The sequence below is a fragment of the Balaenoptera physalus genome (genome assembly GCF_965194825.1).
Source record: "Balaenoptera physalus genome assembly, chromosome: 1".
Lineage (NCBI taxonomy): Eukaryota > Metazoa > Chordata > Mammalia > Artiodactyla > Balaenopteridae > Balaenoptera > Balaenoptera physalus.
Genome location: NC_138882.1, coordinates 47,359,868 through 48,292,561, shown reverse-complemented (window position 1 = coordinate 48,292,561; position 932,694 = coordinate 47,359,868). Strand labels below are relative to the sequence as shown.

At 41.2% G+C, this 932,694-nt stretch overlaps 9 protein-coding genes, 3 long non-coding RNA genes and 2 pseudogenes across 35 annotated transcripts; 5 read left to right on the top strand and 9 right to left on the bottom strand.

Annotated features, from left to right (window-relative positions):
* The first annotated feature begins 31,929 nt into the window (after positions 1–31,929).
* LAMC2 (laminin subunit gamma 2) lies at positions 31,930–92,706 on the top strand. The gene is made up of 23 exons (XM_082472759.1): positions 31,930–32,185; positions 51,685–51,873; positions 59,210–59,345; positions 62,525–62,623; positions 65,810–65,946; positions 66,739–66,861; positions 67,768–67,957; positions 71,266–71,378; positions 73,968–74,186; positions 74,817–74,999; positions 75,634–75,879; positions 77,931–78,076; positions 79,089–79,245; positions 79,557–79,762; positions 80,808–80,887; positions 81,985–82,134; positions 82,659–82,803; positions 83,514–83,663; positions 84,186–84,300; positions 85,750–85,949; positions 87,629–87,787; positions 87,881–87,980; positions 91,014–92,706. The coding sequence occupies exons 1-23, from the start codon at positions 32,107–32,109 to the stop codon at positions 91,265–91,267; spliced, it is 3,576 nt and encodes a 1,191-aa protein (XP_082328885.1). The 5' UTR covers positions 31,930–32,106; the 3' UTR covers positions 91,268–92,706.
* A 1,890-nt stretch (positions 92,707–94,596) lies between these two features.
* NMNAT2 (nicotinamide nucleotide adenylyltransferase 2) lies at positions 94,597–305,262 on the bottom strand. 4 transcript variants are annotated; one of them, XM_082473575.1, is made up of 14 exons: positions 305,124–305,262; positions 302,314–302,446; positions 301,004–301,087; positions 260,460–260,605; positions 138,634–138,722; positions 137,772–137,839; positions 135,513–135,591; positions 132,184–132,310; positions 130,545–130,625; positions 129,387–129,431; positions 125,163–125,239; positions 104,779–104,880; positions 104,574–104,641; positions 94,597–101,871 (listed from the first exon to the last, which is right to left on the bottom strand). In XM_082473575.1, exons 4-14 carry the CDS (start codon positions 260,542–260,544, stop codon positions 101,769–101,771), a joined length of 924 nt encoding a protein of 307 aa, XP_082329701.1. In that variant the 5' UTR covers positions 260,545–260,605; positions 301,004–301,087; positions 302,314–302,446; positions 305,124–305,262; the 3' UTR covers positions 94,597–101,768. The 4 variants fall into 4 exon arrangements, with proteins under 4 accessions (XP_082329701.1, XP_082329699.1, XP_082329700.1 ...); XM_082473573.1 differs by lacking the exon at positions 305,124–305,262 and adding an exon at positions 304,332–304,420; XM_082473574.1 differs by lacking the exon at positions 305,124–305,262 and adding an exon at positions 303,721–303,744.
* On the bottom strand, positions 197,956–260,098 carry LOC309666466. The gene is made up of 4 exons (XR_014267118.1): positions 259,909–260,098; positions 259,450–259,563; positions 251,573–251,656; positions 197,956–205,346 (listed from the first exon to the last, which is right to left on the bottom strand). It is a non-coding gene; the product is annotated as an uncharacterized lncRNA (long non-coding RNA).
* LOC309666362 (large ribosomal subunit protein eL22 pseudogene) lies at positions 282,210–293,067 on the bottom strand (annotated as a pseudogene). Its single transcript has one exon. The product of its transcript is annotated as a large ribosomal subunit protein eL22 pseudogene (transcript).
* On the top strand, positions 305,151–378,448 carry SMG7 (SMG7 nonsense mediated mRNA decay factor). 12 transcript variants are annotated; one of them, XM_082472654.1, is made up of 24 exons: positions 305,151–305,289; positions 329,660–329,798; positions 338,885–338,916; positions 341,314–341,431; positions 343,193–343,325; positions 351,878–352,049; positions 353,642–353,713; positions 354,576–354,726; positions 355,114–355,249; positions 359,096–359,258; positions 359,608–359,764; positions 362,511–362,581; positions 364,159–364,219; positions 365,377–365,496; positions 366,386–366,674; positions 368,694–368,838; positions 369,322–369,704; positions 370,354–370,725; positions 371,502–371,651; positions 373,612–373,692; positions 374,162–374,321; positions 374,976–375,146; positions 375,267–375,412; positions 376,032–377,326. In XM_082472654.1, exons 2-24 carry the CDS (start codon positions 329,683–329,685, stop codon positions 376,143–376,145), a joined length of 3,513 nt encoding a protein of 1,170 aa, XP_082328780.1. In that variant the 5' UTR covers positions 305,151–305,289; positions 329,660–329,682; the 3' UTR covers positions 376,146–377,326. The 12 variants fall into 12 exon arrangements, with proteins under 12 accessions (XP_082328780.1, XP_082328777.1, XP_082328772.1 ...); XM_082472651.1 differs by having other exon boundaries at positions 366,386–366,812; positions 369,379–369,704; XM_082472646.1 differs by having other exon boundaries at positions 366,386–366,812.
* On the top strand, positions 315,467–316,776 carry LOC309666159 (large ribosomal subunit protein uL3 pseudogene; annotated as a pseudogene). Its single transcript has one exon. The product of its transcript is annotated as a large ribosomal subunit protein uL3 pseudogene (transcript).
* On the bottom strand, positions 330,644–338,878 carry LOC309666503. Its single transcript, XR_014267127.1, has 2 exons — positions 332,266–338,878; positions 330,644–331,900 (listed from the first exon to the last, which is right to left on the bottom strand). It is a non-coding gene; the product is annotated as an uncharacterized lncRNA (long non-coding RNA).
* Positions 344,881–563,766, bottom strand: LOC309666529. The gene is made up of 2 exons (XR_014267133.1): positions 563,509–563,766; positions 344,881–346,866 (listed from the first exon to the last, which is right to left on the bottom strand). It is a non-coding gene; the product is annotated as an uncharacterized lncRNA (long non-coding RNA).
* NCF2 (neutrophil cytosolic factor 2) lies at positions 379,537–409,848 on the bottom strand. Its single transcript, XM_082473219.1, has 15 exons — positions 407,380–409,848; positions 405,019–405,101; positions 398,626–398,734; positions 394,500–394,634; positions 393,507–393,614; positions 393,155–393,214; positions 391,669–391,712; positions 390,031–390,172; positions 389,764–389,832; positions 388,690–388,765; positions 386,905–386,930; positions 386,402–386,553; positions 386,163–386,274; positions 382,349–382,526; positions 379,537–380,026 (listed from the first exon to the last, which is right to left on the bottom strand). Exons 1-15 carry the CDS (start codon positions 407,551–407,553, stop codon positions 379,914–379,916), a joined length of 1,581 nt encoding a protein of 526 aa, XP_082329345.1. The 5' UTR covers positions 407,554–409,848; the 3' UTR covers positions 379,537–379,913.
* Positions 438,178–448,274, bottom strand: ARPC5 (actin related protein 2/3 complex subunit 5). Its single transcript, XM_082473697.1, has 4 exons — positions 447,910–448,274; positions 445,412–445,484; positions 443,002–443,178; positions 438,178–439,561 (listed from the first exon to the last, which is right to left on the bottom strand). Exons 1-4 carry the CDS (start codon positions 448,050–448,052, stop codon positions 439,499–439,501), a joined length of 456 nt encoding a protein of 151 aa, XP_082329823.1. The 5' UTR covers positions 448,053–448,274; the 3' UTR covers positions 438,178–439,498.
* Positions 448,497–729,523, top strand: RGL1 (ral guanine nucleotide dissociation stimulator like 1). Of its 5 annotated transcripts, XM_082472913.1 has the most exons (20): positions 593,413–595,201; positions 596,168–596,278; positions 612,458–612,535; positions 634,071–634,279; positions 637,446–637,523; positions 657,671–657,748; positions 675,426–675,610; positions 681,518–681,642; positions 683,028–683,243; positions 687,514–687,617; positions 690,695–690,779; positions 700,963–701,052; positions 703,480–703,566; positions 704,890–704,922; positions 707,138–707,259; positions 709,760–709,849; positions 715,806–715,992; positions 719,869–720,126; positions 724,555–724,669; positions 727,100–729,523. In XM_082472913.1, the coding sequence occupies exons 1-20, from the start codon at positions 594,860–594,862 to the stop codon at positions 727,285–727,287; spliced, it is 2,781 nt and encodes a 926-aa protein (XP_082329039.1). In that variant the 5' UTR covers positions 593,413–594,859; the 3' UTR covers positions 727,288–729,523. The 5 variants fall into 5 exon arrangements, with proteins under 5 accessions (XP_082329038.1, XP_082329037.1, XP_082329039.1 ...); XM_082472911.1 differs by lacking the exons at positions 593,413–595,201; positions 612,458–612,535; positions 637,446–637,523 and adding exons at positions 448,498–448,909; positions 546,493–546,656; XM_082472912.1 differs by lacking the exons at positions 593,413–595,201; positions 596,168–596,278; positions 612,458–612,535; positions 637,446–637,523 and adding exons at positions 448,497–448,909; positions 546,493–546,656.
* APOBEC4 (apolipoprotein B mRNA editing enzyme catalytic polypeptide like 4) lies at positions 456,332–465,881 on the bottom strand. The gene is made up of 2 exons (XM_082473375.1): positions 463,637–465,881; positions 456,332–459,918 (listed from the first exon to the last, which is right to left on the bottom strand). The coding sequence occupies exon 2, from the start codon at positions 459,886–459,888 to the stop codon at positions 458,788–458,790; it is 1,101 nt and encodes a 366-aa protein (XP_082329501.1). The 5' UTR covers positions 459,889–459,918; positions 463,637–465,881; the 3' UTR covers positions 456,332–458,787.
* A 12,211-nt stretch (positions 729,524–741,734) lies between the features above and the next one.
* COLGALT2 (collagen beta(1-O)galactosyltransferase 2) lies at positions 741,735–882,877 on the bottom strand. 3 transcript variants are annotated; one of them, XM_082473169.1, is made up of 12 exons: positions 870,307–882,877; positions 802,570–802,680; positions 800,019–800,136; positions 798,121–798,255; positions 793,898–794,102; positions 788,050–788,169; positions 770,612–770,688; positions 767,033–767,139; positions 757,516–757,648; positions 755,949–756,076; positions 746,213–746,419; positions 741,735–744,722 (listed from the first exon to the last, which is right to left on the bottom strand). In XM_082473169.1, exons 1-12 carry the CDS (start codon positions 870,534–870,536, stop codon positions 744,446–744,448), a joined length of 1,848 nt encoding a protein of 615 aa, XP_082329295.1. In that variant the 5' UTR covers positions 870,537–882,877; the 3' UTR covers positions 741,735–744,445. The 3 variants fall into 3 exon arrangements, with proteins under 3 accessions (XP_082329295.1, XP_082329294.1, XP_082329296.1); XM_082473168.1 differs by having other exon boundaries at positions 869,826–870,444; XM_082473170.1 differs by lacking the exon at positions 870,307–882,877 and adding an exon at positions 822,136–822,274.
* A 139-nt stretch (positions 882,878–883,016) lies between these two features.
* TSEN15 (tRNA splicing endonuclease subunit 15) lies at positions 883,017–913,557 on the top strand. Of its 2 annotated transcripts, XM_082473680.1 has the most exons (5): positions 883,031–883,201; positions 885,406–885,487; positions 885,769–885,904; positions 912,432–912,573; positions 913,116–913,557. In XM_082473680.1, exons 1-5 carry the CDS (start codon positions 883,079–883,081, stop codon positions 913,134–913,136), a joined length of 504 nt encoding a protein of 167 aa, XP_082329806.1. In that variant the 5' UTR covers positions 883,031–883,078; the 3' UTR covers positions 913,137–913,557. The 2 variants fall into 2 exon arrangements, with proteins under 2 accessions (XP_082329805.1, XP_082329806.1); XM_082473679.1 differs by lacking the exon at positions 913,116–913,557 and having other exon boundaries at positions 883,017–883,201; positions 912,432–912,621.
* The last annotated feature ends 19,137 nt before the right edge of the window (positions 913,558–932,694 follow it).

The following is a 932,694-nucleotide window of genomic DNA, read 5'->3' as shown; positions in this document are numbered from 1 at the left end:
CTGGAGTAACTTAAGACCAGATGAAGAAGTTTGGAACTACAGAGACAGCAGTAAGGCTTTGCTCTACTCTTTGGCTCTGTTTATAGCCCTGAGGCCCTGGGGATGACGTGCAACCTTCCCAGTCATGTAAATCATTACAGCTGTAATACCTGTAAAGAAGAACCTGAACTCTTCTCTTTAGACTTCCTCGAAGAGAGCTTTAGAGGGCACTAGTTACTAGCTTTCTTACATACCGTGTTCCTAACCCATTTGTAGGATATGATTCAGGTGCAAATATACCTCCATAGTTACTGTGTCAGAGTGATGAGTGGAATTTAAAAAATTTGTTCCTATTCCTTTTGTTATTTCAGAGTCAGCAGTTTCTCCAAAGTTGGTATCAGCATAATCTAATTCAAAATATCTCCAAAGGTTTACCCCTTAAATAAGCATTCTAGCCCCTTAATAAATCTGAACTCACCAGACCCACTTACGTTAAGTTCAAAATAGAATGTCTGGAGAAGACAGGACTCCTGGTGCCCAGGAGAGTCATGAAGTAGAAAAGCAGGTGGCACCTTCCACCTAAGGTGAGGAAGGACCCACCCAAGGAAAGATCAAATCTCTTCAGGCCAATAGTTTATGGGAACAGAAATGAGATGGCTGTAAATGGCAGGTAATTTTGCCTGTTCACACTAAGCAGGTTTAATTGAAAATATTAATAGTTGGAGTGAAAAATAAGAACTTTCTGTAAGGAATCTATGTATCTCTCAGAGGCTGCACTCATTCAGGAGTCAACCAGAGTGTCTTCTATTTGTATGGATTCTCCTAGAATGATTATACCTGCACTATACCTATAAATGAAATTCTAAGTAAAAATCATATGCTTAATAAAGGGAAATATTTAGCAGAAGACCAAAGAAAATCTCAAATCAGAATTCAAATAAGAGAAACCTTAACATTTCAAGTGTTAAGACCTCCATGTCTTTGCTTTAACTCTCCTCTGCCCAGAATGTGCTTGCTTTCCTTTCCCCAGTACAGGAAAGCCTGAGGTCAAGGTGTTCCCTACTCTGTTGAAACTGGCCAGTCCTTTCTTTGTTCACCACCCCTCTCAGCCTGGTACTGGCTTCCGGCATGGCCCTTGGGCATGTGTTTATTGGTCAGGTGTGTCTCACCCACCTCTCCCTCCCACCTCTCTCCTACCCTCTAAGATCAGGGTCTTGGTTACTCCCTTTCACATCCTCAGGGCTAGGAGGCAGACAGTAGTTACTCACGTTGTCTTAAAGATGCAATCACATCAACCTTTCTCATCCTGTTCTCCCACTCCTGTTACTTTTTCCCTGCTGTGAGCAGAGAGGGAGGTTTATGGATACTTTTTAATTTCTCTCTCTCTCTCTCTTTCTCTCTGTGTCTCTGTCTCTTCACCCTCTCCTTCCAACAGCATTCTGTTCACTCAGCACTCTTACCTAAGGATGGATTTGTAGAAAAATAACCAAAACCACTGTCTTTCACCAAATGGCATAGCACAGACCTCACCGGGCTATGCAGTCAGCAACCAGCTGGTGTGATGCGGTCTACAAGGCCTGGGCCTCTGCGCTCCCAGCCTCACACTAGCCATTCCCAATGCTGTGTATGTGTGTCTGCGAGTTTTACCCACAGCCCCTTCTGTAGGCGTCTCTGGCTCCTGGCCCAAGTTATAATATTAATTCCCTTTCTTTTCCTCTAACTCCTGGGAATGGCCCCAGTAAATGTCAACAGACAGGTTGGTGTTTTACTGTTTGCTTCCTACCTTGGAAAGCCTTATAACTCAGGCCATAGAGGTATTGCTTATGATTAATTCAGTATGATTAATTCAGTATTAATTCATAAGCAGAGGTATTGCTTATGATTAATTCAGTTTGTATTTATTTCTGTAAAAAGTTGAGCTTCAGGCCTTTGATCAAATCAGAATGTAACCCTCTGTTACATCACTGTTCCCATGAGTTTGTCCAAGTCAGTGTTAAGTGCTTCTCTGTGAAAGGTCCCTGGTCATACCTTTGAGGGCCACCCTTCCATCCTCCCATAATCCTTTTTCACCATGGCTAGTAACCGAAAATTCTACGTGAGCCTTAGACTGATGCTTTGGGGGCCCATGCCATGGTGTCTGCCCTAATAACTGAGATCCTTTGTCATCTTGGTAACTTCAAGGCAATCATCAAATTTTGTGCCATGGCAACTTGTGTTAACAATTTCTAGTGCGATTTCATCCTGAGTATTCAGTGCTTGGTTTCTAGGATGTATATGATCCTAATTTTCCTTAATCTTCTCTGTTCATTGATCCCAGACTCTTCTTCCATGGACCTTTCTTTCCTCCTGAGCATGGTTTCCAAGGTGAGATTAGTGCAGAGTAAGCACAAGTCCAGCCAGGAGCAGAAACGTCTGGGGAAGATGTGCTGTCCTAGGGTGGATTACACATTCCTGGGCTGCTGAGCCAGTGTCCAAGATAAAGGCTCAGGAGAAACAGCTGTGATTTGGGTGATTACATGTTTAGCGTGGTCAGAGAAGTTTGTGTTACAACGTGCTGATCCCTCTTGGCTCAGACAGTCTGCTCTCTGTGCTGTCTCGGTTAGGCTGATGCAGAGGCGCACACCTGGCCAGAGAGATGAGTTTTGCCATGTAGATTTCAGATAGGCTGCCTGCCCTCTTTATGTTTGTGAGGGCTCAGGCAAGACTAGCACTATCAAAGTAACTCACGCTGCATGCCATGTTTTCAAAGGCACTTTCATAATTGATTTCTTTCATTTGCCTCTCATTGATGACGCTCTCCATTTGACCATTGAGAAAATCGAAGCCATGTTTTGCTTCCCCGTCACCCTAGCCACTATGTTAGCTGTTGCCTCATTTTCTGTCATGATTTTGATCCATTTTCCTTTTAAGGTCCTCGATTATGTACATGTATTTTATTAAAAGCTTCCTCAAATCCCTTGTTTAGAGTGATCAAGGCAGGATTTAAATATATTAGTAACTTGCCCGATATTAAGGAACCAGTTAGCGGCAGAACTGTTGTTACTTGGAACCTGATTGTCCTCAAGCAACCTGGGCCATATACACCTCAGGGCTCACACCTCTCTCTGCTCTTGCTTTTTCCCTCCTTGTCTCTTCCCCCTACATAGGCTCAGGGTTAAGGAACATGAAGCTGGGTCACCTAGCTTTACCCTCACCTAGCTTCCTAATGTTAACATCTGATATATCTACGGTACACTTACCAAAACTAAGAAATTAATATTGGAGGAATACTACTAACTAAACAGTTTTTGCCTACTTCTAAATACCTTTTCAAGACTCCATTCTAAAAGTAATACTGAATTTTAAGACAGAAAATGAAAATACTCAACATTAATACCCAAGCTATGGGACAACGGGAGTGTGGAGTCCAGAATAATTGATTTTACCTTCATAATACACTCAAAACTGCCCAATACATAACTTATTCATAGTTAATTGCAAATAAGTCATTAAACAACTTGCTAAAATGTCAATGTTTCAAAAGAGATTTTTAAAGACCCATCAGAATGAACATGTCATTCATAATATGACACAAATTTAAGTATTTATTAGAAATAGGAAATTTACTCACAAAGACTGCATTAAAATTTTTTGTTCTTATGACATAATTTCAGACTTAGAGAAAAATTTTCAAGAATAGTCAAAAAATTCTCCAATACTCTTTATTCAGATTCCACCAATGGTACACTTGCTTTTTCACTGCTCTCACTCTTGCTCTCCGTGGAGAGAGAGGGAGAGAAAGAAGTGTTTTAAGTTGCAGACACAATGCCCATTTACCCATAAATACTTCAATGTGTTATTTCCTAAAGACAGGAAACTTTCTTACGTATCGACAGTACACTTGTCAAAATTAGGAAATTCCCATTGATGCAACACTATAATCTACAGCCCTTATACAGATTGCACCATTTGTGGTAGGCAGAATAACGGCTCCCCAAAGATGTCCATGTCCTAATTCCTAGAACCTATGAATGTGTTAGGTTACAAAAGGCAAAGGGGAATTAAAGTTTCTGATGTAATTAGGTTGTGAATCAGCTGATCTTAAAATTGATAGATTATCTTGGATTATCTAGTTGGGCCAATACAACCATAAGGATTCTTATAATTGGAAGAGGGAGGCAGAAAAGGAGGTCAGAGTGATGCAATGTGTTAAGGCCGCCACAGTCGCCTTGAAGATGGATGAGGGGGCAGGAGCCAGGGAACGTGGGTGGCCTCTAGAAGCTCAGAAAGAAAGACAAGGGAATGATTCTTCCCTAGACCCTCCAGAAGGGGACAAAGCCCTGCTGACATCTTGATTTTAGCCCAGGGAGACCCCTATCAGACTTCTAACCTACAAAACTATAAAATAAGAAATTTGCATTGTTTTAAGCCACTAAGTTTGGGGTAATTTGTTACACAGCATAGAAAATGAATACACAATTTGTCTCAATAATGTCCTTCACAGCAAAAGAAAATCTGAAATCGTGTGTTGTGTTCAATTGTCACATCTCTTTCATTTCCTTTCATCTGGAACAATTCTTGAGTCTTTCTTCGTATTTCATGGCATTGACATTTAAAAAAAATACAGACCCTTATTTTGTAGAATGCTCCTCAATTTGGTTTGTCTTGTTTTCTTTTGATTGGATTCAGGTTGTGTACTTTCAGCAGGGTGATCGTAGAAGTGATGCTGAATTTTTTTCAGCACATTAAATCAGGAGGCACATAACTAATTACCGGCGATGTTAACTTTGACATTTGATTGGGCTGGTACCTTTTGGTTTCTCCATTGTAAAGTTACTCTATCCTTTGTAATTACTAAGTATCTCACGAGGAGATGCTTTGAGACTATATAAATAACCTGTTACTCCTTATACCTTTACCCAATGATGACAGCTGCCAAATGGAGATTTTCTAATTCCATCATTCTTTCTATATTTATTAATTGGCACTAATGCTGTGAGGTAGAGCTTTTCCATCTCTCCCATTTATCTATATCTATATCATATATATTCCATTACTTTTTTTTTTGGCCACACCGCATGGCTTGTGGGATCATAGTTTCCCAGTTGAACCTGGGCACGGCAGTGAAAACACCAAGTCCTAACCACTGGGCCACCAGGGAATTCCTGATTGCTATTACTTTAGATTCATGGATTCCTATTTTATTTAATATTTTGTTCTTGATATTTGTTTTGATCTCAAATGTCCCTTATTTGGCCAATGGGAATACTCTAAAGCTGGCCTCTGTGACCTTTTGATACATCCCCATCATTCTTTGAGCATTATCTTACTTCTGGCACATCAAGACATTACAAGCTCATCTTGTACTTTCCCTGCCCTGATCTTGGAATCAGGCACTTTTCCAGGGAGCAAAATTAGGTTTTGTCAATTCTCAAAATGCCAATAGCCAACAACAACAATGATAGCAAAAACAGGTTGCTCAAATGAATGCAAAAACTCTTGAAAATGGTGCTGAATTTTAAGCAGATTGTTCATTAGGCTACTTGATTTTAGGGGACATGGCCTGTTCTCTCCCCATAGATGATTGCCTAGGTTATGCGTTATCAACAAATATTTTTGGAGTACTCATTGCTTGTATAGCCTACCTACTACTGGTACTCATGGGTTTTACAGTGTGACAAAAGCAATTATTCCTACTTTGGGAAATTTATTTAAGTCAAGGAGGCAGCAAGAAACAAAACATAATACAAACAAAAATAGAGAACGACATATTTCTATAAAGTAGGAATATGTGAGGATGTTGGTAAACAGATGCATAGGGACATTATATATATAGTTGTGTGTGTGTGTGTGATCAATGAATGCTCAGGACTGTTTATTATGGGAAGTCTTAGAAGGACAAATTACATGAAAAGATGTGTATTTTTTAGCTGTGTTGGAGAGGACATAATCTGGGAAATGAGCTTGGAAACACTGACCCAAATATGACAATGCATGGACAGAGAATTCAATGATGTGCAATTGCATAGTTGAGTTTTCTTCCCATCCATTCCTCTCTATGTCTTGAAGATGTTCTGGCAACCCAGCCCTGTGGTCTCTAGCCCCAAGGAAAACTCATGCCCTATATGGGCATTTTCCATGTTCCAGTTCTTGATTGATTATTGTTGGCTACTCTTAATGCGTGGTGCTGTCATTTCATAAGACCAATGACATCATGGCAAATTATTTGGTTATTTCAAATTCTCACTTATTATTTGAGGGTCTGAAGAAGTGCCTAGTCATTAGGGCACAAACTAGAAAGATTTTGCCATGTTGAGATCAAAAAAGGTAGTTATCAAACCATTAGTAGTCTATTGATGTTTTATTAGATTCTAAGAAAGGGCTGGCAAAAACTATTGTGGGCCTAATTATGCTCTTTTGCTGAGTGTTATGAGGGTTAAATATGTAATATAATGAGGTTTGTACTCAAGTAGAATTGTGGACTCAGAACGTTTCCTTGAGCAATGGTTTTCAAAGAGAGGCCCTGAGACCAGCAACATCTACGTTGCCTGGTAACTTCTTAGAAATGCACATCCTCAGACCCCACCCCAGACCTACTGAATCAGAAATTCAGGGGTAGAGGGGAGGGGGATAATCTGTATTTTAACAAGCCCCTTCTAGGCGATTCTGATGCTGCCTAGAGCATCAGAGAGTGCTATGCACTGTTCTCGCAATCTTCCCCCTTGTGTTAATCTTTGTTACTGGCATATCCTGTGTGTCTGCATGTTGGACTCAACGAAGCATCATCTTTACTTTCAGCTCCGCTTGCTAGGAAACAGGTTGTAATTGGGGAGAGAGACGTTCAGAATGTGTCTATGCTAATTACAGTGTTAGAGACGGTGTTAACTCTTTTCTGTGCTTCTTAAAACTACTGAGAAACTCTAAGTATTCTATAACACTGAATTGGTTGATTAATCAAGACCTTCTTCCTATGGAGTACAAAGACCTTCTTAAAAAGTAGGCAGAGATGGATGTATCTATTTTTTAAATCTTTTAATATAAGTATTTTATCTCCCAATTGATTTCTTCACTTTTCATAAGATCTTCTAAATAGTAATTTCTATCCACGAGGTGTGAACAGGCCAAAGGATTAGGGGACAGACTAGACTTTTTATGATTCATCATTACCATCCAATGCTGTGAATGCAGTGAGCTTGTTCTGAAGCATAAAATAAAAGAGAGCCAAATCATTTAATGTGGGTGATGCATTGGAAATTAGGATAACCAACAAATACACCTAAAGACATCGAAAGGAGCTCAGTTTAAACCTCAGGCCTTACTGAGTGGCCACAGTTCATGGACAGCTTAGCTGTGTGCTCTTAGCTAACTAAGCCTCTCAACTTGCCAGTGTTTCCTATAAGTGGGGCTAGCACAACCCTACAGAGTTCTTCACGTAAGTGGGTAAGTACGTGACATTATACAAAACATAGGATAGTCAGGTAAACTAAGTTTTTGTGGGGCCTGAAGCTTGTACAATTTGGGGCCTTCCTTTAAAAAATATATATACAATCACAAATGCAAAAGTAAGGATAGAGCTGGAAAGAGGCCTATAAGCTCCATTACCTCCACATGGGAAATCCACGTCTGTGTGGTTACTATATTTATTTTCAGCCAGGGGAAGGCAGAGCAGTTGCTTCCTTTATGTCACTGTGTCATCGGGCGTGTGCATGACTGTACTTCCCTTCCACTGCAGACACCTCAGCGGCAGTCTGGCCAGGAGAACCTGTTTGGTGTGCTCGCTGCATGACGACAGTGGGTGCGGCTCGGAGGGGAGTGCCTGGCCTCCAGAATGTGCCCAGAGGCTGCAGAACCAGACTTCTGCCAAAGGAAGAAAGAGCGCCCCAGGGCAGGCATTCGTTGGAGCAACAACTGGTGGCTGACTTGACTGGGGAGAGCCCACACTATCTTCTTCACTAAACCTTTTAATCTCAGAAGTGGAAGAGGCAGAACTCAATTCTTAAAGATCACTTCTTAAAATAGAATTCCATCCACTTCTCTCCTCAGGGAATTATATATAATACCAAAGACAGTCCAATACTGGAGTCATTCTTAGGTGGGTTCAGGCCCAAGCCTGCTCTAAGGGTTCACCATACAGAACAGAACATAAACTCTGGACAGCAAGGACTCGGACCCTGATGTTTCAGCCAGGACCTGGTGCCAGGGTATTTTTATTAAAACAAAACAAAATAGCAAACATAACAAAAACAATGCTATTTTAATGAGCTGAAAGATCTAAACTCTTAAGCTTACCCTTCTGAGTCGATTTTTCTGGAGCCTGTGAGATGGTAGAGGACAGGGGTATAGGACAGGGGTCCTCAACCCCCGGTCCTCGGCCTGGTAGGAACCGGACCGCACAGCAAGAGGTGAGCGGCAGGCCAGCGAGTGAAGACTCATCTGCCGCTCCCCATCGCCCGCATCACCGCCTGCACCATCCCCCCTCACCCCCCCACCTCTTGGAAAAATTGTCTTCCACGAAACCGGTCCCTGGTGCCAAAAAGATTGGGGACCGCTGGTATAGGATAATAATAGTGTCCTTCAAATTATTTAGGGAGCCCATTTCACTGGGGACCCCAGAGTACCCTGTGGATATCTGCGCACTTAAGTGGCATTGTGAAGAATATTCTGGTCAGAAAACACTGAGTAGAGCTTCAGTGTAGGACTCGAACTAACCTCAGTTAGTTCCCATTTACCAAAGGAAAATGATTTTTGGTAGTTATAGATCTAGTACTAAAATAGAACCAATGCATGCTCACCTAGCATGCTGAGAGTCTATTCTGTGACTTTCTCAAATAACCTAGGAGAGAGGCTTGCCACCTGTGAATGATGAACACAAATTTATCCAGGCCTATGTCAACATCAGCAATCAGGAACTTTAGTTTTTGTTCATATGACGTCATTATATTGAGGAAATTTTTCGCAAGTTGTCCTTACTGACTCTTGAGTATCTTAGAAACTTTAATGACTTGTCATTCTACAGCTGTATACTGAGAATCAGCTCTGGGTGAGGCCCTGACTATGTGGTGGGGATCAAGCTGTGTACAAAACAGACAAAACCCCACCCTTATGGAACTCACATTCTAGTGGGGGAGGCATTATAAACAAAAGATGGATGAAATATGTGTTAGAGAACCATGTAACACTTCATATGTTCCAGATACCTTTCTAAGAACTGTACAGATATGAAACCTACAACCTGATGAGGTGAGGACTATTATTATTCCCATTTTATAAATGAGAAAAATGAAAAATAGAGAGATTCTATCTTGACTACCTGGTAAGTAACATAGCGGGGCCTTGAACTCGGGCACACGGACTCCAGGACATACCTGTATCTCAACCACCACATCATGCTGACTCTAAGTGGCACACCGACGTCTAGTAGGGTCGAAAGGAAAATGATTCTCTATGGAGAAAAATAAAGCGGGGAAAGGGGGAAACAAAATGTTTAGGGGGTATGGCGGAGCTTGCAGTTTTATACAAGGTGGTCCAGACAGCGTCACTAAGATGGCATCTGAGCAAAGATCTGAACCACATGACTGTCTGGAGAAAGCACCTTCCTGATAGAGGCATGAGAGAGTGCAGAGTCCACAAAGAGGAAGTGGCTATGTGACTGGAGGTGAGCAAGAAGGGGGACACTGAGGGAAAGGGGATTGGAGGTGGGCCAGGATGCACAGTGTAGGACCTTGAGGCCATTACAAGGACTTTGGCTTTGAGAGTGAGATGGAATGCCAAGGGAAGCTTTTGTAACCAGGAGTAATATGGTCTGAGCTATACTGTAATAGGAGGCTTCTGGCAGTGGTGTTAAGGTAGACTAGAGGGGGGCAACAGCAAAAGCAGGGAGGTGAGATAGGAGGAGATCACAATAATCTGTGCAAAAGATGAGGGAGCCTGTATTAAGGTGACTGCAGTGGAGGTGATGAGAAGTGATCCAATTCTGATTATGCTCTGAAGGTAGAGCAGGGCAGCAAGATCTACTATGAGAATGGGAGGAGTCAAGAATGACTTTAAGGGCTTCCCTGGTGGCGCAGTGGTTAAGAATCCGCCTGCCAATGCAGGGGACACGGGTTCGAGCCCTGGTCCAGGAAGATCCCACATGCCGTGGAGCAACTATGCCCGTGCGCCACAACTACTGAGCCTGCGTGCCACAACTAATGAAGCCCGTGTGCCTAGAGCCCGTGCTCCACAACAAGAGAAGTCACCACAATGAGAAGCCCACACACCGCAATCAAGAGTAGGCCCACTTGCCACAACTAAAGAAAGCCCGTGCGCATCAACAAAGACCCAACACAGCCAAAATAAATAACTAACTAAATAAATAAATAAAATAAATTTATTAAAAAAAGAAAAAAAAGAATGACTTTAAGGTGCTTGGACTGAAGTCCAAAAGGATGGGAAGACTGAGGCATAAGAGGAGCAGGAGGCAGAATATGAGGCGCTCAGCTTTGTGTTACACCAGGGATGTGAACTCTCCGTCCAAATGGAAATTTCAATTAGGAAGTTGAATCTGATCTTAAGAGTTCAGTGGGGCTGTGCGAGGAGGCTAAAGATATCAATGTGAAAGTCGTTAGCAGACGTGCTTAGAGTTGAGACTAGCTGAGAAAACCAAGGGAGTGAGTATAGACAGAAAAGAGACGAGGTCCAAGACCTGAGCCTTGGGTGGTTTCTTCTCCATTAGGAGGGCACTTCTGTGTTAAGGGGTCAGAGAGATGAGGAGGAATTGACCAAGAAGGGGTGATCGGTGAGGTAGAAGAAAAGCCACATGAGCATACAATGTTCTAGAAACCAAGAAAAGTGTTTTAAGGAGAAAGAAAGGAATGGTCCGTTATGTTAAAGGATGCTGAAAGATGAAAGAAACGAAGGCTGAGAATTGGCCATTGAGCTTTACACCATGGAGGTCCTGGAAGGCCGTAGCAGGGGCTGTTTCAGTGGAATGGTGGAATGGTGAAGACTGAGGCCTAATCGCAGTGGTTGGAGGGGTTTCTTGAAATCTAACTGCAGCAGTTTCAGAAGGTACTGGGAAGAAAGAACCCCGGGGAGGGCACAGATAGACAACTCTTTTGTTGTCCGCAAGGGAGACAACTGTAGAAGGGGCAGAAAAATAGGGCGGAAGCTGAAGTGTAGCGCAGGTTCAAGGGAGTTATTTTTTTTTAATTTATTTATTTTGTTTATTTTTATTTTTGGCTGCATTGGGGCTTTGTTCCTGCACACAGGCTTTCTCTAGTTGCAGCGAGTGGGGGCTACTCTTCGTTGCGGTGCGCAGGCTTCTCATTGCTGTGGCTTCTCTTGTTGCGGAGCGCAGGCTCCAGGTGCATGGCCTTCAGTAGTTGTGGCTCGTGGGCTCAGTAGTTGTGGTGCACGGGCTCAGTAGTTGTGGCTTGTGGGCTCAGTAGTTGTGGCACATGGGCTCAGTAGTTGTGGCTCGCAGGCTTCAGTAGTTGTGGCTCATGGGCTCTAGAGCGCAGGCTCAGTAGTTGTGGTGCACATGCTTAGTTGCTCCACAGCATGTGGGATCTTCCCAGACCAGGGCTCAAACCCATGACCCCTGCACTGGCAGGCAGATTCTTAACCACTGCACCACCAGGGAAGCCCCGGGAGTTATTTTTAGATGGGAAAAATCCAGAAGAGAAAGAAAAACTGATGACACAGGAGCAAAGGTGAAGAATCCCTCTCCAGGGGGTGGGGTGCTATCCTTGACAAGGGTAGGGGGGAGCCCTCCTGTTGGCCTGAGATGAGGGATGTGACAGCGGGACAGGTGAAAGGAGGGCAGGTTATTGGATGCGGCAGTAAAAGTGTGTGGTAGAGGCTCTCTTCCGAGGGCTTCCACTTTCTCAGAGTCTTGGGAAATAGGTCAGCAGACAGTGACATGGGGAGGAGGTGTGAGAGGTTTGGAGAAAGGGGGGAAGAGAAATAGTCTTTGAGGGGAATGGAAGAACAGGCAACCTAGGGAAATGGAGTCCGATCGCTCACAACCCCTTGAGGTTAATAAGCATGAATTCAAAATGTGACAGTAAGTTGTGCGTGGGATTTTAGTGGGACTCTAAGGGAGGGATTCTAATGACTGACCATGGCATTTAACATGGGTGAAGGGGGCTGAGATGGCAAGAGGGTGTGGGAGGAGTGTAAATGTGGTAGGTTCTGTGGTATTTTTAAAGTCTGGGCACTAGAGAGCCTGACCTCCCAAAATCAGAGGTTGTGATTAGAGATTGGGTGCTTGAAACTGAGGTTCTAGAAGAGGTACAGTGACTTGGAATGGCAAGGTCTAGATGTGATTGCGACAGTGAGTAGCTGAGTAGGGTATGTTTTACTAGAGAGTTTACTTGGTTAAGCATCACAATCTTCTCTCTCTTTCAATCCTGTCCCAGTGGAAGCTACCTCAGTAAACTGTCCAAAAGTTTTATTTTTCAAATGAAGCCGAATGAAGTCTTTGTTTACTGGCAGCTCATAGGCCATGAGTGAACCACTGTGACTCACAGACGCCCTGACTGTCTGCATCCTGCACCCATACACCTGACTGGGACATTTGGTGGAAATGGATGGGTTTGAATCTCGAATGAACATTAGCATACATACCTGGTGCTGATGAAGTACACTTGAGTAATTTCTGTAAAGCCAGTTGTTTAAGTAGGGATATTTGATTTGCTCTAACCAAATATCAGATTACTGTATTTCCTTTTGTGGTTGCCATGTGCATTCTGCAAACTGGCCTTCTTTGAAGTGTTCCCCTCTAGGCAAAGAATTTGAAAACCATTTACCCAGAAATCCTTAATCAGAACATTTAATTGGACTGAATTTTTTTTGGCAATTGATTTAACTGAAAAGAAAAATATCTCAAGAATATAAGCTCATATCAATTATCTCACTAAAAAAAAAAAAAGACAAAGAACTATCTAAAATTTCCAAGTGAAGTCAGAGGATGGGCAAAAATTTGGCTTACACTGTTTATATTAACTATAGTGCTGAAGAGTAAAAATAATGATTAAGAATGAACAAGATCCAAAATCTTCCAGAAAGAATATAATAATCATGCTTTAGGCAATGTGGATGACACAGAGAGGGCACCTAATTTGTTAAAGGCATGAATGCCTTAGTCTGCAAAGCGAAAGTGCCATATTTAAGAAAAAACTGTTAGCTGGCGTTTAGTTAGCAATAAACCATATTCAACCACACCATCTCCTTTCCTGAGCTTTCTGTTTAATCAAGGATTCTCCATTTGCTGTGTGTATAGGAAGTGAAAAATTGAGAAGGCTCTGAACTGACCAGGATAATTCTTTTAAAAAATCTTCACCATGATTACAGTAAAACTGTTCAAGGGCTTTTTTCCTTGTGCTCGTTTTAATGGCCTGGGATACTAGATCAAAATGCAGGCCTGTTTTCAGGTGTTTGTGAAAGCACACCAGAACAGGATAAGACAGGAACCAAAGCCTCCACCGCTGGGAAATGGATGCTTCTATACACCATGCAGTGGGTGGGTTTCCAGAGAAATGTGTCAGAGCCATGGAATGCTGTGACTAAGGCTGTGCCCGACCTGAGCATGTTAGAGGTCTCTCTGTCTTGGAGTAAATTCTGGAGAAATAAACCTTCACCTATTGCTGTCAGCCTATGCTGCTTTGGAAGCAAATTTTGAATTGCTTTAAGAGAAAAAGTATTCTGATAGAATGAAGACAGTGGCGGCTGAAGTTTGATCTGACCAAAGAGATATGGAAACCTTATAAGCTGATCCAACAATAATCTTCCCCCATTTTCTTTCAAATTAACCCCAAACATATACTTTTTAGTTTTATAAGAAGTCTTTCCAAGAAGTTCAAGTGGATTTTCAGCTACCCAGCCAATTATTCTAATTGTAATTCTTCTAATTCTAAGACATGGAATTTATTCTCAAGTTGTTTGGTTGTGTGTGGTATGTGGTGAGGGGGGTGTGTGTGTGTGTGTGTGTGTGTGTGTGTGTGTGTGTGATTTTTAAGAGCATGTTAATACTAGATCAATCCAAAGAGAGAGGCATAGAGAGAGCTTCCTTTCTGAGGAGGGGCAGGATTCATGCCTACAAAGGGACTAATAGCCTGGAACACTGAGAGCACATTTTCAGGACATGCTGAGGTAACCAGTTTAAACTTGCCAAGGGATGCTTTTCCACTCGGCTCACAGCTATTCATTTATATTGGTTCTGACCATCCCACTCATTTTATTTTTAATTCCGTATTCATTTTCAGATCTTTCCATATAGGGTTACTGAGGAACTGCTAATTTCAGAGCTGCCCTTTGTGACGCTCAACTAGAAGATTGTCAGGTTTTAGAAATCTTGGTTTTGTCAAATTTCCCCCATGCCCAGCTTAAGAACACTCCAAATAGTAATACTTAATTACAGACAGTGGTGAGTTTTCAGGATATCAATTTGAGGGAAGTTGGCTTTAGACTTTCTTCAGTGACGTTTGGGAAAAATAATTCATTCGAACAAAGACTAGACTAGAAAAATTAGTTGAGGAGAAAAGACAAATCCCCCACAGAGAAGAATTCCAAATAATTTATCTAAACACTCTGCCCTCAAAGACGTGGAAGGTAACTCCTTAGCCCTTACGTGTGGGCAACGTGTAGTGACTTCCTTCCAAAGAGAACTGTGTGGAAAAAGGGGGGAATAGTAACTTTACAGTGGAGAAACCTGGCAAACACTACCTCAGCTAGGCCCTCAAGGTCAACACCGACAGTGATAAGTGATGTTGACAATGTGTATCCTTGATACAATTAAATGGCACCGACCTTTGTGGTCTTCCTCCTAAAAACCCACAACCCCAGTCTAATGATGAGAAAAACAGACAAATCCCAGTGGAGGGACATTCTACAAAACATGGAGCCAGTACTCCTCAAAACTGTCAAGGTCATCGAAAACACGGACGGTCTGAGAAACTGTCACAGCCAAGAGGAGCTGAAGGAGACGTGACAAGTAAATGTACCATGGTATCCTGGACGCACTCCAGGAACAGAAAAAGGACATTAGGTAAAAACTAAGGGCATTTGAATAAAATATGGCTGCTAGTTGAAAACAATGTATCAATATTGGTTCATCAATTGTAACAAATGTACCCTCCTAAAGTAAGATGTAATAGGGGAAACTGGATGTGGGCTATATGTTAATAGAGAATTCAGAGAGAACTATATACTCAATTTTCCTATAAATCTATAACTTTTCTAAAAAATGAAATCTATTTTTTAAAAATCGGCTGACACAAAAAAGAATGAAATAATGCCATTTGCAGCAACATGGATGGACCTAGAGATTATCATACTAAGTGACGTAAGTCAGAGAAAGAGAAATACCATATGATATCGCTTCTATGTGGAATCTAAAAATAGATACAAATGAACTTATTTACAAAACAGAAACAGACTCACAGACATAGAAAACAAACTTATGGTTACTAAAGGGGAAAGGGGGAAAGCTGGAGGGGAGGGATAAATTAGGAGGTTGGGATTAACATATACACACTACTATATATAAAATAGATAACCAACAGGGCATACTGTATAGCACAGGGAACTCTACCCAATATCTTGTAATAACCTATCATGGAAGAAAATGTAAAAAAAAAGAATATATATATTTACACATATATGTATAACTGAACCACTTTCCTGTACACCCGAAACCAACACAGCATTGTAAATCAGCTATATTTCAATAAAAATTACAAAAATTTCTTTGGCTGAAAGGTAAACCTCACTGCTCTCATAGGGTCAGTCAGTCTGGTGCAGAAAGTCTGATGGTGAATCGGGCAGTTCTGTGCAGTGAGAACCCTGTAAATATGGACTCCGCAGGCCAGCAATTCTGTGATGAGAAGTGTATTCCAAAGCTCCCAGCTTCCGCATTTGCACCCTTCCCCTCATGCAGATGACAGCTAATACTTACACAGTGCTCTACCCATTCATTGCCTTCCACTGCACAGCAGCCAACGCTATGAAGTAGGTGAGGGCTATGACTATCATTATTTTATCTCTGAAGAAAATGAAACCTAGCAAGTTTAAGGACCCAAGGTCACCCTGCCTGTAGGGGTGAAGCTGGAGCTGGGATAAAAAGCCAGGTTAGTCTGAGCCCTAGAGCCAGAGTTTTTTGTTTTATTGAAATATAGTTAATTTACAATATTGTGTTAGTTTCAGGTATACAGCAAAATGATTCAGTTATATATATTTTGTTCAGATTATTTTCCATTGTTGGTTACTATAAGATATTGAATATAGTTCCCTGTACCATATAGTAAATCCTTGTTGCTTATCTATTTTATGTATAGTAGTGTTTATCTGTTAATCCCATACTCCTAGTTTATCTCTGCACCCACCCCTTTGGTAACCATAAGTTTGTTTTTTATGTCTGTGAGTCTGTTTCTGTTTTGTATATTCATATATTTTGTATATTCATATGTATTATTTTTTAGATTCCACATATAAATAATATCATATAATATTTGTCTTTCTCTGTCTGACTTACTTCACTAAGTATAATATTCTCTAGGTCCATCCATATTGCTGCAAATGGCAATATTTCATCTTTTTAATGTAGAGTGAGTGTTCTTTTAACCTCTCTTATTTGTGGACTTCCCTCCCCCATTCACTCCTTCTCTTCCAGGGACTCAAAGGCTCATACTTTCTTCAACAGGAATTATCCTTGGGATATGAATGGCCGAATTTGTTAGGACCCATGGTGTCAGCTGTACTGTGTGGGTTCTATAGAGGAATAGCGGAGGAGGGGCGGGTGCTGTGAGCAGGGTGGGAAAGCATCACTCTCTGAAGTAACGCCTGGTTTCTAATGACAACGTTGGCTCTGATCCCACACTCAGATCCCCTCAGGGATGTGCAGTGATACTGAATCCCATCCTATAGTTGATTCTAGCCCTAAACTAACATTGTGCCCATCTGATGTCTTGGAAACAACCCAACCTTGGGACATTTTCAAATGGTTTCTGTAATGAGCATTAGTGAACCCACAAGTGTGCCTAAGTGAGGATTTGTGAGGCTGAGCATACTTTCCCAACCCTGTATTTCAGAAAGGTTCGTTCCCTTTTATTTACCAAATAAGGTGAAATTGTATACACCAGCCCAAATGAAGAGAACTAGGTGCTCTTTCATGTTTGCAAAAGATGTGCGTAAGACTTTGAGAGAGTAACTTAAAGAGCAACTTCTCAAACTGTGCTCTTTTCCATACATTTCCTTAAATGGTCAGAAAGTTCACAACTTAATAAAGACCCTTAGAAAGGCTAGTCAAAGAATGGACCCATTCAGTTACTTCATAAATATAGGGAGCTAAAAAAATAAAATATTCCATCACGACTTCCTGTTGGAAAAGTCAAAGCTAGTTCAGATCACTTGGAGGGAAGACCTCACCTCTAGAAAATGCTGTTTGTTTTAAAAGTTCCCTGGGGTGTGGGATGGTGACAAGTTTTCTTATCTTTTCTTTTCTTTTTTTTTTCCTTTTGGTTATCTATGTTTTCTAATGTTTCTACAGTGGACATGTGTTGCTCCTGTCACAACAGAATTAAACAAGAAAAGCTATAAAAGAAAGGGCAGATTGCTGTTTTGGCAGGAAAGGGCTTTCCTGGAAAATCATGATGTGAAGGTACACAGGAGGGGTTCTTCCTGTGACTGAGCAGGCATTGCAAAGCAGTGCCCTGGTTTGAGGGAGGTTTCTTCTATGGCTGCAGCAGGACTCTGGGGAATTCCATCAAACGCTGTTGGTGGATTGAAGATCTGGTACAGAGCTCAAATAGTCTGGATCCCTGGAATGAACAAATAACTTGAAGACAATTCAGAAAACAAAACAAAATGAAACAAACCATCAAAATGACACACGGCTAAGACTGGAACACAGATCAATATAAAGAACTGATACTAATCCATCTGGAAGAGAAGAATGAGGTTAAGTCAATGGACTTCAAAAACTAAGGCTTGGGCTTCCCTGGTGGCGCAGTGGTTGAGAATCTGCCTGCCAACGCAGGGGACACGGGTTCGAGCCCTGGTCTGGGAAGATCCCACATGCCGCGGAGCAGCTGGGCCCGTGAGCCACAATTGCTGAGTCTGCGCGTCTGGAGCCTGTGCTCCGCAACGGGAGAGGCAGCGATAGTGAGAGGCCCGCACACCGCGATGAAGAGTGGCCCCCGCTTGCCGCAACTGGAGAAAGCCCTCGCACAGAAAACGAAGACCCAACACAGCCATAAATAAGTTAAAAAAAAAAAAAAAAAAAACTAAGGCTTTCCTTCTGAAGCTGGTGTGTTCTTTCTTTTTCAGCTCTGCTCAGAAAAGAACAAGAGAAAAAAATTAACTTAGGTTGACATGTGAGGACCTTATATCGATCCCACTGTGTCCAATTTTCTCTCATCGTGTAGTTGCATCATGATTTAGGGGATTGGACTGAGCTCCAAAGCGGCCCATGTTATCCAAGCCAGGGGTTGGCAAAATTTTTCTGTAAAAGGCCAGATAGTAAATGTCTGAGGATTTATGGGCCTTACGGTCTCTGTTAGCAACTACTGAACACTGCTGTTTTATGGAAAAGTAGCCATGGATAGTATGCAGAAGAAGAGAGTGACTATGTTCTAATAAACCTTTCAGATAAACAGCCGGTGGGCAGGATTTGACCCACAACCATTGTTTGCCAACCTCTGGCCTAAGCCAATCATAGTTATCCATCTCTCTTGCCAGTCCTTAGGGTACCCAAGCTTAAACCAGTCAACAAAAAGCATTTTCCTGGTGATAGTTCCTGGTTCAGAGACAGACATATGACCTAAATTGGTCCAATCAGGAAGGGGAAAGATTTTTGTTTGAAATTTGGGAGAGAAGAGAGGGGTTTGAGCCTCTAACCCCCCATGTGAATAAGGAAGCATACAACCCTGATTGTTACTGGCAATAACAGCTATGATTCTACAACTACGCGGGGAGCCAGCCTTCAGATGAAGTGGACCCTGGACAACAGAAGAGAAAGATGGAACTTGGATCCTTGATGGTATCATTAGACCACAGGGTAATTTAACCCTATTTCCCACCTGACCTCTGAATTTTCAGAGATGTGAGCCTCTAAATTTGCTTATTATAAAAACCACTTTGAGTTGGGGTTTCAATTACTTGTAGCTAAATGCATCCTAGCTGATGAGAAATTTAAAAATAAGTGTATGGCTCTCAAAAGTTTGCAAACTCTAGAAAGAGTTGACCCTGTTTCTATAAAATTTCCTTTCTGTCTTTAAAAATAAATGTAGAAAAATAGGATATAAAACTACTATAGCTCTTTTTAATTGCCTAGATTGGTGAGTGTGTGTCTTCCAAGGGGTCGAGAAGGTTTGATTAAATGACCTTTAATTTACGGAACCGTGGAATATCTGGGTTGGAGGACACTTTCTCTGTGATGAGACCGAGAAGATGGATGCAAAGAGGTACCTGAGGATATGGGCTTCCTCTCTGTCTTCCATTCATACCCTTGGTCTTAAGTGTAGGTCTCTTCCCTTCTTCATCTTCAAGCTCTAAACATAAGAAAGTACTTTTCATAAGCAACATCTCAGTTTAAAGTTTATGTTACTTACACCATTTTTGTTAGAGTTACTTGCAATTCTTCTATATTCATTTTAGTCTCTTTTATTTGTATGAATTTATAGCTTTGGTAATCTGTGAAATTATCTTAATAAAGTAAGAGAACTTGAGTTTTAGAATTGTTTTTCTTCCAAGCAAGTCAAATCTGTATAGTATTAACTTAGTCATCTTTCTAACGTTCTTAAGGGGTAATTTAGATAAGATATAATTTCCCTCATCATATTAATATTTAAACTGAGATATAGAAAAGTGAGCGAGTTCTGTCTTGCAAAATAAGTACTAAACATGAATTACTCTTTCAAAAAGATATTACTGAGAGCCTACTAAGAACCAGGCAGTGTTCTAGATCCTGTTACAACACAAAATCCCTGCTGTCCTGTAGCTTATATTTGAGAAGAGACAGATGGAAAAACATGTAAATCTTATGTCAGGTGGTAATAAGTGGTAAGAAGAAACAGAAAACAAAGGAAGAAATCGAGAATGACTGGGCAGGGGAGGGAGGTGGCATCTGATCATGGTCACCCTCAGGTGGGATGGCTCTGAGGTAGATGGGCTCCTGGTTTGAGAAACAGCAGAGGGGCCAGGATGGCTGCAGCAGAATGAAGGAGAAAGAAGACTATAGTGGATGGGTTGGAGGGGTGAGGTGGAGTGTAGCGTGTATGACCTTAGAGGCTGCATAACGACTTTGGGTTTTATTCTGAGAAAGATGGGAATCACTGGGACGGTCACTGGCTACAGACTCTCTCTCTGATTAGCCTAAATGTCCCCAGCAATGCGAAACACAGTACAGTTTTTGAATTCTTACTGTTCACCAAGCTGATTTATAGTCTTAACAAGCAGTTGAGTAGCCATTTATTAGATAAATTAAAGGGATTAATTCATTCTACCAGGGTAAGTCTTTGAAACTCTACTTCATAGTATTTTTCCCTTTGGTTCCCTTCATGCCTAGTAAATTGTGTTTTTGTTGCACCTGTCTTTTCATCCTTTTCCCATAGATTATACAGAATGAGCTGTATTATTTATCAAGCATCTACCACACTGCCTGGTTCATAGTAGATGCTCAAAAAAAAAAAAAAAAAATTTAACAAGTAAATGAAAGAATTGGCATAGCAAAATATTTTACTGTGATAAAGGATTCTCTACATAAATTACCTCTATAAAATAAATCTCAGACTTTAATATGAAGAATTTAGCCTAGGGTCACTGAAAAAGGCAGATTATAAGAATTTTTTTCCTTTTTTTTTACATCATATTATTTTCCTTAAAAATATCAAATCATAAAATCAAAATCTGCATTGTGGTGACAGTTTTTGTAGGTAAATTCCATTTGTAGGTGATGACAACACCTAAGTTTTCAAGAGTGTTCTAGAAAGCAATTTAAAATACATTTTTTGGTATTTTACATATGCTACTTCTTTCGTTTCTCATAGAACACCCTTCAAATATAGCAATGTGAATACCTTACTTTACAATCGTGAAAACAAAAATATGTGCAACTTTCCAAACTTTAGACTCAAGAAGGCAAAACTAAATGAGCATGAAACCTATATCCCATTTCCAGGCATCTAGTTTATAGGATTTTATTAATGTAAAAGTGATATTTGGCAGTAGAAATGTAGGGTTAGAAAAGTTTAGGTAACACATAAGACAAAATTTCTGCTGGGTAAAATTTTAATAGTCAAACAACAAGTTACTAAGTATTTACTTTCAAAGAATTTTTTTTTTTTTTTTCATCAGAAGTGATCCTATACACTCACTGATTTTGCAAGAACTCAAATTATGGGACTACTGACCACAGAGACAACACTTAGTTACAAGTGACCACTCTGAAGGACAGGTTTAGTGAGACATCCATTTATAAAAAGATGTCAGAGAAGGTCTTGGACCTGTGCTGTGTATGCAATATGGTAGCCGCTAGCCACATGTGGCTATTTAAATTTAAATAAAATTAATGGAAAAAATTAGCCCCTCATTTGCACTAGCCACGTGTAAAATGCTCAATAGACACAAGTGATTAGTGGTTACCTTGTTAGAAAATTCACATACAGAACATTTTGACCATTGCAGAAATTTCCACTGGACAGCACCACCTTAGAAAGTACAGGTGGGGGAGTCAGGCTGATGAAATCTTTAATAAAGGTAGGCAAGCAAATTACTCCGGAAAGGGAAGCATGGATTCTGGGGAAAAGACATCTGATCACACTAGAATGGCTCTTTGGGAACACAAATGAGTTTCAAGACAAGATAGAAACAACAGTTGTTTGTTTGGATGCTCAAAAAAGTTACTAAAATTCCACACCAGAAATTATTTTAAAACTTTCATTACCCTAGAACCAGAGGCAATGTTTTGTTATACATAGGGAACTTAGAAGAAAGGGCAGTTTTATTTATTTATTTAAATTTTATTTATTTATTTATTTATTTATGGCTGCGTTGGGTCTTCGTTTCTGTGCGAGGGCTTTCTCTAGTTGCGGCGAGTGGGGGCCACTCTTCATCGCGGTGCGCGGGCCTCTCACTATCGCGGCCTCTCTTGTTGCAGAGCACAGGCTCCAGATGCACAGGCTCAGCAATTGTGGCTCACGGGCCTAGTTGCTCCGCGGCATGTGAGATCTTCCCAGACCAGGGCTCGAACCCGTGTCCCCTGCAGTGGCAGGCAGACTCTCAACCGCTGCGCCACCAGGGAAGCCCCAGGGCAGTTTTTTGGATGGAGGAAAATGTGCTAAAAGCAATATCCTCCAAAGATTGGTGTGGTAAACAATGTTTTCTTAAATGACTGTAAATTACCTGGAAGACGTAATACATGGTTTAATCTTCCAGATGGTATTTTGCTCAAGTTGATGCTAAATACCAAACTGATGCAGAGAACAGAAACTTTTTCGGAGAAGCTCACAAGAACTGGAGTAAGCAGGAAGGTGAAATGTGAAATTCAATGAAAACTGGTGTTAATTATTGTATTTAAGGGAAAATAATCCAAATTAGAGTAACTGAATGATGGTATCTGAATCCAGCTTCATATCAAAGACAAAATCAAGAAATCGTGTGGACTAATCCTTTGCTTCCCATTTGTTGCTGATGGCTAAAAGGAGCCCCTTTGGGGAGACCAAGCAGAGAAAAGTTTTCCTTCCTTTGGATACTGTGCCAGAGTATGTGGCTTGGCAAGAGAAGCTCCGTGCTGGATTTTAGTACTCTATCCCCGCCACCCCTGCATACCTCCTCTGCCAGATGCTCTTGTGCTGGCCATAACCATACAAGGTGACCCGCGTGAGGCCCTCCATCCAAAACTGTTATGCTGCCCTTTTGCAAGCTGTGATGCATCCAAATGTAAGGTGCTTTTACAGTCTGGTCTCTCTTTGTTAATATATACATGGGAAAGCTTGGAAATATCCTTTAAAAGCTAACCAAAATCATCACCAGAGCAGGTTACTAGATGAGTCTAAAAATGGGGTTTTTCATCCAGGAAGGCAAAGAACATGTCGGTAAAGCTTATAAAGTCATAAGGGATTGGGAAATGGCTGTAATATACTCTTGTTTAGCAAATCCTAAAGTACTAAAACCAGGAACAATTAAGAGATCCTTTTAATAAAGTAAAAGAAAGTTGATTTAATATAGCAGATCAAAAACTTCTAGAAAATATAGATATTTAAAAGAGAGAGTTGGTTAAATTTACAGATGGTAATTCCATAGTATGCTAATAAGTAAATTTTAGGAAATTTTGAACTGTTTTCCTAACCATTTGAGGTTAGAATCACGGAGGCAACCCACCCTCAAAACATGCACTGGTGCTCCTGTGAGGTCCACTGTGTGAGGGGACAGTGGCCCGAATCAACATGGCATTTTATGTGTTATCACTCTTGGCTTTGTCTGTGTTCCGGAGGGAAAATCAACATTGTGGTTGACTGGTTAGACACGATCTGGTTCTGAAAGGAAGCTCATTAAATTAATTTTTATTAATATAATTTATTTATAAAGTTTGTAAGAATTCTTCAGAAAATTTTAACAAGAAAGATTAGACTGTAGATAATATTGGGGCAGTTAACTCTAAGATGGGTCTTTCCATCAGGCCCTGAAGGGTAGAAGATTTGGAATTGCCCTTTTCTTAGAAAATATTGAATGTAAGATTAAAACCTAAAAACCAAACCAACCAAACAAAAGCCCACACATTTCACTCAAATGGAGATTTTCTACCTAGAGCTCAAGTAATACATATCTGTGTGTGCGTGTGTGTGTAGAATTTTTAGCATAGGTATAATCCATTCTAAGTTTACCAAGGCATGTAAAATATATTAACTCCATGTAAACAATTCTGCTGCAAAACCAAGTCGTCATATTCCGCTTTTGCTGTGTTTTTCTAAGTTACTTCCCAGGATTGCTTTAATAGAGCACCCTGAGATAAGAAAACAGCAAAGGTATTAGCAGCTTTGGTAAAGCAATTAAATCTTGCTTTGCTGTGTCTTCATACAATAAAAGATAGGGCGTTGAAACAATTGTCCAAATAATTCAGGCCTGAAATATACTCACCTAAAATATCCAGGGAGTTGAGATAAGTGTGTCATTTTGGTTTAAGTTGTCTGAATCACGGCGTTAATTCTGCTATTTAATTTAAGTAGACATATCGAAGCTGTGAGAAATTTTTAGGTCAGCGAAGAATGTCTCTAGATTTTCCTGAGTTTATTTGTAGCTCTTTCCGTAATTGCAGTGATCTCACAGTTTTACCTTTTAACCGAAGTCTAATCCAATCTTCAGGCTTCCTGCAAAAGAACCACCCAGGAATGTTTGGGGATTTCTGTGTAACCAGGCCCTAGAAAAGCTGACCCCAGGGAGACAGCTACTCAATTCTGGAGCTCTTTCAGACTGCTCAGACACCATGCTGAAACTAATTTCCAATTATCCTAAGGAGTTCAAGAGTTGAGTTATTTAATAAAGAGTTCTTATACCTGGATTAAGGTATCAGTCCAAGAGAAAACCATTAAGACCTGATTAGATGACGTAAAAGGATTTTGCGTAAGAATTCGAAGTCATCCTACACTGAAGAGTTACGAAAGGTAATGTGAAAAGGAAAATGTACTCCTAACAACCAAACCTTTATTGCTGATCTGCAGGAGGGGGGAGTCTCTGTAGAATACAGTATATCTTATAAAGATTAGGCATTTGGTAGGTCAATTATACTTCAAAAACAAACAAACAAATAAACAAATTCATAGAAAAAGAGATCAGATTTGTAGTTACCAGAGGCGGGGGTTGAGGGAAGGGTGAATTGGATGAAGGTAGTCAAGAGGTACAAACTCCCAGTAGTAAGATAAATAAGTACTATGGATGTAATGTACAACATGATAAATATAAGTAACACTGCTGTATGTTATGTATGAAAGTTGTTAAGAGAATAAATCCTAAGAGTTCTCATCACAAGGAAGAAAAATCTTTTTCTATTTCTTTAATTTTGCATCTGTACGAGATGATAGATATTCACTAAACTCATTGTGGTAATCATTTCATGACGTATGTAAATCAAAGCATTACGTTGTAAACCTCAAACTTTTACAGTGCTGTATGTCAATTCTATCTCAATAAAACTGGGAAAAAATTCCCTCAGCAAAAGTAAAAATAAATAAAAAGATCAGGCATTTTATTTTTATTTGAAGATCCAACTCAGTTTTTTTCTTTTTTAGTTGGAGAAGAGTGTGTTTATCCAAGTGAGAGGCTTAATTTGTTTTTATACTCTAGTTGAATAATAACTCTAGAGCGAGACATTGGCATGGATTTGTGAAGGAGCCTGGGTAACCTCAAAATGAGGATAATAATAGCACCTGCTTCAGAGGGCGGTGGTGAGGAATGAAATCCAAAACCCCTGCAAGGCTCCCAGCACTGAGCTGGGCACACGCAGAATATTCAGTACAGTTTTGGCATCAGTATTGTAATTGTCAAAACTCTTATTAGATGTTTAAAATACATCCAAAGTTTCCTATCTAAAGGCAGAGGGTTAAACTCTAAATGCTATCGAGTTTTTCAGAGGGTTAGACTCTAAATGCTAATTTTTTAAATTATTAAAGGTGGAAAGTTCCAGATTGAAACTGAGTCACGTTTAGAAACATTGTTTCGTGAACTTGTTTTTTACTTCCGAAAGGCAGGGGTGGGGACTTCTGATCTAAGGTGGCTCCCTGCTTCTTTGGACTTATCTTGTCACGCCTGCAGCCCTGACCCCCAACACTGCAGTCCAGGGAAGAATTTCACTGCGGTGGGCTCCTTACCTCTCATTCAAATCTGAATACCTATGGTCCACGTATTAGAGTGGGTAAGGAACCAAGGGTGGCGTTTAATCTACTAATGGACATTTCACACCTGAGTGGGTGACCAAACTTTGTCCACAGCACAACAGCTGGCAACCCCCTGAATCCACTAGAGTTCCCTTGCAGAATCTTTCACCCTCGCTTTTTTTGTTCTATTTTGCCTTTTTTTGAGCATGTGTCCTTCTTCTCTCCACTCCTCTCCATTTGTTGTATTGGTTAAACAAATACTCGGTGTGAATATTTCTGTCTATAATAACTACATCAAAAAATATGCAAATGAAGTTGCTCTTTGTGGTTAGCTGTTGATTTCCCATCACTTCCCTGGTCCCAGGTGCATCACCAGCCAACCATAGAAAAAGGAATATCTCCCCTTAAAAAGTAAAAGGTGGGGAGGGGGAGGGATAAATTAGGAGTTTGGGATTAACAGATACACACCACTCTACAAAACAGATAAACAACAAGGACCTACCGTGTAGCACAGGGGACTATATTCAATATCTTGTAATAACCTATAGTGGAAAAGAATCTGAAAAAGAATATATAATATGTATATGTACGTATAATTTAATCACTTTGCTGTACACCTGAAACTAACACAACATTGTAAATCAACTATACTCTAATATAAAATAAAAATTAAATTAAAAAAAATTTTTTTTAAAGTAAAAGGTATTACTTGAACTCTGGTCTGGCTTCCACTGCTCCCTGAAAACTAGCTGTGGGAACACCATATACATTTCTGCATAAGATGGAAGCTTGCCACTTCAGCCAGGATGCCTGCTTCAGAGAACATTGTTTTTCTGGAGTCTGGCCAACCTCAGAGAATTTACCCAGACGATCCAGGAAACACCAAACCATTTCCATTTATGGACATTTTCCTTTACCAATTAAGAACAAAGGGGAGTTGTTGGTTTTCTTCCCCCTGATTGCATTATTTTGTGTTTAAAAATTTTATGCAAATGCTGACGTAATTAGAACTATCTGAGGAGATTAAAGGCTTGGGATCAAGACCAGCAGCCGTGTCTACTGCTGGCATGTTAACAGCCAGTGCTTCAGTTTTTATCATAAGTGAGTTTGAAAGTGGGTGACATGCCAGACATTCCTTCTGAAAGTTAACTAAGGTAATGATGGAACTCAAGGCAAAAAATCAACATGTCACTTGCAATTCTATTTGGGAGGTTGGGGTGGAGAGATGACAGTTCTGTGAGGTGATTTACACAGCATGTAAAAAAAAAAAGTCCCCTGGACGATGACGGAACTGCAAAAGAAACAATGGACAAAAGGGACTTCCAAGGCCTCAGCCTTCCCGGTCATGCCCTGGGGAAATGCTCCAGTACCTTTCCATCTCTGTTCAGAGAACTTCTGCATAGAACGTTATCCCCACTGATACTAGGGGTTACACTCTAGCTGAATGTGACTACTTTGGAAAAGATAAGAGGAAATTCTAAGTGCTGACTTCCTAGGACAAAAGTCCAAGAAGGGTTTAAAATTCATGCTCCTAAGCAAACATTTCAGAAAGGCATCTCTTTCCTTTTGTAAATTGCTGAAACGGACCTCCAGAAGAGGGATCCCTAAATCAACTACACTTCAGTAAAATAAATTAAAAAACAAAAACAAAAAATGGAAGAGGGGTCTCCCTGCAATTCTTGGGTGGTATTTCTGCCCGAAGGCCTGAGATGGCCTTCTACTCGAAGCTCTTTGGAGCTTAATAGAAACAGCAAGACGTCGGGGCTGGAATCTGTGCTCTGGCTTGTCACAATTTATGCAGTCACTGATATGTTTCTAGTTCTGCGCTTGAGTTTGCACATTTGAATTAAAGTATTGTCTTAATTATAAAATAGCTTTTTTTGAGACGTTCTCTTGATTTTTAAAAAATAAATTTATTTATTTATTTTTGGCTGCATTGGGTCTTCGTTGCTGCACGAAGGCTTTCTCTAGTTGTGTCGAGCGTTGCGGTGCGCGGGCTTCTCATTGCAGTGGCTTCTCTTGTTGCGGAGCACGGGCTCTAGGTGCACGGGTTTCAGTAGTTGTGGTGCGTGGGCTCAGTAGTTGTGGCTCGCAGGCTCTAGAGCACAGGCTCAGTAGTTGTGGCACACGGGTTTAGTTGCTCCACAGCATGTGGGATCTTCCCGGACCAGGGCTCGAACCCGTGTCCCCTGAATTGTCAGGCAGATTCTTAACCATAGCACCACCAGGGAAGTCCTGAGATTTTCTCTTATTTTTTAATACTAGTTTTATTGAGGTATAGTTTATAGACAATCAATTTTACCTGTTTTAAGTGTACAATTTGATTACTTTTGACCACTATCATATTTCAGAATATTTCCTTCATGCCCCCAAAATTATCCTCACACTGCATTGCAGTCAGTTCCCTACCCCTGGTAACCACTGATCTGGTTTTTTTCCTTGTAATTTTACCTTTTCTAGAATTTCATATAGATGGAATCATATAGAATCTGGTCTTTTGTGTCTGGCTTCTTTCACTTAGCACAATGCGTTGAAATGTATTCGTGTTCTGTAAGTATCAGTAAATCATTCCTTTTTATTGTTGAATAGTATCAAGATTTTTTTTTTACTTTTTTTGTGTAAAAATACACATAACATAAAATTGACTGACTTTTGTCTGAATTTGAAAAAAAAAGATTTATTTGGGTCATATGGAAAAGCAAATAGATTTTTGTTGCCTTTTTGAAAAGCATGTGTTAATTGAAGTTAATCATAAGGATATATTCAAATCCATCTTACCTTTATATTTTCTCTGAAATATAAGATTCCATCCCCACCCCTACCCATGACTTACTTAAAATGAAGTTCTAAATGCAAAACTTTTGAAACATTAGGCAGGTGAATCTGAATGTGAAGAAAATTTCCAGATATGTAGCAAAAATATAAATTAATAACTTCTGAGTAAATGTTTGTAATAAGGACATGAACCTGGATTAGACCAAGTGTTTCACAGATGTTTAAAATTATGATGGAATAATCAATTAGTAGAAGGGTTAAAGCAAAAAAAAAAAAAAATCCCATCTTTCTCTATGATATTTGTTAGTAATTATAACAAGGAAAAACGGATGGTGCTTAGTGATAATAATAGCAACAACTGTTATTATTATTATTACTAGTATTATTATTATAGCTTACTTGTATAATGCATATTATATGCCTGGTGCTGCTCTAAGCACTATATAGGTCATTAACTCATTTAATTTTCCCAAAAAATCTACTAGGTAAGTGTTCAATTATTATTGCCATTTTACAGGTGAAGAAACTGAGGCATAGAGAAAACTAAATAGCCTGCCTTGATGAGTGATGAAGCAGCCAGGATTTGGCTCTGGGAATCTATCAGCTCCAGAGCCTTGACTTTTGACCTCTAGAGCATTCTTAACCACAGCAATGCACTAGCGAAATGTTCAGATTGGCAAAGGGAGTTGATACTGTCCCTGAGGGAGGTAGGAAATTAAGCCAGAGCAGAGGTTGCAAGCCTGAGCCAGACAGGTTGTTCAGATGTGTGAAGAGGCCCAGAATAAGGCAAGGAGAGGAGGTAGGAACTGAGAAACACTGGAGCATTCTGTTCATATAAAAGAGGCTACTATTGACCTGGTATCCACGGGTCTGCTGCCTGTTTTCTACCCCAGGTCCAGATGACCCCTGGGGCTCCTTGCAGAACTAACATGTTAGGAAAATCAGAAGTATTTGTTCAGAGTTCATTGTGACTTAGCTTTATTGATGTGGGCCAAGAGTCCACAGCCTGGTGAGGTTATAATGGAGATGTTGATAAATAACCATTGACTGTATATTGAATTCATTCAATATTGTGAATTTGTCTTTTTTATGGTGCTTTTTTTTTTTTTTAAATCAGACTGCATGGCAGAGGGAAATAGACATGGTTTTTTGGGGGGGTGGGGTGGGGGGGCGTATATATTTATTTATTTAGGCCAAACCCTTTGGCTTGTGGGATCTTAGTTTCCCAAACAGGGATTGAACCCAGGCCCTCGGCAGTGAGAGCACGGAGTCCTAACCACTGGACCTCCAGGGAATTCCCTTTTATGGTGCTTTTTAATCTGACCTAACAAAGAGCTTATGGACTTGAAACTAGATTGCCTGATTTTGAACCTTGGTTTTGCCATTTACAAGCAGTGTGACTTCGAGCATGTTGCTTGATCTTTCCATGTCTTTCCATGCATCTTTCTTTTTCTCATCTGTGAAATGGGAAAATTAATAGTACATCTGTTTCATAGCATTGTTTTGAAGACTGAAGGGTTATGTATAAAAGATTTACAACAATGATGGCAAATAGGTACTGTATATTTTTTAGCTATTATTATTACTATCCAAAAATGATGGTAGCTGGAAATTATCTGCTCCAACTTTTGAGATATAATAAACTATAGTAATCTGTACTAAAATGAAATCACCTTCAAGACTTTACTTTGCAGGGCTCTGCTCCTTGTTCCTGCAGGGCTGGGGGGCATTGCCCATCACTGATGGGTAGGCGTACAAGGAACAGACAACTCAAGGACATGATTTCAGCCTCTACAATGCACCAGATACTAGAAGGGAAAATTCTAAATACCTGGTCTCTGTGACCTGAAACTTCAGCAGTAATCAGACACAATGAGTTTGGGGAAAGAAGAATCTTTATTTTTTTGAATCATGGACAGAATAAAAGAAAATCAAGCTTGGGATAAGAAAATTGGAGCTTCCTTTCTAGTCCTCATTTTTTATTGATGGAGATTTTTTTTTAGAGTAGGTGTTGGCCAGTTTGCAGTAACCTACCTCACTCCTATGGTCCTTGGTGCTGTGTTCAGATCCCAGGTATTCCTGAGCACCTGGTTCATGCTCCGTGGGCTGTGCAAAGCCATCCCTAGCTGTCCAGACAGCCCAACCTGGCCTTGATTACATGCATAAACTGAAATCTTATACCCTTTGACACTTAATCATGTACTATTTTGCATTGTTTGTTGCCTGATGTTGTTATCATGTATGCAACTATCTAGAGAACACCCATTCATTTATTTAGTCAGTGAACAATAGTTTATTGGGGGCTTTATTGGGGGTTTTTGCAGGCCTTGATGAAGAAAAGTAGGGGTGATTGTTTTGGACAGATTGTGTGTGTGTGTATATATATATATATATATATATATATATATATATAAAATACCTCTGGCAATTTAAAAATCTCTAGTAGGAACCAAAGCTTTCTCCTTGGTAGCCACCTCTTTGAATTAGTGCCACCAGCCTCCCTAGGGAAAGGGACAATGTAGGATACACCACTTGCAGTTTCTTACTCACCTAGGACAATGGACTTGGATGATACCCACAGTTGGACTCTACAGATATTTTCTAAAGGGCCCATAGAGAATGGCATGAGAAATATGCTCTCTGATGTAAAAAGAATATGAAATCTGGATCCTCTTTCTTGTTCAATCCAACAGAACACTAACGGAGCACCAAGTGCACGCTGGGTACTATACTAGTTGTTAGTGATACAGAATGGTACCTAGCCTAGTACAGACTGGTGGGAGGCCCACCAGTCAACAGATGACTTAATGAGTTACTAGGCCTGGTGATCAAGAGGTTATGGGGACCCAGGAGAGGAACCTTGGTCCAGCCAGGTGATGGTGAGGCATAGAATGATGTGTCACCAGAGTGGATAAGCTGGGGTAGGGCTACTGTATTTCAGAGAGAGGTTGAGCCTAGGCTGGAGGGTAAAGGGGACCCTGTTGTGACTGTTGGACTGGCCTGTTTTCCTTGTTGTCTTTCAGACCAGAGCTGATCACAGCTGCTGACTTATTTCTGAGTTTGCACACATGAGACTGGGCCTCCCAGTTGGAGGAAGGGGCAGGCTGCTAGCTACCTCCGAATTCTGCCCTGGACCACCCTGGGAGAGAAGGAGGGCTCAGGGGGATCTGGCACATTCCTCCAGAAGGATCCCTGGGCCGCAGCCGCTGCACCACACCCTCGGCCCAGGCCAGGTGTGCGCCCTTCTTGCGGCGAGGGGGGAGCCCGGCGGCTGGGGTGAGCGCTTTTACAGCTCCGTGTGTGCTGTGTTTGTCTGCTTCCCGAGGGCTGGGTCCTCCTTATTCACAGGTGAGTCACGCCTTGAAACACACGCTCTCTTCCTGTCAGGACTGAGTCAGGTAGAAGAGTCGATAAAACCACCTGATCAGGGAAAAGGAAGGCACAGCGGAGCGCAGAGTGAAAGCTCCCAGCCGCGAGGCTCAGGGCAGCACCCCTGCAGCGGCTGACTGCGCGGCCCGGCCCGGCCATGCCTGCGCTCTGGCTCAGCTGCTGCCTCTGCTTCTCGCTCCTGCTGCCTGCAGCCCGGGCCAACTCCAGGACGCCAGGTGAGTCCCTTCCAGGAGGAACGGCGCAGCCCTGGGCTGGGAACTGGCCTTTCCCTGCAGACCGTGATGGCGGCACGCACCTCCGAGGAGCCCCACTTTGTGAGAACCTCTTCAGAGCTCCCTCCTCCTGCCCCATCCGGGGCTCCTCCAGAGATTGGTTTACAATAATATTATATATTATTTACTAATACTGTATAAAGCTGTCTGATTTCAAAATATGAAGCCAATAGGTCGTGCCAAACCAGGGTTTTCCTTGCTTTAAAATTGTTCCTTCTTGATTGCTTTTTTGATCAAAGGGCTTCTGTTTGATCAGTAATAGCAAAACATGTTGGTATGTAAATTCTCTTCCCAATGTGTGTTTTTACTGATGGGATTTTGGTGAGAATGCTTTCTGTGACTGTGAGCCCCACAAAGATTGAAAAGGAATCTCTTCAGTCATCCTTCTGGAATTCCCGTTTCTTTGCAATGGAAAATGAGTTAAGAGTCTTAACAATGCTTTACTTTTGCATAACGTTGCTTTTTATAGTATTTTCACATAATATTCATTCAACAGGCATTTATTGGGCACCTATGTCATAGGTCATTTGATCTTATTTAGGGCACCCAGTGGCTGTCACTTCATGAGAAGTTCAACTCCTATAAACAAAACTTTCTGGGCACCTAGCAATGGTTTACTGTATGCATGTGTCAGCTATGACAACATATAAAGGGTGTTTTCCTTAAGTTTTACTTAGTAGTCACTTAGTTTTACCAATGATATTTGCCTGTGTAATTACCCCAAATTCTCAGGTTTATTTTTGCTTCTTGTATCTATCTGATGGCGTTTCAATAATTATCTCAATAGGTCCAAGAGCCATCTTCACACATGTGCATGTGTGAACATGGGACCAGGTTCATGGGTACATGGAATTATCTTAGATATTTCAATTATTACTTTGCAGTCTGGGTGATGCTGCCTGAATTGTATTTGAATGGCATGAATGTTTTAGCGTGTGTTTGAATGCATTTGATACAGTCTTTTTTTTTTCCTAAGATAATATTGGAATTAACTTCCAACCCATCATCCTTGACTACCATTTAAAAACCACTTATGCAAATGATCATGTGGGTTAGCGTCCCTCAGAATAAATAACTTTAACCTAGTGAGAAACATCCTAAAAGTAAGAACAGTCTTTGAATATTAGAATTCAGAGGAACTGCTTATGGATCAACTACTAGAATTCCTTGGTTTAAAAAAAGAAAATATGGAAATGGATTTGCACAAAGCTACATAAGCAGCTACTGGCAGAGACACATCTGGCACTTGATCCAGTGGTTCTTAGACTGGAACTTCAGGGACCACATTATACAAGTAATAAGGGAACAAGTTACATATGTTTTATATAACGAGTAACTATTGAAGCAATTTCCTTTTTTGGCTGTAGCTGAGTGTATGTGTGTGCGTTAGCATTAGATAACAGAAACAAATATGTAGGGTGATGAATTGTTTAATAAAATAACTGTTTAATAAACTGTTTAATAAAATCAGACTCAAGAGGACAGAGTTCGAACTCTAACTTCTCCAGGATGGACAAGCTCTGAGTATTCCATCTACGTCATTAAGTCAGAAGCAGCGTTTAGGCTCATTTCCAGACTTTCCCCTTCCTTAAAGACAGGCCACTTAAAATACTAGGCTGCCTTCTCAAAGGGCTTCATTTGGGGCTCAATGAGAGTGTGAAAAGTTTGTGTTAGGCTAGAGCACACATGCTTTCCCATTTATGGGATGCTGTAATGTAGTGAGAGTTGGACCGAAAGTGTGGTGCCTGCCACCTCCCAAAGTGACCTGCGTGCACCTCTGCGAGCCTAAAGCAGTGATGTTGCTTCCTGGGTGTTCCCTTGCAGGTGAAATTATGGTGTTAGATATAATCAGAGTTGGTCTCAGCTAAAGCACAGGTTTTAGAGTCAGCCTGACCTGGCTTCAAAATTTGGCTGATTCACTTACTGGTCCCTTATTCGTAACCATTCAGGTTCCTCAGCTGCTTGGAGTCTGCTCTTTGCCTGTTAAGTGGAGGCAATAGTGCTGTGTGTCCTTGCAGGTCTGCTGAAAGGATGAGATGTTACTGTAAGGTGCCTTAAAATGCCTAGAACCACGTTTCTTCAAAAGGTCTCATGCTGGGCTTCCCTGGTGGTGCAGTGGTTAAGAATCCGCCTGCCAATGCAGGGGACACGGGTTCAAGCCCTGGTCTGGGAAGATCCCACATGCCGCGGAGCAATTAAGCCCACGTGCCTCAACTACTGAGCCCGCGCGCCACAACTACTGAGCCCACGTGCCACAACTACTGAAACCCGCACTCCTAGAGCCTGTGCTCCACAACAACAGAAGCCACCGCAATGAGAAGCCCGTGCACCACAATGAAGAGTAGCCCCCGCTTGCCGCAACTAGACAAAGCCCGCGCGCAGCAACGAAGACCCAACACAGCCAAAAATGAATAAATAAAATAAATTAATTAAAAAAAAAAAGTCTGATGCCAAAGTCTGATGTAGTGAACTCAGATGCTTAGAGGTCGTTAAGAAAGATAGAGACTCCCCTTCAGGAGCTCACAGTTGGTGTGAATGTGGGTGTAGCTCCAATGGTCTGGATCATAGTTCGCTTGGGGAGGTATGACTGGAGAAGGGAGATAAGAATGCGACTAGAAATGTAGCCAAGAATCTGGTTGTGAAGAGCCTTACGTACCAGTCTGTGCCATTAGGTTGGTACCCTGTAGGCAAAGAAGGGTTGCGGTTGCAAATGTTTTGTAAGTGGGGTGGGTGTGGTCAGATTCATGTTGAAAAGATCACTCACTTAAGGGCTTAGAGGATGGAGGTGAGCTAGGAGAGGCAAACAAACGGCCATTGCAATAATCCAAAGGAGAGGTGATGAGGGCTTACCTCATGGTGGTGGAATAGTAAAGAGGAAACAGATCACAGAGACATTTAGAAGGTAAAATTGGAAGAATTTGGTGATCCAATGTGTGTGTGCGTGTGTTAGGGATAATAGTAAGGGAAAATTGTGAGAAATGAGGAAGAGTCCAAGATGGGTCCCAGGCTTCAGGCTTGTGTAGTTGGTTAGACAGTGATGCCGTTAAAGGAAATGAGGACTATAAGAGACGATCAGATTTGGGAGCGAGGCTGGGCGATGGATGAAGCGAAGGAAGTGAGTTTCTATGGGGATCTGTTGTATTTGAGATGCAAGTGGGGATGTCCAGTGAACAGCTGGAGCTATGATTTTGAAATTTAGAAGAAATTCAAACAATATAAAGTTGGGAGCCCAAAGGTGGAAAACAAAGCCTTGACAATAGATGAGACTACCCGAGACAAAGAGACAAAAGAAACCTCAACACTGAACAAGGAGATGGAAGAACAGTGAAGGAGAACAGGAGGAAGGGGCATTGAGGCTAGAGGAGAATCAAGAAAGAGGAGAGTTTTGTTAGCCCAAGGAAGAGTTTCGCCAATGTAAGAATCATAAATGGTACTCAGAGGTAGAAATATTAATACGCAAAGAATGAGGACTAAGAGACACTGTTGGATTCAGCCATCAGGTAAGTTTTAAAGCAATTGTTCTAGAATGGTGAACTCAGAATCCAAGATTATTTAAATCACTCATTTAGTTTCTCCCATGGCCTGATGCTAGAAAAGAAGTGCCGTGGAGAGTGGAATGGACCCCTGGAAAGGTTTACACTCTCATAGATTCTGTTATTAAATTGTTGAAGTGGGACAGCATCATGCGTAGGGGTGCAGGCTCTGTAGTAAGACTGCCTGGGTTCAAATCCTAGCACTGTCGTTTACCACTTAAGGGGCTGAGGTAAGCTACCTCACGTGTTACTCGGTTTCCTCATCTCTGAGATGAGGGTAATAAATAATTGTGATTATTATATGTAAAGCATTTTGCACAGTGCCTAGTAAACACTCACCGTGTTCGATATTATTGTTATATAACTAACTGCTCTGCCAGTACTGAATGTCAGTATAATGCCTTTTGTGTTTTAAGTGGTAAAGTTTTGGAAGAGGCTCCTTTCGTTAGTCCAGGAAAGGTGATGAGGAGCCCTTTGGCTCAGGTTGAAATGAACCCTAAATTTTACCCAATGAAACAAATGGAATTCCTGACAAGGAACCCAAAGCGGATTGGAATTTCAAGATTGGGTTTCATATCATTTTTTTTTTGCCTTTTGTCAGCCAGACCTCATCACATATGATAGATTCAGCACACCTGTTACTCTCTAGAACATGCCCATGTATAAGATGACCCCGACATAAGATGATCTCTCACTTCTCAATGGGAAGATCTCCCTCTCACGCCATCAAAAAAAAAAAAGGGGGTTGGTTAACCTTTTCTTTCTCTTGCCACACTGCAGGATCTTAGTTCCCTGACCAGAGATCAAACCCATGCCCTCTGCAATGCAAACACGGGGTCTTAACCACTGGACCGCCAGGGAATTCCCAGTTTGGCTAACTTGATTATGAAACATTGAGCAATATAGATGCAGTGGTCGTGTGTCTCTTTACATTTAATTTAGTAAATTAGTTTTGCAAACATATTTAAAGTCACATAATCTGTAAAAGAATAACTTAGAAGTATTCATTTGTTCACTTACATTTCATGTAGTAATTATATTCAAATTCCATCTTTAATATTCCTAAAGCCACTTTAATGCAGTTTTCTCCCTACTTCAGACCAGGTGACTTGAGACACAGCTCTATCTGAGTTTGCTTTTGCTGCTGTCACTGGAATGTACACCATTTCAGAACATGAAAAAGATTTTAAAATTATCCCGAAGCGCACACTGTGATCGTCACAGCATGATCATCTTGAAAGTCTTACTTATGACGACTTTCAGCACTCACAACTGTGGGATGATGAACAATTATGAGAATTATGTTTGGCCTCTTTCTTGCTAATAAATACCTAAAACATTGATTGAGGTCATTTCAGGTTAACATGTCTTCCCCAAATAATACTTTATTTTAAAAATGAAGTAATTGAGAAAGTGCTGTATAATATGAGAGATTTTGAAAAGACTTAAATGTGGCCTTATATTCACCTTATATTCTAGTATATATAGTAAATGGGAGTATAGAATTGGGTTGGAGTGTAAGCTGGAGATTCCTATGTAAGCTTAAATTCTGAGTGCCCTGAACTGGATTCTGGCAGCCACTGGTTTAGCTCCACTGATCAAAGAAGCTGAGGATGAATGTTGATTTGTGATCAGTGTTTATGGGAAAGTCAGGAACATGAAATTAAGATGTTGAGGCCATCCTGGGAATATTTTTCCCATTTAAGTTCTTGGTGGCTCAACTATATTGACATTTTTTTTTTCTTCTAGCTTCCATGTCAGCCATTGTGAAATCTTCTAGCTTATGTATTTATTTATTTTTTTTAATATTTATTTTTTGGCTGCGTTGGGTCTTCGTTTCTGTGCGAGGGCTTTCTCTAGTTGTGGCAAGTGGTGGCCACTCTTCATCGCGGTGCGCGGGCCTCTCACTGTCGCGGCCTCTCTTGTTGCGGAGCACAGGCTCCAGACGCGCAGGCTCAGTAGTTGTGGCTCACGGGACTAGTTGCTCCGCGGATGTGGAATCTTCCCAGACCAGGGCTCGAACCCATGTCCCCTGCATTAGCAGGCAGATTCTCAACGACTGCACCACCAGGGAAGCCCATATTGACATTTTTTTTTCCTAGAGAAATTTCCAAGGACAAGACTTGAACCATCTATTACAGACCAGTGTAGAAATAGGAACTCCATAGATTCTGGAATACTCTAATTTAGTCACAAATTAGACATAGCAGATTACTGAATCATTACTGGGCTGTGTTCTAATATAACCCCCAGGTACATGATGTAATATTTGAATCACACCCAAAGCCAAAAGCTGAGTCTCTTCTGTGTCTCTGGGTGACTCTCTGTCTGTATATGTGCCTCCCCAACTATCATGTGCTTCCTTATGTCGTGAAAGAAGAAAAGACTGGTTCTTTCTCTAACATTGATCATGTGAGGACTCCTGCCGTATCAGAGGAAGGTGGAGATCAATTGGGCAAATGTACACATATCCTGGACTTCTTCAGGCTTGTCGACCACTTACAGAAACCCAACTGTTTCTTTTCCAGATTTTATTTTTAATTCACTGTGTGAATATGGATATTCATATTCTAAAAAAAATTAAATGGCAACCAAATCATTTCCCACACTAATTTAAACATTAGGAAAATGATGAAATCTTCAGCTGCACTTATATGGGGTATTTCTTACAAAAAGTTTTGCATGTTTCACCACTTTCTTCTCTTATTACAACATCATGGAACTAAATGAGAATGGCCCTTAAGAGTTCTCTACAGGAGCTTCTCCTTTTATAGTTGAGGAAAATGACACTCAGAGAGGCAAAGTAACTGTCCAAATTCTCACGGTTGGTTATAACAGAGCTGGGCTGCGGCATGTATGACCCTCATTTATAGATTGGAAAATTGAGGCACAGGAAAATGATTGCCTTGACCAGAGCCAGGCAGTTAATAACAGAATCAGATTTCAATTGCTAGTTTAATTTTCTTTAACAAGATATCCCATTGGCTTATTTCTCATTCTTTTAAAGAATTTTCATTTAAATCAATTTTCAGACCCGATGGAATCTTGATGTATTATAAGAACATCCCTTATGCTTCTAGATGGGACATCTGTTCAGACATCTCTATTTGTGTGAGTCAATAGAGTGGCCTTTCCTTTAAAAATGTCAGCGAACAGCAGGTTAAAACCAAGCACAAATTCCAGTCTCTGGGGTCCTGACAAGAGAACAGATTTCAGACTACTAAGTTTCCTCTTCTCTTTGTTCAACTCTCTTTATAGATTATCACACAGCTTGGAATTGACCAAGTGGCTCAGGACAGTTGAGGGACAGCAATAAGCCTTTCTGCTTCACCTGTCAATGTTTTGAATGAATTTATTTATTTATTTATTTATTTATTTTTGGCTCTGTTGGGCTTTGTTGCTGTGCGCGGGCTTTCTTTAGTTGTGGTGAGCGGGGGCTACTCTTCGTTGCAGTGCGTGGGCTTCTCATTGCGGTGGCTTCTCTTGTTGTGGAACATGGACTCTAGGCATGCGGGCTTCAGTAGTTGTGGCTCATGGGCTCAGCAGTTGTGGCTCGCGGGCTCTAGAGAGCAGGCTCAGTAGCTGTGGTGCACAAGTTTAGTTGCTCCGCGGCATGTGGGATCTTCCCAGACCAGAGCTCGAACCTGTGCCCCCTGCATTGGCAGGCGGATTCTTAACCACTGCGCCACCAGGGAAACCCCTGAATTTATTTAAGCATCGTTGTGTCCAGAGGTATTTTCTCTCTCTGCTGGAGACTATTGGTATATATTTTGAAGTCTTTCAGTTTCACGGCCAGAGCATTGACCATTAAGCTTCATACATATTTACTGCTCTTTCAAATCACTACCCGTTTTGCTCTTGAATAAAGGAAACTCCTAATGTTTAAAGATCATTTCTCATTTCGATAGGCTGGTCTACTTTGTGAGAGCAATGGATCCAACAGCATCCCAAAGCTGCCGCTCTTGCCTCATCCAGGGGGTTGTACGTGGGACATGGTAGGAGGGGGTCTTCACATGCTGAGATCTGAGGGGGCAGAACCCAGGCCACAGATGACCTGGCGTGGGAAATGACAGCAGAGCAGCAGCCCATTTGTCCGACTGGGTTGCAGGACACGTTGCTCCCACTCCCTGCTGGAGGCTTCATGGTCCAAACTCTTCCTAGAATATTTGCTACTTCTCTTTATGGATAGATAAAAATGGCTGGGCTCCTAAAGCCCATTTAATTCATTCTCCTGTCTTTAAGCAATACAATTTTAATTTATTATTTTCAAATGGATTTTTTTCAGCAATGAATCTTTAAGGAAGGTGTTATAAATGCATTTCATACTTTTTCCAACATTGCAATGTACATGAATTACCACGTTCTTTTGGCAAAACTAAGAAGTCTAGTGGTGCATAGTAAGCATGCACATACCTAAATGTGTGTACCTTTGTGAAGGAATGTAGTGATAGCAAAAAATCTGTGGCTAATCTCCTTGTACAAAAATATCTTGTTCATAAAAGCAATGAATGGTTTAAAGAGGAAGAATCATTAGGTAACTTTTTTTTTAAGGAGTCAACAAAACACAAATTTAAGCAATTGAAAAACCACATTTAATGTATACTCCAAAAAGCATTTCAGTACAAATCAGAATTGCCTTTTAAACTTTCCTTTATTCAGACTCGTCGTACATGATTTCTTTCCTTTTGGTCCTCATTGCTTCAGGGGCCACCTCTAGCCATCCTGGACTCTCTAATGTCCTTTACTTCGGCTGCTTCTTAAAGGGGCATATGATACCTTTTCCTGGGCCATGTAGCAAGTGCTCAAAAAATACTATGCTCTTTGATTAACAGTCCGATGTGCTTTCTGTATTGGGATGCTTTTCTTTATAGATCATCTCATGGAGATATAGAAATTTCTACAGCAATTTCTGTGGTCAGAAGGGTGTAGGGTTACATGTGGTGATAGAATCCTCACCGCGATCACTGCTGATCACACCCTGTAGCTGACACCAGCTGTCTCGGAGTCGAGCCCTTAAAGACGCCTGGTGTAAGAGAAGGGAGCCTCTCCTGTGTCCCTTGTGTCCTAACCTTCTCTTCCCTCTCACCTTTGCTACTCAGACAAAAATTGGCATCCCCAATCTCTCTGTTCACTGGGGCTTCTTTCCCTCTCCCCACTGTCTGCCTGGGCCCTGGTGGGGTGTTAGGGAAGACATCTCCAGGTGTGGTCTCCTGGTCTAGCCCCCACCAGGCTGAGTCATCCACAGTCCACGTGTGCCATTTCTAAGTCTAGGTTATAATAAAATGTGCTATGAACTCTTGATGAAAATAGGTGACTGCTTTTAAGCCATAGTCATTCAAAAGGAAAATGTGGTGATCTGAGTTTCATTGACTCTTGATGACTTAGAGTTGAAAAGATTTGTCCGTGTTCTAGCCTTCAAAATTGCCCATGCGATTAGAGTACTGACCTCTGTTGTTTCTCTCCTCAGAGCACTTCACGTCGCAGGCTAACTTGCACTGCTTGGACATTTACACGTCCAGGGAAACAAACGATCAGGCAGGATAGGGCACCAGTGGTCCTTGCTGTGCTGGCCTAAAAGACAGCTGTGAAAAATGTGAGGCAGAGAAAGGAATTCAGTTAAAAAACTCTTAGCGAGGGACGTAACATTTCCGTTTTCTTATTCTAGTTAGAAAACATATTGTGACAGACCTGAAGAATCTGAAACTGGAAGCAGTCACACATCAAACCATAAAATTCAAGATCACTTTAAATGATGAAATGTTCATATTTTGTTTTAAAGCATTTACCCAAGCTGAGAAACATATTAAGCTTTGGAAAGAAAAATCTCATGGAGGAGGTTTTAAATCTAAAAAATATGAGCATTTTCATTTTTTTATTATAATTGAAGAAAAATACTCATCTTGTCATCCTGAGTATCTCAGATTTGGAGATAATTTCAACAATTGCTTTTCTTCTGAAAATGAGCATCTGTCAGGATTTTTTAGAGTATACTATTCTCACCTTTACTTTTAGTCACCATTTTCTATCTAGTCATTTACATTTGGACTTCCTAATGAAGGGCCTCATTATAGCTGACTTCCTGGAGGTAAAGTTTGCTATCTTTGAGCAGAAAAGGTTGTCAGTGTACATGAGGCCAGTTCTTTGACTCAGAGGAAGGGAATGATATCTAAATAATAATAAATTAAGATTGAATTTTTAGCATAACTTCTCTGAACAAACCAAAGGTAAGAGGATGGTTGAGGTAGGGTAGCCCCAATCCACATCTCCCCACCATGACGCTTGTCCTCTGCAGCAAGAATTTTAAGAAGCAGAGGAAGTCAAGACCTAAAATGAAATATAAGTGAAATGAATGGGAGAGAGATGAGGAGGTCCCAGTGGGGAGTGTTATGTGAAATTAGGCTGGAAAAGTAGATAGGATTAGGCCGTGGAAGTCTTTGTAGGCAATGTTAAGGAGTTCTGGTCTTTATCCTAAAAGTAAAGGAAAGGCGTCAGAGAGTTTGAATCAGGGAGGTATTGGTAAAATTTGTATTTGGAAAAGTTTTTCTGACTACTGAGCGGAGGGAGGCAAGAGAAGTTGCAGGGGATCCAGTTATGAAGCTTTGCAGGCAAGCGGTGGTTGGGGTTTGGTCTAGAGTGGCCATAGTGGAGATAGAGTTGGGTGGACTTGAGCTATGTAGACAGTTATATCAATAAAATTGGGAGTTGAATAGAATAGAGGCAAGCGAGAAAGATGGAGACCCTATAAGGATAGTTCCCAGCTTTCTGACTTGAAGGGATGACAATCACAGGTTTGGTTTTAAACATGTTTTGTGTAAACAGCTTTTGAGACAATCAGCTGGAAATGTAAAGTGGATGACTGGGCATGAGGGTCTAGAGTTGAGAATGAATTCTGGGCCAGGGAAGTATCTTGGTATGTCAATACCCATCGTGGTTATTGAAGCCCTTGGCTTGGATGAGAGAGTTCTTCAGTGAGAGGCATGGAGGTTCAGGACTGAGCCTTGAGGAACACCAACACTTCGAGTTGGGGCAAGGAGAGGATCCCGCAAAGACTTGGATGGGGCAGGGGGTGAGGGGCATAAGCCAAGGGGAAGTACGGTACAGTACAGCACCATAGTATCCAAGGGAAGAGAGTTTCAAAAAGGAAGGAGAGAGAAAAACATTCAATGTCTCAAAAAGGGAATGCGGGGCACAAAATACCAGAAATGAAACATAAGGCACATACCTTTCCTCTAAATAAGGAAGAGAATTGAGCACGGTTTCTAAGTGGTTTATACGTGGACTCATCCACAGGAGATTAGGGGCAACTTATTATAAACTTGCTGCTGTTTCACTAAATCAGTATTAGTGCACTGAGCAGCTGAAATGGCAGCAAGAGCAGCAAAGCTCAACGTAATAGCAGCCAGCACACACTGTCAGGTTCAAACATGACGATTAGATTCCTAGCTCCTGAGATAGTCCCACACAGCGGCCAAGTACACTACCTGTCAAGGCTGCCTGATCACGGCAAACTGATCTCATGGTCTCAAGCCTGCCTCCTCCCCTCGCCCCTCCTCCCGCGCAGCCCTAGGCATGTTGCCCTTCGAGATGGCAGCTCCGGGCTCACACACAGAAGACAGGCAGTCCTGGCACAGAAATAGTTCATCCGGTGAGAGCAGCAACCTGAAAGTCTCAGACAACTCCTTCTAACAAAAGTATCACATTCTTCTCACAATTCTTTCTGTTCTCATCTCACCATGTATTTTTTGGGTACAGACATTAGTTATTTTACACTGAATACCCTATATGTAGACAATGAAAATTTTATGTATTGTGTTGAGAAAATTTCATATTGGGTCCCTAGAGTCCTGGGAGATTTCTGTAAGTTCCAGTTCTTGTTTGGCTTTTCTTAGAGTCAGACTGCCTGCTTTCCTTCCTTCTTTCCTTCCTTCCGTCCTCCCTCCCTCCCTTCTTTCCTCCTTCTGTCCATTCTTCCATCTATCCTTCTAGCTAACCAATCCTTCCAGCCAGCCATTCATCCACCGGTCACAGTCTCAAGCCCTGTACTAGGTACTATGGGGTACAAAAGTGAGAAATGCTATAGAGGAAGTAAGTCATGTACACAAATAGTGATGACTCAGGATATAAAGTGATAAGTGCTGAGAGAGATGGGGATGAAGACCTGTGGGCATCCAGAGAGAGAAGCTCTTAAAGGGTTATCAGTAGAGACCGAACACTATCTAATTTATGTTCCTAAGACCTCTCTGGCTGCCGCGTGGGTTTAGGGAGGGTGTGAGCAGGTAGTGCCCACGCAAAGGAAACAGCAAGCCTGAAGGCCCGAGGAGGGAAAGAGCTTGGTGCACCCCAGGATTCGTGGGTGCGAGGGTCTGTGTGTTGGAGTCCAGTGAACAAGAGCTAGAAAGAGGACCGAGGTCAAGTTGGAGAGGTCAGCAGGGCCGAATCTTCAGGGTTTTTGAAAGGAGTTTGGATTTGAAATTTTGTTGTTACTGTTAGAACACTAAAGAGCATTGATGTTCCGCCATACGAAGGTGGAAATTAGATCAGCTTGGTGAAAAGCAGAGCTGTGTTTTTTTACATTTAGAACAATAGAAAGAGGATCTGCTTGTACACAATTGACCATATGAATGCCAGATTGTTGCAACGTTCTTGTAATTGCTTCTAATGTTTCCTCTGGGGAATTTAAAGTGAGGTCTTGATGAACTGCAGCCACTGATGCTGATTATACCAAGACCTTGCCCCGAGTACAACCCTAGGAAATATTTTCAGTTTCCTTTCATTCTCCGAAGGATACAGCTTGGAAACAGCCTTTGCCCCTGAGCTTCCTGTCCTGACCCGTTAGAGTCGTGTGTTTGAGCGAGGGTGGGAGTGTTAGGTGAGCCTGAGGCAGTCCGCCCACGTTGCTGCATTGTTTGTGGAGTTTCCAACTCCTGAATCTTCCTCCTGGTCGGGAGCGTGGGTGGTGGTGGGCAGCTCAGCCTGTGTCTGGCTGCCCGGCAGGCTTTTCTAAGAAGCACCTTGAGGGTCAGTGATGGTATGCTATTATAGTTATTATGATAATAAATGCTTAAGTGCCAAAGAAGCAGTATACATCGGAGTCAGACACAATTACCACCCACGCTTTACTAGACTGAAAGAAATACATGAAAATCAGTAAAATGATTCTGTTTCCGATTTGTTTACGCAGGGCTTGAGGTGCACTTGATGAATCTCGCTCCTTTAGCTGTGGAGATCATTCCCCGCTGACGGGGCAAGGATTTAATGAGGCAGAGTGAGGGGGTGGAGAGAGGATAAGACAAAACCTTGAAGAGATGTCCCTGATTTGGAAAGAGTACCATACAAATGAATAGTCAAGTAAGAGTAGTGGGTAGGGCCTGGCTCCTATGATACAGAGTTCAGTGAAACAGGGGGAAAGATCCTGCTGCTTTTAATTCCTAGACCCTACAAGGCTTCAGGTCTATTCAGGGTCTGAGTCTGATTTGTTTCTGTATTTTCTGGTACAGTGATAGCTTAATGCCAGGTCCTGGACCCGTGCCTGTCCATGGTGAAGTGAGGAAAACAAGGATAACGTGATGAGTATGTGACAAAGCCCAGTAAATGTCAAATAAGTATATATTTAATGTCTTAGTTGAAGAAATAAAACATTGCAACTCCCTTTATTGAAATCTTGCCGGCTCAGGGCTTCCCTGGTAGCACAGTGGTTAAGAATCCACCTGCCAATGCAGGGGACACAGGTTTGAGCCCTGGTCCGGGAAGATCTCACATGCCGTGGAGCAACTAAGCCCGTGCGCCACAACTACTGAGCTCGCACTCTAGAGCCCGCGAGCCACAACTACTGAAGCTCGCTCACCTAGAGCCCGTGCTCCGCAACAAGAGAAACCACTGCAATGAGAAGGCCGCGCACTGCAATGAAGAGTAGCCTCCGCTCGCCGCCACTAGAGGAAGCCCGCACACAGCAATGAAGACCCAACACAGCCAAAAATAAAAATAAAATAAAAAAAGAAAGAAATCTTGCTGGCTCACGAAGTCCCAGTGTCCAAAATGAATGAAATAATTGTACATCTCATTGAGGCCAGAAGGAAGGAGAAAAAGGAGTAAGAATCAGTTAAACAAAATCTATCAGTGAGGTCCTTTGGAGAGAAAGGGGATTTATCCAGAGAGGGAAAGGAAAATCTGCAACAAAATGACAGGTGAATAGTTTGATACATTTGTTATAGAAATAATTGAAGATAATTGAAAACATCGTGCCTGATAGACAAATAGCCAAAGATCATGAAGAGACCGGTATCAAAGTAGAGATAAAATAGTAAACCAGCATATGGCACTTTTCAACCCTCCCTTCCTACTCACTTTACCCACCTCCAGCTACCTATTTCCTTTCACTGCTTTATGTATTTCTCCTTAACAAATATTGCTATCCACATATTCTCCCTATATTATTTACCTGGTTTATTTTCTTTTCCTCCAATTTGCATGAAAACTCCATGAAGGCTGGGACATCTATTGGTTTTGTCTGCCTCTAAATCCCCAGTGCCTAGAACACTGCCTGGCACATAGATGCTCAATCTATATTTATTGGGTGAATGGACCTTGACAGATGATTCCCAGCCGACCCAGGACATGTCCAAGACCCCCATCTTTATACTTCCATCACTTGCTTTTGTGTCAAGACTCCCTGATGGAAACTAGACAACGTATTTATAAAATTTACAGCTGACCCCAAATTTGGAAGAATAGCAAGTAGATTACAAAATAAAAATGAAAAAAAATTCTAGACATAAAATTGAACAAGGCTAAACATAAGGGAAGGAAAGTATAATCAAAAGCATTTTTAGCATATCCTCTTGTTTTAAAGTGTATTATAGGTGTGTATTTAGGTCTGTGAATCTTAATAAATCATAATATAAGTTACCAAGAAAGGCTATTTTCTGGATTGGGGTCGTATGGAGAAAAGTGTCCCCTCAATTAACAGGGAAGAGAGTAACTGCTAAATATTGGTATTTGTATTTTCTTTTTTTTGGCTGCTGCCTCACAGCATGCAAGATCCTTAGTTCCCCCACCAGGGATTGAACCCGTGCCCCCTGCAGTGGAAGCATGGAGTCTTAACCATTGGACCGCTAAGGAAGTCCCTAGTATTTGTATTTTTTTTTCTTTTTTAAAAATTTTTAAATTTTTTGGCTGCATTGGGTCTTCGTTGCTGCACGCGGGCTTTCTCTAGTTGCGGCGAGCAGGGGCTACTCTTCATTGCGGTGCGTGGGCTTCTCATTGGTGGCTTCTCTTGTTGCGGAGCATGGGCTCTAGGCACACGGGCTTCAGTAGTTGTGGCTTGTGGGCTCTAGAGCGCAGGCTCTTAAAGCATGTCCAGACATATGGGGCCACATGGAGTCCTGAAGATGGTAGAAACACATCTAGGGGTTTCCTGAAGTTCAAGAGAACATTCATTCATTTGTTCATTAAAAATACCTCAAATACCTACTATGGACCGGGCACTGTGCCATACAGTAGGGCTTTATATTTCCTTCTCTAAAGCATGAGATGTGTTTTCAGCCTGTTAGAAGAGCAGAGTCCAGTGCAAAGATTTGCCCTTGGACACAGCTTTATTTTAAAAAAATTTTAAAAATATTTTTTGGCCAACCTTTAAAAATCAGTAGATTTCATACCCAAAGCCAGACTTCTGTCTTTAAAAAACATTAAGTGGAAATGCTGATTACAATAGGCATCATTCCCATGGGGCTACCATTGGCTCGGGGTGAAGGGCTGCTTCTTCCTTTAGCCCTTTTGTCAGCGTCCCCACTGCTCCCTGTTGCCTTACTCCTGGCCTAACAGTGCCCTTTGGCAACCAACGTGTCCTGGTAGTGGCTGGGCAGAAATCAGTCACAGAATGAAAAAGACCAGGCACAAGCTGTAGGAGGCCCATTTTATTAAGCCCAGTTGCAAGAATATTCTGGAATTTGAAAAATAAAGATTTTTTTTTTTCCAGCAGTGAGAATGAATAATAATTGCTCTTAGGGAAGTTAGTCTAAATTTGGGAGATGATTTGAGAGAGGCCATGTTTCACATGCATCAAGGACAGAAAGGATTATTCCATGCCAAAGGAGCAAACTCTCTCTCCTCAGTCTCTGGGTGTGAATGTTTGGAAGATTCGATAGTGAGCCAAGTGCAGTGCAGCTAAGTGTTGAGCTCAGCGCAGCCTGGTAGCTTCAGAGTCCCACAGGCAAGGCTGGAGAGAGTTGCTTCCTGGCATTTTCACATACTGCAGATACAGGCGGCCAATACATTCCCCAGGCCTGAGGCCCACAGGTCCCCTCACTCCAGCCTGCATAAGCCTGGGCTTAAAGGGAAACCCATTTGAGAAGAGGAGGGTAGCTTAGCGATAGGTTTGTAGCTGAGTTCCAGAGTGGAGATGCTGGCTGAAGGCCTCCCTTACTGGAACTATACTGCATCTCCATTGAAGGCTGTGAATTTAAAAGAGGAACATCAATTCTTTCATAGTAGAGCTTTAAAGGAGAAAGGACAGAAGGAGAGGGAAATGGTTAAAAAAAAGATTATAACAAGGTTATCTGTTTTTAAAATAGTGCTCTAAAAATATATCATTTCCTTATGAAATTAACTACTGCCAGCAAAAAGTTTGTTTTGAATAAAAAAGACACAATGAAAAGTTCGTAATTATTTTGAGATTGCTCCCAAAAGTCATCCGGGGTAGAGAGGGCATTGGCTCAGTGTGTGACCCAGCTGGGTAACCTCCCAAGGATCTCTGGCTGGTGAGTTTAGCTCCTAATTGTGCCTAATGAGGTACCTGGTAGAAATTTCACAGCACATGACAGCTGTGTGGTACATCTGTTAGAAATCCAAAACAACAAATTGGTTACACAAACATTTTTTGGGAAAGATTCAGCTTGGCACCAGTTCTGTGAAAAAGCCCTGGGAGTTTGAATTGAATGCAAACTTCATATGCTGTGAGTTTAATGAAATGTTAGGCTCATCCATGGAATTATAATATCTGGTCCTGCTGTAAGCCGAGCTGTTCAAACCACACTTGAAGAACTGGAATAAATTCTGGTCATTTAAAGACAGATAGTGAAAATTAGAGTTTGTTCCTAGGAGGGGCATCAAGAAGAAATCATGACCTGGGAAATGGTTGAAAGTCCTGGAGGTGACAGGTCTCCAGTTTAACCCGAAGAAGAAAAGACTAAAGAGGGAGATGCTCCAACTATCTTCTGATACTCAAGGACTTGGCTGATGCAGCACCTTGTAAAACAGTGCCTGAAAGAAACGTCTGATGGTACATAAATAAGTGGAGAAGAGAGTAGGTATGCCAGTGTGTGTGCCTGTGTGTGTGTGTTGTTTTCCAGGGAAGAACAGAACACATGGTAAAAATTACAGGAAGGGAGGCGGATTTAAAACTGCATAAAAATAATTTGTAATAACCAGTGCTGTTGAAGGAGGGATGGGACATCTTACTAGATTAGGAAGAATTCTAGAAGGGTCTGAGTAGCTCTCTATGAGGGAGTTATAGAAAGAATACCTACATGCAGTGGCAAGCCAGCTCTTGGAGGCATAGGGATAACATAGAAAGGTGAGGGCATTGCAGTTGGACAGACCTGGGAGCAATTACATCCTTGCCACTTAGCTGTGTGACCTTACGTGAGACACCTACCCCCTCTAAGCATTCATTTCTCCATCTGTTGACTGGGGATAATTGAACCCATGTTAAAGTGTTACTGTGAGAATGAACTGAGCTGCTGAACGTAAAGTCCTGGATATAGAGTGGATATCTCTGGATAGATGTTCTTGACTTTGCCTAGATTACGTGGCATCCAAAGGCGTAAGAGAGTGTTTTAGGAGCTCTTGCAAGGAAGTCACTTAGGGAAGTTCATCAGATATACTTAGTCACCTTTGCCACCTTTGTGCCTTCAGAGCTGACCCAGCCTGCACAGGGCGGCTACTCCATACATGTTGGTACATTTGCTGACTTTTTAAAGTCAGTACTCTGGGTAAGTCATGGCCCTGGGCACTGCCAGAGACAGGCTATCACTGGGGCTGCGTGGCCAATGGAGACAGTGTGTCTGGGGGAAAGAAAGTGGGTTTTGGCACCAGGCAGAGGTTCAAATCCCAACTCTCCACTGGCTCAAGTTACTTAGCCTTTCCAAGCTGCATTTTTCTCGTCTGAGGCAATGCCTATCTCATGTGAGTTAGGGGTGAAATACCACAGATGAAGGACTTGATGTTCTTTTCTCAGTGGGGTCCTTTCAACAATCCAGGGAGGCACATAATGAAGACTGCATTTCTGAAAGAAGAAATAAGATTCAGAGAGTTGAAGTGATTTGCCTAAGGAATTAGTAGAACTGGTATTTGATACCATTCTTTTAACCTCAAGGCTCGTCACCTTTTCCAAACCATGGCTGACACAGTTTTTGAGCGTCTGCTGTGTGCCAGGTACAATACTAAGGATTTCCCCTGTTACCTCATTGGCGGTTTCAGTCCCACATGGAGATGTTAGTCACTCCATGAATCTCTTTGGAACGTGCACAGGGTAAACTTTCCTAGACACTTGGGGAAAGTCATTCTTAATGGGAATATGGTTCTTTTTGACACCTGGCTTTGGGAGAGACACTTATGGCAGTGAGAGTGGAGGAAATACCTGTCCAGACAGTCATATTAGCGCCTCAAGAAAAGGGAACCCTCCTACACTGTTGGTGGGAGTGTAAATTGGTGCAGCCACTATGGAAAACAGTACGGAGGTTCCTCAAAAAACTAAAAATAGCATTGCCATATGATTCAGCAATCCCACTCCTGGGAGTATATCTGGAGAAAACTATAATTTGAAAAGATACATGCACCCTTATGTTCATAGCAACACTATTTACAATAGCCAAGACGTGGAAGCAACCTAAATGTCCATGGACAGATGAATGGATAAAGAAGATGCAGTACATATACACAATGGAATATTACTCCACCATAAAAAAGAATGAAATAATGCCATTTGCAGCAACATGGATGGACCTAGAGATTATCATACTAAGTGAAGTAAGTCAGACAGAGAAAGACAAATACCATATGATATCATTTATATGTGGAATGTAAAATATGGCACAAATGAACATATCTACAAAACAGAAAGCTACTCACAGACATAGAGAACAGACTGTGGTTGCCAAGGTGGGTGGGGAGGGATAGACTGAGTTTGGGATTAGCAGGTGCAAACTATTATATATAGAATGGATAAATAACAAGGTCCTACTGTAGAACACAGGGAACTATATTCAATATCCTGTAAGAAACCGACCATAATGGAAAAGAATATGAAAAAGAATATATATATATGTATGTATAACTGAATCACTTTACTGAACACCAGAAAATAACAGAGCATTGTAAATCAACTATACTTCAATAAAATAAATTTAAAAAAATATTTGCTCCTCAGCCTTGATCATCACTGGAGGGACGGGTGCTAGGGGTCCTGAACAGATGACACCATCGGCTTTTACACAGTCGTGCCGGAGTGCACAAGCTGGCAGTTCTCAGGTCTTCTCCAGCTCATAGACTTGTACTATGGGGTTGCACAGAATTTTAAAAATGAATTCTTTGCAAATATTTAAATCAGGACTTTTCACATAAAACCACATAATAAAGATTTTGGGTTTCTCTGGAGGAGTCGGCAACACTGACCTCATGTTCTCTCGCGTTCTCCCAGGCAACACCCGACCAGCACTGCTTCCTTAGGTAAAGCGAGAACTCTCTCCATCATCAGGTGGCCCATTTGACCCCCTTACCTTCTGCCGTTGAGCAGTTTGAATTAATATGTAGTACCCTGGGCATCATTTGTATTCATAATAATAAAACACCCGGGGAAGATTGCCCCTGACTTGTTTTCCTGCTGACGATGTCTTTTTTTTGCCCTGACCCTAGTCTGTGATTGCAGTGGGAAGTCCAGGCAATGCGTGTTTGATGAGGAACTTCACAGACAGACAGGAAATGGATTCCGCTGCCTCCACTGCAGTGACAACACGGGTGGCATTCACTGCCAGAGGTGCAAGGAAGGATTTTACCGCCAGAGAGACAGAGACCGCTGTTTACCCTGCAATTGTAACTCCAAAGGTAGCTGGATAAAGGGGGAATGAAAGAGGGAGGGGGGAGGGGAGAGAAAGGGGAGGGTGTGGGGGGAGGGGAGAGAATGGGGAGGGAGAGAGGGGAGGAGAGAGAATGGGGAGGGAGGGAGGCAGGGAGAGAGACAGAGCAGGCCAAGAGGGAGATGTTCAGTTTCTAGAACAATTGGGAAGATACTGTTCTTTTTAGCAATTTCAATCTGAAAGGAAATATGTTTTTCTAATATGTTTTTCTTAAGTCTGGGTTATAGGAACCAGCTGTGGTCTTTAGGGTACATTAGTTTGAATTCTAGTCCCAAGAGAGACACACGATTACTTTCCTGGCAGATAACAGTCTGTGACCTGGGAACAAAGAAGCTTGCACTCTTCCAGTGATAGTTCTTCATATCCATAACTATCCCTTTGACTGACCTCTCAAAAAATAAGAGGTTAGAAAGATCTCTTTCTGGTGCTGTGCTGGGTGCTAGCAACATGAAGTGATACTAATAGAAGAGACAGACAAATAAATAGGCAGATTAGAGCCATTCACAGGGTTGTGAACAAGAGAAAACAGAACAAGAAATAGGAAGCACCTAACAGGGTGGCTGGTTCATAGGAGAGCCTGTTTTTGTTGTTGTTGTTTGTTTGTTTTAAATGTATCACCCACTGCTGTATTCTCAGAACTATAGGTAGTTTTTGTGTACGCAGACGCACACATCCTGCTATATTCATCGTGGGCAGACAGTAAAGACAAGTTAGTAAATGTAAAGAGGGAAAGAGAGGTAAATAAGTTGGGACTTTTTAAAGCTACCTTATTTGTCTTTTATCTTCCTTGGTAGTATCTGTTTCTCCTCTTTGCCAGAAAGTGTTTAATAGCATAATATGATCAATATTAGTCTACCAAAAAGGTATAACCTTAGTGCATGACTATGACTTAGTGTAGTTCTGTGGAGCCAGTTCTTAGCAGCAGCTGAAAGAATCTAAAAATGGGCAGATTTTGGCCTAGCCATGACTTGCTGGTAGAGTGTGTCAGGGAGCCTTATAGAAAACTGGGGTGACCCCGTGGTGATACAGACCCATATACCAGCAATCATTCCCAGATTCTTCAGACTTGCTGCTATTATATGGTTTGAGTCAGATTTGCTCAGCTTTGTGGCTTTGACTCAGCATCCAGAATCCTTTGGATTTAGCAATTCTCCCTCTGAATCAAAGAATGTCGTAAAGAAAAATTAAAAGAAAAATGATTCTACTTTAATGGGTATTTAACCTCTCTGAAGACCCTGTATCCCCTTAGGTTATGCAGCTTTGTTGTGAGTCACTGGAGTTGGGTCACCCCAGCAAAATAATCAGCGAGAATGTGATGAGAAATATAATTGGCTCAGCTGGAAAGCCTGGCCTGAAGACAAGGTTATTAGTCTCAGAATAGACAAGGAGCCTGCAGCCTAGCAAAGAGAGATGGTAATGAAGCTTTACCACACCATCATTTCTTTTACACTGTGTAGTCCATTGCCCACCCAGCAACAGTGAGCCTGGCTCTTTCTTTTCTTTGGGGGGATAGATATCTCAGACTCAGGGTGAACAACCTCGTAGGAAGCAGTGGAGCCCAGCGATGATTTATATCTTGTATGATAGCTACCATGCATTACACGCTTACTCTATGCCAGGCACTTTTCTAAATGCTTTCATCCAGTAATTAATCTTCACAAATAACCCTATGAAGAGGGTGCTATTACGATTTTCATTTTACGAGTGAGGTATCAGAGGCTTAGGGAGGGAAGTTATGAAACTTGAGGGCTGAGTGGCATGTTGGTGGCAGGAACTGTACCCACCATGCACCATCTCTGGCTACATGTTGGCTGCACAGGTCACTAAATCAGTGGCACAGATTTAATTCTCTATGTGATTCCTCAGTTGCCCAACCAGCCAGGAGGTATTTTTCACTTTCAAATAATAACTTCCCGAGGGAATTTGTTGTATATTCAATTTCAAATGCAGAATTCATCTTACCAAAAAGCTACCATTCCATGCATGGCAAATGAAGCCAACAGCATTCATAATCCCCAAAGTGGTCACAGATTTTGGACGTCACATCAATTTCTCCTAAATATAGCAACTAGGCTTATTTTTAAGTGATGATTTTGTGGGCTCAGCAACAGGACTGAATTATCCTCAATTCTTATAACCCTGATAACATTTTGTGGATACTTTGAAATTCACTGTGTGTGTGTGTGTGTGTGTGTGTGTGTGTGTTTTCCTCCCTCATACCTAAATTCTTGAGATCTATGTAGACATCAGTGATATTGGGCTTGTTCTCTTAATTTTATTTTTTTTACATATATATGACCCAGGCAGTGGATTACTCAAGACTAAAACATTTGAGTTATTATTTAAGACATGTCTTTAGATAATAATTTAATAATTATTAAATATAATGATTAAATAATAATAATAATAGTGCTATTTAAAAATGCAAGTGTATATATTTTTAAAGGGTTCTCAAGAGGAAGCAAGCTCTCTTGGTTTAAATTTTAAATATTAGTCATTTTAGAATACCTTCGTGAGTCCTCAGATGCATGTAGACTGTACTACAGAAGTCCAGAAAGTGCTTATTGAAACAGTAAGCTGTTCTTCATCTGTCCTTTAAACCCAATCGTTCACAGTCCCTAAGAGTAGCTCATGATGTAGAAATTGGGACAGGTATTTTTATTTTAATGAGATACTCTGAAAACCCAATGCTATTATTTTGGAAGTTTGGGAACATGAAATAAATCAATCCTATTCACAATAAGGGCCTGTGTACGTTTCCATGTCAACTTTGCAAGGCTTGAAGAAGGCCTAGAAGATACGAGTATAAACTACTCTTCTGAGCACCTACTATGTGTGAGATGTTGAATTAGGCCCTTCATATATTTTATTTATTTATTTATTTATTTTAACATCTTTATTAGAGTATAATTGCTTTACAATGGTGTGTCAGTTTCTGCTTTATAACAAAGTGAATCAGTTATACATATACATATGTTCCCATATCTTTTCCCTCTTGCATTTCCCTCCCTCCCACCCTCCCTATCCCACCCCTCTAGGTGGTCACAAAGCACCGAGCTGATCTCCCTGTGCTATGCGGCTGCTTCCCACTAGCTATCTATTTTACGTTTGGTAGTGTATACATGTCCATGCCACTCTCTCACTTTGTCCCAGCTTACCCTTCCCCCTCCCCGTATCCTCAAGTCCATTTTCTAGTAGGTCTGCATCTTTATTCCTGTCCTGCCCCTAGGTTCTTCATGACCATTTTTTTTTTTTTTTTTAGATTCCATATATATGTGTTAGCATACGGTATTTGTTTTCCTCTTTCTGACTTACTTACTTCACTCTGTATGACAGTCTCTAGGTCCAAGGCCCTTCATATATTTTAGTTCAAAGTTTTACAACAGCTCTACAAGGTATGGTGGTCCCCACTTAAAGAAGGGGTGAGGAGCCCTTTGCCCAGGGACACACAGCCAATCAGTGGCAGAGCTGGTATTTGAGGTGAGATCTGTTGGACCCCAAAGCCTGGGCTCTTTTCATGTCCCCCAGCTTCTAGAACTGTATTCTCTACATAACGTCCTATGGAATATTGTGTTTCCCAAGATAATAATAGGCGTTGCCTGTAAGAATGTCAAATAATGTTTGGAAACACTGGCATTAGAAAGTTAAACAAGATTCATGCCTACTGAATGTGCTGTTATAAATCTCTGAAAGATTTAGGACGTACCATTTCCCAAACTCTTTTGAACACAGAATGCCTATTTCCATGAGATGACTGTTAATACCCATCAGGAGAGTGTTTTGTACAGTACTGTTTAGGGCTATTTGGGAAAACCCCCAAATAAAGTACAGTCTTCTCCACCTTATAAGAATAATTTGTTGGGACTTCCCTGGCGGCACAGTGGTTAAGAATCCGCCTGCCAATGCAGGGTACCCAGGTTTGATCCCTGGTCCAGGAAGATCCCACACGCCGTGGAGCAACTAAGCCCATGTGCCACAACTACTGAGCCCTCATGCTGCGACTTCTGAAGCCCACGCACCTAGATCTAGCCTGTGCTCCGCAACAAGAGAAGCCACCGCAATGAGAAGCCCTCACGCTGCAACGAAGTGTAGCCCCTTCTCGCCACAACCAGAGAAAGCCTGAACTCAGCAACGAAGACCCAACGCAGCCAAAAATAAATAAAATTAAAAAAAAAAAATTTGTTTCTGAAAAACTACTGTAGGGAGAGTTTTCTTAAATTGAAAACATAATTTCCATTAATTTGAATGGAGAAAAACAATGTGTTTCTGGGTCCCAGATTAACACCCATTTATGTTAAAAATAATTAAATGGTATTAAAGAAGGAACATTTAATGTTACTCATCAGGGCATAGATTCAAACAGGAATTTACCTTCTTAGCCCTGTCTGCTGTTTGTCTCTAAATGCCAACCCCAGTGGTCTCTCCTCACTCTCATCGTGTTAAATGCTCTCTTGCCTTAGATCCTGAAAACCATCCCATCTTCCTCCTCCCTTAACTCTTCTCAGAATTCTCCTCCGTGAGACTTCTCCCTGCTCCCATCACCTTTTCCTTAATCAATGAGGTTTCATTTCTGTCCAAGGCACCTTCCCCTCCTCTCTCCATCTGCTCCCGGAGTGACCTTACACTTGCTGTGGCTTCCTGTTCTGCCTGTGGGCTGAAGGCTCCTAAGTCTTCATCTGCAGCCTCTTTCTTGAGCTCCAGATGAACAGGTTCCCCTAAGTTCATTGTGTCCCAAACTAAACTGGTTGTCTTCTCTTGATGGTTCCGTGTGAGGCCCTGTTCCTCCTCTGGCCTCCTCTGTTTTGTCAGGAGCCTCATATCTAGCGGTGCCCTCTGGGGACCTGCTGTCGTCTATGCTGATCCACCCCTCCCCCGTCATCCATATCCCAAGTCTGTTCGTTCTACATCTGCAGTGGCTCTCACAGCATGTCCTTCCTCCCCTTCTCACACAGACTCCTCTAATCTGGGCCATCGTGTCAGGGGAGGATTTCTGCCCTGAGACCCTGCTGCTCTCCTGTCCCCAAGCCATCCTGCAGTTGCTCTAGAGTTGACCTTCTAAACTGCACATCTGAGCTCCTCGCCACCTGCCTGATCCTCTGAGATCCCTGATCCCTATTATCCACAAATGGATTTGTTACCCTTCCATCAGTTCTTTTTTAAAAAAATTTAATTGTTTATTTATTTATTTACATTTATTTATTTATTTTTGGCCGCGTTGGGTCTTCGTTGCTGCACATGGGCTTTCTCTAGTTGCGGTGAGCAGGGGTTACTCTTTGTTGCAGTGCACGGGCTTCTCACAGTGGTGGCTTCTCTTGTTGCAAAGCACGGGCTCTAGGCATGCAGGCTCAGTAGTTGTGGCACGCAGGCTCAGTAGTTGTGGCGCACGGGCTCTAGAGCGCAGGCTCAGTAGTTGTGGTGCACGGGCTTAGTTGCTCCGTGGCATGTGGGATCTTCCCGGACCAGGGCTCGAACCCGTGTCCCCTGTATTGGCAGGTGGATTCTTAACCACTGCACCACCAGGGAAGTCCCCTTGCATCAGTTCTTAATTCACCAGTAGATACGGGGAGCTAACATAAAGCGCCCAATTCAGTGTCTCACACGTAGCAGGTGCTCAAAAAATGTAGTTTATGTTATTATCACTGAGGGCCCTTTCAAGCGTTGCAAAGTTGACATGGAGACTTTCACAGACTCTAACTGCAAATGTGACTAATTTATTTCATGTTTCACCTGCGGCTATAGATACAGAGCCAATACTTTTATTGATTTGAATTGTATCCACAAGTGAATTAAAAGTTCACAGACGGGTAAGAAATTAGAAAAAAAAGGAGCTAATGGTTAGAGTTCTGTTGACTTTATAGATTATGAATAGCCTAATTATCACAGTTAGTTGGAATATAGGGATTACTTTATAATTTCGCCAACCGCTGGGAAGTTATCAAGTAGGTGAGCCCCCTTCCACCTCATCTTTTGGCTTTTTCCTAACTCCTTTCACAATGGCCACATCCTCTTTCTTAAGGGTTAATTAATCCAACAGATGTCTGGGCCTCTTCTCTGTGTTGGGCGCTGGGGATACAGCAGGGAACATAAGCTGAGATAGTCAACGGTAAGCAGGGCTAAGGACTGGGGGAGCCGTGGGATGGATATTTTAGATATGAGAGTCAGAGAAGGTTTCTCTAGGGAAGTAATATTTAATCAAGATGTAAGTGCTGAGAATGGGCCAAGGAGGGGGGTTTCTGGGGAAAGAGCATTCCAGGCTGAGGGAGAAGCAGGTGCAAATGCCCAGAGGAGAGAAGCAGTTAGCAAATTCCAGGAACAGGAATGCGAGGGGAGCTGGGGAGCTGGACCTCAGTGAAGGAGAGCCGGAGATGAAGCGAGAGAGGTCGAGTCTGTAGGCCGTGGTACAGAGCTTGCACTTTATTCCGCTCAGAGTGGGGACCCCCCTGGAAGACTTCAACAGACGAGTCATATGATCTGAATTCCATTTGCAGAGGAGCACTCTGGCTTCTGTAGAGAGAATGGAGCATAGGGAGGCAAGGATGGAGGCGGGAAGAAGAATGTGAGGCAGGGTCCAGGTGAGAGAAGATGGATGCTGGGACTGGGGTGTGGAAGGGGGTGCGGTGAGGGGTGGCTGGATTCCAGAGTGGCACATTTTGTTATCCTGAGCACCTCTTGCCTTTCATCAATACTCAGTCTGCGAGGTCCCATTTTACAGAGCATGTCTATAAAAAATTAATCACAAGACAAGTACTCTAGTGCCCCAAACCAGGTAAAATGCGCAGGGTCTTCACTCCTTACAACGGGTGAAGCTCCAAGGGTGAGAATTTCTGCCACTCCAGGTAGGTAGAGATGTTTTTGGTTAAGAGGCTTTTTTGTACTCTTAAAATCATACCATACAAGCACTGCCCCCTAAAAGATGGCGTTTGCCTGCCAGAGATAAGGGATAATGTGGCTCACTTTCTCACCCTGTCTTTGTGGAGGCCGAAGTGCTCATTCACCAATGTCCCTTCTTGAGATCTCAAGGATTTGACAAACTACTTAATGTTGAAACCAGAGCAGATACATAAATAATAATGCTTTCAGGAGTCATTTCTGTTCCTTTCCCTGAAGAAGCTATCCTTGGCTGTCAGGACTTTCCCTAGTGGGTAGATGCATATCCAGATGATGTGAAAGAATTACTAGAAGCAGCAGGTGGTGGTTATTACTTAGTATATATTGAGCTCCCATAGGGTGACGTTTTCTTCCTAATGTTGCATGAATTAAATATTTCCTTTTCTTCTTTCCTTTTCCCTACCTTGTGGTTACAGGTTCTCTTAGCGCTCGATGTGACAATGCTGGACGATGCAGCTGTAAGCCAGGTGTGACAGGAGACAGGTGTGACCGCTGTCTGCCAGGCTTCCACACCCTCACTGAGGCTGGGTGCACCCAAGACCAGAAGCTCCTGTAAGTGCCTGCCCCATCACTGTGGCTTCCGCTGTGAAGAATGGCGATTGTATCAACCTTAGGGACCACTTAACATTTACTGAGTAACTGAGTTACTGAAACACCGTTTCGAGGACTTCACGTGGGTTATCTCATTGACTCCTCACAATAATCCTAAAAAATTGGGATTAGCATTATGCTTGTGTTAAAGATAAGAAACTGAAATCGTGAGAGGAGAAATAAGATGCCCCGTGTTGCTGGTGAGGGTGGACTTAAAATTCAGGCTCAGAGGTTTGTCTCTGGAGCCTGTGGTCTTCACCCTGACAACCGCCCCTCCTTTAGATGAACTAGGATGGAAGTAAAGAGTCCTTCAAATTTTAACCTGGAAATCATTTCAAAGAAATGGACTCGGAGTAGAACTTTCTGCATAATTTTAATCCCCTTTAGCTTGACGCATTCTCTATCCCTCCTCAACTTCCCTTTTGGAAGAAGGTGGAGCATACATTATCAATCACATGACCGACCCACAGAGATGCAGAGCCGGCAGGGTGTTGGGCTGGCTTAGAGGAGGGGGAGCTTGGCAGGGAAGCCACTGGCTAGAAGGCCACCCACAGAGGAATCGCCTCCCCATTGCCCATGTTTCCAGCCCCTTGCCCATATGAGACCCGCCCACCAGCCATGCCTGCACCATCCCCGTTACCACTGTCCCAAGTTCTCTTACCATCTGGGCCTTTATGTGACTTGTTCTCTCCCAGCCTTCCCTGACCCCTCCCCGGGCCCTGTCTCTCTTTTGTAAACCCTTGTAAAACATGAAGTGTGTTGTATCACGGCTCTGCTCCAAATTTCCATTAGCTCCTTTCCCGCCTAGAATGAGATCCAAACTTCTTATCTAGGCAGGTAGGGCCCTGCAAGACCCTCCTGCCCCCTCCATCCTTGGCCTTAGGTTCCTGCTCCATTTCTGACCCCCTCCCAGCCTTCCTTTTCTTCTTCAAAGGAGCCAAGCGTATGTGACTTTGGCCTTGGTCTAGAGCGCTCTTCCCTCCCTCACAGCCATGCAGAGCTTCACTGGCTCCATCCCCGCCTTGTCTATCTCCTCATAGAGGCCTTCCAGACCAGCCCCCACCTCTCCGTGTTCTGACTCTGTTGTTTTACCATCTCTTATTTTCTACATGCATCTGTTTATCTGTCTCTCCCACTAGAATGTAAGCCCCACGTGGGCTTTGTCTTGTTCACCACTGCAGGAAGAGGCACACAGGGGGTGTTCCAGCTCGGTAACACTGGCATTATGCTTTATGGCCATTGCTGTTCGTGTATCTGCCCTGCCTTGAGACTCCTAGAGAGCAGGGCTATTTCCTATTTCTTACTATCCCTGGTGCTTAGCAACCAGCAGATGCTGAACACATGTTTCTCAGAGGATCCTGATAATGGTATAGAGGGACCAAGATGGGGAGGAGACTGTGGGAATTGAAAGATGAAGATTGGGAGAGAAATCTTCAGGTAGCCGGCTAGGACTTGGCCTCTGACTGGATGAGGAATGTGAGGGAGAAGAAGGAGTCAGATGCAGGCTTGGCAGGATTTGACGGGGTCATGGGGCAGTCAGAGGAGGAGCAGGTCAGTAGGGAAAAGACAACAGACTTGGTTTTAGACGCATGAGATAAACACATGTGCTTATGTGCCAAACTCAGTGCCAGAGACCCGTGCTTTGATTAGTCAGAGATCAGTCATTAGTCAAAGCTCTAGTCTGCACAAGTCAAGGAGATGGTGCTAAAATTAAATGAGGAAAATACTGATTTATTTTCATTGAGAAAGTCTTGCGACCAAAAAAAAAAAAAAGAAATCAGCGAAACTAGTAGCAATTTAACTCCTAGGTATACATTCGAGAGATATGAAAACATATGTATCTGCACAGAAACTTGTACACGGATGTTCACATTAGCACTATTCATAATAGATAAAAAGTGGAAACAACCCAGATGTCCATTCCAATGAATGGATGAACAAACTGTAATATATTCACGTGACAGGATTTTATTCAGCCATAAAAAGAAGGAACTACTGATACATGGTACAACGTGGATGAATCTTGAACACATATTAAGTGAAAGAAGCCAAACACAAAAGGCCACATGTTGTACGCTTCCATTTATAGGCAATGTTCAGAATAGGCAGATCTACAGAGACAAAAGTTGGTCAGTGGTTGTCTAGGGCTGGAGGGAGGGAATGGGGGTGATTCCTAAAGGACACGGGGTATCTCTCTGGAGTAATAAAAATGTTCTCAACTTGGTTGTGGTGCTGGTTGCACAACTCTGAGGATACACTGAAACCCATCGAATTGTGTACTTTAAATGCGTGAATTACATGGTGTGAATTACATGGTGTGAATTCTATGTCAATAGAAGTGTCACCAGAAGAAAGAACTAAATGAACCAAAAACAAGCAGACGGAATTAATCAGGGTGAAAGCAGACACCATTGAATTAAACAATAGGGAAACAAATGATAACTTTTTTTTTTTAATGTCAACTGACCCACACAGTCAACCAAACCAAACTAAACAGCTTTGTGATGAATGTGGTTTACATTCTGGGGCAAACCCCTCCTCTTTATAGGAGTGGGTAGCAAACAGTTCCTGGACTGGCTGCCGGCCACAGACCACACTTTGAGTAGCACTGGCATGGACAAATTCTTTTTTTTAAAATTATTATTATTATTTTAATTATTAGCACCTTTAATTAATTAATTATTTATTTATTTGGCTGTGTTGGGTCTTCGTTTCTTTGCGAGGGCTTTCTCTAGTTGTGGCAAGCGGGGGCCACTCTTCATCGCGGTGCGCGGGCCTCTCACTATTGCGGCCTCTTTTGTTGCGGAGCACAGGCTCCAGACGCGCAGGCTCAGTAGTTGTGGCTCACGGGCCTAGTTGCTCCGTGGCATGTGGGATCTTCCCAGACCAGGGCTCGAACCCGTGTCCCCTGCATTGGCAGGCAGATTCTCAACCACTGTGCCACCAAGGAAGCCCCAACAAACAAATTCTTAAAGGGTCTGAGAGAGATTAGCATGGACAAGAATAGCTAAGAGAGGCCTCATTGAAGATGAAAGATTGACTCAAGTTGGTGACATTTGCTTATGAGTGCTTGATCTTCACGTGTACAGTTGCAAAGTATTTGGAAACACATCTCTAATTTTCTTTTTCTTCTTTCTCAGAGACTCCAAGTGTGACTGTGATCCAGCTGGCATCTCGGGGCCCTGTGACACAGGCCGCTGTGTCTGCAAGCCAGCTGTCACCGGAGGGCGCTGTGATAGGTCTGTGTGAACTGTGACCCTACGGACACAGCAGGGTGTCCCTTGGCAACTAGCATGAGAATTCATCCTCAGTGCAATTACGGAAAAGGGACACTTAACAAATGTTGATGACCTTCTTCCTGCCCCCTGTCCTCAAAAACTAGGCTTTATTTATTTATGTTTAATTTTACTTTTTGGCCGCGCTGCATGGCGTGGAGGATCTTAGTTCCCCGACCAGGGATCAAACCCGTGCCCCCTGCATTGGAAGCGCAGAGCCTTAACCACTGGGACTTCCCTCAAAAACTAGGCCTTAAAAAAAGTGCAACCAAGGCCCCAAATCTCACTGGACTCCAAGCTTTTGCTCTGGGTCCCTTCTCTGTTTATGCTGTGACCCCGGTGAGTCCCTGGCCAGCTGGCTCTGAATCCCAGGTGCTCTATACAAGGTGGTACGCTGCGATGAGGTCACATGACTCAACCTGGTCCCAGGAAAGGCCTGGTCTAATTAAGCATGTTGGGAAAATCTTAGTAAGTGGGAATATCACAGTGTATGGCCACAGATAACCGTCTCGTGCTGAGAAGGACCGGGGCTGGGATGGTGGTCATGTGCACACACGTGAACTATGGGGGAGATGTAAGAGCCCTTTGGGTCCCAAACCACGCTGGGGCAGGTGGTGCAACCAGGTCGATCCACCTTCAGTTGCTGCTGCCGGAAATTCCTTAAGTACAAACTGTGCCCAGACTTAAAACTCTTCCCTCCCCTGAGATTGTTTTCAGCAGAGGGCTTTGAGGTAGGACCCAGAGGTAAAGGCTTCCCCCTTATTTCCTTAAAAGAAAGAAAGCAGTTCTTTGGCACCCTGCCAGTCACGTATACCTGGGCAGAGGAAATGCCAGGCACATTCCTGGCTTTTGTTTTCAGGGGGTTCTTTGCTGCTGAGGTGGGGGGGTGAGGAAACATAGCTTTAAGTGTTAAAAAAGGAGTCACTTTTTGAAAGCATTTTAAATTTCAAAATAGAACACAGAAATAGAAAGTCACATAAAACAAATGTTGTCAGCAGCACCAATTATATGAAACGGACCTTTGCTAAAAATGTGCCAGCCCCATAACACCCTCCCTCCTTCCTAGAAGTCACCACTATTCTGACTTACTTACTTTTCTTCATAGTTAATTACCCAAGTACATCCTTAAACACTGTGGTTTAGTTTTGCCTGATTCCCTTCGCTTCCCTCCCCCCACCTCCCTTCCTTTATCATTCCCTCTCCACCTTTTCTGTGCCTCCCCACTTCTTTCCTCCACTCCTCCCTCCCTCCTTCCTTCTTTCCTTCCTTCCTTGGTTTTTTTTTTTTTTTTTTAATTTTATTTATTTATTTATTTATTTATTTATGGCTGTGTTGGGTCTTCGTTTCTGTGCGAGGGCTTTCTCTAGTTGTGGCAAGCGGGGGCCACTCCTCATCGCGGTGCGCGGGCCTCTCACTATCGCGGCCTCTCTTGTTGCGGAGCACAGGCTCCAGACGCGCAGGCTCAGTAGTTGTGGCTCACGGGCCCAGTTGCTCTGCGGCATGTGGGATCCTCCCGGACCAGGGCTCAAACCCGTGTCCCCTGCACCGGCAGGCAGATTCTCAACCAGTGCGCCACCAGGGAAGCCCCCTTCCTTGGTTTTTAATCTCTTTTAATCTGAAGGTTTCCTCCACAGAAACTATAATGATTTTTTAAACCCTTTCTCCATAGAAAAAAAAAAAAAACCCAACTTATTTATTTACAGCTGGTCTCTGAAGCATCTGTTGTTCACGGCTAAACTGCTTTTCTGTGATTTTGCACAATGAACATATTCTTGACATATAGTCCAGTGGATTAGACCACGTAATTTTTCAGCAGATATACCTGAGTTTGAATTTTGTCTCAGCCACTTACCAGCTGTATGACCTTGAACAAGTTTCTTAACCTCTCTGGCCTTGGTCTTATCATCTAAGAAAATTGGAAACAATTCCCATCTCATAAGGTTGTAGTGAGGATTAAATGAGGGGGTATAAGTTAGGTGCCTGGCATATCACAAGTGCTAAATAAATGATAATCGAAACTACCATTATTTCATGTAGAAGGATGTCGTTAACTTGAACAGAAAACAAATCCTTCCCGGCTTCCCCTGCCCTCTTCTCTATGACCCCAGCCTCCGGGACTTGTCTGCCAGCTGCGGTCCTCCGAGAAGTCACCGGAGGGCTTGAGCTAGGAGCAGAGGGGAGGCCAGCCTACATTTTGCTTTTGTAGGAGCCTCTAGCCATCCTTTTTTGGCATAACCTCACCTGCCCCCTCCCCTGGGGGTCAGAGCCCAGGTACAAGGGGCAGGGATGGTGGGCAATGCCAGGGAGGATGGTCTGGGAGGGGTCAGTACAGCTGAGTGGGTGCTGGGGCGGGAGCATTTGCCTTTCTTTTGCTGGCCCCCACTTCCCACCCTTTTGCCCCCGTTAAATACTTACTCCAGGACAGGGCCAGCTCTGCATATCCCTACCTGACCCCTCCCCATCTTGCCCACTCAATTCCTCACCAAGGATGGGAAAAATCACTGTTTCCAGACCATCACATCAAACGTGATACTGCTTTACCAGAGCAAGAGAAAGTGAATATTCTTCATGCTTTCTTTTTAAATTAATTAATTAATTAATTAATTGACTGTGTTGGGTCTTCGTTGCTGCGCGCGGGCTTTCTCTAGTTGAGGAGAGCGGGGCTACTCTTCGTTGCAGCGCACGGGCTTCCCATTGTGGTGGCTTCTCTTGTTGCGGAGCACAGGCTCTAGGCGTGTGGGCTCAGTAGTTGTGGCACGCGGGCTTCAGTAGTTGTGGCTCACAGGCTCAGTAGTTGTGGTTCGCGGGCTCTAGAACACAGGCTCAGTAGTTGTGGTGCACGGGCTTAGTTGCTCTGTGGCATGTGAATCCTCCTGGACCAGGGATCGAACCCGTGTCCCCTGCACTGGCAGGTGGATTCTTAAGCACTGCGCCACCAGGGAAGCCCTTTCATGCTTTCTTAATGGGGAGCTGTGATTTGTCCATCGGGGGGTCTGGGAGTGGTGGGTGGTTTGTGCAACTTAGTATTTCTCACCTCTGGGAATTAATGGGCCGGGTGGAAGAGAAAGTAGAAATGATCAGTTGTCATATTCTCTATAGGGACAAGAAATAACCTATAATATTGTCCTGATTTCTAAAACATCACTGCAGATGCCGACCAGGTTACTATCACCTGGATGGGGGAAACCCTGAGGGCTGTACCCAGTGTTTTTGCTACGGGCATTCAGCCAGCTGCCAAAGCTCTGGAGACTACAGTGTCCATAAAATCACCTCTACCTTCTATCAAGGTAAAGCGATCTGTTTTCTAGGTTTTTTCCTTTTAATGTTGTATAGGGTTTTGTGCTTATAGACTTCCGTCTGCAGGATGGGGTCCTTGAGTCATCTTTAGCAACTCTCTTCTCGCTTTAAATGTGTATTATTTTGTCAGGCAATAAGGAAGAGCCTAGTGTCTTGTAAAAGTTATAGCTGAATAGTTTACTCAGACCAGCTTATGAATAACTTAAAAAATAACTAAAAAGAGACCAGATTTTCATCTCCCTGCATTTCCCATCCCATCTATTTTAAAACCACAAAAGAGTCATTCTTTTGGATTGAAGGGCTTAACATGAGTCTTCCTGGAATTCACATTCACTAATAATACCGCTTTCACATACGCCAAACGAGTTAATTTATGTGAAATTAGTTATCAAGCTACAAAGCACTCTAAAAATATAAAGATTAATATGATTTCAACTCTGAGTTTCTCTTTGAACATACTGGACCCTCTTACCTCACTACGGCCAGACCCTGTTTATGTAAATAAAATAAAAATACAAATTACAGGCAGATGAAAACATGCTCTCTTATTCCAAGAGTCAGACTTGGAGACAGGAAGTCAAAGCAGCTGTAGGGTAGGAGCGGGTGAAGGTGAATACAAAGTAGAGAGGTGCATAGGGGATTTTGAGGATGGTACACGAATGTGGAAACATTAAGAAATCCCCACTTGTTACCACTAGTGAGTAGCAATCAAGTCTTGGCTTGTTTAACTCAGTAGATGTTGAGGTTTGTCCAAATGCAGAGTGGTTTTATTTGTGTTTCAGATGTTGATGGCTGGAAGGCTGTCCAAAGAAATGGGTCTCCTGCAAAACTCCAGTGGTCACAGCGCCATCAAGATGTGTTTAGCTCAGCACGACAGTCAGACCCTGTCTATTTTATAGCTCCTGGTATGTATGGTATTTTTCCTGTAGAAGCCAACTTAGAAGACTAAGAAGTCAGGATAGAAAAATGGGGTTAGAAAATGTGGACATCTTATCACTTAGTGTTCTGGGCAGTAGTATCTCCAGAAGACAACTGGGGCTTCAGCCCTTTTTGACAAAGTCATGGCACAGTACAGCAGAACTGGGTGTCCAGGTGGTCAGACCCTGGTTCAGGTCCCTACTTCAGTCAAATGGGAAGTTTCTAGGTTTCCCATCAAGACAAGAAATAAGGACAGTGGTCAAATCTGTGGGTCTACTGAGAAACAGATGGAAAAGTGAAAAGAAAGCATTTCTCAAAGCTTTAAACTGCTTGTAAATTTTAAAAATATACATTAGTCAGAGAAGCTGGATGGAAAAGCTCTGGCTAGAATTTTAATCCTAGTTCATATCCTTAGCTAATACGTGATTCCTGGGCAAGGTGCTCTCTTAACCTTTCCAAACTTCAGTTCCCTCAGCTGTTGAATGGGAAGAATAATGACAACCTCCACGAATTATTGCCATCAAATGTGATGATGTCAGTGAAAGTATTCTGTAAACTAGAAAGCATTATGTAACAAATGGTATTATTGCTGATAGACCTGGGATCTTTACATATTTGTCAGTCATAGGGGCCAGGCTATGAATCATGTAATGGATGGAATCGTCTTATAATGAGGTCCTTTTAGCGTTTCAGTAACTAACCTTTCTTTGTGGCCAAGAGCTGCACGGCCATGTCCACTGCCATGAACTGGCTCTTCTGGCAGGGTGGTTGGGGAGGGGTGATGGGTGGGTAACATAGGACCCCAAGAGAAATTGCCAACATCGATGAAAACTTACTCCTTTGCTTCTCCAGTCTCAGAACTGACCTCAATCTTTTTGAATTCTATTTCACAGCCAAATTTCTTGGGAATCAACAGGTGAGCTATGGACAAAGCCTGTCTTTTGACTACCGTGTGGACAGGGGAGGCAGACACCCATCCGCCCATGATGTGATCCTGGAAGGTGTTGGTCTACGGATCTCAGCTCCCTTGATTCCACCTGGCAAGACACTGCCTTGTGGGGTCACCAAGACTTACACTTTCAGGTAAAGAGAGAGACCACAAGTGGGTCAAAGAGAGCAAACTGTGATTGAAGTCTGATTCCTTTGTTCATCCAGTCATTATTCATTGGTTCAACAAGCTTTTCTGAGCACCTTTTATGTACCAAACATGGTGTTATGTGCTGAGACAGGTCATGATTGCTGCCCACAAGCCCCGGACAGGCTAATGGGGGAGAAAAATAAACAGATGATTATAGTGCAGCTTGTAAGGGACAAGGTGGACACAGGTGCTTTGAACACACACAGGAGATATCAGTAACTCACACTGGAGTGATCAAGGAAAGCGTCCCAAGAAGATGTGACAAGTGAAGGACCGCTCTTTAAGGAAAGAAAAGGGGGGAAGGTTAACATGGCAGAAGTATGTTTGAGGAAGTTTCGTACATTTAGGAAATTCTAAGTGGTTAAGCATGAGTGGGAAATGGGGTCAGGGAGAGGAATACAGTGAGAAGCGAGGTCAGAGAAAGAGGCTGAGGTAAGGTCATGGATGGCCCCATGTGCGTCTAAGGAGGTTACATGTTATCCTGTGGAATGGGATATTTTTTGAAGTATAATTGACCTACAGCACTATGCTAGTTCCAGGTCCAAAACATAGTGATTTGATATTTCTATACATTACAAAACGATCACCCTGATAATTCTAGTTACCACCTGTCACCATACAGTGTTATTACATTATTGACTATATTCCCCAGGATGTACATTTCATCCCTGTGGCTCACTTATTTTATAACTAGAAGTTTGTACCTCTTAATCTCCCTCACCTATTTCACTCATCCCCCCCTTCTGGCAAATACCTGTTTGTTCTCTGTATCTATGAGTCTGTTTTTGTTCTGTTCTGTTTGTTTGTTTTTTAGATTTCACATATAAATGAAGTCATATGGTATTTGTCTTTCTTGGTTTGAATTATTTCACTTAGCATAACACCCTCTAGGTCCATCCATGCTGTTGCAAACGGCAAGATTTCATTCTTTTTTATGGTTGAGTAATATTCCATTGCATATATATATACACACACACACACACACACATACATACATATATACCACATCTTCTTTATCCACTATTGATGGATACTTTCCATATCTTGGCTATTGTAAATAATGCTGCAGTGAACATAGGGGTGCATGTGGCTTTTTGAATTGGTATTCTTGTTTTTTTCAGAAAAGTACCCAGAAGTAGACTTGCTGGACCATATGGTAGTTCTATTTTTACTCTTTTGAGGAACCTCCATACTGTTTATCATAGTGCCTGCACCAATTTACATTCCCATCAACAGTGCGAAATGTTCCCCTTTCTCCACATCCTTGCTAACACTTGTTATTTGTTGTCTTTTTGATGATAGCCGTTCTGACAGGTGTGAGATGATATCTCATTGTGGTTTTGATTTGCATTTCTTTGATGATTAGTGATGTTGAGCATCTTTTCATGTGTCTGCTGGCCATCTGTATGCCTTCTTTGGAAAACTGTTCATTGAGGTCCTCTGTCCACTTTTTAATTAAGCTGTTTGTTTCTTTGATGTTGAGTTGTATAAGTTATTTGTATATTTTGGATATTAATCCCTTATCAAATATATCATTTGCAAATATTTTCTCTCTAGAATGGGAATTTTGAATGGTGGGTACAGAGAGTTCAGGGGAGGGGGCCGTGCCTATTAAGTGCTTAGTACTGTGTCAGAGGCTGAGAATTCAAGATGAAGAAACGTGGTCTTTGTCCTTCAAGAGTTCTTGTCTAGTAGGATATGTAACATGTCAAAAAGCAAACATAACACAATACAAAATCTCTTCAGTGGTGGTGCATGCTCATGGGGAGTTGGGAGGAGAGGAAAGAGTCTTAGTTCTGCCTGGAGGAGCCAGGAAAAGCATTACTAAGGACACAGTGTGTGGACTGAGAACAGGAAGAAGCACAGGGCTTTCCCAGGGACAAAATCAGGGCAACCCGTACATGTGAGTATATGTGGGAATGTGGAAAGGCATAATACAGGGGATTGGTAAGCAGTATTTATGGCTGGAACACAGCGTGCATAGGGGAGATGGGCAGATAAGATTGAAAACGCTGGAAAAAGACCCAGCATGGTGGTTCTTGGATGTCATGTCAAGCTGCTGCCTACAAGATGATACCCATGCCTACAAGATGATGGAAAGTTATTGAGAGATTGGAAGTCGAGAATTGGCGTGATCAGGTGTGAAGGCTGGGTGCAAATACTGTGTGGAGGACAGTTTGGGTAGGGTCTTTAATTGAACCACTAGGACACATTCACAGTCGTTCAAGTGAGGGTTGTTGGGGACCTACCCCAGGGCAGAGGTAAAGGGAATAGAGAATAGAAGACCCACAGCACACACACAAGGTGTTCTTAAATAACTGAGTGCAACTTATTCGAACGATACAAACACCCAGCTCTCCACGCGGGAACACCCATTCCCGCCTTCTCAGCTTGGTGAACTTACTCTTTAAGATTCAGCTTACAGGTTTTTCCTTTGTATTAGCCTTCTCAGAGTCCTAGGTCAAGTTACAGTCATCCTGAGTTTCTATGGCATCCTGTTCATGCCTTTATTATAGCCCTGTCTGCATTGTATCATAATTATTTGTTTACCCGCCACCCTGATCACCTCACTCTACTTGTCTTTGTATCCTCCGTCCTGATACAGCTTCTGGCTCAAACCAAGTGCACAGTAAACAGTTATTTCACGAATCAGTGGATGAAACAAAAGGGTTAGTGTTGTTCCTGGAAGAGCTATTCCAGTAGAAATCAAAACAACATAAAGAAGAATAGTACAGGGGCTGGTGATGTGATGCGTTGAGGCAACATGACGCCAAACTAGGAAGTATTAGATGTGGACAGTGTAGAAGGTGGAAACTGACTTTTGAAAGTAGGAGGTGAAATGTGCTCAGATAACAAATCATTTAAACAACGAAACCAAAAATGAATGATGGCTCTTGAGGATCAGAGCTTCTGGAACTCAGAGATGTTCCTGCTATTAGGTTCTGTGTGACCAAGAATAGAAAGTGGTCTCTGAGGACTTGGACCAGCACTGGATGCTGTGACCCCGGGAGCTCGGCTTCCTGCACTGGGATGCCCTCCATCAAATCCTGTGGGGCTTGCACTCTCCATGGAGTGAGAAAGTTCCAGGCTTGTGCCTATGGGGATGTGGCTACCAGCCCTTCATGCCCGTACAAGCAGGGCTGTGAAGGGGCTTAGCTATCCCCCCATTCTCAGGCATAATTTGTATCCGGTATATGCATTATAAGATTTGATAAGAGTTGGATTTTTCAGCTTTTGCTTTTAAATCATGCAGATTAAATGAAAATCCAAGCAGTAATTGGAGCCCCCAGCTGAGTTACTTTGAGTATCGGAGGTTACTGCGGAACCTCACAGCCCTGCGGATCCGAGCTACCTATGGAGAATACAGTAAGTGGCTAAAAGAAATGAATTTCTCTCTTCTTAGGTTTTAGTTTAATTTGCTTCAGCTCTCTAAGATGGTGACAGTCTCCAAACAATTAAACAAACTACTTAATGGTTTTGATGTCGAGTCTCTGATTGGGTCTAGATGTGTACATTCTAGAAGAAGTTGTTAAGAAGGAATGTTTCTTGAAAAGAGGTCAGCACCAATGAAGAATGAATGATGCTTCCTTGCTAAAGAGCCTCTGAATTTAGATTACAGCTGATTATTTGCAGAAGATAACCTACAGCAAAAGGCACATTCCCTTAGCTCGGAAATCGCATCTACAACACTGTTCTCTTTATTTCTCGAGTAACTTTCCTTTGGGATTATTCTCCGTGCTACCACGTTCCGAGATCACCATGTATTCTGTTAATTCCTATTATTGAACTTCTATATACTGTGTACTATGTTGAGTACTCCTAATCTCGATTGGGATTATTTAAATGAGACCTCCTTAAGCTTTTTAGCACACATGTAAAAAGGAAGCATGGCTGGCATGCACCATTTCCATGTCACTGATATAGCGAATAAAGCAGGAAGTAGAAAAGGTGCTTACTAACAATTTATTGAATCTTTACTATGTGCCAAGCACACTACAATACATGCATTGTCTCATTTAATTCCACAAGAAACATAGGAGGTAGATACCACTGTCCTTTCTCTTCTACTGGTGAGGAAACACAGTCATCGAGGTGTTTTGTGACTTGCCCAATTCACACAGATAGGATTGAGCCAGAATTTAAACCCTGATTTTTCTGACACCAGAGCCTATGCAGTCAGTCATGATGAACTGCTATATCTTTATGCATGGCATAGTGGGTGAATACCAACTGTCTTTGATAGGGCTATCAATGAAAAAATTCATCAATAGTCAATCTAAGAGGCACAGTGGTTAAGAATCCGCCTGCCAATGCAGGGGACACGGGTTCGAGCCCTGGTCCGGGAAGATCCCACATGCTGTGGAGCAACTAAACCCGTGCGCCACAACTACTGAGCCTGCACTCTAGAGCCTGCGAGCCACAACTACTGAAGCCCACGCACCTAGAGCCCATGCTCCACAACAAGAGAAGCCACCACAATGAGAAGCCCGCACACCGCAATGAAGAGTAGCCCCCGCTCGCAGCAACTAGAGAAAGCCCGCGTGCAGCAACGAAGACCCAACGCAGCCAAAAATAAAATAAATAAATTTTAAAAAATTGTCAATCTAAGAAAGAAATGGAAAATCTTATTTGAGCCAATATGAGAATTATAACTCAGAAAACAGTCTCTTGGAGAGTTCTGAAGACTGTTCCAAAAAGGTAAACGGGGAAGCCAGTATATATGTGATTTGGGAAGAGGGTACGTGCAATCAAGCACACATCTTGGTAGAAGGTTACTGCTATTTGCAAGGAACAGATACCTTAGTTAATGGTTTAAGTGCTTTTCTAAGTACAGGATGATGCAAGAAACTGGGTTCATAAAATTTTCTCCTGAAAATATCTAACTCTCTGAGGGCCAGTTCTGTCAGGTTTCCTAGAGTACAAAGTGCCTCATCCTGATCTTCGCCCTGAATTCCTTTCAGGATGTCCTGTAGGTCAGCGACTGCAGTGGCTAAAGACTTGATTCTTGTAGAACTGGATAGTGGGCAACATTCTTTATTTTACAATCCCTTCCCTTTCGGTCTTAAGTTCAACCAAGGTTTGGGAGGCATTTTGTGACCAGTTGCTAAGAATGTGCATTCCCAGGTCAGGCGAGGATTTCGTTGACAGCCCACAGAACGTGCTATTACTGGACTAGGTTCAGTCAACAGTAGCCAAAAGCCTCTGGACCGCCTGTCTTTCTAGTCTGTTATGGTCCAGGAGATAGTTCCCTCTTGTTGCTTCTTCCCATATCTAGAGTTATTATGCATGATTACAATCTTATAGAACTATATATTTGATCAAATTGTTTCAAGTTGCCTAATCATCATTAATTTTATCTGAGGCTCAATCACACATTTGGTAATGCAAGAAACAATAATCTTGTAAAATAGGCAGCATATAATATAGCTAGTAACATTAATAGGTCATAAACAAGTATTTAAGCTAAGAACTTCCATTAAGTGCAGCCCATTATCTCCCCAGGTCGTCTGACCAGTCTGTTCTGCGCTAATTGCTATCTTTAAGGGAAATGATATATTGGCATTGTACATAAAGTTTACCAAAGATGTCTTCACATACAAGGCGAGTAGTGGGTCATCATGACCCCTTAAAGGATTGACAAAGGAATGTTATCGTCTAAGGAGTTACATGGCTGGCGCCAGAAAGAGAAAAATTGATCTTTATGGTTGAGCAGGTATTTCTGCCACAGGGGAGGTTTGGTTAACACATAATGCAGATGTACAAGGCAACTAGAGAGGAAGGAGGAGGCCAAAGGGCAGAGAAAAAGTTTCATGTTTAAATTTTTCTTGTCTTGCCTTAAAAATGTGACTTTTCATTTCATCAGGGAGTTAAGAAAAATAAAATCCAATGAGAGGCCTGACTTTAGATCCTTGGACCTTACCACTTGCTGCTTCTAACGTGTTCCCTCTCTTGCAGGTACTGGGTACCTTGACAATGTGACCCTGATCTCAGCTCGCCCCATCTCTGGAGATCCAGCACTATGGGTTGAACAATGTGTATGTCCTGTTGGGTACAAGGGACAGTTCTGCCAGGAATGTGCTTCTGGCTACAAAAGAGATTCAGCCAGACTGGGACCTTTCGGCACCTGTATTCCATGTAACTGCCAAGGAGGAGGGGCTTGTGATCCAGACACAGGTGAGTGAAATGACACCTGGACCAGATGGCTGGGGGCACAGCCAGGTGACTGAGGTCTCCCGCGGAAGAGAGAGCTGTGTAGGAAAGACCATGCCTGAACTCATTTCAGAGATGGGAAAGGATTAAGGGAAGCAGGGCTGGAGTCGGGGAAGATGGACATGGCGCTTTATTACACTCAATCCTTTTCATTATGGAAATGCCACAGGGTTGTGAGAAAGGTGCCAGGTTACAGGAAATGGCTGTCATGGTTCAGTGCTGGGTGGGGGAATTGGTTTCGAGTTGCAAGCATTGTACGGGGAGATCAAAGGCAATGTCAGGACTGGAATGAATGTGCCGACAAATGGTGTCAGGCCTTGGGGGACAGGGGAGCAGTGTTAAGTTATGGATGGTAAAGGAAGTGTATGTCTGCTTAGCTTGGGAGAGTGAGGGTGAGATTCAGGGTCGTGGCCATGTTTAGAGTTGGTACTAGGGCAGAGGAGAGTGCCGGCACTCAGGCACTCTGGGGAAAGCTTCAGAAAGGCAGGCTGTGAGTTACTAAGCTCTGACTTGCACATGTCATGCATATTAAAGCAGGCGTACAGTTTTACCCTGCTCATTTCTCTGCTCCTCCATTCTTCCTCTGCCTCCCAGGAGATTGTTATTCAGGGGATGAAAACCCTGACATCGAGTGTGCCGACTGCCCCATTGGTTTCTACAACGACCCGCGTGACCCCCGCAGCTGCAAGCCCTGCCCCTGTCGCAATGGGTTCAGCTGCTCCGTGATGCCCGAGACAGAGGAGGTGGTGTGCAATAACTGTCCCCACGGCGTCACTGGTGAGGCCAGCTGCCTGCCCTGTCCTGATGCCGTGAATCTGCAAGGATAGCTACTATTCCAAGGGATTCCCAGGGAGTTTTCATTACTCAGGGTTAGTCTAAATGGGCTCATTTTAAAGATAAGAAGAGCTCGTCGATGCCCGAGAGCTGAAGTGGATTGAGGAAGGGCAGAGTGCACAGTTACGGGGAGGAAACATCTAAAGCTGTTTTAGGAGGTTTGTAATTAGGAGATGAAGTTTTCAGATGAAATACAGGGTTTAACTAAGTTTTTAAAAATGAACCAAGGTGAAGGAGGAAAACTTAGTGGCCTTATAAATGTCGCCTCTCTCTGCTGGTCAGTCTGAAAGAAGAGTTTGTCTTCAGCAGCTGTCTCGGTGGTATGGGTCAAAATCTGACTTTTTCCCAGTCAGCTAGTTAACCGGCAGGAAGGCTCCTAGTGGCGCTTGTGTTCTAAAATCTGTGACCACCGCGGAGTGGAAGAGCCAGGCCCTGGCCGTGGGCGCCTGCTCCTGAAGCTACTGTTCTGGGGTGCACGGGGGAAGCTCCTCTAGAGGGCTATTTATACTTTCGGCCTCTGCTTCTGGTTTTGCTGCCAATGGATGATCGCTTGGACTTGGCTCTTTGTTCCTTCCAGGTGCCCGCTGCGAGCTCTGTGCCGACGGCTACTTTGGGGACCCCTTTGGGGAACACGGCCCAGTGAGGCCTTGTCAACCCTGTCAGTGCAACAACAATGTGGACCCCCGTGCCTCTGGGAACTGTGACCACCTGACGGGCAGGTGTCTGAAGTGCCTCCACGGCACAGCCGGTACCCACTGTGACCAGTGCAAAGCAGGCTACTTTGGGGACCCCTTGGCTCCCAACCCAGTGGACAAGTGTCGAGGTAGGACTGCACCCCTAGACGGATTGGACAGCCTGTGTGTGCGTGTGTGTGTGTGTGTGCACGCCTGTGTGTGTACACGTGTAAGAACACACAAATCAGCAAGGCCAACAGCAGGTAATATCACGATGCTACTTTGGTTTCTCTGACCGACTGGCTCGTGAACAGCCTGGACCTTTCGCCTGTCAGAGGTCTTAAGACCAGTGTCCCCTGCATCAGGGCTCTGGAGTCAGAGCTGGAGGGTGTTGAGAGGGTTAAAGCTGGGCGGGAGAAGTGCAAAAGGTCAGGTTTACGCTCCAGAGTGGAAGAGGAGATGAAATGGGGCTGCTTCCAGCGCCCAGTCCCAGGCTGGTAGGCAGGGAGGGGCTGCCAGACCCTTAAGCGGAAGGTGATAAAGGGCTCGAGACTAAGCCTGAACACACTGAAGTGGGAGGGGAGTGGGCTGTAAAGCAGTTGAAGAGACCCTCTCAGGAAGTCAGTGCGATTGATGTACAGAAAGGTAACAGTCCAAACGTCTCCTAAGGAGACTGGGCTTCAAAGCAGTAGCTCCCGTGGAGCATTCCTGGGCGCCGCTTCAGATCAAAGCATGAATGTGCAGATCAGGCCTCTTGCTCAGCCCTTCTTTCAAACCTTCGAACGTGTTCTGTTCTAGAGGCAAATTCCGTTCTAGGGAGCTGGCCTACCCCACAGACTCACCCCTCGGTCACAAAGCTCCCAGACCAGCCCTGGTGCCCAGAACTCAGGAGCTTCCTCATTTGAAGGTTCAGAGTGCCTTTGGGGACCCAGACTGGAGGACTCCTGGTCCCCCAGGAGGTCTGCAGGGAGCCCAGAGCCACCCCCCCACTCACACCAGAGTCCCCAGCCCCGGAAATGCTGAGGACCTCTGTGCAACTTGGGGCTTCTGCCCAGGGGCATGAATTCCACCTGCCCTGACCCCAGCCTGTGGGTTAGCTGTGATGTCCTATGATAGGAAGCATCCACATGACATCAGCGGTACTGAGTTCAAGTCCAGTTTTTTTTAACACACCTATTGTATTACGCTGATCAGGCCAATTAATCTCTCTGAGCCTCAGTTTCCTCATATGGATGATTAACATTTTACTCAAAGTGGTTGCAAAGATAAAATAGCATATGAGAAAGCACGCTATAAACTAGATAATTCCATCTATAAGGTGCTATTAATAGAGATTTCACTGCCTTTAGAGCATACATTTTTTCACTCAACTATCTTTTATCAAGCACTTACCATGTACCCAGTGTGGAGCTAGATACCGAGGTTATAATAATGAATAAATCAGCCCCAGCTCCCAAAGAGCTCATATGCTAATAAGGAAGACACACAAATATGTAAGCAAATAATGACAGTACGCTTAGACATATGATCATACTACCAAGTGTCTTGTGAGCACTGAAGGTGGAGTAACCCAAAGAATCACTCCAGTAGAGTCTCACCCACTGTTACATCCTCAGCTCCTAGAACGGAACATGACACATAGTGGCACTGAATCAATTTGATTGAATAAAGGTACTGCTTTACTGCAGAAGGAAAATATCACCGGCTCTTTCCAGGTTCTCATTCCAGCTTGCCATTTTCTTTCTGTGTGTCCTAGGTCAAATTACTCAGCTTCTCTGAGCTCATATTCCTCATCTGTAATATACAGAGAGATGTCTACTTCTGGCACGTATAGGCCCAGAAGAAATGTTATTTTCCCTGTGAGCAAAGCCAGAGTGTCTGCAGAATATCCAACAGGCTTATGATTTAATGGGAGGAAGTAAGTAAGTGCCACTAGAAAGGATGAACTGTTGTATTGTCTCTTCATCCAGACACACACCCCAAACAAACTTGCCAGATGATTCCGAAGACCTCTCTGTGTTGCGGGAATGTGCTTGGAGGCACAGCCAAGAAATGAATCTAACACAATATGAATCAACAAGGGCAAAGAAGGATTCTTTGCCCTTGGGGACTCAATCTTCCTTTTATCTTTGCTATAGCTCCAGTTTCTGGAATTAGCTTGACATGAAAGCTTCCTGTTTGTCCGTCTTTTTTTCTCTAGCTTGCAACTGCAACCCAATGGGCTCGGAGCCCGTGGAGTGTAGAAGTGATGGCAGCTGCGTTTGCAAGCCAGGATTTGGCGGCCTCAACTGTGAGCATGCGGCATTAACCAACTGTCCGGCTTGCTATAATCAAGTGAAGATTCAGGTGTGCATGCTAGCTAGACCTCACCCACACGAGTAAAATCCTGAAGTGTCTCCTGGGTGGTTCTGTCACAAATCCAGGACTCTCCTAGACTCCTGGGGACGGGGGCGGGGATTACTATTTCTTTCTTTAAAAATTGCTATGTTAAAAAAATTTCCATATACTAGTAATAATACTTCAGGCTTATGTTCTTATATTTACCGTTTTCAAAACCCCCTTTGCAGATACTGTCGCATTCGGTACTCATGGTAACTTAGTCAAATTGGAAGGAAAAGCATTCTGATCTCAGCTTTCACTGAGCAAACAATGTTTTGAAAAATGTGTAATTTTTCAAAATCACATGGCCAGGTGGAACCGAGAATGCCATCCATGTCCCCTGATTCTGAATTCGGTGCTCTTTCCATTATAATATGCCACTTTCTAGCTGGATTTTTTTCCGAGAGATGTCCTTATTAAACAAATGAAGAAGACATAAACGTATAAAAGATATGAGGAGTCCAGAGGTGTCAAGGCTGTCGAAACAGGAATAGTCTCCAGAAATTTCTCATTCAAATTCCAGAGAAGAATGAAATTGCTGTTGTTGTTGTTAATTATTAATTAATATTTTACTGGGGTGAAGGGGAGGGGAGGAAAGGGCCCAAACAGAACCCAAATGTAGAACAAACTCAACCTATTTTTTTAAATTTATCTATTTAACCAGCCCTCTATAGCACTTTATTCCAGGCACTGTTCTAAGTACTATACAAATACTAACTCATTTAGTCCAAGTAATAAGTCTGTGAGATATTATTATTATTATCCCCATCCTATGGATAAAGAAAATGACTTACCCAAGGTCACACAGCTAGTGAGTAGTGGGGCCAGGATTCAGACTCAGAAAGTCTAGGCTCTAGAATCTGAACTTTAACATGACGTGCCAAGCATTTCTGGGCTTTTAGCTACTAGCCCCTGGGTACCTGCTATTTGACCATGAACTCTGTCATCTGTTCTAATCCTCTTGCCTATGTGGTTTCAGATGGATCAGTTTATGCAGCAGCTCCAGAGCCTGGAGACCATGATTTCAAAGGCTCAGGGTGGCGGTGGAACAGTACCCAACACAGAGCTGGAGGGCAGGATGCAGTGGGTTGAGCAGACCCTTCGGGACATTCTGAGAGAAGCCCAGATGTCAGAAGGTGATGAAGGCCAATTTCCCTTCACAAAGGAGAGAATTCAGAGTCCTAGAAAGCAATACACTAGGTCACAGAATCTTCGGTGGTAACATTTCAGCAGATGTCTCTGCCTAGCCCTTGCGGAGGTGGAAGGACTGTCTGTGATGTTCTCCTGGGATCTGAATGACGGAGATAAAAGAGCAGTTGCATGCATTCATATGTCGGGTTTTTACCATTTTGCCATAAGCCAGTCAAAGTCACTTTTTCAACCCTCTGTTATGTTTGATGACTTGGCCCCCAAAGCGCTCATCCTCCCTTTCCTTGTTGGTGTTCAGGTGCTATTAGATCCCTCAATCTCCAGTTGGCCAAGGCCAGGAGCCAAGAGAATAGCTACCGGAACCGCCTGGATGACCTCAAGATGACTGTGGAAAGAGTTCGGGCCCTGGGCAGCCAGCATCAGAACCGAGTTCAGGATACTCACAGGCTAATCACTCAGATGCGCCTGAGCCTGGAGGAAAGCGAAGCTGCCCTGCGAAACACCGTAGGTGGTGCTGGGTTAGGGGGCTGAGAGTCATTGCTGAGATGGAAGGCCCACTGCCCACGTCACAGGCTCACCTTGTCTCTCAGGTTTTCTGGTCTCTCTGGCAGACAGACTTCTCTTCCTTGCAGCAGTCGCACCTTTCTTTATGTTCTTTGGCTTCCTGCAGGTTCCCATTTTACTGTGTTATGTTCCTCTCCTAGTTCATTTCTTGCTACCCATAGCCTCAACTTGGCCGTCTCTTCTCCCTTCTTTCTGCAAATCTTCTAGCTTGTTAGTTCCCAGAGGGCAGGGTTCAATTTTGTTCATGTTTACATTCTCAGCCCGTAGCACAATGTGTGGCTGTGATAAATGTTTACTGTAAGAAAGAAAGAGAGAAGAAGAAAGAAATAAAGAACAGATGAAAAAGGAAGAAAGGGAAGGAAGAAGAAAGGAAGGAAGGAGGCCAATAACGACATGGTTCTTAAAATAGGGGAAAAAAATGTTGCCAGTATGATTTTCTTAATGACGTAGTTTGTAGCGTGGTCGGAGGGAGAGGTTTGAATCAGCACTCTTCTCGTTCTGAATAAAGAAGGCAGTGGTGATAATAATGTAAGTGGGTGGATAAAGAAAATTGGAAGATAATCAGATATTATGCTGAGAAAATGAAGGATTTAAAAATAGTGTGTATTGATCTTCCTTTTGTAAAAAATTCAGAAAATACATAAAAATCCCCTATGATCTCATTACTAAGAAATAGCTACCATCAAAACTTGGTCTATGTTCTACTGGACTTTGAATACATATGCAAATATAAACATGTATATATTTTAAAATGCATCTATATCTATATACAGACTTCCTTTAAACTTGGATTTCTATTTTATTCTTGTCTATACATTTTTTAATGTAATGACCATCGTGACCGGGGACTCGATGTGTCACGTTGTAGAATGCTGTGTGACTAATGACGAGTGGCTCTGACAGAACAGGTGCAGAACCTGCTTAGGCTCCACGGCTCATATTTAGGCTCACGGCGAAGCCTTAACCAATTGTCCTTTTTCCACAGGACGTTCCTCCCTCAGAGCACTATATGGGACCAAACGGCTTTAAAAGTCTAGCTCAGGAGGCCACGAGATTGGCAGACAGGTGAGCAGTACTGGAGGGCACCTCTGCTTCAGACCACCTCTGCAAGGCCAGACTTGAACAGCACTGCTGCGGGGTATTCAGGACCAGAGCATATTCATTATCTCCAGGTTCCTTTGCAGCCATCCCCCCCGCCCTGAAGCCGTTTTTTTAACCCCTTGGCTTTTAGTGTATATAGATGGCCACTGGGCAAGGTCATTTGGCAGGAGTTGGGGGCGGGGGTGTTTCTCTCGCAGATTTCTCTATGACTCAACAGCATGGCTTTGGTGTATGTCAGATGTAATTCCTTGGGCCCCATCAAATGAATCAGCCCTTGGAAAAGAATGCTTTGCACCTTTGAGGGACTCCCAGGCTCCCACACCAAGCCTGGGAACAAGTAGCAGCGAGCTGTTTGCTGGCCTGTGGTGGCCAAGTCTGCAGAGGGGGAAGGTCCTCCTGAAAACCGGCTCTGCAGGCCCCCAGTGATAACAGGCAGCTCCTTAGTCCTTGCCTGACTATAAGTCCTACCGTGCTGAAGAGGTTTGCTCTTGGCGGAGGGCTCAGCAGGGTGGCAGGCTCTGCTAACCCCAAATGAAATTCAGTTAGCAGAAGGGGGCTGGCTTGTGTTCTTGCAGCGCGCGCTGCCTCCTGAGCTCGTTTCCATCACTTTCTAGAACCAGGAGGACAAAAGCAACTGGGGGACATTTATTGACAGGCTTTGTCCCCCTTAGTGGTGGGCTCAGTTCAGAGAAGCAGCAAAAGTGAACAGGGAGTTGGCTCCTGAATGGAATAAAACCTAGGGGCTTCTCCCGCAGAAAACAGTTTATAAATGCAATATTTTATCACCCTGAGACTTCCCCCACCCATCTCCATAGCTTCCACTGATTATGCCATAAATGGAGTAGATGACCAAAAAAGTCTAGGACATGAGGCTACTTCTCAGAACACCCTCTGCTTCTCGATAGCTCCTCTATTAGAGGAGCTCCATCTCATCTGGGTCAATTCTGTTTGGTTTTTCTCGTCCAACCAGTTCCCTTACTCCTCTCCTTTCATTTAAATAAAAGCCCTAAAGGAAGCTCTTTGCCGTGAAAACTCAAATTCTTGGTTTTTGATCCTTTCAGCCACGTTGAGTCAGCCAATAACATGGAGCAACTGGCCAGGGAAACCGAGGACTTCTCCAAACAAGCCCTATCCTTGGCGCGCAAGGCTCTGAGTGAAGGAGGCGGAAGCGGCCGGCTGGACGGCTCCGTGGTGCAAGGGCTTGTGGGAAAGTACGTTTCAACGGGTCCTCACACGGGCCAATATAATCCGCTCCCGCCCAGGGTTCAATGCAAACCACGTCTGAGGAGGTGCTGTGTTTCTTTAGAAGTACATCAATACCAAGAGGGACGAGAGGATGAGAGTATTACTTGGGAGGAAAACAGACGCCTTTAAGGCTGGAAGAAAAGGTTGATTAAGTAAACTTTGTGTTTTGATTGAGAGATTGTATATTTGGAGATACGGTCACCGTCTGTGGTGTTTAAAGGATGTGAGTACACTCATCTGATGGCATGGCTCAGATAAACATAATATATTCATATGATCAAGAATTGGGGGAAAAAAAAATTAGGGAACTTGGGTTGAATTTTTCTGACCCAACCTGTATAAACTTTAAGGTCTATGTTTAAACTGTGGAAAGGGACACGTCTCGTCTGGTTCTTCCAATAATCCCGACTACATACTTCTAACAGGATGAATTTTTGCTTTTAATAAAAAAGAGTGAATTCTCAAAGTCCTCTTTCTTCACTCCCTGCAGATTGGAGAAAACCAAGTCTCTGGCCCAGCAGTTGTCAAGGGAGGTCACTCAAACTGACATTGAAGCAGATAGGTCTTATCAGCATAGTCTCCGCCTTCTCGATTCAGCATCTCAGCTTCAGGGGGTCAGTGATCAATCCTTTCAGGTAAGGGCACCTAACCTACGCACTGATGTACAGAAGAAGGGCCATAATGCTTTCTTCTCTGGGGGTTCCATTGAATCATTCAATCATTCAGTTTTTTTCTCCATATTGACTTTCCTTGCTTTAGATTAGAAAGAGTATTAATTATCCTTGTTCTTAAACCCCAGTCTTGGTCCCTGATAAGGCCATGGCTCACATCCTGAACCTATTCCTATTAGTGGATAAAAGTTTTCTATCTCTTTCCTAGTTCTGGGGACTGTTGAAACCTGTGGGAAATTATTATAGATAAAGTTTGATATTTACATTTGGGTCCAACCTATAGTGTATCTCCACATATGGCCACTCAGAAGGCTTTTGTTTTTCTCAAAAGTTTTGCATTGTTTCTATTATCTTCCCTTAATTATTGCAAATTTATTAGGTTAAGATTCAGCTTTCTACCTATGGCAAAAAGTACTCACAATGATTTCCACAAAAATTTTCCCATGTATATATAAACTAACATGTAAAATAATAATAAAAAAAATAAAGCAGGCCTAAAAGCTGTTTGATGTTTGGGAGACCTGTTGCCTGACTTTCATGAGGAATATTGCCTCATTTCTGTTAGACTTTGGGCCTGGATAGTTGTTTTCAAACAATGATGGCAGGTGCTAGGAAGGCTGGTGTGACAACTGGTGAGCAGAAAGTAAGGCTCATTCATTTTTGGGGGCTCACAGGTAGAAACGAAGAGGATCAGACAGAAAGCTGACTCTGTCTCAAGCCTGGTGACTAAGCGTGTGGATGAATTCAAGCGTGTGCAAAGCAATCTGGGAAACTGGGAAGAAGAAACCCAGAAGCTCTTACAGAATGGAAAGAATGGGAGACAGGTATCCTTTGTTAGTTTGTTCATTCAACAAACATGTATTGAAGGGCTACCATGTGAATTAATGCTGTAAGAAGAACCATCAAAAACTCTCGAAAGGTCATGATACTGCTGCTTATAGAGACCTTAATGTAATTAGCTCAGCTCCACCCACTGAGTCAGCCCTCAAATCTAGGAATAGGACTCAGGCTTACTGGGCCTAATTTTGGTCTGGCTCTGTCTATTAGCTTGGTTTCAGGAAGTATCTAGAGTTTAAAATTAGGATTTGCAAACTGTTCTTGTACCTGATAGTGGTCTAGAGCTTGAGACTGTTCTCAATGTGGGATCCTATTGGGTCATTGGGTTATAAAGTTTGTGCTGCCCCAGGTTGTGGAGCGGTTTGCTACAGCACCCCTAGACTCTTTGGCAAATCACAGCTCTCTGTTGTCATGAAGAGAAGTGTGTCAGAGTGAATATGCTGGCAGGAGGGCACTTCCTGGGTGTGTGTTACATTTATTCTAATCTTGTTCTGCCTGCCTATTTACAGAAATCAAATCAACTGCTTTCCCGTGCCAACCTTGCTAAAAGCAGAGCCCAAGAAGCACTAAGTATGGGCAATGCCACTTTTTATGAAGTTGAGAACATCTTAAAGAACCTCAGAGGTGAGTATTTCATGGTTCAGATCACTTGAGTATTTTAAAGTTATAACCATGACTTTGGTTTATTTTGAATCTTTATAAATCTAAGTGACAGGTACATTGGGGTATTTAATAGACACTTAATAAATATCTTTCTAAAGAAAAACATTTTAAAATATTTGATGTAGTAGAAAGAATTGAACTAAATGTCAATAGGCTTGAGTTCTGATCTCTGCTCAGCCATATGACTGGACTGAGCTGGCTGTGTGACCCTAGGTAAGTCACTAGCCTTTCTAGATTCTAACGTTCCCCTCCGGAGAAATTTGAACTAAATGACCTCTAAGGTTCCTCACAGATTCAATATCCCACTACCATACAGATAATTCTCTTTTCTTTTCCTCCCTCCCCCTCTCTCTTTCTTCCTTTCCCTCTCTTTCTCTCTCCCTCCCTCCCTCCATCCCTCTTTCTTCCCTTCCTTCCTCCCTCCCTCCCTCCTATCTTCCTTCCTTCCTTTCTTTCTCTCCTTCCTTCCTTCCTCCCTCCCTCCCCCCTTTCTTTTTTCTTTCTTTCTTTCTTTTCTTTCTTCCTTCCTTCCTTCCTTCCTTCCTTCCTTTCTTTCTCTTTCTTTCTTTCTTTCTTTCTTTCTTTCTTTCTTTCTTTCTTTCTTTCTTTCTTTCTTCTTTCTTTCTTTCTTTCTTTCTTCCTTTCTTCCTTATTTCCTTTCTTTCTTTCTTTCTTTCTTCCTTCCTTCCTTCCTTCCTTCCTTCCTTCCTTCCTTCCTTCCTTCCTTCCTTCCTTTCTTTCTTTCTTTCTTTCTTTCTTTCTTTCTTTCTTTCTTTCTTTCTTTCTTTCTTTCTTTCTTTCTTTCTTTCTTTCTTTCTTTCTTTTTCTCTTTCCTTTCCTTTCCTTTCCTCTTTCTTTTGCCTGGTTGGTTCCAATATATTCACAGAACCAGTGAGGTTGCTTTGTGGTAATAATAAAGCAAGCTTTGTCATAGCATCTAGATTCCAGGTAATCTGGGTTTATGCCTTGTAGAGATTTGGTTAAAGTTTCAGTCTTCTTCACTAAAAACAAAAAATAAACATTCCTAAGTCTTAGGATTTTCTTCACAGAAAGTACCTCTCTACCCATTCTGTCCAATCCCCAGCTATTGCCATTGGCAGCTTAGGGATTAAGGCTCTGGCTTGAAACTTTGGGCTTCAAAGATTCCACCTGCTTCTGATTCACTTTGGGGTTCACTTTTGCAATGATGGGGGCCCAGGGCAGGCTGATTGTTGATGGTTAGTTCAGTGCCTCCTTTAAGATGCTTTCTCCTGGACAAGAAAGAGTAATAGCCACAACTTTCCACACTCTCGCCACCTGGGCAGTATTAACACTCTTTCTGGAATTTTTCTTAAAAACCTCAGCCACTTTCATCTTCCGTTGGAAGCTAATTTTCAACTTTACAGCAATATTTTCTTATCTGCATTTCAGAGTTTGACCTGCAGGTTGAAGACAGAAAAGCAGAAGCTGAAGAGGCCATGAAGAGACTCTCCTACATCAGCCAGAAGGTTGCAGATGCCAGCGACAAGACCAAGCGAGCGGAAACAGCCCTGGGCGGTGCTGCTGCTGACGCCCAGAGGGCAAAGAACGCAGCCGGGGAAGCCCTGGAGATCACCGGCAACATAGAACAGGTAAAGGGACATCGAGGTGCAGTTTGGGGAGAGCAGCTCCAAATGCAAGGGTAATGTTCAGGGAGCAAGAGCGCTGGGCTCATGTTGACCCGTAGGGTTCTGTTATGGTCCACGGTGGCCCTAGAGCCACTTGGCTGACCCTCTTGTTGATTGGTTCACAGGGCTATCATTGGCTGAGTACTGCTGCCCCATGCCCACCATTTTCAGCTCCCTTTTTGGACAACACCATGAGAAGAACCATCCAAGGCTGTTGTTTATTTAGACTATTGTATTAGTTTCCTGGAGTTGCTCTCACAAAGTACCACGGACTGTGCGGCTTAAAACAACAGGAATTTCTTCTCTCACAGTTCTGGAGGCTAGATGTCTGAGACCAAGGTGTCAGCAGAGCCACACTCTCTCCAAGACTCTGGGTAGAAACCTCCCTTGCCTCTTCCTAGCTTCCCGTGGTGGCTGTCAGTCCTTTGTGTTCCTTGGTTTGCAGCGACTTTACTCCAGTCCCTGCCTCTGTCATCACATGGAGCTCTTCTTCCTGGGTGTCTCCAACTCTTCTTATAAGGACGCTAGTCATGTTGGCTTAGGGGCCCACTCTACTCCAATATGACTTTATCTTAACTAATTACATATGCAACAACCCTATTTCCGAATTAGGTCACATTTTGAGGTACTGGGGTTTAGAATTTCAACATATCCTTTTGGGGGACACAATTCAACTTGTAGCAACTATACCAGTGTTTTGAGTCAAGATTATGAAATTCTGGAGTTCTGGATCCCTTGACCCTATGTTCTATGTCTAAGCTCCACTTACTCATTTTTCTCTTTCCTTCCATTCTGTGCCAGCACTGTGCTTGGTGCTGGGGATACGGACATGGGAAAGACCCAGTCCTTCTCTTCAGAGAGCATTCAGTGTAATGGGAAAGGACAGGCTAGTTACACTTACAACCTATATGTTAAGTGCTACAGTAGAAAGAGTGCTTCTCAGCTGGACGAGAGCTTCGTAGTGCTTATTTAAGCATGACTTCTAGAAAGCTTAAGCAACTCTACAAAGCCCAGAGGGAACTCTTGATATCTAGACTGCGTGGCCTCACCCTTGGACCACTTGGTAACTTCCAAAAATCATCTCAAATCTTAGGTCCCTTGAGGGTAGAGACCAATTTCCTGTGCTTCTCTTCACGTGGCTTCTAGTACAGAGGCATCTGTGTAACTTGATGCCTAATAGTAGCTTATTGGTAAAGATATTGATAAGATTCATTCATCCTAATAAAAACAAAACTCAAAGCTGTAGCCCATTCATTCTCTGCACCCCAAACTCAACTGTCTTGGGGAGTAAAGCCATTCAAAAGATGGTGGCAGCCAAGAAACAGGACAGAGAGTGAGATGAGTTTCTCAGCCTCTGGGTTTTCCCGACTGGTTCCTGTTTCACGCACCATTTGGTGAGCTTAACCTGAGAGGGAAGCAGCGTCTCAGGGCTGATCATCCTCGTCCCTGGAGACATACCCCCAAATTAACTTTTTTGAGGCAGAGCTTGGGGAAAGGTGTGTCCCCAAGTCTGACTCTCTCATTGTTCGTCTCACTCCATCAGGGCCTGGCTGCAGCTGTATTTTTTCTGCAGTTGTCTTTGGGATGTTTTTGTGCCTTACCCCTCTCTCTCCTTCCGTCCCTGGCTCCTTTTCTTCTCCCAGGAGATGGGGAGTCTGAACTTGGAGGCCAACGTGACAGCAGATGGAGCCTTGGCCATGGAGAAGGGGCTGGCCACTCTCAAGAGTGAGATGAGGGAAGTGGAAGGAGAGCTGGCAAGGAAGGAGCGGGAGTTCGGCACGGATACGGATGCAGTGCAGACGGTAAGTTCCCGTGGCTTTCCAGCAGAGAGCACTTTAACCTTGTCAGCGTGGGAACACACTTGCAAAATGGGCTTGTGTTTATGTTTCCCTCAGGTTATCGCAGAAGCCCAAAGAGTTGATAACAGAGCCAAGAATGCTGGAGTTACGATCCAAGACACACTCAACACATTGGACGGCATCCTACACCTAATAGGTATGTGGAGTATCCACAACCTTCCAGGCCGTGTTTCAGGGCTTCTCCCGATGAGTGGGAGTCTCAACTTTCCTTTAGGGTATCAGGAAATTTGCTTTGTTTCCAGGCCCAGATACTTCAGGGCCTGGAAACTTCTTTACATTTGTGGGACTCTATTTTACCATCTCTAAGATGGGTCACCTGAGCACCTACCTATTGCCCTTGGAGGTGAAAGTCTGTAGGTCAAAGAACTGGGTGTATGTAGGGAAGGAATATTGAGGCTCAGAGAGGTTAATAATGTCCTGCAGACCACACAGTAAATTGTGGAGGCAGGATTCGAGCTTCACAGTGAAAAAAGAATACTGCACAGTTTGACAGTCCTGCTGAGGATTCTGACCTTGATCCTGAGAACTTAGTAGACAGTGTCAAGCAGAGGGATGACATTGTTGCTGTACATTTTGGAAAGATCACTGGGGCAGCTGAGTGGAGGAGAGTTTGAAGGTGGGTTAGACAAGAGGCAGGATGAGATCGTTCAGGAGGCAGTTGAAATAACTGAGGGGAAGTCATAGAGCTCTGAGGAAGTAGGAGTGGTGAGGGGGAAGATTCTCCCAGTCTGTGAGGTCAAGAATCACCCGCCAATTCTGTTGCTTGTCCCTCCCAACCATAGTTACACCTCGCTGTAACGGGTTGTGGAAACTTGAGCTGCCAGGTAGATGACCCCAAAGAAATGTCAAGGTGGTAGGCCCATGAGATACTGCAAAATTTTAGGATAAAACAGATTTGATGGCACCGTGTGGCAGCAGCTCAGGTTTCCTCACAGAATCCCATCCAAAAGAAAACTCACATAAATTAAAATTATGGGCTTGGGTAGAACTGATATCAAACACTTATTGGCCTGTTTCATCAAGCCTGGACTGCAGCATATATGGAACTAGGGATTCAGTCAGAGATTCCAGCAACATTCAGGAGAACCTCTTTTTTTTTTTTTTTTTTAATTATTTATTTATTTATTTATTTTGGCTGTGTTGGGTCTTCGTTTCTGCACGAGGTCTTTCTCCAGTTGCGGCGAGCGGGGGCCACTCTTCATCGCGATGCGCGGGCTTCTTACTATCGCGGCCTCTCTTGTTGAGGAGCACAGGCTCCAGACGCACAGGCTCAGTAATTGTGGCGCACGGGCCTAGTTGCTCCGCGGCATGTGGGATCTTCCCAGACCAGGGCTCGAACCCGTGTCCCCTGCATTGGCAGGCAGATTCTCAACCACTGCGCCACCAGGGAAGCCCCCAGGAGAACCTCTTTAAAACCGGATTTTTCTGTGGAGTGTCATCGTCACCCCGAGAGACCAATATTGTCTGTGTTGTTATCCTGACAGGTTTGCTTTGTGATCCAATGAGCCCCAAAGAATAAAAGACCCTCTAAGGGTAAAAAATAAATAAATAAATAAACCCTCCCCAGTGGAGAGTTTAGTGATTTTGCTTAGTGTTCTGAAAAAGGCAATGAAACTAACAGGGCCTTTAAAGAGAAAGTGAGAGCGTGGGGAGAGAGGCTGGATGGGAACTGTCAAACATTTACTGTGTGACAGGCACTATGCCAGGTTTTTCGTGGTGGAAGATCATTTAAGTCTTTTAAAGGTCCTATAAAGTAAGTTTTATTATTATTAGTGTTATTAAAATTTATTTATTTTACTTTATTTTTGGCTGCATTGGGTCTTCATTGCTGTGTGCGGGCTTTCTCTAGTTGTGGCGAGCGGGGGCTACTCTTCATTGTGGCGCACGGGCTCAGTAGTTGTGGCTCGCGGGCTCTAGAGCGCAGGCTCAGTAGTTGTGGCGCACGGGCTTAGCTGCTCCGCGGCACGTGGGATCTTCCTGAACCAGGGCCCGAACTCGTGCTCCCTGCATTGGCAGGCGGAATCTTAACCACTGCACCACTAGGGAAGCCCCAAGTTTTATTATTTTTATTATTTTATTTCACAGAGGAGTAAACGGAAGCTCAGGGAGTTTAATACTGTCCCACCGATCACACAGTAAGTTGTGGAGGCAGGATTCTAACTGAGGTCTCTGTCTCCAGTGTTCCTGCTGTTTTCGAGAAGCTCATGCTGCCTCCCCATGGACATTCTGTCCCCAAGCTTGCTTCACTTTCCCTGCATCTTGTAGCACCCTAAATTCTGGAATTCTCCCCTGTCCGCAGGTGAAGGACTGATCCACTGGATCAACATTTTTTTTGTAGTGCTGTTTCTACTCTGTTCGCTCTCCTGAGTCCCAGAGCAATAACAATTTAATCTCTCTAGTTGTAATAAACTTCTGCAGTCAAATGCTATCACTGCACCTGACCTTGAGTTTGAATTGACTAAGGACCACTCAGACCTTTTCAAACCAAATGGGTCTGGCCAGGTGCCCTTCATGCTGACATTAGTGTCAGATTGTTTATGGGCGAAACATACCTGAACAAATGTGACCACATTTCATATTGGAAATAAACTAATATCTAGCCAGATTCCCACTGTTTCAGGCCAGAATGAAGTCTTACATCATTTCATAACAGCTGGAATTCATCCCTCAAATAGCAAAGCACACCTTGGCCTCTCTAAACCCTGAAGCCCAGCCAGTTCCTAAAGGTCTTCTAATAGAAAACAGCAAGAGATTTGCTAAGGGTTGTTCAGAAAGCAGAATTCGGAGTTGATGCTGACGTTAGGGACGAGCTGAGTTGGGCAGACACCTTGAGCAGTATTCAGTCCCTATGACCTTCGGCCTTCATCTTTTCAGAGCAGGAGCTGTTGCCTCTAACAGGAAAACAGAAATCCAAGCTTCATCTTGCTGAACTAAAGAGTCCAGAGGCTTAAACTGGGCTGTTCAAAACCCAATAATGAGGCTAGTGCTCTCAGAATTTCTTCTAGATTATTTCTAATTTAAAATAAGCCTTTCAAATGCACAGCATACTATTTGCTCTGGGCAGGTGAAAATGGAAATTAGTTAAAGTTACAGAAGGGCCTGCATATGTTCAAGGAGATCTAACCACAGCTTTTTCCTCTGTTAACTCCTTTCTTGTTTCCTAAAATAGAACAGCCTGGCAGTATGGATGAAGAGGGGCTGATCTTATTGGAGCAGAAGCTTTTCCGAGCCAAGGCCCAGATCAACAGTCAGCTGCGGCCGTTAATGTCAAAGCTGGAGGAGAGGGCAAGCTCTCAGAGGGGACACCTCCATTCGCTGGAGACAAGCATAGATGGGATTCTGGCTGATGTGAAGAACCTGGAGAACATTAGGGACAACCTGCCCCCAGGCTGCTACAATACCCAGGCTCTTGAGCAGCACTGAAGCTGCCTTCGCGATTTCTCAACTGAGGTTCTTGGGATAGAGACCTCAGGCTCAGGAGCCATCTCATGTGGGTGGGGTGGGATGGGGACATGTGAACATGTTGAATGGGTGCGCTCAGGTCAACTGAGCCTGGTCCCGTCCTTGAGACCTTGGCCAGATAAATGTCTTATTGTATCAGTGTGATGCTCTTTGCTTCCTGGTTCAGGGTAATGAGGCAAATGGCACTGGGTATGAGACTCATCAAGGGCCTGGACCCCAGAGGGTAGACTGGATGGAAGGACAAACTGCACAGGCAGATGTTTGTCTCAGAGTAGTCATAAACCGAGTCGTGGAGTATGGACAAGTGCTGCTGGGTTGTAGACAGCTTATCCTTTGAGTAATGTGACCAAAGGGAAAATCTTTTGACTTTGCCCACACCTAAAATTCTTCCTAACGTCAGAACAGAGAGTGAATCCCAGTCATGCTGTGGTCAGTAAAATCCTATTGCCTCATGGTGTCCAACGTGTTCTTGTTGATCAAAGTTCTTCCCACTTATCACCCAGGCCATACACACTTACTCCACTTTCAAGCTGGAGGAAGTGAGCAGTGACGGAGTGAGGAGCTGTAAGGCTGGCCCCTTTGGAGCGTTGGTACCCCGCCACCTTCGAGTTCTTCTGGGCCTGGAAGTGACCTCCTTTCCCCTGATGATGGCAGGCAACTTAGAGACTACGTTTTTATGAAAGCATTTCCTATCAGCCAAGCAAACATTGGGAAAGTATTTACTTTGGGGTTTCAAAGTGATGTAAAAATGTAGCTTGGGCACTGAAAGAGGTGCAATTATCCAAGATTTATTAGTCCTAATTCAATGCCATTTTTCAAACACTAAAAATTATATGCCTCTATGTGGTTTGTTCTCTCTCTTCTGATACCAGACGATGTTCCTACTTATACTTGAGCTGGGTAGAGTCCATCCTTCCTTCCTTCCATCCATCCTTACAACATATATTTATTGTACCTATTGTGTGCCAGGGGCTGGGGTACAGTGGTGTCATTGTCTCTGTCCTCATAGAGTTGATTGAATAGTGAGGAAGACAAACCTTGAAAAAAATTTAAACTTACAAATCCTGTTCATCACAAGTGGTGTTTATTGCAATAACCCCATGGTTTGCAACCTGTTTTTCTCAACAGAACATGTGTTGCAAGACATCCCACGGGGGCACTTGGATTTCGGTAAATAGCTGAAATGGCTCTGGGTTGTGCACACTTCTTTGCATTTCAGCTGTCACTCTGCCCCTTTCCTCCACTGATTGCAACACATTGTTGAGTCATAACACCAGTGGGAATTTCTGGAAAAATCAGAAGCACTTCCAACCTCGGCTCAGAAGGCTTTGGTGCTGCCTCACCTCTGTATTTCCTTGGCTTTTCATGGACATGTTTTTAAATAAAGAACAATTCTTAGATGCCTGTGGCCAGTTTCTAATTTGTTAAACTCTAAGCTTAAGGTGTAGGTACCAAAGCAATGAAAACAAAGAATGCTTCAGAAACAGCAATGAACCCTAGAATTAACATCTGTAATTCCTTTTTCTGAGCATTTTGTTTTGCCCTTTCCAACCATGTGCACACTTTATGAGATTTAACTGGTGCTGTCTTCTAAGCATAAAGGAGGATTTATTTCTGGAACAACCTGAGCAGGGTGGGGGTGATAATCAATATTTTTGTCTTTTTTTGCATCAGCTCTAAAATAAAGGTAAAATCAACAGTTTGTGGTACATTATCCTGCGTTTTAATAAACTAAAATTTAATAAATTAAGATCCTGAATTGGCCATCTACCCAAGTGGCTGAGGAAAGGATTCTGCTTCTGCCTACACTGACCCCCCCCTCCCCAAATTCTGACTGATCTGATCACTATGCTTTACCTTCTCTGAAAGTGCATTTTTAATACTGCCTTGGAATACGCAATCACATATGTTACAAATTCGCTTACATTAACTACTATCTCACACAGACCTAAAAATATACATAACTCCCTCACGACAGACTTTCTTCTTGCTCTCATGGCATACTGGATGTGGAGAAAGTTGGCACAGTAGCCCTCCACATAGTCATTTCCAGAGGCCCTACCACCATGTGACTTCTCAGGTTGCCCTCTGCACCATCTCCATTCCAGGGGGTGGAGAGGAAAAAAGACATGGAAGACGGAGACACATGGAAGGTCTTTGTGGGCCAGGCCTGGGAGGCGCTGCACATCACTTTCTCTCACATTCTGTGGTCAAGAACCCAGTATTATTATGACCACATCTTACTGGCAAGGGATCTAGGAAATACAGTCCCTTGGCAGGAAGACACTTCTCTGACAATTCTATACTGTGAAAGGGGGGCATGCATCATGAGCGAATGGCTATCTGCCGCTGCCAAGTATAGAATTAGGTAGTAGCAACTCTAGAGAACTTGGTGGGGGATCCCATTAGTTAATAGCCAAGATGCATGTAATCATAAAAGGATTCCTCAGTGGGATAGACTGTTAAGGAAGTCATAAAAATGTCTTCCCTGACAAACAGGAAATGATCCCGGAGTAGGGATGGGGAGTGGAAAAGTGACTCATGTGACTCTCTTAGTATAATAATGATTCCCTCAGTTCTGAGGATGTGGCAGACTGTCCCTAAGAAGAAAGAAGGGGCATGTGACTTAGAAATAGCCTACGCAGGACTTAGACTCTGTTACCAGTCTTGACCTGACCCTGCCAAGTTAAGGGTACTTTCCTTCCTATTTCTTATCAGTATTTATGATTTGTAGTGGCAACTCTCTTGTGCTTCTCCTCTGAGAGTTGTCTGATTAATTGTGCCACTGGTAAGCTATCACACGTATCATCATCTACTTTGGCCCATGGGGATTTCTGTTTGGAGAGGTGGGTAGAAATGAAACTGCCCATAGACTGTAACATCTTAGCAGATGTATTTCTTTCTTTTTTTTTTTTTTTAACATCTTTATTGGAGTATAATTGCTTTACAATGGTGTGTTAGTTTCTGCTGTATATAACAAAGTGAATCAGCTATATGCACACGTATATCCCCATAACCCCTCCCTCTTGCATCTCCCTCCCACCCTCCTTATCCCACACCTCTATATGGTTGCAAAGCACAGAGCTGATCTCCCTGTGCTATGCAGCTGCTTCCCACTAGCTATCGATTTTATATTTGGTAGTGTATATATGTCAATGTTACTCTCTCACTTCGTCCCAGCTTACCCATCCCCCTCCCCGTGTCCTCAAGTCCATTCTCTATGTCTATGTCTTTATTCCTGTCCTGCCCCTAGGTTCATCAGAACCTTTTTTTTTTTTTTTTTTTTTAGATTCCATACATATGTGTTAGCATACAGTATTTGTTTTTCTCTTTCTGACTTACTTCACTCTGTATGACAGACTCTAGGTCCATCCACCTCTCTACAAATAACTCAATTTCATTTCTTTTTATGGCTGAGTAATATTCCATTGTATATATGTGCGACATCTTCTTTATCCATTCATCTGTTGACGGACACTTAGGTTGCTTCCACATCGTGGCTATTGTAAATAGTGCTGCAATGAACATTGTGGTACATGTCCCTTTTTGAATTATGGTTTTCTCAGGGTATATGCCCAGTAGTGGGATTGCTGGGTCATATGGTAGTTCTATTTGTAGTTTTTAAGGAACTTCCATACTGTTCTCCATAGTGGCTGTATCAATTTACATTCCCACCAACAGTGCAAGGGGGTTCCCTTTTCTCCACACCCTCTCCAGCATTTATTTTGTTTGTTGATTTTTTGATGATGGCTATTCTAACTGGTGTGAGGTGATGCCTCACTGTAGTTTTGATTTGCATTTCTCTAATGATTAGTGATGTTGAGCATCTTTTCATGTGTTTGTTGGCAATCTGTATATCTTCTTTGGAGAAATGTCTATTTAGGTCTTCTGCTCATTTTTGGATTGGGTTGTTTGTTTTTTTGATATTGAGCTGAATGAGCTGCTTGTATAATTTGGAGATTAATCCTTTGTCAGTTGCTTCGTTTGCAAATATTTTCTCCCATTCTGAGGGTTGTCTTTTCATCTTGTTTACGGTTTCCTTTGCTGTGCAAAAGGTTTTAACTTTCATTAGGTCGCATTTGTTAGTTTTTGTTTTACTTCCATTTCTCTAGGAGGTGGGTCAAAAAGGATCTTGCTGTGATTTATGTCAAAGAGTGCTCTTCGGGTTTCCCTGGTGGCGCAGTGGTTGAGAATCTGCCTGCCAATGCAGGGGACACGGGTTCGAGCCCTGGTCTGGGAAGATCCCACATGCCGCGGAGCAACTAGGCCTGTGAGCCACAATTACTGAGCCTGCGCGTCTGGAGCCTGTGCTCCGCAACAAGAGAGGCCGCGACAGTGAGAGGCCCGTGCACCGCGATGAAGAGTGGCCCCCGCTCGCCACAACCAAAGAGAGCCCTTGCACAGAAACGGAGACCCAACACAGCCAAAAAAAAAAAAAAACTCTTAAAAAAAAAAAAAGTGCTCTTCCTATGTTTTCCTCTGAGTTTTATAGTGTCTGGCCTTACATTTAGGTCTTTAATCCATTTTGAGTTTGTTTTTGTGTATGGTGTTAGGAAGTGTTCTAATTTCATTCTTTTACATGTAGCTGTCCAGTTTTCCCAGCACCATTTATTGAAGAGGCTCTTTTTTCTCCATTGTATACTCTTGCCATCTTTATCAAAGATAAGGTGACAATATGTGCATGGGTTTATCTCTGGGCCTTCTATCCTGTTCCATTGATCTATATTTCTGTTTTTGTGCCAGTGCCATACTGTCTTGATTACTGTAGCTTTGTAGTATAGTCTGAAGTCCAGGAGCCTGATTCCTCCAGCTCCATTTTTCTTAAGATTGCTTTGGCTATTCTGGGTCTTTTGTGTTTCCATACAAATTGCGCAATTTTTTGTTCTAGTTCTGTGAAAAATGCCATTGGTGGTTTGATAGGGATTGCATTGAATCTGTAGATTGCTTTGGGTAGTATAGTTCTTTTCACACTGTTGATTCTTCCAATCCAAGAACATGGTATTTCTCTCCATCTGTTTGTATCATCTTTAATTTCTTTAGCAGATGCATTTCTGATCTGATCCCAGGATGTGATTTCTTTTTTTCAGTACTCTTGGGAGGCTGGACGAAAGGGTGAGATGATACTCAGTAATGTCCAATGTTTGGACCAAGTCTCAAGGGCCAGGAATATGTTTATCTTTCCTTTTTTAATGTTTTATATGGTCATGGGAATGTTGTGGATTCTTGCTGTGGTTCAATTTTCCCACCTGGAAAGCAGAGGTTAGATTTTTTTTTTCTCTGCTTCCCTTATACTGTGGGCTACATGGAACTTCCTAGGAAATTCCAAGATCTGAAGTTTACTTATGGGTCATAAGGGAAAAAATGTGCTCTGTATATGTATGTTAAGTCATAGGTAGTGTATATATTTTATAAGTTAGTATGAGTAAGCAAAATAAACTAGTGTTTATACCCAATTTTAAACAAGAGCACATCATTACGTAGTCTCAGGAGAGAAGGAAAAAAGTGTTTAGCTTTGCGAGTAAAATAGCAAACATAAATACGACATAAATTTATAAGGCATATCAAGCACCATCGTGATATGCCACCAAACCCACATGGATGCACACAAAGCTGACTAATCTCAGTCTTAAACAAAAAAAGATACTAAGAACCAAAATAATTTAAAAAAAAAACCACACGACTCATCTGACAAACAAGTAGCTAAGCCTTAAATGAGGTGGCCGAATGGGGAATTGTTATTTGACCTACTGAATCATGGCTGATATTAGCTAATGACTATCATTATTTACACCTAAGCCCATGCATAATGTATGTCATGACTAAAAATTAAATACAAACTAATAGTCACAGCAGGATTGAACAATTAACTTATTCATTTTTTGCTTGTTTACTTTACCAAACAAAACCAACTGTGAGTTTAACAATTTCTATCTTACTTAAGATCTTTCATGTCAAGAAGCAAGTTATTCAAGTTTTTAATTTTCACAAATACATTTTTATGTCACAAAGCACTAATTTCATTAAGGATCCAAAGCTAACCAATACCAGACTATGCAGATTAGGTAGAACCTAAGATTTGATTTTTTTTAAAAACTGAGAAAACTTAGGCACAATTGACAAATTTGCTAATTACTCTTCCCTCCTTATGGGTGTGGTTGTATATACTTTCATATTACACATGCTGCATCAGCTAAACCAGGCAGAGAATCTCCTGCTCTAAGAGCATGCTTAACAACTGTTGGCTTCTGTCAAGTAAGACTGTGAAGAAAAAGTGGTTAATTCTGCAACTCACAGAGAAGATTCTAGGCCAAGACACGAGACTAGTAGCATCATCTTATTTATTAACGTAATTGAAACATTTTGCTGATAAAACTTTTGTCTGTGACTATTCTAGCAACAAAATTTTACTCAAAATATTTCACTGTGAGATGGGGTTGCAACTTGAATGTAGTTTTTATTAATGTTTGATTTCCAAAGCAAATCTTGTTCTCAAAATGGCAGATTCAGGGACCAAAAAGTGATTCAAAAAAGCTTCCCCCTCCCCATGCCAATCCTTGAGACTGCTTGGATCAAGCTGAGGTCTGGGCCCCAGACCTAGACTGAAGGCGGAGGGAAAGAGTGTAACTCATTCCTAACTGACTGTTACAGGCTAATAGGACATTCCAAACATACACAACAAAGAAACCACGTGAAGAATCGCGTTTACTGGGCAGCTATAGGAAGGCGCAGACCAAATGAAGTGGACAAGCACATTCATCATCTTTACCACGATGCTATTCCTAAGGTGTCCAAATTGGATGAACTACAAAATCGATCCCTGTTTCCATCCTTCCCATCTCACCTGCCCGCTTTCCTGCCGTAGCCTTCGGAGAGATCCTGAGCTTTTCATATTCTACTGATTTATTTTTGCATTATACTTTTGATGAATAAAATATAACATGCTTCTCTCTCTTAGTCCTCTAGAGAGAGAGAGAGAGTCTGGGGGAACAGATTCGGGCTATTAAAATACAAGTCATTTCTCCCTGTAATTCTCTGCCTTTTGCTGTAGTTTGGTTATGGAGTCTTGCTTTCAATTTAATTAGAACATCATGTTCTTTTATTCTTTCTGAGAAGCTGAAGCATGAGACAAGGGAACGTTGGAGGAAGGTTGGCCAAGCTGGGACAGGAAGAACAGCGTCTCTAGAAGCTCTAGTTCTGGGTTTCAGGCACTTCAGTAAGAGACTTTCCTCCCCTGTTCCCATGTACATTCAAGGAAAGTGAAAGCAAGAAGGCCCCAGAGGCTGCCTGGGGTTAGGGAAGGGGGGTGGCAAATGAGGTACCAGCTAGCAGCACAGACCCCTGCCCCTAAAGGGCCATTCCTTGAGAAGAGAGTCATTGACACAAAGGGTTTCCCTACTGCCTGTTCTTACGTATCAGCCACGTTCATAAAAGTGGGAGGGACATTTTTATCGGTAGGCAGGAAATGAGGCTCCAGACTCCTCTTGACACAATCTTTCTAGCCCATGTCCGTCTCACGATCTCTGAGCCTTTGGGTTGGCCATTTTGGGAAGGAGCAGGACCTGAGTGGAAGTTGCGGTCTCAAGGTCATCCTGTTGGCACCTGGGGCACTACTTCAAACTCTGAATCATTTCTCTGGTGTTGGCCTTGGCTGGGTCACAGTCATCGTGTCCTGCCCTGGACTGAGAGAGGGGCTCTGATCTCCCCCTAGCAAGTGAAGAATGGGGCAGGGCAGGAAATGGACAATTCCATCCAAAAGGGGAGTCACTTTTCCTGGTATTAAAGAAAAGCTATTTTAACATGATCCTTGTGATTCACCAAGATAGAATCTGTCCCATTTCATTCCTAGAAATCTACTTCTATGCCCCCATTCTTTTCCTCAGCTCATCTCACTCTCCCTACAAGCATGCCTTCCGCCCCCCCTCGCCCTCCCTCCCCGAATGCCGAGAGCCAGCCCTGTTTCCTCTCATGGGTCGTGGACTAAATGGGGCTTGACCACAGAGCCCAGCAAAGGAAAAGTGGACCAAAGAGACAAAAGACAGCTGGTCTTTCTCAGATCTGCTCACATGGATCTTCAGAATAAACTCTATCCATAAACTCCATATCCTTGAAAATGCGTATTCTCCCAGGGAATCCATCTCCCTGATTTTCTTTGTTTCGTTTCCTGGCTTGCACCTGTCTTGCCTAGACAAAGATACTTCTGTCACTCTCTCTCCAGCACTAATGCAATCTTGAGCGCTTTCTGGGTCTTTGCCTTCCACAAAGCAATCCTTTCTTGGATTCAGATTTCCTCCAAGCTGTTGCCATCTCCAGCTACCGGTTTCTAAGGGAAACCTAACTACAGCCTTCCTCACCATCACATTCTCCCCCAGGACTAGCAAACACAAGGCCATATACAGGGAGCACCTGAGACAAACATAACTTAAGAGAAAGACGCCAGGTAAAGGCTGAAAACTACATCTTACCTGGCCAGTATCATGGGGAACCAGAGGATCAGAGACCATGGGGTGTGATGACCTAAGGGGTCAGGGAGACGTTAGTCTTTTGCCAGACTCTACACTTGCTGTGTGACCTTGGGTCAGCCATTTAATCCAGTGGATCTCTGCTCCCTCATCCTTTAAAGGAAGGGTTGGATCAACAAATCTCTAAAGAACTTTCCAGTTTATGATTCCATGACCCTTAGCCAAACACTGAGACCCAAGCATAGGATCTCACTTCTGTCCTTTGGAGATTATTTCCATAATGCAAGAGGAACAGCACCTCCCCCACCCCAGCTTGCTACTCTTCTGTTGAATTTAGTTTCTTTCCCTGGAGGCTATTGAAGGATGTTACAGATGTGAAATGTGTGGTGAAGAACATTGTTTCTGGTGTCAGATCCTAGCCGGCCCCTTCTGGGACAGAGCTGGTACTAGATTTTGAAAAAATTATCCTACTGTTCAGCGACCATTCCTCAAAGAACCAAAAACCCAAGAGCCAGAGACTGGATGAGGGACACAGAATACAAGACAGTAATTTCCTTTTGGTTCTTTAAGCAGGTTGTGAACGAGGCCTGAACAACTAGAACAGAGTCTGTCAAAACTATTTCCAGGGCAGCAGAGGAAGGTGGGAAATTAGGGAGAAAAGGGGTGAAACACTTTAGCTGCTCTTGACACTCCCCCGAGATCTCTGTTCTGTGAGCCCACCCCCGCCAGGCAGCGATGACTGTGGCTGCTGGGCTCAGCACAAGACGTAATCATAACCCAGGAACAAGGCTGAGGCTCTGCTTCTCAAGAAGGAACTAACCTCAGGCGCCGCCTGTGTTACCAAGCTAGAGTGGGTGAGAATCACCGGTTCCCATCAGGGAAACTAACTGCTTTCTCCTAGGTCATCCTGGACTGACATTATGACAGAAGCATTTCCCAGCCAAACAGGCAATAAGTAATTCCAGTCAGCAAAGATCTCTAGGGTTGAGTGAATTCCTAGCATATTTTATTTCAGAAATAACTGCATTATTAGGATTTGGCCTTGCGTACGTGATTCTTCTCAAATGCAAGAATGCGGCTAAGTATGGCCTCCAAGGGCTTTGATGGTGATCTGAAGGTCCGTTGGTAATGCCCGGGCTGGCAGGGAACAACCCACACTCTGTCATCAGTCACAGCCCAAATAAGTAACCGTACAGATGCCACCAAGAAAGGAGAAGCGACCGGCTCTGTGTGATCACAGGCCCATCAGGAACGTGGTCTTCTGAAACTAAGGAAATGGGCTTAAATCCTTCTGAGAAACCCTACTATTCCCAGACTTGCATCCCAGGTTTCAGAACATGAATGTCTCAATCTCGACCCCAGACTGTGGTGTGTGTGGGCAGCAGAGGGGAGAAAGTGGGTAGGTGGGTGATGGTGTTGGGAAAGTGGAGGTGGGTCGGCCTCGTTCACCGGCTGTAGCCTGCACACACCTTCTGAGAGCTGAGGCTGGCTGCGGTATCCTATCAAAACGGAAGGAATACCACAGTAATGCAACAAGACTACAAACATAAAGAACCACGGACACTGATTGGATCCAAGTTCTCTGAGGAGTGAACAACAACAACACAAAAAAAAAAAAAAAAAAGAAAGAAAGAAAGAAAAATAGCCCTTTGTGGTAAAGGGCATGCTGGGAAGGCGAGGGCCGGAGCCGCCTCCCCAGAGCATGCTGGGAGACGGACACCCGCGCATCTCCGAGGACCGCACTTCCCCCACCCCTACCCCCTCACCCACCCCCAACCCGGAGACTAGAGGAAAGTTTGTCCGAAGATGACTGCGGAGTGGGGTATGCTGTGGTTCTCTGCAGGTCCTCCACACTGTGGGGGGTTGAGTCAGCAAGTGGGGACAACAGTCAAGATGAGATGGAGGAACAGAGAGGCAGGAGAGAAATGGGACGGACAGAGGCTGCAGGGGCCAGTGTGTTGGTGGAGGACGAGGGGAGATCGGAGCAGGGGGCCCTGGGGCTGCTAGCCCGAGGTGTTGATGTACAGCTGGCTCTTAAGAATGTAGTCGATGACAGGCTGGGACAGGTAATCCACGACATGGCCGTCCCCATGCTGCAGGGCCAACCTGGATGAGAAGAGACAGTAATCAGATGACATCCTTTCCTGAAGCAAGGCCAGAGGACAGGCCAGCCCATTCCCTTTCGGGGAAAAGGTTTACCCAACACCCCATTACCAGTCTTTGCTTAGGCTAAATACACGGCATCCCTATCAGGAAAAGCCCTCTTGCCCCCATAATTAACCTCCCCCATCCTAACTCTGCCACTTCCTAACTGAGGAACCTTGGGCAAGTTGTTTAAGCCCATCTATTCTTCCATTTTCTCGTTTATAAAATGGGGGTAGTATTTGGGCCGATCTCAGTTATTAAAATGATTAAATGAGTCATTACACAAAGCACTTAGAAAAGCCCAAGCACACAGTAGGCATTTCAATGCAAGTGTTAGCTATTCTTATTTCATTTCTTTGCGTTTCTCTACACCATGGTCTCATGAAAATGAACCTTATGATTGACCCCTTCTTTTCCTTCCTATTGAAGCCCTGATAGAGAAGAAGTTGCCCTTCTCTGAGGCCCTTCTCACAAGCTCTGGAGGGCGTGTGGACTACCAAGTACAGAAGGGGTCTGGTCATACAGTTTGGTTTCTGCACTGTTTTGCTCCAGCCTTGGTCTGGCTGCTCCCCATTTTCTATGCGCATGATGGTCTTGGGAATGTCAGGCCCCAATGAGCTGTTTGTAAGAACTCATATACTCCTCCGATATCTAGATTCTAAAAGGCACCTGTGCTCTGCGCTGTGAGATCTCCCCAGAGGCTGGCTCCGTGCCTTTTCAATGCATAGTGTCCTGACCTTCCAGCAAGCGAGGTCCCCAAGTGCCTCCCTGCACAGTTTACAGGGAGCCTTCTTGAAAAAGTGGTCTATACCTATGGTTTCCAAATACCAATCCCAGCTTCACGAGAATCACCCAGGAAGCAGATAGCCAGGCCCAGCACCCAGAAATTCTGATTCAGTGGGGCTCAGTGGGACACGGGAATTTGTGCTGTGTAAGTTCTCACGGTAATTCTATTGTGCAGCCATGGCTGGAACCACAGCCTTCCCCTTTCCCCTCACTGGCTGTTGTCACTGGGCTTCCGCGCTCGCCTCCCAGTTGATGCTACTATTTCAAGTGTCTACATAATCACCTTCCAGGGAAGAAGTCCAGTGGACCTTTTAAAATCCTGGGCTCATTTGATTTCTCTGAAACATGCGACACAGATGACAACTGACAGTGCTCTCCATCTTTGTACACTCTGCTGCCTTTGTTCCAGGGCCACCAATGCTGGTGGTTTCTGACTGCTCCTTTGTCTTCTTTTTTTTTTTTTTTTTTTTTTAAAGATTTATTGATTGATTGATTGATTACTATGTTGGGTCTTCGTTTCTGTGCTAGGGCTTCCTGTAGTTGCGGCAAGCGGGGGCCACTCTTCATCGCGGTGCGCAGGCCTCTCACTATCGCGGCCTCTCTTGTTGCGGAGCACAGGCTCCAGACGCGCAGGCTCAGTAATTGTGGCTCACGGACCTAGCTGCTCCGCGGCATGTGGGATCTTCCCAGACCAGGGCGCGCACCTGTGTCCCCTGCATTAGCAGGCAGATTCTCAACCACTGCGCCACCAGGGAAGCCCTCTTCTTTTATTTTTTTATTACTTTTTAAAAATTGAAGTATAGTTGATTTACAATGTTGTGTTAGCTTCAGGTGTAGAGTAAAGTGATTCAGTCGTACATATATATCTATCTATTCTTTTTCAGGTTCTTTTCCCTTTTAGGCTATTACAAAATATGTCGTATAGTTCCCTGTGCTATACAGTAGATCCTTGTTGGTTATCTATTTTATACATAGTAGTGTGTATATGTTAATCCCAAACTTCTAATTTACTCCTCAGCCTTCTTTTAAATGTTAATGTGTTTTAAGTATTCCCCATAGCCTCCTTCTCTTCTTGCTGACTCTCCCTGTGAGCGTAGCCACAGCCCTGAACTTTAATTTACACTTTAAGTACTCATGGCTTTCAGTTTTATTACACTTCCAGACGTCTATATTCCACACATCTTATTATTCCACTGGACATTTCCGCTTGGGGGTTGTGGTGAAGACTGTTAACTGGCCCCTAGTATCCATTCTTTCTTTTGCTTAGTACTACAACCTCCCAAGTTTTAGTTGGACACAGGGCTGCCAAGTTACAAAGTCTACTCCCAGCCTCCCTGGAGGCTAGGCATGGCCACATGACTGAGGCTGAGCCAGGGGGATGAAGGGGAAGGGATATGCGCAACTTCGGGTCACCTTCTTAAGGACAAAGCTCCTTGCTCTTTCCCACTGGCTGAGAACAGTCACTGTAGCAGCTGTGGACCCTGAGAGGGAGGCTTCACATTAAAAGAACAGAGATTCAGTTTCTTCTGACTTCAGTAAGAGGGATATAAACATTTCTCTTATTTAAAACTCTAACTATTGGGGGCCTTTTTGTTATGGCAGCTTAACCTAAACACTTACAAATTCCATGCGTACCTAAACTAGAGACCAAACTAAAAACCTCTTTTTCCCCCTTCAAAACAGCTAAAACTAATAAATGGCCTGTCCCCCTTTTGAAAGTCAATGACTGGGGACAAATAAATGAGCTCTAAAAAGAAGGCTGCATACTGGGGCAGCAGGTGTCAGCCAACCTAACGGTCAGCCTGGACTGAGGAGAGTTGTACGGGAACTTGTAAGCCAGTCTGACCAAGGTCTCTCTGGTCGTTTGTCAAACGTACCTGCTCTTGGTTGAGCTGATGACAGACATGGGATGGTTGATGTCATCCTTTACCACCATGATGTTGTTCTGGGGACAAAGCAGAGAGAGTAGGTAGCCAGTGTCTCACACTAAACTCCTTTTGCATCCTCACTTCTCCAGCCCCCAGGCTTCTCAGAGAAGGGCCACATCACATTCCTACGCCAGCAGGGAGATGGAGGACTCACTTTGTATTTGCGGAGTATTGAGGAGTGATTCATGATTCGGTCTGTGTCGGCTGCGTCCCGGGGGACCACCACGATCCCAAAGTCCCCGACAATCACCTCCATCTGAAGAAATGGTGAAGGGGGAGGGAGAGAGAGAGAGAGAGGAAGTGCCCTTTGGTGAGACCTTGACTACAAACCCCTACCAAGCAACTATCTAGCAAGGTGGAGCTATCTTCTCTTGGAACCCCAATCCTTAGTCCCAAACTTGCTTTCTCAGCCCCATCAGTCAGCTCCTTCAAGTTACAACCTGTAACAGTGTTCGTGGAATGAGTGGGAACTTCACCTGGCACACGTAATGAACACCTCTAGACTGAATTAATAAGTGCGCTCCTGTGTGTCTAGGCAAGACCTCTCCAATTCCTGAGACTCCCGCTGAGCTCATAATGCTGAAGAGCAGCATGACACGTGGTCCTTACCTGGTAAGTACCCTCTTCGGTTGCCCAGCAAGCATATCCCAGCCCCCGGCTGGTCTCCTGAGAGGGGCTGGAACGCTCCCCTGGCTCACCCATGTCAAAGCTGCTGTGGGACTCAGGGCAGCGAAAAGCAGGGAAGGGCTTGGAAAGCATCAGTGTGCACACAGGCAGTGATAAGGAGGATTACTATGGGGTCACCTCTGAAATCAGCCTCCGATAGAAGCTGGCTCCCACCATGACAAATGAAACCTTTTCATTAAAAAAATAATTTTTTTCCTGATCATACATACAAACTTGGGGAACTCAGAAAAAGAAAAAATATATATAAGAAATCAATCACAACCACACAATCCAGAGAACCACTGTTAACAAGTTAGCATTTCTGTTCAGGGTTCTTTTCTCTACAAATTGATGTGTGTATCCACAACCGGACTGAACTGCAAAATTAAACATTTTACCTATACATTTTTTTTTTCTTTTAGCATTATATTGTGAGCATTTTTTCATATGGTTAAAAATATTTGAGGACTTCCCTGGTGGCACAGTGGTTAAGAATCCGCCTGCCAATGCAAGGGACACAGGTTTGATCCCTGGTCCGGGAAGAGCCCACATGCCACAGAACAACTAAGCCCGTGTGCCACAACTACTGAGCCAGCACTCTGGAGCCCATGAGCCACAACAACTGAGCCCCTGCGCCACAACTACTGAAGGCCACGTGCCTAGGGCCCGTGCTCTGCAACAAGAGAAACCACTGCAATGAGAAGCCTGCGCACCTCAACGAAGAGTAGCACCTGCTCGCTGCAACCAAAGAAAGCCTGCGCACAGCAACTAAGACCCAACTCAGCCAAAAAAAAAAAAAAAAAATGAAAATGAAAATGTGTTTTGACAATCTGTATATTTCATTGCCTGACTATACTGTGATATACCATGATATATTAAATGGAATTTGTGTTATAGACAGTGTACAGTTACTTCTGATTTTTGCAGTTATAATAACACTTTGTTGAAGATCTGTATACATAAACCTTTTACCACATCTCTGATTATTTCCTTAGGATAGGAAGTAAAATCATTGGATGAAAGGATATGAACTGGACATATTTCAAGTTCTTGAGACTTATTACCAAGCTGCTTTCTTGAAGGTCGTGGAATTTTTCTTTTCAAAGAGCCTGAGAGTTATGGCATTTAATAGACTTGGATCTAGCCTGGGCATATTACGATTTAGATCTTGCCAATTAAGGATCCCAGATGGAGGGAGAAGGGGACGGGCAGGTTTCTTCCGAGCATGCAGCTCATTGGGCAAGACCTGCTTTGGGGCAAAAAAACCCAGGCTTTTCCTCATAATTCTCCAACCGAGTGCCACAAAAACAGACATTATAGAGCACTACAGCCGCTTCTTCTCTATCAGAGGATTTCTGTACCAGCAGAATTCCACTTCTAAGTCTGATTCACTGATTATGCATGTGTGTGCCTGCACTGTGTGCACGTGTGTGCCCTTGGCTATTTCCATCCACCTTCACCCTACTTCTCCCATCGCTTACAACTGGAGCTAGAGCTGCAATTAAAAATTGGCTGAAAGTGCCATAGGAGGGAAGTTGTGGAGAGACATTAAAAGCTGGGTGTACAATATCTGAGCCCACACTGGATCGTGCTATTTGGAAGATACAGAACATTACACAACATACTGCATCTACTGGTGATGTTCAGATCCGGTAAACTGGCCCCAAGTCTTTGTCCCATAAACCAAGAATGTTAGGGAGAGTCAGGGCAAGGAGTTGGAGGTAGATCCAGCCTCTCCTGCCATAGCATTTAGAATATTGCACTGGGACTCACTACTTAGAAGGTAATTAAAGACACTGGTTCTCAAATTTGACTGCACATTAGAATCACCTGAGGACCTTAAAAAACCCTCAAAGCCCAGCTCACACCTGAGATTAACTAAATCAGAATCTCTGGGAATGGGGCCCAGGCATTAGTTGTTTTTTTTTTTTAATTCTCTAGGTTTTAATTCCAATATGCAACCAAGTTTGAGAACCAGTGATCTAAGTACTGAATTAAAACTTGAGGGGAATTATTAGGGTAGAGAAAGAGATAGAAAAGAGAAGGCAGGAGAAAAGAGAAGAGATGGAAAGGGAAGGGGAGGGCAAAGGAAGGGAAGAGAAGAGAATCCATCCAAGCTGGTATACATGGAGATTCCTCAACTGCCTGGCTATGTAGGTAGGTGTTTCGAGATATCTGGTGTTGATTGTATAACATAGGATCTGAATTCAATTTGATTCTGAGGATCTGAGGGATGTTTCATGTATGATGCGTGAAATAACAGGGCTATTTAAAGTGAGCATTCTAGGACTTCCCTGGTGGCGCAGAGGTTAAGAATCCACCTGCTAATGCAGGCGACACGGGTTCGAGCTCTGGTTCAGAAAGATCCCACATGCCGTGGAGCAACTGAGCCCGTGTGCCACAACTACTGAGCCTGAGCTCTACAGCCCATAAGTCACAACTACTGAGCCCATGAGCCACAACTACTGAAGCCCGTGCGCCTAGAGCCCATGCTCCGCAACAAGAGAAGCCACTGCAATGAGAAGCCCGTGTACCGCGATGAAGAGTAGCCCCTGCTCGCTGCAACTAGAGAAAGCCCGCACGCAGCAATGAAGACCCAACACAGCCAAAAATAAATTAAAAATATAAATAAATAAATAAATAAATAAATAAATAAAGTATATATATATATATATACACACACACACGTATATATATGTGTGTGTGTGTGTGTGTGTGTGTATATATATATATATATATAAAGTGAGCATTCTAGTTTAAAGCATTAAAACAACGGTTCAGAATGGCAGTCAAGCCTCACGGGGAACGGCCCTACCCGTGACATTAGTGCAGCTGCTGCTTTCTACTCAGGAACTAATGATCTGAGCACCCAATCAATAACAGTGCAGGCTGCTCAATGGGTGGCAAGCAGATGGAGACCTTGATGCTTGAGATGGAATTCCTCTTCCAGAAACAGGTGACAGATTTGCCCTCTGGGAATCACAGATGGGGTAAAGGAGATGGGTCTACCAGACAAGACACACAGCTTTACCACATCCAGGTGGCATCTCTGCAGGGGTTTGGCCCAGAGAATGCAGACCTTTTCTGCTCTTTTGGCCAGACGTGAGGACATGGGCTTGATTTTCATGCCAGAAGGTGTTTGTGTGTGTGTGTTTTGGGGTGCTAGGAGGTGCCGGCTGCTAGAGTTGGTGAGGTGTGCCCTCATCCCGCAGGTACCCATCTCCCTCCAGGAGCTTAGCTGCCCTGCCCACCCCCACCCCTATCCTTGTCTCCTGTCTTCACGTGGCCTCCAAGATCCACCCTCTCCTGGTCGTCCTTCTACCTTGCTGGCTGCTCTTTTGTGGTCTCCCTGTGCTGTTCCTTCTCATCTCCCCTATCTCGAATGACTGGAGTCCCCCAGGCTCAGTCCTTGGAGCTCTTTTCTTTTCTATTTACACTTGCACCTTTAATGATTTCATTCAATTTCAAAGCTTTAAAGACACATGGAAGGCTTCCAAATTTATATCTCCAGCATAGACTTCTCTCCTGAACTTCAGACTCATACATCCAGCAGTCTCTTCAACATGCCCACTTGGACGAGGCATCTCAAACCTAAATAATATGTCCACAAGCCCCTGAACTCTCTGACATCAATCAATCAATCAGTCAATTCCCTCCACCATCATCCTACAGGCATCAAGATGCTTTTCCTGTAGTCTTTCTCATTTAAGTAAATGGAAACTCTCTTCCTACAACTGCTCAGGCCAAAGCCTTGGTGCTTTCCTTGATTCCTCTCTTTCTCTCACATCCCACATTCAATGTATAAAGCAACTCAATTGGTTTGGTCTTCAAAACAAATCCCAGAATCTGCTCATTTCTCACCATTTCCATCACTTCTACCCTGGTCCAAGCCTCCTCTGCTAGGTTAAATAATGGGCCCCCAAAACACTGAAGTCCTAATCCCTGGAACCTGTGAATGTTATTTATGTGGCAAAAGAGACTTGCAGATGTGATTAAAGTAAGGATCTTGAGATTATTCTGGATGACCTAGGTGGGCCCTAATGTAATAACAAGTGTCCTTAAAGAAGAAGGCAGAGGGAGATTTAACACAGGAGAGAGAAGATGATGTGAAGATGGAGCAGAGAAGATGCTACACTGTTGGCCTTGAAGATGGAAGAAGGGACCAAGGCATGCAACAAATGCAGCTCTAGAAGCTGGAAAAGGTGAGGAAACAGATTCTCCCCAAGAGCCTCTGGAAGGACTACGGCTGTGACTACAACTTAGTATTGCCCCAGTGAAACCTATTTCACACTTCTGGCTTCCAGAAGTGAAAGAGAATAAATGTGTGTAGTTTTAAGCCACCAAGTTTGCAGCAACAGAAAACTAATTCATGTATGATCTTATTTGCAAAGCAGAAATAGAGACACAGACATAGAGCACAAATGTATGGATACAAAGGGGAAAGGGGGGGAGGTGTGTGGGATGAATTGGGAGATTGGGATTGACATATATACACTATTGATAGTATGTATAAAATAGGTAACTAATGAGAACCTACTGTATAGCATAGGGACCTGTCCTCAATGCTCTGTGGTGACCTAAGTGGGAAGGAAATCCAAAAAAGAGGGGATATATGTATACGTATAGCTGATTCACTTTGCTGTACAGCAGAAACTAACACAACATTGTAAAGCAACTATACTACAATAAAAGTTAATAAAAAAGAATTTTTTTAATTAAAAAAAAATGAAAACTAATTCATCTTCATTAGCTCTCACTTGGCTTGCTCTGGTTTGTTTTTCTCTTGCCTTTTTCAGTCTATTCCCAACATCCAGACTGATAATGTGAATACACCAAATTATGTTGCTCCTTGGCTCGAAACCCTTCACTTAAATACCAAGATGGCAGTGTGGGAAGACACAGAGTTAGGTCTCCCCACAACTAGGGTGCCTGCCGGCTGCTGGTGGGGAACTCTGATCCCCAAGAAGATGGGAGGAACCCCAGAGTGAACCGGTAGGATGTAAGGGGACGAGGGGGAGGAGAAGTGGAGGCCAGATAAGATCTGTGCCCCTGAGGCCAGGGATATCAGGAGAGGCAGGTGGGAGGGACTCTCCAGGAAGAGTGGGAGAGGAGCAGAGGGCGATTGCCCTGCCCACTCGGGCACGGGGAGCCTGCTGAGCTTCCAGGCTGATCCCCCAACCTTCAAGGCCCCTCCAGGCTGCGTGGGTCCTTGGGGGCATAGGAGGGAGGCCAGGGAGATCAGGAGAGGCAGGCGGGAGGGGCCCTTGGGGAGGAGTGGGAGAGAAGTGGAGGGCAATTGCCCCGCCCACTTGGGCATGGGGAGCCTGCTGAGCTCCCAGGCCGGTCCCCTGCCCGCCAAGGACCCCCCTTCCCCCTCCAACTGCATTGGTCCAGGGGGCACAGGAAGGAGGCCTGGGAGATCAGGAGAGGCAGGTGGGAAGGGCCCTCCCAGACCCCAGACCAGAGGAGCAGGAGAGGCGAGGAGGGTGTTTGCCCCACCCACTCGAGCCCAGGAAGCCTGCTGGGCTCCCAGGTGAGGTCCCCTACCTTCTGAGACCAGGGGTGGGGGGCATGCCTGGGCCCCTTCTGTTCCTTGAGCCTAAGTTCCAACCCCCACAGCCCCCAGGGCCTTTTCCAGCCCTGTGGGTCCTGAGCATTGGCCCTGCCCACCGCCCAAACCTCACCCTTGCTTAGGCCCTGCCCTCCACAGCCAAGGCCTTCCCCACCCACACCCCACCTTTTTTTTTTTTTTTTTTTTTTTTTGCTGCCCATGTGGCTTGCGGGATCTTGATTTGCAAGCCCACGGTCAGGTGGGAGCTCCTGCAGTGGGAGCTCTGAGTCCGTACCACTGGACTAACAGAGAATCTCAGACCCCAGGGAATATTCATCAGAGTGAGGTCTCCTGGAGGTCTTCATCTCAGCACCAAGACCCGGCTATACCCAATAGCCTACAAACTCCAGTGTTGGAAACCTCAGGTCAAACAACCAGTAAAACAGGAACACAATCCCACTCTTAAAAAAAAAAAAAAATGAGATGGCAAAAAAATACGTCACAGATGAAGGAGCAAGGTAAAAACCTACAAGACCAAATAAATGAAGAAGAAATAGGCAATCTACCTGAAAAAGAATTCAGAGTAATATAATAAAGATGATTCAGAATCTTGGAAATAGAATGGAAGCACGGATTGAGAAAATACAAGAAATGTTTAACAAAGATCTAGAAGAACTAAAGAACAAACAAACAGAGATGAACAACACAATAACTGAAATGAAAAATACACTAGAAGGAATCAATAACAGAATAATGGAGGCAGAAGAACGAATAAGTGAGCTGGAAGACAAAATGGTGGAAATAACTGCCAAGGAGCAGAATAAAGAAAAGAGAATGAAAAGAATTGAAGACAATCTCAGAGACCTCTGGGACAACACTAAATGCACCAGCATTCAAATTATAGGGGTCCCAGAAAAAGAAGAGAAAAGGAAAGGGTCTGAGAAAATATTTGAAGAGGTTATAGTGGAAAACTTCCCTAACATGGGAAAGGAAATAGTCACCCAAGTCCAGGAAGCACAGAGAGTCCCATACAGGATAAACCCTAGGAAAACCATGCCAAGACACATATTAATCAAGCTAACAAAAATTAAATGCAAGAAAAAATATTAAAGGCAGCAAGGGAAAAAAAAATAACATACAAAGGAATCCCCATAAGTTTATAAGCTGATTTTTCAGCAAAAACTCTGCAGGCCAGAAGGGAGTGGCAGGATATACTTAAAGTGATGAAAGAGAAAAACCTACAACCAAGATTACTCTACCTAGCAAGGATCTCATTCAGATTCGATGGAGAAGTCAAAAGCTTTTCAGACAAGCAAAAGCTAAGAGAATTCAGCACCACCAAACCAACTTTACAACAAATGCTAAAGAAACTTCTCTAGGTGGGAAACACATGAGAAGAAAAAGACCCACAAAAACAAACACAAAACAATTAAGAAAATGGTAATAGGAACATATATATATGGATAATAACCTTGAACGTAAATGGATTAAATGCCCCAACCAAAAGACATAGAGTGGCTGAATGGTTACAAAAACAAGACCCGTATATATGCTGTCTACAAGAGACCCACTTCAGACCTAGGGACACATACAGACTGAAAGTGAAGGGATGGAAAAAGATATTCCATGCAAATGGAAATCAAAAGAAAGCTGGAGTAGCAATACTCATATCAGATAAAATAGACTTTAAAATAAAGATTGTTACAAGAGATAAGGAAGGACACTACATAATGACCAAGGGATCAATCCAAGAAGATATAACAATTATAAATGTTTATGCACCCAACATAGGAGCACCTTAATACATAAGGCAAAGGCTAACAACCATGAAAGGGGAAATTGACAGTAACACAATAATAGTGGGAGACTTTAACACCCCACTTACATCCAGACAGAAAATAAATAAGGAAACACAAGCTTTAAATGACACAATAGACCAGATAGATCTAACTGATATTCATAGAACATTCCACCCCAAAGTGGCAGAATACACTTTCTTCTCAAGTGCACATGCAACATTCTCCAGGATAGATCACATCTTGGGTCACAAATCAAGCCTTGGAAAATTTAAGAAAATTGAAATCATATCAAGCATCTTTTCTGACCACAATGCTATGAGATTGGAAGTCAATTACAGGAAAAAAACTGTAAAAAACACAAATACATTGAGGCTAAACAGTGCACTACTAAATAACCAGGAGATCACTGAAGAAATCAAAGAAGAAATAAAAAGATCTCACCTCAAGAAACAAGAAAAATCTCAAGTAAACAATCTAACCCTACACTTAAAACAACTAGAGAAAGAAGAACAAAGAAAACCCAAAGTCAGTAGAAGGAAAGAAACCATAAAGAACAGAGCAGAAATAAATGAAATAGAAACGAAGAAAACAATAGCAAAGATCAATAAAACTAAAAGCTGGTTCTTTGAGAAGATAAACAAAACTGATAAACCCTTAGCCAGACTCATCAAGAAAAAAAGGGAGAGGACACAAATCAATAACATTAGAAATGAAAAAGGAGAAATCACAACTGACACTGCAGAAATACAAAGGGTTATAAGAGACTAATACAAGCAACTATATGCCAATAAAATGGACAACCACGAAGAAATGGACAAATTCTTGGGAAGGTACAATTTTCCGAGACTGAACCAGGAAGAATTAGAAAATATAAACAGACCTATCACAAGTAATGAAATTGAAACTGCAATTAAAAATCTTCCAAGAAACAAACGTCCAGACCAGATGGTTTCACGGGCAAATTCTATCAAACATTTAGAGAAGAGCTAACACCAATCCTTCTCAAACTCTTCCAAAAAATTGCAGAGGGAGAAACACTCCCAAATTCATTCTACGAAGGCACCATCACCCTGATACCAAAACCAGAAAAAGATATCACAAAAAAAGAAAATTATAGACCAATATCACTGATGAACATAGAGGCAAAAATCCTGAACACAATACTAGCAAACAGATTCCAACAGCACATTAAAAGGATCATACACCATGATCAAGCGGGATTTATCCCAGGGATGCAAGGATTCTTCAATATATGCAAATCAATCAATGTGATACACCACATTAACAAATTAAGGAATAAAAACCATATGATCATCTCAATAGACGCAGAAAAAGCTTTTGACAAAACTCAACACCCATTTATGATAAAAACTGTCCAGAAAATGGGCATAGAGGGAACCTACCTCAACATAATAAAGGCCACATATGACAAACCAACAGCAGGCATCATATTCAATGGTGAAAAACTGAAAGCACTTCCACTAGGATCAGGAACAAGATAAGGATGTCCACTCTCCCACTCTTATTCAACATAGTTTTGGAAGTCCTAGCTAGGGCAATCAGAGAAGAAAAAGAAATAAAAGGAGTACAAATTGGAAAAGAAGAAGTCAAACTGTCACTATTAGCTGATGACATGATACTATACATAGAAAATCCTAAAGATGCCACCAGAAAACTACTAGAACTAATCAATGAATTTGGTAAGGTTTCAGGATACAAAATTAATGCACAGAAATCTCTGGCATTCCTATACACCAACAATGAAAAATCAGAAAGAGAAATTACGGAAACACTCCCATTCCCCATTGCAACAAAAAGAATAAAATACCTAGGAATAAACCTGCCTAAGGAGGCACAACACTTGTACTCAGAAAACTATAAAACACTAATGGAAGAAATCAAAGATGACAGAAACAGATGGAGAAATATACCATGTTCTTGGATTGGAAGAATCAATATTGTGAAAATGACTATACCGCCCAAAGCAATCTACAGATTCAATGCAATCCCTCTCAAACTACCAATGGCATTCTTCACAGAATTAGAACAAAAAAATCTTACAATTCGTATGGAAACACAAAAGACCCCGAATAGCCAAAGCAATCTTGAGAAAGAAAAACGGAGCTGGAGGAATCAGGCTCCCTGACTTCAATCTATACTACAAAGCTACAGTAATCAAGACAGTATGGTGCTGGCACAAAAACAGAAATATAGATCAGTGCTACAGGGTAGAATGCCCAGAGATAAACCCATGCACATATGAGCACCTAATTTATGACAAAGGAGTCAAGAACATACAGTGGAGAAAAGACAGCCTCTTCAATAAGTGGTGCTGGGAAAACTGGACAGCTGCATGTAAAAGAATGAAATTAGAACACTCCCTAACACCATACACAAAAATAAACTCCAAATGGATTAAAGACTTAAATGTAAGACCAGACACTATAAAACTTTTAGAGGAAAACATAGGAAAAACACTCTTTGACATAAACCACAGCAAGATCATTTTTGACCCACCTCCTAGAGTAACAGAAAAAAAAACAAAAATAAACATATGGGACTTAATTAAACTTAAAAGCTTTTGCACAGCAAAGGAAACCATAAACAAGACAAAAGACAACCCTCAGAATGGGAGAAAATATTTGCAAATGAAACAACAAAGGATTAATCTCCAAAATATACAAACAGCTCATGGAGCTCAATATCAACAAAACAAACAATGCAGTTAAAAAATGGGCGGAAGACCTAAATAGACATTTCACCAAGGAAGACATACAGATGGCCAAGAGGCACATGAAAAGATGCTCAGCATCACTAATTATTAGAGATGGAATCAAAACTGCAATGAAGTATCACCTCATGCCGGTCAGAATGGCCATTATCAAAAAAGCTAGAAACAATAAATGCTGGAAAGGATGCGGTGAAAAGGGAACCCTCCAACAGTATACTGTTGCTGGGAATGTAAACTGATATAACCACTATGGAAAACAGTATGGAGGTTCCTTAAAAAACTAAAAATAAAACTACCATATGACCCAGCAATCCCACTACTGGGCATATACCCTGAGAAAACCATAATTCAAAAAGAGACATGCACCACAATGTTCATTGCAGAACTATTTACAATAGCCAGGACATGGAAGCAACCTAAGTGTCCATCAACAGATGAATGGATAAAGAAGACGTGTCACATATGTATAATGGAATATTACTCAGCCATAAAAAGAAACGAAATTGAGTCATTTGTACTGAGGTGGATGGACCTAGGGTCCGTCATACAGAGTGAAGTAAGTCAGAAAGAGAAAAACAAATACCGTATGCTAATGCATATATATGGAATCTAAAAAAAAAAAAAAAAAATGGTACTGATGAACCTAGTTGCAGGGCAGGAATAAAGAGGTAGACATAGAGAATGGACTTGATGACATGGGGTGGGAGGGGGAAGCTGGGGCGAAGTGAGAGTAGCATCGACATATATACACTGCTGGATGTAAAATAGTTGGCTGGTGGGAAGCAGCAGCATAGCACAGGGAGATCAGCTCGGTGCTTTGTGCTGACCTAGAGGGGTGGGATAGGGAGGGTGGGAGGGAGGCTCAAGAGGGAGGGGATATGGGGACATGTGTATGCATATGACTGATTCACTTTGTTGTGCAAGAGAAACTAACACGGTATGTTGAAGCAATTATACTCCACTAGAGATGTGTTTAAAAAAAGAAAAAGTATCAATAGAAACCAAAAAAAAAAAAAAAAATACCACCTTCTCAGTGAGACCTCCTCTGGCCATGCTATTTCAACCTGCGTCCCTGTGCACGTAGACCCACACCCACCCCACGCCCTGACAGTCTCCACTTCCTACTGCGCTTCATATTCCTCCATAGCATTTATCTCTAACACCTTGTATATTTTCTTTATTTAACCTTTTTTTTGCTCTCCTTCTCTCTTCCCTATAAAGGTAACCTTCATGAGGGCAGGCAATTTTGTGTGTTTCGTTCACTGCCATGTTCCTGGGTGAAAAGGACCTGGCACATCATATATGCTCGATATATGCGGTTGAGCAAGTGGATTCCTGCAGAGCCCCCTCTGGCAGTTGTCCTTGAGTTAGCTGATAAACTCTCTCACCTCAGGACATGGAAGGAAGCCCGATGTACCTAATGGAAACTCTGGGAGACCCAAGGAGGTGACTCTAGACAGACTTCCAGTTCCCCGTGAAAAGCACGGGTGATCTTACTTCTGTAAGTTCCCACACTTCATCTGATTGGTCAGCGGAATCACCCCGGAGCTTTAAAAACAATAATAACAGCAGCAACAGCCCCCCCCCAGACCTCACCCCAGGGATTCTGATACAACATGTCTACAGTGGGGTGGAGCCTCCCTCTTTACAATGCTTCCTAATCCTCCTGACGTGCAACCACCTTTGGAAAATTGTCACTTTTAATAATAGAGGCAGTTGCCTGAGCTGCTAATACTCTGGCTTGGTTTGGGATGAAGTCAAAATGAGATACTTGTGGGATGAGCACCTCTGGGGATTCCAGCAAAAATGAGGACATTTCCTCCCCCCACCCCCGCCCCACCCCCGGCTCTGGGGAGATGAGGACAGACGTCTGACCCCAGGAAACGGAGGGTTTCTCAAGCTCTCCCTGCCCACGGAGCCCACAGGAATGTGCCCAGGCCCCTGGCATGGAGCTCCTGTTCCAGCACGAGGGGCCCAACACCTCCCGTGTCTTCATGAAGAGTTCTCTGCAGGTCTTGCCTTGGGGGTGGGGAGGTGGGTGAGTGGGTGGGTGGTCAGAGCAGCAGAGCCGTCCTGATTGGCAATTCCCTCTCCCGATGGTGACTGATGTGACCTCATTCTGCCACATGGCAGTGGGCAGGATCAGGGTACAATCTTCTCCCCCCGCAGCAGACAGTGGCTTCTCACTGTAGCTCTGGCCTGTGTCGTGTCTCAGAGGTGGGGGTCTGTGACATTCATCCTGCTTCAACTTCCTGCTCACAGGCACAGCTTTGATCGTATCTTTTCATCTTCTGGTCAAAGGCTCCCAGGGGCGGCAGGGGTGGGGAAGGGGAGAGGAAGTGGGAGGGGGCAGACTCTGTTCCCCCCAGTGTGGGGAATCTGAGGAAAGGATATGAGACATGTTGAGGCAGGAAGCAACTTGGCCTCGGGAGTGAGAACACTCGTGGCAGCCAGGAGGCAGATCTCTTGGAAGGAATGTGGAATCATCATCATCCTTCCAGGAGGCGGAATTTCAAGACCTGCCCTGCTGGGTTTCAGGGATACTCTGGGTGGGAGGATGCCCTGTGATCTTAGCCAGGCACTTTCCTGGGCACCAGGGCTGAGCAAGACAGACGCGGCCTCATCTCTTGGCTCAATCACTATCTAGTGGGAGACATTAAACAAATGACTAATTATTTCAACTGTATTGCTCTGAAGGATAAGGGCAGGTTACTATTAAGTGGCTAATCTCTTGTAGTGGCTAATGTCTTCTGGGTAACTGGCAAAAGTTAGGGCCATATCTCACGGTGGAGGATGAATTTCTCCAACCAAGCTGTTCCCAGGTACTCTTACATTCTTTCATTCAACAAACTTTTATTGAGTGTATATGGTGAACCAGGCACTGTCCTGGTGTTGCCCAATGAGACAGACAAGTGCAGTGTGCTCACAGAGCTTACCTCCAGTAGGGAGAGATCGTAAACAAATAAATACATAAATAAGAAAACATCAGGTGGAGCTAAGTACAATACTGAATATAAAACAAAATGACTTTTAAGCCGAAACCTAAATGACAAGAACCGGCCAGACATAGGGATACCTGGGAAAAGAGCGTTCCCAGTGAGGCCACAGCTAGTGCAAAGGCCCTGAGGTGGGAAAAACTGTTCAAATAAAGAAACTAGGTGGAACTGGGGCACAGAGAGGCGGGAGAAGTAGAGAAGGACCAGATCACGATAAAGATGGGGTTTCATTCCAAATGTGAAGAGAAGCCATTAGAGTGCTTTAAACAGAGGGCTTGACTTCCATTAGCGACAGAATCCAATTTACGCTGACTTACCCAGGCAAGTCTAACTGGTAAAGACCCTCTATGGAATCATTCTGAGATCAGGGTTCAGGATCCTGACCATCTCCCTCAAACATCTCTCCTCTCTTCCCAAGGTACAGTACCTGAGTTACTCAGGCCAACTCGTACTTCTTTTCCAGATGAGGATATTCAGGGATGAACAGGGGACTACCAGCAGGAAGCAGAAGCACCATTTATTAGAGGACCTGCTATGCACCGGGCACAGTACTAGCAGCTTTATTTCTTAATACATTTAATCCTTGAAGCAACCATCTTCTGAGATGTGTGCTTCAGTTCTCACTTCATAGATGGGGAAACCAAGACTCAGTGAGATGTAGTAACTAGTCCAAGCTGCACAGCAAGTAAGTGAATTTGAACCCACTCTGGTTCACTTTAAAGGCTCTTTCCACCACAGTATGCCTCTTCTAGATCCATTTTTAAGACTCCCATTTTAGTGACTTGAAATTTCTTGGTTTGAGAATATAGTCTATCTTATTTTTTCTCCAGGCGTATCCTAAGTCCTCAGCTCATTACTGTACATTGCCCCCTAAAGTATATAATTTTGTGTGCTTCTGAGTAGGTGAAACAAGATGCAAGGAGAGAGCATCCAGCAGAAACCACACAACAGTAGGTGAGGAGCTTCTGAAACAGGCTCCAGCCATTTCGGGAAAGAATCCTCCACCCTTCTTCCGGCCCCTGCTCCTCTCTGGAGGGAAGGCCGGGTGGGAACACATTTCCAGGATGGCTCTGTTAGTGCAAATCAATGAATGATCCTTCAGATGGGTTTCCCAGGGGAAATCATTCCTACTCCCATTTCCAATCTGCCTGGGGGTGTGGGAAGGCAAGGAATTCCAGACTCAAGTCAGAAGCGTGAAAACCAAACCAACAGTGCCTTTCACACGAGAACCCTAGCTCCCATGGTAGGGCCGAAGCCGCCTTCCCCAGAGCTGGAAACACGGCATCAGGCTTATCAGTGTGGAGACCTAATCCCCGGGGTGGAAGTGTCCATTGGGCTTCCTGGCTGGGGCTGGACTGTCTGATAAAAACCATCTGAGCCTGAAAAACCAAATGTTTGTCTTTGCTCCATTTATCCTGGAGCCCTGGGATTTCTTCTGGAGTGGCTAGTGCCCCAGGCTCTTCCTCTGTTTATTTTCTTTGGTTGTTTTCCCATAGCTGGTGGATGTAGGAAGCAGTTAGCCCATGCCTGGTTGGCTGGAAAAACGTAGAACACAGCCAATTAGAGCCAGCCTGTGGAATGTTGGGCTTTGAGAAGTGCAAAAAGAAAGAAAAAGAAAAAAAAACAGTTTCCTCATTGGCCCATCTCTGGTGCTTAATGTTCCACCTTTGGGTTTTCATTCCTTTGAGTTAAATATTGACCCTTGCTCATTTAAAATGCAAATACCATTCTCAAGCAGTGAGTACATTTAATCATTAAACTGAATGATTTTGCCTGCTTGCTGAAAAGTCAAAAGTCTCCCAGATAAGGACCAAGATAAACCTTCTATTTCAACCAGCCAGAACCAACTCCCCAAAAGGTCTTATGCCCACCACTGGATCTTTTACAGCCTTCTCTCAACCTCAAAAGCCCGTCTTTTTGTACCCACTTAACCCAATCCTGCCCATTATTCAAAGCGCAGCTGAAGTGCTACCCCCTCCCTTGTGGCCTGCTATGAATTACACGTCATTCTTCCCACTTGCCTGTCTTATCTGGATTAGGGATCTGAATGTATGCCAAGTCCTGCTCTGCTGCTAATAGCTAAGTGGTCTCGGACAAGTCTCAATCCATGTGAGCCCTGGTTTCCATACCTATAAATGGGAACCGAGATTCCACTTTCAGGAGTGTTCCGGTGGTTAACTGAGACAATCCACGAGAAACAAGCTAAGTGTTTATTGTGTCTCCCCATTAGAAAGCACAGTGCACAACGGTGGGGAACTTTGTCTATTCTGTTTTCTCCGTTCTTCCAGCCCTAGAACAGTGTCTGGCCCATGGCAGGTACTCAATAAATATTTTAAAACCAATGAATAAATAACAGCCAACATTTATTGACTGCTTACTAGGTTCAAGAACTCTTCTAAACTTTTTATATGTTTTATTTCATGTAATATAAAGAACTAATAGAATAAAAACTGTAAGATATTTTTAGATTGCAAGTGCTGCAAGGACAAACAACGCGCTTATATTCATACTGGGCACTCAGTATCAGCTGAAATATTGATTGAACGAAAGAATGCTTGAATCAGAATTAATTGCCAGACTGCCTTCCATTATAATATGATGGACAAAGCAGCTGGCAGCAGCAGATCCCTAGACGATGGGTTTTGTCTGGGGGAGGGGAGTGAGGATAAGAGTTTCCTGTTTCACAAATCTGTCCATGGCTGACCCTTTAGGCTTTGGCCTTGACTTCCCATAGACCCCGGTCCATGCCTGGATATGTGCTTTGGTGCTGGTGTCAGGATGCGGCATAGCAAAGATCCCAAACTCCAAAGGCTGGTCCCAAACTCCAAAGGCTGGTCCAGGAAACTGGACCTTGCTCTCTCTCAGGAATCAAGAATGAAAATGCCAACTGCCAGGCCACACAAGCAACTCTTTTGTATTCCATAGAGAGAAACATGATGTATATGTATGGAATTTTCTCCCCACGGAATGTAAGGGGAAGGGGTGTGCCATGGGTCAGAGAAGGTCAGAATCCACTATGGGCTGATGGATTTTTGTGTCTGTTGGGAAATGCCCAGGGGATGTGTTTGGGTGGGGATGGGTTGTTCCTTTAGTTGTGTAATTAGATTTCTGGACGGAGAGCATAGGTTCAGGAATCCAAATCAAAAGAAAGAGCAAGACTGACTCAACGGAGAGTTTGTGATTGTGTCGAAAGAGGGCTTGGCAGCCCTACTGTAGAACAGACTGTCCCAGCTGCTTTCCAGCCTGGGTGGGGCATTGCTGCTCCACGGTCCCCACTGAGCTTTCTTTACAGAAGGATGGTGGGGCTTCTATGTCTCCCAGACCTGTCTGAACTAGTGGCTTCTCTCTTGGTTTGCTCCTGAGGATTCTGGAGAGACTGGAACGCAGAGCAAGGGTCTAGGACTTTTCCAAGAAACTTGGTTCTCTTCCTCACCCTCCTGTGCCATCATTGGCAGATTCAAGGCTTCAGGTTCATGGTCACTGAGCACAGGTCTGTGGCCAGCAAGTACCACTTGGAACACCAGATGATAAAAAGAAATGTGTTCTGATAAAGGGTTGAATAAAAGAATGAAACCTGGGACAGAAGTGGGTCTCACAAACCTGATGCCTGGTAATCTCATGGTTAGGAACAGAGATCCCTGAAATGGGCCGCTTCCAGGCAAACTCCAGAGGCTAGAACTTTTTATTAGAATAAGCAGGGCTCACCCTGTACCAGTCTTGAAAGAAAGACCTTCCTTTTCTAGACCCTGAGCTCCAACTTTCCCCAAATACGGACAGTGGGATAATTCACTGAGTTACTAACTAGTTTCATGTTCCCTATATATGCCTTTGCCCAATCCCCACCCTATTTCTAGCAGAGAACCAGACCCTTTATGAGAGTTTTCACGGCAGAAAATAGTACGTTTTGAAGTCAATGGCTTTAAACCACTGAAGAGATTTCCCTAGATGTCCAGAGGAGGGGAGAGAAAATAGGGGAGATAGCTTCAGAATAGAAAGAAGAGGTTCAGCTGCCCCCCTTCCACACTACAAAGAAGCTAGAGAGCTGTGAAGCCCACCTCCTTCTCCCTCCCAGACAGCACCCTAAGGGCAAAGCCTCAGAAGAAAATAGGGCCAGGATCATAGGTGGGTTGGGCCCAGCACGGGGCCTTCCAGACTCAGCCAGGAGTCCCATGCCCCAGGTGGGCCTGGAGCAGCTTGTCATCCACCTCACTGGACCGCGAAGGCCCCCATAGGGAAGATGTCTGTGGCGACCCTGATGAACGGATGTTCACGTTCAGAGCCCACGGGAGCCTCTCAGGTTCTGCTAGTCAGTAATGACTGAGCCTAACTTTCCATCATCCCTGGGATGGTGATTTGGAGTTGAATTTTCACGTGATTTAAATAAATTGTGATATTTCTGGCACACTTCTGTTGTGGCCTGAAATTCACACTTGTTACATAAGGAAACAGCTCCTTGATTTTGATTTGTTTTTTTTTTTTTTTTGCCTCTCCCTCGGCTGTCATGATTCTAAGGACCCCACAGATTCACGGTCGGTGGAATCAGGGAACTGAGCAATCGGTTGGGTGGGGGTGGGGAGGTAGAGCTCTGGGCTCTAGAGAACCATCTGGAGTGAGCCCTGAGGGTCCGCTTCAGCCAGTCTCCCTCCACCTGTGCTGTGGATTGGAATTCTCAGCACGCTGAACAGGACAGATGTGGGGTCCCTGCTGGTTTGGAATTGCTGTGCCTCTGGGAGCGGCCGGGCTGGGTGCTCCAATCTCCAGGATGACCGTCAGGTGGGAACATGGTTGAACAGATGAGGGTCTCACTCCACCTCCACTACCACAGCCCCAGTAAACCCACAGCTATCGGTTTTTCAGTTCTTTTCTTGTAACCAACACGTCATTTCAGCATCAGGGACCAACAGGAAGAGGAGTGACCTGGGGCTCTTTTTCCTGGTTCTCTGAATGTGGGATCTGACAACGTCAGCAGCAGCCACGTCGGAGAGAAATTAGAGGCGCTGCAGTCGGTCTTCTCTCTGGGAGGAACACAGAGGGACTGGCCGTGCTTCAAGGGCCCCCAGTTGTGTCAATTTCAGGCTCCAGAAAGCGGGGGTCTGCCCTTGAGAGTCACACTTAGCAAAGAGGCCCTAGAGACGTCCTGTTCATGCAGCGGCCGTTCAGGCTGCTGCCCCTGTCAATTTCATCCCTCTGAATCGCTCCCGGGCTGCCAGGAACTCCCCATGGGATGGGGCCTCAGGCAATTGCCCGGATTTGCCTGGATTCTTGAAAGAGCTTTGCTGAAATCTTGTACAGAACTTCCCCCGCATTACTTTTTCCTTTCAAAGCAACTTGTGAAGTAGAGAGGAAAGTAAAAGTTAATTAAGCCACTTAATCCAGAACCGAAAAGAGGTTTCAAATTTCACCTGCAGGAAATTGTGCAGGGGTAGAGAAGAAAGGACTACACAGTATAATCTGCTTCCCTGAAACTATGCCTCCACTCTTGGTTACCCCACAGCAGGCTAGCATCTATGCCCTTCACCTTGAATATTTATGTGTTTATCTATGTGTCTATTTAGGTAAATTCACTTATTAACAGTTGTTTTACGTCACTGTGTGTCAGGTGCTAGGCTGGGCACTTTACATGGATAATCTCACTTAATTCTCCCCAGACCCTATGAGATAGGTACTATTAGGATGCCCATTTTAGAGATGGGAAAAACTGATGCTCGGAATATATTTTGTCATGAGCTGTGTTGGAGCAGAACTAGAATCTTGAGTTTAACCCTGAAGGTTCTCTACTTCTCTCTCTCTTCAGAGACATATATATACATGAAAAATTTTCATATGCAGACATCTTACCAGGTGGTAATACTTGGTACCAGGTGGTACCTGATACTTGGGGGGCAGGGACTGTATTGTTTATTTCTTTAAAAATCTCCAAATGCTACAGATAACATTCTATAGATTTTAAAAAAACAACCAAGGCCCAGAGGAGTTGAGTGATTTGTATGGGGTCACACAGTAAGTAATGAAAAAGTACTAGGTCTAGAATATCTGCCCTGAGAATCCAACTTTCAAAGGGCTATGAGTTTGGGAGCTAGCATTAGCTCTGGCTATCAGATGAATGAATTAATGAAAGAACAAAAATGAATGTACGTCTGAAGGGTGAGTAACTCATGAATTAGCTAGTTTAAGACCATCTCTGTCAGATCTGGTACAAAAGATGTCCACTGAGCTTCTAAATGGTATAAGTTTAACTTCCTAGTTCTCTCTATCCCAAGTCAATTGCCAGAAGGATCCTACTGACCTTTTGCTATTAACTTCTCCCCTCTTGACCCCTTTTCTCTTGTTAAGGGAATTCTAGGGTGGTATTTACCACCTCTTCAAAAGAATCAAAGGAAAACAAAACACACACATTTCAAAAGGGCAAAGGCTTTTTAAAAAACTTCCTCCCTCCCCCATCTTTCCCCACCAGCACACACCTTCCAAGCACTACTTGGAGAAGGTATTCTATGACTCAGATTGCTTTTTTTCCCAGGGGCTTTCCAGGAGCAAGCATGAGGAGGAGTGAGTATAAAAATACAGGACGAGATAAACCTGGGGGTAGGTGAGAGTTTTCTTTTTTTTAATTTAATTTAATTTTTTAAACTAATTTTTATTGGAGTATAGCTGCTTTGAGAATTTTCTTCCATCATATGTGAATGGATGGCCCATTGCCCTCCTGTGTGAGGAGGGAAGACTACAGGTCAAAGTCGAGTGCCCCCTCCCCATCCATCCCCACGCCAGCTGTGCACAGGCCATAACCTTGCTACTCACATCTGCCTCATTCCAGAGCCCTGGGATGCAGAAGGACTCCAGAAGGTCACTGCCACACAGCAGCAAGATCCGCAGCTCTGAGGAGGGGGAACAAAGTTTGACAAGGGAGTGAGTGGAGCCCTGGGAAACATTCAAGTCTCAGCCTTCTTCCCCCGCTGAACACAGAAGTGTCCCATCCTTGGGGCTCCAGAGCCCAGTTCTTCCAGGCACCTCTGCACCACGGTGTGTGCCATGCTGAAACCTCTGCTCACCCCTCCCCCAGGCTCATTTACAGACCACCCTCATTCCCTGCAGGAGGAATGGAGCAGAGAGGGAGACTAACTGTCCTGCTTTGCTGGTACTGAGGGGTTTCCAGGATGGGTTTCCATGCTAAACCAGGATGGCTGGTCACCCAAACAGAGACTGAGCCAGCTACATGCCTAGTGTGAGGTCTAAGGGTCTCTCCTTTGCTCCATACCAAACCGAAGTGCCCGTGGAGTTTGGCTCCTCCGCTGCTGTGCATTATCTGGGGTTTGTCTTGTCACAAGCACCCGATGTGATGGGGGGCGGGGGACCCCGAGTACACCCTCAATTCATCAGCTAGCTCAGCTCATCGGATGTCCTCTATTTACATGGCCACTGTCCTCAGCAAAGGGCTTGAGGAGTGAGGCTGCCCCCCACTTTCCTGACTCCCAGGCGTACTTCTTGCTTGTCACTTGTTTTTCTTCCCTCATTAAGCTCACTCTGAATTACCCCAGTGGGGCCGCTGTCATTTAAAACAGGCAGCAAACTGACCGGGGCATGAACACTGAGCAACAGGGGGAAAAAGAATCCTGGGATTCTCAGAACCACGTGGGGAGAGACTTCCACCTGGGCTGGCATTCAGGTGGTGCGTCTGGTTCCCGGGTATCCCAGGCCCTTCCATCAAGAGGCTGTGGCTGTGGGTATCTTGCCTGAAACAGTGAGACAGCCCCGCTCTGAGCCTTCCAGAGAACGCTGCCACCCTGGACCCTGAGGCCGAGAGATGGGCGGCAGCTCTGCCCGCCTCAGACCCTGTAGCTAGCTCAGGGACCTGACGAGGACTTTCAGGTGGTGAGCTCGCCCTGGCTGCAGGCTGAGTGGAAGGCTGCTGGGCTGGTGACAGACAGTGAGCGCATCTCACGGTCCCAGCTCAGTGCAGCCCATACTCAGGGAGCCCCATGGAGCCCTGGGGTCTTAACTCTTAAATATTCCTGCAGCCTCCCCTCTCCCCTCTCCTCCACGTCACACTGTAGCCTCATGGTCTGTTTATGTCCAGGGACCTTAATTGATCTTTATATCTCCAGGGCCTGGCAGAGTGACCTGTGCACAGTAGGTGCTCGGGATGTGTTGAATGAGTGAACAACAGACAGGCTGACTGCAGAGGCCATGCGGGCAGGCCGTCTAAGAGCCTTCTGGGCGCTCTGGGATGGCAGTCGGGGATGGCGATTGTGGCCTTGTCTCTTGCAGCATGGAGGACCTGGTCAGTGGTGCCTCCCTCTGTGTTAGGCCACCAGCCTTCGGATGGCTGAGAGGAGCCAGACTGGGCTCATTCTGGGATCCTGTTGTTCCCTGTCTCCAGCTTGGAGCCACCCAGAATTCCAGGTCAGTTCTCTGTTGAAAGGCTGAAGCTCTGTAACTGTGGGCCTAAGAGTTCAGTTAGCTGGCCGTCTCCAGACGACATGCTGGTCCTCAGTTTCTTCTCCATCAGTGATTCTCAACTGGGGGCGATTTTGTCTCCAGAATTTGGCAATGTCTGGAGACTTTTTTGGTTGTCAAGACTGGAGAGAGGGGTGTGCCGCTGGCCCCTAGTGCTTAGAGGGCAGGAATGCCACTCAACAGTCTACACAGCACACAGCAGCCCCCATGACACAGGATTATCTGGTCCCCAGTGTCAACAGTGCCATGGTTGAGAAACCCTGCTCTACAGCCATGGAAATAAATCTCTTTTCTATTCCCAAGCCAGAGACTCACTTTCTCACTTGAAAATAATGTAGGATTATTTTTAAAGCCAAAGCAGATCAAGTTAAAGCGCAGGGTTTCCACCTTTGCTTGCAGCACTGGAACAGATGGATTTGTCACAGACCAAGAGGCCCTGGCAGGGCTTGGAATCCCACGTGTGGCCGCTGGAGGGCAGCAGTGATTTCTCAGGTTTATCATCTGAGACTAAGGTACGTGTTTTCAGCCCATAAGCCTTGGGTCTGGGGCAGGCCTCGGGAGCAGTCAGTGGGTTAAGGAAGTGGAAATGGAGGCATAGATGCTAACTGAGCTAGGAGAAATGGCTTTTTCCTTTTCGTGAAGCATGCAAGGGGATTTCAAAAAGGGGACGTGTGAGCCAGAGGGCCTCACAGCACAGTGGTCTAGAGGCCAGGCAAGCTCCCTTCCTGGGACCTCCTCTGGGTCCAACTTCCTTCCCCAGTTCAGGATCCAGGGAGCCAGAATCAGCACTCTCCAGCCACACTCTCCTCCCGGGAATCCGGGTTATGCAAAACCCCAGGCCCTGCAGCCCCTTCCAGTACCCACTGCACACTGAGGCAGCTGCCACCTGTACTACACGAGGCCACGAATCCATCCAGACAGCTGTGGCCACTCAGCTTTCCTTTCTCTGAAAGAGGAGTAAGATGGGGCTAAGACTAGCCCTGCCCCTCACAAGGCTGCAGTGAGATGGTAAACGTGGAGTGCTAGGAGCTAGGAGCGTGGCCGTGCAAACAGACACCCATCCCATTGCCTCTCCGTAGGAGGGGGAACTCCCCAGGGCAGGACAGCCTGATACGTAGGCCCTGGGTGCTGGGAAGGTAAAGAGGTCCCAGCTGAAGCTGGGCCACCATGCATTCTTCCTGGAACAAGGTGTCGGAGGAAAATATACATTGGAATAGAGCTGAAGGTCTGAAGACTGATCTGAGCTCGGCTGGTCTGGTGGAGAAGACTTCCTCCCTGGGTAAGGTAGTTCCTGGCCAGGTGTGGAACTGCAGGGCTTTTGGGTGTTTGGGGCTGTGGAACCTGGGGTTGCATGCTTCTTCCTGCTGGCTTTGGGAAGCATCCAGAAAGGCAGGCACCCTTTCCTGTGGTCCTCAGACAGCCATGTGCTGGTAAATAAATCCTATTAAAACTTGATAAAAGAATTGGGAAGTGAGGAGTTTTGAGTACTTAATACTTTTGTTTTGAATACAATGTATTTAACTGTTACTTAATATAATTTAATTTTTAGTATAGGCTGCGTTTAACAACTGGTTGGTAAGATCCCTGAAAATTTTACAAATGGCTCTGGCGAATAAATATGAGCCAACTCAGGTGCACCACTGCCTGGGATCAGGGGACAGGCCCCAGAGAAGTTCCTTGAAATGACATCACATCTGCTGGGCCTCCTGGGAGATCCCAGTGCCCAGGTGCAGCCCCAAACCTCCATCTCTAGGAGGGGGTGCCTGGCGCATCTCTGTAGCTCGAGTTGGAGATTAAGCATGTCAGCTGGACACCAGGTTGCCCCTCATCCTAGAATTTCAAGCATTCCAGCTGTCACTGACCCTCCTTGTCACCTGGTACCTGCATCAGCTCCAGCTCCACTCTTGCTGTCTGCCCTTTACCCGGCTTCAGATACTTGTGTCTCTAACTTATTCTGGAACCTCGGAAAGATCTGTTTCCTGGTTTGTTTCCTAGGGTTGCCCAGGACTCAGCTCACTTCTGTGGGGGGTTAGCTCCTTCCCATCCTGACAGCTCCGTGTAACCACCTTCCACCTGCTCTGGCTCGGGGACTTCACTGCCCTCACACACAGTCGGGGCCTTAGTCTCTACTCAAGGCTGTGGGGGAGGTCATAGATGTGGCTTTCTGTCCCGTCTCTCCTCCTCATCGTCCAAACGCCGGAATCCTCTGGTGAGGAAGGTAGGGGAGCTCTTCTGCCACAGGCACAGTGCTGTGGGCAAGAGAAGAGTCTCTCTGGCTGGCAATGAACTCAACTTTCATGACTTTTGAATGAGGGAGAAGAGGCTCCGAAGGGAAAATTGCCAACTCATCCCGTCCTTCCTCCTGGGAACCTACCTGAATCTAGTATGGAGATGTTAAAGGAGAGATGACTAAGAATATGATCTTAGCTTGGGAACAATCAATTATCCCTCTAAGAGCAGACCCTGCTGCAAACACCACCCAGGGTTGGCAAGGCTCTCCCCTCCCCCACTTTGCCCGCGGTGGAGGCAGGTGGCCCCAAATGTTCCCACTTGCCCAGCCCCACTCACCAATCTCCTCGTACCGCATCACTGTGCCCAGATTGGCATTCTCATCTAGGGAGGAAAGAGGAAATGCAGAAGCATCAGGGAACCAACTTCCGGGTACCTGATGGCATTCTGTACTGAGAGGGAGGACCCGGGGTGGGGTGACTGGGTGGGAGTAGGGACATCTGAGTAGTGTAAATGGAGAGGGAGCATCTCCTCAGGCTCCAGAGGCAGGATTCACTGTTCTGGGACTTTCAGAATTGGACAGCCCGGCTGGGTTGCCAATGACGGACACACTCGTGCTCATGCTGAGCGCATTTTGTTTCCTTCTGTATTTGGGGGAGGCTGGCCACAAGAGCACCTTCCTTGAACCTAGGGTGACAGCTTGTAGCGTCACACGGAGGCGGCCCTCTCTCGTTCAGCGTTCTGGTTCAAAGAACAAGCAAAACTGAGTACGCTGAGATTTTTCACGTGGCAGGATGGAGAGGCCGGGAAAGGTGTGAAAGACAGAGGCTTTACCATGTGCTCTGAGTGTGCACGCCCACATGGGGCACACGGTGTGCAGAGCACCATGGGGATGCCACCCTGGCCCCCTGCCTCCTCAACCATCCCTCTTAGTTCCTATTCAAGGTTGGAAATTTGAGAAATGGCAGAAGTCAGCCCCAAAGAGTCAAAGGAATGGGGCCTAGACCTTCAGCTCTTCTGCAGAGTCGAATTTGGGGTTTGTAGGAGAAAGAGCCCCAGAGGCAGCTATTCTCATCTATGCTGAGTCCTTAGGGGAGCGGCCAAAAAATGGAGAAAATTAAGGAAAGGGCTTGTGTGTTCTTAGCCTCTCAGCAGGAGTACTGACACTGCCAGAGCTGGGAGGACCTGAGGGAGGATGCTGGGCCTCCGAGAACTCTCAGGCGGGTGGACACATCCTATAGAGGGAAGGACCAGAACAGCCCAAGGAGGGGAGAGGAGTGGGGAAGGTCTCCAGGATCCCTGAGCCAGGATGATCGCGCCTCTGGGCTCCCATCACACCTTGGCCCTGCAGGCCTGGTGACATCCTCTCTTCTCTCCCAATTTTTGCTCTATAAATACTCATCCCACAGCAGGTGCTGGGGCTTGTCTGGTGAATGAACAAAGGGAGGAGGGAAAGAAAAGAGGCGGGATTGGTAAAGAAGGTCCTTGCTCCCTTACCCACAAAGGTGAAGCGCTCCACCGGTGGGCGGACACAGCAGATCCGGCTTAGGCTTTCTCCCACCTTTCCCAGGATCTTGGCTATGGGAGAGACAGCAAGACAGACAGGGACAGACGGAGAGAACCACTCACAACTCACACTCGCGTCAGTCCCACATTTGGGCCACTGTAAACAGTGGGGCTGCCCTGGAGGGGCAGGGGTTGGGTCATGGAGGCAGTAGGAGGGTGGAAAGAAAGAACAGAAATATGACAGCCCAAATTCCCTCTTCTCATTCCCAGTCCAAGGCACAAGCATTCTGAGCCCTAGATGGGAATCTATTTTCTGGTCATGTTTATTACACTGTTGAAAAATTGGAAAATATGGAAGAGGAATATATATAAAAAGGAAAATAGAAAGCACCCATAATTCCACCGCTAGAGATAACCACCACTAAAGTATGCGTATATTTTTAATTTTCTTCCATTTTTATTATGTGTATTAATGCAGATATGTCTACGTAACATAAATTGGATCATAGTCTACATTTAAAGGGCCTGTGCCCTGTTTGCATTTTTCGTTTTTTTAATATCATGTGCATTTCCTCAGCCACCCCCAACACTAAACAGTAACACCCAAATCCACGGAGACTCGGCCTGTGGCAAAGAATTCATTTGGAGTAATTTCTGCTGAGCAAAGGCCTTCCTTCCCTTTCGGATGGTGTTTAGAATAATCAGACATTCTACTTTGGCTGAGAGGGATCTGGTTTTCAGTGATCTTTCTGAGCTCTAATCCAGAGAAGTTTTCTGAGCCCCCAGACGTAGCTATATGCAAACTATGAAATTCTGGCTCATCCTTGTGAATTACCCTATTTATGATAGACTGATAACCAAATAGATTATGGTCTCTAGGCTTGAAAAGTAATACCAGGATCTGTCTCTTGCAATTGACCTGGAAGAAAATATTAGGAAGAACGTGGACCTTGGAATCAGACAGCCCTGAATATGAATTCTGGCTCTTCTACTTTTGAGCTGTGTGACCTTAGGCAAATCACTCACCTTCTCTGAAGCCCAGTTTTCTCTTTGTAAATGGGACTATAATATCTATATCACAGAATTACCGCATTAAATGAGAACCCGTGTAAAGCACTGAGCACCGTGCAAGCATATAATACTAGGTGCTGAGTAAATGTTGGGGGACCCCTGCTCTTTGTCAGTGAAGGGATGGCTAAGAGTGTGGGACTCTGGCTGCAGACTGCCTGGGTTTGACTCCTGGCCCTGCTACTTCCTTACTGTGTGACCTTGGTAAGATCCTCAACCTCCTTAGAAAAGGCAGAGAAAAATGCTCCCTTTTGTCTTTAATACCCACTTAAGGCACTCATATTTATATTAAAATGCACACCATCACCCCTGTCTCTCTCTGTCTCTGTTCCTGTCTCTATCACTGTGACTATTTCTCTCTGATGCCCTACATTGAGAGTTCTCAAAGTATGGTCCCTGGACCAGAGCATCAGCATTGACTTTTTAAAAATGCGAATTCTCTTCCTTCTTCCAGACCCACTGAATCAAATTCTGGGGCAGCGCTTAGCGATCTGGATTTTAACAAGCCCTGCAGGCGATTCTGAAGTATGAGAGCCCCTGCTCTACACCAATGTTCCCCTACCTGCAGTGGGCTTGGTGGGCACATTGCTGTTCTGGTAAATGGGCTGGGAGGTCTCATTCTGGGGCTGTCCAATCACAGGCGTCATGGAGGGTGTGTTGACATTGGAGAGGATGCAGCCAGTCACCCGCTGGGGGAAGGAAGAAGGGCAGAGTCAGTGTCGTTAGCCCAAGAGACTTATGAAAGCATTTCCCAGTTATCTCCAAATGCTCATCTGCTTGTCCATCATGGTCAGGTGTCCTGGAACTGAGAAAGAAGGCTGGAGGTGGGTTCTAGACCCAGCCACACCCTGTGACCACACTAGGCTAGCAGGAGGTGAGAGAGCTCGATGGGAAACGCGTGGGCTGTGTTGTTTCACAGACCTGGGTTCAAGTTTGAGCTCTGCCCCCTTCTGGCTGTGTGACCTTGGATAGTTACCTGCCCTTGAACCTCAGCTCAAGAGCCTAACATAGAGAGGCAAAAGAGCCACCTTTCTGGGCTGCGGCAGGATTACACGAGTGAGCATACACAGAGCGCCTTTAGAGCATCTGGCACCTGGCAGGAACTTTGTACATGTTGTGACCTTCTGTGGAACATGCATGCCTGCCCTCCCTGCCTGCTTCATGGGGCTCAAATGAGGTCATGTCTGCAAAAGGGCTGTGCAAGCTTGGGAAAGGTCGTGCAAACACCAGGCGCTATCACCACCTGCCGCCTCTCCAGGCCAGAGATGCCAATGACAGGGCCAAGCTGGGGAGCAGTGCCAGGCAGAGCAGGATGTGTTTGTGCTGCAGGAAGAGGGGCGGGGTTCTGGGAACTCTTGCGCCTGCTCAGAGTGTGAATACACATTCCAGAGCCAAACGGAAATTCTATGTGTATTATCCATTGTCCTGTGTTATCTGGCCTGCTGCTTCTCTCTAGTGCTACAGAAAACACAGAGCTGATAACGCAGCATTCTTCACAGCTGACCCAGAAGCAACCCCCCTTGCCCGCCGGGAGTGGAGCTATTGGGCAACAGAGAAACAAAGGGTGATTTTTCACTCTGTTTAGCTTCATAGGGCTGTTGCTTATTCAAGGTCCCTTCCCTGAAAGCCAGCTTCCCCTCAATCCCTGGCCCACCACCCTTTCTGGATTACTGAGTCCTGCTGCCAGAGGACACCAAGTCCAAGGATTGGGGTGACCCTCCAAAGGCATCTTCCACACACCACCGTGCAGGCAGAGCAGAACGTGAGAACTTCCGAGCCCTGGAAGGGCAGGCGTTTGTCTTGTGGGGTGACCTGTCACTTCTGTAATGTTCCTGACAGGCGATGGTCACGACAGCCAGCAGCCGCATCTGGGAGCCAGCTGAGGTCGGGGACCACAGGATCTTCTCAGCCTGCTTTGTGGGATTCTCTGTGCGGCTGCGGCTGGTGGAGTGGAAGGGACAGTTTGCCTCCTTTTTATTATGCTTTCACATCCAGAAAAGAAAACGCCACACTCTCATTAAATAACCGGTCTGGTAGCTGAGGATTTTCTTCTTCTTGCTGCATGCATCATTAGTCCCATTCGACTTGTTCTATGCTGGAGAAGAGAAGTGCTGGCCACCTGCCCCGCTCTGCCCTCCACAGGCTCCCACGTTCGCAAAGCCTTGCATCACCTATTAAGCCCCGTGTCTATCTCTCCAACAGGTCCACTCTCCAGGCCAGGAACACCGGCCTGATGCTGGGACCGGGCAGACTGGGAGTTACAAGCAGCTCCAAGCTCCCGCTCCAAGGTGGGGGCCATCGTGACTGGCATTCTTTGCCGGCCTGTGACCATCACTGCAACAAGCTGGGGGTCCTTGGCCAAGCATCTCGGGCCCAGACTCGTGCTTCTGGGCCTGAGTAACAGAGGGAGGGCTCGGGAAGCCCAGACATTTAGACAGCAAAAGAGCAGCCAGGCTTTCTGGCTGGTAGAGCCAGGGCTCTGGCGTGCCCGCAGGGTCCCTGATTCCTCCCTTCCGTCACGCAGCCTGAGGCTCCTGGGTGACCAGAAGGATCACAGGCCCCCAGTGTGAAGCCACTGAGATTCAAAGGATGTCTGCGAATCTTAGCCTCTCCTGACGGATACATCCTTATACAGTAAGATGGGATGTCTTTTATTACTGCCGTTGTTGAGACAAGCCCAGAGGAGCAAGTCAGGGCCACCCTACGTCAGAGTCCTTCCAAAGGGACCAGGAAAGACTCGGGATGTGTGTGAAGGGTTCTGAAAGCAGAAAGAGAGGAGATGGGTTTTCTTCAATTCCATGGGGGAAAAGCTTATTAGACGAAGCAACAGCCAACTCGTCCTCTCCACTTCTCTTGCTCTTGGCTTCCTGGATGGTCTGGAGCCCCAGAAGTCCACATCTGTTCAAATAAAGCAGGTGGAGAGTGGGGGGGATTGGGGCTGCTGGCGGCTCCCCAAGGAGAAGATTCTGAAAGGCCCCTCTGACAGCAAACACAGATGCGATGGAGGCGCCCCCTGTGCCAGGACGATGCCATTCTGATCCTTGTTTGGGGCTGGGGAGGGCTGTGTATCCGGGTCAGTGGAGGCAAGGAGGATGGATTGCGTCTCGTCTCGGTGGGTCAGGCTTCTTGCTATTGATGGCACCGCTTTTCTCCCCCGCACGGTGGGAGTCGATGGGTTGCTGTTGATCTGTGAAGGGCGCTTTCTGCACACGCTGACCGGTGCTGCTGGCGGGTGAGGAACCCGTGCTTACCTAGCAACCAGGTCCTCGTCACTGCGCACGGCCACAAGCCCTGGGCAGCCATCTGCGTGGACTAGGCAGTCACTGTGTGTCCGCAGATACCCTGGTTCACCTCTCTGTGCTTCCTTTCACCCACAAATAAAACAGAGATGAGAACACCGTCTGCCCGTGGACTCTTGTGAGGAGGAATGAGTGTGCATGACAGTACGCCGCCTGCGGGTATGAAGTACGGCAGTCACGGCAGCCTACGCTGGGGTAAGAGGACCAATGGGTCTCCAGGAGGTGTAGCAGGAGGACCCGGCTGCTTGTAACTCCGCCCAGCGCCCCTCTCTCCTCCTTTCTTTGCTCGCTTCCCCTTCTCTCCTCACTTTCCGAAGTTTTCCAGCTGTGGTCTCCTGAATCCCACCTTGAACTTACTGCCAGAAGATGAAAACTGCCCCAAGTCATATCGAGGAGGGGGACAAGGCAGGAAGCAGCCTCTGGTGCTGCTCTGGGTCCCTAATTCACTGCCCTCCTTGCTGCTGCTCGGAGCCTGGTCTCCCCCACCGCTGGCGGAGAAGCAGGAAACGACCAGGTCATAGGCCGGCAGCATCCTTTCCCTGGCCTGCCCGGCTTCCGGGGTCCACCCAACCCTGAGCCTGGCCCAGCTTACCTTCATGAGGTCCCGATGGTGTTCGAGGACGCTGCAGGTTGTCTGCCAGGTGTCCTGATAGCACTCCCACGGGTCCACCCTGACAATAGGAAAGATGTTTCCCTTGGTGTCCATTCTCACACTCTTTGCTTATTGGTTCCTTCCAATGACATGGCTCAAAAAGCTTAGCAGACCTGGTCATACCATGTACTTAGACCTCGAATCAGGTAAAACATGGGCTTGAAACACCTTCCTGAGCCTCAGTTTCCCCACTGTAAAATGAGAGGAGTTTGACACAGGCTTACATGAACAGTTGCTGGTATTGGTCTGGCCAGGTTTAATATCAGCACCAGACCTTCCCAACTGTGGGGCTTTGGGAAAGTTATGTGATTTTTTTGGTGCTCACTTTCCCATCTGTAAAATGGGAATAACAATAATAGCTCTCTTGCGGGGTTATTAGAAGGGGTCAATGAGTTTTCTATGCAAAGTGCTTAGTATAGTGTCTTGCTCTTAGTCTTACCTGCAAAATGGGAATTCTCCTCTGGACCTTATAGGACTGTGATAAGAATGAAATGAGCCAGGCCCCCATCAAGTGGCGACTGCAGTTACCCGAACTGGGGAATCTGCCCACGTCTGACTCCCTGTGCAGCGGGGTGCCCTGTGGGCATGCAGGTGGGCACGGCAGCCAGGCCGGAAGGCACAGCCCCGCAGACTGGCCAACCCCTGCTGCCCACGGGATGTGAAGTGAGCAGGGATCCAACCCCTGACGGATGCAGCGCTTGGGCTTAATTACCAACTTAACGAGCTGCTACATTGGGACGTTCCTCAAACGCGTCCTTAGCAGTTGAGCATTCCCTCCCTAGCCCCACCTCACAGCACACCTAAGGTTCCCAGAGATGAGATCTCATGAACTGAAAACGCTGAGCGACCCAGCTTGCCCTGAGCCCCCAGATCCCCGACCACCGTCCCCCCTGAGATGGGCAGACACCTGACCTGGCTAAACAGGCTCCCCCATGTCCAGGGACTCTGTGCACCCACGCCCCATGTCTCGAGCTAGCTCCAAGCCTCTCTGGTGACCTCAGTTCGCGGAACTCTGATTTCCCCAGTGCCTGGAGCAGTGCAGGGCAGGCAGTAAGTGCTCAGTGAATATTTGTTGAATGAATGAGGGAGTTATTTCAGAATCTTCTAATCACATACAAGCAGTAACAGTCTCCTGTTCAGTATTTCCCCCACTGGACCCCATTTTCCCCTGAGATCATGAGGTGCCGTGCTAAGAGGCTCCGTCTCTACCCTGACTTGACCACAGATGTGCTGTTCCCTCTCAAACTCCTTGACTTCTCCTGAGCTGTCTCCCAACCTCACCTCCGTCTCGGGGCGGGGGTGGGGGGCGGTGAGAAAGTCTGTAAAGGGCATGCACTTCTCACACAAATCACTGCGCACAAATGGCACGGATCACTATTTAATTATTATTGTCGCTTTTCTTCACTGCTCCCATTTCCACTTGCCCCATCTCTTCTCCGCTAACTCTGCATCCCTCATTCTGAGGTCAGCGGCCCTTCATTTCTCTCCTTTCCTGGAAACCTCTAGGTGCTGCTTATTTTTCCACTGGGGGAAATCACAATACAAATGGTGTATCGTTATTTTTTTTAAAAAAGTCATCTTCTCATGCAAATTATAACTGTAGGAGCTTTGGGGGACATAATTAGCATAATTCGTGGAGGTTTGCTTTAATTACACTGCAAGCACGATGGATAACGGTGTCTCCCATCTTAGGACTGCGCAGGGACCGTCTGCGGGAAAGGCCGTGAGCGCTTGGACCTGCCCCCCCCACTCCGTCCCGCCCCTCTGTCCCACTGTCATCGCGGGGCCCTAGGAAGCCTGAACAGGAATGGAAAATAGCCAAAGCCGGGGGACCTTCCCTGAAAGGTGGTGACAGCTCATAGAAGTGAGTACGGATGGAAGTGGAGAGGCATCTCGGCTTCTCTGGCCCTGCCTCACCCCAACCCCAGTGATGTTTGTGGAAGCTCCGAGCATACTCCTGAATCCAAACGTGCCAGAGCAGATGAAACACCAAAAGCTCCCTCTTCAGTTCCCCAGGCTGTATAGCTTGGTTAAAAAACAAAGTCATCAGGCCACCCCCGAACGCTGACGTAATTATCGCCTGCATGGGGTTACTCTCTCCCCTGGCCTGCCCACTCCTGTGGGGACTCTTCCTTTTTTCCGCCCATTCCCAGGGTGTCCCTGGGCCACCCACCTCTGGCATCATCAGGCCAGCCCTACCTGATCCAGTCGGAATTCTGGACGGCCAGCTGACACATGACGAGACGGTGCCGGCTCGACACGAGGCCCTGGGAAGCAACAGAGCACTTGTTGGGAGGCTCCTCTGGTCCCCACAGACGCCCTAAGGCTCCAGCCCAAGCCAGCCCGTTATAAAAGCGCAGCATTCTTCCGTGCCGACAGAGAATGCAGGTGTGACCCCTCCACACGTCCCCCTGCCACACACAAGCGTACAGTGGCGGGGTGGGCGGGAGAGGAAGAATGGACGGTGTGTGCAGTATACTCTCCTCCCCCATCAGAGTCAGAGTTGAGCCTCCACTGACGAAGAAGCCAGTGTGTACCCAGCACAGAGAGGAGACTTGACGTGGTGAGTGTTGCCTTGCTTCCCGGCTCCATCTGGCTGGGTCACCTCCCCAGAGCCCACCAAGTTGTATCTGGGGGAGGAGATTGAGGTCTGGGAGAGCTTCTAGATTTTCTGGGATGTGTGGCAGGGAGGGAGGGAGGGGCAGGGAAATGAATTTTAAATCAGATTATGGGAGGCATAGGCCTTTTTCTCCTAAAATCCCAGGAAAGATTGCCCAGCCCATTACCAGCCCCCAGTTTGGCATCCGTGCCGAGTCACACGGCATGGATGAGTTCTGACTGGGCCTGGTCGCAGGCAGCTGTTCCTCCCAGCTGCTGCCCAACCCCCATTCACTCAGGTCTGACTGTGGTCCAGAGATGGGAAGCAGGACACCTGCTAATGGGTGTTTTGCGTTTCCAGGAATCGTAGATGGCAGAGATGGCAGCGGAGCAGCTTTACATCAGAGGAACCATCGGGTCAGGAAGGGGGGTTAGGGAGGAGAGGGGCAAAGGAGGAACCCACCTGTTTTCCATAGGAGTCGTGGACAGGAGACACAATCCCACCAATGACAATAAACCTTCCAGTTTTGTGTAGATAATCTCTGGCTCTTTCTAATTAAGAGAAGAAAACCTCACATTATAAAGAGGAAAGGTGTGGATTAGAGGTGATCATTGAAATCAATACGTTCAGCTCTGTAACGCTTATTTCCCATCTTTCTTGCCATTTAAATAGAAAGTGCCAACTTTCAAAGCAAACATTGGTGATTCAAAAGGTTATGGAACCAGATTTCAGCCCCCAAAGCAAAAGGATTTAGAAGTCAAGGGGATTAATCCAGGTTTAAAGGTCCAGTGCTGGCCTAGCTTAGAGAGATTTAAAACAAGCACCTCACTCAAAACCAACAGAGCAACTGATTGGAATTAACCATTATGATCACAAGCAGAAATTATTCCGAAGTGAAGGAGTCATTTTCTAAAAAGAAAAAAGAAGAAGCCTTCTTATAATATGAAAGGTGGGCTGACTGCCTCATGGAGTTACTCAGAAGAGGAAAATCACCAAAACAAATTTAAAGGGCCTTCTACATAATTAGGGAGAATTAACAATCAGACCAGAAAACCAACATTACAGTTGGTTGAGAAAAGTTCGGCCAGAGAAAAGCCTTTTTTTTCTGCTGAAAAAAAGTCATGATGTTGCTTTTTCAAATTTACCAGACAAGCCCAATTTCATTTTCATGAGACAATTTAGCAAACTAAGAAGTGATGAAGATTTTGGTTCTGTCTTTCTTCCAAGGCGGTTCGTTGTACAAATCCAGCAGGTCCTGAGCTACTACAGCTGAGGGAAGGTGGCGTGGATTTACTGTGTAGGTGAGGGATTCTGTAAGGGAACAGGGGCTTGGGTAGCAAAACTGGCTGTGTAGTTTACAAGCAAGCTTCCAGGATCATCCTGCTGGCTCTCTTAAAAATTTTAATCCTCACCACATTTGCCTCTTTTTTTTCTTTCGATGTGAAATCTCTTAAAGTTTTTTTAAAAAAGTAATTAATAAACTTTATTTTTTTTAAGCACAGTTTTAGATTTACAGAATAATTAAGCAGATAGTACACAGAGTTCTATGTATTCAGTCCCCCCATCTTCCGACCTCCCCCCCCACGCACCCCATTTCCATTGTTATTACTATCTTGCATTAGTGGGGTATAATAGTTACATTTGATAGGCCCGTACTGACACATTGTTATTAACTATAGGACATAGTTTACATTGAGATTCACTCTTTGTGTTGTATGCTTTTGCGGGTTTTGACAAATACATAATGACATGTGTCCACATTGGTTTCACAGAGAATAGTTTCTCCACGCTCAAAATCCACTGTGCTCTCTACCTATTCATCTCTCTCCCTCCTTCCAACCGCTGGTAACCACTGATCTTTTTACTATCTCTATGGTTTTGTCTTTTTCAAAATGCCAAATAGTTGGAATCACACACTATGTAGCCTCTTCAGACTGGCTTCTTTCACTTAGCAATTCATATTTAAGGTTCCTCCATGTCTTTTCCTGGCCTGATAACTCATTTCTTTTTATTGCTGAATAATAGTCCATTGTCTGGACGTAACACAGTTTGTTTATTCATTCACTAATGGAAGGTCATCTTGGTTGCTTCCAGTTTTCACTGATTATGAATAAAGCTGATATAACATTCATGTGCAGGTTTTGGAGTGGACATAAATTTTCAACTCAGGTAAATATCAAGGAGTGTGATTGCTGGAACATACGGTAAAAGTACGTTTAACTTTGTAAGACACTGCCTAACTATCTTCCAAAGTGGGTGTACAATTTTGCAGTCCCACCAGCAATGAATGAGCGTTCCTGTTGCTCCACATCCTCACCAGCATTCAGTGTTGTCAGTTTCTAACATTATAACGTGTGTCATCTTTGCTTTTCAAAAGAGTGATATTACTTCACTAGTTTCCAAATCTTATTCTGAGGTCAAGAATAAATTGAAGGCCTTGTAGCAAAACCTTTTGGATATCTGAATAAATTCTATAGCCCCTCCTCTCTTCCCTTTGCCCTTTACACCCCAGTCTTCCTTAGGATCATTTCCATATGGGCTTTGGCTGTCACAGATCCTCTGCTGCAATAAGCCAGACCTTCCTTCGTCTCCTTATCTTAGAAAAAGTGTCCTCTCTTTACTCTCCACTTACCCAAGCTTTTCACTTGAAGCTCAGCTCCACCCCACATCCAGCATGCCTGCCCTGGCAACATCCCCCTTTGCTGGACTTACTGACCTACTAGCTCCCTGTGCATCCTGTTCAAGGGATATGATCTGGAAATTGTTTCTGAAAGTTTGTGTCTTTACTCCTCTTCTGTACGGAATTCTTCAAAGCCAGGGACTTTGCTGTAGAGAAGAGGTCCCAAATGCACAGCTAAAGGAGATGTGCAGTTAACATACACGTGAGAAGCAAGCAGAGTGTAAGATGATTTACATTCAAACAACCTTGGCTTGTTCTGTTGCCACTTGACACACTGTACAGGCTTAAGAAAAGCAATCCACAAGTAGTTCAGTCTGTCACCCATGCCAAAGACTTCTTGGGCTCTTAAGCACTCAGCACAGTGGCTTGTTTATTGAGTAATGCTTGTTCAACAAATGCTCATACCTAGAAGGCTCAAGTAGCCACCTTCCCTTAGGGTTTCCTTCCACTGGGCCATGTCCGTCCGGAGAGCCACCCACTCCATTCCTCAGACCACACTCCAGAATTTCCAAGGGAAATAGGTTGCACCAAGCAACCTCATTGCCTTGGAAAATGTTATCCTTTCCCTCTGGCCAAGATGAGGGGGCACTTCCCCTGGCAATGCTCCAAATCTCACTGTCTCACAAAGAAGCAATTTTTGAAAGGAATAGCCCCAACCCTACACCCTAAAAAAGGATTCCTGATCTGACATAGTTAAACACAGAAGAGTCATGATTGTGATCATGCAGTCAAATCAATTCAGTTAACATGTATTGAGCACAAAATACCATGATGGATCCTAGGGGGATAAGAGTGGCTTTATTTATTATTCTCCAAAGGTTCACAATAATGGAGAAACAGAAGGCTCTAATGAGAGGCAAATTGGGTGAGTGCTATAGTTGTGGCTTTCAATGTTGTTGCTGTTGGTGGTGGTGTTTTACTACAACCCACAGTAAGAAATACATTTTATATCCTGGCACAATACATACGTATGTATGTTTATGTATAATTAACTGAAACAAATGTTACAATGTTTTCTAGTACATTCTATTCTAGTAATTACAAATTTAAATAAAAAGCTGGTCACAACCTAGTAATGCGTGGCAACCTATATTTTGAACAACTCTGTGAGATACTAGGGCACGTGGGAAAAGGGACAAGAGAGGTAATTTTGTCTTTCCAAGGAGTGTGAGGAGTTCCAGCAAATATTCAGAAATTGCACAGTTTAAAGTATGCTTATCAACTGGTTTAGTCTTAACCACTAGGGTTAGGCTGTAGGGGGCCTGGTAGGGGTGGGGTGAGGGTGAGGGAGGGGTACTGTTGGCTAAGCAAGTGGGAATCAAATTTCAAAGGGTCCTGAAAGCCAGGCAAGGAATGTGACTTTTATGCCACTCTTTGGTCAACATGCATTCTGTGGACCACTTGCATTGGAATTACCAGGGAGAGGCTATTAAAATGCACATTTTTAGGTCCTCATCCAGAGTTACTGAGTCAAAATGTCTGGGATTGGGACTTAGTCTACTTCTAAAATTAGTTTCCCCAGGTGATTCTTTTGCTCTCTCAAGTTTGAGAACAATAGACATACATTGAGAATAACCATAAAGATGAAAAGTATAGATAGTAGGGAATCATTGAAGGCTTTTGAACATGGGGAGTGACATGCTCTGAGCTTGAAGAAAAACTCACAGAAGGGATAGTGAAGGTGGTGAAATATCCTACCTTAAAGGAGACAATCATTCCTGGCAGGAAGTTTTGGGCCAGGTGATGAGGGATAAAGGAAGAAGATGACCCATCAGAACTTCCCAGAGAATGTTCAGGGACCATGGATTTCCTCCTCTCTCCAGACATTTTGTTTGCTTTGCCTCTGGGGCTTTGCAGTTGGATGTGTCAATGCAATGCCATGTCATCAATATTTCAGACCATACCTTTATGACTATACTAATAGCGCTAGGTTTTATATTCTGCAACTCACTTGTTGCCTTATTATCCTCTAATTTGAATGGAATGTCAGGCAAGTAAGAAACTGGAGGGACTTAATCTTGGAGGAGTCAAGATGGTGGTGTGGGAAGATGCAGAGTTCATGTCTCCCCACAACTAGGGTGCCTGCCAGACACTGGAGGGAGACCCCAACGCCCAAGAAGGTGGAAAGAACCCCCAAGCAAACTGGTAGGACATTGGGGGACTGAGGGGGGAGGAGAAGTGGAGTCTGGACAGGACCGGCGCCCCTGATGGGTGGCTGAGATGGGGGAGGGGTTCCCATGCCTGGAGGGACCCTCAGGGGCTCGGATCAGGGGGGAGGGGGCTCAGCATTTCCACTGCCCAATTGGCCAGGGAAGTCTGCCCGGCTCTCTCTAGCCGGGTCCTATGCCCTCAGAGGTCCCCTCTGGGCTGGGTTGGTCCTGGGGGCATAAAAGGGAGGCTGGGAGAGATCAGGAGAGGCAGGTGGGAGGAACCTTCCAGGACAGGAGGAGCAGGAGAGGAGTGGAGGGCATTTGTCCCACCCACTCGAGCCCAGGAAGCCTGCTGGGCGCCCAGGTGGGGTCCCCCACCCTCTGAGACCAGAGGTGGGAGGCATGCCTGGGCCCCTTCTGTTCTATTGAGCCTAATCCCTACCCCACCCCACCCCTGCCTTTTCCAGCCCTGTGGCTAATAAGCATAGGCCCCACCCACTGCCAAAACCTCACCCCTGCTTATGCCCCGCCCTCCACAGCCAAGGCCTTTTCCACCTTTTTTCTGTTTTTTCTCCTCCTCCTTTTTACTATTGTGGTTCTGTTTTACCTTCTGGTTGTTGTTTCATTTATACTTTTATTTTTATATTTTTTCTAAGATAGTGGTTACTTTCCTAGTCTAATTTTATTTTTTACTTTGTTATTGTTCTCCTTTTTTTTTTTTTTTTTTTTTTTTGCCGCCCTGCCCAGCTTGCAGGATCTTGGTTCACGAACCAGGGGTCAGGCTGAAGTTCCTGAGGTGGGAGCTTCAAGTCCAAACCACTGGACTAACAGAGAACCTCAGACACCAGGGAATATTGTTCAGAGTGAGGTCTCCTGGAGGTCCTTATCTCAGCACCAAGACCCAGCTCTACCCAACAGCCTACAAACTGCAGTGTTGGAAGCCTCAGGCCAAACAACCAATAAGACAGGAACACAATTCCACTCATAAAAAAAAAGAAAAAAAAATTAGATGGCAAAATATATGTCACAGTTGAAGGAGCAAGGTAAAAACCTACAAAACCAAATATATGAAGAGGAACTAGGCAATCTACCTGAAAAAGAATTCAGAGTAATGATAGTAAAGATGATCCACAATCTCAGAAATACAATGGAGGTACGGATTCAGAAAATACAAGAAATGTTTAACATTTCTAGAAGATCTAGAAGAACTAAAGAAAAAACAGAGATGAACAGCACAATAACTGAAATGAAAAATACACTAGAAAGAATCAATAACAGAATAACTGAGGCAGAAGAATGAAAAAGTGAGCTGGAAGACAAAATGGTGGAAATATCTGCCAAGGAGCAGAATAAAGAAAAAGAATGAAAAGAATTGAAGACACTCTCAGAGACCTCTGGGACAACATTAAATGCACCAAGATTCTAATTATAGGGGTCCCAGAGAAACAAGAGGAAAAAAAAAAGGGTCTGAGAAAATATTTGAAGAGATTACAGTGGAAAACTTCCCTAACAAGGGAAAGGAAATAGTCACCCAAGTCCAGGAAGCACAGAGAGTCCCATACAGGATAAACACTAGGAAAAACACACCAAGACACATATTAATCAAGCTAACAAAAATTAAATGCAAAGAAAAGATATTAAAAGCAGCAAGGGAAAAAACAAAAAATAACATACAAAGGAATCCCCATAAGTTTGTAAGCTGATTTTTCAGTGGAAACTCGGCAGGCCAGAAGGGAGTGGCAGGATATACTTAAAGTGATGAAAGAGAAAAACCTACAACCAAGATTACCCAGCAAGGATCTCATTCAGATTCAACGGGAGAAGTCAAAAGCTTTTCAGACAAACAAAAGCTAAGAGAATTCAGCACCACCAAACCAGCTTTACAACAAATGCTAAAGAAACTTCTCTAGGCGGGAGACACAAGAGAAGAAAAAGACCCACAAAAACAAACCCAAAACAATTAAGAAAATGGTAATAGGAACATACATATCGATAATAACCTTGAATGTAAATGGATTAAATGCCCCAACCAAAAGACACAGACTGGCTGAATGGATACAAAAACAAGACCCATATATATGCTGTCTACAAGAGACCCACTTCAGACCTAGGGACACATACAGACTGAAAGTGAAGGGATGGAAAAAGATATTCCATGCAAATGGAAATCAAAAGAAAGCTGGAGTAGCAATACTCATATCAGATAAAATAGACTTTAAAATAAAGATTGTTACAAGAGATAAGGAAGGACACTACATAATGATCAAAGGATCAATCCAAGAAGAAGATATAACAATTATAAATGTTTATGCACCCAACATAGGAGAACCTCAATACATAAGGCAAAGGCTAACAACCATGAAAGGGGAAATCGACAGTAATACAATGATAGTGGGGGACTTTAACATCCCACTTACATCCAGACAGAAAATAAATAAGGAAACACAAGCTTTAAATGACACAGTAGACCCAATAGATCTAATTGGTATTCATAGAACATTCCACCCAAAAGTGGCAGAATACACTTTCTTCTTAAGTGCACATGGAACATTCTCCAGAATAGATCACATCTTGGGTCACAAATCAAGCCTCAGAAAATTTAAGAAAATTGAAATCATATCAAGCATCTTTTCTGACCACAACACTATGAGATTGGAAATCAATTACAGGAAAAAAACTGTAAAAAACAAATACATGGAGGCTAAACAGTGTGCTACTAAATAACCAAGAGATCACTGAAGAAATCAAAGAAGAAATAAAAAAATACATAGAAACAAATGACAACGAAAACACGACGACCCAAAACCTCTGGAACGCAGCAAAAGCAGTTCTAAGTAAGAGGGAAGTTTATAGCAATTCAATCTCACCTCAAGAAACAAGAAAAATCTCAAATAAACAATTTAACCCTACACCTAAAGCAACTAGAGAAAGAAAAACAAAGAAAACCCGAAGTCAGTAGAAGGAAAGAAATCATAAAGATCAGAGCGGAAATAAATGAAACAGAAACGAAGAAAACAATAGCAAAGATCAATAAAACTAAAATCTGGTTCTTTGAGAAGATAAACAAAATTGATAAACCCTTAGCCAGACTCATCAAAAAAAAAAAAAGGGAGAGGACGCAAATCCGTATAATTAGAAATGAAAAAGGAGAAATCACAACTGACACCACAGAAATACAAAGAATTATAAGAGAGTACTACAAACAACTATATGCCAATAAAATGGACAACCACGAAGAAATGGACAAATTCTTGGAAAGGTACAATTTTCCAAGACTGAACCAGGAATAATAAGAAAATGTAAACAGACCTATCATAAATAATGAAATTGAAACCATAATTTTAAATATACCAACAAACAAAAGTTCAGGACCAGATGGCTTCACAGGCGAATTCTATCAAACATTTAGAGAAGAGCTAACACTGATCCTTCTCAAACTCTTCCAAAAAATTGCAGAGGGAGGAATACTCCCAAATTCATTCTACAAAGCCACCATCACCCTGATACCAAAACCAGAAAAAGATATCACAAAAAAAGAAAACTATAGACCAATATCACTGATGAACATAGATGCAAAATGCTGAACAAAATACTAGCAAACAGAATCCAACAACATATTAAAAGGATCATACACCATGATCAAGTGGGATTTATCCCAGGGATACAAGGATTCTTCAATATACACAAATCAGTCAATGTGATACACCATATTAACAAACTGAAGAATAAAAACCATATGATTATCTCAATAGAAGCAGAAGAAGCTTTTGACAAAATTCAACACCCATTTATGATAAAAACTCTCCAGAAAATGGGCACAGAGGGAAACTACCTCAACATAATAAAGGCCATATATGACAAACCCACAGCAAGCATCATACTCAGTGGTGAAAACCTGAAAACATTTCCACTAAGATCAGGAACAAGACAAGGATGTCCATCTCGCTACTCTTATTCAATATAGTCTTGGAAGTCCTAGCCACGTCAATCAGAGAAGAAAAAGAAATAAAACGAATACAAATTGGAAAAGAAGGAGTAAAACTGTCACTGTTTGCAGATGACATGATACTATACATAGAAAATCCTGAATATGTCACCAGAAATCTACAAGAACTAATCAATGAATTTGGTAAGGTTGTAGGATACAAAATTAATTGCACAGAGATCTCTGGCATTCCTATACACTAACAACGAAAAATCAGAAAGCGAAATTAAGGAAACAATCCCATTTACCACTGCAACAAAAAGAATAAAATACCTAGGAATAAATCTACCTAAGGAGGCAAAAGACTTGTACTCAGAAGACTATAAAACACTGATAGAAGAAATCAAAGATGACATAAACAGATGGAGAAATATACCATGTTCTTGGATTGGAAGAATCAATATTGTGAAAATGACTATACTACCCAAAGCAGTCTACAGATTCAATGCAATCCCTATCAAATTACCAGTGGCATTCTTCACAGAATTAGAACAAAAAATTTTACAATTCGTATGGAAACACAAAAGACCCCGAATAGCCAAAGCAATCTTGAGAAAGAAAAACGGAGCTGGAGGAATCAGGACCCCCAACTTCAAACTATACTACAAAGCTACAGTAATCAAGACAGTATGGTACTGGCACAAAAACAGAAATATAGATCAATGATACAGGATAGAAAGCCCAGAGATAAATCCATGCACATATGGTCACCTAATTTATGACAAAGGAGGAAAGACCATACAATGGAGAAAAGACAGCTTCTTCAATGAGTCATGCTGGGAAAACTGGAGAGCTACATATAAAAGAATGAAATTAGAACACTATATAACACCATACACAAAGATAAACTCCAAATGGATTAAAAACCTAAATGTAAGACTAGACAGTATAAGGCTTTTAGAGGAAAACATAGGAAAAGCACTCTTTGACATAAACCACAGCAAGATCTTTTTTGACCCACCTCCTAGAGTAATGGAAATAAAAACAAAAATAAACAAATGGGACCTAATTAAACTTCAAAGCTTTTGCACAGCAAAGGAAACCATAAACAAGATGAAAAGACAATGGGAGAAAGTATTTGCAAATGAAGCAACTGACAAAGGGTTAATCTCCAAAATATACAAACAGCTCATGGAGCTCAATATCAAAAAAACAAACAATTCAACTAAAAAATGGGTGGAAGACCTAAATAGACATATCACCAAAGAAGACGTACAGATGGCCAAGAGGCACATGAAAAGATGCTCAGCATCACTAATAGAGAAATGCAAATCAAAACTACAACGAGGTATCACCTCATGCTGGTCAGAATGGCCATCATCAAAAAATCTAGAAACAATAAATGCTGGAAAGTGTGGAGAAAAAGGAACCCTCCTGCACTGTTGGTGGGAATGTAAATTGATAAAATCACTATGGAGAACAGTATTGAGGTTCCTTAAAATCTAAAAATAGAACTATCGTATGACCCAGCAATCCCACTACTGAGCATATACCCTGAGAAAACCGTAATTCAAAAAGAGACATGTACCAAAACATTCATTGCAGCACTATTTACAATAGCCAGGACATGGAACCAACCTAAATGTCCATCGATAGATGAATGGATAAAGAAGATGTGGCACATATATACAATGGAATATTGCCATAAAAAGAAACGAAATTGAATTATTTGTAGTGAGGTAGATGGACCTAGAGTCTGTCATACAGAGTGAAGTAAGTCAGAAAGAGAAAAACAAATACCATATGCTGACACATATATATGGAATCCTAAAAAAAAAAAAAAATGGTACTGATGAACCTAGTGGCAGGGCAGGAATAAAGACGCAGACATAGAGAATGGACTTAGGACATGGGGTGGGGGAGGGGGAAGCTGGAGCGAAGTGAGAGAGTGGCATGGACATATATACACTGCCAAATGTAAAATAGATAGCTAGTGGGAAGCAGCAGCATAGCACAAGGAGATCAGCTCGGTGTTTTGTGATGACCTAGAGATGTGGGATAGGGAGGGTGGGAGGGAGGCTGAAGAGGGAGGGGATATGGGGATATATGTATGCATATGGCTGATTCACTTTGTTTTACAACAGAAACTAACACAGTATTGTGAAGCAATTATACCCCAATAAAGATCTATTAAAAAAAAAAAAAAGAAACTGGAATCCAGCTAAACATAAGTGGCCAAGGATCAGATACAATTACTCTTTCTTTGTTTCCCATAGAGATTCTAAATGCTTGAAAAGTCTAGTGATCTCTAACTCAGGAACTGTGGTACTGTGGAAACAACACTGAACTTGGGATCATAAGACTTCTGGATCTTGGGTAAGTCACTTAATTTCTCTGAGCGTTAAGTTTCCATATCTGTTAAATGCCTTCTTTCCAAGGTTGTTTTGAGGATCAAGTCAAATTCTGAATATAAAAATGCATAATGCCCATGTGGTTTTACTGGAGAATTCCACCAAACATTTAAAGAAGAATTAAAACCAATGCCACAGAAGGATCTAATGTAAAACATGGTGACTATAATTGATTGATAAGTAAAATGATTCTAACACCCAGTTCCAATGTGTGTGCATGTGTGTGTGTGTGTGTGTGTGTGTGTGTGTTTCCCGTACCACCAGGCAATTCTTGGACACCAGTGGGGTGTCCTACAATTCAACCCAATTCTGACTCATCTACCTGGAGAGAACATTGGATCCCACAGATTAAGGGCTCAGTCTTACAAGACTGCCTCCTCCCCTTCAGATGACAAATTCCAAGCTCAGGTTGTTACTGTGCTTCTGACCGACCAAGCGGCTACAAACTGGAGTTTCCCATGACCCACTCCTTAGACTTCATATGCCAGTCACAAGTCCAGGTTGTTACCTGTATTTCTGACCAACTGGCTATAAATCAGAGGCTCCCACGACCACCTCGTTTATCTGATTAATTTACTAGAGCAACTCACAGAACTCAGGAAACCCGTTTACTTACCAGATTATCAATTTATTACAAAGGGTATTAAAGGATACAAATCCATAGCCAGAAGAAGAGATACATATGGTGGGGTCCAGAACAAAGGAGCCTTTGTACTTATGGAGTTTGGGGTCTCATGGCATTTGGGACATGGCACAGTGGTATGTGGAAGCATTCTGGTTCCCCAACCTAGAAGGTCTTCAAACCCCTTGCTTTTCGGGTTTTTAATGGAGGCTTCATTATTTAGGCATGATTGATTAAATCATTGGCTATTGGTGATTGATTCAACCTCCATCCCCACCTCTTCCCCAGAAATCAGAGGGTGGTGCTGAAACTTCCTACCTTCTTCTCTTAGTTGCTTTCCAAAAGTCACCTCATCAACATTAGCCTAGTTGTGGTGGAAAGGAACTGAGGCAAGAGACCAAGTATTATAACAAAAGATGCCTCCATTGTTCTTATTGCTCAGGAAATTCCAAGGGTTTTGGGAGCTGTGAGCCAGAAACTGTGCACAAAGACCAAATATACGTGAGAAACGTATATGTGGACATCTGAATGACCACATCTATATTTCTTATAAATCACAGTATTGCAATAACACTGTATTATCTAATTTAAATTTGCTAAGAGAGTAGAACTTAAATGTTCTCACCAAAAAAATGTAAATACGTGAGGTGACGGATGTGTTAATTAACTACATGAGAGGAATCCTTTGACAATGTATACTTAAATCAACACGATGTACATTTTATCTTAAAATTGTATATGTCAATTATACCTTAATAAAACTCAAACTTAAAAAAAATTCTAGAGTCTCTTCTAAAAAATGGAAAAGAAGGGAACCCTTTCCAATTCATTTTATGAAGCCACTATTGCTCTGACGTCAAAACCAGGCAGAGTACAAAACATGCAAAAATCATTAGCAAAATATTAGCAAATAGAATCCGGCTATATATAGAAAGAATTATACACCATGACCAAGTGGCATGTAATCCACTGATAGAAGGCTGTTTCAATATTTGAAAAATCATTCAGTGTAATTCACCACATTAACAGGCTAAAGAAGAAAAATCACATGATTATATCAATTGATGCAGAAAAAGCAGTTGACAAAATTCAACATTCATTCATGATAAAAACTCAGAGAAGTAGGAATAGAAGGGAACTTCTTCAGCATGATAAAGAACATCCATGAAAACCTACAGCAAACATCATACTTAATGACGAAAGACTGAATGCTTTCTCCCTGAGATCAGGAACAAGGCAAGGACAGCTGCTCTTACCACTGCTATTCAACATGGTACTGGAAGTTCTAGCTAGCTCAGCAGAGCAAGAAAAAGAAATCAAAGACAAAGAGATCAAAAAGAAAAAAAAAAACAACCTATCTCTGTTGTATATGGCCTGAAAGTCTACTTAGAAATACCAAGAAATCTACAAGGAAACTCCAAGAACTAATAAGTGAGTTCAGTAAGGTCATCAGATATAAGATCAACGTAAGAAAATCAGTTGTATTTCTATATGCTAGCAAAAAAACACATGGAAACTGAAATTTAAAATACAAGATGACTTATAACCTTTCAAAAAATAAAATACTTAGGAATAAATATAATAAAACTTATACAGAACTTATATGATAAAAACTACAAAATGTTGATGAAAGAATCAAAGAAGATCTAACAAAATGTTGAGACATACTGTGTTTATGGATTAAAAGACTCAACATAGCAAAGATATTAATTCTTCCCAAATTGATATATAAATTTAATGCACCTCCTATCAAAATCTCAGCAAGATTTCTTTTATGCATAAATGAAGACAAAATAATTCTAAAATTTATATGGAAAGGTTAAGGAGCTGAAATAGTTAATACCTTTTTTTTAAAAAGAGGAATAAAGTGGGAAAATCGATCTGTCTAAATTTTAAACCTTATTATACAACTACAGTAATCAAGAGTGTGAGGTATTGGCAGAGAGGTAGACACATAGATCAATGAAGTAGAACAGAGAGTCCAGAAACAGCCCCATACAAGGATGGCCAACTGAATTTTGACAAAGGTGCAAAAACAATTCAATGGAGGAAGGGTAGTCTTTTTTTTTTTTTTTTTAAAGTAGATTAGTGGTTGCCAGCGGCTGGGGTGAGGGAGGGATGGGGGTTTGCTGTTTTTTGTTTTTTTTTTTTTTTTTTTTTTAAAGTATTTGTTTTTATTTATTTATTTATGGCTGTGTTGGGTCTTTGTTTCTGTGCGAGGGTTTTCTCTAGTTGTGGCAAGCGGGGGCCACTCTTCATCGCGGTGCGCAGGCCTCTCACTATCGCGGCCTCTCTTGTTGCGGAGCACAGGCTCCAGACGCGCAGGCTCAGCAATGAAGGCTCACGGGCCCAGCCGCTCCACGGCATGTGGGATCTTCCCAGACCAGGGCTCGAACCCGTGTTCCCTGCATTGACAGGCAGACTCTCAACCACTGCGCCACCAGGGAAGCCCCAAGAAAATGTTTTTAAAGAGTTCACACTAAACCACGAAACAATGTATAATTTTAAGGTGGCAGTGTGCAAATCCAAGCAAATGGCTAGAAAACTCGGGGGTTAGATGCTTCTGGAAATTTATCTCTCCTCATCCCTTTGCAGTTTTGTTACTATCTGGATTCCAAGATTTGGGGTTGTTAAGGCCGGGAGGTGTCGTTGAAAGCAGTGCTTCTCAAGCTGATGTCCATGTAAATCCTCTGGGGATCTTGTTAGGATGTAGATTCTGATTCCAAGGGTCTGAGTGGGGCCTGAGATCAGGGCTTTCATTAGGGTGAGGTGAGAGGGGCAGGATCATTCAAGTGCAGGGTCAGATCCTGTCTTCATTTAAAATTATGATATTTTCTTCATCACGGGTTTTTGCATTCATTTTGATTTTTTAAAATATTATTTATTTTGATTACTGAGTTTGGGGGTGCCCCCTTAAATTTTGCACTGGAGGGGGCCATCCCCCTTGGCCTCACCCTACTCCTGGCCCTGCCTGAGATGCAGCATTTCTAATAAGCATTTCAAAGAAGACCAGTGCTGCCGGTGTGTAGACTATATTTTGAATAGCAAGGGACTACAGACAGGTAGGGCAGCCCTTGCAATGGTAGGGCACCCACAAAAGAAGTTCTCCTCCCTCCTAGACTCCACCACTACCACCACTTTGCATGACAAGGGCATTTCTCAACACCAGCAGGTAACCCACTGGCAAAGCCGTAGCTAGGGCCCTGGAATTTAATTTCATGCCAAGCTTCCCAAGTTGTGGTCTGTTGTTGTCCGTCAGCTCTGTCCCAGGGACAGAGCCAAATCACTCTCACATTTTACACTCGGGGCTGACCCACCCTCCATTTGGTCTACTTTCCTTGCTCCTAGTCTCACAGAGGAGGAGCCCGCGGCTCCCAGTGGCATTGTCATGTCCTGTCCTTGGTACCCAAGGATCCACTGTGTCTCACAACTCATTCCAGGCCACTTGGAACCAGGTAAATCTACCTTCCTGACAGGCTCTGCTGGACCCACCAGCCGAGGATAGACACAACACAGGTGATTTGTCCATTAATAATAATTCATGAGACATGAGACAGACATGTCTCGTCTGCCTCCTGGCTACTCAGTGAACCCGGCTGGTGCGTAATCTACTCTCCTCTTCCAGGAAGTTAATGGAGGAAACACAGTGGTCAAGACATCAATACTAACTTGATTTTTCCTTTTCAGCTGCAATTAGAAATGACCCTTTCTGAGTTGTATTCACAGCTGGAGCTGCCTGCATTTTCCTTGTTTGTGAATTTCACAAAGGCAGTCTGGATTTGTAAACATCCTAAATCTCAGAAAGCACTTGCTAATAAAGGAAGAAACCAAACTGTGAGTCCCTCTAGGCAGAGTTATTCCTGCTCAGGGGCTAAAAAAAAAATTATTTTTAAGGGAACCATCCTTGTGGCCTAGCAAACGGAACCTCGGGCATTCCCTAACAAAAATTTAATGAGTGTTTATTATGTTCAAGGCTCTCTGCCAAGTGCTGTAGGGGACATAGAGAAGTAAAAGACACAATCCCTATCTCTAGGGAGCTTAGGTTTTCAATGCAAGGACATGGCATCCTCTGCTTAATCAATACCAAAATGAACAACAGAGACCTTAAGTACTATAGGACTTCAGGGGAGAGAGCAATCCCAGTGGAATGGGGTGGCCTGGGAAGCTTTCCTAGAACAGATGAGACTTGAGCTGGGTCCTGACAGCAGAGAAGAGGAAGGTATATTCACTCTGTCTTTTTATTTTCTGTTTTCTGATGCTTTAACATCTGGGCCCTTGCTGACCCTGGAAGGGCCACCCTCCAAGAGTTTGTCAATTCCTAGAGATAGTAAACAACTTATCCTAGAGAGGGAAAACAACTCACTCTAGAACGCACCCTTCCCGTACCACCTCCTCCATCTGGCTCTCACACTCAGGGCCACTATTCCCCTGCCCTAATCACCCCAGAGCCAGGTACCAGACTACTAGAGACAGCTCCTATGTCACACAGCCTGTTGAAATCATTCACACTAGCCAATCCTAAGCCTGCTCACCCTGCCTCCCCCCATTGCTTCCTACAGAAACCACAATAAAGGCTCTTACCCATGTCTCCCCCCATCTCTCTGCCTCCTGACTGGCCCTGGTGCACCCATGTGGCCCCCCACCCCTGAAACCTGTCATGTCCTCTCCTCTTGGGATCTGTGAGTATACATATCTTTTCAATGGCAATCATCTCCTGATCTGTTGGCCTTGCCACACCTAAATAATAGCAAAGCCTACATTTTGAAACAGAAGAAAGACACTCATTCCAGGGAGACCAGGCGATGTGAGCAGATGAACTGAGTCATGAGTGGGGTCTCCAGGCTCTATGGCTTGGCTTCTTTGAAAAGCAATGATACCATTTTCAGCCACTGTCACTGAGGGTGTCCCCCAAACAACTTGAGCACCTTTCTGGATCTTCCTCTAGTCCCAAATCCTCCAGTCTCAATCCTTTTGGGAAGCCGGGAGCCAGGCGATCACATGCCCCTGGCTGGGTGAAACAGCCAATCATACCAGCCTCTCTGAGTTGTCCAGTCTAAGGCATAAGACAGTTGTCAAGGGAGATTCCTACTTGAGTCTGAAATGAGTATGAAAGGGTGGATTTTCTCTGACGTTGATCCATGGGTGGGACAATGGGAGCCCACCATGCCACCCCTTGGACACCATTAGCTGAGTGGGCTAAGAGCCCCCTAAAATAAGTGCAGGCTTACTCCCCCCCAGGGATTTACGGGCTTACTCACCCCAGGGAGCAGTTAGCTGAGCTCTTCATGAATCAGCCCTGCCCTTGCTAGCCATCTACAAGTGCATGCCATCGTGCCTCAGAGGAACTGGGGGAGAGGATGTGGATTCACCCCTCACTGGATTCACCCAGCGGCCTCTCCCCTTCCTCATACCCTTTACCTGCAACTCTAGGAGAAGCAATGAAATATGAAGCCCCTTGAGGTCATGAGAGCACAGATTTTTCTTCACAGTGAAAGACAGCGTCTTAGTCCTGCCTCTCTGACTCGGGAAGGCACGTGATGGAAGCTATGTTTCCCGAGGAGATGATAGCGTGCCCAGATCCGGTGCATTCTTCTGCCCTGTGTCTGTGGCTAGCGGCTGACCAGCAGAGGAGGTGGTCTGAGCTTGGATGCACGGGGGGATCAGGCCGAGGTCCCTGAACAGACTCATGTGCAGAGCAGCCCTGAAAACCTTGAGAAGCTCCCCTGGACACAGAAACCAGTCTCCTATTGACCATCTGTCAACTCTCACCAGCTGCCCCACCCCCCCCCCACCCCCACTGCGCATGCCTCAGGCTGTCTGAACTGACCCGGGAAAGTAATCAGTGCTTCCCAGAACCCCTTGCATGCTTGGCTTTCCTCTAGTTCCTGGATTTTTATCCATTTGTCTGGCTTTTGCAACCCTGAACTGGTTGTCAGGGAGAAACAGAGTGGCACGGTCACTCCCTCATTACTGCTGATCTTATTTGCTCCACTACCTCTAGTTTGGGAGGATTGGAGTCCCTTTGTCTTCATAGCTGGGAAATGATTTATGACCCTCACTTCCTCAACTCTCACTTCTGACAGACTGTGCTGGGGTGAACCTCTCATACGTCCCAGCTGCCATGTGCCACCCCAGAAGTCTCCATTCAAATCCGTTCCACTTGAAAAGCGCCCCCCGCCCAGATCTCCAGCCGTCACCCCTTTCAAACCAGGCTACAAGCTTCTTGGAATTCACCCACTGTTGAAAAATATTTTTTTCTATTTATTGCCTCAGAAATAGAGAGCTAAATATATACATGAACCCTTCAGTGAGACTCACAAACACATGAGAGAATTATTTCAGAACCCCGCAGACTGTAATACTAAATATAACTGGGTGGGTGGGTGGGTTGGGGTGGGAGGCGTGGCTAGAGTGGAAGGTGAGGGGGAAGGAATAAAGGCAGGAGGAGGGCACATGATGTAGAAAACCCACCGTAGCTTCACATTAAGGAGACGAGTCTCTGTTATTTGCATGGAATCAGGCTCTATTTTTAACTACAAGTCTGTTACTCCACACTTTATTAACTTTTTGAATGGCTTCTTATTTAGGGATAATTCAGGCTTTGCAGTAGAATTTATTGAGGAAATAGCTTTGCCTTTATTAAGTAAAACAAGTGGAGAACATGAGGCCAAGAAGTTTCCTTTTTTGTAAGGATGTGGTCCTCCTGAGGCTGTAGTGCAGGGTAGGATTTCTCAAAGGTTAAAAGTTGCTTTTCTCCTAAAGAACGCTACTGCAAAAACGCTGTTTTCTTTACAGCTTTCTTATTTGTGTTCATCTTTCCTCTCTACTTCCCCAAGAGTCAGTAGAAATACCTTCTGGAAACAAGGGCCCCGTTAGCTAGAGCAACTGACTGCCCAGTTTTGCCCAAAACTTTCCTAGTTTTAGCACTAAAAGTTCTATGATCGGGGGATTCCCTGGTGGCGCAGTGGTCGAAAACCTGCCTGCCAATGCAGGGGACATGGGTTCGAGCCCGGGTCTGGGAAGATCCCACATGCCGCGGAGCATCTGGGCCCGTGAGCCACAACTGCTGAGCCTGCGCGTCTGGAGCCTGTGCTCCGCAACAAGAGAGGCCGCGATAATGAGAGGCCCGCGCACCGCGATGAGGAGTGGCCCCCACTTGCCGCAACTAGAGAAAGCCCTTGCACAGAAACGAAGACCCAACACAGCCATAAATAATAAATAAATAAATAAATAAAAATTTAAAAAAAGACAAAACTGTAGTCCCAGAGGCTCTCATTAAAAAAAAAAAAAAAAAAGTTCTATGATCGGGGAGACCGTTCAGTCCCCAGCAAACTGATACGGTTGGTGTGTTATGCTAAATAACGGCCCTCGAAAGATGTCCACGTCCTAATCCCTGCAACCCGAAAATATGTTACCTTAACATAGCAAAAGGGACTTGGCAGATGTGACTTAAATTAAGGATCTTGAGACAGGGAGATTTTCCTGGATTATCCAGGTGAGTCCGATGAAATCACAGAGGGAAGGCAGGAGGGTCAGACTCAGAGGAGATATAACAACAGAATCAGAGGGAGATTTGAAGATGGAGGAAGGAGCCATGGGCATGGGACCATGGGACCAGGCGGCCTCTGGAAGCTGGGAAAGGCGAGGGAGCAGATCTCCCTCAGAGCTTCCAGGAAGAACACACCTTGATTTTAGGACTTCCAGACCACAAGATAATAAATTTCTGTTTCTTTAAGCCAAAAAGTTTGTGATAATTGATTACAGCAGCAGGAGTAAATCAATAGAGTTGTCACCCTAACCCTGCCTCGACCAGGCTGCCAGGTCAACCACTGAGTCTTGCCGTCTTTTTCTTTTACATGCACGTGAACCAGAGAACAAGTATCAGCTCCCACAGAAGTGGAGAAAAGAAATCAGCTCACAAAAAATGTACATGTGTTAGACTCTTTCAGGGTCACAGAAAGGACACAGTTTTAAAGTAATTCCACTGTTATTTTGGAATTTCCTCTTTAAAGAAACCTATAAGTAAAGAAATGTATAATAACTTATAAACACCCCAAAATTAAAGCCTTTGCAATTCCTTAAGTTAAGACACTGAGCCGACCTAGGAGGCAATAGAGCACAAGTTTATAGGCTCTAGGTTCAAATCCTGCCCCAGTGGTTGAACCTGGGTTTAAATCCTGCTCCAGGCATTACTAGCTGGGTGATCTTGGGTTAGTTACTCAGCTGCTCTGCCTGCTGACTCATCTCTAAGCTGAAGATAATAAAATTATTCAGCTCACAGGGTTGTTAGATAGTAGGTGCAAAGAGCTCAGGATAGCACCAGCACCCAGGAAACACTGACCATACTTTTCTTTCTTGGGAAAGCCTAACAACTCCTTTGGAGAGGAAAGTGTGAGATAATAGAAAATATATATATTGGTCTGTGCCCCCAATTCCTGGCACAGAGCTCCTAAAACCCTTGTAATTTCCTAAGTAATGAGAAAACTAGGAGCATCTATTGTTCTAGTATTTGTCCTTGACCCCGTCCCTGACACAGGGCTCTTAAAATCCTTGCAAATTCCTAAGTAATGAGAGCACAAGGAAAGCCTTTTGTTTTAATGAGGTGACTCTAGGTGAGTTCCCGGATGACTCCTGGGTGGAGGCTGGTCACCAGGAAGACCAAGTCATGATTAAAAGCTTGGAATTTTCGGCTCCACATCCCCACACCCTCCCCATCCTCCAGAGAGGGGATAGGGGGCTGGAAATGGGATTAATAATTGATCATGCCTATTTGAGGAAGCCTCCATAAAAATTCCAGTAGTAGGTGGTTCAGGGAGCTTCCAAGCTGGTGAACATATCACTGGGAGGGTGACACACCCCAACTCCATGGGGACAGAAGCTCCTACGCTCGGGACCCTCCCAGACCTCACCCTGTGTATCTCTTCACCTGGCTGTTCATCTGTATTGTATCCTTTAATAAACTGGTGAACGTAAGTGTTTCCCTGAGTTCTGTGAGCTGCTCTAGCAAATTAACCCAAGGAGGGAGTTTTTAGAACCTCACATCTGTAGAGTTTGGTCAGAAGCACAGGTGAAAGCACGTGAGCTTTCTATTGGTGTCTGAAGTATGTGTGTGGAGCGAGGTGAGGGGTTAGGGTTAGGGTCTAGGGGGAATGGGACAGTCCTGTGGGACTGAGCCCTTAGTCTGTGGGATCTGATGCTATCTCTGGATAGATAGTGTCAGAAGTGAGATAAATTGTAGGACACCAGGCTGGTGTGGCAGAAACTGCTTGTTGTGGAGAAAAACCTCCAAACCATTTGGTCACCAGAAGTGGCAGAAGTGTGTTTTGTATGAGGGGTAAAGGAGACACACAAGGAAGGGTCTCATAGCAGGGAAGAACTGGGTTTTTCCCTACGTAGGAAGGTGGAAACTGAGATTTTTCCTTATAACCAAAGTTATAACAAGAAAAATTCAAAAACTCTTTCTAAAAACATGCAGCTTGCCACTGTGGGAGTAGGAAGTCTGAGAAGTCTTACTTTCGACCTGCAGTGCTTGCAGGTATCCCCAGTGAGATGTTTTCCTTGGCGCTCACTATCTCTCTCGTCCTGCCCTATCCTTAGGAGAGCAGATGTGCCCCTCTCGGCTTGAGAAGCCACCTCTGGAGACCAAGAGTCTGACTCTTTCCAGACCCTGATCTCCACTTGTCCTTACGTGAAACCAAAGAAAGCCTTCTGAGTCATGTCAGCGAAGCCAAGACCGAGGGCGGGGGTGGGGTGCACTGCACTTGGGCAGATTTCCACTCACTTTAGAGCATTAGCTGAGTTGCCAGGTGTGTTCGGATGATGGATGGGAGAGAGAGCCGCATCCAGGAAATGTCAGCCTGGCCCACTGCTCTCCAGGTTATGGACTGAGCCCTGCTCGCACAGGGCACAGAGGTTTCTGGTGCGATGGAGGAGACTGTTCTGGAAGGTTCCATTGGTCTTATGAAACTCTCAGAGCTCACAGAGGTTTTTGCTGCTTTTCCCTGAACTGACTTGGAGGTATGACTCCAGGGGGCACCAGCAGGAAACAATCTCAAAATGGCCATTAGGATTCTGATGTGAAATAAGATACCATTGTTGTATATCCCTTAAGGCAATTAAAAAAAATGATACTAATTAGTGTCAGTGAGGATGAAGGGAGGTATGCATTCTAACACACTGTTGGTGGGAGTGCAAATTGATTAAGCCTTTTAGGAAAGCAATATGGAGGTCAGCATCTATCAAAATGACAAATGGGCATAACCACTGACCTGGCAATTCCACTTCCAGGAACCTATACTACAGAAAAAAAACTTGCACATGTGCACAGAGATGTGTTCAAAAGGATGTTTCACTTTAGCGTTATTTGTAATAGTAAAAAATCAGAAATCAATATGAAAGATGTTAGACAAATCATGGTATACACATCTAAAGGAATAGTATGCAGCCATTAAAAAGAATGAAGAAGGCCTGACATGGAAGAACTCTAAGACACATTGTTAGGGGGGAAAAATCAAGTAACAGAACAATACCTATAGTATGGTGACATTTGAATAAAATGCTATGAGTGTAAAATAAATTCAGTTAATGATAAGGAGAGAAGGGAAGAAGCTGAAACAGAGAAGGTATGGTGTGGGCCAGCTTCTTTGCGGAAGTGACATAGGGGCAGAGAAGTGAATGACAAGGCCTCAGCCACACAAAGATCTGGAGGGAACGTGTGGCAGATCAGCGAGAGCAGCTGGTAAAGTCCTAGAGGCAGAAGAGCCAGGCTGGTGCTGGAGTCAGAGATGTTTCAGGGAGACCCACAGGCAAGGGCCTTGTAAGCAGGGAAGACGTTTGGGATTTTATTCTAAGCGCGTGGAGGGCTGTAGGCAGGAGAAGGATCTGAGTTACATTTCTGAAAGCTCAAAACTGGCCTTGGGTGAAAAATGAATACTGGGGGAGCAAGAGTGGAGGCAAGTGACAATCACAGGAGTCCAGGCTAGAAATAGTCATGAACCTGCCAATCGCCAGGCCCCCTGCCATGTTCTTCTGACAGAGGTACGTTAATCTGCATCTTCGGTAACTACGATATTATTTTTTAAAGAAAAAAGACCTATGTTAAGTGGAGAGTAATATTATAGGAGAATTAAATTTTGTTAGAGTTGATTAATTATGCAGATTATTTTGTTAGAAACATATCTTGATCTGGTCAAATTCTTTCCGCAGCATACAGCAGTTTACTCAACAACCTGATATTACATTGTTAGTTTATGAAATGGGTAGCAGAACTGTTCCCCCAACCCAAGAGTGAAAAGGAGACCCCAGGAATTATGAAAACCTGTACAAAATTCCCAAGTCAAGTTCCACAGTCTCATGCTCTTACTCTGTATGTGCTTAAGCATAATTCTCTGGTTTCTGTTTCTTTTTTTAGCTAAAGTTACAGTGTCCCCTAGAAGGCCAGACTTTTTTTTTTTTTAATCCTAATTTTAAGCATAGCAAATATTTTCTCTTGGATGAACCTTCTCAGCACATTTTTAAAAATATAAAGTGGACACTAGAAGAATCATGGAAATTCACCCCGGGCGGTCCATAGCTCTGTTCTTGCAATATAGAAGATGAGTTTCGTGACCTTCCACAGAGAAGGCAGTTCTAATTAGAGTGAAAAGAGACAGCTAGGATTAGGTAAATCTGCAGTCAACCTAGGTGGGGCTCAGATGGACTCTCCCAAACATTCCTAAGATGCCGTATTTCTGATTATTCAAAAACCTTGGCACGGTGATCTGAATCTTAGTATCTCTAGGTCAGCTTCCCAAACTGCCCTGACCCTGAGACTGCTTTCCAAAACTCTGTGTGAACAGCCAGTGCAGAATATGACATAGTCCTAATGCTTTAGAACCAGCACCCAGGGTAATACAACAAACCCCGACTTCCAGAGTGCCTCAAATATCAAATCACAACTATTTCTTGTCCCTCCATTAGCCCAACCTTGAATCAAATGCCCTCCAGCTTGCTCTGGTCCCTCTCCTGTCCCTAGTGGTTTCCCAAGAAGGCCAGAAAGACCCCTATTCTTAAGGAAGTTTCTAGATCAGTTCACAATCAGGGTTGATTTTGCTCTCAGGGGACATTTGCCAATGCCTGGAGACAATTTTGGCTGTCACGATTGGAAGGAGGGTACTACTGGCTTTTAGTTGGTAGAGGCCAGGCATGCGGTTAAACATCCTGCAATGCACTGGACAGCCTCCTACAACAGAGAATGATCTGGTCCAATATATCAATAGTACCAAGGTTGATAAACCCTGTTCTAGATAAACAAAACAAGGCCTCTGTCTTGATAAAGCAGAAACTAATGTTAACACAGGTGGAAGAATTACAGTCCCAAGAGAGAGAAAAAAAAAAAGGGCGTTGGGATTTCAGAGTCTGCCTTTCTGCCTCTTTTAGCACAAAGGACTGTTATTGGAAAAAATGACCAAGTCAAATACCATTATGACAAAATGCCTGCGTGACAAAGGGATTTCCAAGCCGTCCAGGGGGGTTTTGTGAGATTAGGCCTAAGATTCCTGCTCACCCTGAGAGGCTGCACGTGGAAACTTGTCCCCACTGGCGTGAAGGACGGTGATCTGGGACAAGCTTCAGCTCACCTGCCTTCTTCCTCTCTATCCCCTCCGTTCCCTTCGCTCTTACAAACCGAATCCATCAAGGGAGACCCGCATCTCAGTTTCAAAAATCCCCCTGAGCTGACAGAATGAATGGTTTCTCTGCACTGTCGTTAAGGAGCTCAGGATTTTGGAACAAGCAGACAGTGATATAGGGAATTCTTGGCCAGAGATCAAGGGAGAGAAACCCTTTCTCCTTGCAAGTCCTAATTAATTAATTGGTTCTTCATGCAAAGTTGTAAGGGAATAATTCAGACAAGCAGCAGCGAAAGGCTTTTTCAGCAGCCTATTTTCTAGACTCAAAGTAATATTATATAATCATCAGGCTAAACGAATTGCACTGGTTTCTTGGCACTCCCCTGGTAAAGCACTTTTCTTTTGAAAGTTCAAATGACACCAACCTCTTTGCCCTGTCTTGGCAGGAGTGGACCAAGAGGCCTGTCCCTAGTAAAGCTCCCTGGAAGGACCTGCTTCCCACCTCTCAGGCTGGAGGACAGGAGGGGCTGCTTTATAACCTGATGATTAAGAGCCGTGAAATGTAGTTACGACTTTTCTTTTGTCACGCGGACCGAAAGAAGCAGGCTGCTGCCCAGATCAGAGTAAAACGATCGTACGATGCATCCCAGACTTCAGGCCCCTACATACACACACACACACACACACAGATCATCATCATCGTCCTGGTGTTCTGCCCAGTTAAACCAGACACATTTAGAAGTTCACAAGCATATTATAAAATAGAAAAAGACAGAGAATCGTTTTCTCTAGGCATGTTATTCACAGGCTTTTGTTGTTGTTTTGGGGTAGTTTTTAAATTTTTAAATAATCTCAGACTTAAAACAAATTGCAGGAATAATACAAAGAACTCTATACACCATTCACCCAGATTCCTAATTTGTTAATATCTTACCACATTTGCTTTACCATTTTTGCTTTCTGTACCTTCATAGTATTGTTACTTTTTAAACTATTTGATAGTAAGCTGCCTCTTTGCTCCTAAATACATCAGTGTGTATTTCCCAACAAAACGGACATTTTAGTGACAGTTTATTAAGTTCATCCTTTTCCTGTTGAAGGAAGGCTGAACGTTTGACAAATGGTTTCAAAGTCTGAACCTGAAGAATAGGATTTTCCAAGGATCTCTTGGTATATCTGGGTGCAAATCCTGGCTTTACTACTCTCCAGCAATGTGACTTTGGATACCTTCTTTTTTTTTTTTTTTTGGCATGCGGGATCTTAGTTTCCCAGCCAGGGATTGACCCCTTACCCCCTGCAATGGAAGGGTTAGTCTTAACCACTGGACTGCCAGGGAAGTCCCTGGATACCTTCTTAAGTCTCAGTTTCTTCATCTGTAAAATGGAGATAATGCTGGTAACTCTTTCATAGGTTGCTGTGAGGATCAAATGAACTAAGTCACTAAATAAGACTACAGTGGACAGGTTTAACACACGTGTGACACAATGCTCAGTAGTGATAGTGCTTTTGCTCGTAATTATTCAGGACAGCTACTCTCCAAGATTTCTCCAACCAGGGTCCTTTCCTATGAAGCCCAATCCCATAGTTTTCATTGGTGGAACTGGCATCACATGTACAATCTCCTTAATTTCTCCCTCTCCACTGCCAGCCACCCAGCCCCCACACACACATCAGTCTTCTGTTCAATTTAACCATGACAAATTTAGAAATCTATGAGCATACTATAGAATAGGAAAGAACAAAAACCCATTTCTCATAAGGTTATTAAAGTACTGTGCTTTGAAGTGGGACAGCCACAAAGACTCTAGCATGCCTGTGATCACATATCTTAAGGAACAATAGACAGCAATTTGAGTAATTACCACGGAAGAGAGGGAGATAACTGGCTTCTGGGTATGTGGGTCAACCAGCGGTATTTTCTGTCCCTAGGCATGGATAACTGGGTATTTGATTAGTAACGAAAAAAGAAAACTAATGTTCAGAATATACTATGTTCCTGCCTATCTTTCTGCCTATGTTCCTAATCTCTCTTTCACAAGATAGATATTTCTACTTTCAAGCATCTCCTTTTGAGAACTATACCTCTTAAAATCCAACAACAATGCACGTGTATTAATTAATCACTAATTATTACCAACGGCAGCTCCAAAGGGGAAGGCTGGAAGAAATGCCTTGAACCAGAAACCTATGGTTTGGTGCCAGCTACGGCTGGGTTTTCTTTCCAGGGCCCTGCTGGGTGAGTAGCTATTGGGAACTCGGTGGCTTTTGCTGAACTACAGCTCTGGGCCTCCAGTTTATGGGGCAGACTCAGCCAACGGCTGTCTCAGCTGAAAGTCAGAAGCTGCCTTCAGGATGTCCCATGTGGAACCTTCTGCCTGTCTCTAGGGTCATCCATTCACCGTCTAAGGTGCCTTCAAACCTTTCACAACTACCTGCCTGTAGGTTGAGACCCAAACTCCCAAGTAGAGCATATCTGGCCCTTAAATCTGTACCCTGCAGCCCCTCCTCAGCTCCTGCTACAGCCCTCAAGCACGCCCTCTTCCCCCAGTGACATGGATTCATGAACACGCCACTGGTACCTGCATCTCTGTGTTCCTTCTGCCTCAGAATGCCCTTCCCCAGCTGGTAACACCTGCCAACCCTTCAAAGTCCAATTCACCACGCTGCGAAATTCATTCTTTCTTTCCACAACTCCGTGTATATCTCCATAACAGGTTTGATCACATTTTCTTTGGGGCAACTATAGTTTAGGACAACGGTTTACTTCTTTATACATCCCCAGTACCTGGCCGCTCCTTATCCACTAAACATTCAATCATACTTTGCAGACACTCATCATATGCATGGCTCTTGAGATGAACTACAGCACAGGTATGGATAAAAGTGCAAGCAACTAAAAAGTAGAATTTCCAGTCTGGAAGTGATTTTTTTTCATCTACAAATGTAGCAACCTGTGGGCCAAAAAAACCCCACCAAAGTTCTATACTATGTATATGCTAGTTCTGAGATTTAAATTCCTAATATCACTTCATACAGAATTTAAGAGATAAATAAAATAATAACTAGGTCAAAAGTTTAAATTAACACTCCCTCTTAATATTCCATCCCATTGTTTTCTCTTGTTGTCTAGAACATTCATCCACCCCAACAAAAAGATGCTGCTCATGATTTAAAAAAAAATAGAAGAGTTTATTCAATGGACTATCCATCACACTGTGATGACCATCTGTGCCCGGCTGAAATCACTTGGGGCAGACAGACAGATAGAAATAAAATGCTTTTGCACATGCTTTTCAAAGGGTCCATTTATATTTCAACTGTTTTAACAAAATAAAGAATAAGCACCAAGTTCCCCACTGACACGGCATTTCCGTATTGGTGAACACAAACATGCGTCATGCACGTTTGGTAGCATGTGTGTAACTAGTCCAGCATTGCTTTAGAGGGTACTGTGCACATCCAAAGTGCTTTTAAAATATTAGAGTAGCCCATGAACTGAGCACACCGCCAAATTCAGAGTAACCAAAGCCTTTAATCTTTGATACGTAGAGGACTTTTCTCCTTAGTGACTACTGAAATAAAACACCTACTCTGGGGGAGGGTTGAGCCTGTATGTCTCTTCTTGGGTTCCGTTTCTGTGCATCCTGACACCATCTATAGCCTGGGGGGCTGCAGGCAGCTTTCCTTGGGAACGCTGATGACATCATAGGCCCAGAGTGCCCACTGACACCACGTGCTTGGGTTCCCAGGGACATCCCGCCCTGGAATCTGGAATTCATTTTGACACAGGTCACGGAGAGCCATGTGAACAATGAGGAGGGAGCGGGTGGCGGGGCTGAGTGTCTGTCTTCCCAACTCCTCCCTGAGATCAGTGGCCACACGGTGAGATGGAAGCAGAGGGGAGAGGGGCTGGCCCCTCCTCTCCTGCAGGCTCTCCAGCTTGAAAAGGGAGCGGATTCATACCAAACACATTCTTCCTGACCCATTTTCTCTTTCATGTCTGTGAAGATCATGTGCTGAGCCAAACAACAGCCCCGGATTTCTTCCCAGGCCACCGTAATACCCAGGGCAGACTCAGGGTAGGCCAGCTCCACTGGGCATCCTGGGCCTTTGAGCTGGTCGGCCGTGGGCTCCCGATGGACCGTGCAGGAGTGTTGACACTTTGCTCGTGCTCTGGAGGGCAGGACTGGACGTCATCTGGCTTGCTGTCTTACCCATCCCACCCCCCAGCCCTTAGAAGATCATCTTCAATGTTGATACTCAACAAACAGTGAGGGAGTGAAGGAGTGGATAAATGCAGACTTCTCCCCATGGGGATACAGTATATTGTATACTAGGCAAAATATGTTGGAAATAGCCCCCTATCTGATCCCCTTCCTCCCACTTGTGGAAAACTGAGGTTTTTCACAGCAGCACCAACTCCTCATGTGGGCCCTGGCTCTGTATTTTGGAATCTCATTTACCTCCTGGGTGTATCCCATGTTCAGACCTCAGTGCCTCCCTCCTGCCCTCAGCTGATTGTCACTCAGTACTCTGACACTGCTAATCGCTCGACAGGTGTGTATTTTATAAATGTTACCTGATCCATGTCTAACACACACTTTAATAAGAGCCCTTACCGTCTCTCCCCAGAAAAGTGACTCCAAGATGGGAATTTCCAGAACCTGCGTCAAGGTGGGGTAGATCCCTCTAGATTGGGGCCCTCGGGTCGTGCCCCAAAAGCGGCAGCCACAGGGCCGTGTGGCCAGGCTGGTCAGCCCTTTAACTATACACAGTAGGCCCAGCTTCACCCTGCAGGTCTCAGCCCCAAATCCCCAGTCCCACCCTTAGCCTGACCCTAGTTTTCTATACACTCTCTGATCCCCGGTCCTCACCACCTGCAATCGAGTCACCTCCAGACAGGCTCTGGAAGCAGGAAAGCCCTGTTAGAGTTGACTCAGCTTCCCCACATTTTATTGACAGAGAAGCGAAGGCCCAGAGACTGCCCAAGATAACCCATGGGTTGGAAAAGGATTCTTGAACTCCCACCCAAGTCCATGAACCCCAGGAATTTTGTCACTGGTCAAGGGACAGGCCTCTACCCACGTCAATGCCAGGAGCTATTCGAAGAGTCTTGACTAGTGTCCAAAATAATGTTTTTTTAAAATTAGCATCAACTGTGAGCTGGATACTGTGCTAATAAGCACAAGAGATACAAACAGAGCACCCAGTGTGGGAGAGAGATACCTAAACAAACACAATACAGTGTTGTAAGAGTTATAACAATGGGCCAGGTTTCTGAGTGTTGTATACGTGCCTGGCACTGTGCTACAGGCTTGATAATTACTGTTTTAATGACAGAGGTAAGCTCACGGTGCTATGGGAGCTCTGAGTCCCACAGACAGTGGGAACCTGAGCCTCTAATCCTGGCACTGGTCCAGGCTAACACCGTCTTTGCCTCACCTCCCCTGCAGGCCCTGGGACCCCAGCCCTGGACCCTGAGCGCTCCGCTCACTTTGGCTTTGTTGGGCCTTCTGGGCCTCCCATCCTGAAGCTCTCCTGCCTGTTTGCAGATGCTAGCCCAGTCTGTTAGAGAAAAGCCCAGGCCTGATGAAGAATCGGGGCCAGGCTTTGGAGCTGGCTTCTTTCTTGAGAGGAGGAGGGGGATGCAGAAATGATGCCCACAGGAAAGGAGCGATTGAGTTGCATCCTGTGTTTAGAAGCCAGGTCGGCTCTGGAAGATTTATGCCTGGTTGGTTTTGGAATTCCAAAACCAGAGCAAGGTCATCTTGCCCTCCCTGAGAAAGGAAATCCCCCAGAGAGGGTGGTGGGGGAGAAATTTCTGAGAGCCAGCGTCTCCTGAACAGGGAAGGGAGGGGTCGGGGAGGAGAGAGCAGCAGAACACTGCCCAGCCCTTCTCTCCCTGGGAAAAGTCCTAGGTCCTTCCTGTCTCGGGTGAGCCAGAGGCCACGGGCTCCATCTGCTGAGACCTTGTAGATACACACACCAAACAAGCCCCAAACTGCTGACCTCTACTTTTACCTTCGCTGGACTTCCTAAAATCAGATGCAGGAGCAGAGAGCGTGGGTGACCCAGACACAGAGCTGTGTGGTCTGGGGTCTGGGTGCCTGGAGCAGGAAGGAGGGAAGGGCCAAGAAGTTCAAGGCTACTAAGGATTTTTAAAATCACCTTTTTGTTGTTTTTGTTTATTTAATCATCACATCAGCTCTATTGGGGCTGGTATCATTAGGCACAGTTTACGAATGAGAAGCTAAGTGTCAGAGTCAGGAATCACACCAAGTCTGGACTCAGAAGCCCGTGCACTGGGGACACAGGTGTGTGCACACCCCTACACGATAATCACCCAGCCTGAAACTGGTTGATGGCTCTGGATTTTAGTTTACTCACCTAAAAATAATATCTGCTCTGCTTACTTGCATTCCGCCAACGTTCAGCACCTACCATGTGCCAGTGCCCTATGCTGGGTGTCAGGAATACAAGGATCTATGAAATCAAAGTCTGGCCCCAGAGTAGTTTATATACCAGTGAGGGGAGAAAGACTTATCCACAGATCATTTCAGTACAATGCCCACATGCCCAAGTGGTTATAAAGTTTAAGTGAGATGATACATGCAAGTGTTGAGCAAATCCAAGGCTCACCCTGATTTCCCCGAGGTTGAGCCAGTGCTCTTAGGGGCAGAAGGAGAATCAAGAACAGGATGGGAAACTCTTCAAGAGTATCTCAGGGCAATCCTTCCCTCTCAGGGGTGCCTCCGTACACCAAGGCCTGGGCTGCCTCCTGCTTCCACCTGGTATAGTGACAGGGTCATCCTTTCTTCCCTTTTTTCCTTCCTCCCTTCCTCTCTCTCTCTCTTTTCTCCCTCCCTCCCTTCCTTCCATCTTCCTTCCCATCTCCCTCCCTCCTCCCCTCCCTCCCTTCTTTCTTTCCTTCCTTCCTTCCTTCCTTCCTTCCTTCCTTCCTTCCTTCCTTCCTTCCTTCCTTCCTTCCTTCCTTCCTTCCTTCCTTCCTTCCTTCCCCTCTCTATATTTCTTTCTTTTTCCCACTGTTCTATGAGTGTCCAGCAAAGTCCCTGGTGGAGAGACCCATGGTGGAGGATGGAGTGCAACCTAAGAAGACCTCAGAAGGGAGTTTTCCACCATCTGCTCTGTCTTTGAGCATCTGTGATGTGAAAGAGTTCCCATGCTCTCATTCCCATTTTCCTGGACTTATCCCAATGTGATAGCAAAATCATTATTCATCTCTTTTAACAGCCTCTCCTCTTCCCTACCTATAGAGGGGAAATTGTGGGACAGCGCTGTCTTCTCTGCTGAACTGGGGTAAAGGGAAAGGAGGGAATTGAGAGAAACCAGACTGGGTAGATTGATTTCCTCTGGAAAGTAACTCTGAGTTACTGGCGGAAGAGAAATAAATAGACCCTGAGAGTGAGATGAGAAGAAAAGAAGAATGTGAACATTCTGGGCTTAGGGAGAGTTTTTAGGAGTGTGGAGAGAGGTGACGGTACTTGAGAGATAGTTGTATTTGAAATGTACATGGCGAGACAGATTTTTTTTAAGTGTTGCTCTATTTTGAGCAGAACACACTTTTGGTGTTCTTTGAGAGATTTTAGCTGAGATTAAGCTTTCTTTGTGAATTACTTTTTGTCTATCTGACAGTTGTTTCTCTGAGTACGTCACCATGTCAGGACTGGGTCATGAGGCAGCCATGCTTTCTGTGGGTTACACCAGCATTCACAGAATTCAATCCAAAGTCATCAGTTCTAACCTCTTCATTTTATTACAGATAAAGAAACAGAGAAAAGTCAGACAGATCCCAGTTCCTTGTTTCTCATCTAATTTCCTGACCAGGTGGTGAAATTGCCCCTGTCCTTTTGTTGCTGAAAGGAAATGAGGAGAGACTGGGTAGCAGAGGAGAAAAAGGAGAGGAGCGGAGAGAGAAACTATCTCCCTGCATTTCTTTCACTGATACTTCCCACATCTCAGCCACCTGCACGCTGGCAGGCAGTGTTAGTCTTCTCTCTGCCTTTTTTAAGCTATATGGCTTTGGGCAAGTCACCTCCTAACTGAGCCTTAGTTTCCTCCTCTATGAAATTGGATTAATAAAAGCAACTAACTTGGGCTTCCCTGGTGGCGCGGTGGTTGAGGGTCTGCCTGCCAATGCAGGGGACACAGGTTCGGGCCCTGGTCTGGGAAGATCCCACATGCTGCAGAGCAACTGGGCCCGTGCACCACAACTACTGAGCCTGCGCGTCTGGAGCCTGTGCTCCGCCAACAAGAGAGGCCGCGATAGTGAGAGGCCCGTGCATCGCGATGAGGAGTGGCCCCCGCTTGCTGCAACTAGAGAAAGCCCTCGCACAGAAACGAAGACCCAACACAGCCATAAATAAATAAATAAATAATTAAAAAAAAAAAAAAAAAGCAACTAACCTGCAGGGTAGCTGGGAATTTTGAATGACAATACAGAAGCAGGATTTGACCTATAAGCTACAAGTTGTGATGTGATGAAACAAAAATGTCCAACCCTTTATCCCACCAAAGAGAATCCTTTCATTTCAACCTAATTCCATAAACCTTTCTCCACAATGAAAAAGGATGCATTCTTTCCTCCTAGGAGAAAGTCCAAATCATATACATAATAAAGGGCTAAGAGAGAGAGAGAGAGAGAGAGAGAGAGAGGGAGGAAAGCTCAGAGACTAGGCTATAAAAGAGTTTATTTAGGGGAGAGGTTTGAGATGTTGGTGTCAGAGCAGCTTTAGTGTGTAAACTATCTGAATAGAAAAAGAAATAAAATTTTAATTAATGTTGCTGGGACCACAGATTTGAGTGCCTTTAACATCCTTGACAATAAAGATGGCATTCCTTTTTAAGTATAAGTAAATGTTGAACTGACTTTTCTGAATATGACAGCCCTCTGAGACTGTACTGTCTGGGTTTACACAGGGTATAAACATGAGGAATTAGAGTATCATCTGCCTGAGAGACTCTTGAGGGAAGAACATGCTTGAGTGTGTGGTCCCAGGCTCTCCTTAGACCCGAGCACAGTGGGCCCTGATCTCTACTTCTTCAATATCCTGTGCTGCACCTGCAGCCTTGAGGCACAAGGAATCACTGCCACCATCTAGGGTTAAGCTGCTCCTTCTCATCTAGAAAGATCTCCCTCCACCCACTCCATCCAGCTGGGCAGAACTCTCCCTCCTCCTGCCACTACTCCTTATGAGCTGGGCTTGTCCCAAGCAATGTCCCCAGCTGGGGGCTCTCACATGTCACCAGATTAAGAAGAGTCTACAGAGGAAGCAGCAGCAGCTGTCAGGGGATCACTGAACGACCACTTGGGTCCCCAGGTCCCCTGGAGCAGCCATCTGGAGACTAAACTCTTCTTATCCAAATCACGGGGTGAAATATTCAGGACCACACAGTGAAGTCTAAGTCCCATCTGAATACTCGAGACTATTTAGCGTCCATTCTCACGATTTTAAAAACTATCTGTCTGCTGACATCTCCCGAATTTCTATCACCTTGCAGACTTCTCTGAGCTCTAATCTCAGAAATCTAATTATCTGCTTGACATCTCTCCCTTGACTGTCTCTCATAAACATCTCAAACTGGATACACACAAAACTAGATTCTCCACATCCATCCGCAAATCTTCACCCCCAACACTCCCCCACCTGCTCCCTCCCTGCAACAATGACACACTGCCCAGGACCTAGTTGCTGAAGCCAGAAACCAGGGTGGTATCGTTTGTTCCTCCCTCTCCTTTAATCCCCACGTCGGCTCCATCAACAGCCTCTAAAATCCACCAGCTTCTTTCTATCTCCACCGCCACCACCATACTCCAAGTGATCCTTATCTCATGCCTGTATGACCAGGGGGTGGAGCTAGAGGAGAAAGGGGTTGGAAAGGGGGCACTTTAAACCCGAGATGGAGCCTTGCTCACTGCTGCCCCCACCCCTCATTACTGTTGTATGGGGTCAAAATGGGAAGTTTGGGAATCTGAGAATGGAAAGAACTTGGCACCACAACTCTGGAAGTTGACCCTCTGCAACTCTGGAAGGAGACGGAGATGCCAGCACCAACAAGGGATGCCCTGTTAATGCAGATGAGCAGATTTAGGCAGAGAGAAGGCCTGAGATACTACCTTCCCTGCAAACTTCTCCCCTCCCCCCCATCCCACCCCGTTATCTTTGCCTCCTATAAGATGGGGAGTAGATCTGACAAATGCCCATGTGCAAAGTAGGACAAATGTTAGCTGAGAATGGAGAGCTTGGAAGCCTGATGGGGGATCATCATAAAGTGGGCAAGGGGATCCAATGTCAGAAGCTTTAAGGTGGATGACCAAACTGGGGACCTGAGATGGGGCATAGTGGTAAGAGCTGAGATGAGGGCAGAACTCGGAAGGGCAGAGCCCTCAGCAATCACCTCCTGTTGCCCAAGGCAAGAGAACAAATGACAAGTTACATTAAAACAGCAGATGCCAGGAGAAGACATATGTAGATCAGGAAGGACATAAGCCCCTTGGAATTTTGAGCAAATTCAGAGAGAAAGGGAGAAGGAAAAGGAGGAGAAGAATTCTGAAATTGCTGAAAGAGTACTCAAAAGAGAGTCCCAGAACTTATTATGTCACCTGCATAGTACCCTTGCGTAAGGGGGAAATGGACTCTCATTAGCTAAGCTGAGTCTTATTATAGAAAAATAAACAAAATTAAGTGTTTGCCAAGGGAAATTTCACACTGGTGAAATGAAGGTCCAATCACACTATTTCCCTTACTCAAAATAGAATCCAACCTCCCTACTTTGACCCCAAAGGTCCTGCATGGTCTGGCTTCTACCCTCTTCACCAGCCTTATTCCAAACCTCTCTTCCTGGACCACTAAATGCCAGCCGCTCTGGCTTTGAGTTCCTCCAGTACTCTAAGCCCTTTCTTACCTTTGGATGTGTGCTCCATCTCCCCTCCTCCTTTTTGGTGATTCAAAAAGATACCACCTTCTCAGGGAAGTCTTCTCTGCCCACTTTCTAAATGGTTTTCCTTATGTCATCCTCTACCTCTGCACCTTGCTTCCATCCTCTTAGTGTTTAACATTGTACTTCTTCCTTCTTCCTCCCTCCCTTTCTTCCTTCCTCCCTCCCTCCCTCCCTTCTTTCCTTCCACCCTCCCTTCCTTCCTTCCTTCCTTCCTTTCATTATAATTAACATACAATATTTTATTACTTTCAGGTGTACAACATAGGGATTCAATATTTTTATAAATTATGAAATGATTACTGCAATAAGACTAGTTACCATCCATCACCATACAAAGTTATTACAATGTTATTGTCTATATTCCCCATGTTGTACATTACATCCCCATGACATTTATTTTATAGCTGGAAGTTTGTACTTTGTAATCCCCTTCACCTACCCTCTCCCCTCTGGCAACCACCAGTTTGTTCTCTGTATCTTTAAGTCTGTTTCTGTTTTGTTTTAAGATTCCACTCTGAAGTGAAATCATAGAGCATTGTCTTTCTCTGACTTATTTCACTTAGCATAATACCCTCCAGGCCCATCCTTGCTGTAGCAAATGACAAGATTTCATTCTTTTTTATGGCTGAATAATATTAATATTGCAGATATATATACATATATACACACATACATAACATATATATATATATTCTTTATCCATTCATCTGCTGATGGACACTTAGGCTGTTTCCATATCTTGGCTATAGTGAGTAACGCTGCTATGAACATGGGGGTGCATATATCTTTTTGAGTTTGTGTTTTCATTTTCTTTACATAAATACCCAGAAGTGAATTGCTGGATCATATGGTAGTTCTATTTTTAGTTTTCTGAGGATCCTCCATACTGTTTTCCACAGTGGCTGCACCAATTTACATTCCCACCAACAGTGTAAGAGGTTTCCCTTTTCTCCACATTTTCACCAACACTTGTTGTTTCTATACTACCTTCCTTCTTTTTGGCTTGCTACTTGTATCCACCACTAGACTTGAACTCCCTAAAGGCAGGGACTTAGACTTTCCTTCCATCACCATTATGTACAAAGCTCCTAGCACTGTGTGTAGTAGGTGCTTGGTAAATATTTGTTGAACGAATGAATCTCTGAGCCACCAGAGCCCACCCAGTAGGGTATCTAATGCAGGGTAAATGTGGGTTCAATGACTGTGGTTCAACCAAGCAGTCCCCAAGGTTACTCAGGAATCAGAAGTCACACCAAGTCCTCTCTCTGGATACAGAGTATATGACTAGAGGCCCCTGGCCCAGGGGCCTCTAGTCGTTTCACCATCATTCATCCTGATCTACTAGGGGGAACACCTAACTGAGTCTACCCTCTGACTCTCCAGGTGAGAAACTTGAGGCCCATTGAGAGGATGTGACTCTCCAGTTACTTAGTGGTAGAACTGAACCCAGTGTCTGAGCTTCTGACACCTAGTCAGTGTTCTTTACCCCACATCAGGCGGCTTCATCCTAAATTCAATTTCTTCCTCAGTGTAAATAAAGGAATTTTATTCCCTCTCCTTCAATTAAATGTAAACATGGCCAACTTGTAAAGGGACTAAAATTCATAAATACTCTGGAGAGATACATACATTTACCTGCATGAAAAAAAGGAAAAGTGTCATGTTCTTTAAGAGGCTCAGGGAAATCTTTAAGGTTTTTCTTTAAACTACTTTAATGCTGTGATGGTTTGAGGAAAGCACATCAGAAATCTCTAGAGAAAATGTCTAAGTAGGCCCAAGATATTATACCTGGGCTGGAGCTACTTTAAATAAAACCTTCTTTCACCTCGTATTTCATCTCATATTGTTTCCCAAGTGGAGCAAAATAGATAAGTCCGTTGTTACTATTTTTTTAATGCAATTTCAATGTGCTTTGGATATTAAGAGAGCCATCACCTTTTCTCCCCTCATACTCAAATAATAGTTAAATCTTGTGTTATGACCATTCGCCCTATGTGGGCAGTCTGTTTTATTTCTTCACTATTTGCCCAGCATATAGTACAATTCTTCACACGTAGCCGGTGCTCAAAAAAGAGGTGAATAAAAATGTATTGAGCATCTGCTATATCCTGTGTACCCAGCCTGGGTGCTGATGGGCAGAGGTAGACCAAAGACACATGTCCCTGTCCTCATGGAGCCTACAACCTGGAATAGGGAGACAGACAAGACAGGTATTTATTTTGAAGTATACACACAAACACACACACAAATGTACAATGAGAAAAATGGCGTGAAAGTAATGAACAGAATGCAGTCATCAGGCACACATGAAACAGGCAAAGAAAGCTACTTAGAGATGGTTGTCAGGGAAGATATATTGGAGAAAATAATTTTCTTTTGAGGCATGAATGAGGAGGAAATCAGGGGCAGAGACTTAGAGCTGAGCATTCCAAGTGGAGGTGTGACAGGTGCAAAGACTCTAGGACAGGATAAAGTTTGGTGTGTTCTAGACCATGAAAGGTCCAGTGTTGCTGGAATGGTTCAGCAGGCGACATATCATGTTGGACGTACTCGAAGGGAAATGTGAGGTCATTGACGGGATTTAAGAAAGGGAATGACATGATTTCACTTATGTTTTGAGAAAAGCACTTTAGGGACTTCCTTGGTGGCACAGTGGTTAAGAAACCGCCTGCCAATGCAGGGGACACGGGTTCGAGCTCTGGTCCAGGAAGATCCCACATGCTGCAGAGCAACTAAGCCTGTGCACCACAACTACTGAGCCTGCACTCTAGAGCCCGCGAGCCACAGCTACTGAGCCCGTGTACCACAACTACTGAAGCCCAAGTGCCTAGAGCCCGTGCTCTGCAACAAAAGAAGCCACCGCAATGAGAAGCCTGTGCACTACAATGAAGAGTAGCCCCCGCTCACCGCAACTAGAGAAAGCCCACGCTCAGCAATGAAAACCAAACGCAGCCAAAATAAATAAATTAATTAGTTAATTAATTAAAAAAAAAAAGAAAAGCACTCTGGCCTGTGTGGAAAAAGGATTGAGAAACTAGAGGACCAATATATATATATATATATATATATATATATATGTTTTTAGTATCTTTTCTGGAGTATGATTGCTTTACAATGGTGTGTTAGTTTCTGCTTTATAACAAAGTGAATCAGCTATACATATACATATATCCCCATAGCTCCTCCCTCTTGCATCTCCCTCCCACCCTCCCTATCCCACTGCGCTAGGTGGTCACAAAGCTCCGAGCTGATCTCCCTGTGCTATGCGGCTGCTTCCCACTAGCTATCTATTTTACGTTTGGTAGTATATATAAGTCCATGCCACTCTCTCGCTTCGTCCCAGCTTACCCCTCCCCCTCCCCGTGCCTTCAAGTCCATTCTCTACGTCTGCATCTTTATTCCTGTCCTGCCTCTATGTTCTTCAGAACCAATTTTTTTTTTTTTTTAGATTCCATATATATGTGTTAGCATACAGTATTTGTTTTTCTCTTTCTGACTTACTTCACTCTGTATGACAGACTCTAGGTCCATCCACCTCACTACAAATAACTCAATTTCGTTTCTTTTTATGGCTGAGTAATATTCCATTATATATATGTGCCACATCTTCTTTATCCATTCATCTGTCGATGGACACTTAGGTTGCTTCCATGCCCTGGCTATTGTAAATAGAGCTGCAATGAATATTGTGCTACATGACTCTTTTTGAATTATGGTTTTCTCAGGGTATATGCCCAGTAGTGGGATTGCTGGGTCATATGGTAGTTCTATTTTTAATTTTTTAAGGAACCTCCATACAGTTCTCCATAGTGGCTGTATCAATTTACATTCCCACCAACAGTGCAAGAGGGTTCCCTTTTCTCCACACCCTCTCCAGCATTTATTGTTTGTAGATTTTTTGATGATGGCCATTCTGACTGGTGTGAGGTGATACCTCATTGTAGTTTTGATTTGCATTTCTGTAATGATTAGTGATGTTGAGCATTCTTTCATGTGTTTGTTAGCAATCTGTATATCTTCTTTGGAGAAATGTCTATTTAGGTCTTCTGCCCATTTTTGGATTGGGTTGTTTGTTTTTTTGATATTGAGCTGCATGAGTTGCTCATAAATTTTGGAGATTAATCTTTTGTCAGTTGCTTCATCTACAAATATTTTCTTGCATTCTGAGGGTTGTCTTTTCGTCTTGTTTATGGTTTCCTTTGCTTAGAGGACCAATATTGCAACGGATGAGGTGGGAGTGGATGAAGGAAATAGATGGAAAGGGGAGGATGGGCTCAAGATACAAATGAACTTATTTACAAAATAGAAACAGACTCACAGACTTAGAGAATGAACTTATGGTTACCAGGGGGGAAGGATGGGGGGGAGGGATAGATTGGGAGTTTGGGATTGACATATACACTCTACTATATTTAAAATAGGTAACCAACAAGGGAACTCTGCTCAATATTCTGTAATAACCTAAATGGGAAAAGAATTTGAAAAAGAATAGATACATGTATATGTATAACTGAATCACTTTGCTGTACACCTGAAACTGATACAACATTGTTAATCAACTACGTTCCAATATAAAATAAAAATTTAAAAAAAGAAAAGATTGGATCATACCCTTGATGTGTAATTTAACCTTTAAAGAGACTAAATCACCTGTATTACAGTTAAGGGAAAGAAAGGGTTTCTATTCACTGGAGGACAATAAATCGATATGTAAACTCTCCTGCATTTGCTATAATACTGAGCAAGTGTCATTTCTTTGAGAATTTGTGTGAACATCATTTATATTAAAGAGTGACTATTTAAAAAAAAAGATACGTATTAGAGGAAGAATTACCAGGTTAGCTGAAAGTTTGGCTCCAGGGGTTAGGGAAGGGCTGGGATAGCCATGTAGGTGGGAAAGGACCCAGGAAGGACCAAGATGAGAAGAATATGATTAGTCTACAGTCACACTGCACAGGGATAATAGGGTTTGGATGGCTGTTACCCTTACCATTTCCCAGCAGTGTTCATAGTTGTTTTCTTTCCATAATAGGAAAACAGAGACAGAAATTGGTGAGATAATTTCAGTTCACACGCAAATTATGAAGAAGTGTTGGCACAAGAATTACCAAGCCAGCAAACCTAATAAACCATATTTCCATGCAATCCCCCTTGTTAGGTGACAGTTCTTGTATATCAGTGCCTCTTACTGTCTGTGCTACCCAATTTGAAAATGTGCACAAGGCACAGAGACTAATATTTCCCAGAATCGTTTAGCACGGAGTGGGTGGTAGGGTGAAGTGGCTGAAGAAGAGAGGGGATGTTTATTCGGCAGCACAGAGCCCTCTGTACACAAAAACCAGGTGATTTCTCGGTGCACAAGGACATTCGTGAGTCACGCGGGCAGATCTCTTGGGAGCAGTGCTTGAAGAGTTGGAAATAAAAATAGTCCTTTTGGCTGCTGGTTTTCTCCTTTCGCCCCAGGAGGCCGCGGCTTTCCCTCTCTGCTCCTCCCTGCTCCTGGCTGCTCCCTGGCTCCCCTGGGTTTCAGAGGAGCTGGCACCGCGCACTCCCCTTTCTCACGTGACATCCTCTCCAACACAGCAAGCAGCTTTCTTGCCAAATCTCTAGGTCAGTGGCTCATCAGATGTCAGCTGCCCCGGCAGCTCCCAGTGCTCAGGGCCAGAGAGGAGAGAGGAAGGTGTCATGTGAGTGGTTCATCACCTGGTCCTGGAACTGAAGACCACACAGCTCTGCCACTCAGACTGAGTTGGCAGGTCCCTGAAAAAGGGGAGTGGCCAGACACCACAGGCCAGGACCCTGGCTTCCTGGCTTCCTCCCCACCCAGCCGCCCTACCCCATCTCCCCTACAGAAACTGGAGGGGCTGTGCTTTCTTTGGACATAATCTGAGGCTGAGATCAGCAAAATCTGGACCCTTAGAGAGCGTTTCAGAAAGAGCCTCTGTGGTGCTAATCTAAAGGTTAATGAGACTTTCTAGGAGGTCCTCTTCTCTGATTCACCATCTCTGCCTCTCTGCCACTCCCCCGATATTCTTGGGCAGTGGCCCTCTGTCCTCTGGTCCTTTCTCAGAAAGAAGGGGATCAGTGCAAAGCCCTAGGCAGACCCACAGTGAGCCAGCATGGCCACTGCTGACCTGAACAATCCTCTGTTTGCTTCCAGAGCTAGCAATCCTCCCAGATCTGGTCTAGGTGATTTGTCTCCAGGTGCCCTGCCTACTGGCCGTCCCAGTCCCAGCACTTAGTGCTGCTGGAATGATCTTCTGCAGTAGGAAAAGTCTGCCTCCTGCAAGGGAGATCTTATGGAAGGTCTGCCCAATTTATACTGACCCAAGGACCCCCAGGGACAGGAAGCTGGCTGCCATCTTGTAAAATGTGACCCTATTCTCCAACTCCACTCCATTCCTTCCAGGTGGGCTAGCAGGGCCAACAGGAATCTTTTCCCTGATGTTAGGATTAGAGGACAGAGAAAAACATGGAGACAGAGAGATTTGGTCCTTCTGTGAGGCCGTAGTTGGCCTTTTTGTGCTGTGAGTCTTGAGATGTAGAGGTAGCAAGTCAGCAGAAAGAATGAACAATGAATCAGTTACACAGAAAAAGGCAAAGAGGAGAGATAAAAATACTTAAAGGATTCCCCACAGCATTCCAGAATTGGGTTTCTTGTCTCCCTGAGGCCCACTCCTGCCCACAGGGGTTCATGATTATTCAAATAAAGTCCCTCTTCTTCCTAAAGTGATTTCTCTCTCCACCACCAACATAGACTAATAATGCTATTATATTTCTTTAATTCTAACATGCACCATCAATTTAAATAATGTTTGTGTGTCTGTCTCTGTATGTGTGTTGGGGGAGAAACACTACATTAAGAATAAAGACTGTTGGGCTTCCCTGGTGGTGCAGTGGTTGAGAATCTGCCTGCTGATGCAGGGGACACGGGTTCGAGCCCTGGTCTGGGAAGATCCCACATGCTGCGGAGCAACTAGGCCCGTGAGCCACAACTACTGAGCCTGCGCGTCTGGAGCCCGTGCTCCGCAACAAGAGAGGCCACGACAGTGAGAGGCCCGCGCACCGCGATGAAGAGTGGCCCCCGCTTGCCGCAACTAGAGAAAGCCCTCGCACAGAAACGAAGACCCAACACAGCCCAAAATAAATAAATAAATAAATAAATAATTAAAAATGAATATCTGCTTATAAAAAAAAAAAGAAAAGAAAAGAAAAGCATGCATCTTAACACTGAGGAAATAGGACACTTCAGTTACGCACTCTCTGATCCTGATTCTTAACTAGGTAAAATTGCCCATTTAAATCCAATTAAATTGTATATGTCTCCAAGTCATGAAGGAGTAGCTGGACTCTATCTGTTGTCGTTTACACGGGAGGAGGCCACTTGAGTTAGCCTTTAGCTGGTCAGGAATAGCCTCTGGCAGTTTCCTACAGACCCCGCCATGGGGATCATAGCCATGCTCATAACTGTGGGACTCATTATGGATCATAATGATAAGAGGACGTCCTGTGAAGAACATCATCCAAGCTCTTACTGTTGCTCTCAAGGAGGGACACAGTCAGAGCCACATTAAGTTGTCCGCCCTTCCCAAGGAGGCCACCCACCCACTGCCTTTTGGCTGAACGTGTTCGCTTTCCTGCCTGCTTCCATCTTCCTCTGGTAATCCCCACGACGAGGTCCAGGAGGAGGCAGGGATGGGTTGGCCCAAGCATCACTGAGCACTTTATGGAGGCTTTGCAAACAGCCAATCTTAGAGTGGTTTGGAAGGCATCTAATCCACTCTCTCCTCTGCAAGATGTGGAACTGGGGCTCAGAGAGCTTGAGAGAGCTGCATAGGGTCACTTGGCCAGATAGTGGCACAACACAGACTACACCCAGGTTCATTGACCTTCCATGCTGGGCTCTACTCTCTCTATCACCACTCCTCTTCCCCCCAAAGCAGGGAGGCTGGGCATCCAGCAGGGATACAAAGGGAGCCGTCATGAGATGCAGCCTGACAGGTGATTAAGAGCATGCAGCTGGAGCCAGAGTGCCCAGGTTCAAATCCCAGCTCCACGACTCCCCAGCTGCGTGGGCTCAGGCCAGCTACCTAACAGCTCTATGCCTCCGTCACCACATCTGTAAAATGGAGATAAAAACAGTGTATATTGCCTAGGATTATTGCAGCATTATTTTAGCTATTGAGAGTAAAGCATTTTGAACACTGCACACAGTATACTCTTATGTTTGCTAAATAAAATTGAGCAGCCCCTGATGCCCCAGGGTCTGAGGAGGAGTCTGGGGGGTAGAGCCACCCTGGGGCATCACGTGGACAGAGTCCCTTAGCCCCAGGCTGCGGGGCTGTGTTACAAACGCAGCCAGGTGCAGACCCGAGGAAAGGAGGGTAGGACGGACGCTGAGGCTTGGGTGACCTCAACGCAATGCCCATCACCTTCCCCACCCATACTCCCTCCTGGAAACCTGCATGTCCTTTCCAAGGGCCTTAGCTAGTGGTGCCCCGTGACAGCACTGTTGGTGGCAGCGGGGCCACATGCTGAACGGCCAGTTACCTCCAGCTCCCAAAGCTGCGCCTGGTGGAGGAGAGGGTTTCAGAGGCTCCCGCTCGGTGAGACCTTCCAGAAGTCTGGGTCAACCTGGCACCAGCCCTAAAAGTGCGGAGTGGGGTCACAAAAAGGAACTCCTAAATAAAGGAGCATTTCTTATTAACTTAAAAACACATGGGGTTTTGTGGGTTTTTTTTTTTTTTTTGCCAAATTGCATCTTTAAGGGTTAATTCAAACAGGAACAGAGAGGTGAATTCCATTCCAATTGGCAGTTCCTCCCCCTCTAAGGTCCTCTCAGAGGCTAGTATAAAACATGCAGAGAAAGGTTTTCACCTCCTTCAGGGCTCAGAGCTCCCAATTCCCAGCAACACGACCCTAACATCTCAGTCAGATCTTCACTCAACCTCTCAGAAATGTGGAAAGAACCTTCTCTGCTTCCTTCCTATGCTCAGCCCCCCACCTTTCTTCCCTCCCTCCCCCCTGCCTCACTTCCCCAGGTTTATTCAAGGTCCAGGCTTGATGTTCAGGCAGAGCCACAGCCTGAGACCCTGAACCCCTCGCAGCACTTCCAGCAGAAGGACAGAGGCAGGTGAAACTGTGGAGGTGGAGAGGGGGCAGCGGCGCCCTGAGCACTGGCTCGGGAGAGAGGGCCTCCAGCAGTCACAGCTGCTGTCATAAAACGTGCAGCGAAACCAGGGGAGGGGGCTGCCGGGGGCTGCGGAGGCCTGTTTTCCAGCTCGCAGCTGGGGACTTGAGCAGAAGGAGGGCTGACGGGGAAGCTTGAAAGGAAGAGAAGGAGGCTGGAGGGTGAGGAGCTGGCAGGGGACCCTGCTGGATAGACCAGGTGAAAGGAGAGGAGATACCGAGGGGCTGAGTGGCAGAGGGGAGCAGAGGCAGGCTGGCCCTGGGGCGGGCCAAGGGAATCCGGGAGCCTGGAAGGTAAATAACTTTTCTCTTCTAATGAAAAGCCACCAGGCTTCCTTTTTTTTTTTTAATAAATTTATTTTATTTTATTTATTTATCTTTGGCTGCGTTGGGTCTTCGTTGCGGTGCGCAGGCTTCTCATTGCGGTGGCCTCTCTTGTTGCGGAGCACGGGTTCTAGGTGCGCGGGCTCAGTAGTTGTGGCACGTGGGTTCAGTAGCTGTGGCTCGCGGGCTCTAGAGCGCAGGCTCAGTAGTTGTGGCACACGGGCTTAGTTGCTCTACGGCATGTGGGATCTTCCCGAACCAGGGCTAGAACCTGTGTCTCCTGCACTGGCAGGCGGATTCTTAACCCCTGCACCAACAGGGAAGCCCCACCAGGCTTCCTTTTTGAACTGCCTTCCTTTCTGGAAGGCTCTGTGCTCTCTCTGTGGGGCCCTCCTCCTGCAGCCTCAGGCCTGAGTCCTTCAGAGAGAGAGACACACACTGCTGGTAATTCAGGGCCCCTTCCCCAGGGAACACAATCTGCCCCCCACTCTCCCAGGCAACCCTCTTGCCAGCAGCATGCCCTGCTCTGCATCCCCTTGTAACCCTCCAAACTGAACCTGTATCCTCAGATAAGAGCTCTGCCCAAGCAACACACGTGCTTCCCAGGTCCAGCTTTCTGTTAGAGAACTGTTAATTTTAGTGCAAACAAAGGGCTAGTGGGCCTTTTCTAGAATTTGTATGCAGGACCCAGATTCATAAAGTTAAGCCTACTCCTTTCTCTGCTTTCTGATCTCACCAACATGGGATTTTTTTTTTTTTTCCCCAGACGACTTTATCTTATCTGACTGCCTTTTGGGGATATGATAATGCAGGATACACTGCAGAGTTAAATTATGAGGGAGGATGTGGTATTAATCACTGAGAATACTCAGTTTTAAAAGCACAGAATGCTGAATAAATTAAAGCACTCAGTCATGTAGACCAGACCAAAGGGAGAGGAAACTGAGGGCAACTACAGTGGAGACAAGACTTAAAATGAGGTTTGGGATCTGTATGAGCACATGGATAGAAGCGAGATGCAAGCAGACACCGTCACCATCCAGCCCTGCACAGGAGTGGGGAAAAGAGATTCTAAAGTGTCAAAGGGACTGCCTTTGAGTCTGAGCAACAGCATGCTAGCTAAGCCCACAAGGACCACCCCAGAAGCACTTTTAAATTATTCTGGACCAGAAGGAAATTCCACGGAATTTCTCTGGGGATGCAAACTCACCATGGAAAATTCCCAGCCTCACCCAGGTCTGGGCACCCTCACTCTCCCCACTGGTTTCTGGACCTTGAAAGCCTCTGCACATTTTTCCTCGTTTTGTTGGCAGCAGTGACAGCCATAAGCCTGTTGGGAACCACAAGGTAGTGGCAGACTTGGGGGTAATGATCAAGAGAAGTTGCCACTCGGCCTATGGCTGGGCCGGGCTGTGGTATCAGTGTCACCAGGCAATGCTGCCGGTTCTGGCACAGAGCCGGGATGTACCTGGCTCCCACTGTGGAAACCCCAGAGAGAAGGACTCCACCCAGCTGTCCAAATTCCTTTTGGGGGAAGGAACGAAACCGAGGCGGAGGCCATCACCCAGAGAACCCTCCAGGGGATACTTGGAGTTGGTAAAAGTAAGTCCTGGATACCCCAGCATTCAGAGGTGTTACTGAACATTTCTAGATAGACTCGAAGACGAGAGAAAACTCAAACTGGAGGTTGGTTGAGAAGGTCACCTTACTGTGGAGGCAGAACAACAGCCCCCCAAAGATGCTTACATCCTAATTCCCAGAACCTGTGTATATATCACTTTATATGGCAAAAAGGACTTTGCAGATGTGATTAAGTTAAGGATATTGAGATGGGGTGATTCTCCTGGATTATTCAGGTAGACCCAATGTAACATACGGGTCCTTATAAGAAGGAGGCAAGAGGGTCAAAGTCAGAAAGAGAGACGAGACAAGGAAAGCAGAGGTCGGAGTCCTGCGAGGCCCCGAGCCAAGGAATGCGATGGTCTCTAGGAGATGGAATGGGCAAGGAGACAGATTCCTGCACAAGCTCTAGAATGGAGCCCATCAGACCCATTTTAGACTTCTGGCCTACCAGAACTGTAAGGTAATACGTTTACAGTATATTGATTTAAGCCACTAAATTTGCAGTAATTTATTACAGCAGTGATAGGAAACTAATACTCTTATAAGCTACTTGATTTCCCCACGACCCAAACCATTTCTGGGTAGGCCTGAAACATGGTGCCCCCCTTGGCTTTCTCCTCAGATAACCTGCGCCTGGTGCTTCCCTCTCCTGACTTAGTAATGCTGCCATTAATGCTCTCATTTCCAGCTATGAATTTATTCTCCACAGCTATCTCAGGGACCCACCGGTACAGTCTAACTGTTCCCAGTAAGGAAGCTGGATGGAGAAACACGAGTCCAGAGGCTCTGAGGTATATGCGTGATGCCATTTCCTCACTGACTGAAGGGGACACTGGAAAGGGTCCCTCCGGCAGAAAAGCTGATCAAAGGTTTCTCCATTGGCCCTCCTGGCCACACCCAAAGAAATGTATTGCATGAGTGTGTCATGCAGACTGTGGTTGGCCGTCATACACTGCCGTCTCCAGGGATGTACATGGCCCAGGGCCTCCCCTAGAGGTTTGCTGGAAGGATACAGGTTACATGTCCCCAACCCACCTATCCCTAACCCCCACCAGCTGTCACCTGGGCAATCTAGTTAGACAAATATCAAAGGAGACCTTCCTTGGCCTTCTACACAGCCTCTTCCAGGGAAAGGTGTTTGTCTTTATTCCTCACTGAACAAGCACAAGCCCATTTTGAGATTCTCTGAGCCCTAGCTGGTCAAGACACTCTCTTCTTCTCCAACTTTCACACCACGGGCAGCAGCTCTAGGCCTTAGGGCCCCACCAACATTTAATGTCAATCCTGTTACATTTCAGCACACTCTGTGCTTTTCATGAAAGCCACATTCAACTGAATTTATTTCACCCAAGAGTCTGTTTGTGCCTTCTTGAACAGGTACCGCAGTGGGCAGCTGAGGAGAGCACAAGAACACCCCACCCAGTCTTTCTGGCCCCAACTCAGATGCCCACGGACAGCTGAGCACTGGTGTTTGGGAGGCTCCAGTGTGCCCTAGGGAGGCGGCTCTGGGCCCACTTCCTGTCTGCTCTGGTCAGTGGGTCAGGAATAGGTCACTTGTTATTGTCTTAAGTGGAGAGAACTGAGGAACTAGAGCACAGTTTGGGATTAGGTTATCACATGTCTCCCAACTCCTCATCATGTTAATTAATAATGATTACCAAATATAACCTCCCAGGCACTTTATGGATGCCTTCTCATTCAAGTCACTCAACTACTCCATTATTCTAATTTTGCTGGGCTTCTGTGAAAAGTCACCAACAACCACAACCAAAATGACAACTCCCAACGCAGCAGGTTTCTTCCTCCTTATTAGATCCTGTCTCTGTTAACGGCAGCACCATCCACTCAGATGCCCCCAATAGAAATGTCTGGTAGAAACCACATGGTCTCATCCTACTTTACACCTCTCTGCTTAATCCATCTCCAGGTCCTGGAAAACCGACATCTCTGGCTGTGGATGCAGGTGGGAAGGAGACAGCCCTTCACTGGTGAGTGTAAAATATGAATGAGCCAGCAACCGGCCATCACCTCCACCCCCCACTGTGGTGAGGTGGTTGAGTGTAAAGGGCTCCTTTTCTGATCTATGGCTGCTTTTGTTGCAACTGAGCTTAAAGATGTTTCTGCTCAGGTCATCTCCAGTTACAACTTGGCTTTGTCTCCTTGGGATGAACATTTCTCCCATCTATATGATGCCTTCCTGAAGCTTAGGGAAAAATATGACTTCCCAGAAGGGACAACGCATCTGTTCCTCTGGATGCCTTCCCTGTGTCCCAGGGTGGAGTGGATCAAGCCTTTCTCTGCACTCCCATGTTAATTTGTGCATAGCTCTTTTTGCAGTCATTGCTAAGCACTGTCATTTATTTCACTGCATTATTCTCTACATATGGTTCTTCAACTAGATTGTAGGCTCTCAGAAGTCAGGTCAGGACCAGGTTTATCTTCTAATCCCCCGCCTAACTAGTGCCTGGCACATTATAGATGTGTGCTCATCAATGTTTGTTGGATAAATAACCTCTGAATATAAGGGGCTGGCCTGTTCTTTGTGCACAGGATGTTCTCAGGAGATGAAGAGGTTTACAAGGAGAGTAGGAGGCAGAGACCTTCACGGCAAGAGTGTCTGAACACTATGAAACTCGTTTCTGGGAAGAACTAAAGCCCGGTCAGAAATTACTTGCTGAATTTATGTGATATCCTCTAATACCAACTTTATTCCCTGGCGACAGACTTTCATGGCTTCCTAAATCAGCACAGAGAACTTCAGTTTGTTGGTTTTTAACCAGCACATGCACTATTGTGTTACTAGAGTAGCACCATGATCAAATGTAGGCCTAACAGACTAGATTAGGAATCAAGCTAGGGGGACCAGATTCAATATGACAGCTATAAACATTATAAGTCGCTGTCCCCTCCACTTTTCTTTTAATCCTTACACCAGACTTCTGTTACACAGGGCTGACTGAATACATGAATTTATTGCCCCTCTCTTGAAACCCCACTAAAATGACATTAAAGGAATTAAAAGGTAAAAATGTCAAGGACAAAGAAAATGGGAGGGGAGACGAAAGATGCCTACCCATTTTTGGAAGGTGCAAAATAAACGTATGAGTGGTAATTGACGTGGCAGAGTGGAGAAAGCCAAAACTTAAATGCCTGGAGCTAATTTGCACCATTGAACCTAAGAATGACTCAGGATTTGAGGTACCATTACCTTAGAAAGCATGGAGCTGGATAGAGAATGGGTAAAAATTGGCATAATGGGCTGTTAGACCTACACACCCCCTGGCCTCCTCCGTGTAGCAGGTCTGTTGCCCCTCTCTGACCTTGGCAGGAAATGGGAATATTATTCTCTGGAGCAAATGATCCTAAAAGGTTCTAGACTCTGAGAAACGAGACAAAGTGAAGGGCAGAAGGAAAGTGCTTTCTGGAACACAAGGGGATTAAGTGAAAGTCTCCATGCTGAAGAGTGAGAGCCACAGCTCCCTTTCTCATGAGTCTCCCAGAACACATGCAGACTAGTTCATGTTCCTCAGGAAGATTGGGGACTCCTCTTTAGGGAAATGAAGGGCTCAAGAGAAGCATGGATTGATATTGATGGAACCACCCTTGCACGTCCCTAAAATCCACTAGTCAACAGGCTCCATCTATGACTCAACAAGGCCCAGCTTATGAATGAGCAGTCAAGGATCACCAGTCATTTGAGAAAGCATCCAATATAAAGGTGGAAAATCAAAATAAACAAATGGGGGGGAGGGGAGGAACTCAGAAAAACTGGAAATGCAGAAAATAGAAAAAAATTAAAGATATTATAATATCCTCAGAGAGATATAAGATCTTGCTTTCATGAAATGAGAAGAAAACTCTATAACAAAGAAACAATTATTCATTCATTCATTAGATATTTACTGTGCCTATTTGTGCATGGCACTATTCTAGGTGCTAGAAACACAGAAATAGTACTAATATGGAAAACATTTAAACATTCCTGCCCTCATGGAGCTTTCATTTCAGTGAGAGAGACAGACAAAAAACAAAAAAAATAAGTAAAATATAGTATGCCAGATTATGATAGATGCTATGGAAGAAAAAAAATAGCAGGGAAGGGAGTTAGGGAGAGCTAGCAGAAAGGGATTATATAAATGTAACCATGATGATCAGGGACTACCTCAAGGAGACAGTGACATTTGAACAAAGAAATGAAGGAGGCTAGGTAGCAAATATGAGAACAAGGAAAGACTCTTGCCAATCAAAAATATTACAGCCAAAATTTAAAATTCTAAGAAAAGTTGGAAGATTAGGTTGAAGAAATCACATAAAATAACGCACAAAGACAAACAACAATAGGAGAGGGAAAAAAAGGTAGAAGGTAAAAGATGAATCCAAGAGGTTCAATCTGACTAAAAGGTTTCCCAGAGACCCACACATATATGGTGTACTAATTCTCAACAAAAGCAAAGGAATGGGAAAAGGAACATCTTTTCAACAACAGAAATTGGTGCTGAAACTACAGAGAAATGAATAGAAAAAAAAAAAAAAAAAAAGAACTTCAACTCCTATCCAAATATTCCTGAAAAGTTAATTTGACATGGAACTTGGCATATTTATCTAAATATACAAGCTTAAAACCATAAAGCTTCAAGAAGAAAACATAAGATAATAAACTTGTGATTTTGCAATAGGTGAAGATTTCTTAGGACAGAAAAAATACTAACTATAAAAGAAAAAATGATAAATTGAACTTCAAGAGAATTTAAAACTTCTGCTCATCAAAGGATACTTGTAAGAAAATGAACAGGTAAGTGACCAACTGGAGAAAATATTTGCAATATATGTAACTAAGGACTTCTATCTAGAATATAGAAAGAACTCCTACAACTCAATAATAAAAAGATAAACCAATGAAAGGAAAATATGTGAAAACTTGAATACATATTGAATACATATTTTTAAACCTTTTTTATTTTGAAAATAATTATAGATTCATAGGAAGTTGCAAGGAGAGTACAGAAAGGTCCCATGTACTCTTCACTGAGTTTCCCCCATTGGTTACATTTTACATCACTTTATACCAATTTGAAGACCTACAATTAAAAAAAGACTGACAATGCCAAATATTGGTGGTGATATGGCAAAACTGAAACCTTCGTACATTGCTGGTGGGATTGTAAAATGGCAACCACTTTGGAAAACGATTTGATATTTCTTTACAAAGTTAAACAGATACTTATCACATGACACAGTAATTCTATTCCTAAGTGCTTACCAAAGAGAAGCAAAAACATATGTCCACAAAAATACTTCTACAAGAATGTTTATAGCAGGTGTGTTCACAATAGCCCCAAACCAGAAACTGCCCAAATGTTCATTAACAGATCATATAAACAAATTACGGTAGATTCGTATAATGGAATACTACTCAGCGGTAAAAAGGGATAAACTGTGCTACTCGTAAGAACACAGAGAAATCTCAATAACATTATGTTGAGCAAAGAAAGCCAAACACAAAGCAATATATACAATGTAATTCCATTTATGTGAAGTTCAAGAATGCAAAACTAATCTCTGATGACAGAAATCAGAACGATAGCTGTGTATGGGGGATAAGGATTGCCTGGAAGGGGGCATGAGGAAACTTTCTGGGGAGATGGAAATGGTCTGTATCTTGATTGGGGAGTTGGTTACACAGGTATCCAAAATTTATCAAAATTTTGATAAATTTATCAAAATTCATTGCATTGTACACTTACTTGTCACTCTGTATAAACTTTACCTCAGTTTTCAAAAATGAAAAGAATGCGGGAAAAAAGATTTCCACAGTGAGAGAGAGAATGCGCTAATGGAGGGAAGGAAATAAGGGGAAAAACACAAATTAATTTTTTTAACTTTTAAATCCTCACATCACTTTTTGATGTATTATTTAGTGTTATTATTGCAATATAGATTTTATAAATAAAACCCTGAGACATAAAGAGGTTAAGTAATTTACTAAAAAAAATAAGGACCTGGATCTAGGTTTTCTTACTACCAATAAACTTAACCACCTCCTCTCTGCGACAAAAAATGACCATATGTTTGAAAAGCATCTATAATTGAGAGCTGCCATCAGTTTGTGGGCTATTATAATTATCCCTTCAAGAGTAATGGACCAAGGATTCAGCTGAAGCATCTCTCTCTTGGCAACAATCATTTCCTGCTCCATTTTAAAATTCTTAATCACTTAGATACCTTGAGCCATCAATACTCTCTATCCACTTGCACTATTACTGCCATTCTCCAAAGATCTAAATGTCTCGTGGATGATTCTAGAAGATGTCACAAACCACGCTTCTCTACGGAGAGAGCGGCTGTGCTGTGCTCAGAGGTTTAATGCCCAAGGAATGGGGCTGCTGGCGTTGTGCACACTGGTGGGGCTGTTTCTTTATTTGGTCTCAAAATCTAAGGAATAAACTGGTAGTTCCTTATTATTGATTTCATCTAGGTCCCCTCCCTGAAGAAAGTGTATACATTGCTATATTTAAAATAGATAGCCAAAAAGGACCTACTGTATAGCACAGGGAACTCTGCTCAATATTCTGTAACAACCTAAATTGGAAAAGAATTTGAAAAAGAATAGATACATGTGTATGTATAACTGAATCACTTTGCTGTACACCTGAAACTAACACAACATTGTTAATCAACTATACTCCAATATAAAATAAAAATTAAAGAAAAGAAAGTGTATCCTGTGAACTATAGAAATGGAAATGTTACAGAATACAGACAGAAGAGTGGGAATAGATCTGAAAGATCATAACCCTGATACAAGTATCAGAACTCTGAGTTCTTCAGATTAATAAGGATTCATCAGAAAATTGAGAGCCAGAAGGTCCTCAGAGATCATTTATTACAAACGCCCTCACTTTACACATGAAAAAAAAGGAGGTTCATTTTGTGTGCGTGTGAAGGGGGGGCAGAGAGAGAGAAAGAGAGGGAGGGAGGGAGGTGACAGTGTGGAAATAGCATTGAAATTTCAATTAAGAAATCTTGGTTTTCACTTATTAGAAGTACAATCTTGCACCAAGTGCTTAACCAAACCTCAGGTTCTCTTCTGTAAAATGAAAATAAGAGAATCTGTCCTGATTACTCACGTGATCTTATGAGAATCAAATAAAACAAGGTCTGAGAAGCTGTTCTGTCAACCCTGTATTAATGCTTGTTAGTACTATTACCCAAGTTAGCAAATGGAACAGCTAAAACTAGAAGTCAGGTCTCCTGAGTGCACTCCATCAGTCTGAAGACTGCCCCTCGACCCCTCAGCTGACCTCAGGAAGAGCTCTATTATTTACCTCGTGGCTTAGGGTGGAGCATCTGGCTTCAGAGGGTTGCGGAGGAGGAATGTCGGTTGACCACTAGTGAGACAGTGGGGGCTTGGGAAAGAGCAAGAAGCAACTAGAAACTGTTCCATGTCAGAAGATTTGGCCAGGCAACCTTTTGAAGACTGCCCCGCCCTGTCTCAGGAGAACTGGGGTGGAATGGGGTGGGGAGGGCAGGACTGGGAAGACAGAAGGAAATGTCTGCGGGGATCAGGACCAAGTGCCTCTAGTTCACTGTTCATTGAGTTTGAAGGGTCCTGCCAGTTGCCCCTTCTCCCCCAGCCCCTCCACTAGGGCTCCCCTGAGGACTGAGGTCCCATTACGGGCAGGCACAACAGCTCCGGTTCCTGAGATCACAGCTGCAAATCCTCAGGGGTTGATGTCCAGAGTAAGTGCTCGCAGAGCACTGCTTAATCCCTTTCAGCATTTTTGGAAAGAGTTTAACAGCTCCACTGTGGGAGGACGCCCAGCTCAGAGGAATCCTGGATTCAAATCCTGAGAACGTCATTCACAAGCTGAAGGTCCCTGGGCAAGAGATTCACCTTCTCTGAGCTCCAGTTTCCTCCTGCTTAAAGTTGGGATAATAATAATACCTTCTTTACAGAGGTGTTGTGAGGAAGGTAATGATAATGGTTAATATTAACTGAACACTACTATGTGCTGTGCACTGTTCTAACACTTGCCATGGATTATCTCAGTTGTCACACAATGTATTTTTTTCTTTTTTTCTTTTTTCTTTTATATTGGAGTATAGTTGATTCACAACGTTGTGTTTTTAGTTTCAGGTGTCAGGTGTCCAGCAAAGTGATTCAGTTATACATATACATGTGTCTATTCTTTTTCAAATTCTTTTCCCATTTAGGTTATTACAGAGTATTGAGCAGAGTTCCCTGTGCTATACAGTAGGTCCTTGTTGGTTATCTATTTCAAATGCAGCAGTCACATAATGTATTTTTGGTAACTGCTCTGGCACCTGGGAGGTACCCTGTACACCAGTAAAATGAAGCTCATTTTGAGGGAGCATCTTCATCTCTGCCTTCTAGGTGGGCCAGTGAGAGGCTGGGAAGGGGGTGTGTCTGTCTTAGGGAGGGGTTGGAAGCATTCATTAATGCCTGAACACACAGGCATGTCCTGGGAGGTAAGGCCATTACTACCTTTAAAAACCAGGACCCTGTAAACACAAACACATGAAAGAGGAGTGGCCCTTTGAACATCAAGAGAGCCAGCTGGGCTGATTAGAATGATTACAGTTAGTGGAGAGTCTGATTCTGTCACCTTCCTTAGGGTCCACTGCCAACCAGCCTTGCAAGGGGCCTCAGCCCAGAGAATACACTGGCTTCTCCCTTCCTGGGTGCTGCTTCCCTACAGGGAGTGCTGAATAGCAAACAGCTGTGCTAGCAAACGCAGCCTCTCACAGGGCTTCCACTGGAGGCACATCCTCAAGTGTGCACAGCTGATTGGTACCCAGGAGGTGAAGGGGCTGGTGCCAATGGCCGTTTGGATCCTGACACTGTTTCCTCTGGTTAGCTGCTTCTCGTGAACAGCCGGACTGGGAAGTCTTTCCAAATACCTGCTTGACTTAGGTGTGAACATCCTTCCCTGGATGCTAGGAGGTATTTATCCTCCCAGGCCTGCCAGGCTGGGCTGAGGAAGCATAACCCAAGGATGACCTGCCAGAGTGCTGGTTTAATCCAGCAAGTGCCATAATGGTCAGGGAGGAAAATGATCATGACCCAGAAGCCCCACCTAACAACATGAATTTATACTAAGGGCGGGTAGGGGTTATTAAAGTAATATCTTTACCTGGGGTGGGCTGTAGTTCACAAAGGCTCCACATACGTTATTACATTAGATCCTGATGACAAGCTGTGAGCTAAAGCAAGACATGTCCTTATTTCACCGACAGGGAAGCTGAGGTTCTGACAGGCTAAGGGACTTGCCCAAGGTCATATAGTTAATGGGCAGCTGCTTTATGAATAAGAAATGACTGGATTAAGGTAGGCTTTCTCAGCCTCAGCACTTTTGACATGTTGGATCAGATAATTCTTTGTTGTAGGGACTGTCCTATGCATTGTAAGATGTCTAGCAGCATCCCTGGCCTCTATCACTAGATGCCAGTAGTTCCCCTACCCCAGCTGTGACAACCAAAAAAGTCATATGTGGGAATTCCCTGGCGGTCCAGTGGTTAGGATTCCGCACTTCCACTGCAGGGGGCACGGGTTCAATCCCTGGTGGGGGACCTAAGATCCCTCATGCCTACGTTGCCGCCAAAAAAAAAAAAAGCCAAATGTTCCCTGGGAAGGAGAATTGCCCCAGGCTGAGAACCACTGGGTCAGGGTAGTAGTAAATGAATGCAGCTGAGGGCCCAATCTCAGTACTTCATCTGAGTCTGCAGCCCCAATTGTGAGTGACCCAGGATCTGGTGAGGGCTAGCTTCTAACCGTGACCCTGACATCAAAATAGATCTCATAGTTAGGAAGGAATTTTCTCCTCCATGCCAACCCTAATGAAAATGAAATGGATCTAATTTCCCTTACAATTCTTCTACTACCTACCATTAATAAAATGAAACCTCACTTTCATCTGGCCCTCCTATTTCTGAAGGAATCCAGCAGGGCTGGAGATGGAATTCCTTTAGTCCACTCAGACTTCCCTTTGAGAGAAGGAGAAAACATAAATAAGCTCTGGAAACACTTTCACACAATACAGAATAAAATATTTAAAATATTTAGAGCCCTCACTAAGTACCAGGTGCTGTACTTGGCATTTCATATGCTATCTCATTTAAACCCTGTTTTCTAGATGTGGAAACTGAAGCTGAGAAAGGCAAAGCATCTTTCCCAGGACCACAGAGCTAGCAATGATGAAACTCAGGTTTGAGCATAGGCCTGACTCAGGCAGGGCTTCCTCCCCATCCTAGGGCCACTGGAAATCCTCCGGCTCTTCCACGTCTGTTCTCGATTGGTTCAGAACCCCAGGGTGGATAAGGAATGTGAGAGTTGTCATCGAATCTCATCTTCCCTCCCAAGGCCCATCTCCTGATCTGACATGTTGGAAATCTCCCCCTAGATAGCCTTTGGTCAATTAAAATTACCCTGCCATGGACTTCCCCGGTGGCACAGTGGTGAAGAATCCACCTGCCAATGCAGGGGACACAGGTTCGAGCCCTGGTCCGGGAAGATCCCACATGCCGCGGAGCAACTAAGCCCGTGCGCCACAACTACTGAAGCCCGCGCGGCTAGAGCCCGTGCTCCGCAACAAGAGAAGCCACCGCAACGAGAAACCTGCGCACCGCAACGAAGAGTAGCCCCCCCTCACCGCAACTAGAGAAAGCCCGTGAATAGCAATGAAGACCTGAAGCAGCCAAAAATAATTAATAAATTAAAAATAAATAATTAAATAAAATTACTCTGCCAATACACCACCTCATCCTCTCTTCCCTCCTGCCCCTCGCTCTCCTCCTGGATGACTTGTTTCTATCAATAAAATCAACCACCTTAGCAAGTCATTAAGCCCTCGAAATCATCTTTGACTCTTCCCATCCACTCCCTTCTCCCCCCAATCCAATCATTCGTCATCTCTCACACCTGTCCCAATTCCCAGTTCCAGTTCTACCTCTAGGTTTGGTTCTCTTTGCCTCTCACCTGGATTTTTCTTTTTTTTTGGCCGCCCTGTCCAGCTTGTGGGATCTTAGTTCTCCGACCAGGGGTTGAACCTGCACCCTCGGCAGCGAGAGCGCCAAGTCCTAACCACTGGACCGCAACGGAATTCCCTCACCTGGACTATTAATGGCTCCTCTCTGTGTTCCCCTCCAGGCTTTTAACCTCCAATCCCATCGCACCCCCTGCCACCAGACTAGACATCAGCAGCCAACTCTGATCTTCATCTTTAGTGGCTCCCAAGGTCAACACAGTTGAGTCCAAATTCCAGACGTACCTTGACTTGCCCCACCTCTACTCTTCCAGCCTCTGTCCCACTATTCCCCAGCCAAACATCTTGTCACCCCCAGGGATCTACAACCTCTGTGTTTCTGCTTACTGCCCACTGTCTGGAACAGCTCTGCAACCCACTCTCACCCCAATTATAGTCATTTCTTGCCCCCTTTCTTCCTGTGACAAAGCAAAAAGCCAAACATATAGAAACTCTCTGTACCCTTCAAGACCAAGCTCAGGTGTCACCTCCTCTATGAAGACTTCCTTGATCTTTCCGGTTAGAAGTGACATTTCCTTCCTACAAACTACTCTAGCCTGTCCTTTGTATCTTCTCTTCTGGCATTTTATCACTTTCTCTGTGAGCGTCTTATCCTTACTGTACAGCAAAAACTCCTGATTCATAATCTGTAAAATGGGGATGATAATAATGGAACCTCTCTCATGGAACTGTTGAGAGGATTAAATTAGATGAAATAAATTATTATATGGAAAATGCTTGGGAAATTTAATACACAGTAGAAGTTCTAAAAATGTTTGCTGTTATTATTATCTTTATGTCTTTGAAGCACTTAGCACTGTACTATGGACATAGAAATCATTTAAAAAAATTTTTGAACATATGAATGACTGCAATAGCACTGTTCTTTGGAGATGCAACATAGCTGATCAGCATACAGCCAGGGCTCCAATTACATCCCAGATTTGAATGGAAACGATTTTTTCTTGAGTGCTGCCATTCTCCTTGTGGGGGATGGACCGCAAACCACCCTGGTCTTCTCAACCAGATGACTTGAACCTTTTTTTTTCCATGCCAGTGGCCTGAGAGACAGCACCCTCCTCAAAGGCGTAGCTCACTTCACCAGCAGCTCAGGCTGGGAGGAGTAAGCGGGGACATGTACACTGAAAATCACCTCCAAGGGAATTCCTGATACGCCTCCCTCCACTTCCCATTTTGAAAAGTGTGTCCTCACCTGCCTTTCTTGAAAAATAGGACTTGTACATAAAATGCCCTGTTCCTTAATTTTCCCATCATGGTGATACATTTTCTCCCTTTCTATTCAGCCCGGGGTTTCATTAAAACAGTGGCAACCCAGCAAAGACATCTTTTAGAGGTTTTTTTCCAATCCTTTGAAATAATAAGCAACATGGCTTGTTTGGCCCTAATTTGCGTGTGTGAGCGTGTGTGAGCGTGCGTGATTATGTAAGTGCACGCACAGGCGGTAGTGGGAATGGAAATGATTTATTCTGGTGATGCTGAGTGAGTTAGTGTTAAACCATTCCTGCCTTCCCTCAACAACAGGGTCCATCCATTGTGCTCCCCTGTGCACGAGGAGCTGCATCCAGCACAGAAAATATTAGAGTCACAAAGATATTTATGTTCTTTGCCCCTAAGACCTTTGTACCAATGTGAATATAATGGAAAAAACAAAAGAAGGAGATGGGAGGGGGGGGATGTCAGAGAAAATGTAAATGTTTTTGCGTAATACACCAGACCAGCCTTGCAGTCCAGACAGTTTGGAGATTCGCTGGAACAAAGGGTCTTGCACGGCACATGCAAGATAAGGGGCGTTTCAGCAGGGTTCTTTTGCTTTCACAAAACAAAAACCAAAAACCCTCTCCTTCATAGCTCCTGCTTCAAGATATAAGGAAGATATTATGTTCTCTGATGTCTTGGGTTTTGGTGAGATCTGATGCTTGACTTACTGAATTCACTATTTGAGTCCGGATCCTTCCATCAGCCAATGAGCATAACTTTTCCTTGAAATGACAGCCTCAGCAGAGGATCAGGAAGCGAATCCTTGGAAGTCATTGGAGTTTCTCCTCATGTCATGCTTAGGAGAGCCTATGACACAGGTCAGGTCCTTGCCAGGAGAAAGGAACACTGATGTGAACACAGCGAGGACTCGTGCTGCCCGGGGTATGTCTGTTGCAAAGACCAAGGCAGGCAGTGACAGCATCACCCTGCCAAGTGGCTCCTGATCGATGGGACCTGGCTCATCTGCTTCTTTTTTTTTTTTTTTTTTTAATTTATTTATTATATTTATGGCTGTGTTGCGTCTTCGTTTCTGTGCGAGGGCTTTCTCCAGTTGCGGCAAGTGGGGGCCACTCTTCATCGCGGTGTGCGGGCCTCTCATTATCGCGGCCTCTCTTGTTGCGGAGCACAGGCTCCAGACGCGCAGGCTCAGTAGTTGTGGCTCACGGGCCCAGTTGCTCCGTGGCATGTGGGATCTTCCCAGACCAGGGCTCGAACCCGTGTCCCCTGCATTGGCAGGCAGATTCTCAACCACTGCGCCACCAGGGAAGCCCTCATCTGCTTCTTGACCTACACTCTCCTGGTTGCTGGTTTCTGGTGTTCAGAAATAGCCCACATGAAACCTGTCATACGGATTATATTTCCCCCAAAGGACAGAGCTCTGCTGGTTTGCGATCCTGAATCATCAACTTAATAACACCATCCTGCATGGCAGAATTGAAAGCAGGCTTGGAAATGTTTGCTGCCAAGTTTAGGTGCCTCTGCTCCTCCAGGCAGCCTGGGAGGAGCCTGCGGGAATGGTCCAGAGTCACAGCCAACATTTCAAACTCTTTGCCTGCTCACAGAAGGACCAGCCATCCTTAAATGGTCATGTAGACCGAGAAGGGGCAAGACAACTCTCAGGCAGCTCCGATGCTGAAGGCAAGGGAAGAGGAAAATGGAAAGACTTTAAAAGCAGTCTCTTTCCAGCCCCCGCTGAGAATTTTAAATGCCTTCTACCCTGACATCCTTGAAGACCGCATTTTATTGTCTGTTTAACTTACCCAGCAAGCTTCGGGGCAGGCGAGAGCTGTATGGTTGTATGTTTGTATCTAGCACTGAGGGTGCTGTTGACACTCAGAGCAGCAGAAAAGAATAATATGGCTAAAATCCCCTGCAGCAGCAGGTGGCCTGGGCTCAGAATGTAAAAGCCAAAGGAGAAATTTCCTATCTGGATGGTGTGAAGAGGGCATGAGATTTCCAAAGCTGCAAATGCAAATGTTGGGGAAGGAAAGGAACGCCAAGTACATACTGGGACTTCTCTGGTGGCGCAGTGGTTAAGAATACGCCTGCCAATGCAGGGGACACGGGTTCAAGCCCTGGTCTGGGAAGATCCCACATGCCGAGGAGCAACTAAGCCCCTGAGCCACAACTACTGGGCCTGCGCCCTGGAGCCCGTGAGCCACAACTACTGAAGCCCGCGAGCCACAGCTACTGAAGCCCGTGTGCCTAGAGCCCGAGCTCTGCAACAAGAGAAACCACTGCAATGAGAAGACCGCGCACTGCAACGAAGAGTAGCCCCCGCTCGCCACAACTAGAGAAAGCCAGTGCGCAGCAACGAAGACCCAACACAGCCAAAAATAAATAAATTTAGTAAAAAAAAAATACACACTGAATTCCTGCTGAAAATCGTCTTGACCTTGCTGATTGGGAGCCTGGCAGGGAGAACTGGGAGGCTCACCCCTCTAGGGAGGAAGGCACAGAAACCATCCCAATGCTGACCTTGCTAGAAGAGGCATGGCTCAATCCAAAATAGGAGGCCCCCTTGCTGGGACTGGCAGAGTGTAGTTGGAGGCTCCTGAGCACAGCTCGTTTCCAGACTTGCCTTGTGACCCCGTCCCACCAGGCCACAATCTCACAAATTCATGTATTCATTCGCCCTTCATTTATTGAATTCCTACTGTGCACCAGGCATTGTGCAAATACCGAGCGCATGAGGGTATATGGAATACACACAACTCCCACATGGAGTTTACTTTCTGAGGAGGACAACTACAGAGGATGGTAAGCGCTATGAATAAATAAATGGAAGAACAAGGTATTTGGGGTCCTCCTTCTTTTCCCCTCCCTCACACACCAAGCAAGAGGCATGACCTAGAGTGTCCAAGAAGACAAGGGGGTCCCCGTTCTCACCTACCAACTGAGACCAGGGAACTATCCTGGCCAGCCTTGGTCAGTTTGGGAGGGAAAACTGAAATAAATCCATTCAAAGATACCCTGTAGGTTGGAGGTCTTGATGATAAAGGGAAGAAGGAAAAAGGAAGAAAGACAGAAGGAAAGAAAGGGAGCCTCTTTTTATTACTGCAATTTTATAACTCAAAGTATGTTAAGTTATCTTTAGTAAGAAATATGCATGTTTGACTTTCAAAGCCCAATGCTAATGTGTCAAAATACACTTTTGTTATAGGCTTGATCACAATTCAGCTCCTGGAATACTTGAGTGAATGATTTAAAATCTAGATAAGACCCTTGGGAGTGCAATAGAGGGAATTCTTGATGGACACATTAGAGGGAGCTGCTACAGGAAATAAAAGGAGAAATGATAATTTCCATTGATCGCATGTCTACCACATGCCACACAGTACATGTAATTTCATTTAATCTTCACCAATAGTATGTATTATTTTCTCTTTCTTACAGCAGAGTGAACTAAGGCTCAGGGAAATTAAATATCTTACTTAAGATCACAAAGCTATTAAGTGGTACAGCTGGGATTTGAACCATAAGTTAGATCATTCAAGATGAATCCGTAGGGAAAACTCCCCACTTCCAGAATTGTGTCAGCAAAAATGGCAATGAAATCTCACCACAGAATCTTGTTGAGGGTCGGGGAGGGGGGTGTCCTTGGGAGCCATGTCCCATCATTATTATCAGCCGACCTATCATCACTCAAAATTTCCATTCTTCTCTTTAGAACAGTGCCTCATACTCCATATCAGTGCTCCAGCACCTGCGCCCCACTTTCTTAGGGTCTTGCTCTTTGCTCAGCCACTTATGTCTTCATTTGTCACTGATTTCGTTTAAAATGATTTGCATTATAATAGGAACTTTTGGAGACAATGCTATAACCAAAGCCCTGTGGGATTTTCAGACACTCTGACAGCCTCATGGGGCTCCAGCAGCAGGCTATTCCCTCCATGACAGGCCCAATCTTGCCCTTACAATGCTTCATATGGGCCACAGGGTTCAGCTCTTTTCATCAAAATAGCAAATACTTAGAACCCTGCATGGACAGAAGTAGTTCTAGGTGATTGAACAAGCTCCAGAGATGCTCAAGATACAGACTGCCAAGTCTGTGAAAGTCTGAACCCTCCTTCCCTGCAGAATTTTGGAAACGGCCAGCTACCCATTCCAGATCTCACTTCTTCTCTTATATCCCCAGCAGCATCTAGGGAAAAACCTCACCCACAGGGCAGGTGCTAGACACACAAGAGCATTGATAATATCTTCTGGTTGGTTTATTCCTTTCAGCCTAGGGTCTTGGTTAAAAGGACTGAGTCCCCAGAAGGTGATGACCTCCCCACTGTTGGCAGCATTCAAGCCAAGGTGGGCTGGGAATATAGCATTGGGAACTTGTGTTCTAAAGTATTGGATTGGAAGAGCTGCTGGTCCTTCTACAATTCTGGAGGAGGCTCTAGTGGGCTCCCTGTAAAAGTATAGAAATTGGGTACCCTTGGAAAGGGACACTATTAACAGTCAACCCATCCTAAGAGAACATCAATAAATCAGGAGACAAGGTGGCCAGGGTATGACTTGAGTGGACATAATAGCAAATGATATTAGGATCAAGACAGGTGAAATTCAGTGAAATGTAATGTGTTACCAACAGGGATATGGTCTGAGTGGACCTCATATAAGCCCAAAGCAGCAGAACTTATCAGTACTTACTCTCCCAGGGCTGTCCTGGGAAGAGAACAGCCAGCTCAAGGGCAAGTGAACATTCTGCTATAACCCAGTAAATGTCTGTTGTTGGGCAGAGATAGTTCATCAGGGGTTTCTTTCTCAGATAAAACATCCTTTGAGGTCACCCACTTCCCTTTGCTCTGAAGCTCTGATTGCTAAGCAAGCTTCTGATTACTAATTCTATCTTCCAGATACTCTGATACTGGATAAGAGATGTGAGAATTCTGGTCACTGAAATAGAATATCCCCACTGTAAAATGCATATATGGACATTTGAGTTTATACGTCATTTTATTTCAAACTTGGTTATTGTGAGCCAGTCTAGGAGACCTGGGCCTACAAGCTAATGGCTGGTCCCAGGACTACAGTGACCACACCAAGGTCCTGCATTACGGGAGGGTCTTACCTGAATGAAATCTTAAAGTCTTAGGCAGTCCCCTGCTCATCCCTCTCTGACTGACGCACTTTCCAGCTCTAATGTTCAGTGATTTAAGAGTTCTCTGAGTATCCTGGGATGGAGCTTCAGGGTGCCTGTGTGGCCTGGGCACATGATCTGACCAGATGAGCAAGGAGGGCATGAAGAGGGGGCTGAGGGAGGAGGCCCTGACCATCTTTTTCTGAACATATTCTCCTAAACAGACAGGAGAAGTTCTCAGACATCTTTTGGAAATAGTCATCAGGATCTTTACCATTCATCCTTTTTGGTATTTTGCAAAATCAGAACAGTTGGACGATTTTGCAATGCCCTGACAAAGAGTTTTAAGCTAGTAGAAAATCTCACTCCATTGGTACCTTAAAGTCCATTATTCTCTGTGAATAGTGCAGTGGACAACGGGAAAAGACATATTATGAGATGGTGCTTCTAGGGCTTCAATCCTAAGACCACATCACCATGTGGAAAATCATCTGAAACTCTATCAAATGCCTGGGAACCATGTTGTCACAGATATTTCCAATCTGAGACAATGAAAATGAAGAAATACAACAAGTTTTCAAAGCAGCAGTTGACTCACCCTGTATTGCTGGGTTGCTGGTCTCAAAAAAGAGGTGGTATTACCATTGCCATGGGAACCTCCACTTTCACTAATTGGTATTCAAACCTCCAGCTGGGAACATCCTCTTCCTGTCCCTAACTGCAGACCTACTTCTACTTGCTTGAGTGAGCGGCCCCGGTGAGATACCTGGGAGCCAGCATGCCCCAAATCCCCACTCTGGAATTTGCTTCATTCCCTCCGTGGCAGAGAGCAAGACATATTACTCCGTGGTTCAGTGTTGCCACAGTGAGATTAGGATAAAAGTATTAAGCTTTCTCTGATGAATGTTTTAAGAGTTTACTAGATAAAGCTTGAAAGGATAGAGCATCTGGATGTGTGGACAATTATTTCTTCCCACCATGTTTGTCAAATTAGGAACCCAAGCCCACAGGTCTTGATCCAACTTGCCACAGCCTTGCCCTCATCTTCAAATAGCCTACTGCCCCAGCAAATAGCTTAACTGGCCTAAAGAAGTGATGGATGGGTAGAGACTGGCTTGAAGACAAAGATGTGAGAGGAAAAGGGAGGAGGGAGGATGAGGGATAAGGTTAAATACTGTCCATGGATGTGGACACAAAATTTGCATCCCTTTCTCAGGAAGATCATCAGAACTGTCCTACTGCTAGTCCATCTCACTTACCTGTAGTCATCCTTAATGCTTTCCTTTTCTCCTCTCTCTCCCACCTCTAATCCATCACTAAATTCTATCAATTTTACCTGCGAACAATATCCCAGATTAACCTACTCCTCTTTACACAGTGGCAAGAAGCTCAATTTTAAAAGCATAAATCAGAACATGTCATTTTTCTGTTCTACAAAGGCTTCCTACCGTACTTAGCATTTAACCCACAACCTTTCTGCTCGTCCACCAGACGCTGGTGATCTATCTGGCCCTGGCCCCTTTGGTTTTGCCTCAACGGCTCTCCCGCCACCCCCCGTGCTCCAGCCATGCTGGCCTCCTTGCTCCCCATCACCATGCTCCTCATGGCCCCCACATCTTCCCCCCGCTCTTTCCTTCCTGTTCACCTTCAGACTTCAGTTAAATGCCATTTTCTCAAAAAGGACTTCTGAGACTCTTCCAATCTGAGTTAGGACCCTCTGACTCTCCCAGAACTCCCGATATTTTTCCTCCAGAGAACTTAGCACACTTTGTCATTATATGATGTTAGTGATTCTCCAAGTGTAGTTTCTAGACCAACAGCATCAACGTCACCTGGAAACTCTCTAGGAAATGCAAATGATCGGGCCCCACTCCAGACCCACTGAATCAGAAACTGAGAGTGGGCCTCGAACCTGTGTTTTACCAAACCCTTTGAGGGATTCTACTGCACACTAAGGCTGAGGACCAGGACTCTATTGTCATTCCTGTGGCAAGTTGATTGACACCTGTCTTCCCCACTTGAATGAAAACTCCATGAGCTCAGTGCCTGGCACACAAAAGGCGCTTAATACAATTTGGGTGAGTGAATGAATTCATAAATGTGCTTTACATGCGTTGGTTGGGAGGGCTGCCAAGGAGGCCAAAATCAGAAATGTAGCCCTGGCCTGGGCTTTGGCAGCTTGCTCTTTCACAGACTTTAATGGCTAACTCACCAGCCAGGCCCCAGCTCAGATCCTGCTCACAGCGTGTTTCTGGGCCTATAGAGATTATGATATTGTTCTAACCCATGCAGCCCCTGCTGTAGAGACAACACATCTGCTGTCCTTCTCTCAGTCTCAGATACTTGAGGAAATGTTTTGGACAACCAGAGTTGTACCATTAATATCTCTACCTTTTAAGCAGTGCTTCCTGCTTAAAAGCCAGATCCAATGAAGAATTGCTTCCAGAGAGGCAGAATATCTATTACTATGCACATGGGAATAGTCAACTCAGAAGAGCTGGCAGGTACTGAGTACTCACTATGTGTCTACTCAGACACATAGTGTCTGAGTGCATCTACACTATCAAGAGATGCACAATTCCATATGATCCTCCAAACGATGCCATGAAGTGGGCTATTACTCCATTCTACAGATTTTATAATGAGCCTTAACAAGACTAAATAACTTGTTTTACATCACTCCTTTAGTAGTGGTGAAGCCAGGACTTTAACCTAGTTCTGTCCAAACACTCCTCATTCTTTTTTTTTTATTTATTTTTTATTTTTTTAATTTTTATTCACACACACACACTGTATTTTATTTTTACAAGAGATAATAGATTGACACCAAGCATTGTAAATGGATGACCACAACAAAAGCAACAATGATTGCAATTACCAAACATGAAACACACTCATACTATGTCATAATATTGACATTCAGTCCAGTAATCCTCCACTGTAACAGCTCCTTTACTTTGCAGTGAAAATTGATTTGTATATTTGTTGCCTCTGAATCCTTGTGGGATTTTTTTTTTTTAATTCAAACAGAAAGTCACAAAAATTATAATCATCCTCATCAGTTCACTCAGTCCCATGTAATTAATTTTTTTTTTCATCTTGATCTTTTGTTAGCACTTTTATGAGTTCATCAGTTTTTCATTAGAGTTCTGAAAATGCTTATTCATTCAGTTCAGCAGTACCGTTACCAGAAACCTGTACTTGTCAGAGTCTTTTCCTTGAATTCCTTGAAGATGAAACCCTTTTATAGGAACATATTTGCAAAAGCATCAGAGCACACCCAGAACTGTCTGTAAATGACAAAAGACTTAAAAATGACCACAGTTAAAGATTTGATGAAAGTTCATAATAGTGTAATTGACAAGGAAATTTAGTTATTTCTGAGATATACATTTTAAAGTAATAACTAGAATTATGACTTATAACATTATACCAGAACATATAAGATTTTTAGAAATTTCACGTAATGTCTGAAACATTTATATTAACATATTTCCATACAAATAACCCAATGAAAGTTTAGTATTAGTTGTTCCGTTTGTTTGTTTTTTTACACTGCAGGTTCTTATTAGTCATCAATTTTATACACATCAGTCAAACACTCCTCATTCTTAACCCATTATGCTATACTATTCTGCATAAGTCAGAGAGAGACACAGACTCTTAGAGCCACTTCTGGTGAACAGCCAGCATGTTGGGCGCAACTCATTGGCTCCAAAGTCTTTCCAATAGCAATACTAGGCAGTGCCCCAGGGTGCCAGGGCACCACCGAGCCAGGTGTGTAGTTAGCATGTACCTGCTAAATTACAGAGTACAGAAGTGTAGCATCATCACCGTGGGTATTTGTCTCAGATCTCAAATCTTTTGTTTAAACTTGTGCTCAGACCTGACTCCCATTAGACCATGGACCCCACTAACCCCATGCCAGAGACAAGACCAGCTGGATAAACCATGGGCCTGAGCCAACTGGTTAGGACTATCTGTGTTCATGGTATATAAACAAGCAGAGTTAACTAGCAAGGAGGTGAGAAATATTCACCTTTGGAGGGTGCTAAGATTCCTTCAAGCTGCCAGGGGCTATTTATGGCAGTGGAAGATGGAGTTTTCTAAACTGGATATGTCTGAAAATTGGCCTCTAAAACCCAAGCAATTTTCACTAACAAAATCAGGTCTACTGCTACAATTCATAGCCAATATTCTATTCAATTTTAGTGCCCACAGTGGTCTGGGTCTGTGCCATGTGCTATTGATAATATAAAAATTAATAAGACACACACATGCCCTCAAAAAGTTTATGATTAATGACACAGGGTGGCTATGGGGGCAGTAGGCAGAGCAGAGAGTGGAGGATGTTGTTGAGGATAGAAAGAGTGCACTGAAATAATCTAGGTGCCAGAACCTAGGTGCCACGGCCAAGTGCTTGGGCGGCTCAGAGAAGAGAGACATCAAGTTCAATAGAATATTGCAGGGAAGCCCTCATGAAGAACATGATTTTCTGACCTGGGCCTTGAAGGAGCAAAGAGGGAAAGGCTCAAGCTAAGTGCAAAGGTGAAAACACTGCAAACATATTTTGCAAGATCTTGAGCTGAGTGTCCTGACAGAGAACTAGAGAGCAAACCAGAGTGGAAGGGGAGTGGCAGATACCACAGAGAACAGTAGGGGACACTTGCCTCATCATTTCCCGCCCCCCCATCACTTGGTCTGATATTTCAGTTTCCTAAACATGCTGGGTCTAAAGTGTTTCTAGAATCTTACAGCATACCAAGAATGTGTAGCTTTCTCCTTTTTCTGCCCTCTCACGTTCCTCTCCTCCTTTCTGGATGGCAGCAAATTGAAAGATTAAGGGGACACACTAAAGCTGGTGCATGCCCCCTGCCAAATCACTCCTAATTCACTCAGGAATGAATGAGCCAAAGTAGCAGCATCCTGGTGATGCAGGGGAAGGGAAGGCAGGAGATGTGGCCTCTGCTGTCTCTGCCACTACCTCTGTGCAACCTTGGGCAAATGACCTAACCTTTTCTCCCTCTATTTCATCAGTTGTAACAAGGGGGTTAGATCAAGTGATCGCGGATATTTTTCCCATTATGAGATTTTCTGACTCCTTCCATTTTATCATTTTAGAAGACCAATACCTTCTTCCTGAAGGGAAGCATCACATAATCAAAACAAGATTTAATGGTGTCACATAAATAAAATGCCTAAGGGTTGGGAGTAGAGGGCAGGAACTCAAATTACTTGAATACAATAGTGGCAGGTCAGCCCATAATTGAAGGAATGTGTGTGCCTTGTAATACAGAACTATGCAAGCGTCAATATGAACAAAGCTTGTGCAAGCAGGCTGGCAGAAAACAGCTGGACAGAGATGTAAGATTAAAGTGTCATTGTTGGTTGTGTTGTTCAAATATAGAATTTTCTTTCTATCTTGATTTTTCTTTTAAAAAGGTATGACTGCTGAAGAACAGACTTGTGGTTGCCAAGGGGGAGGTGGAGAGGGGAAGGGATGGACTGGGAGTTTGGGGTTAATAGATGCAAACTATTACATTTAGGATAGATAAGCAACAAGGTCCTACTGTATAGCACAGGGAACTATATCCAGTCTCCTGGGATAAACCATAATGGAAAAGAACATTTCAAAAGAATGGGGCTGGGCTTCCCTGGTGGCACAGTGGTTGAGAGTCTGCCTGCCAATGCAGGGGACACGGGTTCGAGGCCTGGTCTAGGAAGATCCCACATGCCGCGGAGCAACTAGGCCCGTGAGCCACAACTACTGAGCCTGTGCGTCTGGAGCCTGTGCTCCGCAACAAGAGAGGCCGCGACAGTGAGAGGCCCGTGCACCGCGATGAAGAGTGGCCCCTGCTCGCCACAACTAGAGAAAGCCCACGCACAGAAACGAAGACCCAACACAGCCAAAAATAAATAAATTTTTTTAAAAAGTATACATATAAAAAAAAAAAAAAAAAAAGAATGGGGCTTTCCCTGGCGGTCCAGCGGTTAAGACTTCGCCTTCCAATACAGGGGGTGTGGGTTCAATCCCTGGTCAGGGAGCCAAGATCCCACATGCCTCAAGGACAAAAAAAAAGACCAAAACGTAAAACAGAAGCAATATTGTAACAAATTCAATAAAGACTTTAAAAATGGTCCATGTCAAAAAAAATAAAAACAAAAAAAAAGAACGTATATATGTGTATAACTGAGTCACTACAGCAGAAATTAGCACATTGTAAATCAACTGTACTTCAATAAAAAATAAAAACAAAACAAAACAAAAAGGTATGACTATTAATACCAATTATAGAATACATGAAACTGATTTTATCACATAGTTGATTTTATTACATAATTTTAAAAATTAATTTATTTTTATTTATTTATTTTTGGCTGCGTTGGGTCTTTGTCACTGTGCACGGGCTTTTTCTAGTTGCAGCGAGCGGGGCTACTCTTCGTTGCGGTGCACGGGCTTCTCATTGCAGTGGCTTCTCTTGTTGCAGAGCACGGGGTCTAGGCGTGCGGGCTACAGTAGTTGTGGCTCATGGGCTTAGTTGCTCCGCGGCACGTGGGATCTTCCCGGACCAGGGCTCAAACCCATGCCCTCTGCATTGGCAGGCGGATTCTTAACCACTGCGCCACCAGGGAAGCCCTATTACAGAATTTTAATAATTCTATCACATCTCCCCAAAAGGCCCTTTCTCTTGGAAGTGGGAGGTAGGGCATATCCTGGGTCCCTTCAGGCTCCTCCAACGCCACACCTACCAACAGACTACATTAGTAAAATAAGAACTTCTTCATAACACACATGCCGTGCTGCCATTCAGAACCTTTCCATAAGGAAATGAAGAACTCTCAGGAAATGTAAATCCTTTCTTTTTCCCATTATCCATCCAACAGATAGGAAAGAGAAGAAAACACAGTGGTATGTGAACCGCCAGATTTGTTTGTCAGCTGGAACGACACCTCAGCCCATCTTGTACTGTCTGGTGGCTGTGGGATGAGAACAGAAGAAAGCCCTGAAAAGCAGATGCCAGTTGTCTTTGTCTCTTAATTTCTTGGATCAGTTTATATCTTGAACCATGTGAGCTCTGAATTCTGCCCTTCCTCTGTGTGAGGCTGCGCTGGCTCTGGGCGAAGCTTTTTTCAAGCATAGGAGAACAAGACAGAAAGCATCTGTGCCATTAGTAAGGGATAAGTGAGATGGAGCCAGCTCAAGGCTGGTGGGAACGTGTCCCTCGGGCCTGCCTCCTTCCTGCCCCTTGCCAAGGTCTGGCTCAGCAGTGGGAGAGGGGAACTGGGGAGACGCATGACCCAGAGGCGAGCTGAGGTGGGACACAGGTGTGGTTTAAAGGCAGGAGGCACTGGAAGGCATTTGTTCTTGGGACTTCAGCCTAGACATAAAAATCTACTACTTATTCTTCCTGTAGAAACCTGTAGGATAAAGATAGTGGGTTTGCTTACAATCTTCCAGCAGCTTTTTTCTTCTGTCCTTGTTGTCTGCCCAAGCATACCCTTGTCCTTAAAGTTAAGTGTAAAATACTGAATTTTTGCTGAGTTTGGACTCTTTTTTTTTTTAATTTATTTATTTTTGGCTGCATTGTTTTTTTTTAAAATTAATTAATTAATTTATTTTTGGCTGTGTTGGGTCTTCGTTTCTGTGCGAGGGCTTTCTCTAGTTGCAGCAAGCGGGGGCCACTCTTCATCGCGGTGCGCGGGCCTCTCACTGTCGCGGACTCTCTTGTTGCGGAGCACAGGCTCCAGACGCGCAGGCTCAGTAATTGTGGCTCACGGGCCTAGTTGCTCCGCGGCATGTGGGATCTTCCCAGACCAGGGCTCGAACCCGTGTCCCATGCATTGGCAGGCAGATTCTCAACCACTGCGCCACCAGGGAAGCCCTGGACTCTTTTCTGATGGGCTGTTAAGTCTAAATGTGAATTAAGTACCTCCACACACTCTTGGGTTCCTCCAAACCCAGAGATGGTTCACCCCACTGTATCCTGTCCTTATTTCTCTATCATTTCACACTTTGCTCCCAGAAGCCCATATGATACATGTCAGGTCAAAGCTAATTAGATTACCCCCAGATCCTTGGAACAGAGGAACTATGAAGTCCATTTCAGAGATGAGAAAGCCAAATCTCAGCTAAGGAAAAAGAGCCTTGTAGAGTTGACAGGGAAAATTTGGGGCTGAGTAAAATGGAAGATGCACAGCCACCCCAGAGTGAGACGGTGGAGACAGCTTGTCTTTTCCCATCTGGAAGGATGCTAGCTGCTCACCTTCTTCTTTTCTCTCCTCAGCTCCAGGTTCCACCCATGATTGAAATTCTCAGACTCCCACATCCACAAGTCTCCCCATCACCCTTGAATCTCCTAAAGGAAGGCCCTGCTTGTAGACTCCTGTAAATATCACCCATCTAGGGCTTCCCTGGTGGCGCAGTGGTTGAGAATTTGCCTGCCAATGCAGGGGACACGGGTTCGGGCCCTGGTCTGGGAAGATCCCACATGCCGCGGAGCAACTAGGCCCCGTGAGCCACAGCTACTGAGCCTGCGCGTCTGGAGCCTGTGCTCTGCAACAAGAGAGGCCGCGACAGTGAGAGGCCAGCGCACCGCGATGAAGAGTGGCACCCGCTTGCCGCAACTGGAGAAAGCCCTCGCACAGAAACGAAGACCCAACACAGCCAAAAATAAATAAATAAATAAATAAATAAAATAAATAAAAATAAAAATAAGGGAGAGTGAAAGCATCCTCTCTCTTTCCTTACCCTCTCCCTCTCTTAATCCACTCCCCAGAGATAATCACTGCTTCAACTGTAAAACTGGGAGAGGCTTTTCTACCCTTTGGGTGATAGTCCCTAATCTCAAAGCCATGACAACCTGCACGTGTGCAGAAGAGGCAATAATAATAATAAACACTCTGCACATTGAGAGTTCACTATGTGCCGAGCACTGTTGTAAGCATTTTTGCATGCCCAGCTTTTTCAATATGCACAACATCCCCATAGGATGGCAGAGGCAAGATTCAAACCCAGGCATTTGACTCCAGGGTCTGGGCTGGACATGACTCATTCTACCTCCGTGCGTATCCTCCCCATCCTCGTGCTGTCCGCACTCAGCCAGCCACTGCTTGTTCCTGGCTCTCCGATCCAACCCTTAGCTTGGGAGTCAGACAAATCTTGGCATAAATTCTGTCTCTACCACTCACTAGCTATGTGACTTTGGGCAGTTTTCTTAACCTCTATGAGCCTCGGTTTTCTCATCTGTAAAACAAGGAGACCTGTCCGTGAGGAAATAAATGTAAGAAATGCTACACCATTAACAAAAGTACCTGGTACACTCTAGATGCTTGATAAACATTTTTTTTGGCGGGGGGGGGCGGGGGTGCGTCACGCTACACAGTGTGTGGGATCTTAGTTCCCCGACCAGGGATTGAACCCAGGCTCCTGGCAGTGAAAGCGCAGAGTCCTAACCATTGAACCACCAGGGATATTCCTCGATAAACGTTTCTTAATGAATATTTGTTCAAATGAAAGTGGCAATAGTAGATCCTAGCAGTAGGTTTACCTTTATTATACCATCGTATTATAAATAATAGGCTGTTGTCTCCTATTGACACTATACTCCTAGCACCTTAATCTCTATGAGATACACTAAGATTATTTGTATTGAGTGGCGTATCTCACACCAGAACCGAAAGGGACATTCTTTTTTGGCTGTTTATCAAGAACCTCATTTCCAAACCTGTCACATACAGACATTTGCAGCAAGCATTCTGGTGGTCATTTTATTTTTATATCCTAAATCTTGATAGCATGTGCCCAATGGGTTAGGGTTTTTTCTAAATATGGTACCTGACACTTGCTTAAGCCAACCTGGCCTCAGACATATATTTTTATAACAGCTTTGTTGAGATATAATTTATATACTTACCATGAAATTCACCCTTAATTTTAAAGTGTACAATTCTGTGGTTTTTAGTGTATTCACAGAGTTGGGCACCCATCATCACTATATAGTCTAGAACCCTTTCATCACCGGAAAAGAAATTCCATGCTCCTCAGCAATCACTCACCATTCCTCCCACTTCCCCAGCCCCTGGCAACCACTCATCTACTTTCTATCTCTGTGATTTATTCATTCTGGACATTTCATATCAATAGAATCGTACAATATGTGGACTTTTGTGACTGGCTTCTTTCACTTAGCAAAATGTTTTCAGGGTTCCTTCACGATGTAGCATATATCAGTACTTCATTTCTTTTATGGCTAAATAATATTGTCTTATATAGATATATTGCCTTTATTTATACATTTATCAATTAATGGATATCTGGGGTTGTTTCCACTTTTGTCTGTACTGAATAATGCTGCTACAAGTAAGCATGTACAAGTTTTGTGTAAATATATGCTTTCAATTCTCTTGGGAGTGGCATTGTTGGGTCATATGGTAACTCTATGTTTACTTTTCTGAAGAAGGGACAGGCTGTTTTCCAAAGCAGCTGTACCATGTTACATTCCCATCAGCGATGTACAAGGGTTTCATTTTCTCCATATCCTTACCAATACTTGTTACTGTCTCTCTTTTTAAATCATAGCCATTCTAGTGGGTGTGAAATGGTATCTCATTGTGGTTTTGACTTGCATTTTCCTAATGACTAGTAATGTTGAACATATTTCATGTGCTAATTGGCCATTTGCACATATTCTTTGGAGAAATGTCAATTCAAACGCTTTGCCCGTTTTAAAAACTGGGTTATTTGTTGGCCTCAGATTTTTTTTTTTTTTTTTTTTTAGAGATATGCTCCCTGTACATTCACAGTAATTATTCTGGAATCTAGTCTTTGTTTTCAGATTCCTGGGGGATATTTTTCTTTTTTCTTTTTTTTTAATTTTTATTTATTTATTTATTTATGGCTGCGTTGGGTCTTCGTTTCTGTGCGAGGGCTTTCTCTTGTTGTGGCAAGTGGGGGCCACTCTTCATCGCGGTGCGCGGGCCTCTCACTATTGTGGCCTCTGTTGCGGAGCACAGGCTCCAGACGCGCAGGCTCAGTAATTGTGGCTCACGGGCCTAGTTGCTCTGCGGCATGTGGGATCTTCCCAGACTAGGGCTCGAACCAGTGTCCCCTGCATTGGCAGGCAGATTCTCAACCACTGCGCCACCAGGGAAGCCCTCAGATATTTTTATAACAGTTGTTGTATGTATGGTATGTTGGAAGGATCACAGGCTTACCTGTGTTTGACCTGTGTTTGATTCTGGCTCCATCACTTAACTATGTGACCTCAAGCAAGATTATTTCATTTCTCTGAAACTTAGCTTTATTATCCATAAAAGGGGAGTCACACCTCTCTCCCAGGACTGTTATGAGGAAAAATGAGATGTAAAAGCATCAAGCGCAGATTGGGGTACTCAACAGACACTCAAAATTTGTTACACCCTTTTATCACTCCACCCACATCTTAGACATGTTTTCCCTTAGGAAGATGTATTTGACCCTGGCGGACCAATTTCAACATGGCCAATGAAGTGGATTGAAGTCTAAAAGGCAGGGCCTCCAGTTGGAAAAGGTCAGTGAGTTTACTGTGAGGTCCCCCCAACACATCCAACAATGCTTCCACTTTGGGGTAAAGGTTAGGGTTAGGGGTGACATGGCCTTGCTGATCTCTGCATGAGATCATCTGAGCAAATATAAGCCATCTCAGTAGCCTGAAAAATAGGACGGAGACAGTTATAAAAGAGCAATTGTAACCCCTTATGCCAGCACCACCAGTACCCTGTGTAACTGTCAGAATTTTGAATAGTAAGATTTTAAGAATGAGTGGCTTGAGACGGTTGGGTAACATGACATTCAGAGTCTGGCTTTTCATAAGAGCAAGTCTGGCTCTTGCTTATTAACAGTCTGGTAATGCACAAGGCCTGTCATTTGTTCTTTCTCTAATGAATGGATAGGCTGTTTAATTTCCTGATGGGCAACCTAGTAATTTTAATCTCCCACTCCAAGCTTTTGTCTGGCTTGTTCCACATGCATAAAAACAACCTTCTTCCTCTTGCTATCACATGCTGTTTTTCTTCCCATTAAAGCTCAGTTCGAAGGCCATTTCCTTTAAGTAGTCTTCTCTATTAGGGGAGGATAATCCCTGAATGGGTGGCCAGGCTGATAATTGCACTCAGTTACTAATCCTGTAATCATTTATTGAGCATGTATTATGTGTAAGACATTGTGCTGTGTCCTGGGAACACAAAAAGGAATATGACATAGTCTGTGCCTTCAAAGGCTCATGATGTGTTGGGTAAAATGGATGTGTAAACAGATATTTACAACTAACACCATGCTTCAATGATTGCCCCCAAAGTGATTTTCATCACCGGAGCACAGCGGGTAGAGCTTGCAGGAATAGCAGACTCCAAAGTTTCATCTTTCCTCAGGTATCCTTTGGGCAACCCCCCCATTTACATACAACCATTAGAAGAGAAGAGAAAAAACACACACATTCTTTCATTTTTCTGTGTCAAACCATACTTTGGAGAAGGGAACGAGCAGAGAAGAAATGAAACAGAGTAGATTTTTAAAATTACTTCTCTAAATAGAAAAATAAAAGGAGAAATCACAGGAAAGGATTACAATCAATTTACACTATTGTTTTGTTATATATAAGTAGGAGCTGCAGGGAGAAATTTAGGCGAGGAGAGAATGATTTCGTCTCCCATGTCCCCCAGAGCCTGACAAAGGTTTTCCTGCACCCCCACGAACAGGGTCCTCAGCCTTCTCTAGACTTCCATCTGCTCATATTTAAAATGAAGAGGTTGAATTATGAACTAATTGTTATTGGGCAGGAGAGTTCTAGCAGATGCAAAGAAAAGGCAGGGATTAGTCCTGCAGGGGCAGTAGAGAAGAATTCTTTCAAAAGTTTTAAACCAGCCTAAAATATGATAAATGGAATCTAAAGCCATGTCTGATTTCTGTAAGTGGTAAAGGAAGATACTTGTGAAGAAAAGTCCTTTGGTAACCTGTGTGTTATGGACTGAATGTTTGTGTCGCCCTACCCCCACCCCACCCCGCAATTCATACGTTGAAGCTTTAACCCTCAATGTGACTATATTTGGAACCAGAGCCTGTGAGGTGATGATGAAGGTTAAATGAGGTCATAGGGGTGGGACCCTAGTTTTATAGGACTGGTGTCCTTATAAGAAGGGGAAGAGATTCCAGAGAGCTGTCTCTCTGTCTGGTCTGTCCATGCTCAGAGGAAAGGCCATGTGAAGCCAAAGAGGCGATCTGAAAGCCAGGAAGAGAACTCTTATCAGAAAGCAAGCCCTGCCAGAACTTAACCTGGGACTTCCAGTCTTCTGAACTGTGAGAAAATAAATTTCTGTTATTTAAGACAAAAAATAATAATAATAATAAAAAATAAAATAAAATGAAGAGGTTGAACCAGCAGATCTTGACGATTCCTGATAGTTCTGAGAGCCTATGAATAAGAGTGGGCAGTCTATTCACGGGTTTATTTTTAGCTGGGAGAAAGGAAGAAAACATGAATAGCAGGAAAAATGGAGGTGTCTTAATGTTTATTTGGTTGTAGAGGGCAGTGAAGGCGTGAGAAGAACCCTGCTCATTGCTGTTCTTTCTCAGTGGTGACGCAGGACCACAGAACTGGAGCACAGAGCCCTATGGAAACAGAGAGGAAGCTCAGGAAGATTAGGAACTGAGGAAGACAGCCAACGGGTCCAGGCAGCACCGTTTTTCTAGATTAGGAAATGTGTAACCGGTAGTTTGTAGTAACCAGGCTCTAACGTGATAAAGAAGATGTGGGTATGAAGAATAGGTTTTTAAAATAAGGGACAATGGGGCTTCCCTGGTGGTGCAGTGGTTAAGAATTCTCCTGCCAATGCAGGAGACACGTGTTTGAGCCCTGGTCTGGGAAGATCCCACATGCCGTGGAGCAACTAAGCCCATGCGCCACAACTACTGAGCCTGTGCTCCAGAGCCTGTGAGCCACAACTACTGAGCCCACGTGCCAAAACTACCGAAGCCCACGGGCCTAGAGCCCGTGCTCCGCGACAAGAGAGGCCACTGCAATGAGAAGCCCGCGCACCGCAACAAAGAGTGGCCCCCGCTCGCCGCAACTAGAGAAAAGCCCGCGCACAGCAACGAGGACCCAGTGCAGCCAAAAGTAAATAAATAAAGTAAATAAATTTATATAAATAAATAAATAAGGGGCAATGGCAGGTGGCTAGCAGCCCCCGATAGATGTCCAGGACATTGTGCTATATAAACCCCAGAGATTCAGCTCCCTGGGGGACACTGGTCACGATGTTTGTGTAGCAAGGACTGGATGAGGCAGGATGCCAGTAGCACTCTGCAGGCACAGACTGCAGACAAACCGCCCCTGACTCGTATCTCCAAATGAAATAACACCTTGGGCCAGCCAACTTGCTTTCCCTCTCCATCAACAATGTTTTATCCTCTTATTTTCTTTTGATCACATATGTCAGATTCCTATTCTCTCTGATACATCGTTACACTTGGGTCAAACTACAACTGCCAAAACAATTAGTGTCTATTTAGAAAGATCCCCGGGCTTCCCTGGTGGCGCAGTGGTTGAGAATCTGCCTGCCAATGCAGGGGACATGGGTTCGAGCCCTGGTCTGGGAAGATCCCACATGCCGCGGAGCAACTGGGCCCGTGAGCCACAATTACTGAGCCTGCGCGTCTGGAGCCTGTGCTCCACAACAAGAGAGGCCACGATAGTGAGAGGCCCGCGCACCGCGATGAAGAGTGGCCCCCGCTTGCCGCAACTAGAGAAAAGCCCTCGCACAGAAGTGAAGACCCAACACAGCCAAAAAATAAATAATAAATAAATAAATTTAAAAAAGAAAGATCCCCAAGAAATACCTCCCAATCTAATAACTATACACGTGGCACAAATTATCATTATATGCTACAACCGATCCTTCTGGCCTCATTCATTTGTTCTCCCATGTATGTTTTCATTCATTTATTCATTCAATATTGAGCTTCGCTAAGTTGTGGACCTTGGTCAAGTCACTTAACCTCCCTACCTCAGTTTTTATCTGTAAATGGAATAATAGTAGCCATCTTAGAGGTTACTGTTAGAATTAAGTGAGTTATTATATGTGCCATGCTTGGAACAGTGCTTGCCACATACTAAGCACCATATAAGCATTAGATTTTATCATTATTATTATTCACTAATTTTACTACTATACAACAGGCTAAACACTCTGCTACCTTAGAGATTCCAAGATGTGCCTTCAAAGAGCACACAGTGGCCCAAAATAGTAGCCTTATAAAAAGTATTATCATTATTAATATTGAAAGGAAATGCACATTACACATAACCAGGAGAGAGAACTGAACAGAGAGTAACCAAAGAGATGTCGGAGGTGAGAGAGGGGAGAGTCTGATGCGGGCACAGGGAGAGATGGTGGTGCCATTGATACACTGAGTGTGAGCTGACGGAAAGACATTGGAGGCAGATGGATATCCAGATCTTATGGTAAGATGAGAGATCTGGAATGGAGACATCAATCTGGGAGTCACTGAAATGTAAACAATAGCAGGAGTATATGAGAGCCAGCAGGAGGAAGCTCCAACATGTGAGCAGAGAACCCAAGAGGGAACCCTGGGGGAGCGTCCTCATGAAGAGACAAGTAGAGAAGGAGAAACCTGCGGAGGAAACTGAGATGGAACCAGGAGAAAGTAGGAGGACAACCGCAAGAGTGACGCCAAAGAGATCTCGGGAGAGGGGAGTTTCAGTGAGAAGCGTGTGATCAATAGGGTCAGAAGGGCTTCCCTGGTGGCGCAGTGGTTGAGAGTCTGCCTGCTAATGCAGGGGACACGGGTTCGAGCCCTGGTCTGGGAGGATCCCACATGCCGCGGAGCGACTGGGCCCGTGAGCCACAACTACTGAGCCTGCGCGTCTGGAGCCTGTGCTCCGCAACAAGAGAGGCCGCGATAGTGAGAGGCCCGCGCACCGCGATGAAGAGTGGACCCCGCTTGCCACAACTAGAGAAAGCCCTCGCACAGAAACGAAGACCCAACACAGCCATAAGTAAATAAATAAATAAAATTTAAAAATATATATATATATATTTTAAAAAATAGGGTCAGAAGACTGAAGAGTCCATGGGATTTAGCACCAAAGAGGCCACTGCGAGCCATTCGGGGAAGGTGGAGGGATGCGTCCAGTCCTCAGTGAGTCCAGATATGGGTGGAGGTGAAGTGGCTACAAAGAGGTATGACTATCATAAAACCTGGCAGCCCTCGTAGGGAGGAAAAGGGGTGAGCAGCTAGAGAGGGATGCAGGATAGAGGAGTCGCACCTCCCACCTCTCCTCTCTTCCCTCCTCACAACTCTGGGTCTAGCCATGGTGAAGTGCAGAAAATGCCATGCTCTGAACACACTGTGTCATTTGCAACTTTATACGTTAAAAAAAAATTGTGGTAAAATACATATATAACATAAGATTTACCATTTTAACCATCTTTAAGTGTGTACAGTTCAGTGGCATTAAGTACATTCACATCGTTGTGCAACCATCACCACCATTCATATCCAGAACATTTTCATCCTCCCCAGCTGCAACTCCATGCCCATTAAACAGTAACCCCCCATTCCCTTCCACCCTCAGCCCCCGGTAACCACCAATCAACTTTTTGTCTATAGTTTTGACCACTCAAGGTACCTCCTATAAGTGGAATCATACAACATTTGCCCTCTTGTGACTGCTTAATGTCACTCAGCATGTCTTCAGTGTTCATCCATGCTGTAGCATATGTCAGAATGTCTTTTTAAGGCTGAATAATTTTCCACTGTATGTATGTACACACCACAATTTGTTTACCATTTGTCCATCAATGGACATGTTGATTGCTTCCACCTTTTGGTTATTCTGAATAATGCTCCTATAAACGTGGGTGTACAAATATCTGTTTGAGTTCCTGCTTTAACTCCTTTAGGTATACACCCAGAAGTGGCATTGCTCGGTCGTATGGTAATTCAATGTTGAATTTTCGAAGCACCACCACACCGTTTTCCGTAGCAGCTGCACCATTTTACACTCCCACCGACAGTGCAGTTCCAGAAAGGGTTCTAATTTCTCTACATCCTCACCAACACTTTGTTATTGTCTGTTGCTGTTAAAAAAAATAATAGCCATCCTAATGGGTGTGAAGACCTTTATGCCTTTTTGCGTCTTAATGTTAGACAAAACATCCTGCTTCCTCCTGTCACCCACTCAAAGCCTAGTTACCCATCAATAACTTCTCAGTTCCTTTGAGTGGATTCTGAGAACCACTCCCAACAGAGTTAACCACTTTTTATGCCTCATGTTTGTTACTTACACGTGCTTACTGGATTGCACATGTCACATTGAGGAGAACTATAAGTTTTCAAATCTCTGTCCTCAATGTAGACACGTACACCTTAGAGAATGGAGATTAATTCCTAGTCGTCATTATATTCCCTTATCCTAGCACAGTGACTGGCATGACAGCCATGCTTTTCTCAGCTTAATAAATAAGCTTAAATAAGGAATAGTTCCTGCCCTCAAAGAATTTATAGTTTTATTATAATTTTAGGACACGCATAAATATATGAAATCTTAAATAATAGGAGGTCAGGACAGGAATAAAGACGCAGATGTAGAGGGTGGACTTGGCGACAAGGGGAGGGGGAGGGGTGGGCTGGGACAAAGCGAGAGAGTGGCATGGACTTACATATACTACCAAACGTAAAATAGATAGCTAGTGGGAAGCAGCTGCATGGCACAGGGAGATCAGCTCGGTGCCTTGTGACCACCTAGAGGGGTGGGATAGGGAGGGTGGGAGGAAGACGCAAGAGGGAGGGGATATGGGGATATATGTATATGTGTAGCTGATTCACTTTGTTATAAAGCAGAAACTAACACACCATTGTAAAGCAATTATACTCCAATAAAGATGTTAAAAAAAAAAGAAAAAGTGAATAAATAAATAAACAATAGGAGGTCAATGAAAGATGAGATGCTCCAAAGAGGGATAACAATAACTTTCACGTGGGTCGTTGAGGGCAGTAGCCTTCAAATATTTTTGATCACATTAACTCTCTCAGTAAAAAGATTCTGAGCACAACTCACCATATATAATATGTATGTAATATATTACTTATAATATATATAATACATTATAAGTAAATTAATTATATATGTGTCTTATTTTACTATTGTGCCTTAAAAATATACACAAAAGAAAAATTAAAAGAAGATGTGATAGAAAAAGCTGCCTACTGAATGGGAGAAGATATTTGCAAGTGATATATCTGATAAGGGGTTAAGATCCAAAATATGCAAACTAATGAACGAATACAACTCAACATAAAAAAAAAAAAAAAAAAAAGCCGTTTTAAAAACTGGGCAGAAGGCTTGAATAGACATTTTTTGAAAGAAGACATACAGATGGCCAAAAGACACAAGAAAAGATGTTCAACATCACTAATCATCAGGGAAATGAAAATCAAAGCCACAATGAGATATCATCTCACACCTGTTAGAATGGCTATTCTCAAAAAGACAACAAATAACAAGTGCTGACAGGACGTGGAAAAAAGGGAACCCTCATGCACTTTTGGTGGGAGTGCAAACTGGTGCAGTCACTGTGGAAAATAGTATGGTGATTCCTCAAAAAATTAAAAATAGAACAATCATATGATCAGTAATTCCACTCCTGGGTATTTATCTGAAGAAAATGAAAACACTAATTTGAAAAGATATATGTACTATGTTCATTGCAGTATTATTTATAATAGCCAAGATATGGAAGCAACCAAAGTGTCCGTCCATAGATGAATGGATAAAGAAATCTTGGTGTGTGTGTGTGTGCATGTGTGTGTGTGTCTGTGTGTATGTCTATATATATATATATATAGACATACACACACACACACAATGGAATATTACTAAGCCATAAAAAAGAATGAAATCTTGCCATTTGCAACGACAAGGATGGACCTCGATGGTATCATGCTAAGTGAAATAAGTCAGACAGAGAAATACAAGTACTGTACGATTTCACTTATACGTGGAATCTAAAAACCAAACAAAAAACAATGAACAAACATAACAAAACAGAAGCAGACTCATAGCTACAGAGAACAAACAGGTGGTTGCCAGAGGGGAGGCGGGTGGAGGAGATGAATGAAACAAGTGGAGGAGATTAAGAGGTAAAACTTACCCAGTTAGAAAATAAATAAGTCTGGGGGATGAAATGTACAGCATGGGGAAAGTAGTCAATAATATTGTAATAACTTTGGTGTCAGATGGTAACTAAACTTATCATTGTGATTATTTTACAATGTATAGAAATATTGAATCACTGTGTTGTGTACCTGGAACTAACATAGTGTTGTAGGATAGAAATCCAAATAGCAAAAAAAAAAAAAAGAGGATGCAACAGAAATATAAACAGAAGTGTCAGTATTTTCTTCCTGCACCCCAATGGATTGCCTTGGCACCCCATTCCGGGGACCAGTAATCTAAAGCAGTGGAATACAAAATGGGGTCTCCCCAGCCAGTGTTGGGGCACAGCCATTTTGTCACTAGTCTATGACATGATAAGCAAAAAAAATGGAAAGTAAGCATCTAGAAACTTGTATAGCAATTTAACTAGGTACATTCAAGTCTGCCAGACATCAAAATTTTAAAAGTGGCCTTGTATTTTGTACTCTTTGCTTCTTACTTCATTTGTCTAAATTATTTTTTATTTATTTATTGAATGAATTTAGTAATTAATCTTTACTGTCTTTTATAAAAGTATTCACTTGGAAATTAGAAACAAAACAAAACAGAAATCTGTGCTTGGGAAGCACAAGAATAGACAGTAAGTCTTAGGCCCCTGAGCTGGAAGGGCCTCGGAGAGCTGTCTGTCCTCTGGGCTCAGAACTGGGGGACCATCGTGGCTGCAGTGGACTAGGAAGGGTCCCATTCCTCCTGACTGCTCCCTGCCCAGGACGGGGTAGTCTGCTCCCTCCTGAGCTCCCAGAACCCTCTGTACACCACACAATAAACGTTGCTGTTCTGAAGTAAATTGGGATGTTTGGGGAGAATTACAGGCAGGGAATCTGAAGGGACTCCTGTCCCCAGATCCAGCATGACACAGGGGCGTCTAGGGTGTGTGTCTGCTTTCCCTCCTCTGTTCCATTACACGCCACCTTGCTGTCCTCTGACCAGAGCCCTAAGCACTCTGCATTCTCCCTTCCCTATGGACACTCCATAAATATTTGTGGGCAAGGCCAATGAAAACATTAAAACACCATTCTCTTTTCAGACATACTGTGTTGATGCCATTTAATTGGATGTTTTCGTCCCTGGGTTCATAATTCTTTTGTTCTAGCTTAACTACCAAATTCAGCCTCGCGTCACAGCCCGCAACTCATGGAGTGAGTCTGTGCAAAATGGGGCAATTTAGCAAGCAGCGCTCCATTTATAACCCTGGTGCTCGACATGAGCAGCGGGGGCTCTTCCATTAACATGCACAGTCACCAGCCCCTGTCCTGACAGCTGCCGAACCACAAACTTCTCCAGAAACCAGGTGTGAGACCCCTTCTCACGGCAACCCTGAGCCAGGTGACAGGCGTGCCCTGCAAGACTCTGCCCTTGGCCCCGGGGACCTCCCTGGAAAAGGCCAGGGCTGGAGCATACAAGATCTCCTGTTTATGGAGCATTTACCACATGGGCTGTTCTAAGTGCTGAGCGCACAGCAGCTTGTTCAATTCTCCCCCAAATCCTTTGAGGAAGGTACCTTTTTTTTTTTTTTTAACTGTGGCAAAATACACATAACATAAAACTTACCATTGTAACCATTTTCAATTCAGTGGCATTTAGTACATTCACATTGTTGTGCAACCATCACTACCATCCATCTCCAGAACATTTTCATCTTCCCAAACTGAAACTCTGTATCCATTCAATAACAACTCCCCATTCCCCTCCTTTCTCCCGTCCTTGGCAAACACCATTCTACCTTCTGTCTCTATGAATTTGACTACTCTAGGAACAAGGACAGTATTTTTATTATTACCCCCTTTACAGAAGAGGAAACTGAAGCACAAACAGTTTAAGTAACTTGCCCAAGGTAACAGCTAGCAAATGCAAGAGCAGGCAGTCTGGCTCTGGAGCCCACTAAGCCATGTGAAAGTGCACAGAAGTCCCTCTGGGGAGACAGCCAGATGCCTCATTTCTTAATGCCTCATCCGTCCACGACACGCGGCTCTACCCTGATAAGCAGCAGAGCAGCAAGGTACTCTTCAGGTCCAAGACTCAAGGTGGGAGAAAAAGAAACTGGGATGATTCAGACCACTCAATTTATCCTCTCCCAGTACATCCCACCACACACGTGCACAAACACACACACACACACACACACACACACTGTAGTGGCAAGAACCTGACTTCTGGATTCAGACAGACCTGGGTTCCAGGCACAGTTCTGTGAGGTACTAAATGTCTGCTTTTGGACAATCTGTCTGACCTTTTGTGAACTTCCATTTCTTCTTCATTAACGTGGGAATGATATTATTTACCTTACAGGTAGGCTGAGAATAAGGGTTAAATGAAATGAATTTGGAAAACCATCAGGCACAGAATCTGACACAGAGCAGAAACTCAATCGTTGTAACTTCCGTCCCCCTTCTTTTCCACTTCACCCTTTCTTGAAAAGAAAACTGAAAAACCTCCATGAACGCGCTGGAGCTTGGCCAGTCTTTGGCTGTTGGAGCTACCAAGTGTGCTGGGGAGAGAAGAAATGAGGAAGAGGAAGAGGTGTGGTGGAGGGGAAGGAACGGCTGGGATTCGTTCATCTTGGGGGAATGAAATTAAATCCCCAGAAAAATATGTGCTGCCTCTTGCATCTCAAGTATTGGCAGGAAAATTAGAACAATGGGACACGGGTGGGTTCACAGTAATACTGATGCTGTAAAGAGCCAAATCCCTGCCTGAGCTTCCATCCCCTCGGGCAGTAGGCAGGCTGGACAGCTCCTGCAGAGCCCAGTGTATTGTCCACTGGATCCCCAGAGCCTCACAGCATGCCAGACACACGGGGTGGGGGGGTGGGGATGGCGGCAGTGGGGGGGCAGTAAATACCCACTGAATCAGTGAGTGAGTGGAATACATGTCACTTGACCACAGTGCCTAGAGTGTATTTTTACTTAGGAAGAGTGAACTGCCTGGATAAATATTTCAGTGTGGATTCCCCCGTGCTCTCCACAAGAAAAAAAAAAAGTGAAGTTTGGGGCAGGGGGTTGGGGGTTGGGGGGTGGGGAGGGATTTGATTGATGCTTTCAGCCACCTGGGTCATGAGGCAAACTTCCTGAAACTGTAAATCCAAGGAGCTTAAAAGGCCTGAAACTCTGGGGTGTTCTAAGTTCTGCTGAGATTGCTTGCAACTGGAGGGCAAGGAAAGGGGGAGCTGCTGTGCTCCCCAAATCTCTTCTCCCCTTTGCAACGATCCACGGTATTAAAGAAACAAGAAGTGAGCTATGAACGCTATGCCTGCTTCTCTGGAGAAACAGGGGCAGCTTCAGGAGACCATCTGGAACAGGTAAGGGGCTCCAGAAACAAAGGCATGCTTCTCAAGGAACTAGGCTGCTGGGCATTGGCTAATGAAAAAAATAGGGGAGAGAGATTTAGCAAACCAGAAAAATAGAGACACAGAAAAGAAAGAAAGAAGGCAGAAGCAGAAACGGTGATGGCAGAGAAATAAACTCCACAGTACAGAAAGCCACAGAAGAAAGTCAAGGAGAAGGGAACAGCAAGGCCAGGTGGTGGAGATTGAGTGAGGGAGTGAAAGCAAGGCTCCAAGACGGGGCTGGAAGAGTGAGACAGAGAACAAGACTCAGCCTTCAACTACATAAAATCTCATGTTGTCTGCGTGCGGCCACCTGTGCAGAACAGCAGATGGAAAGCCAGGTCCTTCCTGTTCCTCAAAACAAAGTAGACTTTTTAGTGAGACAAAAATTCAGAACTTACTGCAGAATTGATTGGTTCCTTATCCTCTTCTTCAATGTTTTGCTTCTGCAAACAAAAGAGCAAAAATGCCGGCTCCCTTTAATTTAACAGCTAGATAATTTCCAAGGAGATTTTGGAAATGAAGATCATCAAGTGTGATCCTGGAAAGTGATCAAGCTGAATAGCTGGGTTTAAAGGGATGTTGCTATAAGGATAAGATACTTGGGCTTCTCTGGTGGCGCAGTGGTTGAGAATCTGCCTTCTAATGCAGGGGACACGGGTTCGAGCCCTGGTCTGGGAGGATCCCACATGCCACGGAGCAACTGGGCCCGTGAGCCACAACTACTGAGCCTGTGCGTCTGAAGCCTGTGCTCCGCAACAAGAGAGGCCGCGACAGTGAGAGGCTAGCGCACAACGATGAAGAGTGGACCCCTCTTGCCGCAACTAGAGAAAGCCCTCGCACAGAAACGAAGACCCAACACAGCCAAAAATAAATAAATAAATATTTTTTAAAAAAGAAAAAAAAGATACTCTATGACATTAAAAAGAATTTGGCCCTGATGCCATCTGAGCAGCTTAGCCTGGGAAATGGGGCAGGAATGAATATCAAAGTTTAATCCCCCAGATCCTGGAGATGGGAGAGACCCTCCATGGATTCTCCTTGTGAACCAGAGGGCACAAATGTCTTTCATATTCTAGGTTCCATGAGGAACCCCAGGGAGCTGTAGAGTCCAGGCCCAGATGTTCCATCCCTGGAGCTGACAGGCTCTAATCAGAGCTATGGGGCCAGCGTGCCTGGGATGCTTACTGAGGCACTCAGCTCTAGGTTGGATGAGGGGGGTCTGGGTCATACTCTCCGGTCAAGGGTAGCTTCTCTGCTCACCCCACTATGCTCTTCAGATAGTCACTTCTGGTAATCCTTGACAGGAAAAGTTTGAACATTGCCAAATGAAATGTCTGGCTCTTTTTAAAAATCAGTACTCTCTATGTGAGGCAGGTACCTGTGGTCCTATAGGTGGAGACTGATTGCAAACGGCCCTTTTATGTGGGCTTAATGCACCAGATTCCCAGTGGACAGAGAATGAGCATAGATGTAACAGAATCTGACTATCATGGGGTAGCTGTCTGACCAGCCTGACGGGGCCCTCTTGGCCCTCTTGGCCTCTTCTGCAACCGCTGGGGGAAAAGCTTCAGAACAGCCATGAAATTCCAGTCACCAAGGAAAGAACAAGTGTCCACAAGGGTCTCTGCTTATTCTAAGGCCTCTGACTTCTCCTTTGAGATAGTTGGACTTTACTCTTTTTAAACAATAAGTTAAGTGCTCACTATCTGCCTCTTTGCTAAATACATTTCATATATTATTTCATATAACCCTGATGCAATACTCCAGGTGTTGGGTGTTACTGTCCCCAAATAATAGGGAAGGAAGCTGTAGCTCAGAGAATTTAAGTAACTCTTCCCAAGGTCACACATCTAGGGATGAGGGTCTGAACCAGTTCTTTCTAACCCTGAGCCCACATTCCTAATCATACACTATAGTACCATTTAAGAATTTTAACAAGGAGCTTCAACAAAATTTTAAAAACACAATGATGGGTTCATCAAAAGGAAAAATAGGCTCTCCAGGTGTCTGTTTTCACTCCCCTGGCTCCAGGCATCCTTACCTGGTCAATTCCTCACCTGGCAGTCTGCCCTCAAGAGGCTGCATCCTCAGCACCTCCTACCTCATTGAGGAGAGCCTCTCTTCCCCCAACTTGTGGAGGATCATCTACTTAAACTAGGCCACAGCCATAATCATTCATTCCAGAAGGGGCTGTGATTCACATCTGAGCTTCGGAAAATGGTGTTAGTTTAATTTAAAGGGGAGAAGAAAGCAAAATAAAATGTGCAGATGCTGACAGATTTCTTCAGACCTTAATTTGCATTCATTTTGTTTTCAGGGCATTTGATTTGTTTTTTTATTTTCAAACTGTGTTGTGCCAAATGCAAGGAAAATAGATTTACTTAATCTGGATCCTGTGATTTCACTGTTTATTGATGTCAATACAGAGTAGATGAGGAGCGTGAAGACAGGGACATCAGATGGTTTTCCATCTTCCCTCTAGGAAGCAAAGACAAGAATCACCAAGCCCAGGACTTTTAGAGGCTTCGACAAACTTCAGGGCTGACAGTCACACTATGTGTCACCTCCCCGGTCCTTCCTGGGAGCCACACTAACCTTGACACAAGTGCAACTAGGAGACCTTATTCCTCTCTTTAGGAACAGGATGTGTGTTGATGTTCCCAGTGTGGGTTTAAACACACCCCGCGTTTAACCTGAGTGTTGACATTCACTGACCCACAAACGTTTCAAAAGAGGGAAGCATTCCAGCCTTGCTTTTTACAGAGGCAGAGAATCAGGCCTTCCAGGACTAGGGGCATGGAGGCCATTTAAGACAGTCACCACGGTTTCCTAATTCACGTCCCTGCCCATGGTCGGCCTTGTTCTCCACAGAGCTGTCATGATAATATGATTATACCATCTTCCTATTCAAAATTCTTCACCATTACCTACCAAAAGAAATAAACAAAATAACAACCCATGCCTGACACTGCCATTTACTTATGCCATCATTTGACAGTTATTTATTAAGCACCTGCTCTGTGCCAGCACAACCTAATTCTGACCAGGCTCTCCAGGCATATCTTCTATTCCCCATTCCCTCCACTCCATTCACCCTCCGTACACCTGCACATTCCGCCCTCTAAGCCTTTGCCCAGGCTGTTCCCTCCCCCACATTCATCCAAGTTCTACCCAGCCTCAAGGACAACTCTTTCTTTCCCCTCTGTGAAACCTTCCCTTTTTTCCCCAGGTCATCATTAATCACTTCTCTGACCACCTGCCGCTCCCCTATCCCCAGGAGGAAGTAACTGTTTCCCTCTCTGAGTTCCTGGACCATCATGCTTTTTACACATCCCTCTGTTATTTCTTTATGACTTGGCAGTATTATTTCTTTACTACTGTCCATCAAAAGCAAAGTGCGTGCTTATTCTCCTCCCTCCACCTTAAAAACAGAACCAAGCAGCCATTCAGAGTATTTTGAATAAATGGGCACAAGAATACTTTCTTGGGGCTTCCCTGGTGGCGCAGTGGTTGAGAGTCTGCCTGCCAATGCAGGGGACACGGGTTCGAGCCCTGGTCTGGGAAGATCCCACATGCCGCGGAGCAACTAGGCCCGTGAGCCACAACTACTGGGCCTGCGCGTCTGGAGCCTGTGCCCCGCAACAAGAGAGGCCATGACAGTGAAAGGCCCGCACACCGCGATGAAGAGTGGCCCCCGCTTGCCACAACTAGAGAAAGCCCTCACATAGAAATGAAGACCCAACACAGCCAAAAAAATAAAATAAATAAATAAATAAATAAGTCAGGAGCTCTTTAAAAAAAAAAGTAAGGCTCTCTTTGCAGATTTTTCCCCAGGAATCCCACCAAAGCTTTTCAGGACAAATCAGGGAGAAAGTTCCCCTCATGGTGCTAGCTGGGAGAGGAAGACAATAGCAACTGCTAAAATTCAATCTCCCTTCTGCTATCTAAGAAGAAAATATTCAGAAGGAAGGACAACAAAACAATAGTCTGAGGGCACTGGTGGAAATTTACTGAAGCTGGAGTAAGGGAATAGGAAAGAAACAAAGAAGAAAAGCTCTACCTCTAGTGAAGGGACAGGAATGCATGCTGGTCACAACATTGCATCTGGAGGAGGGCTAAGAACACTTGAGAAAGCCACACCCTGAGTCCCAGATTGATAGTGCCTGCCTACAACTGAGACTTAATCAGAACATCAGATAATGACTCCTCCCCACACCTACCTTCTCCACACTAGCAAGTATTAAGTAAAAATAACACTGGCATACAGCTGGGAGAGCTGCAAAAGGCAGATTCTCTCTGAGGAGCAGTGCAAATGGAGACTCAAATACAATCAGGAAGATTAAAAGTCAAGCAGAGAACAGACTTTGACAAAACCTTCTTGTAAATCAGCCTATACCATAAACAGAAGTTACTGTTAGAGGAATTTGAAGACTTTGGTGCACTAAGGGTAACCACAGAAACAACAAACTTCAAACACAGCCCAACTTCAACTAGATTAACATAAACTTCCCATACTAAAGGTGTAAAAGGAAAGGAGTGCTCATCTTCAAGCATTAAAAAATATTGGACTCACCTCATTATCTACTGTATTATATATGTCTGGCCTTCCACGAAAAATTACAAGGCATACAAAAAGGCAAAGAAAAACAGAGCCTGAAGAGAAAAGCAATCATTAGGACCAGATTCATAAATGATACAGATGTTGGAGCTATCAGATTAGTAATTTAAAATAACTATGATTAATGTGCTAAAGGCTCTAATGGAAAAAGCAAATAACATGGAAGATCAGATAGATAATTTCATCAGAGTGTTGAAAACTATGAGAAGGAATCTAATGAAAATACTAGAAATCAAAAACACAGGAGCAGAGATAAAAAATGCTATGAGTTCGTCAGTAGACTTGACATAGCTGAAGGAAGAATCAGTAAATCAGTGAACCTGAAAATAGGTCAATAGAAATTACCAAACTGAAACACAAAGAGAAATAGTAAAAAAACAACAATGACAGACTAGAGAATCTGAGAGATGTGAGACAATATTAAATACACAATATTAAATATGTAAGTATTTGGAATTAAAAAAAAATCCCAGGACTAAGAAGAGAATGCACAAAAGAACTATTCAAAGAAATAGCAATCAAAAATTGTCCCAAATTAGTGAGAGACACCAAACTGCAACAGATCCAAAAAGCTCAAAGAGAAAATCTTAAAGGCAACCAGAGAAAAAGACACATCACCTACACAGAAACAATGCTAAGAGTTACAGCAGACTTATTCTCAGAACCATTTAAGCAAGAAGACAATGGAGCGTTATTTTTAAAGGGCTGAAAGCAAAAAAAATTATCAACCCTTAATTCTATACCCAGCAGAGATAGCTTTCAAAAGTGAGTGAGGGGGAAAAAAAAAAGTGATGGAGAAGTAGAGACTTTCTCGGACCAAAAAAAAAAAAAAAAAAAACCTTAGGAAATCCACTACCAGCAGACCTACTCTATAAGAAATGTTAAATCTTCAGGCAGAAGAAATATAGTATGGGTCATAAACTTGAACATAAAGAAATGAACAAAGGAAATAAACTTTAAAAAAATGTTTTAATTGTCCTAAAAGGTACCTCACTGTTTAAAGCAAAAAGAGTAACGAGGTGTTATATGTTTCTAGCATAGGTTAAAGTGAAATAATATAGCTACAATGGCACAAAGAACGGGAAGGTGTTGGGAATACAGTGTTATAAGGGTACTTACATTTCACTAGAAGTGATATAATATTAAGATAGACTCAGATTATTTTAAAATGTGTATTATAACCCTAGGAGAATCACTAATATAAATAATATATCAATAAAGGAGATAAAAATAGAATTGCAAAAAAAATTCTAATTAAACATAGAGAAGGTAGAAAAAGAAAATGTAAGCAAAGAACAATCGGAACAGATAGAAATCAAGAAGCAAGATGGTAAGATTTAATCCAACCATATCAATAATCACTTTAAATGTGAATGGTCTAAACACACCAGTTAAAAAGACAGATACTGGGCTTCCCTGGTGGTGCAGCTGTTAAGAATCTGCCTGCCAATACAGGGGACACAGGTTCGAGCCCTGGTCTGGGAAGATCCCACATGCCGTGGAGCAAATAAGCCCGTGCACCACAACTACTGAGCCTGCGCTCTAGAGCCCACAAGCCACAATTACTGAAGCCTGCGTGCCACAACTACCGAAGCCCACACGCCGAGAGCCCATGCTTTGCAACCAGAGAAGCCACCGCAATGAGAAGCCTGTGCACCACAATGAAGAGTAGCCCCCGCTCGCCACAACTAAAGAAAGCCCGTGCACAGCAACGAAGACCCAACGCAGCCATAAGTAAACAAATAAATAAATTTATTTTAAAAAAAAGATATTGTCAGATTGGATTTTTTTAAAAAAAGACCAAATTCTATACTATCTTCCAGAAACCCACAGGTTTTTAAATATAAAAACGCAGCTAGGTTAAAAGTAAAAGGATTGAGAAAGACACACCTGCAAACATAACCAAAAGGAAGCTGGAGGAGCCATATCAATTTCACATAAAGTAGACTTCAGATCAAGGAATATTATCAGGGATAAAGAGAGACATGACATAATGATAAAATGGTCAGTTCAAGAAGACGTAACAATTATAACTGCGTATGCACCTAACAACAGAGCTTCAAAAACGACGGTCTGCCCTTGATTGGTAACAGAAGTTACCTGAACTCTAGGACCTGGCCACAGATGCTATAGCCTTGAACTCTCAACTGTTAATAAAAGATATATTCATGATATATTCATATTAATTCAAAGGATTTCTTGAAGGATAAGCAGTCCATCCATTTCTATAGTTATTTTAAATTTTATTTCCTAATCTAGCCAAACCATTAGAAAGCTGTGCTCTTGAGCTGCACTATTTTAGTCCTTTATGGAACTGTTTTCTTAATTGTACTTTGATGTTCTGCCAGCAACTTGAACTAAGAGATGTTATAAGAAACAGCCCTATAAAACACCTTACTGGGCTTAACATAGGGTTATTGTTGAGAAAGCTGTCCCTTAGAGCACATAGTATTCTCTTCATAGGGGCCCATGAAAGATTTTTTTTTTAGGTTTCAGAGCTAGGAAAATCTCTATTTCTCTGGTCATAATTCCCTACTTCCTTTGGCTGCTGGAAAATTTGCTCAGAGGCAAATTTTAGCCCATGGAAATTTATGGCATACATTTTTTTATACTAACTTTACCCCTGAATTTATTTTATTTTCCCATCATTCCAATTTTCCCATCTGTTAATTTTTATCCTGTTATACTTTTACTGTACTTTTCTTTTAAAATCAATTTTATTGAGGTATAATTTGCATGTAATAAAATAAACACATCTTAAGTGTACTGTTCAATGAGCTTTGACAAATATTATCATGTTGTTTTTGTTAGCCATCTAAAAGCAGTTTTGAAGTAAGTAAAGGTAAAAGTAAATGTCACAAGGCAGTCTGTGTTAAGCATTATCGTAGAGATATAAACAAATTACTATGGGAATATGAGAGAGCATGAAACATTCTGACTGGAGGGATAGTGGGTGGAGGGTGAGGGATCTTAGAGAAAAAGTCTCATTTTAAAAAGTAATATCTCACCTTAAATTTTAAAGATGGAATTCAAAAGATTGAAGTAGCAGGAAAGGTAATTTGGAAAAGGAAATGTGTGAGTAGAAGAATCACATGAAAGATATAGGCACTGGTTCGGTTTGGCTGGAGTGGAAGGTGAGCAAGAAAGGAGGATGGGGAAATGAGCCTCTAGCCATGTTGCAAGAGGTTCTGAAAACCAAATGGTGTCTTCTTACATTATTGTGCAGGCAATAGGGCGTCATAGAAGGTTTTCAGCGGAGAAGAAACATAATGACATGTGTTTTAGAAAGATCACTCTGGAAGCAGTGTGAGAACTAGATGGGGATGTTTTGACGGGAGATAGAGACAGCAGTGGGGAGGTTCCTTCAGTGGTCCAGGAGAGAGAGAAAGAGGACCAGGGGCATCTCTTATGAGAATGAAAGAGAGATGAAATCGGGTGCTCTGTAACGGGAAATCTCTAGGAAGGGTCAAAGAATTAGTTATGAGAATGAGTGAGAGAGAGATTGACTATACAGATGACCAGGGGGACAGGCATCCCCATGATTCCTGTTCTGGACAGAAGATTGCCAGGCCCTGGGTCTTCCTTCTCCCAACCTCTGCCAGCAGAGAAAGCACAAGTTACCAACCCGAAACTAACCCCTACTTTGCGGGGGGTTAACCCAGTTGGGGCTGGTCATGGTAGTCAGCTCCTTTACAGTTAACCAGAGCCAACAGCATACATAATAATAATAGCTAGTACTTTACTTCAATTTTAAAAAAGTAAAACGGTAATAACTAACACTTAAAATAACAGTCTCTGTGAGGTACTATTCTAAGCACTTCACATATTTTAACTCATTACTTGCCACAGAATTCCTACAAGTAGAAACTATTATATACTCATGTAATGGATGAAAGAATTGAGGCACAGGGAGAATAAGAGTCTTGCTTGAAATACATAGCTGGTAAATGGCAGAACCAAGAATCAAACCAGGCATGTGATTTCAGAGTCCAGGCTGTGTGTCATTATGCTCTAATGCTGAGTGCTCTGGACCCTGTAATAATTTCCTAACTCACATGCTCACCCAGGGTCTCTCACTGCCTTAAGGTAGGAGGTGCTGATATTCCTGGCTGAGAGATTAATAAAAATGTGAGGGAAGGGCTTCCCTGGTGGCGCAGTGGTTGAGAATCTGCCTGCCAATGCAGGGGACACGGGTTCGAGCCCTGGTCTGGGAAGATACCACATGCCGCGGAGCGACTAGGCCCGTGAGCCACAGCTACTGAGCCTGCGCATCTGGAGCCTGTGCTCTGCAACAAGAGAGGCCGCGACAGTGAGAGGCCCGCGCACCGCGATTAAGAGTGGACCCCTCTTGCCGCAACTGGAGAAAGCCCTCACACAGAAACGAAGACCCAACACAGCCAAAAATAAATAAATAAAGGAGTTCTTTAAAAAAAAAAAATGTGAGGGAAGGCATTGAAGATCAATGTCTATGGTGTATTTGATGCCCCAAATATATGACCAAGCACAGTATTGGCAAGATGTTGTATAATATATAAACTGTGACCAAGAATATTGCAAAATACGGAATAGAAATAACAAAAATATTGTAAATATCAATGCCCATAGGTATATATGAGCATGTGTATTCTTGTGTGTGTGGAAAATGTGAGTTATCGATGATGGCTGGGGTTGGCTGAAGCAATGGCCTGTAACTCACAGACACCATAAATTCCTGGAAAGCCACTCACCAGCTATTTAACAATCTAAAAATACACCTTTGGAAGACAACCTTGGAAGGAGGCAGGCAAAGGTCTAGCTGAGCTAAAACAAACTCAAAGCAGATTACCAATCTACAGACATGCTGAACTTGGACATACTCTGTGAAGACAGGGGCGTGGCCTGGCGCCATCACAAAACCAAAGTCACGCAGTATAAACAAACAGATCGAGCCTGGATTTTTTTTTCTTCCAGAAAAGCCTCCACATTTAAGCTGTAGGCACTGCCAGTCCTCCTTTCATCACCTCATGTATGAGATTTGGCCACCCATTCATTTAAGCAACAGATGGGAACTATCTGAATGTGTGTACATAGTTGAAATCAACAAATACTAAAGTCTGCATGTGGCGTCATTTGAACTTTACACCAACTCTGTAAGATACTGGAATAATTTCTTATCACAGAAGAATGTGTGGTGCTTATTTGTTCATTCATTCCTTCAGGCACTATGCCAGGGATTGAGGTAGTGAATAAAACGCAATCTAAGAATCTGCCCTCAGGTTACCCAGCATCTAGTTAGAGAGCCAGATAAGTAACCAGGTGCATATGAAGCCAACTGGTGAGGGCCCCGAGGGTGCTGAGAGCACAGAAGGAGGCACTGACCCATTGTGTCAGGGAAGCTCTGGGGAAGAAGGGACATTAGGAGAACCCATAGGGCCCATAGGGAGAAATGTACTAGGGAATTAAAATCTTTGTGTTCTTTTGTGTTTGTTTGTCTAATTCTGCTATAGCATTTTGTTACCTAAAGGACTATCTTTTAAGCAAAAATTATACTCTCCCAGAAAAAAAACCAGGCTGTGAGTAAAGGGATGACAAGATCAGGCACTGTCAATGGGAGAGAAGAGATCACATATGTGCAAACAGAAGTTGTCCAAAAACATCCCTCAGGAAAGAGAGGGCTATCCCACGTATAAGCCTTCACCAAGTCTCTAAGATTTTGAGGTGCCCTTTCAATTACTTTATTTTGAACATCAAAATTGTACTATTGAGGGAGGTTATATTCACCCAAAACAACCACAATCTATGCTAAATTTTGGTGCTTATACAGAACATTTGATGAAATTGGTAAAAAGCAAGACAAAGAAATTTAACACAAGTATAATAATTATTCTTGGGGATATAACCTCACAATAGCAAGGGATGGATGTTGTATATGAGCTTTTTAAAGATCACTTTTTAAAAGCAATATAATTGTTTTGAATATTATTTCTTCATAGGTGAGGTCATACTATATTTACATAATCACGTATCCTGCCATTATCACTTGATATTACTGCATCAACATTTTGCACAAAATTTAAAATTCTTTAACAATAAAAAATAGCCATGTAGTATGTAGTCATTTGTGGATATCATGAATAGCTGGCAATAGGAAAAATGAAAGCTGTTCTTATATTATGCAAATGGACACTTACAGCTTAGGATAAAATTTTATGATACGCAGATGCAGAAAGGGTTTTATATCAAACAACTTAGACAAATGTGAAAATATTGTGCTCTGAAAAACTATTAGATGGTTCAAAATTCACTTCAGCAATGACAAAGACATTTATGTTGAGAATACCTGTGATGAGTTTGAATTAAACTGATGAAATGTACATGAAGAAAGGCAATATTTATAAATTAATATACTATGTCATACAGTATATACTTTAAATCTTCAAGAGTAAATATTACATGAATTAAACATTATTTTAAATGTCATCTGTAGCACTAAAAGTATATATATGTATATTTTTCTGTTGGGAAAACCCTATCTATTTTCTGCATCTTCTTACTGAGAAAACATGGAATACCTTTGATTTGGAATTTATACTGTAGATGATAAATAATTCGTTTAGGTTTTCTTGACCAATCCCTGTGGAACATCTGATAGATAGATACAACTAGTAAAAAAAAAAAAAAGAAAAAAAAATTAGATAACTCAAAAGCTTACAGTAGCTTTGGATCATTTAACATTGGGGTAAATGGTCCTTATACCTGTACTCCTACATTATAGCAGAGGACAAATCTGGATTCCTGAAAGTCCACACTAGTTCTCCCATTTGCCTATAGAGTAAAGTCTAACACCAACAAGCTTAACATTCACGTGCCTTCACAATTTGTCAACTAACCTACCATGTTTCTACACCCCATCTCTCGGTCTTAGCCTCATGCATTCAACATTCAGACAAATGAAACCGCCCAGTATTTCAGTGCTGGCTCCAAATGTTCAGCTTCTGTTCTTTTGCTCATGGTGTTCTCTCTGACTAGAATGGCTCTCCCCTCCCACTCCCCACCATTTCCAAATATCTACATCCTTTCTATTTCCAAGGACCATCTAAAATATCACTGCACGGTTGTTTCATTTGTCTCAAATAAAAGTAGGCTTCTTTTCTGTAATCCCAAATCTAAACCCCAAGGGGTCTGTACTGGTGGTCTCTCTGCTTGGGTTGGGGGTGAGGAGGGGGATTCTCAGCAGGGGTGGTCTTGAGAGTGAGTGAGGTCAGTCCAAATAATAATAATGAACACTTAGATAACACCAGAATAATAATAGCTGACTCTAATGCAAAAATTGCTGTGTGCTAGGCACTCTTCTAATTACTTCACATAAGTTAATTCATTCGATCTTCACAAGGATCCCTTGAAGCAGGTACAATATCATCCATAGTTTACAGATGAGGAAACTACAACCCAATTTAAGTAACTTACCCAAGGTGGCCTGGCTACAAGTAACAGAGCTGAGAAAACATGAACTTAACCATTACGCTTTTCTATGTCTGGACTACTAGAAAAAAGACATCAGCTGTGGGCAGGAAGACAGATGGTAAACTGCACGGTACGGAGACCCACATGTTTAGTTGGGTGAAACAAAGGTCAAACATCAAGCAGGCAGGAAGATAACAAGTGCGGGCACAGAGTAGAGTCTATTAGGGCTTTCTTCCCACTCTGGACTAATTTCAGGATCCTAAAGAAATACACTCCTGCCAACTGCTTTGGAAGATGCATAGCATTTTAGGTACCTCATTACTTTTTAAATTACTAATAAACCTGTCACATCTCCGCCAGTAACCATATGCTCCTTGAGGATCCATGCTGAATTCACTTACTATAGTATCTAGAACTATGCTTTGCACATGGTAATTAATCAATAAAATATTGTTAAATGTCATAAACCATTAATCCACAGTTCAACTGGCTCTTTTTAGTAAAGCAAACACATCTTAAAGATATTTTAGGAAGATTTCTATGCAACACTTCAAAAATAATTCATCAATATTTTTTTTCTTTATAATACTTCCTTGGTTTGTTTGTTTGTTTTTTAAATTGTTTGTCTCCCCCAACTAGTATATAAGCTACATAAGGGCAGAGACTTCATTCTTGTTTATTACTGTATTTCTGGCACCCTAGAACAATGCTTGGCACATAAAAAGTACTCAGTAAATATTCATGAAGTGAATATTTGAGAAAGAATGGACTTTGAAAATGCTCACCAGACCCTTGTTGGGCAGGCTTTATTCTTGCCAACCAACCCTGACTTAGTGTATCAATACTATTCCATTACCCTCAAAGCAAACAACAGTCATGCAGCACAAGGAAAAGAAAGGGTTTTGCTGGAGTGGGTTGGGAGATGGAGGAGAGACACAGGCCCACACAGAGCACAGCATTTGCCCCTTTTCCAATCTCCACTGGGCATCTCTGTCCACACCGGGCTCCACGCCTGCCAGCTGGTCATCCCTCTACCCTTTCATGCTGCCCACCTCCAGCAATGCAGGGTCCCAAGTGTTCTTCCTCCCGGACTCTACCCTCCCCCTGGGCCCTGAGCAATGTAGGCTCTCCAGTTCACCTGTGGTCCCAATAGCAAGGGACACGCCCCTCGGGATCTATTCTCCTTAGAAGGAAGCATGGGAATTAAAAAGAATTTTTCTCTTTTACAAATATCTTAATTTTTTTCTGTCACCCACAAAGACCTGAATTTGAATTCAAGTTTTCCATTTTACAGGTGCCTGACCTCAGTCAAATTACATAACCTCTCACCACCTTGATCTTCTCATCTTGTAAACATGAAGACAAAACTGACTTTATAGGGCTGCTGTAAGAATTAAGTGGGACAAAACCAGCAAAAGCCCCTGGTGCAGAGCAGGTTTTAAAGAAAAATGTTACTTCTCTTTTTGTTCTTGAAGTAAACTCTTAATTCTTCAAAAGGACCCATGAACCAAGGCGAGTTGTGGTTTTACAGGCCAGTGCAATAGAAACTCATCACCATTGAGAACATTGTTTCCATGGTCCCAGGGACTTGGAGGCATTGACTGCACAGGGTAGTTTTGTGGGCAGCAGTGGTGAGAGGTGGGTGGCCGCGGTGGGGGGTGACATTACTGATTTCTCTGTGTGTGTTGCTTATAAATCAGAGGTGACTGACTAGGGTGAGCTGAATGTACATCACTGTGAAAACAGCTACTCAGAAATGCTCAAGGTACCAGCCAGCATTGAAAGGGAGACACACAGATCTTAATGACCAGAAGGAATATGTCTAAGTGCTTATGGTGAGAAAATGTCACATGCCAAGGTCATGTTCCCACCCTAATCCTGTCACCACTCCCTCAGTCCTCAGTTTCCTGATTATGAGGTGGTGGAGTCTGAAAAGGTATCCCATTCTGCCTTTGTTGGCCGATTGCTAATGCCAGGTGTGTAAGAGCTATCACCGCACATGATTATTTCTGGCTGGTACATCATAATTGCCTCACAAATAACTGTTACCTGCTTGATTCTAATGGTAGTTATACAAATTATACTTAAAACCAAAATTGAAGACTCTTGGCTGCTATCTAAAAGGTAGCCATTCGAGGCAGCACTTAAAATTTTTAAAAAGATAACTCAGGCTAGGAATGCCTGACCAGATAAACCAAAGTCACTTTGGCAGGGAGAAAGGTAAAGTATAGCACATTTATCCAAAACAAAAGAAATAAAGAATTCCTCTCCCAGGCCAAGATTGACTCCCTAACTAATGATGTGAAGGAGAAATTAAACCATGTGGTGCTGCATAAATTTGGAACATTTTGAAGGTCAGCTTGGATCAGAGCATAACATTTTTTCCTTTTACTTTTTATGAAGTCAGTTTCTGAAAAGACATGACAGTTCTGATAGCTCCCACAACTGGAATCATTCGAGTGATGCACCGGTAAGTTTTAATTTCAAAACTTAGGCCTAAAAATCGATAAAAATCTGACTAAGAAATCTTCAAGTGGGGATAGGGACATCTGATATTTGGCATGTAGATCAGCGCTGATGAAGGTCTCTCACACAAGTGCAAGGCCAGAGCCCTTAGAGGAATACCTTCACCCCATCAATTTTGTTCTGTCCCTGCTCCTCTGGCATATTTCTCTTCTCTCCTCAGCACCTCCGCCCCCATCTGACGACCTTTCTCCCTATTTCACTGAGAAAATAGAAACTCTCAGAAGAGAATGTCCCCACGCTTCCACCACCAGATCTACCCACCCACCTGCACGTGACTCAGTATCCCCCACTTTCTCTTCTACTCTGATGGATGAATTTTCGGTGCTCCTAGACAAAGCCAACTCCCCCATTTTGCCTTGACCCAACCCCTCTAGCCTATTCAAGGACATTCTTCCAAGATCTCTCTCTTCTCTTTCTTGCACTAGCAGTTCTTCATATCTGTTGGATGATTCCCATCAGTCTGAAAACATGATGTTATTTCTCCCATCTTAAAAAAATAAAGAAAAAACGAGACCTTCTCTTGACCCATGTCCCCCTCCAGCCACTCACTTTTCCTCTGTTCCCTTTTAGAGCAACACTTCTCAAAAGAGCATCTAAATTTGCTCTCTCCAATTACACTCTTCTTTCTTGCTTATGTTCAGTCCAGCTGCCATCCCCACCACTCTAGCAGATCTGCTCTTGTCAAAGTCTTCAATGGCCTTTGCTTTGAGAGACCAGTAGTCGGTCTTTGTGCTCATCTTAGTTGACCTCTCAGCAACATGTGACATGCTTGATCTTGCCCCCTTGAAGCACCACCTCCACATGGCTTCTTGGATATCACACTCTCCTGATTTTCTTCTGCCTCACTAGCTGATGTTTGACAGTCAACAGCTGCCTCTTCCCCACCTCACCAGTCCCTGGACGCTGCAGTACCCTGAACACTCAGTCCTTGATCCCTGCCCTATCGACACTCCCTTCCTCAGTATTCTCAGCCAGTCTCGTGGCTCTCAATATCAACTCTACGCTGATGACTCCTGAGTTATATTTTTATTTTTATTTTTTATTTAGTAACAGTATATGCTTACTCAACATGCCCATTTGAATGTCCAATCATCCTCCCAGAGGTAACATGCCCAAGATTCATCTCCTGATAGTCCCTCCCGTTCTTCCCATAGTTACCCCACATCAGTAAAAGGCAATTCCATTCTTCCAATGCCTCAGGCCAAAAACCTTAGCTCATCCTTGATTCCTTTTCCTTTCTCACCAAAACAGATCCATATTAACAAATCCTATCAGTGCTTCCTGCAAAATATGTCTAGAAGCCTATCACTTCTTGCCACCTCTACCTCCCTGGTCCAAACTACCATCATTTCTTCTCTAGATTATATGTAGCAGTTATATTATTGTTTATTACATGTTTCTAATCTCAGTTCCAATGGTCTGTTCTCATTATTGCAGTCAGAGTAAGTCACTGGAAGTCAGATCATGTAGCACTTTTCTTCAAGACCTTCAAATGTCTCCCCTTCTCCCTTAGAGTAAAATCCAGTCCTCACAATGTCCTGTGTGGTCCTACACAATCTGGCCATCCATTATCTCTCCAATCTCATCTACCACTCCCCCTCCCTCCCTCTATTCCAGACACACTGGTTTCCTTACTTTTTTCTTGGGCACTTGAGGGAAGCGCTCAGTTTAGGGCTTTTGCACTTGCTGTTGTGTCTGCCTGGAATGCTTTTCCCCCAGCATCCATATGGCTAAGTCCGTTATTGTCTTCAAGTTTTTGCTCAAGTGTCAGCATCTAGTGAGATCTCCCCTGACCGCCCTTTAAAATTGCAACCTCTACCTTTGGTACTCCCTATTCTTCCATCTCCCCCTCTCTCTCTGTTGTACTCCTTGGCACTTACAACCCTAATATACTACACAATTATTATTGTCTCCCCACCTCCTCTAGACTGTAAATGCCACAAAGGCAGGGATTTTTGTCTGTTTTGTTCTCTGATGTACCTCCAGCAACTGGACTACTGCCTACACATAGCAGGCACTTAAAAAAGTATTAGTGGTGGTGGTGTTGGTAAGCAAACTCATAAAGAGCAACTCTGGAAAACAAATAATCTCTAGCTGCTCCAGAACTTAATTCATCTCAAGTGGAAGATAAATTCATTCTCAGGCTAAATATACTTTTGCTACATAAGATGATACAACATCAAACACAATAATAATAACAGTTATAACTCTTATACTTATATTGTGCCTTCCAGTTTACAGAATTCTTTCTCCCATATAGTTGTATTTTATCCTCAGGACAACTCTGAAATTGAACAGGGAAGAGAGTGTCAATCCCATTTTACAGATGAGGAAGATAAGCCCCAGAGCAGTTAAATGTGCCCTTAAGGGTTATCCAGGCAATGAGTACAAAAAGTGGGATGAACGCTGGTCCCCTGACTCTGGGATTAGGACTATTGTTGCTATACCAGTCAGCTTTTGAAGAAATAACTTGTCCTTCTCTGGAGTACTCAGATGAGACCTGACAGGATCTGGGGCCATCACTATCCTAATTTGGCTCTTGATTAATTCAACAAATATTAATCGAGTACTTCCTATGTTCCAGCATTTTTCTAAGCACTGGGCATACAGTACAGGATAATACAGAGCAGGACAAGGTTATGCTCTCATGGAGTCTATATTCTTAGAGAAGAGATGTCAATAAACAAACACCTCCTAAAATATGTCAGGGTGATAATGCTATGATGAGGAAAGGAATAGAAATTGATGGGGAATGGAGAAGATCAGCTATTTAGAGATGCCCAGTAATAAGTTATTAACATGTTACCCACAAATCCTTCCTCTGTCAGCGGGGGGGACACTGCTTCCAAATGTTGGATGGAAATACTACAAAATGCATCATTATACATTTCAATAATAAAAATGTTCAAGATTCTCTTTCTAGATTCTAGGGAATGGGGGTGAGAGAAAACCTAAATAAAATAGCCTGGTTGACAGTTGGAGAAGATGGCATCAGGACAGTCAACCCTAAGTTATGGGAACACAGATTTTGTTCAAGACAGAAGCGCTTTCTAACAAATGAAGCTGTCCAGCAATCAAACAGCCTGTAAATGAGCTCCCTGTCATGAAAAGTATCCAATAAGAGACTGAATGACCTCTGGAGCCTCTTCCAACGGCATATCTGATTATTCCCCATTCTGCGGCGCCTCTCTCTACCCGAAGTCACCATTAGTTCCAGTTGTCAATAGGGTGAAGACAGGCACAAAAATCTGGTCCCAAACCATGGTTCTTTTGCCAGCCCTCCTAGAGGATGAGCAGTCACCTGACTGTTGGCCCTAGATCCTTCCAGCAGCAGCCAAAGCTGATTCTTCTGCAGGGAGACTAGGGGTACAGACGATCCTAGCTTTACCCTGCAGGACGTACCAAGGACTCACGTCTAAATGAGGTGCTCTGCCCGGCGGGAATGGGTGGGATGTCTTCGCCAGTCATTCTATTCTCACCGACAGTTAAGCCACCAGTGATTACAGAAAGGAGGATTACAAATTGTCCTGGACAGGAGGCAGTCCCTCTGGATGTTCACTGGCAGCGTCCACCTCCACAGGCCTGAGATCCCCACCGGCTCACAATGTCCCTGGATGGCAATCACCTCCCCTCCTCTGCCTTTCAGCCATTTCCCAAATCCTCCACAAACACTGGCAACCAGACCCCCAGGGTGACTGCGTGTTGGCCCAGGCAAGACATCACGGGACAGACACTGGCAACAACTACTATTACCCGCATTTATCCATCACTTACTGTGGGCCAGATAGTTTGCTAAAAACTCCGTATGTGGCAGGAGGGACTATAGCCTTTATATACGTGGCTGGGACATACTTGGAGAACTACAGCTGGACGCAGTCTGACTAGTGGTGGTGGCTTTTGCTTGCTGAGTGGGATAGGCCAGCCAAGGGACTTAGAGCCGTGGGAAAGGCGATGGAGGGGATGGAGGGGGAGCTGGGCCAAGGAAGTGAGGGCAGGGGGACCGAGGGCATTTTGTGGGAAGGACATGGGGAGGTGGGGAGCAATTGCTGGAAGATGAGATATGAACCTGCTGCCATATGGGGAAGAACCAAATTTCTTCTCCCTAAAGTTGCGTGAAATATTTTGGAAATTGTTGGTGATTTAGATTGTAACCCCTGCTATCTCTTGGTAAAATATTTAGTAAAATCTATATCACTTAGTACCTAGAGACTGGATCCGTGCTTTTTCAGCGTGTGCAATAATGCACTGGGGCCCAAGGTGAGAGCCAAGTGGTCAAAAAAGGTGGTATTACAATATATTCACATTATGTCATTTAATCAACAGCCCCAAAAGGTAGGTATTATTATACTCATTTTACAGTGTGTGGGGGGAGGAAGGTTACTGAATAATTATCTGTAGATGTTCTTGCCAACTACAATGTAAAAGAAGGGAGAGAATTTTATACTTATATCTGTCCACTCTGACCCTGTGCCTGTAAGTAAGCAAAATGGTGAGCAGGGCTACTTCACTCTGTTCACCGTCACTGCCCAGGCCCTTCTTGATTTGCTCCCAATCTTCTCCTGTTTCCCTCCAGTGCTTCCTGGTTCTGGGCCAGGTCCTTCTCTTTGCTCCTCACTCTGTCCTCTGGACTGTCCACAGGTCTCCTGGGGGGTCTGCAGAGTCCTCTGGCCCAACCACACTTGGTGGCCTTGGGCAGGATCCCCAGAGCAGTGCCAGCCTCTCTGCACACAAACCCTGGCTCTGGCCCACATAGTAGATGCAAGTGCTAGAGGAGGCCTAGCCTCCGTTTCTGCGTTGTTACAGGCCCAAATGTAGAGCTGAGGGTCCCTTTTCACATAAACGAGGAAGGCACTGTTTTGCAGTAGTTAAAACAGTGATCTCCAGAGTCAGAGCATGTGGGTCTACATTTCTGCCCACCATGCACTTGCTGTGTGGCTTGACACAAGCTACCCAACCTCTCTGATCATTAGCTGAATGGGAATGATAATATGATTGCTGTAGGGATTAAATGAGGTAAGGCAAGGAGTGCTCTTAAAACAGTGCCTGGCACAAAGTAAGTGCTCGATAAATGTTAGCTCATGTGTTAGTTTATAATGATTATGTATTGGAGATGAATGGAGTTGGTCACAACACAGGCCAGAGTGTCTATCAGTGGTTCCATTTCCCACAGAGGCCTTTGGGCAAATGCCCTCTGGAGATAGTTCAAGTCTATGGAAAGGGAAAGGAAAAGAAAGCTGAGAGATCACCTAATTGTCAAGCTGGATTTTTCTTTTCTCTTCCCCATCTCTTTAATTTCTAAAGTTCAAACTTTTCCCCACAGCTATAGTCATACAATAAAATGAGATTCCTCATAAACAGTGCCATTTCTTATTCCTCTTCCCTTTCCCAGCCTTTTCAAACACGATGTTTCTGCATTTCTTTAAACAAACAGACAAAACTTATTATCACAATAGACTGAAATTAACCAAATTTGCATCTAAAAGAAATGTGTATGTGTAAATTACTGAGGGTTGTATTGAGTGGGGAATGGGAGCAAGTGAAGAGGAGCCAGACCAGAAAAGCTACATTAAATGGCCGTGATGGGTGGCCCCACTCAGGAGACTGTCTTAACCAGGTCCCCTTCATTCCTTCTCCATCCACTGTTAGAGCTCAATACAACCACAAATGAAACCACGGAAAACCAATCTTTATGAAACAAATGAAGCTGGGAAGAGCAAATTCCATATGGAGAAGTTATTCAAGCCTCTAGTACAATATTCAGAGCCATAAGATTTACTGGGCAAACTGGGATATTGGGTTTAGACATCCCCCAAGGCCTTCAGCAGGGAGATCTTTATTCACTACATTTAAATGCAAATGATAACACAACTGCATGACAATACACGTTGAAAAGCTGATTTAAAACAACACAAGGGAAGGATTAAGGGACCAATAAGAAGAATTTTATTCTAATTTTCTACAGAGGTTAAAGGTAGGCTAAATAGAAGGCCAGAATTCAAACGCTATGGCAGGAGCCAAACTTGTCCCCAGACAGAAGTTGTTTAATTACTTTCCTCTTCTTATGAAGAAATGGAAGAAAAAAAAATTCCTTTTTTTTTTGGCTCATCAAAGACATCTATAGCTACCAAGCAGGACTCCTGATCAATATGAGATTATCTCACCAAACTAATAATAATACAAGCAAAAGCCCAGAAACTTGACACATAGCCTGTGCCATATTGAGGGTGATTGCATATGCTTAGAGATACTGGAAACTGTTCCCTGACCCTTATTCTGATTTATGAGAAACCCTGGTTGTTCAGAGTCCCCAGGTTGGGAACCACTGATGTAGGAAGGAACATCTAACACAGACATTCATGGCTTTGAATGATAAGGAATAAAGAGCTGAATGTTGCATGTCATGGAAGAATGGCCCATTGTGTCCAGTGGGAGTTCCACTCTGGAGGGGAGCCTTGGAAGCCCCATACGACGTGAGAAAGATGGGAAAGACCATAAATCCCATGCAGTAAAGGCAACGCTGATGCTTGTGTCACCCACTGTTGACTGAGGTGAAGGTATTATTATATCTACTCAAAGATGGAAATTAGACATTGTCCCCATACCAGCCCTGTCTGCAACTCAAACTGTCGAGCAAACGAACATGAAATGGAGAGGAGAAAGATCCAGTCTGTAAATGGAGGTCAGAGAAGCAAATAGACAGAGAAGCAAATATATACTAGCTGAAAGGATCTCGCCTTGAAACAATAGGATGTCTGGGATTTGCTTCAAAAGAATGTAGGGCAGGTAGGGGTAGGAGTACCAATGAATAAAGACTGGCAATGAATTGATAATTACTGAAGTTAGGTGACAAGTACATTGGGGTTCATTATACAATTCTGTTTACTTTTGCATATTTGGAAATTTCCATAAGGAAAATTACTTTTTTGTTATTTGTTTTCTTAAAGATTCCATCTGCTCAATTTAAATGTGACACTGACCACCTCTGTTGGGACAAAGTCATTATTGCAGGGAATAAGAGCATTTTTCAAGGGATCCCTGGGAATAGGGCAGTGCCAATAGCACAATCATGAAGGGAGGAGCTAGACAAAATAGGAAGAAAGTTCAGAGTTCAGTCCCAAAACCAGGACTTTTAAACATGGACAAGAGTTGATTTGGAGCTCTCAACAGACCCCATTTAAAAAAAATAAAAAAAATAATCCCCTGAAATAAAATATTAAGAAACTTGATAATTCAACAATTTAGAGACTTCTAGCGTCAGCCCTGTCCCTGAACCTGAAAAATTTCTTTCATATTCTGAAAGCAGCATGTTACATGTCATACAACCAAGCATGTGCATTGACCTGCAAAGTTCCAGAAGATACCCATCTTGGCAGTATACTAATCAGTTTTGTTTTACCAGCCAGATTTTTAAATAAATTGGACTAAGTTTAGTAGCTTAGTCCATCAAATTGATTGATTATTCAGAATGTCAGGACATTTCAGCATGCAGCTAGCCATAGGTTGCCTTACCTGATTCAATTAGAGAGACACAGTGCCACAAATAAGGGGAACATCCAATAAGCTACGTTCAATAATAGGTAAGAAAGCACACATCATGCCACATCAGAATGCTGCATCACAAACTGGACATAACATTTAAAGAGGGATGTACACAATGAAGATATGTTTGAAGAAGATGAGCCAGGATGTTATGAAGACTTAGAAACAGTAATAGATGTCCAGCTGAAGGAACTTGTTAGCCTATGGAGAAGACTGGTGAGGAGGGCTGAGTAGCTGTCTTCAGCTATACGAACGTCTCACAAGCAGAGGAAGACAAATTAGACCTGTTCCATGGATCTCAAGGAAAAGAACTAGGGCCAACACGTGGAAGTCTCAGGAAGGTCAATGTCAGCCCAATAAAAGAAATAATCTTGAAAAAAGTAAAACTGTGCCAAGTGCTATTTGGCTGCTTTGGAAAATAGTGCATTCCCTGGCTCTAGACGATCTCAAGCCAGAGTTTGGACAAACACTTGCAAAGATGTTTTAAAGGAGATTTCAGGACTGGATGAGGATCTGCATGATTTTTTAAATCTCCTCCAAATGGAGAGTCTGTGATTTCTGAAATGAAAACTTACAATTGACAAACCAAGGTTTTTTGTCTATTTTGTCTGTATGAAGTAGAGTAAATAACATACAAAGCTTCCCTGTGCCAGGTGCCATGTACATAAAACCTTTTTCAAACCATGAATAAGTAAAAGTAAAACTTAACTCCTTTGTCATCCCCAAACCTACTTTTGCCTCACTGAGAAACCACTGCTGGATGTACCAGACATCTGACTGAAGCACCCAGTGAATAGTTTCAGGATTCACCTTCATCCTTGACCCACATTTTCTACTCCTGCCAAGCTACAAACTTAATAGCCCCCAAACACGACTGGCCGCTTGCCCTGTGGATGCCTGGAAAGGCTGTACTCTGGGATAGGGTTCCCCTCTTATAACACATGAGCCTTCCTATCTTGAGGCAACAATCCTTCTCAGTTTTGAAGCCCCTAAATGTTTGCTCTTTGTCCTGTTTTCTTACTCTGTCATACTTGAATTTCAGTTTCCCTGTGTTTCTTGGTTTCCAAATTCTTGTCTGATTTCTAATCACCTCTTTTGCCTAAAGTTTGAGATTCTGAGTATTCCTAACAGTTCAATCATTCATTCATTTGCTAAATATTTATAGTAACTTCCACGTGCCTAGAGCACTGTGCTAGGCATTTTAGGAGATACAAAGAGCCCTATGATGTGGGCAAGGGCCTAAATCTGACAGAGAATATGAAATATGGACTGAAATAGCTACAACCCAGGGCACAATGTGCTAAGGGCTATACCAGAGGTACAAACCGAGTGCTATCAGAGTTCAGAGGCAGGTGAGATCCTGCAGAAAACCGAGATGTGACTGCAAGAGCAGCCTGTAAAAGCCTGATGCAACTGATGTGTTGATTTTTTAAAATCCTCAAATATAAAGTATACAAAATATTAGATTGAAAGAAGGAGGCAGCCGTGAATCAGGTAAAGCAGCGGTCCCCAACCTTTTTGGCACCAGGGACCGGTTTCGTGGAAGACAATTTTCCCGCGGACGGTGGGAGGCGGGGGATGGTTCAGGCGGTAATGCGAGTGATGGGGAGAGGTGGGGAGCGATTCGGAGCGGCAGATGAAGCTTCACTCGCCGGCTGCTCACCTCCTGCTGTGCGGCCTGGTTCATAACAGGCTGTGGATACAGACCGGTCTGCAGCCCGGGGGTTGGGGACCCCTGAGGTAAAGGATGTTCTGGGAAAGTACATCAAATGTTCAGCAGCAGATAAACGTCCAACATTAGCCAGCGGGGCTAATCAATGTCCAATGTAAACCAAACACCAGAAAATCATCCCCGTTGTGAACACAGTCATTTACTCAGTCAGCCAGAAAAATTACAATTATGAAATTGAAACTACATTTGCTGCTTAAATGAGTCTTTTTAGAGATTTAGTTTAGACTGAAAATTGTTCATTAAAGAGTTCCTCTGGGTAATGGACTTCAACTGCACTTTATATTTTTAGAACCCTTTAAATTCACTGCCCATTCCAACCCCTAGAGGTAGGTAATATCAGGGATAGGCAAACTTTTTCTGTAAACCGCCAGAGAGTAGTAAATATTTTAGGCTTTGCAATCCAAACAGTTTCTGTCACAACTACTCTGCTCTACTGTTGTAATTTGAAAATAGCCATGGACAGTTTTCACGTGAAGGAGTGTAGCTGTGTGCCAATAAAACTTTATTTATGAATACTCATATTTTAATTTCAGAAAATTTTCATGTGTTACAAAATATTTTTCTTCTTTTATGTTTTTTCCACCATTTAAAAATGTAAAAGCCATTCTTAGCTTGCATGCCACATTTGGCTGGCAGGCTGTAGTTTGCTGACCCCTGGGTTATATCAATCACCCTATTTACAGATGACAAAACAAAGGTTAAAGGAGACTAAGTATATTCTCAAATCAATAGCAATTCAGTTTCTTAAATTCCATACATAATGGAACTAATGAGAGAAATAATGAAGGAACAGGAAAAACTGAGACATTTACCCACTCTTTATCAACATGTTTCACAGGGTGGGAAAATCATGTATTATCTATAAACTTTGATTCCCTGGGGCATAACAAGTAAATAATTTTTAAACTGTGCTTAGCAAGATTGGTTCATGGTAAATGAGGCAATTATGGCTTAAATTTATATGTACAATACTATATTGTCTCTCTTAATTTTAATTTATAATGGGTGACAGTCTCTAAGTTAAAAAAAATTTTGCCTTATTTTGAAGATCTTGTAGTTTTTGTGATGAACCACACACTGCTAAATATTTATCAGCACATAAATATCTCAAAAGAGATATGAACAGTTATTGATGTAGTTTAATCTCAGTGCTCCATGGAATGAGGATTCCACCTCTCTCTGGGTACCAAGATGAAGGGTTGAAGAAATGTTGAAGAATAAAGCACTGGGAAACCCAACCCCCCACTGGAATGTCACTTATTTGAGGCTTTAAAATGATATAATAAATTTCAAAGTCACGGACACCCATAGCTTTATAGCAAGATCAGATATACAGTATACTTGTTCAAGACCTCCTGAAAAGATTAGAGCAGAAAACAAGTGTCAAAGAAAAGGATCTCCAATGGTCCTCACTCTTCAGACAATTAAGCCTAGGGAAAAGAGAACAGGCGCATGATACAAATGCTTAAAAATCAAGGAAGATCACACTAGGGTGAACTGAGTCACCAAATCTGAAAATACTCTAACAACAGTGAGGTGCCATACTGTTAGGGGAACTACTGACCAAAACCGCCCGCCCTGGCCTGGCATCATAGTAACCACATGCATGAGTTATCTTACAACAGGAGGTCCTGTTAAAGAATGCGGCGGAACTAACAAGCTGCCACCAACCGGAAGAACTGGGGAAAGGTTAAAAGAAGAGAGGAGACGCCAGTCCATATGTCCTACCAACCTCCCAGGATCCTTCTTGCCGGAATCCATCTTGGCTGAGCAATGCACACGCCACCAGGAAGGACCCTAAGTCAGAACGATTGGCCAGAGACAACCCAGAAACTAACCCCATTACCATAAAACCTGAGACTGCGAGCCACGTGGCAGAGCAGTTCTCCTGGGTTCCCTTACCCTGTTGCTCTCCACCCAGGCACCCCTTCCCAATAGAGTCTCTTGCTTTGTCAGCAGACACACAGACACACACATGCGTCTTTCTGAGTGTTAGACAAGAGCCCACCCTCGGGCCCTCAAAGGGGTCCCCCTTCCTGTAACAATCCCACTGAAGTACAGAAGGGCTACATTTAGAACCTAGGTGAAGTACAGAAGGGCTACATTTAGAACCTAGGTGAGAACAACCTATGAGAGAGGTGGCTGGTTGGTTGTTTATTTGCTTAGGTGGGTTGTACAGCAGTATAATTTCCCACTGATTTATTCCTTCAGTAGAATGGACAAATGGTTCCATTTCAGAAAGTAATAAATAAATAAATAAATAAATTTTTAAATCATAGGGGAAAAAAGCCCTCCATATTTAGAAGAGTGATACAGAAATAATAACTTCAAAATATTTAGATAAAATCATGGTGTCAGAGCCCTAATAAAGGGAACCCTGACATTTGGGATGTAGGTCCCACATCTGGAATGCACTCCTCTGCCCATCACTAAAAGGGCTGAGTAAAGTCTAAACTCTTTGGTGCCTACCCTCCACCCCTGCCAAAACCTGTTTTCTGGCTGTCTCATTTCCTGCCCTTTCCTGTCCCCGCCCGCACTCCAGTCATCTAACAAGCTCCCTGGAGATCCCTTAATGTGCCATGATGTTTGGGGCGTTTACACATACCCAGCTCTCAGCGCAGAATGCCATTCTCCGTCCTGTCCACTGGGCAGCTCCTACCTTCAAGCTCACTCTCACTAATACCTGCCCTGATGATCCTCCCACCATGTCTAGAGTGATCACTTTTTCTTCTATGTTCTCACTTTACGTCAACCTCCCCTCTTTTTATAGCACTATGACCTGAACTGCTATGTGTAGTTTATCTCCTCTACAGAAGATGATCTCCCTGAGGCATAAGAAGGAATGCCTTTAATTTTCATATCCCTGAGGCTTAGCATGGTGCCAGAGGCACATTCGTAACTCAATAAACATTTGCTGAATGAATTAACACCCACTGAGTCCTCTTAGGACTCTACCCTTCCTGCCACAGAAAGAATCTAGACTTAAGGTCAGGGTGGTAGGTAATTCTAACATTTCATTCATTCACTCATTCAACAGACATTTATTGAGCACTTACTCTGTGCCAGGAACTCTTCTAGGAGCATGAGAAACATCAGTGAGCAGAGTAAACAAAGATCCCTGCCATTGAAGAGCTCACATTCTAGTTGGGGAGACAGACATTAAACAATAAATGTAACAGATAAATAACATGCTTTGTTAAAAGGGGATAAGAGGTAAGGGGAAAAGATATAAGTAGAGCATGACAAGGGGGACTGGCAGTGTGTGAGCTGTGATTTTAAACTATGTGATCAGGGGAGTAGGACCTGCCAAGTAGACAGTGAGAAGGTTGCATTTGGACAAAGACTTAGAGAGTCAATTAGACATGGAGATATATGGGGGAAGGGCATTCCAGGCAGCGAGAACATTCAGTGCAGACTCTAAGGCCAAGACAAGGAGGTCAGTGAAGTTGGCTAAGAATGAGGTTGGAAAGAGGTGCGATGAGGTAGGGGGAGGAGGGGGAAAGGTGGCAGATCATGGAGGCCTTGTAGGTCATTAAAATGACTTTGACCCTGAATGAAATAGGGAACCATTGGAGGATTTTGAGCAAAGGAGCAACATGATCTGACGTACATCTGACTTACATTTTAAAAGGATCACTCAGCTATGTTGTTGAGAATTTAGTATTGGGCCAAGGGTAGAAGCAGAGAGATCAGTTAAGAGGCTATTGCAATGATGTAAATGAAATGTAACAGTGGCTTACAGCAGGGCTGTAGATGGGAAAAAGTGATTGGTCTGAGTTTTATTTTGAAGATAGATCCAAAAACATTTGCTGCCATAGATGGGATGTGCAAAGAGAGAAGGATCAAGCATTAGTCCAAGGTTTTCGACCTAAGCAACTGGAACAAGAGAAAAACTATAAGCATTTAGCCTTATCTAGGGGCTATACTTCACTCACCCGCCTACTGTCTGGAAAGTATTAAGTGAGGTCAATATGTAGCAGCATAGTGACCCACGCGGAGGCAACATGATGCAGGAGAGAGAGCAGAGAAAGAGTGCTATTTAGCTGTTACCGCTTCCTGGGGTTAGCCTCTGAGCCTTGCTCATTTTCTACCTCCTCCTCGTACTCCCTTATCCCCCAAATTCCAAGAATTTTCCTTGTTGGCTCACTTGTTCAGAACTAAAGAGAATTATGCCATAGATTTAGTGGAAGACAGTTTAATGGTAGTAGATTTTAAAGAAGTTCAAATAAGGTTAACTCCATTATTAAAATGATCATGGGGAAGGTGATGATGCTGGTAATGTTTATAATATTTGCCTTTGCTGCAGAGTTCATAGATCATAGAGATATTGTACAGAAGGAGGAGGGAGCCAAAGCCGGGAGGATGGCCTTAGTCACACCATGTAAGCCACCAAACATCTTTTTTAGGCTAAAATACTTCTGAGGCTATCTGCCAAACTGTATTTAAAAAAAAAAAAAAAATGTGTTCCATGCATTTGAATGCTTATGATTGGAAAACCTCTGGCGATGGAAAACTTTATTCTTTTTAAACTGATGCTGCATTTACATATATTGAGATATGGAACACATCCATAAATAAAGTTGTGTAATTCTCTATAAAATGCATTCCTATATCCCAGTTCTTAGTTTGTTAGATCAGATCCTTAAGAATTATTTTAAATGCCTTTGTTTAACCAAAATTTTGTGTGTTGAGTGTTTTTTTTTTTTAAACTGGTGTTTAAAAAATATTTAATGCATTCCTTTGTGCCCTTAGGATCTTTCTTGAGCAATTCAGGATGATTTGAAAACTCTTTAAAAATGAACGAGAACTCTACTAGAAAGTGTGTATTTCATAGTATCATTAAATATTGATTAAGCACCCACTACATACACAACACTGTATTGGTGGCTGAGAGGACAATGATATTGTAAAATTTAGATTTGAATCTTTTTAAAGAAACACTTTCAAAACAGGGTTTTCATTCTCTTTCCCAGTCATGCATAGACTACTTTCACAATTATTACCTATTAATAGAAAAATAACAGAAAATATAGATTATCCGTCTAGTTTTGCATTTTCCTCTCTTGTCTGAGGATCTCCCTGAAACAGAGAGAGATCCAGACCTGAGGGTTTGCCGGTTATGTTTTTAGTTTAGTTTGCCTCTGCATTTTAGGCTGTTCATTTGACTTGGTCTAAAACTGGAAATTTGTGTAGAAGTGTTTCTCTTGAGACTTATAACATTTTAAAGGAGGTTCCTACTGAGCAGTAATCTGAACTGTTTCTTAAAAGTCATATGAACCTCTTAATTCTGATAGTTCTAAGCATAAAGGGTTGGATATGTAGAATAAGATCAAGGAAAACAAAAAGAGAAGAGAATCTGAAAATTAATATTTCTTCATTTCAAAATTCATAGTACATCAACCTTCTTGGTTATATCCTGTTCCTTGGTTTGGGATGCATTCTAGATGGGAGAGTTGCCTATCATAATTAGCATAATTGTGTCCACGTGGGGCTCTGTCAATCAATTCAGCAGGAGAAAGTAAATCAAACTACCTGTTCATGTGGACAAAAATATCTAAATTTTCTTTTTCAGCCATTATTCTCACATCATGAGCAGACACAGCTCTCGCCAGTGAAACCACCATGAGTGATCCATAAGTTTCCATTAGAGGACATTCAACTTATCAGTGAATTAGAATTCCCAAGCGGCCACTTAAATATATTATTACAGCCATCATCATAGTGATGGGCAAGTTCTGGAATGGTCTTTTGAACTGCATCAACTGTTTCCAATCTCACATCCTCAACATTATAAAAGAGTCAACTTTAGGACCTTGATTTTCTCCCATCTCATAGTTTATAAAAAAGCTGGCAAATTCTTTATCTTTTTATTTCCATAATGTTAATGAATTTCAATATATTTCTTGCATGAAGAATTTTGAGTAATCCAAATAAAACCTACTAGGAGCTTTCATTAGAAGTTTCAGACGTCCCAGGTTACAAAGAGACTTTGAATTTAGGTATTTCCTTCTTTTGCATTAGTACTTGGTTAGAATACATTATTTCCAAAATCTTAGAGTAAGAAGTATGAAGCTTCACTTTCCCCACCAAACCCAAACCTGCTTCTCTTCCAATGTTCTCTATTCATCCACTTTGGATGGAAACCTGCCAGTTACCCTGGACTACTTTGCTATCACCCACCCATCAGATCACCAAATAAGGATCTCTTTTACCTCCTAAATATTTTCAAATACACTCACTCTCCATCCCAAATGCCACCAACCTGAGCAAGGTGACAGTCTTCTCTGACTTGAACTCTGTATTGCTGAAATAGGTGCCCATCTGTTCACTACATCTCCATCCTTGCCCTTCACCAGTTTACGTTCAAAATTCAATTAAATCATAATCTTAACAATATGATTATGACATCCTTTTACTTAAAAAAATGCAATATTTTGTCACTGTCATTGGGATAAAATCTAAGTTCTTTAATATGACTTACAAGCCTTCATAATTGATCAGATTTCCATCTAACTTCCCAGTCTTATTTCTCAATCCCCTCCTCCTTGAGTCATCCTGAACTTTCTTTTGTTCTAATATGTCATGGCTCTCTGTCTCATCACCCCAGCCCTTTATGCATGGTTGATTCCTCCACCTGGAATGACATTCATTTATTTTTAATTTATTCAGCAACTATTATGAAGCAAAGACTCTTTATTTGCAATTATTATTATGTTATACTATTATGGAGAGCTTACTCCATGCTAGGTACTAGGAAGTAAATCAATGATTAAACCAGGCATGGTTTCTGTCTTAATAAATCTTATTGTCTAGCATGGCAAATAGTCATGAAACACAGAATGAGATTAGAGTTATGGCATGGAAAGTATAAGGTGCTGTGGGATCAAATGTCAAATGTCAGTAAGGGTAACCATACTTAATTGAGGAGTCATTGGAGGTTCCCTGAGGAAGTACTGTTGAAGCTAAAATCTGAGAGATGAGTAGGAGCTAGTTGTGGTAACAGAAGAGTGGAGGAGGAGGGGTGGGGGGAGTGGTGGAAGAAATGTTCTAGCGGCACAGTTAAATGGAAAATATATGAGTACTAAGAAAAGAAATAGCTTTTCCTTGTTATAAGCATAAGATATTGGGAACAGGTATCTTTATTGAATATATTTTGTTGGTGGCCTGTGTCGCAAAGGAAAACAATTTATAAAGTTCTCACTACCCTTTGTTGATAACTAAGTTCAGTCGCTCTTTCATAAATGCTGTTGCAATTAAAGGAGTAAAAAAAAATCTTTGATGAGAGACAGCCTGGATATCAGGAAACTAGTTCTATTCTGACTTTTGCTTATGACTGTACCAAATGACTTTTACTTGTACCTCTGCTTTGTTGTTTGTAAAAGGGTGATGATAATATCACCCAGTTTAGGTTACAGGGTAGAATCAAATGAGATAGTGGTGCAAAAGTATAAGTACCACACTGCTTAATGAGCTTTTTAAAATATGCATTTCAAGCATACTAAACAGTTTCTCAGTTTTAGACTGTTCTCTACATATTGGTAGAAACTCAAATTCATTTTTCTTATGATTTCTAGTTGTAGCAATAGGAGCTGCAATTCCAATTTCACAAGTAGAAAGCCATCTTCAGTACATTTTAAGAGAAACAGAATTAGATTATGTCTCTTTTCAAAAAACCAAATAGTTTTTCAAAAAAACCCAATTGTTCAAACCAAAAATATTTTGAAGTAGAAAAACTGGAAAATCCAGTTACTTTGGAATCATCAAAAAACAGGATACATTTCTGCCGTGATCAAGTCCCTCAATTCCTTTATTTTTTATGGAGAAGTTAATCTGATCAGACCTTTCTTACTTTCCTGTTCAAACTTACTATCAGATCTACCAGTGGTATATTTATCGATAAATATTGGCAATACAAATGCAAAGAAAGTTGTACTGAAATATAATCTCTACATGCTTAATAGCTACGAACTTACATGTAAAAATAAAAAACCTTCTAGCCTCATGTTATCTTTGTATGTAATAAGGCAAACATGAAATAAAACACGGCTGGTTTATGGGTCTGCTTTGCCAAAAACTTTTACTCATCCCTGAAAACATTTTATTTTTTATTTTATTTTAAAATTTTATTTATTTTTTGGCTGCGTTGGGTCTTTGTTGCTGTGCGTGGGCTTCTCACTGTGGTGGCTTCTCTTGTTGCAGAGTACGGGCTCTAGGCATGTGGGTTTCAGTAGTTGCAGCACATGGACTCAAGAGTTGCAGCACATGGGCCCTACAGTGCAGGCCCAGTAGTTGTGGTGCAGGGGCTTAGTTGCTACTTGGCATGTGGGATCTTCCCGGACCAGGGATCAAACCCATGTCCCCAGCATTGGCAGGCAGATTCTTAACCACTGCGCCACCAGGGAAGTCCTGAAAACATTTTAGTCACAGTTAAGTATATATGTGTCAAATACCTCTATCACAAATATTAATTTTTTCGGGACTTCCCTGGTGGTCCAGTGGTAAAGAATCCGCCTTCCAATGCAGGGGATGCGGGTTTGATCCCTGGTCGGGAACTAAGATCCCACATGCCGCGGGGCAGCTAAGCCCGTGGGCCGGGCCACAACCTACAGAGCCCATGGGCTCTGGAGCCCGCGCGTCACAACTAGAGAGAAGCCCACACGCCAAAAGAAAGAGCCCACGGGTCTCAACTAAGACCCGACACAGCCAAAAATAAATAGTAAATAAGTAAATAAATAAATTTTTTTAATATTAATTTTTTCTTATATGTTCCCATAGCCACAAGTAGAAATAATATCAACTCCCCCTTCAGAATAAAAAGACAAGCTCATTCTAAAATATTTTACAAATAATGAGAACTGTACAAGTACTACTTTACAGAGATGAAGACTGAGTTTTTAGTTCTGAATGACACTTTTTTGTTTTGTTTTGTTTATAGTCTCTTTTTTCTTTGGTAAGCAATTGTATTTCAAAATAGAGAAGCTCTATTAAAGGTGTCTAATTTCAAAGTCCTGTTTGCATCTTTATACTTTTTTTCTATTACAAATTGCAGGCATCTTTTAAAAGTTTGATAATTTTATTGCATTAATTATTTCTGTATTGTTGGGGAAAAAAATGTTAAAGCCATTTGAAAGGAGAAAATAGTTCATGGATGCCTGGTTTCTTTAGAGATGGGAAAGAGCTCTTAAGGAAATGCATATTTAGGAATCTCATTTAGTTGATGGCAATTTAATTCTAATCTCTGTTAGTATATGTTTGAAGGAAATAGAGTTCATGGAATCATTCAGTCAGAAGATTAGTGAGCAGCTCTTTCTGCTTTTGGTACAGTGCAAAGGCCTATTCAAGAGGAATCAGAAATGCGGGGTTCCAGTCTCAATGTTACCACCCACGCTCCATGTCACTTAAGCCACTTAAGAAAGCCACTTAGCCTCTGAACATCAGTTTCTCATTTGTAAAATGGAGATAATGATGCCTTTCTCGTAAGCTTCTTATTAGGAATAAGTGACATACACGATGAAAATGCTTTGTAGATCAGAAGCTGCTCTACAAAAATAAATTACAAAACTTATTACTAGCTCAAAGATTCCCATAAGAGATTCTACCAAAAAAAAAAATTGTTTAATATGTATTTTGTGTTCTTGTTCCTGTTTCCTTTTCAATGTATATGTGCTAAATCCTTCATTAGGTTATAAACTCCTTAAAGCCACAGTGAGCATACCGTATCCTCTTTCCATGTTGCTCTCTGGATTACACATAACTCATGGACACTCAAAAGTTGATATTCTTTCCTCTTCTTCAGTTCCAATAACAAGCAAAAGTCACTACTGTCAAAGTCTCCTTTCACCTATTCTATGTCTAAACCTCCCTGCTGTAATCCATACCTATTTCCATATACTCACTCCTCTAAACTCATGGAGAACTGGCAGGTCAGCATCAACTTAACAAAAGCCTTTGTCACTATTACTAAACTCTCTTTAGCTGCAAGACAAAATCCCTGGTTCTCGATCTAAATCTACCCCTCTTGCAATCCAAAACAAGTGGAATTAAGCACATCCTTAGTCCCAGGAAGAAAGGAGGAGTACCTGCTGGCCCTCTAAAGATTACTAGAGCCAAGGAGTTCCAGAGGAAAGTCCCTCCCTGTCTGGGCAACTGAGAGGAATAAAGTACAGCCACATAAAATGGCTAGAGGAAATACAGACAGAGAAGAAAAGAAGGACAGGGGTGAAGACACTAGAATCAAAAGAAAGTGAAAGGAGAGTGTTTTCAGGGCACTGATATTCCCTTAGAAGGCTGATGAGATGCTCTAGTCTACTTTGATGCTTGAACAAAAGTCTTTATTTAATAGGTAAGTTGGCACCAGCTCCTGATACAATGCTTTTAAAAGCGAAAGTATGGTGAGGAAGGGATGGCTACCTCAGTCACCCTCCTTGGATCCTATAAATGTGCCTATCTGATCTGCACTCTGCTCAAAGTATATTCTTTCCATGAGGTTTTTAATAAGGGTGCCCAGTTCAACTCACCTTTTAGGTTTAAGAGAGGAATATTTTTATTCTAAGCCACCTCGCCCAGTCTTTACCGATATGATGTGGCTTTCACTAAACAGCCCTAGGAGGGCCCACGCAATCCTCAGGCTCCGGGTGAACACTTGTGCCCGCAGCCGGCTCCGGCTCGCCCTGCGTTTCAGCACCGCTGTCTCTGGATAGCGCCTCGCTGGCCGGCCGGCTCAAGGCCTCCCACCCTTCACTCATCCATCCCTAGCCCACTCGCTTTCCTCTTCTCGTTTCTCTCATTGCCAGAAGAAAAGCATCCTGACTTACAACTTCTCAATTCCTGCTTCTAAAGTGACCTCCGCGTCCCTCCCTCAGGGTGTAAACGCGCAAGCCCCCGCGCCTTTGGGTCCTCCTGGAGCAGCAGCGAAGCCCCGCCGTTTACCCACCGGTGGCCCGAGATCTCCGGCAGGCAACGATCACCTTTCCCTTGCCACGTCTGAATCCCAGCCAGCAGCCAGGAGCCCCCGCTCACTCAGTCTCTCTCTTCGCCACAAAGCCTCCTTGAAAAACACGCGCGATGATGCGCCCTCGCCCCGCCCAGCCCCCAAACACATACACACACACACACACACACACACACACACACACACACAGTCGTACATACACTCGCACGCCTCAAACCTCGTGGGAGCCATCGCCAACCTGGGCAGAGCCTCAGCCAACTTGGGCCCGATCCTTCAACACCGGCTCGCAAAGGGCAGCCCGCAGCAACCGCCCCGCCCCCTCCCCTTCCCAGGCGGCGGGTCCCGGCAGCCAAGCCCAGGCCCCCGCCCCCTGCTCCCCACCTCCACATTCACCAAGCCATCCACCTCGCGCGGGCAATCCACTGTCCATAACCCTCACACCTTTGCCCCGGGCCGCCCCGAACCAGCAGCCAAACCATAAACGAATCTCCTTGAAGCCCAGCCCTGTTCCTGGTGTGTTGGGTGTGTTTGTGTCTCTGAAGCATATACATCATTAACTCCTTCGAGCTTTCGGCCCAACCTAAACAAACAGCACGTTATCTCTAACCCCCTTCTGCCTTCTCCGCGCCCCAACCTCTGCCCCCATCCCGATCTTCACCGGCCAAGTAGCCAAACCACCGCACCACCGCACCCCAGTTCTCAAACCTCGACCTCCCACCGACCCGAACCAACACTCCCCTCCGGCCCCTCCCCTCCCCCACCCCTTGGCCCCCAGCGAGGAGGGTCTGGCCCGAGCGAGTGACGCCTCGGAAGCACAGTCTGCGTCCCCTCCCGGGAGCCCAGAATAGAGGGGCTGACCTCCCACCAGCTGGATCGGCCAGCACACCTCTCCAGATGGGTACTCGCCTTACCGTCAGACGCCCTGGAAAACACAGGTGCCGGGGAAAGGAAAGAGGCGGAAGCAGTCTCCGGGGGTGGGCGGGAGGACTCACCGAACATCTGAATGTGCCCTTTGGTGATGGGATTGAAGCTGCCGCAGGCGAGCAAGATAACGTGGGTCTTGGTGGTCTCGGTCATGGTGCGGGTGGGTCCCTCGCGCTGGTCCAGGGGTCGCCTCTCTTTTTGTGTCTCGATACGTCTGCAGAGGGAGAAAGGAAGGCGAGGCTCCGGCGGTGGATGCTGGGGACTCCAAGGAGCCGCTCCAGACGCAAACCGCGTCACTCCCCGCCTCCCCTTAACGCTTGCAGCTCCGGCAGGATCCGAGGCTGCTTTTGTATTGCTAAGCTCCGTCCTCTTTTCCTTCTAGCTTCTTTCGCGCCTCTCGCCCTGGTCTCCCTCTCCTCCCTTTCTCTCACCCACACCCCACCCCACCCCATCACGCTCTCTTCCTTAGTGTTTATCTATAAGTCGAGATGTGGTACCCAAGCCCAGAACCCTGAGCACTGACAGGCAACCATCAGCATGGTGTGAGCTCTTTCTCTTACCTCCTTCTGAATTAGTTTTCCTCTCCCAATCTAACATTTTCTGTCCACACCTACTTTCTCGAACATTTCCAACTCCAAAAGTGTTCGATTTTAAGAACTGTTTTCTTTCTCTCCTCAAAATTTTAAGTGGGGAATGACAATTGGTCACTTCAGGAGTATTCATTTCTGCCCGTCGTTCCCCCCTTATCTCATGGTTTTGAACTACTGAACTGAGTCCAGAGGTTGACCTAGTGGTTGCCAAGAGGTAGGGGGAAGCTGAATCCCTCCCCTGGCATACTGCTCCTTTTGTGGGTTGAAGCAATGAGAACATGGATGTGACAGAGTTACTAAAGCTGTGCTAGAAAATTATTGTGATCTTACATAAGCTATCAAAATTGAGACAAAGATTTACCCATTCAACAAGTGTTCCTTGAGTGCCCACTATGTGTTAGGCTCTGTTATAAACACTGCTGATAAAGCAAAGTCCCTGTCTTCATCAAGTTTACATTCTACTGGAAGGAGATAGACAATAAACAAACATAGAAGGAAATATTAGATGGCAATTGTGCAATGCACAATAAGTGAATGCAGTGCACTCTCTGATAGAACAAAGGGTGAATGGAGAAGAGGGGACCACTTGAAATGAAGAAGTTAGGGAAGGCCTCTCTGGGGTGGTGAAATTTAAACTGAGACCCAAATGACAAGGAGTTGCTAGTACAAGTATTCTGGGACAGGGAAGGGCTCATTGTGCTCCTAGAAATGAAAGAAGGCCAGTGTGACCAGACTGCATGAATAATGGGAAAAATGCTAAGACAGAAGATTGGACTGGTGATTAGGACCAAATCAAGTAGGGCTTGTAGGCTAGGGTAGGGTTTGGATGTTTTTCTAAGAGGAATAACTTAGAGAGGAATAACGAAAGGAAACCACTGAAGCTTTTAGGCAGAGAAGTGATAAGTAATTTACATTTTTATAAGATCACTCTGGCTGCTAGGTGGAAAATGGGAAGGCAAGGAAAGCATTTAGGAAATCCTCCTGGTAGTCTAAGCAGGTGCAGTTGTCCTTGGACTAGGTTTTATAGAGCTGAAGCTGATGAGAAGCAAATGGTCTCAGGATAAGTTTTGTAGATAAAGTTTACAGTCTTTGCAAATGGATTGGATGTGAAGGATGAGGGAAAGAGAAATCTAGGAAAATGTCTAGAAATTTGGTTTAAGTAAATGAGTGGGCTGAGAGTGAGAAAGATGGAGAAAGGAAGTTCCAGGGATGACCAATGTTCTATTCTGAGACAATAAATAAACCTAATAATTTGAGTTTTTTTAAAATAGCCTTTCAAAAAATTGAGATTATAATTGACATATGCATTGTATTAGATTTAGGTACACATAATAATTCTGAACTTAGAGATCCACAAGTACAAATATTTACCTTTTTTGGGCTTCAAGATTCTTGGATAAATTTCTACCTATTTTAGTGGGTTGGTCATTGTTTCTTATTTAAGAGCATGTAGTTGGTGTACAGTAAATATTTGTTAAATTATGCTGAACAGCAAATTGATCCTAATATGCATAAAATTTCCAGCTTAAAGATAAGTCCTAAGAATTGATGTATATTTGTAATTTGATGTATCTTCCCTCACAGGGGATGCAGATTAGTGGGGCAGAAGAGCAGGAGATGTTGAGGGGAGCCTGACTTGGGTAGGAAACTCTGACACTGATTAGCTGGGCAATAAATATTTACTGAGTGTCTGCCACGTGCCAGATACTTGATTTAGAGGCTGTGAACAAAACAAAGTCCCTGCTTTAATACAGCTCACATTCTAGAGGGCAAAACAGACCATTAAAAAATAAAATAAAATAAACATAATGGTAACAGATACCATAATGAAAAATAAAGCTGGATGAGAAGAAAAGGAAAGGGAAATTCTCCTTTATTCAAGGTGGTCAGGGATGGCCTCTCTGATAGGATGGGATCTGAGCAGGGACCTGAAAGAAGTAAAGGAATGTGTCATTTGAATATCTGGGGAAGAACATACCTGGCAGAACAGCAAGTGCAAAGAGCCTGAGGAGCAAGAGTGTTTGAGAGTCTTCGACAAGCACACCCGTATGGCTGCAGAAAAGAAAGCATGTGGAAAAGTAGGACAGATCATATAGGGCCTCATAGGCCCTGGTTAGGGGCTTTGGCTTTTTCACTGGGAGAGATAGGAAGTCACTGGAGGGTTCTGAATAGAGAAGTTACATGAGCTGACTTACACTTGAAAAGTACCATTCTGGCAGGAAGTATAAATTTTGGAGTCATCAGTATAGTTTTATATTTAAAACCAAAGGATTAAATGAGGTCACCTAAGGAGTAACAGATATATACATATAAAGAAGAAAAGAGGCCCTCAGATTCAGCCCCGGGGCACACCAAATTAGCAACAGTAGCTAACATTCACTGAATATCAATAGAAGCCCAGGCATTATAAGCCATTTACAGATGTTAATTCATTTAACACTCACCATAATTCTATGAGTTCAAATAATTTTATCCCATTTTAGAGATGAGCATAAGGGAGAACAGAGAAATGAAATAACTGGTCCTAGTAAGTATGGAGCCAAATTCAAACCCTGGTAGTTTTGGTTGAGGCCCTGCTGTTTAGTTTGGCCCTGCTGTTGATCCAAGCCTACTATTTCATCTTGTTTCACTGCTATGCTATACAGGCATACCTTGCTTTATTAAGCTTCACAGACATGGCGTTTTTTCAAATTGAAGGTTTGTGACAACCTTGAGTCAAACAAGTATATCTACACCATTTTTTTCCAATATCATTTGCTCATTTTGGGTCTCTGTGTCACAGTATTTCAAACTTTTTTCATTGTTATTATATTTGTTATGGTGGTCTGCAATCAGTTGTCTTTGATGTTACTACGGTAATTGTTTTGGAGCACCATGAACCACACCATATAAGACGGCAAGCTTAATTGATAAATGTGTTCTGACTGCTCTACTGACCAGCAGTTACCCCATCTCTCTCCCTCTCCGTGGGCCTCCTTATTTCCTGAGACACAGTGACATTGAAATTAGGCCAATTAATAACCCTACAATGGCCTCTAAGTGTTCAAGTGAAAGGAAGGGTCAACTGATGCGGCAAGCTCCATCGCTGTCTTATTTTAAGATATTGTCACAGCTACCCCAGCCTTCAGCATCCACCACCCTAATCAGTCAGCAGCCATCAACATCCAGGCAAGACCCTCCACCAGGCAAATGATTACGACTCACTGAAGGCACAGATGATGGTTATCATTTTTTAGCAAAAAAGTATTTTTTAATTAAGGTATGTACATTGTTTTTTTTTAGACATAATGCTATTTCAAACTTAATTGACCACAGTATAGTGTAAACAGAAATGTTATAGGCTCTAGGAAACCAAAAAATTCATGTGACTCACTTTATTACAATATTCACTTTACTGTGGTAGTCTGGAACCAAACCTGCAATCTCTCCGAGGTATGCCTGGACTAACTGCATTCATAAAAATGGGGATAACTATACCCACCAAACCACAGAGATGTGAAGATTACCAGTAATGTAGAACACCTAGCATATAATAGATGGTCAATAAGTGATACCTACTTTATAAATGAGAGAATGGAACTTTGTAGCAGAGGTTTGAAGAACAGACTGAGAATTGCCATACCAAGTGGTCAGGTTTTCCCTCCTTTACCCAGGAAAAATGGAAAAGTAGGCAACAAAATTCAATGTAACTTGCTGGAATGACTGGACATTCACTCAACTCTACAAGTTAATTTTCATCAAAAGAAAGAAAGAAAAAAGTCCAATTCAACATTCCCACACAGAACAGTGGTCAATAAATACTTACCAATGAATCAAGTACAAAAATCTTTTTTTACCAGCCCAGTGCTGAGAGAGTAACAATGAAACGTGAATTTGTAGCACAATGCAATAAATATGTTTCAGTCTTGTAGGTTATGTCTTAAGTAACAGTTTAAATTCTATAGATTAGATTAATTGGTTGTGATTCTAATTGTCTCTTGTAATTTTCTTTGTGCTTATCTCTAATTTGTGTATCCCCAAAGAGGGCTCAGGAACTGGAATATAAAAACACTGAAAGCAAATCTTGGTTCTGTCACTTGCTAATTGTTTGTCTTTGGGCAAGTCATTTATTGCTAAGACTGGAAATACAGTAGCCCACCCTTATCCTCGGTTTCATTTTCTGAGGTTTCAGTTATGCATGGTCAACCTCTGTCTGAAAATATTAAATGGAAAATTCTGGAGATAAACAATTCATAAGTTTTAAATTACATACTGTTGTGATTAGCATGATGAAATCTCACACCCTCTGCCTCCATCCTGCCTGGGACCCCCAACCACCAACATAATCTGTTCCTGACATCTAACCATAGACATCGTCATGGCTGGATGATCCAGGATCACCCAAAGCAGATGATCCTTCTTCTGACAAATCCTCAGAAGGTCAACAGTAGCCTAATGCTATGTCATTCATCTCACTCACTTCATCTCATCATGTAGGTGTTTTATTATCTCACATCATCACAAGAAGGGTGATAGAGTACAAGAAGAAATTTTTGAGAGACAGACCACATTCACATAACTTTTATTACAGTATATTGTTGTAGTTGTTCTATGTTATTATTATTGTTGTTAATCTCTTACTGTGCCTAATTTATAAACTAAACTTTATCATAGGTTTTTACGTATAGGGAAAAACATAGTATATATAGGATTTGGTACTATCCCCAGTTTCAGGCATCCACTGGGGGTCTTGGAACGTATCTCCCATTGATAAGTGGGGACTACTATAACATAATACATGCCCTGTGTGCTTTATAGGGGTCCTATATGGATCAAATAAGACCATGTGTGAGTAAATGAGTTTTTTTGGTTTTTATTTTTAAAGTATATCCTCAGCTTTAGGTCAAACTCCACAGTTATTCCATACAAAATACCTACTGTTTTTAAGTGTTCAGTGTTTCTATTGATGAGTTTGTCAAGGATGTTTCTGGCAGTTCCAATCTTAGGGGGTGATGGCTTTGGGAATGCGCTAATAGTGTATATATATATCAACCAATGAAAACACAAACCAAAAAACATACTAACAACAAATTTATTCTCAGTGAAGATTCCAAGGCTGGTCCATAAGATATAGAAATAGGAATGTCAACCCTTGCATAATACATGTACCTTAATATATATCGTGATCTATTCTCAGGGGTGCTTATTTTAACTTAGGTAATATAATTTGGTCCAATATTTCAAGCTTCCAACAACTGGTTAATTGGAAAAGGAACCTGAGTCATTCTCCCACAACCTAAACCTTGCAATCGGCTCCAGCCAGTTCAGTTTCCAAATGGCTCAAGGCAGACCGTCCAACCCAGAACCTTCCCTGCAATAAATATCTGTTCTGATGGGCAGGCTTAAGTGTCTATTGGGTGTGATTTGAAATGTGCATATGTAAAGTCTAGCAGTGTGGGTATGTATTCTCACTTATCTCTCTATTTACCTAGTCCAGATTAACCATCCATTTACATCACAAATCAGGGTAAAACTATTCCATGTTTATGAAGCTGGGTTCCAAAGTAATATTAGAGATCATCCTTCATAGGAAGTGTACAAAGTCACACACACAAATGTGGCTCCCTAGTTCCTGGGATTAAGTCAGGTATTGAATATTTATTTCATGTTTCCTGGTAAAAATGATTCTGAGAAAAAAATATTATTCTGAGAAACCATGACTCCTTGGGATTCTCTTCAGTTCTCTACATTTGTATAGTTCTTTCTCCTTTGTTTTCTCCCCTTCTCTTCAAGGTAAACATCTTCAGGGATACAGCTAAAGTGATTGGCATTATTCTCCCGTTTTCCTCACAAGGAGATATTTTTACATCTGTGGGATGAAAAATGTCCCCAAGATTTAAAAAAAAAAAAAAAGTACCTAAGATTAAGATCCTTCTTCCTGTAGCTCTAAATCTCCCAAGTCTCACTCAAACTTATAATTTCTCTAATTATTCTAAGCATATTTCAAAAATGAAAGATGTTTCCAAATTTTAAAACCTGTTTATCAATTATAAACATGCCAATTTTGCTGGCACCACAGTGAAAGAAAGAAAGTACATGGGTCTTTATAACCAATAAGCATTGTATACCATTAAAAATAACAAATTTCTTCAACTAACTCAGATATTTGCTGATTTATTTATCATGACTTCTTTCAGATAATAGGGGGAGGGGCATGTACAAATCATTACTTTCATCTTGAGACCAAAGATCTCTTTTCCCAAGAGACAGAAAAATCAGTTCTAACAGACTTAGCAAGAAGTATAATTGATTAAGAAGTAAAATAATTCCTTGAAATGGCATCTGAGAATATCTCTGCCTCCCTCCTTTAAGTCACCCAAATGGAAAACACATTCGGCTCAAGGGAGCATTAAATGAAGGCTAGGGGACGTAAAATACAAAATATTTTTTCCATTACATCAATACCTCGCAATTTGGTTAAGTCAGATATAACCTAGAATTTCAATCCCATCATTTCCCAAACACAGAAGATGTAGAAAGCAGTTTGGGGTTCCACTTCTAATACCCCGAACACCCCAAAATTAAACTCCCCCATGAAAAACAGGCCTGGGAACTAGAGGAGGAATGATAAAGATGGTGTGACATGATACCTTTTATTACCTCTACAATGGCTCTAGAGAAGTAGCTCAGATCAAAAGATTATCCTGGGATATAATGAATAGCATGGTAACTGTAGTTAACAATACTGTACTGCATATTTGAAAGTTGCTGAGAGAGTAGATCCTAATAGTTCTCATCATAAGAAAAAAATTTTTTGTAACTATGTATGGGGACAGATGTTAACTAGCCTTATTGTGATCATTTTGCAATACATACATATAATCAAATCATTATGTTGTACAGCTGAAACTAATATAATGTTTTTGGGGGGTTTTTGTTTGTTTGTTTTGTTTTTTTTGTGGGATCTTAGTTTCCCAACCAGGGATCGACCCCATGCCCCCTGCAGTGGAAGTGAGGAGTCCTAACCACTGGACCGCCAGGGAATTCCCTAATATAATGTTATATGTCAATTACACATTATTATTATTATTATTATTATTATTATTATTTGGGTCACGCTCTGTGGCTTGTGGGATCTTACTTCCCTGATCAGGGATTGAACCTGGGCCCTCGTCAGTGAAAGTGTGGAGCCCTAACCACTGGACCGCCAAGGAATTCCCAATTATACCTCATTTAAAAAAAAAGACTATCCTAACAAGAGAATGGATGGTGATCACTAAACTATGCTGCAGAATGTGAGGGTCACCAAAGCAAAAGCCAAATGCAAATACAGTCCCCACTCCACCTTTTTTTATCCATGTGGCCTTAAATTTGCAATACTAATGTCTCCACTATGTTAAATAACTAGCATGGGGTATCTGCATCTGGAGACCACTATTACAGCACTGATCTGTTACCTAAGAAAATAAGTTTGTTAAAGAATTTTTGTTTCCCAATCTAAATGAATAAAGAAGTGAATAGGGGACTTCCGTGGTGGCACAGTGGTTAAGAATCCGCCTGCCAATGCAGCGGACATGGGTTCAAGCCCTGGTCCGGGAACATCCCACATGCCGCAGAGCAACTAAGCCCGTGCGCCACTACTGAGTCTGCGCTCTAGAGCCCACGAGCCACAACTACTGAGCCCACGTGCCACAACTACTGAAGCCTGCGCGCCTAGAGCCTGTGCTCCGCAACAAGAGAAGCCACCGCAATGAGAAGCCCGCGCACCGCAACGGAGAGTAGTCCCTGCTCACCGCAACTGGAGAAAGCCCACGCAGCAACGAAGACCCAACGCAGCCAAAAAATAAGTAAATAAGTAAATAAATAAATTTATATAAAAAAAGAAGTGACAAAGGGAAGAGGTGGGATAGTGGGGAAAAAAACCACATACCTTACTTTCCAGCCAATTACTTCCTAAATATCCCCAGAATTGTTCCATTTTTCTGTATCTTTCTGCTACTTTTCAGCTTCAGGCCACCTTTCTCTCTCTCTTTAATTACCGAAGAATTCTGGCTGGATTTCCTGCCAGTAATCTTTCCCTTCCCTAAGCCATTTTTCATATTCCAGCCAAAGGGATATTTCCCTAAAATAAAAATCAAATCGTATCACTCTCTGGCTTTGAATCCTTCAATGGCTTCCCGCGGTCCTCAGAATACTATCCAAACTCTTAAAAGTCTAACAGTCCCCTCATGATCTGGCTCCTAACTGCCCCCTCTCTTCACCCTATTCCCTTTAGTCCAGCCACAATGAACTTCTTTTAGGCATCAAATGTGGCATGCTCTCTCTTAGCCAGCAAATGCAAACCTAAATCGACTTATTTCCTGAGCCTTCTGTGAGCCCCGCAAATCTGAGTTAATGCCTCTCCTCACAGGTGCTGGTTTTTTCTGTATCACAGCATTATCACAGTGTCCGGCATGGTGATTGCCTTTTGATTTGCTCACACTCTTCACCAACATTTATTCAGACCCTAGCATGTACCAGGCAGTGTGCTTAGCACTCTGCATTCATTACCCCATTTAATTTTCACTGAATCTCAGTTAGGCATAATAGGTTCTTTGATTATACATTACAGCTGAGGAAACTGAGACACGAGTAACTTGTTTAAGTTCACACAGCTAATAAGTGGGGGAGGCAGGCTTTGAACCTGGGTAGTCAACCTGGCACTTCTAGTACTGAACTCACCCCAAACTTCAATGAGAGCAGGAACAGCTTCTATCTTGTTCACTGTTATACCCCAGTGACTGTCACAGTCTGGCACATAGCAACGGCTCAAAAACTACTGGTTTCATAAATGTGGAATGATTTTTCCTTATGACTGGCTCCACTCTGTGCATAATTTTTTACTCCTATTCTGAGTTGGATGTCTTAAAATCTAAGAAAAGGACTGCACCAAATAAATCCTACTAGGTATTTGTAAGGCCTGTAACTATAAGATCTGTAACTATAAGATCTGTGGGCCTGTTCTTCCCCTCTCCTCTCAAGCTCTCTTTTAGACCACGGTTGTGTTGTCCATTCTGGAAGGAATAAAGTCACACCCTGGAACAGGTTATTGTCAGCTGGAAGTAGACATCCATCTTCAAAGCCCTCTATGTATGTTCCTGAACTTTAGGGCCTGAAAAGTTAGAAACAACATTTCTCAGACTCTCTGGCAGTCAGACTTTGGATACTAATTACATTCTACCAGGGGATGTCCTGTGTGAGATTTGGAAGGCAAAAGTGATAAGAAAGCCATCTTACTATTGCTCTCGCTGCTAAGCAACACTGTTGATGTGTGTTTGAAGCCAGAACCCACATCCTGTAGTCCCTAAATTCTAGTCACCGAAGTGATGGGTGTTGAGAGGCAGTTTGGCAGCTTCCTGTGGACTACAGCTGTCACGGTGTGCCCTTGAAAGCTAGAGTCATGTGGTGGCACCTAACTTCAGTTTCTTTAGTACTCCCAAAGAATTTCCTAAGCACATAGTCCCTTGTTTTTAGTCCTTTCTGCTTGAAATACCTAGAGTTGTTTCTGTTTCCTGAATTGAAACCTACATGACACATCACCTTAAATGCTGTATCTAGCTGTACCCACTTTTTGTGTAGGCAAGAGCAAATTATATGTAAATGCAGTTATTTTGGAAATGTAAATATGCAGTGAATAAGAAATTGATTGACAGGAATTAGAATAATGGGTGAAAGAATTATAGGTTTTGTGTGTGTGTGTTCCCCGAGTAGGGGAAGGGAGATGGTGGGAAGGATGAATCAAGCAGAATGCTAGATGATGACTGGGAAAAGAGAGGGAGAAAAATGAGTACAGAACCCTAGGGCTCTACAAGGGAATAGCAGAGCAGAATTAATAATCAGTTTTTATGAAGAACTTGATCCAATAATTGTTTATATGCATGGAGCCATTTAGAGCTCAGAGTGCTTTCCCACATGTTATCCTATTTGATTCTTGTAATACATGATGTTGTGAACTAAGCTTTTGCAGGCTCTGTTATGGATTTTTCATCTGAGGAAAGAAAGCAAGGCTCAGGGAGTTTAAGTGACTTCCTCAAGGTTACAGCTAGTAAGTGAGTAGATCAGAACCTTGATTCCAAATTCCAGTGTCCTACTCCGGGCTGCTGGCTACAGAAATCACTTTGGCTTAAGAATGAGGGAGAATTGAGGCATTCAGACTGTCAAGGGCGATAACCATGCTATTTTAAATCTGAACACAAAGGCTGTAGAGCCCAGTCATCAAGACCTTTGCCTTACTCAGAATTAGGAGGTGCCTTTCTTTGTTCTTTCCCAGTCACTAAGCCCTGAGAGGTAGGACCTGAGTGGCCTGGCAGTGGAGTTAAGGAGCAAAGTGGATTCAGTCTCTATGCTGCATAGGTAAAATTGGCATTTTGTAAATAGTCTTGGCTTGATGTTCCCATACTGTATAGTAAAGTCATTCTTGTGCTTCAAAGTCTGGCTGAGTTCTCATTACTCATCATAGAGAAAGGCACTGGGGCAAAGTAAGAGTAAGTTTTGGTTCTAAGGTCACATTAAAGACAGGACCCTTTGAGTGCTCTGGTGTGACTCATGGTGAATGGGATGCCTTCTTTACAGGGGGCCCCTGATGTCTGTGTCCACCTTCCACACAGCCCCACTCAGCTCTCATATTTCCTATCATCTTTGTCAGTCCTACTCTAAAGTGAAGATAGGCAAGCGGTCTTGCTTGGGGAACAGAGAGAGCTGTCTCCACTGGGGCAGAGTCATGTACAAATAGCTCCTGAGAAGTGGCATGGGAGAGGGAAGGATGAATAAGCAGTCAATTAGGGGAACCAAAAGGAGTTGTTCTACTATTTATTTCCTCTGCCTGGAGGACACTTCAGTATCTGGTGAAAGGATGACAGACAGTCCTCAGTCCTCTGGGTAACTGGCATGATGATAAACACAGATGCATCTGGCCCTGATTTTGGAGTTGTGGGGATGTGCGAAGTTTCCTTTAGTTGCTCCCTTGATTAGCCCCTCCTCTACATACACATAAAAGATGCACATCTTAAGCAGGGTTGCGGGGGGAGTACAGAAAGAAATGTTTAAGAAGCTTGGTAGAGCCATTTGGGTACAAAGAATACATTTATCCCAGGTGATGAGTGTTCATCGTTTAACGCTTCCTCTGGAGGATTAGTTCTTGGCCTTCTCTGGTAAGCCCAGTCCTCACTGAAAAGGTGCTCTTTAAAGTGACAGACACACAAGTTACTAAAAGTATTCTATATTTTTATATCAAACTAATTCAATTTATCTTCTTTCCAATTAGTCTGAATGAGTGTGATAATATAGAGATTGCAAAGTTATTTAAGAAAGAAATTCCAGAGTCAAAGAAGAGGGTGGTGGAGCTGCTTTTTTGCTCACCAAACTTGGAGGTGGCCTTTGAGACAGATGGTAAGAAAGATACTTTTCTTTTATGCGTGTGGTAGACACTGTTGTTTGCCAATTCTCTTCTTCCTTTTTTTAGGCTGCCATTCCCAGCTCTCTTTGAGGCCAGTGTGGCTATGTGACCCAGTTCTGGCCAATGACACATGAGGGAAATTAGGCTGGGGTGGGAGGAGTAATTTACTCCTGGGAATGATTGTTACTCCTGTTAAAAACAGAGATGAGAGTTCAAAACAATTGTATGAAAATGTGATCTTGCAGCTGCAGCAACAATTTTGTTACCATGAGATGACTATCTGAGGAGGAACATTCAACACTAAAGGATGTCAAAGTAAAAAGATATATATATTGATATATCTTTAATGACATCATTGAGCTGCTTCCCAACCCTGGAACCATCTATCTCCAGATAAATGTGTTAATTGCTTAAGCCATTATTTGTCACATGTTCTGTGACTTGCAACTATATGTATCCTGACTGATACAACAGACCTAGCAAACAAAAGGATTCTTCAAGTAGGGCTGCCATTACCCCATTCGACACCTCTGTGTAAATTAGATAAGACGCTTCTTCCTCTAGATGGATTTCAAGTCCTACTTGTTTCCTTTGCCAAGTGCCCTGGTGCCATTATAGATCACCAACTTGCCTCCTTAAGTACATCAGAGGGCTGCCTCTGTTCAAAGGACTCAGGTGCCAATTCCAAATAAGGGGGAGAAAGCAATGAGACTTAATTTAATTTTGAGATTGACTAAAATTTGGGCTGTTGTTATTGTTACTGCTTTTCATTTTAAACAATGAATTTGTTATTAACTCCAAATCCAATACTGGATTTTTCATTATTCAATAGTGTACCCCAAAATACAATTCTGGAAAAAATACTAGTTAGTACAAAATTCTTTTTTTAAGTTTGTACTACCACACGTCTGCCAATAACCTGTTAAAACTGGGCTGACGAAAACCATATCGAAGCAATATAACCACTTGCAATATGAAACTGTTCTGGTGCAGATTATTTAATTCTCCTACTCCTCTATTAAAACTGCTAGAAGCACTGCTTTTGTATGATTAGCATGACATCATTTATCCTTCACTTGATGCAAGTAAATTTACGTATTAGGTCAGCTGCTACTCATTAGTTGGCACTATGTTATTTTCATCACTTTTAATCAAAGTTTCAAGTTATTAAATAACTTAAGCCAAAGTACTTTTCTGTGAAAACATCTTTCCAATTAATTTTATCACTATAAAAGCTAGTTTTGCCCACATAACTGGTAAAACTAATCAATATGAGTACAGCCATATATGCAGGACACTTATTATCACTTTAAGAGATGCAGATTAATAGAAGTCTGACATGATTTTCCACTCATTTAAGATTATATGCTGTTACTTTAGGTTACTCATTAGTACAAACTCACCTAGAAACAAACGTGGGGACTAACATTATATGACAAGATTGAGAATAATCTTAGACGATCATAAAATATAAATACATTTAAAAAATCCTCTTTGAACTCTTAGTCGCATTTGAAAACTTTGAGATAATGCATTTAATACAATAGGCTGACAGCCTGTATAGACAAAACAATCATCAGAAGTAGACTCAGATGTTATAAGTAAACAGGATACAATATATACATTATATTTATATAGTATATATACACTTATATATATCAATTTTAAGATTTACCATAAAGCTACAGTAATCAAGACTGTGTGGAATTGGCAAAAGGATAGACACATATATCAATGGAACAGAAGAGGCCAGAAATAAGCAACTGATTTTTAGCAATGTGCAGAGACAGTTCAATGGAGGAAGTATAGTCTTTCCAATAAATGGTACTGAAACAATTCAGCATACATATGCAAAAGAAAGGGAAAAAAAAAAAAACCATGTCACAGACTTCACACCTTATGCAAAAATTAACTCAAAGTGGACCATACATCTCAATGTAAAATGTAGAAATATCAAGTTTCTAGAAGAAAATATAGAAATTTGCATCATCTTTGATTTGGTGATAAGTTTTTAGATATAACACCAAAAGCACAATCCATAAAAAGAAAAAATTGGGCTTCCCTGCTGGCACAGTGGTTAAGAATCTGCCTGCCGATGCAGGGGACACGGGTTCGAGCCCTGGGCCGGGAAGATCCCACATGCCGCAGAGCAACTAAGCCCGTGAGCCACAACTACTGAAGCCCGCGCGCCTAGAGCCCGTGCTCCGCAACAAGAGAAGCCACCACCATGAGAAGCCCGTGCACCGCAACGAAGAGGAGCCCCCGCTCAATGCAACTAGAGAAAAGCCTGCATGCAGCAACGAAGACCCAACGCAGCCAAAAATAAAAAAATTAAATAAATAAATTTATTAAGAAAAAAAAAAGAAAAAATTGATAAACTGGTCTTATCAAAATTACAAAGTTTGGCTTTGCAAACAACAAACAACCATGGTTAGGAAGAATACAAGACAAGCTATAGAGCTGGAGAAAATATTTGCAATTCACATGTCCAATAAAGGACTTAGAGCTAGAGTATAAAAAACTGCTATAACTCAACAAGAAAACAACCCCCCCCCAAAAAAAGATGAGCTACTTTTCCAAAGAAATTATACAAATGGCACATAAGCATATGAAAAGATGCTCAAAGTCATTAATCATTAGGAAAATGAAAATGAAAATTACAATAAGGTACCTCTATTCACCTACTAGAATGACTAAAAAATTTTTTTAAATTAACAATTCCAAATGCTGGTTAAAATGCTGTGCAACAAGCACTCTCAGTCATTGTTTGTGGAAATACAAAATGGTACAGCTAGTTTGTAGTTTCTTAACAAAGTAAAACATACACTTATAATATGGCCCAGCAATCCCAATCCTAGGTAATTATGAAAGTGAATTGAAAAACTTGTACATATAGAAGTCTGTAAATGAACATTTACAGTAGCTCTATTCATAATCACTAAAAACTAGAAGCAACTGAGATGTCCTCAGAGGTGAACAGATTCACAAATTGTAATACCTCCGTACAATGGAATACTACTCAGCAATTTTTACAAAATGAACTCTTGATTCACACAACAACATAGATGAATCTTAAATGCGTTTGATAAGTGAAAGAAGCCGGATCTAAAAGACAACATGCTGTATGGTGCTATTTAACTGGCATTCTGCAAAAGGCAAAACCGTAGAGACAGAAAATACACATCAGTGGTTGCCAGGAGTTGGGAAGAGGTTGACTGCAAAGGGGCTGGCACAAGGCACATTTTAGGTGTTGGAAATCACTGTGGTGGTGGATATGTGACTCTATACATTTGTCAACACCCATAGAATGTTACACCTAGTCTAAGAAGGTGTAATTTACTGTAAAACTAAGAGTGAAATTTACCGTATGCAAATTTTCAGAATCAACCAGGATGGTGGGGGGATAAGGGTGGGAGGATCCCAGGATGGAATGCAGACTAACAAATCTAACTGCATTACAAATCTATGTTATAGCCTAACTGAAATGGATGGGGGAAAATGAGCTGACCAAAGTAATTTTGGAAATGTGTTTTGACTGGCTATCATAAGGCTAAAGTAAGTGCAACTGTACATAAATGCCTTACTTTCCTTGGTAAATTTGTTTCTCACAGGGGTATAAGTTAGCAATTCTGAAACTACTATGCATGTATACTAGGGTTGAACAAGTAAGTAAATAAATTGTAGCTAATGAAAGCCAGGTTTCTCACTGTCAAAGAAAGAAGTTACAAACAAGCAGAGAAGGCCAGAATGAACCCTGTAGCTCTAGATTAAAACTGATTCCATATGTATGAATCCACCATGTGTGTACACACAGGTAGAAAGACACAGAAACAAATATAAATCTGTGTGCACATCTGAGTTAGCAAACATACATACATTTCCCTTTCTGTCTGCTCGGAGGGCCTAGAAGCGATGGCACCCCATGAGCGAGGAGCACCCCGACCTTGCTTCTAATTGTCGTTCTCCAGTAAAGAAACCAAGACTCTTTGGAGAGATGGCTGATTCTGTGGCTGGGATGAGGAAAGTACAAGTCTGGAGCTGCTTGTAGTGTCACAAAGTAAGGAAGTGCTAAAAAAAATAAAGGATAAGGCATTTCCCTTAAGGGATAAGGTCTTTGGGGCATCCAAGACTGCTCACACATTCTGTATTATGCTAGAAGGACTTCACAGGGCTCAACATATTATTGTACTAATGACTAAAATTTATCACAATGACACAGTAAGGTTACACAGCAGATAACTGAGGGAAAAAGACACATTGGCCAGAGTCTGGAGAAATCCACCCACAGGCTTTCTATACCAGAGGTCCAGGAGAGGACACACTAGGTGTGTTTCCTTTGCTAGCAGTGAAAATGCAGTGGCACATGTGTAATGTTTCTCCTAGGGAAGCCCATTCAAGACTCAGTGTTTAGGGATTTTATTGGGGACTAGTCATGTAGGCATGCTTTGGCTGGCATCTACCAAAATCCCAGGCTCTCAGAAGGAAACAGGTATTCAGTGTCTTAAGTGGGCAAAACAACCTTACCAGTATAGAGAATTTTCCATATCAGTGTGGGGAAGTTTTCACAAACCAAGTTCACAGATGCCAGCCAAGGGCAACCTTGCAAGCAGGCCCTTCTAAAGATAGCAGCCTCTGGCCTGCTGTGTTAACTCTTTCCTGCACATGGTATATCAAAAGGACACAGGACCCAGGGCCAGAATTGGAACAATCTGAACAACAAAATAAATAATTACAGTATTGGATTATAATTCAAAGAATAAAATAGATATCCATGAGTCTATACTGCTATAAATAAGTGAAATAAATAAATAAATAAATTGGGTGGCAGACAAATCTTTGTTACAGGAGAATTCCATATAATAATATAGAAGGAATTAAAGAAATTGAGAATCACCATTAGAGCACCACAGTGATAATTGCTTCAAGAAAGATCCCCTAAAATTAGCAGGTGAAACTAAGAAGAAACAGAATATTTGCATAGCTTCAAAGTATCTCACCCCCCCAAAAAGAACATTAATTATTGCGGTGGTTTAAGCATTTGTTCACAAATTCTTTAATAATCATCCTTCTGGAATGTGAAACCTAATTCCCTTCTCCTTGAGTATGGACTGGACTGGGCTTCTTCTAGCAAATAGAGTATGGAAAGGCAAAAATAGTAACTTCACAGTACAGAAAACTGGCAGCCTCCAGCTTAACCATGTGATTAACATCATCAGTTATGTCATGTTGATACAATGTACCCCTGATATGATGTAATCAGAAGGGCACTTCACTCTGTGATATCATTTCCAAGTTTAGTCTAGTCATGAGAAAATATCAGAAAAATCCCAGTTTAGGGATATTCTACAACCTACCTGATTAGTAGTCTTTAAAATTGTCAAGGTCACGAAAAACAAGGAAAGACTAAGAAATTATCACAGATTTAAGGGAACTTAGATGCAATGACCAAGTGTAACATGGACTGGGTCTCAAAGCCGAAAAAGGACATTAATGGAAAAACTGGTGAAATCAGAATTTAGTTAGTAGTTTAGTTAATAGTATTGCACTAATGTTAATTTCACAGCGTCAGTCATTGTACTACGGTTATAAAACATGTTCATGTTAGGGGAAGCTAGACGAAGGATATTCATGAGCTCTCCAACTATATTTGCAACTCTTCTGTAAATCTAAAGTTATTTCAAAACAGCAGCAAAAGAATTTTTAAGCACTTAGGCTGGCGCATACTAGTTGCTAACTGATGTTAGCATCTCTTGGTTAATTTACTTGGTAATCATTCCCAGAGGTTGATAGTGATGGGAAATCTCTCTTGTTGCCTTTACTCCAAATAAAAAGTGTATTTCTAAGGATGAATGATTTTAGTGGAGACTATTTTCCAGAGTGCCAGCATGGCTGGAGATTAGGTCTGGACCCGTGACCACTCAGGGGTAAGATAAGCTGGCTACATACACCCCTACAGCTGGCCTCAACCCTACGAGCCCAGCTATCTAAGCCTGTGTTCTTGACGCTGTTTGGAAATGTACGGCTCGGGATGCCAGAATCAAACCAACACTGAAGCCAGAAATACCTAAAAATGGGATGGTGTAAAAAAATGTGGCCAACATGGGCCTTGCTGCTGGCCCTAAGGGTTCTAGATATTACTAACTTCAACAGTGGTCAAGGAGAGGCTGGCGAAGGGTGAAGAGGCAGCTTTGGAATACTGTAAGCTGTATTGTAGTTTTACCTGTGCTTCATTCTACATTAAAATATTTTTTTCTCCCATTGGAAATGAACTTTGTAGTTTTACCTGGCTAAGCTCTTTCTTGCTCAGTGGCTTTTGTAAAACTACAGTGAAGTAGTTTTTGCTTATTATTTATGCTCCTACCTACTTCCAAAAGGGATCTAAGATGGCTTATTCCCCAAACAATTTTGCTAACCCTAGGCCTTCATTCTCTTCCAGACCATCTGTTCCTTTTCACCGTGAAGTCATAGTACTAAATTTGCGACAGTACAATCATTCCCATGGCAACAGGATGTGGTCCTCACCACTGAATCCTGATTTCACTCTGACCAAGATCAAGCAGCAGGAAGATGAGGAAGTATATTCTAACATTTTCTATTCTTTTTCAAGTTTTGTTTCTCTCTGAAGAAGTTCTTAATTTTGATTCTAAAATCTTATACTCAGCCTAGATATGTGTTTTTGCATAGTTTACATATGAAACATTCTTTCAGTAAATAATTAGATATGCAAGCCAAAAAATAAGTTGAGAATAATCACACAAGCCTACACACACACACACACACACACACACACACACACACACACACACACACACATACATTATGATGTATAAACTTGCTTGACAGTGGGATGTTTTACAAATACCTTTCTGGTTTGTATAGAAGAAAAGAGAACACAGAATCCATTTAAAAGACACGAAACTTCTAAGCCTAAGAAATTTGCTTTGATGACTGATAGGCAGTGGAAGGCAGCTGACCTAGTTCCTACTTAGTGCTTTCCTTATCTTGCTGAGCACAAGTAAAACATCAGAGGGTCTTCCCACGTGAGACCAGAGCAAGACAGATAGATGGCTGGCTTTATTTATATAAATGGCCAATACCTGGATATTTTGTCCATTTGTTTTAATCACACTCAGCTTAATTACACAATCTTTGGAAAGACTCCTTAAAACGCCATTTACTATACTGTGAAATTGAGTAAAGGGCATGAACTTTGAAAAGAGAATTAGTTACTGGAGTATCAGAAAATACCTGATTGGTACATTAAGTTAGCAGTCTTACAGGACAGATGGCGAAGTGTGTTATAATGAGGCTCTGCTGGACATTCCACATATTATATATTAAAAAATATATACATAACATATGTTATATATATTATATATGTTATATATTATATATAACATATATGTTATATGTATAATATATATGTTGTATATTATGTCATATTGTATATGTTATATATTATATAATACATATAACATATTAAATATGTATCATAACATATAATATGTTATGTGTATATGTATATAAGAGAAGAAAAGTGTAACATGTAAGAACTACCTTCTCTCTCCTTCTGTTCTCCCCCAGCTTCCAAGTTGAATTAATGGGCTAAGTGAGGGGAGGCAGAGGAAGAAAGGGTGATAAGAGCTAGAAAAAATAGCTGGAGGAGAAGCTAAAGTGATTTATGTTAATTTTTTAAAAGGTAAGAAATTACTTGCAGTGGAAAACATGTGGAAGGAAGAGGAAGTGGAAAGAGAAAGTAGACAAGTGAGAGATAAGGGGAGTGACTGAAAAGCTGAAAAGGGGCATTTTGACAGCACTTCCTCTGTGATGTGGGTGTTTTGGGGGAAACAAACAGAAAAGGAGGATTTTAAAGTTCTGTCGTTTGTTATGTTATATGATTCACCACTTTGCTACCTCTTCAAGACTTCAGTGAAGACAGATTATTTTTCAAAGCTCTTTAGAGATGGATTCGTAATTCTTCTGAATGAGATAAAATGTTCAGATGGACACTAAGGGCTGGAGTAAGCCCTATTCTGATTTTACATATATATAATCAGATTCTCTTGAGGAAAAAGACCAGCAGTGCCACCACTACTGCTATCTTTTACCCTTGGAAAATATGTTGGCCAGAGCTATCCCACTCCCAAGTCATGTCACATTTGTAGTGGCCAGAGATGGGTGGCATTCTATGGTCTGGAGTTTTTAACTCTAAAGAAATTTAATTTTAGCCTTTAAGAATTTCGGAATTTAGATGATCAAACATGGAGGAGTGGAAAAAGGCATTATGACTGCTTTAGGGAGGCCTAAGGCCAAAGACAAATTTTGCTTTCTCTTAGTCCAGTCTTTGAGGACTAAGAGAAGGCAAGACCAGACTACAGAGAGCACCGTGACACCTAAAGAACAGGCCTCACTGACAATGAGGTGTCACATTCAGGCTTGCTCCAGTCTGACACTGATCTCTCTGAGTCTTGTTACACATTGTGACTGGTCAGAAAATGCAGAGACTCCTACTGTACCCATGTATAGGAATATGGCAGTAAGTGGTAAGGAAGACTTTGCACGGAGGTCATCATCACTTTTGATGTCATCAACATTTTCTAAGTATAGACATCATAATGGAGCATATGTAATGAATTCAGGGGAGGGTAAGGTAAAACAAGATGGAAGAGATCATCAGGATAGAAATGGGAGGCCAGGGCAGGAATAGGAAGGATCAACTATTCCCCACTGTCCTGCATAACATTAGTTCATAAGATGTGCTGTGGTTTTTTTGTTTTTTTTTAAGGATCTGTGGGAAGCTAATTTTGGACACACTGCGTATTTTTTTCCCTTTGGGAAATACATACTTGCATGTTATAGGGTCTGTGATGTCTCACCAAGAAAAAAACTTCTGTTAAACTATTGTTGCCCAAACTTATTTGGTGATAGAATACATTATTTAGTAACATCTATTAACATCCAAAGAGGCTACTATTATTCAGAATACATATTGTTTAATACTGGGGTAGATTATGTGTATGAAACCATTTTATAACAGGTTATATTACTCTTATACCTAAAAAAAAAACCCATACTGAGGAACACAGGCATTTGTCAAGCTATACCCAATTACTGTGACTTTTGATCTTCCTGTAGTTTCAGTGTAGGGCTTCACGCTACAATACTTGCTTCATGAAAACTGGGTGGGGTTTATATTTGCACTCTCTACACAGATGCATGCTTTCTCCATTTCTCCTAAACGCTCAGTGCCTTTATAATGCCTGTTACTACCCAGGAACTATCATTTGGCAAATCTCTAGGATATAAACTTTCCTTTGCAGAGTTGCATGCATCAGAGTTTTGTTTTGTTTTGTTTTGTTTTTTAACTCCCTCCCACCAAAACCAACCTCATTCCTCAGGAACTGCTTTCTGCTAGGGGACTACTATGAATAAATCCACCCTAACGTTACCATGTTATTCATTTGCAACATAAAAAGGGCTTGCTGAAAATGCAATGCCTTTATCCCAAAAAAGAAAGTTCACGGTAGGGGTTTCCAGAACTGGAGGAAGTTAACAATAGAAAATGTTTGGGGTTAGATGGCTCTTTAATGATCCACAGATTGTACCACTTAAGAAGTCACCTCTTGTCTTTACATGAAGGGAAATTAATTTGCAGAATGATGCTCTATTTGAAAAAGCCATGCTTGACTGTGTGGTATATTTCTTTTCAATAGCCCAAGAATTGCTGGTGCAGTGTTTTATGAATAACATTCAGTGTAAGGGAGTATCTATTTACATTTAATAAATAAATAAATGACTATCTGCATGGCTGTGGATTTTTTTGTTTTTAATTTTTTGTTTATTTGTAAATAGATAACATACTCACATGATACAAAATGCAAAGGACACAAAACAGCATACCATTAAAAGGATGTTTCTCTCCTTCCTCTGCCCCTCAGTGATCCTGTTTTCCTCTCCAGAGGCAACAATTACTACCAGTTTCTTAAATATCCTCCCATGGATATTCTGTGTGTTTACAAACATACACATACTTTCTTTTCCACACAGATGCTAGCATAATATACATACTGCTTTCTACCTTGATTTTTCTCACTTATCAATATATCTTAAATATCCTTCCATATTAATATATGGAGAGCTAGTGCCTTGGTTATTTTAACAGCTGTGTGGTGTTCACTGAATGCCTGTGTTATTTTATTTCATCATTCTATTGAGGGATATATTGTTGCCAATCTTTCATATTATTAACTATATTGCATTAGTAGACTCACTGAATAAACACCTAGAATGGAATTTGTGTCCATGGGTATGCACATTTTTACTTTTGAAAGATATTTCCCAATTGTTCTCTATCCCTTATACACTCACCAACTCTGTATGAGTGGCTACTTCCTTACATCTCTATTAAATCAGTATTTTATCAAATGTTTTGATCTTTGACAATTTGATTGGGAAAAATTGTGTATATTTTTAAACCTGAGAACCAAAGATAGTTAGGGAAGTGACAACTTAGGATAAGTGTAAAGGGCATTTATCTATCTTTTCCATTTGTAATATGAGACAGAATTCCTCATCTTACTTTTTTTTTTTTTTTTTTGACCACACCCGTGCAGCTTGTGTGATCTTAGTTCCCCAACCAGGGATCGAACCCGTGCCTGCAGTGGAAGCACGGAGTTCTAACCACTGGACCGCCAGGGAATTCCCTCCTCATCTTACTGAACTCAAGAACTTGTCCCTAAGTAGAGAGGTATTGGATTAAAATAATAAGTTGAACTTAAATCAAAAGTGATTGAGATTTAAGTAGGTTACCTCAAAAAGTTAAAGACTCTTTATACCAAGAGGTCCTTACATGTACATTAATTCTGGCCTTGACACTCTGGAAGTAGGGGGAAGACTATAACCTCTCTAGGGTTTTCTAGCTTCATGATTTCTGTAATTCTGCAGATATATGAAGTATTAAACATTGAACAGAATACTTTAATTACCAGCATTCACAATTACAGTTTGTAAAATAAAGAGAAAACATTTCTTTTATAGATCACCAAATATAAATCAGGAGAAAAGGAGCTGTCCCCACCTTCACCCTCCTAGTCCCGTGGTCACAGCCAGTTGGAGCCATTCAGCATCGCTAATTGTAAATTCACACCTCTCACCAGAACCACAGCTCCTGGGCTTCCTGCTAGTTCATTTCATTATTCTTGCCACACATATTCTCTCAGTTTATCAGGCCACTTCCCCCTGCCTCTTCCTTCCCAACCCAAGACAACCCAGTCTTCTTCCCAATGAGAAATTTATCTACATCACTATTCATCCTTGCTTTCTTCTTCTTTTTATTTTTTATTTTTTATTTTTATTGGAGTATAGTTGATTTACAATGTTGTGTTAGTTTCAGGTGTAGAGCAAAGTGAATCAGTTATGCATATACATATATCCACTTCTCTTTAGATTCTTTTCCCATATAGGCCATTATAGAGAATTGAGTAGAGTTCCTCGTGCTGCTTTCTTCTTTTCTAACATAAAAATGCAGCATAGGGCTTCCCTGGTGGCACAGTGGTTGAGAGTCTGCCTGCCAATGCAGGGGACACGGGTTCGAGCCCTGGTCTGGGAAGATCCCACATGCCACGGAGCAACTAGGCCCGTGAGCCACAACTACTGAGCCTGTGCGTCTGGAGCCTGTGCTCCGCAACAAGAGAGGCCGCGATAGTGAGAGGCCCGCGCACCGCGATGAAGAGTGGCCCCCGCTTGACGCAACTAGAGAAAGCCCTCGCACAGAAACGAAGACCCAACACAGCCAAAAATAAATAAATAAATTAAAAAAAAAATGCAGCATAAACTCAATGTCCATACTGACGTTGGCAGAAATATAACCTTAACCAATTTTCTCCCTTTCTCTGGGTTGTATTTAAATTTCAGTTTGGGTATTGCATTTATGCTGTGGGCAGGGGTTGGGTGTGGACCTGGTTTGGGACCCACGCCATGTAGAATGCAGCCACTGTCTATTAGCACTGGCAGCCAGTAGATCACCATCATAAGCCATCTATCAACCCATGCTGGGTGCTGCTGGGTTGTCAACTCATTCAGGCCTTTAGGTGCTCTTGAAGTCATTCCACTGAAGCATGGGACTGGCTTGGGCCCATCTTCCTAGACACTGTTCAGTCTTTCTTTGCCCTTTTTTCATGAAAACACATTTTCAAAAGTACATTCGATAATATAAACCATCCATGTACTTATTACCCAAAATGAACAAATGTTACTCTTTCATATTTTCCTTCAGCACAGTAAAGGTGAAGTCCCCTAGGTGCCCTTCACAGCTTCACTCCCTTCTCTCCCTCATTCCCTAGAGACAACCAATAACATGAATTTGGTACAAATCTAGTCCATGTTGTTATGCTTTTGTTTTATATATTTGTAGCCGAAACCAATATCTGGTATCTGTTTTTTAAAAGTTTACAAATAGTATCATAGTGAATATAATATGCTGCAATTTGATGTTGCAGAGTATTTTCAAGATTCATCCATGTATTGATACTAGTTATTTTAACTTCTGTATAGTATTTCATCAAATCAATATACCATACTTTGTCAGTACCCTACACATTCATTCTTGGGGGTATTTCCAGTGTTTTATTAATACCAACGAAATTGTAGTGACTATCCTTTCCTGCCCCTTTTCACCTTCTGCTACTCCTTAATTATCTCTATCTTAGTAAATGGCTTCACCAGGCACGTCGGCCAAAAACCTCAGTCAGCCTTGAAACTTTTCCCTCACACCTCAAATCCCCATCACCAAGTTGTCTGTTCTGTATCCTGAATCCAATCACTTTTCAACACTTTTAAACAAGTCCAAGCCACCAATGTCTCTCTCCTACTACTGCAATAGTTTTCTATCCTACCCCATGTGCTAATTCCACTTTACCTTATGGGCTTTCTTTCTTTCTTCCAATGTTCCAAGCTCATTTCTGCTTCAGAGCATTTGTGTTTGCCATGCTTTCTTGCCTGAAATGTACTTTCTTCAGAACTTAAACATAGATCTTTCTCCCTCATTTCTCTAAGTCTCTCCTAAAATTTACCTTCTCAGGAAGGCCTTCCCGATTCATCCCACCTAAAATAGCACCTCCAGCCCCCATCCCTTTACCCTGCTAAACCTTGTTTCAAGGTACTGGACCCTCCTTGAACTGGTACATAGACTCTTCTTCTAATAATAATTTCTTTTAATGCTTATAAATATCTATTTATCTATATCTAATCTATATATCTCCATAAGTCTGTTTCACTTAGTTTCATGAGAGCAGTCTTTGTTCACTTTTTTATTCCCAAAGCCTACTATGATGCTTGGTTCAGGTAGGAACTTGATAAACATTTATTCAATCAATGAATCAATGTATCCTCATGCATTTTTCAACATTTGTTTTAAATTATGTATCTAGAGGTGGAGTTTCTGGATCATAGAACGTGTGCATTTTCAACCGGACAAGGCATTTCTAAACTGCTCTTCTAAGTGGTTGTACCAATTTACACTTCCACCAGCAGTAGGTAAGATTTCTCGCTTCCATATAATAGTCAACACTTGGTATTGTGAGTTTTAGAAATATTTCCCAATCTGATGGATGCTTTATATTTCTCTGATTACTAGGGAGGTTGGGCATATGTTCTTTTACCTATTTTTCTGTCAGGTTGTTTGTCTCTCTCTTATTTATAAAAGTAATTTATATTGTCTGAATATTAATCCTTTGTTTGATAAATATGTTACAACTATCTTCTCCCAGACCGTGGCTTTCCTTTTAATACTGTGTGAGATACTTTATCAAACAGAGGTACTAAATTTGGAGTATTCAAATTTATTAGGCTTTTCCTTTATTATAATTTGTGCTTTTGATGTACTGTTTAAATAATCCTTCCTTCCCCTGTGGCCCTAATGTGTGCACCTATAATTTCTTCTAATAGTTATAAAGTTTTTATTTTGTCCCAGGTTTAGACCCTTAATACATCTGGAGTTTAGTTTACAGCAGTGGTTCTCAAACTGTAGTATGGGGATACCGGGGGTCCCCACGATGTTTTCAGATTTGCAAGACCAAAACAATTTTTGTAATAATACTAAGACATTATTTGCTTTTTTTCACTCTCATTCTCTCATGAGCAGCAGAATTTTCCAGAGGGTACATGACATGTGATGATGTCATCACTCTGATGGCTAATGGAATGTGTGCTTATCTGTTCATGTGTTTTATACATTTCTTACTTTTAATTTTCAATATAGTGTCTTAGTTGGTTCAGGCTGCTATAACAAAATACCCCAGACTGGGTAGCTCATAAAGAGCAGAAATTTATTGCTCACAGTTCTGGAGGCTGGAAATCTGAGGTTTAGGGTGCCAGCATGGTTGGTTGAGGGAACCTCTTTCTGGTCACAGGCTTCTCATTGTATTTTCACATAGAGGAAAGTGCTATTCAGTAAGTCCCCTACATACAAACCTTCAAGCTGTGAACTTTCAAAGATGTGAACGTGCATTCCATCAATGTCAGGCATGAGTGAAATTGCAGCTTGCCCTCTGTCTCCTATTTTTTTTTGTTTTTTGAATATTTATTTATTTGGTTGCTCTGGGTCTCAGCTGTGGCAGGTGGGCTCCTTAGTTGTGGCATGCAAACTCTTAGTTGTGGCATGCATGTGGGATCTAGTTCCCTGACCAGGGATGGAACCCGGGCCCCCTGCAATGGGAGCTCAGAGTGTTAACCACTGCGCCACCAGGGAAGTCCCTCCATCTCCTACTGCTGACGATCCTTCAGCTCTACCATCTCCCACCACCTCTCCCTTCTCCAGTCAGTAACTCTTCTTGCCTGTTCACCTGATGCCAGCCCCTGTATGCCAGCTGTTGTATGGTGCTACTATACTTTTCAAGGTACTGTACTATAAGATTAAAAATGTTTTATTTTTTGTTTTTTTTAATGTATTATCTGTGTGAAAAGTATTAGAAACCTATTACAGTGCAGTACTATATAGCCGATTGTGTTAGTTGGGTACGTAGGCTAACTTTGTTGGACTTAAGAACAAATTGGACTTATGAACGTGCTCTTGGAAAGGAACTCGTTTATATATAGGGGACTTTAGGATTTCAGCACATGAATTTTGGGTGGACACAAACATTCAGAACGTAGCATTTGGTAAATATCGACAGATACAACCCATATAAACAAAAACTCTGAGGGATCTTCAATAATTTTTAAGAGTGTCAATGAGTTCTGAGACCAAAAAATTTTCAGAACTGCTGGCATAAGGTATGAGATAGTGATCTAATTTCATTTCTTTCAGTACAGAAAGTCAGTAGCCCCCAAATTCACTAGGTCTATAATGCTTCCTTTATCACATGCCAAGGTCCCATACACACTTGTGTCTACTTCAGTGCTCTCCTTCATTTTAAAACACTGCACCATCTAATTACTATAGCTCTATGAGGAATCTTCCTATCTGGGGAATAAATCACACTTCCTTGGTTTTTTAGAAGTGTCTTGGCTCTTCTTAGACCTTTTCTCTTTATAATTAACTTTAGAATTAGTTTGTCAAATACCACAAAAAAAGTTTTGTTGGGATTTTGATTGAAATTGCACTTAATTGTGGAGTATCATAATACTTGTGGTATTGATTTTTCTGTGAATTTAGTATTACATAATTTTTATTAAAATCTTTTATTCCCCCTTTGGTATTTTAGCCATAAAGGTCTTGCACATTTTTGTAAGATTTATTCCTGGGCATCTTATTGTTTCTACTGTAATTGTAAATGGGATGTTTAACACCCGCCCCCCCACCACTACATAGGTGTATGGATTTCCTATTACTTAGGTATATAGGATTGCTATTGATTTTTCACATTGATTGTGATTTAGCAACATTGCTGAACACTTAGTCTAATTTTTTTTTTTTTTTCTTGAAGAGCCTCTTGGAGATTCTAGTTTAAAAAATGATGTTGTCTGAAAATATTTTGTTCTGTTCCTTGTTAATGATTGCATACCTTTTTTTCCCTCTTAAATACAAGGACTAGAACTGGTAGTAAAATGTTTAATTATAGAGGTTATAGCAGGTATGTCATGTTCTTGACTTTAATGGGATTGCTTTTACAGTCTCATAATTATATATGATGTTCGTTATAGACTCTTGGTATATACCCACATCAAGTTAATAGTCTTTGTTAGCTAAGAGATTTTGTTTTTAAATTATAGTTCTTGACATTTTAATGCTTTTTTTGTATCTACTGAGATGAGCATATGGGCCTTTTCCTTAATCTGATAACAAGGTAGATTACAGATGCATTTTAAATTTTCGTAGCACCTTTATATTTGAGGTAAACTTTATTTGTGCTTGATGTATTTTTTTTTTTTTTGTATACGCTGCTGGATTTGATTTCCTAATTACTTTATATAATTTTCATATCAGTGTTCAAAAAAATGAGATTCATCTATAATTTTCTTTGCCTGTAGAATTCTTCTATTTTGGTATCAGTATCATAGTGACTTCATAAAATAAGCTGGGTTGTCTTTACTTCTATTGTTGGGAATAATTATATAATATGGGATTGTCTGTTCCATTAAATTTGGTAAAACTTACCTGTAAAACCACCTGGCATGGTTTCTTTGGCAAGGGATGGGGGAAGGGTTTGAGAGACTGTGGACTATTGATCTATTTTGTTGATGACTGATTTATTTAGATTTTCTATTTCTTCTTAAGTCAACTTTTTAATTTGTATTTTTCTGGTAAATTGTAAGTTCTATCTCAGTTTTCAATTTATTGACAAAAAGCCACTCAATATTATAAATTGTAAAGTATAAGCAATGATATTCTTAATCTCTACTGTATCTCTAATTATGTCCCCCTTTGAATTTCTTTTTTTTTTAAGAATCTGAAAAAGAATTTATTGATGTCTCTCTGTAAGTGAATCAAGTGGATGTACAGCAGAAACACAGCATTGAAAATCAGCTATATTCCATTATAAAAATAAAGATAAATTACAAAAAAAAAGAGAGAAATTCTTTTTGTTTGTTTCCTAAATTTTATTTAAGAATTCATACAAAATACTCCAGATAACTGAGTTTCAATCCTCATCTTTCTCCTCTTCTTCATCTTGATTAATCTGGAAGTAAGGTAATTCGTAACTTTCTTTGCTGTTAGCAACTACGCATAACCAATCACGGAGATTATTCTTCTTCAAATATTTTTTGGTGAGATATTTCAAATACCTTTTGGAAAAAGGCACCTCGGAAGTTACAGTGATCTTGCTTTTGCTTCTTTCGATTGTTATAACACCTCCTCCGAGATTCCCAGCTTTTCCATTCACCTTTGATTCTTTCCTGAAGAAACTGTTCAAAATTGGCAGCATCCATGATTCCATCTTCTATAGGATGGGTGCAGTCAAGAGTAAACTTCAGGACCTGCTTCTTTTTTATGCCCCCCTTCACCACAAGCTTTTTCACAGGCGCCATGGCGGCAGCGAAGGCAGAAAAGGAGTTGGGTGAACTCGAGAGAGAAATTCTTACAAAATTTGTTCTGGGGTGGTGACATAACCTGGAGTCACATCATCTAGCCCCACAGCTGGATGGGTCCTAAGGCTGGACACTCGTGGGGCTGAACGGCTTGGTGAGGATGTGCAGGCAAATGCAGCCCCAATGGAGTTATACTGCCTGGTCCCCACTCCATGGGTCCCAAATCGCCAGGTGCAGGGGTGAATTTCCAATATCATTTGTGTTATCTTCTTCTCACTGTGGCTTGCTAGAAATTTGTTTTATTGGTCTTCTCAGAGAACCAGTTTTTGGATTCATTGATCAATGATATTTTGGGGAGGTTGACTCTATTCATTTCCCAGGTCCTTGAAGTGAATGCTTAGTTTATTCACTTGAAATAATTTTGGATAAATGCATTTAATGTCATAACTTTCTTTCAAATGACTGCTTTATCTGCATTATCCAAGTTCTATCATGTATTTTCTTTGTTTTTCTTTTCTAAATGGTGTGTAATTTTTTATTTAAATCATGAATTATTTAGGAATGTGCTTTTAAGTATTCAAACATATGAGAATTTCTAATTTAACTAAATTCTGATCACAGAATGTGGTCTGTACTATAGTGATTCATTAAAATATCTGGTCAGATTTTATAAATGTTTGATGTGTGTTTGAGAAGAATGTGAATTCTCTATCTGTTAAGTGGAGGGTTTTTATATATGTGGGTATATAATATATTCTCCAAAGAAGATATACAGATGGCCAATGGGCACATAAAAAGATGTTCAATATCACTAATGATTAGAGAAATACAAATCAAAACTACAATGAGGTATCACCTAACACTGGTCAGAATGGCCATCATCAAAAAGTCTACAAATAATAAATGCTGGAGAGGGTATGGAGAAAAGGGAACCCTCCTACACTGTTGGTGGGAATGTAAATTGGTGCAGCCACTAAGGAGAACAGTATGGAGGTTCCTTAAAAAACTAAAAACATAGTTATTAAATGATCCTCTTCTGGACATATATCCAGCAAAGACAAAACCTCTCATTAGAAAAGATACATGCACCCCAATGTTCATAGCAGCATTATTTACAATAGCCAAGACATGGAAGCAACCTAAATGTCCATGGACAGATGAATAGATAAAGAAGATGTGGTACATATATACAATGGAATATTACTCAGCCATAAAAAAGAATAAAGTGTTGCCATTTGTAACAACATGGATGGACCTAGAGATTATCATACTAAATAAAGTAAGTCAGACAGAGAAAGACAAATATCATATGCTATCACTTATATGTGAAATCTAAAAAAATGATACAAATTAACTTATTTACAAAACAGGAATAGACTCACAGACATAGAAAACAAACTTATGGTTCCCAAAGGGGAAAGCGGAGGAGGAATAAATTAGGAGCTTGGGATTAACAGATATACATTACTATATATAAAATAGATAAACAACAAGGTCCTACTGTATAGCACAGGAAACTATATTCAGTATCTTGTAACAACCTATAATGGAAAAGAATCTGAGAAAGAATACATATTTATATATATAAAACTGAATCACTTTGCTGTACACCTGAAACTAATATAACATTGTAAATCAACTACATTTCAATTTAAAAAATATTATAGAAATCTCTGTTCCCTGAAGATGATCCATTCCCACTGGAATAGAAGTCCATATTGGCAAGTAATCTTAAAATGACTTTACAATAAATGCATTCAAAGAGTTAAAAAATAAAATACCTAAAAAGAAATATGAAAGCTTAAGAAACAAGAAGATATGAATTAAGGAAAGATGAAAATCAAAAATAACTAAATAGAAAAACAGACATTGTGATAAAAATATTCAATGAGATAAACTCTAAACTCATTACAGTCAGAGAATAAATTATTTCAGCTTTGTTAGAGGTTTAACTGACAAAAATCATATGACATTTAAAGTGTACATTGTGATGATTTGATATACACACACATTGTGAAGGGATTACCCTCTCCCAATTTATCAAGAATTATTGAATTAGAAGATTAATCTAAGGAATTCATGTAGAATATAGCATATATTTTATTATTATTTTTTTAAAATTGCAGTATAGTTGATTTACAATGCTGTGCCAATCTCTGCTGTAGTGCAAAGTGACTCAGTTATACAAAGACAGACATTATTTTTTTATATCCTTTTCCATTATGGTTTATCACAGGATATTGAATATAGTTCCCTGTTAGAGCATGTATTTTTAAACTATATTGTGGCAGTTTAAAATTACAGCCACAGATTCTTTGATACTCCTTCTATTAAGAGATGGGTCTAGCTCCTGCACTCCCCAATCTGGGCAGGTTTGACTAAGTAAGGTGGAAGTGATACTATGTGATTTTTGAGCCCAGATAGTAAAAGTCTATGTAGCTTTTGCCTTGTTTTCTGGAATAGTCACTATTGGAGCCCTGAGCTGCCATGTAAATAGTATGATTACCATGAGGCCACTACAGTGTGAGGAAACCCAAAGCACATGGAGAAGTCATGTGTGGGTACTCCAGTCTATAGGTCCAGTAGAGTCCTGCCTTTGTCACTGTAGCCTAGACATGTGAATGAAAAAAAAAAAAACAGCCATTCAAGTGACCACCAGCTGTTCAAGTCTTCTCATTTGACACCCTGGACATCATGAAGCAGAGTCAAGCTATCCTTGAAGTACCTATCCAAATTCCTATCATACAGAACCTTGGAGATTAATAAAATGGTTATTGTTTCATGCCACTATGTTTTGGAGTGGTTTGTTACATAGCAATACATAGAATACACGAAGGATGCACCTAATTAGTAGTTTTAGGAAGAGAATAAACGGTATGGTGGAAGTCATATTTGGAGAGATGATACTAAGAATTTTCTAAAGTTTTTGAAATAAAAGCAGTTATTAAGTACAAAAAAAAAATAAAAAAAGAAAAGAAATTCATATCCAGATGCACTGTAGTGAAGATGCCTAACATTGAGAATAAAGAGAAAATTTCAAACGCCACCAAAGAGAAAACATAGATTACCCATAAAAGAATGATAATTAAGACAACAGAATTCTCATCACCAACAAAGGATACCAGAGGTCAACATGGTAATAATTCCAAAGCACTGAGGGGAAAATAACTGGCAACATAGATTTCTATACCTGGCTAAGCTATAATTCAAGAATAATGGTGAAATAGAAAACTTTTCTTTCAAAACTGAGTTTACCAACCATAAATTTTTATTGAATGAATTACTAAATGATGTATTGCAGCAAAAAGAAAAGTGAGTTCACAATGAAAATGTGGTATTAAAGAAACAAGTGGTAAACACAAAAATTGATAAATTAGATTGATAAATCTAATTATACATTGATTGTATAGTAACTTTTATGTTATATTCTAATAAATATGGAACTAAAATTCTAGAGAGCAATAACTGCTCAATACATTTGGTAGCTAAAACACAGCCTTGTTGGGGCAGAAGGATAGTTGTATTTTAAAAACTATAAATTGTTAGGAAAATAAATAGTTAAGTATACATTTAAAAATTTAAGAGTAGCTGCTTATAGCATAGGCAAAATATAATCTATAGTTTCCAAATTAGCAGAGGTAAAAGTAAGAGAATTTGAAAAGTTATCAATTCAACAAAAGCAGTTAAGGTAAGCAAACGAATAAAACAAGGAGAAAGCATTGTAAACAGAAAATCAAAAGTAAATGGTAGAGATGGTAGAGGTACTTTTAAATAGATCATACTCATATGAATTGAACTTTCCAGTTAAACAACAGAGACTGTCAGGAATAAAAAAAGAAAACCCAGCTACCTGATGTTTACAAAAGATGCACCAATAATAAAATAGCATAGAAAGGTTGAAAATAAAGTAAAAAGTTATAGCAAGCAAATGCTAACCAAAAAAAAAGTTATAGTAGAATACGAATATCAGATAAAATAACTGTTTAAAGCAAGTATTGATAAGGATAAAAATACATTACATAATGATTTAAATTATATTAAAAATGATAAAAATTTAAAAATCACCAAGAAGTTCTATCCAGCTAACCGTATAACCATGCAATTAAACAAAAAGTAACGAATTATAAGAAAAAAAAAAGTAGATCAACAATAATATTGGGAAGTTTTAATATAAATTTATTAGAAACTCACAGATCAATTAAACAAGACTAAGTTGAGAGGTTGGTTAATGTTTTTAGCATTAACTTGCCTTGTGTGTGAATTGTAATTTGCAGCTCATCTTAAATGGTAGCTTTATCTTTCTACCTATTCCACTCCATTTGCTGTTTTAGTGTAGCCTCCACGTAGATCCGGAGACCCCCTAATCCAGAACTAGGTGTCACAGGACTCCTGACCCTCAGGGATACTGGAGAAGATAACAGATCTGTCCTCTAGGCAGGAAAGCAGACTGGCATAAGTCCTGTGTGCACTGATTTCTATTCTTCCTTCCACTACCACAGATAGGTAGGGGCTTTGTTTGTTTGTTTATTTATTTTGTTTTTTAAACTCTAGGTCAGGGTGGAAATCATTTGGAAGCTTTTCCCAAATCCCAGTTTCACAGTGAGCCTGGCTAATGTGCCACACCCTGTATGGGGTGCTGTTGATCCCCAATGCTCTGAGGAATTCAAACTCCTAGCCAACTTCTACCTGCTTCCAGACCCAGAAGACCATCAGGGCCACAGCTCTAGCTTTACTAACCTAGTGGTGTTGCTTTTTCATTTCTGTTACCTAGAGATGATTATCTTGTTAATGAACCCAGACACGGCTCTTAATTAAAAAAAAAAAAAGTTTTTGTGATTGGAGTTCTTGGAGAAGATGTGGAAATTCAAAGCATAGCTCACAATACCATTTTGACTATTTTCCTCTGCCTTTCTGGATGCGAGGAACTCTGTGGTCTTGCTACCTTCTTTGGCTTTACTCAGTAATGGGGATTGAGGTTTCTTCTGTTCTCAAATGCCAGAAACCTATTAAGAATCTCTATAAATCTCCTCAGGCTTCTGGCGAAGGATGGGAGGCAGAGCACAAAGTCCCTTTGTTTCTTTCTCTCCTCTCTGATTTTCTGTGTTCATCAATTTGAGGAACTTTTAATATATTCTGGTGCTGAAAGCCTTACCCTTAAATCATCAGTCTTTGTCCTGAATTCTTCAGAGCCTATGTGATTTTGTAACCCGAAGTTTTAAAATCCTAAAGGGCAAGGGATAAAAGAAAACATGGGGGAGGGGGGAGAAACTCCACAATTTACCATCTCATTATTATTCTACCGGAAAAGAGATTTCCATCTCTGCCTTTGTGTCCTGAAAGTCTATCTCTTCCCATTTCCTCAGAAGCCACATTCCTAATTACTCAGCCTCTCTTATCTCTTATTGTTCTATCCTTTCTGCTGAAGGCTCTCACCTCTTCCTAAGACAAAACCTCTCCTAGCTTTCTCATTTTATAGGCAAGCTTTCTGAAACCACTCAATCATCTTTGGTTACCATCTACATGCTGATGACTCCCAAATTCACAACTCCAGCTCAAATTTCTCTCAAGTTCTCCAGATCTTCAAGATCTCTCAACTCCAGACAACTACAGTTCAACATGTCCACAACAAAATCATTATCTCCACATCCATTCATCTCTCCAAACTATTTCTTCTCTTATGCTTTCTATTTTCATCCAGTTTCCCAAGCAGAAACCTGGGAGTCTCCTTGATTTCTTCCTCTCCATCTCTCACAGCCAATAAATGACCAAGTCCTGCCATTATATTTCCATTTATGGCATATTTATAGCCAAGTATTTATTACATACCACTAGAGAGATAGCAGCATAATGAATTAAAGATGAGGTTAAGGTAGTAGAATAAAAAAAATTAAAATGTCATTGGATTCAAGGTAAAAATATTTTTGGTAAAGGAAACATATTAGTATTACCCAACAGAACAGAAAGTTTAAAAGAATAAAAACTTACAATTGTTAGATTTAGTTAGAAGGTTTCTAGTGATCTCAAAATCACCTAAGGGGTAAAAAAGGATTTTCTGCAGAGTGTCTAGTAGTTTAACAGCTGTCTGGACTGCACTGCTTTGTAATGATTTGTTTTAAATTGGTGTTTTCACTCTTATCATATGGGTAAGAGGTAAGAGAAGGGTAACACTCGCATGGTACCCAAGGGTCAAATTCAAATGACATATTTTGTTTTGGAGAATATCAGCTTTTAAAATGGCAATACAAAGTTTCTCATGGTCTATATCGGCCTTTTTGAACTGGATCATTAAATGGAATCATCTCGAACTTGCCAGGAAGCAACAACCAGGGATGTCCTATTCAGCAGATAGAGATTACTGAGTCTGAAAGTATATTTCAGAGGTCGCCCAGTCCCTTTCTTGTTTTTAATTCAGACTGGGGATCTAGTCATTTCTTAGCGTCTCTCACGTAAAGTAGATTCTAATAGATAAATGTCTAACAACTATTACTACCACCAGGCAGTGTGCTTCTTTTCTCATGCATCTCTTCTTTCTCTTCCTCCAGACTTCATAGTTTTCTTTTTCTCTTTCCCTGCTCTTGCTTCTTTCTCAATTCAGTTTTCCTGCCTCTCTTTTTCTTTCTCACCCATAAATAGGAAAAAAAAAAAAAAAAAAAGCAAATGTTGAGTTTCCTGACTGGTCACATTCCAGAGAAAGGAGGAAATGCAGGTTGTTATACAACTGGGAGGGGTCAGGTGTGACCTAAAGTTAAGGGACGAGGAGAAGAGAATTATAAAGGTAAGAGAAGGCAAAAAGGTTAAGTAAAGGCTTGATTTTAGACTTTTATTACGTAAAGTGATTCTTTTGTGAAACCCATCTAGGGCATTTCATCCTTCTCAGGCTATGATGGTTCCCAGTAGATCCAAAGTTGCCAAAGAAGGTCAGTAATGATGTATTCAAAGATGATCACTCTCATCAGCTTTTGTACAAAAGAATCAGTACCTGATATTGTGTTAGAGTGAGCCAGAGGAAACGCCATAGGAATTGTCTCTAATGAAGTCTTTCTTTTCAGGCACCAGTATGTGAAAAGCTGTTAACATCTATTTTTAATCTGTCTCCTATTCAGTTTCCAGTGTTGCTCTCAGGCTTCTGTAACTTGGCAGATAGTTCAGGTATTCTTTAAAAACAATGACAAACAATGAAATTCCCAACAACCACAGCAACCGCCAAAACAGTGAAATCTACTTAGCTTTTTGGTTGGTGGGAGATGTTGAAAAACATAAGAAATAAAAGCCACCCATAAATAATTTGCCTCACAAAAACAATTGCTCTTAGTTATTATATTGTATTTCTGCCCATTTTCTATGCAATTCTATGTCAGAGTTATACTTTATATATACTGCAGTATATAACTTATATGTTATATTAACTTAAATATAACTATGACATAGAGTTACATACTTTGTATCTTTCAGGCATATTTTAGTCTAGAATACTTTCAGCTATGGTTTTCCACCACTTTTCTGGCGGTTGAACTATATGTATTTCTTTTGCTGCTGGGAAATAGAATTTGAAAAAGTTAAGTCTGCAAAATGTCATTCTAAAGGACTTTGCAGTTGACCAGGGCACTTAAGTGGATTATCCGATTGTATGTCTTCACTTGATCTCCAGGTGGAATGGTTCCAAAGACCCCTAACAGCTTTATCACTCTATAGTATAACTGCCCCTTAATTCTCCTCTAAGCTTTAAACCCTGAGAGCAAGACTGTATTGTTCACCATTTGCACCCCAGTGACTAGCATGTGACCTAATACATAGAAAATTCGCAATATATTCTTGATGATTGAGTGAATGAAAAAGTGAGTAAATAAATACTAAAATTCTAGAAGATCCATAACTCATCAAGATTTCTCCTTAGTATCAGGATACAACCAGATTAAGGTTCCCAGAAGTAAAGGATTAGTTTAGATTTAGATTTGTCTTGAAAGAGCAGAGAAAGATAGGAATTGATCATCACTTGAACATTCCTTATAGACCCTAAACTCTTTACCTAAAATTCCTATTGTGCTTTAATGCTACAATTTAGCTGTCCCACAAATACTTACAGAAAAGTAATTTTCAACTTTGCTTTCTACAAGCTAATAATTACCTTCTGTAATATCCAGGCCACCGCCACCTACATTTTGGAAGTGTTGGCATCCCAATAGTTGGCATGCCTTATAGGTTTACCATAGGGCCATTATTAAAGAACTAAAACCATGCACGTCCTCTTGGACAAAGGATTGGATCACCTTGGGGACCATAAAGGAAAGCTTACAGACAGTGGTTGAGAGAGCAAGACAATGAGAGAGAGTGAGCCAGAGAGCCTGCCAGAGACGTCAGTTTGAAAGAGGGCAGGGAAAGCATAAGCAGGTGGTTTCGCTCCTTATGAGCCTCCTTATCTTCTTCAGTTTTGACAGATCTTGGATCTCATCTCATCCAAGTATAAAACTCCTAGTGAACTGAGACATTCTCTGTAAGTAGATGAAAGCTGTTTTCTCTCTTGGCAGTTTATACTTGGTCACATGATACAACTAGTCATACAGTTTTAAGGCAGCGTGCTGTGTACCTCTCTCTCTCCAAATGCAATTTTACAACATTCTGTGTTTTATTTAAAAAAACAAGTTTAATCTACATTAATTAGAGTGTGAAGTTGAGTGTGTGAAGCTCTAATTTACCTTACATGCATAACAAGGGCAGCACCACCTGTTGACTGCCTACTAAGTGCCTGGCTCAGCTAGGTATGTTATACACATTATCTAATTGAACTTGGAGAACATGCCTGCCTCCAGAAATATAACTTAAATATCTCATTTACTTTGAAATTGCAAATGGCCCTTTCTTTAAGAAACTTACATTAAATTTATTTAGCCCTATCCCATTACAGGAGAAAAAAATAACAATAATAAGGCCAGAATTTATAAACACTTTTCTGGTGAGAAACACAAAGATCACTGAGCTTTCCGTTCTATACTCTAATCCAATTTTCTTTCTGAATTTTTAAATCTAATTTTTCTATCCTATTTTCCAACCTAGCTGATAATCTGTCTTCTCTCTTGCCATCTTCCCCAGCAGTGTTTTTTCTTTTGCCACATAATAAGAGAGTTAACTGCTTCCCCTATTCCCAAATTAGAAAACATAAAGGTTAAATAAAAGTGACTTGGACACTGAAGACTTTTTTCCCACATTGAAGTATGAGACTTTGCGGTGAGATAATTGATGAGTTACCCATAATCTTATGTGTGCTCTTTACTCATTGCCTAAGTAAATTTCATTTAATTAAAACTTTCATCATGTTAAATATAATAGATTCCTCAGATGGGTTGAAGGCCCAGAGTTCTTTTCTTATTGCTTAGTAATGACCTCTATATTCCATAGGAAGGTCGTCAGAAATTTTAAGCATTTATATGAAAGTCGTGGTCCAAATTTCTACTTTTTTCCCCAAGATTAATTGATTCAACAAACATTTATTGAGCACTCTTGTATCAGGCACCCTGCTAGGGGAGTGATAATACAGTAGTGAGCAAAACAGGTACAGTGTTTGCACTACAGAGCTTACAGCCAACTGGAGGCAACAGACACTGAACAAAGAATTACAAATATGACAAATGCCGTGAAGAAGATGGGCAGGGTGCTATGGGAATATGTAATAGGTGTAGCTAACCTAGCTTGATGGGAGGTGGGGCAGAGAAGATTTTTCCAGAGAAGTTCAAGTTTAGGCTTGAAGCATAAGAAGGAAGAAGAGTTATCTAGATAAGGGAACAGCTTGTGTAAAGGCTCTGAGTAGAAAAGAACACCACCCATTCAAGGACCTGAGAGAAGGTCACTGTGGCTAGAGTGCTGACTTCAGGAAACGTTAGAGAAGAGGCAGGCAAGGACCAGATCACATCGGTCACCCTAAGGATTGGGGACTTTATTCTGAGGGCAATGGAAAGCCAATGGAAAATTCAAGCCAGGAATTAAAAAAAATTTTAAGCTTAAAATAGCTAAAATGTAGACTATAAGAATATATTAATTCACTAATTTGTTCTGGAATATGCTCTCATATCTAGTAGTCCAATGATATTAAGAATTTTTATAAATGCAGGACAAACTATCTAGGTTTATAATATGTAGAATTTTTCTGTGAATAGAAAAGACCCTAGGATAGTTAAGCAAAGCAGAACAGTACTTGGGTACATATAAGTACCCAAGTAAGCCTTGAAACGTATGTCCTGAGTTTCTTTGCTTTTCATCTATATCACATTTTAACTTGAATTGAAAATAGAAGTGGTAAAATAATAAAGGCAGGGAAAGGAGGAAGGCATGCATGTGTGTATGAGCATGTGTGCCCACATGTGGTTTCCTATGGTTTTGAAGAAGAGCAGATTTATGACAATATCAATATCACATTCTCTGTGCTCGAAAATAGTTGTCTACCCTCCAGAAATTAGGAAAGTAGAGACTATATAATAGGGAAAGATTTTTTTTTTTCTTTTAGTGGGGTGTTTTAAGAAAAAAAATGGCAGCTTCTGGGTAATACAACAGATTTTGACATGAAATACATTGATTTTAGACTATGGACCCCAAGATGGTTTCAGTAGTACTGTGCTTGGAGTAGTAAAGAGATCCATGTACACCAAGGCCTTTGGACAATATAAAGTGTAAGAGGCTAAGGTTTTAATTTTCTTTTTTAATACTCTTCAGTCTTCCCTATGGGCATTTCTTCTTGTCTTCTCCAGATGGCCTGCATCCATTAAATTAGTAGGTAGGATTTTAAGGTGTGGTTCTTTCCCAGAGGTATTTTCTTACTGGGAGTTGAGAGAAATTCTTGAAGATTAATAAGATTTCCATTAGTAAATATTAGGAGAGTGGAGAAGGAGAGCTAGCTAGCTCTAACTACCATTCTCTGTCACCTCACTGTCTCCCAAACCAGAAGTTTCTTCTCTTAAATCTTGGACTGCAATGCTTCCTGACTGTTCTGGAGGCTCAGTGACTCCTTCTTAAAAATGAATGAATAAATTTACACTTGGTGAACTGTTTGAGAAAGGCTGCTGACCCTTAGTCTGAGAAATCTTGAGCAACAGGAGACCTGAGTTTAATGTCAATTTGTATCTGTCTCACTATTTGAAGAGAATGAATTACTTACTTGATTGAATCACTTAGCTCCACACCTGAGGTGCAGTAATGAAGAGAACATGGGCCAGCTTCATATACATTGTGTCCTTCAGTACTGCAATTGACAAAGCATTCTCATCAAAATAGAAACACATTAAGTACCTATTGTACACATGATTGGGAAACAATCAGAATATGTAGGTTAAATATTAAAATAAATTAGTGCTTGTTAAGGTTTCATGGAACAGGTGAGATGTGTATTATTATAAAAAGTGAGCAGGTTTACTATGTATTAATTATCAGGCTACCAAAGCTTTGGGTAAATTTGATAGCAATGTTAATTAAGAGTAGCTTCTCGGCAAGTACTTGGTGTCAGGTTGAAAACTGGCCACTCCGTTTACTTGGGAAGAAATGTGGTTATATTAGGCTGCTTTTAGTGATAAAAGGTTTTTAAAAAGTTTCAACCTTCTGGAATCTGACTCACAATGTCCTGATATTGTGTTCTTTTCTGTAATCAGTGTGATGGATAAAGAAATCTATCTTTCAGCACTGAATAAGAATAAATTTGGGTGTGTGGTCAGATTTATGAGTATTACAGACAAAGACTAGATAAACATTATTTAAAAAAATAATTTTATGCTGCAGTAGTTCTTAATTATTAGTTTTAGCTTGATATAAGAGCAAGATGGCAAAAAATAAATTGACATTCATCAAGTACCAGTGTTGTATGTCAGGCACTCATATAGTCAGTCACCTATATTATCATTAAAGTTCACAGGAAGCCTGTAATAGGTAATGTTTCCATTTTGGTCAAGGAAGAAACTGAACTTCAGAGACTGAGATGGCAGAGTTGGGATGCACACTCAGGTCTCCCAGCTTATGGTCTTTCAGTAAAATCACTTAGGTATAAACTGAAAAATTTAAGATTAGGTAGGATTAAACAAAGTGAAACAGCTTCTCATCTATAATTTCTTTTGGTTTAGATGTAATCTTTATCTGCAGGGGGGGGAAAGGTGAATAATACTGCAGAAAGATGCTTGTATTCTACAAATCTGTTGATGGGGACTAGTAGAAAGAGATGAGATTAGAAAATGTACATTAAGCAATATGTAAATTTGGGTCATAATTTTTCTGAATCCTATTGATTTTTTAAAGTTATTTTCAAGATGGGCATCAATGTTTTACAATCTGTAAAATGTAAATGTTACTATTCTATCTAGTTTGTAGGGACACTAAAGCTATTGAAGAATCTTGAAACATTATTAGGAAAACTGCTATAAAATATAAAGGTTGCTTATATGTCTGACCTTCATCTGTGCACTTAAAGCACTTGGTTCTTACCTTAATTGTTGCACCCATAATATTGCATCCAAATCATGTCTCTATTCTCTGGTATCTCTACCAGAAGGTGGGTTCCTCCAAGACAGGGACCATGTCTCTTCCATGGTGGTATCCATAGTAACCTGGACAGTGTCTGAAATATAATAAATGCTCAGTAATGTTTATCAAACAAACAACACAACAAAAGGATTCATTTTTTCCAACCCAAGTTTCCTTATTTCCAAAATGAGAAGATACTAATATTTTTCTAGATCGTCAGGCGGGTCATGATATATGCTCATATACTGTTGACTGGAGATATGAGGCACAGACATAAAAAGTGTCCTTAGGATGATTACTAAGGGGGTGGTTATTTTACACAACATAAAATTTTTATTCTGTTTAAGATCTTTTAAAAAAATCTAACCAGTAAATTTCAGGAAGAAAATCTAAGGTATTTTAGGTAATATGTAGTAGTAATCTCCATCCTTGGGCTCTCAGGGTTGAAGAAAAGCCGGATCCTAAACCAGAGATGAGAACAATCTTTCACTAGGTGGCTCTCTTTCCCATGAGTGGGCGGCCCCTCGGTGGGTGGAGGGACGACACAGGGCAATGTACAGCTGCAATCACCGTGTGTCACACCGCATCACAGTAGGCGCATGCAGCACGAGGGGCATAGTTCAGTTTCTATGTCGTTAATGATAATCTGTCCTTGGGATTTATTTCAAAGTAGCTTGTACTTTCATTTCCTCCAAACCTACACATAGACATTGGCCCAGTCTTTTTTTTTTTTTTTTTTTTGGCCCAGTCTTTTTAACAGGTGCGGTCTCAGAGAAGGATTTTGATAGCGCCTTTTCACCTAGCATGAAAGACAAAAGGAATCAGGTACCCCGACCGAGCCAAACCAAAATAGCCCATTAAAATTCTTATTTTAACTGTCCAGTGAGGGCTGCATTCCTGGAGGGGTTTATACCGTTATTCATCCTAAAGTACTTTGGGACAGCTGTTTAAACGCCTCCACAATACGAATGGAAAATATAATTTGTAAAATGTCAAATAATTCTTTCAAACCACTAACACGACGACTTCTCCAGCTACTTCTCACACACTCATTATTATTGAGCCCATTTACGTTATTCTGCTTTTTTAGCCTCAAACATGAGACAAAATACACATAATAAACATTCAAAAAGATTTGTTCTAAGAATGAATACCCTTTTCCTAAAAGCCTTTCATAGGAACTTCGCTCAAGTATCTAGGTTTTTCTTGATACTATTTTACACAATGTTTTCCTCTCCAACCCAAAAGATTCATAGTGACAAGTTCTAAAATACTACAAACGCCTGAGAGAAGGAGGAAGTTTGCAAAGGAGAAAGGAACTCGGAGGTCTGTTTTTGATAAGAAAGGGGGACTCCCACTGGGGGGTACCTCTCAGAGGGATGGCGGTCGTGAGCATCTCGCCACGTCCCCTGCCCTAAGTGCTGAAAAATCACTTGTTAGCCTTCCAAGATGAGTTCCCACTCTCACTCTGGCCTCGCGGCAGAAGGTGGCTCGTGAAGGCCGCGTGGCGGGTCTCGCAGGAGGCTAGGTCGCCGAGAGTGCGTGTGGGGTGGGGTTTGGGGGATTTCAGTAAGGGGTCGACCCGCCGGGGAAAGTCGTATGTCCCCGTCGGCAGAAAAGGGATCTCGGCAGTCGTGTGCCGTTCTCCTCCCTCAGGGACCCCGTCCTGGCGGGACCCCGCCTCCCAGAGCCGGGGGCAGTTGTGGGGAAACCCCTCGCCCGCCTCGCAGCCTAGCGCCGCCGCCTCGCCTAGCCTGCTCCAGCCCGCCGCCCACCAGCCTTCAGGCCCAGCATCTTCTGCGTAGGCCCAGCCCTCCCCAAGCCCGGCACGGAGAGGAAAACTATGGAGGTGGTTCCCGCCCGCAGGCGGGTGGAAAAGCCCATGGTGAATGCCTCGGGGTCTCCCCCATTGCTGCGGGAAAGGGAAAGGGAGGAGAAAATGAACTTCTCCGCCCAGGAGAACTACCCGGATTCCCAACCTGGGGGAGGCCTTTCGATGGAAGGGAAGCCAAGGGGAACCCTGGGCTCTTTCCGGGGAATCCACTCGCCAAGGGAGGGTCATTCTGTCTGCACACATTGGTTACTATGACAATACAACTACAGCCTCCAGTTGCCTTGGCAGCTGCTTATCCAATCCGATTGGTTTCTTTTCTCTTCATCCCTGGGCTCCACCCTATCCCTTCCAACAGCCTCCCTGCGTGCAGGGGGTGGGGCCACAGAAAAGAGGAGGGGGTCCTTAGCTTCACTCTAGGGCGCGAGGGCAGGCCGGAGACGAGGGACTGGCGGCCGGAACTGTAGGAGGAAGGGGCGTCGTTTCCGGTAGGGAAGAGTGGAGGAGTGGAAAAAGGAAGAGAGAAATCGGGTGGAGTGCAAAGACGGGGGAAGACTTTGAGTGTAACTCCCGGTTGATTTGAGCTAGATGTTCCCGGTGAGGCTGGGGTTGCCCCCTTGCGCGGGAGGAGCGGGGTGGATTGGCCGGAAGCCGCCAATCGCCTACAGTGGGCCGCTCAGCAACCGCACAGGCGCCGCACCGCTAACTGATCCCAAGAGGGAGCGCTACAGCGAGGCGGAAATCACCCGGAGGGACCGGCGCCGCTGAAATCTCGCGAGAGAGACCCCACTTCCTTCCTCTGCTTCTCCCTCCTCTTTCCCCCGCCCCTATCCCTTCTCCCTCCCCCTCCCCCCTCCCGGGTCGGAGTGTCCCTGCGCCCCACGGGCCGGAGAAGCAGCGAGAGCAGCTATCCCCGCTCCCTCCCCCTCGCCTCACTCACCCCCACCCCCCGCCGAGCGAGGAGGAGCCGGAGGAGAGGAAGATGGCGGCGGCCGCCAGCACCCGCGGTGCCGTGGGGCCGCTCCGAGGAGCCTGAGAGACCCACAGAGGCTTCGCGGGAAGACGCGGCGGCGGAGGATGAGCCTGCAGAGCGCGCAGTATCTCCGGTGAGTGCCGAGGCCGGCCCGGTACGTAGCGGGGAGCTGGCCGAAGGTTGGGGCATGGAGCAGCAGACACAGAGGTGGTATGTCCGGGGTGGCGGGGGAGTTGCTGTGTCCTCTCCTTCCCCGGCAGGGAGGCGGGGGCTGCGAGGATCAGCGGGAGGGGGCGGAGCAGGCACACACTTGGGTGCCTAGCCCCCGCGAGCAGGACTGAGTGTTCCAGTGGAGCCGGCTAGTCTCGGTGCGAAGAAGGAGGTTAGGGAAGCGTGAGAATGTGTGTGCGCGCGCGCCCCGGGTCGCGGGCTCTCTAGTAAGGGGTGGGGGGAGGCGGCGGGCGGCGACCCGGAGTGGAGGTGGGTGTGGAGGTGTCTGATCCCCATGGCAGGGAAACGTGGTGTGTGGGATTGACTGGAGCGATGAATGGGGAGAGGACAAGGTGGAAGTCTGCACACCTGGGGTGTGTGCGGGGCCGGGGAGGGAGGACTAGAGGAGGGGGAGACCGCAGGAAGCTGGAGTTTGTTCTTCATTCTGGGGTTGGAAGTACTGAGGAATAATGGCATCTGTAGTTAGTTGGCGGAGTGCAGGTGGAGGGTATAAAGAAGGGAATGGGTGACGAAGTGAGGAAAGAAGGAGGCACTACGGATGCGGTTGGGTTCCCCCGAAGAAACTGGGTTAGAATCAGTGCAGTCGGAAGATACCATTCTAAGAGTCGTGTGGATTCATTAAGAGTGGTGTAAGGAACTTGTATGTCGAGGTAGAGTGACATATGGGTGCAGAGTGTGAGAGTATGTGATGTGTATCTGGGGAGGGTTAAGGGGGCGATTGACTCACATTGTAGGAGGAAGAAGATGCAGACACATTGGAACCAAGTACATGGTGGCGAGAGCATATTGCACCAGCTATTGTGCGGCTAGGAAGGTTCCATGGATGCAGAATAAGAGCTTGGAGGTAGAGGTAAACGAGGGTCAAAATCTTGATGACAGAGAAAAATAAGATTGTCAGAGCCTGGGATTAATTAGGGAGTTGCCACTGCTTAGAAAAGGGGAAGGAAGATCCAGAAACGGGTCCTTTTTGTCTTTCAGTAGCAGAACTAAGAAGGGCAGGCTTATGGGAAAATGATTTTAAAAGTGGTTTCATACCTTGTGGAGGAGGGAATTGGATGGGGTAGCAGTCTGAAATGAGCAGAAAAGTCACTTTAGCTGTTTAGTGAAGTGAAAGTATTGATGTGTGAGTGGATCCCTGCATGTATGTTTCAAGAGAAGGTTTGTAGTTAGGTGATACATGAGGGTAGCTATTCTGCTTTTGAAAGTAGTAATCGTTTTATTGAGCAGTGTGTGTAGAGGAGGGAATGATGAGATGTTTCAAGTATGGTGGAATGCCTGAGTTTAATAACACACATCATGTATGCTCAATAACTATACGGTGGGTAGTTGGAATGATACCTGTATATCGAAGTCCTTTTTCTCTTTTATTATCCCCTTTTTGTTTAACATATCAGATAAGCTTAATAAATGCAACTGTGGCAAAGATGTATGATAGATGCTGTAGAGGGGAGATATAGAAACTATCAGGACAGTCCTTAATTTTAAGGAATTTGCAGATTAATATATATTAGGAAAGTAAAATATGGTAAGGATCATGAAAGATGCCAGTTTTATAAGAGTCCAAAGGCAGGAGATTACCTGAGCAATTGAGGTGAATCAGGAAAAGTTTCCTTTGTTTATTTTCTCATTCATACACATGATTCATCAGTCATTTTGTTGATTACCTATATGGGAGGCATTGTAATAACTTCTGAGAGTAGAGAAGTGAGAACTCCACCCTCCTCTTGCAGAGTTTACAGTTTGTTAGGCTTCAAGGAGAAAATGGCACTTAAAATGGACCTTAAGGATAAACAGTATTCTGAGAAGTGTGGATTGAGAAGGAGGAATCCAAATGGAAGGAAACTGAGCAGAGATATATGGAAAGGAGGGTTGGGTGCTGGGGGAGGTATTCAGTCCAGTTAAACAAGAATGTAAGGTGATGCAGCTGGAAAAACTTAAGAGTTTCATAGCTTATTAAGTTTGACCCCTTCTTTTTACAGATGAAGAAAGTATAGCCCAAAGAAGTTAAAATTGTTGAGGATCATATAGTTGGTATGTGGAAGCTCTAACTCAGATGTAGGTCTTCTAACTCCAGATCAGCTATACTGTGTGTGACATGTCTGAATTCATCCATTCTTTCCACAGGTATGGCTTGAGAGCTTACTGTATTCTAGGCACTGAGGATTCAGTGGTGAACCAAAGAGTGAACATGGGAAAGTATTTTCTTTCTAATAGAAGGATGCAACAAATAAACATATGAACAGATAAATATATTTACCAGGTGGTGACAAGTACTAGGAAGAAAAATAAAGCAAGACAGGGATGTGCTGTTTTTTATAAACAAGGGTGGTCAGGGAAAGCCTATTTGATTAGGTGCCCATATTTGAGAGTATCTTGAATATAATGGTCTGTAGTTTATGGTTAAAATGGGTGGACAGTGGAGAATCTGAGATGATTTGTTTAGAAGGGAAATCACATGTTCATGGCTATGTATTAGGAAGATGAATCTGTGTAGTGGGCAGTTAAGGGTTAGAAATAAGGTGGTGGCAGTGGGACTGGAAAGGTATGATGAAAAGCAGATTGGGAGAGCGGTGGTATTTTTAATGGGAAGATCAGTTGGCTTTGAGAGGCTTCTGTGTTAATGTATCTTATGTTTTTAAAGCCCGCATGGTAAGGAAGACTTATCCTTAGGTTGCGGAATCAGTAGTAGACACCTTGAGATGAATTTAGTTCATTGAAGGAGGGAGAAAAGAATAAGAATGAACACAATGTTTAGCCTAAATTTTCCAGCTAAAGTTGAATAGGCAAAAATTGAACAGGCGTAGGACCTGGAATCACTTAAAAATTCCTGAGAGCCAGTCTTTTCTCAATCTTGTTCATCTATCCTAAGTAAATAAAGCAAGTCTTAGGGCTAGTAGTAGTCGGAGGCAGAGATGGGAAGAGGTAATAAAGTAAGGCTTGCACCAGCCAGAATTTCCCTCTTTCTCTTCTTTAGATAATCATTCCATTTAAAGTAAAGTGCTGTGAGTAACTAGTGGTTACCAGTGGGGATGGAGTGGGGTGCAGTATAGGTGTGGAAGAGTGGGAGGTACAAACTATTGGGTGTAAGACAGGCTCAAGGATGTATTGTACAACATGGGGAATATAGCCAATATTTTGTAATTACTGTAAATGGAAAGTAACCTTTAAAAATTGTATTAAAAATTAAAAATAAAGTCTACTGTGAGAGACTAGAGACTATGTTCAGGGAAGCATTATGTTCGCTTTCTTTTCTTTGATGCATATGGAACCATTGGTTTTTATAGACAACCCAGGGAGAATGCTGGGTATTGCTGAGTGAGCATGGTTGGGGGTATAGCAGTTATTCTTTGTGACTTTCACTTTAGGAAGAGTTTTGTTGTCTACCTTTGTCAGTGGTGTACGACCATGACTGGGCAATTTTTAGACTGCACAGCTACAGATCTTCCCTCATGTAGATGAAAATTAGTTTTGTCTCAGCTGAATTAATTTCTTAGAGTAAATGAGCTGGGGTGTCTGGTGTTGAAATGGTGGGGTGGTAAGATGGCAGTTTCAAAAGAGTGAGAAATGAGGATATGCAGTAAGAAGCATCAGTAAGATAAAGAAAGAGGGAATTCAACAGCAAGGGGACTGAATTAGTCTTGAGTTGTAGAAGCAGAGCATAGATGAAAGGAGAGAAAACCTATCCTCTGGATGGGTGATGTTCTGGGCAAGAAAGGATGATGAAATTTTTTTTGTTAGAAGGGGAGTGTCATTTTTTGAAATAGGAGACCCAGTAGGACTCCTATCCAAATGATTAAGTTGAGAATACTTTCTTATATTTTATAAAAATAAGAAATGGTCTTAAATATGGGGCTTCTAGACTGAATAACATTGGAAATTTAATACTCGAATTGAAGAAAAATTCAGTGTTTTCTCTTTTGATTTATGACAAAATGGAAAGATTTGTAAAGACTTTGACATCTTTGTTGAGTAAAAGAAAAGGGTGTATTGAATATAGTTCATTTGAGAAGGGTGGAAGAAGGGTGATAATAGGCCATAGAGAAGATAGTAGGTGAGGTGTAATTTCATGCTTTAAAAGAATAGCATTTGAAAGAATAGAAATATGGAAATTAACATGTCAAAGTTGGAAAAACGGGTGGGGGATGTATTGAAGTACCATACAGGAAAGGTATCATTGAAGTTGTTTTGGAAGATGAGATAGTGGGACAATCATAGCCATAGGGAATACCAGTCAAACAGGTCAAATCTGATGGTACAAGGTGGCACCGGTGCCACTGAATGACATCTGCTGTGACTGTGGGAGGCAACTGTTCATACTCCCCTCCCTCTTTCCTCCACTGTTCTCCTCTTTTTATCTTTAATTTCTTTTTATGCTGAAGGTTTTTCTGTGGGATCCACTTGAAGTTGATCCCTGGTGTTAGACCACTTGACAGGAAAGGCCTACAAATTGTCTGTTTTGTTAGAAATTTTTTGCATGATACCTCTATGGGTGGAGAGCTGCATTCCAGTTGCACATTTCTTTGTCAGAAACTTTGTTACCAGAAGTAGAAGTAATATAACATCCACAAGGTTGTTTTTCTGAGACAGCAGAAAAATGGCTGTCATTTAAATACTAATTAAAATATCCAGTATATTGTAAGATAAAATTTGTCACTGTAAATCTTGAGACAGAGGGAGGTAAAGGGAGGGGATGAGACTGGATAAATTAACAAGCAGAGTCTTATTCTAGCCTGGGGAGGGGAACAAGGTCATGGGATCATTTGGGAGAAATAAATATACTAAATAGGGTGGGCTCCAGGTTCTGGAAGAATCTGGTAATGCTGGACTGGATATTCACTGTTGCTAGAAACTTCAAGAAGTCCTAGAGTACACACTGATATTAATTCACATGGTTGAGAAGTCTCCCCCTGACCCATCCAGCCCCCTCCCACTCCCATGCCCAGGATTTAAAATAGCTTTGGTCCCAGAAAATCAGCCAAATGTGGCCGATTTACCAAACATGGGAAAATTGTTTGAAAAAAAAATGACCCTCTCTTGAGGCTTTATAAGTCTATTTTTTGTTATAATAATGTTAATAGCATTTTACCTGCTTGGATATTAACAGGCTAAGTTATTTTAGCAGTTAATTTCTGCCTCCCTTGTGGTTTCGGTTGGATTCAAAATGTATACTTCCTGTCCTAGCCTGTGTTTCATTGCTTTCTAACAGCTGCTGTGTTTTACCTTCATGGTGGATGAAGCATTTGCTGAGTTTTTGTTTTGTTTTTTAAGATATGTTATAAAAAGATATGGACGCACTAGTGTAGCAAGTTTGTCATGAGGCAATTTTGGGGTGGAGGGGAGTTCAGACTTGAAAAGGGATAGTTTGTTTTATGGTGGAGAAATACCATTTGCAGCCTCCAACTACATCTCTAAACGTGGCTAGCCTTTCAGATTTTTGTTATTGGTGGCATGCATGAGTACCTGAAAGTTTAGGTGGGTTTGTTTAACTGGTTGATCTTTTTCAGAGAATAGTATTAAGCACATGTCTTTTGGATAGTGGATTGTTCATCTGTCGGTGGGTATTTTGGCAGATGGTCATCACATATTGCCATTTAAGTTTTGTAATCAAGGTATATTTTAATTTAGTTGCTGAATTGTTGTGGATAGACTTAACAGTGACCTAGGAGGTTATATATAACTAAGAAGGGCTAATCAACAGTTACAGAAAAATACAGGGATGGCATTTTGGCAAACATGTCACATGGTAAGTGAGAACTTGTAACCAACTCCTTTCTTGTTAACATGTAAGTGGAGCTGCTTAGGCAGGTTGTTTTCACCTTCCCTGAGACCCAGTTTTTAAGTCAGTGGAAAGAGTAGGTGACTACGTTAAGAAAACTTTGGGAATCTCAGGTAGACTAGGTAACAGTGTTGTTCAGGGTTTGTGCTAGATAATTCCTTGTTGCAGGGTGCAATCCTGTGCATTGCAGGATGTTTAACATCATCCCTGGCCTCTACCCACTAGATGCCAGTATCATTCTCCCCAATTTGTGACAACCAAAAATGTTTCCACACGTTGCCAGAAGCTCCCTGTGGGTGCAAATTCACTTAGATTCATGTTTTTTTCTTCTCCTTCAAGCCACAGATTATTTCTAAGGCTTCTCTTAGCAGTTTTCTCTTAGGTAGTAATAGACTAGTTACTATGTTTAGACTTCACCCATAGAAACTTGTACAAGTTTTAAATATATTTTTTAAAAAGTTGTGTTTTATTTTACTGGCAGTTTTTGAACACTTACTATGTGCAGAGCACAATTATAGGGGCTTTGCCTATGGGAAACTCAAAGATACTAGAGAAAGACATTTAAGTAACTATAATAGTGGATGAACTGGTAAGAGCTATGATAGAGAAACAGGTACCGTGTAAGTTTAGGGAAAAAGAACTTTATTCCAATGGAGTTGGGGTGAGGAAGGTATCTTGGAGGAGGTGAGATTTTATCTGGGTTTTGAAATATGGATGGGACTTTTAAAAAGTGGATTATTGGGTAAATTGACATTTCAGGCATCTCATGGCTCCTTTATTCCAAATACATTTTAAAAATTTTTATTCACTCACATTTAATATATGACATTAGAATTCTGGCCAGGCCTTTCTAAGTTTTTCTTACATAAGATTGGTTATGGACAGAGAACTAGAGATACATGAAGTGGTAGTTCCTGAAGACTTGATGGCTGGTATAGGTCTCGAAAAGGGAAAAGCAGTTTGGCTAGTAGAGTCCTGCAGAATGCCTTTCTTTACCTCTGCTCTTGCTTATATATTATTCCTCCAGAACCTTATTTCAGATGTGCTGTCTCTCTTCTTTTAGTCTTTTTAATTATTCCCTTTACTTGTCTTCTCTTTTGTGGACCAATATCAGCCTTCTCTTAAAAATTCTTTCCTGTTCCCATTTTCCTTTTAAGTTCTGTCCTTCCTTACCTTTCTTTTATGGCTAACAATTTCAAGTTTGCCCTGTACTGTGTTTTTCCTTTTATTTACCATCTTCTTTTCCTTAGTCCCTTGTAATCCAGCTATTTTTCCTTAGCACTTTATTGGAATTAACCTTTCCAAAGATGCCAAAGACCTAATGGCCAAATTCATCCATTGATTGTTTTCCTCTCTCTCACACACAGACTTTTGCTTTCCTTTCTCTCAGTCTTTCTGTGTCCCTCTCATATCCATCCATCCATCCCATCAGTAAACATTCAGTTAGCACCAGGATATATGCCAGGTCCCTGCAGATGAAATGAGAATATACTCTCAAGTAGTTTTACCAGGCCTATAAGTAAGTACATAATTACCGCATAGTTCATAGCTGCTATGATGTACGCACAGCGGCCATACAGGAACTTCGTGAGCTCTGTTGTTTTTAGCACTGAGATTCTGATTCTGAGATTCTGATTCTTATTTTATCTTACTTTCCTGGTCCACCTCACCCCACTTATGGCAAAAAGAAAAGCATGGCCATATTCCTCTATTTTCTTTCAACATTTTCTTTCCTCAGAAATCACAGTACTTTGCTGTCACCCCATCATCATTGTTTAACATCTATCAGGCACCTACTTAGTATAAATCATTGTGCTAAGTCCTGCAGAGACAAATTGGTGAAAGATACCATGCCTGCCATTCAGAGAGTTTATAAACTATTTAGTGAAATAAGCATAAGCATAAGATCATACATAACAAAGTGCAATTGAGTATAGTGAGTATAGTGGTTTAGAGCAGAGGTTCCCAATGCCCAGGCCACGGTCCGCCATCGGTTCGTGGCCTGTTAGGAACCGGGCTGCACATCAGGAGGTGAGCAGCTGGTGAGCGAGCTAGCAAAGCTTCACCTGTATTTACAGCCACTCCTCATCACTTGCATTACCACCTGAGCTCTGCCTCCTGTCAGCATTATGGTGAGTTGTGTAATTATTTCATTATATATTACAGTGTAATAATAATAGAAATAAAGTACACAATAAATGTAATGCACTTGAATCATCCTGAAACCATCCCCCCCCAATCCGTGGAAAAATTGTCTTCCGTAAAACCGGTCCCTGGTGCTAAAAAGGTTGGGGACCACTGGTTTAGAGCATAGTCTCTGGGGCAGAACTGCCTGGATCCAAAGCACAGCTCTAACACTTACTAGCTGTATTACCTTGAGCAAGCTGCTTAAGTTTTCTGTACCTCAGTTTCCACATCTGAAAAGTGAGGGTAGTAGTAGCATCTATCCCTTAGAGTTATAAAGGTCAAGTGAGTTAACATGTAAAGTGCTTGGGATGGTTCTGGCATATAGTAAGCATGTAAATTTTAGCTATGTGTCAATATAATGCCTGAAAATTAGCCACTGGCACTGACTAATTGATAATTTTGCACCTCTGCCTTCTGGACATTCCTAATTTTAGAAGTCTTTCTGTCACAGCAAAGTCAGCACTCTTAAAGGTAGACTCTTAATTAACCCTTACCCTTCTCTTCTCCCCCATCCCTCATGTTTTCTCATTTTCCTCATTGGTGCTGCCACTCCCCATCCTCCCATTCAGGTTTAAAACCTTGCAGTCATCTTTGAGTTCTCCCAGTTTTTTCCTCACCCTCTTCCACACGTACACCACTTTGGAAATGCTGCCTTCCTGTTGTCTGTTCTTTTTCATTTCCAGCACTGTCAATTTATATGCATACTGTTGAAATAGTGTTCACCTTGTACCTTGCCTGCAGTTCTTGCAAGTAGCAAGAAGAAAGCATTGACTTTGGGTTTTTAAACACTACCCACTACGTTCTCTGTTTTTGAACTAACAACATCTCTGGGTCTTGATTTCTTTATCTTTAAATTGAACATTGATCTCATAAAATTGTGGTCAATCTTTAAAAACAAAAAAAAGTTCACATATGTTTACTAAATTCCAGTTCTCCTTCAGACTCCACCACCTGTCCCTCCCCACCCCGCTGCCCCCGCCAATTAATTTTGCATTGCTTCTATTTACATTATTATTCCTGAAAAGCATTTGTATGTGGCTTTCCCTGGCTTCAGCTCCTTAGTTTGGCATTGTTGGCCTTCCATAAAGTGACCCTCATCTATCTCTGTCACATATCTCCTTACCTTTTGAAAAGAGTCAACTGCCCTAGCTAGAGTAATCTACTCATTGTCTTCTAAACATGGCTTATCCACTCCTGCTTTAATCTGTCTTCCAAGGCCATTTCCCCTGCAGGAGGTACTATCCTCCACTCTCTTAAGTTTCACCTTCTGTGTGAATATTTCATGTCCACCCAGGTGATTTCTGCAGTCATTGACTTTCTGTAGCATTTCCTGTTTCTCAGTCATTTGGTACTTATAATTTCTTAAATTTGTAGTGACCTCTTTTTTTTATATAAGTGAATTATCTCTGCAGCTAGACTGAGTATGATAGAGATCATGTCTCAGCAATTTTTAAATGCATAATGTACATAATGGGTGTTGAATAGAGTTTTCATGCTTTTGTTTCATTTTTGCAAAACATTTATGGAATACTTACGAATGCCAGTGCTAGGCTCTAAGAATATAAAGGCAAATGAACTGATTTTTGTTTCTTAGGCTAGTGGTCTCCTGAGGGAGATGGATGTTGCACAGATATTTCAATATACAGTTGACCCTCTGTATCTGCGGGTTCCACATTGGTGGATACAACCAACTGCGGATGGAAAATATTGGGGAAAAAATTTTTCAGAAAGTTCAAAAAGCAAAACATGAATTTGCCAAGTGCAGGCAACTGTGTACGTAGCATTTACATTGTATTTACAGCTATTTACATAGCATTTACATTGGATTAGGTATTATAAGTAATCTAAAGATGCTTTAAAGTATACAGGAGGTTGGGGAGGATGTACAAAGGCTATATGCAAATACTACACCATTTTATATAAGGGACTTGAGCATTTGGGGATCAATCCCCTGCTGATACCAAGGGGCAGCTGTAATGTGGTAAATACCAAGGTAAATGTTTTCGAGGGATGAGTATATTGAGGGAAGTGGAACTTTTACTGCCTGCGAGTTCAGAGATAGCTTCTGGAGTTGAACTCATGAGCTCAGTCTTACAGGATGAGTAGGATTAGTCAGGTAAAGAAAGAAGAGAAGCTCTACCGGCAGCATCCGACGGCAGGATGTCTCACAGGAAGTTCTCCGCTCCCAGGCATGGGTCCCTGGGCTTTCTGCCTCGGAAGCGCAGCAGCCGGCACCGCGGGAAGGTGAAGAGCTTCCCCAAGGATGACTCTTCCAAGCCCGTGCGCCTCACAGCCTTCCTCGGCTACAAGGCTGGCATGACCCACATTGTGAGGGAGGTCGATAGGCCAGGGTCCAAGGTGAACAAGAGGGAAGTTGTGGAGGCTGTGACCATCGTGGAGACACCGCCCATGGTCATTGTGGGCAATATGGGCTATGTGGAAACACCTCGAGGCCTCCAGACCTTTAAGACCCATCTTTGCTGAGCATATCAGTGATGAATGCAAAAGGCGCTTCTATAAGAACTGGCGTAAATCTAAGAAGAAGGCCTTCACCAAATACTGCAAGAAGTGGCAGGATGTAGATGTCAAGAAGCAGCTGGAGAGGGACTTCAGCAGCATGAAGAAGTACTGCCAGGTCATCTGTGTCATTGCCCACACCCAGATGCGCCTGCTTCCTCTATGCCAGAAGAAGGCCCACCTCATGGAGACCCAGGTGAACGGAGGCACTGTGGCTGAAAAACTGGACTGGGCCCGAGAGAGGCTAGAGCAGCAGGTCCCTGTGAACCAGGTGTTTGGGCAGGATGAGATGATTGATGTCATTGGGGTGACCAAGGGCAAAGGCTACAAAGGGGTCACCAGCCGTTGGCACACCAAGAAGCTGCCCCGTAAGACCCACCGCGGGCTGCGCAAGGTTGCCTGTATTGGGGCGTGGCATCCTGCACAGGTGGCCTTTTCTGTGGCTCGGGCCGGGCAGAAAGGCTACCATCACCGCACTGAGATCAACAAGAAGATCTACAAGATTGGCCAGGGCTACCTCATCAAGGATGGCAAACTGATCAAGAACAATGCCTTTACTGATTACGATCTGTCTGACAAGAGCATCAACCCTCTGGGTGGCTTTGTCCACTATGGTGAAGTGACCAATGACTTTGTCATGCTCAAAGGCTGTGTGGTGGGAACCAAGAAGCGAGTGCTCACCCTTCGCAAGTCCTTGCTGGTGCAGACCAAACGGCGGGCCCTGGAGAAGATTGACCTCAAGTTTATTGACACCACCTCCAAATTTGGCCATGGCCGCTTCCAGACTGTGGAGGAGAAGAAAGCGTTCATGGGACCACTTAAGAAGGACTGAATTGCAAAGGAAGAAGGGGCCTAATGTCAGAACAGATTATACAGCTGGTAGAATCTCAATAAAGTTATTTTCCAGTGGGGAGGAGGAAAAAAAAAGAAAGAAGGGAAGAATGTAGCAGACAGAATGAGTAAATGCTTGGGGACCGTGTGTTGGAGGAACTCTAAATCTCATTCTGCATTTCCTTTGGGAGTCTAAGGTTCTCTTTCAATAAACCTTTCATTAGTCTTACAGGAATAATTTATACTTAAATGGCTGATGTTTGTTGTATATATTTCTACTAGAATATGAAGACATGAGAAATTTATGTAGTGCCTCCAGTACTTCCTTTAAGATACATAAATATTTAAATTTCCTTTCCATGTTTTTGACAGTAGCCTCATCTTAGGCAAAAATTAGTTATTTGGAACATTATTAAATTATTATGGGGGGAGTTTTAATGAATACATGAATATTCTGAAAATAACTTTGGGTTTATAGACTTATTTTATAGAATCCCTCACCTGTTGAGATCAAACATGGAAGGTGGAGGTGAGGAAAGGAGTTCTGTAGCATTGGGGGATGAGATCAGAACATTAAGTGAAGTCTCTTTGGATTTAACTTTTTCAAGTCTGTCATAAAGAAAAAAAACCCGTTGTAGACCCTTTTTGATCATTAACATTTTGTTCCCACAGTTCTTGATGGCATTTTCTCTTCTGTAGTGTCTGTCTTAAGTGAGAAGCATGATTCTGAAATCTATTATATTTAAAGAATTGCTGTATTGATCCATTAATATCCTCAGTCTATTTCCAAAAACTTCATGGGTTCACTGACCATATAAGTTGAGTCCTTTTTCCATCCTTCCTCTTCCCAAAGCCCTACTATTTCAGTGCTATGTTAGTTGGAATATAGTATATTAGAATGTGTTTTACTAATACTGCCTCTTAGAAAGGTCATGAATTATTATTTAGTTCTTCACCAGGCAACAACTAACCAAATTTTCTTTGAGATACTGTGTGGTGATGAGATATAAGATAATCAGAGTAAAATGGAATTGGAAGATGGTATTCAAAGAAAAGATGAGTTAGAGGTATACTTACTTGAAAATATTTTTATTGCTGGTGGGGAAAGATAAAAAGCATAGTGCTAAGAGAACCACCACAGGATGAATTTGGATATAAAAAGTATCTTAGGAAAAAAAAAAAGTATCCTAGGGCATCTGCAAAATTTTGTATTTCTGCACACATACACAGTTTGTGTAGATATTTTAAAGTGAAAATTTTGTGTTTTAATATCTAAAATACATATTTCTCAAATTCTGCTTAGTTTAGGGAATTCCCTGGCGGTCCAGTCGTTAGGACTCCATGCTCTCACTGCCGAGGGCCCGGGTTCAATCCCTGCTCAGGGAACTAAGATCCCACAAGCCACACAGTGCGGCCCCCCCCCCCCAAAAAAAAGAAAATTCTGCTTAGTTTAGATAAATGAAATAATAATATTATTTGTCTAAAATAATCATTAGTTTCACTTTGCTTTTCCGTGAAAAAAGGTCAGAATATTAAGAAGCACAACTCAAAGGTTAAGGCATATTGGTCATAGATTCTGAAAATGTTAACATGTTAGTCACTTGCTAATTAAAAATATGCTAATTAGGTTGTCTGTAAACCCATACAGGGTTTTTTTTTTTGGCTTCCTATGAAAGCAACATAGTGTAGTGAGTTGAATGAGCAAAGCCTTTGAATTAAGATTGGCCTAATTTGTATTTAGGTTGTCCTGAGTTCAGATCCCAGCTCTGCTGTGTGACCTTAAACCTCTCTAGTTTTAGCTCTTTGCTCTGTATTTTCCTGTCTATAAAATGACAGTGATAGAAGTATTGGGAGAATTACATGGGAAGATGTATATATAAAACCCACCATAGTTCTAGGTGGGTAAAGAGCCTAATTTTTGCATTGTTTTCATTTTCTGCATTTCTGAATATGAATATATACCTTAAAACTTGTTAATGTAGTCTTTGAGTTGGTTGGCAGCAATTGTGCCTTAAATGGGTAGAAGGCAGTTGACAGGTCTTAACTGTGAAGTAGGCTGTTTTATTCCTCAAGAGTATCATCTTACATTTTGCTAGTGCTTTATACTTTTCAGAATGCTTTTATATAATTGTCTTCTTAAGTTCTTCTATCCAATAACCTTACATAACTGGATTGGCGTTTTGTAGAGAAGGAAAATGAGTACCTCATTAGTGGCAGAGTTGGCATTGGCCTTAATCTGCTCCCTCCTTGTCCACTGTACACACTTGGGCAGTGCTCTTAAAAATGAAAAATTTTCCCTTTTGATATCTATTTGCCATTGATGCTGTCAAGTGGTATAATATATATATAATTTAGATGATTCACAATTAGTGTTTGCAGATTCATATATTAGAAAACATATTTCTTAAAAATTACTTCAGTTTTTTAAAATTTCACGTGTAATATAGATCTGGTTCTTGCCACTTCTACATCCAGTAAAGTAATACATACTTGTTTTAAACAAAACAAAACCCAGAAAATTTTAAGAGCGATCATGTAACAGTGAAAGAGAGTGCTAATTATTGCTGGAACATGAGGCATAAATCTGGACTGTTCCAGGCACACAGGAACTTATGGTCACCCTACCATCCAGGGTTGTGTAGCCTTTCAGTTATTTTTTTATATATATATTAGCATTCACATATTTGTATAAACATATGTATGTATATAGTTTTAACAACTGGGATTGTTCTAATTTATATAGTTTGTAATCTTTCTTTTGTCACGTGACATTTTATCAAAGACATGTTCATAATTATATATCTAAAGCATCATTGGAAACGTCAGCATGCTGAAAATTACAGGAGTACTGTAATTTTCTAAACTGAATTCCTAACAATGAAAATGTATGTTGTTTCCAATACTTTATTATTATTAAAAAATGCTGTAATGAACATCCTGGTACACACATATTCTTGTGCATGCTTATTTGAATGACAAGATTTGCACATTTCAAAATAATTTGTTAAGCGTGGTAGGCAGAATAATGCGGCTCCCAAAAGACGTCTACATGCTGATCCCCAGAACTTATGAATATATTATGTTACATGGCAAGGGGAAAGAAATTAAGGTTGCTAATCAGCTGACTTTAAAATAAAGAGATTATCATGGATTTTTTGGTGGGCCCAGTGTAATCACAAGAATCCTTTAACCGTGGAAGAAGGAGGCAGAAGAATCAGAACCAGAGAGACATGACTTCCCTGGTGGCACCGTGGTTAAGAATCTGCCTGCCAATACAGGGGACACGGGTTCGAGCCCTGGTGTGGGTAGATCCCACATGCCGCAGAGCAACTAAGCCGGTGTGCCACAACTACTGAGCTTATTCTCTAGAGCCTGAGAGCCATGATTGCTGAGCCCACGTGCCACAACTACTGAAGCACACGCACCTAGAGCCTGTGCTCCACAACGAGAGAAGCCACCGCAATGAGAAGCACACGCACTGCAACGAAGAGTAGCCCCTGCTCGCCTCAACTAGAGAAAGCCCGCGTGCAACAACGAAGACCCAAAGCAGCCAAAAAATAAGTAAATAAATCAATTTAAAAGAAAAGAAAAGAGAAGAACCACAGAGGATAACATCCTGTTGGAATAGAAGGGGGTCACAAGCCAAAGAATGCAGGTAGTCTGAAGAACAAGGAAAACGCAAAAACTAGGTTTCTTCTCTAGAGCCTCCAGAAAGCAGCACAGCCATGGTGATACCTTGATTTTTACCGAGACTCACTCAGGCTTCTGACTTTCAGACCTGTAAGAGAATAAAATTTGTGTTGTTGTAAGCCACTAAATTTGTGGTAATCTGTTACAGCAGCAATAGGGAAATAATGCCTGGTAGATGTTGCCAGAAAGTTTGTACTGTTTATTTTGGCCCTAGCAGTGTTTGAAAAGTACCTGTTTCCATACATCCTCACCAGTACTGAAGGTCTCATGATCTCACCTTTTTTTTGAAGCAGATTCCTTGATGTCTTTACTTGTATTACACACAGACAAGTCTATCCAATACTCTAGCATTTCCCAGAGTGTATTCCGCTGAACACGGGAAATTCATATATGTTAGGGTTCTCAATATATCCAAGGTAAAATAAATTTCAAAATACGGGGTTAAACTGGATTCTTTATTTAAGACTTCTCATAGCTTATAACATGCTAATGTATATTATGAACCTCCAAGAGGGAGATAGAGGTTGGTGTTTCCAAAGCTATGTCACAGCTCATAGAACTGATGTTTTCTTAGAACACTCTTTAAAATGCAGCTCTCCTTTTTCTGTTCTTTTCTCTCTTAATCTTTCTCTTTAATATATTAACCTTTACATATGTCCATATTATATCTTAGACTTTGTTATTCTTCAGAATTCTTCTACCTCTAAAGTCTTACATTCAGCCATTCCATTTTGACCACAGCCTGATCCGCATTAATCCAGCTGCTTCTCTGTTCAGGACTTCCAGTGTAGATTCCAAATTTTTCGCGATTAGTCACTTCTTGCTTTTTTCTTTTCTTCCTCCTCCTGTTTTTGCTCTTCTGCCCATTTTTTGATATATTACTTTAACCTGTCTTACCAGTATCCTCAGTCCTCTTGTCCTCCCAGCTCACTTGTCTAGGAAAATCTGCTCTGAATGATTCTGAAAATATGCTTCTTTGGGTATTATGGATAGCCTCACTGGAAAAAAAATCTTACAGACTGGCCAATTGTTTAAATGCAGTCTTCCACTTCAATATCTATTAGTTCTTTTTCCCCCCAGTTTTGCCCATTTCTTTACAGTAGTTAAACTTTTGCTGTTTTCTTGAAGTTTTACTCTCTTAGCAAATGGTCTTTATTTGAACATAAAAATAAAAACCTTTTGGTGGGACTGATCTGCTTCCTGTTCCTTCCTCTACTAGTCCTTGCCTCTGTCGCTCTTAGAAAGGAAAAGGTTCTCATCCTCCTTATTAAGGTGGTTTTCTTTGTTTTTTGCTCTGGATCTCATAGACTTTTTTTTTTTTAATTTATTTATTTACTTTTGGCTGCATTGGGTCTTCGTTTCTGAGCGCGGGCTTTCTTTAGTTGCGGCGAGCTGGGGCTACTCTTTGTTGCGTGTGCGGGCTTCTTATTGCGTGTGCGGTCTTCTTATTGCGGTCTTGTTGTGAAGCATGGGCTCTAGGTGCGGGGGCTTCGGTAGTTGTGGCTCACGGGCTCTAGAGCGCAGCCTCAGTAGTTGTGGAGCATGGGCTTAGTTGCTCCACTGGCATGTGGGATCTTCCCGCACCAGCGCTCTAACCCGTGTCCCCTGCATTGGCAGGTGGATTCTTAACCACTGCGCCACCAGGGAAGCCCATAGACTTTTTTTATATTCAACCTTTTCCCTCCTTAATTGGAGCTTTGTCATAAACATTTGAGCAAGCTTCCCTTAACCTGTCCTTCCCTAGCATTTGTTCTATATTTATCTTCCCCATTTATCACCTTATAAACATGGTCTATACTGACTCCCTCAACCCATTGTTCTCTGGTTTCTACCCCTACCTTTCCACTGAAACTATACTTGGTCAGGTCACCAAAGGCTTCTGTTTTTAACTCCAAAGACTCTTTTTTTAATTGAGGACAGGGACTGTTTTGCTAACACTTGTATCCCTAAGGCCTCTGCAGTGCCTGATACATAGTGGAATCTTTGCATATATTTGATGAATATTCATTCAAAGCATGTATGAATGTATTTCAGTTTACTAATGTCTGTTATGACTCTCTGCTCTGGCCTTGTTTATGTCTTCATGTGTTTCCTTGTTTTGTTTTGTTTTGTTTTTGTTTTGTTTTCTAACTCTATTTGAATTTGGTACTTTTTCTATTTGTCTTTTTCTTGTTATGTTCAGGATAATTCTTATATCGAAAGCTGTTATCTCTCATGGGATTTACCTTGTCAGTGTGTTACTTTGCTTTTAAAAGTGGAGCTATATTATCAGAAAGTTTAGCCTGATACTCCAAATATGAGCATTAGCCAAGCACAGCACTTAAAGGTATAGTGATTTAAGAGTAAGGCCTTTACTTTCTGGCAGCCCTGAGTTTGAAAACTGGGTGTATGATCTTGGGTAAGTTATCTAACCTTTTGATTCCAGTTTCCTCAGTGTTAGAATGGATATAATATGTTTCCTAGGGTTTGAGAAGGAATAAATTAGATAACAGAGTAAAAGTTCTTAGCATGGTGCCTTATACCTGGTTAAAAAAAGAAGCAGGGCTTCCCTGGTGGCACAGTGGTTGGGAGTCCGCCTGCCGATGCAGGAGATGCGGGTTCGAGCCCTGGCCCGGGAAGATCCCACATGCCGTGGAGCAATTGGGCCCGTGTGCCACAGCTGCTGAGCCTGCACTCTAGAGCCCGCGAGCCACAACTGCTGAGCCCGCGTGCCGCAACTGCTGAAGCCCGTGTGCCTGGAGCCCGTGCTCCACAACGGGAGAGGCCACTGCAGTGAGAGGCCCGCGCACTGCAGGGAAGAGTGGCCCCCGCTCGCCGCAACTAGAGAAAGCCCGCGTGCAGCAACGAAGACCCAACACAGCCAAAAATAAATAAATAAAAAAAAAAAAAAAAAAAAAGAAGCAGTAGGACTTCCCTGGTGGCGCAGTGGTTAAGAATCCGCCTGCCAATGCAGGGGACACAGGTTCGAGCCCTGGACCAGGAAAATCCCACATGCCGCGGAGCAACTAAGCCAGTGTGCCACAACTACTGAGCCTGTGCTCTAGAGCCCGCGAGCCCCAACTACTGAGCCTGTGTGCCACAACTACTGAAGCCCACATGCCTAGAGCCCGTGCTCCACAACAAGAGAAGCCACTGCAAGGGGAAGCTTGCACACCGCAATAAAGAGTAGCCCCCGCTCGCTGCAACTAGAGAAAGCCCGTGCGCAGCAACAAAGACCCAACGCAGCCAAAGATTTAAAAAAAATAATAATAATAATTTTGAAAAAAGTTACATTTACTTACATGTTTATTATTTCTGACACTCCTCATCTCTTTGTGTAGTTCCAGATTTCCATCTGGTACCATTTTCTAACAGCCTCAAGAGCTTGTTTTTAATATTTCTTATGGTATTGATCTGTTGGCATCAAATTTTCTCAGCTTTTGTGTTTCTGAAAATGTCTGTTTCACCTTCAGTTTTAAAGGATATTTTTGCTGGATATAAAATTATAGATTGATAGGATTTGGGGTTTGTTCTTTTTTTTTCTTTCGCTAGTTTAAAGATATTATTCCATTATCTTCTGGCTTGCACTTTTTCTGATAAGAATTTTGCCATTATTCTTATCTTTATTTTTTTCTCTGCCTGCTCTTAAGATTTTCTCTTTATCATTGCTTTTCAGCCATTTGATTACAGTGCCTTTGTATGGTTTTCTTTTGTGCTCAAATGCTCAAAGTTTATTGAGCTTCTTAGATATCTGGGTTTATAACTTTCATCAGATTTGGAAAATATTCCGTCATTATCTTTTCAGATATTTTTTTGTGTAATTGATATGAGCCAGATATGGTATAAACTCTTAATTTCTTTGGATCTGTTGCCTAAGTGAGCTGGTAATTTGATTTTGTTAATATGGTATAGAATTGTATGTTATCTACTGTACGTTTTGCAACTAAAGAGGTTTTTGGTTTTTTTTTTTTTCTTCTTGTTTAGCAAAGAAGAACTTAAAAAGTGGGTTTTGAGTGATGTTGGAATCACAGTGAGGCTAGGCTATATCTTTGCTTTGGGGAGCAGTGTGGGAGAGTATAATAAAATTTGTTTGATCTTTATTTTAGATGGTATCTAAGAAAGTTGTATAGCATGAAGATTTGTCCACAAAGATATCACCTCCCCTTTTTTACCATGTATTCAGGAACTCTTTCTATGAATAGCTTTTGCCCTAAGCTGCAGTGCAAACTACTTGTAGTGATGACTTAGGGTCACTCCAAGGAATGTTCTGCTGTTGCCATTGAAGTCTGTGTATGTTTATTTTTCCTATATAATTTATGTAAGAAAATATAGTAAACCTGTGTTGTCAATTGTCTTATTAATCAAAAATTTCTAGAAATTAGGATTTTTGTTTTGCATTGTGATGAGGAGGAAGAGAGTGGGAAGAAGAACTAGAGAGACCTCTGGGACAGAATGTATACCAGAGGCTAAAACCAATAAGATTTCCTGGAGAAGAGTTTTTCAGGTTTAAGGAAAAGGGGAATATGGGTGGATCTTATGCTTTTAAAAAGGCAAACTCTGAATAAAATCATAAGCAATGAAATAGTCACAATTTAGTGTTTTTTTTTTTTTTTTTTTGGCTGCATTGGGTCTTCGTTGTTGCACATGGGCTTTCTCTAGTTGCGCTACCCTTTGTTGCCTTGCGGGGGGCTACCCTTTGTTGCAGTGCGCAGGCTTCTCATTGCGGTGGCTTCTCTTGTTGCAGAGTATGGGCTCTAGGCGCACGGGCTTCAGTGGTTGTGATGCACAGGCTCAGTAGCTGTGGCTCGTGGGGTCTAGAGTGCAGGCTCAGTAGTTGTGGCGCACGGGCTTAGTTGCTCCGCGGCATGTGGGATCTTCCCAGACCAGGGATCAAACCCGTGTCCCGACGTTGGCAGGTGGATTCTTAACCACTGCACCACCAGGGAAGTTCCACAGTTCAGTTTTGAACATGTGAATTGTTGAAAATTGAGGTCTGTATTGCATCATGGAATAATGAATAAATGAAGTTTAGGTTCTGGAATTCTGATAACACCTGGATTTGAACCCCAGTCCTAGCACTTACTATCTTTGTGATTTTAGGCAAGTTTCCTAAAATCTCTGAGCCTTTGTTTCTTTATTTATAAAGTTGGAAAAATAGTAGTTACCTCAGGTTGCTATGAAAATTAAATCGATAATGGTTTATGTAATCCACTTGTCGTTTACCTAGGTCCCCAATGATTATTAGTTTTCTTTATATATTCACTTTAAATTTTATTCTTTCATTCAGGGACCTTTTTACCTTTTAAACATTTATAATATTTAAACAAACCCCTATGGCATTCATGAGACTTTGTTTTCATCCTTTATTTTTCTCCATTGAATCCTTCCCTTGTTATTTATCCCACTCCATCCCATAAAAAACATGTTATGTATTCCATCTTAAAAACTCTTTTGACCCTCTCATCTCCCTCTGCTGCCTCTCCTTCCCAGATAAAGGTGTCTAAACTCAGTTTTAGTCTCAGTTCCTTTCCTCCTGTTTTCCATTGAAGTCAGTCCATGGGCTGATGCTCCCACTTTTCTGCCCAAATTGTTCTTAACAAGATCCTCAGTGCCTTCCACATACTAAATCCAATAGTCATTTCTCAGGCCTCATTTTACTTGATGCATCAGCAGTATTTATCGATTCTACCCTCTTTTTTGAAGCTCTTTTCTTTATTTGGCTTCTAGGACACCATAAAACTTCAACAAGTTTTCCTCCCTTCTCTCTGGTCATTAGTTCTCTGTCTTTTTACTGACCCATTGTCATCTCTAGTCTCTATATGCTGATGGCTCCCAAATGAATTTCTGTAGTACATACCTTTCCTTTAAATGTCAGACTCTTTAATTAACTGCCAGTGTACATTCACATGGATGTATATCTTAAAGTTATCATCGTTGTAAGAAATAATAGCAAGTGGTTATATAACACCATGTACCAAGCACTGTTGTCCAGAATGAACTCTTCGCCCACACCTATTTGTATTATCTTCCTTTTGCTAGTAAATGACAAATTCCCATGAATCATTTTTGATTTTTCTCTCTCTCTCTCTCAAATTTCACTCAACAAATGCTGTTGGTCAGAGTCTGATCAGATTTTACTCTCTCCACTGCTGCCTACTGGTCCAAGCCAGTGAAGTCTCAACATATAGGCCAGGAGGAACCTCTTAAAATCTAGGTTAGGTCATGTCACCTCTTTGCTCAAAATCTCCAAAGGTCTCACAGATTATCTAGGTCAAGTTGGATGACTCAGTCATTCAGCAGCTCAGCCTGACCTGAAGGGTCCAAGATGGCATCACTCAAATGTCTGGACTGTCAACTGGAATGGCTGTGATAGGTGGGAAAACTGGGTCTCCTCTCTCCAAGTAGTCTGTCTCCTCTGCTTCATAACATTGTGATGGCATTACGAAAGGGCAAGCCCAAATACACAAGTGCTTATCAAGCCTTCGTTTGTGTCACACTTCCTAAAGTCTAATTGGCCAAAGTAAGTCACATGGCCAAGCCCAGGGTCACTGTGTAAAGAGAGTTCACAGTGGTGCAGATGCCAGGAGGTGTATGATTCATTGGGGGCCATCAATATAACAATCTTCTATAGGCCCTCTATGATTTGTATCAGATTTAATTTATTATATTATTTGATTATAGTGCAGCACCCCTTTCTTTAGTCAGATAGGTAAATAATAAAGAAAAAAGGAGCTTCACTAGATAAAACTGATGTCTAGAAGTACGGGTTAAATAATGGTTCTTGGGTGGAAAAATCAGATTTGACTTTTGCGTATCTTTTATTTTTAATTTCAGACACCACCTAGAAGTAGAGAATACTATATATACCATAACACTTTATAGATTATTTTATTTAGTTAAATCAGACATTAACTTAAATATTGTTGCTGGCTGAGTTAATTAACTTGTCCATATCCCATGTTATCCTCTTACTCCAAATTGGGAAGTTGTACTTTATTTTTCCCTAACCTAAATTTATGTGGTGTTTTACATTATATAAAGGACTGTTTGCTGTTTCTTTTTCCAACCTAAGTTTTGTTCCCTGTTACCTATCAAAGGATATAGTCACAGCCTTGTTTTCTTCAAATATTCTTCGTACTTTGTCTTGTCATGCTGTCCCTAATGTCAGTTATTTTTCTCTTATTCTTAGCATTTCCAATAAGTCTGGTCTGCTGTTACTTAAAACTTGTTTTAATTCTAGTGTCTACTCATTTTTTGCTTTCATTTTCCTATCTTTGTTTGGAATTCTGTTAATCTTAAAATTATAAGTATGTGCAAGCATTGATAGCTTCATTATGTCCTCAAGGTTAATCTTACCTGACCATTTGTATACTGTTATACTAGTTTTATTAAAAACTGCTTTCTTTTTATTTTTCCTTATATAAGACATTTAGTTATTCATCTTTAATGTGTTAAATAAGTAGTTCATATTATCTTTTATTTTAGGAAGATATAAGGGTTGTTGCAAATAATGCATTTTTGTTGTAAAGCGTTGGGTCCAATAGTGTTGAAAACCATTGTTCTGGCATACATCATCTACTAGGATAATCTCTAGTGCAGAAAATGTGTAAACAAAGAACTTCATCATAGTGCTATGCGTGCTATGATAAAACTGGGCATTAAGATGCACTGGGAGTGCTTGGCCAAGCCAAGTCCCTTTTACAGGAGTTGAGTCTTTAAATACAAGAAGGGGTTAGCCGGAGGGAAGAGGGCAGGGATTCCATGTTGAGTGAAAGAGCATGAATCAAGGTACTTAGGGGCAAAATAGCAAGGAACTAAAAGTAATTTGGTTTTATTGGGTCATGAAGTGTATAGTGGGAAGCTGTGGGACCTTACATGCTATACTAATAAGCTTGGGTTTTGTCATGAGGTATTTTCTCCTAGTCTTTTCCACTAAAGTACAACTAAAGTCACAGGTGATTAAATACATGCTTTGGAAGTATGGTGCCAAAGTCCACATAGACCTCCTGCATGTTTGAAATTTCTCTTAAGACTGGTGTTTTATTGTTAAAAATTATGAATAACTTTGTCTTGTATTCTAGAATTGATTAATGTGCATTCTTAGCTTCAATATCCTAATTTTAGAATGAGGATAATAATAACATTTACGTCTTAGGATTGTTGGGAAGAGTAATAATACCTATAATGATGATAATGACAATAATAGCTAACAGTTTTGAGGGCTTATTTAACAAGAAACAATTCTAGGTGTTTTATTTCTATTACCTCATTTAATCCTCAAAACATCTCAATGGAGAACGTACTTTTATTATCTCCTTCTTACTCCTGACAAAACTGGGGCATAGAGAAGCAATTTTCCTAAGGTTATACAGCTAATAAGTGGCAGAGCATAGTTAGAACCCAGGCAGTCTGAATATAAGGTACTTAACTACTACATTTTATATTCCCATTCTGTGAGATCAGGTGTATAGAACATTTAGCATAGAATCTGCTACATGATAATTTTAAATGTAAGCAGTTATCAGTATTCAATAATAATTAATTTATTTTGTCAAAATCTTTGCGTTAACTTGATGTCTCTAAGAAATTGTGCTATGTCTTTCCTGTGGCTTGAGTTATTCCCGGCATGCCATTGAGTGCAGCGTGATACCCAAGCCCATGCCTTTAACCACTACTTTCTACTGCTTCCTCTTTCCTTGTTGGTCTGTGTCCATATTAGAATTTAAATCTGGTAGGAACTATAATCTGTTTTGTTCATCATTGTATACCTCGTCCTTAACACTGTATCTAGTACATAGAAATGACCAAATCATTGTTCAATGAGTGAATGAAGATCTAAAACCTGCCGTTTTCAGCTGGTCTTAGAATGTAAGCATTAGTTATACCATCTATAATTGTGGTTTAATTACTTTACTTGTTTTTCCTTCCATAAGCAGTCCAGTTTGGACCAGCCGTCTGTCTGCTCCTGTGTTCTACAGGGCACTCTCGCCTTGGTGCTGCAAGAGCCCTGCTGGGTAACTGGTTTCTGTCTTATAGAGATCACTCAGCTTTCAGGCAGGGAGGGAGATTAGGGTAACACTTCGATCCCAAACTAGAATTTTAGAAATATACAAAACAGAATTTTTAAATGTGTATTCTAAAGAAACTAAATACAAAAAGGAAAAAAAGCTTTGATATTTTCCCTTTGCCTTTGACATTAGATCATTTTAAATAAAGAGAAAATTTAACTTTCTTCAAGGGGGTTCTCTGTTATTGTGGGTTAACTCATATTTTCCTCCTCTCCTCTATCTAGAATGTCTTAAACCATTCTACCTTATGAGAAATTGGATGTTCTTGCAGATAGTCATTGTGGGAGAAAACGTTTCATTTAAGTCCCAGATGAGGACCGGAAACTTGAAATCAGAGGAGCATCTGAAATCAAGTAATATTAGGTAGGATGAAAATTACAAGGGATTTCTACATGTTTGTATTCCTTTTAGAGCTATATGTTAAAGTGTTCATGTACTATGAACACTAGTACAAGAATTAGAAGCTTTCTGAAGCATTTGATATTGGCCAGGATGGGGGAGGGGAGTGCTAATGGTTTGGGGTTTTTTGTTTGTTTGTTTGTTTTTTAAACTTATGTGGCTTCATAAGAACTTTGGCATGTTTACTTTGTCATGAGCATTTATATCTTACAGTTCAAGGAAAATTTTTAAACATTTAAATTTAAGAAATGTTTATGTTTATATATGTGGTCTCTGAATATTTATGATAAGCATAAGGACATGTGATTTATCTTGTAGATTATCCTTTAGAATAAAAATTCCTGTGTTTTGGGTTACATATATTGCAGTTCATTTGAGTGCAGGGAGAATCAGTTCTTGGTTCTATATGTCAGCCTGGATGCATTCAAGCCTCCTAGGTGCCTATAGAAATAGGTGTATGATGGTATACAAGAGAAGCCCTCTGCAGCCATATGGTGAGTTGGTAACTCTTGTCACAGCAACTTGTATCAGTTCAAATGACGGTGTGAAGGTGCTTGATCTTAGAGATGGGGCTTTTAAATGAGAAATGCTAGTTGCCCCTACAAGGTGATACTAAGACAGTGACACCTATAGCTAGGCCATTCCAGAAGACTTGCTTTACTGTGTAACGCTTATGAGCTTTGGAACCAGACTGCAGGGTGGAACCCAAGTTCTACCACTTCCTAGTTGTGTTTTAAGTTTTATATAATCAAAGTTTTGTATAATCAAAACTAATGTTTGGGGAGAAACAAAAAGTACAATAATATAAATTCTTTGCAATTCTTATGTATCAATCTCTGGTTTTATTTTATGTGCATACTAGAATGCGGTCATTATGACATTCAAACAGTTTCTCTTTTGTCACTTAGCATTATGTGGTGGTATCTAGGATTTTTGACCTCCACTTTGGAATGTTGTCTTCTTCAGCCTAGTGTGTTGCTTCAGAAAGGATCCTTTGTCAGTGACTAGATTAGCAAAAGTAATTTGGTGGTCACTGAAGTATTCAAGTCATAGTCAGATTAACCCTCCCTCTCGGAGTTATCACTCATGTTCTTTTATGTAACTTACCTGTTGTCTTATTTGTTCCTGATAGCAACTCTGAAAGGGAGTTTGTATCCCTATTTTATAGATGAGGAAATTGAAGTTTCTTGGAAAGAAATTCCAAGGTAGCACTACTAATACGTAAGAAACCCAGATTCAGGGCCAAGTCTTTTTTATTCTGTATCATTTTGTGTTACATAAAATTGCCTTAAGTATGATGCACATTTTACCATTCATTAATTCAACAACATTTTAGTGAACAGCTATGACGTACCAGGCATTATTCTTGGTGTTAGGGATATAGCCTAACCTTCTTCCTCACATTTTTCCATTGTGCCTAATCCATATGGCACTCATCACTTTTTCTCAGGTTCTTTTGCCTGTTCATTTTGTAATTAGCTCAGAGATTTACCATTCTCCTCAGTTAATCTCCCTCTTACTTTCAGACACTGATCTGATTCTCCTACTTTGTCTCTGAATTTGAGGCAATGTAGCAGTGAATTCTCTGGACATCTCTCCACCCTGCACTACTCCCAAATTTTCCTAACGTATTTCTGTCCAATCTTACCTTCCTCCAATTTCATCCTGCCTCTTTTTCAAAGCCAGTCTTGCTTCCTGTCTTTTTCACATTCTCATGTCTTTTCATCTCTTCCAGGATCATGCTGTGTTAGTTTTGTTCTTTCCTATATCTTAAAGCTATTCCTTTTTCCTAGCTTCTTTTCTTCATTCTAAACGTGCTCAAGTCTCTCCCATTGAAAAGAAGAAACGTCTCTTTACCCATGGCCCCCTTCTCTTTCTCTTCACAGCCCAGTGTCTTAAGAGTTGCCTTAAACTTCTCCCTCTCATTTGTTCCTCATTCTCCCTGCAATTTGACATTTTGTCTTTCCCTGGCAAGGCTATCATTGACTCTTGCTTCACCAAATCCAACACACCTTCCAATCCTTATAGTACTTATCCACTGCCTTTGAGATTGTTGACTACTCTGCCTTTTTTTTTTTTTTTTTTTTTTTTTTAATAATTTATTTATTCATTTATTTTATTTTTGGCTGCGTTGGGTCTTTGTTGCTGCGCACGGGCTTTCTCTAGTTGCGCCGAGCAGGGGCTACTCTTCGTTGTAGTGCGCGGGCTTCTCGTTGCGGTGGCTTCTCTTGTTGCGGAGCTCGGGCTCTAGACGCGCGGGCTTCAGTAGTTGTGGCTCGCAGGCTCCAGAGCACAGGCTCAGTAGTTGTGGCGCACGGGCCTAGCCGCTCCGCGGCATGTGGGATCCTCCCGGACCAGGGCTCGAACCCGTGTCCCCTGCATTAGCAGGCGGACTCTTAACCACTGCGCCACCAGGGAAGTCCTACTCTGCCTTTTTATCCTCTTCTTTTCCCTATACCACTCTTCTCTTGCTCTCGTACACCTGTAGTTTCTTCTTGGTGTTCTTCATGGGCTGTCCTTCTTTTATCTGCCACTTAAAAATGAAGATAGGGAGCTAGCGCCACCCGTCTGCCTTTCTGGGCAATTACATTTACTCTTACAGTTTTAACTACCATCGCTGTGCTGATCACTCCAACACTGTATCCCTGGTCTTGATGTCTCCCCTGTGCTTGACACTCATCTGTAAGTGTCTGCTTGCTCACCCCCACTTTGTCAAATACCCAGATGTCCAAGCCAACAATCTGGGAATGATTTTAGACTGTTTCCTCTGCTTTATCTTTCTCCTTCTGATTTTACTTCCAGATATTTCTTGAATCGAGGCTTTTCTGTTCATCTGTATTATCACTTCCTTTCTTCCAGTCTCGCCCTTTTAAAATCCACCTTCCATGCATCTTGCTGTTGTAGTCTTTTAAAAATGCAATTCTGACAATGCTGTGCCCCTGTTTAAAACTCAGCACTGTTCTCCTAGTAGTTAAAAGATAGAATCTGAGCTCCTTAACGTGTCATACAAGGCCTCACAGTCTGCTCTCTGCCTTGATTCTCCAGCTCATCTTCTGTAGCTTCCTACCGTGAATTTGATCCGTCAGTCTACCTCCTTCACTGGCTTAGCTTTGTTTTTACTGTTGTGATATTTTCTCTGCCTGGAAGAATAACTCCTTCTCATACTTTGAGATTCCCAGACCAGAAATGGCCCTTTATAAAACTAGGTACACATATTCAAATTGTATAGATTGTAGAGTGAACGTTGTAATATAGAGCAGTGGAGTGTCAGGAGATTTGAAAATTCGTGCCAAACTGTAACATTCCATAAAGAGAGAAAGCAAGTTAGTATTTTTATTATCTCTTACTGAGAAAAGCTCCTTTAGGAGCAGCATCTTCCCTAGATGTTCTTTTCTATGTGAAATTCAACAGTAGAGTGATGTGATTTATTTTTTTCTGATTAATACCATGAAACTTGGTGATATCTTAAAGTTCTAAGTGTATATGTGCATGTGTGTCTGCATGTGTAAGCACACACTCACCTTATAGTGTCTACTGTCTGGCCTGTTATTTAACACAAATAATTATCATTAGGTTAATATGTTTATGGTCATAATTGTTGGCTACTGTTATCCCAAATACTCCGTAGTACTTTATGGAAATAGGTAAACAAATTATCTTGAAATAAAACCTTCTGTGGCTTTTATTTAAATTTCCAAAAAATGTTGCTCTAGCATTACCTCCCAGAACAAAAGAACCTGATTTACCTTTCCTTAACAGCTGTGAGTTTAGAGGATATTGGCTTATATTCCTATGTTCTGCTCATATGAGAAAGGGGGTTGGGAGGCCAGGTAAAAGGAATCCTTCATTGTATCGGCCCCTGATTTGGAAATGTCCTATATTTTTAAACCATGAATATTAATGTGTGATCATAAGAGAGATTATCCCGTATTTGTTACCTTGCATTGTTATATCAGTGCTATGTATAATCAAGCTATTTGTTAAAGAAGATAACCATTAATTAGTTTTTTTCCTCTAGTGACATTATTAAAAAATTACCATAAAATGTTTAACCTTTGAAAACCCAATTCTTTGGGCTATTACTATCAAACATTCCATTTTTTTTTTCCCTTACAGTCTTGTATAACAGGGGAACTATGATACAATGGTTAGGAGTTAGCCCCTGGAATCAATGTGTTAAAATGCTACCTTTACTACTTGCTAACTTGATGACTTTGGGCATGTTACTTAATCTCTGTCTCCTTGGGTTTCTTCAGCTATAAAGTGGGGGCAATAATAGTACATAGTGAGGATTGAATGATTACCTTATGGAAAGCCCTTACTTTAGAACAGTGTCTGGCAATAATAAGTGCTAAATATAGTGTTAGCTATTTTAGTATACCTAGTGCATTAGAATGCATTAAATGTATTTATAGATCTTGATGATCATGTTCTCTCCAAGAGTATTGTTTCAGATGGTTAGCTTTAAACATATTTGATTATCACTGAATGTTTCAAATTTTTTTCAGCCTTTTAATGACTTTCTTTTTTAGTGTTTGATAGAAGTGCTTAATTTCCCTTATTATTTACGAACTGAGACAATATATTTAGTATTTTTAAAGCTTTATATTTTATAACTATTTAATAGTGCTATTTTATTATTGAAGGCATGATGATTTTAGTTCTTGGAGTCTTCGTTCATTCATTCTTTTCATTAATTCCTTTAGCTTAAAGTAAGAATAAAAAGGATCTCATGTGGCCACACCTTCTAGAAGCCAAGAGGAAACATTTAAAAACTATTATCTCTTTATATAAGCATTGTAACGTTAATCTTTAACAATATTGGTCTTTAACAAAACCAGTAGATCATTGAGGTGTAGTATTTTTTCTTTATAAAAAAGTAAAATAATCAAATAGCCAATTTTGTGCTAATCTTTATGAAAGCAGTTGGTATAAGATCACATATCTATTGATTTGATTTCTTGTATATTATACATTATTAAAAAAAACTAAGAGTTGTGTAGGGGTGGGAGGATAGGGGTTCCTTTTCTTGTGAGATAATTTTTAGTTTAACCCTCTCACCTATCTAAATGGGTATTTTGGTACACAGAAAAAGGAAGAGTTAGTGGATAATAATATATAAACCTAACCATGTTTTAAGCAATTTGCAAATTAATTCCATCAGAAATATAGCATGGCCTACAAGTACTAACTTTCTGATTACATGAGACTATATTTTAACATAGTCTTTGTGACAAGATTATGACATTAGTGAATAAAAATAGATCTTTAGTCTGAGGAAACTGTTATTGATGATTCCTCATATGGGAAAACTGTTTGGTTTGGGAACTTACAGATATTCGACTTCTCATTTTTGATGAAGTACTCCCTGAAGCAGGAGAGCCAACTTTTTCTGTAAAGGGCCCAGATAGTAACTGTTTTAGGCTTGGTGAGACATGTGATTGTTGTCTCAGCTACTCACCTCTGCCCTTGTAGCAGAAAGCAGCCATAGACAATATGTAAACGAATGGGTGTGACTGTTCCAGTAAAATTTATTTATAAAAATTGATCCAGTGTAAAGGAGGGAATTTCATCCACAGGCTGACCACTGCGCTAGAATGTGAATTTTACTTCTTGTGGTCCTTTTGATAAAAATCCCAGGTATTTATATCCTAATGTGATCTTTTTTAAAATATCTATTTATTTAATTTATTTATTTATTATTTTTGGCTGTGTGGGGCCTTAGTTGCAGCACGTGGGATCTTCGTTGCCTTTCGTTGCAGTGCGTGGGCTCTTTGTTGTGGCGCGCGGGCGCCAGAGCACGTGGTCTCTGTAGTTTGCCACGCACAGGCTCAATAGTTGTGGCACACGGACTTAGTTGCCCCGCATCATGTGGGATCTTAGTTCCCCGACCAGGGATCGAACCCACATCCCCTGCATTGGAAGGTGGATTCTTAACCACTGGACCACCAGGGAAGTCCCTGAACCGATCTTTTAATTTAGACTAGTTGACTTAAATGTTAGGGTTTAACTGACAGAGCACAAAACTGAACCTAGATAAGTCTATGTTAGCTTTTTATGTCATAGAATTTTTTTATTCTAATTTAAAAGAAATAGAAATGACTTGGACTTTGGAGTCAGAAAGAACTAAGTTTGTACTTAATTGTACCTAATTGCTTTGTGACTGTGGACAAATTATTTCACATTTCAGAGCTTCAACTTCCTTGTTTATGGGATGGGAATCATAGTAGCTATCTCCCAGGGTTGTTACATTTTCCGTTTATCTAGCTTTTCACCATTTCAATTTAGCAAGGTTATTTTAGTCATTAACACATATCTCTTTCAGAACCTAGAAGAGAACTGTGCACAGAAGAGCATCTCTTCCCTTTTGTTACTAAGGAATCAGAACTCTTGGAATTTCAAAATGCTTGAACATTCATGTCAGATAGTTTTTATGACATTTTTGAACTTTTGTTAGTGTTTGGATTTTTAGTTTTACATTTTTCTTGGGCAGATTATAGTGTGTAAAAATGTAGAGTGAAATTTTGATCTTTGTTTATCAAAGCCTAGAAGTCTGCTCCAGAAACTGTTAGAATTATAGTTTTTCTCTTACTGATGGCCTATCAGAGAAGCAGATTATTTGGAAATAGTTCCTGTTATATGCTCAATATGATCTTCATTTGACTGGAAATTGGTATCCTCGTTAGGCAGATGTTAGCATACCAAGATGACATTTGTTCATCTTTACAAGCAAATCTTGTTTGGAATGAGAAAACAATCATTAGACACATGCTCCTAAGTGTATCTTGTATATACTAGAGTATGTATTTTTAGCTAAGATATGGAAGCATTGTGAAATATGTTCTTTGTAACTTGGCAGCTCAGAATGAAAGGTATTGAATCCAGTGGAGATGCATAAGTAAGGTTGGCTGTCTCAGTATAAGGTTCATAAGTTAGTACTCTAGGAGGGTTTTGGGGTGGGGGAGGAGAGGAGGTTGTTGGTAGGTTAGGATGTGTGCTAGTCCTAAGTGTGATCTTAGGTTTTAAGAGCATAAATCAAATACTTTGTGAAGATTTTTTTTTTTTTTTTTTTTTTTTTAACGGCAAAAGTTTAACACTCAAACTAGGCTTTATGGGTAATGGAATTTGATGTGATGTTACCTTTTAGGACTAAGTGTAGCTGTTTATTTGGTATTGTTCATTTATATTGATAGTTCTTGTGGTTTGTGGTTTCTATAGCATCCTATTGTGATTCTATTTGAAAGCTTAATTTTTTTAAAATATAGATATCTTTTTAAAATCTAAGAAAATAAAAAGATTCATGTTTTGTTTTGATGAAACTAAAATTCACAATTGTTATGAAATAATAAATTACATAAAGCATTTACAGTAAAACTTTTAGAATCTCTAAATATTCTCTAGCTTTTATGTCAAATTTTGTTTTTAAAAATGGAAATCTCATAAGTTTATATACTTACCTTTTTAGAGTATATGAAAATAATTTAGCCTTTTTCCTTTATTCACTTAAAAAATATGTATTGAATGCCCACTGTGTAGGCAAAGAAGTTGTGATGGTGAGCATTCCTAAAATCTGTGATATACACTGTAAAGAAAAAATACAAGTGCTTTGAGAGCATAAAACAGGAATATCCGTCATGTGTGCAGGGTTCAAGTAAAGCTTCCTGAGGAAGTAATGTCTCTACTGAGACAAAGGATGAGTAATTAACCAGACAAAGGAGGAAGATGTATTCCTAGCAAAGGGACTCTTCTTTACAAAGGCCCTGAGCGCCAGGGGAGCCAAGCACATTGGAGAATCCAGAAAGAAGTCCAGGGGCTGGAACACAAAGATCAAGGAGAGAAAAGAATAATGGTAGAAGTAGAGTACAGAGACTCTCTTCAGTTACAGAGGACTTTGTAGACCACTTTAGTAAAGATCTTGGTTTTTACCCTAAAAGCAGTGGAAAATCATTAAAGGGTTTTAAGTGCGCAATTGGTGAGGTCAGATTTGCATTTTTTAAAGATCCCTCTGATAGCAGTGGAGAGAGCAGAATGAAATGAGACAAGAGTGAAGTGGAGAAAACAATTTGGTGGCTTTGCAATAGTCCAGGCAAGGGATGGTTGTAACTTGAATTATAGTGACTGAAGAGGAAGTAAAGGGAGAGCTACAGATTCAAGATGTATTTAGTAGGTAAAATTCTTTGGAGTTGATAGATTACCAGGGATTTGAGAGAACGTTATCATGGATGAATTCTAGGTGTCTGCTTTTCACAACTGGAAAGCCATGATACATTTGCTAAAGTACAAAACACTAGAAAGAAAACCAGGGATGGGGGTAGGGATGGGTCATGAGTTCAGTTTTGGACCTCTTGAATATAGGCAATTCTTAAAGAATTTGGGAGAGAGAAAAGAAGCAGCAGCTAGAGGAAAATCTAGGATAGAAGGTTTTAAAATCTGTGAGAGAATAGGGCATGTTTAAATACTGTGAGAAGGATCCAATAGAGAGGGAAGTTTTTAAATTATTGAAAGAGGGGAGAGGGTAATTAAAGGAGCAGAAGTCCTTAAAAAGGTTAGAAAGAGCATACCTAAGTGTAATTACTGGTCTTAAGTAAGAGATGCAGTACCGCTAGTATTTTAACAAGAGTAAGAAGGAAGAGGGCTCTGTGACTGTAGTAAGTGTTTAGTAACTGGGCATTGTTTTTCCTGAGGTATGGGGCTGTCCTTTGCCGAAAAGAATTGAGGAGAATGGAGATTTGAAATAGTTATAGTGGCTAGTGAATTGAGAAACAGAATTTCCTGGCCTCATTGAGGGAAAATTTGGAGGTAAACAGTAAGAAAATGAACTCTACTCAGTAGAAGAGTTTGCGATGACCCTGTGAACTTGTAAGGAATGGCATCAATTTGCCAAGATCTAATGATACTCTAAACATTAAAGCAGGGACACTGTTTGCAGTGCCACAAATAGAGCTGTTATACATTCTTACTGTCATATATAATTTTACTTAACTTTTAGTGTTACTTATGTTGGGTGGGCCTAGTTTGTTTCTAACTGAGGTTCTTTTTCCCTTTTTTAGGCAGGCAGAAGTCCTGAAGGCTGACATGACAGGTATTGGCTGGCTCTTTTGTTCTTCACAACTTATTTTATACCATTAAATTAAGGGAAGTGTATCATCTTATTATACTACTTGTAGTTCTGTCCTGGTTGCCAGAGGGGATGATAACTTACTATTTATTTTAAATATTTATTGTTTTTATACTTTGAATTCTTACTTAGATGGCTTGTCAAAATTTTTATGTAATCTGTGCTACACTGAGTTGAATATTACTTAATTTAATGCATATACTCATTTAATTTTTACAAACTATTTATCAGCTACTTACGAGATACAGAAAAAATAATTCATATACCATATAAACACAAATATCTCATGGTATTAGATTTATATCTTCCTGTTTATAATTCCCCAAACTTGAATAGTAGGTAAACCTTCAGAAAAAAATGTTTGCAGGAAAACTCTTACAAATTGAAAGTCCTTGAAATTGAATGAGCTACCTTGCCACTTTTCTTTCTTTTTTGTTTTGAATAACAGCCAAGGTGTTTTTGAAAGAATAACTGGAATTAGTCACTAAAAGGAGCAGATGAATTTAACTCCAAAATTAGGAAATATATGGCAATAACTATGTAGTGATCAATATGTTCTCTGTAACAGCATAACAGCAATATGCTTTCTATAACCGTCCTAAAATGTAAAAAAACAATAAGTGCTAATGGATCTCATCCTAATTTTTGAAGATTTTAGTTCTGCAGTGAAACCTGCAAAGAAGAGTTAAACTTGTAAGCAGCATACCTGCCATAATTTACAACCAAGAGGAAATGGGCTATTTAGATCTCTTTTTCTCAATCTGTAGAATTGCAGGCTAATGTTCTAAGAATTTTAGATAATCTCATTGTCATCTTGCTCAAGGAAAAAAAGGGAAAAAAAGGCAAAAACACTTTTTATAGGTTTATAGTTCTTCCCATTATTAACATAACTGTCATCATCTTCCATACTATGGATTCTGATGTCAGCTCTGAGCTACTGTATTATGCTCTTGTATGGGCATTGTAAACATAATCTATATTGCGTGACAGAAATTGTGCACGGAACAATGTTAAGCCATCTATATACCTTTTACATTTTCTTAACTCTTGAACACCCTCAGTAAGTAGGCTTAGGGTTTGACTTTTGTAGGGGACATTTGACCTGCCCAGAAGGTGACCTGTCCTTAAGATATTAAGTCTGCTCATTTAAATGATAGTCTCACTGATAGGTCAGAGTTAATGATCCCTTACATTCCTTTTCCTGCAATCAGTGAATTGAAGCAGGGTTGAATAAATCTATAAATCTATTTATTTAGTCATTAAAAGCTTAATAAGGAAGGGACCGAGACCCTGATACCAAAAAATAGACCCTATTTTTTAGTAGCCAGCAAACTCTTGTAAAGATTAACTCTGATGTCTGGGAGATTCTGTGTGCAGAATAGGATTATGGTGGCTGTAGATACTAATAGCAGACCTAAAGAAGAGTGAAGATTATGCCATTGTGCAGCGGCAAAATACTAAATGCAACCAGACAGGCTAGCTAGCAGCCGGAAATATATAATTGAAAAGTCCATTATTAAGTTCTTCTATTGAGGCAGCTCACTGTCAATTATTGCACTCATAAGCCTAGTAATCGGAAAGGCTAATGTGCCTTGTAGGACTCTGGCAGACAATATGGCCCCAATTTGGTATTACATATAGTTATAGCCTGACTTTCTGATTTCATCTTGCACCCAGTCTCTCATTTGGCCTCTTGAGCAGTTTAATCACTGTCTGCTACTGGTCCTCATTTGCATTAAATAGCAAGTGTGTATTGCTCACAAAAGTGTCTTGGCAAGCAGTCTACCGATTGTTAAAATAACACTCACTGTCAAGACTTTATTGGCTTGACATACATAGGAGAGTAGGAGTAATAGCAGAATGCCCAAACAGCTGCTGGATTGTGAGCTGACAGGAGGATTCTGTAAGGACAATTGTGAGAATGATTCAAAAGAAAAAGAGAAAAGCTGCTTTGGACAAAGAGATATAGTTATGAGAGTAAACAGACCAACTTGGCAGTCCATCATTTCAAATGGGGTCACTTATTATGAGGCATATGGCTTCCTATGGTATGAATGCATAGAAATCCAAACCAAGATCAAAGGGTGAACCGTTCTCTTTTTTTAAGCCTTTTTCATTTCATGGCGTTATTTCAAAACTAAAAGACAAGTACAGAAGCATTTTGAAACAGATGTAGTCATTAGCCAAAAGGTAAAAGTCATCTGAAATGTAGTAGTATAAAACTTCTGTAGCTGTCTGTGATATCTGTTTAAAGCATGTTTTTGCTTTGGGGAATGGAGAGTGAAGGAATTCTTGGTGTGGCATAATGGTCTTAACTATCTGTTTATCTATCTACTGTTCTGTTTTTGTTTTGTTACTCAGATTCTAAACTGGGTCCAGCCGAGGTCTGGACATCCAGGCAGGCTCTGCAGGACCTGTACCAGAAGATGCTGGTTACTGATTTGGAATACGCTTTAGACAAGAAAGTAGAACAGGATCTGTAAGTATTACCATTTGGGATGTCCCTGTAAGATCAGGAATCTCACCAAGACTTTAGAATAGAAGAGAACAATTTGGTTGTTTCTTTTTAACCTATTTCAGAGTAAGCTTTTTCAATGAAAAAAAAAAGGAAAAATTCTAATACTTGTGATCTTTTTGAACAAAATATTTGACCATTGATATTACTTTAGATACAGTCTTAGGTAGCAAGAGGAGAAATGTTTAGAGTTGAGTTTCATTAAGGTCTTCAGGGCGTATCGTAAAAACAAATTTGTATGTGTTTCAAGTACTAAGAGACAGTGTTTGGATTCTCTGTATTGTATTCAGTCCTATATTTGAGCCATGATTTAATAAAAGAAATACGAAGTAGGCTTTCTTTGATAAATATGATTCTATAAGTTTCTCCCAAAGGAAAATGTGTTTACATTGTAAGGAAAGTTCTTCCTTTTAATCCAATAAATAGGTATTTCCTTTTTTTCCCCCCTAATAAGACTAAAGAAAGATTTTGTATATTTAGGCTGTTCCACTCATTCTTTCTATTAGGGGTGAAATGGCAGATGACCAGATTCCCAACTGAGTAAATAAATGTCTTTCATGGAAGGCCTTGCCTTATAAATTGGAACAAGGACATTAGCCTGGTGGAAAATTAAAAATCAAGAATATTCTGTTTAATAATGCCTGTTACCCTAAGTAGTGGTGAAGATTAGTTTTTCCTATATTGCACACCTAACCTTTATATTGTTAGGAGATCTAGTAATAGAGCTTAATCACAACCACTCAAACCCATATTTTTGATATTAGAGTCATGGATAAGATGGCATCAAAAATGCTAAGGGAGTGATTGATTGCCCTCATAAATCATTAAAAACCCCAGTGCTTCAAAAGAGCCTCAAAAGCTGCCGTTGATAAAGAATTAGGTACTTTCCAGGTAGGTTGTAAACCCTTTATCTATCTGTGTTTGCTTCCTTCAGCCAGTAATATCTTCCCTCCATCCTAGTTCCCTTTTTTTGTTTTGTTTCTTTGTGATTTCCCCTGTGATTTCCAAATTAGGGAGTGACTGTATTTCACCATAACTGAATTTAAAATGATTCTCTATACAATTCGATTAATGAAAGGCATTTTATAACAGGATTTTGGTGTGCCATATTTCAGCATTGTGTTGTTTCTTAGTTTGAATAGCCAAAATTGAAATGTCAAAATGAGTTTATATTTCAAGCTCTAACGAAAATATTAACCCCAAGAGAAATAAACAAACTGTTAAATAGAACTAGAACTGAGTGCTGTGGGAAATAAGTTTTAGAGAAATAAGAGATATGGCTTAATATTTACAAAAAAAACTCCCCCACCCCCACCCCCAGACATGCCACTTGATACAGAGAACACATAATTTTTGACACAATGGTGCAATGTATGGAAATTTGTTAATAGCTTGCTTTTACTTTGGTCTTGCCACTGTAGTTCTAATTTTGTACCAGGATTCCTAAATAGGTTCTAAGTCTAGTAGCCCTAAAAGATTAATAACTGAAGCCACAGTCTGATTATTCGAACATTTGGTAAGTGTTTACTAAGGTCAGTTGCATTCTACTGCTTGTCTAGTCTTGTTCAAAGGGGAGCATAAAGTTATTTAAGTGAATAACTTTAATGCAGGTTTACTGTCTAGTGTGTTATAATTATAACAAACAGTTCTTTCTTGTTCTCAGGGGGACCAGTGTCTGCCCAGTGAGTCACTGCTATACCAAATAGAATTACATTTTGTTTTCAGCTGGAATCATGCCTTTAAGAATCAGATCACAACACTACAAGGCCAGGCAAAGAATCGAGCAAACCCGAATCGGAGTGAAGTTCAGGCAAACCTTTCTCTGTTCCTAGAGGCAGCTAGTGGCTTCTATACTCAGGTGAGTTCTGCACTGTATACCAATTTTCCTAAAATTAGTAGTGAATAATTCTCTTTGTACACATCTTGTTCATATAAGCACTTGGGGTACCCACTGTATGGTCCATCCAGGAGTTGATCACCTATAATCTCAGATGAATCAAAATGTCTGAAATTACTTACCATAAGACCTTTAAAACAGTAAAGACTCTTAAAAAGGTGATGGAAAAAAAAAAAAAGTGATGGTTCAGCTTAAAGGTTAGAGGTATAATTGTGTGAATAAAAAAAAGGGTAATGAGAGCAAAGCCTTAGTGAAACAGCAGAAGTAGTGAGTTACAGGTGGTAGTAGAGCAAATGTAAATGTATGGGTGTAGTCATTGTGAAAGTAACAGCTATGTTTTGCCAGGTAAGAAATAGTCAAAATTTGTGATATCAAGTGAGTTTTCATAGTATTATATATACAGTAGAATTTATCTGGAGCTTCAGTGCTATTAAACTACCTAAGAAATAGAGTAGCCTTTCCTCAGTTTGAATAATAAGCTATTATTGATTGTCCTCAGAGACTTTCCTTGTCCTTAATTACATCTTGATATGACTTCTGAATCAGGCGAGGTAAAAGAATAAATAAATCTTTTTGGACAATGAATTTTATTTAAGCAGAATTCTTTAGAAATTCATCTCATCCACTTGTAATAGCATTCATAATTTAATTAATAACATGTATATAAATTCTCATCTTATAATGACAAGACAAGGTTTTGCAGATCTTGCTCCGAAAGAAATTCAAGAACCTTCTCTCTGTGCTGCTACTTGACCATTGCTACCTGTATTTTGGCTCCATTTTGGTTTTACTACTTCTTAGAATGAAGAGAAAGAAAAGACTGTTAAAAGATAGCAAATAGCCATCATCTTACAGAGATTATTTGTTTTACTTAGACTAAAACATTCATCACAGTTCATCATTGAAAGAACTCAAGTATGGTTCTTGTTCTCAAAATTCATTTTTAAATTGATGCCAACTTTTAGCAAAAGTTGATATTTCTGGAGAGGGGGATTGTGGTTTGCCACTAACTAATCCTTATTAGCAGATGTTAAAGATTAATTCATTCTACAAGTAGCTGTTAAAAGTCTACTCTTCATAAGGCACAATACTAGACACTGAGAATTGGAGAGAAAAGAGACCATCTTTAACTTTCAAGGGAATATCCAGTCTAAATGAGGAGATGGATACATTAATAGATATAGGGTTTCTTTTGGCTTTCTGATTATAAAAACATACATACTAATTTCAGAAGATTTGAAAATTATAAAAAGTCAAAAATTGTTCATTACCCTCTCATTCAGGATAAATTACTACTTTTAATATGTATGTTTCTAGTGTTTTTATACTTTTGTACGTGTTTGTACCTATTCATTCTTGTATCAGCTCTATAAACATAATGTAAGTTTTTCCTTGTATTATTAAACAGTTTGATAAGCATCTTTGTATATAAAGCATTTTCTCTAATACTGGATTACTTCCTGAGGATAGGTTCTTTTTTTTTTTTTTTTTTTTTTAAATCACTGAGTTTACGAGCTTTTTTTTTTTAACTTTTGAGTTTATTTATTTATTTATTTATGGCTGTGTTGGGTCTTCGTTTCTGTGCGAGGGCTTTCTCTAGTTGTGGCAAGTGGGGGCCACTCTTCATCGCGGTGCACGGGCCTCTCATTATCGTGGCCTCTCTTGTTGCGGAGCACAGGCTCCAGACGCGCAGGCTCAGCAACTGTGGCTCACGGGCCTAGTTGCTCCGCGTCACGTGGGATCTTCCCAGACCAGGGCTCGAACCCGCGTCCCCTGCATTGGCAGGCAGACTCTCAACCCCTGCGCCACCAGGGAAGCCCCTGAGGATAGGTTCTTCATTGGATGGTGAATTAAATCATTGGATGAGTGGAGCTTTAATACTATTGATACACATAATTGTTTTCCCAAAAGGTTATCATTTATATTTTTGTATTTCCATCAGCAGTGTACGCAAGTGTCTGTCTTGACATCCACTCACCAGTGTTAAATATTTCAATAAAGGCAAATGAATGATTAATTGAATAACTTATACTTGATAGATGGAAAATAATATTTCATTTAAAATTCAATGTAATCTACTTACTAGTGATGTTGAACTTCTTTTATATTTTATTAAATATTTGTATTTTATATAAATCATTTATTCATTTACTTTTCCCTTTCATTGTTCAGACCCTAGTTTTTTCCATGGTGATTTGTCTGAGCTTTTTCTATATAAGGGGATATTAATTTTTCTTCCTTTTTTTTTGACAAACATCTTTTTCTCCAATTTCTTCTGTTGTTCTTTCATTTTATTTAAAGTTTTTTGAAATACAGAAGTTATCAGATAGTTTTTGTTTTTACAGTACGGTTTTTTCTTTGTCCATTTGTCCATAGATTAGTGGATATTTAACAATAACAATAATACTTATATTTAAAGGAACAAATAGATATTATAATTCAAATATTAAAATTTGAAAACAACATCAATATCCTGAAATAGAGTAATGATTAAATAAATTACAGCCTATCTGAACAATGGAATTATGAAACTATTATAAATGGTATTTATGAAGTTTTTTTTTTGAAGTTTAGTTGATGTACAATATTATGTTTCAGGTGTACAACATAGTTACAATTTTTAAAGGTTATACTCTATTTATAGTTATTATAAATATTGGCTGTATTCCCTGTGCTGTATAATATATCCTTGTAGCTTATTTATTTTATACATAGTAGTTTGTACCTCTTCATCCCCTACCCCTATCTTGCCCCTCTCCCTTTCCTCTCCTAGCTGGTAACCACTAGTTTGTTCTCTATATCTGTGAGTCTGTTTCTTTTTTGTTATATTCACTGCTTTGTTGTTTTTTTAGATTCCACATATAAGTGATAACATGCAGCATTTGTCTTTCTCTGCCTGACTTATTTCATTTAACGTAATATCCTCCAAGTCCATCTGTGTTGTTGCAAGTGGCAAAATTTCATTCTTTTTTATAGCTGAGTAGTATTTCATTGTATATGTATGTATGTGGGGACACACACACACACACACACACACACACAGCGCCACACACCACATCTTCTTTATCCATTCATCTGTTGATGGACAGTTAGGTTTCTTCCATATCTTGGCAGTTGTATATAATGCTACTGTGAACATTGGGGTGCATGTATCTTTTTGAATTAGTGTTTTCATTTTTTTTGGATTTATGCCCAGGAGTGGAATTGCTGGGTCCTATGGTAGATCTGTTTCTATTTTTTTGAGAAACTTCCATACTATTTTCCACAGTGGCTGCACCAATTTACATTTCTACCAACAGTGTATGGGGGGCTCCCTTTTCTCCACATCTTCACCAGCGTTTGTTATTTGTGGTCTTTCTGATGATAGCCATTCTGACAGGTGTGAGGTGATACCTCATTGTAGTTTTAATTTGCATTTCTCTGATGATTAGCGATGTTGAGCCTCTTTTCGTGTGCCTGTTGGTCATCTGTATGTCTTCTTTGGAAAAATGTCTATTCAGGTCTTCTGCCCATTTTTTAATCTGGTTGTTTTTTGATATTAAGTTGTATGAGCTGTTTATATATTATTTTGGATATTAACCCCTTATCAGTCATATCACTTGCAAATATTTTCTCCCATTCACTAGGTTGTCTTTTCGTTTTGTTGACTGTTTCCTTTGCTCTGTGAAAGCTTTTAAGTTTAATTAGGTCCTATTTATGAAGATTTTTTTTTTTAAGATGAAATTGTGTTATTATTAAGTGAAAATCATGATGTAGAATTATGTGTGCATTTGACTCTACATGTTAATTGAATAGTCTTAGCTCAGTGGGGTATTGACAGAAACGGTATCCCACCCCCCACCCCCACTTCACTACTTTCAACTATGCTTTGTTGAATTCCAGATTCCCGTCATAACATCTTGGACAGATTTCTTACTGTTTTGATTGCTCTTAGGTTTTTAAACATAGTCCAGTTTTAAAACTCCAGTCTCACCTCCAGCTTAAATCGCTTCCTTCCCTCATGTAGTAGAAATTTAAACTGTGAACACAACTGAAGTAGGGAGGGGTAGTAGGGACTTGCTGCAGCCGGCCCTGGTGGAGGTAGAGGGAGAGCATCCACTTTCTGCAATACATTTTTATATTAGCCATTACACAGACTTGCTTGTTATCTTGAAAAATGATTCTTAACCTTTTTTTTATGATGTGATATACATGTAACACATTTCCAAGGGTTTGATTGGACATTGATAAATCCAGACAAGTAAAGCAAGAATCATCATTTTTGTTGAGGGGGCATGTTATTTGCAAAAACACTTTATAAGCAAGTCAATAATAAAATCATTCAAATGTCTCAAAATGTTGTTTTATAAAGAAAAATATATAATCTAATTTTGAAATTTATTTTTTGAAATTTTTATAATAAGCAAGCATTGATCTTTCCCCACTGCATTCCATAGGCAGTGGTTGAGTGATCACAACAGTTGTAGAATGAGCAGCAATAAACTTTTTTTCAGATCTCAACATTAATAGGACTTGTTGCTTGCATTTTTTTGTTGTTGTTGTTATTTTGGCTTGATAATTGAAACAGTCAATGATGTTGTGAACAGTAATGTTCATACATCTTTTTTGATGACATGCAGTGCAGATTAAGCTACCAGATTGGGGAGGTACACCAAGTCCAAATCATTGTACAGCCTTATAGACTAAGATGAGTTTTGAATTTTAATCTTAAGTGTAGTTGCAAGCCATTGGAAAGTAGGCAAGGGAATACCATGATAAGATTTGCATTTTTAAAAGATTACCTTGGATGTTCTGTGGAGAATGAATTAGCAGGTCAGGAATGGAAGGTAGTTAGCATGCTGCTGTAGTAATGGAAGGTTTATTAAGGGATTTTTGAAGTATAGCCAGTAGAACTTCCCGATGGTTTGGATTGGATGTGTAGAATCGGGTAAGGGAAGAGTCAAAGATGACTTGAGTTATCAGATTGAGCAGCTAGCTGGCTGGTTATACCATTTACTGAGATAGGGAACACTGAGGAGAAGGCAGCTCTATCCATGTTACATTAGAGAGATGCCTGTTTGAGAGGAGGGGTCAAATAGGTAATTAGGTAAGCTTGGAGCTCAGTGAAAAGGGCAGGGCCAGAGTAAAATTTATTATTACAATAAAGAACCTTGACTTAGACATTAGTGTTTGGCATTGAAACCCATGGGACTAGGTGGGAACAGGTTTGGCACAGGAAGAGCCACATTGCAATAGAAGAAAAGTCAGAGTGGTGCCTTGGAAGCCAGAGAGAAAAGCATTTCAACAAGAGGAAGGGGTGATCAACTCTGTTGAGTGCTACAGAGAAGTCAAGTAAGGTGATTTAAAAGTGATCAGTTAGATTTGACAATATGGAAGTCATTGGTGAAATTAATGAATACCATATTTCTTCATTTCTAAAACATTTTTCATATTTTAACACCTCTGAGATAGGGATAAGTTTACAAAAGGTGGTCAGTCACCATTTAATTGGCATTGTTTTTTTTTCTCCTCAATGTTATGGAAATAATAGTTCATCTTATAATTTATGGTATCTTGGATTTGATGAAATGTGACTTCAGTAGAGTGCTTGAGATAGAAATCTGAGTGGAGTGGATTGACAAGAGACTGATACATGATTATCCTGTGAAGATGATTTTGACTTAGATATTTTGTTAACTATTTAAAGCATGGTTCAAGGGGGACGAATTGGGAGATTGGGATTGACATATATACACTACTATGTATAAAAGAGATAACTAATGAATACCTACTATATAGCACAGGGAACTCTACTCAGTGATCTGTGGTGACTTAAATGGAAAGGAAATCTAAGAAAGAGTGGATATATGTGTACATATAACTGATTCACTTTGCTGTATAGCAGAAACTATCACAACATTGTAAAGCAGCTATACTCCAATAAAAATTTAATAAATAAATAAAATAAAGCATGATGCCTCGAGCCAGAACCAAACTCCCAGTCGAAGTAAAGATGTAACATCATGCAGTATGGGTTTTTTTTCTAAAACATCAAAGAACAGAACAGTAGAGTAGTTCTTATTCTAAGAAAATGGGAGCCAAAAAGAAAGCATTATCATTAAGTTTCTATAGTAAGTTAAAAGGTGGTATTCTATATCTTCATAGTTAGTTCTCAGTTCTTAGTGTAGAGTGAAGAGCTAATAGTATAAAAGAGTTTTCACAGAATAATTGCCAAATATAGTTTTGTTCAACTTATTAAACATATGTTTCTCTTCTTTAGTTCCACTTCGTTTCTGCCTCTAAACTAGCGCTCTCTCACCTGGAATCCTGAACCAGGAGGAACTTTTCTGGTATCTCTACCTACAACTCCTGGGTTCTGGCAAAAATTTTACTATAAGACATGCACATGAAGTTTCAACCATGCTTGATTTACTTTTCATGAACTTTCTTTTTGATAGATATTCAACCTTGCCTAATTTTCCAGTCTGTTCTTTAAGTACCTGTTGAACTCAGTTCTTTATGCTGTGTTATGTTTCTTCTTGCCATCTTCCACAGTCATCTGTTTCTGGGTTTCTTCCATTATTTGTTCCTTTCTTGTAGTTCTTGCTTTTTTATATTTCCAGACTCTAGCCATTCTGGGCACTAATTTTGTTTACTCAGTTTTATGTCAGCAAATTTCTTGCCCATTAGAAATGTACAGGTATAAGTAAAGATGTAGATAATTGCTATGCTTCATGAGAAGGGAATACAGGATTTTATATTTGGTTATGGAGGTGGTTTTTATCTTAGGAAAACGGTGGGACATTTTATATCCTTCTGAGTTGGGTGCTCAAGGTGTTTTATTTTCTATTGTGAATTCTGCACATATTAGAGTGGTGATAGAATCAAGGTATTTCTAATTCTGTAACCTTAGTCAAATGACTCGATATTTTTGTTTTCATATCCTCATCTAAAAAATGGAGCTTCGTATCTACATACTGTATTGCTACCAGTTTATCACAAGGAGAAAGTGAGACAAATGTATCAAATAACCCAGGGAGTGAAATTTATTATAAATGAAGAATATTCTGTTGGCTTATGCTGTCATGTTTCGTATCTTTCCCTCCCTTCCTCCTCTCTCCTGCTGTTTCCTCCCTACTTTATATACCTGTCTTGCTCATTTAGCTATGAACTGTTTAAGGACACAGATTTTTTTTTACTCATCTCTGTGTCTCTATTGCTTACCATGGTGTGTGATACAGTAACCAAATATGTGAATGATTACATTTGTAAGTAAATACTTGAATGAATGAGAATAGAAAGTGTAGAGCTGTGTGGGGGCCAAGAATGAAACCCTTGAGGGGATTAAGGTGGGAGGAGAAAAGCCTTTGAATGAAGGACACTGAAAAGAAATGATTGGCAAGATAAAAAGAACTAGAAAAGCTCAGTGATCAACCATGACATCAACTGTTTTAAATGTAGCAGAGAGATCCAGTAAGATGATGACTAGAAAATGTCCATTGTATTTGCTTATTTATAACCAGTTGTCATACAGACAACAGTTTCAGTAGAGTGGTTTGTGGATGTTGGAATGGGGAGAGAAGGGGTTGTGTGGAAGTCAGATCATAATAGACTAAGGAGTGAACAGGAATTGAGAAAGTAGATATGACACGTGGACTCTTTTGAAGGAATTTGGTTGAGAAGAAGAAGAGACATTAGAAGGCTGCTAAAGGAGAAATCTAGAGTCAAGGGAAAGTGCTTTTGTTCTGTGTGTTGTGTTTTTTTTTTATAATAATACTTATTGTTTATTTTTCGTGGGCAACACTTTATAGGCCACAGCAAAGAAGCTTGAGAAGTTGAAAGTAGATTTAAAAAATGAGAGGATGACAGGCAGGAGGCAGAGAAGAATGAAATAGCATGCTCAGGCAGAGAAATTATCTCTGACCGGGAAGAGGAACCCTCATACCATAAGACTAGAGAAGAAAGGAAGAAAGAGTGGGTGTTCTACATAATATCGGAAGTTCCTTCCAGATCTGTAGTACCATGAGATCTTTTGTGTATGCAAAGGCACAAGTTGACCTTGGGCTTAACAAAATAAGTCTCAAGAAACTCCTGAAGTCTGCCAAATATGTTGGTTTGTATTTAAGTCAAATTTGTGACCAACCACCAGTGTTAAATGGGTTTTGTGTGTTTCTAAGAGGAAAAGAAGATAGATAGATAGATAGATAGATAGATAGATAGATAGATAGATAGATAGATAGATAGATAGATAATTTCATGGAGTTGCTTGCTGAATGAGTCTGAATACCCTCCTTAAGTGGTCCTATTTTTAATGCTGCTTTTCCTTTTAGATGTACATCCTGGATTGCTCTAATACTTGAGAAGTCAAAAGATGTGATTTGTAATGAATGTTACTAGTTATCCTATGAAAGGTTATCCTATCTCAGGTGTCAGAAGTATGTGATATTAGTTACACATGGAAACTTTACTGTTAGAGCACTTCTGACTTACCAGTTCTGACTCAATACTAAATCTTGCTTATGTTCTCCTTTTAGTTATTACAAGAACTGTGTACAGTGTTTAATGTAGATTTACCATGCCGTGTGAAGTCTTCCCAATTGGGAATTATCAGCAATAAACAGACGCATACCAGCGCCATAGTGAAGCCACAGTCTAGCTCCTGTTCCTATATCTGCCAGCACTGCCTCGTCCACCTTGGAGACATTGGTGAGCCATTGGTGTGAAGGAATTGATAATGCATTCATGCTTTTCTTTGGAGTAGTCACAGAAAGAAATTATTTTCCTTTAAAAATACACACACAACTTAGATTGTCATAAGAGGAAACTATAAAATGTATTTTAAGGAACCTAGATTTTCGGAATGCTTTGGGATTGGCAAAGGATCTTGAAGGAAGTAACTTTCATGTTCAGATTTAAATTTTATTCAGACTTTATGCAGATGTAGGCAAATAATAAAGTAGCAAAAATGTAATCAAAGCTAAATTTTTCAAAGTGGTGCCATAATATTTTCTAAAGTCTGTACTCCTTTGGAATTGTGGGGTTTATAAAAATTAGTCATTCTGAAGCTTAGATTGCCTTTTTTTCTTCCTACCAGTGCATTAAAAGCTCATTTTTAATTGTTTCCTCTTTACAGTTAGATTTGTATTTCCATTTTATATATTTTATCTGGGAATGTTATATAACTTATTTATTCTTGTTCATTCCTTTAAGGTGACCTAAAAGGGTTGTAAAACAAATTAACTATAGGATTATGTTTTGGCTGTCCTCAAATAACAAGGAATGGAGAGCATTACTGCTTTAAGTTCAAAGATTTTAGATTTCTTGATGTCATAAATCATTGACTCCATGAGAGGTCACATCAAAGTAAGCACTAAAATTTCTACAGGGAGATTCAGTGAGTAGTATATTTAGATTGGTTTTGCTTTCAATGTATTCTTTGCACACACATAAATAATATTGCAATAGGTATGAGGTATTTTTCTTTTTTCTTTTTCAAGAAAATTTATTTATTTATTTTTGGCTGCATTGGGTCTTCGTTGCTGCACGCGGGCTTTCTCTAGTTGTGGCGAGCGGGGGCTACTCTTTGTTGTGGTGCACGGGCTTCGCATTGCGGTGGCTTCTCTTGTTGCAGAGCTCAGGCTCTAGGCGCGCGGGCTTCAGTAGTTGTGGCACACGGGCTCAGTAGTTGTGGCTCGCGGGCTCTAGAGCGCAGGCTCAGTAGTTGTGGTGCACAGGCTTAGTTGCTCCGCGGCATGTGGGATCTTCCTGGACCAGGGCTCGAACCCGTGTCCCCTGCATTGGCAGGTGGACTCTTAACCACTGCGCCACCAGGGAAGTCCGGTATATGAAGCATTTTTCAAAATCACTTTATAAGATATTGAAGAAATACATAAATTTCAGATCATATTGTATAGTGTTTTTTGTTTTGTTTTGTTTTTAAGTGCCATATAACTCACCCCTTCTTGTGGGCCGGCTCCAGGTCACCAGCATAGTCCATAGTGGGAGCTGGTGATGCATGACACTGGAGGACCTGAAAAAGGGGGCTAGGTAAGCTTTAAAATTGGTTACATGCTGAATGTCCCAAATAGGGAAGGCCGGATAGACACTTCACACATAATCCTATAGTTAATTTGTTTTAAAATATTTTCTGTCTTTAATCATCTTAATTTAATTTTAATGTGTTTATTAATTTTAAATTGTTAAACTATAGCTGTTTTGGAAATATTACCCTAATGCTTGTTTTATCTGTTTGTTTGTTCGTTTGTTTTTAAACTAAACTTTCTTTTTCCTCCTCTCAGCTCGATACAGAAACCAGACCAGCCAGGCAGAGTCCTACTACAGGCATGCGGCTCAGCTTGTCCCCTCTAATGGTGAGTGGGCCATGTCAACTTGTGGTTGATTATGACACTTTACTCTAGATATAGAAAAATGGTAAATAGTTCAAGGCTCATCTTTCAAGTGTTAAGAAACCAAAAAATGTTGAGTTTTGGTATTGATTATTATATTTTTCCTTTTAACTGTACATTCTCTGTAACTGGAAATAAATTTTTTAAACTAATATTACGATTGTCAGTAAAGCAATATAAATAGAATATCTCCTAATGTGATCTAAAATTGTTTCAACAACTCTGGCTTCCTTTATTACTTATAGAATAATTTTCTTTTTAATACTATCATTTCCCTCCTAGAAAAATTATCTCTTATTACTAAAAGATAATGCTTTTGTCTTTTGATGGCTCCCAAGATAGGCATTAGCAGTGATTCTTGAATTAAATTACTGTAGGTGTTTGGTGATCTACATTCTTGTTAAGCCACATTGAAAGTCCTTTCAATTCTAAAGGAGCCGCTTGAAGGCAGGGATGGCAGTTGGACACATTATTTCATGTTGTCTGTGGCTGCTTTCCCACTATAATGACAGAGTTGAGTAGTCGTGATAGAGACTCTTAGATCCACAGAGCCAAAAATATTTATTGTCTAGCCCTTTCTGAAGTCTCATTTGAACTTATTGTGCTCTTCATCCTAATTATGTGACTTTTCAACCTAAATATAATATGTACCATAGCTGAAGTGTGCTGTTTTACATTATGCCATTTTTAATGAGGTAGTCATGAGATTTACTTCATGAAATACTCCCCATTGTTAATATAAAGATTTAAAAACTGACCTTCTATGTTCTGATAGCAAGACTTCATGCATTTTGGGTTGCTTTAGAATCTTAACTTTCTCCTCCAGGTCAGCCTTACAATCAGTTGGCTATCTTAGCTTCTTCCAAAGGAGACCATCTGACCACAATTTTCTACTACTGCAGAAGCATTGCTGTGAAGTTCCCTTTCCCAGCTGCCTCTACTAATCTACAAAAAGCACTTTCTAAAGCACTGGAAAGGTAGGGTTGACTTTTCCAAGAGGACTTTGTAACCTGGTAGCCTTCACCCCTCAAATTTGGGCATGTAAGAAATAATGGCCAGTTACCTATGCTTCTCTTCTCTTAGGCTTGCCTAATTTCTAAACATATACATTACAATAGTTTTGCATGTAGTCATCACGAATTTCAGCCAGTCAGCCTCTGATTTGTTCCCAGTGGAGGCGTACAGGCTGCTGAGTACTGACTGACCCATCTGAGTGTGTTGCAGTTGAAAAGTCAGTCAGATGCCGAACCCTCTCCTTGAGTCACAGGTGCTCAAATAATGTGTTTTTGCAAATCGAAGTCTCCTGTAAGAGGTTTTAGCCATTTTGTTGCTTAAGATTCATGGAAGTTTTTCTTTCGTTTCAGCCGGGATGAGGTGAAAACCAAATGGGGTGTTTCTGACTTCATCAAGGCCTTTATTAAGTTCCACGGTCATGTGTACCTGAGTAAGAGCTTGGAAAAGTTGAGCCCTCTTCGAGAGAAATTGGAAGAACAGTTTAAGGTTAGATTTTTTTAAATAGAGAATTTTTTGTCTTGTCTAAATGAGGAAGCGTAAGATTTGGAGGAGGCTTACTCCCACTTTTTATGTCATTACTTAATTGCAAACTGTTGATAAAAACTAAATTTAAAGCATGTGAAATTCTTGCATACAGCATTCTTTCAGTTTAAACTGAGGTGCTGTCTATATAAAGAAATACAGCAGCAGTGTTTTCACTAAGTAGCTGAAAATACCATTTGGCAGAAAATATCATAGTGGGAAAAAACAATTTTTCCTCCTTCCTTCTCAGACCAAGCACCTTTCTTTTCTCAGTTTTGGAAGTCCTACATCTGATGGTTTCTGTATTTAGATATGATTCTGTTACCTACTTCATATATAGTAATCCCATTCTGCAAACCGAGCGCATTGTTCTCCTTGCGCTTTGATCTATCAGAGTTTGTGGTTGATTGAAGGAATGTAATGAGAGTTTCATTCAACAGGAATATGTTGTACTAATTTGTATAAGGAGATAAAATTAAGTAACCTTTGTTCTATTTATGTATATGAAAATAATTTTTTATTAGTATATTAAATTAGCAGTTTAAATGTAGTACAATTTATATAATATTGGAGGAGTCAAAATTAAGTATTAGCATTAATTTTATTTTTAGTTCATTTATTCAACAAATATTTGACTAGTATGTATCAGTCACTGTTTTAGTCACTAGAATCAACAGTAAACAAGACAGTCTCAAAGAACATTTTATATTTCTTGGTTACTTCTGAGTATCTATACACTTGGGGAATTGTCTGTAACTACTTTACAGTTTTATAAGAATTATAAAAGTTTCACATTCCAGAGATTGTTGAACTTAGACAGTTGAGATAATAAATTAGCCAAATATAGTCAGGGTGAAATAGTTTTTACAGATAATCATTTTTATTTGATACTTTTTATGCGTAAGAGATCATACTAAATAACTATAATAGACATAGTTTGTTTTAAAATAAGCTTCTAGAGTCCCCTTCTGTTCTTTGCTCTCTTAGTGACGTATTTAAATTTAGCCCATGATTTATAGAGTTGGGTACATGAAAGAAACAACCAACTTTTTAAAGCCCTAGGCTCTTCAGCCTAGAAAGAACAAACAAGGCTAAATAGTTTCATTATAAGTTTTCAGTTATATGAAGGATTGTTTTAAAATAACACACCTTTGTCTTCCTGAGGTCAGAAATAAAATCTTAAAATTTAAATAGAGTCTGTAGGGGATTACTGAGGGGGTCTCTCTTTTGAGAGCTTAAAAGTCGGATTGACAGCCATCTTTCTTGGATGGTTTAGGTGCAGTCCCATTAACTAGCAGGGAGTTGGACCAGATGACGTTTTGATCTTGCTTCCAGTTCTGGTTCTGTGAAAGATATACTCCCTAAATGGGGAGGAAGGGGGGACCTACCTTAGTGAGATCTTCTTTATGTAAGTTATTCTTGTATAAAATCTAGTCAGTTTTGTATTTGGTTCAACCTCAAATACTAATACTCTCTTCAGATATATTTCTGAATGTGAAGTTCTGGTGGGTGTATGTGGGCAATTGCTAAAATACACTCTGAAATCATTCCAACACTCTGAAGTTAAACATAGTATGAGGCAGATCTATTTTAAACCTCACCCAGTACTGAAATGTCAGAAGAACGTTGTTGGAGTGAAATTTTAGCATAGTTGAGTAAGTATTTCTAAAGCCTTTATAGATAATTAGTATTATCCACATGTAAACATCAGTGTATCTGTCTAACTAGCAAGTCTTTAGCTACTAAGCAGAAACGTGTACCAACTTGAGGTTCATTGAAGGACTTAAGGCCTGGGATTTAGGAATTGAGATACAAGGCTATTCCTATCTGTTAAATGTGTGCTGTTTCTTAATGGTATTTAGTTCAGTATATTCCTCAACTGCTGTTGAAAGTGTCTTTGAGGAACAAAAAGTCAGTTCCGGTTTGATTTTGTTCCCAGGGAACTCCTCTGTTTACTAAAATACAATCCAAATGTTATGAAATTACAACTGAATAATTACATATTTACTTCTAAAGGTCTGGGTTATTCCTTCACTAAGTGTTTGAGTACCTACTGTCTACTGTGTACTTTTCTGAAGCTCTTAGTGATAGACAGGGGAGAACAAGACAAAGTCTGTGTGTTCATGAACTTACATTATCATTTGCTAGTACTAGGCTGCACTCATATGCTGTAATGTTTCTGTGCATACACTAGAAAAATGTTTTTAAAGGGCTAGGATTTGTTCGGTAGGACATCACCTTCTAAAAGAAATGCCAGTGCATTTATAGATACAAGGGATACATTGCTGTAAACTATACTTACAGGAAAAAATGCTTTTTGAAAAATATAAATTAATATTCTCATGCCAGTATTATGCATTTCTGTAAATGATCAGCTGATCTGTAAGGTTGGATGTAGAGATTGAAGGAGAAGTTTTGTGGGAGAACTCTGGAGAAGAGATAGCATTTCAGGACATTCAGAGTAAAGGAAAGAAAAATGGTCGATATCTTTAGAAAAGGAGTGAGCATTCTTGATGTATATACTGGAAAGGCAGATGACAAGGAAACTGAGAGAGATGATAGGGAGAACAGAGTTAAAGAAAAGTAGAATTGTATTTTTTTCCAATGATAACGTGAAAGGTCTTATTAGTAGAATTATAGAACTTATTCTGGATATTTCAGATTCTTTAACTATGTAAAAAAAAAAAAATCTCAGAATAGGCTAGACAAAGGCAGCTGTAAATTTCTGAGATGGTAGGATCTCTTGTCACTGCTGGTAGAACTGTAAGTAGTTTTCTATTTCCCACCATAAGGCTAGTGACAGTGAATCGCCCACTTTCTCCAAAAATTTTCCCTGGGGAGGGAGAGTACTTGGCTATGCTAAAGTGTAGGGCAAAGCCAGGTATCATCTCTAATAGCTATCAACTTTGTTAGGAACTTGTGTTTGAAAAATATTTTATATGGGAGTAATCTAAATTACTGTAGATATTAAGGTAGAAGGGTGATGAAGTTAAGGCTATAACTGAGAGCATGTAGGTGAATTTTTCCGTATAGTGCTGATTAGCAGGTCACTGTGAACACCTAGTTATTAAGTAAAAGAAATCCGATTATGAAGACCATGCTTTTCTAATAGGGGAAAATGTAAGTGTAATAATTTGTTGAAGCGCCTATAACACTTGTTAATGATTGCTTTAGTTTATCATTTACCCTGTGTTCCAGATATGTTCTTGCTATATATCTCATTTATAAATAAGTTTCTTTTGGGACTTCCCTGGTGGTCCAGTGGTTAAGAATCCGCCTTCCAATGCAGGGGACGTGGGTTCAATCCCTTGTCGGGGAACTAAGATCCCACATGCCTCAGGGCAGCTAAGCACACGTGCTGCAACTACTGAGCCTGTACGTTGTGGAGCCCGTGCTCCGCAACAAGAGAAGCCACCACAATGGGAAGCCCATGCACTGCAATGAAGAGTAGCCCCCACTCACCGCAACTAGAGAAAGCCCGCACGCAGCAACGAAGACCCAATACAGCCATAAATAAATAAATAAATGTATTTTAAAAAATTATAAAATATATATATATGTATACTTTCTCATGGAAAAAGGTATTGTTAAAAAAAAAAAACAGCTCAAACAGCTCTGTGGTGTCTGGGTTTAATCCTTTCAAGGCAGAAAGTCAACATGAGAAACATCAGACCATGTCAGACTCAATTAAAATACTCATCTATAAATGTTACCTTTGTGGCTTTAAATGCAGACTGCCAGTTTAATTCTTGTGTCACAGATGGCTTCTGTTCTTGATAATATATTCAATATTCCTGTCTTCTTTTACAGAGGCTGCTATTCCAAAAAGCTTTCAACTCTCAGCAGTTAGTTCACGTCACTGTCATTAACCTGTTTCAACTTCATCACCTTCGTGACTTTAGCAATGAAACGGAACAGCATAGTTATAGCCAAGATGAGCAGCTGTGTTGGACACAGTTGCTGGCCCTCTTTAGTGAGTATTAAATCATTTAACTTTCTGTGCCATCTTCTTTGGAAAGCATGATCTTAGGCATTTTCATCATTATAACAAAGCATTAGTAACACTAAAAAGTGTCCTACATTTCTTAATATTGAATCAGGAGGCCTAAACCCTAAGTTCTGTCCTTTTATCTGCTGACACCCCCTCATCAACTGTATCTATAACATTTTTAACATAGGAAAGAAAATGCCTTTTTAGAAAGAAGCTGTAAGATATTTAAGTATTAAGTAGGATACAGCAGGAGGCTCATAATAATATTTTAATTTGGACTGGTACACAATTTCAAATATCTTATGCTCTCTGAACACATTTTTTCTTTAAGTGTCTTTTCTTGGCATCCTGTGCAAGTGTCCTCTCCAGAACAAGTCTCAGGAGGAATCCTACAATGCCTATCCCCTACCTGCAGTCAAGGTCTCCATGGACTGGCTGAGACTCAGACCCCGGGTCTTTCAGGAGGCAGTGGTGGATGAAAGACAGTAGTAAGTGTCTCGGAGTTTCATGTTAGCTTGTGTGCTTTGTTTGTTTGATATTCAGATATGTAGAAACTGCCTTCTAAAACAGTATTGGAATAATGGAAGACTTTGTATTTTCCACCTACTCTCTAGAAATTGAACTGAAGACTTCTTTGTATGCTTTTTATTTGTTTGTTTGAATTCTTCATGTGAGGCACAATCTTAAGGATTTCTGACTCCCTGTGTGCTCCCCCTGTTCCTGGTTGCCATCCTGGGGAAAAGGCATTTTTCACATTTCAAAATGAAATAGAAATAAAATCAGTTTGTTTCTTATTCATTATAATATGCCCCAATTTTATGCTTAGGAGTTGAAGGGAAGAGATTTTTACTTCTTCCATTCTTTTCTGTACATAAGCTGTTTGTTGCCTTTTAGTAACACCCAATTTGAGTTATATTTGTTTTAAGCATAGAAGATTGGAAGTTATTTTGGCTCTCACTATTTTCTCTGTAATTTCTACTCAGAATAATTCTGACAGTTCTTAGGAACTATTCATTTTACAGTGACAAATGAAAGCTTTCAGTTTACCTTTGATTATAGGAATAACTATTTCCAGTAAGGCTTTGCAGTGAGTGGGAAGTTCCTCCCCGGCATATTTTGATGGTGGATATTAGGAGAGTCTCTGAAATATCTGCTTTGTGGCCCAGTATCTACACATTGACCAAGGTCACAACCTAGAAAATGTCCAAGCCACGTTTAAGACCCTGTGATCCCTCTTACTGCATACTTTTCTTTCCCCTTTTCCCCTCAAACCTAACTTTAAGCGCCTTCATTTTTGACATTGTCATGAATAGAGTTTAGCAACATAGTACAGCATACTACACATCTCCTTTCTGTGCCAATGTAGGTATTAGTAAGTCATACATATTTTTAGACATTGCTTTCTTACACCAGATTTTCATTTCTCGACCAGAGGTATACATTTTTCCTTCCCATGTGTACTTTAGAACTTGTGTTTGGTTCAGTAACTTGTATCAGTAATGCTGTGAAAGAAGCTTTGATATTTTTATTCGGTTTTTTGTTCCTGTACAGTGATCTTTTAGACCCATTCTGTGCATTCCTATTTCTTTCTTTTTTTTTTTTTTTCCTTTCTCTTTTTAATTTTATTTTGGCCATGCCACGCAGCTTGCAGGATCTCAGTTCCCTGACCAGGGACTGAACCCGGGCCATGCGCCGAGTCCTAACCACTAGACCACCAGGGAACTCCCGGTGCATTCCCATTTCTTATCGTTGCAAAGGATATTCAGCCAGAAGGAATAGTTTATTTACAAACTTTTTTCCTTTTTCTTCCCTATCATTTTCTCTTACCCATTCCTTCTCTTAGATTTGTTGGGATCTTTAGAATTATGGCCTTGCAGGTATTTCATTCTGTCTTAAATTATGTTACTACTCATTTTAGGCTAGTGTGGGGTATTTCTCTAAAACTGAAGATTTTCCTTATGCGTCTGATATATCAAGGTGTAATAATCTTCATTGATATCTTTTAAATGATGAAAAAAACAATTCCTCTTTGTGAACTCAAAGTTTTATATATATTCAAATAACCTTCAGTTTCTTGCTTTTGGGCCTTCACAATTTCTAGAACTTTTTTTCTTCTGTACTTTTTTTGAGAGCATGTTATCTTAAGCTAACAAATGCATGAAATAGTGATGTATTTTTTTCCTTTGTAGAAAGCAAAGTTAAGTAACCCACAGTGGGGTAAAGCAATATATCATTAAGTCATTTCTCACACTCTTCTTCTGTAGTCTGTTTCTTGAGATCTCATATTTGTTGCATAAAGATATTGTTGTTCTAGTCTAACATTCTTTTTTAGGTTATTAATCTTCTTTTTCAACTGTCTCATAATTCGTTACATCCCCAAAGACTTGTAGCAGACATTTATTCTTCAGTGTTTATTTCATTATATATTTTTTCTATATTATTCATTTATATTTTTTTAAGCAGCATATTCCCATATTTTAAAGTGTACAACTGTCAGAAATAGTTGTCAACTTCCAGGTTTTTTCTGTGATGTGGTGATGTGCATCCAATTTCTCTATCCTGGGCAACTAACCTTGGGCTTTCTTTTTTTAAAACACACTTTTCACCAACATTGGTTGTTAAATATTTCAAGAAACCTTAATGTTACCTTCAGTAGATCGTGATTATTTTTAATATTTTAACTAAATATTAAGAATATTTTTTAATATTTTGCAAACTTTGGCAAAAATTTTGTATTAGGAAACAGAGGTAAGGATATTACAACAATGTGTGGATTTTGTTGTATCATAAAAAGGCATAGTCATCACTTTGAACAGAGAATGTGATTTGACTATGATGTAACCACACCCCCATCACAGATTAAAAACTAGTAATGGGTTCCACAACTGATAATGTATGTGAAAACTATAAAAACATAATGTGCTATTTCTCTGGTCAAAGTTTTCTCAGTAAATATCAATGTTTAAAACTGACAAATTAATTTTGCTAATTGTTAAATTAGGAGCCTGGGAAACGGATCTGCAGTAGTAGGTATCTATCATGGAAATTTGGCCCTTTTGGTGTATCTTATCTTGACACATTTGGAAATATGTTTTAGGAAATCATACAGCCTTTAAAATGCTGAAGCAAGGGAAAAATACATAGTCACGGTCCTATAGGTAACACTTTCATGGCTTATTAGTGTTCTGGTTTTTCATGCAAAAATAAAGTCTGAACTATCTGTTTAATTTACAGCATTTGGCCTTGGCTAATTTCTCTTCTGAATAGTTTCCATCCCCATGAAGAGGATCTTTCAAGTACTAATGGTAAGGGCTACCTTAACCTTGTGTCGCTGACAATGTTCTCCATCACTAATAGTCGGCTTAAGGCCAGAGAAAAACAGGGTTTTGTTCTTAAGTGTTTGACTTTATTTATTTATTTTTTTAAGTTTTTTTTTTTTTTTTAAAGATTGACGTTTCTTTTTATTATTTATTTATTTATTTATTTATTATTTATGGCTGCGTTGGGTCTTCGTTTCTGTGCGAGGGCTTTCTCCAGTTGCGGCAAGCGGGGGCCACTCTTCATCGCGGTGCGCGGGCCTCTCATTATCGCGGCCTCTCTTGTTGCGGAGCACAGGCTCCAGACGCGCAGGCTCAGTAGCTGTGGCTCACGGGCCCAGTTGCCCCGCGGCATGTGGGATCTTCCCGGACCAGGGCTCGAACCCATGTCCCCTGCATTGGCAGGCAGATTCTCAACCACTGCGCCACCAGGGAAGCCCAAGTGTTTGACTTTAAATGCAGTAACTCAGAAGTGACTTTGAGCTCTGTATTGATTAAGTGGGTGGAAATAGAGGTAATGTTCTTCCAGTTCTCTCAGCAGCTTATTCTCCTGTTTAGCTACATTTGCATAGGAGCCCAGAGAGTGTAGTACCTTCAGATTCTTTCCATCTTCCTTTCCTCCTCATTCTTAGTAGGTTTTTTTAAGGAACTAATGTGAACAACATTATTCTGTCAAAGTAATACTTGCTTATCATAGAACATTTGGGACATACAAACATAACACAAGTCACCCTTAATTCTCTCATACAGAGATACTTTCTGTACTATTCACATGATAGTGTATTTTCTTTGAGGCTTTTACTTATGTGTACATACACACAACCTGCGTGTGATTGATATCAGATACAACTTTGTACCTGCTTTATAATTTAACACTACATTGTTAGCCTTTTCCTTTGTCATTTAAACATTTTGGAACATGATTTTTACAGGCTGCTTAATATTCCGTCCTGTGGCTCTGCCATAATTTATTTTATCATTGTCCATTTGCTTAAAAAATTTCCCCATTATAAATAATCCTGCACTGAACAATCCGTAGTTGACTCCTTTCTGATTATTTTTCTTCCATTACATCAGTGCCCCTCAAGCATCATATTTGCAAATGAATCACCTGGGATCTTGTTAAAATGCAGTTTATGACTCAGTAGGTTTGGGATAATGCCCAAGATTCTGTATTTCTTACAAGCTCCCAAGTTATGTCATTGTTGGTATTCAATACTTTGAGTTAACAAGGAGATAATCTAAACATTGTGATTAATGGATCTGAGGCTTTGAATTTTTAATGCTGCTAGGGGGAAAAAAAGTCCATTGTACCCATCCTCCTCAACAATGAGTAGTAGGTGAGTATTAGGACAATGTCTAGGGCCCAAAGGCAACATGCAGGGGTTTGACAGGTAAGTTATTCTATCAAGATTACTATAAAGAAGAGCAGAGAACTATGAGCATTATAGTTTCTTTCTGTCTAAAAAATACTTTTTTTTTTTTTAATTTAAGAAGTAATATCCTGCTGAATGAAAGTATTTTAATTAAGATATTTACAAATCTTGTTTTCTGCCCTTCTGTAGCTACACCACTTCCAGAGGAGTTTGAGTTACAAGGATTCTTGGCTTTGAGACCTTCTTTCAGGTAGATGGCTTTTATCACTGTTTACCTAGAGTATAAAAAAGCTTCCTAATCAACTTCCCTACATTGTCCATTCTATTCTGCTTCAGCAGTTATATTTTTAAAGTACAGGCTTGATGATGTCCCATTACTAATACAAAAACTTCAATTTACCCATCCCCAGTTGTTATAATATCTTTTTTAGCTTAATGTCCAAATGCTTAGTTTTTCAGTCATATTTCCTGCCACTTTCACCTTCCTCCCCTCCAGTACTTACACATATTATACATACACTATGTCCTGTACTTGAATAGCTCTGTATATTTATTCCTCCAAAACTTTGTTCATGCTATGCCTAGAACATTCCCACTTCCTCTTTTGCCCTTCCCTTACCAACCTGTTAGCACTTAACCATACCTGTCCAAGGTCCAGCTCAGGTATCACTTAACTCTGTGAAACCTTTTCAAAGCTTATCAGAAGAAACTAACCCTTCTTTATTATGCTTCTCTTATTCTTTGTTTAGCTTTTATTTCTTCAGATTAAATCATAATTATTTGTTCCTTAAGGTAGGGACTGTTTCTCATTTATCTTTGTATCCTTAGTATCTGACCTACTGCCTAGCAATTCTTAGATGCTGCTTCTTTTTTTTTTTTTTTAAAGATAGCTTAATGAGAGATCTGAAAAATCCTTATTTTTTAGGTTGACTTACCTTTCTAATGCCAGTTAGTTCTTTGCTCTGTGTACTTTATGATATGTATACATTTTTTCTGATTTAGATTGGGCCACCTTAAAGTGGATAGATTAATACTATTTGTTAGAATAGGCATTTCAGAGACCCTTAGCATTGCCATGGTCATTTGAAGTAAGTTACTTATAATGCAAGGTTAGTGTTAATGAAAACTTTATTCTTATGATAAAAGAATCTTTCCTAATAAAAGATGGTGATTTATTTGAGCTCCTCCGTGAGAAAGTGAAATATAAGTAAAAATATCACATTAATATAGTGAATTTTGCATATTGTCTTTTCTACTTTGTTTCATTGTATTTACAGTCTTTGAGAGCATAAATAAATTTAAACCAATGCAGTTGCTTACATTAAATAGCTAACCTGTATGGAAAAATCTGAAGCCATTGCAGTTCATTAGGTTTAATTTTCTATAATTTGCTTATATCAATTTTAGGAACTTGGATTTTTCCAAAGGCCACCAGGGTATTACAGGAGACAAAGAGGGTCAGCAAAGACAAATACGACAGCAGCGCTTGATCTCTATAGGCAAATGGATCGCAGATAATCAGCCAAGGTATTCCTCATCGGATACACACACAGCCCCCACATGAGTTTTAGACTTGGTATAATGCTATTGATTGTAAACTCTTAAGTCAAAATGTTGGTAACACAGCATCAAACTATGACCCTAGTGATCATACGTATCTCTTTATTTAACCTCTGTTCTCTCATTACACTGCCTATTTTAGAGGAGTTTGCCTTGTTGCCACTGTTTATCATGAGCTTTTTCTCCAATTTATAAACATCTATATAAATCTAACTAAATTGTATATTCACAGTTATGGTGATTTGTATTGACAGGGGCATGGTGGTCAGTTTCAGTCAAGACAGACCAGGATGGTGCTAGTTAAATATAAAGCAGGTATGGTAGTTGGTGTAATAGACAGGGCATAGGTTTTAGAGTCAGATTTGAATTCAGTGTCTAGTTCTGCCACTTCCCCAGGTGTGTGTGCTTAGAATCTCTGTGGTTGATTATAACCTTTCCAAAGTCAGTAACTGTTTCATATTCATTTTTGTATTCAGGTTCATATTATACTGTAAGCACTCACATGGTTGCATATTTGAATAAACTTAATACCTCTGAGCTTCAGTTTTCACGCCTATAAAACAGGAATTATAGCTGCTTCAAGGGCCTAGTCTAGTGTCTTGTGCTTAAAACATGCTGAGTAAATGTAGCTGTACTTATTAGAAAACGTTAAAAGGGCATGGGAATGTGTGGTGGTGATGTTCAGTGGGATAATGAGAATCTGAGTTCACATAACTGCTTTTTATGTTACCTGAATCCACACCGTTATACCCTGCTGTTTCCCACATTTTAAGGCTGTGGGACCCATACACAGTTCAGTTGTTATTGTCTTTTAGATTTGTGTTTTTCATATATGGATTTATTTTTACTTTTTTAGGCTGATTCAGTGTGAAAATGAGGTAGGGAAATTGTTGTTTATCACAGAAATCCCAGAGTTAATACTGGAAGACCCCAGTGAAGCCAAAGAGAACCTCATTCTGCAAGAAACAACCATCATAGAGTCACTGGCTGTGGATGGGAGCCCAGGACTGAAATCAGTGCTGTCTACAGGCCGAAATCTAAGTAACAACTGTGACACAGGAGAGAAACCAGTGGTCACCTTCAAAGAGAACATTAAGCCACGAGAAGTGAACAGAGACCAAGGAAGAAGTTTTCCTCCCAAAGAGGTGAGAAGGGACTATAGCAAAGGAATAACTGTAACTAAGAATGATGGAAAGAAGGACAACAACAAGAGGAAAACAGAAACCAAGAAATGCACCTTAGAAAAGTTACAGGAAACAGGAAAGCAGAATGTGGCAGTGCAGGTAAGCTGTATTTGAACTATAAAGCAGGTAGAGGAAGGCTCACACAAAAGGCAAGATTTTTCATTTTGTTCCTAAAGCCTTGAGAGTTGACTCTTCTGGAAGCTTCAGTGCATTCTTAGAAGGCTGCATAGTAAGGTCATGTAAAGAACTATGGTAGATGGGTACTCCACCAACTCTCAGGAATTGTAATGTGAGTGAAAAAAATCTCAACCTGATTTTTGTCAGTTCTCTCCAGTTTAAGTGGCTGGAAATGACCTGTTGCAGAGCTATCAATTTCACAAAGAATTACATTTTCTTTGGAAGGTATAATTGTGATTTATTAATGCTATAGTGGAAAATTTGGGGTCTTTTATAGATCCCATAGAACCAAGTATATTAAGGCTTACATGGTGGTTTTTTGTTTTTCAGATTCACTATACAAAATAAAATATATTCTTGGGGAAAGATGAGGCTATTTTCCTTGACATTTATACCTGCCGCAGCTAGTAGCATTACATAACCTCAGTGCATAACCTCAGTGTTATCCTGGCTCATAGGAATTTGTAAAGCAAGAACCCAAGTCTCTTGCTGGGAAAGGATAAACACTGCTCAGTTATTTGTGACTTTTCTTTTAAATACACACACACACACACACACCTTTACACACACACGCACACACACCTTTCCAAGGAGATACAGATGATTTCATATAAACAAAAGGGTCTTTACTATGTGCTGGTTTTATTAACACCGCTGATGTTTGTAGCCATTTGATTATTAACACATTTTGGCAAATGTATTTATTTACAGTAGGCATGAGGAATCTTACAGTTGAAGTCGCTTGCAAATAAACATTACCTGCAGTGCATTTCCCTTACAGTTTTTTGCTGGGAAAGGGAGAAATAAGAACATAGTAGTTCTGTTTTAAGGTTAATAATAGGGGAAGAAACAGAGAAAAACATGGTAGAAATTGAGGAAAGGCACAGAGAGAGTGAGAGGTGTTGGGGAAAGGCAAGGAAGAAAACAAAAGAATTATAAGGCCGCAGGACCAGGGTTTTAGGGATAAAGAGTTCAGCATTTCCTGCCTGCTCTGGCTCTATCCTCTGAAACTGCCTCTCCAGAAGGTCCAGACGGAAAATAAAATCTCTTTTCTGGTCTCTCATCCTTTTTAAATCTGACTATTGATGATTAAAGAAAACCTGACAGTAGTCAATATATCACCATCCTCTGTACCTCATCCTGAGTTTTCTATGAATGCTACCTATTTTTTCTCATTTTACTCATCTTTACATTACTTGAGCAGTGCATATGGCATCTACTTCTCTCCAGCTCCATGTGTAGGATCTCAGGCCTGTTTCTTACTGCTGAAAGTATCCTTATTTATTCTGAGGGTGGTAGGGTTGCAGGGTGGAGCGTGGATGCCTGACTGATAACCCTTAAAGCTGCCCAGATGGAGTTAAACTGAGGGCCAAAAGTGTCTCATCTGTGGATTAGTGGTCATTATTCATTCATAATTCATGTACATTAAGAGAATACAGGGCCCTGGGGCCCATAACAGTGGCTTAAGATCATAAGCAGCTTTTTAAGCCTGTTGGCATCAGGTGTCTCGTTTGTAAAACAAATGAGTTCTCAGGTCTTCTCTGTATTTCGTACTTTTATGATATTGTGAAAGCAAAATAATTATACCAGTAAAACTAAGCCCTTATAGCTTTTTTTGGCAATTAAATAATTTGACTTTCTGATTTTTAATTTAGGTGAAGTGAAATATCTGCAGCATATACTTTTTTGGGGGGGGGGAGGGTACATAGTAGGTTTTTAAATACTTTCTTAGAGTAGGTGCTTCTTTCTGACACGTTTGAGTTTCAGATTATTATAGATAGTTTTGCTTCTGGTTGGTCATAGGTAAAATCCCAGACAGAATTAAGAAAGACTCCAGTGTCTGAAGCCAGGAAAACACCTGTAACTCAAGCCCCAAGTCAAGCAAGTAACTCCCAGTTCATCCCCATTCATCACCCTGGAGCCTTCCCTCCTCTTCCCAGCCGGCCAGGTAAATATATGTTTTGTAGTTTCTTCTGCTGAATTCCATCTGTGTAGGAGTTTCTGTTAACCCACTGAGAAATTTTAGACTCTGAGTGACATTACTAAACCATAGTGTTAAAAGGTATAAGGGAGTTCTCTTTTCCCGAATGTTTATGAAATTGTTTTTTGAGCCATTTCTCTGTAGTTTATGTACAAGTGTATGCTTGTTATTATGAAGGAATTCCTGTCACTAAACATGGCATCTAAGAAACTGCCTTTAGGATACTCCAGTTACCTCCGTGGATAGAAGTAGCAGCCAATAGTCTATATTTAATTCTTGAAATCAGGTTATAGATTGACACTTGATCAGTCTTACTTGATGGTTGATCCCTGTCTTTTATAATTTATTAGAAGACCTCTTCTCCACCCCAGCCCAAAATGACTGTACTATTTTTTGTCTTTCTCTTGCTAAGTTTCCTTAGAACTAAAGCTATGTTCTTCTGTTTTGAAGGGTTCCCGCCCCCAACCTATGTTATCCCCCCTCCTGTGGCATTTTCTATGGGCTCAGGTTACACCTTCCCAGCTGGTGTTTCTGTCCCGGGAACCTTTCTTCAGCCTACAGCTCACTCTCCAGCAGGAAACCAGGTGCAAGCTGGGAAACAGTCCCACATTCCTTATAGCCAGCAACGGCCCTCTGGACCAGGGCCGATGAACCAGGGACCTCAACAACCACAGCCACCTTCCCAGCAACCCCTTACATCTTTACCAGCTCAGCCAACAGCACAGTCTACAAGCCAGTTGCAGGTTCAGGCTCTAGCTCAGCAGCAACAATCCCCTACAAAAGCTGTGCCGGCTTTGGGGAAAAGCCCTCCTCACCACTCTGGATTCCAGCAGGTAAGTTACAGCTGTGTGTACTGTCCAGCTGAAGTAAGGAGAGGGGAAGGTTGAAATTATTCCGTGTTTGGTTAATTAAAAATACTAGTTAAGCATTCAGCTACTTCTTGCTTAGACTTGTAATGATTATGGGAACACATAAGTCTTCTCTTTGCTGTTTAGGAAAGTTCAGGTGTTCTCCTTTTTACTTTTGTAAAGGACGGTAGATCTTAACTACCATTCTTTGCTGCTACTACTTGTCAGCTTTATAGAAAAGGATTTTCTATAAATAATTTCCTCTATTTGAACCTAAACTACAGCAGGGAAATAGTATCGTAATCTTGATGAGGTGTCGATGATACCAGTCTTAAATAATTTGTCATCCCACAGCATTTGAAGCAGAAGGAGAAATGTGTGCGCGCCCACCCACACTCACATCCTCATTTATTAAACCTCTTAAATAATGGAACTGAAAGGGAACATGAGTTTAGTGCCCTTAATCTGTTCCCAGAAAGCTCTGTGTATTGAAAAACTTAGAGTAAACAAAACTGCATTGCCTAGAGTTTTGTTGGTGGTAAAATCTCTCAGATTCATTCTGTGATTCCTGAGTACTGAGTGTAAGTAACATTGCATTTGATCCTCATCTTGGTGACAGGCATCTCTTTTTTAGTATCAACAGGCGGATGCCTCCAAACAGCTGTGGAATCCCCCTCAGGTTCAAGGCCCATTAGGGAAAATCATGCCTGTGAAACAGCCCTACTACCTTCAAACCCAAGACCCCATAAAACTGTTTGAGCCGTCATTGCAACCTCCTGTAATGCAGCAGCAGCCTCTAGAGAAAAAAATGAAGCCTTTTCCCATGGAGCCATATAACCATAATCCCTCAGAAGTCAAGATCCCAGAATTCTACTGGGATTCTTCCTACAGCATGGCTGATAACAGAGCTGTAATGGCACAGCAAGCCAACATGGACCGCAGGGGCAAACGGTCACCGGGAGTCTTCCGTCCAGAGCAGGATCCTGTGCCCAGGATGCCATTTGAGGTGTGTGTCCTTTCCTATCACCAGGCACTTCAGAGTTAGGTCTGGGGATGCATGTCCTTTAAATTTCTCAAGTAGATGTTTATAAAGGTCACTGTGCTTCATTAGTGCTGCAGAATGCTGCTGAGTAAACGGGTGCAGCTTTTGGTCTCCTCTTTACAATTGCATAGTACGCTTGATTTGGGGGAGCTGAAGAATTCTGTTCCTGATTTTGACCTGTGATGGTCTGGCAGAGAAATCATGTGCAGAAATCTCTAACACAGCATGTTAGAGAATTCTGAGACAAAGCTCCTCTCAGTTGGGCTGAATCATCTAAGTTTAAAAATAGGTTTATTGCGTATTTAAACAAATTGTTTTCTGAGAGGAACAAAGCCAGTTATCTTTGATAGTGGAGTTCCCTGTCCTTGAGCTTTTTACTCATGAGAAACAGGTATCTGTTTGTAACTTTTAAAGAAGCTGTTTCTCTGTTTGTTAGCACAAGATAGGCTAATCACTTCGCTCCGTTGCATTGTTTTACTCACTGCCCACATTAACCTTTTATGTTCTGCTCTGTCACTACTTTTGCTTCTTTCTGTTGTCTCGATCTTTCTCTACCATTGTCCTTGTGTCACTTTGCTTTGGTGTTTCAGAGCCTTTTCCTCTTTGCATAATACTGTCTCACTATTCATTACTTCTTCCTCCTTGACTTCAGTTGCCTTCATCCCCCCTAATCATGCTACTACTCCTTTGTGCTTTTGTCATCCCTTATTGCATCTCACTGTGATCCTTTCTGTCACTAGGACCCCAAGGGCTCCCCTCTGCTTCCTCCGGACCTGTTAAAGAGTCTGGCTGCCTTGGAGGAAGAGGAAGAGCTGATTTTTTCTAACCCTCCTGATCTTTACCCAGCTCTGCTGGGGCCTCTCGCCTCTCTTCCTGGACGAAGCCTCTTTGTATGTATTTTACATAATTCTTCGTCTTGCTCTAACCTCAACTTCTTTTCTGAGATTTTATAGTACTTGGAATAGGTGGTTTCTTCTTTCTAGGGCTTTCCTTTTTTACAGAATTTTAAAACTTATTTCCTGATTGCCCAAACTAACCTTCAAATGGTAGTAGAACATAGCAAAACATGTCTGACTCCATAGTTTCCCCAAATCTTATAGTTATAGCTTTGTTACATGTTATCCAGAAAGCATCCTGCAGGGCTGGTCACACACAGAATGTGATGCTGGCCAGTTAACTTACTTTTCAGGTATCATTTCCACCTGGACCCAGGAATTTTAGGTGTCATTTAATCTTGTTTAGGAACAGTGAGATTTTTCCTCATGTATTCAAAATATGAAATGAAATAATGTTCTAGATTTTTTACTGAATAAAAAAATTCTAGATTGATTTTACCGAACAGTATGTGGTTCTTTTCTGTTTGGTTAACTAAGAGCCCTGATCTAAATTCAGAGCCAGATTCATAAACAGAATGAGTGAAAATGAAAAGGACTCTATTTATAAACATTGTTGGAGTACCATAAATGAGTGAACACAGAAATAACTAGAATGACATAAAATAAAGTCTAAGAATTGATTAGTGGTATCTTTTAAAAATAACCTTCTGTAACCCAGTGTGCATTTCAAAGGATGCCGTTGTTTACATATTTTACTAAGGTGGGGGGGCTGTAAGAAAGATGTGTGCTGTGAGGTGTTTCCCCCGCTCCCTTCACGCCATCTTAATAAAACATAAAACACTTCTTGAGTTCCACTTTCTCGCTGTTTCTTTCCCATAAACACGGGGTAAGAAAACATTCGTAAGATTAAAGTGCATTGATTTTAGTATTAGGAGAACTGAAAGCTGCTTAATGGCTCTCGTGACAAACTGCCATCCCTGGCACTTGAAGTTCCCTTAAGAATTTTCCTGAGTGAGTGGCCACAGAGACCTCTCACTTCCCCCACCAAAATTAGCAGAAATAAAAGATCCCCTAGACACTTGATCAGTCGTAGTGCAATGGCAGTGCCTAGAGGTTGTGGAACGTCCAGCTACTAAACTGTTGCCTCTACGTGTTTGCCTTTCTTGCTGCTTTTTTTTGCTGGGGTGGCTTGAGGGACAGGCTGGGGAGCGCGTCTCTGTACACTAGTTTCCTAATCCCTTAGTTCCTGTTGTGCTTGCCCCTTCCGTTGGAAATGAAGCTGATGGTGGAAAAAGCGGAGGGGGGCCTTTTAGTGGGTTTTTTTTCATGTTAAAAAAAACCTTACGGTAGCCCTTCTTATATTTAACATCGTTAATGATGTGTGTGAAAGTGCCTTGCATGTAGCAGGTGTTTAATAAATGCTTTGTTGACCAACAATTCAGTGACAGTGAGCATCAGAGATTCAGCTTTTTTTTCCCTAATAACTTTCTTAGGGCCAATAAATGTAAGCTTGACTTCAGCAGCTATTTTAATATATACCACAAATAGAGTTGTTAGGAACCATGCTAACAAAACCAGTTGTCAAATGGATTTAAAGGCTTTTTTAAAGTCATTAATGTCAGTGTTTTAAAAATTTAGGGAGAAACAGTGCCTGATCAGTTCCCCTTCTTCTTTTGAGAGTATTTTAAATGCAACTGTTGACAAAGGGCTTCCTGAGGTTCTTGCCTAGTGAACACTCCAAACTGCCAGTTTCCAGGGTCCGTGCCAGGATCTCTGTGCTAGATTAGAGGTGCTGATCAGGAGGGTTCTGTCTGACTCACCTGTGACAACTGGCACTTATCTGGTGTCATGGTATTAACGGATTTGAATTTATATCTTCTAAGCTTTAAATTGTACAAGATAGGTGAGTACAAGTATGCTTAAATTGTGGTCTTTTGGTTGCATGGTATCTTAAAATTAATATTAAGAAAATGGAAGGCATAATTTAACTACCTTTTTTTCCGGGACTGTGAAGAAATCCTTATTGGAGAAGCCCTCAGAGCTCATGTCACATTCATCCTCTTTCCTGTCGCTCACCGGATTCTCTCTCAATCAGGTGCGTAAACAGTGAGGCATCCTGCTCTGTGCTTTTATTGTGGGCTAGTATTTTCTTTCCCGTTCTATTTCAATATGTCTGTTTTTCCTTTCTCTTCCATATATTGGTGTTTTCCGGGTATTTGATTTTATTCCCCACCCTCCTTTGATTAGGGTACACTAGAGACTTGTATAAGTTTCAATTGTTTAACTTCTCATTAATATTAAAGTCTCTGGGGCTCTGTTGTTCGGCAAGTAAATTATTCATACTTTCTAACCCAGGTGGTTTACATAGAGCAAAATAAAGGGTGAGGGAAAGTAAAAGGCAAATAAATTAAACGGGAAAACTGAAAGAAACAGAAGTAAAAGCCTTCAAAAGTTTGTCTTGCAAAGAAAGCCTTAAGATAAGCATCCATGAGCATGAACACTGCCTTTTCTTAAATCTCTGTCTTTGGCGTGAGTTTGTTAACTTGGTGGTCATTGTCTTTCAGGAAAGATACCCAAATAACAGTGTGTTCAATGAGGTATATGGGAAAAACCTGACAAGCAGCTCGAAAGCAGAACTTAATCCCTCATTGGGCCCCCAGGAAACATCATTGTACTCCCTTTTTGAAGGGACTCCGTGGTCTCCATCACTTCCTGCCAGTTCAGGTATTGACTAGTCTTTAAATTATAGACCTTGCATTTCCCGTACACTCAAGTTGATTAAGAGATAGTATGATTGTGTTTTGGTGGTTTTTGTTTGTATTTTGTTGTTATTTGTTTTTAAAGTAACTTCTGAAGGAAAATAGGAAAAAAAGCCTGATGAACTGGTTCACATGATAAATGACAGTAAAAAGCTGTTTTACATCCTCAGTAATGAGCAGAGTTGTAAGGGAGAAAAATACGAGTTTTATCTTAAGGTTTGCAGCTATTTTTTAGTTTTATTTGTAGATATTCGTTCTTTGCAGGAAAAGTTGCACTTTTAAAAATACAGAGTTAATAGTAATTTTTAAGGTTAGGCAATTCTGTTCTGATAGAGAAGAGCAGTTATACTTATCTGAAAGAGGCACACCAAAAGCATGCATTTATTTGACAAAACTGTACTGTTTTATTTGTAAGGCAAGGAACGTGCCTTAGGCATGCACAGCAAGACAGACGAGTGCATTTGGCAGGGTCCCTTTTGGGGCCTTTATTTGCCTTTCTCCTGAAACCCTGTGGTTATTGTTAACAGAATTTAAGTGATCAGATCTACAGGAAACTTTCATTCTTGGCATGTTTGGGAAACATCTTTGTTTAATGTCCTGCGTTGCTATTATTTCATAGATCATTCAACACCAGCCAGCCAATCTCCTCATTCCTCCAACCCAAGCAGCCTGCCAAGCTCCCCTCCGACACACAACCACAATTCTGTCCCATTCTCCAATTTTGGACCCATTGGGACTCCAGATAACAGGGATAGGAGAACTGCAGATCGGTGGAAGACTGATAAGCCAGGTGAGATCCAGACTTCATTGCTTAGCAGAAGTGAGAGAACTTACTCTACCCTTCCCTGGCTTTTGGCATTTGGCAATGATAGAACAACTTCTTGCATTATTCTTATCTCTTCATTCCTAGCCATGGGTGGGTTTGGCATTGATTATCTCTCAGCAACATCACCCTCTGAGAGCAGTTGGCATCAGGCCAGCACTTCAAGTGGCTCCTGGACAGGCCATGGCCCATCCATGGAGGATTCCTCTGCTGTCCTCATGGAAAGCCTAAAGGTGAGTGGGTCAGGAACAAGAACCACAAGAGTGTCTCTGCTTTCATTCGCACAAATGGCTAATCTTATTCCTAAGGCCCTTAGGATTGATTCATAGCACATATCTAGCAAAGTCCTAGAAGCATGGTCTGCCTTATAAGATTCTTGAATAGGACTTTTTTTTTTAATTTGTGAATTCACTAGCGATAAAGCAGTATCCTCAGGGGGACAGACATGAAGGTTTTAGTTGGATTCTAAGATTAAGAAAATTCGGACTCACCTTGGAATATTTTATTTAAGCCTTTTCTGAACAAGTCAGAGAAGGGCATCTAATTTCAGAAATGTTCTGTTTGCCTGAAACCTTTCTGGTAAATGCTCTGGTCTCACATGGAGCTGAGTTTTAGCAAAAAGACTTTATATAAAACATACTTTCACCTTTTCTGGTTTAAAATGATCTTAATGGGAACTAACCTGTCTTGAAGACCTGGTCTTAAAACAACTTTTTCTAATAGCGGGGTGTTTTTAGGGTTTGGGAATCTTGGGGCATATATGCCTTTATGTTTGGCTGGGATTGAAAAACAAATCCCTTAAAGACAACCAGGCATTTGACCTCTGCTGACAAGCTCTGGGCTGTTTTTCAGTCTATTTGGTCCAGTTCCATGATGCATCCTGGACCTTCCGCTTTGGAGCAGCTGTTAATGCAGCAGAAGCAGAAACAGCAGCGGGGACAAGGCACCATGAACCCTCCACACTGAGGCCAGAGTGGCAACCCTGGGAACGAAGGCTCCATAAACCATGGCATGTTGGGTTTGCAGGACTGGCCCACGCAGTCCCCTGCAGGTGGCAGCCCTCTTTTCTGTTTCTCGCTGTTGAGAGGGTGTAAGTGTTCCACCAGCCCACTGAGTGTGCACGAAATGTCTGCAGTGCAGCAAAAGAAAAAACCATCAGGAACTCTCCGTCCCCCCGGGGCCTTCCGGAGGGAGAGAGGAACTGCTGTTTGTCTCACTCAGTTACCTGATATCACCGACTTTCACCTTCTCCATCGTGCATGTCCCCAGCCACATGGGAAGTGAAAGCTGAGAAGGGAAGGCAGATGGGAGAAGCCAATGGGAACGTCTCAGTCCTTTTTTTTCCTCTTTGGGGAGTAAAATAGGAATCCATTAATGATTGCTTTGCTGACTGAGAATGTAGTTGAAATTATTCCTGAACATCTTTTGTCATTGTTATTCCTCTCAGTAGTAAGATATCACACTGAATTCTTCCGCACACGGATGTGCTTCTTCTAGTCAGTGTGTAGCAAAGCAAGCCCCGTGCACTGCTCCTGTGAGAGGTTGGTGGTGACAGGATGGGGAAACTGACCTCTTCAGCCAGTGGAAATGTTCCATAAGGGAGAGGACAAGGCCTCAACTTTCACGCCGAAGGTTCTGGTGGGCCCTCCTCTGGCCTGGAGACTCCAGCAGGAAATGCCCTTCACTCTGTAGGTGCTTGAGCCCTAGTCGAGGATGCAGCGCGGGTGGTGGCGCTGGGCTGGACTAGCAGACAAGCTGCTGTAGGGTTTTAAATGAACGTTTTTGATTCCTGTACATTGTACGGTAGCAAAGCAGGCAGTCCCACAGAAGGCAGGCTGGTCCGTTCGTGGCCTGATGCATTTGAATAGGCAGAAGCTTTCAGTGTGGTTATTTTTTGTTTGATTGGTTTTTGTGCCCCCATCCTACTTACCACCCACCTCCTCCTGTCCCTACCTCCACCCCTTTTCTACCCTGTGCTGTGTGCTAGTAATCGTTATTATTCCTAACGTGCACAACATCTCGCCAAGAAGCAACAGCATGGGGTCCAGCAGCTGGGGCCCAAAAGACAGTCTGAAGAAGAAGGAAGCAGCAGCAGCGGCATCTGCATAGCCCAGCGAGGGGCCAGGCCCCTGCCCGGCTGCAGTCTCCCAGCCTCCACTTTCAGAGTGAAATTCAAGGCAACACAGACACGTGTGCATCATGCAGAGAAGAAAACACAAGGAAGTCCATTCTGGAAAAGGCGGAAGAAAGGAAAATAAACTTTTATTTGATATTTATTAGAAGGAAAGAGGACTGAAAATTTTCTTGTGTAGAAACAGAAGGACAGCATTTCTGATAGTCATTTCCTGGAAAAGTAATATTTTAAGGGGAAATTATGGAAACAATCTAAATGTCCAATTGCTGTGCTAGTGGTAGGGTTTATTTTCTGGGAGAGCTCTCCTTTGCGTGTGTGTGTGTGAGTGTGAGTGTGTGCGCACACATGCCCGTCTGCTCCCCCAGAGGGGAGGGGTGATGCGTGTGAGTGTGTGGAGCTAGCGTGGGACTTCAGAGCTGGAAAACAGCTGCAGAGCAAAGCACATCCAGGAGCCCCGGTCGTCACTGGAGTCTGGGCAACCCCAGCAATGAAAAGGGGTGAGATTCATGCTCATTGCTCTTCCGAGAGAGTGGTTGGAGTCCTGTATGCTTACATTATTGCTCTTTTAGTTTGACATGGTGTTTGGGTTTTGTTTTGTTTTGTTTTATTTTTTTGAAAGGTCCCAAAGGGTGAAGTCCCCCCACCCAATGGCAATATGAAACCCTTTGTGCTTCTCTCCAGCCCCTTCCCCGTGTCCACCTTTCTCCCTTTCCCTCCGTCCCAAGCCTCCTTCCCTGCTGCCTTTACCCACTTTGTGTGTTTGAGCTCTGCATTCAGGCAGCTGCAACATTCCAGTGTTTGAACTGTCACCGATTCTTGCACCCTTGACAAGCTAACCAGGTTCACCGTCTCGGTCCCACGTAGTGCCCACGTCCCATCTACAGCCCCATTTCTGCATGAGAATTTGGTGTTTGGAATGTTTTCTGACTCTTGGGGCGGGGTTCCTCGCCTCATCATCCTCAGTGTGGAGTAATGAGGAGGGAGAGGAGAATCTTCATCAGAAACTGGTTTTGTGTAGTAAACTTTCTTTTCTGTTTATTTTTTTGTTTTTGTTTTTTGTTTTGGTCTGTCTGTGCAAGACCTGCAGCTGCTGAAATCAGCTTTGCCTTTAATTAAACCATGTTCTCTCCAACCAGATCTGTGTATAGATTGTTTCTTTTTTATCCTAAAAGAAAATCCAACTTAAAAAACAAAAATTTAAACTACTTACAAGTCATCTAGGGGAAAGCAAAGAAGGTCAAAAAACAGATATGCTTCAGGGTTATTTTTGCTTTTAGTAATGTTCCTAACCAATGTGCAGGATTATGGAAAGGGATGGGTAGAAAGAAACTGTCAATTCTTTTAACAGCTCAGCGTTTTTATTCTTATTGTCACCCTTAATAAAGCAGCTCAGAGATAGTTTATCCTTTTGGCCCAGTAAACTCACAAGTGTGATGAGCAGCAACAGTAATTGGTGTTCTTTGCTTTGGGGTTGTATTTCTTCAAGTTGTGTCCCATATTTCCAGTGGTAGCCTGCCGGGCCTCTGCCACGTGCCAGAAGCCAGCACTGCAGCTCACCAGTGTGTGTGTGCATGCCCAGCAGCTGCCCTTTCACCGTGATGTTGATTCAGTCTACACTTCATTTCCTAACTGCTTTTCACACGCACCTACACACTTGAAAAATTGTTAACAAAGCCACATGTATTCTACAAAAGGAAGTGGGAGGATTAAGGCCAGGTCTTTAGTATTTATGGAAAACTCTCACCCAAGTTAACCCTGAAAAACTGGGCCATTTGGTTAAATGATAACCAGCATAAAGCGATAGCATTCTATCATGTATATTACTAGAATACTTATTATAAAATGTTACCTAGTAGGGTAGTACTAACCAACTGGCTTCCTGAACACAGCTGCTTTTCATTTCTGCTTTATTAGTGGCATACATTCATTACTGAACTCTTAACAAATGTTCCTCCCTGAGAACACATGAAGGGATGTAGTTCTAGTATTTTAATTTTCTGTGGAATTAAAAGCTGTATTTCAGGGGTACATAACTCAGTCTAGGTTCTGTTTAAGCAACAAGACTGTTAACCCCCCGAAATGTTAATTTTGTGTGTGTGTGTGTGTGTGCACGCGCCATCTGAATTACCTGTAAAGTTACCTGAGGCCCTAGGAGTCTGTGATAGTAATGGTGCAGGAATGAGGGTAATTACACTTAGGTCTTGGGCCTGCACTCTGGGTATCTTGTTTTTGTAAGTTTTTTATTGAGGCATCACATACACAGAGAGGTGTATCGATAGTAAGTGTACAACTCGGTGAATTTTCACTAACTGAACATATCTGGGTAGCCAGCACTCAGAGCAAGAAACAGATTATCAGCACCCTAGAAGACCCCCTCATGCCCTTCCAGACTCTTCCAACCACCACCCCCTCCCTACCTCCAAGGTAATCATCATCTTAAGTTCCACATCATTGTCTAATAGGTTAAATTTTAACAGGGAAAAGTAGATGAATTAATACTTCCAAACAGCGATGTCTCTGTACAGTGTCCTGCAGAGGTGTGCTAAATCTTGCAAATGATAGTACCTCCTTTTCTTCAACTTTGTAGTTTGTGAAACATCCTAGACTCCTCTAGGAGTGCTTTCCAAGTCTGTAGTTGCACGTTCTTCAACAAAAACTTTGGGGAAAATGCCAACTTTCCCTTTGCACTCCCCCTCCAGCCATTCTTCATTCACTGATAAAAGGAAAAATATACTTCAGTTTCTAAAATGAGTATAGGAGAATTACCTCATCTGAATATTGCACACAGATCTTTTGTCAGTCCTTCTTCACGCCCCAGTTGTGCTAACAGGGAAAAGTCTGCTTTGGAAAGTGATTGGAGGTAAGAGCAAACATAGGACTTAGCCATTTCATTATTGGTTTCTGTCTTAGACATGATAATGGAGGAGTGAAATGCAGAAGAATGAATTAGATTTTTCAAAATGTTACCAAAGAAATAAAGTGAAAAATTGAACAATGAATCTTTAGATACGATTTTTTTTTTTTTTTTTTTTTAACAAAGAGTTTTAGCTTTCTTGGGAATCTTTGTTTTGATTACAGGAAAGGGACATGCCATTGGTTAAATATGTTAATAATGAATGTTCACTGGTGAATGATCAAAGAATTGAGAGTTGGAGCTAGTGATGGGTTCAGTCCATGTTCGTAAAATATAAGAATTTTCATAGCACCTATTTTGAGACTTTAATAAAGTGCAGGCACAGACTTCATAACTCAGTTGTAGATAATATCCCCGGTTTACTAAGGAAAAGGAGACCCAGAGAGATTAATAGCTTGTTCAGGGTCATTCTGCCAATAAATATCAGACACCTTAGGTGATGTATGACCTACTCCAGAGCCCATCTACCAGACCATAGAACCGGTTCAGAAGTTCATCTTTGGATGTAAGACATCTGCATCAGATGTTACAGCAGCACTGGTACTTGGATCCTGTCCCCAGAAACTCCTGCTTTCATTAGTTTGGAGTGTGGCCGGGCATCAGAGATTTTTCTAAAGTTCACTCAAGGTAATTCTAATTGCAAACTGTTGTCTTGATTCTTCCTCCTATAATGTGAGTCATGGATCAGCATTTGTTTGTCTTGGATCCTGGGAGCATACGAGAAATGCAAAATCTCAGGTCCTGCCCCAAACCTGAGTTGGAATCCATTTTAACAAGCTCCCCAGGTGATTCACATTACAAATTTGAGAAACTTTTGGAATGAAACTCTCTCATAACTGTTGAATACAGTTGAACTCGCCCCTCAGCCCCACACGATGTTTATGCTGAATTCTGTTTTCTCTGTAAGTATTATAATAAAGTTTCAAAATATTACATGGATACTTTCTGAATTAGACCGACTTAGACTTTTATACATATCCCGGTAAAGAGTACACCACCTTCTCTGCATACCTACCCAGAAGGTTTTTCAGAGCATTCACTTGTCTTTTTCTTATCCCCAACCCCGAAAAAACACCTCTGGACAATTCAGCTGATTCGTTGATACTGACACTTAAAAAATGGTGTGGGGAGTTAAATCCAACTCTTACAACTGAGTTTCCATTCTCCCTTTCAGAAGATATGCACTGATTGTGCATCCTGTTTCTGTTTTTCATTACTCTCATTTTGAGTTAGTCGCCACAGTCTCGTACACTCACTCTTTACCCCATTAACTTTAAAATCTCCCGCTCTCATTTCTTAACCTGTTAGATTTTCTGTTATAACTGATAATAGTGTGCGGTTTTCACTACTTTGCGTTACTAATGCACAAGATTTCAGCCATGTGAATGAAGCTTTTGATGTGACTCTTACTTGTTACCAGGTAGAGAAATAAGACTGCGTCAAAGCATGAGTTAGAGCGGCGCTCCTCTGTATGGTCAGTAGACCAGCATCACCTAGAAGCTTGTTAAAAATGCAAATCAGTGAGCCCCACCCCAGACCCGAATCAGAATCTCTGGAGCTGGGCCAAGGAATTTTATTTAACAAACTGCAAAGGATGCATGAGCATACTTAAGTTTGAGAAGAACTAAATTAGAACCCTCCACTTATTTCAGTGTTTAATGTGTTTGATTTGTAACATCCAGGAAAGTCGCCAGAGAGAGCAATTCTGAATAGTTGCTTCTTAAGGCAAAATTTATCCCCTTCTTCCTTCATCTTCGAAAAGTACATCAATTCAAAGAACTGTAGCTTGCAGAAGATCAGTATCATGTGGTTCGGCGCAAAGGCAAAATGATTCTAGCCACCTTCCAATTCATTAGTTCTGGCATGAGAATCCATGGCGTCCAAAACAATCTTTAATAATCAAAATGCGATTTAAGTCTGCCATTTGTTGCTTCCCTGCCCAGGAGGGAGCATCAGATGGAAAGGTCAGTGCTCAGTGTTGCTCCCTCTGGCTGAAAGCTAGGCAGGATATTGAAACCACTGGCTAAAGTTTGTAGCTTATTGATGTTTTCTTCTCTCTGCTCTTGAACTTATTCCTGCTAACGTGTGAATTAGTTACTCTAATCCAGGAGTAGCACTTACCCATTGATATCACCAGGATTACATCCCCTTCCAGAAACTCCAGGTCTTCTGGCTGGGTAGCCTCGTAGCTGAAGAGTGCTACCACTTGGCTCCCTTCCTTAAGCTGAGCTTCTGTTGTCTGGTTATTAGCATCAGATTTTTTGGTTTCTTCGGTTTCATCTGGAAAGCCCTGGTCACCCTGAAATAATAAAAGGCCTGTTCGTTTTCCTAACTTCCTGCGGCGAACATTGAGCGTCACTAAAGTCAGCATCAGTCAGCAAAATGTCAGTGTAGCACCTGGGTTATAAACTCAGAAAGGCAAGTTTGTGATCAGTACCTAGCATAGACCTGGCATGTACTTTATGAACACCGGATGGTTGGATAAATGAAACCAAAAGGTCTGCAGGACTGTAGAGAGTCTTAAAATCTTACTGAAACCTTACAGTAATCCTGAAAAAGGTAGAATAGGTACTATTGTTACTTCTTTTCAGATGGAGAAACAGGTTGAGTCACAAGTAAGTGACAGAACCCAAAGTCAAACCTGGGTTTGTAACTCCCAAATCCAACACCCTTTCCCCAGTACCCACAACACTGGGCACCTTGTTATAGAAATGCAAATTTTCTGCGCCATCCCAAATCTATTAATCAGAAACTCCCTGCAGGAGTTAACAATTGTTACAGAAATTAACAATGATTTAAAACATTAAAAAAAAAAAAACCCAGGGCTTCCCTGGTGGCGCAGTGGTTGAGAATCTGCCTGCCAATGCAGGGGACACGGGTTCAAGCCCTGGTCTGGGAAGATCCCACATGCCGCGGAGCAACTGGGCCCGTGAGCCACAACTACTGAGCCTGCGCATCTGGAGCCTGTGCCCCACAACAAGAGAGCCCGCGATAGTGAGAGGCCCGTGCACCGCGATGAAGAGTGGCTCCCGCTCGCCACAACTAGAGAAAGCCCTCGCACAGAAACGAAGACCCAACACAGCCAAAAATAAAATAAAATAATTAATTAATTAATTAATTTAAAAAAAATTATAATGTCCAGGGTAATTGGCGTGTAGGACAAAGTTCTTCAAAAAAAAAAAAACCCTTTTCAGTGAAGTAATTCACATTTAGAGCAGAACTCCTAAGCAGAATCCTTTAAAGACAGAACTGAAGGGATTAGTCCAAAAACAGACAATTGGAAAACCTAGAGTGACCTTTCAAACTTTCAAGGGACCCCTTGCACTGGCACTTACCCTCAGGGTCCTGGGCCTTTCCTCTCAGCCAGAGGCACCAGCAAGTCTCAGCTCCAATGTCTCTACTTCCTGAAGGCAATTTTCTGAACTCTTAGATAACCACAAGGTTACTTTGTGGGGTTTACTACAGGGCCTTCCTCCAGGCCCATCCTCTTTAATGCTTCCCCTCCCATTCATTTTTTTTTTTTCCATCGAACATTTGCCTTTGAGTGAGAACCTACCAAAGAGACCCTTCCCTAACCGAGCAGAAGCCCCTGCCCAGCTGTAGGGATGAGGATTTGGAGGAGGGACTCTGCCTTCCACTGTGGGCCCAAGGCCTGCATGGTCTGGAATAGCTTTCCCACTCTGGTCATTTCCATGGTCTCAAAATCTACTTGCAGGTGAAAACTAGCAACTGACCAAAGATTCACTTAGGAACTATTTAATTTTATACCCCCTAGACTGATACAACTGCAGATGCCACAGTCGACAAATGCTGAAGCAGGAAACACAGGTGAGTAGGGGGAGAACTGAAGTGTCACTGGGACCCTACTCAACAACAGCTTTGGACAGTGGAGACTGCAGACTCATGCACTCTGGTCGGGACACCCCAGCCTCCAGACTGCGGATGGGGAGCTGAGTGCTCAGAGGAAGCCCACCGGCCAGCCTAGCTGAGCTCCCTGCCTTGCTCATGCGCCCCTTGAGTCATCGATCCAAAGCAAGGCCTCACTATTTTCTCCCTGCTCACAGCATCACCCTGGCACAGCAGTGTACAAGGCCTTCCCTGATCTGGCCCTGTGGCCTTTCCCACCTTGTCTCCAGCCACTGTCCCAGTTGCATCCAGTAACACTGAGCCCCCTTTCCCATTATGCTGCTTCTTGTGGTCTTCCCTCTGTTCTCTCCATCTGTGTAATACATCCATCCTAACCTCCTCCACCTTGCTAATTTCTGTGTACCTTTTTCAGGATAAGCTTCAAGACAATTTCAGCATCATTTTCTCTAGGAAGGCTACTGACTTGTCCCACTTCCCTCCAGCCTTTTTGGGTGAGATGCCCTCCTGAGTGCTTATATAACACGGTAAGGCATTTGTGCATCTCCGTCAGTTTACTTAACACATGCTTTGTAGTCATCTGTTTGCCCTTGTCTTCCCCCCAAGAAGGGCCTGTGTCTTAACTAGTTTTTATATCTCTAGTGCCCATCTAGGAGAGCAGTAAGAGCCCAGCAAATGTTGGTTGAAGAATTAATGTCGCTTGACAAACGCTAGAAACCACCCAAAAGTACACCAGCAGGTGAATGAATAAGCAAATTGTGGTATCCATACAGTGGAATACCATTTAGCATTCAAAAGGAAAGGACTACTAAAACACAAAAGAATACATCAGTGTATACTGTATGATCCACTAATGTGAAATCACATAAAAGGCAAACAAGTATGTTGACAGAAAGCAGATGGATGGTTTCCAAGGACCATTGTTGGGGGAGAGAATTAACATCTACAACGAAAAGAAATGGCAACTTTTCCTTGAGAGATTAAGGGGCAAAGTCCAAGAGTAATAACTTGTAGCTACTACTTCTAGCCTCGAACTTTGCTCCTGACTCCTGACTTCATTCTTACTGGAAAGTCAGTTAACTCTTTTCTAGACCTCAGATCCTATAGCTAACCTGCCCTTCTACTGTTAGTATCGTGAGGTGTTCAAGAGTACAGGCAGGCTCTGTGTAATCTTGGTCAGGTTAACCTCCCTTTGCCTTGTTACCTAAATTACAAAATAGGATAACAATACCTGCCTCATAGAGTTATGGGGATTGTGAGAATTAATACACAGACTGCACGGTATCTGGCACATGGGAAGTTCTCAATAGATGCTTGCTGTTAGTAGGAGGTTTTTATCCAAGGCATCTCTTTGTGAAATAAATGCTCACTACTGGGCTTCCCTGGTGGCGCAGTGGTTGAGAATCTGCCTGCCAATGCAGGGGACACGGGTTCGAGCCCTGGTCTGGGAAGATCCCACATGCCGCGGAGCAGCTGGGCCCGTGAGCCACAACTACTGAGCCTGAGCGTCTGGAACCTGTGCTCCGCAACAAGAGAGGCCGCGATAGTGAGGGGCCCGCGCACCGCGATGAAGAGTGGCCCCCACTCGCCGCAACTGGAGCCCTCACACAGAAACAAAGACCCACCACAGCCAAAAATAAAAATAATAAATAAAAAATTAAAAAAAAAAAATGCTCACTACTTTCTTTCACTCCCAAGTGTTCTTCCCCGTGGAAACTTAAGGTGAAGAATGGCTGTGAGCTCAGCCTCAAGCTATGACTTCATTCCAACCTTGCTTGATAGTGATGGGTCTAAACATTGAAACAATTAGGTGTGGCAGCAGATGGAAGGGACTAGAAGCTTTCTTTGGGCGCCTGGGCCTGCTCCTCTCTTGTGGGAAACCCCTCCTGGCTGCAACCCAGGTGAGGATGCAATGGAACGGAGGCAGAGCTGAGGCTCGTTACCCACCGTATCCCTAACACCAAGCCTAGTGCCAGGCACACAGGAGGTGCTGGGTAAATGCTGAACTGCTGTTGAGGAAGTGGCCCATTAGAAACGTGGCCTTAGATGCCCTTGGGCTCACCGCACTCACCACTGTGTTCTCACACCACACAGTCAGGCAGTAGTTTTTCGCTTGGGCCCAGGCATCCTTCATGCTGTCTTCCGAAAGGACCACCAGCTCACTGCTGTCCCGAGGCCGATAGCTGGGTAGAGATCATGAGGAAGAATCAAGTCAGAGAGCATCAGTGCAGAACCATCCTCCTCCCCCGCCCACCGGGCCAGCAGCAGGCTCCCAGGTGTGCCCCTAACTGCTCCCTGCGTGGAGCTCACCTCAGCTCAGTATGTTCCGGTAGGAGCTCCAGCTTCTTAGCCACCAAGCCCCGGACCTGGCTGTAGGGGAGCCCGGGCTGAATTTCCATGACCACCGTGTACTTGTAGTGCACCTTGAGTGTGTAGGACGTGGGGAGGCTGAGCTTCACTTCCTGTGGGGAGAGCAAGCAAAGGGAACTCAGGAGCGTCTGAGGCTTCCTCTGAGAAACAGGCCGGCTCACAGGGAGTACCCCGTGGCAGGGAGAGGCCAGGAAGTACCAAGAATTCCTGCTGGCTTAGATCTGGCCCACCAGCCACGGGCCGGTAGGCAGTGCGTGCATGGAGGAGGGAGGGATTGTCGAGGGGGTCCCTGGTCCCTGTATGTGTGGTAGCATCTGGTCTACCCTTCCTTTGGGTCTCTTTCTGTAATCCAGGGAGACACACCCGTGGACACGCTTAAGTGGGCAGCCCAAGCTCTTCCTTCCTCTACCACTTGAAATAGTACAAGGAAAAAAAAATGTTACCTTGGGCTCTTTTTTTTCTTTCTGACCTAAATGAAGAAGGTAAGGAATAAAACAAAAGAAAATAATGAATGAACACTCTTGGCCAGCCCCTGCCATATACGAGAGGAAACCTCTTAGAACAGGGCACCCAACTTCATACCCTTTGACCTCTGGGATGATTACTAATCGTAATAAACTGCAGGGTAAATCACTGGGGCAATGTGAAGGGCGAAGCCATGAACACACAGATGAACCAAGTCTCTGATTTAGGGAGGATATAGGTAATTATCAAAGGACCATCACATTCTCACCAACCCATGGGGTTAGGGAGGGATCCCCAAAGTCAGTTAACAGCAGTGCTGCTGGTGTAGTGGTATCATTCAAGATTCCCAAAGGTCAGTTAAAGCAGTGGGCTCCGTAGAAATGAAAATCAGAGAGTGTAAGATGAGCCAGGGGCCACTAGAAGAAATATTAGAACCACTTATTTTCATTTTGTCCTTTATTTTTGTGTATGTTTTCTAATGTGCAAAATATATTAATATAGCAGTATGTATATAATTTATATAAGAGAAGGTAAAGGTATTATAAAGATATCCACCATGGTGGGGAGGGGTGCATGATTAAAAAAGACCACTGATCTAAAACCCAGCTGATCACTGGAATCACTTGGGAAGTTTTTTCTAGAAATACAGGTTCCTAAGCTGGATTCCAGTCCTAAAAAAACAGAATCAAAGGCCTAGGAATCCAAATTCTTAAAATCTTCCTAGGTTAGTATGTTTGCTGGACCCCTAGACAGAAAATACCAAAAAAAAAAAAAAAAAAAGCTATCAAGGACATTTTGGGGGGCAGTAGGAGAAATTTGAATATGAAATATACAATTTATATTATATAATTAAGATATAATATTAACATTATCCTAGATATAACAATTATATTGTGCTTATGCAGAAGAATGTCCTTGTTCTTAGGAGACAGACGCTGAAGTGTAGGGTGAAGTGTCATGAGTCTGTAACTTACTTTCAAGTGGCTCAGCCACTAGAAAAAAATCTTCTGTTAGAGAGAGGAGCAGGGCAAGTATATGGTCCAAAATGTTAACAATTATTGAATTTAGGTGAAAGGTATTCTGGTGTTTATTGTACTATACTTTCAACTATTCTGTAGGCTTGATATTTTCAAAATAGAAATAGGGGTGGGGAGCATCCCAAGTGATTCTAATGATCAGGTGGGCATGACAATCACTGATCTAGGATCTGGACATGCCACCTATTCAGTGCATCTCTGCCAAGCACTTACTCAGAATCTGCTTAATCTGTATTAGTGACAAAAAGCCCCTGACTTCCCAGGGCAGCCGTCTCCACACATCAGGAGAGTCTCCCTTGCACATTTGCCCCGTGGTTCTTTGTCCAGCCCTCAGGGCTCTGCAGAGCAGTTTCTTTTCCAGATAGAGCTCCTCAGACATTTGAAAAGAGCCACTCCATCCCCCTCTTAAGTAAACATGTGAAGCAATTACTTGAAACTTTCCTCCTGGGGTGAGGTCTCAGTACTTAATGAGTGAGCTGGGATACTCACTGCCCCCTAGAAAGCAGCTACATTTACCCAAGCCCCATGAGTGTTCTGGAGCAGGCAGGGAGAAAGGACATCTATTTCCTGTGTTTGGGGTGGGTGAGTGGTACAGGAGAGAGGGGCCTCTGGGGCTGTGTGGTCATACACTGAGTGGCATGCTGGGAGGACAAGAAACCACATTTTCCTGGAAGGCTGGGAGAGCAAGTACACCCAGCCCTGGGATGGGGCTCCAGAGACACAAACCTGGTGACAACTGGGGTCTCCCAGGAGCACTGGAATGGGGAGGAGCTGGGATATCAGACTCCAGCGAGGTTTCCTCCTGGAGGGAACAGGAAGAGAGGGTGAGAACCTTCATTCAGACGCAGTTCGTAGGCAGGGGTAGGAGTTGGGGGCAGGGGAGACCCTGCAGACCCCCATGGAAAGGAGCCAGATGCAAACGACTTCCTAAAAGCTGGCGTGGTGGTAACATTCAGGGGAGACTAAGGAAAGTGTTGGTTAAATGGGAGGCAAGGCTGGCCTGGTGAAAACAAATCACAGTAGAAATGAGAATCCTAACCCCCAGGAAAAAGGCCCTTGCTGCCTAATCACCCCGTTGAGCCGCACTGGAAACCCACTGGAGGTGGGGTAGGACCCTGAGTCTAGTCTTAGCTCACCCTCTCACTCCACATCTTGCCCCTGCAAAGGAAACATTCCACTTCTCATTTGCATGGCAGTTAGAACTTTTCAAGTCATCTGGACATAGTGACTCTGGCCAGGGAGGGCCAAGCCCACAGAGGACAGCTAAGTGGTTGCATAGTCTAGAGAGAGACAGGGTCCACTGCCATCAGACATCCCCATGGATCCAACAAAGACCACTCCCCAGGCCTGGCAGAAGGGCAGCTCACTGAGACGGGGGCTGAGGGTGGGGTGGCAGCGGTATCAGAAGCAGTGGCTGGCAAGGCCTGCTCTCTAAAGCAGAGTTCTAATTTTGAATGGATTTCACCAGCCAACACATTGACTATTCTTCCAGGTGAAGAGGACATTCTGGGAAGACCTAACATTCATATGCTATAGCTTTGGTCAAGTCACCCCTGACCAGGAGGAATCACAGAGCTGGAGGGCCCCAGTAGGTCCTGCCGATGCCTCTACTCGGCACATCTGGGTTTTTTCCTTCATCCCCAGTTTCCGCTCCGGGCAGCTGGTACCAACGCAAGGTGGGCTCGGGACTAGTGCGTCTTCAGCGCCTCTTCCGCACTGCTCTTCTCCCCTCCGTGGTCTGTCGGTGGGGGGCTCGGGGCGCAAGTGGGGGGAACAGGTCAGACCTTGGCACCACAGTACCTGGGGCTTCTGCTGAGAATGGATCCGCAGTTCAGCTGGTTCAAGGTAGTTGCAGGGAACAAGCCCCTTCTGCAGTGCAGCACCACGGAGCCAGAAAGCGGGGAATAAAGATGCGCTCATCAGTGCCCACACCACAGAACAGACCAGAGACATGGGGAGGGGTGGGTGGACGGTCGAAAGAGGGTAGCAGGCGCTGCTCCTCAAAAAGCTCTGCCATGTGCGGCCAGGACCCCGGGCCCCCAAGCCCACCCCCGGTCCTCTGAATACCTGCCCGTTGAACATGACCGTGGCCCAGTTGTCACTGCCCTTCTTCAAGACGAAGACGATGTTCCCTGGCATGACCTGGAGCTCCTCTGGTGTCTCAGGCACAAACCCAAACAGCACACGGTGGGCTTCCCCTTCCAGAGCCCTGCAGGGGGAGGCAGCGGGGAGAAGAGGGGGTAGACCCAAGATACAAGATCCCATCCACTGTCTAGCCTGGACCGCATCCCATCCCATGGCGCTATGGACCAGCAACTATGGACGTGGAGCCGGCTCACTCCAGGCGCCTTCTAACTCCACTTCTAACTGCCCAGGTGACCCTGAGCAGGGAGCTTGCCTGCCTGAGGACCCAAGGGGACTCGGTAGGAAACAGCATGTGAACGTGCTCCGTAGCCATACGTGCAAGTGGCACGAGAGTAAAAGAAATACAACAACACTCATAACGAGGCCTTGCCATCCCTGCCCTCCCTCCCCTTCTGAGGAGGAAGTTTCCTGGGTATGCTTAGCCAGCGCCCAAGCCTGGGTAGAGCCCAATCAGAGGAAGGGCGCAAGGTGAAGGTGGGTGAGAGCCCACTGGGTGAGGAAGATGAGTTGCGGAGGGGGGCAGAGCAATCACCTAGAGCCAGCATGGGGGTGGGTCAGGCACTCGGGAGGGGGACAGAGAGCAGGAGAGATGAGCCGTGAGGCATGGGGGACAGTAAAGGGCTTTGAGGTTGCCTAGCTGTGCCTTGTACAATGTCATGTCCCCTTTACCGTTTCCTCAAGGCCTGCTTTGCTCTTGGGGCGTCCCATTTGTGCCACTCCGGAACGTATGACTGAGGCAGGCCCACGCGCCCTCCACTCACTCTGGCCTTGCTTGTTCTCCCTCCCTCCCACTCTGCTCCTTCCTTTCCCTTCAGCCCCTCCTTTTGTTTCCAAACACCGTATTCATTTATATGCCCCCACTAGCACATGGAGAGTTTAGGAATGAGCTAATCCAGCCCCCTGATTTTTATAGTTGCTTTTATATACTTTTTTCACCTTTTGTGACACACTTCCCTATCGGGTGCAGGGGCTAGGCTTGCTTCCTCACTTAGAGATAACTCTTAAGAAAGCTGTAGGTTATGTCATTCTTGGCTTCTCATCTTACAGAAGCATGACTTCTTTTTCTTGAGTCCTTCCTCTTCCTTCTTCAGGAAATGTGTGCCAATAGGCAGTGAAAAACGCCCACACAGGAAAGGACGTGCCGTTCCAGCTTCCCACTCTGCTCGCCTGACTCCAGAAGCCCGGCCTCCCCTCCTCCGAGGGGGCTGCGGCCGCAGAGAGCTCTCCACCCTGAGGTCAGCGCGCGGCCCCCAGCGGCCACCTTCCACGGGCACTGCTGCACTTCAGCAACAACCCCTCACTCTCTGGGTGCACCTTGACCTGGGGACACGGGGCCACCACGCAGCTGTGGACAGACGCCCACAGTCGACCCCACCACAGCCAGGGCTCCGTCCTCTGCATCACTCCATTCTAGCCCTGAAAGCAGGAGGAGCCGACATGCTGGGCTAAATTCCACAAGATTTGGCCCCTGACCCCAGCTTCACCTTCTTCAGCCCTTTGTTGCCATCAGTTCAGGCTTGGAGTTTGGATAGTCTGCATTTTGGCCTAAATCTAACTTACCTGAAGATCTCTGGGGTCTTGGGCCTGGGTGGAGGCTCAGCTGCCTATTGAACATTCAGGAGAAATGAAGAAGGGCAGGACAGTAAGTGAAGGAGGGGGAGACAGAACAGACGGTTAATGGTAATTTAAGCCTCCTTCCAGACCAGACCATCAAAGACTGCATCTCTGGCTCAATCAGAACACTGTCTAGGGAGAGGACACAGTGTACCCTGACTAAACACTGGAAAATAACGCCTCCCACCAGCTCCCAGGGCCCAGGTTTCACCAGCACAGCAATTCATCTTGAGCCACACCTGGTCTCTGGAGTTCAGCTGTCACAGAGCAACACGGTGTCATGAGGGTGCTTTTGCCCTCAAGCTCCATCCCCTTCCTGGAACAGTTTCCCAAAGCGCTGCTCTATAGTTACTGTCTGCTCTGTCACATGACACTCGTGGGTATTTAAAAATGAACCCAAGGGCCACTGAGCAGGCAAGACTCTCCTTTTGAGGTGTGTTCCCTGTTCTACACTGAGTAGCACGGAGCCCGGTTCTCTGGGCTTCTTCCCCTCTGGGAGTCCCCTGGCTGCCCTGAAGCCCAAGGGAATCCTGCAAGGCCTTCTTCAACGTTATGGTGAAGAAAGAGGTCAGAGAATTTTGCCTCTCTTGCTCTCCTCCTTTGCTTATCTTACCCTCCAGTGCCCCGGTGTCGGTCCCATTTTGAGCCAGCGGTCATCTCCCTGACCCCGGGACGCTGTCACCGCTGCTCTCGGCGTGACCGGGAGTGTGGACACTGGACCGTGGTTGCCACGCTCAGAAACCCCTCCCTCTGCTAGTGTGGACCAACACTCCTGCCCACCATGGTTCTTTTGCAGCAGAGCTGGAATTTTCCTTAGCCGGCCCTACCCTCTTCCCTTCATAAGGGAGCTCTGCCTTCACATTTCTAGACCCACTGTCACCTAATCCATCTGGAACTGTGTCTCTGAGCCCAGCTTGAGCAGAAAGATGGTTCACCCTGGGCCCCCCACCTGTGTTCCCGAGGAAATCTCCTGCACGCTGGCAGACAGATGCAGCCAGAAGAGCCAAGGCCTCAGGCCCCGGGCCCCATGGGAGTCCCCTACCAGCCCCTGTGTCCTGTGTCTGAGAAGAGGCATTGTGAAAAAGCCTTCCCTAGCTGTGTTTCAATTTCCTGAGAGAATGGTCAAGACTTCGGGAGAGACGATACACCCAGGAGTTCTCTTAGAACTTAGAGAAGTGAAGCCTGGCATCTGGGGAGAAGCAGGAGTGTTGGTTCCCGAGGACTTGAGATTAAGCCTAAAACTGCCTCATTCCCCCCCCAGTCATGGGACCCGTGACAGAGGATGGTCATGCAGACACCCTCAGAGGCACTGAGAGCTCAGCTGAAGGAGCCCTTAAAACGAGGCAGCTGAGCACAAATATTCTCCCCAGTTGGCTGTTTCACAGAGAGCTCTAGAGACCTCGATCCGTGGAGAAGGACAGGACCGCCTCACCTGTGGCTGCAGAGGGGCAAACCCCGAGAAACTGTCTTGATCCACCACAGATGCCACGACCTGAAATTGAGAAAGGAAGGTGTGAGGGCTCGGTCAGCAATGCTTCCCCATCCCTCTGTGGTTTTCCCCAAGATTCCCTCCTTTCTCACACCCTGGATCTGTTCTCGCGGGTACTTGGTTCCAGAAGTGGAGGGCGGCTAAGGATGGGCTTGCTGACCCTCTGGGTTAGAAGTTGCTGCTCTCCCAGGGCAGAACCACAAGGCAGGTGCCCTTTTCCCAAGAGCCCCTCCCCCCTTGCTCCACAGGGCCCATGCCAGAGGGAGCTCAGGGGACGCTGAGTGACCTCACTTACCGTGGCCTTGCCTAGGTAATCCTTCTTGACCAGCTGAGCCACTTGCTTTTCATTTGGCTGAAACAGCCTGCCCACAGGGATCACCACTGGCTCATACAGCTTCTGTTTCTAAAACACAGAGAACATCGTCTTTTATTACCTGTGAAATGGGGCTAAGGGTGCTTGTCCTGCCTCCCTCAATGAATGGATGCATGGATCCGTTGAGATAACCTCACAAGAGCACTTTTTCTCAATGTGCAGGGCCGGACTTGTTATTATTTCAGGGTGTCTAAGGTAGGACCGTTTGGGTTCACAATCGCCTTACACCGAGAGGCCATGAGGACATCTGTGGGCGTTGCTTGCCCAACACGCTCTTTTCCTAGGGGAGCTGCCCCTTTCCCACCCTGTGTGGCTCAGGCAGGGCTGTCACTCACGGCCTGGGAGGCACCACAACCACAAAGGTGGCCCGGGACCCAAGCAAGGCCCACAACAGTGCTCTCTTGGGACTGGTGTCCGCAGACGTGGATGGGCATGTACAGACTGACTTGAGCCCCCTTGTTCCTGGTGTTTAAAAATCTTATTTAAAACCAGCTTCATCCCCAGCTGCGCTCAAACTGTGGATACTTTTCACCATTCGTTCATATCATCAGTGCATTTTTGTTGAGAGCTGGCATGCACCTGGCACGGAGCCAGGTTTCGAGGACCCAGGGGTGAGCATGCGGGCACAGCCTCTGCCCTTGTGTGCTGCCCCAGCCCCCAGCGCCCCCATCCCCGGCTGCCACCAGGCGCCCTCAGAGGGGCATGAGGAGGGCTCTGCCGTCCCCTACTCTAGGCCCCAGCTTCTCAGACTTCCAGATTCAAGATCCCACATGGAAACACGCCCCAAGATCAGTGTTACCCAGAGTTCAGAGGAGGCAAAAGCACCACGATTACGACTTCCCGATCCGCACGTGCACTAAAACAAACACAAACCCAAGCAAATCCTCCTGCCACCTGCTTCCCCAGCGCACTCACCCAAACACTTTCCATGGCTTTGTCGATTTTGGAATGTCTCGGCTCAGACTTCATGCTCACAGCCAATGCTAAATGTTCCTCAGCCTTTTTCCATTCCTCCTTCTTGGCGTACATGAAAGCAATATTATATAACACCTAGAAAAGCACAGGCCACAACATAAAACTTGAGGCTGCTCCGAATCTAGGAACCACGCAGGGGAGAGCTTGCACGTGTGTTCCCGGAATGTTGCCTGGTGACATTTCTCCCTTTCCCAGCTCTCCTGGGAATATCCAAAACACAATCGATTTTGCTCCTGAGTTATATCTAGCACAAGGACGGTGTGAAGAAAACATCATGGAATGCACAAATCCAACATCGTGTGCATTCTTTCAACAGCCAGGTAGGTCAGGAGGGGACGAGAATTATTGTGTGGTTTTGGTATTGAGAACAGTGATGTGCTCAAGGCCCCTTGAAGAGTTGGGAATAAAATACAGGCCTGTGGCCTCCCAGACCGGCTTCTGCCACTGAGCCAGCGCTCAAAGACTGGACAGGTGTGGGATGGAGAGAGAGAGGGTTCCAGATGCATCATTCAGCATCAGCACCAAGAGAACCCTGTCCAGAACACAGGAGTAACAAGACTGTGATGTAGTCATACGGGCAGGAGGAAACTCTATGGGCAAAAGTCCACTGGAGGTGGAAAGAGACTCGATACAAACCCAGGGCAGCACTATACCTGGGGTGGGAGAAAATCAAGATGGCAACTAACAAGTAGGGTTTACTTTACTTCTTTTTAACGACAGTGCAGCAAGTTCTTAGGGCTCCTTGCAGCATGTACGGAGGATGACTGAACAGCCAGGATCTGCTGCAAGTTTTCACAGGTGAAAGTGATGGGAGTCACAGCCTGATGCCCCGGGGTGGGGTGTGGGCAGTTCTCCAGGGCCTCAGAGAGGAGGTAGAGCTGGTCAACCGAGGCCCGGCTGGAGAAGGGGATTGTTGGCCTTCCAAGCTGTAACCCGCGGAGGCAGTGCGGTGGAGGTACCCCAGGGCTGTTTGCTAGTATGTGGCCTCGGCTTCATTATAAAATGGTGATAATAACGTTTCCTGCCTCCAGATTTTTGTAAGAAATAAATAATTCACATAAAGCACTGAGTTCAATTGCTTGGCACACACTAGGTGCTGAATAGCTGTTCATTACTCTCATTACTATTATCTGGGGAACTATCTCGGGACTTGCCAGCAGGCTGAGCAAAGAGGTCTCACCTGCCTTCTCAGAGAAAGTCCACATGGTTTGGGGGAAGATAACAGGGCCGAGTCTGCAGACTGATGCCATCTGGGGATTCTTTGTGTTTGCAGTCAGAAGGCTAAATCTACGAAGAACTTGGGGCTCCTGGAAATCAGTGCTGCCTGATACCATTGGTATCAGTGATACCATTTACTGACCGCCTCTTTGGGCCAGGCACTTTATCTGCGTGATCTCTAACCCCACAACCACCATACAAGGTAGGGGCCTCACTTCTGTGCTTCCATAGTCCTTCCCTAGCACTTCTCTTGTCCTAACCTCATCACCTTGCATTACACGTGACCATGAGCTTCTGGCTGCTGACACTGGCTTGTGGACTCCTGGACCTCCATTGCCTGACACTGGCAGGTATTATAAATGTATGCAAAAACGAGTGAATTTATTAGCAAATGTGTATGAGGTAAGTACTCAGCCTCTCTTCACAGATGATGAGGAACCTGAGGCTCGGAAATGACACTTAACTTCCCTAGGTTTATACAACTGGTAAGTGTTGGGCAGGGATCTGACCACTGTCTCTCTGATCCCAAAGTCCTTGCTTTAGTGCAGCCAGATCCCAAGATGGCTCCCGTGATTCTCACCCTCCCACATCCAAGGGAGCTGACAGGTGTAGCCAATAGAATATTATGGAAAGGAGGGGGGGTGTGACATTTGAAGCTACGTTATAAAAGACACTGATTCTCCATATTACTTTCTCTTGGTTCATTACTTCCTCTGGGGGAAGTGCATGTCATGACAGGACTCCGGCCGCCTTATGGAGAAGTTCATGTGGCAGAGAACTGAGGCCTCCTGACAACCAGTAACACTAACTTGCCAGGCATCTAAGTCACCTTAGAAGTAGATCCTCCGGCCCCAGTCAAGCTTTTGGATGACAGCAGCCCTGCCAGCATCCTGACTGCAACCTCATGGGAGCCTCTGAGCCAGCACCACCCAGCCAAGCTTGGGTTCCTGACCCCAGAAACTGTGAGAGAATAAACGGTATTGTTTTAAGCCACTCTGCTGTAGAGCAATTTGGTAATCAGCAGCAGATAATTAATACACTTCTCTATACCAGTCTGCCACCCACACTGTGATTTGGTCCAGGGCCTCATCCAGATAAAAAGGACAATTTATCAAGGCAAGTATGGATGGGGGCATGGTTGGTTTTTCCATAGAGTTAGTGGCTGGTGCTGAACGATGGACACAGGGACCAAGCCCAGACACAGGGATCTAGACTCCCTTCCTGGGCTATTTCTGAGCAGCAATGAGCTGTTGTCCTCTGCATACATGCTTGGCCAGCCCAGCCCAACCCTGACCATGTGTGCAGGAAGAAAGGAGAGCTCGAGGCCATTTAAAACTTCCTGTTTGGTTCTCAGCCACCTGCCCTTAAGACCTTTTCTAGCAACAGGTTTTTATGACTCCATGACTGGAAAAGCCCCAGACTCTTTTCAAAAAGGATGGTGTGATTTCTCAGAACCCTGGTGGGAAGGGAGCGGTGGCTTTATAAGTAGGGAAGTGACTGGAGTGTCCCATGTGGTATACGGGACCCTGAAAAGTCCAGCCTCACTTACGGAGAAGCCCATACAGCCAGTATTTCTTGCCCCCTGGTCATTTCAACTCCAACTAGAGGGGGAACATTCCTCCCATGGAATTCTGCTTTGATGGTACCATTCTAGGATTCTTTCTCTAGAGGTTCTGGGTAAGTGATTCTCAATCAGGGGTAATTGGCAATATCTAGAGACATTTTAGGTTGTCACACTGCGGGTGGGGTGCTGTAGGAATCTAGTGGGTAGAGGACAGAGATGCTGTTCAACATCCTACAATGCACAGGCCAGTCCCCATAATAAAGAATGAGCTGGTCCAACGTATCAAAAGGACCACAGCTGAGAGACGGTACTCTAGAAGCTGGCCAAATGCCAGCCAATTCCCACCGAAAAGCCTCATTTCCCTAGTCTGGGAGAACTCAAGTAAGTCGCTATCCTGTCACAGGGCTGGGTGGGGACATGTGTCCCCAGGGGCCCAGGCAGCTGTGGACTCTATTATTAGCCCTGAGTGACCCTGGGGACACTTGGCTTCTCCTGTCTGAGAAACTAAAACAAGGGGACATTTTTTCACCAATTCTTCTAAATAAAGATCTATGATATTTGCATGAATTTTAGTTTTAAAGCTACTGGTATATATTTGGGGTTTACAACGGGAGTGGAGAGGGTGGGTTGGAAAAAGTACATGAACCTATAAAGTCACAGCCAGACATGCCTCTCCGTCTTGGTCATACAGAACATAAGTTATTCTTCTATGGAGACCTTTCCTAACTGTGTGCTCTGAGCTGTTCTCTGACCAGGAGGGGACAGCTTGGTGCTAAATTGTCCTCACTCTCTCTTTGGGTATATACCAAGTACATGAGGCCAGACCATTCATCGCAAAGAGTGTGAACTTGGGAACTGAGCAGGGTTAAGGCAGGTTCTGTATGGCGAGTGAACCCGTGATTCTGGACTTGTCAGTATAATGCTGAGAAAATGGCCTGTTCACCTGAATCATGCAAATTATTATGACAACTTTCACAGGCCAACATAGTCGTGTGCAGCCAAGCCTCCCTTCAGAGAGGGAGGCTTCAGCAAACTCATGACTACATGGTCCTTTGAGCCTCACGTTAATAAGATCCATGCACTCAGGTAACTGAGGACTTCATGAGGAGCCCGAAGCAATTGATCTGAGTCTTTTCTTAAGGGAAAAATCTGAGTCCCAAGGCAGGGGAGGCGAAGTGCCTTTTCCAGGCTCCCGGATGTGTCAACAGATCGACGTGCATCTCAACTGTCAGCTGCCCCTCAGCCAGCATCCACTCCTGCCCAGGCTGGGCCCTTCCTCCTCACCTCACAGGCAAACAGCTTGAACGGTAGCCCCAGGATCTTGTAGTCGATCAGCTGGTTCCCTCGAAGCTGAGTCAAGGCCTCCTTAAGGTCTTTAAGGGCGGAATCATATCTGCAAGGAAAGAAACCAGTTGAAGGCACGGAGGAATAAAGAATAAAATGTGTGTCTGCTTCTCTTTGCCCATCCGTCTCACTAGGACAAGACGCCTGTCTAATCTCTTTTGACCTTCTCTAGTTTTTCGCCAATCCTGAGCCCCAGCATTCCATAGAACCCAGTGTGAACGGTACCCCCTGGGGTGGTGCATGCCAGCAACCCTGCCAGCCTCCCAGTTTCAGGCAGCCACAGGTATTTCTGTCTCAGTCTCCCCTGAGAGCTTTAAGCAGAGCAGCACACGCTGGCCTCCACGTCCCCACGGAGCTGATCAGAGCATGACTTTTGCCTTGCTTCCCACCCGGAGGCCAGGCCAGCCTGACGCAGCTCCAGGGGGCCCCTCCTCACAGCCACCGGCATCACCCTCCTGCCCAGAGCCTTCTCCTTCAGCTTCTTCTGAGTCCAGCTTAGCTCTTGGTTTTGTGGCCTTTGTAGTCTCCTGTCCCCTCCCTCCTCCTCCACACACTTTGGGAAAAAGAAAACAGAAACCATCACTTAAGCCAGACAGCATTTCTAATACTTCTGGCGCTGCCCTTCTGCTTTGTTGGGCTGGCGTTGTGCTGGCTGGTTCAAGGTGGACCAGGGCGGCTGTCATGGGATTCGTGGTGGAGAACAGGGCCGACCATATCAATAGTGCCCATGGGCGGGACTTCCCTGGTGGTGCAGTGGTTAAGACTCCGGGCTCCCAATGCAGGGGGCATGGGTTCGATCCCTGGTCAGGATCCCACATGCCACACAGTGTGGCCAAAAAAACACCCCCAAACAAACAAACAAACCCAAAAACCACTTAAAAAAATAGTGCCCATGGGGGCGTGGGCAGGACCTGGACCAGACCTGCTCGGCCTGCCCCTGACCTCCACAGATGCCCTGGTGGGAGGGAGCCATTGCCAGGCAGCAGGGGGTAGAAGCAGCAAAAGTCAAGCTCTCCCCATCCCCACGCCAGCCCCTGGCCTGGCAGGAACAAATGTGGCTGTCCGGTGGCTCCCAGCAGGCCACAGAACCAAAAGCCCCCCGGCCACTGTCTGACCCAGAGCTGCCACGTGTGGCTTCTCTTGAATGCAAGCCTGGGATCTGGACACAGGCTGGTGGGGACCCTTGAGAGGTGGTGTGGGGTAATGAAGGCACCCTAGGACAGGGGCCGAGAGACTGGGGACAGCCCCACCGCTAACTGGGAGACCCTGGCAAATTGCCTCCCTGGCCTCAGCTTCCACGTTGATATTACAGGGAGCGCATTGTTTACAAGGAGCATATTACACTCAAGGAGCAGAGCACATGAGGGGCTGGCTACTATGTGCCCCTGGATCTCATTTCTGAGGTCACACCCACCCAGACTGGAGTCCTGTCTCTGCCACTTATTATCTAGTGACAAAGGGCAAGTCACCTAGTTTCTCTGTTTCCTCATCTTTAGAATTAGAGAATAGTAATAGCACAAAGCATTCAGGTGCTTAGGACGGTGCCTGGCACACACAGTAATTTACTATTTTTATTTATATATATATATAAATAATATAATATACATATTAATATATATAATAATTTACTATTATTATTAATATTTGTAGATCCAGCTCTAAAACTGGCAATTAAATTCATATAGCAACCTTTTCTTCCATGCTTACTTAACACTGTATACTGTATTAACTATTATCAGGAGATAAAAACACATAGTTGTAGAAGCTGGAACACTGATCTCAGGGAAGCCTGGAGCGGGCCAGGAGGGCAGGCTGGCCAGGAGGTCCCAGGGTGGCGGCAAGGTCGGGGGAGGGAAGCTGGACATTCTGTTGTCATTTGGTTGGAAGGAAGTCCCACAGCTGCAGGGGCTGCAGGAGGAACAGCTGCAGGAGACCTGCGTTTGAAACAGAAGGATGGTCTCCTCTAACATATCCTTGTTAATAAAGCTGATTGTAAAACCTGTTAAAAGCAGGCAGGTCATTCCTCAAGAAGCAAGAAGCATTTCAAGTCATTTACACATCCTTTTAGGCATTCCCTTGAAGGGGGAGCGAGGTCAGCATCTCTGTTCTCTCTAAGCCGGAAGATGGGGTGACCGGCTCCGACTCACTGAGCCAAGAAGAAGCGGGCAGGCGGAAAGGCAGGTGTCCCGTTTCACGTTCCACTGCCTGTTTGTGAGAGCGCGGAAGGTCCTCGGAGGGCACACGTGAGGTGCTGTCACCACTAACCTGCGGGTGTACCTGCCTCTCTGGCGAGCGGGCTCAGCAGCTGAGTTTCAGCTGTGAAGTAACAACGCCTGTGTCTCCCTGGGGTTGAATGAGCCCAACAAAATCCTCCTCATAATTCTGCCCATCGGGATGGTTAAAGATCTGGGCCCAGGAGGAGGGAGAAAGAAAGAACTGACGTTATTCAAAAGGCTTGCTTTGTGTTTAAAACGGGGTGGGGGTCCCCCTGCTAGATGTCTGTATTTGAACCTGTCTTTGACAGCATCGCCCTGACCGCCTGCTGCCAGCCTCTCCTCAGCACCCCCGTGTCTACCGGGAGCTGCTCCCCTGGGGCATCTGCTTGGACACACAGCTCTGCTTCCTGCTGCACAGGGTCTGACTAAGCTCAGGATGAAAATTCCAGAAGAGCCTTCAGCCCCGAGCTGGGGGCAGCGCGCTGTGCGGCCCCTGCATCCCTCCAGCTCTGCCGCAGGAGGTTTCCTCCGTGCCACCTGGAACGCACAGCGTCCCCTATGAGGCCGAGGTGCTGGAAGCTTCCCGCCCTCCCCCCACAGGCTCTGCCGGGCTGGGCCCGAGGGCTTTCCTCACGCACACACCCGCCTGGGGAATGTCACCCGCCTGGGCTGCCCTGGCTGCTCGGCAGCGTGGTGGCAAACTCGCTGATGCTTCTCACCAGCTCTGAGCCTGGGAGGGTCTGTAGCCCTCATGTCTGTGATACTCCCTGGAAAGGTTTCTCGGTAACTGCCGAAGCTCCCGACGGTTCCTGCTCTGCCAGCGCCCCCGTGCAGACTAGAATCCTGCAGTCCACACACTCGGATAATGGACAGAGTCTGAGCCAGCTGAGAGGAGTCGAAATGTCACACACCTCCACGCCCCGGGGCTGGGGCCATGCCCGTTCCCGTTTCAGACGTCAGGGAAAAGGCTCTGCTGTGTTGCCTCTTTGGGCAGCTTCACCTAAAGGGTCTCGCTATATTATCAGGGCCCTAATATTCAGAAGGCCAGGATCTGAAAGGCACCTTGAGCTTCCCTCCCCTTTCGGATGACAAGGCGGGGGTCAGAGAGGTGAGACAGCCAGCCGCAGCCATCCTCAGCCCTGACCTGCCTGCTCAGAACGACTCTACCTTCGTTCTGGTGGAACTTTATAAATGACAGAAGAGCAACCCAACAACTTCTGAAAGTGGGAAAAGCTGAGAGAAAAAACATCTATAACACCACCTTAAAACAAGTCCTGTTGTAATCTGAAGCTAACCCACTCATTACGAAGCGATTGTTCCAAGTCCCCATGGCACTTATCTAAAAAGATCTCCTTTAGCGCTTGCCCCATTCTGCTTTGCGTTATAGTGCTTGTGACCTCTTCCCCTTTTTAATGTATAAGTTCCTTGAAGCAGAGGATATATTTCACCTGCTTTCACTTAATAATTCCATAAGCATTTATTAATACTATACTAGATGCTGAAAGCTAGTCTTAATACTATACTGGATTCCAGAGTGAAGAAGTATTCTTCCCTCGCGAGCAGTAGAGGAGACAAATATACAGGCACAGATCCGTCATAGAGGAGACAGATGTGATAAAAGGACGCACAAAAAAAAAAAAAAAAAAAGGACGCACAAAAGAGAGTGGTGGCCGCCCTAGCGGGTGAGTGTGCCTGGGGCAAAGGCCGGAGGAGGCGAGTGGGTGGACAGCACTGAACCGCAGAGTAACAGGCAAGGGAAGCTGCCCTTTATCCTGTAGTAATGGGATCCAGCGGAGGTTCTTAAACAGATCACATTTCTTTTTTTAAGACGATCCCTCTGGGATATGGGTGGAGAAGGCAAGACAGGTGGCTAGGAAATCAGTTTGGAAGTGATTGCAATAGTCCTGGTGAAAAATGGGGTCTAAACTAGGGCAGTGCTGGAAGGGAGGGAGAGAGATGGGTGCATCTAAAAGATATTTAAAAAGTCAACTTGACCAGGTTTAGGAAGAGAGACATTCTGGGTTGATCCCAGGTGGACACTTAGTAGCTGGCCGGGTACGGATGGAGATCAATCCAACAGGAGAGGGTGTGATCCTTAAGGGTTCATGTATGATTTTCAGGGGACACTGAACCCCCTGGAATTGTACATAAAAGTATGTAGGTGCTTGTATGTGTTTTTGGGGAAAGATAGCCCATATATTTTGCTATTTCTCAACCACTGTTATAGTGATAAAAAGACAGAGTCAAGAGCTGAACCTTGGGGAGGGGAGGACACCAACGCCTATGGATTGAGCGAAAGAAAAGAAGGCGGCTTAGGGCTGAGAATCGTGCCTCATTTACATTATTTTCTCAATAGGTAGTTATTGAATTAAAGATAAAACTTGGTAGATTTTTCTCTTGGATTGAACTATTATCAATCACAGACTAATTGAATCCTGGGTCTTATTCCTGGATTTTTCTGAGGTCTTTTTGACTCACTCAGTATATGAGCCTTTCAGATTCTGGGACTTCCGGGCATTTCACGTAGAAATTTCTTCTGGGAGGCTCCCCTCTTCGCCATCTGTCTCTCCTCATCAGAGGTTGTTAGATTAGAACTAATTAAAGGATGGCCTTAGAGTTTGTCTTTTGAGATTTAAGACCAACTGGAGGATTTGTGCTCAGACCTGCCTGCATACCCTATACACCCAGAGGATAGCAGGGATGAGGGAAGGGGGGACCGAGAAGGAGGAGAGCATTAAGAAAGGAGACAGAGGCATGATGCTGCCAAGAAGTAAAGGCCTGCATCGCCTCTCTCAGCTCAAGGCTTTCTCTTCTCAGACTGCCTCTGTGTCTGCGGTTCTTCTTCTGGGGAGACTTCACCCCTGCTCTTACCCATTCAGGTAATCAACTGCATCTACATCTTGCAAGTCCTCTGAGCTTCTTCTGGTGGTTGCCCCTAGCAACAGCTCTGCATAGCGGCCTTGCAGGCTTGGTGTCTGACTAAACCCTAGGATCAAAGTCTTCCAGGGTTGCATGTAGAGCATCAGAGCCCAGCCCACCCCTTCCCCAGTGCTTGGACAACCTCTACAGCCTCCCCTTTGCCCCACCAATGACGCCCTGCCTCACCTGTCGTGCACATACATACACACCATGCCCCTAATGACCATTTTCACTGTTTGAAAGTTCTTCATGAGCCTGAGCTGAATCGTCTTCACTAGAACTTATACACACTAATGGGACAATTTCTACAAAGGGTCAGTTCACCATCCCTTAAAACATTTAAAACTGATGCTTAGAATATGTTTTCTTTGTTATTTGTATGTTATTGGGATATTTGGGGGAGGGGTGTGGGAATTGAGATTAACTTTCATTTTCTATTTATTTGTCTTTTTTTGCTAATATTTTGTGTTGACTGTAAATGCACCAAAAGTACAGAAAGGCTGATAAAGAAAATGGAAATCCCTATAATTTCACCGCCTGGAGAGAACTGCTGACAACCTTTTGGTCTACGGCCTTTCAGACTATTCTGCAAAATAGAAATGGAATTGTGCTATACATACTATTTTGAAATCTGTTTTAAATTTAGTATCTATGGTGAACTTTCTATGTTAAGACATATGCTACTTATTTATCTGTATTAATATATTCTTGTACATATAATGTTGCTTATGTTCTCACCTTGGTGGCTGAATTATATCTCATTGAATGGATTAAACCGGGTGTTTGAAAACACGTTCTGCAGGAATGAAGGAAGGTTTTGATGTGGCTTCATGACGATCGTCATTGTGTGACAGCTCAATACCTCAGAGCAGTAGACCACCATGGATGCTCCCTTGATGGACAAGGTATCACCATCTGGGCTATGACCCATCAGGAACACTGGTGGGGTGCCACACCTAGCCTGTGGTGGTTATGTAGGCTCACTGTGGGCCATAACTGGGCAGCAGGCCTGCCTTATCACCCCAGAGAGAGCTTCTGCCTCTTGCTGACTGATTGCATAACTTCCCAGAGAAGGTCCAGTCATGCTTCCCAACAGAGGCTGGGGAGATACTGCTCAAACACCACGTCTGGCATCACCAAGACCCCCTCGGGGTTTCTCTGTGCACTCCTCCAGCTTGTGCAACACTGGACCACTTACTTCTCCATCTGGTAGTAGAGCATCCCTCGTTGGAAGTAGGCCACTGCCAGGTGCTTGTCTCGGTTAATGCTTTTGGTGAAGGCCTGTGGGGAGAACAGACAGGCTGTGAGGAGGTGTGAGATGAGCCAGAGGGTGAGGCAGGAAGGGTCACGAGAACGGTTCGTGTCTTGAAGGTGACCGGAGGCTGAGGGGTCAGAATGCCCTGTGTTGTCACTTCCTAGCGGCACAGCATGAGGCAGTTTACCTAATCTCCTTGAACCTTAGTTTTCTCCTCCGTAAAATGGGGATATTCAAATCTGCCTTTCAAGATTACTGACAGGATTAAAATAATAAAAGTAATCAAATTGGAAAATAACCTAATTAAAATGTTATATACAGCGTTATATTTATTTTATAAATGTATTACAGAAATATTATGCAATTAAGGTAATTATCTGTATGTGTGTTCTTATGGCCATTTTGTTCACTGTTTTGAAATATTATACAATTTAAATAATAACAAATAAGAATGCATAGAAAATGCCAGGAGTGAGGACTCAAGTATGAAACCAAAGAAAGAATGAGATGCCAGAGCAGAAGAAAGCAAAGAGAAACCTAGAGCAGGGAGACGAAGGGTGGACGGCGGAGTGGGCGAGCCAGGAGGTGAGCTGGGCCGCACAGCCTCGCCCAGGAGCCCCGAGAGGCCGGAGGCCACAGCTCCTGCTGGCAGAGCTGCACCCAGACCAGCTGCCGAGCTTTGCCAACCTCTTCTCCTGACGGTGCACCTGCGGTGCCGTTTGCTCAGCCCCTGGGCAGGCCCCGGAGAGGAGGTGGGGGTCCTCTCCCTCCAGCCAGATACAGGGCCCTCCTGCACTCCTGTCTGCCCACTCTGGAGCCGGAGGCAGGCTTGGTAGTCTCTGCAGGTGTACCAAGCGGCCTATCTCTCCCTCTTTGTCAGGGTGAGAATGGCTGTGGTAGCAACTAGCCCTTTCAAGGGGCCGGCGAGTCAGTCGTCTGGCCACACCACCTTGCAAAGACTTGCAGTAAAAGGTAAAAATAAGGACTAACATTTACACAGTGGTGTGAAGTTACACAGCACTTTAATAGTTGGTGCCTCCTATATGGGAATAGAATCTAAAAAAGAGTGGATATACGTATATGAATAACGGATTCACTTTGCTGTACAGCAGACACTAACCCAACATTGTAAATCAACTATACCCCAATAAAAATTCATTTAAAAAAATAGTTGGTGCCTCACTCCATCTTCATGATGTTTAACCTCTCCAGAAGCTGAGAGCCAGAAGTCTACATGACTTCCTGAAGACCAAAGGTCCAGAGAGAGGCAGAGCTGGGGTTTGATCCTAGATTTTCTGCTTCCAAACGCCATACCGTTTCCAGCTTACCATGCCCAATCTGAAAAAGTGATTGTTGAGAATGCTCAACCCCATACTAGGGAAGATGAGAGAAAAAATAGTTGAGAAAGGTGCCGTGACATCCCACAACTTGTCCTCGGCAGACATCGTTAATCAATCACTGTCTGCTTTCCTTCCACCAGCCTCAGAATCCTTAAAAGAATGAGCCACAGGGCTTCCCTTGTGGCGCAGTGGTTAAGAATCCGCCTGCCAATGCAGGGGACAAGGGTTCGAGCCCTGGTCTGGGAAGATCCCACATGCCGCGGAGCAACTAAGCCCGTGCACCACAACTACTGAGCCTGCGCGTCTGGAGCCTGTGCTCCGCAACAAGAGAGGCCGCAATAGTGAGAGGCCCGCGCACTGCGATGAAGAGTGGCCCCCGCTCGCCGCAACTAGAGAAAGCCCTCGCACAGAAACGAAGACCCAATACAGCCAAAAATAAAAAAAAAAAAGAATGCGCCACATAATTGATCAGAATTGTCACTTGAGATGAAACCGATTTTTCTTAAGCACCTCCTCTTGATCTCTTGGGCAGGCAAAGCTCACACACAGGAACGTCTCGGAAAGCCAAAAGCAGTGCTTTAAAATCAGGTGTGAAGCAGTGAGATGGAAATTCTGTGGCTAGCAGCTGATAGAAGAAAACATAAAGTAGGGAGGCTTTCAAAAAGGTGTTAAAGGAAGTTTCCAGAATGATTTGAATGTAATAGATGGAGAATAAAGGAGAGCATAACCCACAGCTAAGGGTTCCCAGCCGGCTGCTCGTTAGAACCACCTGGGGAGCTTTTCAAAACTGTGACCGCGCAGGCCCCACCCCAGGCCAATTGAATCGGGATCTCTGGGGGTGGGTTGGGCCTAGGCAGCTTCTGTGCTTCCGAAGCTCCTGAGAGGTTTCTAAAGAGAAGCCCGGCTGAGAACCGCTAATGACAAAGGCCCGGGGGAGGCCACGGGCACAGGCACCTCCACTCACCTTCTCCGCCTCGGGCATGCTTCCCAGGATCGTGTGCAAGCAGCCGATGTTGAAGCAAATCCTGGAGTGGGGGTCCTGGACAGCGGTGAAGGCGTCCAGGGCTCCCCTCCAGTCCTTCTTGTCGGCTGCTAGCACCCCTTCATTCCAGAGGCTGATGGTCTCGACCAGGGACATGGTCAGGTGCAAAGCGGGAGGCCGTGAGCCGGTGTCTCCCCGGGCAGGGCAGCCTTGGCCCTCACTTTCCTGGCCTGGAGCTCAGAATGGGGCACAGCCTCCCTTAAGACAACTTAGTGTTGCAAAGGCGGCAGGAAATGTCCCCACCTTTTGGCAACTGACGCGTAAGCCTATCGCGAAAGAAAAGGAAAGAGAAGGAGAGAGAGGGCAAGCGGGGCGGAGTGTGGAGGAGAGAGGAAGTGCATCAGAGACTGCCCGTGATGCAGCAGTTCCCCAAAATGCTTCTGCTGTGTCCCCCGGCTCTTCCTCTCTGTCTTCCTTCCCCATCTGTGGGCGGCAGCTTCTGGCCAGAGCTCTGACCCCAGGCTCAGGGCGACCTCTGGCTCCCTGTCAAATGAGGGTGTTGGATGACAAAATAGCTCTTTTCAGTCTCGAATGAATGTTTTGCTCACTTCCTCACACCCTCATAGACCGTCTTGATATATTTGGTTTTTTGTCTTGAGCTGAAATTGGCAATCAAATTTCTGAGCAGGATGGTCTTGGGTGTACATCTGGGACTGAGATACTTTTGTGAACACTTAGGAAGCTCAGAGGGAGCCAGTCTCCTGCAAATGGCAAAATTAGGAACCAGATATGACAGTGAATTGTGACTTCTCCCATCCTTCTGTGAAAAACTGAAGAGACAAGGGGTCTCACTGGTGACTAATGTGTTTACTAAGTCCCCCAAAACACAGATTTACGATTCTTTCCCGTGCTGCCCTGCGAAAGTAAAAGTCAGTAAAATAATTGGGAGTAGAGGGTATAACCAGTTTGATTTACTAAAATCCTGACTTCTTGTTAATCGCTCTCCACCAGAGTAGCGTTAAGGTAAAATGCAATTCCAAGGGTCAAAAATACTTAGATGCCAACTCTTGTTCTGTAGTTCCTGAAAGTACCCACCAGCTATCACCAAACTTCCCCTATCAGCCTGAAAATAAAACTTAAAAATATCCATTCTATAAGGCTTGTAGGATCGAAGATGGGAGAATTGAGAAGACGTGCACGCACCTTTGCACAGACCACACCCTGTGTTTGGAAGCCCTTCCCACCTCACTTCTTTGGCAAACTCCTACTCATCCCTTAAGGCCTGTTTAAATATCACCACCTGTCTGAAATCTAGTTCCACACTCCAGGTAGTAGAGAGAATTTCTCACTCCTTTGTACCACCTCTTCCCAAACAATTATATTTGTTGCCATTTCTCTTTTCATCTGCCCAAACTCCTAGACTCCTTGAAAGCTGGGCCCATGCCTTTTTATTCTAGGATCCCCAGCACCAATACTCAATAAATGATGAAGGGATATATTCTAAAAAGAAGTTAGAAATTGGCAAATGACCTGCAGGTAGCAGTGATGGCAGGAAGAGATAGTGCTATTCCATCCAGTGAATAAATAATTAAAACTCGGGACTTCCCTGGTGGTGCAGTTGTTAAGAATCCGCCTGCCAATGCAGGGGACAGGAGTTCGAGCCCTGGTCCGGGAAGATCCCACATGCCGCGGAGCAACTAAGCCCGTTCGCCATAACTACTGAGCCTGCGTGCCACAACTACTGAAGCCCGTGCACGTAGAGCCCGTGCTCCACAACAAGAGAAGCCACCGCGATGAGAAGCCTGCGTGCCGCAACAAGAAAGCCTGCATACCGCAACAAGAGTAGCCCCTGCTCGCTGCAAATAGAGAAAGCCCGCGTGCAACAAAGACCCAACACAGCCAAATAAAGAAATAAAGAAATAAATTTAAAAAAAAAAAGACTTCAGTTATCGAGGAAAGGGACTATTTGCTTGTGTTAAAAAAAAAAAAAATTAGAACTCAATTAGCACATTGAGTGTTCCTAGGAAAACCAAGTGGTTTTGCAGCTAACATAGACTTTACTTAAGTCTAGTCCCCTTTTTATTTTATTATCAGAGTCTGCCAGAGAGAACACTCCTTAAGCTGATATCCATGACTATTCCAGCCTTATTTCCCAGAATGTCCTTCATAACCCCCTACAAACTCTACTGCTTTGTCCTCTCCCCCTCGGCCTTCATTTCCTGACTCTCTGCTTTGGCTCATGCTGGTTCCTCTCCCTGGGCTGCCCTTCCCATGTGTGCACCTTAAAACTCACCTTGCACAACCTCCGGTGTCCTGCTCAAATATCACCTTCCTCTGGAAGCTATGCTGAAATCAGGCCTAGCCTCAAGCCTCCAAACCCGTGATCTCAGTTTCTCCTGAACTCCCACGTGACGCTTAATCACTCTCACTAAAGTGTGCACGTGTGTCTTAGCCCCTCGAACAGACTGTTCGCCTGGGATGGGGGGGATGTCCTGGGACTGCCCCATCCTTGTATCCCCCAGAGACCCAGCAATGGCGTTCGCACTGAATTCTGTCTACTCTCCCTCCCGTCCCCAAGCCACCATCAGCTTGGGGGTGAACGTATAGTCTCCTAACGTCTTCTCACTCATCCATCTATTCCCACAGAGTAGCCAGACAAATCTTTTAAAAACACTTGTTGGATCACATCATGCCCCTGTTTAAAAACCTTCAGTGTCTTAGCATTGCTCTTAGGATACGATCCAAATTCTTTCCCATGGTGCAGGAAGGACCCTCTCCACCGCCCAGCCCCATGCCACACCATTTCCCATCTGTCCCTCCCAGTGCTCCTGTGCACCAGTCTCCTTTCATGTTCTCAGCTGGTTTCCTCTGCCTCAGTGCTCTTCCTCCAGCTGGTTCCTACTCGTCTGAGTTCCTACCCAGCTGGCTCCTACTCATCTTTCACTTCCTCTGGATGCCCTTTCTTGATCCGTGACCTCCCTGTGACCACCCTGCTTTCTCCCTCACAGCACACGGTTCTCTCGGCTCATGACATTTGTCACAGTTTGTAATTGTATATCATCTGTGAGATTGTTTCTGCACCCCAATGCAGAAACAGTCAGTACTGCTGTCTCTGATTACAACAGTCATTGATACTGTTAGTAGATGGCCTTCTCAGGCACTCTGCATTCCCCTCTTTTCCTTTGGTAGAACCCCTGTTTTGTTCAAGTCTCTGCTCTCCGGAGGCCATGTGCTTCAGGAGAGGTGAACTCCCAACACTGCCCCAGGGAGTGGGGCTCTGACTGGCTTAGCCACAGGTGTGAGATAGAATTCTAGTTAACAAGACATCAGGGGAAGTCTGCTGAGGATCTCTGGGAAAGATTTTTTTCCTTACTGATAAAAAAGGACACATGGGAAGAAACAGTACTTGTTTCTCTCCTAGACAGTAGTGTGAAGATGTGCCTGGAACAGTGGCAGCTATCTTATGACCATCAGGAGAGCCAGCTAAGAGCAAGCCATCGTCTTAAGGAAAAGAGAAGAAAAAACTAAGAAGAACCTGGATCCTTAATTATGTTGATGAGCTCCTAAATTAACCAATCTTGGAGCTAATCTACTCAGGATTTCTTTGTTGATGAAATAATAAATCTGTTTACTGTTTAAGCCGTTTGAATAGTGTTTTCTGTTCTTTATCGTTTAAAACATTCTAACAGATATACCACTGTATTCTCGACTCCTGGCGAAGCACTTGATATAGTAGGTGTTCAGAAAACATTTTTTGGGGGGAGATTGGTATTGACATGTGTACACTGATGTGTGTAAAATGGTTGACTAATAAGATAAATAAATAAATAAATAAATAACTTTATTTATTTATAAAAACTGTTCTTAAATTTATTTATTTATTTATTTATTTTTGGCTGTGTTGGGTCTTCGTTTCTGTGCGAGGGCTTTCTTTAGTTGTGGCGAGCGGGGGCCACTTTTCATCGCGGTGCGCAGGCCTCTCACTGTCGCGGCCTCTCTTGTTGCAGAGCACAGGCTCCAGACGCGCAGGCTCAGTAGTTGTGGCTCACGGGCCCAGCTGCTCCGCGGCATGTGGGATTTTCCCAGACCAGGGCTCGAACCCGTGTCCCCTGCATTGGCAGGCAGACTCTCAACCACTGCGCCACCAGGGAAGCCCAATTTATTTTTAATATTTATTTATTTGGCTGTGCTGGGCCTTAGTTGCGGCACACAGGATCTTAGTTGCCACGTGCAGGATCTTTACCTGTGGCATGAGGGATCTTTTAGTTGCAGCATGTGGGATCTTTTAGTTGTGGCCTGTGGGATCTAGTTCCCTGACCAGGGATCAACCCCGGGTACCCTGGTTGGGGAGGGCAGAGTCTTAGCCACTGGACCACCAGCGAAGTCCGCCAGAAAATATTTATTGAATAAATTTTGTTAAGACACTGGTTGGATATCTCAAAGTTTTATCTCAGTGTCTTCAAAATTATTTCAAAATTCTGTATAAGCAAGATTTACATTTGCTTTGCTAACAGATCACAAGCTCCTGTTGGATGCGTTCGTTCAGTGGGAAGCTAAGAACCTTCTTAATGCTTTCCTTTTTCTGAGGGAGGAGGCTGTTAAATCAAACTCATTATTGTCATTATTCCTTGACACTCAGCAATAATGTCCTCCTCCCCACTTTTAGAGCTCAGCATTTCATCATTCTTTAACTTCTTCTGCTACTCTCAGATTAGCCATAATCTGAGAGTAGCTCAGAAAGCTTCTCTCTCAAACTCCTCAAAGGGTGGGACCAGGTCTCAGTTTTCCCTCATTCTTTCATGTTCTAGGCACATGACAGGTGCTCTGTAGACCCTTGTTAATTGGTCAAATGAACAAAAATTAAGAAAATACAACCCTACTTGAAAAAAATAGAATTTTATGGAGTTTGGCAGTATCACCTTATTTGCTTAAAGTGAGGTACCTTTATAATAGCCAGGAATACTTTCTGTGTCCTCAAGAGTACCAGACAGGAAATGCTCCGGAAGTGGGCAGGGAGACCTTGTTTATTACATATAAACTGGGCCTGGATTTCACAGGGAGGATGCAGAAAACTCAGCATGGGTCTCCTTATTCAGCAATGCTAGTTGAAAACCTCAGTGCTAAAGGTCTTCCCTCTCCAGGAAGACATGATAAGTTAGTCCTGTCTAGTCTACCATTGTGTTTGTTTTCTATTGCTGCATAACAAATCACCACAAACTTAGTGGCTTCAAATAATACACATTTACTCTCACAGTTTTTGTGGGGCAGGAGTCCAGGCATGGCCCAGCTGGGTCCTCTACTCAGGGTCTAAGGAGGCTGAGATCAAGGTGTTGGCTAGGCTGCATCTCACCTGGAAGCTTGACTGGGGAAGAACCTTCTCCTAAACTCCCTCATGTTGTTGGCAGAATGCGTTTCCTTGTAGCTATGGAGTTTATGAAGCTTACTTCTTCAAGACCAGCAATGGAGAGAGTGTCTCTACTTCACTGAGTCTCTGATCTCTAGACCCCTTTTTAAAGGGCCTGCTTGATTAGGTCAGGCCCACCCAAAATAACCTCTCTTTTGATTAAAATCAGCTGTTTAGGGATCTTGATTACTTCTGCAAAGTCCTTTCACTCTTGCCATAGTCTGTGGGTGAGAAGCAAGTCACAGTTCCTGCACACACAAGGGGAGGGGATTACACAAGGGCATCTTAGGACTGGGGGTCATCTTAGGATTCTGCCTACCACTACTACAGGGTTACAGTCTTCTCCTTCCCTGACCCACCAGCGAGGTTAGTTACTCCTGCCCTGTGCCCTCAGAGCAGCCTCTCTCCACCTCTCCAACCACGTGTTCAACTGCACATGATTGTAACTACTTGTTTAAGTGACTGTTTCCCAACTAGACTGTAAGCTCCAAGAGTATAGGACCTACATCTGATTTTTCCAGTCTTATCTTTTGTGCCTATCACATGGTAGACTCTCAAAATATGTGCGAAATATCAGTGGTGTGGAAGGTGTTTTTAAAGTCACTGTAACGATTTAGTTTGGTTGGTTACATGTATCCATCCTATCATCCAAATGTGGGCATGTATAATGCTATTATTTTAAAGGACCCTCACATTAAGCACACTAGAGATGAGGATCATTTTCATCTTTGAATCCTTATACACAATATATCTAGCACCTACATTGGTGGGCACTCAGTAAAAGTTTGATGAATGAATTAATGAAGGAACACATAATGACTGAAGCTCTGAACCTGAGTAGGACAAGTAAAGACACTGGCTCCTCACTCTAAAATTGCTCTTTGACTTTTTCTTCACATGTGAATCCTGCCCTTCTTTAAAAGCCGAGCTTAGACTCTTCTCCTACATGAAGCCTTTCCTCACCTAGTCTCAACAATTTTCATTTTTCTGAATTCCTATAGCGTTTATAATCAAGCATCAAAACACAAACACTTTATGTTACATTATCTGTTTTCTACCTCATCTTTTCAGCTAGCTGTAAGCTCTTTGAAAGCATGGAGTATGCTTTCTGTTTCTTTACGTTTTCCACAGAACCGAGCATCTAACGTCTTACATCAAAAACTTAATCAATATGCACTGATCTAAAAATTTAAAAAAAATTATGGCTAATCTGATTTAATTCTAGTCCTACACATCTTGTAACTTTCTCTTTTTGGATGCAATTGGCCTTTTCAGTCCTGTGTCTTCTCTCCATAGTATCCATCACTAAATGTGATCTTGCCACAGAGCCAGGAATGTGGTTTGCAGCTTTCTTGGACGTGCTTAAATACTCCATGGGTCTTTCTCTCCAGGAAGGTCAGGTCTCTGGATAATTCATTCATGTGTTTCTTCAGCACATTCCCCGCAGGTAAGCATATTCCTAAGTCAGTAAGTGTTTAAGGGGAAATGCTGTTCTAAGCAAGACAGTGACTGGTGTAGAAGGTTTAGAAACTGACCACCTCATAATACAAAAAAAGGGGAGGGGTACGGAAGAGTTAGAAATGTACCTCACATTTAGCAAAATATAATTCTTGAAGATTCTCTTTTGCTTCCCCTGTAAGTGTCTCTAACAACTAAAACAGTGTCCAGACATATGATAAATATTTGCTGAATGAATGAATGAGGAGTAAATCCCTATTAGGCTGTGCTCCTCCTCCTCCGTCTTTAGGGACACAGAGACAGTGAAACTCAGTGACCTTCCAGCCTCTGATTCCAGCTTTTCCTGAGGCCCATCTGAATTCCCACCCTTATCCTCTGAGGGTCATTTGTAGGCCCTTATACTAAATTTCAGGGTTTGCTTAAGTTTGCTCTAGTTAGCTTTGTTGTATACCAAAATTTTTTTTTAAATGAAAAATAAAAAGAGCCTTGGCTAATAAAAAATGAAAACTAGATGTGTGCCCCAGCCCAGGACTCTAAAACAACAGATTGCTAAAGAGAGATGGGAGATTCTCAGAGGTGAACACAACCACCTGGGACACAGGGATCCTAGAGATAAAGGAAATGGAGAGGCAACAGGACCCCCCTAGGGAATTCTCTCAGGGGGCCAGACACGCACAAATGATAGAAGACGTGGCTCCTGACCAAGAAGGAATCTAAATGCTGGGCAGAGATCAAAGGCAGAGTACAGGGAAAGCTGAAGCCCAGAGTGAGCTGAGCCTGCAAAAAAACACTAAGGACGACACAAAGAGCTCTTAGTGTCAGAGGAAGAGCAAGGAGGGTCACTGCTTGGTGCAGATGGCGTCACATCAACAGATGTCAAAAAGCAGAACTTCTCAGCTTCTACTTTGTTCCTGAGTTACACAGGGAATGAAGACCCAGACTGAGGATGGTGAGGAAGCTGATAGCTGCTCTAAACAAACTCCAGTTATTTAATCCAGATTCATTAAGTCCCAGGAACTGAAAGATTTTTGTGAGTATGATCCCTAAAACCTTGTCAATAACTGAAGCACCGTGAAGACTGGGATCAATGCTAGAAAGCCAAGATGGATGGGTAAGTGTGATTCTAGTTTTCTAAAAGATATGAGTTCTAAAGATGACATCAAAGATTTACCAGCTGATCCCTGGAAAGAATTCTAAAATATAGATTATTATACAAAGGCACTTAGAAACAAAAAGGAATTGGTATTTTAGGAACCAGCATGAGTTTACTAAGAACAAGTCTGGTCAAAGCAAACTCTTTTCCTTTCCTAATAGGTGGACCAGGAAGGCGCCATGGGCAAATATCAGAAAGATATTTGGCCAAGACATTCCTTAGACAAGATAATTTAGATAATTTCGTTGGCTAAATATTATGTCCCTAGAGTGTTCTTGATATATCAATGTCAATTTGTGCTTGTAACCTTTTTATAAACAAGTTGGATCAGATTTACAAATGACTCAAAGTTTGGAAAGAGTATCAACATATACAGTAACAGAATCAGAATTAAAATGTTGCCTGACTCATACTGATTCACAAAAACTTCAAGTTGAAATTTGATGGGGAGACATGTTAAGATTTACTGCTAAGTTTAAAAACTCAACTGCCCAAATATAGGAAGATGACCACTCTTAGGAACAACGTACTGGAAGAAGTCTAACCATTTGAGTTGACTGCATGCTGAACATGAGTCAACAGAATCGTGTGGTTGCCAAAACAGCTAATGCAATCAAGCCTGTGCTAACAGAAGTGCAACCAACTCTTGTGTCAGTCGGCTCTTGATTAAACCACCCACGCAGAGACCTGAGTAATCCCTCTGTTGACCAGTGCAGGAGACTGACACCAACTTCCTAACCTGGAACATTCTTGCACACATCCTTTTCTATCCATAGTGCCTGTCTATCATCCAGGGCTCGCATCCTGACCTGGTTGGCATTCACATCTCTTTCCCCAGAACCCTTGGCTCAGTCAGATTAGAAGACACTGTCTAGAATGCTCGCATTTCATTCAAACCCTTTCCCCATCTGATCACAGGTCAACAGCCACAGCAGACATAGCTCATGTTTTCTTCACAGAGGGACACAATCCCTTTTCTCTGGGGCTTAGCTTCTTTTCTGGGCTTCAGGCAGTCAGCAACGTGGACTTCATCAGCATCTAATGCCTCAAGAGCCTGGCTTAATGACGGGCTCCTTCTGTGTCCTTCTCAGCACTCAGGTTGACCCACCTGCCCAGGACTTTCACCTGCTTAACAGAAGTCGACCAAGGCCATCACCCCAGTCATGCGAGTCAAATCCATCAGAGGCGTGTTCCCCAAGTAAGAACACCTACCATCGATGGCTTATGAGATGATTTTAGGCAGTATGTGGATGAACATTTCTATCATAATAATTATTGTATTATTTTAATTCATTTAATTTTTTGGACAAATAATACACTCACATGGTTCAAAATGAACAAATTTGAAAATTATCCTCCCATCACTGCCAAATTCTTCCCGCCCACCAGGAACCACCTATATTAGTTTATCGGCATTCTTCTCTCAGAAGAGATTTTAAGCATATACAAATGTAGACCCCTGACCCCTCCTCTTTAATGCACATACCATTTGATACACAATTCTGCACCTTGCTCTTTTCCCTTTATCATTAAGGACTATTGTTCCTTATCAGGACATAGAGCACTTCCTCTCTCTTTTTTTAATGACTGTGTAGTTTTCCTTCACATAACCAGTGCCCTGTTGAGGGACAGATCGTCAATTTGTTTCTAATTACATGTTATCATAACAACGTTGCAATGAATGTTATTGTGTACTATATACATCATTTCACACATCTGTGTACGTATTTATAGGACACATTTATAGAAGTGGAATAGGTGAGACAGAGAATTTATTTTAATGTATATTAGAAATAATGTATAGCTAGCACACCAAACCCACAATTTCACAGTTATATTTTATAATGAGGCTAACACTTTTAAAAAGTGAATTAATGAAAGAAAAATAGTTATAACAGCACAGGTGGATTGAAAATACGGCTAACAATTATGGAATACGGAAGTGATATATAAAGGGCTGGAATTTGAGAAACACTGACCTCGTGTGGAACTATCAGCTTCCCTTCCAGAAGCCCCTGAAACCTCCATTTCTTGCAGGGTTCAAGGGTAGAGGCAACGCACACAAGTAGGGGAGAGCTTTGGAGTCCAGAGACCTGGGCTCGGATCTTGACTTTCCTCCAGCTGGCTGTGGGTCTATACAGCTTCTCGCAGCCTCACTTTTCTCGGGTGGAAAGGTGTGTTTTGGGGGAGGGGTGATAATACAGTCAAGAGCTTGGACCACAGTGCCTACTTGATAAACAGAGGCTGTTATAATTCAGCTACTTTGAATGAATTTGGGAAAGAAAGAGAAGTGAGAATCCTTGTTCTGCCCAACACCCCTCCTCTACACAGACATTAATCATGGCAGCGAGAAGTGAAGCCAGAAACAATGTATAACAGGGTGTGTGACCTGTGCAGTCCCTCAGGGCCCCAGGCTTATAAGGTCTCCATGCTCAGTTTCATTCTCTGCCGTCACCATCTTGAAGTGCTTAATGATTCTGAACAAGAGGCCACATTTTCACTTTGCAAAGGCTCTGCAAATTCTGCAACCAGTCCTGTACATAATGTCAGTCACACCTGGTCTCCTCCCTCTTATTTCCACCCCCAACAGAGTAGCTCCTGTCGCTCCTGGATGTTGGCGGGGGCAGCCAATCCCCTAGGGACCATCTACAGAGGCTAAAACCTGGCAGCTTCTGCTGCAGCCAGGGGCCCCCCTGCTGACACCTTCTGTCCTAGTTTGACCTCTACCACAGACTTCTCAGCACATTCCTAGCATCCCTCCAGGGGTGAGCCTTCGGATCGGCTCCAAGTTCCCCTAGGTTTCCCGGGGAGCCTGAGCTGGTCAGAGCCAGGGTTGGAGGTGCCTCAGTGATTTCTGTCCCTTCCATGCCCCTGAGTTCCGTGGAAGCACTTAACCGCCGTTGGCCCTCTCTCATCCTGTGTTTTCACCAAGAAAGCATTGCGAGGTCAGAAATCCTGGATTCAAATCCTGGCTCTGTCTTTCTTTTTTTTTTTTTAATAAATTTTTATTTATTTATTTATGGCTGTGTTGGGTCTTCGTTTCTGTGCGAGGGCTTTCTCTAGTTGTGGCAAGCGGGGGCCACTCTTCATCACGGTGCGCGGGCCTCTCACTATCGCGGCCTCTCTTGTTGCGGAGCACAGGCTCCAGACGCGCAGGCTCAGTAGTTGTGGCTCACGGGCCCAGTTGCTCCGCGGCATGTGGGATCTTCCCGGACCAGGGCTCGAACCCGTGTCCCCTGCATTGGCAGGCAGATTCTCAACCACTGCGCCACCAGGGAAGCCCCCTGGCTCTGTCTTGTACTACCTAAGCCAGCTTTCATAAGTCATGCCAATTCCAAGAGCCTCAGTTCCCTCGTCTGCAAAATGGTTATAAGAACAGTGTCTAAGAGACTGAAATGAATCTCCATATAAAAGTGCCACGCAGCTGCTAACATGCAGTGGGTGCTTTCAGATTTCCAAACTTACGACAGAAGAATGAATGGTCTTTGTTTGCTTCGTGGGGTGCTGATTCTCTGTTGTGATATTCCTACCCTCCCACTCCAGGCTCAGAGCGTGCTAGGCACCACCTCCCCAGCTGGACCCTTGGACATTCAATCTACCTCTGACCCAACACCGAGCACTTTTATTTATTTATTTATTTATTTATATTTATTTTATTATTTATTTATTTTTGGCTGTGTTGGGTCTTTGTTTCTGTGCGAGGGCTTTCTCTAGTTGCGGCGAGCGGGGGCCACTCTTCATCGTGGTGCGCGGGCCTCTCACTATCGCGGCCTCTCTTGTTGCGGAGCACAGGCTCCAGACAGACGCGCAGGCTCAGTAATTGTGGCTCACGGGCCCAGTTGCTCCGCGGCATGTGGAATCTTCCCGGACCAGGGCTCGAACCCGTGTCCCCTGCACTGCCAGGCAGATTCTCAACCACTTCGCCACTAGGGAAGCCCCATCGAGCAGTTTTTTCTCAGATTCTGGTTTGCCTGCTCTTAGCTCTGTAGCCGTTTCCTCCTTAGAATTCCTAGCACACAAAAGCTTTGCAGAATGCTTTATCACACTGAGGTACACTTAAAGCCACAAAATTCATGACACTCTGTCCAGTGTCATTAAATGCTGGTGAAAGTCCCCTTTTGCACAAAGCAGTGGACTTTCTGCTATAGAATCTATCATAATTTTCCAATAAACAGAGTTTTTCATACTTCCTTCTCTCCCTCTTTGGATTGTCTGCTTACAAGCTGTAGGGGAGACGTCTCTTGCAGCCATGGTTCTTCCGGACCCTCTCTTTCTTTCTTCTTCCATGCCTGTCCATTGGGACATGGAATCCTGGAAGGAAGATGGGGGAATAAGGAGTTTTGAAGTCTGGACAATTGGTTCTTATCTGGACAAGGAAACATCAAGAAACAATTGTATTTGGGACTTCCTTGGTGGCGCAGTGGTTAAGAATCCGCCTGCCGATGCAGGGGACACGGGTTCAAGCCCTGGTCCGGGAAGATCCCACGTGCCGTGGAGCAACTAAGCCCATGCACCACAACTACTGAACCTGAGCTCTAGAGCCCACGAGCCACAACTACTGAGCCCATGTGCCACAACTACTGAAGCCCGTGTGCCTAGAGCCCATGCTCTGCAACAAGAGAAGCCACCGCAACGAGAAGCCTGTGCACTGCAATGAAGAGTAGCCCTCACTCACTACAACTAAAGAAAGCCCGTGCATAGCCAAAGACCCAACACAGCCAAAAAAGTCAATAAATAAAATAAATAAATTTATATAGAGAAAGAAGCTATTGTATTTGAAAAAGAAGAGATACATGTGTATGTATAACTGAATCACTTTGCTGTACACCCGAAACTAACACAACATTGTAAGTCAGCTATACACCAATATAAAATAAAAATTAATAAAAAAGAGGCTACCGTAATATCTGAGGCAAGAAATAGTCATGCTAAGACAGCTGCAGGAAGAGAGGAAGGGTGGGAATAAATGCCAAAGACAATTTGGTTTTGCACATGGAGATAAAGAGGAAGAGGAATCAAAGATAAAGAAGCCCCTGGGGGCTTCCCTGGTGGCTCAGTGGTTGAGAATCTGCCTGCCAATGCAGGGGACACGGGTTCGAGCCCTGGTCTGGGAAGATCCCACATGCCATGGAGCAACTGGGCCCGTGAGCCACAATTACTTAGCCTGCGCGTCTGGAGCCTGTGCTCCGCAACAAGAGAGGCTGCGATGGTGAGAGGCCCGCGCACCGCGATGAAGAGTGGTCCCCACTTGCCGCAACTAGAGAAAGCCCTCACACAGAAACGAAGACTCAACACAGTCATAAATAAATAAATAAATAAATAAATAAATAAATAAATAAATGAAGCCCCTGGTGTTTCCAGCCAGAGTGGCTGGGAGGCCGGTGACACCGGTGGCTGCCGCAGGAAATGGAGGAGATGCAGAGGTAATCCATCCGCTCCCACAGCTTTATACAAATAAGTCTCAAAGGATGCTTCTGGCCATGTTGTCTCTGCAGGGCATAAATCTGAGATCCCCACCAACATCTCAGCAGCTGGGCAAGAGGAGGCTGGGAGTGGTAGAGGCAGGGTCTCCCATCAGCACACAGGCCACCAGGGGATTCTGCAACATGGCCTTGACTTCCTAGCTGCTTAAAAGCTTAAATATACTGGAAATGTTTCCTCTGTGACCTCAAACAAATTTCTATAAAGGTAAATGAATATCAAAACAAATACAAAAATAGCCAGAAATTTAACACATGTCTGAGAAATCTGGAATTTGGAATCCTGCATAGTCCTGTGTTCTTCCTTGTGGAGCTCGTGCCTCCCAGGGACCTGGCCCTGTGGGCCTCGGCCTCGAGCACATTTTAGCTGAAGGACACCGGGCCTGCAGCTCCGTCCATTCCCTTAGCCATTGCCCTGGGCCCAGGTGCCTTCTCAGATCCCACAGGGGCCCCTTGAAGGGTCTAGAATTCTTCTCTGGCTCCGGCTGGGGCACCTTGACAGAGAGGTGGGTAGGGAGCAGATTGTCCCTGCTGGAGGGACTGGAGATTTGGTGACTCCTAGCTTTCCTGAGGTGATTTGTGAAACTACAAATAAAGGACTGCTGAGGTCATTTGCCAAAGTCAAATGGAAACAGACTCTTTTTTTTTTTTCATACCTTGTTTTTATTTCCTTTTGCTATACACCAGGATGTGGTATTGCTGCAGCATATGGTCCTATATTTAATTTTTTGAGCAACCTCTACAGTTTTTCCATAGTGGCTAAACTATTTATATCCCCACCAACAGTGCATAAGGGTTCCCTTTTTTTCCATCCTTTCACCAATGCTTATCTCTTGAGACAGACTCTTAAACAACTAGATTTTCTCTGCCTGGGGAAAGAAGCAGGTGAATCCTTCCTCCCCAGGGCTTTCATTTTAATTCTGGAGAAATCTGTGTCATCTGCTGAAGCTCCCACTGAGCTGTTTTCAGGCCCCAAGCAGGGACTCTTCGGATAACCGCTCACTCTGGATTCTGCTCCTTGCATCTCCGTAGCAACCTGGGTACCAGGTTGACCTGAAAGACCTGAAATTCAGCAGGGCCCTGCTTACCAGGTCTGAGGAAAAGCACTGAACAGGTGACAAACAGGAAGTATCCTTTTGCAGAGGGCTTTTTTTTTTCTTTCAAGGTGAGTTCTGAGGAATAAAAAAATGTGTCTAGTTGACCATGAAGTTAGCTTCAAAAATCAGATTCTTGGGCTTCCCTGGTGGTGCAGTGGTTAAGAATCCGCCTGTCAATGCAGGGTACACGGGTTCGAGCCCTGGTCTGGGAAGATCCCACATGCCGCGGAGCAACTAAGCCCGTGCGCCGCAACTACTGAGCCTGTGCGCCGCAACTACTGAGCCTGTGCTCTAGAGCCTGCAAGCCACAACTACTGAAGCCCACGTGCTTAGAGCCCGTGCTCCGCAACATGAGAAACCACTGCAATGAGAAGTCTGCACACCGCAACGAAGAGTAGCCCCCGCTCACTGCAACTAGAGAAAAGCCCACGCGCAGCAACGGACACCTAACGCAGCCAAAAATAAATAAATAAATAAATTAATAAATTAAAAAAAAATCAGATTCTTTTGCTCAGTTCTAGGACAATGATTAACAAATTGGTTCTTGGTTATGTTTTTAAGTCAAATGTTCACGTTTTAAATTTAGCAATTCCAGGTCCAGCAATTCACTTGCATTTTGTTCAGGCAAACTGTCACAATGCTATACCCCTGAATTAGCTGTTTTCTAAACTATATTGTGATCATTTTCTTATCAATCTTTATACTTGTCGTTTTAACTGTGAAAATGAAATGGAGAATTGAAATCCAAGGTTGATATCAAGCTTAGGTAAGTCCTTAAATAATTACAAAGTCCCGATCTGCATACGCTAGAGCCCTCTTAAGCAAAGGCTGGCTCAAGGTCCTTGCCCTAAAAAACCCTACATGTGATTGGGGCTGATAAGAAGAGCCAGAGTAAAACAACAGGGACAATACCAGTTCAGCTGAAAATATACTCTACAGTGTGTGGGCTGGAAGCCATTCCCAGAAGATGGAAATGGTTTATGCTTAAGTTCTTAGGACTTTGAACAAATGTATTCAAATTAATTCTTCTTTCCTCCAGAATTCAAGTGTTTCAGTAGATTGGTTGTTCTGACGTGCCATCTTCCATGAACAAAAGGGATTCCTGTTTCTCTTTTGGCTGTCTTTCAGCCACCTGGCTTTCAATAAGATACTCTGTGCTTTTTATAACGTGTGAAACTACAACACCTGTCTAGACCTCAAATGATTCCTCTGGGCCCAGTTTGCAAAATCTCGAGCCAGTGTTTGATTGGTTATCATTATTGCTCTAGCTTCAGAAACTATTTCCCAACCATTTAAGCACCCAAGGTGGGGTTTCTGCACTTCAGCTGGTTACTCCATGCTTCTGTTCACCAAGAACCCATTTGGGGAGATAAAACCACAGAATCTTAGGTTCATTTGCTCCCTGTGAACTTGAAAAAAGGCCTACCTGTTACCTTTAGCCAATTGGTCCTCCAGTTTAACTCTTAGGACTGAAAACCCCATGTCAAGGGTGAAGCAGGGGGATGTTTCCATTTCTATTGGAGGCTGGTGTTAGGCTGGGATGTGGGGAGAGGAGGGGAAGAGGGGTCCACATGCCCAGGTGATGGATTCAGGCTGCAGAAGCCCTTATTCATAGTATCTCTTTTTGCTTGACCCATAGCTGGCCATCAGGCAGTTCTCAATAACCCGAACCCTTTCTCCCTCACCCAGTTCCTGGGTGTCTGTTGAGTCACATTCAGGAAGGAGGAAGTAAAAGGGGCTATGAAATGAGGCTCATTGTCATGTGGTTCTCTTTTCCTTATTTGGTCTGGCAGGCCTGGGCACAGGGGCCTGGGAAACATATCTTTCTTGGCAAGGGTAGAAGGGAAATCTAGTGCCTTCTATTTTCCCATTCGGTGTCTGAACTGACATTCTGGATGAAAATCTCCAGAGGACAAGAGCTGAGCCGTAACTACCCTTTTTTTTTTTTTTTCCCCTTTTCTCTTCTTATCTGTCCTAGTTAGGGCACATATGTGATTTCTAGGCTTGGAAAATGCATCTTTGCGATAAGGGTGATGCAGAAGACAAGCAAAAATATCCACTCCAAAAAACTGTACTTTTGTGGCCAATATTCATTTTCCCACCAATAGAGATATGCCAAAAAGTCTGTATTTTTCCAGACTGTCTATTTTTAGCTCTTTTTTTCTTCTGGTGGCAGAAAACATAATCTCATTCAGTTCCAGGCATACTCAAACGCTTCAAGTTTAAACCTACTCAAGTTTCCCTACTCTGAAATTACCAAACTTTTCTAGGCGTCTGTCATTCCCTCCCTTTTGAAACTAGCTACTTCTGGGTTACGTGGCCTTCAGCGGCTCTCTTATCGGTACCCATCCAACTGGTCTCTCTCCCTTTTTTATCTTTTCAGGGGTGGGGAGAGTGGTAGCAGGTGAGAGGGTTTGGAAGGGGGAGGATGGTGGAGAGCAGAGATCACCGCTGGAAATATTCTCCATCCCTCCACCCTATCTTTCAGTGTTACTTAGGACCATTGCTTTTGAATTTAAGAGCCAAAAATTTGTTGTCTTTCTTCTCTGGCTCCACCATGACAATTCTCCTCTGAGACAAATGGCAGCCTCCTATTTCTCCACAGGAATCTGGGGGAAGGTCACAATATGAAAGGGAGGGTGAGGGAGATAATCCTCCATTAACACTTCACACTATTACGTCATCATCGCGGTTGTTATTGCGCAGAAGCTCTTCTTTAAAGCTCCACCCCTTCTACTATTGACTGTCAACAGTGGATGCCCCATTGTTGAGCAAAGGGCTCAGGGCCACACCAGCGGCTCACTCTCACTCGGTCCAGGCTGGAAGTCAGGGCAGAGGGCTCCCAGGTCCTCGCTCTCCCAGCATCCTGAGGCAAGGTATGCTTGGATGGGCAGATGTGGGACCCTGTCCCCTATTGTCCCTCCCTTCCCTTCTCTTCCCTTTCTTTTTTCTCTTTTATGCTCCCTCCCTCCTTCCTTCCCTTCTCTCTTTTTGAAATATAATTTACAAGTAGTAAAATGCACTCATGCTAAGTGTATAGCTAAGTGAATGATTACCTGTGTGTGTCATCACCACCAGAGCGCTGCTTCCTTTTTATGGGAGATCATGAGTGTAGCCTTGCAACTGGGACAAATACAGCCTGAATTTGTGCACAAAATGGTCTGACTTTGGGTGCCAGCTGTTTATAGGGGTTTCTGGCTTTTGAATTCCTCAGTTCCTTCCACCCCAGCTCAGATTGCTGGGTCAGAAAGGCTCCACCAAGGAAACTTCCCAACCCAGTGGCCCTGCAGGGTCCTCTCCACCTGCTGGGGAAGAAACTTGTCACCAACTGACCTCTGCAAAGCCCCAGATGGGAGAATCAGTGGGTCTATTCTAGACTCATCAGTCATGTGAATGTCTTGCCCAGGATGAGGAACTACGTCTCCTGGGAGCATCTCAGCGTCACTCTGCTTGTGGTGTGGGCTGAGCTGTGGGTGAGGCCCACACAGCTGCATTCCCTGGTCAAGTACTAGCACAGAGCCACGAAGCAGAATCAGGACTAGGCTATCAGCTGAGAATAGAGCTGAGGTTTTTTGATTTCATCCATCACCTTTGATAAGTTTTCTCTACTGCTCTTAGATGTTCCCACAATTAACAGGATCTTGGGTCCCCTCATAAGGCAACAGACCAATTCCTCCAGGGACTTTACCCTGAAAGATGCTCACGGTCAGCTCTGGAAAAGTTGAAATTGGTACAACCTTTCTGGAGAACACCTTGGAATATACTTGTGATACACTTTTATTCGGCATTCCACTTCAAGAAATCTCTTCTGCTGAAATATGCAAATGTGCAAATACACCCTTCCTCCCAGCACATATACACATTGCAGCAATGTTTATAATGAGTATAATAGGTAAGAACTTTTTTTTAAAGCAACGCCACCACCAACAGGGGAATGCTTAGGTAAATTATGATATATGTGTACAGGAATAGAATGAGGTTGATCTACATGTGCTGATATTGAAAGATGGCCAAGCCACTACAAATAAAACAACACAAACAAAACAAAAACCTACAGAAGAGTTTGTTACCTTTTTGATAAATTAATAAGAATGTGATATTAGCACATGTATTGGAAAAAGGGATAGATGGCAGGATTAACACTGGTTATCTCAGGGATATGGGAGAAATGCTAGGGGACTTTTATTTATAGCTTTTATATTTTGGAATTTTTGGAATTTCACAATGAGCTTGTATTACTTTTGAAATATGAAAAACTATGTTTTTTGTTCTTTTAAGAAAAAGGAAGAAGTCTTAATACTGGTGAGAGGACAGAATTTTTCTCATGACTGCTTCCAGAAACTCCAGGTTAGTCTATCTACAGAACGGGTCCCAAGGGGAGGCGAATAGTAAAACTGGGGTGGAGTGTGCAATGAAAGTCTCTGCTGGGCCCAGAGACCCTCCTTCACTCAGGGAGCTGGTGGGTGTAGGAAGCAGCCAGTGACCCCCATGATCCCGGCTTCCTGATGTTCACAACCCTGTGCAATCCCCTCTCCCTGAATGTGTGCTGGACCTACTGCCTTGCTTCTAGTGAAGAGAACACAGCAAATAAAATAAGCCAGTAATAACTAAAATAAAAAGGAGGAATAAAAAAATTTAAAAAACTGAAAAAACATGAAAAGACAAAAGAGAATACCACAAAAGTGATGGGGTGTCCCGTCCAAGATTAGGTGACAGAGGCTGTGTTTCCGTCTTGCTAGCACTCTCTCATCCTCTCTCACTCACCCACTCTGATGAAGTCAGCTGCCATGTTGTGAGCTACATGACTGAGAGACCCGTGTGGCCAAAAGGACAGCCTCTGGGCAACAGCCCGTGAGAAACTGAGGCCCTTAGTCCAACAACATGTGCAAAACTGATCCCCCCCTTAGTTGAACTTCGAGCTGAGTGCACCTCCCAGCCCTACGCCTTGAGAAAGACCCTGAGCCAGAGGACCCAGCTAAGCTGGGTCCAAATTCTCGACCCACAGCAACTGTGAGATGATAAATGTGTGCCGTTTTCAGGCTCTCAGTTTTGTGATAAGTTTTGAAGTGATATAGTAGGGAAATGAACGTGACCTCCTACTCACTCAAATGGGGCAGAGTCTTTGGGGGAGGGGGCAGTAGCTTGTTAATTAACTCTACCTGTGTGAGAAGGTCACCTTTTAAGACTTTCACTAGCGTTTCTGAATTTGGAAACCAAGGGTATTTCCAGGGAAGGTAGAGATGCCTCGGGGAATGATGCCCCGCCTCTTTGTACAAATGTTTCATACGTCGGAGGTCTTCAAATGTGAATGTTGGAAAGAAGTATTTGTGGTAACCAGCCCCCAAGATGGCTTCCAATCATCCAAACCTCCTGGTATTCATGTCCTTGTGCAGTCTCACAATGAGTCAGAGCTGACCCGTGAGACCACCAGAAGGCATGACTGGTGTATGTGACTTCCAATGTTAGGTCATAAAATTGCAGCTCTTGCCTTGTACACTTGGACAGTTTTCTCTGGTGGAAGCCAGCTGCCATGTCATGAGGACACTCAATAAGCCCTGCACTGAGGCCCATATGGAGAAGAACTGAGGCTTCTTGCCAAGAGTCAACAAAAACTTGCCAGCCTTGTGAGGGAGCCACCTTGGAAGCAGATCTCCAGCCACAGACAATCCTTCAGATGACTGTAACCCTGTTGATATTTGACTACAACCTCATAAAAGACTCAAAGCAAAATATACTCAATAAGTCACCACCAAATTCCTCACCCACATGAATTGTGAAAGATAATAAATGATTATTATAGTTTTAAAAGCAAACACCCAATCAAAAATGGGCAGAAGACCTAAATAGACATTTCTCCAAAGAAGACATACAGATGGCCAATAGGCACATGAGTAGATGTTCAACATCGCTAATTATTAGAGAAATGCAAATCAAAACTACAATGAGATATCATCTCACACCGGTCAGAATGGCCATCATCAAAAAATCTAGGAACAATAAATGCTGGAGAGGGTGTGGAGGAAAGGGAACACTCTTGCACTGTTGGTGGGAATGTAAATTGATACAGCCACTATGGAGAACAGTATGGAGGTTCCTTAAAAAACTACAAATAGAACTACCATACGACCCAGCAATCCCACTACTGGGCATATACCCTGAGAAAACCATAGGTCAAAAAGAGTCATGTACCAAAATGTTCATTGCAGCTCTATTTACAATAGCCAGGACATGGAAGCAATCTAAATTTCCATCGACAGATGAATGGATAAAGAAGATGTGGCACATATATACAATGGAATATTACTCAGCCATAAAAAGAAATGAAATGGAGGTATTTGTAATGAGGTGGATGGAGTTAGAGTCTGTCATACAGAGTGAAGTAAGTCAGAAAGAGAAAAACAAATACAGTATGCTAACACATATATACGGAATCTAAGGGAAAAAAAAAAAAAAAAAAAAAGGCCATGAAGAACCTAGTGGCAAGACGGGAATAAAGACACAGACCTACTAGAGAATGGACTTGAGGATATGGGGAGGGGGTGGGGTGAGATGTGACAGGGTAAGAGAGTGTCATGGACATATATACACTACCAAATGTAAAATAGATAACTAGTGGGAAGCAGCCGCATAGCACAGGGAGATCAGCTCGGTGCTTTGTGACCACCTAGAGGGATGGGATGGGGAGGGTGGGAGGGAGGGAGATGCAAGAGGGAAGAGAAATGGGAACATATTGTATATGTATAACTGATTCACTTTGTTATAAAGCAGAAGCTAACACACCATTGTAAGGCAATTATACTTCAATAAAGATGTTAAAAAAAAAAATTACCATGAACAAAAAAAAAAAAAAAAAAAAACTACAATGAGGTACCACCTCACACCAGTCAGAATGGCCATCATTAAAAAGTCTACAAATAATAAATGCTTGAGAGTGTGTAGAGAAAAGGGAACCTTCCTACACTGTTGGTGGGAATGTAAGGTGGTACAGTCACTGTGGAAAACAGTGTGGAGTTTCCTCAGAAAACTAAAAATAGAACTACCATATGATCCTGCCTTCCCACTCTTGGGCATATATCTGGGTAAAACCATAATTTGAAAAGATACATGCACCCCAATGTTCATAGCAGCACTATTCACCATAGCCAAGACATGGAAACAACCTAAATGTCTATCGACAGATGAATGGATAAAGAAGATATGGTATATATACTCAATGGAATATTACTCAGCCATAACAAAGAATGAAATAATGCCATTTGCAGCAACATGGTTGGAGCTAGAGATTATCATACTAAGTGAAATAAGTCAGAAAGAGAAAGACAAATACCATAGATATCACTTATATGTAGAATCTAGAATATGATACAAATGAACTTATTTACAAAGCAGAAACAGACTCATAAACATAGAAAACAAACTTGTGGTTACCAAAGGGGAAAGGGGGTGGGGGAAGGATATATTAGGAGTTTGGGATTAACAGATACACACTACTGTATATAAAATTGATAAACAACAAGGGCCTACTCTATAGCACAGGAAACTATATTCAGTATACTGTAATAAACCATAATGGAAAAGAATTTTAAAAATGATTATTGTTGTTTTTAGCTACTGTGTTTTAATTTGTTATGTGGCAATAAGTAACTATGTTCTTGGTCATCTTTATTGTTTAACATTCATTTATTCAACCAACGTCTTCTGCACATCTGCTATATATTGGGTAACTGTGCAAGACGGGAGAAATATGGTGAGCAAAAACAGACATAATGCCTGTTTTCATGGAGTGGACCATTTAGTAGTGACAAAGATAATCAAATAATCATATAAATTAATGTAAATTACAATAGTGCCAAGTGCTACACAGAAAAGGGCTATAGCTACTCAGGGCTATGAAGGGGACCTAATTTAGATCAGATGGAGTTAGGAAAAGTTTTCCTGAGGAACTAATCTGAATGAGGAGTTAGGTGAATGGGAGGGGGAAGAGAAGAGCATTCCAGGCAGAGGAAGCAGCATGTGCAAAGGCCCTGTGGCTGGGGCTCAGAGATTGAGGTGGAGCAATGGGGCTCGGAGACAGAGGCTAATCCACACAGAGTTTTGTGGCCATGTTAAGGAGTTTGGATTTATACTAAGACCAATGGGAAGCCTTTGAAGCCTTTTAAGAAGTAGAGAAATATAATATGATTTTGATTTTAAAATCTTTTATTTAAATCTGGCTGTGTAGAGAACGGATTGAAAGGCATCTGTGAGGAGATCAGTGAGAAGGTTGTTTCAGTAATCCAGGTACTGTTACCATCAAATAGCATGTTTACAATTCCCAAGCACAGTCAGGTTTCTTCTTAGTATTCTTTACAAAGAGTGAGTTATATAGACACAATTTTTGGCCTCTTGGAGTCTATTGTGTAAAAAATCAGCAATGGTAGGGTCAAATGGGATGACATGCAGACATATAAGATAGCTGGAAAATTGAGAAGTAACTCCAGCAAAGACCGAGATCAATCAGTCAATTAGTACAGAAAGACAATATAACTAACATTTCTTGAAAATCCAATAGATATGTTAGACATTTGACACTCCTTATTGATTTATGCCGCATAACAACTTCATGCTGCAGATGACATTGTATTTACAGATGAATACACAGGCTCAGAAAGGTTAAGCAAATTAACAGAGATCACATAGCTTGTGGGGTCTGTTTGTTCCAAAGTAAAAGCTTGTTTTATTCCACCATATCACCTGCATTTCTTATAATATTCCATTTGAAGTCCTTCATGTAGTGGAAAAAGTTTTGTTTATAACCAGACTCCTAAATTCTAGTTGATCACTGTAATGTATATATTTCTCTAGGCGATATAATTCTCCAAGCTAACTTCATTAAAATGGGGACTATACCAATATTCATGCATTCATCATTCAACAAAAGGTGCCTGGTCCTTCAATAACATATATGAGGGACCCCAATTACACGCAAGTTTTATAAAGTGACCAAAGATAAATAATCCATGGACTCTGCCCTAGAAGAATCTATTTATGAAACACATATTTATTGTTTTCTGAAAGAAGAATCCCGTTTCTGAAACTTTTCTCCTTTATGTTCCATCCACAGAGTTACTGTGATAGTTTGCATGTTAGTAAAGTGAGATCCAGCCTACTCCTCACAGTTGATTGGTCCAGAGGTTGGTTCTAGACTCAAGCTGGGCCAATCAGAATCCTTCCCTGGGACTTTGAAAGCTGAACTGAGAAAGAGAAGTCAGTCTTGGTCTCAGTGCTTGAACTGCAAATGGAAAACTTGGGGGGCTTCTGATGGACACGTTTTGTCACTTGACTGGTAAAGGAGAGGAAGCTGGTTGGTAATAAAAATAAGAATGGAGCAGACCTGCAGAGAAATGTAGGTATCAGTTTTAGGTGGTAGGCACATAACGTTAAGCAAAGCTTTAGTTAATATCATCTTCTACAGCATCGGGTAGCACCATTTACGCCAATTTCCTATTAGTGGCACGCCTTAGAATGCAACCCCAATGAATGGGGTCCCCAGGAGTTGTGATATTAGACAGTCCTATTTTTAGTTGGAGATGGAGCTGTAGATAAAGGCCAGGACCAAATAACTCAGGTATTGAATATAATTGAATGGCACGCGTACTGTCACTTCACCCCTCTAAAACCCAATGCAGACATCATTAATGATCATGGTTCACCATCTTGCTGGCTCCCAACATGTCCTACTCAGCACAGCACTCCAGTCACCTTTAAGCAGCATGTGTCTTGCCTATATACTTCCTGGCCCAACAGCTGTAGCATGTCATTCATAAATGGCTTTGTCTCAGCAGCAGGTGTTTTCCCTCTAGCTAGAACAAACACTGGGGATTATATCCAAATTAAGGAAGTCTTTTGCTTTTTGTCTGAGGACTAAGAAAATTGGAACCAATGTTCAATCACTTAGTGATACCATGATATCAGTTAATTAACTTGTTTTAATACCTGAAAAATAAGGATTGAATCTTACATACACCAAGTAGCCCCTGGTTTGTATTGGGTTGGCCAAAATTTTCATTTGGGTTTTTCTGTAACATCTTATGGAAAAATCCGAACGAACTTTCTGGCCAACCCAATGGATACTTGATTGAATGACAGTGAATTGTACCTTAACATGTGAAATACTTTGGGTAGTGTTAGCTGTCCATCTTAAGAAAACTACCCTCAAGTCCTGAAAAAGGTAAGCAAGCTAGTCAATTAGGAACTCTGTGGGACTTCTGCCTGAGGACAAACTAATCACTGGGATCCTTAAATTTGGAACTGCAATTATTGAGAAGGAAAAAAAAAAAATCAATGTTTTCAAATAAAAAATCTAAAATTGAAGATCATAAAAACAATAAAGGAAACTAGAAAATTTTTATATTTTAATTTTGGAGCTGGGAAAACCTTTCTAAGTATGACTTGAGCACTAAAAACTATGAAAGAAAAGATAATAAACTCAATTATAGAAAAAGGAATAACTTTCTTCTTCATAATAAAAACCATCATAAAGTCAAAAGACAAACTGCAAGAAAATATTTGATATTTCTATGACAAATAAAAGGCTTATACCCCTATGATAAAAAGAGCTCCCACAAATCAATAAGAAAAAAACCCCATCAAATTGGGCAAAGGAAATATAGAAATAGAAAAGAAAACTGGCTCTTAAAACATATGAAAAGATGCTCAACCTCATTTACATGAAAAGAAATGCAAATATATGATAACTTTTTTTTTAACCTATGAGATTTGCAAAGATATAAATGTCTGATTACAAACACATAGGGAAGATGGGTGGAGGGGAACAAATGTTCTCCTACATCACCAGAGGAAGTGTAATTGGTGTTCTAAGGAAGGCGATCTATCAAAATTATAAATACATACCCTTTGACCTAAAATTTCACTTTTAGAAATTTATCTATAAATAGGTTTGAACATATGTAAAATGGTTTATGCAATGTTGTTCAACATTAATTCATCATAGCATCACTTATAATTACAAAAGATCAGAAACCACCTAAATCAGTAGGGAAATGGTTAGGTAACTTATGGTACGTTTATTTATACAATAGAATATTACACAGTCATAAAAGAGAATAAGGGAGTTCTTTAGGTACTGACAGGAAATTATTGCCAAAATATACTTAACGAAAAAGCAAGGTGCGGAACACTATTTATAGTATGCTAGTATTTATATAAACAAAGGGGGAAATATATAGGCATTTGCTTATAAATGCATACACTATATCTGTAAGGATGCCCAAGAATTTAGTAATATTAATTGATTGTTAAAAGGAGAACTGTGGTGGGAGGGGAAAATAACCATAATACATCTTTTTTGCCTTTTGGATATTGAACAATACAAACAAATTTATTTGAAAATAAATAAGTAAATTAAAATTTGAAAAAAGATAAAATACACTGACTTTTAACTCAGTCATCAAATAGAAGAAAAGCTTAATTTAGAAGTACTTCTGGAATCTTGATTCAATTTTTGGATAAACAAAAGGAGGCAACGTGTTATTCAGCAGTATTGTCCATTTACAGCATTCATGACCCTAAGAGTTGACATAACTGGAAAATCTTAAGTATATATAGAGTCAGGAAATGTGGTTATAAGTTCATGGATACTATTTAATAATTTTTCTTTAAGGAAAACAAAAAGTACTGGGACACATCTCCGATCTTAGAAGGTGATGCCACAGAATAATGAAAGCTGGTCCATTGTAAATTCCCTTGATGCCACTGGCAGTCAGATGTGAGTTGGAATTCTGTCCTTCGGTCACTTTCTCTGGTAACTTGCAGAGCCACACACTATAACGGCTGCACATGTTACCCACCATGGCTCTAATTTCCGCCTAAGGCTGATAAATTTTCTGCCTAAATGTCCACATTGAAGTGAAGTGAATTTGTGACTAAACTTGATTGGATCTAGGCTATTTGAACCTAAGGAGGATTTTGCTCTCTGCATAGCTCTCAAATTTTTGCTTCTAATATGTTCTCCTATTCAGGCAGCCTAGGACCTGTCCATAGAACTTGGGGATATCTTAGTCAGATGATTTGGCTCAATCAACATTATGCAACTAATAGATATTTGCTGAGCATCAACTATGTCAAGGGATTGTGGAGAATGAGTAAGACATGGCTACTATGACTCCAGGTAGGCTATAGAGTCTTCTGGAAGACTCATAGGAAGGTCAAGAGGGTGTCCTGGAGAACATTCGCTAAATGCTGGGCTGGAAAATGTGTTAAGTCTTAAAAAGCTGGACTGTGGAATTCAGTAGGTGAGTCACATACCATTCAATTTGTATTTCATGTATCCGGCCTTTAGGCAACTATCGCATAGTGAAAGAGATGAAAACATAGATAATTTATATTTATTCTCTTTAAACATCCAAGTAACATAAATGATGAAGGAAAATGTAAGCGCGAACTCTGAGTCCTCTGGTACTTGTGGTTCATCAATGTGGGGAAGTAGCACCACCTTGAGGCCGATGAGATGCTATATTTCTGTGCATCTCAGGCTTCTGTAGCTTGACTGGCTGGTATAAGAGGCACCTGCATTTTAGTACACAGAACATTCTAATGCTGGGGTTTTCACCTATTCTGTCAGTGATGTTGGGCTGAGGTGGAGAGGTAGGGGGGAAAAATCCAAGGCAGGAATACGGACAAAAGAAGCCTTCTTTTAGAGCACTCGTTTCTAAAATGTTCTGAGCTCATTTAATTTGTTTTTTAATTGGGCTTACCTTCCCATTCCCAATCACTATGGTGCTCTATTGTACTCTTTTTGTCTATAAGGTGAAGTTATTCGTAAATCGAAAGGGAAAATAACGTATGTAAAAATTGGTCCTAGATTTCGGGTTATTTGCTCAATTGCTGGCCAAAGCAATCTATGGAAATAAAAATCAGCATTTTTGCAGTTTAGAAATAAGCAATTCAAATATTTTGAGTCATTTGGGGAATTGTGGGAGGGCGTTACTTAATCTGCCTGAGAACCACATATTTAATTAGTAGAAATGATTCTGAGTGCCTGAGCATGAGCGTAAGATAAACTAAGTGGAAAAATGAGGCAGGAGGGTAGAGAGAGGAAAGAGAGGGAAGGAAGGCAGTAGATGCAGGGGCTGAAGAAAGAGAAAAATAAAATAGAGAAGAAAAGAATTAGGGAAAGGAAAGGATACAAGGCAAATTAAAACAAGAAGTGGGAAGGGTGGAGGAAGACAACAGCAGGTTAGAATTTATCCAAACCCAACCCAAGGCTGGCCAACATGTGATGGCACCATGCACGAGGAACACAGTCAAATATTTGCTGTTGGGTTGGTGCCTGGTGAATGGTGGGTTGGTTCCTTACCCATGCAGTCTTGTGATTTTGATCCTGATTTCCTCACGCCCAGAGTTATCTCAGGAATTTCCCGTTTCCCAGGATTTCCCCTCAAAACTAATCTTCAACTGGCTTTGAAACTGGAATGTGAGGGCACTCCAGAAGCGTGGACAGAAATAAGCTTCCAATTTGGGGTACCTCCAAAATGGAACACCAGGCAATTACATCGAAGGTGGCCAAAGTGATTCTTAGGATCAATTAAGCAAATCATTTTTAGTTTATGACCAATAAACTCTTTAACTTGGCTAATGAAATGAGAGATTGCAGCTCTGGTTCTTGCTAAATGGAATTTTATGACAAAACTAATGAAAACAGAGCTTCATTAGTTAAAAGACATCATCTATGAAAACATGGAAAAGAGGAACCTATTAAAAATACTGGGTAAAGCGCAAGACACAAGAGAAACTGCGTGCTTTGAGAAACCCAACCCTCAGTCACTTTTTTCTAGTGGAGTTATGTATGTTTTGGGAATTGGCCTCTACCGCACGCTTTAGAAATCATCAAAAGCCAAGTAACACTCATGATATAAAAATAGTAACGCTACGCTTTGTGTGCTGAGTATGCCTCTAGCGTAGCAGCACTTCTCCAAATCTTTCTTTTGACTTCTCTGCTTGTCAACTTTTGCTTCGTTTAAGGGCTCCGGAGTGGATTTTACCTCTCGAGAGTAACGCCCAAGCATCAAGATTAGAGATTCCTAGAGAAAGCCCGACGTTCATCTGTCCTGGAAACACCTGTGTTCCCCAAGCACCAGAGTTGAGAAACAAGTGCGGTACAACCTTGGAGTCAGGCAGATGTGAGTTGGAATTCATTTCCTGCAAACTGTGTGTCTTATATATATTCTCTAAGCTTCAGTTGTGAAGATAAAGTATGATGGGACTGACACAGAGTTAAGTACTAAATAAAGGGCGGCTTTTGTGTTTTAGTAGACTACTCTCACTCAGACTCTTGCTTTGGAAATTAAAAGCCATTATTACTACCACAAGCTGTGGGTACTATGCCCTTGGTTTCCTGCTATTTATGTTATATTTCATACATTTCATAAGCTTGGGTAACTCTGGGCCACATGGACCTATGCAGGACTCCTGATATTGTTTCAATGTTTCAGACTACTTTTAAATGAACACTAAACATAACTGATGTTTTAAGAAACGATCAAAAATACTTAAAGGATAAAATTATTCATATCTGTTTTTTTATAAGTGAAACTCTTTATTACTTTCTTTCTTATAAAATTTAAATTTCCCATTCTTTTACTACTGTAAAAGGGGTGAGACTCAGTGACCGTCAATGTCTATTTCAGCTAAAAATTTTTTTCAAAAAGCTCATGACTTTCTTGAATGCCCCATGGAGATACTTTACCACAACCTAATCCTCTTAATAAATTTCACTGTCTATAACTCTGTTAAAAACATTAAAACCATAAGGACAGTGACAAACCTACTTCGACTTTCTCTTCTTTCTACTCCGTCCATTTCAGTTGGACCTGCCCCTTCTGCCTGTGCACGACCTAGTTCTGACTGATCTGTCTCACTTTATTCCAGTCTACCCTGATCTTGCTACTGCCTCAACACTGATTAACTGCACTTACAAATACTAATTACTTCGCAATTAGGCTGAAAGCAACTTGTAAGATCAACATTACTTTTCCACTATGTCCTTTGTGATCCTGGGGAACACAGTTCATGCTTAAAAAATATTCAGTTAATTTGGCCCATCTACAGATGAATTTCACCTGTGTGTTGATGGAATTCTGTAACACATCATCATACCTAGTATCAAGTATGACATTCGATAAGTTACCTAAACAGTACTCTTATTGAATGACCAACAAAGGGTACGTGTGCCATTTTTTCCCCTTTAAAAGTGGCAAAAACACAGCACACAGAAATAGTTAAAAACAAACCACTGAGATTCAAGTAGAAGGGAATGGGTGCCCAGAGTGTCCCTTAGCATTTACATCTTTTTTCCACAATTCATGCTGACTAGACCCCCTCTTTCCACCACGACGGTGCTGTGTCAGTTAGTATCACCTGGGCTGACATTTAGCGGAGATGCATCAGTTGAACCACTTGTTTCCAGCTGGTGTCCGTTCTGACTCAGCCCCTGTGCTGTTCTGTTACATATTTTAATTATCTCCGTTGAGTAAAGCTGTTGGCAAATTTCGAATACACCCATTCTTGTGACTATAAAATATGGAACTCCGGAATTTTCCCCAACACTATAGTCATGAAAGTGATGTTAAGAAGGATTTTATGAAAAAGTACTGCAATATCACTTCTGTTTTCATTTTAAAGTTTGTATGTGGTTATGTTATACCTATTTGACCACCTCTAATAGCTATAGCTTAGCTTTTCTTACTCATAGCCCTCTGAATTGCCTGCAAGTTTCTAAAGCTTTAAAGCAGGAATCTAGCCAGGTGCAGTGGGAAGGCAAACAGAGGTTGCCTTGAGTAGGTAAGGACAGTAGATGTGAGGTGTAAGAAAGAGTTCAGAAGCTGGGAATAAACGACGGCAGCTGCTGGGCTAATCTGCACAATCTCGTCTAGGTCTCTTGGCAGTGACACTACAGGTGTTCAGCGGACGTCCAGAGGGCTACGGAATCACTGCAGAGGCTTCATTATTAATATTTATTAATGACTCTCTCCTCTTCTCTACTACCTTATATTTGAATAAAGTAGTTTTATAAACCTTCTATGCAAAATTAGTTCTTGTCAAAGAGTATAATAACCTGGTGGTAAAACAGGAACTCTTTCCTCTTCATTAACTATGCATTCATAAGTATTAAAGTAAGAGAAAAATAAATTATTCAACACTGACATTTTATTTTCTGAAGTTTATCATTTTTACAAAACAGAACAAAAAGCAGGTATCAAAAACAGCAAAGAGTTTACAGAATTTCTGCACCAGTTTTCACACAAGTCAGTGATTATGACACTGGTGTCTAATGTAAATACTAGATACAGTCTGATTTCCCTCATGGTCATAAGCATTCAGGTGATTTGTTTTAGAGCTACTGAATAATTACTTTTTCATAAGCACCGGTCATTTTTTGAGAACCGACTTGGTTTGTCCAACAAAGTGAACACTTTTTGATGTGTGGCATTTTCTTTTTTTAAAAAAACACTGAGCTAAAATACAGAATGTGTATGTGTTTGGATCCTAACCAAATCTTTTGAGATCCCAATAATTACCCTGAAAAACACTGAAGACATTTATAGGACATATTAAATACTAGTTATATACCTCATAATGTCGAAGGCAGCTACTATAATTCTAAAGAAAATAGCATTTCATTCAGAGGCTGCCCAGAGTTTCAACTACATCATAGTTTCCACATCCTTCCTGATTTGGAGTAGTTTCCCCATATAGGGCCATATCATTAGAAAAAAAAGTTTTATGCTCACACCAAACAGGGTCTGGTATTTTACAGATACATTTGTGTAGAGCAAGATTCCTTGCTCTGTACCCTGGGTGACCACAAAGAAATCAAGAGGCCACGATTACTGGATGCTGAGAGGGAGAAGCGTACTTAAACTCACATAATCCGGAGGTGAGCAGAAACAGAGTTGGAACTCGGTTGTGGTGTTCAGCCGCCACTTGTTCCAGGAACACATTTCGTTTAAATAAGGGAAGTACAGTCCAGTTTTGTAAAGTTAATAGCTGCCAGTCTCTCAAAAATTTTTTGTAAAGATCATTTCCTGGCTAGCAATGAGTTAGGAAATCGGCCTCAAATTCTGATTAAATTTCTCACTATTAGTCAAAAACAAAACCAAAAAACCGCTCCCAAAAACCAAACAACAAAAAAACCCCCCACACCAGCCAACAGGGGTTAACAATTGCACAATTAAACTTGAATGTAAATTATGCTATGTACAGACTGGTATACACATCACTGAAATCATTTTGAGAAAATGAGACATTCCTGTTGAAACATTTCTTCTATTTTATCCCAATTTCATTAAAGGAAAACTGATATGTAATTTTCTTCTTTATAGATATGAAAAGGAAACAAGGCAAAGCTGAGAGAAACAGATGATACCCAAAGGGCAGCGGTGGCATTTGGTTGTTTTGGTCTTTGTACCAGCAACTCCCACCCCATGGGAGATATCCAGTTCCCGCCGAACTACACGGTTTTCCTTGCAGTCAAGACTCGAACAATGGACCCCACTCCTCCAGCAGCAAGTGCCTAAACACAAACCAAAGTGTCAATGTTGGCAGAATCATAAAGGCTCAATTCTCACACCAAGCAAAACATTGTTCTTTTTTCTTTTATTTTTTTAACATCTTTATTGGAGTATAATTGCTTTACAATGGTGTGTTAGTTTCTGCTGTATAACAAAGTGAGTCAGCTATATGTATACATACATCCCCATGTCCCCTCCCTCTTGCATCTCCCTCCCACCCTCCCTATCCCACTCCTCTAGGTGGTCACCAAGCACCGAGCTGATCTCCCTGTGCTATGCGGCTGCTTCCCACTAGCTATCTATTTTATGTTTGGTAGTGTATATATGTCCATGCCACTCTCTCGCTTTGTCCCAGCTTACCCTTCTCCCTCCCAGTATCCTCAAGTCCCTTCTCTAGTAGGTCTGTATCTTTATTTCCGTCTTGCCCCTAGGTTCTTCTGACCATTCTTTTTTTTTTTTTTTAGATTCCATATATATGTGTTAGCATACGGTATTTGTTTTTCTGACTTACTTCACTCTGTATGACAGTCTCTAGATCCATCCACCTCGCTACAAATAACTCAATTTCGTTTCTTTTTATGGCTAGGTAATATTCCATTGTATACATGTGCCACATCTTCTTTATCCATTCCTCTGTCAATGGACAGTTAGGTTGCTTCCAAAAACATTTTTCTTAAAGGGAATGTGTGCAGCAATTGATTTTGGATTCACTAATTTTCACAAGTATTTCTTGAGCACCTATTATGGGCCAGGCACTGTTCTTAGCATTGGGGATATAGTAATTAAAAAAAAAAAACAAACCTTCAGAGTCCCTGCCCTCAGGTGCTTACATTCTAGTGAGATCCTAGTTTACATTCTAGTGTGTTGTTTTCAAATAATAATATGTTCTTAAAGATCTGCAGCATGATGTTTTTGCTGCAAACAGGTGCTCAAATATAAATTTAGGACATTCGTTCTGCTCTCAGCAGTGTCAGGAAGAAATTCAAACTGGGATCAACCATTTTAAGTTCCGTTTAGACTAGTCAGTTTGTCAGATTTTTCTTTTCGCAAGTTAAGAAAATACTATTTAATAGCTAAGAACTTAGGAACTTTGACTTTGCCTTGGAAAATTGGAAGTCATGACTAAGAATTAGGAATTTGAAGTGCTGGTTTACTTGCGGTTGGAAACACTTACTGAATACCTTTGTGTACTGGGTACTGTGCTAGATGCTGGGGGTACAAAAGTGAACAAATACAGCATTCGAGTCTACTGAGAAGAGACAGACATATAAACAGATCATTTAAATATAATATAATATATGAAATGACAGAGCTATGCTTTGGGTGCTATAAAAGCACAAGGAGGGGCATATACCCAACCTGAGGGCATAGAGGAATGTGAAATGGTGAGGGAAGGCTTCCTGGAGAAAACGATACATTAAATGGATAAGTAGGTGACAGACTGACATAAAGGGTAAAGAGGCACTGGGGCAGAGAGAAAATCATGAGCAAAGGTATAGAGGTGTGAAACATTATGGTGTGTTCAGGGAAAACACATTATTATGTTTACTGCTGAAGCATAAGGGGAAGAACAACATGGAAGATGAGGCTCGACCTGGGAACTTGGACTTGATTCTGCAGGTGATTCACAAGGGTAGATCTGGAAGTTATGGACAGCATTCTGGCGACTGGGTGGAGAACAGATTTGAGGGAGGCAAAACTGGTAGCCAAGAGACCAGTTTAGGAAACTATAGCAACAAAATGTTAGAGATGGTTGAGTGGATGATCTGAGAAGTATGTAGGAGGTAAGACTGACAAAAACTGGTAGCTGTTAGGAAGAAATGAAGACTTAACACATGCCTCAGTTTTCCAGCCTACAAAAGGGGAATAGCAAGCATTCCGTCCTAGCATTTTTATGAGGATTAAATGAGTTAATATTTATAAAGTGCTTGGAATACAGTAACTGCTCAGTCAATGTTTGCTATGATCCTGAAACTATACTGAAACTAGGCTGATAGGTTTTAATGCTGGCTCTTCATCTGTAAATTGAGGATGATAAAGATATTTATATATCTCATAGGGCTGTTATAAGGATCACATGAAACATAAACTAAAAGTACAGCAGCTGGTGAATAAAAAGTATTCCATGAATAGGATGACTATATCAATTATTCTCCAAATTGATACACTGTAGAGAAAAAGGGAACTATTCATAATTATGTTGGAACAACAGGCATAAACTGGGGCTGTCTTGGGAAAACTGGGAGGCATGATAATCCTATCCATAAATGTTAGCTCTTTATATTTGACAGCGTATGAGGAATAAAGTGACTTGATCCAGGTAAAACAGTAAGTTTTGCTACCTACTCATACCTTACATGTGTGTTTTTACTCAGATACCCAGATAATAGCTTCTAAAAACTGAGTTTTGGTAACTGTAAGATGTTACCGAATATACACCTTACCTGTGGTTGGTTCTATTTGAATGTTACACTGCTTATATCTATACCAATATAATGTAAGAGTTGGGTATTAAAGATTACCTTACCAACTGTTTACCTGAAGCTAAAAATTCCCCTTAGCCATTTTTTTTTGGGGGGGGCGGGGGGCGGATAGTATACCAGCATCTGCTTACATTGCAAAACAAAATGCATGAAAAGAGAAAAAAAAAAATGTAAGAATTCTTGATCCCACCTCCGATTCCATTTTTTTAAACTGTGGTAAAATATAACATAAAACTTGCCTCATTAGCCATCTTTAAATGTAAAATTCAGTGGCATTAATTACATTCAAAATATTGTACAGCCACCACTGCTATCTATTTACAATACTTTTTCAGCTCTCCAAATAGAAACTCTGTACCCATTAAGCAATAACTCTCTGTTCTCCCTTCTCCCCAGCCCCTGGTAATCTCTAATCTACTTCTGGTCTCTATGAATTTGTCTATTCTAGATGTTTCATATAAGTGGAATCACACAACATTTGTCCTTTTGTGTCTGGCATATTTCACTTTGCATAATGTTTTCATGGTTCATTCATGCTGTAACATGTATCAGAACTTCCTTTTTTTTCGGTCAAATAATATTCCATTGCATGTATGTGTCACATTTTGTTTATCTGTTCATCTGTTGATGGGCACTTGGGTTGTTTCCACCTTTTGGCCATTGTTAAAGAATTCGTGATTTTATTACTTATTTTCTTCTCAAAGTTTTGATTTAGTTTGAAGTTCAAGATTGTGTTTAATAAACAATAATCATTACTGAATAAACTGAAGTGTTGCATGTCAGCATCTCTTAAGACCAAGGCTAGTAAGCATAAATCTGAACTTTCATTTTCATGCATTTATTTGTAATAGCAAAGATGTATAACCAAAAAGTCAAAATAGTTATTTAGGTGAGAGGTTGTCATTGTTATTCTGCATTACAAAGGAATCAGTCATATAAGCGTATAATTCATAACTTACCTTTTCATGCCACTGCAATAACATAGCACTGCTATTGTCAGAGGGGCTTTCAAAGCCTTTATAAATATACTTCATTAGGAGATCCACACCATTCTTGTCCAGGGATTGAACTGCCTTTTCAATATCATTAGCTTTAAAAGAGATGAGCACCTTCAAGACAATGCTGCCTGCTCGATCCTGGGGGTAAATAAGTAACATCATTTAGACTCATTTTTGTGTGTGGGGTTACAGTTTTAGAAAGGCCACCCTGAGAATGTGACATTTGAGTAAAGACCTGAAGGAAAGAGGAAACTTGTGGCGTACTTGAGGAAAGTATTTCGGACACAGAAAAGGATAACTGCTGTTAGTGTGTGTTCAGTGTGTTCAAGGAATAGCAAGAAGACCCAACGTGGCTGGAGCAGAGTGGAAGACAGGAAGTCAGATAGGTAGTGGGAAGACAGAGCGCGTAAGCCCTGCAGGCCCTGGTGAGGGCTTCGGCTTCCTGTCAGAGAGGTGAGAAGATGCTGGGAGGTTCTGAGAAGAACAGGGATATAATCTGACTTACACTTTAACAGGACCAGTTGGCTGCCATGTTGAGAATAAGCCGGGGGCGGTGGGGTTGGAGGAGGGCGGGGAGAGCAGGAGACAAGGCAGACGCAGAAGCAGGGAGACCAGTTTGGAAGTTACTGCAATAAGACAGGCCGGTTTTGGCTAGCATGGTAGCAGCGGAGGTGGTCAGAAGTGGACAGATTCTTGATATATTTGAGGGTAGAGCCGAAAGGATTTGCTTACAGACAGATGTGATAAGTTATCAATTTATTATATCAATACATTTCACTTCTTGATCTTAAAAAAAAAATACAAAACAAAAAAAGAGGAAACTAAATTGCAGTTCTACCATCAACCATCCTTCAGAAATAAGTTATTAATAAACAAAAATTTAAGTTTTTAAAACTTATTTTGTTTCATATCTACAGTCACTTGACTATAGATATGATATAGTGATCTTCATTCATAATGATCTTTTTTCTTTGATAAAAGGCTGCTCCAACAGCAAAGTTATTGTTTTACCCTTCAAGCCAAGCACAGGGAACACTTCATTTCCCCTTTCAACGTTTCTCTTTCTATTCAACACAAAGTGATACCTTCAGCATTCCAACTGGTCAGATTTTACAGTATGTTTCTACCACCTGTTGTTATCTTCAGTTTAAAGACTATGAAATTACCCTATTTAGAAAAATATCCTTGCACCCAGAGCTATAACCTCCCATCCAAAGCTATGATAAAAAACCACCCACATAAAAGCAGAAGGTGGTAAAACTGAAATTTCAATGACATTATTCACTTTTAAAAACCAAAGAAGTATTTCCCCTCATAAATGATTATGTGGTCTAGATAATTATTATGCATTTACCTTAGTTATTACTTACTAGTATTCAACTAAGGAGATTCTTGGGGCTCCTAGCATGTATGAATAGCTATGGACAGTGGGGTCAATGCTCTGGGCTTCATTTTAAACAATAAATAAGTAAATAGGTTCTTAAGAATTACTGAAAGACTGCTACAGGGAATATAATTATACAACTTTTCTGAAGGGCAATGTGGCAATACCATATGCACCAAAGCCTTAAAAAATGTGCAGTCTAAAATCCAGCCATTCACTTCTAGAAATTTATTCAAAGGAAACAATTAAGAATTTACCAAAAATTGTTCATTTCAGTACTGTTTATGATGGAAAAAAAGGTCAATTATCTAAATAGACGACAAAAGATTATATATAACTAAACTGCAGCATTATCTATATGCAGCCATTAAAAAAGATATTGCAGAAACAAACTTATTGCCAAGTAAAGACGTTCATGTATGCTGCTATACAGTTGAAAAAGCAGGTTATAAAATTCCATTTTCATTAAAAAAAAAAACACTCATAGAAAAACTCTATAAGCATATAGCAAAACCAAAAAATAATCATTATCTATGGGTCAGCGGTGGGATTACGGATGATTACTTTTTTATTCTCCCACATTTCTGAGTTTTCTATAATATTTAACAGAATTAAATATTAGAATTTACTTCTATGAAAATGGTAGAATTTAAAAAAAATCTTTAAAAAGCAAGTAGAAACTGTTTATTTTGTGAAAGTTTTATTCTTCAAGCCTTTGCTCAAATTCAACCTGAGTGGCCTCCCCTGAAAACACACAGATCTCTCCAATGTTTGAACTTAGTGTGTCTACCATGCAGGATTATCACAACTCAATGTTAGAGTGCTATTTTTTCATATATAAATTTTCTACCTATCAAACTACATTGTAAGCTCTTCTATGTCAAAGATAGTAAATAGTTAAAATATTTGTTGATTGTGTGACACTTCAGAGGATTTTGGTAAGAATGCTAAGATATCAGCAGAGATCGCGTGTTGTCTGTGACTCACCTTCACTGCCTGGCTCTTGGTGTTGATAGGGGGGTTTTTCAGAGCAGCCTGTAGGGCAGCTGTCATGTTTCCTGTGATGGAGGTTAAGGGGATAGCAAAAAGGGCAGCCTTCAGGAAAGCGCTGTAACTCCCAGGAACCACTGGTTCTTAAGAGTTGACGTTATGCATAGAAAGAAAAATTAGTATGACTGCTATGTTCAATACTGGAAAATGCAACATGTTGGTTTCAAGGATGTCCATCATAGGTAAAATATTGAAAACAAAAGAGAACACTAAATTTTAAAAAAATAAAGCAAAAACTGTTTCATGCTTGGTTCTAATTAGTAATTGAACACTTTGATAACCTTTCATTTTCCAGTAAGACACGTATGCAAACATTATCCAGAGTGATATTTTTTAAAATTCTAAAATATATATCAGAATTATTAGGCACCAAAATGAAATAGCCTATCCTCAACCAAAATACATCTTTTTATGTGATTCTAACTGAAAAAATAAAGACCAAACTTTAACTAGAATTATATTCTATATTAACTGAAATGCTGGTAGAAAGTGCTAGCAGATTACTCTAGCAATCTGAATGATATACATTAGCAATCTCTCAATATTGATGAAAAGAGGCATTATAGAAGATATAATAATTCAATGACCCTTAGGTGGCAGCTTAATTTTTCTTGACTATAGATATGATATAGGTGGCAGCTTAATTTTTCTTGACTATAGATATGATATATATGATATGATATAATATTTTCTCTCATATTTCATAAAGGTCATTCAAACTGTCTTAGGTCACACCTATTAAATTCAGTCTCACTTTGAAAGCACCAGTGAGTTAGCAAGTATGACAAACAGAAGGCCAATCAGACCGTCAGAACGTACAGGCATTCCCCTAAAAGGAAAACCACACAGAGTTCACTTGTTCCTCCATCTGTAGTGCCTGAACAGGGCTTGTCTCTTCTTGTAACAAGAGTAGAAGAGACAATATCTTAATATTTTAAGATGAATTGATTAAAAAGCAAATTCACTATATGGATACAGCAGTACCATTTAAGAGTCATCCCATGTCACCTAAAATAAGTTAGTCTCACAAAACATCATTTATGCACCACCAAGAATGCTTTTACACAGAATAATCTTCACCACTTATGTTCTGAAGAAAAAGGTCTGACCAAAAAAAACTATGGTTGGTGGTAGGCTGTTATTTTCAAGGCTTAATGGACTTCTAGAGAAGCATGCCTTTTGCAGATTGGCTCATTTATAAGACCTCAAACACTTAAGTATTTAAATAATGCAAAACAGCAACAGCTGATTGGGAAAGTCATGGAAATCAAAGAAACATCTGTATGTTGATAAATGTCTAATGCTGTATTTTAGGTACCTCTAAGACCAGCTATGGCTGCTACCAAATATTTTCACTCATACATTTCCCCATTTAATTTAATAGGACACTGATGAGGAAAGAGTCTAACAAGGCTTCCTAACCTTATGAATACACCCAAGAATAATTAGAAATGAGTGAATTCCGTAACTGAGAATCTCTAAAACTACAGCTTTGGTTATTGCAACATTTACATTTTACTAAAAGAGATCTGATGCAAATGCGTCCTCAAAGTAATGAATATTTAAATATGCAAAAACCACCACCAGGAACTGACAGCCACATTTTAACTAAATGGAAACGATTCCAGCATTACAAAATGATTCTGTTTTGTACAAATGATTCGCCTTCTATTTTACTCACTGGGGTTTATTTTAAATATTTCCAGGGATTCTCTACATGCATTCCTTGTTTTCTTTCTATTGTCCTTTGCTTAGCAGGTGAAAGGCTCCCAGCTTCCTTCTGGGCAGTTTTGGTGGTTTTGTACCCACTCCCTTTCCCCCGGTTAACAAATTCTGTGCAATCTATGTTTTGCCAAATCCCTTTCTCTTATGGTAAAAAAAAAAAAAGGCCACGGACAGAGGGGCCTCAATTCTGCAAACCACCCCATCTCTCCCGGCATGAAGTAAACTATCCTAACGCGGCCAAAACAAAACTACCATCACAATTAAAAGAACATCACTGAAGAAAGATGCCCGTTCCTCCCAATCAGACATGGGTGCTAATGGGACTCCGGTAAATACGGTTCTGGGAGGACAACTTCAGCGCCCCGCAACAGCCCGACTGACCAGCACCAGCGCCGCGAGGGCGCGGCCGGCACCGCGGGTTCCCGGGAGGCGAGAACTCCGGGAGCAACCTGATGAATCGGGGGCGTGGACGGCGCGCCGGGAAGAGCAACTCTCCGAGGGCGGGACCCTGGGGTCTCGGGGCGACTCGGTACAAATGGGAGAGCCCCCTGCCCTCTCAGAACCGGGGACCCAAAGAGACGGGGGTGCTGGGGGCAGCTCCGAACCCGGTCCCCGGCCGGGGCCCGCCGCCCTCACGCCCTGCCCGCAGCGGGGGCCCGGAAGAGGGGCTGCGTCGGGTGGGGTGGGGAGGCCGGCGAACAGAAGGATATTGCCGCAGGCAGGAGTCCACCTCGCCCTCGTCGGGCCCGGCCTGCCCGTCGCCCCCGTCTTCCTCGTCCACGAACTTGTTCTCGTCATACTCATCCACGTCCACCTTCCGGAACCGGGCCGACGACACCGTGTTCTTCGACATCCCGATCCGGATCGGTGGCCAAGGCCTCCTCTCGGTGCTGCCTCTACCTTAGCAAGCCCAGCCCAGCTGGAACCCGCAGACTGGCGCCTTCACTTCCCTCTTCCGCTCAGAGGCGTCGCCGGCAGCCGCGGCTCGGGTGGTTCTGGGCCTGCGCGCTGGCCGAACTCCTTCCTCCTCAGGCTCACGCTCTTCTTGAGCCTCCTACGCCGCCTCCGCTCTCCTCCGAGGGGAGCGCGCCAGGGAGGGAGCGCGCTGGACGCAGTGCGCAGGTGCGGACTCTCTGCAAGAAAGGGGCGGGGCGGGGCGAAGGAGGCGGGGGCGGGAGGGGGCGGGGCAGGAGGGAGGGCAGAAAGCGGTGCCGCGGGCAGAGGTAAGAGGCGATTGGTCCTCCTAGTGCGTCACGTGATCCCTAGGGGGTTTCCATAGAAACGCTTCTCTGCGGTCCAGTCTAGGGGGTCTTAGGTTGGCTGCGATGGGCACTGGGGGCGGGTGGCCTTGGCTTTGCTGCAGCCGCCGCCGTCCAGGACCTGTCATCGGGGTCCTGCGTAAGGTCCGGCTGGCACGGACTTGCCTGTGAGGTGGGATGGACTGGTTGCCGGACCAAGTCCCCTGCAGTTGGCAGGAGTATGAGGCGGAGTGATGCACGCCCAGCCGCCCAGCATCGTTCTAGTTGTCAGAGGCATCGCTTCGGACTGTGTGCTGCCCGTGGCTTCACTCCCGAGCCGGGAGCCCCTTTCTCGGGGTTGGAACTACGCTGCGCGGCCAGCGGGAGGTCCCCAAGGACGGAGTCGAAAGGTCATATCTTATGTCAGTGCTGTGTAACGGCATAGCGACTGCACCTGCAGAACTCGAATTAGGTATCGTAACCATTGGGAAGGAGGGGGAGGTGTCTGGGTAGGGGCTGGGTTCCGGTGGCAAGACTGGGGTGAACCTGTGGAATTTGGGGTAGGGTCAGTCACTGACATCTTAAAATAAGTGGTTGTTTGGAGCAGGAATGCTAGAAAAGGGTAGGGGCGAGTTTCACTCTCTGGCGCTGAGGGGAAACAAAATGTGTAAGGATTAGTTGAAACCAGACCTTTAAGATTTATCTTTATGGTTTAAGATTTATACGATCCCACTAGGCCAGCTTTTTACTGTATTTGACATCTCCATTTATGAGAGCAAAGCTCTTATTGAGCAGGTAAAAAGCATTAAAACTGAGGAAATGGTAGCTGGATTGTGTGTGTAACACTGAAATACAAATATCTGCAGAATGAAATTAATTTGGACGTTTGTCAGGTTTAGTTTAATTTCACCTCTAGCAGAAGGCCGGCTGCTGCCCTAAGTACCTCAGTCCTTGGTTTCTTGTGCTGTAATTGAAAAGAGAACTGGGCTTAGAATCAGAAAACCCTGGCTCGTGTCTTGACTCTTCCTTCCACTCATAATCTATTGACTGAGGTACACCACTTAAAATTCTGAACGTCAGGTTTCTCATTGCAAAAGTGGGGCTAATAATGTGTACTTAACAAGATTGTTCTGAGGATTAAATACAAGAAAGTGTTTGAAACTCTAAAATTCTGCATAAATATAAATTGCATGTTATCTGTACCATTGATTTTGGCACTAGTCTTATAAATTACTTAATGATATATTGTGTTTTATCTTGCCGCTGGAAGAGAGAGATTCTAGAGGGCAGAGACTGTCTTATATTTCTTTTCTTTTTTTTTAAATTGAAATATAGTTGATTTACAATGTTGTGTTAGTTTCTGGTGTACAGCAAAGTGATTCAGTTATACGTATATATTGTATCTTCCTTTACATCTGACATAAAGCTAAGCATGCAGAAGGTACTCAATACATTCAGGTACTCAATTATTCATTGATGAATGAATAAATGTGACAGACAGTACAGTTTGAGGGTCACACTGAGAATAATGAATCAGAAAGAAGAGGAAGAGAGATCTCAAAGTCAAACCTTTGTTGGACATATATACATACATATGTGTATATATATCTGTATCTATATCAATATGTATATATGATATATATAGATAGATAGGTAGATAGCTAGAGACCCTTCAGGAATGGAATGCATCCTTTTTTCTTGGGAGGAAGAAGCAATATGGCATTTTTCTTTTCCCAATTAAATTACCCTTCTATAAGAATATCATTTAAGTGACAGAAGTGACATTTATTTAAGTCAACACTCAAGTTACGAGCAAACACTGCTAAAAACTCCCCCAAGGGCTGTCTTAAGACAGCAAAGGAAAATTTTCTACCTGTTGGTAATATTTATTTTAAAAAGTCATATATCAAAGTATCAGATCATTACTATGGTGAATGGCATTATATAACTTAGAATAAAGATTTGTTTTAATATTTTTTCTCAGTTTCAATCTTTTGCTAACTCTAGTAAGAGCTAAACAATACAGTTGTTTAAATGCTAAAGATGATTGTACTTTTTGTTCTTCTAAATAAAGATTTTCTTTGAAGAGAAAATTGAACATTAGAAGCACAGTTGAGAACAAATGGAAACAAGGATTCAAGAGCTAATACATCCCTTCTCTTACATTTCTGTTCTTTTGTATTAGGGCTTATTTAGGAAATTTCTTTATTCTCCTTTTCTAGAACTGGGAAAGAGCACCAGAGTAGAAATCAACTTGAGGGAATAGTGAGTGGAATTTTAAAAATCAAGTTGTTCAAGTGTATAATTGTTTTGATTGCTCAGAATTTTGCTCTGTGTGTTGAATGTGTTAAATATAATTAATTACTTCTTAGCCACATAAAGCATATTACATTTGAGATGTAATCGTGTGAAAAATGTCCTTTTCCAATGCAGTATTTTTTTTTTTTTTTAAAAGAGGTAATTCTTTTTTTTTTTTAAACTTTTGGGTTTATTTATTTATGGCTGTGTTGGGTCTTCGTTTCTGTGCAAGAGCTTTCTCCAGTTGCGGCAAGTGGGGGCCCCTCTTCATCGCGGTGCGCGGGCCTCTCACTATCGCGGCCTCTCTTGTTGCGGAGCACAGGCTCCAGACGCGCAGGCTCAGTAGTTGTGGCTCACGGGCCTAGTTGCTCCGTGGCATGTGGGATCTTCCCAGACCAGGGCTCGAACCCGTGTCCCCTGCATTGGCAGGCAGATTCTCAACCACTGCGCCACCAGGGAAGCCCAATGCAGTATTTTTTAATGTCTCACAGTGATAAGTACCTAGTGCCCAGTGGGTACTCAACACCTTTCCATCCAATGAATTAACCTGACAAGTTAATTTTGGAATCATATTTAGAGATAGAGCTTTTTTTAATGGATACATTATCTCCCTACCCTCATTAGCTAATAGTTAACTCTATATAAACCTTTAGGGAAATTTCTTTGTGTGTGTGTGTGTGTGTGTGTGAAGAAACCAGTCCTTAATAATCTTTTAATTAGAAAATATACATTCTTCTACTTTCTTGCAAATTCAAAATTTTTAATGTTGATCATGGCACTTAACTCATTTTAAGTAGTATTTTTCCTATTTTAATTTTTCAAATGAGTGCTTATCCCTGAAATAAAGGATCCATATGGTTTCAAGACATTTTATTTATTGTGCAAATAACCTGGTTTGGTTACTAAAGTAATGCAGAATCTGAATTTTCTCAGGGTTAATGCTGCAATGGTAGTATGTACCTCTTTCTGATTTTCTGTGATGATGCAAAGAGTGAAGGATCTTTTTAGTTAGAAAGGATTTTAATGAAACTATCCCGTAATAGATCTCTCTTTTCAGATATTTTAAACCAAGTACTTTACCTACTATGTGCTTCTTTTCCCCAAATTTGTCAATATTTATTAATTAACAAACCAAAACATTGAGTCCTGTGCACTATTGTTTTTATTATTTGAAGTGGAAGTGAACTCATTGTCAATCAAACATGTCAAAAGTATTATAAATATAAAATAAACAATTTTCAGTTCTGGTAATGATAATTTAATACCACTGTTCTCTAGCAACATAATTATTACAATATAAAAAGTTTTTTAGCATGTTATCCATAGACTATGCTATGGTTTAACGCTTGTACTTAATATCCAAATGAACTGGTTCAGCGTTGAAACACTAACCTTCAAATCTTTGGGTTTTTTCTTTGTGATTAATTTTAGCTTTACATAACTTTATGATTACACACTGAGGTAGAGTAGATAGGGTGAACTATTTTACGATAGGACCTTTATTCTTCAAAGATTAAAACAAATTTTTAATCTGTACTCTTATCTCAGGAAAAAAGTTTAGTGCTCAATCAAAGAATACACCTTGTTTTTTAAACATCATTGTGAATGGGAGTCTTTCTATTTAAAAATTTTTTTACCTGTTTATGATAATCTAAAGGAAAGCTATGGGTTTAAAAATTTACTTATTCTATATTATTTCCCATTACTGGGATCTCTTATTAATGCTAACTGTTGTTTTAAGGCTACACTTATTGTCACAATATACATCGTAGTATTTGAGGTAATGATAATTTACATCTTTTCCAATATTTATATTACATTTATTTATTTTTCTTATCTTGTTGCATTAGCTAGATGCTCAAAAACAGTGTTGAAAAATTGGATAGTAGGCTTCTCTTCTTTGTTTCTATTTTAATGGAAATGTCTTTGGTATTTTACCAGTTTTTATTTCCTATTTCTTTATGATTTTTAGGAATGACTGCTGAAATTATCAAATGCTTTTTTGGGGGATCTAATGCTAAAATCTTATAGATTTGGATCTTTTAATTTGTGAATGTGATGAATTATATTTTTTCTGCACTAAATCATTCCTACATTTCTAGAATAAACTCTATTTGACTATTTTATTACTTCTTAGGTTTGGTTAGTTTATATTTTGTTTACACGATTTCAGAATCTATATGTATAAGACTGGTCCAGAGTTTCACTTCTTTGTGCTATCTTTATCCAGTTTTGATATTAGGATTAGTCTAGCTTTGTAAGATGAATTGAGAAGATTTCACCATTTTTTCTATGCTCTGGAATAGTTTGAATAATAGAAAATTACCATGCTGTTTTTTCTTTGAAAGTTGTAGAATGTGCTTACAAAATTATCTGGGCTTGCTGAGATTTTTAGAGGTAGATCTTTGATCATCTTTATATTCTGTGGTTATTGACTTGTTTGGTTTTTTTCTCCTTCTGAGTCAATTTTAGAATTTATATTTTTCTTAGTAAATCATGCATTTCATCTAGATTGCCAATTTATTGGCAAGAAGTTCCACAAAATATTTTGTACAATTATTTTAATATCTTCCATGACCACAGACATATTGCTTTTCTCATTGCTACTATTAACTATTTAAGCAAAATATTAAAATCAACATATTTTTCTTCTTCCCCCCAACCTGATTATCACAAGTTCTAGTAACATATCTTTACTTCCTATAGAAAGTAGCTATCTCAGACTTATAGGGTTGATAAAATTTGAAAGATCCTATATTTTCTATCCCTTTCTGCTGTCTATCCTTATTCTGTTAATATTTTATGAATAATAACAACCACTTAATGAGTGTTTACTGTGTTTTAGACACTTGGTAAGTAAGCTCTTTACTTATTTTATTTAATCTAGGGCCTAGGAGTTAGTGTTTCCATATTACGGATGAGGAAACAAAGGCTCAGGGAGGTTGTGTAACTCAGCCAATGATGCTCAACTAGCAAGTGGCAGATTCGTATGGGAATTAGGTCTACTTTCAGTAAGTCTCTTAATTCCCAATTCTACTACTTACCTTTTGCTAAAAATAAGGATATAGCTAAGTACCGAGAGTCTAAATAAATCCACACAATAACTTGAAATGAACTATAAATTGTGAACTTTAAAAAACTTATTATAATGATTTTTTAAAAATATATTTGGTTTTCAGATATTCCTGTGAGCCTTCCACACCTTATCTCAGTATTTTGAGACTAGACATAGAGCCTGTTACCTAATATTTAGTCCGCCACAAAAGATGACCTTTTTGTGTGTGTGTGTGTGTGTGTATGGAGAGATCAGTAGGTGTCAATTAGTAATTCCACTTAATTTTTTAAAAATTGTGGCAAAATACACATAACATACAATTTACTATCTTAACCATTTTAAAGTATACAGTTAAGTAGTATTAAGTACATTCCATTGTTGTACAACCATCACCACCATCCATCTCCAGACCTCTTTTTGTCTTGCAATACTGAGACTCTGTATCCATTAAACAATAATTCTTCATTCCACCCTCGCCCCAGCCCCTGGCAACCACCATTTTACTTTCTGAGATGATAAATTTGATGACTCTAGGTACCCTATATAAGTGGAATAATACAGTATTTGTCTTTTTGTGACTGGCTTATTTCACTTAGCTTGATGTCCTCAAGATTCATCTACGTTGTAGCATGTGTCAGAATTTCCTTCCTTTTTAAGGCTGAATAATATTACATTGTATGAATATGCCACACTTTACCCATTCATCCATCAGTGGACAATTGGGTTACTTCCACCTTTTGACTAATGTGAATATTGCTGCTTTGAATATGTGTGTACATATATTTTTTTGAGACCCAATTTTCAATTCTTTTGGGTTTATACCCAGAAGTGGAATTGCTGGATCATTTTTTTGTTTTTGTTTTTTAAGGAACCAGTTCTACTTAATTATTTAAATAGGGTAATAAAGCAATGTTCCCAAGCCTAAGGCCTCTGATTTGGTATATCCCTGAGAGTCAAGGACATCCAAGGTAAGGCAATCTCAGGACTTATGTTTGTTTTGAGGTCCTGGGTAACAAGGAATGGGGGTGGGGAGAGTACCAAAACTCTGGGGTCTAGAACCTACTTAAGTTCTCCACCCCAGCCCACCCAGCCTACCTAGCTCCCAGAGTCTAGAGGATGCCCATTGGTACACTAGTTTGAGCAGGATCACAGAAAAGCCACAGGGCTGGTACTAAATAGATATTGATTTTTCCAGCCTTTATAGTGAGTCCACATTATTATTATCTTGAGAGGCATTAAAGCACTGTGATTAAGAACATGGGTTCTGGAGCTAGACCTCCTAGGTTTGACTCTCAGATCAGCCTTTACTATTTGAGCAATTACTTAAGCTTTCCTTATTTGTAAAATAGGTTCTATAATAATAACTACTTCATAGAATTATTGGGAGGATTAAATGAGTTAATAATTTAAGTACTTAGAAAAATGCCTGACATATAGCTCTCACTAAATGTTAAGTAGTAATAATATTATTTTTAATTAGTATAGGTTACCATTTGGCTTTCCTTAAAACCCTTGGAAACAAGATAAATAACATTCCATTGTGTGAGTTAAACTTTTTGGATTGCATGCACTATGAATCAAGAAAAGATATCTAATATCATTTTAAAGAGATAAGATTTGCTCCCAGGCTACCAGGATTAGATTGTAGCTTGATGAAAAATTAACATCTATAGAAAATCAATACTAGTCATGATAGGAAATGGTTATAGAGGTTTATGTTTTTTCTCACAGCCTTGGCCCACCTAAACACTGTCCAGGGGGCAGGTGCCCTTGTGCATATCTCATCGTTTCATTCCAAGTGGCAGATGTCTGTCCCTGGTAAACAGAGTCTGACAGCACTAAACGTTAGAATCACATTATGAACGCCTCTAATCCACAGAGCAACCTTCTCATTATAGTTTGGCTTTTCATGTAGCTTATGTACATGGAGAGACTGTATAGGCTGGACAACTTGAATATCTGGTTTCATATCCAGTTGTAAGTCTCACTGGAAATCAATTAGCTTTCTGCTTTTATATGTAAATCTTGGGAGTTTTGTTAATCTGGTCTGCCCCTGATTTATAAATCCATTTTCTGTATAATGACTAAGTAAGTGGTGGAGCCTACAACGGTGAGACCCAAACCCTGCACCATGTTTGATTCACCAAGGAAATGTTCCCCTCCCCTGGACTCTCATCAGTTTCTTGGGACCTACTCCCCTGCCTTTTTTAGATCAGCACACCACTAGCTCCTTTAATTTATCGACTTGTATTTTCCTTATTGGAATTACCATATGTGTGGTGGCAGTTATACTTCTTTGCTATCACCATTGCCAGTTTGCTGAGAAAAGGTGGAGCATTCCAATTTCTACTCTTCCCTAAATCCCTGGGCCAGCTTGACACAAACAAGAATCCATTGCATGGTGAACAGGAAGACCTGATCGTTGCACCGTAAGAGCTCACTCCATGGACCTATTGCTCTGATATGTGCCATCTTAGAGCAAAAAGAGCTCAAGGGAACCTTAAAGATGAGCTAGCTCATATCTCTTTTTTTTTTTTTTTTTTTAATTTTTTTGCATTTAAAAAAAAAATTTTTATTTATTTATTTATGGCTGTGTTGGGTCTTCGTTTCTGTGCGAGGGCTTTCTCTAGTTGTGGCAAGCGGGGGCCCCTCTTCATCGCGGTGCACGGGCCTCTCACTATCGTGGCCTCTCTTGTTGTGGAGCACAGGCTCCAGACGCGCAGGCTCAGTAGGTGTGGCTCACGGGCCTAGTTGCTCCGCGGCATGTGGGATCCTCCCAGACCAGGGCTCGAACCCGTGTCCCCTGCATTGGCAGGCAGATTCTCAACCACTGCACCACCAGGGAAGCCCATATCTCTTGTTTTACAGATGAGGAAATAGAGACTACTTGCCTAGGGTCCTATATCTTTATGCTCTCTTAACAGTCTCTTGTCTAAAGCTTGACTCTATTGGCCTGGACTCATGATCTATCAGTAACATTTTTCTTCCTAGCCCCAGTCTTATCTAACCAGTACAAAAATGTAACCGTCAAAAACACTTTTCTTTCCTATTGTTTTGGCAACATTTCCCCCTTTGTTATATACCGCTGATGTCCAGGCTTACATTTGAAATACAAATTCATCATAGATTTCACACTATGTTTCTAACTGGATCCTTTGTATCCTGATTGATACTGTGGTCTTTTTGACCACTTTGGAGACACATCTCATATTAACTAATTGGATGTCCTTTTTTTTTTTTTTTTTTTTTTTTTGAGGAGCCCACAAGGCAAGATGTTTCAGAGCTGTCTCCCCCGGCCCCTCCGACTTACTGACGCTATTAGCTGAGTCACCCACCTGGATCTGTCTACTTTTACCATGATCAGAGATGCTGATTTTGTCATCTTAGGGTCTTTTTAAAGAAAAAACTCTACATCCCAAGTTGTAGACACATGGTTTCATAATCCAATAATAAACTTCAACAGTACCTCTTTAAATAATAATTACTGTATACCCACAATATAATTATATTCTAATCTATAAAAAATTTCAGGTTAACAATAGAAATTCCTTTTAAAATTTTATTCGTGTTTATTTTAATCACAATAGAAAGTTCTATTCTAAACATTTTTCTTTTCTCCCCCTGCCCCCACTTCCTCCTCTCCCTCCTCCTCCTCCTGCTCCTTCAGCATGGAGTATTATGTGCTTTAAGTTTTTTCTTCTAATGGCAAAACTATCTTATTAGCTTAGCATTCATTTTTACACATATTAAGAAAATATTTAGTAGCAAGTTACAGATGAATGCACATTTTTCTTGTAATGCATTTTTACATATTTCTAAGAGGGAGGTGCAGCAAACAGTTAAACGTAAACAAGGGGCTTTAATGTACACGCTCAAAGGGTTAGTCAAGGAGCACTTCTTAGAAGTGTGTTTTGAACAAGATTTTAAGAGACGGTATAGATGTGCACTGGTAAAAAAGAAAGGGGTCAGAAAAAAAGGGAAGTAAAACAAATTATGCATTGAGAAGCTATATCAGAAAAGGGGGGAATGGATTCTATCAAAAAAAGATGTTCATTGCAGTATGATTAAGCAGGCGCTTGGCTGGAACGGAAAAGGAATGTTGGGGCGTGGCGACTGGTAAAGTTATTGAGACGTAGATTCACAGTCTTGCTACCTACGTTTTGCCTGGCTACTGTGCCAGACCCTAAGGGAAAAACAAAGAGGAGAGAGAGACAGTGCTTGATCTACAGGAACCTACACTCTTGCTGATAAGACAGAGCAACAGGAAGGTAGAGGAGGAACCTTAAAAGCCAGTAAGAGTGGCTTGGATTTTATGTGGTGTGTGATGGAAGGCGTTTTGGAGACTTTCATGTATTCTCCTGCCTCTATCATCTGCTCAAGAGGGAAAGATCAAACTGAGCAGGTGGCTGGTTTCAAAAATCAATCTTGGCAGCTATATCTAATCAATTAGCAAAAGAGCTTTTCTCCACACAAACTATTTTGAACCATTTTAGAAAAAAAAAAAAAGTGAGCTGCCTAAAATCTGTCCACGGTTAACAATTAATGGAAAATCACTGATTTGCCTTTGCAGGCAGCACTTAATGTCAGTAACTCAGGCTGTTTTCCAATTTTGCAGTAAATTTTTATACCGAAACCAATTTAGGAAGCTATTTAGTCCATGGGCTTCTTTAGTCGAAAGATGATGTGGGTAGTGTAGAGTAATGACATTTTCTTATCCACATCAGAATATTAGCAAGTTACTAATGGCTCCATTTTGATACTGTCACTTTTAAAATACAGGAGAGAGATCAAGTTGCTTACGGAAACATTGTGGATTATGTTAAAAACAGTGTTGCTTTATAATAGTTGAGATAATAAATAATTCAAGTTTTGCTTTTAGTGTATCAGTTTATCTCCATCTTGGATCAGACCTAAGAGAGAAAGTTCCCAGATTTCTGTTGCCTATCTAATCAAGTCCTCTGGTAGTAGTTTGGTCTCTTGTTGTAGGAATGCCAATTTTAATTTTTCCCTTTCTTCTTCTTTTCATCTGCCTCTTTGCTACTAGCAAACTGTTCGGTGATTTCTACTCTCTCCACTGGAATTCCAATGGGAGGCCTTCTGAGATCATTGGTTTCCTGGAATGATATTTGAGGCATATTTAAGTGCTTTATGATATTCCTGGGTTTATGTGGGTTTTGTCCTACATGGATTGGTGGTAGGTTTCTGAAAGGCACCAGTACGAAAATGACAGGAACCCTGGGGTCTCGGGTCAGATTGGGTTGCAGTTGTCCACTTGTCACTTGAAAAGACTGTCTGGGAAAGACATTGTTTAAGTGGTAGCCCTCTAAAGCTGCCCGAGCTTTTATGTTCTGATTCTCTTTTGCCTGGGGAAGAATATTGGTGAAATAGGGTTTCACCCCTGTTATGGCATTGATTTCATATGCATTGTGCCTGTCTGCCAGTGCTCTCCCGGTTAAAATGGGCTGGAAAACAGTCACTCCCGACATACCACTCACAAAGTTGTTGAGGAGAGAATGCCAAATCCCACCACTTATTGGGCTCAAAGTGACCTGTGGCCATAAACTGGCCAGGCTCCGGAGAGCTTCGCGGTTCCACGCGGAGGCAGGAAATTCAGCCTCAGTATGATAGAGCTGAGAAAAGTAAATACTAAGAGTGACGTCTGGATACATTACCAGGAAATTGTACATTTTGCTGATGCAGCAGTGGTTAGCTTCGTTGCAAGGGGAGTTGCTGGAATACAGAATGATATGCCTGATGCCGTCGTTGTTGTGTATGGCGGAGTCAAAGTAACCATTTATCTCAAATAACATTGATTCCGGATGGGTATCATTCCCAGTGCAACTGCTAGCGTGGCCCTTTTGCACCAGGCTTCCAGAAGAAGTTTTTAGTTCATAGAATGTGAGGTGTTTTGTTTGAGGATATGTTGGTCCGTAAGGGAATCCAAAAATCTGATAAAATTCTGTGTAGGGAACTCTTGCTTCTTCACCTGTCCGAATATGGTAAGGACAATTAGAGCAATCGAGAGAGAATCTCAGCCAGTAATAAGGTTTTACTATTGTTCCACGATTGGCTAGGTATTCCTCATATAAGGGCTCCATTGCTAGTTTTATTGTCTTCTAGCTGCAACCCTAAACAAGGAAGAGAAATTATATATAAAACCGATGCAGGGAAAAATGAAAGACAATGCATTAATCTATTGAACCATACTTTTCTTTAAAGGAATTAGCCTAGCAACTATGGTAGCATCTTTGATTCTAAAAGATAGTGATTTATAGCCATAGATTAGAAAGTTCAGGATTCTAATCCTGAGGATTAGACAGATCCTGGGTAGGAGACAAAAAAGAAAGGCACAATACACTTTTACCTATTCCATAGATTCTGAGACAATAGAGCAAATGGGTTAACAGTGCAAGTTCTAGAAACAGACTGTCTTGTTTCAAATCTAGGCTCTGCTGCTTACCAGCTTCGTGACTTTTGGCAAGTTATAGAACGTCTAGGAGCCACAGCTTCCTTCTCTGTAAAATGAGGATAAGAATAGAACCTATCTCACAAGATTATGTCGAGGATTGAATGATGGAATAAATATAAAATGCTTTATTATGTGCCTGACACATATTGAGGACTCGATACATACTAGCTCTCAGTAGTAACAGTATAAATCCCCCAGGTTATCATGATTCCGGTTTATGACAGTACGAAGAAATAAGCAGGGGTTTTGCATTTTGTTCATAATATTCTTCCTTTGATTCTTTTCTGAATATGAAAGTATCTAATATATTGTGCGGAGGTTTTGAGTGTGCTTTCATTTAAAATCAGCTATTTCTTCAAATCATTGGCAATAAGTTGGAGGTGGCTTTCTTTTGGGGAATAGAATCTTAGGGTCTATTTTGCTTAATGGTAAAGACTTCTTGGAGAAGTGCCACTTGAGTATTCTTTGGGTTGTGGACCCTCATTCATTGACATTTGAGAGTTTTATTTCCAGTGGGTGGGTCTTATTAGAGCATTTTGGAAACTTTACTATTCTGGGAAGCAAAGATGATTCTTCAGGATATTCCAAATAAATAATTTCTTGGATGTTAAGCCCCCAAAGTTGAGATTTTAAGTAATGGTTTTTCCTTTACAAAAACATCCCGTCAGTATCATTGTTCCTAAGCAGCAGCCAAGGGCATTATAATATAGTTTTAGAAACATTTTAAAGTAACTTTTTATTTTACAAGTATTACGTGTTTCTTTTGTAGAATATTTTTTAAAATGCTGATACATAAAAAAAAAACCTCATACCACTTTGTATCAGTTTACATTCCCATCACTGTTAACAGGTCTATTCCCCCCAGTCTTTTTGCTGTGTATGTTTGCAATGCACAACATAATTAAACCATGTTTTATACTTTGTTTTTTCACTTCGTATTATGTCATGAGGTTTTTCTTCAAAAACACAATGTTCATGGCTATTTTATCACAAAACTATAACAGGTTCTTTCCTCTTATCATTATTATAAATAATACTTTGATGAACATTTCTGTAAATAAATCGTTCATGTCTCCAGTTCTTTAATGTAGAGAACTAAAAGTTGTATTATTAGATCAAGCTTTGTCAGATTGTTTCCTAGGATGATGGACCAATTTTATCACTGTCTCCCAGTGTTGTTTATTATGCCCTTTGTCAATTTGAGAAGTGAGCATCAGTATCTCTTTATGGTTATACTTTGTACCTTTTGAATTCCTGGTGAAAAGGTACGAAGTATACCTTTTTACATGCTTATTTGTCTGTAGTATTTATTATTCTGTGAAAGATATATGATCCCTTACCATTTTCTTTTTTGTTTGAGGTTTTTCTGATTGATTTGCAATAACTCCTTATGTATCAAGAACATTAGCTGTCATATTTGTTGCAAATATTTTACCTGGTTTATAGAGCCTTTTAATTATGCTGATGGTATTTTTAATTGAGCCAAATTTTACATTTTATGTGGTCTAATTACCATTATGATTTATTTTTTACTACTGTATTTAGAAAAGACTTCCCATCAAAGAGGAGTTTAAGTATTCCCCGTTATTTTCTTCTAGTATGTATGGTTTGTACATTAAACTCTTTGTCCAGGCAGCAAAATGAATAAAGCAGAAAAATTTAAAGGGATAAACTGACCATTGCAACAAAATTAATTTCTCACTTTTCGAAATCTAATTTATCACTTCAAAAGTATTTATTATAGCCTCTCATATGGAAGCTCTTTGATCAACTTCTGTCTTCCTCAACCCAGATCACCTCAGTATTTGTATTTGATAGAGCCTGATCTCCAGGCTGAAATCTGCAGAGTTCCTCTGCTAACCCTGTCCTGGGCAGAAAATATTTTAGGAGCTTCAGTCCAGCTCTTGATGGGATATGACTTTACCCATGTCACCATTATCCTAATGGCTGATATCTCTTCAGTAACTCTGGGCACCGCATACCCATCAAATTCCAGATTTCATCTAATCTCTGACATGTCAACTTAGTCCATAGAATTGGGTGTTTACCTCAGTTGGCTCCTTAGTGCTATATTTTCCTGCCCTGAGGCTTCTTACACCTTGCATAGATTTTCCATGGGATCCTGGACTCTTTTCCTTCTTAACTCTTGGCAGCGGGCTGATCACCTAGAACCCGACAGCATCTCCTGCTTGATCCTGAGTGTTGTTTTCTCCTTGGATCTGTTCCTCTCTCAGCCTTACTCATGAAACTGGATCTCTCTGAATATCAAAACTTGCTGAAACCAAGCCCAAAGTCTCACTCCCTTTTGAATATTGTGCCCTGAATGTGGTCTGCCATTGGGTGGTTACAACTTAAATTACAATGTCAACTCACCCATAGGAAATTTACAGGTTGATTTGGTTAAAATGTTATGGAAGCGGTACCAAGAGGCCCTTTTCTGCCTTTCCTTTTTTTTTTGGAGCAGGGTGTGCAGAGATAACTATATGTAATAGTCCCAGAATTATCCTTCTGGGAAGAAGAAGTCTTTGTGTTTTCAAGATAAAGACAGTATGGAAAGTCCTGATTGCTTTTCTAAGCACGCCTTCCTTTGCCTCCCTCTCCTATGGCTATTTTAGCCATGAATGATGCATCATTACTGTCTTAAAGGAGATCTTGAGGACTAGTGGCTTTTATATGTAATGATGGGAGTTCTGGAGTTTCCTTCTTGCTGATGGCTTTTTAGGGTCAACCAACGGCGGTTCCCTATTGGCAAGTCTTCACTTTTTCAGAAGATTTTAATCACCCTCATCTGAAGGGGAAGCAGGAAAGAATTCCTGCCTCCTTTGAACACTTACAGGATTTGTAGTTTATATCATCAATTTGCCATTTACGACAGACTGTCTTGTCTTGTTAACTTTTGGTATCTGACCTTTCGTTCTCTCCTAATCAGGCTGAGACATGTCCTGTTTAGCCCAGGGACTACCTCAGGCACCTTGATTGGTTCGCAGGCCTGGTTGGCTAAGACTTGTTTCCCCACCTTCCTGTGTCCCTACCGCCTAATCCTTTCCCTTCTGCTTTGTCTGTGCTTGGGAAATGCATGTTGCCCTCAGTCAAGCAGATCCACTGGCAGTAGGAAGTAGAGAGCTGCAGAACCCAGCTCCTGGCATCTACTCCCTGTGAGTGGCCCCCTGGGCTACGGCTGTGAGAGGACAGCCTTCCTTAGTTTAACACAAATGTTCCATACATGAGGACAATCTGCTTTCTTTTCACTCAACTAGGATTAGTGAGTGCTGGTAAAGCACAGTTTGCACTGGAGTAATTGGAAAATGGAGTTTGCCCTTCCCAATCTGTGCGCAATCTGTTAGCAGCTAAAAACAAATGTTAGCAGTTATAATTACCATCATTTTGTCTCCAGGCTTGGATCACATTCCAGGTGTTCTAGGAGTTGGTCCATTCCCTTTTTTTTTCCCCCTTTAAGTCCCATACCCTGTTTCAAGTAGCTTCAGCGGGCAATTGTGTTGTAAAATTCACCTCCTGTATCGGTTCAGGACTCTTTCGCAGTTTGTGTCTGTCAGTTCCTTTGAACTTGGCCGTCCTGAGTTAGAAAGACCTTGCTGAGGTGTGGCGGCCTCTAAGAACGCTGTTGACTTGGTGCCATGGTAACGTTTGCGAAGTAGCTACTGCTAGGATACGGCTCTGACGCTTATTACTTTATTTGCATTTCAAACCACCTGTTCCAAAGATGAAAATATACATGAATGCATATTCCATTCTGGATTAAAGTGTAATATCTTACTGTTTAAGTGAACACGTTGGGGTTTTTCTCCCTCTGGCTGCGAGAATCAAGTTCTGAGCTCAGCACCTTTGTTCTGATCTAGAGTAGGTGCCAAGCTTGGGGTGTGGACAAGATTTGTTGGTCCTGTTACCTGTTGGAGGTGCCGGGGCCCCCTCCTTGGGAGGCTCACGCTTCTGTGAGAGGGAGGCCCCTGCAAAAGGAGCAGAGACTAGACTTCCCCAAAGGGAGGCACTTTCTACTAATAGCCCCACAGTCCCTGAAGCCAGGGCGGGGCGGGGTTGGGGGGGAGCTCTTTATTTTGTCCAAACCTGGGTTACTCCGTGCTAGCAGTTTCCCTCGTCTTACACATTCCCTGGGAGACTCTTGCCATTATGTGTGTGGTTCCCTCCAGTTTAAGACAAGCTTTGCCCCTGTATCAGCTGCGGCCCTTCCTCTGTGGCTGATGGAAGAGCCACTCCTCCTTCTGCATGCCTTCCCCCTGCCCCCTTCATCTCCACACCGTCTCCCAGGGCACTCGACGTGTTGATAATCATGATTCACTGTGGTCACCCTCATTATTCCCCCTCCCCTCTTCCTCAGCCCACTCGAAGGAGTGCGTGGTGATCACTATTATGTATTTCCATTAGTTACCACCCAAAGTTCTTAAGCATATGTACTACTCTAAAAACAATCCATCAGGGATGATGGAAGCACCTAGAAGTCTCCTTGCTGCAGCATCACCACTCAATTTTGTTTCTCATGGTCCAACTTCCAGTCTCCACAATAGCAACAGCCCTTTCCCTTCTCCTCTCGGAGGCTCCTTCTAGCGTCAATATTTTAAGTTGATCTTTGTGCCTTTTATGGGTCTCAAGTGTATTCATTACCTCCTCAGCTAGCTAATTTTCAGTGACATTTGCCTTCTTTGGTGCTTGCTCACTCTACTGCATCCCATTCCTTCCCCACCACTGGCCACTGGTCATGCCTTTCTGTCCCTACTTCTTGCCTCCATTTTTGCCTGCTAACTCAGTGAACTGGTAAATATAAAACCAAAAGTTGATCCTCAAATTTCACCTTTTATTTGGCCTTAATAAATGATATTCCACTTAAAAATATTACCTTAAAAATGAGCCTCTATCCACTAGTATATTTACCAATTGCATTTTAAGGTAATTTTAGAGATAGGCAATCCCAAGTAGCCAGCCAGTTTTTAAAACAGCTCTATTGAGGTGTAACTGACAGATAAAATTGTATATATTTACCGTGTATAACTTGATCTTTTGATGTATTTGTATGTTGTGAAATGATTGTTATTTATAACAATAAAGCTAATTAACATTTTAATCACCTCATATGTGTAAGAGATCATGCAGTATTTGTCTTTCTGTATTTGGTTCATTTCACTTAACAGAATGCCCTCCAGGTTCATCCATGTTGTTGCAAATGGCAGGATTTCCTTTTTAAAGGCTGAACAATATTCCATTGTATGTATATACCACGTTCTTTAACCATTCATCTGTCAACAGACATTTAGGTTGTTTCCATATCATCACTGTTGTGAATAATTCTGCAATGAGTAAGGGAGTGCAGATATCTCTTTGAGATCCTGATTCCAATTCTTTTGGTTAAATACCCAGAAGTGGGATTGCTGGATGATATGGCAGTTCTATTTTTAATTCTTTGAGGAACCACTATACCGTTTTCCATAATGGCTGTACCAAATTACATTCCCTCCAGCAATGTGCAATGATTCTCTTTTCCCCATCTTCACCAACACTTGTTATCTTTTGTCATTTTGATAATAGCCATCCTAACAGGTGCTAGGTGACATCTCATTGTGGTTTTGATTTGCATTTCCATGATGATTAATAATGTTTGAGCACCTTTTCATATACCTGTTGGTCATTTGTATGTCTTTTGAGAAATGTCTGTTCAGGTCCTTTGCCCTTTTTTAAGTCAGATTGTTTTGTTTTTGTTTTTGCTGTTGAGTTGTATGAGTTCCTTATACATTTTGGACATTAACCCCCTATCAGATATGTTGTTTGCAAATATTGCTTGCCATTCTGTGGGATGCCATTTTACCCTAAGTTTATTTTGTTGTGCAGCAGCTTTTTAGTTTGATGCAGTCCCACTTGTCTATTTTTACTTTTGATGCCTGCACTTTTGGTGTCATATTCAAAAAATCATCACCAAGATCAATGTCAAGAAGTTTCCCCCTATTTTTTCTTCTAGTAGTTTTACAGTTTAAGCTTTTACATGTAAGTCTTTAATCCAATTTCATTCTTTTGCATAAGCCACCATTTTTTAAGCTACTGTTTTTTTTTTTTTTTACATCTGTTAGTTTTGAAAACTCTAAAGGAGACTGACTTTGCAAAGCTTCCTTTAGGTTGCACAGAATGACTTTTAAAGCTGAATTTAATCACAGAGAAACAAAGGACCTTGATCATGGGATTCCTGCTCACAATTATTATTGCTGAGTTGACATTTATAGGAAGGGAGAAGGGTTGAAGAAACATCTGGATTCCCAAACAGACTTCTTTCTTCTGTCTTCCTTTGTTAACTTGCCATGTTTCATCTTTAGTCAGATGAGTTATGATATATATTATCTATATAAAAGTAATATGAAATTATAATGAAGAAGCTTATAAAGGCCAAATTCTTTTACACTGATATATGTTTCTAAAAGACCTTTACTTAGTTTAGTTGTGAACTAAAATTTGTTTCTAATCTATGTTCTGGCATCCCAATTTGGGATATATCCAAGATGGCTTATGTGTTGCTAGTTGCTTCATATAAGGTGACTTTATATTTAGGTGGAAAAAAGTAAAACAATTTCTATGTTATTGCTAAAATATTTCACTTTTATTTGAATGTACTGTGCCCAATTAATTATATAATTCATTGCTTTCATTGCAGTTTGGTTGACACTGAATAATGATGTCCACATTCATGTAGCAGTAACAAACTATTTCAAAAAAGAAACTGAAGAAAAAAAGCAAGCATGAAATAAAGAAGAGCAGAGAGTTCAGTAGGTTTCATGAAGTTCACTACAGAATTAGGTGGGAAAGATGAGATAAGTGTTAGGGTTGAGAGGAAAGGGAGATAAAATAGCAGAGGATGCATCTTCTAGCTTGGGGTCATAAGAAGAATGGCCACAGGGTGGCAGCACAGTCTTAAGAGCGGGAAACTTTCTGTTGGCCCGCCCTTAGTTTGCTAAAACCACAGTGTGTGTGTATGTGTGTGTGTGTGTGTGTGTGTGTGTGTGTGTGTGTGTCTCCCAACAGTTTATTTTATCCCTTTATTTATTTTTTAACTTTTTTAAATTTTTATTTATTTATTTATTTATGGCTGTGTTGGGTCTTCGTTTCTGGGCGAGGGCTTTCTCTAGTTGTGGCAAGTGGGGGCCACTCTTCATCGCGGTGCGCGGGCCTCTCACTATCGCAGCCTCTCTTGTTGCGGAGCACAGGCTCCAGACGCGCAGGCTCAGTAGTTGTGGCTCACGGGCCTAGTTGCTCCACGGCATGTGGGATCTTCCCAGCCCAGGGCTCGAACCTGTGTCCCCTGCATTGGCAGGCAGATTCTCAACCACTGCGCCACCAGAGAAACCCTTTTTTTAACTTTTTATTTTATATTGGAGTATGGTTGATTAACAATGTTGTGTTAGTTTCAGGTGTACAGCAAAGTGATTCAATTATACATATACAAGTATCTATTCTTTTTCAAATTCTTTCCCCATTTAGGTTGTTACATAATATTGAGCAGAGTTCCCTGTGCTATACAGTAGGTCCTTGTAAAACCACACTTTTTTTCTCAGAATTCCTCCATGTTGGTTTTCCCCATTATCCTAGGGAAACACCAACAGATGTTCAGAATCAAAGGTCACTCCTAAAACTTAAACTGAGGAAAAATGCAGCATGAGGCACTATCTTTACTCCCAGATTCTGTATAGATGCTCTAAAAAAGGTTTCAAACTATCTGTGAGGAAGGACCAACTTAAGTAAGCAAATCACCATACACTAATAATTTTGTAAAATTTCGATGAAAATGATTGTATTAGAAATGGTCAAAAAGACATTGAAATCATAAGCTTATTATTATTATTTTTTTAATAAATTTATCTATTTATTTATTTTTAGCTGTGTTGGGTCTTCGTTTCTGTGCGAGGGCTTTCTCTAGTTGCGGCAAGCGGGGACCACTCCTCATCGCTGTGCGCAGGCCTCTCACTATCGCGGCCTCTCTTGTTGCGGAGCACAGGCTCCAGACGCGCAGGCTCAGAAATTGTGGCTCACGGGCCCAGCTGCTCCGCAGCACGTGGGATCCTCCCAGACCAGGGCTCGAACCCGTGTCCCCTGCATTGACAGGCAGACTCTCAACCACTGCGCCACCAGGGAAGCCCCCATAAGCTTATTTTTAAAGTAAGTAGTTCAACAGGTATTATCAGATGAACATATAACAATTTTTAAATTACATTTTAATAAATATAAACAGAACTTGTCTATTTTTGCTATTTTTGCCTGAGCTTTTGATGTCATATCCAAGAAATCATTGCCAAGACCAATGTCATGAAGCTTTCCCTCTATGTTTCCTTCTAGAAATTTTATAGTTTCAGGAATTAAGTTGAAGTCTTTAATCTATTTGGAGGGTTTTGTGTGTGTGTGCATGTATGGTTTAAGATAGGGTCCAGTTTCATTCTTTTGCATGTGGATATCCAGTTTTCCTAACACCGTTTGTTGAAAAGACTATCTCTTCCCCATTGTGTAATCTTGGCGCCCTTGTCTAAGATCATTTGACTGTATGTGGGTGGTTTGTTTCTGGGCTTTCTATTCTGTCCCAGTGACCTATATGTCTGTCTTTATGTAAATATAAACAGAACAAGCATAACACAGAATAAAAAGAGAAAAGAGTTACCAAAACTATTTACATTGTTTATTGAAAGTATATGTATAGATGATTAATACAGAGATTACTATTACTATATTCTACAATTATATTAAACAAAACATTTATGAAGGATATAGTAAATCTCTATATTCAATGTCCTATATATGTACATTTTATGGACATCATGTATATCCATTTAAAATTTTTTATTGTGATCAAATTGCTTCTTGCTCGTTACTTTATCCAGTCCAGGTTCAATTGATGATAACAGTATTTGCAGTATATAATGTATATCCAGACTGTTTCTATGTTTGTTTTAATAGCATCATAATAGAGAAAGCCAGTTTCAAGAGGTATGCTGATAGGAATAGACAAAGAGATCTTAAAGCAATTTCACCAGCTGAAGATATTCATTTTTAATGTTTTTTAAAAACAAAGCCAGTGATGTAGTATTTTCAAAATTCACTGTCAATGCTTCATCAGTGGCCAGTTCCAACAATTTATCCTGTAAAGTTATATTAAATTTAAATTATATTTCAATGAATGAGTTTACGGTTCCATGAATTTCCTATGCATGGATCTTCTTTTGATGGAGTATAAAAATTTTAAACATTCTATCAATCCTGTCAGGTGTTTGGTAATCATTTTGTGCAGATGTGCAATATCAAAATCATTACCTGCTGCATGGATAATTGTTGTTAACTTATGAAACATGACATAACAATCTGTGAAAACTGTTCTTCCATGCTTCTAATGTTTATTTTGACTTTTCAGTCATCTGCTACTGGAAAACATGTTGCATTTCTTCCTTGTTTGGAAATATTAAGATTATTAACATAACAAAGATTTCAGAAAAATAGGCGAGTCTGGCTGTCTAATACATATCATTAAAAAGTTGAGCCCAAACTGGTTTCTTATTTATCAGTAACTCTGAATTTATTCAACGTCCAAACATTCTCTACAGAACTTTTTTCCTAGATAACCACTGTACCTAGTATACAATTACAGTTGTTTGTGATCAGCTTCTATATTATCACATAAAGAGAATACTCTCAAATGGAATGCATTAGCTTTTATGTAATTCATAATTTTTACTATGTCACTAAGCACATTATTTAGTTTGGCTGACTTTTTTTCATAGTAAGATTTTCTTGATGAAGGAAGAAATGTGTCGCTTTACATTTTGGCTCAAACTCCTTAATCTGAGCAATTACTCTAGAACCTTCTCCTACACAAGATTTAAACTCTGAATCACATGTACTGATATAGATCATACAGGGTCATATCAAATTTCTCTAAAGTTTTCTAAATACGTTCAATTTCTATACTTATCTTGTTCACACTGATAGCAGTTTAGGATGGGCACTGGTTCACAGATTCAGCTTTGAGTGATATTGCTTTCATGTGCTTCTTCAGTCCCACTTAAGTCACTATTGGGTAGTGATTGTACTTAACTAAGTTCACTGAATTTTATTTAGGTTAATTCCTGTCTAGCTTATAATATAAACGATAAAGAATTTAAATGAAAATATCGTTTGTTGAACTGAGATGAACATTTACTGAATGCCTACTCTGCCAAAAATTTTACATGCCTTACATCCTTAAGAGGTGATGTTATTACAATTTCCATTTTACAGATAAAGAAACTGAGGTTCAGAGTGTTTAACTAATGCTCAAGATAACATAGCCAGTAATCGGTAAAGCTGGGATTTGAGCACTCTACAACTCTTTTCTTTACACCAGGATCTCTCCATCAAGCAAAAAGAAAATAATTTCAAATTAATGACCTAGCCTTAAGATGAATGGGAAAAATTATATTTCAAAAGTGAGACAATGATAAAGACAGCAAAGAGAAGAAAATGTAGGAAAAGTGTATCATAATAAAATGATAAGTGTGTGTGGGAAAACAGCTGAAAATGTTTGTGGCAAGAGGAAAGAAATTTTAAAAATGAACTTTATTGAGGTATCATTTACATATAATAAAGTGCACCCATCTCAAGTGTACAGTTTTATGAGTTTTGACAAATGTATGTACTCGTGTTACCATCATTACAATAAAAATAGAGAACATTTCTATCAGTCCCAAATTTCCCCTGTGTCGCTGCCTTCCCTATTAATCACCGTCCCCCATGGCTCTAGGGAAGTTTCATCTATTTGCTGTTACTGTAGACGAGATTTGTGTTTTCCAAAGTTTCACATAAATGGACTCATGAAGTATGAACTCTGGGTCTTTCGCTTATAGCTTAGCATAACGTTTTTGAGAGTCATTGTGTAATTATGTATAGCAGTAGTTTGTTCCTTTTTAATACTGAGTAATATTCCATTGTATAGATATACTATAATTCATCTATTAATCTGTTGATGAACATTTGTATTGTTTCTAGTTTTGGGTGATTATAAAAAAAGCTGCTCTGAACATTCATGTCCAAGTGTTTGTGCGGACATGTGTTTCTTTCTTTTGGGCAAATACTTAAGATTGGAATTGCTAGGTTGTATGATAAATGCATCTCAACTTTCTAAGAACTGCCGAACTGTGTTCCAAAGTGATTTATTATTTTATATTCCCACTAGCAACATATGAGCATTCCAGTTATTCCATATCCTTGCCAACATTTGATATTGTCAGTGAAAGGAAGTATTTAACATATCAATTTAGAAAGACGAGTTTCTTTTAAGCTTGTCATTTGACAGGAAGGGAAGGAATAGTGGATGAGATTCTGTAGTACTTCTGTTCCTTCATTTGGATAGCTAATGCTCAATAAATCTCCAAGGGCACCATACTTATTGATATTTAGCTTATCACTGCTTTCAGCTCCTCTTGTCCCAATCTCTTCCAATTGAAGTCATTGATAGCGCTGAGCTGAGCTCAGTTCAGTCTTCTCCCTCAATTAGGACAGAGTATGTGGCAGCTGAGAGAAAATATTATGATCATAGACTCAGTAGAAGATAAGGTGAGCTCTGAAAATCCTCCAAGTGGTTGCTGTTAAGAAGTCTATTGAGTCTAACTGTTGTTTCACTATAGATATATTTTTTTAGCCCTATAATATTGTTTTGATTATTGTGTAAGATTCAGGTGTATAGCATTGTAATTCTACATCTGTGTACACTACAAAGTGGTCACTACCACAAGTCTAGTTACCATCCATCAACATACAGTTGACCCCCTTCACCCATTTCACGCACCCTCAGCACCCTTCCCCTCTGGTGATCACTAATCTGATCTCTGTATCTACGAGTTTGTTTTTGTTTTATTTTGTTTACTCATTTGTTTTGGTTTTCTAGGCTTCACATATAAACGAAATCATATCTGACTTATTTCACTTAGCCTAACACCTTCAAGGTCCATCTATGTTGTCACAAATGGCAGGGTTTCATTCTTTTTTATGGCTGAATAGTATTCTAATGTGTATATATGCTACATCTTCTTTATCCATTTATCCACTGATAGACATTTAGGTTGTTTCCATATCCTAGCTATCGCATATAATGCTGCAGTGAACATAGGGGTGCATATATCTTTTTGAATGAGTGTTTTTGTGCTGTTCAGGTAAGTACCCAGAAGTGGAATAGCTGGGTCATATAATAGTTCTGGTCTCAGTTCTTTGAGGGATCTCCATACTGTTTTCCATAGTGACTGTACCAATTTACAGTCCCACCAACGGTGTAGGGTTCCCTTTTCTTCATATCCTCTCCAACATTTGTTATTCCTTGTCTTTTCAATAATAGCCATTCTATTATAACATGTGTGAGACATAGTCTCATTGTGATTTTCTTTTGCTCTTTATAGATAATTTATGTTTTCTCTGATAACTTTTAAGACACTTTCTTTGCCTTTCATATTTTGTAGTTTCCAGTGTGATGTGCTTAAGGTGTGGATTTAGTTTTATTTATCCTGCTTGAAACTCAAATTTGGTAATCCTTATTTCTCATTAATTCTGGAAAATAGCCATTATCTCTTAAAAAATTTTAATAGGGAATTCCCTGGAGGTCCAGTGGTTAGGACTCTGTGCTTTCACTGCCAAGTGCTTGGGTTCAATCCCTGGTCAGGGAACTAAGATCCCACAAGCGGTGTGGCCAAAAAAAATGTTTTTTAAATAAACATTTTATTTGTAAATAGTTTCAAACTTAGAAGAAAGTTGCAAAAGTAAACATAGTAACAAGGAACATTCCTAGACCTTTTATCCAGATTCACTTACTGTTAACATTTACATCATTTGCTTTGTCATTTGTGCTTCTTGACATCTCCTTTGTTCTCTCTCCCTGTCTCTCTCTCTCTCTCTCTCTGTATTTTTTTCTGAACTATTTTATGTCATTCATTATCTCTTTAAATATTCCTCTCCTCCATTTTCTCTTCTTTTGGAACATGGATTAGGTATATGTTGAAACTTCTCATTTATCCTGCATGACTCAATTTGTCTGTTGTAATTCCAGTTATTCATCTTTCAGTGTCACATTCCAGGTATTTTCTCCAGATCAGTCATCTAGGTCTCCATTTTTTTCTACAGGTCTGTTAATCTGCTGTTTAACTCACTTTATTGAGTATTTAAAGTCAATGAGTGTATCATTTCTAATTTTATTTTGTGCTTGTATTTTTCTCCATTTTTATATTTTTGGGTTTTTCGTCTTTATTTTAAATGTTCTTATTATATAGTCTGTAACAAATAATTCAGTTATCTCTAAAGTTCTTGTGGGTTTAACTCTGTTTTTTGTTATTTCTGCCTATTCTTGCTTATGGTGGATTGCTCCTTTGGGTGTTGTAAAATTTTGTTTTCTCAGTCATGCTTGGTGGAGATCCTGTGTGGCCTGCACTGAAGGCATATCTCTCCAGAGCAGTGGTTCTTAGTCTTTGCTGCACATTGGAATCACCTAGTGAGCCTTTAAAATTAGGATGGCAGGTTGAACCCCAGACCAGTTAACTCAGATACTCTGAATGTGAGGCTGAAGCATCAAAGTTTTTAAAGCTCCACCATCAAGGTTGAGAACCACTGCTCCAGAGAGAGTTTGCCTTTCATTTTTACAGGCACTGCGAGTGTGTTTCCCACCCTTGATCACTTTAATATTAATTTCTCAGGTCTGGGTTCCTGATTTACATAGGTAGGATAATTCTTTTTAACAGTAGAAAGACATTTTTAATAGGGAATATCAGTATACCAATTTGATTCTTTTTGATTGTTTTGTTCTGTTTTCTAATTTCATTGAGGAATAATGGACAAATGTAATTGTATGTATTTAACGTGTAAGAGGTGATGATTTTATATATGTATACATTGTAGAACGATTACCCAAGATCAAGCTAATTAACACACCCATCACTTCATGTAGTTAACTCTTTTTTTTTTTTTCTTGTGGTGAGAATGCTTAAGATCTACTCTCAGCAACTTTCAAGTATATAAGTATATAATAGCATAGTATTAGCTATAGTCACCTTGCTGTACATTAGATTCTTAAAACTTATAACTGAAAGTTTGGCCCTTTGACCTACATCTTCCCATTTACTTCTCCTCCTAACTCTTGGTAACCACCATTTTACTCTCTTTCTATGAAGTCAGGTTTGTTTTGTTTTGTTCAGGTTCCACTTCTAATACCATACAGTATTTGTCTTTCTGTGCTGTCTAGCTTATTTCACTTAGTATAATGCCTTCCAGGTTCATCCACGTTGTTGCAAATGGCAGTATTTCCTTTTTTATGGCTGAATAATATTCCACTGTATAGATATACCACATTTTCTTTATCCATTCATCTGTTGATGGACATTTAAGTTGTTTCCATATTTTGGCTGTTGTGACTAGTGCTGCAATGAACATGGGAGTGCAGATATATCTTCCAGTTACCAATTTCATTTCCTTTGGCTATATACCTAGAAGTGGGATTGTTGGATCATATGGTAGTTCTATTTTTTGAGGAACCACTATGAGGTTTTTATAATGGTTGTAACAGTTAACGTTTCCACCAATAGTGTATAATGATTCACTTTTCTCCACATTCTCACCAATGTTGGTTAACGTTTGTCTTTTTGATAATAGCTATCTTAACAGGTGTGAGATGGTATCTCATCATGGTTTTAATTTGCATTTCCCTAATGATTAGTGATGCTGAACACCTTTTCATGTGCCTTTTGGCCATTTGGAAAAATGTCTGTTCAGGTCCTTTACCTATTTTTAATTGGATTATTTGCTTTTTTTTGCCACTTAGTTGTGTGAGATCTTTATATTTTTTGGATATTAACCCCTTATCAGATATGTGGTTTGCAAATATTTTCTCTCTTTCTGTAAGTTGCCTTTTCAATTTATTGATTGTTGCTTTTGCTCTGCAGAAGCTTTTTAGTTTGTTGTAGTCCCACTTGTTTATTTCAGCTTTTGTGCTCTTGGTCTCTTATCCAAAAAATCACTGCAAAGACCAGTGTCAAGGAGCTTTTCCCCTATGTTTTCTTCTAGAAGTTCTATGGTTTCAGGTTTTACATTTAAGTCTTTAATACATTTCACATTAACTTTTATGAGTGGTGTAAGATGGGGGGTCCAGTCATTCCATTCTTTTGCATGTGAATATCTAGTTTTCTCAGCACCATTTGTTGAAGAGACTGCCCTTTCCCATTATGTGTTCTTGGTGTCCTTTTCTGAGTTTAGTTGACTCTATATACAAAGGTTTATTTCTGAGCTTTCTAGTCTGTTCCATTGGTCTATGTGCCAGTACCATACTCTTCTGATTACCATAGCTTTGTAGTATAGTTTGAAATCAGAATGTGTGATGTCTCCAGCTTTATTCATTCACAAGATTGCTTTGGCTATTCAAGGTCTTTTGTGGTTCCATACAAATTTTAGAATAGTTTTTCCATTTCTGTGAAAAATGCCAGTAGAATTTTGATAGGAATGGCATTGAATTTGTAGATCTCTTTGGGTGGTATAAACATTTTAACAATATTAATTCTTCCAATCCAAGAACACTGGATTTCCAGTATTTGTTTGTGTTTTCTTCAATTTCTTTCATCAGTGCCTTATAGTTTTCAGTGTACAGATATTTCACCTCCTTGGTTAAATTTATTCCTGAGTATATTGTTGTTTTTGATGTTACTGTAAATGGAATTGTTTTTAAAATTCCTTTCAGATAGCTCATTGTTAGTGTATAGAAGCACAATTGATTTTTCTATATTGATTTTTTATCCTGCAACTTTGCTGATTTCATTTATTAGTTGTAACAGGTTTTTTTGATGGAGTCTTTAGGGTTTTTCATATCTAAGATCATCTCATCTACAAACAGGGATTAATTTTACTTCTTAATATCTAATTTGGATGCCTTTTAGTTATCTTGCTTGCCTAATTGCTGTGGCTAGGACTTACAGTAGTATATGTTGAACAGAAGTGGTGAGAGTGGGCATGCTTGTTTTTTTCCTGATCTTAGAAGAAAGGCTTTTAACTTTTCACCATTGAGTAGGGTGTTAGCTGTGGGCTTGTCATATATGGCTTTTATTATGTTGGGGTGTATTGCTTCTATAACTAATTTGTTGAGAGTTTTATCTTGAAGGGGTGTGAATTTTGTCAAATGCTTTTTCTGCATCTAATGAAATTATCATTCTGTTAATGTGGTGTGTATTACATTTATTGATCTGTGTATGTTGAACCATCCTTGCATCCCAGAGATAAATCCCACTTGATCATGATATATGACCCTTTTACTGTGCTGTTGAAGGCAGTTTGTTAGTATTTTGTTGAGAATGTTCACCACATCTATGTTCATCAGGGATATTGGCCTGTAATTTTCTTTTCTTGTAGCATCTTCACCTGGCTTCAGTATCAGGGTAATGCCAGCCTCCTAAAATGAGTTTGGAAGTGTTCCTTCCTTTCAATTAGGTAGTAAAATTTGATCCTTGTGTTTGGGGAAGCTCCCCCCACCCCAGACGTCTATGCTGAGATAGACAGTTTCCTTGTCATCTCTTTTTACTGAGAAAGTAGCCCTTTGAGGGCTTATAGGGACAAGGAGGGGCTCTGTTCCACTTCTTCACATTGAACAAACCCGAGGCTTTATCATCTATTTCCACGTGGCTGTGAAAACCCAAGCTTCCTACTTACCCATATCAACAAGTACTCTCTGGACAGCCTAAATGTCAGTGCCAATATAATACATCTATGTTTATGTTCTTCCCTGGTTTTAGGAAGAATTTCCCAAATTTCTAGAATTTCCCTCACTTCCCTGTGACTCATATTTTATCCAACACTTCTAGGTTTGTTTTTTGTTTTTTTTGTGTGTGTGTGTGTGGACTTAGATCACAACATTGCTGGAAATAGAAGTCTTGCTCTGACTGTGAGTCTGTACCTCAGGGCCATACCTTGTCCTTGAATTCATTCTCCTGTTCCCAAAGTCTGCCTGAATCAAGTGTGAACTTGCTGTGTCTTTGGCCATGGTACACTGGGTTTGCAAGCATCCACCTGGTAGACAGACCTCTGGAGCTTGTATGTGTTTCCCTAGACAGTGCCTGGCCTGGTCTTGGCTTCATCTTGATCCAACTGGTCTGTGTTGCCAAGGTCCCATCATGCTTCGAATTCCAACCTACCTGAATCATGTCAACCTTTATTCTTTTTCTTCTGCTTCCAAATCTCTGTCTTCATTGACTTGTCAAACTTAAGTCTGGTTTCAGTTTATTTCCTGAACTCATCTTTCCACAAAGGACTCTGTCCCTGATTTGAGAGTTTGTAGTGTGGTTTATAGCAATGTGGGAATGGGTCCAACTCAGGATTCAGGTTTCTAAGATGCCCAGATGGTCTTAGCAAAAAGCTTCTTACTTTCCACTTCATTTCAAAACCACTTAGCTTGAGTATGTAAATTTCAAAGACTTTCTATTACATGTTGGTAATATATGTACCTATAGTATTAATTGAGGGTAAATACTGAATTTTTCATTTTGTCAGAAAGAGGAGTTTACAGTTGAGGATATCTTTTGATTTACTTTTATTTGTTTCATTTATGTGTAGCCATCTCCCTGTAATACCAGATAAAACTAGCTGTGGCTGGATTGTGGCTTTTCTGGTCCATGCACCCTTTTCCGCTGAGACCTTGTGAGGAAACTGAGTTTGGTGAAAAGCATCCAGTGAGCTCTTGGCAGTATTGGATAGATCATTTTCCCCAGTTTGGGCTTTCTTATTTCGTTTAGGAAGCCCTGTGGAGATCACCACTGAAACCTCAGTCTTACTCAGAAAGCAACCTGTAGCCCTGTACCAGTGGTGTTAGCATTTGATCATGAACACGGCTCTAAGGATTAAACGAGATACCTGGTGGCGAGAGAGCACTATGTGCTAGTAATAAGCCCACAGGAATCGTGGGTTGTATGGTTGGTCAAGTCTAATAGAATTTTTAATCTTTATCAATTGCATCCTTTGGGGTTCACGTTAGTGTCTTCCTTTCGATTGTTTTGTTCTTGTTTAGATTTCTCTTCTTACTTTCTCTCTTCTCTTTCTTGGCAGTATCTTCAAAAGGAGTTAGGAGGGTCTCCCAGAAGTGGCCTTTGAAGATTGTTGCAATGTGTATACCTGTCAAAAAGGATTGCCCGAACCCTGCTGAAAACTGTTTTACACATCAAGTCCTGAGCCAGTCTCCACTCTTCTGTTCTGATCTGATCATCCAGAATGATCTGAAAGAAAACCATGAGAGCTAATTATAGAGCCCAGAGTAATTTTCAGATGGTTTTTTTTCTTCTTTTTCTCATGCAGGGTACTTAGGAATCTCACACTCTTGGTGAACCCAATTTACATTTTTGTTGGGATTGGGAAAGTGGGATTTTAGACTTTTATTTTGAAGGCAAAACTCATTAATTTACTTAGGAAGCACTTAAATTCTATTCAGTTTTATTTCTCTTCTCTCTCTGTTCTCTTTTTTTCTATTTTTCCCTCCATTCCTCTCTCTTTCTCTTCCTCCCTCCCTACCTCCTTCTCTTCCTTCTTTCCTTCCCTTTCTTCCCTTCCTTCTTCCTCCTTCCTCCCTTCCTCCCTTTCTTGCCTCCCTTCTTTCTTTTCTTGTCTCCTTACAACTTTCCTTCTTTCGTTACATCTTGGTAGCTTGGAACATACCTAAGTATTTTGGAAGATGGACATTGTTGAAGGGAAAATATTATTTCTGTTACAGAAATGTGGTTCAGAATAATGAGATCTCAGGTTTGGAAAGAAAACCTAATATTTTTCTATTCCAGCCATTTAACTAATACTTGAATCCCAGCCATTTAACTAATGCTTGAATCCCAGCCATTTAACTAATACTTGAATCTCCTCTACTCTATTTGTAGCCTATGATGGGATACCTACATCACCTACAGTGATGGGGAGCTCTCTTTGTTCTGAAATAGCCCATTACAACTTTGAACTGCTCTGGCAGTTATTTAGTTATTGTTTATGTTGAGTTAAAACATACTTTCATGTAACATCTGTCCACTGCTCTTTAATTTCTCGCCTTGGGACCATATACAGCAGTATTTTTCAAATTTTAGGCTAAAATCCAGGGTTGTAAAATAAATTTTAGTTGGATATGACCAGCATTAAAAGAGGAGAAGGAGGAGGAGAAGAAGAAATGGAGTAGAATAGAATAGAAAATATCAGAGTGTATCACAAGTAGTAAGGTTTTCATGAAACTTTTGATTGAATAATTATTTAATTATATAATTAACTACATATGTGAACTGGATCTCAATGGCTAAAAGAAGTTTGTAAGCTGATGAGAAGAATGTGTCTAAAAAAAATAGAATGTGTCTAACTTTTCTTCCCTATGACCATCCTATAGCTGAGCCATTCTCATGACCTACCAACTCTTTTCTTCCCTAAGCTAAGTATTTCCTTCTACTCATCCATATGTATCATCATCTCCCATCTCCTTGCCATCTTTAATACATGCTCGTATACCTAGTTTGTATGAAAACCATGGACCTGGAATCTAAACAATGTCCCTAGCTGTGCTCTGACGGAAACAGAGGCAAGCAGGACTATCCTTTGCCTGATTCAATGCATTTCAGTGCAGCCCAAGGTTATATATTGTAGTGGTTAAATGCACACACCCAGGGGCCACTGGCTTTGGAGTCCAATTCTTCAGCTACTGTAAACCTTAGGGTAAGCTGAATAGTAACCTTGAGCAAGTTATTTAACCTCTCTGTGACTCAATTTCTTCATCTGCATATAGGATAATGATATTCCGTAATATCTTTGTGAATATTAAATGAGTCAATATATGTAAAGGACTTAGTGCCAGGCATATAGTAAGCACTCAGTGAACTAATATATTTTTTAAGCAATTACAGCAAATCGTTGATCCATTTAACTTTTTATCAACTCAAATGTCTAGAGCTTTTGGTGTGTGCTGTAAATAGTGCAATCGTACGTCCCAGTTTGCCGAGGGCAGACCCAATTTGCACCTGTTGTCCTAGCATAATTAACAGTGACCCCTTTTACTCTCAAAAGTGGCCCAGATAGAACCTCATGTCTGATTATTCTAAACTATATTCTTGTAGTAGGAATTAATATTTTCCCCAGTTACATGCCACCCTAGGTAAAAACTGCACCTTCTCTCACTAAGTACGTGATCAATTTTGGATTTATGTGGAAGACCTTTTTTTTCTTTCTATTGAAACTTCACCTCAATTCTCTGCCCACTACCCCTCTTTCCCTCCTTGACAAGTGGCAGAACTGAGATTGAAACCAGAGTTCACCTAACAACAAAGGCTAGGCTTTTCCCTCTGCGTGCAGTTACCTGGGTCTATTGCCATCATTCTGCTCTGTGAAGACCTTTTGGTTTGTGATGAAGTCATTCCTGATATTTATTAATCCCCTTAACTTCATAATAGTGACACATTTTTAATTCATTCAAACAAGTATTTAATGAACTCCCACAGGATGCCATGTCCTGTTCTAGGAGCCGGGATGGAGCAAGGGACCAGCTGACACGTCCCTTCTCTTAGGGAACTGACATACCTTAAGGGCTGCTTTGTGGCTTAATTCAAGTAAACTGGGGTTACCAGAATAAGACTGACATAAAGCCCCGAGACTGGTCACTAGATACTTCCTTCTGGATTAAAATTATGTATCCATTAAAAGTAGCATTTGGCGGTCATTTAGCAGATAATGAGTCTGTGTATTATCACTCAATTTGTATTTCTTCTTCTTATCCAAAGGATAGTATAAACCTACTGTCGAAGGCATTTTTTTCTTGCTACATCATATCTGTCATATTTCCTAGATGTATTAGTCTGCTGTGAAAGAAGGAAATGGTGTTGTTTGGACTAACTGAACCTTAGTGGTAGCCCCATGGTATTCTTTAAGTAACTGCATATTTTAATAGTCTGCTTAGAATGCTGTTGTGGGTTAGTAGTCTGCAGAACTTTCATTCTCTGTCATTTTGAAAATTGGGACTCTTCTTCTTTCTGCCAGTTTCATCTCTTGTTTGCTAAGTTTCCTTAAAGATGCCCGCCGTTGGCTCAGTGATCTGATTTGCTAAGTTTTTCCCATATCCTAGAAAATAGTATGGCCAAGACAGGAGACTTGAGCTTCTTCACAGAAGCTAGATGCTTTTCTCTCTTAAAATCTTACTCATCATTGGTTTCTATTCCTGTTATGAATATATGAATGGAATTCTTCACTGAAATTTGGACACTGTGACAGTTGTTGTTATCAAGCCCTCACTATGTACAAAGCACTGTTGCAAGCATTTTACACACTGATCTCCCTTAGTCGTGTTGTATCACCGTGACATCGGAATTATCTCCATCTGAGAGATGAGGAATACAGGATCACACAGGGAGTGAGGTGTAGAGCGGGGACTTAAAACCAGTCTGTCATGACAGAATGACTGGAGAATGGTGTAGCCTCAGGACTAAAATTGAGGAAAGAAGTTCTTGATACAATAGCCTTCTAAAATGGAAGCCTTTCTTCTAATGTGATAAAATTGTTTGCATTTGTAATTTATCATTTTGTTGATGATTCATAGTCCGTATTTAAAATGTTAATATTTTACTTCCATAAAGATGAAGTTATTAAAGCAGATGTAGATGAGGTGGAACTTTGGGAGGAAAGGAGTAACAATTTGAGGAAGACCACCCAATTTGTTTTCTCGTAAAGCATCTACAGTGTCTGTTTGTTTGCTTTTCTTCATAAAAATGAAGTAAAGAGTATGTGCAGCTGTGTGTGACCACCTAGGCAGTTTGCTTTCCGTGGAACAGATTGGGGCACCAAAGACCAAAGTGCCGTCTTTTGAATTATTTTCTCACTCTCCATAGATCCATGTTCTTTCCTGCCATGATACCATGATCAGTGAGTTAAATTTTCATTGGTTTATATCAGGCTTACTTCCAAAAAGGATTTGAGGTGATGCCAGTATCTGTTGACTTATAAACAACATTAAAAATATTATTACTGTATGACTAACAATATCTATTACTAAATAGTAGGCCTTATACAGACCGGGACCCACATCTCTTCTGTCCACTGGTACGTTACTAGCTCTGAGCACCATCCAAGGCACATGGCCACATTAATTGAATAAATGAATGAATTGGTGAATGGCACTCTGTGTTAGCTTTGAGAGATTTTCAGTATCACTTGTATTTCTTTTGTTGGTGGTGAGTTGAGAAGCTACTTTGTACCTCTTTGTAAAAGAGTAACATTCTTAAAAAAAAAATTGTGATGTTTCAAAACGCAAGATTACTTTCCAAGACTTTCGATTTTGGAGCAGTTTTATTAGCTTGGTGAAGATCTAGTCCCGGCCCTGGCTGTTTATCTGAAGAACGGGAGGAGTTGAGGAGAGCATTTGCAAGGGTGAGGCAAGAGTCCTCTCACTGTCGCCGTCAGTCCCTCTTTACACGCCCAGAATAGGTACAGACGCTGCCAGCGTGGGGCACTGGCCATATTGACACTTCTAGTTTTTAAGTGGACAGACCAGGAGACTTCAGTCCCAAAGTGGACAGAAGAGCCTTTATATAAAGGTCCTAAGACCGTCATAGAGGTGAGAAGCTAAACCCGTAATTTGCTCCTTGCCCCTCCTGCTCTTAGGATGTTAGTGGCAAGTTGCTTAACAAAGCTGAAAACTGAGAATCTTTCCTTTGGAGAACCTTATTTCTTTCCACTTAAATTATAATTATCATCTGAAAGTACACCAATATTTGATTTAAAAATTTAAATATTTACATTTATAGTTATATTTATACGAAATTATATATTTAAAACCTCATCTAGAGAACTTGATTTAGAGTAATAGTGATTGGGAAAGGTTTATAATAGGGAACATGCTAAATTGGCTTAAGGGTTTTTTTCCCTCTTTGAAATGTTTAAAATTTCTTTAATTACCCAAGAACTTGAATGTTGTTAATAGGATTCTTAAGTTTAGCATAAAACCTGAAAAATCAACTGCGTGGTTAAGAATCAGCAGTGCCATCTAGTGCTTACTACCTTGAATTACAAATGGAAGTGCCAGCAAGGGATATGGGAGACTAAGAAATTCTGCTCTCTGTTCAGTGATTTACTTAGAGTGTGAAAAGTATTCTCACCATGTTAAGACTTTAGGTTTATCTAATTAGAAGGGGTCTTCCTTTTAATTCAAACCAGCAAAGACTACAGTTTTCTTTAAGGCCCCCTTAGAGCTGAATTTTTAAAAACATACAGTGACATTAAAAACAGCAATTAGGGGCTTCCCTGGTGGCGCAGTGGCTGAGAGTCTGCCTGCCAATGCAGGGGACACGGGTTCGAGCCCTGGTCCGGGAAGATCCCACGTGCCGCGGAGCAGCTGGGCCCGTGAGCTACAATTACTGAGCTTGCGCGTCTGGAGCCCGTGCTCCGCAGCAAGAGAGGCCGCGATAGTGAAAGGCCCGCGCATCGCGATGAAGAGTGGCTCCCGCTCGCCACAACTGGAGAAAGCCCTCGCACAGAAACGAAGACCCAACACAGCCAAAAATAAAAAAAAATTAAATTAAATTAAAAAACAAACAAACAAAAAAACCCAGCAATTATAATTTCATAAAGATTACATGAAGCCTTTTCTGAGTAGCAGCTCTCTAAGATGTTCTAATAAAACCCTGGAGTATAGGTTAAAGTGAAAAAAATCTATAGCATAAATAGGGTAAGCATATATAAGTAAGCAAAAGCATGGCAGGAATATAATCAGGTAATAATCTTGCTTCCTCCATGCTTATTGTATGGTAATACAGTAATTTTGCAATCCTTAATTTGTATGCTACTTTTAAAAATGCTTTCCAAAGATTAACAGATATTGATGGGTTCAATCGGAAAAAAAAGTCTGCCTATTCATTAGTTTTAAGTTTATAATAGGTGAGTGTATGGCATCTTTGAAATTTCTAGAATAATTATATTTTAAAACCTTAGCACTTGTAAGAGTATTCATTTGGTTCTTATTTTGCTTTTTACTTTACCAACACACATTAGTTTACAGTTTAGCAAGAATCACCATTGAGACCAGTTTTAATAGTCCTTTGGTAATTCCAAGTTTCATATTGGAAGTGTCTCACATTGGAAGCTTCTTGACAATAGCTCATGAGTTACTATTTTTTTTTCCCCATTAGTAGTATATGTCATGACAATTAGTAATATGTGTTCATGATAAAATTTCAGGTATTAATCATTCTTTATAAACTCAGCCCCTGGAAATATTCACTGTTAATAGTTTGGTGTATTATTTTCAATTGCTACATTTGTTAATGGAAATCTTTTCTCTTTCCATTGGACCAAAGGTAGGGGCACCCTATTTTCACTTTCCTCAGTGGTGCTTTCTTCCAGGGAATTTGCTGGCAATTTTTTCTGCTAAGGTAACTGGTAATTTATTACCATGGTCAGGAAATTTGCACTTTCATTCCTGGTTTTACTGTTTCTACCTTTTTGTGGCGTTTAATTTCTTAGGAGCTTGACAACAACATGTATTTGTGTAGTGCTATGCATATATCCTGGCCTGTTCAGATATATATCAACCCTGGACAGAAAGGTTATAGAAAGGTTAAAGACTTTTCCCAAGTTGGCTCACATGTGGCAAAGCCATGATTTGAATGCCTTCTGATTACACATGTCCTGAGGTGAACTCATCTGGTCCCATGACTTTAAATGCTGTCTGAATTCTGATGATTCTCAGATTTGTATTTCCAGCCCTGACTTCTCGCCCGAGCTTCAGACTTGTATATCCAGCTGTGTTGTCTCCTTCTCCCTGTCTTCCCCCTCCTGCTCTCCCTCCCCCTCCCCCTCCTCTCTCCTTCCCCCTCCTGCTCTCCCTTCCCCTTCTTCTCCTTCTCCTTCTCCTTCTTGTCCACTTTGATTGTATCTCAAAGTTGATTTCACAGTAAAGAGGATCCTTGCTGTCCCTACCCCATCCCAGTTTCTCTCAAGGTCTTTTCCATCTTAGCTAATGGCATCATTAGCCAGTCATTTGCTCAGGCAAAACCATGAAATAATACTCAGTTTCTCTCTTTCTCAAGCTTGACATTGAAACTGAGCAGGACCCCATGGGGCTCCTTGTCATGGAAGCCTTTCTGTGGCCCCCATTTCTTTTTTATAGCAAGAGACTCCAGCCTCCATGACCTTCCCTGAGTCCCAAAGGGCAGATTTGAACGGTTGCTAATCAGAGAGGGGAGGGGATGCAGAGACAAGGGGAGAGCAGCCAAGAAACAGTAGTGCAGCCTCGGGGCAGGTCCTGGTTCTCCTCAAGGGATACACATAACAATATCTTTGAGCTCTTTATAGAACTAAAACACCCCCACCAAATGAAAGGTGTTAGTATTCTTCATTCCAGATTAAAGGAACCAGAGAAGCTCATCAGGATTAGGAGACCACCTGAGACCAGATTAAAGGGGTGCAGGCCCTGCACACACCCTATAATCTTATCAGCAACCCCACACTTGAACCATTGCTATAAAACTCCTCACTAAATCCTCCCAGGTTGGGACACACAGTTTTCAAGGACAGGAGCCCGCTGTGTCCCCCTTTGCCTGGCAAAGCAATAAAGCTATTCTTTTCTACATCATCCAAAACTCTGTCTCCGAGACTCAGTTTGGCACCATTGCTCAGAGGCTGAATTTCGGCATCAACATCAAATCCATCAGCAAGTGCTAAACCTAACTATTTTTCACCAACCTACTTTCGTCTTTTACTTGGGCTACCGTAATCACGTCCCAACTGGCTTCCCTGCTTCCACTCTGTTCCCCATTACCTTGTTTCATTTTTTCATTGTACTTAACAATATAGGATATGATTTGTTATGGATTTCTTGCCTGTCTTGCTCCCTCTAGAATGTAAGCACTACAAGGCAGAAACCTGTCTTGTTACCACTGAATCCCCAGGGCCTGGAACACTGCTGGCAATAGTGAATTTCATGTTGAATGAATGAATGAATGAGCAAATGAATGAATGAAAGGAAGAAATCTGATGCTTTTTCAGTAGTTGGGGATTCAGGAAAAATTATTCCTTTGCTGGTTTTATTAGGGCTCTTTTGTAAAGTGTTGAGAGACTTTTATTTAATAATGTGTTCTTGATATTAGAGCTTTATAATCTCAAATATATGGTATCATTTGAGGCTTGTTGCATGCATCTTGTGCTCCCTGAGATATTTCTGAGAGATTTTCTGTGGAAACCTAAAAATGAAACCAATTATACTGTTTTCTGGGAAAGGCCTGGCCCAATAAATGAATGGGAAGAAACTGTTGCTGATTGAGAGAGGCATTCAGTATACCCTTCAACAGTGATTTAAAAGAGAAAAAAAGAGAAGTGAATGCAAAACATCTCTATTTGCTTTGCATTGTCCTTCTTCCAGTAAGGTTAACTTTGAATAAAGAGGCAGTTGTTACTGGGTTGATTAATAAATTTTTAAAGCTGGAAACTTAAAATGAAGGTCTAAGGATTCTGAAATACTATATTTAAAAAAAAAATCAATGACTCTATTAAGAAATGCAGAACAAAATGAGGGAAAGGTAGGGAGAGAGATTGATTGGTTATTCTATATTTGGTGTAATGGAAAATATTTTTCTTGAACCAGCAAGATCTGGGCTTTGATTCTAATCTTGCCGCTAGTGGCCCCATGTCCTTGGCACATCGCTTCTGGGATCTAGGTTTGTTATCTCTGTTGGCGGTCTAGGGTGATTCCATGAGCTGAATCTCGGGAAAGAATTCTTAATAGTATGAAGTATGATACAAATACAATGTAGTAGTATTATTTTTTAATGCTAACAATGCTTTATTGAGATATAATTTATAAGCTATAAAAGGCACAGATTTTTTAAAAACTGGTGTTCTCTTTTTCTCCCTTCCAGCTATAATTGACATACAGCACTGTATCAGTTTAAGGTGTGCAGCATGATGACTTGACTTGCATCCATCATCAAATGATGACCACAGTTAAGTTTAGTGAACATCCATCATCTCGCATACATACAACATTAAAGAATTAGAAAAAAGAAGCAATATTCTTCCTTGTGCTGAGAACTCTTATGGTTTTACTGTCTTAACCACTTTCATAGGTAACGTACAGCAGCGTTAACCATATTGATCATGTTGTGCATCCCAGGCACTCATTTATCTTGTAACTTGTAAAGGGAGTTTGTCCCTTTTGACTACCTTCATCCGGTTCCCCCTTCAGCCCCCTCCACACCCACAATGAGTAATCACAGATCTAATCTCTTTTCCTATGAGTTTGTTTCTTTTTGAGGTGTAATTGACCTACCACACTGTCATTACAGAACATCATGATTTGATATTTCTGTACATTTCCAAATGATCACAAAGTAGATCTAGCTATGATATGTCACCATACAAAAATATTACATAGTTATTGACTGTATTCCCACACACTGGACATTTGATACTCATAACTCATTTATTTTGCAGCTGGAAGTTTGTACCTCTTAATCACCCTCACCTATTTCTTATTTTTTTAAAAATAAATTTATTTATTTTATTTCTGTTTATTTTATTTTTGGCTTCATTGGGTCTTTGTTGCTGCGCGTGGGCTTTCTCTAGTTGTGGCAAGCGGGGGCTACTCTTTGTTGCGGTGTGTGCGCTTCTCATTGCGGTGGCTTCTCTTGCTTCGGAGCACGGGCTCTAGGCACGTGGGCTTCAGTAGTTGTGGCTCGCGGGCTTAGTTGCTCCGCGTCATGTGGGATCTTCCCAGATCAGGGCTCGAACCCGTGTCCCCTGCATTGGCAGGCAGGTTCTTAACCACTGTGCCACCAGGGAAGCCCTTGCCCTCACCTATTTCTTTCCTTTCTCTACCTCCCTCCCCTCTGGTGACGGCCTATTTGTTGTCTGTATCTATAACTCTGTTTCAGTTTTGTTACGTTTGTTCATTTGTTTTAATTTTTAGATTCCACATATAAGTGAAATCATACAGTATTTGTCTCTGTCTGACTTATTTCACTTAGTGTAATACCTTCTAGGTCCATCCATGTTGTTGCAAATGACAAGAATTCATTCTTTGGTACGGCTGAGTAATATTCCATTGTATATGTATATACCACATTTCTTTATCCATTCATCTATGATGGCACTTGGGTTGCTTCCATATCTTGGCTATTGTAAATAATTTTGCAGTGAACATAGGGGTGCATATGTCTTTTCTGATTAGTGTTTTTGTTTTCTTCAGATAAATACCTAGGAGTGGAGTATTGCTGGATCATATGGTAGTTCTATTTTTATTTTTATTATCGTTATCTCACCCTTCTAGTATGAGGATCCAGGTTTTCATTCTCTTGCTGTTTTCAACTTTAGGGTCCTAGAACTCCAATAGCTATGAAGATGCCAAGATCTGAACTCAGAGTTTCATGAAACAACTTAAAATAGTTTTAAATGAGTTTTCTGGGAAATTTTTGCTTGCTTGTTTAACTGATTGTTCATGTGTATCTGAAATTAACAACAGCAACGAAAACACCTTTTATGTAGCACCATCAGTGAGGCTTTATGTTCTTCTTATAAATTTCTGACCATCCTCTAGGATCTCAGATATGAAGTGTTCTTTGGATATATCAGGAGAGAAAGAATGAAGGTTTTCATGTCTTTAAAAGCATTACAGGTTCAGATCTCTGAAAAAGGATTAAGTGCCAGGAATGGCACCTCTGCTACCATTTGTTCTTCACTTTAAAAAAAAAACTTTTTAAAAGCCAGACTATTGATGCATTTGAATGCCATTAGTACCTATTTCTTAGTTTAGCAGTGTTATTAATTTTTCTTCTTAAAATGGTAGGAAAATGATCCTGAAGGAATACTATTGCATGTGTTTATTTTATTTTATTTATTTATTTTTTTGAATTTTTGAATTTTATTTCATTTATTTTTTTATACAGCAGGTTCTTATTAGTCATCCATTTTATACACATCAGTGTATACACGTCAATCCCAATCTCCCAATTCATCACACCACCACCTCGCCACCACATTCCCCCCTTGGTGTCCATACGTTTGTTCCCTACATCTGTGTCTCAATTTCTGCCCTGCAAACCGGTTCATCTGTACCATTTTTCTAGGTTCCACATATACGCATTAATATACGATATTTGTTTTTCTCTTTCTGACTTACTTCATTCTGTATGACAGTCTCTAGATCCAACCATGTCTCTACAAATGACCCAATTTCGTTCCTTTTTATGGCTGAGTAATATTCCATTGTATATATGTACCACATCTTCTTTATCCATTCGTCTGTCGATGGGCATTTAAGTTGCTTCCATGACCTGGCTATTGTAAACAGTGCTGCAGTGAACATTGGGGTGCATGTGTCTTTCTGAATTATGGTTTTCTCTGGGTATATGCCCAGTAGTGGGATTGCTGGATCATATGGTAATTCTATTTTTAGTTTTTTAAGGAACCTCCATACTGTTCTCCATAGTGGCTGTATCAATTTACATTCCCACCAACAGTGCAAGAGGGTTCCCTTTTCTCCACACCCTCTCCAGCATTTGTTGTTTGTAGATTTTCTGATGATGCCCATTCTAACTGGTGTGAGGTGATACCTCATTGTACTTTTGATTTGCATTTCTCTAATAATTAGTGATGTTGAGTAGCTTTTCATGTGCTTCTTGGCCATCTGTATGTCTTCTTTGGAGAAATGTCTATTTAGGTCTTCTGCCCATTTTTGGATTGGGTTGTTTGTTTTTTTAATATTGAGCTGCATGAGCTGTTTATATATTTTGGAGATTAATCCTTTGTCCATTGATTGGCTTGCAAATATTTTCTCCCATTTTGAGGCTTGTCTTTTCGTCTTGTTTATGGTCTCCTTTGCTGTGCAAAAGCTTTGAAGTTTCATTAGGTCCCATTTGTTTATTTTTGTTTTTATTTCCATTACTCTAAGAGGTGGATCAAAAAAGATCTTGCTGTTATTTATGACAAAGAGTGTTCTTCCTATGTTTTCCTCTAAGAGTTTTATAGTGTCCAGTCTTACATTTAGGTCTCTAATCCATTTTGAGTTTATTTCTGTGTATGGTGTTAGGGAATGTTCTAATTTCATTCTTTTCCATGTAGCTGTCCAGTTTTCCCAGCACCATTTATTGAAGAGACTGTCTTTTCTCCATTGTATATCCTTGCCTCCTTTGTCATAGATTAGTTGAACATAGGTGCGTGGGTTTATCTCTGGGCTTTCTACCTTGTTCCATTGATCTATGTTTCTGTTTTTGTGCCAGTACCATATTGTCTTGATTACTGGAGCTTTGTAGTATAGTCTGAAGTCAGGGAGTCTGATTCCCCCAGCTCCGTTTTTTTCCCTCAAGACTGCTTTGGCTATTCGGGGTCTTTTGTGTCTCCATACAAATTTTAAGATTTTTTGTTCTAGTTCCGTAAAAAATGCCATTGGTAATTTGATAGGGATTGCATTGCATCTGTAGATTGCTTTGGATAGTATAGTCATTTTCACAATATTGATTCTTCCAATCCAAGAATATGGTATATCTCTCCATCTGTTGGTATCATCTTTAATTTCTTTCATCAGTGTCATAGCTTTCTGCATACAGGTCTTTTGTCTCCCTAGGTATTTTATTCTTTTTGTTGCAGTGGTGAATGGGAGTGTTTCCTTAATTTCTCTCTCAGATTTTTCATCATTAGTGTATAGGAATGCAAGACATTTCTGTGCATTAATTTTGTATCCTGCAACATTACCAAATTCATTGATTAGCTCTAGTAGTTTTCTGGTAGCATCGTTAGGATTCTCTATGTATAGTATCATGTCATCTGCAAGCAGTGACAGTTTTACTTCTTCTTTTCTGATTTGTATTCCTTTTATTTCTTTTTCTTCTCTGATTGCTGTGGCTAGGACTTCCAAAACTATGTTGAATAACAGTGGTGAGAGTTGACATCCTTGTCTTGCTCCTGATCTTAGAGGAAACGCTTTCAGTTTTTCACCATTGAGAATGATGTTTGCTGTGGGTTTGTCGTATATGGCCTTTATTATGTTGAGGTAGTTTCCCTCTATGCCCACTTTCTGGAGAGTTTTTGTCATAAATGGGTGTTGAATTCTGTCAAAAGCTTTTTCTGCATCTATTGATATGATCATATGGTTTTTATTCTTCAGTTTGTTAATATGGTGTATCACATTGATTGATTTGCGTATATTGAAGAATTGTTGCATCCTGGGATAAATCCCACTTGATCATGGTGTATGATCCTTTTAATGTGTTGTTGGATTCTGTTTGCTAGTATTTTGTTGAGGATTTTTGCATCTATATTCATCAGTGATATTGGTCTGTAATTTTCTTTTTTTGTAGTATCTTTGTCTGGTTTTGGTATCAGGGTGATGGTGGCCTCATAGAATGAGTTTGGGAGTGTTCCTTCCTCTGCAAGTTTTTGGAAGAGTTTGAGAAGGACGGGTGTTAGCTCTTCTCTAAATGTTTGATAGAATTCACATCTGAAGCCGTCTGGTCCTGGACTTTTGTTTGTTGGAAGATTTTTAATCACAGTTTCAATATCATTACTTGTGATTGGTCTGTTCATATTTTCTGTTTCTTCCGGGTTCGGTCTTGGAAGGTTATACCTTTCTAAGAATTTGTCCATTTCTTACAGGTTGTCCATTTTATTGGCATAGAGTCGCTTGTAATAGTCTCTTAAGATGCTTTGTATTTCTGCGGTGTCTGTTGTAACTTCTCCTTTTTCATTTCTAATTTTATTGATTTGAGTCCTCTTCCTCTTTTTTTTGATGAGTTTGGCTAATGGTTTATCAATTTTGTTTATCTTCTCAAAGAACCAGCTTTTAGTTTTATTGATCTTTGCTGTTGTTTTCTTTGTTTCTATTTCATTTATTTCTGCTCTCTTTATGATTTCTTTCCTTCTGCTAACTTTGGGTTTTGTTTGTTCTTCTTTCTCTAGTTCCTTTAGGTGTAAGGTTAGATTGTTTATTTGAGATTTTTCTTGTTTCTTGAGGTAGGCTTGTATAGCTATAAACTTCCCTCTTAGAACTGCTTTTGCTGCATCCCATAGGTTTTGGATCATCGTGTTTTCATTGTCATTTGTCTCTAGGTATTTTTTGATTTCCTCTTTGATTTCTTCAGTGATCTCTTCGTTATTTAGTAACCATGTGTTTGTGTTTTTTACGTTTTTTTCCCTGTAAATCATTTCTAATCTCATAGCGTTGTGGTCAGAAAAGATGCTGGATATGATTTCAATTTTCTTAAATTTACTGAGGCTTGATTTGTGACCCAAGATGTGATCTATCCTGGAGAATGTTTGGTGCGCACTTGAGAAGAAAGTGTAATCTGCTGTTTTTGGATGGAATGTCCTATAAATATCAATTAAATCTATCTGGTCTATTGTGTCATTTAAAGCTTGTGTTTCCTCATTAATTTTCTGTTTGGATGATCTGTCCATTGGTGTAAGTGAGGTGTTAAAGTCCCCCACTGTTACTGTGTTACTGTTGATTTCCTCTTTTATAGCTGTTAGCAGTTGCCTTAGGTATTGAGGTGCTCCGATGTTGGGTGCATATATATTTATAATTGTTATATCTTCTTCTTGGATTGATCCCTTGATCATTATGTAGTGTCCTTCCTTGTCTCTTGTAACATTCTCTATTTTAAAGTCTATTTTATCTGATATGAATATTGCTACTCCAGCTTTCTTTTGATTTCCATTTGCATGGAATATCCTTTTCCATCCCCTTGCTTTCAGTCTGTATGTGTCCCTAGGTCAGAAGTGGGTTTCTTGTAGACAGTGTATATATGGATGTTGTTTTTGTATCCATTCAGCAAGCCTGTGTCTTTTGGTTGGAGCATTTAATGCATTCACGTTTAAGGTAGTTATCGATATATATGTTCCTATGACCATTTTCTTAATTGTTTTGGGTTTGTTTTTGTAGGTCCTTTTCTTCTCTTGTGTCGCCCACTTAGAGAAGTTCCTGTAGCATTTGTTGTTGAGCTGGTTTGGTGGTGCTGAAATCTCTTAACTTTTGCCTGTCTGTAAAATTTTTGAGTTCTCCATCGAATCTGAATGAGATCCTTGCTGGGTAGAGTAATCTTGGTTGTAGGTTCTTCCCTTTCATCACTTTAAGTATATCATGCCACTCCCTTCTGGCTTGTAGAGTTTCTGCTGAGAAATCAGCTGTTAACCTTATGGGAGTTCCCTTGTATGTTATTTTTCATGTTTCCCTTGCTGCTTTCAATACTTTTTCTTTGTCTTTAATTTTTACCAATTTCATTACTATGTGTCTCGGCATGTTTCTCCTTGGGTTTATCCTGTATGGGACTCTCTGTGCTTCCTGGACTTGGGTGGCTATTTCCTTTCCCATGTTAAGGAAGTTTTTGACTATAATCTCTTCAAATATCTCCTCAGGTCCTTTCTCTCTCTCTTCTCCTTCTGGGACCCCTGTAATGTGAATGTTGTTGCATTTAATGTTGTCCCAGAGGTCTCTTAGGCTGTCTTCATTTCTTTTCGTTCTTTTTTCTCTGTTCTCCTCCGCAGCAGTGAATTCCACCATTGTGTCTTCCAGGTCACTTATCTGTTCTTCTGCCTCAGTTATTCTGCTATTGATTCCTTCTAGTGTATTTTTCATTTCAGTTATTGTATTGTTTATCTCTGTTTGTTTGTTCTTTAATTCTTCTAGATCTTTGTTAAACATTTCTTGCATCTTCTCGATCTTTGCCTCCATTCTTTTTCCAAGGTCCTGGATCATCTTCACTATCATTATTCTGAATTCTTTTTCTGGAAGGTTGCCTATCTCCACTTCATTTAGTTGTTTTTCTGGGGTTTTATCTTGTTCCTTCATCTTGTACATAGCCCTCTGCCTTTTCGTCTTGTCTATCTTTCTGTGAGTGTGGTTTTTGTTCCACAGGCTGCAGGGTTGTAGTTCCACGTGTGTTTAAATGAGTACCATTCCCAGATATTGGAAAGCATGTTTTTAAGTGTTTTGGAGAAAAGTAATTTTTTTTAAGTCCAAGCAGATTTTTTTGTTTTAGAAATACTAAAGATGCAATATGTGAATCATATTTGGATTTTAAAGCAGGATATTAAACTTCACAGTAAAAGTGATTCCATGGTTGTTGAAGCCCAAAGAGAGGTTAATAATGCCAGCAGACAGAGAAACTGAAACTCACTTGGAGAAGTGAATGATGCAGGAATGGAAATATTGAATAAATAACTTTAAAACCATTTTTTTTGATGTTCTTTTATCCCTTGAAGGCAGACAGATCATTAAAATTAACATTGTATTAAACATTTTCTCTATAAAAATATGTAACCTAATAATATGAATATTGAGTCAGTCACATGTATTTTTTTCCAAATCCATAATTTGGATTTGGACTGGATTTTCAAGTCCAAAGTTCTACATTTATTTAGTATTTTGATATTCATATTTGCTAGCCAATACACCTTAGTCAATCTTTAAAAATAAATCCCTGTTAAGTTCAAGTAAATGACACTGAAGGTGAAGTGAGTTGGCCTTTTTGAAACGTGAGTGAATGTGAAAATTGAGTTGGCTGACTAGGGAAAGTGAGGAGGGGATTAAAACAGCCATGCTATTTCCATGTGTTTGTTGCTTTGCAGTTGCTGTTAGTCTCCTGGGGGCCTTTCCCATTCTACCTCATCTGTTAAATTCTTACTAATTCTTTCAACATCCATTTCAAGCATCCTGTTCTCAATGATGACTTATATTAACACCTCTCGATAGATAGTTTCCTACTCCTTTTCTACTGCTGCCTTGTGTGTGCCTCTGTTATTGCATGTAGCACACCATAAATTATTTGCTTACATTTCTGTCATTTTTTGTATCTCCAGTGCCTAGCTCAGTGCCTGACACATAGTAAGAACTTCATACCTGTTTGCAGTGTACATTCAAACGAATGAACAAAATGGTGAGTGATAGCGCCTGAGCTCTGCATAACCTAGATACTGCTCAAAAAGATGCCGTCTTGGCCCCATCCTTCTCCTTGGGCAAAGTAGTGGTGGTAGGACAGAGGCTACCTAAAGGATAAACAGATGGGTGGGTTGATTATTCAATAAATATTCATTGGGCTTCTGGCACTATTTCAAGTGCTGCAGGGGAAATTGCAGAGATGTAAGGTATACTGTATCTGCTCTCAGGGGTTTACCAGTTAGATTTAGAGGTATAACTTACCTAGATGGATCATTTAGAGGGAAATTGAATGCTGAATTACAAGGAAGCCAGAAAAGGTAGAAAGCCTTGTGAGTTGAAAGAGTTGGGAAAGTTAGGGCGGTCACAAGTTAATTAGAGCTCAGCAGTATTGCCCGAAGGAAGGGCTGAGGAGTTGGCAAGACTTGGGATAGGGGAGAGTTGAATGGTTGACTGTGTGGGAATGAACTTGTGGAGCAGGGTTTACTCTGGGGACTATAGACCCTTTGTATATCCATGGATAGGCTTTAGAGGGGTTTTGAACCCCTGGAAATACTTGCAAAATGTTGTTTGTATGTGTATACGGGCAGTTTAACAGTGATAATGTTCAGCTTTTGAAGATGTGGATGTAGAATTCTAAAAGAATGCTAAATTTTGTAATGTTAATCAAGAATAGGTAGCATTTTAACCATTTGTATTTTCATGAGGTCCTAAAGAGAGGGGAAAAAGAAGAATTCAGGGACAGGGGAGGGGAGAGAAAGAGAGAGAGGAAGAAGATTTGTGCTAATGTTTGAAGAGGCAAAATAGCAATATAGGTGTTAATATTTATTTATGACATTTCCCCAAAAGTGTATCAGTAACCATGAGGCATCTTTAGCTGATTATCAAGAGAGATCATCTAAGCATTGAAGGCCAGACTTCTGGGGCCAACACTGCTTATTTGAGAGAAAACAAGTACTGAACTACTACTGAATACTGTGAATGAAAATTTATCCCATTGTTACCCAAATGAAAATATACTAAATTCAAAGGCAGACAATGTTATAGACTTGGCCGAGATTTTTTGGTTTTATTTGTCAGGGTCTTTAATTTCATCAACTATTTTTCTAGAGGATTATTCTATTTAACCCTTTTTCCCAGTTTTATTGGGAAATTATTGATATATATCACTGTATACATTAAAGGTGTACTGCATGATGGCTTGATTTACATGTATTGTGAAATGATTACCACAATAGGTTCACCTAATATCCATTTTCTCATACAGATACATTAAAAGGAAAAGAAAGAAAAGGAAAAAAAGTTTTCTTCTTGTTATGAGAACTCAAGAATTACTCTTAACAGCTTCCCTAAATATCATACAGCATTGTTAGCTGTAGTCATTGTGTTGTGCATTACATGCCTAGTACTTATTTATCTTATAACTAGAAGTTTGTACTTTTTGACCACATTCCTCCAATTCCCCCTCCCCCACCCTCTGTCTTTGATAACTTCAAACGTGATCTCTTTTTATTTTTCTATGAGTTTGTAGTTCTTTGTGTTTTTTTTTTTAAGATTCCACGTATAAGTGAAAGTGAAACCTTACAGTATTTGTCTTTCTCTGTCTGACTTATTTCACATAACGTAATGCCTTCAAGGTACATCCGTGTTGTTGCAAATGGTAGGATTTCCTCTTTTTTTTTTTGGCTGAATTATATATATATAAATTTTTACAAATTTTTTATCCATTCACCCATCAATGGACACTTAGGGTGTTTCTGTGTTTTGGCTATTGTAAATAATGCTGCTGTGAACACGGGGGTGCAGATATCTTTTTGAGTTAGCGTTTTCATTTCCTCTGGATATATTCTCAGAAGTGGAATTGCTGGATCATGTGGCAGTTCTGTTTTTAATATTTTGAGGAACTTCCATTCTGTTTTCCATAGTGGCTACACCAATTTACAGTCCCATCAACAGTGCACAAGTGTTCCCTTTTCTCTATATCCATGCCAGTATTTGTTATCTCTTGCCTTTTTGATGATGGCTATTCTAATACGCATGAGATGATATCTCATTGTGGTTTTTTTTTTTTTTTTTAAAGATCAAATTTATAGAGAGAATGTTTTGCTTATTTCTTTTAAATTTTATTTATTTATTTATTTATGGCTGTGTTGGGTCTTCGTTTCTGTGCGAGGGCTTCCTCTAGTTGTGGCAAGTGGGGGCCACTCTTCATTGCAGTGCGCGGGCCTCTCACTATCGCGGTCTCTCTTGTTGCGGAGCACAGGCTCCGGACGCGCAGGCTCAGTAACTGTGGCTCACGGGCCCAGCTGCTCCGCGGCATGTGGGATCTTCCGGGACCAGGGCTCGAACCCGTGTCCCCTGTATTGGCAGGCGGATTCTTAACCACTGCGCCACCAGGGAAGCCCTCTCATTGTGGTTTTAATTTACATTTCCCTAGTGACTAGTGATGTTGAGCATCTTTTCCTGTATCTGTTGTTCTTGCATGTATCTGAAATGTCTATTCAGGTCCTTTGCCCATTTTTGAATTGGGTGATTGTTATTATTATTTTTGCTATTGAGTTGTATGAGTTCTTTATATATTTTGAATATAATCCCTTATCAGATGTATGGTTTGCAAATATTTTTCCCATTCTGTAGATTGTCTTTGCACTTTGTTGATGGTTTCTTTTCCTGTGCAGAAGCTTTTTAGTTTGATATAGTCCCACTTGTTTATTTTTGATTTTGTTGCTTGCACTTTAGGTGTCATATCCAAAAAATCATTACCAAGACCTATGTCAAGGAGTTGTTTTTTTTGTTTGTTTGTTTTTTTTAAATTATTTATTTATTTATTTATGGCTGTGTTGGGTCTTCGTTTCTGTGCGAGGGCTTTTTCGAGTTGCGGCAAGCGGGGGCCACTCTTCATCGCGGTGCACGGGCCTCTCACTATCGCGTCCTCTCCTGCCGCTGAGCACAGGCTCCAGACACGCAGGCTCAGCAATTGTGGCTCACGGGCCTAGTTGCTCCGTGGCATGTGGGATCCTCCCAGACCAGGGCTCAAACCCATGTCCCCTGCATTGGCAGGCAGACTCTCAACCACTGCGCCACCAGGGAAGCCCCTTATGTCAAGGAGTTTTATTCCTATGTTTTCTTCTAGGAGTTTCATGGTTTTATGTCTTACATTAAAGTCTTTAATCCATTTTGAGTTAATTTTTGTGAGTGGTGTAAGATATGGGCGCAGTTTCATTCTTTCCCATGTGAATATCCAATTATCCCAGCACCATTTATTGAAGAGACAGTTTTCTCTTCACTGAGTAGTCTTGGCTTGTTTGTCAAATATTAGTTGATCACATATGTTTGGGTTTGTTCCTGGGCTATCGATTTTGTTCCTGAACTATTGATTCTGTTCCATTGGTCTGTTTGTCTGTTTTTACACCAGTACCATACTCCTTTGATGAGTATAGCTTTAAAGTATAGCTTGAAATCAGATGTGTGATGCTTCCTGCTCCGTTCTTCTTTCTGGGGATTTCTTTGGCTATTTGGGGTCATTTGTGGTTCTATATAAATTTTAGGAGTGTTTTCTCTACTTCTATTAAAAATGCCATTTGAATTTTGATAGAGATTGCATGGAACCTATAGGTGGCTTTGGTAGTATTGACATTTTAACAGTAGCATGTCTTCCAGTTCATGAACGTGGGGTACTTTTCCACTTATTTGAGTTTTTTCGATTACTTTTATCAACGTCTTATAGTTTTCAGTATAGAGATATGTCACCTCTTTAGTTAAATTTATTCGTGAGTATTTTATTGTTTTTGATAAATGGGATAGATTTCTTTATTTCTTTTTTTCAGAAAATTTGTTGTTAGTGAATAGAAACTCATTTTTGTATGTTAACTTTGTATTGTATTTAACCTTTTGAATTTAAGAATTTTTCTCTTAATGCAAAAATCTGTATTTCTTTATACAAATTGAACGTAATGAACTTGGCTTGGTTATTTGCCATAGATGCAGATTCTTTTAATATTAGATGCTCAATGTATAGAGAAAATATTGAGATTGGAGCTCTTTTTCAGCTATTGCCAACTAGAGGTTAACATACTAACATGTCAGGGATAGGAATGATGGATTTATACTTCGGGTTTAGTGAGCATTTCACTATCACAAACATGCTTTGAAATGATAGCTTAATCATGTCACAAGTGTGAGTTAATGAGGAGGAAAGAGGCACATGAAAAAAATGTCTGTTCATTTGTTCTTTGGCTTGTTCCCAAAAGGATTGCAATGAAGAAGTGTTTCATAATTATTGGTTTTTGGGATTGATAAGAGCTCAGTAATGGAGGAGCAAACAAGCTGTCAGTTTATGCAAAGAAATAGTGCAACAGGAGATTTTTCTCCGGTTGTCGTTAGGAAATTAACTAATTTGACAATAGTTAAAGAACATAGTGCTGCTGAGAGAGGGAATAGACATATAAACCTCAATTATATCTAAATCATCAGTAAGCCATATTTTTACATAGAATTCCGTTTAATCCGAAGAGCCGAGCAATTTGATGATGCTAGGAACTTGTTGATTCAGATTTATAAACCTAAAAAATGCATAACTAATGTTAATTTAATAATGTTGGATTTTAATAGCCTTAAAGTATTAAGAAAGATATATTATGTAAGTTCTCAGATCATATAATTTTATAAGAAATAGACTGTTCAACCCATAAAGATTCAACATAAAGGGCCACTTCAGCGAATGTTCAAAATGTATTATCATTTCTATGGTAGTCTAAACCCATTTTAAAAATCTGGTAGTAATATATTTGTATACACATTATATATAATGTTAGAATTATATAATATACATTTTAATATTATATAATATAGATTATAATATAGTGATGTATAATATACTTTTTGATTTCTTAATATCTTGTACTTTCAGAAAAGTTGTATATGTGGTTTCCATTTCAGATAATTGTACAGCAAGCTGGGGACTGTAGTAACTTCAGAACTTGCCCCTTGCTTGAGACCAAGTTGGACCAAGAAAGTATATTGGTCTAATGGGCCACTCCTGGGGCTTGGGGCTTAAAGGCTGGAGGTGACCCAGGTAAAATAATTAGAGAATCCAGAAGTGCAGAGTGTGCAGGAGTGAGTGCAGTCCATGTCCAAGAGGGAGCAGCAGGTCAGAACTAGACAAACTATATACATTGTCAATTCTGAATGTGAGGCTGATTAAAGGGCATTCAAGAGCAGGGTGAATGAAATTTCACAGGGGCATGCGAGAAGGTCCAGGCCTTCATGAACAGCGCTGGGTTTTCTGGGCTGCCTGATCCCAGGTTGATGTTGGCTGGAATTAAGGGTACAGATTCAGATGGCTCACCTTTTATAATTTCATGCTTATTAACATAAATTTACATTTTTAATTGAATACATTTTAATATGACTTAAATTTACTGCCGTAACAAGATGCTTAACTTTCAAGGTATAAATAGTAGAATTTCTAGTTTGGGAATGTGGACCAAAGAAACTGTTAACAATCTATTTATGAAGAACAGGTCAGTGGTTGCTGAGTTAGGAGTCTGGGGAGGGTGTTGCTGCAGAGGAATAGCACCAGGAAGTTCCTTCATGGTACTGTTCTGTATCCTGACAGTGGTGGTGTTTACACAAATCTATATATGTGTTAAAATTCATAGAACTGTACACCAATAAAGTCCATTTTACTTCATGATAATTAAAAAAAATACAAAACAAAGCACAAAATGCTAGCAGGGAAATCAAACGATCTTTTTGATATACAAGAGGCAAACGATGGTGCAAAGTATACCAGAGCAGTCCTAGAAAGCCGTGGAAAGCAAGGGTCCTAGAGGTGTATGGTGTGCATGTTTCTTAGCTCTTTAGGTTGGTGGAGGGCACACTTCAAAGTTGTTACATGGAGGCCTAAAATTCTTTGCCCCACTAGGTTTTCTTTTATCTCTCTCCCTCTCTTTTAATAGACTTTCCTCCCTCCCTCCATCCCACCCTCTCTCCCTTCCTTACTCTCTTCCTTCCCTCCTTCTTCTCTTTCTTTCTTGAATTAAGCTTATGCTATCTGACCTGATAAGTGGCACCCTTGATTACATGGAAGAGACATGAAAAGAGAAGGGATGAGAAGATGGTCTAGTTCTGCTTCAAACCTGAGGGTGGACAGTTGAGCCAGAATAAAATCAAACTGGAAGCCCTGCTGCTCACCAGAACACACCTATGACATCCGGCGCAACCTGGAGGCCTCCCTGGTTCAGACAATACTAAACGTTGCTCTGGAGCCGAGCATGTGGTTTGAGTTGGAATTGCGCCAGGCTCCAGAAGTTGGCTGCAGTCCAGAACTGACGAGAGGGCCCTTGGAGTAGGACTTAAGTTGATCTTGACCTTTTAGTGTTCTTTGGGTTAGACCTCCCGGGATTACTCTTGTCCAAAACTATCTTTCTGTCCCTTTGAAGGAATAAATTTGTGTCTTGGGCCTGGAACAAATTGAAACCAATCTTCTAGAGATTTTGAAGGGCTATTAAGCAAGGATCAGGACGACATGGGTTCTTCCCTCAGTATTGTCTCTTTAACTTCTCATTTGCTTGTCAACCTGATTTCTGATTTTCTGAATGGATGTTCCTCTGGTCATCTGCCCAGGTAACAGCTCTGGATGAGGGACCATAGGGGAGAGTGTTTTATATCTCTTGCAAAGGGAAAGGTTAAATTTTATTTCCAAGAGCACTGGCTGTGTGAATTCTTGGACACAGCCGTCCCCGGGAGAGTGCAGTGGGGAAGCTGTGGCCAGAGCATATAGCTCCACGGAGGCAGGAGTGAGCTATGCAGTGCCAACTGTTTACAACAGCTTCCTGAGTCTGCTAATACCAGACTGATGGAGTAAAAGATTAGTCTGAAGTTCTCAACTTGCAGTCTTTACATTACACACTGGTAACCACTTTTTCTTTCAGTCTTTCCTCTAAGTTATTCAGGACTTTAAAACTCTAGCTATGAGATAACGTCAACTGCAATTCTTGACATTTGCTAACCTGAGCCACAACCCTGGCTTAGGATCATTTCAACATAAAGCATGGGTCTTTTAGATAGTCTGAAAATATGTGGCAGTACATTGCTGGTACTAGATTCCTTGGAGTTGAATGTTGTGGTATAGGATTTGTGGTGATTTGAGTTTACCATCTGATTTATATATCCAATGGTCATATCATAATTCAGATTTGCCAATCTGGGTGCTACCAGCCCTGTGCCTGACTTAATTGCATATTTAAGTATAAAGCTAGAGCTAAAGCTAAAAAAGCAGATGGATTTGGAAGACGAGATTGTCCTGTTTTGAGGTCAAGCGTAAAGCCAAGAAATTGCTGGAGCAGCTCTGACAGGGATCAGGAAAATAGGCTTGTAATATTTCCATTTCTCTTGGTTTGCAGTCTGGCTCCAAATGTAGTAAGATCAGCCCTTTTTCCAAAGGTCTTGGTATTTCTGCAGTTGTTTTCAGAAAGTCTCAAAAATGAAAAGCAAGTAGTCCACAGAATCTCAAGCACCTCTACCCCAATCACCGAAGCTTTTGGATGATCTAAGAGGGAAAGAGTTGATGCCACGTAAGTGAAGGTGTGGGTGACATAGTGCATGTGTGGAAGTTGCTCTTTCAGATATGACATCGTGCTGATGGCACCTGAAAGCTGCAGAGCACATTGGTTCTATAGCAAGCATGCCGGAAAGTCCTTTATAAGAGCTCTGCACATGATATTTCTACCTTCTGTTATTTTAGATCCTTTTTGTTCCATTCACTTGAGTCAGCTGGGGCATCTGTCGAGGTTAGTAAACATCTCAAACTTTCTAGTTGGTCCAGTTACTCCAGTGGTAATATGTCATCTACTTTCATTACTGAGAAACTACATTTTAAAGCATTTTTAATGAATCCTTGCAGTATTATCATTTTTGGCCTATAGAAAAAGAAACTAGGGTTTAGAGAATTTATGTGATTTGTGCAAATCACGTAAACAGATCACTGGATCATGAGAACTATAGAACAGTATATTTTATATTGTCAGCTGTCAACTTTCAAGTGATTGAAGCTCTCCATATAGGTGATGTGTCTAAGGAAGTTTCAAACAATAGGAATGATTGGATTGTATCAGTGACATTTAAATATTTTTGGCAAATGAAACTTATACAAAAGTCCAATATGTTGAGCTACAGGTTCAATTTTATTAGCATGAATTTCTCTTAAAAGTTCAGTTTTCTAATAACTACCTTCTTTCAAGTTAACCAGTAACTCTAACAGACTATGATGAACACAAATATTTAAAATCTGGATTTGTGTAATCGCTTAGAGCCTCAATACCTGATATATTTTTGTTTTGTTGATTGTCCAGCATTGAAAAAAAATCTGATTAAGAGATAAATTCCTGCAAATGGGTATAATTTTCTAAACAGCTAAGCCCACTCAGAATAATCTTCAATCAGATTGACACAGAAGCTTGAAAAATTATTAATAGGAAGTTTTGATCCAGTTCAAATCACTGTATAACTCTAATCTAAGGAAGGCTCACTCTTCCCATTCTCTCTTAAAACCAGTCCAAACCTATCTACTGAAATTGCACTTGTCAAGGTCCCTAGACCTCCGTGCAGCCAAATCTGTCCATAAATTCTCGGTGCTCGCCTTGTGGAACCCATCAGCTGCATCTGATACCCTTGATCACTCCCTCCACTTACCTTCCAGATCTCCACTCTCCCTGGATTTCTTCCTACCTCACTGGCCACTTCTCAGTTTTCTTGCTGCTCCCTCCTCTTCTTTGCCCTGTATTTTAGAGTGCCCTAATCAGCTTCTCCCAACGATGGTTTCTCATCTGAACCACACCACACAGAAAATAATTTGAATGACCATTTTCTCAATTTTCCCAAGGGAAGTAACTAGTACTGTTCTAGATGTATAGGAGGGAAATTAATTTGTTACATACAATGGGTGCCTTAGGGAATTGTCTTAAGTTTTCCACAGAACCTCAGCTCAGAAGGGTTGCCGGACTCAGTCTACACATGTTAGGTATCTGATCCAGTTCCATGGCCTTAAATTCCATATACATGTTGGTGACTCTCAAATTTATACCACCAGCCTAGACCTCTACCTGAACACTGAAGATAGAGTGTTCCATCCAACACCTATTCAACATCTTGTCTTAAATATCTGTTGATGAAAAAACCTAATCATTAGTCAATCCAAGAAAGAAATGGAAAATTTTATTCACGCCAACCCGAAGATTATAACCCGAAAGACAGTCTTTCAGAAAGCTCTGAGGACTGTTCCACCAGTCAGACGTCAAAGCACAGTTATATAAGTTTTTGAGACAAAGGGTTATACATCAAGGTAACATATTAATTGTTTACATAGTCCAACAAGGGGAGTAGTGGGTCATTGTGACCCCCTACAGGATTGAGAAAGGAATGTTATCTCCTAAAGAGTTACCTTGCTGGCGCCAGGAGAGAATTGCTTTTCCTTTCTTTCTTTTTTTTTTTTTTTGGCAAGTAGGCATTTCAGTGCCTTCTAAGGGGATATAGTTAATGTATAATGCAGATGCGCAACACACACTAAAGGGGAGGAGATCGTGGTTCAAATGGCAGAGAAACTTTTATGTTAAATTTTTCTTGTCCTGCCTTAAAAATAATTTTACAGAACCTCAGGTCAGAAGGGTTGCCAGGCTCAGTCCACAGGTGTTAGGTATCTGATCCAGTTTCAGGGCCTTAAATTCCATCTACCTGATGACAACTCCCAAGTTTATACCTCCAACCTAGACCTCTACCTGAACACAAGGTAGAGTGTTCTGTCCAACACCTATTCAACACCTTGTCTTAAATATCTGACATCTCAAACTTAGCATGTTCAAACACAAAACCTGATTTTTCTCCCTAAAGCTGATCCACTCATAGTTGTCTATCAGGCCCCAAATTATAGTCATCCCTGAACTTCTCTCTGACTCTCATACCTTACAGCCAATCCTTCTGCAAATCCTATTGTATCTTCCTTCCAAATACATCCCCAATCTGACCAATTCTTCCAACTTTTACTTCTGCCACCCTGACCTAAGCCACATCATCTCCTGAGAGCGGGAAATATTTCAGTAGTCTCCTAACTGGCCTCCCTGCTTTTGCTGTTGGACCCCTACTATTCATTCTAAACATAGCTGCCAGAATGATCGGCGGCTATGTTAGTCCTCTGCTCTAAACCTTCAATGGCTCCCCATTGCACTCATGGCAAAGTCTAAAGACCTGACAATGGACAACATGATCGGTACTGCCCCTTCCCCTGACTCTGCCCCAATCTTTTTGTTGTTCCTATAATATATTAGGCAACTTCCACCCTGGGGACACTTCCCTCTTCCTAGAGGGCTCTTCCCCCAACCCCACCCCATCTCCATGGTGTATTCTCTTGCTCCTTTCAAGTCTTTGCTCAGATGACACCTCCTCAGTGAGGCCTTTCCTGACCAATCTTTTAAAAATTGTGAACCCCCTCATCACTCCCTATCCCTATTTTATTGCCTTTTCCCTCTCCATTGTGCTTATCAGTTTCTAATATTCTATGTGGTTGGCTTGTTTATTTTTATTGTCTAGTTCCCCTACTAGTGTGTAGGCTCCTTGAAGGTAGGGATTTTGTCTGTTCTGTCCATTGCTGTTTGCCGAGTGTCTGGAACAGAGTCTACACAGAGTGGGTGCTCAAGAAATGGTTGCTGAATGAATGATGGTGAATGTTTAATGAGAAAAATATTTGATGAATGGAATTTTGGTCGCTTGAAATTCTCCTTGTAGTACACAAAATACCTCTTAAATGTATCTTATGATATTATGAGATGTTCAATAATGTCATTTAAAAAATCTCAAATACCTCAAAGCCCATCTCTTAAATATTTACTCAAAGATTCAAAACTGTCATTGGTTTTGTATGCTGAGGCCAAATTTGAACTTTTAGCTGCATGCTGATACTGCATCTGCAGTCCTAAGCACCATGCATTTCAACCCTGCATTGCCAAATTAATCTAATTGAGTATGTGAAAAATATCAGCAAGGTTACAAGTATTCCAGATCCATTCTCTCCTTTCCTCACTCTGCTCTGTGTTGTAGGGGGGACCCTGCTTGGGCATCTTCCCGGTTGGGTTGGGTCAGTAAGAGACACTAGTAGATGATGGGGTATATTCCCCTTCCCTCTCTGCTTCTGTCGGCTGCACCGGCAGCAGCCGAGTCCGCGTGGGTCTACAGCTTCCATCAAGTGACTCTAGCCTAGGATTGCCCTGGAACCAGCTCATACGTGCTAACGAGGGACAGTTTTGTTCATTTTCTCCTACCTCTGTGTTCAGTGATATCACATTGATGACTTAGGCCTTGGTGGGAGCATCTACACCTCAAAATTGCAAACTTCCTTCCGACAGAGAGTCACTGTTAAACATTTACCAGCATACTCCTATGGGCCCAGCCGGTGGGCTCTGGCGACAGCCCCTTCTCCTTTTATCCCTCCAGTCTAGCAGTGGGCAGTGTTCCAGCTGTTGCTGATCTCTGGATCACACTCCTGTGTCAGAAACTGTTTAGGACTCAGTTCCTTGATCACTTTTGTAAGGAATTCCCTGCACTAAATTGCTTCCCTTGTACAAACAGGAAGTGATTTCTGTTTTCCTGTACCCTGACTGATAAAATAGCTAGAGTAACCATGTTATGTTTGAGTGAACTCAGTGAGGATCTTTAGCAGCAATACAAAACAAAAATGGTCTCATCTGAAATATTTGTACCGTTGCCTTGCTTTGGAACAGGAAGAGGTATAACATCCATACTCTTGCTTAGTTGAATTGTGAAGATTTTAACCTTCTTATTCATCACATATGTTGTGTGCCCATTTTTGGATACTGTGCACTGTGATGTCTGGCCAGTGGTACTGATATTTCTGAGGCAAGGCAACCCGGTCATCTAATACACTCACTTCAGGGTCAGTAGCCCAGAATTTAATAGGGTTCACTCGCTGTGTTTCCCTCACATGTGCTGCTGTGATTTTCCCCGAATGATGTTTTAGAATTCATTTTCACTATTTGAATGCTACTGCTCCAGACTGATTAAGCATCCTTGAAAATATCAATATATTGTAATCTCATCTATGGTACGGCATCAGGGCCTCTTGCAAACTTGCTCCAGGCCATGGACTTGAACAGTAACTCCATCTTTTATCTCTATGCCCACCTTACAAAGTATCCAAGAAGTATTCTAGAGAGCCCATCTTTCTGTCTAGATCAACATATTTTATTCTGAGTGGAGCAAGTAAGGAACTATAATGTGAGAGATACCTTGATTTTAGTATTATCTCATCATCTTCAGATTCTGCTCAAGTCTGACATAAATTGTGTTAGGTCCAACCTGGTTTTCCCTGTCCAACGTTCCTCCTCTCCCCAGCTGGAGCCATGGGACCTTATGTACAGGCTTCCTCTGTTTCATTTCCCTCACTGCTGATGGTCTGCCTCCACCCTTTAGCCCTGGTTTGAATGTTTGAGTGTTTGCTTTGTTCTCATATGCAATCCCTGTACTCTGTTTTTTATAACTGGCCCTCTGACCACCTTGGTTCCTCCCTCTTGGTTCTAATTTACCTGCCTATTCATCTGTTCCTTCCTTGTTTTTACTTACCCTATTCCTAGGGCCTAAAGATCTGCCCCAAATTCCAACCTGAAGTCTGGGATCTACCATCTGTTGAGAGACTTTCTTGAAGCCTATGGTCTGCCTTCCGGACCTTCTCTGGAGTGTCTATCTGCCTATTCTCTACTGTTGTGTTGTGCCTACCTGTTGAGACAGTACCACTTCATCCCTTTTGCCTTTGCCACTGCTGTCTGGACCATTATATGTCTATTGGATGTGCTTTGCCTGCCACACTGAACCTCCTTTTATTGCATGGAATGATACCTGTTCTCCCAGGCTGTGACCAGACTAATTCTATGTTCTGTTCCCTCTTCCTGCTCCCATTCCCAACCTGCTCGGACATGAATGAAAAAATAGGAAACTGCCCACGTAGTTAAGCCCACTGATAAACCAAACTGCACCACTAACCACTGACCTTTTCTGTTATGAGGAGTGGCTATATGAGAAGAAAGGAATTGCAAGCCTCTGATGGTGGCTTTGTCAAGTTAGTACCACTGGGTCCAGCCCCTGAGGGAAGCATTTTGGCCAGGTTTCAACTTCGTAGTATTACATTGGAAGCATCTATATAATGCTATTAACATGGGTCTCATATGAAGTCTTCCCATGTCCCAGGAAAATGGACAGAAAGCAGGTTTCAAGAATCTTAGGCAGGGACTTCGCTGGTGGCGCAGTGGTTAAGAATCCGCCTGCCAAGGTAGAGGACACGGGTTCGAGCCCTGGTCCGGGAAGATCCCACATGCCGCAGAGCAACTAAGCCCATGTGCCACAACTACTGAGCCCGCGTGCCACAACTACTGAAGTCCGTGTGCCTAGAGCCCGTGGTCCGCAACAGGAGAAGCTACCGCAATGAGAAGCCTGCGTGCCACAATGGAGTAGCCACTGCTCACTGCAACTAGAGAAAGCCCACACGCAGCAACGAAGACCCAATGCAGCCAAAAATAAATTTAAAAAAAAATTAAAAAAAAAAAAAGAATCTTAGGGAACAGATGAGGAAACTGAAACTTGGATTAATGAAGTGTCACCCTTGAAATCACACAGGGATTTGTTGAACAGATTCTAGATTTTGGTTTTGAGGACTACTAGTCCACTAAACCAGGGGCTCCCAACCTTTTGACCAAGAAAGGATGATGTTTAGTTCTCTCAAGTCTTAAAGTCACTTAACATTAGAGCTGGCCTGGATCTGACCTTGGAGATCACCTGGTTATTAGTGTGAACCCTCATTTTTGAGGTGCTCATGATGAAGTCCACAAGAGAATAGAAGGTGTGCTCCATTTCCCTACTTTGCCTTCTCACCCCATATCATGTGATTGGAAGAAATGGAGTGACAGAGCAGGATTGGGGTATGATCTATCAGGAAGGACCTCAAGATTTATCTTAATCTCTTATGCAACCAGGTTTAGTAAATGGACACAAATCAGTGAGGTTAAGGTAGGGAACAGTTTCCTGCCCCCTCCCCACTATTGTCTTCAATAATGTTACACTCCTGCTGTTCATTTTTCCATTTCCTGTTTTTTCCTGTTTGTTTGTTTGTTTGTTTGTTTCTAGGATCAGTGGTGGAAGTAGGTGACTAGAAGGAAAGCAAAATCCTTTTGCTTATCTGGGTGCTGCTTATCTGGCTCTCTCTTGGTCCTTGTTGCTCTCCATGGTTGACGTGCTTACACATGTCTTCTCTCTTGTGGGCTGCACTTCTGGCTTCTTTGGAGACCTTTCCCTGGGGACCTCTCTGCCTTAGTGTTCTTTGACTCCTCCCTGAGCTCCTGTTTCTGGAGGTTGACCTCACAACCTGTTACTGAGTCAGCCATTTCAGACAGGGTCCCCTCAAGATGTCCCACAGTGTCCACTTGAATCCTAGGAAACTCCAGCATCTTCCTGTTGAGAGCGTAGCCTGCCGCCCTCCCACTGCCCTCTGCTTTTGCCCATTGGCTCCGCTCAACCTCTTCAATGGCAAGCAGGCCCAGGCTCTGTGTCCACAGACAACCAGATTCCAGGGGACATCCATCAGTTTCTCCCATGAACTGTCCCTGGATTCAGTTCAGTGAACATTTGTCAGTGATGTCTGCAGTCACTCCCAGCCTCAGTGAGCACTTTTCTGGGAGTCCTCCAGCTAGCCCCCATACCCCAGTGCACTTAATGGGTGGCTAGGGGTGTGTGTGGGAGTGACAGGAGCACCACAGAGAGGAGTGAAGTGTTGTAGCCCACTTTTACTGGGTCTCTCTAGCTCCCTCTTGTGGTCACTAAGGCAGAATGGTGAGCGTCTAGGGATTCCTTAGGCTTCCTCTTGGCAAGACTTGGGAGGGAATCCATTCGCCTGTTATAATTATCTGGGGAATCCTGCTCTATATTCAGTTGAACCTGTGGTGCTCAGTGGATTCAACAACATCTTTGCCCCGGGGTGCTATGCCAGGTAACTCATTAAGTATTTCTCAAGTATCCACCATGTTCCCATAATGCTGGGAATAGGCAGGGGTGGAAAGAGGCAGAGGAGAAGCAGAGGACATTCATAGTGGACATCTCTGATAGCAAATAGGTACCATTACAAGTCGCTTTATCTACCCAAGAACCGAATGGTTGGTCACAGATGTGAACTGCTACGTGGTCTTGTGTAAGTCTCTAGGTTTTCCCATCTATAATACCAGAATAGCAGCATAGATTTACATGGCAGAGCTGTTCTGAGGATTAAAGTACCCTAAATCATGTAATTAAAATGATCCTAAAGTAATTTTAAACTTTGAAGAGTTGTGGAAATGGGAAACATACTTACCAAGAGACCCAGGGAGGGGCTGTACTTGAACTGTCAGCCATTCCTGGGGCAGTGATAATTTCCTGGCAGGAACTGGCCTGGGAGGGGCCTTGACAGACATTGCACAGAGCTAGTTTAAGAGGGCCTGACTGACGCATTAGTTATTATTTTATCTTTGTAAAGCTGCGGTGTGAGGCCTGGGACAGCGGGAGGAGGCCGTGAGGTATTTACTTGACAGCCTGCCATTGTCAACTCTTTCAGGAGGAAGATGTCAGTGCCTAGAAGGACAGCCTCGGGTTGTGAATGGTTCATTTTTAGTTCAGCTACAATAACTCCTGCTGGTGATTTAATACTGTGATTTTGGAACTCTCTGTGCATGCTGGAGTGAGTGAGTGTGTGTCTGTGTGTGTGCGTGCATTCACATGAACAATTCTTATTCACTTACTTTGTGATTACCAGCGGGCCATCTTCTTCATAGGTTTCTGAGGCTTGGTATTAAGCAAATTTTACTAGGATAATCTGGGTTTTGGACAAAGAAGTTAACACAGTCACATAATAATTTTGTTGATGTCTCATTGTTACAGGGGTTGGTTGGTAGCAAGGGCAATGGAGGATGGCATTCTGATATGGACCTTAATCCCAATTCTTACAGTAGAATGGAGTTGTGGAAATCAAGTTTTTTAGTGTTACAATAAAGAAATGTTTTGTGTCATTCTTATAAGAGGAACAAATTGGGAAGTCCCTGCTGAGCCTTAATTCTGCCACTGCAAATTATGAAGATCCCAGGCTCCAAGCCTTAGAGATGTTTGCCCCTGTTAAACAAACCAACTGTGAGGAGGTAATTTTTATCAGTTGGCATTGAACAGTCTGCAGTGCAGCCGTGACCTGTGTGGCCTTCCTCTGCCCTTGATTGGATGCTGATGGGGTGGATGGAGGTTTTACAATAAAAAGAAACTTTATTGCTTTTTTTTTTTTTTAATATAGAAGTGTAGTGCCCCATTTTAAAATGAGCTTTCAGACTGAAACCTTACCTTACAAATTCCAGGACAAGAGGCAAATTAACCACTAGAATGTGATTTCCATGAATGCAGGGATTTTGCATTTTTTATTCACACTGTATCCCCAGGTCCTGGAACTGAGCCTGGTATATAGAAGGTGCTCAACAAATATTTGTTTAACGAATGAATCAATCAAAAAAAGCGATATGGCCTCCCATTGGACATGACCTCTGGGTCTCGGTTAGTCCTTGCCCTTTGGGGTAACCTCTGTGGTATCCTAAGTGCTAAAATCTTAAGCCACAAGGAATATGGAATGATTTTCTGTGAAAAGACTACCCAAAGTTTTCCCCTACTGCTTTCTGTAAATATTTCTTGAATGAACGCATATCATGGGTGCGGGATTTTTCCTCTTTTGGGGCAGGCACTCATTTATTTTCTTGCTTCATTTATTATGTCATTCAGATGTCCTCTGTGATGTTTAACTTAACCTAACTACTGGTTTTTAATTTTTTTTTGCATGTGAGTCACACTAACCCTATGCCAGAGAACAATACTATTCAGCTTTCTGATGGCCATGTGCAGTTTTTGAAAGGTGGTTTATCTTACTCTTTTTTAAACTAAGGACCACTTTAGCATGAAAGATCAGATAGAGAACCTATTCCAACATACTTCTACTTTGCTAGTGTACACAGACCCACTTAACATACAGTTAAGGAGTTTTGTCAGTTCTCCTTTCTCCCCCTTTTACAAAGGAAGATCTACTGCTTACTCATCCCGACTCTGACATAGTTCATTGTTCCAAATGTAAAAACCTTGAGGGCACCAAACAAAATGTTTTTTTGAAATAATTAGCATCACTTATATTCAAGATATTAAAAATACTTTATCTCATTAAGAGATACATTTCCAATAAAATCTTTATATGTTTAGTAATTATTTATGAAAATGTGTGTATTTATGTTGCTTTTGAAGCAGGAGGGAAGGGGGCTGGGCACAACCTTTGAAAGAATGACATAGCCCAAGGACATGACATAAACTGATTAGAACCAAATGGATCCAAGACGGCAGACAAGCAGACTTTTTCCACTAGAACTTGAGCCTCAGTATACACTCACATCAGCAAGCTAAATGACACACCCACAGGCGCCATGACAGTTCCTAGAAAGATCAAAAAGTGGGCGGTGGCCCAATTCCTGGAAATCCCTGCCCCTTCCTAAAATAGCTGGAATACTCCTCCCACTCATTAGCCTGTGAAATTACCCACTCCTATAAAAACTGACAACCCCATACCCTGGTGCCCTTCTCACCTTCTGAGATGGCCCACACTCTGTGGAGTGTTTTTCTCTCTAAATAAATCCATTTCTTACCTATCGCTTTGTCTCTCACTGAATTCTTTCTGCAATGAGACATCAAGAACCTGAGCTTCATTAAGTCCTGAGACCAGGTGTGTGATCTCAGTTGGAAGACTGTGGGTTTTGGCTGGGTTCGAATCCCGGCTGCATGGGTTCAAGTCCAATCTGAGGTGCATGGTTTCACTTTGATCAATTATATACTACTAATAATTGAAAATACAACAAAGAAAACATTATTTAACTTATAGCCTTATAGTCACAGAAATTTTTAAAATTATTTTTTATTTAGCTACAAAACGTTCAAATTTAAAGCTAGTTTTTATTACGATAAAATTGTATAGCAGAGGTGGAACAGAAATACAATTTCACGGAGCTAAAGCAACGATTATGTGCTCGGGGTATAGTGATGACTGAGACAGACTCTGCCCTCATGGATTAATGTACTAGTTAGGGGAGACAGAATGTAAATGAATAAGTTAGTAAATGTGCAAGATAATTTCATAACATGATAGATGCCATGAAGAAAGTAAACAGGGCCAAGGAAAGCCTCAGAGGAGGTGACATATGGTGTAGGCACAAAAGAGGGGGTCTCTCCTTTTGAACAAATACATCCCCACCCCCAGCTGGGGGCAAGGAGAGGTTGGGAAGGGGAGCAGAACTTATTTCTGTTAAAGAAGATCGCGTTCACGTATATTTTAAATTGATAATAATGGGGATCAAATTGCTGTGGTATTTAAATTCCGCTGGGTATATTTAAGAGTGATATGTTTATTTTTAAATATTTCAAGTGTTTCAGTAGCTACCATATACCAGAAATGATGTCATTTGCAACTATTTAAACTTATCATGAAAAAATTTTGATTCTAACCTAAAGTGTACAAGTGCCAAATAGCTGATCAAAATTCTTTGAGGGATACATGAGCAAAGAACTTTCAAGACCTTTGTGTGGTGGCTTAGAATATGGGCTTTGAGTTTAGGCCCCTGGGGTTGGAATCCTGGTTGGGTAATGAAGATTCAGTTCTGTGAGCTACAGTGTCCACATCTATAAAACAGTACTTTGCATAGAGGAAGATTTGAAGTTTAACTGAGATAAGGCATGTAAAGTGCTTAGCTCAAAAAAAGAGCTCAATAAATGTTATCTATATTATCAATATTATAGCTTTACTCTCAGCTGTATAGGGCTGATTCAACTCTGTTGTCACTCATGGCTGCAGAGCAAGCTGAAAGGTACATTGTCAAATCCAGCCCTCTGCTGACCTGGGCTAGCACCCAGAGGCAAACCTAGAAGCACACTATTCATGTGATTCTTCCCTAATTGCTTCATGTGTCACAACAATCCAATGCAAGTTACTATTTTCCCTGTTTCACTGATATGGAGGCTGATATTCAAAAGGTTGAATAGCCTATCCAAGGTCACTCAGCTAATAAGGGTAGAGCTTGAAATGGCTGGAGCTGGAATTATAGCTCAGGTCTTTATAAGGGACAAAGTCATTCTCTTATCAGTATATTATACTGCCTCTGCATGACATGTGCTTCTCTACCCTGAGATCTGAGGTCAAGGGCCATATTGTTTCTATTCTAAATGCTAGTGCTCCTGACCCAGGAGTTAGTGTTCATTGATTGACTGTCCAAGCAGATTATATGCTGAGACACTTGCTGAGGAGGCCTGCACGTCTCTGCAGGTCTTGCTCTCACTATGTGTGGTCTCTTCTCGTAGGTATAAAGAGAAGCCTTGCTGAGGAAATCTGAGATTTTCTCATTCCGTCTTCTCCAATGCACGAGTATCTCTTTGTAGAGAGTAAAGAGATACAATCCTGAGGAGAGTGGCCTCTCCCTGAGGAGAAGCTGAGGGCTTTATCTCCCGATGCCCTGATAGGGCATTATCTTTTGTTTTTTAAAGGCCATGGGGGCTTAATGTGACACACCTGGGGGTTACAGGAAAGAAGTAAATGTTTCAAAGGAAAGGAGATGTTAGAAGCAAGTTCACATGGTCTGATGGGGTGAAGAAAAGCCAAGTGAAGATGGCATTACAAGAGAGGATGGAGAATGACCTGAGGGAAGGAGTGAGGAAAGAAACTGGAAGATGAATATAAAGTATGGTAGAAAAATTAACCTTAAACAAAATAGAGTCTGCCAAAAGCAAAAGGAAGGATTCACTAAGATATATAGCAGTAGGAAAAATGTGAAATGAAATAAGGCAAAAAAATACAGCTGATAAATCACCAGGGAGATATTGCAAGGACCTTAAAAATCATTAATGGAAAATTTAATGCTAAAATATTAGAGTAAAAAAATGCTTGCGTGTACAGGGCTCGCCTGTGTCTGGCTTATAAAAAATACCACAGAAGAGCCAGCTCTTTTGCCTCTGGCACCCACACAAGCACGTGTGCCCTGAAATGAAGTCTTTCTTACCACCCTGTACTCCCACTTCAAACACAGGTTTAGTTGCTATTCTTTTATTTCATTCTCACTGGCCCAAACCGTTTATGCACCTGAGGTGCTGCCAGTATGCCAAGATCTGCATCTTTGGGCTTCCTTCTGTTGGCAAAATTTGCTTACGTTGCCCATTTCTCCCGTCATACTACTGACTCATCCATAGTACAAGTGTCTGATTGATAACCCCCCTTTATTCATGTGATAATCCCCCTTTATTCATGTGATTATTCATTAATCCCCCAGTACTGAGTGTGTGGAGGTGGATAGGATAGGGAGGGAGTAGGTGTTTATGCACAGATACCAGGTAAGAAGCAGTCTTGGTGAGAGTTAAAGGTGACTGGACTCAGGGAGTTGGAATCTGCAGCCTAGGGAAGTGTCTATTTGAGACCTTTTGGAGACATGTTTTGATGACAGAGCAGGACTCAGCGATTGATTGGATGTGGGTAGAGCAAGGTGGAGGTGTGAAGGATGATCTGGACAGAGCTCTGGAAGGGCGGTGGTATAATTGTCTAGAACAGAGGACACTGGAGGAGAGGTTAGGAGGGAGATAAAAGCCCTGAGATACCCAAGTGGAGAGGTTGAGTGGGCAGTTACATATATGGAGCTCAGATCCAGGTCCCCTTGCCCTCAGTTCTCTAGACCTGACCTTTCTCCTGATCCCAGAATCTCTACTTCCAGCTGCTGACTGGACACTTTCCCCTGGAAGAGCCACAGGCCGCTCACACTCAGCATGTCTAAAATTCAATTTATCATCTTCCCCCAAAGCTCGGTGCTCTCCCTATTATCCCATTCATTCAGTGGGAATGATCTTTTCCCCCTTCCTCTGTCTCTCCCTGACCTGCAAATCCAATCCGCCCACACTGTGTTAGCCTCTTTGATTTGCACATTTCTTAACTCTATTCTCTCATTTTCATTTCGACAGCCACTGTTTTACAGGTGCTCATTTTACTCCTGCTATTTTAATAGCTTTAATAGCTTAGTGTCTCTCTGACACTAAGTTCCTCAACTTCAAGTAAACTTCCTCGCTGCCACCAGATGAAATCTTTCAAAGGCTCCTTACCAACAATAACCATAAGTTTCAAACTCCATAGTATGTCAGAAAATGCCCTTCCCCTCTGGCCTCTGCATATCTGCATATATCAATCTTATCTTCTTCCCTCTCCCACTCAGCTCCTCCACCACTTTGGATAACCTGCTTTTATCTGAATGTGTGATACTTGCTAACTTTTGCAGCCTTACATATGTTGTTTCCTAGCTTCAGAATGAACACTCTCCACCTCAGGCCACCTTGCATGGTATTTTCTCAGCTTGGAATATGTCCCTCCCACCTTGCTCTTTGGTTAGCTGAATCTGACCTTCTCATAGAAACCTCCACTGTGCCTGCAGTTTAATTTAGTTCCCCTGCTTTCACACTCAAAGAGCCTTCTTCTCCTTCAAGGCAATTATCACAATGGTGGTGGTATTACTTATGTGATTATTCATTTAATGACTGTTTCTCTCACTAGATCATAAGCTTCATAGGAACAGGGCTGCTTACCATTGTGATTTCAGCACCTGTGGTTGCAGTTGAAGGAATGGATATAGATGAAATCATTCAAAGAGAGAATTAAGAGTGAGAAAAGACAGCCAAGACAGAACACTGGGGAACAGCAATATTTAAGGGGGTGGACATGAAAGCAGACCCCACGAAGAAGTCTAAGAAAGAGCACTGCAGAAGGTAAAAGAACAGGGCAGAACAGTGTCGTGGAAACCAGTGATGAAGAAAATTTCATGGAGGGAATAATGAATGGGGTAGGACCAAATGCTGTAAAAATCCACAAAAATAAATACTCAAGAGCATTAATTATATTTGTTATCTAGAAAGTCTTAGGAGATTATAATGGAAGTAATTTTGATCGAGTGGTGGGGCTGGAAGCCAGTTTTTAGGGAGTTGAGTTATGAGAGGTGGAAAGTGGAGACAATGAATGCATGTTGTTGTTTTTAAAAGCTTATCTCTGAATTGAAGGAGAAAGATTCATGGAGGTGGTTAGAAGACAATATAGAATTGAAAAGGGATTTTATAAAATGTTTATAAATTGTAGGAAGGAGTAAGTAAAGATGGAGTTGAATATATAAGCAAGAGATAGGGTACTTGATGGAGAGTTTCACAGATGTTATGGAGTGTTTTGAAATGTGTATAGAAATAAGCTTTGATTAAGAGGAGGAATGTATTTGCTTGTGAGGGTGGGGTATGCAATAAATGAATTAAAAATTTGAAAGATAAGAACAATGTGCATGTAGAGGTGTTTGTAGGTTAGGAAGCAGATAAGATGCCAAGGGAATTTCTGCATTGTGATTCCTGTAACTTTATGAAGGAAGTAGCAAGCTCAACCATTCTTTCTTATAGAAAGATGATGACACTGTGATCAAGTGGAATTTATTCCAAGGGTGCAAAAATGGTTCAACCTCCACAAATCAATCAATGTGATACACCACATTAACAAAATTAAGGATAAAAATAATATTATCATCTCAATAGATGCAGAAAAAGCATTTGACAAAAGTCAGCATCCATTTATGATAAAAACTCTCAACAAAATGAGTATAGAAGGAATGTACCTCAACATGAAAAAGGCCATGTATAACAGGCTCACAGCTAACCCTACTCAATGGTGAAAAGCTGAAAGCCTTTACTCTAAGATCAGGAACAAGATAAAGATGCCCACTCTTGCCACTTTTAACATAGTATTGGAAGTCCTGGCCTGAGCAATTAGGAAAGAAAAAGGAATAACAGGCACCTAACTCAGAAAGGAAGAAGTAAAACTGTCACTATTTGCAGAAGATATGATATTATATATAGAAAATCTTAAAGACTTCACCAAAAAAAAGAAACAAACCAAAAAAACCCAAAAAACGGTTAGAACTAATAAACAAATTCAGTAAAGTTGCAGGATATAAAGTCAATATGCAAAAATCTGTTGTGTTTCTATACATTAATAATGAACTATCAAAAGAAAAATTAAGAAAACAATTCCATTCACAATTGTATCAAAAAGAATAAAATACCTAGGAATAAACTTAACCAAGGATGTGAAAGACCTGTGCACTAACAACTATAAGACATTAATGAAAGAAATTGAAGCAGACACAAATAAATGGAAAGATACTTCATGCTTATGGACTGGAAGAATTAATTTTGTTAAAATGTCCATACTACCCAAAGTAATCTAAAGACTAATGCAATCCCTATCAAATTTCCAATGACATTTTTTACAGACATAGGACAAACAATTCTAAAATTTATATGGAACCACAAAAGACCATGAATAACCAAAGCAATCTTGAGAAAGAACAAAGCTGGGGTTATTATGCACCTTGATTTCAAACTGTATTACAAAGCTGTAATAAAACAGTATAGTAGTGGCATTAAAACAGATAAATAGATCAATGGGACAGAATAGAGAGCCTAGAAATAAACCCACACAATTAATCTATGGCAAAGGAGCCAAGAATATATGATGGGGGAAGGACAGTCTCTTCAATAAATGGTGTTGGGAAAACTGGACAGCCACATGCAAAATTATGAAACTGGACCACTATCTTACATCACACAGAAAAATTAACTTGAAGTGGATTAGAGACTTGAATGTAAACCTAAAACCATACAATTCCTAGAAGAAAACATAGGTGGTAAGCTCCTTGACATTGGTCTTGGTGATGATTTTTAAAAATCTGAAACCAAAAGCAAAGGCAACAGAGCAAAAATAAACAAATGGGACTACATCAAACTAAAAAGCTTCTGTACAGCAAAGGAAACCATCAACACAATGAAAAGGCAACCTACTGAATGGGAGAAAATATTTGCAAATCATGTATTTGATAAAGACTTAATGTTTAAAATAGCAAAACAACTCAATAGCAAAAAAACCCAAAAAACAAAAAATCAGATTAAAAAACGGGTAGAGGATCTGAATAGACATTTTCCCAAAGAAGACATACAGATTGCCAACATGAAAAGATGCTCAACATCACTAATCATCAGGGAAATGCAAATCAAAACCACAATGAGCTATCACCTCACACTTTAGAATGGCTATTATAAAAAAGACAAGAAATAACAAGTGTTGGCAAGGATGTGGAGAAAAGGGAACCATTGTGCACTGTTGGTGGGGATGTAAATTGGTGCAGCCAAAATGGAAAATAGTATGGAGGTTCCACAAAAATAAGTAGAACTACCATATGATCCTGCAATTCCACCTCTGGGTATTTGAAGAAAATGAAAACACTAACTTGAAAAGACATATAAACTCCCATGTTCATTATAGCATTATTTATAATAGCCAATGTATGGAAACAACCTAAATGTCCATTAATGGATGAATATATATTAGCCATAAAAGAGAAGGAAATCTTGCCATTTACAACAACATGGATGGACCTTGAGGGCATTATGCTAAGTGAAATAAATCAGACAAAGACAGAAATACCATATGATCTCACTAATTTGTGGAATCTGAAAACAGAACAAAAACGAGCACATAGATACAGATAACAGATTGATGGTTGCCAGAAGTGGGGGTAGGGGGGTGGGTGGGTGAAATGGATGAAGGGGATCAAAAGGTACAAACTTCCAGTTGTGGAATAAGTAAGTCATGGGGATGTAATGTACAGCATGGTGAGTATAGTTAGTAATACTGTATTGCATCTTTGAAAGCTGTAAGAGAATAGATCTTAAAAGTTCTAATCATAAGAGAAAAAAATTTGTAACTATGTGTGGTGACAGATGTTAACTAGACTTATTGTGATCATTTTGCCATATATATAAATATTAAACCATTATTATGTTGAAACTAATATAATGTTATATGTCAATTATACCTCAGTTGAAAAAAGAAGGATGGAAGGAAGGGAGGGAGGGAGGAAGGGGAAGGAAGGGAAGGGAAAGAAAGAGAAAGAAATTATGAACCCAGGATGAACTTGGATTGCAGGGTTAGTTTTATTCCTGTTTTACCCAGCCTCACATTCATTCTCTTTTGAGAGTTTATAGTTTCACTTGAAAGGATTATGGATGTTGGAGAGTTGTACCTGTGAAAAGCCAAACATGGACTTGCAAAGTAACTCTGTGATTAAGAACACAATTTTGGCTGTCATATGAATCTGGGTTTGAATTTTGGCTCTACCTCTACAACTTCTCATGTGACCTTGGGCACCTTATTTAACCTTTCTAAGGCTTACTTTCCTTATCCGAAAAGTAGGAATACAAATACCTGCCTTGCAGATTTGTGAGGATCTTAGTTCCCCAGCCAGGGATCAAACCTGTGCCCCCTGCAGTGGAAGCATGGAGTCTTAACCACTGGACCACCAGGGAAGTCCCAATAATGAATTTTTTTTTTTTAATAATATTTATTTATTTATTTATTTATTTATTTATTTATTTATTTATTTTTATATTTATTTTTTTGGCTGTGTTGGGTCTTCGTTTCTGTGCGAGGGCTTTCTCTAGTTGTGGCAAGCGGGGGCCACTCTTCATCGTGGTGCGCGGGCCTCTTCACTATCGTGGCCTCTCTTGTTGCGGAGCACAGGCTCCAGACATGCAGGCTCAGTAGTTGTGGCTCATGGGCCCAGTTGCTCCGCGGCATGTGGGATCTTCCCAGACCAGGGCTCGAACCCGTGTCCCCTGCATTGGCAGGCAGATTCTCAACCACTGCACCACCAGGGAAGCCCCCAATAATGAAATTTTTAAGTTAGAAACTTGACAAGAGTTTCTTCCCCTTCATAGTACCCAATTATTCTGGCAGGGAATTTCTTTTAAGCTTCTGAGACAACAGTGAAATATATGTTTTACATCCTTGGGTCAATCAGGTGCTAGGCACCAAGGAGCCTGCAGCACTGAAAGAAGTTCATTGAGTATGGCAGGGATGTTGAGCAGAATTAATGGAAAATTTGGCTTGTGCTTTTGCCCTTTGGCCAACTTATGGACCAATTGGCTAGCAATTTGCTGAGATGCCACTCTTAATCCAAGCCTTAGTACCAAGGCCAGGACTAATCCAATGTTTATGCTCATGAGGTGGTACCTCAATATTTGTGGAAAACAGAGGACAGGTGAACTCCATAGTCATTAAGTTGTGCTGTGAACATGCTTAGCTATTTTCTCTCTAAAAAGATTTCTCTCTAAGTTGGTGTGGATCCTGTACATAATCTCTAACATATACCACAGCATGTCAGAAAGTCTCTAACCTGTCTAAAAATGCATTCCAAGTTCTAAGCAACTAGTGTTATAAAAAAGAGTTTGTAAATTAACCTACGTGTAAGCTGGGACTAGTTTTATGGTAGCGGTGGTAATGGTCTTGTTGAAGGATTGTGGGGCATAGAGGATTGGGAAGAAGAATCTCAATCCCCAATAAACATAAAGAAGTAGTGTAGAACGTTTTTTCTTAATTATTGTGAGTCTTGAAATTTGGAGGAGTCTTTATTTTCTAGAGAGATATCCAGTGTCATAGGCAATCTTTTATTTAGTACCCTCGTATGAAAACCATCTTTACATTTCAGAGAAGTGGAAACAACCAAAAAGAGCAGAGGTTATTTGGTCAGAAAATTTTCCTAAGAGCAAAAAACATTAGGTAGTTGAATACTATCAGATGAAGTGCTGAAAAAAAATTGCTTATTTCCTTAAAACTAGTTATTGTATTATTCAGATGCAAATGATTCTTAGGTTTCTTGACAAGCTTCCATTACATTTTGTGAATAACATACTAACCCCTCATTTATTACATGTTCAAAGATTTTTACAATTTCTTCAAATATTAGGTGATTTATATCATTCTTCATTTGATTTACAGGTTAGCAATTGTATTTTTGGAACTGTCTTACGTTATATGGAGTTGCTATACAAATAATATGTACTTAAAATATAGTGGTTTTTTTCAAACAAAAACATTTACATACCCTTTCACTTCCAGCCATGGGGGAGAGTAGGGTCCCCATTTAACATACCAGCAAAAACAACTAGAAAATTGGAAAAAATATATGTTTTCAGACATCAGACATCAGGCAGCATAGCACTATGATTTCAGAGAGGGGAAACAAATGATGTGAATCCAGTGATTTTCCTGACCTTCTCCCACCAGACAGTTTCTGGACCATGGTACAGGGAGAGGGAACCAAACAGAACCCTGCATTTTGATGAATTGAGAAGACAGAGATTAGAATTTAGGTGGGCTGAGGCACTAGAATTTGTGAAACAGAGTATTGGAAAGGAGGGAGTTATGCTAAGAAAGAGCACCAGAAATCTGCCTATGGGTCCCCTTGAGTCCTTGGTTGAATAGAAATCTGCATAACTGTAGGGTGAGATTTCTGGCAAAGAAAATTTTTTATGTACATGTAAATTGAACAATTACTAGAGGTCACATAGAACCAAGAATAATCTGAGTTTTTACCAGTTAGAGTAGAGAGATCCCATTCCACACATGGAACATTTAGTAAAGACCTTGTAAGACTAGGGTGTTAGTGGTAGCACTAAAATAGCCGTAGAGTAAAAGATAATCCAGACCCACACCAAAAAGCTTACAAATAAGCATCAAACAAATCACACTAATCTGCAAAAGGCTTAATTTTCTGTCAGAGCAATGTCCAACATTTTTAAAAGGAATTAAACAAAATCTAACACTTAACAATGAAAAATTTACAATGTTTGGCATCTAATAAAAAATGAGAAGACATGAAAAAGAGCACGAAAATGTGATCCAAAGCCAGGAGAACAACCAGTCGACATCAATAAGCCCCCAAATGACAGAGATTATAAAACTACCAGACAAAGACATGTAAACAGGTGTTATAACTACACTCTATATGATCAGTTATTAAATGGAAAATATGGACATGATGAGGAGAGAAAAGGGAAACATAAAAAGAAAGTAGAGAACTTCTATCTGAAATGGAAAATTCATTTGATAAAGGTATTAATAGCAGAATAGACATGACATAAAAAATAGATAACGTTGAGGATAAAGCAGTAGAACCTCTTGAAGACATTGCAGTAGAACCTAACCATAATGAAGCTTACACACAGAGATTTTAAAAATTAAGAAAAATAAACAGACCTGTGGTGAAATGTCATATTGACTAACATGTAAACTGGAGTCTTTGGAAGGAGAAGAGAGAAGAAAAAGAGAACAAAAATAATATTTGAAGAAATAATGACCAAATATTTTCCAAATTTTACAAAAAAATATCAACTAAGATCTAAGGAGCTCTATGAACATACATAAGCAGGAAACATACTAAGAAAACCTCTCCAAGAACCTCACAATCAAACCACAGCAAGCTACTGATTCTGAGAAAAATCTTAAATGTAGATATAGGGGGAAAAGGCACATTATGCACAGAGAACAAAAGATAAGAATTACAACTGACATTTCTTCAGAAACTATGTAAGTCGAAGATAGTAGTATATCTTTAAAGTGTGGGGGAAAAAGTTTGTCAACCTAGAATTCTATACCCAGTAAAAATACCTTTCAAACATGAAGATAAAATAAAAACTTTTTTCAGACAAAGAAAAGCTGTGGGAGTTTGTGGCCAGCAGACCTGCACTACAAGGATGTAGTTTTTCAGGCAGAAGGAAAATGATACCTGATGAAAATATGGATCTATACAAAGGAATGAAGAGCTCTAAAAATGGTAAATATGTGGATAAATATCAAGGATTTTTTTTTTATTTAAAAATTTCTTAAAATATAATTGATTGCTTAAAGCAAAAATAATAATATGTTGTGGGAATTTTAACATGAAAAAGCAAAATATATGACAACAATAGCACAAATTACAGGATAAGGGAATGGAAGTATATTATTGTAATATTCTTACATTATATGTGAGGTAGTATATAATGTTATTTCAAGGTAAACATAAATAAGATAAAGATGCATATTATAAACCCTAGATGAGCATTTAAAATATAAAAAGATATTATAGCTAACAAGCCAATAGTGGTGATAAAATGGAATTAAAAAATAATCCAAAAGAAAGTCAAAAAATAGGAAAAAAACCACAAAGAATAGATGAGACAAATATCAAAATTGTAGCAAAATGGTAGATTTAAATACAATCATATCAATAATTTCATTAAATATAAATGGTCTCAACTCTATAACAAAAGGTAAGAGATTGTTAGACAGGATAGTAAAAACCCCTACTATATGTGGTCTATAAAAAATTCTATTTAAATATAAAGACACAAAAGGGAAATGTTGGGAAAAGATAAGGCTGTTTTAGCTATATTAACAGTAGAAAAAAATAGACTTCAGAATAAGACATATTATCAAGGATAAACAGGGATATTTCACCATGATAAAAGGGGTCAATAAATCAAGAAGGCATAATAATCCTAAGTGTGTATCCACCTGTTAACTGACTTTCAAAATGCATGAAGCACCCAACAGATCTGAAAAGAGAAAAAAACACATTTATTTTCATAGTTGCAGATATCAGCACTCCTTTCAGTAATTGATAGATCAAGCAGACAGAAAATACTAGGGATATGGAAGATTTAAACATTTCAACCAGCTTGGACTGGCATTTGTTGAACACTCCACTCAACATATGCAAAATACACATTCTCTTCTAGTACACAGGGAACATTTACCAAGATAAAACATATGTCCAGCTGTTAAATAACTCTCTAGAAATTTAAAATGATTGAAGTCATATGTAGTGTGTTCTCTGATAAAAAGCGATTAAATTAGAAATAAGTAATGGAAAAATACCTGGAAAATCCCAAAACATTTGGAAATTAAGCAGCATACTTCTAAATAATGCACGATTCAAAGAAGATATCACATGAAAGTTAGAAAATATTTTGGGCTGAATGAAAAGAAAACTCATATTATTTCACAAAATTTGTGACATGTAACTTAAAAGGAAATTTATAGGTTTAAAAGCTTACATTAGAAAAGGATAAAACTCTACAAGCAACAATATAAGCTTCCACATTTTGCATGAGGAACTCTAGTCTGAAGGGCCAGATACGAGGCCTCTGCATGCAGCATCCTGTGAGCCAGTGAAACTAGACTAAGCACAAAAGAAAAAAAAAAGCAAAGCTGCACAATACAATATAGCCCTCTGCCAGCAGATTTGTTACTAAAGGAATTCATGTATCTTGCATCTTGAAGATGCATTATTAATGCTGGATAAATTACATCAGGTGAAACACAGCAAGTCCCTGGCACTGAAAAAAAGGAACTGGTTCTATAAGAGAGCAATGGATGAGACAAATTTTAACAGCTGGGAGCTTTTTTCTTCAAGGCTTGTTTATGTGTTTTAAAGAATTCTTATGGAGGAGACCTTCAAGATGGCAGAGGAGTAAGACGTGGAGATCACCTTCCTCCCCACAAATACATCAGAAATACATCTACATGTAGAACAACTCCTACAGAACACCTACTGAACGCTGGCTGAAGACCTCAGACCTCCCAAAAGGCAAGGAACTCCCCACCTACCTGGGTAGGGCAAAAGAAAAAAGAAAAAACAGAGACAAAAGAATAGGCACAGGACCTGCACTCGGGAAGGGAGCTGTGAAGGAGGAAAAGTTTCCACACACCAGGAAGCCCCTTCACTGGTGGAGACGGTCGGGGGGGTTGGTGGCAGGGGGGAAGCTTCGGAGCCACGGAGGAGAGCGCAGCAACAGGGGTGCAGAGGGCAAAGCAGAGAGATTCCCGCACAGAGGATCGGTGCCGACCAGCACTCCCCAGCCTCAGAGGCTTGTCTGCTCACGCACTGGAGCCGGTGGGAGCTGGGAGCTGAGGCTCAGGCTTCGGAGGTCAGATCCCAGGGAGAGGACTGGGGTTGGCTACGTGAACACAGCCTGAAGGGGGCTAGTGCGCCACAGCTAGCCGGGAGGGAGTCCGGGAAAAAGTCTGGACCTGCCTAAGAGGCAAGAGACCATTGTTTCGGGGTGAGCAAGGAGAGGGGATTCAGATCACTGCCTAAATGAGCTCCAGAGACGGGCATGAGCCGCAGCTATCAGTGCAGACCCCAGAGACGGGCATGAGATGCTAAGGCTGCTGCTGCAGCCACCAAGAAGCCTGTGTGCAAGCACAGGTCACTATCCACACCTCCCCTCCCCAGAGGCTGTGCAGCCTGCCACTGCCAGGGTTCCGCGTTCCAGGGACAACTTCCCCAGGAGAACACACAACACGCCTCAGGCTGATGCAATGTCATGCTGGCCTCTGCCGCTGAAGGCTTGCCCCACATTCCGTACCCCTCCCTCCCCCCTGCCTGAGCAAACCAGAGCCCCCGAATCAGCCACTACTTTAACTCCCTCCTGTCTGAGCGAAGAACAGACACCCTCAGGCGACCTACACACAGAGGCAGGGCCAAATCCAAAGCTGAACCCCAGGAGCTGTGTGAACAAAGAAGAGAAAGGGAAATCTCTCCCAGCAGCCTCAGGAGCAGTGGGTTAAATCTCCACAATCCACTTGATGTACCCTGCATCTGTGGAATACCTGAATAGACAACGAATCATCCCAAAATTGAGGAGGTGGACTTTGGGAGCAACTGTAGACTTGGGGTTTGCTTTCTGCATCTAATTTGTTTCTGGTTTTATGTTTATCTTAGTTTAGTATTTAGAGTTTATTATCATTGGTAGGTTTGTTTATTGATTTGGTTGCTCTCTTCCTTTTCTTTTTATGTATATAGATATATATATATATATTTTTTTTCCTTTTTCTCTTTTTGTGAGTGTGTATGTGTATGCTATTTTGTGTGATTTTGTCTGTATAGCTTTGCTATTACCATTTGTCCTAGGGTTATATTGGTCCGTATTTTTTTTGTTTGTTTTTGTTTTTGTTTTTTTAGTATAGTTTTAGCACATGTTATCATTGGTGGATTTGTTTATTGGTTTGGTTGCTCTCTTCTTTCTTTCCTTTTTTAATGACTTCTAAATTTTTTTATTTTGAATATATTTTTTTATTTTAATAACTTTATTTTATTTAATTTATTTATTTATTTATTTATTTAAATTTATTTATTTTATTTATTTATTTTTGGCTGGGTTAGGTCCCCGTTGCTGCGCGCAGGCTTTCTCTAGTTGCAGCCGCTCCGGGGGCTACTCTTCGTCTCAGTTGCACGGGCCTCCCATTGCGGTGGCTTCTCTTGTTGCAGAGCATGGACTCTAGGTGCACGGGCTTTTTTAGTAGTTGTGGTGCACGGACTCAGTAGTTGTGGCTCGCGGGCTCTAGAGCGCAGGCTCAGTAGTTGTGGCGCATGGGCTTAGTTGCTCCGTGGCATGTGGGATCTTCCCGGACCAGGGCTCGAACCCGTGTCCCCTGCATTGGCAGGCAGATTCTTTACCACTGCGCCACCAGGGAAGCCCACTTTATTTTATTTTATAATTTTTTTCTTTCTTTCTTTTTCTCTCCCTTTTATTCTGGGCCATGTGGCTGATAGGGTCTTGGTGCTCTGACAAGAATATCTCTGGTGGTCCAATGTCCTGGACTCAGCTGTCCCACCTCAGAGGCATGGGCCTGACACCTGGCCTGTCATAAAAAAAAGAAAGAAAGAAGAGAGGGTGTCAGGCCCGTGCCTCTGAGGTGGGAGAGCCGAGTTAAGGACATTGGTCCACCAGAGACCTCTCAGCTCCACATAATATCAAACGGTGAAAGCTCTCCCAGAAATCTCCATCTCAACGCTAAGACCCAGCTCCACTCAACGACCAGCAAGCTACAGTGGTGGACACCCTATGCCAAACAACTAGCAAGACAGGAACACAACCCCACCCATTAGCAGAGAGGCTGCCTAAAATCATAATAAGTTCACAGACACCCCAAAACACACCACCGGACACAGTCCTATCCACCAGAAAGACAAGATCCAGCCTCATCCACTAGAACACAGGCACCAGTCCCCTCCACCAGGAAGCCTACACAACCCACTGAACCGACCTTAGCTACTGGGGGCAGACACCAAAAACAATGGGAACTACGAACCTGCAGCCTGTGAAAAGGAGACCCCAAACACAGTAAGTTAAGCAAAATGAGAAGACAGAGAAATACACAGCAGATGAAGGAGCAAGGCAAAAACCTGCCAGACCAAACAAATGAAGAGGAAATAGGCAGCTACCTGAAAAAGAATTCAGAATAATGATAGTAAAGATGATCCAAAATCTTGGAAATAGAATGGAGAAAATACAAGAAGCATTTAACAAGGACCTAGAAGAACTAAGGAGCATTTGTTCCTTAATCTACAAACAACAAATCAAAAGTACAATGAGGTATCACCTCACACCAGTTAGAATGGGCATCATCAGAAAATCTACAAACAACAAATGCTGGAGAGGGTGTGGAGAAAAGGGAGCCCTCTTGCACTGTTGGTGGGAATGTAAATTGATACAGCCACTATGGAGAACAGTATGGAGGTTCCTTAAAAAACTAAAAATATGACCCAGCAATCCCACTCCTGGGCATATACCCTGAGAAAACCATAATTCAAAAAGAGTCATGTACCACAATGTTCATTGCAGCTCTATTTACAATTGCCAGGACATGGAAGCAACCTAAGTGACCATCAACTGATGAATGAATAAAGAAGATGTGCCACATATATACAATGGAATATTACTCAGCCATAAAAAGAAAGGAAATTGAGTTATTTGTAGTGAGGTGGACAGACCTAGAGTCTGTCATACAGAGTGAAGTAAGTCAGAAAGAGAAAAACAAATAACATATGCTAACATATGCAATCTAAAGAAAAAAAAAGGTTCTGTAGAACCTGTTGGCAGGACAGGAGTAAAGATGCAGACGTGGAGAATGGACTTCAGGACATGGGGAGTAGGAAGGGTAAGCTGGGACGAAGTGAGAGAGTGGCATGAACTTACATACACTACCAAATATAAAATAGATAGCTAGTGGGAAGCAGCTGCATAGCACAGGGAGATCAGCTTTGTGGTTTGTGACCACCTAGAGGGGTGGGGTAGGGAGTGTGGGAGGGAGATGCAAGAGGGAGGAGATTTGGGGATATATGTATATGTATAGCTGATTCACTTTGTTATAAAGCAGAAACTAACACACCATTGTAAAGCAATTATACTCCAATAAAGATGTTAAAAAAAACACCACCAATATAAACTTCTACCTTAAGCTAGAAATACGGAGCAAATTAAACCCCAAATCAGTAGGAAACAAATAATAAATCAATGAAATAAAATACAGAAAAAATAATAAAGAACATCAATGAAATCAAAAGCTGACTCTTTGAAAAGATCAATATAATAAGTAAACCTCTGGCTATATTGATGAAGAAACAAAAAGGATATAAATATTACCAATATCAATAATGAAAAAGGAAATATCTCTATGATCCTGCACATATTATAAGGGTAACTAACAGGATATTATAAACAACTTGATGCCAGTGAACTCAACAACCTGTATGAAATGGACAAATTCCTTGAAAGACAATCAAAACTATTCCAAAAATTAATAGAAAACCTGAATATCAATTAAAGATATTAATTCATAATTAGTAACCTTCCCACAAAGAAACTTGTGGATCGAGATTGCTTAACTGGTGAATTGTATGAAACATTCAAGGGAGAAATACCACCGACCCAACATAAACTCATTTTGAAAATATAGCAGAAGAAACACTTCTTATCTCATTTTACAAGGCCAGTAGTATCCTGATATTAAAGCCAGACAAAATATTACAAGAAAAGAAAACTACAGACCAATATCCTTCATAAACATGGGTAAAAAATTTTTAGCAAAATATTAGCAAACCAACAATGAGATATATGAAAAGCATAATATACCATGACCAAGTGGTGTTTATCCCAGGACTAGAAGGTTTATTAACATTAAAAATCAGTTAATGTAGTTCATCTTATTACAATAGAGGAGAAAAACTATATGGTCATTTCAATTGATGCAAGAAAAGCATCTGAAAAAATTCAACATACATCCATTATAATAATCTCCCAGGAAACCAAGAGTTGAAGGGAACCTCCTCATTCTGATAAAAGGCTGATGATTGCACGTTTCTATGAATATACTAAAGTCACTGAATTGTGCACTTTAAATGGTTGAATTTTGTGGCATGTGAATTATATCTCAATAAAGTTATTTAAAAAAACCTATTACTGTCAAATCACTCAGTGGTGAAACCTGAATCCTTTTGCCCTAAGATTAAGAATAAGATGAGGATGTTCACCCTTTCCACTCCTGTTCAACAATCTACTGGACATTCTTACCAGTGTAATAAGGAAAAGAAATAAAAGGTATACAAATTAGAAAGCTACAAGTAAAACCACCTTTTTTCACAGATGACATGATCAAATATGCTGTAAATCCTCACAAATCTACCAAAAAAACCCAAAAAACAAAAAAACCTGGTAGAACTAATAAGTTATTTTAGTAAGATTTCAGGATACAAAATTAGTATGCAAAAATCAATTGTATTTCTATATATTAGCAATAAACAAATAGAAATGAGAATAATAACTAAGACAATATCATTTGCAATAGCATCCCCAAACATGAAATACATAAAACCTCTACTCTGAAAAATAGAAATATTTCTGTGAGAAATTAATGAATAAATGGATTGATTTACCATGTTGATAGCTTGGAAGACTGAATATTGTTATAATTTCAACTCTCTCCAAATTGATTTCTTGATTCAGTGAAATCTCAATAAAATCAATATTGTTATGAGTCAGTATTATTAAAATGTCACTTCTCTCAAAAATGATTTATAGATTCAGTAAAATCCCAGTAAAAATCCCAGAAGGCTTTGTTGTAGAAAATTTCAAGCTGATTCTAAAATTTATATGGATATCTGAGTGCCTGGAATAACCAAAAATTTTTTGAAAAAGAAGAGTAAAGTTAGAAAACTTACTGATCTCAACATTTACTGTAAAGCTACAGTAATCAAGACAGTGTGTTATTGGCATAAGTTCAGACACATAGATCAATGAAACATAATAGAGAGTCCAAAAATAGGCCCGCATATGTAAGGTCAATTGATTTTCAACAAAGATGCCAAGGTAATTCAATATGGAAAGGATTACTTTTTCAACAAATGGTCTGGAAAAACTTATTATCGACATAGAAAAAATGAATCTCAACCCTTACTTTATCACACACTAAAATTAACGTGAGATGGCTCATAGCCCTAAATGTAAATGCTAAAACTATAAAACTTTTAGAATAAACTTTGTAACCTTCAGGTAGACAAAAATTTCTTAGATGGGACACAAAAGTATGAATATAAGATGTTTGAATTTGGCTACATTAAAATTTAAAACTTCTGTTCCTCATAATATACCAGCAAGAAAATGAAAATGCAAAGGCAAGCCTCAGACTGGGAGAAAATATTATCAATATATATCTGACAAAGGACGGCTTTCCAGAATACATTTAAAAAAACCTCTTACGACTCACTAAAAGAACCAATAAAAAGTCTACACAAAAATGGACAAATTTGAACAAACTCTTCACCAAAGATGATAGACAGCCAATATATTCATGAAAAGATCTTCACTGTCATTCATCATTAAGGAAATGAAAATTAAAACCATAACGTGATATCACTACACATCCATTAGAACATTAGAGTGGGTACAGTTAAAATGAGCGACAACACCAGCTGTTGATGCACCTGGCACTCTCATACACTACTGATGGGAATGTAAAATTTTACAGCCTCTTTGGAAAAGAGTTTTAGCAGTTTCTCATAAAGTTAAGCATATATTTACCATATGATCAAGCAATTCACTCTTAGGTATTTATCCAAGAGAAATGAAGGCATATGTGCACATAAAGAGTTGTTCACAAATGCTCCTCTCACTTTTATTTCATGGAATCCAAACTGAGAACAACACAAATGTCCATCAACAGGTGAATGTATAAATAAAATATTTAACAATGGAATACTATTCAGCAATAAAAATGAATGAACTACTAAGACATGACAACATGGATCAATCTCAAAATAAGTATGGTAAGTGAAAGAATTCAGACACAAAGGTGTAGGTATTGTATGATATTCAGTGTAATGAAACTCTAGAAAAGAAGAATGTCCCACGTATTTACAGAAAGCAGATCCCTGGCTCCCTGAATACAGTTATGGGGTGAGATCAACTGGGAAGAGGACTGAGCAAATAACCTTTTGGGGTGATGTTCATTATTTTTATTTTAGTGTTGATAGCCTGAGTGAATACATTTGTCCAAAGTCATTGAATATACACTTAAGGTGAGATAAGTAAATTATATCTCATTAAAATTGTTGTTGTGTGTAGTAGTTGCTCTGTTTTTGAGGCAAGGTTTTGGAGTCAGTGTAAGGAAACTTTATAAAGGTGTTGACAATTTCTCTGCTGTATAAAGCCTTTTCTGTATCAGGTACTGTGTCAGGCATTCTTGACACCTTTGCATTTATATTAAAGATGGGATGGAACATAGTGAGTTGAGGAAAAAAATAAGTAATAAGGAAGGACAGAACATCTGTGAGTTGATTTATTCCACAAATATTTACTGACCATCTTGTATGTGTCAGCGTGTCCTAGGTACCCTACATATAAAGGTGAGTATAAATACTCCTTGACCTGTAAGAGCTCACAGTCTACTATGATGCAAACTAAAGCACAGTATTATAAATGCTGTGACAGAAATAGGAACAACTTACTTGGGGAGAGCAATTAACTCCCCAGTGGGTTTGTCACCAGGAGGTGACATTTGCATTTGCTTTTAAAATTTAATGCCCAGTGGTTAATGTCATATGCTTTGGAACCACACGGATATAGATTGGAATCCTGGCTCTGCTACTTACTCCTTATGTCAAATGAGAATCAAAATAGGATGCTATGAGATAATGTATTACAGTACCAGGCGTGTATATGCTCAAGCAGGTGATAGCTGTTGTATTAGGGAGGGCATAGGCTAAGCTGCTCTAACAAAGACAAAGAAAAGGAGAGGGGAAGAGTATTTTGGGTAGGAGTAGTCCATAAACAAAGGCATGAAAGCACTGTTTGGAGAACGGTGAGAAGTCCAGCAATGTGAGGGAGTTGGGGAATTGGAGCACGGCAGAGAGGAGTACATGACTTGTAGGTCAGGATATAGTCAGGCCATGACATACTGTGTTAAGAACCTTGAACTCTATCCTGTGATGGTGCATTCCTATTGCAGGTTCCTAAGGAGACCAGTGATCTAATTAAAGGTTTTTAGAAAGGCTACTCTGGTGATCGTATAGAGAATGACTAGCAAGAGTCAAGGGCAGAGAGTCTAGTAACTTGGCTATTGCAGTGGTTCAACCGAGAGATAATGAAAGTGTGTATCAAGGTGGTGGCTGGAATATAGAAAAGGCTCTGATCTGAGATGCCTTCAAAGAAGTAATCAACAGGACTTTGTGATCCCTTGGGTAAAGGAGCTTAGTAACAGGGACCAGTTGAGGATGAGTCTGAGATTGCTAGCTCGGGTATCTGAGTGGATGGTGTTGAAATAAATCTCTAGGCCCAAGATGGAGCCACTCTTGCCTGGGGGGGTCATGTCATCAAACTGAAACTTAGATAACTTTGTATCCTTGTCAAAGCTCTGCTTGACCAAAAGTGCAGTATGACTGTGTTCACTCAGCCAGTCCTCAAACGCGCCTAGCCCACTCTGGGCCTTCTCACCACAAACAAGGTTGACTATCTGATATTTCCTATTTGTCTCTTCCTTGTTCCTTATTCTTTATCCTATAAAAGTTTCTTGCCTTCTGCCTCATTTTGTAGTTCTCTGACAGGAGACTGTCCATTTCATGACGTGTTAAAGTTCGTTTGTATCACCTAAATGAAGTTTGTATCTCGCCATTAGAGGATACAGGAAATCCATGAGGAAGAGAAGGATTCTGTAGTGAGTTAAAAAGTATGCACCATGGGTGCTTTATTTGTGGAAAGCAGTGATTTTGAAAGTGTTTTGGTTGAATATTCTTCTCAGTTCAATTTTTTTGGAGTGTCCTCCAATATACATGTAATTATTTTTAAATTGTATACATGCACCATTATTCTAACATTTATATGTACTATAAAATATAACAAATAGAAATAAAACAGATGAGATGAAATAAGCATACAAATCAAAGTTGTAATTTTTCTCTGCATTCCAGTGCACAGTCTTGGGTACCAAGTCAGGGGTGTGCAGCCCACTTTAGACTCACTGGGGTATGAAAGCCATTGTCAGGCCTGTTTGCAGGATTATGGAGTAGAGAGGTGATAGATTTTCTTCATCTTGGGGAAGTCTTACTGGCCCTTCCTTTCTTCTCCTTCTTTTTTCTGGATCTTTTCTTTTTCCCCCCTTGGAATAGGTATGCAAGTCATTACTCACTGAGCAGTATTTGTCAAACTTTCTTTACATCTGTAGTGCATTGCCCTAGGAGTTCCTTGTAGTTCAAATGAAGCAAGATTTAACTATTTTGGCACAAACTTTGGCTATGATATATAGCACTTACTCCCTAAATACTGGCTAAGACCAAGAGACAGAGGTTCTCTCGTAAAAGTCCCAAACTGGACCCAGAGGATGGTACTTGCATGGTTTGGCCCAGCAGAGAAGATCAGCTAAGGAGTTTTTAGCTCATTCCACTACCTCGTCTCCCCAAGATGATGGAAAAGGAGAGTGAGGGTATTAGTTTGGCTCAAGAGCTCAGACTAAAGCACTGGGGACACTTACGATTAAAACTGATGTGACTGCCCATGTGCTACTCAAATGTACTGAGAGTCCTGCCTTTCTATTTTAAGTTCCTTTTTGGCTGTGTGAGACCAGCCAGGACATCCTGTTGTACATGAAAGGTGAGTGTTGCCAGATTTTAATTGGGAGAATACAGAACTTATTTTTGACTAATTGGTCCAGTAGGAACTGGAGTAAATCTAAACAACTCTAGAGGTCTACAGCAAGGAAACAGAGAGGGAGAGAGACTTAATCAACCTTCACCCAGGCGGCCTGTTGACAGATTTCTAGGCTGACTTAATCAATGCACTTATTTCTCAGGTAAGACCTCAAAACTACTTGGACCTGATTTCATGGTATTTCATCCTCTGGATGATATTATACGTCCAAAGCAACTTAGCCTGGAATTCCTTTTTAGGACACACAAAAGGATAAAAAAATGAAACCCCACACTTTCTTTGTGTCCCGACTGAAGTGGAGAAATGGAGTAAAGTGCACAGAAGCTGTGACGCTGAGCCTGCTTAAGCTTCACTAGCGTGTTAAGTCATTTTTCAGCCCACAGTGAAGTTAATAATCATTAAAATCGCTCTGGTATCCAGAACCACTGTCAGCTATAATCAAATTGGAGCAATGAACCTGAGCACAGCATTCACTTGAGCTGTAAATCATAAACTCATCAACCCCCAGACCAGAGACAGAGTGAAGAAGTCAGTGAGTACTGTAAGAGGGTCCATATATTGTTTTAAAGAAAGTCTTAAAAAATAATTAGGCTTTCAGATCACCATACTCTTGTAGCAAAAATGTCCATATGGGACTAAGAAGTGAGAGAACTGACAATGTCAATTTTTGCTTCTGTTTTCTGCCACTTTTTAGCAATAGTGGCATAATTGTTTATTTAGCTCTGGAAGGGCAGGCCTGGGGAAGGGTGATAGGCACCCAGGATTGGAGAGGAGCTGGCAGAGTGGGATGTGAAAGGCCGTAGGAAGAAGCGGGCTCTCAGCTTTGGTAGATAAGGAAGCACAGATTTCAGATAACCCTCTTGGCCTTTCCTCTTCTACCTGAGTGCAAAGAGTTTCTCTTTAAACATTAACGTTACAAAGCCAAATTAACATAGCCACAATTCTGTGAAAATTGTGAAAAGCCATTATAGAACAGAAAGGGAAGCTTTGTGCTGAATCAGACAGATCTGTTTTCAAATTTGCGTTCTGCTATGTGACCTTGGGCGATTCACTTAACTTCTCAGAGCTTCAGTGACTGGGGGATTCATACTTTCCTCACCGAGCTCTCAACGTAATGCCCTTGTGCATATCTGTCTTCTAACACTTATCCTATCATTTTGAAATATATCTCTTTCTCTTCAAATAATTGTGGACTTCCTAGTGGTTCAGATTAAGAACTCCCAGCAGGTAGGCTGATTAAAGGAGGACATGTGCTTATTTATCTTTATTTCTCCCTGCCTCATACACACCTGGCACAATGATTAGACTGAATAAGTAGAATGTTAGGGACTTGGGCAACCCTCCTGTGCATAGCGTGGTGCTGGTAACTTAATTTAGGTTAAGCAACATAACTGTCATGTCCCTGGAAGTTTGCCATCTTGTTGCAGTTAAGTCACATTGGCCCACTGACCTCCTCAATGAGGAAGCCAGGGATGCTAAATCGTATATTTGCACAATAGCTATTTGCACTAAGGTCTGAATCCGAGACACACTGTCATTCAGTTTCCACTTTGGTTTATTGGAAATAGCAAGGTCAAGCTGTGGCAATGAAAAAAAATGGAGAAAGTGGAAAGTCCTGTAAAAGTTAGAGGAGGGAAAAAATAAAAGAAAGTGAAAAGAAACTGCAACCTAGTTGGAATGAAACAGTGACAGAATGACATAATCCTATTTCCCCTCAGACAGATGCTGCACTGGATTTCATACTGACTCTGAAACTAAAACCAAAACCTAACTAAGTATTCAAGCCCACATTCCATCCACCCCTCATTTGCTGGTATCAAAGTTGAGACATTTCACAAACTTGGCTATCGCATACTGTATGTGTGTGGAAAAGGGGCAGATAACGTGGGCCGGTTAGACTACAGCCACATCTGTCAAAACTCTAACCCTTAACCTTAGTGAAAACATAATCTAGGATCAAACACAGAAACCCTGCAGATGTACACAAGCCATTTAATGCAGCCTTTGAAAAGACTGTGACGGATGGCTGCTGCTTTCTGAAGGCCTAATGAGAAATCCAGGCTTGGCCCTGCTAGGAATATTTGCATTCTTAAACAAAAAGTAGGTTCTAAGTCAGTAACTATTTCATATATCCCAGCACGGTCCAACCCTCCAGGCTGAGCTGAAAACATTCCTGACTCTGTTGCTATGCAAAGCAGTTTTCCAATATGCTTTGGAAACCTGTTTGAGATTTGAGAGTAGAATTCGGTTTTCAGTGGCCTCATTTTGGCTTAAGATCTTTTGGTTCAATCCAAAGTAATGTGAGAGTTCTATCCTTCATGGACTATGGAGGGTAAATTCAAAAGCTTCCTCTCATCTAATATACACATGAATGCAGGATGCATCCTCTATGATACACCCTCATAGAGCTTGATGTGAAACAAAAAAAAAGCATAGAAGAAATAAAAGAAGTTGGAGTGTCTTTATAAAGTTCACTGAAAGACTTTGAAACAATCGGAAATATTGAAAATCATTCAAAAATAACGATTGCATCTTTTCCAATACACGTGGAACATGGCCACCGTAACTGCATTTACTGATGAAAATGTCATTGTACTACAGCGTGCCAGCCTTTGGGAAGGTTGTGTCCAATTCCGCAAGATATGGTTTTGACTTTCTGTTGTGTTCGCTCTGGGTGCACAGGTCACCCGGGGATAAGCCCACAAGGTCTGTGCAAGTGTCAGAGTCAGGAAGCAGCATCTCTAGTGGTTTCTCCTTCTTGTTTCATTGTCTCTTAGTGTTCCTGTGTTCATTGGGGTCATTGAGTTTTTGACCACATGGGTTAGGTCCGTCCTGTTACATCACGGGTGCAGGCCAAAAAAGCTGAGAAGAAAGTAAAAAATGTGAGCCAGTGGTAAAAGTCGTCCTGACACAAGGTACACAGATCCCTCCCTCCCCCACGCTGGATGAATATTGGACCCCTTCTTTTGGCCTTAGCACCACGTATGGGCATTTGTTTCTATTTCAGAGGTCAAGATCAAGGAAGGAACAACACAGTTAGATGGAAATGAAGATACTGCTCTGAATATAAAGCTTCCTGCACTTAGTCTAGCAAACTGGTGTCTGGGGTGTTCAGCAGGAGTAACTGGATTTAATCATTACTATGTGAAACTAATCAGAGTGGGGCAAGGTGCTATCTGATCTAATGAAAGAGGAACGGTAATTAAGAATACATGTTATATGTAAAACTCATGGTGTCCTTGCTGCTTAGAGACTGCGAAAGAGGATAAGGATTGGTCTAATGCCAGCTCACTGTAGACGCCTCTCCCGGAAGTGTTTTCTTGAAAGAGATTTCCCCGCACTGGGACCTGCCATTATCCTATGGCCTAGTAAAAGAGACTGTAATTAAATAGATTAGACTTCTGTTTTCAGTAAAGTAAAAGACTGAGAACAGACTGCTCTTTAACCTGAGATGTGGAAAGGCCAATCTATTGGGAAGTTAAATGATTTTGTGCATTAACTGATAAACCCAACAGATTTCCTTCCCTGAACCCAACATTTAAAAAAATTCACATTCCTCCCATGAGAAGCCCTCTTCTGAATCTTTTCAAGAGCTTAGATTCCTGGGAATTCAGATTTTTCAGCATTTACATGGTGTCGTGTCGTAAGTGGAGCATTGACTATTAAGGGGTAGTAGCAGTGTAGTGCAGTGGTGAGGGCACAGCTCCGGGGTCAGGATGGCTTGAGAGAAACTCCAGGACTGGTTCCTTCATCTCTCTTGATCTGAGCTTCTCCTGAGGCTGTTCTGAGGAGGAATTGGTGCTTGCGAAGTGCAGGTCCAGTGCCTGGCACGGTGAATGCTGAATTCACTGGGGTGGAGGTGAGGGGGATTGCTGTTGTTATCGTTGGGACTTAAAAGATGGCTCTGACCTGAATCAGCTCAACTGTCTTCAGCTGGAAGATAAAAATTAGCCTGGGACTAGTGAACTGGGTGATGCTCCCCTAGTGGTTTTTGTATTTTGCCCTCATCCAGCCAGTTAAAGCTGGAGTCCACAGAACTGTGAAACATTGAGCCTGGGACAGTCACGTGATCTACAGTTTCATCTCATTTTACGTTTTCAAACAACATAATCGCTAAGCTTTTTATTATAATAAAAATGCAGGCCATAAAAGAGTCAGTCCCTTAGAATTCTATCTCTCTTAGAACACTGAAGGATTCTTCGTGATCTCAGCCTCTATTCTGTTTAGGTGTCCTCTCCCTCCCCCACGTCTGTCTTTGCAGATTTGTTTCCAGACTGGCCGCTCTGAATGGAGACCAGGAAGGGAGCCCAGCTGTTTTCCTTGTGTTGGCTCTCTGTTTCAAGCAGGAATTGCTGAGCAAAGAGCAGCATTTCTCCAGGGAGGTTCACAAGGGTAGTACAAACTCAGTCTGGGTTTTTCTTTCTTTCTTTTTTTTTTTTAATTATTATTAAAAACTTCTGCCAAATACTATCAGTGAGGGGGGAAAAGTACACAAAGTCTGAAGTGCAGTTGGATCACCCTTTAAAAAAGTATCAACTTGAATGAAGAAGGAATGGAATGCCTTGCACTTCTTTAATTTTCTACTTTTAACGGGAGACAGTTGCTTTCAGAGAAAGTCACTTCTGACTCCACAGACTATTGTGCAACTTTGCTCAGTGTTCAGTGAGACAGTACATAATTAAAATTCCTTTGGAAATGGTTGCCCGGTGATTGACATTTGTTCCAAAATACATCGTAATGGTAAATGTGTTATCTCGGACTCCAGTGAATTTTATTTTAATGGAAAGAAAATAAAATGAAGATTTAAAAAAAAGAGTGATTGAGCTTTTTAAAAAAATTGAAGCAGTATAATAAATTTATGTCCAGTCTTGCTCTCAAAGAGCTGGCAGTCCAGCGGGGGAGACCAGAGCTGAGGAAAGCAAAAGAAAGCAACATGCAGAATATAAGTGAATTGCCTTCTACAGACTAGAGTGCTGTTGAGATTCCAAAGAGGAAGAGGTAATGAAGATCTGTTTACCTTCTCATGCATGGACATACGCTGTCACTTCAAACACAAATAACTTTAATATTGCCGTAAGATGACTTGACATGCCCCCTTTCCCAGACCTAGAAATCTCTCTCTATGTCATGGCTTCCTGGAGTTCTTTCTGTCTGGTTATCCGTCTGTGTCCCAGTCTCCGTTTCCCCACAGGAATCCCTTGCTTCCAGACAGCTGCTTCTTTCTCTCTTTTCAGATGGAATTCACTGGTGAGACCACTGTGACGCACTCCCACAATCGGGGAGGCTACATCTTCATACCTTCTTGGGTCCCCCAATTTGTAAACACCGCAATAGCAATCACGATTAGAGAAATCTACCACCCAACCATCCTTAGATTTGGATGCTAAGGATTGGTGAGCGCCCCTAAACACCAACTTTACGAAACCTCCGCAAACGTACAATTGACTACGTGACCGAAAATTTGGGGTTGTCCCTGAATAGTCAAAACTCAGAGGTTATATCTATCAATTCCAAGGGGCTATTCATGCTGTTTGTTTGGCTTCCGAATAGTGAATGCATGCATGGTATGGTAATAAATACAATATGTGGGTGACCCACAGAAATCACAACCTTTTGCTGTTTTGCTTAGTAGTGTAGATTCCCTCAGCTCTACTGGGAAAAAAATTCAGTGCCTGTTTTGCTTTCTACATTCGGGGGGAGGTGAGTGTTTTAACCCTGTAAGCGGTCTCAGCAGCCTTGTGGTTTATCTACTTATTTTAAAGAGGGGGAAACTGAGGCTGAAAAGTGAAATGGTTTGCTCGAGGCTTACCTAGAGAAATTATTATGGCCACAAGATCTGAACCCAGGTCTCCTGACTGGAATTTCACTGCTCTTTGTATGATGCTATTCTAAACCTTTGGGTGAAACCAAGATGCAAAGACTCTTCTTGATAGATAGACTTTTTAGGTGGAAGAGTTGTAGATAATAGGAGATAAAGATAAACAAACCTGTCTTATCTGGACAGGACCTCAGCTCATTAGGAAGAAGAATGAGGTAGAGAGAGGGTAGGAGGAAAGAAATGGCAGAAAGACAAGTGATCCTGGAAGAGACCGGGACAGGGCAATGCCAGGCTTTTGCAAGATTAGAAGAAATCTGAGTTGAGTTAAAAAAATCAAAGGATTTCTTCAGGCAGAAGCAAGAGTTTATGTGTATAAAGGGAATAAAGCAGAAATACTGTATTATTAATACGAATGATGGAATCTGCAAGGGCTGAAGAAAAGCATGGACCTAATAGATAAGGACAAGAAACACCACACCATTCCAGTAACGTTCTGAAAATTAAACACTTTTTTTCCTTCCAAAAATATGTAAAGAGGAGAGGTAGGAGAAAAAAGATAATGATTTAGAGGGATGTCTCATACATTATTTACTATCATAGAAGGAAAGTCAAATTTAATAAAGTACTGATTGAGTTATCAAAGTCCAGCATGGGGATTAATAAAATAAATACAGAGTTCAGAGAAATTGTGCCCTAGCACTTACTTTTAAAACCATGTTTCAAAAATATTATTCATGGGCGTTATGGATAATATTTATCAAATCGCAGGAACAGACACTAGTAATGGCAAATTTTTATGTTCTTAGATTGTCACTTAATACTTATGTTTTTAAGATTAGCCCCTGAGAAGTTGATTATTTACTTTTGGTACTTAATGATCATTTAGGATATGAAGCTCTCAACCATGTCTTTTGTCATCACCATAGAAAATGTTATGACCTCCAATCAATGATTATTTTTGAAGTAATGGGAGAAATGTTGTTATTATGTATTTTACATCATAAGCAAAATGTAGTAAATATTTTAAAAAGAAAATGCACATCTTAAAAGCACAAACTTTAAAGAAATTAAAAATTTTAAGGAAATACATACTTTCACATTGATAATAATCATATAATTTTTTGATTACTTATATAATCATAAATTATTATTTTCACAAATTTCTAACAGCTATCAATTTCTCATAAGACAACTAGGATTTATAAATATTGACTAGAATGGTCTTTGGATTTAACCTAACTTAAAAAACAAAAGCAAAACCTTTCAGCTTTGGTGGGAATGTTACGGCTCTAGGACTTGAATGCAGTGACCTCAAAAACCTTTACATGGCTTTTCTCATCTGCAAATTGTTTCTCAGTGTCAAGTGAAAGCATCTTTCTTCTATTTCACCAGACATGTCTTCCCTATTCTTATCTGACTTCTCTGCTTCAGGCAGTAGAGACAATGTATAATCACAACGCTTTTACAATTAGAAAAAAACCAAAAAACAGCAACTTCTTTTTAAATTTTTGAGCAAAACTTTGCTTCTGTGTTCTCTGATCAGATATTTGCCTTTATAGACAGACAGTTCCTTTCTACACCCTACCTCCAACTTAAGGATGTCCTCATCATTCTGTGGTTAAAAATAATTCTGCTTTGGGTATCAGGTGTTTTAGGATGACAGTTCTTCAAAGCTGATTTCCCAAAGAGCTTATAAGGACTATGATATTTTAGACTAATTATCAAGTAGAGTTGAAGATTTTGCCTTTTAGGTTTACAGTGATTACTTATCTGTTGAGTGGGCTCATATTTGCATGGAAGTTGGCTTGTAAGCCTTGACCGTGTGCTTTAAGAAAGAATGCAGTAGTTCAGCTTTAAGGCATGCAGCCTATCAGAGGTAGAAGAAGGTCGACATATGCCTCATGTTTTAATTCTACCAAAAAAAATGGCTCCACTATATAGACTTCTAGCTCATTTTAGGAAAATAAGAAACCTATAATGCATGAAGGTATAATGAAACCTATAATGCATGGGCCAGCAGCAGGACTGGCTGTATGATTTTGGGGCCCAGAGCAAAATGAAAATGCAGGGTGCCCTTGTTGAAATATTAGGAATTTTAAGACAGTGACAGCAGAGCATTCAACCTTGCCTAGGGCCCTTCTTAGCAAAGGCCATGTGTGACTGTGCAGGTCACACCCGTAAAGCCTGCCCTGCTCAGAAGTTAAGATGGGAGTAAAGAGGAAAAGGAACGATCCATTTTTTTCATGAAATTTCCCTCCCTCTACCTACCTCACTCTTACCTATGATTCATCAGATGTGACCATCTCTCAAGGGGCACTGTTATGCCAGTTACCTAAGACAGTGACACTTTAGTCCATGGGGGAAGGGGCATGAGAGAGAGGTCTCATTCCACCAGTGATGAGATAAAGGGTAGGGGTTGAAAGCCTTCTGAACTGACCTAGGAGAGAGAGCGTGAACTTGGGAACCCTACAACTTTCTAGCAGTTACTTAATCTCTCTGAGTCAAATTTTTCATCGCTGTAAAACTGTGACATTTACCTTGAAGCATTCTCATATGGACTTGACATAATGTGGAAAATACCTAGCGCAGTGACGGATGCAATGGGAGCTCAATAATATTATGCATATGGTCATTTTGTGTGTGTGAGTGAGGAAAGGTACTGAATATGGGTGAAAAGGCGTCAAGTCTCAGGTAGGGTGGAGGATCTCAAAATGCTTGAAGAGCCTCATAAGAGCCGGCTGCCTCTCTGCATCCGTCCCAAGTTCCCAAGTACTTTGGAATGGTTTAAAACTCAGAATGGCATCTTCTCCCAAACAGGGTAAGGAACAATCTGTAGGAAGTCAAGACACAGTAGAGTTCAGTCTCTAACACTGAAAATTTGCCAACGTTCACCCACACCATGGAGATGAGAAAGCAGCTGTGGGCAGACAGTAGAGGAAGAGCCAAGGGGTCACTGGGCTATATTACATTTACACACGTTCCATTGTCCACCCTGAGATGCTGCAGTTTGTCTATTTTATGCAGCTACATCTCCATGATATACAGAGGATACAGCCAAAACCATTTTATGTAGTTTTTCCACTTTGTTTTGATTTATTATTTGTGGTTTACAGTATTATCTCCAATAACAACAATGGAATTTCCTTCCCTACTAATTTGGCCTGTTTCCATTTTGCCTGTTTATTTTAATTTCCTTTTTTTGGACTGAAACCTCCACATGACTCTCCTCTGTTTATTTCCTTGCATGTATGTGTCAGCATCATTTATGTCCACTCAGAAGAACTTTGTGCATTAATGATAAAGGTTCTGTTTCCTGGTTCCTAGGAGAGTGTATTACGTGCACCATGCTTCTAAGTACTTCACAATGGTTTTGGTTAACAGTTTCCTCATCATTGCTCTCTGCCACCAGACTGCTTGCTCTCCATGGCTTACAGATGGAGCATGTGAGGCAGAGAAGTATCTTGGCTGCAGAAGACCCTTCTCTCGAATCTTCTGACCTATCATCCCTGCCCAGCTTCTCAACGCCGATTTCCATTTACTTTTATTTGGGCAGTAGGTTATGTGAGCATAAGACCTGCTTTTTGCAGACATGCTCAGTTCCTTGAAGACATTTCCAAGAAAACTACTCTGTTGTTAACTAATGAGCAATCGCTGCTTGCAGAATTAGCTGCCTGGGGGTGCAGGATGAATGTTAGACTTGACCCTTTCTTATGAAGAGCTTACAGCCCACTAAGTCAAAAAAAGTTGAAGAGAAGGAATAATTCGACTTTTAATCTGTTATTTGAATATATTAGATCTGCTGCCTTATTTTTACTGGAGTCTCATGATTACTGAATTAACTAATCCATCAAACATTCATTTAGTACTTACTCTGTACATGACATCATCTCTAGTGTTAAGATGCTTGAAAGACCAGAAAGTAGAAATAAAGTTGAAAACAAATAATTATAATAAAGTGTTTTAGGTGACATGATAGAGATCTGTCCAGAGTATATATAGAGACTAGCAAAGGAGGAGGGGCCTTTATTCTCTTGGCGTGGTGGGTGGAGGGGAGGTGACACAAACAAAGGCTTAAAAATCCTAGATGTATCTGAGATCCATAAGCACTTTCTTTTTTTTTTTTTAAATACATTTATTTATTTTATTTATTTATTTTTGGCTGCGTTGGGTCTTCGCTGCTGCGCGTGGGCTCTCCCTAGTTGCGTTGAGCAGGGGCCACTCCTCATTGCGGTGTGCAGGCCTCTCACTGTGGTGGCCTCTCCCGTTGCAGAGCACGGGCTCTAGGCGCACGGGCTTCAGTAGTTGTGGCACGTGGGCTCAGTAGTTGTGGCTCACGGGCTCTAGAGTGTCGGCTCAGTAGTTGTGGTGCATGGGCTCAGTTGCTCCGTGGAATGTGGGATCTTCCCGGACCAGGGCTCGAACCTGTGTCCCCTGCATTGGCAGGTGGATTCCCAACCACTGCACCACCACGGAAGCCCCATAAGCACTTTCAAAGGACTGAAACAGAATGGCAGAGGAGGCAGCCGGGCATGGTGGGAGAAGGGAGGCAGTGGAGGCCTTGGATGCTGTGTTAAGGAGTTTGGACTTCATTCTCTGGGCAAAGTTTTTGGTAGGTGGAACATCATTATCAGATTTGCTTTTTAGAAAAATTACCCTGAGAAGGATAGACCCGGGGGACGTGAACGGAGGTAAGGAGATTCCTTAGGGCAGTATGGTGCTGGGCAGACATGATGTGATTCTGAACAAGCCAATGGCAGGTAGAATGATGTCAAGGAAGTAGACTTTATAGAATTGTTATCAATTTTTAGATACTGTCTCTGCAGCAACTGCTGATGAAATGGAGGCTCAGGAAAGTAACACAGCCAATAAATATTGAAGAGAACCTTCCTCTGTGCTTCCACTGCAGTTTGGAAACATGATTACTGTGGCGTTTCACACATTATGCTGTAATACACTGTGTTGTGATTGCTTGTTTACAGCACTTTCTGCCCTGAGACAGTAAGCTTTTTAAGGTGAAGGACCAAACTACCAAATTATTTGTGTATGCCTTGCATGGAGCCTCGAATAAATAAGTGTTTAATAGATGTTTGAAGAGTAAAACTCCTGACACCAGAGCCAGTGCTTCTTCCACATGCACTGCATGGCATGGAGATACGAAAACATCACTCAGGCTTGTCTTACATCAACCCATTTCCATTTCTCCTACTGATGGGCTAGAGCAAAGTGACAAACAGATAGAACAGGCAGAGGATGCTTTTTACTTTGCTTTACAATTTTTATCACTTCGTCCATTATCAGAATGCATCCCTGCCTCCAGAATCCTGCGTTAAAATACCAATCATGAATATCTAAAACATAAAAAGTGGCCATAAATGTTGTTGCCTGTTGTGATACTGTTGTTGATGGTCTCATTATCCACAAATCAAGTGTGATAGTTTGCTTTCCTATCTCTTTTTATGTTACTCAGTGTCTTAACCTGGATCCCACTTTATTCTTCCAAACAGATCCGTAATGCCTCCTGCCTGGCTCTTTCAAGATGGAGGGGAAGCCCGTGGGAGAGCCTGCTCATGTGGTGTCTAAACTCAAACTTTCCACCAAGGTAGAAAGCGCAGGACACTGGCTGGTGGAAGATCACGCTCGGATATGGGAAGTTTTAAAGACAGAGGAGGTAAGACAACTCTAAGTGACACAGTTGGCGCAATGATGGATTTTCTTAGACTTGAAACTATCATTCTTAGTGTAGCCATTATCATAGGCCAGTTTGGCAATTTTTTATTCGGGGGCCATAGGCACAACTACAGCTGGAGAATAAGAAGCCAGGGGTGTGTCCCTTGGACATTAATAATACTCCACAGTGATTCAGCCAAGGGAGTTAGCCCTGCCTGATAGGGCTTAAAATATACAAGTAGACATTGCCCTTGTAGAATCCTACCAAACCTAAATGGGAAATCAAATCGTGGTGAGAAAGTTGATTCCTAAGGATCAACTAACACATGTGGAGTTATATAAATTCATTCCTTGACAGCACGAGGCTAAGTATCAGTTAGGGCTCTTCAGTTGCAAGCAACAGAAATTGACTCTGACTAATTTAAAGAAAATGGGAAATTATTGGAGGATATTGGGAGGCTCACAGAATTGATGGGAAGTTTGGAGAACTACGTTTGGAAACAGGACAGGAACCAAGTCAGCAGGAACTACTCAGAACTGGTCTCTACCCTCTCCTCATTCTCACATTTCTCTGCTCAAGATGCAAAGCCATGGGAGTGAGGGGATCACTGCCAAGCTTAGTCACATGTCTTTCTGTTGGTTATTCTGTAAAGAGAAAAGGAATCTCATGAGAAATCATTGTACCAAGTCCTCAGAGCACTTGTGTTTGGTGTCCAAATCTCTAATACCTGCATGTTGTGACAATTCCAATCTAAGAAACTAACATAACAACTATAGTCGTAAACGTGTGAAATCCAGCCAAAGAAATTGTAAACACTTCCTATGGAAATACTTGCACAACTGATTTTTTTTTTTGGTTACCTGATTTTTTTTTTTTAAGCAATAAAACTCTGCAGAGAGCTCTTGAAGTCTTTGTGTATCTTACCTAACAGGGCCAAGACTAGGGTCAGATAAGGGAGGTGCTGAGGGTACAAAATTTAAGGAGATGCTCACTCTTAGGTTTGTGTCCTGCACTTGCACAAACTTGAAAGTTAATGAGTTCTGATGTTTCACATGCTAGAATGACTTGCTTGCCTCACCCTAGTCCTGGCACCCAATTTTATTCCCCTCCCTCCTTACCCAAAGGTAATCACTATCTTGAATTTGACGTCTATCATCCTTATGCATATTTCAATATGTATACTGCATACGTGTTATCTATATTTCCAATATATAGTATTGATTTACGTCTGTTAAGTTTTACATAAGCTTTATACTGTATATCTACTTCTACACCTTGCTTTTTTTACTTAACATTTTGTTTCTATTTTATCTGTTTTCCATGATGATACATGTAGTTCTAGTTTATTCATTTTAACTGCTTTTTATACTCTATTGATTAATAAGGTCAAATTTATTTATCCATTTTCTTGTTGATTAACTTTGTTTTTTTCAATACAAGGCAGTGTTATACATGTTTCTAGCATAGACACCTAGAAGTGGCATGCTGGATTATAAAGTATGAAAGCCTTCAGTTTTACTAATTATTACCAGATTTGTCTCCAAGATGGGGACATGAGTTTATATCCCCACTAACAGCATATGAGAATTTTCCCTACTCTACATTCTCCCAGTTATTGATATCATCAGACCTTTAAATATTGGTTAATCTGATTATTTTGAAATGGGGCCTTCTTGTTTTAACATGAATTTTTTCCATATGGATAATCAATTATCCTCATACCATTTTTGAATGTCCGTCATTTCTTCTTTAGCTTGTAATGCTATATTTCGTGTATCATGTTTCTTTACATACTCTCTCTGCTGATGTGATACTCCTTCAACTATTCTAGCTTTGAAGGAAACCTGGATATCTGGTAGGGCATGTCCCTCCACTGAGTTATTGCTCTTCAAAATTGTCTTGGCTGTTTTTGGAACTTAGATTTTCAATATGAATTTAGGATGACCTTATTAAGTACTGCAAATATGAAGAAAAAACAAAGTCTGCTGGGAATTTGATATGGATTGCAATAAGTTTGTTGATTAATTTGGGAGAGTATCAACATATTTATGATTCAGTGAATATCTTGTCTCATTGTTGACTTTAAAGGGCATGCTTCAATATTTCACCCTCAATATTTCACCAATATTTTATCCTATACCATTTTGCTGTAAGATTTTTATAACGAAAGTTAAGGAAGCTCCTTCTATTCCTTTTCTTTTTTTGCTAAGTGATAATTTCTTTACATTATAATATTTGAGATCTACAAAATAATATACATGTAACTTATAGTATATAATATTAAAACAAACACTTGTGAGCTCACAACCAACTTAAGAACTAGAATTTTACTGATTTGTTGAATCCATATGTGTAATCCTTCACATCCTGTCCCCTGGATTCCTTTCCTTACAAAGGTAACCATGTTCTTGAAATCTGTGTTTAATCATTCTTTGGCTTTTAAACAGTTTTATTACATACGTATGTATCCCCCCAAAATATTGTTTAGTCATATAAGCTATTTATATAGTTATATATATGTGTGATATATATCTGATTTCTTTGGTGACATTTCTTTCACTCAACCTGTTTCTAAGATTTTTAAGACTTACAACATTAATATATGTAGTAGTAATTCATTAATTTTTACTGTTGAATAATATGCCATTATGTGGTTATACCATGATTTATTTATTCATAGTTATGTTGATGAACATTTCAATTATTTAGTTTTTTTTTATCATTATGAACAATGCTACTGTGAACATGCTTATACATGTCTTATGCCCCTGTATAAGAATGTCCCTATTTTCTAGGTTAATACCTGTTATGTGCAAGTTCCATCTTGCAAGTTATTGCCACATTGTTTTCCAAAGTGGTACCAGTTTACACTCCCACCAGCAGTGCATAAATTTCCCCCTATTCCATATCCTTGCCAAGTTTTGGAATTGTCAGATTTCTTAATTTTTCCTGTCTAGTTTGTATAAAATAGAATCTCATTCTTTCCTCGTTTCCTTCTTGCATCTCAACCCCATCTCTGAAAATTTTTCTTTTTCTTTTAGAGTTTACTTTTCTGAGGGTCTAACTTTAGCAAAAGTCTTTCTTTGTGTGTTTTATTATTATTATTATTATTATTATTATTATTATTATTATTATTTGGTTTGAAGATGTCTTTATTTTAAGTGCAGTCATAGAACGATAGTTTAGATGGATATAGAATTTCAGGTTACTTTATCTCAGTACATTGAAAATATTCCATTGTCTTCTGCTTTCCATTGTTTCCGTTGTAAACTAGCTGAAAGTCTAAGTTTTATTTCTTTGAATATACAGATATTCCTTGACTTACAGTGGGGTTACATCCTGATAATCCCATCATAAGTTGAAAGTATCATAAGTCAAAAATGCATTTAATACACCTAATCTACCAAACATTACAGTTTACCCTAGCCTACCTTAAATGTGCTCAGAAAACTTACCTTAGCCTAAAATCATCTAAATGCAAAGCTTATTTTATAATAAAGTGTTGAATATCTCATGTAATTTACTGAATACTGTACTGAAAGTGAAAAAACAGAATGGTTTTATGAGTACAGAATGGTTGTAAGTGTATTGATTGTTTACCTTTGTGATTGCGTGGCTGACTGAGGGCTGTGGTTTCCTGCCATTGCCCAGCATCATGAGAAAGTATTGTATTGCCTATTGCTAACCTGGGGAAAGATCAAAATTCAAAATTTGAAGTATGATTTCTACTGAGTGTGTATCACTTTTGCACCTTTGTAAAGTTGAAAAAAATGTAAGTTGAACCATTGTAAGTTGGGGGCCATCTGTGATGTCTTTTCTCTCTAATTACTTAGGTATTCTCTACATCTTTGCTGTTTTGCAGTTTTACTCTTCTGTGTTTAGGTGTGGGTTTCTTTTGTTTAACCTCTTGGAAGTCATAAGGCTTCCCAAATATATGGATTGGTGTCTTTCATCAGTGTGGAAACAGCTCTGTAATTTTCTTCTCTAATAATTGCTTTTGCTTCATTTTCATTCTGAAACTCCAACAAGATTTATGCTCATTTTTCTTACACTTTGCTCATGTCCCTTAACCTCTCTTTCAGAGTTACTATCTTTTTTCCTCTCTGTACTGTATTCTGATTAATTTTAGATCTATCCTCCAATTCACTAATTATCTCTTCAGTTGTATCTAATTTGCCCTTTAATCACTGAGTTTTAAATTTCAGTTATTCTATGTTTTACTTCTAGAAGTTCAGTTTTGTTCTCTTAAAATCTTCTAGTCATTATTTTAGTTTCTTGCTTCCTATTCATATTTTTATTTTTAAAGACTATTTGTCAAGACATTTGAAGAGTATGAGATTTTACACTGTTTGCAAATTAGCTGAAAGAGGACATGAGACTTGTCTCAGAGACAAAAGACTTTATTAGTCAGAGAAGAAGCAGTAGCCAGAGTGTCAGCATGTTTGTTTTGGTTCCCTATGTCCCAGTTCCTACAGGAATGACACAGATAGGCCTAGATAGCTGTTTGCACAGGAGAGGATCACTGACCTTGGGGAACTTGCCAGTTTATAGTAGACCGTAAGAAAGCCTACACTTTCTCCTAGTGAGAGACATTACCTTATCCTTGAAGGATACTCACTGCAAACACAGACCTGAAAAATGGTCCAGGTAAAGATCAGTTAGAGCCTTGGTTTTTTTGTTTTGTTTTGTTTTTGTTTTTGTTTTTTTGTATACAAAGCAAGACATGCAGGAACAAGAGAGAGTCATGGAGGAGTGTTTCTGAACAATATTAAATATAATGGTTTTATATTCTAAATCGGCAATTCTGATAGCTGTGAGTCTTATTCAACTATCTGTTTTTTCTTTTGGCTCTTGCACTTGGTGTTTTGGTTCTTTGTGTGTTTTATGATTTTTGAAAGTGGGTTCATTTTTCTGGGAATGAAAGGAGTTTTCTCTGGAGAGAAATTGCATTTACTTCTGGGAGCACTATCAACTGGAAGGCACTTTAAAATAAATTCTTAGCTTGAGGTTTTTCAGACCACTCAATGTGAATATAGGCTGGAAACCTGTAGATATGTATGCTTGTGGTAATTAATTCTAGGGGGAAATGACTCCCCTCTCCCAGCCCCTATCCAGCACCATATTTCAAGATAAGCAATTTTCCTTGTGTTGTCATGGAGGGCATGTGGTTTAACACAATAAGAGTTTATTTCTCAATCACATAATAACCCAATGTAGGTGTTTCTGATGAGAAAGAAGCTTTTCTCCATATGATGATTCAGGATCACAGATTACTTTATTCTTGCAGCTCCACCATCCTCTGGGGCCTAGGAGTATTCTAAGTTCAGATAGCAATTAGCAAAAAAAGAGATTGAAGAAGACACACCCAGTTCTTAACCTTCTTGGACCAGAGTGACATACATCATATCACTTTACATTCTATCATCACTGAGAACTAATCCCACTGTCCTATGTGGATATGAGGGAGGTGAGGTGGGGAAATGTAATCTCTGGCTGGGCAACCACTTACTAGTGATGACTCAGTACTCTGGAAAGGGAAGCACAAATTGAATTCTGGTGGGCAGTTAAATAAGTGTCTAGCAAAAAACAAAGCTTAAGTTTACCTGGTTAAGCCAATGCCCTCAAAATGGAGGCTGACTTCAGTGCTTATCTCTGTAGGTTCTTCTTTCATATAGGTTTGGCTTTTAAGAGTTCTTAATTTTTTGTCAGCCCATCAATATATTGAAAAAGACATTTTAGTTTTATTTTATCAAGCATTTTTTAGTTGTTCTTAGGGGGAGAGTTGAATTATGGTATTCAGTCCACAATACTGCTGGAAATGTGAGTCCTACACTCTCTTGTGAGTTAAAGTGTATCTTAAAAATATATGCTTTTTAAACTTATTTTTAAAAAAGTATTTCACTTGGTCAGAAAGCATCATCTAGATAATGTTGAATCTTTATTATTTTTGGCCACATTTAGATAGGTACCTTCTCACACAATATTTATAACTGACTTCTTAGAATCATTTATAAATTTTATGTAGGCACAAATCAGTTTGTCAAATATATTTGAATTTAAAATATTATTTCATCTTTAATGTATTAATTTTAACTCTTCTAAATGTACCATTAAATATAAATATTTAATTGTTAAATTATAAATAATACCTGAATATAGCAGAAAATAATGAAGTTTTTGATGAATGATCAAGCATGAAAAATAAGTGTCTTTATAAAATCTCCATATCTTTTTTCCCCAATTTTTATTGGAGTACAGTTGATTTACAATGTTGTGTTAGTTTCAGGTATACAGCAAAGTGAATCAATTATACATATATATATATATATATCTCCACTCTTTTTAAGATTCTTTTCCCATATAGGTCATTACAGAGTATTGAGTAGAGTTCCCTGTGCTATACAGTAGGTCCTTATTTGTTATCTATTTTATATATAGTAGTATGTATATGTCAATCCCCATCTCCCAATTTATCCCTTCCCCCCAGTAACCATATGTTTGTTTTCTACATCTGTGGCTCTATTTCTGTTTTGTAAATAAGTGCATTTGTACCATTTTTATAAAATCTCGGTATCTTTTTTATTTTATTTTATTATTATTATTTTTTAACATCTTTATTGGAGTATAATTGCTTTACAATGGTGTGTTAGTTTCGGTATCTTTTATTTTTTAAAATGAGCAAGGGAGCAGTGAGGAGGTTGGACATATTTTTGTGGTGATGAAAATGTTCTGTCCTTTGATTGTCATGGTGGTTACATGAATATGCACATTTGTCAAAACTAACTGAACTATGTACTTAAAATTGATACACTTTATTATATGTCAATTATGCCTCAATAAAGTTGACCTTAAAAAATGGGCAATAGGTTGGGGGAACAGCATTAAATAAATCAGTAATTGCAATGCAGTGTGATGAGTGCTGTAATAAATACACCCACAGGTGTTTGCAGAGCCTACAGCAGGGAGCTGTAGTCTAGCATGGGTGTGAGTAAGCTTATGTAGGTGTGGGTGTCAGGGAAAGAAAGCTTCCCAGAGAGGTAAGACTTGAGTTCATTCTTAAAAGAAAAGTAGAAGTTAGCCCAGAAAATGGGATCTTAGAAGGGGAACCAGAGCAAGTATTCCTGGAAGAGGATAAATTGTACAAAAGGGCAGTATTAGAGAGAACATCCTGCAGTTTGGAGCATCTGTAGCAGAAGAGAAATGGCAAGAGATGAAGCTGCAGAGAAGCACCAAATAACGAAAAGTCTTATATGCTTCACTTGGATATTCAGAAATTGTCCTGTGGGCCCTGGGGAGTCAGTAAAGGGTTTCAGGCAGGGATAGTGACATGGTCAGATTTGTTTTTTAGAAATGCTGCTCTGTCAGACATGGGAAGGGTGGCCTAGAACACTTCAAAACCGCTCTTGGCCACTTTGGTGTCCTTCTTCTCTGTCCACGCTATGCTAGGGATTATTTGGGGTTGTTCTTTTTTTCATGATGGGAATTCTCTCTTTCCAGCTAGGCTGTCTGTCCTTGAGACCATGTCCATTAGTTTTAATTCTACTTCACTTAGAAACCCTAAAGCACTGGCATACTGCTGGACACAAGTTGAAATAAATACCTGATGGTTGATTGATGAATCATTTTCATAGTGATTCTGTAATCATGTAATCATGATTTCATAGTAATATGTTGTTTCTCTAAATTTTAACATCAACCAAAATACTGCCATCTCTGGGTACAAAGGTGATTCATTTGATTCACCATTGTATAGCACTAAGTGGTGGTGTTTTTTTGTTGTTGTTGGTGTTGTTACTGATTGAAATTGCATCAACTCATTCATTATGCACTGGACTTATCTGTGCTCAATGTCTTACATTTGTGAGAAGGCTGCCAAGATAAGCAATATTCTCTGTGGCTGTGAAACAGAGATGTTTTCTGTGTGAAATTAAACTAGTGAACGCCTGTATGGAGTCTCTCCCTCTCAATCCAGTTCTGGAATGTGGGCCCACACTGTAACATCACATTCTTGGAGGAAGAAATAGTATGTGTTCATCATGCATACTTTGGAGATTAAATCATACTCCTCTGAGGGATAGGAAGAGAGAGAATTTTTTAAAAAAAGAAAAACTAGATGACAATTTGGACAAGCAATGGGTGTGCATTGTATTCATCTCTGAAGAGTCAGCTCTTTGCTGAACTTAAAGGCTATGGTTCGATGACAGCACTAGGCTTCTTCTTTGTGATTCTGAATGACTTCTCTCTGCCACAAATTTTAACATGAGGCAAAGGAATAGAAATGTCCTGCCTAGGACCTTATTAATATATAAACATGCTTTGAAGTATTTTTACTGAGATGAGTAAAGTAGACATTATCATCAGTAGTGAGAAATGGAACATTGAGACCGAATAATATTCAATTGGGGTCTGTAAGGGAGGGAAAATATCATTTATTGAGCACCTACTCTGTGTCAAGAACTGTCCTTGGCACTTTTATATTCATCAATATATATATATATATATATATATATATATATATATATATATATATATTTATTAAATGGATTGTGCTTTTAGTAATCTTTATTTATTTATTTTTATATTTATTCTTGGCTGTGTTGGGTCTTCGTTTCTGTGCGAGGGCTTTCTCTAGTTGCGGCGAGTGGGGGCCACTCTTCATCGCGGTGCGCGGGCCTCTTCACTGTCGCGGCCTCTCTTGTTGCGGAGCACAGGCTCCAGACGCGCAGGCTCAGTAATTGTGGCTCACGGGCCTAGTTGCTCCGCGGCATGTGGGATCTTCCCAGACCAGGGCCCGAACCCGTGTACCCTGCATTGGCAGGCAGATTCTCAACCACTGCGCCACCAGGGAAGCCCTTCATCAATATATTTAATTGTCACAGCCATAGGGACATTTCTGATAAGGATTTTGAAGATTAGAAGTTAAGGCACATGCTCAAAGATACATAGCTGGTAAGTGGCAGAGTAAGATTCAAACTCAAGCTTGTCTCTCTTCATTTATACTCTTGCCTCCTCATGAAGCTGTCTACCAAAATTGTTTAAATCGACCTGATTCTACATTTGGTTTCCCTGCCCAGACTTCAGCTTAATCCTGGCCAGGGCAGCATCCTCAGCACAATAAATGGTACCAGTCTTGCTCTCCTAGGGCTTGGCTCAGCAGTGTCTCGTGGGAATAAACACCAACGTGCCCACTGAGTCATACCTCTCCTTCATTCCTCAAAGTGTTGTCCAAGTGTGTGGCTGGGTTTCCATCTCAGTTTTCCCATGTAGTATCCAGGTATCTCATGGAAACTGCACCCTGCCCTTAACTCCATCCCATTTAAATGGAGCCCTAAACCTCTGCTAAGCTCTTCATAGCTCTTTTTTCTGCATAACTGAATCTTGCTCCGCATACTCGAAGCTATTGACTGGAGTCCAATAGTGTGAACAGTCTGATTGTTTGGAACCTGGGTATTTTCACCCATTCCCTGAACTACTGTTGCTTCCTTGGACATTAAAGCCTGCCAGAATCACATCAGAGTTTTCCTATGCTCTTGAGATACTGCTCACCAAACAGTCTGCTATCACCACGGGACACAGACCTACTATCAGGAAAGTCTCTCTAGCTCCAATCTACCCACCTTGTATCTTCATATTTTTACCCCTTGGCTCTTGCTGCCAGAGTCCCAAGTAGCCCCATGTAAGACCATTTGAGTTATGGCATGAGGTTTCCAATAAGCTTCATAGTCTAAACTAAAGGGGGATACCCCTGATATCAAACCTTTCATATTGGCTACTTTTCAGTGTGGGTGTTAGAAGGTGCTCGAGTATCACCTCTTCAAGGAAGACATCCTTGACCCCTCTGGTCAGGGTTAGTGACCCTACCGTGTGGTCCTACCTCTGCTTATCTATCTCATAAGACTCATCACATGAATGGTACTTGAATGTTTATATATTGCTGTCTCTCAAACTAGAATGTAAGCTTCTCAAGGGCAGGGCCTCTGTCATATTCATCTGTATATGCCAATATTATTCACGGTGTTTGGCACTTAGTAGGTGCTTAAGAAGTATTTACCAAATACAGAAAATATATAGAGGAGTTAAGAGCGTGGACTCTGGAGCCAGACTTGCTGTGTGACCTCGTTAAATTTCTTAATCTCTGTATTTCAGTTTCCTCATCTGTAAAACGTGTATACTAATAGGTTGTGAGAATTAACTGAGTGATAAGATGCAAAATGCTTAGAACAGTGCTCCTACATAACAAGCAATAGATGCAGACTTTTATTATTATTGAATGAATCAGTGAGGGGGGAAGAGTACAAAATGTTACACCACCCTGGCCTACTAATTTTACAATAGTTGCTTCTGACCCGTGCCATCTAAGTTCAAGATTGCCCCCATGTTCTGGAAGACCTCACACTCCGGGATCCTTTTTATGTTTTTAAATTACTACGGGATTTGAACTGGTAGACGCAGCTGCCTGACTCCAATGAGACTGCCACCACCAAGTTTCCTATGGGTGATCTTTCCAGGAAGAAGACAACCCCAACTAAACAGCACTGTGTTGAGATATACAGATAATTCCAGGGAGTGGCCAGATAGGGGGGCTTTCGAACCACTCAGCTCCTCCCTCTCCCCCCCGTGTGTGAGGGGGGACGACACTTGAGTCAGCAGTGTGCGCCTCAAGGCCCTCTTCCTGAAAAGGAGTAGGCAGGCTGGGCTCTAAACCTTGTGTTATCCTAGCTGCTGACTCAGTTGCTCAGGTGACCATTTGAGTGGGAAAAGGCCAAGCCCTTTTAGGAAGATAAAATTGTTATGTAGAGAGCTTTCTCCTGTAAAACTCTCTTAGACATTTGCAACCAATTTAGCCTGTTCTGTTTGGCTCCCAGTCCTAGAATGCACCGTGACTTCACCGTATCAGACATGAACATTTCTTTGCATTTTGCTACAGGGAGTAAAGGAAACTCCAGGTGAATTTAGGAAGGAAGGGAGGGAGGGAGGGGAGGAAGGAAGGAAGGGAGGAAAGAAGGAAGGAAGGAAGAAAGGAAGGAACGAAGGAAGAAAGGAAGGAAGGAAGGAAGGAAGGAAGAAAAAGACCAGTTTCTTGAGGGCCTGGAAATCATTCCTTCATGGGGCTTGCATTCATGTGGGTCTTAGGCCTCCAATAAAAAGTTTGCAAAGCAGTCCTGTTTCAGCTCATTGTTTTCCAAAATGTGTTCGTTGTAAACCTCAGGGTCTCTCTTTTTTTTTTTTATAAATTTTTTTAAAAAATTAATTTATTTATTTAATTTTATTTATTTTTGGCTGTGTTGGGTCTTCGTTTCTGTGTGAGGGCTTTCTCTAGTTGCGGCAAGTGGGAGCCACTCTTCATCGCGGTGCGTGGGCCTCTCACTATCGCGGCCTCTCTTGTTGCGGAGCACAGCCTCCAGATGCGCAGGCCCAGTAGTTGTGGCTCACGGACCTAGTTGCTCCATGGCATGTGGGATCTTCCCAGACCAGGGCTCGAACCCGTGTCCCCTGCATTAGGAGGCAGATTCTCAACCACTGCACCACCAGGGAAGCCCAGGGTCTCTTTTTATTCCCTTGGAAACTCCATGGCGTCAGGACAAGCTTGGCATGAGGCAATAAACAGGCAAATGATGGGAGGAGAGGAGCTTACACACTGAAATAGTGCCCAGGAAAGGGAAAGAAGTGTCTTCTGTCCTTTAGGCTTATCTCTCCTTCGAGGGGACAAATATGAGAAAGAAATGACATTATTTAAATTTGCCCTTGGATTACAAATGTTGGGTATTTGGGAGAGATTCAATTCCTTCCCACAGCAGTGAGTAGCTAGTTCAAAGGTCCACCCTCTTTCAGGGGCCCAGAAGAGGAAATAGTTGAAAACTTTCACTATAAACTCTTCCCTTATGACCTGGCATCTGAGAAATTTACCTGCTTTACTCGATAAAAAAACCTGGGTCTAGGAATCTGAGGAAACTTTATAAAAAAAAATTTTTTTTTTTTTTTGGCTGCCCTGTGCAGCTTGTGGGATCTTAGTTCCCCGAACAGGGATTGAACCCAGATCCTCAGCAGTGAGAGCACGGAGTTCTAACCACTGGACCGCTAGGGAACTCCCCAGGAAACTTTATAGATGGAGGACATTTCAGAAAGGTAGAGATTTAGGGGTGGTCACTGGTAGGAAAGGGTTAGCATTCTTTAAAAAATTGCACTCTGATATCAGGATATTGGTAGCCCCAGTGCATTTGCACATCATGCTGTCATCTCTGTTTAGGGTACCCTTCCTTCCACTTTGCCTAGCTAATTCCTATTCACCCTTCAGACCCTGGCAATTTCCCCTGATCTCCACAGACTGTGTTGTACGCCCTTGTCATTTTTTTCTTAACTTTTTTTTAAAGTACCCTGTGTTTCCTTTATGTACATTTATCACATTATATGGCAATCACTTATTTTATATTCTTTTCCGGTATACTATGAGCTCCTAACTTGAGGAACTGTGTCTGCTTTCTTCAAAGTTACATCGCTACCTGTTGAGACATTTGTTGAATGAATGAATGAATGAATGAACGCATGAACAAAGGAACGGACAGATAAACAACTATCTCATGTGTCAATGCTTACTCTGAGAACGCCCAAGTGACAGAATTTCTAGGGGTTAGTGGTGTTCTCTCTGACGTCATAAAAGGACAGACCCGAGGCCCAGAACCATATGATTTATTCTGTGGCTTGTACTTGCCAATAATAGGAACCATTAGAATTTTACTGGATTTCCGAGAAATCAACACCATTTGTGTATAGAAAAAAATACAGTAACAATAAAAGCATGTACCCTGATGAAAAGGGTCCTCAGTAAGCAAAATAACCTCTCCACCCACTCTTGTTTACCCTTATGGTCAAACCATGCTTACAAACTAACTTGTTGCCTCAGAACATTCATTTTAAGTAGGATGGATGCAATACAAGGACAAATCTGAATTGTTTCAAAGTAAAAGTGCTGATCAAGGAAGCTAAGAATGGCAAAAAAGACTTGAAACACTGTGATGGAAGAGTCATGCTCTTATCAATCAAGGTAGGAGGAGAAGTTATCTTTAAGGAATCATGGAGGGTGGTCGATATGGGAAAGCAAGAAAGAGCCAGGATTTTAAATGGGAGTCCAGAAGTATTATAACTTACTAAGCGAAGTCCAAACTGCTGACAGCACTGTCACAAAGAAAGTGAGTAATTCCCAAACACTCAGGACTTACTGGAAGAAATACAGCGAGCCCTTTGATACAAAGTATACATACAGGGACAGGCAGTTTCTCTGGGGGCAGGGAAAAAGGTGTCATCCATTATCTGAAGGGAGACAGGGACCACAAGAAAGAAGGTGCAGGGGCTTAACCGTACCCTGCGTGAACTATAGGGCCACACACATGCCGACCGTTAAACAACCGTAAGAATTTGAACTGAGAGCCTAGAAGATATACTGAGAAAGCCAAATTATTTATCCCTAGGTTTCATATGTTTAACTGTTAAGACAAAAATATAGGACAATGTAGAAATCATAAGTGACAGCCAAGTTTTAAATATGACTTAAATATCTAGTCACCTTGTAAAGTCTTTTCATACAACAACTACAACATTATAGTCCTTGTAGGACCAGGATAAACTTTCAGGGGCCATCTAATGTGAATGGAGCTTGTCATTTTTCATCCTTAACCAGTGTGAAGTGGGGGTAGGGGGAAGTCTATTCAGCTTTTTAATGCTATTTTCTCATTGCCTTGATGGTTGCATGTTTCTTTTGCCCTGGAGAAACTTCCACGGCATTATGTCACCACTTAATTTATTCACAGCTAAATTATTCAAAATGCTTGTGAATGCAGTGCCCTGATTAACTTAATTTTCTGCACATTTATGAGATAACAGCACACACCCTTAGTAGGCACTTAATTGACTTTTTTTAATGAATAGATGAATAACATATGTGAAAGTACATTCTCTGGCTCAAAAAGTGCAAGTGCCTTCCAGATAAGGATAGGATTTGAGGATCTAGACAATAAGGGGCAAAGCCCCATGGATTTGGATTTAGTTAGAATTTGGTTTGAACATGGTAGTAACGTTTACTGGGTATATTCTCTGAGTCAGTAGTTAATCGTCTAAATCTTAGTGTCTTCATCCATAACGTGTGGATAATAATATTCTGTTAGGATGGTTGAATATGGAATATATATAAACCTAGGACAATGAGTAACATGTAGCTAGTGCTTAATAATATTGTTTCCATTTTTTTTCTCTCTAGTTAAATCAGGACTGATCACAAAATCATTCGAGTTTTGGCCCTTTGAAAATAGTCTTGACTAGACTGGAAGTACTATGCAAAACTGTTAACGTTTGTCAATTCCAGATGGTGGTAATATGAACACGATTATCCATTTGTATTTCTCTATCTTTTATAATTCTAAAAATTAAACATGTCAAAACAAAAGGGTTGAGGGAGGGAGATGCAAGAGGGAAGAGATATGGGAACATATGTATATGTATAACTGATTCACTTTGTTATAAAGCAGAAACTAACACACCACTGTAAAGCAATTATACTCCAATAAAGATGTTAAAAAAAAAACAGAAAAAAACCCAAAAGGGTTAAATAAAATGGCTGCTGTCATTAAATAAAGAAAACATCTAAAATAAATTAATCCCTACCTTAGTAAATATAGAATAGTGAAATTGAGTCATTTACTCAATAAATATTTGTTGAGTACCTACTGTGAATAGGACTGATATAACCCCTGCCTCAGGGAGCTTACAGTCCAATGAGCGATACAGATTTTTTTTTTTTTTTAAAGCACCATACATGTGATCACGGCAATTAAAAGGAAATACAGTTTTAAGGGAGCATATGTGAGGTATATTTTTACCTAAATTTGGGAGGTTTGGAAAAGCTAAGAGTAATTAATAATGTATAGGAGTTTGTGATATATAATATGAGACATGGAGAATGACTAGGGTGAACTACACCAAGGGATGAGGTGGGGAAGGAAGTCCTTTGCATGTGCAGAGGGAAAAACATGTGCAAAGGCATAGAGGTTAGAGGGGATGGAGGAATAGAGAGTAGTTCAATATGGACGGAAGATAGGGTTTAAGGCAGGAGGTGTTGGGGGACATGGGGCTTGAAAGGAGGGCAGGGGTCAGATCATGAAGGGCAATGAAAGCGTTGTGACTCTGGGGGAGAGTTTGTCCTCCAAACGTCAAGACCCCTGTCTGCCACTGTTGGGGGGTGGGTCTCCATTTTTGTACCAGTGTTGTTGGTGGTTAGGAACTGATAATTCAGTGCTTAAAGACTAATGGAATGCCGTGTTTTCTGGGGAGCCTGAAATTATGTTGCTATTTTTAGTGGACAGAAAACTTTACTCCAGGTGAATAAAGTGAGTATAGAAGTTCTGTCTCCTACATATTTCCAACCTAAGAACTTTCATAGATGGCTTGAAGCTGTCCTGAAATGGTGTCCTGTACACCATTTCTGCCTTCCATCAACAGGAGATTGTTAGCAGTGACTTGTTTAATATCCTCCTGGACTTACAGTGAAACAGACTTGAATGTAGCCTTTGGGAACCTGATCTGTAAGTAGATGAGCTTTGTAATAAAAAGTTAGTTTTATCATATTTTTCTTAGACTGCTGATGTCCTCTTGCGTCAGATGGATCATGTTTGTGTCCCTGATCTTGAGGTTAGCCAGAGTTTTTGAAACTAATAAATAATTTTACAATCTGGAAGATTTTTCTTTGAATGAAAAGAATGGCATTTGTCTATTATACTATGGAGCTAGGAAAAATGGAGTTTGAAGAATCTGGAACAGAGTCACACTGGGACAGAGACAAAGAAGGATGATTACATTCTAATGATAGTCATTCACATTATCTGATCATGTTCAGACACAGGACCATTACACATGGTTTCATAATGGAAAATAAATGGGCCAGACAATTCAGTATACACAAACCAGCTAGTGACCTTGCCAGTGACTCCTCAGGAGGGAGTTGATAGGAAAACTGATGATCTGAGATTGTGATTTGCCCAAAGTTGCAGAATAACGTCATTATACTCTAATTCCCAACTCCATGCACTTGGTATTTCACAACTGTTTAAGGGTCTCAAAGGCTCTAAGCTTTGCAAACTCTTGTTACATGGTAAAGTTCCTGGATGCTCTCATCTGGGAGTATACTTTTTATTGTCACTTGAGTTCTTCATAATGAAGTCTTTCCTTCCTTCACTCCCTGCCCTGACCTGCATCTTCCTTTCATTGAGAAAATTGGCCTTAAATTTGGGGGTGGGATGTTTGAGGGGGCAGATCATCTAATAGTTCGTTGTACCTGTCCAAGAAAATCTTTAAGCTACACCTCTGGGTAGCATTTTTCTTTCCTCCAGTTGTGTTATTTTTCTTATTTAATGTGATCAGTAGTTCAAAGCAGGACCTATTTATTCTTGGCTCAGTTTCCACCCCACTGGTTATGACTTTTAGATGTATATGTGGAATCTTGTTCTCAGAGGAAGATCTAAGGAGGCTCTGTTATAAGTGTGGGTTAACCGCCATAAGGCACAGCTGGTGCAAATCAGCATGATGCAGCAATAGCTTAGGGTTATTGGCAGAGCCTGTGTTTAGAATTATATAGTAGAGAAGAAAAGAGGCACTGTACTATAGGATAGAGAAGAAGGGAAAAGCTAGGGAGGGAGAAGGGGGGGTATCAAAGATAAATAGGAGAGGGAAGACATTAAAAGAGTAGCAGTCTTCCTAGTGACCTCATAGATAAGTAGTGAGGGGGAAACTATACACTGTGTACAGTTCTACTGAGTAAAATGATGTTCATATACCATCCTCCATGGTTTGCAGGGATTGGGGGCACCTTATTTTTTATTTTTTTTTAAACATCTTTATTGGAGTATAATTGCTTTACAATGGTGTGTTAGTTTCTGCTTTATAACAAAGTGAATCAGTTATACATATACATATGTTCCCATATCTCTTCCCTCTTGCATCTCCCTCCCTCCCACCCTCCCTATCCCACCCCTCTAGGTGGTCACAAAGCACCGAGCTGATCTCCCTGTGCTATGCGGCTGCTTCCCACTAGCTATCTATTTTACGTTTGGTAGCGTATATATGTCCATGCCACTCTCTCACTTTGTCACATCTTACCCTTCCCCCTCCCCATATCCTCAAGACCATTCTCCAGTAGGTCTGTGTCTTTATTCCCGTCTTGCCAATAGGTTCTTCATGACTTTTTTTTTTCCCCTTAGATTCCATATATATGTGTTAGCATACTGTATTTGTTTTCCTCTTTCTGACTTACTTCACTCTGTATGACAGACTCTAACTCCATCCACCTCATTACAAATAACTCCATTTCGTTTCTTTATATGGCTGAGTAATATTCCATTGTATACATGTGCCACGTCTTCTTTATCCATTCATCCGATGATGGACATTTAGGTTGCTTCCATGTTCTGGCTATTGTACATAGAGCTGCAATGAACATTTTGGTACATGACTCTTTTTGAATTATGGTTTCCTCAGGGTATATGCCCAGTAGTGGGATTGCTGGGTCATATGGTAATTCTATTTTTAGTTTTTTAAGGAACCTCCATACTGTGCTCCATAGTGGCTGTATCAATTTACATTCCCACCAACAGTGCAATAGGGTTCCCTTTTCTCCACACCCTCTCCAGCATTTATTGTTTCTAGATTTTTTGCTGATGGCCATTCTGACCGGTGTGAGATTATATCTCATTGTAGTTTTGATTTGCATTTCTCTAATGATTAATGATGTTGAGCATTCTTTCATGTGTTTGTTGGCAATCTGTATATCTTCTTTGGAGAAATGTCTATTTAGGTCTTCTGCCCATTTTTGGATTGGGTTGTTTGTTTTTTTGTTATTGAGCTGCATGAGCTGCTTGTAAATTTTGGAGATTAATCCTTTGTCAGTTACTTCATTTGCAAATATTTTCTCCCATTCTGAGGGTTGTTTTTTGGTCTTGTTTATGGTTTCCTTTGCTGTGCAAAAGCTTTTAAGTTTCATTAGGTCCCATTTGTTTATTTGTGTTTTTATTTCCATTTCTCTAGGAGCTGGGTCAAAAAGGATCTTGCTGTGATTTATGTCATAGAGTGTTCTGCCTACGTTTTCCTCTAAGAGTTTGATAGTGTCTGGCCTTACATTTAGGTCTTTAATCCATTTTGAGTTTATTTTTGTGTATGGTGTTAGGGAGTGTTCTAATTTCATACTTTTACATGTAGCTGTCCACTTTTCCCAGCACCACTTATTGAAGAGACTGTCTTTTCTCCACTGTATAAGCTTGCCTCCTATATCAAAGATAAGGTGACCATATGTACGTGGGTTTATCTCTGGGCTTTCTATCCAGTTCCATTGACCTATGTTTCTCTTTTTGTGCCAGTACCATACTGTCTTGATTACTGTAGCTTTGTAGTATAGTCTGAAGTCAGGGAGCCTGATTTCTCCAGCTCCATTTTTCATTCTCAAGATTGCTTTGGCTATTCGGGGTCTTTTGTGTTTCCATACAAATTGTGAAATTTTTTGTTCTAGTTCTGTGAAAAATGCCAGTGGTATTGTGATAGGGATTGCATTGAATCTGTAGATTGCTTTGGGTAATAGAGTCATTTTCACAATGTTGATTCTTCCAATCCAAGAACATGGTATATCTCTCCATCTATTTGTATCATCTTTAATTTCTTTCATCAGTGTCTTATAATTTTCTGCATACAGGTGTCTTGTCACCTTGGGTAGGTTTATTCCTAGATATTTTATTCTTTTTGTTTCGGTGGTAAATGGGAGTGTTTTCTTAATTTCACTTTCAGATTTTTCGTCATTAGTGTATAGGAATGCAAGAGATTTCTGTGCATTAATTTTGTATCCTGGTACTTTACCAAATTCATTGATTAGCTCTAGTAGTTTTCTGGTAGCATCTTTAGGATTCTCTGTGTATAGTATCATGTCATCCGTAAACAGTGACAGCTTTACTTCTTCTTTTCCGATTTGGATTCCTTTTATTTCTTTTTCTTCTCTGATTGCTGTGGCTAAAACTTCCAAAACTATGTTGAATAATAGTGGTGAGAGTGGGCAACCTTGTCTTGTTCCTGATCTTAGTGGAAATGGTTTCAGTTTTTCACCATTGAGGACGATGTTGGCTGTGGGTTTGTCATATATGGCCTTTATTATGTTGAGGAAAGTTCCCTTTATGCCTACTTTCTGCAGGGCTTTTATCATAAATGGGTGTTGAATTTTGTCAAAAGCTTTCTCTGCATCTATTGAGATGATCATATGGTTTTTCTCCTTCAATTTGTTCATATGGTGTATCACGTTGATTGATTTGCGTATATTGAAGAATCCTTGCATTCCTGGAATAAACCCCACTTGATCATGGTGTATGGTCCTTTTAATGTGCTGTTGGATTCTGTTTGCTAGTATTTTGCTGAGGATTTTTGCATCTATGTTCATCAATGATATTGGCCTGTAGTTTTCTTTCTTTGTGACATCTTTGTCTGGTTTTGGTATCAGGGTGATGGTGGCCTCGTAGAATGAGTTTGGGAGTGTTCCTCCCTCTGCAATATTTTGGAAGAGTTTGAGAAAGATAGGTGTTAGCTCTTCTCTAAATGTTTGATAGAATTCACCTGTGAAGCCATCTGGTCCTGGGCTTTTGTTTGTTGGAAGGTTTTTAATCACAGTTTCAATTTCAGTGCTTGTGATTGGTCTGTTCATATTTTCTATTTCTTCCTGGTTCAGTCTCGGCAGTTTGTGCATTTCTAAGAATCTGTCCATTTCTTCCAGGTTGTCCATTTTATTGGCATAGAGTTGCTTGTAGTAATCTCTCATGATCGTTTGTATTTCTGCAGTGTCAGTAGTTACTTCTCCTTTTTCATTTCTAATTCTATTGATTTGAGTCTTCTCCCTTTTCCTCTTGATGAGTCTGGCTAATGGTTTATCAGTTTTGTTTATCTTCTCAAAGAACCAGCTTTTAGTTTTATTGATCTTTGCTATTGTCTCCTTCATTTCTTTTTCATTTTTTCCTGATCTGATGTTTATGATTTCTTTCCTTCTGCTAGCTTTGGGGTTTTTTTGTTCTTCTTTCTCTAATTGCTTTAGGTGCAAGGTTAGGTTGTTTATTCGAGATGTTTCCTGTTTCTTGAGGTAGGCTTGTATTGCTATAAACTTCCCTCTTAGCACTGCTTTTGCTGCATCCCATAGGTTTTGGGTCATCGTGTCTCCATTGTCATTTGTTTCTAGGTATTTTTTGATTTCCCCTTTGATTTCTTCAGTGATCACTTCGTTATTAAGTAGTGTATTGTGTAGCCTCCATGTGTTTGTATTTTTTACAGATCTTTTCCTGTAATTGATATCTAGTCTCATAGCGTTGTGGTCAGAAAAGATACTTGATACGATTTCAATTTTCTTAAATTTACCAAGGCTTGATTTGTGACCCAAGATATGATCTATCCTGGAGAATGTTCCATGAGCACTTGAGAAAAATGTGTATTCTGTTGTTTTTGGGTGGAATGTCCTATAAATATCAATTAAGTCCATCTTGTTTAATGTATCATTTAAAGCTTGTGTTTCCTTATTTATTTTCATTTTGGATGATCTGTCCATTGGTGAAAGTGGGGTGTTAAAGTCCCCTACTATGATTGTGTTGCTGTCGATTTCCCCTTTTATGGCTGTTAGTATTTGCCTTATGTATTGAGGTGCTCCTATGTTGGGTGCATAAATATTTACAATTGTTATATCTTCTTCTTGAATCGATCCCTTGATCATTATATAGTGTCCTTCTTTGTCTCTTGTAATAGTCTTTATTTTAAAGTCTATTTTGTCTGATATGAGAATTGCTACTCCAGCTTTCTTTTGATTTCCATTTGCATGGAATATCTTTTTCCATCCCCTTACTTTCAGTCTGCATGTGTCCCTAGGTCTGAAGTGGGTCTCTTGTAGACAGCATATATACGGGTCTTGTTTTTTTATCCATTCAGCCAGTCTGTGTCTTTTGGTGGGAGCATTTAGTCAATTTACATTTAAGGTAATTATCGATATGTATGTTCCTATTCCCATTTTCTTAAATGTTTTGGGTTTGTTATTGTAGGTGTTTTCCTTCTCTTGTGTTTCTTGCCTAGAGAAATTCCTTTAGCGTTTGTTGTAAAGCCGGTTTGGTGGTGCTGAACTCTCTCAGCTTTTGCTTGTCTGTAAAGATTTTAATTTCTCCATCACATCTGAATGAGATCCTTGCTGGGTAGAGTGATCTTGGTTGTAGGTTTTTCTCCTTCATCACTTTAAATATGTCCTGCCACTCCCTTCTGGCTTGCAGAGTTTCTGCTGAAAGATCAGCTGTTAACCTTATGGGGATTCCCTTGTGAGTTATTTGTTGTTTTTCCCTTGCTGCTTTTAATATGTTTTCTTTATATTTAATTTTTGATAGTTTGATTAGTATGTGTCTTGGTGTGTTTCTTTTTGGATTTACCCTGTATGGGACTCTCTGTGCTTCCAGGACTTGATTAACTATTTCCTTTCCCATATTAGGGAAGTTTTCAACTATAATGTCTTCAAATATTTTCTCAGTCCCTTTCTTTTTCTCTTCTTCTTCTGGGACCCCTATAATTCGAATGTTGGTGCGTTTAATGTTGTCCCAGAGGTCTCTGAGACTGTCCTCAGTTCTTTTCATTCTTTTTTCTTTATTCTGCTCTGCAGTAGTTATTTCCACTATTTTATCTTCCAGGTCACTTATCCATTCTTCTGCCTCCGTTATTCTGCTATTGATCCCGTCTAGAGTATTTTTAATTTCATTTATTGTGTTTTTCATCATTGCTTGGTTCCTCTTTAGTTCTTCTAGGTCCTTGTTAAATGTTTCTTGCATTTTGTCTATTCTATTTCCAAGATTTTGGATCATCTTTACTATCATTATTCTGAATTATTTTTCAGGTAGACTGCCTATTTCCTCTTCATTTGTTAGGTCTGGTGTGTTTTTACCTTGCTCCTTCATCTGCTGTGTGTTTTTCTGTCTTCTCTTTTTGCTTAACTTACTGTGTTTGGGGTCTCCTTTTCGCAGCCTGCAGTTTCGTAATTCCTGTTGTTTTTGGTATCTGTCCCCAGTGGCTAAGGTTGGTTCAGTGGGTTGTGTAGGCTTCCTGGTGGAGGGGACTAGTGCCTGTGTTCTGGTGGATGAGGCTGGATCTTGTCTTTCTGGTGGGCAGGTCCACGTCTGGTGGTGTGTTTTGGGGTGTCTGTGAACTTACTGTGATTTTAGGCAGCCTCTCTGCTAATGGATGGGGCTGTGTTCCTGTCTTGCTAGTTGTTTGGCAGAGGGTGTCCAGCACTATAGCTTGCTGGTCGTTGAGTGAAGCTGGGTCTTGGTGTTGAGATGGAGATCTCTGGGAGACTTTCGTCGTTTGGTATTAGGTGGAGCTGGGAGGTCTCTTGTGGACCAGTGTCCTGAAGTTGGCTCTCCCTCCTCAGAGGCACAGCCCTGATGCCTGGCTGGAGCACCAAGAGTCTTTCATCCACACGGCTTATTTTAACCTTACAGCACCTCTGTAGGCTATGTTTTGCTGTCTTCACTTGGAGGCTGAGAGCAGTTCATCTATTTGCCACCAACCAATATAGAGCTTTCAGAAACACTGAGTTCATTCCAGGGTTCAAACATCCTCTACATACATGGACCTTCACAGACATTAGCAGTTGCTTATGCTCACCTTCCACATTATCACTGCTAGTGTTGGAGGGTCTCCTGCAGAGATGGGGGGTGGCTGTGGCTCACTGTGGGGACAAGGAAACTGGCAGCAGAAGTTCCAGGAAGTACTCCTTGGCGTGAGCCCTCCCAGAGTCTGCCAGTAGCCCCACCAAAGAGCCCAGATAGGGGGCACCTTATTTTAAACTATGTTTCTGTCCTTTATCAGGGTAAACAGGGGAATATGGGATAGCTCGGTAGCTGATGGAGAACTGGGCGAGGCTCTTGAAAGAAGCTGGGAAGCATAGAAATTCTAGGATGAAAAAAGGTCTGGATTCCATATCCCAGATTCTCTGTCCTCAGCCTGATTTGATGTATGTCATCCATGGTTCAGCCACAAGCCTTAGGTTTTAGATCAAGATTTACATGGTCAGCATAAGTCTCTCTGAGGAGGGTGACATACTTTCTCAGATCACTACCAACCTCCACAGAATTAGCTGTATCTTTCCTTGAGGGCTGGCTTCAGGCTCCTCTGAAGGCAAGTGAACAGTGGTAAATGAAGGAGTTTCTGAAAGAGAAGGTCCTATTCCAGCCCCTTACCTCCACCCCTGGCAGAATTGTACACTTGGCACTCTTGGATCTGGGAGCCTCTGTAGACTCTTTTCTCAGTCTTTCAAGGGACACCTGTAGGTGGCTGGAAGGAAAACAGAGAAAGCAAGACTCCCTCCTCCCCCAGAGGACAGACTCATACCAGTAAGGGAGCAGTGTAGCTGCCCGTTTTCTGGGATCAGGGATTAAAAATGGTGATTCTTATTTGTAGTATTGCAAACTTTTATTATCTTGAGGTCAGAGAGTTTACAGTTGCAGATGCACTCAGATTTCAAAGCATGTAAGAGGCCCTCAACATTAATTCTGGGTCAAAGTGAGTGTGTGAGATAATCCCCAAGGTTAATATAGGTCTTTATATGTGCTTCAGATACTGGTGCATGTGGTATTTCAGATATTGATTATGTTTGTGGATTGTGTTGGGAACTTCAGAAACAAGGAGCTAGATAGAAGTGTGAGAAAAGACCGTTTGGAAATTTGTTTCTTTTTATGAATGGTGGAAAAGTGTAAGTATTGGGTTCTGTGGACCAATTGAAAAAAAGAAGGTATTTTATGCTTAGTATATGGGTGAAGAACATATTTGTGAGGAAAGAACTAGGGCAATTCGAAGAACTATCAATTTATAAAAGAAAAAAAATCAGTATGTAATTAGCATGAAAAATGCTCAGATCAAACAGTGACCAAAATGTTCATTTAGTTTACTTTTTATATAAAATACTTAATGAGATATAAAGGGCATAGAATTTTATAAAACTCATCTTGATTTCAGTTTCCTCCCTAAGGGAATACCTGTAAACAAGTAGAACGTTCTTTATATACTAAACAAAGTAACTTTCTCTAAAGAATTATTTTAATGGAAAAATGGGTTCATGGTATGATAGCCTTCTTCTTAAAACAAAAGTGAGCTGTTATGAATATGTAGCTATTTTCTGCCTGATGACCAATCTCGCAGTTGTGTAGATCTTTGAGATCTGCTTGGTGTTATTATTGCCCATCTCTTTGGAACAAAGATCAGGTGATGTAATTTTAATATTTTTAATATGCTGTGTGTCATTTTTCCAGGAGCATGAACGCATGAGCACGAGCATGATCTTGAACTCATACATCTATTTTACTTTGGACCAGTCCCCCTTGTCATCAAGGGCATCCATTTTTGAAACAGCTGTTTGGGTTGAGGCATACAGGATGTGGCCATGAAACAGATCAAAGCTAATTGGCCCTCAGGGTAAATAAGCTCATGACCTTGGCCTTATTAGCCCTGTGCTGTAACTAGCTGAAGTAACCTGGCCTGGGGGAAAGTCCACTTCCCTGAAGATGCTCCAGCATTTAGAAATTATCCAACAAGGCTTATAATGATGCTGACCACCCTCCTCTGCCCTGGTGGTGAATAACTGGATGGTGAGTGAAAGAGGGGAACATTCTGTGCTTACCCTGGGACTGGTGGTCCTGGAATCACCATCAGGTAGAAAATAATGTTAAAGTCATGCTTATTTTATAGGATTTGTATCTAGACTAATGCCTTGGATATTTTACTCAGATAAATATTGACAATCTTGCTCCATAATGAAAGCCATTGAGGTTGGTTTTGGCCAATAGAAAGCCTCCATGTGTATCACAAACAAGAGTCCTGTGGCAGGTGAATCTTTCAGTGCAGTGGACTCCATTGAGTCTCAGTCTTGTCTTATCTCTTCACTCTGTCTGGGTGGACAATGGCAAATGCCACAGCAGCCTGGACTGTGAAATGGACTAATGAAACTTCGGTTCTTCCCCGAGTCCAAGAACACAAAAGAGTCATGCTGTTCAGTAGAAAGGGAGCCAGCAGCAACTCTGAAAGTTCTGTCCGCTGAGGCTGGTTTACAGTCCTCCTACTTCAAGGTCTACCCTTTGTCAACATTCCCTCTGAACACCTCTTTTAGCCTTCCGATTGGCCAGTGGGGTGGGGAAGGGATGAGAGCGTGCCTTCCGAGTCTTTCTAGGTAGCTGAGACAGCACTTTGGTCCCTCATATTCTTGGGCAAGGGCTAGTTCCTCTTATCAAAGTCCTTTTTCCAAAGTAAAATAAGTAGAAAAAATTAAATTCAATTAAAAACCCACATGAGGCAATACTTCTTCTTCTTTCCACTTCCCCCTCCACCCTAATACACAGTGAACAGTTTTTGCAGGGACCATCTTCCCCCTCTCTGTGGACTGGAATACTTCCTCTTTAGCTGAGCTGGTGGAGGGCATTATCGATCTCTCAGCCAAGAGTCTCTTTTTTTCCTTCCCTCTTTGGCCACATACCCAATTTCTCTTGAAGACACTAACTTAGAAACTATTTAAATAATAATAGAATATTTATTAGTATTTTTAATAATGGGTAGTACAAATAAGAAACCTACACTGGTCCCTGATCTCTCTCCCAAATGCCACCCTGCCCTACTAAGCTGGTCCTCCACCCCATCTCAGGTCCTTTACTCAAAGTTCACCACTGCTAACCATTTCCTGAGATGCTTTTATGCACACGCCTGAATGTAATTATGTGCTCCTCTCCACAAACTTATGTGTATTTTAACACATAGGGATCACACTCTACATACTGTTCTGCACTTGGCTTTTTTCCTTTAGTGATGTGTCATGGAAATCCTTCCATACTGGCACACACAGATCCATCTCATTCTTTTAACTAATCCATTATACGGATATGCCATTTTTATTTAACCAGTCCCTATACTGATGGACATTGTGATGTATTTTTTAAAATCATGACAAATAATGCTTCAGTGACCATCCTTGGACATATGTTTTGTTGAAGTGTTCCACGTATATCCATCAGGTAAATTCCTAGTGGTGACATTACTTGTTCAAAGGGAAGGTGTGTTTTTAATATTGATAGATATTACCAAATTGTGCTTTTAAAAGGTTATGCCCGTTTACACTCTCAAGATGATAAAATCTATTTTGAGTAGAAAGAAAAATAATGTTTTCTCAGACTTGTGTAGCTGGTGTCTGTTTTTATTCTTAAAGTGCTTTCTGTGTTTTCGCTTCTGGAATCTGATACATAAATAAATGACGCTCACATCAGCTCTCTCCTTCCTGCCTCCCTTGAGCATCGTCACGCTCTAACGCCAATCAATAGAGTAATTTCTTGTGCCAAACCATACAAGTTAATTTTCAACCTGTGTTGGGCCAGAAGAGGATGTGGGTTCTAATTGTGAGGACTGTCCACTGTGATGGAATTCTCTCTGCAGGGCACCTGCCACAAGGGCACCAGGGCTTCGATTCCAGGTAAAGCATCTAAAAGATAGGGCTTGACCATTTTATCTCACCCCAGACACATGAGGTTTTGAGAAGTCATCACCAACTCTGCTGCCCCATCAAATTCGTGAGGCAAGAGAGAATCTTCTTTGATGCTTCTAAAGGACACCCAGGACGTAGAGCTTCATCAGGGAATTGGAGCTCATTGCTCAGACAGGGAAGCAGGGAGGAATGACTAACCACTTGAAAGGCTTTGAAGCATGTTTACTCATAGTTAAATGCTTCTCCATAAAACCTGGCATTTTAATGTCTGTCTAGCATCATAGGATTCCTGACCATTGGGCCTTTAGATCTCCTGGCCTAGGATTTGGCACTATATATTTTTATAGTTGAATGGGAATATTAGACATGAAAGCCACTCAGATGTCTAATATTACAGAATAACACAGGTAGAGCAGACATTGTGGTGGGCGGATTATAATCATTTTATTTTTCTTGGTAATGTACTCTACCTAATGTACCTGGATTTGGTGAGATAGTTGTCATGTTTTGTAAAGAACCTGGAGCTCCTAAGAGGAAAGCTGGAAAATGAGTGCAAAATAATGATGCACAATGAGCTTAACTCTCCCCCATTACACTGTGGCGTAGACATTTGGCAAAACAATCTCCATGTCCAGAATGTACTGCTGTAGAGGGAACAAGAGGCTGAATATCATTCAGGGTTCAAGAACTAACTTTGCCCACTTTAATAATAAAGATAAACACCCACTCTTGTCAGTCTAGTTTTCCTACTCATGCTGGGGGGAGGAGCTGTGTTCCCTGGGTCCACGAGTTTCCTTCTATCATTGGGGAAAGCTGCTGTGCCCCCTTTTATCACACTTGTGGACCTAGTAGGTGCCAAAGGAGGAACTGAAGGGATCTAAACTGGGTGACTGAATTTATTTCAGCTCTGTTTGGGGGAATCATCACAACTTGGGGTGGGCATGGGGGCTTCCAGATGCATTTGGGTTTGGGGAGGGAGATGCAAAGAGATGACTCTAAATAGAGAGGCTATATAGAATAATATTGTATTATTACTTAAGGGGCTCTCAGTGAATTTCCTTGAAGTCTATAGGGACAGGGGCCCTTAAGCCCCATATTTCAGGAATGACTTGATTAAAGATGCTAAGCAGGCACTTGACAGTGTGAGCTCGTTCAGTTATAATCCTTGATGGACCATTACTCATTTTGTGAAATTGAGCCAAGTCTCTCTTTCCCTTCTTCCCTCTCCCCTAGCTATTTTGCTTTGTTAAGTAATCAGACGTGGATCTTATTCCCAAGATGTTTATTTATATTCTTAGGGAGATAAGACATTTAAAATAAGGAAGAATGCAATAAAATCCATAATGGAAGTCCAGATAATGGGCTGCAGGAGTTCAGAGGAGGGAGATGTAATTTGCAGTCAGGATGGGGAGGAGATTATGACTTGTCATATTTGGGGGCTTAATATTTATTAAGAATTCCTCAGGAAATGGGGATGGCATGGGAGAAAGCCCCTTCCAGGCTGAGTGGGTGGGTGGAATGAATCAGGGGGTTCAGTAAGCACGGGGCACGAAAGGTAAATGATAATGAGATTATTTTGACTGGAGTAAAGGGTACACAAACATAGTGAGAAAGAAAGTTCAGTGGTGGGTGGGCCCTAACCTTCAGGGCCCTGAAGGTTAATTGTTATAGCTCAAGACTTTGTTAGAAATGGCCTGGTTCACTGCCAAAGATAGAGCGAACTGGCAGAGACTAGATCTGCCCATGGGGATGGGGCAGGAGCTGCGAGGGAAGTCTAGGCTGGCAAACAAGGTGTTGGAAGGGATATGCAGAAGAGTATGGCAACAGATGACAAAGGTGGTCACTCTACTTGCCTGGGTGAGTAGAGTTGGTATTGGGAGGTGGGTGACAAGTCTTGAGGCTGGAAGGTGCTGGTACCGGAATATCTAGCAACAGGTGGCACTGAGAAATGTAGTCAAGAATAAGGGAATAAGAAAGTCTGCCAGCAGTTAGCAGGCTTCAGTCGCTAAGCTCAGGTTCACAGGCAGACTCCCAAGCTCTGGAAGGAGGAAAGCGTGGAATGGAGAGCGAGAAGCGGGGCCCCCGCCCCCAGGGGACCAGGCAGACTTCCAAGCCAGGAGTTAGACCTGGAACACGGGGCCTGACTTGAAGGAGGAATGTTTTGATGCTCCATTCCAGAGTGCTGAGCCAAGGTCTTTTCATTCCTTCTGCATAAGGTTATGACTGGTCTTAGACACCGGGTCTACAGGTGGGAGCGAAGAGGCCCAGCTGAGTGGAGGGGAGGATGCCCATGATGGAGGAAAGGCAGCGTCCACTGCTGGCTAAAGAGTCTGGGCTTTATTTGGTAGGCAAAAGGCGAGAAATGGAAAAATGAAGACGTGGGAATATCCTAATTAGAGCTGTATTTCAGGAAGATTAGTTTGATCCTAGTGTAAAACATGAACTAAAGTAAGTTCTCACCTGTAACAAATTTCTGCTATTCCCCTTCCCGAATACTTTTCCAATGTGTTCACTTCTCTCCACACCTCTTTCTAGTACTGTGGGTTAAAGAAACTCTATTATTAAAATTAATTAATTAAGTATTAATTTCACCTGTTTCTTTTTATTTTTTTAATGTGGCTTCCAAAAAAGTTAAAATTCCATTAAGTGGCTCACTTATTTAAATGGGGGCAGTGCTGCTTCTATCCTTTCTGCACACGGCAGTCAGATCTTTTTAAAATGTCAGTCTTCTCATGTCACTTTACTGTGTGATAGCTTTCGATGGTCTCCATTGCTCCAGGATAAAGTCCAGATTCTTTAATGTGGCTCCCAAACTCTTCGTAATCTGACTCTTAGGGCATCTCTCAACAGCCCCTCCCCATTGCACTCGTCCTTCAGGCTATCAAACTATATTCATTTCTGTCTGAGAAATTACTTTCTTCTCATCAGCATCCATACCTTTGCTCATGTCATTCCTTTTCCTGAACTAAGCATTTCTCCCCCTTTCCATATGCTAATTTTTGCTTCCCATTAAAGTCTCAGCTTTAGGCATCCCTAACTCCTTGACTCTGGATTCGGTGCCTCTTCTTGATGCTAGGTGCCCCGCTATGTGCTCCCTCCATGAAGCATTCTCACGTTCTTTGCAAGGTCCTATTTACTTGTCTCTCTCCTCCCTAGACTGTATGTCCTTTGAAAGCAGGGGCTGTGTATTGATCCCCCAGCACACCCAGCACCTAGCACAGTACCTGGAGCATGCCTGATTGTATGAATGAACGAACGGAGCCATCGTGCCAGGCAGTACGAACCTGAACCAGGATAGTGACACTGGAAATGAAAAGGATAAGACACTCATGAAAGAGCCAGAAAGGACATAATTCTTGACTGCTGGCAACTGTGTGGATGTATCTCTACTTATTAATGGGTATGAAAAACTAATGTACTTCATGAGGTGCTGTAAGTCCTAAAAAAAAAATACAAGCAAAGATGCAGACAAATGTTCTAAAAACAAAAATGTATTCTTTTGAAAGTAGCATGATATTTGGAGTTGAAAGACCTGGCTCCAAGCATGTATATTGTCTTTGTAGTCTTGACATTTCTGTTTATTACGTCATAAAATTGAGATAGTAATACCTCTACTTTTGGGAGTTGTTGTGAGGATTAAGGGAACTAAGGTATGTAGAATCACTTTGTAAACTGCAAAGTGACAGAAAGCGATAGTGGTTACCAATACAAAGGTATTCATACCTGCAAACAGGTGACAATCATGCTGTAGTCACTAAATTATACAAAATTCTGACCTACCCCAAGAAGGGATGTAAATCTCAAACAAACCACCAGAGCACGGAGGAACTTGGACAGCTTACACTGGGTGAAGTTACACATTTCTATCAATATGACTCATGGAATGCTCTGGTGAGAGAGTGAGCCAGAGGGGCAGTGGGCACATGTGCCCAGGTGGTGTGGCAGGGCTGGGTGGCCTCCTTCTTTCTGCCTGGCCTGTCATGGCCTCACATTTGACTCTAAACTTGGGCTCACACTTTTCCTTCTTCTCGGATTGCTCTCTCCTTCGTTCCTGCCCTGCTTCCCTAAAACCCCCTCCCTACCACCTAGAAATTCTATTCCTACTTCAAGCCTCCTTCAGGAGGCTCACAGCATTCACGCTCTCTAAATTTCTTTTTCTTCCCTCAAAAGAGATCCCACTCTTCTCTCTCATTCCATGATCAGGGGTAGCACCAACACCGAGTATTTCCAAGGTGGACTTGCAAGAGGTCCTTCCATCCAGCCTGTATTCCTGCCCCCAGACAGGGGTCAGACTCTTACCTGGGATGTACTAGGATGGCTGTTCTAAGTGGAACAAACTGCAACACTAGCATTCTGATTTGGAACTTGGAGTCTATTCAGTTCCATAGAAGCCCACAGTCATGCCCTTCCCTCTTGCCTGCTTACTTAGGTCATTCCCTTGTTTGCCTTCCTTACTTGGACCCAGGACCAGGATGTGCAGTCAGCACCTTACACATAGTGTGTGCTCTGTTAAAGTCATTAAAATAGTTATTTCTTTACCTGACCCTTCACAGAGGATTATTTGAGAGATTATGTGATTATATAAAATAAAACAAAGCATACTTCATGTTTCCAAGGGACATACATCCGGTTAGTATATTATACTATTACGCCAAATTAGTGCTCAGAAAGTGAAGCTATAGTGCTACTTCTTTTTTAGGAAAAATGTGTAGTACCATTTGGTACAAAATATTTGGCATGTTTTGTGAACTACGGGGCCATGCCTAGGATTCTATTTGGTCTGCGATCCCTCTAAGTCCCGGGTCTTCCCCTATTCTGTTCCCTCTGCCTGAATTGCTCTCTCCTCCTCCCCCATCCACTTCTTCTACTACTTCTAAGTCCATCTCATCTTTCAGAGTTCAGCTTAGAGATCATTTTCTCCGGGAAGCGATCCCTAAATCCTATAGGCTCAGCCTCTATACTCCAGTAGCAGCCCTTCTCTCCGCATCTGTCGTATTGTAATGTACATGGTTTGTTCTGTTTCTCCCTCTAATCCATTAGCACCAGGAGGCAGGTACCACAACTGTCTTGTTGAAAGTGATGTCTGCAATGCCTAGCACAGTGCCTGTGGTGTAGTGAACACTCAGTCAATATTCATCGCACGGGAGTTCATAAATAGGTAAAAGAATCCCTTTCAGAGCCCAGAACAATTTCAGAATCAGAGTGCATGAGACTCAATCTTAGAATATTATGATCTAGCCTTTGGCTAAGAGACTTCTTACCTTTAATGATTTCTGCTCTATTTAACAGGTATATTAAGATGTAGGTTTGGCAGCTTGTAACAGAGAGTCAAATTTACAGTAGTTTAAACAAGAAGGAATTCTATTTCTCTCCCACAAAACCGTCCAGAGATAAGCCATCCAGGACTGTGATGGCAGCTCTGTTCTATGAGATGATGCAGCTGGGCTTTTTCTATCTTGCTGCTCCACCATCCTAGGATGATGCCCTTCACATGGTTCATGGTCACAACAAAATCCTAGGAGGTCCAGTTTTGTCCTGGAATCCTGGGAACCTATACCCAAAGTGAATTTAATTTCTTTTTGGTACTGGAACTGATTCTAGGACCTTCCGGACCCTCTTTGGGCAGCTTGAGTCTGGTATGGATTTACAGGACTAATCAAATTGAGGGATTTCCCACTGCTTGCCCAATTTCCACTTTACCCCCGAGCCTTTTCAGGTGGCAAAGACCAAGAACTTAGCCCGAGTTGTATGCCAGGAATGCCAGCTGGTCCTCCTGCTAAGGTCATGAGTCTTCAAACAAGGGGGGTGTGGTTTCCTGAGGCTGAGGACACACTGACTTCGCAGCAGGGCATCCTGGCAAGTTAAGGAGAGGAATTCCTTTGAATAATGTTAAATATATGATCTATTTGGCTATAAGTGAAAGTATGTTACTTATTTTGTTCTAAGGTTGCTGTATAACTTACAGTTGCACCGTCATTTCTTTATAGTGCCTTTCTGTTGGGTTTATGTTATTCTGGAGAGAAATCATTAGACTTTATGATTAAGGTTCGAGATTAAGGCCAACCTACTCTATCAATTCTCTTATCCCATAATACATACACACACTCAGTTCAGACATACACCCCCCCCCCCCCACACACACAAAATCTCTGGATGAAAAGGGGAGAAAAACCAAGGTAGACACCTTTCTAGAGCATCAGCTGTTCTCCTATCTATAAGAAGCTGAATAAGCCAAGGTTATGACTCCTCCCCTTCTCCTGCCCTGAACTAAACACAGTATCATTCTATAGACCTTACTTCGTGTCCTAGACACAACAGAATCGGTATGGGTTAGTATGAGTTGATTCTGCCAATTTAACAGGAAAATAACAAGAACCAAAGATCTGTCTAAATTTGTTCCTGGCAAAGGCAATATTTGAGATATTTTTGATTTTTAAAAAGATATTATCTAATTAATACACAATCCACAAGTAGCTCTCTAAAGTGGTAAAATTCACTTTTCTTTGTGTTTTTGTGTATCTCTGTGTGAGTAGTTACTATATTTGCAGGATTTTGGTTAATTATTGTGAAAGTTATATTTCCATTATATATGTTTTTCTTTTCTTTCTACCTTCTCAAAAGTTCTCCTTTAAGGCAGAAACTTTCCATTCTTGGTTTCATCCAAAAGACAAATATTTCTGGGAAAACACCACATTTAAGCTATTCAGCAATTCTGATGTTATGTAACTGACCACACTAAGAGGTTCAATTAACTTTGGTTACATTTTATTGAAGAGTGTCACAGAATAGAATAACTGGTGATAATTTTTAAAAAACCTTTGGATGTTTTTAAACAGGGAAAATCCTTTTAAATGTGTGTAGCATCTTGTGATAATGAGAGAAGGTAAATCTTTTGTCATTTGAAGTATTCTAAAGCACACTGAACTGTATTCCAAGACTGATTTTAGTGTGTTTGAGAATTATTAGTGGCAGTAAGTTTTCCTTTCAGCGTTAGTTTCCATAACCCAAGCTCTCCCAGTTCTCCTTTCCCCCTTGCTCTTGTCTCTGGTTACTTTTGATTGGTCGTCTTCAGTTGTGGGTACATTTTGAGACTGTTTAGACCCTGCATCTCTTCCACTGAGGAAAAATCATGTGCGTTCATGGTTTCAAACAACTTCCTGTAAGTACTAACTTGCAACTCACTTTCTTCATTTCTAGTCTTTATCTTTCCTTCCTATCACTTCAATATCTCTACTTTCTTTCTCCCTAGAACTGCACTGATCATATTTTCCCACATAGGAGAATGTCCTTCCCGTTTTCTCTTTATTTTCACGTCTCCACCACAATCCCAACGTCCCAGTCTTAAAATCTTGCAGGTTTTTTTTTTTCTTTCCATCCTCATTTACTTGCAACATGCTGTCTATCCTCAAGTTGCAACATTTATTTTTCCAAAATATCACTCAGACTCATTTCTTTATTTCAAAACCCTTATCTCAGCCTAGGTGTTAATTATTTGGCACATACATGACTATAATAGCTTCCTATCAGATGGCTCTAGCTCTCTGCTTTCTTCCCTCTAAGCTATCCTTTGGACAAGTATTAGAATCATCTTGTTCACACTCTTTTATCATTTCAATTTCCTCTTAAGAACAATTCAGGAATCTCCACCAACTACCTTCTTTATCCAAACCTCATTTCCCTGGACTACATGAGCCACTTTTCCAAGCAAATATTATCCTTTGAAGCTTTCATTCTCTCTACAGGAAGATCTTCCTTTCTTCCTTCCAGTTCATATTTTTCTTTTTCTTCAAAGCTAGTGGTTATCACAGTCTTAATAAAAACTGTAATTATCTGCAAGTCCTTTAAGGGTGCACACCACCTGGATGATTTTCTCAGTGTCCTCTCAGAGACACATTGCTCGGTGTGCCCTCTTCTCTAAATCTGTACCTGCTGGTCTGTGGCTTCGTAAAGTCATTTTTCGTTTATTCCCTTTGTTCTTTTTCTGCTTTTAGAGTATAAGCAACTTTAAGGTAGAGGTAATATCTAAGATTTATTTATGTTACTCAGCAACAATTACTAAGCATTTGCTGAATTTACAGCATGACATTCATCTATGTATCTCTCTGTCAGTAGATCAAATAGTTATTTATTGAGCATCTACTATGTGCTAGGCACTGTGTGAGGTGCTAGAGTACAGAGATGAGAAAAAAACTAACATTACCTCTACCTTCATAGAGTTTGGGGGAAATCGATATTTATCAAGTAATCATACAATTCAATGAAAAATTACAACTGTGATAGAGCTACAAAGGGAGAAACATGGTGCTGTGAGAGAACATAAGAGGGCGATTTAGCCCAAGTGGGAGAGGAGAAGAGGGAGGGATGTTCCCCAAAAGAGGGAATCACATGAGTAAAGGCTCTGTGATGTGGGGAGCCAGATATGTTCAAGACATTGAAAGAAGACTTGGGTCACTGAGTCCAGAGAATGTACATAAAGTAAAGTGGAAGGGGCCCACCTGGGCAAGGCCTTATAGCATATGAAAAGGATTTAGGTTTTTATCCTTAACAATGGGGAGCTACTGGAGGGATTTAAGGATAGGAGGTGATGGTATGGTGATTGGAAAAGATTACTCTGATCCCTGTGTGGAGGTAGTTTGAGGTGGGAAAGGATACAGAGCACAGTATTTTTCTGTGCCATGTAGCAACTCAGTAAATGTTGCTCATTGACTAACCAGTTTGTGGGGCTTATGTTTCTTTATAACATGAAGTTTTAGCTTCAGGCTGCAAAATCTTGAACTACTCAAACTATAGGTCTGATTTTTAATGTAGTCAGTCTCTTGTAGCTTTTGCAATGTGTTAACTTGACACCATCATCATCATCATCAACATTAATTATTAACTGTGGTACCGGATACAATGCCAAAGGCTTGATGTGGATTATTTCATTTAATCCTCACTATGAGCTAACGAGGAAGGTGTTTATATCCCTATTTTTTATAGACTTAGAGTTGAGATCTTGCCTCAGAGAGAAGTGATGGATCAGGACTCAAATCTAGGTGTCTCTGACTACAGAGTCATCATTCTAGCTACTATGTTCTAACAGGTATAATTTATTGGGATTTTCAGTACTACTTCAATACCATTATTATGATAAAAGGAGGTTCCTTTAGCCCTGAAACAAGATATGATTTGGCTAATTGCCCAGTAACTCCTTCCAGAATCTTGTTTAAAGCCCTTCATGGCATCAGGTCACCTGTCTCCCATTTTGTAGAATGTTTTATTGTGTGTCACAGAGACCTGGCATTATGTCTGAGCTGATTGTTCTCTGTTTTGATCTTTTCAGCCATGTGAACACATTTCTGGATGTCCTTTTTTCTTTACAGAAATCTATAATTAGATGAGCTTATAATGCTTATTAGCCCAAATTACAAATAGTATTCCAGTAACCAACTTCCTCCTCAGTAAAGCATCATCAACAATTAAGAGTAACCACCAAGGAGACCTTCAAGATGGCAGAGGAGTTAGAGGTGGAGATCATCTTCCTCCCCACAAATACATCAGAAGTAAATCTACATGTGGAACAGCTCCTACAGAACACCTACTGAATGCTGGCAGAAGACCTCAGACCTCCCAAAAGATATATATATATATATTTTTTCCTTTTTCTCTTTTTTGTGGGTGTGTATGTGTATGCTTCTTTTTGTGAGTCTGTCTGTATAGCTTTGCTTTTACCATTTGTCCTAGGGTTCTGTCTGTCCGTTTTTTGGGGTTTTTTTTTTAGTATAGTTTTTAGTGCTCATTATCATCGGTGGATTTGTTTTTGGTTTGGTTGCTCTCTTCTTTCTTTTTATTATTACTTAAAAGGTTTTCTTGTTTTTCATAATGAAAAATTTTTTTATTTTAATAACATTATTTTATTTTATTTTTTTCTTTCTTTCTTTTTTTCTCCCTTTGCTTCTGAGCCGGGTGGCTGACAGGGTCTTGGTGCTCCGGCTGGGTGTCAGGCCTGTGCCTCTGAGGTGGGACAGCTGAATTCAGGACATTGGTCCACCAGAGACCTTCAGCCTCCATGTAATATCAAATGGCGAAAGCTCTCCCGGAGATCTCCATCTCAACACTAAGACCCACATCCAATCAATGACCACCAACCTACAGTGCTAGACACCCTATGCCAAACAACTAGCAAGACAGGAACACAACCCCACCCATTAGGGGAGAGGCTGCCTAATATCATAATAAGGTCACAGACACCCCAAAACATACCGCTGAACGTGGTCCTGCCCACCAAAAAGACAACATCCAGCCTCATCCACCAGAACACAGGCACTAGTCCCCTCCACCAGGAAGCCTACACACCCACTCAACCAACCTGAGCCACTGGGGGCAGACACTAAAAACAATGGGAACTATGAACCTGCAGCCTGTGAAAAGGAGACCCAAACACAGTAAGTTAAGCAAAATGAGAAGACAGACACACACAGCAGATGAAGGAGCAAGGCAAAAACCCACCAGACCAAACAAATGAAGAGGAAAGAGGCACTCTACCTGAAAAAGAATTCAGAGTAATGATAGTAAAGATGATCCAAAATCTTGGAAATAGAATGGAGAAAATACAAGAAATGTTAAACAAGGACCTAGAAGACCTAAAGAGCAAACAAACAGTGATGAACAACACAGTAAATGAAATTAAAAATTCTCTAGAAGGAAGGAAAAATTCTCTAGAAGGAAGGAAAAATTCTCTGGAAGATAAAATAATGGAAATAACTACCACAGAGCAGAATAAAGAAAAAAGAATGAAAAGAATTGAGGACACTCTCAGATACCTTTGGGACAACATTAAACATACCAGCATTTGAATTTTAGGGGTCCCAGGAGAAGAAGAGAAAAAGAAAGGGACTGAGAAAATATTTGAAGAGATTATAGTTGAAAACCTCCCTAATATGTGAAAGGAAATAGTCAATCAAGTCCAGGAAGTGCAGAGAGTACCATACAGGATAAATCCAAGGAGAAACATGCCAAGACACACATTAATCAAACTATCAAAAATTAAATACAAAGAAAAATTATTAAAAGCAGCAAGGGAAAAACAACAAATAATATACAAGGGAATCCTGAAAAGGATAACAGCTGATCTTTCAGTAGAAACTCTGCAATCCAGAAGGGAGTGACAGGACATATTTAAAGGGATGAAAGGGAACAACCTACAACCAAGATTACTCTACCCAGCAAGGATCTCATTCAGATTCAACGGAGAAATTAAAACCTTTACAGACAAGCAAAAGCTAAGAGAATTCAGCACCACGAAACCAGCTTTACAGCAAATGCTAAAGGAACTTCTTTAGGGAGGAAACACAAGAGAAGGAAAAGACCTACAATAACAAACCCAAAACAATTAAGAAAATGGTAATAGGACCATACATATCAATAACTACCTTAAATGCAAACGGATTAAATGCTCCAACCAAAAGACATAGACTGGCTGAATGGATACAAAAACAAGACCCGTATATATGCTGTCTACAAGAGACCCACTTCAGATCTAGGAACACGTACACACTGAAAGTGAGGCGATGGAAAAAGATACTCCATGCAAGTGGAAATCAAAAGAAAGCTGGAGTAGCAATTCTCATATCAGACAAAATAGACTTTAAAATAAAGACTACAAGAGACAAAGAAGGACACTATATAATGATCAAGGGATCAATCCAAGAAGAAGATATAACAAGTATAAATATTTATGCACCTCAATACATAAGGCAAATGCTAACAGCCATAAAAGGGGAAATCGACAGTAACACAATAAGAGTAGGAGACTTTGACACTCCACTTTCATCAACAGACAGATCATCCAAAATGAAAACAAACAAGGAAACACAAGCTTTAAATGATACATTAAACAAGATGCACTTAATTGATATTTATAGGACATTCCATCCAAAAACAACAGAATACACTTTCTTCTCAAGTGCTCATGGAATATTCTCCAGGAGAGATCATATCCTGGGTCACAAATCAAGCCTTGGTAAACTTAAGAAAATTGAAATCATCAAGTATCTTTTCTGACCACAATGCTATGAGACTAGATATCAATTACAGGAAAAATCTGTAAAAAATACAACCACATGGAGGCTAAACAATACACTACTAAATAACCAAGAGATCACTGAAGAAATCAAAGAGGAAATCAAAAAATACCTAGAAACAAATGACAATGAAAACACGACAACCCAAAACTTATGGGATGCAGCAAAAGCAGTTCTAAGAGGGAAGTTTATAGCAATACAATCCTACCTCAAGAAACAAGAAACATCTCAAATAAACAACCTAACCTTACACCTGAAGCAATTAGAGAAAGAAGAACAAAAAAAAACCCAAAGTTAGCAGAAGGAAAGAAATCATAAAGATTAGAAATAAATGAAAAAGAAATGAAAGAAACAGTAGCAAAAATCAATAAAACTAAAAGCTGGTTCTTTGAGAAGATAAACAAAATTGATAAACCATTAGCCAGACTCATCAAGAAAAAAAGGGAGAAGACTCAAATCAATAGAATTAGAAATGAAAAGGAGAAGTAACAACTGACACTGCAGAAATACAAAGGATCATGAAAGAATACCACAAGCAACTCTATGCCAATAAAATAGACAACCTGGAAGAAATGGACAAATTCTTAGAAAAGCACAACCTTCTGAGACTGAACCAGGATGAAATAGAAAATATAAAGAGACCAATCACAAGCACTGAAATTGAGACTGTGGTTAAAAATCTTCCAACAAACAAAAGCCCAGGACCAAATGGCTTCACAGGCGAATTCTATCAAACATTTAGAGAAGAGCTAACACCTATCCTTCTCAAACTCTTCCAAAATATAGCAGAGGGAGGAACACTCCCAAACTCATTCTACGAGGCCACCATCACCCTGATACCAAAACCAGACAAAGATGTCACAAAGAAAGAAAACAACAGGCCAATATCTCTGATGAACATAGATGCAAAAATCCTCAACAAAATACTAGCAAACAGAATCCAACAGCACATTAAAAGGATCATACACCATGATCAAGTGGGGTTTATCCCAGGAATGCAAGGATTCTTCAATATATGTAAATCAATCAGTTTGATAAACCATGTTAACCAGCTGAAGGAGAAAAACCATACGATCATCTCAATAGATGCAGAAAAAGCATTTGACAAAATTCAACACCCATTTATGATAAAAACCCTCCAGAAAGTAGTCATAGAGGGAACTTACCTCAACATAATAAAGGCCATATATGACAAACCCACAGCCAACATCGTTCTCAATGGAGAAAAACTGAAACCATTTCCTCTAAGATCAGGAAGAAGACAAGGTTGCCCATTCTCACCACTGTTATTCAACCTAGTTTTGTAAGTTTTAGCCACAGCAATCAGAGAAGAAAAAGGAATAAAAGGAATCCAAATTGGAAAAGACGAAGTAAAACTGTCACTGTCTGCAGATGACACGATACTATACACAGAGAATCCTAAAGATGCTACCAGAAAACTACTAGAGCTAATCAATGAATTTGGTAAAGTAGCAGGATACAAAATTAATGCACAGAAATCTCTTGCATTCTTATACATTAATGATGAAAAATCTGAAAGAGGAATTAAGGAAACACTCCCATTTACCACTGCAATAAAAAGAATAAAATACCTAGGAATAAACCTACCTAGGGAGGCAAAAGACCTGTATGCAGAAAACTATAAGACACTGATGAAAGAAATTAAAGATGATACCAACAGATGGAGAGAATACTATGTTCTTGGATTGGAAGAATCAACATTGTGAAAATGACTCTATTACCCAAAGCAATCTACAGAGTCAATGCAATCCCTATCAGACTACCAATGGCATTTTTCACAGAACTAGAACAGAAAATTTCACAATTTGTATGGAAACACGAAAGACCCCAAATAGCCAAAGCAATCTTGAGAAAGAAAAACGGAGCTGGAGGAATCAGGCTCCCGGACTTCAGACTATACTACAGAGCTACAGTAATCAAGACAGTATGGTACTGGCACAAAAACAGAAATATAGATCAGTGGAACAGGATAGAAAGCCCAGAGGTAAACCCACACACATATGGTGGGTTGTAACCCATTGTAACCCATATGTAACCATTGGTCATATATGTTCACCTTATTTTTGATAAAGGAGGCAAGAATATACAATGGAGAAAAGACAGCCTGTTCAATAAGTCGTGCTGGGAAAGCTGGACAGCTACATGTAAAAGAATGAAATTAGAACACTCCCTAACACCATACACAAAAATAAACTCAAAATGGATTAAAGACCTAAATGTAAGGCCAGACACTATAAAACGCTTAGAGGAAAACATAGGCAGAACACTCTATGACATAAGTCACAGCAAGATCCTTTTTGACCCACCTCCTAGACAAATGGAAATAAAACCAAAAATAAGCAAATGGGACCTAATGAAACCTAAAAGATTTTGCACAGCAAAGGAAACCATAAACAAGACGAAAAGACAACCCTTAGAATGGGAGAAAATATTTGCCAACGAAGCAACAAAGGATTAATCTCCAAAATTTACAAGCAGCTCATGCAGCTCAATATCAAAAAAACAAACAACCCACTCCAAAAAATGGGCAGAAGACCTAAACAGACATTTCTCCGAAGAAGATATACAGATTGCCAACAAACACATGAAAGGATGCTCAACATCACTAATCATTAGAGAAATGCAAATCAAAACTACAATGAGGTATCACCTCACACTGATCAGAATGGCCATCATCAAAAAATCTACAAACAATAAATGCTGGAGAGGGTGTGGAGAAAAGGGAACCCTCTTGCACTGTTGGTGGGAATGTAAATTGATACAGCCAGTATGGAGAACAGTATGGAGGTTCCTTAAAAAACTAAAAATAGAACTACCATATGACCCAGAAATCCCACTACTGGGCATATACCCTGAGAAAACCATAATTCAAAAAGAGTCATGTACCACAATGTTCATTGCAGCTCTATTTACAATAGCCAGGACATGGAAGCAACCTAAGTGTCCATCGACAGATGAATGGATAAAGAAGATGTGGCACATATATACAATGGAATATTACTCAGCCATATAAAGATACGAAATTGAGTTATTTGTAGTGAGGTGGATGGACCTAGAGCCTGTCATACAGAGTGAAGTAAGTCAGGAAGAGAAAAGCAAATACCGTATGCTAACACATATATATGGAATATAAAAATAAATAAATAAATAAAGGTTCTGAAGAAACTAGGGGCAGGGCAGGAATAAAGACCCAGACGTAGAGAATGGACTTGAGGACACGGGGACGGGGAAGGGTAAGCTGGGACAAAGTGAGAGCGTGGCATGGACATATATACACGACCAAATGTCAAATCGATAGCTAGTGGGAAGCAGCCACGTAGCACATGGAGATCAACTTGGTGCTCTGTTACCACCTAGAGGGGTGGGATAAGGAGGGTGGGAGAGAGATGCAAGAGGGAGGAGATATGGGAATATATGTATATGTATAGCTGATTCAGTTTGTTGTAAAGCAGAAACTAACACACCATTGTAGAGCAATTATACTCCAATAAACATTAAAAAAAAAATCTCTTCAAGTTGAAAAAAAGGAGCAACCACCAACAATTGGTAAACTATTAGTTGAAAAGTGTTTGTTATCATGGCCAGAGGAGTCCTATGCCTTTGGCCTGCCATCTGTTGAGTGCTATTTATGTTTCTTCTGTCTCTATTTTCTGCCCCCTAGGGCAGCCTCTACTCTAGTTGTAGTAGGTCCAACTAAAATTGACTTGTCATTTGCTTGCCTAAATAAAAAACCCCTAATAGAGAACTGAAAAATTTTAACTTATACTTCATAGTATCTCTGTGATAATTAGTAAAAATCACTTTGGGCTCTCAGAAGATAGAAGCAACTGTCTACTGCTTAAAGAGTGTTTGGAGGACTGGTCATCTTTAACCAAGCATGACTGTCTCCTTACCTTTTGCAAAGCAAGGTTGAAAGTTCAAGCAAAGAGTAGGTGAATGGGGGCAACCCCAGTTAGCAGAGCTAGAAAACAACCATAGCAGGATGCCTGGCTGATAGTGGGAAGCTGAAGATGGAAAGTTAATGAGCAACACAGCCTCTAAGCCTTAAGAGTAGGGAGAAGCATTTCATAGGGACGCTGGGAGGATTAAGCAGTTTGCATTTTGACAAACCTTTGATATTGTTGGGGGAAGGAGTTAAGAAGCAAATAAGTAACTTATTTGCTTATGTCCTCCACCAAAAGTTTTTTTGGGGACCTACAGACAGCGAAAGGTATAGTTTGTGAATAAATTGTTGCAAAATGGCTATTGTCAATTCCATTCAAAAGTGGAAAAGGTTTTCAAACTTATCTGTTTAGGTGAGGTCTTTAAGGAAGTAGAGGCAATATGCACTCAGCAGTCCTAACACATGGAAGGAGAACCCTGACCTCTCAATTATTTAGCTTTTTTCACATAGCTGCTGTTGTTATTATTATTACTAGTGCTCTCTTAGGACTGTTTTCCTCTATACTTTTAACTGGGAGCAGGATATCATAGGCTGGCATTGAGTTTGAGGACAAAGCCATGGCCTTCCCATTTCATACCATCTTATGCTGATATTGCCATGTTTAAGACAAGTTCTTAACTACTTATTTCCAAGTCCAGCGTCGTTATACTTGCACTGCTCTTACTTCTCTGTCATGCAGTACAACCTATTACCTAAGCAGACATCTAAAGAACATGCAGATTGCAAACCAAATGCAGTAAATGAATACAGAATTACATTAAAGGGAAAGAGTGTGGGGTTAGGGAGGGAAGGAGACATATTTTTATTCAAGGGCCCCTATGTTCCAAGCACTCTATTAGGTGCTTTATATAGCATAGTTTATTCTGTTAGATACTTTATATAGGATAGTTTTTTTAACACTCATGATAAGCATGAAAGGAAACAGATGAGGACACCAAACCTGTGAGAAGTGAGGGTCAAACTCTTGGTTGACACATTGTCTAGAGCTGGGATTCAAATCCTGGCTCTTCGATGCCAAATGTCTCATCATTTACCCAGGCATATAAGTATTACTACATGTCAACCTATGTACATAAGTATACTGTCATAATTTTTATATTTTTCATTTTTTTCTTGCAGCCAGAGATGTAGAATAAAATCTAGAAAAGCATGGTGTCATAGAAGACAATGAATAAATAAATGAATAAATGGAGTATATAAACTACATATTTCCACTTCTAGATAGATTCTCTTAAAGAATCTGCACACCAGCTGCTTATGTTTGCTCTTATGAGTTCTCTATTTATTGGCTCTGCTGAAACTGTAGAGCAAGAAAGCTTTTTTTTTTTTTTCCCTTTAGTTTGGGGTTCTTCCATACCTCTTCCTTTTTCCTGTTATATCCTAAGAATCTTCTATTGCTACTGACTGTCAGTCGTCACCAAATATGGCAACATAAAACTATTCCTAGCAACATCCTAATGCTTTAAGTATAGATCTTTCCTGATCTCCTTCACCTCCCCCTCAACTTTAACAAATTTTCAAGTGTACAGTACATTACTATGAACTATAAGCACAATATTGTACAGTAGATCTCTAGCACTTTTTAGTCTTGTGTAACTGAAACTTGATACCCATTGAAAAGCAGCTCCTTATTTCTCCCTCCCCCAACCCTTGGCAACCACCATTCTACTCTCTGCTTCTACAACTTTGATTACTTTAGATACCTCATGTAAGTGGAATCATGCAGTATTTGTCCTTCTGTGACTGGCTTATTTTACTTAGCATAATGTCCTCTAGGTTCATCTGTGTTCTCACATATACAGGATGTCCTCCTTTTTTTTAAGGCTGAATAATATTCCATTGTCTGTATATACCACATCTTCTTTTTGGTTTTTTTATATTAATTTTTATTGGAGTATAGTTGCTTTACAATGTTGTGTTAGTTTCTGCTGTACAGCAAAGTGAATCAGCTATATGTATACATATATCCCCTCTTTTTTGGATTTCCTTCCCATTTAGGTCGCCACAGAGCACTGAGTAGAGTTCCCTGTGCTATACAGTAGGCTCTCATTAGTTATCTGTTTTATACATAGTAGTGTATATATGTCAGTCTCAATCTCCCAATTCATCCCTTCCTTCCCCCCTTGGTATCCATACGTTTGTTCTCTACATCTGTGTCTTTATTTCTGCTTTGCAAATAAGTTCATCTGTACCATTTTTCTAGATTCCACATATAAGTGATATTATATGATATTTGTTTTTCTGACTTACTTCACTCTGTATGACAGTCTCTAGGTCCATCCACATCTCTGCAAATGGCACAATTTCATTCTTTTTATGGCTGAGTAATATTCCATTGTATATATGTACCACATCTTCTTTATCCATTCATCCATTGATGGACATTTAGTTTGTTCCCACATCTTGGCTATTATGCATAGTGCTGCAGTGAATGTGGGAGCACTCAGGTCTCGTTGAGATCTTGACTTAAATTCTTTTGGATAAATACCCAGTAGTGGGATTGTTGGATCATATGGTAGTTCTATTCTTAATTTATTGAGGAACTTCCACATTGTTTTCTGTAATGGCTGTCCCAATTAACATTCCTACTAAGAGTTTCCTTTTCTCTACATCCTTGTCAACATTTGTGGGGTTATTTTTTGTCTTTGGTTTTTTGTTGTTGTCGTTGTTTTGTTTTTTAAAGTAATGGCCATCCTAAGAGGTGTGAGATGATATCTTATTGTGGTTTTGATTTGCATTTCCCTGATGATTAGTCATGTTGAGACTCTTTTCACATAATGTTGACCATTTGTACATCTTTGGAGAAATTTTTTTTAGGTCCTTTGCCCATCTTAAAATTCAGTTATTATTATTATTATTATTTGGTATTGAGTGTAGGAGCTCCTTATATATTATGGATATTAACTCTTTATCAGATATGTTGTTTGCAGATATTTTCTCCCATATCATAGGTTGCCTTTTCACTCTGTTATAATTGTTTGCTGTGCAGAAGCTTTGTAGTTTCATGTAGTAACACTACATGATTTTGATGTCATATCCATGCTTTTGATGTCATATCCATAAAATAATTGCAAACACCAATGCTATGAAGCTTTTCCCCTGTGTATTCTTCTAGGAGTTTTATAGTTTCAGGTCTTACATTTTAAGTCTTTAGTTTATTTTGAGTTGACTTCTGTGTATGGTGTAAGATAAGTGTTCAATTTCATTCTTTTGCATGTGGATAGCCAGTTTTCCCAGCATGGTGTGTTGAAACTTGTCAGAACTAATACATGAATTGAGTAAAGTTGCAGCATTTAAAATCAATATATAAAAATCAGTTGCATTTATATACATTAATAATGAATAATCTGAAAATGAAATTAAGAAAACAGTCCCACTTACAACAGCATTGAAAAGAATAAAATGCCTAGGAATAAACTTAACCAAGGAGTTCAAAGACTTGTATGCTGAAAAGTATGAAACATTGCTGATATCCTTTTAACAAAACTTGACCTGTTCTTTTAGGGCCATGCTAGATCATGGGTAGATTAATCTGGTAACTAAATTCAAACTTAGTTATAAATGGCTTACTGGTTTATCCTTCCCACATATTGACCAGAAGTATTTTAACCCAAACGTATGTGTAGTAAGGTAATACTGACTTGAGCTGCCTGCAGGTGGAATATTTTAAAATAAATATTTAAAAATTATAAACTGCAACACTTGATTACTGTATCTAAAACCAACCTTTCTTTGAGGATCAACATTTGGATAAAATCACGTACATTATAAGGTATAAATACAAGTAGTCATTCTTGGAAAACCTCTCTGAAATTATTCAGCAAGAAGACATCATTTTAGATTTCCCCACATTGCATACATACAACCTTTCAGTGAGTCTGGGAAAATGCAGTTTGGAAGTGCAGTAATAATAAGGGAATGGAGCTTTTTCTGATCATGTGCTGGGTGTTTTGTATACAAGTTCCATTTAATCCTTTTTCAAACTCTATGAGATCGATGTTTGTCCCATTTTACAGATGAGGAAATGAAAGCCCAGGGAAGTAGCGCCCAAGTTCACGCTTAATGTAAAACCAGGTTTTGAAGTTGCATCTGCTGGAAGCCTGTTTTCCCCTTACACACCAAGTGGCCAGCCTGGGAATTGGTGGAGTAGAGAGGAGGCTGAGGAGATCTGAAACCTGAGTGGAGCCTTGTGAGTTATAAGCTGCCCTGTCCAGGAGGGCTTCCCGGGAGGGGCGTGGTTGAAGAAACTTCTCGATATCCTTGGAGTGGAAAACTTTAAGGAGTAATCTCCAAATTCACAGCCAAAAATCAGGTTAAAGTAGTGGTGAAATTAATCTTATGGGTTGCTTAACTGTCCCCAGGTTCATCTTGTGTACTTCAAGATCACCGAATAGGGGTGGGCCTGGGGGCTGGGGATGGCTTAAGAAGCAGGGAGGTAGGTCTTCCACACCATTTCCTCTGGACACTGGGGACACTCTATCCTGGTGGTCACAGAAGGGTCTAGTTTATGCGTTTTTTTTTTTTTTTTGAATAGAAATGATCACTTCCGTCTTATAAAAGGCGTGTCCTGTCTCTCCACAGTTACTGAGCCCCGTAGGTTCTGGTTGTATGCGGGGAAATTTGCTGAGTGACTTGAAGATGTTCAAGTGTCCAAAGATTTTTTTTTTTTCCTTGATATGGCCTGTCATTTATTTTGCTCTCCTGGGAACATCAGTACACTTGATTCTCTAGCTTTTCAGTTCATAATGTATTTATTATTAACCAAAGCCCAGCCTTATGCCTTAGCATGGCAATCAGTGAGAGGCCTTTCTTTAAAAAAAAATTTAAAGGCGACTAAATTCATTTAGGGCTGAATAGTATAAAAGACATGAACCCTAAACGTTTTTGCAATTGGTATGGAATTGTCACGTGCCAAAGTTTGATTATATTATCATCTGGTATCTTGCTGTTGATTTACTTTCTGTTAGGACAAAACTCCCTCTGGCAGTCTCCTCATGAATGGCTCTTTCCCTGCAGTTATTATCCCACTGTGTCCCTACAGTACAGACAACTCAACCCATGGTGATGAGTCACAAAGACTCACAGAACCTCCGGGGCCACTGGTGGCCCAATTTCCACGCTGTCAGTCTCAGCAAAACCCTTTCCTGCTTTGTCCCTTTCCCTCCCACGATGGCCAGTTACAGTTGGATGAGCCTTATCATATGGGTGGTAGAAAGAAGTCCAGAGCCATTTCCTGTTGATGGTGTGCTGATGTAGGACAGGGGCAGCCCTTGGGCATGGGTTTTGGAATACCCTCTGACCAATTCTTTTCTTGTCCTAATGAAAAACTTCCGGACTTCTAGTATTGCCACTCTCATTGGGGTCGCCCCGACTGAATCTAAATTCAATAGGTAACAGGCAGATAATAGACGTTTTTCTGACCGCCTCCTCCCATCCTTTTTTTGCACCTCCCCTTCCCCCTTTATTTCCTTGAGCGAAGGAAAGGAGAAACACACTAAGATTCCTCATACCACACCCAGATCTTTTTTGGCACCTGGTGGCCAATCAGGAAAACCTGATCCACTTGAAAGGGTGGTTGTCTGCCGATCACTTTCAGAGCTGGAGAAATCACTGTGCGCTAACTTTATCCATGGGATCTCAGAGATGGAGCGTGTGCTCCTCAGCACAAACAGGAAAGCCTGACATCACGGAGCGGCGGAGTGGCGTGGGGAGGAGTCTGCGGCGCCCTCGCTCGCTCGCTCGCCGCGCTCCCTTTGTGGACGAGTCGCGCGCACCGGCGGCGGCGGCGGCGGCGGCGGCGGCGGCGGGCGCGTGTCTGTGCTGGGTGCGCGGCGGCCGCGCGGGGCCGGGGCTGGAGGCGCCGTGGCTGAGCCGGGCGGGGACTGCGTTCGCCTGGGAGCAGGGCGCATCATGCCGCGTCCACACACCGGAGAGAAAACTGAGAATGAAATTGCTTTGGCAAGCTAAAATGGTAACGAGAACTCTCTGCCTTCTCCCGAGGCTGCTCTGGTGGGGAATCTTCTCCCGCTTTCTCTGGGCGGGTTTTGGACTCACTCGGAGTGAACGGAGCAATCCGATTCCAGACTTGAGAGCTAAAGCTTTCTCCCTCGGCTTTCTACGCCTTCCTCTCTGCGTGTCTTCTCCCTTTAAACCATACTTTCTCAGCAGTTGCCTTTGGTGTGTCTGGGCAGATGTGTGTCAGCACAGGAAAACTTTTAAGGCAAAAGGACTGAGTCTGGGTGAACCGCGGAGCGCTTCTGTGTCCCAGCGGCTCTTTAAACAACACAAACTTCAAGTTTAGGGAAACCCAGGGGGTCGCTGCACACAGTTGACGTGTTGCTTTTTCTGCACATGCCAGATTATTTGACGGAAATGAAAACTTTCTACCTCCCGCTAACTCTGTGGGTTCCAAAACAATAAGAGGAGAAAAAGACATGCGAAGCATTTCACTCCAAAGGAGCGAGCACTCTTGGCATTTTAAACACTTGTCTGTGGCAGAGTTTAAAACGTAGTTTGCTCGAATAACGGAGCCACTTATAAAAGGACAACCTTTTTCTGCAGATGAATTATTATTCCTCTCACTTGAGGAGGAAAAGTTAATCAGGACTAAACCCCAGTTTCTTTAAGAAGGAAAAAAAAAAACCCCAAAAGACTTTAAAAAACTATTTAAGATATGTGAGTGAGTCTAGGAAAAATAACTAAATGGAAAAGTCCGGGGCTCCTGATATCACAGGAAAGGGCTGGGGGCCAAGAAAATCTCAGCATTCCCTCTATCGCAATGTGTCTTGTGTTCCTCTGATTGTAATATTTATTTTGAACAGCCCGTCTTATGCCCTGAGTGCTGTTGTAAGCAGCAAAGCAGCTGGGATAGATTGTGGTTAGTGGAGAGGAAAAAAAAAATACTCTTTTTCTTTCTCTTTGTCCCATCTCCTGGCAGAGCTCGATTCAGGACTGGGGTGAAGAGGTAGAGGAAGGAGCTGTGTACCATGTCACCCTCAAAAGAGTCCAGATTCAACAGGCTGCCAATAAAGGAGCAAGATGGCTAGGGGTGAGTAAAGCTGGAGAGATTGTGAACTTTGGACTTGCAGTGTCTCTTGTTCTGTGAATATCATTATTATTTAGCAGAGGCAGGCTTTTTTTTTTTTTTTCTTCTTCTTCTCTTTTGGCCTTAAAAAGGAAACCACCAATGACCAAGTGTTTGCACTAGCAGTACCGGTCTGTTTTTGTACTTACTGTTTTCCAAAGCATCTCCCTTAGGTCTGTCAATAATTCAGAACCTCTTAGAAACGTCTTGAGGTATTTGGCAAATAAAGTGGGAGTGGAGTGGCAGAAAGTGACACAGAGTAACAGGACCAGCAAATAGCACTGTGTTAGACAAGAGCCATTTTGCCCAGATGGCATCCTTTTCTCTCCCTGTCTTCCCCACTCTTGATGCTGACAGCCCCTCTCCTACTCCTGTACGTTTACCAAGTACCCAGTATGCTCAGGGGACCTGACATTCCAAATCTGCCTCCTATGGGGGATGGAACATTTCCCACTGTTCATCCTATCCAGAGCCTGCGAGGAGGCAAATGTGTGCTTAGTGCCCACGACTTCATGAGTAGAATGCATAGAGGGCTGGGTCTTTGGCAAAACACAGCTTCCATAAACAAGATTTTTTTCCACTGAGATTTTAGTGATGGGTGAGATCATGTGAGTTATTCATTATCTCCTAATGAATCCTTAAACATATCCCAACTAAAGGGGATATGAGGAATGGAAAGCTCGGGCAAACAGCACTGCTTGGGCAGACATCATCATGTGGAAGAACGAAGGAATTCTTCATCTGGAGGTACAAGTAATCCCCAGCGAGCAGTGACAGATGACTCAAAAAGCCTTGAGAAAGAACATAGTGGTGAGCGAACAGAGAGGATGGAGTGTGGTTTCACCTGGCCTTATTTTGGCCATACTCAGGCTTCACAGCTGATGGGCTTGAGAGCAATGAAGATTATGCACTGGCATCCAATCTTTACTGGCTTTGGGTTTCAGAAAATTCAGTATTTTGAGCAGAAATCAAAGGTCGGGTGTGAAGGAGGACAGGAAACAAAACTGCCCAGGACTTTGTGTTAAGACTAGAGGCATCATGTGACTTGCAATTCCTGGAGTTTAAGGCAGGATGGCCAGCAGCAATGATTTCCTCTGCCATGGGTCTGCTGGGCTGCTGACACAGGCGTTCACTGCTTTGGGCTTCCCCAGCTGCTTCAAGTCAGGCCCTTCATGCTCCGTACTTGGGGTCGAGGTACCACCCACTAGGGCAGTAAATTGTTAGTGGCATCTGCAGGTGTGCTCTGGAAAGGTAGGAACCTTTCCTTTGAAAACCTGAGGTCTTCACTTATCCAGTAGGTACCTTACTCGGAATATGATTTTGAAATTAATTAGGTGTATCACCAGCAGACCTGATAGGAAAAGCAGAACTAGAGTTCTGACAAGTCATCACTTTGTTTTTGGTGGTTGTGTGTATTGCATTTTATTTAAATGTGGTATTGATGTGGTTTGGCCTGAGTATTTCAAAATGATTCACAAGTTCTGAAGCAGCTGCCTTCAGAAAGGTCATTATATTTTGTGATGCCAGGTTGTTCCTCTTTTTATAGTAAGACTGATGTTGCTTGGGTGACAGTTTTAGTTTTTGGCCAAACACAATAATGGTGAATGAGTAAGTCATGGAGAAATGGAGGGGTTAACTCTGGAGATCCCAAACACACGAAGTATGGTTCATTTAGATGTTCCCAGTTATTTAGTTATTCTCACTGAGTGTTCCGTTCACTGGACTCCTCTTCTCTCCCCCTCTCCCAGAGTTCTCATATTTATACAGAGTTCAGAGTTGGTTCACCCTGGGTTTAGCAGTAGAGCTAAAATATCAAGAGGGAAATATGTAAAAAGATTGCTTCTAGTTGGTGGAGGAATCTGTCCTCAGAAGCTAGTTCCTAGGAACTCTCCAACCCAGATCCCCCTTGTTTTCTTATCTTAGGTGTCCTGTTGGGAAGCACTGTTTTTGTCCTTGGAAACTCCAGATTTAATTAAATGTGACTCAACCAATCGAGCCATAGCAATTACAAAGCCTTTCTCTTTAGGCCGTGAGTGGCTTGTCTATATTTGTTTTTCCAGTAACCCTTTCAAAATTCTTCAAAGCAACCATTTTATTTAGTGACTTATTATTGAAATATAGTTGACCTACACTCTGATGTTAGTTTCAGGTGTACTGCATAATGATTTGACATTTGCATACGCTGTGAAGTGATCACCATGATAAGCCTAGTAACCATTTGTCCCCATACAAAGTTATTGCAATATTATTGACCATATTCCTCACGTCAAAGCAACTGCTTTTAGAGTGAACTAGAGACTGAAGTGAGGTGAGGGTATATCGAAATATGACAACAATTTCTGAGGAAGGTAGTATTGTGATTATCTCTTTCTTTCCACATTAGGAAAAAAGGTCCGGAGAGATTAAATTTCTTGCCAGGGTCACACAGCTAGGAAGTGGTAGAGGCTGGATTTGAACCCAGATGTTTAGTTCCTTGCTGTTGGGAGCTGCCTAGGACCCTAAGGCTGTTTCCATAGTGGTAGAAGAGAACTTCAACTCAGAAGAACAAGGATGCTTAGGATGTACTTTCCCCCCTAGATATTGCAGCTGGTGCAAGACCTGAGCAACACACCTTTCTTTTCTTTATGTTTTGAATGATGACTTGAGCTGCAAATTGAGGTATTTGTTGTGAAGATGTGTATCTGATGATAAGCTCTCCATCTTGAGTGTATAAAGGGTCGTACACCAAAGACGTGTGAGCTTACGTAGCACCTGGGGGTGGGCACGACTCTCACTACATGTCAAAAAGCCTAAGTGATTCAGTACGATGTTTGTAGTTTCTAGTACTCAGATCACAAAACAGAATTAAGATCCAGTTTGGGAATGATAGCAAAATAATTGCACATCCTTAGATGTGAAGTATCATACAATCCAAAAACATTTGGGACATTCTTTTTTGTTTTGTTTGTGAGATTTTGTGTTCAGTTGATCTTTTGAAGAAAAACCCTATGTCTTTGGTTGGAAAATATACAACCGACTATGGCCCAGGCTGGACTTAATAGTACAGCAGCTGCAGCTTTGTGAGGTTATGTTGGGCAACTTTGAAAAACTAAATATTATTGAAATACTGACCCAATTTTTCCTTTACAATAACATCTTAGACTGGGATAATTTTACCCAACTATAGCCCTCAAAGAAAAATGGTTCTGATTATGTCAGAGAATCATAAAATCTCAGGACTGGAAGAGACATTAAAAAGTAATTTTATCCAACCATTCAATTAGCTTGTAGAAAAATTTCCAGTAATTTTTGGAAGAGCAAATGGTGAAAAGTTATTATTTTCCTTTGGTCCCAGCATTGTGGTTGTACATTGACAATGATGTGTAGAAACAATTTAAGAAAATATCAGTATTCTCTGGAAGCAGGAAATGTCCCATTTTAGGAGGAATACTCAAATGGACAGAGGAAAAGGATCCCACTGTTAGGGAAGGGGCTTCAGTGTCAAGAACACATTTTGCCGTCTTCAGACTATGGCAGCCTCAGGGTCCAGAAAAATGTATCAAACCCAAGATAAAGTCAAAGTGGAGATATTTGTTTCACAAGCAGGATTGGTCACCTCTGCAAGGTTTGTGGGGAGTGGAGTGGTCAGCGGATAGTCACGTGGTTTTCTCAGTTCTGCGCTTCTGTGGCTGCGTGGTCCTTGTGGGGAGGCCCCAGTGCCTCCCTGCCCTGCATCCCGTATTTATCCCACTATCTCCCACAGAGGCCCTTGTTGGGTTGAATTGAAATACTTGATAGCTGGGAGGCTGGTAAAGATAGTAAAATAGGACAGGAGAAAAAAGAATGCATTTAAAAATAAAAGGAACTGGAAATCTGTTATAGAACCTAGTGGGTTTTATGAGTGCAGTGGTAAGATAACCACTTGTCACATCTGAATGGAGAAGTTCGACCTCACTTTGATGCACTATTTGAGTTGACTCTACCTGCTGTTCCCGTGGCATTGCCGTCCATATTGCCTTTAAATGGCACACAGTTCCTTGAGTTTTCAGCGAACTTCACTTCTGGGAAGCTTCTCCGATCTCCCAAGTCTGGAGGAGGTACCCCTTCTGCGTGTTCCAGAAGCATTCTCTATCTCTCTGTGATGCGTTTACCTCACTCTGTTGTAATTGCCTGTTTATTTGTATTTCCCATTAGACTGTAAGCTCCGTGAAGTGAGAACTGTGGCCATCTAGTTGGCAGACACTCAGTAAATGTTTGTTGAATGAGCGGATCAAGCTTCATGCCTTTCTGCAAGGCCAATATTGTCTTTTTTTTTTTTTAAGTTTCCAGTTTTTTTTTTTAATAGTGATTTCTTTAATTTATTTATTATTTATTTATTATTTATTTTTTGCCTGTGTTGGGTCTTCATTTCTGTGCAAGGGCTTTCTCTAGTTGCGGCAAGCGGGGGCCACTCTTCATCGCGGTGCGCTGGCCTCTCACTATCGCGGCCTCTCTTGTTGGGGAGCACAGGCTCCAGATGCGCAGGCTCAGTAGTTGTGGCTCACGGGCCTAGTCGCTCCGTGGCATGTGGGATCTTCCCAGACCAGGGCTCGAACCCGTGTCCCCTGCATTGGCAGGCAGATTCTCAACCACTGCGCCACCAGGGAAGCCCGCAAATATTGTCTTGATAAATATGAATGTATGGTTGCTCCTCATTTAAACCCAAATCAGCATGAAGATGTTAGCTTATAAAGAAAAGGAGGGGTGCATGGGAGTGAGAAAAAGTAATTAGCTAATGATTACAGCTATCTTACATCCTTTCTGTAACAAAGCAGGGCACAAAGAAAGGTAGTGATTATTCATTTTAACAACAACAAAAAAATCATGGCAGTGAATTAACTAGACAATCCCCCAGTGCCTTTTAAAGGCAAGAGGTCCGATAGTATTGAATGTTGAAGAAAGAAGGGCAATGCACAAGTTAGGGTCAGCAAGCATTACCATTATGTACGGTCAGAGGGCTCAGGAGCCAGGGTTTTAGAATTGTAAGGCGATAAGCCCTAGAGGAGCCCTCAGTTTAGAGTCTGTCATCCTTATTTTCATCTAGGAAAACAGGCCCTCGGGTTGCATTATTCCTGTCTATCGGAATGTTTAATTTAGGCTTTAGAAAGTAAATTCCAAAATTTAGCAACCATCTGTAAATGAACCAACTGCTATTTTTCATGTTGACCTTGGGAACACGTTTCTAAAATAATCCAATAGTACAGCATGTGGCGTACACCAATCAAGAAAATACGGTCAGTTTCAATTGCCTGAGCTATCATTATTATGTTAAGTCCTTTCACTGCTTTCAGAATCTTTTGGGGTCTGTGTAAGGAATATTTAGCATGTAACCCAAGAATATCCATTTCAATTCAGCAATCCTGGGGACACTCAGCTGAGTGCAAGATACATGTCTGCCCCCAGCAAATACATAACAGCATAACTATGAGTCACATTAATTCCTTATGCTTAAAGTATACATGCTGTTAAATTAATATTGTAAGCATATTTCATTGTTATTTCTGTAAAGACATAAAGAAAAATTTCCTGGACTTTTAAATTTAGAAAGAAAAGTAGAGCAATATAGTCGATACTGTGCCTTTCCCTTTTAGCTCTTTAGCTGGAGTTCGCCACTGCCCCGTCCCACTTATTTTAGTTTCCTTTGTCTGTGGCGTGCATATCCTTGTACATATCCCCCTTCTATGTAATCAGAATCTTGTAGTGACTGTCCTATACATTTTACATTAAAATATGCAGTAATAAGCTGAAATAAATAAAACGTTTAAGTTTCTACCAAGATAAACTTTTTACAGAAAAAAAAAAGATTTCTGTAAATGAAGCAAGGCAAGTGTTGGTTAAATGGGGGGAGATGAGGAATGTAGCTTTATTCTGTGAGAGAAGCTTAGCTTAGCTCGTGTCTGGATTACTGATGGGTGTGGTTATCCCCACAGAGTTGATTTGGAATCTGGAGTTTGGGGCAGTTTCTGGGTTGTTTGCTAGTGAAACAGCCACTGTGAACTCCCTCGCTGCTGTGGCCTATCTCTGTATGGTTCTGTCATCTGCATTTGAGTCTGCTAACCTCACCTTCAATAGGATTCATTTATTCATCAACAGCCTACTTTATGCCAGACACCACGTTAAATCTTGGGAATCCAAAGTAAAGCAAGACACCCCTTGTTCTTAAGGAAATTTCAGGTAGTAGGGGAGACAGGAACGTAAGCTAATTACCATATATTGTGGTAGGTGTGATCAGTGCTGTGTGAGAGATCTGCACTGGGTGTTAGGGGAGCCCCAAAGGGTGGCATATAAATCAGATGGGAGTGGGGAGTGGGCACTCCAGGAAGGCTGCACGGAAGAAGGGCCCTTTAGTGGAGAGTTGACGGATGATAGGAGTTAAATGAGGGTGTGTGGGGCACTGGAGACAGGCATTCCAGTCAGAGAGCACAGCGTGGGGAAAAGCATGGGGGCCAGAGATGAGAGCCCTGTGTGAGGCTCAGCCTGGGGAAGGGGGAAGGGCCCCTGGTGGGGGACTGATGGGAAAGGAGGCCAGAGAGCAAGACCGGAGCCATGTCTGTGCTAAGCTGCAGAATCTGCTTGGTCCTGAATGCTCTGTAGTCAGCACTAAAGGGGCTTCAGCAGAGTGGGGTGGTCAGATTTGCATTTGAGAAAAGACGACTGACAGCTGACGGGGGGCTGCATCGGGAAGGAGCCGGACTAGGGGAGGAGGCAGAAGTGGTCATGAAGTGAGGAAAGGAATGAGGATCCAGGTGAAACTGGGGCAGCGGAACAAAGAGGGTGGACGGGGGAGAGTGCAGGGAGAGGAGGGACAGTGGTGGGAGTGGAGGGTGACGAGAGGAGGCCTGGCAGGCGTGGATCTTAACCACCCTGGTTTCAAAGAGCAGGTCAAAAGCCTTCTGGCTTTCTGGGGTCAGCGCCATCCTCTTCTTATTGGATGAAATGTCCTGGGGACTTCAAGGCAGCCTTGCTCCATGTAAACACTAGCAAATGCCTTCTTTCCTGTCAGCAGGCCCTGCAGACCAGACCCAGGCGTGCCTGCTGTGTCCTGTCCAGAGACGCAGCTCAGTTCAGGCTCATGAACGGGGCAGCAAGCACTGCTTGCTTCTCAGATTCTAGAGCACTTTGGAGAGCTGGTGGCTTCTGTTTTTTTTTTTTTTTTTTCCTTCTAAAGTCTTCTGTTTCCTTACACACTAAACAGATTGAATCTGTACGCCATGGAGGGAGAATAAATATGGAACCCACAGGCCTATGATTACAGAGTTGTGTTTTAGACAACAGCGGTTACACTTATAATTGTGTTGTTAGGGACGCAAGAAATTTTATGGTTAGGTGTCCTGGTCTTTTTCCGTCTTCCTACTCAATGTCTTTAAACCCTTTCTGAAACTGTTCATCCTGCCTGCGGGCATTGGTGCTCTTAGAGGCTCACTCTGATTGCTGACTCCACTTGTACAGAAGAAAAAATTTGATAAGATCTAATTCTTCCTTAGTTTACCGCTTCCACAATTTCAATCTTTCTCTCTTACACACACACATAGACACACATACACCAGAAATTAAAATGTCTTTTCATATCATATTTTTTTAGGATTTGGTGCATCTTTCTAATGTCATTTCATGACCTCTTCTATATAACTGATCAAAGTCTGACTTTGTTATGTTTTGCTTGGTTTCCCTTGTGTCGTTATTGTGATTGATTAACTTTCTTCTGTTTAGGAACTGTCTTCAATTTAAAAAAGGATAAAAATAGAGGGAGGAATGAAGGAATAAAGGTAGGACAAGACTACATTAGGTAGAAGACACCTTCTTGGAGGAAGCCCAGTTAGTCTTGTGCAGAGAGAGAGAAGCATGTCATTTACCACTGATCCTTTGGGCTTAACACTGTAGAAATACCTGTGCCTTTTCACCACTGTGGCTGTGTATTGTGGTCTGATGAATGGGGTTTCTGCCTAGCTTGGTTCCTCAAAGCCGTCTTCTCCTTTATGTCATGCCGTGTATGACTGACTTCCAAGGATAATAACGGTGGTGGTTGGGAGTGGGATGGCGTGTCGTTGTTGGTTCTGTATATCCTTCCACACTCACAGAATCATTACCCTACATTTTCTAGTATAATTGTTTGTGCCATCTGTGGTCCATTCATTTGAATTCATTTCCACACAGTTAATCTCATCCCGTGTAAACTCCCCCAGACATTTTCTGTTTGTTTGCTCTTTCAGCAAGGAATTGAGCAATTCAACTTTTCCCCTTTATTTTGTTTCCTGCTGATTTTAGTACCCATTTTCATCTTTTATAAAAGAAGAGCCAAGGCTGAGTCCTTCCAGCTTCGTCATTCTAAAGATAATTTGAAGGCCAGAAACAAACTGTTTCTGCTAAAAGTAGGATGTCTTTGGTAGGTAATATCAACTGAGGCTCTTGGCAACTTTCTTGGTAGCAGCTCTTTTCTAGTCAGATGCTGTTCTCATGCTGTCACTGCTGGTGACGGAGCTAGAATCTGTGGACAATTTCTGTCTAACAAAAGTACATGTAATGGATATAGGTAAAAATAATTGAAACTGGGTTAGACATTGGCTAAAAATAAAATGCTTTACAGTCATGACTTTTCTAATTAAAATTGCAATACTTGAAATTCTGTATTGAGGTGACTGATACTCCCAAATAGAAAATTCAGGAAATCGGAGGCATTTGGTTAGTTTGTGAAGCACAGGGAAAACATTTGCTGTTTTCTATCCAAATGTTGACTTCTCCTAACGACCCAACACAATGAGCATATCTGATGAGCATATCTGTTTTGCGACCTAATCAAGAATTAACAGGGGGCTTCGCTGGTGGTGCAGTGGTTGAGAATCTGCCTGCCAGTGCAGGGGACACGGGTTCGAGCCCTGGTCTGGGAAGATCCCACATGCCGTGGAGCAATTAGGCCCGTGAGCCACAATTGCTGAGCCTGCGCGTCTGGAGCCTGTGCTCCGCAACAAGAGAGGCCGTGATAGTGAGAGGCCAGAGCACCGCGATGAAGAGTGGCCCCCGCTCGCCGCAACTAGAGAAAGCCCTCGCACAGAAACGAAGACCAACACAGCCATAAAATAATAAATAAATAAATAAATAAAATTAAAAAAAAAAAAAAAAAAAAGAATTAACAGGGCCCAGAGTCATCAGGGCGTGGCTGGGGTTCTTTCTCCTGGCTGGGGGCCTTTGTAGGAGATGGCATCTCCTATTTGCTCTTTCTTTTCAGGGGTGTTTCCAGCAGGAGCGCCAGTTGAGGGAGGTAACCTATGCTTTGGAGCCAGACAGATGTGAATCCAGAGCTGGCCTCTGCCCCATGTGCGGCTGTGTGAAGTAGAGCTCTGAAGTTACTTAAACTCTCTCAGACCGAGTTCCTCACCTGGAAAGGGAGGGTATGAGCAATCCTCTCTGGACAGAGTTACTGTGAGAAGTGAGTTGTGTGTGTAAGGTGCTTGGCGCAGAACCTAGGGTATGGTCTGCCCTCCCTCACTCAGCGGTGGGGCTCTCATCAGGACCCCACCATCTGGGTCCTCTTTGAACCCCACGGTGGAAACTTGCAGAGGCATGGGTCCGCCCTGGACGCTTGTGGTTGTGTAGAATCCAGACCGCTTGATTGAGACGCGGTCTTAGCGAGGCTTTATGTTCCTGACATCCCTTTCTCGTTTTGCACATCTGGGTGGAAGGGCCGTGGCAGGGTTTAGTAATCCTTGCTTATTAGAAGTAATATCTATTGTCGTGTTTTCTCTGTCTGGCTGCCTGTACAGTGGAAGATGATTATTGCCTGGGCTCCAGTATTTCGCATTTCAAATTCCTTCAGTTTTCCTGTATAGTTAATTTGTTGGTGTTCTGATTTTTATGCTTTAAAAATACTGTACTAGTTAACAACGGGCTGTATTCTGTCTCCTGTATTTGCCATTTCTGCCTGAAAAATGGGAAGGTAGGAAACAGTTTTTCTAAAAATTGCTTGGTAAGCATTATGCTAATCATTCTTCGTTGGGCATAATTTGGGATGTGAGTAAATTGTGCTTTCACAAGTTAAAGTAAAGGTAAAATTTCTCATTGGGCTGCATGTTGATTAGCTAATGCAGTACTTGAGCCCCAAACTAGGAATGAGCTGAATTGCTCCCGAGGTTGTGACTTTCACAATGTCACAGGACTTTCTAAATCTTCACTTTCATCATCTGTGAAATGGGGATAATCGTTCTGCCCGTGGGTTTTGTGAGGATCATATGAGTTAATGTATATACAAGTACTTTTTAATATGTAAATTATTATACAAATACAAGGATATTCTTATTGTTATTAAACCGTAAGGCCGTTGTTTTTTTTTTTTTCTTCTCCTCACCACCTAAGTGCGTGATTGGCATATGGTCTGTTCATTAGTCCTGCCTTTCTTCCCTCATCCCAGTGGGAATCGTTTCTATATTTTTTTCTTCCTATTTGCTGATTACCTAATGATATCTTCATGTTCAGCAAGGAGTAGTGTTTCCTCTGCCATGACCACTGTTACTAGTAGTATTCTTGGTGCATTGAAAGTGCAGAGATGGCTTCTCTCAATAGATGGGATGTGGGAACAAATATCCCATACTCACAGGATTCTAAAGACAAATGCAGTAAATATCTTGCATATGAAAACTTCCTACTTTCTCTTTATTTTCTTATTCCCTCTCCAGTATGATTTTGTTTTGTTTTGAGATAACGGCTGTTGATTCTCTTTGATTCTCCCTTTCTTTGGGGTACTTTTAATTTGTTGCAGAGAAGGATAGTAAAGTTAATGTGCCCAGGAATGGAAAGTGCTTCCAGCCTTTCAGAGCTGCTGGAAAATCAGCACTTGGTTTTAGGCCAAATCCTGATGTGGGACTTGAACTCATGACCTAATACCATAGGCAAAATGTTACCAACCAACCCACACTGACCCTCATAAGATGTAGGCATTTAAAATACTTCCTTTGAGTAGTCCTCTTGTTGCTTTTTGGGTTCTCTTCTCTCTTTCAGCCTTTTCTTATGGCGTTCCTGGCTTCCCTGTTAGGAATACAATTTTAGTTTTAAGATCTATTTTTCTCACTGTCTTTCCATTTGCTTATTACAGTCGCTTCCTTCTTGCTTTCCATTTCTCCTGTGTGAGTTCCTTGTTTTGTTCCTGTTCCTTCCTGCCCTTCTTCTGGATTAAAAATAGTCTCCGGGGTCTCTGGCTTCTTGCCCACGAACTTGGCCTTCCTTCTATTCATATAGGGTCCCCCCTGAGTATCTTAAGATCCTTTCCTATGCTCTCAGGATACTCAGACTCCTGCATCCATTCTCTGTTATTTACGCCTGTTCTCAGCTGACTCGTGGGGCTAACTGACCCTCGTACTCTGAGCTGTAATTGAAAAATTAAATCTCTTGCACAAAGATGCTGAATAAGTGATTTGCTCACGTTAAGTGTTACTGACAGACACTGAATCCTCCCTGCGTGTGCTGACTCTGTACATGGAACAAAAGGAGAAGGGATCTTACACACTGACTCAAGGCGCTTGTGTAACATCGTCTATGTGCAAAGCAGCGGGGCCAAGATCAGCTGGGCCCAGGACCAGCTTTCATCCATCACACTGCTGTGGGTATCCTGGAGGGTCCTGCTGCGGCTTCTCTCCCACAGAAGTGTTTCTCAGGGAGCTAAAGTTGATTCAAGTGTTTCTTCGTGAACATTCTTTGGTTAGCATTGAAGGATTATGATATTCTTTACAAAAATGACTTTCTATCCATTGTTGACTTAGACAATCCACAAATGTCTGCTCGAGGGATAAAGCCTTGTAAAACTTTAGATGACTGGGCCACAAAGTGCTGATGGCAGCAGCTCTGATTTCAGCCCCCATCCCTAACCTGAACTCCCTATTTTGCTAAGAGTTACGGCAACAGGGTTGATGATACTCTTCTATGTGGCAGATGAAAGCTTAAAAGTTTTCCTTCCATCTCTCTGTCCCTCCAGCTCCCCATGTGGTTATGTCTCCATTAAAAGAACTAGCCCTATTCTTAGTTGAGAATATAGAGCTGTAGATTTCATCAGCCATAGTGAAGTCCACATTTATATGCAGCTCTGTCCTCCTCCTGTCACTGCATATGCTATTGTATCAGCTTGCAGTGCTTTTCTGTTCACGGATTGACTGATAAAACTACTTACCTTTCAAGTCCCAGCTCAAATGTCATCTGTTCTCTTCTACTTTCCCTGATCCCTCTTCTGGAATAATTATCCTTTTATCTGGGTCATCTTAGCACTTTAGGAAAAGCTCTATTACAGCACTTGTCACATTGTATCCTTTTTTTAAAAAAAATGTTTCTCTCTGCCCTGTTCATTTGAGAGTTTCAAGGGCAGGGGGTGGGACCATCTTTAATCAATCTTCATATTCCCATCACCTGGAACCATGTCCAAGCCATAGTCAGTACTCAGTAAGAATCTTACAAGTTGTTTGACCTAATCTCTATTATAAAACATGTGTCTTCGTGACTTTTATTTTTTTTTTTTCGCCATTTGGTAATGTTGTAAATCTCATTCTTTGAAACAAAAAGGAAAATATTGAATAAATAAGCTAAATCTAATTTGTATTTTATACTTCAACTGTTGACACAAGAAAAAAAAGGAAAAATGCTGCTTTTGCCTCATTTTTGTCATCCTTGCTTTTTTCTACACATTTCATGATCTTATGAAAATTGGTTTAACTATTATGGTGACCTCTATAGGTAGAATAACATGGTATTTAAAGTTAATCCATAAGCTTCTTGGTGACATACAGGTTTGAGTCATGGGTCAAGGATAGACCTCTGAGAACCCAATTCTGCTTTGGATTCCAAAGTTGTTTTACTTAGGGTTTTCACATATTTTATTTGGTCTCTTATCTGAGGGCTGCAATTTGCTTCAAGCTTGTATTAACCCAGTATCAAACCACTTTGGCTTTGTTCTGTAGAACACATTTTTGTAAAGGGATCTGACACCCTTTATGTTCATAACCACTAGGGTTATGCACATAATGAAGAAGCTGCTTCTCTGAGATTTTGGGGGCAGGCTTGTTGTGTACGGCACTTTCTGGGGTGTGCTTCTCTTACCAGAATTCATTGGCAAGAGGGGATTTTAAAAAAAGTGACACAAATTATACTTTATTATATAACATAATAGTATCTGTAGGCTTTTCAGTTTTCGTTAGTAAAATTCAGCTGCCTTTGCTTTCTTACCCTATCAAAGTTTCCTCTGCTATGCGGTCTTACATTCTTAACTCTTAAATTTCTACTTCAGGCAAAACGTAAAGCCTATGCTAGAAGTTTTCGGCAGTCCAGCTGTCGTTAGGTGTTTCCCGTCAGACTGTCCCAGTGTAATTGGCTCTGTCAAGGTCAAGTTTTCTGACTGCTTCTGGTCCTTCTTGCCTTTTATCCAAGCATGTTATCCTTACCCTTTTCTTTTTATAGGGATTCAATGGCATACGTGTTTGCTTTGGAAAAGAAGGAAGAACCTTTTTAAAGCAATATTATTCTTAAAAGAGTGATGCCACAACATTGTACACGATATTTTTACAAGAAGAGAAAAAAATCACCCATGATTCTACCGCAGTAGCACCGTTCTTTAAACTTTTGCTTTTTATCTTCCAATCTTCGTTCACAGGCGCACGTTTTAACATAGTTGCAATCCTGCTATTTATTCAGTTTTTTTTAATCAGCAAGATATATTTTTCAGAACAAATTCTCTAAAAGTTACTCTCTGGTTCGAATCTTATGTGCATTTGTTATATTTCTGATGTCACAGACAAAAGAATGCATTTGGACTTTGAGGAGTTTCAGAGCGATACTGCTTATTATTAGTTGACAAGCCTCATTTCTGTTCTTCTTCGTTGTGAAATCGCCTATCCTTTATCCGGGCTGTGAGCTTTTGCTAGGAGCCTGAGAGTACAGTGTGAGATGAGGTCGTGTGAGCAAATATGCAGTGCAGTTCAGCAAGGGTGGATGGCTCCCCTTCCCTCTGCTGCCGGGCACCATCGTGGGTCCTGCTGTTCTGGGGGATGTGGGACCCGAGCTCTTAGGGCTGCACTGTTCAGTAGGGTAGCTACTAGCCTCATGTGCCTATGGAGCACCTGAAATGTGGCTAGTCTGAATTGGAACGTTCTGTGCATGCAAAGTCCACGCCAGATTTCGAAGACTTCGTATGATAAAATACTGTAAAATAGCTCAGTCATTTTCTATAGCGGTCACATGTTGAAATGATAATATTTTGATATAACAGGTTAAATAAAATATATTGTCAAAATGAGTTTCACCTGTTTCTTTTTTACTTTTTTTTTTTTTTTAATGTGGCTACTAGCAACTTTAAAATATCATACTGTGACTGGCACTATCTTTCTATTGGACAGTGTTGCTCTAGGGCCTTGCCTTTCAAAATGCAGGGTATAGCTTAAGAGTGGGTTCTGAAATCAATTTAGTGGGTCAAAAAAATCAATATTTTAAAATTGGAACAGAATGAAAAAAAATATTAGAATAACATTGTTGTGAAACTTGTTTTAAATATGTGCACGTAGGTACTGAGCCATGTGTAAAAGGCATCTTTTCTTTTTACTGTGACTCATGGTTAAGAAGTTTGAAACTCACTGTTCTAGTGTGGTCCAGCTTAATCAATGCATCACCAGGAGGCCTGGTCTGCTTTGTAAGAGGAAGCAGGTTGCTACCAGCAACACCATCTAAATTTTAGGTCTGGTTGGTAGAAGCTCTTCTGGAACAATTCAACCAAACCAGACCCTGCAGGAAAGTAAACCTGAGCGTTGGTGCTCATCCTAAAAGCAGTAGCTACTCAGGGGACTCCCAGAGTGAAGGGTGGGCTAAGAATGGTTATAGTTTTGTCGACCGAAGTCTGGACACGTGTGCTCAGCACCGAAGTGTTCCTTAAGCCCAGGAGAGACTTTCTTTTATCTGATGAGTTGCTTCTTGAAGATGTCTTCAAAATTGCCTCATGGGTGGTGATTCTTTCTAAGAAGGAGAGTGGTTTCTTAAGGACCTTGGAGTCAAGCTGGGTTGGGCAAGGGTTCTCTCTGACCCTTAGATCCTCCACCCACCGTGTCCTGTTGAAATCAGAAGAGGCTGTGCTGTCATCTAGGCTCACACCAGTCCTCTTCCCTCTTGACAGAGAGAAAACATGTCCTTACAGTACGCAAGATGTAGGAGGAGTCACCAGGGCTGTGTCTTTGGCTGGGTTCTAAATAAAGGACACTTAAAGCCACAGAGAGAGGCGGAGCTAAGTCTCCAAAAATGAAGTTTATGGGGTTGCTTGGGCCTTGTATTTATTCTGACAGTTGTAAAAATTCTTTTGGGCTGACCCATTTTTCCTTTCTTAATTAAAAAAAAAAAAAATCTGGCAGGCAAGAGCGAGAAATGTAAAACATGTGACTAATGCTTCAGCTTTTGCTCCTGGAGCCAGATTCTTTAAAATTATACCTTAGACTCGCTTGATGTTTTAAAAACAATTGCCCACAAAAGCCACCAAACATTTGTTTCCGAAACTTGTAGACTTAGATGGCATTCATTTTCAGTAAAGAGTCCAAAACACAATATTTAGGAGTTATTGAACTGAAATCTTCTTTGGAGATTTTGCTCTGGTGAATCAGATTACCCTAGAAACTGGCAGAGGGCCAAGGCAGCCTTTCGCCTCTTTTGCTTGAGTATTTCCAGTCCTGTTGGTAGTTACCCAGAATCTTTGAGGGAGTTAGACGAAATGATCTCCAAGATCCCTTGTAGATGGAAAGTACTATGATGTTGGTGATGTACTGGATTGGCAAGCAGGAGCTGTGTCTATGTTGACCTCTTCTTGTTCTGTACCCATCACAAATAATTCACTCCTTCTTTCATTCATTCACTTATTCATTCAAATGTGACCCCTATTATGTGCCCAATACTGTTCTTGGTCTCTGTAGGCAGCTCATGGAATTTTTGAGCACTTTTATTACAGTGGATTTGAGGGCCTCCAAAGTTCAGCTCCAGTCTCTCCCTCTCTAGTGTTACTTCCTGTGTCTCACTTTTACATATTCCACGCTTTAACCTAACTACGCTACTTTCCTGTCCCAGGGTCCTTTTTCCCCGACTGTTGCCTCTGTCTGAAATGTCCCCCTTCCCCCTAATCTCCTGTGCAAATCCCAGCCATCAAACAAATTCCAGCTCACATGCCATTTCTTTCACAAATCCACTTCGGTTTCCCAAGTGGTGGTAAATTATCCTTTTCTGAGCTCTGTAGCACTTTGTACTTCTCTTGTGATTCACATGTAATCGTATTAGGTTGAACTGTATGAGATTGCCATATTAGTATGTTAAAAATGGTTGAATATTGGCAATTTTATATTGTTCTTTTTAATATTAGGAGTGTTCATGTATGGAACTTAAATTAGGTCTCTTTACACATGTACTACACTCATGACTCATGTTTACCTAAGATTCCTTGGTCTTTTTAATTTTTGTAATATTAATTGTTATGAAACGAAGTCTCATTTAGCCTGTACTTGGAGAGTTGATTTTAAAAAGATCTAATTGTAGAAAATATTTATTTTTATTAAATCTAATTTTATTAGTCTTAGCTAATATTCCCGGTTTTAAAAAAAGTCTTCTAAAATTCTGATTCCGTAAGTCAGCGTACCAGATATAACTTTCAATTCGGTTTAATAAGGTTCTATATAATTGTCTGCTTCATTTGTTAAAATGATTTAATCAACATGGCCAAAGACAAAACTCTTTGTTATATTACTAGAGACGTTCCCTGCTCCTAGCCGTACTCACTAGTCGACATTGCTTCACCATTCAGCATTCCCTGACTACAGCGAGTCCCCTACATACGAATGAGTTCAGTTCGGAGAGCACGTTCGTAAGTCCAGTTTGTTCATAAGTCCAACAAAGTTAGCCTGGGTACCCAACTATCACAATTGGTTATGTACCGCTGCTTTTATGCTTGCTTCCAGACATCCTGGGCTTGAAATAAAGGTACTGTACTACTATGCTCTCTACAGTAATGTACAGTAAAGTACACAAAAGTACAGCCACTTGTAGAGGATGCACACAAGTGACAATGTACACCAGCCACGTGAACTAACTTACATGATTGGATGTTCACATCTTTGAAAGCTCGCAACTTGAAGGTTCATACGTAGGGGACTTACTGTATTTGACTGGAATACAACTCTACAACCGTTCAACCCCTAGGACTCCGTCAGATCCATAAAGATAAAGAAGATGTGGCACATATATACAATGGAATATTACTCAGCCATAAAGAGAAACGGAATTGAGTTATTTGTAGTGAGGTGGAGGGACCTAGAGTCTGTCATACAGAGTGAAGTAAGTCAGAGGGAGAAAAATAAATACCGTATGCTAACACGTATATATGGAATCTAAAAAAAAGGTTATAAAGAACCTAGGGGCAGGACAGGAATAAAGACGCAGACCTACTAGAGAATGGACTTGAGGACATGGGGAGGGGGAAGGGTAAGCTGGGATGAAGTGAGAGAGTGGCATGGACATATATACACTACCAAATGTAAAACCAATAGCTAGTGGGAAGCAGCCGCATAGCACAGGGAGATCAGCTCGGTGCTTTGTGACCACCTAGAGGGGTGGGATAGGGAGGGTGGGAGGGAGGGAGACACAAGACGGAAGAGATATGGGGATATATGTATGTGTATAGCTGATTCACTTTGTTATAAAGCAGAAACTAACACACCATTGTAAAGCAATTATACTCCAATAAAGATGTTTAAAAAAAAAAGATCTAAGGAGAGAGTTGGTGGAATGGTTTTTTTGAATGTGTGAGACATCTGTCATGTCTGTAGTACTCCTTTTTTCTTGTCTGGGGTCAGAATAGGATGGAAAGTCAGTTTGATCTGATGTTGTTTTTCTTGGTGATTTCATGTTAGCCCCAAGTGTTCACTGCTTACAAACCATCTAGGTTATTGGCAGAAGCGGTTTGTAGGCAAATCAGTCCGTTGTTTCCAGTCCACCTTAAATTCCTCTCTGAAAATCGCTGTTTCCTTGTTACCAGGCTTCAGACACTTGTATGATTTTCCGCTTCTGTGAAGATTCCATTCATCAATATTATGATCACATCTTCTGGTTCTTTCAGTGCCCTTCAGGCTATTTATCTGGCTCCAGAGACAAGAAGTCACTTAAAGGGCTAAGAGCTTTCTTAATCTTGCCTTCTCTATCTTGGGCTCTAGTTTCCTCTTCATCATGCTGGTCCTGCCCTTTTTCCAGTTTGAAGATCATTTTCCTTGATAGTGAAGATAGAAGCTTAAGGGGAGTGAAGTAGTTCTCTTTTCTCTCTTATCAGTTAACATTACCCCACCTATCAGCAATGAGCTGCTCCCTTCCTCATTTTGCTCCTAATGTAGCTGAAGAGAGCTCTTTAACTTGACCTTCACATATTCATAAGACTCAGTTCCTTATGACTGTTAACTTCCATGTTACCATGCTTTTAGACCCAAAGTATATAGCCTTAATTATGGGGCCTTCTTCCTGTCTCTAATAACTTGGGAGGGCTTCCCTGGTGGCGCAGTGGTTAAGAATCTGCCTGCCAATGCAGGAGACACAGGTTCGAGCCCCGGTCCAGGAAGATCCCAGATGCCACGGAGCAGCTAAGCCCGTGCGCCACAACTACTGAGCTTGCGCTCTAGAGCCCATGAGCCACAACTACTGAGCCCGCGTGCCACAGCTACTGAAGCCCTCGCACTTAGAGCCCGTGCCCTGCAATAAGACAAGCCACTGCAATGAGAAGCCCGCGCACCGCAACGAAGAGTAGCCCCTGCTCGCCACAACTAGAGAAAGCCTGCACGCAGCAACGAAGACCCAACGCAGCCAAAAATAAACAAATAAAAAATAAATAAATTTAAAAAATAGTTTGGGAAACCTGTACAACCTCCTTGATTTCTTAAAACGTTTATTTCGTATTTGGAATATTTGTCCTACCTTTCTTGAATCCTCTTCGCTGTAACAGAAGGTTTATGCTAATTTTATTTTTTATTTTATTTTTAAAATTTTTTATTGGAGTACAGTTGATTTACAGTGTTGTGTTACTTTCTGCTGTACAGCAAAGTGAAGCAGTTATACATACACATATATCCACTCTTTTTTAGATTCTTTTCCCATATAGGTCATTACAGAGTACTGAGTAGAGTTCCTTGTGCTATACAGTAGGTCCTTATTAGTTATCTATTTTATGTATAGTAGTGTGACTATGTTAATCCCAATCTCCCAATTTATCCCTAAAAAACAGTGTTTTCCTAACGTTTGGGATTCTGTCTGACACCTGTAGGAGAACATAATCACTTTCTCCCAAGGTTCCTATAAATCCTGCAGCAGTAACTCTTTGTTAGTGATCACAGTTACGTCTTCAAATTATTGTTTTCATTCCCTCCTATCAGCAGAGCAGATAGAAACCTAGAAGAAAGCATCAGCAGCTGTTTCCCTGGTGACCACAGTGAGTAGGAGGAGTCGAAGATGAAGTCTAAGATTTTTGGGGTCGTTGAGCTGAGAGAATAGTGAGGCCATTGGCAGAAGTGGGATTTTGGGAAGAAGAGCTTCTTTGTGGTGCTGATGGGATGGAGGTGCCATGACCATTTTAATTTTAGACATAGCACGCTGGAGAAGTTTTCCAGTTAGAAGAGGTTTGGGATTAGAGGAGTACATTTGGGTATCACTCCCTCAGCGGCGAATGAAGCAGTAAGAATGGACGATACGGAAAATAGAACAAGGGTGAGGGCCTTGGGTAATGTCATATTCAGGAGGCAAGAAGGCAGGGAACAGCTGGTCTAGGAGTCAGGAGAAGTGTCGTTGGAGAGGTAAGGGGGAGAAGCAGGCTAGTTCATTAGCGCAGAGGACGGGGGCGCCGAAGTTAGAGGCTTACCCACTCTAGAAAACCAGCAGAGTAACACTCTCTCAGTTTTGGTTATTTCAACTTTCCAGAGCATACTTAAAAACTGAGAGTTATTGAAAAAACTCTCTGAGTAGCCCAAATAGCTCTCACCCCGTAGGAAAGGCCATCATTCTTAATGTATACCACGTGAATTCCTAATACATAACAAAGTTGGTTATTTATGTATAGTCATAATAAGGTTTTTGGTTTACAGTTGAGTGGATATGGCAAATTTGAAGAGAGTGGGGCTTTTAGAGGTAGACATGCTCATAATAACAGACATGGACCATCCAGTGGAAGGCTGCGTTCATATGTCACTGTCTCAGTGAGGCCTACTTTTAGCCACTCATTTAAATTGCAGCCCTCCCCCACCCTGGAACTCACCCACCTCCATTTCAGCTTCACCCGCCTTGCCACTTAACTACTGTGTGTAAGGTACTGTTTTTGTTTTGTAATTGACAGACAGATTGATTGCCTCTCTCCTGCATTAGAAGGTAAGTTCCAAGAGGACATGGGTTTTGGTCCTTTTTTCCCCCCTGCTGTCTTCCCAGAGTCTAGAACAGTACCTCGCAGGCAGAAGACGCAATGAATATTTATTTGTTGAATAAATGGATGTGAGAAAGTGATGATGATTAGATAGCAGGCATTGAACTATATGGGATCATTTAGCTTTGGACTAAGCACTGCTCTCTGTCAGTGTCTCTGGGGGACACATGTACAATCCCTTGTAGCACTGATGGCTCATGGAGCTCTGAATGAAAGTTTAAATCATGCTCAGGATATTCTACTTCTGAAGGCAGAAGAACAGAGACGTTTCCATCGAATTAATAAAACTTTTAGAATGTTGCTGTTTAAAAGGTTACTCACTGAGAAAACAGCTCTTTCTAGGTTGGACATTAAATTTCCCCATGAAGGATCACTGTTACGTGATTTAAATTGTGCTGGTTTGTTAAAAATTCGATTTTTTCCTTGGCCTCGTTCGCACCCTGAACAACTTCCTTCCAGAGCTACTGGAAGGAAATGTTAAAGGTACTGCCTCCTTCTTTCCCAGTCTCAGAGACCTTTGACCAGAAGGTGTGGAATTAGTTAGATGCTGGGGCTACAGAGAAGTATGTGGTGGCTAAACTTACAAATGACTAAATTAGAAGCTCTCACTGGTTTTGCCTTCCCACCGACTACTGCTTTCTTATATGACATCTTGTGCCTCTCATGCCTTTTTGACAAAATGAATCAATACAGTTGGCCCCCTGTATCCACGGGTTCCCCATCTGCAGATGCAACTGTGGCTAGGAAATACTCGGGGAAAAAAAACTTCAGAAAGTTCCAAAAAACAAAACTTGAATTTGCCGCTTCTGCAACTATCTACATAGCATTTACATTGTTATTACAACTATTTAAATAGTATTTACTTTGTATTAACTATTATATGTAATCTAGAGATGATTTAAAGTATATGGGGATGTGTGTGGGTTGTGTGACAATACTACACCATCTTATGTAAGGGACTTGAGCATCCGTGGACTTTGTCATTCTCAAGGGTCCTGGAACCAATCACCTGTGGATAGCTACTGAGGGACGACTTTATGTGCTTCCAACTAAGTGCTAGGTGTCTGTCAGATTACATAAGTATATTTGAAAAATGCTACATTTCTCCCCAGTTAGAGCTACAAAGCATAGCTCTTCAGTTCAGTTCCAGCCTGGCCACCTTCTACCTCTTCCGGGACAGTTACCTTCTACTCCCTACAGAAACATTTTTTTTCTTATTCCCCTCTTTCATGGTTTACTTTGGACACAACAGCTGTGTACACGATTTCCCTGGCTCAGTATAATTTAAGTTTTTTAACCTTACAAGTTATAGAAGTGACTGAGGAGAGCTTTTTCATGTGATGGGAAAGTCCCCCCACTTTAATTAGAGTGCCCAGGCAGTATGGAGTTATGTAACAGGTATTCATGCAGCTCCGTTCGTTACATAACGTAATGGTCGCTCACAACCAGATACTTAAATCCATCTCACATTCAGAACCATTGTGCCCACTTGCAGAGACAGTGCTTTCTTTGTTTGCACCAAATAAGCAGCTAGTGATTATTAGCTTAGCTATTAAGTTAAATCACATTCCTGGAAAGGGAAATGTTGCAGCTTTTTTTTTCTCTTTTAAATGGGAGAGGAGAATGCATTTTTGAAAATCCAGACATACAATTACTACTGGCAACATGACCATTACACCTGTTTGACAAGAGAAGTTTATGTTTTGTTTGATTAAGACAGTTATAATTTCCCAGAGCCCCGTGACCTCTGTCGTGTTAATACGAAATCTAAATATTTATGTTGAAGTAGTTTTGGTGACTTGGAACAGCTATGTCGTAATTTGCCTACGGTGGCGTCTTTTCCCTCCCAGTACCCCGTAGAGGGAATCTTGACTTGCTGTTGCGTATAGGACCTGAGAGTTGGTGATTCCTTCACAGAACCTGACGTGGAGTCAGTCGGGTCTCACTATTTGACGTGTGTGGCATGAGGGGCAGAGGGCCGTACATGGGGGACCTTGCATGAGCAACTGGGGGTCCGACCTGCTGGAGCCACGTGGCACCGCTCCTTGAACGTGGCTTTGGAGTCTGAAGGGTCCGGGCTGGACTCTGGCCTCTGTCAATTTCTAGGAATGTGACTGGGTCAGTTACTTAGCCCCTTGAGCCTTCAGTGTCCTCATCTATAAATTGGGATTATTGTGAGAATCAAATGAGATTGTGTATATACAAGAGCTTTGAATATTAGGGCCACACAAACTCAAGATAACATTATTCCCAATCTGAACTTTTCTAGTCAGAAATGGACTTGTATAGTAACACTGATTAATTTATGCGTTCATTTACTCTGATCTGCTCCTGTCAGGAGCAAGTCAAAGTAAGTGTATGCTTCTGCTCTGAATAAAACTAATATCAGTTGATGACTATGGAGAAAGAATAAAATTGGTCCCTTGCTCTACAGGTAAGGGAGAAAGGGAGCTGGAGAGGAGAGTGGTACCACCAAACTTTTAGAAGAGGGAACTCATGCCCAAGTAAAAGCAGATGATTTTACTTCAATCCTGGTTTATTTCATTTGATGATCATTGGAATTCCTCTGGCATTTTTACTGTGCTTCTTAATCATTAATGTTTATTATAATAATCTAGGACTAACTGCTGATTTCCCAGTTACAGGGACCTGCATTTTGTAGGTTGGAGGTTGGGTCCATGAATCTGCTTTTGACAAGTACCTCAGGTGATTCTGACGCAAGTAGGTCATGGTCCACATTTTGAGAAACCTTTGCATTCTTTAGTAGTCTTTTAATTGAATCCTTTCTTATATCCTTCAGTTCATTCTTCTTGTAGATCCATGTTATATTTGATCATGGTATACCTCCCTGCTTAAAATCTTTTAATGGTTTCCTATTGATATTAAGTTTAAGATCAAAATTCTTCTCCTGGCTAAGCTTGTCTCCTGCCGCCCTACCTACCCTGGCTCTCTCTCCTTTGGCCACGTCAGCTTCCCTTTATCCTCCAGGATGCCAGGTTTCTTTCCTCCTTCAGGGCATTTGCATGCAGTTCCTTCACCCGAAATGTTCTCTCTCTCAACCTTTGCCTGGTGAACACCTGCTGATTATTCTGATCTCTGTTTCCTCGGTGAAACTTTCTCTGATCACCAGGACACAGTCTGATCCCTTTACCTTATGTTCTTTTAGCACCTTTTTATGGAGAGCTGTGATCTCTCTTGGCATTAGATAGTTAATTGTTAAATTATCTGTTTAGTATTTGTCTCCTCTGCTTCAATGTTGGCTTCATGCAGATAGAGACCATGTCTGTGTTCACTTCTGTATCTGCAGTGTCTTATAATATAGCAACTTAAGCATAGTAAAAGCTCACTAAATATTTCGGAATAAATGAATGAATGAAAGTAGGATTTGTGGTAAAGCTGCAGTCCTCTAGACCTGCACTGAAGAGGGTTTAATGCCTAGGATAGCAAGTTAGCCTTGTTATAAGGTGGAAAGCACCCTTACTTAGCATTCTAGAATGCGACGTTAGAGCACTTATTTGTTTCAGTAATACAGACTTACTGTAAATTCAGGGACCTCAAACAGTGTTCTTAGTGTTCAAGGCTTAGAACCTGGCACAGAAGAAAGGGGACATTAAAAGGCTTCAAATAAACTCCTTACTTACTTTATACCATGTCTTTCATGCAGAAAGTATTGGAAGCCTCTTGGTAGTCCAACACCTCATAAGTAAACTTGTAGTGTATTTACATGTACATTATGTAGCTGGTTGATTAGCTTGTGTATTCATTTCCTCAGATACTCCCAGTTGGAGCTGCAAGAAGTCAAAACAAGAGCATATTCCCACTCTTTGTTTTCAAAGCAGGCAATTGGTTCAGTGGCATTTACATCTGACAGAACAGTGAGGACAGTGTCAGCCTCAGAGAACGAGAGATCCTTGTGATGTGTAGTTTGATTCAGTGACTCGATCTTGATGGGAAAAGAATTCTGGAGAAAAAAACACCCATGACTTCAGTAATTTTTATAATCATGATAACCAAGTATGGAATTAATGGAGACTCAAAAAAAGCTCCGAATAGTCATTTTGAGAACTCACTGTAGTTCTCAACTGCTGTGAAGAGATAGAAACAGTTAACTTTGTTTACCTAAGATTTTTTAGTTCCGAGGAGAGTTTGGCATTCTTCAATACATCTTTGGGGTATAATCAGCCTTTCATTCAGATTTTTAAATGATTTGCCATTTAATTACAACATTAATTTGTTTTTCACTCATTACAACAAACATTTACTGAGCACTTGCTGTGTGTTAGACATTATTCTATACCCCAGGGATATAGTAGTGAACAAGATAGATTAGAGCTCTGCTGTTGCAGAATTTACAGACAGCAAACATGCAAACAAGTCAGGGCTATAAGGCAGTTAACCTAGATAACATGATCTGGCCTGGCCGGGGAAGATGGGTAGTGGGACACTGGAGGGATGGTCCAGGTGGTGTATCTGAGGAGATACCACTTGATCAAAAGCAGTGAATGAGGGGAAGGACCCACCAGGAGAAAATCAGGCTGAGCAAGCGTGTTAGGCAGAAGGAACAAACGCAAAAAAATCCTTAGGTGCGAATGAGTTTGCTGTGTTTGAAGAACCGAAAGAAGACTGGTATGGCTGGGGCTTAGAGAGAGAGGGAGATGATTTTGATGGTGACGCCAAGGAGGTAGGCAGGAAGGGCCTGTGGGCCATGGTAGAGTCTGCATATTATTCCAAGTGTCATGGGAAGCCAGCGAGAGGCTTTAAGCAGGGGAGTGACATGATCTGATTTGTGTCTTTAAAAGATTACTAGGGATGGCATAAGAACAAGTTGAAAGGGTCTTTACCTTAGCAGTCCAACTCAGAGGTGATGAGCAAGCATTGTCTACTTTTATTGTATATGGACAGACTTTTCTTGTGTGTATGTACATATTTTTTTATTTGACTGAATTTAGAAGAATCAAGAAAAATGTTACTTAGGGAGCATAGTATCATTAGATAGATTTGTTAGATGAAAAACTCATTTTTATCTTAAAAACATATTTATTTAATATTCTTGAAGTGCTTATTGATGTGGTTATAGGCTAACTTCTGGAGCTATAAATATTCATATGACTAGCCTTTGCCTTTAACAATTTTATGGTCTAGCGGAAGATGCCTGTCAATAAACAAATGCTTACAACATACTATGGAAAGTGTGTTTGGCTATTATGAATGAAGCTGCTCTAAATGTTTCTGTCCCTGTCTTTCGGTGGCCATAATACTCGTATCTTTTAGGAATGGAATTGCTGAGTCACAGGATAGGCATGTTTAGCTTTGGCAGGTACTTGGACTTTATTCTGAAACTAGGATTTGTGCTTTAGAAAGATGATTTTAGCAAGACTAGAGGCAAGTGAAACAACTTAAGTGCTTGTTATACATACCCAGTTAAGAAATGAGGTCTAAATTAGGGTAAGACAGTGAGGATGGGGGAGAAGAATAGAATGGAGAGATATTTAGGGAATGGGACAGGTTGGATTTTGGAGGTGAGGGGGAGATAAGTCGGGAATAAAGATGATTTGTAGGTTTATGACTTGGATCATTAACGAAGTCAGAAGCTAGAGAAGGGGTGAGATTTTAGAGGAATAAAATGAGAGTTTCCTTTTGTACACGTTGAGTTAGAGTTCCTTATGGATTATCCAAGTGGATGTGTAGTAATTGGAAATTCATGTCTAGAATTTAGAAGGAAAGTAAGAACTCGAGTTAAAGATTTGGGAGTTAGTATAATATTTGTGTTAGGTGAAACGGGGGGCGGGGGCAGTGCGTAATATGTATGGAATGGCCGGAAAGAGAGTATAGACTAAGAAGGAAAGAGGCTTGAGGTTGGGAATGTTTCCATACTGATGGTAAGTGAAGGACCAAGAACTAGTGACCAACCTGTAGTATCACAGGAGACCCTTGGAGGAGATGAAATAGAATTCTGGTTAAGTGTGACTGTGGGTCTATACCACTTGGACTTGAATCCTGGCTTTGGCCGCTTTTTAGCTGTGTGTCCTGGGACAAGTCACTTAGCCTCTCTGGGCCTCATTTTTCTGTAAAATATCTGTAAAATGGGGATAAGAAATTTATCTGCTCTCTAAGGTTATTATGGGATACATAGAAAGCGCTTAGAATTATTGATTGTTGTTGTTGAGAAGGTGATGTTCGTAAGCCCAAGGGGCAGAGAGTTCCAGGCGGGAATCCACGGTGCCAGTTCTGCAGGAATACCCCAGGAGGTAATGCTGAAGCATTTCCATGGGATCGACAACCAGGTGGAGGAGTAATGAGGGCAGAAGTAAACTCTGTAGGCCCATGTAATACCTTCCCTTCTTGTGGGAAAACCCATTGAACTTCATAAGATAAACACATAAGAAAGATCACTTGGTTTGCTTGAAAGCATCTCAGGCCATTGAATAAGTGTTAATAATAACTTAGTTTATTATGTAATTCTTTTATCTCAAGCAGTTCAAAGCTTATCCCACATTTTTTGGGAATCATCCATGCAACATCAAGGTGAGTAAAGGAAGGTAAAGGTAAAACTGTTTCCACTTTACAAATGAGGAAACTAAGACTAAGAGAGGCCACACGACTTTGTCTAAGCTTTATATTGGTTAATCAACTTCTCCTTTATCCCACCAATAAACCTTACTCATCTTTGGTTTCTACATTGTCAAGCACAGTATTTCTCAAAGGGTAGTCAGTAGATCTTCTGCATTTAAAATTATCTGGGATGCTGGCTAAAATGCAGATCCCTTGGCTTTATTTTAGGTCTACTGATCAGAATCTCTGGAATATGGACTCAGGAATCTGATTTTACCCAGCATCTCAGGTGATCCTCTTGAAAACTGCTTAGTGTGTTCAAGGAAACAGACAAATTCCAAAATGTACATCGTTTTTAGTGACATCTTTTACCAAAAAATATCTTAAAATATCTTATATTCAGAAACTCAAACTACTATAACTAAAACTTTAGAGCCTTTTCTGAACATACGGTCTTTATGAAGTTGAGTAGTGCCTTTGGTTAAAAATAAAACTGATTTGATGTATACAAATGAATGACGCAGTCCATTGGTCTGTTACCAGAGCACGGCTGGAGGTGTCACAGAGAAGCTATGGCTGAGGACTGTATATATTTACTTTAATTTGGCCAGTGGTTCCATCTCCAATTACTATTTACAGTTATATAGCATTGATTAGAAAGAGTCGCTCTCTATAGAGTCATAGCTTCTATTTGCGTGTCATGGTAAAATCAGCCATATCTCTCGATGGTATTCCTTGCGGAGTAGCTTTAAACTCTCAGGGCTGGGTAATTTGAAGACTCTGACTCTAGGGAATGGGCTTCATAAGACCAAGCCCAGATCCAGTCATGACGGCTCATGAATCTGCTTCTCCTTTAGTGGTAGAGGAAGGGGACTTATCTGTGTGAGTCAACATCTGGTTGGGTTCTCTGTTGTTACCTTGGCTTTCAGCAGTCTCATAGTAGGAACTCAACAAATAGATGTTGAATGAATGGATCATCTCGAGTGTATTTAGGAAATAACAAAAGCAATTAAATTAGAAAGAGTTATTCTAGCTCACTGCTGAGACAAACAGAGGGCACTAACAAGTATTTGAAGATGAATTGACCTGGAACTAGAAACAGAATCTAGTTCCATGCCTTCCTTATGAAGGCACGGAAGTTGAAGCTCAGGGTTGCAAGAGACCTTTATCCCCATCACTGCTGAAATTCTCTCTGTAAGGCCGCTGCTCAATTACCTGGCATTTATTTAATTTATTAAATATTCACTGATGTTAAGCTCTACACATCCTTTCCTTCCATCCCACTAAATGAAAAAATTCACATTCGTATAACCTCTACTGTTAAGTTTTTAAAGAGTATAGTCCTTCATTTCTTTTGTAGATTCCCTTAGCCCCTCATTTGGATTCTTTGCATAATGGGAGCTCTTTTAATACTCTTTCTACTAACTGACAGCAAGAGTGGGTCATGAACCACGGGAATGAGGAACACATTATTAGGAAGATAAATATTTTCTTTACAACTGGCATGCCTATTTTTTTACATATATTTTTGACATATTAAAATCTAGTGGACAAAATGGTCCTCTTTTCAAAAGTTTCTGTTTGCTTGGGGAAATTGGATCTGTGTTTTTGCCAGGTATCAATTCTCTCTGTCCTCTGCCCTCTCCTCTATCTATTTTTATTAAGTGTCAGCGCCACTTTGTCTGGCTATATCACATAACCAATCATATTGTCATTTTGCTTTCATTTTCCTTTCTTTCTAAAAATATAAGGCAATTGTCTCATGACTAGAGAGATTTATAAACCTAGCAGGTAGGAAAACTAATTAATAATCTGGAAATTAGATTGTTAGTGAGTCCCCCTGCAACCCCCAGGCATCCTACCCTGTGTTTATCCAGTAACTTCTCGTGCAACTTACTGGCCTTGTTCTCCTGGCATCTTTTTGAGCCCTTGAGTGAAGTCATTCATCTTTCTTGGACTTAATTTACTCATTAATTTACTCATTTAAGAAACCACAATAATGAAGGGGAAGTTTCATTTTCCTCCAAAGAGGGTGTTTAACACAAAAACAGTATTTTTTTTTTTTTAATCTTTAGGTGTTAAAGATCTCAGTCAATGTCAGGAAGTAAGAGGGATAATGCCAGAGAATATTTGATGTAATAAGACCTAATTTTGGTGAAAGTAATTGGGGTAGGGGAAAGAAAGTGAAAAGAGAAGGATTTCAGTATGACATACAATATTTTCTTTTATCTGTAGAATCCTGAATAGTTCTTGTAACCGTTCAACATGCTTTCAGATCTATTATCTAATTTTATCTCTTTCTTACAACAGTCCTATGAAGTATGGAGATTCTAGTGTTGGGTGTACAAATAAGGAGACTGAATACCCAATGCTGTGTCACTTTGCGTTTTAATGCAACACGCTGTAATAGAAAGACAGGGCTAGTTTTATATCCTGACTCTGTCGGTTATGCTAATTGGCTGGCTAACTGGGTGAGACGGCTCACTTCTCCGGACCTCAGTGTCCTCAAGTCAAGTACGAATAATTCCTATACCCAAGGATTGTTATAAGGATTGAGCATCCAACCCATAAAGGCTCAATAAATATCTGTTAACCCTCTCTTCCTTTTATTCAGGGCATAAGGATGATTTTCTTAGAATTAATTTGCAACTTATGAATAGGAAAACCTATTTTTAAAAAAGCCAGTTTACTTCAGTGTATCTTTCAGAGAGAGGTACTCAAGATAAACTAAATTGGTCTTCATACTTTGCCCTAGATTGGATCACCTGATAGGATGCTTGAAAGATACCTTGTCTCTCTGTAGGTAGCCAGTTCTACAAGCCCGTGCATGATCTCGGAATACTACCTGCGCCAAATGCAGCTCTGAGGGTAGAGTGCTTGCCAGGGACTCTGTGTCCCAGAGCTTTGTGGGAACTGTAAAGTGCAACTGTACATTTGAATTGATAAGTCCACATAGGCTTGAAAGATTCAGTTTTGGATGGGAAAAGGAGTAAGCTGGATAGTCATTCCTTGAATTCTGAAACCCAGGGGGATAATGATTTTGCTGGCATTTTGATAATGGGGCTTGATTTTTATGCTCGTATCGTGGTAGGTGATAATAATAGTGGGAACTGAATGTTTACTTTGCTTAAAACTGAATTTATCCCATAGGAAAATGGGGAGGATAAGAGATTCCTTAATGTGGTGTGCAGGAGAAGAATCAAGCTAATGATTCAGTTGGGAAACATCAGGCAACTGCCACCCTCTGCTGCCGCAAAGACTGGTGAAGGAACACTTTACATCTCAACAGGAGATGAAGCCCCGTGGAACTGTTGGTGGGATTTATGGAGGGCTGGGAAAGTTGCTGGGCTGTGAGGAAGCCTTTCCATTCAAAGCAGGCTTCATTCACAGAGAATATTAGGTCCCACAGAAGCTCATTACTCCCTGCTGACCTTTTCAGACAGGGGTTGGCTGGGTTGCACAAAAACAGAATGAATTCCAGAAAGCCAGGGCGCCTGTTAACCTGTGACCTCAGCATAGGAAGACCTTGGGCATTTGAGGTCTGAATGTGTGAGACAGGAGGGAGTTGTGAATTTTGCACGTTCACTCTGGACACTAAAAACCCTGTGTGACAATATGTGATGTAATTTGGCATGTGCAGCGGTGACTATTTTAGTTCAAACCTCCCTCCCCCCATAACTGTAAATCCCTGAACTTCTCAAAATAGCATGTGATTTCTTCATTTTGCAAAGCCAATGACCAAGACATTGAAACTTTAAGTTATTGCCCTAGGTACCATAGTAAATTGGCCTCAGAGGTGGAAAGGGAAGCCGTTTAATCATCTTAATCATTAGCGTTCTGAGTTTCAAGTAGCAGAGTAGCATATAAAAGTGAAATTATTTTATTTGAAAAACACAGTCAGCAAACTCCCTTAAATCCACTAAATTTTTGAATCTGCCTCGTTAGAGACTCCTTAAATCCATAAAGGAGGAGGACCAGAATGCCAGCAGTAGGGGTTTGTGTGAGAGAAGATCCAGTCTGTTATGGGTTAACACTGGGCGGAACAGATTCACAGCCAGGAGGATGACCATTTTTTAGGAGATGGAAAACACAACTTCCTGTTTCCCCTTGGAGAGTTCCTGGACTCTCTGGGATGATCTAGGAAACTCTGCTGAGACAGGATGGTGGAAGGGACTGGGATTTCTGGCTGATAAAACACTGGCCCTTGTTTGTTATTACAGCTCTCTTAGCATTTTCCTGAGGATGAAGCGTACTTATTGTAGAAATCTGACCACATTCTAACGTGTGTGGCTTCAAGCAAAGTCAGCTCTTGGGGATCTTGTAATTTTTTTAAGAGCACGTTAACTTGTCAGGCACAAGCTCCTCTACCTCTTCTCCTTTCACATATCTACATTTTTCTTAGTTCAGAGGCATAATTTTCTATCTTCTGTGAGGTCAAAGGTCATGGTGACAACACACATGCCTTAACTGGAGTGGACACAGAAAGAGAAAAATGTTCTACCAGTATGAATTCTCTCCTGAATTTGCCATTGGCATAATCTGAGAGGGACTTCTAGGCAGTGGTGTGCTGATAAATCAACTCTCCAGACCCAGAGCCCCGATTTGTAGCCAGTTTGCCAATTTCCATGGTGTAGATATTTCCACCATGGCCAGATTCACAATACCAACATGATGTCATGGAACATAGGATTGAGGAATGTCTACAGTCAGCTCTTGCAAGCGGGACGGGCTGACTCCAGCATGCTGCTGGCTAGACCTCGATATGTTTGTGAAATTAGCTGGAAGGTGCATATGCTGGCATCTGTATGAATCTGGCAGTGAAGATTACTCCTGGATTCTCTGTCCAGAAGTGCTACCACAGATCAGGTGAGTGTAAATTTGCCACATGTGCAGGTGCTTCTTCCGGTGCTTGACATCTTTGCTCTTGGAACCCCCTTAATTTGGGTATTCTTCCAGATGCCATCCTCTGCCCTCTAGTCTTTTTTTCTGTACACTCTGCCCGGAGGGTGAAGCTGTTTTAATTGACGTGACTCCTACATATTTCCATCTTAGACCTATCCCCCAGCTTTTGGATTCTGACTGCCTGTTGGACTGTACCATTGGAAAATCCCAAAGATACTTCACATTTTACATTTCTTTTTTTCCCCCTTTTTTTGGCCGTGCTGTGCGACATGTGGGATCTTAGTTCCCCGACCTGGGTTCGAACCAGTGCCCCCTGCAGTGGAAGTGCAGAGTCCTAACCACTGGACCGCCAGGGAATTCCCAAGTTTTACATTACTAAAGTGGAACTCAGTGCCTCTGCCTCACAAGAATCTGGCTTCTCTTTCTCAATTTTCTTTCATGTGGGTGGTATCCTTACTTATCTTTCCGGTCACTTTCAGATGCTGCCTCTATGTAGAGTTGCTCCTGGTTCTTCCATGGTATCTGCCTATCTGTCCACCGTTTTACTCATATTGCATTATAATGGTTTCTTTGTGTCTGTTTCCTCCTTCAGACTGAACATCCTGGGTGTCTGAACCGCATGCTATTTACCTTTGTATCTCTACTGTCTTGCACAGTGCCTGGCACATAGTACCGTTTGGTTAATGTGTGCCTGAATAAGTAGATGAATAAATGAGAGATCCATTCCGTACCCTTTGTATGCACTTAGCAGCGAGTTGGCAGACTTAGGAAATAAAAATACAGGATGCCAGGTTAATTTGGAAATTCAGATAAACGACAAATCATTTTTCAGTATGAATAGGTCCTAAATACTGCCTGAGACATACTTACGCTCCCAAATTACTCAATTATTTATTATTTTTCTGAAATTAAAATTTAGCTGGGCATCCTGGCAACCCTAACCTAGCAAAAGAAGTTAGCTGACACCCAGAGTGGAAGTTCACACGATGCAGAAGTTCACACTGAGCTTGACATCACATGCCTTAGGTTTCATATAGACTATGCCTTACATCTCTGAATGTCCCACGTGTAAATAGATCTCTATACTCAGATGCACTGGCCTCTCCATAACGTTCTGCTTTGTGCCATTACATACACATATTTTTTTCTTTGCATGGCAAGGACATTTAATCTATACGTATTTGGGCAATATGGACAAATGATCAGAGTTTGTGAGTCATCTCACAGCGTTTCCTATACTGGGGTGGTTTCTTATTGTTTCTGGGTGGTGGTTACAGAGCATTTGAATAGATGTTACAAAATGGACCCTTGGTGTTCTGGAATGAGCGTACAGAGAGTAACGTGCTATTCTTAAAGTTCTGTAAAACCTTGACTCTGGGTTTTAGATTTTCTTAGGGAGTTACGTATGACTGGAGGAGCGCTCACTATTTACGTTTCTGCTCAAGCCAGGCTGCCTGAGAATGATGTACTGAAGATTAAGCATGGCTTGGAGAAGGACTTCATACTGTCTCCAGTCTAATGAGGTTGTTTACTTAACACGTTCCCTGTTAAAGTATCAGATGACTAAAGGATTATATTGATTGAAGGCAATTTTTTAAAAATTAGAAACACCCAAGTTGTGAACAGTTTACGTTTTAGAAGGCGAGAGAGTATATTTCTCAATGACTGGGAACATGATTGAAACATGGCACATTTCATCTCTCACATTCTCTTTCTCCTGTTCCCCTTATGTCAAAATTGGTAATTATGGAAATTCCGTGGCTAGGACAGTTGGGCAGGGTTTTAGATATTTACCCCATAGGAGTCAGACATGTTCTCTTAGGAAAAGCTGAATTCTAATGGCAGAAGGATTGGCCAAAAAAACAATCATGAAACATTCTTGTGGCCTCAGTATCATGATCTTGTCAGTAAAGCGATGGTCTCTGATTAAATCCAGATTGAGCTGTTTCCTGTTAGCGTGCTAACCCAGAGGGCAGGCTCAGCCCTCCATGTCTTGCTCTCTAAGTCTGGGTTTTTAAACAATTGTCTGCCAAGGCTCTCCCCGCCGCCTCTCCCAACTATTCTTTTAAACTAGAATTTAAACATATTGAGATATTACAAACAAAAACAGACCCTAAAGTCTCTTAAGGGTCATGTAGCTATTGAATATTTTGCTGCAAAAATGAAACTACAATTTTAGCTTCTCCATTCTAACCATAGGCGTAGTGTATTTTTGTGTTTCACTTTTGTATAATTTTATTTCAGTTCCAGTAACAAGCAGATAATTACAAAATTTTTATTTCATAAGAATGTACTTTATTTGAAGGTTGGTAAATTAAAACTCATCTTCGAAAATCTGGCCTTCCCCCTGCTCTAGCAAAAAGATATTAGGGTACTTAGCAAATGTGCAGAAGATGAGAGTAAGCAAGTGCTCTGACATCTTAAATTGCATTTTTTTTTTGAAGTAAGTCCAGTATATATATATATATATATATATATTTAAAATTTTATTTATTTATTTATGGCTGTGTTGGGTCTTCGTTTCTGTGCGAGGGCTTTCTCTAGTTGAGGCAAGTGGAGGCCACTCTTCATCGCGGTGCGCGGGCCTCTCACTATCGCGGCCTCTCTTGTTGCGGAGCACAGGCTCCAGACGCGCAGGCTCAGTAATTGTGGCTCACGGACTATAGTAGTTCCACGGCATGTGGGATCTTCCCAGACCAGGGCTCGAACCCGTGTGCCCCGTATTGGCAGGCAGATTCTCAACCACTGTGCCACCAGGGAAGCCCTTAAATTGCATTGTTAATTTTTGTGAGAATGACTTTAGGCATCAGAGCAATTCCTGTACTTCATTTTATGATATTGCCATTGATGCTCACCTGTTGCAATGAGAGAATGATTTTTAAAATCTAAATATTCAGAATATTCTGTTAGCCATTCTGTTAGCTCAATCATGGTTCTTCCTAATGTACAGATAAAAACACTGAGGAACAGAAACCATTGAAGGGACTTATGGGGATCAAGCATGCGTACTGAGATTTTTTTCAGAGTGAAAGGAGGAGTGAAGGGAGGCGACTGGGTTAATGAGTAACATGATTCCATTCCCCAGGGAGAACCTTGGCTTGCTGCCAAATCTGCTTTCTGGCAGGAAAAGGGACCTACTTCATCAGGGTCTTTGACAAACATTTTTCTCTGTGTTTGGATTTTTGGCGACATCACTGCTTAGGGAAAAATCAGTTCTTTTAAATAGTTATTACTTCTAATAAGAAAAGATTTAAAGTGGAATTTGCATTGTGAGTAAAATAAGAATCATCAAATTCTAAAATTGTTTGGTGAGGGAACCCTGACATTGTCACAGGGTAAGGAAACTTGATTTAGGATTAGAGCTTGAATATCTGTAGAAACTGAGAAGCCATTCCTTTTGTTGTTGTTAACATTTGAAATTGAGGTATATTTTTTTAACTACTACTTTTTAATATTATCAGCCTGATCATTATTTTCGCCAGATCTTTTGAGGTGACAAAGTAAAAAACACAGAGTATCCCTAAATTTTGGTATTAAGAAAGAGATCAAAGGAACATAGATTTTTTTTTTACATTAATTTTTATTGGAGTATAGTTGCTTTACAAGGTTGTGTTAGTTTCTTGCTGTACAGCAAAGCGAATCAGTCATACGTATACATATATACACTCGTTTTCAGATTTCCTTCCCATTTAGGTCACCACAGAGCACTGAGTAGAGTTCCCTGTGCTATATAGTAGGTTCTCATTAGTTATCTATTTTGTATATGGTAGTGTATGTATGTCAGTCCCAATCTCCCGGTCATCCCATCCCCCTCTTTCCCCCTTGGTAACCGTAAGTTTGGAACATAGATGTTTGAAGATAAAAATTAACATTTTATTTTATAATGTCTTGATTTTTCTTTTTTAAAGTAAAAACTGGCAAATGTGAATTAAGTTCAAAATGCATCACAGTGACTTACTAAGCTAACATTTTCCAAAGTATGTTCATTCTGACGTTCTGCAAGATGCTCTGAGACTAAAGGGAAATCCATTAGAAAATGTCATATACCATATCCTTCTTTTGGAGTTTCATACATGTTAACATATTAAAAACATAAAGAAATTCTGCAACAAAGAAGTATATTGGACTTTGTTTAACTCTATAGTTTCCAAACTTGACTGCAGGACCTTTTGTTTTGGAACTAGTGTTTTACAGCACACACTTAGGACAACACTGTACCAAGTAATTAAAAACATAATTAGACTTTAAAACCATATATATTCTTCATTTATTGTTTCTAGTTAAAGTTCACTGAAGCTCCTGGAAGACAGATGGATACTATTAGGCCTATTCTAAAACTACATACAGTGTGATAAAGAATGATTGTAAGGCCATGATCTGAGTCAACAGGCCTAAGAGGCCTAAAGAAACATTTCGGTATTTTGACTGAACCAGAACCCTTTCCTTGGTAAAGTAAAAGTATCTTTCAAAAATTAAATAAAGAAATCAAGTCATCCACCGCATATGCTGCAGTCTTAATATTAATTCCTGCTAGCAGTTAGCCGTGATGGCATTAAGCTATTCTAAGCCCCTTCTAAAAGTGATGGCCTTTGCTTTGGTCTTACAGAAGGCAATCTTGCCTGCTAATTTCCTTCCAGTGGTTTAACTTTTGACAGGCCAGGCGAAGAAATAGCAAACACGTAACTTAATAAGCACAATATCATCATTAAGAGATTCGGTTCTCTCTTTTTTTGCCCCTCTTCTTTAATTTTCACATGTCTGATGATTTCAATTTAGGAAAATCTGATATAAAACAATTCACACTTAAAATTCAGAGACATCGCCTGGTGATTGTTTGCATCACTTAGAATGATTATTTGCTTAGAAAAAGTGCCTCTCTGTAGGGCATCTTCCCCTATGCCTATGAAGGACAGGTTAAACTTTGAAAATCACGTCGCTGTATAATTTGTTAGGCACAGGTTTATTGTAGAATGTAAGGCACACCTGTATTTTTCTTCAGTTTATTTCACTTCCCTCATGCTCAGTTTTGAAGCTTTACAGATATTATCACTAATCAGTTCTTTAGTATTATGGTTTATGCCTCCAAGGTGCAGTTATACCTACCAATACTATTCACAGTTTCATTCTCATGTGATAGCTACTTTTCACAAGGAAACGTCTTCTCTTGTACATTGCAAGTCTCCAGAAGGCAGAGGTCATGCACCCACCTACACTTTCCATTACTCATCAGAGATTAGCCGAGGTCTGCTCCGTACAACCGCTTCTCAGCCAACTCTGTTGATTACCAGTGATACTGAATCAGAAAGTGTATTGCCTCCCATGAGCTAAAGAACATCAGATCAGGTCAGATCTCCCTGGATGTCTGTGGAGAACGTACTCCCACACAAATCTAAAAATTTAACAATCAGCTCTCCAAAGCCAGCACGATCGGTTCCGGCACACCATTGTAGGAGCTGTCTTCGAGAATGAGTTTGAAAACTTACAGTGGAACAGTACAAAGGGAGTGATTGATAAAGATTTGCTAAACTTGATCCTGGGGTCATAGAAAGCATTCCCGACAGAATATGCCAGCAACCTAGTTCTTGATAGGGAAGTAAGTAGAAGCACATGTAACCTCTATGAAGTAATACCTCTACTTCTAGAGAGGAAGGGAACGCACATACCACCCCTACACGCCCCTCGCCCGCCCATCCCGCTCTACTACACTCCCAGGTGAGAGGATTGCCTTACCTGACTTCCTGTAGGGAAATGAAGAGTAAGGGAAAACATGCTTCAACTACTTCAATGTTTTCAGTTTTACCTTAGGGAGTCATTCCTCCTGATCAAAATCATGAATTTATTGTACAGGTTGAAGGCGACCAGCTGCCTCCGGGGCATACAGTCAGTCAGTATGAGACGTGTAAGATCAGGACCATAAAAGCTGGCACGTTGGAGAAGCTCGTGGAGAACCTGCTGACGGCTTTTGGGGACAATGACTTTACCTACATCAGCATCTTCCTGTCAACGTACAGAGGCTTTGCCTCCACTAAAGAAGTGCTGGAGCTGCTGCTGGACAGGTAAGAACCTGAAGGGGTGTGAGAGGCGACAGAAAGGTCAGGCTGTTTGCAGAGCGAAGGCATGAGGTTCTGAATCGCCTGCACTTGGTATGCTGAGAGAGAGACGCGTGAGGAAGGGTTACCTGGAAGGAAGGACCTTTGGCACAAAGGGCATGGAGATGATTCAGGAGCTTCTTCACGGTCCATTTCTGGTAAAAATATCTCACAAAAACATCTATAAAAGAGTTAGGGGTACCTATCATAAAGGTAGATTCAATTGTTTATAGATTTCAGTTATCATTTGCCACTCTAAAATTTTCTCCATATTTTCATAATTTTCTAAGTTAGTCAGTTAACCAGGAATCTTATTGGGTTGCTGTGAGAATTAAAAGTGCTAAATGTACTATTAACAGTCACCATGTATTGGCTGCTTTACGGGTATGCACAGACATATCGTCCTTGATCTATGTTGTTAAGTCATATGTTACGTAGACTAAATAGAGCAGTGTACATTATAATTCACACATTGATAATTGATAGCTGTATTTCCCCCCATGATTTTTGTTTTACTTATATAATTAAGCTTGATCTTTTAAAAATTATTATTAAATTGACTTGGTATTGGGAAGAAGAAAACTGTCAGCTAAACGGTTGCTTTAGAATCATGAGCGCCCTCATCCACATCCTTGTATTCTGGGGTTTCCTGCATAAGGAAGGAAGGAAGGAAGGAAGATAGGGTGTTCTGTTTGACTTAGTGAATATTGATTTTTAACTAGATTTTTTTAATTTTGAAAGTAATAGATGCTCGTGTTAAAAATTCTTATACCATAGAAGGATATAAAAAGAAACATTAATGTTTTCTCATATTACTACTTTTTCCTAAATAACGTTTATTAGGTTTTTTAAAATACGTGGAAGTAGGAAGAAAAAAAAATAAACAGACACAGACTGTAACCTAATTAGGCAGATAACACATATTAACATTTTAAAAATAGAAGTAATCCATGTATATAAAGTTCAAACAATTCAGAAAATTATGAAAAAAAAGTAAGAAATTAAAAGAAAAAATTTCTATTTCCCCAAGTCCCATTTCCAGTCCCATTCTTCCTGAATAATAACTGTAAATTATTCCTTCTGTATTATTCCCAAGTTTTTCTGGGTGTATATAAATGTGTGCTTCTATATTTTAATTTATGTATGATATTTATCATATATATTTACGATATAAATAGAATCATAGTACACAGTGTGTTCTGCACCTTGCTTTCTTCGCTTATCTTTATCTTGGAGATTTTTTTACTCAGTAAGTTCTTCAACATATATAAAGGGCTTAGAACAGTGGCTGGCATAGTGAAAGTTCAAGAAATGTAAGTTATTGTTATTTTAAAGTCAGCACATGTAGATAGATTTACTATATTCTTTTTAGTGGCTTTACAGTACTTATTGAATGGAATATTCTATGGATGGACAGTTAAGCTCTCTCCAGTTTAATTTGTTTTTAAACTTTTAAACAATGCTGCAAAGAGTGTCTTTGAGTATATATTTTCTAAGTATTTGTTTGAGGACTCTATAGGATAATTTCATAGAAGAGCAACTGATGGGTCAAAACATATAAGCATTTTAAAACGTGAAAGATGTTGCTAGACTGCCCTCCAGAAAGTTGTACCAACCAATCTCCTGTGCATAGGAAATGAGAGTGTCCCTTTGCTTTCCCTACACTCTTGCCAGCTGTATTTTCATGTCTACAATGGAAACCATCTCTGCTATCATCTGTCCATTGAAAAGTAGCTCATTGTTTTTATATTTATGTTTCTTACATTTATGAGTGAGGTATAGCATGTTTTAAAATACTTATTGGTCATTTGTGTTTTTTGTGAACTCTCTGTTCATACCCTTATTCTTAGTTTGGACTATTGTTATCTAATTGTTGATCATCTAATTGTAACTCTTTGTATATTATCAAAATTAGGTTTTTTTGCCTATCATATGTTGGAAATATTTTTTTTTCTAATTTGTCCCTTAGTTTTAAAAGTTGTTTACAAATATTCTTTTTTATGAAGACAATAAAAATTCTTTTTATGCAGTCATGTTTATCGGTCTTAAGAAAGGCCTTTAATAATCTAATTCTGTTACGATGTGAATAAGGTTATTGATAACAGTGAGTTTTTCTCAAGATATTTTCCTCATAGATGCATATAGAGTGAAATCGTTTGGACCAATGGTTATTGATATGTTCATATTCAGGAACATTCACAAAATGTCTATACTTTATTATGCAGTGATCCAGTTAAGATAACTCTGGACATAGGTGGGAAGTTCCGTAGTTTTTTTTTCACATAGCAGTACTTAAAATATTAAGCCTGTAGTATAAACCTGTGGGATTAGTGAGTCATTTCTTTCATAGTTTGTTTGCTTGTATAGTACCTCACACCTATAAATAGAACCTGAAGAATTATATGAATTTTCTTTCCACTGTTTCATATTTATAAAAAGGATGCAGTTTGCTAACTGTTGGCAGGCGGTATGAGGAAATAGGTCAACACATCAAAAACTCCTACAAGTTTTCTTTGGAATTGGTAACCTCTTCTGCTTATGGGGTAACTCCATTGATAATAGGCCACAGATGTCCATAGTCAGTAAAAGAGTACATGTGAATTCCAGCTGCTCATCATAAATAGTGGGCATACACACAGGAACTAGAGTGTTTAGTCTGTGGCTCATGTACATCCAGCTTTTATTTGATGATTTTAAAAAATCGGTTTGTTCTCCTATCACGGTGGGTAGACATTTTTGGATTGTTAAAATATTACTAGATGACAATTGTTAAATAACAGAATCAACATGAATTCAAATTACATTTAATTCAAACAATCATTTAAGGTATAACTGAATGAAGAGTTAAGATATATCTTGAACTGTTTAGGTAGGCCAAGGCTTGACCTTGAATTTAATCTCATAGTCAGATCCTTTGATTCTGACATGAGTGGAATCAACACATACTGAATGTCTATAAAATACCCAGTGCTCTGCAAGACACCATATGGACGAAGCAGAAATTTGAGACTTGGTAAGTTCTCACCCTTGTGATGAATTTACTGTGAAGCTGCTGGTATTTAACCTCCAGGGGCCCTCACTTGCAGTACACTCTACGTAATTTATATTCATAATTTTATATTATTTTTCTTAGAAAGGACCCCTCAGATTATATATGCTGGCCCCGCAAAACATGGATCCACCCTGACAACTTAATATTTTACTGCAAAAGATAATTACATGCAGAAAACAAGTAGACAACTACTTAAAATGGTGTAATAGTGAAACTCTGACATGTTCTACAGAAGTTCAGAGAAATAAATCCCACTTATTTTGCTTCCTCTGCAGAAATTTGGATTTGTCCATATATGTACAAACTTCATTATAAATATTTCTTCCTCATTCCATTTCCTACTCACTCTTATATCCTATGGCCAAATGTTAATCTTTGATTTTAACCAAAATGCAGATTCTGTGAAACACTGGGTTCTTAAATTGGTTGTTGGGGGTTTTTAATGTCTGTAATTGGGAGGTAAGCAGTAAAGCTGCATGAACTTGCCTTTTCTGAAAATAAGCTAGATACTCTATTTTATTTTTAGTAAATTGTGATAGACTTGTTTTTGGGTCTCTGGTGTTCTGATGTGATCTTTAAAATGATTTCTCTTGGATTCTTAATAGTAGATTACTTATCCTTTGTGAAATTAACACCAAGAAGTTATTACGGGATGTGCTAATCCTAACCAGTCATGAATGAATTGAAGGCAGATGCTGTGGCATTTATTTCCCTCCAGAGAAAAGTATATTTGAAATCAAGCTTTGATTTTTCTTAAGTCTTCCAATCGTGTGGCTTTTCTCATATGGAGCTGTTTGCTTTCTGTGATTTAAAAATATTTTTAATAGTTCTTTTCATTTTACTAATATGAGCCTTTGTGATGACCAGTGGACAGTGGTTTGAAGTCATATATGGCTAATTCCTTGTGTTTGCTTTATCCCTTACTTGGGGGTGATCAGCAGTGAACAAGAAATCCTGTTTTCTGTGCTTCTCACTGTGGCTCAGAGTTAATTCTAGGGCTCATTGGCTTCCTTTTAACCTAAGAGAAAGTTTGAGTTGTGGTTTAGCTGTGTTGGGGCTTTGAGATTTTATTTTTTCTAACTTTAAACATACATTTCACTTAAAAATATATTCTTCCCACCATACCATTAAAAAAAAAAAAAGTGAGGAAATTGGATACCACTGAAAATACCCAACCTCAAATGTAGGGAGAAACCTACTTCAGCTAGTGAACCTCACTGAGAACCATGAAGTGTCTATACAAATATCTAGATTTTTCTTCAGATAGCTGTCACGTAAGCTACTTTTGGGCTCTTTCTTGGTCAGTCTCTCTTTCTCTGGTATCAGGAATGAGCAGAACTGCCAAGGACAAACGTAATGGGGTGAACTAAATTTCTAGAAACTTCTGCTAAGCCGCTAATGGCACTCAGGTCACAGTTTGGAAAGGACTGAGTAATAATCTGAATTGCCCCTTCATTTTGAGTGAATTCTCCCAGTGGAGGACTTTTAGAGAATAAAGGTTGAAGCCATCCCATAAACACTATGCTTTTAAGACCAATCTGACTTGAATTTGCTTGCTTTAGGTCGTAGGGAGGAGACTGATTCAGTGGGTCTTTGAACTTATTTCTTATTCCCATGTTTGACTGCCATGCATTTTCACAGACTTTTATCTTATTTAGTTCATTTATCATTACCTGCATGTTTACAGATAAGAAAATTGAGGCTCAGAAGCATTCAGTCAGTAAGAGGCAGAGTTGGAATTAAAACCTATCTCTTTCCGACTTGGAAGCTCTTTTCAAGCACACCAAATCACCTCCCATGTCATTTAAAGTGTCATTTAAGGGACTTCCCTGGTGGTCCAATGGCTAAGACTCCGCGCTCCCAATGCAGGGGGCCCGGGTTCGATCCCTGGTCAGGGAACTAGATTCCACATGCAGCTAAGAGTTCGTATGCGGCAACTAAACATCCCGCATTCCACAATGAAGATCCCACGTGCTGCAGCTGAGACCCGGCGCAGCCAAATAAATAAATATTCTTTAAAAAGTCATTTAAAAATGTTACGTTTTTTAAAAAGTTAATTAATTAAAGAGAGCATGGGCTCTAGGCATGCGGGCTTCGGTAGTTGTGGCACACGGGCTCAGTAGTTGTGGCTCGCGGGCTCTAGAGCGCAGGCTCAGTAGTTGTGGCGCACGGGCTTAGTTGCTCTGTGGCATATGGGATCTTCCTGGACCAGGGCTTGAACCCGTGTCCCCTGCATTGGCAGGTGGATTCTTAACCACTACACCACCAGAGAAGTCCCCATGTTAGTGTTATTTTTAAAGAAAGCAATGATTTGGGTATCCCACTCAGCTATCCTTTTCTCTATTACCTCAATTGATTTTCCTTGGAAACTGGATTTCCTGAGGAATACTCCCTTCACACAGTAGTGAGCAAGTCATTTGAACATCAGTGCTCCTATTCATCCATCCATTGAAATGATATTTACCAGGTGTTTAATATCTACCATGTATTGTGCAAGGTGCTGTGCATATAATGGTAAACAGACAGGTCATGACTCCTGCCCTCTTCATGCTTAATGGCTGAGAGTAACATTAAATAAGTATACAAACAAATGTGTGTAACTAAAATCGATACAATCCTTGGGAGGTAAGAGCTAGGTTCTATGACAGAGACAATAAGAGAGGATTGTGTGGGGGAGGAGGATATTATCAAAACAAAACTGGATGTTGGCCAGTGATATTAGATGGTTAGATAGGTCACGGGCCATCAAGGTCCCTGCTGGGTCCATGTGTCTGGAGTGTTTCTGTTTGTTTGATGTACTCAGACCAAATCCCCTGACCTGAGTGTACTACTTCCCAAAGAGAACTCTTCTTGGAGGGTAGGGAGATAGCAAGTGAAGAAGCCTGGGAGGATTTATGCAGATATATTACCACTATGGGGATAGTAATCTTAAATCCATATTTTATGACACCTGGAGTAGTAACAGCTTCATGTGCAAAAGCTGATGCACCACCAATAACCAGCAAGAATGGAGCTGCCCTTGCCAGTGAAGCCAGTTCCTTCACAGCATAGAGAAAGCAATCAAATATAAAACTTGAAAACATTTTATTTATTTCCATAGATTTTGTCATAAGTGCCGAATATGCTTCCCCTTCCTTTCAGAGTCTGAAGATATTTTATGGGAAAAGCAGTTTTCCTGTCTTTCTTTTAGTCATGAGATTTATGCCTGAGGTATAGTGATGGTTTAGAGCATGGGCTTGGGCGTCAGAAGATGAATTTGATTTCGGTTTTGCACTTCTTACTTGCTCTGCGGCATTGGGCAGGTTGCTTTATCTTACTAGCTTCATTTCCTTATCTATAAAATGAGTGAAAAATAACCCTAAGTTATAGGGCTATTATGAGGGTTAAGCTTGATAATATAAAATTCTTAGTATAGTGGCTGGCAAATATTAAGTGCTTAAGAGATTATCATTACCTTGTTTTCCTTTCTTCGTGGCACTTATCACTATTTGAAAGTACCTTTCTTATTTTTTTTAATAGAAAATTTTTAAAAATATATTTTTATTTATTTATTTACTGGCTGTGTCGGGTCTTAGTTGCGGCACAAGGGATCTTCATAGCAGCATGTGGGCTTCTCTGTAGTTGCAGTGCACTGGCTTCTCTCTAGTTGTGGCACGTGGGCTTAGTTGCCCCACAGCATGTGGGATCTTAGCTCCCTGATCAGGGCTCGAACCAACGTCCTCTGTATTGCAAGACGGATTCTTAACCACTGGACCACTAGGAAAATCCCTGAAAGTACCTTTCTTGTTTATCTTATTTCCTGATAGCTGCCCCTATGCAGAGACCATGTCTGTTTATTTCACTGCCGTACCCTTAGAGAGGAACGGTATCTGGCAGTAGATGCTTAGGAACTATTTGTCTAACAAATAAATAATCACTGTTATTCATGCCTATTATGAGCAGATGCATTGGAAGATACAACAGTGAACATTACCCAGCCTCTGCCTACATTTAGTGGGAGAGACAAATAAATCTATAGACTCATACCGTTACTGTCAAGGCAGTGAGGGCTCAATGTGTGTTTTAAAAAAAATAGACTGTTTTCAGAATTACCATATGATCAGGCAATCCCACTCCTGGGCATATACCCTGACAAAACTATAATTCAAAAAGATACATGCACCCCTATGTTCATAGCAGCACTATTCACAATAGCTAAAACATGAAAACAACCTAAATGTCCAACAGATGAATGGATAAAAAAAAAAATTGTGGTACATATATACAATGGAATACTACTCAGCCATAAAAAAGAATGAAATAATGCCATTTGCAGCAACATGGATGCTAGAGATTATCATACTAAGTGAAGTAAGTCAGAAAGAGAAAGACAAATGCCGTATGATATCACTTATATGTGGAATCTAAAATATGGCACAAATGAACCTGTCTACAAAACAGAAACAGACTCACAGACATAGAGATCAGACTTGTGGTTTCTGGGGGCGGGGAGGGAGAGGGATGGACTGGGAATTTGGAGTTGGTAGATGCAAACTATTACATTTAGAATGGATAAATGACAAGGTCCTACTGTATAGCACAGGGAAATATATCCAATCTCCTGGGATAAACCATAATGGAAAAGAATATTAAAAAAAGAATGTATGTATGTGTAAAACTGAATCACTTTGCTGTACAGCAGAGATTGGCATAACATTGTAAATCAACTATACTTCAATAAAAAAATAGACTATTTTTTAGAGAAGTTTTAGGTTCACAACAAAATTAAGTGGAAAGTACAGAGACTTCCCATATAACTCCTGCACCCAATCATGCCCCCACTATCAACATTCCCCCACCAGAATAGTACTTATTATAATCACTGACACATTATTATCACCCAAAGTCCATAGTTTACGTTAGGATTCACTCTTGGTGTTGTACATTCTATGGGTTTGGACAAATGTATAATGACATGTGTCCATCATCATAGTATCATACAGAATAGTTTTGCTTCACTAAAAATCCTCTGTGCTCTGCCTCTGCATCCCTCCCTACCCTACCCCAGTCCCTGTCAATCACTGATACTTTTACTGTCTCTATAGTTTTGCCTTTTCCAGAATGTTTTATTGTTGGAATCATACAGTATGTAGCCTTTTCAGAATGGCTTCTTTCACTTAGTAACATGCAATTAAGGGTCCTTCATGTTTTTTCAAAGCTTGATAGCTCATTTCTTTTTAGTGCTGAATAACATTCCATTGTCTGAATGGACCATAGTTTATTGACCCACTCAGCTACTGAAGAACATCTTGGTTATGTCCAAGTTTTGGCAGTTATGAATAAAGGTGCTGTAAACATCCATGTGCAGGTTTTTGTGTAGACATAAATTTTCAGCTCTTTTGGGTAAATACCAAGGAGCAAGAATTTTGGATCATACGGGAAAAGTATGTTTAGTTTTGTAAGAAATTGTTAAACTTTCTTCCTAAGTGGCTGTACCATTTTGTTTTCCCACTAGCAGTGAACGAGAGTTCCTGTTGCTCCACATGCTTGTGAGCATTCGGTATTGTCAGTGTTTTGGATTTTTGGCTATTCTGGTTCTTTTGCCTCTCCGTATATACTTTAGAATCAGTTTGTCAAAATCCACAGAATAACTTGCTGGGATTTTGATTGTGATTGCATTGAATCTATAGATCGAGTTGGGAAGAACTGACTTGACAGTATTGAGTCTTCCTATCCGTGAACATGGAGTCTCTCTCCCTTTATTTAGTTCTTCTTTGATATCTTTCATCAGAGTTTTGTAGTTTTCCTTATATAGATCTTGTGTATATATATACATATATATATATATATATATATATTCTAGATTTATACCTAAGTATTTTAATTTGGTGGGGAGAGTGCTGATGTAAAGAGTAATATTTTTTTAAAAAAATTTTTATTGGGGTATAGTTGATTTACAGTGTTGTGTTAGTTTCAGGTGTGCAGCAAAGTGAGTCAGTTATACATATACATATATCCACTCTTTTTTAGATTCGTTTCCCATATAGGCCATTACAGAGTATTGAGTAGATTTCCCTATGCTATACAGTAGGTCCTAATTAGTTATCTATTTTATATATATAGTAGTGTGTATGTGTCAATCCCAGTCTTCCAATTTATCCCTCCCCCACCCCCCCGTAACCATAAGTTTCTTTTCTTTTTTTTTTCTTTTTTTCAACATGTGGGGTTTTTTTTGTGTTTTTTTGTTTTTTGTTTTTTTTCTTTTTAATTTTATTTATTTATTTATTTATGGCTGTGTTGGATCTTCGTTTCTGTGTGAGGGCTTTCTCTAGTTGCGGCAAGCGGGGGCCGCTCTTCATAATGGTGCGCGGGCCTCTCACTATTGCGGCCTCTCTTGTTGCGGAGCACAGGCTCCAGACGCGCAGGCTCAGTAATTGTGGCTCACAGGCCCAGTTGCTCCGCGGCATGTGGGATCCTCCCAGACCAGGACTCGAACCCGTGTCCCCTGCACTGGCAGGCAGATTCTCAACCACTGCGCCACCGGGGAAGCCCCCATAAGTTTATTTTCTACATCTGTAACTCTATTTCTGTTTTGTAAATAAGTTCATTTGTAGCCTTTTTTTTTTTTTTTTTAGATTCCACATATAAGTGATATCATATGATATTTGTCTTTCTCTGTCTGACTTACTTCACTCAGTATGATAATCTCTAGGTCGATCCGTGTTGCTGCAAATGAAGGGTAATATGTTTTTAATTTCAAATTCCACATGTTTATTGCTGGTATATAGGAAAGTGATGGACTTTTGCATGTTAACCTTGTATTCTGCAATCTTGCATACTAGTTCCAAAAGCTTTTGGTTGATTCTTTTGGATTTTCTATATAGACAATCATGTCATCTGTTATCTCTTCCTTCCCAGTCTATTGATATATACCTTTTATTTCCTTTTCTTTTCTCTTTGCATCAGCAAAGACTTCCTGTGCAATGTTTAAAAGCAGTGTGAGAGGGGACATCCTTGCTTAGTGGGAAAGCTTTGCATTTCTCAGTGTTAAGTATGATGTTAGCTATATTTATGTAGATGTTATTTATCAAGTCGAGGAAATTTCTTACTATTCCTAGTCTGCTGAGAGTTTTATCATGAATGGATGTTGGATTTTGTCATATGCTGTTTCTCATCTACTGATATGATCATGTAATTTTTCTTCTTTAGCCTGTTGATGTGGTGGATTACATTAACTGATTTTCAAATGTTGAACCAGCTTTGCATACTTGGAATAAATCCCTCTTGGTTGTGCCTTGTTTGATTCAGTTTGCTAATATTTTAAGGATTGTTGCATCTGTGTTCATGAGAGATCTTGGTCCATAGTTTTCTTTTCTTATAATGTCTTTGCCTGGTTTTGGTATTAGGGTAAAGTTGGCCTCATAGAATGAGTTATGTAGCAGTCCCTCTGATCCTGTCTTCTGAAAGAGATTGTAGAGAATTGGTAAAGTTTCTTTATTAAATGTTTGGAAGAATTCATCAGTGAACCCCATCTGGATATGGTGCTTTCTGTTTTGGAAGGTTATTGATTATTGATTAAATTTCTTTAATAATGCAGGTCTATTCTGATTGTCTATTTCTTCTTGTGTGAGTTTTATGTAGATATGAATTTCTGACCTATATCACTTTCCTACTCCTTGAAGAATTTCTTTTCACATTTCTTGCAAGGCAGACCTACTGGCAACAAATGCCCTCAGTTTTTGGTTGAGAAAGTCTTTCTTTCTCTTTCACTTTTAAAGAGTAATTTTGCAGAGTAAAGAATTCTAGGCTGGTATTTTTTTTCCTCTCAACACTTTAAATATTTCTTTTCTTGCTTTCTGAGGAGATGGCATATATAATTCTTATCTTTGCTCCTTTTTAGTTAAAGTGAAGGTTTGTTTTTTGCTCTGGCTTCTTTCAAGATTTTTTATTTATCTTTGATTTTCTGAAGTTTGAATATGTAGTGTTTTTGTCATTTATCCTGCTTGGTGTTCTTTGAGCTTCCTGGATCTGTGTTTTGTGTCTGATGTTAATTTGGGGGAAGTTCTCAGTCATTATTCCTTCAAATATTGCTTCTATTCCATTCTCTTTCTTCTCCTTCTAGTATTCCCATTACACATATGTTATGCCTTTTGTAGTTGTCCCATGGTACTTGGTATGCTGTTCTGGTTTTTTCTTTTCTGTTTTTTTTTTTTTTTTTTTTTTGGCTTATTTGTTTGTTTGCTTGCTTTTCAGTTTTAGAACTCTTTTCTTATCCTCAAGCTCAGAGATTCTTTCTTCAGCCATGCCCAACCTATTAATGAGCCCCTAAAAGGCATTCTTCATTTCTGTTACAGTGTTTTTGATCTCTAACATTTCTTTTTGATTCTTCTGTAGAATGTTCATCTCTTTGCTTATATTATCCATCTGTTCTTATATGTTGTCTACGTTTCCGATTAAATTTCTTAACGTGTTAATCATGGTTTTTATAAATTTCTGGTCTGATAATTCTACCATTCCTGTTATATCTGACTCTTGTTCTGATGTTTGTTCGGTCTCTTCAAAATGTGCTTTTTTGCCTTTTAGCATGCCTTGTAATTTTTGAATAAAAGGTGGATATGATGTACCAGGTGGAAGGAAATGGCATTCAGTAATGTAGTTGTAATGTATGGGGGTGGGGGACAGGAAGGCATCCTGTAGTCCTGTGATTAGCTTTTAGTCTTCTGGTGAGCCTGTGCCCCCGGACTGGGAACTTCACCAGTGCTTCTCTGTTGTTTTTATTTCCTCCCTTAGGGAAAGGGTGGCTAGAAGGGCCTGGAGACGGGTATTTCCTTTCCCCCACGTGGAAGGCTAGAGAAGACTAGAGTTAGGTATTTTCCTTACCCACGGTAGGTGAAGCTCTGACAAAGCCCCAGCAGGTTAGACTCTGGTATAATTTTTTGTCCTGAGGGCAGGTGTTGTTAAGAAGAACAGAGTGCTCGAGTGTATTTCAGAATGGTTCCTTCTCCCCTTCCCTTGCTGGAAGCATGAGGAGGTTTTTCCCCCATATTAACTATGATAACCTGGTCAAGTTCCTGGAGGTAAAACTCATAGAAGTGTGGTGCTGTGTCTACGACTGGGTCCCCCTGGAGTTTTTATCCCTCAGACTTGTCCACACTAAGTCTGCAGCAATTCATCAATTACAGTTCAGAATTTGTTTCCCATGGAGATTTCTGCTCTGCTATGTTGTGGTTTTCTGTATCTGTCTGACTGTCTCTTCACTTTTAGTGGGCACGGGTTTGCCTTGTCACCTCACTTCTCTGATGGATCTAAGAAGAGTTGTTGATTTTTCAGTTTGTTCAGCTTTTTACGTGTTGTTAGGATGAAGTGGTGACTTCTAAGCTCCTTACGTGCTAGACTGGAAACTGGAAGTCGTCTTTTGCCCATTTTTTAATCAAGTTGTTCATTTTCTTATTGTTGAGTTTTAAGAGTTTTTGTACATTTTGGATAACAGTTCTTTATCAGTTATGCCTTTTGCAAATATTTTCTCCCTGTCTGTGGCTTATCTTATCAGTTTCTCGATTGAATGTATACTTTAAAGAAACCACCCCACCCCCCGCCCCGCCCCGGGAACTGTGAGATGGTTGTAGTGAACCTCCTTTTAAAAGCTCGTAACACAAATCCATTCAGCTCTTAAATGCTTCCTTGGCATAAGAAGCTGGGTAAACATTTTTGAATTGCACACAAAAATGTTCCAAATTACTTTTTGTGAAACCTCACTTAAAAATAATTAAGCTTTAAAAAAAATTAGTTCTGTAATTAGACTAGGCACTTGCCAAATATTCCTAGATTCATGCTGGCATGCAGTGCTCATTGGATTCACTAACTCCCTTCTCTTTTGGTAGGAGCAGGGTTTCTACTATCTTCCCTTTGTTCTTCCAGGTCCAAAGAGAGGGGGTTATGAGCAGAGAGCACTTTAGGGAGCAGATATTGGAGTCTAACCTACTTAGAGGGCCTCACAGCATCTTACACTAGTGACGACCGTAAGTCACCTCCAGGTGCTTGTCTCTTATAACAGTAACACTTATATTAAATGCTACTATTAAACTCATATTACAATTTTTCTACACTTTTGTCTCTTCTTAGAGTGATGTATGTCTAACTTCTATCACTTACGTAGGAAAGTTTTTCAATACCATGCCATTCTCTTCATTTATTTTAGTAACTTCCCTCCATAACTCTCAACAAAATCAAGTGGAAACAAACAGAGTGGTTGATTCATCCATTGAATCTTTTGTCCCACCGTGCATGAAAAAGTTGAGATTTATTGGTCACTTGATCCCAGGATGCTCATCCCATTCATAGAGTGGGAAAGCTTTCAGGAAATCCTAACATTGCTTTGTTTCCTTTTTTAGCTTTAAATACAGACATACTGGATATCCTGACGAGGGTGAGAATTTATTAAAAACATGAAGGCCATTTCTTAAGGTTTTTGTTATAGCAGATGAGTTTGAATAGATTTTGTCCAGGTTTGAGTGTTGATGACCACATAGGCAAGAAAACCCTCAGTTTGTATATATGTTATAGGTTTAAAAAAAAAGACAGATTGCTTAAAGGTAAATTGAACTCAGATCTTATTTCCTGTGGCTATTAGGAAGATGAAAGTATTGCTGATAGAAAAGAGGATTATAACAAGGGCTATGAGAAGCTTTGGGTATCGAAATGCTTCTAACATCGAAAAGAACGTTGAAAACTTTTGTAGGGCACATTCTTTGTGAAGGGTCCCATGCTCTTGCTGGCTCATGCTTTATCAGGGGGAGAAAGAGGGTTTATTTCATTAAACTATAGAAGATACAACATTTATAATAATTTACACTCCCAACTGTGGCAGGCAGAATAATGTCCCCCACCCCAAAGATGTCCAGTCTTAATCCCTGGAACCTATGAATATATTGGGTTACATGGCCAAGCAGAATTAAGGTTGCTAATCAGCTGACCTTTTAAATAAGGAAGTTAACTTGGATTATTCAGTTAGGACCAATGTAATCACAAGGGTCCTTAAAAGAGAAAGGTGGAGGCAAAAGAGAGAGTCAGAGAAAAAGATGTGAGGATGGAAACATGATCAGAGAAATACTATGTTGCTGGCTTTGAAGACAGAGGAAGGGGACCCTGAGCCAAGGACTGCAGGCAGCCTCTAGAAGCTAGAAAAGGCAATTAAATGGTTTATCTCCTATAGCAGCGGTCCCTAACCTTTTTGGCACCAGGAACCAGTTTCGTGGAAGACAGTTTTTCCACGGACCGGGGTTGGGGGGGTGGTGGGCAGGGGATGGTTTCAGGATGATTCAAACGCATTACATTTCTTGTACACTTTATTTCTATTACGATTACATTGTAATATATAATGAAATAATTATACAACTCACCATAATGCAGCATCAGTGGGAGCCCTGAGCTTGTTTTCCTGCAATTAGATGGTCCCATCTGGAGGTGATGGGAGACAGTGACACCCGAAGGTCCACCTCAGATCATCAGGCATTAGATTCTCATAAGGAACGTGCAATCTAGATCCCTCGCGTGCGCGGTTCACGGTAGGGTTCACGCTCCTATGAGAGTCTAATGCCGCCACTGATCTTACAAGAGGCGGAGCTCAGGCAGTAATGCAAGCGATGGGGAGCGGCTGATTTTAGCCCTATGAGACTTGTGTTGGACTTCTGACCTACACAACTATAAAATAGTAATTTTGTGTAATTTGTTTGTGGTAATTTGATGCAGCAGCGATAGAAAACGAATATAACATCAACAAAACTTTTGGTCTTGTTAGGGAACAAGGGAAGTTGTTCATAATTTGATAGGAAACAAGGAATTCTTGTCAGAGAGACTGACTCTAAAAATCTAGTGCTTGTGGGCTTAGTGAAGTTGAAGGTCAAGTGTTTGCTCACCTTCACCTTGTTCTGTTCAGGCCCTCATGCCCTGTTCAGCGTGGCCCACACACTCAGCTCTGGAAGCATGGCCTGAAACAAAGGACAGGGCTTAGCCACTACCTACAAGCATTGTTCCTCTTTCTTCCCTGTACCTGTGGCTTTGCTTTGGGTTAGCCAGAAAAGTTTAATTTGGTACTGATATAGAATTACATCCAACTGTAATCACACGAGGGAAAACGGAAATAAGTTCTCTTCCCTGCTGGGTTGCTTGTCTTTGGTAAATCTTTATTTTTGTCAAAAGGACCCGACTCTCACCCAGCATCGCAGTGGGGATTCTCCATGGGAACATGTGGCTGGACAGCAGAATCTGGATGGTAGTGATGGTTCTGTTAGAATAAACACTAAAAGGTTTTAATAATAATAAAGGACTGAGCCTCAGAGCTTCACCAGGCTAGCTTTCTTTTCTGGAAATGAGAGAAAAATGTTTCTCTCAAGTAGCTCTTTTTTGAACAAAAAATTTCACTTGGCAAAGGGAGGCAACGCATGCAGTTATCTTTCTTTTTTAGAAAAGAATACCAAATTGCCCAGCAGATTTTTAAAAAATGTGCTTATGTTTGGAAACTACAAAGCAAAACTGGCAAAAAAAACTGAAAGACAAGGTACATACATTCTGAGTGATTATCGGAAAGTTTTCAATTCACCTTTGGTAACCTAAAGCTGTGGTTTTGACCATTTTCTAGCAGTTGGTGGGAGGGGTTGATCACAAACCCCTTTAAGAATCTGCTAAAAACTATGGACCCTCTCTAGCAAAAAAAAAACACATCACCAAATTTGGCTTACGGCTTAGGGATTCCCAAACTCCCCTAAGTTCATCCAGGGACTCTAGGTTGTGACTCTCCAGGCAAAGGTTCCCTAGCATGAGTGACAGGACTGTGTCGGTGGCCATTAGGAGTCAGAGGAGGGCACTGCTCCTAGTATATTATGAGTATGGCTCTGAAAAGTAAATTCATTAATTTCATTAAAGTAAATGCAATGGTTTGTTTTAAAAAAGAGGTATATCTCTGAAACTTTAAAAGGAAAAGGGGACTGGCTGTTTTTGAGTTAATTTTATTTATTTATTTTTTTAATCACTTTTCTCTTATTTGACATTTCTTTTTTTAACCTTTTTTGGAGTGAACTTAGCCCTGGAGAATGACTTCAGGCTCCTAGTCCTGGGAAACATAATTCTTTTGCCTTTGGTCTCTACTGAAGTTGCCAGCAAGTACCAATTTAGATAAATGGATGTTATATTGAGTTTTGTGAGCACAGGAGAGAAAAGTATTCTCCAAACTGATGGGATACCATGATACTAAATTCATTGTCATTGTGTTTGATTTTACGTAGCATTTTTCTTAAGATTCTTTTTTTTTTAAATTTTTTGGCTGCACTGGGTCTTTGTTGCTGCACGCAGGCTTTCTCTAGTTGAGTTGAGCTGGGGCTACTCTTTGTTGCGGTGCGCGGCCTTAATGCGGTAGTTCCTGTTGCGGAGCACAGGCTCTAGGTGCATGGGCTTCAGTAGTTGTGGCACGTGGGCTCAGTAGTTGTGGCGCACGGACTTAGTTGCTCTGCGGCATGTGGGATCTTCCTGGACCAGGGATCGAACCCGTGTCCCCTGCGTTGGCAGGCGGATTCTTAACCACTGCGCCACCAGGGATGTCAGATTATTCTTGAAGAGCTCTGCAAGAGCACCTTTTTGTGGTTGGGGAAAACTGAGCCACAGGCTCGCACTGACTTGTTAATAATGTATTAATTCATCTTAAGCCTAAGGAAAATCCCAACTTGTAGACAGATTCTGTGGTTGTCCAGGTGCTGCCTGCTCCCTGCCCCCAGTTGTAACCTGTTTCTTCCGTCGACCTTCCGACCTTTGTTGTATCTGCAGTGGCTGTAGCACGCTAACAAGACAGATTCGCAGCTGATGGTTTAGAATTGTTACCAATTACGGGTGGAAGAAGGAGGCACCGATGAGCCACCAAGCTCTTGGGGACAGTAAACGGGCCAGAGAAGAGAGATGGGTGACAAGGACCTGGAGTGGAAAATAGAAGAAACCTGACAGCAAGGGCATGAAGGCCATCAGACTTGAGAAAAAACTTTAAATGGGAATGAGAAACAAGTTATAGCAAGAGACACCTTTTCATTTTCTTTCCCTGGCTGAATAGTGACTGAAAAGTCTTTGTCCTTTTCTTGGTCTCCCTTTTCAGACAGTTGTAGGTTGGGGCTGGAGGTGAAGATAGTATTGTCAAGGGAAATTTTATAGTGTTTTAAAACCATCAAGTGGAACAGAAATACTAGGCACTTTGGCTGTTAATGTTCCCTTAACTATCAGGGAGATAGTTAAGGGAACATTAATATTCCTGCTACCATCATCAATAATATGGAGATAATGTGACGAATTGAAGGGCAAGGAAGGCGGAGGGCCCTTCACAGCAAAGGCCTGGAGGGCAGGACTGAGGCTCCTTCTGGGTTTTCTGGCTTTTTTCTAATCATGGGAGAACTTTGCCTAGAGAACCAGACCTCGTGAGTGAAAGCACACCGCCTGGTTCTCTGTTCAGCATCGTCGACCCCTTCCTTTCTTGCAAGAGAACAAGGAGTTTTTGCCTGTTGTCTCTGACCTTTGTCTTCTCCTTGAATAACTGGCTCCATGGTGGTAGCGGGACCTTTCCAAGGTAGGCTTGGTGGCCGTGACCCAGTTGTCGGGTCACACTTGGGTGGAGAGGTGCCTGCCGTGGAGGATATTATTCGGAGCGATTAAAAACAAGCCCCTGGCTGCTCTGTGGTGTACGGTCTGCAGTCTTAATCAAGGCCTCACTTGGTGTTCCCGACATCTGCAGGCTATTTCACTGTGTCATTCTTCTGAGTCAAGGTCAGCTTCTGAACATTTTCCTCATACCTGACCTGTGTTCTTGTGGGTCAGTTAAAGAAAAAATGCTTCAGATGTTCACAGGCTGGGGTTGATTAGAAAAGCAAAGGCTCCCAGAGGTCCTTGAGTCAGCAGCTTCATGTGAGGTCTCTCTTGCCTTGACTTCCTCCTCTCTGTTCTTTCATCATCCCCAATAAGTAGCTTCTTCCCTTCCCTCCCCTCCCCATCCTCAATTATTCGTGATCGTAGAAGGCATTAATGAATTCATTTGGCAAAGGTTTAGTGAGTGTCGGCTAAGCGCAGGCTCTACTCCAGGCGCAGGGCATATAGCAGTAAGCGAGGTAAAAGGGTGAAAGCAAAGCCCTGACCATGGCCGGCCAGGCCCTCGTGATCTGCCCCCACCACCTCCATGCTCACCTCCTTCTCTGTCTCCGCTTCATCTGTTCTGCTCCTTCCTCACCGGTCTTCTTGACGTTTCTCAAGCACGCCGTCCTGCCACTGCCCCAAGGCCTTTGCCCCGACTCTCCCCTCCGCTTGGAAGGCTCTCCTCCTAGAGATCTGTGTGGTCCATTCCCTCGCCTTCTGGAGGATTTTAGTTCATTGTCACATTCACGTCAGGCCTTTCCTGGACACTCATGTGAAGCAGCTACCTCAGGCCCTCCAATCATGTCTGAGTGCCCTCGGCTACTTTATTTTTCTCCATTGCACTTTTCACCATCTGACTAGTATATATTAACTAATTACTAGTTTATTGCTTCTCTCCCCCCACTACATGGTGCTCCATGAAAACAGGGGCTTTGGTTAGTTCACTGCTGTATCTTCAGTGCCCAGAATAGCACCTGAAAATAGGCTTTAATAAATACTCATTGAATGAGGACTAAATGAATGAAAGAATGAATGACCGAGTAAGTGAAAAGCCCAAGGTTTCTAACCTCAAAGAACTTATCATTTGGTGGAAGGAGACATAAAATAAATAAACAAAATAACTATGGTTTGTGTGATCGGGTGTTGACTCGGAGACTGGACTCTAGAGCCTGACTGTCAAGGTTCAAATCCCTCCTTTACTTACTAGCTGTGTCTTTGAGGGCAAAGTACTTAAGCTGTCTGGGCCTCAGTTTCTCTTGCATTAAATAGGAAGAATAATAATACCATCGTATAGGATTATTGTGAGAATTAAATGAAACAATCCATATAAGGTGCTTAGCACAGTGTCTGGTATATAGTGAGCTCTCAATAATTATTAACTGCTGTTATCATGGGATCACTTGCCATAATCAAGTGGAGCCTGAAAGGTTCTTCAGGATTATCCCCATCCTGGTCTGATGTTGCTGAGACTTTTCTGTTAGAGAGTAAAGGTTAGAAAGGCTCCCCCCCCCCACCCACCCACCCACCACCAGAAGTACTGTCCCTGGGGATAACTTTATCTTAAGATTTCTTTGAACCACAAGTATCCCTGGTCCTCCCTTCAAACACATATTAAACGTTTTATCTGCCCGGATAGGCTCCAAACAATACATCCATCCCCCCTGGAAATAACTGTTTCCTGTTTAAATATTAGCAACCAGTTAAACATTATATTGAGGTTTTTTTTTTTCTTTTTCTAGTAAATTTTAGGCTGCAGTAAAAATTGCGCAAGGCTGTACTTTAGGAGACATTTGTGAATCTTTCTTTTGCCTTGTGATACAGAGAAAACCATGTCAGAAGTCATTCTGACAATTTGTATTTTAAGTTTTGTGAATTGCCATTTAAAGAAGGGCAGTTTGGTAAGCCTTCTTAAGAGGTTCGAGCTTTGATCTTAAATCCTAGGGAGGTTTTGCAGAAATTGGAGGTGACGTTGTTGACAGGTTTGTCTGTAGCTACTCATTAATTAAACACACACACACACATACACACCCTTTATTTACTCCCCTGGAGTAATGAATTGAACTTGACTTTGGTTTTTGATGGGAAGCTATGAGAAGGTCCAGGAAACATCAAAGAAACACTCTTAATCTCATAAAACTAACTCTTAACTCTCAAACGACCTAGCTTGAACGTTAGAGTTCTTGATTCCAGTGCTGGTCTAGTTTCTTTTCTGTAAGGCTTTAATTCTCCTTAATGATAAGAAAAGTGCAGGGGCAAATAATCGTCCCCTGCCCAGTCCATTAAATTCCAGAGGGTTATAGGCTTTTTAATTTTATCTTGCTTCTAAAGGTCTCCTTTGTAAAACTGTATATACATTTTTTTTTGTATTTTTATACTGCTTACACCTTCAAGGTCTCAGCTTTAAGATCTTAAAAATTCCTTTCGCATTTTAATTTTAGATTTTTGTAACGATCACAGCTATCCTAAAGCTTTTTTATGCTCCTAGACCATTAGAAATGAAGGCACAGACAGGTTAAGACACTTGTATAAGCAAAAAGCCAGATAATGCCTTTATAGAGACAAATAGGAACCTAGTCGTTGGGAAGTTCCTTTCCATGTCTGCTTAGGGAACCCCACTAGACCACTCATTTGCTCCCAACAAATAACCATCAACATGCCTGTTGGGTGCCAGGCCTTGCTTTAAGCTCTAAAGAGTAATGAGCAAAAGAGACAGAAGTCCTGCTCTCATGGGGTTTATGTTCCAATGGGCAGTAGCTGTATGAATTGCACAGTACACTAGAATGTGTTAAAGGCTGTGGAGGAGAATAAAACAGTGGTGTTAGTGTTGGTTTCCATAGGATGGTCAGGGAAGGCCTCACTGATCAAGTGACATCGGAGCAAAGACCTGCAGGAGCCCAGGGAGTGCACCAGCGGTGTGGGCGTGGGAGGCGGTGGCAGCGGGTGCAGAGATTCTGAGGCAGGAGGATGCCTGGCGTGCGTGCGTGTGTGTGTGTGTGTGTGGGGGGGGGGGAAGCAGCAAGGAAGCCAGTGAGGCTGAGGCAGAGTGAGTGAGTGTAGGAGACGTGGTCAGAGATATCAGGGGCAGGGCACGTAGGGCCTCAGGAGATGGGTAAGATGTTGGCCTTTCCTCAGAGTGAAGAGTGGGAGCCGGGGGAGGGTTTTGAGCTGAGCAGCGGCATGAACAGCATCGCCGTGGCTTGAGGCAGACATGCCAGGAGAGGCGTTAAGCGCCTGTGGCATTGATCCAGCCAGAGATGGTGGCAGTGTGAGCCAAGGCAGAGTGACGAGAAGTGCCGGGATTCAGGATATGTCATAAAGGCAGAGCCAAAAGATTTTCCTGGTGGATCGGGCAGAGAAGAAAGAGTTAAGGATGCTGCAGCCTTTGAGCCTGCGTGTCTGGACCGTGTGCGCCAACACACACGTGCCTTGTTACTGATGCTTCTCATTGGTCTCCAAGTTATTACCAACCAGTCATGCTGGTCCTGACTATGAGCCTCTACTCATAGTACTCTGCTGGCTGGGAGAAGTATCCATGTGGTCTTCTGGGCAGACGGTACCGGGTTCATTAAGGAGAGAGAACTTTGCTCACTCACCAGTGTAAGTTACTTAGTCCTTTGTGACACCGTCTGACTGCACCTGTGGCATCACATTCTGGGAGCAGAACTGTGATGGGTGTTCATGTCACCCCAGCCGGCGTCTCAGCTCTGAGCCTGAACAATGCAGAGAAAGAGCAGCAGAGTATGAGAAGCAAAAGTAAAGATGAGGAATAGGAAGATCAGGGGATTTTTAGTATGAACATCTCTGGAGAGAAAAATATCAGGAGCAATAAAATGTGTATCTTTCCCTTGTAAAGTTTCTTCGCTTTTATTTCGACCTCTCAGAGGTTCCAGCTGGAAGATAAAAGATGCCGTATTTCCAGGATAACCAGAGAGTTAATGAAGGAACACAGAATGTGACCAAAACGAAGATTAAATCCCACATGTAGTCACTGAGGGCTGGCAGGCGGGAGTTTAGGTATCACTCAAGTCAGATGGGTGGCAGGCACGGTGGCCTCCCTCCTCACTGTACTTACCCCATCTTTCCTACTTAAATAAACCAGAGTCTGTTGTGAGGGAACATGAGGACAGGGTCCGCTCTGACGGTGGCCAAAGAGAGAGCCAAGAAATCCCACTCTATTTATTTACTAGGAATCTCATTTCCCAGCCCTGCCTTGCTCACATGGGGCTGCATAAATCTTAATCTGACTGAGTTCTTGTCTCAGGGAAAGCAAAGGGTAGCCCTGGAAGCCTCTGAATAGCAGGTGCAGGACAGAATGAAGGGCAACAGGGAGGGCGGAGGCCAGTGGAAAATATCTCTGGGAGGCCAAGAGGTCCATAAGGCTGATGAGCTTGAGAAGGAGCAGGTGGATGGGGGTGGGGGCTGATGCCTCCGGGCGTAAACTAGAACCTGCCGGGATGGGGCGACGGGGAGACCAGATGGACTGGCATTCTGTCAAACCAGATGGTGGGCTTTTATTTTTAAAAGGACTTGTAAATCCTAGGAACAAGGGACCATAAGGGTACTGGGTCCCTTAATCCTATTAGTAGAAGACAGAAGTGTTCTCTTTAAAAATGTAAACCCCACCAGTTATAGAATTTCTATTATCAAAACTTTGGGACAGATTACCAGCTTGTGAAACTCCAAGGAATCTCTGAATTCTCCACTGATGGGAAGAGAAACTGCACAAATAGTCTAGGCATTATACGTTCATATAAAGGCTCCTCCTTAGGAATCTAAAGTGAATTTACTAAATGAACATTCTGAACCAAATAAAACATGATATATTTGTATGAAATAGACTTGCTTACCTATGGAGTTAGAAGGACATCTAACAGTGTAATCAGGGACTGATCAATGTTTTAATAAGTTTTGAGTTTGTAATGAGACAAATAGGCACCTATTGCTTTCTAAACCATTGTTCCCCTGTGTCCCCCTTCCCCAGTGGCTGGGGAAACCTAGATCAGCCTGGCCTCGGTGTACACACTGCTGTTCTCTTGGTTGCTGAGACACAAGGGTTCTGTTCTTCAGTCCTTGTCTCTATCTCAGCCTTTACTTGAGGGTTCGGAATTATTTCCATCACCCTCCTCCAGTAGGACCTATCCTCAAGGAGACCAGACTCATAAGCAGAGCACGGAGTCGTCATCTTGTGCCCATGTGTGGCACAGGCGTGAAGGTTGTGCAAGCAAAGCCACATCTTCCTTCCGTAGCTACACAGAGGGGTCAATGCTCCAGAGTTCATGAGGAATCTCCCACCTGTGCATCACATAACGCCTGATTCTGCTGCTAAGAGGAAAAGAGTAATTTCATCGAAAAAAATCCAAAGAAATGTTAAATATTAAGAGAAAGTTTTAAGTAGTGTGATTCATTGTCTAATCACTTTCCTTGTAGACTGTATATTTATACGTACACACGCACACATATACACACACACACATATATATGTTTACCCATTAAATAAATATCAATAATACAGTATCATTTTTGATGTTATTTCACAGATATTACTTTCCTTAAATACTCCTGAAAAGTATAACTGTTGTCTTGTGCTTGAAATGGAAAAGAGTTGCCCTCCAACACTACTGACTGCATTTTCTGTTTGTCTATTTGTTTGTTTGTTTTTATCTATAAAGGTATGGAAACCTGACAAGCCCAAACTGTGAAGAAGTTGGAGGCCAAAGTTCATCAGAGTCTAAGACGGTGATCAGGAAGTAAGTCTGCCTCTTCTCTGCATTACAAGCTCTCAGTCAAGACTTATTATCTTAAAAGAACGTAATTTAGTAGAGTTTTTAAATTCCTTTGGAATGTTGCCATGGTTTTTTTCCATAATACATATAAAGTCATGGAAGTATTTTTTGACCATCTAATGCTATTCATTTATTCGTTCAGTAAACATGTATTGATCACCTCCTCTTGACCAGGCCCTGTGCTAAGGGATACAGCTATGAACAAAATAAGTAAGTCCCAGCTCTTATGAAGCTTATATTATAGTAGAGAGAGAGAGACAAAGAATCCAGGCAAAAAAGAATGAAGTAGGGCAGGGGGGCTAGATCCTGATGGAGACTTTGATTCACATAGGGTGTCAGAAATGGGCTTTCTGATCTGATCTGGAGACATTGGAGCAGAAACCTGAATGTGGTGCAGGTGAGGCCTTGTGAATGTCCAGGCAGGGAGAATATGGAAAAAGCTCTGCGGCAGGAACAGTGTTTGAGAAACAGTAGAGGGGTGAATGAGGCTGCAGCCAAGTGAATGAAGTGGCAAGTACTGGGGCATGAGATCTGTAAGGGCCCCTCATCGCATGAAGGCTTTGGGAAGGATGTTGCATTTTATTCTGAGAAAGACAAGAAACACTTAACAGGGCTTTAGGAGAATAGTGCTATGGCCTGGTTTCTGTTTAAAAGGCCTCCTCTGGCTCTGTGTGGAAAATAGACCCTGACATTGGGGACAGGGGCAAGAGTGGCAGCAAGGAGCCCGGTTAGGGCCCTTACGTGGGTCCAGGCAAGGGGTGATGACAGCATGGACATGGGTAGTAATAGCAGTTGTCGTCTTCGTCATTATAGGAGTGGGAACAAGAAGTAGTAGCTTGTAGTCGTGACAGCTTCTGCAGAAGTCTTGAAGGTGTTGCTGACAGGATGTACTGATGCAGTGGGTGTGGCATATGAGACAAAGAGGAGGCAGGGATGTCTCCAAGGGTCGTGTGTGAGCGAGTGATAGAATGGAGCCCCGGCTTTGCGCAATAAGAAAGTTTGGTGGGGAGCATGTGTCAGTAATTTCATCTTAGACGTGTTAACTTTGAGGTAATTGGGTGAGTGTAGATTCCAGGGAGAAGTCTAGACTGGAAGTATACATTTGGGCATCCTTAGTTTATACATGGTGTTTAAAGCTATGGGAATGGATGTGACCTCGTGTGGACGAAGGGTAGATCTAGAAGGGAAAGGTCCAAAGACTGAGCCTTGGTTCCCTCCAGTACTGAGAGTTAGGAAAGCGGACGGTCCAGCAGAGGAGACTGGAACAGAGCAGGCAGGGGGAAGGAGAAGAAAGAAGCTGTGTTCCAGAAGACAAGCGGAGAAGGGGTTTTGGAGGGGGCGTGACCAGCTGTGTCTGATGCTGTTCAGACATCAAGCGAGAGGGGTCTGGGGAGTGACTCCTAATTTTGCCACACCTCCGTCTTTGGCACCCGTGGCGAGCGCAGTTTTGGTGGATGGAGATGTGGGTTAAGAGAGGTTAGAAGGGGAGGAAGTGGGGATGACAAGTTTAATGACTCTTTGGAAGAGTTATGTTGTAAAGGGGAGCAGAGAAATGGGGCGGAGGATGAGGGCAAGGGATGGTCTTTTCACTGCGGTTTTTTTTTTTTAAATGGGAGGTAGTTTATGCTGATGAATTTGATCCAGCAGTCAGTGAAGAAGAAATCCACGACGTAGGGGTACAGGCTGCTGAAGGAGTGAGGTTCTTGAGTAGATAGGTTATATACTAGGGTGCTTGAAACCACTCGTGGTTTCATCTTGGGATCAAAAGTTCAGGGAGGTAATCCTATGGAATTTTTAACTGTTCAGGCGATTGGCTGATGGACTCCTTTCTCCAGGAGCCAGGGATATAAAGATGAGAAAACTGGGTATCTTTTTATCTCCTGAAGTTAGGTGTCAGGTAGTTTCATAATTTTATTGGATGGGCCATAACCTTCCAGAAAACTAAACACACCAGTGTGGAATATTTGAATGTCAAGTGCAAGGTGTGGTGAGTGGAAGAGATACCTTATTCCTAGAGGGCTTTAGGGAGGCTTCTTGGAAGAGGTGACATCTGAAGCAGGCTTTGAAGGAGCGTGAAGATTTGGATGGTAGAGCCGTTTAGGAAGAGGGGACAGTGGGATCAAATCAGGGAAGTGCAGAGTATATGATATTTGGGGGAACAACACAGAATCGGGGCGGCTGCTTCACTGTGTACATGTTGGGTGAGGGCAGTTAGTGGAGCTGAAGTTATTATGAAAGGTTTGAGTTTCTCACAAATTCAAGAGGGTTTGGACTTTCCCTGGTAAGCAGTGGGCAGTCAGCCCTAAAAAGTTTTTGCAGGAGGGAAGCCGTATAATCAGATAGGTAATTTGAGGGAATGGATTAGACTTACAACCTTCTTTTTTTTTCTTGTGGTTCTTTATTATCTTATTGTTGTGCCCAATCCAGATGCCGCTGCCTAGCCCATAAATGCCGCATGAGTATCGCCTGGGAACTTGGTAGGAATGCAGAGTCTCAGGCCCTGCCCCAGACCTAGATTAGAATCTGCATTTTAACAAGATCCTCAAGTGATTCCTATGCATTTTTTTAAAATAAATTTATTTATTTTTTAAAATTTATTTTTGGCTGTGTTGGGTGTTCGTTGCGGTGCGCAGGCTTTCTCTAGTTGCAGAGAGCGGGGGCTACTCTTCATTGCAGTGTGCGGGCTTCTCATTGCGGTGGCTTCTCTCGTTGTGGAGCACGGGCTGTAGGCGTGTGGGCTTCCGTAGTTGCAGCACATGGGCTCAGTAGTTGTGGCTCACGGGCTCTAGAGCGCAGGCTCAGTAGTTGTGGTGCACGGGCTTAGTTGCTCCGTGGCATGTGGGATCTTCCCAGGCTAGGGCTTGAACCTGTGTCCCCTGCATTGGCAGGCGGATTCTCAACCACTGCGCCACCAGGGAAGCCCCTCCTATGCATTTTAAAGTTTGAGAGTCGTAGGATTAGAGGGATTTTGTTGTTGTTAGTTTTGTTTATCCATGAACACGTACGGAAATAATAATTTTTTTAAAAAAAGAACCTTTTTATAATGAATTTTAAAACATATGTTAAAGAAGAGATACTCTACGAATTGAGTGGCCAGCTTGTCAAATGTAATCTCGATCTGTGGCCAGATTCAGAAATAAGCGTGTTATCTACATAGTTTGGAATTGCGTCACATCTAGAGCTACCATTCAACTAGCCACCCGAACACTCTGAGGAGAGTAACAAGATGAAAAATATCCAGAGCTTTTCTGTTTCCCAGGGGGTGTTTTGAGATGAAATAGTTTTCTGGGAAGTAGCAGTTAAAGCAAATTGATTTGTACTCTGGACCTGAAGAGTCATGCTCATTCTTTTGAAGGCCTGTTATAAAACTTCATTCAAATTAATTGTACACCAGGAACAGTAACGTGGGTGAGACTGCAGGATAAGCTGTTTTAAAGGGCTTTACAGTTTTAAGCATATAAGGCCTTAACAAAGAGCTTCACATAGAACTCCCCTGAGGGGTCCATCATCTGAGGACAATGGTCCTTTCCTAAAGCTTCACAGTGAATTGGTAGAAAGTTCTTGACCCTTTTCCTCAGACTGAGTTGCCTTTTTAAAAAATTATGCCGATGAAAATATGCCACTTTATCGTATAATGGGTCACTCTGTCCTACAGAGACTGGAATGCTAAAATCCCTTCTCTCTGCTGACCTCTTTCTTCTTTCCATTTCCCTTTCTTCTGTCTTTTTTGGGTGTTTCCTCCCCCCCCCCCACTTCTCCTTTTATTATTTTTCATCTCACTTCAGCATTCTCTTTTTGTTCTCTTTTTCACAAGTTACCCTTCTGATCATTTCTTTGACTTGATAGGGTCACTGCTTTGTCTGTTTTTGGAAGAAATCAGGGAAGTATCTTGTCCATTCCACATGTAACACATGGAAAGTTCCTCGATCATCTCAGAGCTGCAGCAGCTGACTTGTAGCAGTGACTGAAGACTTCCTGATGGCTGATAGATGTGTAGGAGATATGGCTATATGCCAGTTCTCAGTGGGGGAGTTTTGCCCCCAGAGGACATTTGGCAAGATCTGGAGAATTTTTGGTGGTTTCAACTTGGTGGGAAGATGCTCTGGCATGTAGCGGGCAGAGGCCAGGATTGCTGCAAAACGTTCTGCCATGTGCAAGACCGCCCCCTTTCCCTCCTGCAACAAAGAATTACCTGACCCTAAATATCAATAGTGCCTAGGTAAGAAACCCTGCTGGATGGCAATTAGGCTGCTGCAGTGCTCAAGTGAAAACTGTCTTTACTTATGAACCTCTAAATATATGTAAAAACAATGCCATACTTATTTGGAAATTTATTGATTTATGCCCCTTCTTATAATTAGGCGAATCCAATGCTGAGGTGGCCGTGGAGCCAGCCTCATGGAAGGTGACAGGCCCTAGGAAACAAGGCTGGAGAACTCGGACTCAAGCTCCTCCTCTATCACTGTCACTTCACCTCTCTCGGTTTCAGTCTCTTTTCCTGAAAAATGAGTGCTCTGAGATCCTTTCAAGTTTAAGGATGCCTAGGATAAATTTTATTTAGCTTTCTTTTCATCTTCTTAAAAATAAAAATGAATATCAGAAGCAGAGATATGGTCCAAATATTATATTGATTGTTTGAGAGGTGCCCTTCACTGCTTGTTTCTGTTGGAAAGACTGGGTAACCAGTTTTGATAAAATAGGAAAGAAAAAATACACAGCTTCTTTGATTTGCTTATTATTAACCGTGACATCAGAACTGCTGGCTAGAATCATAAATAAAGAGATGGGCTAAAGCATTGTATTGTGGGGTCAGGCAAGGAGCAGCAAAATGCCCATTGTTTTCCTTTGCTGCAAATCTGCGTTCTTGTGATTTCAGGTGGGAAACAGACGGCAGGAATTCAATGACATTCTAAGAAGTAAACATCCTGTTTTAGGACAGATGCCTTGAGTTTTGCAGCACAGGGATATGGGGGGTGGAGGTGGGGAATCACTACTGGGTTTAACTATGAAAAGGAAAATGCTCAACTATTGTTTGGTTTTCAGTTTTTGTTATAAAGCATAGAACAAGGCTCCCATTTGATACAGGCTCCCAAGTCCCAAGGTAACAGTCTTTCCTGTATTTCTGAATATGGATCTAATCAACCTTTCAAAGGATAAAAGAACTTAAAAGAAGGCAAAAATGTGGAAATAACAGATGAAACAGTCAAGATGAAAGATTGGTTTCTGGTATCTTGGACCACAACTGGCTAGTGTTCTTCATGAATTTCAAAAAGTACCTGATTGTGCTGTGACTCTCACTTGTAATTCCAGTCCCGAGTATGCCCGGTTCAGGCTTTGTGCGATATCAGGACCTTTAAAGTTATCTGGCTAGAGTAAGAATTCCTTCAGTTGCAGGGAATTCAACTTCCAAGGATTTTAGATGTTGGAATCTTTGCCACACAGTGATTTCTGATGTTAGCACTAGACTGATGTAAATAATAAGTCATACCATGTTTGTTTCTACAATCCCTAAACTTGTCACTGTTGGGACATCAGGGAACTCACTTCCTACGACAGAAGAAAACATCTCTGCCAGCATTCATTCTACCTGCGCCCCTTTCCTCCTTCCTGCCGACACTTTTACATGAGAAAATACTATCTATTTAGAATAATAAAATCTGAACCAGATGGGAAAAGGAAACTTTCCTTAGTGCAGATTTATTACAATCATTGAATTCAGAAGTGAAGAGAACATGAAGAAGGGATATTAACCATACAGAGCCTTGACACCGTGAATCTTCACTCTCTGAAATGTATTTGAGATTAGAATATCATATATATATATATATATATATATATATATATATATATATATATATATATAATACATATATATATATATATATATATACACAGAACTTTAAAGATGTTTAAAACTGTTCAGGAATTACGCTTTTTTATTCCTTTTAAAAAATTACTATTGTAATGTTGAAATAGTTTCTGTTTTCTTTTCTTTAATTGACCCTCATCACTTCCCTTCTGGAATGCCATGTTTTGTTTTCTCAAACTCTTTACCATAGCAGTGGTTTAAACCACTGAAATCATTCTGTTTTCATCTCCAAACATTCAGATGATATAAAAGCCATTCTTGTAATCTTTTCCCAGAAGTTGTAAATAGTGACACCAGGTTTTAGTCAGTGGTAAAGAGTCCTATAAATATTAGTATCCAAGATATTGGAAACATTTTAAAGAAAAGGGAGATGAGTTAAAGGAAGTTGGCTGTAATTCTTTAATATCTGGGAAACTTTACAGTGGAAGGTATTAACAAATCTTCCCAGTGAGTTCGCAATCAATATTCATTCCATCAAATTCAAATAACCTAAGAAGGCAATTGAAATCAATCTGAGTGATTGTAACAAAAATGGGGCAAAGAAAGAGGAGTAAAGAACAGAGCAAAGATAAGATTTAAAACTCCAAATTTAGAAGAATTAAAGGCTATAATGTGAAAGGAATATTTTTAAAAAGTAAAACAAAAGTAGAAATGGAGATGCAATAAACCACATAAAAGAGCCTGGTATTGTCTTTAAAACATCCATACTGGGCAAAGAAAGACAGAAAGTATAGTCTTAAAAAAGTCATTGAAATCTTGAATCAAAATTATGCATTTAAGGGAAGAGTGCAGGCTCCCAAGCAGAAATTACTTTTCTAATAATGGAGGAATGAAACAACATCGATAATCATTGATTCAGAGAGAAGAATAAATGGCCGCCTGAGAATCTCCCAAGGTCCTCTACATGTTAGAGAAAGGTAAAGAGACATCACAACCAGACTCTGTCACTTGATCACCCTGCAGTGTCAGAGATGATGGAAATGATGATACTGCTGTCACCTCTCCGACCACCACCACTGGCTACAGTTTGGGGTGTACTTACCTTAGTGCAAGGCTTTCTGCTAGGCATTTTGTACCTTCTTTTACCATCACAGACATGCTGTGAGATATTGTCCTGATTTTATAGGTGTGTAAACTGAGGCTCCGGAAAAGTTACGCACTTTGACTAAGATCAAGCAGCTGGTTAATGACAGGTCTGATATTTGATCTCAGGTCCAATTGACTCCAGGACCTGGATTTCTCACCGTTTTGCTCTCAGGCCTGTTATTTCAAAAATAGCGTTGGGATCTCTGGTGCTCATAAATTCCCCCTGCCCCCTCACCCCTGCCGCCATATTTGTCTTTATTACAGTAAAAAGGGCTGCAGAGAGAAGTACATGAGGACCTAGGGTATAGTATCACCGGTGTGACTAGTGCTCTAGCTTGCTAGCATTCTGAGATTGTACAGTTTGGGATTATTTCCTTTAGCCTGTGTCGTTTTGCCTGGCTTTTTAATGAAATGAACACCCCGAGCAAGGTCCCCAAACAGCTGTTAGAAATGTGGAAGTTAGGCTTGTTTCCTGGGGAAGGAGATGGGTTGGAGGATGTGAGGAAAGAAGAAGGAAGACCAGATTGGTCAGGCCCATCAATCTGAGCTCCTGCTTCCTGTTCTTGGTGCCTTGTAGCATCTGTCATCCCCAACGGAAACTCCATTCTAATGGTGAAAACTGTTGAACGCCTCAGCAATTTTTTCATTAGAGGCCTATTTATAGCATAAAAACTCCCTTCTCGGACTGTGAGGAATTGGACAATAATGAGTTACTGAGGTCCCTGAAAAATAACTTTGGTGAGCGGCGGTGTCTCTTTCTAATAATAATGGCTAGAGTTCATTGGCTGCTGCATAGGAATAGTCCCTGTGTTAAGTACTGAGTATCCTTTTAATACCCTCATAATAACTCTATGTGTTATTATTCCTGTTTTACAGATGAGGAGTCTGAGACATAGAGAGGTTAAGGAACATGTCCAAGGTCATACAGTGAATAAATGAGAGAGTGGGATTTAACCCAGGCTTTAAACTCAACACTGTGTGGTCTCTACTTCTTTCCCTGTGATACAAATGAGACTATTTCTCTTAAGTACTTAGGTTGGACTCTCTTGTTCATCATTTTTCCCCCCTTAGGACATTTTAAACAACAGTTTTACATTTATATAAAAATTGAGCCAATAATAGAGAGTTCCCATATACCTTCCTCACAGTTTCCCCTATTATTAACTTCTAACACGAGTATACACATTTGTTATAATTAATGAATCAATGCATTGTTAACTAAAGTTCATAGTTTAGTAAGAGTTCTTTTTTTTTACATAATAGCCCTGTTCTGTTCCAGGATCCCATCCAGGTTACCGCATTACATTTAGTTGGGATATCTCTCTAGGTTCCTATTGGCTGTGACAGTTTTTGACTTTTCTTGTTTTTGATGACCTTGACAGTGTTGAGGAGTACTGATCAGATATATTTTAGGACACCCCTTTATTAGAATTTTTCTTGTAATTAGACTGAATTTATGAGGTTTGAGAGAAATATCACAGAGATAAAATACCATTCTCATCACATACTTTCAACATGATTTACGACTGTTGATGTTGGCCTTGATCACCTGGATGAAGTTGTTATTTTTCAGGTTTCTTCACGGCATATGTCTTTTTCCCCCCTTCCTTTCCATACTATATTGTTTGGAAGGAAGTCACTAGGCACAACCCCTTTGTTTTGCTTCCCTTCTTTTAGGGTAAAGTATCTACCTAATTTATTTGGAAAACTTCTGCATGGGAGATTTGTCTCGCCCATTTATTAATTTATTCAGTCTTTTATTTATATCAGTATGGACTCATGGAAATTTATTTATACTGTGGGATATAATGCAGTGCTACTTTATGTATTTTATTGCTCAGATTATTCCAGCTTTGGCCATTGGGAACTCTTCTGGTTGACTCCTGTGTCACTTTCACACATCCCTATTATTGTATTTGAGCCCTTCCTTACTTTATGGCACTACAAGATGTTCTAGACTCATCTTGTATATTTCCCATCCCAGTCTTAGAATCAGCCATTTCTTCAAGGAGACCTGGTTCTTTTTTTTTTTTTTTTTCAGATTTTCAGGAGACCTTAAAGTTGTTTTTTTTTTTTATATTTATTTTTGTCTGTGTTGGGTCTTCGTTTCTGTGCGAGGGCTTTCTCTAGTTGCGGCGAGCGGGGGCCACTCTTCATCGCGGTGCGCGGGCCTCTCACTATCGCGGCCTCTTGTGTTGCGGAGCACAGGCTCCAGACGCGCAGGCTCAGTAGTCGTGGCTCACGGGCCTAGCCGTTCTGCGGCATGTGGGATCTTCCCAGACCAGGGCACGAACCCGTGTCCCCTGCATTGGCAGGCAGATTCTCAACCACTGCGCCACCAGGGAAGCCCGACCTGGTTCTTTTTACTGGAGAATGATATTAGAAACCAAGATCTGGGTGCTAGGTGTGCTCATTGCTACGGGGGTGTCATTTCTTCTGGCCCTCTCAGCTGACATGGCTAGGAAATATATGTGTAAATGCATATACCTATAAATATTTCTATGTATAACCATCTCTATATTATATTAAATATGAATTCTTACTGATGCCTTCAACTCTAATCCTTACCACATGGACCATTCTAGCCTCCTCCCCTTGCTTATTTGTGAATATCCTCTCCAACAGTGAGAAAACCGGCTTCTGCCCTCTGCCTTCCATTTACTTAATTGTTCAGTTTCAGTATATATGTATAGCAGTATCAGAATCGTTAACTCGTACCCCCGAGGGAAACAACTTTCTCAACCAGAGTCCAGTGTTTATGTGTAGTTCCTTTTGCCTTTAGTCCTTAATCTTATAGATCGTAATTCTTCTTTTTTAAAATAATGAAAATAGCTAATGTTTTTGAGCACTCACTATGTCTTAGGGACTATTCTAAATACTTCAGATATATTATCTCTTTTAGGCCTCACAAGAACTCTGTGAGGAGGGATCTATTATTATATCCATTTTACAGATGAGGAAGCAGAGGCATAAAAAGGTTGGGTTTGTCTGGCTAACCAGAGAGTCAGTCTGACTCCGGAGAATGTGTGTAACCACATTGGCTCTACTGCTCATGAAAAATAGGCATTTAGGAGACCTCTTAGTTTTGTTCCTTTTCTAATGGAGTGCAGTCACTGACATACTGAGTAAGGTTTGGTAATATAGGATTAAGTCTCTGCACAACAATTCTCTTCAATTTCTGTAAATTTACGCTCAGTTGCCAGGGTGTGCACATGTACTTTGGGAATGAAAGACAGGTGTGTAAACATTTGATTTTGAGTTACTGGTTTTGAGCTCGTCTCCTCCTACTCTTGACCCTTTCCCACCCATATTTACTCTTTATACTGTGTGTCCTTTCTATCCCAATCTTTTTCTTCCTCCTTCTTGCCTTGGAGCTTTTTCTTTTCTTTAACTGCCCATGGCTCCTCACTGGCTTTTCTGCCCTATATTGCCTTCTGGTGCTTAGTCCCTACTCTGGCTTTGTTTACATTTATTTCCCTGGGTCTCTCTTAATTCCTCTTTTACTTTCTCTCCCAGCGTTCTAACCTGTACTCACCACCAGTACCAAAATGTACAATGGAAAATGTGCAAGAAAGCATTGCAAAATTACCTTGACAAGTCTAGATAATGTTTCCATCCTTTACATGCTTTTACAGGCAAAAAAAGGAAAAATAAAAATCTCTGCACCTCCCTTTGTTCTTTCTCATCAGGAAAACCATCTAGCCAGGGGTCTTAGAGGCAGACTGTAACTTCCAGCCTTCCCGGAAACAGAAGAAAATCATTCTGTGACTAGGAGAACAAGGTTGAGGGTCTAGCTCAGTCAGTGTCTAGGTTACTTTGCTTTCTTTCCCTGAAGGGCAAAGTGCATTGGCTCCCACCCAGAGGGCCTGGCAGTGTCCTGTGCTACATTGCTTCAAAGGCCGCCCTCTACATAGATCTTTTTACCTGTTCATTATCTATATTAGGGAAATATCCAATTCTTGGAGAGTATCCTAAAATAGAAAAATGTTTTGCTGCTTTTAAAAAATCTTTCCATGTCTAATCTTCTGCTGATGATTAAGTAATGGTAGATTATTACCTCAAATAGATTTCTGGGGAGAGAAAGCTCTAAATGGACAGAGTTATTCTGTTTGTCATAATAATCCTATTTCTTGGCTTGGAAGTTATATATCATGGGAGCGATGACTTCATACCTGGAAGGTTTTTTTTTTTATTAAACCTTTTACCAATTCTAAAGTATTTTACTACCTATGGGATTTTAACATGATTTAATGCATTTATCTTAAAATCCCTGTACGTATTAAAAATCTGTGGTTTGAGCATAATAGCCTAATGCTCACCTCAGTCAGCTCTCTTACTCTGCATTGCATGCCTGAAGGTCCCTGAGAGTGATTAGAAGTTTTGTACTATTTCCTTATACCTCTCAACTAAGACATCTGTCTGGTGTCTTCCAACCAGGTATTCTTAAGTGTGATTTCTGTTTGGCTAAGAAATCAAATGAGCATAGCAAATCCCATCATGCTCCATTTCTCCCCTCTTTTCCTATTCTTTAAACAGGTCTTCCTTATGTCTCTTAAAAGTGTTTTGCTTTCTCTCACCTCAGGACCTTTGCTTATGCTGTTACCCCAGAGTCTTCACCCTGCTAATTCTCCCTTATCCTTAAGATCTCAGCTTTAACGTCATTTCCTCAGGGAAGCGCTCCATGGAGCCCTGACCAGGTTTACTCTCTCTGAAGGTAAATACCCTAGACTCCCCTACTGTGACATTCCTCATGTAAATAGTTTTTGTGAATATGGAAAATAAAGGGTACTCAGTAAATATTAGTTGGATTAGTGAATTCATTTTCCCCAGGGATCTGTTCTATTACAAGTAAAAGAAGTCTTAGAAACTGCATCTGGGTCTGGACACGACTTCCTTCCTTCACATACTACAAGAATTTGCACCTTGCCAAGGATGCCTGAGGTAGAGAAAGCAATCCTGGTTGTCTGCTCTGCCATCAGATTTGGGCCTTGCCCCTGCTCCCCCCACCCCCCATCCAGTCATTCTTAATCAGACACACACGTTCCCTTGGGAGTGAGGAGTGCTGGCTTTTCTCCTTACTGAGTTTAGATTATGTCACAATCTTAATCTTTCCATTTGGCTTCAGAAATTACTTCTTCAGCCTTCACAAGTTTTTGTTTTTTTTTAAATTTATTTATTAATTTATTATTTATTTTTTGGCTGTGTTAGATCTTTGTTGCTGTGTGTGGGCTTTCTCTAGTTGCGGCGAGTGGGAGCTACTCTTTGTTGTGGTGCGCAGGCTTCTCATTGCGGTGGCTTCTCTTGTTGCAGAGCATGGGCTCTAGGCACGTGGGCTTCACTAGTTGTGGCTCGCGGGCTCAGTAGTTGTGGCTCGCGGGCTGTAGAGCGCAGGCTCAGTAGTTGTGGTGCACGGGCTTAGTTGCTCCGCAGCATGTGGGATATTTCCGGACCAGGGCTCAAACCCGTGTCCCCTGCATTGGCAGGCGAGTTCTTAACCACTGCGCCACCAGGGAAGTCCCTGTATTACACTTTGATGTTCCTGAATTGGTCTGTCCTGGGGGGGACTGACTCAGGGGTGTGTGTGTGAGTGTCTGTGTGGTGTGTGTGTGCATGAGTGTGTGTGTGTGGGGGGTGTGTGTGTGTGAGTGTGTGTGGCATGTGTGTGAGTGTGTGTGTGGCATGTGTGTGAGTGTGTGGTGTGTGTGTGTGTGTGATGTGTGTGTGAGTGTATGTGTGGTGAGTGTGTGTGTGAGAGAGTTTGTGCGTGTGTGTGGAGTGTGTATGTGGTGTGTCTGTGTCGTGTGTGTGTGGTGTGTGTGAGTGTGTGTGGTGTGTGTGAGAGTTTGTGTGTGTGTGTGGAGTGTGTGTGTGGTGTGTGTATGTGGTGTGTGTGAGTGTATGTGTGGTGAGTGTGTGTGTGGCGTGTGTGTGCGTGAGTGTGTGTGAGTGTGTGGTGTGTGTGTGAGTGTGTGGTGTGAGTGTGTGGTTTGTGGGTGAGTGTGTGGTGTGTGTGTGGTGTGTGTGTGCGTGTGTGTGCGTGAGTGTGTGTGGTGTGTGTGCATGTGTGCGCGTGTGTGGTGTGTGTGTATGTGTGTGTGTGGTGTGTCTGTGTGGTGTGTGTGTGGTGTGTGTGTGTATGTGTGTGTGTGGTGTGTGTGTGGTTGTGTGTGGTGTGTGTGTGGTGTGTGTGTGTGGTGTGTGTGTGTGAGTGTCTGGTGTGTGGTGTGTGTGTGTGGTGTGTGTGTGAGTGTGTGGTGTGTGTGTGTGGTGTGTGTGTGGTGTGTGTGTGAGTGGTGTGTGTGTGGTGTGTGTGTGGTGTGTCTGTGTGGTGTGTGTGTGGTGTGTGTGTGTGATGTGTGTGTGTGAGTGTCTGGTGTGTGTGTGTGGTGTGTCTGTGTGGTGTGTGTGTGAGTGTGTGGTGTGTGTGTGTGGTGTGTGAGTGTGTGGTGTGTGGGTGAGTGTGTGGTGTGTGTGTGGTGTGAGTGTGTGTGTGGCGTGTGTGCATGAGTGTGTGTGAGTGGGTGTGTGTGCGTGTGTGTGCATGTGTGGTGTGTGTATGTGTGTGTGTGGTGTGTGTGAGTGTCTGGTGTGTGTGTGAGTGTGTGTGGTGTGTGTGTGGTGTGTCTATGTGGTGTGTGTGAGTGTGTTGTGTGTGTGTGTGTGGTGTGTCTATGTGGTGTGTGTGAGTGTGTGGTGTATGTGTGTGTGTGGGGGGGTGGTATTTGTTCCCAGTGTTTGCCTTCCTCCAGCAGGCCTGGAGCCACAAGTGTTGCAGGAGCATGGTTTGTACTCTGTGTCACTATTTTACGTGGCAGTTTCCTTGAGTTCTTTCCATGAGTGCTGATTGATTTTCACTGAGCCATACCTTTTTTAATCCCTTCCTTTTGTGACTTATGGCAAGTAGTCTTAAGACTGCTAACAGTTACGTTTCTCTTGAGATATCTCAATATCCTTATTGACATTATGTCATTTGAAATTCAACTGATCAGTGTCAGGTAGATGAAGGCAGGCATTATTGTGTCTCTTCTCCAGATAAGGGTCGGTGGAGCTAAGTGATCAGTCCCACTCCCGTCGTTCACAGGTGGCACAGTGAGGATGGGAACCAGGTTTTCCTCTCGAACCTCATTTCTTGTTCTGTGCATAGAGCCAAGTAGCTTCTCTAGTTTAACAGTCACACCTTTCCTGTAAGTTTGTGACTTTTAACGAGGGCTTCCCTTCGTTATTAAGGTTCTTTACACCTTCCAACTAACCAGTTCTGGTCAGGATGTACCTTAGATCTTAGGAGTGGAGCCAGGAAAGGTAAGATGGAAAAGCCACTGGCCAGTAATCCTGTTGTCTCTGTCATGATTTTGTGATGTTGCTTTCCCTTTTGAAATTTCAAAAGTTTCACATTTTATCTGCTTCTTAGCCTATCAAGAACAGAAAGTTTCTTCCCAGGACTGGCAAACATAAAGCTGCTGTGAGCTTTGGGCACACGTCCAGGCCTTTCCAGAAAGCCTGCCTCCCTGGGATGCTGATAAAACTGCTAATAAGAGGGCAGGGGTCTGCCTCGTGTTGTATTGTGCTGTCTGTATATCTTTTCCTTCTTCTCTTTATTCTTCCTCCTCTGCCCTCGTTTCTCTTTTGTCTGAAAATGCTTTTTAATTCAATGTCTGGGTTTGTAGTGACTTTTCAAAGCCTTCTTGCGCTAAGCTGTGGGAGGGGCACTGTCACAAAGGGTAAAATGAGTAGATTAGCAACGCTAGTAGAAAATATCAGTCTGAGGTGGACAAAATGTGCACCTAAAGGTGAGTCCAATATGGATTAAGGTCCCCCTTCAGAATTCCCCTGGACCTTCCAAGGCTGCAGCTTTCCATGGAAGGAAGTCCTATACAATGTGCCCCATAGAAATATATAAGTACACAGAGATGTAAACAAGGATATTCATTTTGTAGTTATAAGTGTGAGAACCTAACAATAACATAACTACCTGTGCACTAGTAGAATACCTATATTAATTATGGTGTGTGCATGCAATGGATACTATGTAACCCTGAGAAACAGTGAGAGCTAGAGGTCCTGGCGTGGATGGAGAGGTGTCTATGACATACTATTCATGGGGGAAAAAATCCATGGTTTATACATATTACATCTACTTAAATATGTAAACATATCCATAGAAAAGTCTAGAAGGATATACTCCAAACTGTTCACACAAGGTCATGGTAATAAGATTAGAATGAAGGGGGATAGATATTTTGTTGTTGTAATTTATAGATATTTGCGTATTTGTAATATTTACTTTTTTCAATAAATTGTTTTGTAATTTTAGAACTAACAATTATGGGGGGTAAATGAGTAAATGATATATTGATGTCTTTTACTATAATTTTGGATTTCTACCTGGGTTTTTTTTAGGTTATGAACTTTTGAGGTGTTATCAGGGTCATTGAGCTGCTGGTCTCATTGTTGGTTGGATGCTCTTTCAGATTTTTAATTTAGTGATGTGAATTATCATCCCTCCATATCTATCTTTTGATCACTGTCATCGAAAGAGTATTCCCTCATTGAAATATTAAAAAATATTAAGCGAGTGATAGTACTAATTAAATTAAATCACCCTTCTTTTGAGAAGTGCAAAACCGTTCTGTAAGAGTCACCGTAATGTATGCAAACGTCAGGTTTTCCTGCGTTCTATGCTATCACCTCACCTATGTGCCTACCCCAGTTCTGGGCTCAATGCTCGTCAGCAAAGAAGGGAAATTATTCACAGAAAAAGTCATCTTCCTTATAAAAATGAAATATTAGGATGCCACCACATCATTATCTTCTTCAATTCATGATATTTGGTTTTGGTGAAGAAAGGAGAAATAATGAGTGCCGTGTGTGGGCTCTCAAAATAATTGAAGTCCATCATTTCAGGGGGAGTTAGGGCTTCACCATATGAATCTGGGGGGCCACAAACATTCATACATAACAGATGATGTGACAAGTGACCCGAATATTGAAGGTTCACTGACTAGAAGTTCATTAATTTCATTTTGCTCGTGCTTTCAATTAATCTCAGAGCCCAGATTAATTTCTTCTAGCTTTCTGTGAGGGAATGAAACTTTTGTTTCTCTCTTTTTTTAATCTGCACTGAAGATTTAGAAAATACTGAATTATTTCTATGGTTTTAAATGCCAACCTTAATTAATGGTTTTATGTCATCTATTTCTGCTGTAGCTATGTGAATATTATCGTTCCAAATGTCTTCGTGTCCATATTGGTGAAACAGTGATCTCCACAGCAGTGAAAACAGTTAATTTCTTTCCCTTCTGTGTTTGTACATCAGTTCCAAAAGTTCAGTGTTAGATTGGCTTTAGTTGCATTTCTGTCTTGACCACAGTCTAGCTCTCTGCTATGAACTTGAGACCTGTGAAGTTTAGACACACCTATGAAAGTCCAGGCGGCGGTTTCATATATATGGATCATAATATCTTTTCATTTCTTTACAGTTCGTTAACTAAGCGAACAATTTGTTTGAAGTCTAATCAGATGGTAATTTTAAAATCTGCTAGACATTTTTTTTCAGCTGAAAAATTTTAATTAGGTCTTTCGCTAAAACAAAGTGTCCCAGCTCTGTCAATAAAACATGCATTGATTAATTTATGGTCCCAGTCATCTCCGGCCATCATCAATGGATGCACCTTGTTCCTGGGGCTGGCTGGTCATTAGTGAGGCAAAGTACCGTGTGCATGGAACACAGCCCAGCACGTGCCCGACTCAGGAGTGGCTGTAAAGCCCTCTTTGAATATGAAGCGTAGGACAGTAACACTCAAAAGTTGTCCTTTTTGTCAGCTGTTTGTCTCTTCCATTGAGTGAGGGGCTGCACCTACCTTAAAGAGAACAAGCTCGTGTTATTAGTAACATGAAAGGAGGGAACTGTGCCCCCATGATGACCCTGTCTCTTTTTGTGCCCTGGTCCTTGTTTCATCCAGGGTAGACTCAGCTGAGCCATCAGAAGAAGTCGCCCTCGCAATGAATGGCTTTGCTTATCAAGTTTTTCTCCTTTACTTTTCAAAACCTAACTTTCTACTCATACTGTTTCTCCCACTTGAAACACGTTGTCCTCTGGTAATTTGAAAAGCGAAAGGATAATTTTGTGAGGACATTTTTGGTGCTATGCTGAAACCCTGGTGATCTTTGTAAAATTAAATTTACACATTATCTTTCCTAAACCTAGGCCCTTCCGTCCATCAAATTTCTGGCCTACTGTCTGTTATTTCCTAAAATGTTATCACAGTAGATTTTGTGGTCTCTGACTTGAGTGAATCCAGAATTGGAAACACATCATCTTGTTGTATACAGGTTACTTTGAAGTTGCTTCAGGACTCACTAAATCTTCTCTTCCGTGTCTTTTTTTGCCCTGTGTGGGTTTTTCCAAAGTTTATGGTCCTGTTTTTTTTTTTGTCTGTTTGTTTTTGTTTTTTAACTTACCAGTCTTTCCCCAGCTCCCCAACCACCACTTAAAATAATAAAAGGTAGTCAAGCTGTTTTCAGATGCTTTAACTTCACTGACATTGCTGGGAACTTCTAGGTGAACTATCCATTGATCACTTGCCCAACTTTTCCTGAGGCATGGCTGAGACAGGCTCTGGTGTCCAGGGCTGGTTTTGAGTCTCCAGAGCCAGTTGAGTGCAGTGACTTTCTGTTTCTCTTTCTCAGTGCAATCGCCTCCATCCTGAGGGCCTGGCTTGACCAATGCGCAGAGGACTTCCGAGAGCCCCCTCACTTCCCTTGCTTACAGAAACTGCTGGATTATCTCAAGCAGATGATGCCAGGCTCTGACCCAGAGAGAAGAGCACAGAATCTTCTTGAGCAGTTTCACAAGCAAGAAGTAGAAACTGACAGTGAGTACTTACTTGTTTGACTCCAGGGAAGAAGCTAGATTCTGATCCTGCAAACCTCCACAATGAGGAAATGTTCTCCCTGTACTTGTTGAATAGGAGGCCTTGGTTTCCCTCAGGACAGGCTGCTGGGGGATTGGGGGCTGTGGTAAAATTCTCAAGGTTATTGAAGTACTAATTACAGAACCTATAGCGTTTTAGAGCAGAGAAGGGGATATTCAAGATCACCTAGTCCGACTCCCTCATTTTCTACATGAGGAAACAGTGGCTCAGAGGTGAAGTGATTTCTCAGGGTTTCCTTTAATACCGTAAAGAGGACGATCTCCTTGATGGTCTTTTACCTTTCCTTGTCATCACATACCATGCTGAACTTGAATTTGCTGTTCATCATCTGCCTAATTGGTTCCTCCTTCTAGCAAATGAAAACCCATCGCAAACCACCACCCCCATTCAGCAGGCAAGGAATTAAATCCAGTTCTGCTGCTGCCCTCACAAAAGCTTGAAAAGGTCAGAAAAGATGTTTCTCCTTCAGCGGGAAAGCACCCTTGTAATCTGTCCCCTGCTGGGGCAGATTACCATCATTTCGCATCTCTGATGGCCTCTCCAGAGGAAGTTTCTGTAGCTGTTTTTTCCTATCTGAGGAATTGACTGCCTATTTTCAAGGACAGAGGAAGGGCCACCACTGCAGGTCACGGGCTGCTTGGAACCATCAGGCTTTGAAGAAAGTCAGAAAGAGGCTAGGGCGGTCTTTCAGCGTGACGTTTTATCCCCTCACTGGCTGCTGGGGGATGGTTGCCATGGCAGCTGACCCACTTGGAGCTTCTGACAGGCACTTCCCTGAAGTGACGCCTGATTTCCTCAGTGAGGGAAAGGAAATGGTTCCTCAACACCGATAAGGGAAGCTGCATCAGCGCCAAAGAAAATAACCTTCAATTCCAAACAGGACCTGTAGAATTTTTTATGTGTGGGGGACCAGAGAGGGGAAAATGCAATTGCATCATGAAAAGCTGACTGCCAAGTCCTCGGTATCTCAGATGACTTCATCTGCCGGGAATGTTTGAATACCAGGGGCACTCCTCCAGCTGCCGGACCTCAACTCCCTTCAGGGCCTCCCCTCCTGTCTTCGTGCTGGAGTGGATACACCATTAGAGCCCAGCTCTCCCTACGGGAGCTGCCCCTGGCTTCCGGCCTAATTGGGGAACTGGTGGGACCAGTGGTTCATTGTTTCCAACCGAGACTGGAGGGCCAGCTCATTTGGCAGGCTGAGGCAGGGGAGAACGAGACGGCCTGACTTTGGAAAAGCTTTTAGGCAATCCCAGAAATGAATTTTTTCTGTGTTTGGAAAATTTTAACCAAGAACTCTCTAAACTCTCTGTTTGTTAAGTACAGGAATCATTACCGAAAAAGAGTATTAGGAGCTTGGTTCCCATGTGCTATTTTACCCAGTTTCATGCCGGCAAAAGCAAACAAGCTCTCCTACATGTTTTCCAAAAGTGAAATTTTGCTTCAAGTTTTTACCTACTTACCGCTGGAAGAGAATCAAAAGCAGAAACAGTGAAAGCGTGGACTAGACCCCGGAGAGAAAGGACCATGTAATCTTCAGATACAGCAGCGTTGATCCAAGGCACATATCAGGCTGCTCTCGAGTGCTGGGTGAAAGAGATCAAGCCTTAGCACACATACTCCTTGGCTGAAGTGGGCCAGCCTCTGCATTGCAGAGCGACTGGGACAGATTTATGCACCGTGGTTAGCAAGAGGGTTGAGAGGCCCATTCTGAACCTTTGGGATTTCAAATATCTTATTCCTCCACCCAGTGAGAGAGGACCAGAATTGTGTGGAGGAAAAGTGGTGAAATCATGGGGTTTTAGCTTTCTTTAGCTCATGCTTGTTTGTGTCTCAGACTCCAGAGGCAGGCAGAGATCCCCTCCTTCCTTACCCGGTTGTAACCAACCCCGTTCACATCAGTACCTTCAACTCCAGGGTGAGGTGGCCAGCCTTAAATCACATACCTGTCACCAAAGTTGGCAGATACCCACGTGGTGCTCTGACAGGGGAAGTGATGTAGGGTCCACTCAGCGCCCCTTTTCCCCTCGGAAACTAAGAAAAGGCCACCCCTTGATCCAAGGTGCCTAAAAGTCTTTTATTCTGCAAAGGCTTACAATGTAAACATTCTGGGGGAGTAGTAACACCCTGATTTAAATGTCTGCCAAGATATAACTGAATGCAGCTAGATTTTTCTTCTTGAGAATGGATTTGACAGGCAGAAGAGCAAGGAGTGTGAAGGGGGATGAGGTTGGGGAACAACCCAGGAATTGGGGAACGTTTCCCCGGGAGAGAGGCTAGGGACCCAAGGTAAACGTCTTCAAGGTCCACAGTCTTTCACAATGGAGACTGGAGGTCCTGTTCAATGTGCTGAGCACTTATGCTTTTGATTTGGAGTCCTAGGTAGAAAAAATTTATTTTTTCCTACTTCTTCAGTCTGTATCCTATTAATTTGCTAATCGATGATCTTATCTCTAATAAGGCTCAGGTGAATTTAGCTTAAGGCTATTCTACTGCTTCATGCATACTTTTTTTTTTCTTATTAGTCATCCATTTTATGCACATCAGTCTATACATGTCAATCCCAATCTCCCAATTCATCACACCACCACCCCCACCCCCCAGCCGCTTTCCCCCCTTGGTGTCCATACGTTTGTTCCCTACATCTGTGTCTCAATTTCTGCCCTGCAAACCGGTTCATCTGTACCATTTTTCTAGGTTCCACATACATGCATTACTATACGATATTTGTTTTTCTCTTTCTGACTTACTTCACTCTGTATGACAGTCTCTAGGTCCACCCACATCTCTACAGATGACCCAATTTCGTTCCTTTTTATGGCTGAGTAATATTCCATTGTATATATGTACCACAACTTCTTTATCCATTTGTCTGTCACTGGGCATTTAGGTTGCTTCCAAGACCTGGCTATTGTAAATAGTGCTGCGGTGAACATTGGGGTGCACATGTCTTTTTGAATTATGGTCTTCTCTGGGTATATGCCCAGTAGTGGGATTGCTGGGTCATATGGTAATTCTATTTTTAGTTTTTTAAGGAACCTCCATACTGTTCTCCATAGTGGCTGTATCAATTTACATTCCCACCAGCAGTGCAGGAAGGTTCCCTTTTCTCCACACCCTCTCCAGCATTTGTTGTTTGCAGATTTTCTGATGATGCCCATTATAACCAGTGTGAGGTGATACCTCATTGTAGTTCTGATTTGCACTTCTCTAATAATTAGTGATGTTGAGCAGCTTTTCATGTGCCTCTTGGCCATCTGTATTTCTTCTTTGGAGAAATGTCTATTTAGGTCTTCTGCCCATTTTTGGATTGGGTTGTTTGTTTCTTTAATATTGAGCTGCATGAGCTGTTTATATATTTTGGAGATTAATCCTTTGTCCATTTATTCATTTGCAAATTCTGAGGGTTGTCTTTTCGTCTTGTTTACAGTTTCCTTTGCTGTGCAAAAGCTTTTAAGTTTCATTAGGTCCCATTTGTTTAGTTTTGTTTTTATTTCCATTACTCTAGGAGGTGGATCAAAAAAGATCTTGCTGTGATTTATGTCAATGAGTGTTCTTCCTATGTTTTCCTCTAAGAGGTTTATAGTGTCCGGTCTTACATTTAGGTCTCGAATCCATTTTGAGTTTATTTTTGTGTATGGTGTTAGGGAGTGTTCTAATTTCATTCTTTTATATGTAGCTGTCCAGTTTTCCCAGCACCACTTATTGAAGAGACTGTCTTTTCTACATTGTATATCCTTGCCTCCTTTGTCATAGATTAGTTGACCATAGGTGCGTGGGTTTATCTCTGGGCTTTCTATCTTGTTCCATTGATCTATATTTCTGTTTTTGTGCCAGTACCATATTGTCTTGATTACTGTAGCTTTGTAGTATAGTCTGAAGTCAGGGAGTCTGATTCCTCCAGCCCCGTTTTGTTCCCTCAAGACTGCTTTGGCTATTCAGGATCTTTTGTGTCTCCATACAAATTTTAAGATTTTTTGTTCTAGTTCTGTAAAAAATCCCATTGGTAATTTGATAGGGATTGTATTGAATCTGTAGATGGCTTTGGGTAGTATAGTCATTTTCACAGTGTTGATTCTTCCAATCCAAGAACATTGTATATCTCTCCATCTGTTTATGTCATCTTTGATTTATTTCATCAGTGTCTTATAGAGTTCTGAGCACAGGTATTTTACCTCCTTAGGTTGGTTTACTCCTAGATGTTTTATTCTTTTTGTTGCAATGGTGAATGGGATTGTTCCCTTAATTTCTCTTTCTGATCTTTTGTTGTTAGTGTATAGGAATGCAGGAGATTTCTGTGCATTAATTTTGTATCCTGCAACCTTACCAAATTCATTGATTAGTTCTAGTAGTTTTCTGGTGGCATCTTTAGGATTTTCTATGTATAATATCATGTCATCTGCAAACAGGGACAGTTTTACTCCTTCTTTTCCAATTTGTATTCCTTTTATTTCTTTTCCTTCTCTGATTGCCGTGGCTAGGACTTCCAAAACTATGTTGAATAACAGTGGTGAGAGTGGACATCCTTGTCTTGTTCCTGATCTTAGAGGAAATGCTTTCAGTTTTTCACCATTGAGAATGATGTTTGCTGTGGGTTTGTCATATATGGTCTTTATTATGTTGAGGTAGGTTCCCTCTATGCCCACTTTCTGGAGAGTTTTTATCATAAATGGGTGTTGAATTTTGTCAGAAGCTTTTTCTGCATCTATTGAGATGATCATATGGTTTTTATTCTTCAATTTGTTAATATGGCGTATCACATTGATTTGCATATACTGAAGAATCCTTGCATCCCTGGGATAAATCACACTTGATCAAGGTGTATGATCCTTTTAATGTGTTGTTGGATTCTGTTTGCTAGTATTTTGTTGGGGATTTTTGCATCTATATTCATCAGTGATATTGGTCTGTAATTTTCTTGTTTTGTAGTATCTTTGTCTGGTTTTAGTATCAGGGTGATGGTGGCCTCATAGAATGAGTTTGGGAGTGTTCCTTCCTCTGCAATTTTTTGGAAGGATTTGAGAAGGATGGGTGTTAGCTCTTCTCTAAATGTTTGATAGAATTCACCTGTGAAGCCATCTGGTCCTGGGCTTTTGTTTGTTGGAAGATTTTTAATCACAGTTTCAATTTCATTACTCGTGATTGGTCTGTTCTTATTTTCTATTTCTTCCTGGTTCAGTCTTGGAAGGTTATACCTTTCTAAGAATTTGTCCATTTCTTCCAGGTTGTCCATTTTATTGGCATAGAGTTGCTTGTAGTAGTCTCATGCATACTTAATTTTAGGTGGAAGTTGAAAGCTAATCCTAACATTTTGAGGATTCTAAGTACTTCTTGAGAATTCTGAGGACTTCATCAGCATTTCTGACACCAGAATGGCCTGTTCTACTCCCCAGAGCCTGGCCTGCCTTCATGCCCATTCCTTCCAGGCTTCTGATTATAAATGGCCCAGTAATTAAGAACTGCATAGTTGGGCTTTAGGAAGTAGTTGGATTAGTGCTTGAGCTGATCAGAGGGTTTGAGGGAGCCCCCAAATGAGGGTGACCCCCTGAATGTAGCCCAGCTTTGCTTCTCTAGACTTTGCCTAACCTGGCTCTGTCCTTGACCGAGGAACGAGTGGTTTGTCCAGGTGACAACATGAGACCTCTGAGCTTAATAACGCATCTAGGAACAAGCAGAGACTGGGAAGACCTCCATTTCACTCAGGTTTATTGTCCTTGCTGTTCTCTCCGTGTGGGTTTTCTAAAGAATCAGCTCTTTTCTTCCTAAATTAAAAAGTCCAGTTGGACTCTGTAAACAAGGTTGTACACAGCAGCACCAAATTACTAATTTTTTTCCACCTGTGAACAGATGGGTTTCCCAACACCATCTCCTTCAGCCTGGAAGAGGAAGAGGAACTGGAGGGTGGCGGGTCTGCAGAGTTCACGTGCTTCTCAGAAGATCTCGTGGCCGAGCAGCTGACCTACATGGATGCAGTACGTCTTCTCTTTGTGCCTCCGATGTGCTTCTACTTAGAATGTGGGAGTGACAGTACTGGTGGCCCCGGGTCACATGATTTAAGTCTTTTCAAATCCCCGAGAGAGGCTGTGCCTGTAAATGCAGAGTGAAGATGTGATTTGAATCCATCATCTGAATAATTCAGGCCTAAGCTCTTCTTACAATTCTGGGAGAAGGTGCTTTTTACTTGGCACAAGGAAATAAGAATTCTAATTCTAGGGAAACAAAAATCTATCCTGTTCCATGGGTATTTCTCTCCCTTTAGACTCATGAATATTTCAAGATCCAAACTGTTTATTTGGAGGATTGTAAAGGGGTCAAAGTATAAGTTAGGATAAAATAAATTCACTGAATCCACATGTGACTATATCTGGCAGCTCATTTCCACATGTGCTTCCTGGTCTTTTGAAGTTTGGATATTTTTGTTAGCTGTACATATTTGGTTTCATCAGCCACGTTTCATAGCTCAGTGTTAGCTGGTTAAAGAAAAAGGGGCTGTTATCAATGATCACAGTGGTTTTTAGCTCTTCCACACTTAGCACTTTAGAGGAAGCAGCATAGAGTTTCCATCTAGTTAACATGCAAATAGACTCTCAGAAGTAAATCAGATAGTCTATATAAAGTAAATCCTGGTGTTCTCTCTTTTACACAAACCCTTGCACATCTTGTATTGAAATTGTTGTACAAACGAGAATCAGATTTGTTCAACAAATTTGTTGTTGTTTCACACACTGATAGCAGAAGAGAAAGATGGAAGACTTCATTGGCTATGACTTTTAGGCAAAGACCTGGAAACCAGGCTTTAAATCCCTCTTTCTTCCTTTTACTGTGTGATGTTGAATAGTTTTTCCTTTTGTATGTTTCTTAGTTTCTTCATTTTAAATAATGGGAAATAGAATAGTGACATTGATGTGTGTCACAGGTACTGTACTTCTGTGAATCACTTTTCAGGTTGTCATTCATATGCATTATACACAGTTTATGATCATGAGTGTCCAGAACGTACCATGGATATGATTTTGAGGTCAAAATAATCTTAACCAATTCTTTTTGATTAGTAGTACAGATTTTTACCTGGCTTTCCTTCCAAGACAGAAAAGTCAAAATGTTTTTGGACATTTAAATTTTCTTTTGGTCATCGTGTTCCATTTGTTCAGTTGAGCAGATTTAGAAGGAACATGTGGGCTTTTCTGATCAGTTAATATATTAATTATTTACTTTTTTCTATTGAAATGAACACCATGAGGCAAATCAAGTAGAAAAGTGTTATTTGTCCATTCACGAAGTACCAACTTACAGATGACATGCTTTGCCATATGAAATGTGTGTGTTGTCCTTAAAGTCAATTCCTCTTTTGTTCTAGCAACTATTCAAGAAAGTAGTGCCTCACCACTGCCTGGGCTGCATTTGGTCTCGGAGGGACAAGAAGGAAAACAAACACTTGGCTCCTACGATCCGTGCTACCATCTCTCAGTTTAATACCCTCACCAAATGCGTTGTCAGCACCATTCTGGGGGGCAAAGAACTCAAAACTCAGCAGAGAGCCAAAATCATCGAGAAGTGGATTAACATTGCTCATGTAATTGTCTTTTTAAAAATATTCTTTGGGTTTAGTAGATATGGGAGATTATGCCATCACTCTTATGTTTCCATTTGGTTGAAAAGCAGTCAAAAGACCATATGTGAGGGCCCATTGGGTTTTGTTTATTTTTTAACATCTTTATTGGAGTATAATTGCTTTACAGTGGGTTGTTAGTTTCTGCTTTATAACAAAGTGAATCAGCTATACGTATACATATATCCCCATATCCCCTCCCTCTTGCATCTCCCTCCCACCCTCCCTATCCCACCCCTCTAGGTGGTCACAAAGCACCGAGCTGATCTCCCTGTGCTATGCAGCTGCTTCCCACTAGCTATCTATTTTACATTTGGTAGTGTATATAAGTCCATGCCACTCTCTCCATTCGTCCCAGCTTACCTTTCCCCCTCCCTGTGTCCTCAAGTCCATTCTCTACGTCTGTGTCTTTATTCCTGTCCTGCCCCTAGGTTCTTCAGAACCATTTATTTTTAGTATAGTTTTTAGTATAGTTTTATACTATTTTAGTATAGTTTTTGTTGTCCTTCCAAAGTAAGAAAAAAGTTGCCTTTCTTTTTTTTTTTTTTTTTTTTTTTAAAGATTTGTTTGTTTTATTGATTGATTGATTGATTGCTATGTTGGGTCTTCGTTTCTGTGCTAGGGCGCGGCAAGCAGGGGCCACTCTTCATCGCGGCGCGCAGGCCTCTCACTATCGCGGCCTCTCTTGTTGCGGAGCACAGGCTCCAGACGTGCAGGCTCAGTAGTTTGTGGCTCACGGGCCTAGTCGCTCCGCGGCATGTGGGATCTTCCCAGACCAGGGCTCGAACCCGTGTCCCCTGCATTAGCAGGCAGATTCTCAACCACTGCGCCACCAGGGAAGCCCCAAAGTTGCCTTTCTTAATGTGGGAGTTTATTTATTTCTCCTCTTTAAAAATATTCGTCCCTTGATCACTTCTTTCTGCTCATGGGCCCCTTCCGGGTGCGATGGAATGTCTGCTTTTTCACAGACTGAGTGTTGGTTCTGCGCCGTGTTCAGTAAATATCAACTGGTGGCCTCAGTGTCAAATGGACTGCTCTGACGATGCAGAAGGATTATCTCTCACCCTTCCAGTACCTGGAAGCATTCTATTTTCTGCAGACTTGAAGAGCCAATACCTTCTTAGGATCTCGAATCTCTTTTCTAAAAGACTGAAATATACAGATTTCACATTAATCAAGGGCTTTCCTGAGGGCTTTATATCTAAAGTTGGAGGGGCAGAGTCTATTCCTAGGCCTGAATTACATTCTGCTGGGTGTCAGTCCAGTCTATTGGATCAACTGCTTCCATGCCATATGACCTTGACCTTCATTTATCAGCATCATGAGTGAGGAAAGGTGAACAGTATTCACTCAGTCATCACATATTTCATGAGCCCCTGAATGCTTCAGAGCTACAATTTTATGTACTTTGGGGACATAGATAAGCTAAACACAATTAATTTGGTCCTACAGGAGCCTATAGTCAAACAAGGAAGCTAAGATATACTGGAATTATCTTAGCCTGGGCTGAAGAGGAGTAGGGCCGTATGACATAAGTGCTGCAAAAGTGGAGGAGCGAGAAATCACTTCTGACTGGGGTGATCCAGGAAGGTTTCATGGGTAGGATGACATTTGAATTTAGCTTTGAATAATTGATAGGATTTTGGGTATTTGAAGATTTGGGAAGATTTTTTTTTTCTCGGCAGAAGAAATTACATCAGCAAGAGCTATGTAATTAACAATTTTGACAAATAATTATTACGTAAATATCCTCTGTTCTGGGCTATATGGGTCAATCCTAACCAAAACACATTTTGTTTTCTACCCCATTATATATTTTTCTCATTAAGCCCCTATCTGTGGGCATAAGGCTTAAACTTTCACATTTTCTCTCTCTTTTTTTTTTTCCACATTCTCTTTTGTGGTCTTTGATTAAATAGCAAAGCCATAATTGTGCCAGAGAATTTGCTTTATTTTGAGTCTGTAGGTGGTCTAATACCACAGACTTTTTAGTACATGGAAAAATACTATATGGAAAAAACAAAAAAATATCTTATGCAACTTTGACTTCTCCTATTCTGAATTGAGGTTATTTATCAACAAGTAAGAGCTACAAAAGAAGTTCTGATAGAGCATGGAATTTCTCTGTCTTCTTAGACTGATAAGAAAAAATATTTTTTGGCCACAAACGGCATATCATTTACAGTCATCTACATGTCTCAAAAGAAAATAGTCTATCTACTTTTAATCTATTCAACTGCTTAGAAAATCTGTAGCAAGCGTGTAGCATCTGTATATGTGACAGGGTGACTCAAACAATGACTTTGGCCCATATAAATATCAATTGTGCGTTTATGTGATAATAAGAAATACAAGTTGTATAATTTGAGGTATATTCCAAATCCCATAGCGCGTGCTTAAAAGCCAAGGGTCCTTAACTCTTGGTGATGCAGTTTCCCAGTGTGGAGCATGCTGTGTCCCTTGAAACTGTGTAGGTAACTTAATAAAATAACAAGACTCACAGGTGGTTTCCAGCCAAGATTTATTTTACTTTCCCTGCATTAATCACAGTCATTTTCTATTGAGAGGATGTTTGAAAAAATGATAATTTTACATGCAGAAAATATTTCTGACCTAATATGACTGTATTTTCTTGGACTGGCCTTACTGCTACATTTTTACTTTTGCATCACCTCTCCTCAAAGATCATTCCTTTTCTAGAAATGGGGCCAGATGCCCCTTGTACTCCTTTAAACCTTTAGCTTAAGCCTCTTTCTGAATAATGTGTTCCATATGTTTATCACAATTTGCATGAAATATCTGGGCCTGAGTTCCTTTATTTATTGCAAGTTTCCTGATTTTTAGAACATAACTTTTGGATTCTGAACCTTTGTTGAACCATGCTGTCATGGGCTTGGTTTCCAGACTGACTGACTGTAATTCAGAGCGCGAGCTTTCTCTCTCTCTTTAGCTTTCTCTCTCTTTCTTTTTAAATAAAGGGAAAGCATTGAGGCGTTTAAAAAGAGTGGGCATGACTTTTGTAAAGAACTTTGACATTTACTCTAAGAAAATGTTGTGGGGTTTGTTTGTTTGGCGTAGTAATTTTAAGTAGCCAGATTTGGGTGTACCAAGTTAGAGAATGCCATTTTTCCTTCACAGTCAGGACTCACGTGACTTCATGAAGTGATCTTTCAAGCAACGTGCATTTATGCCCAACCACTCTGGGACCTCTTGCCCCAGATGTTCTGCACGAAGCCAAGCCCATGCTCACACAGTGTACTCGATAGTCAACAGTGGATGTAGTACACTCCCCCATGTGCCTGCACATGAAGCATCTCCTTGGGCATAAGGCACAGCCCACTCTCTTGAGGCTGCCACCTTCCCCATTCCGGCCGCAAATGGGATCCTCTCCCTGACTGTTTTGCTGTCCCCTACCATTCATTCAGCAGGACTTTGACTTCAGGGTCGCTGCCTGCTGATGCTACAGACTCTGAATGGTAGCTGAAGTTTCAGGATCAGGCATTCTTTCTCCTTCCCCAGAAAATGACATCCAGAATGTTTCCTGTTCTCTTTCTATTTTGTTTTAAAACGCTGCCAAAGTGAATTTTATTTTAAAAGCCCAAGTTATTTTGGAACCACTGTAAGTACCAAGGTGTTTCTGAATGTTTATGATTGCGGCACAAGCCAATCTGAAACCGAATGGATGTGTATAAAAATATTCCCTCTTGGCTAAGAACATAAAAGCCAAAGTTCAACTTGTGGTGAGTTTTTATTGCCAAGGTATATACCCCTCTCTGGACAGGGGTTGGTCATGAGATGTTTGATAGCATCTGACCTCGAAGCAGCTGCTGCCCGGTTCACTTTGTGGGTCTGAAGGATACAGTCATCTTTCATGTGTATTTTTAGGGCATATGTGTGCTTTCTTCAGAAGAAAGTTTGCTTTCTCTAGCAAAGCTCTGTAGACTCACCTCCACTCGTGTTTTTACTGGGAAAGCTGGAAACTATAAAACTGTAACAACAACACAGAAAATATATTAAAGGGAGAAAAACAAGCGTTCAGGGCCAAAACCTGTAAAATGTTTCAGTGACTGGGATGGGAGCAAAGGAGCCACTTTTTGATGTTCAGTATTTATACAGCCGCCTATTTAGTGGTAAGAGTTCACGGCAGCTGTGATACCTCTAAAACAGGAAACCACCAACTCACTGTTTTATTGATATTTAAATGCCTTGTATGTTTTAATCACTCTCCCTACAGGAATGTAGAATCCTGAAGAATTTCTCCTCCTTGCGGGCCATCGTTTCGGCACTGCAGTCCAATTCCATCTATCGGTTAAAAAAGACTTGGGCTGCGGTCCCAAAGTAAGTTCCCAAGTGTCTGCTCTGCTTTCTTTGGCTGGGCTGATTAGTTGCTGTATAAATGGTGTGGGTCCTCATTTTCAAAGCTCATATTATATAACTAGAGAAACATCTTTGAAAGCCTCTGTGTGTTCCAGGCAGGGTGTGTTTTACACATCATCATGAATGAGTTTTGAGGCAGGGCTGCTGCAGAAACCAAACTCATTCTCAAAGGGTGCCAAAGCCAAGATGATTGGCTTTGGGGATGATTTTAAGGATGTGCATATTATCTGGGCTTTGAGGGATAAGGTTGTGGAGTGATGAAGTTACAGCAATTTGCCATTAGTTCTGGTTATTTTTCAGCCACATTCCAAAGCCCTAAGCTGTTCCAAGCTGTGAGGGATAGTGTGTGCAGATAGGACATTAGTTCTTGCTGTTCAACAAGAATCCGTTTAGTTCGTTTCTGCTTCCGCTTATTAAAAGCTATCTTAGTGATATTAAAAACCTCTAAGTATTCCTTCCTAGGTACCTGACTAAAAACGATTAACTGCCCACATTCTGTATTGTGTTTTTCTTCATATTTCTTGCCGTAACCTTTGGAACAATGAACAATTGTGTCCTTCCTTATTGTTTCACTGTCGCTCTCGCCCCCATGTCCAGAGCTTCACTGAACTCTAGACCAGAGGGCTTTTGGCAAAGGAGGGAAGAGTGAGTGAGGAGGCAGTTCTGGTGCCCCATGAGTACAGATTTAGAGGCTGGGGCATGTGTTGTGACTACAAACTAGATCAGCTACTTTCAACAAAGTCTCTCTCGGTTTGCACTAATCGAGAAGTCAGGCCATTACAGGGAAGGATGCGTGCACTGTTTATAACCTATATTGTACGCAGCGCAGTCTATACTGTGTGAGGCACTGTCAGTTCCAGTTGGGAGACAGGCCAGCTTGCTCCCCAGACAGGCCTGCCTTGCGGATTTGGCGGGCTCTGTCCTTAGAGTGGAAGGTCTAGGTACTCAGTTTCGTCAACTCACTCAGAGCTGGTTAAGCCTGAAGGGATTGACACTATCCAAACTCAACAGAGACCCGGATTGGTAAACCAGAGTTTCATAGATTTATGCTGAAAAAGGAGTGCCAGAGTGTTCAACCTACTGATAAGCTCACATTCTCTGTCAGAGGCAAATCTGCTTAGGGGAAGTCACGTTATTTATTATATAATTCTTTGATGGGTTTTGAAGCAGGTGATCTCATTGCCTGGTGTTATAGATCTGCAGACGCCTCAGCCACTTGGACTCCAGAGCTCGTGTTCTGTTATCTATCAGGAGAAAAAGTGGCAGATAGGCTTTTCAAAGTCCAGTGCAGTTTTCTTGATTACCACTTTTTTCTTGAGTTCTATCTCCTCTTCATTAGTTTGAATGAAGAAGGTGACTCTGTGTGATAGAGAGATTAGTTAATTGCTTTTCCTCTGCACAGGAGTCTTATGAAAGATAAGGATCATGTAAAATCATTAGATGTTAGGCCCTGGCGAAATATGATGGGAAAATCAGATGCGTACAGCGTCCCCACCCTCAGCACCCCAGCCCCGCACCTTCCCCTCATCACTGCTCCTCAAGTGTGGTATCAGAAACAATGGGATGGTCAGGGGCTAAAATGAAATCTTGCCCCACTGCACCCTTCTCTGGTGGCAGTGAAAGGTAATCCTATCTTTCCTTGGTGGTTGATAAGTAGAACACTATGAAAAGTCACTTAGCCAGCCAAAGATTTCTACCATAGCAAATCTGAGGCTAAAACACAAGTAAAAAATTAGTGGACTTGTTTCTTAATCTCCTTGGTTACCATATGAGAAGGTCCATTCTTCCAGCTGGCTTTTGTATTTAAGAAACACCACAAAACAAACCTCAAAGCCCCATTCTGTACAACATGGGTGTCTGGTTTGTGTCTTCATTGGTTGGTGGGTTCATATTTTAGCAGGGCTGCTGGAGAAGTATCACACACAGTTCCTGAGAGAAGCCACTTGCATATCAGCTCTATATAGTTTCTATTGCTAAATTCAAGGAACAGAGTTAAGAGATTTTATTCGGTTATTACTTTCCTGATAACCCTTTATGTTAATAACTTTCAGTGGACAGAGAAGACATCTATTTCTTTCTGTTTATTTAGGCCCACATGTAATTAAGTTCTTAATGATTTTTTCCAAAATATAAATAGCTTTAATGGTTTTCTTAATTCTAAGAGTAATACTACACTCATTGTAAGACACATAAATTTTTAGTAATGGCTTTCTCATAATAATGAAAGTGTTGCATATAGAATGACATTGCCTCTGTTAATTCTTTGCCTTCAGAATCATCCTCCCAGTAACCCTGGAGGGGCGTAGAGAAAAGCGCGAGGCCCATGGAGACGTAGCGTACCAGGGAGGGGCAAGGCAGGAGTAGGTGCTTTACATGTGTGATCCTGGTGACCTTCACGGCCATCCTGTGAGGGGGCTGTCACTGTTTCCATAGTGCAGATAAGAAAACTGAAGCTCAGGAAAGTTGAGCAACTTGTCTCAGATCACTTAGGGAGTGAGTGGCCGAGTTGGGATAGGAACCCACCCCCTCTGACTCCAGAGCCCGTTCTGGTTCCACCATCTACTCTGACTCTAAGAGGTTCAGGAAATTTGGGGTGTGTACTGCAGCTCTCAGCAGTTAGTAGTGGAAGCTCGTACAAATCCCCAACCCTGGCATCTTCATCTCTCAAATGAGGGGACTGGCCAAGAAGAGTTCTCAGGTCCTGTAGGGCTATGGGTGTGTTGCTAAGAGAGAATTTTTTTTAACCTGCCGAAGAGAACATGTCCCAATTAGACAACTTAATACCCCAGTTTAACAATCTTTTTTTATGATTATAACATGCATGGTTAGAAAATATCCCTCTCTTCACACAGGTGATCATGTCTACCTATAAAAAAAAATTAAAAAAAAAAGCCACCCTGCATTGGAAAGGTCATTGGCTTTGTCTGTGCTCACGTAGCCCTTCCCTCTGTAGCCAGAGGTACTGAGGGCACCTGGGCCCAAGGTGTTGGACTTTTACTAATCTTCATTTGTTAATGTTTTCTTCATCCCTTTTGTAGGGACCGAATGCTGATGTTTGAAGAACTTTCAGACATCTTCTCGGACCATAATAACCACCTGACCAGCCGGGAGTTACTGATGAAGGTGAGGGCGCTGGGTTGTACTGTGCTGACCGCTCTGGAATCCGTTCAACGGAAGGGTAGCTTGAGGGCTCCTTGGAGGCCTGCAGTCCCTTGAGAGAGGCTACAGGGAGTGGAAGGCAGGACTTTTGGTTTTTAAGCCAAATCGAAGAAGCCTGAGGCTGAGAAAATTCAAAGTCCAGCTCCTCAGCTTCACTGTGATGCAACCAGATTGTGAAACTTGCGTTGCTGCCTGTAGCTCCTCAACAAGCTGCCCTGGAAACACTGAGTGCTGGCAGTGAGGTGGGTGAGAGGGCCTGGAATATCCTTCTCAGCAAAACAGCTTCTAGGAGGACAGGGGCCAAGCCTGCAATTCTACATCCTTTATTTGCACTAAATTGCGCAGCCTGTCCGTCAGCAGTGTTTATCGAACACCAGATGAGTGCTGGCTTCTGAATGGCAGGCTAGGTAAAGCTACAGCTCGGTTCATTTTCTTTCTCTAGATGTTTGTTAAACATCTAATATTTGTAAAGCATTTGACCGGCCTCTGGGAGTATGAAGAAGATGAACACAGACCCTGTTTTCGGGAACTCACCTGCTGGTGGGTGGATATAGACCCTAAACAAGAATGAGTAGTCAAAGAAAGGTACAAAGATAGGTTGTGAGCAATCATCAGAGGGGAACATGGACCAGATATTATCTTCACGGCCTCTCTATAAAGTAGATTTTATCCTCCTCATTTTGCAGCTAGCCAAGCCTCAGAGAGGTAAGGAACATACCCGAAGTCCCACACCTGGTAGGTGGTGGAGCTAGAATGTGAGTCCAGCCTGGTGAGATGCTAAAGCCAGTGCTTTCATCACTTAGGCATAAAACTATTTCTTTTGACCACTTGGGAGTAGGAGGCAGGGTATGTCAGGTGAAACTTCATGGAGAAGGAAAATAAGTTGGTAATTCAGTTAATCCTGATTGGGCATTCACTGTGTGCTGGGTGAGGGAGGTACAGCCGTTCTGAAGGCAGCCTCCGATCTTAAGGAGACTGCAGTCTCATGGGGGAGGCGAAGTGGGCAATTATGAAAAAGACCCCAAAAACCAAAAATAAAAACAAAAAAACTATGATATGTGCTACCATAGGGGGAAGCCCTGAACTGGGCTATTAGAACAGAGAACCCTTGTCCTTAGTCTCCTTTTCTGTGAATTGGAGGTGATAATAGTACTATTTAGTCTACTGATCTCATGGAATTGTTTTGAAGATTGACCAAGGAAATATTTGAAAGCCATGTGCAAATGTCAATTTTTTTTAGTATTTGGCTAGCTATCTACATGTGAAACCAAAGTACACATAACAAATGAAAATGAAAAAAGTATAAGTGATACATGTAGGCTTAGAGTAGACACTTGGGAGTAGGAATGAGAGTCAAGTGGGGGTGGGGTTACTTAGAAAAGGCATCAGTTGATAACTGTTAGGTTAGTCTTTCCTGTAAGAGCATCTGTTACGGTCTTCTTGACTGTTCTCCTCCCAAGTCCTGCTCCTCTTCCTTCATGTCTCAGTGAGGACTACATTTCTGCTTGAATCCTTCCTTGACACCCTCAGGTCTGATTAGGCCCCTTCCCATGTCCTCCAGAAGCCCGTCATTCCTCTGTCCTAACACTTATCATATGCTCCATTAGAATCGCTTGTGCATTTCACCTGTCTCCCTGCTGGCCTGTAAGCCTCTTGCAGGTAGGGACTTTTTCACTGTTATGTCTCTAATGCCTAACACATTGGGCATGTAGCAAGTGTTCAGAAACTGACATCCATTGATGGACCTCCTAATTCACAGGACTTTAACAACTTGCCCACTCTTAGCCCTTCTTGGCGTAGATGATGTGAGCAGGGCCGGGTGGCTGCTGTCTGACTTTGGATTTGGCTCACCTGATGAACTGCACACTAAACAGTGCTTGGCTTGCTGAGGTCGTGTTACTCCCTGCTTCACATCCCCTTGGATTTGCAGACTTTAAATGGAAACTCATCTGGCTGGAAGGAGATGGCTTAGTGGTCTCCCTGTCAGTAATACAAAGCTAGACTAATTGGAGCCACACATTCAAATCCCAATAGCTCTGAGTCATCCTTCCAAAGCAGATAAATTGAATACTGTGCAGCTCATTGCCTGGTGGCCATCTTCTGGCTGAAACCTTAGAAGCAGAGCTATATCTAGACATTAAAGGTCCCATAAACCTTTCTGAAATGTAGAAGTTTACCTCGGTGCTCTAGGTTAAATTTCTTATACGTGGCTGGAATCCCAAAGATGAAAAACTTGGCTATGAATTCATGTGGTCTGTGCATTATTGTTAATGATAGTGGAATGTTTTGGGCAGGTCATACGTCTCTGTGGGTCCCTTTCCAGTCATCTTTATTATTCTTCATACTAAGTATATAATTCTGGATGTTAATTCTCAGCACAGTTGTAATGAAATGAAGGTACTTTGGTTTTCAGAATAACCATGGCTGGTCTCTGTTTTTAATATGCCACTCCTGGACTTAAACTGATTTGTGGTTGGGTAATCCTAGTCGTGAATGACCTATCTTCTCTTCTGCTTCTGGACAGATGTAAGGTGCTACCTCTATAATACTACGGCTGAGGCAACATCAGAATTAGCAAAAATCTGTGGTTTTCCTTTTACTTGTTGGAGACAAATGTTTTTATTTTACTCAGAGATTATCTTAAAACTGTTACTGTCTTATGATTTCTGAAACTTGGATCATTCCAAACAGATTATCTATGGAGTCCACACATTTCAAACCAACAGGAAGAAAGAGTCTCACCAAATCTTCTTGGTTCTTGGGATTCTTGGTGAGAACTCTTCTGGGTTACACTGCTAGAAACAAATGCTAGAAAGGCCCAGGCCATTGGCTCTGGTGGAGACGTCTGTTTAGTGAAGCTCCAAGCACACTGAAGTCAGAGCTGGGGTAGAAGACCGTAGGGCTGGGAAGGCCTATTCACATAATTACCATTAACTGCTAAGCTGTCATTTAATCAACATGTGTGGAGAGGGATCCAAATGTCTGTGTAGCACCCAAGTAGAAGAGGCCCCTCTGAGGCCCAGGAACAGGATGGATGAGGGCAGCTGTCCTCTGCCACAGACGGAGATAGAGAGAAGGCGAGACTCAGGTGAGAAGTTTGCACTAGAGAGAGAGAGAGAAGGACAGCGAGGAGAAGAGACAAGAGGAGAGTGGAAGGTTGATGGAGGGCAAGATTTGGAATTCATCCAAACATGGGTGATGATTGAGGTCACGGGACTGGATAGTATTTCCAAATACCTGAGTAGAGCAAAAAACAAGATGACTTTGTCAGAAAGAAGAATCATTAAGAGAGAGTGAGCACAGGCAGCAAAAGGAGGCCACAGGAGGGACCCAGAGCGATGCAGTCACAAATCCTGTGAGAAGTCTCAAGAAGTTTCAAGGGATTGGTGTTGTGAGACCTTGCAGGGCAAAGGATTTAGGGTCGAGGAAGGAAAACACTTCCTTTGGATGTGGAAAACACTTCCACATCCAAAACATGGATGGATGTGGCACATAGGGGATTTCAGTTGACACCTCATCTGGAAGAGCTGGCACTACTAGTCAGTCTTTTTTTAGTTATCTATCCAGGAGTGGAATCTCACTCTCATGAAGTCATGAAATCAGCAAATCTTCCAGCTCCTCATCCCAGATCTTTGTCCTCCCAATGAGGAGGTTTTCCTAAGTGCTCTTTTAGGATCCTACTTCTGTGATTCTCAGGAACCTCTTAACTTTTCAGAAATCCTTCTTAAGAATTTTAGGTATACCTGCAATAATGTCCATACATTACATGTCTGTCAGTGATTGAGAAACTGAAAGGGAACCAGAATAACCTACTCCCTGGGAAGAGGTGGACACTTGCATTCAAGTCAGAAAAAATTGATTTCTTACTCCAAGCAAATTCTTAAGAGTTTCCTCTTAGATAGCCTCATCCACCAGAAGGCAGGCAGCAGAAGCAAGAAGAACTACAATCCTGCAGCCTATGGAACGAAAACTACTTTCTCAGAGAGATAGACAAAATGAAAAGGCAGAGAACTATGTACCAGATGAAGGTACAAGATAAAAACCCAGAAAAACAACTAAATGAAGTGGAGATAGGCAACCTTCCAGAAAAAGAATTCAGAATAATGATAGTGAAGGTGATCCAGGACCTTGGGAAAAGAATGGAGGCAAAGATTGAGAAGATGCAAGAAATGTTTAACAAAGACGTAGAAGAATTAAAGAACAAACAAACAGAGATGAACAATACAGTAACTGAAATGAAAAACACACTAGAACGAATCAATAGCAGAATAACTGAGGTAGAAGAACGGATAAGTGACCTGGAAGACAGAATGGTGGAATTCACTGCTGCAGAACAGAATAAAGAAAAAAGAATGAAAAGAAATGAAGATGGCCTAAGAGACCTCTGGGACAACATTAAACACACCAATTCTCATTATAGGGGTCCCAGAAGGAGAAGAGAGAGAGAGGACCCGAGAAAATATTTGAAGAGATTATAGTCGAAAATTCCTTAACATGGGAAAGGAAATAGCCACTCAAGTCCAGGAAGCACAGAGAGTCTCAGGCAGGATAAAACCAAGGAGAATCATGCCGAGACACATAGTAATCAAATTGACAAAAATTAAACACAAAGAAAAATTATTAAAAGCAACAAGGGAAAAACAACAAATAACATACAAGGGAACTGCCATAAGGTTAACAGCTGATTTCTCAGCAGAAACTCTACAAGCCAGAAGGGAGTGGCATGATATATTTAAAGTGATGAAAGGGAAGAACCTACAACCAAGATTACTCTACCCGGCAAGGATCTCATTCAGATTTGATGGAGAAATTAAAACCTTTACAGACAAGCAAAAGCTAAGAGAATTCAGCACCACCAAACCAGCTTTACAACAAATGCTAAAGGAACTTATCTAGGCAGGAAACACAAGAGAAGGAAAAGACCTACAATAACAAACCCAAAACAATTAAGAAAATGGCAACAGGAAAACACATATTGATAACTACCTTAAATATAAATGGATTAAATGCTCCAACCAAAAGTCATAGACTGGCTGAATGGATACAAAAACAAGATCCGTGTATATGCTGTTTATAAGAGACCCACTTCAGACCTAGGGACACATACAGACTGAAAGTGAGGGGATGGAAAAAGATATTCCATGCAAATGGAAATCAAAAGAAAACTGGAGTAGCAATACTTATATGAGATAAAAGAGACTTTAAAATAAAGAATGTTACAAGAGACAAGGAAGGACACTACATAATGATCAAGGGATCAATCCAAGAAGAAGATATAACAATTATAAATATATATGCACCCAACATAGGAGCACCTCAATACATAAGGCAAATGCTAACAGCTATAAAAGGAAAAAACAATAGTAACACAATAATAGTGGGGGACTTGAACACCTCACACCAATGGACAGATCATTCACACAGAAAATTAATAAGGAAAAACAAGCTTTTAATGACACAATAGGTCAGATAGATTTAATTGATATTTATAGGACATTCCATCCAAAAACAGCATACTACACCTTCTTCTCAAGTGCGCACAGAACATTCTCCAGGATAGATCACATCTTGGGTCACAAATCAAGATTCGGTAAATTTAAGAAAATTAAAATCATATGAAGCATCTTTTTCCAACCACAGCGCTATGAGATTAGAAATAAATTACAGGGAAAAAAACGTAAAAAACACAAACACCTGGAAGCTAAACAATACATTACTGAATAATCAGGAGATCACTGAAGAAGTCAAAGAGGAAATTAGAAAGTACCTAGAGACAAATGACAATGAAAACACGATGATCCAAAACCTGTGGGATGCAGCAAAAGCAGTTCTAAGAGGGAACTTTATAGCAATACAATCCTACATCAAGAAACAAGAAAAATCTCAAATAAACAATCTAACCTTACACCTGAAGGAACTAGAGAAAGAAGAACAAACAAAACCCAAAGTTAGTAGCAGGAAAGAAATCATAAAGATCAGAGCAGAAATAACTGAAATAGAAATAAAGAACACAATGGCAAAAATCAATAAAACTGAAAGCGGGTTCTTTGAGAAGATAAACAAAATTGATAAACCTTTAGCCAGACTCATCAAGAAAAAGAGGGAGAGGACTCAAATCAATAAAATTATAAATGAAAAAGGAGAAGTACAATGGATACCACAGAAATATAAAGCATCCTAAGAGACTACTGAAAGCAACTCTGTGTCAATAAAATGGACAACCTGGAAGAAATGGACAAATTCTTAGAAAGATATAACCTTCCAAGACTGAACCAGGAAGAAATAGAAAATATGAACAGACCAATCACAGGTAATGAAATCGAAACTGTGATTAAAAATCTCCCAACAAAAAAAAGCCCAGGACCAGATGGCTTCACAGGTGAATTCTATCAAACATTTAGGGAAGAGCTAACATCCATCCTTCTCAAGCTCTTCCAAAAAATTGCAGAGGAAGGAACACTCCCAAACTCATTCTATGAGGCCACCATCATCCTGATACCAAAACCAGACAAAGATACTACAAAAAAAGAAAATTACAGACCAATATCACTGACGAATATAGATGCAAAAACCCTCAACAAAATACTAGCAAACAGAATCCAACAACACATTAAAAGGATCATATACTATGATCAAGTGGGATTTATCCCAGGGATGCAAGGATTCTTCAGTATACTCAAATCAATCAATGTGATACACCATATTAACAAACTGAAGAATAAAAACCATATGATCATCTCAATAGATGAAGGAAAAGCTTTTGACAAAATTCAACACCCATTTATGATAAGAACTCTCCAGAAAAGTGGGCATAGAGCGAACCTACCTCAACATAATAAAGGCCATATACGACAAACCCACAGCCAACATCATTCTCAGTGGTGAAGAACTGAAAGCATTTCCTCGAAGATCAGGAGCAAGACAGGGATATCCACTCTCACCACTATTATTCAACATAGTTTTGGAAGTCCTAGCCACGGCAATCAGAGAAGAAAAAGAAATAAAAGGAATACAAATTGGAAAAGAAGGAGTAAAACTGTCCCTGTTTGCAGATGACATGATATTATACATAGAAAATCCTAAAGATGCCACCAGAAAACTACTAGAACTAATCAATGAATTTGGTAAAGTTGCAGGGTACAAAATTAATGCACAGAAATCTCTTGCATTCCTATACACTAACAACAGAATATCAGAAAGAGAAATTAAAGGAACAATCCCATTCACCATTGCAACAAAAAGAATAAAATACCTAGGAATAAACCTACCTAAGGAGGTAAAAAGACCTGTGCTCAGAAAACTATAAGACACTGATGAAATAAATCAAAGATGACATAAACAGATGGAGAGATATACCATGTTCTTGGATTGGAAGAATCAGTATTGTGAAAATGACTATACTACCCAAAGCAATCTACAGATTCAGTGCAATCTCTATCAAATTACCAATGGCATTTTTTACAGAACTAGAACAAAACATCTTAAAATTTGTATAGAGACACAAAAGACCCTGAATAGGCAAAGCAGTCTTGAGGGAACAAAACGGGGCTGGAGGAATCAGACTCCCTGACTTCAGACTATACTACAAAGCTACAGTAATCAAGACAATATGGTACTGGCACAAAAACAGAAATATAGATCAATGGAACAAGATAGAAATCCCAGAGATAAACCCACGCACCTGTGGTCAACTAATCTGTGACAAAGGAGGCAAGGATATACAATGTAGAAAAGACAGTCTCTTCAATAAGTGGTGCTGGGAAAACTGGACAGCTACATATAAAAGAATGAAATTAGAACACTCCCTAACACCATACACAAAAATAAACTCAAAATGGATTCGAGACCTAAATGTAAGACCGGACACTATAAACCTCTTAGAGGAAAACATAGGAAGAACACTCTTTGACGTAAATCAACAGCAAGGTCTTTTCTGACCCACCTCCTAGAGTAATGGAAATAAAAATAAAAATAAACAAATGGGACCTAATGAAACTTAAAAGCTTTTACACAGCAAAGGAAACTGTAAACAAGACGAAAAGACAACCCTCAGAATTTGCAAATGAATAAATGGACAAAGGATTAATCTCCAAAATATATAAACAGCTCATGCAGCTCAATATTAAAGAAACAAACAACCCAATAAAAAAATGAACAGAAGACCTAAGTAGACATTTCTCCAAAGAAGACATACAGATGGCCAAGAGGCACATGAAAAGCTGCTCAACATCACTAATTATTAGAGAAATGCAAATCAGAACTACAATGAGGTATCACCTCACACTGGTTAGAATGGGGATCATCAGAAAATCTGCAAACAACAAACGCTGGAGAGGGTGTGGAGAAAAGGGAACCCTCCTGCACTGCTGGTGGGAATGTAAATTGATACAGCCACTATGGAGAACAGTATGGAGGTTCCTTAAAAAACTAAAAATAGAATTACCATATGACCCAGCAATCCCACTACTGGTCATATACCCAGAGAAAACCATAATTCAAAAAGACACATGCACCCCAATGTTCATTGCAGCACCTTTTACAATAGCCAGGTCATGGAACCAACCTAAATATCCATCGACAGATTAATGGATAAAGAAGATGTGGCATGTATATGCAATGGAATATTACTCAGCCATAAAAAGGAACGAGATTGGGTCATTTGTCGAGATGTGGGTGGACCTAGAAACTGTCATACAGAGTGAAGTAAGTCAGAAAGAGAAAAACAAATATCGTATATTAATGCATATATGTGGAATCTAGAAAAATGGTATCGATGATCTTATTTACAAGGCAGAAACAGAGACACAGACTTAGAGAACAAATGTATGGACACCAAGGGGGGAAAGCTGATGGCGGGGGGTGGTGGTGGTGTGATGAATTGGGAGATTGGGATTGACATGTATACACTAATTTGTATAAAATAGGTAACTAATAAGAACCTGCTGTATAAAAAAATAAATAAAATTCCCCAAAAATATAATTATCAATAGTTTGGGAGGACTCAACCACCCAGCACAGGAAGTAGCACATTTTAGGACTCTTTCGTTCATCCCCAGGAAAAACTATAAGCAGGGGATCTTTAAATGATATCTCTTCTTATTATCATTTGTAATAGGGAGACTGAAAGTAGGTAATGAGTCACTACGGGTTCTGTCCCCAGTGATGTACCTGGACCTGGGTAAAGGCTGGTGAATGATACAAGATACTGATGTTGCAGTGTCATCGGAAAGGCTAAGTCACTGGAAAAGATCCCCTCGTAGTCGTACAGTAGTGAAAAGTCACATGCTCTGGTCATATAATAAACCCAGGGAGAACTGACTAAGGGAAAACCAATGCAGTTATGCACTACTGAATTGTGAAATTTGCCTCCCATTCATGCAGTTCCTGGAAAATGAGAACTTAACAAGACCCCAAAACCACAAAACCAAAAACACTTTATGTTCAGTCAGCAAACTGGAGATTAGTCATTATGTAGAAGAGTTTGTTGTCACAACAGACGGGAGGAGAGAAAGGGTAGCCATCTGTCCTCAGGCGCCAGGAGGAAAGATTGATTTGTAGGAGTTCCAAACCTGAGAGGCAACTTGGGAGGCTGGACTGGGGGAGAAAAAGGGGAGAAAAATGTATGAAGGTCTGGCTTTCATAGATCAGTGCTGGACTTCCTCAGAAAACTTCCGGTATAAAAAGTTTCATTTAGCTAAGAAATACCACAGAAATAGTCCCTTTTCTTCCACAGAATGCTGGCACATGCCTTTCAGGCCAAGATCAAGAAATCATAAAATTTACAGAGGAAGAGATCTTCATTTCCAGGATGTGTGATTACTTCGAGTGAAATTTGGGATGTGTTAAAAATTGTCTCCAGTTCCGGGAATTGCCTGCCTTGTATTAATGATTGATTTTATAACCAAATCAAGGGCTCTTCTTACAAAATAGGGGGAAAACAGGATAAGCTATGGCCACCAGGCACTCTCAAGAATAGATGTCTCAACCACTAGCCAGCTAAGTGTTTGCATAATAGCCCAGAGCCTGCTGGAGGCCTCTTCACTTTGCACGGCGTCCAGATAGTTGTGCAGAGTTTCCGCCCCAGAAACTAGGTGCCCCTTCACTTGCCCCTGTATCACTTTCCTCTGTGTGTGCTTCTGTTTCTTAGGAAGGAACCTCCAAATTTGCAAACCTGGACAGCAGCGTTAAGGAAAACCAGAAGCGCACTCAGAGGCGGCTTCAGCTCCAGAAGGACATGGTATGCAAGGCCCTGGGTCTCCCTGAGGGCCCACCAGCGAGCGGCCCTGTGTCGGGGGCTGGGCTCCTGCACGGCCCTGGACCCTTTCGTCTGCAGGGTGCCCCTGCCCTCAAAGAAGTTCTCCCATTCTTTACCTTATCTGTCCTCAGCAGCCCTGGGAGGTCTGAAGCTATTTTCACTCCCACTCGACCCAGCAGGAAATAAACACTGAAAGTCGCAAATCACATTGTTTTCTGGAACATTTTTATTTTCTGGAAGAGAGGGAAAGTCTGCGGCAGGTAGACTTCTGTCCTTTTTGCTATCTTCTTTATCCACTCCTGCACTTAGGAGCTACCGTGACCTTGGCCTTGAGACCCCTGGGCTTCAGTTCCCCGACGGGAATGCCTACTGTAGCCAGCTTGGAACACACGGTGGCCCAGGACCTGGGTGCCGGGGAGAGAGAGTGTCAGCTCCCAGGAGGACTTGGTCCTTGTACTCGGAGATCTTTTCATCTGTTCCAAATCCTCTAGTCATTTTCTGGCTCTCGTCACTAACCCCAAGTACTAGCCAAATCTTTCTAGTTTTTCAGTACTCAGAGGAACGTAATACCTCCCTCTTTAAGACTGAAAGGTAGTTCTTGACATCATTGGCTTTATTTTTAACACTCTCCTAACTTTTAGCATAGAAGGGGAAAACCACAGAGAGGAGAATGGAGATTGACAAACTCAAAATACTCTCATCCCTGCTTTGAGAAGATTTTCTCCTTCTTTGGAAAGCTGGGCATAAATCAGAAATGTTGGTTTTGAGTGATGGGAGTCTTCTGTAACATAAAGCCTGTAAAGCATTCACAGCACTTCAGACTCTTTTGGTGGTTCAAAGACAAGTTAAAAATAGCCATTAAAAAAAGAGAGATTATTTTAGTTCAGGATGAGACCTTGTACACATGATAGGGAAGGACATACTGCAGCTGACATAGAGTTCCTGAAGGACAAAACCCTGCCTGGCGTGAACCTCAAGAAGCAGCTCTGGCTGAGGACACAGCCAGCTGCACACACGTCAGGCAGCCTTGTTCTGCCCTGGTGGATATTTTGTTTTCTTGCCAGAATTTCCATAAGTGCCTTAATGGACTGTAGGACAAGGTGTCGTCCATGGAAGCCCCTTTTTATTTTCTCTTCAGAATGGTTAGTGCCTCCGTGGCCTTATGGAGAATAGGGATGATTTCAAAGGAAATTTGGTGAAATTAATATAGTACATATATACCTGCAGTGGAAGTGCTTCTACATTTCTTTCTGAGGGAAATTTTTTTTTTAAATAGACTTTTTATTTTAGAATTTAAAGAGTTCCAGATAATACATAGAGTTTCTGTGAATCCCTCCCCCATCCCCCCTCCACCTCCCCACCTCCCCACCCATTGACATTTTCTGTAACCGTGGCATATCTATCAATACTAAGAAACCGACATGGGCATACTGCTGTTAACTGAAACCCAGACTTGATTTGGATTTCACCAGTTTTCCATGACCACCCTTGTTCTGTTCCAGGATCCAACCCAGGGCACCCCACTGCATTTAGTTGCCACCCTAGTACCCTCTGCTGTGTGACAGTTTCTGAGTCTTTCCTCGTTTGTCATTACCTGACAGTCTTCAGGAAGACTGTTCTAGTATCCTTAGAATGTCCCACAACCAGGGGATGTCTGTTGTTTTTCTAGTGATTAGACTGAGGTCACGGGTTTGGGGAAGAATATCACAGATGTGAAGTGTCTTCTCATCGTATCAAGGAGTGAATGACATCAGCATGACATCTGATGTCACTGGTGATATTAGCCTTCATCACTTGGTTAAGGTAGAGTTTGGGAGGTTTTCTACTTTAAAGGGACTATTTTTCCCTTTCCCTCCTGTATTCTTCAGAACTGAGTCACCAAGCCACTTTACTAGTGACACCCCGTCCTCCTGCGGTCACACTTCTCCAGTGGGCAGCAGCCCAATCCTCTACCAAGGGTGAGACCATCCCTCCCAGGGCCATTCTGAACCACTGGGAGTGCCCACATGCTGTGAAAGAGAACAGAGGTCCCTCTGACCTGAGCCTAAGCAATGTGTAAACCCTACTGTGAACACACTTGAACCATCTCCTGGCTTTGAGGCTTGGATTTCATGACTTTGAAAGTTACCTTGGTGATAGAGTTCCTGACCTATTGGTGTTAGGGATTTTTCAACATCTCATTCATGGAGGTTAGCACTAGTGGCCTTAAATTAGGCCTTGAATGGTCCTTAATTTTTCTCCAAATGCTGTCGAGGATCACCTAGCCATTCGAAGACTGCTGCTTCCATCTGCAAATGGGCACGTTGCTGACTGTAGCGGGCCACAGGTCCATTTGGTCCAGTGTGGAGGTTATCGAAACCCTAAACTTTCAATAACAGCGAAGATGGTTTTCCTGTGCTTGCTCTTCAGGGTGTGATGCAGGGAACCGTGCCCTACCTGGGCACCTTCCTGACTGACCTGACCATGCTTGACACTGCCCTTCAGGACTACATCGAGGTGAGTTCCAGGCTGACGGTGCAGGTGGGTCGGCAGCTTTCCCGTTGGTTACCCAAGAGAGAAATACACTTTTGTTAGTACCTATTGAGGGCTTTTTATGAACGTGGCATTGTGCTAGATGCTATGAGGAATATGAAGATGAGTGACACCAGCAGTGGCTGACAATCCAGTGGAAGGTATCTATCAAAGCAGGCAGTGATGGATAGAAATAGTAAGAACTCAAAAAGAAATGCAAAGAGAGAAGAGGACAGGCCACGATCAATTCCCTGTGAGAGGAGGTCATGGCAAATCCTTAGGAAGGAGTGGGTTTGAGCAAAGACCGAGGTGCTGGGTGGGACTTTGGCAGGTGGAGCTGAGGGGATAATGTACCCTCACATTCTACCTGCTGGGGTAGGGAGTCAGTCAAGCTCGTGGATTTTTAAGTATCGCTTTATTGTTTCAGATTATTACCTTCTCTCTCTCTCTCAGAGTGGGGAAAGAAGTGAAACAAGCTACTTGTTAGTAACAGTAATACAGTAGAATACTACATGGAGAAGAGATTGGATATTTGAAATGAAATTTAAGGATTGCCTGTGTATTTAAGTTTATCTCACCTTCCTGGTTATCACATGCAGTCAGTCAGTCCGCTTTTACTCTATCATAATTAGAAGGAGTAGCAGTTATCTTGCAAATTCCCACCTCCAGGGTCGTCGTAAATGTTGTGGACATGCTCCCTCAGAGGGAGATGCTCCGTGTCTCTTCACATCCTCTGCCTCAGCTTATCTCAGGAAACACTCATCAGTGTTGGGGAATTTGAGGGGAGTGACCAATGATTTAGAAGTTAAATTCAGCCTACTGAGAATAGGAGCTGGGAGGATGGAGAGTTGAAACTTAACTTCGGTGCTGATGTTGTGTAGAAGTTTGATAAACTTCTTTTGATAAAACATTGACAATTTGGTTTCCAGTATGAGTCAATGACCATCTGTTTTTGTTGCTTTTGGTAAAGAAAAAAAAGTGTAACAGAACATTCACTCAAGCTTTTGTCTTTACTGTCTCTGCAAATGTATTTGGATTCTGTGTTGTAAATCCTTTATCATTACTGTTTTAGTTGGTTTCAGACATCTTAAGAGAAGGCTCTCTGCCAATCCTGTCCTATTATAATTAAAAGAATGTTTTTCTTTAAGTGAATGATGCTTCTTTTCCGCCATTGTAGCCATAATTACAGTGTCATGAATAATTGTGACTTTATTATCCCTTTGAGCTATTTTAACAAAAACCTAGAACAAATAAGTCTGAGTTTCAAAGTAGCTTGGTTTGTCATTCATTTTAAAAAATTTCTTTCAGGGTGGGCTGATAAACTTTGAGAAGAGGAGAAGGGTAAGTAGGGGTCTTGGCTGTGGTTTTCCATTTTACTTCAACTGGGCATGAAAAAAATTAGAGGAGTGGAGACTTAAATTTTTTACAGAGGCAGAAAAAAATTAGCAATTATTGAAAGTTTATCAGATGTCATTGTCCTTGGCATGTTGTTATGTGGTATTGCCCAAGAGCCCTGTGGGGTAGGTTTTATCATCCTCAATTCAAGGGTGAGGAAACCAGGACTCAGAGAGATGAAGTAACTTGACCAGAGTCACCGGGTAGCACAGCCAGTGTTCAAATGCTGTCCTGTCTCTCCTGAGCCCACATTTCTTCCTTTACCCCCTCATCATCTCCTTCTTTACAATCAGCTTCAGCAATAACAGGTCCATTCTATTAAGGAGAAAGGGTTTCATAAGAATATATGTTACGGAAGGGTTAATAAAGATGGTTAACTCCTGTAGGCCTAGTGAAGAGAGGAAAGGAAACGGTCTTCATTGTTACATGTGGATAATTATTCTTTTCCTTTCCTGTCAGCATAGGAAGGGGTGTTCAACATCAATCTGAAATTTTTCTGTGGAGAGTAGAAGAGTTCCACACTGCATGAAAAAAGATAAAACAGAGCTTTGAAAATTCGCTATGGTTTTAGTGTTTTCTTAAATGGTGTATTTAAACAATTCCAAGGAATATGAGTGAGCAAAATAATAACTTCACCCCATAGTAACTCTCATTGTTCTTTAGTTATTCATTCATTCTTTCATCCCACAAACGTTGACTGCAGACCTAACAGGGGTCGGGCAGTGTGATAGGTTTAGGGATTGCAGCAGAAAAAGCCCAGAGTTCCCTGCCCTCATAAAGTTCACAGTCAAGGAGGAAGGTAGACAAACAGGCAGTTACAATGCAGCCTGATAAGGGCTTGTGAGCAGAAGTCGTGGGTATTATAGGAGCACATGGGAGGGGCATCTACCCCAACTTGTGGGGTCAGAGAAACTGCCAGGAGGAAATGACATTGCAGTTAAAACCAAAGTTTTAGGAGCTGACCAGGCTGAACTCATAAGCAACAAGATATACTACCCTAGATGAACGTTAAGTCTTCTGTCCCTGGTAGGGTTTGATGATAAACGTTCCTTGGATACTGAGACCAAGGGTGGAGGTCACTGGATGGGAAGTTGACACCTACGGAATCTGCCAGTTGTTGAGCTGCTTCTGTCCTGTAACATTAAAACAAATTCACAACTGGGCCCGTGAGCCACAACTACTGAGCCTGCGCGTCTGGAGCCTGTGCTCCGCAACAAGAGAGGCCTCGACAGTGAGAGGCCTGCGCATCGTGATGAAGAGGGAAAGCTGCAACTAGGGAAAGCCCTCACACAGAAATGAAGACCCAACACAGCCAAAAATAAATAAATTAATTAATTTAAAAAAACAAAAACAAAAAAAACAAATTCAGTTATTGCCTCCACAGTTACCCATCTCTGTCCTTTCACTTCAAAATAACCCTCGATGGTAATCTCTTTCCTTTTAAGACTAGCATGTTAAACTTTTGGAAAGTCTGAGTGTAAAACCTAAAGCTAAAGCTTATATCCATTGCTGACTTTACAAAAATCTTTATTGAAACATCCAAAGAAGTATAAATAATTTTGGACATAATTATACACTTGCTTCTCTTGTGAGCTTTAAAAGACTGAGTTAAATGATTTACTGGAGTAGTAAAAACCCAAGGATTCAGGAAATCTAAACATTCAAGTTTATGAGGCCCTAGACTGTTTAGATATTCAACCCTACCAAAACTTATTTATTGAGGGGTAAGGGTTGAAGAAGATGGGGGTGGGGAACTTGTGAGCTTCCTGACTTAGAGTAATTATTTTCCTTATCTTTTAGGAAATAGAATTTTTAAATACATTTTAGAAGGACTCAGGCTTAAAAAATAACTTTTCTGTCTCAAGAATGGAGATGAAAAAGAGAAAAAGGAAGTCACTATGACTTTAGGTAGTACCTAGTTTGGATCGCTTTGGTAGCTTGTTTTATTCACATAAATTGCTTTTTTTCAAGGAGAAAGAAGGATTGACCACTAAAGCATGCAAAGACACCAGTGAGTCAGAGTTACAAGCAGTACTTTAGAATCCTCCTAGATGAATTTGTCCATCATTTATCCTACTGTGGTGTGTTTTCATGTTGAAAAGATGTATATTTGGTTGGCCTTTTAATTCACTCTTTCTCTTTGGTGCTCTGTCTGCTTTAGGAATTTGAAGTGATTGCCCAAATCAAGCTCTTACAGTCTGCCTGCAACAGCTATTGTATGACCCCAGACCCAAAGTTCATCCAGTGGTTCCAGAGGCAGCAGCTCCTAACAGAGGAGGAGAGGTAGGCGGACACATTGCCCATCAGGGTGGAGCTGTGGTGTTGGCCAGAGGAATACTGCATCTGGTTCCTCATTTGGCCGTTTATTCAACAACTATTTAGCAAGCAGCTCCAAGGTTCCAGGTCCTCGGTTTTCAAAGGTTAATGGTATAGCAGGAAAAATTGAACTGATGGCATCAGAAAATGTGCTTTCAGATTCTTGCTCTACCATTTATTTATCTTTGTCACCTTGAACAAGTCACTTACTTTTCCTGATCTTCAGGATGCTTATCTATAAAATGTTTCTTTGAGAAGATTAAATGTAATCATATTTGAGACAGCATCATTACCATGTTTGTCACTATCAGTAATTGGTACTAGCTTTGAGGGAGCTTTCAAGTGGGGAGGAGAGAGAGACTCATGAAGAATTGAAATACAATGGGTAATCAAAGTGCTGCAGGACCCCTAGGCAGGAACAGTTCACTTGGCCAAGGAAGGGGGGAAAAAGGAAAGATAACATGAAGGCATTAACATTTGGGCTGGGCTGTGAAAGAAAGAAAAGATTTCACCAGGAGAACTGGAGAAGAACATTCCAGACAGAGGGAAGAACGTGAGCAAAGGCCTGGTGGCCTGACAAGCTTGGCATTTGGAAGAACAATTGAACTCTGGTTGGTTCACAAGGGACGGGTGTCAAAATAGAGGTTGACGAGCATGGAAAGGTACATTAACTCCAGTGCCTTGAATGTTGGCCCAGCAGGGAGGGGTGTATAGCCTTTACCCTGTAGTTCAGAGGATTAGAGTTCACAGGCCATATCCAGCCTACCTCCTGTTTTTACATTTTTAAATGGTTGCAAAAGAAACAAAAGAAGAGGAATGTTGTGATGTGAGGCAGTTATTTGAAATTAAAATTTTAATATCCATTAATAAAGTTGTACTGGAACACAGCCATTCACTTCCCTCTTATTTACGGCTGCTTTCGTGCTTTAAAGACAGAATTGAGTAGTTGCAACAGCGACTCGTCCTGTAGAGAAAATATTCGCTGACTTTTGCTGTAGACTAGGGGATTTCCTTGAACGTTTATCATCAGGGAGGGTGAAGTTGACAGCAAAATAAGTATTTTGCCAATGAGGAAATTGAGGTTTAGAGAAGTGTTATAACTAGTCAGTGATAGAGTTTGGAATGAAACTCAGGTCTGCCTGACTCTAAGCCTAAGCTCTGAAGGTGGTCGTATAATGTTGGACAGGTCATGTAAACTCTGGAAGCCTGTTTCCTCACTTGAAAGACAGATGATTTCTGAGGTCCTTTTAAATCTCAGAATGGGTTGGTCCTGTTACATTAAAACCTTTGATTCAAGAAAAAGAAAAAAACCTTTAATTCAGAATACTCATCAGTTAATGAGATGTTTTTCTTTGCTATGTAGAAAACAAAACAGTTACTGCCTCTCTTTACATTTTCTGATCAATGATCAGTGTGTATGAAGTTCCTCGCTCTGTGGATATCTTTCTCACGTATGGCACATACACACCATGGCTGGTGGTTTGGATTAGAAAGTTCAGGCTCAGAATATCAGCTATGGAATTGACTTTTTAATGATTAAAGGAATCTTGTTAAACATATTGCATTTTTTTTCTTGCTGTTTATAAAACCCCTACGGCTTAAGTTAATATTTGAATAATTCCCATCTCAATGAATACTTCTGCTTGACCAACTACCTGGATACATCTTTAGGTTTAAAAAAAAAGTACATGTAATAAGCAACTTACCAAGCTAATATTCACCACTTAACCTTCCTCACCTACCGAGAATCAAGTACATCTCCTAGCTAGAGCTACAAGCTTTCGTAAAAGACATTTCAAGGCAGATATAAATTCTTCTTGTGCCTATGGAAGTTATATCTGCCTGGCATATAGATGTCTGAATCTGGAGCATTTTTAATTTAGGAGGTTTTGGCAATTAGAAATCATATTTATATATTTTTGTCAATAATATAACTGCCTATGTCTATTTACTGAAGATGAGATCATTTACAAATGTGTCTTCTTTCATTTCCCTTAGATAAACAGTAAGTTGAGCATGTGTGTGGGTACACACACACACACACACACACACACACACACACACACACACACACACACACACACACACACACACACACATTAATGGGAGGGAGGTGGTAGAGAAGAAATGATTCTTCCCCTGGCCCAGCAGTGGGTTGAGAACAATCAGGAAAACAGAAAACAGTCAGCTTTTGATGTTGCCAGAGCAGGCAAATTCATGTGTTTGAGGCATGCAAAGCTAAACAGCCTCAATCTGTACACCAGTAAGGGTGTGAGGGGGGATGTGTCAGTTTGTAAACTCTGGTCATTAAGTCAGTACCCTCTGACATTTGCCATAGAACAACATGGTACATGTCTTTACTTTGAATAATCAGAGCCTACCTCTACAAGGAAGCCAGTAAATCATGGGGATTTAAAGCTGTTCACTTCCCAAGCTCTGCCCTCACGAGCTTCCCTCTCTCCCCCAGCTATGCCCTCTCCTGTGAGATCGAAGCGTCTGCCGATGCCAGTGCCACCTCGCCCAAGCCTCGGAAGAGCATGGTGAAGAGGCTCAGCCTGTGAGTGCCACCCTGGGGTCCTGGGACCCCAAGGGGGTCCCGTCTGAGTTGGGGAGGGGAAGGGTATTCAACAAAGTTCCCCTGAGCCAATTCACTCACTCGTTAAACAGTTTATCTTTCTGTCATGAATTCAGTAGGTTTTCTAAATCCACTCATTCTTCCCCACTGTTCTCTCTCTGGTCTGAACCACCATCATCTCCTGCCTGGACCACTCCAGCAACATCCTTCCTGGCTTCCGGCCCCACCCTTGCTCCAGCAATCTGTTCTCCACCCAGTAGTCTGGTCACGTGTTAAAATGTACGCCAGATTATATCGCTTCCTTGCTTTAAAACTTCTGATGGTCTTATTTTAAGGGAGTCCCAAACTCCTTATCCTGTTTCATTAGGTCCAGCGTGATCTTCCCCTAATCTTCTTACCACCTTCCTCTGGTCCGACACGCCCCCTTGTTCACCAGGACCCAGGCTCACCTCTCTCCCAACCATCCTGCAACCACACCAGGCTCGTTCCGCGCTAGATGCACCAGGTGTTTGCACTAGATGTCCGTGTGGCCTGGCATGTGCTCTCTCTGGGGCTCGCTCCTTCAGATGTTGGCAAAACCATTGCCTCCTGAGAGAGCATCCTGTCTAATGTTGCCGTCTGCCCAGTCAGTCCCAATCATACCGGCTGTCACCTTCATTGGAATGTAAGCCACCGGAGAGCAGGAACCTTGTGCATCGTACTCATGGCTGTTTGCCCAGCTCAGTGCCAGGCGTAGCTAACTCCGTAACACCTGTCTCCCTTTGAGTACAATCCGAAGTCTTTACAGTGGCCCTCAAGACCCTTGAAGACCTGCAGTACCAACTGAACCCCATCTGCCCGTCCCATCGCCGTCTGTCCTCTCACCTTTGCCTCTCACTCTACTCCATGCACTCCGGCCCCCCAGGCCACCCTGCGCACACAAGTCACGCTCATTTTTATTTGCTGTTTCTTCTGCTTAGAACACTGTTCCCCAGATAGCCAAATGGCTCACTCCCTCACCTCCCCCAGATCTTTGTCACCTTCTCGTGAGCCTTCCCTGACCACCTTATTTAATACTACAGCCTGTCCACGTTACCTACCCTTTGGTACACTCTCTCACCCTCAGCTGCTTTGGATTTCTCCATTGCGTTTACCTCTGGCTGATGTGCTCTATGTTGTATGTGTCTGTTTATTATCTAGAATGCAAACTCTATGAAGACGGGCATTTATGTCTGTTTTTTATTCATTGCTAACCCCGGAACCTAGACTGGTGCCTGACACATAGATGATTAATAGATATTTATTGAATGAATAAATTGAGCCATGTGCCAACACTGTTCTGAGAAAAAAATACATGTATTTCTCATCCAATCCACAAAATAACCTAGTAGGTCCTGCTATTATACCAACTTTATAAACCAGGAAAGTAAGGCACAGACAAGGTAAGTAGTATGCTAGTTATTGTAGGATCTGGGCTCAAATCCAAGATTTGGCTCTAGAGCCAAGGTTATAACTCTTTTTACCGTCTTCCTAGTGGAGAAATACTTTCTGAAGGAAGAGGGGAAGGAAAGATGGAATGGGAAGTAAGAAGTGGAGGAGGAGAAAAGATGAGGGAGGGAAGGAAGAAAAGTAGGAGGAGAGAAAGGCTGAGGAGGAAGGAAGGAAAGGAAGAGAGACGTAAGTTTAATTAGACCCTGTGCTTTGATTGTAGCACTTTTATAGAAGAGTCTTAAGAGAACCTAGTCTCTCTCTTGAAGTTGATCTCTTAGACATTAAACTCTGAAAGACATTCGACTAATGAATCTAATGAAAGTCAAAGAGGTTAGTTCAAAGAAACAAGGTTATCATTTGATTAATAAATTTGTTCTTCCGTTTTGAAAACGTATACCTGTATCTGGTCCTTTGGGTGACACACCACGGGTGAGCAAGAACGGTGACTAGGGAACGTTGAACATTTTTCATGGCAGGGTGGGCTTGGGAGCCACACTGACCTGACAGATCCCAGCGGCACCAGTTACTTGTTGTGTGAACTTCTGTTTCGTCATATGTGAGACGAGGATAATACTGTTCACCTCAGTGAGTTGTTGTCAGGACTAGTGGGGTTGTAATACTCCTAAAACTTCTAGCTCTCAGTGGGTGCCCGAAAAGAATTTTTTTAAACAAAACAACTTTGTTACAATCTTTTTGAGTCTTTTTTTTGTGGGAGGGTGGTGGTCAGGATTCTGACTGTTGCTATGGGTTTTGGTACTTCCCATCACTTCTCTCCACCTGCCTCAGTGAGTCCTACTGAGGCATGGAGGCACGGATGGCCCATGAACCTGATAGTGTCAGATTCCCATCGTAACACATGGCAGCATGAGCTTCCTCCGTCACGAGCTGCTCACCTTTCTACCTGATATCACGTGATACCAGGCATTTGAGGATTAGGTTGGAACATGTGATTTTATAGAAAGCATTTTGAAGGTCGTCCTGATGTCTGGCCATACCTCTCTCTTTGTCCAGATGCCTACCCGGCCCCTCAAGAACACTAGACTTCTGACCTTCTGGATTCACCTCTGTGGAATTTTCTGTAGTATCTTGCTATCTTTTCCTTGCTGCAGTTATGGGGGAGAATGAACTCTCTTTTAAGATAAGCCAGGGGCCTGACCAAGCCTTGTGAGCTGGTGAGATGGACATGTGCCCAGGGGTTCAGACTCCCTGGTAGAGGAGTCGAGGAATGCAGGGCGTCGTGGTGGTTGTCTCTGCATCAGTAAGAATTGGGCATTTCTGGACTTGCTGTGACAACTGGCGGTCAGCACAGGGAGATGTAATCCCCAGTGCTACTTCCTTTGCCTTCCTGCTTTTCCTGAGGGATGAGGGGAAGGAAAGATGGAATGGGAAGTAAGAAGTGGAGGAGGGGAGAAGATGAGGGAGGGAAGGAAGAAAAGAAGGAGAGAAAGGGTGAGGAGGAAGAAAGGAAAGGAAGACTGATGTCAGTTTAATTAGACCCTGTGCCTGGAAGCGGCCACTGCATGCTCATTTTTATATAACTGCTTCCCTGTGACTCCGAGTATCTGTATTTACTGTGCTGCGTGCTCTAGCGGCTCGGGGTCCTCTCCCAGCACCCACTCTGGCAGCGCGCAGCCTTTGTGAGGATATTCGTGTGAAATCCAGGAGAGGCAGTACTGTCAGGGTGCAGAGTGCTGCACAAAGTGTGGCGGACACTCCGTACATCTCTCTCGTTAGTGAAATCTTGCCGAGATGCTTGAGTTTAACCCTTGGTATCTGCAGTTGAGTTTGAACATTTATTATGAATAGCACAGGTCACATGTCCCCCATCTTATTCCTTGTATATATAAAGGTGTTTGTATAACATTCATTTTCAAAAAATTTTATGATCTTAGCATTTTTTACAGGTGTCGAAAATGTAGTTTTTCCTCTCCCCATGTTTAATCACCCATCATCCAAAGAGATTGGAGAGAATTTTGGAGCCTTAGGGGAAGAGGTGCCTCGTTTGAAGGTCAGAGATGCTTAATGTTGTGCTAGAATTAATCTTTACAAAGCAGAATGACCTCATGGAATTGTACCAATGGAAGAACTTTTAGTCTTTGAACAATTCAGTTCTAAGTTAGAGATTCTCAGTTAATGGGTTAAGGACCACTAATTCACAGCCTTCAAAGGTCTACCTTGTAATTCATGGAGAAGTAAGACAATAGCATTATTTTGTCTTCTGTGAATTGTGGTCAGTTTAGCTGTTCTCCCAAAGCCCCAGTAGTGCTTGGAGGTCCAAGAAAGGAAGTGACGTGGAAAATGGGGCAAGAGATGGTGGGGTGGAGATGAGACAGAACAAAGATGTGCTTTAGGTCTTGGAATTTGAGCTTGTAATTCCCAAAATTATTTAATAAAAAAAAAATCAAGGCCATCTTCATTGTTTCTATTATTTTGTATAGCCAGTGCTTGTTTGGGTTTGGGCCTGTTTGCTAGTTTCTTTACATGCCATTCCTTCTTGCATCTTACAACTTCCTTCCTTGCTGTCTGTTAATGGTAAACAGTCATTGTCTGAGAAAGTCTTTATTTTGCCCTCACTCTTGGAATTATATTAGACGGGTATGGAGTCCAAGGATTACTGTTATTTTCACTCAGCACTTTGAAGATATTATTCGATGTCTTCTGACTTCTGTTGTTGCTTTTGAGATGTCTGATGTCTGTTGAATTCTGTTCCTTTGCATTATGCCCCTGCCCTGTTGCTTTTAAGAACTTCTTTTGTCTTTGATATACCACTGTGCAGGTTAAGTGGGGATTTAGTCTTATTTATCCTATTCAAGATGTGGTTCCTGGATCTGAGGATTCATGTGGTTCATTAGTTCTAGAATCTCCTCAGCCACTGTCTCTTCAGATGTGGTCCCTTTTCCATTCTCTCATTTGTCTTCTTTTGGAATTCTCCCTACATGCAGGCATTTCTTATTCCATTCTGTGTGTCTTTTAACCTCTTATTATTCATGTCTTTATATTTTGATGCTGACCTCTGAGGATTTTCTTCAGACCTATCATCTAGTTTACAATTTTTCTCTTCCACATTTATTTAATCCTTCCACTGAGTTTTTAAATTTAAGTCACTACCTTTTTCACTCTAGAAGTGAAATTGTTTTTGCAAATTATCTTCCTGTCCTTTTGTCAGAGTGTCTTGCTCTTAACTCCCATTTTCAGTTTCTTCTTGTACGTCTTTAATGTTTTTCAACATACTTGTTTTATAGCTTGGCTCATGGTAGATACTCAAATATTTGTTGAATGAATGAATGAATAAATTATTACTTTTTTTCTGACAGTTCTTGTAATCCAAAGTTCTCAGGAGCCTAGATTTGCTGTTTCATTATGCCGGTTGACTCTCTCTTTGGGTGGGTTATTTCCTTGTGTGTATTTTGTAACTTTGTATTGTGAGCTCATCTTTATCAGGGAATTCTCTGCAGCCTATGTTGAAGGTATACTCCTCCAGGAAGTTTGTTGTTGTTGCTGTTGTTTTTTAAATGCTAGTTTCTTCAGAAGGATCACTGGCCTGAGAGTTCCTAGTTCCTAGATCAGCTAAGTAATAGCAGATCTGAGTGAGGTGCCGGCTAAAATCAAACATGATCAGGGGAGACATTTTTCTCCTACCCAAGCTCAGGCCAACAGGTAAATTTCACTGCTGTCTTCCTATGTCAGTAGGAAGATTTTTTTTTTTAGCCCATCTTTTTACTAAGGGTACAGCCCTCTGAGGATCCTGGCTCTTTGTAAAGGATGTCAGTACTAACTGCCCACCTTACATAGACAGAAGCCCTCATCTTTGGACCCTGCGTACGTGTTGAAACCCATGTGCCTAGTTTGCCAGGGTTGGTACCTCCACTCCCCATCCAGAGCAGAATTAGCTTGCATGTTCTGGTTTTCAGTGCACTTTTCATCTCTGGCCTGCAGGGACTTTTCTTACTGTCTTGCAAGCCCAACTTTAAAAAGAATTTTTAATGTTTCTTATCTAGTTGTTTTACAGTGAAGGAGTTTAGGTTATTTCAGTTCACTAGATTGTTGGAAAAGAAGTCTGCCTTCTTGGTTTCTTGTCCAGTGCAGTGCCAGCCTCCTTCTTCTGCCTCCTGGATTTCATTTTATGGTGGGAAGTGATAGGGGTGTGGCCACGGCAATCTGACCCTGCCAAAGTGGTACAGAACTCTCAAAAAATGGAGAACCATTGACCCAGAAAGACCTCAGATTAATATGGCCTTTCATTCAGCTAAGCAATCTGTGTGTTCTTTGAGGTTAGAAATAACCTATTGGGACAAGATGTTTACTATGATCTGTTAGAAACTTTGTAGCAAATGTTGCCCTAAAATAATAATGACAGGGTACACAAGACTGAGAAAACATCAAGGATTCAATTAACACAAAAATACTTGCTTAATCATGGATTCCAGATTTGTAAGAGCCTGAATGCCTGGCATTATGTTTTCTGCAGACTGTTTCTGGGGTCGGACATTATCACCAGTAGCACTCCCACCAAAGAACAGCCCAAGTCCACTGCCAGCGGGAGCTCTGGTGAGAGCATGGACTCCGTCAGTGTGTCATCCTGTGAGTCAAATCACTCAGAGGCGGAGGAGGGCTCCATCACTCCCATGGACACACCTGATGAGGCTCAAAAAAAGGTATATACTTCACCCTTTTCCGTAATTCCTAATGCGGGCACCTGACCTGGTGTTTGCCACACGAGGGATGTCTGTTTTCCAGTTGGTCACTCTACAGCATTTTGCAAGTCGTGTTTTTAAGAGGTGTTAAAAGCAGAGTTCAGTCTGGGGACTCACTCCTTATAGAAACATGTCTAGAAGCGATAAGCCTGTTTGTTGATTCATTGAGCCTTTGAAATATTGTTCCGTTCCCACATCCAGAGGCAACTGAAGGACCGTGACTTGTCACATGAGCTACACTTTATGCAGGAGATGGAGAATTTTCTTGGAGCAAAACGTCAAGAGCCAAAGACGTGTCAGTCTCTCGGTGTCATACCTTGTCTCAGCCAAGGTTTTACCACAATAATGGCGCAGGGCAAACCACTCCAAAACGTAGTGACCTCGAACAGCAACCATTTATCCTCTGTCCTGCATCTGCAGGTTGGGTTGGGCTTGGCCCTAGGCCAGGGGTTTGGTCCAGGTCTGCTCTACCTGCCTCTCGTTATTTTTGGAGTTAGGAGCCATCCAGGGCATGCTCTTATCGCGCTAGATTGGATGAGCAAGAGGGCAGTCCCCATCCTGCAAGCACGTAACAAGGCTTCACTTGGGTTCTGTCTACCAAAATTTGTTGGCCAAAGCGAATCATGTGGCCAAATCCCACGTAAATAAATGAGGTGGGGAACTATACGCCACTTCTCATGGGAGGAACTGTGGCATCTCAGGGCAAAGGGCATGGATGCAGGGGAGGTTGAGGAATTGGTAATAAGGATATAATCTACTGTGTCCCCCAAAAGGGAAAGTGATGAGAGGTGATAAAGGAATTCCCAGAGAGAGTTTTTGTTCTCCATGGCTGCATAAGTAAGTGAAAAGAAAACCAAAGATCCACCTTCATCTTCTATACACACCTGCTTCAGTCTGTTGGTCAAGGAGCTTGGATCAGAGATGTCAGCTTTGATGTGACTAGGGCTTGCACCATTTTTGGGGAGGATCTTGGCTGGCCAGACTTGCTGTGTAAGTGACTTCTGGCCCCTTAGCTTATGCTTAGGCCAGTGAGGTAGAGTGTCGGTAACAATTCCTTCCTTTCATTTGTATCTGCCATTCTGCAAGGGGATGCGTGTGCTGTTTCACGTTGTGTTGTAGGCACCAGCAGCAATCTGGGAACCCTCAGGTGACCCTGTCACAAAATAGCCAATCCAGGAAGGGCTCATTAGACCTGAGATGACTCAGATGCTGCCCTAGCGGGATTTCTCACCTTTTTGCTTTGAAATCTGGAGGCACATCTTTAATGCTCCAAATATTGAAGGAAAGCTCGGCAAACACCCACGGACTGGCTGTTCTCTCAGGCATATCTCCTTAATCAGGGATGGAATCATTTTCCGTGACTTGGCACTCAGCATTGACTTTGTCAAAATCTGGAGTGAGGCCCCATCATTCACATTTTGACAGGTTCTTAAGCTTTGTAGGCCCCATTTCTGATGGTGGACATTGTACAACAGTGACAACTAAGCTATTGCCCACATCTTTGTGGGATTTCTCCCTGTCCAGGAAGGAGGTAGAATCACATTTGCATCTGTTGATGCAGTGGACGTGCACACAGGTCCAGGTCATCCCTTTTAAAACTGTGCAGAAGCCCTGTGTGTGTCCTGTACACACCCCTTGCTGCATCCTTTTTGTCTCCCCCCCTTATCACACTGGCTCTTCAGTTTCTTGCACAAGTCATGAATTTTAATTCTTTGGATGAACATTTTTCAGAGTCACGAATTTCTGTGGGTTTAAAAATGAGTAATTGAACTGGATGCAAGTAGTTGCTGGGCTGCAGAAGCCCCGAATGTTAACTGGAAAGGCCTCAGTTCTGCTCAGTGCTTGGCTGGCCCCAGAGACCTTCACTGCTCCTCCCTACCCTGAGGTCCTGCAGCCCTCCACGCCCACCCTGCCTTTCCCACTGGCTACCCTGTGAGGTCCCTCTTTTGAGTAAAGTGTAATTTGCATTCCTTTTTCTTCATTCCCCTGATCGTGGTTTCTAAACATTTATTTCACATTTGCTCCACACTACTTAAATTCCCAGTAAGAATTTGGGCTCATGAGGTGGTCTGTTTAATGGTGCTATAACCCAGGCATCTTCAAGGCTTTATCTTAAATATAAATGTCATTAAAATAATGGGAAAAAATCTAACAAAAGGAAAAGGATTTATGTGGAGGAAAGGGAAGGGGAAAAAATTGAACCAGTAATTGGAAAGTGGACCCTCTTGGCTACTGTGTGGTGTACCTGCAAGCAAAGTCAGGCTGTTAAAATTATCCACCACCAGTTAGCCCTCAAATTGAGCCACTAAGTTGATTCACTTGGGAAGCTAAGAAAAAAAAATGTAACTAAACAATATTATGATAAAGCCTCAGTTAGACTCCTACATTACTGGAGTTGTCACATCATCTTGCTGACTCTATTAAACTAATGATGCAGTCAAATTTAATGTACGGTTATTTAATGTACAGTTATGCCACAGGAAAGGGAAGTCATAGGAAATAAAATAGAGGAGACTCCATTTTACTTGGAAGCCAGATAATCAGAAAGCTAAATTTCTGTACTTTGTTTCCATGGGAAGGTAGATGGGTATGAAAGAAATTAGTAAATTATTTATTTTTTAAATGACTTCCAGATTATTTTATTGGATTAATGTGGTATAATTTAGCTCAGCTCATTTTGAGAAATTATTTGTAATTTTCTATAAATAGAATTGATATTTCAAATGATTCAATTAATGATATTTTTGGACCACCACCTAATGAGTTGGGGACATCCTATTTCTTTGGTATTTGGTGTTGCACATATAAGAACCCTGTCGTTAATCAGAAAAACACATTAACTCTAGTACCTCATTCCTTAATTATCCTTGGTGTACAACATGAAAATGTGTACAGCTGGTTCTGGAAGCAAATGTGGTTAAGTGGTGGAGCCTCTCATAGGCTGTGTTCCCTTGGGCAAGTCACTCTCTTTCTCTGAATCGTGTTTCCCTCATATTTCTAATGCTCTGAATTTTGTTCACAAGCTAGTTGGGAGACCAAAATGAGATAAGATGTCTGAAAGCTCATCACAAACCTCACAGCCTCACAGAGCTGAGCAGCCCTGGGGCAGTGGTGCGCTGTGTTCATTCACCACATTCTCATTGGCTACAGACTGGGCCTTGGCTGCACCCTTGCTCTGTGAACCTGGCCGTGGAAGTCAGGAAACTTGAGAGCACAGCCTGATGGTGCTGTCAACAGCTGTGGCCTCAGGTTCCTCAGCAGTAGAGAGGGATTGGGGCCAGGCCATCTCCAGGTGCCTTTCCAGGGCCTCATGTTCCCTGCAGAGCTGGATAATCTGTGGTCCTCATCTTAGAAACTTCTAAAAATATAGCCATTTCTCTCCTGCTCCAAAATCTGACAGTGAAGCGGACTCACAACAGAAAGGATCTCTGCGGGCAGGTCAAGCATCCTTCCTGCTCAAGGCAGTAGGACTGGGCTTTCTTTCTGCCCGGTAAGCTTCGGGCTTCCTTCACAAGCCCATATTGCCTCTAGTTTCTGGTATTTGCTGCCACCTGCTGGTGAACCGCCTTCAGAGCAGCTAAAAGCTAGGGAAATGAGAGGACCACCTTGCCTCCCATGATGCAGAGTGCTTCGGCTGAGCACTGAGTCACTGACAGGCGTCTGCCATGGGGGTGCTTCCACCAGACATAAGACGCACGTGTGCTGTGGGCTGCTGTGGAGGAAGTAACGGAAGTTTATTAGTCTCAACATCGACCTCTGCTTTGACGCTTGGGAAGCACACCGTTGGCCAAGGTTCTAACAGTTCTGTTTCCTTCTGGGGTGTGTTTACCCTTCCAGCTCTCCGAGTCCTCCTCCTCCTGTTCCTCCATCCACTCTATGGACACAACTTCCTCAGGGATGTCGTCCTTGATGAACCCCCTCTCCTCCCCTCCGCCCTGCAGCAACAACAACCCGAAAATCCACAAGCGCTCTGTCTCTGTGACATCCATTACCTCGACAGTGCTGCCCCCCGTTTACAACCAACAGAACGAAGACACCTGCATAATCCGCATCAGCATAGAGGACAACAATGGCAACATGTACAAGAGCATCATGGTAAGGCGCTCAGACCGACACCCGAGTACTCACGTGCCGTGTCAGCACGTATACGTGCATTCACACAAAATGAGTATGTGCCACATGAATGAATGCGAAAATCTCCCTGGATATAGACTAATAATATATAAAAATCTGCATATCAGCAGTGCGTATAGGATATAATTTTTACGTCTTAAAAGTTGCTAAACCTTATTCATCCAGGTCAGTTATCACCCTCTTCAAAACTCTCAGTTGAGATGACTACATGAATGTATCCCAGGAAAGATCCCACTGCTGCACGCCTCCTTGCAGGTCTTCCTGGGGATTAACGTGTCTGCATTTATCATTGGATTGCCGTGCATTCTTAGCAATGTCCTCGGTGGCGGCAAAGTTTTATCCTTTAGTCACTTGGACTCAGACTTAGTAAAGTGGATGATCAAGCTGGACATACAGTTTGCGTCCACGAGGAACTATGCTTATAAATAAATGAGACTGACCTTTTTGAGCTTCCTATGAAAACTCTGTTTCTGAGCACAGTTCCAAAAATGTGTTGAATAATGGCAGTCTTTTGGGAATACATACAGAGCCTCTCCTGGTAATAACCTTGGGTGTGTAAGGTCTGGTGTGTTTATTACAAGAATAGACTCCTTATCTTAAAGGCCGTATCATGTATTGAAAAGCAGACTCTCCTTTGCAGTAAAATCCCACAGTAAAATGTAAATCTCGCGTCTCTTTGCATCTTCATGACTTGCCTTCTTCGAGCCACACTGACTGCTTATAAGCTCAGCTTTGAATATGATGTAAGTGTTAAGGAGGCACTGTCTTTTAACATCTAAAGAAAAGCTTTACTAAAGCATTCACTAAATCAGCAAAATATTTCTTGAACATTAGTTGTGTACTAGTCATTGGACCAGGCTTTGGGAACAGGGAGGTGAGTGAGACATTTCTGTCTTTGAGGAACTTATAATCAAAAAGGAGATCATAAAGCATTTTTCAAAATGTATTAAATACTTTAATAGAGGTCAGATCAGATTGTAAAGGGCCTGCGGGCCTCATGAAGGAGTTTGCGTTAATCTTGCAGTAGAGTCTTATCGCAGGCTTTTAGGTGGCGATCAGATTTGTTCTTTAGAGAAGTAGCTGGCATTGTGGAGACCTGATTCAGAAGTGCAGGGGGAGTAGATTGGAGGTGGCGGAGCGAGTTAGAAGCTGCCATTATATTCCATGTAGGACGTGTTAAGGGTTTGAATGACGGTCGTGTGGCTGGAGATGGTATGGAGTTTTGCAAGATTTTTCTAAGTTAGAATTATGGAATTCATCCATTTAGTTATGAACTTTTTGGTTACTGTTCTGGGGGAGTGGAAGAGGGAGGACGAAAGGTTGTCCAGGCAGCCGGATGGTTGGTGGTCCCGTCAAGTGCAGTGTAAACTACTGGAGCAGGGGGTTTGGGGTGCACTTACATCCAAGGTCACCATAGGACATCCAAATGGCATCACCTAGTAGATGGTGAGAAACACAGGTTGGTGCAAGGCTGGTGCTGGGGTCGAACACTGGGAACTGTCCAGCTCTACCAGCTGGATGCAGTCCTGCAGCGAGTGAGGAAGGGCTGAGGCGGAGCCCACGTGGTAGTGAGGGAGGGGTGATACGGGAGTGTCCGAGAGGAAGGGGCGCCACCAGGCAGCCAAGGTCATCAGCCGTATTATTGTATTTTCAGGCTGGTTTAATCACATGGCTTCTCTCACATATGCCAGCCAGGGGAGTAAGTGCCAGCTGTGTAACTACGGTGTCTCTGAACGAAAAGGAACCGAGAACTGAACACGCAGCAATGTGGATAAATCTCTGAAACACCATGTTGAGCCAAAGAAATCAGATATCCCGCATCCTGCAGGAGTCCGATCTTTCAAAAACAGGCCCAACCTGTGGCGTTAGAAAACTAAGCTCAGGGAAGGGCACAGGGAATGTTTCTCATTCCTATTTAAGGCGTATGAGGGTGACACCCAAGCATCGCTCAGTATCGTAACCACCAGCCACACGTGGTGGTTGAGCATTTGAAATAGGCAAAGTCCAAATTGAGATATGCTGTAAGTGTGAAGTACACACCAGGTATTTGAAGTCTTGGTACAAAAAAATAACAATAATGAGAAGGTAAAATATCTTATTAACAATTTTGTATTGAGTTTATGCTGATACAATATTTTGGATGTATTGGCTTAAGTAAAATATTAAAATTTCCCTTTTGAAAACAATTTAAATGTGGCTACTAGGTATTTAAAATTACAGATGAGGGACTTCCCTGGTGGTCCAGTGGTTAAGACTTCGCCTTCCAATGCAGGGGGTGTGGGTTCGATCCCTGGTCGGGGAGCTGAGCTCCCACGTGCCTCGTGGCCAGAAAAAAACAAAAAACATAAAACAGAAGCAATATTGTAACAAATTCAATAAAGACTTTAAAAATGGTCCACATTAAAAAAAATCTAAAAAAATAAATAAATAAAAATAAAATAAAATAAATAAATTAATTAAATTACAGATGAGGCTTGAATTATATGTATCTACTGGCCAGTGCTGGTTCAGGATATCAGCGTAAGGCTGCACAGCTGAGCTGTTAGTATTGTCTGTGATCATCAATTCCCCGCAGTAGCGTTTATGGTACAAAGTGACAGACTCTCAAGGAAAGCCCTTGGCCAGCCCATCCTTGTTTGGACACACCTGGGGAGGTTTAAGGTAAAATAAGGGTGGCCTGGTGTTCTCCTTAGGTAGGTTTAAAGTTGATAACATTAACCACCTTAACCCAACAACCATCCCCCAAGTTGGTGTCCTTTCTCCTCTGGCTTTTTATGCTCCTGGACCAGTTTGATCCAGCTGCAGGAGTACTTCCTTTAGACTCTAAAAAATGTATTTTTCTCCTTTAGAATTTTGTATGCATCTGTTTCTCCCTTGTATAAGGAGGTGCTAGATGTTTTGGTAACAGACCCTTGAGCACGGTCTTTGTCACTTACAGGGACCCCATTGTAATGCATATTGTTTCCTGAATCACAAATACAGCTGCTGCCCCAGGTCGGAGGGAGGCCTGTGGGCCCAGACATCCTTGGGCTCACAATGACAGTTTCTTGGAAAAAATCAGACTACTACGTCGTCTCTTCTTTTTTTTGGCTGTCTCTCTCCTCTTACCTCTTGGTGAGAACAGGTTTTATTTTTAAGTAAGAATAATCTGTGTTTCATTTTGCTTTCTTTCAAATTTAAAGAAATCACCCAAGGGATAGTACATAAGTCAGCCCCCTTTTCCTATTGCCCTGAGCATCCTGAAGATAGTTGGCTGATGGGCAGAGATGAAGGGGAGAATTGGGGTGAGAGGAGGCTTAACTTGTACTTTAAAAAATGTTAGATTTATTATTTTTAAACACTTAGAAGCTCATTTTTATTGAAGCGTAATTTACATATAATTACATACATAGATCTGAAGTGTTCAGTTCTTTGGGTTTTTATAACTATAACAATATATATGTGTACATATAGTTACATATGTATACTTCTGTTATATAACCACCACCCCAAGTCTAGATACATAACAGTTTTTATCCCCCCACCCCCGTCCAAAATTCCCTTATGCCCCTTCAATCCTGCTTTAACCTTAGTTGAAGGTAAGGTTAGCTAGTTTTCTAACCCCACAGATTGATTTGGCCTGCTTCTGAAAGAACAGACTCCTGCAGCGTGTCACCTTCTGTGTCTGCTTTCTCTGACTCGCCCGTGATGTTTGTGAGATGCATCACGTTGTCGCACGTTTCAGTTCTCAGCTCCTTCTAGCTGCTCTTATCTTATCTTATCTGAGTCGCACTCTTGTCCTGAACACACTACACTGTCTTCAGCCTCCCCTGTTCTCCTATTGATGGAGATTCAGGTTGATGCCACTTTGGGGCTGTTATGAATAAATCTGCTATGAACGTTTGTGTACAAGTCCTTTCGTGGACCTGATGCTTGTATTTTTCTTGGTAGATACCTGGTGGGGGGGATTCCTGGGTTGTAGAGTCACTTGTGCTTTTTGAAATGGTCAGTGTGCAGAACCGTGGCCGTTCTGACCCACAGGTTGTAACCAGTGCTCAACAGGTGAGGATAATTTTGGCCCAGGACTGAAAACGCTGTGCATTTTTCACAACTCCCTCATATATATTCTTCCATCGGAACCTCCATTGGAAGTGGCAAGGCACCCAGTCTCTCTGTTTTGATGGGGTAAGACACTGTGGCTCTGAGAGAGCAGGTGACCGAGAGAAAAGATGACCTGTTATGTGAGGATGGAGCCAGGACTGGAACTTAGGAGTGCTGGCTCTTGGTCCTTCCTCATTCCACCTGGCCATTTCTCCCGGGAAAGCACAAGACAGCAAGGATAAGGTCAGCACAACTGTTCCAGGAGACATGAAGCTAAATGCTTTCCACACCCTTTCATTGTCTTTCCAGTTGACGAGCCAGGATAAAACTCCTGCCGTGATCCAGAGGGCGATGTTGAAGCACAATCTGGACTCGGACCCGGCTGAGGAGTACGAGCTGGTGCAGGTCATCTCGGAGGACAAAGGTAGGCGCGTGTTCCTTCTCAAGGCAGATTGCCCCAGTGTGAGAAGATGGGAAATGGATACAATGTCTTTTTGAAATGGAACCAAGTGAGGGTTTTTAATCACGCTAGGGTGGAGTTGCCGGGAACCGTGCCATCACCTCCCTTGTAGAATTAAGCGTCTCAGGCTGGTCCTCCAGCAACCCTTGTTGCTTTCTGCGGTTTTGCCGAGCGTTCCTCCCGCCCGTTCTCTGTAAACTTCTCCTCAAGCCTTCTTGTAGGAAGAGGTCCCTCCCTGTGTCAGGAGTTGGGGGATGGGCGGGGTCTGTTGGCTCTTTGCCGATGGCCATGCACCTCCATTAACCAATAATGTGTGTCCAGGTCGTGCGTGACCCTGAAATGTCACAGTTCCTGCGATAATTTCTCATGGTTTCAGTTAACCGTTTATGAGAGTCTGACCTTCAGCTGATCCTTATTCATGATTGATCTTCATGCGCCAGGATTGGAAGGTTCTTTACCTCACACTTATTGAGGCAAAGAACTGGTGACTATGAAATGCTCCAGTTTGCCTAGGAATCCATTAGTTGAAGAAATCCCTTTTATGAAAACTCCGGGCACATAATCCCCCTGCACGTATCGCTTTGCTAATCTGAATTGGGGTTGTATTTGTTGAGGGGGAGGCGGCGAGCTGGTAGGTAACTCCTCTATGACTCAGGCAGACTGAGTCTCTTTTCCAAGTGCAGAAGGAACAGCCAATACTGTTGACGGAGGCCAACCCTGTCTGCCGACAGACCCAGCACAGACCAGTGCAAGTGTCTCAAGGGAGGGCAGTTCCCCAACAAGCATTCCCCCTAGAAAGGAAAAGAAGAATTATACAAGGCGGGGGTGATGGAAGGGAGCAGTTATTCATACTCCATTTGACCAACAAATCACCCAGGGCTGTATCTCGGGCCCCGACGAGAGTAGGCGAAGTTAGAGTCGTACCTTTTCTTAGCAATGAAAAACTATAGCCTCTGAGAAAATTCTTGGAAGTTTTCTTTCATCCAGCTGAGCCCTAGGTCGTGGGGCAAACCTTTCTCAGTTTCATCTTTTAATGTAGTTACTGTTAAAAGTCCAAGCCTGAAAAGTGGTCTCTTGGGTTTTACCGTGTCGTCCACAAACCAACACGCCAAGGTGAGGCCAGTGGGTGTGAAGGTCCAGGAGTTCCGGAGTGCAGCTGGGGCCCAGCTTCACCAGCTGTGTGGTGGCAGGTGGGCTGCTTGACGTCCCTGGGCCTTGGTCCTTAATTAGTTAAATGGCGACAATACCCTACTGGTTCCTTGTGCATCATGGGTGATTGTGACAGGAAGTAATGCACCCGAAAGTGTACCGTATTGGAGATATGTTGATATATAGCTGTGAGGTAGGTTGTTACTGACCCAGGAATATGTGGGCAGGAGACGGGGGACACTTTAAGGGAGTTATCCTTTATGGAACATTTGTGCAAAATATAGCAGAGTCACGCAGAAACTGATTGCATCAGTCGTGCTGTGGAATCTCAGTGGTCAAAGTTAACATAAGGTCGACTTAATCCAGTTCTGCAGGCAGACACCTCTCCTGGTTGCCTCCGTCACTCCACGGCCACAAAGCAAGGCTTGCACATTTTACCTTTTTATTCCCTGTTAGTTTTTTAAGATATCCATTACCCCTGAGTGCTAAAGAGTATATACCTTCTTTTAAAAATAAAAATGAATTCAAATCACTTTGCTCAATAACTTCGTACTATGCTTGGAATAATCCTTGTTCAAAAATTGCAGCTATCTATATAGGTGGGGATCACTGCAGTAGGCAATGGTTTAAATGTTAAGAGATAGATACTATCTTATTTGGTTGCCCTTTAATATTAAAATGCAAGTTCTTAAGGCAGCAAGGCCTCAAATGGTGTAACATACTGGTTTGATTTGGGATTATTAAAAAATATTTTGATATTCCAAGTAAAGAGTTCTGGAAAATGGTGTAGATTTTCTGCCTTTTTCCCGTGTTATTGGATTCGCTTAGTCTCTGTGAAAAACTGCATTGTGGAGTGGAAAATGGACTGCGGGAGGCTGGAAACCCGGGTTCGGGTCCCCGTTCTGCCCCTGACTAGCTGTGCTCTTGGGAATGTCTTTTAACTCCTGTAGGCCTCTGCTTCCTACTGCACTTCCTTCCAGCTAAAACATACTGCATTTGCGCATTTTGTTCGTGGCTTGAATTTCTAAGATTGGATTCGCACTTAGGTTTTTTAAATCGGGATTGGGAAATTGTTGGAACCAATTTGCGGGGAGGGAGTGGTGGTCATTGTCTGGTTCCGTTTGCATTCCAGGGACAAAGGGCCATAGTCCCAGCCGTGTGTCTGAGCAGAATTTCCACCTGCCACGGTCAGTGCTGGGCTGACCTACACGAGCTGACTACCTTCTCTTTCCTCATCTTTTTTAGAACTCGTGATCCCAGACTCGGCAAATGTCTTCTATGCCATGAACAGCCAAGTGAACTTTGACTTCATCTTACGCAAAAAGAACTCTGTGGAAGAGCAAGTAAAACTACGTAGCCGGACCAGCCTGACGTTGCCCAGGACAGCCAAACGGGGCTGCTGGAGCAACAGACACAGCAAAATCACCCTCTGAAGGGAGAGACCAGTGGCCCCTTGCTTGCCAAAGGCAGGGTGGGGCTGAGAACAGGCCGTGGTGATTGCAGCTACCACCCAGTGTTAGAGGATCATTGGTGAGGTGGACAGATATTTATTGAGTACCTCTGGTGTGCAAGGCACTATGATAGGCATCGTGGGGAAATCGGAGATGAACTTGACACGAAAAGGATGATTCTCTTTGACCTATCTAAGACCGAAATGCAAAATTACCCACATTTATAAATATATATGTATGTACACATATTTGGTATGTGTGTGTATATATATAAATATGAGGGACTTATGGGATATTCTGGACTATGGAGAAACAAATTTGCACAATGGCCTGGGAAGTCGAGGTCACTTTTTACAGGGAAATAGAAGGAACTGAGAACCTCGTCTCATACCTTCCAAGTAAACAGAATCAACCCTAGGAATACAGAGTGTCCTTTGTGCCAGTATTATAAGCAGCCCAAACTATTTTTATAAAGGGAGAGGATTACTTTCTCAATCAAGTGCCACCAGAAAAGAACAACCGCAGAGGCGGGAACTGCCACAGGCTGAATGAAAGGCCACCTCGGAAAGGGTTTGGATGAGCCAGTGGCTTTGACCTCTGCTTGCATCGGCCAAGTTCTGCTACCCCAGGGAGGGCGAGGAGCAGCTTTGGAGGCCTGTCTGAGCCACTGGTCCAGCCGTTGTGACACCTCTGGAGGCAACACAAAGCCCATTTTGATTTCTGGCAACTGCATTGTTTGTTTCCCCCCCTGAAGAACATATCACAATCATTCTTGCACATACAGCCATGTTCTTTGGTAACTTATCAGCCAGAAAGGAAAGCGCAAAAGGATGATGGCTCATGTGGACTGATCCGTCTCGGAATGCCGCTACTTCATTGTTTTTTTCTGATTGCTTTTTGCATGTGAAACTACATGTCTGCAGTCTTTTGCCATCTGGATCGCAGTACCTCTATATTACGTGCAATGTGTTCCTCAGGTGTAGAAATTCCTACTGCGATTGACTGTAACTGATGATTTTGAGCCTGTGAAAGATTTCTGAACAGCGATTGCTCTGTGAATAGCCCCTCGGAAGATGTTCACTGCTGAGAGCAGTGTCCTGTTTTACTTACTGACTTTTATAGCCTTCCTGTGCCTAGTGATGGGGAAAGAAATGGGGCTCCGTATGTTATCCAGCTCGTTTCTAAAGAGGTACATTCTTCCAGATGGAATCAATAACTTTTTTTTTTTTCAGGTTTCCACCCTTGGTATCACAGTATCACTGTTAAGTGACACTTTTGTCTCCAGTACCACCATCATCCTCTCCCTTCCAAATCTGAGCTGTGGCTGGGGTTTGAACTACAAAGCCATACGTGGGATGTTGACGCGTTTAAGAAGCACTTTCAGAATGTTGTCCTTTTTAAGAAGAAAATTCTCAAAATACCAGTTTTTATTCCAAAAATAAAGAATGAACCCAGATATGAAGTGCAGATTGTAATGTGGAGCTTTTTTTTTTTTTTCTACCCTGTAAGACAGCTCCCAAAGGTTATGTGTGATTTATGTTACATAAATAGCCATATGAAATCTGCAAGAAACCCCAGGGTAAGTCTAGAGATTTGTGGCGGTGGACCAAAGAATGAAAATGAGCCAGGAAGGCCTCAGATTTCCTTTAGGTCTTTCTAGATCAGACCGAATTGTAAAGACTGACTGGTTTCAACTAGTTGAAAAGCACTTTTTTTTCTGTTTGCGAGGCTGGTTCGATTTGTGCTTCTGTGCGTGGAGGAGGGATGGCCAGGGTGCTAGACATCATGGGGATTGAAGGAAACGTAGCCTCAGCCTGAATTTCTTGGTTGGAAGGTCAAAAAGAAAATGTAGAACTGTTGGCCTGGTTTAGGGCGCGGCTACCAAGACAGACATACGTGTTGTGCCCATGTGCTCGCCTTGTGTATTTATACTGTATATGTAGAGTCTAGATTTATATACTGCAATGTAAAATATATATATATTTTTTTCTTTTTTAAAAAAGACAATGGAAGTTACAAGTAGATAAAACATAGCCTCATTTATTTAATGCCACTTTAAATGTCTTAAATTTGTTTCCTGGTGGCCAGCCGGGCTAATACTTCTAGCTGCTCGCATGCTTGTCTTTCTGCATCTCCATCATCTGTTTACCTTTTGGTCAAATTAATAAACTGGTTTGGGACTTGGTTGGCATGTGCGGCCAGACCCAAAGGGATTGTATCTGGAGTATTAATCTGGTGGATCTGGGTTCTAGGTATGTCAAGGAGCTTTTTGGAAGCCCATGCTGGTTCAGTTGGAGGGAGCAGAGGGAAAGCCAGTGGCACAGTTAGGAGGGACCCTCTCCACTGGCAAGTGTCGTGCGCATTTTTTAGGGGAAAGAATGACGTCTTAGGAAACTGCCATCAGAGGTGATGCCTTGCTGGACAGCATTCTTAGGAGTAGTTTGGCTGGGGACACTTTGTATAAAATCAAACAGAGTTGGGATCCAAGGCAGTACTTTGCCTTCTTTTTTGACAGCCTTTCCTGAGTCTCCAATTGCTACCATCTGCACAATTCTTGAAACCATCCACGGTGCTCCGGAAGCCGGGAGGGCCTCTGTGGAGGAAGGAAACAAGGTCTTCCCAAAAGGCAGCTTCATTCAACAGATGCAAGTTGTCATTCTGTCACATTGTTTCCCAAAAAAAAGGGGATTCCTAAATGGATCCAAATTATCAAGTTTTCTGGGTCCTTGTAGGATAGTGGAGAAAGCCAAGTAGGTGTTTTAATAATCGATAATATGGGCAAGAAAAAAAGGGATTTCTATGTCTGGCACTAGGTGACTATGTTTTCAACATCATTTGAGAAAATGGGTTCCCTTGTTTTGCCTCCTTGTAGAAGCAGCTTGGTGAGATTTTGCCTGAAGGAATAATGTCTTAAAATTTCCTTCTTTGGAGCCTTTTCAAATTTGTCATGCAGCACAGGACCATTAGAGGCATACAGTATTGCCCCGTGTCCCAGTTTTAGTGGTATCGAGAAGTTTCCCTGACGTCAACCCTCTTTTTCTACAGGGCTGCCGTAATGGCACCAGTTACAACCTGTATCCACAGTTCCACTATGAGAAGTTATTTCCGTCATGTTTTGCATTACCGTTTCCCCTAGGATCTCTGTTAAAATGAAATAATTCTGGAAGGGATTATTAGGCTAGCCTAGGCTAAAGTAACAAACCATGAAATCTCAGTAACTTACTTAAGATATGACACGTTGAAAACTGAACTAGGTATTGCAAATCGGGCAGCTCTCCTTAGCGGCTCCAAGGATCCAGGCAGCTTCCATCTTGCAACTCCGCCATCTCAGATTTTTCCTTCAACTCCCAGTGACGGTAGAGAGAACTCACAACTCTTCCTGACTGCCTTAGACGAAAGGGACCACATCACTTCCATTCACAGTGCATTGGCCAGTCTATGGCCCCAATCTAAACACAGGGGAGGTGGGGAAATGGAGGAGGACAACTGGAGTAGACGAGCATTTCCGTCCCCCGCACAAAGGAGTTCTGTCTTCTCACTAGGGTGCATGACTTTGTTCATCTTCCCACATTCTCCGAAAAGTGTTTGGAGGAGATGGCAGTGAAGACTTGAGATGGGGGCTGCACAGAGCAAAGGAAGGGTTGAAGAAAGAGAGGTGCTCAAAGGAGGAGAAAAAACAAGAGTAATTTAATTTTGTTTAGAATTAGCCTTATAGAATTTATTTCTAACATGCGGTCGCCACCAGTTTACATGCTTCTAATGTGGTCCCTACTTTGACTAAACTAGGAGCTACTTTACAGACGTAGTTGTATGTCAAATTAAAAAAAAAAAAATCTAGGAAATTTAAAGTGTTTACACATAAACTGCGAGATTCAAATAGAAGCCAGACAAATTTAGTTAATTTAAGACTCCGAATTAGAAAACCACCCCTTGGTGTGGTTTTTCAACATCTCTACCCAGAAAACTGTGTGGAAGCAATTCACTTATTTAACAGTTTGAGGTATTTAACATTTTCTTAAGAGTTGGAAGGAATCTTACAAATCATGTAGTCCTCGCCCTCGTATTACAGATCCCGGGGCTGAGGCCCAGAGCAGTTAAGTCAGTTGCCAAAGGTCAGGGGCAGGGCTCTGAATGACCAAACCCTGCTATGTGGCTGTCACAGTGGACTGAGCTTTCCTGACAGATGCTCCTCTACAGCCTGCTGGAGCTGGAGAGGATGCCTGGGGTCTGTTGGCTCCATCCCCAGCCTTCCAACCATGTGAATTTCCAAAAGCTACATGTGAATTTCCACAGGCTACCTTGGTTAGATGTGCATCTGGTTGGTTCTGGCAAGTCTCCAAGGAGAGATCTGCTGCTGGTCGGAGCTCTGCTGCCTGTTATCCTGAGCATCATTTCATCTCGCAGATGATGGGGAAACGGGGCCGTAAGGACCAGGATGACATTGCGAGTTAACTCCCACCTAGGATGCATGATGAACCCGTGGGGTGGGTGAAAAGCACCAACTGAATGAGGAGTTAAAGGAGCGAACACCAGTGATCAGTATCGAGTACTTTGTCACAGTTTCCTCAAAAGAAATCATTTTTATTCCTACGATTGGTTCAACTCAGAGCAACATTTTGTGCTGCAGTCACAATCTCCCACACACAGGTACCAGTAAATCAAGTTGAAAAAAGAAGAGAAGTAAACTGTTTCTAGATTGCTCCAGCCATTTAAAAAAAAAGATGGGTTGGCCCAAAAGTTTGTTCGGGTTTTTCATACCAGCGCATGGAAGTACCCGAACGAACTTTTTGGCCAACCCAATACCAAGGCACCAGTTTCAAAATGGGAGAAGCATTCTAAATGGGAGAAGCATTCTAAATAATACCTTGCCCCCAGATGTCTACTTCTGATGATCCTCGTTTATATAACATCTGACATCCAAGCCTCCAGCAAGTCAGCGAATTGGTCTAATCAGCTAAAAAAAAAATTAATATATAAGATTTCATAGATGGGAAGTAAACAGGGGATGGGGTTGCAGAGCTTCTTTATACATCAGGCTGTGTGTGTGAGAGACAGAGAGCGAGCGAGTGACAGAAACATTAGATATTAGTGAGGAAACAAGAAATGAGGCAGACTCTCTCTCCAGAAGCTTTGCATGGATGCAGTTTGGTGTGGGTGGGATCTGACTGCCTAGCTCTGACTCCCAGCCCACTTACTATCTTAGGCAAGTCATTTAGCTATTGCTTCATCTAAAAAGTGGGGATTGAAAATAGTTCCTACCTCTGGAGGTTCACGTAGTATTACACTACACAGCGCACGTAAAGAAAGCACTTCTCTCTGGCGCTTACTTTAAGAGTTCACTGCTGTTATTCCTGGGAAGCTCGTGGCCTAAGGGGAGGGCGTGCTGTCTTCCTAGAAGCCCTCCAGCCTCCTTCCCTAATAAGCAGCCACACAGGGCAGATGTGACACTCAGACATGGGACTTCAGATGCTTGAACAGCACACTGGGAAAATCGAGCCTGCTGTTGCTTTGGGGAAAGACTGACTCACGGAGCCGGAGGGCAGCCAGGGCTCCTGCAGCTTGCTCCACAGCCCCGCTCCAAAGAGGCTGGGGAGAGGCGAGTGTGGGCCCAGCGCAGCCCTGACCACGGCGCCTCCTGGCGGGGCTGAGGCTGCACAGGGACACACACTGGACGGGCTCGGAAGGGAGCCACTGGCCCGTGTGAAACAGCCCTGAGCTGGAGCATCCCCCTCCCAGAGCCTAAGGTGATTCCTGTCAGGGTCCCCTTTTTTGGATTCCTTCTGCGGTCAGGGAGGGACAGTTCTCTCACCAGAAGCTGAGCCCCCATTCCCCTGTCCTCCCAGACCTGTATCTTTCTTTCCCTGCAGAATGGGGCTCTCTGCTCTGACCCTCCCTCTGTCCAGGGATGACTCACATGCAGGACAGTGAATTGTTGCTGTTCCACAGGCACTGGGGGCCCCGGGCATCCCAATTATTCCTTTGCATGCTGTCCAGCTCACTGCCACCTCAGCCTCTCCCATTGTTGCAGGTTTGCAAGGATAAAATAGTCATTTTAAGGACTTGGGTTGCCACTTCCATTCCAAGCCTCTCTTCTACTATTTTTTTCCTTCTGGTTCCCTCCCTTTCCAGCCTGTGCACCAGCCTCACTTCTCCACTAATGAGCCTGAATCTGTTTTCTTATCCCCCTGCCCTTGCACTTCTCTCCTGGACTTGAACCTCTGTGCTGTGCCCTGGAAGCTGCCTCTTTCCTCTCCCCTCTAATTCCCTAAGGCCTGCACCCCTCATCTGTCCCCTCCCTGCTCAGCTGTGGGCATGGTTTCCTCCCTGTGCCCATCCTAAACAGTAATATCCCCTTCAAGTCTTCCCAATTCGTGCTGGCATTTTACAGAGCAGTTAAAACCCTTCAGACCACACCATCAATACAAATATCTCAACTCCTGTCTGAGAGTCTTCCCCAAACTGCCAGTTCCCTTTGGGAGAGGACACTTTGTCACAAGTTATTTTCTAAGCTTCTCTGAAGAACGGAGAGAGAGGGCTGTCCAGGACACTGAAAATCACGTTCCCTCATGAGCAAGAGCCCCAGACTCCTGCCCAGCCTCCCCTAGAACAGGAAGCACCCAGGGGAGCCCCCTCTGGACCAGCGGGGTGGGGCACAAAGCTGGTGTTCAGACACAGAGATTTGGTCAAAGTGCCCACAGCAGAGGAAGCCAAGCTGAAGAAACTCCAGGGAGGGGCAGAAAAATAAACTCAGTAAATTAAAAATAAAGAGAAACCAGTGTTCAGAGGTGATCCTTCATTCTTTCCATCCCTTTTGAGGTCATACGGGAGGGCGGCTTGGGGCTGTGAGCGGCCTCCCTGGTGTGGCAGGAGGGACCCGAGCTAAGATCATCTCAATATCAGTACACCTATGGGTGGAGGCAAAGACACAGGCCATCCTAGGCAAATCTATAGACCAGAAAGGAAGCCACTTTCCAGCCCAACAACAAATTTTAATGGAGCCATTCCACCACTTGCCTGGAACCCATTCAGTATTTAATAATTCTGTCAAATTCTTCCTGAAAGCACACCTAAACTCTTCATGCTGCAATTCAAGCCATTTCCTCATTCCGTGTGCATAATAAGAGAAGGCACCATTTTCTCCTCCCACTAGGAAGCCTGCACAAGCCTCTAAACCAGCCTCACCCACCAGGGGGCAGACACCAGAAGCAAGAAATATACAGTCCCACAGCCTGCGGAATTAAGTCTACAAATACCCTACCCTGGGACCAGCTGGTCCCCAGACACTGGGTGATGAGAGGGGAGTGGACTGCTGGGACACATAGGTCATCCCCTACAGCGGGGGCCACTTCTCCAAGGTCAAGAAACGTAACTAACCTTCCACACATATAAAAATACAAATAGAAGTTTAGACAAAATGAGATGGCAGAGGAATAAGTTCCAGACGAAGGAACAAGATAAAACCCCAGAAGGATAACTAAGTGATGTAGAGATAGGCTATCTACCTGAGAAAGCATTCAGAGTAATGATTGTAAGGATGACCCAAGAACTCAGGAAAAGAATGGATGCACACAGAGCAAGAAGTTACAAGAAGTTTTTAACAAAGAGTTAGAAAAAATAAAGAACAACCAAAGAGAGTTGAAGAATACAATAACTGAAATGAAAAATACAAGAAGGAATCAATAGCAGAATAAATGAGGCAGAAGAACTGATAAGTGAGCTGGAAGACAGAGTGGTGGAAATCACTGTCATGGGATAAAATAAAGAAAAAAGAATAAAAAGAAAAAAGCACAGTCTGAGAGACCTCTGGGACAATATCAAACGCACCAACATTAACATTATAGGGGTCCTAGAAGAAGAATAAGAGAGAGAAAGAGCCTGAGAAGATACGTGAAAAGGTAACAGCTGAAAACTTCCCTAACATGGAAAAGGAAACAATCACCGAAGTCCAGGAAGCACAGAGAGTCCCATACAGGATCAATACAAGGAGGAACACACCAAGACACATAGTAATCAAATTGACAAAAATTAAAAATAAAGAGAACATATTAAAATCAACAAGGGAAAAACAACAAATAATATACAAGAGAATCCTCATAAGGTTATCAGCTTATTTTTTAGAAGAAATTCTGCAGGCCAGAAGGGAGTGGCATGATATATTTAAAGTGATGAAAGGGAAAAACCTACAACCAAGAATACTCTACCCAGAAAGGCTCCCATTCAGATTTGATGGAGAAATCAAAAGCTTTACAGACAAGCAAAAGCTAAAAGAATTCAGCACCACCAAACCAGCTTTACAACAAATACTAAAGGAACTTCTTTAGGTGGAAAAGAAAAGGCCACAACTAGGTACAAGAAAATTGCAAGATGGGAAAGCTCACTGGGAAAGGCAAACATACAGTAAATGTAGGAAATCATCCACAGACAAATATGATTATCTAAACCAATAATTGTGAGAGGATGAGAGTACAAATGCAGAATCTTGAAATGCATTTGAAATGAAAAGACCAGCAACTTAAAACAATCATATATATACACAAATATCAAAACATACATATATCAAAACCTCATGGTCATGGTAAACAAAAAATGTATTAATAGATATATACACAAATAAGTAAACAGAATCCAAACACAACACTAAAGATAGTCGTCAAAATACAAGAGGAGAGAACAAAAGAGGAAGGGAAGAAAAAAGACCTGCAAAAACAAATCCAAAACAATTAATAAAATGGCAATAAGAACATACATATAGATATGTACATGGATTAAATGCTCTAACCAAAAGACAGATAGGCTGAATGGATACAAGAACAAGACCTATATATATGCTGTCTACAAGAGACCCACTTCAGATCTAGAGACACATACAGACTGAAAGCGAGGGGATGGAAAAAGGTATTCCATGCAAATGGAAATCAAAAGAAAGCTGGAGTAGCAGTACTCATATCAGACAAAATAGACTTTAAATTAAGACTGTTACAAGAGACAAAGAAGGACACTACGTAATGATCAAGGGATCAATCCAAGAAGAAAATACGACAATTGTAAATATATATGCACCCAACATAGGAGCAACTCAATATATAAGGCAAATGCGAACAGCCATAAAAGGCGAAATCAACAGTAACACAATAATAGTGGGAGAATTTAACACCCCACTTATATCAATGGACAGAACATCCAGATAGAAAAATCAGTAAGGAAACACAGACCTTAAGTGACACATTAGACTGGATAGACTTAATTGATATTTATAGAGCATTCCATCCAAAAGTAGCAGAATACACATTCTTTACAAGTGCACATGGAACATTCTCCAGAATACATCTCATGCAGGGTCACAAAGCAAGCTTCAGTAAACTTAAGAAAATTGAAATTGTATCAAGCATCTTTTCCAACCACAATGTTATAAGATTAGAAATCAACTACAAGAAAAAAACTGCAAACCGCCCCCCACATACAAACACCTGGAGGCTAAACAACCTGCTACTAAACAACCAAAACAATATGCTACTAAACAACTAATGGGTCACTAAAGAAGTCAAAGAGGAAATAAAAAAGAATACCTAGAGACAAATGAAAATGAAAACGTAATGATCCAAAACCTATGGGACACAGCAAAAGCAGTTCTAAGAGGGAAGTTTATAGCTATACAAACTTACCTCAGGAAACAAGAAAAACCTCAAATAAACAACCTAACCTTACACCTAAAGCAACTAGAGAAAGAAGAACAAACAAATCCCAAAGTTAGAAGAAAAGAAATCATAAAGCTCAGAGCAGACATAAATAAAATAGAGACTAAAAAACAATAGAAAAAAATCAATGAAACTAAAAGCTGATTCTTTGAAAAGATAAACAAAATTGATAAATCTTTAGCCAGACTCATCAAGAAAAAAAGGGAGAGGGCCCCAAATCAATAAAATTAGAAAGGAAAAAGAAGTTACAACTGACACCACAGAAGTACAAAGGATCATGAGAAACTACTACTATCAACTATATGCCAATAAAATAGACAACCTAGAAAAATGGACAAATTCTTAAAAAGGTACAATCTCCCAAGACTTAGCCAGGAAGAAATAGAATATATGAACAGACCAATCACAAGTGCTGAAATTGAAACTGTGATTTTAAAACTCCCAACAAACACAAGTCCAGGACCAGATGGCTTCACAGGGAAATTCTATCAAACATTTAGAGAAGAGTTAACACCTATCCTTCTGAAACTATTTCAAAAAATTGCAGAGGAAGGAACATTTCCAAACTCAATGAGGCCAGCATCACTCTGATACCAAAACCAGACAAGGATACTACAAAAAAAGAAAATTACAGGCCAATTATCACTGATGAACATAGACACAAAAATCCTCAACAAAATATTAGCAAACAGAATCCAAAAAGACATTAAAAGGATCACATACAATGATCGAGTAGGATTTATCCCAGGAATGCAAGGATTTTTCAATATCTGCAAATCAATCAGCATGATACCCTACATTAACGAATTGAAGAATAAAAACCATATGATCATCTCAATAGACGCAGAAAAAGCTTGATAAAATTCCACATCTATTTACAATAAAAACTCTCCAGAAAGTGGGCACAGAGGGAACCTACCTCAACATAATATAGGCCATATATGACAAACCCACAGCTAACATCATACGTAATGCTAAAAGCTGAAAACATTTCCTCTAAGATCAGGAACAAGACAAGGATGTCCACTCTCGCCACTATTATTCAACATAGTTTTGGAAGTCCTAGCCATGGCAATCAGAGAAGAAAAAGAAATAAAAGGAATCCAAGCTGGAAAAGAAGAAGTAAAAGTGTCACTGTTTGCAGATGACATGATACTATACACAGAAAATCCTAAAGACACTACCAGAAAACTACTAGAGCTCGTCAATGAATTTGGTAAAGTTGCAGGATACAAAATTAATATGCAGAACTCTGTGGCATTTCTATACACTAACAATGAAAGGCCAGAAAGAGAAATTAAGGATGCAATCCCATATATCATTGCATCAAAAAGAATAAAATACCTAGGAATAAACCTACCTAAGGAGGCAAAAGACCTGTACTCCAAAGACTATAAGACACTGATTAAAGAAAAATCAAAGATGGTACAAATAGATGGAAAGATATATCATGTTCTTGGATTGGAAGAATCAATATTGTCAAAATGACTATGCTACCCAATGCAATCTATGAATTCAGTGCAATCCCTATCAAATTACTAATGACAGTTTTCACAGAACTAGAACAAAAATTTTTTAAAATTTGTATGGAAACACTAAAGACCCCAAGTAGCCAAAGGAATTTTGAGAAAGAAAAATGAAGCTGGAGGAATCAGGCTCCCTGACTTCAGACTATACTACAAAGCTACAGTCATCAAAACAGCATGGTATTGGCACAAAAACAGAATATAGATCAATGGAATAGGGTAGAAAGCCCAGAAATAAACCCATGCACCTATGGTCAATTAATCTATGACAAAGGAGGCAAGAATACACAATGGAGAAAAAACAGTCTCTTCAATAAGTGGTGCCAGGAAAACTGGACAGCTACATGTAAAAGAATGAAACTAGAACATTCTCTAACACCACATACAAAAATAAACTCAAAACGGATTAAAGGACTAAATGTAAGACCGGATACTATAAAACTCCTAGAGGAAAACATAGGCAGAACACTTTTTACATAAATCGCAGCAACATCTTTTTGGATCCGACTCCTAGAATAATGGAAATAAAAATAAAAAAACAAATGGGACCTAATTAGACTTAAAAGCTTCTGCACAGCAAAGGAAACCATAAACAAAAAGACAGCCTACAGAATGGGAGAAAATATTTGCAAATGATGCTACTGACAAGGGATTAATCTCCAAAATATATAAACAGTTCATATAGCTCAATATCAAAAAAACAAACAACCCAATCAAAAAATGGGCAGAAGATCTAAATAGACATTTCTCCAAAAAATACATACAGATGACCAAAAGCACATGAAAAGATGCTCAACATCACTAATTATTAGAGAAATGAAAACCAAAACTATAATGAGGTACTACCTCACACTGTTCAGAATGACCATCATCAAAAAGTCTACAAATAATAAATGCTAGAGAGGGTATGGAGAAAAAGGAATCCTCCTACACTGTTGTTGGAAATATAAATTGGTACAGCCACTATGGAGAAGAGTATGGAGGTTCCTTAAAAATCTAAAAATAGAGCTACCATGTGATTCAGCATTCCCACTCCTGGGCATATACCTGGAGAAAACCATAATTGGAAAAGATACATGCACGCCAGTGTTCATAGCAGCAGTATTTACAATGGCCAGGACATGGAGGCAACCTAAGTGTCCATCAACAGATGAATTGATAAAGAAGATGTGGCACATATACACATATATATGTGTATATATATGATATACACACACATATATTACACAATGGGATATTATTCTGTCATTAAAAAGAATGAAATAATGCCATCTGCAGTAACACAGATGGACCTAGAGATTATCATACTAAGTGAAGTAATCCAGACAGAAAGAGAAATATCATATGATAGCACTTATATGTGGAATCAAAAAAAATGATACAAATGAACTTATTTACAAAACAAATAGACTCACAGACATAGAAAACAAACTTACAGTTACGAAAAGGGGAGGCTGGGATAAATTAGGAGTTTGGGATTAACATATACATACTACTCTATATAAAATAGACGACCAAAAAGGACCTACTGTATAGCACAGGGAACTATACTCAATATCTTATAATAACCTATAATGGAAGAGAATGTAAAAAAAGTATATATTCACATACATATACACATATATAATTGAATCACTTCACTGTACATTGAAACAAACATAACATTGTAAATCAACTATATTGCAATAAAAAAAATTTTTTTTAATTAAAAATTAAAGAGAAGGCACCATTTTCTATGTAATCTGTTAACACAATGTACTAAAACCTATCATTTCTCTCTTTTCCAAGCAGGCAAAAACAAAACCATAAACAACATACTGGCCACCACTGGCCAGACTCTTCACCCTTGTCTCAGCCACTCTGCTCGATTTAGGGAATGCCATCAGCCCACTCACAGGGAGGCCCCTCCCATGTCACTGGTCTCGCCTCCTGGCTCCCCTCCTACTGACACATTTAATCAGGAAGTCTCCAGAGGAGGAAGGTTCTCTCTGAGATAACAAACATCCCCACAAAGCATAAAATATGGGTGAAATGATTATTTCCAAGGCTGCCTGTGCTGAGCTTTCTGAACAGATCATCCATGACATGCTATTTTATCAAATGACCAGCCTCACTTTAACTCTCACTTTGTCACCAGTTAAATCCTCACTGAATTAATTTCTTGTCAGTCATAAAGATCACTTACTTGGAAAGAATGTCTTGAAAGCACATTGTAGAAGCCTCTTGGGAAAACTCATCTTTATCTTACAGTTACTAATTAGATGGATTTGTTCCAACTGTAAGTGAAAATATTCCCATGTGCGTAGCTGAATGGGAATTTTGTTTCCGACACCAACATTTTACTGGAAATCTCTGCATTGTCTGTCAGGAGAGTAACCAAACTTAGAATTTCCCCCAGAAACAATGGCCTCTGCATTCGTGAGGATAGTCTGGAGCAGGAGGGTAGCTGCCTTGCCTTGCCATCATTATCGGGTCTCAAGACTGTCTCCTGTCAATAACCCCAACACATAGCTGACTCTTCGGTCCTACCCAGCTCCCCATCACTCCCTAGTAGGCCCTTCCACAGCCCCATACCTTCACAGTGCCTGGAAACCATTCCCACCCTCTGTGCCCAACCCTCCTCCCTCTCCTAAACTCCCATTCATGCTCCCAAACCCAACACAACTGTCACATTCCCAGCAAAGCTACCCCCAATGACCCCCTCCTTCAGCAGAACCAGGTTCCCTGGGTCCTATGGCCCCTTTTGTTCCAGCCTCTGAAAGAAAGCCATCCTACTTACATGGCTGCTCCCTTGGACCATAGACCCCACAGCAGTAGGGGCCTTTTCTAGACCTCTGAGCATCTCAGTGCCCAGCACAGGGCCTGAAACAAGGGAGCGCTCACACCTGGTTTTTGAGGTTTTGGGGGAGCTTGAGCTGAAATACAGGGGGTCATTGAGGCCAACATGGGTTCTCCTTTTTTTGCCCCAAGATAAATCTCTTTGCCCTGGGACAAACATTTCAGTATCTTTTGATGAATGGATAGATAGGCTGACCAATAGCACAGAAATGCAAGATGAAACCTCCGTCATCACCCTCCCACTGGAGGCCTAGAATCCTTTTTGGCTTACCCACCTCTCCAGCAGTCTAAAACATCTCTCACTGAACAGGAAGGCTGGTGACCACCCTCTGTTCTTTGCCACAGGGATTGCATAGCAGCGATGATTACCTTTGGCCTCTGACATCCTTGGCCAGTGCAGACCTGGAAATTCCAGCAGTGTTGGCTGTTGACCAGCGTTGGAGGAACCAATGAACAATCATAGAGTTGCACGTTTTTTAATTTTTCACAAAGTGCTCTAGAAGGCAAGTAGTTTATCACTTCCCTACCCTGAAATGACAGAGCATGAAAGACAGTGTAGGATGCTGGGATGCTGGCTCTTATTTTCCAGAGTTCCTGGAGCAGGCCCCAGTGAACAAAGCAAGGCCCGTGCAGTGTGTCGTCTGCATATTGTAGACACTCAGTCCACACTCAGCAGCACCAGCACTGCTGAAGTCAGGGCCGTCCATCCAGAAGATTACACCTTGGATCTCAAGATCCAGAGAGGGTTTAACTTCCAGAGGCAGACAGCAGGTGCCATGATGGAGGCAAAGTCCTCTGACACTGTGAAGGTCTAATGTCTTGACTTAAGGCTAGACGGGAGGCAGGAAAGAATAATGAGGTCAAGGAATCCCTGGATTGCTGAAGAGATGACCTTCTAAAGAAATGCTGCGTCTGCAGCTCACAATGTTCACAATGAAAGAACACTGCTTGGGATTCTAGACCTGAGTGGAGAAAAGCAACGGCTGGGCTAACAGAGCCAGAATTTTATTCACAGTAGAACAGTCCTAATCTAAAATTCTAGAATTTATGAACAATGTCTTTTAAGAATGAGAATTCATAAACCCACCAGGCCAGCTGACAGGGAAAAAGAAAAAATAAAACACCTATATTCTCTATGAAACATAACCACACAAAAATTAATTAAATCTTCCTCCACTCCCAATACCATAGCCACTGCCCACCCCTTTAAAAAAAAAAACATGAAATTCACACACATTTGCACACACTCAAATACACAAACGAAGTACAACATACCCAAGGAAACCTTAGAAATCGACTAAGGGTTTTTCACTAGCTCCCCAGATGCTCTGTTTTTCTAGACAAAGAGTCAAGCTCTGATAGCTAAGTCTAAGCAGTAAAAATCAGGCAGCTGAGATCCCTTCCCTCAGTCTCCTGGCTTATTGGTCAATGCAGAAGAACCAACCATAAGTCAAGAGGGAAGGCCAAGGCTGGTGTTCTGTGGAAGAAAGCCTGCCGGGTTGTCCTGCAGCCTGGGGCCCTCATGGGGAGCAGGGAGCTTGGTGCACCCAGCAAGGCCACCCACGGGTTCTGCTCCAAAGCATGAAGCTCAGAGTCAACACCCAGGACATGGAGAGAGGAGCGTGTGTGGACGGGATGCTTGGGGAGGGGATTGCTGGAGACCAAGTTTTACTGCTTGCAGGCATGAGAACAGAAACCTAAAGCAAACCATCATGAGATATCCAAGGATCACAGATTGTGGAGCTGAAACAGATGATGTAGTCCAACTCTGCATTTTACATAAAATCCATTTATGAAGAAAGCAGAGAGGTGGTCTGCCCAGGATCCTGACTCCAAGGATTCCCTGGTTGTTGGTCTAACTCAGTTGATCAATCCATTGTTTCTAACCAAGGTCTCTCACCTGAGGTGGAGAATCATTTGTTTCCAGAAGGTTAGAATCTCCCACTCAACAGGCCTCCCTGTAAGAGTCAGGCTGGGAAATGCAGAAGAACCAGATTCTGGAACCAGCGTGTCTACACTCACCACTTCCCAGGGGGCAATAAAAGCCTGACACATATGTTTCTCTGCCTTATCCTACAGACATTTCCCCCACATTTTGTAAAATAAATAATTCAAAATAGAATGAAAATCCCAGGCAAGGACTGTTTCTGGCCTGAAAACGTGCTCTGCCTCTTAACAGTGACTCATAAAACTCACACCTGCAATTCACTCCCAGGCTCAGGGAGGAGGGGACAGTCTGACGTGCTGGGGCAGCACATGAACCCCCGGGAAAGCAATTACACACCAGTCCCAGCCCCTTATATATTAAATTTATCTTCATAAATAGAGCATCCCAACTCAAGTGACCATAATAAAGAAGGCCAAAGTTTGAGTGTTTTCCTCAAATATCTACACAAACCCTCAAATATCTATGAAACTATATCCTCACGGCAAACGGACACCTCTTCATGGGAGCTTCAATTGCCATGATAGTCAAATGCCAAGTCACACACAGACCCAAATACCCATCCCTGTTGGGTAATGGGGACTAAGATGAAAAAGTCACTTTGCAATAAGGCTCATGGCAAATGCCTTTAAAGAAAAAGCCCAATTAATTTGATTTTAAATGATCTGATTCCCCCTCCCCCACACCCCGAACTTGGAACATACTCAAGTTTTCAAGGTCACATCTATGACATAAAATGGGCCCACTAGACCAACAAATGTGGTCCAGTTGACTTGGCTGCCAGGCCTACCCATTTATTGATGTGATAGTGTGGTGATCACCTTTCCCTTGGACGAATCTCTGAGCCATGCTGTTCAACCTCAATGTGGGAACCAGTATCATATGGGTAATGAACTGAGGGACAAGGTGTCTGGATTGAAGTTCATCTTAATGGTTGCCATAAAGCCTATTTTCTAGCCATCTAGGAAATTTGGGTTTAGTTTCCCTATTCTCTTCCCCTGTCAAAAACATACTAATTTTGATCAATCACATTAGACCACTTTGGTTAGATGATCCTGACCACGAAAAGAAACTGGAACAAACATATCAACAGCCCATTAGGAAAACCAAAGGGCAGTAAACCCCCCATGGAGCCCTCATAGCTCATCTCTCGAAGGCACAGTGTCCAGGGAGGTTGGCGGTGGCAGGGCCTCTGTGTTCTTGGCATTGCGGTAGATGTGACCTTGCTTCCTGGACTTCCAGGCATGTGTCCTGTCCCAGTCAGTGGCCACTGTCTCATTGTCCCAGATGGTTGAGGTCTCCGTGTCACTCAGATACCCTGGCTGGCCTGTGTAGTGTGTTGGGTAGATGAGCAAGGGTTCTGCAGAGAAGGCTTTCAAGTCCCTGGATTCGTAATGCTCCATGTACTCAGCACTGAAAACAAGAGGTGTACAGGTGGGTGAGGGGGCAGGACACTTACAGAACAGGGGAAAAGAGCCCCACTTGTTATCTCTTAAATTCTCATAGATTCATTTGATTATTTTTCAAGTTGTGTCCTGTGTGGAAAATTTTAGTCTACGAACACAATACAGTTTTCTTTAAAAGCTTTCAGATGGTCTAAACATATGCACAAAGAAAAAAGTCAGGATGTTTCTGTTGTATTTGGATAGACTAGATTAAAAATGAATTTCAGGTCTTATTCTAAAAATTAAGGATTAAGCTCTGTTGGACCATAATAATAAATAAATGTGATCACTTTGTAGAAAATGCTCTGTTCCAGGATTAATAAATTAGATGGCTGGGAGCTGGATGGCAGTGAAGGGTTGAGTGATGTGGTGTAGGCTTGGAGGCACACCAGCGTGGCTTTGCATTCCAGCGACAAGTGAGTGTAAAGTGGAGGGACGACTTGCCCTCCCTCCCAGGGCTCCTGTGCAGATTTCATGAGGTGACATCTGCTTGGCTGCTAGGTCTCAATTTCTGTTGAGGGGATGATGACTGACCTCCATGTTTATGTTGGGAAGCAGAGATAAAAATCAGTCTCCGACATGTTGTCCATCTTTACTGAAGACAGGAGACAAAATGAGCAAGACGCAGGACAAGAACACTCAACTGCTAACATGAAGACCATCTAGGGAGGAATCACCCAGCAACTGAGAGAAGAAGCCAAGGTTAGAACCTGGTCTTCTGCTCCAGTAATGAATTTAAGGAAGCATTGATCAAGCAGCTATTATGCATACAGTTTGGACTAGGCTCTAAGGACACAGAGATAAAAGATGGTTTCTGCCTCAGGGGCTCATAGGTTATTAGGGAGACTGACACATAAACCCGTAATTTACCATGCCCTTGATAAGCACTAGGTCAGAGTGAACTCCTGGGCTACAGGAACCCTAGCATCACACTGCCTTCTTCTATGGACACCTTGCTCAGAGGCCACCTCCACTCTCCCTGAGCCTCTAACACATCTCTGTGATTGCACGTATCACAATATATCACAATGACTCTTCTCGAGTCTGGGTTCCTGACTAGCCTGTGAGCTACTGTCTGGCCAACAGTACACACAATGAACTAAGAAATGAACAGAAAAATCTGAGGTGTTTAGGAAGATGACCTTCACCTTGAGGTGTATATGGGTTTATGGAAGTAAGAAAATCAGAGATGAGAGGACTGAGCAGATTATGTCCAGTTAAACTACCCGCTGGGTATTAAAGAGGACTCCTATGCAAGACTCACCATTTCTGCCTCATCTTCCCCATCTGTAAAAGGGGATAATCACTCAAATCGGCCTCTCTGGGTCATGATTATGGAAAGATCACGTAGGAAAGTAGTACCCCTTAAAAAATATTAAGTATTACCCAGAAACCAAGTAGCATAATTCATGAATGGATTGTGCTCAAGGGATAGGCAGGCAGTTCAGGGTAACTCACACAGGATGCTTGTTGTACATGATTGGCAGAAACTCATCCACTGGTAGCATCTTCCCAAAAGGATTGGCTCCAACAAGCTTCTGTGCTCCTTCCAGAGAGATGACATAGCCCAGAGTCCAGTAAGAATAGTCAGCTTCGACCAGATTTACCACATTGGGCACAGCTTTCTCTGGCTCTTTTAGTTGCATCCTCTTCCTGCCAATATAACTAAAAGGAAATGGGTGGAGGAGAAAATTCCAATTTTAGTATTAGACATCCATAAGAATGGAGCACAGCTTTGCAGACTTTTGAAAGCTTGGACCAAGTGTGTCTTATTTAAATGTATCACACAACAAGGCACATGACATCAACCATGGCTGTCATCTCCCATCAATGGGGCCATTTCTGTGGCTCCACTTATCAACATCCCAACTATTCTTGCCTAGCAGACTGTTAAAGTGTGAAAGTTGAGATGTAGAGATTAAAAGATCTTTCAGAGGTTGGAGACAAGATGGCAGAATGGAATGACTTGAGCTCACCTCCTCTTACAAAAACACCAAAATCACAACTAACTGCTGAACAACCACCAACAAAAAAGACTGGAACCTACCAAAAAAGATATTCTACATCCAAAGATAAAGAAGAAGCCACAGCAAGATTGTAGGAGGGGTGCATCTGTGATACAATCAAATACCATACCCACTGGGTGGGTGACCCACAAACTGGAAAATAATTATATTGCAGCGGTTCTCCCACAGGAGTGAGAGTTCTGAGCCCCACATCAGGTTCCCTGTTCTGGGAGCTCTGACATTAGGAGGAAGAGCCCCCACAGCATTTGGCTTTGAAGGTCAGCAGGGCTTGATTATAGAAACTCCACAGGACTGGGGGAAACAGAACCTCCACTCTTGGAGGATGCACAAAAGGTCTCATGCACAGTGGGAGACAGGGCAAAAGCAATGACTTCAGAGGAGCCTGGGGCAGAGCTACCTAATGGTCTTGGAGGGTCTCCTGAGTAGGCAGGAAAGAGGCTGTGGCTCACTGTGGTGACAAGGACACTGGTGATGGAGGTACTGGGGAATACTCATTGGTATGAGCTCTCCTGGAGGCTGCCATTTTGACACCAAGAACTGGCCCCACACAAGAGCCTGTAGGCCTACAGTCTTCCTGAGCCCACAGCTGCGTCCAAACACACCCCTTGACACAACCCTGACCACCAGAGAGACAAGACCCAGCTCCACCCACCAGTGGGCAGGTACCAGTCCCTGCCACCAGGAAGCCTGAACAAGCCTCTAGACCAGCCTCGCCCACCAGGGGGCAGACACCAGAAGCAAGAGGAACTATAGTCCTGCAGCCTGTGGAAGAGAGACTGCACAAAAAGTTAGACAAAATGAGATGGCAGAGGAGTACATTCCAGACGAAGGAACAAGATAAAACCCCAGAAGAGCAACTAAGTGAAGTGGAGATAGGCAATCTACCTGAAAAAGAATTCAGAGTAATGATAGTAAAGAGGATACAAGATCTCAGAAAAGGAATGGAGGCACAGACTAAGAAGATACAAGAAATATTTAACAAAGGACTAGAAGATATAAAGAACAAAGTTGAACAATACAATAACTGAAATGAAAAATAGACTAGAAGCAATCAATAGTAGAATGAATGAGGCAGAAGAAAGGATAAGTGAGCTGGAAGACAGATGGCTAGAAATCACTGCTGCAGAACAGAATAAAGAAAAAAGAATGAAAAGAAATGAGGACAGTTTAAGAGGCCTCTGGGACAACATTAAACTCATAAATATTCACATTATAATGGTCCCAAAAGGAGAAGAGAGAGAGAAAGGGCCTGAGAAAATATTTGAAAAGATAATAGCTGAAAGCTTCCTTAACATGGGAAAGGAAGCAGTCACCCAAGCCCAGGAAGTGCAGAGAGTACATAGAGGATAAACCCAAGGAGGAACATGCCGAGACACATAATAATCAAATTGAGAAAAATTAAAAACAAAGATAAAATATTAAAAGCAATGAGGGAAAAGCAACAAATAACATACAGGGAATCCCCATAAGGTTATCACCTGATTTTTCAGGAGAAACTCTGCAGGCCATTAGTGGCATGATATACTTAAAGTAATGAAAGGGAAAAACGTACAACCAAGCATACTCTACCCAGCAAGGCTCTCATTCAGATTTGATGGACAAATTAAAAGCTTTACAGACAAGCAAAAGCTAAGAGAATTCACCACCACCAAACCAGCTTTACAACAAATGCTAAAGGAACTTCTCTAGGTGGAAAAGAAAAGGCCACAACTAGAAACAAGAAAAGTATGAATGGGAAAGCTCACCAGTAAAGGCAAACATACAATAAAGGAAGAAAATCATCCACACACAAATATGGTATCAAAACCAGCAATCATGAGGAGACTACAAATACAGGATATATGAAATGTACTTGAAATTAAGAGACCAGAAACTTAAAACAATCTTGTATTTATATAGACTGCTATATCATTGTAACCACAAACAAAAAAAAAATCTACAATAGATATACACACAAATAAGAGAAAGGAATCCAAACAAAACACTAAAGATAGTCATCAAATCACAACAGAACAAAAGAGGAAAGGAAGAACGAAGACCTACAAAAACAATTCACAAAATGGCAACAAGAACATACATATAGATAATTACCTTAAATGTACACAGATTAAATGCTCCAACCAAAAGACATAGATGGGCTGAATGGATACAAAAACAAGACCCATATATATGCTGTCTACAAGAGACCGACTTCAGACCTAGGGACACATACAGACTGAAAGTGAGGGGATGGAAAAAGATATTCCATGCAAATGGAAATCAAAAGAGAGATGGAGTAGCAATTCTCATATCAGAAAAAATAGACTTTAAAATAAAGACTATTACAAGAGACAAAGAAGGACACTACGTAATGATCAAGGGATCAATCCAAGAAGAAGATACAACAATTGAAAATATATATGCACCCAACATAGGAACACCTTAATACATAAGGCAAATGCTAACAGCCATAAAAGGAGAAATCAATAGTAACACAATAATAGTGGGGGACTTTAACATCCACTTACATCGATGGACAGATCACCCACACAGAAAATCAGTAAGGAAACACAGGCCTTAAATGACACAATAGGCCAGATAGACTTAATTGATATTTATAGAGCATTCTATCCTAAAGCAGAATACACATTCTTTTCACGTGCACATGGAACATTCTCCAGGATAGATCACATGCTGTGCCACAAAGTAAGCCTCAGTAAATTTAAGAAAATTGAAATCATATCAAGCATCTCTCTGACCACAACACTATGAGATTAGAAATCAACTTCAAGAAAAAAAACAACTAAAACAAAACAAAACACAAAACGCGTGGAGGCTAAACAATGTGCTACTAAGCAACCAATAGATCACTGAAGAAATCAAAGAGGAAATCAAAAAATACCTAGAGACAAATGAAAATGAAAACGCATTGATTGAAAACCTATGAGATGAAGAAAAAGCAGTCCTAAAGGGAAGTTTATAGCAATACAATCCTACCTTAGGAAACGAGAAATCTCAAACAACCTAACGTTACACCTAAAGCAACTAGAGAAAGAAGAACAAACAAAGCCCAAAGTTAGTAGAAGGAAAGAAATCATAAACCTCAGAGCAGAAATAAATGAAATAGAGACAAAGAAAACAATAGAAAAGGTAAATGAAACTAAAAGCTGGTTCCTTGAAAAGATAAAATTGATAAAACGTCAGCCAGACTCAACAAGAAAAAAAAAGGGAGAGGGCTTAAATCAATAAAATCAGGAATGAAAAAGGAAAAGTTCCAACCAACTCCACAGAAATACAAAGGATCACAAGAGACTACTACTATCAACTATATGCCAATAAAATGGACAGCCTAGAAGAAATGGACAAATTCTTAGAAAGGTACAATCTCCTAAGACTAAACCAGGAAGAAATAGAAAATATGAACAGACCAATCACAAGTACTGAAATTGAAACTGTGATTTAAAAACTCCCCCATGAAGAACCTAGTGGCAAGACGGGAATAAAGACACAGACCTACTAGAGAATGGACTTGAGGATATGGGGAGGGGGTGGGGTGAGATGTGACAGGGTAAGAGAGTGTCATGGACATATATACACTACCAAATGTAAAATAGATAACTAGTGGGAAGCAGCCGCATAGCACAGGGAGATCAGCTCGGTGCTTTGTGACCACCTAGAGGGATGGGATGGGGAGGGTGGGAGGGAGGGAGATGCAAGAGGGAAGAGAAATGGGAACATATTGTATACGTATTACTGATTCACTTTGTTATAAAGCAGAAGCTAACACACCATTGTAAGGCAATTATACTTCAATAAAGATGTTAAAAAAAAAAAAACAAAAAAAACTCCCAACAAACAAAAATCCCAGACCAGACGGCTTCACAGGTGAATTCTATCAAATATTTAGAGAAGAGTTAACACCTTCTGAAACTGTTCCAAAAATTGCAAAGGAAGGAACACTCCCAAACTCATTCTATGAGGCCACCATCACCCTGATACCAAAACCAGACAAGGATACTACAAAAAAAGAAAATTACAGGCCAATTATCACTGATGAACATAGACACAAAAATCCTCAACAAAATATTAGCAAACAAAATCCAACAAGACATTAACAGGATCATATACCATGATCGAGTGGGATTTATCCCAGGGATACAAGGATTTTTCAGTATCCACAAATCAGTTTGATACACCACATTCACAAACTGAAGAATAAAAACCATTACGATCATCTCAATAGATGCAGAAAAAGCTTTTGATAAAATTCCACATCCATTTATGATAAAAACTCTCCAGAAAGTGGGCATAGAGGGAACCTACCTCAACATCATAAAGGCTATATATGACAAACTCACAGCTAACATCACACTTAATGGTGAAAAGCTGAAAACATTTCCTCTAAGATCAGGAACAAGACAAGGATTTTCACTCTTGCCACTTTTATTCAATGTAGTTTTGGAAGTCCTCCACAGCAATCAGAGAAGAAAAAGAAAAGGAATCCAAATTGGAAAAGCAGAAGTAAAACTGTCACTGTTTGCAGATGATATGATTCTATACATAGAAAACCCTAAAGCTGTTACCAGAAAACTACTAGAGCTCACCAATGAGTTCTGTAAAGTGGCAGGATACAAAATTAATACACAGATATCTGTTGCATTTCTATACACTAAAAACGGAAGGTCAGAAAGAGAAATTAAGGTTACAATCCCATTTACCAACGCATCAAAAAGAATAAAATACCTAGAAATAAACCTACCTAGGAATGCAAAAGACCTGTAACTCCACAAAGTATAAGACACTGATGAAAGAAATCGAAGATGACAAGACATACCATGTTCTTGGATTGGAAGAATCAATACTGTCAAAATGACTATACTACCCAAGGCAATCTACAGATTTAATGCAATCCCTATCAAATTACCAATGGCATGTTTTACAGATTTAGAATTAAAAATCTTAAAATTTGTATGGAAACACAAAAGACCCTAAAGAAAAACGGAGCTGGAGGGATCAGGCTCCCTGATTTCCAGCTATACTATAAAGCTACAGTAATCAAAACAGTATGCTACTGGCACAAAGAGAGACATATAGATCAACGGAACAGGATAGAAAGCCCAGAAATAAACCCACACACCTATGGTCAATTAATCTACAACAAAGGAGGCAAGAATATACAATGGAGAAAAGATGTCCCTTCCATAAGTGGTGCTGGGAAAACTGGACAGCTACATGTTAAAGAATGAAACTAGAATATTCTCTAATACCATACACAAAAATAAACTCAAAATGTATTAAAGACCTAAATGTAAGACCGGATACTATAAAACAGAGGAAAACAGGCAGAACACTTTTGGACATAAATCACGGCAATGTCTCTTTGGTCCCACCTCCTAATGAAAATAAAAACAAAAATAGACACATGGGGCCTAGTTAAACTTAGAAACTTTTGCACAGCGAAGGAAACCATAAACAAAATAAAAAGACAATGTACAGAATGGGAGAAAATATTTGCAAATGATGTGACCTACAAGGGATTAATCTCCAAAATATACACACAGCTCATGCAGCTCAATATCAAAAAAGCAAACCACCCAATCAAAAAATGGGCAGAAGATCTAAATAGACATTTCTCCAAAAAATACATACAGGTGGCCAAAAGCACATGAAAAGCTGCTCAACATCACTAATTATTAGAGAAATGCAAATCAAAACTACAATGAGGCATCAACTGACACTGGTCAGAATGCCCATCATCAAAAATTCTACAAACAATAAATGCTAAAGAGGGTGGGGAGAAAAGGGAACCCTTCTACACTGTTGGTGGGAATGTAAATTAGTAGAACCACTATGGAGAACAGCATGGAGGTTACTTAAAAATCTAAAAATAGAACTACATATGATCTAGCAACCCCATTCCTGGGCATATAATCCGGAGAAAACTGTAATTCAAAAATGTACATGCAGCCAATGTTCAGAGCAGCACTATTTACAAGAGCCAAGACATGGAAGCAACCTAAATGTCCATTGACAAAGGAATGGACAAAGAAGATGTGGTACACATATACAGTGTAATATTACTCAGTCATAAAAAAAGAATGAAATAATGCCATTTGCAGCCACATGGATGGACCTAGAGATTATCATCGTAAGTGAATTAAGTCAGACAGAGAAAGACAAATATCATATGATATCACTTATATGTGGAATCCAAAAAAATGATACAAACGAACTTATTTACAAAATAGAAACAGACTCACAGACTTAGAAAACAAACTTATGGTTACCAAAAGGGTAAGGTGGAGGGGAGGGATAAATTAGGAGGTTGGGATTAACACACACACACTACTATATATAAAATAGATAATCAACAAGGACCTACTGTATAGCACAGGGAAATATACTCAATATTTTATAATAACATATATGGGAAAAGAATCTGAAAATTATAACTTAATCACTTTGCTATACACATGAAACTAACACAACATTGTAAGTCCATTATACTCCAATATAAAATAAAAATAAAAAACACTTCATGACAAAAAAGGTCTTTCAGATCATTTCCCAAAGATGGTATAGGATTTCTAGCTGTGTTTACAGTGGTTGGAAGGGGACAACAAAGGCCAGATGTGAGAATTCTGAGTTTGCTTTCAAGTCCCCAGAGTTTCAGCCTGGGGACTTGATATTTTCTGCACAGTTCTCCAAATTCTGGGGGTAAGCATAGGACAGAAGATGCTTTGGGAAAGATACAGTCCACAGTAAAAGACCTAGGAAGCCAAGAGTAGCCCCAAGGGGGTTTCCTCCAGGGGAGAATGAATGACAACACCTGCCTGGCTTTCTCCCTCTCACCCAGCTCTGCCTATGCTTCCTCCTGGGTCCTGTCTTCCATGAACAACTTCTGCAACACAGGATGTACCCTCAGCCGTTCCTACCTTCCCTAGTCTACTCATGCATCTGTGATCCATTACTTTTGTCTGCAGCCTAGTTGTTTCTGCTTGCCTGGACCAAGTTGAGGAAGTACGGCTTCCCACCTGCTAGGTAAAGCTGACTTGCTCTATTTTGCCCTAAAACTATCTCTTTCAACATTCAAGGGATCCCACTTATCGAAACATCCTAGGATTTGTAGAATAAGTCTATGTTCACCTTCAGTTCTTCTGAGGACAAATATACCTGTCTCTCAGCCACTGTCTCTTCAGAGCAAAGAGCCTGAACTTCTCTCATGTACCAAGTGGAAGAGAAAATCCTACTGAGCCCTTGAGATGTGGCCAGAGTGACTGAGGAACTGAGTTTGTACTCAGTTTATTAATTTTACTAAATTTAAATTGTAATTAAAAAATTGAAGATGTGTAAAATAATATTTTCTGTTAGACAAAATGCATTATTTCAGTAGGACTACAGTTTACTTAACAGTAGGAAATTTAGCATCTGGATTGAGATGTGTTATATGCATAAAATACATACTGGATTTTGAAGACAGTATGAAAAAAAGAATATAGACTATCTCATTAATAGTTTTAAAATATTGATTATATGTTAATATTTGATATGTTGGATTCAATAAAATGTATTATTAAAGTTAATTTCACCTATTTTTATCCTTTTAATATGATTACTAGAAAACTTTAAATGATGTTTTTCACATTATATTTCTACTGACATGCTGCCCTAGATGATTTCAATGGCTTGTTCTATTCTTCCCACTTACTGTTTTCTTTTTCTGGAGAAACTTAACACTGCAGTCACAGACAGTCGATCTGGTTTCATGTTTTGAGTTCCAATAACATTTGCCTTATTCATTTCAGAAAATGAGATGTGAAAAATTTGAAACCACTAATTCTTTATGATTACATAATAGATTTCAATGGAATATTTGGACTTGATCAGTCTGGGAAATTTAGGAAACATCTTTTTTTCCTGTATCCTTACCAGGACAATAACTTTTCTTTCTTGGATCTGTTGGTACTTTGTCCTGAGAAATGCATCAACCAAATTGGAAGTGAACTGGGATGTGTGTCACCTCTAAGCCTTAGACTCCCCAAGTCCAGTCCTCTGTGATTCCAAGGCTTAAGTGAAAATCACCTTTGCACATGTCATGTAAGCACAAAATAGCTTTTGGGCTCCATGCCTGTGGGGCCTTAACCACAGGCTGCAGAGCCATAGATTCAGAAAGGCTGAGGTGTGGGGACTTCTGGAGGATTTTAGGAACAATAATCTGAAGAGACAGTGCACAATCTAATCACATGACAGGGTGCCAGTCTCTTTATTACATAGTCCTGGGTCTATTTCCCACAGGTTACTTGAGCCATTACTGGGTTTCTTTTGAGCTCGGAATGGTACATTTTCTAAGACAACAAGTATTCCACCCGGGCCCATAGTTAAGTTTCCCTCTGAGGATGAGAGGAGCAGAGACAGCTTGTCTGCTGCAGCTGCTCCAAAGGAACAGCCTCTGATTTGATGAAACTGCCTTTGACACACAGCTGGGAAGTGAACATAATGCTTGGGAACTTTCTGCCTCATTGGAGAGAAGTAAAAAGTGTCATCTTAGCATAAAAAGAAAAAGAGAGAGCAAGAGAGAGCTCAATTCCCAGAGGTAGCAGGCAACGAGCATTAACTAAATTGTCAGTTCGGAGCCAGTACTCCCTTGATGAGCCTGGTTTATCTAAGACAGCCTCTGAGACTCCACTAAGCCCAACTTCAGTGTTCTCCCTGTTTGCACAGCTTCCCTCCCCAACAGGAGCTCTCCCACTGACCTTACAAACCTCCCACACCATCAGAGGCTACAGAGGAAACCTGTTCTCCTGGGAGCTGAGGCTCAAGTGTGACACAGGAACCTTGCCCTTGAATGCGTCCTCCCTCTACATACTCCCTCCATGTACCACACTGGTTCATGAGTGGATTTCTGCTGTGTTCCCAGGTGAACACTCAGTCTGAAGGCCCCTGATCTGCAGGCAGACTCCAGGTCTCAAAGAATCTCCCAAAGTTTCTTTCTCACCCTGAAGAGCATAGAGATGCAAAATCCAATGGTTATCCCCTACTCACTTCTTGTTTCTGGGAACATTTATGGAGAGAAAACCAGGTAAATGGAAGCTTGAGCTGCATCTCCTACGAGCTGGGGCTCTCTGCCCCTTGGAAAGAACTGAAAGCCTCTCAGTACTCTTTGAACAGCTTGTCATCTTGTCACTCACATCAGTTCCCAATCCAGCTGGACTCGATCAATATCCTCCATCAGCTTCATGAGCTTCTTCTTAAACTGATGTTCAAAACGCACATCATCCTCAATAACAAGAGTCTTCTCCAGCTCTCGGTCAATTACCTGTAAAGGTCAGTGGGAAGATACCCTATGAAAAGTTGATACTTATTTATCTAATAAAAAATAGGTATTGGGCTTTCCTGGTGGCGCAGTGGTTGAGAATCTGCCCGCCAATGCAGGGCACACGGGTTCGAGCCCTGGTCTGGGAAGATCCCACATGCCGCGGAGCAACTGGGCCCGTGAGCCACAACTACTGAGCCTGCGCGTCTGGAGCCTGTGCTCCACAACAAGAGAGGCCGCGATGGTGAGAGGCCCGCACAACGCAATGAAGAGTGTTCCCCACTTGCCGCAACTAGAGAAAGCCCTCGCACAGAAACGAAGACCCAACACAGCCATAAATAAAAAAAAAAAAAAAAAAAAAAAGAGTCTCTTAATAAAAAAAAAAAAAAAATAGGTATCAAAAAGTCAAAAGTATAGTAGCACAACATGTAATAGCTCATAACTGGAATCTAAGCAAAAGTCCGTCAACAGTAAAATGGATAAATAAACTGTGGTGTACTTACAGCAATGAGTGTAAATGATCTACAGTTAAATGCAAAGTTATAGGTGAATCTCACAAATGTTGAGAGAGTGAATGGAACCATATGGTGTGTACACATAATAAAAGGATAAATGTAGACAAAACTATTCTGTGCTGTTAGAAGTCAGGAGAGTGGTCACCCTTGGGAAACTGATGGCTAGGAAAAAATACAGAGAAGGGCTGTGCTTCTGGGGTGCTGGTAACCAGTTTCTTGATGTAGGTACTGGTTAACCTGGCTGTATTATTTAATTTGTGAAATGTTGTTGGCCAGTATCTTATGATCTACATATTTTTTCCTATAAAATTTAAAGTTTATCTATAAAACAAAATTTCTTGAATAAAAAAGATAGGCATAGACTGGATCATTAAAAGGGAGAAGGCCCTTTCAAGAGGACTTTCTTTGGGGACTCTCTTTTCTTGTGGGAACTGACCCTTAACCAAGAACCCCACACTTCAATACCACCCCTATCAATGTCTGACCTGTAAGACAGGGGTTCAAGTCCTGGCTCTGCCCCTTCTTGCCTGAACAAGATAACTATTTTCTCTTGGGTAAAATGGGCCCACCTCTCCTAACCCATCTCACATGACTTCCGGGTGATTTCTTATACTGAGTCACTTAATAAATGATGACATGCTAGATAAACACAAGGCACTCCTACTAAGGATGAGGATGCATCACTAGGAGTGTGGTCCCCAGAACGTGGGTGTCTTCCCCTATCATCATCCCAAGTGGCACCAAGGATACCCTTCCTTGTTTGTCACTGGCCTTGTGTCAGAGGGAGACATAAGGCAATGACAGCTTCCAAGCACACTCTCAGAACAGTTATGGATTCACTTTATATGTGGCCCTAGTTCACCTACAAGGTCCCACTCTCCTCCCTCCTCATTAAAGAACTGCACATTGAAATGAAGCATTATTCACCTCTTTCCAGACAGAGTAGTGGCTAAGGAAGCAGCCAATTTCACCCCTAGTTAGAGGCCTGGAGGAATAGGGATCTCGATATCCGGGCAGCATTTCAATATTCAGGGCCTTCAGCTGGCTTGTGTTGAGTGCCCTGCAAGACAGAACATGCCCCAAAATTAACAGGTTGAGAGGCCCCCACCACAGAAGCCAGAAGGAAGAGTTCTGCATATTCCCCAGAGCCTTTTTGCACACTGAGAAGGACTCCTCATGTTTCCCATTATTCCTTAGGAGCTCCTCAGGGTTAATGTGTTGTGGTAGCATTATGAGCTTTGTGAAGACAAGAAAGGGTCTTATACTTTATATACCCCTCGCAATGCCCGACACAGTTTTTAAGTATCATCACTATTGACAACTTTGAAAAAGTATTTTCCTAATGAAGGAGAGTGGCTAATAGAAAGCTTAAATACTATTAAACACTGGAATGAATGAGGATAGGAAGGAATCAGAAGAGAAATTGTGTGCATGTGTACATCTTTCCTTTGGACCTAAAAAAAGGTTAAAGATAAAAATGCAGAGAGAATCCTGTAAGTAAGAGAGAAGTGACTCACTACATACAAAGTATTCTCAGTAAGATTAATAGCTGATTCTCATCAGAAACCGTGGAGGCCAGAAGGCAGAAGATTGATATATTCAAGTGCTGACTGAAAGAGACCATCAACCAAGAATTCTATATCTAGTCAAGCTAGCCTTCAAAAATGGAAAAATTAAGATATTCCCAGATAAACAAAAACAGTGTCACTAGTAGATATGCTCTACAAGAAATACTAAAGGGAATCCCTCAGGCTGACATGAAAGGAAACTAGAGAATAACTCAAATCCACATAAAGAAAGAAAAGCACTGGTAAATATAACTGCATAGGTATCAATAAATACAAATAATATAAGTGTTCTTTTGTTTATAACTTTTCCCCTTATCTGATTTAAATTATCACTGCACAAAGCAATAAGAGCAAATAATGTATAAAGAACATTATGTATAAAGAAATAATTTGTGTAACAATAGAACAAAGGAGGGGGGAAGGAATGAAGCTATATAGTAGCTAAGTTTTTATATAGTATTGAAGTTAAGTTGGTATTTTTTTATTGAGGTATAGTTGATGTATAACATTAGTTTCAGGTGTACAACATAAGGATTCAATATTTTGTGTATTTTGTGAAATGATCCCATGATAAGTATAGTTAGTATTCATTACCACATAGCTACAAATTTTTCTTGTGATGAGAACTTAAGATTTATTCTCTTAGCAACTTTCAAGTACGCCATACAGTATTATTAACTGTAGTCACCACATTGTATACTATATCCCATGACTTATTTTATAAAAAAGTTTATACGTTTTACCCCTTCACCTATTTCATACACCTCCCAATCCCACCTGTGGCAATGAATCTGTTCTCTACGAGTTTTGTTTTGTGTGCTTTTAGATTCCACATATAAGTGATATCATATTTGTCTTTCTCTGACTTATTTCACTTAGCATAATGCCTTCAAGGTCCATCCATGATGTCACAAATGGCATGACTTCCTTCTTTTTCATGGCCAAATAATATTCCATTGTATATATACACACATATTTTCTTTATCCATTCATCCATTGTCAAACATCATGTTACTTCCATGCCTTGGCTATTATAAATATTGCTGAAATGAACATGGGGGTGCATATATCTTTGAGTTAGTTTTTTAATTTCCTTTGGATAAATAGTGGAATTGCTGTATCACATGGTAGTTTTTTTTGAAGAACATCTGTTTTCCACAGTGGCTGCACCAATTTATTCCCAACAGTGAACAAGGGTTCCCTTTTCTCCACATCCTTCCCAATACTTGTTATTTCTTGTCTATTTGATAACAGACAGTCCAATAAGTGGGAGGGGAGAGTTCGTGGTTTTGATTTGCATTTCCCTGATGCTGAGTGATGTTGCTCAACTTTTCATGTATCAATACTTGTTGGTTTTCTGTATGTGTTCTTTGGAAAAATCTCTATTCAGATACTCTTCCCATTTTTAAATCAGATTTTTTTTTGCTGTTGAGTTGTACAAGTTCTTTATATATTTTGAAAGTTAAACCCTTATCAGATATATGATTTGCAAATATTTTCTCCCATTTGGTAGCCTGTCTCTTTATTTTGATGGTTTCCTCTGCTGTGCAGAAGCTTTTTAGTTTGATACAGTCCCACTTAATTTTTTGTTGTTGTCACCTTTGCTTTTGGTGTCAAATCCAAAAAATCATCACCTAAGCCGGTGTCAAGGAGTTTATTCCCCCCTGTTTTCTTCTAGGAAGTTGGTATTAATATGAACTAGATTGCTATAAATTAAGATGTTAATTGTAATCCTCAGGGCAATCACTGAGAAAATAACTAAAAATATATATAGGAAAAGAAACAAAGGAATTAAAATGTTAAAGTAGAAAATATCTTTTAAACATAAAAGAATGGACATTCTTATGCCTCATAAGAATGGAGGCATAGAGGAACAAATAAGACATAAGATGTATCAAAAAAAATAGAAAACAGCAGGTGTAAATCCTACCTTATCAGTAATCACATTAAATGTGAGTGGATTAAACCCTGTAATCAAAGACAGAGCTTAGCAGAATGAGTTTTTAGAAAGACGATCCAACTATGTGCTATCTACAAGAGACAGACTTTAGATTCAAAGGCAAATAGGTCTAAAGTAAAAGGATAGAGAAAGATATACCATGTCAACAGCAACCACAAGAGAGCTGGAGGAACTATACTGCTGTAATATCTGACAAAAAAATTTAGACAAAATTACCAAAGGAGAATATTTTATAATGGTAAGAGTCAATCCATCAGGAAGACATAATTATAAATACATATGCATCTTACAATAGACCAAAAACATGAAACAAACTGACATAACTAAAAGGAGAAACAGAAAATTCAAAAATAGTGGGAAACTTTAATACCCCATTTTCAGTAATGTATAGAACTAGCCAGGAAACAGAACCAATTAGACCTAACATTTATAGAACACTCTACCCAGAAGCAGCAAAATACACATTCTTCAACTGTATGTGTAACATTCTCTAAGACCATATGTTAGACCATAAAGCCTCAGTACACTTAAAACTATGACTGAAATCATACAAAGTATGTTCCACAATCATGATGAAATTAAAAATTGATAGGAACTTGGAAAATTCAAATATGTGAAATTAAACAACACACTCCTTAACAGCCAATGAGTTAAAGAAACCACAGAGGAAATGAGAAAATATTTTGAGACAAATGAAAATGAAAACACAGTATACCAAGGCTTACAGGATGCACCTAATGCAGTACTTAGAGGGCTAGTTACAGCTACAAATGCCTGTGTTAAAAAAAAAAAAGAAAAATCTCAAATAATATGCTTTTCCATTTTAAGAAACTAGAAAAAGAGCAAAGTAAACCCAAACAAGCAAAAGGAAGGAAACAACGACTAAAGTGGAAATAAATGAAATAGAGAATAGAAAAATAGAGAAAAAACAAGACCAAAAGTTGGTTCTTTGGAAAGAGCAAAATTGATAATCCTTTAGCCAAATACAAGAGAGTAAACTCAAATTATTAAAATGAAGAAAGAAAGAGGGGGCAATCCCTACTGACCTTATGGAAGTAAAGAGGATAAGAAAATACTATGAACAATTATACACCAACAAATTAGATAACCTGGATAAAATGGACACATTGCTAGAAAGATACAAACTGACTCAAGAAATAGGAATTCTGAATATACCTATAACAAAGTAAAGAGGTTGAATTAGTAAAAAAAAAAAAAAAAGTCCCACAACACAGTCCAGGACCAGATGGCTTCACTAAAGAATTCTGCCAAACATTTAAAGAATTAACACCAATCTTTCATAAACTCTTACCAAAAACAGATGAGGGAGCATTTCCCAACTCATTCTATGAAGTATTATCCTGATACCAAAACCAGAAAAAGCCATAACAAGAAGACTACAGACCAATATCCCTTATTAATATAAATAGAAAAGTCCTCAAGAAAATACAAGTAAACAGAATCCAGCATCACATAAAAGGCATTATACATCATGACAAGTGGGATTTATCCCAGAATTGCAAGGTTCGTTTAACATGTGAAAAAAGTCATGTGATGTTTGTTAATTATTAACAGACAAACATCACATGATCATCTCAATAGACATAAAACTTGACAAATATCCAACTGTATATGGATTAAATGTTTATATTGCCTCCAAGTTCACATGTTGATATTATTAGGAGGTGGGGCCTTAGGTCATGAGGGTGCAATGCTCATAAATGAGATTAGTGCCCATATAAGAAGAGACACACACAAAAAAAAAAAAAAAAAAAAAAAGAGACACAGAGCTTGCTTTCCCTCCTCTCTCTGCTGTATGAAGGCACAAGAGGATAGCCACCTACAAACCAGGAAGAGGTCTCTCACTGTAATCCATCCATGCTGGCACCCTTCTCTGGGACTTCCCAGCCTCTGGAATTTCGAGAAATAAATGTTATCTGAGCCACCTGGTCTACGGTAACTTGTTACAGCAGTCCAAACTAAGACACCAACACCCTTCCATGATAAAAAAACACACAACCCAATCAAGGCCATCTGTGAAAACTCCACAGCTAAGATTGTATTTAATGGTGAAAGACTGAATGCTTCTCCCTAATATCAGGAACAAGCCAAGGCTGTCCACTCTTATCACTTCTATCCAACATTGTACTTGAGGATCTAGCCAGGGTAATTTAATTGGGTAAACAAAATAAAACGATATTCAGGTTGGAAAAGAGGAAGTAACACTATCTACATTTGCAGATGACATAGCCTTGTATAGAGAAAATCCAAAGGAATACACACACTGTTGGGCTGCACCTTGAAGGCCTTCAAGCCTCGTAATTGCCTGGTCTCAAGAAAGAAGGAAGAGCCCAGAGATAGCGACAGCAACACCAATGGTTTATTGGACAGGGGATCTTACAAGTTGAAACAAAAGGTCCTGAAGCAACACTCCACCGTGTATGGCAGACAACAGACAGGACACAGCAGCAATCTTCGCTACCTAGGAGACGAAAGAGGCTACCATTTATAGGGGGAATTGACATCAGGTGGGCTCATCAGTTACCAGGGAAACCAGCGGCTGGGGCAGGGGGCAAGTTACTGATTAAGCCCTATAATTAAGAGGATTGGATAGTCATGTGAGTGAAGCAGGCACTGGTCAAGCAGAGAATATACATAGAGCAAGAGAACAGCCATCTGGAGTGGCCTGACCATACACTGCACCCCTACATACCCTGCACGACCTTTACAGTCTTGGTCTGCCCCTCTTCTGAGATATCCCTGGGCTCAGGTATGTAGAGGTGCACTGCAAACAAGCACCACAAATGCAACACAAACAATAGCAGCTAAGGAGTACCAAGAGTAAGCCAGGGGCTTGGCTTGCAGGACAGGAAGAAGGTGAGAGTCTGCAGTCGTCCCCAACATAGTCACATTAACGAGGTCAGCTTTCTCTGGCATCTCACTGCAGACCCAGTAATCAGACTCAATTTGCAGTAAGGCCACTGTTTTTGCCCAGTCCTCAAACAGATTCCCTGCACTCAGGCTAGGGATGGAATGTGATGTTTCAACAGGCACAATACAGGGGAGATTATGACCATTAAGCAAATTATAAGCAGTAGCAGCATTCCGAGATCATACCCCTGCCTGTGGTTTTTTGCCTGGCCTGCTGTACCATACGGCCTGTCCACCCTCAGTCCCCACAGCCCAGCTGCTGCTGAATTACAGAGAGACGGTATAACAACAGATCACAAGAATAATATAATGGTGTCTTTTTCCAGTAGGGCGTCCTGATTAATTACCTTAGTAGTCTCAGGTGAGGCCGGGTAGAAGCTAGGTGAAATCTTTCCAATCCTATTGCCCACAGGGCGGCATATCCAAACCACCGGGGACTTACCTGCCAGTCCCAGGGCCATTTTTTAATGTGTTCCCCTGAGGGTAGATCCTGTGGAAGGGCAAAAGTGAGTTATTGTCTGGACCAATAGTTGGCAATGGTCCGTTGGTGGTCAGCAGCTGAACTTGGATGGTGTCGACTAGTTGCCTCAGGGTTAACATGGCATAGGCACTGGGATGATAGTTCCTGGGATGTTCAGTTTTAGTTTGTAGGGCTTGAATTAGCCTCCTGGAAACTTGAGAGGGCAAGTTTCCCATCTCACTTGTTGTTTAAATAGTCCATTTATCCTTTCGATTAGCCTGGCAGCAGTGGGGTTGTAGGGCAGGTGGAAATGCCAGTGTATGTCACTTTTATCGGCCCATTTCTCAACTTCATGGCCGGTAAAGTGGGTTCCTTGGTCTCTATCGATGTCCATGGGGTTCCTGTATGTCGTGCACGGCTGCTCTAGATCCTGCAGAGTGGTTTTTTGTGTTGCTCCAGGACTCCGGTAGGCCTTCTGTAATGTCTTCCACCTGCTGTAACACGTTGTAGACTAAACAAAGCGTTTGTATTCACTAGCCATCCCTGTGCAGTCAGATGAGCCATGAGCATGGGGCTGATGCTTCTAAACTGGTCAGAGACTCTGAGGTTAACAGGACATCATCAATATAATGGAAGAGAAAGACATCTCTCATGGCGGTCAGTTGCCTCCAGTCTGGGGAAAGGAGCTGCTCTCCATCTGTATCCTGTGGGACAAGGGACCTCTGACCTCGTCCCAATCTTCTTCCTCTCCTTCATCACTCTTGGTAGGATACCACACCTTGGGGTCCCAATTTGACCATCCAGGCTCTCCTGACAGCCCCCATTCATCAAGGACAGCAGCCACAGGGCCCCAAGTGCTAGTGGACAGACACCTCAGGCTCACCCCCACAACTTTTCATTACCTGTCCTTGGTTCCCAACATTTTGGTGCTCACAGGAGTTTCCTCAGCCTCCTGGCTAGCTCGACAATTGTTGAACTGCACCCCGTAGGTCTGCAAGCTTTATAATTATTCAGCCTGGAGACCGAAGAAAGAGCCCAGACACAGCCACAGAGACATCAATGGTTTACTGCACAGGGGGAATCTTACAAGTCTGAAGCCAACAGTCCTGGAACGTCACTCCACTGTGTATGGCAGACAACAGGTAGGACACCACAGAAATCTCTGCTACTCCAGGGAGAAGGAGTTTACCATTTATAGGGGGGAATTAACATCACGCTTTCTCATCAGTTACCAGGGAAACCAGCAGCTGGGGCAGGGGCAAACATGCAGGCAGTTACTGATTAAGCCCTATAATTAAGGGGATTGGATAGTCATGTGAGTGAAGCAGAGACTGGTAAAGCAGATGTACAAAGAGCAAGAAAAGAGCCATCTTGAATGGCCTGACCATATACACACACACACACACACACACAAACACACTATTAGAACTAATAAATGAGTTCAGCAAAGTTGTAGGATATAAGATCAATATAAAAAAATCAACTGTATTTCTATGCACTTAGCAATTTGCAATCTAAAACTTAAATTAAGGAAACAATTCCACTTACCATAGCATCAAAAAGAGTAAAATAATTAAGAATAAATTTAACAAAATTAATGCAAGACTTGCACACTAAAAACTACAAAACATCAGAGAATTAAAGCTCTAAATAAATGGAAAGATATCCCATGATCATGAATCAGAAGACTTCATATTGTTGAGACAGAAATTCTCCCCTCAATTGATCTACAGCTTCAATGCAATTCCTATTAAAATCCAAACTGTCTTTTTTTGTGTGGAAAATGACAAGCTAATGCTAAAATTCATATGGAAATCCAAGGGACCTAGAATAGCCTAAACAATCTTGAAAAAGAATAACAAAGTTGAAGGACTCATACTTCCTTACATAAGAAGCTACTGTGAGGCATAGGGACTGGTGTACACATCAATGGAACAGAATTGAGAATCCAGCAATAAACCCTTATATTTAGAGTTAATTATTTTTTGACAAGGTTGCCAAGACAATTCAGTAAATGAAAGAATAGTCTTTTAACAAATGGTGCAGGGACAACTAGATAACCATGTACAGAAGAATGAATTGGACCCCTACCTCACACCATATAAAAAACTAACTCAAAATATATCAAAGATCTAATGTGTAAGAGATACATATAAAAGATAAAACTATAGAACTCTTAGAAGAAAACACAGAACCAAGTCTTTGTGGCTTTGGATTTGGCAATGGATTCTTAGATATGACACCAAAAGCACAAGCAACAACAAAAATATAAACTGGACTTCATCAAATTAAAAACTTTTGTGTTTCAATGGACACCATCATGAAAGTGAAAAGATGACATAAAATGGGAGAAAATATTTGCAAATTATATATCTGACAAGAGGCTTGTATCCAGAGTGTATAAAGAACTCTCACAATTCAACTAGTTTTCCTTGGTCCGTGTGGCCTATGAAGGAGATTGGGGCTATTAGAGGTATTTGAAACAGTGGTTCCCAAACTCTAGTGCATCCAAGAATAGGGTTGCCAGATTTAGCAAGTAAAACACAGAATGTCCAGTCAAATTTATATTTCGGATAAACAGTAATTTTTTAGTATAAATAAGACCCATTCAATGTTTGAGACAAATTTAACTGGGTATCCTGTATTTTATGTGGCAACCTTACCAAACAATCACCTTGAGACTTCTTAAATGAAGATTCCCTACAGATCATAATTCAGCGGCTCTGGGACTCAGGAAGCTGCCCTCTTAACCAGCCCCTAGGGACTCTGACATGGGTGTCCAGGCCACACCTTGAGAAACACTGATGAGATTCTCTAAAGGAGTCACAAAAACTTCCACAACAGCTTCTAGTCATACTCTTTAGAGCCTTTCATATTCCAAATTCATATATAACATGGGATTGCAGGTTTTGCAAATATCTATGCCTTGAAATAACAGTGTCAAATAAAAAAGCAAAGCAAAGCAAAACAGAACAACAACATCAATAACAAAAACCCTTGAAGGAATCTAACCAGGTACCCTATGTGACTTTCCTGCCATGTTCCTGGGAAAAGTGATCAGCCCAGGCAGACTGTGGCAAGCATCTCATGCAACAGGAGACACAGACTGTTATGCATTTTTTCCATTTACTTTCTTCAGGTCACCCAAGGTTAGACACTTTGCTCTAAATCAGGCTCTGAATGCAACTCTGATCGCATTCCTTCCAATGCACTACGGGGCTGGAAACCACCACAGCCACTGGAAGAACCCCCAGGGACAGTGGAAAATCACGTCTAGTGCAAACCTTCAGCATAATGAAGACCAGAGAGCACTGGATGGTGAGTGGATTTCTGCTCTACTCAGTGAAATTAACATATATAAGCTACTATGAGTCATAAAGTTTTCCCAAAGTAGGCTGCATTGTGAAGACGTGTCTATCTTGCAATGAGTGCAGATTCCTCCCACCAAGACTAAACCTCTGTCAGAGAGGGTGCATCCTCACTCCAACCACATCTGCAAGGGCTCGAGGAGAAAACCCAACTCACTTTCCATCCACAGCCTCGACAATCTTGACCTCAATCTCCTGCTCGTACAGGGTACGTAACATCCGGTCCCGCCTGTCCTTTCTGCGCTTCAGGTTTATCATGAAAATCTAATGCAGGAAGAAAAAAGGAAAAGAAACACAGATTATTCAACTCTTTTTCTAGGCTCTTTGAAAAGTAAAGTAAATGTAATGAACAAAGTTTTGGAATAAGGAGTGGAAAAGACAGGGAAAACTGTGGTGAAGATTTGTTTATATTTCATATCAGGTCAAAAAGTTATTCTTCAGGAGGCCAAAGGTAAATCAAACCTAAAACATATGAGATGAAGGGGTAGGAAGAAGTTTGGCAAATAGTTAGATTTATCAGCAGACATAAGTTTACTAAGTGTTTGCCTTGGACCAGTTCCTATGCGTCAGTTTCATCATCTGTAAAACTGAGATAATACTGGTCCTGTCACCTGGGTACAAAATATTAGCTATTCTTATAATTTATATCCACTGTAGAAAAATGTAAAGTCGTTCAAAGAATAAGAAAAATCAGTCTTAACAAATTCCTTTTCTTTCCAAAGAATCCAAATTGAATTACCAAGGTCTTAATTTGAGTAACTTCTTTACCAGAAGTTTTCAACTCCCTTAGAATTTTTCTGAAAGAAGTAGAGAGAGAAAGGGTCCTGCGCTTGGTGGTAGCCCTTTGGGAAAAGGCATCATTTCCACATCACGTGGATCTGAGGGAAACCTTATAGAGGGGACACATACTGGTCCATGAAGTCCCAAAAATGTGCATTCAGATTGTCCCGCATGAGGACCGGGTCTTCCTGCAGCCCCTCACCTTAGCCCCTAAATTCCCAACGACTGCACTAAACACACACATATCCTGAGGCTACTACAGGGAGTTACACAGATAATGAGGCTGGCCTGATTATTCCCAGATTTAAGGAGCCGTAGAAGTACCCAAAGGCTCATGAATGTTATTACAGATATCTATGTGCTTTACTAAGGTTCTTTTCTACGAGCAGTAATAAACTCACTTTGTACATTAAACTAGTCCTGCAAGAGAGGGAGACTTCAGCTACCAGTAAGAAATACTGAATAGCATGGGAAAGGAGAACCCTCCAGGAATAAGCTGGATGACATTGGCTTCAGCCTAACGACCCATCTAGATGACTTTGAGGAAGACGTTTAATGTTCCAGGGTCCAGTTCCCTTGTTTGTAAAAAAGAGGGAGTTGAACAACCTCACCTCTCAAGACCAGTACAGATTAAAATGTCTATGATATGTCATTTATGATAAAGTTTGCTTTATGCTGTCTAGAATAAGGAAGAAACTATGTCTTATAAGCAGGCTGGAGTTCAGACTTTACTGGGGGTTAAGCTGTGGTTCACACAGTCGTCCTGAATGTAATCATCGAGATGCTGTATGTTTTACCGGATCAAAAGCTAAATTAACTAAAATTTCAACTCTTCCTTATAAAATAGTCTCACTTCTATCCATTTATACAGCTCTGGGCAAAGAACTGATGGGGGGAGCAAGATGTCCTCTTTGAAGAAATCATCCATCTGAAGCAGAGCAAAGTGGATTAGGTACGTCATGATTTCATTACCTCTGTTGTTTATCTAACCGGGCAATTATTTTTTAAGAAACAGTTTCTGTGGTGACTGTATTTGCCTTGTTACCTGGGATTTTAAAACTTAATGAGTCATGTTCATTTATATTTCATTTTCTTCCTGTTTAGAATCATACTGTGATGGGCCATGTTCCATCTCCCAATTTTAAGGCTACGGAAAGGAATGGGCATTTCCTCATGTGTTCACATGGAGCTACCTGAGGTCACTCCAGGAGAGCAAAACAAAACAAAAAACAAAAAATTAACAGAAAGACAACAAAAAGTCCCCTCAGATCCAAGACCTTTAGTCTGGGAAGACTTTAGTAAATAACAACCCTGTCCCGGTTCCTGCCAGGACAAGTGCAATAAAAATTGCAGCCATGAAGGAAAAACACAGACGGCTTGCTCATACTTAGTGAATAGCAAACAAACAAAAAGCCACACCGCCGAATGCAGCCCAGACACCACCAACAAGGTCACAGAGTACTGGGAAGGTTGAAAAGGCCCCTGAAAATCCCTTTTTCCACTATCCTATCTCTGTTCCAAACAGAGAGATGACTACCAGGGTTCAGGAGAGTAGAGTCCCCGTATCTGCATCCTTTACAGAGTTGGCCTTTTCCAGAAGGCTTCTAAGAGTGACCCAGTCCTTCCAAATGTAAGACCAGCGCTAGAAGATCCTGCTTTTGTCCCATTGTATCTGCTCTGATTTGATCCTCATTGGAATGTGTTTATAAAGGGAAAAATGAATATATGTAAAGACCCTTGGGTTCTTTTACCTGGAGACCTGAGAGCTGGTGAGAGCTGCAGGGAAGGAAAGCTGTAGTAATATGTGGAAGTGGGTTCAGTGCCTGGGGTGGTCCAACTTTTCTGCAGCCCTGATTGTTTATAAAACTATGTACACTTCAGTCTAATTCTTCTCTACCACACTTAAAATCATCTTGTCTCATCCTGCCCTCTGTGGAAATAGCATAATAGCTGCTAATTCCTTTCCACTTAATATTCATGAAATATTCCTTTCCATTCCTGAAGTCTGCCTGCAAATACATTTTATAGAATAAATCCCAATTTCCAGTTCCAGCAGCAATTTAAGATGGCTGTACTTTGGGGACCTGTATGACATAGTACAGGGGGATAAACACGGCATTTTCTTTCAATTAATCAGTGGCAATGAGCATGCAGCACAAAGCTTGTCTTATAACATATCCAAAGTTCACAGAAAAGTTCTATCTCAGTTTGTGGATTCCTGAGGCACTGTCCTAGCTTCTAGACCACCAAGCTCCATAACTGATCTGCAGTTATGTGACATGAGGGACCCATGAAGGATTCGGTGACTTGGAGTCACAATTCTGGTCCCACCAAGTATCTGCTGTGCATATTACTAAGACAGCCATCTCTTTATATTTCTGCTTCATTCTTTATACAATTGAAACTTAATGATAAATATGACTCTCAGAGCACTATTATGAAGTTCTTGCCTGCCGAAAGGGAGAATTTTAGAATAGGTTTCTTTTTTCACTTTTTCTTTGTCCTCTAAACTCTGCCCTCCAATCTTTTCCCATGGAAAAACAGCAGAGAGAAAATAAAGCAAAGAATGTTCCAGAATGGTTTCCACTTACTCAGAATAAAGTTAAAGTCCTCCAATACCTAAAATACATATCTTCTTTACCTTACCCTTGAATCTTGATAAAATATGGCAATATCTGCTCCTAGAAAATATCACTTTCATGACTAAATAGTAACGCCTTTCTGACTCAATCATTAATTTACTTTTACCATGATGCTCCTTTTTTAAGATAAGTGAACTGAGGCACAACAAAAACTGAGAACCTTTTCCAAGACCTTGGTTTCTTTTCAGCAGCCAAGCTGGTCTGGCTGGCTCCCAGACGTGTGATCAGGCTTGTGTTGTGATACAAACATATAAGCATGATGTACACATGTGCACAGGTGCACGTGCACACACACACACAGACACCTTTCCTACCTCATCGAATCCCATCTTGTCTGGATATTTAGGGACAACTGAGATGAACTGGGAAGGTTCCATTGGAGGATGGTCAACTGGAAGACATGAGAAACACACAGAGTGCTTTGTTAGTGAGAGGCTCAGAGAACAGCATTCCAACCACAGGCCTGACCTCTAGAAACACAGCCTGCATGTTCAGGGCAGGGGATAACTGCTCAGCAGTTTTCTAGGACTGAGTGGCTATATAAGAACCCCAGATGGTCACAACGCTGGTTTTGAGAGCACCTGTTTATATGCAGACTGCAGTATTTGCTCCATTTCCCTCAAGACCTATTTTAAGAGCATTGGAAAGGTAGTCTAGGGTAATGATTTAGGGTGAGGGCTCTAAAGTCATATGACCTGGGTCCAAACTTTGGTCTGTAAAGGTCTGGAGCAGATAGGTGACCTCTCTAAGCCTGTTTCTTTGTGTGTAAAATCAGGATAATAAAAGTATATCTCTTAAGAGTGTTATAAAATTTAAATGAGACCTACATGCAAAGCACTAGCCACAGTAAATTAACACAGTAAATGCTCAATAACTCCTAGCTACTACTCACAGTGGCCCATGATGAAAGAGCTCAGAAATAGGCTGGACTTTTTTCTAAAGAATACTTTTTTTCTATATGTTTAAGATCATAAAACTCTGGGACTATTTTATTTTAAAATCCCATCCAGGCAGGTTTAGCTACAGGTACTCAAAAGGTCCTTTATTTTAACGCAAACTCACCTCCAAGGCCCAGCCCACATCCCAGAACTTGGAACAGGGCTAACAAGGAAGTTTCCAGATGGGAGGGGTGTTGCATCTCAAGTAATAAAAGTTTTATTTATTTCATACTCTAAAAAAGCTTTCTCTATAAACTATATATTTTAAAGGTTGGAAGTAATGTTGATTAAAGAACCTGAGAAGGTCTTGAAAATTTTTAGTATTTCACAAAATCAAAGTATTCACTTGGTTTTCCTTGAAGACATAATACAAGGAAAATGTTAAGTGAGAGCTGGTAACTGGGTTGTTTGAAGAACTATAGTTGATGGGCATTGCTACTGTTCACCGGTATCCGTTCCCCTCTATTTCAGGCATATGAGAGGGGCTTTTCCACTTTCAGGTTAGTCATGGCCACATGAGTTGCTGCCACTCAACTCTCCAAACCCTCCTCCCACCCCTGCCCAGCCCCACCTCAATGATCTTAGCAGCCTTGTTGAAATGGAGAAGCCAAAAATTTGAAGCAGCCTAGAATGATGTGCCAACATGTGGAGGACAGCTGCCCAGCAAAGATACGAGGACCACTGTAGACTTTGCATAACAAGAAACGAGCCATTGTTCTATGAAGCCAACGAGATTTCAGCATTCTTTGATATTCCAGCATAACATCACCTGTCCTGATTGAGATCCTGTCCAAAGGGTATTATTTGTTTAACTTACCCTCCACTGGTATATTAAAGAGAAACCACGACATCCAGTTTCACTTATGATCAAATGATGTGAAACCGTAGAAAGTAGTGAAACAGGTTTCCTAAGCCAAACACAAGAGTTGGTCTTATTAGTTCAATCCTGACCCTAACCGTCACATTTCTATGAGTACACAGTGCGTGTGTTTCTGTCTCCCTCAGCACCCAGAATATTTTGGTCCTCCCTGCTCCACCCCACTCCATTAATTTCTTTTAAAATTAACAAATGGTGATTGTGGGGTCACCATGTACAGCGTTAGGTTTTTATGAGAAAAAAATCTTAACATACCAACTCCTTCCTGTTCATGTTGTTTGAAGAGCTGTCTGGCCCTCTCTCATCGGGCCTTAGACTTGGGAGGGGGTATATTTCGGGTTATCCTTTCCACCCTGTTGGTCTCTGTTTGGCACTCACATGGGCTGCCTGGCTTTAACGGTTCAGCCAAAGAGTCTGCTTTTAGCCATTGTGCTTCCATCAAACATGGGTAGTCACTGTGTTCACAGGACAAGTATCCCCCCAAAAGCCACAAGTGGCTAGTCCTGAAAACCACCGTTGAGCAGAAATATGAGACACAGGCCTGGGTTTTGTCGCTGAAGGTAGAGCTAAGCCATAGGGAAAAACAGGAGATGATATGAATTAGACTTAAGAAGCTTACTATGTGGGGAGAAGGGATGCATCTTTGCTGACATCAGACTTGAAGATTAGGTACATCCCAGCTTTTGTTTGGGATCATTTCTGACTCTATCATTCATAATTAATTCAGTTCCTCTTTGAATCCCTCTCCATACATGTCCCTCACTGTACCACCAATTGGGATGTGCTTCATTGGCTCCAGGATAGTTTCAAGATCTAGGAATAATAATAACTATTGGTATAGAGATCTTACTACTCACTGCACTCTGGGCTACACTCTTGATATATGTAATTACATTTATTTAATCTTCATAACATGTACCACAGGATAGGTCTGAGTATCTCTATTTTTACAGATAAGGAAACAAAGACTTAAATAACATGCCCAAGATCACAGAGCTCATAGAGCTGGTATTTGAACCTAGGTCTGACTCCTGCACCTGAACCCTTAACCCACACTCTCCTCTGCCCCCAAAGCTAGACCTTGGTAGCCATTAGCATCAAGTTGGCCTTGGGCAACTGGGCTGGGTTCACAGTAGCTCAGTTAGGTAAGTCCTCGCTCCTTTGTTGCTCTTTCTGTGGTCTACACTGGAGCACACACCATCCAGTGTACAATGTACCAGCCCAGTCATGCCCAGAAATATATTTGAGAGATTGTGCTTGGAGCGAATCCTAACACTTGTCTATAGTTTCTCCTGGACTTCTTCCATGGCTGCAGCTACCACCCTAGCCCAGGTCCTCCCTCACTCACATGCTTGGGCCATTTTAATATTTTTCAAACACTTGCATGCTCTTCGTCTTGCCTCATTATAACTGATTATGCACACTGTTGCCAAAATAATCTTCCTTAGGCACAGTTCTATTCTTGACCATAACAGTCACACTTGGCACTTAAGTGTTTACAACTTGTTAACTGATTTCATAATCACCATGTCATTTTATCTTCACTTTTATTTTTTTTTGGGGGGGTGGTATTGTTTGTTTTGATAGATATAGAAATTGAGACCAACCCAGATGTAGTCTTGCCAAGGTCAAATAGTGAGTGATTGGCAGAGCTGGAACTCAGTTTTAGATCTTCTGACTTCAGATCCAATATTCCTAATAAACTTTACATGACATTCTGTTGCCTCAAAATCTCATTACTGAGAAGAGGTACCTAAGATTTCCCATCGCCTCATGCTCTGATTTGCATAACCAATCTCCTCATGCCTCACAACCCATTTACTACTATCACCTTTACAAGATCTAGCCTCCTGTCATTCATCTCCCAATTTTCCATACAGCTCCTAATGTACAAATGAGCAAGTACATGAAGAGTGCTTTTGAAAGTGTTAGCCAGTGCCGCCACGCCAGCCGCCATAGGAGCCTCAGCCAGAACTTGGAGAGGTCTTTTTTCCTCACCTGGAGGGAAGTGGAAGTGCCTTGGCTTCAATTTCCCCACTTTTGTACACTACCATGTACTATATACCAGAAATATTACATGGGTCCTGAAGATGTAAACATAGGTAAATAAACATAAAAGAATCATTTCAGACAGGAGGACCTTCAAGATGGCAGAGGAGTAAGACATGGAGATCACCTTCCTCCCCACAAATACATGAAAACTACATCTACATATGAAACAACTCCTAGAGAACACCTACTGAACACTGGCAGAAGACCTCGGACTTCCCAAAAGGCAAGAAACTCCCCACGTACCTGGGTAGGGCAAAAGAAAAAAGGAAAAACAGAGACAAAAGAATAGGGACAGGACCTGTACCTCTAGGAGGGAGCTGTGAAGGAGGAACAGTTTCCACGCACTAGGAAGCCCCTTCACTGGCGGAGACGGGGGGTGGCGGGGGGGAAGCTTCGGAGCCACGGAGGAGAGCACACCCACAGGGGTGCAGAGGGCAAAGCAGAGAGATTCCCGCACAAAGGATAGGTGCCAACTAGCACTCAACAGCCTGAGAGGCTTGTCTGCTCACCCGCCGGGACGGGTGGGGGCTGGGAGCTGAGGCTCAGGCTTCAGAGGTCAGATCCCAGGGAGAGGACTGGGGTTGGCTGCGTGAACACAGCCTGAAGGGGGCTAGTGTGCCACAGCTAGCCAGGAGGGAGTCTGGGGAAAAGTATGGAACTGCCAAAGAGGCAAGAGACCATTGTTTCAGGGTGCACGAGGAGAGGGGATTCAGAACACTGCCTACACAAGCTCCAGAGACGGGCGCGAGCCATGGCTATCAGTGCGGACCCCAGAGACGGTCATGAAATGCTAAGGCTGCTGCTGCAGCCACCAAGAAGCCTGTGTGCAAGCACAGGTCACTCTCCACACCTCCCCTCCCAGGAGCCTGTGCAGCCCGCCACTGCCAGGGTCCCGTGATCCAGGGACAACTTCCCTGGGAGAACACACGGCGTGCCACAGGCTGTTGCAACATCATGCTGGCCTCTGCTGCTCCAGGCTTGCCCCACATTCCGTACCCCTCTCTCCCCCTGGCCTGAGTGAGCCAGAGCCCCCTAATCAGCTGCTACTTTAACCCCATCCTTTCTGAGCGAAGAACAGATGCCCTCAGGCGACCTACATGCAGAGGCAGGGCCAGATCCAAAGCTGAACCCCAGGAGCTGTGCGAACAAAGAAAAGAAATTTCTCGGTGCAGCCTCAGGAGAAGCAGATTAAATCTCCACAATCAACTTGATGTACCCTGCATCACTGGAATACCTGAATAGAAAATGAAGCATCCCAAAATTGAGGTGGTGGACTTTGGGAGCAACTGTAGACTTGGGGTTTGCTTTCTGCATCTAATTTGTTTCTGGCTTTATGTTTATCTTAGTTTAGTATTTAGAGCTTATTATCATTGGTAGATTTGTTTATTGATTTGGTTGCTCTCTTCCTTTTTTAATATATATTTTTTTCCTTTTTCTCTTTTTGTGAGTGTGTATGTGTATGCTTCTTTGTGTGATTTTGTCTATATAGCTTTGCTTTTACCATTTGTCCTAGCGTTCTGTCTGTCCGGTTTGTTTTTTTTTTAGTATAATTTTTAGTGCTTGTAATCATTGGTGGATTTGTTTTTTGGTTTGGTTGCTCTCTTCTTTCCATCTTTTTTTTTATTACTTTTTTACTTTTTAATTTTTAATAATATTTTTTTTTTATTGTAATAACTTTATTTTATTTTTTTCTTCTTTCTTTCTTTCTTTTTTTTTCCTCCCTTTTCTTCTGAGCCGAGTGGCTGACAGAGTCTTGGTGCTCTGGCTGGGTGTCAGGCCTGAGCCTCTTAGGTGGGAGAGCCAAGTTCAGGACATTGGTCCACCAGGGACCTACTGGCCCCACATGATATCAATCAGAGAGAGCTCTCCCAGAGATCTCCGTCTAAACGCTAAGCCCCAGCTCCACTCAGTGACCAGCAAGCTACAGTGTTGGAAACCCTATGCCAAACAACTAGCAAGACAGGAACACAACCCCACCCATTAGCAGACAGGCTGCCTAAAATCATAATAAGTTCACAGACACCCCAAAACACACCACTGGATGTGGTACTGCCCACCAGAAAGACAAGATCCAGCCTCATCCAGCAGAACACAGGCACCAGTCCCCTCCATCAGGAAGCCAACACAACCCACTGAACAAACCTTACGCCTGGGGACAGACACCAAAAACAATGGGAACTATGAACCTGCAACCTGCGAAAAGGAGACCCCAAACACAGTAAGTTAAACAAAATAAGAAGACAGAGAAATACACAGCAGATGAAAGAGCAAGGTAAAAACCCACCAGACCAAACAAATGAAGAGGATATAGGCAGTCTACATGAAAAAGAATTCAGAGTAATGATAGTAAAGGTGATCCAAAATCTTGGAAATAGAATGGGGAAAATACAAGAAACGTTTAATAAGGACCTAGAGGAACTAAAGAGCAAACAAACAATGATGAACAACACAACAAATGAAATTAAAAATTCTCTAGAAGGAATCAATAGCAGAATAACTGAGGCAGAAGAACGGATAAGTGACCTGGAAGATAAAATAGTGTAAATAACTACCACAGAGCAGAATAAAGAAAAAAGAATGAAAAGAATTGAGGACAGTCTCAGAGACCTCTGGGACAACATTAAACACACCAACATTCGATTTACAGGGGTCCCAGAAGAAGAAGAGAAAAAGAAAGGGACTGAGAAAATATTTGAAGAGATTATAGTTGAAAATTTCCCTAATATGGGAAAGGAAATAGTCAAGTCCAGGAAGCACAGAGTCTCATAGAGGATAAATCCAAGGAGAAACACGCCAAGACACATATTAATCAAACTATCAAAAATTAAATACAAAGACAAAATATTAAAAGCAGCAAGGGAAAAACAACAAATAACATAAAAGGGAATCCCCAAAAGGTTAACAGCTGATCTTTCAGCAGAAACTCTGCAAGCCAGAAGGGAGTGGCAGGACATATTTAAAGTGATGAAAGGGAAAAACCTACAACCAAGATTACTCTACCCAGCAAGGATCTCATTCAGATTCGACAGAGAAATTAAAATCTTTACATACAAGCAAAAGCTAAGAGAATTCAGCACCACCAAACCAGCTTTACAACAAATGCTAAAGGAACTTCTCTAGGCAAGAAACACAAGAGAAGGAAAAGACCTACAATAACAAACCCAAAACAATTAAGAAAATGGTAATAGAAACATACATATCAATAACGACCTTAACTGTAAATGGATTAAATGCTCCATCCAAAAGACAAAGACTGGCTGAATGGATACAAAAACAAGACCCGTATATATGCTGTCTACAAGAGACCCACTTCAGACCTAGGGACACATACAGACTGAAAGTGAGGGGATGGAAAAAGATACTCCATGCAAGTGGAAATCAAAAGAAAGCTGGAGTAGCAATTCTCATATCAGACAAAATAGACTTTAAAATAAAGACTATTACAAGAGACAAAGAGGAACACTACATAATGATCAAGGGATCAATCCAAGAATATATAACAATTGTAAATATTTATGCACCCAACATAGGAGCACCTCAATACATAACGCAAATGCTAACAACTATAAAAGGGGAAATCGACATTAACACAATAATAGTAGGGGACTTTAACCCCACTTTCACCAATGGACAGATCATCCAAAATGAAAATAAATAAGGAAACACAAGCTTTAAATGATACATTAAACAAGATGAACTTAATTGATATTTATAGGACATTCTATCGAAAAACAACAGAATACACTTTCTTCTCAAGTGCTCATGGAACCTTCTCCAGGATAGATCACATCTTGGGTCACAAATCAAGCCTTGGTAAATTTAAGAAAATTGAAATCATATCAAGTATCTTGTCCGACCACAACGCTATGAGACTAGATATCAATTACAGGAAAAAGTCTGTTAAAAATACAAACACAGGGAGGCTAAACAATACACTACTAAATAACCAAGAGATCACTGAAGAAATCAAAGAGGAAATAAAAAAAAATACCTAGAAACAAATGACAATGAAAACACGATGAGCCAAAACCTATGGGATGCATCTAAAGCAGTTCTAAGAGGGAACTTTATAGCAATACAATCCTACCTCAAGAAACAAGAAACATCTCAAATAAACAACCTAAATTTACACCTAAAGCAATTAGAGAAAGAAGAACAAAAAACCCCAAAGTTAGCAGAAGGAAAGAAATCATAAAGATCAGATCAGAAATAAATGAAAAGGAAATGAAGAAAACAATAGCAAAGATCAATAAAACTAAAAGCTGGTTCTTTGAGAAGATAAACAAAATTGATAAACCATCAGCCAGACTCATCAAGAAAACAGGGGAGAAGACTGATTCAACAAATCAATAGAATCAGAAATGAAAAAGGAGAAGTAACAACTGACACTGCAGAAATACAAAGGATCATAAGAGATTACTATAGGCAACACTATGCCAATAAAATGGACAACCTGGAAGAAACGGACAAATTCTTAGAAAAGCACAACTTTCCAAGACTGAAACAAGAAGAAACAGAAAGTATAAACAGACCAATCCCAAGCACTGAAATTCAGACTGTGATTAAAAATCTTCCAACAAACAAAAGCCCAGGACCAGATGGCTTCACAGGCGAATTCTATCAAACATTTAGAGAAGAGCTAACACCTAACCTTCTCAAACTCTTCCAAAATATAGCAGAGGGAGGAACACTCCCAAACTCATTCTATGAAGCCACCATCACTCTGATACCAAAACCAGACAAAGAAAGAAAACTATAGGCCAATCTCACTGATGAACATAGATGCAAAAATCCTCAACAAAATACTAGCAAACAGAATCCAACAGCACATTAAAAGGATCATACACCATGATCAAGTGGGGTTTCTCCCAGGAATGCAAGGATTCTTCAATATACTCAAATCAATCAACGTGATAAACCCTATTAACAAATTGAAGGAGAAAAACCATATGATCATCTCAATAGATGCAGAAAAAGCTTTTCACAAAATCCAACACCCATTTCTGATTAAAACCCTCCAGAAAGTAGGCATAGAGGGAACTTACTTCAACATAATAAAGGCCATATATGACAAACCCACAGCCAACATCATTCTCAATGGTGAAAAACTGAAACCATTTCCACTAAGATTAGGAACAAGACAAAGTTGAGCATTCTCACCACTATTATTCAACATAGTTTTGGAAGTTTTAGCCACAGCAAAAAGAAATAAAAGGAATCTATATCAGAAAAGAAGTAAAACTGTCACTGTTTGCAGATGACGTGATGCTATACATACAGAATCCTAAAGATGCTACCAGAAAACTACTAGAGCTAATCAATGAATTTGGTAAAGTAGCAGGATACACAATTAATGCACAGAAATCTCTTGCATTCCTATACACTAATGATGAAAAATCTGAAAGAGAAATTAAGGAAACACTCCCATTTACCATTGCAACAAAAAGAAGAAAATACCTAGGAATAAACCTACTTAAGGAGACAAAAGACCTGTATGCACAAAACTATAAGACACTGATGAAAGAAATTAAAGATGATACAAACAGATGGAGAGATATACCATGTTCCTGGATTGGAAGAATCGACATTGTGAAAATGACTCTACTACCCAAAGCAATCTACAGATTCAATGCAATCCCTATCAAACTACCAATGGCATTTTTCACAGAACTAGAACAAAAAATTTCACAATTTGTATGGAAACACAAAAGACCCCGAATAGCCAAAGCAATCTTGAGAAAGAAAAACGGAGCTGGAGGAATCAGGGTCCCTGACTTCAGACTATATTACAAAGCTACAGTAATCAAGACAGTATGGTACTGGCACAAAAACAGAAATATAGCTCAACAGAATAGGATAGAAAGCCCAGAGATAAACCCACGAACATATGGTCACCTCATCTTTGATAAAGGAGGCAAGAATATACAGTGGAAAAAAGACAGAAGTGGTGCTGGGAAAACTGGACAGCTCCATGTAAAAGAATGAAATTAGAACACTCCCTGACACCATACACACAGAAAAAACTGAAAATGGATTAAAGACCTAAATGTAAGGCCAGACACTATCAAACTCTTAGAGGAAAACAGGCAAAATACTCTATGACATAAATCACAGCAAGATCCTTTTTGACCCACCTCTTAGACAAATGGAAATAAAAATAAAAGTAAACAAATGGGACCAAATGAAACTTAAAAGCTTTTGCACAGCAAAGGAAACCATAAACAAGATGAAAAGACAACCCTCAGAATGGGAGAATATATTTGCAAATGAAGCAACTGACAAAGGATTAATCTCCAAAGTATACCAGCAGTTCATGCAGCTCAATATTAAAAAACAAACAACCCAATCCAAAAATGGGCAGAAGACCTAAATAGACATTTCTCCAAAGAAGATATACAGATTGCCAACAAACACATGAAAGGATGCTCAACATCACTAATCATTAGAGAAATGCAAATCAAAACTATAATGAGGTATCACCTCACACCGATCAGAATGGCCACCATCAAAAAATCTACAAACAATAAATGCTGGAGAGGGTGTGGAGAAAAGAGAACCCTCTTGCACTGTTGGTGGGAATTTAAATTGATACAGCCACTAAGGAGAGCAGTATGGAGGTTCCTAAAAAAACTAAAAATAGAACTACCACATGACCAAGCAATCCCACTACTGGGCATATACTCTGAGAAAACAATAATTCAAAAAGTCATGTACCACAATGTTCATTGCAGCTCTATTTACAATAGCCAGGACATGGAAGCAACTTAAGTGTCCATCAACAGATGAATGGATAAAGAAGATGTGGCACATATATACAATGGGATATTACTCAGTCATAAAAAGAAATGAAATTGAGTTATTTGTAGTGAGGTGGATGGACCTAGAGTCTGTCATACAGAGTGAAGTAAGTCAGAAAGAGAAAAACAAATACCGTATGCTGACACATATATATGGAATCTAAAAAAAAAAAAATGGTTCTGAAGAACCTAGGGGCCAGACAAGAATAAAAATGCAGATGTACAGAATGGACTTGAGGACACGGGGAGGGGGAAGGGTAACCTGGGACGAAGTGAGAGAATGGCATGGGCATATATGCACTACCAAATGTAAAATAGATAGCTACTGGGAAGCAGCTGCATAGCACAGGGAGATCAGCTCTGTGCTTTGTGACCACCTGGAGGGGTGGGATAGGGAGGGTGGGAGGGAGATGCAAGAGGGAGGAGATATGGGATATATGTTTATGTATAGCTGATTCACTTTGTTATATAGCAGAAACTAACACACCATTGTAAAGCAATTATACTCCAGTAAAGATGTTAAAAAAAAAAAGGTGTTACCCATTGTTGTTATACCCCATCTCCACCCAGCCCAAACTCTTCTCTGATCTCAGAAACTCCAGTCTGAAATTCATAAACTCCCTGATATTTTCAGTCCCTTCACTTTTTCTGAATGTCTCTTTGCCTTTTTGTTTTGACTAAAACTTGGCTTTCCTTTGAGGACACTGCCTCCCTTTCAGCTGTCAGAGTGAACGCTGATTTTTCTCATGTCCCCCAATTCACTCCAAACTGTTTCTCTTTCATCCTTCAAAAACTGGCTTCTTTGAAGCATACTTTAGCACTCTGTATCTCCTAATCATGTTCCCTCAGCCACTGATGACTCCAACCTCTGGCTCACAGTTTCACTGTCCCTGCCATCGTTCTTAGAAACCTCAGCATCCACATGGTGGTCCATCCAACAACCAACAACCTAGAACCAACAATCATTCTTTCAGTGACCCACTACCATGTCTGCATCCATCACACCCTTCTTGTTCTCACTCTCATCAGTACCCAACCTAGATTTCATGGTTCATCCCTTGTAAGACCCTTGATTCCCTTTATTGATCTTGCTTGGTAAAACCCCAATCCTAGTTAAACCTGACTGTCCTCTTAGCACCAAGAAGAACACTATGAAAGAAATTCACACAACTGCGTTGACTGAGTCACTTCAAAATTATAGCCACAGATGTCAAATTGGCACTCGATACTGCCAAATGATGCAACTATACTTCCCTAGTAAATTTATTTTCCCATTCCCTGAGAGGTCTATTTTATGTCTTGTTCTCTCTCCTGGAATCTTCAACATCTGTCTTGAGCTGTTGACTGGACTATATATGTCATAGAGAAAATGTTTAAAGCCAAAGTAGACCTACCTTTTCTTTCCACCTCAAGTCTACAAACCCAGCTGCATCTCTGCCTACACATTCTGCCTTCCCATCTGCGACAGCATCCCTGTTCTGTCTAGAACTTGTTTTCTCAAGGATCTTAAATTATCTTTTTTCTACATCATTAAATTCTCCCTATATTTTGGATTTTTCTCATCAGCATACAAACATGCTAAAATCCTACCTAAAAAAAAAACACACACAAACAGCATAAAAGACAAAACAAAATGAAACAGAACAGCCTCTCCCTTGATTTGTCACTCTCTTACAGCCACTACCCTACTTCTCTATTCCCATGCCAACAAGAGTCCACTTTCTCATCTCCCCATGGCCCTCTCTTCAGCCCACTCCAATGGGCTTTATTCCAATCATTTGCACTGAAGTGGTTCTTATCAAGGTCATCACAGATCTCTACCTTGAAAGAACCGGTGATCAGTTCTGTATCCTCATTTGACTTCACTTCTCAATAGCATCTGGTTCCTTCTTGAAACACTTCTTAATTTTTCCTTCCAGCTTTCCGGCTGTTTGTGTCCTCCAGGGATCTGTCCTCCACTCTCTCCTCTTCTTTTTCTATGTTCTCCTACTAAACAAGTTCACACTGTTCCATGGCTTCAAATATCCTTTTAATGCTGATAACTCTCAAATGTTTGTTTCCAACTGGAGTCTCTTCCCTGAACTCCAGATTCATATATCCAAATATCTCCTAACCTTTCAATTTAGATGTCTAATAATTATCTTAAGCTTATATGACCACAACTTCCCTCCCTAAGTCTTTTCCCATAAAGCCTTTCCCATTTCATTAAATGGTATACTAGGCCAAAATCCTGGAGTCATTACTGATTCCTTTCTTTCCTTCATGGGCTGCATCCAGGTCTCTGTATGTCCTGTTGGCCCTACCCCCAAAATATATCCCAAATCCACCTACTTTTCATCACCTTCCTACTACAGTTTGCATTCCAACCACCATCATCTCTCACCAGGAGAGATGTACTGGTCCCTTTACACTCTAGTATCCACACCCCAGCCTGAGTGATTTACCTAAATACATAAATCACATCATGCCACTCTCCCTCCCCCACCCACATGGAATCCCGTTACCCAAAGAATAAAGTCCAAATTCCTTATTGTGGCCACAACCCCGTCTCCTACTCAACTTCTCATTCTGTACATGCCAAACACACTGGCCTTTTGTTCTTGGAGTACCCCAGGCTGTTTCCTAACAGCCTCTGCATGTGCTGTTCTTTCTGCTTGAAACACTCTTCTCCCAAATATTCACGTGGCTACTTCCTTGATATATTGTATATTTCTCTGTGTTGGAATATAAATTCCTTGATGGCAGAGCTTCTGCTGGTTTTGTTGACTGCTGCATCCCCAGCATATGAAAAATCCATGGAACATAATATGTGTTTAATAAATACTTATAGCCTGATGCTCTCTTCTAAAGCCTTCCTTGCATCCTTACTGCTTTTAGAATGGGCATTGTACTTTAGCTGAGCATTCAAGAATCATAATGATTAAACCACTCCAACACTCAAACTTTATTGCCTTCTACTGTTTAAAGCCTACTCTCTTCCAGGGTGTGAATGCTTTTTTTAACATATTTATTGGAGTATAATTGCTTTACAATGGTGTGTTAGTTTCTGCTTTATAACAAAGTGAATCAGTTATACACATACATATGTTCCCATATCTCTTCCCTCTTGCATCTCCCTCCCTCCCACCCTCCCTATCCCACCCCTCTAGGTGGTCACAAAGCACAGAGCTGATCTCCCTGTGCTATGCGGTTGCTTCCCACTAGCTATCTATTTTACGTTTGGTAGTGTATATATGTCCATGCCACTCTCTCACTTTGTCACATCTTACCCTTCCCCCTCCCCATATCCTTAAGTCCATTCTCTAGTAGGCCTGTGTCTTTATTCCCGTCTTGCCACTAGGTCCTTCATGATGCTTTTTGAACAATGCCTTTGTTCAGTCTGTTTCCTCTACGTATAGTGCCCTCACCATAACGCTCCCTTTGTTTAAACTCCACACTTCTATCAAAGCCCAGCTTAAGAACTGTCAGGCTCTCCTAGATCACATCAGCCCACAGCAATCTCTCCTTACTCCAAATTCCTATTGCCCTTATAACTGCTCCTTTCACAAAGCAATATACTGCATCACTGGGGTCTTTTTTAAATATCTGTCCTGTCTCCCCAGTTAAATATAAACAACCAAAACAGAATTGGTTGTAAAATGTTGTGAATCCCCAGTACCCTCATAGAGTGACTCATACATTGTAGGTAGGCGTTCGGTGTTTGTACATAAATTTTATGCCTCTTCTAATGCTTCAATTGTACAGTCTATTAGCAGCCATTTATTAACTGCCCATTGGGTTCCAGATGAACTAGTGCTTTTAGCATCTAGTTCATCTTTCCTGAGGACACTTGACAGCTATGATTTCATCATCACCAGCCTTTTATTCATCCTACATAGGCCTTCAGTCTGTGTTTCTGCATTATTACCCTCAATGGTTTATTTTCCAATTATTTTATTATCCCAATTATGCTCTGTCTTTTAAAATTCAGGATCTAAAATTTTAACAAAATTATAACTAGAGAAGGTCAATACAAGAATTAAATAAAACGCCATATATAAAGTGCCTCGCACTAGAGTTGGAGTGTACGGGGGATCAATAACGACAGCTATAAATTACAGGTTCTTCCCAAATGAAATCTACCTGCCTAACATAGTGTTGTACATATTTGTAATCATTAAAATTGATTTTGACAGTGTGTGTGTTTCTGTGTACAGAGAACTTTCTGTGCTCTCAGTTCTGTGGGGGAAAAGAAGAGAAGGCAAGGCTCTGGTCAGCCTCTCTGGGCTGACATCTACTTGGAGTCAAGATTGAAAGCCATGGAATGGGGATGATAAGGAGACACACATTACCAAGCATTAAATGGAGTCCTAATAATAGCAACACCTCTTTGTTTTATGGAGTTGATATATATTCTTTTATTTGCTCCTCTCAACCCTGCAAAGTCAGTGTTATTATCTTCACTCCACAGATAAAGGAACTAAAGCTCTGAGAGGGTTGATTCTCCCTTCTTACATGATAGAGCCTGGGTTCAAGTCCATTATTCTGGCTTCATGTTGCATGTTCTTTGCAACACAGTTTTTATTCATTTGCTCATTCTTTCATTCACTTGTCTGGTCATGCATTCAGCAAATATTTGTTTGTTACCAATTATATGTCAGGCACTGTGCTAGGTGATTGGAATAGAAGGCAATAAGATACTGCCCTTGGCCTCTGGGTCTAGAATATAGAGAAGAGGCAGAGACACTACGTATTAAAGAAATTCCTAAGGGCTGGTTCTAGAAATACTATCCCAGTGAACCAGCTGATTATTCAATCCTCATTCCCCCCAAGAATACTCTATTATTCTATTATTATACTCTATTATTAATAGAGTATTAATATTATCATTAATACTCTATTATTTCCCCATTATCTCTATTATTCTCTGTACTCATAGAGAATAGTAGTGATCTCTTGTTTCTGTTTTCAAACTCAGGGACATTGAGACCAGGAAAGACCAAATGGCTTGCACACTATCATGTGCATCAGCAACAAAGGCTGTAATGTCAGGGGTGCTTTGTCTACGGATATGCTTTGCTCATCACCACCAATATGTCCCTGGTATACTGGGCTGACTGATGTTTTGCAAACACAATCCTGTGTAAAAACAGTAGGAGAGCTTTCTATTTAAAGGAATCTTCTGATGAATCTTTATAATTATTATTGTCTTACCTTCTGGTCCTAACCATGTTTCTTAAAAGAAAAAATTCTGCTTTCTCTCTATGTCCTTGCTTTTTAATTACTTCTCCAACACTTTAAATTCTGAGTCAGCCTTTTCTGAAACCATTCTTATTATGGAAATTAGCTGAAAAAAACCCACTGGACTCTTTTTCAGTCCTTATCTTACTTGAACTTCCTTCCATATCTCATGCTCCTGTTTTCTTAAAATTCTGTGATATCACATTATCTTGTTGATGAATCCCAACTCAACATCTTTAGACTTGACAGAACTTAAGTTTCAGATTCATCTCTCCATCTATCCACTGGGCAACTCATTCATTCATTCAACAAATATTTACTGGGTGCCTACTAGGTGGCAGGGAATGGGCTATGTCTTGAGACTAACATGAACAAGGAATTTATTGTCTGGGGGTGAGGAGCAGGAAATAGATATTCACAAGCAACTCAGTGGGTCTAAAAATGAACTCATGATTTTTCTTTGCAAATGTCTCCTTTAATCTACATGCATTTAAAATTCCTGCAGTCATTCCAGACATTCAAGTCAGAACTTATAAGGTTTCCTCTGCCTCCCTTTTGTTCATCCACAAACTCTTGGCTAAGTCCTTTCAAGTCTATGTCATAAGTTTATCTCCATTCCCACTGCTCCTGCCCTAGCTCAGATCCTCACCATCTTTTGCCTAGTTTACCAGGTTATGTCCAAAACAGTCTCTTCACCTCTGACCTAAGACCAGCACCCACTGCCTCATGCTGCTCCATCCGTGTTTCTCTTACCATGAGAGTGACCTTTCTAAATCCCGGCATTTCAACCTTTCACCCTGACATTTCACTGCTAAAATCTCTTTAAAATCTCCCTTCCCTTCAGGAAAAGTCCAAACACCTTCTTATACATTAGAGGTCCTTCTAACTGGGCTCCTGCCTACCTTCCAGCCCTGCTTCCCATTGTGCCTCCCCAATCACCCCAACTGCCAACATACACACATCCTATGCTCTAGTGATGAATAACAGAGTTTCTCAGATACTGCATGAAAATTCAGTGCAAATATTCCCTCCTTTGGGTAGCCATTTCCAACATCCTCCCTTAGGCAGGGTGCTTTTGTTACTTTCTCCTTTGGACACCACTGCGCATTACACATAATAATTAGTGTAGCCCCTGATCATTGAGCATTTTTTACCAGTTCTGACATCATGCCAGACCCAGAGGCAATATGATACAGTGTTTAAGAATCTGAGCTTTGGAGATAGCAAGTTTGGTTCAAATCCCAATCTATCATTTATTTAGCAGAATGATCTACAGCAAGATATTAAACTCTCTACATCCCAATTTCTTCATCTTTAATATGAGCAATAATAAAACCCCTTTCACTGAGTTGTTGTAAGGATTAATGAGACAAAGTACAAAAAATGTTTAGTATGGTATCTGTTACACCATAAGCTATTATTAAGTTGAAGTCATAATTATTGTTTTTGCTAGTATACTTTTTACATATATCATGGGGAATTTGCCCCCAAACCCTAGATGTTTTATCTTCATTTCACAACTAAGGAGGTTAGATTACTTGCCCAAAGTCATATAATTAGAAAGCAACAAAGTTAGATTTTAAATCCATAGACAAAACACCATTATAGCCCTTAGGACACTGTGTGAAATGTATTTACTGTGTACCCAGCTCTCCACGTGGAAGGGAAGCTCCCTGAAGGCAAAGACTTTGTCATATTCATATTTCACATAGGGAAAGTTTGAGAATGAATGAACAAATGAACAACTATGTTTCAGCCAAGGCTGACTGATGGCTGTGAGATTCCAGTCCTGGGAGAGGGAAAAAGTGGCTGGTACGCTCACGGTGGCAACGGAACATGAGCCACCACCAGGCCCCTGGGTCACTCACTCATTGCTTCTATCTGCACATGGATGAGGTTGTCAATGTCCTCCTGTAGGGTCTGATGGGGCTTCAGGGGGATGGGCAGGTAGCCGTAGTGCTCTCTGTTGCAGAGGTGCATCTGGATGCCTGAGGACACAAGAGAGGGACAAAACTGGCCAATCAGAAAATACACTTCTTAGTTCTACAATGACAACTAAGAAAAAAGAGACTAGGCTGTGGCCAAAGCTGAGTTTGGCACTGAAATTGAACAAGTAGTTGTTCCGGGCAGGGTGTGTAGACCTCAAAAATGCTCCTTTATTAAGAAAGTGTAACCAGAATTTGGGGCAAATAAAAACCCTGGGCCATTCTTCGGCTCAGAGGAAATTGATTTTTTTCTCTCTGAAGAGAAAGCATCCTTGTGGCCTGAAATGAACACTAAAGGCATGATGGGATCAAAAAGGAGGCAAGGAATTCCCGCTCCAGAGAACAGAATGGAACACTGTAATCCACCTACAGGAAATAAAGAGAAAATGAGGAATAAAAGCCACATTTGATGTGAAAGCAAACAGGAAAATCCTGTAAGGCTGACAGATTATTAAAGCTAACTCTAGGCATATGTAGAACAAAAAATAAAAAACAAAAGAAACTTAAAATTTTCCATGATTCTCCACGGTTTGATTTCTTCTCTTAGCACGCATGGATTTGGAGTCAACCAACAGACATGAAACTTCTATAAAAGAGTCAGAAAGGGACAAAAGAAAGTCTGCATTTCAAGTCCTGTTAAGAACCTTCAGTATGACAATACCAGAGACATAGCACAGCCCTCTTGTTTTCAAAACCCGTCTTCACAGCCCCAGCTGGCCCACTCCAAGAGTTATAGATAGCATCTGTGTTCAACCAGGTAGCTATGAATATTGGAATCAAGAGGGTCTCAGATAGATCCAGCAACTGACAGTCTTGACTAATGAAAAGACTGCTTAGGTAAAAGGTGAGTCTGCCAAGATCTGGTCCATGTGTCCAAGCTTCTGATCTGTTAATTTCTATAATCACCTATGCTTTCCAGACAGAGAATTACCTGCATAGCGACTTCTCTATTTTGTGCAGATGAAATTTCCTCCTGTCAGCTGCATCACCTGCCAAATCAGGTGGAGCTGTCTTGTGGCATTAACAGAGAAGAACGAACAAAGAAAAGAGCTCTTATCCTCCCCTTTACTGAACCCGGCTCCCATCAGGGCTGGTCCAGCAAGCACTGTCACTTCTCTTGCCTTCACCAAGAGGACTCACTAGCTCTACTGTTTGCCAACATGAATGCTTCTGAGAAACTTCAAATCCAAACGGACCCTCCTGCAAAGTCGTGATGAATTCAGGAAACAGAAGGGAAATGATTTAATGTTAAGGTTGCCTCTCTACCCTAATTAGGTAAATAATTTTACCATTCGACTTTCCAAAGCTTCAGTAAAAAGGGGAGATGAGACCTAGCCAAGCTATCCATCAAGTGTGAGGGGAGAAGAAAGGCATTTTCAGACGTGCCAGGTCATAAATATTTACTTGCCATCACACTTCCTCAGACAGTGACTGGAGGATGTGGAAGAAGAAGGAGAAGAAAGAGGAGGAGGGGGAGAAAAGGAGGAGGGGGAGGATTACAAAAAAAACCAAAAAATGAAAAACAAGGAAGACACAGGACATAGTGAACAGGAGAGTCATTACAGAAGAGGAGAGGAGGGAGCTGCAGCTCCGCAGCTGTGGCACCTCTCACGTTAGAGAACAACAGGAGGCTCCAGGACAGACATCTTTACACAAACACACAAAGAACATCTGCTAAATCTGACCATTCTAAGAGGAGTTTTAGACAGTCAGGGATTAGTTTTGGATGGCGTTAGTAATAATAAAACTAAGCAAATAAAAAAGGCAATTGTTAAGTCAGATATGAAAGGAAAACTAGCCATAGTCCATAAATGGAATTAGGTTCACATGATTATAAGAGCAAAAACACTGACCATGGCTCTTTCTTAAAGTACCACGTAACTACATCAAGAGGACAGGGTGATGGGAAGAATGCGTCTGCGTGAACGTGGCAGAGGGAGGGGGGAGAACTAACTCCTCCTCTTCACTAGGGAGTCAATAGATATTTGCCTAAAGCAACGCCAGAAAATCAAGAAGCAGCATTATAAGCATGCTACTTAGAAACATGGATGTGACTATTACACTTGTACCATCATCTGGAAGAGTTAAAAGTGCTTGTCTTCTAAAAGAAGGAAATGGTACAGGGAGGTGACACCCAGGGGACTTCTAATTTTATAATAAACTGTGGGGGACTATTCGAATTGATTCAACTATCTGCCTGGATAATTGGATAAAAATATAAAAAGTTTAAAAGAAAATGTGTTGATAATTAGATAAAATCTATGAAGGAACTTGGCACTCAGTGAAAGCTACTTCTGGGGCAAACAATTTTCTCTTTGAAAAAGAATGGTGAAGGATACTATACCTTGAAGGCCTGTACTTCTTTTATGAAGATAGCAAACATTTTCTTGCACTCACTGAGTACCTTAACATTGCAAGATTGATCTACCTACCTTTATCCTTGGTGATGGAAGCTCAGAGTTTGAGAAGCTGTGATTTGCCCAAGGTCACACCTCTGTCCCTAAAGAGCCATTAGTGCCAAACCTCTGCCCCTAAAGAGCCAACGCCAAGTATCTCTCTAACTACCCAGGATTTGGAAATCGAGTCTCAAAACCAGTAAACACTCTGCATTGCCATCCCCGCACATGGGAGGCACTTTCGAGCACTCCCCGTGATGTGCAGGAGGAAGCTCTGCCTGCCTGTCACCCACATCTCTTGCCTCTTTTGACTCATGGCAGACATTTGGAGGATGACTGGCTGGTGCCAGAGGGTTACTGTGGCCGTGATACACAGCCCAGATCACTGGCCACAGCGGGAGGTGAACTCCCAACCCTGGCTTCATTAGAACCACAGAGACTTGCCCATCACCCCTGTGCTCTCTTCTTGGGCTCGATGGGCAGCCACGCCCCAGCACTCCAGCACCCTTGGATTGCCCCTGTCACTCCTCACCCACATGTGGCAATGCCTGGAGTTGGAGGTGAAAGATTAAGGGTTGAGGTTTGTGGTTAGATGGTCCTGCCTGGGACATGTGGACCCTCTATTTCCTTCTGGACATTTAAAAGAGGATGCTCCATGGGACTTCCCTGGTGGTGCCGTGGTTAAAAATCTGCCTGCCAATGCGGGGGACACGGGTTCGAGTCCTGGTCTGGGAAGATCCCACATGCCACAGAGCAACTAAGCCCGTGCGCCACAACTACTGAGCCTGCATGCCACAACTACTGAAGCCTGCGTGCCTAGAGCCCGTGCTCCGCAACAAGAGAAGCCAGCACAGTGAGAAGCCTGCGCACCACGATGAAGAGTAGCCCCCGCTCGCCACAACTAGAGAAAGCCCGCGTGCAGCAACAAAGACCCAGCACACCAAAAAAAAAAAAAAAAAAAGATACCCCAATGGATGACCCATAGCTAGGGAGCTTCATAAGAGTGAGAACAAAAGAATATAAATCATCTTTCATCAAGACTCTTTCAAGAGAGAAGGGAAGTGCTTTGCTTTGAACCTAAGAGGGAAAGAGCTTAGAAACACTCCATGGGCTGCACAGGACTCCAGGTTCATTCAAGTCTCTTCTAAAAATACTTCAAGCTGAGTAAAAGTGCTATCTTAGAGCCACATGACTGTCAGGAAAGCTCTTTCATTCCCCCAAATGACAGTCATTCTTTCCTATCTTGACTCCTGCCCTGTTCACAGTTTGTACCACTGATCTGACCCCTCAGCTTTCACTGCTTCATAACTATTATTTATGTTTCCACATGTAAAGATCTTATCTCCCCAACTGTCACAGAGCCTAACACAATGCTGGGCACAGCAGGAAAGCCTACAGGACTGACCCTCTCTTCTTGCTTTTCTGCCTCTCTCCTCCCAGCGGAATCACCGAACAGCTCTGGGCCTCTGCACCTGCTTTCAATGTCCTGGGTAGGCCTATGGGAATCTGATCAATAAAGAATGAAGTCCAAGTGAACAGGCCAAGCAAGGGGCATAGCTGAAAAATTCCTATCTAGCTCATGTGATTCTTCCAGCCCCAAATCCAATTCTTGGTTTTAAAAACTATATCATAATAATTTAGTGACTGGGTCACAATAATGCCTTGTGCAATGTCTATCAAGGAGGCCTTTGTTAGGCAAAGATCATTATTGTAATTGTTAATAGCTCAATTTCTTGGAGCATCTTTACTTCAAGCTCTTAAGCAAAGGGATATGCACAAGTTGAAGGACTGGGAAGGCCCTGAGTCTGCTTCCCAACCTGGAGAAATCAGAGCCAATCACAGACCAAGCAGAAAGAAGCAGTTACCATTAACGCTGACACCAGGACCTTCATGAAAACTTCCAATCCACATGAGTAGGAGAACCTTGCTTTTGCCCTGACACAGACCTAAAACATGTCTACCCCTGGCCAAAGGGTCTAAATGGTTCTAGCTGCCAAGGGAAAAAATAATCAGCTTTCCATATTTCCACCAAATATTCTCATTCCTACCAAATCTACAACTGATAAGTAGGACACCTAAGGCTTCTAGGATGGCCTGATGTGTGAGTTGTATCTTGAATTTTATTAATATTCGCAGCTGCCAGCAACCTGCCTCAACTGCCTGGGGTCTGTGTATGATCTCATCCACCCTGACTATACAGCCACATGAATTTATACACCATCTGCCTGGTTTCTAAACTCACTTTTGCTAGTGGTTAAGTGGCACATTTCTGGCTCACTGATAATGGGACCTGGCCTCTGTCAGGAAGGTCTGAATGATCCTGAGAAGAAAGCCTTGCTTTAGGAATGATGTGTATCTTCATGTTGAACCACTTTAGTGAATTATATCCTCCCTGACTGCATGTGCAAGTGACCCTGACTGCACGTGCAAGTGACACAAGAGTAATGACCTACTTTCCTACTGACTTGTCATCCTCTAGAAGTCTACAATGGTTCATGAAAGAGTTAAGTCTGGTTTTGCCTTTCCTTCCAGGGGGACTGTGGCAGAGACTGCTGGTTACCTCCCAAAATCTGTTTTCTCCTTCCTGAGAGAGAATTGGGGCTCTAGACTGCATAGAATAAAGACAACATTTTGAGCCCCCCAACATTCTGAGCTAGGTGTTGTCCTATGTCCTAAGTCTGGCTAATGGGCTATGCATGGCAGTGATGTGTTCAACTCCTGGATGGTACCCTTAAAGGGCTGGAGAGTGCCCTCCCCTCTATGGTTTTCACTCAACAGCTGAAATGCATCTATACTGATGAGACATGTTGGATCCTATGATTAAGGACAATATCTCATGGAAGGTGGAGAAGAAATAGAGAAGGAGCCTGGGTCTCTGAAAACTTTGTGGAACAGAGCCACTGTACTAGCTCTGATATTTTTTTGAGAAGAAATAAACTTCCATTTTTTAAGCCTGGGTCTTCCCCAGTGTACTTCTGGCTCTCTGTCACAGTTTTCTAATTAAGCAAAGGACTCCTATATTGAACAAAGCAATGCAATAGCACAATAAAGAATGAATCACAGGCCCATGGCAACCACCACCACTTTTTTTTTTTTAAAAGAGAGTGGATTCTTGGGTAGGGACCAGTCCTGGCTCTTGGTCATTGGTGCTCACAGGGACAGCAACACAGAGGGTGCTGGTATGGTTACTGCAGACAATTAATTGCCTCTAACACTACTTGAATAGGAAGCCTATTTCCTTATTAAGAGTGTTTTTTAAATAAAATGCACAAAACAAAGGAGCTGGTTATTTGCAGTGTTTCCATGGTGGCAGTACAACCGCATACAAACAGTACCTGCTTGCCTGCTGGAGAAGGCAAAGACGATGATGTCATCAAAGGTCCAGGTGTAGTCCTGGTGCGGGGGGTAGAACGTCAGCTTGTCAGAGGCTTCCTTCCTGAGGTCAATTAGGAATGTGGAGTGGACCATGGGGACCGGAAAGCAGCCCAACCTCTTCCATTCTCTAATCTGAAGATAGTCTGGGGTCCGTTTATAGAAGCCCTGTAAGGAACAAACGGGTGGGTCATGTTCACTGATCTGAGGGCTTCCTCTTTCCCAATCTTCTGTTAGGCTGACTCCTAAGTCATCACCGGTTAAGTACAAGTCCCCAAGCAAAGTCACCTTCTCTCTTCTTATCTTGGCCTAAGAATTTCCAACTGAGCTCAGGAAATGCTATTTACATATAAAATAATACTAGAAGTGTCCTGTTACCAGAAATAATTTTGGTTTCAGCATATCTCTTGATTTAATAGTTTCATAAAAGTATACTTTGTGTTGACTAATGATTGAATATGACATGAGTTATCAGAGGTGGTAGAGCAGAGCAGTTAAGAACACATGTTCTGGGATCTGGCTGTCTGAGGTTAAATCACACCTCAGCTACTTACTGTCTGTAGGTATTGGTCAGGTTATTCAACCTTGCTGTGCCTATTTCCTCATCTGTAAAATAGGAATGATGGCGCTATCTACTCCATGGGGTTGTCTGTAACAATTAAGGAAGGTAAAACCTGAAAAGTACTTAGAGCAGTACCTAGCACCAAGAAAGCATCAGTAAATATTGGCTATTATTAGAATTACTACATTACATTGGCTGATATTTTTAACGAAACATGCAGTACTTAAACATATAAATGGGGTCTTTTTTCAATGCAATTCCTTATTCACTATTCTGGCGGAGCTGCCACTGTGCCACACTTTTGGGGGGAATTCCCCTTTTGAAAGTTCCCTCTGGGCAAGCACACAGGACAACCGACGCCCTTACTTTGTGGTTTCTGAACACACTGGTTTGGAGCAACCCAGCTTGTTTTCCCTCCAAACTCAACTGTTCATTCAACAAACATCTACTGAGTGCCTACTGTAATCCAGGCTGTGTTAGATGCTGGGGGCTTAGCAGTAAATTGACAACCCCAGTGTTAGCCCTCATGGGGTGCAGAAACCACTGGAGCTTTATACTCCAGTGGCACCAATTATAACTCGACTATTGCCAAAGCTCAAACCCATTCCAGAGAAGATGAAGATCTGTCTTGACAAAACATACTTAAAAGCATGTGAAGCTTGGAAAGGCATTTCCAAAAACGTTTTAGGCAACGGCAGGCTCATGGAATGAGTGTAAAGTTTCACAGGGCCAGCACTCTGAAGGGCACAATACTAAGTAGTTGCAAAAGTTCTCTCATATTCGTTAATCAGTCACATTCCCTTAGGGTCACACTTTCTGCAGTGGTGTCAGTACCCACACATTAGGCACTGCAGCCTCGTCTCTGACATTTCTTTCAGTGTCTCAACTAGTGTTCTAGCTGAGCTAATGCTCACACTGACCACGTGGTAAGGAAGAAGGATCACAAATTAAGACTTAGAAGATGTGCGTCTTAGAGTCATCTTAACCATCTAGCTGATTGATCTTAGGCCCATGCTTAACCTCTTTGAGCCTAAGTTTCTTCTCCTGAAAAAATGGGGTAAAAGCTGATTTGTCTATCTCACAGGGTTGTAGAAGGGATCACATGGGATACGGTCTGTGAAGATACTTTGGAAACTGTAATGCATTATATGAAGTATTATTATTCTTACAATTTTTTATAAGCCTTAAACTTAAGGATCACTTAACATCCTTCAACTTATCAATATTCTTCCAAGGGACAAAGGGAAAACTAGTTCTTTAGAGGACTGCCTAAGAACACATGTCAAATACAAAGTTCTAGACTACTTAGGACAATATTCTCAGAATGAGAAGCTTGGAAAATTCATGATGAAAATGAATCACTGAATATCCTGGGGGCAGGGAGGAAGGAAGCAGAGAAGGAAAGAAAGAGAGAAAAAGACTTAATATGCTTCCTGCAGACAGGCAGAGGCAATAGATGTGTCATTTTTTCCACATAAACTGAATGTTGTTGGTAATGATTCTGGTTCATTGACCAGATAAAACTGAGGTCATTTTATTTTGGATGTGTTTAAAGGCTCTGGAAACCAAGGCCTGCCTCAAGCTTATGAAGTCATCGGCTGTTTCTGTTCCTGCCCTAGCAGAAGCCTCACTGGGGATGATAGAGAGCCAGAAACAGAAATAAATTAGAATTGCCTCTAAATTGCTTAGATTTTACTTTTACTGTGCAAAGTAAGTGAGCTTTTAATATTAAAGCAAATAAGACAACAGAAACTGGGAGGCTGCAGTTACTAGGATAATCCACTCTTGATGCTGGTGTCAATGTACAACTCATTAAAAACACCCCAGAGTGATTCTGCCATGTGAAGCACTGCAGATTATTAACTGAAAGTGTATGCATTTAAATTTAATATAACAGCTTCTCCCCAAGGAACTGATTGGCTTTTATAAATATGAACTTAATCTGTCCCTAAAAGAGATGTGGATAACATGCATTCAAAATCTCTTGGAGCTATGGGAGATAACTGTGACGAAAGAGTACCGCCTCATCCAGTAGTGTGCTAGAGCCAGGAAGTTTGCAAGTCAGTTGACACGTTGGTAGCTTAAAATCTGTAAAAACAAAAATCACGTTTATCCCCACCATTGTAAATAAACCACAGACAGCAAGCTTTGCATATTTTTAATAATTATATCATCAAGTGACTGTACTACAATTTACTTAACCTTTCCCTCAGCTTAAACAACATTTGCATGGTGGAAGTCCTTACACCATGAAAACTGGTAAATGCTACCAATCAAGGGTTTTCCCCCACAGAGAGCCAGTCATTATATATTTATCAGCACACCACTGGCCTCATTCTTCAGAAAGAGGGTCTGAAAATTTAGCTCTCTGAGCATGAGAACACACTTAACATATAATTTTTCCCTTAGAGAATCTTTATCCTACATTGATATGTACTACATTGATCAGTTTATCTCTCTAATTTATTAACTAAAGAATAAAAAATATAATCATCCATAAACATTCACTGCAACAGATCTCTAGACTTCAAAGATTTTACAATGGAAAAGAGAGATGATGGAAATTTAAAATTTTGTTTTTAACTCAAATTTTGTAAAAACATCTACCATGGCAGTTCTAATTATTAGATCTCTTTGGAAATATTTTGGCAATATATCAAAGGTCATTAAAATATTTAATACTCTTTGACTCACTAATTCCAGCTCTCAGAAGCTGTCCCAAGGAAATAATATTAAATATGGAAATTTTTATATTAATTATGATGGTCATTATAATAGTTAAAAGTTGCAAATAACTTAAATGTTTTTAAACTAAGAGAAAGGTTAAGTAAATTGCATTATAGCCACTTGATGATAATAGTTAAAAACATGCAAGCTGTTATCTATGATGTTAGAGTGGTAGGGATTAAAATGATTCTTTAAAAAACGTTTTTCTCTTTCCAGTTTTTTATAGTGTTCTTATGTTAGTTTTTTTGGGGTTTTTTTAAATTAATTTATTTATTTATTTATTTATTTTTAGCTGTGTTGGGTCTTCGTTTCTGTGCGAGGGCTTTCTCTAGTTGCGGCAAGCGGGGGCCACTCTTCATCACGGTGCGCGGGCCTCTCACTATCGCGGCCTCTCTTGTTGCGGAGCACAGGCTCCAGACGCGCAGGTTCAGTAGCTGTGGCTCACGGGCCCAGCTGCTCCACGGCATGTGGGATCTTCCCGGACCAGGGCTCGAACCCGTGTCCCCTGCATTGGCAGGCAGATTCTCAACCACTGTGCCACCAGGGAAGCCCCCTCTTATGTTAGTTTTGATGAGCAAAAAAAAATATTTATTTTTCGAAAATCTCTGAATCAGGGAGAAATAAAAAGTATAAATTTCAGCAAGCTATAGTGGTTAATTTAAAGCTTCTAATGCTAAGCTCATTAGAATAATTTCTTCATAATTCATCAATACAGAAGAGCTCACGGGGTTGTGGCATTGGACCTGGATTTACCTCCTTTCCTAAAAATGCTTGCTCCAATAACACAATGACAGGCATGTTTCAAGGGAGAAAATCAGAAAAAGATTGATGGGGCTACTGTTGACAGGTGTGCCTTGTTAAAACTCATAACCTTAATTCATTAACCAAAAGACTTGCCTGAGGTGTGATTCCGCACCAGAAATTAGAGTACAGGCCCCGAGACTCCAGCATGGGGGCCACAACGGTTTTGTTTTCTGCAATCAGTAGATTGAGGGTCTGTGGATTAGTCAGGAAGTTGTCAACATCTATGAACTAGGAAGAGAAAAGGATAACATCGCATGAAAAGGTACTTTTCAGTAACGGGTACAAGAGTAACCCAACACTTGCCAAAGGATCATGGAAACTTGCTCATGACATATGGAACCAGCTACATGTTATCTGTGTTTTCCTTGTGGAAACCCCTTGCAGCTGGATGGCTTTCATTCAGGCAAAATACATTTAGTCTAACTTCCACATGTTTAGCTCTGCATAAGGCACCGAGCAATGAACTGGTATTATCACTGGGCACATACTCAACGAGGACCCAACCTACACCTTGGTTAGTGGTTTAAGTATAAGCTATTAATGGCTCTCAAGCCCTTAAATAAGGACTTATTCACACTTACTGAGTGCCCACTCTAGGTACAAATGAACACACCTATTCAGGTTGTCTATAGTAAAGCCAAAATGGCCCCAAACCGATCCATAAATGCTATCTTAATGTTACAATTAGAATTTTTGTTTAAAGTACATTATATCAACCCATGCTAACCAATGAAGCTATTTCCCATTCTTACCAGAAATCCATGGTAACACTGATTCATTTACAGGGACAGTATAACAACAGTTTCTATCATACAAAATAATCACACTGAACTGTACACTTAAAAAAATTAAAATGGTAGATTTTATGTTATGTATATCTCCCCCCTGCAACACACAAAGTAAATAATCAGAAGCTTTCACTCTTTGATAGTCAATGTCTTTACCAAAAATTTTGTGGTTCAGCACTTGTACACTTCAATGACATTTAAACAGCTATACAACGTTAAATATCAGCACAATTTGAAACTTCTATGAAATTATTTGTATTGACAGTATGTGTGTGACAAACTATTGGGCTGATTTTTGTGGTGGTTGAGAGGCTGAGGATGGACATAGGTCAAAAGTATTCCCTTTAGGAATCAGAGTCTAGTGACAGAGAACAGACGTCCATAAGTTTAATGAAACAACACTGGCTTTGCTTTACTGGCTTTATTTGTAGTGTTGTACTGGAAAACGTTTGCCAAAAGAATTAAATGGATTTTGGGGGCCACAGAGGAAGAACTTTGTTCCCATAAATTTGGGGGGAGAAAAACCTCTGTCAATTTTCCAAAGGGAATAGGGACTGCAGCTCCTTGCTGATTAGGGAGCTGACCTTTCCAACTGAGACAGGTTCCTGGAGGATAAGGATAACATTGATTCTTAATTGTCAAGTCCAGCATTTTTCTGGACCACTCTTGAAGTTCTGAGGGAAGTAATGGAACCTATGCATGGAGAGAAATTCTCCAGGAGAGTCCAGCATGATTAGAAGCAACCAGGAAGCCAAGCAAGAGATACCACTCCCCAGACACTCGGGAGCAAAAGGGAATAATAGCATTTCAGAGCTGTTAATTTGAATCTCTTTTTACGTAATTAATTTCTCATACCCCCAAAACTCTTCTAAAAAGTCAAGACCTTTTATATTGCTTTACCCATAGCATTCCCTATGAACTAAAAAGTATTAGAGTTTCTTATGCCTACTACAATAAAGAGATTGAATAATTCAGGAGCTTATTTGCTTACTCACTAAAAATGCGAGGAATGAGTCTGAGATGAATTCCAGGTATCCCGATATTAAGTTCTCCAGATTTTTTTCTTGTGCCTTTATTAAAACGTTGAGGAGGAGATGTCTAAAAAAGGGTTGTTTTGATTGTTCCCACAGTCCTAGATTATCAACAATTGATTTGGAAACATTCTAGATAACAGTTGTCCAGAAATTAAACGTCTGTTTTTACCAGAATGTAGTCTGACCATTTTTCCCTCGCAGTTCGAAGGGCTGCCTGTCGTAGTTTCATCACATGGGCAAAACGGGAGCCAGGCCAGTGCTTTGGTCCAATTTCATCAGGATAAGACCTATAGTAATGATAACAAAAATATTAATAATAATAATAGTTAATAATTATTGAGTGCCTATATATTCCAGGCACTATGTACTAATTCATTTAATCTTCCAGTAGTAACCCTAGGAGGTCGATACTATTATGGTTATCATTATCCCATTATTACCGATAAGAAACTGGAGCAAGGAGAGATTAAGTAATTTGCTGCTTCCCACACATGACTCTTTATATGAAATATTTCAGTGGGTTCTCATTAGAACTCACTGAGTCCTTGTGATGTGAGTGCTACCACTATCCCCATTTCACAGCTGAGGAAATCGGTTAGAGTGGTTAAGTCATTTGCTTAATGTTATGCAGTTAATAAGGGGTACAGTCAGAATTTGAATCCAGGCATAACCCCAAAGCTCATGTTCCTAGACACAGTCTTACACATTTAGCCATCAAATAAATTTGGAAATGTTACAGCATCAAAATATGAGTTTCCCAGGAAAAATAAAGGTTTACCTTACGTGGTCAAGTCTCAGTAAATGACTCCACAGAGTCTAACACGTTGATCTGCCCCAGATGGAGTGAGATCATGGAGCAGATGCATAATGCTGGGCTCTCCATCAACATCCACAAAGCAGCCAGGCCAGGACTCGTCCACGGCCATGGAGGCAGGTGGGTTAGCACACCCTCAAGAACCTTTCTGAAAGCTCCCAACTGGTATGGTCATTGATAAAGTCGCAGTGGCCCCAAACTGGCCACCACTTCAAGTTCTTAATGCTGCACTGGCAGTACATTTCCCTCAGTGAATGAGAAACCGCAAAAACAATGAGACCGTAACCATACAAATAAGATTAATAAAATTATTTTTGCACAGGAAGTCTCTGGAATGTCTTCCTCAATTATTGTTTCTACAAAAATCAGTGGAATTTCTGTTTTTCTGAATATGTTGCCCCCAAAAATGCCTTCTCTGGTATTTCTCACACTGACCTTGGCATATAATATATTTAGTCAGAATCTGGCAATGGAGAAAATTACCAGGATGCAAGAGAGGTACATAGAGTCTTTCTGGGCTACTCTAATTAGGCCAAATTCCATTATAAGGAACTCCAAAGGATTGTTCAAAATTTTTTACAGTGTTCAAATTTGGTTGTTAAATTTTGCTCCATATACGGACCATATACTGAGATTTGAGATATATATGTAGATACGTACATACATACACATAATAAAAATCTTATATAAAGAGAGACTAGAAGAACAAAAATTTGTTCTGGAATAGCACTCCTTATTATGATAATACATATTTGGCTCCCAGTAAATGACTTACCCTGGGCAAAATTTCAGCAGCTCAATTCATCCTATTTCTACAATTTCTTAAGCTAGAATTGTAGTAGCCTTGGGAACATTTAGAGTAGTAAGTTTAAATATATTTATTCATGTTCTCATTTACTTATTTGTTCATCCAACAAGTATAAATTTAGTGCCCGCCAAGAACATAGCACTGAGTGAAATATAAAGTATTTGTATATTTTAGCCCCTGCCAAAGAAATAAAAAAATACTTAGAAAAAATGTTAATGTTAATGTTAGTTAAGTTTATTGTTGTGTCAAACAAGAAGATATAGGAAATAAGCAATACAAGTGTTGAGAGAAGGTACATCTTTGGAATGATTAGCAACAGCTTTTGGTAGCAGTTAACCGGTAGCAACATCCAGATGAAGCAGTTTTCTTTTAGGAAATATTGGTGTATATGTATGGATGCTAAATTTATGAACTCTTTTAAAAATATAAATCAGGTATTTGAGCTTCATTCTGTAGGTACTAGACAGTCACTGAAGTCTTTTTAATAGAGAAATGACAGCACATCGCTAATATTTTAGGTAGACTAATTTGACAGTGTGGTATAGAGGATGATTTGAAGATGGAAGCTACTAAGAAATTGCTATGGTAAAGACTGGAAATAACGTAAATGTCCATCAGTAGGAGGTTGATTAAACAATTATGGTACATCCACACAATGATACTCTGCAGTCATAAAAATAACGGAAGACACTCCTTAACTATTGCTTTGGAATGATTACCAAGATATGATGAGTGAAAAAGCAAGGTGTATGTAAGAAGTACACAAACTTTTCACTATGCTCCCTCAAGGATAAAAGGGTTATCCTCAAAGTATGAATAAATAATATCAATATTTTAAAATATATGCTGCTGTGGTAATTTACTTGAGAACTAATGAGAACCTGAACTTGGCTGGTAGCTGCAGGAGTAAAGAGGAAGAGAGACATGAAGATTTGTCAAAGGAAGAAATGGCAGGTCTTTGTAACTTACTAGACACAGAGATGAAAGACAAGGGAAAGTCACATGTGCCCCCAAGATTAGAAGCCTAAAATGGCTGGAAGACTGGTTAAGGGGGCAAGGGTGAATAATGAGTTCACAAAATATTCTCTTGCTACTCACTCAGGTTCATCCATAGGTCTCCATTCCACATAGTGATAGGCTCTCTGGACATTTTTCAACCACTCCCTGAGTATTTCTGTTGTATTATCCACATTGTGATCAGTGGCTGCCCTGCATGAAAGAAAGCACAGCACAGTTCAGTTATTATGTCATCCAAAGAAAGAGGGGGAAAACCAAAAGACCCCAGATTAACTGAAAGGAGAATGGCCAGTTCTAGACATTGTGTGTATGAAAATGACTCCCTCATGGTCCAAACTAGACAATGAATTTCTGAAGTGAGAGATGTTGCTTTAAACCATCTCTGTGTCATTAGATCCTTAAGCAGGACTTGGCCAATAGTAGAATCAATAAGTGGTTGTACTAAAATAGTATATACATAAAATGAATTAAAGTAGAGTTAGGTAACTAATATTCTTGGAAAGTTTCTTGTTTGTTTTAATTTTTAGTTATCCAAGATGTAAACTCTGCCTTTTAACTTACATAACAACCCTTAATTTAAGCAATTATTCAGAGTTGCATTTTCATTTCAAGTCCAACAAAAATTTTAGCCAGTGCTGCTTTAATCGTATGCACTAGAGGGGAAAGTCACAATAACAGTTCCCAGTATAAAATTCAAAATCCAAGGTATCTTCACCTATCTATTTTGGATTAACTCTACCATCACTTATACAAAATAGAGTACGTTCAAAAGTCTTCAAACAATGTACACAAAACTTGTTTCTGTTCTACCTTGAAAGTTTAATAAACTGTTCCACTTCAAAAGGAGCTTAACTCACTTATTAAAACAAAAGTATTTTCAAATTTTATCACAAAGCAAACGCATGCTGAGTATAAGATATACATCTAAAACAAAGTTATTCAGAACACCTAAAAATGAACCGATATTCCATCAATTGGAAAAGAAAGAAGGAAAGCAGGGGTTGTAAACTTGACATCAAATAAGGTAAAATTCAGGCCAAAAAATATTAAACATGACAAAGCAAAATTGTAATTCTACTAATAATGCTAAAGGATATAATTCACATCAAAGATATAATAAATGTGAATATCCATGTACCTTCATATAGCACAGGGGTTGGCAAACTTTTCTTTAAGAATCAGATAGTGGCTATTTTAGGCTTGCAGGCCATACACTCTCTATTGCAACTACTTAACTCTGTCATTGTAGCAGTAAAGCAGTCATACACAATACATGAATGAATGAGCATTGCTGTACTCCAATAAAGCTTTATTTACAAAATTAGGCAACTAGTCTGCAGGCTGGAGTTTGTCAACCCCTGATATAGCAGAAAGTATAGAAACTGCAAGGAAAAAGAAGCACCAATATTAAGAGATGTTAATACGCCATTTTCAGTTGAAGAAAGTTCAAATGGGAAAAAAGTAAATATATAGAGGATCTACAGAACACAATAATAGGGTTATACTTTTTTCTCAAGTGCACATGGAACATTCACAAAAACTGACCAACAATTACATTATGAAGAAAGCCTCTATAAATTGGAATAATATAAACAGCATTCTCTGATCACAGTGTCATAAAACTAGAAATTAGTAATAAAATAAAACCCCCCAAAATTCCATTAAAAACTCTCTATTAAACAACTATTGAGTGAAATAAGAGCTACAAAACAACTTTATAACTTCTAAATATAAATAATGAAAACACTAGATATCAGAACCGGGGGATACAATTAAAGCAGTGGTCAGAGAAAAATTCAGTTTTTTTATCCTTAAATCAATAAAAATAAATGAGTTGAACTCCTACTCAAGAAGCTAGAAAAAGAGCAACAATACAAACAAGCATAAAGAAATAAAGTCAAAGTCATGAGGTTGAAAACAGAAAAAGAGCAGAACTAATAAACAAAAGAAATGTTACTTTTTTTGGGAACAAAATCAACAAAAGACAATCACTAGTTAATCTAACCAAGACAACACAAAAATTAAAAATAAGAAATGACAAAGATGAGGGGAATATGACTGATATGGAAGGAATTTTTTAAAAATATCATAAGTGGTCACTTTGTGCAACTCAATGAAAAATAAGTTTAAAAACTAGATATAATAGAAGATTTCCTAGCAAGATGCATGTTAGCAAAATTGACTCCATTAGAGAGACAAAACTTAAACAGAACAATTTTCTTGGAAGAAATAAAGAGAAAAACGAAAACACTGGCCCAGGTGGTTTCATAGGGGAATTCTACCAGATATCTTAATAGATTAGATATTTCCAATGTTATGTAGCTTGTTCTCCAGAGCATAAGAAAAAAAAAATGGGGAATTCCCTGGCAGTCCAGTGATTAGGGCTCGGCGCTTTCACTGCCAAGGGGCCTGGGTTCAATCCCTGGTTGGGGAACTAAGATCCCATAAGCCGCATGGCCAAAAAAAAAAAAAAAAAAAATCCAAGTCCTTTTAATAATGCAAGTACAATATTGATATCTAAATCTGATAAAGATACACACACACAACTACAGGTCAATACTTTTCAATGAATATGCTGCAAAAATCCTAAAGTATTAGCAAAGAGAATCCAGTATCCTATTAAGAAAATATATATCATAGCCTAAGATTGTTCAATATAAAGGAAATTCATTAATATAACTCACTATATTAATAGACCTGAAGAAAAATCATATGATTATCTCTGTAAATGCTAAACAGGTCTTTAACAAAATTCAACACCTATTCTTGTTTTTTTAAAACCACACTGAATAAAATTAAAATAGGAAGGGAGGGAGGGAGGGCGGGCAAACAGGAAAGAAAGAGTCATGGGAAGATAGAGGTGTCTGAGACTCTTAAAAGGCAGTAAAAAGTTTATACTTTATTGGCAATTCAGCAGTTCCTCCTGGGAAGGAAAGCTATTGGCATTATCAGCAGCAATGGTTCCCTGAGAGCATGGCCTTGATAAGAGCAAATGAAGAGATGTGAACAGTGGTCACATCCTCCATTTATGTCAATTTCAGTAACTAGGATTTTGTTATACCCAATCTATAATGGTTTTTGTTTTTCCTACTTGAGCTTTTGGTGGTCACTGCTGCTCCAAAAGTAACAAATGAAATCTTTAAGAGAGAGAATATTTAGGAATGTTCAAGAGAAAAAACATTGTTAAGCAAAGCATGGTGAAACTCCATGTTACATAGGGAATAAATTTCTATAAAACACGAAGTAACGTGAAGGTATGCACTTAAGTCACAAGGTATAGAAAAATGAAGGATAGAGGTCTATGACTAATATCTGAAAATCTTATTTCATAAGATGGATATTTGAACGAAAACTATCCTTCTTTAAAACATTATTCAAAAAATAGAGGATCAAGAGGTGATGCCGATGGCTACTTGATCTACTTTCAAGTCTTTTCTGGAAATCAGATTAGAATCAGCTCCTTTCTTCAAAACAAGGTCTAGGAGGGAGAGAGACCCACAGGCCCACCCGGACATTCCATCATCTGGAGGGAAGAGAGGTGATGTGTGTAGCTGACGGTATTGGGGGATACCAGGTAAGTATGTTGGGACAGAGATGGGGGAGTACAAGGAGGTGGGAAAGTGGGTCAGGAAGCAATGTGGGAGAGAGACACGGGCTCCATCCAGTTTGCAACTGTGCCGAGAAGTGTAGCATGTCAGCAAAAATCACATCCACTCTCACACACTGCCACAAGCCACCAATGTCCAGTGTGACGTCCAGCATCATAGCCAGGAAGGGCACTAGAATTGTCAAACCACTCATCTCACAGTATGAAGCATGTGTAGAGCAATTCCTGAAACTGGGAATCCACTCCAATGCACATTATTCTTCACGCAAAGTACTATGAGTAAGAGTATGTTAAAACAAAAAAATCTTGAGGATAGTGTTAGCCAAAAGTTTTAGGAATTCTAAATTATTCCCAAATTACTTATAAATAGTGTAGGAGAATTTAGATAGCATCTACTTCTTTCCTTGACTGTTGTTTCTTCATTACACAGGATTTATATTCTCTTTGTCCTCCATACACGATGATGCACTTCCTCCTAATCATTTTAACAAAGTTAAATTTAACAAAGGACTCATTGTATGAAATTTACTTTCCTGGAGTACAGACTAAACAACTCCAAACTCTGCCTAAGTATCCACTACTGACAAACATCCAGAGAAATTAGCTGCAAAGATAGATGTCTCTAATTAAAAGTAGAGGCAGAGATTTTAAATACTGTCCTGATGGAGTTAAAAAATTCCCTGTACAGTTACTTCCCCAAATTGTTAAGATTCTCTTTGTTCTCAGGCTTCTGAGGAAATGAGCAAATCCTCCAGCTGTGGTCACAGGTTCATCCACTCTGGTCTTTGATGCGCAGGGCCAGTCTCCTGCACTGTCCCAGAGAACACCAGCCCACTGAGGAAGGCTTACGTTCCCCCCTCAAGACCAACTGCCCTGCCTCTCCACTCCCCTGGCGAAGGCAAATAAACAGAAATCCAGGCAGATACTTCTAACTGCTGCCTTTTAATCTCTCTGATGAAAGTGTGTTTCCGTTTGAATACATAATCATGAAAACATGCAGGCGCTGGTCTCTTCAGAGGGTTGGCGAGAGAGAGATAGTAAAGGCCCAGATGCAAGCTCCCTGGAGGAAACATGAGGCTTTAGTTAAAGGTTCTATTTTCAGAGTCCTGTAGAAAATGTAACAGTGCAGTGCCTGACCTGCTGTGAGGCTCCACAAGCAACAAAGACATTATATTATACATACAGAATCCTAAAGATGCCACCAGAAAACTACTAGAGCAAATCAGTGAATTTGGTAAAGTAGCAGGATACAAAATTAATGCACAGAAATCTCTTGCATTCTTATACATTAATGATGAAAAATCTGAAAGAGAAATTAAGGAAACACCCCCATTTTCCATTGCAACAAAAAGAATAAAATACCTAGGAATAAACCTACCTAAGGAGACAAAAGACCTGTATGCACAAAACTATATGACAAAAAGATGGAGAGATATACCATGTTCTTGGATTGGAAGAATCAACACTGTGAAAATGACTATACTACCCAAAGCAATCTACAGATTCAATGCAATCCCTATCAAACTACCATTGGCATTTTTCACAGAACTTGAACAAAAAATTTCACAATTTGTATGGAAACACAAAAGATCCCGAATAGCCAAAGCAATCTTGAGAAAGAAAAACGGAGCTGGAGGAATCAGGTTCCCTGACTTCAGACTATACTACAAAGCTACAGTAATCAAGACAGTATGGTACTGGCACAAAAACAGAAATATAGCTCAATAGAATAGGATAGAAAGCCCAGAGATAAACCCACAAACATATGGTCACCTCATCTTTGATAAAGGAGGCAAGAATATACAATGGAGAAAAGACAGCCTCTTCAATAAGTGGTGCTGGGAAAACTGGACAGCTACATGTAAAATAATTAAATTAGAACACTCCCTAACACCATACACAAAAATAAACTCAAAATGGAATAAAGACTTAAATGTAAGGCCAGACACTATAAAACTCTTAGAGGAAAACATAGGCAGAACACTCTATGACATAAATCACAGCAATATCCTTTTTGACCCACCTCCTAGAGAAATGGAAATAAAAACAAAAATAAATAAATGGGACCTAATGAAACTTAAAAGCTTTTGCACAGCAAAGGAACCCATAAACAAGATGAAAAGACAACCCTCAGAATGGGAGAATATATTTGCAAACGAAGCAACTGACAAAGGATTAATCTCCAAAATATACAAGCAGCTCATGCAGCTCAATATCAAAAAAACAAACAACCCAATCCAAAAATGGGCAGAAGACCTAAACAGACATTTCTCCAAAGAAGATATACAGATTGCCAGCAAACACATGAAAGAATACTCAACATCATTAATCATTAGAGAAATGCAAATCAAAACTACAATGAGGTATCACCTCACACCGATCAGAATGGCCATCATCAAAAAATCTACAAACAATAAATGCTGGAGAGGGTGTGGAGAAAAGGGAACCCTCTTGCACTGCTGGTTGGAATGTAAATTAATACCGCCACTAATGGAGAGCAGTATGGAGGTTCCTTAAAAAACTAAAAATAGAACTACCATACGACCCAGCGATCCCACTACTGGGCATATACCCTGAGAAAACCATAATTCAAAAAGAGTCATGTACCACAATGTTCACTGCAGCACTATTTACAATAGCCAGGACATGGAAGCAACCTAAGTGCCCATTGACAGATGAATGGATAAAGAAGATGTGGCACATATATACAATGGAATATTACTCAGCCATAAAAAGAAACGAAATTGAGTTATTTGTAGTGAGGTGGATGGACCTAGAGTCTGTCCTACAGAGTGAAGTAAGTCAGAAAGAGAAAAACAAATACCGTATGCTAACACATATATATGGAATCAAAAAAAAAAAAAAGGTTATGAAGAACCTAGAGGCAGGACAGGAATAAAGATGCAGACCTACTAGAGAATGGACTTGAGGACACGGGGAGGGGGAAGGGTAAGCTGGGACAAAGTGAGAGAGTGGCATTGACGTATATACACCACCAAATGTAAAATCGATAGCTAGTGGGAAGCAACCGCATAGCACAGGGAGATCAGCTCGGTGCTTTGTGACCACCTAGAGGGGTGGGATAGGGAGGGTGGGAGGGAGGGAGACGCAAGAGGGAAGAGATATGGGGATACATGTATATGTATAGCTGATTCACTTTGTTATAAAAGCAGAAACTAACACACCATTGTAAAGCAATTATACTCCAATAAAGATGTTTAAAATAAAATAAAATAAAAACTCTGTGGCTAAGATGGATTTTTCCATCAAGCTAGGACGCTGAGGACACAGAATGTGTGAACCCCTTCAGGAGAAGCCGAGGGCTCTCTCCCAAACTGACAGCTCCTCCCACTCCCGTGGAAAATGAGTCTGCCATCCTTCTCCCCATCAGATCAGGAAAGGCACCCAGAGAGGTAACGGACATTGCTAAAGGATTCCATGAAGGAAACAAATGATGTGAAGATACATCTGGAGAGGTGACTTACAAGTGATTTACAGTGATTAGTGATTTCACTAATCAAACTGGAAAACCACTGTTTGTGAAAGCACAAGCAGGCACTGGTCAGAAGACTAGGCTCCTGGGAGGCTAAGCCTGTTCAATCTTTGCTTCAATTGTCCCAACCAGAGTAGAATCACATTAAATCACATTAAATCTCTGTCTCTGGCTGACATAGTAAGGAGAGCTCAGCTCCTGAGCTGTGCCAATCCTCACATAATTCATTTTCTTTGAAGGCCCCATTGGGACAGTGACTTTCCTTTATCTCTAAGGAGCACCAAGGACCTGCCAGCCACTAAGAGGTCTCCCTCCTCCACCTTCAGGAGAGCTGTGGCCCTGATACGGCTGTGATGCTCATGGTTGGTCCCCTCTTTGTCCAATAGTCTTTTCTGGCTTTCTTTGGAGCTAGTACCTGAAATGCAAGAGCTGGCAGATACAGGTGCAACATCCACATGGCCTTAGGGGGAAGGCTAGGCCACTTCTCACCATAAAGCTGCACATCTGCTTTCTCTCTGATTTTGATTCTAGTTCCTCTTGCCTCTTCCTCTTCCCTAGCTGTGCAAGGCAGCAAAGGCCCATGAGTCTCTGATTCAAAGTCACATTAGGACAGGGGTAAACACATACTGCAAATACAATCAATAGCATGTACAGGGATCTCCTTGGCTGATGAAGTTCCCAGGCCAGCAGGTGCATTGTCACTGTTACAGGGGAAAGCAAGAGACCCTGGAGCAGACCAGTAGATAAACATGTCTGCAGGATGACAGAGCTTTCCTACTTGGCTGTGGCCAAAAATAAAATCGAGGTTTCTTTGGCAACATCTAAACACACTGACATTTCTCCTTGTTTTAGAAGGTCAGTTTTCATTCCTCAGTCTTGGCTCCTAAACTAATAGCCAATTTGAAATAATTACAACTGACTCATTTTTTTTTACAAGAACTACTGAGGATGTGAGGGCTAAACTCACACTGGTAAGGGTGGGGCCACTGGAGCCATATTAAAGATGCAGGCTGGTGCCTTGGGAGTCAAGATGACGGACTAGGAGGACGCGGAATTCACGTCTTCTCACAACTAGGGCACCTACCAGACACCGGTGGGGAACCACGGACACCTAAGGGGATGGGAGGAACCCCCAGCGACCGGATAGGACGTGGGGTGTGGGGGGAGTGAAGGGGGAGGAGAAGGGGAGACGGGATGGGACTGGCGCCCCTGAGGGGCGGCTGGGGGAGGGGAAGGGATCCCATGCCCGAAGGGGGAAATTGGGGAACCACTGGGAGGGCAGAGGATCAAAAGGGAGCATGGCCAGGTTTCCCCTGCCCACTTGGGCCCCCAGGAACCTGCTGAGGTCCCGGGCCTGATCCTCTGCCCACCTAGGCCCCCTCCAGCTGCCCGGTCCTGAGGGAGTGGGAGGGAGGGAAGGGGGAGCAAAAGTAAAGCCCGGACCTCAGGACCCGCACCCCTGAGGGGTGGCTGTGTGAGGGGAGGAGTTCCTACACCCAGCGGGACCCACCCACGGTTAGGGGTCCAGCGGTGACGGGGGAGGCCCTGGGGGAGACAGTGGGGGAGGGGCACAGAGGAATGGAAGGGAACGCAGCCAGTGCTTTCCCTGCTCACTTAGGCACCGGGGAGCCTGTTGGGCTCCCGGGCCTAATCCTCTGCCCTTGGAGCCTCCCTCCTGCCATGCAGAGCCCAATCCCCGCCACTACACCACCACCCAGGGCCCTACCTCTACAATCGGAGACCCCCCTCTGAGACCCCCTGCTATGCGCTAGGCCTAAACCCCACCCACACACCCTCACTCAGGACCCTAACTCCCAGCTCCAGAACTCCACACTCCAGAGGCCCTCCTTTCCACCTGCTGCCTCTCCCCTTCTGCCCACGTGCTAAGCAGAGGCCCCACCTAGACCACGCAGCACGCTAAAACGTCACCCCCACCCACCTAGGTCCCGCCACACCCTAAGCCCTGCCCATGCCTAGTTTCCACCCCCACCTAAATTCCACCCCCATAGCCAAGTCTTTTTTTTTTTTTTCTTTTTTCCTTTTTCCTCTTTTAGATTGGGGTTCTGTTTTACCTTGTTGACTCACTGTTGTTCTTTTATAATTTTTATTTTTCCTAATAAATCTTTTATTTTTCTAAATTTATTTTATTCTTTATACTTTGTTATTGTTCTCTCCTTTTGGCTTGTTTCCCCACCCCCCAACTTTTTATTTTCTTTTTTCTGTTGTGGTTTTATTTTACCTTGTTGCAGTTGTTTCAATTATGGTTTTATTTTTCCTAATATAATTTTTTTCTTTCTAATTCTATTTTGTTTTTTATTCTTTGATATTGTACTGCTCCTTTTTTCTTTCTTCCTTTTTTTTTTTCTTTTCCTTTTTTTTTTACTGCACCATGAAGCTTGCAGGATCTTGCTTCCCAGGCTGGAGGTCGGGCCCGAGCTCCTGTGGTGGAGCTCCAAGTCCAAACCGCTGGACTAACAGAGAACCTCAGACCCCAGGGAATATCAATTGGAGTGAGGCCTCCCAGAAGTCCTCATCTCAGCACCAAGACCCAGCTATATCCAACTGCCTGAAAACTCCAGTACTGGACATCTCAGGCCAAACAACCAGTAAGACAGGAATACAGCACCACCCATCAAAAAAAAAAAAAAAATGAAATGACAGAAAAGTATGTTACAGATGAAGGAGCAAGGTAAAAACCTACAAGACCAAATAAATGAACAAGAAATAGGCAACCTATCTGAAAAAAAATTCAGAGTGATGATAGTAAAGATGATTCAAAATCTCAGATACAGAATGGAGAAAATACAAGAAACATTTACCAAAGATATAGAAGAACTAAAGAGCAAACAAATGGTGATGAACAACACAATTCCTGAAATTAAAAACACTCCAGAAGCAATCAGTAACAGAATAACTGAGGCAGAAGAACGGATAAGTGAGCTAGAAGATAAAATGGTGGAAATAACTGCCAGGAAGCAGAATAAAGAAAAAAGAATGAAAAGAATTGAGGACAGTCTCAGAGACCTCTGGGACAACATTACACACACCAACATTTGAATTATAGGGGTCCCAGAAGAAGAAGAGAAAAAGAAAGGGTCTGAGAAAATATTTGAAGAAATTATAGTTGAAAACTTCCCTAACATGGGAAATGAAATAGTCAATCAAGTCCAGGAAGCACAGAGAGTACCATACAGGAAAAACCCAAAGAGAAACATGCTGAGACACATATTAATCAAACTATCAAAAATTAAATATATAGAAAACATATTAAAAGCAGCAAGGGAAAAACAACAAATAACATACAAGGGAATCTCCATAAGGTTAACAGCTGATTTTTCAGCAGAAACTCTGTAAGCCTGAAGAGAGGGCAAGACATATTTAAAGTGATGAAAGGGAAAATCCTACAACCAAGATTACTCTACCCAGCAAGGATCTCATTCAGATTTGATGGAGAAATTAAAACCTTTACAGATAAGCAAAAGTTAAATGAATTCAGCACCACCAAACCAGCTTACAACAAATGCTAAAGGAACTTTTCTAGGCAGGAAACACAAGAGAAGGAAATGACCTATAATAACAAACCCAAAACGATTAAGAAAATGGTAAAAGCAACATACATATCGATAACTACCTTAAATGCAAATGGATTAAATGCTCCAACCAAAAGACATAGACTGGCTGAATGGATACAAAAACAAGACCCATATATATGCTGTCTACAAGAGACCCACTTCAGACTTAAGGACACATACAGACTGAAAGTGAGGGGATGGAAAAAGATACTCCATGCAAATGGAAATCAAAAGAAGGCTGGAGTAGCAATTCTCATATCAGACAAAATAGACTTTAAAATAAAGACTATTACAAGAGACAAAGAAGGATGCTACATAATGATGAAGGGATCAATCCAAGAAGATATAACAATTGTAAATATTTATGCACCCAACATAGGCACACCTCAATAAATAAGGCAAATGCTAACAGCCATAAAAGGGGAAATTGACAGTAACACAATCATAGTAGGGGACGTTAACACTCCACTTTCACCAATGGACAGATCATCCAAAATGAAAATAAATAAGGAAACACAAGCTTTAAATGATACATTAAACAAGATGGACTTAACTGATATTTATAGGACATTCCATCCAAAAACAACAGAATACACTTTCTTCTCAAGTGCTCATGGAACATTCTCCAGGACAGACCATATCTTGGGTCACAAATCAAGCCTTAGTAAATTTAAGAAAAATGAAATCATATAAAGTATATTTTCTGACCACAATGCTATGAGATTAGATATCAATTACAGGAAAAAAATCTGTAAAAAATACGAACACATGGAGGCTAAACAATATGCTACTAACCAACCAAGAGATCACTGAAAAAATAAAAAAATACCTAGAAACAAATGACAATGAAAACACGATGACCCAAAACCTATGGGATGCATCTAAAGCAGTTCTAAGAGGAAACTTTATAGCAATACAATCCTACCTCAAGAAACAAGAAACATCTCAAATAAACAACCTAACCTTACACCTAAAGCAATTAGAGAAAGAAGAAGAACAAAAAAAGAAAAACCCCAAAGTTAGCACAAGGAAAGAAACATAAAGATCAGATCAGAAATAAATGAAAAAGAAATAAAAGAAATGATAGCAAAGATCAATAAAACTAAAAGCTGGTTCTTTGAGAAGATAAACAAAATTGATAAACCATTAGCCAGACTCATCAAGAAAAAAAGGGAGAAGACTCAAATCAATAGAATTAGAAATGAAAAAGGAGAAGTAACAACTGACACTGAAGAAATACAAAGGATCATGAGGGATTACTACAAGCAACTCTATGCCAATAAAATGGACAACCTGGAAGAAATAGACAAATTCTTAGAAAAGCACAACCTTCCTAGACTGAACCAGGAAGAAATAGAAAATATAAACAAACCAATCACAAGCACTGAAATTGAGACTGTGATTAAAAAATCTTCCAACAAACAAAAGCCCAGGACCAGATGGTTTCACAGGCAAATTCTATCAAACATTTAGAGAAGAGCTAACACCTATCCTTCTCAAACTTTTCCAAAATATAGCAGAGGGAGGAACACTCTGAAACTAATTCTATGAGGCCACCATCACCCTGATACCAAAACCAGACAAAGATGTCACAAAAAAAGAAAACTACAGGCCAATATCTCTGATGAACATAGATGCAAAAATCCTCAACACAATACTAGCAAACAGAATCTAATAGCACATTAAAAGGATCATACAGCATGATCAAGTGAGGTTTATCCAAGGAATGCAAGGATTCTTCAATATATGCAAATCAATCAATGTGATAAACCATATTAACAAACTGAAGGATAAAAACCATATGATCATCTCAGTAGATTCAGAAAAAGCTTTTCACAAAATTCAACACTCATTCAACACTCATGCCTCTCCAGAAAGTAGGCATAGAGGGAACCTACCTCAACATAATAAAGGCCATATATGACAAACCCACAGCCAACATCATTCTCAATGGTGAAAAACTGAACCCATTTTCTCTAAGATCAGGAGCAAGACAAGGTTGCCCACTCTCACCACTATTATTCAACATAGTTTTGGAAGTTTAACCACAGTAATCAGAGAAGAAAAAGAAATAAAAGGAATAAAAACCAGAAAGGAAGAAGTAAAACTCTTACTGTTTACAGATGACATGATACTATACATACAGAATCCTAAAGATGCTACTAGAAAACTACTAGAGCTAATCAATGAATTTGGTAGAGTAGCAGGAAACAAAATTAATGCACAGAAATCTCTTGCACTCCTATACACTAATGATGAAAAATCTGAAAGAGAAATTAAGGAAACACTCCCATTTACCACTGCAACAAAGAGAATAAAACACCTAGGAGTAAACCGACCTAAGAAGACAAAAGACCTGTATGCAGAAAACTACAAGACACTGAAGAAAAAAATTAAAGACGATACAAACAGATGGAGGGATATACTATGTTCTTGGATTGGAAGAATCAACATTGTGAAAATGACTATATTACCCAAAGCAATCTACAGATTCAATGCAATCCCTATCAAACTACCATTGGCATTTTTCACAGACTAGAACAAAAAATGTCACAATTTGTATGGAAACACAAAAGACCAAGAATAGCCAAAGCAATCTTGAGAAAGAAAAACGGAGCTGGAGGAATCAGGCTCCCAGACTTCAGGCTATACTACAAAGCTACTGTAATCAAGACAGTATGGTACTGGCACAAACACAGAAATATAGATCAATGGAACAGGATAGAAAGCCCAGAGATAAACCCACGCACATGTGGTCACCTTATTTTTGATAAAGGAGGCAAGAATATACAATGGAGAAATGACAGCCTCTTCAATAAGCAGTGCTGGGGAAACTGGGTAGCTACAGGTAAAAGAATGAAATTAGAACTCTCCCTAACACCATACACAAAAATAAACTCAAAATGGATTATAGACCTAAATGTAAGGCCAGATAACTCTAAAACTCTTAGAGGAAAACATAGGCAGAACACTCTATGACACAAATCACAGCAAGATCCTTTTTGACCCACCTCCTAGAGAAATGGAAATAAAAATAAATAAATGGGACCTAATGAAACTTAAAAGCTTTTGCACAGCAAAGGAAACCATAAACAAGATGAAAAGACAACCCTCAGAAAGGGAGAAAATATTTGCAAACGAAGCAACAGACAAAGGATTAATCTCCAAAATATACAAGCAGCTCATGCAGCTCAATATCAAAAAAACAAACAACCCAATCCAAAAATGGGCAGAAGACCTAAACAGACATTTCTCCAAAGAAGATATACAGATTGCCAACAAACACATGAAAGGATGCTGAACATCACTAATCATTAGAGAAATGCAAATCAAAACCACAATGAGGTATCACTTCACACCGGTCAGAATGGCCATCATCAAAAAATCTACAAACAATAAATGCTGGAGAGGGTGTGGAGAAAAGGGAACCCTCTTGCACTGTTGGTGAGAATGTAAATTGATACAACCACTATGGAGAACAGTATGGAGGTTCCTTAATAAACTAAAAATAGAACTACCACATGACCCAGCAATCCCACTACTGGGCATATACCCTGAGAAAACCATAATTCAAAAAGAGACATGTACCACAGTGTTCACTGCAGCTCTATTTACAATAGCCAGGACATGGAAGCAACCTAAGTGCCCATCGACAGATGAATGGATAAAGAAGATGTGGCACATACATACAATGGAATATTACTCAGCTATAAAAAGAAATGAAACTGAGTTATTTGTAGTGAGGTGGATGGACCTAGAGTCTGTCCTACAGAGTGAAGTAAGTCAGAAAGAGTAAAACAAATACTGTATGCTAACACATATATATGGGATCTAAAAAAAAAAAAAAAATGGTTCTGATGAACCTAGAGTCAGGACAGGAATAAAGACACAGACGTAGAGAATGGACTTGAGGATGCAGGGAAGGGGAAGCTGGGACGAAGTGAGAGAGTAGCATTGACATATATATATACTACCAAATGTAAAATAGACGGCTAGTGGGAAGCAGCTGCATAGCACAGGGAGATCAGCTTGGTGATTTGCGACCACCCAGAGGGGTGGGATAAGGAGGGTGGGAGGGAGACGCAAGAGGGAGGGGGTATGGGGATATACGTATGCATATAACTGATTCACTTTGTTATACAGCAGAAACTAACTCAACACTGTAAAGCAATTATACTCCTATAAAGATGTTAAAAAAAAAAAAAAAGATGCAGGCCAGATGTCTCAGCAGGTGGAACACAGATACTGATGACATGGTACTTCTGATCACCTCCATCTGTACTGACCCTCAGGGAATGTTCTTAGCTTCCCTGCCCCCCCAGAAAGTCTAGACTTCTGATGCTACAGAACAACAGGACTGCAGTCAGTGGGGCAGGAGGAAAGCAATATTGTGCAGCAATTGATCTTTGCTGCCTTAGAACCTGCAAAATATGCCTCCAAGAGGCTCAAGGGAACTGTGATGGAATGAACAACAAAGTTAGTCACCACCTGGAAGATTCACACCATGACTAATGATCTGGCAAAAAATGAATTTTCCAACTTCAGACTTCTAAACCTGAACTACCTTCTTAACTGCCTCATGTTTTCATCCAGCAAGGAAGACTCACTGGTGTAGAAAATAAAGAGTTCCACCTCAAATAAAATTTCACTTTTGGAAGCAACTAGTGAAATTCATTTTCAAGGAAGGGAATGTCATCAAGTCCTACCACCTCTGTCTCTGCTCTCAGGGAAAGCTTCGCCAGCAGCTGCTCTGCCAAGGTGGGAAGAGTTATGCTTGGCCACTTGGCAAAACATGATGATGGACTCTTGCCTCTTGGTTACTGTGCAGAGTTGTTTAAAGAACTAGAATCCATCTGTTGGGTGGAAACTAGCTATGGATATGGTTCAGGATACAAATATGAACTGGGGGCTGGGGATTTCTCTCAACAAAAGCCTTCTCCTAGGTCCTACCAAGTCAATTAGAAGCAATTCTTCCTAATGAACTAAGAAATCAGGAAAACTCACTTCTCATGAAACCCTCCTCACCAACAAATAAATATTTATACTCTCAGTATCCTTCCTCAGTATGTACCATTTAACCCTAGAAACAATCATAGGCGTTACACACCTGAAGACTGGGTATAAGTGATGTAAAAAGAAATGTTAATTCTGAAAATACAATCAACCAAGTAATCAATTTCATTCCTAAAGGGCAGGAAAGAGGAGTGGTTAAAATTTACCGACTGACCCGTTAACAGTCAATTCCAAAGCCCAATATCATCTTAATAAAATCAGGATGAACTTAATTAAACATATTACAAATAAGCCATTTCTTGCTACTTTTGATTGTGAGCTATAGTTTTCCTCTCTTGGTGTTAAGAACCCCTCACCTGTATGTCTTGCACTGTCCCATTTTGAGCCTCATGATTAGCTAGGTAGGCATTCTTTTTATCTCCCCATGTTATAGGCGAGAAGGCTGAGGATGAGAGGTTATGTCTTGCTCAAGCCACACAAATGGTGGGGGTTAGAGCCTGGACTCTTCCTTCAGGCCTTCTGGTGCCCCTCCCAACCCTAGCTCAGGCACCCCCCACCACACTCACCCACAGAGAGTGGATGCCCACATGTCAAGCTGGAAGGAATTCTCTGCATCGTTAAAGACGTTAATCACCATGACCAATGGGATCATCTCAGCGCGAAAGGATGGGAGGAAATAAAATAAGAAAAATGGGAAGATTCATTAGTTCCCTTTAAGCTTTGTTGAAGTTCCCTTCAGCATAATTTTCCTTGGAGTCAAAACCCTTGGAATTCCATGAAAACATCAGCGGCAGTGTCTGAGACAAGATAAGTATGTTTCTCGTTTGCCTAAGTATGTTTTCCTGTTTTTCTTCTCCTTTGTCCTTTGTTTATTCTTCTTCCCACTCCTTTTCACCCACTCCTCATTTCCTCTTTTCTCTTCCTTGCTGGATTTTCCAATTTTATTAAGTTTTTTAATTTGTGGGTGTGCCCCGAAGAAATGGAGTTACTGGTGAAGTGTTCTCCTGCACAGTCAACAACTAAAGCACCAATACTAGAGAGAGGACACCACAGGATCCAGAAAGGTGTTATTCTCCAGGAGCCCTGAACCTCCCACCCCCATACCTGTAACTACACATCAATTCCCTGCCCATACTCCCAACACTGAACCTGCTCCTGTAATATAATTAACTGGTTCTATGTCTTTCTCCATTACCTGACTCTCTTCCCTGAGGACAGGACTATCCCAGCACCTAACAGAGATTACTGTGTAAAACAGGCACTAATCACGGGCTTGATGAGTGAATGAATGAACAATTTCAAGAGGACTTTCCCCAGTTCAACCCAAATGCCTACAAAGACTGAGCACAGATAACATAAAGGAGTGAGCTGACAGTGTGAGAGAAGAACTGTTAAGAATAGACACACGCAGGTCCCAGCTGACTGCTGCCATGCTAGAATGTGTGCCCAGAAATGCTAGACTTTCCTATCATTTCAAGAGAAGCCAGTTATCCAGGTTTTAGACATAAAAGTCTGTTTATAACCTATTAGGCTGAAATGCCATGAATATATTCCAGCATGAAAGGGGCTCTCTGGAAACCAGGGACCCAACACAAAGACCACATTATTTCACCTCTTAATAGCCACTGCCCATCCATCCGCACATGTTCAGGGCACACATTTCAGTAATTAAATATTTCAAATATGGTTGGGAGGATAGTGGTAATATCACTGCCCTGCTTTCACATACCCAGAAAGCATCTTCAATGACAAAGAAAGATTGACATGCAGAGGTTGAGCAAGGTCTAAATAATTCTTTCAGTCAGTCTAATAGCGATAGAGTTGCTATTAGAAAAAAGTAAAAACAATGATACAGGCATGGGGTGACCATACGGGTACACTGCCCACAAACGCCATATGTAACAGCTCTTTGCAGAGCAACTAAGGCATAATTACTGTTGGCCCCATTTTTAAATAATAGCTTTATTGAGATACAACGCACACACCTAACATCATCCTTTTAAAGTGTATAATTCAGTGGTTTTTAGTGTATCCGTAGAGCTGTGCAACCATTACTGTGATCTAATTTCAGAACATTTTTGTCAGCCCCAAAAGAAGCCCTGTACCTGTTAACAACCACTTCCCATCCTCCCCTCTGTCTAGCCCCTGGTAACCACTCTTCTACTTTCTGTCTGTCTCTATGGATTTGCCTTTTCTGGACATTGCATATAAATGAAATCATGCAACTGTTGCCTTTTGTGTCTGACTTCTTTCACCTTAGCATAATGTTTTCAAGGTCCATCCATGTTGTAGCATGTATCAGTACTTCATTTCTTTTTTATGGCTGAATAATATTCCATTGTATGGATAGACCGCATTTTGTTCACCCACTGATCAGTTAATAGAGGTTTGTTGTTTCACTTTTTAGTTATTATGAACAATGCTATGAATATTCATGTACAAGTTTCTGTGTCAACCTGCATTTTCATTTCCCTTGGGATTGTTGCCCAAATTTTAAATATTATAGAAAGTGAACAAAATAGATTTTATTTTATTCTCTCCCATTTATGGGGAATCCACTATGTTCTGGGTACTAAGCTGGGCATTTTCCAGCTATATCTCTAACCCTTATAGTAATTCTCAAGGTAGGTGTTATTATCCTCATTTTACAGGTGAGGAATCTGAGGCTTAGAGACTCTCTCCCAAAGCTTGTTCTCTTTTCATTTCTACTTCATCTCTGATAAGTATTTTTCTTAATTTCTGAAACTTTCAGTTTTCTGTTCCAATGCAACAAAAAGGGCCCCTTTACTCTGCTATATGAATGTCTGGATTGTATATGATAGGAAGAGATGCAACCCAGGAACACGTGGCAGTCACAAGCATGCAAGGTCTCAGCAGAGAAGCTGGGAAAGGCTACCGATGTAAACAGTTGGTCCTCAGGCCTGGCAGGGCAATGCCCTGGCCAAACACAGAGCCATTAAACATCAGGTCATGATGAACTGGGGCCAGTGTCCCCACCGACAAAGTCACAGCCCAAGGACCGGGCTGGCTAAATGAAGCACGATGGGAGAACTCACCACCAGGATCGAATCTCTGTGTGAAGAAGAAAACTGGCTGATCTGGGCTAAAAATGTAAAGAAAAGGTGGGCATTTGGGTGGAGGATCAGGAGAAAGGTGAAAGAAGTGTCTGTGTTCTATACAGAAAGATTTACTTTGATTCACTCATTTCTGGAGAAAAGTGCAGTTAAAAACAACAGTAAATATTTCAGTCACCCAGTGAGCCTGAGTTACTTGACACTATTATATAACTAACCACATCCTTAACCAAATAAAAAAGTATCAAGTCGGGAGACATGGCTCTTCTGACAATTAGCTCTCTAATCTTAATTTACTTGAACTCTCTGTGCCTAATTTTCCCACCTGTAAAATGGAGTAATAACACTGCTGTTCATGCCTAGCTCAGTGGGCTATTGTGAGGAGACAACGGCACGTGAAGGAGTTTTCAATAACTTACTTTGAAAACTGGGCTCTCTCTAGCTGTCCTCAACACACACACACACACCCTCAAATAAGAAATAAGACAGCCTATTAAATAGGCTCTTAAGATGCATGATAAACAAAATTCAACACATGCATTTAAGTCAAAGAAAGCAGAATTATCACAGTCTACCATTATTTAAGAATAAAAAAGCCACATGCCCATTTAAACACAGAGAAAGGGAAAGAACGGTGTGGCAAAGACTGCTAATTGTCTCAATATCAGTTTTTCCTCCTCTTCCCTAGTAACAGAATTTTTAGTTGAGCCCATGACCATCAGCTTAAGGAGTAGACTGTAAGCGCCATGACAGCAGGACATTTGTCTGTTCTGGTCACTGCTCTATGCCTAGCATTTCAAAGAGTGCCTGGCACATAGTAGGTGCTCAACAAATATTTGTTGAATGGTTCCTTTCCCATAAAACTTCTAATAAGAACTGTAAAAATACCTGTACAGTGTTCTCAGTCCAACAGACACCTGTGCATCTCCTATGCACTTCCTCTGTGCCAGGCACCACAGCACCTGCTGGAAAACACAGTTTAATGGAAAATACAGGTGCGCAGATGGTCCCTGACCTAACGATGGCTCAATTTTATGATGGTGCTAAAGCAATTTGCACTCAGTAGAAACCATACTTCAAATTCTGAATTTTGATCTCTTCCTGGGCTAGTGATAAGCAGTAAGATACTCTCTCGTGATGCTGGGCAGGGTCAGTAGCCGCAGTTCCCCATCAGCCACTGGATCACAAGGGTAAACAACCGATACACTGACAACCATTCTGTACTCAGGCAACCTTTCTGTTTTTCACTTTCGGTACAGCATTCAATAAATTACATGAGGGCTTCCCTGGTGGCGCAGTGGTTGAGAATCTGCCTGCCAATGCAGGGGACACGGGTTCGAGCCCTGGTCTGGGAAGATCCCACATGCCGCGGAGCAACTAGGCCCGTGAGCCACAATTGCTGAGGCTGCGCGTCTGGAGCCTGTGCTCCGCAACAAGAGAGGCCGCGATAGTGAGAGGCCCACGCACCGCGATGAAGAGTGGCCCCCACTTGCCGCAACTAGAGAAAGCCCTCGCACAGAAACGAAGACCCAACACAGCCATAAATAAATAAATAAATAAATAAATAAATAAATAAATTAATAATAAATAAATAAATAAATTACATGAGATATTCAACATTTTATTATCAAATAGGCTTTGTATTAGATGATTTTGCCCAGCTGTGTCTCATGTAAGTGTTCTGAGCATGTTGAAGGTAGGCTAGGCTCAGCCATGATGTTCAGTAGGTTAAGTGTGTTAACTGAATTTTTGACTTCTGATATTTTCAATCTATGATGAGTTTATCGGGATGTAATCTCATCATAAATCAGGGAAGATCTGTATAAATAAATAGCTGTAGGGCTTCCCTGGTGGCGCAGTGGTTGAGAGTCTGCCTGCTAATGCAGGGGACACGGGTTCGCACCCTGGTCTGGGAAGATCCCACATGCCGCGGAGCAACTAGACCCGTGAGCCACAACTGCTGAGCCTGCGCATCTGGAGCCTGTGCTCCGCAACAAGAGAGGCCACGATGGTGAGAGGCCCGCGCACCGCGATGAAGAGTGGCCCCTGCTTGCCGCGACTAGAGAAAGCCCTAGCACAGAAACGAAGACCCAACATAGCAATCAATCAATAAAAATAAATCTTTAAAATAAATAAATAAATAAATAAATAAATAAATAAAAGCTTAATTAAAAAAAAAAAATAGCTGTAATTTAGTGTGATATTTGCAATGGCGGATGTATAGCAAGGTTTCCAAGTACCAGAGAGGAGAGAGTGGCTGGGAAAGTGTGGGAGGGGGCAAAGAATGAGAAGCCTGAACTGGGATTTGAAGAAAGAGCAGATATCTAGAGGGAGGTGGACAGTAGATAGAACATTCCAGAAGGAGGAAGAGTATGTGTGGAGACAGAGAGGTATGAAACAGTATGATGTGCTTTCAGAACTACATGTAATTTTGTTGGTCTAGGACTTATAGGTCACATGGGTGAGGTGGCTACTGAAGGTTAGGGATGACACAGCCGTCCCTCAGGAAAGGGATAAGCGTGGGAAACAGTGAAGATGTGTGTCCCGCTTTCCTAGGTCCTCGGCATCTTGCCCTACTAGAAAAAATAAACCAATGAATAATTATCCGAAATAATATATTTTGCTAGATTGTGACAGGTATTGCCTTTAGGATAAATCTATTCTTTGAATTCCTCAAAGGAAATGCTCAAAATACATACGAAACGCTAGCCCACTTTATTCCACTTTCATACACAGGTTTAGCAGCCGTATATGATGGGCTTTTGGGGAAGGAGTGATTTCTAACATGCTGACCCATTTTCTTCATAAATTCATTTATATTTCTCAGACCATGTATCCAAATTTCTCACTCAAAAACTGTGCCTGGTGCATAATAAACATTTAGCACGTGCTTGTTGAATGACTAAGAGAATAAATAAATGTTCACATAAATTGAGGACAAAATAAAAAACCGGTCTCTGTATTTATTAAGGGTCTACCATGCAAGCAGAAAAAGCAGCAAATAGAATAATATGAAACTCATACGAAGCATTTTGATTTTTTCAAAAGCTATCAAACTTTTTCCTTTATAGCACTTGTTTCCCCATTGAAAAAGTTGGGCTAGAAACATGAACAGACAGAAAGTGTCCAATATGCAAATTGACTACAAGGCTGTTTTTTTCCCACAGAGTCACCTAGAATGAGAACTTGGCTCAAGCTGATGAAAAATTTCTGTCCAGTCCATCGCTCTTACCCAATACCTGTTGTCTTGGTTCCAGTAATAACACACCCGGCCAGCTCAGGAGGGAGAGAGGAAATGTTTGCCTTGAAGTTACCTGCTTTGAAAAGTTCTAAGACTGGCCTCCCCACATCACTTCATTTGGGGTTTCTTTCCCGGGAGGGGTGGGAGGCAGGGACTACTGTTTGGCAGGTGTTAGATCCACATTCATATTCTATACTCACTCATGCAAATTGAAGAGTACCAAGACAAATTTTTGAGCCATTTCAAGTTATTTTACTCTTATTCCTGGTGTCAGAGGCAAACAGGAGGCTATTCTGATGGTGTTTTTTCCAATCTCTATTATGGAAAACTAACACAGAGAGAAGGAACACTCTGTGTTCCCAACATTTCCAGGATCCACATGGCTTTGTAACACGCTACTGGGGAGGGGGACATGCACAAATACATAGGGTCTCAGTGGGTCTCTGCTACCTTTATTACTTGCTACACTTCTGCAGGGAAGGAAGCAGCCTCAGCTGAGCGCTCACTACCAGGCAGTCACTGAACTAGAACCCTGTAGTTGTAACATCTCATTTAAACCTCACAACAACCCTATGAGGCAGTATTCTTATCAACCCATTTTACAGATGAGGAAAATCAGGTCCAAGAGGGAACACATCATGCCCCAAGACTCAGTAAGAGAGCCAGACTTGAAGTCAGACAACAGGACTCAGATGACTGTCTTGTTAACACCTAAGTCTTTTTTTGAAATTGTACTTGGAGTAAAATTTAAAACAGAAGGAAATACTTTTTAAAAGGTAGAGAGTATATTGCAGCTTTGTCTTCAAAGTGCTTATACCAACAGATGTTATGTGATTAGTAAAATGGCTGCAGCCATGGGCATATACGTTATTTTAGAGTCCCCAGGGGTCACTGGCCTCTTATCTTCAAGTGTTTATAATTTTGAATAATGCCTTGAAGAGCAAGTGGCACTTAACAATGGCTAATTGATTTCTCTCTTTAATGTTTCTCAAAGCTTTATGTTAACTTGGTTATCTCCTCTCTAACGGATAGGCTTAAGGATCTTTGCCCTTGTTGTGAATGGAGACACCGGATTTAGAAAAAAGACAATGGAGACACAAGTTTTTAAAAGCCTGACCCAAATTTTATCCCGTGACTTTGAAAAGTAGGACAAAGATCCCAGATCTTAGGCTTCCAAGGTCTTTCCTGACCTCCCCACGTGGGTCAAATCCCCTGGTTATAAGTTCTTTGGGTACCATGCATCTCTTCTTTCTAGTACTTATCAGAGTTGCAATTTTATATTTATTTCTATAGTATTGGGTAATTTATTTCTCGTGTCTGGTGTATAAGCTGAGTGTGGGCAGAGATGTGTTTGTCTTTGCCCGTCCTTGTATCTTCAAGCCCAGGACAGCAGCTGGCACTGGCACTGAGTAAAGGGATGCTAACTGAAAAAGTGAATGCAAGATTGGTGTCCTCACCTTCCTTTTTAATCGCTAAACATTTAAAATGTGGATACTTTACTGGAAAAATGAAACACACAACCAGACAAGATTGGGGAGATATCTTTTAGAGCACTTCCTGTCTGCTTCATAATCCCTATCTGGAAAGTCTGACTTTTAAGTGGGCCCTGGAAACAGGCTGGGGTCAGATGCTATTGGGTATTGAGTTGTTGAAAAGCTCTGAAGGAGCCCAATAGCCTGTCCAGGAGGAAGGTGGGGGGGGGGGGGGGCGTGTCATCAGTTGCTTTGAAGGCAATCCCCGGAGACATTTGGCCAGGGCAGAGTTCAAGCAAGTGGAATGTGGTCATGGTAAATACGGCAACAGGTGAATCATTCTTCCTGGCTTTCGTTAGGGTGTGTCCCTCAAACCGAATTAGAAAACCAGCAAAAGGACTTGGCACCCACTGTCATAAACAGAGTTCAGATCCAGTCAATGCAGGGAGAAGGCTGCAACTTCCCTTTCAGACCTAAAAGAGGGTGCAATGGCTTCTCCAGGACCAAGCAGCCCAACGGAAGCTCTCACTGCCCTTCCTTCCCCAGCCTCAGGTCAGGCCTGGTCTAAGGCAAGCGTCAGTCTCTAGCTGCAGCCACGTTCTCCTGGTGGCACCATGGGAAGGAAGCCAACGAGGTCCAACCTTCAAATTCACTCCCCCAGAATCTCTTAATCAGTTTTTCAGTTCAATTTTTCTGTAAATTACCTCATAACATGTCACTGGTGAAATTCTCATTTTCATTCCCACATAGCTGATGTTTAGAGAGAGACTTAGGCGTTCCTAGAGCCAGATTTGAAGAAACGGACCCAAGTTTCTTCAGCAGAGCATAGCCTGAGAAGAACCAAATTTTTCTCTGGACTACTACTTGTACAAAGACATAACAGGAGCTCTTTTGTGCAAGGTAGCACTCAAGACGAGGATCTGGTAAAATGAATCACATGTATTTTTTTATTTAATCCTCACAACATGCTAGGAAATAGGTATTCTCCCCATTTTATGAATGAGAAAACAGTCACAAAGCTAGTAGGTGATGGACCCAGGATTCAAGGCTAATTAACCTGCAAATTAAAGATGAATTTTCAAAAGCAATAGAAGAAGAGATTTCCTTGCGGTAACATCTCAGGGGCAGGAATAACAAATACCAGGCATTATATCAAGAATTTTATATTTGGTCACATTTTGTAAAAACAGAAAATAAAGTCAAGTGTATCAGATTATACTATCTACAGATAGATTCCATCCTATCCAAGAGGCTGTGTACTGACTGAAGTAGCTTCTGGTATCCTTCAGTTATTAATTCTGACTAAATTACCTAACATCTCTAAGCTGTCGTTTCATCTGTATTGTTATAAAGACTAAGACACAACATACAGAAAGAATAAACTTAACAGAAAGAAACAAAACGGAGAGAAATAATAGTACTGACGCATAACTTCAATAGTCATTTTTTGAATATACAAAATTTCCAAACACGTAGCAAGACACTGTAATTGTATGTATACATGTATATATATATATATACAGTATATAAAAGACATCTACAGTGTAATCCAATAAAAGGCATTTGGCCCTGATTCAGTGGGGAAAAAAAAAATCCTCCAAATAACCAAAGAATCTTTAAAAAAACGAATTTCTTCACAAAAATGATTTTGGGATCCCAAATCTATAATGAACAATTCCAAATATATATGAACAGAGATGAAAAAAATCTTGAATAAGACCTTAGCAAAATAGAATACAACGAATGCGTTGAACTCAGAAAAAGAAGTATTCACCCGTGCTAGTGGGGAAGGTGGGGAGAGGGGCAGGGGATAACCCCAGGCACCCTCTTCAGGATGTGAGGACCCTGATCCCAGGGGAGAAGAGTCACGTCAGGCCAGCAAGTGCTCAAAGGTTTCATGTGTCACTGCCTTGCTGCCAGCTGGTGTGTTGGTTTTTTTTCTTTTTTGGGGGGTTTGACTATTTGTTTTTCTAAGGAAACCTTTTGGGTTTTCTTCACAATTTTTTTTCTGTTAATATCTCAATTTACTTAAACATATCCTCAATTACCTTAATATATTTAAGTGCATTGCCTTCATTTGTGCTCTTAATTGTATTTTCATGGGGTTTTCTAATTTACCATCTTTCCCTAATCTCTTTATGATTCTTTAAAAAGTATAGCCCTTTTTATTAATTTTTTTACTCTTCTTTCTTGTCCTTAATCTTCAATCCCAGCTACAATACATGCATATATGTTTTGCTCTTTTAGCTATCTATCTGTTATCTAATGAAACAAATCTTAGGTTTCCTTTATTTTAAATCTTATAGTATTCTTTTCAGCACCATCCTAACTAGTTTGACACTCCAATGCCCAATACAGTGCCGGGCCCATGAAAGACATATGTGATCCTTTTGAGCTAATGAAAGAAAACCTATATGAGGAACAGAATGCAGAAAGTTCAAGTTGGTAATGTTTAGAAGTCACTAGAAGCTGAATAAATCCAGCTAATCATAAAGTGATTTAAAGGTATAGAGAGTGATTAGGTTTCAGTGTTCAGTAAAGAAACCCCCAAAATCAGGACCAATGAGACAAGTGGAGAGAGAAAACTATGAAGATGTAATAAGGAGACCTAGCTCAAACCTCAGACTCTGGAACTCTGAGAAAGGAAGGATATTTTCTGCCAAGTTTTCTCTCCTTAGACAAGAATAAATGTTTTGACAGCCCTGCAGGCTCACTGAATCCTCCACCTTGTGAACAAAGGCTGGCCTGCCTGGAGGTCAGGACCTGTCAGCTGAGTTCTGCTTATCTGCCCTAAAACCTCAGGGCATCAGTGTTCTTTAAACACAGGCAAGGGTGTTAACTGGAGAAGACTGCAGCTTACCTGCTGAGAGAAACTGAAGGATGGGTTAGGACACACAGAAGGTGTCTGAGATCCTGAAGAAAGCAAATACATGCAAGGCTGAAGGACATGACCTAGTAGAAATATGTGAGTGAAGCCATCTGGACCTGTGCTTCTGTTTGTTGGGAGATTTTTTGATTATTGTTTCAATCTCCTTACTAGTAATCATCGATTCAGATTTTCTATATCTTCATGATTCAGTCTTGGAAGATTGCATGTTTCGAGGAATTTATCCATTCTTCTAGGTTGTCCAATTTGCTGGCATATAATTGTTCATAGTAGTTTCTTATGATCCTTTGTATTTCTGTGGTATCTGCTGTAACTTCTCTTTCCTTTTTGATTTTATTTATGAGTCCTCTCTCTTTTTTTCTTGGTGAGTCTAGCTAAAGGTTTGTTGACTTTGCTTATCTTTCCAAAGAACCAGTTTAGTTTCGTTGATCTTTTCTCTTGTTTTTATAGTCTCTATTCCATTTATTTCCATTCTGATCTTTATTATTTCCTTCCTTCTACTATTTTTGGACTCATTTGTTCTTCTTTTTCTAGTTTCTTTGGGTGTAAAGTAAGATTGTTTATTTGGGATTTTTCTTGTTTCTTGAGGTAAGCCTGTATTGCTATGAACTTCCCTCTTAGAACTGCTTTTTCTGTATCCCTTAGTTTTTGCTATGTTAAAAACATCAGTCTTAGCGATGTTTTTGTGGATCTGACTCCAAAGGCAAGGGAAACAAAAGGAAAAATAAACAAATGGAACTGCATCAAACTTAAAAGCTTCTGCACAGCAAAGGAAACCATCATCAAAATGAAAAGGGAACCTACTGAATGGGAGAAGATATTCGCAAATCATATATCTGATAAGGGGTTAATATTCAAACTATATAAACAACTCATACAACTCAACAAAGCAAAAAACAAATAAACAAACAACCCAATTAAAAGATGGGATCTGGACAGACATTTTTTCAAAGAAAACATGCAGATGGCCAACAGGCACATGAAAAGATGTTCATCATCACTAATTATTAGGGAAATGCAAATCAAAACCACAATGAGATATCACCTCACACCTGTTAGAATAGCTATTATCAAAAAAACAAGAAATAACAAATGTTGGAGAGGATGTGAAGAAAAGGGAAACCTCATACACTGTTGGTGGGAATGTGAATTGGTGCAGTCACCATGGAAAACTCAAAAAATTAGTAATAGAACTACCATATGACCCAGCTATTCTGCTTCTGGTTATTTATCCAAAGAGCACAAAACCACTAATTCGAAAAGATATAGCCACCCCTATGTTCACCACAGCATTATTTACAATAGCCAAGGTATAGATACAACCTAAGGGTCCACTGATGGATGAATAGATAAAGAAGATATGGTATATATACACAATGGCATACTACTCAGCTATAAAAAAAGAATGAAATCCTGCCATTTGTGACAACATGGTTGGACGTTGAAGATATTATACTAGGTGAAATAAGTTCGACGGAGAAAGAAAAATACCATGTGATTTCACTCATATGTGGGATCTAAAAAACAAAATAAATAAACAAATAAAATAAAACAAAAACAAATTTATAGATACAGAGATCAGATCAGTGGTTACCACAGGGGAAGGGGATTGGGGGGTGAGCTAAATGGGTGAAGGGGGTCGACTGTATGGTGATGGATGGTGGTGGTGGTGGTGATGACTGTGTAGTGTGTACACATGTTGAGCTATAATGCTGTACACCTGGGTGAATATGCACCCAGAGGTCACTGGCACTCAGGTAATCAAAATAGTAAGTACTTAAGCTTTTTATATTCTTGACCTTTATCTCCTTGAGAGAATTTTAAAAGTACAGTGCCTCCTGAGTCAAAAAGGGAGACAGCTCATTCAGTGCGTGAATGGGTGGACAAGTAAATACATGAATAAATAAATTAACGGCATGGGAAATGGTGAGCGGCAGAAATCTCTCTATAGAACAAGAGACTTAGGATCTGGCCCCAGCCAGCCTCATATGGAATTTCAAGCAAATACATTTATATCCCAGATTTGTTTTCTGTAGGATTAACAGAGATGTTATGAAAATAAATATAAAATAAAGTTTCATGGAACAGCATTACATAAAGCTAAGAAATTATAAATTGTCATATTTCTTACTGTAAACTACATCACACAAAAGTGAATACAACATACATGTAAAAGAGTGGTAAATGCACCTATGTGCCCCCCGCCACCTTGCTTAAGAAGTATTAAGAAGCATTATCAATACCTTTGAAGTCCCCTGTGTGTCTTTCCTAGTCACTCCTCCTCCATCTCAGCCAGTAATCTCTAGTCTGAATTTTTGGTTATTAATTCCTTTGCTTTTCTTTATATGTTCACCACAAATGTATGTAACCCTAAACAATGAATACTTTATTTTGGACTGTTTTTGAACTTTATATAAATAAATTCATAGTATGTGTGTTTTCTGTGGCCTTACCTTTGACTTTAAAATTCACATATGTTGATGTTTATATCTATAGTTAATTCATTGTTAATGCTGTAATTCAGTGATCTATTGATTGTCAATGCACATTTAGGGTGTTTCCAGGTTTTGCTATTAGAACCATGTTGCTATGACCTTTGTTGTATGTATTCTCTGATATGCATGGACAATAGTGTATTTAGGAGTGGAATTCCTGGGTCAGAGGTCTGAGAATATTCACTTTTACAAGGAAATGCCAAACTGTTTTCTAAGTAGTTGCAGAGATCCATACTCCCAGCAGCAGTATATGTGAGTTCCTGTTGTACTTCCAGCAATATTTGGTGTTGTCAGGCTTTAAAATTTTGGTCCACCTGGCTGGTAAGAAATGATATTTAATTGTGGCATTTATCTGCATTTCCTTTATTACTGATCAGGTAGTACAAAGTTTCATATATTTATGGTCATTCACGCTTCCTTTTTTGTGAATATCTGTTTATGTTTTTTGCCCCTGTTTCTATTGAGTTCTTTGATTATTCTTATTTATTCATAGGAGTTCTTTGTTTATTCTCAATACTATTCCTCTGTCAGGTGCAAAAATAATTTCCCAATTTTTTTTGGTGTTTTTTGATTTAAAAAAAGTCCACCCCCCTGCCCCCCACCAATTAGTTCTTTTGCTTTAGGAATGACTTATGTATTCTTGGTTCTTTGGTATTTCAGATAAATCTTATAATCACAGCTCCTCAAGGTTCATGAAAAATCCGCTTGGGATTTTGATTAGAATTGCATTAAATCTATAGATCAGCTTGGAGAGAATTAATATCTTTAATGAGTTTCCTATCCATGAACATCTCTTTCTCCACATTAAGTCTTCTTTATGATATTAATAAAGTTTTAGAATTTCTTTATAAAACTGTTACCTATTTTTGTTAGATTTGTTCCTCTGTAGCTTACATTTTTGGTAGCTGTTATAAATAATATCTTTTCTTAAATGGATTTTCTGTTACCTGGTGGTAAATAGAAATCCAGACTTTTGTATATGGATTTTGCTAAATTTTTCTATAAATTCTCATAACTTACCTGCAAATTCTATTGGGCTTTCTATGCAGTCATATAATATGGGAATGATGGTGTTTTATTTCTTCCTTTTTAATCCTTAACCTTTTATTTCTTCTTTTACGTCTACTGCTGAGGCCAGAATCTCTAGAACAAAACTAAATAAACGTGATGACAGTGGCACCCTTGTCTTGTTTCTAATTTTAAAGGAAATGCTTTAGCATTTCACTATCAAATATCATGTTTGTTACAGTCTGCTTTGGTGTTTGGTTTTTCTTGTTGCTTAATTTTGGTTTGTGGGTAGCATTCATTGGGTTGAAAAAGTTTTCTTGCTTTCCTAGATGGTGAAATATTACAAAATTTTTTTGCAGCTATTGAAATGAACACATGGTTTTTCTCCATTAATATGTTATTGTGATAAAATACATTTATAGATTTTTCTAATGTTGAACTAATTTTCCACTCTTGGTATAAACCCAACTTAGACAGGATAAAATATCTCTTTAACATTGCTGGATTCAGTTTGCTAGTACTTTGCCTAGAATTTTTACATCTATGAAAACATGGGTAGGATTTGCCAGTATTTTCCTTCCTTGTATTGCCCTTCTAAGATTTTAGTATTCAGTTATGTTAACCTCATAAAACAAGTTGGAAAGTACTTGCTGTTTTTCTAATAGCTCAAAGAGTATACAGAATGTTGGAATTATCTGTTCATTAAATAGGTGGTAGAACTAATCTAGAAAATCTTCTAGGCCTAATGGTTTCTTTGTGGAAAGATTTTTTAACTACTGACTAAGTTTCTTTAATCGTTATAGGAACATACAGGATTTCTCTTTCTTCATGAATCAGATTGTTGTATTTTTTCCCTAAGATTTTTTAATATTTAACCTAATTTCTCAAATTTATTAGTATAAACATTTATAGTATTTTTATGTTCTTAACATTAGTTTTATCATTATTTATATATTCTTTTTCATTTCTTATAGTGTTTGCATGATCAGTCTTACCAGATTTTATTGATTTTTAGAATATTTTAGGAGAATTAAATATTGGATTTATTGATTCTTTTTACTTCAGTTTTTATTTTTATTAATTTCTATCTTATTTGTATTACTTTGTTCCTTCATCTCTTGTTGGGTTTATTCTATTTTTTCTCTAGTGACTTAAGTTCGCCACTTAGCTTATTTAGTAGTATGCAACCTTCAATGTCTTCTAAATTTCCATTATTATTTCTTTCTTGGCCCTTGAGTTATTTATAATTGTGATTTTTATTTTCAAAATATATGGCAATTTTTGAGTTATCTTTTTGTTGTTGATATCTGTCTAGTTGTGCTATAATCTGAGAATGCAGTCTGTATGATACCATTCTGTTAAATGTTTTGAGGCTTGCTTTTATCCTATATGGGTTTAATTTTTGTAACTATTCCATGTGTGCCTGAGGAAGAATATGTGTTCTGCAGCTACAGTAGTTCTTTTTTTTTTTTAATTTTTCCTCTCCTAACTTATTTTAGATTGAGATATTTTCCTCTCATTTCACTAATTTCTCCTCCAATAGTTATTAGTTATCATTGGAATATATGTATATAACTTAACAAATTTTTAATTTAGCAAACATTTTTACTCTCTGCAAACCAATACAAGGACCTTAGAATGATTTAACTCAGTCACGTCACATCCCAAACTAAATGTTATTGTTATACTATATTTTAGTTCTATCTTGATTTTCTAATTCTTTAGACATTGTTACCATTTTACAAGGCCAATACTTTTTTTTTTTTAAACACGAAGGATTATCTGAGAGACACACTTCCTCTTTTTTTAAATAATTAATTAATTAATTAATTTATATTTTTGGCTGTGTTGGGTCTTCGTCTCTGCGCCAGGGCTTTCTCCAGCTGCAGCAAGCGGGGGCCACTCTTCATCGCAGTGCGTAGGCCTCTCACTATCGCGGCCTCTCTTGTTGCGGAGCACAGGCTGCAGACGCGCAGGCTCAGTAATTGTGGCTCACGGGCCTAGTTCCTCAGCAGCACGTGGGATCTTCCCAGACCAGGGCTCGAACCCGTGTCCCCTGCATTGGCAGGCAGATTCTCAACCACTGCACCACCAGGGAAGACCCGGCCAATAATTTTTTAAGATTCACCCACATGTTTAACATTTTCCTTGCTCACCACTGCTTTCTGCATCTGAAATCTTCTTTCTGGTATCATTTTCCTTCTCCTTGAAGTACAGGCGCTTGTAGAAAATTCTCTCAGTTTTTGTTTGTCTGAAAATGTCTCCATTGACTCTCCTTGTTGAAAGGAAGTTTTGCTAGTTAAAGAATTTTAGGAGGGCAGTTTTATTTCAGCACTTTAAAGATATTCTGGTTTTGATTTCACTCTTGAAAACTCAGCTGTGGTATGTTGTTCTTTTTTAGTGATCTATCCTTTCTCTCTGCTGTTTTTAAGGTCTCATAATTCTAAAAAAATATATTTTGCAGTTTAACTATGATGTATCAAGTTGTGAATTTCTTTTTACTTACCCTGCTTGGGATTCATTGGAATCTATATCTGAAGATTGGTATCATTTACAGATTCTTGAAAATTCTCAGCCATATTCTGTCCAAATACTGCCTCTCCCCTATTCTCTTTCAAATCTACTCCTGGAATTCCAACAAGCATATATTAAGTCTTCTCATCCTTTCCTCCACATGTCTAAACCTCTCCTTCATATTTTCCATCTCTTTGACTTTCTATACTGAATTAAGGATAAATCTTCAACTCTATATTCCAGTTTATTAATCTGGTCTTATACTGTCTGCATTTCTAACTTAAAGCATCATATTTTTTTCATTTCTAGAAATGACTCATACATCCCTATTTCAGATTTTCATATATACAGAGAATCACATTTTTCCAAAGCACTTTTATTACAGGCCAATTCAATTCACGTTATTTTTAAAACTATTATTGAACTTAGTGTATGAGTCTCTTTGTTATTAGGAAAGTCGGCTGGAATCACATAGAAATATTCTGTCTCATTTATAAAACCCCATGAAATGCCCTGCTCCAGAGCCTTCTTATGTCTGAATCTCAGTCTTTACAATCTTTTTAGGTCAAGTCAGAAGTCTAAACCCTTAGTTATAGTCGGGAATATTCCACAGGCCTGCAGTTTTGGGCTTTATGCTTCTCTGGTACAAAAATCTCATTTCTTTATAAGGGTCTTTCAACTGGAGATTCTGAATGATAAAGTTTAAACTCTCTAGCCATGCTACCCCATGCTCCTTTTTTGTCCTCCTCACTCCGTTTTGAAGACTACGATTTTCCCATTTTGCTGCTGCAGGAAGCACACACTCCTCCACCAGCATTTTGGGATGGAAGCCCGGTGCTCACTGCGTGCCGGTCCCAGGCTCCGCAGGTGGTGCTCCTACCACCAAGCGTTTGAGACCCTGAGCCTGACAGCGAACATCGTCCACTGGGCCTGGAGTGGACAGCTGTCGGGTAACTGCCCTGCAGGCTGCAAGAAGAAACCTGGGTTGGACTCCAGGCCTGCAAATAAACTCGTGGCCATCTGCATTCCCTTTCATGACTCAGCCGTTCTTCATGAAAGGATTCACTGTGTGTGAGGAGCAGGAGGCTAGACGATCTGAAGGAAGGAACAGCAGAGGAAAGAAAGCTGCGAAGATTATTAAGTCACTGAAATCAAGGTGCAAAGGAAGCTGTTAGAGGCTGCTACTGCTCTGTAGCAACAGGAAGAGAATGTTCCACTTAAAGAATAATCATCACGTGGGAAGGTTAACCTTTGTGTACACAATGCAAACACCACATAACAAAAGAGTACTAAAGCACCTTACTAGGATCTCAGAGAAAAGCAGTAATATAGAACAGGCTGAGTAAATGTTGAGTTTGTAACTTGAAGTCCTATTCTAGTTTGGAATAGTAGAAAGAGGACTTGGGTCTGAATTCTTGTTCCACACTTTCTATTTTGGGGCCATTGGCAAACTTTTTACCATTTCTAAGCTTCAGTTCTCTTATTTGAACAATGGGCATAATTATAACTATGTCTCTATAAAAATCAGAGATGATAAATATAAAGAAATGATACAGAAATTACTAGTTACCTCCTGATATCCATTCTCCCCTTCTTTCCTGGTAATAAGAACTATGATTTTATCTGGGCACATCCCCACTCAGAGAAAAGGATACACTCCTTTAAGTAACACATCTATGGATGTATATATATATATATATATATATGATAATAATATACAATGATATATAAGAAATGTTGCACATGATTCCCATGAAGTGCTCTTAAAGCAAGGGGATTGGGTGGCCTTTGTTCCTTCTTACTTCCTGGAAGTTAGATGAGATGGCCAGTAACCATTTAGGACTAGGAAGACAAAGGATACATTTGTCTCTGAGTTAAATCAAAGTAGAGATTCAGAGTAAAGAGCTGGAAGAACACTGGGCTCCTAATGATACTATGGAATCACCATACTGGCCTTGGGCTCTTTATCTCCAAATTCCTTTACGGGGAAAAAGAATTTTCTCATGTGTTTAAGTCAATATTATTTTGAGTTTCTGTTTTAAATCGCACTCAACCAAACTTAATTCTGATGCAAAAAATTAGGCTTCCTATCGACCAACATTAAAATTTCACATTTTTTTGACCCAGAATCCCTCTTTTAAAAATATATCTTATAAATGTACTGAGCTATGTACATAAAAGATATAATCAAAAATATGTATTGCATCACTGTGATATCAAAAGACTGGAAACAAACTAAATGTTCAACAGTAGGAGACTGGTTAAGCAAATGACTTGGACTCAAGTGGTATATTTCAATGCAGCTGTTAGCTTGAGAAATCTATATGGAATAATCTTCAAGTGGAGTAAATTCCCATTTGGGGGAAAGAAGATTATGTACTTTGTTTTCCAAAAGTAGCTGAAATGATATCTCCCATCTCGTGATGTGACCTTGATACTCTTCCCATCAAGATATGGGGGCTGGTCTCCTTCTATTGAATCTGGGTAGCAGAAGTGACACTGCGTGACCTCCAGGGCTAAGTCAGAAAGGTGAGGCAGCTTTCTCCTTGTTGATCAGAAGGCTCAAGCCCAGAGCCCAAAGTCACCATGTAGAGGCCGCCGTGCTGTGAGGAAACCACAGCACGTGGAGGGGCCATGAGTAGGTGCTCTGCTCAGCAGTCTCAGTCTTCAACGCCACCCAGCCCAGGGACCAGACATGGGAGTGAATGAGCCTTCGATGATTCCAGCCTTCAAGTCTTTTGAACTGAGGGTCCAGATATCACAGAGCAAGGTCAGCCCTGCTGTACCCTTTCTGAATCTCTGAGTCACAGAGTTGGCGAGCGTAGGAAAATGGTTGTCTTTTTATGTCAGGAAGCTTGGGGTTGCATAGTAATAGCATGTTTTTTGTGTGTGTATAAAAATTTTCAAGAAGAGTTTTACAATAAAGCCTTTAACCTGGATTGTTTCTGGAGAGTGAGACAGGGGATCTAGAGTGGGGAAAAGACTTAGCTTTCACTGTGTGCTGTTTCATACCATTTCAATTTTTCTTTTATTATGGGCATGTATTATTGCACCTTTCAAGTATGTATAGAAAAGGACATGTATTAGGAAGATGTGTGATACCAGAGTCAAGCAGGCCTGCCAGCTCCCACTAGCGACATGACTCTAAAAGCCCAAATCCCCATTGAATGCATGTGCTAAAAAGTCCAAAGAAGATGAAGATAATATTACAGGCATTCCAGTTTTTAAAATTAGGGAACATGTTACCAACTTCATCAAGTATAGTATCTCACTATGATAAATCTCTATCACTTTCTTTTCCACAATGAATCATTAATTTAAAAAGATTACCACCATCTAGCCTAGTGCCTAGGATCTAAAACGGCATTATTTCAATCATAGATTAAGGTGCACGTTGAACACAACTTTCATTTTACATCTTCCAAACAGCAAGCTGGCCACGGGCTTAAGCCCCTGTCCCGTGTAACCAAGGGAGGCATTGGGCAGTCAGGTGAGAACCTAAAATGTGAAAGGTAGAAAGTCCATCTTCCCCAATCACTGCAGGAAAGCATGCGTCCTTAGAATTCACACAAGTGCTCTGAAATCTGGTAATGACAGGAAAAGAAACAGAAACACCCTTACCCATCCACTTCGCCGGACTGTAAAGTTAATGGAGAAAAGGGGATGTAACAATTAACTCAGAGGACTTATTCCAAACAATACCAGGAAATAGGACTAGAAATCATAAACCAAAACAACTAAAGTACTTAACCGTGTTCTATAACAACTTCCTTAAGCATTTTAAAGTATCCTCCCACTTCCTTAAATTTACAAAACCCTTTTAGGAGGAGTTGTAGCAAGAGACAACCAGTTCTCTATAAAAATTACTCAGCAACTAAACAGCATATATGATACAGAATTTTCTAATTCCATAATTTCTAAATAAGAATAATGGATGATTTACAAACATCCTGAGGGACAGACTGGCCCTTTGCGGACATTTAGAGAACATTAGGTGTTCTGGGAATTTCTGTAGAAAAATCATTTTACTTTGCTCTATTACAAAACAATCTCAATACAGAGCAACAGGAAGCCATGCATCCGGGAAGGGGAGGGGGAGTGGGAGTCGCTCACTGAGGTTGGGATCAGTGGTTGGTCCAGGGATTGACTCTGAATATCATTAAAAGACTTCCTCATATAATGAGGTTCATGAAAATAATTGGGAATAATTAATATTTTACACCCAAAGGAAGTTTTTTTTTTCTACTAAGAAGAAGGTAATTCCCACACTGAGGACAGGAGGCACCTAAAAACAGAGGGCCCGATGCAAGCTGCTGCAAAGTGCTAGCTTGTGGCTCAGCACCCCCTTTGCCTGTAACCAGGGCAGATCTATAGCAAAACATGAAGGAGCACCAAGTGGGGGCTCCAGAAACATTTTCTGAATGAATGCATGAATGAATGAATATCAAGGAAGCCCCAAACTTCTTCAGGCTTCCCTGAAGACACAAACTCATCAATAAGCATCAAGTCCCCAAACTACCCGACTTGATCCTTCACCTTCTTGCAAGGACCTCTAGCTCCTGTAGAGCTCCCCCGACCCCCATCACCCGACGTGAGCTGGTTGTCTTAATCTCTCCTAGCTGCTTCGTCACTCCCCACCCATAGTACTTCTTCGTTGACTGCCGAATGACCAGGAGTGTCATACTCAGAATTTCCACCCACCTGCCCTTCCTGCCTGGAATTAGTTTGATGGGATAATTTTTCTCTTAGAAGCTTTCTCAGTATCCTGCACAGCCCACCCACACTCTGCCTTGCCATCTCCACCCCACCCAGCCCGTGCAAACCATGCAGATCTGGTCCCCGGGTGCTGATATTAACTTGAATTACTTCCCAGGAGACTCCTGGTATGAATCACTGGACTTCTCCTCCACCAGGCCTATTGTCATGGACTGAATGTTTGTGATCCCCCCAATCGTATGTTGACATCCTAGCCTCCAACGTGATGGTATAAAAATTCTAAGTGATAAGAAAAATGTATGTTTTAGTTTAACTTGCAGCTTTCCTTTCTTTCTCTATAATACATAAAATCATGGTGTATCTTGGATTTGATAAAATACCGTATTTTAAATTAACAGCAACTGAAGCAATTTTTAATATATTTCATACTTGCAACAAATCACTTGGCTCCTATTTTAAACTGCTTATAGATCTTTCCTTCCTAATCTGTTGTCACTCTTGAAGAAGAGTAAGAACAGAAGCTCGTTTACTTGGGACTGTGGCTCCTCTGAGAAACAAGACCATAGCTCCATTTGCTGTGGAGTTCTGTGAGACAGGTCCCCAGGGCCACACACTCCCTGGGTCCTCAAACAAATACCTTGAAAACAGCCCCACCCTGCTAGTCTTCTTTCATCTTTCCTTTACCAAAGTTAGCTCGTCTTTCCCCCCAAATCTCTGAGACCTACTAAAGTAGAATATATACCCAGATCCATTTTATCCAACAAATACTCTGTACCTGCTCTTGCCAGGTCCCAAGGTCCACAATGAAGATACACTGGGGAACACAGAATGTTTCCTGCTAACGAGGAACTTAAAATCTACTGAGACAAATTACTAATTTCAAAAGGAAAAAATTACTCTACAATGGAGAAACTGGAAACACATTAACCCGTGTTAACATGTTGATCAAAATTAACATCACCAGAAAGGAGCAAACAGACATCAGCCTCCAGATGGATCCCAAAGACATCTGACTTAGTATTCCAGCCCAAATGCCTAAACAGAAGCTAATCATGAGGAAACATCAGAGAAACCAAACTGAGGGGCATCTTATAAATGACTGGCCTGTAGAGTTTTTTAAAGGTCAGTGGTTCAGTGGTATGAAAGATAAAGAAAGGCTGAAATTAAATATTTATTCAGATTAAAGGAGATGAAAGGGATGGAATGACAATGCAATAAATGATCCTGGGCTGGAGCCTGTTCTTAAAAAGAAAAGAAGAAGGAAGAAAGAAAATTCTGTAAAAGGCATTATTAGAACAATTCAGGAAATTGAAATGTAGATTGTAAATTCAAGTAGTATTGTATCAGTGTTAAATTTCCTGAATTTGGTAACTGAACTGCTGCAGATACGTAAGAAAATATTCTTGTTCCTAGGAAAAATACAGAGTCATGAGGTATGCAAACTATCTTAAAACAGTTCAAAAAATAATAATACATATATACACACATATAGAAAAAGAGAATGATAATGCAAATATGACAAAATGTTGGTATACAAAAATTCTTTGTATTATTCTTGCAACTTTTCTGTAATGCTTTAAATTACTTCAAAATAAAAAGTAAAAAACAGATAATCCCCATGAAAGTCTTTTGTATATACTTGTAAGGTTGTAGCACAGTTAAAAAGAACTCTATTCTTAGTTGCCACATGATCCAGCAATCCCACTCCTGGGCATATATCCAGACAAAACTCTATTTCAAAAAGACACATGCACCCCTATGTTCATAGCAGCACTATTCACAATAGCCAAGACATGGAAACAACCTAAATGTCCATCGACAGATGAACGGATAAAGAAGATAGGGTACAAATATACCACGGAATACTACTCAACCATAAAAATGAATGAAATAATGCCATTTGCAGAAACATGGATGGACCTAGAGATTCTCATACTAAACGAAGTAAGTCAGAACGAGAAAGACAAATACCGTATGCTATCACTTATATGTGGAATCAAAACATGACACAAATGAACTTATCTACGAAACAGACTCACAGACATAGAGAACAGACTTGTGGTTGCCAAAGGGGGAGGGGATGGATTGGGAGTTTGGGATTAGCAGATGAAAACTATTATATATAGTATGGATAAACAACAAGGTCCTACTGTACAGCATAGGGAACTATATTCAATATCCTGTGATAAACCATAATGGAACAGAATATGAAAAAGAATGTATAATATGTGTATAACTGAATCACTTTGCTGTACAGCAGAAATTAGCACAACACTGTAAATCAATCATACTTGAATAAATTAAATTTTAAAGAACGAGAACTCTATTCTTAAACTAAAAAATGAAAATCCAATGAGAGGTATAGACAAGTAAACTTGCAAACCTTGGGGTTAAGAGTTCTAACACATTAATCTCCAGATCTTGAGAAATGAACCTGAATGAAGTCAAGATCAGAGAGGGAGTTGTCAGAATTAAACATACTTAATTAAATGTGAATTAAGAGCAAAAAAAAAATTCCCCTCTGTTTCAACATTCCTAGGATTACATTTTATTAAGAGATTGGCATTTTCATAATCAACATAATTCCCTCAAATCCTTTTTGGAAATAGGTGAAGTATAAGTAAATTAACAGATGTGTGATTCTTATCTTGGTCTCTTTCTCAGCCACATGCATTGCATTAGCCAATTATTCCAGAAACCTCTAAATGAACTGAAAATGGTAATTCTTCAGTCAACTTGTCTTACACTCTGCCCTCCATATGAATCCCCCTTCTTTTCTCTAAACATCGAAACATCAGTTTTTGTGTTTCTTTCAGACTTTAAATGGAGATTTATGAGTAGATCCTCTTGGGGATTATATTTGTATGGTTGACAGAAGATGACACAACATTTTTCCAGTCTCTGAACATCCAGAACACTGGTGGTGACATCCCATGAAGTCAACAGTGACAAAAGTAAAAAACAAAAAAGATTTTGTCTTAAATTTAAAATTTGTGTTAATTTTGGTAATTTAAAATATGACTTTTCTCCCTACTTTTTGGACATAATTTATATCCATTCCACTCTTGCTCATGTTCTCTAGTTCATAAGAATAGTGGTTATTGTAAGGATAGAAAGGAAAAGGACAGGGCAACTAAAAATCTGAGGCTAGAGTTGCCAAACGCCCTGCTTTTGACCAACTCCTGGAGGAAAGAACTTCAAGATTCCTTTGGAGCCGGGCCAGTCTTTGCTCCAAAAGTACTGGCCACCTGTCACAGAGGCACCAACAGAACTCCTGGCCAGATTTGGGGCAACTGAAACAAATGATCATCAACTTCGAGGAGATGAATCACAGCCACCAAGCAGGGAGCCAGTGGTGCCTTACAGCCAGGGGAAGCAAAGACAACAGACTAGTGGGGAAGGAAGGTCTGGTTTTAATTCTCGGTGGCACCATACGGCAGCTCAGTGAAGGGCTGCGAGTTGGGAGAAGCTCATTGCTTGACATATAATCACCAGTGGTGGCAACCTACCGCGGAAGCTAGTGGAGATCCAAGAGCTACTGCAGCCTTTTCAAGAAACAATTCAAACCATGGTCAGAACAATACCACCTATATTTCACCTCCCTCCTTAGTGCACGTTCTGACCTAGAGCTGAACACAGAGACACTTGTAAACACTTCTAAGTGAATGTTAGCTATGCAAGTGTTGGCCACATGGTTTGCTTTGAGAGCCTATTTAACTGAAAGCTGGAATCTGGGCCAGTAAAGCTTTCATTTTGGCACCCCTTCTCCAACTGACGGCTTAACTGGGAAAGAGAAAGTATCCAGAAAGAGACAGCAAACTGGAGACCATTCTGCTGTTCACAAGCTCCTGTCTCCTTCCAACCTCCAGTGACCTTCAAAGCTGTCTGCTGCACAGAAACCCAGGCAGCCTCCATCTCTACTATCAGCTCTTATTTAAGGTGCCAGCCAGTACGTGCAAAACCAACTTGCTCGTTCCAGTTGGCTGACATGATATTTGACACATGGTCAGAGACCACTCTCTTAGTAATCCAAGGCATCACAATCTTACACTTCCCCTTAGCTCTCAATGTAATTACATAGTTAGGATCTTTATGCAGTTCTCTGAGCTGTCTGTCTTGTCTCACTTTTAGAATGTGTAAACTCTATGTGTAAAATCCATATGTGAGACACAAGTGGGCAGCAGTCTGATCTATTGGTCAATATGCTCCCAGATTGTTATATAAACCAATAATGAAGTGACCTGACCACTATAGTTTGGCAGGAAATGCAAATTGTACAAATTCCCTGCACTTACCCTGGATCTTATTATAAAATACTTTATTATAATTCAGAATACTGTTATCTCCAAGAAGGATATAAGAGAAGGAAAAGGGCAGAGAAAGAATGATATTTCTTTGTCCTTCCTTATGCCTTCTGAGAACACATTTCTTAGACCCCTCTTCCCCAAAAAGAAGAAAGAAAAATAGGATAACAAAGAAAAGAAAGAGAGCAGAGATTCCCCCAAATCTCTCCTGAATCCAGCCCATCACATCCACAGCTTACAACATTTCTGCTGCCTCCTTCTTTAGGATGGTGAGTACAACTGATTTTTAATCCACCATCCTTACAAGCATTTTTGTGCAGATGTCTTTATAAGTGTTTAGAACCATTGAAAAATGTTATCTGCTAACACAAACAAAGAAAAGAAACTATTTCATTAGAGATTTTGATAGTCACAAAATCTAAATGAAACTGTGTATGTGGTATCCTACAGCATCTAGGGTTATTAGAGGCGAAAAATGAAAACACCATAGTGGATTACATTTCAAAATTCTTTTTCTTAAGAGAGAGAAAAAAAGATTAAATCTAATTTGCATAATGAGGGTGGATTACTCTTTGAAACAATGAATCACTGTTTTATTGAACTTAGTGTCATGACAAAAAAACTGTATGTTTTCAGTGTGGCTGTGGGATTCTAATAAACGTGAAATTCATCCTCACTGTGTACTTTAAAATGCACTCCATTTCCATCATCACATAAGCAAAATAAGAGACGGGATCCTACAGAAGAGAATTACAATTCCCCTTCTTCTGGGAAAAGAAGCATAAGGTCTCAGTTTGGGTCCCAACTCTGTAAACAGATAAGCCCCTGAGGAACTGGGAGGAAACCATTAGTTATCTTCGGGGGCCTCAGTTTTATCATAAAATGTAAATAAATAAAGTCAATATTGATGAGAGAATCTATTAAAATAGCTTATTTACCCTTTCCTGAATATTTATTGAGCCCCTTCCTACTAGGCACTTCAATGCCAGAATCCGAGGATACGATCAGAAGACAGGCCCTGTTAGCAAAGAGGTAATTTAAAAACCTTTACAAGAAAGCTATGGAAGACGCATGAAACCACACCAAAGAGGTCTTGCCCAGATCACAGCCCCCAGGAGACCCTACTGGAAGACGGTAAGGTCTGTTACAAACCTTGAAAAACAGGCAAGTAAGAGTAGAGAGGCAATCTGGATCTAGCAAAGAGCATTAACAAGGACCCAGAAATCAGAGAGAGTTGTGGTCCCCTGGAAGGCAGCTCAACATGATTACAGCATGGGGCATAAAGGAGGAGGGAGGACAAATAGGGCTGGAGAACTAGCAGAAGCCCTTTATCTTGAAGGGCCTTGTGTGCCATTTCAAGATGTATAGACTTTACCTTCAAAGGCCATTGCAAGTTTAGAAGTAGCAAAGCCTGATTTTATTTAAAGAAAGATGGTTACTTTGTGGGTCATGGATTATTGGGGGTTAAGACTGAGGGCAGAGCAATCCATTAGGAGATGGGAGAGAACAGTGACCTGAACTAAGGACACGGCAGAGAGGATAGGGAAAAGCGAAAAAACTCTGGAGGATTAAGAAGGATGATTTGACAGAATTTAAATAATAACTTGATATGAATGGGAGCAGAGAGGTCCATGTTTCTGTTTTGAGTGAATGGTGCATGGTGGTAGGAACATGGGAGATGTAGCTGGCTGAGAAAAGGGAAGAGAAGGTAGTGAGTTCAGTGTGAGATTTACAAATTAGAGGAATCTCTGGACCATCCACATGAAGATGTCTAGGAGGCCACTAGGTGTGGAGCTCTGGAGAAACAATCAGGGGTAGAATTAAGAGTCGGGAGTCATCAGCACACATATGGTAACTGAAGCTACAGGAATGGACAAGACCATTTAGGATGAGGTTGTCCAACGAGAAGAAGGTCCAATCTAGATTCCCTGGGAAACACCACTTTTAAGGAAGATGAAGTGAGAAAGAAGTAAGCCAAAGAGAAGACAACAAGGTAAGAAGAAAATTAGGAGAGAGGAATTATGGATCCAAGTGAAGACACTGTTATAAAAAAGGAAAGTGTGGTCCACATGATGGAATGCAGCAGAAAGATCACTGTACAGAAGTTGTCAAAGTGCCACTGGATTTAATGACTGGAATTGCTGGTGATCTTGGCGAGGAAACTTTCAATGGAGAGGAGGTTAGGGAAACCAGATTACAGAAACCAGAGGAGGAATGAATGCAGGTGAGAATGCAAAAGTGGCAAATGTAGACCGTTCTCTCAATCAGCTTGACTCTAAGTCCTTGAGAGCTAACACTATTGTATCCCCAGGTCTAAAACATAACAAGTGAGAAATAAACATCCACTGAATTAATGCTAAATTAAGGGGAAGAAGATGAGATAAAGGCTACTGGGATGATAAAGTCAAGGAAGAGGATGGGAACCAGAGCAGAAACTGAGAAGTTTACTTTAGGCAAGATGAAATCTCTCTTCCATCCAGATAGGATTAAAGGAGGCAAGGAAATTGAAACCATGGTCATCAAACGGCTTCCATCTTCTTGCTGAATTCAGAAGCAAGGTGATATGCCGAAAATGTCAGTGGAGATGGTGGAGTAAGTAGACTTACAAGAGTGGAGAACAGAACAAGAACAACTAACTGGGAAACAGAAGGCTCACTGGGCCCACTTGAGGGTAGAGAGCTCAACTCGTGTGGCAAAATTAGCATGAGTGTGTGTTCGGGGAATGAGGAGGGGAATGAACCAGACCCCAAAGTAGAGACTTCAGGAAGACTGATCTGGGATTGGTTTTTACCTAGGTGAGTAAAACAAAAAAAACAAGGGAATCTGAGGTATCTGTAACTGGGCCAGGCTAGAAGGAACTGAAGAACAAAGGGACTTTGGTAGCAAGTAGGATCAATGAGGTCTTACAGAGGACAAAGATCAGATCGTAGAGGGCACGGCAGAGTGAGAGTTGAAGGCTCCTTATAGCAGGACATCCTATGTAAATGTAAGGTAAATACACATCTAATCCTGGTGCTTTTCTGGATGGCCATTAACATGGAGCCATAACCGAACTCTCCAACTCTGTCTCAGTGCCCCTCCAGGCTCTCAGAACACTGCCTTGTTTCTGAACCCCCTGGGCTTCTTTTGTGATGCTGGGCTTCCAAAGAGTAGAGAGAGGCAGTATTTTACTCACTTTCAGAACAGAATTCCTGCCATTAGAAAGATTATTGACATCTTTGGTGAATGAAGAGATAAAAGTATACCTCCGTGCATTTGCATATCTTCTAATTTGGTGAAATGCAGACTATTTTGCTCATTTTCCCTGCATAGGTACATGTGGAACATTCTTAGTTCTGAAATCCACAGAGCAAGTCCCCGCCCCTGGGCCATGAAGTCATTATATTAAAAGTTAGAAAACAAGCTGCAGAAGGAGCCATGTGGCTGATGTGAAGAAGTGAGGCTTCGGTGGCAGATGACAAGTCACTGTTTTCAGGGCACCTTCTGAGTGTGTAGAGGATTTGGTGAATTAAATAAAAGGCTATTTATGTGAAACTATGAAAATATCCTGAGTCCCAGCTGCAGACATCATAGATGTATGTGAAAGTCAAACAGAAATTCTAACTCATTATAATTTCTTGACAACATATTAACTTCAGTGAATATGCTGAAGATCTTAAAATGTCAAAGGTGATGCTATGAAAATGAATTCCTACTCCAAACCTCATACTGTCATGGGTGGCTTTATTTATAGGCACATGGTGGTTTCTGAGGTCATATACAGTTAATAAAATGTGACAAAATGGGTTTTTTATGGACTAAATAACCCTTAGTTACTACATTTATCTCAGAGTCAAGATGATTTAAAAATTTCCACTGTGATTATAAATTATCAGTCACTAAAATTTTTATCATTCCCTGAATTACAACAAAGATCCAGGAGGGAATTATATAGCAAGCCTGGAGTAGGGTGAGTCGTCCTGCAAATTGCCATGCCGTGTGGCAAAGCAGCCGGACAGAATGTTTTCAAAGCATTTTACTGTGGGACATGAAGGTGGGTGTTGAAATACTATTTATAACTCCAAGTTTGGGGATTTTTTTTTAAGTAGTGAGATTTCAGTGTTAAATAAGGATAAACTTCATTAATTCAGAAAGCCCTAACATGAAAATTTAATTGAAAGAACAGCTAGTTTGTGCAACAATCCAAAGTAACAACAAGGTTTGAAAGGGACAATTTGTACCACTCAAGTGGTAGAGGGGTGCAGAAGGGCAGCAATTGGGTTTGAAATCTCAGGGCTTCAGCAGGATTGAATCAAGGTTTTGTGGGGCTTGGAGCTTATATAACTTGGGGGAACCCACTTTAAGAAAAGAAATACAAGATTCCAAATGTAAAATTAAGTATGAAAGTGAATATTTACTTAGAATGAGAAAATTACTGTATAAATAATTATAACACATTAATAAACTTGTTTTATAATCAAGTCATTATAAGAAATTTTCAAAGGCTGAGAAATGCCACAAACATCCAAAATCCAGAAAAAAACATTTTATTAACTACCTGACATACTTCCATAAACTTATTTTCTTAGATTTTTGTTAAAATGGCCATCATCAAACAATCTACAAATAATAAATGCTGAAGAGGGTGTGGAACCCTCATACTATTGGTGGGAATGTAAATTGATACAGCCATTATGGAGTACAGTATGGAGGTTCCTCAAAAGACTAAAAATAGAGTTACCATATGATCTAGTGATTCCACTCCTGGGCATATATCCAGAGAAAACTCTACTTTGAAAAGATACATGCACCCCAATGTTCAGTGCAGCACTATTTACAATAGCCAAGACATGGAAGCAATCTAAATGTCCATCGACAGATGAATGGATACAGAAGAGGTGGCACATATACAGAATGGAATATTACTCGGCCATAAAAAAGAATGAAATAACGCCATTTGCAGCAACATGAATGGACCTAGAGATTATCATAGTAAGTGAAGTAAGTCAGACAGAGAAAGACAAACATCATATGATATCACTTATATGTGGAATCTGAAAAAAATTACAAATGAACTTATTTACAAAACAGAAATAGACCCACAGACATAGAGAACAAACTTATGGTTACCAAAGGGGAAGGGATGGGGAGGGATAAATTGGGAGTTTGGGATTAACATACACACTCTACTATATATAGAATAGATAACCAACAAGGACCTACCGTATAGCACAGAGAACTATACTCAATATTTTGTATCAGGGAAAAGAAGCCGAAAAAGAATATATATGTAATATATATATAACCAAATCCCTGTGCTGTACACCTGAAACTAACACATTGTAAATCAACTATACTTCAATTAAAAAATTTAATAAAAAATTTTAAAAAACTCTGATCACCTCTTCATATGGCAATTATTTTACAGTATCTCATGTATAAAGAGAAGAGAAATATAATTTAGTCTTTCCTCAACTAAGGTTGGCTGAAATTTGCTTTTTATTATTAATAATGTAGAAAGCTTTCAAGCCATTTCACTGTGTTGCTAACAGTTTTGAATGCCATTTCAAATGGATCTGCCAGACTTTGTGAAGCCAAGATGCCTTCGGTCTGCTAGAACACAAGCTGAGGTGTTGGGATGCAGAAAACGTCCATGTACTCAGACACACTGCCTCTGGTTGTGCTCTTCAGAGGGCAATTCTGATATATTCTGTTCCATGTGATTCCCATAGAAAAAAGGAAGTGTCCAATAGCTTCGGACACTATTATATTCAATTGTATTCACTATATTACCAAGTATGTTTCTAACAGAAGAGAAGTTTTGTTTTGCCCAGGAATTTATGAGAGAACTAAATCATCCACTTAAAAATTCTCATGTCTGATGACTGGAAGTATTTTCCAGAGACAAGTTTCAATTATTGTTGCTCCTCTGCACCTCACTTACTTCTGAGACCAGCTACACAGCAGAACCCTTGGTCCTTCACCTGTGTGTCAAGTCGACCACAAGAGTAATAAACTGTACATGGAAGTGACTATGAACCACATTTTTCCCACTATCCCCAAACTAAGTGCATCCCCAAGTCAGCCTCCTCTTAACCAGATCCCAGATACAACCATTGCCACTCTATCACCACCCGAAATAAGGGGAAGAGGGATGGAGGGCAAGTTGGCTATGTGGTCTTACAGAATGCTGTATTGCTGATGAAATATTTTCCCTTTGCATGTTTTACCAAAACAGATGGGAATACATTGCAATGGGACCCCAGCAGGGGGACTGAAGCTTAAGCTTGCTTAACTTCCAAGTCAATCTGCCTCTGGCCTGGGTTAGGTCACCCTCTGCCACTAAGTCTATGGCTCTGGAAAAATCTTAGTTTGTCTCAATTCAGTTTCCCCTTTGTCAGATGAGGCTACAGCTAATAATAGGTGTTTCATGGGGTTGTTGTGAGCTCTGAATGAGTTAACTCATGGGAAGTGTTATCATAATGCTCAGTACACCGTAAGTATCCAATTAATATTAGCTCTCATGATTAGGTGAAGGGTACTATATTGCAGAGTACTATATAAGATAATAAACTATTTAGAAAACTGATTCATATACCAACAATAAAGATATTAAGCAGACAATTGCCATATATTAATTTAACGATTTCTCTAAGGATAGCAACAGCATTACCCTAATTACCATATGTATTTGAAAACAATAAAACTACTTTTAAAAGTTGTATCTGAGAGATTTAACTTGTACAAAATGAACACCTCTTCTTCCCATCTCATTATGTTTGAACTGGGGAGATGCGTGGTTTGTTCCACTACATTATTATAGGGGCAAAAAGGATGTTGCTTTTCTGGTATTAATTGTTCTAAATGGCATGTTATATTTCCTTTCCTAGGAAGCACATAAAGAATTCCAGTCCCAGACATCAAGGCTTCAAAACATCTTCAGACGCAAAGTAAACAAAATGGAAAACAAATCTTAACAATGGTTTCATTCATAGGAAACTTCTCATTGCTAATCAAATCAAGGAACAGTGTAACCCTTTTTCAGACTACACACATTCTTCACTTTACCTTCAAAGCCTAGATATTTAATAAAATATACATAGAATTACTGCACAAATTACCTAAGTGAAAAAGCTTAAGATATTTTAAAGCCAAATTTGACACAGAGGCCCCTATAAAACCAAATATGTGATCTTTCAAAGTCATAAATTAATATGCTGGAAGGTGCTCCAGACAGCAGGAATCAGAATAAACTGAGAAGGAAGAAATATTTTTCTGCCAGAAGCAAGCAGTAAGAATGCCAAATGTAGGGGAGCTAGGGAAGCTTTTAAAAAACAAAAGAGATCTCTGTGGAACCATATACCTGCTTAAAGTAAACCAGATTATAATTATTAACTTTATTAGAGATTAGATTTTGAAACGTCTTAAATCTGAACATTTGAATTTGAACGGCTCAAGTCCTTTCTCCCAGTCCCCATAAATGTGCCTCTCGCTTCTGAAGTAACTAAATTGTTGCTCTCTGCTCTGATTTTTGGCTTCTCAGTATCAACTCACTTCGTGGTTACACTGTATGAGAGGCAGAGGAAATGTCATCGACTTAAGAAGCTAAATCTTAAGGGGTGACAAGCAGTACTTGTGAAGACTCAGGTATGAGACAGAAAAGTCCTGGCAGTTATCTTATTTTTCATGAAGAAACCAGAGCTGAGCTTTGCCAAGCAGACAGCTATGAGCTCACTGGTCTGAAATAATTACCCACTGAGACTTTTCTCCAGCACAGAGCTAATGCGTTTATGCAGAAAACATAACTCGAATATTGATTTGCAGAGTTTTTCTTTTTAAATCAGTAATCAGGAGCCTTTGTCTGTACTTGAGCCTGACATAGCTCTCGGTTACATTAATTGACAAAGTAGAAGAATAAAAAGAGAATAAATATTCAACAAAAGCAGATTGTTTTTAATTCACGTTCTTTATGTCTGGTGGTCTCATTCCTGTTTTAGGAGATAAAGAAATCAAAGCCTCAAACATTTGAAACGGATAGAAGAGTTTTTAAGGGGTTTAATATTCCACAGTTGCAACTCAGAAATTAAGCACAGACTGAAGCAAACCCAAAACAAATTGCTCTGTTTAGTCTAGAGGCGACCTGAGAAATGTTCTTTATAATCAAGATGAGATATGCTGTGATGTTAACAGAGGGACCAAGGACATCAAAAGTGTACTGTGTTCAAATGATTTCCACGGGAAGATACAGAGCAGGATCTAAGACACCGATCCGTATTTTTGCAAAATTGTGCTTCATGCCTCAAGAAAACAAATTAAAGTACAGCAAATAGTATGCAACTAACACTTAGTGATGCATGCCCTAAGCTTAGTGCATTCTTTCAACACTCCTAATCTGTGGTTTAAGAAAGAGGTATATGCAGAACTGGCGATGTCCAGCATTCACTTGTTTTTTTACACTCTTTGGATGGCTGTGTAGAATGTCTTCATTTATTGCTGGGGTTATATGTTGTGTTTAGTTTTATTTTGTCATTTTAAAACAAAGCACTTTAATTTTTTTATGAATACTGTCCCCTGAATCCTATTAGTAATGGTATTGCCATTGGTGACATACAGAAAGAAGAAAAAAAAAAGTCTTTTGAGAACATTCCACTGTGTAATCAGGATGCAGGGAAAAAGTAGAGAATTTGCTGACGTAATACTCAAAGGTTTACAGCACATTTATTTCCACTAACTGGTGGGGGTTTAATTGTATAAGTTACACACTTTGCTAAGAATTAAAATAAAAACTTTATACTATTATTGATGATATTGAAAACTGACCATATTTTCCCCAAAAAGAAGCCCAAAGAAGAATGGTATGCCATTTAGAGGGCAAATCTGACTTTAGTCCAAGACAGATCAGCCACACCAGCCTTCTTCTTTTCTTCCAACAAGTGTAACCTTTCTCTGATTTAGGAATCTGCCTGGTTCCCCTTCTCGTCTCCAGTCCTACCCTCTCTTGCCAAGGTGGCTCCTTCTCATCATTCAGGGCTTGGCTCAAGTATCACCTTCTCAAAAAGCCCTTCTCTGACCACCTTATATATGAAGTACTCTTCTACCCAAGCACTTCATCTATACCCCATTATCCTGTTTTACTTCCTCCTTAACACATCTTTTAAAATCATCTGGTTTGTTTATATTTTGTCTGTCATTGCTCTCCCCCAGTACAACAGAAGCTCCATGGATGCAGAGTCTATATCTGTACACCCAGCATCTCACACAATGACATTGCTTATGTTCTTAGATGTGTAGGTCAGGTGTTTAGGACATTTGCGCTTGACGTTTCTCATGAGCTTGTAAATAGATGTCATCTGAAAGCTGCACTGGGCTGGAAGACTGACTTCCTAGGTGGTTCCCTCATATGGCAGCAAGTTGATGCTGCCTGTTGGTTGCTGGCCTTAGTTCCTCTCCACATGGACCTCTCCTTGGGATTGTTTTGATGTCCTCATGGCATGGGGGACATCCCTCAGGGCAAGCAATCCAAGAGACTGGGGCAGAAACTGCAATGCCTTTTATGATTTGACCTTGAAAATCACACACTCTCACTTCCACCCATGCCACTGGCCATGTGAGGCGGCATGGGAGGAGACTAGGAAAGAGTGAGCACCAGGAGGCAAGGACCCTTGGGGGCCACCATGGAGGTTGGTTACCATACCACTGGTTACAGTTAGTTCACTATTAAAAAAGCAGGCCTTTAAGGTAAGGCAAGCAAATACCCATACACCTTCCTTATATTTTTACATATTACTTCAATATTTAAAACACTTTAAAAGAAATAATCAAAGCTTTCTACTTTTCTATGGAGCCTGAAAAAATATATGAATTTCTTCTTAGTGACAGAATTAGATGAAAAGAATCATAAAATGACTACTGTTGTCCCTTTCATTTTTCATTTAACAATAGGTTGCTGGTTTTGTTTTACTATCTACTTAGTTGGGGATATGCAGCACTCAAGCTCTTTGAAGTGTAAAAGTAAGATTAAGGCCAAGTTCAAACTGAGCTGGGAGGAGTTCACACAAGTATTTGGAAGCAGGTCCCCAGACAGGATCTGCAGCCCATGTGTCTTTTGAGACAATGACATATGCAATTCTTCAACCAAAAATGACCTCACTTGTTATCAGTTGATTGTTCCGGGGTCTGGAAACCACAGTGTATTATTTTACCACCCAGGGTGAAATTAACTACAGACCATAGCCATGTGTAACCTTGGTCTTCTCAGGGATCAAAAGCCAAGGAAGGCAAATACAGTTTTTTTTAAGTTGCTGAAAACAAGAATTATCTGTCTGGATTTTTTTAAATTCATAATCATTTTTTACAAGGTGATGCGAAGAATAGCTTCTCCTAATTATTTCGGATAAGACACCTGCATTTCTAGTACTGCTAATTCTATATTTAAATAAACAGATCAATCCATCAATAAACTAACTAAGACCTACCTAGAAAAATGCTGCTTTGAAAAACTGAAAAAGAAAGGATTGGAAAAGAGAAAATGGAGCCAAATCTATGATGTTAGTAAGAATAGGAGTAAAAGTAGTGAGATTTAACTGGAATCTCAAACTAGATTCTAGCTAACTAGATTTAACTAGAACCTCAAAAATCTGCTACGGAGAAATGATTTCAGAAGGTGAAACACAGACTGTGGTTTATTTATCTGCTTCTCCTTTGACATCAAAAAGATGAAGTGCTCCTTTTAGAGAAACTATTTGCTTTCTAGCTCAAAGCTACAGAATGTCAGTGCAATTTATTATCTAAAACTAGACAGATGATACACAGATTAGGAGAAGCAACACCAAATCTCAGATACCTTGTTACACAGAAGAGAGGAAAAGCTTCAAAATCCACTTCACTACAGGGCAGAAATTGACCTTCTGTGCCTTAAATCACATTTACTGAAAAAAACTCATTGGCACATTTTATGCTACCATGCCTGAACCCCAGGGTAATGAAAGCATCCTAGAAAAATCTTACTTCAGAAACTCAAAACAGCTGGCTAGATTGCTGGGCAAGCAGGCAGCTAGCTTGCAGCTTGAGAGTATCAGCTGAGTAGCCAAGATCAGAGAGAGCTGAGAGAGGCAGCCAAAGAGCAGTGCTTTCTCAGGATAATTCTGATCCAGCAGGACTGCTTTCTTACTGAGTCCAAAAAAGGAAGAATTTGATTTTAGAGGCTGAACCCCAGGAATATAAGTCAGAGACACCAATGAGAACTCTCTTTGGAAAGAAAATTGTTGCCCTCCTGATTTTATCTTTCTAGAGCCTGATTTTATCTTTCTAGAGCCTATTTACAAAAAATCAACTTTCTCTTCTGCTCCTACATTAAAGCATCAGCAAGGAAGGACACGGCCCCAACCAGCTCCATGTTACAAGGACCTTTCACAGGCACTCATGCTCCTGGCCTCTGAAGGTGTCAGCCCGGACCAATCTTCAGCATCTCTACGGTAAATGACACCACTGTGAAGTAAAGGCTCTCCCTGGGGAGGAGCTATCACTTCAGTGCAATAGCCCATTAGCCTGCTGAAACTTGACTTCCATTGCCAGGTTCTCCTAACCCCAAAGTGCACATGCAAGCTAATTCCCTCACACGGTAGACTGAGCAAAACACACAGGTCTGCACGCTGGCCAGCAGCTTTTGCAAAGAACAAACACATATGTTGTTTCCCACCACAATGGCAAATGTCCAACTCCTATTTCTGCCTTTTCAAAAAAAAGGGGGACCTTCTAGGGAAGACCTGCACTTACTTATTTTGCACACATGAGAAAAGTCAATATATACACTCATGCCACAACTATTCCATCCCTGGTGCCCACAGCAATGGTTTTCCTAGCTTTCAGATCTGGAACTATCTCTTCTGACATAATTCTCTGCATTCTTTTTCTTCTCAGCACAGCCCTTCTTTTGGCTGTTGTTGTTCATGAAAGAGATGGTATTTTCTTTCAGGCTAGAGGTTACGTTAGTCAAGGTTCTCTGGAGAAACAGAACCAATAGAACAGATAGCTAGAGAGCCAGAGAGAGAGAGAGAGAGAGAGAGAGAATATATATATATATAATATATACCTCAAAATAATATATCTACTTCATATCTATCTGTTGAGAGAGAGGTGGAATGATTTTAAGGAATTAGTTCATGCAATTATGGAGGTTGGCAAGTTCAGAGTTTGTAGGGTAGGCCAGAAGGCTGGAGACTCAGAGAAGAGCTAATGTTGCAATTCAAGTCCAAAGGCAGTGTGATGACACATTTCCTTGTCGCTCGAGGAGGTCAGTCTTTTGTTTTATTCAGGCCTTCAACTGATTAAACGAGGCCCACCCACATTATGGAAGGCTTTACTCAAAGTCCACTAATTTAAATATAAATCTCAGCCAAAAACACCCTCACAGAAACATCCAGAACAATGCTTGACCACATATCCAGGCACCGTGCTCAGCCCAATTGACACATAAAATTAACCATCCCAAAGGGCAAAAAAAAATTTTAATTTTTATAATTTGATGTAGATATGAACCATCAGTCTATTCACCAAGGATATGAGACAAGGATAAGTCAAAACTACTGAAAAGTTATATCTGAGTACAAATAAAGAAACAAGGGCCCAAATGGCATTTTAAATAATGTGGCAACAGAGTAAGCTGTTTTATTTTTCATGGTATCAGTGGTGGAACTGCAAATTCATAGCATGCTATGGCTAGAAAAATCTTTAAAGATCAGCCTATCCAGCACTCATGGTATAGCTAAGGAGACCAAGGCAAGGCAGAGAATTCAAGAAAATCTGAAAATATGGTGGGGCATGGCATAGATGATGCAAAAGAGCCAACAGCTAAGAAACCAGATAAAACTCATACTGGAATGCCTTATGTGGAATGTTACTGAGATAAAAATCACTCTCCATTGTCTAAACACACAACTATTGGGTGGCACCGAGAGAGAGAGAGAGAGAGAGAGAGAGAGAGAGAGAGAGAGAGAGAGTTCAAGGGGGTGCTGGATGATTAGACCAAGCTGGTGCATTATCAAAAGCTGGCCTCTGTATATCCAAAAGACAGACAATCCATGCATGGATAAATGAGAGTTCAGTTACTGCCTTTATTTTGATAAGACGCATGGGAAAATGAGAGTTTGGCGGTCACCATGCCAACATCAGCAAAGACTGGCCAATGGGTCTGGGACTTCATGCTTCCCAGTGGGACTCTTAATAATCTGCCTCTCATGGGGTAGGGGAGTTCAGTAAATATTAGTGAGTTGCTGTCCTTTCCTCCTCAAATGCCAGCAGCGTCCCTTTAGTTCACTCGTATTTGCCCAGGCTTTGGGAAAAGCTATTAAGATTCAGCACCATTATCAAAGGGGACTTGGCAGCATCTAATCTTTGGGAGACAGAAAACTGGCCCAGAAGTGGGGCTGTAACCTTCAGTCACCTTCTGGCATTGCTGCAATCTGATGCCTAAGAAATGAGGATCCAGTGTATCTTTGATGCCCAGTCAAGGCTTTGAAGCTGCGTCAAGACCACAGGACAAAGGCAGCACTGTTTATGCAAATTTAGAAACAAAAGAAGCTAGAATCCAAAGCCATTAAAAGTAACATCAGAAATCCAATACCCAGAGGTGATTAGAGGCCCTACACTAGTATGAAACAGAACGCCTGAAAGAGAGGCTGGGCAACACACCAAAACACACACTGGGAAGTAATCCTGAACGGCCGCAGCCCGGCTGGATGCGCTTAGAGGCCTTGATGTCCGCAGCTCCTTAGCCAAGGGGCAGCCTCTGTGTACCGCAGGAAGGAAGCCCTCGGTCACAGCTGCTCTACACCTGGTGCACGCAGCCCTTTCCTGAGAAGTTCCAATTTGTGCCCTCAAGGCCAGCCCTCTTGCTGCCACGTCGTCCCCTTGGCAGTTCAGTCACCATGTGGCACAGGCCTTCCACAGGAGATGACACTATTAGGGAACATCCTTGGGCACAGTACACAACAGGGTGAAATACAAATGAGCTTCCGAGAAAACTTAAATATTTTTTTTTAGGTCACTCCGAAAAAGATCTAAAATTGGGCTGAGGGTCCAGGAAACATCAATCGTGCAGAGTTACGATTCATGAAAATTCTTTAGATTTACTCACTCCATGAAGGGGGTACTGATGTCAGATAGGGAAGGGACCCGAGAGAACGTCTGTCTCATCCACAGGTTCTCAAGTTTGGCTCCGCATTATCACCCCCTGGGAAGTTTTCAAAATATGTCACTTGCCCTAGTCCTACCCCATAGATTCAGACCTAAGTGGTCTGGGGGTGGGGCCCAGGCATCAGGATTTTTTTAAACCTCATCAAATGATTCTAATAAGCAGCCACATTTGAGAGCCACAAGTCTGGCACATCTCCCTGACGTTACGGAGAAGAAACTGAGGCCCAGAGGGAATAAGGGGTTTGTTCTAAGTGACACAGCATGAGCAAACAAACGATGCCTCCCAGTCCTTTCACAAGGCAACATAAATAACAAAATGAGGACATTTGCATACTGGGGGGGGAAAATGGAAGAGGCTGCTTTTGGCTGGAGGGAACAGTTCTGGAGACACACCACCCTCCCCCCGCCCCCCGCACCACCCCCCCCCCACCCCCCCCCCCCCCCCCCCGCAACCTGGCCTCATCTTCCTCCCCAGCTGATCATTATCTCCCTGGCAGGAGGCATTAAGCTGTAGAATGCAGCTCACATTTCAGGGAAGGAAAAGGACTTAAAAAGAAAATGGGACACATAAGCTTGAGGACATTTACAGTGGGATTTGTGACAGACCTGTCACCTAAAGGACACAATGAAACGAGGGTGTGGAACTGTATGAGATTTATCAGTGGAGTTGTGATCATCCCCAGAGAAGGCTGCCTGTTGGTAAGCTTATAATAATGCTACTATATCAACTCTGAACACACCTTCGTGCAGCAGCGACAAACTCGGAAAAATCTTTTGTGCAGCGGACTCCAATAGTGTAAATATCCCAAAAGTTCTATTTTGGTTTCATAACCGGTGACGACACTAGGTTAGAGACTTTGTAATATCATGTAGTTAAGGCTGAACTTCAACTAAGCTAATTTAATAGACTGTTTATTCTTCTCCCAAATGAGGGGAGCAGTTTTTAAAGGCATGCCAGAGAGAAAATCAAAGGTAAGAAAATTAAATGCCGGCAACAAAAGAATCAAGATGAGGGGATATGGAGACTGAAGTGGTTCACATGACTACTATTTATTTGGAGGAAATGCACTGGTTTGATTTCCCTCCAGTCTATTAAGAGATGTTCATCAATAGCTATCCTTCCTTCTATAAACCTAAGTGCTTAATGAGCTCATGATGTGAGATACCTGAGCAAAGAAAAGGGTTTGAGGGAGTGTCACTTTATACTGAGCCCCAGTGCAAGGCACTTCATACAATGGGTAATCTGGAGCATTGCTTTAAAAAGAAAAAAAAAAATTTTTTTTTTAAATAGCTGCTAGGGCTTCCCTGGTGGCGCAGTGGTTGAGAATCTGCCTGCCAATGAAGGGGACACGGGTTCGAGCCCTGGTCTGGGAAGATCCCACATGCCGCGGAGCGACTAGGCCCATGAGCCACAACTACTGAGCCTGCGCGTCTGGAGCCTGTGCTCTGCAACAAGAGAGGCCGTGATAGTGAGAGGCCTGCGCACCGCGATGAAGAGTAGCCCCCACTCGCCACAACTAGAGAAAGCCCTCGCACAGAAACGAAGACCCAACACGGCCAAAAATAAATAAATTAATTAATTAAAAAAAAAAAATAGCCGCTATTGGAAGGCTGGAGAACACATGTGCTCGACTCAATAAAAAACACAGATGATGTGTCTGGCAGAGCCTCTTCTTTGTAATCCTGTACATTACTACTTCTCTTAATAAGAAACCCCTTGGCCTTCTTGATTGCTTACGCATCTGGAACCTAGGCTTTAGAAGATTCCAGTGTGGGACAACTTACCAAGCTTTGAAAATCCCACGGCCTGTACTTCAGACACATATACAGCTTTCAGTCCTTCCATGAGGGCCCCCTATTTTTCATGGGGCTTTCTGGGAGCTCATCTCCTGCAGTTCCCAGACCCAGAAATGTATATAAATTACTTGTGCACGTGTTTAAGACACAGATTCCCAGGCCCCTGCCACAGGCCATCTGATTGAATGTGGCTGAAACGGGGCACAGAAATCTATGTAACTAACAAATGTCCTAGGTGTTGTGATACAGCTGGCCCCTGAACCAGTATTTAGGAACCACTCGTAGAAGCCCAGCAGCCTTACAGCAAAAGGTCAGCAGAAGAGTGATGAGGGCCACGTCCACTCATGGCCAATGAACTTGACCAATGGGGTTGAGTTGCTTTGAGGCCACCTCAACTACTAATTTCAACATGATTACCTGAATTTATCCACCTAGACAATCCATGATGGTCAAATAAATAAAAGGATGCATATAATTTTTTTTAGTCTGTTGCTTTAGAAATTCATAGTTTATCTTGCTAAAGAGAATTTTCTAGGATAGAAATCAATGTGTCCAGTAAATCTTAAAGTCTAACAAGATTGAGGAAAGGCAGAGAGGAGATTTGTAATTTTCTAAAACATTTTAGTATGCTGAGCCTTAAAGGCCAACTCCACAAAATCCATCTGAAACGTAAGACACGGTCTGACTGTCTGAATGCACTCCCACCCCACCTGCTTCTAGCAGAGGGAATGCAGCATTGTAGGAGCTGCATATAAGCTTACTATTCAATGTTGCAGTGATGACATGAAAAATCCTGATTCCACCTGGCAGCAACTTTCCACTATCTTGGCGGGTCTCAGCCATAATCACTGTGGTGTGTGGAGCTTGGACAGATTATGGGGCTGGCTGGAAACCAAGAAACTAAAAAGCAGTCCAGCAAGGGACTCTGTGTTGGAAATGCCATAGCCCCAAATGCCCATGACCATATTTCTCACAGACAGCCCAGGAATTTAAGTTCCACTGTTAGTCTCCAGAAAATCCTGCCTTTCCCGAGGCCCTGAAAAGTGGCAATTTCTCACTTAATATGACTTTTAGGGAGAATGTCAATCAACATACATCCATGTATTCCCCTTTCTCAGAATCATCTCTCGCCCTGTGAGAACAGGAAAGCTTGACGTGGCCCACTGCCCTCCCCACTTCCAAAATGTATGCAATCAGTCTCAGAAAGGAAAGGGGATGGAAAGTAAGAGTTCTACTTCTTTACTGACTAAAATGTAGGCACTTTGGGCCACCTTCATGGTTTCCTTGGGCTTGACAGCTATCTTAGTCTATCTGGGCTGCTATAACAAAATACTACAGGCTGGGTCGCTTATAAACAACAGAAATTTATTTCTTACAGTTCTGGAAGCTAGACGTCCAAGATGGGGATGGCAGCATGGTCAGGTTCTGGTGAAGGGCCTCTTCTGGGTTGTGGACTTCCTGCTGTGTCCTCACGTGGTGGAAGGGGTGAGGGATCTCTCTGGAGCTTCTTTTATAAGAACACTAATCCCATTCATGAGAGCTCCACTCCCATGACTTAAGCACCTCCCAAAGACCCCCCCACCCCACCTCTTAATACCATCATCTTTAGGGGTTAGAATTTCAGCACATGAATTTTGCTGGGAGGGTGGGTGGTGGATGGGGAAAGCTCCATTTAAGGAACTTCCTCTCTCCAGCCTGACACGTGCCTCAATAGACTTTGAAGTGATCAAACCCAGGAGGTAAAGAATTCTTCCAATGTAGGCGATTTATCACTTGAATCAAGTACTCATGGGGCTGCTTCATCAGAGCGGCCTGGTCCCACACACAGCCTTCTGCCCTCTTCTTAGGGGTGTGTAGCCCAGCATCATCACTTATCACTTATGTTTTTGAAATGCACGTCTTCTAAGGGGTGTTGAAACATTAATCAAAAATTCTGGGGCCAAGAGGATTACTTTGCACTATGTTTGCAGAGGAACACGATCTCATCAGCTAAGCCAATTAAGTCGGGGACAGGTTTCGGCTTGCTGAACTTGACAAACAACTAAATAATAACAATTACTGTCTCGATTAAATGAAGTGTGTTATGATATCATAAATTCAGCCTTGGTAGGATGTCATGAGGCTATTACGGGAAGTCTTAAGTCCGAAATGATTTCTGTCCAGTGCTCCTAGAGAGGAAAAGAAATGCCCTGCAGCCAAATCTAAGGTTTAATTCATACAAGAGACTTGGCTAATGTCACCAACCACAAATGCTGCGTTTTCCTGGCTCTGGACAGCAGCAGGTTCCAGTGAATTAATTACAGCCACTCTATTTCTACTCTGCATGGCTTTTCAATTACTGCCTATAACGAGACGGTTTTTACTTTTGTGAACATAAACGCATAGCTTTCCCACCATAGGAATGGAGAGCCGAGGGAAAAGTAATACAAACCTGATCATTTTACTACTAGGTCACTCACTGGCAGCTTGCCAAGCCTGCTGGTTCTAGAAAGCAGTTACTACTTGAGTCCTAGGGCTCCTGAGGAGCTTGAGCAGGGAGCAAGGGTCACCACCCAAATGCCTACAGGGGCCAGACAGCAGAGGCCAATCGCAGGTGCACAGAGGGTGGGCTTGATGGGGACCTGACTGCCTGGACAAAGTCCGGGGTACAGCAGCTACTAGGCTAACTGTTTGTTGCTGTGGACAAATGCAGGCCTGGTGGGGCAGGTGCTGCTCACTCTGGCATGTTCAGTTTGTGAAAAGTCATCTAGTTATACATTTATGATAGATGCCCTTTTTGGATGTGTGTTATGCTTCATAAAAAAGTTTTTTTTAATGGGCTAAGGGCCACATTTCTGGGGGCCAGAGACACCAGAACAAGAGAGCAAGATGGGTATAATCAGGGAGGATTCAGAGTAACTACCTGGAACAGGTGCTGTGTGAAGCTGGCTTTCACTGTGCCAGCCAGGACATAGGTACAGGTGGGATGGCAGAGTTTAAAAAACCTGGGATAGAGAGATTGACTTAAAAACATCACATTTGTGTAGAACAGGATATATCAAACGCTTCTATTAGGTTGGCCAAAAAGTTTGCTCGGTTTTAAGTAAAAAGAAAAGACTCATTTTCACCAAGAACTTTATTGAACGTATTCATTAACCAAATGTACTTTTTGGCCAACCAACATTTGGGTTAACACTTAAAAGTATATATGGATATGCACAGAAAGTTTCTAGATGACACACAAGAAACTGTTAACAATGGTTGCCCCTAGCAGGTGGTATGGAGTGGAAGGGAGATTAACTTTTTATTGTATTCCCATTCACACTCTTTGAAGTTTTATTATGGGAGAGTATTATTTTTTAATTTAAAAAAGAAAACGTCAGGAAAGAAAATGCTTAAAATAATTAAATTACTATAAACCTACAAGGACTCTAAGGGATTTAACTTCTTTTAAATCAGCAATTTTTGATATGCTAACAATGTAAATGCAATTAAATGAACAGATCACTCCTTTGAGAATAAAAACGTCAAAACGTATACAATACACACACTTTGTAATTCCTGATGAATAATAGCTATGATTTAAACACATATAGTGAAACCTCTTCATAATATGGTAACTGGGGAATAGAACTAAGAACCAAACTACAGGCTAATCATTTTCTCTCAAACTTTAACTCGACTGTATATTGTTATGTTATTTGAAGAAATGTGCAGAAATGAGCCTTATAATAGTCCTACTATAGTCCCTATATAAGCCTTATAATGGTCCTACTACAGTATGCCTTAGACTTGAAGACAGTGCCACACCGTGATAGGACCCATGAGGACATTTAAGTGTTGGAAGAAGGACCGAGGCACAACCAACAGCCTTTCAGGTTACAAAGCTTTCATTGTTCATTCCTACGACCACCGAGACAGTCAAGAGAGAGGGCCATGGGAAGCATGCTTATGTGCCTGGAGTCATAAACATGCACCATGCACTGGCTGTAGAATCACCTGGAGAAAGGAGTTGAAGACAAGTACGTAAAACCAAACCCTGCTTAGAATAACTGGTATGCTCCTTTAACCATGAGCTATATTCCTTATAAAATACTCAACATTAAAACAGCCATATAGGGTTTAAAATCTAGAAATCTGTTATCTCACTCCGACACTTATTCATTATGTAATATACTGTGGGAACATCCCTTAACTGCCCTGTGCTTTGGTTTCCCCACCTATGGAAGTCAATTAATAAAATAGATCCAGGACAATTTAGGCATCCATTCTAACCCGCAAGTGATCTGTCTAAACTAGAGCAAAAAGGATAGGTGACTTCAGTTTTTACCCAAAGGAAATATATAATTCTGAGGTCCAATTGTGTTTTGAAATTGTACGGTGGAGGGAGGACTGATAGTTGTCTCCGACTATTTGGAAGAAAGTTGAGTTTATGTGTCAACCAAATCCAAGACCACTAATTAAAAAGGCTGAAAAACTGACCCTCTGTCTTACCAAAATGCTGCAGCCACCATGCATATGAATAATGAGGCCTTATTCGTTTGTCACTAGCAATACGTGATAAATTTCTTTCTGTTGCTGCATAGCTGTGATCATAGCAAGTGACCTGCATATTTAAGTACAACCCACATATTTAGTCTCGTTCTGTTCTGTGAAATCTACCAACACAGAACAGAGTTTAGTAACTAGAAAGTGCCTAAGTGACAAAATCATCAAGACAGTGGAAGGGAGCCACTGAGTCCCTTGTGCCATTCAAGCAGAAGGAGCCATTCTTCTTTGAAAGAAAACACTGGCACTCTTATCTTCCTAAGGTGGGTCAACTGACAGAAGCAAAACCTAGAACTAATTGGTCTTTTCTTGATCTTAAACAGAGCATCTGTACTCAGTCTACGACGTTCGCTGCCTGAGTCACATCCTGGCTCCACCGTGCACTAGCCTTGTGACCTCAGACAAGTTATTTAAATTCTCTGCGCCTCAGTTTCCTCCTGTGTAAAGTGAAGAGAGTAATGACACTTCTCACCTAGGGTTGCTGTCAGGAGTAAATCAGTTATCCTACCAAAGAGTTTAGAAGAGCCCCTCCATGAATGTTAGTTTCCATTATGCTGATAACTTTTTGTTGGAAGGAAGAAAATAAACAGAGCTTCTTTTGAACATATTTTCTTTTTTAAAATTTTCATTTGCAAAGAGAAAGGTAATGGAGATGAGACAAAAAGGAAAAGATGTATAGGAAATAGCAACTATTATCTATTTAGTAGCATGTGTGTAAAAGACATTGTAATACATTATCTCATTTGCTTGTTATAATAACTCTTTGAGGTAGGTGTTATTATTAGTCATCTCCAGATGAGGCAGCTCAGCTTAGAGCTTCATGATGTGCCCATGATTACACAGGAGATTTAAGCCCTAGTCTATCTGACTGTAAGCTGCATACTCTGCCCTCCGTACTAAACTACCAGGCTGGGAAAAATAAGGAGAAGGAGGGGGTAAGGTGAGAGAAAAAAACTAATGGAGAGAAGCAGACCAAAGTACCATATACATTTTCAGCCATGAGCTGAAACTTTTGTCTAGAGGGAAAACATAAACACTTAATGTCAAGATTGTAATGATAAAATGTGACATCATTCTCACCACTGAGGAAAACTAGCATTACTAGTAGCTTGGAACATTTTATAAACACACTTGTATTAGTGTATCAAGTTAAACATTCACCAAAATGCTACTGGTTGGGCATTAAAATGTAGAGATAAATCCAAGCTAGTCCCCATACACCCCACAAAGTTGTGTGCAAAATGTCAGGGTCAGTACCCCAGAACAAGTAGAAGTTCACCATTGTTAATGTTTGTGTCAACAGAAACATCTCTCTATTTAAAAGCCGTATGATGGTTTTCAATTTAGCATACATATTACTTTTCAAAACTCTACCAAATGAAATGCCCAGATTGTTCTGTAATTACACGATAGTTACTGCCTTGTGACTGCACAGACTCTGTGAATCGCAACCGTCTTCCCACACAGAATAGCAGGCTCTCCCAAAAGACAAACTTAATGTATCTTTTGGGTCAAATGTTTTTCCTTGTGCCCTGCTCCATTTTCCATTATCATGTTACTTGCCACTGCCCCCCTTAATCATAGGCTTGGGAAGGGGGATGAGGTCAGCCTTCCCTCTACTGCTAAGGCCACTATTCATGGCTCCACTGAATTAAAGAGAACCCACTCAAGCGCACTGCCGCACGTTACAATGCCAACCCGTCCCCTTCATCGCAGCACAGCAGTGATCCCCGTTACCCCAGTGCCGGTTTTAATTACAACACAAGGATCATCTCAGTTCCTTATCACAGAACTGTGGTATCTGAAGGAAAACAATTCGTTTGGTGGGGTTTTGAGATCAGATAGGTAAATCTGACAAGTTTTCCTTTTTGCCAGTACAAAGTATCTCTAAAATATAAACTTTCCTTAATTCAGCTGAATCCAAATAAACTTGATACCGAGATAACTGCACTCATCCTCTGAAAAAGTTTTCAGGTCAATTTGTTGGTACTCAGTGCAGATCTGGTCTAGAACTTTAGGTGAGAGGCAAAAAAAAAATCACACCACTGGGAAATCTGAATGTGATCATTGAACCAGGGTCTCAATTACTCATACAGGAAAGAAGACTTATCAGATGCTCCTCCAGCCATTGTTAGAAGTAAGCAGATGAATGAGAAGAGAGAGTCTGCACAGAGTTACTAAAATAAGATGAAATGGAAGCTGGCAGCCCAGTCCCTATACTCAACATGGTTCTGTTTTATGAAGTTCTGGCCATTTTTGGCACTGATCATTTTTGACCTCAGCACGTGCTGGCCTTGCAGAGTGGAGACTAGCCAGTTTGGCATCTCGGAATGTTGAGGAGAGCTTGGGACTGAGAGACTAGAGTAAGTCATTGGCAGAAGCCCCTCAAAACTGCAGCATCCTAAACTGAGATACTGCCTCTCCTGGAGGGTTATAACCCATCACCTTCCCCGCAAATACTCCTCTAGCGCTAGTCATGAAGTCAGCAGCTCCAGGGTACAGTGCAATGAGTTTGGAGATTTGCAAAACTTAGACCTGCCACTCACTTTATTTCCCCTGATAGGAAGCTCTGGTTAATGTTCCAGTACCTTTTTATTTTCCATGCTTCTCCCTCTTTCTGGAACCCTCCTTCCTTCCCAGGTTTTTGTGTATTCCTATTTGTCCTTCAAAACTGAGTTCAAACTAAGTGTCAACTCTCCTCAAAAAAACTTTCATGACCACACAACTGCCCCAATCTGATTTATATAGAAGTCTTTTGTCACTCTCCCAAATGCTATAAATGCCATTCAGATCACCTTACACTGCCTAGTTTAAAAAAAAAAAAAAAAAAGCCATATTTATCTGTGAGGAGCCACATCTTATTCAATCTTTTCCAGCCTGAACCTGGCATAGTACCTGGTTCTCACAAAAGAAGGTCATTGGGAGCACATGCTTACATGCTTGCACAACCTCTCTGTGCCTCAATTTTCTCATCTGTAAAAGGGTATAATAATAAGACATAACTGATAGGGTTATTGTGAAGAGGAAACCAGAAAATGAATGTATAGTGCTTAGAAGAACTGTGACCTCTTATTATTAAATATTTGTAAAATTAACAAGTAAATATAATCTTCAGTAAGTTACTTTAGACACAATATCTTCTATGAAATGGAGATAATCTTGTTTCTTTATAGGATGGTAGTAAAGATCAAATGAGATAACTAGTTGATGAAAGTACTTTGAAAGCTGTAAAGGACTATTTAAAAACTGGCATTTTATGATTATTACCTGACAAATTATATAAGATTTCTAAACCAGAACTCAAAGAAGAGTCTTTAGTGGCTGGTTAATGCAGGGGTTGCCCAAGGCCTTACCCAAGCCTTGGGTTTCTTCCTTTACTTTCCAACACAGACCATAAAGGTACAGTCACATGGACCACGAATAAGGGTAAGGGAAAAGAGATCCCTAAGGTCTAAGCAGAATTGAGAATACTACCCATCTAAAGAGAACACCAACAACCATAGAATCTGGAACATCCAGGGAACTCAGGATGTACAATCACTGCTGAGTGATTCTGATCATATCACAAAACCTATGAAATTCAAGAGCTGGAAAGGATTTTTGAAATCACTTGTTCCTATTCCCTTATTTTACTGATGAGAAAACTGAGGTCTATGGATCCCAAGCAACTGGCCCAAAACTACATGTCAAGCTAGTGACAAAACAACTCAAGTCTCCTTATTTGTAGCTCTATATACATTTTGCTTATACTGTACCATGTTCCCTTTATCTTTTCTGGGGTGGTCTTTAGAAACAAACCTGGGTTCAAATTCCAGTTTAACCATTTATTAATTCTGTGACTGAGTTATTGAACTGATCCAAGCCTCAATTTCTTCGTTTGTAAAATAAGGATGATAGTATCTTTTAAAAGTTTACTATATGATAAAAGGGGTAATGTCTGTACATCAGGTAGCAAAACCTGTGCCTCGTACTCACTTCCCCTCTCACTAATTTCCTATAGCAACTATTGTGATGTTCTTTAAAACTAAACAATGCATAAAGACCAACACTATATTGTAAAGCATCTCTTTTGAAGAAAGCACCTAAGAACTGACATTTGTGAAATTTTCTTTTGGTATTGAAATGGTTAAAAAAAAAATCCTTCTGGTTTAAAATCTGACTGCATCAACGTTCCTACTTTCCACATAACATGCCCTTCTCCGTGGCAGCCGTCACGTATAACAGGGTATATAGTAAAGCAGTGTATAGCACAGTGCTGCACTATATCTCATGTTTGCTTTCTCACCTCTGCACCTTTCCCACCAGGTACCATTAGGCTGCCAGTTCCAGCTACTGCTTTATCCTTTCTTTTCCCTTTGTGCCCAACCGCGGCTTTAAGGATGTCTTGTCTGTGGACAGCTCCCTTTATCAACACAAGACAGAAACTGCCCCAGAGTGACCTGGGCTCTGTCTTCCTCAAGAGACCAGAGGCCTCTTGTCCATGTACCTGGCGGCCTATCTCCCCTGGCCAGTGTCCACCTCCTCCTCCACAGGCCCCTTAGCGGCTCACCTGGCCACCAACTTCTCACCCTCTGATACCTGCTTTTATAAAAAGATGTGGCGACAGGACCAAGTGGGAAAGTTGAAGTGGGCGGCCACCTCCGCAGCAAGCACAGGGCCTAGGCCCGGGTCTCTATCCTAAGCGCAACAAAACTTAGCTGTTTGCCTTCCCGGGGCGGTCCCCAGGACGCCGGCACCCCAAGGCACCCCGCGCGGTTTGCACCTGCGGTGGGAATGGGTCCCGGGAGGATGCAGGGACGGGACAGCCTGGAGCGCTCAGAGGAGACAGGACCCACGGTGGTGACGTAGTTAGGAAGACACAGCTGGCCCCAACTAGCCTCAAACTCTGGGTCCTGATCCCTTCTCCCCTTCCTCTCCACACCCAGGGAGAACCTTGAGCCACTTTTCCAGCCTCTGAGGTGGGAGCAGGAGCCTGGCACCGGGAAGCCAGGGCACCGCACTCCAACCACTCCGGAGGGCGCCCCCCGCCCCCAGCCGCAGTTACGGTCCATGTCGCGTCCGGAGGAGTAGGCGGCGACGGGCAACCCTATTCCCTCACTCCGGGGCGAGGGATACGAGGTGGGGAAAAAGGAATCCGCGCGAGTGTTAAGGGGGAGAAGGTAGCACTCTTGCGGGGTCTCCCCAGTCCTGTCCGGGAGAGGGGCGAGGTCACCCCGCTCCACACTGTCCCCACGGGAGCTCGGGGCGGGCTGCTTATCCTGGTTAGCAGCCGGTGCGCACGCGGACGCGCGCATCCTTCCCCACCCCGACCGCCGACCCGCCCAGGACCCACGCCGGCGGTGAGGGGTGTGCGCACCTCGTCTCCGCGTGCCCCGAGCGGCCCCCTCTCCCCTCAGCGACACTCCGGGCGCCGCCCCCGCCGCCGGCCCGGCGCAGCCAGCTCACCAGATGGCCATCCTGCTCTTGGGGTAGTCCAGCCGCTCCAGGCAGCCGAGGAAGTGAGGCAGCGAGTGCGCAGCGTTACGCGCGAGGACGACTACCATCACCGTGGGTCTCTGCAGGGGCGACTCGGAGAATACTACCGCCTCCCCTTCGTCGTCTTCGGAGTCCGGCTCGGCAGCGAAGCGCGCCCGGCAGCCGCCGCGGAGCAGAGCCCACGAGAGGAGTAGCAGCGCCCAGGCCAGGGGGGCAGCGGGGCTTGCGGCCATGTTCAGGGCCGTGGCGGGCGGCTGGACGACCGGCCGTGGATGCCCGAGGCCGGCAGCGAGGGGCGGAGGGGAGGCGGCTGGCGCGCGCGCACTGGCAAGACCTCCGCAGCCCAGGACCCTCCCGCCGCCGCCGCCGCCGCCGCCGCCGCTGCCGCCGCCGCCGACCCGCCGCCGACCCCGCTGCACTGCCCAGGCCCTGCCGCGGGGGCGCGGAGTACCTGCCGCCGCCGGCGCTCGTCTGGGACTCAGGCTCGCAGACAGTCGTGTCGGTGCGGCTGTTTGTCCCGAGTCCCGCGGAAAGTTCCTCTAGTCCAGGCTCAGCTTGTACAGCTGAGGTCTGTGGCTTCCCCCAGAGCCGTGAGGTGTGGCCGTGTCTGCCAATGGGCGTGTGAATGCGTGTGTGTGTATGTGTGTGTGTGCGCGCGCGCGCGCTCGAGCGTGTGTACATAACGGTACGCCTCCAAGAAAATTTATTCTGCTTTTGCAAACCGCAGTCTAAAGTCCTTCACAGTGATGCAATGTATCCAGTTTTTCATAATGCACCTATTGACTAAATGGGTAGAGCTCTAAAATGGAAAGTCACCTAATGAGTCACTACTGTGATAAACAGTTTTTTAACTTCCACAAAGGCAGAATGTTTGCATTTCCTCACACTTAAGTGCTCTTTAAATTCATTCTTGACTGAGTAGACCCCCAATAAGATCAAGTTGGAAGACTTGGAGAATTTTAGAGCCAGATAGAACCCTTGAAATTAAAGAAAGCCCCTTGGGGGCCAGGTCCTCTACCTGCCAACTCAGGGTCCTGAGCTTCCTGACAGGGTGGCATGTTAAGGAGGAGATTCACTTAGATGGTGTTCTTTTTCCTTAATGACCCAAACTGACAAAGAGTCACAAAGAGAGGGAAGATCTGTACATGCTGGAGGAGAAGTATAAGGAAGAAGGAAGGAAGAGGGAAGGTAAATTAGCAGGTAAAGTGAAATTGCTAGGATACACTATCGAAGGATATTTAATCTTGAACATAATGGAGGAAAGCTAGTAAAGAAATCTGGAGTTCTTTCTCTGTGGAATTGTGTAGACTTTAATTTATCTGTGTGCAGGATGGATTGATGACCTCCAATCCCAGCTTGCCCTACACGGTCTTCTTACTAGTTGTATCCAAACTTCTCCACAACTATTAGACACCTTCTTCACTCTCCTTCCACCCCCTCCCTTCCTCAGAAGAATATCACCTCCTTTACTGAACTCCCTAAATGCCCCTGTCTCTGATTAATATCCCTACCAATGCACTGCTTATTTGCAGGTGCCTATTCATGACAGAGCTTCTGATCCCATCCTCTCCCTTCTAGTACAGGACTTTTCTCCATTTATCTCCACTCTACTGAATCTTCAACTTGTCCCTTTCCATCAGCTCCTTTCCCTCAAGCTAAAAACTCAATCAGGGGACTGCCCTGGTGGCACAGTGGTTAAGAATCTGCCTGCCAATGCAGGGGACACGGGTTCGAGCCCTGGTCCAGGAAGATCCCACATGCCGCGGAGCAACTAAGCCCATGCACCACAACTACTGAGCCTGTGCGCCACAACTACTGAAGCCCGTGCGCCTAGAGCCTGTGCTCCGCAACAAGAGAAGCCACTGCAGTGAGAAGCCTGCGCACGGCAATGAAGAGTAGCCCCTGCTTGCCGCAACTAGAAAAAGCCTGCGTGCAGCAATGAGGACCCAATGCAGCAATCAATCAATCAATAAAAAGAAAAGAAAGAAAAAGAAATTTAAAAAAAACCTCAATCAGTCATCTTCTATCCTTAAAGAATTAAAAAACAAAAAATCTTGGCTCTCTTTCTAGCAATCCCCTCTCTTGGCCAAGCCCCTTTGAAAGAGAGCTCTACACTTGCTTTCTCCACTTCTTCAATTTCCATCTCTCCTACCACAGTGCATGTGGTTTCCCACTTTTTTACTGCGGTTGATCTGGCAAAGCCATAGATGACCTCAGTATTGGAAGATTCAGTGAACTATCTTCACTTCTAACCTTCCTGGATTTGTTGTGTCATCTCTCCTCCTTGGTCTCCTCTGAGTCTACTTGGGCGCAAGCCCCTTCACCGTGTACTACTCTTCTAGCCCTACATGTTCTCCCAGGGTGATTGCAGCCTCCAAATCTCTGTCTCCTGCTCTAACCTCTTTGCTAACATTCATACTTCTATGTTTAATGGCCTGCAGACATTTCCTTCTGCTCCATCCTCCTTCAGGAATTGCCCTCACTCTCAGTTTTGTAGGGCAAGCTGAGAGTTAAATACCTGTCAGAGGTGTCATGACAGGCATGTACGCCAGCCACATTGGAGGCACAGACGAAGGCACAGCCACTTATGCAGGGGACATGTTGCTGGAGGGACTATTTGAAAGGTTCCATGGAGACCATCTCCATGTTGTTCTGTCTTCCTTCTTTCCCTTTCTTGGCCTGTTTCCCTCATCTTTCAAGACTAAGATCCCCACTCCTCAGCAAAACTTGGTTTAATGCCCTGCATTTGTAAATGCAGGGCATTAAAGCTAGGGAACCATGTTTCTGTCGTATTTCACTTCTGTTACCAAAGCTTATCCAAATCCATGTTTTTTCGAAAAATGAAATGAGGCACCAAAACTACACTGGTGCTTTGCCCTGTATGACCTCTAACAACATTTTTAATGAAATCAGCTGTGCAGAGTCCTAAAATAATTACCGCCTGGTCTATAGATAAAATCAAGTTTCACAGCCGTGCACCTTGAAAAACACCTATTTAAAACTTTTAGTCAATTTAGAGTGTTCATTTAGTCACTGAGGATATTGAGGGCATGATAGGGTAGGTAACAGTGGATCATTTTAAAGATGGGGCTTGAGGGGTGGGGAGCGAGGAGGGGAAGCTCCGGGAAAGTTGAGTCCTCATCTTACTAACAGATTTATGCCACAAGTTCTTTAGAAATCAGTGATGCAAGTCTTGGATGATTTTCTTTCCTCATAGAATCAATGTTATAAAACAGTTAATTTGTAAAAACTAATTTAAAAATAAAAGCTAACTATGCTTCAAAATATTCATCACTTATAATGCTCTTTCCATGGAAAACTTGTTGAATTGAAAGCCACCGCATCTCCTTGTCTCTGCTGCTAACAGACTGTCCCCCATAGTTCTTGCACGCATGTTAGAAGTAAGCACTTTTGCTCACCTCCCCTCTCCACACTGTGCCAGCCCAGGGAACTTCCCTCTTTGTTTTTCCCCAGGGACAACAAAACCTCTTTGACTCTCATTCTCAGCACAGCTGTGGCAGGGGCAGGGCCTCTGAGGTGGACAGAGGGCTTCTTGCAGGAAGAGTCTTGAGGTGTCTGTGGCTCCAGCAGCCAAGAAGAGGAGGAAATAAATGACTTTGGGGCAGAAGTAACACACTAGAAAGAGCAATGGATGCTTAGAGTTGGAGCTAGATTTTTGTCTCACATGTGTCACTTATTATATGTGTGACCTTGGAGACTTGACCTCTCTGGACATCAGTTTCTTCCTATGTAAAAACACTTTTAAATGCTCGCCTTATTTGTTCATTCCACAAACATTTATGAAATTACTAAGTGTCAATCATTTGGGTGTTGAGTGTTTGAATCCTTCTTCTCTAGAGAAAGGGGCAGAAGGTGTCCTGCCCTGGTGTCCTGCTGGGCCAGAGTTGGAGAAGGGAGTCTCTTGGATGAATCAACAGGGATAGTTTTTCCTGCACCGAAATACCTTTTTTTTTTTCCTACTTGGATCTTTTATTCCCTTTTCTTTACCAGCCTAAAATCCTACCATGTAAACATTCATCTGAATTGACAATGATGCCAATTTCAACACAAAAACACTTGAGAGAAGAATCTTAGGCAATAGTTTCTGTCATTCCTACATTTGTGTGAATTAAATCAGAGTTCGTAAACTCAGGACCTAAACTGAGGTGCACTCTAAGAAGCTTTGATGAAGGGAACAGAACGGGATCCTCATTTGGAGCACAGAACCCTTTGATGACAAAGCAAATCCTGTGGATTTCTGATATGTGGGCTTGAGGCCTCCAAGTCCAAGAGGGGGAAAGGATATGGGAGGGTAGAGGGAGAAAAAAGAGCCATGACCGAGGTGGAAAGGGCTAAACTTAAACTGTTCCACTTTCAAAGTTTTGTCTAAGCTCTGGCCTGCATCCAAGAATGATATAATAGTCACCATAGGAAAATGTTTTTCAATTCCAAACACATTTACACAAATTTAAAATGCATGCCTTTATCTCATTTGAAAAGACTAGATATGTTTCTTAAATTGTATTCACTTATTTGTTTCAGGGTTTCCTCACTGCCTGCTGTGTCAAGGCACAGGTGCTGGAAATGCATGGATAGTTAAGATGCATCCAAAGACCGAATAAATGTAATAAAGTGGTATACATCTTATGGTGGAAAAGGAAGGAAGTGAAGGTGGTTAGGAAATGCCTCATTAAAGAAATGCCTTTGAACTAAGTATTGAAAAATGAGGAGCATGTTTTAGGAAAATGACAGTGGGCAGAGGGTAGGGAGAGGTTGGAATTTCAGGCAGATGGAACTATAAAAGCAAAAGAATGAGAGAACACAGCACATAAGAAATCACAATGAGTACAGCATGACTGGAGGGTAGGATAGGAAGTGGGAAGAGAGAAATCTGGAATATTACATGATTTTTATATAATTATCATATATAGAAAATCATTTCTAGAAAAGCCAAAAATTCAGTTAAAAATGGAAAAAAATGAGCTAAATAGCTGATGTATAGTTAGCCTACATAGTGCTTTCAAATGTTCATCTGTTTTTAAAGATATTGAATGGTCACAATCATATGGCAGTTGCAGGTTTCAGGTGATTAAAGTCTCAAAACCAAAATTTTAGTTTAAATATACCAATTTTCAAACTCAGTAATTTTGAATTTACATGGTTAAATATCTTATTTTAAACAGATAAAAACCATTCTATTTTCAACATATAAAAACATCTTACAAACATATAAAAGCATTTAGTTCTTCATTTTATTATCTAAAACAATAGTTCCTAATACTTTGTAGAATGAAGACACTTTTTTGAATATAAAGAAAAAAGAAGATAAGACCTTGCACATGACAGTAGTTGTATTTTTGGTAACCACCAAAAGTACCTAATGGCACGATCTGCTCTGGCCTCAGCCACTGTGTGCAAGGAGTCTCTTGGACTATCCTGCATAGGCCATAGGGACTTTTTGACATTGCCCTTTCTCTGGGATGAGATGGGATTGATGGACAGTTGCTGGTGTTCTTGGGTGTATTTTAGTTTTCTGAATGTTCTCCTTACTGATTTACAAAAAGAGCCTGTTAATTAATTATGGCCTGGCAAAGAGAATGGAATTTCCCATGATCTTAGCATGTTCTAAAACATATTAACTGAATTAACACAACATTTTAAATCAACTATACTTCAATAAAAAAATACTAACAGAATGTATATTTTATTAATTATAACTGCATGTATAAAATATGAAAACAGTAATTCATATGTATGAGATGTAGTGTAGATTTAATTAGTCTGTAGATAAAGCTTGGTGCAGAAGTAGATCCCACAGTGGAGTAGATTACACAGTCTTTGCAAAACTCTATTATCCGCTGGGGTAACTAATAAATGAATTCAGTAAAGCTGCAGGATACAAAATCAATATGCAAAAATCAGTTGCCATTTTATACACTAACCACAAACTATCTGAAAAAGAAATTAAGAAAATAATCTAATTTACAGCAGCATCAAAAACAATAAAAAATTTAGAAATAAATTTAACCAAGAAAGTAAAAGATCTGTAAACTATAAGACATTAATGAAACTGAAGACACAAATAAATGGAACTATAAATCTTTATGGATTAAAAGACTTAATATTGTTAAAATGTCCATACTACTCAAAGCCATCTATAGATTCCATGCAATCCCTACCAAGATTCCAATGGCATTTTTTGTAGAAATAGAAAAAACAATCATAAAATTCATAGGAAACCATAAAAGACCTTGAATAACCAAAGCAATCTTGAGAAAGAACAAAGCTGGAGGCATCATACTTCCTGATTTCAAGCTATATTACAAAGCTATAGTAGTCAAAACAGTAAGGTACTGGCATAAAAACGGACACATAGACCAATAGAGCAGAATTTAGAGCCCAGAAATATGCCAATTAACATTTGACAAGGGAGCCATAAATACTCAATGGGGAAAAGGATATTCTCTTCAATAAATGGTGTTGGGAAAACTAAATAGTATTCACATGCAAAAGAATGAACTTGGACCCTTATCTTAGACCACTTGAAAAATTAACTCAAAATGGACTTAAATGTAAGACCCCAAAATGTAAAACTTCTACAAGAGAACATAGGGGAAAAGCTCTTTGACATTTATCTTGGCAATGATGTTTCTGGATATGACACCAAAAGTACAGTCAACAAAAGGAAAAATAAACAAGTGGGACTACATCAAACTAAAAAGCCTCTACACAGCAAAATAAATGATCAACAAGATGGAAAGGCAACCTACAGAATGGAGAAAATGTTTGCAAACCATGTATCTGATAAGGGGTTAATACCCAAAATAAATAAGGAATTCATGCAATGCAATAGCAAAAAACCACAGACAACAAACAAAAAACCCAACCACCAACACCAACAACAAAACCAAATAACCCTATTAAAAATGGGCAAAAAACCTAAATAGATATTTTCCCAAAGAAGATATACAATGGCCAACGGGTACATGAAAAGGTGCTCAACATCACTAATCATCAGTGAAATGCAAATCAAAACCACACTGACATATCACCTCACATCTATTAGAATGACTTTTATCAAAGAGACAAGAGATAAGTGCTGGAAAGGATGTGGAGAAAAGGGAACACTTGTACACTGTTGGTGGGAATAAAAATTGGTACAGTCACTACAGAAAACAGCATGGACGTTTCTCAAACAATTTAAAATAGAACTACCATATGATCCAGCAATTTCTATATATATGTGTGTGTGTGTGTGTATGATGTTATATATATCAGTCATAAAAAAGAAGGAAATCCTTCCATTTGTGACAACATGGATGAAACTTGAGGGCATTATGCTAAGTGAAATAAATCAGATAGAAAAAAGGTTAATACTGTATGATCTCTTCTATGTGGAATCTGAAAAGCCAAACTCATAGAAACAAAGAGTAGATTGGTGGCTGCTGGGGCAGGGGATGGGGGAAATGGGTGAAGGTGGTCAAAAGGTACAATCATCCAAAGAAAGAAAAAAGGTACAATCTTCCAAATCTTCCAAAGGCAATCTATAGATTCAATGCAATCCCTATTAAAATACCAATGGCATTTTTCACAGAACTAGAACACATAATTTTAGAATTTGTATGGAAACACAAAAGGCCCTAAATAGCCAAAACAATCTTGAGAAAGAAAACCAGAGCTGGAGGTATCACACTCCCTGACTTCAGGCTATACTACAAAGCTACAGTAATCAAAACAGTATGGTACTGGCACAAAAAAAGACACATAGAGAGCCCAGAAATAAACCCACTCACCTATGGTCAATTTAACCTACAACAAAGGAGGCAAGAATACACAATGGAGAAAAAACAGTCTCTTCAATAAGTGGTGCTGGGAAAACTGGACAGCTACATGTAAAAGAATGAAATTAGAACATTTTCTAATTCCCCATTGGATATTCTTGCCTCCTTTGTTGTAGATTAAATTGACCATAGGTGTGTGGGTTTATTTTGTTGTTGTTGTTGTTTATTTATTTCTGGATATGTTGCCTAAGGCAAAGGAAACAAAAGCAAAAATAAACAAATGGACCTGATTAAACTTAAAAGCTTTTGCATAGCAAAGGAAACCACTGACAAAGTGAAAAGACAACCTGCTGAATGGGAGAAAATATTTGCAAATGATATGACCAATAAGGGGTTAAAATCCAAAATATATAAACAGCTCATACAGCTTAATATAAAAGAAAAAACCGACCTGATTAAAAAATGGGCAGAAGACCTGAATAGACATCTTTCCAAAAAAGACATACAAATGGCCAATAGGCACACGAAAAGATGCTCAACATCGTTAATTACCAGAGAAGTGTAAATCAAAACCACAATGAGATATCACCTTACACCTGCCAGTATGGCTATCAAAAAGTCTACAAATTACAAATATTGGCAAGGATGTGGAGAAAAGGGAACCCTAGTACACTGTTGGTGGGAATGTAAATTGGTGCAGCCACTGTGGAAAACAGTATGGAGGTTTCTTAAAAAACGAAAAATAGAACTACCATATAATGGGACAATCTCACTCCTGGATATAAATCTGAAGAAAACAAAAACACTAATTCAAAAAGGTACATTCGCCCCAATGTTCATAGCAACATAATTTACAATAGCCAAGATATGGAAGCAACCTAAGCATCCATTAACAGATGAATGGATAAAGAAGATGTGGCATATATATACAATGGAATATTACTCAGCCATATAAAGAAATAAAATTTTGCCATTTGCAACAACATGGATGGACCTAGAGGGTATTATGCTTAGTGAAATAAACCAGACAGAGAAAGATGAATACTATATGTCATCACTTATATTTGGAATCTGAAAAATAAAACCAACAAATGAATATAACAAAACAGAAACAGACTCACAGATATAGAGAACAAAGTAGTGGTTGTCAGTGGGGAGGGGAAGGGGGTAGGGGTATGACAGGGGTATGAGATTTAGAGATACAAACTACTATGCATGAAATAAATAAGCACAAGGACATATTGTACAGCATAGGGAAATATAGCCATTATTTTATAATAATTTTAAATGGAGTATAATGTATAAAAATATTGAATCACTATGTTGTACATCTGAAGCTAATGCAAAATTGTAAATCACGCTATACCTCAATATATATACATATATATGTATATGTATATGAATATATATGAATATACATGTACATATATATTATGTGTATGTATACATATATGTATTCATTGCCTCAACTCTGCTTTGCATCTGCAATGTCATCTCTGTCCATATTTGTATGACTCTCTACTTGATTCTGTTGGTTTATCTACCCCTGTAGAAATATCACATACTCTTAATTACAGACCTTTATAAGTTCCCTCAGTTTGTTCATCAGAAGGGTCTTGGTTATTTTTGGCCCTTTATGCCCACATTTCAGAATCAGTTTATCAAGTATTAGAAAATCCCTGTTGGGACTGTGATTGAAATTTACAGTTTATACAATTTATAGATCAGTATTATAAAGATGGCAATTCCCCCCAAACTGACCAATAAATGTTATTGAAGCTCATTAGAGAAGACCTAAATTAATGGACAGATATACTTCTCTAATGAGCTTCAATAACATTTATAATGTTCTCCATAAAGGGTTTGCTCATTTTGATTCTAGGTACCTTATTTTTGTTGTTTTTTTTCCAAATGTAAGCAGTATTTAAAAAAATTAAATATACGATATCCTGATTTTGTAAATGGGGAATTTAGATTGCACTCTTAAATTTATGAGAAATTGGAGAGAACATATTTTGATTATTCTGAATTCTTTTCTATATGTATGAGATTCTTCATACATGCTCATGCATATGAATAGTAAAATATCACAGCATTCTAAATATTTTACTAAAAGTATAAACATCTCACCTATTCTGGAAACACAGAGAATGGGGAATTGTATGCTTTGTGTACAAAAGAAGGAACGAGATATATATGAACATTCTTACAATCAATTAATTAAAAGCTGATCCAGAATGCTAGCCTACATTTTTCAGCTTGAGATCATTGTCTTACACAATACTGTGTCAAAGCTTTTTCTTTTTAACACACTAAACATTCATACCACAATTCAAAGTTCATTTTTCCTCTGGAGACTCTAACTGAATTAATGTCTCTGCCTAAACATTACAGACTTTTTTGTAGGAATAAAATGGTCTGGCTCAGATATCAACATGGGAAATCAGTAGAGCAAGTGCCAGATTACACTGAATTTGATTTCACCCAGTATACTCAGGGGGAATTTTACTTGTTACTTACCTAGCTTTTTTCCTAACCACTTTGGTTCTCTGATATAGTGAACCATTGAAGCATTTATAAAAGGAGAAATTCTTCAGTCTATCAGAAGCTGAAACTCTAACCTGTCCTTGGTGTATTTTACTCTAGATTGTCACAACAGACATTTTGACTACACTTTAAACACTAGGTTAAGTGTTCCCAAATATTTTGTTTTCTTTCTTAACCATTCCCAATCACCAAGACGTATTTATGTTTCCATTGTTTAATACGAAAGGCAAAAGACATTTTATTTTCATTCTTCAACTCTTTATAATAGACGATGACATCAAAAGTCAGAAGCATTTAATATTTATGCTTAAATATACCATGCTTTTTCTAAGCAATAGAACTTCATCTATTTGCCAAAGAATAGCATTAGCCTGTTGCTTTTTTTTTTTTTTTTTTTTCAGTTTATGGTTCTTTCTGTATACTTTTGGAATTCCCTAACCTCCCTGCCCCATACACCTTTCTTTTTTTTTTCTGAAGTTGAAAATCTTCCCTTGAAGATGTCTGAGCTTTGTTCACATAGTACCTAATTCCACTGGATCTCCTTACTGATTTACAAAATTTCCCCTTTCCTCATATGAGGAACAGAACACTCTTAAATGCTTCTATAAGTACCATCACCTGAACTGATTGGGATCTTTAGAGGTGAGAGAGAAAGATCTACTTACCTCTAATTACTTGAATTAGTGTCAGTGCTCAGTGCTTCAAGGAGCCTACTAATTTCAGTGTCATTTGCTCATTTAGGGCTTAGCAGCTGCTTGTAGAGGCAAAGGTTAATGACTTTATTCAAATGTAATACATTCTAGGGCAATTTATGAATCTTCATGCACTTCTCCTTATATGTAATGCATTTTTAAAAATGCATTCAAGCTTTTTATCTGGTTTTAAACAGTTTGACTTCAGCATGGACTTCATTGTGTTTATTTTACTTGGTATTCATTTAGCATTTTGTACCTGCGAATTTCTTCCATAAAATTTGGGGAATTTTAAATTTCTTCCATTTTTTTCCATCCCATTCTATTTCTTTTCTCTTTCTGGTATTTCATTTACATGTATGTTGGATTGACTGATATCATGTGGCAGGTCTCTGAGGCTCTGTTTATTTTTTAAAAATCATTTTTCTCTTTGTTGTTCACCTTGGATGATTTCTTGGATGACTGCTCTACCTTCAATTTCATTTAATTTTTTCCTCTGTAATTTCCATTTGGCTGTTAAATCCAACCAGTGAATTTTTTTTATTTCTGAAACTTTAATTTTTAGGTCCAGAATTTCCATGTGATTCTCTTTTCTTTTTCTCTGATGAGATTTTTTTTTTTTTTTTGTCTCCTGAGAGTTTCATTCACTGAAAATATGTTTTGTTTTACTTCATTGAGGATAGTTATAATAGTTACTTTAAACTCTTTATCTGTCAGTTTCAACATCTGATTCATCTCAGGGCCAGATTCTACAAAATGTGATCCACTTTCTTGATTTTCATTTGTCAGTAGTTTTGAATCATATCTTGGACTTTATGAATAATAAGTTGTGGAGGTTCTGGATTCTATGACTTTTCTCTGATGAGTGTTATTTCCTTTGCATTAGCAGGCAATTTTCTTGGCTAAATTTGAACTATAAACTCTGTTTCTTTGAGGATAACCCTAGCCTCAGTTCAGATCTTTTGTTTTTAACAGAACTGCTGTAATTCTGTTTCAGGTGGTTCAGGATCTGTCAGAGATGTGAGCAGAGTTAGGGGATCCTCTCTCTGGCTCCTGCCCTTTTGGGATTTCTTAATTTCTTCAGCATTCAAAGTTTCCTGGCTTCACTTTTTTGGTTCTCCAGAAAAGAAAAACTGGGAGTTTTCCCACATGCACCCCTGCTGCCAAAGAGCCTGCCTCCTGGACCGCACTTAGCTCCAAGCTAAACTCCAAGCAATGGGCAACTTTCGTTTATGGTTCCTCATCTGCCCTTCTCCAAGCAAGCTTGCCCTCCCCACCAGAGTCATGCTTCTGTTCGCATTCCAGGGTATTCTGCTAGTTGCTTTTTGTATTATGTCCAATTTTTCTAGATGTTTTCTGCTGGGGGATAGTCCAGTAGGGTCTTAGCCTGTCATATTTGGAAGCAGAAGTTCTATCCCCGCCTGGCATTTTGACTCTTGAGAGTCACTTCTTGCCTTGGTTAATGCAATACCTCCTAACCAGTCCCTACTTCCACCCTTGACCCCTAAGGTCTATTCTCAACACTTCAGGAAGAGGGATACTGTGAAAACATAAGAGCAACTTCTGGCGTCTCCCCATTTCACTTTAGGGATTTAGGTAAATGCTTAAAATGTCCTACTCTGCCTGATTGAAACTCCTCGGCCTTGACTTCCACGTCACATGCTTATGCTATGCTGGTCTGCATCCTACTTTTCTGACCGCTCGTGTTTCCTTTTAACAACTCGTGTTTACTCTTGCTCCTCTAACCCTGAAAGGTCGCTCCACCTTAAAAATACGGTCCTTGGCAGTATGGTCTTTCTCCTTTCCACTTTCTTCTCTGGAGATCTCATCCACTTCTACACTTTAAGCTTACATGTCAGGGCAAAGAAGCCTTAAGTCTCCCCCACTTTCTCAGCAGAGCTGCAAACAGCGCTGACGTAAGGAGAATTAAGGGCTTCTGGATTCGGGGTATTCTTGAACCTTCTTCTCGCTAGCATCTGCCCAGATTTGAATAAGCGCAGACCGAAAGGGGAGTGCGTTTGCCCAGGTTCTAGCTATGTTTGTCTGAAAGTGGGGCTGATAGAACTGTCCTCCCAGCATGTGAGCTCTCTCGCGCCAGCGCAGCGGACGACCGGGAAGCGGAACCCAAACGCGCGCGCCTCTGCTTCTGGCCGGGCGCGGAGAGCGCAGCGCGGTGCACCACGGGCGCACCGCACGGCAGGGCATGGAGGAGAGCGGCGAGTCCCAGCCGACCGCGGGCTGCAGCGATGTGCGCCCGAGCGTCGATCGCGGCGGCGGCGCCCCCTCATGGGCCCCCGAGGACGCCTGGATGGGCACGCACCCTAAGGTCAGGAGGCGCGAGAGGAGCAGGGCGCCGGTCCTGGCCTCTACCCCAGGCGGAACCCACGGGCCGTGCTCGCCTTTGGGCCCTTGACTCCCAACCGCATGGGATCGCCGTTTACGCGCGAACCTCACCGAAGGGGATCCTTTATGCTCACTGCCCGCTGCAGGCAACCTTGTTTTCGTTTGTTTAAATGAGTTGAACTCTTGTTCTGACACCGCCCCCTTCCCCCTCCCTCAGACCATTCTTAGCTGGAGGGAACAACATTGAATACATCGCCCCTCAGGCCAGATAGTAACCACTCCACTGATCTGAGTTTTGCTGTCTAGGGCTCGTTCTGGGGATGGTCTCATTTAATCCTCACAGTAACCAAGCAAAACAGTTGGTGGGTCATGGATAAGATGTAGTCGTCTACAATGATTAAGGTTTAGGCACAATCCTCATTTGCCTCTGCTTGGCAAATTGCTGCCCTGTACCAGTCATGGCCCAAACAATGAACGGACAGTGAATGGATATAAGGGTTTTTGTAGGACTATCAGGGACTAGATACTTTGGTCTAGTAACTTTAGTAGAATTGCAGTCTTCTGCTGGAGAGCAATATTTCTTAGATAGTAATCTAAAAACAGTCCAGAAAAGGAACAATTTGAAGATCTTTTCATCTTCTCTTGCTTGATTTTATCCTCCTGCTCTGATCCCCTTATTTATCCTCAAGGTGAGAAAAACAAACACTAGCATGGAGATGTTATTCAGTGCCATAAAAGAACCAAAACATGAGAGGGATCATGGTGGTTAGGAGCATGAACTCAAAGTTAGACTGCCTGAGTTTGAATCCTGGTTCTGTCACCAGCTTTGTGATTTTTTTTTTTTTTTGGTGCAAGTTGTTTTATCTCATTGTTCCTCAGTTTTCTCATCTGTAAAATGGGGAAAAGAATAGTACTAACCTTATAGGGTTGTTACAGGATTAAATCAGTTAATATTGGTAAAGCACTTGACATATAGTAAACACTACCTAAGTGTTTAATAAGTGGAACAACAGTAACAGATTTTAAAAACTTCTTCTAGATTTGATGTTACTATTTATATGGGTTGTTTGATTTTTCAGCTCTGCATTTGTATTATTCAGTTTGAAAATTACTTAGGTCGATCCAGTAACGCAGTATCAGATTTATCATCCTCAAACACCATTTTGATTATATTATTCCCATGCTTAGAGAATTTCCTTATGGGTAAAATTCAAACTATTAGCTTGGCCATCAGGACCTTGCCACCTGGTCCCCAATTGCCTTTTCAGTGTCATTTTCAAACACGTTTAAGGTTTGAGAAGGACAGTTAATAACACCCCTCTTTTCCTGTACCTGTGCACACTTAGGAGGACGCCGATGGTGAAGTGTGACTTCAGATCTGCACACAGGCAGGTCTGCTGACGCCTCACTTCTGCATTGTCCCTGCTTCCCCAGCTAGTCACTGACATAGCTCAGATACCTCAGGCTTCTCCTGCAGGGGCAGGCCCCTGAAGAATGTTTGCTCAGTGCTGAGCAACAAGTCTGAAAGCAGCAGCAGCTTGCTTGGTCCTTTAAAAACCAACAATTAAATAACTCCCTACTCTTGAGTGAGCAGGGGTGGGGAGAGAGGCCAGGAGTGGTCTTCTTGCAGACTTCCTCCACAGGCAAATAAGAGACCAGGGAAACAGAGGCTCCCACTAACATGCGCCAACAAAAGTTCTACTAAAAAATGTCTCTACTCCTGGCAGATAGGTTTCTTTATAGGCCCTTGAATATGTGTTGCTTATTCCCACCTTTGTGTGATTACTCACACTGTTACTCTACCTTCTCTATTTATTTGAATCATACACGACAAGTCCTTCAGGGCCCAGTTTGCATCCCACCTCTGCCAGGAAACATTCACCAACCAAGCCACCTGAGTGGAGCTCCTTTGACCTGTTGTGTCATGTTTTTTTATTCCACTCACTTGGTTTTTAGTCACTTACTGTCATGTATTTTTATTTACCTACAGTTGCAGGTGTGCGTGTGTTTTTCCCTAACAATCCATAAGTTTTTTAGAGATAGGGATCAGGGCTTAATTGCCATGTAACTCCCACCATACCTATAAGGGAGTCTTATATATTATCTATTTAATGAATAGTTGTTGATTGAAAGAAAATATTAAGAGATTCTTCCTTCTCTGTTTGACAATTACATTTTGATTTTCAGTATTTAGAAATGATGGAATTAGATATAGGAGATGCCACCCAAGTTTATATAGCATTCTTGGTTTACCTGGACCTCATGGAGAGTAAGTATTTGTTTTATTATTGTTTTGTTATTAGGGCGGTGGTGGGGGGATGAGGAGTTGGGTTGGCATATAGCATTTATGCATTTGCTATTAATTTTGTCACTGTTGTGATTTCTTTATTCCTTTACATTGGGAATTACTGGGTAACAGAAAATACTAGAATGATAAGGAGACATAGCATTATAAGTGATGTTTGCTCAGCTGAGTATTAGGTAGGTGTTTGGAATTTTTATCTTTTAATTTTGATAAACATTATTGTCCATTCAATGATGCACTTTCAGGTAAAAGTTGGCATGAAGTAAACTGTGTGGGATTACCAGATCTCCAGCTCATCTGCCTTCTTGGTACTGAGATAGAAGGAGAAGGGTTACAGACTGTGGTACCTACACCCGTCAGTGCTTCCCTCAGCCATAACAGGTGGGCAGGTGATTTTGATCTTTGTTTAACAGATTAGTCCCTTTCCTGAATAAAGTGCTAGGAATCATTAAATTAGAGGTAGTAATATATATATATATATATATATATATATATATATATATATATATATATATATATATATATATATACATATACATACACACACATATACATACACACACATATATATATATAATATTTGTATACATTTTGTAAAATTTTATCTTCCACTTTTTTAGTTAACTCCAGGTCACAACAATGAACACTTACATACAGATACAAACAGAGCATTTGTCATTTACACTTTTCCTTTGAAAATAAAATATCTTAATATTCTGTCTAATATTGATATATCACAGATGCTTCAACAAGTTGGTTTTAATTAATGACAGAGATTCTGTAGAGACAGACATTGGAAAGTTTTGAAACAAGGAATGTGGTTAAAAACAATCTTGATTTTTCCCTCTCACAATGTGTCTGCCACATATTGTTAACATTTTCAGATAATCGGCTGTTCGATGACTGTAAAAATTTGGAGGTTTTGTTCGTTTCCTCTCAAAGCATTTGTAGAGGTAGTAATATATTTTAAAAGGAATTTGGGGTACAGGGATCATTGCTTTACTCCTGGTTATTTGAGGAATAAGTTAAATATGAGTATTTAACAAGTATTCATTTACTGTAAAGTATTACTGTATTTTTCATGTTCATTGAGAATTGTTTCATTTTAGATCTTTTTAACTTTATAAAAAGGCATGTAATCATTTGAGGCTCACTTTATGTACTTAATGTCATAATGCTAACATTGATCTATTGTGTATTTTGGAGGTGGGGGGCTGCCATATAGCATTCCATCGTGTGATTGTACCACAGTTTTCACACCTACTCTCTTGATGATGGAGTGTTGCTAATGTTCAACTTCAGGGGGTAATTTCAAACTGCTTTCCAAAGTGGTTGCCTCAATTTACTTTCCCCTGCAATGTAAACAAGATCTTTGGAAGCTGTGTGGTCTCTTATGTTTAGTATTCTCAGACTTTTAAATTTTTGTCAGTTGAATGGCTTATCTCATTGTGGTCTTAATTTGCAGTTCTCTGATATTGAACATTTATTTATATAGTTAATATTTCCTCTCTTGAGAAATGTATTTTCATATCCTTTGCCTACTGGATTGCTTATAGTTTTCTCATTGACTTCTAGGAGATCTTTATATATTCTTTTTTTTTTTTTAATTTTATTTATTTATTTATTTTTGGCTGTGTTGGGTCTTCATTTCTGTGCGAGGGCTTTCTCTAGTTACGGCAAGTGGGGGCTACTCTTCATCACGGTGCGCGGGCCTCTCACTACCGCGGCCTCTCTTGTTGCGGAGCACAGGCTCCAGACGTGCAGGCTCAGTAATTGTGGCTCACGGGCCCAGTCGCTCCGCAGCATGTGGGATCTTCCCAGACCAGGGCTCGAACCCGTGTCCCCTGCATTGGCAGGCAGGCTCTCAACCACTGCGCCACCAGGGAAGCCCTATATATTCTTGATAATAATCCTTTTGGTTGTGTTTCTGAGCTTTAAAATCTATCTTTCAGGTATCTTTTGATGAATACAGTTCTTAATTTGAATATAATCATATTTATCCATTTTTAATAATCAATATCTTTGTATCTAATTTAAGAACTATTTCCTGTCTAAAGGTCTAAAAGAAGTTCACCTATATTTTCCTAAGAGTTTTAAAGTTTGCTTTTTTTAATGGTATGAGAGGAAGGCCAGGAACCCTATTTTCATTTGGATAACCATTTTTCTCCACCTCCGTTTACAGAATATTCCCTCCTTTCCTTATTGTCCGACATATCATCTCTGTCATTTTCCAAGACTCCCTCTATGCATTGATTTGTTTCTGGGCTCTCTTTATATTCCATTAGTCAATATATTTATCCTTGTGCCAATACCACATTTTCCTAATTGGTAGCTTCATAAGAAGTCCTGGTATCTGGTTAACAAGTCTCCCTTTTTGCTTTTCTTCTTTAGAAGCTGTGGCAGGCAGCCTCTAAGATGGCTTCTTATAATCCATCCTTCTGACGGTCACACTCTTGTGTAATTCCCTTCCCTGGAGTGTGGTCTGGAGTTAGTGACTTGCTTTCAATAAATAAAATTTGGCAAAAATGATGGGATGTTACTTCTAAGATTAGATTATAAAAGACTATGGCTATTTGGGGTCTTGTGTTTCCATACAAATTTGAAAATTTTTTGTTCTAGTTCTGTGAAAAATGCCATTGGTAATTTGATAAGGATTACACTGAATCTGTAGATTGCCTTGGGTAGTATAGTCATTTTAACAATATCAATTCTTCCAATCCAAGAACACAGTATATCATTCCTTCTGTTTGTGTCATCTTCGATTTCTTCCATCAGCGTCTTACAGTTTTCAGAATACAGGTCTTCCTGACTTCAGACTATACTACAAAGCTACAGTAATCAAAACAGTACAGTAGTGGCACAAAAACAGCTACATAGATCAATGGAACAGGATAGAAAGCCCAGAAATAAACCCCACACTTATGGTCAATTAATCTACCACAAAGGAGGCAAGAATATACGATGGAGAAAAGGCAGCCTCTTCAATAAGCAGTGCTGGGGAAACTGGACAGCTATGTATAAAAGAATGAAATTAGAACATTCTCTAATACCATATACAACAATAAACTCAAAATGGATTAAAGACCTAAATGTGAGCCTGGATACTATAAAACTCCTAGAGGAAAACATAGGCAGGACACTCCTTGACATAAATCTCAGCATTCTTTTTTTTGATCCATCTCATAGAGTAATGGAAACAAAAGCAAAAATAAGCAAATGGGACCTAATTAAACTTACAAGCTTTTGCACAGCAAAGGAAACCATAAACAAAACGAAAAGACAACTTACAAAATGGGAGAAAATATTTGCAAACATTGCGACCAACAAGGGCTTAATTTCCAAAATATACAAACAGCTCATACAACTCAATATCCAAAAAACAAACAACCCAATGAAAAAATGAGCAGAAGACCTAAATAAACATTTCTCCAAAGAAGACATACAGATGGCCAATAGGCACATGAAAAGATGCTCAACATCGCTAATTATTAGAGAAATGCAAGTCAAAACTACAATGAGGTACCACCTCACACTGGTCAAAATAGCCATCATCAAAAAGCCTACAAATAATAAATGCTAGAGAGGTTGTGGAGAAAAGTGAACCCTCCTACACTGTTGGTGGGAATGTAAATTGGTGCAGCCATTATGGAGAACAGTATGGAGGTTCCTTAAAAAACTAAAAATAGAGTTGCCATATGATACAGCAATTGCACTCCTGGGTATATATCCAGAGAAAACTCTAATTCTGAAAGATAATGCACCCCAGTGTTCATAGCAGCACTATTTACAGTACCCAAGACATGGAAGCAATTTAAATGTTCATTGACAGATGAATGGATAAAGAAGATGTGGTATATATGTGTGTGTGTGTGTGTGTGTGTGTGTGTGTGTGTGTATATATATATATATATATATATATATATATATATATATACATAATGGAATATTACTCAGCCATGAAAAAGAATGAAAAGAATGAAAAAAGAATGAAATAATGCCATTTGCAGCAATATGGATGGACCTGCAGATTATCCTATTAAGTGAAGTAAGTCAGAGATAGACAAATATCATATATCACTTATATGTGGAATCTAAAAAAATGATACAAATGAACTTGTTTACTAAACAAATAGATGCACAGACATAGAAAACAAACTTATGGTTACCAAAGGGGAAAGAGGGGAGGGACAAATTTGGAATTTGGGATTAACAGATACACACTACTATATATAAAATAAACAACAGGACCTACTGTATAGCACAGGACACTATATTTAATATCTTGTAATAACCTATAATGGAAAAGAATCTGAAAAAGAATATATATGTGCACACACATATATATATATTTTCAGGTATACAGCAAAGTGATTCATATATATGTATATATATATATATATATATATATATATATATATATAGTAAACAACTATACTTCAATAAAAAAAAAAACAACTGGTTTCTGTCAGGCACTCTCTCTGACTTGCTTGTTCTGAGGGAAGCCAGCTTCCCTGTGAACTGTCCTAGAGAAAGTCTGAACGTAGAGGAGTAAAGGTAATTACTGATGGAGCAAGACTCTTGAGAGGTGGGGAGTGGTGGATTCAAGAGACTAGTTGAAGAGATTAATATTGAGCTAGAGGAGGAACACCTGAACCTCTGAGGCTGTGGGGCAGGTAGAAAGGACAGAGGAAGACATAGGTGTATCTGAGTGGGTTTACACACAGGGAAGAGGACAGAGCACCGTAAATTCTAACATGAAGCACTTTGATAAACACCTATTCCTTTCCTAATTCTCTATGATAAATGCATATTGATTTAATAGAAAGACCACTGGACCAAAGCCATAAGACCTAGGTTCTGGTCTTGACACTGACACAACATTTTCTTTGATGATTGGAGACACACCTAATTTTTCTGAGTTTTACTTCCTTTGTGTTTTATTGAGGGATATAGATTATCAGTAGATAACATGTAAGATCCCTTCCAAATCAAAGCTACCATAATTGGTTATTTTCATTGTGTGTATTGTGTAAAATTATATTAAATTAATTTTTAGATTTCTATTAAATATTTTTTGTATGTGTGATTTGTTATGAGAATTGTTTTTTGATATATCAGGCTATTTATACCCTTCTTTGAGAGGCTCCTTACTCAGATTTTTCTGTGTATTTGAAAATCAACACACAACAATTTTACTAGCATTATTTCCAATAATGCTTCTTCTGTCTAAAAGACTTAATAATTCACTCCTTAAATCTCTCCCTTTGTGTCTTTTAATTACTCCAACAAATATCATCCTAGCTAGTATTATTAATATACTATTTGTTTGGAGAAGGAACTACCATTTAGAATTTACCTGAATTTAATCCTAAAAAATAAAATCAGTAGCCTGTTTGAATCAAATCATTGCATAAGTCTAGAATAAATTTGTGTCCTATTAATTTCTAGTTTTTCCCAACTGGTGATTATTGCTTTTCTAGCTTTTTAAGTTTGTTTTCTTCTTTAAATAGAATTAGTTGGAAGGTTAACTTAGTAATCCATTTTTATACTCTTGCATTTAATAACTCAGAGGGCTTAAGTCTGTGTGTTTTTTTCTATATAAATATTCATAATTATATTATGCAGTAGAATAATAATACACAAAATAGCACAAATGAGGCCCAATACACATTAGATTTATTATGCCTTTTATGGCATAAAATTTTCTCAACTCAAAGTATGCATATAACATTTTAACAAAGATTTGTGTGTGTATGTTTGATTTCATTTCTCAGTTTTTAACAGGAGTGATATTTTTAGGTAGTAGGCAAGCTTTTATCTATTTTTACTTCCATGTGTACTTTGTATATAAAATGTTACATATCTAACAGAGTTGCTGCAATTTCAGACGTTTGTGGTTAATGTAGGAATTTTCCTTCATTAGTAACACAAAGAAAATTATTGACTTTGAAGCTTTGGCAGCCTTGTATAGGGAAGAAATTCATTAAGCCAAGTCCTAAAAGTATTTGGGTAGGAATTTATGAAGGTAGCTCACCTTAAAAAAAATACATTTTTTTAAAATTTAAGAGAACAAACAGCTCTTACTTTATCTGATAATAAATCATCTACAAAAATAAATCACTCTGTGTTCACTTTTAAATATCATTACTGTCAGATAATATTGCTTGGACTTTTTAGTTTAGCAAATATTTATAGACAATTATGTGTCAGGAAGTGATCTAAGTGCTAGGAATACCGTGTTGATCAAGACAGCCTCTTTCTTTTTTTGAGGTATAATTGACAGGCAACATTATATTAGTTTCAGGTATAAAACATGATGATTTGATATTTGCATGTATTGGGAAATGATCACCACAGTGAATCCAGTTAACGTTCATCACCATACATAGTAACAGAATTTTTTTCTTATGAGAGAACTCTTAAGATCTACTTTCTTAGCCACTTTCAGGTATGCAATACAGTGCTATTAACTGTAGTCACTATGCTGTACACTACATTCCCATGACTTATGTATTTTATAACTGGAAGTTTATACCTTTTGACTCTTTTCACCTGTTTCACCCACTGCCTCTGGTACCCACCATTCTGTTCTCTGTATTTATGAATTTTGTGTGTGTGTGATTCCACGTATGCATGTGATCATATGGTATTTAAGACATTCTCTTGAAAGTAATGTTCTAGCACTAAATGTTGGCTGGAAAATAAATTTTATTTCATTTTTTGGTAATTGTTAGATGAGATCTGGTAAAAACAGAATTGTCCTTTGTTCAGAGATTTAATTAACTGTAATTTGGAACCACCTCCACTTATTTTATTGTTAGGTAATTGAATAACAAGGGTAGTGGAGTACTGATAAGTACTTTACACAAGGTTGTGTCAGGACCCAAAAGAAAGACAGAAAAAGCCTCCTGAAAGTTGTAAGACACCATGTTTTAGTAGGACAAGTGCAAGTAGTTAAATGTGCCTGCCTGCCTAGCATGGAACCTAGTTCAGAGTAGGTGATTAATGGCATCGATTAAGGCCACTAATGAACAAATGAATGTATAGAGCTCATGAGAAAAGAAGGGAAGGATGGGAAATGAGGCGGGAAGAGTTACGTACATCATGAAGGCCATCACTGTTTTCACTTTTTTGCTGTTACAAATTGTACTGTAACAGATAGCCTTGTAAATATATCCTTGTTCTCATGTATAAGAGTTTCTCTAATGTAGAAACCTAGAGGTGAAATGGCTGGGATATATAACATTTATACCTTCATCTTTACTGGTTATTACTAACTTGCTCTCCAGAAGGTTATCAGTTTATGGTCCCACTGACAATATATAAGTTTCCATAGACTAGGAGAAGAGATTTACTGACATATAGCTGACAAAGATTAATTCAGAATATGTAAATAACTTCTGTTCCTCAAGGAAAAAAACAACCCAAATGAAAAATATGGGCAAAGAATATGAACAGGCAGTTCATAGAAGAGGAACTCAGATGCTCAAATCTATTTGTAATCAGGGAAATACAAATATAAGATGTGCTTGTCCATGTTTATCTTGATGATGCAGAAGCTTTTCAGACAGTTTATGTTGTTATTGTTTGACAAAAAGAAGGTATGGGGGGATATTTGAACAGGGCTACAGCTAGCTCATAACATGCCTTGGAGTGAATTAGAAAAAGGGACTCCCTCTGGACATACAGAAAAAGTCTCTTCACCAGGATTCAAGGTTTGGCAAGCACCATAAATCAGATTTCAGACGCACTTGTACCTGGCATCCTTGTGCAAAGCACAGTCTGTACAATATACATGATTCCCTACCCCTGAAGCATGTCTGTTGAGTCCTAGGTTTCCAGAAGGAACTCTAAAAATTACTGGTACATGGATGGTGTTATTGAAGGGCTTTAAGCAGGGCAGTGATGCTGTAGGTTATTCCATGTGGTTATAAGAGTATTTTGCATTTGTAGAGAACGTCACAGAATTTCAAAGTACCTTCACATGTATACTCTCGTTTCATCAGCTCTAAAATCCTTAGTGGTATATAGGGTACTTGTTTTATCCTAATTTCACATATAAAAAGCTTAGATTAAAAATGTGGTTTTATTTATGCTCTACTGTTTCCAAAAGATAATAAAGGATTAAATGAGTTGCGCCAAGATCTCATAGTAGATAACAAAGTCTCATAGCTATCGTTCTTCTTACTTTGTTGGTGATTTTAAAATCTTTTACTGTAGAATAAAACCAGATACAGAAAACTACATAATATAAATGCATAGATTGAGTTACAAGGCAAACATTTTGAACACTTGTAACCCACCAAGTCAAGAAATAGAACTTTTCTAGCCATCCTAGAACCCCTTCAGTGTGCCCTGTCCTAAGCATTACCTTTTCCTTTCCCGTTATTCTTACTTTTATAATAATAAGTTTTATTTTGGCTGTACTATTTTATGGTGTACTCATGGTGCATTTCAACGTTTCCCTGTCCTCTGTATTTTCTGAAAATTGGCAACTGGAACCAGGGTCTTGATTATATCATATTAATAAGACTGTAGCTGGTGGTCTGTTCTTTTGTCAGGAGGCATGTAATGTCCTTTTACTTTTTATATACATTTTAAAATCAACTTAATTTCTACAAATAAAGCACTTCTTTATTTGCATCTCACAAATTTTGCCCATTAAAAAATGTTTTTGGTTATATCCTGTAAATCTCTGTTGATCTGCAGTAGAGTCCAGCAAACTCTTTCCGTAAAGCTCTAGAAAGTAAATATTTTGGGATTTGCAGGCCATTTGGGCTCTGTTGCAGCTCCTTAGCTCTGCCATGTTATGGTGAAAGCAGCCCTTGACAATACATAAACAAATGGTGTGGTTCTTATAACTTTATTTACAAGAACAGAGGGCAGTCCAGATTTGGCCCATAGACCATTGGTTTACCAACTCCTGATCTGTGGGTTTTGCCTCTATCCTTCTCTTTTCCTTACAGTTTTTCTATTAAAGAACCTGGGCTGTTTGACATGCATACTCTCCCATAATCTGGGTTTGTCAGTTACTCACGGTGCATTTCAACATGTCTCCCTGTCCTCTGTATTTTCTGCAAATTGGCAGCTGGAACCAGCAGCTTGATGAGATGCAATTGGATCATGTTAGTAAGACTATAGCTGGTAGTCTATTCTTTCATCAGGCAACATATAATGTCTGGTTACCTCTCTGTGTGATCTTAGTAGCATTGATGCTTAATGCCTAGCTTTGACTAGTGGTTTTAACCTTTGTTGTCATTGTTGTTCTGACCTATGATTCTAGTCTACTTCCTTTGAACTGCAGCACAGATACAGTAGAGCTTTGGTTCATATATTGTTCCCAGGACCTCTTAGTGCTGACTTCCCCCTTTGACTTTCACTCAAGAAAGCACAGTAGAATGGGCGTAGGTGAGAATGGTGATATATTATGGGGAATATTAATTTTATATTAAAATATGACCTGCCAACTTTGATGCTTTGTTGTTAGAAACAAATTACTTACTACACACTGCACAACAAACCTGAGCAAACCAGCTGTAAATCACTATCCTAGACTGTGTTGCTTAGCTGCTTGATTATAGTGCTTTTTTTTTTTTAATGCTCTGTATTCCTTAAAAACTTTAAATGACATTTTTATTACTAGGGAATCTGGGTAGTATACAAAGCCCAAGAGCCAGAGGAGTTGGCAGTTGCTGTGGGTGCAACTTCATGTTATTTACAAAGGGCATATTACACATTAAGGCATGATAGCTGTCTTCTTTATTGAAGTCCCAAGTTTTGGAGTCTGTTGTTTGTAATACTGGACCACACTCTATCATTTACATAGTTAACTACAACTTAGTTATAAAATATTTCCCCAGTGATTACAATAAATAATCTCACTGTAGCTCTTAAAACTACAGCTATCTTGCTGCTTGACTGCTGAGTGGCAGAGTGGCATATGTATTTGCAAGGCTTATTCTTTCCATTATTTATTTTATAGTGTATATGTATTTGGTGACTCCTTAAAAGGTAACAATTCTAGACAACATTTAATGTTATATGTGCGTCAGTTTCTAAGAACTCCCAAACAGTTTTTGTATCCATTTCCTATTTATTTTCCCAGGCTTTGGACCTAGTGATTTTATGTACATAGTTTCTGGCAAGAGTACAGACAGATTCCATTACAGAGCAAATGTGTATTTGAGTAGCAGTGAGTGAATGCATTACTTTGAGCAAAAGTACAGTTTATGATTGGTGTTTTCTGTAAAGCAGTTATGCATAATATTTGCTCATAGTTAAAACACTTTGGCATATTTTTCAAGTCTCAGAAGGTCTTATGTATACTGGTCCCTTGTGAAAATATTGATTTAATACTACTTGCTGATCTCCAGTGGCAGAATAGAATTGGTAAAATGCCTATATCTGATACCTAGTGGGAAAATTATGTTGATGGAGTATGAAATTGTTTGTGTTTCTTGAAGGGAAAGACACAACTCCTTTTTCTCTCATCTAAAAATACTTCCTAAAGCTAATGTAAAATAATCTTTAGCTTACACTTTAAAATAGTATATTAAGTTATGTATTCGGATGGCATACGGAAAGTACTCTAGATTGTTTCTTACTAAAGTGAATCTAAGAATCCATGTAGCAGGTTTGGTCAGTGACCGTAGAGGTATGACTACAGTTTCCCCAGACTTCGTGATGATATAAAATCATAGTAATAAATTCACAGAGGTCAAAGAGATCTGATGAATTTAAAAATGAGACAACCAGAGGAATACTAATGAAAGACAAGGGCCTTTTTCAGAGCTAAGGAAGCAAATGAAGTCAAATTTATGTTCACATGGCTTAATTAGCTTCTCTTTGGACCATCCTGCCATTGATATTTGTTGAGTGTCCCTAAAGGTGTGAAGTATATTACAACAAAGTTAGGATAATAGTTTTACAGGCTGCTGTAATTATTAGTATTATAGGTAGTTATAAATGGGAAAATATCTTAAGAAAGTGACACAAGGACCCATAGCAAATTGTGAGAAAAAAAAAGTTTTTCTGCTTTTTAGCTATCAGTTTTGGGGTTTTTTGTTTGTTTGTTTTCTGATAGAACTTATGTTGTCTTCCAATTTCAATGTCAATTTTGTTTCTTCGGTAAAATATGAGAGACGTGCTGAAAACTGAATCCCCAGTTGCCATATTTTAAGCTTATCTGCTTTTATACATAAGTTTAAAAAAAAAAGCTGAGCAAAGTGTTTTCTACAATCATGAGATTCAGGGACAGTTAAGATACTGTTTTTTGAAATGCTCTATAAATCTCCTTTGTTACAAAGGACCATAGTTCCTTGCTTAGTAATACCAATGAATCATTCATCCTTTTAAACCCAACTAAATTATAAATGGCTGTCTTCTCTCAGTGCCAGAGAAGGATAGTGGATAGTTTATGTGAAGATGGAGCCTGTCCAATGATCATTTTATCCCCCATACTTCCACAAATTTGTGGCATTTCTTTTGATGTGTGGTGATTGGTAACCTCTCTAAAAGAGGTACCTTCAGCCAGTTTATCTGAGAGGCAATTTTTCCAAATATTCTCTTTCTTAGCATCTTCCAGTCTGAATATTACTCTAGAAATTTAGAAAAAAGCCTTCAACATTCCATATACCAAATTGGTCATCTGCTAGTTCAGCAGCCATAAGGCTAAAAGCCTAAGAACTTCTGTCATTTGGTTTGATCAGAACTCTTTTGGCAAGATTCTTGTACAATTTATGCTTTAAGAGAAGTGAAGACAATTCATTCAGAGCCAAAGTTAGGATTTCTAGCCTGTGATTTTTTAAATCTGATGCTTAGCTTATTAAGCCGTATCGACCTGTTTCTTACAGCATTGTTGTCAACGTTTTCAATGTTTCAAAAGAATACATTCTTCCTTCTTCCTACATTGAATCAAATGAATTGCAGTTCTTTTTTCTTTGTTGGAATTAATGTAGCTTTTAAATACAGTTTTTAAAGACTGTAAGTAGTAATTTTTCTTTTCTTAAAGGTCATGATTATTTTTAAAATATTTTATTAGCTGTTTATGTGTTATCACACAGTAACCCAGGTAATAAAATAGACCAACTGTTTATTTTTAAATTCATTGTACCAGTGTTTTTATGGGGAGAAGAAAAAGAACCCATATTTTACAACACTGAGATGTGTAGGAAAAAGTAAAATTTTATTTATTGTTCTTATACTAAAATTATATAACTTTCAGTAAAAATACTATGAATGTATATAATTATACTTTTTCTTTAAGCATTAAATGTAATGAATATAAATGAATATTAATATAATTATAGACTATCTAGAGTCAAAGAAGCATGTTTTGGTTTGGGGGGAAAGGATAAAAAAGTAAATTGCATATTACTCCAGCATTTTCTAGTTTGCTCATTCATTTACTAGGCATCTATTGTGTGCTGGACTCAAGGGATCCAAAACATCACAAGATGCTCACAGTCTTCAACTGAGACGGACAGCCGTTTATAGCCATCGTGATGAATGTAATGAGAGACGTGTACGAGGCACTGAGGGGGATTGCAGAGGGAGGAGATAGAACCTCGGCTGGTGGTACAGGAGGTGCAGGAGGCTGAGAAAGCTTCCTGCAGGACGAGCTGTGTGCAATATGTGTAGGCATTCCATGTGGAATGGAGTTGGGAATGGATGTTCCTGACAGAAGTAATAACATGAGCAAGGTATTGAGGTCTGAGAGAGCATGGAAACTGCAAATGGTTCCTTAAAACGGAATATTAGTAACGGCAGAGATGGGAATGGGAGAAGGAGGAGGGAGGGCAGGAAGGAAAGACAGAGATAGAAAATATGAAAAAAGTACCCCTTCTCCTGGTAAGCAGTAGATCAGGAGAGGCTGAAGGGGTTAGGGAATTCAAAGATAAGAGAAAGCTAAGTCAAGTGTTTTGCCACTTTGGGAGATGCTGGTATATCCTGAAAAAAGAAAAGGTAGGAAAATTATTTGAATCAGAGTATTAGGAATTGTAATGCTTGTTTCCATTTTCTCTAAAGATACCAATTAAAATATGCAAATCTGCGAGGATATAGGAAATGACCAGCAGTTAGTGCAAAAGCAAATTTTAGGGATTTGAGGAGATTAAGTAACTCTCTCCATCTCTTGCTGTTTCACAAGCTTCCTTTGTTGAACCTTTTCAAGTTTCTGGCCTCAAAAGGTTAAAATGTTCTAGGGCTTAGGCCTCTGAGCTTTTCTCTTCTTAGATAGCTTCATCTGGTTCCATGGTTTTAAATATCATCGATATACTGATGACTTGCAAATTTATGTCTCTTCCTCTGCCTCTTCTATGAATCTAAGACTCATATTTAACTGTCTACTTGACATCTCCACTGAGATCTAAATGGCATCTCAAATTGCCATGTCCAAAAAGAACTCTTTCTGTTTTGTAAATAAGTTCATTTGTACCATTTTTTTTTTAGATTCTGCATATGAGCCATATCATATGATATTTGTCTTTTTCTGTCTGACTTACTTCACTCAGTATGACAATCTCTAGGTCCATCCATGTTGCTGCAAATGGCATTATTTCATTATTTTTAATGGCTGAGTGATATTCCACTGTATGTATGTACCACATCTTCTTCATCTATTCACCTGTCCATGGACATTTAGGTTGCTTCCATGTCCTGGCTATTATAAACAGTGCTGCAATGAACATTGGGGTGCATGTATCCTTTCAGACCATCTTTTTCTCCGGATATATGCCCAGTAGTGGGATTGCAGGATCATATGGTAGCTCTGTTATTAGTTTTTTAAGAAACCTCTATAGTGTTCTCCACAGTGGCTGTACCAATTTACATTCCCACCAACAGTGTTGGAGGGTTCCCTTCTCTTCACACCTTCTCCAGCATTTATTGTTTGTAGATTTTTTGTTGATGGCCATTCTGACTGGTGTGAGGTGATATCTCATTGTAGTTTTGATTTGCATTTGTCTAATAATTAGTGATGTTGGACATCTTTTCATGTGCCTCTTGGCCATCTGTATGTCTTCTTTGGAGAAATGTCTATTTAGGTCTTCTGCCCATTTTTTGATTGGGTTGTTTGTTTTTATGATATTAAGCCACATGAGCTGCTTGTAAATTTTGGAGACTAATCCCTTGTCGGTCGCATCATTTGCAAATATTTTCTCCCATTCTGTGGGTTATCTTTTCATTTTGTTTATGGTTTCCTTTGCTGTGCAAAAACTTTTGAGTTTAGAGAATGAACTGATGGTTACCAGGGGGGGATGGGTCGGGAAGGAGCAATAGTTAGGGAGTTTGGGATTGACATGTACACACTGCTGCATTTAAAATGGATAACCCACAAGGATCTACTGTATAGCACAGGGAACTCTGCTCAATATTTTTCTTATTTTAAAAAAATTTTTGTTTTATATTGGAGTATAGTTGATTGACAATGTTGTGTTAGTTTCAGGTGTACAGCAAAGTGATTCAGTTATACATATACATGTATCTTTTCTTTTTCAAATTATTTTCCCGTTGAACTCTGCTCAATATTATATAACAACCTAAATGGGAAAATAATTTGAAAAAGAATAGATACATGTTAAAAAAAAAAAAAAAAGAATTCTGTATTTATCCCCTAAACGGCTCCTACTTTCAGTAAATGGCAACTCTGTTCATTCTGAGGCTCAGGCCAAAAACCTTGGAGGCAGTTATCTCTCTCTATCTATCTATCTATACTTTATTTTTTAGAACAATTTTAGATTTACAGAAAAATTGAGCAGATAGTACAGAGCTTTTGCATATAAGCTTCAGTCCAGCACAGTGTTTATTAGTTGTTACTATTGTCTTGTCTTAGTATGGTACATTTGTTACAAATAATGAACCAATATTGATATATTATTGTTAAGTAAAGTCCGTAGTTTATATTAGGATTCACTCTTTTTATTGTACAATTCTATTGATTTTAACGAGTGCATAATGTCATGTATCCACCATTACACACAGAATAGATTCCCCGCCCTAAAAATCCCCTGTGCTCCATATATTCATCCCTTTGCCCCGACCCTGAACTGCTGGCAGCCACTGAACTTTTAACTTTCTCTGTAGTTTTGCGTTTTCCAGAATGGTATATTTGAAATCATACAGTATGTAGCCTTTTCAGATTGGCTTCTTTCACTTAGCAGTACACATCCTCGCTACCATGGTACTGTTAGTTTTTTGAATTTTAGCTATTCTAATTCATGCATAGTAGTGTCTCATTTTTTTTTTTTTTTAATTTGCAGTTTCCTAATGACCTACGATGTTGAGAATTTTTTCATATGGTTATGTGCCATCTGTGTATCTTCTTTGATGACATATCTGTTTGGATCCTTTGCCTATTTTTTACTTGGGCTGTTTGTTTTCTTTTTGTTGAATTTTGAGAATTCTTTATGTACTTTGGATACAAGTCCTTTATCAGATATGTGTTTGGCAAATATTTCCTCCCAGTCTGTGGCTTCTCTTTTCATTCTTTTAATAGAGTCTTTTGGGGAAGAGAAGGTTTTAATTTTAATAGAGTGCAGCTTAATTATTTCTCTTACAGATCATGCTTTTGGTGTTGTATCTAAAGGCTCATCATCAAACCCAAAGTCATCTAGATTTTTTTCCTATGTTGTCATCTAAAAGTTTTATGATTCTGTGTTTTACATTTAGTTCTATGTTCCATTTTGAGTTTAATTTTTGTGAAAGATATAAGATGTGTGTCTAGATTCATTTTTTTGCATGTTAATGTCAGTTGTCCAGCACCATTTGTTGACAAGACAGTTTCTCCATTGAGTTGCTTTTGCTCCTTTGTCAAAGATCAGTTGACTGTATTTATGTGGGTCAGTTCTGGGCCCTCTATTCTAATTCATTAACCTATTTGTCCATTCCTTCACCAGTACCACATGGTCTTAATTACTATAGCTTTATAGTAAGTCTTGAAGACAGGTAATGTCAGTCCTCTCACTTTGTTCTTTTTGGTATTGTGTTGGCTATTTTAGGTCTTTTGCCTTTTCATATAAACTTTAGAATCAATTTGTCAGTATCTACAAAATAACTTTCTAGGGTTTTGGTTGGGATTTTGCTTAATTTATAGATCACAATGGGAAGAATTGGCATGTTAACAGTATTGAGCCTTCCTCTCCAGGAATATGGACTATTTCTCCATTTATTTAGATCTCCTGTGATTTCTTTCATCAGAGTTTTATGGTTTTCCTTATACAGATCCTGTACATATTTTTGTTAGGTTTATACCTAAGTACTTCCCTTTTTTGATGCTAATGTAAATGGTATTATGTTTTTCATTTGAAATTCCAATTGTTCATTGCTGGTATGTAGGAAAACAATTGACTTTCATATATTAACCTTGCTATGTCTCTTATTGGTTTTAGCCCACCCAGTTCTCAGACATCCAAATTAATTTGTTAACAAATTCTGTCAGTTCTCCCTTAAAAGTATATCCAAAATCTGACCATTTCTCACCGCTTCTGCAATCACTCTGGTGTAAGCTACTATCATCTCACCCTCTGTACTATCGCATCCTGAGAAGTGGGCTTCCTTTAATAACACTTACAGCATTTGTCACTACTCAATATACTATATATTGGTTATTTTTTTGTTTGTTTGTTTTTTGTTTACTCTCTTCTTCCCCCACTTCCTCCACGGAAGCAGGAACTTTGTTCTATTCGTTGCTATTTCCCCTGTACCTAGCCTGGTACCTGGTATTTGGGGTTAAAGATGTATTTGTCGTATGAGTGAACTCACTCAGACTACTCAGTTCCTGCAACAGAGACTTGCTAAATAATATCTTAAAGAACATAAGGTTGCTACAAGCAACCTTCCAAGAGTTTCTAAAAAATTAGAATGTCTGCAAAGTTCATCACTATTTCCCACACTTTACACTGTAACTCTAACTGGTATGCATCGGAGGAGAGAACAATCACAGATCTGGAGAATCACTCTGCCAATGCTATGAACAGTCTCCTTACCTTTTAGTTAAATTCGTTTTCATCCATATCTTCCCCTCCTCAACACGCCCACCCCCACTTCAACCCTGACTTTTCCTTAGTGCCTTGGAAAAAGGACTTGTATAATGGTGCAGTAAAGGGTTAATAGAACTGAGTTCCTTCTTTAGAACATTTTTAAGGTTATGAAATCTAATTCTGAAATGCTACATATTTTTTGAAGGATGCTCCATTATTATTTCCCTGTAATCAAAAATATTCCTCTCTCCAAAAGTGTATTCTTTATTACTAATTCATTAAATGATCATTATTTTATATGAGGCCTGAAGTCTAATAACTAGTAAAACGATTTGTCATTTGGCTTCCCTGCATATCAGGACGTGTGTCCTCATACTACCTCTGTTGGAAATCTGTTTCTGGTGAAACCCCCAATTCTGGCAGCTTCTTTCAACTGACATAGCATTTTTTTCTTACCCTCAGAAAAAAGCTTGCAGTTTATTTTAGAATGGCTTCCCACTGGGGTGAATAGCCACACAGGCACTTAATTGTTCAGTAAACCCCCCTGGGCTTTTAGCTGCCTTGATTTTTTAGGAGGAAGGCATTGGCATGATTCCTAAGGAGGTGGTCTGTTATTCTTGAAACTTTCTTCAGGATTGAGCCTGTGGATGAATAAGGCACCGTGGGCACCAGTTTAATTTTGCATTGTGTTTTAGAGTTGCATTATTGCGTGTCGTTTCAATATATCATAATGAGGCAGATCAGGGAGGTAATGTCTTTTATTGATGAAGCTACACTGTGTATCAGTTTGGCTACATTGAAGAGGACAGGAGGAGATACTGCTTTCTGTGGACTGAAATTAATAATAATTTGAACCCATGATGTATTCTAGTTTGACAACATTGAGGTTAAAATTAATGCTGTCTTCAACTTTCTTGCCCTCTGTGCAAATCTCCAGAGATTACTTAGTCTCTATTGTAGGATTGTTACCAAAAAAAATGAATGCTAAGGTTTATGGAAAGCATTTGAATAGCTTGGAGAAAGGGCAGTAGCCAAATAATGTTCCCTATGTGTTTGTCTCAGGCACATTCTCAAGTTAGCTTTGTTAAACTTTGGGAGCCACTCTGTTTTCAGTACGCTGAGCTCCTCTCTGAACAATTACGAGAAAGAAAAACCTGTTATAAACATCAAATTCTGTTACTGTTGATCAACAACTATGATTATTAATGATTTATCTCTTTCTTTAGATGGGATTTTTTCCCTTGAAATATAATGAACTCAGAACCTGAAATTTTTATTATTAATACATAGGTTATGTTTTACATATGTGGATTACTATCATATATGAACCATAAAGGGTTTTATTATCTAAATTATTATTTTAGATTTGTGGGATGAAACATCTCTACAATATTTTTGCAAAGAACTGAGCTTTTAAAAAATATGCATATAAGGAAACTTTGTTCTGTGGTTTCTAAATTAAGATTTCAAACTGTAAGCTCGTTAGAGGTTAAGTGAGACTGTAGTATTTTAGTGATGCTTCAGTGTCCTCAGCATCTTTACAGTCATGTGTGATTTTTAAAATAGAACTTTGGAACCTGTTGTTGTTATATTGAGATTGTGCAATCTGTTGACTTAAAGGCAAAGTAAACATTTTTAGGAGTTTATTAGTATCCCATAAAGGAAACAAACAGGACAGATCTCAAATGGGCAAAGATGATGGCATTACTTTAAACATATGTTAAAAATTGACTAGAAGAGATCCTGAACAAGAATCTTTGTAAGACTTCCCAAGTGTGCTTTGGGTAACAGAGGCAGATAAACTATTTTACTCTGTTATTACTGCGAAGATTCATTGGTAATTTTCCTCCACACGCTACCAAGTAGGATAAACAGAGCTCTGAGACGGGAACTTCCATTTCATTTTGACAGTGATTTCCCTCAACTCCGAAAACAATACCCCCTTTACAACTCTGAGCTAATTTTCAAATGTTAGCATTTCCCACATGGGTGTTTTGAGTAAGTCTGAAAATGTTTTGCTATTTATATCAAAGAACTCTGGAAACAAATATGAATGAGATGGAAATTTCTATCCTAAATTTTAGTATATGGTCTAGAGTTCCCACACAGTTTACATTAGGAAAACAACCATGAACACGCACACATGTATGTATGTACATTTCTGATTTAAACCATGTCATATCTTGAGAAAAAGAAAATACGTAAAAGTTGTCTTAATAGGTTTTATTTCCCTTTCTGTCTGTGTCCCGTCTTCGTCATACTCTGCCAGTTAGGGATATTTAAAGAAACTTATTTTTAAGTCATGTGTATTACAGTGGCTTCAGAGTGTTACTTTCCATCGGTGCTGTGTAATAAGGTTTCTGATTAATATTTATGGTTGCTTTATCTCTTTCTAAAGTAAACCTCTGATATGAAAAGTAATCTAGCTAATTGTCATACAATTCAACATAGGTGGAAATTATTTTTTAAGGGGAAGGTAGTGGTTACACTACCTTTGCAAGAATGCAAATCTGGTATAGATAATACCAGATTATACCAGATATATAGATTATATAATAATCTATATAATACCAGATATATAGATTATATAATATAGATTATATAATAATCCCAGATATATATATAGATATATATAGATATATATCTATATCTATATATCTATACCAGATATATATATATATAATAATACCAGATATATAGATTATATAATATAGATTATATAATAATCTATATAATACCAGATATATAAATTATATAATAATACTGTATTCAGTGACTACTTGACAGTTTGCAAAGCTTTTCCTGTATGCCACCTCATTGAGTCTTAAAATAATCCTATTTGTAGACATAGAGGTATACTATCTTCAGATTACAGCACCATTTGTTAAAAAGACTTTCTCCATTGAATTGCCTTTGTAGATTTGTCAAAAATCAACTGATCACACTTATAGCATATTAAGAAGTAATACTTATGACAATATTAACACAAAGGATGGGGCTATATTGAAGCAAGGAAATGATGTCAGAGACTAACTTGAAGAAATGAATAGTACCAGAAATATTAAATATGTAGGTTAATATATTTTTTATCCTTTTTCCTCTTAACTTTTTAAAAAGACATAAGATTGTATAAAGCAATAACATAACACTGTATTGAGTTTATAATATATAGGCATAATATATATGACAATAATAGCACAAAGGAGGAAGAAAGGAATGAAAGTTATACTGGAGTTTCTATATTTGTTTTAGAATTGAATTAGTATTAATCTGAGGTAAATTGTGATAAATTAAGATACATTATAGTGATCTCTAGAACCACCACTAAGAAACTCGAAAAAGTACAGTTGACCTTTGAACAATGCAGGGGTTAGAGGTGCCAATCCTCTGCACAGTTGAAAATCCAAGTGTAACTTTACAGTTGACCCTCTGTATCCGCAGTTCTGCATCCGCAGTTTTAACCAAACAGGGATCATGTAGCACTATAGTACATATTTATTGAAAAAGAATCCACGTATAATTGGACCTGCATAGTTCAAATCTGTGTTGTTCAGGGGTCAACACAAATTAAAATTAAAATGGTACACTAGAAAACATCAATTTATTACAAAAGAAGGTGGTAAAGGAGGAACAGAGGAACAAAAAAGACATGTGATATATAGAAAACAAACAGCAAAATGGCACATATAAATCCAACAATATCAGTATTAATTTTAAATGTGAATGGATTAAATACTCCAATCAAAGGACAGAAATTATAAGACTGGATATAAAAACAAGATCCAACTACATGCTGTCTGTAAAAGAGACACTTTACATTCAGAGACAACAATTTTGGAAAAGTCTCAGCTGTTTCTTCTATACTGCTATAGTCTGAATGTATCCCCTATGTTTCATATGTTGAAATCCTAAGCCCTGAAAATGATAGAATTAGGAGGTGGGACCTTTGGAGGTGCTTAAGCCATGATGGTGGAGCCCTCATAAATGGAATGAGTGCCTTAAAAAAAGACCTCACATTTCAGATAGCTCTGAGAAACTGCTCCAAAGAGGTAGGGGGGAAGGTCAGTATATATGTGATTTTGGTGAAGGGGGAGTACTTGCAATTAAGCACATATTTTTTGCAGAAGGTTTCTGCTAGTCACGAGGAGCAGACGTCACCATGAAGGATTTTAGTGCTTTTCTAGATATGAGGAGATACAAGAATTGGGCTCATAAAATCAGCTCCTGAAAGTATCTAATTATCGGAAGACCTGTTCTGCTAGTTTTTCCCAGAGCACAGAGTGCCTCATTTCTGCTCTCCACACTGAACTCCTTTCAGGGGGTGTGGAAAGTCAGCAGCTGCAGTAGCACATGATTTAATCCTTGTAGAGGTGGATGGCAAGTGCTAATGGCAAGTGCCAATTTGTAGTTGACAGTGCCCACAGCCTAATCCCAGAAATCTGTGAATATGTTATGGCAAAAGAGATTTTGCAGATGAGATTAAGTTAAGGATCTTGTGATTGGGAGATTTCCCTGGATTATCCGGGTGGGCCTTATTAAAAAAAAAGAGAGAGAGACCTTACAGACATCCCTTGCCCCTTTTACCATGTGAGGACACAGTAAGAAGGTGCTGGCTGTGAACCACGAAGAGGACCTCCTCCAGAATGAGACCATTCTGGTGCCTTGATCTGGGACTTCCCAGCCTCCAGAACGCTGAGAAATAAATATCTGTTGTTTATAAGCTGCCTGGTCTGTGGTATTTTGTTATAGCAGCCTGAACGGACTAAGACACACACCATTCTCTCCTTATTTTCCTCTGTAATTCTATTTACACATATGTTAAACTGATATTGCATCAAAGGCCTCTGATATTTTATTTATTTATTTATTTATTTTATTTTTTTAAATTAATTTATTTTTTATTTTTTTAATTTATTTATTTTGGCTGTGTTGGGTCTTCGTTTCTGTGCGAGGGCTTTCTCTAGTTGCGGCAAGCGGGGGCCACTCTTCATCGCGGTGCGCGGGCCTCTCACCATCGCGGCCTCCCCCGTTGCAGAGCACAGGCTCCAGACGCGCAGGCTCAGCAGTTGTGGCTCACAGGCCCGGCTGCTCTGAGGCATGTGGGATCTTTCCCAGACCAGGGCTTGAACCCGTGTCCCCCGCACTAGCAGGCAGACTCTCAACCACTGTGCCACCAGGGAAGCCCTCTGATGTTTTATTTAAAGAAATAAAAATTTCTCTTTGTACTTCAATTAAGTTTCTTGTGACCTATTTTCAGGTTCACTAAATCCTTTCTTCTTCTGTGTCTAATCTACCATTAAGCCTAGTCAATACTTTGAAAATACATTTTTAAATTCTAGAATGTTCATTTTCTTTAGAATTTTCATTTTTTTGCTTATATTTTTCATCTTGTCACCCATTTTGTCTGTTATTTTCCTCAATACTATAACATTTATTATAGTTATTTTAGAGTCTTTACTAATTCCAACATCTGTTTTTCAACAGCCTTAGTTTTCTGACAGTCATCTTGTATTGACTTTTTGCTCTTGATTATTAGATATATTTTCCTGCTTCTTCGCATAGCTTAGAGTTTTTCACTGGATGCTGGACATTGTGTATGAAAAAGAGACTGATGTTGATAGACGGATGTCGATTCTACTCCCCGCCTCCAAAGAGCTCATCCTTTCCTCTATCTGGCAGGTAGAGTTAGTGTCTAATTTAGTCAATCAAATCAGAAGTCAAGAGGAATCATGGCAGAATTGCAGCTTTAGTTATCTCAGTTCTCTTCTTGGTTTCAAATGTCTTCAGAATGGGATCAGCCCTCTCTCTCCAGCAGGGCTTAGTGATTAGGGCTTTCTTGCCATTTTCCAGTCCCTTCCCCAGCTTCTCATGCTGTTGCTTAAACACAGCAAAAGTCCCATGAGTGAGAGTTGGTGAACTGGAGAGATTGGTGTCTTTTAAGATTCCATTCCACCACGCCAGTTCATGTGCCATTTTTACAAGTCGTGCTGTTTTCTCCTGATCCCAATGAAGTTGCTTGCGTATGACTGGCTTACTCCTCCAACCACTGTGGCCAGACTTAGCAGTTGCCCTCAGGGATGGAAGTGGCTGTGTCTTGGTCTCTACTTTACCCTGGAAGGGCTCATTGCTCATTGGAATTTAGTTCCTTTAAACTTCTTTGTGTTTACCTCTCTTTTATGGCATTAAAGAAAAATGGCATATTGTTAAGCAAATCAGGTGTTTTCTCTTTATTATCATAGGAATGGTGGTCTTTTGAGATCTTTTATATCCTCATTAGAAGTGGAACCTCCTTCTGTGCTGACTTTTGAATAAATAATATTGAAACAAAAAAAGGAACACTGCCTTGGTGATCATATCTTACCATTTTTATTCTTAACCTTTTTTTAAAAATAAATAAATTTATTTATTTATTTTTATTTTTGGCTGCATTGGGTCTTCGTTGCTGTGTGCGGGCTTTCTCTAGTTGCGGCGAGCGGGGGCTACTCTTTGTTGCGGTGCGTAGGCTTCTCATTGCGGTGGCTTCTCTTGTTGCAGAGCACGGGCTCTAGGAGTGCAGGCTTCAGTAGTTGTGTCATGCGGGCTCAGTAGTTGTGGCTCGAGGGCTCTAGAGCACAGGCTCAGTAGTTGTGGCACACGGGCTTAGTTGCTCCGCGGCATGTGGGATCTTCCCAGACCAGGGCTCGAACCTATGTCCCCAGCATTGGCAGGTGGATTCTTAACCACTGTGCCACCAGGGAAGCCCGCTTAACCTTTTTTTTTTTTTTTTTTTTTAACATAAATTTTTTTTAATTTTTATTTTATTATTTATTTATTTATTTATGGCTGTGTTGGGTCTTCGTTTCTGTGTGAGGGCTTTCTCCAGTTGCGGCGAGCGGGGACCACTCTTCATCGCGATGCGCGAGCCTCTCACTGTCGTGGCCTCTCTTGTTGCGGAGCACAGGCTCCAGACGCGCAGGCTCAGTAGCTGTGGCTCACGGGCCCAGTTGCTCCGCGGCATGTGGGATCTTCCCAGACCAGGGCTCGAACCCGTGTCCCCTGCATTGGCAGGCAGATTCTCAACCACTGCGCCACCAGGGAAGCCCCCCTTAACCTTTTTCGTAATGTAGAGTAGGGGTCAGCAAACCTTTTCTTAAAGGGCTAAATAGTAAATATGTTGGGCTTTGCGGACAGAGTGGCAAAATCGAGGCTATTATGTAGGTACTTATATGACCATTCAAAATGTACCATTTAAAGATGTAGTAAAGATTATTCTTAGCTCATGAGCCATAGAAAACAGGTGACCATAGTTTGCCAAACCCTGGTATAGAGACAAATGATAAAACAATTTGACTGTTTTGATGAACAAAAAGCAAGCAAGTATCAGATACTTTTAAGAAATTAAATTCTAAGGAGTTCTTTGGTACACCATCTACCACTGTCATCTACAATAATAAGTACCAAAAATGATAATCCTGAGCTGTCAAGACAAGTTTAACTTTTATTTAGTGTAATTGAATTGCATAATAAATTTTAGAAAAATGTTTATCAGAAATATTTTAAAGTTTATATGCCTGAAGAGTTAGTTATAGCCATATGGAAACCTTCATTCAAAAAGCCTCATTCCTGGACTTCCCTGGTGGTCCAGTGGGTACGACTTCGCCCTCCCAATGCAGGGGGCCCGGGTTTGATCCCTGGTCGGGGAACTAGATCCCACATGCGTGCTGCAACTCAGAGTCCACATGCCGCAACTAAAGTTCCTGCATGCCGCAACTAAGATCCGGCACAGACAAAATAAATGAAGTAAATAAATAAATAAATATTATAAGAAAAAAAAAAAGCCGCATTCATTCTACCCAAGTATTCTACTACATATTGAGCATTAACAATTTTTTTTCCAGAAATCTTTTTTTCTTTTTTTAATTAATTAATTTTTGGCTGTGTTGGGTCTTCGTTTCTGTGCGAGGGCTTTCTCTAGTTGCAGCAAGTGGGGGCCACTCTTCATCGCGGTGCGCGGGCCTCTCACTGTCGCGGCCTCTCTTGTTGCGGAGCACAGGCTCCAGACGCGCAGGCTCAGTAGTTGTGGCTCACGGGCCTAGTTGCTCCGCGGCATGTGGGATCTTCCCCAACCAGGGCTCGAACCCGTGTCCCCTGCATTGACAAGCAGATTCTCAACCACTGCGCCACCAGGGAAGCCCAACAATTTTTTTAAAAAAGCTTTGACCCTCAAAATGGGTACAATCCAGTGGAAAACAGACCCTTAGATGTAAATATAAATACAAGGTAGTGATTGCAGTAATGTAGGTTTGCACAAGGTGCCTCTGTAAGGTTGGGGAAAGGTGGCAGGGAAGACTTCAGAGAGAAGATGATGCTTTGCTGACTCTTGAATTAAGATTTTGTCAGGTAAACATTTTATTTATCCAGTATTACGAGTATTACCATATTGTTGAATTGACTCTTTCAAGGTCATTTTAGAAATGGTTTGACTATGAGGAAGCAAACTTTAGAAACTCATTCTCTCCTTATCTGATTACATACCTGTGAAATTTAAATGATAGTAGGTAAGCAGCTTTTTGTGACTGTTTTAAGAAACCAGTTATCACTCTAACATATGCAGTGACTAAATGATAGTTTAGGAAGAACAATTTAATTTCAGCTTTTCTAGAAGTTTATTGCTGTTTTAAATCACTTTTAAAATCTTGTCTCCACCACAGGTTTTTAAAAAAGCATTATAATTACTATAGGAAGAATATTTCAAAGCAGAGACTTTTCTTTTTAGATACTTTATAGATTCAGCAGCTAGTAGGATGGGTGAAGAATCACAAGAATTTTTACTTAGGGTTGGGAGTAGAATTTAAGGGGACAAATCAGACTTTTGTTAAAGAGAATATAGTGTTGAGTTATTTATGTATTCAGTTGTAGCATGTTAATATGCTAGTAAATCTTTTTCCAATTCCTGGAAAATTGGTTAGCTTCATGAAAAAACAACTGATCATTTTTTATTTGCCTTTTTAAGAAAGCTCCTCTGGAGGTTATATTTTACTGAATTATTGAATACAGGTTTTATTGAGTAGGTAATAAGGATTTTTAGTTTGTGGTAAACAAAAGCTAATAGTGCTTTGAAGACCTAGATATTGGATTTAGTAGATTATTTTCCACAGCAAGCAAACTGAAATCCTTTATAACATTGATGTTTGATATATAATTTTACAAAAGAGTATTTTCTCTCTATATTTTTCTTTTAGCTTTTATTAAGTAACAGAATACATATTGAGAGCCACAAAAATATCTATATTCATATCTAATAATTCTGATAACTGGAAAGACCCAACAGAATTATTTAAAAAGAAACAACTACCTGCAGAAAGATGATTATTACAGCTTATCTTTATTAGCACCCTCCTCCTCACAAAAAACCTGAAAGAACTTTACAGCAATAGGGGAATGATTGGATAAATTAGGAGGCAATAGAATATGATATAGCCATATAAAGGTTGTAATTATTAACACCAGTAGAAACATGGGGAAATGCTTATTATAGTCTATTTTAAAAAAAACAAACCTGAATACCAAATTGTTCCACTGTAAGATACCAAGTTGGAAAATTGGAAAAATGAGTATCCGGGATCTTTAGCTAATTTAGATGCACTAAATATTGTTAGTGTCCCATTCTGTTGGTTCCTAAATGCAGTTTTGATTCTCTCAGGTATGATGATCAGGAGAGATGGGTGAATACAAAAGAGAAGGACTGAAAGTCAGTAGATAGCTCTTATTTGCAAGATTTTCTGTATAAGAAGACAACTTTAAATGTTTATATTTGAGCCTTCGTACATTTCCTGAGTCCGCATTATGGATACAATGTTATTGCCTACCTCTTCTCCAAGATTTTACAGTATTTGATCTTATTATTAATTGAGTGATTGTGAATGCTAAATGTGTTGTGACTTTATTTTCAGGATAAGGGAGATCTTGAAGGCATCTCGAAAATTGCAAGGTGATCCAGATTTGCCGATGTCTTTTACTTTGGCCATAGTGGAGTCTGACTCCACAATAGTCTATTACAAACTTACTGATGGATTTATGCTGCCAGATCCTCAGGTCAGTTTTGGGGCAACTATCAGTAAACATTGAAAAAAGAAGAAAGTTATGTCATGATTTTAAGTGTGAATCAATCCATTCACAGAACCATCACTTCTTTTGCAATATGAACATTCAAGAAAAAAAATGACTTGGTTTTTCATACCTCAGAAATGGCTATGTTCTGTTCAAAGTAACATGTTCCTAGCTGTTTTCACAAAAATAATTTGACTTCCCTACTCTACAGAGAATTTCATAGTTTCCCAGAGTACTTCATCAAGTCATGATGCATTTAATGATTTGATGAGTAACTGGGCTGGAATGTAAAGGCTTATAATAGTTTTAAGAACACTTAAACCCTTCTTTAAGGAAATGTTAAGTTGGTTGACATTTTGACGGGAACAATTTAATAAATAAATGTGTTTTATATGATCTCTTTACATACATTGTTGGCATAATTGGGATAATCACATTACATATCTTCCTAGTTTTGCTTTTAAATTACATTATCTATTGGGGAAAAGGTCCATCCTTATCTTTTTTTTTTTTTTTTTATGTTGCAGAATATTTCCCTTAGAAGATGACACCTATACTTCCCGATGCTTGCTTTATTCACACAAGATTGGATTGAGACCCATCAGCCTGATTCATCTTTTATATCAGAGACAGTCAGGGTTGACTTAGCTGGTCCCATTCCATAAGTTTTCTTTTTGAAGAATAAAACTTTCCCAGATAGAAGAATTTATTTTATTCAAAAATATAGGGTAGTTGCTCTAGAACTTTCTCATCTGGAGACAGTTTAATTATAGTTGTATACAAGTTTATGCCTAGGGTGTGTTCAGAAGGGTAGAACATTGTTGAGACTGCCACCTCTTTCCCTTACTCAACACTCTCAGTGCCTTTTGGTCACTACAGCTAGCCTGGAATGGCATTTCAGGTACACCTTGACACCTGGAGAGTTTACTTTAGTCTGCTTTTTCATCCCCAATAGAAAGTATTCTTTCAGTTGGTTTTTTCATGTTGCAATTACTGTTACTTCCCTCTTTGGTTGACTTTAAATCAAAACTAAAAATATGCTCATCCAGAGTGTAAAATTACATGTCTGGATTAATAGGGACCAGAGAATTGCTACCTACAAGAGTACTGGGTCTTTTTTTTCCATTCTTATTACCACCACCTGTACTGTATCATAGCTAGAATATTACAAGAGAGATAGTGTTAACCTTAAAAACATCTTTCTTAAGTAAACCCAGTTTTTCCACTTTTGTTAATACCTCCCAATTAAGTTGCCTAAAGTATAAACAATTATATGCACAAAGATGTTTCAAGTGACATTTTGAGGCATATAATAATCCAAATTATAAATGACTTAAAAGTTTAAGGCAAGGGTCAGCAAAATTTTTCTGGAAAGGGTCAGAAAGGAAATATTTTAGGCTTTTCAGGTCATATAGGCTTTCTCACAACTTCTCAGCTCTGCTGTTTGTAGGACAAAAATAACCATAAACAGTATCTAAAGGAATGGATATGGCTGTATTCCAATAAAACTTATTTGCAAATACAGGGCCATAGTTTGCCAACCACTGGTCTGGGGAGATAGTCAATGAACATATATAGCTAATGAATGGTGTGTTATGTACCTATTAAAAATTAGTAATGAATATACTGAAAAACATGAGAAAATATTTAGTAACAAAAAGCAAGATACAAAAGTATATGAATGTGTATGACTATGGCTATAAATAACACACCAAGTATATAATAAAAAGATGACAAAATAAATTACTAACTGGTTATAATAGGATGGCAGGGCGGGAAATGGATGACTTTGTCTTTCTTCAATATTTTAGTTTTTCTCTATTTGTATTACTTTTATAATAAAAATGTTTTAAAATAAACAAGTGTCCTGAGATCTATATTAGTTACCTATTGTTGCATACTAATATTACCACAAACTTAGCAACTTAAAATAGCACACATTTAATATCTCAAATTTGGGTCCTTTGTAAGGTTGCAGTCAAGGTGTTGGCCAGGGCTGCAGTGTCATCTGAGGCTTCACTGGGGAAGGACCTGCTTTTTCACTCATGTGGTTGATAGCAGCTTTCTGTTCTCTGTGGGTGCTTGTACTGAGGACTTCAGCTTAGTGGGCTATTGGTAGGAGACCACCCTCTTTGCCACATGAGCCTTGCCATCACAGCTGGTTGTTTCCTCAAAGCCAGTGAGGGAGAGAGAGTCAGCAAGATGGACCTCCTAATATCGTGTAACATAGTCATGTACATCCTGTCGCCTTTGCCATATTCTGTTGGTTAGGAGCAAGTCACGGCTAATTACGCTGCAAAACAACAATAACAAGAATGGAAAAATGAGCAAAAGTAGGAAAATTACAAAATTGTATGAAGCATCATTCGTGATCTATAGTAGTTCCTGAACTCCTTTCCTTTGATATTTTTTGAATTTTACTTTTCTTCTTGATGGAAGGTCTTGGCAACTCCTTCAGACTCCCTCTGCTTCCCCAGAAGGCCTGAAGATGCACCAATTCAGAGCAATATGGGTTTGTGTAACCCTAGGCAGCAATTTACAGATCTAAGGATCCTAAAACAGTTTATGATCAGTTCTTAGCGTCTCTGCCATTTGATTCCTTTTGAGGCCTTTCATTACAGTGCTAGAAAAACAGTCTGCATTTTCAGAAAGAAATGTAAGGCTTAATGAATGTTAGATTTGTGTGTCAGATCTGGTGACCAGTGGGCCTCTATGTAACTACAAGACCAGAAGTGTCTTGATTGTGAAAGGAGCTTTCTTACAGAAATCTTTAAAACTAGGTCTTAATCTCACTGTATGTCCTGGGATGTCTACTCTTTTTCAGAATGTTCCCTGTGTACTTGACCGAAGTTGTTCTGTCCAAAGCCAGCCAGATACCTGCTAGTGTGAGTAATGGTCCAGAACAGTTTGGGAATGGAGACGACCCAGCTCTGTCAGTCTCATTTTAGTGAAAAATAGGTAAAGTGATTTCTTTTGTGTGATCAAGTAACTTTGTAATTGCATTTACATTTGTCTTTCTTGTTAGACTATGGGCTCCTTAAGAACAGAACAAAGAACTGTGTCTTTAAAAAACTTTTTTAATTGAAGTATAGTTGATCTGCAGTATTATATTTTATCAGTAGTTTCAGGTGTACAACATAGTGATTCAATATTTTTATAGATTATACTCCATTTAAAGTTATTACAGCATAATGGCTATATTTTCTTGTGCTGTACATGTATCCTTGTTGCATATTTATTTTACATATTTATTTTATTAATCCCCTACCCCTGTTTTGCCCCTCCCTCCTTCCCTCTCCCCACTGGTAACCACTAGTCTGTTCTCTGTATCTCTGAGTCTGTTTCTGTTTTGTTACATTCACTAGTTCATTTTATTTTTTAGATTCCACATATAAGTCATAACAAACCATGTCTTTTTTTATACATCTGTGTATCCCACCACCTTCCACAAACTGGCATATACAAAGTGCTCAGTAAATATTTGGTGAATGAATGAATGCTGATTGTAGACTTGTTTAATTGTATAATGGTTTACTTTTTGCCTGAAGACAAACTAAAATGATCCATTTGGACACCAGAGGGCACTGCTAAATAAGCACAAAATTTTCAGACTTCAGGAATGAATTAACTTGAGAAGTGGTGCTCTTGAAAGTTTATTTTCAATCTGTGGGAAATAGCATAAATAAAAATATAAATAAGTTTTATGTGCTCATACCCCCCTCCCTTTTTCTTTCTGGCATGACTCTAAAATTACGCTCTCTACTGACATTAAATATGTGACTTGATTCATGCTTTACTCAAAATATAAATCTATATTTAAAAATCAAAGCTTGTTTGGGACCAGGGCGGGTGGGTGTTTTTTCCTAGATTATGGTTTTGTTCATATCCATATGCCATGATGTATTTCATTTTTTCCTTGCAAAAGCCTAATATATTAGATAAAATTTCAAGAGCAGATCACCTAGCAAGAGATCCCAGCTCTGAAACACTCATTGAACTGGCTAAATCCCAGTGGTGAGAGACATAAACTGCTGCTGTTATACCTATAAACTTTTCCGTTAAAGGGAAGCCCTCTCTAGATGGGAGCAGGATGGGGGAAAGGGTATGCGGTGATTCCTCTCCAGTGCTGTCTTTGCCTTTGTATTTTGGGGTCCCTAGTCAGTGCACCCTCTGTGCTGGGACGGCTTAGTAGAACGCTGAGTGATCTAGGTCCAGTGACTCCGGACTGACTTATTTTGCTTCCTTGCCTGGGCCTCTCTAGGAGAATGTGTTCCTAAACACCACAGATCTCTTGTGAAGAACATGAGGGTGGAGGCACTTTGGAATTCTAAGCTACAACTAGAATAGAATAGTAATCTACAAAGTTCATGTAATCTGCAGTTTTTTAAAAAACTGAAACAGCTTTACACTGTTATATTCCTGGAACCAAGTGACTTAACCAAAACTTCATGATATTTCATCTTCTCTTTCTGAGCATTTTAGTTCTGAATTCCTCTCTGAGGTCACTTTTTCCATTGCAGCCCCAGCAGGAGGCCTTTCACTGCTGCAGCACAGTGGTTCCTGCCAAAGTTTATAGTTCTTCTAGACAGAAGCACTTTATTCATCTGCTGTATTTTACCTTGACTGTTTATATATGCAGAGTAGTGTCGTATTCTGAACAATCAGTACAATTTTCCCTCCTTTCAGACCAAGAGCTGTCCCATTCCTTACCACCGACACTCCTGCAGCCTAATCTGCTTAATGATCTTTGAGTAAGAACTTGCTTGGGCTCACTAAAGGAAGAGTGTGGGAAAATCACGTGACTTATTGGACGGGTCTGCTTTTAAAATGTTTAGATGATTCTGGAGGATTAAAAATCAATTTAACTAAAATCAAACAAAGATTGGCTTTTTAGATTTCAGGGTACTAAATGGAGGTACTATTAAGGAAGTATTTAATTAAAGTGTATTAACTTATTAACATGCTAATTTATCTTCAGACATTAACTGTGCTTCTTCTGTGCGTAGATGACTGTGGTAAGTGCTGAAGTAACAAAGGTTAATGAGGTATGACCTGTGCTCTCAAGGAGCTGAGATAGCCAATTACAACTCTCCTAGCCAAAACTCTAAAAGACTGTTGCCAATGTGAGTGAGGAATACCCGTCATGCAGTGTATGAAGTCTGAAGTTTATGCGGTTTACTTAACGGTGAAGGGGCTCAACAACTTTTGGTACATTACACAATTTTCAAACAATCATTGTATGTATCTTATTTGTCCCAAAGGACTGAACATTGGACAGGATACAGAGAAATATTACACAATGCACCTCTCAAAGACTTATTTTCTGGCTTAAAAGGAGAAAATCTATGTGTACAAGATAACTGAGAATGTTACAAGGCAGTATTACATATAAATGGTAAATGATAATTGTAAAGCAATTTATTCACTACCAAGCGCTTCAGTACTCTTTATTTTGATTCTCTCAACACAGCTGATATTATTTACTTGCTATTATTAATTTATTATGCTTATTCAGTAGGTGGAGAAATTAGGGCACCAAGTGGTTAAGCAACAGCTTCATGTAGTACAAGTGAGTGGGTCATGAGGACAAGACCAGGTCTCTTAACATCTAGCCCACTGTTCTTTTCAGAATCTTGTATGGTGCAGAGAAATATATGAATGTGTGTCAAACAGGCTTTGGGAAGAAAAAAATTAGCTCTACTTAGTCCTGGAGGGAGTTTATTAGTGATTTAGGGATCAGTTACATTATCCTCTTGGACTCTTGAACAAATGTATCAAAATGTCAAGCTGTGTGCGGATAATTTGGAAAATCATATTCATAGGCAATATATTTATAAGTTTTATTCCAAAGAATAAATACGATCATCTGCATGCTGTTATGTAGGCAAACCTAAAACCATAATTAATGTTAAATGAGAAAGAGCTCAGAAAGTTTCTTTGCTTGTTGGAGATAAATTTTGTGCTGGTACAAAGAGTAGACACAGGGAACTTTTAAATGATGATTTCACCCTCGATGAGGAAGGGTCTTGCACCATAAATATCCCCCAGATATGCTTGCTATTGCTTAGAATCCTGCCATAATTCTGTTTCTTGATCATGAAGCTTTGATCCAATTTAATTTGACAAGCATTTTTGCAGGACCCCATGGAAAGGCCTAGTGCTAAGATTTGGGGGGACTACAAGCCCAAATATTTATTTATTTATTTATTTTTAAATTTTATTTATTTATTTATTTTTGGCTGTGTTGGGTCTTCATTTCTGTGCAAGGGCTTTCCCTAGTTGCGGCGAGCAGGGGCCACTCTTCATCGTGGTGAGCGTGCCTCTCACTGTCGTGGCCTCTCTTGTTGCGGAGCACAGGCTCCAGACGTGCAGGCTCAGTAGTTGTGGCTCACGGGCCTAGTTGCTCCGCGGCATGTGGGATCTTCCCAGACCAGGGCTCGAACCTGTGTCCCCTGCATTATCAGGCAGATTCTCAACCACTGCGCCACCAGGGAAGCCCCCCAAATATTTATTATTAGAGTCAACAGATAAAGTTAATCAGTTGAATTGTTATATGAATTTCTAAATGTTTATTCTCAATTTCTGTACTTGCCTAATTGCAGACCAGCGATATCTTGTGGATTGACACCTGTGTACAGAGCACACTTCGAGTAGCCTGTGTTAGAGCTCAGATGAGAAGTGATGAGAGCCTGAAACCCAACAGTAGCCCAGGTATGTTAGGATGGGCAAGATTATGATGCTGCTGGTTCACAGCCTGAGGAATTTCCCAGGTGAAATCTGAAGCTGGCTCCTGTAGAGAGAGCAAGGAGAGACTGAAGAAAGAGGCAGGACACTCAGATTGGTAGGTGGCAGTTTTAATAAGCAAGGGAACTTAACATACAAGGCTTATCTTGGGCAGCCGCAAGATAAGTAGATCTCTGTACCCACCCTCCAGGATCTTAAAAGTTTATATAGAGGCCTTACCTGGATTCAGTCATGTATTCAGTCCAGATGGTCTCAACAACACATTACTATCTCAAGGCTGCATCCTTGAAAATGGCTCCCACTGTGGTAACTGTGGGCAGAGCATACATTATAAGGACAGGGGAGGGGTGAGAAGCCTCCAATTGCCCTGGTCCAGCTCATGGGTCAATGGGGGGTCGTGTCCTCTTGTTAATCTTTTCCAACAGATTCAGTAACAACCAGTGAATTAGTTAAACAAATGTTTATTTCTTGCTCACATTACAAGTCCTTGTACATAGACTTGGAAACTGGGAATCAGATCAACAGAGCCTCCAACAGCTAGAATGTTGCTGGTTCCAATGGTCAGAAGAAGAAAGTGCTGTAGTGTCACATACGGCAATTAAATACTTCCAGGAGAAGCAGCATGTCATCCCTGCCCACATTTTTTTGGCCAAAGCGAGTCACATGGCTGGCCATGATGAACTTCAAGAAAGAGAGGAAGTGCAAGTCCACCGTGTTCCTGGACTGAGAAGAGGGGATAGTCAGAGAACAGCACTCCCAGATAATGAAAAGCAAAGGAAAGGTAGCAAGGAGATAAATTTAACAACTGAGTAGCTGTGGGAGCAAAGAAGGAGGGGAAGTTAAACCTCAGACTATTCCGAGTCACTTACTTATATGTGAATGGGTTTCAGGTTGCAATGGGGAGATAGTGAGAGGACTTTATAAGAGGGACACAGAGGTGGGAAAAGGGCCGACCTAGGGGCTGAGGGGGAGAGGAGAGTTTGGAAGAGAAACTTCCCCCACTTTTATAGTCAGGTTCTAGATTTAATAGCTGAGCTCCGAAGAGAGATCTTTTATGTAGCAGGAACCCAGGATCACTGTAGACCTTACTCTTCTCTCTTCTGATGCACCATGGGCTGCTGCACAGACTAAGCTGTCTGGTCTTTACATCCTAAGAATGGGGGAATGGGGGGAAGTATTTGTGCTGGTAGCGTGGGGGATTTAGTTGAACCCTGCAAGAATATTTCTGAAGGAAGCTGGTTAAATATGGATGCATGGATGGGACTGGGTTTGTGAGGAACCTGGGGGCTTTTTTCGGGGGATGGATAATTATCTAATGAGATCACCAACCTGGGGTATTCATGTAGATCTAGGGGGCTTTCAGAGTGTATTAGCATGGGCTTGGGAGAGAAAGTTGGGAGTAGACACCAGTCCGGGGATTCCCATGAGTCCATGCTGGCGTTGGCTGAATTGAGTGTCATCCTGCAGTGCTCCTGTTCCCCCTAAGTCACCGCTGTGTCCTCCTAATCCCTGGCCACAAGATCTTTCAGTACTCTTTCAATACTCTTGGGCACTTAGAAAATATTTCGTTCTTTCCCTGAACTCCATGGCACGTGGGGGGAACTTTTAGGCCATCTCGGGTCCTCTCCATCCTGATATGCTTTCCTAGCCAGACGTTCTTCTCTGCTGTCTCAGTAAAATGCTAGGTGAATGACCGTAAGGGTCTGGGGTCTGTGAGGTTTCACCCGAGCCTGGAGGCAGCAGCAGGTGGCTGGGGGACGGCTGCTGGCCACAGATTCTCATCTTGGATGACAGGATTTCCCCTGGAGTGTCTACTGTTTCTCCTCTGCAGTGGGAACTCAGCCAGAGGGAGTCAGGGCAGAGGGAATGGAGTACAGGCCTCTGCTTAGTGACCCAGTCAAGGGTCTGGCTCTTCTGCTTTTGCTGTCACCTCTCCCCACCACCAGTTGTTGTTGGTTTTTTTTCCTGGTTTTATCTTATTTTAGGAGTAGGAAAATACTATGACCATTTCCAGATCTATTTTTCTTCCAAACATATTGTTTTTGCCTAGATTTCAGGTTTTGAAACTCAAAAGGCAAGAATTTTCCTCTTTTGTTCTGTAGTATAATCCCATCCCCAACGCAGTGTGCCAAGAAAGGCTGTAGGGGAAGAGGTTCACAGGTAACAAGAATTACTGAGAAGGGAAAACATTTCAGTTAATACATCAAAATATTATCCTTCTACATTTGCCAACAAAAGGTGTTAATTATTGTTAACATGTATATTTATACTCACAAGAACTACATAATTTCCTTAGTGTATATCATATCTTACCAATCAGACAGTACACTACCTATTGGTAATACAATACTTGGCACAGGAATTCCCTGGCAGTCCAGTGGTTAGGACTCAACACTTTCACTGCTGGGGCCCAGGTTCAATCCCTGGTGGGGGAACTAAGATCCCGCAAGCCACCAGGCATGGCCAAAACAAAACAAAACAAAAACAATACAAAAAAAACTTGGCACAGAGTAAGAGCTCAATAAACGTTTTCTTTGATCACATTCAAGTTCATAAATGGACTGCTCCTCACCCAGTCCTATCCCTGCCATTCTAAGGGATAAAACTGCCTTTCTGCCCCGTCAACCCCCTGTAGAAAGGGGAGCCCCATGTTCCACGGGCCACAAGAAAGATACTATATGCTCTTGTAAACATGCTTATGCTATGAGATACATTATATTTTGATCCTTTCCCTTAGTAGTTTTGAGAAATCAAGACAGAGGTTTCTAAACAAAATATATCCACTTAATATTTTATTACACATTCTTTCCTATGCCAAACCTGTGCATTTTTACTTATCCAACAGGTTTTGGAGGGAATGTAGACATGTAAACATTGCTAAATTTGGAAACTCTACTTAGAAATGGCGATTCCCTACTCATAATTATTAAATTAAATTTAGGTTTAAATGAGAATAATTCACCCACTTTGGGCCTTACTGTTCCACTTCTGTAAAATGAATGGGTTTGTGCAGACAGTCTGAGATCCATTCTATCTTAAATGTTGGTCCACCTGTAATTGGAAGATCTTGCTGCATAAATCTTCCCTTTTCATCAACACTTTCATCACTCTCTTCTCACCTCCACCATTGTATAAAAAAAAAAAAAAAGTTCTTCCAATCCTGGGCTTTGATAATCTACCATTAGAAATGTGCTCATTTGAATTTTTGAAACTCAGGAGGCTTGAAAGGCAGAGCTTTGACCTCAGACCATCCAGAGTGACATGGGAGAGGTAGGTAATCTCTTTGAGCCTCAGTTTCTTGTCTGTGAAATTACGGACAGAATATGTCCTTCTAGGCTGTATTTTCCTTGCATGATGAAATGACTGTGCGGGGATAAACAAAGCCTTGCACATAATAAGCTATCTGTATCCCCTTCCTTTGCAGTCTCCAAGTACTTCCCATTGATGTGCAAGTGGCCACCTTAGGAGGGAATACATGATAATCGCTGGGAGCCAGGCCTCCAAGGAATGGGCCCTAGATGCCCACTAGGGTAGGAAGAGGATGCAGGTGCACACCAAAGATAAACTTGGCTCCTGACCACTTTATCAGGCCTAACCCTGCTGCTGCTGCTGCTGCTGGTGATGATGATGACTATGATAAAAATTTTTTGGTCCCGTTTTGGGGAACCCTTTGAAGTCAGATAAACGCACAAGAATAAGACAACTAATAGCTATGTAGTTGGCGGTTTACATCAAGTAAGGGAAATTTCCACTACAGGGAAGCTGTACTGGGATAATTCACTGGGATTGAAAGCAACTGAGTTAAACTTAGCTCAGCACAGCACAAAAACACATTGAAAAATTCCCTCTAAATAGAAGCTGGAATGTTCAGGGTGGGTTTAAGTCATGGGCCCTGGCATGGAGCCTTCTGTTGATGTTAGGGATTGGGCCTCTTCTTGAAGGAATGAATAAGTAAAGAAACACGATATAATATCTAACAAACTGTATTTGTAGAGCCTGCTTACATTAGTGTGGGGGACGTAGGGACTTTATTTTGTTTTCCTCTGTGTCCCCAGAGCTTAGAACTGTGCCTGAAATATAGTGGGTGTTCCCTAAATATTTGTGGAAGGAAGTAAACAAATGAACACATGTAAAATAATGTCAAGTGGTAATAAATGTAATGAAGAAAGTAAAGCAGGGTGAGAGGGTTGAATGCAACAGGAATGCAACTCTAGTTAGAGAGGTCAGGAATGGCTTTTCTCTGCAGCTGACATTGGAACAGAGACCAGAATGCAGTGAGGGAATGAGTCTTGCAAGGATTAGTCATACAAGGACTAGCCTTGCAGGCAAAGGAAACAGCAAGTACAAATGTCTTGAGGTGAGAGCATGATGGGGTCTTAGATTCTGCATATTCAACAAGCTTTCAGGCAATGCTGATGCGGCTGGTCCGTGGACCGCACTTTGAGGAGCAAAGGTTTGGTCTAGAGCCTGACCATGGAGTCTGTAGCTGATATGAGGAGGTCAAGGAACTGAGAGGCAAGGTCATTGCATGAGAAAAAGAAGATGAAAAACTGCATATGCAAGATAATATTATTATGTAAAATTGTATGCAAAATGGATATTAAAAATATCAGTAATGTTTTCCTCAGTGCGGTCACATGTCAGGTGATTTAAATTCCCTTCTTTTTAGATTGTTCCAAAATTTCTACTGTGTGTATTTATCAGAAAAGTTTTTATTTCTAAAAAGTTAATTTTAAAACAGGAAATGTTTTTGGATAAGACACTGAATTCAAAATGTGTGAAAACATTTCTAATTAAAAAAATTTTTTATAGACATATGGGAATCGACTGGGGTTTGTTAGAAAAAGCTTCATAGAGGGGATGGTTTTGAAGTGAATCTTGATGTCTAAGTAAGTGAAAACTAAGTCTGAGCTCTTAGCAACTTCTCTTCTCTCTTCTTTTCCTGTCCTCGGGTGGAAATGTGGAGGGATTTAGGGCATGAGTGGTGTACTAGTTATCTATTGCTATGTAACAGATGATCCCAAAACTCAGCTGCTGAAAACAACAAACATTATCTCAGTTACTGTGGTTCAGAAATTTGGGAGCAGCTGAGCTGGGTGATTCTGGCTCACGTTTTCTCATGAAGTTACAGGGAAGACACTGGCTGGAGCTGTAGTCATCTGAGGGCTTGACTGGGGCTGAAGGATCCACTTCCAAGATGGCTCATTCACATGGCTGTCGTCAGGAGGTCTCAGTACCTTGTCATGTGGAGCTCCCCATAGGGCTGATTCACTGAATCTCTTAATGATAAGGCAGCTGGCTTCACTCAGAGTGAATCATCATTAAGAGAGATGGGTGGGGGAGGGGGAGAGGAGGAGGACATTCCAACACTTTTTATGACACACTGATATTTCTGCTTTATTCTATTTATTTACTTAGTCACTAAGTCCAGTCCACACTCTAGGAGAGGGGAATTAGAGTCTACCTTTTAAAAGGAGGAGTGTCAAGGGATTTGTGCATATATTTTAAAGCCATCACAGGAGGAATAGGGTATGATAGTTCAAGGGCATTCTAATTTTCATTTAAAGTGTGCTGTATAAGATTATAAAATACCACAGCTTGCTTTGTTAGTCACCTGCATGCCTGGTGTTTAGCAGAGTATGAGATGGAAAACATAAAGGGTAAGAAAAACATCTAGAACATAATGCAAGCCACATATGTATGTTTAAGTTTTCTAGAAGCCACATTAATAGAGGTACAAACAAGTACAATTAATTTTAATAATATATTTTTAACCCCATATATGCAAAATATTTTTATTTCAACATGTACATATTCAATATAAAAGTTATTACTGAAACATTTTACATTCTTTTTTCTCTGTACTAACTCTGAAATCTGGTGTATGTTCTACACTCATAGCACGCCTCAGTTTGGACTAGCCCTATTTCAAGTGCTCAGTAGCCATGTGTGGCTTGTGGTCACCATAGTGGACAGTCAAGTCTAGAGAGCAGGCCAGGAACAGGTCATTGAGAACCTTGGGTGGAATCCATGATGCAAACAGTGGGCCCAATAAAGGGTTTAAGCTGAAGAGTAACAGGAACAGACGTCTGTTTTAGAAATCACTCTGACTGTGCTATGGTTAGAACCTAGAGGGATGGAGTAGGTAAGACTGGACTTAGAGAGACTGCTAGAATATTCTGTGTAAAAGATTGAACTAGATTGGTTACACAAATGATAGAGAAGATGGCATGTAAGAAAGATAGTGCTAGGCTGTGCCCCACGGGCCTGCAAGCCCAGTACTTACCCAGCCTCAATACTGAAGAAAGAGCCCGGAGTCAGCAACAGAGACATCAGTGGTTTAATGGATAGGGGGAGCTTACATATCCGAAGCAAGGTTCTGGAGTGACACCTCCCCCTCCCCAACTGTGGCAGCAGAAGCAGGCAGGACCTGACAGCAGTCTTCGCTCCTGGTGGGAGGGGGAAGTTACCAGTTACAGGGGGAATTAAGTTTGGCTCATCGGTTGCCAGGGAAACCAGCAGGCGGGCGTGCCCCTCACCGCTCCTTTGACAAACTATCATAGTGGAGATAGTTCTGATCTAAAGATTAGAGCTAGCTGGGGCCAGGGGCAAGTACACAGGCATTTACTGATTAAGCTCTATGATTTAGAGGGAAGGTCAGTCAGGTGAGTAGGGTGTAGGACGGGTCAAGCAGGGGATGTACAGAGAGGAAGAGAACAGCCATCTTGGGTGGCCTGGTCATACAGATAGCAAGGAGGTGGGTTGTTCTTGGATGTGGAAAAGTAGGTGGTCAGAAAAGAGAGAAGCCTAGAATGATTCCAAGGTTTATGGTTTAGGTGATTGAGAGGATACAAAAAGGAAATACTGGACACAGAACATATTTTGTTCTGGGAGGATGGCAAGGGAAGGTTACAAATGTAGATCTGGAAAAGTTTTGATTGAGGTAATTGTGGAGGACAGAGGTGGAGATAACTGTGGACAGTTGCATGGGTGGATCTCGGGCTTAGTAGAGAAAACTAACTTCAAGTAGAATCATCACAACGCTTCTTCCTTCTATATAACACCACTGTGAAACACTGTAGAAAGTTCCAGTCTTCCCACTTGCTTACGGTGGAGGCAGAATAAGCTGAGAAGGAAGGAGCAGAGCCCCTCAGGATAGGCCTGGGGGGCCTGCTTTCCTGGCCCATTGACCTGGTCCCTTGGGAGCAAGAGAGATGCCACAGGAGCCACACTAAGTGGTCATCTTAGAGAGGCAGGAACCCCTCAGCCTGAATATTGTGCTGTCCCATTGAGGGGGAAAAGGAGAAGGAAAGTGTCTGGATAAGATATTAGAAGTTAAGAATTCCTGTCCTGGAGTGTGGTGTTCACCTCGTATATTGTCTCCACCTCTGACAGTACGTTTCCTGTCAGTGAAGTGTGTCCAGCCACTTCTTTTCATTACTAGATGTGATGCTTTGATGCCAGAGTTGCAAACCAAAGTACCTACAAGGTAGACAACATGCAGGAGTGAAGCAAGCGCAGAGAGAGCATGACACACTCGGCCAAAGGGAGCAGTTGCCTCTCAGCTCCTAGAGGTTTTTGTGAAGTGGCAACATGGACCTAGTTACCAGATATTCTTATTTTTTTGTGTGTGAATTTTCTTTGTGAAGTTTTCACACTTTTAAATGTCGGGTAAATTTTATTTAAAAACCAAATAAAACATGTCTGCAGGCTCCAACTAGCCCATAGTCCACCAGCATTTGACATTAGTCTGAACACCTTTTTTGTGTCTTTATATATCACGCTTAATTGTGTTTTTCTACTTATGTTTCCTACTGTAACCACCAATTTTGTGTGGGTTGCTTTTGTGTGTTTGCTTTTTTGTTTTGATTCTCTAAGAAAAAATATAATGGGTCAGACCCTATTTGTTGATTAATCTGATTTCTGGAAACTGGACAGAACTATGTGAGGTAATGAGGCCTTTCAGTCTTTTAGGGACCTGAAACAGCAGACCACACAGAAAATGGCATATTCCTCTGGCAGATTTCGGCCTCACAATTGGGGTGGGAGAGGAGTAGCCAAGATGCACTTGGCCGTGTCTTGGTGATAACTCCTTTAATAAGCTCACAGATTATTTAAAGTAGATCCTGTGTTTAACAGCAGGATGAAACATCAAAGTCATTCATGAAGGTATTAGGTCTCATGATGAAAAAACACTCTTTCCAGTGCTCAAGGCTAAATGTATATATATTTTAAATTGAATGAAGAATGAGGTAAGAGAAAATACAAGAAGAAAACTAGTGAAGGAAAATAGGAGAGAAATACATGGGATAAAATGGACATAATATGCATTACCCATGGATATTATGGAGCTGTATGCCTTAGGTTTATAGAAAAGAAGCAATGCTTCTCGTATCATGCTCCTTATTCCTCTTCCTTCTTTCCTATCCTATGGGGCAGAGTTGCTGCAGATTGGCAAGATTCTAGGACACTGGACTAGTGTCCAGTGTTCATAAAACAGTGTTCATAAAACATTGTGTTGAACAAGAGAAGTCAGAGCCCAAAGAGTTCATACTATATAATTCAATTTATATAAATCTCTAGAAGAGGCAAATCTAATTTATAGGGACAGAAAACAGGTCAGTGGTTGCTTGGTGCTTGCGGTGGGGGGCATGTAATACAAAAGAGCATGAAGGAATTTTCAGAAGGGATGATGGAAATGATTATATCTTGATTGTTGTGGTGGTTACATGTGTGATTATAGTTTAAAAACTCGTCACACTTACACTTCAAATGGGTATATGTTATTTTATGTAAATTATACCTCCATACCGTTGATTTAAACAAAAAGGTCCTGAATAAAGATTGAGTTCTCTCTGGTGCTCTCCTGTACCTCTTTCACCTGTGCTGCAGAAACAGTCAATAGATTTAGCTCACCTTTCTGCTTCCATGTGGCCTGAATGCGGGAAAAGTCAAGGCCTTCCTGTTTAGAACATGCCCAGCTAACCTTTTGCTCTTATCTTGCATCATGAAGCCTTTTCATTTGTTTGGTTTTCAGTCTTCATTTTTGGCAGGTGAGGTGTGGTGAAATCTTGAAGTTGGGTTTGGACTTACAGGGAGAAAAGGTGTTCCGTCTCTAAGCCTTCAGACTTGCTCGTGTGCTCCAGCCCAGCTTACAAAGGCTCTGCTCTGGGGTAAGAGCCCAACTTTAGCTGAGAATGGGACACTTACTTTCCTTTACCATTGTTCTTTGGGTATATAGCTCCCTCAGGGACGTTTCGGAGAAAGATGGCTGAGGTTTAGGACGTGATTTTGGTAATCCTAAAACACTTGGATAAATACTATCTAAACATCATAATTCTTTTTAAAATAAGTCTTCCACAGGCATACCATGCTTATTCAGGCCTCACTGCCTTTGCACATATCATTGCTTCAAGCAGGAACATCATTCTCCAGTCTTAATACCTCTCTGGGCTGGTCAGATACTTATTTTTCAAAAATCCAGCTGGGGTCATTGTCCCTAATCCTTTCCACCCACCAGTCTCAAAGCAGATCTATGTACTTCTTGCTACATAGTGCAAAAGAAGAGACAGGGGCTTGACTGTCATACAAGTCTGAGTTCACATCTTGACCTGCCACTATATATATATAGTCACTGAGGTTTAGAGATTGATATACATATTTATGTGTTCTTTTTCATTTCTGAAATGGCGATGATAATTCCTACTTTTTAGGCTGTTGTATATATTATATGAAATAATTAAAGTACACAATTTGCAAAATGAAGATGAATAATATATTCTAGCTATTATTATTAGACACTAGTGGCAGAAACAGCTAACAGGCTATTCTTGCATCTGGGTGTGGACATATGGCATGGAGAAAATGGAATGCGAGTGCTGTGTGTCACTCCAGGGGCAAGGATTTTAGAAGAGGGTGTCCCTTCTCCCCTCTCTTTTCCTTTCCATTGGCTAGAAGCAGAAGACAAAGGGACCATAGGAGATGGTGGGACCACAAGATAGATGGAGCTTGGGGTCCTTAAATCACCACCTGGAAGAAAGCTGTCTGTCGCCCAGTAACACCTGCGTTGGACCGTATAAGGAAGAAACAAGCTTATTTTGTGTTGGGTCCCTGAAATTCTGGGGTTTATTTATTGTAGCAGCTTGTGTTAATTACCTTAGTGAATTTAGAAATGGGCACTTTGAAGTGAGGGTCAGTGTAAGAAAAACCTAAAATATGTTGCATTGACTCAGCAGTTGGATGGTGGGTGGCACGGACACTGATAGTGAAGGCTGGGAAGATGGAGACCAATGGAAGTGATGGCAAAGCATTTGGTAAATCTGTTGTTACCGATAATTTCAAAGGCAGGCCAAGTGCCTTACAAGCCTTTTTCTCCAAGTGAGAGATAGGTTATCACTTATTGCGTCTAACAAAGTATCACAAGACAGAGCTATGCTGCTCAGGCAAGAACTGGTTTGGATGACAGCAGAAATGAAAGGGACCAGACAGAGTCCAGAAATTTGAGGCTTCACAGGACTGGAAGGGAAAACTACTTATTGGCTCAAACCAGTAGAAGATGCGACTGAAAAAAGGCTTGAACAAGAGGTGCATTTAAAAATCTCAGTTTACTAGATGCCATGCTAGCTTCTATAGAGGTTATAAAATAACTAGGGACTGTTCTCTGCCCTCGAAGAGTATGCAATTTACAAAAAAGGATAAAACATGTACAAATGACTGTAGTGGACACAGTTAATGATTGAAATATTTGTTGCTATGAATAATGGAGGAATTACAACCCTCTGGCGGGAGACCAGAGAAGGGGTTCTCAAGGGCACAAGGAAGCTTGGGCCTTGTTTACCCATCAAGCCCTCAGAATCATGAATGAATGAACCTCAGTCATCTTTCAAATTCATCTTTACCTTTTTGAAATATTAGAGTTCAAGTTTGGTCTGCGGAGTAGCAGCTGATACCTGGCGCACTGGAGAATCCTTCCAGCCGGCCCATGACTTCCCTATTGACATTCTTCCCTGACTTCACAAGTAGTTCAGGCTGAGACCTGCTCAGGTTGCCTCCTTCAGGCCTCATTTCTGTAAAGGTAGAAGAGGACCCTGCTATCCTCATCCTTCCTCAACTGCCCCGAGGCTATGAGATGGTCCAGACCTTAAAGCACTGTATGTTTACCGAGATTGCTTGTTTTTATTGTCTCTTGTTTTTTTAATAATCATCTTTGGGCAAAGAATAAGAACTTACAGCTTCTTAGTGTTTCCTGGCATGGGCCCAGTACGTTTTTATCTTGTTTTTATTGCCTCTTTGGCTGCACAGAGCACTTATCTAAATATAGAAAGGTACACCACTATGGACAGGACTGGAATAAGATAACATTTTCTTTCCAGTCAATTCCCTTGCATCTTCTAGCGAGCCCCAGGTACTGTTCTTTTGTCAGAGTGGCAAGAGTGGGCAGCAAAAAAGAAATGATATTGAATTGTGGAGCTTTCCAAAGTAGAAGTCAACGACTGCAAGGCCTTCCGAGGTAGCGGGGCCAAGGTAGTTAGTGCTCTGGGCTGGCTCTCCTGTGACCTTGGGCGAACCACACAATGACGGTCAGCAGCACACACCCGTCCTTTGGAGGAAGGGCGGTGTAGTGGAAGGGGCGCAGGCTTCAGCAGAGCCAGATTGGATCTCCTGCCCAGCCCCTTATTTACAGGTGACCTTGGATAAATTACTTAAACTCATCTATAAAATGGGTGGTACTAATAAAACCTATCTCTTAGGGCTCTTATAAGGGTTAGATGAGGTGAATATATGTAAACTATTCAACACATTTTCAAGAAATGGTAGCTATTACTTTTTGTAGGCTGGTATTTTATAGCATTAATGTTTCAAATGTGACCATATTTTCAATTTTGTTTCTGGGGAAATTATATAAATTTATTCTTGATAATAACAAAAAGCAGCTCTTATCTACCATATGAATCAGATACAAGTCTCTAACTACCTTCATTCATTCTGGGGAGACAGTTTCATTGCTGGAGGCAGCGCTGTGTAGTGGTTAGAGCGGGGGCTCTGGCACGAGTGTTTGGGGCTCAAATCCTGGGGTGTGATCTTGAGCAAGTGGCTTAACTTCTCTGGGACACAGTCCTTTATCTGCAATTCCAAAATGAGACTTTTTATGAGCTTTAACCCACTTTGTAAAAATCTTCCTAATTTTGCGCAGAAATATTGTGATTGAGTCTAGGGGACTCCCCAAGACCCTGAGGGGGTTCTGTAATATATGTTACATGTGCCATGTTATCTTTATTAAATCTGAATTCTGAATTTCAAAACTCATCTGGCTCTAAGGATTTTGGGTAAGTGACCCTTGACACACCCTCATAAGGCTGTTTTGAGCTACATTAACTTCATGTAAGCCTCTGGGAATCTTATTGGCTATTATTGTCATCCTTGGAACAATTCTTTGAGGCAGCGATTATTATCCCATTTTATAGATGAGGACAATAGGGCATAGAGACGTTAAGCAGCCAGATAGCTCGTATGTGGTAGACCTAGAATCCAAACAAGACATTTCTGACACCAAATCCCATGCATCCTATTGAAACATTTATTCCCAGAGCCCTGCACTTGCCCTGGCAGAATTAATCCCAATTAAGTTTCCACTCAGAGAAGTTAGGAAACACCATCGGCTGGGGCTGCCCTTTCCAAACGTCTCCGCAGGGAGACCAGCTCTGATGTGGGCTCCCCACCCTCTTCTCATGGCCATGCAGAGGAGGGAAGAGTAGGGGTGCTGGTAAGGCTCCCCACAGGGGGCTGCCAATGACACAGCACGATGAGAGAGCCTGGCCTGTGCACTGTCCTGCTGCACGCCTCTGTTCATTTCTCTGATGGCCACCCTTTCTCAGTTTGCTTCCCTCTGGAAGCTGACACTGAGAAAAGGATTTCAGTGCAAGCAGTTGATTTGTGAAACACAGGAAACACCATTTGCCATTTGGCAGTGAAGAAGGGAAGGGGAAGCAGCCAATAATAGGTATATTATTATTCCTTTTCTACTGCGAGTAACTGAAACTCCACAGGGAAACGTGAGGTCACAGTGTAAAACATATGCCTCAAAATGATCCCACCCAAGGGATGAGGGAGCCGAGTTATTTATACCCCATCCCTGGAGAGTCATTGGTTGAGGGTTACTCCCAGGGATGTCCTTGGCAGACAACCAGAAGCAGCATGGGCTTCTTCATTCTGGAATATGAGGTCTAGGAGATAGGAGTGAAGCACTGACAGGGGCTGGTACACACCCTTTAGCCCAGTTCTGTGTAGTAGCGGGAATAGCCTTATTTGTGAAAAGCGCAGGATGAATGATGTCTCATCCACCGTGGGTCTGATGTCCATTGA

What these genes read in the sequence shown, in the direction of transcription:
- TSEN15 (XM_082473679.1), top strand. Translation starts at nt 883,079, where the DNA reads ATGGAGGAGAGCGGCGAGTCCCAGCCGACCGCGGGCTGCAGCGATGTG. An exon ending in GGATGGGCACGCACCCTAAG is followed by an intron (nt 883,202 to 885,405) that starts GTCAGGAGGCGC and finishes TTTGATTTTCAG; the next exon opens with TATTTAGAAATGATGGAATT. An exon ending in TTACCTGGACCTCATGGAGA is followed by an intron (nt 885,488 to 885,768) that starts GTAAGTATTTGT and finishes ATGCACTTTCAG; the next exon opens with GTAAAAGTTGGCATGAAGTA.
- COLGALT2 (XM_082473168.1), bottom strand. Translation starts at nt 870,088, where the DNA reads ATGGCCGCAAGCCCCGCTGCCCCCCTGGCCTGGGCGCTGCTACTCCTC. An exon ending in ACTACTCTGTCTGGAAAGAG is followed by an intron (nt 756,077 to 757,515) that starts GTGAATAATGCT and finishes TGACCTTTACAG; the next exon opens with GTAATTGACCGAGAGCTGGA. An exon ending in CAGCTGGATTGGGAACTGAT is followed by an intron (nt 746,420 to 755,948) that starts GTGAGTGACAAG and finishes ATTTCCTTTTAG; the next exon opens with TTATATTGGCAGGAAGAGGA.
- NCF2 (XM_082473219.1), bottom strand. Translation starts at nt 407,553, where the DNA reads ATGTCCCTGGTCGAGACCATCAGCCTCTGGAATGAAGGGGTGCTAGCA. An exon ending in GCATGCCCGAGGCGGAGAAG is followed by an intron (nt 405,102 to 407,379) that starts GTGAGTGGAGGT and finishes TTCTCCCCACAG; the next exon opens with GCCTTCACCAAAAGCATTAA. An exon ending in TTGCCCCTCTGCAGCCACAG is followed by an intron (nt 391,713 to 393,154) that starts GTGAGGCGGTCC and finishes AATGTTCAATAG; the next exon opens with GCAGCTGAGCCTCCACCCAG.
- SMG7 (XM_082472646.1), top strand. Translation starts at nt 329,683, where the DNA reads ATGAGAAATTGGATGTTCTTGCAGATAGTCATTGTGGGAGAAAACGTT. An exon ending in CCTGAAGGCTGACATGACAG is followed by an intron (nt 338,917 to 341,313) that starts GTATTGGCTGGC and finishes TTTGTTACTCAG; the next exon opens with ATTCTAAACTGGGTCCAGCC. An exon ending in TCCTCTTCCCAGCCGGCCAG is followed by an intron (nt 368,839 to 369,321) that starts GTAAATATATGT and finishes TCTGTTTTGAAG; the next exon opens with GGTTCCCGCCCCCAACCTAT.
- ARPC5 (XM_082473697.1), bottom strand. Translation starts at nt 448,052, where the DNA reads ATGTCGAAGAACACGGTGTCGTCGGCCCGGTTCCGGAAGGTGGACGTG. An exon ending in GTGGACTCCTGCCTGCGGCA is followed by an intron (nt 445,485 to 447,909) that starts ATATCCTTCTGT and finishes AACCTCCATCAC; the next exon opens with AGGAAACATGACAGCTGCCC. An exon ending in TATTGCAGTGGCATGAAAAG is followed by an intron (nt 439,562 to 443,001) that starts GTAAGTTATGAA and finishes GTTTGTGTTTAG; the next exon opens with GCACTTGCTGCTGGAGGAGT.
- NMNAT2 (XM_082473575.1), bottom strand. Translation starts at nt 260,544, where the DNA reads ATGACCGAGACCACCAAGACCCACGTTATCTTGCTCGCCTGCGGCAGC. An exon ending in ACCATCGGGACCTCATGAAG is followed by an intron (nt 132,311 to 135,512) that starts GTAAGCTGGGCC and finishes TCCTTCCCCCAG; the next exon opens with CGGGTGACTGGCTGCATCCT. An exon ending in CAATACTCCGCAAATACAAA is followed by an intron (nt 104,642 to 104,778) that starts GTGAGTCCTCCA and finishes CTTTGTCCCCAG; the next exon opens with AACAACATCATGGTGGTAAA.
- APOBEC4 (XM_082473375.1), bottom strand. Translation starts at nt 459,888, where the DNA reads ATGGAGCCCTTATATGAGGAATACCTAGCCAATCGTGGAACAATAGTA.
- LAMC2 (XM_082472759.1), top strand. Translation starts at nt 32,107, where the DNA reads ATGCCTGCGCTCTGGCTCAGCTGCTGCCTCTGCTTCTCGCTCCTGCTG. An exon ending in ACCAAGACTTACACTTTCAG is followed by an intron (nt 67,958 to 71,265) that starts GTAAAGAGAGAG and finishes TAAATCATGCAG; the next exon opens with ATTAAATGAAAATCCAAGCA. An exon ending in GGCTTGTGATCCAGACACAG is followed by an intron (nt 74,187 to 74,816) that starts GTGAGTGAAATG and finishes TCTGCCTCCCAG; the next exon opens with GAGATTGTTATTCAGGGGAT.
- RGL1 (XM_082472913.1), top strand. Translation starts at nt 594,860, where the DNA reads ATGGGATCTCAGAGATGGAGCGTGTGCTCCTCAGCACAAACAGGAAAG. An exon ending in GCAAGAAGTAGAAACTGACA is followed by an intron (nt 675,611 to 681,517) that starts GTGAGTACTTAC and finishes ACCTGTGAACAG; the next exon opens with ATGGGTTTCCCAACACCATC. An exon ending in AGTGGATTAACATTGCTCAT is followed by an intron (nt 683,244 to 687,513) that starts GTAATTGTCTTT and finishes CTCTCCCTACAG; the next exon opens with GAATGTAGAATCCTGAAGAA.